At 41.4% G+C, this 1,116,583-nt stretch overlaps 8 protein-coding genes, 1 long non-coding RNA gene, 1 other non-coding gene and 3 pseudogenes across 20 annotated transcripts; 7 read left to right on the plus strand and 6 right to left on the minus strand.

Annotated features, from left to right (window-relative positions):
• Positions 1-10,010: 10,010 nt before the first annotated feature.
• Positions 10,011-60,330, minus strand: MN1 (MN1 proto-oncogene, transcriptional regulator). Its single transcript, XM_012464918.3, has 2 exons — positions 55,329-60,330; positions 10,011-12,876 (listed from the first exon to the last, which is right to left on the minus strand). The coding sequence occupies exons 1-2, from the start codon at positions 59,119-59,121 to the stop codon at positions 12,695-12,697; spliced, it is 3,975 nt and encodes a 1,324-aa protein (XP_012320341.2). The 5' UTR covers positions 59,122-60,330; the 3' UTR covers positions 10,011-12,694.
• A 42,708-nt stretch (positions 60,331-103,038) lies between these two features.
• PITPNB (phosphatidylinositol transfer protein beta) lies at positions 103,039-171,340 on the minus strand. Of its 2 annotated transcripts, XM_012464920.2 has the most exons (12): positions 171,267-171,340; positions 165,888-165,918; positions 162,607-162,752; positions 149,184-149,275; positions 148,512-148,519; positions 147,937-148,011; positions 145,900-145,983; positions 125,334-125,411; positions 111,476-111,586; positions 109,752-109,874; positions 106,242-106,327; positions 103,039-105,038 (listed from the first exon to the last, which is right to left on the minus strand). In XM_012464920.2, exons 1-11 carry the CDS (start codon positions 171,284-171,286, stop codon positions 106,280-106,282), a joined length of 816 nt encoding a protein of 271 aa, XP_012320343.1. In that variant the 5' UTR covers positions 171,287-171,340; the 3' UTR covers positions 103,039-105,038; positions 106,242-106,279. The 2 variants fall into 2 exon arrangements, with proteins under 2 accessions (XP_012320343.1, XP_012320342.1); XM_012464919.2 differs by lacking the exon at positions 106,242-106,327.
• LOC105725744 (ribosome biogenesis protein NSA2 homolog) lies at positions 154,514-155,370 on the plus strand (annotated as a pseudogene).
• A 181-nt stretch (positions 171,341-171,521) lies between the features above and the next one.
• LOC105725783 (uncharacterized) lies at positions 171,522-260,411 on the plus strand. Its single transcript, XR_001109366.2, has 3 exons — positions 171,522-171,641; positions 190,008-190,145; positions 259,768-260,411. It is a non-coding gene; the product is annotated as an uncharacterized LOC105725783 (long non-coding RNA).
• On the minus strand, positions 242,274-898,019 carry TTC28 (tetratricopeptide repeat domain 28). Of its 3 annotated transcripts, none has more exons than XM_021666146.2 (22): positions 897,857-898,019; positions 561,226-561,373; positions 552,822-553,094; positions 551,350-551,480; positions 416,410-416,917; positions 350,744-352,085; positions 348,972-349,495; positions 344,929-345,038; positions 342,678-342,807; positions 339,901-340,119; positions 337,780-337,945; positions 290,701-290,841; positions 274,367-274,511; positions 261,661-261,840; positions 258,882-259,602; positions 256,456-256,580; positions 253,744-253,975; positions 253,083-253,159; positions 251,313-251,336; positions 250,390-250,519; positions 246,086-246,193; positions 242,274-244,733 (listed from the first exon to the last, which is right to left on the minus strand). In XM_021666146.2, exons 1-22 carry the CDS (start codon positions 897,929-897,931, stop codon positions 243,109-243,111), a joined length of 7,134 nt encoding a protein of 2,377 aa, XP_021521821.2. In that variant the 5' UTR covers positions 897,932-898,019; the 3' UTR covers positions 242,274-243,108. The 3 variants fall into 3 exon arrangements, with proteins under 3 accessions (XP_021521821.2, XP_012320344.2, XP_021521822.2); XM_012464921.2 differs by lacking the exon at positions 897,857-898,019 and adding an exon at positions 705,605-706,307; XM_021666147.2 differs by lacking the exon at positions 251,313-251,336.
• Positions 525,553-526,507, minus strand: LOC135271301 (transcription factor BTF3-like). Its single transcript, XM_064368324.1, has one exon. It carries the CDS (start codon positions 526,391-526,393, stop codon positions 525,920-525,922), a length of 474 nt encoding a protein of 157 aa, XP_064224394.1. The 5' UTR covers positions 526,394-526,507; the 3' UTR covers positions 525,553-525,919.
• On the plus strand, positions 767,620-768,539 carry LOC105725781 (ribosomal protein uL30-like; annotated as a pseudogene).
• On the plus strand, positions 821,924-822,333 carry LOC105725746 (histone H3.3A-like; annotated as a pseudogene).
• A 57,777-nt stretch (positions 898,020-955,796) lies between the features above and the next one.
• CHEK2 (checkpoint kinase 2) lies at positions 955,797-1,006,247 on the minus strand. Of its 3 annotated transcripts, none has more exons than XM_012464925.2 (16): positions 1,006,159-1,006,247; positions 1,004,082-1,004,307; positions 999,791-1,000,115; positions 990,982-991,106; positions 990,716-990,863; positions 989,538-989,628; positions 980,996-981,104; positions 979,064-979,117; positions 972,954-973,015; positions 969,685-969,784; positions 966,375-966,461; positions 965,098-965,261; positions 964,515-964,630; positions 963,419-963,504; positions 957,174-957,254; positions 955,797-956,037 (listed from the first exon to the last, which is right to left on the minus strand). In XM_012464925.2, exons 3-16 carry the CDS (start codon positions 1,000,107-1,000,109, stop codon positions 955,948-955,950), a joined length of 1,632 nt encoding a protein of 543 aa, XP_012320348.1. In that variant the 5' UTR covers positions 1,000,110-1,000,115; positions 1,004,082-1,004,307; positions 1,006,159-1,006,247; the 3' UTR covers positions 955,797-955,947. The 3 variants fall into 3 exon arrangements, with proteins under 3 accessions (XP_012320348.1, XP_012320350.1, XP_012320347.1); XM_012464927.3 differs by having other exon boundaries at positions 1,006,172-1,006,200; XM_012464924.2 differs by lacking the exon at positions 1,004,082-1,004,307 and having other exon boundaries at positions 1,006,159-1,006,228.
• Positions 1,006,248-1,006,421: 174 nt separating this feature from the next.
• HSCB (HscB mitochondrial iron-sulfur cluster cochaperone) lies at positions 1,006,422-1,020,036 on the plus strand. 6 transcript variants are annotated; one of them, XM_012464929.3, is made up of 6 exons: positions 1,006,444-1,006,721; positions 1,008,569-1,008,665; positions 1,009,275-1,009,364; positions 1,010,866-1,011,010; positions 1,017,916-1,017,963; positions 1,019,901-1,020,036. In XM_012464929.3, the coding sequence occupies exons 1-6, from the start codon at positions 1,006,486-1,006,488 to the stop codon at positions 1,019,990-1,019,992; spliced, it is 708 nt and encodes a 235-aa protein (XP_012320352.2). In that variant the 5' UTR covers positions 1,006,444-1,006,485; the 3' UTR covers positions 1,019,993-1,020,036. The 6 variants fall into 6 exon arrangements, with proteins under 6 accessions (XP_021521862.2, XP_012320352.2, XP_021521861.2 ...); XM_021666186.2 differs by lacking the exon at positions 1,010,866-1,011,010 and having other exon boundaries at positions 1,009,275-1,009,369; XM_012464930.3 differs by lacking the exon at positions 1,017,916-1,017,963.
• Positions 1,020,037-1,027,292: 7,256 nt separating this feature from the next.
• LOC135271344 (U4 spliceosomal RNA) lies at positions 1,027,293-1,027,433 on the plus strand. The gene has a single exon (XR_010339447.1). It is a non-coding gene; the product is annotated as a U4 spliceosomal RNA (small nuclear RNA).
• Positions 1,027,434-1,033,877: 6,444 nt separating this feature from the next.
• Positions 1,033,878-1,048,113, plus strand: CCDC117 (coiled-coil domain containing 117). The gene is made up of 4 exons (XM_064367876.1): positions 1,033,878-1,034,237; positions 1,039,616-1,039,840; positions 1,042,286-1,042,423; positions 1,044,921-1,048,113. The coding sequence occupies exons 2-4, from the start codon at positions 1,039,773-1,039,775 to the stop codon at positions 1,045,156-1,045,158; spliced, it is 444 nt and encodes a 147-aa protein (XP_064223946.1). The 5' UTR covers positions 1,033,878-1,034,237; positions 1,039,616-1,039,772; the 3' UTR covers positions 1,045,159-1,048,113.
• Positions 1,048,114-1,052,869: 4,756 nt separating this feature from the next.
• Positions 1,052,870-1,059,614, minus strand: XBP1 (X-box binding protein 1). Its single transcript, XM_012464932.3, is given in 6 exon segments — positions 1,052,870-1,054,065; positions 1,054,377-1,054,460; positions 1,054,463-1,054,522; positions 1,055,388-1,055,516; positions 1,058,216-1,058,312; positions 1,059,388-1,059,614. Coding segments are annotated over 6 exon segments (1,152 nt in total). The 3' UTR covers positions 1,052,870-1,053,510.
• Positions 1,059,615-1,116,583: the final 56,969 nt, after the last annotated feature.

Raw genomic sequence — 1,116,583 nt, forward strand, 5'->3', positions numbered from 1 at the left:
TTATCATCAAGGCCACTTCAGTGGTCCTCCAATTTGCCAAAGACACTCCCACCACGGGAACTTTGAACTTTGGTGCTCCTGCAATTTTGATATCTGCTTAGCTCACTCTCCAGCTTCCTCAGTCTCTTCCCCTGGCCGTCTTCAGGGAAGTATCTCTGAGAAATCCCCTATCTCCCTCTATTGCCTTCCCCAGCTGTATTAGTCTTCGCAGCAAGGTTCACTCTGGACCTGTTGTGCGGTTTTGTGAGCACAGCCATGAATGGCCCCAGGAGTATGCACAAGCAGAGTCAGCCTAAACCATCAGCTCTGGTCCCCCAGCCCCAAGCCTCAGGTCTCCATTCATTAACCTCATCAACAGCCAAAGGTGGGGAGGGCAGCGGGCATCCAGGAAGCAAGGGGAAACCACCCAGTGGCCCCTTTCATTCCACCCATATCTAGTGAGGATCTAGTGGGTGTCAGGCCCTATGCCACCTGCTGTGGACCCTGACGTGAACAAAGCAAAGTTCTGCCACATGGAGTGACTCTCCTCTCCACTTGCCCTGGAGCCAAGTCACAGGATAAGGAACAGTGCAAAGGAGGAGGCAAGGAGGCAAGGTATTGCATTCTGGCCATTGCTTGGTTGCTGATGTTGAGCAAGACACGTGATTCTCTGAGCTTCTGTTTCTTTGCATGTGAAATGAAGAAATTCAGCGACGTTTCTCGGGAGTCTGGAGCGTGCGTGGTGCCCAAATGCAGTCTTAAGCAATTCCCAGCCTCCCAGCGATTAAGTCACTCCTTTTCCAAGTCTTTCCAAGACTCCCTCTTGCTATGTGAGAAAGGTCTCAGTGCTGCTAGGTCTTCACTCTCTCGAATGTGTTGATCATGTAGAGAGTAGATCTCAGGCCAGAGACCTTCAGCAGGCAATGGCGACGTTGCCGCGTTTCCAAGGTGGTCATTTGGGGATCGTAGTAGGACACATTGGTGTCTTTTTTCTAGATTCCCTCTCTCACCCATTCTCCAGAGGGAACACACTCAAATTCCAGTGTAACCCCAGCTTAAAATCTGTTCTGCGGCAAAAGGATGGGACAAGCAGATGAGTAGAACAGAGAGGCCAAAACAGACGCCCACGTGCACGTTCACATGATTTTCCGCAAGGACAACAAAGCTCTCCAACTGGAGAACGGAAAATCTCCTCAACAAGTGGTGCTGGGACAACTGGATATCACGGAAATATTTTAAAAATCACCTTTGCCTCACGCCCTATGAAAACCTAAGTCAAAATGTGTCATAGAGTTAAACACAGAAGCTAAACTTAAAAGCATAAAGTTAAAGAAAGGCACGAAAGAAACTTGATAAGACAAACACTGGGAAATTTTGAAACTTTTTCTTTTCAAAAGACACCATGAAGAAAAGACACAGACTGGGAGAAACTAATCGTAACACAGAGAAAGTGCTTGTATCCAGAATAGACAAACTTTTACAACTCAATCATAAAAAGGCAAACAATGTAATAAAAAAATTGGGCCAAAGATTTGAACAGAAAGTTTCACCAAAGAAAATATATGGATAGCAGATAAGCACATGAAAAGATACTCAATATCATTAGAGAAATACAAATTATAACCTCAATGAGACAGCACTTCACACACACCAGAATGGCTAAAGTTTAAAAAGCAGACAAAACCGAATGTTGGCAAAGATGTGAGAAGTAACTAGAACTCTCATACGTTGCTGCAAACGGCAAAACCACTTTGAAAAACAGTTTGGCATTGTCTTAAGAAGTGAAATGTACACCTCTTATATAACTCAGCCATTTCAGAAAGATGTTTAACTCTACAACAAATTTTGATATCGATTTTCATATGCTGTAAGTCCACAAGGGTTTTTTCCACACAAAGACTTCTACACAAGTGTTCATAGTAGTTTTGTTCCTAGTAACCAAAAACTGAAAGCAGCTCAAATGTGCATCAACAGACAAATGGATAAACAGACAGTGGTATGTCCATACAGTGAAATACTACTCAGCAATAAAAAGGAACAAACTATGATTGATACACACAAACTCTAAAGCATTATACGGAGTGAAAGAAACCAGACCCAAAAGAGTACACATCCATTTATATGACGTTCAAGACCCAAGAACAGGCAAAATGATCAATAGTGACAGAAATCAGATCACTGGTTGGTTTGGGAGTTGAGGGGTTGAGTGGGAAGGAGCAATGGAGAAGTTTCCAAGGAGCTTGTCATGTTATATCATCTCAATAGTGGTTTAGGTTACACAGGTGTATACATTCGTGAAAACATATCAAATTATACATAAGATCTGCACATTTCATTGTATATAAATGAAACCTTCATTTATAAAATGTGAAAAAAGGGGAGCAGTTCTGGGTTAAATCAACAGAGGAAAAATTCCTTGCAACGTGTAAAATGGCGCAGCGCTGTAGAAAAGAGTGTGGCAGTTCCTCAAAAACTTAAACATCGATTTATAATGCAACCTAGTAATTGTACTCCAAGAGAATTGAAAACACATGTTCACACAAAAACTTCTATACCTTCATAAAAGCATTATTTGTAATAGCCAAAAGGTAGAAACAATCTTAATGTCCATTCACTAATGAACAAATAAACAAAGGTGGTCTATCTATGTAGTGGAATAGTATTCAGCCATGAAAAGGGAGGAAGTAATGATACACACTACAACTTAAATGAGCCTTGAAAACATTATGCTAAGTGAAAGAAGTCAAACATTAAATATCACACATATATGATTCCTTTTCTATGAAATGTCCAGAATAAGCAAAATCATAAAGACAGAAAGTAGAAGGCCAGATGCAGTGGCTCATGTCTGTCATTCCAGCACTTTGAGAGGCCAAGCTGGGTGGATCGCCTGAGGTCAGGAGTTCGAGACCAGCCTGGCCAACATAGAGAAACCCCATCTCTACTAAAAAAAACAACCAGATGTCATGGCACATGCCTGTAATTTCAGCTACTCAGGAGGCTGAGGCAGGAGAATCGCTTGAACCTGGGAGGTGGAGGTTGCAGTGAGCTGAGATTGTGCCATTGCACTCCAGCCTGGGGAGCAGAGCAAGACTGTGTCATAAAAGAAAAAAATGCAGATTTCTGGTTGCCATGGGGCTGGGAGAAGGGCAGGAGAATGGGGAGTGACTACTAATTGATACGGGGTTTCTTTTTGGGGTGATGAGAATGTTCTGGAATTGGATGGTAATGATGGCTGCACAACATTGTGACTATGCTAAAAAGCCACCACCTTGTATTTGAAATTATTAAAGTGATGAATTTTATGTTATATACATTTTTATGTACGTGTCATATACATTTTTTTCTCCATACATTTTTGGAAGAAAAAAAGATTCTTCCAAGGTTCCTGGAGCACCTCATCAGGCTGTTTTCATTGCAGAATTAGGATCTTATCCAATTAAGCTGTGTAATAATTGAAGAATTTAATACTTATCCCCAATAACCTCCAGGTCAGGAGAGGTCAGAATGGAGGCAAAGGCTTCGCATCTCCACACCTTCTGTCTCTATAGCTCAATTGTAGCAGCCCCAGCGTGGAGTTCTCTCAGCCAGAACTCTTGTCAGTTAAGAAAATCAGTGATTCACTCTGATCTTGCGATCCTTTTCTAATCTTTGTGAAAATAAACTGGGATAAGCATCCTTCCTTGAACCTCTTCCAACTCACTAAGGACAGAGCATCCACCTGATTCCTCTCCTGTCCCCTCCCATGAGGCACTGGGGTACGCTGGGGATATCACCTGGTTAGGTGACCTCTTTGCATTTTCCCACTCCCTTTTGTGGGTGAGCATTCTCTAGCAGCTTGTGGCCACAGCCCCGCTGGACTCCCTACCCACCTTCACCCTGCCCAAAGCACCCGAATGCATCTAATGGCAGTGATTTCAGGACATGGTTTGACTTCTTCATTTCACAGACGAGGAAACTGAAACCCTGAGATATGAAGTCCTTCAGCCTCACAGCAACAAGCAGCAGAGCCAGGTTTCAGAATGGGGATTTATTGAGCACCTACTATGTGCTAGGCATTAGGCTAAGAAAAACTTTACAAACATTACCTCTTTGGATCTTTCAAGGGGTAGGTGCCATCATCCCTTATAGCTTATCTTATAGCTGAGGTTCAGAGAGGTACAGTAACTTGCCCAAGGATGTCCAGTAGTTATCCAAAGCCCACTCTACTTTTTTAATTTTTTACAGATATGGGGTCTTGCTCTGTAGCCCAGAATGAGGTGCAGTGGCACAGTCCTAGTTCCCTGCAGCCTCCAACTCGTGGTCTTAAGTGATCTTTCTGCCTCAGCCTCCCAAGCACCTGAAACTACAGGTGCATACCACCATACTCAGCTGGGTTTTTTTTTGGTGGATATTTTGGAGACGGTATCTCACTATGTTGCCCAGGCTGGTCTTGAACTCCTGGCCTGAAGAAATCTTTCTGCCTCAGACTCCCAAGTAGCTGGGATTACAGATGTGAGCCTAGCAGTTTACTCTCTTATCCACTCTGCTCTCCCTCCCCAGTCAAAGGCTGAGTAACCCTCAAGACACAATCTAGTAGAGCCTCTGGACTAGCACTGTCCAATAAAAATAAAATAAAAGTCACAAGCATAATACTCCAATTCGAATTTTTGAGTAGTCTCATGTGTAGGTGTACGTACCCTAAGATGACCCCCTGTGAGTCATGTCCTAGTATAATCCTCTCACCTTAAGTGTGGGTGGAACCAGTGACTTGTTTCTCACTGACAGAATATGGCAAAGGTGATGGGATGTCACTCCTCTGATTAGGTTGCCTTATATGTCAAAAGGTGATGGGATGTCACTCCCATGATAACATTATGTTATATAAGACTCTGTCTTAGCAGGCTAGAGTGAGAGACTCTCCAGCTTCCCTTGAAGAAGCAAGCAGCCATGCTGTGAACAGCCGATAGCCCACATAATAGGGAACTTTGAGGATGTCTTAAAGCTGAAAGTGACCCCAGACATCAACCAGTAAGAAACCAAGGCCCCCAGTTACATGGCCCCCCAAGTAATCCTGCCAACAATTTGGATGAACCTGAAAATGGACTTTTCCCCAGTTGAGTCTCCAGATGAGAACACAGCCCACCAACATCCTTGTTGCCATCTTGTAAGTCCCAGAGCAGGGACATGAATATGTCAGGCCTGGATTCCTGATGCACAGAAACAAGGAGATAATAAATGGAGGTTGCTCAAGTCGCTAGGTTTGCAGGAATTTGTGATGTAGTAATAGAAAACTGTGCTGAGCACAGTGACTCCCACCTATAATCTCAGCACTTTGGGAGGCCAAGGTAGGCAGATCACTTGAGGTCAGGGGTTCGAGACCAGCTTGGCCAACATGGTGAAACCCTGTCTCTACTGAAAATACAAAAATTAACCAGGCACAGTGGAGTACACTTGTAGTCCCAGCTACTCAGAAGGCTGAGACAGGAGAATCACTTGAACCTGGGAAACAGAGGTTGCAGTGAGCCAAGATCATGCCACTGCAATCCAGCATAGGTGACAGAGCTAGACTACATCTCAAAAAAAAAAAAAAAAAAAAAAAACTAATACAGCACATTTTTAAAGTAAGGAAAAGAAGTGAGATTATTTTATCAGCATTTTAAAAGTTTATTCAAAGTATTATTTCAACATTCAATCAATAGGCAAAATTTTCACTTCAATTAATGAGATACTTTACATTCTTTTGTGTGTTTCATACTAAATTTTTGAAAGATGGCATGTGTTTTACACTTACAAAACATCTCAGTTTGGGCCAACCACATTTCACGTGCTCAGGAGCAACATGTGGCTAGTGGTGACCACGTAGGGCAGTGCAGGTCTAGAAGTTTACTGGGATGTTACCATATGCCCGCATCACCTCCTCTTCAGTACCCAGCATATGGTGGGTGCTCAGAGGAATCCCTGATTCCTAAAGCCACAAAGGGTTGATAGTCACTGAGCACTAACGGTGAGCAAGACCTGTGCAAAACCCTCATTTGAGACTCACAATCTCCCTATGAAGTGGTCATTCCTGTGAACATTCTCCCCACTCTACAGATGAGTAAGCTGAGGTGTAAAGAGGCAAGGCTCTGGGGTCCAGACCCTGGGCTATGACCTGCTCATTCATCCACCCTGGGAATCTGAGGCCCACCCGACCAGATCCCACCACAGCTAAAAGGCCTCTCTTCTCTTCACACACACAACCCAGGTGACCCCAACCCAGAGTGACTTTAAAAAGCCCTACACAAACTCTCATGAAAATGTCTCTTAGGCCTCGAAAGGCGGTGATGTCATTGCTTCCCTGCCTGCCCTTTTCTCCTTTCCCTCCTAAGTGCTGACCCATCTCTAACCAGGGTCCCCTCTTCTTCTACATCCCTTAAAAACAAGATGATCTCAGAATGAAGCTTCTGATAACTTGCAATTGAGGGCATAGGGCCACAGGTGTCCAAATTTAATGGAGCCTTGGGCCGCCAGATCCCTCTCACCTCAGGGACCATCATGGTGCAACCCTACTGCAGAGAAAGAAAAATAGAGGCCCAAAGAGTCTCTCTCCAAGATACGCTTTAAATTTCCTGTGGTATTTCGTTCAGAGTCTTCCTTCAGATAACGTGGCCCCTTCTGAGGCTTCAAAAATGGAATTCACTTAACTTCCATCCGCCAGAGATGGACAGCGCACCTCCCACATACTCTGCACTATGCATGGGGCCTGTCCAGGTAGGGTTTTGAAGGATGAATAGGAGAGCCACCACCCTCGTAATTCAAGCTGGGCCAGCATCGTCGTCTGCCTTCTGCCCCTTCTGCCTTCGTCCTCCAAGTCTGTCAACTCAGGACAAAGAAGGCAGTCTTTCTGAGGTGTGTGATGGGTGTTTCTGTCAGTATGGAAAGGCCCCACTGGCAAGGTGGCCAGCCTGCTGCTAGACCTTTAGCTACCCCGCCGGGCCAACACAGACCCCAATGTCATTATGTGTGACTCCACAATGTGCCAGTCCGTGCCGTGGTCCTTTGGTTCTTCGGCTCTCTGAGCGTTCATCCATTCACTCATTTGTTCTTTTCTCACCAACCTGCAGTCTCCCAAATGCCCACACCCAATACTCATCATTCTTTCCCATTTCTTCCTCCTTTCATGAGTTCTGATCATGATCATACACCACTGTCACTCTGAGCAGGAGACCTTTAAAGGTTAAAGAGATTTTTTAAACTTCTCCAAATTTAGGTGGCTATAGAGGCTTCATCTGTAAAACCTTATATTCTGATAAATACGTCATTATCTATATGAAGAAAACTTTAAAAGTTGAAAGAAAAAATTACAACAAAACTTCTGCAAAATTAGCCTCAATTTATGTTCTGGGATGAACAGGATGAACTCCTATTCATCCTTTAAAACCCTCTCTGGACATGCCCTGCTGGAGAAAGCCTTTTCCAAGCCTCCCACATGGGGTTCATGAATCTCTTAGTGGTATCCATGTCTTGTACCACCATGGATTATTGGGCTTATTCCTCTCACTTTTAACTATCAACGTACTTGTCCATCCACTCCTATCCCCCCATTCTAGACTGTATTTTAAGAGCAGGATGGGCTGAGTGTGTTAGCTCATGCCTGTAATCGCAGCACTTTGGGAGGCCAAGGCCGGCGGATCACGAGGTCAGGGAATCGAGAGCAGCCTGGGCAACATGGTGAAACCCTGTGTCTACTAAAAATACAAAAATTAGCCAGTCGTAGTGGCGTGCACCTGTAGTCCCAAGTACTCAGGAGGCTGAGGCAGGAGAATCACTTGAACCCAGGAGGCAGAGGCTTCAGTGAGCTAAGATCACGCCACTGCACTCCAGCCTGGGCGACAGAGCGAGATTCCATCTCAAAAAAAAGCAAAAAAAAGCAGGATCATTCATGATATCCATCACAACTGAACTCAAAGCTGCTTTCTGACTGCACATCCGTGTACACCTCATCTCCCCGAGCCCACTGCCTCCTCTGTGACGTGGGATGAATCTGCCCTGGCATGAGGTTGTGGTGAGAATTAAATGAGATAATATTAGTCTATGAAGTGCCTAGTACTGAGTATGGCTCTCGATTCATGGCAGTTTTATTACCTGGATCCTCCATTCGTGCTGCATAGTAGGAGCTGAATAAATGTGTTGAGTTGGAATGAAATGGTTTTAATTGTCTGCACCTGTATGTGTCCTTCAGTTATCGGTGAGGGGTGGGAACCCAGGTCTCTGAGTCAGTCCTGGGAAAGTGAATTTCCTCCATGGTCACTCTTCCCTGTAGGTGGATCACCGGAAGTAGAAGCACCATGTCTAACTCTGAATGGTCTGGAAGGCTCGCCCTACCAGATGCCAATGGAATGGTGTCACCATGTGTCAGAAGGGGGCTGGCACTGCCTGTTCCCCTCTGTGCCTGGCACTGTGCTCAGGGGGCTTCCCATAGACAGCTCTGTGGGGTCATGACACTCTTTTCTGTCCACTCTACAGCCAAGGAAGCTGAGGCTCAGAGAGAGTACACTGCCTACCTCCCGGAGACCCAGTGACTGCGAAGGTGTTCCCACTCAGGATTCCAGCCCCGGCGACAAAGCAACCATGGCGATAGTCTTCCTAAATGTGTTCTTTGCTCCTGAGACGGGGAGTTTCCTGGATGTAATTAAAGTTTTTGCCAGCTTCATGCCAGTCTGGGGAGCTTCTGCTAACACACTGCCTGAGTGTGATGTTTTCCAGGGTAGAGTGATCAGAGACACGTGTAAGCTGTCTGCCTCCACGCTGAATGGCCGCACTGCAGCTCTCAATCTGCCGCTATCATTTCTGACTCATCTTCCCGCTCCAACGTGGCATCGGGCCCACCTACATTAGCCCTCTGATCCACTGCAGGCTACGAAAGAAGGTAACTGCACCTGTTATAATTATGTGCAAAGTAAGAGTTCAGAGGTTCTGATTCAGTCGTCTAGCGCAAGGCCAGAAATGTGGCGTTACCAAGAGCCCCACAGTGTCTCTGCAGCCAGGGTTCTGCGGACCACGCTTTGAGAAACACTGAGAGGTAAAGGCGCAAAAGGGAAGGACAGGGTGGGTTCTGCAGCAGCCTCGGGTCTGAGGCTGCAGATGCCGGAGTGAAGCTGGGTGGCCCACGGGCAAACCAATCCTTCCACAGGACTGATGCTCACAGTGACCCTCCAGCTAGAGGTTGCTCCTTCTACTTTAAAAACCAAAAAACGGGGGCTGTAGTTAAACTGCTTGCCCAAGGTCCATGGCTCTAAGCAGAGGAAGCAGCATGCACCCCAGGCCAGTGTGACTCCAGACTGCCATCAGCTCCCCTGTGCTCAGTTGGTGGCGCTGATGCTGATGCTTCATGCCTATAAAGCCCTTCCTACGTGTTGTGTCCAGTATATTGTCTCCTATCACAACCCCATGAGCTAGACCCCCTTCAAAGATGAGGAAAAGGTGGAGCTGAGAAGCTGCGTAACTTGCAGGAGGTCCCAGGCTCACTGGGATCTGAAACTGACACCAGAACCCGGAAGCATAAGCATCACCCTACACAGCCACCTGGGGGGCGCTTCCCTTGCCCCCTCCTACATGAGTCAGATGCAGGGTTCTTGGCCCCCGATGGATCTTTACCCCAAGGAGACACTGGGCAATGTTCAGAGAGATTTAATATTTTTTTTTTTGGTTGCCACAAGGGTAGGAGGTGCTCCTGGAATCTAGTGGGTGGAGACTAGTTGCCACCCTTACACCCCAGCAAAGAATTATCAGGCCAAAAATATCAACAGTGCCAAGGTTGAGAAATACTGAAATGACCCAACTTAGAACAGCATCCGCATACACAGACACACTCACACACACACACACTCGCATACTCATACACACTGATGTGCACACACACACTATGCACGTGCACACACACACACTCACACACACATCCCACTACAGCATCCAAGCCTACACCCCCATATCCCATAGAGACCGATGGAAAAAGAGGATGGAGTTGAGGAGAAGCAAAGAAAGCCAGCCCCACCCACAAATACACCACGTTCACCATTAACGTCATATTTATTGTTATTTAACTGCTCAGGAAAACATATACAGGTATATACAATATGCAGGAATACAGAAGACTGCACTTTACATATTTTTTTAAAAAAGAAAGAAAAAAATAACACTCAATTTCATGAGCTATTGTCACAGTCTTCCAACCAAGCATTTCAGAAATGAATTTCTTTTAAGAGTCAAAAAAGATTACAGGATTGCCTAACACACAGCAGAGTTAAGTTTTCATATTTTACATGTGCAATAACGTTTTCGTTTTCTTTCCCAAAGAGTTTGCTATGCAGTACTGATTACCAGTGTTCGGAGTCTCGTGTGTTGGGTGTGTTTTTCATTTACTTTTAATTCTTTCCATTAAACCCAATTTAATGAAATAACATCCTTTTGCTTAAGGCTATTTTTAAAGCTGTTTCATTCTGGGGTCGTGGGGAGCGAGAGAGTTTTTAAAACTTCGGGGGTTTCTGAGGTTGCCAGAACCATGAGCTAATTGGAAGAGTGTTGATGAATCAACGCTGGGAAAGTCAAAGACAAAAAGTTAAGACACTTTGCTCCCCGGCCTTAAGCAATTAAGGAGAAATCATTCCTGTTTCAAAAGTAAAATGACGAAGCTCTCAAACGGCTGTACACTGCAGAATCAGAGGGGACGTGGAGTTTTGCCCAGAATACGGTCAATTCTCCCACAGCCCGTGGTGGGGGAAAATTCCCTTCCCTTTCCATTCCTTTTGTGGCAGAATGCAGGAACGCAGGAACTGCCTCGGCTCACACCTTTCTCGCTGATCAATTCACGCCACCTGCTTTATCTGCCCTCTGCAGCCGGGGTTTGCCCCTGGTCAAGACTGCCCAGGCGGAGAACCACAGCCTCAGACCCCAGCCCAAAGGGCTGGCAGAAGGAAAGAGGGGAGAAGGGAGGGGAAAGAGTGAGGTTTTTCTGAAAGCTCCTCTCCCTCTGCTGAAAAGTTCTTTGAAATAAACAATGTGGGTGTTGTATGGGGAGCCCAGAGCCTTCCGGTCACTTGCTAAAAAAAGCTCGGATCTGCAAACTCTGAGGACCTGGAGGGGCGGGGGATGCTCCAAGTGGGGCGTTTTTAGTAACACATGCTCATTAACAAAAGCTGAAATTAAAAGTAAGTGTCACCGATTTGGGTGAAGTGATATCAGTCGTTTCTTGTCCGACCCACCCGGGAATCTATGCGTCCCCCCACCACAAGCCATAAATGGCTCTTGCGGGCATGGACGGGCACCCAGAGGTGCCCGTCCCTGCCAGTCACCACTCATCTCTGCTCACAGCAGTTCTTCCTTTGTGAGATGCTTGAGACATGGCTTTCATTTTGCAACAGGGTTGAGATTGCATCAAAAGTTGGGGAGGGGGCAGAGGAATTCCAGGGTTCCAAACTAAAAGGCCCAGGAATCAAAGTCATTTTGTTATATTCTCTTTCCCTGCTGTCCTCTAGCCCTCAGGAGTCTGCAGATCCCTGCAAAGAAAGGCACCCAGGCTCAGAGAAGGCTGGGCAGGCTGAGCAAGAGGGTGCCTCATCCCTCCCGGTGGGGGGTGGGGTGGGGGGGTGGCTGCCCAGGTTGGACTGGGGATGGGATGAGAGAGGTGGCAGAGATACGCACAGTCCCCTCCTTCTTCCCTGGGACGCCTGGCCAGGAACAGCTTTCGGAAAAGGGAACGGGCTAAGAACTCAGCCTCCTCCAACTCCAACGCCCCAGGCACAGCAAAAGCAGGAGCCTTGCCCCAAAGAAAGCAGGCTGGGAGCGTCCCATCCCCCATGCAGACCGAAGGCTGCTTAGCACAGCGTGAAAATGCAGGACTTGGATGTTTGTGAGGAGGCCCAGAAAAGGAGAGAAAACACCACTCTCAAACATTCTGACTCCTTCCCACAGAGCAGAGCCGGACACGTCCGCACGTCCATCGCATAGACAGACGGCTTCCCGCAGGAGAAAACAGAACCCGCGTGGAAGGGAACTGAAGGCTGAGCCCTGTGTTTGCAGGAACGAAAATATATCTATTTTCTTAGGGAACAGACAAAACAAAATCCCAGGCGGAATACCTAAGGGGGGCATTGTTTGGCTCCTGCCTGACTGATGACACTGGGTGTCAATATATAATACTGTGATGACAATCTGACTTTCACCCGGCAATATTCCAGAACTACTATTCTCCAGGATTTCCATTTTCATAAGCAGTGAACAAAGCAAAAAGAAAATAAAAGGGGAGGAGGGGAAAGAAAAGGAAAAAGAATTAAAAAAAGGAAAGCAACTCTTGTCTTATGAAATAACAATACTTGGACATACAGCAGCATGAAAATAAAACAAGGAAAGAGGTCATCTAAAAAATGTATGCCAAGATTACCGAAACATGGGGCGTAGCTAGAGGAAAGGCTTAAGCAAAAGTTTGCTGACTGTAGAAGGGTTAACACTGGTAACATACTGTGGCAGACAAGTTTCTTTTTTTAAAAAACTTTTGAGGTTTTCCTCCCCCCTTTAAATTAACCCTTTCCGGTCCATATGCCACTAAGCAGGTACCAACCTAGAGAAAAAAAAAAAATTCATTCACTCAGCAATAGTGGCCCTTTCAAATTAACAGAGGGGTGGGGTCAGGTTGAGGGGGAGGAGATAGAGACGGGGAGGGGAAGGGCCTTGCAGGGGAGGGGGTCTTTCTTGTCATTCAAGTTAGGGCGGCCACGAATGTCCCAAATCTGTTGGAGATGTCAGAATGCAGGGACCGCCAGGTGGGCACAGAGGCCCGAGCCTTGGCGTCACCCACGTCGTCTGTGCAGTGGACAGACAGGCACTGCAAGTGGCTGCCGGGCTGGGTAGCTGAGGCCTTGTTTGCAGGGAGGTCGTGGGCTGTGGAGAGAGAAGGGAGAAGGATATTAGTGGAACGTTCATCTATGACGGGCGCCATAATGGGGGCCACAGTGGCAGAGGCATAAAGAGAGGCATCGTCCACGCCCTCTTTCCACAGCCAAAGCTGGTCCCGGAGGATCTAAAAATGTTGTTTCAAATCCTCTTGCTGTTACGTCTGATTCATCTGTGAGATCTCAGCCAAGGGAAGACCCCCCGACACTCCCCATTGGGCCTCAGTTTTCCCATTGGGAAACATGAAAATGAGGCAGGATAAACCCAAGAGTTTGCCCATCTCTGATGCACCAGAGTTCCCAAAAGATTAACTGGACATGAGGTAAGTCAGGAATGCTTCCTGGAGGAGGAGCATCTAAACTGGGCGTCGAAGGATGTGTAGGAGTTAGCCGTATGCAGTGAAAGGGTGGAGGGGAGAACTGCCTGAGTCCAGAACACAGCCTATTTGTGTGTCATCCTCTGGACAGACATTTGCTCAGGGCCTACCATGAGCTGGGAGCTTTCTTAAAACATGCCAGACTGCCTACCAACCCCAGGGGATAAGGATGATCACCTCTACTTTATAGCTAAAACAACTGAGACCCAGAGAGGGACAATGACTTGCCCTGGGTCACACAGGAGAAAGTGTGGAGTCCCAGCACCTTCCCAGAGGAGCAGGAAGGATGGAGAAGGTGCCTGTGAATACCCAGCCCGCCACAGCTGAGCCACAGAGATTAGAGGCCCACAGCATCCCACGTCCCAAGCACCCCCCATGTGCTTTCCAAAAGCTCCCCTTTCAGCCCCCCTCCCACCTCTGAAGGTTCTGCCCCTCATTGGTGTGCAGGGCTGAGGCTCCATGGAAGCGGCTTTGAGAGTGGGGGCGTCGTGGGGCAGGAGCAGCCCTCCCTCCGGGGCACCTGCCTATGTCTTTCATTCCCTCCTACCCTCTGGCCTGAGCCTTCTCGTACTCCATGTGACACATGAGAAGTCTGAGCCCCAGAAAGGCACGGAAACTTTCCTGGGGTCAAACAGCTCCAACCTAACAGCTGAGAGACCCCAGGTCTAGCTCCACGAAGGGACCCGAGTCCAGTCCCCTCCCCTGAAACTGGCAGTGTCCACCCGGCTCATGCACCTCCATATGATGGCTAGTCAACCAGGCTGCTGATCTGTACAAGGTGTCTGTATAAACTGTAAAGTGCTGTCCTCACAAGGACAGAGGGTGAAGTGTTCAGAGCAGTAAAGACAGAGGATCTGGGCTCCCCAACCAGACCAGCACAAAAGCACCATTCTCAGCTGCTACATGAATGGACTCTGGGTGCCTGGGGTAGGGGAGTCTATTCCTCTCCTGTACCCTTAATGAAAATCCCATGAATCCCCTTCTCATTGAGTCACATGATGCCAGAAAACACCACAGATCACAGGGGTGCCTGTGTTAGGCATGTTTGAGGAGAAAGGAGTCTGCCAACCACTCACACCTTAGTATAAATTAGACCAGCGCAGGCAATTTGCAGGACTTCTCATTTACAGCTGTCATGTGACATTGGCTCTGTCCTGAGACTTGCCATATGTCAGTGAAGAGTCTCATTATTCCCATTTCCTAGAATCTGACTTTAGTGTGCCCAAGGTCCCACAGCTAGGAAGGGGAAGAAAGCTGGGTTTGAATACAGCCTGATGTCGGATTTCTGCCTCTGTAGAAGTGAGAAAAGCTGAAATTGGGGGTGGGGGGCTCTGCTCCATCTGAGGGAGCACACCCAGATACTGAACTCCACAACCAGCCTGACCTCAATCCTCTGTGCAAGCCCAGCCAAGGGCCCTGTGCCAGGCAGGAGTCACCCGCCCGCCCTGCCCTCTGGGATTAAGCAGGAAGCCTCCCCCAGGAACTGAGCTACAGCCTGCAGAGAAAATCCTCCCAGAGGGATGGGCCCAGGCAGCTGAGGACAGGCCATGACTAACTGGGCTTGGGGCCCCCACCCTGGAGCCCCAGAGACACCCAGCTTTGGAACCTGCACGCTGGGAGGAACCGGAGCTGGGGAGGAAGGAGCCTTCCTTGGCCCCTACCCTCATTCATGCAATTAACATGCAATTAACAGCTCCTCCTGGAGCTGACAGTGAGGCCAGGAAACAGTGTCTCTTTGTGACCAAAGCATGGTCACTTTGGAGTCACAGTCCCACTACCGTGTGGCCAAGGCTCTACCATGTTCCCTCTCTGGACCTCAGTTTCCCCACTGGTAACATGGGGATGATGTCGTCTCCCTTGATGACACAGAGAGACCCCCAAACAGTGCTGCCAGGACTAGAATTCATATCTGGGAGGGTCGGGAGGGTAGGAGGGCTTTGCAGCCACTTAGAAGCCCCTAAAGCCCCACTATTTCCAGGGGCCCAGCAAGGAGGGAATGATCCTGCCCATGAAACAGGAGCCTCTACCCCATTTCACAGAAGGAGAAACTGAGGCTGTGAATCCCAGGTTTCAAAGCTGGTTAGCAGTGGTGAAACCTGGGTGCTGTTAATACCCCACCCAGGACTTTCTGGGGAGCAGGTACCCCAGAAAGCTGAAGGCATCAGATGCAGGGTCTCTAGGAAGATAGCAGGCCCCGGATTCTGGCAGTACTGAGGCACAGTGCCCCAGCGTTTGCTCTTGAACCCATGCTGGCCTTGTTCCCAGTGATCCCCGCCCCCATCCTACCCCACTTAGTATCTCCAAAAGGAATTTTATTCCAAGCACTGCAAGATCCGGATTGGGATGGGGTGGAGGAAGTAGTATCTGCCACAGAGAGAGAGAGAACATCTGAAAGGGGGTCACTTCCCCCACTTTGCACACATTATCTCAAGGAATGAGCATAGCAATGCCTGTGCCCACTTTACAGATGAGGAAACAGACTCCGAGGGATGAAGCTCCTTGCCAAAGGAGAGACGAAATCTTTGCTCCGGGGCTGCAAGCACTCAGAAGGTGAAAGGAAGCCTCACCTGGAAGGTGAAAGAAAATTCCTGAGCAACACGCAGGGACAGAGGAAGTGGAGTCTGCCAGGTGATGGGTAGGACAGACCCAAATGGCCAGATTTTCTAAAGATGTTTTCATCCCCAAGTTACAGACACAAGCCTGCAGTGCACTAACGCCAGAAACCATTGCTATTCTTATTAGGAGTGGATTTAATGAGGCCGTGCCAGGCACACTACCGAATGCTTCCATGTATTATCTAATTCCACCCCCCAGCAAGCCCATCAGTGGCGGTGCCCCTTCTCCCCACCCTGGCAGGGCCACCCTGGGCTCAGAGAGGGTGAGGGGCTTGCCAGAGGTCACAGAGCAAGGGTGCCAGACTCCCCAGCCTCCGCCCAGGACGAGCAAGAGAGCCAACCAGTCTGGTATCCACAGGGAGCATTTTTAAGAGAGAATATTATTCTTCAGTTCTTGACAACCCAAGCATGACCAAACTCATCCTCCCGCCGGATTCATTCGAGCTAGGGGGACCTAACACACCCTCAGACCACGGCTCCCAGGGCGGCCGAGTCGCTGCCGATAAATCAGTCCCACGGAAGCCGCCTCAAGTCACGGCCTGCCCCAGCTCGAGAGAGGCCCTCCACCTCCGCTCCCTGGGGCAGCAAGCATGTCAGCCCCCACGCCAGGACCCAGATATAAAACCACCCCCTCGCTGAGCTCCCAGGGTTGGGGGAGAGACCCTGGAGTCACTCAGCACCCGGCACTGGCAGGCACCACAGAACCTGGTGAGTGCTGCTCTGTTTTTCATTTGATCGTCAGCCTCCCCCATCAGACTGTGGCCACGTGGAGTGGGGCAGGTTTGGCCCGTTCACCTCCGGACCCTGCACACACCAGGCCCTCAGCTGGGTCCAGTGCACTGATTGTGAAGCGCCCTTCATTCCCATTTGACAGATGAGAAGACTGAGGCTCCAAGGGGCAGGAGCTGGCCAGGGGTCACCCGGGGCCAGGCCACCAGCTCTAGGAGTAGCACTCCCTTCTCAGTCCGGGATTCCCAGCTGGTCAGGCCAGGGTCAAATCCCAAATGCCCCGTACCTGGGCAGCTCCTGTCTGCAAAGCCACAGTTCTTCTCATCTGCAACTCGGGGGTGGTGATTCCTGCTGAGCGCGGCTAAGAACAGCGTGGGGGGACCTCACCAGAGAGACCGGCGACACCATGGGCATGCTGGGGGGTCAGTCCCAGAGGCGGGGCATTGTCCTCTCAAAACAGATAACCCTGTGTGTGCCTCACCCAATTCAGGCAGCACAGGGGGGCCTGGGGGAGGCGTCTCAGGTTCTTGGGGACCGATGGACATGCCTACCCAGCAAGGAGAGACTGCAGGACACTTTGTAAGGACAGCTATGGCCAGAAAGAACCACCTCATGCCCCACGCCCAGGGTCAAGGCAAAGCCCCCTCTCAGCTTTTCTCCACAGCACAAGTCATCGCCGATCCTCCAGCCTCTTCCCACTACCCGTCACCCGGCCCTGAACACCGCGGCACTTCATTTGGTCATCATGCCACAGAGGTTTGGGCTGCCCCTAGCTCACCCCGCTGCGATCACGAGACCCAAGTCAGATTCTGTCTTCCAAACTTCTCCATCCACAATGGAGACAGTCAGTTCCATTAAGGGAAGGAGAGAACCAGGAGCAGGTGCCAAAAAGGCAATCGTGTGAATAACTCAAGTCACTCCGTTTCTCTCACAGGGTTCAACCAGGATAGCAGCCACTGTCCGTGGAGCAGGGAACCTTTGCGCATATCACTTCAGTTCTCAGAACCTTGATTCTAGGAAATGCGGGAAATAATAGGACCCGCTGTCATGGAGGTAGTTGGAGAATGAAGTGAAATGATCCATGCAAAATGCTTAGCACGTGGGGCGCTCCTGCCAGTGCTGGCTATGAGTAAGTACGGCCTGTCACCGTTGTTGGCCAGCCTGCAGGTGACAGTGGGGACCCACAGGGCCGGGCCTGGAGAGGGCTGAGGGACCCTTCTGCAGGCTGTGTCTGGGGTGAAGGGAGAACGGAAAAGAGGGGACGTTTACCTGGGGATGTTTTTAAATTTTGCTTCTGGAGATGCCGCCCACCCATAGAGGGGGCCGAGTTTTCTTTTCTTCTTTAAAGTCAGCAAAACAGGCCTCGTCATGCTCTGTACTAAAATCCCCAGACTGGGTTCCGATGTGGGTGAGCCAAGTGCTCCGGCGTCGTGAGCCGGGCGGAGGTGGCTGCCACCTCCCACCGCAGGCAAAGGGCTACCTCGGGGGTTTTCCCAGCCACGGTGCCACCACTGAGCCCCAGGGAAAAGGAGACTTCTGACCCTGCCACCTCCCGCCCTGCTGCCTACCCAAGGGAAGACCAGGAGTATTCAGGGGGAAGGACAGAGCCCAACGACCGCCCATATCAAGGGCTCTCTGGGATGCTAACCTCAGCTGTAATATGGGAACAGTAAGAGAACCTACTTCGCAGGCTGCTGGGAGGATTACGTGAGATGACAGCTGGAAAGCCTTCAGCATACAGTGAGCCCTCAAGAGAGGGTAGCTGCTTGGACACTTACGATTCTTTTCTCATTGTTGTTTTTCTTTTAGAGACAGTCTCCCTCTGTCACCCAGGGTGGAGGGCAGTGGCATAGCTCACTACAACCTCAGCCTCCTGGGCTCAAGTGATCCTCTCACCTCATCCTCCCAAGTAGCTGGGACTATATGTGTGCACTACCAAACCCAGCTAATTTTTTTAAAATTTATTTTGTAGAGATGGGGATCTCACTATGTTGCCGAGGCTAGGCTTGCATTCCTGGGTTCAAGCAATCCTCCCATCTCAGTCTCCCAACGTGGCTGGCAACATTTTTCCTTCTAATCCTCTAACCTGGTCCTACTGTTGCTCTTTACAGATGAACTGAAAGACGGTCCAGAGAGTCAGAGCCTGATCAAGGTCACATGGACTCAGAGGCAGAGGCAGGCCTACCATCCAGCCCCAGATTTTTGTTCTGTTTTTTGTAGAGAGGGGGTCTCACTGTGTTGCCCAGGCTGGTCTCAAACTCTTGGGCTCAAGTGATCCACCCACCTCGGCCTCCCAAAGTGCTGGGATTATAGGCGTGGGCCACCGCGCCCAGCCCACTCTTACTGTTCTAGGCACAGGAGGCAGCCAGAGCTAGAAGTGCTGTGTGCTAGCTTCGTGCCATGGGGCAGTTTCTTCCTCCCTGTCGGTGCTGGGAGCCGCCAAAGCTGGGGTCAGGGTGCAATCCCAGGCAGAGCCGGAGAATGAGAATTCCAGGCGTATTTTTAACTCGGAGCTTATGTAAGAAGCAGTGTGGGCCCCAGCACACAATAGCGGATGACTCTCGCCCAACTCACCCTCGCCGGATTCCGACAAAGGGAAATGTATTTTTGTTTTTCCTTTATTTGGACCTGGTGCGGGGAGACACTGGCTTCTGTGACAGCTGCCACTCAACTGGGGGCCTGGGCCACTGGGCCTGGAAGCTGAGGCAGGTCTGGTGGCCACAGGGCTGAGCCACCCCCTCTTGGGGCCTTTGTGCTACAGCCAGGGAGTCCCTTAAGCCCCCCACACTTATCTGTGACCCCCAGACCTTGGGAGCTTTTCTGTTTCCCATCTCCTTAGAAGGGCAGGTCCACTGCCTCCAAGACAGCCCCAGGCACTCCAGGCCACTCTTCTGCCTTCCCTGCCCCCACAGTCAGCCCAGGCACCAGGGAGGGAAGAGGATCTTCCAAATCTGCCCACTTCGCTCCTGCCCACATACCCACCCTGGCCCACACGCCCACCGTCTCCTGCCTGCAGCTGCCACCTTTCCTGGCTCTCTGCTTCCACACTGCCCTCCAAACCTGTGAGCTGGGGGAGTTTCCTGAAGCATCAACCAGAGCAGACCTGTCTCCTGCTTGAACCTTCCATGGCTCTCCAGTGCCCACCCCCCCAGCTTTGCATGCCCCTAGCCTGATTCCCTCTCGGGCCTCCGACCTCATCTCTCAGCGCTCCCTGCTCCACTGCAAGCCCCAGTTAGACATTCCCTCAACAGAGCCCCAATTCTTTCACCTCCACACCTGGCTGCTGAGGTTTCTTCTGCCTAGAGCACCGCCCCTCCTCACCCCTGCTGACTCCTACCATCTTACCTGGCTATCAACTCCCTGGCGATGCCTCTCTAACGCCCCTACTCTGAGATGTGTACCCTTCTCTCCCTGCTGGCAGATGGCGCTCCTGGCCCCGGCCACCATGACGGTAATGACACCACTAGCTGCGGCCTGGCTTGGATGCCGGGATGTCCTCACACATCTCGCTGTGGCAGAGGGGTGTTCTGAGGTCAGAGACCCTCACCAACAGGCCACTGAACACAGAAAACACCATGGGGGACCTTGGAGTCAGATGACCAAGGTCTGTAACCAGGTCCCTGGCATTTTTCCCAGCAGCTGAACCTTGGGTAAGTCACCTTCCCTCTCTAAGCTTTCACCTTTCTTCTCTGTGAATGGGAAGAGGATGGAAATTGTTACCAGTTCTCAGGGCAGACAGAAGTCACAGGAGTAGAGTCTTGCTCCGTAGAAAGTACAGTCACAAGCTATTTTTTTTTTAGACAAGGTCTAGCTCTATTGCCCAGGCTAGAGTGCAGTGGCGTGATCACAGCTTACTACAGTCTCCAACTCCTGGGCCCAGGCAACCCTCCCACCTTAGCCTCCCAAGTAGCTGGGACTACAGGCGTGCACCACCACACCCAGCTAACTCTTGTATTTTTTTGCAGAGATGGGATTTCACCATGTTGCCCAAGCTGGTCTGGAACTCGTGAACTCAGTCTTCCCCAAAGTGTCTCGGCCTCCCAAAGTGCTGGGATTACAGGCGTGCACCACCACACCTGGCTAATTCTTGTATTTTTTTTGTAGAGATGGGATTTCACCATGTTTCCCAAGCTGGTCTCGAACTCATGGGCTCAAGCAAGCCATCTGCCTCCTAAAACGTTGTATTACAGGCATGATCCACCATGCTCGGCAGTCACGGGATTTTTACTGAAGTGCTAAGACCTGTCTCCAAGAACCCACCACTGAGAAATGTGGGAGACTTGATCCCTGTGGAGATGACCCCCACGGCCCAACTAGAACCCATCTGCGTGGACCCACAACCCCAAGAATGACCCCGCCTTGGCTGTCTGTCCACACTTGATCCCTGGGCCACGTCCCCTTCTCCAGAAAGATAGATGAGGCCTGGGAAACTCAAGGAAACAATGCACTCAGGGGCAGGAACTGCAAATCTCAGCCAACATCAAGGATCAGAAAGAGGGTCTACATGGCCACCAACCGAGCAGGGAAACAGCAAACCTGAAACTTCACAGCTGGTTCCCATCCCAGCCCTCCCCGACACCTGGCAGCTTAGAGGCTGTCCCAACTCTGAGCTTGAAGGCCTGAGTTCAAAACCCACCACGGTCTCAATCTCAACTCTGCCCCTCACCAGTTCTGTGATCTTGGGCAGGTCAACTTGCTGAGCCTCAGTTTCCCTATCTGTAGAAGGGGATAACAATCCCTCCATGGAAGATGGCCTGGAGATTCTGAGGGCAAACATGCCCATGTGCTCCCCCTTCTTGACACACAGTAGGCACCTACTAAGTATTTGCTAAATGTTTTAATGAATGACTCACATTTTCATGTCAGCTTTGTCACCTCGCTTGCTGTGTGGCCTTGGGCAAGTCACTCCCCCTCTCTGGGCCTATCTGGGCCTCTCTAAAATGACTGATGGTTTGGATAAATGTACAACCCTCCCCCCAAATCCCTTCTATCCCTCTGGAGCAATCAGATTTCACATTTGGGCTGGGCCAGGTAGCTCACATGTGTAATCCCAGTGATTTAGGAGGTGGAGGTGGGTGGATTCCTTAAGGCCAGGAGTTCAAGACCAGCCTGACCCCATCTCTACAAAACAATTTTTAAAAGTTAACCAGACAACAGCCGGCCATGGTGGCTCACACCTGTAATCCCAGCACTTTGGGAGACCAAGGTGGGCTGATCACTTGAGGTGAAGAGTTCATGACCAGCCTGACCAACATGGTGAAACCCCATCTCTACTAAAAATACAAAAACTAGCCAGGAGTGGTGGCACATGCCTGTAATCTCAACTACTTGGGAGGCTGAGGCAGCGGAATCACTTGAACCCAGAAGGTGGAAGTTGCAGAGAGCTGAGATTGCACCACTGCACTCCAGCCTAGGCGACAGAGCAAGTCTCTGACTCAAAAAAAAAAAAAAAAAAATTAACCAGACATGATGGTGCATGCTGGTAGTCCCAGCTGATTGGGATGCTGGGGCAGGACGATCTCTTGAGCCTAAGAGATTGGGGCTGCAGTAAGCTGGGATCATGCCACTGAACTCCAGCCTGAGTGACAGAGCAAGACCTTATCTCTAAAAATAAATAAATAAATCAATAAGTTTACACCGACACACTAGCCCATTTCACAGCAGAGGACACTGGGTCTCAGGGAGGGGATGCCACAGGCCCAGGGTCACTCAGCCGGCCAGCCACAGAGCCAGGGTCACGCCCAGGGATGTCTGATGTCAAAGCGTGTGGTTTTTATCAAAGTCGCGTGAAAAGCGAAACACCTTTGGCCAAAGTGACTGGCGTGACCTCTCCCACCCTACCCCAACCTCCAATTTCTCTCTTGCAAGCATTCTCCTCCTTTCTCAATCTGTCTCGTTCTTTCTCTCTCTCTCTGTCTTTCTCCCTCAAGTCTTGCTCTTGTCACTCTCTCTCTGTCCATCATCCATCATCCTCCCTCTCCCTCTCTCTTTCGCTTTCTCCTCCTCCATCCATCTCTCTCTCCCTCCCTGTCTCCTTCTTCCCTCTCCCTCTCATTCTCTATTTCTTATTTCCATCTTTCTGTCACACACACACTTTTTGGGGGAAAAAAAAACCAGAGGGTCACAGACGGGATGAGAACTTCCCAGGGTGACACAGAAGCTAAGGACAAACCTGACACCCCCCGCCCCTTCAACGCTTCTTCCCTCACCACTGATGGTACCCAAGTTTCAGCTACAACCCTCCCCTATCTGACAGGAGGCAGCACGTGGTGGGGAAGGGGTCTCCCGGGGGCAGGGAGGGCCTGCATTCCCCTTCTGCCCTGGGCACAGGGCCAGGTACAAAGACAGCCCCCCAACTAATGATGGGGTGGAGGGCCCTGCAAGGCCCCCCCTTTTCAGGCCCCACGAGGGTGGAGCAGGGGCCTCGAGCTGGCCGCTGCAGCAGTGCAGTCTGGTGAGAGGCTGGGTCAGGCCCCTGGAAGCCTTCGGAAATTAATTTGAGTTGACTTGGCTGAGGGCAGCTGTCATTTAGATTGAGAACTGGCCGAAGGCTCCACGGAGGAGAGGCTGCAAGGGCATCATCGGAACCAGGCTGCCAGGAGCTGGGGGCAGGACCGGGGAATGCGGGGGCTGCTGAGTCCTGGGGACTGTCCCTGGCCCTGAAGGAGGGGATGGGGTGGCGCGCGACAGCCGCGGACAGCAGAGTGGACAGAGCTGGCTCCTCAAACTGGGCCCGGGCATCTCTGATCGGGCTCCTTGTCCTGCCTGGCACCTCCGGACATGCAGCCAGTGACCTGTGACAGATGCAGCCCTGCACACCCCCAGGCCACTCCTGACCTGCATGCTGCGAGATATGACAGGCCCGGGGGCCGGAGAGCCAGTCGCTCAGCCTGCACCTTCCGACTGACCGTGGCATCGCCAGGGATCTTAGGCAAGAACACAGCCTGTCGGTTCTGGGGAAATTCACTCCTCTGAGCCTCAGATTCCTCATCTGTGAAATGGGGATGGAGACAGTTTCATTCTTACAGGAGGGAGGAAAGTGCTCAGCACAGTGCCAGGGACCAACTACAGCCCATAAATAGTAGCTGCCACTCTGGAGAGACTCTCAGATAGTATCCTAGCACTTGCTGGTAGCACTGGAAATGCTGGTAACAGTATTACCAGGAAGTACTATGATTCTATCTGAGATTCTCTCCACCCCTGTCCCAGCACAGCCTCTCTGTTTTCTTGCTTTCTTGCCCAAGATTCACCCACATAGTGTCAGACCGCATGCTGGGTGGCCCTGGGCGGTACGCTGCCCCTCTCTGAGCCCCAGCATGTTCACGTAGAAACTGGAGCAACTTAACACTCGCTGAGCCCCTAGCATTCTGCCTGGCAAGTGGAAAGCCATTCAACAAATAATGATTTTTATTTATATAAAGAAACACGCCAGGCGGGGTGGCTCACGCCTGTAATCCCAGCACTTTGGGAGGCCGAGGCGGGCAGGTCACGAGGTTGGGAGTTGGAGAGCAGTCTAGCCAACATAGTGAAACCCTGTCTCTACTAAAAATATAAAAATTAGCTGGGTGTGGTGGTGGGTGCCTGTAATCCCAGCCACTCGGGACGCTGAGGCAGGAGAATCACGTGAACCCAGGAGGTGGAGGTTGCACTGAGTCGAGATTGCGCCAGTGCAGTCCAGCCCAGGCGACAGTGAGAGACACCATCTCAACAACAACAACAACAAAGAATGAGTAGCAAGCTTTTCAGGAAGAGAAGGCGAAAGGAGCACTCCAAACCCAGGCGTGACTCCTTCCAAAGAACAAGAGACTGGCCCAGGGACCCTGATTTGGGGATGGGTGTGAAACAAGAGAAGAGGAGGCTGCAAAATTCAAGTGAGGTCAGTCACGGAGACCCTGGAAGAAGTTAAGCCTTGTTCCTGCCAACCATGGGGAGCCTAGGAAGGCTTCTGAGCAGAGGAGGAGCATCTAGATTCCATCAAAATTAATAAAGAGGCTTGCACCTCATCCATCTAGCCTTGCCACAGAACACCTGACTTAGAAACACACTCCCTTACTGAGAACCGAGTCCCTGTGTTCTCCAACTCTGAGCAAGGTGAGGGAAAAGAGTCCTACTCCCACCGGAACTGTACCTTCAGCTGTTGACCCATGCTCTCACTGGACTGGCCAGGTGCCCAAGGCGCTTCCAAGTCAGATCCTCTCACTTGAGGCCCCAAGAAATTCAGCTTAGTTCCTAATTCCAGCCCTGCCACACCCCAAGTGGTGATCTCTATGAGAGACTCCACCTGCCTGTGCTCCTGCTTCCCCTCTGCCCAATGGATGTGATCATCATGCTCCGTGCATGGCATCACCAAGTCCTCTCTGAGGCTACAGGTAGGGAGTCAGAAGCCTGAGAGGAATGGGGACCCGTGCCAGGTCACCCAACAGCGAGCAGAAGGGCTAAGGGCAAGTCACTTAATCTCTCTGTGCCTTGGTTTCCCCATCTGTGAAACGAGATCTTAGACTTACCGGGTAGGGCTGCTGAGACAATGACATATGATAATGTTAACAATAACATAACTACAGTACCTATCACATGATCATTCTTTCAAACTCACTAATTCCTCACTGTCACCCTGGAGGAAGCACCTATTCTCCTAGCCCCATTTATCAGATAAAGACCCTGCCAGAGTCGGCCCACTACAGCCCCCAAGTCAAAACTGGCCCATTCCTTGTTTTTGTAAATAAAGTTTTATTGGAACACAGCCCTGCTCATTTGTTTACATTTTGTTTATGGCTGTTTTCCTGGAGGTGCATCAGATTGTACGCATTGGGCAGAGTTCTCCAGAGAAATGGTGAACCAAGTATCTGGGCATGTCATGACCCAGTCAAGGTAATGCATAAAATTAACCATCACAGTGTATAAGCCACAAACCTAAAATATTTGCTATAGATAGGTCGCTTTGCAGACAAAGTGTGCTGACCCTTGAACCTGAGGCTCAGAGAGGTGATGTCACTTGTCCAAGTTCATGTAAGAGGAGGCTGCAAGCCAGGCACCCAGTAGGTGCTCAGTCCATGTGTCTGATCTATGAAGATTCGTGCTGTCACTTTTAGGGAGTCAGAAATGTCCTTGTCATTTGCTATGTCCCTCATCTTCCTTTGTGAGCTACAGCAGAAACCTCTCTGTCTTTCTACTTAAAAATCAATAGTACGTTATTAGGAGCAGAGGGTTGCTGTTAAAAAAAAAAAATCATTCCAGAACACATCCACAAAAAAGGAGAAAGGTGGGTTTTCTGAGGCCGAGTGAGTCACTCACGCCAGGCAGGAGGGGGACTCGGGCGGGGCTCCCAGCACTTACCCCTGCAAGGCCTCTGAGGACCCCTGTGCAGGCTACATGGCCTGCCCAGCAAACAGCAGCTCGGCCTCAACTCTGACAGCGTGATGGGCAAAGTGGACAATGACCAGCTAGGCAAGTGCGAACTGAGTGGACAGTGCTGGGCAGAGCAGTAACCCGGGGCTGGCCCGGATTCTCTCGACGACAGCCCTATGAGAACCAAGGCCACCCAGCAATAATGGCTGAGCCTGGATTCGAACCGTGGTCTATGTGAGTTCAGAGACTGTGTCTTCTTGCCCACCCCTTGGTGGGTGCCTGGTGCAGGAGGTAGAGACAGGGGGAGCCGCAGCAGGTGGTCTGGGCTTAGAAGGAGCTGGCTAATTACTTCCATTAAAACAACAGGGAACAAAGTCCCTGGGGTACCTGTGCCTGGCACAGCCATCCTCAGAGGCAGCCACCCTAGGGTTCATGCAGATCCAGCCTTTGGCTTTCCAGGAAGAAGCGCGCCTGCCACAAACAACCCCCAGCTTGCTTTCCCTCTGGAATGGGCTCCTCTCCCCAGCTCAGGAAGGTGAAGCCAGGCTCTGCCAGAAGCTGGGCTCTGCTGGAAGCTGGCTATGTGGTTTCAGGAGCATCACTTGCCTTCTCTGAACTGACATCCCCTTTGAAAGTGGCAGGAGTGTCAGCTGCCATGACTGTGACTCCGTGACCTAAAGATGCCACCCAAATGGGTGTTCCCCACCCCAAATTATCCTGTGGACTGCTGGAAGATATTTGCCGGTCTCCAGCTTGGGGGTGGGAGAGAGAACTGGGCGATGCTGACTGGCTTGGCTTTCCATGCTCCGGCTGGGCCTGCAACACCCAGCGTCCTGTGAAGGTGGGGTGTGGTCTCTAAGGGGAAGGAGGGGCCGCCACACTCCTTGCAGCAGGAAGTGTGGGAAGAGGCGGGTGCAGGGCAGCGAGGTAAGTGACTAAGTCAACCCTGGCCTCACCTTCTGTCAAATTTTCTCCAGACAAGACAAATTTTGCAACACCTATACCCCACCTCTCAGAAGGATTTTCTGGATTTGGCCTGTCTCTGGTATAGAGAAGCAGGATTAAGACCCAGTACCTCTTCTTCCAAGGGCAGAAGTGACAGCCCCTTGTCCCTGTGGTCTTCTGAGGATGGCAGACCCAGACCTAGGAAGACTGGGCTGGCAGGTACCATTTATTAGGGAAACCAAAGCCACAGAGGGATAGGTCAAGGGCAGAAATGTGACTGGATCAGAGGATTACAGCCCTACTGCCGAAGCCAGCACTAGACCCGCGCCCGCCGCCCCGTCCCAAAGGCTTGACCATGGAGTTTGTAGTACGCTGTCACCAAGGAGTGGCTGCACTATACCTGTCATTTCTCCCCTCTTCCTGGACCACCACTTTCCCTTCCCTCTTCACCTGGCTAACTCTTCTCCATCTTCCTTCACCAAGGAGGTCTCTTTGAGTCCCTTAGTGGGCTGCAGTGCCCCCCATCCTGTGACATCTCACACCAATCGTAATTGTGCTAAACTTTTCCTGTTTGTCCTGCTCTCTGCCGTGGCCCCAAGAGTATGAGTTCCATGAAACCGGGAACCTTGTCTCATCTATTTACTTCCTACTCCGACACTGGCACCTGGCATAGGGTAGGCCCTCATGTACTGACTACATCAATTCCTGGGAGCAGAAACAAGCCCTAAAGAGTCCCTAATATGAGAAAGACTCAAACCACATCACCTGGGCCTCCAGACAGACCCAAAAAGGAGCTTTTCAAGGCTTCCTGGGTGCCCATAATACAAGACTTCGTTGGAATGCTTGTCAAATCTACTGAGAGGGGCCACACCCTCTCACAAACCACCTAGAGATTGAGGAGTTACAGCCACTTGCTTCCCAGCCAACAGACTTCCTTCAAAGTTTGAAGGTCGGGCTTCTTGTTTATTTTAGACCCTGCCAGTGTGCGCAACCCCAAAATGGAGGTGCCTGTAATAAAGACAAAAACACGGGAGTCCCCTAGCATGAGCTGACCAGTGCCAGCAATTTCCTCCTGTCGGGGTGATCACCCGGAAAGGCCACTCTCCCAACCAACACGCCACCCAGCCTGGAGACTGGACCTGCAGGGATAATCTCTGAGATGAGTTTTAGGTCAATTTCAAGCATGGAAATCGGTGAAATTACCCTCCACTGCTCCGACATCATCTCTGGGCAGGAAGGGTGGGGTGGGTGGAGGTTCTGTTGGTTGAGGGTTTTGTGGGGGGTTGGCAAGAAGGAAAAGAAAAAAGAGAAGGAGAGAGATGGTATCAGCACATTGGAGGGTAACGTAACTGATTTTTCCCAGGGAAGAGAACCAACCGCATGCCAGGCACTATTCTAAGCATTTCATATATATTACTTCATCGGGTCCTCCCTTCAAAGGCAGAGGCTGTTGTTCCTTTTTAAAGGATGCAGAAACAGGTTCAGAGACGTGGGGCGACTTGCCCAACACCACACAGCGAGGGAGCGGCCGACTCAGGATGAAGCCGTATCAGTTCCCAAAGCCTCTTCTACTTTTGCCCCACGCCAGAAAGAGAGAGACAAGGAGAGGAGGAAGGAAGAAGGGAGAGGAGGGAAGGAAAAAATAAAACATGTCTCCCACTCTCCCAAATGCCCATCATCATGCCTTCCCCCTTGGCCCACTGACTCTGCATCTGGAAACACCTTCCTGTTTCTTGGATTGCCACAGGCGGTAAGAGATGGGCACATTCATCCAGGAGTTAGGGAGGGGGGTCTGATCCAAGCCACCCCTCACCCACTCACAGGGTCTCAGCCTGGAGAACCAGCCCCAGGAAGGGATGCAATGCAAACGAGAAAAGCATTTACCCTCCTAGGCAGAGCTCACCCACCTGAGCAAAACTCCTGCAGACGTGGTTTCCAGCTGCCTGTGGGTGGAGCTACAGAGAGTGTTGCCTGGTGTCGGTTGCCAAGCAACAGGCCTTCACCCAAGGACCCACCCAGAGTTCATACACTGGGGTATGACAAGCAGAAGGCTTGGGAGCTCCTACAAGCTCTATGAGTCTAGAGAGTTGGGCTGTTCACCATAGTAGCCACTAGCCACATAGGACTTTCACATTTTTTAATAAAATTTGAAAACTGGCCGGGCATGGTGGTGCACGCCTATAATCCCAGCACTTTGGGAGGCCAAAGCAGGAGGATCACTTGAGCCCAGGAGTTTGAGGCTGTAGTGAGCTATGATCATGCCACAGCACTGCAGCCTGGCCCACCTGGTACGATCCTGTCTCTAAAAAAAATTTAATTAATTAATTAATTAAAAATAAATTTCTCACTCATGACTAGCAATATTTCAGGTGTTTGACAGCTGTGTGTGGCCAGTGGATACTGCATAGGACAGGGCCTGTGGAGGACATTCCCATCATCGCAAAAAGTTCTATGGGACAGTAGTGATCTAGAAAAATAATCTACAAAGTCTCTCCCAATGTGCAGGACAACTGGTTCTCTTATAAAAGCCAAGCCCCATCAGTTTCAAATAGGCAGGTTCCATAGATGGATGTAAATTCGGGGCTGAAAGGAACTGGTCATCTTTTCTAGGATTATCAACCACCAAAACATATTTCACCTTGAGTCCACAGCAGACATTGCTAATCAACTACAGCACTCCCTCCTAAGGAACCTGGTCACAGCTTTAGAGTCTTTCTCGCTGCAATGCTCCAGGTAGCCAAAACTAATCGATCAAGATTAGCACTTGATATTAAATCTGTAATCTGACCTATTGCAATCACAAAGAGAGAGAAACTGAGGCCCAGTGAAATAAGTGAATTGCCTGAGGTCAGATGATGAGTCAAGGTAGGACAGGATTAAAACTCACACCCCCAGCCTCCTATTCTCCCCATCATGCCTCCCTCATTAAAGCACTGGATGGCGGAAATCCACAATCCTCAGAAATGAGGCTTGGAAATGCAGTGACTGGGGATGAAGTAGAATGATGATAATAACAGCAGCAATAATATGAAGGATGCCCATTTTTTAAATCAGCTGCTATGTGGCCAGCCTCAAGTCTCAGTTTTCACCGGCACCTTCCTTTATTCTCATGCCAGTCTAAATGTATGCATTAGACTATCCCCCAGATGATGAGGAAAAGGAGAGTCGAGGGTCCAGAGAGACTCGCCCAAGGCCACACAGTCACTAATTGGCAATCATAATCCAATACTGACAACGAGCATCCAGGTTGTTCAGCACTGACCACACACAATTTCACAGTCCTCATCCTAACCTAGAGAACGCAGTCTAAGCTTCATCTTACAACCTTCCCTCCCAAATCCTTTCTGGCCAGCACAGCAGATAGTTCCCATAATCCTTAGCCATGAGGCAGTGCAAATGCTGGCTGGGTGTAACCCGGATTTTAGAACCACTGAAAGGATGATGGAGAGAGAGAGATTCTCATTACTCCAGATTCACAGTCCATAAACAGACGGGGGTTTGAAAGGCAGCTATTTCCAGGTCAAAGAACTGAGGCTCAGGGAAGAGAGGACTGAGGTGGCTCCCAGTCCAGTGCATTTTTCAACACATAAATTTCTGGAGACGACTCTGGGGCCCTCCCAGGCAGAGAATCACATGAGTTCAGGATCCATCTCTGCCTCGTCCCAGCTGTGTGACTTTGGACAAAGCACTTTCCCTCTCTGGGCCTCAGTCTCCCTGCAATGGAAGTAACAGTCCTGCCTCGATCAAAGAACACACAAAAAATTTAAAGATACAAGCAGAAACTGAAAAAGGAATGATTATCACCTGAAATTCACACTACAAACCTGTATTTTATTTTATTTTATTTTATTTTATTTTATTTTATTTTTAGAGACAGGGTCTCACCTTGTCACCCTGACCAGAGGGCAGTGATACGATCACAACTTACTGCAGTCTCAACCTCCCAGACCCAAGCACGCCCCCACCTCAGCCTTCCCAGCAGCTGAGACTACAGGCATGAGCCACCATGCCTGGCTATTTTTTTGGGGGGGGTCTGGCTATGTTACCTACGCTGGTCTTGAACTTCTGGCCTCAAGCAATTCTTCCCACCTCAGCCTCCCAAAGTGCTGAGATTACAGGCATGAGCCACTGCGCCCAGCCAATTAGAGACAGGGTCTCACTCTGTCATCCAGGCTGGAAGGCGGTGGCATGATCATAGCTCACTGCAACCTCTGTCCCCAGGGATCAAGCAATCCTCCCACCTCAGTCTTCCAACTAGCTGGGACTACAGGCACATGCCACCATGCTTGGCAATTTTTTTAATTTTTTATAAAGGTTGGTAGGGGGTCTCACTACGTTGCCTAGGCTGGTCTCAAACTCCTGTCCTCAGGCAATCCTCCTACCTCAGCCTCCCAAAGTGCAAGGATTATAAGCACGAGCCACCACACCTGGCCTTTTTTCATTTTTTAATGGTTGAAAAAAATCAAAAGAAGATACTTCATAGCAAATGAAAATTATATGAAATCCAAATTTCAGTGTCCATAAAGTGTGATCAGAACATAGCCACGCCCATCCATTGGGACACTGTGACTGCCTTTGCATGACAAGGACAGGACTAGGTAGTTAAGTAGAGACTTTATGGCAGGTAGAGTCCAAAATATTTACTATCTGACCCTTTACAGAAAGTGTGCCAACTCCTGTGTTAACTCATTCAATGCTCAAAGTTACCCCCTTTTTAAAGATGGGGAAAACTGAGGCTCAGAGAAGGGAGGTAATTTGCCCAAGGTCCCACAGCTGGGGGAAAGTGTTATTGCTGGGGCTTGAACTCCTGGGGAGGAAATCCTACATGCTGGATTTCATTGCCCGATATTGATTATTGGAATCTTCCAGAGATTGGAAGAGACAGGTGTCAGGCCACTCACCTACTGGAAAAATCAATCCCAGTATTATTTGCCAAGGTTTCTCAGATACAAAATAAGGACAGAGGAAAGGGGCTGTGGTGTGTGTCCTCCTGCCTGGCCCTCCCTAGTGCTCTCTGCCTTGGGAAGAAATCTCTGCTGTGGATTTAAGTCCTGGCGACAGGGCTTTCTCAGGCAGAGCACACACAACTGCCAACAGACTCAGCACCCAGCCCAGCAGAGGCTGGGCCGACTCAGCCCCTTTTCACCCCACTGCCTTGCTGTGTCTCCACATTGAAATCACCCAAGACTAATTGCAAGTAATATTTATCAGGGATGATTACATGAAATTAATCCGGCTTCTACCTGGAAGCACTTAGTTACCATTTGCCTTTCGAGGGATTTGGGGTGGAGATGGAGCAGCTAGGGTGTGGGGAGAAGGGAGACGGTCATGAAATTTGGACTGAACAGGCAACAGGTGTGACAGAGTACAGTCAAGTCATGACAGAGGCTAGCATATAAGTACTGCCGACTGTATGCCTGTGGGCAGTGCTCCACGGCTTGGCATCACGTTACCAACCCCACAACAACCCTGCAGTGCAGACGTCTGTGGGGCACCAGGACAGTGGTGTGGTGGCGAGAGCCCGGGTGAAGCCCTACTTGGCTACTTCCTAGCTCCACGATCTCTCACGCAGCTGCTCCCCTTTGGGCCTCAGTTTCCTCACCTGTCAAATGGGAATAAGGATAGTAAACCGCTCCCAGTGGTTTCCAGCAGCCAATAAGCTAGCAAGACAACACTCACACAGGGTCTGGTACTTAGCAATTGCTCCATGCATGCTGCTGTCACTACCACCATCGCCATTGCCATCATCATCATCGCTCAGTGAGGCTGGCAGGCGGCGGCTTCCTGCCTCCACCAGGCCTAGTTTGAGGCTGGGGTTGGGGAGGATTAGGGGAAGAGTTTGAGGAAGGCCTAGCTTTCTCAGCCTCCCCAAGGAGGCCCCACACACAGAACCTCTGAGCCAAGAAGCACAAACAAGGCCCCAAACAGGCCGGGAAGCCCAGGCAGCCCCTCCCCGACTCCTGTCCCCTACCCAACCCCCAAGGAGCCCCATTTGCAGGTCAGAGGCTCCCCCAAGACACCAAGAAGAAAAGGGGGCCCCTCTCCCACAGCTGCTGCCGTTGCCAGCCTCCCCGAGGCCCAAGGGGGGTCTGGAGCCACTCTGAAAGGCCACCGGGCGCCAGGGGGTTCATTCAGCTGTTTTCGGGTGGCTCCAATGAGTTCATTTTACCACGGCAGAATATTAAACAGCTCCTGGGGAAACAGATGCTGAGCTTTGGTTTCCAAGCGAGGGAGAGAGGGAGGCCGCAGGCCAGCGAGGGGAGAATTCAAGCTCTGCTTCAGGCGACTCCAAACCTTTCAAGGCTCAGCTGGGCCTGAGTTGTGGGGGTGCAACATTCAGGGCCCAGGCGGGGGCCTCGCTGTACTCTGTCCTCACTGCCTCACTACACCCATTTCATAGCCGAGGAAACTGACACATAGCTTAGCACTGACTCGCTCAAGGACATACAACAAGAGAGGATGCTAGGATCCAAAACCTTGCCTCCAGACATCATCTTGGTCCTTTTCCTTATTTATCTATTTGAGGTATAGGCTCGTTCTGTCACCCAGGCTGGAGTGCAGTGGCATGATATGTGCTCACTGCAACCTCCACCTCCCGGTTTCACGTCATTCTCCTGCTTCAGCCTCCCGAGTAGCTGGGATTACAGGCACGTGCCACCATGCCAACCTAATTTTTGTATTTTTACTAGAGACAGGGTTTCATCATGTTGGCCAGGCTGGTCTCGAACTCCTGACCTCAGGTGTTCCACCTGCCTTGCCTCCCAAAGTGCTGGGATTACACGCATGAGCCACCGCGCCCGGCCTTGATCCTTTGATTTACATGAGTATGTCTCGCCACCCCCACAGTGCCCTCTCAGTGGTAGGGGCTCAGGGGCAGACACAGAGCAAACGAACCCCTGGTCAGACCTGCAGCTGCCAAATTCTTCACCTCCCATGTGCCCAGATTCCCCCCAACTCTGCAGAGAAATGATCCCACTTTCTATTATTCTAAATATAATCCCTGACGCCTGAAGCACTCTCTCGGAGGCTGCAAAACACGTCTGGGTGGATTGCTTCCTCTACGCTTCACCACCGTGAATGGGGACATTCCAGACAGGGCAACAGAGGCCTGGCCAGCAAGATGGGTTCTGAGGTCACTGCCCAGTAAAGGGCAGAGCCATGAAGCAGATCACCCTCCCCTCGCCCTGAAGACTTGAGGTCCAGGCTCATCCCACCACCAACCGAGGAAGCTGGCATTTTCTCCCACCAGTGGGGGCACAGAGAGTTGAAGCAACTCGCCCAGGGCCACACAGTCCCAGGTCGGAGGCCCACCCCACGCTCCAACTTATTAGCAGCTGGGGGACTGAACACATCACCACCCCCCTGGGCCTCGTTGTCCCCATCTGTAAATGGGGCTATCTCCTGGGATGCTGGTGGGCACAGCAGTGCCTGTGGCTGTGGCCCAGCCCGCCCCGTGCAACCACGTCCATGCGGGCGGCATCTTACCCCGGTCCCGAACACACCACAGGTGTCCAGGACATGCTGATGGAACGAAAACTCCCACTTGGCGCTCTCCTAGGTGATACCGCTATGACTTCCCTATCCCACCCCAGAGGTGATTTTTAGCTTAAAATCCTAAAAAAGGAGTCCAGGTGCCAGAGCCCCCTCCAACTCTAGTGAAGAGAGGGGAGGGAAGTGCCCAGTATCCTTGAACCCACAGGCAGGGCCTGGGCCCCAAAGGGTTAAGCTCAGCTCCGCTCTCTCCCGGAGTGGCACGGACAGCAGCTGAGGCTGCCCTGCTGCTCCCTGCCGCCTGAAGCCTGACCCCTGACATTTCTACTCCCAGCCGCACTTTTGCATTTAAAAAAGGGAAGGAAAAAAATTTAACCATCCACACAGACAAACAAGTTGGGCAGAAGAGAGGGGAGCCACGAGGAAGGAGTGGGGGCTGCAGATTTCCTTTAGCAGAGTTCAGTTCACCAAAAAAAAATTTGTTTTTAAGACCTAGAAGGGAGGCAGAAGGGGAGACGGAGAATTCAAAGGTGGCAGACAAGTTCTCCGGAATCACCGGGCACCACTAAATTTTCTGATTAATTAACCCTGAAAGGGGCCTCTCTCCCTGCCCTTCCTGGGGGAGCCTCCGGCTGGAAGAGTCTGCAGTGGGGCGGCCTCTCTAGGGGGATTCACTTAGAGGTCCCAGGGGAGCTCAATCCCGTCTCGCGGACGCGCTGTAGTTAAAGCCAAGGCTGATAAGGAATTTATCAAATGAGATTTACACAGGGAAACCCTAATTAAGAGGTTAGTCTCCGGTTTAATTGCCTTCAAACCTAGGCAGGCAGGCCCAGGCAGATGGATTTTCAGTCTGACCTCATTAAAAAATAATAATAATCAAATAGAATACAGAGTACAATCCAAAGTCTCCCACGGGCTAAGAAGGGTGGAGGTTTGGGGGGGTGGCTCTGAAAGTTGGGGGGCCTGGCCTGACCTACAATCTGCTGGTCACCTCGGCTTGGCCGTCTTCCCCCATCCTCTCCCTCTTTTTCCTCTCTTGAAATTCAGTGGTTCTGGCCTCCCCACTTTTTGAGGTTTTTTCTTTTCTCCCCCAGCCCCATCTCGCCTTGAAGCTGGCATGCTGGAATATAAATTGGAAGCATGCATGCCCCCCCCACCCGCCCCAACTCGGGCGGACGCCACATACCAGACAAAACGACTGCAGGCCTGGTCATCTGGGGTTAAGAATGGTTTTTGTTTTTGGCAAAGAATGTGGAAGAGCCCAAAGGAACTGGCCAGGACGATTGTTCCAGGAATGAAAGGAAGAGAAGAAAAAGAGAGGAGGGGGAGCCGGTGGGGGAGAGGGAGACAGAGCAAACACCTGGGGAACCACAGCCTGGGAGGTTTTTCTGTCCCCCAGAAACTGGCGTGCAAAAAGTTTTTGCCCTGGTCTTTAAATCGCAAGGGAGGGCCTGGGTATTCCCCACTCTCTTCAAATAGGATTTTGCTCCCTACAATCCCTTCACCACCCCACCTTTGTTTGATTAAACTGTAAATGAACGCTTGAGGCAGACAATCACAAGAGATTTCTTCCAAAAGCAAAATGGAGAAGAAATCTCCGGTCAAATGGGCTTGCTCGCCGTAGCGTGGATTTGGAGAGAAACACAAGCAAGGAGAAAAGTTCTGGCCGGGCGCAGCGGCTCACGCCTGTAATCCCAGCACTTTGGGAGGCTGAGGCGGGAGGATCCTTTGAGCCCAGGAGGTCAAGAGCAGCCTGGGCAACATGGCGAGACCCCGTCTCTATGAAAACATAAAACATTAGCCAGGCGTGGCGGCGCACACCTGTAGTCCCAGATACTCCGGAGGCTGAGGTGGGAGGATCGCTTGAGCCCATGAGTTGGCGGCTGCAGTGAGCTATGATGGCACCACCGTACTCCAGCCTGACTGACAGAGCTAGACCTTGTCTCAAAAAAAAAAGAGAGAGAGAGAGCGAGATAGAGAAAGAAAATAAGTCCGTCCTGGTGCTGTGGCTCATGCCTGTAATCCCAGCAATTTGGGAAGCCAAGGCGGGTGGATCACTTGAGGTTAGAAGTTCGAGACCAGCCAGGCCAACATGGTGAAACCCCATCTCTACTAAAAATACAAAAAAAATAAAATAAAATTAGCCAGGCATGGTGGCTCGTGCCTGTAATCCCAGCTACCAGGGAGGCTGAGGCAGGAGAACTGCTTGAACCCAGGAGGCAGAGGATACAATGAGCCGAGATCACACCATTGCACTCCAGCCTGCGCGAAACAAGCAAGAATCCATCTTCAAAAAAAAAAAAGAAAAGTCCTACAGGGTACATCTTTTTTATCCTGAGTCGGTGACCCAGGCTGATGACAAAGCAGCGGGAACAGCTACCCAGGATTCCTACCCGCCAGGCGCAGCTTTTAAGGGCTGCACACGGTTTGTCTGGTAACTGCCCATGGAGAACCCATCACCATATATATGCAGAGTAGAAGGTGTGATTAATGTGCTCTTAAATATTACTATCATTGTTGCCATGATTTTGAGGAGTTTCCCAACACTAAAGAGGGACTGAGTTTTCAAGTTCTACACAAACGGGGAATCTGAGACGTGGGTATATGGGGCCGGGGTATTTAAAACTCTAAGGAGTTCCGGAAAATGCACAATTTTTGTCTCAGATTCATTTTATCACAGGTTGGCGGTATAACACATCTAGCCGTTGGGGAGTTTCTGCCAGCTGCCGCGGCCACTTTCTCTTCCCTGAACAGCACCCAAGACCACCCTCCTAAACTCTGCAGGCAAATCTCTCACTGCCCACTGGAGAACGAGCCATCCCACAGGGGGACACTCACTCCTCTCCACTTCATGCAATGTCACCCCTCCCCTCGCAGGTTCCCGACGCCGCCTGTGCAGGAGGAGAAGCATCTGTATTTATGCCAAGGCTTAGTGACGTCTGTGATGTGCCAGACGCTGGGCGGAGTCCTTCTCATGATCTGTCTTAATCCTCACCATGACCCCATTTGACCCAAAAGACAGATGAGGAAACTGAGGCCCAGGGCAGTGAGGAGATGATCAGTCCAGTGGAAGGCTGCAGGCCTGGCTTCTGCACTGTCCTCCTCCTCGAGCTCTGGGACGTGAGGTCTGACTCCAATGCCTAGCCATCCAGTGACTGATGGAGGACATGTGTGCATCCTCATGGGGCCCATCACAGTCAGGTGGGTCCTGGCATCTGTCACAAGCCTCCCTCAGGTGGGACGGTGGCTGTGGCCCAGACCACAGTGGCCCAGGCAAATGCAACCCACAAAAGGAGAAGCTGGCTGGGACCAGTGTTCTCCAGTGGGGGCGATGAAGAAAGGAGGTGGGCGGGGCTGGGACAGGAATTCCCATACAGAGGTCCCTTCCTTCCCTCCCCACCCATGCAGAGGTGGGGGTGAAGATCCCTGACCCTGAACCAGCCCCATCCTGGTCCCTCTGCAGGAAATCCCCGTCACCCCTCCTACACCTCAGGGGCCGAATGCAGCAAGGTGCCGGGGTGACCCTGATTAATGCTGTCTCTGGATGGGGCCCTCACCCCCCAGGCCTGGAACCAGGACAGGATGCGCTCCCGCAACAAAGCCTGTGCTCCCTGGCACTCAGCAGGTACCAGCTACACCAACAGGTGTTTCCTCCTCACTCAGGTTCCAGGAGAGGCCAGAATTGACCCACTGGATAGACCAGAAGACGGAGGGTCAGCGAGGCGGCACAGCCTTGCCCCCATCGTGTCACCGTCACCTCCAGGCTCCCAGGCTAGCGGTTCTAACCACTGTCCCTTCACCTGTGGGGAACAAACGGGGAAGACCTGAACAGCCAATGACATGACCTGGAGGTGGCCGTGAAAAAGCAAGAGCCAGAGCTGGTTTTTAGCTCCAGCATCTGTCGGTAGGAAATACAGCTCCTCATCTCCGTGCCCGGATGCGGTTCTGAGTGTGGGCTCGGAAAGGCCTGGATATGAATCCACACTGCAGCCCTGGGTGGGTCACTTGGCCTCTCTGGGCCTCAGTCTTCTCATCTGTAAAATGGGGTTTGGCATGATGGGTGTTTAATAACTGTAGCCTGCTAAGATTCCTTTGCCACTCAGGGAGCGAATGCAAAAAAAAAGCTTCCAGAAAGTGAACGCTTGGCCTGGGTCACCCAGGGTCCCAGGCCTCCATGCCTCCTCGGGCTGGCCCCAGCTGGGCCTGTGCCTTCCTGTCGGGGTGACCTCTGCAAGGCCTGGAGAACAATGACTGAGGGAAGGAGGCAACAGGGTCTCCCTGGACCAAGACATAAATCGTGGCCTGCGTAGCCAGGGAGGCACTGACAACCCCTGTGGCCTCCCACATGTGGCAGGCTCAACCCTTGCCTTAGGACCCCAGCACCCTGTCCTAGGGGACAGCCTAACTTGCCTAACCTATGGCCCCAGGGGCTCCAAACCACAAGAAAAGTCACTGCTGTTTCAGAAAGGGCCAGGACGTAGGGAAGGGAAACAGACATTTTCTCAGACACCCTGGGCTCAGATGAAGCACCGTCAGTTGCACATCTACTGCGTGCCGTCTGATCCCAGCCGGTCTGTGCTCCCGGCCACACTTTAGAATGGAACCCAAACTGCTGATCTGAGCATGCCTACAAGCCCTGGGCAGCCCGGTCCCTGCCTGCCTGAACTATCTCTCCCCTCTCACCAGCAATGTCTGGTTCCTAAAATAGGCCCGCTCTGTCCTGCCTTGGGACCTGCCCTTGCTGTCCCCTTGCCCAACCCACTTCCTGCAGAGCTTGACACAGCTGGCTCCAGGGTGCCGGAGTCCATTGTTAAATGTTCAGGAATTTTGCAATCCAGCTGACGGCTGACATCACTTTGGTGGTTTGAAATTGAGAGTATTTACACCACGGGAATCAGCAGATGCTGCACATCAGAGCTTTTAGTTTTCTCTCCCCCCACCCCAGAGAGCCAGGTGTTTAAAAGTGAAGTCACCAGAACACTACCGGCTGGCTCCTCGTCATCACTCAGGCAGCTCTGCTTCACTGTCACCATCTCACAGAGACCTTCCTGGTGGCCCAGACGAGGAACTCACATGTCCCCTCTTCTAATTAATTCTCTGCGTTCTTCTGTTGTTGTCTGTCATTCTGGCCCCTCTCCTAGAATGTAAACTCCATGAGGGCAGGGCAGTTGTCTATGCTTTCTCCCCACTGCATCCCAGCACCTGGAACAGCACCGCCATGTGGTTAAGTGCTTGGGAGTGTTTGTTGAATGAATAAATATGCCAGCACTCCTGAATACAGACTATACTGCCTAGTAAGTTTTGAGTATTATTTTTTTTTCTTTGAGACAAAGTCTTACTTTGTCACCCAGGCAGGAATGCAGTGACACAATCACGGCTCACTGCAGCCTCAATCTCCTGGGCTCAGATGATCCTCCCACCTCAGCCTCCCAGGTAGCTGAGACTACAGGTGTGCGCCACCACACCCAGCTAATTTTTTGCATTTTTTGTAGAGATGGGGTTCTCACTCTGTTGCCCAGGCTGGTCTCGAACTCCTGGGCTGAAGTGATCCACCAGCCTTGGCCTCCCAAAATGCTGGGATTACAAGCATGAGCCACCATGCCCAGCCCTGAGTATTATTTTGAACCTAACCTCAATCACTCACTGTAGTTCAGGGCTTCTGAGTCTTGGCGATATTGACATTTGGGGCTGGAAAGGAGAGGGGTGAGGCCCATCCAGTGCACTGTAGGATATTGAGCAGCATCCCTGGCCTCACCCATCAGGGACCATAGCATCCTCCTCCCTGCAACCAGGGCAACCAGAGATATCTCTACACATTGCCACCCAGGCAATGCTGCTCCTGGGTAAAAAGCATTGCCATTGCCCTGTGGGAAGGGTGTTACTCTTCCCAGTTTGTAGCCGGGGACACTGAGGCCCAGAGAGGAACCAGACGTGGCCAAGAGTCCCACGTGAGAACAGACAATAGCTACCTTACGGCTGACTCCAGAGCCTATGCTCTCACCAACCTGTCCACATGCTCAGGCCCCACAGCCAGCCTCTGAGAGGCTCCCAAGAATTATATCTGAGTTACAGGTGAGGAAACCGAGGCTCAGAGGGGTGAATCACCTGCCCAGAGTCACACAGTACACAAGTGGCAGAGCCAGGATTTGAACCTAGGCTCGTCTGCCTCCTAAACCCTCCCACTGTCTCCTGGGGCAGGGACGCTCGCTCACTCTCAAGCTCTCTTTCTCTCTCTCTTGCTCTTGCTGTCTCTGTTCAGCCCGAGCCTGCCAGGTTCCTGAGGCCCACCCCCCACCTGAGGTGCCAGATGCAGGGGTTTAATTTTTCTATTGCTGGCTCCCAGACCATTTATGGTTGACTCGGGCTCCTGGTAAAATGATCAGGGGCCGGGGACCAGCTCAGCTCATGAATTCCTACCTCAAGAAGGCTGACCATTACTTATGCATATTAGGGAGCTGTTCCTTAGGGGCACTGGGAGAGCTGTCGGGTGACAAAAAAATACCTTGGCGTTACCATCCCACTGCTAGGAACCCGTGTCTGATGGTGGCAGGCTGCGACCAGACCACAGGGTCTGACTGCCCCGAACAAGGTGAAAGTCTCACATAATCCTCCCTTCTCTTCCCCGGCCACACACCACCCCAGTGGTGAGGACTGAAATTGCTGATGCCGGGGTGGCAGGTTCCAGCCGGGCCCGCCCTATGGCACTGTGACATTTACTGAGCAAGTCCCCAGTGCCCGGCCCGGGGCTAAGAGGCTGAAGTACAGCCTGGCATTGTTCCCCCCAGGCTGCACCACCTGCTAGCCAATCTGTGCCTTTCACTTCCTTATCCCTAACACGGGACAAACAATAGCACTGATGCCACCATCCACTGCCTAGGTTCACTGACGCCCTACATACGAACCACCTGGCTTAGAGTCGGTGCTCAGTTAAAACTGGGGCTGCCATAGTACTTTATCTGTGTTAAGCAGGCTTCTGAGTAGCAACTCACATATAACTCGCTGAATCCTTCTAGCTCCATAACACAGGAACTATTACTATTCTCTTTCATCGATGAGGAAATGAAGGAACAGAAAGACTAAGTAACCTGGCCAAGGACACACAGCTAGGAAGTGGAATTGCTGGGGTTTGAACCCAAGTAGTCTGGCTCTGAAGCCACATCATTATAATGCCAGCTAAAACATCCCACTTGGTCCTCGCAATATTTCTGTGAGGTACACACTATTTTTTTTTTTCCTTTTTTCAATTTTATCTATGAGGAAAGAAAGCTTGGAGCAGTGGCTTGTCTGAGGTTACCCAGCTCAGAAGAATCAAAATGCCAGGCCTGAAACCCACAGCAACCATCCGACAGGTTCCGGTGCTACTGCGGCTAACCCCGAGGTCAAGAATTCTCTCCTGCACGATGTCCACCTCCACAGGATGAAGGGGACAGGTGCTGCCGTCTCCAACACAGGATGTGCATTGCAGGTCTTTGCTTTTTTTTTGAGACAGAGTCTTGCTCTGTCACCCGGGCTGGAGTGCAGCGGTGCGATCTTGGCTCATTGCAACCTCCACCTTTTGGGTTCAAGCAATCCTCCTGCCTCAGCCTCCCAAGTAGCTGAGATTACAGATGCCCACTACACCCCGCTCATTTTTGTATTTTTAGGAGAGATGGGGTTTCACCATGTTGGCCAGGCTGGTCTCGAACTCCTGACCTCGGGTAATCTGCTTGCCTCAGCCTCCCAAAGTGCTAGGATTACAGGCGTGAGCCGCCATGTCTGGTCCTGTCGTGGTGCTTTTCAAAAAGGTTTGGAAAACTCTGGTTTAAGAAGACCCAGCTCTGGTCTGCACAAGGCTTAGCCAGATAAAATCAAATCCTAGCTCTCAGGTGAAGGGGTTGAGGGGCAGGAAGGGAAAGCCAAGGCCAAGCGTCAACTATAGTCCTGTCCTTGCTCTGCGCCTATGCTGTGTGACCTTGGCCAAGTTGCCTGCCCTCTCTGGGCCTTTGTTATCTCAACTGGAAAATGTTGTAGGGGAGGGCCACAAAAACAGGAGAAGGTCTTTCCCATTCTAGAATTGTACCTAAACTTTCACGTTAGTACCATATTGATACTGAAAAAACACAAGTATGTGTTTTAGACGTTCATCTACTACAATGTCACAGGGTCCACCACCGTCAAGTCTGGATGCCTCAGCTGCCAAGGCAAGTCGGAATATCTCCATGTACACACACCCAGGCAGAGAAAACTGGGTCAGCAGACACTGGCCCATGGCAGCCGGTACAACCAGCTCTCAAAGACTTTCCACAATGATGCTGCCGCAGGCTTCTGCTGGTCTGCATGAAGTCAGCCTTCTAAGAAGTTCTGAATTTCCATTCCTCCCAAAATGGCCACAGAGGCCCTGGCAGAGAGCCGGCCCCTGAGAATGGCCCCTCAGAGGGTACTCAGGAGCTGGAAGCTGCCCCTTTCCCAGATGTCACAAAAGAGGGAGCAGGACTGGGGCACCTGGGCCTCCCCTGCAGTCATACAGAAGCCAGGAGCAGGGGATATATATACCCAGGGGATCACAGGCATTCCTGGGGAGCAGGGAGTTGAGCCTCCTCCAAGCCAGGCCAGGGCTGAGCGCACACAGCTCAGATTTCAGGACCAGTTTCTCTGTTTGTTGAAAGCACCAAACACCCCCAAATTCACCCAAAATGTGGGCAAACCCAGTCTTTCTATCTCGGCCTTAATGTGAATGGACTGTCAAAAAACAGAACTACCATTACCGTCCGCTGCACGATCTAATGTCAAAAATCTTGGATGCAGAGAAGGGAAGCTAGGGGCCTGCTGAGCACGGGGACACCAGTTTTTGCAGGCTTAAAAACAGATCAATTTTACTGTAAAGTTTCAAATGAAACATGCTCCTGTTTGGAAAAAGAATTTCATTAGGGGGAAAATATGATATGAAAATACCCATTTAGAAAGAATGTGCTATTAATTCTTAGCACTCTATGCAGAGGGGAAAATTGCATTTTTATCTAAATGGTGTTTCTGCATAAGCCATTTACAATATTCTTTGCCTCTCTGTAATAGGCCCTGCTACCATTAGCACTGGGACAACGAGGCTGAGGGCTGAAATCACCCTCAAACACATTTAATACATAACCTCTGAAAATCTATTCCAACAGGGACCTTAGCAAACAGGCCGGCATTCCTTTTTTAAGGAAGAAATAAATATTGCTGAGTTGGGGGTAGGGGGAAATTTGGGGAGTGGTGTGCTGATGCGGGAGGAAGGGACAAGATGGTTTCAGTTAAAAACAAATGGTCTGAGTCTCTTTAGCCAGATGTAAAATTGCAATCGGTTTTGGGTTGGACAATTGCAACCATTTGACCGCCTACATGTATATAGATGTGTGTGCTGGCATCCGTCACACACACACACACACACACACACACACACACACACGGGTTTCCATCAAACAAGCAAACAAGGAAAGGATGAAATTCGGGATATGAAAACAAACTATTTTTAAACGCTAAAGCAAACACACCAAGATAGTAATACTGCTATTTTCCCATTAAACCAAGTTTCTCTCAATTTGAAAAGCGAGAATAATCTAAACAATACTTCCAAACAAACTGCTCGGAGTCTGGGTGTTGCGGCCTCTGCCGTTCCTACCAACGGAAAAACCCCTCTGTCGAGAAGCAAAAACACAGGCGGGGATGGGGCCGGCCGCTTCGCCACGTCCGGCCACGTCGCACCGAAAGAGGAGTCCTCCCCCACCTCTTACGCCTGGACGCCAAGACGTCTCAAACTTCAAAATGCAATACTTTTTCTTTCTTCCAAAAAGTTTTCTTTTAAGTCGTCCAGCTCTTTCTCTCTTGGATTCCCAAAATAACTACTTACTTAATACCAAATGTTGGGGAACTAAATTAGTTCATTAAGGAAATGCAGGGGCCGTGATGGGCACCGAGCGTGGGGGCTCTTGCAATTTCACTGCCATGAGCCAGAAGGCCTCTGGCGGCTCTATTCCGGCGCTACCTAGCCCATAAATTCTTCCTTGAAACCAGGAGTATAGAAATGTCAGAATTATAGCGGATACAGGTAACAGGTGTGCCCCCCCCCCCCACGGCCCCTCCCAGCCCCACCACGGCCATCCACACAAGCTTCAGGAAGATTTAGTGGTCTTGCCTAGGGTGCCGTAATTACCAGAAACGACTCTGGTTTTAAGGGTTAGATAAAGACCCTCTCCAAATTTAAGGCCAGACACCAATGTCCATTAGACTTTAACGGGCCCACATAAAAAAACAAATTGTATCCTCATCTCTCCAAGTGCCTGTTTCCTCAGCGCCTTTGGTTCACTGCAGGCTGGCTCAGTGCCGAGGAGACTCCGTCCAGCCCTCACTCTGCAAAGGCAAGGCCTTGGTGGGAACCGACGAGATGAGCGAGGAATTTAAGCAAATGGTGGATGTGCCGAGGACACCGTTTCTCAGACCCTGTTATGATCAGACCCTGGTGTTTGGATGGTTGTTTACTGAGTGGAATTTCAGCCCATCATCTAGAAGCAGAGAGACAGGAAGGCTGTGGGGAGCCCAGAGAGGAAGAGGGGGCCCCCCAAAGAAGCTGGGCTGAAGTGCTCGCACCATCAAAATGACGCATGCTCCCCTTTAGAGACTCGGTGTTAGGAAAGGCCAAAGCTGCGGGCTGTTTTGCTTTGTTTTTCCTTTTCTCTGCTTTCAAGACTTATGCATACTTTTTCTTCCTTCTTTGGAAGTCAAATGATGCATTTCTTAAAAGTTAAACACACACACACACATCCTCCTACCACTACCACCATTTATCAAGGAAGCAGCATAAAAGGTGCTGCAAAGAGGTGGAAGATTCCCAACTGTCCACCCATGTGCACAGACCTCTGGCCCACACGAGCGCTCAACTCCCAGTCAATTAAGAATTAATGCTCGGAAACTCTCAAGGTCCGAGGACCAAGGCACCAGAAGGAAGCCCGTGTTCTCCAGCCATCTTCCAGGCTCTGGGAGGCTGGGTTTGCTCAATGACTTGGCTTTTTCTCCCTCCTCCTCCTCCTCCTGGACGAGTGAAGGTGAAAGGCGCCACTCGCCTTCTCTTCCTGTCCTAGGGAGGTGGTGGGAACCCAGACTACTGGTGGCCATTATTCTATGCCAGGCAATCGGGGCCCTATTAATGCATGCCTGTACACACGCACACAGACACACACGCACACACACACACACACACATTCTAATCCCAGCAAAATGCTTCACAGGCACTGAGCACAAAATAAATGCTTATTAACTAAACTGACCTAAAATAGTGAAATGTACAAGTAAATTAATCATGCCTTTCCCGGAGGCCTAACAGGATTACAAATTCGGCAAAAATTGACTGCACGGAGATCAATATGCGTCTACTCCAAACTGAACGATGCCAAAACTTTGTATGAGATTCTTCTTGGGGGAAAAAATGATTTTTTCATCTCTTATTAAGACTTCTCAGGCCTGTGTGGTATGTGTGCACATGCACGTGTGTGTGCACAAGCAAGCAAAACCCGGCAAAAGGCATTCCAAGCTTTCTGCCCAGAGCATTTAGAAACAGTCATGGCGTTAAGGATCGGGAAATTGCTCCTGTTCTGAAAAGCCACATTTTGATCTGCAGCCTCCCTTCCCTCAAATACTAAAAAAATCGCCAAAAGTTACATTGCAGGGGATGAAAATGGCCAATTTGGTTTTAGTCAGTTAGGTCTCGTTGCAAAAGCATTAAGGGCTTTTGAAGGCTGGACCTGGGGTCTCCTGGAAGGGAGGAAAGAGGAGACTCTTAATTTCTCCAGCTCCTTTCGACACTTGGCTTATCTCAATTCGGGGAAATCTTCCTCTTGCTAGATTTGTCACTTACTTTGGTTCCCTTTTTGTCTACCATTCAGAAAAAGGAAAAAATAAATATATTGTGTGGGAGGGTGTCTCGGGGCATGCTTGTATTTCAGGCATTGGGACCTACCTACAAGGTCTGTGAAAGCCAAGAGCATCCCTGAAGAGTCTTGCGAGGAGGGAAGCCTTAGTGGCCACCTTACAGGATCACCAGGGGAAAGGTCACTCCCTTTTCCCACTCCCATCATCCCTCTTTTATGGAAAGAGCTGGGCCTCAAGGGACCAGCTCCTCTGCAGGGATTGGCCAGAGGCACAGCTGGAGCTCAACCTACCCGGGGCTTGTCTGGGTCTTCATGCTCCCTGAGCTTGCTTGGGCCACTAACTCAACAGAAACAGGTCCTGACTGCTAACAGACCCACAGTGGGGTCATCCAGTCTCCGGCTGTGGCCTCCAGACCTATCTCCCCCATACACGTGCAGTGATGTGGGAGCTCCGGGCCCCAAAGGGAAAGCTTGGGCAAGAACTCTGTGACGGCCAACACCAGACACCAAGTAATTCAACACCCTCGGCCTAGCCCAGGTGATGTTGTTATAAATGACATCCACATGTATAAATTACTTTCCACTCGCAAACCCCTAGAGTCAGTAAATGACACTTCAACTCATGTCGACCCATTTCTTTCGGCCCAGTCCTTTCCTTTGCGATGCCCCGACCCTGAGAAAATACACTGCACCCCAATTTCCATCTAGTCTTCCTAACTGGGGGTGCTTCTCTCTCTGCCTTCTGGTTCATTCGGAACTGAGGACCCAGAGTGTCCACATCAGGATCGGGGCCCTAAAATTTGCAAGGACTCTTTCAAACAGCCCACAAGGACCAGGAAGGACCCACTAACTTCTCAGCAAATTCTCAACCAACCCTTGCTTTCTCTGCAAGACAGAGCTTTGGGGATTTCAAAGCAGGCTAGGTTTTCTGCCGACTTCCCTACCCATTCTCTGATCATAAGATGGTCTCTCAGAAGTATTTTACTCCTGGTGGTCGCTGCCAATCACTCAACAATGCTTGTGTTCCAAGATCCAAGGCCGTCTGAAAACACTGCTTCACAGTCACTGAAAAGGGTCATACCTTTTTTTTTTGACACCTCACTCTGCCCTGAATGATTGGATGAGCAAGAAGCTGTGTGTGTGTGTGTGTGTGTGTGTGTGTGTATGCACGTGCATATGCGTGGAGGGGTTCACTTATTAACTGTCATCTCACATTCCAGGAGTTCCCAAATACAACCAAGAAAACCAGACCAGGCACACTGGGGCCCCCAGTTTTGATGCAGAGAGATTTCTCCCAGTCATACCACGTAAAGCCAGTGGCATCAGAAAGACTCCCCCAGACGGTGTCACTCCAGGGAAATTCTTGTCCCAAGTATTGAGATCAAACAGAACCATCATGCTCAAAACTCTTTGAATTCTTCTCAGCACTGAGAAGAAAAAACTACTTTTAAATCCTCACAATTGAACGCGTCGGCAGGCCACGTAGTCATGAGGCAGGCTGCTCGAGGAGAGGGCAGGACAAACAAAGCTGAAAGAGTGCCTCAGCACCAAAGTTAGTCCACATTTCCTCCAAAGACATGACCCAGACCATATACTTCTGAGTAACTACGGAGATCATTTTCCAGGCATGCGGCATAAAAACAAGAGCCAGTTCTCTTGTGGGTGTCTTTGAAGTCTCCAACTTTCCAAAGATCTTCCATAGCAATGGGTCCCAAATATGCCTTCAGCAAGGGGCTTCCCTGTTTCCCTACACTATTTCCCAGCACACCTTGTGTCTCCCAAACCAAAAACACAGCACAGGTAAGTCAGACTGTAACACAGGAAACCAGAGACAGACAGAAGGAGCAGAATCCTAGGACAAATATTTTGGGGGTAGCCCAAGATTTTCCACAGATCAATCAAAGACGGGAATAAGATGGAAGCTTCTGGTCACATAGTTGATCCTACAAACTCCAGGGGAAGTAGGGCAAGGTGAGTTCGCTGGGCTCAGAGCTTTCAAGATGAGAACACGGAAATGTGATTTCCCTCAACGATGTGAGTTTATATGGGAATGTTTATCGAAGAATTTTTTCTCCCTTTTTGGACAAGTCCATTCCATGGAAGATGTTCCTTCTGGGACATTCACAGAAGGCCAGCGTGTTATTACAAATGCTCAAAGACCTCCAAACTGCTAGATTCAATTACCTTATGTTTAAAGGGCATTTGGGTCCTCATGATGATGCATAAATCGTGAAAAGATACGCACGCGGTCGCTGTAAATTTCTCTCTGCTCCAGCTTCACAAGGAAGCGATGATTATGAAATCTCACCAGCTTTCCCAGCTGAGAGAGAAAGACAACGTGGGGTGCTATGTCTGTGACAAGTCCTGACTCAGGAGGTACCCACGGTGCCAATACAGTGCGGTCTTGTCAGGCCCAAGCTGGAAGCTATGGGGAGCCCCGCTTCAGTCCCTTGGATTTCAAGTCTGGGAGAAACCTGTGCCCTTTTGGGCAACACCATGTTGGGAGCAGAAACTCCACTGGCTGTTCAAACCTCGGAGGCTGCTGATTAAAATGCAGGCCAGCACACAAAGCGGGTCTCAGCATCCTATAATAATTACATCCCGAGAAAATGATGCCTTTCAAGAGTCCTCCCTATGCGAGTAAATGAAACTTAACTCTGCTTCTCTATCTTGGTCACAAAGTAAGTTTGGGGGTTTTGCCCCCTGTAGCACACACTCACAGGGTATCATCTCGCCCACGCTCTGCAAAGCAGCTGATCACCCAGGTGAGGCTGCATGCTGTTCTGTCATCAGAAGATGGCAGGAAATGACCAGGGCCAGCTTCATGCAGGGTGACCCATTGAGCGCAATGTGCCAGGATCCTAGAACTATATTTCCCTTGGGGTCCTGTTCACAGTTTCTCGGGGCCCTGGGTGGCTCTGAGCTGGGGACTCCGGCTGAGCTGTTCTGCATCAGGACACAGAGGGTCCCTGCAGGCAGGACCGTGACTAATTCGAAAGCCCAGCGTCGTCTCCGCCACATCGTTGGTACAAAAAGATTACAATAAAGGCGAGGAATTTCCATAAATGAGAAGCAGCGTCCGCTTCCCACAACTGGTAGGGGTAGGTGGTGTAGGGGGAGTAAAGAAGGGGAGGGGGCACTGATTCAAAGATTCCTCTCCTGGCAGGAAACTGGTGTTAGCTGAATTCAGCCGGAGAGACACCTCCACGCACACTCACGCACGAAACCCAGCGAGGGGCGACGTGCGTCTGCTACTGAAATACTCCAGATCAAAGTCACCCACAGCCCAGGAGGCCTGGGAGGCTGAGATTTCGTAATTAGGATCTTCAAAATCCTCCCTCTATTTTTAGGACTCACGCTCATTCAGTCCTTTACAGAATCAGAACCTGTCAGCTAAGGCCATTGAGACTGAAGGGTGAGCTCCTTTCCCTGCTCGCCTTTAGAAAGCAGATTAAGGGTAAACTGGAGGAGTGACTCCAGATTGGATGGAAATACACTCGGCCATGCATATGTATATATGCGGATGCTGGGATGGGGTGAGGGGGAGAGGGGGGGCTCCTTCACACACTGAGCTGCAAGGGGCCCTGCTTTGCACCCCTGAGATACAGACCCAGAGCTTCCACCCACCTCGGCCGTGCTCTCTCGAGCTGGCCCCAAGACCACTTCATTTGGCTTCAGTGTGTGTGAGAAGGCGAGAAGCCTTGAAAATTTTCCTCCAAATGTCCCTCTTCTCAATCACGCACTCATGTATACATCAACATCTCCACCAAGAGCGATCAAATCCCACACTCAAATCTGTCCACCCAAGATGCGCCTAAATATAGACACTGTCCTAAAACAAACGCATCCTCGGCAAGTCAGAATCCTGACTTGAGTCAAAATGAGGAGGTTGGGCGATCCTGGCCCCTCCAGACCAAAGGCCTGGGTGGAACAAGCCGTGGGTGGTGAGAAAAGGATAGAAGGTGAACCCACTGGTTGCAGCTCCCCCACACCTCCTCCAACAAACAGAGAACCCCTCTGGCATCAGAGGATTTGGTGTTTTTATGTTGCGGTGCTCTTGGGAGGCCTGCTTGCTCCCACACACTCCCCAGACATTTGATCCTATTATATAAAGCTACAGCCTTTTAATCTCTAAAAATAACCAAACAGAGGTAAATACGGTATTCCTTACCAAGAGTATTTATCTCCTAAATGCTTTCGGCAAAGCTGATCACTCCCTGGGCAAAGAACACAATCCGACGTCATTGTCATTCAAGTGGAGAGAAACGGGTCACAAGTGATTCTGCTTCATTTTCCAGCATAGAGTGAGTCTAGGAGATCCTGTGAAATCCCAGGGACTCACTCAACTTGGCCTTTCCACAGCGGGAAGAATTTTCCTCCTCTAATTTCAGCTGGTCCTGCTGGACTGTTTATTAAAAATGTATATTTTATATCAGCACAGGGTATCAAGTAACTTCTTGGCAAGAGTGGCCGCATTTTCAAAACCTATTAAGATTCTTTGTGGAAATTTAAATACCTCTGTCAGGCAAACAAAATCACATCAGGAATCATAGAATTTCATTGCTAGAAAGAGAAATTAGATTAACCAACTTTCACGCCTTTCCTAGAAACCTCAATAAACTAGAGGTACATTTCAACAGTTCCTTATTTCCGGTCAGAAGGGGCCTCACAAGAAATCTAAATGAATTTATATCAAAGAAAGCTATACTTGAGGAAAGCCCTTCAATATACAAAAATTGCATATATATATATGAATATATAAATATAGTTTGCATATTAGAAAGCAATGGCTATTTAAAATCAAAACAGCCAGGAAAACCCAGTGGTAGAAAACCATGACAAGTTCAACACTGCCAGGCTTCAGCCCCCTTAAAACATCCTTGTCCTTTATTAATATTTAGTGGAAATGTATGATTGCAGATGTGTGTTAGGTTGGGGTTTTATATTGGGAGGCGGGCAAAGTAGACAGGTTTATTACAGCCATGAAATATTAAACAAGCACCAAGGAACAGTAGTTTGATGTCCTGGGATATCCAGGGAGCAGCCAGACCCGAACGTCAGCTGCACAAAGGGGACCCTATCTGTTTACATTATCCCTTATTAACACCTGCGAAGTTTTGGGTTACATCTTCCGGAGGCGCCAAAGTCACATGAAGGCATGCAACTTGTGCTGGGTAATTTCACAGGGAAACAGGATTGCAAAGCTCTCTGCCTTCCCCCAGACAAGTTCAAAGGAGCCTGAAAAATTCTCTCAGGAAAACAGTGCTTTGCTCTGAGGCTAGGACCTACCTGCCCCCAACCTGCCCCAAGACCGCCCCAGGTCTACAGAAATCTTGCCTGCCTAGGATTGCACAGTTCTGACTACAACATTGAGAGAAGCATGAAATTCCAAAAATTTCTCTGGCATCACTGTAAAAAGATCATACTTCCAAAAAGGGCAGGATTGCATGCAGGGCGTGTACCGAGACCACTCCCATTGCAATGCATGTGAAAGAGTACTTCAAGGCTGCCCTGGGTTTCAAGATAGAGCTACCAGGGGAAAGGAGTTCTGGCAAGGCTAAATGTATTACAGAATACAGTTAATTCAACTTTTGAAAACTGTAAAGGGCAGAAGGGGAGAAAACGTCCTTTTTCCAACCGAATATGCATTATCTATCATCTCTCATTATCACTCCTTCTCTGTGTTGAAATTCTTCCATGGCCACACACCTATTTCAAAGATAGGTGGATGATTTTGCAAACTCTTTTCAAATTCATGTAATTCTCACCGATTTTATTGACGTTTGAATAGGCCCAAACTCAGGCTGGGTTTGGTTTTGTATTGTTTTGTTTTTTCCTTTCCATGACCTCACCCTTCCCCCACCGCAACTTTGTACACATAGAGCCTCAAGATCAGAGGTTAAGTTGCATTATATAAAAGTTGTTGGGTGGGTTGATTAAGAAGTCAAGAGAAGCATGATTTGGAGAGACTAGCTAGATTTCCTGGTTAAAAAGTCACCCTCCCATGTGAGGCTGGCCTAGACTTTAGGAGAAAGACAACTTCCCAGTCAAGTTCCCTCCCCTCCAAAGGACACCTCAAGCCCATAAGACAATCTAGGCACGTCCCAGTAGCTGCACGCCTCATGCTGTTCTGAAGACTTATTCGTTCCCTCCAATCCGAGCACGGATCATTTTGTTAAATACCGACTAGTATTTTGTCATTGGAGCGAAGAATTTCAGAAACGGTGTTAATATTTAATCACATTAGTACTGGCATGTTTTACGGCGTGACAAAATAAAATATCATTACAAAAATGGGCTTTGCCTGCAAGGGGGGTGTAGGAAAAAAAATGCTTGCTGGGGCTAGTACCTAGAGAAGGTCTATCCAAAGCCATTGGACACCACTGCTCAAGGCTAATGGGACCAGGAGCATGTTTTTTAAGGAAATGCAGAATGTTTTGCTTTAATTTTTTTTTCTGACTCTATTTCGAAGTGGCACACTTCACTCTGATTTTCAGCCAGGGGACTCAGGGGCCTGTAGAAAGCTCTGTGTACCTATTTATACAACGTGTGCAGATGGAACTGCAGGGTGTTATCATAATGAAAAGTTTAATCATCCTTATTTACTACCAGTGAGGGAGCAGGATTCAGATGCGGATACCTTATAAAGCCTTAACTAGCAACCCCAAGGCTATAGAAGCTTCGAGTGACCTCAATTCGCTGCTTTATCGAGGAAACTGTCCTTCCCACACCACACAGTAGAAAACAAAGGAGGTCAAGTGGGTGTCCCTGCTGGTGATTATAAGACAGCCAGCCCTGCTGGTCCCTGATGGAAGTCCCTATCGTCCCGAGTGCAGGGGAGGGCTTCCGCTTACAGGGGAAATCAACCCAAAAGTGATGAGCATCTGTTTCCAAAAAATATTTTCATTCATCTGACTGTGATGATGACACAAACAAAACATTTCTTTGGTGACAGTTCTTCATTCACAGCCTGCATCTTCATCTCTAAAGGAAGGACTGGAAAGTGGATGGAGAGAGACATCTAAAAATCTCAGTAAAACAGCTCTGTCCACCTAGTCTACTAAGGCCCTTTAAAAGACTTGAAGGTGAAGTGCTACTGTTTTTCTCTCAATGAATTCTTTATATTAGAGTGTTTTTTAAAAAAACTTTTCTCACCTCATTTTGGCCAATATGTTCTTAATTACTTGGGGAGGGGGGAGGATCAGGAGGGGAAGGGGGAGGGGCGGCCAGGCCAGGCCAGGCCAGGCCAGGCCAGGTAGAAGTGACAGGGGCTGAGATTTGTGCTAACCAGCTATCGATCCAGCCAGATCGAGATGTTGCCTACAAGAAAATAAAGGGGTGGGGGGAGCCAGCAGGCTGCTGTGTCCAACTCGATTTTAAAAAGGGAGCGGGGAGGGGAGAAGAAGCTGAGGGTCCCAAACTAACCAATTTATGGCCTTGCCTGGGAGAAGCCTGGAGAATGCTGATGCTGGCCGCAGTGTCTGCTGTGCATGCTAAACACCCGGCTTCAAATGAGAGAGTGCGTCCCGGGCGTCCCAGGCTGGGCAGTAACCGTGGAACAAAGAGAAAAAGCAGAGAGGCCGCATTCATGAATTAGAAAACCTAAGCGGGAAAGCTACCCGGGATGGGCGCCTAGAAAGCCCCAAGTTCTGAACCACCCAACTCCCAGCCTACTCCCCTTTCCTCTCCTCTTGCCTCTCCCAGCCCCCACGCCATTCTCCTAAAACCTACCCTCACCTTTAATCCGGAGTCAAGACAGGGCAGGAAGTGGGGAGGATGAGGGAAACGAAGGCGGAGGAGGAAGGGACTGTAAAAGAGGGCAGGAATCACACTGAGGGGGACACATTTTTAAAGACAAGGTTAAATTGCCAGCCACTGGTTCCATGGTGCTTGTCTAGGGAAACCAAGGGAATTCAACTACAGTTACCTGATTTTAAGAAGTCATTAGAGACATATAGATACATATATATACACACATGTCTATATATACACCTATATATATACACACACACACACTTTATATATATATATGTACATTTTAAAGCTCCATTCAAATAAAATAAATATCTATGGCAGCCCAGTCATCCTTAGGTTAGGAAGAACTGTTATTACTTTAACTGGAAAGGCAGCCCATTTACTAACCCCACCCCTCCCACCTTAAAGGCCTCCAGGCCTGTTAGGGAGGGGGTGTTTAGAATGCAAACGAAAGCTGGGACCAGACATCTGTCACCAAAGCCAAGCGAGATATTGACAAACGCGGATCCTTTGTGTCTTAAGAATATATATCCATATCCCCATACACAAATGATGTCCTGACTGAGTGGTCTGGTCTCTGCCAAGCCAACCCCACCCCAGCACACCCCCTCCCCAGCCCCGCCAAATGTCAAGGAGATGCGCCCTGAAAAGGTTCCCTGCCTCCTGCCACCCCCACAGGTCTCCGGTTTTTCAATGAAACTCTAATAGTTAAGAAGAGACAAAATAACTATTCATTAGGAACAAATGTCAAATTAGGCGATGCCTCTGAGTGATGCCGCCGACACCAGGGCTGGTAACTTTTTTTTCTAAAGATGCTGGCACCTAAAAGAACTAGAGCTAGAGGCTGGCTAACTAGGAAAAGGTGGGAGGCATTCACACAACTTCCCAGGTGTCCTGCCAGGGAGGCCTGCACATAGCTGCTAAAAGTGGAAGCAGCCTGAATGTTGGAGGTGGGAGGGGTCTTGGTGTGAAAGGGAAAGGGCAACTCAGCTAAAACTGGGGGTGTTGGGGAGGCTGGGCGGGGTACTCTACAAGATTCCCAAAGGGCTGCCATCTACGTTTTTACCACCCTGTGGCACTAGAATCTACCTGGCAGCATGTCGGGAGCTTGAGGGCAGTGGGGAGGGGGGGGTCGGTCCTCATAGCCCTTGGTGTAAGCAAAGGTGTGATAACCAGCTGTGATTGGGGATTAGGAGGGCCCGAGCCCTCCAAACCTCAAGGGACCCCAAGGCGCGGAGGCTAAGGCCTGTACTGGGGATGGGGCGGGTCACCCGGGAAGTGAGAGGAAAACGGGTGCGCATATACCTTCTTTGCTGTTGGGGTTCTGGGGTTTGGCCTTCTCCCAGGGCGCCAACGCCTTGTCGTCGTCTGCGCTGTCCACCAGGGCCTTGTCAGCGGGCATGTACCAGGCAGCACTGTGCTCTGCCATCAGCGAGTCCAGGTCGATGGTGCTCATGGCGCTCTTGACCGCCTCGGAGCAGCAGTTGCCCAGCTCGCTGTCGCCATTCTGCGCCCCTGAGGCCCCGACGGCGCACTCACCCTTCTTGCCACCCTTCAGCCCCAAAGGCTGGTCCTCGGAGATGCTGAACTGCTGCCTCTGTAGCTGGATCTGCGCCTGAAGGATCTCCAGGGGGTGGATCTCGTCGGGTGGCGGGGCGCCGCTGCTGCTCGTCGGGGTGCGGACCTGCTCGAGGCTCGGCGTGCCCGGATGGCCCGGGCCCCCACCGCCGCCGTAGCTGTCAGGGGTCGAGGTAGAGTTAGACATGATGCCCAGGCCGAGCGCGGGCGGGGGCGCCTTCGGTCCGTGCTCCCCGGCGCCTACCCCGCGGGGAGGGAGTTTGGGCGAGCCCGTCACCAAGGGACTCCTGCTCGCCTTAACGAGTGCCTGGGGGTTGTCAGAGCTGGACGACACCTCGTCCTCATTGGCGTAGCTGGTGCTCACCTCGTCCGAGGCGAACTCACCCACGTGCGGCGAACTACCGTCCGACTTGGCCCCGCCGTCCAGGGACGCCATGAGGTCCGGTTGATCCCCCAGGAGCAACTCAGCCCCTTTCCCCCACGACGGCGACGTGAGCGCCTTTTCGTGGGGCGTCGGTGCCCCGCGCGTCTCGCCCGCGGAACTGCCCCCGACGGCTGCCCCTGACGCTTGCTGCTGCCCTGGGCTCACCCCAGGTGCGCCCCCGCTGTCCGGAGCCGCCGAGTACTTGTCAAAAAAGGTGCCGGGGCTCACGTGACCACTGTCCCTTTTTCTGCGACCCCGTCCCCGGCCGCCGCCCCCGGGGACCGACTTGCCGTCATTCCCCGACGTGGATTCCAGGGTGTAGTTGGGGGAGAGGCTGGTGCCGTCCCCCTGGGCGGGCGGGTTGGGCGGCCCCGAGGCTTTGGAACCGCTGCTACCCGTCCCGGACGGGCCTCCGGGTCCTGGGGCCCCAGGAGCAGTCCCTCCTGGGAAGTAATCCGAGCCCGGGTTGCCGGCCACTGCCGCGCCGTCGGTCTCGTTCTGGCTCAGTTTCCTCTTGCCCTCGGGCGGGTTCTTCTTGTTGAAGGTCACGTTGAGGTTGGGGGCCCCGAGGCTGGCGATCATGTTCTGGCAAGCGGTGGAGAGCGCAGCCAGGCAGCTCTGGCCAAACAGGTTGTCCTTGGAGCTGGGCTTGTTGAAGGAGCCCAGCGAGAGCGCACCCAGTTTACTGGCCGAGGTGCGCTGGCTGGGCTGGAAATCAGGCTGCGGCGGGTAGGCACCCCCGCCACTGCCGCCACCGGAGCTGCCACCGCCCCCTCCCGCGCTGGGGGGCGAGTTCACGCCTGGACCGCTGTGCGGCGTGGCCTGCCGGCTCGCTGCTCCAAACGGAAAGCCCGGCTGGCCCCCGAGCGCAGACGTAGCGAAGTCCGGCGGTGGGGGCCGGCGCTCGGAAGCAGCGCTGGGGAGCCCCACGCCGGCCCCGGGGGACTGCAGCTGACCAAGGCCGCCCAGGCTCCCCCCGAACTGCAGGCCCGGTGAGGGCAGCGCGGGCACGTGGCCCTCTCCGGGCATCCTCATCGGCTCCTGCAGAGGGCCCCGGAATAGCACCCCTGAGCCAGGCGGAGGAGGGGGCGCCAGGCTGGGGTCGTGAGGGCCACAGTCAGCGGGCAGGCCCGAGCCGCCCATCCTACGGGGCAGCAGGTCTCCGGGCGGCGGGTGCGGACCTGAGAACCACGCGCTCTCTTGTGCCAAGTGCGGCGCCTGCTGCTCAAAGGTGCCCAGACGCCCGGCGCCCGTGCTGCCGCCTTCGCGCTCGAAGTTCGGCTGAGCCAAGCCGCCCACCGGGCCGCCGTGCACCAGGCCGCCCTGGCCCACGTCCCCGGGGTGGCCTAGCTGAGCCAGGTTGGGCTGGCGCAGCCGCTGCTGCTGGTTCCGCGACGCCATCTGCTTAATCATGAGGGCCGCGTTTTGGCGCTGCTGCTGCTGTTGCTGCTGCTGTTGCTGCTGCTGCTGTTGCTGTTGCTGCTGCTGCTGCTGCTGCTGCTGCTGCTGCTGCAGGGACTGGTGGTCCGGGGCCGGATGCTGCAGGGGCGGCCCCGAAGGGAAGCTGTCGGGCACAGGCGGTGTGAACTCGCCGGGTAGGCCTGGGTAGGCGGAGGGGGAGAGGTGGTTGTCCAGAGCGCCGTTGTGCATGCTGCCGTTCCACGAAGCGCAGCGGTCCACTCCCGCGCTGCCCGGGAAGTCGAAGCGCGGCCTCTTGGCCACGTTCATGTAGGGGGGCGCGTCGAAATGCTGCAGCCGCTGGTTGGGTGCCTGCTGCGGAGGAGGATGCTGCATGTTGAAAACGGGCTCGGAATAATGGTGCATGCTCCGGTTCTCCAGCCGGTGGATGGGGTATTCGAACTGCGCGTGCTGGCTGGGCAGCATGGGGCCTCCGTCCTGCAGGCCGCCGCTGGGCGTGCCCGCCTCGCCCTGCTGGGGCCGCGGGAGCGCAGGCGGGCAAGAATTTTGTCGGACTAGAAGCCCGGGTGGCGGCGGCGGCTGCTGCTGTGGCGGCTGCTGCGGGGGCTGCTGCTGAGGGGGTGGCGGGGCCTGCTGGGGAGGCTGCATTAACGCGTGCCTGGAGCCCACTGAGGGCTCCAGACCCACAGGCATCTTTCTGGCCCCACCGAACCTCTCAAAGAACACACCATGCTGCTGTTGCTGCTGCTGCTGCTGCTGGGGCGGCTGCTGCTGCGGCTGCGGCTGCGGCGGCTGCTGTGGTGGCTGGGCGTGCATTTTGGACAAGCCCACCATGCCCGCAGCTCTGGGCATGGCCGAGGCGCCCGGGAAAGCGCCCCCGGGAACCTGGCGACCCGCTGCATAATGAGGCAGCTGCCCTTCGGAGTCAGAGGGCGAAAACATGTCAAAATGTCCCGAGGGCGCCTCGCCCGGGTAATTGTATTCCAGCGAGTCGACGGCTCCTTGGTTCGCCACCCTCCGGGGCTCCAGACTGTGGGAATCGGAGCCGCTGGAGGAGGGCAGGCCGTGGAAGGAGGCGGCTCGGTTAGGGCTCTGGTCCAGCGGCAGGCATGGGGCCGGCACGGCGTGGCCAGAGGCACCCGAACTGTGGAAGTCCGGGAGGTTCCCCGGTCGCTGGGGGCCGAAGCTCTCAGGCCCCTGGCTCTCGGCCATGTGCTCATAACCCTCAGCGAAGGGCGGCTGGCTGCCCAGGCCGCCGGCTGCGCCGCCGTAGCCCAGCAGGCGACCTCCGTGCAGACACGAGGCCCCCGGGTCTGGGCCGCCGAAGTTGCCCCCAAAGTGGGGGTGATGCTGGTGGGGATGGTGACTTCCCGGGTGGCCGTGGTGAGGCTGCTGGCCGCCAAAGAAGCCGTGCACAGGCTGCGCCTGCAGCCCCCCTGCGTGCAACTCCGAGTGGCCGCGCGCGTGGAAGCCGTAGGGCTCCATGTTCATGCCCAAGATCGGGGGCTCGCCCAGCGCGCTCAAGGCAGGATCCACAGGGCCAGGGGGCCCCCCCGTGTGGAAGGCCGGGGCCTTAAAGTGGGTGTTCATGGTCAGTCCGGTCTCGTTAAAGTTCCTCTCGCCCTGGCCAGCGTTCCTGCTGTTGATTTGGGGCTCGAATTGGTCCAGCCCAAACATACTTGGCGGGGGGCAGAGGGGATCAATAGGGCATGACAGCCTGCTCTCCGCGGCGCGCCTCCGGCCAGCTACTCGTTCCAGCCCAGGATTGGGCGCTCCGGGACGCTCAGCACCGCAGGGGCTCAACGTGCACCTCCACCCCGCCTGATGTGAGGGACTTGGGGGTTGGGGAGTGGATCAGCTCCTCTCCCGAAGCTCGGGATCTGCCCGGGGAGGGCCTCTCACATCTTGCGAGGCCGCGCGGCCTCTAGGAGCCGTGTTGGGGGTCCCATGCCCCGGGCGGTTGTCACAGCCGCGGGTGGGTCTGCGGGGAGGGGACGAAGCCGCGGATGAACGGAGACAAAAAGTTAAGTGGGGGAAAAGAGGAGGGAAGGGGGATGGGAGAGCAGAGCGATCACCTTCTCAAGTCCGACTGGGTCTGTTGGGGAGCCCCAGGACGCTGCCCGCAGCCTCCCGGAGTCCGTGGCAGAGCTGCTAAGGGCAGGGGAGGGAGACCCTTCAAAGCCGCGGCTAGCGCCGGGCACCGACAGAGCGGTCCCTCCCCCCGCCCCCCGGAGTCCCCGCGCCCCGCAGCCGGAGCCTCCACCGAGCACGATCCGCTCGCACAGTCCCCGTAGGCTCCGGGCGAGCGGCTGCTGCTTCTTCAGCGGGTCGGAGGACTGGAGGCTCCGCTCGGCATCGCTGGTGCTGGCCCCCGAGCCGAGGTCGCAGAGGGGCTGGGAGGCGGCGGGCGACGGGGGTCGGAGCAGAGGGTCGGGGGAAGGCGCGGCTCCTCTGCTCGACAGCGGGTGCGTTGCGCCCGGCGCGCAGCTTCGCGGCCACGTCCGCCGCCTGCCGCTTCTGTCCTCCGCCGTTGGGTGTCTGAGTTCGCTGGAGTCTCCGCGCACCGTCGCAGGTGCGGGAGGGCAGCGAGGCGAAGGGTCGGGTCGCTCCGAGGCTCCGGTTCCCTGCCTCCGCGCCGAGGTGCTTCGCGAGTCCCTCTCGGACCCGAGGGAGGGGCGGATGCGGGTCGGGGGGCCACGCCGGGCGAGCGAGCCGAGGCGTTCCGGCTGCGCTCTCCGAGTCTGGAATCGGGGGGGCGGGGACAGCTCTGGGGGGGTCTGCGCACCCCTCTCCCGACTAGCGGGGGTGCTCTGCGTGGGGCGTTCCGAGGGTCTCGGCTCCCCTCTCTGTGTCTGCCTCTCGCCCAGCGCCGGGAGAAGCAGCAACAAGTTTTGCATTTCAGCAATCAATTTCAGCCATTACATTTGCGCCAATCAGCGCCGCCCAAGCTCCGGGCCCGGGGCGGGGCTCGCTCTTAAGGTGGTCCGGGGTCCTGGCTGCAGAGGCCCCAGCCACGAACCCGCACTACCCCGGCTCTGGGGTCCCCCGCGCCCGCCTCGCCTCGGGGTCCGGCGTCAGTGCGCTGGGGGCGCGCCCTGGCCTCCGGGCGCAGCGGACTGGAGAGGGTGCAGGCGGAGGAGAATGGCGGGAGCTTGGCTTTGTTCACCCCCTTCCCATTCACACTGTTCCCAACTCCCCACCCCCAACTGGAGCGAGACCCGCCGGGTGGGCAGGGGGCGGGGAGGTGGGCGGTGAGCGGTACGGGGCGCTCAGACAATGAGGTCGCCAGGCAAAGCCGCTGGACTCGCCACGGAAAGTCGCTAAGTGTCTGCTGCGCTCCGGCTCCGGGGTGAACGCTCCTCGGTTCTCCACTAGCGGCGCCCAAGTTAGCCGGCCCTGGGATTTTCTTGGAGGGTAAAGCAGACGGGGAACCCTGAAGTTAGGGTTCTCCTCGACAGACCCGGGCGCCTGCTCACTCCTCCGTCACTAGGGCGCTCACGAGTGTTCCCCATCCCCACTGCCTGGGGTTCCCGGTTCTCACCCGCCGGCGTAGGGGCTCCAAGGAGCCCTGGTCACTCAGACACTTTATGGGGCAGCACATCGGTTGAGCTCAGTAAGCGGAGCGACTAGCGAGGCGGCTGGGAACCCCCGAGAAGACACGCGGGAAGAGGGCGCACCCGCCGGCCCGCACACCTTGCCCCCTGGGCCACCTGGTCCAAGGCCCAGACCCTCTGCGGGTGCGAGGTCGGCCTCCTTAAGAGATCAATTAAACTGGAGAGGCCGAGGAACGGAATTGGGCTGTGATACTAAAATCAATAGGAGTAATTTAATATCTGCCCTGCTCTTTATGAAATATTTATCCCAATAATCTTAGTTAAAATGTTTAGATCTTCCTGATCCCCACCGAGGCTGAAATCTATCTTGTAATTAGAAGTTGGAAGTTAGAGGTGATGGAGGATAGAGGAGGTGTTTATTCTGTGCGCCTGTGTGCGTGTGCGCGCGCGTGCGTGTGTGTGTGTCAGTGTGTGTGTTCCTCCCTAAAGAGAGTGTAGGGAACGAGGGGGGAGAAGGCCTTTAATTTTCCTTGCCATAAAATAGCACGAGGCGATTTTGCTAGCAGATTCGCCTTCTTAGGAGAAGGGCGAAAAAAGAACTTTCTTTGAAGTGCCCCTGATATCGCTATTAAATCTAAATAAAATTAAGCATGGTGTATAAAAATGCCTTTTCCCCCCACAAAAGAAAGTGTTTATCGCCCGAGTCCGTCTAGCGTTTGCTAAATTGCGCATGAAATCTGAAATGAAATAAACGTTATAATAAAACCAACCCCTGAGCCCTTTTTATTTAAAACCTTAGATTAAGCACTCCACCGTTGCGGGCAGGAGTTAAAAAGTTACCATGCCGTACGCTCAGATTCACTGCTCCCCGGAGTTGTGGCTAGGAAGGCAGCGCTAAGTATGCCAGAACCGACAAAGGGGGTGGATGGGCTCAACTTTGGGCTAGCGGCGGAATTCCTAAGAAATTGCCCCCCACCAAAAAAATTTTTTTAATTAAAAATAAACAAACGATAAAAACCAACAACTTTAAAACTCAGCCAGAGCAAGCTCAGACCCAAGACCCTTCCCGGGGCCTTCTTGTTGTGGAAGTCTAACAGAAATATATATATATATATATATTTTTTGAAATTAAAAATGAAAATTACCCCACCAAAAATGGGGTCCATAAATAAGCATGGGGAAGAAGTATTTGTACAGGGCGGTGGAGTTTTTAAAGGATTTTTCTGCAGGATCAGGTTGTTGGTCTGTGATTAAATATTGATTTTGTGTAATTAGTTTTCATGTGAACTATCCTCTTGCTGATAGCTTAGAGGTTTCAGAACTAGAAAAGAAATGGAATTGGACATGGAAATTATTACTTAGCAAAGTGACAGGGAAGTGAGAGCCAGAGAAAAGACTGAGACTTTGCTGATTTAGGCACAAAGAAATAAAGGCTTGGGCAGGCCTCCAGTGACACCCTCCACCCAGCGGCCTGGGACCCTGGGGGCTCAGGCTCCCGGGACAGAGCAGGGGGGATCTTGAACCTCCTGGACAAAACGGGGGAGGCAATAGGGAAAAAATGGTTGTAAGGAAGAGGGCCCCACACGGCCAAAGGCCTGGGCATCGTCCACAACACTGGGTCCCACACTCAGTCTGCTCTCCACTATTGGTGTCTCCCGAGGCACCTATGAGCGTCTGTGTCTCTGCATCTGGAGGAAATAGGGAAAAGTGGGGACCTGTCTGGAGCTTGGGGTGGGCCGGGGGGTGGTAAGAATGGCTCACAGGCCTGAAGTCTGGGGAGACCTGGACCGGGTGTGTGCAGAGCCGAGGCATGACTTCACACAGGGCTGGGGTGGGGGGGTCTCCAGCACACCTGGGCAGGTTTCCTGTGGAATAATTCCGTGTGCTCCAGGGAGGGGGTGTGTGTGGGAGTATTTTTCTGGGGCTGTTTCCAAGAGTTAGCTCTACAAGGTGTGTGAGTGGCTGAAAGAAGGGAGTGTTCGGACCTGGTGGAGTTTCTGTTCAGGATGTATGTCTGGGTCACCTTTCTTAACACTGCAAATGCTGTGCGGGTGTGTGGCACACGTCTGCATTTTGTGCTTTTGCTTGTGTGCGGGTGGCGGGGCATCAGCCTGTGCTTCTGCCCATGCCTGTGTGGGTGTGCGTGCGTGGATCTTTGGGTGTCTTGGTGCATGTGCGCTGCCTGTCCCCCAACCCCGCGTTTCTGTGTGTGTGAGCCACTGCGTTTGTGCCTGTGTGTGCAGCTGCCTCACCCCTTCTAAGCCTGTATCTCTGCCCGAGTGTATCTGTTTTTCCTGCGAGTGTGAGGGCGTGTGCCTCACAGCCCGTGCCCATCTGTGCCCGGGTATGCGCCGGCGTGTGCGCCTCCACAGTGTGGGCGCCCCTCCGTGTGCCTGTGTGTGCTTTCTCCCTCAAGGTCCCGCCGTGTTGCTTTGGAACAGACACATTGCCCCCTAGCGCTCAGACGAATTCAAAGTCCCCGCAGGCGCAGAGCCGGGAGCAGCAGGAGCCTCAGGGCCCTCTGCCCACCAGGCCTTTCGCCAGCCTCCTCCCTTCCCAGGTGCCCCCTCCAGGGGCGCTGAGTGTGCGGGAAAAGGCCAAAGGAGGCCCCCTGGGCAAGGGAAAGAGGAGACACACCTGCATGGGGCACCAGAGCTGGACAGGGAGGTTTTAAGCTGGTGACAAGTGGGGAACTGCCTGGGATGGCTCCCAGAGAGCTGCCCAGAACACTCGCCACTGATGTGGAGAGCCTGGCACAGCTCATCTAGCCCAGGAGCCCCAGCCCAGCCTGCAGCCCCGCCAACGAACTTCCCACTCTACAGAAACACAAAGCAACCCGCACCCAGTATCCTTCACCCAGGAGACTCACTGACACAGGGACTGAAGACAATGCTTGCAGAGTGGCACAGAGTACTGCTCAGGACAGACATCTGCCCAGTAGGTCCCCAACACCAGCACAGACACACGTACACACTCACCTCCATAGTGTGTGGCTGTGTCAGGAAACACACGCACTCACACACACAGAGTCAGCATGTACTCACACACATGCCTCCATGGTGTGTGGATGTCAGCACACACACACATACACACACACACATACACCTCCATAGTTTGTGAATGTCAGCACACACACACATACACACACACATACACCTCCATAGATGTGTGGATGTCAGCACACACACACACACAGAGCAGTATCAGCACAGATGTACACACACACACATACACCTCCATAGTTTGTGAATGTCAGCACACACACACATACACACACACATACACCTCCATAGATGTGTGGATGTCAGCACACACACACACACATACACCTCCGTAGATGTGTGGATGTCAGCACACACACACACAGAGCGGTATCAGCACACATGTACACACACACACCTCCATAGGTGTGTGGATGTCAGCACACACACAAACACACATATACACCTCCATAGTGTGTCGCTGTGTCAGCAAACACACACATACACACAGCTATATCAGCATACATGTACTCACACACACACCTCCATGGTGTGTGGATGTCAACACAGTCACACATATACACTTCCATGGTGTGTGGATGTCAGCACGCACACACACACATTACACCTCCATAGTGTGTGGCTATGTCAGCATACATGTGCTCACACACACATACACCTCCATAGTTTGTGAATGTCAGCACACACACATACACACACACGCATACACCGCCATAGTTTGTGAACGTCAGCACACACACACACACACACACATCCCTCTCCACAGTGGACGAGTCTGCCCACTGACTTCAGGACGCTGAAGGCTCCTTCCGTGTCAGACTTGTACAGCAACCCCATGAGGTGGGGACTCCGAACCCACTCTACAGATGAGGAGACAGAGGCTCACACCAGTCGAGGGACTTTCCCAAAGTCCAACAATGGCAGAGCTGAGATTTTAATCTCCCTGACACTGAGGCCTGGCTCTTCACCTCTGCCTGCTCTATCTGAATATGATCATTCAGATAAAACACTTAGCACAGTGCAGGGGACGTGGTAAGTGCCAAGAAGTGTTAGCATCCTTTATTATCACTGCCATTATTACCAAATATTATCATAATTATGATTCCTATTATTCTGTGTCTGCTTCATCCACACAAACACGAGAAACTAGTAGAAACACACATACACAGAGCAATATCCTTAGCCTTCTTCCTCTAACCCCCATTTCCTTTGGCGCTTGGAAACTCACCGCGATCACAGCAGTTCCAGTCTTTCAAGCGGTGTTCCTAGAAGGACGGGAGGTGGGGCTACTTCTCCTGATGCCTACAATCACTGGAACAAACCCTCCAGTGGGCCGATGGCAGAAAGGGCAAGGACTTGGGCATTACAGATCCAGGTTCCAATCTTGTCTTCACCACTTATGAGCTGCGTGACCTTAAGCAAAATACTTTTTACTTGGAACCTCAGTTTCCCCTGTTGGAAAGAGACATCATGACCATTTGATATAGAGCACAGGGACTGGAGACAATGCTTGCAGAGTAGCACAGAGTATGGCTCAGGACAGACATTCATTAAATGGCAGCCCCTCCATAACCATTATTATTTCTTCTGTGTTTGGATGGGGGGAGGTGCAGAACAGAGCCACGATCGCAGGAAGCCCCAGCTGCGGCCAGGACAGAGAAGAGGGCAGGTGACTGGAGTCAGAAGACGTGAGGCCTTCCTAGAGCTATAGTCTGCTGTTGGCTAACCAATGGCACCTCGTCCGTCTCGCTATGCACAATGCCTATCTTTTGGGGTCTCTCCTCGATCTGTTCATTACGTACATACCAAATGCTTATGGTATGCCAGGGCCTGGCCAAGGAGCTCAAAAAGAAAATATAGAAGACACAGTCCCAGCCTTCAAGCCAGATCGAAGGAAACCTTGTATTTGATATGAAAGGACTACATTATACACATGTAAGGGATAAAATAACTGTGACAGGAAAGAGGGAAAATAGAGAAGGATTCCCAATGTTGGGTATTGAAGGTAAAATAGGAGTTTGACAACCAAATAGGATCACAGGACCTTCCAAGAGGAGTAATCATGCTAGATGGGATGCAGGAAGGTCCAAGCAGAAGTGAGTTTAGAGTGGGATGAGGAAAGGTCAGGACCAGGAGGACCTCAAGGCCAGGTAGGAAAGTTTGGACATGGTTCTGGGGAGCTATGGGAAGGTTTAAAGCAAGACCAAGAGATATATTCCAGGGGGAGTTTTAAAAGATCCCTGGAGAGCTGAGGGTCTCCCTTTTCTTTGCCTTTAATGTGGCCCCAGGAGCCATCTTTACCTGGTTTCCCTGGAAACGGGGTTTGGGAGAGGAGAAGTCTCAGATTTGCACCCCAGCAGCCAGCACAGAGCAGGACCATGCCTGCTGGCGCTCCCATCTCAGTCGCGTGCACAGACAAGAGTCCCCTCTTGGCTCAGTGACTGTAGACGCTTTTCTCTGCAGAATGGGACCTCCTGCCCATTTCTCAGTTGGGGTAGATTTAGGGGCATTTCTATGTGAGAGCCCAGTCTCCTAGGTTCAAAGCCCAGTACTATCACCCCCTGACCTGTCTCCAAGCAGGTGAGGGAGGCAAAAATGTGAGAAAGCACCCAGTCCCCACGTGTGTGTGTGTGTGTATGTGTGTGTGTGTACATGATTCATGTAAATTATATATGTACGACATTATATTTTATAGTATTAGTATATTACATAGCTACCCTATGAGGTAGGTTCTGTTCTTTTTCCCATTTTATAAAAGTGAAAACTGAGGCACAGAGAGGTGAAGGAGCTCTCCCTAGGTCACACAGTAGGTAAGAGTCAGAGCCCGGACTCAAACCAGGCCTGGCACAACTTCATCATTAGCCCACATGCCCGTGACAAAGCCTCGTCCTCTCTCAAACCCAGTGCTACCATCTGGAAAGAGGAAGCCTTATCCGCCATTCTGCTGCTTGGCCCTGGGTCATTCTCAGCCCTTAGAGATTCCCAGCCCTAAAGAGGGGTCCCTGCCTTCTCTATTGTTTTCTTTACTTCATCGCTTCTCTGGGATCTCTGAGGTCTGATCACAGGATTTCAGTATAGGGAGCCACTGAATTTCCCTTTAAAAGATGCCTGGAACGCTAGGCGCGGTGGCTCGTGCCTGCAATCCCAGCACTTTGGTAGGCCAAGGCAGGCAGATTACGAGGTCAGGAGTTCAAGACCATCCTGGCCAACACAGTGAAACCCCATCTCAACTAAAAATACAAAAAATTAGCCAAAAAATTAGGGAGGCTGAGGCAGGAGAATCACTTGAACCCGGGAGGCAGAGGTTGCAGTGAGCTGAGATTGTGCCACTGCACTCAAGCCTGGGCGACAGAATGAGCCTCCATCTCAAAAAAAAAAAAAAAAAAACACGTCTGGAACAAGAAGTGTTCCTCGAACTTGGCCTGGCAGGGCCACTTGCAGAGGAGAAAAGCTGTGACCGCCATAGGGCATTTCAACTCCCCAGGTACCAGACCCGTGGGGCTGAGGCTCCACAGCTCGCCTCTAGCCTCCCGATCTCCTGGACAACCCAGGCTTCCCGGGGGAACGCTCCTTTTTCATGAGTTTAGCTCAGAGCCAGAGCCAGTATCTCAACTGCACAGCAACATGCTTAGCTGTGACGTGGAGGATCAGAAATGAGACCCTCGCTTGGAAGCACAAATTGCCACGGTGCTATGAACCTCCCCTTTTCTGTGCACAGAAACTCTCTTAGACCTGGCTGAATCCGGAAAGCAACCCTAGGAAGTAAGCATCTCCATGATCCTCTGGAATGGAGACTGATTAGTACAACCAGTGACTCCTTCAAAGCCATACCACGCTGCAGGGCAGGGCCTGCTTTCACGCTCGGATCGTAGGGTCCTAAAGCCATCCTGCCCATGTCTCCATCTACATGGGTTTCTCTCCTGCAGCCGGCATCCAGCTATGAGCTTCTATTTTCCATTCTCTAAGCGAAGCATGCTGAACCCAGGGCCTGCTCCCAAAATAACTCAAACCAGCCCCACAGGCTGGAACAGAGGCCCCAGCGAACCCAGGGCCCAGTTACCCTTCCCTTGAAAAAGTCCGTATTCAGCAAAAAAAGGGAGGCGGGGTAAAAAAACCAGGCATCACACATAAAGCATCACATACCACACAATTAGTCAGAAAATGCAGAAGTTTAGCAGGGTTTATAATTATTCAACAAACCTATTTAGCATGCTCACAAGCCCCTCCCTCCCCACCTCTTCGTTTTCCCTCTCTGCAGCCATCAGCAATGCCGGCTCCTTACCACTGAGAACTCACTGGAAAGCCAGCCTCATAAACAGAACCAGGCAAGTATCTGTGATTGGGAAACTTTGGATGAACCAGTCCTTAGCCGACGCCTTTCAAATCACACTGTCAGTTGTCACCCTCATCCCTCGTCCCCTACCCTCTCCGACACCCACGTCTGCAAGCGCTGTCTCCACCGAGGTTAGGAGCAAGTGCTGGAAGGAACCACCCCCAAGGCCAAGACCCGGGCTGAGCTTATCTTCCAGGAAGGAGCTCTGGGTGCAGCTGGAGTCTGAAACCAAGTTCCTCCCAGTGTCAGCAGCGACAGCAGCCGGCATGTGGCAGGTACGTCCCTGTTTGCTCCACAGTCCCCCATTCCTCTTCTCTTTCCTTACAGAGGGGTGTGCTGGGGTGGCTTCAAGCATCACATAGATCTGAGATCTGTGACCTTGATCGGGTCATTCCCTTCTCTGTGCCTCAGTTTCCTCATCTGTAAAATCAGTTTCCAGCAGTACCTACAGCACAGGACATGTGTGAGGACGGAATGGAATGGTGTAGGTTAAGCTCTGCAGCCACATGCCATCACTGGGAGGTGAGAAGAGGAGACTCCTCTCTAGGGCTCCTAGAGACATGGGGGGTGCCTTGCGAGCATCCTCCAGATATCAGGATAGGAGGAGAGCAGCCTCCCGTCTCTGAGCACTCACCATGACATGGGCTCCTCTCCATAGAGTATTTCTAATTCTCGAGCCAGTTGTACTGCAGGGATAGATGTGCACCCATTTTATGGAAGGGAACCTAGAGGCGGCACACTGCTTTGAGAAGGGGCTTGGGGAGAGTTCCTCCAAAAGAAGAGCCCGCACTTATTACCCAAAGGGAGGAAACAAAGGGAACCCCCAGGGAACCCTGGGGCACCCCACCACCCACCCCCACCATCAGTCACGCTGTCTAAGGGATTATAAAGTGATGATGACGGGGCTGACGGGCTTTGAAGGGCCCTTCCCACCCAATGAGGAAGCGGAGCCCAGAGGGAGTGAGTAATGTGCTTATTCGATCAGATCCTTGGAAAAGTTCACAAATCATCGCCGCTTGCCCTGTGACAGTGTTACCAGCTCTTCCTCTAATTGTTGTTTTGTGCATAGCAGGAAGGCAATGTGGTCCAGAGGTGAACAGGGTCAGTCTCAGGCTCGGCTGCACATAGTGAGCCTCCTTGAGCCTCAGTTTCCTCAGTTGTCAAGTGAGGAGGATACTCTTCTCTGGAGTTGTCAGGGGGGTGAACAAGCGCAGAGCACTTAGCACGTAGTTAACACTCAATAAACAGCAGCTACTACATGGAGCCAGGCCCCTGCCGGGCGGGTGGCTCCCTGCGGGGCAGCCCTGAATTGATGAGGTGCCTGCTCTCTTTCCTCCTCTCCCCTTAGACCCTGACTGCGAGGTCCTGAGACTCATGGCTCCGGTCCGGAGGCCCTGCCATGCCAAGGCACTGACAGCAAAGAGGAGGAGTGCTGAGTGGAGGACTCACCCCTGGGTTCTCTGGGCCTGGCCCCAGCTGTGCAGGGCCCACCCTCTCTTGGCCACCTCCACCCCAGCTGAGGCTCAGCTGCCAGCCTCTGACATTTGCCACCAGGCCACCTGGTGAGCTCTGGGCAGGCTGCAGGCGCCAGCTGCCCCAACCTCTGGCTCCGATGAGCTCATCTGCGTTTCCAAACTTCCAAAGCGGCCAGGAATGTTTGCTCAAATGTTCCGAGCCCAGAGAGCATTAAGAGCAAACGGGTGCCCTCCACCCCCCTTCCCCGCGCAGAAAGCAATCTGCTATAACTCAGACAGGCCGGCCTCACCAAGCCCAGGAGATGGATGCTGCATTTTGGAATCTATATCACGCAAAAGGAAAATGCCTCTTAAATCACAGAGAGCCGGGAGAGGGCAGGAGCAGGAGGCACAGGGACCCAATGACACTCCAAAGGGCAGGCCTGGAGGAGGGGGGTGCCACCAGGCACGGGGTCACCCTGGCCCTCTTTGGGATCACTGCACCTTCTTGGCTCAGGTGGAGAGAGGGAGGCCTGGGGGCATTCCCCTGACTTGAATGCTCACTGGGTGTGCACACACACGCATACACACGCATACGTGTCCACATGCACACACACGTGCACAGTGCCCACATTGATTCAGCCCACTCCCAGCTCCTGTTGAAATCTCTCCCCCAGCTGGGTGTGGTGGCTCATGCCTGTAATCCCAGCACTTTGGGAGGCCGAGGTGGGTGGATTGCCTGAGCTCAGGAGTTCAAAACCAGCCTGGGCAACACGGTAAAAACCCATCTCTACTAAAAATACAAAACATTGGCCAGGCATGGTGGCGGGCACCTATGGTCCCAGCTACTCAGGAGGCTGAGGCAAGAGAATCGCTTGAACCCGGGAGGCGGAGGTTGCAGTGAGCTGAGATCACGCCACTGCACTCCAGCCTGGTGACAGAGCAGGATTCTGCCTCAAAAAAAAAAAAAAGCAAACAAGAAAGAAATCTCTCCCCATGTTATCCCTCCTTCCCTGGCCCTGGCCCCCACTCTTCCGACCTGGGCAGCAGCCGGGCTCTAAATCTAATAAAATCAGGTCACAGACAGCCCCTCACCCATATCCTTAGAATATTCAGTGGATCTGTCCTTTGAGAATAAAGATCAAAGGCCCTGCGTGCCCCGCCCTGGTGACCTTGCCATGCCTGCCCCAGTCCCTGCAGCAGGGCTGCTCTGTCCCCTCCTGCGCCCTTCTCTCCTTCTCCCATCACAGGCCATGGCAGGGTTGTGCCCAGGGCTGGAGGGCTTCTTGCTCAGTGAAGGCACACGCATACCTCAGCTCAGCCGCCACAGCCTCAGGGAAATGCCCCGCCCCCCGCCCCCAGCCACTCCCACCAGATCACCCCGCACTGGAATGCTCTTCCACCCCCCAGGTCTGGAGAGCAAAACATCCAGCAGTGTTATCTCATGGGATCCTTAATGAATGTCCATCCACCCCACTCTATCAGGAGCATCCTGCCAGGAGGGGTACTTCCTGGTTTGGGCCACTTCTGTTTGCATTTCATTCATTTGCTGAATGAAGGAGTGAAGGGCCCTTGCAGTCCAGTCTTACAAACTCCTATTCATCCTGCAAGGCCCTACTTGGTGCTTTTCAAACGGCAGATGGTGACCAGTTTATAGATTAAAAAGCCATTTAGGGAGTGTGGTATATACACACAATGGAATATTCATCAGCCATAAAAAGAAATGAAATTCTGGACAGGCACGGTTGGCTTATGCCTGTAATCCCAGCACTTTGGTAGGCTGAGGCAAGAGGATGGCTTAAGCCCAGAGGTTCGAGGCCAGCCTGGGCAACATAGGGAGACCCTGTCTCTACAAAAATTGAAAAAAAAAAAAAAATATATATATATATATATATAGAGAGAGAGAGAGAGAGAGAGCCAGACATGGTAGCACACACCTGTGGTCCCAGCTACTCAAGAGGCTGAGGTGGGAGGATGTCTCAAGCCCAGGGAGTCCAGGCTGCAGTAGCTATGATCATATCACTGAACTCCAGCCTTGGTAACAGAGCGATACCCTGTCTCAGAAAGAAAAAGAAAAAAGAAAGAAATGAAATTCTGACACACACTACAACATGGATGAGCATCGAAGACATTGTGCCAAATGAAATAATGCAGACACAAAAAGACAAACAACGTATGATTCCACTTACGTGAGGTAACTAGAATAAGCAGACTCATGGAAAGTGGAGTTAAAGGTGACCAGGGGCCGGGGTAGTGGGGCATGGGGAGTTGGTGTTTCGTGGGCGCAGAGTTTCTGTTTGGGAATAGTGGTCATGGCTACACAACATCGCGGGTGTACTTAATGCTACGAGGCCTTAAAGACGGGGAAAGTGATACCTTTTATGTTATGTATATTTTATCACAATAAAAACAAAACTTAAGCTATTCAAGTCAGTACACCTTATATTACAGGTAAGAATTATCTAGTGAAACTTTTGTTTCATCGTGTGTGACTTATTGCATTTGTGAAAAGTATATTTCCAACTTTGAATCAAGGCCCACTATTTTTTTTTTTTTTTTTTTTTTTTTTTTTTTTTTTTTGAGATGGAGTCTCACTCTTGTTGCTCAGGCTGGAGTGCCCTGGTGTGATCTTGGCTCACCGAAACCTCTGCCACCTGTGCTCAAGTGATTCTCCTGCCTCAGCCTCCCGAGTAGCTGGGATTATAGGGGTCCACCATGCCCGGCTAATTTTTGTATTTTTAGTAGAGATGGGGTTTCGCCATGTTGGCCAGGCTGGTCTTGAATGGAACTGACAAGGCCCCACCCCTCCGGAGATGGTCCTCTCAAGAGCGGATTTCGATATTTCATACATCATGTTTTCCTCTCTCCTCCTTTCGTTCTTTCTCTTTCTCTCTTTCTTTCTCCTTTCCTTCCTTCCTCCTTCCTTCCTTTCTTCCTTTTTCTCTTTTCCTTCCCTTCTCCCCCTTCCTTCTTTCCCTCCCTCCTCCCTCTTTCCATCCTTTTTCTTTCCTTTCCTTCTTCCTTCCTCCCTCCCTCCTTCCCTACCTTCCTCCCTCCTTTTTTCCCTTCTTTCTTTCTTCCTTTTCTCTTTTTCCCTCTTTTCTTCCCTTCCTTCCCTCCCTTCCTTTCCTCTCTTTCTTCATTCTTCCTTTCTGCTCCTCCTTCTCTTCCTCCCTGCCTCCCTCCTTCCTTCTTTCTTTCCCCTAAGCTATCCTCTCTCCATCAGTCTTGACGCTATGTCACATAGAAAAAAATCATCTTTGAGCAGTTGAACCAGGATGAGTAGTGACCCCTCCTAGGGCTGCCCCAGGAACGAACAAAGTACCACCTGCTTGCTGGCTGAAAACAACAAAAAAGTATTTTCTCACAGTCCTGGAGGCCAGACTTCCGCAATGGAGGTGGGAGCAGAGCCTGGTTCTCCGCGGGGCTCTAGGGCAGAGATTTTCCTCACCTCTTCCAGCTTCTGGAGGCTCCCAGCAACCTCGGACTTTCCTGGGCTTGCAGAGGCATCCTTCCAATCCTTGCCTTTGTTTTCATGTGGCTTCCTCTTGTGTGTCCTTGAATCCAAATCTTCTATCTAGTTCCAAACATTTTAATCACTCCAAAGGAAACCCCACACCTATTAAGCAGTCACTCCCCATTCGCCCCTCCCCCAGCCCCTGGCAACCACCAATCCACCTTCTGTCGCTGTGGAGTTGCCTATTCTAGACACTTCTTATAAAAGGAATCACATAACTATGTGGCCTTTTGTGGCTGGCTGCTTTCACTTAGCAGAATGTTTCCCAGGTCCATCCATGTTCAGCATGTCTCAGTACTTCATTCCTTTTTATAGCTGAATAATATTCCATTATATGGATATACCACATCCTGTTTTTCCACATCAGTGGACATTTGGGTAGTTTCTACCTTTTGCCTATTGTGAAGAATGCTGTTGTGGACCTGCATTTAATTTTTTTTTTCTTTTGAGACAGAGTCTCACTCTGTCACCCAGGCTGGAGTGCAGTGGCGCTATCTAGGTTCGCTGCAAACTCCACCTCCAAGATTCAAGTAGTTCTCTGCCTCAGCCTCCTGAATAGCTGGGATTACAGGTGCCTGCCACTACAGCTGGCTAATTTTTGTATTTTTAGTAGAGACGGGGTTTCACCATCTTGGACAGGCTGGTCTTGAACTCCTGACTTCATGATCCACCAATTCAACCTCCCAAAGAGCTGGGATTACGGGCGTGAGCCACCACGTCCAGCGTATCTTTTTTTTTTTTCTTTTTTGAGCACCTGCTATGTGCTAGTCATGGCCCTGGGCATTGAGAAAACAACAGGGAAAAAGCTAGAAACCTGGTCATCCTTCTGAGCCCTGGGTCTGTGTGACAAGGCATGAGTGAGCCAGGTGGATTGCACAGTGTGCGACCTGCTGAACAGCCCTTCTATCAGTTCTCATCAAACTCGCCTCAACCAGTATTGGATGAATGAATGAGTGAATGAATGAATGAACCAATGTCTTCACTTTACTCATTACTGGATCCCCAGTGCCTGCAGAGGGGTGACACCTGATAGATACTTAGCATACGTCTGTAGAACAATTGGACCTAAAACCCAGTGCCTGGTCCCACAGAGGAGTTCAGGGCCTACATTTAGATCCAAGTGCAAATCCCAGCGGTGCCACTCATGTGACTCAGTCCGTCCCCTGCTCCCTGCTCCGCGTGGGGAAATTGAGGACGGTGCTAGTGCCTCCTCCACAGCCTACTGTGATGAGATCACCAACGCTGGGAAATATCAGGGAAGGGGGGTTGCCGGCCTCAGGGCCTGCAGAGTTAAGCCTCCCCTACCACCTCACCACCACCCCATGTCACGTGGCTGGTGGCCCTTCCCGCCAGGACAAAGGGCCCGATTTAATCCAGCCCGCCATCACCACCGTTGCCACTGGGACACAATGCGGCAGGTTTGTGGCCAACGTCTGCCGATCAGGTTTCAGGTAACATCCCTGCCAGGCTGCCCCGGCCCGGCAGACAAAGACCTCTTTGTTGCAAATATGTTTTTTAAATCCCTGAAGATATTAGCAGTTCAGGGGAACTCACACTGTGAAACAGTTCAGAAATTGTTGAAGGAACATGTTTCAAACTGGGGGGTGATCATTTAAATGGAATCTGCCCTCCTGCTTTCTTATCGAGAGCAAGATTCCTCAGGGCCAGCTTGGGCCCCCGGAACCTGGGAGGGGGAGTTTCCAAGGCCACATAATCCTAACACTTGTCATAACAATGCCAGCAGCCATTCGTGGAGTTCTCAGGTCGGGCACCGACCTGCTTGTGCATTTGTGCATGTGACCGCCAAACCTCGGCACTTAGAGAGATTCAGATGGGCAGTCCCATTCTGCAGATGGAAAATCTGAGGTTTAGGGAGGTGTTGGCGCACGTCGCAGCTGGCCTTGAAGCAGATTTGTTGGATCCTCCACGCTGCCCCCGTGTGCCCTCTTCATGCTGGTGAGGGCCATAGGCATGGAACACATGCTCACCTCTGAACTCCATCCCATCAGGCACCCAGGAAGGCATCCGACGGCCACCTGGTCCCATCACACCCTGTTCCTTCAAGATCGCACAAGAGCACCTCCTCCAACACATCTCTCCACCTACTTCTCTGTCACCTGGGCTGAGCACAGGGGCCACAATTATGGCTCACTGCAGCCTCAACTTTCCCAGGCTCAAATGATCCTCCCACCTCAGCCTCTCGAGTAGCTGGGACTACAGGCACACACCAACACACCCAGCTAATTTCTGTATTTTTTGTAGCGTTTCACCATCTTCAACACGGTTTCACCATGTTACCCAGGCTCGTCCACTGACTATTCTCACCTCCTCTGAGCAACTCCGTTATTTCCAGACTGTGCTGTAAACTTGAGGTTTTAATACAGTGTCATTTAATAAATGACGTCTCTTCAGTGTGTGGGGGCCTAGCCTAGGCAGGTATTTCTGTCCCCCTGAGAACCAGGAAACCACCATGTCAATGAACTCAGGTGCAAGTCAGAAATGCCAGCTCTATCTTAATTTTCACAAACTGTGATTGAGGGCAAGTTAAAAGTTAATTCGGGTTTATCAATAAATTAAACTTAAAATTACCCATAGGCCCCAGCAATTCCATTCCTAGATATAAACCCAAGAGAATTAAAAACAGGTCTTCAAACAAAATTTGAGCACACGTGTTTATAGCAGCATTATTCATAATACCCAAAAGGTGGACATGATCTAAATGTCCATCAGCTGATGAATGAATGAATGAAATATGATTCGTGTATCTATGCAACAGAATATTATTCAGCCATAAAAAGGAATGAAGTCCTGGGCTGGGCACGGTGGCTCACACCTGTAATCCCAGCACTTCGGGAGGTTGAGGCAGGTAGATCGCGAGGTCAGAAGTATGAGACCAACCTCGCCAACATAGTGAAACCCCATCTCTACTAAAAATACCAAAAATTAGCCAGGCATGGTGGCGGGCACCTGTAATCCCAGCTACCTGGGAGGCTGAGGCAGGAGGATTGCTTGAACCCAAGAGGCAGAAGTTGCAGTGAGCTGAGATCACGCCACTGCACTCCAGCCTGGTGACAGAGTGAGACTTTGTCTCAAAAACAAACAAACAAAAATAAATAAAAAACAAAAAAACAAAAATCAGCCGGCCGTGGTGGCACACATGCCTGTAGTCCCAGCTACTCTGGAGGCTGAGGCAGGAGGATGGCTTGAACCTGGGAGACGGAGGTTACAGTGAGCTGAGATCGTGCTACTGCACACCAGCCTAGGTGACAAAACAAGACTGTCTAAAATAAAATAAAATAAAATGGTTAAAATGATAATTTTATGTTATGTACAATTTTTAAAAACTGCATGTCACTCCCCTTTCAGGCAAGAGGTGGTGTGGGATAGGAAAGGCCATCAGAAGACACAGGTCCCCTAGCTGAGCTCTGCCTACTGTGCTGGGCACCCTCGGGCAGGTCAGCGCACCTCTCTGAACACTATCGTCCTCTGTGCCCTGGGACTATGGCCCTTGGCCCTGCAGACCTCACAGGCTCAGGGGAGGCTCATGCAGGGGAGGCCACAGGGCACACCATAGAATGCTACAAAGCTAGAATCATATAAAGGAATAGCACCATGATAATGAGAGTATACAGGAATACAGCATGATGTCATTTTGGGTATTTGTCCCCACTCGAATCTCATGTTGAACTGTAATCCTCAGTGTCGGAGGTGGGGCCTGGTGGGAGGTGTTGGTTCATAGGGGAGGATCCCTCATGGCTTGGTGCTGTTCTCGCGATACCGAGTGAGTTCTCTTGAGATCTGGCCGTTGTAAAGCTCAGCACCTCCCCCAACCCCACTCTCTTGCTCCTGTTCTCATCCAGCGATGGAGGGGCAAGCTCCCACTTGGACTTCTGCCATGATTGGAAGCTTCCAGAGACTCCCCCGAAGCAGATGCTGGAGCTATCTGTGTTTCCTATGTAACCTGTATAACTGTGAGCCAATTAAACTATTTTCTTGTAAATTACTTGGTCTCAGGTATTTCCTTTTTTCTTTTCTTTTTTTCTTTTTTTTTTTTTAGATGAGGTCTCAATCTTTCAACCAGGCTGGAATTCAGTGGCACCATCTCAGCTCACTGCAACCTCCTTCTCCCAGGCTCAGGTGATCCTCCCACCTCAGCCTCCCGAGCAGCTGGGACTACAGGTGTGCACCACCACACCAGCTAACTTTTGTTTGTTTTCGTACGGACAGGATTTCGCCATGTTTCCCAGGCTGGTCTCAAACTCCTGACCTCAAGCAATCTGCCCACCTTGGCCTCTCAAAGTGCTGGGATTACAGGTGTGAGCCACCACACCCAGCCAGGTATTTCTTTCTAGCAATGCAAGAATGGTTTAACTCAGAACCCCTGGGCTCCATCCTGACAGCTAAACATCCCTTACATTGGCCAAGGGTTCCTCCCTTTTCCAGAGGGCGCTATCCCACGTTGTCTCATAAAGTCCCTGAAAAGAATGCAGGCCAGAGACGAGCAGGGGTTCTCCTCCCAGGGTGACCTGCCAATGTGTCTTCCCTCGCTGGCTTTCCAGAGGACGCCCCCTGGGTGTGCACATGGAGGGGCACAGGGAGATTTCAGATGTCTACGGGTGCTGGGGAACCTGGACCCATCTCATTGCCAGTGTGTCTTGGTAAGAGAGGTCAGGAAGCCGCAGTAGGCACACCAGCCTTGGCGCCCCCTGCTGGCAGTCTGCTGCACAGGCCATGTTCTTACCTCCAGGCCTTTGCACATGCTGTTCCCTCTCCCTGGAACTGTCTTCCACTGTATTAGTTTCCTATTACTGCTGTAACAAATTTCCACAAACTTATAAGGCTTAAAACAACACCAATTTATTTACTTATTTGCTTTTATTTATTTATTTATTTATTTATTTATTTATTTATTTGTGTTGAAACAGAGTCTCCCTCTGCCACCCAGGCTGGAGTACAGCGGCGTGATCTCGACTCACTGCAGCCTCCGCCTCCCGGGTTCAAGCAATTCTCCTGCCTCAGTCTCCTGAGTAACTGGGACTACAGGCACCTGCCACCATTCCCGGCTATTTTTAGCAGAGACAGGGTTTCACCGTGTCAGTCAAGATGCTCTTGATCTCCTGACCTCATGCTCTGCCCAAACAACACCAATTTAAACTTGACGGTTCTGGAGGTCAGAAGTCAGTCATAGGTCTTACTGGGCTAAAATCGAGGTGCCGGGGCTGCACTGCTTTCCGGAGACTCTGGAGGGGCATCTGTCCTCCGGCCTCTGCCAGATCCTGGAGGTTACTGCATTCCTTGGCTCCTGGCCTTCTCCTTCCATCTTCAAAGCCACAGCGTCGCCTCTCTCCAGTCATTTTCCAGTCACACCTCCCTCTGAAAACGGTCAGGAAGAGCTCACTGCTTTTACGGTGGTTCGATTGGACCCACCCAGATAATCTAGGATAGTCTCCCCATCTCAAGACTCCTTACCCCTAATCTCATCTGCAAAGTCCCTTTTGCCCTGTAAGGTAACATCGTCACAGGTCCTGGGGACAAGGAGGTGACTATCTGTGGGGGCTATTATTCTGTCTACCACAACCACTTCCTCTTACCTTGACTAACTGCCTACTTGTTCAGTGATTCAATGCATACGTTTTGGGTGCCTACAACATCTCAATGCTGTGCAGCCACGGCGACCGGGATAAATGCAGCCTCTGCCATCGTGAACCTCATAGGCTGGTAGCTCTTGGTGTAGATCATCGCCACCTCCAAGAAGCCTTCCCTGACTGCTCCCTCAGACCCCCTAGCTGCTCCATTGCAGCACTGTCATTTTGCGAGTTCTCTGGCCTATCTCCCCAGCCAGACAGCTCAAGGACCGGGAGTGCGTCTCGTTCACCTCCACGTTGCCAGAGGCCTCACCTAGCAGAGTGAGTACTTGGGACACATCGACTGAATGGGCGAATGTGGGTTCCATCTCCGCTCCACCGAGCTGTGCGACCTCGGGCAATCCCATTCCCTCTCAGAGCCATTTCACCGGCTCTACGGTGGGTATGCATGCTAGCACCTAGCTTCAGAGGTTATTGTAAGAATTAAATCCAACAAGGTCCATCATGCACATAGTAGGTGTTCAGCCAAATGGCAGCTCCTTTCTCTCTTTGAACTGCTTCATGGACTCAGGCTCGGAGTTAAGTGTTTGCAATTCTTGACCTGGGCCCAACACTGAAATTATGCCAGGTCTCAGATTTCTCCATCAGAGAACCAGGTTACAGGAGCGTTCATCACAGGCGCATCTCTACACAGTGTGGCTGCAGGTGCCAGCCTCTTGAACAGAACTCTCCCCGCCCCCAAAACACCAAACGCCACCTTTTGGAGGACTGGCTAGAAGTATGGAAGCTGGGCCAGGCGTGGTGGCGCACGCCTGTAATCCCAGCACTTTGGGAGGCCGAGGCAGGCAGATCACAAGGTCAAGAGATCGAGATCAGCCTAGCCAATATGGTGAAACCCCGTCTCTACTAAAAATACAAAAATTAGCTGGGCGTGGTGGTGGCTGCCTTTAGTGCCAGCTACTCGGGAGGCTGAGGCAGGAGAATTGCTTGAACCCGGGAGGTGGAGGTTGCAGTGAGCCGAGATTGTGCTACTGCACTCCAGCCTGGGCGACAGAGCAAGAATCCGTCTGGAAAAAAAAAAAAAAAAAAAAAGGCAACTTATGGAAGCTGGCCAAGTGCCGTGGTTCGTGCCTGTAATCCCACTTTGGAAGGTGGACAGATGGCTTGAGCCCAGGAGTTCAAGACCAGCCTTAACAACATGGTGAAAGTCCATCTCTACCAAAAAAAATATTAGCCAGGCATGGTGGCACGTGCCTGTAGTCCCAATTACGAGGAAGCTGAGGTGGGGAGATTGCTTGAACCCAGGAGGTGGAGACTACACTAAGCCATGATTTCACCACTGCATTCCAGCCTAGGTGACTGAGAGAGACTGAATCTCAAAAAATAAAAAATATAAAAGAAGTATGGAAGCTGAGTCTTGGCTAGATATTCAGCAAGAAAGCCCCATGAAAGCTGAACACGCGTCTATCTGCACACAGTACGTGCTTCCATCTGGCATCATTCAGTGTTGAAAGTCTGGATTCTGGAGTCTGGCTGACCTGGATTCAAATCACTACTCTCCTGTAATCGGTGCACTGACCTTGAACAAGGGTCTTCCATTTCTGTGAACTTGATTTTCCTCTTCTGCAAAATGGGGATAATAAGAGGACCCATTTGTGAGGAAGTGTCTCACCTGGCACCTGGCACGTAGTAAGGTCAAGATCACAGTGAGCTGTGATGATCAGAGGAAAAAGCCCACCACCACTCAGGAAGCGGCAGGAAGACGGGGCCCCTGGAAGTTACCCCAGATCAGCCTCCAATTCCCGTAACTCAGCGACTCCTACACGCCTGGTAACTTTGGAAAATATTATCTTAGTGTTTGCAATTCTTGATCTGGGCCCAACACTGAAATTACTGCAGACTTTCTTCTTCTTCTTCTTCTCCTTTTTGACAGCTTGAGCAAAAGGAGTTGTTTTTGAACTTCAGGAGGGGAAAAACACACGCGCACTCGCACACGCCCCAAACAGCATCATTTTGCAGGACAAAATGTCCCCTGTGCTCCAGAGCAGGCGGCCCCGGCCCCGCTCCGGCAGGCCTCACAAACACTTAGTGTCACTGCGGGTTATGTAAGCGTGGTTTGGGCCTGTGAGGCTGGACGTGGCCTTGGGTTTTGAAAGGAGGCAGAGGAGTTTGGGTGAGGAGCTGTTTGGCTCAAAATAAATCCAGGAACTCAGTGCAGAAAAAAAAACCTCCTAGACTCTACTGAAAGGAATATTTAGATGTATAGTCTGGAATGTCCAGAACTCAGAAAACACAAGCCAGATTGTGGCCAACATGGTTTTCGTGGCCCCATCACGCAAACGGGTGGGGTGAGAGGTTGTGGAGTGTCACCACGTGACCCCTGCCGTGGGACAAAGGTCAGCACACAGACCATGTCCCTCCTGGAAGGAAAACGCCAGTTCTTAGTGTTTTCCAAAATGGTTTGTCCTTTTGTTCCTGGAGTTCCCTGCCCTTCTGCCGTGGCGCCAGATTTCGTGATTCCTGCTGGACAGTGGGGTCAGGGCAGGCAAGCAAGATATTTGCTCCAGCGAAAAGAAGGCAGGAGATACAGGGTAACTAACTCATCCTGATTTGCCTGAGGCCTTTCCCAGTTTCAAAACTGAAAGTCTCACTTTCAAGGAAACCCCTCTGTCCTGGGCAGATGGGGACAATGAGTCGTTCTGAAGGACAGCATAATCCTGACGACCACCATCATCTTTCTGGAGCCCCAAGTAAGTGACCCTAGACAGGCTTATTTATATACACTGTTGCATGTCATTCCCCCAGCTGCCTTTCCAGGTAGGTTTCCCATACCCATTTTACAGACAAACGAGGCTCGGAGGAGGAAAATACATGAGAATACATGGGGGAGTGAGGGAGACAGGAAGATGCTCAGGTATTAAAATCAGAGATTTGGCCTGGTGTGGTGGCTCACGCCTGTAATTCCAGCACTTTGAGAGGCCAAGGCAGGAGGATAACCTGAGGTCAGGAGTTCAAGACCAGCCTGGCCAACATGGTGAAATCCTGTCTCTGATAAAACTACAAAACTTAGCCGGATGTGGTGATGGGCACCTGTAATCCCAGCTACCCAAGAGGCTGAGGTGGGAGAATCACTTGAACCCAGGAGGTGGAGGTTGCAGTGAGCCAAGATCACACCACTGTACTCCAGCCTGGGAAACAGAGTGAGACTCTGTCAAAAAAAAAAAAAAAAAAATTCAGAGATTCCTGGGCCCCAACCCAGAGAATCCAACCCAGTAGTTGTGGGAACTACATTTATAACACACTCTCCTGGTAGTTCTATGAGCAAATAATTTCAGTGTGCAATACCCAGCTCAGCTCCACTGGGAATTAGCTTGGAACTGAGCATGGAAGGTGAAGTTCAGTGGGGACAGGCATTTGAGCTGAGGGAACAGCATGAGGAAGGGCACGAAGGTGTAGTGACAGGAGAGTGTGTAGCTGAATATAATGTCCTTCATGGACAGAGTGGGAAAGGAGGCTGCTGTGGACAGATCTAGGGCTTGAACACCAGGCTAAGGAGTTTAGACTTTATCCTGAGGGCACTGGGGAGCCACGGACGGCTTTAAACAGTGGCGACAAGGTCAAATTTGTGTTTTGGAAAGATGACTCCAGGTCTTATGCAGCAGTTATGTTGCAAAGGAGTACGAGTGGAGGCAATGGAACAGTTAGGAGGAAAGTGACAGAAACCCAGCGCAAACTGGCTGACACCAAAATGGAAATTCATTGACTCATGTAACTGACTCCAACTTCAGGTATGGCTGGATCCAGGTTCTCAATTTAGAAACCAGCCTCTCTCATGTCTTGGCTCTATTCTGGCTTCTTTCCAGACAGGCCCTCCCTCTATGATGACAAGATAGTCTCCAGAAGCTCAATACTTGCCTCATATGGCTTAGCAACCCCACCAGAGAGAAAAATCCCTCTTGCATAGAACTTTCAGCCAAATTCCCAGAGCTGGCACTTGCTGGCTCTGATGGGCTCATCCCACAGCCAATAACAGTGGTCCTGTTGGCCAGGTCTGCAACAAGACCCACCCCTAGATTTAGGGAGTGGGATCAGCCCCATCCCAAATCCACAGTCTGGGATGGGAGAGGGGGCGTTGATCCCCAAAGGAAAATCTGGATTCTGTCTCCAGGAACCTTGATCATGGACCACGTAGGGGAGAGAGCCCCAGCTTGGGCTGGAACCCAAGGATTACAGATTACCATCCCCACCTGCCTGAAGTGGAAAGAGAGAGATGAAGAGAGTGGCAGAAGGCCACACAGCGACCCGAGGGTATCAGGTCTCGAACTTCCTTCAGACAAACACTAAGGCCAGCAGTTCGTGATGGGTGCCCTGCAAGGTGGGATTTCTGCACACTCCCTGGAAACAGACCACAGAAGCTGCTCCTTGATTCTCAGGAACTTAAGAAGTCACTTCCATAGCTGCTATCTCACAGTGCCATTGCAATCTTTAATAACTGCCAAGTAATTTTTTTTTTTTTTTGAGACAAAGTCTTGCTCTGTCACCCAGGCTGGAGTGCAGTGGTGCAATCTTGGCTTATTGCAACCTCTGCCTCCCAGATTCAAGCGATTCTCCTGCCTAGCCTCCCAAGTAGCTGAGACTACAGGTGCGCACCACCACACCAGGCTACTTTTTGTATTTTTAGTAGAGATGGGGTTTCACCATGTTAGCCAGGCTGGTTTCAAACTCCTGACCTCATGATCCCCCCACCTCAGCCTCCCAAAGTGCTGGGATTACAGGCGTGAGCCATCTCGTCCAACAAGTAAATATTTTTAAATGAATTAATTTATTTTGATGGACTGATTGATTGAATGATTGAGATAGGGTCTCACTCTGTCACCCAGGCTGGAGCACACTGGTGCAATCACGGCTCACGGCAGCCTCAAGCTCCCCAGCTCAAGCGATCTTCCCACCTCAGCCTCCAGAGTAGCTGGCACCACAGGTGCCACCATACCCAGCTAATTTTTTATTTTTTGCTATGTTGCCCAGGCTGGTCTTGAACTCCTGGGCTTAAGTGATCCTCCAACCTCAGCCTCCTGAAGTGATGGGATAGCAGGTGTGAGCCACCACTCCAGGCCTTTATTTTTAATTGACAAAAATTATAGGCATGTGTATACCCACACAAGGGAATAGTACTCAGCATTATAAAAGACAGAGACCCTATCCTTTGCGACAACGTGGATGAACCTGGAGGACATTATGCTAAGTGATAAGCCAGACACAGAAAGCTAAGTGCGGCGCGATCTCACTTCTGTGTGGAATCTAAAAAAGTCAAACTCATAGAAGCAGAGAGTAGGAGACTGGTTACCAGGGGCTGGGGGCGGGGCCTGGGGGAACGAGGAAATGTTGGTCAAAGAGTCCACAGCAATTAGGCAGGAGGAATAAATTCTACAGGTAAATGTTAAAAGGGGAGAACCCTCAAGTAATCTCTGGTCTAAAGTCAGGATTAAAGGGAATAATCACATCTCACACACTGGCCTCTCTGAATTGCAAGGTCATCAGGGCAGACAGAGCCACAGGCTGATGGAGCTGAGGTTCCCTGAAGCACAGGAGACCACAGTGAGTCTCTGCCCAGGCACAATTCATCCGGACGTGCAGAGCCGTGGCTGCCTGGAGTGCGGTCCTCACAGCAGGCGCCGGGGAGCCACCAGCCCTGAGCTTCCCCAGCCCCTAACTCTGCCCAGTGCATTATGAGACCCAACAAATAGTTGTCAGATCAATGGATGGCTGCCCCAATTGTCTTGCATACCTCCGGGCATGGGAGGCTCACTGCCACCCAAGGCATCCTGTCCCTTTGTTCAGCAGCCCTGCCGGAAATGTGGCTCTTGACCCCAAATGGCAAAATTATGGAGCAACATCCAGGGAACGGCAGCTTTGGAATGTATCCTCAGGAGAGAATTCAAAAGCAGCGAAAGTAAGTAATCAATAGGAAGGTGTTCATTCTAGTGTTGTCTACCAGGGTGGAAATCTAGCAGTGATCTGAACGCCTCACAGATGGCAAAGATTCTGTGTGTGTGTGCGCTCACGTGCGCGTGAGTGAGTGTAAAACAGAGAGAAACAGTGTCACTTCTGAGACACCACCACAATCGACAACCTGGCAACCATTAAAAACGTGAACTATGAGAAGCATGTAGAAACATGAGGAATTGCAATCTAACAGAAGGTTAGGGAAAGCAGAATGCACATTGTGCCTGCAGCCACGTAAGCTAAATATGCACAGACAGGAGCGGGTGGAAATAAGCAGAGAAGGAAATAGCTGTGTGGTCGGAGTGGCTGCACCTTAGGCTGCCTTTTTTTCTTTTTTTGACAGCGTCTCGCTCTGTGGCCAGACTGGCGTCTGGAGTGCAGTGGTGCGATCTCGGCTCACTGCAACCTCTGGCTCCCAGTTCAAGGGACTCTCCTGCCTCAGCCTCCTGAGTAGCTGGGATTACAAGCGCGCACCACATACCCAGCTAATTTTTGCATTTTTAGTAGAGATGGGGTTTCACCATGTTGGCCAGGATGGTCTCGATCTCTTGACCTCATGATCCTCCCACCTTGGCCTCCCAAAGTGCTGGGATTACAGGAGTGGGCCACTGCTCCCCGCCTAGGCTGTTTTAAAAAGCTTCCTTACAATTGCATCTCCCCATCCTCTAAGTACCATTATTCCCATTTTAGAGATGAGGAAATCGACGCCCAGGGAACTAGCCATTTGCACATAGTGGCTGCTGGGACAAACCGGGCGGCTGACTCTGAGCCCCTTTCTGATCCTGTGTGTCACCCCCAGCTGGGCCCACAAGCTCTGCAGCCCTTCTGAGAGCTGAAGGCAGAATCCTTGCCCCGAGCGCCTGGTCTTCTTCTCGGTGGCCGTTCCTGTGCCCTCATTGTCCCCCCTAAGACTTGGTGTCAATTGTCCCCATCATAGACCAAGAAGGAGCCATGGCCAGAGATGGCGCCCTGATCGACGAGCATTGCCTGGAAACATTCCTGCTGCCACAGCCTGACCTTTGCGTGAATCTCAGGAACAGAGACCCCTTGTGCCCACTGGGGCGGCCCTGCCAGGTGAGCCGAAGGAGGGATGTGTGGAACCGACCAGCCTGGCCATCTGCTCTTCAGTGTGCTATTAAATCTGACCCGGCAATTATAACTTTCTAGTAGACGACGGCCTCATAACCACAGTGCATCCCTGGGCTTCAGGCTCTGGGCTCTGTGGAAAATTCTAGAGCATCACAGGCCAGCTTAAGAGTCCCTTCTTTGAAGAAAAGTAGAAGACATAAGCTATCTGCAGATAGAGCTGGCTTTGCTGAGTCATTTATTACTGTCAGTGGCAAAAACCGCGATTACTTTTGCACCAATCTAATACTTACCTCCTCTTCCCGACAACTCGCTAAGGTGCATGTTATTCTCCCCGTTTTACAGATGAGGAGCCTGAGGCTCCACAGGTGGGCAGCATCACTGAACTTGCAAAAGAGCCACAGCTGGGCTCTGAACACAGCCTCATCAGGCACCGCAAACACGCCCCTTTCCTCCAGCCAGGAATAAGCGACTGAAGCAAATGCAATTCTCTTCCCTCACCCACCCCAGTCCTGAATTCTTTGCATTTGAGTCATATATTCAGGAGTTTCCCAGAGACACAAGCCCCCTATTCAGACATTCACTCAACAAACATTCATTGGGCACTGATTGTATGCTAGAATCTGCATGCAGAGAGGTAGGGAAGCTTTCACGGACCAGAAAGCCGTGGCCCCTGGCCTCTTGGGGCTCAGGCTAAAGGGAGCGGCAGCCTCCAACCATCACATGAAGCTGTACAGTTGGAACAATGGCAAGGAACGTATGAGATGCCACTAGAACGTCAGGGCCGTGGAGGGCTTCCAGGCAGCAGAAATAGCACATGCAAAGGCCCTGTGGTGGGAACAAAATAGGCCAGTTGTGGCAGGAGGAGAGCAAGTGTCGGGGATAAAATGCATTTTGATTAACACCTCCTACCAGTGGTTCCAACATTTGCCATGTGGCCACTGCATGCTGCCTCTGAGCTTCTCGGACATAATTCAGATGGCAGTGCAAGATAGTCCCTCCCCTAAAGGGACTTAAAATTCAGTACTCCCCCTCCCCCAGGCCTTGCAACAAGGTAAGGCAGGGTCAGCAATAAAGGAACAGGGATCTCCAAAGGGAAGGTCTATTCAGAGAAGAACTTTCTTTCTTTTCTTTTTTCTCTTTCTTCTTTTTCTCTTTCTTTCCCTCCCTCCCTCCTTCCCTCCCTCCCCACCCCTTTCTTTCTCTCTCTCTTTCTTGCTTTTTTTTGAGATAGGGTCTCACTCCATCATTCAGAATGAGTGCAGTGGTGCAGTCACAGCTCACTGTAGCCTCAACCTCATGGGCTCAAGCAATCCTCCTGAGACATCGAAAGTTCCCGGACCTGGCAAGTGACCCTGATCCCGCACACCCAGCCTCCATGGTAAAGGTTTGCCATGTGCCCGGCTCTGTGTGAAGCGCTTTACACATCTTACTGCAACGAGTCCTTTCCGCAACCTGAGATGCAGTGACTTGCACAGACAAGAAAAGCGAGGCTCAGGAGATGCGACCCACAGAGCCCGGAAGCTGCAGGGCTGGAATCTGAACCCAGAGGGCCTTGACTCCAAGCAAGTCCAGGGTTGTTTCCCCAGCACCACAGTTGCAGCAACCTCGGGGAGAAGCCAGCCCCACTCCGTGTGCAGATGTGAGTGATGAATTCACCCTCAGTTCCTCGTCTAGCCACTGACCTGCAGCCTCGGCAGACCCCCGGGCTTACCAACCTCCAGCCACAGAACTGAGAACTCTCCCGGTGACTGGGGGCATCTTTCTGTGAGCCATCTGAGGGCCTGGCCTCCTCTTCATCCTGTTGGTCCCCTTTATCATCAGCCGATCCTTTCACACCTGCCACTACGTTGGCTGGCGCCGTCAGGTCGAGGCCCACTTCACCACTGCCTCAGTCTGGATTCCCCCTAAAGAAGGCCCTCGGGTGAGGATCTCAGGGCGAGCCCTTTGTCTGTCAGGTGATTCCAGGAGTAGGATCGGACGTGGGGAAGCGACAGAGGAGGAAACCAATGAAGGATGTATTAGGGAGTGGCTGACCACTGTAGGAATCGGCAGAGTCCTGCTGGGGACCTCCGCGGCGCTCACTACACTGCGGCTGCCCCCACAGAGGGACGAGGGAGCTAGGGTATTTACCCACCAGTGCCCATCCCTCTCTGGCTGAGGGCTGCTCCTGGGGTGGGTCCAGGGGTGTTAGCACTTCTAACCAGCCTGCCCAGCCACCCGGCCGAGAGCACAGGGGCTATCTCTCTGCAGATGACCTGCAGGGAGCCAAGACATGTGAGCGGGGCATCATTTAGGGGAAGTTCATCCATCCTTCCAGTCTGTCGGGCAGCAAACATTTCTAGAGCCTCCGTCCCTGTGCCTGGCAGTGCTATGGTCTGAAAAGAGGCAGCCTGGAAGGGCACGACCATCGAACGCCTACTATGCGTGAGGCACCACACCGAATACTTAAATATGCAAACTTTTCAAACTACACGTACCTGTATAAGTGTCAACACCACGTCACGAGGCCATGTGTGGTGGCTCATGCCTGGAATGTCAACACTTTGGGAGGCTGAGGTGGGAGGATCACTTGAGCCCAGGAATTTGAGACCAGCCTTGGCAGCACAGTGAGACCCCATCTCTACAAACAATAAAAAAAACTAGTCAAGCATGGTGGTTCGTGCCTGTGGTCCCAGCTACTCGGGAGGCTGAGGTGGGAGGCCCACATGACCCCAGGAGGCTGAGGCTACGGTGAGCTGTGATCACACCACTACACTCCAGCCTGGGTGATGGAGCGAGACCGTGTCTCAAAAAATCGAAAACAAACACTTCAGCATATTTTGCATTCCCTACATACTGACTGTGACCAGTATGGGCATGTGAATCACCCTTGGAAGCTTGGCTTTTCCATCCATAAAATGAAACCCCGTCTCCTAAGGTTGATGAGAGGATTACATTGTAAAGTTCCCAGACACAGGGCCTGACACAGAGTAAGCACTCCATAAATGGTAGCGATTCTGCTATTTTTCTCTTCTTATCATCATAGTTCACCAAATCCAAGACACCGTCAGTTGTAAACCACATCACAATCTTAGAGATATTATAATGAGGGAAGAAAAGTACTTCTTAGAATTGATGGGATATGGCCTTGTTCCCATTTTCCAGATTAAGGTTGTGTGAGGCTTGGGATAGGAACAGAATTGGCCTGTTTTCCCCCTACGATCCCTGCTTCCCACCCCTAAGACAGGACCCTCACTCGATCACCCTGGTGTCAGGTTCAGGGAGATTTTGCTGTTGATGCTATGCTACAGCAGGAGAATCAACACTTTTCAAGCCTTGGATTAATTTATTTCAGTGCTGTGTCAAAGAGAACCAGAAGTCTTCAGTAATTATGTGGATGGGGCCCACACCCACCCAACACTCTCCCCCGGGCTCCACCAAGATGACTCAGCCCAAATTATCCCCCTAATTGTCTCAACCTGTGTGGACTCCAGCCGGGGCCCTCCTTCTTCCCCCAAACCCGCATGACTGGATCCTTGAGGGCTGCAGACAGCAGCACGCTCCCCTCTCTCTGAAATGGAATGTGGCTTTCCAGGCCCTTCCACTGTTGCTCATCAGCTCCGTTTCCACTTCCCTCCCCGTGGTTGTTGACGGTCTTTATGAAAACTTCTGGGCCAGCGTGGTGGCTCATTCCTATAATCCCAGCACTTTGGTAGGCCAAGGCGAGAGACTGCTTGAGTCTAGGAGTTTGAGACCAGCCTGGGCAACATAGTGAGGCCTCCGTCTCTTTAAAAAATAAAAATTGGGCCGGGCGCGGTGGCTCACGCCTGTAATCCCAGCACTTTGGGAGGCCGAGGCGGGTGGATCACGAGGTCAAGAGATCGAGACCATCCTGGTCAACATGGTGAAACCCCGTCTCTACTAAAAATACAAAAAATTAGCTGGGCATAGTGGCGTGTGCCTGTAATCCCAGCTACTCAGGAGGCTGAGGCAGGAGAATTGCCTGAACCCAGGAGGGGGAGGTTGCGGTGAGCTGAGATCACGCCATTGCACTCCAGCCTGGGTAACAAGAGCGAAACTCCATCTCAAAAAAATAAATAAATAAATAAATAAATAAAAATTAAAAATTAATTTTAAATTTTAAATTATTTTTTTTTAAACTTAAAAAAAATTAGCTGGACGTGGTTGCATATGCCTGTGGTCCCAGGCACTTGGGAGGCTGAAGTAGGAGGATTGCTTGAGCCCATGAGGTTGAGGCTACAGTGAGCTGTGACTGCACCACTGCACTCATTCTGAATGATGGAGTGAGGCCCTGTCTCAAAAAAAACAAGAAAGAGAGCGAGAAAGAAAGGGGTGGGAGGGAGGGAAGGAGGAAGGGAGGGAAAGAAAGAGAAAAAGAAGAAAGAGAAAAAAGAAAAGAAAGAAAGTTCTTCTCTGAATAGACCTTCCCTTTGGAGATCCCTGTTCCTTTATTGCTGACCCTGCCTTACCTTGTTGCAAGGCCTGGGGGAGGGGGAGTACTGAATTTTAAGTGCTTTTAGGGGAGGGACTATCTTGTACTGCCATCTGAATCCCACCAGGAGAAGTCATGGCACAGAGAAGATGTTGGAGCTAAGTGGGGTTGGATGGAGAAAAGAAAAAAAAAAAAAGAACCAAAGAAGTTTGATCATGGAAGAACAAAGGAGGCCTCTGAGGAAGGAGGGGGTATGCCAAAGCTGAATCAGACTCCCTTAGTGAGAACAAGAAGACATAACAGCAAAAACAAGCAGACACAGTGATGTTCCCCATAAACCAAAGAACACTCAGGATCTCCAGGCAGACGGGATGATGCACTCGGGGGTAGACTTTTATATTCAGGATTCAGAAGAGAATTTTTTGTTGGCTAAGAAAGCTCTCCTAGTATATTGATTTTATGAATGCAGAAGTTCCAAGAATTGAACAGGTATTTTTTGAAGACCCATGGGGGAGGCAGATTGGGAGTCATAGGCCCCTGACCCAGGCTGTGGTCACTGCAGGCTGGGAGACCCTGGGAAACGTACTCACTTATTTTGATTGGCAGGCACACATGAATGAAGTGATTCCCTCAAGGACACTTGTCCTTGAGAGACTCAATATCATCACTGGTCTAGAGAGCCCCTCAAACCCAGTCAGTTCCCCGCTCCACAGCCACAGACACAGGCAGTATTTAACAGAGTTGCATTCTTCCAGGCTATCTGCCACTCTTATGTACACACACATATATATCCAAGAACAACAGAGCGCTGCCTTGAGTAAATGGTTTTTTAAATGGATATAAATGATGTTACCAACTGTGGCTCCTTTGCAACTTTCTTTTCTTCAATATTAATTTTCAAGACTCATCCTTGCTGGTAAGTATGGTGATAACTCCTTTTCATTGCTGTATAATAATCCATTTACAAATATCCCTTTACAAAAAATTTAAGAGACAGGTTTTTGTTTTGTTGCCCAGGCTGGAGTGTAGTGGCATGATCATAGCTCACTATAACCTCGAACTCCTGGGCTCAAGTGATCCTCCCACTTCAGCCTCCCAAGTAGATAGGACTATAGATCCACAGTTACACCCGGCAAATTTTGCTTTTTAGTTTTTATACAGACGGGGGTCTCACTCTGTTGAGACTGTTCTCAAACTCCTGGTCTCAAGTGATCCTCCTGCCTTGGCCTCCCAAAGTGCCGGGATTATAGACGTGAGCCACAGTGCCCACCCAGTTTCCCTTATTCTATCTATCCATTTCCCCACAGACGAACATCTAAGTTGTTTCCAAGCCTGACCCACGAGACACTTCACTTCCTCCTTCAATGATCTCATCTATAAAAATGAGATGCCACAAATGACTTCCAAGTTGCCACAGGCTGCCTGCTCCAAATGCAGACTTCAACCCCAGGAAGTTCACCATTCCGTCAGGGAGCCGTGATTTGTACGTAAGTGAACGAAATCTCACTCCATGACTGAATTGGGTGGTAACTGGTGTCTTCATCCTCATCTCTGACCTCTAAACCTTGACACCCTGAGAATGCTTTGCACAGTGCCTGGCACTCCTGGGAGAGTGAGTGAGGCCAATGAGTGGCATGGGATGGGTGGGAGAGGGAGGAGTGGGGTGCAGTTCTGCGATTACATCGATTGCATCGGCGGGAGAGTGGGGTGCCTGCCTGGTGCATCCGTAGCAGCCCAGCCTGGGCAGCTTCCTGCCCCAGCCCGGCAGGACACACTTCACATCACACAGCGGGAATCCTCTTGCTGTTACTTACATTGCCTGCAAAATCCAGGAAGCCATCCCTGAATATGTGGCCCCATGTCTTGAGATTAAATCCTTTCAGCAGGATTGTCTTTCCCCAGTATTCTCCTGTGATCCAGACCACAGAGACTGCCTGACGTGGATCCGGATTTGCTGTTCCTAGGAACGAGAAAGAAAGCGTGTTTCGAAAGCTCAGAATCAGATCTCCGGCCCAGTGGAAACACTGCCATATGCTTAATTGTGCTCCAATTACACAGGATGCTCCAGAATCGCTGCTCTGGGGTGGAGAGACGCTAATGGCCATCATTACATTTGGACAGCCCTGTTCGGCTTTCTGTGATATTTGCAACTACTGTGTAGTTGGTTCACTGAGAGTTGCTGGCCTGTTTTAACACGGGAGAGATGGTGGAGTTCCTCATTTGCAAACGCTGACTGAGAACCTAGGACGGACCAAGCCTGGTTTCAGGCACTGAGGACAGTGCAAAGTAGGTTCTCACGGAACTTCTAGTCCAGTGGGGAGACAAGCAACACACACACACACACACACACACACACACACACACAATGCCCATAGAGATAAGTGCCATGAACAATTAAGAGCTATGAGAAATGGGCCAGGTGTGGTGGCTCATGTCTGTAATCTCAGCACTTTGGGAGGCTGAGGTGGGTGGATCATGAGGTCCAGAGTTCAAGACCAGCCTGGCCAAGATGGTGAAACGCCATCTCTACTAAAAATATAAAAATTAGCCGGGCATGGTGGCACATGCCTGTAGTCCCAGCTACTCAGGAGGCTGAGGCAGGAGAATCGCTTGGATATGGCCAGGAGGCGGAGGTTGCAGTGAGCCGAGATCACACAACTGCACTCTAGTCTGGATGATAGAGCAAGACTCCGTCTCAAAAAAAAAAAAATAGCTATGAGAAATGGGAGTAGGGCCTAAACAGTGGTCCAGGAAGGCTCCCTGCAGAGAAGACATTTGGGCACCTAGGTGAGGTAGGGAGCTGTGAGGAGGAGGTCTGCTGGAAGAGTGTTCCAGGCAGCAGGAGCAGCCAGTGCAATGGCCAAGGGGCCCTGCTTGGCGTGTTGAACAGCCTCTGTGGCTGGAGTGCAGAGACGGACTAGAAGATGGGGGAGAGGATGACACTGTAAGGGTCACCATAAGGAATCTGCACTTCACTGTGGGTGGCATGGGACTGCTTTGAGCAGAGGAAGGATGTGACCTGTTTGATACCTAGAAGAATCTCCTTCACTTTTATCTGAGACATGATCTTGCTCTGTTGCCCAGGCTGGAGTGCATTGGTGTAATCATAGTTCACTGCAGCCTCAGAGGGGGCAGCTAAAGCTCCCTGGAGTGAAAGTGCTGGTGAGGTCTGAGACCCCAGATCTTCTCAGCTAGATCTGCTTCAGAGCACTCTCAGCACAGCAGGCCAGTGCAAGGGAGAAGTAACAGTTTAAAAGGATTTGATTAGCCCAACGCGGGGGAGAGGTCCGAGCTTGCCCGTATTGCCGACCCAAATTTCCCTGCAGCCCCCAGCTGGGCACAGCTGAGCTATGGCTTCCGTGAGCTGCAGGATATTTGGAATAAAGGAGGCTCAACCTTGGAAAAGTATTAATGAAAATGTCACAGGCACTAAAGTCAAAGCAGATGTGAAGCCAGCTACGCGGGCAGACATAACTGATAAGAAACAGCCCAGGAGAGAAGAAAACCTCTTGAGATTAGGTCAAGGGCAAACCAAAAAAAAAAAAAAAAATGACATCCGGGGGTCCCCCATGGCAACTCGGAGGAACACTGTCGCTCCTGTGGAACAAGCTGACATTTTTGTGCTGTGTTATATATTGACATCCCGACAGGGCCGCGTGCGGAGGCCTCCACATCAGCAAATAAATATTACGTCTCCATCTTCAGCTAAGCAGAGCTGTGGTGCATTCCTATTACTTCATGTGGATTAACCATCTGGAAGTTGAATCAAGCCACAGAGTAAAGAATGAGATCCAATTTTGCATTCACCAAAATAAGGCGTACTAGTCTCAATTTATGGCAGATGGTTATGCAGTCTCAGCGGGCCAAAAAATCTCTCTGCAAAAGAATAAAGTTTATGCCAATTACTGTAATAGGAACCAGCACAACAACTGTGTGGGGTTGACTAAGATCGCAGATATTGCTGTACAGCTCATAAACTGCAGGGGGCCGGGGCAACGATGGGGACCCAGTTAATTCATTAAGATAACGCAAGAGAAATGAGGAGCAGAGTTCATCATAAAACAGAAATACTTCCCCGAAAAGGATGAGGGGGGAGTCGAGGTGGAGTGGCTCCTGTCGGGATGGGACCTGGGTCGTGCTGCAGGCAGGTCCAGGGAAATGGCTAATGGTCACGGGGAGGCTGCCTGGTGCTCAGTGGGAAGGGCACAGGAGGAGAGCCGTTAAATTCTGGGCTTTTCTCCACTCCATTCATTCAAAACAGATCTGCTGAGCATGAGCTGGTCTGTGGCAGGCAGTGGGCAGGCCTCGAGCCTACTGTGCCCAGTGCCCTGCACTCCTGGGATCTGCCCTTATGGAGCTCCCAGCCTGGCGGTGCCCAGGAGGGGTGCTGGTCGAGTCGGGAGGTGCAGAGAGGCTTCTTGGATATGGCCCTGGGGCTGAGGTTGAAGGATGCAGAGGAGGGAAGAGCGCTCCGGGCCTACAGTACACACTGTGGGCTTTGGTCCTGGAGAACCTGGAAGCAGGCTACTGTGGCTGCAGCCTGGTGGTGAGAGGCAATAGCTAGGCAAAGATGGGGAGGGTGGCTGGGCCTCTTGGGCCCAGAGAGTTTTGTCTGTGTCCTGAAATCAAAGATGGAATGATATGCTGTCTTCCTTTTGGATAGGGGTCTTTGGCTACAGGAAGCTCTGACTCTTCAGCCGAGAGCAGCTTCTTTTTTTTTTTTTATTTTTGAGACGGTCTCACCGTCACCCAGGCTGCAGTATAGGGGTACAATCTTGGCTCATTGCAGCCTCAACCTCCCAGGCTTAAGCTATCTTCCCACCTCAGCCTCCTGGGTAGCTGGACTACAGGTGTGCACCACCACACCCGGCTAATGTTTTATTCATTTATTTATTTATTTTGTAGAGACAGGGTCTTGCTATGTTGCCCAGGCTAGTCTCAAACTCCTGGGTTCAAGTGATCCTCCCATCTCAGTCTCTCATATAGTTGTAATATCAACTATACTGTTGATATTACAGGCATGAGCCACTGTGCCTGCCCTGAGAGCAGCTTCTTGACCCGTGTGCTCAAGGAGATGGAGGGCAGTAACTCCTCACTCCCCAGGATGCTGTCGTGATGGAATGACGCGCTATAGCATAGAGGAGGGGTTCGCCCTTTCTCCATCATCCTGCCCGAGGAAAGCACTGCCAGGGACCTCCTGGCCAGTACCTCCTCAGACAGCAGCTTCCATATAACATGCTCCCCACCCCTGCCCTGGGAACTTTGTGCCCTGCTAGGACTGAAGTGGCAGGGATTAGGCAGTTGGTCTGGGACGATCAGGTTTCAAAACAAGGTTGCCTGTTTCCTATACATGTTGGTTCAGCTCTTGTAAATTTGTTTTTAAGTGAATGTTGACATTTGGGGCTCACAATAGGGTGACCAACTGTCCCAGTTGCCCCAGGAATGTACCGGTTTTAGCACCAACAGTTCAGCCTTCCAGGAAACCCTCTATCCTGGGCAAACCAGAATGGTTGGTCACCCTCGCCAAATAACAGACCAGCGAAGAAGCAAACCCAGTGTTGCAGAGATTTCCATGCAGCCCCGTGGCCATTCCTTGTCTCACGGCCACATCCTGTGTTGGTGTAATGACCTCGAGTTCCACCAGCAGGACACTGAGGCTCGGCGGGGCTGAGACCACTTGGGGGCCCATTGCTCGGTAAGTAGAGGCAGGGGGCTTGGAATGCAGGCGTTGGATGCTAAAGGCTCAGTGGCATTAGTTAAAGCTCAGGGTACCAGTCACGACCACCGAGCTGCACATTCTTGAGATAGGTTGACGAGTAATGGAACAAAGCAATCCCACTGTTCCTTGCTTGGCCAGACGTCTCTTCCCTGCTCCCATGAAGGCCGGGGCAGACAGAGGCCATCTCCTCTTGGTGGCCCAGAGCCAGGCTGGGCCAGACTGCCTAGTCACCCAGAGTCCCCATCCTTGCCCACCACCCCCTGCCCGAGGATACCGTGTGCCCTGCGGCACATAAACAACCTGCAGGGAGAGAGGACCAAGGTGGAAAGTGAATCTCAGGGCAAGCGGGAGAAGCCCACCAGCTGGAATGCAGGCGCTGACCTCAATCGCACAATGGAGAATCTGAGCCTGCTGGGTTGGAAGGGGCCGGGAGGAATCCTGAAATACACTCCCCACCCCCACATGGGCTTCCTGGCATGCACCAGGCCGAGGAAGGGGAGTGAGCTCATGGGCCACGAGATGCCAAACTGAAAAAATCTGATCCCCAGTGACAGAAGGCACCGCTGGGCAGTCACATATGGAAAGGGTTCTTGAGGCCTTGGGCCTTACAAAAAGTTTTAGTAAGATTCTCTTGTCAAGTAAAACACCGAAGACAGTTCTGGGGGTGAGGGGGGCCGCTACCCACAATCCCCCCCACGCTAACAAAACCACCACAGAGGCTCCCCTCTGGATGCTGGCAGACTGAAAGACTTCCTGCCCCGACGTGGCAGGAGAGGGATGGCAGGTATTCTGATTTCTATCCCGATGCAGCACAGTTCATGTCTCCGCATTTCAGTATCATTAAACCTTTCCCTCTAAGTACTCCTAGGCGGCCTACAATAGGAGGCATGGATACAGGAGAACCTGAGACCCTCAAGCCTCCCAGCACCATCGAGAAAACCAGGGCTGAGGGGTGGGAAGGGGGAACGAGGAGTTTTGGCAGGAAGCCCTGCCTGAGGGGCGTGCCTCACTTGGATGTAAAATGCAGCATGGGAGTTTCTGACATCAGCGTGTTCAACGCGATGTGGGACAATGTTCAACAGTGTCTAGGAAGAAACGTTTTCTTGGCTCTGGGAAGAATCTGTCATGGAAGTTTACTCCTAAGGGGTGTTTAGGAACCTAGGGTGTCCTCAGTAGAATTTTTGTCATTATGGTCGCCCCTTGTACCAACGCTTACTAAACGCCACAAGCATGGAGTTTGCAATTCTCAAAGACCCCTAGGGCAGCAGGATGCGCCCCTCGGGAGTGGCCTCTGGATTACAACCCTGGCTCCACCACTTTTAGTGATAAAACCTGGGGCAAATTATATTAACCTGGGCCTCAGCCTCCTCAAGCATAAAATGATAGTAGTGGCCGGGCGCGGTGGCTCACACCTGAATCCCAGCACTTTGGGAGGCCGAGGCAGGTGGATCATGAGGTCAAGAGATTGAAACTATCCTGTCCAACGTGGTGAAACCCCATCTCTACTAAAAATACAAAAAATTAGCTGGGCATGGTGGCGCGTGCCTGTAATCCCAGCTACTCAGGAGGCTGAGGCAGGAAAATTGCTTGAACCTGGGAGGCGGAGGTTGCAGTGAGCCAAGATGGCACCACTGCACTCCAGCCCGGCCACAGAGCAAGACTCCGTCTCAGTAAAAAAAAAAAAGGATAGTGGTAACAGCACCCACTTCGTAGGGTGGTTGTGAAGATTAGAAGCCAATTCTGTGCTGTACCTGACTTACAGCAGGTGCCATTAAGTGCTGGTTGGTACCGTTATTGTTTGCAATCTGGTATGTTAAGAGGAAAAACCATGAAAAGAATCTTAAAGCAGGGGTTTGGCGAACTGTGGCCCTTGGGCCAAATCTGACCTGCTGCCTGTTCGTGGGAAGTTCCGTTGAAACGGCCATGCCCATTTATGTAATGTCTATGGTTATTTTCCGACTATAAAGGCAGTGTTGAGTTGTTAGTTGCAATAGAGACTGTATGGCCTATGAAGCCAAAAGTATTTACCATATAGCCCTTTACAAAAAGTTTGCCGACCCGATGTAAGGGAATGAATGGATTGTGTGATGTCTATGCATGGTTATTCTGGGCCTGATTCCGAGCCTCCCTCCAGCCTCACTTGGGAGAAGTCTCTCGTCCTACACAGCACCACCTTGGAATGACACTGTGGGAGATGGCTATAGGGCACGTCGGGTGGGGAGCACTCGCAGCACCTCTTGGTGGGCGGAAAAGCTGTTTCAGGGACTCCCTGGGCCATGGGAAAGTGGAGGCGGCGCTGCGAAAGCGGCATCAGTATTCCGGGCTGCAGAGAGCCAGCATGCAATGGGATGCCCAGAGGCAAAGCTTTTGTTTAGTACATACATTAATAAACACAGGAGGCCCCTCCTTCGTTCCACTTCATGAACCTCCCTCAGTCTGGAGTGCAAGGCAATGCCGCTGTCGACTGATTAGCAGGTGGTGTCAGAATATATAAGGGATCAACAAGGCGGAAGCATGTCATGGCGCTTTACTGCTTCTCAGAAATCCAAGAAGTAAACAGATTCAACCCAAGGTGGAGTGTCACTGACTCACGGAAACTCTGGGCTGGTTTTCTAGGCAGAGACCTGGCCTTAGCATATCCCATGAGAAGACAAGACCCCAGGCCCAGGTTAAGGCGTTAGTAATGGCACCTAGGGAGTCCTATTTCAATCGTGGAAAAGCTATAGGATATCTATGAGCCTTTTTACGAGTGTAGGATTTAGTTTAACAGCCACAGATAGTATTTTTTCTGGACAATAGAGAGAGAGAAATTAACTGTGCCAGTTCAGAAGAGTTTAAGCAGAATTCTTTTTTTTTTTTTTGAGGCGGAGTCTCGCTCTGTCGCCCAGGTTGGAGAGCAATGGTGTGATCTTTGAAACCTCCATCTCCCGGGTTCAAGCAATTCTCCTGCCTCAGCCTCCTGAGTAGCTGGCATTACAGGTGTGTGCCACCATGCCTGGCTAATTTTTGTATTTTTAGTAGAGACGGGGTTTCACCATGTTGGTCAGGCTGGTCTAGAAACTCCTGACCTCGTGATCCACCCACCTGGGCCTCCCAAAATGCTGGGATTACAGGCGTGAGCCACCGTGCCCAGCCTATCTTCATTCTATTCATCAACTGCTTTTGTCAACCCATCATAGCTCTGCCCCTCAGCTCTCTGTGTATATTGGTGGGGGATCAGGTGCTTAGAGCTATTTCTGTGGTCAATGTGCATGTTTAGGGCAGCAGAGAAATCAGCTTGATTCCCTCCATGACTGACCCTGTACCGGCAGTGACACTGATGAGCCTCATTGGCTTCACTTTAAGAATAGCAGGACACTGGCTTTGGCTGCACTGGTCTTTTGGCCCTCGGAAGTCTGATTCTCCACACAATGCCCTACACCAGGGCTTGGCAAACGAGGCATGGCCTGTCCAGTCAAATCCAGCCTGCCATTTCTTTCTGTAAATAAAGTTTTATTATAACAGGCACAGTGTTTATTTATGTGTCATCTACGGACGTTCTTGCATTATGAGGGCAGAGCTGAATAACTTGTAATAGACCATATGGCCCACAAAGCCTAAAATCTTTCACAGCAAGTTTGCAGACCCCACCCTAGATGAGCGGACGGCCCATCAGAGCATGGTTTGCACTGGACCAGGAGAGACAAAAAGGCAGGATTTCAGTCATTTCGGAGTAGTTTTGAGACTTAGGGGCCAATTAGGATTTCTGGCTTGGGCAGCACAGCCAGTGATCCAGTTAACTGATAGTAAGTGAAGACAGTACGTTTTAGGGAAGAAGGACTAAAAAGAGTTTTGTTTTAGATTGGTTTAGTTTACAGTCTCTGAAACCTCTGGTTTAGGTGCCTGGAAAGCAAGGAAGGAAATGCGGACTTGGAGCTCCCTCCTCTGTTCTCATCATATTTTGTACAATCAGCTCCCAAAACTACTGCTTCCCACTGCAAGGTGGTAGGCTTCAATTGGGAGGGCGGAAGTTACAAATCTTACTGGCTTTTTGGTTATTCTTCCCTCTGCTAGAAGCCCAGGACTCAAAAGAAGCCTTGGCACAGGCAGGTATCTACAGGTAAAAAAGGAGCAATTTTCAGAGACAGTTTCCATCAGGTTGTTACCTAGGGGCACGACTGTGGCGCCTACCTCCAAGGAGCTCCCAAACTCCTTGGGACACAGAACATACAGAGCTCTAAAGATGACATCTATTAACCGAGGCATAGAGTCGATAAGAGCCAAATGAGGGGTGCTGCAGAGGGAGTCATTCCATGTTAAGGCCTCGCAGAGGAAATGCCGCTTGACGCCTGAGCCTTGAAGAATAGGGGCAGAGAAGGCAGTCATCTCAGTGGTCTTCCAGGAGAGAGAATGGGAATTTGCTTAGCAATTGACCCCAGCCCTTCAACAGAGAGCACACCAAACCCAAGTCACAGAAAGCCAACTGGTGGATAAGTGATATTTTCAAAGGCTCCCCACATGGGTTCCCCACAGGGTGGAGGGCACTGGTTTACATGAGCTGAAGTTTTTCAAACCAGTCTCTCTAGCATAACAGAACTAACAAGAGATGAGAGTCCTGAAGACACAGTCTGGGTACAATGAGAAGAGCTCAGAATGGAGGAAACATTCTTTTTTCATCCAGGGACAAATTTTAGTTCATGATTTAACTCAGTGCAAGAGAAAAATGTAAATGCATGAGGAAGTCATGAAGCCGTAATTCCTCAAAAGAGATTGTAACCCCCACTGGGGAGTGTAAGTGATCTTGAGGGAGTGGAGGAAGTAAAAATCAGTTCTAAATTACTTTTGAAACAATAAAGATGCCTTCCAGTGGGGGCCTTTTGGATGGAAGAAAGGGATGGCTATCAAAGCATCAGGTGTCCCAGCTGCTGAGTACTGCATTCAATATTTAGCTTGGCCTTGGAGCTTCTGTGAGAGGCAGTTTTAGAAGAGCTGCAATCTCTACTTTCCCAGGGCAATCCGGCTGAAGAACCAGTTTCTGGAGAGATCTGCGGCTGCTTAACATTTTCAAATCAGAAAACGGAACCCCAAGTGACACTGGCAGGGTTCCTGGGGAGCACTCCGGGTTGGCAGATGCTCCAAGCTCAGCGGGACAACTTTTAACCTGTTCTCCAGCACTCCCTCTCCCTCCCAATCATGCAAAGTCCTAAATCCTAACATTGGCAGTAAGTCTAACTTGAAATAAATCCCTTCTGAATCCACGGAACGCCATCTCGCAACATTCTGTGGCTCTCGTGTGAGATCTGAGGGTCTAAAAGAACATTCTCCTTCCAAATGAGCAAGAACAGGAAATCCCACACTGTGCCCTTGTCAGCTAAGCTGCTGAGAGGAGACATACAAAACAAATGTTAACAAATGTCTCTTATTTCCTGAGACAAGATTTGTGGAGGTTGGGCTGCAAAACTTGTCAATTTAGCAAGCTGAAGAGGGGACAGAAAGGTAAACTTTAAAAGCCAGGTGGTAGGTCCATAAGGACAAGTGATTTTAGATCAGTTAGGAGGCCGTTTGGTAAATGAATGAAACAGGAAGAAATCACCCCCACTGTGCTAGAGGATACAGTGTCGCAAGTGACCCTGACCACCTTACAGCTGGGCATCATGACCTCCACTGAGAGACAAGGAGTCCCAAGACTCAGTCAGACCAGGAGGGCCTTGGGTGTGCCTGACCCCGCATTGCCCAAGAGCTGGCACTCTAGGCTTCTTGGGTCTCAGCTGCCAGGCTGCCATGGCGACTTATGCTTTCTCATCTATAAATGAGGATGGTGTCTAAGATCTCTCTCAACCAACTTTCTACTCTTAAACACACTGCCTTGTAATTTACCTGTCCACGTCTGTCTCCCACACTGGAATGTATACCGCTTTCATTCATCTTGGCAGAGAGACCAGAGTGCCCACCGTATTCACGCTCAGATGGCCGAACGCATGAATGACAGCGTCACCATAAACACAAACCACGATGTCTGAAACACAACGCTGAGAAACTTACCTTAGAAAACAAACCAGAAGATATCCCAACATATAACATTATATATTAAACCCAACCATCCAGCTGGCTACTTACCTCTCCTTACGTTCAGCAGTTCTACAATGTGAGCCAGAACCACAAGAATATGGTTGTTACACACACACACAAAGAACAGACTAGAGGCCGGGCGCAGTGGCTCACGCCTGTAATCCCAGCACTTTGGGAGGCCAAGGCGGGTGGATCACGATGTCAGTAGTTCAAGACCAGCCTGTCCATAGTGAAACCCTGCCTCTACTGAAATTACAAAACTTAGCCAGGAGCAGTGGCAGGCACCTGTAATCCCAGCTACTCGGGAGGTTGAGGCAGGAGAACTGCTTGAACCTGGGCGGCAGAAGTTGCAGTGAGCCGAGATCATGCACTGCACTCCAGCCTGGGCGACAGAGCAAGACTCTTTTAAAAAAAAAAACAAAAACAAAAACAGTAGACTAGAAAGGACTAAGTCCTAAGAGGAAAGGTAAAAGGTGGCCCCATGCCAAAAAGCCCCAATCTTCAAACAACCAGAATCAAATGGCAAAATCCTTCCTAAATGCTTTAAAAATACGATGGGTTTTACCGATTTTCCTCTTTAAAAATAATTTCTAAAAACTACCAAGACTGACAATATATAATCTTCCTTTAGTTTACTGCTTAGCTTTTAAAGACAGAAAATTACTTGAGAAACCAAACATAACCCCTTAGTGTGGCAGAGGTACATTTCAAGAATTAAAAAAAAAAAAACACTTAAAAAAAATTTCCCAAAGTAGTAGTGCTGCAAATTACAGAATTCTTGAAAAACGAACAGAGCAGTGGTCCGAGGTGTTCTGAACCAGACATGGCATCAGGGAAACAACCACTCAAGCACACAAGTGGCATTTTGTGATCAAATTTATTTTTTGTTTAAATTTCATTTACTTTGTTTTACTGTAATTTACACAAGAGACTGCCAAGTAAACTAGGTATTTTACATTCACCACACATTCCCTCAAATCTCCACAGTTGTTAGAAAAACATTAAAATCCATGCACCGGGCTCTCATTTCCATGTGCGCCTAAGCTCCCAATGATACTACAGATGCCAGCGAGAGTTAAGTTCATTAAAAGGAGAGGGCTAGACTCTTTATTTCACAAAATTAGCAATAATCTTCCTTGCACCAAACTCTTTGCAGACAGTGATTATGCTCTGACAAAACCTATCTTACAACAGTGCCCAGAGAGTAAACATCAGTCTTTATCCTGAGTACACAAAGGCTGTATGAAACATGGTTTGTTGCTGAGGATAACAGGGAATTGCAATGCAGTAGTGATCCTAAACATCCTTCCTCGTCTCATTCACTCAACTCACTCCGGTGGGGGAGGGAAGCGGTACACGTGGGAAAACGAGAAGCAGGGAGGACAGGACTGTCAGCAAATCAGATTACTAATGTGATTTGACTGCAGGGGTTAGCCTGTTTTAGGAGGGATGGGAGGTTAAAAAAGACAGTTTGTGACCTGAAGGCTTCAACAATATAATTCTATTCAAGCTTCCAGGACTGACAGGGGAAAAACTGGATTCAGAGAGAGAAAGCTGATAAAAATCTTACCTAGCTATTGTTCCTTCCTTTAAAACAACAACAACAAAAAACAAAAACAAAAAAGTGGCAGCAGCTTCTGACCAGCATTCTCATGATGCCTGTTCAGGATCTGTTCTGATGATGCCCTACTTGAGAGCACATCCCACAGTCGGAGGTCCACCAGCCTCTTGGCAGGGCCTCCTGACCGCGCACAGGCCACACTCGCACTGCATCCTAAACTGTTCCTATCTCAAAGTCACCTTCTCCCGCTTGAAGTGTGTTTCCACAGTAAGAGCAAAATGTTATCACTATCTATATTCTATCATGTGAGCGCTGAGGAATCTAGACCATTTGCATAGTTTTAAGCTGTAGTTACAGAAAACTGTCATCTTCTAAACAAGACTCCACGAAGTGCTATACTTCCGGCTTTTCTACACAGCCTACAATACCATTAAGACTAATTTCTTCATCAATGTGTTTGCCTAACAGGAGCCTGAAAATTGCCTAGTGTTTATTATAAATCACAAACCGTCATCTCCATTTTTGCTAGGTTTGATGTAGAAAAATATCTGAAATTTAAAATACAAAAATCCAATAAAAACCAGCAATCTTTTAAAAAGGATTTTTCCCTCAGGACAAACAAGTAAAAACTGGCCTGTAACTTTGCTCCTTACTTTATAGATATTGTCAAATTTGGCTACAAGATAATGACCATCCAGAAATAAATAGTTATAAATACATTCAGAGTTTACATTCCAAATTCATTGGAATACCAAAAAATTTTGAAGAAATTTTCTGTGGGAGTCTACTGCTTATGAGACTAAAATAAAAATTTGTAAGAAACTGACTTAAAAGAAGAGAAAAACAACACAAAAGGCTATATATGTTGGTCCAGAACTTGACATTTATGAAACATACCAGCTAGTATTACATTGCAGTCAATTTGTCCATTAATGGTATTACTCTGATAATTATTAAAATCTGTTCCAGGTATATATATTGAAAATATTTTCTTTTGCATTCTTGCTGAAGATAGGTACAGTACTCTGGAGAAATTGTACTAATCCCTTCAGTATGTCTGTATGTACATATATACACAGGTGTGTGTATCTGGATCTGTAGCTCTACATGCGGTTTATATACAGCTACAGACATATGCACACATACATATATACACACGTGGTTGAGAACCTGTGTGTGCGTGTGTAACATCACAAGCACACATCTGGGAAACGTCAACACTGCAAGATACTGGTCAGATTCTTCTTCACTCATCACTGGCTGCGCTTGTTCCCCTCACTTGACCTTGATTACGTAACTGTAAGAAAAGTGAAAGACAGTGCAAAATGGGTTAAAATACAGGGACACAGAAAATGTTAGACAGCAGCCTGTCACACACACTCTCCAAAAAAAAAATTTCTCAATGTAGCAAAACTTTTGGCAGAAAATGTACCCCAACTACTGCATCTTACAATTTTCGTCTGTTTAAAAAGATTTTGGTCTTACTACTAATGGCACAATATACTGTCCCATCAGAGGGGAAAATAAAGTCAAAGCAGAAATAAATCACAAAAACTTAGGAGAGCTTAACAAAAGTAACAGTAACTTAAAAACAATTTTTTAATGAACATGGAATTTAAACAAAGTGTTTTGGGGAAATCTTGGAAAAGTTATTTCACTCTTATTTGGCACTAGTTTTTCTCACAAGTGAACACTTCACTCATCCCAATGTTCAAAAATTAAAGAGCAGGTAGTTCATGTGGGGCAGAAAAGAACCACAGTGGAGGAGGGGGAGTGTTACATCTTGTTCTTCTTCTCAATAAACATCATAGTTCAAAATAAACAAATGCTGACAGCACACTGTCGACTTTTGTTTACTCACACTGGTTTCAATTTGTGAGGTAGATTTTGATGCTGTTTTTTTTGGGGGGGCCTCTGGGAAAATCTGTTTATATGGGCATATAATGTGTTAGAGATATAAGAGCACAGAAATGTTTTATAGCATAAATTAAAACTCAGGTGCGTTTACGCAGAGTACAGCTAACTGTAATGACTGAAGATGAAATATCAAGGAAGACTTTCTGGTGCACAGAAAATACTTCAGCTAAAATGAATTCTTGAGGTTGGCTTGTATTATGGGACAGAGGACCTTTGTTTGATCTTAAGTGCTTTTACATATTTCCTTACTAACCACAAATGGTTCTACAAAGAACCAGGTCAACTGACTGAGTACTGAAAACTCAGCTAGCTTCTAGGACAATGATCCATGATGAGTGAGTGCACCTGGCAGCTGGGTGCTAACCCACTGAGAACTAACCCGGGATTACTAAATTCAACCTGGTCCACAGGTGAAATTTTTAAAGACTGCAATAGTGTTCACTATGATTTTCTAAAGTATTTATCTTTTAAATTCTAAAATAAAACCACATTTAACACTCAGAGCTTCTGCTCAGCAAGTTAACTGCCCATCACCAAAAAGGTATAGGTTTGTAAACATCTTTTTACCCAGGTCTTCACTTACACAGTTTGATATTGTCTCTGACCCTACAGGGGACTCATCTAGACATCAGCAGCCGACGTGCCTCGAACGGAACCCCTCTTACGCATCTAAACGTAAAATAAAATTGTGAGCTGCTGAAATCAGACTCTAAATAGGGGTTAGTAAGCAAAGGGGGAAAAAAGATCCAGAAGAGATTATGAAGTGATGGCTGACTGTTTATAACCATATCCACAACAGAAGTTCTGAGGCCCCTCAAATAACCTTGGTTTAAAGACATTCTTGCAAAAGGCTTTTCTTAGCACACAAAAAAAGTGTATTTATCCTAAAATGTAAAAAACAAAAGCCTGCAGACTGATATGAAATTATCAAAAACAGCCAGTGGGTAAAGAAATTGTTTTCCAATATAATGTGAGAAAATGCCCCAAGGGTCTGGACCATATCTTTAGAGTCCCTAGGCCAGGCAGGAAGCCATGAGGGTGTGGGCCACACTTCTGCTGCTTCTGAGAACAGGGCTTCTCAGTGGAGTCCTTTAAAGGAAGTTTACTGAAAGGAGGGAGAATGAAAGGGATAAAAAGCGAGCACAATGTATGGCACAAAAACAAGTTATGGCAAACCATGAAGGGCACACAGATGTATTAGAAAGGACAGGCATTCACAACAATAGCCTCCAGACAAGGGAAACAACTCAATGAGAAAACAAAAAACCAAATGAACAGAAAATGAACAAATGCAATAAATACATTAAAACTCAACACATCCTCACCCTCCCCCACCCCAAGAAGTGCCAGCTGAGAACAGGTAAAATGTTAACCAAAAGCCCTCCTTCAGCTGCTGAGCCTCAACCCCGGGCAGTCCGTGGATCACAGGCAGAGGCATTCCTCGTGTGCCTAACCTCTTAAGATGCTAGTTCTCTCCAGGGCCAAAACCCCTTTGAAATAAATCCAATTCTTAAATATTTGCAAATTAAGAGCATTACAACGTTATCAAATTCTATCATCAAGTGTCAGGGGATCAGGACCTCAAGAAAAACATTCCTGCGTGGTGAAGAGGACTCTAAAATGGGACGCCTCTTCAGAAGGCAGGTGCTTTCTGGGTAGGTGTTCTTGGCCTGCAGGCTTGATGCTGCCCAGATTCTGAGAATGCCTTCACAAAGCCACCGTTAGGACTCAAAGAAGCAGCATCTTGATTCTGTGATGTGGAATCAAGCTCTCCCCAACGACCTACAGCGAAATAACTTAAATGGGATTGAATGTTAAGATGCAGCACTTAATGCTGACATTTGTCTTAAAATGTTTTTGAGATATCTGACAAAGCAACTGCTACGTACCTTCACTCTGAACCAATGATAGATTTTCTACCAGCTTTATGAGGGAATTAATCAGTTTCAGCAATGTGGGTACAAGAATGGTGACAACTGTCTAAGGAATTGGGCTCTCACCTATCTATCTTACACCTTCTTCTCGAGTGCAATTCCCAACTCACCAATAACTGATCTGCATGGAGCAGCAGCTGCAACTGCAGAGCCACTGCCATTGGTGAGAGAAAGAGTCACCAGCTCCACAGCAGAAGGCCACATTGTATTGACACTGGGACTATTCTGTGTTCAGGTATCATGCGGCTGAGAACTTGCCAGAGAAGCAAGGGCACTTCCGTGGGGGCAAAAATCTCAGTCAAGTTCTGTCCCAGGGGTCCAGAGACAGACAGGGTTCAGAGCCCAAACCAGGTAGGGCTATATTTATCACCTGGTCAATGGTAACTGCTCTTCCTCATATGACACACAGTTCTTCAGCATAACAATTAAAAACTGACAGAAGGGCTCTCTCCCAAGAGTTTGAGCTGTTGGTAAATCCTTGTTGGAAATGCCAGTGCTGCATCATGAGCTTAGCATGGATGGGTATCTTGCTGTTTCTATTTCATGTTCAGTGGACACCCACCAGCTGCTCAGAAAGGCTGAAGAAAGAGCTGGCAGGTATCCCTGGAGCCTGGAGCACTTGGAGGGAGTAAAACCAGGCAAGGCAAATGGGACTAAAACAGAATAGGGTATCAAGGGTGAGGGGTGCCTTGTTAGAGTCAGGGAAAGGCACCTGACTCTTGAAAAAGGGAACACAGGAAAGGGAGAGAGGCCTGGAAAGAAAGGTAGGAAGTGCCCCTGACCTGCTCTTGCCTATTTAAATATTTTGCCTGTGGCTAGACTAAAAATAAGGGAGTGTGGAGGGGGTTTCTTCCACTCTTGCCATTTCATCACCCTACTCCCTGTATCCAGAACTCAGAGCCCTAACATTAGTACGAGAAACTGGGGTCAAAGAGGCTTCTGCTGGCTAGTCTAGAAACCAAACTCTAATTTATAACGTTGTCTGTATGGGAAAATACGTTCCAAATTTCAAACAATCAACTAAAATTTTTTGGAACAAAATGCATTCAAGAGTTGGAGTCTGCCTATAGTTTACTTTATGTGTAAGATAAGGTTAAAATATTTTATTGCCTTATAAAGAAAATATGTCCTAGTCCTCTCCGAAGGTTTACATAAAGCTAATTAGAAGCAGATCTGCTGTAATCACCAAAAGTAAGCAATTTTAAACAGATTCTTTACGATGCTATGTGCCAGAAAAATAGATTTCCTTTTGTGCCAAAGAATCTGATTTGCTGCCATTCTCCTGTGATTAAATGGAGTTTCTGCCTCTTGCGCAGGCGTTTGTCAAACGCTCACACCTGCAGGGCTTCCAAAACTGGGCCTGCTGGCAGGACTCGAGATGACCGCATGGAAACCACTAGCAGGCCCTGGACATTCCTTGGGTTCGTTTCACCAAGGGGCCTATTGCCAACCGAAGACAAGCATGGCCCAGGGCAAAAAAAAAACCAGACACACGCAAGGAGAAGCCAGAGAAGAATCCATCCCGAGGAGAGAGAGAAGACGCCCACTGGCTGCAGGCCCTGCCCACTAGTGGTGGGGAGCAGCTAGGATGGGCTGTAGCACTCAACTGCAGCATCCTGATCACTTGCCCAAGGATCACCTGAATCTGCCTAAAGCTTAGGAAGAAATAAGGATTCACTGCTAGTTGGGGGAAGCAGAGGAGGCATTCCAGTAACACCACCATTAGCCTTACCTTTTCTACAAAAAAAAAAGCCAGCTAGGACTGAATTGCTAACATTTGTAAACTTGCTGTGATACAAACTGAGCCAGAAGCAACTTAGTCTGACAAAAGTGTCTAAAAGGACTGTGAACCAGGAACCAGCGTAGTGAACCACAGCCAGTGTGTAATAAAGAATACAGAACCATTAGATATTTAACAGGTAACAAATTCTACACTGACAAAACTCTAGTCTACCTTCATTCAAGATGCTCAACAACAGAGAAATCAGAATACGTGAAGGAACAGCAGTGTCTAAGAAACTCAATTTTGATGAGAGTAAGTAGAACAGGGAATGGCTTTTAATAACACTCTTCCTAATTCTAGCTCTATATTTACCAAGCATGTATACGGTTTTAGAAAAGGGAAAATTAGAGAATTGCCACAGAGCAGCCAGTCTTACTGTTTCTAGTTCTTTCTGAGTCTCGTCTTCCATTCTCCTAATGTCTTCCATTGTGAGATCAATCCACTTGTCAATCCAACAAAAAAGCTGGCGATGAAAGTTTGTAAATATCCGTTTTTCTTGCTTTTAAAACAAAGAAGAAAAGTAGAATAAGATGGCAAAAACCTAAGATTAATGACACATTAACTTGACATGTTCCAACTAACCCATGAAATTTACATATTATTTTGTTCAAAAAGACTACTTTCTAGATTTGTGGAAATCAAAATTCCATTGTATTATCAATGTGTACAGCAAAATTAAAAAAGAAAACTTTCCCTGTGAAATGGAAAATAATCTCCCTTACAAAGGTGTCATGATCTAGTAGAAACTAAAAAAATGTGGTGTGTATGACCTAATCCAACATATTCCTACTGGGCCCGATTTATTTTTACCTTTTTCTAAATGTCAATGAGCAAAGGTCAACTAGACTTCTTCTGCTATAAAACTATATATTGTCATTCTTAACATCCCTCCAATTCAATGGAACACTGTGAGGTGGAATACAATAATGCACTGAAAGAAGAGTCCTGGGTTTTTTATTAATCATTACAAACTCTCCCTTAATTTTTCTACATAATATGTTGCTGCCACTATTATATTAAAAAAAACTCATGTATATAATTAGTGGTTGGTTTCAATTGCTGGATTATATAAGTTTTATTCAACTTTCCCAAGAAGAGAGAAAAGTGCATGGAACAGTAATTACTTCTGGGCAATCTTCAACTTAAAAATTTTTTTCCATGAATAGAAAGGACTTCATCAATTACATGTGTGACTTCTATTTATCAGAACTAGACTGTTAATGTATGATGATGATCCAAGAGGAAGGAAGAACGCCAATATTTACAGAATGCCTACTGTAGGCCAACTGTAAGCAGGCCCATGAATAATCAAAGTTTCCAGTACGTTGAGATCCTTCTCTTATAAATATTACAGCAGCTACAGCTTAAAAATAGAAAAGTTATGATGAAACAGACACAACTAATTGTGGAGATGTGAGATATAATGAGGTCTTCTTTATAATAATAACAGATGAACATTCACCCTACAGGAAAAGTAAATACCAAGGAAACGTTTCAACATTCCTAGGTAGTAACAACCGTATGCATTTATAAAATTCCAATTCTCCCTCCTAGATCTAACTGCCCATGTTACTTTCACTTTAATACAGACATAAAAAAAGAAACAAGTGCACCTTAGTTCAGAGTGAGACTTAGTTCACTAAGGGCCTCTAAAGATATCCCCTGTGAGAGCACAAGGCACACATATATATTTGGAGTGATATGGAGGGCTGGGGGAGGGGTCCAGCTGAGCTGGGGCAGAGGAGCCCTTCAGCAGGCTGGGCCTGCTCTCTCCCTCCAGCCAGGATCAGAACACCAGGTCCTCTTGGGGATGTGCTGTACGGGGAAGGGGCTCTCTATAGAAGTGCTGGACAAACCATAAGGTAAGCACTTTGAACCAAAAGCTGCTGTGTTCATCCCCAAATAAAGTCCCTTAAAACCTCTGCTGCCATCTGTCTTTGCTACTTCGAAGGATACAAAGAAGGGCAGAAATGAATTATGTAGGGACAATAATTTTCATAATTATAGAGGAAAAAAAGTAATCTCAGAGAAGATATCCCATTAATAGCTAGCTCCGATCTTACCCTAAATCGAAGTCCCCAGGGTTTGAACAGATTTTACCTTCTGAATGAAGTTTTCTACTTTGCTTTGCAGTCCCCACCACTTGAATTTGATGGTCACCAACTTATAGGCACACATCTGAGGACAGTCAGGGCTGTTTGCCAGTTCCTTCTAGATGAGAAAAATTGAAAAGAAGTCATGACTTAAATATTTATGTTTTCATTAAAATTGTTGTGTAATGACATCACAGATATATATGAAGAAAATTACAATCTCATGTGTTTAATTCAGAGATTTGAAAATTTGAAATCATTTTAGCAAAAGCTGCAGTATTCCCCTGCTGTAAACCCTCCTTCCACAGACCAAGTTACTTCCTAGCTCTAAAGTTTAATAGGTGTGTTGCTCTGCCTCAAATTGCCCTATTCAGATTTCCTATTAAACACCAAATTCCATTCACATCAAATCAGTAGTGAGCCTTTAATATATAAGGGTTCTCACAATGCCATTACCACACTCCCACCGCGGATGCAGTGAAGCACAATAAAAAATGACAAAAAAGTTCAGCCTTCTTTTGTGTCTTCAGATATTGGCAAGTAGAATTGCACTGTTTATTAACTGAGGTACTTTCAATAGAACGGGGATAGGAAAAGTGATACAACAGCAAAAATGATCAGTAATTACCAAACATTTGGAGGTAAATCCTATACATACAGACTTCAATTTCCAAAAATGACTACACCTCACAGTTTAAATGGTGTAGTCAGGAATCAAATCAAGACTTGTTCTGGTAAACAAGGGAAAAGAAACTTTTTTTTTTTTTAAAGAGCCGAGAGAGGCTGGGCATAGTGGCTCATGCCTGTCATCCTAGAGCTTTGGGAGGCTGAGCTGGGAGGATCACCTGAGGCCAGGAGTTGAAAAACAGCCTGGGTAAGATAGCAAGACCCTATTTCTAAAAAAAATACATAAATAGGCCAGGTACAGTGGCTCACGCCTATAATCCCAGCACTTTGGGAAGTCAAGGCAGGCAGATCACTTGAGGTCAGGAGTTTGAGACTAGCCTGGCCAACATGGTGAAATCCCGTCTCTACAAAAAATATAAAAATTTGCCAGGAGTGCTGGTGGGAGCCTGTAATCCCAGCTACTAGGGAGGCTGAGACAGGAGGATCACTTGAACCCGGGAGTCACAGGTTGCAGTGAGCTGAGATCATATCATTGCCCTCTATCCTGGGCTACAGAGCAAGACTCCATCTCAAAAAATAATAATAAAAATAAATTAACTGGGGTGAAAGGTAGGGCACTGCAACCTATGTTATTACTGATGATTTCTATGAGTCTTAGTGAGGCTTTGCCTTATTTAGTGAGTTTGATATACTAGCATGTTTATTTTCAGGAAGGAGTCAGTAGGGGTGAACCAGGAGCTTGCAGCATACTTCAGTAACTTAAATATATAGGTCCGCTTCCAAGGTGATGTGTACAGGAGACCAAAATACTCCTGAGCTGACCCAGAAAAGCCTAGAACAGGTTCACAGCAGTGAGCAAACACAGGCATGGCCCTGCCCTCAGGGGCTCAGTCTACTGCAGAAGGCACATATCAAAGTACCATGGATAGCAGAGGCAGACCACAAGCACCGTCTGGGGAAAAGAGCCATTCTGTAAACTTGAAGCCCTAATGTTGGTGTGATTACAAGATTATGGTATTTTTGTTTTTAAAGCTACATCTTAGAACTGTTGTGAGGTTGTGAGGACTGAGTAAAACAGCGTATGTTCCAGGCTTAGTAGGTGAGACTCAAGGGCTTAATACATTGGTTCTCTCTCTTTAGCTTGCTCTTTAATAAGTGTTGTATTGACCACCTTTGAATCTGCAAGACAGTTTTAAACAAATTGCCTCATAAGAGTAGAAAGTCAGTGCAACACTATGGAGACCTCTTTTATAAAAACTAAATCACTGAGTCAAAGTCCAAAGCAGCCTCTCCCAAGGACTCTTCCCTTGTCACTGCTGTCCTCGGCTTCACATGGTGGTACCCGGACATGACTGGATCAGTCCCACTGGGTGCCGCCACCATTACTTGTCAGTTTCAACTTACCAGCTTCAACGCATCCCATTTTCAAAAGCTTTGTGTGAGCAAAGACTCTTTCTCCAATCAGCCACATAAATTCAAAATTTTTTGATTAATTTCTAGGTCTTATTCTAAACCTCAAGAAATTATTTTTCTCTTATGTTATTAAAAAGCACCAGACCACATTATTTCCCCCCAAATTATCTATGATGGCTCCGTTTTAAGTTAATTCTAAGGATATACTATATGAAAAAATTCTATCTTGGATTTATGAATGGGACTAAACATTCTGTAGTCTTACATGATTGATCAGCTTTTCTCAAGACATCTGTTCTGCAATAACATTTCATCTTCTGAAGAATAACCTGATCCATGGGCTAAATCAATGAGGTAACACCAGTAAGCCGTTAAATAAAAATATTACAGTGAAGTGTCCTCTTGCAGTGAACTCTGTTAACAAAATAACTTGGGTAGCTTAGCTCTATTTTTCCAAGACTTGCCCCCCATAAAACAGAGTAGCAATGTAAAAATCAGGATATATGTGTATGTGTACACACACACACACCCCATACTTTAGTAATATAATTTCGCAAGTATTAACTGGGCACCATTTACCCTTTACTCTGTGCTAGATGCTGTCAGGGGACATAAATGTAGCTGGTAGAGAGGAGGATAATTAAGTAAATAATGCTGCCCGTGGTGTCAATATTCTCTTCCAGGAAACACCCTCCTGTTAGGGATGCTGGCCCTGTGCTAAAATCAAATAATTACACACTACTCCCCTTGCTCTGCAGGCCCTTGGCACTTAAGCTGGGCTCCTGGGTGCAGAAGCAGTCAACAATCCTTCCATAAGACATAACTAGCTTCTAAGTGCCCAGCTTTATTGAAATGACAAAGAAGTTGGTCTTTCACAGATCATTTGATCAATAAACAACGAGCCAATGCTGAAGTACTTTCTAATCCAATGAATGTGACTGAAAATCCTCATATGCAATACAATTTAGGTATACATAGAATATGGCACTTAATTTTGAGATACACCTGCCAAACAGTAGCATTAGACTAGGAGTAAGGGGACTTGGGTTGCAGTTCCTATTATGCAAGGTAACCCTATTTATCATAGGGTAGGATCCTTAACTTCTCTCTGGGCCTCGTTTCTCCATCTAACAGGAAAAACTAGACTCTATCAGAACTCTTCATTCTCCACTGAGAGAAAACTAAAAGCAGGGGTGAGTGAACTAAGGTTCTTGAGGGCCAGGATTGGTCTAGGGGTGTAGGTGGTAAATATCACACATTCTTGACATCCAATGGCTTGTGGTAAAACTTCCTATAATATGCCTGGGCTTCAGAAAATATTCCCCTGCCTGCCACCCATCCACAGTGAATTTCCTCTATGGCTGAGTACTCCACACCAAAGCGCTGATGAACTCTAAGATACTTTCCAGATTGAACATTAGAAGGTCCTATTAATTATGAGCTGCTGAAAGCTTTCTTATGCAACTTCAAATCACTGGACACCTTGTACCAAATGAAAATCTTGGATGTACCTAGTAGAACACTGAAGCTTCAGAATTCTCCAGCAATTGTATAAAAACAATGGGATGAAGCATGGTTCTAATTAAAGGAGTAAGCTAAATGTAATACAAAAATGCCTATACTAAACTTGAGCTCCCAGAACAGAGTATACATATGTGACTTCAACAATTAACCAAGTTTACTTCTCACATTCTTTGTAGTGACTCTGGCAAGCTGCTCAAATCAATTAATACTGGTAATTTGTAAAGTTAACATTGGTCTATAAAATTCATTTTAGAAACTATAAGCCATGGGACAAAAAGGAATCAGTTCCCTAAGCTATCTTTTCAGATTGAAAATGTATATTCAGTCCCAATCTGTTTTTTGTTTTCCATCCAATTTACAAGTAATTATTTTTTTAAAGAACCCTTCAGAGAAGAACGTGTACTCAACTTAAAATCAAACAACAGCCTGCTGCCTAAAAACATAAATATTACCAGAAGAAAGCTGAGAACACAAAAGCTATATACTTTTTTCAATTATTATTAACGTATACATTGTATTTAAAAGTTCTCGGCTGGGCGCGGTGGCTCACGCCTGTAATCCCAGCACTTTGGGAGGCCGAGGCAGGTGGATCACAAGGTCAAGAGATCGAGACCATCCTGGTCAACATGGTGAAACCCCGTCTCTACTAAAAATACAAAAAATTAGCTGGGCATGGTGGCGCGTGCCTGTAATCCCAGCTACTCAGGAGGCTGAGGCAGGAGAATTGCCTGAACCCAGGAGGCGGAGGTTGCGGTGAGCCGAGATCGCGCCATTGCACTCCAGCCTGGGTAACAAGAGCGAAACTCCGTCTCAAAAAAAAAAAAAAAAAAAAGTTCTCACACAATTCCCAAAATGATTTGTGAGAGTCATCTCTTAAATGTGAGCTACAGTTTTTTAAAGTATTGGTTAAATTAAGAATATGGCTTTGAAAGCCTCCATACTTATGATGACACAGAAAACAGTGAAAATGTCCAAATGTTGTACATTAAACCTAAAAGAATCCTTTTGGTATCATCTCTCTAGAGTGAAATGTGACACTAGGTAATAAAAAGTCGTAAAAGCTGTTCATACCCTACCCCGTACCATTTAGGCTGGTGATTCCACTTTCAGAAACATATCCTATTAATCAAGTAAAGAAATAATACCACAGATTTATTTATTAACAGCAAAACTCTGGACTTATTATTAACTTCAATACCCACTATAGGAGAGGGGTGAAATACTTCAGAGGCCTTCCAAAAAATGGGCTACTATGCATACAGCCATTAAAAAACACTTTTTTCAGCAGTAATCCTTATAATCCCAGCATTTCCAGAGTCCGAGGCAGGTGGATCACCTGAGGTCAGGAATTTGAAATCAGCCTGGCCAACATGGTTAAACCCCGTCTCTACAAAAAATACAAAAATTAGCTGGGCATGGTGGCAGGTGCCTGTAATCCCAGCTACTCAGGAGGCTGAGACTGGAGAATCGTTTGCACCCGGGAGGCAGAGGTTGCAGTGACCAGAGTTCATGCCATTGCACTCCAGCCTGGGTGACAAGAGCAAAACCTCTACCTCAAAATAAAAAAAAATTAAAAAAAACAGTCAACAATGTGGGAGGAAAACAAGGATAATTAATATAAATAGGTATCTATATATGGTATAAACATTCCTAACAAAATAAACTACAGGAATAAAAAAAATACCAAATAATAGTAATTGAGACTACAATTTTTATTTTCTTTTGTGTCAAATTATTTTCAAAATTATCATTTTACAATTTAAAAAAAACTAATATGGTTAAAAACAAATTGACTCTACAAAAGCTTTTTTGCCCTCAGCAAGAGTATTTTAGGACAAAGACTGACTTTACCCTAAATTATCTGGCTACTATTTCAAGTCTTCATTCTTCTTTGACTGTAAACAATCTGTTTATTTTCTTTTTTCTGTTGTTTAATAAACTAAACAAAATCAAGTTAAAAGCTGAATTAAGATCTTTAATACATAACTTTAGTCCAGCCCATATTTAATTTTTCTTTAAAGCAATCACAAGGTATACATGCAAAATAAAATGATTAACTCTTCAAGGGTATCAGAAACATTCTAGTGAAGAAATGTGTAACCTTCAAAATGTGAAAAATCTCAATGGGGCAAATATTTGGAACACCACACTCAGAGCAATGTTCCAGAATGCACAGGACCCAAAGAAGTTCCAGTGTCTCTGCCTAGCTCTTAAGAGGTTCACCGCCTGGGGCAAGGCAAAGCTTCCTCTTTGGCCTTAAAAAATACAAATGTTAGTGGGAGGGTGAAAGCAGGGAGAGGAACAGAAAAGATAACTATTGGGTGGTGGGGAGGGGGTGATGAAATACCATGTACAGCAAATCCCCATGACATGTGTTTACCTACGTAACAAACCTACACATGTACCCCCAAACCTAAAATAAGTTTAAAACAAAATGTTTTGATTCTTTCTTCTTCATTGGCTAAAAAATAACCCCAAAGCAAATAAAACCAAAATCTGAGTTAAGATCTTTAACACCTAACTCCAATCCAGTCCAAACCCAACATTTCCTCATCTAAGGCAAAACAGTTAACTCTTTCCTAATCTGAGAGTAAAGAAAATGATTTTGCTGATAAATTGAATTTCATATACATTAAAGAATGAAAATTTAAAAGGACAACTTAAAAAGGTAAAGAATGGTTGATTACAAAGAGAACAATCAAAAGTTGTATAAGATGAAAGTCACGGGCTAACAGAAGAACCTCAAATTGGTCACGTAGTGACTCATCGCTGCGTAATTTAAATTTCATCTGTAATATAGTAAGCACTAGTTGTGAAATGTTTCCAAAATTGTATTTACATAGTTTGTATATTCACTGAATTCCTTACATTTCATGTTTCTAACTGTAAATGAAACTCCCAAGCCCAAATCATGTTTTTAATTTAACAACACATATTAGGTTACTCTAAGGTATGCGGATGAGGTCTTAGGGGGAGTAATGTATACTGGAGCTACACAACGTAACTAAACAAAACACAGTGTGTTTAACTGGAAGAGTGAGCAATCAGTTCATGTTATCCACAATAACTAGCTTCTCGAATCTGTGACAAACACATATAAACAAATGTAGAAGAGATTTAAAATTTTTTTGAAAGAATCCAAAGGCATTCTGGAAATGTATTTTCTAAAAATATAGTCCCCTCAATCTCATGAGACTTGTCAACTTTACATATACTTTTTCCTATTTAAAACTGTGTTCAGATAAAGATGGAATAGGTATATGCTACACTGAACCAGAGTCAACACTTTGCAAAGACGCAGCAGTTTCTATAAGGCTCATAACTGTCTTCAAATTTTCATTTTTCAGTTTTAGGCAATGTGAATGCTTAATTTCAGCTGCTGATTTTGTGATGTAAGCTTCCAACCCAGATTTCACCAAGAAAGTTAAAAATAAATGCATTGCTGGGAGTGCTGCCAGTGTCTGTGCATCAGTAAATATCAACACAAGATCACGAAATATGTGTGACGTGTGTGTACCGGTATTTCAAGCAGAACCCCATTCCCCAACTCAGCTAATCCCTCTCTTTATTTAAGTAACTTAAACTTTATTTAGGTAACCATTTATTTTAGTAGCCATTTAGACAGACCTACCTTGGACATTATATTTCTGTAAATACATGGGAAGTCCAACTTTTTTTTTTTTTTGGTTTAAGATAGTTAACTTGAATCTAGCAAATACTTACCAAGCTCCTAGTATGAGCAAACCTCCCTGCTTGGCACTGAACCATATCATGGTTAAGTCAGACACAAAGCCTATGGTTTAAAATTCAGTGCGAGCAACAGGAGATAGAGGAGGTAGGGGGAAGGCAGACAGGGGGACACATAAACCACCACCCTGACCCAAGACACACCCGGAGCTATGAAAAGGTCATTGCCAAGACTCTAGTGGCATTCAAAGGTGGGGGATTCCCATCTGGTGGGGCAAATGGAAAATGTTAAATGAAAGAAATAAATGTGAGATTAAATGTGAGTTTAAAAGACTGAACTAACTGTAGGTTACTCTAATTTCACAAAAATAGGCAAAATAAGAACCAGACAGGAAAGCTTACTGCCTGTGAGAAGATAATCAGTCACATTTTCCATGTTCCTCCAAACTTAATTTTTTGTGTGGCTCACACCCATTTTACTAAACAGGACTATGATATATGCTGCATGCTTGTGTCTGATTACTCCAGGAGTGACGCGATTTACAAGCAAAATCCCAAGTTCACCTTCAAATGAAACTCATGAAGAAAACTTTGTTAGTGGAAGTGTCTGGAAGAATCTCTGCAAGAAGTTTACACCGCCAAATCACTTCTTGAACCTGAATAAGACATTCATTCCTGTGCCTGAATCCTTCAGCTCTGTGAGAACAGAGGCATTTCATAGCCAAGATAAGGTTAGAATTAATCAGGTTTCATTCAGGGGGCACTTTGCTTCTTAAAGACATGGAACAGCTTTTTTTTTTTTGGTATCCTCTGTAGGAGTTAATATAATTAGTACATACTATGTGCTATATATTTATTTTAAAACTCAAATTAAAAACTTAGTCATCAAACTAGATATTAAAAAAAAAAATCAGCCATGCTTGAAGGTCTGCTTTATTATACATAATCCAAAATGTGATCTGACCAGAAATTAATTACTAAGCCTCTTTATGCCACCCACTATGGGGTTGCAAATGTGAGATTACAGGGAGGGAACATATTTTTAAATGCTTTGTATCCTCCCTGGACCCCACAGACATTCCAGGCTAAGAAACAAGAGAGAACCGGGCAAACCCAGTGGCTCACACCTGTAATCCCAGCACTTCGGGAAGCCAAGGCAGGTGGATCACTAGGTCAGGAGTTCGAGACCAGCCTGGCCAATATAGTGAAACCCCATTTCTACTAAAAATACAAAAAAATTAGCTGGGCATGGTGTCGCGCACCTGTAGTCCCAGCTACTCGGGAGGCTGAGGCAGGAGAATCGCTTGAACCCAGGAAGTGGAGGTTGTGGTCAGCCGAGATCATGCCCACTGCACTCCAGCCTGTGCAACAGAGTAAGACTCTGTCTCCAAAAAAAAAAAAAAGAACACTTTCCAGTCTTTCCACTAGGGTGGCTACCAAGTAAAGGACACTGCTCATAAGCCACTTGAGTCTCACCACTTGAGTCTCTGGGTGACTTTCCTGCCACTCTCTATCTCAAAAGAGATTTCCACATCAGAATTTCAACTTCTTCCTCATCAATCACTTCTACTCTCCTATCTCTGGCCAAAAGAGTTTTGCAGTTTCCTTATCTTAAGTCACTGACACCAAGGGTACCGCCATCTTTCCACAGACATGGGCTAGAAAGACAAAGAAATCTTGGTAGCATAGTGGTAAACAAATTAGCATCTCTATAATGCACAAAAATGGTTTCCCTCTACTGGCATGAAGGATCCAGAATGGTCTCTATGGCTGTTGTAGAATAACTCTAAAGCTGACTGAGCAGCTAAACAGTTTATACAACTGAAAGGCCAAGCTCTGATTACTGGAGCATTTGCTCATGATAGAGTTAACACAAAAGACAAATGAGGCATGCCTTTATGATGAGAAACAATATATACATAAAGATAATTTACAAACCACCATAATTTCTGGATCAACTTATTTATTTGACCTGATCCGCTTATATACTCCAAAGTTCAGAACTCTGGCTGAGGTTTCCGAGATGCATCAAGCCCTATAAGGGAGAGATGCTTTGACAAAGCCTCCTACAAAGACCTTTAGAGGCCTAATTATTAACTATCATGTATTTGTAGATACAGAAGCTTAAATCTTCAAGAGATGTCTGGCTTAAATGAAGAAATGAGGTCTTGCCATGAGATAAAAATGAAACCATAATCTTCAAAGGTAGTGTTTTCAATCTGTTAAAATGACAATTCCTCACCCAAATCAGAGGAGAAGGCAAACTGAAAAGCTAAAAACCAATGGAAACATGTACATACACACACACACGCACGCGCACACACACACGCACACGTGCACACAGTGCTATAGAGAAGCAAGACATTTACATCCATCAGAAACGCACAATTCTGCCTTGAAGCAAAAATCTTAATCAGGTTATAAATCGCTTTCCTATTACTATGCACGTAGTCACTTCATCAAGTGCTGAACCCTAAGTAACAAATATATTTCATGCACTCAGATTTTAAAAATTCTTTCTTCAGAGGGAAAATAAATATACAACTGAGGCCTGCATCTCTGGGTCTGTAGTTTTTTAAAAAATAAAAGATATGTATCACATCATAGGCTTAAAAAAATAGTCGGTACTCTTAACAAATGTGGAAAATATGAAAATATATTCCTTAGCAACCTCATCATCCCCTGCTAGTGAATCTTCTTAAACCGTGTGGCTCTCTGCTTTACGGCTGACCAAATAAAAGCACTAATTAAGCACATAGAACCATGTGAGGTAAAGACAGGTGAGCCTAGATGTGTTTAACAAACCCTAGACACTAAAATGAGAGGAACTCTCTGGATACTAGACAGGTAAGAATTACACATCATAAGTACAGGGGCACATTTATAGATCTCAGCAACCCCAAGAGATGAAAGACAAAAGCATGATGACAATGATAATGGTTAACACTGACTGTGCACTTCTGTGCTGGGAATTTAACATTATTTCACTCAGTCTTTACGGTTACTTTCTGAGGTAGTTACTAAAATCATTCCCATTTTGGAGATGTAGAAATCAAGGCTCAGAGTAAGGGTTACTTAAGTTACAACTTGTGTAGATTCCCAAAGGCTTTTTAATGGATCTCCCTTAGTGCCTCAGTCACTTACAGATTCCCTGACCACTGAAAACATACCACTAGTGTAACAGAAATTACCAAATTCTGGCAAATATCATGAATAGAGAGTCACACAATTGCCAATGGTGCAACAGGACATAAAAGTTAGAGAACAGTATCTGGGAGTCACTGGATTAAGAGTTAAAATCCGCCGCATCTCCACACCTTACACACTGCTGTAACTAGCACTGAATCAGGTGTTCCAGAAATGGCAGGCATTGTGCTGTTTCTTCTACAACTATGACTTGTGTTTCTCTGGCCAAGTTACTCAACTATATAAAATAAAGCAGCTGAATTTACACCACAGGAGGGTTGTAAAGATTCAATGTAACCTTGTATACTACCTGGTACCAAGGAAAAGTTTCACTTCCCCTAGTCAGTCTGGTACAGATAGGAAGGAAATACTGCAATAATGCAGAGGGAAAATACCACCATCAGATGAGGAAGGAAAAGTTTCAAAGAGATCATGGGATTTGCATTTAGCTTTGAACAAACTTTGGAATCTGTACGGTAAGGCAGGTTTCTGCTGAAGGGTATGTGTGGGATGGCTCACGGAAGGCCTTTTGAGAGACTGTGGAACGACCAGGCAGCTCCTCTACAAGAACATTCTTTCACACAACCCTGGGTAAGTGGGTCCACAGTAAGATTTCTTCTTCCTTTAAGTCATAATGATCATAAGTTTGTCCCCTATTAGTTCCTCGCATTTCAGAAGTATAAAAATTTCCAACTATCATCCTTCCCTAGTGCTACTTAAGTGCCTCCATCAGGACACTAGTTAACAGAGGGCCTGCTGAACATGTTTACAGAAGATACTGGTAATTTCAAGTCCACAGGTCCCTATTTTCCTGTATGCTGTATTATCAGCTACCTTCTTACTCTTTATTTCCCTCCACAGAAGCAAGTGGAGTGCTTAATTATTATTAGTTATTCTTGACCGCACTAGTTATTTCTGAGATCATGATAAATCACAGAAATTCAGTCAGGCAGTAACTTAATGTAAGAGTAGCGACATTCACCATCATCTGGATAAAACAACCAACCAAGAGGCAAATGGTAGAAACGACCAGCACACTACCAGCCTAATAAGTTACTGTTTAAGACAGGGAAAATGGAAAGAACTGCAGTTCTGCAACCTGCAGAAATGTAAAATTCACATTATTTCTAAGAACTAAACCTATTCTAGAATTTTAATCATTCGTCAATAATAAAAGGCAAATCAGTATCAGTTAAAAATCAGGCCAGACACGGTATATATTCCAAGTTTCTAAAAAGTTAGAAATTAGTACAAGACATAGCATCAAACTACTTTTGCTGCCTGTTACAAAATCAGTTAGAAGTTCCTACAGGAAGGATTTGAGCCCAAACATAAAGCCTACCATGTAATGTAGGTAGCACTGCTTTTTAATGTTTATACTTGAAAAGCTGATAATCTCAAGAAAATACAATATTTAATTCACCTCTGGATCTCAACTTCATGCCCCTTTCTTTACTCCCTGTAAAAGTATTGCCAGCTAGAGCTACCACTCCTTGGAACAAGATGTCCTTTTTCAGAAGTTATGGCATCGGTGGAGGGAGCCACCTTCTGCACTGCTCTCTGGCATGGTGTCCTTGTTTGGAAGACCAGTGTGAAATCTCAGAGGGCTTCTCTTCCAACTAAGACTGAGTTTAAAGTCTCAAGCTAGACATCTGGAAAAGGATGGGGACATTTTCTAAATCCATTAAAGCAAATTTAGATGGAAGCAAACTGAATCTGTTAATTTATAAGTGGTATATATCACTTTCTGGGTGATACAGACTGGAAATTTGTCCTGCTCAAATATTAGGCTGAAATATAATCCCCAATGTTGAAATGCAGTCCCTAATTTGTTAGAGGTAAAGCCTGCTGGGAGTTGTTTATATCATGGGTGCAGATCCTTCATGAATGGCTTGGGCCATCTCCTTGGTGATAAGTGAGCTCTTGCTCTGAGTTCACACAAGATCTGGTTGTATAAGTGTGTGGCACACTTCCCTGCCCCACTTCTGCCTGTGAGATGCCTGCCCCCTTCACCTACCATGACTGTAAGCTTTCTAAAGCTTCCTCAAAAGCAGATACCAGCACTATGCTTCCTGTACAGTCTGCAGAACCATGAGCCAATTAAACCCTTTTCTTTTTTTTTTTTTTTTTTTTTTTTGAGACGGAGTTTCGCTCTCGTTACCCAGGCTGGAGTGCAATGGCGTGATCTCGGCTCACCGCAACCTCCGCCTCCTGGGTTCAGGCAATTCTCCTGCCTCAGCCTCCTGAGTAGCTGGGATTACAGGCACGCGCCACCATGCCCAGCTAATTTTTTTTTTTTGTATTAGTAGAGACGGGGTTTCACAATGTTGACCAGGATGGTCCCGATCTCTTGACCTCGTGATCCACCCGCCTCGGCCTCCCAAAGTGCTGGGATTACAGGCGTGAGCCACCGCGCCCGGCCTAAACCCTTTTCTTTATAAATTACCCAGTCTCAAGTTCTTTATGGTAATGCAAGATCAGCTTCACATGCTAGGTATTAAAAGTGGGAGAATTTTCAACTAAACTTTACCCAGAAAACAAATGTGAAAATAAGGTAGTACAAGTATTTCTTATAAAACAGTTGAACTCATTTTTCCTTTTAGTGGATGCAAAAGACAGTCCACAAAAGAGTCTAACACCCATGGAGAACCATTCGATGAGTTCTCTGTGAGGCTGTAACAGTAACCCTCTATCTGCATGCAACAACTAGCACCTAGACACCATTTATCGATGACCTGCGACTGGCTTCATACAGACTGGTTACCAAACCCTGTGAGTGGAAAATCTGCTCTGGGCAAGTTTAAGTTTTTATGCTCTTCTGCTGTCAAATGAGCTGTTAATAACTTGCCAACAACACACTCAAACTTCTTTAAGGATCTGTCATTTAGTTTAGTAGATGTCTTTAAAATGCATTACATTTCTATAGCAATTTAAATTATTACCTTGACATTATCTTTCTTAATTCCATAAATAAAGGTGTGCTCTTTATTTAAAAACAACTACTTGCCACAAAAATTGCTCTCTCGTGTCCTGCTTTCCAAAAATATAACTATTAAAAGGTCAGGAACATGAGCTTGGGTGAAGGGAACTTGTTCAGTTTTTACTAAGACTAAACTTAAACTATAAACCTTCATTTAACACGGATTTTTATATGGCTTCAGGTCTCAAAAAAGAGAACATTACAATCCCCAAAGACTAAATAATTTGTCTCTCTTAAGAGTTACTGGAGCAACATTATGCTAAAAGTGACAGTCTGGCTCACAGATTTGCTGGCCAACTGCAACTGGCTCTAAGTCCTTATCGCAAATAAAACTATTTTTGTGCCATTTCTATTTTTCACTTAAACGTCACCAGCTCTTCAGGACTCAGGACCTGTCAAGTGTTCTGTTGCCAAGACTCTGCCTGTCAGAAAGGTCAGCATCCAGTACCTTCCAGTTGGGTCCCAAAGGGCCTCTCTTGGTCTTGACTGACTGGAATAATGCTGGGTCTTCATCAGCTTTGTAGTCCTGCAAAGCAAAACAAAGTCAGAGGCAGAGAAGAAAACCAGAGAATATTCTTTAACCTTGCCAGAACAGCTCTTTGCAGCTACCAAAACACATGACAGAAACCAATTAGACTCACTGTGCTTTTGCGTAAAAGTAGAAAAACGCTTCTTTCAAACATTGTTTTCAGTTTGGTTTCCTTTGCCTTAAACTTTTATCTTAGGCAAAATAACTACATAATAAGAAATAATAAAAGTCTTGGACTAGCAATCCACTCTGACTGGTTACTGGAGAGCTGTCTCCAAGAACAAATCTTCCAACAGTTTCTAATAATTTAAGCATTTTGATACATGGATAATCACATTCAAGGAATAAAACATACCCATCCCAGTTTTGACACTACAGTGATGATGTCATTGGACTGTTAATGCTGATCAGAGCATCTACTGTGGCTGGGAACAAAACCACAACTACCGATTCTACGGCATCCCCCAAACTCTTCCTACAGTTGGGTATGTGGTGGACATCTCAATTTCTTGACTGGCCTCTCCAAACCCTTGTTCAGAGAGCCCTGGGGTACACATGGCTTGGCTTCCTCACAGAAGGAGTGCACTCACATCAGCCCCTCACTGTTAAAGGAGGCGAGGGAGGGGTGTCATGGGACTGCCTCGGTTATATCATACCATAGGAGAACGGCTCTCAAATGTAGGTTTTATTTAGGGTTCTAGTGTGTGTACATTCTGTTTCCCTTAGTATATCCTTTTCCTGACAGAATGGAGGAAATGAAAAAAGAAAATCTTTTAAAATCTATCTGCTAAAAGTTCTCTTGTCATTACATACAAACACACTCTCTTTCTCTCTCTCTCCAGAAAAAAAAGATTAAAATTATTTTTGAAGAGCTAGATCCCAGATTAAAAATAATAATTATAAGAGAGTTTGCAAGAGTAACTGGACCGTGGTCGGTTGGTCAGTTTAAAATACTGCAAAGAAGGGGCAGGAGAGGGAAGTCCCTTCCTTCTTGAGCAGACTTGTGAAGAGACCCCTTACTTAGTGAAAACTACTCAGACAAGTCAAGATATGGAACCTTAACTAAAAATCACTGTTCTAGAGATAAGGGCAGTGCAAGCAAAGGCAAGAACTGAACATGCACTACAGTATAATATGAACTTTCCACAAATCAAAAAACATACACTGAGAAGCAGCCACTCAAAACAACAGTTACTCAGTAAGTGCATATGCCATGTTAATAATTCCTACAAACAAAGTATGTGACACAAAGAAAAATGTTGAGTTCAGAGAGAAAACAAAACTTTAAAGAAAGATAATTGTGTAAATACTCAACCCAGAACTTAAAGCCTCTCTAAAGACTGTCTACAAAAAGGACCAACAATAAGCTAAAATTATTAAACAAGCAAATTGAGCTGGCTATACTGGGTCTTAATGCTTTAAAACATGCAATGTGGCATAGCCACAGGCATCAGCATCACCAGGAACGACAAACTGGGATGGACAGTCTGCCAGGAGCTGGACAAGTGGACTTACTTCCCATGTCTGGGCACAGCAGCAGAAAGGTCAGTTACTATCAGGAAGTATGAATTCTTAAACTTCAATTTTGAACTGCATCCTAAAAATGAACAACTCCACTTCTGATTGACAAAAGAATCTACTGTGTGTACACGTGGTTTTAAGACCTGGATTCACAATGAGAAATAAGCTACTCTATTAACATAAATAAACCGGTAACACCATAAAACATTTTCTTCTAGGTCAGAGGCTTGGAATTAAAACCTAAAAGCAAGTTCATTTTTTTCAAAAATTGAAAGTATTTAACATCATATCAAATAATCACTTTCAGTATCATTTCCCTCAATCAAAATCTAGTTATTGAACAGCCACCATATAGAAGATAGCCACAAAATGTTATTAATAAGAGGTAATTCAAGGAAACAGATGAAGTAAAGGAGAAACAACACAGTTCTGGCTCCTAAAGAGTCAGTCTAGTTGGGATAAAGAAAGAGAGGCAAACAAAGAACAGGTAACGCAAACCCCAGGAAGCACCTGTTAACTGCTACCAGAGAATGGACACAATTACCATCAGAATCAAAACCAAACAAAACCAGTGAAGGAAATGCACTTTTAAAATGTATTTTAAAATCATGTTTAATGGTAGGAAAATCTGAACTATGGATTCACAGAATCATAGAGGTGAAGTGAACCTGAAAGATCACCCAAGCTCCTTCACATGACAGATGCTAAAACCACAGTCTGATGAGGAAGTCGCAGGGCTCACCTACTCCACACTTCAACTCAAGCCTCCTTAGCCTCGGTCCTGGGCATATTCTGGTACACCACATAGGACGATGGCAAAAGGTGTCAACAAATGCCAGATAATCAAACCACATTTCAAAATACCAAGAAGCTGCAGCCCCAGAGAAGCAAAGTGAATTTTTCTATGAAGCACAACTATGTGTATATAAAATATCATACACATATACATAGATGTATATATGAAATAAGAGTCTTCCCCCTCTGCTTTTTCTCTTCTTGAATACAAAGTAGAAAATAGTAAAGATATTACACTGAAAACGTAACAAAACCCAATTATTAACAATAGCACTTAAACCTTGACAGATGAGAATAATGAATCTTGTCAAAACCCAGGAATTTTTGTTTTACGTTAGTCTGAATATGAAGAATACGTAAATGTTTAATCAGCTGAATTAAGTGGCAAGATATTAAAAAGCAGGAAGTAGCTTTTTAACAACCTCAGTTTTCTATTTCCACAACAAACATCTAATTTTTTGAACAGTATATTCTTTGCTACATTTTCACTGTTCGGTATCTAGTTTGGTCTTGCTGTATTTGAAAACTGGCCGATTTATATCCGTATCACAATGAACAAATATATTCCTTCATGTATGACAGTTTCAGCATACAGAATGCAACCTCAGCTACCAATTATAGCTGCAAATGAGCAATAGCGTGGAATGAGACAGCCTGCTGGCTTTGTTAGTATTCTGTCTCCTTTGGGATCCCATGGGGAAAGGGGAGGCTCTGATGAAGAGAAGCCCTTGGCTCATGGTTTATTGTGCTTGCCACCAGCTGCAGACTTCTCATCTCATTAGTTCTTTTAGAATACTGTGGGTGAAGACAGCTGTAGCCTACTTGAGTCTTCAGCTCCTGGGTATTCTGAAGGCTGAATTTGCTATGCACTTTCTGTAATCCTTGGGAAAAAAAAGAAAGCAAATTCACCAGGCCAAGGAAATGCATTTTAAAATGGGTTTGAAAATCATGTTTAAAAGTAGAAAAATCTTATTGCTAAGGTGCATTGTGTTTAAAATTTTTTATGATTCAATTTTAATTATCTATATAATGCCCAGAGGCCTGGCCAGGATGAGGGCTTAGTAAAACCATCATTATCAAGTTAGGTGTAATATCCCTAGACACTACTTGCTCCACCAATAATAGTGCCTGAACAACAGAAACAGACAATGGTATCAGCATAAGGTATATCTGGATTAGTGTTAATACAACTCTATTTAATTGAAAACTCTAAAAGTAAAAAAGGCAGGATACCCATTGGAGAACAAAATAAAATATGGTAAATAAATGGATTACGACTTGAGTCTCCATACTGGAGCTGCAGAATACATTCATTAAATTCTTATAAATAACTGTTTTCTGTCACTGGAATACAAAAGTTGCGCTACCTCTTGGGTGTACATCTGTTACTCACTACAGATCTTAACAGAGAAACTCTCAATAGAAACCAGATTCATTTCAAATACAAAGAATATTAGTTTCATGAATCTTAGAGCATAGTGGCTGCCCCCCAAAATGCAAGTACAAAATCTGTCTGTGCTGAGCCAAACTAAATGTCCTTGAGCCCAGATTTAACTCCTAATTATGAATGGGGAAGTGAGTAGGAGGTAGGGGGCAGGCTGGGAGAAGTTTCTTGACAGCTTGTGGAAAAATTGAGATGAGCTCCAGACACCAGAAACTGCTTAAATAACCATGCATGGGTTACCAGAGGTGAGGCTAAGTGTAAACTAAGAAAAAGAGTACCCAAACCACAAGCATTAGCAACTCCTTGGCACCTGCTTAGAAAAGATCAACCCTATTTTCTACCCTGCAGAGAGGGGGTGTTTTACTGGGTAAACATAAAAACTTGAGAGAGATATTAGGATCCTGCGGCCTGCTATATAAAATGCTTTCCTTTAGCATACAATGATGAATTAGGTGTCTATTAAAATAGCTCAAAGATAATCATTAAGTTTAGGTACTGCAGTTCAACTTAGCAAGGCTTATTTCCTCTAAGCACATCCTAAAAATAAAGCCAAGGAGAGGGGATAAAGCTGAATCAAATATGAAGATAAATAACAGATATCATTTATTAGCAATGCCCTGAATTTTCCAGTATTGTGGCACCTAAATGAGTTCCTGGATCCTATCACTGCTGACCCTAATGCCAAACAAATAACCGGAGCTTAATTCAAGCAAGACTCCAAAGAGTAAGTAAGCCCATTAAAAAAAAATGTTTGCATTAAATTTTGCAATAGCAAATAACAGAGGTGTAAAGAGAAATAACATTTACTAACCTGTTTAAGAAACTGATTTCAACAGTTATTTTCAAATAAGCAGCTTTCTTTTCTATTTTTAATTACATCTCCCCAGTGACTCCTCAACCTTTCAGGTTCCCACAGAGTACCATTAATATAGTATAAGTAAATCTCATTAATTCAGGTCCTACTACCTTGGAATACATAATCATTCGGACAGGGGCTGGGCTGAAGTTTATCTTTGCATGATCTATGAAAAAAAAGATTTGCTACACAAATTAATAGAGTAACAAGATCTCGGGAGAGCTGTTTAAACAGTTCAGAAGTGTTTTAGAGCAATTCAGAAGCATTCATTTGCATATAATTATTATGCTAATTACAAATCATTCTTATCTATTCATTAAAGCAGATTCCCAAAGGACCACTAATTGTCAATAACTTGTTGGCCTAGTTTCTGTTACCGAATGTACCTCAGAGGGACAAACTGCATTAAAAAATATTCTATAATTCAGCCCTCTCATTAATCCTTACTGGCTTTTCACCAATGAATCCTAAAAGCTGAATTGTTAAACAACTGTATTGAGAACTGAGAAATGCAGTTTTGGGTAATCTTTCTGATCTCACAGAAACCCTCCATAGAGTCCTGAGATGGTGGGGGTGAGCCTGGCATGTGGGTGGTGGGGAGGGTAGCAGAGCCGTCAACAGCTCTATGCTAAGTGTTGCCACTGTGATCCATGTGAGGTGGCTCTGTCTAGAGCACTGCTAGGCTAGAGCACAACCTAACTAATCGCTCATTCCATTCTTTCTGATCTTATCCTTTTCACCAACGCTGTCATGTTTATGAAGGCAGACCCCCAAAGCCTCTGGAAGGATACAAATTAAGACAGAAAGAAATCCGAATTTCAGCCCCGAAAAAGGGTTACAACCAGATGGCTGATGTGACACACTCCGTATCCTACAACACAGCAAGGAAACCAAATAGTTGTTTGTGCTCCAGGATTAGATGGGGAAAGGAGGTCCAAAGGAGCAAGCACTTGAGATTCCTGTATAGCCCAGAGCTACTGCAGCTAGTGAGCTGCCTTAAGCAGCTGCCCATGGGCTACATCCTAGCCCTCTCCCGCAGGGTAGGTGAGGTTACTGGTTTGGGCAGTTCATGCACAAATATACAATGTATTTATTATAATAATATTGTATTTATTATTAGCATATGTCTATATATCATAACACTTAAGTATGAAGATATTAGCCAGGCGCAGTAGCTCACGCCTGTAATTCCAGTACTTTGGGATGCCAAGGCGGGCAGATCACGAGGTCAGGAGATCGAGACCATCCCAGCTAACAGGGTGAAAACCCGTCTCTACTAAAAATACAAAAAATTAGCCAGGCATGGTGGCACATGCTGTAATCCCAGCTACTTGGGAGGCTGAGGCAGGAGAATCACTTGAACCTGAGAGATGTAGGTTGCAGTGAGCCGAGATCATGCCACTGCACTCCAGCCTGGGCAACAGAGCAAGACCCTGTCTCAAAAAAAAAAAAAAAATTTCAAAGTCTATTCACCAATGAAATGAGTTTTAACAAACAAGTCGATTCCATAAAGGTGTTTGTTAAACATTGCATATTTTAAGATTATACTGCACACACCTGAAATGTAAGTGATATGTTTAGAAAAGTTTTATTTACGGGAGGCCGAGGCAGGTGGATCACAAAGTCAAGAGATCGAGACCATCCTGGTCAACATGGTGAAACCTCGTCTCTACTAAAAATACAAAAAATTAGCTGGGCACGGTGGTGCGTGCCTGTAATCCCAGCTACTCAGGAGGCTGAGGCAGGAGAATTGCCTGAACCCAGGAGGCGGAGGTTGCAGTGAGCCGAGATCGCGCCATTGCACTCCAGCCTGGATAACAAGAGCGAAACTCCGTCTCAAAAAAAAAAAAAAGAAAAGTTTTATTTACAAAGATGCATGTTTCCTTAAATGATAGTAAATCATTGAACATATTATATCAATTTCCTTAAACTGAAATGGGGGAAAGCAGCCTATTAGAAGTTCAGACTGAGCCCTCTCTCACTCTGAATGTTAGTTCACGATTTGGCCTTTAGCTTCTAAGTCTCAAGATCCCATTTACTCCATTAGCACTAAGTTAACAAATATTAAATATAAAAAAGTTAAAATATGAAAAAAATTAAACGTTTTTTTAAAGCGAGAACAAAATCCAATAAGCAACATCATTCCTGCCACCATTTTGGGGCACACGCTTATGTGTCAGGCCCCACATCCTCCTAGTTAATGCTCACAAACTTGAAATAAAGGTAACTATCACAACCACTAGAGGCAGGGAAGTGAAATTCTTTGCCAGAGTCCACCATCCTTGAGCAGAGGAGCTGGGACTCAGCTGCTGCCCTGTCTGACACCAAAGCCAACTATATCCTTTATGGCAAAAATGTGATTTACACTCCACCATTTAAGTACTTGAAGGGATGCTTGCTCCCTCTCAGCCTAGAGAGCCTTCCCCAAAGGAGAGTTTATACTGCTGAAAGGGGACTTTTGTAAAAAATGCACTTTAAAAACTTGACTTGGAGCTGTTTATACTTATTTCTTTAAAAATATCTGCCATGAGCTGCTCAAAAACATTTTCTGGCTCTGAGAGAATTTTATCCCCTACCCAAGGAACTGGAGCAAATCCTATTCACAACCCCAACACCTCCATTACCAATCCTGCCTTTTTACTTTTAAAACATGGAAAAAATTAGGAATAAACCTTAAAAATGGATTCTAGTGAAAAAGTGTTTTGTACAAAACATGCTTGTGCATGCCTATTTTTAATACAAATTTTAAAATCTTTGATAACATTTAAGCAAGCATGAAATAAGCAATATGTTGTTTTCCCACAAGAGGGCACTGCTGCCCAACCATGCCTTCAAATGTAGTGGACACTCTCTACATCTACTGCTGGCAGTGATCCGAAAGTACATGACCATGTAAGGCAGTGGAATAATGTAAAACATTTTCACATTTCTTTTTAATAGGAACCATGCCTATATTTATTTATATCTTCTTTGAGGGTGGGGGAAAAAAAATCTCTAACTTACTACAAAAGACCCTAACAACAGTCTGCTTCACAGTTTAGTAAAGGCGAGATGAGACAAGCATTTGACAAATTTCTTAAGCATAAGGAAGATCACTGCTACCTCAAAACATGTATTTGAGATGCTTTCCACCTAAGTTCAGGAAAGCTACTATCACATGCATTCATCTTGAGTTAGGAGCTGGGTCACAATTCTCATGTCTTTAGTATGCACACGCTTTAATAATGAGTTTCTGGAACTCTCTCACATGTCCTAGTGATAAGTTACACATTTGTAAGACAGAAGTGAACGTGTACGTTCATTTTAACAGCAAAAGGACATGGTACTCCACTGAGATCAAGTGTCTCTGCTCATGCCGAAGAAAAGAACCAAAGTAGCATTTGGCAACCATAGGCCTGGCTAGGACTGGCTGGATCTCAGCCACAGACTTCTAATAAACAAAAGCTCTTTTCAGGTCTAAAGAGCCGGGTAGCCACTGCACAGCTCCAAGAAGCAGAAAGCCCTTCTTAGGAAATGAGCAGCAGCAGCTGGAACAAATGTAACATCTAAAACACAGGAGGTTCTTGAAAGCTGCGAGAGAGAACCAAAAGGACTGCTGACCATTTAGGGTGTCATCTACCAAAAATTAACTTGGAGGATATATTAGGTTGATCCATAAAGAAAATGTCATTTTTGTAGCTCAAAAGCTTACAAATATTAACAACTTCACATGGCTTCAACCAATATTTAACTTTTTCTGGTTGTGTTCCATCATTGTTTTTAATTTTGAAGAGAAAAAGGTTGCAATATTATAAAGATTATTTAGAGAGTGCAATTACGAAGTTTTTTCTAAAGGCAGTGCAGTAAAGCATGTGTTACCAAGACTATATGTACTCAAATATGTAACATCTGGGCACTCAGAGAAGGTATGATCAAAAGATAGGCCAAATCCTTCTGAGAGCACAAGAAACAAACACTGCTTAAGGTGTGACTAAAACCTATATGTCCGTAAGATTCAATCTCAATAAATTAAACCAAATTTCATCAGTCTGCCAACATTTAGAAAACAGTATGTTTAAAAAGAACAAAATACCTTTTTTTAAACAATATACACCTGTGGTTTAAAATAATAAGTGTCAGATCGCTCACTAAAAAACTCAAACAATGGAATGGTATGCTCAAAGTGAAAACAACTAAAGGTATGGAAAAGCAAATCATTTGTATTCATTCACAAAGGCAACTGAAATTTCGAAAAAACCAGGTACTGGCTTAGTATATTCCTACCCTCAACTAAAACAGGACACGGTTCTTCCTAGCAAGACATACTCACCAAATAAAGAACAAGCAAAAAAGTACAAACTTTAAAAACCAATTCATTTTCTTTGACATCACAATCCTTAAAAAGATTAACCTGAGACTTCTACCAGCTGCTCAGAAAGTTTAGATGAGACCAACAATCCCATTACAGTCATTTGACAAGCAATTAAAAGGGCTGTTCACTTAGTAAACTCTGATTAGTCTTTGAACTTTGACTATGGCTGCAGCCTGACGCCCAGCACTGTTCTGTACCAGCTGTGAGGAAAATAACGCTCTGGCAAAGGAGCACTCACATACTACACAATCAACAGTCAGAAGCTTGAAGTTACTCAGAGACACTTTAGCATGTTCCCTGATTAAGAATCTCACACTCTCTTTAGACAGATGCAATTATTCCTCTAACTGGAAAAAGATTTACCATAGCAACACAGAACAAATAGTAAATTCCAATAACTGTGTATTAAATGAACAAATGAGAAAATGTAGGAGTGGTGTTCCCTGTAAGTATCCACACCAAAACACATCTTTGGGTCTCTAATCCTTTTATTCTATTGCATATATGCAAACTTCAAAATACATCAGAGTTCAGCAGTTGTGGAAGGAGGTGACCAAGACTACTAATAAAAACTAGGGTTTCAGGGGACTAGAGAAGAGAGATGGAAGAACAGGTGCTGCCTGTTTCCTTCAAATAAATTAAGAATGCTCGTAATCAACATATTGCAAAGGAAGAAACATCATATAGCAAAAAGATGTTCTAGAATGACAAAAATAAATTAAGCAGCTCTGCATTCAAGTCCTGGCTCCCCTTCCACTGCTTACATGGCTGGGGAGTTACAGCAGTTCCCTGGGCAACAAATTCCTTAACAGTAAAAATAAAGCTTAAGGTGAATATTGTCAGACCATGGCCTCCTTCTGCTTCCAAAATCCTACAAGGGGGCCTACACTACATTCTTCACCATTAATAATGTACACTAGAACGCAGTTTCTCAAAGATGAGCACGCACAGGAACTGCCTACAGGAAGAGCCCTGAGCCCTACTCCAAAGATTCTGAAAGGGGAGAGGGCAACCAATTTGCATTTCTAATAAGCTGCCTGTGGGTAGACCATACTTGAGTGCAAAGGGACTCAGGGTTTTGGCTTGAGTCCTAACTAAAGGCTTTGACAGGCAAGCTCTGAAGTTAGCCAAAAATGCTCCCCAGTGACCTTCAAGGGCTCTAAAAAGAACGACCTCTTAACTTCCATGCAATGTTCAGAGAACTGGTCTGGTGGGCAGATCTAGCCCACAAGTGGGACTCAGGCACATACAGACCTTTCTAAGGACCGTGGTCTCCAAAGGAGACCAAACTGGGGACAGGACGGGGGGATGTGAGTGAGCTGGACTCAGCAGAGGTGATGCAGGTCTTGCAGAGGAGGCTGAGCTTCATCAGCAGCCCATCCACTCACTTGGGAGTGCCTGTGTCCTCTGGGTATTAAGGAAAAAACTGTGACTAGTGAGCGGACCCACAGCTTTGCCACAGGAGCTGGTGCACGAAGTGTTTCTGCTGGAAAGAGATGTTGCAAACTGGTCCAGAGTCTCAACAGCAGCAACGACCCAAGGCCCAGAAGGCTGGCTGCCTGGGGCAGGCAGGAAGGCTCTAGAAGGGACTGTAGCACTCGGGGCCCAGAATTGTGTCCCCATTACCCCCTAGGGGGGACATCTGCAAATGAAGAAAGGTACCAGAAAAAAGGATGGAGATTTTGGGTAAATATGACAATGGAAATTATACTCAAGGGCAGGTAAGGAAGAGGCACATGGGAGTAACAACTAGGGTGAAGTTAAAAAGGACCAAAGATGGAAGTGGTATGAATAAAATCTGAGCTTTATGTTAGGCGCCCAACAAACTTACTGGGTAGCACACAAAACAGGGGTTCCTCCTAGCTCTGCAGGGAAGTCCCCTATCAATCAGAGCATGCCCTGCACATTCTGTGACCCAGAAATATATGGCACACGAGTTTCTAGCTTGTGTCTCTTCCTTTCAGAAGCATCATCCTCAGTGATGCTGAAATGCTATGGTCATGGCACTGTGGACACACAATGCTAACACTTGGTCTTGAACCGTCTCATTTAGAAAAAATTCCACTATGAATTGAAGTATTACACTCAAACATGCTGAAAGATAAGGGAAAAAATTTCATTCTCTCTTTAAATTTGCTTCATTTTAATATTAAATAGATACAGATTTTTAAACTACATATCTCAAACAATTTAATGCTTTTATATCATTAATATTTCCTTACTATTAACATGTAAAAAAACAGACGTTAAGGTGCATCACTTTTAGGTATGTAAGCCTTAATATTTTGAATTACATTATTTCTACTTAAAAAGTACCTTGGAAATTATTTTAAAAAGTCACATACTATGTACTATAGAGGAAGGCTGATACAATCCTTTCTTGTTACACATAAATATCTAAAAATGTGGTTCCAATTTCTTTTTTTCCTAAACCATGCTCATTTTCTTTCAAATTGCTTCCAAAAACGAAGGTCTTTCTGATGTTAATCGTGTGTATACTTCGGCTTACACTTTAAAGAGTCTTCCTCTCCTGGGAAGTGACTTTTGTATACAAATCATGGAAAACTACTTAGACAAAGTGCTGGAGATGATTAAAAAGAGCCAGATTCAAATTTATACCTTAAAAAAAAGCAGAAGCAGATGTCAACTGACTCATTTGTGTATATTTTGGAAATGAGCTGAAGATATGCATGTGCATTTCATCAGGACATTTAAGGGATCCTAAACTTTTTACTGTGGTTGTGTATCAGTGACAACTTTAGAAATTAAAAAACTTTAAAACCTACACTGTGGCATTTTATGCTGGATACTCCTGGCTCTTACTACAATTTGATCTAACCAAACACTTTTTAATCTAACCAAAAAGGTATTTGCTCATTTAGAAACAACACTCAGAATTTTTATTTTCTTGAGACAGTCTCTGTCACCTAGGCTGGAGTACAGTGGCATGATCACAGCTCACTGCAGCCTCGAATTCCTGGACTCAAGCAATCCTTCCTCCTCGGCCTCCCAAAATGCTGGGATTGCAGGCTGAGCCTCCATGACCGGCCAAAACTTTTAGAATTGAAGGCACATAATATGTAACTTATTATCTAGAATTAGTAAAGAAGGAATTAAAGTAGCATTTTATTTGTTCATTTACTATTTGAACAATAAAAACTTTAACTCCTCCAAAAATATACTAGAGAGAAAAAACATTCGCAAATTCTCTCTGATTTACCAAACCTTTATGGAAGCGCTTACTCCACACCATGCATCCAGCATCTTACTAGGTCCTAGAAACAGAAATGATGAGTGCAGTACAGTCCTGACTGCCAACAGGCACCTAGCTTACTGAGGAAGACTTTTGAGGAGTGATGCCTGGGTTCAAAACAAGGGTCTGAGGCTGGAGAGGGTGTGAGGGTAAACAAATGTGTCCTGCTGGAGCATGGTGTACTACTCTGTGACTGCTGGGATGCCAGGCAGAAGGACCCTTCCCTCTTAAAGGATATAACACCTTAGCAACACTTTGCTACAATGCCACTTTCTCTTGAAACAGGAAATCCGTTTCATATGGTAGATACATTCTAAAGGGACAAAATAAATTAAGTGGGACATTTATGCAGAAATCCCAGACTACTTGGCTTGTTTCATCAGGAAGTGATGCAGCTTCTAGAATATTAGCGTGAACAGTGGCTAAAGCAATAGTTATTACAGACTTTCCACAAGTTATCAACAAAAAGCCCTAATGACCCATATATTTCAATACATATGATTTCTGTAGCAAATTACTATGTGACCCTGGGTCACACTGACAGATTTTTAAAACAAATCCTTGTTCCTAGAGTTACTGTGACAATGTCACCCTCCAATTACGCAAACATGTCAAAGCATCCACCCAAAGCATCAGTTATGCCATGAGTCAAATTGCATCTCTTCTCTGTGTGATGAAGTACAGTTCATAAGCTCTACCAAAAACCGCAAATCTACAAGAGTGGTATACAAGCCATCTGACAACCTAGGTGAGAGAGTTAAATCTTAAGAGTAATCAACAATCTCTCTGAATTAAAATGTTTTAGGGCTGTGTTCGCATTAAATCCACTTGCAGTGACAGAAAGCCCCCACCAGGTGGAGTTTCGAATTCTTGGTTTCTTGTACTCCCAACTATGTTTGTCCTGACTGATTATGAGGACTTGCCTATAAAATCACGCAAATTTAACAATGCAGCTGTTTTCTTTCTTTTCAAAAGCATGTAATATGAAGAAAAGAAATACAACCATTTAACTTGTTTTTTTTTTTAAATTAGTTCACTTAAGAAAAACCAGAGAAGGTCATGAAAAATCACTGATTAAGTAAGACTGAGACAAAAACCTCCAGGAGCCCAGATGCCACAGTGTGAACGCTGAGGATCACTATACCTTCAGAAGGTCTTCCTAATTTTCTTTTTCCAAATCACCATCAACACATTCATTTGAGGGAGAAAGGGTCAAATCATGAACTTTTAAACTGGGTAAGACTATACAGCGTGAACTACCTGCCTTCAGATATTCACAACTGCATAGGTAACCACATTCTGCAGGTGAGGTGTGCTACCTTAGAGGAACATGCATTCCGAGTAATCATATGATCTCCCATTCAGAAGGTGCTTCTCTTGGGTCATAAAAATAGGGTTGAGAAAAGTGCAGGTTCTAGCTACAGCCTCCTAGCACAGGCCCAGACATGATGGTGATCTCATGAAAGGGGATCATTCCCTGTTTACAAAGCAAGAGTGAAGCTCCCAGCTGAGCTGCAGGATAAGAGCTGGGGCTGCCTGAAGGGGTAGAATCTGGATCTGGCCATTAGCCATTCCCTACCCAACATCAGCCTCCACAAGTTGTCCTCTGGTCCCTGGCACAAGGCAGACTCAGCAAATCTAGGAAGGGAATTCTGCCCCAATATTCACACCCACCCCACCTCCCCAGGTCTAACACGTGACCCAATCCATGGGGTGCAGACCTGCCCCCACCCAATCGTACACCACTTGCTGGCCTATTCATAGTTAGTAGCTCTCAATTCTAGTGTCACTCCAATCCTTCAAGAGTAAGTTTTAGGCACTAAACATTGACTGCTGGTATGGCAGATGCATTCTGAAGTGAACCCCTCCCCGCCATGATTCATGCTCATATAATTCCCTCCCATTAAGTGCAAGTAGAACCTCTAACTTGCTTCTAAGCCACAGACTGTGGCAAAGGTAATGGGAGGCTATTCCCTTAACTAATCAAACTAATCAGATCACATTTCCAGGCCACTAAATACATAGTGATCTGTTATGCAGCAACAGAAAACATACAGCTGGTGAAAGGAGTTTATTCCCTGATCCACTGCACACACCTCTGTCAGACCTCAACTCTTCCATCCCATTCCTGCCTGAGGAAAATCACAATTAACAGCATCTTATGCATTCTTTTTGATAATCCACACATAACTAAGCAAACATATTCACATATAAAGATATATTTTTTGGCCAGGCGCGGTGGCTCATGCTGTAAAATCTCAGCACTTTGGGAGGCTGAGGTGGGTGGATTGCGAGGTCTAGAGATTGAGAACACCTTAGCCAACATAGTGAAACCCCGTCTCTACTAAAAATACAAAAATTAGCTGGGCGTGGTAGTGCAAGTCTGTAGTCCCAGCTACTCAGGAGGCTGAGGCAGGAGAATCGCTTGAACCCAGGATGTGAAGGTTGCAGTGAGTGGAGATCACACCACTGAACTCTGGCCTGGTGACAGAGTGAGACTCCCTCCCTCTCTCTCTCTCTATATATATATATTTGTATTTGTATATATATTTTTTACTCCCTTTTATGATAACAGATGGAAGCATATTACACATACTTCTTTTCCTCCCTCCAGATTATCTTGACAAGGATTCACCATCAGTACAAACAGGCTCACTCCCTTTTAATGACTGCACTGAACTTCATCCTATGAGTGCGCTGTAATGTTTTTACTCAGTTCCCGATTGATAAAGAAACACTTAGACTTCTAATCTTAGGTTTATACACCTGCCACTTCACAGTGGGTAGAGTCAATTGCTAGAAGCAGACTTTTGCTGGGTCAGCAGGCTATGTACACTTGTAACTCTGTAATGTACACAGTTCTACCAACTGATACTCCCACAGGCAACATATGGGAGTGCCTGTTTCCTCATCCCTTGCCAACCCAGGTGTTATCAAAAGGACATCAAATTGATTTTGTATTCCAGTACAAACTCTTGGCTCACAGTGTCTAGTTTCATCATTATCCTCAAGCTCATCAGGTTCATCTGACCAATATTTATGAAGGGCCCACTCTGTGAAAAGGGAACAGGTTGCTAAACAAAGAGAACAAAACACACCAATGAAATGAGCAAAAGCTTCTGAAATTCAGCAGAGAAGAAGACTGCTTCCAACCTGAGCGAAATCTCCCTGGAGGAGGTGAGCTCTGACCTATCTAGATCCTGAAGGACATGTCGACTTTGGACAGAGAGAAAGGAGTCCCATGAGAACAAGCAGCGCATCGGGATGGGAAAGCACAGGACACGGTCCACGGCAGAGCAGTGCGGGGAGACAAAGAGAATGCTCAGGTGACAGCTCGAAGAGTGACTTCCCCGGCAAGGCCTGAGCTAGAATAATCAGTCAGCAAATAGAACGCTGATCTGAGAGTTGGGATTTCCACTTTTGACATGAGCTAGATCATGAGAAATACTAGCTTACCTGGGCTTCAGAAGGTTAGCCCTGAAACCAAACTTTCTGTAGCTGCAGAACTGTGTGTTCAAAGTAAATCTTACAGACAAGAGTAATGACAGGCAAGCACAACTGCACTGGTAGAGGGGAACAGGAGGAACTCAGTCCCTTATTCTAGTCACTCCATTCTGACAACCTGAGGGAGGAGGGGGGCAAGAAGCTCTCAGGGTTATGTGAAGCACAGTCTGAATGCAAGGAGGCCTAGGTAGCTAAGGTTCCCTTCAGCTCAAAAAACTACTCCAATTCAATGTCAGATGGTGCACCTGTACCTTCATTTCTATTCTGCTTGCCTATGATTCATTTATTAACAGGAATTCACTGAGTACCTACTATATTTCAGACAGTGTTATCGGATCTGGGGAGACAGGGGCTAAGGGTACAAAGACTCCTCCCTCTGAGGTTTAATTTCTACTTGGAAGGGAGAGAGAAAAATGAAGAAATAAACGTATAACGTATCGGAGCAACAAGTGTAAGCAATGAGGAAAAAGTGTAATGATTGTTCCGCTCATCAAAACTCTACACATCCTCATGTCAGGAGGCTTTCCCCCTTTAGCCTTTCAGCTTTGCATTCTGACAGATCATCTGTTCTCTTCTCTGAAATCCTACAGCATTTTGAGTCACGCTCTAAGCCTTTGCCACCTGTTAACTACTTCACTGTACTGGGCTTGTCTTGCTAAGACTGTAAGTCTCTTGTGGGTGCTATACACATCCTCAGCAGCTACCACAGTGCTGCATGCACAGCACTGCTACACACTGCACAGGCACTCAGTACTATTGATTGCTATGACAAATTACCATTCTAGAACGTAAATGTGTTCTTCCCTTTCTCAACACTGTAGACTAGAATATTCAAGTGACAAAATTACCTAAAGGGCAGAATGAAATGAACAAACGAACTTAACAGAAAACCAAATTGGATCTGGTAAGAAGCAGTGACCACCAGGTGGTCCAGGTGTTTGGGATGGAAGCTAATCCTAAAACAACAGTCAGGCCAAAACAATGGGGTGGAACTTAAAGGGATAAAGTGTAGGGGCAGCTGTGAATGCCCAGAAAGTAGACAGACAAGGATGTGCAGAAGAAAAGAGCAGACCCAGGGTCCCTGAGCCACCAGATCTCATAATCACCTCCTCTCTGAAATGGGAGTCTGGTCCTCCCCGCACCAATCTTAGCAGCTCAATGCTCTGCTCTAGGCTTAAAAAATGTCAAGGGCACCTTTGCCACCAAAAAGCTCCTTTCCCTTTCTTTTTCTAACAGAGAAATGTGCATAATGGAATTATTCTTTTTCATGTCAAAGCGTCTGATAATCCTTACATATCAGTTCTTTATCCCCAACTGAGAGAGCACATTAGACAAAAAGCTACTGACACAAAGGTTCACAGCAGCACTAGTCACAATAGCCAAGAGGTAGAAAAAAACCGAATGTCCATCAACAGATGAATGCATGAACAAAATGCGGTCTATCCATACACTGGAATACTATTCAGCCACGGATAGGAATGAAGTACTGACACACACTATGAAGGTGAATCTTGTAATCAAATGCAAAGCATAAGAAAGAAGCCAGCCACAGGAGACCATGCATTGCATGATTCTATTTCTATGAAATATGCAGAACAGGCAAATCTCAAAAGAGAGAAAAGAGGTTAGCAGTTGCCAAAGGTTAAAGGGAAGGAGAATCAGGGAATGACTGTTCTTGAGTACCGGGTGTCCTTTTGGGGTGATGGAAATGTTTTGTAGCTAGACAGTGGTGATGGTTGCAGGACACTGTTTATGTACTAAATGCCACTGAATTGTACATTTAAAAATGGCTAAAAGAGTACACTTTAGGTTATATGTATTTTATCCCAGTAAAAAATAGTTCCTGCAAATCCAATAAACTTCAAAAGAAAAGTCTATCTTACTAATTTCTAAAACGTAACTTGGGAAATGGGAGCTAAGAACATCAAAAAAACCACACGTACACAGGTTGTGGTCAGTTCCCAAACAATGTGTGGTGTAAACAGACTCTCAGGACTCTTGTACAACTGGAGCTGATAATAATGACAATTACTGCTAGCATTTACTGAACTACGCACTGGCTCTATGATATGATTTGGCTCTGTGTTACTACCCAAATCTCATCTCAAACTGTAATCCCCACATGTTGAGGGAGGGAGGTGATTGGATCATGGGGACAGTTTCCCCCATGCTGTCCTTGTGACAGTGAGTGAGTTCTCCCAAGATCTGTTTAAAAGTTCCTCCTCCCTCCTCCTCTCTCTCCTGCCGCCATGTAGACGTGCCTGCTTCCCCTTCCACCATGATTGTAAGTGTCCCCAGGCCTCCCCAGCCATGCAGAACTGTGAGTGAATTAAACCTCTTTCCATTATAAATTACCCAGTCTTGGGTAGTATCTTTACAGCAGTGTGAAAACAGACTAATACACTCTAAGTACTCACATTTAATCCTGTAAGATAATTACTCTCATTTTACACAAGATAGTACAGGCAAAGAGAAGCTAACCGACCTGTCCAGGATTAAATAGCCAGCAGGTGGCAGAGCCTCAGCATGGAAATCTGAAGCCTACCTAGTTTCAGAATTATGTTCTTAGTCACAGATCCATGCCTCACAACACAGACCCTCCTGACCTGGGCCCAATCCAGTCTTTCACTAGCTATCCACCCCACACATCACCACTCCACACAGAGAACTATCTCCTCAGCCTTTGCATGTGCAGTGCCTTCTACCTGGAGCACCTATCTCAAGTGCTGCTGCCATGCATCCATTGCCTCCTCTCCTCTCTGAAGTCTGTGCTGAGGTGGAGGGGATGGGAACCAGGGCCTCCAGGGTTCTTGTGCAATCTGCCCTTACACTGTTCTTTCCACCAGCATTCATGCCTGTAAACACTGCCCATTTTCGCCTGAGGACAGGAACAAAGAATTTTTATGCCTCCAGCAAAACCAAAGGTGTCTTGTACTCTGCTGGTGAACAACGTAGAATGCAAACCTATGAACCATAAGACTGAGTCAGTCGAGCCATTTTGTTTGGTCATCACCGCATTTTCAAACACCAACAACATAATGGGAACACCTTCCCCAGGGCACCCAGTCCTGGTGTGACATACTGCTGCTTGGTATTTTTGTGACGGGCAGCTCCAGGCTTGTAAGCTGTCCTGATCTAGCCATTAACTGACTCACTCATTACTCCCAATTACTTCTCTTTCCATCATTCTTTCACATATGGTAAATCTCAGTTATAAATGTTAACAAGAGAAATAAAAGAGCATAACATATATAATTTCATTTCGATAGATTAAAAAAAAACTCCCTATATAATGTCAAAGGTGGAAATATCCCTAAAATTGAAACAACTTCAAATCATGGCAAAACTAAAATTTAAGACCTTCTAGAACAAAAGTCCCTTATCAGTGCTCACACCTCTAAGCAGGAAGGGGGCCCTAGCAGAGTTGGCCCAGCCTGGTACAGGGTCACTGCTGGCACTCTCAACCCCAGCAACTTCTGAGAAAAGGTCAGGGACTTTTGTTTAGGCAAGTTTACCTTTAAATTTCAACACCAAAACCAGACATTTTGTGTTTGACTTATTTCTGTTCAGCTTACAACACTGCCCAAGTTCAGGGAATAAGCACCAAAAATAGAAAGAGAAGGGGATGCCTACTGAACACACTGTGCTTGACCATGACAAAACAAAGGGTGCCACTCTTAATCCAAAGCTTCAGCTCTCTAGATTAGAGGAAGAGGACCAGTGGCTGTATTTCCATGTGCCCTGTAAAACCAAAGCAGCACTTACCACACTTAAAGTAAGAACCACATTAATATTCACAAATTTAGGCAAGATAAGACGGGGGTCTTGTTTTTGTTTTTTTTGAGATAGGGTCTTGCTCTGTCACCCTGGATGGTGTGCAGTGCTGTGATCGTGGCTCACTGCAGCCTCAAACTCCTGGACTCAAGCAATCCTCCCATCTCAGCCTCCCCACGTAGAAATTACAGACATGTGCCACCACACCCAACTAATTTGTTGTTTTTTTTTTTTTTAAGAGACAAAGTCTCACTATGTTGCCCAGGTTGGTCTCAAGCAATCCTCCCTCCTCGGCCTTCCTAAGTGTTGGGATTACAAGTGAAAGCCACTGCACCCAGCCTAAGACAAAAGTATTAATTTGGCATGAGGAATAAGTGTCTTTACTTATGGAAGAAAATTTTTTTTATTAAGTCAAAAGCCAGGATTAGAAATATTTACATCGAATAGCATTCAAAATAGAAAGCTAAACGACTATAAAATTAAAATACCCTACACCTACTTCTGGAATCTAAAAGAAAATTTTTAAAAAGATACTCTACACCAACTATTTTCCACAAATAACAACTGTAACTGAGTTACTAAATACTTGTATGCAAATTAAATTTTTGCTTTCTTAATCACACTTGAAAAGTAAAAGGAATCTGTATCATTTAAAGAAGCTCAAGGGAGAATTCTTTTGTAAACCATGTGTTTTGTTTTGTTTTTCAATGGAAACAACCTACATTTCCCAGGTATGTTGTGACTTCTTAAAGGGATCACTTGTACAAAGGCAAAATCCACACAGAAAACAAACTGCCTTCTCTCTTACTCTGGTCTCTTTGCTGCACACACCTACTAGACTACACTCCAGACTCATTTTGGCATAGAAATATAGGCCGTACAATAAAGAAAGGAAATAATTTCTTTAACTTAATCCCAAATGTGATAGTAGAAAATAATTTTTAACTGTAAAAGAAAACAGGTTAAATGTCACTGAGTAATACTTACTGCTGGTTCAACTTGACTTCTATCTGCAATATCTATATGGACAATTTCAACAGTTTTCCATGTGTTTGGATCTAAACCATGTACCTACCAATGACAAGGAGAAAAAGAAATAAAACAAACTGTAGATTATTCCATTACGCTTAGATATATAGTCTTTATCTTGAGTCTCTCAGGGTACATTATAAGGAATTAAAAGACCCAAATTATTATTTCATTATATTAGCTGTCTCATATTTTGCAGGATCTAGAAATCTTTTGTTATCACTGTAACAATAATAAGGGAGAAGAGAATGAGGATGATGGCAAATAAATAGAAACCTGTCAATATTATCTTCTGAGAGTCCTCACAAATGATTTATGAAACAAAATATACCAGCCCTATGTTCAAACCAAATGATACACAACAAAGTCCTTGTAACCAACCAAGTCCTATACAAATAGAAGGTGACATTACAAGTTAAATTCAAATGATGTACTATATGGTCTAAAATCTCTCCAAAACTTGATTATCCTAAAGCTACTCAGTTTCAGTATGATGCCAACTCCTCTATAAGGCATACTGATCAATCATTTATTTCTGAAATACCATCTATGAACCAATTAGGAATTGTTTGAAAAAACTGCCAATGAACTGCATTTTTCAAAAGCTGAAAATACCAGATTAAGTCATATATATTAAAGCACACCAAATAATCTTATCTAGATTCTAAATTTTAGAGGGTTACTATGAAAAACAACATAAAGGCTGGGTGCAGTGGCTCACACCTGTAATCCCAGCACTTTGGGAGGCTGAGGCAGGCAGATCACCTGAGGTCAGGAGTTCAAGACCAGCCTGGCCGACATGGTGAAACTCTGTCTTTAATGAAAATACAAAAGTTAGCCAGGCATGGTGGTGCACGCCTGCAGTCCCAGCTACTTGGAGGCTGAGGCAGGAGAATCACTTGAACTCAGGAGGCAGAGGCTGCAGTGAGCAGAGAGTGCGCGACTGCAACCCAGCCTGGGCAATAAAGTGAGATTCTATCTGAAAATAAAACAAGAAGAAAAGGAAAACAACATAAAATTTGACACTTTCAAGTGTCAAATGGTCACTTGAAAGAACAGTCAAATACTACAGATCAAAATTCAAAGTTCTATTAATTGGTATCAATAACATAAGAGCGCAGTGATAGAACAGTAAAAACAGAATTTGCCACAATTATTAACTTAGTCTCCTATAATAACGTATCATCAGGTTGGAACAGATCTCTACTGGAATGAATGCACACCAGAAAACAGAAACTGCTGAGTCCCATTCCTAGAGATTCTGGTCTGGTAGTTCTTAGGTGAGTCAGGTTATCTGCATTTCAAGCCAGTCCCCAGACACTGTGCTGCTGCTGGCCATCCAAAGACCACACTTTTGAGAACTGCTGGACCAAGGGCATCAACCTATACAAGAGGCCTTCCCAAGTTCCATGACAAACCTTACCAAAAGTTAATGATTACGTTTCTTTGAGTCCTGACTCAAAGATGTTCTTGAATCTTAGAGATAAATGTGCACCAACTGACGTAAGTCAAGAGCTTTTCAACATTTGTTTAATTATTCACATTACTTTATCCCTCCTGCCTTTCGGTCATTTCTCTGACATCAGCCCATACTCCAGCAAAGCAGACAGGAGGTAAAAATTAAAGCAATCAATCCTGCTATGCACAACAGCTCTGGCAAACACTCAGAGATGAAAGCAATCTAATTAGCAAAACTAATGGCTAAAACTGGGCTGAGGTTTATCTGTGAATTTTACCCATGCTCTCTTTGTCTCAGATAAAGAGAGCTGCTGATCAAAACAGCAACTTCACCAAAGTGTTGAGGCAAGGGGACTGATAGGGAAAGCTCATTTGGTTTCTGGCTGCTTGTCTGCCTCACCTCAATTTGACACAGCTTGGTGTGGTCAGATACTAGTCTAACACAGGAGACATTACTTTGGTGATGACAAAGTGAACAACATATAGGATTCTCTTTTCCAGGGACTTCTGTACTAAAAGTGCAGAGTTGAAACTTACATTTTCTAATGTTCCCAAGTCTGGTTTGTGCCATGTTTCGATTTTAATGAAGAAATCATCTTTCATATATTCATTCTGCAGAAAAACACAACAGGAAATTGATAGTGATTGTCAACCTGTTCCTTGGTGCCACATCTGAGGAAGCTTTTCCCACTATGGGCATCCAGGCTTTGACTCTACAAGGAGACTGATCCTCAAGTGACAAAGAATCATTAGCTACCGATTTTTGTAGACTTGTCAGGCAAACCAAATGCTGCATGCTTTTAAATAATTCAAACAATCCTACTTGCCACGCAGCATACTGGGCTAATAAAGAAGCTGTGAGGTCCGGTAAGCAAACATGGCATTTGAAAGGAGTAAGAAAAGCAAAATAACATCAATAGGGAGATTTTGAGACAAGGGGAGAAAGAGCCCATGAACACTGGGAACACGTGTTAGAGTGTGGGGGCTGGTGGAGGGGACACAGGAGGGAACCATGCAGGGATGGGCAGTTAGCAAAGAATGGTTGAAAATAATTACTGTGTAAAACAAAGTTTAAAGATGAAAGTAAGAGACACAAAAATAGTTCTACTCACCGTTACAACTGAGGCACAATGGAGAGGCAGGTAATAAAAGGAGAAAATTTTCAGAATATTAATTGGAGTCAAACAATCTGTTCCAATACTTAATGTCAAAAAGACTAAACTATCTGAAAACACAATATTTATTTAGTAGCTATGTTTGCAAAACATAGTTTCTACACAAGTGATGCTATATGGTACATTAATTTAGATTATGGAGTACAAATAAAATATGAATAATCTAATTTTAAAAATAATGCTAAAAACAATGTCATACAAACAAAACATTATTTATAAGATCAATTTAGCAAATTATAGGATGCTGTTTCAGAAGTCTGTCCTATTCCTCCTCTTTTATGTAGCAATGTAAGTAAAAATACTGTTGAAATGCACAAAAAGACACTTCTGAGTATGAATGACCTTTCTTTTGGCTTACCCCTGGAGCCAGCATAGTCAGCAAGGACCCCAATGTGGCTGCCATGTGGGAATGAACTTATGCCTGCCACAAAGTTCTGCGGGGAGGAACCCAATGCAGTCCTTCGTCTGCCATCATTTTGGCAGTGACTGTCCAAAAACCCAAGGAAGACCTTGCTCAGTGTAACCCTTCTCAAAGACACTGGTACTGAGAGTCCCTTCTCCTCATCCTCAGGGTGGAGGGGTGAAATGGCTGCTGGGGGCCAGGCTTACTTGTTCTACAGTAGGGGTATGCATTCCAGGCTTTCTCATGAAACACCAAGGAGCCCTCAGGAGCAATCATCCTCACGAATGCAGGAACTTTGCTGGGAGAAGAGAGATACAGGATATATTTAACAGCACCATCAATTCTTTCTTGGTATCTATCAAACTGCTTGAAAGAGTACAGCAATCAAAGGTGACCACGTTCTAAGTTTGATAAACTAGTTTATTTCAATCCCAAAGTAATCCAGTAGAAATGAATATATAATCTTTTATATTTTAAATAAAAATGATTAAGAATATTTAGCTGGGTATGGTGGCTTATGCCTGTAATCCTAGCATTTTGAGAGGCTGAGGCAGGAGGATAGCTTGAGCCCAGGAGTTTGAGACTAGCCTGGGCAACATGGTGAAACCCTGTCTTTACAAAAAATACAAAATTAGCCAGGCGTGATGGCACATGCCTACATCCCCAGCTACTCAGGAGGCTGAGGTGGGGAGGATTGCTCAAGCCTGAGAAAGGGAGGTTGCAGTGAGCTGAGATCACACCACTGCACTCCAGCTTGGGTGACAGAGCAAGACCTTGTCTCAAAAGGGGAAAAAAAGTAACCATATAGAAGGTTTTTATTTTATTTTTTTATAGAAGCAATTCTTTCTTAAGGACTTCTGATCTACTACCCCAATGTGAAACCTAAGAGTTAACAATTACTCATCCTGCACATTAATACAACATAGTTCTCTTATAGTTAGATGACATTATACTGTTTCTTAAAGCAAAAAGCCCCAGAATAAGGAGATACCTCTGAATAAGTCTCTTAATACATTTTACAGAACAGAACTGAACAAAAATGACAATGTGAAGGACCCATGTAGAACGTGAGAAATTAAAGCATATCCAAGTACAAAATTTTGTAGGTATGAGGAAGAGAAAGGTTAAATACATGATTAATACATGAGAAACTTGTGCAAGCATATGATAATCAGAAACAATCCCAACATATAAAGGGGCAAAAGTCTTCCCCAGGCCCATTACAAATAGAAAATGTTACTCATTAACAAACAAATGGAAAAATCAGTCTTACCAGTCTTCAAATAAATGCAAATGAAGTGACTAACTTACTGACTGGAGCCCACTGTAAAGAATAGTTTTGCTTGCACAGACTTTTCACAGATCAGATTCAAATCCCAACACCACCACTTAGAAGCTGTGTGACCTCAGACACATGACTTGGCTTCTCTGAAATTCCTCATGTGTTGAATGGAATTCATATTACCTGCTCTGCAGGTTCTTTAGAGAATTAAATCAAATATTGTAATGTATTTAGCACATTGCATAGTACAATGAGCTCAAAAAATGGTAGTTACTGCTTTTTAATTATAAGCTGACACAGAGCGGGGTACAACTTTCTTCACTTAAATCTTCCAGTGATACTATGAGGTAAGCATTATTTCATCATTTCATGTAACCAGCATTTTAGTGTCTAAATAACCGTATGTCAAAACCATGTCCTCAAATTTCAAGCCCTATATATAATATTTCTCAAATCACAGATGTTTTTGAGAACTTCAAGCACAGCTTAATTTGCTCAACTACGAGAAAGAATAAACTAAGGAAATGTGGGCTCCAGAGAGGACTTCTGACATTGTAATATGATTGCGCATTTGGCCAGAGCTATTCTTATGAATTTCGCAGCCTAAGCAAGATAGATAGTAAGGAACCCATGCCACGCAGAGCTAAGCAGCAAGAGAAGAGGTAGTGTGGACAACGCTGTCACTCATCCTCTCAGTCATCAGGCCAACAGTGCTTAAGAATGGGTACACAGCTTGGAGGTTCCACTTTTCTGGCAAATTAAATCACTGGAAAAGAAAAGTAGATATATGGTAGTACTAGTGAGACTCCAAGAACATAGAGTGATTTACAAGTGCCTTCACATCCTTAAAAACGAAAGGGGCTAATTCTCTGATCACTTATTTCCTTTCAAATGGTGGAATGATTCATTCAAACTTCAGAAACATGAAGCCAGGATAACTGAAAATATCATCTTAAAAGTCAAAGAGTATCTAATGGTCCAAAACATTTATCACATTGCTAAAGAACTAGAACCAAAATCCCTTTAAGTGTGGGTGAGGTCTAATCAGGGTACAATGGAACACATGAGGATAATTTTTTAAGCCAAGCTATAAGATTACCTATTCATCTGAAAGTATGGCAAACAGATCCATCAATGGTTCAGTTGGTCAACTTACAAAAAGCAGGAGAGGCGAGGTGTGGGGGCTCACGCCTGTAGTCCCACCACTTTGGGAGGCTGAGGTGGGTGGATCACCTGAGGTCAGGAGTTTGAGATCAGCCTAGCCAACATGGTGAAACCCCATCTCTACTAAAAATACAAAAAATTAGCCAGGCGTGGTGGTGTGTGTCTGTAACCCCAGCTACTTGGGATGCTGAAGCAGGAGAATTGCTTGAACCTGGGAGATGGAAGTTGCAGTGAGCTGAGATTGTGCCACTGCACTATAGCCTGGGCAACAAAGCAAGACTCTGTCTCAAAAAAAAAGAAAAGGCAAGACAAACAGTTCTATACTAACTCAGACACATACTTTAACTATCCTATTTATTCCTATAGTGCCAGATATGTGAAGAACTTTAATATTCATAAATGTCCTAAAATTTGCTGACTCAAAATAGAAGGAAATTAGAATATCATTAAAGGCCAACATGAGCCAAATCCACATGAAAATTTTAATATTTCTTTATCTCACTCTGAATGCCTACCTTATTTCTAAGATACTTTTCCCACCATGTGAATTCCAACAATTCATTTTATGTTTTGACTGAGTTAAGTTCAAACTTATAAGCTAGCTTTATTTCAAATTTATTGATTTTTTGTTTGAGAACATTATCAAATATATTTCTCCTCAATGAATCTAAGTAAATGTATATATGGAGTAAATAAAATTAAATTTCAATTCCACTTCAAAGGTAAGAAATTTTCATTAATGGCAAAATTAATATATTCCTAACATGGTCGTTTAGGTGTGCCATTTATATAGAATTGAAAGCATATACATCATTTTCCCACCACATTACCACTTAGTTAAGACCCTTTAGTAAAATGCAGTGGATTCCTGTTCTGGAAGCTTAGAAAACTTGAGGAAAGGAACAATTATTAACTGAATTAACAAAACGGAGCTAGGCCTTCAAAAACAAACATGCAAAAAGAACAATCTACCTCTTGTCCTCCCAAACTATTCACAAATGGTACTCCCTCATGATAAACCAATATTCCTAACAGTGCTTACTTACCTTCAGGTAAACATGGCTAGATTTCAGCTGCTTAAGAGTGAAGAGTTAAGAGTTACCCATAGCACAACGCCCAGGACCATGAAGACTCTTTAAGAATACATATCCTTTCTCCCACTCGGAACAGTACTTTAAGAATATTTAACTTCCGGGTAAAATATGACCATAATGTACACTGAACACCTGATCGAGGTGCATTCCTTTTTTAATCCTGTTCCTGAGACGGCAAATCATTTCTAACTGTACTTTTCCCTGCAAATTCTTATGTCTATCTGTAAGCCACACAAGCAAGATAACTTTCCCCCCTTCTCCTTCCCACTGCAGACGAACATAAAGCACAGAAAAATACAGGGAAGAATTTGAAGATCTAATTAATTTACCACAAATAAACCAATTAATCTTTCATTTTATGATCAACTGAAATATCCCTTAAATACACTGAGAGGCCTTCTCTTCACCCATCAGGAAAAGCTCAGTTGAGAAGACAAAAAAAGAAAGGGCCAGGTGCAGTGGCTCATGCCTGTAATCCCAGCACTTTGGATGGCCAAGGTGGCCAGATCACCTGAAGCTGGGCATTCAAGACCAGCCTGGCCAACATGGTGAAACCCTGTCTCTAATGAAAATACAAAAATTAGCTGGGCATGGTGGCAGGTGCCTGTAATCTCAAGCTACTTGGGAGGCTGAGGCAGGAGAATCACTTGACCCAGGGAGGCAGATGTTGCATTGAGATTGAGCCGAGATCACGCCACTGAACTTCAGTCTGAGAACAATGAGACTGTCTCAAAAAGAAAAAAATATACAGACACAGACACAGACACACACACACACACACACGTTACCTCATTCATTCATTCATCCACTCAAACATTTACTGTGTCCACTGTGCCAAGTCAGGGACTGTGTAAATAATGGTGAGCACGCAGGGACAATTCCTACTGAGTTTATTTTTAGGAATAGAGGCAGAAAATAGATGAGTAAATAACAAACACAAAGAGAATTATTTATCAAGCAGTGCAGTGAAATTAAAGAACAGGACACTGGGCAATGAACAAGTGCAGCAAGGGTAGTCAGGAAGGCCTCTCTGAGAAAATAAATTACAACAGTGATCCAAGGGTACGGAGGCAGGGAACAGAAGAGCAAACAGAGGGAACAGCATGACTACAGGTCCTAAGACAGCAAAAGACTTAACCTGCTTGAGCCACTCTTAGGCCTCCAGGATGGGTAGACTGCAGTGACCAAACATGGAGAGAGGGCAGAAAAACCACATAGGCCCCACCTTATAGGTCACAGAGTTTAGATTTTATTCTTGGTGTGACGGGAAGCCAACAAAAGCTTTAAAAAAGTAATGGTACAACCTGATGAGTTGTATGATCATTCTGGCTTTGTGTGAAAAATTAATTGAAGTGGGCAAGACTGGATGGTTGTAAAAATTAACTCAAAATGGATAAAGACCTAAATAAAAACTGAAACTATAAAATTCTTATAAGAAAATAAATATGTAAATCTTTATGAGCTTGGATTGGGCAATGATTTCTTTGATGACAACAAAAGTAAAAACTACAAAAAGAAAAAATAAATTGGACTTCATCAAAATAATAAACTTTTTTTTTTTTTTTTAAGAGACAGGGTCTTGCTCTGTCACTAGGCTGGAGAACAGTGGTGTCATAATAAATCACTGCCACCTCCAACTTCTGGGCTCAAGCAAACCTCCCACCTCAGTCTCCTGAGTAGTTACAACAGACAGGCAGTATCGTGACGGGCTAATTTTTAATTTTTGGAGACGGGGTCTCAGTATGCTTTGCTCTATTGCCCAGGCTGGTCTTGAAATCCTGGCTTTAAGCAATCCTTCCACCTCAGCCTCTTAGGTAGCTGGGACTACAGGCATACACCAAAATTAAAAATTTTTTAAGCTTCGAAAGACACTATCAAGAAAGTGAAAAGAAAACTCACAGAATGGGGAGAAAATCTGCAAATCACCTATATTACAAGGAACTAGTACCCAGAATATATAAATAACACAACTTAACAAAGAAAACTCAATTTAAGAATGGGGTTCGGTGACAGCACATGGGTCTCTGAGACCCAAAAATTGAGAGTGTTTTCACACCCCAGGCGCTCCTCCTGGAGCTCTGCAGCCATCACCAAGTCACAGAACTAATATATTGAATTACACTGTAAATGCTATGGATACCGTTTGGATTACCATGAGAAAAAGAGAAAGAAGGAAAGTCAAGAAGCTCGAGAACATTCAAAGAAGGCAAAGAAAATGATTGGTCTGAAGGCTAAGCTTTCCCATAAACAGGCCATGCTAAGAAATACAAATGAAAAAGACTATCAAGATGCATGAAAAGAGAAACACCAAACAAAAGAATGATGAAAAGACTCCACAGGGAGCACTACCTGTCTATCTGGCAGACAGAGAGGGACAATCTCAGGCTAAAGTACTTCTCAATATGATTAGACAGAAACAGAAAGAGAAGGTGGGAAAATCGGAAGTCTCTCTGCCTAAAGTACATGCCCAGAAAGAAACAGAAGTCTTAAAAGTTACTCCAACAGGAAAGAGAAAGAAGAAGGCATGGAAGAGGATGGTTACTAAAGTCTGCTTTGTTAGAGATGGCTTGACAAGAAAACCACCTAAATATGAAACATTCATCATGCTAAGGGGCTTGCATTTCAAGAAAGCCCATGTAACACATCCTGCACTGAAAGCCACCTTTTGCATACCAATACTTCGTGTAAAGAAGAATCCCTCAATCCTGCTGTATACAACTTTGGGTGTTACTACCAAAGGTACTATCATTGAGGTAAATGTGAGCAAATTGGGCCTTGTGACTCAAGGAGGCAAAGTTATTTGCAGAAAATATGCTCCGGTTACCAACAATGCTGAAAATGATGGATGCATAAATGCAGTCTTACTGGTTTGACAGCAATTTCATATATAATTATTGAGGACTACACACCAATTGAAAAAAACTGCCATTATTATAACATTTCTGAATACTACCAAACAGTCATATATGTTTGCAATCATCAAGAGATTTATTAAATTGTAAACATTAAAATGGAAAGAAAAAAAAAGAATGGGCAGCCAGGGCCAAGGACAGTGGGTCACACCTATAATCCCAGCACTATGGGAGGCTGAGACAGGAGGAGAGCTTAAGCACCAGGAGTTGGAGACCGGCCTGGGCAACACAGGGAGACCCCCATCTCTACCAAAAAAAAAAAAAAAAATTAAGAGTACACAATGAGTGCACACCTGTGGTCCCAGGTACTCAAGACGCTGAGGTGGGGGGACTGCTTGAGCCCAGGAGTTCAAGGCTACAATGAGATAAGCAACTACAGTTCAGCCTAGATGACAAAGTGAGACCCTGTCTCCAAAAAAAAAATATTTTTAAAAAGTGAGGGTATGAGATTTGAACAGATATTTCTTCACAGAAGATATACAAATAACCAAAAAGCACTTGAAAAAATGTTAACATCATTAATCACCAGGAAAATGCAAATCTAAACCACAATGAGATACCATTTCACACACACTAGAATGGTTATAATAAAAAAGGTAATAACGATGTGGAGGAACTGGAACCTTCATACACTGCTGGTAACATTGTAAAGTGTGCAGTTGTTTTGGGAAGCAGACTCACCGTTCCTCAAAGGTTAAATATAGAGTGGTCATATGATCCAGTCAATTTCACTCAGGGCAATATATATCTCCAAGAGAACTGAAAAGACATTCATACGTTCTACTGCTACACACAAAACATTATACACAAATGTTCACAGCAGCATTACTCGTAACAGCCAAAAGTGAAAACAACCTAAATGTTCAACAACTGATGAATGGATAAACAAAATGTGGCAGGTCCATACAATGGAACAGTACTCAGCAATCAAAATAGTACTGATACATGCTTTAAGACAGACAAGCCTTGAAAACACGCTAAGTGAAAAGTCAATCACGAAAGGCCACCTATTACATGATTCCGCAAAATGTCCACAGTACATCTACAGAGATAGAAAGTAGATCAGTGGTTGCCAGGCACTGGGAAGAGGGGGTAATAGTGATCACTAATGAACACGAGATTTCTTTTTGGATTGTTGCAAATGTTCTGAAATTAAGTAATAATGGCAGTTGCCCAACTCTGTAAATATATTAAAAACTACTAAAGTGTATATTTTAAAGGAATGAATTTTATGGCATATAAATTATATCTCAATTAATTTTAAAGCCAGAAAACAAATGGATGGCAAAATATCAGCCTGGAGGCAAGTCTGAAAGAGAGAATGGTAACTTCGATTAACAGAAAAGAAAGAAAGGAAAAGAAAGATATAAAAGGGGGGAAATTACAGAAATGATTTAAAACCCCAGTTTGTTGTGGGGAGAGAATAAAATAACCAGACACAAACTGGCTAACTTCTGGGAGACAGGAGACTCTAAAGTCCTGGAGAATTATAAAAAACAAAGAGAGAAGTATTTTTCACCCAATAAAAGGGGAATAATAAATGAAAAATAAGATACACCATCAAGAGGAAACAATATATTTCAGAAAATACTTCTGAATATTTTTCTGAAATAGGATTACTCTTGATTTGGAAAACTTTGAATTGTGCAAAACTGACCAAACTATATACAATGAAAAATAACATGTTGTATCTATGATGGCTAATTTTTGACTCAAGAATAAATAATATTTGGCTGATACTATTTTTCTTTTTTTTTTTGTTTGAGACCGAGTCTCACTCTTGTCACCCAGGCTGGAGTGTAATGGCGCGATCTCGGCTCACTGCAACCTCCACCTCCTGGGTTCAAGTGATTCTAACTCAGTCTCCCAAGCAGCTGGGATTATAGGCGCCTGCCACCACGCCCAGCTAAATTTTTTGTATTTTCAGTAGAGACGGGGTTTCACCATGTTGGCCAAGCTGATTTCGAACTCCTGACCTGAAGTGATCCACCCACCTCAGCCTCCCAAAATGAGAGAAGTATATACAATCAATCCTTTCATTTTTCAGGTGATTTAAATTTCTCACTTTTAAACATAATCTAAGTTCCTGGCAAATGACTCCTTTTGCTTATGAAAATGAACTCTTACCATGGAACCACATGAAATTTTAAAATAATGATTTTTCAGTAAAAACCTCTGCTGTTTCAACCTTTGGGAAACAAGGCAGTTCTGGAGTTGGCAAAGCTTTAGAAATTCCCCATCAATCAGGACTTTCTGAAGATGGCGAAAGTGCAACACACAAAATAAGAAAGAATAAAGCTGACTTCCCCCAAGAAGGGAGAGCAAATAAACTAGCAAAAAAGACTGGTCAGTGTGTTCATACAGTGAGGTCTCAGGAGAGCTACAAGTTTTTCTCCGAAATACCATTTGAGAGTTACAACACATTTCTTTGTTTTGCTCCAAAATTCTCTGCCCAGTAAATTCCCTCTTCTTTCACTACAATCTACTACTAAGTGAATATTAAAGAAACAAACTTGAGTGGAAAATGGGATACAATGAGACAAACATGCACCTATGGAAATATATGACTAGGTGTCAAAATGAGTAGAACTGACAAAAAATGATGGGTTTAGGGAAAAGGGATCAAAATGAATAAAATTGGCCATGGAATGCCTCTGCACAGGATAGTTCTGTAGTGTACTCAGAAAATCAAGCAGGTTATAAGAGGTCCAACATAAGGGGCTGAAAAAAAGGCTCAGGGTGGGCTGAATAGTTTATGTTAGGACGACAACAAAGAGACTGGCTTTCTTAGAGCCAAGGGTTTTTGTTCTGAACGGACTTAGACTTTTGGAATCTTAAATACCTTCTTAAGTTTAGCTCTGTTTTGGAAGAAGACTTTAGATGTTAAAGACTTCAGAGAAAATAAGATATGGTGACATCTGTGGTTTTGGAAGTATTTTTCTGTAAACTCCCATGGAGTTAACTTCAGGAAATTGAAAATACTCTGACCCTCCCACAGGACTCAGACATAGAACAAAGTGGTTAAGAGAGGAGGTTCTGGAGTTGGTCTGTGTTCAAGTTCTATCTCTGCTACCAAATAGCAGTGAGACATGGGGCAAGTTACTTAAACCTTTCTGGACCTCAGTTTCCTCACTATAAAAAGTTGCTGTAATCAGAAGAAAAAAAAGTTGCTGTGAAGAATGAATAAACTCCTACTTAGAGCACTTCCAGTGACCCAGTGACCAGCACACAGTAAGAATACATAAGTACTAGATCTTCCATTCAGAATTACCATGGACAACGACTCACTCTAAGTTATTAAACATAATATGGACAAAATCTCATTACCCCATGAGATGATTTATTACTGGAAATTCAAGGAAACCAGACATTTCAAGTGTCCCGTGCAATGAGTCACCAACTTTTGGATTTTGTCAATATTCTCAGACTGTTTTTCACCCTTCTGGTTGAAATTAAGTGTAGACACGTTACCAAGAAATGTTTTGCTGAAATGTGAAATCATACAGGTCAGGAAATCCAGAGACTTGAGTTATCCTGGGTAAAGTGGACGTCAGAATTTCAAGTATCTCAAACGTAAAATAAAGCCTTCATGGCCTTAGTCAGGTTTGTAGTTCTACTGATGTTACATAGTGACAGTGCACAGCTTAGGATAATTTATGGAGCAAATGCTGAAAAAGGAAACATATTACTAGACACAAATTTTACTTCCTCAGGGGGAACTTTAAAACTAGCTACGGACTGTGGGTATATGTCTTCAGCATGCTGAGCTGATGCCCTAAAGAAAACGTAAGTCTGATGGGCTTGCACCTTTAGGCTTACCCTGGGATGGAGGTCTTTCCTGAAGCACAGTGAAGGCCTCAGCACTTACTATTAAATGATTCTTTGCCCTTTCATAATATAGTTATCCTGTGGGTAACATGCTTTCAATGTTGACACGGACACATTTGTCAGTGTGGCCATCTGACCGCCCTTGCCCCATAGCCATTCCCTCCTCCAGAGGAGAGCAACTGGGCCCTGTTTTGCTCAGTTTATTTATTATTGGATAGGTTTTTGTTTCTCACTACTGTCAGAACAACCATTAATTGCCATGCTGTCTAAGACCCATTATTGCCACCCTCTTTCCTTTTTCCTTTTCCTGTCTCATTCCTCTCTGTGCTTCTCCCCACAGCTGCCATCTTTGTGTGATAAGGCCGACCTTCTATGGGCATCAAATAAACCCCGTCATCCCATCAGATCCCCTCTCTCCCTTCTCATGGGAGTGCCTCGTACTGATCAGGCACCTGGAACAAAAGGGTGTGGGATTTGAAATCAGAATCTAGGTCTCTGTCACCATTCTGCCACTTATTAGCTGTGACCTTGGGTAAAAATGTGCCTTAGTGTCTTAGGGACAGTATGTATATTGTCTATTTCTCAGGACCGCAACGAGAAGTAAATGAGTGCATGAAAGGGTAAAACCACAGGGTACCCTAGAATGATTTCCACTCCTCCTAGGAATGGAGAAGCTGTTCTAGAAGCCCAAGTATGCTGGAAGATTGGCCGCCAGAGAGTCAAAATTTTCTTGTATTTAATCCATTAAAAGCCTGAGAGAAATTCTGAAACTCATGCCCAAATAACCTCTCCGGAACAAGGATATCTCTTGCACTAACCATATTTATATAGCCCTCTTCAACTTATGAGATTCCTTATTCATGGCTGGAATGTTATCTAAATCAACTGTTTAAAAAATAATATTTAACATTCCTTTTCCTTCTCATAAAAATGAAAATCCAGAAGAGAAAATTTTTTTTTTAATCACCCATATCCCGCTACCAGGTGATAAATATTTTTAACATCTCGATGTACCTCGTTAAGGCTTTTTTTTCCTGATTCTTTTCATAAAACATGTAACATATTATATATTACATATAATTTCACAACTGTTCTTTTCCATGCAAGAATGTATCAAATACGTCCTCAACACTCCAACTCTTAGATTTCAACCAGAGGACATTTTGAATCTATTTCAAATTTATTTACTTATAGGATAGTGATCTAAAGAGGACGTCAGAGGCCAACACAAAATTTTATACATCAAACTTTTTGGCTTATTTTAGAACCCCCAGGAAGAGTCCAGTATTTATAAGAGGAACTTTTATATGTGGTGGTATAATTCAATTAACAGGCAAATGCAAAAATGTTAAAAACGAAAGCTGAATACTTACAAGCAAATTCAAAACTTTAAATATTATACAGACTATATCATTTGGAATGCCAAAATCTTCTCTCAATTGAGACATATTTTCAGATATACTTAGAGTTCTAGCAAATTAATAGAAACCGTGAAATGAAAAAGACCTTTTCTATGGATAATTGATCAGTTATTGCTTATTTCTCAAGTCAAACCTGCAACAGAAGCAAAGAAATGTTGTATTCTAAGAGAAAATAATAATAAAATATAAGGTACTATAAAGTGATAAGGTTATTCGTCACTATAAACCAAGGATGAGTACGTTATGTGTCACTATAAACCAAGCAGCAGAGTTAAACTGAGGAAATATAAAAGAATACCGATCATGACAGCTACAACTTTAAAGAGTTCCACAAAACTTGAGTATGATTCATTTCAATATGAAGAGAACAGACACAAGAGAAAAGATCCCCTACCTTTAATTAACTAGGGAGACTAATGACAAAATGGACTCTTAAAAGCCATTACTGGTCTTTTGCTCTTAGATAAATACTAGTAGCCCCCATTTTTTTTTCTTTGCTTGGTTTTTCTTTTTGTAAAGATGGGGTCTCACTACATTGCCCAGACTGGTCTCAAACTCCTGAGCTCAAACAATCCTCCCACCTTGGCCTCCCAAAGTTCTGGGATTACAGGGATTACAGGCAAGAGCCACTGCATTCAGTCAGCATTTTTTGTTTTAAAATATTTATGCCAAAGATGCAGATTAGACTGCCAAACTTAGGGGAATGTGCAAAAAAACTTCAACAAACCAAAGAGAAAAAAAAAAGAAAGGATATGAAGAGTCAAAAGTCATGTAAGAAATTCAAAGGATCAATTAACATAAAGACATTCAACCTCACTGATAAATACAAATTTTAACAAAGAGACTATTTTTTGTCTACAAAATCGTAAAAATTAAAAAGAAAAATATGGAAAAATGAATACTATCAAACTCTTGAAGAGCAATTTTGGCAGTAATATCAAAATTTAAAATGTGTATGTCCTCCAGCAATCCTTTTATGAATTTCTCCTTTCATAATTTCTCTTAGGAACAAGTAACCTAAGGCATACAGAGACACAAGTATAACCGTGTTCACAGAAAGTTTATTTATTTTTTGAGACAGTCTTGTTCTTTTGTGCAGGCTGAAGTGCAATGATGTGATCATAGCTCATTGCAGCCTCTAACTCCTGAGTTCAAGCGATCCTTCCACCTCAGCCTCCAAAGTAGCTGGGATCATGGGTGCACATCATCATGCCTGGCTAATTTTTTTTCTTTTTTCTTTTTTGTAGAGATGGGGTCTCCCTGTGTTGCCCAGGCTGGTCTCGAACTCTAAAGCTTAAGTGATCTTCCTGCCTCAGCCTCACAAAGTGTTGAGATTAATGTGAGCCACCACATTTGGCCAGAAACATTTATAACAGACAAAAACTAGAAAATATCTAAACTACTAAATGGACTTACAACGTAGGTTAAGTAAACTATACTATGTCCATAAGAAATTTTACTCAGTTTCAAAATAAATCACAGATATTAAATAATAATAATATGGAAGATATTCATGAGAAATAAAGCAAACTGCAAAACCATACATATGGTCCATTTGCTGTAGAAAACTAAAGTTGATACAAGTAATACGTGGCTATTTATGTTTGTTTTAAAAATTCCTTTGAATATATAAAGAAAATAATCTAGAAGGATAAACTCTAAACTGCTAGTGTTTCTCACTGTGTTACAAATATTTGATAACAAGGAGCGGGGACTAAGTTGTCATTTGAATTTTTGTTATAAGCAGATATAATACTTTTCTAATTTACAAATAACAAATAAAGGAGGAGGTTCTCTCAAAAAATTAAAGTGCAACATATCACACTGAAATTAAAAATGTACTTCACATCTACTAGTTAAGTTAGCTATTTACATGCTTCATAAGTAAGCCAGGTAGTTAAAATCCATCAAACGTGAACACCACCTACCTCTTTAGGTGATAAATTTTGTGTGTATACTGTCCCTTTTCTCCATCCTTCTCATAAGGTTCATTCTTTAAGACTTCTATTCCTTCTCCACCACCAGTCTCATTCTTACTGGCTTCTGCAACAGAGTAAAGCTGCCCAACTTGATACTGAAATTTCAAAGAACATAGAAACTCAGTAAGACAGTAGTAACTGCAGAATTTTGTATGCTAAAATCTTAATATAGAAGATACAGAAAAGCATATCCAAACCATTCAGCACAACTGTGTTCAACATGAAAACACAACTCAAATTACAAATTTATATGTTTAGGAAGACAAACAGCATATTATCATATAGTTTTAAAAAACTGTATTTTATAGAACTTTCATTATTCAAAAAAATTTCCAGTTATAAATACTTTGGTGCCTTTACACTATCCATGTATCATGAAAATGTCTCGACACTTGGTTCAACTTTTGAACAATATATATTTGTACTTTTCAAAGCATTTTCACCTCTATTATATCTCATTTAACTTCACAAAATTCTAAGAAAGGTATGGCAGAAATACAACTGGCACTTTGTCAGCTAAAGCTGAGTAACCAGCATATTGTTCTTAATGATAAAGGGGAGGGATATAAACTGTAATAACAAAAGCTTGGAGATCCAAAGAAACATAACACACAGTCCAAATCTTAGTAGACTTCTGGGGTCATTTTTTCCTTATGACTTATTTGTGATACACCCAATTTGGTCCTTCTTCAGCTAACCAGAAACAGTATTGGGGGCCCAGGATCAAAAATGTTCATTGTGAGTCCTCAAGTAAACAGAATAAACGGAAACTGTTTTTAAAGTAATATAAATATACACATATTACTCTAAAAGGCAGGAAATTGCTGAGAGTAGTTTCTATTTCATTTAAAGTGAATCAGAAACCTCAGAGGCCTGCATCAATACCTCTAAGTCAGCTGTATTTTCTACACCAACCTGGAGTCATTAGTTCCAACAAATGTTGGAAAAAGTTCTTGTGTTCTGATTTGTTCTGGTGACCCAACCAAGGCACTATCTCCCATCTCTTCAAATTTGGCTAAAATTGTTTCTTCTAATGAAAACAGCTTGAAGAAGTGTATTTCTTCTGGATAAGCATATTTCTGGAGAAAAGCTACAAAAATCTACCTCTAAGAACTTGTAATTTCAAAACTAACATTTTAGGTGAGGGACCAAAACAGCAGGTAGTTGTAAGCTTAGTAAACATTCATATCTATAAATCACATGGAGATATGATGCTATTTTGCCCATTAATTAAATTTAAAAACACACCCACACGCATACTCTTACTCAATTTAGAAGTGTTTGGGAAGTTGAAACCAAACATATGTCTTAAATGCTCCAATTTCTGTAGGGCCTGCAGAGAGGACTGTATTTCTCCTTTCAGCCTTCCATGACACAACACTAGGGTTAGTCTAACAATGCCACAATCCTTAAATACCTAAAATATGTACTTTTAAACACTATCATATTCTAAAACAGGACTAAAATGAGTCTAAGTTAAAAGATAAATTTCATTTTGGTCAGGAACACACAGTAACAAAAATTGAAAAGAACTCTATCCAAAAAAATGTTAATGAACTGACGTTTTGTGGCATGCTACTTAGGCTTTCTTTCATTCTCGTATTTTAAGAATAAGAAACAAAAAGAGTAAGAAATAGACACAGAAGGCATGTTTTAAAAATGTGAGCACAGGCCTGGCACAGTGGCTCATGTGTGTAATCCCAGGGCTTTGGGAGGCCGAGGCGGGCGGATCACTTGAGGTCAGGAGTTCAAGACCAGCCTGACCAATATGGTGAAACCCCATCTCTACTAAATACACAAAAATCAACCAGGTATGGTGGTGGGTGCCTGTAACCCAGCTACTCAGGAAGCTGAGGTAGGAAGAACTGCTTGAACCCAGGAGGCAGAGGTTGCAGCAAGCTGAGATCGCGCCACTGCACTCCAGCCTGGGCAACAAAGCAAGACTCCATCTAAAAAAAAAAAAAGAAAGAAAAAAAGTGAGTATAACAGAAAGCCAAGAAGAGTATTTTCAGTGACAATACCAAGACTCAAAAAGATTCTGACAAGCTAATTCAACCAGCTGAAACCAAAAGAAAAAAATCTAACAGAAACAAATGTCAATTTCCACATTCAAGTTCAAACAATCAATTGTACAAATAGAGAACAGGGGTGCCTGGCTTCTCTGGAGTGTTTTAATACAGTGAATCCTTCTGAGATATATACAGCTATGTTCAAGTCTACATTAACCAGTGCCAGATAGCTACTCTCTTTCACTTCCTGCATTTCTTTCTGTCTTCTGTCAGCTGTCACTTCTTAGGTTATCAGTTTGTTTTGTCCCACTTCCAAGTCACTGCTTCTAATCTACTGTCAGCTCTAGGAAAACCAGAAAACTGAGCAAATGGGAACTGTGTGCAAGTTACAAAAGAGCCTAGAGGGTTTTATGGGTTTTGCTATACATATCTTGATTTCTCAGAAGCTATTTCTGCTCTTATCCTCATTCTTGGCTATACTACACATGGCTATAACTCCAGGACATGCACATTCTGTATCATGTGTAGACTGAGGAAGACAATAAGCTCTTACAGTTATGTGCTGGTCATACCATGTCTGGAATACTGTTTGCAGTTCAGATCAACAATTACAACACATATAGTTATGGGACCAGCTGGTGAGGAAGTCTACAGATCATGCTGTATTAGGCCAAATGAACGTGCCAGGAATGTTTAACCTTGGGACTGTCTTAAGATGAAATAAAAGGGCTTGTGAGGGAGGTGGTTGGCTGGAGGGGAGAGTTGCCATCAGAAAACCTGAAGGATTACCACTGCAAGACAGAACAGGTTTATTTCCCATTGCTCAAATGGGATGAACTGTCAACAAGAGCCAAGCACTATAGGAAAAGCAGATTTTGGGTCAAAGACAAATGTCTAAAATGTCCAACAGTAAAGTAGGCTGCTTCTCTAAGTAGCAAGTTACTTAACCTTAAACTACATAAGCTGAGGCTGGAGCCTCATTTCTCTGGGATGTTGTAGAAGGATTCCTGCACTAGACAGGAGGTTAAACTACATTCTTTAGACTCTTCCAGAACAAGGCAGTGTAACAAGAAATTTATTTGCAATTCATTATCATAATTCATTTTGTCACATCAGGTGGAATGAAAAGGTAAATCAATACTATGAAAATATGAACTTAAAATAAATATCAAAGTACAGTACATATATCAATAAAATGATGCAGAAGCAAGAAAAACTTACCTCCTGAACAGAACATGGCAAAACCACACGGCTAAAAAGACAAAAGAAAAAATATATACATTACGTATGAAATAGCTTTAAACACAGATCTGTAAAGAGGTTTTACCTTAAATCCAATGATAACAGAAACAAGTCTCTTAAATTAAAAAATCAAAGGGTGTCATGGAAGAGGGTCTCTGAATGCCTACACCCTAACTGGGGAACTAAAACTATCATTTCTGGATCCCAATGTTCATTTGCATTTAGTGTTCTCAGGACCCCAAAGAGCAGCCGCAGAGATTCTTGAGAGTAAAGAAAAAAGAGAAAACTCAACACTGAAAACTGCAGGGTACAGAATGTAATATTTGTAGACTGTCAGGTCAGGTTGCCCTGACAAAATTTTTCGCATGGTTTCACTCTCCACCTATATACTGTGCATTTTGTTTTTATGATGGTTCTCACAGAATACTTCTTCAATCTCATGAATAAATGCTTCCAGAAACTGTTCTCTCACTATTAAATTACTCCTCAAGTTTACTAAGATAAAAATAAGGAGCCATGTAGAAATAACAAGAAAAAAATTTTACTATGGAAACTACCTTGAACCTTATAATAATTCCTTCTAGCATACAGATGATATGGGTTTGATCCTGTTTAAAAGTTTGTCATTGTATATACCAAAAAGATGTCATTATAGCTCAATTGCAAGCAGTCTTAAAGGCCAAAAACAATATCGTGGTATATTATTTTATCAAAAGGTTGCATTTTATCTCTAGATTTGATAAGGAGATTCCTTAGTTTATTTCCACCATAAATTCTGAAAACCAAGACCATCCCTGTATATCAACTGTCTCACAATTATAGTTGGTTCCAAGATAGCAACTTCTTTTTTGGAGTGGGGTGTATGATCCTTCTCATATTTTCCTAATCTTACCTGTCATTTTATAGAAAATTTTCAATAGTTTTCCTCATTCTAATTTCTTTTCAGCTGTAGTTTCTTTTTATTTTTTCTTACAGTAAGAGTCATTTAGCTTATTGTATTAGTGACAATCTTTTTGGTCTAGACATTCTTTGTTAATAGTCTTTCTTACACCTAAGCATGAAGAGAGTAATGCAACCCAGATTACATCCAGTTTGCATTCCAGCTACACTTTCCACCTACTCCTTTCTCCCTACTCTCCTCACACATCTCTGCCTGAACGTTCACATCACCTCAATCTCCAACGTGTACAAAACGTGTCTGTTACTCCTTCCCTTTGACTACCAAATTACCACCACTCTTGGTCTTTCTGATAATGGTGATCCAAAAACAATGAACTTTCTCAAAGCCACAGTGGTCACTAATTTCTACTCTCCATCAAGAATAAACTTCTTGCTGGCAGGGTGGCTCACGCTTATAATCCCAGCACTTTGGGAGGCTGAGGCGGGCAGATCACGAGGTCAGGGGTGGGATCAAGACCAGCCTGGCCAACACAGTGAATCCCTATCTCTACTAAAAATACAAAAATTAGCTGGGCGTGGTGGCACACACCTGTAATCCCAGCTACTCTGGAGGCTGAGGCAGGAGAATGCTTGAGGCTGGGAGGTGGAGCACCACTGGGCTCCAGCCTGGGCGATAGAGTAAGACTCTGTCTCAAAAAAAAAAAAAAGAATAAACTTCTTGTAAGTCCTTCCATACCTAAAAATTCCAAATCATTTTAGTTCTCTTCTCAGTACACACTAACTTGCTCACTGTCCCAGGGCATAAAATGGGGGAGAGGAGACTAGAATGATATAGGTTGGGAGCATATATTATCAGGACCAGGACCTATAATACTATAGTAAGAAATCCATTAAATTCATTAGGCAATAAGGAATCTCAGGATATTGTTCTAAGAGGTAAGTGACAACTACAGCTGACTTGAAGAAGTCATCTGCAGGTGGTTAAAAACACTGACAAGCAGGAGAAGCTATCTTTTGGGAGGCTAGGCAAGAAAGATGATGGAATGCAGAGGGAATGGAAGGAAGGGATAGAAAGGAAAGAGTTAGTCTTCCCTGAAGTTTCACAAAACCAAAGAATCACTGCTGAGTAATTTTATGCTAACAGGAAGATCCCTATTTTTATTTAATAACACTTTCAAGGAAATTTCTTTCACAAAATGAAAGTGACTGATTAAGACATTCTGAACAATGAGTCAAGTAACTTCAAGATTTGCTTAACAAGTAAAAGTAAAAAGGAACATACAGGCTTTGATTTTCTGTTGTTATTCTAAAAGCAGTATTCAATTTACAGTGCCAATCGAAAATGTTCAAATGTCTAAAAATTCTCATAAAAATAATCTTTCAAATGGAATCGGTAACAAATTCTTTAAAACCAGAACTCTACATTAGTGGTAACTCTGTCTACTGCTTAAATAATAACTTGAAGGAAAACAGCCCACCTCGAAAGTCATTTCTAACATTTTAATTCTTATTTTAAAAAATGGAGGGCCAGGCGTGGTGGCTCATGCCTGTAATCCTAGCACTTTGGGAGGCTGAGGCAGGTGGATCACCTGAGGTAAGCAGTTCGAGACCAGCCTGACCAACATGGTGAAACCCTGTCTCTACTAAAAGTACAAAACATTTAGCAAGGCATGGTGGCATGTGCCTGTAGTCCCAGCTACTCGGGAGGCTGAGGCAGGAGAATCGCTTGAACCCGGGAGGTGGAGGTTGCAGTGAGCCGAGATGGTGCCACTGCACTCCAGCCAGGGCAACAGAGCAAGACTGTCTCAAAAACAAATAAAAAATAAATAATAAATAAATAGAATTTTGTAAGACAACAAACATTCACCAAAATATTTCAGTTACCAATACCTTCACATAGGAATGAGCTATCGCTTCTAATAAACAAGAGTTTAAGAAAGTTGACTTAAGAGTAAGAAGTATCAATTTTTCATTGAACTGTAACACTGAATACAGCATGCTAGGATTTGATTCTGTGCTAGATACCGACATTACTTATGAAACAGCGCCTATGTTCAAAAAGTCTAAGAGGGAAAAAAAAAACCTAGGGGAGATACACATAAAGAGTGAACATCAAGAAATTTAAGGCTAGGCATGGTGGCTCACACCTGTAACCCCAGCACTGTGGGAGGCCAAGGCAGGTGGATCACCTGAGGTCAAGAGTTCAAGACCAGCCTGAGCAACATGATGAAACTCTGTCTGTACAAAAAATAAAAAAATAAAAAATTAGTGGGGCGTGGTGGCATATGCCTGTAATCCCAGCTACTTGGGAGGCTGAGGCAGGAGAATCGATTGAACCCAGGAGGTGGTAGTTGCAGTGAGCCGAGATGGTGCCACTACACTCCAGCCTGGGCAACAGAGCAAGACTCAGTCTCAAAAAAATAAATAAATTTAATTTATGACTCTTTGGGAAACATAATTAGACTTTGGCCACATGTTGTCAACATTCATTATCTGGGCACATTTAAATTTTTATAATGAAAGCAAATGTTTGCAAAAAGCATAGTGTGCAAATTCCCAATGGGAACTGCTTTCCAAGAGTTAGCTTCATACTACTCACATAACTGTCAAACTACTGAACACTTTTTTTATGTGTCTGTAACATTTTTGGAGAGAGGAAATACTCCAATGAAAGAAAAATGACTAGATCTGTTTAAAATCAGTTCTGCAACTCACTTGCTCTGTAACGTGGGCCAAGTCAAGTTCCTTCTTTCTTATTTTCTCCATTTGTTTTAGTGTCTGCCACCCATCTACCTACATCATATAGAAGTCAGAGTAATTAACACTTGTTTGATACACTGTATAAACGACTTGAAAGAAAAATTTTATATAAACCCAATTCGAATTTTCACTCTACCAACAAAAGGCAAAATATGTCTCTTCTCAACATCTCTGTCACTGACCAAAGTTATCATTTTTCATCAATTCGTTAACAAATATTTACTGAGCGCCTATTACATGCGAAGGACTATTCTAAAAACTGGGAATATGAGAGTGAGCAAAACGAATTCATGGCCCTTACATGTAGAAAGAGAATACAATTAGTAAGAGAAAAACAAATTAATAAAAAATTGCGTGGCACGTTGGATGGTGATATGGAGACCGATAAAGCAGGGAAGGCAAATACCAAATAGTGGGAACGGCAATTAGGTCTTCAGAAACGAATTCCCTGAGAAGGCGACATCTGAGCAAAGACCTGGAAGGAGGTGAGTTAGAGCGCTTCGAGCAAAGGGAACAAAAGCAGGTGGAAAGGCCTTGAACTGAACTTATTGTAGAGTAGTGGAGGAACAGCAAGGAAGCTTGTGAAGCTGGAATGGGCAGGGGAAAGGTGGTAAATGAAATCAGGGCGGGAAAAAGTGAAAAGCCTTGTAGGCTGTTGCAGAGGTATTGACTTTTTATTGCGGGTGAGAGAGTAAGTCTTTGGGAGGTATTGAGCAGAGAAATGACATCAGTGACTTTTTAAAAGTTTAAGAACACTAAAAATAATGTGTCTGAAGAAAGCTAAAGTAAGGCAAAAGTACTTCTAAGAATCTAAAATGAAAAATGTGAAAAACAACGAATGGGCCGTATTCGACATCCCTAGTTGCTCAAAGGATGCTGACGACACGAACCAGCTGTGACAGATGAACACATTCAAAGCCAAGCAAATTTCCGTAATGTTCACAGTCCTTGCCAGTGGGAAAAGCAGTGACTTTTCAACAAAATCACTCTGATGGTCGGATGCACCTCGAAATCCCTCCATTTGACAGACCACGTGTTAACTTCTAAGAAAGTAGGTGGGGCCCGGGGTGTCACCTCATCTTAAAACATGCCGAAACCAAGAAAAGTACAGGCTCTCCCGTCAAGTCCACGGAGCTGCCCAGCTGAGCGCAGGCTTTCCAGATTCCCGGCTCCAGCATGAACTTCAGGGCGCCAACGTCCCACCCCGAGTCCTGACACCAGGGCTACCTTCAATCGGCAAGCCCATCTCCCGCTGGTTACCAGCGGACTCCACCCCAGACGACAAATCACAGTCAAACTCAACGTGTCTCCCCACCCTTAGACTGCGGCTCCTTCCCACCGGCGGACCTGGGGGTGGGCCCAGACCCAGGCTGGGGGTGGGGGGTTGGGGAGAAGGCGGGTCCCAGCGGAAACTCCCGGCCGCGCCTTCCCGAGCCACGCGCTCGGGCCGGGACCCAGCCGCCTTCGCCGCGGGGAAGTGGGAGGCCGCGTTACCACGGCAATGCCTGGAGGGCCGAGGGGCGCGATCAGGGAGGGGCTTCAAAGGGGCCAGGGGCGCGTGTCGGAGGGAGGGGGCGCCAGCAGGGAGGAGCTGACACAGGGCTGACTCCGATTTAGGGAGAGCCTGCCACTTCTCCATCAACAAATCTCCCGTCACTGCAGTCCCACGGCCTAGCTCGCGCCCACGGACCCACTCACAATTCCTTGATCAGCACCATCTTCCCGGAACCCCCTCGCAGCTGCCGCCGCCACCGCCGCCGCCGCCGCTGCCGCTACCGCCTCTCACAGCGCCTGCGCGGCCCCGCCTCTCTGCCACCGTACCACCTCTGCGCCTGCGCACCTACACGCTTCCGCCGCGACCAGTCGCGTCAGCGCGCGAGGGGGCCTAGCTCCGCCCAGTTCCGTGCCCCACCTCGGGCACACGAGGCCTCCACTGCGGTTGCGCGGCCGGTTTAAGAGCGTGCGGCTTCTACTGCGGTTGCGCAAACTCGCCGCGCGCACTCCTGTCTGCTTACGAGGGCATCTCCCTCCAGCTTTGGTCCCTTGGGGCGTCTGGGCAGCCTACGCTTTCCGGTGAGTTTTCCAGTTGGTGACTAGTTTTCAGCTCTCTCTCACTGCTCTGTGGGAGGGCCCACTTCCTTGACCGACACCTAAAAGACTCTTGACAGGTTCTGGAGGCCGCCGACGCCGGCTTCTGTTCCCCTCCCCAGCCCTTGACAGCTTAGGTTCCGCAGGAGGATGTTCACCTGCTTTGCGGTCTCGTGGAGGTCCACCGCGGCGGAGAACCCTGAACCTCACCTGTGACTCGGCAGGATGAGCGGCCAACACTCCCGACGAAGGCCCTCTGGGGGAAATGAGGCGCTTGGCCTCCAGACCCAGGAAAGGAAGCTGATGCTGAGAGTACGTTCTCACGGTTGCAGCGAATCCGCCTTGGGCCTCAAAGCCGCAGCCCAGCGGTGGTCTCTGGCTTGCTCTTGTGCCTGACACGGTTCTAGGCAGTGGGGATGCATCTAGAAGCAAATACGGTCCCTGTTTTCAAGAAATTCACAGTCTAGAGATAACTCAGTTGGAAAGAAGGCGGGGAGAATTTGGGCTGGTGGGGAAGTTCTATGCTATGAATACAGTGGAGTACTGGGGGAGGCAGAGGACTCAGGGCCAGGGCTGCCTTAAGAGGCTTTGTTTGAGCCTGGCCTGTTAGGATGTGAGAGGACCCGAGGATGGGATAAACTTAGGGTATTGAAGGATCAGTCAGACGCCAGATGTGGCCAGAACATTCTAAGTGAGGGGGGGAAATCAGCTGGGACCAACTAGATCACTAGGCCATTGTAAGGAATTTGTATTCTAAGAACCATGAGTATCTGTTGAAAGGTTATTAAGAAGATCAAAATATCATCAAAACATTTCTGTGTAAACATCAAGTGTATCTGATAATGGAATACATCTGTGGAGTTAGGGCTGCCTCAAAAAAAGTAATGGAAATGAAGTGACTCATGACTCAGTGACTCCCGGGAACTGCCTTAGGAGAAAGTTTCTGGAATCTCAAAACTCCCAGAAACTTTCTTCTAAGCCAGTCCCTGGAAGTCACCGAGTTTTTGTTATGTGTCAATCGTGCTAGGTTTTGTGAGGGCAGGGATTTAAGGAAATGCATGCTCTTTCTTGCAACAGTTGAGAAGCTGAGGATCTGCTTTGTTGATTGGACATTGGATTTTATGCCAAGTACTGTGCTAAGTAATGGAGATACTTTATCTGATTTCACCCTTAGAACAACATTATGAGATGTATTTTAGCATGCTTTACAAGGGGCAATAAAATGAGATTCAGGGAGCCATGTTAAGTGACTTGTACTAGCTTGTTGGCAGAACCAGGTTTTCAAATCCAGATTTTAAAATCCATTCATTACACTAATATCCTAGAAGAAAGTTAAGTTGGGGCGTGCAGACCATCTTTGTGACAAATAATTGTTCTCAATTATGGAAAGAAGACTAAATCTGGAAGATATTTAGAGAAATTAAGGAGTTGAATACTGTAAATCTGTGTGCTTAGAGTTAGATGGTGTTCTTTAACGTCTGAGGAGACAGTATTAATTGCCAATTTTGGCCAGGCGAGGTGGCTCACACCTGTAATCCCAGCACTTTGGGAGGCTGAGGCAAGCGGATCACCTGAGGTCAGGAGTTCTAGACCAACCTGACCAACATGGTGAAACCTCGTCTCTACTAAAAATACAAAAATTAGCTGGGCGTAGTGGCACGTGCCTGTAATCCCAGCTACTCGGGAGGCTGAGGCAGGAGAATCGCTTGAACTTGGGAGGCGGAGGTTGCAGTAAGCCAAGATCATGCCACTGCACTTCAGTCTAGGCAACAAGAGCGATACTCCATCTCAAAAAAAAAAAAAAGCCAAATTTATATGGTAAGGAGTTATTTTATGTTCTAATCTCTCCCCACATGTTATGCTTGTTGAAAATACAACTTTTTAAACATTCTACATAAATTTATGGTTGACATGCTTTATCACTAAGAAAAATGAGGACATTTTACATCATTTCTCTAATTTTTGAAGCCTCCTGCAAGTGTTCACTAGTTCTTTTGTCTGCATAACACAATTCCTGCTCATAAATAGTAGCCAGATGTTTGTGAAATAAATGAGGCAGTATGCTGGATGGAGCATGCCTCCAAACCAAGTATACAGTATAGACAGTGCCTCCCTTTTATTGTTAAAAAAAAATTATGATACTCTTCAAGTTTAGTAAGTCAGACTTTATTCAGGATCTTCGAGATAAGTATAGGGACCACGGTAATGGGATTTTGTAGTTGGGGAAAGAGATTGAGCTCAACTCTGAACACAGCATGGGCAAGTGAGAATTTATAGCGAAAGAGCTATAAGGGGGTAGGGCAATCAGTGGGTGGAAAATTATTAAGAGGATACATCAGGGATGGAGGGAGATTCTGGCTAAAGCAACTTAACATAATTCTTGCTGAAGACGTGATCAAACTGGTGGAGGATGAAGAACAAGGATTGGGGAGGTTCTTGTTAAAACTAGATTTTACAACTGTTGCACAGATAAGCCTAGGCTTGAGTAAAGTTTGCTCAGGCAGTGTATCTGTCACAATCAGAAGATTCATATTAAAAGACTCAATTGAGAAACAAGGATAGATTGAGAAAGTAACCAGTTTAGATGTATTTGTTGACGGAAAGTTTAGCTAGGTCACTGGAAAACATGAAATCTGTATATCAAAATAATCCTACATTACATCTACTTAAAGGATAAAAATGGCAGAATGAAAGAATTATGAGTGGGACTAGAGAATAGGAAAAACATGAACCAACACCTCAAATGAGAAAGAAGGATATATAAAGAAAAAGACAAATACACGTGAAAGAAAGACAAATACACATTAATCTATTGGATTAGCGTCTCTGTTGTGTGACATTATCTGTGACAGCTGAAGATGTTGAACCCTGTGATGCATTTTTGGAAATGTGTATAAAGTAGAATATAACTTTAGCCAATAATTGTCTATATATACAAAAAGGAGCCAACCTTTTTTTTTTTGTAGTGTGATGTTCCTTGTTGTAACTCTCAAAGGGAACCTTTACACAGATGTTCAGTTAAACTAATTCTACCAGTGTCATATGTCTACCAATCTCATTACTTCCCTTCTAGAGCAAAGAGCTCATTACAGTAAGAATGACGGTAAATTCTACCAAGGCAAACAAAGATTTCTGAACATGGGCAGTGTGTATGAAATGCTTATGCACTAGTTGATAGCTCAACTCTGGTCAAAGAAATTTGAATGGTCACTTAAATATTAAAATTTAATTTAGCCCCTAAAGTAGCCGTTCTCAACCTGTAATCTGAAGAAAAGCTTGTAGATGAGACTCCCAGGGAATTTGTGAACTACCAAAATTACATACATAATTTCATGTCTGTGTACAGTTATCTTTTTTTTTTTTTTTTTTTTTTTTTTTTTGAGACGGAGTTTCTCTCTTATTGCCCAGCAGGAGTACAGTGGTGCCATCTCGGCTCACCGCAACCTCCGCCTCCCGGGTTCAATTGATTCTCCTGCTTCAGCCTCCTGAGTAGCTGAGATTATAGGCACCCACCACCACACCCAGTTAATATTATTTTGTATAGTAGAGACAGGATTTTACCATGTTGGTCAAGCTGGTCTCCAATGCCTGGCCTCAGGTGATACACCCACCTCAGCCTCCCAAAGTGTTGGGATTACAGACATGAGCCACCTAGCCCAGCCAATGTGTACGTTTATCTAGGGGAGAGGTTTGTAGCTTTCATTTGCCTTGCTTTCTCTGCATTTGCCATTCCATTTCTTTTTATCTTCTGCCCATTCCAGAATGATCTTGATTGAGGATATTTGTATGAAAACTAGAAATATTCCCAAGAATGCTTTAATTTTGTTAAATATCAGGGCATAGGTCATAATATTGTATCACTCTGGGATAGACGGGGTTAGGCATTGGAGTAGAAAGACCTTCTTAGCCTGAATCCTGGCTCTGCCACTTACTGTTCTGAACCTTGAGAAAATGACTTAATCTCAGAGATTCAGTTTACACTGAAACTCAATTTTACACATCTGAAAAAAGAGAACTATTAATATCTGCAACAGATTTAAGAACTAAAAAATATGAAGTATATGAAGCACCTATGTTGTGTACTTTACTGGATACATAAGTGTTCAGTGAATGGGAGCCATTTAACAGCTTCCAAAAAGCAGTAACAGTAATTTAAGGTATCCCTGGAGTAACCACTATGTTTAATCATTATTTGTTATTCTGATATATGCATAAGAATGTATATGTGCATTCATGCACGTATACATATTGGCCATAATTACCTTTTCTCTGTTGTATATAATACGGATTCTTGTTCTTCTGTGCCATCACCAACATTTAATATTGTCAGAATTTTTATTTTTTGTCAGTTTATTGGTTTTAAAACTCTGTCTTGTGTTCACTTTGCATTCCTTGCAGGATAAGGATGTTTTTATGTTTTTTTGGTCATAGTCTTATTCTGCCTTCTTTTTCCTATTAGTCATGTTTTTTTCTTTTTGATTTGTAGGATATATTAGGTTGGTGCAAAAGTAATTGCGGTTTTTGCATCATTGAAATTTTTCATTTGATACTGGAATACCTTCTTAAATAAATATGTTTATGTTATACATCATTTTAATGTGCATTTCTCACTTTTGTTTTTTTTTTGCTAATGACTTATTACTTGCTGTTTATATTTATTTTAGACTATGGAAATGATATTAGACAAAAAACAACTTCAAGCGATTTTCTTATTTGTGTTCAAAATGGATCATAAAGCAGCAGACGCAACTTGAAACAGCAGCGCATTTGACCCAGGAACTGCTAATGAACATACAGGGCAGTGGTGATTCAAGAAGTTTTGCAAAGGAGACGAGAGCCTTGCATATGACGAACACAGTGGTGAGCCTTTGGAAGTTGACAATGACTAATTGAAAGCAGTCCTCGACACTGATCCTCTTAGAACTACACAGGTCGTTGCCTAAGAAATCAAAGTCGACCATTCTATGCTTGGCATTTGAAGAAAATTGGAAAGGTGAGAAACAGCAACAAACCATTTCTCAATCAGATTGTGACGTACAACGAAAAGTGGATTTTATATGACAGCCAGTGATGACCAGCTCAGTGATTGGACTGAGAAGCTCCAAAGCACTTCCCAAAGCCAAACTTGCACCCCAAAGAAAGGTTATGATCACTCATTGGTGGTATGCTGCTGGTCTGATCCACTACAGCTTTCTGAATCCCAGTTAAACCATTACATAAGAGAAGTGCACTCAGCAAATCCGTGAGGTTTGCCGAAAACTGCAACACCTGCAGCTGGCAATTGGTCCACAAAAAGGGCCTAATTCTTTGAGAGACGTCACCCAGGCTGGAGTGCAGTGACTCAGTTTCAGCTCACTGCAACCTCCACCTCCCAGGTTCAAGCAATTCTCCTACCTCACCCTCCCGAGTAGATCGGATTGTAAGCACCTGCCACCACCCCAGGCTAATTTTTGTATTTTTAGTAAAGACAGGGTTTGACCATATTGGCCAGGCTGGTCTCAAACTCCTGACCTCAAGTGATCCACCCACCTGGGCCTCCCAAATTCCTGGGATTACAGGCATGAGCCACTGCACCTGGCAGGTTCCAATTCTCCATGACAATGCCCAACTGCAGGTTGCACAACCAGTGCTTCAGGAGTTGAAGGAATTGGTCTATGAGGTTTTGCCTCCTCTACCAGATTCACCTGACTTCTTGCCAACCAACTGCCTTCAAGCATCTTGATGGTTTTTTGTGGGTGAAACGCTTCCGCACCAGCAGGGTGCAGAAAATGCTTTCCAAGAGTTTACTGAATCCTGAAGCACGGATTTTTATGCTACAGGAATAAACAAATTTATTTCTCGGCAAAAATGTGTTGATTGTAATGGTTCCTATTTTGATTAATAAAGATGTGTTTGCGCCTAGTTATAATGATTTTAAATTAACGGTCTTTGAACGCAATTACTTTTGCACCACCACCAGCAGACACACCCCCACACATTCTGGATTTGAATTCCGTGTCGTGTTGATTACGTGCACTTGGAATATTTCCTTTACATCTGTGGATTGTTCTGTCGCTTTTATTTTTTTTTAATAAATGGGTTTCTGAACCTCTGCTGTATTGACATTTTGGGTCATATTATTCTTTGTGTAGAGGCTGTTCTGTGCCTTGTAGAATGTTTAGCATCATCTCTGGCCTCTGACTAGGTACAGTAGTACCCGTCCAATCATGACAATTAGGAATGTTTTCAGACATTGCCCAGTTTCCCCTGGTTTGGGGGATGGTGCACAATTGCCCCTAGTTGAGAACCACTCATTATAGTGACTTTATTGTGCAGTTATCCTATATGTATTTGTTTTATTGTATACCAGGCAAGCCTTAAGTGTTTCATATGAACTAATCCTAACTCATTTACTCATCACATGATGTAGATATTACTGTCCCTATTTTAAAGAGGAGAAATCTTATGTATTCTAATATGCAGAAGATGTTAACTTTACCAGGCTATAACTGATGTATAAAATGCACCTATTTTAAGTGTCCAGTTGTAGAGTTTTCTCAAAGGTATACTCGGACTTCTCTAGAGTTTCATATTATTTATCACTTAGTACTTTTTACCTTCTTTTAGCATAATGGTTCTGAGATTGATGAAGGCGTATCATTCAGTCCTTTTCATTGCTCAGTGGCATTCCTTTATGTGGACATAACCAGAAATTGTTTATCCATTTACCTATTGATGAATTTTTCTTCTATATAGTTTTTGATCATGATAAATTTGCTATGACTAGATGTACATAAGTCTTTGTGGATATGTTTTCGTTTCTCTTGGATTATAATTAAATGTATGTTTAACTCTGGGAGAAATGGCCAAACAATATACGTGGTACCATTTTACGTTCCCAGCAGCAATATAAGAGAATCCAGTTACTCCACATCCTCATCAACATATTTTAGCCACTCTATTTAGTAGAAATATGGTATTGCATTGTAGTAAACTTGCAGTTCTCTGAAAACTGATGATGTTGAGCACTTTTTCATGTGTTTATTGGTCATTTGTACATCTTTTGTCAAGTGACTATTCAACTCTTGCGCATTTTCAAATTGTTCTTTTTCTGTTTTTGAGTTGGAAGAGTTACTAGAATATCCTACATATAAGTCCTTTTCTCAGATGTTTGTGTTAGGAGTACTTTCTCCCAGTCAGCTGCTTGCCTTTTCATTTTAGTGGTATATTTCAAATAGCAGAAATTTTAAGTTCTGATGAAGTCTAGTTTTTCATTTATGGTTCATGTTTTTTGTGTTCTCCCTGAGAAATCTTTGCCTAACCCAGAGGCACAAAGATTTTTATTTTACTATGTTTTCTTCCAGAAGGTTTAAAGTTTTGGCTCTCATATTTACGTCTGTGAGTCACTGCAGATAAGTTTTGGTGTATATGTGAGACAAAAATTCGATTTTTTTTTTTTTTTTTTTTTGCCTATGTATATCCAGTTGTATCCCTGGTTCTTAAAAAGACATTTCCTTTACTCATTTGAAAATCAGTTGACTGTATGTATGCGGGTCTGTTTCATTCATCAATATGTTATGTAATACTACACTGCTTTGATTACCATAGCTATATAGTAAGTCTTGAAATCAAGTGGTTTATTTCCTCTAGTTTCTACATTTTCTTTTTTTTGGTTTCCTAGTTTATAAAAATGTTATGGTTTTCTTTTTTTTTTTAATCGCATTTTAGGTTTTTTACATTTTCAAAATTGTTTTGGCTCTCCTAAGATTTCATTAATTTGTTTAAAAAAGAAGCCTGGTAAAATTTCTATGGGACTTTCAGTCAATCTATAGAACAATTAGGAAGAACTGACATCTTAACAATATTGAATCTTTATAAATGATGTATCTCTTCATTTATTTAGATCTTCAGTGTTTCTTGGCTCTCGGCAGCATTTTGTAGCTTACAGATTTTGCAAATATTTTGCTTTATTCTTAAGTATTTTGTGTGTGTGTGTTTTAAAACAATTGTATTTTTAATTTTTCAAGTATTGGTAATAAGATAGACTTGATTCTTGTTTATTCTCCTTGCTGGACTCATTAGTTATAGGAGTGTTTTTGTGTATTTTATGAGATTTTCTATGTAACAGTCTCTGAATAAAGACAGTTTCATGTTTTTTTCCAATCTTTATAATTTAAATTTTTTTTCTTTGACAATGGTTAAGAACTCTAATACGGTTGATATAAGTGGTGAAATCAGTTTATTGATCTCTTTTTTCCCTCCAGCCCATGTGTAGAAAGTTTATCAATTGTATAGCTCTTTTTACAACATTCTTTGATTTTTCTGTTTTCTATTTAATTTTTACCTTTTATTACTTACCTTTGCCTAGTTTTAATTTTTTCTATTCTTAGCTTTAAGATGGAAGCCCATATCATTGCTTTTAGACTTTCTTTTCAAATATAAGCATTTTTTTTTTTTTTTTGTATTTTTTTTTATTATTTATTTATTTATTTATTTATTTTTTTTTTATTGCATTTTAGGTTTTGGGGTACATGTGAATAGCATGCAAGGTTGTTGCACAGGTTCTCACCTGGCAGTATGATTTGCTGCCTCCCTCCCCTTCACCTATATCTGGCATTTCTCCCCATGCTATCCCTCCCCAACTCCCCACCTCCCCACTATCCTCCCTCCCCCCCAACAGAACCCCGTGTATAGTGCTCCCCTCCCTGTGTCCATGTGTTCTCCTTGTTCAACACCCGCCTATGAGTGAGAACATGTGGTGTTTGATTTTGTGTTCTTGTGTCAGTTTGCTGAGAATGATGTTTTCCAGGTTCATCCATGTCCCTACGAAGGATGTGAACTCCTCCTTTTTAATGGCTGCATAATATTCCATGGTGTATATGTGCCACATTTTTCCTGTCCAGTCTATCATCGATGGGCATTTGGGCTGGTTCCAGGTCTTTGCTATTGTAAACTGTGCTGCAATGAACATTCGTGTGCATGTGTCCTTATAGTAGAACGATTTATAATCCTTTGGATATATGCCCAGTAATGGGATTGCTGGGTCAAATGGAATTTCTATTTCTAGGTCCTTGAGGAATCGCCACACTGTTTTCCACAGTGGTTGAACTAATTTACACTCCCACCAACAGTGTAAAAGTGTTCCTATTTCTCCACATCCTCTCCAGCATCTGTTGTCTCCAGATTTTTTAATGATCGCCATTCTAACTGGCGTGAGATGGTATCTCAATGTAGTTTTGATTTGCATTTCTCTAATGACCAGTGATGATGAGCATTTTTTCATATGTTTGTTGGCCTCATGTATGTCTTCTTTTGTAAAGTATCTGTTCATATCCTTCGCCCATTTTTGAATGGGCTTGTTTGTTTTTTTCTTGTAAATCTTTTTTAGTTCATTGTAAATTCTGGATATCAGCCCTTTGTCAGACGGGTAGGCTGCAAAAATTTTTTCCCATTCTGTTGGTTGCCGATTCACTCTATTGACTGTTTCTTTTGCCGTGCAAAAGCTGTGGAGTTTGATTAGGTCCCATTTGTCTATTTTGGCTTTTGTTGCCAATGCTTTTGGTGTTTTGGTCATAAAGTCCTTGCCTACGCCTATGTCCTGAATGGTTTTGCCTAGGTTTCCTTCTAGTGTTTTTATGGTGTTACGTCTTATGTTTAAGTCTTTAATCCATCTGGAGTCAATTTTAGTGTAAGGTGTCAGGAAGGGGTCCAGTTTCTGCTTTCTGCATATGGCTAGCCAGTTTTCCCAACACCACTTATTGAACATGGAATCCTTTCCCCATTGATTGTTTTTTTCAGGTTTGTCAAAGATCAGGTGGTTGTAGATATGTTGTGTCGCCTCCGACGTCTCTGTTCTGTTCCATTGGTCTATATCTCTGTTTTGGTACCAGTACCATGCTGTTTTGATTACTGTAGCCTTGTAGTATAGTTTGAAGTCCGGTAGTGTGATGCCTCCTGCTTTGTTCTTTTTGCTTAGAATTGACTTGGCTATGCGGGCTCTCTTTTGGTTCCATATGAAGTTTAAGGTGGTTTTTTCCAGTTCTGTGAAGAAGGTCATTGGTAGCTTGATGGGGATAGCGTTGAATCTGTAAATTACTTTGGGCAGTATGGCCATTTTCGCGATATTAATTCTTCCTAACCATGAACATGGAATGTTTCTCCATCTGTTTGTGTCCTCTCTTATTTCGTTGAGCAGTGATTTGTAGTTCTCCTTGAAGAGGTCCTTTACGTTCCTTGTTAGTTGTATTCCTAGGTATTTTATTCTCTTTGTAGCAATTGTGAATGGCAGTTCGTTCTTGATTTGGCTCTCTTTAAGTCTATTATTGGTGTATAGGAATGCTTGTGATTTTTGCACATTGATTTTGTATCCTGAGACTTTGCTGAAGTTGCTTATCAGTTTCAGGAGATTTTGGGCTGAGGTGATAGGGTCTTCTAGATATACAATCATGTCGTCTGCAAATAGAGACAATTTGACTTCCTCCTTTCCTAATTGAATACCCTTTATTTCTTTTTCTTGCCTGATTGCTCTGGCTAGAACTTCCAGTACTATATTGAATAGGAGTGGTGAGAGAGGGCATCCTTGTCTAGTGCCAGATTTCAAAGGGAATGCTTCCAGTTTTTGCCCATTCAGTATGATATTGGCTGTCGGTTTGTCATAAATAGCTTTTATTATTTTGAGATACGTTCCATCGATACCTAGTTTATTGAGGGTTTTTAGCATAAAGGGCTGTTGAATTTTGTCAAAGGCCTTCTCTGCATCAATTGAGATAATCATGTGGTTTTTGTCTTTGGTTCTGTTTATGTGGTGAATTACATTTATAGACTTGCGTATATTGAACCAGCCTTGCATCCCCGGGATGAATCCTACTTGATCATGGTGGATAAGCTTTTTGATGTGCTGTTGTAATCGGCTTGCCAGTATTTTATTGAAGATTTTTGCATCTATGTTCATCATGGATATTGGCCTGTAGTTTTCTTTTCTTGTTGAGTCTCTGCCGGGTTTTGGTATTAGGATGATGTTGGTCTCATAAAATGATTTGGGAAGGATTCCCTCTTTTTGGATTATTTGGAATAGTTTCAGTAGGAATGGTACCAGTTCCTCTTTGTATGTCTGGTAGAATTCGGCTGTGAGACCATCTGGGCCTGGGCTTTTTTTGGGTGGTAGGCTCTTAATTGCTGCCTCGACTTCAGACCTTGTTATTGGTCTATTCAGGGTTTCGACTTCTTCCTGGTTTAGGCATGGGAGGAGACTACTGTCCAGGAATTTATCCATTTCTTCCAGGTTTTCTAATTTATGCGCATAGAGTTGTTTGTAATAATCTCTGATGATGGTTTGAATTTCTGTGGAATCTGTGGTGATATCCCCTTTATCAGTTTTTATTGCATCTATTTGGTTATTCTCTCTTTTCTTTTTTATTAGTTTGGCTAGTGGTCTGTCTATTTTGTTGATCTTTTCAAAAAACCAGCTCCTGGATTTATTGATTTTTTGTAGGGTTTTTCGTGTCTCTATCTCCTTCATTTCTGCTTTGATCTTAGTTATTTCTTGTCTTCTGCTAGGTTTTGAGTTTTTTTGATCTTGCTCCTCTAGCTCTTTCAATTTTGATGATAGGGTGTCAATTTTAGTTCTCTCCTTTCTTCTCATGTGGGCACTTATTGCTATATATTTTCCTCTAGAGACTGCTTTAAATGTGTCCCAGAGATTCTGGTATGTGGTGTCTTCATTCTCGTTGGTTTCGAAGAACATCTTTATTTCTGCCTTCATTTCAGTGTTTATCCAGTCAACATTCAGGAGAAAGTTGTTCAATTTCCATGAGGATGTGCGGTTCTGGGTTGGCTTCTGAATTCTGAGTTCTAACTTGATTGCACTGTGGTCTGAGAGACTGTTTGTTATGGTTTCTGTTCTTTTGCATTTGCTGAGGAGTGATTTACTTCCAATTATGTGGTCAATTTTAGAGTAGGTGTGATGTGGTGCTGAGAAGAATGTATATTCTGTGGATTTGGGCTGGAGAGTTCTGTAAATATCTATTAGGTTTGCTTGTTCCAGGTCTGAGTTCAAGTCCTGGATATCCTTATTAATTTTCTGTCTCGTTGATCTGTCTAATATTGACAACGGTGTGTTGAAGTCTCCCAGTATTAATGTGTGGGAGTCTATGTCTCTTTGTAAGTCTTTAAGAACTTGCCTTATGTATCTGGGTGCTCCTGTATTAGGTGCATATATATTTAGGATCGTTAGCTCTTCTTGTTGTATTGATCCTTTTACCATTATGTAATGTCCTTCTTTGTCTCTTTTGATCTTTGTTGCTTTAAAGTCTATTTTATCAGAGATGAGAATTGCAACTCCTGCTTTTTTTTGCTCTCCATTTGCTTGGTAAATCTTCCTCCATCCCTTTATTTTGAGCCTTTGTGTATCCTTGCATGTGAGGTGGGTTTCCTGGATACAGCACACTGATGGGTTTTGGCTTTTTATCCAATTTGCCAGTCTGTGTCTTTTGATTGGGGCATTTAGTCCATTTACATTTAGGGTTAATATTGTTATGTGTGAGTTTGGTCCTGTCATTTTGATGCTAGCTGGCTGTTTTGCCCATTGGTTGATGGAGATTCTTCATTGTGTTGCTGCTCTTTACCATTTAGTGCGTTTTTGGAGTGGCTGGTGCTGGTTGTTTTTTTCTATGTGTAGTGTCTCCTTCAGGAGCTCTTGTAAAGCTGGTCTGGTGGTGATGAAATCTGTGAGTACTTGCTTGTTCACAAAGGATTTTATTTTTCCTTCACTTATGAAGCTTAGTTTTGCTGGATATGAAATTCTGGGTTGAAAGTTCTTTTCTTTAAGGATGTTGAATATCGGCCCCCACTCTCTTCTGGCCTGTAGGGTTTCTGCTGAGAGATCTGCTGTGAGTCTGATGGGTTTCCCTTTGTGGGTAACCCGACCTTTCTCTCTGGCTGCCCTTAGTATTTTCTCCTTCATTTCAACCCTGGTGAATCTGATGATTATGTGCCTTGGGGTTGCTCTTCTAGAGGAATATCTTTGTGGTGTTCTCTGTATTTCCTGGACTTGAATATTGGCCTGCCTTGCTAGGTTGGGGAAGTTTTCCTGGATAATATCCTGAAGAGTATTTTCCAGCTTGGATGCATTCTCTTCGTCACATTCAGGTATACCTATCAAACGTAGATTAGGTCTTTTCACGTAGTCCCATATTTCTTGTTGACTCTGTTCATTCCTTTTTACCTTGTTTTCTCTAATCTTCCCTTCTCGTTTTATTTCATTGAGTTGATCTTCAACTTCTGATATCCTTTCTTCTGCTTGGTCAATTCTGCTGTTGAAACTTGTACATGCTTCGCGAAGTTCTCGTGTTGTGTTTTTCAGCTCCATCAGTTCATTCATATTCCTCTCTAAGTTGTCCATTCTCGTTAGCATTTCATCAAGTCTTTTTTCAAGGTTCTTAGTTTCTTTGCATTGGGTTAGAACATGTTCTTTTAGCTCACAGAAGTTTCTTATTATCCATTTTCTGAAAGCTGATTCTGTCATTTCATCACACTCATTCTCCGTCCAGTCTTGTTCCCGTGCTGGTGAGGAGTTATGCTGCCTTGTAGGGGGAGAGGTGTTCTGGTTTTGGGTGTTTTCATCCTTTTTGCGCTGGTTTCTTCCCATCTTTGTGGATTTATCCGCCTATTGACTTTGTAGTTGCTGTCTTTCTGATTTTGGTAATTTTAAGTCTGCAGCAGCTGAACTCATAAACCCCCTTTTCTTCTCCCCAGGTGTTCTGGCCCAGGGGCTTAGCACTTTATGTTTTTCAGCTGTGTTGCTACCGTTTTCCCTGCCCACAAGGTGGCAGTCTAGTCACACTCAGCCTGCAGAGGCTTCGCTGAGCTGCTGTGGGCTCCGCCCAGCTTCCGTGTGAGCTTCCCTGCAGTCCTGTGGGTGTATTTAGAACTGCTTCCGCTATGCTGGCCCGCCCCTGTAGTGACGGAGTCTCTGTAGTGGCGGGTTGTCTTGGTTACGGAAAATTGCCCCGGGAACTGCAGGGTGTTTCCCAATGGAGGACGCCCCTCCCCCACAGAGCTGGACTGTCCCGGGTTCAGCCGTGTTTCCAGAGGGGCCCTCTTTGTCCTGTAATCTCTTGGCTTGCCTCCTTGCCACAGTTCCCCTTGCTGGCCCAGAGGGGACACAGTCTCGTTCACTTTGTTCAAGGAGCCGCTGCTCCCCGTCCCCCGTGCAGGCCGAGCGGCTGCTCCGGTCCAACCAGCGGCACTGGGAATGCGGGGAGCTTCTCCGCGCAATTAAAATCCGCTGCCCTGTGTGCCGCTGCGTCAGCCGAAGCAGCGGCTCTGAGATTCGTGGCACTCCCTTGCCCGGGGGTCTCCTGGCTTGGCTCCCTGCTTCAGTTCCCCTTTCTGGCTCAGAGGGAACTCTGTCTCTCTCGCTCTGCGCAAGAAGCCACTGCCCCCCGCTCCAGGGCGTAGGCTGAGCGGCCACTCCGCTCAAACCAGCGGCGCTGGAGACCCGTGGGGCTTTTCCCCCTGTGAATCTCCTGGTCTATGGGCAGTAAAAGTCTGTCTGGAAATGCGGCGTCCACTCACCCTCTGCGCCTACTCTCGGAGCTGCAATTCCGACTTCCTCTTAAGTGGCCATCTTGGATTGATCTCTCAAATATAAGCATTTAAAGCTGTATCTCTAAGTTCTGGTTTAGCTGCATTCGTATTTTAATGTTTTCATTGTCATTCAAAGTATTTTCTAATTTTCTTATTTCTTTTTAACTTTGGACTATTTAGAAGTATATTACCAAGTATTTAAATACTCTCCACATTTTTGTTTTAATTTTCAGTTTAATTTGGTTACAGTCCAAGAATATACCCTATATGAGTTTAATCATTTCAAATTTATTGAAACTTATAGCCTAGATTTTTGTTTTTACTTTGCGTATTTTGAGGTTTTGTTAGTAGATGCCTACACCTTTAGGACTTTTATGTCTTCTTGATGACTTATCCTCATTATAATTGTGACATGCCTCCCTTTATCCTTGATAATATTCCTTGTTCTGAAGCCTATTTAGCCTGATAGTAATGTAGGCTTTCATCTTTCTTACGATTTGTGTTTACATAGTCGGTATCTTGTTACTCCTTTTAACCTTTTTGTCATTGTAGTAATTTGTACACAGCATACAGTTGGGTCTTGCTTTTTTTTTTTTTTTAATACGGAGTCTCACGCTGTTCCCCCGGCTGGAGTGCAATGGTGGGATCTCTGCTCACTGCAACCTCTGCTTCCCCGGTTCAAGCGATTTTCCTGCCTCAGCCTCCCAAGTAACTGGGATTACAGGAGCCCACCCCAACACCCGGCTAATTTTTTGTATTTTTAGTAGAGACGGAGGTTTCACTATTTTGTCCAGGCTGTTCTTGAACTCCTGACCTTCTGGTCCACCTGCCTCGGCCTCCCAGAGTGCTGGGATTACAGGCGTGAGCCACCGCACCTGGCCTGTGTCTTGCTTTTTAATCCAGTCTGATACTCTCTACCTTTTAAGTGGAATGTTAGGTCATTTATATTTAATACAGTTATAAAATGGTTGAGTTAAACACCAGTTTTGTTTTTTTTTTTTACTGTAGAATTTATAAGCTGTATCTGTAACATATCACAGTCTGCCATTAACCCTTTTTTTAAGGGAAAAGAAAAGGTATGGCCAGGTGTGGTGGCTCATGCCTGTAATCCAGCACTTTGGGGGACAGAGGCAGGCAGACCACAAGGTCAGCAGTTTGAGACTAGCCTGGCCAATATGGTGAAACCCCCATCTCTACTAAAAATACAAAAATTAGCCAGGCGTGATGGTGGGCGCCTGTAGTCCCAGCTACTCGGGAGGCTGAGGCAGGAGAATTGCTTGAACCCAGGAGGCAGGAGGTTCCAGTGAGTCCATATCATACCACTGCACTCCAGGCTGGGCAACAGAGCAAAACTCCATCTTGGTAGGGGGGGAAAAAAAAAGTGCAGCTCTCTGCCAGGACTCATTTAATTTTACATAAACATGCTCTTTGAGGCTGAAGTAAATCTGACTGATTTCCAATGTGAAAATAAAATATAAAAACTGTTATTGGAGTTATTTCTAAATAGAACTAACATCAGAATTGTCTGAAGTATCAGAATCATCTATTTCAGAAAAATTGGATTCATCAAATTTTCAGCCAATTTTCAATTGTTCAAGAACAATGTTAACATCATTCATAAGACTGCTAAGTATTCTAGGATTTGACATTTTCAGTGATTGAGAATTAGTATATTTTGTAAATGGAAATACCACTGTTAAAAACAGAATGCTATAAATAGAATGATGTCTTTGGTTTCCAGAATCAATACACTAGAGCAATGCAACACTAACTATAAAGGTGAGATATTTCGTGGCAAAGGTATCTCAGGGTAAACTCTGTAGCTGCAAGTGCTGCCAGCAAGTATTCTTGGGGCAAATGGAAAAAGGGTTAAATGGAATTAAATGGTTTCACATAAAACGTAAGAAACAAGAGTATACTTTCATCTCTCCTCTTATCTTTACAATCACAATACAGCATTATTTTGCTTTAAAAAGTCAATTGTCTTCCGGGTGCGGTGGCTCACGCCTGTAATCCCAGCACTTTGGGAGGCTGAGGTGGGTGGATCACTTGAGGTCAGGAGTTCGAGACCACCCTGGCCAACAAGGTGAAACCCCGTCTCTACTAAAAATACAAAAATTAGCGAGACTCCATCTCAAAAAAAAAAACAAAAAACAGCCATTTATCAACCAGGCACGATTTCTCATGCCTATAATCCCAGCAATTTGTGAGGCTGAGGTGGGAGGATCACTTGAGCTCAGGAGTTTGAGACTAGCCTGGGCAATATAGCAAGACCCTGTCTCTCAAAAAAAAAAATTTTTTTTAATGAGTTAAAACTGAGAAAATATTTTCTATTATCTTGCTAACATTTGTTCCGTATTTACTTTCTGCTGGGTATTCTAAGTGCTTTGCATGATTTAATACATTTAGTTTTGTAAGCAAACACATGTTGTGGGTACTACTATATAGTTTAAGCAGTGAGAGACAAGTAATTAACCTACGTTTAGTAAACTAACCAGAATATGAACCCAGCCAGTCTGGTACCAAAGCCTGAGGTTTTAACCACTTTGTTATACTGCCTTCCTAAATTGGCTGTGGCCTCTAGTATAATTTCAAGTAGAAGGTATAAAAGTATGCTGTTTTTTTTTTTTTTTTTAAGAGACAGTCTCCCCATTTCACCTAGGCTAGAAGGCAGTGGCATGATGGTAGCTCACTGCAGCCTCAAATTTTGGGGCTCAAGGGATCCTCCCATTTCATCCTGCTGAGTAGCAGGAACTACAGGCATATACCACCACACCTGGCTAATTTTAAAACATATGTACATATATATATATATATATGTATGTATGTATGTATGTATGTATGTATGTATGTAGTCTTACTGTGTTACCCAGGTTGGTCTCAAACTCCTGACCTCAAATGATCCTCCCTCCTTGGCCTCCCAGAGGGATTATAGGTGTAAGCTCCTATGCTGGACTGAACTGGCATACTTGACCTTGATTTTAAGATGCTTTCAAAATATAAGTGTGTTTGCTACAGGTTTTTGCTAGCTGCCCTTGATTAAGACTGTTTTCTTCCTAGTTTGAGTTTTGTCATTGTTTAGTATTGAATTTTGTGAAGTCCTTTTACTGTGTTGAAGTAATCATAGTCCCCTTTGTTGTGTTAGTGTGATCTGTTCCATGACTAGATTTTCTGATGTTGAGCCATCCTTGCATTTTCAGAATAAACCTTAGCCAGTTGTCATTTATATTATTTTTTATTTTCCATTTGTCAGCTGTGATGTTAAGATAGGTTCACCCAGTAGTTCAGGAAATTAAAATTATGAAGATGAGAGAGATTTATGAATAGTACTGATTTTAATTTCAAATAATAAATGAATGGCTTATTAGCTGGCTTAAAATGAAGATGGCCTATGTGAGATACATCATTATTTTTACTTGAGAGGTCTTAAAGCACCTAATTATTTTTAAATAGATAACACAATCATATTTCATGATTCAATTGTACAAAAGAGTGTATACAGTGATACCCCTCTTCCATTCCTGTCTTGACACCTCCAGAAACCAATGTTATCAGTTTTTTTGTTCTGGAGATTTTGCATATTAAGCAAATATATTTATTTTCTTCGCCCCTCTTTTAGGAAAAAAAAACAAACGTAAATTGCAGTATGCATGCCATTCTGCATCCTGCAATTTTTCTTAATCTTGAAGAATGTTTGAGACAAGGTTCAGTCAGAGAAGTGGAGCCAGTACGTGTGTTGTGACATAAATGGCATTCATCAATGAATTGGCCTTTACTCAATTGTAGGAGTTGCTGAAGAAATGAAGGTTCAGAAGGGAGCGATGGAGATTGAGAGGAGTCACTAACCAGGCTTTCTGAAAGATTGGCGTGGTGGACAAGAGCTTGTGACGGAAACCTGGAAAACAGGCACATCCAGCTGCTGAGGTGAGATTGCAGAAAGGATTCTAAAGTGGGATCGTGCAGCACTTTTCTTTTTGTGACTCGAGTATTTCACTTGTCCTCAAGGGTCATCCATTTTGTAGTGTTTTGCAGAATATCTTTCTAAGGTTGAGTACGATTCCGTTGTATGAATATACCACATTTTGCTTATCCACTCACGTGTGGATGGACACTTAGCCTGCTTCCACATATTACCTATTAATAACGCTACTATAGACATGGGTGGTCAATTATCTCTCTCAGACCCTGATTTCAATTTTGGGGTCTATATCTGGAAGGAGAATTGCTGAATCATAAGGTAATTCTGTTTTTTAAATTTAAGGAATTGCCATACTGTTTTCCCCAGTGGCTGTTACAATTTTACATTCCCATCAGCATGGTGGTGGGGGTATGGATTACTCCGCATCCTTGCCAACACTTATTTCTGTTTTTTTGATAGTAGCCATCCTAATGGTTGTGAGGTAGCATCTCCCATAGTTTTAATTTGCATTTCTGAAATGATTAGTGATGTTGAGCATCTTTTCATGTCCTTTTTGACTATTTGCATATCTTTGGAGAAATGTGCATTTAAGATCTTTGCCCATTTTTAGTCAAGTTTTTTTTTTGTAATTGTTGAGTTCTTTATTTTGGATATTCTCTTATCAGATATGTTATTTGTAAATATTTTCTTCCATTCTATTGCATTTTTACTCTATTGTGATTTTTAAAGTTTATGAAATCCAGCGTGTTTCTTTTTGTTTTGTTGCTGGTGCCTTTGGTGTCATAGCCAAGAAATTATTGCCAAGTCCAGTGTCATCATACATGTAGGCATTTATCCATTTCAGGTTTTGTTTTGTGACATTTCCAATCATTTCTTAATTTATTGGCTGGAATATTTCCACAAAGAGAAGCTGGTCGTTTACTTGTGCAATTTATGTAAGAAAGGCAGAATAAACTCTTGATTTTTGTCTCATTGTTTATCAGTTTTCAAAATGAAAATGTCTCCTGTTATACTCAAAAGATGATCAGTTACGATTTCTTAATGTGGACTTAAACAAATTTGAAGTACTGATGTCTATTTCACTTCTTGCTCAGAATGTTCCATCTTTGGCCAGTTGAATCCCTTCATTGTCTCTTGAATCCTGTTGATGTGTTCCCAGTAAGTGGTCTTTGACAGCTTCATTGACATAACAAGATTTAGCACAAAAGCTTATCTCATATATTTTCTGCTGTTCCAGACTGGAATCAGCCATTTTACCAAGAAACTTGGGTTTCTTTTACTGGCAAATAATACTTCAAGAGTACAGTCTTATGTAAGGGATGTCATGACCTCTGGGTTTGTTACAGTTCTCATCCACAAAATTCTAGGAATGTCCAGCTTCATTATTTTCCATAATTTAAAGGAGCAGAACTTCTGTTGCTAAATTATTTATTTGTTGCTTTGAGATACACTAACTTAAAATCATAGAATTTTTAAAGCTGTAAAGGGTATAGGAAATATCCGCCTCAGGTTTCCCTAACTTGGAAGAGCAGTGCCACTTAGAATAGCCTGAGGAATCTTAGCAAGCTAGAGTGAAGGCAGGGAGATCAGTTATGTTTTACATGTATGCATTTATGATTTCATTCTTTCATTCAGGCAACATTTTTTAGGCTATTTTAGTAGCTAGGGTGAAAAAAATTTGTACACTTAAATATATAGATATGGAGCACTTAATGTATTATTATGTGAATACAGTTGACCCTTGAGCAACATGGATTTGAACTGTGCAGATCCACTTATACATGGATTTTTTTCAAGAAATATATTGGGAAAATTTTTGGAGATTCACAATGATTTTTAAAAATTTGCAGACAAACTGCATAAACTAGAAATATTGAAAAAATTAAGAAAAAGTTTAATATGTTATAAATGCATAAAATGTGGATGTTAGTCCATTGTATCATTACTGCTATAAGATATACACAAATCAATCATGAAAAGCTAATGTTTATTAAAACTTATATACACAAACACAGATCATACATGATGCCATTTGCAGTTGAGAGAAATGTAAACAAAGAGGCAGTATTAAATCATAACTGCCTAAAATTAGCTTGTAGCACACACTGTGCTACTGTAACAATTTTGTAGCTACCTCTTATCACTATTGGGGTGAGCTCAAGTGTGAGTATCTGTTTAAAAATGTAATGCTTGGCCGGGCGCGGTGGCTCAAGCCTGTAATCCCAGCACTTTGGGAGGCCGAGGCGGGTGGATCACGAGGTCAAGAGATCAAGACCATCCTGGTCAACATGGTGAAACCCCGTCTCTACTAATACAAAAAATTAGCTGGGCATGGTGGCGCGTGCCTGTAATCCCAGCTACTCAGGAGGCTGAGGCAGGAGAATTGCCTGAACCCAGGAGGCGGAGGTTACAGTGAGCCGAGATCGCGCCATTGCACTCCAGCCTGGGTAACAAGAGCGAAACTCCGTCTCAAAAAAAAAATAAATAAAAATAAAAAATAAGAAAATAAAAATGTAATGCTTATCATCTCTCTGTGAACAGTTTGTCTTCCAGTAAATTGCATATCAGTAAAAAGTTATCTCTCGTGATTCTCAAGTATATTTTTTTAATCGTGTTTACTGTGATACTATAAACAAGGAGTAACACAATGGAACCCATGCAGAGTACCACTAGTGGTCTGGAAGGGCTCCCAAGAAGCAGGAAAAAGTCATGACATTATGAGAAGGTGAATTGCTTGATGTGTACCCTAGATTGAGATCTGCAACTGTAGTTGCCCACCGTTTCAGACATGCACTTCATTTTGTGAACAGGTGACATAGACATATGGGATCAAGAAATACATTATTAATATTTTCTGTACCTAACTTTATTGTAAAAATACAGTACGTAATACATGTGTAAAATATATGTAAATTATTATCAGTAAGGGTTCTAGTCAACAGTAGGCTGTTAAGTTTGCAGAGAGTCAAAAGTAATATTAACAAATGGATTTTCAACTGCATAGGGGCTGGCACTCCTATTCCCAGAGTTGTCTAAGAGTCAACTACAAAATTTATATATCATCTAAATATGTGACAACATATTTTGTTATAAATAGGCATTATGTATAAATAGGCTAAGCATACAAATTATAAAGTATATAAAATAGCCTTTTTAAAGATAAAGTACGTTATGACTTTATACTGATTTCTAACTCAAATCTAACACCACATAATGTTTACTCAACCTCTTTTATATCTTCACCTTCTTTTCCCCAGCATGGAGAGTACTAGTCCCTTCTAAAGAACCACAATCTTGGATTTCTCCATTCCCCATCCTCCTTATAGTTCTCTTCCACAAAATTCTATTAATGTTCAGCTTCATTATTTTCCATAATTTAAAGGACCAGAATTTTTGTTGCTAAATTATTTCTTTGTGTGCTATGAGACATTCTGACTTAAAATCATAGAATTGTTAAAGCTGTAAAGGGTGTAGGAAATATCCACTTCGGATTTTCCCAACTTGGAAGAGCAGTGCCACTTAGAATAGCCTGAGGAATCTTAGCAAGCTAGAGTGAAGGCAGGGAGATCAGCTGTAGTGCTTTACATCCATGCATTTATGTTTTCATTTTTTCATTCAGGGAACATTTATTGAGGCCCTCGTGTATTCTAGGCGTCGATGACACTTCCATCCACAAAGGATGCAGATCACTCAATATGTGTTGAAGGAAATTTTTAATTATTTTTGAAATGGAAGTTGAATTTTTTACATTACATGTTTCGTGGTAGAATGTGGCTTAAGAAGACAACCAGAAGTATTCTGAGATTCAGGTAGCACTTTACAAAGAGGGACAAGTGATGATTTGAGAACAGAAGCTTGAGATGGTTTTTTAGTTTTATTTTTCCTGGAGGACTATGCTGGGTGGGATGAATAACCTCCATAATCCTGTATCTGTATGGTTGATGCTGGTTCTGTGGCTAGATCTAGGTGAGGCTCAACTGGACTGGACTCAAAGACCATGTCATTTTTGTTGTATGTACACATCTTTTAAAGACTGGTGATCATCCCCATCTATGCATCTGTACCAGCTCCCCCTCTGGACTCTGTCTGTTAATACCCACATGTTACACAGTACTGGGGAGAATATTGGCTTCGGAGCCAGGAAAGCTGGCTGCACCATTTATAGTATTTAAGACCTATCTTTGATATAGTAATATATACTTTAAAGTGTTATATGAGATTAAATTATTTAAAGCACATTCCCAGCACTTTGGGAGGCCAAGGCGGGCAGATCACTTGAGACCAGGAGTTTGAGACCAGCCTAGTTAACTTGGTGAAACCCCATCTCTACCAAAAAAATGCAAAAAAAATTAGCCAGGCGTGATACACGCCTGTAGTCCCAGCTACTCAGGAGCCAGAGGCATGAGAAATTGCTTGAACCTGGGAGGCAGAGGTTGCAATGAGCTGAGTTCGCACCACTGCACTCCAGCCTGTGTGACAGTGTGAGACTTTGCCTCTAAAAAAAAAAAAAGCATGTAACATATATAAGCACTATACAAAAGCTAGTTTTCTTCTTAATGTCTCATGTGTTCCATATCTTTTTTTTTTCTTTTTGAGTCAGGGTCACTGCAACCTCCCAGGTTCAAGTGATTCTCCTACCTCAGCCTCCCAAGTAGATGAGACTATAGGCATGCACCACTACACATGGCTAATTTTTGTATTTTTAGTAGAGATGGGGTTTCACCATGTTGGCCAGGCCAGTCTTGAACTCCTGGCCTCAGGTGATCGGCCCACCTCGGCCTCCCAAAGTGCTGGGATTACAGGTGTGAGCCACTGTGCCCAGTTTATGTTCCGTATCTGAAGAGGTGTTCTTGATTACTCCCACTTCCTCTTCCCTCTAACTAGGATTTTCTTTGTCAAGTTTGTCATGTGCCTTTCTTTTCTGTTTGCATGGGTACCATCTAATCCATTTCACCCTAATCCTTAATCTCATGAACTGTTGTCATAGTATATAATGCAGTAGTAAAGATGAGTGTTGTTCTCTTTTTTTTTCCCACATTTAAGAATTCTGGCCCGACACAGTGGCTCATGCCTGTAATTCTAACACTTTGGGAGGCCAAGATGGAAGAGTCGCTTGAGGCCAGGATTTCAAGGCCAGCCTGGCCAACATAGTGAGACCCTGTCTCTACAATAAATAAAAAGAAAAGAATTAGCTGGGCATGATGGCACACATCTGTAATCTAGCTACTTGGGAGGCTGAGGCAAGAGGACTGAATTTGCCCAGTAGGAGACTGCAGTGAGCAATGATCCAATGATCGCACCACTGCACTCCAGGCCGAGTGATAGATCAAGACCCTGTTCCTGGGGGCTGGGCAGGTTTGGGGAGGTAGGGAAGGGGGAAGTACTTCTGACATAAGAGGTAAAAGACTAATATAATGAACATCTGTGTGCATAATAGCTAAGAAATAAAACTTTTCCAGTAAAAGTGAAGCCCCCATGCATAGCTACATGATTGCATATCTCTCTCTCTCTCTCTCTCTCTCCCCACCCCCCGCATTTTCTTCCCCTTCCTGCAAGGTTCACAATTCTGAATTACTTTAGATTAAGCTATCATTTCAAAATTAATACATGTCTCTGGCTGAACATGGTGACTCACACCTGAAATCCCAGCACTTTGGGAGGCCAAGGCAGGCAGATTGCTTGAGGTCAGGAGTTCGAGACCAGCCTGGCCAACATGGTGAAACCTCGTCTCTACTAAAAATATAGAAACTAGCCAGCTATCAGGGTGTGTGCATGTAATCCCATCTACTCAGGAGGCTGAGGCACAAGAATCACTTGAACCTGGGAGGCAGAGGGTACAGTGAGCTGAGATCGCACCACTGCACTCTATCCTGGGTAACAGAGCAAGACTCTGTCTCAAACACACAAAAAAAGTGATACATGTCTCTGTGTTGAGATTATAGAGATATTCCATATTCTAAAAGTTTTAAGTTTCACATTTTATTTTCGGTCTTTATCTGGATTTACCTTTTTGTGTTTTTCCCCGACATGTATAACATAGTCTTAGCACTACTTACTGAACAGTCTGTTCTCCGACACAGTATACTAACTTGACATATATCAATTTTTTCCACATTCTCTGTGATTTTTAATAAATATTCCTATTTTTGAAAACTGTTTTCTCTCATTTTTGAATGCTGTGACTGTTATGACTTTTGTATTCGAGTCCTCTACCTTCTTAGTGATTGTGTGTGTGTGTGTGTGTGTACTTGTTACAACAATAACTGAAAGAGATTTGTTAAAATTTCTCAGTACAGTGATTGATGTGGTTTTTATTCTTGTTCTATTTTTTTGCCATATATTTCCGACACTGCTATTAGTGTGTAAAAAGTAGAACTTTCATATGTTTCAGGTTAATTGATCCTCTTAGATGTCATGCCTCTTGAGATATGTTTTTATCTTATGTCTGATATTCAGGGAGCTGTATCAAGTTATTTTGGGTCAGAATTCTCTTGGAATATCTTTTTCTTTGCATTTTTAAACTTGTTTATTATAAAAACAATGTTGCCATATGCAAAATTAGAAGAATGTAATTAATTCCCATGTGCCCATCACTTATCTTTAACACGTGTAAATTTGGCATTCTCATTTATTCTCCCTCCCGATTTGTCTTCTGGGGGATATTTTAAAGCAAATTCAAAACATGATGATATTTCTTCTATAGGTATTATTAACTTTCAACTTTACCTCATGTTGTAAGTGTGGCTCCTGTTAACATGATAGGCAGATTGTATGGCTAACATTGACTTTCTAGGCTTTTATTTATACGTTCTGATATTCTTTCAATTGATGTTTGTCGATTTTATTTCTTGTGGGTTTATTTCTATAAGCTTATATTCATCCCACGTATTTTCCCCTTTGTTATCTTTTTGGTTTAAGAGTTCTTCCCTCACCCCACTTAATCAGTTTTGCTTATCTATTTTGTTAGAATTCATATGCTTTTGTCTATTCTTTCAATTATACTAGCTTTACCTACCTACCTTCCTTCCTTCCTCCCTCCCTCCATCCCTCCATCCCTCCCTCTTTTCTTTCCTCTCCTCTCCTCTTCTTTTCCCTCTTTCTTTTTCTCTTTCCTTTCTCTTTTTCTTTTCTTTTTTTGAGACAGGGTCTCAGTCCTGTCACCCAGGCTAGTGTGCAATGGCACAATCACGGCTCACTGCAGCCTCGACCTCCTGGACTTAGGTGATCCTCCCACTGCAGCTTTCCTCATAGCTGGGACTACAGTTGGGCACCACCATGCCAAGCTAATTTTTCATATTTTTTTTCTATGAAGACAGGGTTTGCCATGTTTCCCAGGCTGGTCTCAAACTCCTGGGCTTAAGCAATTTGTCTGCCTCAGCCTCCCAAAGTGCTGGGACTACATGCATGAGCCCCCACACCCGTTCTAAAAATTTTTGTTTATACGGGGTCTCACCGTGTTACCTAGGCTGATCTCAAACTCCTGACCTCAAGCAATACTTCCATTTTCGCCTCCCAAAACACTGGGATTACAGACTAAAGCCACAACACATGGCCTTCTTTTTTTTAATTTTTAGGAACAGAGTATTTCTCTGTTACCCAGGTTGAAGTGCAGTGGCACCATCGTAGCTCACTGCAGACTCAAACTGCTAGGCTCAAGCCATCCTCCTGCCTCAGTCTCCTGAGTAGCTGGGACTATAGGCAAGCACCACCATGCCTGGCTTATTTTTTTTTTTTTTTTTTTTTTTAAGAGATGGAGTCTCACTGGGCACGGTGGCGTGTGCCTGTAGTCCCAGTGGCGCGTGCCTGTAGTCCCAGCCACTCAGGAGGCTAAGGCTGGAGGATCGCTTAAGTTCAGGAATTCTGGGCTGTAGTATGCTATGCCAATTGGGTGTCCGCACTAAGTTCGGCATCAATATGGTGACCTCCAGGGAGCCAGGTTGCCTAAGGAGGGGTGAACTGGCCCAGGTCGGAAACAGAGTAGGTCAAAACTCCTGTGCTGATCAGTAGTGGCACCTGTGAATAGCCACTGCACTCCAGCCTGGGCAACATAGTGAGACCCCATCTCTAAAAAATAAATAATTAATCAATTGATTAAATTAAAAAGAGATGGGGATCTCTCTGTGTTTCCCAGTATGGTCTTGAACTCCTGGCTTCAAGCAGTCCTCCCTCCTTGGCTTCCCAAAGCAGTAGGATTACAGGTGTGAGCCACCATACCTGACCACATGCATGCTTAGTCTAAATAACATTATTTTTGCCTTCCTCATGAACAATGCAAAGACCTTAGAATGCTCTAACCTTGAACAACAGTTTGAACAATGTACTGGATTATATATTGGCCCATCCTGTTTTTCTCTTAGAAATCAGACATCTCTGTGTCAGAGATGTTGCATCATACAACAAATCAGACATTTATTGTATGTTTTATACAATAAATACTTAGATTTGCTCACCATTTCCTTTTGCATCTCAGCCCTTACCTCTTGGGTACTTTGTTTGAAATTCGTATTCAAAAGTTTAATGGGTTTAAACTTTTGGGTTTGCACAAAGGGCTTCTAGTGGTAAGTTATGGGATCTTTTTGTCTGAAAGTGTCTCTATTTTGTCCTCATTCTTAAAAAAGTGGTTTCATACAGAATTTTAGATTGAGATTTATTTTCTCCTGGCCTGTTTAAGACACCATTGTCTTCTGGCTCTCATTGAAATCATCTCATACCTGGTCCTTTATAGGCAATTCAATCTTTTCTCTCTCATTTTTAAAGAAAAGATTTTACTGAAACATAACAAACATACAGAAAAGTACAAAAATTATATGGTTGGTACATTTCCAATAGTGAAAGCATTCATGTAGTTATACCTAGATAAGTAAATAAAGCATTATCAGAACCCCAGATCTCCTCCTCGTAGGCCCTCCCAGTATTTACCACATGAAGTTAATCAGTATTTTATCTTAGGCCATGGTAGATTAGTTTTTCCTTATTTTACACTCTTACATAAATGGAGTGATAAGATAAACATTTAATGACTGGCTTTTTTCTGCTCAGCACTACATGAGATTCATCTGCAACAGTTTATTCTCATTGCTATCGAGTATCCCATTATTGGAATATACTATTATTCCCTGTGGTCCTATCACCATGAGGCATGGTGGCCCAACCTCAAATGACTTTTTTTTTTTTTGAGATGGAGTCTCGCTCTGTTTCCAGGCTGGAGTGCAGTGGCTCAATCTTGGCTCACCACAACCTCCACCTCCCGGGTTCAAGCAATTCTCCTGCCTCAGCCTCCCGAGTAGCTGGGACTACAGGTGCCAGCCACCATGCCCAGATAGTTTTTTGTGTTTTTAGTAGAGATGGGGTTTCACTATGTTGGCCAGGCTGGTCTCGAACTCCTGACCTCAGGTGATCCACCTGCCTCAGCCTCCCAAAGTGCTGAGATTACAATCATGAGCCACCATGCCCTGCCTCAGATGACTTTGAACAGTAAAGCGTATTCCATCACTTTCAGAGGCTGAGGCCAGCACATTGCTTGAGCCCACGAGTTTGAGACCAGCTTGAGCAACATGGTGAGACCTCATCTCTATAAAAGATTTAAAAATTAGCCAGGTAGCCGGACGCAGTGGCTCACGCCTATAATCCCAGCACTTTGGGAGGCCGAGGTGGGTGGATCACAAGGTCAAGAGATCGAGACCATGCTGGTCAACAGGGTGAAACCCCGTCTCTACTAAAAATACAAAAATTAGCTGGGCATAGTGGCGCACGCCTGTAGTCCCAGCTGCTTGGGAGGCTGAGGCAGGAGAATTGCTTGAACCCAGGAGGTGGAGGTTGCGGTGAGCCGAGATCGTGCCATTGCACTCCAGCCTGGGTAACGAGTGAAACTCTGTCTCAAAAATAAATAAATAAAAATAAAAATAAAAATTAGCCAGGTGTGGTGGCATGTGTCTGTAATCCCAGCTGCTCAGGAGGCTGAGGCAGGAAGATTGCTTGAGCCTAGGAGGTCAAGTCTGCAGTGAGCTGTGTTTGTACCACTACACTTCAGCCTGGGCAACAGAGCAAGACCCTGTCTCAAAAAAATAAAAATAAAAACTCATTTGAGGTGTTTCCAGTTTTTGACTATTACAAATAGTGCTATTTGTCTTTTAGTGGCATTTGTGCTCATTTGTCTTGTATATACCTAGATATGAAATTGCTGGTAATAAGAAACTGTCAAATACTTTTCAAAAGTAGTCGTATCATTTTATGCTTCTACTAGAAATAAGTTCTGGTCACTCCATAAACTCATCAGCTATGCTGTTCTTAATCTTGTCAGTTTTAACCATTCTGCTTAATGGATAATGGTATCTCATTGTGGTTTTAATTTAAATTTCTCTGATGACTAATGTGCTTGTTGGCCATTCATATATCTTCATTTGTGTAAATCTCTCATTTTTAAAAATTGGGTTGTCTTCTTGAATTGAGGGATATGAGTTGTTAGATATATGTTTAATTTACTTAATGGTGTTTTTTAAAGAAAAAAATTTTAATTTTGATTAATTCCAATTTATCAATTTTTTAGATCTTATTATGTCTAGCTATAGTTCATGTCTTTTATCTTTTTTTTTCTTTTATCTTCTAAGAAATCTTTTCCTACCTGAGAGTTGCAAAGGTTTTTCTCATGTTTTCTTCTAGAAGTTTTGTAGTTTACTTGTTTTATTTAGATCTTCAGTCCCTTGCCAGTTAATTTTTATCTGTGGTCTGAGACAAAGGATGTAGTCATTTTGTTTTGTATAGGCATATTCAGTTGTTTCAGTCTAATATGTGTATCTATTTTTAAACCAAGAAGACGGCTTTGCTTACTGTAAGTTTATGGTAAGTCTTGGCCAGGTGCATTCACTCATGCCTATAATCTCAGTACTTTGGGAGCCCGCGGTGGGATGATTGCTTGAGCCTAGGAGTTCAAGACCAGCCTGGGCAACATAGGGAGACCCTATATCTGTAAAAAATAAAATGATTAGCTGGGTGTGGTAGCTCACGCCTGTGATCCCAGGTACTCTGGAGTCTGAAATGGGAGGATCGCTTGAGTCTGGGAGGTCAAGGCTGCAGTGAACCATGACCCCGTCACTGCCTCCAGCCTGAGTGACAGAGCGAGACCCTTTGGATTTGGTGGGAGGTGGCAGGGGCAAGTTTAAGGTAAGTCTTGGAATCAGTCCTCTCTCTCGGTTATTTTTCAAAATTATTTGGCTATTTTTATATAAATTTTAGAGCTTTAATTTCTACAAAACAATCCTGCTGGACTTTTGAGAGGGATTACATTGAATCTATTAATCAGTTTGGGGAGAATTGACCTCTTCACAATATCGAGATTTCCAATGCACTAACATAGTATATCTCCAAGTCGTCTTTGATATCTCTTGGTGATGTTTTATACTTTTTATTATAAAGATCTGAAACATATTATATTTGTTCCTAGCATTTTATGGTTCAGGATGCTATCATAGTGATATTTTATTTCAATTTCCAGTTGTTATTACATACATACACATTTATGATTTCTACATCTTCCTGATGCATTGAACCTGTTATTATGAAATAGTTTTATCTCTGGTTTTTTTGTCTTGAGATCTTCATTATCTGATATTAATATAGCTACTTCACTCATCTTATTTGTACTTTTGTTGTTTTGAATAGTAACTTTTGTTCATTTACATCCTGTTCTTATTTAAAGAGCATCTCTCACAGACATCATCTTGATGAATAGGGCCTTTTTTTTTTTTTTTTGAGTTGGAGTTTCCCTGTGTCATCCAGGTTGGAATGCAGTGGCACAGTGATATAGCTCACTATAAGCCTCCCACTCCTGGTCTCAAGCAATCTTCCACCTCAGCCTCTTAAACAGCTGGGACTACAGGCATAAGCCACCACATGTGGCTAATATTTTTACTTTTTGTTTTTATAAATGGGTTCTCACTGTGTTGCCCAGGCTGGTCTCAAACTTCTCGCCTCAAGCAGTCCTCCCACCTAGGTCTCCCAAAGTGTTGGGATTAGGGGTGTGAGCCACCATGCCCAGCCTTTTTTAAAATAAAATTTGATTCTGACAATATCTGCCTTTTGGAGTGTTTAGAGACTAACAGTTTATGGAATTATTGGTATAGTTTTATTTAGCCGTTTTTTTTGGTCATCATTGTTTATCTCCTTTGTTTTTTGTTCTTCTGCTTTTCTGTTTCTGCTTTGTTATTCTGTGTTTTTTAAAGTGGTTGCTCTAGGAATTAAGATGTATAAACTTATTCATAATCTACTTAGACTTAAGATTTATGTACCACAACACATGAAATATAAGAAACTTTTAGCCATACAGGATCGTTTAATTCCATTCCCCTGTCCTTCATGGGATAATACATCTAGAAATGTGGTCAACCCCCATTATACAATGTTGTAATTTTTGCTTTTATAGTCATATGTATGCTAACTAAATTAGTAGGAAGTAATAATGTTTTATATTTATTCTTGCAGTTACCATTTATTGTCCTCTTCATTTCTTTGTAAAGTTCTGTTTCTGTCTAGTATCCTTTGCTTTCTGCTTAAAGATCTTCCTTTAGCACTTCTTGTAATGCAAGTCTACTGACAATAAATTTTCTTAGTTTTTTTATTTGAAAATATCTTTATTTTACCTTAACTCTTGGAGGATATTTTTGCTGGATGTAAAATTCTGGATTAATATTTTAATTCCTGTAGAACTTTAAAGATGTTCTATTGTCTTCCGGCTTTTATTGTTTCTGATAAAAAATCAGATGACATTTTGAATCATTCATTCTTCCCTGTATGTTAGAGAGAGCGTGTGTGTGTGTGTGTGTGTGTGTGTGTGTGTGTGTGTGTTTCCTCCAGCTGCTTTAAGGATTGTTCTCTTTAATTGGCTCAGGCATATGATGTGCCCAGACAAGGTCTTTATATTTATCTTTCTTGGGGTTCGCTGAGCTCACAAGTTTATGTTGTTCACTGTTCCGAATCATTTCTTGGCCATTATTCATACTACCCTTTCTCTTATCTTTCTGAAACTCCAGATTTGTGATACCTTTGTTTTTGTTTTGTTTTATTTTATTTATAGTTGCATCAGATCCCTGAGGCTCTGTTCATCTTTTGATTTTTTTTTTCTAAAGTTGGCTGATTTCTATTGCTCTCTCTTCTTGTTCACATACTGTGTATCTTCAAACTGCACTAAACCAACCCAGTGGTTTTCTATTCAGATACAATTTTCTAATCTGAAAATTAGTCATTTTATATAGTGCATGTTTCTCTGCTGAGATTTTTAAATCTTTTCCTTCCTTATAAGTATGTTCTCCTTTATGTTCTTGAACATAGTTGAATTAGCTGCTTAAATTCCTTGTATGTGGGGTCCTCTCAGGGTAAGTATCCACTGAAAGTCTCTTGAGCATGGCTCACACTTCCCTGTTTCTATTTGTGTGGCATACTTTTGGATTGTATCCTAGATACTCTGAATGATGCAATGTAAAGACTTTGGATTGTATCTTCTTTCTAAGAGTACTGATACTTTTCCTTTTTTAAAAAGTGAAGACGACTGGGCATGGTGGCTCATGCCTGTAATTCCAGCACTTTGGGAGGCCAAGGTGGGTGGATCACCTGAGATTGGGAGTTTGAGACCAGCCTGGCCAACATAGAGAAGCCCCGTCTCTATTAAAAATACAAAATTAGCCAGGAGTGGTGATGCATGCCTATAATCCCAGCTACTCTGGAGGCTGAGGCAGGAGAATTGCTTAAATCCAGGAGGTAGAAGTTGCAGTGAGCCAACATTGCGCCATTGTACTCCAGCCTGGGCAACAAGAGTGAACTCCATCTAAAAAAAAATAATAATAATAAGTCATTAGGTTGGAGGAACTAGAACCTCTTATTCCCTCTATGGTGGGCAGCAGCTGAAATTTTAGTTCAGTTCTTTTAGCCTTACCTAGGCTACTTGGAGACAGCCCTTCATATGTGTGCTTCAGAGGTTAGCCAGAGGTTTGGGCAGTGTTTATAAATACAATTTAGGAATACTCCACTCTGGCTCTCACCTTAATAGCATTTTCCTCCTCACTAGCTACTGTATTTGCCCTGAAATCTGTCCTCTGGAACAAGAAAGTCAAACTACGGATTTTGTAGTCTGAATTTTAACATCTGTGCATGGCATGGATTGGAGTCTGCCCAAAGAAGAAAACGGAATTAATTCCAGTGCTCAACTCCACCCCATGCCCTGCAAAATCTTCCTCCTTTGGTTGCTCTCCAGTGCCTTTAGGTGGTTTTTGTTTTTTTTGTTTTGTTTTGTTTTTCATTTTCCTATTTTGTTCAGGGTCTATAGCTGTTATTTGTGGAATTAATATTCTGATAGTGGCTACTCAGCCATGATTAGAAGCAAAGTCACTTGGTTCTTTTTAATGCATGCAGTTTTATAGATACTCATATGAGGACAGTGTTCCTCATGAGACCCTATTTTAACACGTGAATTACATGACAGGCAGCGGTAACATTAGCCATGACAACCCCAGGCTTTGGCTATTAGATTTTGGCTAAACAGTAACTGGACCAGGAACCTTTTATTAGAGTTAGTTAGATCAAGTCAAGGTATTCCTCTAGACTTTGTGATGTGAAGACCGCAAGCATATAGTGCCTGTATGTTTCAACAAGTCTTAGGTTTCATATCTGTGTAGAGCTGAATGACAGAAAAGCCTGTTTCATGTGGTCAGTAAATGTTAAATCATTATGATAAACAACTTTAGTCCTTGTAAATGATTTTAAAATAATATATAATTTAGAGTAGTGATGGATTTGGGTGTGCCCAAGGAAAAGAAAATTGCCTACAATATTAGGAAGTTCAAAATACATAACCATCTGTGACTTGATGGAGGGGGGTGTAACATAAAGATGTATGATGCCATTTGTAAAACTAATTTCTCTTTCCATTTAATCTCTTGTTGCCTAAGAAAATGCAGCTAGTAATTAAGATACCATTTTGGTCTTGCTTGTAAATGCTGTTGCCTTCATTAAATTTCACACTTGTGAAAAGGAGCTATTAAGAAACAGCCTAAGGTAACACTTTTGAATAGCTAACTTTGTTAAAAATACGTTTTCCAAATTTCTTGCAATAAAATGTAATTGCATTTTCTGTTTTAAGTTGTGTAGAATCTTCTCACATATTATCTATTAGAGATAAGACTTGGTGCTAGAGGGAATATTTTGGTAAACTGGAGTAGTACAGTGACTTAAATTCTTTCCTTGCCGTTCATGATAAATAAAGTTTTCTGGTTTTGCTGCTAGTTTTTCTTAACATTCACTTCTCATAAGGTTAAGGAGTAGCACTGAGAGGTTCCAGAATATATGCTATTTTGAAACAGTGTCAAAAATGTCAAAGCTTTGTCATTAAATTATACAAAGTGGTTAGGAGGCAGTCAGTAAATAATCATTAAGCCTGTATTGTATTGCAACACCAGAGTACCTTGATAACACAGCTGTGAGCTAAACAAAAAACTAGGTGGAAGAGGAAAAAAAACTATGTAATATTTTGTCATTGGTAACACAAAATCATAGCCAATGAAAATACATTCTATTTTTTAAAACTTGATACATAGTAAAGGTGTTGCTCTTGAACACATGAACAGTGAACTAGGTATTCTTTATTGTTTCATGTGTTTTAATATTTTCCATTGGATTTCCAAGTCTTTATTTCTGTGACTGGTATATAGCAAGACTAATATTAATAGAGGAAAATGTTTTGAGGTTAATTGTATAAACTTTAAGCTTCCTCTATCAGTTTACCTGAAGACAGATCTTAATTCACATATTCTTATTAGTAGCTTGGTCATTTATAGGAAACATTGAGCACTCCTTTCCACTAATTTTAAGTCCCTTTCATGTTTTTTAAAAGTGACAATATTAACATGCTCGCTTCTAAAGTTCTTTTTCCAGATACTGATGTAAGCATTCTCCTATCCTGCATTAATTGTAACCTCAAAAGATAACCTTGAAGAAAAAATGTCTGGTTTTATCATTTAGGTTTATTTTGGCCTTTGTCTCTTCCTAAGATTGTTAATAGAATGTGAGTTAGTGTGAATAAATTTTGTGATATGAATACTTTCTACAGAGAATGAGACTAAATCTCTAAATTTGCCTTGAACTGAAATGTAAAATGCTTTTGAATCCAACAAATTTTAAAGTAGTTTGATATCAAACTGCTATAGATTGTGCAATTGAAAGTGTGTTTTCTTCAAATGAACACACAAAAATGTATAACCCACATGTATATACAGTCAGTGAGTACCTAGAAGATACAATTTCAGTTAGAATAAACTCAAGATATCTATTGTACAACATGGTGGCTGTAGTTAAAAACAATGTTATACTTGAACATTGCTAAAAGAATTGATTTTAGTCACCAAAAATAACTGGTAAGTATATAAGATAATAAATACTAAATAAATAATTTTCAGTAGTCATAGAAGGAAATACCTAGGAATGGAGTTAATGCACATGCTTTAACCTTGTACCATTCCTGAAAAATACACAAATACAGACTTGAACAAATGGAAAGATAGTGAATGTTCTTGAAAAGGATGTTTCAGTACCACAAAAAATGTAATTTTCTACCCATGTTAAAAAATAAACATAGTCCCAGTAAAAATACCAAGTTTCTTTTTTTCCAGGAGATAGAAAGCTTAATTATAAAGGCATGTATAAATAAGCAAGAATAACCAGTAAATCCCTGAAAAACAACAATAACGGGTCAAGTGTGGCTAGCCCTGCCAGACGTTTAAAATATACTGTAAAAGCCTCCACAACTAGAAGAGAGTGATGTGGTCACATTATAGACAAATCAACAAAACAGAATAGAAATTCCAAAAATGAACCCACATGCTAATGGAAATTTGGCATATAGATATGACCATCTCAAATCACTGGAGGAAAATTGACCTTTAATAAGTAGTATCGAGATGACTGGATAGCAATTCGAAAAAAATTGAATGTAAACCTCATATTGTATGCCAGAATAAATTCAAGCAGGTCAGAGAGATAATATAAAAAATGAAACCATGTAAGAACTAGAAGGAAAAAATGGGAGAATTCCTTTATAACCAGGGAGTGTCAAAAACATTTTTAAAAACCTCACATATGTATCATTTATTTGTGGTGAGAACACTTAAAATCTCTTTTAGCAATATCCAAGTATACGTTGGTTATTAACTAGTCACCATGTTGTACAATAGATCTCTTGAATTTATTCTTTCTAACTGAAGTTTTGTATCTCTTGACCAGCATCTCCCCAGTCCATATCCCCAGCCCCTGATAATCTTTCTCTCTGCTTTTATGAGTTTAACTTTTTAGATTCCACATATTAGTGATATCATGCAGTATTTGTCTTTTTCTGCCTGGTTTATTCCACTGACGTTGTCACATAGGTGGCCGAATGGTATTTTAGGCTGAATAGTATTTCATTGTGTATATATACCACATTTTCTCTATCCATTTGTCTATTGATAGACACTTAGGTTGATTCCATAGCTTGGCTATTGTGAATAGTGATTCAGTGAGCATGGAAGTGCAGACTCCTTTTTGACATACTGATTTCATTTCCTTGGTTTGTATACCCAGTAATAGGATTGCTGGATCATATGGTAGATCCGATTTAAATTTTTTGTGGATCCTCCATACTGTTTTCCATAATGACTGTACTCCTTTACATTCCCGCCAGCAGTGTGCAATGGTTCCTGTTTCTCCACGTCCTCTCCAGCACTTGTTTTTGATCATTTAAACGATAGCCATTCTAACAGGTGTGAGGTAATGGCTCATTGTAGTTTTATTTTGTATTTCCTTGATGATTAATAATGCTGAGCATTTTTTAATATACCTATTGGCCATTTGTATGTCTTCTTTTGAGAAATGTTTTTTATTCAGGTCCTTTGCCCATTGTTTTTGTTTTGTTTTGTTTTTGAGACAGAGTCTTGCTCTGTCGCCCAGGCTTAGAGTGCAGTGATATGATCTTGGCTCTCTGCAACCTCAGCCTCCCAGGTTCAAGCGATTCTTCTACTTCAGCCTCCTGAGTAGCTGGGACTACAGGTGTATGTCACCATGCCCGGCTCATTTCTGTATTTTTAGTAAAGACAGGCTTTCACCATATTGGCCAGGGTGGTCTCAAACTCCTGACCACGTGATCCACTCACCTCGGCCTCCCAAAGTGCTGGGGTTACAGGCGTGAGCCACTCGTGCCTGACCTCTTTGCCTATTTTTTTAAGAGATAGGATCTTTCTCTGTCACCTAGGCTGGGATGCAGTGATGTGATCACAGCTGACTGCAACTTCGACACCCCAGGCTCAGGGCTCAAGTAATCCTCCTGCCTCAGCCTCCCAAGTAGCTGGGACCACAGGTATGCATTAGGCCTGGCTTTAAAAAAATTTTTTTGTAGACTTGCTATGTTGCCCAGGCTGATGTTGAACTCCTGGGTTCAAACAGTCCTCTCATCCCAGCCTCCCAAAGTGCTGGGATTAGAGGCATGAGCATGAGTCACGGTGCCTGGCAGAATCATCGTATGTATTACGTTGTTTTCCTGCTATTGAGTTGTTTGAGTTGTTTATATACTTTTTGATATTAACTCCTTGTCAGATGTATGGTTTGCACACGTTTTCTCCTATAGCTTGTCTCTTCACTCTGCTGATTGTTTCCTTTGCTGTGCAGAAGTTATTTAGTTTGATGTGACCCCTCTTACCTGTTCTTGCTTTTGTTGCCTGTGCTTTTGGGATCCTATCCAAAAACCCATTGCCCAGATCAAAAGCCTTTCTGCCTCTGACTCAATCTAATACATTAAAGAAAAGATTAATAAATGTGACTACATGAATATTAAAGAACATTTGTATCCAAATACTTTAAGGAGTAAAGTTACAGCATCTGCCATTGGTCTTTCTGTGCCTGACTTATTTATGTCACAAGGGGATAATCTCAGTAACATACATTAACATACAAGGAGCTCTTCAAAATGTGAGAAGGAAGATCAAAACCTCACAAACTTGAGCATTCAGTTGACAGAACAAATGGCATTCGAGCATATGAAAAAATGCTCAATCTCACTCATAAGGGAAATTCAAATTAAAGCTACACTATGATATCATACGGTGAAATACTCCTCAGCAATTGTTGATGCCAATATAATGTCATGTGAAAGATGCTTGATACGACATTCTGAAAAAGGCAATAGGCCAGAAATCAGTGGTTACCGGGGACCAGAAATAATGGGACAAGACATGAGGAAACTGGGATGAGGAACATGTTCTGTGTCTTGGTTGTGGTGTTGGTTACATGAATGTGTTTATGGAAACTCATTGGACTATACACCCCAAAAAGGTGAATGTTTTTTATGTAGATTATACCTCAGTAAACCCGAGTTTTTTCTTTCAATCACTGTTTCATTGGAAATAAGCCTAAATTTTAAAACAGTCAAATAAGAGCCACACTATGATTGTTTCATACATACAACTTAACAAAAATGGAAAAGTTCACAGCACTGTTGGAGATAGAGGGGAGAAACGGGCTCTGTCACGTGTCACTGGTGGAGATATATCTGTTAGGGAGATCTGTCTTTTCTGATAGGGGTGGCAAATATTTTTCCCACTTTGTCAGTTGTGTTTTGAGTTTGCCTATGTGCAAAATGTCACTATCATTATCTAGAGGAATTTGACAATATTAAAAAATTACATATGCGTTTATTCATTGGCCTATCTGTTCTATTTCTAGTCTATTCTACTTTTATTGCTGCCTAGGTACCTCATCTCACAAAATGAGAGACTGCTGTTGTTGTTGAGTATGCTATGAAGATTGTGTTTATTGCATATACATACAAGTAGAAGTGAACATTCTTCCACTTCCTTCCCCCTTTTACGCAGATGCCTGCTCTACACGCCATCCCATGATTTGTTTCCTTCACTTAAGATAACTCAGAGCTTTTTACTTATTAGTACATGAAAATCAGCCTCTCTGTGAGTTTTCTTTCAGGGAAGTAGAGAGTTAAGATTTTCTTTTAATTAACAGTCTAGAGTATATTCCACTGAGTGTGTAATTTTTTATGTAACTAGCCTTATAGTGGACATAAGATTGTTTACTCTTTCTCTATTTCAAAAGATGCTGCAAGGCAGAATCATTATGTATATTATCTTGTGCATGTATACTACATCTGTAGCTTCGTTCTTAGCATTGCCTAGTAAAATGAAAGGTACATGTGTAATTTTGAAGGGTATTGACGGATTGCCATCAGTAGGGTTTCTGGCCATTAACACTCTTACCAGTGATGTCTGAGAATGCCTATTTCCCCTCAGCGTTGCCAACATGTTATCAAGATTTTAGATTTTGACCAAAATGATCTTGTTTTAGTTTTAACCTTTGGTCAGTTTTATATATTAGGAAGATTTGTCCTTTGCTATACGAGTTGCAAATATTTTTTCCCAGTTTGTTAATTATGTTTTGAATTTGCTTATGGTTGGGTGTTTTATTTTTCTGTATTTTTTCTTTTATTTTTTGAGTTAGGGTCTCACTCTGTTGTGTAGGCTGGAGTGCAGTAAGGCGATCATAGCTCATTGGGCCCAAGCCATCCTGGGCTTAAGCCATCCTCCCACCTCAGCCTCCCAAGTAGCTGTGACTACAGGTATACGCCACCAGACCCAGCTAGTTTTTAAATTTTTCTGTAGAGATGAGGTCTCACTATATTGCCCAGGCTGTTCGCAAACTCCTGGGCTCAAGAGATCCTCTTGCATCAGCCTCCCAAAGTACTGAGATTACAGGCATGTACCACTGCACCTAGCCTATTTTTATTTTTCTTATGTTAAATATCTTTTCTTGTATGGTGTGTGGATTTTGAGAGCAGTTAAAAAGGCCATTCCTAGCCTAAATTAAAGCCTGAGTAAAGAGCTTTGCTCCATTTCCTTCCAGCGTCTTTATGATTTTATTTTTACATTGAACTCTTGGTTCATATGGAATAGATTCTGAGGTATAGTGTAAGATGTAGATCCAGCTTTATTACTGTTTTGAAGTAATGAGTTGTCCAAATCCTGGAATAGTGATTTGATATACCATCTTTACCCTGTATTAACTTTCTGTTTATTAGAATCTGTTTCTATTCTTTCATTTCATTGGTCTGCCTATTACATGCTAGTATCAGCTTTCCTAATTGAGGCTTTTACTGTTGGGTATAACAAATCCCCTTGTTATAGTTATTTTTCCCCTTGAGAGTTTTTCTAGTCATTTCTACCTTTTGTGTTTCCAAATGAACTTTAGAGTCACCCTATCTAGTTCAGCAACAATAAAACCCTCCAGAACAAAACTCAATACTAACCAGAAGCTTATTTATTGATTTATTTTTTTGACAGAGTCCCGATCTGTCACCAAGGCTGGAGTGCAGTGGCGCAATCTTGACTCACTGCAACCTCTGCCTCCAGGGTTCAAGGGATTCTCCTGTCTCAGCTGCCCGAGTAGGTGGGATTACAGGGGCACACCACTGTGCCTGGCTAATTTTTTTGTATTTTTAGTAGAGATGGGGTTTCACCATATTGGCCAGGCTGGTCTCGAACTCCTGACCTCAGGTATTCACCCACCTCAGCCTCCCAAAGTGCTGGGATTATAGGCATGAGCCACTTTGCCCTACCCAGAAGCTTATTTTTTAAATTGAAATTACCTCAGATTTAGGTAAATTAGCATCAAGAGAATTTATATTTTCTTCCCAAACAAGGACACAACATACTATAAACTTTCAATGCTAGAATTTTGGCTTTGCATTTGAAAATTAAAGTACTCAAAACAACATTAAATAATGCAGCATTAGTTTATAGTGGCACAGTATCTATAAAAGCATTCGTAATTATATTCACTAAATTGCTTTCAGCAATATGCTCCTCTTTGACCACAGTTACTTCTCTGAGTCTCTCATGCATTCTCATGAAGCAAAGCTTCTTTTCATAAACACTCTTAAGTGTTGGCCTGATATTAGGATACAGCTTTTAACGTCCTACTCGGCATATTGTCTCCGTCTGTGCTTTATCTCACCACTTGCTTAGGTCATATTGCAACAGATTGAACACAAATATTTTATGACTATTTTGAAAATCCAAAAGGTTGCAAAAAGCAGGAATGTGGCCAAATATAAACAAGTATTTTAATTAGTTTTTCTGTATACTAGAAATAACAGTTTAGAAAATACAATGGGGAAAATGTCCCTTTTAAATCACAACAAAACTAAAATACCTAGGAATACATTTAATAAGAAATATACAAGGATCTATTTGAAGAACATTATAAAATTTTAATAAGGGAAATGAGAACCATTTGAATAAATGGAGAGACATACTTGAATAAGAAGAGAATATCATCAAAGTTTTCTTAAATAACATTCATACTTAATGCAATTCCAACAGAAATAAAAACAGTACTATTTGGAAGTTTAAGAGTTTATTTCAGCTGGGTGTGGTGGCTCATGCCTGTAATCCCAGCACTTTGGGAGGCTGAGGCAGGTGGATCACCAGAGGTCAGGAGTTCGAGACCAGCCTGACCAGCATGGACAAACCCCGCCTCTATTAAAAATACAAAATTAACAGGGACACTGTGGCACATGCCTGTAATCCTGGCTACTCAGAAAGCTGACACAGGAGAATCGCTTGCACCCGGGAGGCAGAGATTGCAATTAGCCGAGATAACGCCATTACACTGACAGTCTGGGCAACAAGAGCGAAACTCTGTCTCAAAAAAAAAAAAAAAGAGTTTATTTTGAGGCCAGAGTGGGATGACTGCTGAAACCCAGGAATTTGAGACCAGCCTGGGAAACATAGTGAGACCCTATCTCTACATAACAAATAAAAAAATTAGTTGGATGTGGTAGTGCACACCTGTAGTCACAGCTGCACAGGAGGCTGAGGTGGGAAGATTGCTTGTACCTGTTGGGGTTGAGGCTGCAGTGAGCCACGATTGCACTACTGCACTTCAGCTTGGGTGACAGAACGAGACTGTGTCTCAAAAAAAAGAAAAAAAGAATTGAATTTTTTTTTGATTAAATAGAATTTTTAACTTAACACATTTATTTTGAAGTTCATCAAGAGGGGAAGAACCTTCAAAATCTTGAAGCAATAGCATGAGGACTATCTAATGTCCTGTAAGATATTAGAATGTACTATAAACCTGCAATACTTAAAACAGTGTGGCTGTGTGGCAGGAACAGATTTAATTTTTAAAAAGCAGAAGAAACCACTGAACTACCAGAAGGAAATGTGTTTTGCTCCACTATTATGAAAATTTGCAGAAATACAAAACATAGAAATGAAACCTAAATGAATGGAAAGACATTCTACATTCATGGATCAGAAAATTTAATATTCTGATGACAGTACTCTGTAAATTGATCTAAGATTCCATATCAGAATTTCAGCTGGCCTCTTTTTACAAATTGACAAGCCATTCTCAAAATTCATGTAGAAATTCAAAGGACCCAGAATAGCCAAAACAATTTTGAAAAAGAACCTTGGGGGTCTCACACATCCTGATTTCAAAACTTACTACAAAGCTATAGTAAGGAAGACAGGGTGGTACTGGCATAAATATAGACATACAGACCAATGGAATTCAATTGAGAATCCAGAAATAAGCCCATACATCAATAGTCACTTGATTTTCAAGATGGGTGCCAAAACACAGATGCCGAAGAATGAATTTGGCACCCTACCTTACACCATATTCAAAAATTAACTCAAAATGGATTTACAAACCATGTTGGCCAAAACTATAAAACTCTTTAAAACATGGGCATAAATCACTGTGACCTTGGGGTCACAATGGTGGTTTCTGAGATACGATACCAGAAGCACAAAAAAGAAAAATCAGATTGGATTTTACCTAATTAAAAACTCCTGTGCTTCAAAATCATCAAGAAAATGAAAAGAATCTACAGAGTGGGAGGGAAGATTGAGAAATCATATATTTGATCAGGGATTTGTATTTTTAATAATAACCCAACCCAAATAAAATGTGGGCAAAGGATCAGATACGGTTTGGCTGTGTCCCCACTCAAATCTCACCTGGAATTGTAATAATCCTGGCCGGGCGCAGTGGCTCACACCTGTAATTCTAGCACTTGGGAGGCTGAGCTGGGTGGATCACTTGAGGCCAGGAGTTCAAGACCAGCTTGGCCAACATGGTGAAACCCCATCTCTACTAGAAATACAAAAAATTAGCTTGGCGTGGTGGTGCATGCCTGTAATCCCAGATACGAGGCTAAGGCAGGAGAGTCGCTTAAACCCATAAGGCAGAGGTTGTAGTGAGCCAAGATCGTGCCACTGTACTCCAGCCTGGGTGACAGAGAGAAAGAGACTCGGTCACCAGAAAAAAAAAAAAAAAAAAAACTACATACATACATATATATAATTTCAATAGAGCTATTATTAACAAATCAACTTGTGTGAGTTGCTGTATTAATAAAATCATTTGACAAAATCTCTTTTTTTCTTTTTGAGACAGAGTCTCTCTCTGTTGCCTAGGCTGAAGTGCAGTGGTGCAGTCTCAGCTCACTGTAACCTCCACCTCCTGGGTTCAAGTGATTCTTCTGCCTCAGCCTCCCGAGTGGCTGTGATTACGGGCGCCCGTTACCACACCTGGCTGATTTTTTGTATTTTTAGTAGAGACAGGGTTTCACCATGTTAGCCAGGCTGGTCCCGAACCCCTGACCTTGTGATCCGCCCGCCTTGGCCTCCCAAAGTGCTGGGATTACAGGCATGAGCCACCGTGCCAGCCTCATTTGACAAAATCTAGCTTTCATGTTTGATGATAGAAATTTTCAACAAACTAGAAATAGAAGGGAATTGCCTTAACATAATAGAGGTATCTTCAAAAACCCTGAAGCCAACATGATACTTAATAGTGAGAGACTGAACGCTTTGCCCCTAAGATTGGGAACAAGGCAGGGTGATTCTCTCCTAATCACAGGTCATAATTTCATGTTTCTTTGCTTGTCTGATAGCTTTTTGTTGGGTGTTAAAAATAGTGAATTTTACCTTTGTGGGTGCTGGGTGTTTTTGTATTCCTAACATACTCTTGAGCTTGTTCTGGGACACAGGTAAAATACTTGGAAACAGTTTCATCTTTCTGGATCTTGTTTTTGAGACCTATTAGGCAGGACTGAGCTGTTGTCAGCCTTGGGCTAAATATTGCCCGCTGTTGAGGCAAGAATCTGTTGTATGCTTCACCCAGTGCCTGATGGAACACGAGTCTGGCTGCTGGGGCACTTTTCTTGCCCCTGTGTGAGTGCTGTGGTATCTAATCCTTTCGGATGGTTCTTCCTCAGGCCTCAGGTAGCTGCCTCATGGACATATACAGATCACAAGGACTCTGCCATCCTCCCAAGGTCTCTCTCTGGGCCGCTCTCTCCTCTCTGGCATTCTGCCCTCCGTACGATTCACTTAGTTTCCCCCACACTCTCAGCTCTGTCTCCTCAGCTCCGTGAATCCTTGGACTCCACCAGGTTTCCCTCCTGTGCTGTGTGTTGGAAACTATCCAGGCAGTAGGACAGGGCAGTTGGAGAGCTCACTTCATTTGTTTCCCATCTCTCAGGGTTAAGGATCCTTGTTGCCTCATACCTCATGTCTTGAAAACTGTCACAGTTCCATGTATTTTGTCTGTTCCCTGATTTCAGGCAAGACAGTAAACACAGTCACTGTTACTCCATGTTGGCCGGCAGCACGTGATTTTTCTCTTTACAAAGCTGACAAGGTAATTCAGAGGGGAAAAGTTAGTCTTTCCGACAGATGGTGGTAGAACAATTTGATATCCATATGCAAAGGAAGGAAAGAAGGAAGGAAAAGGAAAGAAAAGAGAACTTAGACCCTTACTTGGCACTATGCACTAAAATGAATTGCAAAAGTATTATTCATAGGCCTAAATGTAAGAGCTAAAACTATGCAACTTCTAGAAGAAAACATAGGAGAAAGTTTTTCAACTTTTAGTAAGGCGGTGATTCCTGAGAGAGGAACCCCAAAACACAATTAATAAAAGAAAAGTAGTAGCAAATTAAACTTTACTATCTAGCAGTTCTACTCTTTGGTATATACCCAAATGGGAATAAATATTTCTTATATACCCAAAATGACCGAAAGAAGAAACTCACATACTTTTTTTCTTTTTTTTTTTTTGAGACAGAGTCTCACTCTGTCGCCCAGGCTGGAGTACAGTGGCATGATCTCCGCTCACTGCAATCTCTGCCTCCCAGGTTCAAGCAATTCTTCTGCCTCAGCCTCCCGAGTAGCTGGGATTACAGGTAGGCACCACCATGCCCGGTGAATTTTTGTATTTTTAGTAGAGACAGGGTTTCAGGCCAGGCTGGTCTCGAACTCCTGACCTCGTGATCCATCTGCCTTGGCTTCCCAAAGTGCTGGAATTATAGGTGTGAGCCACCATGCCCAGGTGAGACTCAGATACTTTTACACAAATGTTCATGGTGGCGTTATTCATAATAGCCAAAGGTGGAGTAGCCCAGATATCCCTAACAAATGAATGGGTAAATAAAATGTGATCTATACATTATACAGTAGAATATTAAAATTTCTCATTCATAAAAAGAAATAAAATTGTGATAAATGCTGCAACTCGAATGAACCTTGAGAACATTATCCTAGTGGAATAAGCCCCAGTGGAGAAATGCTGTGTAATTATGCTTCTTTGAGGACCTGGAATAGGCAAATTCATAGAGACAGAAAGGAGACTACAAGTTATCAGAGGCCATTGAGGGAGTAACTGTTTCATGGTGTATTCATTTCTTGGGCCTGCTGTAATAAAGCACCACAAACAGGTGATTTAAAAGTTAGAGATTTATGTCTCACAGTTCTGGAGAGTAGAGATCCAAAATCAAGGTGACAAAAGGGCCATGGTCCTCTGAAACCTGTAGGAGAATTCTCCTTGCCTCTTCCTCACTTCTGGTATCTGGCGGGAAATCTTGGGTGCAAATGCCAAAAATCTGACTTGCAGATGCATCATTGCAGTCCTCCGTCTTCCTGCAGCGTTCTCCCCGTCTCCCCTCTGTGTACATCTGCGTCCACATTTCCCTTTTACAACGACAGGAATCAGATCTGATTAGGGCCTACCTGCTGATCTCCATGTGACTACATCTGCAAAGACACTGTTTTCAAATACCGAGGTACTGGGGTTAGGACTTCAACATACCTTTTTGTGTGTGGGAGGCACTTTAACCCCTAACAAATAGGCACAGAGATTCTCTTTGGGACGATAAAAAAAATTCTTGAAATTTGTGGCGGTCATGGTTGCATTACACTATGTGTGCTTAATGCCACCAAATTGTACACTTAACAATTATTTAAAAATTGACCACAGTAAAAAGCAATGCCTGGAAGGATATCAGCAAATGTTAAAAGTAGTTTTCTCTGGGTGGGGTGGGATTGGGAGTGATTTTCTTTCTTCTCTGTAAGTTTATGTACTGGGTATAAATAGAAATTTTTTAAATAGAGTTAATCCTAAAGAAGAACATATATAGGAACCTGTTTCTCTCTATTCAAAGTTCACCCTTTAATGGAAAATTAAACTCAGTTACATGACCTCTAGTTTGATAAGATAGCGGCTCAGTGAGAGTTTTCCTACCCTAAAATGTTTGTTTCTGTTTCTCTATTTCAAGGAGTCCGGATATTTGTAATTCAAAACCTTGGTATGTTTAGAAACAATCTTTTTCAAAATGAGAAAGTATTTTCTGTGAGGTGTTAGTAGGGGTTGCCAATTCAATGGCCAGTGCATCATGTTAGAAAACAAACATAGAGATTGTTGTAAGATTCAGTTCTCAATCTTTACCTTTAGGAAAACCTGAGGGATACGCCACGTTTCTCTCATTCAGTTATGATAAATCCAACCTCTACGTATTTAGATATGCTAAATCCTACCACTGCTTTGTGCTTGATTATTCTAGAGAAGTCTTATTTAAAAATTGTCAGTTTTCATTTTCCACTGTCTATTTTCAGGCAGAATTCCTGTATTAGAATTAGAGAGTTGATCAAAATAAGACTTAAGGTAATGTCGTTTTGATTTGGTTAGTTTTGTTTGTCTACATAAGTGTTTACGAATATAATTTGATTCACAAAAGGAGTAGATTATTGTTTTGAAGGACAATGGTATCTCCTTTTCAGGATCAATTGAGGAAAATTTATCAAGTCAGGTATAAAATGTCTCCTTTATGTGAACAGTGGAAACTATGCCAGCAAATCTCAAGTTAGTGAACTGAGAATAGCCTGGATGTTTCTGTAAGTCATGCTGAATGTTCTTGACTGCAAACTATTCTGTGATAGTCTCTGAAAGGGATTCTAAGCTTATCTGGAAAACAGAAATAGGGAAATATTTATCTGATAACCATATTCAAATTCTGATGAATTAAAAAATTTACCTTTCTATCTCACTAGATATAACTTTATAGTTCAGCTTAATTTTCAGAAAATGGAAAGTGCAGATACAATTTGTTGGCATTTTGCCCTTTAAAAAAACTTTTTAATACAAGATTAGCAAGATATTAGAGCCGTGGTAATTGGATGTCTTTCAGGGTAATAAACCATTAAAGTTTATGAGTCATGTTAACAGAAAGCCTTCTCAGTTCCACCATTCCCTTGATCAGTTCATTCTACAATAAACATAAAATCCTCCTCCTGGAGTTCAGAGCACAGCAAGGGAGAAGAGAAAAAGCTAAAACAGAAAATCCAGAAAGCAGTAAGTGGGAAATGTTCAGTAAATGTTCAGTAACCTCCCTATCCTCGGGCTCGTGACAAGTGTCAGGACTCAGGGCACCGCTGGCACCAGCAGGATTTGGGTGTGGGAAGTCTTCTTCTCAAGAACCTAGTCCCTAGTCTGTGGTGTCAAGATCTGCAGGGACAACCCAGATGTGTTTTCTTGAAGTCATCCTAAAGCCACCTTAGGAGTTAAAGAAATAGTAATGATTAAAATAATAGTAACAGAGCAACATTAAGGGCTCTGGTCCTTTGTGTGGGAGGAGTCACTTGACAGTTCCTTGATGTCTGGGACAGCAGCTGAAAGCCTCTAGAGTCTAGACAGAGCAGGGTGTGGACCCCAGGCCAAGTCTCTGAGCGCAGAGAATGGATGCTACTTGGGGCTGGTGTGGACTCAGAGCTTGCCAGCAAGAGTGCCGCGCTCTGCCACTGACACCATCCCTACTCAGGGGTGCCTTGGATGCACGCTGAGGGAGAGGCTGTGTGGTTGATCACAGATCCCAATCTGATTAAAAAAAAAAAAAAAACCCTAATGTAATCACTCAGTTATTGTCTTCCCTTGCCCTTTCAATACTTGGCTCATTTTATTTTTGTTTTTATGGGTTTCATGCTATGCTTTTATTTTGATCTCCTTAAAACCTTTATGGAAGTTAAAGAACATATATGTATATCTATTTCTGCATGTATTGTAACAAGAATATCTGAATTTACAAATAAAAATAGGTTTTTCATGAACTTATGAAAAGCATTATGTAAGTCCTATTGCATGTGAATTTTTTTTAAAGTAATTCTTTGAAGCTGGGCGCAGTGGCTCACACCTGTAATCTCAGCACTTTGGGAGGCCGAGGTGGGCAGATCACCTGAGGTCGAGAATTTGAGACCAGCCTGGCCAACATGGTAAAACCCTGTCTCTACTAAAAATAAAAACATTAGCCAGGTGTGGCGGCCGGTGCCTGTAATCTGAGCTACCAGGGAGGCTGAGGCGGTCTCCTGCTGAGAATGCGATGAGGCATTCTCATCGCCTGAGCCTGGGAGGCAGAGGTTGCAGTGACCTGAGATCACGCCACTGCACTCCAACCTAGGCAACAGAGCGAGACTACATCTCAAAAAGAAATTATTATTATTATTTGATTACAAGCTTTCAAAGAAAATAAAGCCATTGTTTGCATTTACTCTTCAAAAATATGCCAAATGCCAGAGGTTCTTTTGTGGTCAGGAAGATGGATCAAAAACAGATCCTTCTCTAGGAACTGCAGCATTCTTCTGTGAATTCTAAAAGTTTGAAAAGTCACATTTGCACCTGTGTAAGTGTTGGGATTCAGAGGGCTGGGCATGGGCATGAGCTCAGGAAAGCCTGTGTCTACTTGATCAGTCAAGGCATTTTAGAGCCCTGTGCACTGACTACTTTTACTGAGTTTTTAAGATTAAAGTCAAAGTAACTGTTCTTTAGCCTCAGTAGTCAGCCTAAAGGAAGTTTTCACTTCTCAAGGTTAAAAATACAATAAAATTGGTGAGCTAATTTTCTTTGATGCAGTTGGCTGTGTATAGCTGTCTACAGCTCCATGGCAAATGGCCTGTGTACTTATTACCAGACAAGGCTGGTTGATAAGGTTATACCACCCAGTCTTTCAGGATGATGAAAGCATCATCAGGCCAGGTGTAGTAGCTCATGCCTGTAATTCAAGTACTTTGGGAGGCCAAGGCCAGGAGTTCAAGACCAGCCTGGCCAAAATGGCAAAACCTCATCTCTACTAAAAATAAATTAGCCAGGCATGGCGGCACACACCTGTAATCTCAGCTACCTGTGAGGCTAAGGCATGAGAATCACTGGGAGGCAGAGGTTGCAGTGAGCTGAGATTGCACCACTGCACTCCAGAGCAAGACTCTATCTCAAGGGGAAAAAAAAAAAAAAGCTTCATCAGTTACTCAAACTGGACTAATCAACAGCTTGGTCAGGTTCCAGACAAATTTTTATTTTCTTGAGACAAGGTATCTCACTCTGTTGCCCAGGCTGGAATGCAGTGATAGGATTATGGCTCACTGCAGCCTCAGCGACCTCCCAGGTTCAATTGTCCTCCCACCTCAGCCTCCTGGGTAGCTAATCCTATAGGTACACACCACCATGCCTTGCAAATTCTTGGAATATTTGTAGAGATGGGGTTTCACCATGTCTCCAAGTCTGGTCTCCAACTCCTGGGCTCAAGCCACCCACCTGCCTCGGCCTCCCAAAGTGCTGGGATTACTAAGTCACTGAGCCTGGCTGTAGACAAATTGATAGCCTTGTTACACTGTCAGAACTAGCCAAATGTTGTGGAAATATGCAATGAAAGTTTACCTAACATTACCTTCATAGGATTTCCTTATGGGTACCGTCCTCAGAAAACCAATGATGTGCTAAAGCAAAACGATTTTAGCAAATTTTTTGTTTTAACCATTTTGGATGGAAAATTTTCAGCACAGACCGAGTAGCATTTTTCAATCCAAGTATTTCAGACATAAAGGTACAGAGAATAACAATGAAAACCCATGTGTCTACCATCTACTCTAGGAAATAAAACATTAAAAATGCAATAGAAACTGTTGGTATAGTCCTCCCAGATCGCATTCTGTCCCCCAGACCCACCCTGTATGTAAATGTGCTGTTGCACTTCTCATGCATATCTGTAATAGAGTCTTTTTACTGGTCATTGTTGAGCAGATTTATCCATGTTGGGATGTGTGGCTCTAGTTCATGTGTTTTCACCACTGTACATTTCGTCATTCTCTTCTAGGTATTTAACTTGATTTTAACATTTTGCCAGAGTAAACAATGCCATCATGGACTTTCCAATAGGTCTCTCATGCACATGCATGCTTTTCTCTAGACTGTGTACCTAGGAGTTGAACTGATGAGTCATAGGGTATAAACATCTTCCACAGTTATCCAAAGTGTCTCCCCAGTTCACAGGTAAGTCATGTTTCAGGATGTCATTCAATTTGAGTTTGTCTTCAGGTTGTTCATCTTTAGCAGAAATACCACAGCAGTAAAGCTGCAATCTTCCCAGTGCATCCAGGAAGGACCTTTATTATAAAATTGGCACATGATTCCAGTTTGTCCCATTTCTGATGATGTTTATGTTAGTCACTTCATTAAAATGCCATCTGCCAGGCTCCTATGTAAAGGTCCTCTTTTTCTCTGTGTAATTGGTAAGTATTTTGTGGACAGACACGCTGAAATAATGTAAAATCCCATTTTTCACATCCACTTCCAGCCACAAGGGAATTACTGGGACCAGACTTACCGTACTGTTTTAAATAGTAACAAAAAAATCTCCTGAGGTATAGGACACAGCAGTTTCCAGACACTGGAGGCTGGGTACCACCAGCTGTGGTGCCCTGAGCAGGGGAAGCAAATGAAGTGAGGGAGCCCCAGGAGGGCTCCAGCTTACACCCCTGGAGCGTTCAGGCCTCAGCACTGGGAGGGAGACTGAGGCTGAGATTGTGGTTGAGCTGAGGTAGGATTTGGGGAGGTCAAGGTGGCAAGAATTAACAGGACAAAGACAGAGAGGAGAAGGCCATGCAGAGGACTCTCCTGGGGCTTCAGCAGGCTTGTAAGGAGACCACCTGAGGCACCGGGCAAAGAGCTGCCGTAAAGGTGCAGGCAGGATAATCTGTGGAACATGCAGGGATGGGAATAGTTCATGTTCCCAACAGCCAGAGTTGAGAAATCTCACAATACGTGACTTTAGACAGAGTTACCAGAACGGGCTCATACCTGCACCCTACAGTTTAAAAGTCACCATGCCCAGCATCTAGTCAATAATTGCTAGAGATGCAAAGAAGTAGGAACGCATGAGCCTTAAGGAGGAGAAAAATGCATTTGCAGCTGATGGAATTGGCACAGGTGATGGAGACCTTGGCATTAGAAAGGCAGTTATAAATACACGTCATGTATTCCAGGAGGCGGAGGAGCAGGACAGGAACCATGGAAATAGGGTTCAAAGACCCAAATATAATTTCCGCAGATGGACACTGGCCTGTTCCTCACCCAACCTTCAATTCACTCGTCAGTATGGACCCCGTTTCCTATTTTATTTAATGGGTTATAATTTGTTACTAACATTATTTATTTTGATACTCAAATTGTACCTGATTTGGCCAGCGGGAACCCCTTCAAATTGTCACCTGTGCCCTTTTGACATGGCCCAGTCATTCTTTGAGCACTTCTTTACTTTCTGATATGCAGGATGTTCCAGCCCTGCCTGAACCAGTCATTTTCCAAGGAGCCCTGGTTCCCTTTGGTGGAAAACAGTTTTTAGAAGCCACGTTCTGGGTGTTGGGTTCTTTCCTTTCTATCGGGGTGTTGCTGCTGCCAGGCCCTCCCTGTCAGAGCTAGGAAACAAATGCATATGTCTAGATTGGTTGATTGTTATAAACCACAAGCTTAAATCAATATCTCCAATTCCAGTCCAACACCAAGTAAGGTTCATTCTTGTTCTCTGCATTTGTAATGCCTCCAGTAGGGAGAAGCCTCACTCCGATAATGCTTCATAAGCTTGTGTACTCGAGCAGCACCCCCACCACCCCGTGTGTAACGCATCCCCATTGCCACCACCACTGCCGTGCATGGACCCTCCCTCACCCCGCTCAGGCTCCACACTGCACATGGTGTGGGCCACTGTCACTCCTCCACATGGGCGTTCTTCTCACCCTGCCTGTGCTCTGACATCCTGCACTGCCTTCCCCACCCGCAAAGGATGCCCTCCACACCCTGGCTGGCCTCCATCATCCCTCCCAGGCCACCACGGCTCCCGCAACTCAGCTGCCTGCCTTGCTCACAGCCACCTAAGGGCTTTGTTCTGAATGTTTTGGGAAGGAGTAGAGGAAGTGCCGTTTTTTTTTTTTTTTTTTTTTTTTTTAACGGAGTCTGGCTCTGTCACCCAGGCTGGAGTGCAGTGGTGCAGTCTTGCTCACTGCAGCCTCTACCTCCCGAGTTCAAGTGATTCTCCTGCCTCAGCCACCTGAATAGCTGGGATTACAGGCGCCCACCACCATGCCCGACTAATTTTGATATTTTTAGTAGAGACGGAGTTTCACCATGTTGGCCAGGCTGGTCTCAAACTCCTGACCTCAAGCGATCCACCCGCCTCGGCCTCCCAAAGTGCTGGGATTACAGGCATGAGCCACCGTGCCAAGCCAGGAAGTGCCTTTTGATGAACAGAAGTTCATCTTTATGGTTTTGAGTATGTATATAAGAAATCTTACTTTGAAATTATAAGGATATTCTATAAAGCTCATAAAAGTTTTATTTTTCATATTTAAGGCTTTATTTCAACTTTTTATATATGGTAAAAAGTAGAGATCAGGTTTTCTTCTTTTGAAATGGATATTTCTTATTAAGTGGGTTTCTACATTATTAATTGAATAGTCATATTTTTCCCATGATCTGCAAATACCAACTTTACATGTACGTGTGGGTCTAATTCTGAGCTATTACCCTGATTTCCTGTTCCTGGGCTAATCATTACCACATTATCTTATTTACCGTAACTTTGGAATCAGCCAGGGACTAGTCAGGAAAGCAAACCTAAGTATGTTGGGCAAGACTGGACTCGGTGTGGCGACACCGTGGGCAGGAAGGAAGACACAGGAAGGTCACGGCTACTTCTCAGGTTTGCCTTTGACTTTCTGAGAGTTGGGAAGATGAAGACACCACAGAAGAATTTCCAAAAAACGTAGCTGTCCCTAATACCTAGGCCAGCGATTGACAAGAGAACACCTGAAGGATGGGGTAAAATCCCACATCTGCTGAATAAAGTCCATCATGCACCTGCCTGTCCTTGACAAAGGAGCAAAAATACACTTCTGCTTGTCTTCTGCCCTCAACATGTTAGGACTCTTTAAGAATCCACCCAGAGAGGCCAGGTATGGTGGCTCATGCTTGTAACCCCAGTACTTTGGGAGGCCGAGGAGGGTGGATCACCAGGTCAGGAGATCGAGACCAACCTGGCTAACAAGGTGAAACCTCGTTTCTACTAAAAATACAAAAAAATTAGCTGGGCGTCGTGACATGCACCTGTAATCCCAGCTACTTGGGAAGCTGAGGCAGGAGAATTGATTGAACTTGGAAGGCAGAGGTTGCAGTGAGCTGGAAAAAAAAAAAAAATCCACCCCGAAACCTGCTGGCAGGGAGCTGCGTAAAGGTAGTCTCTGGATGTCCAGCCCTGTGAGCTGGAGGAACAGAGAGAAGGGGATGGTGTGACTGGCCCCAGGCATCCCGTGTGGGTTTGCATTCACTGGACACCTTATACAGGGCACCGTCTCGCCAACCTCCACTGCAAACACTTTACTCATCATCATTGTGGCAGTTGTGAGTCCTTCGCATTGCCATGTGAACTTGAAGATGACCTTGTTAAATTTTATGAAACACTCTGGGTTTTCACTGGATTTACACCTAATTTTTAGAGTGATCTGGGGATAATGGACACCTTTATGATATTTAGGCTTCCGATTCATGAATGTGATTCATTTTTTAAATGTCTTTCAATAAGGCCTGATGACTTTACAAGCAGGCCCTGTGCCCCTTTCATTATGTGTGGTAATTGAACAACGCTCATTGAAAAAAAAAAAAAATGTATGCTAGGCAGTCTTCTAGGTGTTGAGGATATAGTTGTGAATAAAACAAAAAATATCTACCTTAATGGACCTTGTAGATCACATACTACTTATTATTTAGCATATTTCCACGTGATCATTAGTGCTATGAAGAAAAGTAAAGCTAGGACACAGAGGATAAAACATGGTTCAAGGGTGCTTAGAAAATACAGTTGTCTAGCTGGGCACAGTGGGACACTCCTATGATCCCAGCAGTTTGGCAGGCCAAGGTGAGAAGATCACTTGAGCCCAGGAGTTTGAAACCAACCTGGGCAACATGTTGAGACCTTGTCTTTATAAAAAGTTAGCCTGGCATGGTGGCACACACCTATGGTCCCAGCTACTCAAGAGGCTGAGGTGAGAAAATCACTTGAGCTCAGGAGGTAGAGCTGCAGTGAACTGTGATTGCATCACTGCACTCCAGCCTGGGTAACAGAGCCAGATCCTGTCTCAAAAATAAATAAATAATAACATTGTCAGAGAAGGCCTCTGAGAGGTACAGGGGAGCAGAAGGCACACGCAGAGGCTGGGGCCCGAAGCATGCCTGGCACATCCCAGAAGTGGCAAAGAGGTCCCTGTGGCTGCCGTAGAGAGAGCAGAGGGGCCCACACGGGTGAGGTGATCTGGGGTATGTTTTAAAACAGCTACTGCAGGTGCCTCATGGAGAACAATCTGAAGGGCAGGGGCATGGGAGCAAGGTGACCACCGAGGACGCCTTCACAGTCAGCCAGGCCTTCGGGTAGCAGCAGAGGTGATGGAGCCCGCAGGCCCGCACGTGGGCCACATGCAGGCCTGAGAGAAAGGAAGTCACAGGTTGCTCTGGTTTTTTCCCGAACAGCTAAAAGGATAGAATTGGAGTTCCCATTTACTGAAATGTAGAAAACTTCAGAGGAAAAAAGACTGGGAAGAAAAGCCAGTGTTGGCTTTTTAAAAGTAAATTTTACACATATTGATGTGTGACAATGGCATACGGAGAGGTCCACAAATCATTACTGTACAACGTGATGAATCTTTACCAGTGAACCTCTCCAGGCGCACAAGTACTGGGTCTCCCTACAAGCGTAAGCATCTTTGCTTTTCACACCATACACTTCTTTTGCTAGTTTTTGAACTTTATATAGATAGAATCCTGTGGTAAGTGTTCCATCTGGCTTCCTCGGCTCAACATTTTGTTGCTGTTGTTGTTTGAGGTAGGGTCCCACTCAGGCTGGAGCGCAGTGGCACAATTATAGCTCACTTCAGCCCTGACTTCCCCGGCTCAAGCAGTCTTCCTGCCTCAGCCTCCTGAGTAGCTGGGACTGCAGGCACGCACCACCACACCAGGCTAATTTTTGCATTTTTTGTAGAGATGGGGTCTTGCCATGTTGCCCAGGCTGGTCTTGAACTCCTGGTCCCAAGCAAACCACCCTGAAATGTAGAAGACTTCAGAGGAAGAAAGACTGGGGAGAAAAATAAGTGTTGACTATCTTTTTAAATTTATTATACTTTAAGTTCTGTGGTACATGTGCAGATTATGCAGGTTTGTTACATAGGTATACATGTGCCATGGTGGTGGCTTGCTGCATCCATCACCCCATCATCTGCATTAGGTACTTCTCCTAATGCTATCCCTCCCCAATCTCCCTACCGCCTGCTATTCTTCCCCTTGCCCCCCGCCCCTTAGGCCCCAATGTGTGATATTCCCCTCCCTGTGTCCACGTGTTCTCACTGTTCAACACCCACTTATAAGTGAGAACATGCGGTGTTTGATTTTCTGTTCTTGTGTCAGTTTGCTGAGGATGATGGTTTCCAGTTTCATCCATGTCCCTGCAAAGGACATGAATGTTTATTGCGGCACTGTTCACAATGGCAAAGACTTGGAACCAACCCAAATGCCCATCAATGATAGACTGGATAAAGAAAATGTGACGCATATACACCACGGAATACTATGCAGCCATAAAAAAAAGTGTTGGCCTTTTAAAAGTAAACTACACATATTGATGTAAGACAATGGTATACAGAGAGGTACACAAATCATTACTGTACAACGTGGTGAATTTTTACCAGCCTCCCAAAGTGTTAGGATTACAGGCATGAGCCACCACACCCAGCTAACATTTTATTTGCGGTATTCACCCAGGTTGTTACACATTGCTGTAAAGTATTCCGTTGTCATTAACTTACACAATAGTTGATAGTCCAGTTTCTCAAGTATTTTCTTTATAGTGACTACTTTTTATGTCCATTTAAGAAATGTTTGCTGCCTTAAGGTTATGATGGTAATCTCTTGTGTTTTTTTCTAAACAGTTTTCCTAGATTTTTCTGCCCTACCTTTTACATTTAGATATACAATACACCAAGAATTGACTTTTTTTATGTATGGTATGATACGGAGGTCAATATGAATTTTAAAAAATACATATATTTAGTTAACCAAGCTTCATTTATTGCAAAGGGTATTCTTTCCCCACTGGCAGCAGTGTTATCTTTGTCATTGGTCAGGTGACCCCGTATGTGTGGGTCTGCTTCTGAACTTCCTGTTCTGTGTCATTCATCTGTGTTTCTATCCTTGCACCAGTTCCACTCTCTTAATTATCATAGCTTTATACTAGAGCTTAGTTTCTGGCAATGTAACTTCTCCAGCTTTGTTGTTCCTCTAGACTGACTGCCTTGGGTATACCTGGTCCTTCTGTATTTCCATATACATTTAGAATCAGCTTGTTAATTTCCACCAAAACCAAAACACTGCTGGGGCTTTTAATATCATTAATGCATAATAAAATGCAAAAATATTAAGGGTACAATTTAATGAGTTTTAACAAATGTCTGCATCCATGTAATCAATACCCCAGTTAAGATCTAGAACAGAGTCATCACCCTAGAATGTCCCCTCTTGCTCTTTTTCCGTCAATCCCCATTTTCCACCAGAGGCAACTACTCTTTTGAAAGATTTCTGTATGGTCCTAAGTAGGTTTTGACCATTCTAGGACTCTGTTTAAATAGAAACGTATGAACTCTTGTTTTTTACTTACTTTGCTCAACATACGGTGTTTTATATTCACCCATGTTGGTGTGCATATCAGTTCATCCTTTTTGCTGTTGAGTATTCCATTGTACGACTATACCAAAATTTGTTTATCCATTTGTCTGCCAATAGGCGTTTTGCTTTTTCCCAGCTTGGGGCTGCTATTGATAAGGCAACTGTGAACATTCTTGGATGAGTCTCCTGTGGACATCTTTTTTTCATTTCTCTTGAGTGAATACTTAGGTATAGAATTGGGTTGGGTGATAGAGTGGGTGTATGTTCAATTTTATAAGAAAATATCCATCAGTTTTCCAAAGTGGTTGCATTATTTAACACTCCCACTAACAATGTATGTGAATTCTGGCAGCTCTGTGTAATCATCAACATTCGATATGGTCAGTCTTTTTAATTTGGCCATTCGCAAGGTGTGAACTGTTTTGTTCATTGTGGCTTAATTTGCATTCCCTGATAACTAATGAGTCTGAGCACGTTTTCAGTGCTGGTGGGTCATTTGTATATCTTCCTTTGTGAAGTGTCTGTTCATATCTTTTACCTTTATTTTATTGTTTGATGTTTTAATGTTGCAGAAGTTTTTTTTTTGTTTTTTTTTTTGAGACAGAGTTTCACTCTTGTTACCCAGGCTGGAGTGCAATGGCACGATCTCGGCTTGCTGCAACCTCCGCCTCCTGGGTTCAAGCAATTCTCCTGCCTCAGCCTCCCAAGCAGCTGGGATTACAGGCACGCGCCACCATGCCCAGCTAATTTTTTGTATTTTTAGTAGAGACGAGGTTTCACCATGTTGACCAGGATGGTCTCGATCTCTTGACCTCGTGATCCACCCGCCTCGGCCTCCCAAAGTGCTGGGATTATAGGTGTGAGCCACCGCGCCCGGCCTCAGAAGTTTTATATATATTCCAGATACAGGTCTTTTGTCAGGTAAAGTTATCACAAAAAGGTAGCACAAATTTTGTCTTCTAAGCTGTGCTTGCCTTTTCATTTTCTTAATGATATCTTTTGAAGAGAAGACAGTTTTAATTTTGATAAATTCCCATTTATTAACTTCTTTTATGGTTAGTGCTTTTCATGTCTTGAGAAATCTTTGCCTGATTCAGGATCAAAGACATATTTCCCTATGTCTGAAGCTTTATAGTTTCAGCTTTATTTAATTTAATTTTATTTTATTTTATTTTATTTTATTTTTGAGATAAAGTCTCGCTCTTGTCCCCCAGGGTAGAATGCAGTGGCGCGATCTCGGCTCACTGCAGCCTCCGCCTCCTGAGTTCAAGCCATTCTCCTCCCTCAGCCTTCCGAGGAACTGGGATTACAGGCGCCTGCCACCATGCCTGGCTAATTGTTGCATTTTTAGTAGAGACAGGGTTTTACCATGTTGGCCAGGCTGGTCTCGAACTGCTGACCTCAGGTGATCTGCCCGCCTTGGCCTCCCAAAGTGCTGGGATCACAGGCGTGAGCTACTGTACTTGGCCTATAATTTCAGCTTTTACATCTAGGTTTATGATCCACCTTGAATAAATTTTTGAGTATTATTTGAAGTAATTGTTAAGGTTTGTCTTTTTCTAAATGATATGTTGTTATTTTAGTGCTGTTTGTTGTAAATATTCCTTCCCCCAGTGAATTGCCTTGGAACCCTATATTGAAAATCATTTGACTGTATGTTTTGACTCTGTTCTCTTCATATATTCTGGACTCTATTCTGTCCTTTAAAATATTTGATTATATTCCAGAACCACATAGCTTTTATATACCATAGTTTTAGGTAAGTCTTGGAGTCATCCTCTTTTGCAAGGCTTTTCTAGATTCTTTGCATTTCTGAATAAATTTTAGATTTAACTTGTCAGTTAAGATTTTTCCTGCTGATATTTTGATTGCAATCGTGTTGAATCTGTAGATCAGTTTGGGAAGAACTAACAACTTAACAATATTAAGTGTTCTATCCATGAACATAGTACATATCTCTATTTAGGTATGCCTTTAATTTTTCTCAGCATCATTTTATAGTTTTCAAAGTAGAAATCTTGCATGTCTTTTATTAAATTTATATTATATATGTTTTTATTAACTTTGAGGTATAATTTACATATTTACAAATGCACCCATTTTAAGTATACAGTTTGTGTTCTGAATCTATTATTTTATGTTTATTGATGCAATGGTAAACAGAATTGGTTTGCATTTTATTTTCCAGTGTTTATTGTTAGTATATAAAAAAAATTGCATTTAGTATTGGATGTGATGTCTCTTCATATTTTTACTCTTGAACAGTAAATATCCTCTATGACATTGATGTGTTGAAGCAGTCAGGTCAGTGGTATTATTGTGTTGTTCATTACAGTGGCCATTAGGCACATATGGCCATATCCATATAAATAAAATTTAAAATTGTCCTTGATCACACTAACCTCATTTTAGGTGCTCAGCAGTCACATGTACCTAGTGGCTACTGTATTGCACAATGCAAATTTTCATTATTGCAGATAGCTCTGTTGAAAAGCACTGTGTGGAGCGGTGGGGTGGTCCTACCTTCTGGATTTGCCTCACTGTTCTCTTTTTTTTAATTTTTTTTTGAGACAAGGTCTCACTCTGTCACCCAGGCTGGAGTGCAGTGGCATGATCTCAGCTCACTGCAACCTCCGCTTTCCGGGTTAAAGTGATTCTCCTGCCTCAGCCTCTTGAGTAGCTGGGACAACAGTGTGTGCCACCACACCCAGCTAATTTTTGTATTTTTTAGTAGAAACAGGGTTTCGCCATATTGGACAGGCTGGTCTCAAACTCCTGACCTCATGATCTGCCCACCTCAGCCTCCCAAAGTGCTGAGATTACAGGTGTGAGCCACCATACCCAGCCCACCTCACTATTCTCTTATGGTGTTGTGTAACTCATTCAAATAATCTCCGTATTTATAGAGAATTGAAAGTTATGCTAGGCATGGTGGCTCATGCCTGTAATCCAAGCACTTTGGGAAGCCGAGGCAGGCAAATCACGTGGTCAGGAGTTCGAGACCATCCTGGCCAACATGGTGAAACTCCGTCTCTACTAAAAATACAAAAATTAGCCAGGCGTGGTAGCATTCACCTGTAGTCCCAGCTACTCAGGAGGCTGAGACAGGAGAATCGCTTGAACCCAGGAGGCGGAGGAGTTGCAGTGAGCTGAGATGGTGCCACTGCATTCCCGCCTGGGCAATACAGCAAGACTCTGTCACAAAAAAAAGAAAATTGAAAGTTATATGCCTGTATCTATAAGCTTAATTAGATACAGTTTAAACTTTTATTTCACAGCTACCTTATAGGTGATGCTGCACCCTTTGTGTTACATTACAAAGAACCAAGAATTAACCACTCGATGTTGCACCATGGATGTAGCTATTGATCTTATGTGGGGCCAGAAACCTGATTTGAGGGAGTAGTTCAAGAAAGAAGGGGAAGATATTCTCTCTGAACAGGAAGTAAAAAAAAATAAATAAATAAGTGGGGGAAGAGTGGCATTGGAGAGCTCAAATATAGACCCATTGGGGGCTTTGTGTTGAAAGGAGAACAGAGAACTGGAGTGCTGCTAACTGGATGGGATCTAGTACTGAGTTGGGGAGCTATAGCGTATTTATGTGCTGGTAAGAATGATTCATCTGAGAGGGAAAGCCTGACATGCAGTGGGGGGCGGTTATTAAGGCACTGTTCTTCAGTAGGCAAGGGAAAGTGCATAGGTCTGGGCCAGTGGACGTGTTGGCTGTGGAGAGGGGCCCAGAGGATCTGCCCACAATAATAGGAGGGGAGGCAGAGCATAAGCTGGTAAGAAGGGACATGGGACTTCTCTGTTTATTTCACATCATCCTGTCCAAGACTGTACAGCACTGTCGTTGCCTTCACTATACGGCCCCAGGCCTTCATGTTTTGTGTGTGCTTTTACGACCTATGTATAGCTCTTCTTCCTTTGCTGTCATTTCTGCCTCAGTTTGCCTGACTTCACAGCCTTCCTCCCTGCCCCATTTCTAACTTGTTTCTATTTATGCCATGGATTCAAACATCCATGACTAAGGCCATTAAATTACAAAAGAAAGAAAGACTGCCATTTAAGTTACCCCAACTTGGAAGTAGCGAATCCTGAAACTAGCATGGCCTGCAACTTGGCTCCTTTGGGGACTTTCTTGGTCTCCCTCCTACTGTCTTTGCATCTGTTCTGTCTTCTTCACTTCTCCTCTCTCTGCTCATGCGTGGCTTTTGCGCCTTTGTCACTCGGGGCTGCACGTGGTCATGATGGCTCCCTGACCTCAGTTGACATCACCAGCTTTTGGGTCTTGCTTCAGCTGCAAAGACCAGATCTTATCAAGATGTTCTGGATTGAATACATGAGAAGAGGAATCTGGTTGGCCAGTTCACAGGGCCCTTTTCTGACCTGTCACAGGGTTGGCTGGGCCGTGCAGCCTGTTTTCTGCTCGTGCCTAGTCAGCTACAGCTGGGAGAGTAGAGTCCTTCAGCCAGAAACACAACTGCCTGGGTTCACAGCTCCCTAAGCTGGGCCGAGGCAGTTCTGGGGAGGCATGGTGAATAGGTGGTTAGGGGCACAGTGGCTGTGTTTTCATCCATTAAGCTGCTTAAATTTTATCCTGAAGACAATGGCATGTAAGTGAAGTCTGTAAGTTGTATTTTGTGGACTTTCTTTTTTCTTTTTTTTCTTGCTCCTTTGCCAGGCTGGAGTGCAGTGGCACGATCTCGGCTCACTGCAACCTCTGTCGCCCAGGTTCAAATGATTCTCCTGCCTCAGCCTCCTGAATAGCTGGGACTACAGGTGCCCACCACTACACCCAGCTAATTTTTGTATTTTTAGTAGAGACGGGGTTTCACCATGTTGGCCAGGATGGTCTTGATCTCTTGACCCCATGATCCGCCCGCCTCGGCCTCCCAAAGTGCTGGGATTATAGACCTAAGTCACCATGCCCGACCTGGACTTACTTTTCTTTTCTTTTTTTTTTTTGAAACAGGGTCTCGCTCTGTCACCCGGGCTGGAGTGTGGTGGCATGATCATGGCTCACAGCAGCGTTAACCTCCCAGGCTCTAGTGATCCTCTCACCTCGGCCTCCCGAGTAGCTGAGACTATAGGAGCAGGCTACCATGCCTGGATAATTTTTGTATGTTTTGTAGATACAAGCTTTCACCATGTTGCCCAGGCTGGTTTTGAACTCCTGAGCTCAAGCAATTTGCCTGTTTTGGCCTCCCAAAGTGCTGGGATTAAGGTGTGAGCCACTGTGCTGGGCCTGTTTTATGGACTTTCTAACACCTGTTTTAACTTTCTGCATTCTACTTATAAATGCTCAGCAAATATTTGTGGAATGGATGACTTTTGAAATGATAGATAAGAACTGCCTTTTTCATTTTACCACGTATTTTATTTTACTTCTGCATTTTTTGGTTTAGAATGAAAATGACTATACTTCAAGAAGATCTGTGTAGGAAGAAAACAGTTAGACTGTTGGCAAAAGCTGCCAGGCAGATCCCTTTACCTGTCTTAATTAACTTAAAGCATAGACCTTGAGTTCTGCTCCTGGGATTTAAAGTTTAAAAACTTTTTATTTTAAGTAAATATGTTGACACTATATACTTAAGAATATTATCATTCCCTGAAGCCCAAATCCATAATTGCTACAAATTTAATAAATATCTTGAGACTGGATGAAATTCATTTGAAAAGCAAGATGTTTCCTTAATGCCAACGTGTCCCTTTAATGTGTTTGGCTCCAGATGTTTGGCCTCATTTGCTGGAGTGGATGCAGCATTAGCCTGTCAGTTCCCTGCTGTTTGCCATTATTTAGGAGTATTAGAGGCTGTAAGCATGCATGCTCATTGGGAAAGTTAAAGAAAGGCTTTAAATCGAGGAAGGTACCAAGCTGTGGCCCCTGTCCACAACATCTGAGGTTAAAAGCAACACAACAAAGTGACTATAAATCAAGCATTCGAATCCTAAAAGTAGCTGTAATAGCTAAGAGCAGTCCCACTTGTAACCATCTTTTGTATTAGCTGTTAACTGAGATTCCAAAGCACATAGTCAAACCTTCATTAAGGGCCATTCTCTCCTTCAAAGGAAGCGTCCAACAAAATGTGTATTCTCCAACAGAATATGCAAATTCCTTAGCAGTAACAGGGAACATAAATTGGATTTCCCAAGGTATGGGGGCCCACACTATTGTGCTCATAAATCCTTGCATTATGCTTCATTAACCTTTCATACTTAGATGTAGTCTGTAGATTATTGTACTATACTAAAGTAGAAGTCAACTTTAACAGCAATAGCAGGGTATAGTTCTTATGCCAGTTTTATAGTTTCCTAACAAATGGTAGAACCACTGGGAATTCCCTTTACATTAACATTCATATTTTATTTTCTTATAATGGGAAGATAATAGATTTTGCTCCTTGTATAATTACAGTGTAAACCATAGAACTCATCCACCCCAGTTCTCAGAGTCATAATGTTCTCCATAATTTAATGCTTATTGGTCTTCCACATATGAATGTGTTTATAGGTATCCCTTTAGGGCCAGAGCTCTGGTCCCTTAGGAATACCAGTTGTGTGTACATTAGCAAAGACTAACACTCCCAAGTAACTAACACATAGATAGATCTACTTTTCGGCCTGTGTTTTCTTTGCTTTATTTTTTATTTTTTGAGACAGAGTCTCACTCTGTAGCCCAGCCTGGAGCGCAGTGGCGTGATCTCAGCTCACTGCAACCTCCGCCTCCCAGGTCCCAGTTCAAACAATTCTCCTGCCTCAGCCTCCTGAGTAGCTGGGATTACAGGCTCATGCCACCGTGCCCAGCTATTTTTTTGTATTTTTAGTAGAGACGGGTTTCCCCATGTTGGCCAGGCTGGTCTTGAACTCCTGACCTTGTGATCCGCCCACCTCTGCCTCCCAAAGTTCTGAGATTACAGGTGTGAGCCACCGCGCCCGGTCCAGTTTGTTGTTTTCTTAGTTTTCAAAATACAGAGATTTGCTGGGGTGGTGGTGCACACCTGTAGTCTCAACTGATCTAGGAGGCTGAGGCAAGAGGATTGCTTGAGCCCAGGAGTTTGAGGTCAGCCTCAGCAACATAGTGAGACCCCCATCTCAATTAAGTAGATAAATAATAAAATAAGATGCAGAGATTTAATGGCCAATATTTTCTTTAGGATCTTTATGTCTGGGTTCATACCTGGAATGGTCCTATTGTTTTCCTATACTCTTTATTGGTTTCAGAATTAAGGATAGCATCATGAACTGATTTGGACATCATTTTATACTTTCTAAACAGTTTATTTTGAAGAGAGAGATTAGCTGAAAAAAAAAAAAAAGTTTGGTGAAATACATGTAAACCACCTGGCCTGTTACTTTTTGGAGAGTTGGGTAAGGGCAGAGAGTTGTGATTACCATTTCAGTGTCAGTTTCTTTTCCTTCTTAGATCCATTTTGGCACTTTATCTTTTTTCAAAACTTTTAATGTCTTTGTCTAAAAGTTTGTGTAATCTAATTTATTACTGTATAATTGCTAATGATACTTTTCACTGGTTCTTAAATTTATGATGAAGTAGTTCAGATGTATAAACAGGTAGAGTTGTGTGTCACAGTGCATTGCCGTTGAAGCCGCCCACATACCTACCGCTCCTGACACTAATTCCACAGCCTTCCCTGCCGCACGATGGTACTGCTCCCTGGCCTTTGAGAGCCCTCATTCCCAGCATTCCTAGATCCCCCCACTGCGTGTATGTGCCTGGACCATGGAAGGTGTTGTTTGTACTTTCACATATATTGGCATAAAACTGTTCTTAGTGTTTTCTTATTCTTTGATCTCTGCTGCATCTTTAGTTATAGCCCATTTTCCTTCTCTTTCCCTCTGTCTCTCTCTCTGGACTCACACACACACATGCACACACACGATTACCATTCCCAGAAATCAGTGTATCTGTCTTTTTGGCAAACTTTGCCCTTCTTAACCTTCAGTATTGTCTTCTTTTATTTCTGACCTTTCTTATTCCCTCTTTTCTTTTCTCTCTGGGTATTTTATTCTTTTTCTAACTTCTTGAGTTGGTCACCTAGCTCAGTAAGTAGTCGTGCTCTTTCCTAACACACCTCAGCACTCCAGTGTCACTGCGCTGGCTGCCTGGCACCAGTGTCCTCCTTCCTCCCTGGGGGTTCTTGCAGTTACGTCATTTAAATATCACCCTGGAATAAAACTTCTAAGGCTAAACATTTTTCTTTAATATGTTGTATTCCACTAGTTTTATGGAATTATAAGTTCATTGTATTCTTTATACATATAATGTATACATTTCCTGAAAATAGCATGTAAGCAGAAATAAAACTAATTGTAATTTTATTTTACTGGGTGAAAGTGATCATGTTTTTAGTGCACTGTGCAAATTCTAGGCTTGTATAGAAAAAATAAGAAACACCACTGTCCTTAAGAAAACCTCAGAAACTCCCAAGGTAGGTCTGGAGGCATCCACTGTTTTGATAGGTGTATTTTCTCATTCTGAGTTATTCCATGGTTCATATGCTATGTGGTCCATTTAAAAACCTCTAAGTGATTGGCTGCTTTTTAGTTATCTTCTTGTTATTGATGCCTGACTTTTAATTGTACTGTGCTCTGTCTGATTATGTGGTAGGAATTCTTTGTATTTGCCGAGACTGGCTATGTGGACTTTGCAAGTTCTGTTTTCATGAAATATTCCATGTGTGCAAGTGAAGACCGTGGTTTCACTATCAGAGACCAGGGTCTCCTTAATGGCATTTTAGAAGCCTGTTCACAGAATTGTATAAACCTACCATATGCTTTCTAACTGTTCATCTGCTTGGTCTATCAATTACTGAGAGTAGTGGCTTAAAACCTCCCATTATGATAATGTTTTTTCAAACTTGTAGTTCTACCAATTTTCTTCATGAATTTTGAGACTATATAGTTAGCTGCATACAAATTTAGAATTTTGCTTTCTGCTAAGTTTATCATTAGGAAGTGGATCTTTGTTTTTACTAGTGCCTCTTATTTTAATAGCTAGTTTGCCAATCCTTTTACTATCAGCTATTTGGGGCCCTTATGCTTTGGTAGTTTTCTTTTCAAAGAGCATATATAGCTTCTTTTTTTTTTTTTTTTTTTTTGAGTTGGAGTCTCGCTCTGTCACACAGGCTGGAGTTCAGTGGCGCAATCTGGGCTCACTGCAACCTCCGCCTCCCAAGTTGAAGCAATTCTCCTACCTCAGCCTCCCGAGTAGCTGGGACTACAGGTGCCTGCCACCACGCCCAGCTAATTTTTGTATTTTTAGTAGAGACAGGGTTTCACCATATTGGCCAGGCTGGTCTCGAACTCCTGACCTCATGACCCACCTGCCTTGGCCCTCCCAAAGTGCTGGGATTACAGGCTGAGCCACTGCGCCCAGCTGCATATAGGTTTTTAAAGAGCATGTGGCTTATTGCCATCATCTGTCAGTCTGCTGCTTAATTGTTTAGTTCACTAACATTTATAATGATTACTGATATTTTTCTTTTGTCTTATTTTTTAATTTTTGTAGGAACATAGATGTATATATTTATGGGGTATGTGAGATGTTTTGATACAGGCATGCAATGCATAATAATGACATCATTATTAGAATGGGGTATCATCCCCTCGTGCATTTATCCTTTGTGTTACAAACAATCCAATTATACTTTTAGTTATTTGAAAATGTACAATTAAATTATTTCATCATATATTTGTCCTTTTAGATGGTTTTTGTTGTTCCTTCCTTTTTCTATTCCATCAACCAGGGTTTTCCAGAGTTAATCTGTTTCTCGTCTACTAACTAGTTTGGAAATATAACGCTCTACTTCCATTTCTGTGTGTGTGACTGCACATATGTAACTTACTCTAAAAATAATCTCCAATTTTTTCACAAACTTATAGCACTTTAACTCCTTTGTTTTACATTTGGCTAGTATTTTTTACTGTTATGCAAATGAGACATTACTGTTTTTACAAAGGCAAGATTTGTGTTGATGTATTCGCATTTACCCAGTTCTTCACTATTCCTTCATGCTTCTCACACTTTTGCCATTTTTGCATATAGAAGTGTCTTCCTTCTTTCTGAACTACTTCCTTGGAAGTTTCTTTAGATGATGTAGGGAGCTGGTGGTGATCAACTCTGTTTTTGTCTGTCTAAATATGTATTCAACTGCAGAACTTTCTGGCCCTCCAGTCATGAGTAGCGTCTAAATCACCCCCCACCAACAGTGCCCCCAGACCAGACACATGTGGGACAGCTCTGCCGTGCCCAGTTGTGTTCTCTGCCTGGTGGATGTGAGGCTACGGAGTAGAGATGGGGATAAACTACAGAGATACGTGCTCAGTAATGACACACGGCCACTCCGTGTACTGCAAAGAAACCCAGACAGCGTGGAAAGTATATAAAAAGTGATCCAGATACAGCAGTTAAAACCGAGGGAACTCATGCTTTAATAGACACTGAAATCACAAAGGAGGAAGGCCAAGTGCCTTAGCAATCTCAATAAAAATATGAAGTTCTTTTTACATGGTAAATTTCATAATATAAAAAGTTTAATGTCGTCTGGAAACTGTAAATTACAAAAAAAGTCCACGTAGGCCAAAGATGGCTAACACTGCATATAAGGAACGTGAATGCCAGTGGGGAAGGTGTCTGAGGAGGGGAGGGGCCATGGGTGTCCTGATAGGGAACAACTTTGAAGGATCTGGCACAAACAAGGACCCAGTTCACAAACCACAGGTACACTCATTTTAGATAGAACAGCAGAACAGGTGAGGACAATTAGACAGTTTCCACTTGTTGCCTGCTTGCTGAAAGCAAACCAGATTATTGCATGGCGTTTTTCCAGCCTGAACTGAAACGATCAAGGCTACAGTTCTTCTTGTGGGTCTGCAAGTGTGTGTGGCTGGGAGGTGGCGGGATCAACAGGGGCCAGGGACTTGCTGCAATGACTACGTACTGGAGAGTCACTGGGATGGAGACGGCAGGATCAGGACAGTGTGGGTGGCACGTTCATCTCCAGCTAAAACCCAGCAAGTCTCAGTGTGGACCGTGAATTTTTAAACAATGGGATGGAGGTGAAAACTATTTTTCATTTTGTGCTGCACATCAGTGTGGATCAAAATGTGAGTTTTAGTAGCAAATTTTCTCTTGGTATTTTGACTTAATTAAGAAATCATCAGATTAGCTGAGTCATTTACTGGAGAGAATTAAGAAAGCTTTGACTCCCTTGCTCTGTGGTCCTGCTGAGTTTTCTAAGAGAGGGGAGTTGTACTGCTTATTGTCGTATTTACATCTGATGGAGTAGCAGAGGGTGGGACATGCCAGTTTCCTGAGCTAAAAGGAAATATATGCAATGTTTTCTACAAATGGCAAGCAAAACATTGTTATAAATATTACCCACATCCATGGACTCCTCCCAAATGGGACAAAGAGCCAAGGGCTATGCAGGAGGCATTAGCTTCCATCCACGTGGCCCTCACATACCCCGGGCTCCCCGGATGCCAGTCAGTCTATCCACTACCTGACTTGCTCCTCCTAGACCGGAGAAAAAAAAATGCTAATCCATTTTCTGTCATCTATACCAGGAGTCAGCAGACTTCTTAAAAGGTCAGGTATTGGCTGGGTGCAATGGCTCATGCCTGTAATCTCAGCACTTTGGGAGGCTGAGACGGGCAGATCATCTGAGGTCAGGAGATCGAGACCAGTCTGGCCAATATGGTGAAACCCCATCTCTACTAAAAATACAAAAATTAGCTGGGCATGTTAGTGGGTGCCTGTAATCACAGCTACTGGGGAAGCTGAGGCAGGAGAATCGCTTGAACCCAGGAGGCAGAGGTTGCAGTGAGCCAAGATCACACCATTGCACTCCAGCCTGGGTGACAGAGTGAGACTCCATCTCAGAAAAAAAAAGGCCAGGTATTAAATGTTTTATGCTGTGTGGGCCAAAGGCAAAATCAAGAATATTATCTAAGTACTTATTAACCCTTTAAAAAGGTAACTTAGCTCATGGCTATGAAAAACCAGACCACTGACTTGAGTTAGCCTGTGGGTCATAGTTGCTGATCTATATGAAGAAATCTTGGTGAATTATACAGTTTCCCTTCATTCTAAGTGCATACTTTTTTCAGTGTAGCCTGAAACATTCACTTTGAGTTTATGATTTTTACATCCATTTTACTCATAAAGGAACACCAAGACTGACAGTGACATAAAGTGATGGTGACTCTAGTCATCTCTAGACTGGTCTATCATTTTATCACGTTTGTTTTCTCCTCCTTGAAACTTACATCTAAGACAGAATGAAATCACATAAACCATTTGGCTCTTCGATATGAAACCTAAAATAACAATGTACATGGGACTAAAACCAGGTTAGGGTCCATGAGTCCTCCTAGCTGGCTCGATAACCACAGGCAGCGGTAGGGTGGTGGGGGTGTTTGCTAGAGGGGGGCAAATAGGGCTGTACCCTTCCCCTCACGGAAGGAGAGCACAGACCCCAGAGCTTTACTCCAGGGATCCTTGGCACTTGGGAAAGAAAGAGGCTGTGAGAGATTTGCTAAGAGAGGGACAGCCTAACCATCTGCATATGGATTTAGAAACTTGAGGTTTACTTTTCATTGTTAGGAACCTGATTTTGCTACCTAATGCACAGTGCTATAAATTTGGTCTTCACTTGCTACACTGGTACTTTTATTACCATTCTTTCCCCTACTAATGTAAAGAAACCTGCATAATCGCTGGCTTCTTTATAAAGTACTTTGCTTTCAGCATTGGAATCAGGGCTAGAATGTGACATGATTTTTGTTGGCTTTTGTCAACATGGCTGTTGGTTAAATTAAAAACCCCTTGGATGGAGCTCAGGAGAAGAACACAGATTAGATAAATATTATCCTTTCTTCTTTTCAGAGAAGTACACCGAGGAACAGGTGAAATTGTCAGTGTAGCTCAGAAGCTGAGATCCCACCCAAGGGTAAAACCCCCACCTGGGGATCCTGAGGTCAGCACCCCTGCCAGGCCCGGTGGCCGACAACCTTAGAGATGAACCCCACAGTGAGGCGGGTAGGATTTGAGTTTTAGAATTACCTCAAAGATCCTTATCTCAGTTCTCGAGCTAAACTCAGTACTAATAGGACTTTCAGCATCTCCTTTATTAAAATAAATTAATGGTTACCCCTAACTAGATGATTCCCTTGTCTTGCCTCAAGCTGACAACAATCTAAGTTACTGTCAGAGCTGTAGGAAAAGTCCACCTTCACTTTCTAAGGTACATCTCTCTCTCAGTTGGCTGTAATCCAGGCATACATCCCAGCAAAAGGCCCTGCTACTTAGGATATGGACCAGCAGCTTCAGCTGTGGGGGAGGGGCCGGTCCCTCAGACAGCAAGAGCGCAGGAGGCTGGCCAGGGCCAAGGTGAGGGGCTGGGGGCAGCTCACAGAGGCGGGTGCTGGGGTTGTGGGGACCTGGCAATGGATTTAGACAGAAGACATCTGAGGGACCTGGAGTTGGGAAAGAGAGTAAAATTCAGCAGCTAATAAAAGGGAACAGGAGCTGGAAGGCAGGATTCTGGTTAAATCTTAGTTAACTATGGATTTTTTTTTTATTATTTTGCTTATAAGGAAACTGAGTCATTTCAACCTTTCCTTCCAAACTTGATAATTACTTATTGATGACTATTCAAAATTTGACATTTTAAAAAACTTTTGAGCTTTGAAAAATAATAGCTATAAATGCAAAGTACTATTGATAATAAAACCAAGTTGTTTATCCATGTACAAAAAAGGTCAATAATGTTTTAAAAGCACAAAGTTGCATTTTAAATCACAATTGCATAGTTCTAAAATGCCTGGATAAGAGTTACATAAATTTTTTTAAGAAAATTCACGTTTGGTTGACAGCGGGACCCAACGGACATTTATAGAGCAGAGTTCAGAATGGAAGCGCTGTTTCAATGTGAATTATTGCATTGTTGCTGAGATATTACACTATCATGAGACCAAAATTGCTACAATTTAATTACAAATCATTGGCATTTTAAAAACCATTATTCTGTTTTTGGCTAATATAACACTTTCCTGTAGAATTCAACTTAGAGAAATTTAAAACTTCCCACCCCCAACCAGCACCTGAAAGCCTTAGAAAAAGCTCTTATTTCTGTGTATAAAAGGTACTGCATATATACCTCTTAGCAAAATATGTGCTCCCTTTCCTCTCCCCACCCAAGAACCATGACCATTTTTGTACAAAATCCTGGTGAAGAATCATATCACAGATGAGAAGCAGGGAGTTCGAAGGTAAACAAACATTTGGTGAAGTGTGTAGGAAATTCCACCAGCCTCCTGGACCAGCCCCACAGAAGTCCTGGCTTTTGGTGAATGTGGTCCAGAGGCCCAGAAAAGTCACCAGTGCATGTCGCAGCCTTTGGACGTGGTAGTGCCCCTTGCCCAGAGAGCACAACTTCGTGAAGGTGCTGGTGGCTGGCGGCGGGGGGCGCTGCACTCAGACAGGGAACGGCTGCAGCAAACGCCAGGCCCCCGTCTGCGGGCTGCTCAGAGTCAGTGGGTATAAAAGATGCTTTAGCATTTGGAAGAAGGGAAAAATCTTCCTGGGGACAGGAACTTGTAGCCATTTCCAGAAGGAAGTCTCAAAGGGCGCGTGGGGGCCATGGCGGGAGGGCCGGCAGGCAATGGCAGCTCGCCCAGTGCGGTGGTCTCAGTGCGCCAGTGTCCATTGGGAGGGACTTTCAGTGGAGCTCCATCACGCTGCTGCAGGGACAGCTCCTTCAGTTCAAGTTTATCCACTCCCTCCTCCTTGTTGTGCCGTGGTGACAAATTCAACAGACTGAGGACATCTCTTTTGGAAGTCATGGTGCCAGGGGCCCCCCGGAGGGTCTTCACTGGCCCTGTGGAGTGCTGGGGTGTGCTCTGCCAGAACATCTTCAGGTTATGGACAGCCTGCACCTTTTCATCAATGGCTGCCATTTTTAGCTTGTCTATGTCGGGAGCGTCTGCTGGACTGGAGCGAGCGGATCCAGCTGAGGAGTAGGAGAGAGCTGGGGAGGGTGCACTGCCGGCAGGAGACTGGTGGCCGGAGCTTGGCGACATGTTCCTTGGCGATTTGGAAATATGAGCGCTGTAAGGAGAGCTGGGGTACTTCAGTTTAAAGAGAGGCTGGTCCAGCTGGGACGTCTGAGAGTCGGAGCCCGGCGATGGCCGGCCACTGTGCTGGCTCGGGCTGTCTTTGATGGACGTCTCCGAGGTGGTGGGACTGCTATATCCGGAACTCACCTTGGGCAGGGAGGAGCTCCTGGCTGGGGGCTTTGGTTTAACCATGACAGGTGATGGCTGACTCTTCTGATGGGAGAGGACGGGCCTGCTGAACGCGCTGGTTTCTGACGCTCTGAAGACAGCGGCGCTGCTGGGCGCCTGAACTCCGTCTTCCGGGTTATTACTCTTGCTCACCTGGCCGCCGCTCCTCTGAAGACGCTCCACTGCAATGAGATGACTCTGTGTCTCCTCTAGAATTTTCTGGGCTAACTCTTGTGGATCAAGTTTTGGGTTGCTTTCTTCTTGGGATTTCACGGTACTGTCCGTTTCTGTGCTAGACTGGTCTGATTCTCCTGTATCTGAACTTGCTAGTTTTCCCACCTTTTGGAAGGGTGAGTTGGGGCTGGGAATCAGAGTCATTTTCACTGGAGAATTTGGAGTGCTGATACTCCCTTTGGAGCTCATGGAGACTCTCACACCTCCGGCTGCCCCAGCTCGGGGTTGTTTGTGGTCTGGTGAAAAGCGTGTCTTTTGGTTTTCTTGGTAGGTTGCCAAGGGCTCATTACTGATGATGGAAAATCCTTCATATTCTTCATCATCTTTGTTGCCTGCAGGGTGGGTCTGGGGAGGCAGCTGGCTCCGAGGCAGGGTGGATCTCTGCAGGTAAGCGTTCTTGGACCGGTCATGGTCCTGCCTTCCCAGGCCTCCACCCTCTGATCCACCCTCGGGTTTGGAGACAAAGCTCATTGAGGAGGCAATGGAGCTCAGACTGTACACAGAGATGGCGTCTGAGGCAATGTTGTCTGCACCAGTGGGAGAGAACGGGGGCTGCTGGTAGCCCAAGGGTAGGGCATTGGAAACAGACTGAGCAGAAGCCAGAGACTCCAGGGAGGAGGAGCTGTCGAGGCTGAGGCGCTTGGGTAGCTCAGTGGAATCTAAGCACAAAACACAAGGGCCCAAAGGGCAGTTAGAATTCTGTATCATTTTGATTTTTCTCTCAAAATTACAACATCCTTATAGGCATAGAAGCTAGCAAAGAATTATACAAGAACAACTCATATACACTACTTGAATTAATCTTACAATCCTCAAAAATATGGTCCTGTTAGAAAAAGTAAATCTAACATAGGTACAAAAATCACTCTAGGAGAGCTCCCAGCCACACCCACCCTGGACCGCCACCACCACGGCCCATGTCATGTCCACTCTGCTCCCTGTCGCATGCAGGGTCAGGGTGAGCAGTGGGACCCTGTATCCGCCTTCCTCTGAGCAGGGCTCCTTCCTCCGTGCTCCTGGGACCTGTGAGCAGTCTGTGGCATCTCCTGCCCTCCTTTCCAGCTCCCTCCCACGAGTCCCTTTGGCATCATCTACACTCGCTCTCCACACTACCTCTCCCCTACCCTCTCAACCTACTCCACTCAGGTTTTTGTCCCTATCATTCTTAGAAAGGTCACCAATGAGATCCACACTGCCAAATCCAGAGTCCACTGCTCAGTTCTGCAGTAGGACACACCCTGCCCTCACCGCCCCCTCCTCCACAGCGCCCTTCTCATCACTCTGAAGCCTGGAATGCCCGAAGGACACCATCCTCTCCCCTCCACCCCGCATACACCCCGGGTGATGCCGTGCACGTTTCTGTCTTCATGCTGACCTCTCCCTGAACTCCAGACTCACATAGCAGCAGCCTGCATGGGTGTCTAATGGATACCCCAAACCGAAGGTCTCCCTGATGGAACTCAAGCCCATTCCTCCTGCCATTGCCCTGACCTCAGCAGAGCGTGACCATTTTGGCAGTTCTTCCAAAAAACAGGATACCACTCTGACCCGTTCTTTCATGACCTTCAGCAGCCCCTGTCGGTTCTGCCTGCAAACCATAACCGCCTTCCAAGCCAGCATTTCGCTCTTCCCACTGTAGCCAGCTCAGCCCTTAAGAACATCAGTCGGGCCGGGTGTGTCCTCAGGGCCTGAAAATCTCCTCCCAGGCCCACATGACCTGGGTGTCTGCTCCCATCAGGCCTTGCGGCCCCAGAGGACAGGCACACCTGTGAGCGCGTTCCCATCTGCTCCGCCACCACCCTCTCACTTTCCAGTCCCGTGCTCTGCTTGAGCATTTGCCAGCACCATGTACACTCTAGGTTCCATGAGAGCAGGGAGTTTTGTTTACCGCTCCTGAACAGTCCCTAACTGTTCCCTAACATACACACAAAAATGCTGATTCACTTTTCTTCCGCTTCCCAAAATGTATGTGCTGGTGTCGGCCCCCAGGGAGAACATGGCGGGCTCTTACCAAACAGAGACAGCAGGGACTGTAGCGCAAAGTGCACGGTCCGTCGATTGGCTTGCTTTCCGGTTTTCAGGATTACTTCCTCCTGACCAACTTCACAGAGATCAAAACCTAGAGGAACAAAGCATATAAGCATCTACTTCCTTCGGGAAGAAGATTCCAGATCTTGAACATGAGTGCTATAGGGCTCCTTGTACAACTTCACGGAATGCCTGCAAGGCCCTCAGGAAGCATCTGGGCCTGGGGCTTCCCCTGTCTGCATAGAGGTCAGTTCTGTGGTAGACAGACAGTGGGGGTCGGGCTGCCCCACCCAGAACATCCACTCCACGCAGCCCCCGATTGGCATGGGTATGGCTGTCACTGCCTGGCTCTCTTCTGTCCCTTCACTGAGCACTATGGACCAAACTGAGTGAGGGTCACTCACATGATTTTTCCATGTTTTCACAGAAGTACAGTCTATGTAAAGGCTGTCCAGGACAAAAACTGGCCACTCCATTCAGCATTGAGAGCAATATTTAAAGCTGGTACATGGTAACATGAAGTTTCTCAAGGGCAAAGACAATGCCTTCATGCATGTTCAGTGTCTGCCCCCGTGGGCTTTGAAATGAGCACTCTCTGACAATGGAGAATCTGCAGGGACTTCTCTGCCTCTGCTGAAGCCCAGAGGTGCTGCTCCCTGATTGTAAGTAGAAAACTCTAGTGAGACTCAGAGCAGTACAACACAGGGTCTGGAGCTTCTTGAGCAAGAGGCTGGCTAACAAGCTGTAGGCATAGCACTTTAACACATTAGGAGACACAGGGACACCAGCAAGTACGTCACTCTAGGGAGAAGCCAAGTGCAGATGCTATGGCCGCAGATGGGGTATGGCTGGGCTCTGTGTCCCCACCCAAATCTTCTCTCAAACTGTAATCCCTGGGTATGAGGGAGGGACCTGGTGGGAGGTGACTGGATCGTTCTCGTGATAGTGAGGGTGTTCTCATGAGACCTGGTTGTTTGATAAGTGTCTGGCATTTTCCCTGTGCTCGCTCTCCTGCCACCTTGTGAAGAAGATGCCTGCTTCTCCTTCGCCTTCTGCCATGATTGTAAGTTTCCTGAGGCCTCCCAGCAATGTAGAACTGTGAATCAATTGAATTTTATTTCTTTATAAATTACCCAGTCTCGTGTGGTATCTTTATAGCACTGTGAGAACAGACTAATACTGACGGGGACCATAAAGCAAGAATTTAGGGCCTGGAGAGTCTTCAGCATGGAAAATCTTCACTCAGCATCCCTCATCCCTGAGCTCCCTTTGAAACACTGCAAAGTGCTGGGTGCCTACGATAGCATACCCTTTCCTCTGACCTCACAGTGTTAAAGTAACCCGGCCATAGTACACAATGCTGTTGTCAGCATGCTGTGCATGTCATGACTCAGCAACAGTGCACCAAAGGAGAAACCCTTCCCCACTTGTATTTGGGGATTCGGAGACTATCATTCCCTTAGGAATTTAGGTTCAGTAGAGGAACATTCTGGTTGTTATGGGACATTTTCCTCTCTGAATTTGAAAGTAAATAGTCTCTGAAAGCAACAGGAAGACTTGCTCAGGCTCAGAGAACTCCACATTAAAAACAAATAATTAATAGTATCAATGTAAAGTTTCCGTTAGAAACCTCTACTTTTACCACAATGACTGAAATCTCTAGCAGCCCATGCTGGGTTGTGAAGGTGTATGCTTACTGCTGAGGACTGGAAAGGGGCAACTCTTGGAGCCTTAGAGCCCTAGGAGTGAGCCAGCCACCTCTCTCCACATGACAGGCCTGCCAGACACCGTTCTCCTCTCCCAGCTTTACGCATGCACACCAACTCACCCCTTGAGTATCAACAGCACTTGGAAAATACAGAGAATAACTGAAACATCAACTACAGTCCCCCATAATCCTAACACCAAAGACAGCCCGTGTTAAGAAAGATTTTTTGGTTTTCCTTCTGTACTATCGTTGATATATCTGGCAAAGGACCTCAAAAGCAGGGAGTGTGCAGAGGAGGAAGGCTGGCTCCACCACCCTCACACCCAAGGGAGGCTCAGGCCCCATGAAGAAGAGAGCTTTTCCTTTATAAAATAAGGTCTTGGCTAGTCACAGTGGCTCACACTTGTAATCCCAGCACTTTGGCAGGCCTAGGCAAGCAGATTACTTGAGCTCAGGAGATGGAGACTAGCCTGGGTAACATGGCAAACCCCTGTGTCTACAAAAAGAACAAATATTAGTTGGGCGTGGGTGGTGTATGTCTGAAGTCCCAGCTATTTGGGAGGCTGAGGTGGGAGGATCACTTGAGTCCAGGAAGCAGAGATTGCAGTGAGCTGAGATTGCGCCATGCCACTGTACTCCAGCACCCCAGCCTGGATAATAGAGCAAGACTCTGTCTCCAAAAAAAAAAAAAAAAAAGGCAAGGTTGTAGCTGCGTCTTGCTGACTCACTGTGGCAATGCCCCCAAGACTTGCCCTTCAGCTTCTCACAGAAGTGATAAGAGAAGCATCCCGGGTGGGAAGCTGGCCCTTCTCAGTCTAGCCTCCATCTGCTGCTGACTACATAGAAATTTACTATGTTTACATCAGGAAAATTATGCTTTAAACCCACAGAAGAAAAGCATGTAGGCCAGGAGTGGTGGCTCACGCCTGAATCCCAGCACTTTGGGAGGATGCATGAGAGGGTTGCTTGGAGTTCAAGATCAGCCTGGGCAACATGGTGAAACCCCATCTCTACAAAAAAGGTTAGAAAAAAATAAAAAATAAAGTAATGCAACCTGTAAAGGATGCCAAGCTTCTAATCCAGAGGGATTCAGAACCCAGTGAGGCCCTGTAGCTCCCTGCTTTACCTTCACAATAAATGATGTGTTTGAAAACATGGAGCTGACCTTGAGTTGAGGTGTACAAAACAGGTCAGACAGACAGTGGGGCCCTGAGCGGGAAGAAGCATTTTTAAGGATTCTCTGTCCGGCCATGTCTTGACAGTTTGTCCATGTAACAGTAAGGTCAGACAGTGTCATCTTCTCAAGGCTGTCCACTTCTCTCAGTTTAAAATCCAAAGGCCTTCCCTGGCCTCCGAGCCCACAGATCTGCCTTGCCCTCTGCCCCCGACCCCCGGCCCCCTTCGTGACTGTTCGCTCCGCCTGGCACTTTATCCCGCAAACACCCCAGTCTCTGTGGGCCTGCCCTGGCCCCTGCCCCCACCCATTGGCTTCTGCCTGCCAAGGTTCTCACTCGCTTCCTAAGGCATCCCTTAGACACTGTATTGGTTTGATTGTGTTCTCCCACTAAGTGCAAACTCTAGGACGGTAGGAATTTAGTCTTTTGCTCGCTGCTGCATCTCCAGTGCCTGGAACATCGCCTGGCACATAACAGGTATTCCAAAGAAAGCTGTGGAGTGAATGGTTCCCGAGCCAGTCACTGGGCCCCTGAATGGGGCAGGAGAGGAGCAGCTCACAGCCTCTTGTGTTCTATCATCAACAGATGCACTATTAGAGGTACATAACAGTATGTCAGGAGCCACGTCTGCATGTTATAAATGGTAAAGGAAAGGGAAATCAAGTGTCCTGCACTGACTGAGGCCCCTGCTGTGTGCAGTCCTAGGTGCCCACGGTCAATCAGAGGTGGTTTTAATAGTACTGTTTTCCTGCCAGTTTTGAGCACCCACTGACAGAGGACAATACTGAACCTATTATCATCTTACGACTCTACTTTGGTTTTCTTTAGCTCCTAATCACACTTGACCTCCCATAATATTAGAGTCTAGCAGATTCATATTAAGGTAATAGGCACAAATGAGAGAAATGAAATCACAGTGCAGGGGAAATGGCACAAAGCCATTTGTCCCATTTGGGAATCCTGCTAACCCACTAGAATCTGAGTTAACTTTTTTTTTTTAGAAGGAAAAAAAAGTCTCATTCTGTCACCTAGGCTAGACAGTGGAGCTCACTGCAGTTTCAAACTCCCAGGCTCAAGAGATCCTCCTGCCTGAGTCCTCCTGAGGAGCTGGGACTACAGGCATGTACCACCATGCCCAGCTAATTTTTTTTAATTGTTGTAGAGATGGGGTCTCCCTATGTTGCCCAGGCTGGACTCAAATTCCTGGCTTCAAGTGATCCTCCCCACTCAGCCTCCCAAAGCGCTAGGATTACAGGCCTGAGCCACTGTACCCAGCCTGCGTTAACTATTTTAAAATAATATTTCAGAAGACACTGAGATACTTTGCCTGGAAGAAATCAGCAGGAAAAACAGATTTAAAAAGCTGAAATAAAGAACGCATGAAGTCAAGGATGCTCGGCCTACCTAGAGCTGCCAGGAACTCGTGGCATCCCGGGAGCCGCCACAGCTGGACGCTGATGGAGACCTGAATGGCAGCTGATGCCAAGTCCTGCTCCTTCTCGCCAGCCTGGAGCTGAACCAGCACCTGGTGGAGCTGAGGAAGGGAGGACAACGTGAGCACCCTGTGTCTCCTTCCCCGCCACCCCGCCTCAGGACTCGACCCATTATTCTCATGTCACCTGTCACTGGCATTGCTAATGACCCTCTCACATGTGTGTAGCATTTGAAATTCCTTTTTAGGTGCCGTCATACCTACTGTCCTCTCTGTGGGAAGCTCATGGGGCAGTGGAGCAAGAGGCTGTGTGGCCTGCTGGGGCCGGGGCCCAGGCCTGGTTCTACCTCCAGCCTCATGTCTTCCCCCAGGTGTGGGAGAGCCTCAGAGAAGAGGCCGTGGAGATTCGAAGGGATGAGTTAGGGGACCAGCCACCTCCCTCTTAAGTCATCTTTAGAACCTTGAGGTGGATGGCGAAGAGGAACCTGGATACATCTTAGAGCCTCGGAGCTCAAGGACTAACCCACGTGGCCCACTCAAGTGTCCATTTCCTTTCAGATCTCGGGGTCTGTGACTTCTCCTCAGGGGTCTGTGTCTGGGTTCACAGAGTGTCACTCACTTAGAGCTGGTTGGTTCTGCCCCTGCTGTTCTGGTGGACCTTAAGGGGTCAAATCAAAGACACAAGAAGGGTGGAGCAGGAAGAGGGGAGCCAGAGCAAAGGAGGGAACAGGCCGCCGGAGCCAGTGGCAGTGGGCGCCAGCCTGGAGCGCCACAGCCTGCGTGGCTCCGTTAGACAGCACGTGCACCCCGAGCTCAGAGACTGCCCAGGGAGACTCGGGGGTGGGCGGGTGGAGGGGCTCACCTGACGACAGTTGCTACTTAAAGTAGTACTCACCATTCCAACCATATTTTTAACAGCCTTCGGCCAGCAGATTATAAGAAAAAGAAAGAAAAAGAGAGAGAAAGAAGAGAGTTTAGACTCAAGCACAGGCTGTTATGCAACACGAGCTGATCACTGTTTAGGAAGCGCCACACCAGGCCTGCGGCTCTGACTGGGAAGGGGAGAGGAGCAAGAGTCAGCAGGGGACACACAGGAGAACGGACAGCCACACCCAGGCCAGCCGCGTGCGGGTCCAGGGGCTCAGGGGCAGCGTCAGCCAGGCCTCCCTCCCCAGCCAGTAGAGGCTCAGGAGGGAAAGAGCGCAGCGGGCATTTGTAGCCGGCTCAAGAAACCAAAGTCCCTGGTTCCCGAGTGACCCAGGAAAGGTCCACCAGCCGCCACCACTGGGGCCAGCTGCGGGACACGTCCCTAGGGCCCGACAGCATATCAGGCAGAAAGCCCCTGTGCTCCCATCAAAAGCAAGAAATTAAGCAACTGGCTCTTTTGGCCTCTCAGCATAGCCCTGCAAATGGAATACAATTCTGGCTTTCAGATTCTGTAGAACACAGGCCTCTAGAGCGCCTGGGTTCAGGATGCTTTAATATGCAATGTTCTGGAAGTATCTTCCTGATGCTGTTCAACAAGCAGGCATAACATACTTAATACAAAATGAGCAGGGACTCAGCCAAAGGGACAGGTCACTGTTTGTTGGTTCTAAGTTCCAAATCCAGGTGGAAACAGCCCCAGGGGAAAGGAAGCTCCAGGCAGCACTCAGAGTTTCAGAGGCTAATACTGGATGGAGTGGCTTTATTTCTTTATAGAAATATTTCTGCTTAAGTGAAATTTGCTGGCAAATATCTCTAATAACAATGTATATTACTTTTTCAAATTGTGACACTCCAATATGGCCAGAAAAGCAGCTCTGTGCTCTTCAAGGGCTGCTCCAACCTCCAGAAGTGCTCCCACAGTTGTCCCCCTGGAGCTTGGCCCAGACTCTCACTGGCCAGAGTGGAGTGGTACAGCATAGGTACTGAGAAGCTCTGAGGCCAAGCTGCAGAGTACCCACATGATGCTAAGAATCGGAACCCCCCAAACTCCTGAACTAGATCTCTATTTTCCTGAAAGGAAGCACATCTGCTAAGCAGTATCTTGCATTAGAGTTCCCTGCTTCGCCTCGGTGACTGTCTTGTTTCAGGCATGGTAAGACCTTTGATTAAAGTATGGGAGCACCTGCACCCGTCTTGGCGGGCTGGCCCACACCTGGTAGCTGGGGGAGAGTGGCTGTAACACTTGTCAATCTGCCGAAAAGGTGGTGAGGAGGACAAGGTTCAGGAGACCACTGAATGGAGATTTCAGGAAATGCCCTGAGACCACAGGTGACAGGGGCCCCAGAAGCATCCTCTGAAGGCTCTTGATGCTCTGGGCTCAGCACCCAGTGAGAACACTATGCAAGCCTGCCCCTCTGTGTCAGGCACCCAGCTTACCATGGGGTTGGCTGCCCAACTTCATCAGGGCCACAGATGCCCATGACAATGCCAATAGCGGCCAGTGTCTGCCAGCACAACCTGCCGTCATCCCAGTAAGGGGCAGTGCTGCTGGCATGGATGCTTTGCCATCATAGATGAAAACAGCAGGTAAACAGCACTTGTCAGGGAGGGCTGTTCTCTTTCGAATCACAAAGGCAGACTACATTAACTTACAAGTTCCTATTTAAGCCAAGTTGCTCTGCCTTTCCAAACCAGCATGGGGCTCAGGCCCTGCCTCAGCCCTCCAGGCTTGACTTACCCGGCTGATGAGCTGCTCGCCCGTCTCTGAGGCAGTGATGAGTTTGCAAAGGGCCTGGAGGGCAGGATTGGGCAGACCTAAACCAAGAAAAAAGGGAAGAAGTTAGAAGGGCCTCTGCACCCACAGACTGCCACCTTCCCAGGGGAAAGAACCCTAAATCTTCTGCATTGGTGGCATTTTTCAGAAGCTCAGCACAGCTGGACATGTGTGTCTGTGTATGACTTGGACAGCGTGGTCTCCCAGGAAGGTGGGTGGAAGTGGGGTGAGTCCTAGGCATGGCCACACTCCCAGGACCCAGGCAGCACCACACCAAGTCAAGCACCTAGCTTCACCCGGGGGTTGGCCACACAGCTTCATCACCACAGCTGCAGATGACAATGGCAAAAGTGGCTAGTGTCTGCCAGCACGACCTCCCATCATCCCGGGAAGAGGCAGCACCAGCTGGGCACAAATGCCTGCCATCACAGATGGAAACAGCAGGTAAATGGCCCTTGTTTCCTCCAGGTGTGGAGAAGCTTGTGTCTGGGGCACCCTGCCATTTCTCAGGACACCCTCCTGCTCCTAGCTGAGATCCAGCATCCTCATGAATGCAGGGCCCAGGGTCACCAACTGTTCCACCTGCTGTTAGGCCTGCCGCCCCAGCCCTGCGCCCGTAGCTCACCCAGCAGGGACTGGATGGTGCTGCTGCACTGCTGGAGCCGGTCGCCTGGGTCAGAGGTTGGGAAGAAGACAGCCGCTGGCAGGCCGCTGGCCGGGGGGTCCAGCCGGAAACCCACAGCAGTGAGGAGGGCCTGCCAGCCAGGGATGCCGCCCACTTTGTTCTCCACGCTCTGCTGGGACGTGTACATGGCGTTGCGCTGCCCATTCTGGATGCGCTGCAGGGACTTCTCCACCTAGCGGGTAGTTGGGGGTGAGTCAGAGACCTGGGCCAGTCCTGGTTTCTGCCCATGTGGCTTTGAGGGTACACAGAGCCCCAGGAGTGAAGCAAGGCTGACTGCTGCAACCCCACTTAGCCCACGTGGCCAGGCCTGAGGATATGACACTGGGGCACTGGCCAGGTATCTTGCAAGGGAGGGCACGGAAGGGAAGGACTTTACAATCAGAGCCCTCGAGGGCTGGTACAACAGAAGGATTCTGTCCCTCCCCTAAACCACCCCTTCCACACACACTCCACAGACAGTAAAGCAGTGTCTCAACACACAGGCCAGGGGCCTGCCTCAAACCATGTAATGGCTCCTGCCCACTAGGATAAACCCTCAGGCCCTTCAGAACCCTCCCTCACTGCCACAGCCCAGCCCCATCATGGGGTCTTGGCTGGCAATGCTCTTCTTCCCTGTTCCTCCCACTCAGCCTTGGTCCCGCCACACTGGCCTCTGGAGCCTGTACCTCCCTCCACTGGGAAGTGCCCTCCTGTCATCCAGGGCCTGAACAGGTGCCTAGCACTTCTACGCTGAAGTCACCCAAGTCACTGCTGCATGAATTACATGAGTGTTTCAACAGCAGTGCAGGGCCTCAAGGTTACGTGGGGGCAGCTGAGAGGTGCAGAGGCTCATGCCTGTAATCCCGGCACTTTGGGAACCCAAGACTGGCAGATCACTTGAGCCCAGGAGTTCAAGACCAGCCTGAGCAACATAGCGAGACCCCAACTCTGCCCCCCAAAAGAACCACACCAAAATACAGTGCAAACAGCTTTCGTCAGGCCTCCCTGGGCAGGCCTCTCTCTGGTGGAAACCCCTGTCCACTCTAGGATGTTGAATGCCCTGTGAGGCACATGTGCTCTCACTGGAGGGGCATGAGTGGTCCAAGACGTCACTTGAGACTTTTTTTTTTAAGTGGGTAAACTGGGATGCTGGGGCTCAGCGTCCCAGCCAGGAAAAACGAGCCTGCCTGGGAGGACAGACAATCCACCCTGGCTGTCCCTCGAGCAGGGGGGCCTCCAAGACACACTGCACAGTGGGTCAGGAGTATCCAGGAGGAGTTAGAAGGTAGGGACTGGGGAACTTGAGACAGTGCCAAGGAAGCGAAAACCCTTCAATGTGCCTGAGGTGCCTCAAGGCCATGTGGGGGCAACTGAGAGGCCTGGCCTGGGAGGTGGCTGCCTAATGGGTAGAGAGGGCAGTTCCATTACCCCAAAAAAGCAGTGTGCAGTGGTGGCAAGAATGCAGGGACTTTGGAGGTGACAGGGACCTGAGAACTGAAAGGCTTCATGCAGTTTCCAGATACAGGAAACAGTGGAGAGGGCTTCCCAACACGCTGGGTGTGGGCCGCCTTGAACCTGGCCTGAGCGCTGGGGCTTGCTGGGCACAGTGTTCACATATTGATGGCTTTCAGGCCTGAGGAGACCCAAACTTAAGAAATGTGTTTGACGCTATCCTCAGGAGTGCATGCAGAGCTACCATGCCCAGGCCCAGGTGCCAGGGGTCTAAGGGCCCTCCTGTTCAGGCCCAACCCATGGGCAAGAAGTCTGCACAGCCCAGAAGACATGCTCGCTCCCAGGCCTGCATGGATGCTGCCCCGGGTCCTCCATCTTAACCATGGACAGAGCCAGGCTGTGCAGTAACCAGGCTGCAAGGAGGCCCTGGGGTCTGTGGCATAGTTGTCCACCCACGCTGTGTGGGCCCAAGGCTGGCACTGGGCCAGGAAGAGATGGGGTGGGCCAAGGCTGGTCTTTCTGGCACAGCACTCTAAATGATTTGAAATGACTGTCCAGGATGTTACTGAGGTAGGAGGATGAAACAAGTTTTACGTCACTGTTTGACTCACCTGATGACTTTTACACATGTAGACGGGGGCCCTCCATTTGTGCCCTTGCCTGGGCTCCACAGATGTTGGGGCAGGCTGGTCAAGGGCATGATCAGACTTGGGACTCATTAGGGGCAGACTAGCGTCATCTGATGGTAAAATAGTATCTCTCCACTTCAGACTCTACTGTGCACCAAGTGCTCACATTTTCTTAAATCCTCACAATAACCTTGAAATGTTAAATTTTTATCCTTCTTCCAGATGAGAACACTGAGGCTCAGAGAGACAAAGTGACTTGCCCAAAGCCACATGGCCTAGAAGCAACTTAGGGTGTGGGTCACTGTCGTTGGCTGTCCTTCCCCCAGGGTCCCGGCGAGTACTGCTAAGCCAACCCGTATGGCACTACACACTGTGCCCACTACTCAGGCCAGTGGGCTCATCCAGGGGACGTCCACAGAAGCACCCTGGGGATGCTGCCCACTTTATGCTTTGCTGGGACGAGGGTCTCCCAAGCAGGCTCAACCCAGGGACATCCTGGACATGGCCCCAGTCACGATGTCCTCTCCATCTGCTCACATCCCAATGTAAGGAAACCCTGCCTTCCCCTTCTTGTGCAGCCCGGCCCTCTTACCAGGTGCAGCAGCACTCGTAGGGCATCCCGCGCATGCTCCGGGTGCTGCAGGATCTCTGTGAGGGCCTGGCCAATGAGTGATGAGGGGCTGTTCAGCTTAACGTCACTCCCGATGAGCATGAACCCTGTGGAGAGCACGGGAGGGCACTTCAGCAGGGTGGCTGGAGACCCCCAGCCCCACCCCGGCTTCAAGGGCTCACTTATGCCTCACGGTTAACCCAGCAGAAAGAGCAGGGCCTGGCAGGCAGGGAAGCGGCTCACAGGCTGGGCTACAGCATCTGACTCCTGGGCGGTGATGTGGCACCCTTTTGTCCACTTCCTTTTTTTTGAGACAGTCTTACCCTGTCACCAGCCTGGAGTGCAGTGGCATGATCTTGGCTCACTGCAACCTCCGCCTCCTGCATTCAAGTAATTCTCCTGCCTCAGCCTACTAAGTAGCTGGGACTACAGGCGCGCACCACCACACCCAGATAATTTTTGTATTTTAGTCGAGATGGGGTTTCACCATGTTGGCCAGGATGGTCTCGATCTCTTGACCTCGTGATCAGCCCGCCTCGGCCTCCCGAAGTGCTGGGATTACAGGTGTGAGCCACCACACCCAGCCTGTCCCCTTCCTTTTAAGAATCAATATTGTTTAGCTGTTCAGGTAAGTGGGGCCTGCTGTTTTGCAGAAAGGAGTCGAATGGGAAGTGCAGTGGGGAAACCTGCCTTATTTTCTCTGAAATTCATCTATGTCTATCTCTGGGCCTTTAGGAGGGAACATGCCTCTCCTTTAGGAGGAGAGGGTGCGTTCCTCTCCTCCCTGGGGCCATGGGGAGGCAGAAGAGACTACTCCAGTTCTAAACCAGCAAACTCAGTTCGGCTGGGAAAGACCAGCTGGGCCAAGGAGCACTGCATCCCATCTGTTCCTTTCCACACACTCCTCCAAAAGAGCTTGGGGGAGCAGGTTCCTCAAGCTCATGGGCAACTTCAGGACCAACCTGAACTAAATCATGTAGGAAAAGCGTTTTCTAAGAGAATGAGCTGATTTGTTGTTTTTTGTTTTTGAGACGAGAGTTTCGCTCTTGTTGCCCAGGTGGGAGTGCAGTGGCGTTATCTGGGCTCTCACTGCAACCTCCGCCTCCGGGGTTCAAGCGATTCTCAGCCTCCCGAGTAGCTGGGATTACAGACGCCCGCCACCACACCCAGCTAATTTTTGTATTTTTAGTAGAGATGGGGTTTTACCATGTTGGTCAGGCTGGTCTCAAACACCTGACCTCAGGCTATCCACCCACCTCAACCTCCCAAAGTGCTGGGAGTACAGGCGTGAGCCACCACACCCAGCCTGAGAATGACCTATTTTTAAAGGTAACAGGAGAGCATCACTAAAAATGGTTTCATCCAGAACAAAGTTGTGACTTATATTACCTATCAACAAAACTAAACAAAGACCTTTTTCAAAATTCCATGCCTGTAAGCACACTGGGAAGACCTGCACAGACAGGAAAGGGGCCGGGTTCCCACAAGCCCTGTGGTAGGTTCTGTGGGGCCCAAAGCCCCTTCTGACTGCCAGAAGCATGTAGCACAGGACTTGTATGGCGAGGGCACTAATGGAAACCACAGGGCTCACCTCTACTTTCTGTGTAAGGGAATAGGCCCAGAGTGTGGTTTCCACTCTACAAGTCTTGGCCTGGCAGGGTCTCCTGCACAGCAGAGCCCTCTGAGTGACTGCTGTGGGCAGCTTCCCACAGGGACCCCAGGGGAAGCAGGTTGTTACCTGGAGCTGAGAGGCAGCTCTGTACAACGGGGGGGTGCCTCCCTTCCCATGCCCCTGTGACCAGAAGTCACAGGAACATTCTCTCTTCACTCTCTAGACCCTAGACCCTCCGGCACCCTCTGTAGGCAGGCTCACTAAGAGCATGTATTCCAGAACACGCAGGGCCTGAAGCTTCACAAGATACTCAGTACCCTTCTTACAGATCCTCCCAAATGTGCACAGGCTGGTGTCATCAGCACCACCATCATCCCCTTGTTACCCTGAGGACACAGCTGCAGAGAGAGTAAATAACCTATCTCAGGCCACACTGCCAGGACGGGGAGCTACATTCATCTTGAGTCTCTTTACCGCACACTCCTTTCTACAGTCATAGTTTAAATGAGGTGCTATGGAAAGGGTCATCCAGTGTACCCTGACATCTGGAGGGGTTTTATATTCATACTTTCATGGCAAATGGTTTTGTTGTTTCCTGGTCCAAAGATGATCTTAATAGTAGGAAAAACTCATTTGGCAGAAGCAAGACTCGGCACACAGGCTGTCTCCCTCACTCTTCCACAGCTGTCCCTGCCCTGTCCTGCCCTCCCCAACCCCACTTTCAGAATAAAATCAGAGGACTATGGGGACTGAGCCCCAGGCCTTGACAGGCCCCCGCAGCCGGCTGAGCTCCCACCTGCCCAGTTGGAGGGGTGCGAGAAGGCCTTGCTGCTCTGCACCACCTTCATGGCCTCCCCGAGGGCAGCGCTGGCTTTTAGGCCGTTCAGCAGGGATGAGTAGAAGGCATGGATGAACATCTTGGAAGCAGCCACTGGCACAGGCCACAGAGACACAAGGACACACTGAGCGCCAGCAGCCAAGAAGGCTCTTGTCAGCGCAATGACCCCATCAGCTGTGACTTTGCTGTTCGACTCCTGGGAGGAGCCAAGCACCACCAGCTTCACAGGCAGCTGCAGGTCCAGGACGTCGGCGGCCGTGAGCAGCAGCTCCTGCAAGGGCGGGCAGTCCGAGATGCTCTCCCCATCACTGGCATCGTCCTGCACCCGCAGGGACTCGGGGATCGTGTAGGGGTGGCCAAAGGAGCTCTTGCTGCTGGCAGGGTTGCCATCCATGCTGGGCGTGAGGACCAAGGCCGATAGCTTCCAGGAGATGTGGGTGGCAAAGTGGACACACTCAGCCTGGGTCAGGGCGCTCATGACTCTCTCCTTGGTGGCCACACTGCCCACTAGGGGCTGGCAGCCCAGTAGCTCGGACACCATGTAGGCCTCTTCCTCGGCTGATGGCATGGGCCCCCACAGCCACCTGTCCATCACGGCCGATGGGAGCTTGGGGTTGCCGATGACAGCCGCCATGGATGTGGAGCTGGAGTATGTGGGCGGGTTCTTCCGTAAGTGAGACTAGGAGGGGAAGGGACAAAGCAGACCACACATCAGAATGGCCAGGCTGCCCAGCAGTGGTCAGCCAAGTACAGGGGTGACCAGCTCTTTGCTGGTCAAGCTTGGATCCACCTGTTTCTCCAGTCACCTCATTCATTCTTATTTTTCAACTTCTTTTTGACACAGGTGCCTAACTTACTGAGAATCACGCCTGCCATGATGAGCTCTTGAAAATCATCAGGACTGGATGGTAGGGGTCCTGAGAGGACTGCAGGAGGAGGCCCCGACATGACAGAGTGGACAGAGGCCGTGGAACCTGGGACAGCCAGCCTGCTCCACAGTCCTCATTCCCACAGACCTCTCTGTGTGGCTCCTAAGAGGAAGCCCAGTCCTGGTGAGTCAGGGACCTTCAGAAGTGATTCTGTTTAAATGGTGCAAACAAGCCAGTCACTCCTGGGGAGAGAGGGCTAAACGAAGTCCTCTAAGAAGCTCTATATACTGACAAAATTCTAGTTCCCTTCCGCCTTATATGCTGCAAAGTAAAAAGTATCACTGAATGAGAAAATCAGCATGAAGAAGCCCAGTCATGTCTGTCTGAATTTCCGCTATGATGACTTTTGATACTTTTTGGGAAACATTAAGTATGAAGTATGAACATTAAGTATGAAGTATTTCAGAATAACTTTTTAGTGCCTCTGCTTGGTGATTCCTTTAACTCTGGGTAAGAGAAACACCAGGTGCCTGGAGGAGATGGCCTCTTCCAGGTCTCTGGTTAAGCTACAAACAGCTAGCTGGCTGTTGTCATCAAAATAAAAGCTTTCTGAAGGTGGCATCTGATACCCAGAGTGCTATCAGCTGGCGCCGTGGGCTGCTGGGTGGTGGCAGCGTCGAGAATCCGAGAAGGAAGCTCACTTCCTATCCAGGATTCACAGAGTCAGCCATGGAAACTTGAGAAATCTAGAGAAAATAATTTCTTTCACTTTGAACTGATTGTCTGCTTCACGAGAAAAGTGTTATCCAGCTACAAAAATTGTCAAAATTTAGATCTACAAATACCTTGAGGCAGAAACTGACGCCACTTAGGCCATGCCAATTAGCGAGTCATCAAAGCCGCCAAGACAGGCCCTGTGGGGACCACCCATGCACAGCGCCCAGCCTCGGTTCCTAACCCCGCCTGCACTTTCCACCACTGTGAAGAGGCCCATCTGACTACACCCACCTGGCCTGCCATGGGGTACTGCTCTAAGAGCAACTGGCAGCTTGAGGGTATCTGGAAGTTGGAGGACGGAGCAATGCAGACTCTTGTGGTAAGGACAGTCCTGCAGCCGGGCAGGCAGGGATGCTGCAAGTGGAGTGCCGGGCAGGTGCAGGGCCCTGTGGGACTGGAGGGCTCAGAGGGAAGCCAGGATTTTGGGGTCTGAGAGTTTGGAGAAGGGGAAGACGATTAAAGGTTGGCCCAAAAGTTTCTAATCAGGTGGGCAGGGCCAAGGGTGGCTGTGGGGTGAGACCCATAACTCAGGGTGGCCCACTGTTACTCTCTTGATTTTGGGGTGTTTCTGTGTCCCTACCCGTCCCCTGAAAGCCACCTGACTTGTTTTCAGTTCCATCGGCCTGTCGGGCTATTTTCCACTCAACTCCACTCTTGCTTGTCTGCCCTCCCTGCCTGGGTCCCAGCCAGCAGTCAGCTCGAGGGCCAGGTGAACTGGGTGGCTCTGCTGTGCCCACTGGGCACTGTGTGGATGGGAGGTGACCAGTCCCGTCAGGTGCTCAGTCAGGCCTCAAGCCTGGCTGTGTGCCTTAGAGCAGCTCAGGACCCTGATGTCACAGCAAAGAAACTTAGAAATGACACAAATTGTGGCTTCTCGAGGTAGCAAAGAATGGCCAGGGGTCATGAGGGCCATGCCCCACATTTGGACAGACCTACTGTAAAGTCACGCTACCTGCGTGCAAATCATAACATCAACACTTTTGAGGAGATCACAGCTATGCCTTAGTAACACAGCCCAGTCCAACCGGATAGACAGTGCCTCGTGACCCAAGAGCAAGCCCCCCACCCCCAACTATGTGCATGAGCCTTACCTTGGACTGCATGCTAAGGGAGCGGATGGAAGGGACGGCGAGGAGGCCGAAGCGCTCGTAGAGGTACTCGTTGGAGGAGCTTCCCTTCAGGAGGGCAAAAGGAATGAGGTAGAGCTCCCCCTCCAGAACCAGGATGAGCTGCCGGTGCCGACCCACGGGGCCGCTGGAGTGCATCAGGCCCTGCGGAGCAAGCATGGAGAGGCTGACATGGGCGGTCCAGCAGGCACCAAGACAACCTGAGCCACAGCCTGGATGATGCAAGATCGAGCAGGCGAGGCCTGTGGGCGTGTGGGGGGCCATGGGACAGGGGCCGGGTCACAGCCCTGCAGGAGCGTCACCAAGAGGCATGCTTGCTCATGGACTGGTGAGGGCTGACCTGGCAGTGTCCATCAGCCTCACAGTCCTGAGACAGAGGACAGTTTCTGGAAGTTCACAGGAACCTGGAGTGGGTGGGAGACCAAGGTCACAGGCCGTGAGGGGGATAGCCTACAAAGACAAAGGCAGACCCAGGTAGATCCAGATGTTCCTACAGGAGGCAGGAAATGAATGCAGAGGGCATTGTCCCACAAGGGCTCTGGGAGTCGCAGTGCACCCCAAAGGGCCAGTGCAGGGGCCTGTACTGCACACCTGAGAATGGGTGGGAATAGCTCCTCTCAAAACAGGATGTTTTCCATTTCAGTGGACAAGAGGCTAGAAAGTCAGAGTGAGTACGGGAGGTCTGGGGGCTGGCATGACAGCCCCTGGAGAAGGGGAGGGTCTGGGCTCTAGGACCTTTTGTGACCTCCTCTGAGGAAAGAGTGGCCCCTTGGCTCTGGGCTTGGGAGGTGCTGTCCGTACTCGTTCCCTCTGGGGATGTGAGGGGACCCAATGCACAGATGACTCCCATCCCTTTGAAAGGCTGGCATGAAGACCCAAGGCAGGGTGCACACAGGACCACAGCAGACACGGGCTCATTCCTGTTCACTGTAGAGCAAGGCTAGGGCTGTGGGCATCTTAGTGAGAGCAGCAGGCAATGATCCTGGAGCTGGGTCCGCACAGGCTGAGGTGAACAGAGGTGGCGTGGAAGCTGCTGCTGCAGCCCAGAGCCTGCCGAGGTCCCAGGTTTCGCAGAGCCTGTGCAGCACTGGGTGCCATGGGTGGGGCTGGCCTGCCCCCAACCCCATCTGCTGAGGAGTGGCCGACAAGTGGACACCCACCAGGGTGCCGCTGTGCCCAGGGAAGCAAATGTGCTCGCTTGACCTGTCTGATGTGCAGCCGTGGGCAGCTGGCTGAGGGTGGCAGGGCACTCGGCTAACCCAAAGTGACACATGCCTGGCGGGATGTTCAGTCTTTGTTTTGTTTTGTTTTTTCTTTCCTCCTTTAAAAAAAAAAACAAAACACTATGGTTTTTTTTTTCTTTCCTTCTTTAAAAATAAAATTCTAGCTCCATCTAGCAAAAGCAGAAATAAAAATTATTAGGCCAATTTGTTGTTTGTTTGTTTGCTGTAAGAGCTACAGTATGGGCCGAGCACAGTGGCTCACACCTGTAATCCTAGCACTTTGGGAGCCCAAGGTGGGCACGTCCCCTGAGGTCAGGTGGTCAACATGGTGAAACCCCATCTCTACTAAAAATACAAAATTAGCCAGGTGTGGTGGCAAACACCTGTAGTCCCAGCTACTCAGAAGGCTGAAGCAGGAGAATTGCTTGAACCCAGGGGGTGAAGGTTGTAGTGAGCCAAGATTGCACCACTGCACTCCAGCCTTGGTGACAGAGCGAGATTCAAAAAAGAGCTACAGTATTTCCCAAGAGGAGGTAAACGAATCACTGTGCAATTGTGCAACCCAGGCAGGAAGAAGTGGGGGTATGTCACAGTAACCACTCCATAGGTGGAGGTGGCTCTGGGGAGCTGCTCTGGAGGGCAGTGCCACCATGCTATCGAAGTGTGCCAGTGAACCTTGAATGAGCTGCAGTGGCACAGCGGATGGTGCCCTGACCCTGGTGATCCCCTGCTGCTCAGTGAGAGCCGTGCTGCCTGAGAATCGGCAGTGTGAGGCTTGAGCCACCTGCCATGCGCAAAGCTGGACCCACCCTCCACTGTTCCAGAGTCACAGGGCTTTGTTGTGACAAGATGCCAGCCCCAACCCTGTAGGTCCTCGCTGGGCTCCTGCCACCCAGGCCCAAACCACAGTAAGTTTCTGTCAGATGTCATCCCACAGGCTACTGCCTTCACCAGGAGACATGCCACTCTGACAAGTCCCTGGTCGTGACATCACCTAACTGCGTGAACCAGAGGGAAGCTGGGTAAGCTGAACAAAGGGGGAGAGAGGCTGGAATCCACACAGAGCAAACATTCACTGGCAGCATGTCTTTGCAGAACTCTGCCAACTCTACCCACAAAACCTCACCTGCAGCACAAGCCTAATAATTCAGTGAATGCATGTCCTTGGAGGCAGCTTGTCTGTCTTCTCTAACACTCCACCAGGGGTGGGGGCACCTCCTGTGGCCCTATTGTCGGAAGTCTCCCAAGCTGGCCCTCGGCTTTCCCATCAGTCACTGAGTGGTGTCCCTCATGTGCCTACTGGGGACTGTAGGGAAGTCATTTAAATTTAGCACATGGTCCCTGCTTGGAAACTTATGATGATGTGCTTAGAAAAATACAATGCATACAAGAGGCCATTGCTGAGTGAGACTCAGTATCATCTAATGTAACAGCCTCACAGCAGCATAAGATGTCACCCCAGAATGGGAAGCGCCTACCTAGGCTGATGCTGGGCCCACCCAGGAGGCTGCTCTGGTCTGTGAGGACTGGGGAAGGCCCAGCCTGGGCAGATGCTGTTGCCAGGTGAGCTGGGCACAAGGCTAGAGAGGGGCATGGGAGCCAGACTGGGGGCGCTGAAGATCAGGCAAGAAAGCGTGGTTCTTGTTGGCTGTCAGGACCCGCCACGCCTTCTCAAGCCGAGCCCTGCAAAGCATTGAGAGGCAGCCTGCCTGCGGGAGAGGGGGCTTACGCCCTGGAGCAATTCAGACCAGGGCAATGCCCACTGAGAGAGGAGACAAGGAGACTTGGGGGGACTTGGTGAGAGTGATCTTAGCGGGTGAGAAGTCTGAAGTCCAGGCTGTGAGATGGACCTCATATCCCAGTTTAGAGGTCTGAGTCCTCCCTGCATAGTGCCTGGGAGCTGGTAATGAGTTTGGCACATGCATACAAACCTGGGTGAAGGCCCCCATATGGGACCCCTGTCCAAACTGTGTGAAAGGAGGCAGGTGACAGCCGCAGCTGTTCTCTGAAATGTGTGGGCTTGTGGGGAGATGGGTAGAATGGCAGGCTGACAGCTCCTGTTAAAAGGCACAGGGAAACGGATTGAACATGCTAGAGACAATGCCCAGGAAACTTCTGAGTTCTGCCTCTGGTATATGCGTGCTGTCCTTGCACTGAAAGATTAGCTATAATCCAATGTGAACTTGAAAAGGGGAAAGAAAGCAATATCTCTATTCAGCTTACATATCATCAATTATACTGCAAAAGAGAGACGTTCAAGGAAACACTACTGGGCACCTGGGCCTGTCAGCCTCAGAAAGGGCATCTGCTGGTTTCTTAAGGTTTAGGGTTGAACAGTAAAGTGGCTCACACAGCAGCAACTACCAGCGTCTCCAACAGATTCCATCAAAGACTCAGATGTTCTGACCTTTGCAGTTTCTAGTCATGGGACTTCTGAAAGCAGAAGATGATGGGGCAGGTGCACTAGAATCTGTCCCTTCCCAGGTGGTGCTCTTCGCTCTCACCAAGGGGCTGTGGCCCTGACTGTGGCAATGTGAGTCCAGGCAGCAAATGCTGCTTGAGAACTTTCTGTGTGCCAGGCCTGGTGAGAGAAAAGGGGAAAGACACAGTGCCAGGCAGGCAGGCCAGCATGCGCAGCACTGTGGGGCTGCCCTGGGGCGCAGTGATGGCAGGTACCGTAAAGGTGCAGTCTCTGTACAAGGAGAGGGTTGTTCCTCTGACAGGGCGGGCGGCGAGTGCACTGGAGGTGGCTTTGCGCAGCTGTTGTCACTGCCGCTCAGGTCCTGAAGCCCCTGTCACTACCCACTCTGAGACAGGCTGCGTCCTTCAGCTGTTTCTCCCATGACATGCAGGGTGCTGAGCTGTGTCAGTGGAGTGTGCTGAGGGTCGCTGAGGAGGTAGCAGCTCTCCTGCCAGTCTGGGTCACTGGTGCGGGAGGACATCCGGAGGGGCCTGCCCAGCCATGGGCCCAGAACTCTGTCCCGCTGCCACCTTGCAGTCTCGGCCTGGTGATAATCTTCCCACATCCCCTCTCTACATGGAAACCAGAGTCCCCACACTCCCAAGGCCTCCTGCCTCTGCAGGTGCCTGGACCCCCTGGCATCCATCACTGCTGGAAGCTGATGGCTGCTCTCCTGCCCACACTTGGGGCTACTGCGTGCCAGCAACTCCAGACAGGCTCCAGCCCAGCCAAACGGTGGACATATCTCTGTGTCCCGTTGACTGAACCATACTTCCTCCCATGTTCATTCTTTACTGGGCACATTCCCTCAGCCCTAGAGAAAAACAACACAGCTTCCCTTTGTCTTAGAGTTACTCACTTCTCATAGGTAATAGTTCTCTATATGAAAGTCCCTGGTTAGCTTATGGCGTGGTTTCTGTCTCCAGATGGACCCAGAGGATGAAAAGCCGTGTCCACTGGCCTGGGAAGGGAAGCTGCATGCTGGGGAAAGAACAAGGGGCCTGAGGGGAGGCCCTACCACGGAGTCTGGGTCAGCCTGCCAAATCAGGGTGCTCCAGCCCTGGAATTGCTAGATGGAGAGGTAAGGGGTGAGAAGCCAGTAGGGGTGGAAGTAGGGGCTCTGAGCACTCCAACAAGACGTTAAGCTCTCTGCATCTTGGTTTCCAAACCCACAGGACAGTGCTAGCATCCATTCCTCACAGGCCTATGAGGCCAAGGTAGCTGCACAGCGGGCTGCTGAAGCATCTAGCCCCAGGCCTGGCACTGGCACACACTCCAGATGTATTGGGTAAATGTGAATGTACAACTGTCTACAGTGCAGGGTACAAGGTGACACCACCCCTATTATTTATACTACTATTTTCTCCTGGGCCACAATCATTTTTCCAGTATTACTCACTCCCTTTCCCTCTGGTGTTTATACACATTCATGTGGTTAAAATACACAAATGGCTTCTCTGGAGCATCCAGCTCCGAATTTTAACCCAGAGACTAAGAGAGAGAGATGCCGCCACATCCCCTACCTCATCTTCACGTCACCATCACTATCATCCGTACCTACTTACTGAGCCACCACCAACCAGTTACCCCGAAGTCCAGTTCCCAAGCCTACAGTTCTCCCAGGCAACCCCCACGGATCCCAAATGTGTGTTTGGGTGAATTCTGATTTGATTGCCATTTTGGTCAGTGGGGACCTTCCGTATACGCCCTGGTGAGCATAGGGCTTGAGCTCTTCAGAAAGCACTCATGTCAAATGGTACACTGATTGTGTCCTAATTTGGGGTTTAAGAAAGTCGTGATCTCAGGACGGGGTATAGCTCAAAGGTAGAGCACTGAACTGCAGACCAACAAGAAAGATGTGATCTCTCTGACCGCCAAGGTCAGAGGATCAGCAGGCGACCTCCATGCTGCACCAGGGAGTTTCCTTTTCACTGGCGGACACAGCAGACCTCTCAGGGGTTCACAGTATCTATCACAAGCGAGAGGAATGAAAGTCTCTGATCACTGTGGGAGAGGGAAAGAAAATGCCTGAGCCCATGAGCTTTCAGAATGATTAGGCTCGGGATGAACCAGACGGTACTGTCTGCCATAAGGGTTCCAGAGACAAGGGCTGCAGGGTATCCGGGTACCCCAGAACTCTGTATAGGGCTTCACATTTTTTCCTGACTCATTTTTGATGGAATAAATTTATCAAACAGAACCGTTTAAGGTAGAGGAACCCTTTCTATGATGCTTCTGGGAAATTCTGTCATCATGGGTGGATACATACAGTTTGGGCAAAGATCACATATCTGGAAATCACCCTCAACCATGACTGAAGCCTACCAAGACTGCAGATACTGTATTCCAGCCAGAAATGGAAAAGTGAACACTCAACCCATTCAACTGCATCCTTTGGCCAAACAACAGCCCCTTGGTTTGCCTGAAGAACAGAAGAAAGTATTGGAGAAACATGACCTATGGCCAGCAAGAGCCAGAGGGGCCTGCCTGAAACCCAGGGTCCAAGTTCAGCCAAATCAGCTTGAAGGGACTGTTCAAATCCTCTGTGCAGTGGGGGTGGGTGGGGTGGTGGGGCTCTCTCTCTCTATCTTGGCTGACCTGATCCCTCCACCCTCCGTGGCAGAAGACCTTGGCCTGCCTGGAACCTGCCAGGGTAAGGCTAAGATGGCTGCTTGTTGAACACCAGCTAGAATAGAGCCAGCACCTAGATGACACTCACCATTTACCACGTGAGAACTTGCCGGTTATCCTGGGTGCTGTCACCATTGGTTTTAGTCAGACAGACAGCTTGCCAGTAATTACCTCCATTTTTCCTCCTCCTAATCAGTTGTGAAAATGCTTGTTGTCCTTGGGTGACGTCTGTCCTCATTTGAATATCACTACAGATGTCTCAATCAGAAATCAATTAGACAGCCTGGTGGTGGGGCTGCCAGTCTCAAGGGCCTCATCCTCTACCCCAAACTGGAATCTAGGTCTGACTGTTTCTAAGGACAAAATTTCCCTGGCTATACCCAAGTCCCCCAATCTATTTAGAAAACAGGCAGCCACATTCCGTGGCATCTGTTCTAGGATAAGCCGACTTACTCTGCTACCTGATTTTACAAAACACAAGGGAGTCCTTTCCCCCAGGGCAGTGATTACAGTCATGACCCAATCCAGGCCAAGCCATCCTCCTGGCGGAGCCCTCGGCAGAGCTAGACTCCTGCTTTCACTCCTAGATGAGACTTCTCAGTGAATTCCCTGAGCTCCAGTGCTTGGAAAGCAGTTCACCAGCCTAACAGACATAAACAAGTTTTGAATAAGTTTCCAGGGTCTCAAACGGGTAACTCCACAGCTTCATGAATCACAAGCCGAGGTGAATAAGATGTACTTTTCTTTCTGACCAAAGTCGCTCGCTCTTGCTACCTGTCCCTAGAACCTTGGGTTTTGAATTTAAATATAGGAAACAGGAAATTTAAATAAAGGGAAATAAAAATAAGGATGATAGAGAAATATCCCCAAATCTGGGCCTCTGAAGAATAACTTGACCAGATGTAAGGTAGTCCTTAAACCTGGTTCCTTGATTATAGCAGCTGCTGGCTCTGGAAAATGGGCTCATCTGAAAACTGAGGGGTGATTTGGGATCTGAGCAGAAGAGTGGCTTTGCCTATAGCAGCCCTGCAGGGCCTTGCCACGAGTCTGCTGCTGAGCAGGGGACACTGGAGAGAACCCTGAGGCAGCCTTGTGCATTCGGGTGGTGGGGACGGGACTGGTCCAGGACCAGTCCAGGGCAAGAAGCAGCGAAGTCCAGGTCAGACACATGGGTTACCGTCCTTCACTCTAATTTGATTAAAAACTAACGCCACAGACACAAACACGTCCCGGTAGTCCCTTTCATGCTACACACTTGCAACTTTTCTTTAACGACATTTCCTCCTTTGGGGACCACGCAGGATCTGACTTAATGTTTGATGATGGCTCATGTGCTCATGCAGCCAGGCCCTCCTCAGAGATAAGTGGACATGCTCGCCCCATCCTGACAGCAAAGGACAGCATGGTTCCAGGAAAGAGCCACGGCAGTGTTTCCCTTAAGCCAAATTAAATCACATACTGGTGTAAGGCCTATGGTAACATATTATTCTGTTCCACTTTTCATTCTGTCTGACCTAGTCCCTGAGCAATAGGACTGCGGCTAAACAAAGGCAGTTGTTCAAATAATTATAGGCCCTATGTGAAGAGGCTAATCCTTTTAGTCTTGAAGTGTCAGTGACTCACCATCTTGGACTTTTGGCTTTGATGTGTATTCTCGCTGAAAATGTGGAGAAGGGTCTGGCTCTGCCTGGCAGCTGACAGCGGCAGCTCCAGAGCCGGCTGGTGGTGTCATGTCGCCCTCTCGTGGTCTCCAGAGCAGCGCGGCATGCTTGCAGCCAGAGCGGGAGAACAATCCAGGCCTCCTCTCCCTCCACCTGGGCAGCCCTGGTGAGGAGTGCTGGACCCTCCCGAGATGACAGGGTCACTGAGGCTGACCTGCCACAATTCGGCATGGCCCACCAGCCTTGAGTGCTGGCCTCCATCCCCACCCTTAGTCTGTGAGTGACCAGACATGAGAACACAGGACCCTGGCCCAGATTTTCAGCTGTCTCCCCCAGGTTCAGGACAGTGTGTGCCTGGCACAAGTCAGTAAATATCTGTTGAATGAATGGATAAAACTGGGGATGGAGAGGACTCCTAATTAGACTCCAACTTCTCAGTTAAGTGTTTTAACTGATACACAATGGATCATTTTAGTTAACCAAGGAACAGTGCTTGCTTTGATGACTTACTTTAATACCTTTAAAAAGGTTCTACTCTGTCTCATTTAAAGCAGCCAAACTCCTTCCCTGTGTTCATATACCTGACTCAAAAGAGACTGTCTTTGTAGATATCAGGAACTAAGGATGTGCTTTCCAACTGCATGTGTCACCTCAAGATAAGACTGCAGCCCCACGGGTGGGTTCAGGGGCGCCATCATATTGTCCACACAACCAGCTCTGAAGGGCAGCAGAAGCAGAGGGTGCTGCTGGCAGTGTTTCACTTTTTGAAATGCTGGTGACAGGGCTTTTTCCTTTTCCTAGAGTATAAAGGCATCATTCTGATCATTGTTCTAACTTGTTTGAGGCTTAAGTCCATTCTCTTCTCCCTTGCTAGCACCCTACAGGAAAATTATGTTGTTCCGAACCCAGCTACCACTAATCCCGACAGCATCTTTTTATTCTTTAAGTCACGGGGAAAGTCCATAGGGAGAAAAACTATAAAACACATGGCACAGCTTTTATACACTCAGAGGACCCCCTCCAGGATGACCTGTGGCGCTGGGGAAGCACTGGGATGGACCAAGGCAGGGCCGCCTCCCGCCCTCCATCTCTTCGTGGCCTTCACCGAGCAGATTTCCACCTCAAATATGAAGCCCCGACAACAGTCACCACCTTCACCTGGCTCAGCGTGGACACCTTGGCCAGTGAAACCATGCTCAGGGGAGGGGCCTGCAGGCATGTCGACTGGCCCACACTCCCACCCTGAAATCACTGGGCCAGCTGGCAGAGGCAGGGTGCTCACTAGATTCAAAGCTCCTTGAGAACAGGCCCAGCCCCTTCCTTCTGCTTCATCCTCTTGGGAAAGCCCCCTGGTTCAACTCAAGAGAGGCCATGAAAAGCCTATTGGCTGATTTCTAAGTTGGTTCTTCTGCTTTCTATGCCAAACTTGACTCAAAACGCAATGCCACTTTGGACCCCATACCATTCCAGAAACTTTACTGACCACCAACGTGTACCAGGCCGGTGACAACTGCTGGGACAGAGAGGAGGGGCAGTCCTTGCTTTCAGGGACTGCAGGGTGGGCAGCAAGCACAGAGCTAAGCCCTGAGTCCAACCAGGCATAGTCACCTCTCAGTATCCCTGGGGGATTATTCCAGGACACCCCTCAGATACCAAAGTCCTCAGATGCTTAAGTCCTTGGTATAAGATGGCATGATGTTTGCATTAACCTTCACACATCCTCCTGTACACTTTAAACCATCTGTAGATTATTTATAATCTAGATTACTAACAGAATGCCTACATATCACTTCATTCACATGGACTCAGTGTAGTGGTCGGCATGTAGCAAATTCAAGTTTTGCTTTTTGTAACTTTGGAGAATTAAAAAATATGTATTTTCTCTGGGCATGGTGGCTCATGCCTGTAATCCCAACACCTTGGGAGGCCAAGACAGATGCATCGCTTGAGCCCAGGAGTTTGAGACCAGCCCTGGCAACATGGTGAAACCCTGTTCCTATACAAAATACAAAAATTAGCTGGGCATGGTGGTGCACACCCAGGTACTCAGGAGGCTGAGATAGGGGTACTGCTTGAGCCTGGGAGGTCGAGGCTGCAATGAGCTATGATCTCTGCCACTGCATTCAAGTCTAGGGAACAGAGCAAGACTGTCTCAAAAATATATATGTATTTTTCAATCCACGGTTGAATCCATAGATGAGGAACCCATGGATGTGGACGCCTGATTATCTCCGGTGCCATGAAAACATCCAGGTATGCAAGGAGCCCAGTGGTGGGGAAGGGGATGAAGGGCTCCAGGAAGGCAATGAGAAGAGGCAAGGAACGTTTCAAAGAAGAGGTGGGACTGGAGAGATGAGAGGGGCCTGCCAGCCCCAGATGACCTGAGCCTCACGGGGGCAAAGGTGGCAGTCACAGCCAGTCTCCATCTTCACCCTCTGCTCCCCTCCTGGTCCCCAAGCACCAATGCAACATTAATGGAACAAGTAATCTGGGGACCTGAATGCAAAAGGAGAAACACAAAGAGAGACAGGCAAAGGCCTCAGAAGGTCAAGTGGGTAAAGAATGGAGAGTCCAAATACCCTTCAGAGGAGCGGGGATCCTGGGAAACGCAGACCTCAGGGCGAGCAGGAGGGAAGGCTAGTAGTAAGTCACTGAAATGGTTTGCATGACAGTCAATAGCAGTAAAGAAAACTTGAAAAAGCAAGAGTGCTAGGTTTATATTTCTTCCTCTGAGCTATGGCACATAAATCAGGGTAAGTGATTATGGTACCGGAGAAGCTTTAAGCTGGAGAATTCTCTGCAGTTTTGGTCATCTCATTAAAAGGAAGGTGCAGGAGAGGGTCATAATCCTAAGAAGGGAAGGACAACTGAGCACATGCAAGGACTGCAAGAATGTGCATGCAAGGACGTGATCGGATCCGGGAGGCCCACGAGTGCAGGGAAGGCTTGTAGGGACAGTGGCAGTGGCCTGGCACTCGGAAGAGGTATCTGGGCACAGAAGCTCCTGCTCGCCAGGCACACATTCACTGCTGCTGCAGCCTCAGGTGCTTTATGCCTTTTGTTTTTTGTTTTGAGACACAGTCCATTCTGTCACCAGGCTAGAGTGCAGTGGTACGATCATAGCTCATTGCAACCTCAATCTCTCAGGCTCAAGCGATCCTCCTGCCTCAGCCTCCCAAGTATCTGGAACTACAGTTGTGCACCACCATGCCTAGCTAATTTTGTATTTTTTGTAGAGACGAGGTCTCACTATGTTGCCCAGGCTACTCTTGGGCTAAAGTGCTGGAATTACAGGCAAGAGCCACTGTGCTTGTCAGGTACTTCACACACTTGTCTAACCTGCTCTAACCTGTTGCATTAGGTGTTATCATCCTCATTTTCTAATGAGTAAACAGATACTCCACAAGGAGAAGCAGCTTTGCCAACATCACCCAGACAGAAAAGGCAGTGCCAGACGTAAATCCAGCCCTGCTGGCTCGCAAAGGCTCTGTGCTTTCTGCCACACCCTGCCTCCCCAAGGCAGAGAACATCCAGAGGGCGGCAGTGCAGCCTCCTGACAAATATTAGGCAAGACACATTCTTGGAAGGCCAGGTAGGGAAAGGTATAGGCATTTTCCGGAGATAAAGAAATCATTGTGCAGATGTGGTTTCCTGGGGATACACTTTACCTCCATCATTTGGCTGGAGCAGAAGAGAGAGCTGCTGAGGGCCACTCCAACAGCTGTGGGACAGATCTCCCACCTGGCTGCAGATCGCTGGGACAAAGGGGCCATGCAGCCTGGCTAACAGCAGCCTGCTCACCCGCTGCAGCCTCCCTGGGCTTCCCTGACAGTCTACACGAAGGCATCTGATGGGCTCACCATTGGGATTGCAAAGATCCTGAGCCCTCCGGCACTCTCCGCTCAGTCAGAGGGCTGTGTCTGAATTAAAAGTAATGTGCAAAGACCCAGGCAGGCAAACACACACCACAGAAAACCTGTCTGTGGCAGCTTATGCAAGGGTGTCTTTAACATTGGACTCTATGGTAGAATCAGTGATTCTCAACAATATCCGAGGCTGAGGGAAGGAGGGAGGTGGGAATTGATTCTCTGAAACTCCACCTCACCAGAAAGCACAGCCCTGGCTTGAAGTTCCTCAGACAAGATTCTAGAATGACAGGTAGGGAGGTGGGGAAGCATCATTCCCAGTAGGGTGTGGGCACAAGGTGAAAAAAGCCCTCTGGGAAGGGCACAGCCAGGGCCACATCCCTGAGGCATCTGCTAAGCGAGAAAGGGCAGCCTCTGCCTCACATTGATGCACGGGCCCTACTGACAAGTGCTTAGATGTGCACAGCCCTGCACCTCCCTAAGCCACACGTCACTCTGTTAGGCTGGGAAGGGAGCATCATTTCGTTTTGTATGTGAGGTCACTGAGGCTGAATGCACCAGCTTGTAGGGAGCAGAACTAGGGCTTGAACCCAGATATGCAACTTGAAGCTCAAGGCCTCATCCACTACCAATCAACCAACCCAGACCATGCTCCACCTTAGCTTTCAAACGCTCACTGAAAAGCTGGACAGAGAGGACTTGTGTTCTGGAAGGCCTCTGGTTGTCTCGGGAGCCCATTTTGGTGTCTAAGAGGGATACATGTGGGTGCTGACTGATAACTGATGTGTTCTGACGCAGAGGAGCCTCGTGCCCCCAGGAAGTGCTTACCCCTTCCATGGGCGCGATGAGCAGGTCATACAGGGCACGGAGCGGGGGCTTGGTGAATGAGCTCTGCCTCCTGGGAAGAGAGGAGGTCCCGTCCTGGGTCGGTGACACAGTGTTACTGAACAGGCTCGTCATGCTCTGGCAGCTCCTGGGGAAGGAAGGGCCGAGGGATCAATCAGGGCCACGCAGGCAGGTGAGGATCGCCCCAGCCTTCCCAGCCATGCCCCTGTATGGAAGGCGGGCCGAGGCTTCACAGCAGCACCCCCACCAGCCTCTCTCCCAGCTCCGTCCCCTTCTCTTCCCTTTCAGGTAATTTTCACACTACAGTGAGCACTGTCAGAAACCGCAGGGTAAACCAGCTGCACACAACAGCTTACATTTCTATGGAGTTTTTTCTACATAGTCAAATGTCCCTAAGTGCTGTTCAAAGGATTTAATTACATCCTGTGTGGAGCAATTGTGTGCAGGCAAACGTGAGGACCATTAGAAATCAGGGACAGCCACCAAGCTGATGAGGACAGTGCCCTAATGCCAATTAATTTACCACGTGGGGGCTGTAGACAGGACAAAGAGCACATCAGCCCCCACCCTGGGCTCAGAGCAGCTGCTGGGCACCCACCTGAGCACCAGCACGGGCTCTGTGGCAAGGCAGTAGAAACCCCTGGTCCCACGGCCTCACTGGGAAGATGCTAGGAGCGGCTGACCAGGCAGCAGCTGCAGAGTGGGTCGGTTTGAGTATGGCTGTGTAGTTTTGTTTCACTTTTTAATTTCTGTTCCAATGTTTCCAGGCATAGATTAATACAGAAGCATTTTCAACCCCAAGGACGCCAAGTTTCATACTACCAACATGGGATGAGAGCATTCACTGATTCATTCATTCATTCATTCATTTGGAAAATTTTTGCCAAGTGCTGGCTGTCTGCCAGGCACTGGCATAGTCTCTGGGAACCTACAGAGGACAAAATGCACAAGTGAGCAGAAGAGGAACAGGGAGGGGAAACAAATCCATTTCCAATGCAGCAGCAAGGCTGCCCACGCTCATCCTCTCAGAACCTGCCCTGTGGCCTGGCCAGGGTGGCCACACCACAGCCATCAGTGACATTCTCTGCCTATTGGACAATGATTAATTTTTTTTTTTTTTTTTGAGACAGACAAGGTGTCATCCTCCCTGTAGAAGATAGCTTAAAAAGAGAAAGAGAGAGAGAGAGAGAGAGAGAGAGAGAAGGAGGGAGGGAGGGAGGGAGGGAGAGAGAGAAGGTGGTGTTCCATGGCCCAGGCTGGAGTGCAGTGGGGCAAACACAGCTCACTGCAGCCTCAACCTTCTGGGCACAAGTGCTCCTCCCACCTCAGCCTCCTGAGTAGGTGGGTCCACAGGTGTATACCATGACACCCAGCTAATTTGTACATTTTTCTTAGAAGAGATGGGGTCTCACTGTGTTACCCAGGCTTGTCTTCAACTGCTGGGCTCAAGCAATCCTCTCAAAGTGTTGGGATACAGGCGTGAGACACCACACCCTATCACTAGTGATCTCTTCACTTTGATTTAGACACTGTGCGTAGTGTTGGAGTTTCTGCTACATATTCTAGGATCCTTATGGGGAAACACCCTGCCTTAAACCAGATACAGTTGCTGTCTAGTTGACAGCAACTAGATTGTTGCCTAAGAAAAATACAGAAGGCTGTTCCTCTCTGCTGGTCCAGGCCAGGAACTGGGACATCAAAATAAATTATTTGAAAGATTCAGTGATGTGTTTTCCAGGTAAGGCTTCCACCCCCACTCTCTCCCACTCTTCCTGGCAATGCACCACTTGACCTAAATTCTAGGGTTGTGCCAAGCCAAGCTCTCAGCATCCTCAGCCTCCAGCCTGGTGCCTGCGAGAGGAGGACAGAGCAGCAGGACTTAGAGGGCTGGAGAGCCCACCCTTGTCTGCTCCCTGGCCTCACTCACTCTGGAAATGTGTAATTACAAGTGACGAGGGCCGAAGCATGTCTTTGCCATCAGAGCCAGTGAAGCACAGATAACCCTGGAGTGACACTCGGAGGCTCACTTAATTCCACAGAATACACTGCAAAGAGCAATTCTCCCCTCAAGGAGAGATTTCCAAATTGCTCTCCTGAGGAGGCGCTTTGGCGTGACACGCGGTGTCTGTCACGGCATTGTCTGTTACCATACATACGCATTCTCAGCAGACAGGGAGCATGGCCCGGAAGAGCCCAGGCCGCCATCCAGACAGCAGATGGGTGGCAGCAGGAGCACTAGGTGCCCTCTTCCTGTGTACCTCATGTTTCACAATCTAGATGATGGCCTGGACTGTGGGCGCATGTACCCCCAGCTTGAGGCGCCTGAGTCTGATCAGTCCAGCTGGGGGTGACCAGGAGGAATGCTGTGCCCCCAGACAATGCTGTGACCTGAGGTTCTCAAGATGACTGATGGGGACACTCAACAAACCTTCAAGGCCCTTCATCTTTGAACTGAAAAGGCTCCTACTAGAGAAAGAGACGTCAGCTCTAGGGAGTTCTCAGGACAGCCCCAGCTGTCCAGGGAGACCCAGGAGTTCCTTCAGCTGCTCCAAAGCGTGGCTACTTACTCCAACATATCAGAACCAAACACCGGGCCCAGCTGACCCTCCCTGAGAAGCACAAGGTGTCAGGTTGGGCAGTCCCTGGAGGTCTGGGCAGGGCACCCCTACTGCCAATGCTGAACTGCACAAGGAGTGCCAGGGAAGGGTTGGAGTCTGATGCCAGCCAGCAATTCGAAAGAGGAAAATGTCTGGAGGGAAGTGGTGGACAGACCTGCTGAGCTCGAATCAGTCTTGGGCAAGTTATTTACCCCTGGGCACTGCTTCATGCCCTGCAATCAGGGGCAGCGTCACCAAGGGGCAAGGAGTGTGGGCCTGGAGAGGATGGCTACGGCGCAAGCAGAGCCAGGCAAGGCTTGGGCGTGTGAGCTAGAGACAGGCCTGGGGCAGGAAAGTAGAGATCAGGCTGCGGATTCCAGGGCCTAAGTGCTGATGGCGGTGGCATCTTCTTAATGAAAATGCCATGACTGCCAGAGGCATTTAAGGGGCCCGGTGGTGCCAATCCATCCCACATATGTCACTGCCTATGATGTGCCAGACACTGTGGATGCCACCCAGGCCACAGGTCTTTGCCCTGGGTTTCAACGGTGGTGGGGCAATGCCGGGGACAAGTCCCTGACTCTCACTTCCAGTCAGGCTGAGCTGAGGGAAGCCTCTTTGGGACAGCACCATTTGATCTGGGCTACGAGAGTCGTTTGGAGGTAGCCTGCCTGGACAAAGAGGAGGTCATTCTGAACAGAGGAACAACATAGGGAAACAGAGACTGGGGTGGTTGGGGCAGTGAGTGTGAGGAGTCACGCGGTCAGATGGCTGGGGACACAGGCTGAAGAAGAAAGTGGGCCAGATTGGCCTGGGCAGAGGCTCGGGAGTTATCTACAGGGAGGAGCAGTACCTCTTACCTCTTTAAACAACCAGGATTGCCTGATCAGGAAGTTCCTCTCCCTAGGCTACCAATTCTTTCCTAGGGGATGAGCGTAAGAAGGCCAGCTGTGTCTATACCCCTCCCCTGAGAACAATCCCCCCTGCCCCCAGGGCTGGGTTTTGCAGAGTAGCCATGATCAGACCATATGCCACCCTCACCCTAGGCTAACTTCAGTTGGGAAGCCAGTCAGATGCTTTGACCAGGGCTAGGAAACACGTAGCCATTTAAGGCACCTGTCTGACCTGGGGATATTTCCTGGAAGACCCTCTCTGGGCATCTGGGTACGTTTCGAGGCAGTGCAGATTCTTTAAGAACCAGATCCTATGCAACAAGATCATCTTGATGCCAAGAGCTGAAAAAAAAGAGAAGAACCAGATCCTAATGGGGTGGGCAGGGCACCTGAACTACAGCAAAGGCTCTGCCTCTGAGCCTCAGCTGAGCACTCCCTGTCAGGAACTTGACCTGATCTTGCTCTCTCCAGGCCACCAAGCTCACCTGTGCCCCAACAACACTTGCTGACCTCTGCCCCCTGGATGCCACATCAAGTGCTAGCTCTCAGCCTCCCACCTTGGCCCTTTCTGCAACCTGGCAGCTCACAGACCAACTATCTCTGGAGCAACAGTTCCTGGGCACTGACCCTGGCCAGCCCAGTCTGGGTGGGCTCAGCAGGATATGGCCAAGGGGCCCCTTGCACTCAGGCAGGCAGTCCTCTGAGAATACCCCTCTGATCTGTGGTGCTACTCAGTGGGGGGCACCTATCCCTAGAGATATCCTTTTCAAAATAAAAACAAAAGCCTAGAAATAGTCAGCTGGTAATTATAAAACAAACAAACAAAAAAACCAACCAGCCTGAAACCATGGTTTGAGGTTGAAGTAAATCCATGAAGACTTTCTGCCTGAGCAGGAGGCATCTGTGGCTAGCTGTCTGGCCCCGTGGCAGCAGCCTTTGCAGGCCGGCATCTGCTGGGCCCAGTGCTGCCTTCCTGCCCATGCCTATTCCTTAGCAGCTCTTAAGGCAGCAGCGACCTCTGGTTTCTCCAGGCTAGTGGCCCTGGTCTACCTTGACATCAGCCTCATGTAGCTGGTCCCCACTGGGGAACGGCCCTGGGAGTGATAGTCTCAGGGGCAGAGAAGGGGAGTGTTGGGGGAGGGAGCGGCAGGAAACCAAGGCCAAGAGCCACTGATGGTCCCTTGAACCCTGGGAGCCCTCTGCCGGAGGTGCGCATGCGGGGAGGGTGTCAGGTTGGGACTCCGAGGACAGGATGTGGCAGGACACAGCCCCTCTCAGGTTGCATGGGCAGACCTGAGGTTTCCTTGCCTCCACCATCATTAGTGCTGCTGCTGCCTTGTGCAGACTGTTGGGAGCTGGTAAGGGTGAGCTCCTTTCACATGCAGCTTCTGTTCTCACTGCAACGGTTCAAGCAACCCACTGCAGCTATCTTACTGGGGTATCTCTGCCTAGAAATCTGCATAAAGATATATTCCCAACAGCACGAAAAAGCAAAGCAGCCAGCTCCTCAGCCCTGAGCCTTACTGTTCATAGATGGGAGTGGACCACCAGTTTGCCTAGACAGGTCACCAAAGAGCTGTGACTCTAGCAAGGCATGTCACTTTGTACTTCCCTCTTTTCCTTGCTGGTAAAATAAAGGGTTGAGCTAAAGTTCTTATAGGCCTCTTCTAGGTTGTGTGTGTGTGTGTGTGTGTGTGTGTGTGTGTGTGTGTGTGTTTTTAACTGATGATCAATCTAACTGGGACTTCTAGTTTTAGAAAATGAAAAATCTCCTCTATCTAGGCAAGCCCTCAACCCCTCTACTGAGCCTCAGCCCTTCCTGTGTCCCCTGTGTGGGAACCAGGCATGGACAGTTAGGATGCAGGCACAGCTTTCTGATGTTGCAATCTGCCCAGGAGAGTTGGCACTGCTGATACATGTCTTTGTGGTGAAGTGTGGTTTTGGGCCTCAGAGTCACGGTGGCTGGCAGTGGGTGCCCTGGGCTATGAGCCCCAGGCGGCAGAAGGCTCACAGTGGCTGACAGGTGTGGACTGGAGTGTGAGGGACGACCTGCTCTCTGCCACCGTCCTTCCTGCAGTGTCATGACAACCTAGCGCTTCACGGCTTCATAGAACAGCCACCGAGGGCACGAGGGCTCCTCAAGGCAGCGCCCTAGAGCACATATAGTATCACTCCGACCTCTACAGGCCTTTCACCATAGCTGACTTCTGCCTCAGCTCTCTGGACTCCGGAGGACAGTGTTTTTTGCTTGCTAGAATGGGAGCACGGAAAGGGGTGGAAACATGCTTCCCACGTGGCAGGAGTGTGAGCTGCAGCAGGGGCTGTGCTGCCCATGTAGAAATGAAGGCAGCCCAGAGAGGGAGGGCACATATGTACCCCTCTGCCGGCACAGCCAGGCCTGCCACGGCAGCCTCATCCACTCAGAGCCTGTGAGGTTACTCCTCCTTTTCAGATGAGGAACCAAGGACCAGAGAGAGAAAGAGACCTGCACAAAGCCACCAGGCTGGCGGGGGTCAGGACTCTCACCTGGCAGGGTAGGGGCTTTTGCTGTGCCATCTCAGCCGCTGAGTCCCTAAAGGTGGTATAACAATGGACGGCCCCTCCTGGGGGCTGCGGCTCCGGGTTTCACAGCTGCACCACCCCAGGGCTCCAGCAGGTGGCAATGGCTCACTTTTCTCACCGCCCGGCCTGTGGCTGCCGGGACCCAGTTTGGCTAATTGACAGCCTAGCTCTCAGCAGAGAATCTTCTCACCCCACACTGTCTTTATTAGTTCATTCTTTAGATGATGTTTATTAACCTACTTCGGGAACATTTTCATTTTCTCCACAGCACACAGTCTGAGTGGTGGCAGGAAAAAGACAGGGCCCAGCATGCATGCAGAGAGAGGTGAGGCCACAGAGGGACTGTGAAGAGCAGTCGAGGGGCAGAGGCATTAGAGGTGTGGCTCTTGCCTCTGGAATGGTGACACATGCCAGCTGGGCTGGGCTGCCCTCGCTGCTCATGAATCTCTCCTTCAGGGAGGATGAAGGGATCTATTCCTGAGGCAGGAGGAAGCCAATGCACTGCTCGCACTCCTTTGGGCACTTCGAGCGAGTGTGAGCCTGCCCAGGTCTGCAGCTGCTCCCTGGCTTCCCACCCATGCTCGGCTTAAAGAGGGGAGTTAATTCATGGTGCAGAGAGCAGCCTGGGCAAACACACACACACACACACACACACACACACACACACACACACTCTCTCCCCCCTCCCCCAATACACACTCCCCTCCCCCAACACACACACACTCCCCTCCCCCAACACACATACACACACACTCCCTTCCGCCAACATGCACTGCCCTCCTCCAACATACACTCCCCAACCCCAACACACGCACACATGCACACAGCTTTCTCTGCTTGGGCCAAACAAGTTCTTTCAGGCAGCTGGGACCCGGCGGACCTCCCTGTGGAGTCTGCCCGTCCTGCCTTCTGTGGGGTAGGCTGCCACCTCAACCTGCTCTGCTTGGTCGCCTGGCTTCCAAAGCAGTGTTTCTGCAGCAGTCTGGACTTGAGAAATCAGGTCTCCCACGTGCAGAACAGCACTGCCTCCTCGGGAGGAAAGCATCTACAGGGGGTCAGCAGATGAAGAAACAGGGGCTTGACTCTCCCTCAGCCGAGCCTAAGAAAACAACCAGGATGGTAGGGCCCACCTAGCCCTGACATTCCGGCCCTCCTGTCTCTGTAGTAGGGCTAACCAGGTGGCCAGGAGGAAGGAACAAGCATGCTAGAGCTTGGTGCAATCTTGAAGAACCTCACTGGCTGGCTGGGGCTGTCTGCTCCGCACACATCGACCCAGAGGCAGACACTACCGTGGGGGCAGCGCTGTTAGACTGCCTGGCAGGGAGGGGCAGCTAGGAAGGGTGCCACCTGAGGAACGCATGAAGAGGTGACCTGAGGGAAGGCTCTGCTCCTCACAGCACCAAAGAGAAAGGTGGTGCCCATTCACCCATCAACACGGGCTAGGCACCCTCTTGGTGGCCTGGGAAAGCTGCAGGGGGACTTCAGTGAATGGGGAGATTCGGTCCTTGCCCTCCCTCTAAGGCAGCAACATCAGGGCAGGGCCCTGCTATCCCACACAGGCAGGCAGCAGAAAGCCTGTGGCCTGAGGGGCCTCTGCTCTCCGGGGAGCCCAAGGCCTAGTGCTGTGGCATCAGCCCTGAACCCTCATCTGGTTTGTGCCCTCTATCCCAGAAAGAAAGACACTGCACAGAGCACCAGTCCAGGGGCCATCTGAGCAGGACTCTCCCCAGGTCAAAGGTCTGCAGGAGTCAGGGAGGGGCCTTGGTGGTGGTGGCTTGTTCAAGGTGTGGCTGCCATTTCTCAGCCCTGTCATTTCTCCTCTGATCAGACACACGGTCCTCACCTTCTCAGGATGTCTTTATTATGCATGTTCCCCTGCCATGCCCTCTGTGCTGCTCCATGGTCAGGCTGCCCTGGGAGGATCCTGACTGTGCCCCTCACTCGCTCACCTGCTCACACTCACTCAGGTGAGCCCCTCAACCCCTCTGGGCTGGAGCTTCCTGCCTTACCGGCAAGGACTGCACCTGGCAGACTGTGAGTGCAGCTCTTGCTCTGCTGGGATTGAGCTACCTGGAAAATCCTTTGGCTCCTTCCTCCCTCAACTGAGCCCTAACCAGGATGCTCCCAAGTCCCCTCTGGGGCTCTCAACTGAGCTGCATCTTCTGAGGAAGCTGGCCTGAGATTTGAACCTGAATTTTAAGACATTAATGGAAAAATGAACTGGCAAATCCATTATATTCAAGTAACCAGAGATGTCACAATTCAATTAAAAACCAGGATTCTGAAAGCATTCAGTGACTTCCCTCCATGAACATTCTCACGCGAAAGGTTCTCTCCTCTGGGAGATGAACCTGGCGAACACTGCATTTTAAGTACTTATGTAATAAGCTGCGGGCACTTCTGCCCGTTCCCCTCCTTAATTGCCATTTGCCTGGCTGCTCCTCCAGAGAAGAGCCACAAAGATGGGCAGGTGTACCCAGGGACCCTGGCTCTTCTGGCAGTGCCTGGCTCCTCTCAAGCCCAGGAATGAGTCTGGAGCTATGTGTGGCTTCTTTCCCCTTGCTCTTGGACTCTCCTGGGCATGATGGGTCTGTGGTAGGTTCCCTGCCTGCACTAAGGGTTGTGGTACACGCCTCCACCAAGAGGGCCCGCACCCACCCTCCTGCAGGAGCCACGCAGCAGTTGGTGGTGGCTGGCCTCTGCCCACTCTGGGCACTGTGCTGTGGCCATCTGCTCTTTGCTGTAATGGGTATGAGGCTCTGGGGCCAGGCCTGGAGATGCTTACCTTAAAAGAACTTGATGCCCAGGCCAGCCTTGCATAGGCTTTTCCTGCTGACCCCATTCAGAGGTCAGAACAAAGGCCTGAGCCAGGCAGTCGTTGGGGCAGGCTTCTAAAGTGCTCAGGGATGGAGAGAAGAAAAGACAACTCTGTGTGGCAGCTTGCCCAGCTGATGCACATCCAGCAATACAGCAAAACCCCCTTCCAAAGGGCTTTGCACTTTCAAGCAATTTGTGGGTCCAAGCCTGTCCCTCAAAACAAACCTGTAGGGTCTAATTCACTCGTTTACAGAGAACCTCCAGAGCTGGATTAGTCAGAGTTGTCTGAAGACAGAATTCACTGCCTCAGAAGGTAATAAGCTCCCTGTCACGAGAGGAATTTAGGCAAAAGATGGGTGATCACTTGGCAAGGGAGTTAGATGGATCGGGGCCTGTGGGGCTGCAGCACTGTCTCTGGAGTCTGGCAGACCCAGATCCTAATGCTGGCTCTGTGATTTTCCAGCTGTGAGACCCTGGGCAACTAATTTACCTTGTGTAAACCTTGCTGTCATCATAGTACCCCTCATGGTTGCTGCAGGGATTGACTAAGATAACACATGTAAAGCACTTAGCACAGTGCTCAGTGCTGGGAAGTCATCAACAGACGCTCACTGCTGTCATTATCATTTTTGTCCCTCCCTCCGTTCCTCCTTTCCTCCCTTCCTTCCTTTCTTTCTCCTTTCCTTCCTTCCTCCCTCTCTCCCTTCCTCCCTTCCTTGAGCAACTGCCTGTACCTACTTAACACAAGGCACCCTGCTAGGCTCCTTGTGGGATACAGAGATAAATCAGAAGTTACTGAGCCTGGGGTGAGTGCACAGCCTGGGAGGGGAGAGGGCACGGACACAGGTAACAAATGCAAGGTGCAAGGTGTTGGCTCCCTACCCACAGATAAAGCAGAGGAAGTTTTAGAGAAGGGAGAAGTGATTTCCAGTTGGGGCAATCCAAGGTGGATTTGTGAAAGATGCTATGTTTGAGACAGTGCCTCAAAGGAAAGCCCTCTTTAGCCATGTCCCCATGCCCAAGTGAAGACCCTGAGATGTGAATGGGCAGGTCTGGGGTTGCTCTGGGTTAGGACAGAGGGTGGGGGAAAGTGGAACAGGAAATGGGAAGCATGTCAGGGTGAGACTGTGGAGTACTCAGATGTCAAGCTCCACACTTCCACCCAACTCCACTAGAGCTCCTGTGACTCCTGGCGAGAGAGGGACACAATCAAAACTGTGCCCCAGCCAGAGGGAGGACAGTGAAGACCGTCAGCCTGCCCCAGGTGGGTGGCAATGGGATCAATGTGAGGGAGAAAGTCCCATCCAGTGAGGGGCAGATCTCATCTTTACCACTGACAAGAGGGTAGACTTGGGGCAAGTCACCCTGCTGAGCACCAGCAACCATTTGAGGCTGTTGATAGGTATCAGAATAGGCAGGGAAGATCCTTGCCCAGAACAGTCACAGGGAGGCAAATATGGATGGAGGCCAGCCACGGCATGCTCTGCATGCCCACATTTAATGTGGCACAGGTGACCTGGAGGTCAGGGGTGGAGAGAACACTTAGCTCCTTACTGGGGCCAGAAGCCTCAGAGTCACCAACAAGGAGCAGGGGATAGGGATCAGGACCCCAGCCAGAAAGGTGGGTATACAACCTTGGGGGTTCAAAGCCAGGGCTATACCTATAGCTGGTGGCAGACTGGGTCCCCACTCTGCATTTATTCAAAGTGTTTCCGGTGGCACTGAGAGAAGCTGTACCAGGAAGAAGCATCAATCTATCAGGTTTCTTGGTGGAGATTTGATCTTTTAGATCTTTTGAGTGGTTGGTTCACCCCTCGAAAAAGAGCCTTTGGTGCCATAGAAACCTCAGACTCACGGTAGGGAGAGAAAGAAACTACTAGCTACACAGCAGGATACATCTGGTCATCGTCACACTTACTGCGTCCTAGGAACAACTCTGTCAGTAGGCATGGTCACCTTCATTTTCCAGATAAAAAAGTAAAAAGCTGAAGGCACCTTAAAGAGCAGAGCCAGGTTTCAAATCAAGGTCTGGCTGGCCCCAGCGCCCGAGATTTCTCTTCTGCACCATGTGCTTCACCACAGACAAAGCCTAGTCCTGGGAAGACAGTGACGAGCAGATCGCTGGCCGACACTGGGCTTTTGCAGCATTGCTGTGGTGCGCCTCTGTAAGGCCCTAAAGCAGGATGGCCCACATGTATGTTCACAAAGAACCACAGCCTGGCCAGGCACAGAGGCTCACATCTGTGATCTCAACACTTTGGAAGGCCAAGACATGAGGATCATTTGAACCAGCCTGGGCCACATAGCAAGACCTTGTCTCTACAAAAAATAATTTCAAAAAATTAGCTGGGTGAAGTGGTGCGCACCTGTGGTCCCTGCTACTCAGGAGGCGAGGCAGGAGGATTGCTTGAGCCCAGGAGTTTGAGTCTGCAGTTAGCTATGATGGCACCACTTATAATCCAGCCTGAGTGACAGAGTGAGACTCTGTCTCTGGGGGAAAAAAAAAAAAGAAGAATTACAATTACACATCCATGTAGATGCACATACAGCAGGACACATGTGTGCCAGGTCCCAGCTTACTGGCCAGGCTGGCCTTGCGGAGATGGCTCTTCTCTCCACTGTCCTGCTGACGCTTTCTTCCCCAAGTTTTCAGGAAATCCTCCTGTGTATTACAGTCACTGCATTCTCTCCCACCTGCACTGCAGGCCAGGCTTTCATGCACGGATTTGGAGGGCAGGGCAGACTCTGGGAGCACTAATGCTCTCCACTTTCAGGGCCTGACCCTCAGGTGTTGAGGGCAGCAGGGAAAGGGGCAGGGAAAAGCTCTGCAGGGCCTTCCTCTGCACCCCTCAACACGGCAGCCAGCTGCAGCTCCCCTAGAACCCCTCCACCCTGCCACTGGCTGCACACTTCATAACATGTGGCTGAGGTCCCTGTCTAGCAGACAACCTCCTGGGCGGGAAACCAGTAAGGTGTGGGTCCATGTGATCCACCCACCGGGACACACACACACCTGTGCCATGTTAAGTGTGGGCACGCTGAGCACTGTGGCTGGCCCACTCCCACCTGGAACCTTCCTTTCTTTCTTTTCTCCCTACCCTGTAGTCATGGAGGCTGGGCCCATGGGATGAAGATGCCTCTTTCCCCATCTAGCAGGACCCCAGTTTTTGCTGGGGATTCTCTGGAAGGACCTCCAACCAAGCTGAGGTTCTCTCTTGTGATTCCTTATCTGGTCTCCTGTGAGAGACCCGGAGTGTGTCACAGGGCACTGGAGGGAAGTTGTAGAGACCTGAGGGTGGGCTCTGGCCCTGCTGCACACTTCTCTTTAGAATAAGAAGACTCCTTTGTCCTCTGTTTTGGCTCTAGTCACTGCTCTCTGGACAACAACAAAGTCCCTCTCCACATTGTGTTCCACACAGATACAACATGGAAAATTAAAGATCCAGGATGCTTGTTGCACCAGTGGTGGCTACAGAAGTCAGGAAAATACTGGTTCTAAATGACTCTGGATGGGTGTACCTTAATATCAAGGCACTCCCTGTAGACCAGGATCCAAGATGCAGTCAAAAGCCTATCCTGTTCTTCCTTCTCTTTTCTACAGCAAATGAGATCTGCTGACTGCCCCAGGTCCAGTCACATACACACATACCACATATACATACTACACACAAACACACACACACACACAAGCCTGCACATACAAATATATACATCCATTCCCATAGTACCCCTCCACACACACACACACACACACACACACACACACTCTTACATGCATGTGCTGGCCTACTAGTCCTCAGCATCACTCTCAAAGGTTAGGGCTGCTGCTCTGCCCCTGGGGCTCACACCAAGGTCAGGGTGCTAGCCAAGAGAAGAGCCTTTGTTTTTCATTCAATAGCCTTACCTACCCTGAGTTCAAAATGCAAATGTGTTTTCTGCCAATAGGCAAGAAGAAAAATAATGATTGCAGAGACCTCAAAAATGACAGCAGAACAAAGACCAACTCCTGGAGTGGCAAGGGAGGAAAACCTAAAGCCAAGTCTCACTTGACTTGCATTAGCTATGGTGGCCTCATTGCCAAATCAGTCCAGCAAACCACCCAGGAACAAAGGGGCCAAGGAATCCATAAAATCACTGAGCTAGAGAGCCCCTGGAGAGGAGAGCCCCTACTGCTCCAGCACACAGGCCCTACACACATGGCTGCTTCCACATCACCTCTGTTGGCTCTAGGGTACGAGCACTCCACAAATGTTAACCACTATCAGCAATCTGCAGAAAAGCCGCTTCTAGCCGTTCTGTTCAGTCACAAGTCAGTGCACCTCTTAGCCCAGATCCCTGGCCATACATGGGGCAGAGAGGGAGGCCTGGGACCCCACAGCAGGGCCGGGACAGGCTGGCAGGGAAGCTGCGAGGCGTGTTTTGGCACCTGCTCGTGGGCAGGTCTCGCTCCTCTCTGGCCTATGTGTGCTCAGCTATAAGATGTGAGGCTGCACTGAAAGTCTGCAAGGGAAGTTTGCACTGTTCTAACAAGGATACCTTTGCCTCTGTGGTTCCCTCTGTGGTAGCTCCACTCTCTTGTGGGATGAAGGCCAGAGCCCCCCTTCCTGGGCTTTCGAGAGAGGCACCAGAGAACATGCAGTGTTGCAAACTTTCCTGGGCCTTAAGGGCTCACTGCATTGAAGTGGGAAGAATGCTGGGTATTTCCCTCATCCAATCTGCCCTTGGTGTCCTCTAAAGGGTCAGAACTGGAAGAGTCTGCTGAGACTCTTTAAACTGCTTTGCTTTTTGGAAGGTGGGACTGGGTTGGGTCAGACCTTGCCAAGGGAGCTGGGTGCAGGCTCCGGGGCTGTGGGCCTTGCTGCCCCCCACTCAGTCACCAGGGCTGGGCACAGTACTCAGCCTGGCTGGGGGCACAGATTGTGTTATGTAAGTGAATCAACAAATTCATCTACAGTACTTTGCTCACTGAAGCTACTGCAGGGCTGCTCAGAAGAACAAAAACCATCTTTCCAGGCCAGGCGTGGTAGCTCACGCCCGTAATCCCAGCACTTTGGGAGGCCGAGGCAGATGGATCACAAGGTCAAGAGATAGAGACCATCCTGGCCAAGATGGTGAAACCCTGTTTCTACTAAAAATACATAAAATTAGCTGGGCATGGTGGTGCGTGCCTATAGTCCCAGCTACTCGGGAGGCTGAGGCAGGATAATTGCTTCAAACTGGAAAATGGAAGTTGCAGTGAGCTGAGATCATACCACTGCACTCCAGCATGATGACAGAGTGAGACTCCGTCTCAAAAACAAAAACAAAAGCAAAAAAACCCTCTCTTTTCAAAATGAGCACTCCACCACTCAAAATGCACACCACCCCAGGCCCAGGGTTGACAAGCTAGGGCCCCAGGTATACCTGGCTTGACTCTTTTCTTCCATAGTGCTGAGGTCCTGGGGGACTGGTTCTGACTGCTAGAGTGCCTGCAAACAGGTCACCATGGATGCCTGATGGTCTTTTGGCAGCTCTCTCATGTGAAGGACTTGAGGTAGGAAGGGAAGAAGTATGGAAGAGGCTACAACCCAAGGTGGCCGACAGCTGCTGCACAGGCACACAGACGTCTCATTCCTTCCAAAGTTTCTCCCCAACATTATCTTTTTTTTTTGAGATGGAGTCTCACTCTGCCACCAGTCTGAAGTACAGTGGCGCAATCAGCTCACTGCCACCTCCGCCTCCCAGGTTCAAGCAATTCTCCTGCCTTAGCCTCCCAAGTAGCTGGGACTACAGGTGTGTGCCACCACGCCCAGCTAATTTTTTGTATTTTAGTAGAGATGGGGTTTCACTGTATTGGCCAGGATGGTTTCAATCTTCTGACCTCCTGATCCGCCCACCTTGGCCTCCCAAAGTGCTGGGATTACAGGCGTGAGCCAACGCACCTCCCCACCACGTTATCTTAAGAATTTAAGTTCAGCACTATTCTTCCAACTTTACTCAAAACAGCAGAAACCCACCAAATGTACAGTGCCTTCCATGCATTAAGTCGGTCAGTGTGTGATTTATACGTTGGCTCCTTTATTCCCACATTACAGGAAGCCTGCAGGGTAAGAAGCCATCGCCATTTCACAGATGATGAGACTGAGGCTGACAGAGGTGAAACTGCCTCCCCAGTGTCCTACAGCTCGTGAGTGGCAAGGCCAGAGGCTGAGGCTGTGCTCTGAGCTCCTCACACTCTAGTTTATCTCCTCAGCTGGCATCACACGGCGGAGTAAGTGTCGCCTGCCTCACTGGCTGAGAAATTGGCAGGGCAAGATGATGAGTCCAGGACAAGTCCCAGGCCTCCTCACACCTGGTTGTGTCCCTGCATGAAACCAAAAGCAGTGAGAGACAACTGCGAAGGTGGCTGGGGAGAAGGGACTAGGGGCGAACTAGCTGGAAGTTCTGGCCTCCTTACAACCAGGCTGCCAGCTCCTACATCCCCTGCCCTTGGCTCCCTTCCCACTCAACTCAGCCCTGGGAAAGTCAACACACATTTGTCACCCTGACAGCACAATAATGAGAGGAAACTAGGGCCTGGAGTAGGAACGGACAGGGCACACAATGCCTCGCACAGCAGGGCTGCCAAGCGGAGGCTGCCTCCCACCCAGCACACAGTCACTTCCCGCCTGTGTTCCAGGGTTAACCAGCTGCCCTTTAAAGGCAGGCCCTCAGGTTATGGCAGGGACCTAGGGAGTCTGTGATGTCTTTCCAAAGAGGTCTATCAAAATGTACTCCCAGGTTGTTGCCTGGCAACCAAATGACAGTGGGACAGGTGTCCCTAAACCCCAACCGCCTGCCCTGTTTATCTGGACCCAGCTTGGGTATCACTCCTGAGAAAAAAAAGGGGCATGCTGGCTTGGAAATTTTAAACCCGATTCATCTTAAAGCCATTAAGGCCTCTTTGGTCAGGTAACAGGGAAGTGAGGGCTTGGCACAGACGGGTGAGCCTCGGTTTGGATGAGTGCATTCCTAGGCCCAGTTTCTCCCTCCAACAGCGCTGGCATTCTCACTCTCCCTGACTCCCTGAATGTCAGGCCAGAAGTCAATGCAGATACCTGGCCCGTGAGTTACTTGCAGAAGTTAGCAAAGAAGTATGTGAAGTTACTCTGGCTTCTGCCTGATGTTGGGGAAGTCAGCTCTGAGGCTATGTGAAGAAGCAGCCAATTGTCTCCTGGGACTCCCATCCCAGTCAAATGAGAATTGTCACGTCAAGCCTGTCACTGTTTTCTCGCTTGAGCAGGAGATGCTGCTGTGAAGCAGAGGCCCTGATGGGCATGGGGCTGTGGAGGCATCACGCTTGCTGCTGCAAATGCATGACACGAGCCAGGAGCCTAACCAGCCAGAAGGAGCATCCACTGAAAGCACATTATCTGTGCTCAGCGCACCCTGCCCTGTGCTGGGCTTGCAGAAAGAGTCCCACACGCACCTGTTAAAGAGGTTATTTCGGCGAACCATCCGCAGGAAGCCAGTGGGGTCGGTGACCGAGTTGAGTTTGTTGTTCATCTCTTCAAATTGCTGGTCCATGATGTCTCCTGCTTCACTCTCCGTCTCACTGCTGGCACAGGCCCTGCAGGAAAAATCGCAGAAAAAGCCAATCAGAGAAAGGAAGCGCTGAGCTACAGAAGTCGGCTCTGAGGTCCTGTGCCATTCTGTCACCAAATAAACCTCCAGTGCCGATGGCTCCAGATGCCAGCACCCCCCTACTCCCTCCTCAGTGTCCCTGAGGCCCTCTTCCGGAGCTGCTTTTGTCCACTGCTTCTCAAGACAAACTCTGGTTCGTTGTTTATGGCCTGTCACCCCCAACTCTGCCATGAACTCTCTACAGGCAGGAGCTGTGTCTGAATAAGAATTGCATTCCCAGTGTCCAGGACATGCATGACAGACTAGGTGAGGTGCCAGCTGTGATGGGCTGGCCAGGCACTCTTCCCAGCGTAGAGCTGAGGCAAGTGCAGCTGTGAGGCAATCCTCCCTCCACAAGCTGCAGTCCAGTTCATTCCAGAAACAGTAACTAAGCACCTACATTGTGCTGGTTACTGTCTAGGCAAGGGGGATGTGCAGCCTAAAATAGCATTTTCCAGATGAGGAGACAAACATGCTGGCAAGTATCTGCGATGCTAGCAGGGCAGGCACTGCTGGAGACGCAAACCTGAGAACTGCCACCGATTTGGCCCATTTTCCAAGCTCAGCATGAGGAGGTGACCATTTTTGAATTAATAGATTCATATTTCCCCTATGACAGACTTTAATAGAATATCTCACAACGAGTTTTAAGTAAACAGAAATGCCCAGGAGTACCTTGATTCATAAGCATGATTAAAATAGCAAAGGGCTTATTAAATGTGAAAGCCATGCACCGTCCTCTGATGAGACACAGACAGCCAGACTGGAGCAAATGTGTCTGTGGGAGCGCCGCCCGCCTGCAGCCATCCTCCCCCATACCACACCACACCACACCTCCCAACCAACTGAGGCTCACAAAGGCACAGCTCTATGTTGAGCCCTCACCTATCCTAGACATCAGGGCCACATTCAGACTTTGCTGAGATGCTTACTGATATCTCACCCACAGATAATTCTAAGCCCACAGGAAAACTACTTTCAGACCTTCCTGCTAACCAAGGACTGGCGTGAAGAAGTGGAGGGCACCAGGGCACTGCAGGCAGCAGACAGACTCAAAAGCCTCTCACGTGCTAGGCAGGTGGGTCTCTGGAAAGGGGCAGGCCTTCCGTCACCGAGAGGAATAAGGCTTGGTGCATAGAGATTTGGGTTTAAGGCAAACATCACCCACTTCAAATGGCCACCCTGGTGATACCTGTGACAGAGAAGGGAACTAAGTTCCTCACTGGCTCATTCTGGAGGCCAAATGAGACACAGCATGTAAAGCTGCTATGCAAACTTGAATGCTCTATGTGAACACCAACCCTGGTGTGATGGTTAAATTTATGTCAATGTGACTGGGCTGCAGGGTGCCCAGATATTTGGTTAAACATTACTTGGGATGTGTTTGTGAGGTTATTTCTAAATGAGATTACTATTTGAGCTGGTAGGCTGAGTAAAGTAGACTGCCCTCCCCAGTGTGAGTGGGCCTCATCTGCTGATCCACTGAAGGCCTGGATACAGCAAAAAAGTGGAGAAAGAAAATTTGCTCTCTCTGCCCTGTCTCCAAGCGGGGGCATCAATCTTTGCCTTCAGGCTTGGACTTGAACTGAAACTTACACCACTGGCTTTCCTGGGTCTCCAGCTTGCTGTGGCAGATCCTGGGGCTTCTCAGGCTCTGTAACCACATCAACCAATTCCTTATAATAAGTTTATTTTATCTCTTTAGAAAAACAGATAAAAATACAAGTACATCCTATTTATCTCTAATTAGTGTGTGTGTATACACACACACACACTATATATATATAGTGTATGTGCGTTTGTATATATATATAGCGTATGTGTGTGTATGTATATATATAGAGAGAGAGAGTGTATGTGTGTATATATATATATAGTATATGTGTGTGTATATATATAGCATATGTGTGTGTGTATATATATAGCGTGTGTGTATATATATAGCGTATGTGTGTATATATATAGTGTATGTGTGTGTATATATATAGTGTATGTGTGTATATATAGTGTGTGTGTATATATATATAGTGTATGTGTGTGTGTATATAGTGTATGTGTGTGTGTGTATATGTGTGTGTGTGTGTGTGTATATATATATATAGTGTATGTGTGTATCTTTTTTTGGTTCTGTTTCTCTGGAGAACCCAGCTAAAAACATCTAGTAATTATCTCAGAACCGCACTGATGGCGGGTAAAGTCTTGGTTGTTAGCCTGCTTTTCTTCCCAGCCTTCATAGTCTGGAACTGGCTCTTTAAACACAGCACAGTACCTGGCATGCAACAGGTATGCAGTGGGGAACTGCTGAATGAATGGATGACCTATGCTGGAGAGAATTTTACAACGTGCAAAGTATTTTTACACAGATTTAATTTTATCTCTATGATAACTCTGTGAGGTAGTTCTTATTATCTCTATCTTACATCTAAGGTGACAGAGGTTGCGAGAAGCCAAGGAACCTGGCTAAAGAGTATTAGGTGGTAGTATTATCCATTGAAGGCCTGGACAGAGCAAAAGAGTGGAGAAAGAGAAAATGTGCTCTATAAGATACAAGCTCAGATCTGTGGCACTCACTGACCTCCCTCCCACGCCTGCTAAAAGGCTCTAAGCTTCTCACAGACGCCATGTTTCTCTCTCCTGGGGTTTGACTTTGACAGGGAGGGGCTGAATATAAGAATTAGGAGAAACCAGGAAACCTCTAGCAACAAAACAAATCACCAGGCTTCCATCACGCTGGAGAGCTTTCATCCCTCTCACTGCCTCATGGACTTCAGCTGAACAGGCAAGCAGGTGAGGGCTTGAAAGTCTCCTTTGGGAGCTGAGGGCTCTTCACAGAGACCCTGTTAAATATTACTCAACAAGCTCCTCTATCCAGGGACACATTTATCATCCGAATGCAACTGCCTGCTTGGAGCTGAGAAATAGGCTTGTCATTCAGCGCTTTGCAAAGGGGAGAAGAATTGCCTGGGACCGGTATCAGCCTCCATTATCTTGTGGTTCTGTTCTTACTGTCAGCCACAGACTGAGCCCTCAGAATCTCCTGCTTAATGGGGTTGTTTCCTATTTCCTGACCCTTCAAAGTATTAACACTGAAGGGAAAAACAAACAGGCGACGTCACAGATAAGGGGATCTCCCACTTACAAAACAAGCCTCATATCTCTATAGAAGGAGTCACTAGTGCCCTGCCACCAGTCCTCACAGTACACTCACTCTCCTGCACCCATTTTTCTACAATGACTTTCTAGAGATGGCACATCTGGTCACCATAGGCCCTGATTCAATTCACACTGCTTCAACAATGATTACTGGGTGGGGCCCATGTGTAAGAACATAGGGGCTAAACAGATAAGAGTCACCTTAGAGCTGCCTTCAAGGCGCTTACTATCTAGTATGACTAGTATTCTTTAGAGTTCTTCCTTCTTATTAGCCAATCCCTTTTACTCCAATCTCTATTAGAGTTAACAATTCTTTAACTATTTCTGCTCAAATTACTGTGCAGTTTCTTATTCTTGCTTTGATACTGACTGATACATACTGCATGTTAATTTAAAAATAAGGTTGGGCACGGTGGCCCACGACTGTAATCCCAGCACTTTGGGAGGCTGAGGTGGGCGGATCACGAGGTCAGGAGTTTGATACCAGTCTGGGCAACATGGTGAAGCCTTGTCTCTACTAAAATACAGAAAATTAGCTGGGACGTGGTGGCAGATGCCTGTAATCCCCAGCTACTCGGGAGGCTGAGGTGGAAGAATTGCTTGAACCCAGGAGGCAGAGGTTGCAGTGAGCTGAGATTGTGCCACTGCACTGCAGCCTGGGTGACAGAGCAAGACTCCATCTCCAATAAATAAATAAATAAATAAGTAAATAAAATAAATCCTGCTATGACCAAATCCTGGGAGGAAGTCAGAAAACTAAGATAAGCTTTGGTGCCACACACTCACTCATCTGGTCATCAGGCTGACCAACCCTCAAAAACTCATTGTGTAACTAGTACATGCTGGACACTCAGTTGGGGCTAGGATTACTTCAAATAAAGAATGCTTGTGCCCTTGAGAAGCCCAGAGGAGCTGCCAGATAGGCAGGCTAATATCTGCAGCACGAAAAATAAATTATTACATAGTAGTACATGTATGTATAGAGAGAGACTGAATGAACAATCAGTACAGGATGAGTCGAGGAGAGGGTAAGAAAAGAGAGGAGGAGAGAATAAATATGAGAATGTGAATAAATAAACAGTGGCTGTACAGAAAGAGCCCCTGAAGCATTTAATCTCACGGCCCCGATATTAGCCCCTATTCTGATGGCCATGATCTGAAACACAGAAGAAACAATAGAGACACATTAGCTTTGCAGACAAAACTGGCGGGCATAGCTCAGCAGAGGATAACTTGAGGGAGAGAGGGCTGTGAGCTGGCTGGCAAGGCAGGAGGAGTAGAAAAGGAGGGCACTCCTGACCCACCAGCTGCCCAGCCCTGGCAAGCTAGGGAGGCACCAAAAGCTAAGGCTCTGCCTGTCTTTTCTTCCCAGTCTGCTTACATTCCACTCCTGTGTACCCAGCTCTGGACCCTTGGCCCTGCCTACCTGTCTTACCCTCCAGACTTGGCCACACAATCTATTTCTCCTTCCCTCATGGGTCTCTAGGCCTAAGGATTCTGGCTCAGATGTCCTTCATGGGCCCTTTCTACCCCTGGACTCTGGAGGGTAAAAGAGAACTCTGTTCCTGTTCTAAGGCCCTGACTTGGCCCTTGTCCATCAGCCAGAGTCCTGGCTGGACTTCGCCCTAGTCCTTTGCCTGGAGTTGGGTAGAAGGTTGAGGTCTGGAGGTTATGGAGAACAGCAAAGGCAAAAGGTCAAAGTCAGTACAAGCTGGTCTAGGTGCAGGGCAACAAGGTATACCTCCTGGTGAGGGCTGAGAGGGGAGCAAGAGGGAGGGAGCAGTCCAGGGGCAGGCAATAGCTGCTTATGGTACCCACCTGCCCTGCCAGCATCTGTTCCAGAGACCCTGCGGGAAGCCCAGATCCTGCCTGCTCTGGGGAATATAAATCATGCCGTCACCAGAGGCAGGCTCCAAAATGCTGTTCACATGCAGCTTTCCCCAGAGAGATGGAAATGGCCCATGAATCAAGCACCTCAGAGCTGTGCCAGAGCTCATCCTGTTCTTGGGGACAGGGCTTGGCAAGAGGCTCCAGATAGGATTTTCATTTGCAAGCATGGCCACCTGATCTCTCCAAGAACATGCTCTCTGTCATTCCCCTGACAGTTGCAACTGAAGCTCCACAAGGCACACTTTTATTTATGTCTCAACATCTTTTTACTAACTCATTCTGTCTCCATTCCCCACCCGCCTCCAAGCTTCTTGTGCACTGATAACCAGTTATTTGCCAAAGACCAACCACTTGCAACCCTGAAGCTGGAAATGATGGGCGAGACACTCCATTTTGAGTTTCCTGTGCACAGGGCAGTGAGGCAGCTCCTACACCGCTGGCCCCACGCCCTACGGGAGCAGATCAAAGACAGCAAAATGCTCCTTCTTTCAAAGTGAGGATCTCGTTGCAATTGGTGAAACTTCAGAAAGCAAGAGTTAGTACATTTGCTGGCATTGCCTATAATCATTTTTTGCCTTCTGATTCTGAAAGGCCAGGTCTAACTGTGCCAGCACCCTATGTTGGGGATTCTACAATCAGGAAGCAGAGGATATCCTGGAGATCTGCAAAGGTGCACAGATGACAATATCATGGGCACTTTACTAGGTTCTGCATGGGCTAGTCTGCCAACAGCTGAAAAGGCCCACCCATTTTTCCCAGTAGTCACTTAGCAAGAGTGCCAGAAAATAAAGACATTAAGACTTTGGGAACTCAAGATTTCTGAAACCTCTGAGGTTTTCCCATGTGACTACTTACCAGTCCGTGTCTGTTTTTTCTTACTGACAATTAGTAAACTTTTAAGATGAAAAGAGTCTGGGCTTACTTTTAGGGATAGCAAAGAAAGGCTGGGAGACATCCTACGCTATGGGCTGTCTCACATAGAGGAAGAACCCAAGAAACAGAGAAGCGGATGTCAGTCTTTAAAGCAGGAATACAAGCTACACGTTGGGGATGAGGAGAAGGGGGCAGTGTAGTAGACAGCTTTGGAGCAACTGCTCTGATCATAAAGATTCTACCTCTAGAAATTGCCTCCCTGATTCAGAGGGTCACATATGGTGACCATCCTCCCCCCAACTGGTGACTGTACCAGAGGTGGATTCCTGCCCTAAGCTTGGCCTATCAGATTCCTTTCCCCAAAATCTGTGCACTGGAATTCAGGGAAGCTGAATGTAACTTCCTGGGGCTAGTTCTATAGGCTGTGGGTGAGCACAGGACCAACCAAGGTGGCTATTTTCCCACTATGGGATTAGGAGCAGAGAGCAGTTTGCACTTCCAGCTGCAAACTGGAGGCCTGCAGCGGGACATGCCAAATGAAGCAGCTGAGCAGTGATGAGAACCAGACTGCCTCCCACAGCCCAGGGGTTCCCACAGCTTTCCTCTTCTGTTCCAAGTTTGCCCTTGGATTTCATGGGACTCCTCATCCATATAACCTTATTAGAAATCCCCCTCTTTGGATTAAGCAAGGTTTGTGGAGGATTGTTGTGGGGGGAGAGGAAGGGCAGGGCAGAGAAGTGTCCTCAGGGACCTAAGTGTCTTTACTGCCCAAAGTCACAGCTGTCTAGTTGCTCTGGCATCATTTAAACTTATGGGCCATGTTGGAGAGTCAGCGGGTAGAAAGAGTATGAGCTGCACACCAGAGCAAGATATGCTAGAACCATCCAAGAGGGCAGGGACAAGTGAAGGCCATTCTCCTCAGAAAATTCCTCCCAGTGGGCCCAATATCACATTCCAGACTTCACGTCCAGAGAAAATGTACAGCCAGCGCAGTCTCCGAAGTCAAATCCACTGGTTCAAACCCACTGCAGGGGCCAGTAGTGGGGGCCCTTCTAGCATTTGCTGTTGACACTGCCTGGGGGTATGAACAGTTTCTCATCAGAAGGTCAGTCACTATCACACATTCACTGGTCTCTCTGGAAATGCTTATATTTGGATGAAGCTAGATTTAATTCCTTTCTCTTCCTGTACATCACTCTAGAAATTGCTTTTCTCTGTACCCTCTCAAGGCTGTAATTTATACTATTATTTAACAGTTGTTACTTATAGAACAAACCTTCTGTTGGTCGGAAGGCAAACGATTACATTAACCTGCTGAGAATCTATACACACATGAACACAAAACACATCTATGAACAATCAATGAATTCTATGTGCTTTGGTTGTTAAACTGATAAAACAATAAAAGTCCTTTTCCAAAATGCTTTCTTAAGAGCATTTGAATTAAACAAACAAACAAAGTCTTCTGGCCTCTGGGATCCAGAACAATTGTGCATTTTTAACTCAGAAGCATTTTTGTACACATCCTTCTTATCTCATGGCCTGGAATTATCTAGTCTATACTTAAGTGTTAAAGAAGAAATACAGGTTTTCCCCTAGCTTTTTTTTTTTTTCAGTAAACACAGTGATCAAATAAATAAGAAGGTTTCACTTCCATTAGCTCAACAGCTTGCGTGCATGAATACAGAAAGACTGTAATAGATTGGAAGGCCCCATTACTTGGTGTCTTATTTTTGAAATCTTTGCCAAGAAAGTGTTGGCAATGGAGTTTTCCCCTGACAATGTGGCTCTCAAACCCTCTCTTTCACAAATTAGGTTTAATCACATCAATAAGGCTCCAGTCAACCAATATGAATGCTGTCTAGTACAGGTTGAGTATCCTTATCTGAAATGCTTGGGACCTGAAGAATTTTGAATTTTGGATCTTTTTGGATTTTGGAATATTTACCAGCTGACCACCACAAATCCAAAAACCTGACATCTGACATGCTCCAGTAAGCGTTTCCTCTGAGCATCATGTTGATGCTCAGAAAGTTTTGAATTCTGGAGCATTTTGGATTTTTGAATTTGGGATGTTCAACCTGCAGTAGAAAGACTGGACTCCTGGTCTCTGAGAAGTGAAGGTGAGGAACCTGAAGTGTCCAGAATGGAATGTACTCATTCACCCACATATCCTAGAGACCCTGTAAAGAGCAAGATGCTATGAAAGATTCTACCAAGTGTCAGAGTCTGTGACCCCAGAAGTTCTCAGCCCTGGAAGGAAGCTGAATGTGGACAGATACGCCTCTACCACAAGCCAGGAGGTAGCAAGTGTCCAATGCAGAGAAACAAGAGCTTTAGGGCGGGAGAGGTGCCACCTAGTTAAGGGAGGCCCTTTATGTCCTCTCAGAGGCATCAGCAATTGAGACGAATTGAAGAATGAGCCAGGACTGGAGCAAGTTAGGACAGCAGTGTAGGATATCTGGGGGGCAGGGGTTGGGCAGGGCTAAGAGACAGCTAAAGCAAAATCACAGACATGGCATTAAGATAAAAGACATAAATCCTTTCAAATTAATCTTCCAAGAACCAGCACCTGGATTAGGCCTTAGCTGCCTGAGTCCACATATGCTGTCCACCACCTAGATAGTGCAGAACCTGGTGTCAAGACTGCTGTCATCTAGCAGCAGTCTAGCTTTCAAATCCTACCTCCCATCACTGCCTGAGACAAGCCTGCTCCATCCAAACCAAGCACTCTCCATTCCACAAACACATCTTGCAGTGGGCCACCTCCCTGCCTTGCTTAGGCCATTCCCTCAACCTAGACTCTCCCTCTCCATCAACCCTGACCTGCCATGCCTGTGAAAACTAAGCCTCTCCCTCCAAGACAAGCTCAAATGCCTTCCCTTCTAGAACACTTCCCGTGAACACCTCTGGCCAAAAGGGAGCTCTCCATTCTCTGTGTACCTCCAGAAGCACCTACTAGGTGAATAACTCCTTAAGATCCAGACCATAAGGAGCATTCAGTCTGCCTATCTTTGCCCCTGATTGCATGGACAGGTGTGGAGGCATGGACCCTGTCTTATATGTCTCTGATGCTCATAAGGCCTAGCATCAGGCCTTGGCTACAGCAGAGCTCAGCACAGGCTATATAAGGTGGCTATATAAGGACTCCCAAAGGCCTCCTTGACCTTGTCACCTGCACCTGGGAGACGTGCCACATGAGCAGCACACCACCTTCAGAACAGCTGCAAAATGGTTTTAAATCCCACCACACAGGTTAGCTTCTGTCCCCTCTCGAGGACAACCAAGTCAGTCAATGGAAAAACAAAACCGGCACCCTTAAGTAAACAGTGGCTTTGCAGCAACTGTAAAATGCTTTTCTTCCATTTCCTGTCTAGAATCTTAAAGTTCTTCCTGTGAGACGATCAGAGAGAAGAGGAACTGTTACAGAAAGGAATTTAAAATTTTTAAAATTTTATTTTAGCAGGGGTGGTTTGGGGCCAGGTTTCTGGAGCAGCAGAGGACTAGTGCTCTTGGAGGCTGGTCTCAAATCCATGGCACCTGGCTATTCCTTCCCCTCCCCCAGCCAGTTGAGGACTGTATAAGGGGTCACAATGGCCCCATTTAATCATGGGGTTTGTGAGCATATACTCATAATGTGAGGTGGTAAGCATATGCAGCTGTGAAGGTGGGGTGTCTACAGTGTGTGGTAGTAAGGGCACAAGGTAAGTGTGTGTGAGGGGTGTGTGCAAGCACACTGGTGTGTGACGGGGGTGCAGTGGGCTTGGCACATGAGAGCTGTGTATGAGTGCATGTTCTGTGAAGTGTGTGTGTGGAAGTGAGGGCCTGTGGGGAAAAGCATTCTATCAGGTGAGTAGCTCTGGGCCCTTCCACTGGGCCTCTGAAATAAAGTACCCATTCTCATCTGTAGGGCTCCCCAGTTCCAAACCTAAAGGGCAACAGAGTTGAGACACGTTATTAATGACAGCTGAAGTCAATTACTGAGTGTCAGGTTCCTACTTGCATATTACCATGATATAGCACAGTTGGGAGGTAGATCTTCTTATCTTCGTTAAAGACGCCTAACGGGGCCGGGCGCGGTGGCTCATGCCTGTAATCCCAGCACTTTGGGAGGCCGAGGCGGGTAGATCACGAGGTCAAGAGATCGAGACCACCCTGGTCAACATGGTGAAACCCCGTCTCTACTAAAAATACAAAAAATTAGCTGGGCACGGTGGTGCGTGCTTGTAGTCTCAGCTACTCAGGAGGCTGAGGCAGAATTGCCTGAACCCAGGAGGCAGAGGTTGCGGTGAGCAGAGATCGCGCCATTGCACTCCAGCCTGGGTAACAAGAGTGAAACTCCGTCTCCAAAAAAAAAAAAAAAGTCGCCTAAAGGGAGACTCAGAGGAGCTCGGGCCTTGTCCAGGGTCCCACAGGTAATAACAGCAAAAGTAGGCCATGGAGCCAGGTGAGCTTGAATCCAGCCTGTTCGTTCCCATGTCACCATCCCAGCCTCTAAGGGCTCAGAAGCCACCTAATCCAGGAACACATTTTCTAAAGGCAATTGGGGCTGAGAAGCTCAAAGTTCACAAAGGCATTTCCATTAGCACAGCCCTCCTTAGCGGCATCAGTTCCCATACACTATGAATGCTTTTAAATTTCATTTGATTCCGTGTTCTTGTAGAAAACACAGGCTACTATAACTGAAAATGGTCTTCAAAGATCACCATGAGGTCCATTTCCCTTGTTCACTAAAGAGTCAAGGAAGTCCCTGGGAAGAACATTTGCATACATTATGTTCATGCTACATATTACTTAGGAACATTTATACATCAAACAGTTTGAGACGCATGATGGTAGAGTGTGGGGAGTATGGGCATGCATTTTACCAGCTGTTAAAAGAGACCTGCCTGAGTCAGTGTTTAAAGATTTTTGTTTCCTACGCATGCATGAATACATGTTATATTAAAAAGCCAAATGACCCCTTTAACAAATGAAAAAGAGATGAGGGTTTAGGATAATGAGAATATTATAGCAAAACTCAAACTGTGCCTGCTTCTAATGGGAGTCCTACAGCAAGACCTCCACGTAATGCTGTAAGAATGCCCCCCTCAGAGTTGTTATAAATACAATAAACCCTAATATGTCATAATGAAAATGCATATTCTAATACAACATGATCTCCTTAATGAGGCAAACTGGAGGGGGTGTGTGGTAGCTTTATTTATAATCCTCTAAATTTAGGTAAATTGCAAGCATTTTAAGTTTCTATACAAATAGTGTCACCAAGAGCTGTCAAACCAAGTCTATTTGGTCTGGATAAGAGACCACTTAACAGAGAAGGTCAGGGTGTAACCAAATGCCAGGGAACAACCAGGGGGAGGAGAGTTATTTTTTATATGGGACATGGTCCTTAAAAGCTAGAATTGACTTTTAAAATTACGCTATATTCCCTAGATCTTTTGTAAAACCACCTAAAACTGAACAACAAGTCAGAGGGAGAGTGCAACTCCCATGCTCCTGGGAGGAATCATGGAAAGCCTTTGCAATTCCCCCATCTCTGATGTTTTTTGAACAGTCATATTTGTTATTATCTAAATTGAATTTGGGTGAAAACAGTTTCCTGTTTGCCTGCAGTATTTGTGTTCTGAGAGGATATCCAGAGACATCGGTTTTCTGAAACAAGTCAAAGTAACATAGGATTTCCTTTGTTAATATTGAAGTCTTTTTACCTCTGGGAGAGAACCTGTTTTCTTTTTCTCTCTCTCTCAGTAAAGCATATTTCCTTCCCTCTCTAATTGGATTTCTACAAGGATCTGTTTCCCCTTCTCTCTTCCAGATGCTCGAGATACAGCACTGTACAAAAAGCTGCTGGCTGATGTCGTTTCTGTCTTTTTCTGCCACATTAACCCGGTAGGGGGTTTAACAGCCTGAGATTGTGAAAAGCTGTTGTCAAGTCATGAAAGCTCCCAAACACAACTTAAATGGTTATTAGCTAGTGGGAAACGTCCCCTGCATTCTAATCCTTCCATTTAAATAACAATAATAAAGAAAATAATAACAATAAGAGTAAACTCCATGCCTTCGAAGCCATGATTATACCCTACCACCCATCGTCCACACAGTCTACAGCGAATTTATATGGGGCCTAAGGGTGAGGTGTATGGCTTTTGGCTTGGTGGGCGCTTCTGATTTTGCAGCCAGCCAGCAGGGGTCGCCCAAGTCATCTAGCAGTTAAATCGGAGCTTCCATGACATCCTCGATAATTCCTTTAAAAAAAATCCAAGGCACAGACAAAGAGCCAAGGGGGTTCCTTGCTGTATTAAAAGCCCTGAAACACATGTATTTGCCAAATAGAAAGGTGCAGAACTAATTGGAAAAGAGATGGAATTTGTATTTCCAACTCCCTTGGGGGTTTTATAATTAATAAATATTTGTTAAGTCTTTAATAAGTATAAAGTACTATATATGTGCAGAACAAAATAAGCTTTTGCTGGCATCAGAATGTACTTATAATGCATTCTGTACTTGAACAAAAGACATAAAAGTTAAGAATAAGCAATGATAGCAATGCCATACAGTGGCCCTTTAGCAAGTGCCAGGCATTTCCTAAATTATTGCTTTCCTCACAATGACCCATCAAGGTAGATACTATTATTATGCCCATTTCGTAGATTTTTGTTAAAAGCCACCCCCACCCCAACAAAGCTCTGTAAGATTCAGTCACTTGCCCCAGGAACCCCAGTCAGTGAATGGAAGAGACCAGATTTAAAGTAGGCTTTATATCTAATCTATCTTCTCAACTCCCAAACTGGTGTTCTTTCTACCGCCCTATTGTATAGCATAACAAAATTTATGTATTCCTTATGCCAAGTATACTAAAGGAAATGCTACCACAGAAAAAAAGACCAGCTATTTGAATAATAATTAATGAAGTATAAATTGTATAGGTAATACAAAAAAATTGTGTTGGCTATGGGGCTTCTGAAATAATATCTCGAGTGTTTTTATTTCCTTATGTATATTCAATACTTTATAAAATGTCTACAGATATGAAAATTATAGTAAATATGTTCTGCAGTTTTAATTGCTAAATGATTACAAAGTAACTAAACAAGAGGTGGCAGGTTGCCCTGTGGCTTTATTCATCTCTTTCTGGAGAGCAGCAAAATCATAAAGTCTTCTCCTACACAACAGGTTTCTATGGTTACACGAGACGTAAATATATTATATGTCCTGTGCGACGTGAAAGGACCAGCCAGGCGATGTGTGTGCAGCAGACCCCCAGAGGGATAGCACTCATGTGGATGGCACTCCACAGCTAGCTAAATATTTGTTTCTAGGTTTACAACAGGGTAGAAGCAGGAATAAAAGCTGTTGGTGCTAGAGAAATTGTCTACATTGCTCAGCAAATGTATCGGCATGTTGGCCGTAAAGAAATGCAAAGAACGAAATGGCTTCTGCTTTGTCAGCCTTGAAAACCAGTCCTTAGTGAGCTGTGTGAGGCAGAGGCTTTGTCCATCATCCCTTCTGGATGCAGGACGGCCTGTCATCTCCCACTGGGCATCTGCACAGAATCTACAAGTATCCAAATTATTCTGCTGGTGGTTTATATGGTTTTTTTTTTTAACCTTAAAGAAGCATAATCAGATAGTGGCTACTGAGAAGTCAAATAAGAAAAGTAGTTTCCATTCAAGACAGGATAGGGTCAGAGACCTCTGTCTGAATCCAGGATTTACTATATGCATCATAAGAAGTGACAAATTGCAATAATCTGCATCATTAAGACTCAGGATGGACTACTGGAAAATCAAAATTCAAAGAGCGAGTGTAATAACAGCTTAGATTCTTCCAGAGTTATTTTCATTGCATAAATTGTGAAGCAATGTTAAATGAAGAAAAGCTGTTGTTCATTAAATAGAATCTCTAAAACCATGAACTGTTCCCTCTCCTTAATTCTGAAGTCTTTCACAGATCACCTGCCTTTGACTGCATAAATTCCAGGAGCCCTGGAATCCAGAAAAGTAGTTACTGAGACAGCTACATTCCTCTTTTCTTTTTCTTTTTTTTTTTTGAGACGGAGTTTCGCTCTTGTTACCCAGGCTGGAGTGCAATGGCGCGATCTCGGCTCACCGCAACCTCCGCCTCCTGGGTTCAGGCAATTCTCCTGCCTTAGCCTCCTGAGTAGCTGGGATTACAGGCACATGCCACCATGCCCAGCTAATTTTCGTATTTTTAGTAGAGACGGGGTTTCACCATGTTGACCAGGGTGGTCTCAATCTCTTGACCTCGTGATCTACCCGCCTCGGCCTCCCAAAGTGCTGGGATTACAGGCGTGAGCCACCGCCTCTTTTCTTTTTTAATAATTACAGAAAGGAAAAAAAAAAAGGCTAAAAATCCCTAGGAAAGAAAGAAGCAATCTCTTCTGGAAAGACAGCGTTTACCTGGAGAAATTGCTCACTGGTATCCTTTAGAGCAAAAAATAATGACTGCTCCTGGCCAGTTTTGCTTTTAAAATTTTTAAGAACACATTACACATTCTTCTTTTAAATATAAATGCATCCTGATGCTTGTTAGCCAAAGGAAAACTTAAGTAAATCCCTGATACACTTAGTGAGTCAGAGCGGGTGATCTGGGTTAGGAAAATAGAATAACAACCCCATACGGGGAAGAAAGGGCACAAATGCTGGGTGTATCTGGCCCTCCTAGAGAGAAAGTGAGGAGCCTGTTTCCTGCAGCTATCCTTCATGATCCAGAAATGTGGTGAAGGCAAGGATGGAGAGGGAATGATGAGATGGACCAAAGGAAGACTGTGCTGATCCCAGGATCGTCCCGCATGCAGCAGATTGCTTGATGAAATTGAGGCTGCCTAATGAGTAGCTTGGAGTGATTTGAAGACATGGAAATATCAGGCTGAGGCTGTGCCAGTGGTCCCTCCCGGGGTTTGGGCCATGTCAGCTGGCTGCTATGTGTGCCAAACACAATGCAAAACCAACATTTCCAGGCTGAAATGTAGGGTTCCAAATGTGTCATTTGGGCTTCATTTTAAAATCAGGGGTTGAGCCATGTCTTTGGCCCAGATAAAAGGATAAGGAGGTCAGGACAACATCAAGGATAAGAGAGGAGTGCTGCAAAGGACAGAGCAGAGAGGGAGTGGTGATGGCTTCCAACTCATCCACCCGCCATCTTGTCCCCTTTATGTAATGTGATAATCCTGATATACAGCCAACACCCTCCCTGTGGGCTCTCCTCCACACATATCTGCTGCCATCTCCAATCCCCAGCTCATGTCACTCTACACCCTTGGAATGTTCCATCCTCTCTTTAGACAACCCACATCTTTCCCCATCAATAAACTCTGCTTAATATTACCTCCTCCATGAGGGCGATCTCTCTGACTAATCCCAACTGGCTTTGAACATACAAATCCTTTTCATCTAACTTTTAGCATTCAAAGGTTTGGTTACACAAAATCTAAGATCATTTCCAGCTCTGAAGTGTTATCCATAGTTTCACATAATAGCTGAAAGAGCACCTACAGTAAAGGGAAGTTCCCTAACTTTGAGTCCAGTGTGTTTCTGGAGCCACATCCTGCAGCAGATCAGGGTTGGACTCACACAATTCCATCTGTTGGGATAAGTTCAGCAAGTCTGGCATTATATGAAGGATGGGTAAAAGCAATGATAAATCAATTTGTTTATTAGACATTACTGAATTAAAAAGCAGTGAAAACAGGTAATGTCTATTCTTTCATTCACCCATCAAATATTGCATGGAACATGCGGAGCAAAGATAGGGAGTAACAGACTCAGTGCCCGCTCACCCGGAGCTACCAGTCAAGAAAACACCGAGTAACAACTGAGCACAGAGACACTCAAAGCTACACTCTGAGTCCTCCATAACCTGTAGAATGGTTAGTGGAAGACCAAGATTGGTATATACAAATCAATACTTCTAAAGGAACTCTATCTACATATGAGACAAAATGGGATAGTATGGAACGACTAAAAGTGCTAAAAGTCTTTGAAACAGAGGAAAAAGATATGTTGTTCTGGAGTTAAAGAAGGCAAGCCCCTTGAAGGACATCAAAGATTTAGATGAATAGAAGAAAAGAAGAAAAATAGATCTTTGCTTAATGTCCACCAAAGATTAAGGGCTGTGCTAGGGATCTCCCAGACACTATTTAGTTTTAAGGCTCACAACAACTCTATGAGGCAACAATCATAACTCCCATTTTACAGAAGAGAAAAGTAAGTCTAGAGAATGTTAAACAACTTGTCCCAAATGACATAAGTAAAGTGTAAGGCCAAGATTTGCCTCTAAGTTTAATGCTTTTCCATGCACTCACCTACCCTCTCCCTTCTCCTCATGACCATCATTAATCTATGCAAGGCCATCTATATCAACACCCATCTGTCACTCATCCTGTCACCCTGAGGACCTATTCACATTTCCTTCCCCCACTGACCACCATTCTAATGTGTTTATTGTATATCATTTTGCCTGAATTTCTCTTCCCAAATCTGTATACAGGTATTTTAATCATGTGTATGATATCACCTTACATAGCTCATTCTTTTTTTCCACTATATCCTATATTTTTAAGATCAATATATACATGCTGCTTTATATATTTTCCCAAAATTTCCCTGTGAAAAGTTAAGCATACAAAAAAATTCAAATAATTTTATAGTGAATACTTATATTTTATGGCCTTGATTCTATCTTTAGCTTCTTTTCAAACATGGGGTCTTGCTATGTTGCCATGGCCGGAGTGCAGTGGTTATTCACTATTCACAGGCACGATCCTACTGCTGATCCGTACCAGAGTTCTGACCTGCTCCATTTCTGACCTGGGTCAGTTCACCCCATCTCAGGCATCCCGTTGGCCCTCCATTCTTGGGAGGTCACCATATTGATGCTGAACTTAGGACAGACACCTGATCAGCATGGTACCCTACAGCCCAGAACTCCTGGGCTCAAGTGATCCTCCCACCTCAGTCTCCTGAGTGGCTGAGACTACAGGCCCATTATCATTAACATTTCAATAAAATTGCTTTATCACATACCTATCCAACTAGTTTTCCCTCTTTCCATTCATCAATTCCTTTTGTGTTTGGATGTAATTCAGTGTAAATTACAGACTTCAATTAAGGTTCCCTTAAATACTTCAGAAGGCATTTATTAGCCAGAATGCAGTATCTGTTTATGGTTTTTAATGTAAAATTTCTATATATATAATAAAAAATAAAAACTACATAAAATGAACTGCACAAATCTTAATGTATGTTAATTAAGTTTTAACAAAGACATGCACTTGTGTTCATAAACTCTATCAGGATTTCGAGCATTATATTAATCCCAGAAAGTTCCTTCATGATCCTTCCCAGTCAATTTTTGCCCCAGCCCTGGAGGGAACTCTTCTGATTTTCTTCCACCTGAGATTAATTAAGCTTGTTCTAGAACTTCCCATAAATGGAATCATACAGTATATGCTCTCATGGATAATGTTCCTTTCAGTTAGCAAAGTATTTTTCAGATTCATCCATGTTGCTGTTTGCATTTATGGCTTGTTACTTTTTGCTTGTGGGTACCGTGCCATTGTATGACCATAGCACAGATGAATCATTCTCCTGCTGATAGACATCTGTGCTCTTTTCTAATTTGGAGGTATTACGAATAAAGCTGCTAATAACATTCATGTAGAATTCTTTTGTGAACGTATATTTTCATTTATCTTGGGTAAATACCTCAGAGTGAAACTGATGACCCATAGGGTAGGCATGTACTTTGTTTCATAAAACTGAACTTTTTACAGAATTATATATTCATAGTCACTCCAATAATACACAAGCATTTTAGTAACTCTACATCCTCACTAACATTTGTGTTTTCAGCTTTAAAAATTTCATCCTTTCTAGTGGGAATGTAGTGGTATCTTCTTGTGGCTTAAACTGGACTTCCTGATGACTAAATCATGCTAGATATTTTTTGATATGCACACTACCATTCACAAAACTTTTTAAATGAAGTGTATGTTTAAATCTTTCCAGGTTTTAAACTGGATTATTATTATATTATTAAATTTTAGAAGTTCTTTATAAAATGCTGTGTACCAGTCCTTTGTCAGATATATGATTTATGGCCCACCTATCCATTTTCTTCATGATATATTTTGCTGAGCATAAGTTTTAAATTGTGGTATCTAATTTATATTTTTTATCTTTTCTGGCTATTGTTTTTTATGATCTGCCTACCTCTAAGTCAGAAATACTCTCTTCCATGTTTTTGTTTAACAGTTTTATAGTTTTATTTATTATGTATACATCTATAATCCATCTTGAATTGATTTTTGGGCTTGGTATGAAGTAAGGTTCTTTTTTTTTTTTGAGATGGAGTCTCGCTCTGTTGCCCAGGCTGGAATGCAGTGGCACAATCTCGGCTCACTGCAACCTCCGCCTCCTAGGTTCAAGCGATTCTCCTGCCTCAGCCTCCCAAGAAGCTGGGACTACAGGTGCATGCCACCACACCTGGCCAGTTTTTTCTTTTTTTTGTATTTTTAGTAAAGACAGGGTTTCATTGTGTTCACCAGGACAGTCTCGATCTCCTGACCTAGTGGTCCGCCCACCTTGGCCTCCCAAAGTTCTGGGATTACAAGCATGAGCCACCACATCCAGCATCTTTTTTTTTTTTTTTTTTTTTTCTCTAAAGGGAGAGCTAATGAATATTGTAGGCTTATGGTAATATGGTGCCTGTCCTAACAACTCAATAGTGCTGTTGTGGAATGAAAGTAACCATAAACAATATGTAAACAAATGTCACTGGCTGTGTTCCAATAAAAGTTTATTTATGAAACAGTAGCTGGTCTGTAGGCCACAATCTCTGAAACTCTCTAGGTCTTTGGCATTTCCATGCATACTTTAAAGTCACCTTATCGATTTGGAGATTATGACTGATATAGTGTTGAGCCCAGAAGTCAATTTGGGGAGAGTTGACATCTTAACAATGTTGAGTCTTCCAATATATTAATATGGCAAAGTATATTGACTGATTATTTTCCAGCCTTATATTTCTGGGACAAACCTACATGGTCATGCTATATTTGATTTGCTAATGTTTTGCTAAATATTTTTACACCTACGTGCATAAGGAATTTGGTCTGAAATTTTCTTTTTATCTAATATCATTGTTAGATTTTGGTATTAGGGTTATTTAAAGCTTATAATACAAGTTTAATACAAGTAGAAGTGGTTTCTCCTCTATTTTCAGCAGTTTGTGTAAAATTGTAGGGTTTTTCTTAAATATTGGATAGAATTCATTAGTGAAATCATCTAAACTTTGAGTTTGTGGTTAAAAGGCTTCTGATAATGAATTTAATAGACATAGGGCTATTTATATTTTGCTTAATCTAGTATCAGTTTTGGTAACATGAATTTTTCAAGGAATTTTTTCATTTAATCTTAGTTGTCAAATTTATTGGTAGAAAGTTGTTCATAATATTCTCTTATCCTTGTAATGTCCATAAGATCTGAAGCAATAAGGTTTCTTTCAGCTCTTATAGTTATAATTCATGTTCCATCTCTTTTTTCAGCCAGTATCACTGAGGGTTTGGTTTATCAATTTTTTGCTCTTTCGAAAGATGCAGTTTTAACATTTTTAATTTTTCAATATTGTTTCTCTGTTTTCTTTTTCATGGATTTCTGTTCTTACCTTTATCATTTTCTTCTTTCTACTTAATTTTGGGTATACATGCTCTTTGCTTTCTAGCTTCTTTAGGTATAACCTTATGTTACTGACTTTCCAGTTTTTTTCTACTATAAACATTTGAAACTATAAATTTCCTTCTATGCTTTAACTTTGTAATTTTTATATGTCAATTTTCATTATTATTTATTAGAAATATTTTTAAATTTCCCTTTTGTTTTCTTCTTTGACATGGATATTTTAGTAGTGTGTTTAATTTCCAAATATCTGTGGTCAGAACATGTACTCTATAGTATTTTAATCATTTTAACTTTTATCAAAATTTGTTTCATAGTCTATTTGTTGACTGTACCATGAACACTTGAAGAGAATATGTATTCTTCAGTTTGGGGATGTAATGTTCTATAAATATAATTAGGTCAAGGTGATTGGTGTTTTTGTATCATCTATGTTTTACTGTCTTGTATTTTTTCTAATTATTCTATAAATTCCTAATTGTAGTTACTAATTATTTATCAATAAAGAGTGGTGTTAAAATCGCCAAATACAACTGCAGTATTTATTTCTCTTTTTAATTGTATCAAATTTTGCTTCCTGTAATTTGCAGCTTGGTCACTAGGTAAATATACATCTATCTTTTAATGTCTTCTTGGTAAATTGATTCTTTTATCATTAATAAAGTCTCTCTTTATCTCTGGTAATACTCTTGGTGCTGAGCTCTATTTATTCTGACCGAAGGCATACTAGTCACCTCTATAATTACTGTTTACATGGTATATCTTTTTCTACCCATTTATTTTTAATCTATAGGCAAATATCAGATATTGTCATTCTGGTTTTTAAAAAATTCATTTGACAATGTCTGTCCTTTAATTGTACTATTTAGTTCCTTAATATTTAATGAAAGTACTCAACTATAAGTCTACTATCTTTTTTTGTTTGTTTTTTTGAGATGGAGTCTCGCTCTATCACCCAAGCTGGAGTACAAGGTGCCATCTCAGCTCACTGCAACCTTTGCCTCCTGGGTTCAAGCAATTCTCCTGCCGTAGCCTCCTGAGTAACTGAGATTACAGGTGTGTGCCACCATGCCTGGCTAATTTTTTTGTATTTTTAGTAGAGACAGGGGTTTCACCATGTTGGTCAGGTTGGTCTTGAACTCCTGACATCAAATGATCTGCCCTCCTCGGCCTCCCAAAGTGCTGGGATTACAGGCATGAGCCACCACATCTGGTCTACTATCTTATTATTTTCTGTTGTGCCCTGTGGATTTTTAAAAAAATTCTTCCTATTTATTTATTTATTTATTTTTGTTGTTGTTGTTGTTTGTTTGTTTGTTCTCGATTTAAAAAAATATTTTCTAGAATTCTATTTTATTTTTGCTTTTTATTTTATTTATTTTTAGTTTTTAGAGACAGGGTCTCTCTCTGTCACCTAGGCCAGAGTGCAGTAATGTCATCATAGCTCACTGTAGCCTTGAACTCCTGGGCTCTAGCCTCCTAAGTAGCTGAGAATACAGACACAAGCCACTGTACTTGGCCCAGGATTAGATACTTTCTATTGATCTACAAGTTCATTCTTTTCTTTGTCATTTCCTTTATGTTGTTAAGCCTATTCAGTAAATTTTTAATTTTAGATATTGTAATTCTCAGTTTTAGAATTTCCATTGTGTTCTTTTTTACAGTTTCTAGTTCTACTCTGACAAAATGCCTTATATTTTTATTCATTGTGAGCACAGTTCATTGATCATATTTATAATTGCTTTAATATCTTTGTCTGCTAACTTCAACATGAGTCATTCATAAATGGTATCAGTCTTTTCTCTTAAAAATGAATCACATTTTCCTGGTTCTTTATACACGAAATAAATTTGCAGTGTAACCTGGATATTGCAAAGTTATGATGTAGATTTGTTATACTCTTCTAAAAAGTATTGTTTGTTTTTTTTTTTTCCGAACAAGTAATTAACTTGATGGGATTCAAATGGAAAAGTCTCAAATCTCAGTTTAATTCTTATGTCTTTAGCTATAATCTGTCCCATGCATTTGTGGTTCAGGGGTCAGCCAGAGATATGGGCAAGAGTTTATACACAATATTTGAGGTTTCCACTCGGTAGGTCTTTCGTTCCAAGGTATATATGTCCCCATTTTCCAGAGGCTGTGGTTGTCCTGAATGCTGTCACCTGGTTCTTAAGAACAGAAAGGCTGTAGTTTTCTATTGGAGATTTAAATGCCAAATGTGGCCATTGGCCATGTTCAGACCTTAGGTTAAAAGCTATAAAAATGGGAAATACACTCTGCCATTCCTTTCTTCCATGTTTTCACACCCCTCCAGAATCTGTGTGCTTTAGGACCTTATGTTCATGATCTAGGACCTTCAGGTGGTTGGTATTCCCCACCCCCATCCTCTCTCTTCCCTGCAGAGAGTTTTTGTTATTTATAGGAGGGTTATGCTGGAAGGAGCTTATTTCATTATACTGAAAGTAAAACCATTGTAGTATGTATTGCTGCATAATATGCCATGGCATGTATCCACCACATTTTACCTGTCCATTCTATCAGTGATGGATGCACAGCTCAGCTTGACTCCAACTTCCCATCCACACACACAACACAGTCCAGGGCCTTTTCTACCACATGTCTCTGTAGTGGGAAGGCATCTGGATGAAGCTACCATCCCAAGCAAAAGCCAAGAGGTAGGCATGTGAACCTAGTATGTGAGGGAATGGAAAGAAGAGTAGCACAGCTGAAGGGAGGCCAAGCAACAGCTGAAGTGAGGACCCATGAAGAAATTAGTCAACAAAGATTTAATCGGGGGGAGTAACAGGAGAGCTGTGTTTTAGGAAGGTTCTTGTGTCTACAGAGCAGTTGTTGAAATGAACTGTAAAGAGACTGGGGTCCAGGAATCTAGTTTAGTGTCCTTTTTTTAAGACCATATTTGGTGGAATATGAAATAGGATAAACACAGCAGACAGGGTAGAGGATGGATGTGGAAGAAGTGACACGTGCTTATTAACTTTCCTATGGATGAGGGAAAGTGAAATATTGATGGTCACATTAAATTAAGTTTGCAAGGCTGCTCCTCAGGAAACTGGATATGAAGGAATAGAAAGAATGTACTAGAACTCCATGTCTGTGGGTTTGTTGTCTTGAGGCTGGTGGTATCACTGACACACAAATCAGAGGGGAAAGGATGACTTCAGGTTTGGATGAAGTCTCTAAATAGACTCCTGGGCCTCCCTACTTCAAACCTCTCTGATTCTGTGTTTCCGGGTGTGGCTTTATGATTCTCTTCTAGAGAGTGGAAAACTCAAATTTTGTGTATAAATTCTGTCCATATCTCTGGCTGACCCCTGAACCACTAGACAGAAAAGAGTGGAAAACTCAAATGGGGATAATCATACCTGCTTTTATTTTCTACATTATAATAAAGGTAAAATAAAATATGGAATAAAACATATTTTACTACCACAAAATATCATGTATAATATATTATTGTTAGATAGACCAAATTATACCCCTCCCCCAAATAACATCATACTTTCAGCATCAGCTCTACATTCAGAACTAAGATAGCAAACCAGTTTTACCATATTTACCATATTTTACCATATGTATTGCCAAACACTCTTGCTGCCCTCAAGAAGCAAGGAGACAGACATATTAGGAGTAAATGGGTGAGACTATCTCAGAAAAGGTATCCAGGAAACTAACACTGGCAACTCCAGGGAGAAAAATTAGGTGGTGAGAAAAAGAGACGGGAGGGAGACTGTTCAGCATTTTTTTTCTTTTAAACCTTTGAATTTTGTGCCATGTGCAACTATCACTTAATCAAAAACTAAAAAATGTAAATAGTTAATGCACATTAGAGAGCTATGCATCATTTTGATACATTACACATAGGAATGCGTGGCTTTCCCTATTGCATCCAGAAACCAACAATGCCTCTGATATTCCAGCCAGGCCATGCCCCTTGCATAGCGGCTTGGCAGCAACTGCAAAACCTCATTGGGTCAGCCAGGACAGCCTCTTACCATGCTAGGGTATTTCCTTTCATGATTATGGACACACGTTCTCTTCCCACAGTGGTATATGCAAGGATAATTATACTTCCCACCAACATGAGATTTTTCCAAAGAAGGAAGTGAAAATCCATGGATGCTAAAGAAAGTACGGGTTACTCTGCCACAGTTCACAGTCTACATACTTAGCCCTCAATTCTTCTTTCTCCACTAGCGTATGCTTCGAGGTCACTGATAATCTTTAACCTAAGTGTGCTGACATTCTTTCCAGACTGCTCTGCCATAATAACATTATTATTCTTCATAAAATGGTCAGGTCAACAAAAATTAGGCATGCTAACTGTGATCATTTTTCATTTAAGAAAACACCCTATAAGGCCAAAATAATTTAAGAAAACATGTTTTCTATGGTTAAACTGAGGGCCAGCAAGCTCCTTTGATAGTTCTGCTGCTGTAGTACTTAAGACAGCTAAAGTGTCACAGCCTCGTGTGCCCCTCAGAATAAAGAGATAATTTCTTTATTTTCTTTTTTACTTATTTTGAATGACAGCATGACAAAATTATTCAACTTTAATTCTTTTTTTTTTTCTTTTGAGATGGAGTCTTGTTGCACTGTTGCCCAGGCTAGAGTGCAATGGCACGATCTCTGCTCACTGCAACCTCGGCCTTCTGAGTTCAAGCAATTCTTCTGCCTCAGCCCCTCAAGTAGCCGGGATTACAGGTGTCCACCACCATGTCTGGCTAAATTTTTGTGTTTTTAGTAGAGACAGGGTTTCACCATGTTGGCCAGGCTGGTGTCGAAATCCTAACCTTATGATCCACCTGCCTTGGCCTCCCAAAGTGCTGGGATTACAGGCATGAGTCACCATGCTTGGCCCTCAACTTTAATGCTAATAGAAAATGGAGTGAAAAAAGAAAGTTCTATACCATTTCAGACTGTAGGCTTCCAATAAGTTAGGCCCTGTCCATGTCAGGAAGGTTTAAAGAAGGGATTTTGGTGTGCACTGTGCACAGCTAAAACCTTGTCTCCCTGAGCATTTATCCAGTTAGGTAATTTTCTGCCAACACATTCAAAGACTTTACAAGGAAATGTACATACTTCACACTTGATTTATTCTTATAGCACTTGCTGGACCAAACCAAAATATTAATTTTCTAGTTTTTCCTACAATGAGAAAGTAAGTCTTCACCATTGTATGCACAATACCTTTTGCTTAAAGGCAGATACTCAACATGACTTTTAACTGCTGGCCAGGGTTTTGTTTTGTTTTTAAACAGAGATGCCTCTATTTTTTCAGCCTTACTGAGGCAAAATTAACAAATAAAAATGGTATATATTCAAAGTGTATGTAATATTTTGATATATGTATATACGGCAAAATGATTATGATTACCACACTGAAGTTAATTAACACATTCATTACCTTACCTCGTTACCATTTAGTCTGTGTGTGTGTGTGTGTGTGTGTGTGTGTGTGTGTGTGTGTGTTGAGGACACTTAAGATCTACTGCACTGGCAAATTTAAAGTATATGATACAGTGTTAACTATAGTCACTTTGCTGTATATTATATCTCTAGACTCACTCAACCTACATAACTGAAAATCTGTATCCTTTGACTACTACTCATTTCCCCCACCCTCAAACCTCTGGTAACCACCATTCTACTCTATTCTTCCATGAGTTAGATTTTTATAGTCCACATATGAGCTCATACCATATTAGTCTGTCCAGCAGGTTTTAAAAATGGTTCTTTATTTTCCTCTTAAAATAACAGACCATGTGGATATTTAACCAAAAAGACCCAGAAGAACAGGTAAAATGATCTTGAGGTATCTCACTGGACAACTTGGGACCATGGGGTCTTTCTCAAATGCAAACGTGCCTATTCCATACTTCTGGCCATGGCTGCAGGGTGGTCCCCTTACCCTCTTTGTGGCCTCTGGGGGTCTGTCCCCAGGCACCTCTCCAGCCTGCTTCCAGTGGTGTGCTTGATATTGCTCCCTGCTTCTCTCTAAGTGTGGCATTGTGCACCCCCTGCCTTGCTTGTACTGCTCCTCCACCTGTGTTTGGTAGGGCAAAAACCCACTGCACTTCCTGAGTAGATCAAGCAGCCGTTTCTCCAGGAAGCCTCTCCTGACTGAGCCCTCCCCAAAGCACCAGTAGCCCCTTCCACCTCTGTGTGCCTGTGGGAACTCAAACCTTCCATACACTTTTCTCATAATAACCAACAGTGGCAGCAGCTACATTAGACTTCTTAAATGCCCACCTCTATCCTCCTGCTTTTCAGGTACTATGTGTATTGTTACAAAAGTTCCGTGAGATTAAATTGCTTGCTAAAGGTCATGCAGCTGGTAAGTGGCGGAGTCAGGATTGGGGATATTTGTTTATTTTTTTCTCTTTTATTTTATTCCCTGTCTGTCGTGGGAAATCAAAAGTGAGAGCTTATAGCAGAAAACAAATTGGCTGTAGCCCCAATACTTGCAGAGGCCCAGTCATGTAGTATGCATTTGACAAATGTTTTCTGAATGAATGAATGAATATTTCAATAATTAGGTTTCTTGCAAGTTAGACTGATTGCAGTATCTCTTATAAAATACCAAAAATTCCAATTACAAGAAAACAAAGGATTTGGAAAATTGGGGGGGCAAGCAAACTTGGTGTCCATCATAAGATGAATGCTAGATGTTCGTGAAGCTTATGCTTGTGTTTCTGAGTGTCTCTACTCATGACACCTACAAACCTACGAGTTCCTCAAGGAAAGGAACTGTGTTTTTGCTCTGAATCCTTAGGGCTCATCACAGCCACAGGCACAACAGAGGCATTCAGCAAATAGTTGCTAAGTGACTAAATGGGTTAAAAATGAATCAATACTAGATTTCAAATTCTATTTGGGTACAGGGCTAACTTACTTGGAAAAATGCTTTTAAAATTGTCCATTCTATTTTTATTATAAACACTTCATGGCTGTTCCTTTAAGCAGAGTTATATCACACTAAGTGACATTTTATTTAACTCCTCTTTGCTATCTGCTTCTTATCCCATTTTGATTTAAACAGCTTTATCCTGGTCTGTATGCCTAAGCTATGTAAAAGTTGAGTAGACCAATTTATTCATATACTATTGACTTAAACTTAGGTCATCTCTAATTTAGTGTAACAGCAGCAAATAATTCAGAACTTCATTGTTGCAGGTCAAATTCCATTTCTATAAATACTGTTATAAACTCCAGGTAACACCCACATGTCTCAAACACAGGAAAAACTCCGTTACAATTAAAGACTTTGCATGAGCCTTGACAGAGCTTTCTAACCAGAGCTTATCCACAGTAAATGCTTGCCCCTTAAGAGAGACAAATGGCTTGGTGGAAAAAGCGGTAGACTGGAGCCTGGAGACCTGGGTTCAAGTTCTGACTGTGTCATCTTTAGCTGCATGACTTAGGATAAGTCAGTCAGTCCTTTGAGACTCAATTTTCTTGTTTCGAAAAGAGGGGTCATAGTTGTCCTGTGTATCTCAAAGGACCACTGTAAGGATTAAATGAGGAATTATGTGCAAAAACCCCTGGTAGGTGGTATTTAAATCACCACATGCGTAACAGGTGATATTATTATTGTTAGAGTTGATACTCCATTCCATTCTGAGCTCCCACGACTTAATCTCTTTTTTTCCTGTTTTTTTAGTCTCAGTGGGCAAGGAGTTTATATTCCAAGGTCTCCGTTTCTTTAAAATTGCATTTCTCTTTCAAACGAAGTCAAATATGCAAAAGATCCAAGTCTTTTTCAAGGTTGAGCTAAAATCACCAAAGCAATTACTTAGGGGGAGTTCAGGGAATTGTATGTAAGATTAAACGATCACTTCAATGTTTGAATAGAAAAATAGGTAAATTCTCAAGGACTGCTTAATTATTTCTTTCATGATGTGGCTTGATATGAACTATTTTTATTTCAAGAACTGTCTAGGGTAATGAAGGATTTATTTTTTGAAAATATTCTCCAAGCCAAAGGACTTTTATTTCTCAATGAGAAATCATTTTCCTTGCTGTCAAATTCACTACAGTAAGATTGTTTAAACGATATGTCAGATTATGCTGTGACAAAAGATTTCTCTATTTTTTCATCTTATGTATATTTCTACATTTTCCTCTTCTCTATTGTACCGCTGATGTCAGTGGGACTGGGGAATAACCAGTAGAGACCAACAGGAAGTTTGCAGAAGAGAGTGAAAAAGTCTACCAAAATCTCCAAAAAGACAGCCAAAGTCTGGAAAGGCAGTGAGTGAGTCATTTTCTCTTGACCTTTTTCTCTTCCTCAAACAAAATCATTTGAAAGCAATTTCAGAGCTGCAGGAGGCATGCTGGCACTCTGTTTTTGAGAAGTCTTTTTTAAGGCCCACATTTATATTCCAGTTCCATCATTTAATTAAATGTGAATCCTTGGACAATTCACTGAAGAGTTCTGAGTTTTGACTTTGTGATACGTAAAACAGAGACCACAATCGGCACCTCAGAGGGTGCTGCCAACATCTTGTGAATTCACACACCTGTGTCTGACACATGTAAAGTGCCCCAAGAGGTCATTTCTCTCTTCCTTGTCCAAAAAGAAGCAATCTGAGAGGTTCTAATAGGAAGTAAGAGCTAAAATATGAGCACTAACTTGGCATAACCAAGCGCTCAGCAAAGCATCTTATATATCTTGGCTTCTTAATAGTATTTATCAGCATAAGATGAAATAAAAATTGTATCTATCTACTGAGAAATTCTGTCTGCCACAGGAAACCAAAATGACAAGTATTATATAGAATCTGGGTTCTCCTGCCTGTGTGACTCATTTTCAAAGGCAAGTTAAACAAGGCTTTTTTTTTCCTTGAAACTTGCATCCAACTATAATTCTCTATCCCTTTTCAACCTAGCCACTTCTAACATTCAAAAACATCACATTCCAGAGTCCTCACTATAAGCTCTACTGAGTTTCTATCTCTAGGACTTAAAGCACAACACTGAACCAAAGTACAAAGAAGCAGACAAGAAGAAACATACAATGAAACATTAGCAAACACTAAATTGAAAGAATGGTTGTACGCACACACACACACACCCCTTTTGTTCTTTCCCATTTCACTCTGGTATTAACCCAGGTTGCTCATTCTGTATTCTCCTTCAGAAATAAGTTTTTGCTTGTATATTAGTCAGACCCATTCTAACAATGATCAGAAACCTTCCAAGCTTCAACTTTTAACATAATTATAAATAAACAGTGATTATATGGGGAAAAAAGGTAGAACTATTTCATGTAGTCATTCAGTGAATATCCCCTGAGGCCTAGCTACATTCCAGGTACTGTACTGATGTCAGTTGAATAGATCAGTCTCTGCCCTCAAGGGGCCTCCAGTCCAATGGGAGAGCTAGAAATAACAAAGTCAACCTCCACATAATAAATAACTACTGTGATTAGGAACAGCCAAAAAAGGAAAGACACAAGGTGCTGAGATAGACAAAAATAGTAGAAACCCACAAGAGTAAGACTACCGAAGCCCAACAAATAGCTTTTTTGAAAACAACCCCAAAGAAATTTCTGCAGAGAACAGGGATGTGGTATCTAAAACATCATTAAAAGGCAAGTCTAGGTTGGGTGCAGTGGCCCACTCCTGTAATCCCAGCACTTTGGGAGGCCAAGGTGGGTGGACTACCTGAGCTCAGGAGGTTGAGACCAGCCTGGACAACATAGTGAAACCCCATCTCTACAAGAAATACAAAAATTAGTTGGGCATGGTGCTAAAAAGAGGCAAGACTAAAAGAAAGAAGAGATAGTTTAAAGTGGACAGTACCTAAAGGAAAGAAAATCAATGTTGTGTATCCTTCAGTCTTTCCATTTCATTTAATCTTCATCAAGAAAAGCTGTGTCCAACCTTGAGGTGTGATAATCAATATATGTGACACAGTTTCAACCTATTAAGTCTAAAGTCATAAATATACATATTAACTTACACTGTAATTTTCAAGCTATCGCATATGTCAACCCAACTTTGGGCTCTAGGTGCAAGCATCCACTGCTACTTAATCCAACTGTGAGACAGGAGGTGAGGGCGCAGCAAAAGAACTAAAGCCTACAGGAGTAACATGCCTGAGGCGGCCCTGGTGTCAGGGCATGGGAGGAGAATGAGTGTTGGACAGCTGGGGGCCAACTCCAAAGGTGGGAAAGGTAGCCAGTCCTTTCTAAAAGCAGGAATCTCTTATTAAGTCCGCCAGAAAATGATGTGTTATCTCCTGACATCTCTAGTTGGCAAGAGGCACACACAAAAATTAAGAAAAAGACAAGTTTATGATGACAACTTTGTCTCCACCAGCCAGCGTATTTTTGGAAGTGACAGATCCTTAAATCAATTCTGTCTCTCCCTGCTTATTAGCAGCAACTCCTCACTATATTAGCATAAGTCTATCAAAAGCTAGGCAAGAACATCTCATAATTTTTGAAGTCTTAATGAGTCTTAATGTGTTACTGGGAATCAGAAGAGTTTCATAATCTGGTCTTGGGGTTAAGTTTTGAGATGTAGATGGTAACTCAAGGTCTGTCATTAACCACCTGATCTGGATAAGTCCACCTCTTTGATTGTCCAGGATAATATTACATGTTCATGGTACTTCACAGCAGTGGAAGTAGGTAGGAAAAAGGCTAGAGGAAGTAACTATGAAATGCATGTTATCACTGAGTCATGCTTTGTCATGTAGATGGTGACAGGCTAACCACACATTGGTGATGCTGAGTTGACTGTGTGTGCAAGAGAAGGTGTGGTTTATTCTCCCAGCCCCCAGTAGTTTGTTCTCTCACATCCGTACTCATCCACTCATTCAGTAAAAATTCATGGAGCCCTCTTTGTGTACTAGGCACGGTCAGGAGCTTGAAATGCAGACATTAGGCATGATGGCTGCTAAGTAGTCATCTGGCCTGCAGGGACATTCATCAATGGGACTGAGTTCATTTGTCCATCTGTATTATTGAGCTATTTAACCAATAAGTATCCATTAGGGTGCTATGTATTATGTACCCAGACTCTTCTAAATCCTGGTTGGGAGGTGCAGAAAGTGGGCAACATGTGGGTGGGTCAGAAAATAGGCAAAACATGGATGGGTCAGCTCCACAGCAGGTATCCTCCTCTTCAACCGGTTTGGTCCCCATTTTTGGCTCTTACTCATCTGTGTCAGCAATTCCTGCCTTCAATGCATATTGAAGACATCAAGGAAAAACAATGCCCCAGGGAACAGAACTCCAGGGGATCCCATGCTATCTAAAGAAGAAACTAATTGCAAGCTTACTATAATGTGCATGATGCAGAGGTGGCTGGGGGAAGCCAGCTCCTGTTGGAACAGAGGGTTAACACCAGGAGATAGAATGGAATACACAATGGGGGGGGCCTCATAGCCAACTTCATCTCCAGGTACTCCTCTGCCACTATCCTTCTTTGGGGCTGATGTGTGCAGGAGTGCTTGGATGCCAGTGAGCTCTTAGAAAATACCTCAGCGGGGCATGATGGGTCACGCCTGTAATCCCAGCACTTTGGGAGGCCGAGACAGGCAGATCACGAGGTCTGAAGATCGAGGTCATCCTGGCTAACATGGTGAAACCTTGTCTCTACTAAAAATACAAAAAAACAAACAAACAAGTTAGCCGGGCATGGTGGTGTGTGCCTGTAGTCCCAGCTACTTGGGAGGCTGAGGCAGGAGAATTGCTTGAACCAAGGAGGCAAGGGTTGCAGTGAGCTGAGATCATGCCACTGCACTCCAGCCTAGCCAATAGAGTAAGACTCTGTCTCAAAAAAAAAAAAAAGAAAGAAAAAAAGAAAATGTCTCAAGTAGCAGAGAGCCAGAAGCATTGATGGAGGAGAAGACAGGAGGCAGACAGTCAGGCTAGTCCTGTGGGCATGCTACCGTAAGAGCCCAGCCTGGTGTGGGAGAAAAGAAGGGGTAATTCTAGAAGCAAATGAGTAAGATCAAACAGAGGTTAGTGACTGATTAGCAATAAATGAAAGAAAGATTTAAGAACAAATAATTCAAAAGCCTCAAAACTAAGGAAATCGAGAGGGAAGGATGGAGGCTTTCAAATGAATGGGAATAAATATGCACCTGATTGAGGACCTGCATGAAAAAAGGTCTGATTTTGAATAGGCTGAGTTTGAGGTGAATTCCAGGGGAAAGTCAAGCTTAGAAAGCAAGGGAGACACTGAGCCAGGCACATATATCTGTGTCCTTGGGATAGATCAAGTTTCTAAAGGAATGCCCATTAATTAAGAGTGCCCATAGTTTTGGAGCAAAAGGAAGATGAGTAGCCATGGCAGAAGATGGAGGACTGCCTGCAGATGCTGACCCACACAGAGGTGTGTGTTGTGTTAAGGAAATAAAGATATAAGCAAAAAAAATGGTCAGCCATCACACGCTGTAGGGAACAAGGAGCGTGAAGCCTGAGAGAAGATCATCCTTGTCTTTCTCCAGGTCTCTGCAGACACGGGGTGTGAGTGGGAAACTGGATTACTGTTCAGCATACATCCACCGCTGTGGGAAGAATATATTCTCTGCCCTACTGATGTTGGGCTGGATGTGTGATTTGCTTTAGCCAGTGAAATGTGAATGGACAAGAGGTAAGTAGAGGCTTGAAATGTCTCTCTTTATTTTGCTTTGTCTCTTGGAATCTAAACTTTTACCATCTTGACTTGTGGATACAGAAGGAGCTGACTTAAACTCAACAGGCAGTATAAAAAATAGAACCACTCTAGTTTACCCACAGACCCTGAATAAGAAATACATGCTTGTGGTTAAATGTCTCTGAAACTCTGGGTTGCTAAATGGCATTACTGGAGGAAAACCTGACCAGTACTGTGTGAGTTGTGGGTCTGACACAATTAAATATGCTCCTTCAGGGATGGCACCCTCTGGGTCTCCTTATTACTGAGCTCAAATCATAAAAGGACAAGCAAGATGAAAAACAAAGCCTGTTTCAACCAGTTCAAAGAAGAACTTGGTGACTATATACTGGGGTTATTTTCTTAAAGCCAGAGAAGTCAAAAGTTACACATTAAATATCTTAAATATTGATTGTTACATAAAGTTTTATAAAATCAACCAGAAAAAAAAAGACTGGGGAATTTTTTTATCTTGCCCTGGGGTAAAGTGCAAGATGTACAAAGTCAGGGATATTGAGATTTGGTAAGTTCACATAATTTTTACAGAATTGGTTGTGGCAACAGCCAGCTGGCAGTTGACATGGAACCAAGAGGGAAAGACTGAATGTCTTTATTAATCAACAGATTCAGAGTCCCACACTGCCCCTTATCCCTGCAGCTCCTGTTCTAACAGGAATGCCATCCCAAGCTTTGGGACCATGAATAAAGGATTTGGGACAAGAGATAAAGGAAGAAATGTCTGGTGCTCAACAGTGCCTCTGCCAGGTCTTCAGGGCATCTAACAGATTGGTCCCTGCCCTATGGCACAGGTGCAGAAGTGTCAGGCCCTGGTGCAAGAAAGACTAGGTCATTCTGAATTCCAAGCTCTCATGCTTGTCAGTGACAGGCTCATGACACTTTTCCCTGCATCAGTGTGTTCTGTTTTTTGTCTTTGGGCTGACACTACCATTTACCAGATTATCCCTCCCAGGTACAATGGGGATAACTCACACTTAGCAATTTCAAGAGTTCTGCTTTTAAAAAAGCTCATGAGGCCGGGTGCAGTGGCTCACACCTGTAATCCCAGCACTTTGGGAGGCCAAGGCAGGCAGATTACCTGAGGTTGGGAGTTCAAGACCAGCCTGGTCAACATGGGGGAAACCCCCTCTCTACTAAAAATATAAAAATTAGCTGAGTATGGTGGTGCATATTTATAATCCCAGTTACTTGGGAGGCTGAGGCATGAGAATTGCTTGAACCCAGGAGGTGGAGGTTTCAGTGAGCCAAGATCACGCCACTGCATTCCAGCCTTGGTGACAGAGAGAGATTCCTTCTCAAATAAATAACATAAAAATTAAAAGGGTCATTTGAAACATAAAAGATGATTTCATTTAGGCTATTTCAGAGGCCATTCAAGACGACCAACTATAATTAACCTTTTTTTTTTTTTTTTTTGAGATGGAGTTTCGCTCTTGTTATCCAGGCTAGAGTGCAATGGCGTGATCTCAGCTCACCATAACCTCCGCCTCCTGGGTTCAGGCAATTCTCCTGAGTAACCTCAGCCTCCTGAGTAGCTGGGATTACAGGCACGCACCACCGTGCCCACCTAATTTTTTGTATTTTTAGTAGAGATGGGGTTTCACCATGTTGACCAGGATGGTCTCGATCTCTTGACCTCGTGATCCACCCGCCTCGGCCTCCCAAAGTGCTGGAATTACAGGCGTGAGCCACCGCGCCCGGCTATAATTAACCTCTTGCTAAGCTGCTGACTTACACGAAGAAGCTTACAAAAGCCTTCTGAACTCATTTTGTTCTTAGCCTTTCAGAAGGAGTAGAAATTCAAGAGTCAGGAGCATAAGACGAGTCCACAGTGTGTCCCACTCATTCCTGCAATTGCCTCTATGCTCTAGTCCTTAATGTGGTATCAACTTTTTTTCCCTCAAGCAGATATAGCTGAGCCTAAGTGAGTCACTTCACAGATAAGGCTGCCTTTTGGAAGCCAGCCATGGTCAGAGAGAAGGTCACAGCAAGACCTTCTCTCTCAGCCAGGAAACCCACCCTATTTGAGAAGGAGCCCAACTTTGGATCTTAAAAGAAAGGAGTGAGCATCAGGAAGCAGAAGCTGGGGAACCGTGATGTTGCAAGCTATAATCCCTGCAGCAAAGGACAGACTATCTTCCTCCTGCAAACAACATTCAACATCTGGAAGGTCTGGGCCCTTTCCTTCCTCCGTGCCCTTGCCTGATGAGAAACTCCTCTGCCTGGAATGGCTTTTCTCCCCTCACCCTTTAGGACCCAGCTAAAATGTCACCTCCTTGGAAGCCTCTTGTTTCACTGCCTCACCACCCAAGTAGGCAGAGTGAGGCACAGCCCTCTTTGTTCAGACCTTTATCAGAGCACTTCTCGTGGTAGATTAATAATTTACATGTTTGTTGCATGCTCCACACTGTGAGCTACTGTAAGGCCAAGAATTCCAGCTATTACTCATGCATATATCCCCAGGCTCAGCATCAGCCCTGGCACAGACTACATGCTCATAAAATATTTTCAAAATGGCAGTACCCGAGTTTAGAATGAAATTGGAAACTCTTTGTTTTAAGGAACAAAATAAATGCCAAAATATATTCTATCTATTTTTTCTTCACAGAGTTCTGGGAACGACTGAGGGTAAGAAAAAAACATTTGTCTTGTGAAGTAAAACCTTACCAGTTTGGATTGGGAGTCAGTCTCAATTAGCAAAAAATCATAATTAGAAATACCTATAATGATAATTTTAAATGTTCAAAGACCGACTCTACATTGAACAAGGCTAATGATGTAGCAATGGCATAGTCACCAGTGCATGGGACTGCTTTAAAGAACAGATAGGAATAATTTGACTCAGTCTATCAACTGTTCATTTACATCAATATGTTAAAGAAGTCCTTGTTGCGATCCTGCTTTTGTAATTCATTTGCTTAAAAACCCCTACTTTTTGCCCTCTTTTGGGGGAGCTGAGGTAGGAGGGTAAAAGGGACTATCTCTGGAATTGTATTAATCATATATAATCTTTGGATTGTGACACTCTTCCATCATGCACAGCCTATATTCATGTATTCATGTATTCATTCATTCAGAGATGGGGTCTCATTCTGTTGCCCAGGCTGGAGTGCAGTGGTGCAACCATAGCTCACTGCAGCCTCAAGCTCTTGGGCTCAAGTGACCCTCCTGCCTCAGCCTTGAGAGTAGCTGGGATTACAGGTGTGTGCCACCATGTAGCTGCTTTCATTTATTTATTTTGTAATTTTAAATAATGTACTTAACACGCACAAAACCACTACCCAAAACAAAAGCCAAGATCTTGAGAATAACATACCTCTAATCATTTGCTACCTCCCAGTGAGTCCATCCACAGCCTGAGTTAGGTCCCAACCCTAATCTCTCAGCAATCACTCCCTGGCTCTCCTTTCTATACAGGTTTTATTGCATCTGTCTGTATTCTGAAAAGTATATTTTTATTTTTATCTTTAACTCTATTAAAAAGATGTCATCCTGTCGGTAATGTTTTAGGATTTACTTTTTTTTTTAGTCATTTTTCTTTAGGATTTACTTTTTCACTTATTATTATAGTTCTATAAGTTAGCCATATCTTAGGGTTCACTGTGGCTCATTTGTTGTTGAAACCTAATAGTCCATTTTAGGACTGCACCCTCATTTACTCATCTAATCCCTCACTAATGTCAAGTGGGTTGTTTCCAGAATTTTGCTATTGTTTACAGTGCAGCTTTGAAGATTCTTGTTCATGCACAAGACTCTCTCTTGGATAATACACCTCAAGTATAACAGGTATGTACATATGCGACATTCTTCATTTATGCATTCATTCGTTCATTTACTGAGACAGGGTCTCATTCTGTCACCCAGGTTGAAATGCAGTGGTGTGATCAAAGCTCACTGCAGCCTCAAAATCCCAGGCTCAAGTAATCCTCCCACCTCAACCTCCTAAAGTGCTGGGATTATAGGTATGAGCCACTTCACCTAGCTAATATTCAACTTCAGATGGTAATGACAAACTTCTTCTGATATGGTTATGCCGATTTACTCTCCCACAAGTCATTTAAAAGATAGCTTGTGGGCTGGGCGTGGTGGCTCATGCCTGTAATCCCAGCACTTTGGGAGGCCGAGGCAGGGGGATCACAAGGTCATGAAATTGAGACCATCCTGGCCAACATGGTGAAACCCCATCTCTACTAAAAATAGAAAAAATTAGCTAGGTGTGGTGGCACATGCCAGTAGTCCCAGCTACTCGGGAGGCTAAGGCAGGAGAATTGCTTGAACCCAGGAGGTGGAGATTGCAGTGAGCTGAGATCGTGCCACTGCACTACAGCCTGGGCGACAGTACGAGACTCCATCTCAAAAATGAACTGACATCTCCTCCAACAGTTGATATTGTCAGACTTGTTAATATTTGCCGCTTGTTATCAGTGTAGAATCAATGGAGCTATCAGCATTATAAACAAGTGTAATCTAAATTAATCAGTATTTTGAAATAAGAAAATGTATTTGATTATAAAAGTAACTTTCACTGTAGAAAATTTGTAAATATAAAAAAACACCAAAATGGAAAAAAACATAAGAGCTATAGTTTATCAAGGTTTAATATTCCTTTACAATGAAGGAACATTACCCCATTAAGAGGGCAGTCTACAATTGCAATTTATTTAAAACCCCCTATGAGTGCTCCTTCCAGACCTGACCTACTACTGAACAAAGCCCTACCCAGTCTTAGATTCCCTAAAGTGCCACTGCACTGTTCTGGGAGCCCAGGGAACAATCTACATACTGCAAGATGCTGGCTAAATATCAGAGTTAAAAACTGAAGATGTGTTTTGAAATTCATAACATCTCCCTTATGGGAGGTTCATGTTCTATACAGTGGTTTCAATCTACGCCTCTTTTGATCTGGGAGGAAGGGATTGGAAGTTCTTATTAAACACTTAATAAAAGCACTTCTTTATTTTTAAATACATTTTCAGAAACTCCTTTGTAGCATTTTACTTCCTTTCAGCAGCAAGATGCATTAAGGAGAGCAAAAACAGTCTGCAGAATAACAAGGACACTATGGCTACGCTGTGGGTAATTGAATAAAGGTGTCCCCCAAGGCATAGAGACTCAGTTTCTAGGGGCATAGTGCATTTTACAAACACTAGCCCAGCATAAACAGAGTTTGCTTACAACACATTTTCTGGAGACTAAATTTCAAACTTACTGATATCTAACCATGAGTCAGGCACTGTGTTAGTACAAATTCAGAAAGAAGGACACAGCACCTACCCTCTAGGACATCACCATCTGCTTAGAAAAACATACAAACTACACAATTACAAAACCGGAAAGAATAAAACAAGTGCTATTATTAGGTACAGAGAGGGTAGCAAAGACATGATTTGGACCAACAAGGATGGGGATAATTCTGATGAAAGTAGCGTGAAATATAAACAGAGTTCCAAAGGGTGACTGGACTATCTACAGGAAAAGATAGTCTACACAACACGTTCAGGCAGAAGGGAGAAGCACTTCATTTCGAGAACCAGTCAGTTGCTCATGCAAACATTTCTTAAGCATCTACTATGTTCCAGGGCTGCCCTAGAGACTGGGAATACAAAGAGGTGAATGAAATTAACAATGGAGCTTCTGAAAGGCTTTTCTGAGAAGGTAGGAATTTGAAGGATGAAAAGAACCAGCGACCCCAAGAGCAGTGGGCAGAACTTCACTGAGAGAAGGAAGAGCATGTGGAGAACTCTAAGGTGGGAAAGCCCTTGGTGTAAACTAGGAGGTGAAAGGAGGCCAGGGGGCCACATGGAGATGCCAAGATGAAGAAGGATTATAGGTGTTGTTGAAGGGTGGGCAGAGGCCAGATCACACAGGCATACAGGTCAGCAAAAGGAAAGTGAGCTGGAGTCTAAAGACCATCAGAAACACTGAAGGAATTTCAGTGTGTTTGGGGAGCTTTGTGATGGGTAGGAGGGCAAAGAAACAGAATCCCAAATATATCTTTGAAAGAGCACTCTGGCTAATGGGTTTGGAAAGCCATGAAGCGGGGAGGGAGAAGAGAGATCAGATAGGAAGTGGTAGCAGTGGTTTAGGTTAGAGAGGATGGTGACCTGCACTGTGCATGTAGCCCTGGAAACAGAAGTGGATTGATTAAATACGTACTTTTAAAATACTTTTTAAAATTTTGGTAAAAAACATAACAAAGTTTACTCTCATAACCATTTCGAGTATATGGTAGTGTTAACTATATCTCCTTGTGAAACAGAACTCGAGAAATTTTTCATCTTGTAAAACTGAAACTCTATATCCATTAAACAACCAGCCTTTACTCCTCCTATCCATCCCTGATGACCACCATTCTACTTCCTGTTTCTAAGAGCTTGGCTACTTTAGACACCTCATTGTGAAATAAGCCAATCAGATACAAAAACAAATATTACTAAATGAAATCATGTAGTATTTGTCTTTTTTGTGTGTTTATTTCACTTAGCATAATGACCTCAAAGTTCATCCACGTCGTAGCATGTGACAGGATTTCTTCCTCCTTTTCTTCCCCCAGTACAGAGTCTTGCTCTGTCACCTAGGCTGGAGTACAGTGGCATAAGCACAGCTCACTACAGCCTCGACCTCCCAAACTCATGTGATTCCCCCACCTCAGCCTCCTGAGTAGCTGAGACTATAGGTGCACAATTGCATCCGGCTAGTTTTAAAAAGTTTTTTGTGGAGACAGAGTCTCACTGTGTTGCCCAGGAAAGTCAGGAATTCATGAGCCTGATCCTCCTGCCTCGGCCTCTCAAAGTTCTGAGATTACAGGAGTGAGCCACCATGCCCGGTCGATTTTCTTCTTTTTTAAGGCTGAGTAATAGTCCATCATATATATCCCACTGTATACACCACATTTTAAAAATCTGTTTATTCACAGATGGATTTTTAGGTTGTTCCTACCCCCTGGTATTATGAGTAGTACTGCAATGAATACAGGTGTGCCAACACCTCTGAGATCATGTTTTCAATTCTTTCATATATACCCAGAAATGAGATTTCTGCATTGTTTACTAATTCTATTTTTAATTTTTTGAGGAATGACCACACTGTTTTCTGTAGCAGCTGCACTATTTTACATTCCCACCAACAATGCACAAGGATTCCAATTTCTCTACATCCTGGCCAACACTGGTAATTTTCTATTTTTTTGAAAGTGACCACCCTGATGGGGAAAAAGTTTCTCATTATGGTTTTGATTTGCATTTCGCTGATGATTAGTGATGTTGAACATCTTTACAGATGCTTGTCGGTCATTTGCATACCTCTGAAGAAATGTCTATTTAGGTCCTTTGCCCATTTTTAAATTGAACTTTCTGTTGTTAATTGTAGGAGTTCTTTATATATTCTGGATATTATCAGATATATGGTTTGCAGATAATTTCTCCCATTCATAGGCTGCCTTTTCGCAATGTTAATTATTTCCTTTGCTGCACTGAAGTTTTTAAGAAGTCTGAAGTAGTCCTCTTTATCTATTTTTCTTTTGCTGCCTATGCTTTTTTGTATCATAACCAAGAAATTATTGCCAAATCCGATGTCAAGCAGCTTTTCCTCTATATTTTCTTCTAGGAGATTTATACTTTCAGGTCTTATGTTCAGGTCTTTAATCCATTTTGAGTTAATTTTTGTATGTTGTATAAGTAAGGGTCCAACGTTTTTCCTTTTGCATGTGGATATCCAGTTTTCCTAACACCATTTATTGAAGAAATTATTCTCTCCCCATTGTGTTGCCTTTGTACCCTTATCAAAGATCATTTGACATACACATAAGGGTTTATTTCTGGGCTATTTATTCTATTCCATTGGTTTATATGTCTGTCTTTATGTCAGTAACATATTGTTTTGATAACTGTAGTTTTGTAATTATGTATTACACATATGTTATATGTAATATATAATTACAACATGTACATATACTTATAATTATATATAATATAGACATACATAAACACATACATATAATATATATGTGTATATATATGTACTTTTTTTTTTTTTGAGATGGAGACTCGCTCTGTCGCCAGGCTGGAGTGCAGTGGCACCATCTTGGCTCACTGCAACCTCTGCCTCCTGGGTTCAAGCGATTTTCATGCCTCAGCCACCCAAGTAGCTGGGACTACAGGTGCACACCACCACACCCAGCTAATTGTAACAATATTTTGAAATCAGAAAGTATGGTGCCTTTAGGTTTATTTTTTTCCTTAAGATTGCCTTAGCTATATGGGGTCCTCTGAGATTCCAAATGAATTTTAGAATTTTCTTCTATTTCCATAAAATATGTCACTAGGATTTTTTTTTTTTTGAGATGGAGTCACCTAAGTAGGAATGCAGTGATGCGATCTTGGCTCACTGCAACCTTTGCCTCGTGGGCTCAAGCGATTCTCCCACCTCAGCCTCCTGAGTAGCTGGGATTACAGGCATGTGCCACTACACCCAGCTAATTTTGTATATTTAGTGAAGACAAGCACGTTGGCCAGGCTGGTCTCAAACTCCTGACTACAGATGACCCATCCAGCTCGGTCTTCCAAAGTGCTGGGATTACAGGTGTGAGCCACTGAGCCTGTCCGTCACTAGGATTTTGATAGGGATTACACTGAATCTGCAAATCACTTTGGATAGTATGGATGTTTTTGACAATATTAACTCTTGTAGTCCATGAGCACAGGATGTCTTCCATTTATTTGTGTCTTCTTTAATTTCTTTCAGAATTTTTTGTAGTTTTCAGTATATGGGTCTTTCCCTTCCTTGGTTAAGTTTATTCCTGAGTATTTTGTTATTTTTGATGCTTTGGTAAACGGGATTGTTTTCTGAATTTTTTTGTTCGTTGTTAGTGTAAAGAAACACATTTAATTTTTGTTCATTGCTTTCGTATCCTGGAGATTTACTGAATTTGTTTATTAGCTCTAATAGTTTTCAGGTAGAATCTTTTGAGTTTTCTATGTATAAGATCATGTCATCTGTGAATAGAGACAATTTTACTCTTTCCTTTTCAATTTGGATATTTATTTCTTTTCCTTATCTAATTGCTCTGGCTAGCACTTCCAGTACTATATCAAACAGATATAACAAAAGAAGGCATCCTTGCCTTGTTCCTGGTCTTACTTAAAATATTTTCAAATTTTTGCCCATTAGTATGCTGTTAGCTGTGGATTTTTCATATATGGCCTTCATTATGTTGAGGTAATTTCCTTCTATTACTAGCTTGCAGTGTAGTTTTTATCACGAAAGGGTGTTAAATTTTGTTAAATGCTTTTCTGCATCAACTCAAATAATCATACGGTTTTTATCCTTCATTCTGTTAATGTGGTGAATTATACTGATTGATATTCATAGGTGAACCATCCTTACATTCCAACAATAAATCCCACATCGTCATGGTGTGGAATCCTTTTAATGTAATATTGAATTCAGTTTGCTAGTATCTTTTGAAGATTTTTCCATCAATTTTTTATGATAAATATTGGTCTTTAGTTGTTTTATTTGTGGTATCTTTGTCTGATTTTGGCATCAGGGTAACTATGGCCTCATAAAATGAGTTTGTAACGTTCCTTACTGTTTAATGTTTAAAAAGATTGAAGAGGATAGGTGTTAATTCTTCCTTAAATATTTGGTAGAATTCCCCAAGTGAAGACATCTGGTCCCAAACTTTTCTTTATTGGGAGGTTTTTGGTTACTGATTTAATCTCCTCACTAGTTATAGATCTGTTTAGATATTTTATTTCTTCATGATTCAGTCTTAATAGGTTGTTCAAAATTTATTTTAAAGAAATATATTTCTATAAATCTGCAAGATTAACTAATGGATTAGAATGAGGGAAAGAGAAAATAATGGGTGATGATTCACTTCTTTGTCTTAAACAACTAGTTATATGATGGCACAGGAATCAGAAAAAAGATTAAAGTAGAAATGGGGACATTAAAGAGTTAGGCTTGGCTGGGCATGGTGGCTCACGCCTGTAATCCTAGCACTCTGGGAGGCTGAGGTGGGTAGATTGCCTGAGCTCAGGAGTTCGAGACCAGCCTGGGCAACATGGTGAAACCCAGTCTCTACTAAAATACAAAAATTTAGCCAGATGTGGTAGCGTGCACCCGTAGTCTCAGCTACTCAGGAGGCTGAGGCAGGAGAATTGCTAGAACCCAGGAGGGGTAGGTTGCAGTGAGCCGAGATTGTGCCACCGCACTCCAGCCTGGGCAGCAGAGAGAGACTCCATCTCTTTAAAAAAAATTAAAAAAAAAAAAAAGAGTTAGGATTTAGGTGTTTTAGACTAGAGATGCCTCGAAGATATCCAGGAACAGATGTTTACTGACAGCTACACATACAGATCCAGAGCTTAGAGACCCCTGAGCTAGAGTAGAGAGAGAGAAATTACAGGGTACATTTAGAGAGCAGAGAAGAAGGCATAGTGGTTGGTTGAAATACAGTATTCACCAAGAGACAAGAACGGAAAATAAATCCAGAATACCCTCCTAGAACTAGATCATGGTGACAGGCTCTGATACTGGGGTTTTATTCTCTGCAAAGTAAAATTACAAAAAGGCTTTTTCCCCCTTTTGAATGACAGAATTGTTTATTCATGGCTATTTATTCCTCATTTAAAAGTAATATATGCCTAATTATAAAAAAATTTAAAAATAAGGAAAAGTAAAAAGAATAAAATAACAAGCAACCATAATTCCACCATCCATTTATAATCACCACTAAAATATGACCAATAATATTCTCCTTCCAAGAATTTTTCTTTTCATATCCATTTTTGTATATATTATAAAATTTAAATTATGCTATATATAGTAATTCTATATCCTATTTTTTTCAATTAATATTTCATCTATGTGACTAAATATTTGGCTATTAGATTAAATATTCTTTGTAAACATAATTTTAATTGCAACATAATATACTGAATAGATATAAAATAATTTATAATTCAATTATTATTTTATATTTACATTGTTTTCAATATCTTCTATGATATATAAACCTAGGATAGGTACTAGTAAGTACAGATCTTTGCTCCATTTCTGAAATAAAAAATTTTGAGATCAAAGGTTACAAACATCTAAAAAGAATTTTGATACTATTGGCAAATTGTTTTTAGAATTGCTATATCAAGGTATATCCCTAGGACATGAGCCTGCTCATTCACTGCATCTTTATTCTCACTGAGCATTATGGCTTTAAAAAATATTTACTAACTTTATAGATAAAAAATAATACATCAATGGAAATTTCTTACTGTTTTCATGAAACTATGAGACAGGAACCACTCTCACAAACACTCCATTCCAGTAAATTCAAACCATGCCAATAAAGTGTTTAATTTTAATATTATCATCAATTATGAGTTTAGGCTCACAAAATACAAACAAATCTCTAATAAGACTACTCCAAAGCAACAGGAAAAACCTTATTTCTAGCAGTCTAAGGGGAAGATCTAGGCTACTGAAGGGAGCTCAACAAAGTGATGCTGAGTGTCAAGCCACATAACCTGCTAGAGAGCCTAAGGACTCATTAGAACTTGTTAGCTTTCTGTATAGAGCAGAGGGGAAATGGTTAACATGGGAAACACAAGCAAGTTGCAGTCTCTCTTCTCTCTCTATCGTTGCTGAAGAGATGAACAAAAGACATTTTTCAATTCAAAAGGCACCTGGAAACAGAAGTACTCAAACTCCAGTATCACAGAAAAGAACTGCTTAGACATAAGTGTTTAAAGTTCAACCATGGCATTCAATGAGGAGTAGGCGATAGAAGAGTGAGACCAAGGGTAATCCTCTTTCTTCTGGTGAATTTTAATCTAGGTGTTTGGAAATTTGTATTAAGAGAAATCTACATTTTCATGCAGGCTGAGCCTTATGAAAGTTTGGTTTAGACTGAAATGACTTGGATGTGGCCCCCATATTGCCATAAGGGAGAGGCCACCTTCATGTATGCAGAGGTTTCAAGTGGCAGGTGTCGTACACCCAAGTACCTTTATAATTTTGGTGGCCAACAACAGAAACACACACATACACACAAAAGCTAGAAGGGCAGACTCTGGCAGTACCCATTTCTAACACTATCAAAAGGAGGGAGAATCTTGGCTTTGGGACACAAAGCCCCATCGGCATGGTGATCCCACGGTGGACATGCAGTCACTGTGCTCACTTAGATCCCTGCCATCCCTCCTCCCACAAGTATTTGAGTGCTCACTCTATAAAGTACTATGCTAGAGATTAGAGTTCCTGATGAATAAGGCAGACATAGCCCCTGCTCTCACAGAACTTAAAAAGAGTAAACAGAGTATATAAAATATTTTAATTAAAATTTCATTAAGTGCTTAAATGAAAATGTCAGGTATAATGAGAATGTATAAATGGGCATAAGAGGTAAGGAAACCTATGTTGGGAGTTGTAGAGGCTTCCTTAAGGAGGGGATATTTGAACTGACCCCAGAGGATGAGGGGAATTAAGCTGCCAAAGGCTACCCCAGGCAGTATGCACAAAGTCCTTCAGCAGCCCTTGGTGGAGAATATCTCTCAGATGGTCTTCCTGTCCTCCCTTGTTCAGTTCTCATGCTTCTTGTCAGCCTTTCTAATCATCATTTGGTTTCTCATGTAAATATACTTGCAGATAGAGAATGTATATAATACCTGGCATTCTAGTTTGTACAACTTTCTTAGAGCTTGGTTAATGGAAGTTTGCTCCCAAGCGGCAAACCTTCTTTGGGCACGTTAGCAACATTAATCAGGTTTTTAAACTTTAGAAGGCCACACTTCAGAGCTTGCCCTCAGTTCTGGGACAGCAGGGGTTATGTCGGCCTTGTTCATCAGGATCTCTAATCTCTAGCATAGTACCTTATACAGAGTGAGCACTCAAATACTTGTGGAAAGAGGGACAGTGGGGGGACTAAGAGAGCATGGCAACTGCATGTCCACCATGGGGTCAGCCTTTTCTATGGGACTTTGTGTCCCTAAACCAAGATTCTCTCTCCCTCTGATAGTGTTAGAGATGGACACTGCCAAAGTCTGCCCTGCTTGCTCTCCTATTTTTGGGTTTCTAGTGCTGGCCAACCATGCCCCTCTAACTTTCACTTTGGATATGCAATACCTTTGGTCAGGTTATAGTCTAATCACACTGGCCTAAGTTTCTGTCTGCTGAAATAGCTTTGTATACCTCTGGTCTAATGTCTAACCTAGTTTATTAGAGTCATTTATAATTTCAATCTCAGAGGGCAGCCTTATTTCCAAGTTCTTGGGAGTTACCACATTGTCAACCCCTGTAATTGCCAAACTATTGCCTGGGTCATTAAGGACGGAGATACTCCAGGATGCATAGCAGTCACAGGAGAAATAAGATAAGCGTGTGTGCATGTGGCTGAAGCCTGTTCCTTCTTCCTAAGAACAGAAGCTAGAAATGAAATTCTTATATTTGGCTATTTTCTCAAAATATGATATTAATTTTGAAAATTAAAAACAGAACAAGCTCTGGCCTGAAAGTCTGGGTGAGATCTAGACTGTTTTGATCCTGGCTCTGACACTAACTTGGCTGTCAGCAGGTCCTATTTCAATGTTAACTTCTGTTAAATAAAGGGGCTGGACTAGATGACTACTATAGCCCTTTCTGATACTGATATTACATTATTCAATAATTATTTTTCACCTAAGAACTCTTTCTTCCCCAACTTCATAAGCACCCCAAAGATCAGTCCAGCTGCTGGCAGCAACTACCACATACTTGGGAATCTGGGTGAATCATCTCTAAATAAATCACAGAATTACCTAAGGATTTTTCATGATTACAAATGAAAATCATTCAGGAGACAAGCAGAGATTCTTGGGACCTGATACAAGCAAACATAGCAGATTCTCTGACACACAGATTTTCTGGACCCTTGGTAATCACTGGATGGAGAATGGAGATGCCTGGGAAATCTAGTTACAACCCAGCTCTAAGGTACTCTCTTCCTTTGATTTTCCCTAGAAACAGGGTGCTTATGGAAATTGTTTTTCATAGGTAAAATAGTCAATCATTATAAAATGTTTTCATAAGCTTATACCTTTTACAACCTTTGCAAAAAGCAGTTCCCTTATCTATTCTTCATATTTGAGAGTTCAACACCTCTCACCTCACCCCTCTGCGCACAGATCTGTGCACATATCCTGTCACTGGTGCTAATTACTATCTCAAATAGGTGTTCAGCTATGGTAAAAACAAACTCATTATAATCTGCTTAAAACCAAAAATAATCTGTTTTAATTGGCTGGTATGCTAACTTCAAAGCCACGTTTATGTTGAAACAGTTTACAAATCCTGTTTAGAGAATGGGCATGTCTGATGAGGCCCTTCCCCACCTGATGCAAAATCACCAAAAAGAATAAAGACAGACCATTAAGGGGCTTACACTCTAGAGACACACATTTGTTTCTGCTGCAGCAGCTGTGAACAGACTGAGCAAAGCCATGTGAATTCCAAACGATGTATTCTATTAGCTCAAATAGGATGTTTACAAAAAATAATGCCCTGAGATTTATCTGAAAATGGGCTTGGGAATGTTTTACTACCTACCTTGAGTAGTGAGACTCCACCCCCAGGGCCTCCCGGACGCTGGCAATGTGCTGCTCCAGGGCTGAGCCGGTTGCTGTTGGAAGGGTTGTGCTGCTGCTGGCCTGGAAGTCACTTGAGTTTTCCACTGTGTTCTCACCCAGGTAGTGTTCATGAAATTTCAGAATTCCTGAAGCAAAAGAGGCACAGCTGACATTATACACAATAGGGCCAGTGAAAGGAGAAGCTGAGGGCAGGGGACAGGAATGCCAATGGTATGTGACTTCATCCTGCAAACCCTGTGAAAAAAATCCTGGAATCGAAGGTCTCAAGAGGGCTTTCTCTATTTTGGTCAGTACCCTTTTTACAGCTTTTACCATTAGGTATGGTGCTTGAAACCAAGGAATTCAAGATACGGCTTTTGCTTTTGATGATATTTTCAGAAGCTCCTGGAATTATGACTACTTCATATGTGTTTCAAAACAGATGCTTCCTAGAAGCACCAGCTAGGGAAAGTCTCCTTTCAGAGATAGTGCATGAGTATGCCAAGACATACCCTTTATAGAAACTAAAATCCCGAAGAAAAATATAATTGGCCAAGTGGAAATTGTGTTCCAACAGAGCTTTCATTTCACAAAAGCAAATTATAATAAACATACAATATAAAAGCCAGATAAAAACATTTTAAACCATTTTTAAATAAGACTAACTGGTCAATGGTCATTAATGAATTAAAGGAGCAAAAAATGATGGCTGCATAAAATTGAGGCAGTCCACAGTGGTTTTCTGGCAATAAATAGGATATATTCTCAAATGGTAATGAAGTATGTCAGCTCTGGAAAATGCCGATCCTCTCTGATTGGATTAGAGCCCCCCAGCGAAAGCTTCAGAGCCTCATTAAGAGCAAAAAGGAATGGAAAAGAAACAATAGGAGCCTCATTATACATGGCTCATTATTACAGGGATTCGGATATACCACCTGTCAAATCATGTCCCCAAGATGTAACAACCACAGAGAGAAGGAGCTTGATACCGCCCAGTCATCAACTGTGTCCTCACGACTATCAGTGCCACTCTGGGAGCTGGGATCCACAAAGATTCCACTGTGACCAACATTTACTAACCAAGTCACTGTAAAAATCCCAATTTAAAACCTTCAGCATTAAAAAGGTCAGCTGTAAGAACAGTCTTTGTGGAAAGCCCATAAAGGACATGGAACTAAAGGGAAAAGACTATTAAAAACAATGCTGAGGCATAGAATGTATAGGCACAAATGCTCATTGCCTAAAGGCATCTGGGAGCTGTCATCCAGACATCTTTTTTTTTTTTTTTTTTTTTTTAATCAAAGGGATAGAAACATAATCAAGAAAATCTTGTCAATTCTCACTGGCAGTTAAAGTTTTTGAAACTGGCTTATAGATATTCAAGAAGCCCATTCTTTAAGATTCCCAATTATAAGATCCACTTCCCCAGTCAATAAACTCTAATTGGATCTGGTGTGCCTCCAACATGGTAAAGCCATCAGCATTTTATTATGCAAAAAATATGGCCCTAACAGCTAATTAGTGTTTCTGTCTTTAGTGAAACTGTTACAGCCTGAACATTTAATGCTGATTTAATCAAAGGAGATTTTTACTTCTGAAATAGATTTACAGCAGAACTGGTTAAAAATGGGTTCTGTTAAACTCAGAAATTTCAAGCATAAGACTTATTTATAACCTGTGATAGAGTTGCCATCATCATTTTAGTCTCTTTAACTTTGCCATGACAAAGGGTCACAATTATTAAACCATGTCTAGAAAGAATTTGTTAGGACTTGCAGTCATCACTTTATTCGCTAATGAACAACAGCTGCCTACACATAGGGCTGCTAGTGAAATTAATTCTTCTGCTCTTAGTCTTCCTTGATAAATGCTTCCACATTCAACAGCGAGGAGCAGCGATTTCTTGGGGGAATGGGAAAGCTGAGCTGTCTTATTAATTGAATGCCCCACCATGGCATATCCACCACGGCTGAGGTTTTGCTAAAATCTGACATCAGTTCCTTAGTAAGATCTATGATAATTCACCTCTTCCACCTCTATTCATTAGATTTTCACAGGTCTAGTCTTCTAATTGCCCTGTTCCCACAGAAAGAGATCTTACCTGCCCCAGGAGCAAGCAGCCAGCTATACAGATAGCCTGCAGCCAGGGAATAGTAAAGCACTAGTCCCCTCTGGCCATTAACCATCTCTAAGATCTGATCAATAGTGACTGGGGAGTAGGGGTCGGAGTCCTGTTGTCCTGTTTGTCGTTCCACCAGAAGATCAGCAAATGCCCTTGTCCGTCCCCTTTCTGCCACGGCCAGGGCTTCATCATGATGGCCTAGGAGACAAAGAGATATGCTGAGGAGTCCATAGCGAGTGTGCTTACTTAACAGAGGCCTATCAGGGACGGCCATCAAATCCTGGGAAGAAACCTCACTGCCTCTGCTCTCCAATATGTGATAGAATCTCAATCACACTGCTTCAAATTCAATTCCCTGCCTCAGATGGTGGGTGCAGTGTCCTACATGACTGATTCCACACTACCCTAAACCATCGAGTCTTCACCTGTCTTGCAGTCAGTGCCACAAAAGAGCTAATCTAATTCAGTCCACTTGTCTTTAGTCCTGCCCTTCTCTGTTCTACCTCCTGAGTTGTTCCCTAACCTAGCTTTTTTTTTTTCACTTCCTGCCTGGCTTCTGACACCAGGTTTATTGGTGTCACTTGGCTCTTTACATTTTTTTTTTTTTTTTGAGACAGGGTCTCACGCTGTCGCCCAGGTTAGAGTATAGTGGCACAATCTCAGCTCACTGCAACCTCCACCCCTGCCCCGGGTTCAAGCAATTCTCCTGCCTCAGCCTCCCAAGTAGCTGGGACTACAGGCATGTGCCACAATGCCTGGCTAATTTTTGTATTTTTAGTAGAGACGGGGTTTTGCCATGTTGGCCAGGCTGGTCTCAAACTCTTGACCTCAGGTGATCTGCTCACCTCAGCATCCCAAAATGTCTATGCATCCTCTGACTCTCTCTCTCTCTCCTCCCTCCATGCAGCCCCTCTATGTGTAACATTGTCCAGCCTTATCCATTTCTTCCCAAATTATATCTCCGTCCCTTTACGCATGCCAGCTCCTCTCCTGGGTATGCCCTTCTCCATTTCACTGGTCTTGTCTCAACAAGAGGGATGCTAATAGTTGTCCTGCCTAACTCAAAGGGCTATTTTAAAGATTAAATGAAGCACTACATGTAAAGATGGCTGGTAGACCTACTTAAAGCACTACATGTGTAACAGGTAGTAGTAGTGTTGTTGGGGCTGATATCTCATTCCTTTCTGGGATCCAACACACTTTTTCCTTTATCCCCATGGGCAAAGAGTTTAAACCTCTTTGCCGTTTAAAGAAAGGTGTCCGTTTCTTTAAAATTGCTTCTCTATTTCAAGCTTTTCCTGTCTTTTACTTGAATTTCAAATCCCACTTTCCTTAAGAAACTGGCCTATAATCTAGTTTAAAAGCTAATGTGCCAATATGAAAGCACAAAAAATATAAAGGAATTGTTTATAAGTGCTGAAGGAACAAATGCAGAGGATTTACTTTTGTCATACATGTAAATATGGAAGAGTTACTATAACTAGAGTCCAGAGAAAGCAGACAGAAGCAGACCAGATGCTGCAGCTGTGACAGCACTTCAAGGATGCCTTGCTTCCTGCAGTTTGGGTATCGGATGCAAGTGGAGATTTATATGTGTGTGTGTAAATGTCTCCTTTTCCTCTATTAAGTTATTAACTGGAACAGCAGGGACAATTTCTGTGCACATTGGAAAACTGGCCCCAAAGTGCCAGACAGACTTAACACTGTGATTATAATAGATAATAAACTGTAATCCCAGGCAATGAACACATATAATAGATACATTTTTCAAAAGGAAATATGAGATTTCTTATACATACAGCAAAGGACAGGTTATCAAAAAAGCCTAAACATCCAAATTCAAAGCCTTTGATAGTTCCAATAAATATCTCCTGGGAAGAGGCAGATGACAGACAGGGGAGCTGGAAGGGACTGGCTGACTAGTTAAGGCCCAGGTGAAAAAAGATGCATGCTGCCCCAGTGTGATAGGGCACACAGGCTTGGGAGAATCATCACTGACTGTGCCACAGCCTAGGAGGCAGACACAGGCGGTAAAAAACATTTATTAAACAGCAACCTTGAAAGATGTGTGGCTGAGGAAATAGAGAAAAGGCAGGTGTCTTCTCAGGTACTTCCCCTTAGTCAGATTCTTGAACCATGTGCTAGTGGTGAGAGGGAACCTGGGGAAGACACACCTGGTTCAAGCATCCCTGTCTCAAGGACACTTTCTCTGCCTCCTGGACCCAGAGATAAGAAACTTTGTTGAATTAGACAAGCGACTTTGTTTCAGGCTGAGTGTGATGGTTCATACCTGTAATGCCAGCAAGTTGTGGAGGCCAAAGCGGGAGAATTGACTGAGCCCAGGAGTTTGAGATCAGCCTGGGCAACATAGTGAGACCTCATCACTATTTAATTTTTTTTTTTTTTTAAAGAGACTTTGTTTCCACAGCATCAGAGTTTATCTTAATGCCAATCAGCACTGTACTGGACTCACTGACTTATGTCTCTCCACAGGCTAAGAGCTTCTTATGGTCAGGAACCAGGCCTTCTTGACTATAATCCCCAGGGCAGGCACTCAGCACATGGTCAGAGCTCTACTAATCTTCGTTGAATAAATGAATGAATGTTCAATGACTGGTTGTAGTTGTGGCTCCACAGTCTGTTGTCACAAAAAAATCACATTTCATCACAGCTGTCACTAAACAACTTGGACACACACCTGTGCGCACCAGTGCACACGTAAGCAAGGAGTAAGCTGGGGTTCCAGCTGTTCTCACCTAGGCTGACGAGCACCCGCTGCAAGGCCTGGTAGGATGATGTCTGTAGGTCAAAGAGGGAGAGTTTGTAGTCTGTGCTCAGCTGTGCCTCATGTCGGATCGTTTCAAACAAGGCTGATGCCCTATAAAGCTTCAAGGAGGGAGGAAGAACATCACTCATTCCCCAGAAACCAATGTCCAGCTGTTTACAGACTAGAGACAACTGTTGCTCATATCTCTGTGCACAACCTAAGTATTTTTTTAAAGATTTGAAAGGAAGAATCTTATGTCCATGTGTAAGGAAAATGGATGTGCTGTGGTCAAGAATAGGCCGAGGCAGACATCCAGTCCAGCGTGACTCTGCGAGTTTGGAGCACAGGTGCACAACTTCACTCATTATGTAACTATGCCACGTGAGGCTCACCCATGTGAGCTCCTGCTTAGCTCTGAACCACTATTGTCTGTAAAAGGTATAATTACCCTGCTAACGTTGTATATATGGCTTGCACCCAAAGCTCGCACCTGGGCTCACTCACGCCCAGAGAGATAGTAGAGCCATGTTGAAACTGTCTATGACTCCTCAAGTGTTTTTCCAGCTACCTGCCACTTGCCCACTGACTTTCCTCATCAGAACCTGACACCAGGTAGGTCTTTGTGGACCTGAAAAGGCATCAGATCATACCCAGTAAATTACAGTTTATAAAATTCATTTTTGATACATAATGGGATCTAAAAGACATTATAGACTATGGTCTTAAAGATATTAAAACAGCTATTAATCCAACCAAGTGCTGATTTTTATTAAAACAAAAAGCCTCTTCTCTTGTCATCAAGCAACCACAATTCACCACTGTCATGCCTCATGGTGAGGAAGGATGGGAGTGGGAACAGGTGTGATGGAGGCATGCTGGAAATGGATGAGGCTGAGAGGAAGAGAGCGCCACATTCTCTGGAGGGCAATAGCTCTTTGCAGTTGGTTCAGTGCCTCAGGGTCAGATCATCACTGGGTAAGCTCCTCAAGGAGTCATGCCCACTCACATGGACACTCTGAGGACCAGTTGCCATTCCTGATGGAGACACTGTCCTGCTGCTCTAACAGGCTTCTCCATCAGTGAGGCCACAGACTTTTCCGACTCTGATATTTTCTTTTATTTTTCCCCCTTATGCCACACTGTCTAAAATGACTCTGATATTTGTATGCTGGAAACTCAGTATCAAATTTTAAATTTATCCAAACTTAAAAATCATCAGAATTCTAAGACTACTTCTTTCTTGGCCTTTTGGCTAAGATCAAGTACAGAATTTTAAGACTAAGAACACAGACCCAGAGAGTGCTAAGAGAATGTGTTCCTAACTCTGCCACTAACTGGCTGTGTGACCTTTGGCAAGACTCAGAGACTCAATTTCTTCCTCTCTATAAAGAGGGAAGTTTCTACCTCACAGGGTTATTTTAAGGATCAAATTCATTGAGGTATAATAAATACTTTCAAAATTTCAAATCAGAATATCAATATAGGTTTTACTTTTTATAATCAGGAAATTAGAGAATCAATCTTTTACATTGCCTTTAATCATTTTACAAGTACAGTAAAACACCCTAACATTCTAGAATGCTATGGTGCAAATTCAGTCACATGTCTTCAACTCTTGTGAGCACCTATGGATAGAAGACTAGATGTCCTTATCCTTGGTCCCCCTCTGCCTAGCACAATGTCCTCTGCAGTCACCACTCACATGCTCGCTATTTGGATGAGTGTGTGATTTTAGATGCAGCCATCTCACTACTCCTCCAACCTAACAAAGGAGCCCATAACTCTAGGGATCTTTCTACTCTCCAGGGCCAGCATGACAAGGGATTTTCCTTCAACTACTTGCACATATGCAGAAACATGGCCTTCTTTTAGAAGAGGGAGAGAGAGAGAAGTTATATCTATTAACATATCTAGGGACATTAAATCTAATAATTATGAATTCTTTTACTTCTGTCATGAAATGAATATAATTTTATTATTATATTAATGTTTAATGGGGAGCAATAGCACTTAATACAAGAATTCCTAAGAAATTATTGATAAATCTATCACATTAGTGAGCAAAAATCTTTACTGATTGTTCAATACTTCTGGGCTGGTACAGGCTGGAAATCATACACATTAGCCCAAGGGTAGAAGTCAGTGCCTCTGGTAAATACCATCACTACTAGGAAAGTAATCCTAAGGTCTTCCATGCTTCCAGAAACAAAAAATCCACTTCAGTCAGGGGTTCTGCTTACCTGGTGTTGGGCCTCCTCCAAGTTTCCACTAGCCCAAAGGGAGAGGCCAAGGCCATGGCGAATTTTTGCCTCATCTTCTCTTCGGCCCAGTTGCTCAGCTAACCTTAAACCTGAAACCAGACAGAGAAAACAGATAATTTCACTATCTTAAGGAGTCCTGGAGGGTCATTTTACTTTTCTGTTTTTGTTTGTTTTGAGACAGGGTCTTACTCTGTTGCCCAGGCTGGAGTGCAGTGGCAACTCATTGCAGCTTTGACCTCCCCAAGCTCAGATGATCCACCTCAGTCAGCCTCCAGAGTAGCTGGGACTATGGGCACAGGTCACCACACCTGGCTGGCTTTTGTATTTTTTGGTAGAAACAGGGTTTCACTATGTTGCCCACGCTGGTCTCCAGCTCCTGGGCTGCAGTGATCCACCCACTCTGGCCTCCTAAAGTGCTGGGATTACAGGACTGAACCACTGTTCCCACCCAATTTTGCTTCAAGTGTCAATAAAAAAATGTTAACCAGAGTTACTCAGGAAGCTGAGGCAGGAGGACTGTTTAAGCCCAGGAGTAAGAATCTAGCCTGGGCAACTTAGTGAGACCTATCTCTTTAAAAAAAAAAAAATACTAACAACACAGCTAGATAAAATGAGGACACAGCCAAGATAGAATAAGCATTCTCTTCAAATTCTGTGCTGGTAGCAACATTTCCAGGATGTTCCAGGATGCCTCAGCAAGAGCTCAGGTGATGGCTATCAGCAGGAGACAGGTTTGCAGGGCAGACAGAAACACTAAAACAAGTGAAACCTAACCTTGTCACCCTCCTAGATTTGAAATCCATAGCTTTGCAAATGAAAACTCCTGGTTGATAAATTTATCTAACCTGATTCTTCGGCTGGCAAAGCGCTTCCTGACAGTTAAGTACAGAAGGAAAGAGAATACTTTTACTTTCTCATGTGCACAGCATCCAATGAGTGTTAAGAAACACACGATGTTCTCCTGAAAGCAGGATATGAACACAGCCTGACCCTGCCTTCTGCTACTGATGCTACTGACACATTTCATGTTTAATCTGTTTTCCCTTTCAGTCTAAGACTTTGATGTGCCTCAGCAGGGTTGCAAAACAAGTGCTATTATGAGGCAAAAGCCTTAAATGAGACCATCCTCATTTTAATAGCCTTCAGATAGGCACCTGCAGTTTGGGTCACTTATCCACAGCAAGCTTCTGGGTTTCAGGACACCAGCAACCTCCAGGGCTTTGTGAGAGTCAAATCTGAAGGCAACCATTTATTGTATTGGTCACTAGGCAGTTCTCAGCATCGCTTTGCCCTCATTATCCTGCTCTCTGTACCTAGAAGCTAGCTTGTGCAGAGACAGCATGAAGGCTCCCACCGTACAACTGCACATACAAAGGAAAGACTTCCTTCTTCTAATCTAATTCAGGGTAGATGGAAGCCTGCCTCTAATCATGCTGGGCCTGTGCAATTTCAGACTTTTGAAAAGGAATTGAGGTTGTTGAGAGGGTAAGAAAAGTAGTACTCAGGTTCAAGGTCATAAATATACATTTCAAAATGCTCACAAATCAGAAAACTCAGAAACAACATTTTAAGTTTAAATCATGTTTTGGATAACAAAAATATTTGTAAATAATTCACATTTTTAAACATCTCACAGAATAGAAAAACATATTAAAGAAGATGGTTCTTGGGGAAAAAACCAGAAGGATACTGATTGCTTAAAACTTCAATAAGCTAACCACATTAATTCTTCAATACAGATGTCCCTGCTAGGTCGAGATCTGAGCCAAAAGTAAAATTCATTGAGACAACTCCTGCTTAGAAGGCATGTTCTCTGAGAACAGGGACTTTGCTTTGTTCCTGCTGTATCCCCAGCATGTAGGACTCTGAGGTTCAACAATGAAGAGTTAAAAGCCCACTGGATAGACAAGATATCTGTCCTGCCGCCGCTTCTATCTGCTTCTGGCTCTCAGGAACCTGACTCACCATCCAGCTCTCCTAGAACCTATAGTTTGTCAGGGACTGGTCCCAGGTAAGTCACCAAGTTGATTCATGCTCCCTTTCTTCATTTGCAAGAAGAGGAAAGGCTGGGTGAGACCACTGGTTTTAACCAGAGGTGTTCCCCTCTGCAGCACCTGGAGAACTTGTTCAAAAGACTCAGACCAGGCTCCATCTGTGAGAGTCTTATTGCACTGAAGCAGGGTGATGGTGATCCACAGGCCCCACAGCCTCCTCCCCTCAGATAGCCAGGAGAGAGGGAGCAGTAGGGTGGTTTCCAGATAAGCTAGTCCTTCATTGCCAGAGGCTGCAGACCTAACTCAGAGCATTCGAAAAGCACTGTCCAGGTGTCCTGCACTCATGAAAAGAGGCATCTGGTTTGGCCCATGAGGCAAACCATCAGCTACAGGCTCCCTAGTGGACACATTCACAAAATAGACACTGTAGAGGTGCTACAAATTAAGAGTTTTTAGATGTCTGCAAGACTTAAAAATTACAAGAAACAATAAAAATGAACTTGAGAATTTTCCATAAATATAGAATTGTGTTGCAATGTCTCAGGCAAACCAGCTGTTTCATGGAAGTGGTATTTCAGTAAGTACAAAAGAACACAGCTGAAAAGTTGTCATATGACTGAATTTAATAGTTTTCACAAATTCAACTGAAAATTGCTCCTCATCTTCTGGAATTTTAGTTTCAGGAAATTAGAAGCCAACATTCTCATTTAATGCATTGAGGCAGAGCCCCATGTGGGCAGAATGGGAGCCAGATAAGGTCTGGCAAGTAGCTTCAGACTCTCTGTAACCTCTCAGACTGCAAGCCAGCACAGTCCCTGGTCCGTTGCAAAGGAGACCAGCGAATCAGCCCTTCACCCATTCTCCTCTTTGTTTCCTGCTTCTCTCTCTCCTGGCTTCCCAGTGGGAGCTCAGGAGTAAAAGATGATAGGGTGTCCGACCCTGCTCTGCAATTGTAAAGTTAGAAACAACTTCAGAGAGGGTCTTGTGTGGTTCCTGGTTCAGAAAACCCAGGCTGGGTCCTATTCCTTGACTAACTGACCACATGATCAGGATAAAATCACTGTACTCCTCTGAACCTCAGGTGATTAAACTGCAAAAACGGGAATCAAAAGATATACCTCATAAGACTATTGTGAGAACAGAATCAGATTAAATATACTTTATGTGCAAAGCCCCTTGGAAGTGAGAGTTTTTGCTTGAAATCAGTAACCATTCCTTTTACCAGTGAGCTACCTGCCCCTTTTCCCTTCTCGAGTGAGAGGATCCAATGTGCCTGTGTGAGGGGAAGGACTTTCAAGAGCAGAAAGACCCACCTCAACGTACAGAGGTGGAGGGCAAAGGCATTGCTGTGGGACTTCAGCTTTCGGAGGAATGAAGCATCCAAGGTCCAACTGTGCAGCCTTCAGTTTCTAGGCCTGCCTGGAACAAGACCCTACCGTGGCACCAGCCCAAGCACTGTCAGTGACAAATGCTGGGAAGGAAGCCTGGTTTACTGCTCAAGTGACCCTCAGACTGAGGCTTCTAGATTAGACTTCAATTGCAATGTCAGAACTGACTCAAGTTTTCATAGAGTTAGTTTAGATACTCGTTAGAGGGATGACAGAGCTTGGAGCAGATGGGCATTTTCTTCTGATTCAAACCCTTATAATTTTTTAGGATTACATCTTACTTGATTCGTCTGCGTGAGAACAAGTTGCTCATTCCACAGAGGGTTCTGAAAACCAAGGAGGGTATCAGCACCTTGGGCATCTGGCAAGCAGTAGATGCTGTCACTAAAAGAGTAAGACAATCTGGGTCCAGAGAGAGCAGGGCAAGGTGCTACAGACAATGAAACACCTTAGTACTGTCAAGGGACACCTGGTGGGGACACTGTGATTCTGGAGTTGAGCTGACAATGTGGCCTCTGAGACCCTTACTCCACACAGAAGTGGCCACTCAAACTATGCATACTTTCCTCTGAGTCTTGAGTTCTGACTCTGAACTTGATTTCAAGCAGGGCAAGACAACAAAATGGGCCTTTTCACCTACCTTCCTGTAAGTACATGACGGCTTGGGAATAGTTCTGCAAGGCATGATGGGTCCTTCCAAGGCTACTATATGACACCGTCTTGGCCACCAAGTCATTCATCTGTGCAGCAATGCTCAAGTGCTGTTCTTGATAGACCACAGCCCTCTCAAAGGTGCCCAGGGATTCATAAGTCAGGCCCAGGTTCCCATAGGCTCGGCCCTGGCATGTGGGGTTGTTGGTTTCCTCTGCTATCTGTAGATCAAGTTGGTGGTACTGCAGGGCTGTGTCATACTCCCCCATCTGCTGGTAAACGCCCCCCAGGCCACAGGCTGCATCACTCTCCAGGGCTCGGTCTTTCATATCTCTAGCAATGTGCAGCTGGCGTTCAAGGCAGGAAATGGCTTGTTCGTAATTCCCTAATTGGCTGTGCAGACTTCCCAGCTCTCCATAGGCCTGGGCTTTATTGAAGGCCTCCCCGAGCTCATGGGCAACCACGAGCCTCTTTTCAAAGCACACAAGGGCTTGCTGTAAGTTTCCCATTGCCCTGTGGGGATGTAGACAGAAAAGCAATGATATTATTTTGTGCAGGTGCAGACAGGCTAAAGCCCCTGAGAAAATGAAAAGCATTTGTCACTGTCACTTACTATAGAAGCTCTTAACTCCTCTTCTAGCTAAAATCTATCATGTGCCCTTAGAGTGAGATGCAGAGGAATTTCATAATCTGAAAAGCAATTCAAAAGTCATCCCTTAGTGACCTTCCCAAGAGCTTGAGATTCAATGGAATATACACCCCAGAGGAAACATAAAATATATTAATAGGCACAATGATAGCAAGTGAACTGTCTGGTTCTTCAGGCCTCCCTATTTCCACTACTGCTTAGACTATGTTTTTGAAATCACTTTACAGTGGCTATAAATCTTTCACCCTGAGCTTCTCAGAGCATTCTGTGGGTGAAGATTTAGTTTGACCCTTGCCCTTCCTCCACTCCAGGAGCCCTAATCCCCTCTCTGGTGGGGCCATATATTCTGCAGACACAGACACCTTCTTGGGTTCCCCACATTTAGGAGAAAGTATCACCTTGACCAACACTGTGTCCTTTTGTGCTGCTAAGAGAAGACATAAGAGTGGGAAGAGCATGACCAAACCAGTTGTGTGGGGCACATGAATTCATTCCCCTGAGCCTCCAATTCTGGTGATAATAAATCCCACATCCCACAGCAGATGATAATAGATGTAGAGTAATATGGAAATGCTATAACTACTAAGATATCTGTGCAAGGGACCTAGCATGATGCATGCTACATAGTACATTTATTCATTCCCCTATTATCAGGTGGCTTTTCTGAAGAGCAACACAATGGGATATAAGTAATTGTTAGGTGCAGATGTTGTATTAATAAACACATTCATATAATGTGGGAGGTATTCAGAAAAGATCAGTGAAAGTGACTCATTCACCTTCTCCATCCCTATTATCCTTCTCATTATAACGTAGTCAAGAGGTACTGCATTTGGAATCACAGAGCCCTGGATTTAACTCTCAGCTGTCCCTTTTAAGCTGAATAATCTTAGGCATTAACTCAATTTCTCTGGACTTTATTTTCTTTGTCCATACCATAAGGGTAACAACATCAACTATTTAATTCAAACAACTGTTGGAGAAATCAGATGAGATATGTATGAAAATGTTTTATAGTTAACAAACTGCTATGCAGACATGAAGTTGCCATTACTGTCTCAAATGCTCTTTGTGCAGAACTATAAATCACATTTATCCTTGGTCATTTTTACCTGTGTCCATTTCCCAGGCCGCGATAAGCCTTGGCTTGGTCTTGCATGCGATTCAGACTCTGGGCAACAGATAAATATTGTTCATAGTATTTGATAGCTTCCTCATAGTCACCCAGGGCTTCATAGCAATCCCCCAGGTTGCCATAGGCCCGGCCCCTGTCGAGCACAGACTCATTTCCACTTAGCTGCTGCAGCATGGCCAATTGCTGCTCAAAGTAGCCAATGGCTTCTTCCATCACATTCATGTTCATCTTTGTGATGCCCATGTTGCCATAGACCTGGGCTTCCAGACTCGGATCCTTCAGCTTTTGCCCTAGATCCAGTTGCTCTTCATAACACTTGAATGCCATTGTGTATTTCCCAAGGGCCATGTAGACGGCAGCCAGGTGCCCATGAGCTCTGCACTCCCCTGGCAAGTCACTCAGCTCCTGATATACCTCCAGTTCCTGTGTGTGATAACCCAGGGCCTTGTCATACTTCTGGATCATTCGGTATGCAGTGCCCAGGGCTGCATATGCACTGGCCTCTAGTCTTCTATCCTTCACCTGGTGAGCTAAGCCCAGCTGCTGCTCATAGAATTTTATTGCACCATTTGTATCTTTTTTACAGATGAATATATCACCCAGGTTCCCTAGGGCTCGAAATTTAGCCTGGGAATTATTCAGAGACTGGGCTAGGGACAGTAGGTACTTCTGACACTCTTCAGCTTTACTGAAATTCAGCAGAGCCTTGAATGCTAGGCCCAAGTTGCAGTAGGCTTTTGCTTGGCTCAACTTGTCATGAAGGTCTTTGGCCAGTGCCAGATCCTGCTCGTAGTACTTCACTGCCTCCTGGTAATTTCCAAGGCAGTAATGGGCATAGCCAAGATTGTGGCAGACCTTCCCTTCTCCTTCCATGTCTTGAAGGTCAGGAGCAAGCCGGAGATACTGTTCATAATAGGGGGCAGCCTGGACATACTCTCCCCGAGAGCAGTGGAAATTGCCCAGGTTGCTGAGGGCCCGGGCCTCGCTTTGGATGTCTCGTAGCTCCCGGGCGATGTTCAAGTGGTTCTGATAGTGTTGCAGGGCTCGGTCATGGGCACCCAGCGCCTGGTAGGCCACGGCAAGGTTCCCATGCGTGGAGGCCTGCGAGGCGCGGTCATTCACTTCCATGGAGATCTGCAGCTCCTGCCGATGGTATTTGACCGCCTGGTCATACATGCCAAGAGCGTTGTAGGCATTGCCCATATTCCCATAGGCACGGCCCTGGGCAGCATAATCACTTAGCTCCTGAGCGATGCACAGGTGGGCCTTGTGGAGTTTCAGTGCAGTGTCATAATCACCTTTCATCTGGTGTATGATTCCTGAGAAAGAGAAAAAAAGAACAGGCTAAGACTGAAATAACTAATTTGCAATGTAGAAAGAAATGTAATTTGCATCTCAATTTATAGTAAAATGCGATCTAGATGAATTAAAGAATTTAAAATAACAGAAGGTAGAATTAAATATTTATCAGCTCTCCAGAGGGAGGATAGCTTAAGTTCCAAAGCAACAGAAAGAAACATTTACAGATTTTATTACAAAAATAAGAATGTTTGGACTACAAATACATATCTAAAATTAGAAGGCAAAACAATACTGGAAAATATATTAAATATAAATGAAAAAGTTCAACAGCAATTGTGTGTAAAGAGTTTACTCAGTTTGATTTATTAAAAATGAAGATCCAATTTACTAAAATAGGCAATGATCTGTAAATGTCAGCAGACAACTCATATCCAAAGAAATACAAAGAGTAGCCACAGGGGAAAATGCTAATTTCCTTTAATAATCAATGAAATGCAAAATAAAGCAACCCTGAAATACCATTTTACTTCAGCTAAATTAGCAAACAAAAAAATTAACCACAACTCCTACACTGATGAAACTGTCCTGAAATTGGTAAACATACCAACTGCTGGGGACATAAACTGGAACAACTTTTTTGCACAAGCAGCATGGCAAGAACCACAAATGCTCCTACTCTCACCTAGCAATCTTACTCAAGGGAAAGTATCCCAAGAAAATCATCTGACAAACACAAAAGCTTGCATAACAATACACATAACAACCTTCAATGTGGCACTATAGACTACTGGAAAATCAGAAACATCTTAAATGTGAAACACTGGGAGATTGTATAAGTACATTTTGGTATATCAACACAACAGAGGATTATGCAGTCATTAAAAAGATAATTATGAAGTCTATACTGAAAAATGGGGAAACAATGTTCTTGTAATCATATTACCTGGAAAAATCAGGAAAAAATGCTGCATACTTCCTGTGACAACAACTAGGAAAATAAGTATGTCCACACACATGAACAAGCTCTTGATGAGGTTATGCAAAAACAAGAATAGTTGCCTTGTTAGGTGGTGGAATTTCAATAATTTTTGTTCTAAAATCTCTTGTAATTCTGCTATACTGCTTTTACAATCAATGATAACAGTGTTTCAAACAAATATCATAAACCATATTATAGCTGCTAAGCTATTATTTTAATAAGAAGTTAAAATGAGATATATCATAAATGTCCTAACTATAAATTGGTTTCAAATGAGGGATAGCATAACGGTAACTTGGGAGCTGGCTTTAAGGAGAGCTTGGTCCATCCCAGTTGGGGCGAGAGTGAGGGCCACCATTGGAAAGGGTGGAGAGAAGCCAGTATGCAAACAGTTTTCTCCTTGCCTTTGGTTTTGAACATGCTTTTCCATGCATCGGTGTGTGAGCTTTCCAATGGTGACTAAAATTTACAGAAGCCCCAAAAGTTGAAAATGCCAAGATGTGTTACTGTTAAAACGTCTGAATTAAAAACAGAGGCACTGAGAAAGAAATCTGTGAAAACCTAGCCTCCACAAGTTGTGCATCTCTCTGACACTCTTTATTCATTCATTCACTTATCCAGCAGACGTTAGCTTGGTATTTATTGTATATCAGAACTTGTGGTGGGCAGCAGGGATAGAGAGAAGAGTGAGGACAGAAATCTCTGCCCTCAGAGAGCACACTGGGTCAAAAGGCAGACAGTATGCATGATCAAGGCTGAAGTCAGGGCAGGGCAGGAGCTGGGGGTGCAGTGCAGGGTGAGTCTCAGGGGACCACTCTGCTGGTCCTGACTCCTCCCTTGCATGCTGTGGAGATCTGCCCTGCCACAAGAGTCATGTGCAGTCCTAGGATCCAGCCATCTCTTTGACTTAACTGGACTTAAGGTATTGATTGAGTAAATCATTTAGTCTTTTTGAGTTTTAACTAGTTCATCTATAAAATGAGAAAAATAATAAACATAACACCAACCTTAGGAGGTGATGGTATCAAATGAAATAATGTACGTGCAAGAGCACTGTAAACTACAGAGTGAAATTGCAATATTAGTTATTGAAATTATTTCCTTCCAGGAAAGGAAATTCTTAAGGTGGTGGAAATTAAATAAACCATGATAATTCTTCTGTGTATTTTTTTATGAGTAAGATATTTCATAATTTAAAAATAACTAAATAAATCATGGTACATTTATACAATGGAATAAACATGGTGATGTTAAAAATGGTGAAGGGCTGGGTGTGGTGGCTCACACCTATAACCAAGCACATTGGAAGCCTGAGGCAAGAGGATTGCTTGAGCTTAGGAGTTCAAGACAAGCCTGGGCAACATAGCGGGACCTAGTCTCTACAAAAAATTTAAAAATTAGCTGGGCATGGTGGTGTAAGCCCGTAGTTCCAGCTGCTTGGGAGAATGAGGTAGGAGGATTACTTGGGCTTAGGAGTTCAAGGCTGCAGTAGGCCATGACTGCATCACTGCACTCCAGCCTGGGTGACAGAATCAGACCCTGTCTTAAAAAAAAAAGGTAAAATCAGGATCCAAGATGGCCGAATAGGAACAGCTCTGGAGAACAACGCAGAGGGTGAGTGAACACCACATTTCCAAATGAGCTTCTACTGCTCACAGACCAGTAGACTCCCAGGCTGAAAAGCACCACAAGTTTCCAACATGGCTGTTTCAGCTGGCACAGCAGATCTCCGCACAAAAACACACAAATCAGGGCAGCTGTTTCAACTGGCGCCTGGAACACCTGGGAGACACAGCCACCCATTGAACTGAAAAAAAGGGGGCTGAAACAGGCAGCCAGGTGATTTGGCTCAGCAGGTCCCACCCCACAAAAAACCAGCAATCTAAAACGCTCTGGATTGAAGTTTTGCAGCAAGCACAAATGGACCCGGGACGGTCCAGCTCTGTGGGAGGAAGGGCGTCCACCATTATTGAGGCAGTCCACCTCTACCGAGGCAGTTGGCCACTACTGAGGCGGTCCACCATTACCGAGGCAGTCCACCATTACCAAGGCAGTCCACCATTATGGAGACAGTCCACCATTACGGAGGTAGACTGCCATTTCCGAGGCAGTTCTAACTATACCTCTGTAAACAAAACCACAAGGAAGTTCACACAGCAGCTGGGCAGAGCCCACAGCAGCTCAGCAATGCCTCTGCTGGCAGATTGTGACTAGGCTACCTCCTCACTGGGCAGGGCATCTCTAAAAAAAGGCACCAGCACATCAGGAACTTATAAATAAAGCCCCACCTTCCCAGGAAAGAGCACCTGGGAAAAAAAGGCAGTTATGAGTTCTGCTGCAGCAGACTTAAACATACCTGCTCAGCAGCTCTAAGGGAACAATGGAGCTCACAGTTCAGCACTTGAGCTCCTATAAGGGACAGACTGTCTCCTCAAGCAGCTCCCTGACCCCCGTGTACCAAAGAGACACCTCGTAAAGGAGAGCTCAGGCTCACATCTGGCAGGTATGCTTCTGGGAAAAAGATAACAGAAGAAGAAACTGGCAGGAACCCTTATTGCTCTGCAGCTGCTGCAGGTCCCCAGGCAAGCAGGGTCTGGAGTGGACCTCCAGCAGTCCTACAGCAGAGGGACCTGACTGTTAGAAGGAAAACAAAAAAACAGAAAGAAATAACTTCATCATCAACAAAAAGGATGTCCACTCAGAAACCCCATCCAAAAGTCACCAACTACAAAGATCACCTGTAGATAAATACACAAAGATGGGAAGAAACCAGCACAAAAAGGATGAAAACACCCACAACCAGAATGCCTCTCCTCCTCCAAGGGATCACAACTCCTCACCAGCAAGGGAACAAGGCTGGATGGAGAATGAGTCTGATCAATTGACAGAAACAGGCTTCAGAAAGTGAGTAATAACAAACTTCTCTGTGCTAAAAGAACATGTTCTAACCCAATGCAAAGAAACTAAGAACCTTGAAAAAAGGTTTGACAAAATGCTAATGAGAATAAACAGCTTAGAGAAGAATACAAATGAATTAATGGAGCCAAAAAACACAACACAAGAACTTCAAGAAGCGTACACAAGTTTCAATAGCCGAATTGACCAAGCAGAAGAAAGGATATCAGAAATTGAAGATCAACTCAATGAAATAAAAGAACAAGGCAAGATTAGAGAAAAAAGAGTAAAAAGAAATGAACAAAGCCTCCAAGAAATATGGGATTATGTGAAAAGACCTAATCTACGTTTGATAGGCGTACCTGAATGTGATGGAGAGAATGAATCCAACCTGGACAACCCTCTTCAGGATATTATCCAGGAGAACTTCCCCAGCGTAGCAAGGCAGACCAACATTCAGGTCCAGGAAATACAGAGAACACAACGATACTCCTCTAGAAGAGCAACCCCAAGGCACATAATCGTCAGATTCAACAGGGCTGAAATGAAGGAAAAAATGCTAAAGGCAGCCAGACAGAAAGGTCGGGTTACCCACAAAGGGAAGCCCATCTGACTCACAGCGGATTTCTCCACAGAAACCCTACAGCCAGAAGAGAGTGGGGGCCAATATTAAACATCCTTAAAGAAAATAACTTTCAACCTAGAATTTCATATCCAGCCAAGATAAGCATCATAAGCAAAGGAGAAATAAAATCCTTTACGAACAAGCAATTGCTCAGAGATTTCATCACCACCAGGCCTGCCTTACAAGAGCTCCTGAAAGAAGCACTAAACATAGAAAGGAACAACCAATACAAGCCACTCCAAAAACATACCAAATGATAAAAAGCATTGACACAATGAAGAAATTAATGGGCAAAACAACCAGCCAGCATCAAAATGGCAGGATCGAATTCATGCACAATATTAACCTTAAATATAAATGGGCTAAATCCCCCAATCAAAAGACACAGACTAACAAATTGGATAAGAAGTCAAAATCCATCAGTGTGCCGTATCCAGGAAACCCATCTCACGTGCAAGGATACATATAGGCTCAAAATAAAGGGATGGAGGCAGATTTACCAAGCAAATAGAGAGCAAAAGAAAGCAGGAGGTGCAATCCTAGTCTCAGATAAAATAGACTTTAAACCAACAAAGACCAAAAAGACAAAGAAGGGCATTACATAATGGTAAAAGGATCAATGCAACAAGAAGAGCTAACGATCCTAAATATATACACACCCAACACAGGAGCACCCAGATACATAAAGCAAGTTCTTAATGACCTACAAAGAGACTTAGACTCCCACACAATAATAGTGGGAGACTTTAACACTCCACTGTCAATATTAGAGAGATCAACGTGACAGAAAATTAACAAGGATATCCAGGACTTGAACTCAGACCTGGACCAAGCAAACCTAATAGATGTTTACAAAACTCTCCACCCCAAATCCACAGAATATACATTCTTCTCAGCACCACATCACACTTACTCTAAAATTGACCACATAATTGGAAGTAAATCACTCCTCAGCAAAAGCAAAAGAACGGAAATCATAACAAACAGTATCTCAGACCACAGTGCAATCAAATTAGAACTCAGGATTAAAAAACTAACTCAGAACCACACAACTTAATGGAAACTGAACAACTGGCTCTTGAATGCTGACTATAAACAATGAAATGAAGGCAGAAATAAAGATGTTCTTCAAAAACAACGAGAATAAATACACAATGTACCAGAATCTCTAGGACACATTTAAAGCAATGTCTAGAGGAAAATTTATAGCAATAAATGCCCACATGAGAAGCAAGGCAAGATCTAAAATCGACACTTCATCATCAAAATTGAAAGAGCTAGAGAAGTAAGATCAAAAAATCTCAAAACCTAGCAGAAGACAAGAAATAACTAAGATCAGAGCAGAACTGAAGGAGACAGAGACACACAAAAAAACCTTCAAAAAAATAAAGAAATCCAGGAGCTGGTTTTTTCAAAAGATCAACAAAATAGACAGACTACTAGCCAGATTAATAAAAAAGAAAAGAGAGAAGAATCAAATAGATGCAATAAAAAATAATAAAGGACATCACCACCGATTCCACAGAAATAGAAACTGCCATCAGAGATTACTACAAACAATTCTATGCACATAAACTAGTAAACCTGGAAGAAACTGATAAATTCCTGGACACTTGCACCCTCCCAAGCCTAAACCAGGAAGAAGCTGCAACCCTGAATAGACCTATAACAAGGGCTGAAGTTGAGGCAGCAATTAATAGCCTACCAACCAAAAAAAGCCCAGGTCCAGATGGGTTCACAGCTGAATTCTACCAGACATACAAAGAGGAGCTGGTACCATTCCTTCTGAAACTATTCCAAACAATCCAAAAAGAGGGAATCTTTCCCAAATCATTTTATGAGACCAACATCATCCTGATACCAAAACCTGGCAGAGATTCAGCAAAAAAAGAAAACTTCAGGCCAATATCCATGATGAACATAGATGCAAAAATCTTCAATAAAATACTGGCAAACTGATTACAACAGCACATCAAAAAGCTTATCTATCATGATCAAGTAGGCTTCATCCCGGGGATGCAAGGCTGGTTCAACATAATGCAAATCGGTAAACGTAATCCACCACATAAACAGAACCAAAGACAAAAACCACATGATTATCTCAATTGATGCAGAGAAGGCCTTTGACAAAATTCAACAGCCCTTTATGCTAAAATCTCTCTATAAACTAGGTATCAACGGAACGTATCTCAAAATAATAAAAGCTATTTATGACAAACCCACAACCAATATCATACTGAATGGGCAAAAACTGGAAGCATTCCCTTTGAAATCAGGCACTAGACAAGGATGCCCTCTCTCACCACTCCTATTCAATACAGTATTGGAAGTTCTAGCCAGAGCAATCAGGCAAGAAAAAGAAATAAGGGATCTTCAATTAGGAAAGGAGGAAGTCAAATTGTCTCTATTTGCAGATGACATGATTGTATATTTAGAAGACCCCATCATCTCAGCCCAAAGTCTCCTGAAACTGATAAGCAGCTTCAGCAAAGTCTCAGGATACAAAATCAACATGCAGAAATTACAAGCATTCCTATGCACCAATAACAGACTTAAAGCCAAATGAAGAACGAACTGCCATTCACAATTGCTACAAAGAGAATAAAACACCTAGGAATACAACTAACAAAGGATGTAAAGGACTTCTTCAAGGAGAACTACAAACCACTGGTTGAGGAAATAAGAGAGGACACAAACTGATGGAAAAATATTCCATGCTCATGGATAGGAAGAATCAATATTGTGAAAATGGCCATACTGCCCGAAGTAGTTTATAGATTCAATGCTATCCCCAACAAGCTACCTGTGACCCTCTTCACAGAACTGGAAAAAATCACCTTAAACTTCATATGGAACCAAAAGAGAGCCCGCATAGACAAGACAATTCTAAACAAAAAGAACAAAGCTGGAAGCATCATGCTACCTGACTTCAAACTATCCTACAAGGCCACAGTAATCAAAACAGCATGGTACTGGTACCAAAACAGAGATGTAGACCAATGGAACAGAACAGAGGCCTCGGAGGCAATGCCACATATCTACAACCATCTGATCTTTGACAAACCTGACAAAAACAAGCAATAGGAAAAGGATTCCCTGTTTAATAAACGGTGTTGGGAAAACCGGCTAGCCATGTGCAGAAAGCAGAAACTGGACCCCTTCCTGACACCTTACACTAAAATTAACTCCAGATGGATTAAAGATTTAAACATAAGACCTAACACCATAAAAACCCTAGAAGAAAATCTAGGCAAAACCATCCAGGACATAGTCAAGGACTTCATGGCTAAAACACCAAAAGCATTGGCAACAAAAGCCAAAATAGACAAATGGGATCTAATTAAACTCCACAGCTTCTGTACAGCAAAAGAAACAATGAGAGTGAACCAGCAACCAATAGAATGGGAAAAAATTTTTGCAATCTACCCATCTTACTAAGGGTTAATATCCAGAATCTACAAATAACTAAAACAGATTTACAAGAAAAAAACAAACAAACCCATTCAAAAGTGGGCAAAGGACATGAATAGACACTTTTCAAAAGAAGACATTTATGAGGCCAACAAACATATGAAAAAATGCTCATCATCACTGGTCATTAGAGTAATGCAAATCAAAACCACATTGAGATACCATCTCACACCAGTTAGAATGACAATCATTAAAAAATCTGGAGACAGCAGATGCTGGAGAGGATGTGGAGAAATAGGAACATCTTTACACTGTTAGTGGGAGTGTAAATTAGTTCAACCATTGTGGAAGACAGTGTGGTGATTCCTCAAGGACCTAGAAATAGGAATTCCATTTGACCCAGCAATCCCATTACTGGGTATATATCCAAAGAATTATAAATCGTTCTATTATAAAGACACATGCATATGTATGTTCATTGCGGCACTGTTTACAATAGCAAAGACTTGGAATCAACCCAAATGCCCAATGATGTTAGACTGGACAAGGAAAATGTGGCACATATACACCATGGAATACTATGTAGCCATAAAATACGATGAGTTCGTGTCCTATGTAGGGACATGGATGAATCTGGAAAGCATCATTCTCAGCAAAGTGACACAAGAACAGAAAATCACAGATCGCATGCTCTCTCTCATAGGTGGGTGTTGAACAATGAGAACACATGGACACAGGGAGGGGAGCATCACACACTGGGGTTGGTTGGGGAGCACTAGGGAGGGTAGTAGGAGTGCCCGAATCTCCCCTGGAGCACTTTCTTCCATAATGATGCCTTTGCAGTGATTTTTTTCCCCCCTCACAGCTTTTGGATTTTATTGCAATGATTTTCTTAAGCCAATATAATCACTTGTTGGTTGCTAAGATGATGGTAAGAGGAAGCAAGTGGCGAGAGACCTAGCAGGCAATTGGAGGAAGCTTGGTTTTCACGTATGGCCCATCACCACCAAAGACAGGTCTCTTTGGAAGCCCCCAGGTGGGACTTCCCTTGTCCTACAGGAAACTGGGTAAGCATCAGAAAGGCACAATATAAGAGAAAAGACACAGGACTCTAAGCGGGAAGTCCTGTTTTACAAGTTGGGCTCCTAATTCATTCAGCTGAGTGTCTTTGAGACAGTTAATAACGCTGAGCCTTTGTTAACATTTTTTTAATTGAAAATATTTTGGCATTTTTTTGTTTCCTTACTAATAAGATCAGATTATAATCATTTCAAAGACATAGCATGAGAAACATAATAGTATGTATCAATTATTAGTTTACATGGTATCTAAACAAAGTATGACCAGTATTTAGAGAGTGAGGGAAAAGGAAAGGAATTCTATTTCTCTGATTCTCATGACCTTAAGAATCTGGGCTACTTAATAGGGAGCAGTTGGGATAATGGCTACCCAGAGTTCAATGATTTGTGAAAGAAACTACCTGCTGGTTATGGCAAAATGATCTGATCTCCAGCCAGCTTCCCTATGCACTCTCCTGATCTCCTCCTGTCCTCCTTATCTTTCATTTCCAAGGGCCTATAATGAATCCTAAGAAGACTCTTAAAAGACTTTCTCACACAGACAAGAGTAAGAAGAGATGGATGGGGCAGAGCTGGGAATTTTTCATCCTCCCTGTGTCTCTACTGGCCCAGCCACTGCCAGCCTGGGGAATTCTGAATGGAACATGACACACTCTTGGCAGCCTTTCTCTTTGTTGAGGCAACATAAAAGCGGCCTGAGAGCTGCCAGCAGAGTGACTGCACATGCTGAGGAGATAATCTGCAGATCCTCCTTCCCTTTTGAGACCACAGCTTGATTTTCCAGGGCCATCATTCAGATGAAGACTTACAGAGGGCCTGTCAGCAGGGGCGTGCTAGGTGACAACATGCTGCAGGGAGGGGAATTAAATGAAGATTAGTGGGGCAGAAGATCCTCACAAAGCCGAGTTCTCAGGAGGGTGTGTGGAGAAAGGACACATCGTTATGAATTTATACATCATCACAGCAGGCCTCCACCTATAGGTCAAGAATGGTCACTGCCATGGGAATAATAATACCTACTTCAAAGGGCTGTTGTGAGGGCCAATGTGATCACACTCAGCAGAGGCTGGCCTAAGTGCCTCAGACATAGTAAGTGCTCAATACGTTTTGCTTTTATTATTAGCCATTACCAGCAAAGACCAAGGGAGGTGTGAACTGCACAAGCCAAGCAGAAAAACTACTAAACATAGAATGCAGTTCTGGCTGCCTTTTCTCTTGTGAATGTTGTAGAGGTAGGGGCCTCGGTGTACCGCCACAAACTATGGAAGTGGTCTTCTCATGTATGAAAGTATTACAGTCATGATTGTTAATAGTGCAGAACCCGAATGGGGCTTTAAAAGCTGAGCTCTTGTTTTCCTCTACTTTCAAACAAATCGTTTTTTGTTTCATCCTACCCACATCACCATCTATTCTCAGAGGAAACATAAGATTTAGGAACTAGAAAAGGCCCTCCCATGGGTTCACTTTCTCAATGATGTGACCAGGGCCTAGTGACAGGAAGTGTTAGTGGCAGAACTGAGGCAAAGACTCTCAGACCCACTGCCCTCAGCAGTACCAGCCCATCTGCTTTCACGACAAGCTGGAGACATGAAGTAACGTTTATTAGTCTTGCTAGGTGTGACATAGGAAAGTGGCTATGCCTTACAAAGTTCTTTTCCATTAGAAATATTTACAGAAGCATTTACAGATGAAACAACATGGTGTCTACGATTTGCTTTAAAAATTGTGTGTGTTCATGAAAATAGATGAAACCAGATTAGCAAAATGTTGATAACTGGGTTATGAGTATGTGGGAGTTCATTGTACCATTTTCTCTACCTGTGTGTTCATGAAAATTTCAATAACGGAAAATTAAATAATAAAGATATACAGAAAAGTTTGCACTGCATATATTCTCTTCTATAACCTTTTTGGATCAGGAAACTGTTTCTTGCAGCTAAGTCCTGACATGGATGTTTAAGTCCATTTTTCTGTCTCTGGGACCACAGTAGAAAGAAATTGGGTTGGTCACCAGCCTCTATAGCTGTATCAGCCTCCACGTCATTTTCCAGGCTGGCAGAAGAACATGTAGAGACTAAAAACTACACAGCACTTTGTCCTATTGCCTAGATTTCATTTCAAGTGCTCTTAAAGGATAGGTTGATATTTTGTCTATCAGAGGGCCAAATGGCTGAGAAATGGCTAAAATGACTGAGAAAACCTGCTTCACAGAATAAGTGCTGTGTACTCTCAACTGTTCCTCCTGATCCTCTTCCTCACTGGGAGAAGCGGTCCCAGGTTTTCCACAGGATCCATAATTCTAACCCTAGATATCTTTAGGTTCCCTGAGCCCTCTCTCTCTCAAGTTTTCACATATATGTTCTTCTACATTGTACTTAAAATATTGCAAAGCTGAGGGTGGGAAGGATGCAAGAGACCATGTTAGTAAACAGATGGCTGCAATCAAAGGCATGAGAACAAAGTGCTCTGTGTTAGAAGTGCAACCAATTGGATGTCTTATCTAACACACTTGCAGGTAACTATTTATTAATAAGTACCTAGAGACAAAGCTCCACTACTTTTGCCAGTGATGGGCAACAAGGGTAGATTTTTTTTTTTTTTTTTGAGACAAGGTCTCGCTCTGTCACCTAGGCTGGAGTGCAGTGGCATGATCATGGCTTACTGCAGCCACAACCGCCCAGGCTCAAGAGATCTTCATGCCTCAGCATCCCGTGTAGCTGGGACTACAGGTGTGTGCCACTGTGACTGGGTAATTTTTAATTATTTATTTTTGTAGATGTGGGATCTCACTATGTTGCCCAGGCTAGTCTCAAACTCTTGGGCTCAAGTTATCCTTCTTCCTTGGCCTTCTAAAGTACTGGAGTTGCAGGGGTGAGCAAATGTGCCTGGACAATACAGGTATTTTTAAATGCAGGTAATTCCAAAAATATGTATCATTTGACTTCAGCTACAAGCAACTTCCTGATAGGTAACTTTTCTTGAGAGCCTCTCTGTACCTGGCTCTCTACTCCATGATCTCATTCATGGCTCAAAACAAGGTTGATACTGTGGTCTCAGAGCCCCAAAAGGTTCAAGAGCTTACTCAGGCCCACACAGCTCTAAGTGGCAGGATTGGTATTAAAACCCAGGTTTTTCTGACTCAGGAGTCCATGCTTTTTTTTTTTTTTTTTTTTAAGAGACAGAGTCTTACACTCCAGCCTGTGGCCCAGGCTGAAGTACAGTGGCACAATCACAGCTCACTATAGCCTTGACCTCCAGGCTCAGGGGATCCTCCCACCTCAGCCTCCCAAGTGGCTGGGACTACATGTGCACACCACCATACCCAGCTTAGTACACACTTTTTTACCTTCTCCCCTCATCTGGAAATGTCTTTCAGCAAAGATAGGCATGATTCTGTGCCCACTTCTCTTCCCTCACCACACACACAAATCTTTGCATCATGTGCCCATTTCTTCTTTATTAACATTAGTATAGTGCTGTGGCAAACCTAGGTTTTGGCAGCTGCATATGAACAGATGGATGGCCTGGCTAAATCTGCACCTAGAGAGCAGAGAAGTATACATTAGAGACCAGAAAATCCTAAGAGACTCAGAAATGTAGTAGGAGGAAGCAGATGTAATCTGTGTGGGCGTCACCTCTGGAGAACTCTTGGGCCATCACACATCTATTCTGCCATCCTTTAACTTAATTACATCTGTCTCCTTTTTCTACTAAACCCACCAGGCTCTGCCTGTTCCTTGAAGGATAAGTGAAGTTACAAGCCTGTTATCTTCTTTTGCTTCAACAGCAGTTTGGGATGTCTTCAGTGACATTGAGAGTTCAGTGGCACTTCTGTCCCAGATCCCAATTGCTCTTTCCTTCTGTTTCAGCTCTGAGAAGCCTGCTATAATAAGGTTGAGGAAATCTCTGTGTCACCCCTCCCTCCTATGAGCACACTCCTCTGGAAGCTATCTATCTTTTAAACCAACTTTGGAGGAAATAAAATGTAGTAGTTTTGTAGAGACTGTATTTTAGAGTCTAAACATATTTATTTGCAATACATTTATTTCTCTGAATGTAGAGAAATAGGTTCTATTGCTCATTCCCACCCCTGAAGTCTCCCCTTGATGCTGACTGGGAGCAGAGTCAGTTCCTCTGCAGTCCCCTCCCACCACCATCCCAAAGGCTTGGGCTGAATGAGCAGTGACAAGAAGCCAGCTGGAGCCCACTGGAACCCACAAATATTCCACGGCCTTCATGCATAGCCCTCCTTCCCAATTCCCTCGGATAGTTAAAGACCAAGACTGCAGGTGAATAGCTCAGAAATTCCCCTGGCCTGTGCAGCTGTAAATCCTGAGGCAGTGGGGAAGATTAATTGTGCCATGAAGAAAGGGAAGTAATAATTAAACCTATTAAAAAGGAGGTGGTTGGAGAGGGGTGCTGGTGATAGATGATGAGGTAGGAAGTGCTAGGCACAATCATCTCTAATGACTATGGCCGGGCCACTGGGAGAGACTTGGTGGGAAGCCTGGAGCAGAGTGAAAAATATGCTGGGCCTGCCTGGCCAAGCCCCACCATTACTCACTGTTTGGAAAAGGCAGAGTGTGCCTGGTTTTCATTCTGGATCACAATAAGAGGTGGGAGGCAGCCTCATAAGTTAGCAATGCAGGGAATGTTACAAGGAGTTAGTTTCAATATGAAAAAAACATTTGAACGTTTGTTTAGAGGCATGTGGTAGAATCACTGCAATGCTGAGAGGGCTGCTTCTGTTCCTCCCTTGAGCTGAGCCTGAAAGCTGAACCAGTCCCAAATCTCCTGCAGCACCTCCTGAGGGTCCCTCTAGCCTAAAAAGTGTAGTCAAGTGGCATTTATGGGCTTTCCTGATCTAGTCCCATCCCAGTCATCCTATGCCAGCCACAGAGCAGCCCCATACACCCTTTCTGGTCAATCCCACCCTGCCTCTTCTGCCTGTGAGTATCCCATTCACTTGGCTTGGATTACCTTTCTTGCCCAGCTGTGGCAGACTTTACCAATGCTCCCTGCTATCTGGTTCTTTTCCACATTCAGGTATGTATTTCCCTACTCATGAGAACTTAGGCATGCCAAGTGACTTGCTTTATCCAGTGAAATGTAAGGAGCAAGTGAGGTGTTACTTCCAGGCAGAAGTGTTAAAGAGCTGAAGTGCAACACTCCATGCTCTCTTCCTCCCTCTCATCAACTGCAGAAGCTAGGTATTATTGTATTCCAGATGGCACAGCTATAGGAAGATAGAGCCATGGCAGACCTGGATTAGTGTGTGGCCTCCTCAGGGTTGCATGGACCTGTGGTAGGCTTTGTATGCATATAATACTTTATTGTATTAAGCCACTAAAATTTACGGGCTGTTACTGTACTAGCACCTAGCACATCCTGATAGACAGCCCTTGTCACAGCCTATAATTACAAACCATATTCTAATAAAGTCTGTATGAGACAGACATCTATTAACAGAAGTTTCCTGAGGAGATTTTGAGCCATTCGTGCCTCTGGATGCTCTAAATTCTAGCCCTGGTCTAGTGAGACCACAAAAACCTGTAAACTTGAACCAAATTACCTTGGACCCACACAGAATAGGCTTCAGTGAATTGAGGGTTATCATTGTGCCCTCAGGTTAGTTAAAATCTGCTTTTGATTAAAGATTGCTGTTAGAAAAAGCACACTAAAGTCTATTACAATCTTTACTATAAAATTTTATTGATACCATACATTTTATCACCAGAATCCTCTATTTAAATACCCTCCTGAGAAATTGCTTTTAGAATTCAGTTACCCTTTTTCTGAGGAATGCTAGGCTCCCATCTTTTGAATAGTAAGAATTATGGAAAAAATAGAAAGAATGAATAAAATCTAGTAGTTGATAGTACAACAGGGTGACTATAGCCAATAATAATTTAATATTTTATTTTATTTCTTTGAGATGGAGTCTTACGGTCTGTCGCCAGGCTGGAGTACAGTGGTATAATCTCAGCTCACTGCAACCTTCACTTTCTGGGTTCAAGCAATTCTCCTGCCTCAGCCTCTCAAGCAGCTGGAACTACAGGCATGCACCACCATGCCTAGCTAATTTTTTCTTTTCTTTTTTTTTTTTTTTGTATTTTAGTAGAGATGGGGTTTCATCATGTTGGCCAGGATGGTCTGGAGCTCCTGACCTCATGATCCGCCTGCCTCAGCCTCCCAAAGTGCTGGGATTACAGGTGTCAGCCACCATGCCTGGCCTAATCATACATTTTAAAATAACTAAAAGTATAATTGGATTATTTGTAACATAAAGGATAAATACTTGAGGGGACAGGTACCCCATTTATTCTGATGTGATTGTTATGCATTGTATGCCTGTATCAAAATATATCCTGTACCCTATAATTACATACACCTACTATGTATCCATAAAAATATAAAACGAAAAAAGTTAAATTAAAAAAAAATTATGGGCTGGGAGTGGTGGCTCACACCTGTAATCCCAGCACTTTGGGAGGCCAAGGTGGGCAGATCACCTAAGATCAGGAGTTTGAGACCAGCCTGGCCAACATGGCGAAACCCTGTCTCTATTAAAAATATAAAAATCAGCCAGGTGTGGTGGCACACACCTGTAATCTCAGCTACTCAGGAGGCTGAGGCAGGAGTATCACCTGAATCTAGGAGGCAGAGGCTGCAATAAGCCAAGATTGCGCCACTGCACTCCAGCCTGGGTGAAAGAGCAAGACTTTGTCTCAAACAAACAAACAAAAAATAATTATGTATAGTCAATGACAGATAGTCAATGACAGACTACAGATACAACAGTGGTCCCATAAGATTATAATGCAATATTTTTAGTGTACCTTCTCCATGTTCAGATACACAAATATTTATCATTGTGTTAAACAGTTGCTGGTAGTATTCAGTACAGTACCCTGCTATACAAGTTTGTAGCCTAGGAACAGTCAGCTACATACCATGTAGCCTAGGTGTGTAGTAAGCTATCCCATCCAGATTTGTGTAAGTGTACTCTGATGTTCACACAATGAAGAAATTGTCTAATGATGCATCTCAGAATGTATCCTCATTGTTAAATGACACATGACTATATTTCTTTCTTTGCTTCTGCCACCAAGAAGCTCTGACTTAAATATGAAACTTTACTATAAAAACTATATTAGCCCTTACATGCTGCATATTTGGGCTCTTTGATCTTCATTTTCTATTTCTATTATATCATCATTTGATATTATAAGTTAAATAAATCCTTTATGGAATGAAACAAGTTATAAACAAGCAAGCCATCAAAAAAATTTATATCTGTTTCATGCTGTGCTGACTTTGCCTTGGTAAACTGGTGTATCCCCCCGAGCCTGCTATTTCTCAACTTTGCTGTCTAAGCTCTGCAATTTGTTTCATGGGTCTTTTTCTACCAGATTTAATAATCCAGTTATGTGGCACAGTGCTTTATGGTAGAAAGGCACTGTGAGCAGAATCAGAAGATCCCTATTCCCGGCTCTACTACTTCATGTCATATGCTCTTAAGAAAGTTACTATTAATACTTTTCCTGGCCTCAGGTTTTCATCTATCTCAGAAGGCTATTATGAAGATCAAATGAAACAGTTTATAGGGTATTGGTATTATTCCAGACAGCTTCAATTACCATAGTCCTCAATATTACAAATAACAAAATAAAAAATCTGCCACTCCATCATTATTTTGCTAGAGTACAATTTACTGTAAGTCTTAGATGCCATCATATTTCCTAAGTATCAAAGGGAACTTGACACCAGATCATCTCACCTAAGGACAGTGGAAAATTATGGGCTCTGAAAATATTATAGCGAAGCTCTGCTTCTGTGGGGATGGAACCCATTGCCTTGTGTACCAGGGTGTGCAGGTAGGGGAGGAAGTGTCCTTAACAAGGCCTCTGCAAATGTGGTGGGGCATTTTTGGTTGTCAAAATATCTGGGAGACCACACTGACAAGTTGTGGGTGGAGCCAGGGATACTAAGCAACCTTCAACATGTGGGAAAATCCTACACAATGGAAGGACATCACATCCAAAATGACAATAGCACCACGTTGAGCAACACTGGATGCTTTGAGTTAATTTTATACTCTGCCACTACTAATTAATAATCTAAAGAAACAACTTCATTTCTGTACTGTCACCCAGCTGAAGCTGTTAAAATAAATCATCAAAGCTAATTAACTGGGAAGTCTTTTGGCTGGTATCCAATAATTTAAGAAAAAGACTGAGAAACTGGAAACATTACTTTTAAAATCTGGTTTACTGACTGATCCTCCTCACCAGTTTATCTGTGAAATGTAATACATTAAGAAGACAGATTAAAAGACACCCATGTATGGGCTTCCTCCTATTTCATAATGATTATTAATAAGGGAAAGGGGAACCCTTTCTAAAAATAAAAAACAGTAGTAGAAATAATAATAATCATGATGATGATAATAATATGCAAAATTCTCTATTGGTGATCTCATAACATGACACCAAGTACCAAGTATGTGACTCCTAAATAGGCAATTCTACCTCTGAGTTCTCACCTGAGCATTAGTCTCATAAATCTAACCGCCTTCTGAATATGTCTACCTGAATATACCTCAGATACCCTAAAATTCAAAAATGTTTGTTGTATTGTTGAGCTTAATTAAATTTAACATTTTAGGGCTCTCATCTGTTTTCAAAGCCCTTGGACTTCATTATCTGATAGGAGTCTAGGACAAAGGCAGGGAAGCTGGGTCTGCCTTTGAAGACAGTCACAGAGGGCATGTGGTCACTAAGATTCAGACCTAGGACCTGAACTCAGGCCCACTACCTCTTAGCACAGCACATTTTTTCCCTGGGTTACTTTGCCTCTCTGAGAGTCTGAGACGGTAACTGCTAGGACATTCGGCTGTGCAACCCAGGGTGAAGACAAAGCTCATCCCCCAGAGCAGCATCATGCCTGCAGCCCAGGGAGGATAAGAGGACAGCATGATCTGCCCAGACAAACAGAAAGCCCTGAAAATGAACAGGAAAAGGGAGAAACAGCAGAAGAGCTGGTCAAAAGAACAGCTCTTTTAAATGATTTTACCTTGTAAATTCAATTGCAAAGACAGATGGATTTTTTAGCAAGGCTGGAGAGCAAATTATAAAATCCGTGTTCCCAAGGCAATCGGGTCTGAAACGCTTCCTTTTAAAAATTCACACTGGATTGAAAATTCAAACTCTATGATTGTGTGAAGTGTTCTAGCTAGATTAAGCAAAATGCTATCAAAACAAGTGATTCACATGTTCTGCTCATTTTTCTATTAGTACATGGGCTTTTGGTTAGGGCAATTTCAAAAACACTGAAAAGAGCAAAATGGGATTAAATTTGTGAATCTATTTACTGCTTTCAGTTTTTCTTCGTTTCTGTTTAATTGAGAGGAACTTACATAGGAAATTGGAGGCTCCTGAGGCTGGCTCACTTATGCACATCACAGAGATGCTATTTAAACACGTTTTCCTAGAAAGCTCTTGTAATCCACTTTAAATCTGAAACCCCATTTACCTCCTTATTCGAGTTACAGATTCACAGGATTACAGAAACCTGTGAAAATCACTTGAACTTGGAGTTCCCAAAACATTTGTTGGTTCACAGCAAACCTCAACCCTGCTACATACATCAGGAAGGGTGAGTTCCTTTGCCTGACTATTCTGCCAGACCTGCCTGTCTACGTGCTTATCTCCAGTCAACCACTTCTTCCATGTATATATAAATAAAGGAATCACCCAGTTTTTCTCCCTTTAATCACTTACAGCAACCAGTGGGGACACTAAGGCAGAATATCACTAGTCTCAAGATCTAGAGCAGACAACTTTACTACTTCTGTGGCTTTCTTTTAGTTCTTTTTTGTTGTGCGTGTTTTTGCATTATTGAGATTGTATAGCAAATTCAAAATTGAATTAAAATTGAAATTTAAAAATTTCTATTATGAAAATACTAAATTAAAATACAATGCTTGTAGCAGACAGCGAAAGCTGGTGCACCCAACATTCATTTTCAATTTCCTCCTCCTCTCCTGCATGCCTCTGCCTATGGGGCTAGAAAGCTAAGTATTTACCTTCCCAGCCTTTCTTGCAGCCAGGGTTAGTCAAGTGACACTACTTGATCAATTAGACAAAATCGGAACTTTTCTAGGATTTTAGGGAAAGCTTTTGTTTTTGTTTGTTTTTTGAGACACAGTCTTGCTCTGTCGCCCAGGCTGGAGTGCAGTGGCATGGTCTTGGCTCACTATAGTCTCCACCTCCTGGGTTCACGCGGTTCTCCTGCCTCAGCTTCCTGAGTAGCTGGGATTACAGGAGCATGCCACCATGCCCAGCTAATTTTTGTATTTTTAGTAGAGACAAGGTTTCACCATGTTGGCCAGGCTGGTCTTGAACTCCTCAAGTGATCCGCCCTCCTTGGCCTCCCAAAGTGCCGGAATTGCAGGTGTGAACCACTGCATCCAGCCCGCTTTTTTGATAAAGGGATACAGAAGCAGCTCCCTTTTACTTATTTGAATGAGTCATGAGGTCTGGAGCTTCAGTAGCAATGTAGTGACCATGAGGCATAAGAGGTGAAAATGTAAGGAAGGCCAAGAGGACTGCAGAGAAATTGGCCTTATTATGCTTAAACCTCTGAACCAATGTCAGGTGCCTCACAATTATTGTTTCGTAAGAAAAATAAGACCTTATTTATTTGAACCATTGTAAGTCAGATTTTGTTTCTTATAGTTAAAAGATTCCTATTGCCATATTCAATGTAGAAAATATTAAAAAGTACAGAAAAAAGCCCTATCTATCTATCTTACCTAGTGACTGAAGATAAACATTGTTAATATTTTAGAGTAGTTCCTGACAATCTTTTTGTTGTTGTTTTTGGCTTCATTTTGTTTTGGTATGGGTTGTTTTGTTTACATTATTGAGATTGTATTATATGTACTGATTTCAAAACATAATTACAATAAGACCAGGTTCTTAAAGGAAGATAATAATAAAAAAGGCTTTGATGACAACTATTTGCCATTAGGTCTTTGCTCAGACTTAAGTCATTCGTTATAGATTTAAGGGATGTATACAATCATTTCTCAAAGTTTCTAGGTAAGAAAAAAGATCACTATATTGTTGTCTACAGCTCTTCTTAGTAGAATAAAAATTGTTTTAGTTTAGTAACTCTTCTGATAATACTCTCACCATGTAAAAATTCTTAAGCCATTCCTAGGAAGTGCTGGGACAGAAGCACAACAGTTATGGCTTTTGGTTAACACTAGACAAGCGATGTTTTTGAAGTGGAGTATGAAGGATGTGGACAAAGAAACATATTTTCTGGTACTGACAAAGGAGCCAAAGAAGGGCAGCCAACGGGGAGGGCAGGCCCAAACTTCTCTTGGCAGCAAAAGCCACCTTACCACACATCACCTCATTGAAATATGGGAGCAAGATGAGAAAAGGAAGACCTTCAAGTCCTATATCAATGTTTCCCATTCTTTCCTTCTCGTTGTTCTTTTCTTCTGTATTCTAATGGAACTTCCACTTTACTGATTTTCAGTTTCCCACTGTATCAGTTCTATTTTTTTTTTTTTTTTTGAGACAGAATCTCGCTTCGGCACCCAGGTGGGAGTGCAATGGCATGGTCTTGGCTCACTGCAACCTCTGCCTCCCAGGTTCAAGTGATTCTCCTGCCTCAGCCTCCCGAGTAGCTGGGACTACAGGCACCCGCCACCACGCCCAGCCAATTTTTTTATTTTTAAGTAGAGACGGGTTTCGCCATGTTGGCCAAACTGGTCTCAAACTCCTGAGCTCAGGTGATCTGCCTACCTTGGCCTCCCAAAGTGTTGGGATTATAGGCATAAGCCACCAGGCCCAGCCTCCCACCGTATCAAGTTATTCTCAATTCTACCTTTATTGCAGATTTTACATTTTAGTTTCCTTACAATCTTCCATCATTCATCTTTTTTAACCAATCTCTTTTCCCATATCAACCTGCTTTCTCCTCAAGATTTTCTACTTCTGGCCAGGCACGGTGGCTCACACCTGTAATCCTAGCACTTTCGGAGGCCAAGGCAGGCAAATTATCTGAGCTCAGGAGTTTGAGACCAGCCTGGGCAACATGGTGAAACCCCGTCTCTACTAAAATAAAAAAATTAGCCAGGCATGGCAGCGTGTGCCTGTGATCCCAGCTACTCAGGAGGCTGAGGCAGGAGAATTGCTTAAAACTGGGAGGTGGAGGTTGCAGTAAGCTGAGATCACGCCACTGCACTCTAGCCTGGGGGACAAAGCGAGACTCTGTCTCCAAAAAAAAAGATTTTCTACTTCGTGTCTTTTTGTATCCTACTAAAAATGCCAAATTTTTATAATTTTTTCTCTTCATTCTTACAGTAAATAATTTTTAAAGGTCTGCTTATCTTGTGAGAATCACTGTTGCCTCTCCCTTATTCTGTAGCAATTTTTCCTTTATCTCTGTTTTTTTTTTTCCTGTTTGACTTCAAAGAAAGCAAGCCGTATCTAGGCCCAATATTTACCCAAAATAAGGTATGTGGCTTGTGCTCCAGTGGGGTTTAGCCCCATTCTCCAAGTGCCTGGGTGTTAGCCAAATCCCTGTCTCAGCTCTATAGTTAGATAATAGAATGATAATACATATAGTGCCCAGCTCAATTCCAGTATATAATACTATGCATTCTAATAACTAAAATTATTGAAGCCTATGTTCCAGGCACTATTCTAGGCATTTTACATGTGTTAATTTAATCTCACAAGTGGGTACGAGTTAAATGCTATAATTATCCTAATATTACAGATGAGTCAGAGACGCTATAGAACTGGCCCTAGGTCACACACATCTAGAAAGGGTAAGCCCAGGAAGTCTAATTCTAGAGTTCAAGCTCTTAACCAGTACACTCACATAGCATTTAATGACATCTGGGCAATAAACCAAGGCTTCCATGAGCAAGATACAGGTAGAGAAGGTGGGATTTAGGGAGACACTATCTATGTTCAGTGACTTACAAATCATCTCTAGATAGCTCACCTGAGACCTAGTCATGGGACTTCAGTTCTCAGGCTGTCACTTCATGCTCTTAGAACTTGGAGGTAATGTTGTAGGATAAAGCCCTATAGCTTCCCCAATTGAGAAAACGTGGATTCTAAAATGGGCTAACTACCTAACCAGTCTCATTTTCCATGTCTCACCAACATGAACACTCTACTCCAGCTAGCTTTCTTCTGTGTTCTTCAATGAATAAACTGAACGCATTGCATATCCTAGAAAAACACTAGTGGTGAAAACGATGACTGAGTGTTACAGAGATCTTTCCTCCAAAGAGCTCATCATGCTCTCATGCCTCCCCTTTATCATTACAGTATTACTTGGAGGGATGTAAAGTTGTTAATCATTCATTTTCCAAGATGAAGAATTGAAGTACAAAGAAGAGGCACAATCTACCCAACATTAGACAGCTGGCTACTCTTGGTATGAACCTGTTTCTTAGCTCAGCTCCTTAGGATCAGGTTCTAAAAGCCCTCCAGAGTGAAAAATATTTCGATATATTAATCTCTGTTGCCTTGGACTTAATTTTCTAAAAATGCTTTTATCGTTCTTTCAACAAACATTTACTGTAGTACCACAAGAGGCATCAGGGATAAAAGATGATGAACAGGTTGGGTGTGGAGGCTGAGGTGGGCAGATCACAATGTCAGGAGTTTGAGATCAGCCTGGTCAACATGGTGAAACCCCATCTCTACTAAAAATACAAAAAATTAGCCAGGCGAGGTGGTGCGTGCCTGTAATACCAGCTACTCAGGAGGCTGAGGCAGGAGAATCGCTTGAACCCAGGAGGCGGAGGTTGCAGTGAGCCAAGATCATGCTACTGCACTCTAGCCTGGGCGACAGAGTGAGACCCCATCTCAAAAAAAAAAAAAAAAAGATGATAAACACAGGTTCCTGCTCACAACCTCAAGGCAGGCCCAATCATAACTCAGAGTAACAAGTGTAGAAATGGAGGTCCAAACACAATATGCAACACCCCTAGCCATTAGCTCACTCAAATTACCACCAATGCTGCCAAAGCCTCTTGTAAGTGGGGGAAAAAAAAGAACAAAGAATGCTCTTACACCTTGAACTTTGGAAACACAAAACAGTACAGATCAACACTGTGTAGGCTAACAGCAAAAGCATTCTTATTTCCTTTATGACGTGCTTCTTATATGCAGTAGTTTGTAAAGATCTGTTTGAAAAAAAGAATTATCACCAATCATTAATAAGACAAGCCAACTGGCTCAACAGTGGTTTTTAAAAATCATTAATAAAATTTATTCAGCATAGAAATATGTTCAAAAGTAATTCAGTAACACTTCATGTGTTAAATAAAAAAATGTTACATAGCTTATTATAAAAAACTGGATAAGAGACAAAAGAATGAGTTTTCTCCTATGAGGCATCTGCATAAAGTAGGTGAAAAAAATACCACACTGGGGGCTTAGAAACTGCACATACCCATCTACAATTCTTAGAGGATCTGGAAAAATGGAAATTAGAAAGTAGCAAAATCACTATATTCTCTATTACTGAAAGACATTGTATACCCTTGAGGCAAAAAACAACATATGAAATAAGAGAGGATGTTTTGGTCCTAGAGAGGATTGAAGAGGAGTGAAGAGAGACAATGCATCTGGCTCTGTGCTCCAAGTAGGTATGAAATGATTTACTGCAGCATTCAGCATTGCATGGTTTCTCCATTGATAAGAGTCCCTCTCCTTAATATAATGAAATAACCTAATTACGGGATTGTTTAATTACCAGGCTGGACCCTGGATATGTCATTCAGATTGATCAAAATCATCACAAACGTAACTATGGCTGGGCTTGGTCACAGACAGCCATGAGTTTCCAGTGTTTTATAATCCAGTATTGGGCAGCAATTTAACCACCTCACGATATTTGAGGCTAATCCATGCTCTTCATTCCTCCAATCCTGCTCTCTACAGTGGTTCACTTAAATACAGAGTGACTCTAGTCTACGTAGTTGTAAAGACTGTACTTCCATAGAAATGTCAATTCTCAAGGTCTGTTGGACTGAATAGCCACTCTCTAATCCCCACTATGTTAATTTAGATGGATGATAAAAGGAGTCCTATGCCTTATTCTTCTAGTGGGAAAGGCAGTCATTATATAAATACAGGGTCAGCAAAGTAACAGAAATTATCTCCTAGTTCTGTGTTTTCCAATCCTTTCTCCACAGAGCAGCTGTGTCTCATAAGATGTTAATACTGCAGATGTCTTGAGAAGTATGTGTCTTCCGTGGTCAAGTAAGTATGAAACACTGGATTAAACAAAGAAGGGACTTCTCAGAGCCCTTCATAACCTAATATGCAGAATGAACTTCCTGGAGGGGATTCTAGCATTCCAAATCATTTGATTGCAGGGATATGAGAGCCTTATCCACATGTTCTGGAAGAAGAGTTCTATAGAACACAATTTATGATCTAGCTTGCTCATGTTGGCCTCAAACTCCCCGAATCAAGCAATCCTCCTACCTCAGCCTCCTGAGTTGCTGGGACTCCAGGCGTGTGTCACTGTGCTAGACTCCAATTTTTTTAAATATCTTTTTTTTTTTTTTTTTTTTTTTTTGAGACGGAGTTTCGCTCTTGATACCCAGGCTGGAGCGCAATGGCGCGATCTCGGCTCACCGCAATCTCCGCCTCCTGGGTTCAGGCAATTCTCCTGCCTCAGCCTCCTGAGTAGCTGGGATTACAGGCACGCGCCACCGTGCCCAGCTAGTTTTTTGTATTAGTAGAGACGGGGTTTCACCATGTTGACCAGGATGGTCTCGATCTCTTGACCTCGTGATCCACCCGCCTCGGCCTCCCAAAGTGCTGGGATTACAGGCTTGAGCCACCGCGCCCGGCCTTTTTTAAATATCTTAATAAATTAAAGCAAAACACTTATTGTTTAGATTCTTAAAAGGTTTGATATGAGTATAACCATTACAAAGTCAGGTTCTATTAAAAATATCTGGTACAGACAGGAAGAATCAGGCCCTATTAAAAATACCTGGTACAGACAATACTGGGCCTTGGATATTCAAGTAGCTTTTCTGTATGCTGGGCTAGAAAAAGCCTGTCATGAATTGGAATCTTAGTCATTTTGCTAACTTTGATATACAAGAACATTTATAACTAAGGAAGGGTCTCTAAGAAGTGTAAGGCATAATTTCACTGGGTGCAGGGATAAAGCCTGGGGAACACAGTATTACACTTACTCCAATGTAGGATTTTTAGGTAACTTTTAAAGGAGAAAATGGTAGCAACAACCAACCAACCTCCCCTATTCCTTAAACCCCTCAACAATAAGGAAGTTGTTCTTTCCTCAGTGCTTCTCTAGATAGTACTGTCCAAAATGGCAGCTGAGCACTTAAAATGTGACTAGTCCAAACTGAGATGTGCAGTAATGTAAAACAGACACAGGATTTCCAAGACTTACTATGAGAAAAGGAATGTAACATGTCATTAATTTTTATACTGATTACATGTTGAAATAATATTTCTTATATACTGGGTTAATAAAATATATTATTAAAATTAATTTCACCCTTTTTAACTTTTAAAATGCAGCCACTAGAAAAATGTAAATCGTATATGTGACTCTTTACATGTTTGCTTTGTATAGGCTGTCACCTAGGCTGGAGTGCAGTGGGGTGATCATGGCTCACTGAAGCCTCAATCTCCAAGACTCAAGTGATCCTCCTGCCTCAGCCCCTCCCCAAGTAGCTGGAACTACAGATTCACACCACCATGCCTGGCAGATTTTTTTTTTTTTTTTTTTTTTTTTTTTTAGGGACAGACTTTCATTGTGTTGCCCAAGCTGAAACTTCTGGGCTGAAGTGATCCTCCTGCCTCAGCCTTCCAAAGTGTTGGAATTAGAGGTGTGAGCCACTGCACCTGGCCACCTTCTTCATTTCTAGATCCATGGAATTTAGCTCAGATTGTGGCTCACATCGGAGTCTCTGTATGTCTGTATTAAACTAACTTGAATTTCCAGGGTTGGCTGTTTAGTGTTAGGCCCTCTTTCCTGTTAGAAAGTACAGTAAAGAGAAAAGAATATGGGCTGTTTTGAATTATTCTGAGTTGAGCCACAGTTCTAGCAAATTGCTTAATTTCTGTGAACCTCAGTTTTCTTACCTGAGAAACAGAGTAAGGTAAGGATTAAATGAGTAAGTAAGGCATACAGTCAACTCCTGTCACCAAATTATGGAGCAGGAGGATGGCACTTTGTGGTGGTGGTGTTGTTTTGTTTGTTTTTGAGACACGGTATCATTCTACCACACAGGCAGGGTGACAAGTACATTGGCTCATTCTCAACTCACTGCAACCTCCACCTCCTGGGCTCACGTGATCCTCCTACCTCAGACTCCCCAGTAGCTGGGTTCACAGTCACATACCACCAAGCGTGACTAATTTGTGGTTTTTTTTTTTTTTGAGACGGAGTTTCTCTCTTGTTACCCAGGCTGGAGTGCAATGGCGCGATCTTGGCTCACCGCAACCTCTGCCTCCTGGGTTCAGGCAATTCTCCTGCCTCAGCCTCCTGAGTAGCTGGGATTACAGGCACGCGCCACCATGCCCAGCTAATTTTTTTTGTATTAGTAGAGACGGGGTTTCACCGTGTTGACCAGGATGGTCTCGATCTCTTGACCTCGTGATCCACCCGCCTCGGCCTCCCAAAGTGCTGGGATTACAGGCTTGAGCCATCGCGCCTGGCTAATTTGTGTATTTTTTGGTAAGATGGGGTTTCACCATGTTGCCCAGGCTGGTCTCAAATTCCTGGGCTCAAGTGATCTGCCCACCTCAGCCTCCCAAAGTGCTAAGATTACAGGTGTGAGCCATCACACCTGGCCTGGAATTTATTTTCAACGATTTATCTAACATTGAGACCCACTTACACACCTTAACACAAGATTTTAAGTAAGTTGTGCCTGACAATGAGAGCCAGACTGTGAAAGAAGACAACTGAGGAAATCATCATGTTCAGAGAACTGTGCTCATAAAGATTGCAAAGGATGCCTAACTGCCTCGAGACATTTAGCCAGATCTGCGCAGCCATATTCAGTCTCTCTCTCCCTGAACACAATGTTATTGTTCCATGTAACAATGCACCAAATGCTTTAGGTACTTATGCTACTACTCCCAATGACAGCAATCTCAAAGTTTACCAGTACAATAAGTGAACTGAGGCAGATGAACTGCTCCCAATGGAAATCCTATTAACAGGGGCAAACTAAAGTTCAGCCAGTCCATAAACCAGAAGTTCTCAACCTTGGGGGTAGACATTGCAATTGCTGAGAAAGATTTTTAAAATCCCAATGTCAGATCTAGATCCCAGATCAATTAAATGAGAATCTCTGAGAGTGGGCATCAGTGTTTTGTAATGCTCCCCAGGTAATTCCAAAATGCAGCCACAGCTGAAATCTACCTCTATAATCCCTTTCTCATTCTAAGATGTTCTCAAACACTTGCAAAGAGCAGGAGCTTGGAGGTCAGGGATCTAACCTGGCTCTGGCATTTCCTGGCTATGTGATCTTAAGCAAGTTACTTACCCTCTTTAGCTCCATTCTGCTCAACTGTAAAGTGGAGATAGTATTACGTTCCTCGTGAGGCACTGTGGTAAGGATGAGGTGAATACTTAAGTAGAGAGCCTGGCACACAGAGTGGACTTAAAGAGCAGAGTTGCTACCATTATCATTATTCTCTTCACCTCAGGGGAAATGATTCCTGCATGTGGTAAGGTTGATGTCACTCTCTCCTATGTTCACACTACACTGGTGGGGGAGATGATGCACGTCAAAGTATTTTGTAGAGAGAGGCTCCTCTGAACTTAATGTTAGTAAGAGTCACAGGGGACCTTGTTAACATACAGTGGCTGATTTCTTAGGTCTAAGGTGGGGCCAAGGGAGATTCTGAATTTCTAACCAACACCCAGGAGATGAGACGCTGCTGATCCATGGGCCACACTTTGAGTACCAAGCCTGTAGGTGGTCAAGCTCTTTACAGAAGCAAAGCACTACTAGTGTTTCCTTAACACGCTTTTGGGAAATACCATCATTTACCTATTTTGTTTAATCTTCTGTTTATGAAATTTTATCGCAAGCCTACAAAAAAAAAAATACCCCAGTCTAAATCAGATATCCTATATGGAAAATTCAAAGTTTAAGCTGATTCCTTTTACATAATAGTCTTTCATTTTCCTTTCTTTTTTTTTTTTTTTTTGCCATTAGTCAACATTTGACTCAATTTAATGAATACATACCTAAATCACAAGTGTCGAGAACATACTTGCCTTCCCCCACTTCCCAAATTAGAGAAATTTCTCCCTTTGCTCCCCAGGAAAAGCAGAAGATTCATTATAGCCTCTCAGGAGCTTGGGGGCTTCTTCCACCACTTTAGGAAAATAACAATAAACTGCCTCTTTCATGCTTCAGAAACTTCTTAGTTCTATCTTCATAATGATGATGGAGTCTTCAATAATGTAAGTAATTTTGTTTTACCATAATAATCCTGTGAGCACCCTATCAGAATGATAGTGACATTTTGTTTTATACACATGTAGCTAGCTTGACATATAAATATGTCTTCAAGAAATTGGGCATAAAATACTTCTGGGTGACTGCAGATGCAGAAACAATGTGGATGCAGAAAGATAGCTGGCTATTTAAGGTTTTCTATGAAAGATAATTTTGAAAACCAGCCTTGAAAGTCTTTTGGAAAATCTGGTTATTCCTTTTGCTACATGAGTGGACTGGATCACCTCGATTGTTGATCACCTCTTATATAAGGTTCCTTTCAGTCCTATAGGTTCTGTTTCCTGGGTTGTTTTTTACTTTTACTTTACTTTTTACTCTGGTGACAACTTTATCTGTGACCAGAGAAGAGCAGACAGGATAAAAATTAGTTTAGATACTTTTTTCTCAAACTACAATATATAATTCTAAAACATATATAGCTTCTGCCTGAGGAGCCAAATGTCATTTCTGTCAATTACTCAGAATAAGCTCAATTATCCCTATTATCAAGCCCCTTTGTCATGCGGTGATTTTGACTAACAATGGTAATAGCCAGGGTAGCCAGCAAATACTGGTGATGCTTCCTACGGAAGTATATATCTCAGTGCTAGGTGCTGGAGATGTTAAGGCAAGGACGGTGAATTTAGAAACCCAATAAGGCCTTTTCTATTTCAAAGTTTTATCTATTAATTTGGTATTATGTTGAAAGGCTTGATTCTGTTTTTAAATTAAAGACACATTCTTTTTTTCTCTAAGGTACATATTCCTGGATGAAGATCAGTTCCCTAATTAATTTTGTGAGATATAAAGATGCTGCTTCACTTGAGATGGGATGTCCCGATGAATCCATCATAAATTGAAAACATTTTAAGTCAAAATGGTCATTTTGTAACAGTGATGGGCTATGAAAAACAAAATACAATATCCAAAAATCACTGGCCACACAGTTCTGTACACTGTAGCTTATCAGTTGTTTACCATCATGATCTCACAGCTGACTGGGGGCTGTGGCTCACTTCTGCTACCCAGCATCTCAAGAGCATATCATACCACTTGTCACTAGCCTGGGAAAAGATTAAAATTTGAAGAATGGTTTCTACTGAATGTGTATCACTTTTGTACCACTGTAAAGTTGAAAAAATCTAAGTTAAGTCATCCTAAGTCGGGGATTGTCTGTATAGGTACTAACTCTGTGACCTTAGGTATATTATTTACCCTGTCATAGTGTCAGTTTCTTCATCTGTAAAATGGTGCTAATACCTATTAAAAATGGTTGTTTTATGAATTAACTGATATGCAGATTCAGGGTTTAGCACAGCTCCTGGAATGGAATCAGGCTCAACAAATGGCTGCCGTTATAATTTTTATTATTAATATATAGCCCGAATATTAATTTTTTAAAATTATTATTTTCTTCTGCCCTTGAACTAATCCCTAAAACAGCACTGGAGAAGACATCATTCATTACTCAAAAAACTCAAAAAATTAAGTTTCAGAAATTTAAGGCCATTATGCCAAGTAAGCCACAGGCAGACCATTATTAGTATTGTGATACCTTGTTGACCACAATCTCCAGTAGTTATACTCTAGGAAAAAAGAAAAATCCTAGCTATCTGCAGTAAAAAGAGACACAAGGAAGGAATGAGAATATATATGACAATCAACTGCAAAAGTTGAGATCTTGGAGTCCAATGCGTGAATTGCTACACTTACATATCCTTGAAGATGGCCTGTTGGAGGCCACCATGCATTATCAGATCTGTAGCTTCATAAAGTTACACATTTTAATGAGACAAATCCTTTGATATGGAAAGACAGAACAGAGAGACATATTTATTACTAGTCATCCAATAGTCTCAATATACTTCAATTAGCACAACTCTCAGCCTGGTGACTTCAACAGGACCTTGATTATTGTACAACAATATACTAACAGCCAGGAGAAATGTGTGCTCTCCTTGGCTTAGCCATAAATCTGTTGTGTGATCTCATGTTAGTCAAAAAGTCTCCCAAAACATAACTTTTTTCCTCAGTAAGGGTTAGACTGAGTATTTTTCAAAAAAGCCATTCCAGTTCCAACATTCCATGGTTCTAAGATTATTTTAGCTCTAGCATATACTAATGTTCTGGTTTTCTAACACGACTCTGGCAATATCGGGAAGTATCCCACTGAGAGCTTTATTCAGATCACTGGCTAACTGTACTAAACGGCAGAAGCCACCTTAAACCTTTCAGCAAATACAGCTGTACCATAATAAGCAGTGAAACCACTTACACAGCAGGTGCTAAAATCACATCACTTCCTTCAAGGCCATTTTGTTGATGACAAAAAAAAAAACGGTTGCTCCATACATTGTTTCTCTAAAACTCACAGTTTCCAAGAACCCTATAGACAATGTTAAATAAAGACTTGCTATATATATGATAATATAAATATATGAGATCTATATAATGGCCAGGCGTGGTGGCTCATGCCTGCAATCCCAACACTTTGGAAGGCCAAGGTGGGCAGATCACTTGAGGTCAGGAGTTTGAGAACAGACTGGCCAATATAATGAAACCCCGTCTCTACAAAAAATACCAAAATTAGCCAGGTGTGGTGGTACATGCCTGTAATTCAAGCTACTCAGGAGACTGAGGCAGGAGAATCATGCCACTGCACTTCAGCCTGGGTGACAGAATGAATGTGACTCCGTCTCAATATATATATACATGAGACATTTGTAATGTCTCTGCCTGACTTTGGTATCAGGGTGCTACTTGCTTCACATAATGGGTTGGAAAGTATCCCCTCCTCTTCAATTTCCTAGAAGAGATTGCAGAACTGGTGTTAATTCCTCTTTAAATGTTTGACAGAATTCTCCAGTGAAACTGTCTAGGCCTGAAGATTTAGTTTTTGGAGGATTTTAATTATGAATTCCATTTTCTATCTTTTATTTTTTTATTGCATTTTAGGTTTTGGGGTACATGTGAAGAACATGCAAGATTGTTGCATAGGTGCACATGTGGCAGTGTGATTTGCTGCCTTCCTCCCCTTCACCTATATGTGGCATTTCTCCCCATGCTATATCTCCCCAACCTCCCACCCCCCACTGTCCCTCCCCTATTTCCCCCCAACAGACCCCAGTGTGTAGTGCTCTTCTCCCTGTGTCCATGTGTTCCCATTGTTCAACACCCGCCTATGAGTGAGAACATGCGGTGTTTGATTTTGTGTTCCTGTGTCAGTTTGCTGAGAATGATTGCTTCCAGGTTCATCCATGTCCCTACAAAGGATGCAAACTTATCGTTCTTGACGGCTGCATAATATTCTATGGTGTATATGTGCCACATTTTCCCTGTCCAGTCTATCACTGATGGGCATTTGGGTTGGTTCCAGGTCTTTGCTATTGTAAACTGTGCTGATACGAACATTCGTGTGCATGTGTCCTTATAGTAGAATGATTTATACTCCTTTGCATATATACCCAGTAATGGGATTGCTGGGTCAAATGAAATTTCTATTTCTAGGTCCTTGAGGAATCGCCACACTGTCTTCCACAATGGTTGAACTAATTTATACTCCCACCAACAGTGTAAGAGTGTTCCTATTTCTCCACATCCTCTCCAGCATCTGTTGTCTCCAGATTTTTTAATGATCGCCATTCTAACTGGCATGAGATGGTATCTCAATGTAGTTTTGATTTGCATTTCTCTAATGACCAGTGATGATGAGCATTTTTTTCATACGTTTGTTGGCCTCATGTATGTCTTCTTTTGTAAAGCGTCTGTTCATATCCTTCGCCCACTTTTGAATGGGCTTGTTTTTTTCTTCTAAATCTGTTTTAGTTCTTTGTAAATTCTGGATATCAGCCCTTTGTCAGATGGGTACACTGCAAAAATGTTTTCCCATTCTGTTGGTTGCCGATTCACTCTAATGACTGTTTCTTTTGCTGTGCAGAAGCTGTGGAGTTTGATTAGGTCCCATTTGTCTATTTTGGCTTTTGTTGCCAATGCTTTTGGTGTTTTGGTCATGAAGTCCTTGCCTACACCTATGTCCTGAATGGTTTTGCCTAGATTTTCTTCTAGGGTTTTTATGGTGTTAGGTCTTATGTTTAAGTCTTTAATCCATCTGGAGTTAATTTTAGTGTAAGGTGTCAGGAAGGGATCCAGTTTCTGCTTTCTGCATATGGCTAGCCAGTTTTCCCAACACCACTTTTTAAACAGGGAATCATTTCCCCAGTGCTTGTTTTTGTCAGGTTTGTCAAAGATCGCATGATTGTAGATATGTTGTGTTGCCTCCAAGGCCTCTGTTCTGTTCCATTGGTCTATATCTCTGTTTTGGTACCAGTACCATACTGTTTTGATTACTGTAGCCTTGTAGTATAATTTGAAGTTCAGTAGTGTGATGCCTCCCACTTTGTTCTTTTTGCTTAGAATTGACTTGGCTATGCGGGCTCTCTTTTGGTTCCATATGAAGTTTAAGGTGGTTTTTTCCAGTTCTGTGAAGAAGGTCATTCGTAGCTTGATGGGGATAGCATTGAATCTGTAAATTACTTTGGGCAGTATGGCCATTTTCACAATATTGATTCTTCCTAACCGTGAACGTGCATGTTTCTCCATCTGTTTGTGTCCTCTCTTATTTCGTTGAGCAGTGGTTTGTAGTTCTCCTTGAAGAGGTCCTTTACATTCCTTGTTAGTTGTATTCCTAGGTATTTTATTTTCTTTGTAGCAATTGTGAATGGCAGTTCATTCTTGATTTGGCTCTCTTTAAGTCTGATATTGGTGTATAGGAATGCTTGTGATTTTCGCACATTGATTTTGCATCCTGAGACTTTGCTGAAGTTGTTTATCAGTTTCAGGAGATTTTGGGCTAGATATACAATCATGTCATCTGCAAATAGAGACAATTTGACTTCCTCCTTTCCTATTTGAATACCCTTTATTTCTTTTGTTTGCCTGATTGCTCTGGCTAGAACTTCCAGTACTATATTGAATATGAGTGGTAAGAGAGGGCATCCTTGTCTAGTGCCAGATTTCAAAGGGAATGCTTCCAGTTTTTGCCCATTCAGTATGATATTGGCTGTTGGTTTGTCGTAAATAGCTTTTATTGTTTTGAGATACGTTCTGTCAATACCTAGTTTATTGAAGGTTTTTAGCATAAAGGACTGTTGAATTTTGTCGAAGGCCTTCTCTGCATCAATTGAGATAATTGTGTGGTTGTTGTCTTTGGTTCTGTTTATGTGGTGAATTACGTTTACAGACTTGCGTATATTGAACCAGCCTTGCATCCCCGGGATGAATCCTACTTGATCATGGTGGATAAGCTTTTTGATGTGCTATTGCCATCGGCTTGCCAGTATTTTATTGAAGATTTTTGCATCTATGTTCATCATGGATATTGGCCTGTAGTTTTCATTTCTTGTTGAGTCTCTGCCGGGTTTTGGTATCAGGATGATGTTGGTCTCATAAAATGATTTGGGAAGGATTCCCTCTTTTTGGATTATTTGGAATAGTTTCAGAAGAAATGGTACCAGCTCCTCTTTGTATGTCTGGTAGAATTTGGCTGTGAACCCATTTGGACCTGGACTTTTTTTGGGTGGTACGCTCTTTATTGCTGCCTCAACTTCAGACCTTGTTATTGGTCTAGTCAGGGTTTTGACTTCTTCCTGGTTTAGGCTTGGGAGGAGGCAAGTTTCCAGGAATTTATCCATTTCTTCCAGGTTTTCTAGTTTATGTGCATAGAGTTGTTTGTAATAATCTCTGATGGTGGTTTGAATTTCTGTGGAATCTGTGGTGATATCCCCTTTCTCGTTTTTTATTGCATCTATTTGGTTATTCTCTCTTTTCTTTTTTATGAAACTGGCTAGTGATCTATTTTGTTGATCTTTTCAAAAAACCAGTTGCTGGATTTATTGATTTTTTGAAGGGTTTTTTGTGTCTCTATCTCCTTCAGTTCTGCTCTGATCTTAGTTATTTCTTGTCTTCTGCTAGGTTTTGAGTTTTTTTGATCTTGCTCCTCTAGCTCTTTCAATTTTGACGGTAAGGTGTTAATTTTAGATCTCTCCTTGCTCTCATGTGGGCACTTATTGCTATATATTTTCCTCTAGAGACTGCTTTAAATGTGTCCCAGAGATTCTGGTATGTAGTGTCTTCGTTCTCGTTTGTTTCAAAGAACATCTTTATTTCTGCCTTCATTTCATTGTTTATCCAGTCAACATTCAAGAGAAAGTTTTTCAGTTTCCATGAAGCTGTGTGGTTCTGGGTTAGTATCTGAAATCTGAGTTCTAACTTGATTGCACTGTGGTCTGAGAGACTGTTGGTTATGATGTCTGTTCTTTTGCATTTGCTGAGGAGTGATTTACTTCCAATTATGTGGTCAATTTTAGAGCAGGTGTGATGTGGTGCTGAGAAGAATGTATATTCTGTGGATTTGGGGTGGAGAGTTCTGTAAATGTCTATTAGGTTTGCTTGGTCCAGGTCTGAGTTCAAGTCCTGGATATTCTTGTTAATTTTCTGTCTCGTTGATCTGTCTAATATTGACAATGGGGTGATAAAGTCTCCCGCTATTATTGTGTGGGAGTCTAAGTGTCTTTGTAAGTCATTAAGAACTTGCCTTATGTCTCTGGGTGCTCCTATATTAGGTGCATATATATTTAGGATCGTTAGCTCTTCTTGTTGCATTGATCCTTTTACCATTATGTAATGTCCTTCTTTGTCTCTTTTGATCTTTGTTGCTTTAAAGTCTATTTTATCAGAGATGAGAATTGCAACTCCTGCTTTTTTTTGCTCTCCATTTGCTTGGTAAATCTTCCTCCATCCCTTTATTTTGAGCCTTTGTGTATCCTTGCATGTGAGATGGGTTTCCTGGATACAGCACACTGATGGGTTTTGGCTTTTTATCCAATTTGCCAGTCTGTGTCTTTTGATTGGGGCATTTAGTCCATTTACGTTTAGGGTTAATATTGTTAGTGTGAATTTGATACTGCCATTTTGATGCTAGCCGGCTGTTTTGCCCGTTAGTTGATGCATATTCTTCATTGTGTTGATGCTCTTTACCATTTGGTATATTTTTGGAGTGGCTGGCACTGGTTGTTCCTTTCTATGTGTAGTGCCTCTTTCAGGAGCTCTTGTAAAGCAGGCCTGGTGGTGATGAAATCTCTGAGTACTTGCTTGTTCACAAAGGATTTTATTTTTCCTTCACTTATGAAGCTTAGTTTGGCTGGATATGAAATTCTGGGTTGAAAGTTCTTTTCTTTAAGGATGTTGAATATCGGCCCCCACTCTCTTCTGGCTTGTAGGGTTTCTGCTGAGAGATCTGCTGTGAGTCTGATGGGCTTCCCTTTGTGGGTAACCCGACCTTTCTCTCTGGCTGCCCTTAGCATTTTCTCCTTCATTTCAACCCTGGTGAATCTGATGATTATGTGCCTTGGGGTTGCTCTTCTAGAGGAATATCTTTGTGGTGTTCTCTGTATTTCCTTGACTTGAATATTGGCCTGCCTTGCTAGGTTGGGGAAGTTTTCCTGGATAATATCCTGAAGAGTATTTTCCAGCTTGGATGCAGTCTCTTCATCACATTTGGGTACACCTATCAAATGTAGATTAGGTCTTTTCACATAGTCTCATATTTCTTGTTGACTTTGTTCATTCCTTTTTACCCTGTTTTCTCTAATCTTGCCTTCTCGTTTTATTTCATTGAGTTGATCTTCGACCTCTGATATCCTTTCTTCTGCTTGGTCAATTCGGCTGTTGAAACTTGTGCATGCTTCGCGAAGTTCTCGTGTTGTTTTTTTCAGCTCCATCAATTCACTCATATTCCTCTCTAAGTTGTTCATTCTTGTTAGCATTTCGTAAAGTCTTTTTTCAAGGTTCTTAGTTTCTTTTGCATTGGGTTAGAACATGTTCTTTTAGCTCTCGGAAGTTTCTTATTACCCACCTTCTGAAGCTTGATTCTGTCATTTCATCACACTCATTCTCCATCCAGTCTTGTTCCCTTGCTGGTGAGGAGTTGTGCTCCCTTGGAGGAGGAGAGATGTTCTGGTTTCGGGTGTTTTCATCCTTTTTGCGCTGGTTTCTTCCCATCTTTGTGGATTTATCCACCTGTCGTCTTTGTAGTTGCTGACTTTCTGATTGGGTCTCTGAGTGGACGTCGTGTTTGTTGATGATGAAGTTATTTCTGTTTCTTAGTTTTCCTTCTAACAGTCTGGCCCCTCTGCTGTAGGACTGCTGAGGTCCACTCCAGGCCCTGCTTGCCTGGGGATCACCTGCTGGAGCCTTTGTGCTTTCACTGGGAGCTGCAATCCTGAGCTGCTCCTAACCAGCCATCTTGGATCTCCCTCCATGAATTCCATTTTCTTAGTAGTTATAGCACTATTCAAATCAGTACTCTGTTTTTTTTTTTTTTTTTGAGATGTCGCCCAGGCTATAGTGCAGTGGTGCAATCTTGGCTCACTGCAGTATCCACCTCTTGGGTTCAAGCAACTCTCCTTTCTCAGCCTCCCGAGTAGCTGGGATACAGGTATGTGCCACCACACCCAGCTAATTTTTCTGTATTTTTAGTTGAGATGGAGTTTCCCCATGTTGGCCAGGATGGTCTCCATCTCCTGACCTCATGATCCGCCCGCCTCGGCCTCCCAAAGTGCTGGGATTACAGGCATGAGCCACCGTGCCCGGCTCAAATCATTACTCTTAAAGGAATTAGTCAGTGTTATTTCACTTGTCAAATTTATATCTGTAGAGCTGTTTACACTATTTCCTTATTTCCTTTTAAATATTTGCAGGTTCTTCCATGATAATTTCTGTTTTATTCCCAATATTAGTAATTTGTGTTTTTCTCTATTTTTCTGTTGGTTTTGCCATGAGTCTGTTAATGTTATCAATCTTTTCCAAAAATCAGCTCTTAGTTTTATTGATTTTTCTCTATTGTTTTACTGTTTTCAGTTTCATTGATTTCTGCTCTTTTATTATGTGCTGTCTTCTGGTTGCTCTGTATTATTTTGCTCTTGTATTTGTAGTTTCTTCAGGTGGAAGCTTAGATCACTGATTTCTGATTTTCCCTGCCTTCTAATGTAAGAATTTAGTGCTACAAATTTGCCTTTCAGCACTGCTTTAGTCGAGTCCCACAAATTTTGATATGTTGTATATTTTTTTATTTCCCTTGAGAATCTCTTTTACTCATGGATTATTTAAAAGTGTGTTGTTTAATTTCGAAGCACCTGGAGATTTTCCAGCCACTTTCTGTTAATTCATTTCTAGTTTGGTTGCAATACAGTCAGAGAACATCCTTATTATGACTTCAATTTTTAAAATTTGTTGAGGTTGTTTTACGGCCCAGGATACATTCTATCTTGATAAATGTTCTGTGAGTGCCATGCAAAGACATACATAGGCTCAAAATAAAGGGATGGAGGAAGATTTACCAAGCAAATGGAAAGAAAAAAAAAAAAGCAGGGGTTGCAATTCTGGTCTCTGATAAAATAGACTTTAAACCAACAAAGATCAAGAGAGACAAAAAAGGACATTACATAATGGTACAGGGATCAATGCAACAAGAAGAGTAAACTATCCTAAATATATATGCACCCAATACAGGAGGGCTCAGATACATAAAGCCAGTTCTTAAAGACCTGCAAAGAGGGCTGGGCGTGGTGGCTCATGCCTGTAATCCCAGCACTTTGGGAGGCCGAGGCAGGTGGATCACGAGGTCAAGAGATTGAGACCATCCTGGTCAACATGGTGAAACCCCGTCTCTACTAAAAATACAAAAAATTAGCTGGGCATGGTGGTGCGTGCCTGTAATCCCAGCTACTCAGGAGGCTGAGGCAGGAGAATTGCCTGAACCCAGGAGGCGGATGTTGCGGTGAGCCGAGATCACGCTATTGCACTCCAGTCTGGGTAACAAGAGCGAAATTCCGTCTCAAAAAAAAAAAAAAAAAACCTACAAAGAAACTTAGACTCCCACACAATAATAGCGGGAGACTTTAATACCCCAGTGTCAACATTAGACAGATCAACAAGACATAAAATTAACAAGGATATCTAGGATTTGAACTCAGATCTGGACCAAGTGGACCTAATAGACATATAATTCTCCACCCCAAATCCACAGAATATACATTCTTCTCAGCACTACATCGCACTTATTCTAAAATTGACCATATAACTGGAAGTAAAACACTCCTCAGCAAATGCAAAAGAATGGAAGGGATAGCATTAGGAGAAATACCTAATGTAGATGATGGGGTAATGGATGTAGCAAACCACCAAGACACATGTATACCTATGTAACAACCCTGCACATTCTGCACATGTACCCCAGAACTTAAAGTATAATAAAAATAAAAATAAAAATAAAATAAAATGTTCTGTGAGTGCTTGAAAGGAATGTGTACTCTGCTATTGTTGAACGGACTGTTCAATAAATGTCAATTAAATCCTTTTAATTGTGTAGTTGAGCTCTTTTACATATTAGAGTTAGGAAAGTCTACTGTATTTACCCATATTTTGCTCTTACCATGTTCTTCCTCCCTTCTTGATGCTCCAAAATTCCTTCTATCATTTCCTTTCTGTTAAGAGCATTTCTCTTAGCTATTGTTTTAGAGCAGGTATTCTGTTGACATATTATTTAATTTTTCCTTAACTCAGAATGTCTTGATTTCAATTTTTGCTGAATATTGAATTCTGGGTTGACACAGTTCTCTTTTCTGACACCTGAAAAACATTCTGCCACTTCCTCTGGACTCTGTGATTTCTGATAAGAATTTTTCTGCCATTCAAACTGTTTTTCCTCTATGGGTTTGTCTCTGGTTATCTGCCATCAGTTTTCTGAATTTTGACTCCAATGTATCTTAGTGTCGACTTCTTTGGGCTTATCCTATTGGAGTTCATACAGCTTCTTGAATCTCTACGTTTCTTTTTGCCATTTTGGAAAATTTGAAGCTACTATTTCTCCAAATACCTTTTTAGTCTCATCTCCTTTCTCCTCTTTCTGGGACTCAAATAACATAAATGTTGGATCGTTTATAATTCCACATGTCTTCAAGGCTCTGTTCATTTTTTTTTAGTCTGTTTTCATTCTGCTCCTCAGATTGTATTATAATATCTATTGTTCTGTCTTCAAGTTCACTGATTCATTCCTTTGTCCTCCTTATTCTGCTATTGATTGATGCCATCTGTTAATCATTTTATTTCAGTTATTGTATTTTTTTAGTTCTAAACTTTCAATCTGGTTCTTCTTTATACCTTCTACATCTTTGTTGAGACTATATTTCTGTGTTGAAGTTGTCTATTGTTTCTATTTGTTTCAAGCTTATTCATAATTGCTCCCTGAAGCATTTTTATAATGTTTATTTTAAAGTCTTTATTTTGAGCATCAATGTCATCTCAGTGTCAGTATCCATTGGTTGTCTTTTCTCATTAAATCTAAGATCTTCCTGATACTTGGTATGATGAGTGATTTTCTATTGAAACCTAGGTATTTTTCATATTATGCTATAGATTTTGGATCTTATTCGAATGTTGTGTCTTATCAGGTCTCCTCTGACACTACTCTGGTGGGTGAATTCAGGTGGGGGTGGGGGATTGTCATCTTGTTACCACCTTGAGGTAGAAGTCAGGTTCTCTACTTGGCCTCTGTTGAGGGAACTCACCACCAGCGAGATCACCACTATGTAATTCTTTCGGTTCTCTTTTATGGGTAAGAAAATGCTTATTTATAATAGGATTCTTTATAAAATATGCACAGTAACTTATTAAATCCATTAATGAATTAAATTTCAAAAATTTTACCCTCTAAATGACTTACACACAGCTTTTTAAAATTATTATTATTATACTTTAAGTTCTGGGATACATATGCAGAATGTGCAGGTTTATAGGCAGAGTTGTTGAGGAGTAAAACCCCAGGGCTAAGAGGAGTTTTAGAAGGCAAGGAGAAATCCCAAGAAGGGTGTGTGGCAGACAGTAGAGGGAGTTCAAATAAGGAAAGTAAGAGGAGAGGTCAATTGATTTGACATTTAGATCACCGGTGACTTCAGCAAAATAAATTTAAGAGTAGTGGTTGGGGGAAAGCCAGATTTCAGGTGGTTGAGAAGTAAATAGAAGTTGAGGAAGTAGAACTTTGTAAAAGAGTTCGTAAGAGAAGCAGGATGAAGATGTGATGCCAAGTTGGAAAGTGAAGGGGAGAAAATACAGGGAATTTGCATCTGATGTTTTCTCTTACCACTGTTATTATATTAGGATCATTTCAAAAAATGATCAAGAAACCTTAGAAACAGAATAGATATAATACAAAAACAAAAAATTCCAAAATTAATTACTCTTATAACTATATCTTCCTAAGACTAATTTGAATGTATATATTATAAAGCAGTGCTTCTCAAACTACATCATTGAAGGGTCAGTTCTGGGTGTTTTGCTTTCCACAATCTATTGCAGAATAATACTATTGTAAAATACAATAAAATATCACAGCAATGACCAGTTGCTATAAAAGTTTCAAAATGCTTACTTTCTGTTTTTTGATAAAATAAAATTTCAAAGCAATGACTAGTTCCTATTAAAGTTTCAAAATGCTTACTTTTTGTTTTTTGATATGGGGCTCCCTCTGTTACCCAGGCTATAATTCAGGGGTATGATCATAGCTCACTGTAGCCTGGAACTCCCAGACTCAAGTGATCCTCTCACCTCAGCCTCTTGAGTAGTTGAAACTACTGGTATGCACCACCTCACCTAGCTAATTAAAAAATTTTTTTTTGTAGAGATGAGGTCTCACTATGTTGCCTAGGCTGGTCTCAAACTCTTGGCCTCAAGAGATCCTCCTGCCTCAGCCTCTCAAAGTGCTAGGATTATAGGTGTGAGACATAGCACCCAGCCCAAAATGCTTATTTTAGATTCTGCACTTACCCCCTCATGGACAGGTAATAGATAGTTCATGAATTGGCAGTGGCCTACACTTTGAGCAGTACTTTTCTCTAAAGCTAAACTCAGGCTGCTCAGACCTTAAATTCAAAACTTGACTTCTTAACTGAGCTCTAGATGTCCAGGGAAATGTCTAACATGACAGCATTCCACTTCTGTGTCCCTGCTTGAATTATTCAGGTTAGGAGAGGTTATGCTGTCACAAAGAATGCTCCAGTCTCAAAGGTTTACACATGTTTAATTCTTGTTCACTTTGCATGCCCAAGGTGATTCAATACAAGGCTCTGTTCTATATACCCATTACTTTAGTGGCCATGGCAGGTACACAGAGACTGGAGAACTGCACATATGCTTTCCATGGCCTCGTGTTTTATTGGCCAGAAGTAGTAATATGTCCTTGCCGAGGAAGCTAGAAAACTTGGGCATACTTCTTAAATGATAAGCAACACAGAGGATGGACTACTGAGGTTCTACTGGAAAACAAGTATAGAACTACTTTTCTCCTTACTCCTCCAGGTTGTTGAATTAAGGGGCATGGAAAGATACAAGTGACTCTTACTTAACCAGTATTCTCTTAGCTGTTGCTGGCTTTTAGCCTCAAACTGGCCACTAACATCCAAATGCTAGCTGCATTTGCTGGAGTCTTGTATAAGTTCTTTGGGGCCCCTATGGAGAGACCTACCTATGGCACAATTCCCTGATGTGATAACTCTCAGATCCCATCTGCAGAGTTACATTCCACAGTCTCATGCTACTGAGGCTTCCTCGTCCTGAGGCAGCTCTCTTGAGAAGTGTTCTAGGGAGTTGTCTCAAGCTAACTTCTATGCTGATTCACAGGAAATTCATGCATCCATGACCGGCGAAATAAAAGAGTGTCAGTTCTCTTTACTGACCTCCCTCTCTCTACCTTTCCTCTCTCCCTTCTCAGAAGGGTACAGGTAGCAGACCAGCAAGTTCATATATAATCACATCTCTCTGTAGAATATGACTACCATTCCTGCAAGAACCTTAAACACTATGAGTAGTTCTCTTAGAGGACCCTCTTGGTTTGGAGGGAGAAGACCCCATTCTGTTCTCCACAGGGAGCCTGAGCATCCTCACAACATGGTGGATGAATTGTGCCTGCATGAATAATCCAAGAGGAAGCATGCCAAGCAGAGGCTGTGTTCTTGTTATGATCTTGCCTCAGAAGTCATATAGTATCACTTCTGTCATATTCTGTTAGAAGATAGTCACTATGGGCTAGGCACGGTGGCTCACACCTGTAATCCCAGCACTTTGGGAGGCCGAGACAGACAGATCACCTGAGCTCAGGAGTTTGAGATCAGCCTGTCCAAAATGAAGAAACCCTGTCTCTACTAAAAATATAAAAATCAGCCGGGCGTGGTGGTGGATACCTGTAATCCCAGCTACTCGGGAGGCTGAGGCAGAAGAACTGGTTGAACCCAGGAGGCAGAGGTTGCTGTGAGCAGGCATCACACCACTGCAATTCAGTCTAGGTGACAAGAGCAAAAGTCCATCTCAAAAAAAAAAAAGACAGTCACTATGTCTGGCCCACATTTAAAAGAGGGAGAAGTAGGCCCTACTTTTTGAAAAGAGAAGTGTCAAGGAATTTGTGGACATATTTTTAAACCACCATGCTCCTTAAACAGTTTCTAACAAGTTTAATTCATTCTGTGGAATGAACTACAGTACCAATAAGCCAGAGTCTGAAGCAAACAAATATCTGACACAGAAATCATTATAATTTTGAGATATTGTCAAAAGCTGTTAGAACTCTTTGTTTTCATGAATGCTTAATAATGGGTAAAGGGATGTACTGCTAGACTCTTGGGAAATGAGATCCAAAAATTTTCAAATACTCCAATAAATCTCTTTCTGTCACATATTTTAAAAAACACTGAGCAAATGTTTACAAGTATTTGCACAAGGGAAGCTTTAATGACTAATAAAATAAGAGTTAAAAGTGTAATATTCCATATCTTTTCTTCTACCCACTATCACCATCAAGGTGCCTGTTCTGGCTGAAGCCATTCTTCCATCGGCAGGAATATGCTGCCGTTTAAAATTCTAAGTATACTGCTTTGGTCAGTACAGCCCTGGCTTTAATAGTTTGGAAAAATCCTGAGGCTTATCAAGGCCAAACAACTTGTCCATAGAAAACCCCACAGGCAGTACGTGAGAGCCCCTGTGCCCCTCTGGCTCCATAGCCTGAGTTCTTTATCAATAGGCAGCGTTCCCTCTCCAAAACACCAAACATTAACTCAATATGTAGGAAAGATCTGAGGTAGCTTCTATTCCCTTAAAAGGAAATCAATATTGTTGAACTGAACTCAGATAGCAACAAAGAATAGAGGACAGTTCAAGTGAACAGAGAATAACAATGACCACAAGTGCTCAAAATACAGGTACTTACAAAGACAAATATAAGAATGAATCATGAGGCTCCAAAGTTTCCTGTCTGTTAACTATTAGGATTGTGTCTTAATTTCTGAGGTGGGGGGATTTTTATCCTCATTTTTGGGGTTGTGGGGAGACGGGGTTGAGTTGAAGGGATTGAAGGAGATGGAGTATAAACATGCTACCAAAACAAATACATTTACTGAACGCCTTCTGTGGATCATACACTGTGCTGGAGGACAGTCCACAGTCTTGAAAGGCCTGGTGCCAGGAAACTCACAGCCTAGATGGGAGGAGAGGCATGGAAGGAAATAAAAACAATGCACTGTAATAGATGAAACAACAGAAAACAAAACACAGTTTGTAAGAAAGTAACAACTGCCTCCAGGACCCGGTGAGCTCCATTTCAGTGGTACATCCACGAATTAAGATGACAATGCTAAGGAGGATAAACCCACAGTAACAAGGATAGAACGGCCTCAATCACTGTTCTTATTTTGATTAAGGGCATTTTAATTAGGACTGCTTTTAGAAATGATGAGCACTAGGATGAACTATTTAAAAATATGAAATTGTCAAAATGTAAAGGGCTTTCCATTGCCATAAGGAAAATAAGGAGAGTAAACCTGATACAAGGAAGGAAAGTACTGCAAGGAAGGAAACACTTTTGCCCTAGCGTTAGAAACGTCAGGTTTCTATAGTACTTGGTCACAAACCAGCTGTGATTTAAATTCTTTAGTTTCTTTGAGCTTAAGTTTCATTTTGTTTCGTGGTTTTTTTTTTTCCTAAACATTAGGAGGATTGGATTATACAATCCCCACAGTCCCTCTCTAGCTCTAAAATGCGTAATCCTAATGATGTTCCAAGCAAAATCTCTTTCCCCTCTGAAGTGTCATCTCTCTCTGCACAGCTCCCTTTGGCTTCAGGCCCTGAATTCATACACATGACTGGGTTCACGACGACAACTATAGTCACCCACATAATTTCTGTAGAAAGATCTGCCATGTGTCAGCAGCTCCCATGATAAGGAGGGTAGTCTTTCCCATCAAGGTGGCCAAGGTGAAACACTTGCTTATGGACTCACGTCTGGGTGTAGTCCTGGCTGCCTGGGTGATCTTGGATGTATAATTTCCTTGCCCATAAGGTTGAGAAGGTCTGCTCTGACTCTCTGCAGGGTTGCTACGAGGACAAACTGAAGTGATTCATAAAGCACTGTACAAATTCAGAGTATCACAGTGATGACTGAATACTCTGGATTCAAGAAATCCTTCAGCCAGAAGTCTTGCTAGGACAGACATACATGCTGTATTGCTCCCTGAGAAGAAACCTGATGTAAAACAGACTCAGCCTCAAGGTTGATGTGCCTCTGAATCTCCCCGCAAAAGCAGCTAACAGCTCTAGAACTAATAAGGTCCCAGTGGACTTTTTCTTTAAAGAAGCTTTTAATGTTACCAGGAACTGCCAGTAATGCTGTCCACATCAATCCCACTGAGATCACAGCCTCTGGAACACAACACCTTAGAAACTCTGACTGCAGAACTTTTCTGTCACTTTCCACTTAGGTCAACATTCATGCCACCCACTGTCCCATGTCCAGTTCTAAGAAGTTAAGATCTGTACCTGTTAAAATTGACTTCCAGACTTCCAAAAAGAGTGTCATGGGATTGTGAGCATTTAACATAGTTAAGCTATCCATGGGTATGGACTTTCCAGAAATGGTCAACTTCATGTAATCTTCTTATCCATAAAGGCAAAAATTAAATGTATAACTAATTATAATTAATTTTTATAACTCTCTTATATATTTATTTAAATAAACCTATAACTCGGAAATGAGGGTTTTTTCCCCCGATCAGATTCCTGAGACTTGATTTTTTTTTACTTGGAAAATATGGTTACCGTAAATATTATAAACTCTGGTTACCCAGCATGCTCAGAGAATATAAAGCTGTAGTAAACTTTTAAATGCAAAAGAAGAGGAAGAGTGATAACAATAAATATCAAATACATTCATGCAAGCAGGTTTTAACTGTACTTTTAACAGATGATGAAACAGATCCAGAGAGACCCAACAGGAAGTAAGTAACGATGCCAGAATTAGAAGCCAAATTTGGCTCACTATGAAGCTCAATCTCTGCTTCATTCAGATCTCTACTCAAATATTACCTCCTTACAGAGGTCTTCCCTGACCATATGACTTAAAATGTCCCAGCTGTCAGCCTGGCTAACCTCCTTCCCTGCCATCAACTTGCTGTCCTTTTCAGTCCCCTTACTTGACTTTAGTTTTCTTCATAGTACTTAGCTGTATGTTTGTTTAAAAACATGTCTCCTGTACTAGAATGCAAGATAGGCAGGGATTTTAAATTATTCACTATTTATCTCTAATGCCTAGAATAGTGCCTGAAACATAATTGGTACTAAATAAACAAATGAATAAAAGACCAAATGAATAAAAGAACAAATGAATATTCACTGAAAGGGAATAGTAAGAAAGCAGATACATTTATATATTGCATTATGCCATCATCCTTTTGTGATCTTCATGGTATGATCATAGAGTAAAAGTTCAAATTGATCATGGAGGTCACTCATTAATATTTTTACTAAGGGAAAAGAGTAACTATCTCCTAGAAACTGAAGAAAACCTTTACAACTGTAGCAGTGTGTTCTTTTTCATACTAACAATCTCTCCTTCCAATCAACTCTGTTATAAGAATACACAGGACTCTTCAAGATGAGTCCAAGAATTTAGTTAGATTATTTTTGCCATATAAAGGACAATTTAATACCAAAACAAACCTCCCAGATCAAACAGTTAATACCACAATCACGAAACCTCTCTGACTCATCAAGAAAAGCCACATCAACACAAGGGTAAGGGACTCATTTATTACACCAAAAGAGTTTCTTTCGTACTTCTGAAGTAACTATAATTTTTGGTCATTTAAATAATTTTGCATTTAATGTTGGCTCTACTTCCAGATTTTTCTGAAATCGTTGGAAGACATACCTAATACAAACTGCATTTTAAGAAAAAGGAATTAAACAGATTATGAGCATCTTGTTTCATCTGGGTTTGTGTGAGACAACATTCACTATTCTCACCATTCTCCTTGGGTAGGTAAAACTTTTTTAAAAAGTAATGACTCCAAGGTATATGGTGACGGCAGACATCTGCTTTATTTAGGTAAAATAAATTGGCTTACCAGATTATGTGTATCTTTCACATAGCAAATATTCTGAGTTCTATGTAATAAATCTAATACTCAACAATTCCGCCTAGAATAGAGGAGTAAACCATGTCTGTGGGAGGGGAAGGGTAGGGAAGAGATCTGTTCCTCTTCCTGAAACCCATGAGCAGAATATTGTCACACAGACCTATTATGTGCTTTTATAATTACCCAAATTCTCTTCTTTTGTCAGAATTCGTTCTCAGTAACAGCTTGAGCAATGTAGCAATCGTGCTCTGAAATGACTTATAAACCACAGACACAAATATTTGGGCCAAGAATGTAGAATCCATTGCTGTCACATTCCATTATTTCTGGTGGAGCAATTCACTAACATTTTGGAATCTAGATCATAAATTATGCAGAGCCTCAGCAAAAGAGCTGAGGACACAAACTGCTATAATAAAACTCCTGTTACTGCAGCCATAAAAACAGAACAAAGAAAAGGCAAAGAAGGAAAATCATGGTTGGACTTTTCTGACATGCCTCGTCCACCACTGTTCATGGTTTCAAAAAATGATAATGTAACATTCGGAAAACCATCAGGCAAGCCAAAAATGATACAATAGGCATACTGTCATTCATAAACATCATCACCACCACGAGAGTCCCCAGAATAAAATTAGCTTTTTGAAGAAAGCCTGAATGTTGACATAAATTGAAGTGCCTAAATGTATATACAACCAAGCCATCTGTATATTTTTCATGACTCTCAAGGGGTGTGAAATGTCCTTCAACATCAGCACTTGGATAGTGGTCGCATTTTCTGTTGGGATGTATCATAAATGTCAGAGGGAGGAAGAGATCTGTGTCACATGTGAACTGAAGCAAGTCACTTTCCCTCTCTGTAGAAACTGACTTAATGGCAGAGCTGGGATAAAACCCACATCTCTTGACTCCCAAGATAAAACTGAGTTTTATCTTGCAGTATAATGCCTCCAGCATGGTAGGGGTTCGAAAATTACTTTGTGAACAGATGAATGGCAGAATGAATGGACAGGTGAGTAAGTGAACAAATGGACAAATAAAGAAAGAAATAATAACCATTCCCTGTGCTTTGACGATCATAGTCAGAAAAGGTCAAAAAGGGACATATCATTGAAATACTTTAGAAATAAAACAGAGAACTGAAAAGCCAGATGGTCCATGCTTAGCAACCATTCCAAAAAGCCACTGCTAACTCCAACTCTTTCTTTTCAATTATAACATTGTGTTGGAGAGCACTGGTATATCTATCTCAAGAGAAATAATGAGTCTGAGAACAAAAATGGGTGAACATGTTTCTTAAATAAGACTGCTATAATTTGACACCCATTTAGTATTGCTCCCTTTTTCAAGATTTACTGTAAATGAGGGAGAACAGAGAAGATGAGGGAGGGGCTGAGGACAAAGATGGACTGAAAGTCAGGCATGTATTTTATGAGCACATCACTGCTTCTGCAATTATTACAAACATATTTAGAAGAAAACAAAATGCTTTTCAAGATCACACAGAAGGTCTAAAATGTTGAAACAGGGAAAAAGGGCTCAGCAAAAGTAAAAACCATATAAGGGAAGAAAGTTATTTTTTCACCAGCAAAGGAAGAAAATTTTCTTCTAGAGAATCTTACAGCACAAAAGACACTGGCCTCAATCATCTGTTTAAGTCAGGAATCTTCTACTTTTTTATGAAGAGAACTAGTTAAAATTTTCCCAGAGCCTTGACATTACCCAGAGAAGGAAGGAAAGAGCGTAGAGAAAAATAAGGAAAAGAGCCTACTGGTGCCAGTGGTGCCCCCAAGGCAGGAGAAATTTTCCGTCCAATACCAGCCACTATTTCCTGAGCCTACTGCGTCAGGTACCACGCAAAATGCTTCACAGACATCAACTCATTTAATCCTCACAAGAGCCACACCCTTCATTGCTATCCTGGAGATTCTATTCTTAACCCTATTTTACATCTTACATAACTTTCCCCAGGCCACACAGCTCATAAATGGCAGAGCTACAATTCAAACCAGGGCCAGTCTAATACCAACGCTCAGTTTTTTCTGTTTTCTGGCTGCCACAGACTCCTTCTGAGAGAATCTCAAGAAGCCAACCGTGGCTTTACCAGGCTTAATAGTGAAAGATGGTTTGGAAATCTATCAGGTATACCTTCAAGTTCTTTCAAAACATAATCGGAGATCCAAGTTTCAGAAATCTGGGTTTACTGTTACAAAACAACTGGCAGTTTTCTTTCTTTGGTAAAAATGTTCCAGAAAGCCAAAACTGCTGTGCTATGGTCATTCCTTACCCAAGTCTGTCTTTTTTTTTTTTTTTGAGACTGGAGTCTCGCCCTGTCGCTCAGGCTGGAATGCAATGGTGCGATCTTGGCTCACTGCAACCTCTGCCTCCTGGGTTCAAACGATTCTTCTGCCTCAGCCCCCCAAGTAGCTGGGATTACAAGTGCCCACCACCATGCCCAGCTAATTTTTGTATTTTTAGTAGAGATGGGGTCTCACCATGTTGGCCATGCTGGTCTCAAGCTCCTGACCTTGTGATCCACCCACCTAGACTTCCCAAAGTGCTGGGATTACAGGCATGAGCCACTGCACCTGGCCCCAAGTCTGCATCTTAACATGCAACTAATTGAGATGAGTGGAGACATCTGTAAGCTTATTTTTAAAAAGACAAATCTCTCTATGTGTAATAACAGCAGTACCATTTTCTGAGTGCTTGCTATGTGCTAAGCACTACTCATCAATTTATGTGGCATCAAAGATTAACAAGCTGAGAGCTAAGCACTAGAAATACAAATAGAACAAATGGAGACCCCGTAGCATAGCCTCTCTGGAGGCTTACAAACTTAATGGGGTGACAGACAAGCAAGCTGACCGCGGCAGGGGAATATAGGAAGGGTGTGCCTCAGCATCTGGGCACAGAGCACTGCAAGGTGCAGAAAAGCACTGATTTGAATTTAAAAAGCTTCTTAGAGGAAGGGGTGCTTCCTCACAACAATCCTATGAAGTTGGGATGGAACCTGATGGCCAGAAAGGTTAAGTAATGCAAAAGTGCACAGCTATGAAGTAAGTTGGGCCCAAGGTCACCTCACTTTGAAGCTACACTTTCCATCACTTCCTGTAGCATCACAGAAAAATAATCTCCTTGGCCAGGCGCGGTGGCTCATGCCTATAATCCCAGCACTTTGGGAGGCCGAGGCGGGTGGCTCACGAGGTCAAGAGATCGAGACCATCCTGGTCAACAAGATGAAACGCCGTCTCTACTAAAAATACAAAAACTAGCTGGGCATGGTGGCGCACGCCTGTAGTCCCAGCTACTCGGGAGGCTGAGGCAGCAGAATTGCTTGAACTCAGGAGGCGGAGGTTGCGGTGAGCCGAGATTGCGCCATTGCACTCCAGCCAGCGTAACAAGAGCGAAACTCCATCTCAAAAAAAAAAAAAAAAAAAAAAATCTCCTTAAAGCTCTTGCCACATAATTACCTTTACCTTACAGGGGAAAAAACAAAACAAAAAAATACACTATCTTCTAGGTACTCTAGCAGAGTCATATTAACGTGGCTCTAGTCATCAAAGTATTTTCACATTCACACTTTCATTTGAGTCTAATAATCTTGTGAGAGGCAAATGTATTAGCATGGTCCCCCTTTTTTACCTATCACAAAACTGAGGCCCAAGAAAGTAATATAACTTGTTCAAGGTCATGCAAAAGTTAAGAGCTGCTCACTTTAGACCCCTTGAATGTCTAATTCCTACTTCAGCCATCTTGGCAACACTAAACATTAGATATACCACCTACTTGAGTCTCTCCTTGTTGGTACCTACAACTGATTGCCTTACTCCGAGATCAATGAACAGTAGGAGCAGAATTAGATATGGGGTGGGTTTCTCCTGGTCGTTGTTTTGATCTGGATTTTTTAAATGGATGTCTTTCATTTGAAATGTTTCGTCAGAAAAAATGTCAGCCAGACATAATGGAGAGTTTGTCAGCAAGAGATGAAGAGATCAAATAACAACATGTACTGCTAGCCCCTGATAACCACCTGTAACTTTCAAGGGATCAGACTATTGTGAAGGATGAGAAATGTTACATATTTCAGCAGCATTTTCACCTTTCTTTTTGGACTTGATTTTGTGTTAACAAATGATATTCTCTTTCCACATATGATACAAACTATGATGATGATGATAATGATTATAACAGTTACGGGTGTTTATTACATGCAGACATTGTTCTAAGGGCTTTATACATATTAACTCATTCAATCCTCACAGCCACCTCATGAGATGGGTGCTATAATTGTCCCTATTTTGAGGGGATGAAGAAACTGAGGGAGAGATCAGCTAAGCATCTTCTCCAGGATCAGGAAGCCAGTAAGCGGCATAGTTGGGATCTAAAGCCAGGCCATCTCACTCAGAGCTCAGGTTCTTCACAGAATGCTACATGAAGGGGGATTCTATATCCCAGTGATGTGTGGGACTGGCCCAGTGATAAATGAAATGGTCAACCTAGACATAACAACACTGTAGAAGGCTCCCAACATTGGCTTGAAAGCAAAACATTTGTATACAGGACTTCTTAGTAATCAAAATGGAGAGAAATCAGCACTGAACGCCAGTAGTTTCTCTGCTACAAGAAGGAAAAAGAGCAGTCCAATAGGTTGCTTATGCAGAATACCATAGCCACAAGGGAGAACGATCATGAAATCATTTAGTAAAGGACTTAGCACGTAGGTGCTTTCTATTCCCTCTGTCACATGAACAGTTGTGTGAGTTCTTCACTGATGACAAAGACGATGTCCTTCTCCATCAGGCATTTAAGAAGTACCAGGAGTTGTCAAGGCAGGCATGCCAGCTCGCCTGATGGTGCCATGAATTGGAGAATGCCATCTGTTTTGTCAAGGCTGACAGCCTGAAATTTCTGGTTAAACTCCAGTTCTCCTTGTTGTGAAGGGCTTGATAACTTTTAGTCCATTACCTTCTGTTTACTGAGTCACAGAGCATATTATATCTCCCTCTAGAGCTCTCCAACAGCTGGGCCATGTTATAAGCTGTCTTTGTCTTATTCGGGATTAGATAATGGATTGGTGGAACCTTCCATTTGAATCAGGGAAACACAATTACAGAATAACTGTTGTTTCAAATAAGTGGCCAACTCTGACAATGTGGCTCAAGAACACAAATCTATTACTTTTTTTTTTTTTGCCACTGGGGCTGTTCTGATGAGGGCTTGCTTTACAAGCATGTTGGGCACATAACAACAAAGCATTTACTTCACTTTTTAATTGCTCTTGGAAACATTTTAAATGGCACCAATGCAATTTTTACTATAAAATGAAAGCATTCACTTCCCAGAGTAACCTAACTCTTCAGTAGGAAGGCATAAAGGACCACGTTCGAAAATCTGTTGAATTCTGAAAGCCTATATTCGGGCGCTAACAAAGCTATTTGAAAGTCAAATTGAGAACAGGCTTAGTCAGCAATATGAACCAAAAGTTGCATTGCAGCTTTCATCCAATTCAACAAATGTATTTTCTGCTGTGTCAGAGACAGTCTTAAGAAGAATTTCTGAAACAACATGCAGAAACTGGTTATCAGTACAAAAGCTACTTTTTGAAGTTACCATGAAATTACTAATTATGCTGAAGAGTCTTAAACACATGAGTCTCTTGCGGATTTCATGCTGGAAAAGAGGGGAGTCTTCAAGTGGCAGTGTATGAGCAGTCACGTGTCTACTCTGCATTAGGTTTGTAGCATGCTTATGCACAGCCATTATAAAATAGGGATGAGTGAATGACGATGAAAAGAAGTTGTGGGTAAAGAGAAATGCTCAATTTCACAGAATCACATCCAGTTACAATGTCACATTGTCCTACTCACTTAGAAATGCTAGAGCTTTATCTCTTTCATAAATAATTTCAGCTGTTTTCTTTAGAGAGGTGGTGTAACTAACATAAAGAGCACTGACTTTTGATTTAGACAGCTCTGAGCTCACACCCCAGCTCTGCCACACACTTGCTATGAGATCTTTGACAAGTTAACCTTTCTGTTCTTTGGGTTTTTGATTTCTAAATAGGAATAATAAGCCCTATCTTTCTGAATTTTTAAATTAAATAATCAATCACTGCATAAGAAGCTACACCAAGTATGGTGTTCGCACACTGGAGGCATTCAGTAAGTATTATTCCTTTATTATTATTGTGACTTTTTTTTTTTTGATACGGACTTTCACTCTTATTGCGCAGGCTGGAGTGCAATGGCATGATCTCAGCTCACTGCAATCTTCACCTCCCAGGTTCAAGCGATTCTCCTGCCTCAGCCTCCCGAATAGCTGGAATTATAGGCATGCACCACATCAGCTGGCTAATTTTGTATTTTTAGTAGAGACACGGTGTCTCCATGTTGATCAGGCTGGTCTTGAAATTCCAACCTTAGGTGATCCACCTGCCTTTGGCCTCCCAAAGTGCTGGGATTACAGGCATGAGTCACTGCGCCAGGCCTTTTTTTGTTTGTTTTTTTTGAGACAGAGTCTGGCTCTGTCACCCAGGCTAGAGTGCAGTGGCACGATCTCAGCTTACTGCAACCTCTGCCTCCTGGGTCCAGGTGATTCTCCTGCCTCAACCTCCTGAGTAGCTGGGGCTACAGGCATGTGCCAGCATGTCCAGCTAATTTTTTGTATTTGTAGTAGCGATGGGGTTTCACTGTGTTAGCCAGGATAGTCTCAATCTCCTGACCTCATGATCTACCCATCTCGGCCTCCCAAAGTGCTGGGATTACACGTGTGAGCCACTGTGCCTGGCTTGTTATTGTGACTTTTAAGCCACTTCATAGGTGTGTTGGAGAGATCACAAAGGTCTTTTCATAGATTCTCAATGGAACCTGTTATTTGAATCTCTAGAAAAGTGGAACTGCATCAGTTTCCTAAGACTAGATAGATGTTAAATACAGAGGAGAAGAGACTATTAAGTTCATGTACTTAAAGGAAGAAACAATGTGATATCCTAGTGATTTTCTTGTCCAAAAGTCAAAAATATTAGGGTTCTTCAAACCTGCACAAAGGACCTCATTTTAGTCATCCTTTGTAAACTTCTTGGATGAAGATCCAAAAAGGTTAATATATTATTTAGTTAGCCTGCTAATCAGACTGTCTCATTTAGCTATAGGGCAAAGGACCATGTAAAAAGGGAGGGAGAAAAATCTGCTCAATTCAGTATTCCTACTAACTGTAAGGAGTAAAATTAAAATGGTATCATAAAACATAATCACTGCCTGCTAGTTTAACTATTTCTCAAGTTCATTATATTTCTGGTTCAATTAAAAAGGCTTTAAGAATCAAGTTCTAGCTTCTATATACATTCTCTTTCCATGGAAAAATCATAGAATTTTGGCTTTTTAGAGTATTACAGAATTTTAGATATTGTTTACACCAATGAGAATGACAGGGTACAATATAAAATGTACAGAAATTGCCATTGCTTCCCAGAACTAGTCTCCCTGGTCTCTGGGACCAGAAGCAGCAGAAATGATATCTAGACTTAATGACAGTGGTAAGGCACAAATAGATGAACACAGTAAATATGAAAGACGTGGGTAATTATTTCAACTTTAGAGTCCAGCTATTAAGTCCTAGCATTTCCCATAGTTCTTGGCTCTCATCATCCTTCATCCATTCAAGACATACACAGTAATTAATGAGTCACTTAATAATGAGGGATATATCCTGAGATACGTGTTGCTAGGTAATTTTGTCATTGTATGAACATCATCGAGTGTACTGACACAAACCTAGATGATATCTATTACACACTGAGGCTATATGGTGTAGCCTACTGTTCCTAGGCTACAAACCTGATGTTGCTGTATGGAATACTGTAGGAAACTATAACACAATAGTAGGTATCTGTGTATCTAAACATAGAAAAGGTACAGTAAAAATATGGCATAAAAGATTAAAATGGTATACCTCTATAGGCCATTTACCATGAATGGAGCTTGCAGGACTGGAAGTTGCCCTGGGTGATTCAGTGAGAGAGTGGTGAGTGAATGTGAAGGTCTAGGACATTACTGTACACTACTATAGACTTTTAAAAATACTGCACACGTTGGCTACACTAGATGTATTAAAAAATATGTTTAATTCTTCAATGATAAATTAACCTTAGCTTACTGTAACATTTTTATTTTACATACTATTTAATTTTTAAACTTTCGACTCTTTTGTAATAACAGCTTTAAAAACAAATTGTAGAGTTATACAAAAATAATTTCTTTCTTTATATCCTTATCTTATAAGCTTTTTGCTATTAATTTCTTCTTCTTTTTTTACTTTCTAAGCTTTTTGTTAAAAACTAAGACATGAACACACACATTAGCCTAGGCCAACACAGGGTCAGAATCATCAATATCATTGGCTTCCACCTCCACATTTTGTCCCACCAGATGGTCTTCAGGGGCAATAACATACATGGACCTGTCATCTCCTATGATAACAATGCCTTCTTCTGTTATATCTCCTGAAGGATCTGCCTGAGCTTGTTTTACCATTAACCACTTTTTTTAACAAGTAGGAGTACACTCTAAAATAATAAAAGTATAGCACGGTAAATACATAAACCAGTAATATAGTCATTTATTATCATTAGCAAGTATTATGTACTATACATAATACAACTGTATTTACTATACTTTTTTTTTTGAGACAGAGTCTCACTCTGTTACCCAGGCTAGAGTGCAGTGGCACAATCTCAGCTCATCGCAACCTCCAGCTCTCGGGTTCAAGCAATTCTCGTGCCTGAACCTCCCAAGTAGCTGGGATTGCAGACATGTGCCACTATGCCCAGCTAATTTTTGTATTTTTAGTAGAGATGGGGTTTCCATGTTGGTCAGGCTGGTCTTGAACTCCTGGTCTTAAGCAGTTCACCTGCCTCGGCCTCCCAAAGTGCTGGGATTATAAGCATGAGCCACCATGCCCAGCCTGTATGTGCTATACTGTTATATTACTGGCAGCACAGGTTTGTTTACACTAGCATCACCATAAACACGTGAGTAACACATTAAGCTATGACATTAGGACAGCTATGATGTTACTAGGCAATAGGAATTTTATGGGACCACCATCGTATATGTGGTCTACCACTGACCCAAAATGTCATTTCATGATGCATGAATGCATATGGCATACTCACTGTGGACCAAGCTTTAGCCACTAGGTAATAAGCACACAAAAAAGCTAAGATGCACATCTTGTCTATTCTTGGAATTTGTAATCCAGTTGGTAATAACTATAATACTTAACAAGTGGATGTACAAACATTAAGGAAACAGATGAGCACTAAATCTTTTGGAGGAGTCTGAAAGCCTTCAGGGTAATATGAATCTAATCAAAGTATAAAACAATCAGTAAACCTTACAGATTGACAGAAGGAGGAAAATATTTAGGTCAAAAGAAATGGCATGAAGAAAGCCACGGAAGGGTAAAACAGCCCAGACATTTGGGGGAACAGTAAGTATGAGAGGTAGGAGTGACAGAAAGTGACATTAGTAAGATAAATTGAGGCCAGTGTCTCAGATTAGAGTTCTCTGACACCCATCCCCTCTTTAAGTGATATCCCACGTAATACTTTCTTAAATCACTAAGTACTTTTCCTTGAAGCACTTAAAATGCCTGTCTTGTCCATCACACAGCCACTGGCATAGTTCCTGGCACACAGCAGATGTTCAATAAATACTTTTTGGATGTTGAATATTGTTGAGAACATATATACCAGGCCAAGGACTTTGAACTTTATCCTGAAGGCAGTGGGGAACCACTCAGGATTTTACACACAGAAATTGTATGATGATACTGAGCAGTGGGAATTTCGAGAGGTTTACCATGGACATAATGTGGAAAATGAACTGAAGGAGAAGCTGAGAAGACGATAGTAGAAGCTGTTGCAGTGACCCAGGCAAGAGATGACAGGGGCTGAGAAAACAGCCCTGTAGATTCATGAGAACTTGCTTTGGGAAGCAAAATTCTCAGGTCTTTTGACTCACTAAATCTGGGCTGTGAGGGAAGAAGGTAGGGATTCCAGGACAACTTTGAGATTTCTAGCTTGTACACTGAGGAGACTGTTACCATTCTCAGAAATGGGGAAAACACAATATGAATTTGCAAACTTGGAAATAGGCTTATTTGGGGGCAGATGGAGGTATCTAGGAAGCAGGAGTAGATAGATGTTTTAGCTGAAAGTCAGATCTGGTTTGGAAAGTTGGTGCATCATGGTGAAAATCACAGGCATAAATGGGGTCAGTATGTGGAAGAGATATCTGTACTCCCATGTTCACTGAAGCAATAACCAAGATACAGAATCAACCTAAGTTTCCATAATGGATGAGTGGATGAAGAAAATGTGGTATATATATATACAATGAAATACTAAACAGCCTTCAAAACAGCAAAGTCTGTCATTTAAGACAACATGGATAAAACTAGGGAATGCTATGCTAAGTGAAATTAGCCAGGCACAGAAAGACAAATACTGTGTGATTTATGTGAAATCTAAAAGCTTGTTAAACTTGTTAAAAACTAAGACACAAACACACACATTAGCTTAGGCCAACACAGGGTCAGAATCATCAATACCATTGGCTTCTACCCCCATATTTTGTTCCACCAGATGGTCTTCAGGGGCAGTAACATACATGGAGCTATCATCTCCTATGATAACAACAGAAGCAGACAATAAAATAGTGATTACTGGAGGCTGGTGGTGGGAGTCAGGGGATGCAAAGAAGGGAGATGATGTTCATCAAAGGTGAAAATTTCCAGTGAGACAAGAGAAATAAATTTTAGTGATCTGTTGTACAGCATGGTGACCACAGTTAATAATGTATATTTCAAAATTGCTAAAAGGGTAGATTTTAAACGTTCTCACCAGTTAAAAAAAAAAAAAGGTAAATAGGTGAGCTGATGGATATATTAGCTTGATTTAATCTTTCTACAATGTATACATATATCAAATATCACACTGTATCCCGTAAGTATATATATTTTGTCAATTAAAAGTTAAAAAGGAAAAATAAAAAAATAAAGGCATACGATTACAATCCTACTCTGCCCCAGAGTGCAATGTGTTTTTAAAAATAAGCCTTTAAATAGAATATAAAATATCATCAGGACAGTGTAAAATCATAAGCATAGAGCTTAACAAATTTTCACAAAGTTGAGGAGAGCTGTGTAACCCTACCACTCAGATCAAGAAGCAGATCATTACCAGAGCCTCTGAAACATAATTTTTATCATCAAAGACATTTGCTGCCACAATCATGTTAGTGGCTTAGACACTTGGAATATTCACCTCTAAATATTATCTTCACATAGAATTCTCCATGAAGGAGAACCACAGAGGTGATCTGAATAATTATTTGCTAAATCACCTCCAAATGCCTACCTAAAAGATCTGATTCTGATACTCTACATATTCTGCTATTTTGAAGTTTCTCAAAAAAAAATTCAGAAGCAAATTCCTCTAAAGTCACCCCAAAACAGATGGATTCCTTAAGGAATGAACATAAGACTAAAGGCCTAGCCAAATGATTCCAGAAGAAAGACCCTAAAGCTCAGTGCAGTCGCATGGCATAGGCCCAGTATGCAGTGTCCAGCACAGATGGCAGAACCCAGGGTCACATCTGTACTCACCATTGCTGGCAAAGCAAAGGGCTACACAGGAGCTGTTGCAGATGGAAAGACTTAAGGACAGGCAGGTGCGGGAGGTGCTGGTGCCAGTGCCAGGTGTGAGTGCAGGAGCCAATGACTAACACCATTGCAAGGCTCCCAGGTTCACTGAATGGTGCCAGGCAGCACCGCTCACAGAACATGGCCAAAGAACAGCTGAAGGTAAAGTGAGCACCAAAGTGGCAGCACCCCCAGCAAGTAGTGCCCACCTAAGCCTAGGAAAACAAAATCGTGTTCAGAAAAATACTTTCCAAAGTGATCACTCAAATATTACTTTCTGAAGTCCTAACAGAAGTGTTATCAATGCTCAGAACTGGGCTGCCTAATGGGAAAAGTCCCCATGGGGGTTTTTGACTCATAAACCTATTCAGCGTCATATGTTCATAATCATTTGTGTAAAGAAGAAAAAACCTCCAAGCACTAATTAGAAAGATAGAGCTGTTGTGTTTTCCTCCTGATCACCTTATCTTCTTTATTCAGTTCTTGAAGACTCAGCTATTAAAAGAAATTAAGTAATTCATCAAGCCCATTTCAATTACCTGCTGCTGATAACATCAGATTACAATTAGCATCTACAAATGAACCAAGTGCCAACTGCCAAGCTGAAACATAAGCTAATTTACTGCTAGACTCTGCCTGCTGGAGACACAACTCTGGGACCTGGCAGCAAGCATCCACTTCATTATTCCAGCAACAGTTTTGCAGCCTCTCTTGCCACAGTCCAAAGTGCAGCTCTGACCAAGATTTACTGCCCCGTCTGCCTCTGCTCACATGTTTACAGATGCACTGTATCTGTAAGCAAATCACAACTCCTTTTAAATAGCAATGTCTAGACAAGCTGGGTGACAAATCTTGACCTAAAAGAAAGAATAAATATTATTAATATGTATTAGGCACTGATAGGTGTGGGGCACAGCACAGGATGTGCATGTCATAACCTTAATGAGGGTGTGAATCATTTTCTGCTAGGCCTCTCGTGCTTGATCAGAAAAATCTCCTGCTTTGGTTGATGCTCTCCGTTTCTCATTTCTCCTTTTACATGGGGAAAGGACATTCATGTTCCTTTGTTTCGGATGTCTAGAAAAATTTGTTTCAGGGCCTGGGACATCTTAATTTTTTACATTTGTATTTCCCCTTTTAATGACCTTTAATAGGAACTGCTTTAGATGAAAAGCTGAGGTGTGTGGTCTGACTTCCTAACACCTGGTTAGTGTATTGACTACCTATGTTAGAATCATTTTACCTATAAATCTAGGCATTTTTCCATAGAAAGATTTCATAAAATATTGTCAGGTTTCCGTAGATTTCCATAGAAAGAAAACCCAATGTATAACAATTGAAATGTAAAAAACATTAAATTGCTATATTGCTATCTATCTGACCAAGGTCCTATGAAAACTCTGGATACTAAAGCTTGAATAACCTTCTCTGGTTGGCAATACTCTGTGCACACTGCCACACATTGTTGCTTAGAAAAGCTAGAGCTGTTCACAACTCCACTGGGAGAAGACAAGTGGAAGCTTTGTACTTGGAACTTTTCTGGGCTCTGCCCTATGTGCCTCTTCCCATGGCTGATTTTAATCATATCCTTTTATTGTAGTAAATTTTCACCATGAGTATAACAGCTTTCAATGAGTACTATGAGTCCTCTGAGTGAATTATCAAACCTGAGGTCTGGGGGACCCCTGAACATGCAATGATGTCAGAAGTGAGCGTGATCTTGGAAAAATCCCAAATTCTGCATCACTGGATGGGTTTAACAGCAGATTGGAGATGACAGAAAAGTAATAAAAATAGATTAACAGAAAATTTCAAACTGAAGAATACAGAGAAAAAAATATTTAAAAAATTAAGAGAACATCAGTATCATACAGGACAATAGCAAATGATAAAAATGCATGTGGAGACTCACAGAGGACAGAGAAATTTGGACCAGAAAAAAATATTTAAAAAAAATAAGTAAAAATTCCCTACGTTTAGTAAAAGATATATATATAGATAGATAGATTCAAAAGCTGAAAGAATCAGCAGAAGAAGAAAATACAAAGAAAGCCACATTGAGGCATACTATAGTCAAACTACTGAAAAATCAAAGTTAGAGAAAAACCTTGAAAGCAATCAAGAAAAACTGGTGCCTAACATACAGAATATTAATACCCATTGAGTCTATCAGAATGGAGGCCAAAAAACACAGGAATGACACCTTTAAAGTGCTGAAAGAAAGAAAAGCCCTACCAACCTAGAATTCTACATCCAGCAAACATATCTTTCAAGAATAAAGGTGAAACAAAGACATCTTAAGCAAAACTTTAAAGAATCAATCACTGGCAGATGAGCACCACAAGGAATGCTACATGAAGCTCCTTAGGTTAAAGAGAAATGATACCAGCTGGAAACTCAGATCTTTAGGAATGAAATGGATAGATATAAAACATTATTTTTCCTCTCAATTCTCTAAAATGAGTATCTAAAACAAAACATAAATGTATGGTGGAGTTTAAAGGAATGTAGGTGTAGTAAAATACATGATGTAGCATAAAGTACAGAGTATGGGGAGTAAATGGACTTACAAGGTCTATGGGAAGTACTATGATTACCTTAGCCTACAAAAAATTAAGAATATATGATTATTTTCACTATCTAATTAGAGAAAAGGGGGTTAAAAATGGTACAAAGAGGTAGAGTTAAAAAGTAAATAGAGAAAATAAAATCTAAAAGATTAATTATAGAATGCAGGAAAGGAAGGGCAAAAGAACAAATATAAATGAAACACACAGAAAACCAACAGTAAAGTGATGGACCTGGCCAGGCACAGGGGCTCACACCTGTAATCCCAGCACATTGGGAAGCCGAGGCAGGCAAATCATGAGGCCAGGAGTTCAAGACCAGCCTGGCCAACACGGTGAAACCCTGTCTCTACTAAAAATACAAAAAATTAGCTGGGCATAGTGGCAGGTGCCTATAATCCCAGGGAGGCTGAGGCAGGAAAATTGTTTGAACCTTGAAGACAGAAGTAGCAGTGAGCCGAGATTGCACCACTATACTCCAGCCCTGGCAACAGAGTAAGACTCTGTCTCAAAAAAAAAAAAAAAAAAAGATGGATCTAATCCAGAAATAATTACATTAAATATTAAATGGGAGAAATTATCCAATTAAAAGGCTATAATTATGAAAATCAATAAAAAGTAAGGCCTCACTATATGTTATCTGCAGTTGGATAAAAAGAACTTTAAATAAAAATATAGAGAATAAAAAGTAAACAAATAGAAAAAGATAACCACAGAAAAAGAAAGCATAAAAAGGTGGAAATGGGTATAACTGTATGAGATAAGGTAGACTTCAAGACAAAAGGATATTACTAAAGATAAAGAGATAAATTTCATAATGATAAAAGGGCCAATTTGTCAGAAAGACAAAATAATCACAAATGAATATGCATCCAATGAGAAAGCTTTAAAATACATGAAGCAAAATTTCACAGAATTAAAGGGGAAGTAGACAAATCCACAATAAAATGTAGAGTTAAGCAATCCCTTTTTTAGCAACTGATGGAACACATAGACCAAAACAAAACAAAAAAATCAATAAAGACAAAGATGATCTGAACAACACCATCAACTATCTTGACCTCGCTGACATCTATAGAGAACCATATCTACTGAAATTCCACAGAGTATATTCTCTGATCGCAATAAAATTTAATCGCTATCAAGTATCTTTAAAAAACTCCAAATATTTTTATATTAAACACTTCATGGGACAAAGAGAAATCACAAATGAACTCAGAAGATTTTAAAAACTCAACAAAAGTGAACATAATACTTAAAAAATTATGGAATGCAGGTCAAGCAGTGTTTAGAGAAAATTTTATATCTGTAAATGCTTGTATTATAAAAAACAAAGAATCACTGAGTGCAGTGGCTCATGCCTGTCATCCCAACACTTTGGGAGGCCAAGGTGGAAGGATCGTTTGAGGCCAGGAACTCGAGACTAGCCTGAGGAACATAGCAAGGCCTCACTGGAACAAGAAAAACAACACATGAAAATCAGCTGGGCATGGTGGCTGATGCCCACCATGCGCAGGTCATTTGAGCCCAAAAGTTTCAGACCAGCTTGGGCAGCATAGTGAGACCCTGTCTCTACAAACAAAGAAGGAAATTAGCTGGTCAAGGTGGCATGCGCTATGGCTATGGTTATAGCTACTTGGGAGGCTCAGGTGGGAGGATCACTTTTGCCCAGGAGTTTGAGGCTGCAGTGAGCCATGCTTGTGCCACTGCGCTCCAGCCAAGGTAGTAGATGGATACCCTGTCTCAAGAAGAAAGAAAAGAAAGAGAAAGGGAGAGAGGGGAAGGAAATAGGAAGGAAGGGAGGGAGGGAGGGAGGGAGGGAGGGAGGCAGGGAGAGAGACAGGGAGGGAGGGAGGCAGGCTAAGTTTTACATTCTGCTGCTGCTCATATATGATAAGCATAGCAATAAGGTCACCTTCTCCTTGTCCTCCTCCCATCCTGAATCCCTATGGGCAAAGAACCAACCATGTGGCTCCAGGCACAGGGGTAAGTTTAGTCCATACTTCCAAACACATCTGTACCTTCCATTCATTATGTACCCACATCTGTTTGAATACAGGGATAAAATAATATCTTCTAAAACATTGGCAGTTACCAATTACTTGTTGTCTCTTACCACTACATATAAATTACCTCAAATTATAAATGTTTCAATTGTAACCAAGTACTATCAAAAGTGACTGTAAATCTATCATCTTGAGATCTTTCACAAAAATAATCATGCATTATATTAAAGCTATCAATATTATTTTTTGAATACACACAATTTTGAGGAAAAATGCATTTCCTATGGGGTTAATTCACCAAGTAAAGAAATCCCTGTAAGCAAAAATCCTTTCACATTCTCATCCACTGATGACTGCTTAGCAGCTTCTCTTTCATTTAAACCAAACATGGCCTACATCATCATTTCATGCCTTTTCTCTCTAATTAGATAAATCTGATTGTTCTTCTTTCTCTACAGATTAAAAGGTTGGGATGTTTTGTTTTTCCAGAATTTCAGAATTCTAATCCTCAGAGCACTATGATGACAGGAAGAACTGTGTGATTTAGAGAAAGCAGACTCCAAGGAAATATAGCTAAAGAAAGAGGCCAGGCACCACGGTGGCTCATGCCTGTAACTGTAGCACTTTGGAAGGCCAAGGTGGGAGGATCATTTGAGCCCAGGAGATTGAGACCAGCCTGGGCAACATAAGAAGACCCCTGTCTCTACAAGAAATCAAAAAAATAGCCAGGTGTAGTGGCATGTGCCTGTCATCCCAGATACTTGGGAGGCTGAGGTGGGAAGATCACTGCAGTAAGCTGTGGTTGTGCCACACCATCCTCAGTGTGTGTAATCCATCCTTAGTGACAGATGAAGACCCTGTCTCAAGAAGACAAGACAAGAACACACACAATAAGGATATTCTTTTAAATATAAACACATAGATTCCTATAAAATATAGTGGTCTACTCCAGTTATTTCCAGCTCATGACATTGACCTGGGCTCTTTTAAGCAACCCTGTTCTTACCTAGATTGGAGGATGCTCGCCCTTCTGCAGCCCGGTCCTTGAGATCCTCAGCAATGCCCAGCTGCTGCTCATGGTACTGTTTAGCCCTCTCCAAATCCTGCATGCACCTGGCAGCATGACCTAGTCCAGCATAGGCTCGCATCTCAATGGCCTTCTCCATCAACTCCTGTGCCAGCTCCAGGACATAGTTGTGGTAAGACATGGCCTTGTCAAAGTTCCTCCGGTAGTGATAGGCACTGCCCAGGTTGCTGTAAGCCCGGGCCTCTTCTCGCTTGTTCCCCAGGTCCTTGGCTATCTTCAGATGCTGCTCATGGCACTGCACAGCATTCTCAAAATCACCCATGGCAATATACACAGCTCCCATGTTGCCAAGTTCTCGAGCTTCAGAAAGTTCATCTTTGGATTGCTTGGCAAGAAGAACACACTGTTTGTGACTGGCCAGTGCATTGGGGTAGTCTCCAATGGCTGTGTACACATGGCCCAGACTGCTCAAAGCTGATGAAGCTGCCTGGAAAGAAAAGGATAATGTGGAGAAATGAAAACACATCAGAATGGTTTTGGTATGTTTTGGCAAATAAAATTTTACAGGTTGCTTGTAACTATCCGATCCAATTCCTAATGGTATTTCTGTCAGTTTTCCACACCTATGCAGAATTGATAAAGAACACATCCAAACAGCAAGTTCTTAATAAAAGACAATGGTACTTTAATCAGTAACTTTCTATACCTAATCTCATAGAAACAAGTTGTATTACATATAATCTTCATTTTAAACACTTGACATTTATAACATTAATTATGATATTACATCTCTGTTAATACTTATTAACCTCTGTGGTATGAGAAAATGTTTAAGAAAATAGAAATTAATTACCACATATAACAGACTATAGGAAATTCATAGGAGAAATCCATGCTTGGCTTTTTACACTCCTGAGTACTTCTCTATTCTTGTCTTCTTCCACAGTAAACGGATATATTAATGGTAAGAGAGATGTTTACCATGATGGCTAATGATTGTGTGACCCAAAGTTCACTGGAGAATGTCCTGCTCTCTTTTCTTTGTCCTTCAAGGTAACTTCATCACTGTTGGTTACTGTGGAGGGCTTACATTTGGATGAGTCTCAGAGGAAATAAAACAGGTGAGTTACAACATACTGTACCTCTGAGTGGGGTGGTCTCCATTAAGCCTCACCACCCCTTCTCAGGCTCACACTGGCTCTTCAAGCATTTCTTTTCTTGCCTAGAAGTGCTTCTAACTCCAGCCTCTGTGCAGAGAGATGCCGTCTTCCCAGTTCTCCTCTCACATTGCTTGCCACTCATTCATTTTCAGGTTTTTTTTTTTTTTTTTTTTGGTCCAAGAAAAAGTACACAAACCCTTTCTGTCTTAAAGGTTTTAATGAAACTAACTCTATGCTGGTATAGTGAACCACAAAGGGACAACAAAAGCACAGGAGATGTTATATGGTTTCTAAAATCTTAAAAAATACTTGCAGTCTTAGATTCTAGTCTTCAGTTTCTAATTTCTTTGTAGATATAAAAGGGAAGTTATGCTGGGATTTTTCTGTCCTTCTTTTTATCCTAAAAGTTGGAAGCTTGCCTATCCTTTCTTTCCTTCATCACCTGCCTATGGCTAGAGCCATGTGGCTGCCTTTCTTCATGATGCTCCCTCTTAGTAACGTGAGCACGTGATCCTGCCAGAACAAAGGGTGTACTCTGTTACACATAGGCAAGTAATTTTCCTAAGGGTCTCCCAGCTAGGGAATGATAATGAGGGGACGCTGCCCCTCCTGGAGAAAGGGCATTTCTTTATGAGACGTGTTCTATGTCTGTGCACTTCAGAACACTTTTATTAATATTTTATAGATATGAGTGATTTTCTACCCTATTTTCTTTGTCTGTAAAATAGCAGTTCTTGATCAAAATGACTAAGGAAACTTTTTTTATGGTGCTTGCAAATAGCATATTTGCAAAAAAAAAAAAAAGTCCCATATTGTTTTAAGTTGCTTTTATCATTTCACAGATGTTTTAACAAAAAGATTTAGAAAATAGAGAGGAAATAAATAATTAGAAATTTGCTTTTCTGTTTTTTTTTCTGAGTGATGGAGAGCAGAAACAATTCCATGCAAGTCACAATGCTGCAGCAATGTGCTTCTGGCAGAAGCAGCAATGAAGTCACCAAAAGCATGTCACTTGGACGTGTAAAGGCCTCAGATTCCTACTTTGTGAGCCTCTTTGGGACTGAGGTTAGGACTTCATGTCAACACATTGTACATGGGACTTTCTACTGCTCCCACCTCCACCCACCTCCCATCCCCCAAAGCTCCTTTTCTCCTTTGCTGCGAGCCCAGAGACTCGGCCTCTTTCCTCCACTTGAGTAGTTGGCCCTCCCCACCTTATTCTTTGTGGGTTCTTCTCCACCCAGGCCTGGCTAAGGAGGACACAACCCACTCCCATCCAGAACTCTTTGTTACCCTCAAAGCAAAACATACAGGTTCTTTGACTATGGAGCCAGTGTAGTTTAGAATCAGATACACCTTGTTCAGAATTGCACTGCCCTTTACTAGCTCTGAGAGCTTTAGCAACTTAACTTCTCTGATTCTTGCTTTTCCAAACATTTTTAGGCCCAAGCAGCAAGCCAGAAACAGAGTATTTTCAAACCTAGCCACGAGCCCCTGTCAAATATGTAAACCATAAATAATTCACTAGATAATTCCAAATAGTAGATCTGGTTGAGGCAATGAGCCTTTGAACACTGCATGGGATGGATTTATAAGTCTCGGGGCAGGCACAACACCCCAGGCGTCGCTGTTCTCAGGAACTTCTGGTTTATGGCAACTCCAAATGATAGCCCTGGGATCTTCTGCTTCTGGTTCTTCATTTCTCTAAATGCCAGGGAGACATAGGAGCTGCTTACTAAAGCTCTCTGAACATAAGGAAGGGAATATTTAGGGATTTCCCCTCTGGGGTGTGGGAGGAAAAAGGGAAAGAATATTACATTGGCTCTTTCCTGGCAGCCTCCAGTTACCAGGCAGTGCTGTGAGACTAGGACTCTTCATGATGGGTGTCCTGGAAGTCAGTATCTCTAGAAAGAATGTAATGTATGAAGCACATATTATAGCCTCTGAAATTAGAGAGCCAGCTTGGTATAATATAAGAATGGAATAGGATTTAGCATCAGAGGCTCTGGCTATGTAACACTAATAGGTCATTCACTTCTTCACTCCTGTTTTCTTTATATGTAAAATGTTGCTAAGACAATACTGTACATACTTCACAGGGCTGGGATGGCATCAGATGAAGCAGTGCATGTGAGTGCCTTCAATAAACTATAAAGTGCTCTGTGAATGCATCACTAAGGTGTGGATGGATGTTTTATGACTGCAAGCTGCCTGGGCTGAGTTCTGTTACCAAGCAAAAGCTAGTAATGGCAACTGAAAATATCAATCATTATGACCAAACATCTATATTCCTATCAGTTGCTACAGGAAATAAAGTCCAGTGTTTTACAGCCACTAGGCAAATAACATGTGATGATATTTATCAGCTAAGTGAATTACAAATTAATCACTTGTCTTTGTTCCCGTTCCTGTAGAATAAGCTTAGATCTGAAACATGGTTTCTGGCTGTTAATGAGAATCTGAAGACCCACTATCTATGGGGAATCATAGGCCCCACCTCAAGCAGATGCTGCATTTGCCACTAAGGTTCATGCTGCCTTTGTATATTAATCTCTTTGAGATTTCTGTGCTAGAGTAGCAGCAGCTGCTTCCCACAGTGGAAACATTCTGGAACATCTGTATTTGAATACTAAAATGCATACAAACAGTTATGCTAACAAACTATCTGGTTGGAATAAGACAACACTTTTCTCATTCTACAAAATATAAATTACTCATGTTCTTGCCAAAGTATAATTTCCAGCTACAGATTTAGGCACAAAGGAGTCAGTCACCTCTTGCTCTGTGACCTGAATATTTGGAGAAGAATTGCATCTGACAAGTTAGTTACATGGGACATAAAGCTAGAGTAAGAAATTTGTTCCCATTTCTTCAGACCACCTTTAAAGTTTTTCAGTTTGAGAAATAAAGTTCAAACTACCCAAACTATAACCACATCGATGACACTACCATTAAATATTATGCTGAAGATTTAAACATGTTTTCCTTCCATCTAGCAAGTTTTTCCCTTACCATATGTATTTTTCATAAAGGTTATATCTTGTGGGAGGATTACATGCCCATAGTGTTATACAGAGAATATTCAATATAATTGCTGATTGATTCACTGCAAGTCACTGGAAAAATGGGAAACGTACCTGCAGCTAGTACCAGAAATATTATATTTCTTTTTTACTGCCCAAGTCCAAGCACTCCATGTACTATCTGCCAGTTCAGTGCCCATAAACCCAAAGTCCTAGATTAACTACTTACAACCCAATAGGCAGAGATACATAGAAGAATAAGGATAGACTCTGGAATTAGGCATGCACAAATTCTGATAACACACATTTGTAACATACTTGAGACTTAGCTTACTCATCTGTAAATTGGAAATATTGATATCTCACAGAGCCTTCACAAGTACTAAATAATACAGTATTTATAATGACCTTAATTCAGAACTCAGCAATAAGATGCTAAAAAATTTTAATTTTAGTTTCTCCTCCTATCCCAACCAAGATAATACTCACTTAGCTTTTATTCATTTCAAAGACGTGATAGAAGATGACCAGAAAATAAACCGTAAAGTTTTGTCCCCACAACTAAAAAGACAACACAAGAAGCTTGCCCCATTGATGGTCAAAAATGTCATCAATTTCATATACTGAAGACCAGCATATTATTCATACTGCTCTTCTACAAATATGTGCATAAGAAAATTCACCCTTGTAGCACAGTACTACTGGTGGGGACCTGTAATCCCAGTTACTTAGGTGGCTGAGGCAGGAAAACTGTTTGGGCCAGGAGATTGAGGCTACAGGGAGCTATGATCATGCCACTGTACTCCCAGTCTGGATGACAGAGCAAAACCCCATCTCTTGAGGGAAAAAAAAGAAAGAAATCCACTCTTTACTTAGGGACATTTTAGAATCCAACACATATCCAATACATAATTCAACACATACACAATTAGGTGTATATCCAACACATAATCTTGGTAAATGCACTATACTTCCAGCAGTGAAAGTTTAGGCAGGCATTGGAGTGTTTGGGGTCTGTTGGTTGGTTCTTTGTTCATTCATTCTTGCATTCAAGAAAATTATCTAGGCCTAGAAATAAATTGATGTACCTATAGCCAACTGATTTTTGACAAAGTTGCCAAGAACATACATTGGAGAAAAAGGTAGTCTCTTTAAAAAAAAAGTGCTGGGAAGATTGAATATTTACATGCGGAAAGATGAGACTAGACTCCTTCTCTCACCATATACAAAAATAAAATAGATTTAATACATTCAAAAATAGATTAAAGGAGTTGCTGGCAAGATGGTTGAATAGGAACAGCTCCGGGTCTGCAGCTCCTAGTGAGATCAATGCAGAAGGCGAGTGATTTCTGCATTTCCAACTGAGGTACCCAGCTCATCTCATTGGGAGTGATTAGACAGTGGGTGCAGCCCATGGAGGGTGACCAGAAGCAGGGTGGGGCATTGCCTCACCCAGGAAGTGCAAGGGGTCAGGGAACTGCCTCCCCTAGCCAAGGGAAGTCATGAGGGACTATGCTATGAGGAACGGTGCACTCTGGCCCAGACACTACACTTTTCCCATGGTCTTTGCAACCCACAGACTAGGAGATTCCCCTGAGTGCCTACATCACCAGGGTCCTGAGTTTCAAGCACAAAACTAAGTGGTTGTTTGGGCAGACACTGAGCTAGCTGCAGGAGTATTTTTTTAATACCCCAATGGCACCTGGAGAACCAATGAGACAGAACTGTTCACTCCCCGGAAAGGGGGCTAAAGCCAGGAAGCCAAGTGGTCTAGTTCAGCAGATTCCACACCCACAGAGCCCAGCAAGCTAAGATCCACTGGCTTGAAATTGTCGCTGCCAGCACAGCAGTCTGAAGTCAACCTGGGACAGTTGAGCTTGGTAGGGGGAGGGGCATCCATATCCACCATTACTGAGGCTTGAGTAGGCTAGGCGGTTTTCCCCTCACAGTGTAAACAAAGCTGCTGGGGAGTTTGAACTGTGAGGAGCCCACCACAGTTCCACAAAGTCGCTGTAGCCAGACTCCCTGTCTACATTCCTCCTCTCTGGGCAGGGCATCTCTGAAAGAAAGGCAGCAGCCCCAGTAAGGAGCTTATAGATCAAACTCCCATTCCCTGAAACAGAGCACCTGGGGGAAGGAGCAGCTGTGGGTGCAGCTTCAGCAGACTTAAATATTTCTGCCTGCCAGCTCTGAAGAGAGCAGCGGATCTCTCAAGTGGGTTTCTGACACCAGTGCCTCCTGACTGGGACTCACCTCCCAGTGGGAGTTGACAGATACCTCATACAGGAGAGCTCTGGCTGGCATGTGGCAGGTGCCCCTCTGGGACAAAGATTCCAGAGGAAGAAACAGGCAGCAATCTTTGCTGTTCTGCAGCCTCTGCTGGTGATACAGGCAAACAAGGTCTGGACTGGATCTTCAGCAAACTCCAGCAGACCTGAAGCAGAGGGGCCTGACTGTTAGAAGAAAAACAAACAAACAGAAAGGAAAAATATCAACATCAACAAAAAGGACGTCCACACAGAAACTTCATCCAAAGTTCACCAATATCAAAGACCAAAGGTAGATAAATCCACAAAGATGAGGAAAAACCAGCACAAAAAGGCTGAAATTCCAAAACCCAGAATCCCTCTTCTCCTCCAAAGGAACACAACTCCTCGCCAGCAAGGGAACAAAACTGGACAAAGAATGAGTCTAATGAACTGGCAGAAGTAGTCTTCAGAAGGTGGGTAATAACAAACTCCTCTGAGCTAAAGGAGCATGTTCTAACCCAATGCAAGGAAGCTAAAAACCTTGAAAAAAGGTTACAGGAATTATTAACTAGAATAACCGGTTTAGAGAAGAACATAAATGACCTGATGGAGCTGAAAAACACAGCACGAGAACTTCATGAAGCATACACAAGTATCAATAGCTGGACTGACCAAGCAGAAGAAAAAATAGCAGAGACTGAAGATCAACTTAATGAAATAAAGCATGAAGACAAGATTGAAGAAGAAGAAGAAGAAAAAAGAAACGAACAAAACCTCCAAGAAATACTGGACTGTATGAAAAGACCAAACCTACATTTGACTGGTATACCTGAAAGTGACAAAGAAAATGGAACCAAGTTGGAAAACACACTTCAGGATATTATCCAGGAGAGTTTCTCCAATCTGGCAAGACAGGCCAACATTCTAATTCAGGAAATACAAGAGAACACCACTAAGATACACCTCAAGAAGAGCAACCCCAAGACACATAATTGTCAGATTCACCAAGTTGAAATGAAAGAAAAAATGTAAAGGATAGCCAGAGAGAAAGATCGGATTATCTACAAAGGGAAGCCCATCGGACTAACAACAGATCTCTCTGCAGAAATCCTACAAGCCAGAAGAGAGTGGGGCCCAACATTCAACATTCTTAAAGAATTTTCAACCCTGAATTTTACATCCAGCCAAACTAAGCTTCATGAGCAAAGGAAAAACAAAATCCTTTACAGTCAAGCAAATGCTGAGAGATTCTGTCACAACCAGGCTTGCCTGACAAGAACTCCTGAAGGAAGCACTAAACATAGAAAGGAAAAACCAGTACCAGCCACTGCAAAAACATACCAAATTGTAAAGACCATCAATACTATGAAGAAACTGCATCAACTAATGGGCAAAATAACCAGCTGGCATCATGATGACAGGATCAAATTCACACATAACAATATTAACCTTAAATGTAAATGGGCTAAATGTCCCAATTAAAAGACACAGACTGGCAAATTGGATAAAGGGTCAAGACCCATTGAGATGGAAGGGCTGTGTGAAAGCCTTATTGAGGAAAATTTCCTGAATACCTAATTTCCTGAGTGCCTAAATTAACTGCCTCAACTGCCTTATTTGTTCTTTTGTGCTTCTGCTCACCTGCTTCCTGTTTACTAGCCAAAAAGCCCCCTGTAAAACTGCCATGTTGTCTAAAACCTTGAGTTAACTTCCTTTGCCCCTAACCTATAAAAGCTGTGTACTGACTCAGGCCAGGGTCCAGACTTTTGGGTAGGAACCCATCTGGGCCTGCCGGTGTAATAAACTGCAACCCTCTGAGTGCTGTTTGGGTTTCTTGTCAGGTGAAATTCCCCATAACATATGGTTCCCTGACCAGGAAACCCAACCGCGCTGGCCCTTTGAGCCACTGGTTTGGGGTCGGAAAGGATAGACAGCGCATATGTTGGCAGGGGACCCCCCCTGTGCACTTCAACAGGGCCACCTTCCCTGGGAGGGGAACTGCTGCTGCTCTGGTGTTGTCACTCACCAGACTCGCAGAGGGGGACGGACTGAACAAGGGAAGACCTCAGACAAGGTAAGGTCCCAGGACCTGACCCTAGGCAGGCCTGTCTATGAATGGAAGGAGAGCTTGATCCCCTCCCTTGGTACCTGTTTGGAGACCACAGGTAGATTTCCTGGGTTAGGGCGGGAATGTTGTAACCTCTGTGTGTGTGAGTGAGTGAATGCAGAGCTCAAGGGCTTGCCCTTGAAACTCCAGTCTGTGGCTCCACAGTGCAAACTACAGGGTCCAAGCGGGCCTAACCAGTGGTTCCATGATGACCTCAAAAGGCTTAGGGCAGTATTGGGCTGAGCTCGATCCCAGTCAGGAGATTGTACCCACCTGCTAATGCTGAGGCGCCTTAAAGTTCCTGCGAGGGACATGGCCAGGTGGGCACCTGAGTGGTCCTTAACAGGGTACCCCCTCCCTTTGTCTGTCTCATGCCATCAGCCAGAAGGGGGCACACATCATGGGAAGGAGTCAGTGCAAACCCATGGGCCTAGACTGTATGGTCAAGAACTTTAGGAAGGGCTTCTCCGGAGATTATGGGGTCAAAATTACCCTGGTAACACTAAAAACTCTCTGTGAGGTGGAGTGGCCAACATTTAGTGCTGGCTGGCCATCTCAAGGAATCTTAGATATCCCCACCATTCAGGCTGTTTGGCAAGCCATGACTGGCAGTCCTGGACATCCTAGTCTCTGACAAAACAGAGTTTAAACCAACAAAGACACAAAATAAAAGGGGGGGGAGGGGGAGGGGCATTAAATAATGGTAAAGTGATCAATGCAACAAGAAGAGTTAACTATCTTAAATATATATGCGCCCAAAACAGGAGCATCCAGATTCTTAAAGCCAGTTCTTAGAGACCTAAAAGGAGACTTAGACTCCCACACAGTAATCATGGGTGACTTTAACACCGCACTGTCAATGTTAGATCAACAAGATAGAAAATCAACAAGAATATTCAGCTGAGAATGGAATCAAGTTGGAACTCAGATCTGGACCAAGCAGACCTAACAGACATCTACAGAGCTCTCTACCCCAAATCAACAGAATATACATTCTTCTCAGTACCACGTCACACTTATTCTAAAATCGACCAGATAATTGAAAGTAAAACACTCCTCAGCAAATGCAAAAGAATGGAAATCATAGCCAACAGTCTCTCAGACTACAATGCAACCAAATTAGAACTCAGGATTAAGAAACTCACTCAAAACTGTACAACTACATGAAAACTGAACAATCTGCTCCTGAATAACAAAATTAAGGCAGAAATAAATAAGTTCTTTGAAACCAATGAGAACAAAGACACAAGGTATCAGAATCTCTGAGACACAGCCAAAGCAGTGTTTAGACGAAAATTTTATAGCATTAAATGCCCACAGGAGAAAGCAGGAAAGATCTAAAATCACCACCCTAACATCACAATTAAAAGAACTAGAGAAGCAAGACCAAGTAAATTCAAAAGCTAGCAGAAGACAAGAAATAACTAAGATCATAGCAGAACTGAAGGAGACAGAGACACGAAAGACCCTTCAAAAAAATCCATGAATCCAGGAGCTGGTTTTTTGAAAAGATCAACAAAATAGACCATTAGCCAGACTAATTAAGAAGAAAAGAAAGAAGAAACAAATAGACACAATAAAAAATGATAAAGGGTATATTACAACAGATCCTGAGAAATACAAACTACCATCAGAGAATACTATAAACATCTCTACACAAATAGACTAAAAAATCTAGAAGAAATGAATAAATTCCTAGATACATATACCCTCCCAAGACTAAATCAGGAAGAAGTCAAATCCCTGAATAGACCAATAAAAAGTTCTGAAATTGAGGCAATAATTAATAGCCTACCAATCAAAAAAACCCCAGGACCAGATGGATTTACAGCCAAATTCTACCAGAGGTACAAAGAGGAGCTTGTACCATTCCTTTGGAAACTATTCCAAACAATAAAAAGAGAGGGAACCTTCCCTAACTCATTTTACGAGGCCAGCATCATCCTGATACCAAAGCCTGGCAGAGACACAACAAAAAAAGAAAATTTCAGGCCAATATCCCTGATAAACGTAATGTGAAAATCCTCAATAAAATACTGGCAAACCAAATTCAGCAGCACATCAAAAAGCTTATCCACCACAATCAAGTTGGCTTCATCTCTGAGATTCAAGGCTGGTTCAACATATGCAAATCAATAAACATAATCTATCACATAAACAGAACCAATGACAAAAACCACATGATTATCTCAATAAATTCAGAAAAGGCCTTCAATAAGTTTGTAGCACGCCTTCATGCTACAAACTCTAAACAAACTAGGTATTGATGGAACGTATCTCAAAATACTAAGAGCTATTTATGACAAACCTACAGCCAATATCATACTGAATGGGCAAAAACTGGAAGGATTCCCTTTGAAAACTGGCAGAAGATAAGGATGCCCTCTCTCACCATGCCTATTCAACACAGTATTGGAAGTTCTGGCCAGGGCCACCGGAGAACAGAAAGAAATAAAGCATATTCAAATAGCAAGAGAGGAAGTCAAATTGTCTCTGTTTGCAGATGACATGATTGTATATTTAGAAAACCCCATCGTCTCAGCGCCAAATCTCCTTAAGCTGATAAGCAACTTCAGCAAAGTCTCAGGATAAAAATCAATGTGCAAAAATCACAAGCATTCCCATACACCAATAATAGACAAACAGAGAGTCAAATCATGAGTGAACTCCCATTCACAATTGCTACAAAGAGAATAAAATACCTAGAAGGAGAACTTAAAAGGGATGTGAAGGACCTCTTCAAGGAGAACTACAAACCACTGCTCAAGAAAATAAGAGAACACATTTCAATCTGAGGAAGCTGGGAAAAAAAAAAAAAAAAAGAGAGGACACAAACAAATGGAAAAATATTCCATGCTCATGGATAGGAAGAATCAATATCATGAAAATGGCCATACTGCCCAAAGTAAATTATAGATTCAATGCTATCTCCATCAAGCTACCTTTGACTTTCTTGACAGAATTAGAAAAAACTACTTTAAATGTCATATAGAACAAAAAAAGAGCCCACATAGCCAAGACAATCCTAAGCAAGAAAAACAAAGCTGGAAGCATCATGCTACCTGACTTCAAACTATACTACAAAGCTGCAGTAACCAAAACAGCATGGTACCAGTACCAAAACAGATATATAGACCAATGGAACAAAACGGAGGTCTCAGAAATAATATCACACATCTACAACCATCTGATCTTTCACAAACCTGACAAAACAAGCAATGGGAAAAAGATTCCCATTCCTTATTCAATAAATGGTGTTGGGACAACTGGCTAGCCATATTCAGAAAACTGAAACTGGACCCCTTCCTTACACCTTACACAAAAATTAACTCAAGATGGATTAAAGACTTAAATGTACAACCTAAAACCATAAAAAACCTAGAAGAAAACCTAGGCAATACCATTCAGGACAAAGGCATGGGCAAAGACTTCATGACTAAAACACCAAAAGCAATGACAACAAAAGCCAAAATTGACAAATGGGACCTAATTAAACGAAAGAGTTCTGCACAGCAAAAGAAACTATCATCAGTGTGAACAGGCAACCTATAGAATGGGAGACAATTTTTGCAATCTATCCATCTAACAAAGGGCTAATATCTAGAATCTACAAAGAACTTAAAGAAATTCACAAGAAAAAAAAATCATCAAAAAGTGGGTGAAGGATATGAACAGATGCTTCTCAAAAGAGCACATTAATGCAGCCAACAAACATATGAAAAAAAGCTCATCATCACTGGTCATTAGAGAAATGCAAATCAAAACCACAATGAGATACCATCTCATGCCAGTTAGAATGGCGATCATTAAAAAGTCAGGAAACAACAGATGCTGAAGAGGAGGTACAGAAATAGGAAGGCTTTTACACTGTTGGTGAAAATGTAAATTAGTTCAAGCATTGTGGAAGACAGTGTGGCAATTCCTTAAGGATCTAGAACCAGAAATACCATTTGATCCAGTATCTCATTACTGGGTATATACCCAAAGAATTATAAATCATTCTGCTATAAAGACACATGCACATGTATGTTTACCGTGGCACTGTTCACAATAGCAAAGACTTGGAACCAACCCAAATGCTCATCAATGATAGACTGGGTAAGGAAAATGTGGCACATATACACCATGGGATACTACGCAGCTGCAAAAAAAGGATAAGTTCATGTCCTTTGCAGAAACATGGATGAAGCTGGAAACTATCATTCTCAGCAAACTAACACAGGAACAGAAAACCAAACACTGCATGTTCTCACTCATAAGTGGGAGTTGAACAATGAGAACACATGGACACAGGGAGGGGAACATCACACACCAGGGCCCTTCAGGGGGTTGGGGTATAGGGGAGGGATAGCATTAGGAGAAATACCTAATGTAGATGATAGGTTGATAGGTGCAGCAAACCACCATGGCACATATATACCTATTAACAAACCTGTATGTTCTGTACATATAATCTCAGAATGTATAATAATAATAAATAATTTAAAAATTAGATTAAAAAGTTAGCCATAAAACCTGAAACTATGAACCTGCTAGAAGAAAACATAGTGAAAAAGCTTCACAATATTGGACTGGGAAAGGATTTTTAAAACATGAGCTCAGGCTGGGCATGGTAGCTCATGCCTGTAATCCCAGCACTTTGGGAGGCGAAGGCAGGCGGATCACAAGGTCAGGAGATTGATACCATCTTGGCTAACATGGTGTAACCCCATCTCTATTCAAAATACAAAAAATCAGCCAGGTGTGGTGGCTCGTGCCTGTAATCCCAGCTTCTCGGGAGACTGAGGCAGAAGAATTGCTTGAACCTGGGAGGCGGAGGTTGCAGTGAGCCAAGATCACACCACTGCACTCCAGCCTAAGTGAGATAACAAGACTCTGTCTCAAAAAACAAAAACAAAAACAAAAAACAAAAAACATGATCTCAAAAGCATAGCAGCAAAAGCAAAAGTAGACAAATGAGATTATATCAAACTAGAAACTCTTCGCAGCAATAGAAACTATTGAGAGAAAAGAGACAACCTATACAATGTGAAAAAATATTTGCAAACTATACACCTGATGAGGGGTTAATATCCAGAATATATAAGGAACTTAAACAACTCAATAGGACAAAAACCAAATAACCCAATTAAAAAATGGGCAAAAGACCTTAATAGACATTTCTGAAAAGAAAACATATGAATGCCAACAGGTATAAGAAAAAAAAGTTCAACATCACTAATCATCAGAGAAATGCAAATCAAAACCACAATGAGATACCAGTTACAATGGCTATTATTAAAAAGATAAATGAAAACAAATGTTGGTGAGGTTTTGGAGAAAAGGGAATGCTTATACATACTGGTAGAATTGTAAAGCAGTCCAACCATTATAAAAATCAACGTGGAAGTTCCTTAAGAAACTAAAAATAGAACTACCATATAATTCAGCAATCCCACCACTGGGTATATATCCAAAGGAAATGAAATTAGTATATCAAGGAGTTTATCTGCATTCCTATGTTCACTGTAGCACTATTTACAATGGCCAAGATAGAGAATCAACCTGTGTCCAACAAGGAATGAATAGATTTTAAAAAGTTGAATACATATACAATGTAACATGTTTGAGTCATAAGAAGATTAAAATCCTGTCATTTATGACAACATGGACGACCCTGGAGAACACTGTGTTAAGTGAAATAAGCCAGACAAAGAATGACAAATTATTCATGATCTCATTCATATGTGGAATCTGAAAAAAAAAAAAAAAAGAAGTTGATATTATGGAAGCAGGGAGTAGAACATTCCTTACCAGAGACTGGAGCAGAAGGAAAAAAGGGAGAATTCTGAGGGGTTGATTAACAGATACAAACTAACAATTAGATGGCAGAAATAAATTCTGGTGTTCTACTGCACAGTAAAGTGACTATGGCTAACAATAAAATACTGTATATTACAAAACAGCTAGAAGAGAGGCTTTTGAATGTTCTCACCACAAACAAATGATAAACACATGAGGTAATGGATACACTACCATGATTGGATTATTATACAACATAGATATGTATCAAAACACAAAATTGTACACCATAAATATGTACAATTACAATGCATCCATTAAAAAGAGAAATAAAATTTTTTTAAATGAAAATTCTCCAGACTCACATAAATAAAAAAACTGATCTTTGACCAAGGTACAAAGGTAGTTGCATGGAGAAAGGATAGTAATGACGTTTTCAACAAACGGTTCTAGAACAACTGGATATCACATGAAAAAAAAAAATGAATGTAGACACAGACCTTATACATATAACAAAAATTAACTTGAAATGGATCAGACCTAAATGTAAACTGCAAAGCTATAAAACTCCAAGACAACATCAGAGAAAATCTACATGACCTTTAGATATAAGACCAAAAATATGTTCAATGAAAGAAAAAATTGTTAAGTTGAACTTCATTAATATTTAAAACTGTGCTACGCAAAAGATACTGTTAAGAGAATGAAAAGTCAAACCACAGACAGAGAGAAAATATTTGCAAAACACATATATGATAAAAGACTTGTATCTAAAATATAAAAGCTCAACAAGAAAGCAAACAACTCAATTAAAAAATAAACAAAATATCTGAAGAGATATCTCATTAAAGAAGATACGCAGATGGCAAGGAAGCATACGGAAAGATGTTCAACATCACGTCATTAAGGAATTGCAAACTAAAACAATAATGAGATACCACTACATACATATTAGAATAGCTAAAATCCAAAAGAACTGATAATACCAAATGCTGACAAGAACATAGAGCAATAGAAACTCTCATTCATGGTAGAAGGAATGAAAAATGATACAGCTACTTTGGAAGACAGCTGGGCAATTTCTTAGAAAATGAAACATAGTCTTACCATGTGTTCCAGCAACTGTGCTCCCAGATATTAACCCAAATGAGTTGAACACATGTCCACACAAAAAAATGTGCATGACTGTTTATAACAGCTTTATTCATAATTGCTACAACACTGAAAGCAAATAAGATGTCTTGCAAAAGGTGAATGGATAAATAAACTGTGTTATAGCCATACTACTATTCAGGGCTAAAAACAATGGTCTATCACGTTGTGAAAAGACACGAAAGAAATTTAAAATTTATACTGCTTAGTCAAAGCAGCTGGTCTAAAAAGCCTACATATTGTATGATTCCAACTATTACATTCTGAAAAAGTCATATTTATAGGGAGAATAAAAAGATCAGCAGTTGCAGGGGAGTTGGTGGAATAAAGCACAGATGGAGCACAGGAGATTTTTAGGGCAATAAAACTGTTCTGCATAATACTGGACACATGACATTATAAATTTGTCAAAACTCACAGAACTATACAATACAAAGAGTAAACCCTAATGTAAAAGATAAACTTTAGTTAATAATTATGTATCAATTTTGGTTCATCAGCTATAATAACATACCATTCTAATGCAGGATAACAATAACAGGAGAAAATGATTGGAGGAGAAAGGGTATATGGAAACTGTATAGTATCTGCTTAACTTTCTGTAAACCTAAAACTGTTCTAAGAAATAAAGTATAAGGCTGGGCACGGTGGCTCACACCTGTAATCCCAGCACTTTGGGGGACCGAGGTGGGTAGATTATGAGGTCAGGAGATCGCCAACATGGTGAAACCCCATCTCTACTAAAAATACAAAAATTAGCTGGGTGTGGTGGTGTGCACCTGTAATCCCAGCTACTTGGGAGCCTGAGGCAGGAGAATCGCTTGAACACAGGAGGTCGGCATTGCAGTGAGCTGAGATCACGCCACTGCACTCCAGCCTGGCAACAGAGCAAGACTCCATCTCAAAAAAAAAAAAAAAAAGTATATTGGGCCAGGCTGTAATCCCAGCACTTTGGGAGGTCAAGGCAGGTAGATCACCTGAGGTCAGGAGTTCAAGACAAGCCTAACATGGTGAAACCCTGTTTCTACTAAATACAAAAAAAGAATAAATTAGCCAAGCATGGTGGTGCATGCCTATAATCCCAGCTACTCAGGAGACTGAGGCAGAAGAATCACTTGAATCCAGGAGACAGAGGTTGCAGTGAGCTGAGACGGCACCATTGCACTCCAGCCTGGGTAACAAGAGTGAAACTCTGTCTCAAAAAAAAAAAAAAAAGAAAAAGAAAGAAAGAAAAAGAAATAAAGTATATTAATCTAAAAATACATAAATTGGCCGGGCGCGGTGGCTCACGCCTGTAATCTCAACACTTTGGGAGGCCAAGGCGGGCAGATCACGAAGTCATGAGATCGAGACCATCCTGGCCAACATGGTGAAACCCTGTCTCCACGAAAAATACAAAAAATTTAGCCAGGCATGGTGGTGCATACCTGTAGTCCCAGCTACTCACTCAGGAGGCTGAGGCAGGAGAATCGCTTGAAACTGGAAAACGGAAGTTGTAGTTAGCCGGGATAGCGCCACTGTACTCCAGCCTGGTGATAGAGCGAGACTCTGTCTCAAAAAAATTAAATTAAAAATAAAAATATATAAATTGGAGCTTTCCTCCTTGAGGGAATGGGTAATTCTAGGAAATGGAAACAGCATGAGCAAAGGCACAGAGTATGCTATGATTGGAGAACAAAAAGCCATTTACACCTGGGAGCATGGGTAGTGGTTGGAGAAGAATTTGTAAAGGTAAGTGTGGATTAACTCTGTCTGTCCAGTTTGTCAAATCTCAAGCATTTTTCATACATATGTTGTTTCATTGATCATTATAACAAACCTCTTAAGTGTACATTATTATTTAGTAAGAAAAGGCTAGACTCAGAGGCAAAGACTTAAAGAGATAAAGTGGCATGCCTAAAAGTACACAATAACAATAGCAGGGTTCAGATCCACATATGTCAGACTCTAGCCCTTGTGCTGATTGGACTACATAGTTTAGCCTCTATTGATGAATTTGGAATCCCCACAGATGGGGAATGAGAGCTACAAAAGGTTTAAGTGGGGAAGTGACATGACCATTTGTACTTTCATGTATTTCCATGGAGTAGACGAAAACTAGGAAGATCTGTAATAACAAAATACTGTATAAAATAATGACTAATTAGAACACAATTGGGTCTATTTTAAGAACTAATGATACTTAGAGTAGTTTACAGAGTCTTGCTCTGTGGCCCAGGTCTGGAGTGCAGTAGCGCAATCTCAGCTCACTGCAACCTCTGCTGCCCAGGTTCACACGACTCTTCTGCCTCAGCCTCCCAAGTAGCTGGGATTACAGGTGTGTGCCACTACGTCCACCTAATTTTTTTCTTTTTTTATTTTAAATAGAGACAGGGTTTCACCATGTTGGCCAGGCTGGTCTTGAACTCCTGACCTCAGGTAATCCACTGTCCTCAGCCTCCAAAAGTGTTGAGATTACTGGCATGAGGCACTGCGCTTGGCCTAGGGTAGTTTTTGAGACCATTCACAAATGCTGACTTCTTTCTGTCCAGGCAGGTAAGATTACACATTGCTGCCTGCATGAGGTCAGGTGTTGGTGGCTATATGACCTGATATGGCTAATAAACAGGATCATTTCCAGGTAAAGCTTTAGAAATCAATGTAAGTATCACCACATGCTCTTTACTATAGACTTTTGCAACAGAGTTGATCTTCAAGGGAGAATCATGGCAATGTGGAATAGATCTCTGGATGATCTGTAATGAATATACAGTGGGCACAAGAAATAAACCTCTGTTGTTTTAAGCCACTGAAATGTTGAGATTATTATTGTATATCCTGCCCAATATAATACTGAGCATAAATTAATAATTTCATGTTCCAGTTATCATAGTTATAGTTAACATTATCTAGTGATTCAATCATATGCCAATTAACAGGTTTCTGGATAAAATTTTAGGCATTTTTATAGAAAAAAAACTTAAGAAGAATTGGGTTCTAAAATCAGAGATTTAGCTAATCTTTGAAAACCTGCAGTAATTTAGATACAAAGTTCTGCCTGGTAGTAATTTATCCAGATTTCAGGCCTTTCAGGGGAAATCAATAGCTACCCAAAAATAAACCTGTAGAAACAGAAAACTGAATCATGTTCTTAGAGTTTAGTCTTAAATGACATATACTCTCTATTTAATGAGTGTATTACTGCCTGAAAAATCTATCCTTAATCAGCAACTGAGCTGATGAAATAATTGTATATAAAAGGTTAAATGTTGTTCACAAACTTTGAGTCGCTTACTCAACAGTCACACAAAATCAACTGCACAAGAATAATCAAAGAAATTTTATAATCTATATTGTTGAAGACATTGGCCATGACATCACCCAATACCATCCTTACAAGGATAGAAAAAAAATTTTTCATATCTCAGAGCTTTCACTGAGCAGCTACTATGGTTTTATCTTAAGAAAAATGTGAATCTTTGAAGTGATCACACTTACTTCTTTGGCGGGGCCTCTAGTAAGCTTGTGATCAGATGCAGAGCCTCCCTTTAACAACGAGATAGAATCCCAAAACATGTACAAAGTCTGCCCTAGTTTCAGCCTATCATTTGACCCTAATCCCTTCATTATTCTGATCTCTTCCATTTTAGGATTTTCTCCCACAGATGCTTCTTGGAATAAAGTGGACAAATCAATGAAATACACACAAAAAGCACACACAAAAAATTAACAATCTTGGTAGGGAAAAAATTTCCTGGATGGGATCTCTAAGAATTGTGAACTCACATCCATTGCCTATAGACAAAGTAGAGGCTTAAATACCACATAAACAGGGAAATTTTTAATTACATAGTCTTTAATGGTCTCAAATTATTTCCATACTGTATGTGCTCAATAGCTGGTGTCAGGTTTACTACTGAAAAGAAAATCATGATTTGTACATATCTGAATTCTTTTCTACTGTAATAGTTGGAATAGTTGGCTTCATTCTATTACTCTGAGCTTAGAGAGCTGTTAGTGATAGTTACAACTTCTCCATGGCAACCTGTCAGCCTTTTCTAGTGCTGTGGGACCAGAGGAGCTTTCATAATAATTATTTTTATCAAAATTATATTAGGGTTGGAAGAATAATATGTCAGCAAGATCTATTACCTAGACCTAAGAGTTACTATCACAGGTGATAAATTATTTACAATGCCCAGCATTAATACAGCAATGTTTTCAAATCAAGAATTTGTAAATGTCCTTTGCAGATGCAAATTAACAGATTAATAAGAAAACAAGCTTTCTGGTATGAGAAGCTGGGATGACAGATTAGCTATTAAGAGCAATTTATAGGTCATAAGATATGAAAGTTGGCAAGAAACACTACCTCTGCTGGCTCTATAAATAGTAAAACTGCATTTAGTTTCCCAGAGGTATCCTGTCAGACATTTTAATTATACCATAAAAACTGCCAGAATTTATAATGATTTCATTTTTTTTTTAAACTTGATGCTCAATGTAAACTTGATGCAATACAACAGGCATCTGTGCTATGTGCTGTAAATGCCAAGTTGCAGGCAATGAAGAATGCATGCTACTTCCTCCTGAAGGACTATAAATGGTGAGGCTGATGATAAACATCAGAGGAAAGAAATGTTACTCCTTAACACCTCCTCCAGGATACTTAAGCATTCTCCTCTCTCACATGCTAACACCTTCCATTGTGGCCATGCTCTCTATCTAGGAAGACTTTTACAAAAAGACTCCCTTCTAGCTGGGCATTGGAAAGCCAAGACTGGAGGGATTGCTTGAGCCCAAGGAGACCCTGTTTCTCAAAAAAAAAAAAAAAATACAGAAAACAAAAAATGAACTCCATTCTGTGTAGCTCTTTGGCCACAAAATGATGACCAAGTAAACCTTCTAGAGTCTTGTAAGTTCTATTAGGGAGTCAAGTTTGTTTGGGGTTAAATTCTCTCACTTGAAATAATTAGTTAAGATTATTTTCTGAAATTTATTTTCAGTCTCACCTATATCTTCAGTTTTACTTGGGGAAGTGGAAGGTGGGTAACCTAGCTTCATAAGCATTTTCAGTGACACTCTCATTCTCACCTACATCTTCAGTTTTACTTGGGGAAGTGGAAGGTGGGTAATCTAGCTTCATAAGCATTTTCAATGACACAATTCACTAAAGTTTCTTATGTAATAATTTGACCTGGATTAGGAAACATATTCTATCACAATGCTGTCTAGTCAAAACTGTTCCAGTTCACACTTGCCAGCCAACTTGAATTTCAGTGGACTGTAAAACATTATTCTGTAGGGGGCTGGAACGTAGTCAGCCACCCTTCAAAGACAGTATTTACACCAAATCATAAAATTTGGCTTTGGCAGAGCAGGGTATAATGGAGAAACTCACAGAGAGAGATGAAAAACACATATGTGTACAAGTGCACATATGGGGGCAGAGAAAACGTTTATGGAAGGAAGAAAGCTCAAAAACAAGCACAGCTTATCTACAGAGGCCAGCAGGTAACAATTTAAACAAGAAACCTTTAAATTGGTGGAAAGGGATCCTCAAGGATCCTGGAGAGATTTTAGAGAATTAAGCAACAACTGAGAACTTCTGGCTTCCTTCCATGAAAGAATATCATTACAGTTCTCCTGCTAAAAAGGGCAGTTCCTAATACAGGCTGAGACCTCCTGAAATGCATGGCTTCTGAATGTTCAGGAACAAATGACCCCCAGTCTCAGCTCTCTGTACTTTCACTAATTCTAGCAGATTTAATCTCTATCCCCTGTTGAATGATTCCAAACCCAGATTTCACAACAAACAAGAGACAGAATTTTACAGCTGGAAGAGGCCTTACAGATCACATAATCCTCATACTTTCAAACTTTGTTTAAACCAAATGACAAATACATGTGATTTGTATGATTAAAAGTATAGCTATTTAGGTTAACTTGGACTAGGATCTACTTTTCTCCCCAAGCAGCCCTTAAAGGAATCTGTGGCACTCTGTAGGACTCTTCAGAGCAGAGTTTGAAAACCACTTACCAACAAACCCCGTCGATGTCTTTTTCTTTTTTTCTTAAATGTTGTAGAGACTGGGTCTTGCTCTGTCACCCAGGCTGGAGTACAGGGGTATAATCATAACTCACTGCAGTCTCCAACTCCTGGGTTCAAGTGATCTCCCCACCTCAGTCTTCTGAGTAGCTGGGACTATAGGCACATCCCACTATGCCCAGCTAATATTTTTGTTTTTGTTACAGATGGGGTCTTACTACATTCCCCAAGCTGGTCTTGAACCTGGTCTCAAGCAGTCCTCCCACCTTAGCCTCCTGAGTAGCTGGGATTTCAAGTGTGAGGTATCATGCCTGGCCCCTCAATGTCTTTAGAGGTAGAAACTAAGGCTAAGAAAGTTCAACTATCTTGGCTCAAGGTCAGCCCACTAATGACCATTGAAGGCAGGACAAAAGTTAGGTCTTCAGGACCCCAGCTGGTACCCTCCTTATTCTGCTTTGCTGACATTCTATCAGGTCATTTTCCTGTCACCTCAAATCAAGTCCTCATTGTCTTGGCCAAATCTCTTCTACTTTTGTAGCTTCCAAAATTAATATAAGAAGCAAGTGCTATCACTATTTCCTCCAGTCAAAAGTTCAGCATTATCATTGCCTTTTCCTATTCTTTGACCCTTTCATTCAGCAGCCATCCAAGACCAGCTTTATGACTCCTGAAGTTATAATGATACTAGTTTTTATTTAATTATATTTATTTTAATGCCAATGATCTATATGCTAAATCTATTTAGAATTTCTGAGTTTTATTTTAAATGATAAATATAATTATTTTAAAAATTAATTTAACAATATTAATAGATGACATTTTAATGCATTTTAAAACATAGTGTTAATACTCTCTAAAATCCCAGCCAGCTATTGGTGGCAAATTCAATGGCAAACTTAGATAACTTGAATTAAACTTTAGTAACTTTTCTAACAACTACTGATTCTGTTCCCTGAATAATAATGAACTTAGCAATCATAAGGTAATACAGTGATTAGAACTGCGTAGGTTTGAATCCTGTGTCTGCTGCCTACTTTCCCCTAATTAAGGAAGTTTACTCTCTCTTTGTTTCCTTATCTATAAAATGGGGTAATGATATCTACCTTATGGACTTGTTACCACCACACAATTAAAGAGCTTAGAATTGTGCCTGACACATAGCAAGTATTTCATTTGTAGCTATTATTACAGAAGTTAAATACCAATAAAACTAAGTACATTAAGCCATTTTAAAGTTAATCTGTTTTGTATATTTATTTAAAATTTAAATGTATCAAATTACTGCCCTCCTTCTTCCTCATTATATTAATTTTAAAAACCTAGAAATTTCATTTCCCTTGTGTGGGATTTGTCAGTGTTCCTTTGGCACAGAAATTATTTGGGCATGCAAGTGCATAAATATTCCTTTTAGAAAGCCCCAAAGAAAGAAGCCATTATGCCAACCTCTTAAAACAGAACATAATATGTTCACTGAAGAAAAATTAAATTTTTAACTAAGACCCTAAGTTACATTTAAAAAAATTTTTTTTACCAATTTCCTCAGGTAATTCTGATACTAAATTATTTTTTGATTAACTTAAAATATACATGCTAAAATATACCATAAAAATATACATGCTAACCTTAAATATAGGTTATACTGACAGATACAATTTATAATTATAAATATAAAATTATTCATATCAATTTTAAATTTTTCAGTGGTATGCTTGTTTAAAATGAATACTAAAAATATGTGCTAAGTTTCAAAGGAAATATATTCTATAACAAAAAGAAATGATTCATGTATATTCTATTTAACAAAATAAGAAAAGATATGGGTGCAGGTGAAGAGAAGAGAGGCATAGCATGAGACAGATGAGATGGGAGCTTCTTGATGCCAAGCGTTGTCTTATTCATCTCTGTAACCTCAGGGTCTAGCATAATGCCTGGCACCTAGCAGGTGCTCAGTAAACACTTGAGGAATCAAATTGATAGCCATGGGACTTTAGGTCTGTATAAGGATATAAAAAAAGAAAACTCCATCCCTCCAAGGTAAGAATGTCAGAATGAATATGTCGTACCAATATCTTTCAATTCCTAGTCCTCCTTCAGAAAAATTCAGCTACACAAAAATTCACTCATTTATTTTTTCCTATGGCTGCAAGAATATGAAACCCATAAATACTGGCTGTTTCTGAGTTGCCATCTTGTCTGTCCACACAGAACTCACGGACCCTCATAACTGCTCTTGTTCACTTCTACCTGCTGCTCCCCACACTCTTGATAAATCTTAAGAAATCTATTCCTTTTTACTTTGTACTGTGCACATGAGGCAGGAAATGATTAAACAGCAGCTGCTATTATGTTTGTTATAATACTCTTTTTCCTGATAATTGTAATGGTATCCAAAATCATAGTCTAAGAAAATTAATAGAACACAAATTCTTACTGGTTATAAATAAAATCTTTCTTAGAAAAAAATATCTAATAGTAAGTATGACTACTACTCAGTGAGCACCAGGCATACTCTATTTAATAAAATCAAAGTTGCCATCAACTATAAGAACTTTACAATGTGTACCACAAATAAAGGAAAAAATTGTTGTAATTTAACAATTACAGTATGTTTACTTATGGATTATAAGACCATCCTGATATTAGAGATATTAAAATGTAAAAAAAAAAGTATATCTTAGAGTCGATGAATTATGATATATCAGATGTTTTATTTACATTATCTTAAATACCCATAGGATCCTTGGAGGTAAGAATTTTACCCTCATTTTGCAGATGAGGAAACAAACATTTAGTGACTGGTCCAAAGTCAAATAACTAATAAACAGCAAGTTTGGGATTTAAATCCAGGCCTACCTGACTGCAAATCTGTACATTCCATCATATTGCACTCCCTCCTCCAGAAATCCCACCAAAAAAAAAAAAAAAGAGAGAGAGAGAAAGAAGGCAAGGGCATTTTCTCTAAAAAGGACTCTCTTATTTCTGTTTACAATTAAGTGCTTAGAATAGCTTAGCCCGCAAATGTTTCTAATTTGTAATTTTTTTAAAAAATTGGTATTGTCAAATCCTATCATAAAATGGGTATAGACTTAGAATTTTATTAAAACTAAGGCAGAAAAAATGTGCAACAATTCTATTACACTGATGTTTTTAAGCGACTTACAATTTTTTACTCCCTTCCCTCATACATAAAAATCACGTGTGGAAGTCTTCAAGTTTGCCAACCTGCCCATAAATGTAGAAAGAGATGCATGATATTTGATTAATATTATCCTCAGGATTATATATAAATGCAGAGATACGGAATGAAAAGTTTTGAGAATGTTCCTAGCCTAGGTCTGGTTAATGTGTCTGGCTTGCCTAAAAAAATCCCTCAAAGCTACACCCAAATGCCTGTAACTACAGACAATAAGAAGATAGGCTATGCTTCAGGTATAAGTTTATTCCATTCAGGGATACAGATGGTTTTCAACAGTGACACTGGGCTGTGAGTTCAGAGAGGGCCATTTAAAATGTGCCTTAGTAATGCATGTGTGATGGGAGCTCCACAGGAAGAAAGAATTAGATCAACTCCTAGAATGGCAGGGCGTATTTCCAGAAGTTTCCATTCAAAGTATTATGGTATTAAACAGAGATTGCTGGAAATCATGTCATTTTATGGAAACCTCAGAAGCCTCTTTCTGAAAAACTCTGGCATTAGGAATGATTTACTTTGCTCCTAGTATATGGTGAAAGGAGAGGTGATGGCTGGGTCAGTATTAAAGAGAGAAAGCAACAGAAGGCAGAGGTGAAGTGCTGAGTGATGGTACTTCTGATGGTGCCCCACTCCAGATGGAAGTAGGATACAGCCCTTTCCTGTTCTGGCTTCTTCCCAAGAAAGTAGCAGCACATTTTCCCACAAAGCACACATTGTATCATTTCTGATTTCACCTAATCAGTTTATTAGCTTATTTTACCTAATTTTATAATTCAAAAGAGTAGGAAAGGGGGAATAAACAAAGAACAGGAGGGTAAATAAATCAGTTTTGTTTCCCAAGTTCTAAGATTACTCTACTGGTAGTGACTTCATTCTGTATTTGTTTATGTGGCTGTAATGTAAGAAAAATAGGTAGAAACGCTGAACAGAGGAACTATCATTGAGCAAGAGTGAGAGGAACTATCATTGAGAGAGGGTAAGAGGCTAAGGTTAACTTCTCTATGGAGGGATGGCAAAATAAAGGCTGGGAAGAAGTGAGAAACATCAGTCCTAAAACACTCAACCTGTCAAAATAATTTGTCATAAATGTTGAAGTATGATAATTTGAATTTCATTTTTAAAACACAGAATCTTTACTTGCGTTTGATGAGCTATCAGAAAGACAGAACTTTGTTTTTAACATAATTTTTAGTGTAACAAAATTAAACTTCTTGAACCAATGGTAAAAGGCAGAGGCCACTACACCCAACCTGCACTGTAGGCTTCCCTCAGAATTTGTCACTGTTTCTCAGCACATCCAGATGTGTCCAGGTGGGTTACATTTCCCCCAGGATGCTTCTTCCAATATCATCTCTCTAACAAGATAAATAGTAGTCCTCATACTTCTCATGGGTGCCATCAAAGGCAAACCAGAGTACAGCATTAAACGCGTGCTAGGTACTTGAGAGCAATATGGTGATTAAGTCAGCTGGGGGCATCAAGGATGTGCTTCAGGGGTTTGGTAATAAGATTCCGGGAGATATATTCATCATTGGATACTTAATAAAATCCTCTGCATAACAGTGCCCACTGGGAACACTAAGTAACTTGCACATACTGTGAAGACCAGCTGCGTTCAAAGGCGATCAGCCAGCCTTGCCACAATGGCAGAATCTAGACTTATATTGTAAGCACTCTTTTTTAAGAAACATCAAGAAAACAAATGTTTGCAAAACAAAGTTTATTCAATTTATTTATTCATCACTCAACAAGATTTGAGTGTCTACCATGTGCTAGGTCCTGGAAATACAAAAATAAATGAGACAAGATATCTGCTCCAAACTTGCTCACAGGTTAGGCAGAGGCAGACTGGAAAAAAGTTAAGTCCAATAGACTTCCGGGTAAATAGGGCAAATGGAACCCCCTAGTTCGCAACTTCTGCTAGAAACCCCAGTAAAACAATAGTGAAAAATATGTTTTAAGGCTATAAGCCCATAAAAACAAAAAGAATGAAAAAGATGACAGTAGATGAAAGATATCCACAAAATTTTGAAAGATGGAAAACAGATGGATGAATGGTAGCTAATTTAGTAGGACAGGGAAAACGGAAACCAAACTGCCTGCAAGGAAAGGTGCCAATAAAAAGCAAGCCAAGCCCAGCTGCAGGACCCTGGAAAAGGCACTAAGGGCTTCTGAAGTTCAGGGGAAGGAGTACAGGTCTGAAAACAGAGGATAGGATATGAACTTATATAAAAAGCTATTGGACCCTAGATCTGCTCCCCTAATCTGGCAAAAGATGGGGGCCTACTGTCTTAGAGATGAAGACGGAAATGAAATTCTACACTAAAAACAGGAAGTGGGGTCAGTGAAAGTCTGCACTCTGAATGGTGAGATTCTTCTCACCCAGTATCCTTCTTCTCACATTTACAAGTCCCTTTGTTCTGCTCTGTTTCCAGAATGCTGGCAGCCATGCTGGAAGCCCCTGCAGAAATTGGCCCAAAGAAAAGATACGCACAGACTAACATGAGGGGATTCCCCAAATAAGAAAAAGCTCACTATCTTTTCAACCTACATTGAAACCCATCTGTGAACAAGACCCACCCAATCACACATAGGCGTTAATCCGTTTTTAGTGCCTCACTCCTCATATGAGCAAAGATTACTAGACATTTGAGGAAAACTCTAATTTGAAAGACTGATCAAAATGAACGAACAAAAAAAAAGGAACTTGGGGGAAAATGAAAGAGCTGGGGAAAAAAAAAAGACCTTCAAAAAAATAAATAAAGTCTTGCCGGGTACAGTAAGCACATGCCTGTAATCCCAGCACTTTGGGAGACTGAGGTGGGAGGACCACTTGAGGCCAGAAGTTCAAGACCAGTCTGGGCAACACAGCAAGGTCTCATCTTAAAAATATATATATATGTAAAGTCTTCAGAGATATAACACTGTAGCCATGCACCTTCTGAGTGCCATACAAAAGAAACATTCAGAAAACAAGAGAGAAATCTTCAGAATTTTAAATGACAGCATAAAATAATACATAAAGTAGAACAAATCCACGAAGAATATTACTTAATGGGAAATAGGTTTTTTTTTTTTAAATCTAAGGAAATAGTAAGGAAGAGGCAAGAAAGATAAAATTAGAGGATCGACCCAAGAAGCCTTACATCTGACTAATATGAGTTCCAAATATGGAAAACAAAGAAAATGATGAGGAAGAAATTATCAAAAGCTTAAGAAATTTTTTTCCCAAAAATTAAACACATGAGATTCTACGCAATGAAAAAAACAAAAAAACAAACAAAACAAAACAAAGACGCTCTGTGAAATTTCAGGTCACCAGAAACAAAGGAAAGATCTCCAAATATTCCAATAGAATTTGGCTTCTCAACAGTAACTGAAAAGTAAAAGGCAACGGATAAAATTCTGGGAAAATGGCATTCCAATCTAGAATTCTATTCCTAGCCAAACTACCAATCAAGCGAGAATTAAAGAATTTTAATACATTTAAAGTCCCAAAAACTTTACCTATCTTTTGCTAAGGCAAAAGGAGAATAATTAAAGCAAAAAAAAGAGTGCCATCATAATCAATTAACTGGTGTAGCACTCAGCTTTGCTTTTCTTATTAGGAAGCTTAAGTAGTTTCAAAAAGATTCAACAAATCTAGTTATTACTAGAACAGTGTGCAGGACACTTTATAAGCAACAGAATTAAGAAGGTATTGTTGTTCCCCATTTTACAGATTAGGCATAAAGAGGTGAAGTAACGTGCCCATGGTCACACAGCTGAAAGCTGTCAGAGATTCAAAGCTAAGATGGCTGTGCCCACAACCTGTTCCCTTACCTGCAGTATGCATTCTAGTAACTTCTTAAAATAACAGTTACCATCTGCTGAGGAAGTATTTTGTGTTAAGCACTGGCCTAAATATTGTACATGTATTAATGCATTAAATTTTCACCATAATTCTACAAGACAGATACTATTTTCATCCCCACTTTTTAGCAGAGAGGTTAAGTGACTTGCCCAAGGCCATCCAATTAGTAAGATGCAGTGCTAGGATTTGAGCCCAGTCATTCCAGCTCAAGATCTTGTGCTCTGTCACCACTAGGCCATTTCACCTTCTCTGAAGTTATTTGGATTCCTCTAAATCTCTTTGTTTCCCTATATCTAATGATGAGTATGTACTTCTGAATCTACCTCTGAGGTATGTTAGTGTAGCAAATGGTGGCCAACAAACATGTTTTATTTGGTTCACATAGTATGTTGTTTAATTGGGAAACTCACATGAATATCCAGTTTTCCAACTTCCATGAAAACAATAAGATAACAACAGATCTGACAACACTGACCTATATTCCCACATAGGAAAAGCCACCTAACTGAATAGTGGCTGTCTCTATCAGAGAGTATGTATGCATTTTCAAGTTCCCCACAGACCCTACCACTCCTCATATCTAAATACATTTCACTCATCTGCAGTACTGCCTGGTTCTTTTGGGAGCTCATGTTTTGAAGTCCCATTCTTATTTTGGATCTGTCCCACTCTGGGCCTCTTTTTCTCTCACCTGCATTGCCTTTACAGCCTCTACCCTCTCCATTCTTCTATTCTACTAATTTTCCAAGCTATAGCTCTGATTGTGCCATCTCCTTGCTCCAGAACCTTTGACGACTTCCCAGTGCATATGAATCTAACCCCTAGGCCTGGCAAGTAACGACTTTCACAATGTGATTCCAACCTCCTCTTTAGTATATCTCCCTCCTTACAACTTAGACCTCTTGGAATATTTGTTGTTTCTCTGAACATCCACCTCATTTTCTGCTTCTAGGTCATGGTTCACATTTACTTTAAAACTGTAATTATAAGAAACATGTTTGAACACATGTTTACTTGTTTCAAATTATGCTAAAGGTGCCTTCAAAACTCCTGGTTATAAAATACATACGGAAATAAAGAATTACCAACTAAATAGAGATGAAACAATTAGTTTAGAAATTACACAGTTCTTCAAAATAAATACCAGATGAACAAAAAAGTAAAAACTAGAAGCAAATATAAGTGATTACTTAATCTCTAAATGGGGAAGGACTTTCAAAGCTAAAAATGATAAAAATCACAAAGAATAAAATAAAATTATATGAGCAATAAAACTTTTAAATTTATGTCAAAAACATGAAAATACTGTTAAAAAATTAAATAGAAAAAAGTTTCCTAAGAAAAGTATCTTCCACAAATAAGGACTGGGAGCAAGAACATAAAATTAACTAACAGAGTGGGTGTGGCGGCTCATGCCTGTAATCCTAGCACTTTGGGAGATTGAGGTGGGAGGATCTGTTGAGGAAAGGAGTTTGAGACCAGTTTGTGCAACACAGCAAGACCCCATTTTATTTTTAAAAATTCACTAACAGAATATTTTTAAAAACCATCAAACATAAGGAAAAATTCATCTTCATTAGTGATTAAGAGAACATAAAAGAAAGTAAGATTTCACTTCACCTTTCAAATAGCAAAATGTGAAAAAAAAACAATTAAAAAATACCTCACCATGCTGCTGAAAATGGAGTGATGGAGATAGTCTTATGTACTGCTGGTAGAAATATAAACTGATGAAGCTTTTCTGACAAACAACTTGTCAGAGAAAATCAAAAGTCTGAAAATTGTCCTTTGATGAAGTAATTTTCTAAATTCAAAACCAGAAATTTTCAACTTTTAGCATTGCTGAAAGTTAGGGCTAGATAATTGTGGGTTGTAGGAGGCTGTTCTATGCCTTCTAGGTTGTTTAGCAGCATCCCTGCCTGACCTCTAACCAATAGATGCCAGTAACACACCCCTCTAAGTTGTGACAATCAAAATGTCTCCAGACATTGCCAAATGTGCCCTTGGGGGAAAAACATTTCCCAACTGAAAGCAATTGCTTTATATAAACAAAACAATGAGAAAGATGGATGAGAATTTTTACAGAAAAGTCACATTACAGAAAAAAATTATAAAAATGTTAAATGCACATTAATAGTAGAATGATTAAATAAATTATGACACAACCATATTATGAGATATGAAACATTTATTTAAAATAATGTTTTTATAACACTTAATGACATTTTTAAAATGCTCATCAGTTAAGGTAGTGCTAGCTGCTATAACAAGCACCAAAATTTCACTTGACTTAACACACAAAGAAAGTTTGGCTCTCGTTCATGAAACAGTGCAAGGTGGTGCCAGATTTAACAGGGAAGAAGAGGCTGGAGATAGGGCCCTGTTCCACACAGGTATTGAGAGACTCAAGCTGCTAGGAGCTCTGCCATGTTTACTTCGTAACTTGCAAAGTTACCCTTAGAATTGGTATCCACCTAGCAGTTGGAAAGAGCATGAATGATTACAACAGGGAGGTTTCTTATGTGCCAGGTCTAGATGTAGCAAAAATCACTTCTACTCATATTCTATTGTATAGAACTGAGTGACAGGCCATAGTTACCTGCAAAGTGGGCTGGGAAACAGTCTATATTACTCCAGAAAAAAGAGAGAACAGGTTTGGTAAACCAATAGTTCAGCCCCCATCAGTGTCACAACATAATGTTTAACAAAAAGAGTAGTTTAATACAACTATATGCACAATGTAATCCAAATCTTTCTTTAAAAGCATATTTATAGAAGTAGTATCTTACCACCTAGTATTTCTATTTCTAAATACACTCTCTAGAGAAATACAGAGGAACATATACAAAGATATTTAAAAATCTAAGAAATGGCCTAAATGACCATAGAGGGAACTGACTAAAATAATGAAAATTCATATTCTGGAATACTATGCACAGAAGAAATAAGACAGAACTACATAAACTGAGTTGGAAATATCCCTAGGGCATATGGGTAAGAGGGAAAAGCAAGAAGCAAAACAATACTTAAAGTATAATGCCAATTACAGTAAAAAATTATATATATGTAACAATTCCAGGAGTTCAAGGTTTCAGTGACCATGATTGTGCCACTGTACTCCAGCCTGTACAACATAGCAAGATCCTTTTTAAAAAAAGAAATAGGCAGAAGATCCAAGATGGCTGATTAGGAGCAGCTCAGGACTGCAGCTCCCAGTGAAAGTGCAGAGGCTACTGCAGGTGATCCCCAGGCAAGCAGGGCCTGGAGTGGACCTCAGCAGTCCTACAGCAGAGAGGCCAGACTGTTAGAAGGAAAACTAAGAAACAGAAATAACTTCATCATGAACAAACCAGACGTCCACTCAGAGACCCAATCTGAAAGTCAGCAACTACAAAGACGACAGGTGGACAAATCCACAAAGATGGGAAGAAACCAGCGCAAAAAGGATGAAAACACCCGAAACCAGAACGCCTCTTCTCCTACAAGGGATGACAACTTCTCACCAGCAAGGAAACAAGGCTGGATGGAGAATGAATGTGATGAAATGACAGAATGAGGCTTCAGAAGGTGGGTAATAAAAAACTTCCATGAGCTAAAAGACCATGTTCCAACCCAATGCAAAGAAACTAAGAACCTTGAAAAAAGATCTGATGAAATGCTAACGAGAATGGACAACTTAGAGAGGAATATAAGTGAAATGATGGAGCTGAAAAACACAATACGAGAACTTCGCGAAGCATGCACAAGTTTCAACAGCCGAATTGACCAAGCAGAAGAAAGGATATCAGAGGTTGAAGATAAACTCAATGAAATAAAACAAGAAGGCAAGATTAGAGAAAAAAGGGTAAAAAGGAATGAAGAACGTCTCCAAGAAATATGGGATTATGTGAAAAGATCTAATCTACATTTGATAGGTGTACCTGAATGTGACGAAGAGAACGAATCCAAGCTGGAAAATACTCTTCAGGATATTATCCAGGAAAACTTCCCCAGCCTAGCAAGGCAGGCCAATATTCAAGTCCAGGAAATACAGAGACCACCACAAAGATATTCCCCAAGAAGAGCAACCCCAAGGCACATAATCATCAGATTCACCAGAGTCAAAATGAAGGAGAAAATGCTAAGGGCAGCTAGAGAGAAAGGTCAGGTTACCCACAAAGAGAAGCCCATCAGACTCACAGCAGATCTCTCAGGAGAAACTCTACAAGACAGAAGAGAGTGAGGGCCAATAGTCAACATCCTTAAAGAAAAGAACCTTCAACCCAGAATTTCATATCCAGCCAAACTAAGCTTCATAAGTAAAGGAAAAATAAAATCCTTTGCGAACAAGCAAGTACTCAGAGGCCTGCTTTACAAGACCTCCTGAAAGAGGCACTACACATAGAAAAGAACAACCAGTACCAGCCACTCCAAAAACATACAAAAGGGTAAAGAGCATCAACACAATGAAGAATATGCATCAACTAATGGGCAAAACAGTCAGCTAGCATCAAAATGGCTGTATCAAATTCACACATAACAATATTAACCCTAAATGTAAATGGACTAAATGCCCCAATCAAAAGACACAGACTGGCAAATTGGATAAAAAGCCAAAACCCATCAGTGTGCTGTATCCAGGAAACCCATCTCACATGCAAGGATACACAAAGGCTCAAAATAAAGGGATGGAGGAAGATTTACCAAGCAAATGGAGAGCAAAAAAAAGCAGGAGTTGCAATTCTCATCTCTGATAAAATAGACTTTAAAGCAACAAAGATCAAAAGAGACAAAGAAGGACATTACATAATGGTAAAAGGATCAATGCAACAAGAAGAGCTAACGATCCTAAATATATATGCACCTAATATAGGAGCACCCAGAGACATAAGGCAAGTTCTTAATGACTTACAAAGACACTTAGACTCCCACACAATAATAGCGGGAGACTTTATCACCCCATTGTCAATATTAGACAGATCAACGAGACAGAAAATTAACAAGAATATCCAGGACTTGAACTCAGACCTGGACCAAGCAAACCTAATAGACATGTACAGAACTCTCCACCCTAAATCCACAGAATATACATTCTTCTCAGCACCACATCACACCTACTCTAAAATTGACCACAAATGGAAGTAAATCACTCCTCAGCAAATGCAAAAGAATGGAAATCATAACAAACAATCTCTCAGACCACAGTGCAATCAAGTTAGAACTCAGAATTCAGAAACTAACTCAGAACCGCACAGCTTCCTGGAAACTGAACAACTGGCTCTTGAATGTTGACTGGATAAACAATGAACTGAAGGCAGAAATAAAGATGTTCTTTGAAACCAACAAGAACGAAGACACAACATACCAGAATCTCTGGGACACATTTAAAGCAGTTTCTAGAGGAAAATTTATAGCAATAAGTGCCCACATGAGAAGAAAGGAGAGATATAAAATTGACAACCTATCATCAAATTGAAAGAGCTAGAGGAGCAAGATCAAAAAAACTCAAAACCTAGCAGAAGACAAGAAATAACTAAGATCAGAGCAGAACTGAAGGAGAGAGAGACACAAAAAATCCTTCAAAAAATCAATAAATTCAGGAGCTGGTTTTTCGAAAAGATCAATAAAATAGACAGACCACTAGCCAGATTAATAAAAAAGAAAAGAGAGAATAACCAAATAGATGCAATAAAAAACGATAAAGGGGATATTACCACAGATTCCACAGAAATTCAAACCATCATCAGAGGTTTTTACAAACAACTCTATGCACATAAACTAGGAAACGTGGAAGAAATGGATAAATTCCTGGATACTTGCCTCCTCCCAAGGCTAAACCAGGAAGATGCCTCCTCCCAAGCCCAAACCAGGAAGAAGTCAAAACCCTGAATAGACCAATAACAAGGTCTGAAGTCGAGGCAGCAATTAAGAGCCTACCACCCAAAAAAAGCCCATGTCCAGATGGGTTCACAGTTGAATTCTACCAGACATACAAAGAGGAGCTGGTATCATTCCTTCTGAAACTATTCCAAATAATCCAAAAAGAGGGAATCCTTCCCAAATCATTTTATGAGACCAACATCATCCTGATATTAAAACCCGGCAGAGACTCAATAAGAAAACTTCAGGCCAATCTCCATGATGAACATAGATGCAAACATCTTCAATAAAATACTGGCAAGCCAATTGCAACAGCACATCAAAAAGCTTATCCATCATGATCAAGTAGGATTCATCCCGGGGATGCAAGGCTGGTTGAACATACGCAAGTCTGTAAACGTAATCCACCACGTAAACAGAACCAAAGACAAAAACCACATGATTATCTCAATTGATGCAGAGAAGGCCTTCGACAAAATTCAACAGCCTTTATGCTAAAAACCCTCAATAAACTAGGTATTGATGGAACGTATCTCAATATAATAAAATCTATTTACGACAAACCAACAGCCAATATCATACTGAATGGGCAAAAACTAGAAGCATTCCCTTTGAAATCTGGCACTAGACAAGGATGCCCTCTCTCACCACTCCTATTCAATATAGTTTGGAAGTTCTAGCCAGAGCAATCAGGCAAGAAAAAGAAATAAGGGGTCTTCAATTAGGAAAGGAGGAAGTCAAATTGTCTCTGTTTGCAGACAACATGATTGTATATTTAGAAGACCCCATCATCTCAGTCCAAAGTCTCCTGAAACTGATAAGCAACTTCAGCAAAGTCTCAGGATACAAAATCAATGTGCAAAAATCACAAGCATTCCTATACACCACTAACAGACTTAAAGAGAGCCAAATCAAGAACGAACTGCCATTCACAATTGCTGCAAAGAGAATAAAATACCTAGGAATACAACTAACAAGGAATGTAAAGGACCTCTTCAAGGAGAACTACAAACCACTGCTCAACGAAATAAGAGAGGACACAAACAGATGGAGAAACATTCCATGTTCACGGTTAGGAAGTATCAATATTGTGAAAATGGCCATACTGCCCAAAGTAATTTACAGATTCAACGCTATCCCCATCAAGCTACCAATGACCTTCTTCACAGAACTGGAAAAAAACACCTTAAACTTCACATGGAACCAAAAGAGAGCCCACATAGCCAAGTCAATTCTAAGAAAAAAGAACAAAGTGGGAGGCATCACACTACCTGACTTCAAACTATCCTACAAGGCTACAGTAATCAAAACAGCATGGTATTGGTACCAAAACAGAGATTTAGACCAATGGAACAGAGCAGAGGCCTTGGAGACAACACAACATATCTACAACCATTTGATCTTTGACAAACCTGAGAAAAACAAGCAATGGGGAAAGGATTCCCTGTTTAATAAATGGTGTTGGGAAAACTGGCTAGCCATGTGCAGAAAGCAGAAACTGGACCTCTTCCTGACACCTTACACTAAAATTAACTCCAGATGGATTAAAGATGTAAACATAAGACCTAACACCATAAAAACCCTAGAAGAAAATCTAGGCAAAACCATTCAGGACATAGGTGTAGGCAAGGACTTCATGACCAAAACACCAAAAGCATTGGCAACAAAAGCCAAAATAGACAAATGGGACCTAATCAAACTCCACAGCTTCTGCACAGCAAAAGAAACAGTCATTAGAGTGAATCGGCAACCAACAGAATGGGAAAACATTTTTGCAGTGTACCCATCTGACAAAGGGCTGATATCCAGAATTTACAAAGAACTAAAACAGATTTAGAAGAAAAAAACAAGCCCATTCAAAAGTGGGCGAAGGATATGAACAGACACTTTACAAAAGAAGACATACATGAGGCCAACAAACATATGAAAAAATGCTCATCATCACTGGTCATTAAAGAAATGCAAATCAAAACTACATTGAGATACCATCTCACGCCAGTTAGAATGGCGATCATTAAAAACTCTGGAGACAACAGATGCTGGAGAGGATGTGGAGAAATAGGAACACTTTTACACTGTTGGTTGGGAGTGTAAATTAGTTCAACCATTGTGGAAGACAGTGTGGCAATTCCTCAAGGACCTAGAAACAGAAATTCCATTTGACCTAGCAATCCCATTACTGGGTATATATCCAAAGGATTATAAATCATTCTACTATAAGGACATATGTACACGAATGTTCATTGCAGCAGTTTACAATAGCAAAGACCTGGAACCAACTCAAATGCCCATCAATGATAGACTGGACAGGGAAAATGTGGCACATATACACCATGGAATATTATGCAGCCATCAAAAACGATGAGTTTGTGTCCTTTGTAGGGACAGGGATGAACCTGGAAACCATCATTCTTAGCAAACTGACACAAGAACAGAAAATCAAACACCGCATGTTCTCACTCATAGGCGGGTGTTGAACAGTGAGAACACACGGACACAGGGAGGGGAGCACTACACACTGGGGTCTGTTGGGGGGAAATAGGGGAGGGACAGCGGCAGGTGGGGAGGTAGGGAGAGATAGCATGGAGAGAAATGCCAGATATAGGTGAAGGGGAGGAAGGCAGCAAATCACACTGCCATGTGCGTACCTATGCAACAACTTTGCATGTTCTCCACATGTACCCCAAAACCTAAAATACAATAAATAAATAATAAAATAAAAAATAAAAAAATATATATATATAAACACTAAATTATTTGTGTGCATGTGTATGTGCATGCATTATGTATGTGTATGTTCATAAAACAAGCTTTGGAGGAGGGTTTGTGAACAGTGACACTGTTAACATTTTGGTCTAGACAGTTATTTATAGCAGGGGGTGTGTGGAGAGTTCTATGCCTTATAGAATGTTTAGCAGCATCCCTGGCCTCTACCCACTAAATGTCACTAACAAGTCTTACTCTCTTCGGAAGGATATATACTAAATGAACAAAAGTGTTACTCTGGAGGAAAAATGAGAGAGAAGCAAAGGGTACATTCATTTTACCTGCAAAGTTCAAAAAATTTACCAGAAGAATCTATCCTTGTATTTGCTATGTAACTGGATAAAGAAAATATGGCACATACACACCATGGAATATTATGCGACCATAAAAAATGATGAGTTCATGTCCTTTGCAGGGACATGGATTGATCTGAAAACTCTCATTCTCAGCAAACTGACACAAGAACAGAAAACCAAACACCACGTGTTCTCACTCATAAGTGGGTGTTGAGAACACACGGACACAGAGAGGGGAATATCACACACCAGGGCCTGGGGGGTTGGAGGCTAAGGGAGGAATAGCAGGGGGTCGGGCAGGTAGAGTGGGATAGACAGCATTAGGAAAAATACCTAATGTAGATGACGGGGCGATGGATGCAGCAAACCATCACAATGGCACGTGTATACCTATGTAACAAACCTGCACAATCTGCACATGTACCCTAGAACTTAAAGTATAATAAATACATTTTTGAGCCATGACACTATGGGTGACATTTGTTGTTCTCTAAATATTTTCCATAAATATGTTTTGTTTCAGAAAATTAAAAAGAAAACAAACTTTATTTTTATAAAGTAAAAGAGAGGTGGAGTCTCGCTATATTGCCCAGGCTGGAATACAGTGGCTATTCACAGGCGTGATCAGAGCATACTACAGACTTTAACTCCTGGGCTTAAGCAATCCTCCTTGCCTCAGCCTCCTAAGTAGCTGGGGCTATAGGTTCATGCCACTATGCCTGGCAGTAAACTTTTATCTTTGAAGAAAGGACAAAGATTGAAAAAAATACAAATTGTCAACAGTGCTTACAAATGGGAAATAAAATGACATGTCATTTTTTATTGCCTTTGGATCTTTGCTTTCCAAATTTCCTATAACAGCATGTACTAATTACAATTCAAAAAGTTTTATTTGCTTTAAAAAATTCTAGTCTTATTACCTCTGAATTAAAAAGAATGTCCCCAAAAGAATAAATTAGGACTAAATGGAGTCAGAGATGTGTTGGTACCTGGCTCCCCTCCAAAAGACATGTGGAAATCCTAGCTACAGAGAGCAACCACCATAGTTGGGAAAGAAGAGTTTAGAACTGGGTTTTAAAATTGGAGGGCTAGGAAGATAGCTCCTCTGAGAACATAAAAGCCACAGGAGAATGTTCATTACATGGGTAACAAACAGGTGTAACACAGTCTTGAACACCTTCTCCAACTAGCAATTAAGGAGCAGTATAGACAAGCTGTCAAGCTGGGAGACTAGAAATGGCCTAGGAACACTGCTAAGGTAGGAGCAGGATTATAAACCTCTTCTGAGATAAGCCCCTGATAATAGGTTCTCAAAGACTTGCTATACTTGGATTTATAAGCAGAAAGCTATGTTGTGTGTTATTATCTAATTTTTTTTTTCTTGAGACAGAGTCTAGCTCTGTCACCCAGGCTGGAGTGTAGTGGCACCATCTCGGCTCGCTGCAATCTTCGCCTCCTGGGCTTGATTCTCCTGCCTCAGCCTCCAAAGTAGCTGGGAATACAGGCGCATGCCCACCACGCCTGGTTAATTTTTTGTATGTGTTTTCAGTAGAGATGGGATTTCACCGTATTAGCCAGGATGGTCTCGATCTCCTGGCTTCGTGATCCGCTGGCCTTGGCCTCCCAAAGTGGTGGGATTACAGGCGTGAGCCACTGAGCCTGGCCATATTTTTATTTTTATATTTAAAAAGCACATTTGTATTTCTTGAAAAATCTCTGTTGTTCTCGTTTTCCCATTTATGAAGGAAACATAGTATTCATTCAGCCTCCACTATGTGCCAGGCAGTTTATGTCCACTGGCTCACTTGTAACTCACAACCCATTAGAGTTGGATAGTGTTATCTCACTTCAGAGGTTGGAAAACTGAGGGTCAATCAGGTCAATAACCAAGAACATACATTGAGAAAAGTATAGGAGCAGGACTTAATCAATCTCAAAATTCATTCATTCATTCATTCATTCACTTAAACAACCAAACCAACATGTATTGAGCATCTATTACCTGCCAGTTAGGCTGCCGATGTAAGTGACCACGATGCACTCTGCTTACATTAAATGTGCAGGGCTAGAGTAGAGCACAGACTTCAAACATAAAATTATAATATAATGTTTGATGAAGACTGGAGAAGGGCAGGTGAGGTGAAAACACAGCAAGAAGACTTAACCTTATTAGGGTGTCAAGGAAGGCTTATCAGAGAAACTGAGATTTAAAATGAAGCCTGGAGAATCAGTAAGAATTAGAAAGATTACTTACAGCAAGGTGAAAGAGAAGGAGGACAAGAAGCAAAAGATAACAGAGGATATGGAACTTTCAAGTTACTAAGGAAACTCAGTATAGGTGAGGCATGAAATGCAACCTCTGTTACACTGACAGTGGAAATAAAATGAGAGAGGATGGCAGCAACAGCCAGGGTAGTTCTCAAAAGGGAACATTACAGCCCAGACTAAGCAAGGAAAAAAGAGTGTGGTCTAATTTGGGTTTCTGAAAATAATTGGGATCCAACTACAGGAAAAAAAAAAAAAAAGGAGAGCCAGTGTGAACACAAGGAGAGATCAGTTAAGAGGCCATTTAATAGGACTAGGTGAAAGAAGAATACAGCCTGAAGAGGGGTGATGGCCCTGGGAATAGAGAGCTGTGAATACACATGAGGAATATTTAGGACACAGAATTGAATGAAATTAATATTTGTACGGAGCTTCAGAAGCCAAATGAAATAACCTGCTGTGAGTACCTATCATATGCCTCACTCTTTACAGGTCATCTTTAACTGCCATAACAATTCTAGGAAGTAGTCGTATCTTCATTTCGTAGAAACAGCAGAGGCTCAGAGATTTAGTAACTTGTCCTCAGTCTCAGGGTATCAACTGGCAGGGCTGAGATTCAAATCTCAGTTGGTCTAACTTCAGAGCCCAGGTTCTTTTCAAAATATCATACTGCGTCTGAATAGATTCACAATGTCAAAATCATGCTTTTATTCAAAAGCTTAAAGACAAGAGAAACAAGCCCGGGTGCAGTGACTCATGCCTGTAATCCCAGCACTTTGGGAGGCCGAGGCGGGCGGATCACTTGAGGTCAGGAGTTTGAGACCAGCCTGGGCAACATGGCGAAACCCCGTCTCAACTAAAAATACAAAAATTAACAAGGCATGGTGGCAGGCGCCTGTAACCCCAGCTACTCAGGAGGCTGAGGCAGGAGAATAGCCTGAACCCGGGAGGTGGAGGGTCAGTGAGCCAAGATCACACCACTGAACTCTAGCCTAGGCAAAAGAGTGAGACTCTCTTAAAAAAAAAAAAGAGAGAGAAAGAAAAACAATAGGTAGAAGAATTTTCTTTGAATCGTCATTCTGTATCTGAGATTTATAAAGCTATAAAAATGTCAAACTAGCAGGGACCTTGATCATCAGAAAACCGCAGAATTTTACAGCTGGCCTAGAGGGACCTTAGAGGTGCACGCACTGTCTAGCTCTTCTCGCCTTCCAATGCAAGTGCCACCAAAGCTTTCTATCTGGTAATTTAGGCCTGATTTTGTTTTTCATCTTTTGAATGTTTCAAACAGAGAAAGTATGAAAAATAACATATAATACCCATAACCCAGCTTTAACAAATTTGAACATTTTCCCATATTCATCTCGAATTTTCTCTTCCCCTTTTTTTTTTTAAGAAAATAAACACTACAGATACAATTTATTCCTTCCTTCCCTTTACAGAGTGACTATAATGCCAACTTGGATGTTTACCATTCTTATGCACATTTGACATAATTATTGTATAATGTGAATACACAAAAATGGATAGTTGTTTGTTTTCCAATTTTATATAAATGATAACATACTGCATACATCCTTCTGCAGATTTGGTTTTCTACACTTATTTGCATATATATATATTTTTAGTAGAAAAAAACACGGTAAAGTGAGGCAAACATGGACTTTAGAGTCAGTCACAAATTGTGGCTTTTTCATGTAGGCCTCAAGCAAGTTACTGAATCTTCTGGAGTTTGTTTCTTGATTTGTAAAATGGGAGTAAAGCCCTACCTTGCAAGGCTATTGGGAAGTAAAAGATAGTACCTATCTTTAGGCCTAGCACAAATATTCAATAAATGTTAACTATTATTTGCACATGAAATAGTACACACTCAATAAATGGTAGCTATTTTTATTGTAACCTGTAAATGTTCTTCATATTTCTTCAGGAAAACTAAGTCTTAGAATAGCCCGAAGGTCCCCAGTACCTGACTGTGCTCATATAAAAGGAAGTGTGATAATTTCCAGGTCAAGTCTTTGTGAATTTTTACGAACTCCTCTACCCAGTTGGGCTTCGCTTATTAATTTCAATAGTGCAATTAAACTACCAATTCTTTGATTTCTACTGAATGCCATTCTATATCCCTGTGATCAGGAGTCTAATGTGCAGATGATTTTTTAAAGCTTAACTGTATCCTCCAGCCCCAACCACCCCCACCCACCTGCCTCTGTGGATTAACACCATCTCAGTACAATTCTGTTATCCGTAAATTTATGAAGTGTTTATCTTCATTTTCAATAAAGATGCTAAACTTGGGCTCAGGACTGACACCAGCAGAAGCACCATTGTTTATGTTATTTCTGCCTCACATGTTGTGCCTTCCAAAGCTCTTTTGATTATGTTATTGTTATGTTAAAAACAGAAAAAACAAAAAAGCAAAAGAAAACATGTTTATTCATTGCCTTATTTATAATACCTTGATCCCACTCTTCATACCTACCTCTGCCTCTCAAAACTTGACCCATTCTTCATGATTCCTCTCAAGTGTAAACTTTTTCATAAACTCCATCCTGACCTCCCCCTGCCACAGGAGCACTCTCTCTCTCTCTTCTGAACACCAAAGCATGTGCCTGTTGCACAGACTCAGCAAATACTTTACCCCTATGTATCCTAGATTAAACCACAAGCTTCTCCAGAGAAAGACATCCTACTCCCTTCTCTCATAGGCATTTAGAATGAATTGAACTCAACAACTATTAGGAATTAGTACACTGTGAGAGGATAGCAGCCAATATGCAAACCATTACTGCCACAGAGAGTAGTGCAACCTGCTTATTTTAGTGGTTACATGGATTCAATATCTCTGTCAAAAGAGTAATAGTAATAGCTACCTTTATCAGGAGACTGTCCCGTCTGGTCCTTTACATGCAGTAGCTAGTCTCATATTAATCCTGCAAGGAAAGTGAAATTGTCCTCATTTTCCATATTGTAGTAGAACCATAATTCAAATCCAGCTCCATCTAACTCTGAGGCCTACCTATGCTATTTCCACACTATGTGTCTAACATAATAAACACTAGCCTGACTCTTACCACTCTGTGAAAGACTACCCTGCCACACCAGGAACATAATGAATAAGTAAATCAGAATGCCCTCACACACGCCAAACAGTAATTCATTCAAAAAAAAAAAACTAATCTTTGCCACAGATTCCTAAGCTTTCAATTCTACCATCCCCCAGAGAAAATCCCAATCCATTTGGGATATTAATTATGATAAAAATTTATTAAATACTCATAAATGTTAGACACTACAGGGAACACTAGAAAAACATAGCCATGTACCTATGCTTTCATTCAAAGAAAATTAAGTGTCTAAATGATGAGGACTCCTGGCAGCAGTAAATACTACTTTATTACTTGCATTTTCCCTATTCTTCTTTTAAAGCTGCTTATTATTTATTTAGTCCCTTGGTTTTTGGACCAAATGCCAAAATCTAATATATGTTTCAGATAAAATACAATCTTAGCAGAGGAACATACAACCAACTCACTATCAGCCTTATCTCCATCATAATAGTCCTCATGAAATACTACCTATAGTGCTTTCATGTCTCTTTACTCCCTCTTAGACTGAAACAGGGAATAAAAATAGCCTAAACCTTTTAGATGAATACAGCGAAGATAAAGAGATGCTCTTTTGTTTCAATGCAAAACACATACACACACACAGAGAGGAAGAGAGAAAAAGAGAGAGAGAAATGACTCCATTCAACCTCATTTACTTCTCCATAGTAAAGTTAGACATTTTTCCCTTATAAATATCCTCAAATTTCTACAACCTATTTTCTCAGAGGCTCTGTTAAAGGTAATACAGCACAGTTATTAATACACAAGACCAAACCAAAAAAGATCATGGGCACCTGAAGCCCAGACTACAATTTACACCTGATGATAATTCTGCCAACTGCCCATACTCCAGGGTCAAGTTGATATTAAATTTTAATAAAATGACACTTTCATTTAGTGGTTTCCAAAGGACTGAGTGAAATGAGATTATCATAGAAAAATGTCAGACTGGTGAATTATTGACCTATTTGGCTAGTATGAATTAAATGAGAATTTTCAATGATAAAGATGTCAAATGAACAACAGAATTAAACATTTGATGGGATAAATATATACAAATTAAACTTCTGAGAGCAGGGCCAACTCTGAAATGAAGGTATGATTTCTCAGATAGGGGAAGAAGCTCACATAAACTCAAACCTTTTTCCTTTCCCCGTCCATGAATTCCTTTTACTGGCCACAAAATCATTTATTTCACCATTAGAGATCAGACTTAAATAGAAATAATACCCTGGAAGAAGTAGCACATTGATTTTCATGAAATAACATTGATTTCCACCACCCCTCCACAACTGATTCACACTAGGATTTAAGTATCTGATGAAGAGAAGAGGGTTATTGCAGACCCAGGCTGCACAAACCCCTAAGTAGCCATAGGTGTCAAAAAAAAGGGGGGACATTATTGAAAATTGGAAAAGGCAGAAGGTAGAGTCCCAGCATCTAAAGCAAAGCATTAAAATTCTGCCTAAGTCCCCGGGAAGCCAGCTTACAAAGTCTACTCCCGTGATTATTCTAATTATGCATTGGGTCAGCTGTGAAATACTCTGCAGTAATTGCTAATTAAAATACAACAGCCAATGATCACAGACTGGTAAGTGATGATAAATGTATGTGCATTTAAAGAAAGAAGGGAGAAACTTAAGAAGGTTGTGGTTAACAAATGCTCTAGCCCCCTCAAATTTCTTGATATAAAATATGCATTCACTATGGGCTCTGACACAAGTTATAGTCCCACACACCTCCAGATCTTCTGTTTAATTCTGTGGAGAAGTGACAACATATGCCCACTTTCTAATCATCTTTCAAGTATAATAACATTAGATGATAATTACAGTATTTGTGCTAGCCCAAGCAGCAGTTAAGCATCCAGAGCCAGTGCAAGAGAACCTAGTTTATCACATTGCTCAGACATTAGGCTATAAAGAAAAGTTTAGCCTACTCTGTTGATATACAAATCTGATTAATATGTCCCTTGTAGTAGATGAGCTCTGATTAGTATTTTCTCTGTTAAATCATTTAAGACTTAGGAGCTACACTTTGCCCTGAATAGGACTAGGGTTTCATAAACAAGAAATGAGTCCTCTCATTAGGGGTTTGAAAAGTCATGGAAATTTGCCTGTGGGAGCCAGGAAAAGAAAACTGATGCATTTCTACTCTGCGAGCCACACTACATTCTAGTAGCCATCCTTGTTAGTTCCTTATTCAGCACTATGGAAAGAAAGCTACTGAAAAGTAATTTCAGTGCAACTGACTCACGTTGCTACAGATAATGGGGAGAAGTCTGTACCTACTCTGGACGGAAGGGGAGGTGGTAGAAGGTGGCAAAGGCAATAAAACTTGAAGGACAAAGAGAAAGACTAGTCAGGACAAGTAATTCCTTCCAACATTTCAACACTGGAGAATATAAAGTGTTATTAGGAAGGTAAATTTGGGATAATCCCTCAAATGTAAATGACATTCAGATTGTCCCAGTTGAGGATTAGCTATCACCAAGGTTATCTACAAATTGAATATAGTACCTTTAAGGGGAAAATTCTGAGTGCAAATACTAACAAAAAAGAATGCCACTTGATTTCAAGGGGGCTAAGTAGCTGGAAAAAAAAAGCACAAAAAAAATAGGCCTTCAATAAATAGTTCTTTACAGCTGTGACATCACTATGGGTTAATTTATCCAAAAAATCACTGCAAGCATTCCACTAGAGAAACATAAAAACATTTGAAAAACACTGACCCCAAAACACGATGCTTCGCTACATGGCAGAATAAAAAGGGCAAGGGCCACCTTTGGAATCAGAAAGATGTAGAAATGAATCATGGCTCTGCTACTTAATATGAAAGACCTCAGACTATCCTTCCAGCCCTCAGTTTATTTGGACTATGAAATGAGGCCAAAAATATCTGACTCTTATAGTTTCTTAACTATGTAAACCCATACTGGAGTGCCCAGAACATAGTAAGTATACAGAAGAAAAAGATTTTTCTAAACTCAGTATTAGAACCATCAAAATTAGCATCAAATGATGGGCTTTAGAGACACTGGAGAGCTAAGGCAGAGACATGATTCAGGGATATGTGGGAATGTTCTCCATTTCCTCTCCCTCAGGGAGGAGTTGGCCTTGTTCACACTGATCCTGGTGGAGCACCCAGGAGAGCCCCGTATTTGTAAATATGTACTTAAATGAATCACACAGACTGTAAATGTAAGCTCTTCAGAAACGGTGATAAAAATCCCTAAAAATAAAAGGATGTGGAGTATGAGGTACTCAACATGGCAGAACTTGACACGCATAAGGGTTGTCTCAAGAAGCTATGTACCCTATAAGCAAGGGGCAAGAAAAACTATATGTTGCATCTATGACTACTCTGTACAGCTACTTTGCTTCTACAAGTCCTATACCCATGGTCACTAAACCCAGAACCTATAGTAGGTATGTGCTTTTAAGTGTGTGTGTAATCTCTTCCCACCATTCTATAACCTACCTAAAATACTGCAAGGTGCTTAAATACTTGCTAAATGAATAAAGGACACATGGGTTTCCCAAGAAGTACACACTAAATACACAAATCCTAATTTTGTAATGACTAAAGCAAAGTAGCTTCGTATTAGTTAGGCCTAATGGTGCCATGCTGTAGTTCAGTTCTCATTATCATACTTCACCAGCCATGGTAGCTAAAGTCCTATAGTATGCGACTAAAAAAATAGAAATGGCAGAGACTCCTAGAATAGCTAGAAACTTATAGGGTGGGTTGGTGAAAACAGCACCACTCCAGAGAAACCAAGAGATCCAGGTTCAAGCCCTAGCTCTAAGTCTCAACAGTTTCTATCCTTTTTGTGACATGAGCCACAAAACAAGGAAGTTCAAAGATCTGGGAATCTAGTAATAAAAATAGCCTCACATTCGCATACCACCTTATCTACCCTATGGCTTACCAGTCATAGCTATTCACTCATACAATGATAACTTGCCTTTTGCTCTATATAAATTACTAAGCTATGAATTAAAGCTATCACAATCCATGGCCTCCCAAAATATAGTATTTTAACTGTATATGTATTTCCCCCCAAACCTTCAAAGATGAAGAAAAGCTGTGTCCAACACCTGGAACTGACTCTGAGACCTGATAGATCTAAAACCAATTTCAGCCTCTAGGAATAAGTCTGTCAGAAAATTGTATACTCAGATTTTAGGCTGAAGGTGCTTATTCTCTACATATTAGAGGGTCAATCTCCAATCATTCAGAAGAGCAATTGCTCATTGGAATCATCTAGGATCTGCCAGAGAAAATTACTTGAAAGCCACTGACTAAAAACAGGTCAGCTGAATTAAAAGGTTCTCAAATTCAAACATATAGCCCTGCAAACAGACTTAGCATACACCAAAAGGTCGTTGTCTTCTAGTTCCAAATGTTCATGCTCTAGAGATCACCCACCACTAAACTAGCTGAGAGACTTTAGATAAGTTGCTTGACTTCTCTGCACTTCAGTCTCCTTAGCTATACAAGAGAAGACTGGATCAGATGGTCTGCATGGTGCCTACCAAAACTGAGGTTCCATGCTCATTCACAACTGCAACCTCTGTGCTACCATCCCACACACTATGAAAGGAAGGTATAGGTTCCAATGATGGGTCATATTAATTGGGTTTTGTTGCGAAAAATAATGCCTCCTCTGCCCTCTCTGTTCCTTGCCTCCTTATTTGGTGATCAATTTTCTTCCATATAAAAATGACTTCATATGGAATTTATCTCTATGAAAATAAAAGAAAGCTTATTGTGTGTGTGGCGGGGGAGGATATGTGTGTGTGGGGGGGGATGTTGTGAATGTAGGTATGTCAATGTTGAATCAGAAGACTAGGATCTGAGAGATGTTCCATCACTCATATGCAATGAGGACAAAACCATCTTCCTTACTTATCTTATGGTTACTGTAATAAATGAAATAAGTATGGGAAAAGAGCTTTAAATCAATAGGAATGGGCTGGGCACAGTGGCTCACACCCGTAATCCCAGCACTTTGGAAGGCCAAGGCGGGTACATCATGAGGTCAGAAGTTCAAGACCAGCCTGGCCAAGATGGTAAAACCCCGTCTCTACTTTAAAAAATACAAAAAATTACCGGGCACAGTGGTAGGCACCTGTAATCCCAGCTACTCAGGAGGCTGAGGCAAGAGAATTGCTTGAACCTGGGCGGCAGAGGTTGCAGTGAGCTGAGATTGCGTCACTGCACTCCGGCCTGGGAGATAGAGTGAGACTCCATCTCAAAAAAAAAAAAAAAATCATTAGGAATGGTGCAAATATAAGGCATATTTTTATTAACTTTTCTTAGTCTTAGATACAATGGTTTTCTTGAAATCAGAGAGAAAAAGCCATATTTGCACAAAGTACAGGCTCATTCCATTTTGACTTGCTTAAAAATTAAATACTAAAAAGTACTGTGAATGAAAATCATCCTACCATTTAATGGTCATTTGTTGTTGTTGTCGTTAAGCCCTTACTATACAGCAGACCATATAGGGTTAGGCATTAGAGACACATAAGCTTAAATTCTGAGAGGAGATGCACTTTGGATCACTAACTGCTCCATCCTCAGCACCCAGCACAGCAATGAGACAGAGAGGCACTCAACATTTGCAGAATGAATGAATGAGACACGGTCTCTGTCTTCAAAAGGCTTAGAGTACACTATGAAGACCTGGCATACAACAAGTATAGTAGCTATCATAGCTGATTTGAAAGAAGTCCACATCATCAGGGCATGAAGGAAGGAGTGGTCCATTTAATTTGGGCTGGGTTCAATGAGTGGGGGTGCAAAGAAAGTAAGAAGAGACTTCAAAGAGGAGGGGAGCTTGGACTGAACCTTTGGTGCACAAATTCATTAACAAGTCTAACTCTCCTTTAGTCATAAGGTATTTGGAGTGAGAGATATGTTAACACATGACTTACGTATTGTAAAGTAGGGAGTAGTAAGGAATAGATTGTGTCTGTCATCTTCCTACATGTAATTCTACTGAGCTTAATTTACATGACAGCCTCATTTACATACAAAGGAAAGGTTATAAAAAAACAAAGCAAGAGGCAGTCAATAAGGAAGAAAGGATATTGACAACATTTACAAAGGTGCAGCAATATCATAGTCATTATTGATCTTGAGGTCCTCTAATGATGTTGATGACAATAAATTTTTGAAAAAAATTTGTTTAGAGACACAGTCTTACTCTGTCACCCAGACTGGAGTACAGTGGCACAATCACATCATACGGCAGCCTATCTCCCAGGCACAAGTTATCTTCCCACCTCAGCCTTCCAAGTACCTGGGATCACAGGCACATCCCACCATGCTTGGCAATTTTTTATTTTTTGTAGAGACAGGGTCTTCCTGTGTTGCCCAGGATAGTTTTCTCCTCAGCTCAAGTAATCCTCCTGCTTCAGCTTCCTAAAGTGCTGGGATTACGGGCATGAGCTACTGTACCCAACCTTATTTTCAATAATAAACATTTCATGTGATGAAAACATTTAACTTCAGTGTGGAGAAAATATCAAATACCCTCAGATATAGGCAAGAGATTTGCTGTAGCAAGTTACAGCATATTCATTAGGTGGTATTAAATGGTCCAAGTCAGAGAACCCATCACTCCTAACAGCTGAGTGTTAATGACTACACAAGATACACATTGCATACCTGTATCAAAACATCTCATGTACCCCATAAATATATACACCTACTATATACATACAAAAAATAAAAATTTTTAAAAATTGAGTGCCAGAAACATCTAAATTGCCAGAAAAAAACTACAAATGACCTAACAATAAATCCAGACATGAATATCCAGTGAGTTTTGCCATATGCCTATTATATCAGTTCAGCCAAGTCACATCTAACGTGTGGACTCCATTTAGTAAAAGGGAATTGTGGTGACAGAGGACAGTGATAACTGTATATAATCTCCTAATATCATCAGGAAATTTATTTTCCAAGAGCAAAATAAAGGCTAATCGGATAAAGGCAAAGCAGGTTTATTGTCATTAGTGAAATGATATGCATCTTTAAAGTACCTTATCAAGTTAGTTTGCTTATATCATTTTATTTTAGTTACAGCATAGGCATGTAAGAACAAGAAGCAACACAGTATAATTCATCAGTTGTAAAAAACACTTTTTGCTCTTGGGACCTCTTTATATACTTAATAAGTACAATTCAAATGAACTTTTGTTTATGTGGGTTATGCAATATATAAGAATATTTAATGTATAAGAAATTAGAATTTTTGAATATTTGTTAACCCATTAGAATAATAAATCCTTTACATGCTAATATAAATAACACATCTTTATGAAAAGTAACTATATACTCTAAAACAACACCAAAATAATGAAAGAAATGGTATCACTTTACATTTTTAAAAATCCTTAATGATTTTGCTTAATAGAAGACAACTGGATTTTCTTTTCTGTTTCTATATTTAATCTGCTGAAACATGTTGTTTTGGTTGAAATACATATCTTTAAAACACAGCCTCATATAGATATGTAATTGGAAAACAGATGATATGAATATCATTCTTTACCATTATACCAAAACTTGGCACGCTTTTTTATTAAGGTTAGCTGCAATGTGGAATTAAGTCTATGCCAATGAACTCTGTGTACTTTGTTACCTTAAAATGCATTTGTTTATCTTGCACTTTCAATAGCTCTTTTCCCCATTCATAATTTTATAATATCATACATTGGCTATTGGAAAATATTGTTCACTAAAGCTACAGATCTTCCATATGTTAAAAATTTCATTATACAGTATCAAAAACACACCACCACTTCATCAAGAAAGTAAGTGTTAGGAAGTTGTCAAGCTCTCACAGTCACAGTGGTAAACACAAGTTTCCCCAAATTCAATCTTTCCCTTAAAAGCATGAATTGGCAGCAAATACTGTTTTCCTTGAAGTGACAGGCCCACTCATTTTTTTTCATTCATTCGGTTTTGATAAAATTTCCCCAAATATTAAGTCTGGAAAACCACAGTTTTCTTCAGTCATTTTTTTCACATAAAAAAATATGTTCTACAAAAAATACCCACTCAGCTCACAACTCAAACAAGTGCTCGAGTGCCTTTCTTTTAGACAATCACAGGTATATGCAACAAAGGTGCTTTACGTGTACCACCCATTTAGTCACTACAAACATTACGAAGATTTACTCAAGGGTTGACATTTATTAAAACTAATGTTTTTAATAGCTTCATTGAGGACATTCTTAAGTGAAACTGGCTCTCCCACCCTACCCCACTCCAGCCCTTTTAACTTCAACTTTATGGCAGTCAAAAACACAATGACTTCCAGTACAGCTTGGTGCCACTGTCCAGATTCATATTAAGGCTCCAGCAGTTTTTCCCACCACTGCTTTGATACCATTGGTGCAAACACCAACATGGTAAAAAAAAAAAAAAAAAAAGACAAGTAATATCTTAGTAGTATTATGAAAATAGTTGTGACCTCATGGATTCCCTGAAAGGATCTCAGGAACCCCAAGGAACCCATGAACCATACTTTGAGAACTACTGATGTCAAGGAAAGACATTTTTTTAAAAAAAAATCATAGATCTATGGTGGAGAAGCTCACAAGAGATGCAAACAAGTAGCAAAGTACTCAGTAGGTGTTCACAAAATGTCATTTTAAATTCTCCCCTACATAAAATAAGAGATTATCCCATTTTGACACCTAACCAAAGACCAAGAGAAGTTAAATGACTGATGATCAAAAGAAAATGGGAAAATTAATATGAGAATGATACAAAAATAACAGATCGACCTAATACTGTTATGAAACTGAGAGATTTTAAAATGCTTTAGAAAATGTTTATACTTTCTGCCAGCAAACATTTATAAACTGTCTCATTTCAAAAGAGATGATAAACACTCATCCTGAACCATTTATCACTATACTTCAGTCACCACTGACACCTTTCGAATACTCTCAAGAAAATCTTTAAGAATTCTTTTATTTTTTTCTTTGTTCTCTACTACACACAAAGTTACACTCAACAGAGTCTCTGTGATTTCTGAGTATTCCTACTCCAGTTGCTGGATCCCACCTGGTGTCCTTTATCTAGGACACCTGTTTCAGGAATGAGACAATTAAGGTGATGAACCAATTCCTTGTAGAAAATAGAAATTTCCCATTTCCTTAGGAATGTAAGTAGGAGACAGAAAAAAATGTTTGATAAAGCATAATTACACATCTAATTACTAGATGCTAAGCAGTTAGCCAGAACAGATATTCTACTTGCTATATGTTGTTTTGCTCCACTGAGACATTGTATTAGTTGTCCATAGCTGAGTAACAATATTTCCACAATTTCAGTCATTTAAAATAATACTTATTTATTATCTCACAGTTCTGTGAGCAAGGAGTCCAGGCATAGCTTCACTGGGTCCTCTGCAAGGCTTCAATCATGGTGTCAGCTATGCGTGGTTCTCATTTGGAGGCTCAACTTGGGGAGGATCTGCTTCCCTGATTGTGTGGCTTTTGACAGCACTCAGTTCCTTGCAACTGTAGAACTGAGAGCTTCAGTTTTTTGCTGGCTGTCAGGGTAGACTGCCCTCAGCTCCTCAAAGCCACCTGAAGTTCTCTGCCAAATGGGTTCCTCAATACAGCTACTTGCTACCTCATAGCCAGCAAGGGAGAGAGAGACTCCAGCAAGATGAGGGCTACAATCTTATATAACAGAATCATATACACATAATAATGTGTATCTTGTCACTTTTGCCATGTTCTGTTGGTTAGAAGCAAGTCACAGGTCCTGTCCATACTCAAAGGGAAGGGATCATACAAGAGCATTAAGGAAGGCAGAAATCACGGGGCCCACCTTAAGAGTGTGTTTACCATAGACATGCTGGAGCATGCAGCGTGACTAGCAGGGAATAGGAAAAAACTGAAACAAGCCAAGATTAGGGTAAGGAGAATGTGAATAAGCTAGACAGTATGGAGAGAAGAATATGGGCCTAGTATCATCTAAATCTATATCCACAGGATGGCAACAAATCTGGATACAGCTGAGATAGTACAGATACATAAAGAAATCTGATTTGGTAAGTTGGATACAACTGTAAGAGTTAATAGGGACTCACAATGAGCAGGTGACAATGGTGTGGCTCCAGGAAAGCTGCTGGTTGGAGCAGGATCCCAGCATGCAGCTGGAATATGGAAAGAAGAATACAGGCCCAAGGAGGAGTAAGAGGACTGATAAGAGATAAGACTCAGTGTCTGGACTCTAGCTCTAGTACTGGGAATTGGAAGGGTAATCAGAAAAGCAAGCAAAAGCCCAGTCACATAAACCAGGTGAACAAGGATAGAGTGAGGGTCCAGTTACTGAGCTCAGGGAGCTTATGAGTGTCTGGACATAGCACAGTTTAGGGCAGCAAGACTAATTCTAAATTTCAATATCCAATAATCCAGGGCTACCTTTGCTCCAGAGGCTGACCTGGTCAGGGACTCACTAGGTGAGGCTGAAATTTAAGGTACTGGTTTTGGGAGCTAAGCAAGAGAAGAAAGGAACCGGCTTTGATAGTTACTCATTGCTTAGGACACTGGGTAGAGTCTAAATCCACAGTATGGTATGAACCCGATGATAACACAGCCTCAATCTGCCCATCTAGTCTTGGCCCCCTGCATGTCTGACACTCCTTAGATTGAAACCACTGGAACACCCTGCTGTGTCCTAAACATGGCATGGACTTGCATGCCTCTGAGACTTAACCTCTGTTTACTTTTCCTAAAGTGCCCTATCACCTCTGCCTCTAACTAGAGAATTCCTAGTTAATTTCTCAGGACCTTGTCCAAATGTTACTTTCTCTGTGAAATGTGTCCACTGTCCAGACCTTTATAGTGGCACTTATCATCAAGTTATGATTGTTTATTCTGTGTATCTTCAACCTAACAGACTGTGAATATGAGAGGGAAAGGACCATACCTATCTGTTCAACTTTGTATCCTCTGCACCTGGAATAGTGGCTGGCATTTAGTGGTTACTCGATAAAAAATTATTGAAACAAATGCAGGAAGCAGTTAAATAATGCTTTTTTGATCTTGCCTTAGGAGCCTAATTTTGTCCCCCAACTCTCACCTCCATTTCTGCCTGCTATACACCCATTTCTTGCAATATTGATGGGGGCTCTGTGTATCTGCCTGGGTTCACATAGCTGCTGCTCTTTAATGAGCACTGATGCAGTTGAAGCCTGACATAGAGGACTGAAAAAACAGCACTAAATCTTTTATGGACAAACTGCAAATCTGCATGTACAGTCAGACGTTTCCCCTGCTGACCCAGAGCTCTGATCACCAGATGTGAGAGGTAAAGCAGAACACAACACCCACATGTTTTCAAAAGAGGGGAAATCCCAAGTTTAGTTCATGGCTGCCACTGTGGTAACCCAGAAAACCTACATGACCCAAAGGTGATTTTAAGTCCCTCTCCTTTTGCTGACAAGAAAAACATGTCTTGGCACTTGGTATCTTTAGTGTCTAAAGCTACGGTAAAAGTTGTTCCTCTTCAAAATTCATTCTGCAGTGAGAATGGCTTCCTTCTGCTCTTGCATGTGACACTTTAATGACTAAACCTAATGAACACACAAAGTTGGATCACAGACCCAGCAATTACTACTTCTGAGGCTGGCTATTGAGTTATGCATTAAGAAATGTTCAGAAGCTATTCACCTTCTATTGGGCAAGACAGAAAAGGGCTATTCATCATCCTCAGACATGCACAATAGTATCAGTCAATTCTCTTCTATGGAGAAAGATTTTAAGGTGAAATGAATCTTTCAAATCTGATTGTTCATACTCAAGGTGACCCCAACAGGGAGTGGCTAGAAACAAGGCCTCAGCTAATCTGTACAAGCCCTTTTCAGCCTTTGAATATGGATATTAAACCCTAGAAATGGGAACAAATTATGCATACATCTTTTCATTTTAGTTTAAAAATATGCACAGATCCATGTTTTCAAATGGCCCTTTGGCCTAACACAATGAAGGAATTCCATTCATGCTGGCTATTGTGCAGCATCCTGGCTTGTCTGCTTGCTCTTTGGTCCTTCCTTCTTTACGTCCCACAAATACTCATTGAGAACAATATCAATGTGCTTACTGCAATAGGCTCCTTCCTTTCAGAAAGGAATTTACGCAGTAGCATTAGTAAGAAGTGAAGGATGTGAAAAAGAAACTTTTAATCCACATTAGGGGAAGCCAGCAACATCCCTCTGGAAAGGATACTTTGGTTTCTTCTCCAAAAGAATAATTTAAAATGGAGAAAATATTTACTTTTACTATTCATTGTTAAAAGTTTACAGGAAGCTACTATCATGATTCCAGCTTTTATAATCTATTTTGATGAACTTCAAACATCTGTGCATTAGAACTTAATTATCTGAACTGGATTTGATCTGTTTTTACATCCCCACAGTTGGCCACAGCATTGGAACTTCCTGCATGATTACAGCCTGAACTTCCCAAAGAGATTTCTCTGAAAAGGTCTCACGTTCAATAACAAAAGGTATTTTATAGAAAAAAAGTACAATTATACAAGTGACTAGGTTCAAGATTTAATGTGTACATGATATCTATGTGAATAAACATTTTCCCACTATATCTCAAAGATGGAAAATGAAAAGAAATGGCTTTCTAAATTAATAAAGTAAAGTTAACAAGAAAGTGATAAAACCTAACATTATAAAGAAATAAAAAACAAAAGCCTGATATTAAACCTACCCTTGTACATGCGCTTTGGATTTTAGAGGGCAAATCTCATGTGACTGACTATTTGTATAGATTAACAGTTTATAAAATACATTGTATGTTATTTCTTTTAATCCTCTATAGCAATGATTCTCAACTGGGGCAATTTCCTCCCTCCAGGGATATCTGGCAATGTCTGGAGACATGTTTAGTTGTCACAGTGTACCTGTCTTATGCAGCCACTCTGTTCTCAAACCCCTAGTGAGTGGGTTATATGCTCACCCTTCCCTTCGTGGCTCTTAATACCTTGATGGACCTCAGAACCCAAGTAAGCCAGTCAAATGACCTCCCAAGAATTTGTTATCAGGTCTCAGGAACTCTAGAAACTTTCTGCTGAAAACTAGAAGCTGGCAATCAATTCTGGGAACTAGAAACTGATATAGGACCAGGTCCAGAATGGATATGTATTTGGTCCATATGCACAGAGAAACAGAAGTTTCTGAGCTGAATGGGCTGGTGGTGGGAATGATGGGGGCAGGGAAATGACTGATGAGAAGCAAATATAAGTAAGTAGGCAGGGCACGGTGGCTCAAGCCTGTAATCCCAGAACTTTGGGAGGCCGAGGCGGGCGGATCACGAGGTCAAGAGATCGAGACCATCCTGGCCAATGTAATGAAACCCCGTCTCTACTAAAAAATACAAAAAAAAAAAAAAATTAGCTGGGCATGGTGGCGTGCGCCTGTAGTCCCAGCTACCCGAGAGACTGAGGCAGGAGAACTGCTTGAACCTAGGAGGCAGAGGTTGCAGTGAGCCAAGATTGCGCCACTGCACTCCAGCCTGGCGCCTGGCGACAGAGCAAGACTCTGTCTCAAGAAAAAAAAAAAAAAAAAAAAGAAAAGAAAAGAAAGTGATCTTACCTTCATTCTACAGTTTCTCCTAAGGCCCCAGCTCAACTTTCTATCCCAGGATACATTAGATACCTCCATGCAGTGTGATTACATTCCTTTTTTACTTAAACTAGCTTAAGAAGATTTATTCACTTAAAACAACTGATTCTTGACCAAAATATGTTCACAATGATTGTCCTCAACCCTGAGATACATAATCATTACTGAAAAATTAAGCAACTTTCCCAATGTTAGTAAGAACCAGTAAATGGCAAAGCACAATTTTTTATGCCTCCAGATCCCATGCTCTTTAAACAGGCTGTCCATTAATAATCAAATAATAAACCTTACAGACAACGGCCACATCTGATAGAAAAACAATAGCGCTGTCTGGGTGTGGTGGCTCACATCTGTAATCTCAGAAGTTTGGGAGGCCAAGGAAGGAGAATCACCTAAGGTCGGGAGTTTGAGACCAGCCTGGCCAACATGGTGAAACCCCACCTCTACTAAAAATACAAAAATTGGCCAGGCGTAATGGTGCAACCCTGAAATCTCAGCTACTCGGGAAGCTGAGGCACAAGAAATGCTTGAACCCAGAAGGCGGAGGTTGAAGTGAGCCGAGATTGCACCACAGCACTCTAGCCTGGGTGACAGAGTCAGAGACTCTGTCTCAGACAAGAAGAAAAAAAGAAAAAAAAATATGGTGCTTCACATTTTCATTTTATTACCCATTCTTGCTTCCACCTAAGAAAATGTCTCCAACTCTTTAAATTGAGATCAACTTTTCTGCCATGAACAAACAATAACACAATTATGAAAAAACATAATAATGACCTAAAGAAGGGTAGAATTGTACAGATAATTCTGAAATTGAGGCAGTAATTAATAGCCTACCAACCAAAAAAAGTACAGGACCAGGCAGATTCACAGCCGAATGCCACCAGAGGTATAAAGAGGAACTGGTACAGTTCATTCTGAAACTATTTTAAACAATAGAAGAAAAGGGACTCCTCCCTAACTCATTTTATGAGGCCAGCATCATCCTGATACCAAAACCTGGCAGAGACACACACAAAAAAAGAAAATTTCAGGCCAATATTCCTGATAAACATCAATGCGAAAATCCTCAATAAAATACTGGCAAACTGAATCCAGCAGCACATCAAAAAGCTTATCCAACACGATCAAGCTGACTTCATCCCTAGGATGAAAGGCTGGTTCAACATACGCAAATCAATAAACGTAATCTATCACATAAACAGAAGCAATGACAAAAACCACATGATTATCTCAACAGACACAGAAAGGGCCTTTGATAAAATTCAACACCCCTTCATGCTACAAATTCTCAATAAACTAGGTATTGATGGAACGTATCTCAAAATAACAAGAGCTATTTATGACAAACCCACAGCCAATATGATACTGAATGGGCAAAAGCTGGAAGGATTCCCTTTGAAAACCAGAACAGGACAAGGATGCCCTCTCTCACCACTCCTATTCAACATAATATTGGAAGTTCTGGCCAGGGCAATTAGAGAACAGAAAGAAATAAGGGATATTCAAATACGAAGAGAGGAAGTCAAATTGTCTCTGTTTGCAGGTGATGTGATTGTATATTTAGAAAACCCCATCGTCTCGGCCCCAAATCTCCTTAAGCCGATAAGCAACTTCAGCAAAGTCTCAGGATACAAAATCAATGTGCAAAAATCACAAGCATTCCTATACACCAATAACAGACAAACAGAGAGTCAAATCATGAGTGAACTCCCATTCACAATTGCTACAAAGAGAATAAAATACTTACAAATAGAACTTACAAGGGATGTGAAAGACCTCTTCAAGAACTACAAATCACTGTTCAAGGAAATAAGAGAAGACAAAAATGAAAAAACATTCTATGCTCATAGATAGGAAGAATGAATATTGTGAAAATGGCCATACTGCCCAAAGTAAATTATAGATTCAATGCTATCCCCATCAAGCTACCATTGATTTGCTTCACAGAATTAGAAAAAACCACTCTAAATTTCATAGGGAACCAAAAAAGAGCCCATATAGCCAAGACAACACTAAGCAAAAAGAACAAAGCTGGAGGCATCACGTTACCTGACTTCAAACTACACTACAAGGCTATAGTAACCAAAGCAGCATGGTACTATATACCAAAACAGATACATAGACCAATGACATAGAACAGAGGCCTCAGAAATAACACTACACATCTACAACCATCTGATCTTTGACAAACCAGACAAAACAAGCAATGGGAAAAGGATTCCCATTCCTTATTCAATAAATGGTGTTGGGACAACTGGCTAGCCATATTCAGAAAACTGAAAGTGGACTCCTTCCTTACACCTTATACAAAAATTAACTCAAGATGGATTAAAGACTTAAATGTAAGACTAAAACCCCTATAAAAAAACCTGGGCAATACCATTCAGGACATAGGCATGGGCAAAGACTTCATGACTAAAACACCAAAAGCAATGGCAACAAAAGCCAAGATAGACAAATGGGATCTAATTAAACTAAAGAATTTCTGCACAGCAAAAGCAACTATCATCAGAGTGAACAGACAACCTACAGAATGGGAGAAAATTTTTGCAATCTATCCATCTGACAAACGGTTAATATCCAGAATCTACAAAGAACTTAAACAAATTTACAAGGAAAAAAAAAAAAACAACCTCATCAAAAAGTGGGCAAAGGATATGAACAGACACTTCTCAAAAGAAGACATTTATGCAGCCAACAAAAAAAAAGCTCATCATCACTGGTCATTAGAGAAATGCAAATCAAAACCACAATGAGATACCACCTCACGTCAGTTAGTATGGTGATCATTAAAAAATCAGGAAACAACAGATGCTGGAGAGGATGTGGAGAAATAGGAATGCTTTTACACTGTTGGTGAAAGCGTAAATTAGTTCAAGCATTGTGGAAGACAGTGTGGTGATTCCTCAAGGATTCAGAAGCAGAAATAGCATTTGACCCAGCAATCTCATTACTGGGTATATACCCAAAAGATTATAAATCATTCTACTAAAAAGACACATGCACACGTATGTTTATTGCAGCACTGTTCACAACAGCACAGACTTGGAACCAATCCAAATGTCCATCAATGAAAGGCTGGATAAAGTAAATGTGGCACATATACACCATGGAATACTATGCAGCCACAAAAAAGGATGAGTTCATGGCCTTTGCAGGGACACAGATGAAGCTGGAAACCATCATTCTCAGCAAACTAACACAGGAACAGAAAACCAAACACCAGATGTTCTCACTCCTAAGTAGGAGGTGAACAATGAGAACACATGGACACAAGGAGGGGAACATCACACACCGGGGCCTGTTGAGGGGTGAGGGGTTAGGGGAGGGATAGCATTAAGAGAAACACCTAATGTAGATGATGGGTTGATGGGTGCAGCAAGCCACCATGGCATGTGCATACCTATGTAACAAACCTGTATGTTCTGCATATGTATTCCAGAACTTAAAGTATTTAAAAAAAAAAAAAAAAGCTTGGGAGGCTGAGGCAGGAGGCTTACGAGGTCAAGAGATCGAGACCATCCTGGCCAACATGGTGAAACCTTCTCTCTACATGAATAAACTTTGAAGACATTGTAAGTGAAATAAGGCAGACACAAAAGAACACATACTGTATGATTCCACTTATACGAGATACCTAGAGTAAACAAATTCACACAGACAGAAAGGAGAATGATGGTCGCTAGAGACTAAGGAGGAGAGGGGAATGAGGAGTTGAGTATTTAACAGGCAGAAAATTTAAGTTGGGAAAATGAAATCATTCTGGAGATGGATGGTGGTAGTAGTTGCAAAACAATGTTAATACATTAATGTCATTGAACTGTATTAAAATGGTGTTATGTATGTTTTACCACAATAAAAATAAATTTTTAAAATACACATGTTTAGACTTCACTCAAGATCTGAGGAAGGTCATTCTAAGACAGTGAAGACCCCTTTCTCAGTAGGAACTTTAAAAATTTTTTCTTTAAATCAATAAATATTTTCTAGATTGTTTAAAAACCTATACCCCCTTCAATAAGAAAATGAAGTCAATTTCAAGGGAAAAGGTAAGATAATTTTGTAGTTCTGGGTAGAGTATCTACTGCTTTTAAAAATTACACACAGAACAAATAAGTTCTCCATTTGGCTTTAACAACACAAACCAGGCCGGGCGCGGTGGCTCAAGCCTGTAATCCCAGCACTTTGGGAGGCCGAGGCGGGTGGATCACGAGGTCAAGAGATCGAGACCATCCTGGTCAACATGGTGAAACCCCGTCTCTACTAATACAAAAAAAAAAATTAGCTGGGCACGGTGGTGCGTGCCTGTAATCCCAGCTACTCAGGAGGCTGAGGCAGGAGAATTGCCTGAACCCAGGAGGCGGAGGTTGCGGTGAGCCGAGATCGCGCCATTGCACTCCAGCCTGGGTATCAAGAGCGAAACTCCGTCTCCAAAAAAAAAAAAAAACAAAACACAAACCAAAAAATTAAGTGAAGCCAGCTAAAATAAAGGGGGACCAAGTGGATCAAGAAGATCCTTAACTTTTAACAGCTATCATAATGAACTGCTATCAACTGTTGCCAGCAAAGGATAACTCCAAAACCTTTCAATTCAACCTTTTAGACCTATTCCAATGTAGATAAATACAATATGGGAAGGAATGAGCTTGTTGAAGTACTCCAGATTCAACTAATTTCACTATTTTGTTATCCTTATATTTTAACAATATATTTGAGGCTATATAATATCAAGGGAGGTCCTCAAAACAATGCTATAGATAGTAATATGAAGGCGAAAAACAGCTTCCTAAGAGCTGCTGGTCTTAAAAGCTTATTCCCCACCACCTCTTTCAATTCTACAAGCATATGAATCAGGAGTTAACAACAGTCATCTGGCATTCAGAGTAATAACTCTGAAGCCTCATTCTGAGTTCTCTGGGTTAGACACAGCATAACTGCTCAGAAATGTCCACTGCTACCAGACAGAAATAATGATGTGTTCCCTTTTCTACAAAAGGATTTTGAGAATTAGTTCTTTAAAACATCTTGAGATGCTTACATTTAAAACAAAAATCTAAAAAGGGCAAAATCCAATTTCTAATGACCACTTCATGATGAGCTAATAAATAGGATGCATATATGCAATGTGTCTGGACTACAAACAGAATATTAGAATAGTGGGAACCTGCTATCCAGCTTGGTCCCCAGCTGACAGATACCAGTTGGAAATGAAAGAATGGAAAAAGCCATTGTGGCAGTAGTCTGCATCCTGCAATAGCAGATTCTGACTGGCGTCACTTCCATAGTGAAAAGTAACAGAACCTGACAAAGAAAAATTCAGGCTCCTTTTCTACTTGTAATGGTCATATCAGCCCTAGTGGAAGTATGTTACACAAGACAGACAGAAAAGAATGCAAGCAAATATCACTGGCCACAGAAAGGCCCCTCCCAGTCAAACCAAGGCAGCATTTCTCAAGGATGAGCAGTATTCCACAGAAAGATCTGTTGGCTATAAAAAGCTTATTGATCCTGCTGAAGCTCTCTGCAGATTATTAAAATTCAAGAGATCCAGACGAGACTTATTACAATCTATTCATAGGTGACTACAACATAAGACTGAGTCTTCACACAGAGGGGAAAGGTCTTTGATTTCTCATTGCCCAGAAAAGAAAACAACCCTTATTATTCTCCTGGACATCACAGGAGATTCTTCAAAACAGGTTCCTCCACATTTCCTTTACATGCCATGTCAGATTCATCCAGGTGCTTTCCCTGAATTGCACTGATGTTCTGGAATACAGAGAGACTGGGAGAGGTTCGACAGAAATAGGCTATTTTCCCTTAGACATATACACTATAGTAGCAGCTGGGAAGGAAGGGTCTAAACATTAAGTCAAGTGTGAGTTGAACCCAGATTTTTCTGTATGGGCAGAACATTTTTCTATAATTGTAAACTATTGAGTTCTCATTCATTCCAGTTCCAGGATTTCAATACTCCTCAGCCAAGAGAAATGACTTAATAGGAAGTCTAACCTCATTACTCAATTCTGTATGTCAGATTTTGGCAAAATGTTTAAGTAAGAGAGATATGTGTGCACCTATGTGGGAAGCCTGTACTGATGAAAAATGTACCAAGTATTTTATGGGTGTGAATTATAATAAATATTAGTGTATAACTTGGGTGATCTCCAACTTATCCCCAAGTACTTATTTAGGTATGTTCTAAAGTTAGTTAGCATCTTTCAACAATCTATTCATGCCACAAATACTGACTATGTATCTAGCACGTATAGGTACTGTGCTAGAAAGAGAAGCTGGAAGATGAGAACACATAGATAAATTAAACACAGTCTCTGCACTTGAAGAGACAACAGTCTACAGCAGGATACAGGTATGTAAACAAATGCTGTAATGCATGGGATAAATGCTTTAATACATGGAAACTCAAAGACAAAATCAGAACATCTGAGACCAAGGTTTTTTGTTTTTTTCTGAAACACAAGGCAGGGGATTGAGCCTAGAGTACTACTTTTAAATCTAAGTCCAAATCCCTGAAGAGGGCAAAATATACAGCTTGTATCTATAACTCTTCTAACTCCTCCTAGAGTCACAAGATAAACCTAATACAAGAGTGGTTGGTGTCTGTAGATCACAGCAGAGAACTGCTCTTGGTTCTGTTTGGTTTACAAGTCCTATGGGGGTTGTGGAATGTTAGCAGTTTACACACGGTTCAGGAGGAGAAGCTATGCAAGAGTCGTCAGGAACTCAGCTGTAACAGACCAGGCATGGCCATTAGGAAAGCCCATGAAAATAAATGTCTGGAAGGAAGACAGTGGTTGTTCCAAAGAATCAAAGTCAAACATGAGATCATTTGCCCATCTAAACATACATTTATCCAGCTTTCATAATAGCAAGGAAAAAATTGAAAATGGTTTGATTTATCAATATGAAACAAATAATCAATGGTTTGCAAATTTAAGGGACATTTTCTTTCTTATTTGATACAGGCCTTAAATACCCACTCTAGACTTACACACCTAGGGGCCACAGTAGTTCACAATGTTTGAGAAAGTATTCAGCAGAGAATTGGGAATTATGGATAATTTTTAGAGGGATTAGCCTAACACCATGTAAGTCATGTATTAGCTTTCTTTTATCAGACATGCAGTGATGGGGAAATGCTGAAATGCTGGCCCACAGTCCTTTTTAAGGAAAACTGCTTCTTCATCCCACCCCTGCTGAGAGCCATAGCTGCCCATAAAGTACCACAGGATTTCAACCACTCCGGCACAGCTGTTTGAGTCAGGTGTGGGAATCTGACTGAAAGCCAATCAATGGAATGATCAATAACCTATTTTGTGACCTGGAATGAAGAAAAGAGCTCCAACTAATCAGATTAATCTACTTTCAGGAATTTGAACTTATAAATATTAAAAGAATGCAGCTGTTAAGAACGAATACAAAGCCTAAAGAATGCATAAAAAGAGAAGCCTCACGGGGCATCCTTTGAGGCATAGGAGCTCATGTCAAGGCCTAGTGGTAAGGGAACCATCCTCAGCAAGCAGCAGCTATTTTGACAGAGAGACCCCAGGTGGTCAATCACATAGAGAAAGCTGCTGGTCCTTGCTGGAGTTTCCATTCCAGGGTAGATGTATCCTCATAATCTGCTCCCTTTTTCTTAACATTTGTTTTGCAAATGTCTGTTTGAAACCAACAGAACCCAAGTATAATGTAATGTATATAATGTATATCTTACAAATGGAAAAAAAAAAACACAACCCAATGTAATTAAATAATCAGTTGACTGGTACAGCTAGCTACAATCCTGTATGTGGCTCAAGATAAAACAGATCGGTGAACAAATAAAATAACTTAACTAGTGTCTCTTGCAGGTTTATGAAAAAATGGTTTTTCTTTCTCTTACTTAGGTTTCCTTTGATGATATCACATTGTCTCAGTAATTTCCATTTTTTTTCCATTTTAATTTTCAATTGCTTTTCCCTTGTTGCTTTATAAATTATTCATTCTTCAATATTATTTGACATTAAAACTGAATTTTTTCAATGATAATTTTAAAGAAACTCAAGTACACTGGTAGAAAGAGTACTCTACAGTTCTCCCAATTAAGTTATATTAGAATTTTGAATAATTTTTCTCACAATTTACTGTTTTAAATTGAACCCTATACTTCACATAATTTTGCTCATATTTTAATTATTTCATTACCCTTCATTATAGGGAGATATCTCTATACCTCACAAAATGTACACTTTTTTTTGTTTTCCTCAACACTTTATTATGTAATTTATATATATATAAATATATATATAGAGAGAGAGAGGGAGAGAGAGAGAGAGAGAGATAGTTGCATTTTAGGTTCTGGGGTACATGTAAAAGAACATGCAGGATTGTTGCACATGGCAATGTGGTTTGCTGTGTCCATCCCCATCACCTGTATCTGGAATTTCTCTCCATGTTATCCGTTCCCAACTCCCTACCCCGCACTGTCCCTCCCCTAGTCCCCCGCAGTGTGTGATGCTCCCCTCCCTGTGCCCATGTGTTCTCACTGTTCAACACCTGCCTATGAGTGAGAACATGTGGTGTTTGATTTTTTGAGAACCTGTGTCAGTTTGCTGAGAATGATGATTTCCAGGTTCATCCATGTCCCTACAAAAGACACGAATTCATTTTTTTTTATGGCTGCATAGCATTCTATGGTGTATATGTGCCACATTTTCCCTGTCCAGTCTATCATCGATGGGCATTTGGGTTGGTTCCAAGTCTTTGCTATTGTAAACAGTGCTGCAATGAACACAGTGTGCACGTGTCCTTATAATAGAACGACTTAAAAATCCTTTGGATATATACCCAGTAATGGGATTGCTGGGTCAAATGGAATTCCTATTTCTAGGTCCTTAAGGAATCGCCACACTGTCTTCCACAACGCTTGAACTAATTTACACTCCTACCAACAGTATAAAAGTGTTCCTATTTCTCCATATCCTCCCAGCATCTGATGTCTCCAGATTTTTTAATGATCGCCATTCTAACTGGCATGAGATGGTATCTCAATGTGGTTTTGATTTGCATTTCTCTAATAATCAGTGATGACGAGCATTTTTTCATATGTTTGTTAGCCTCATATATGTCTTCTTTTGAAAAGTGTCTGTTCATATCCTTTGCCCACTTTTGAATGGGTTTGTTTGTTTTTTTCTTGTAAATCTGTTTTACTTCTTTGTAGATTTTGGATATCAGCCCTTTGTCAGATAGGTAGATTGCAAAAATTTTTTCCCATTCTGTTGGTTGCCGGTTCACTCTAATGATTGTTTCTTTTGCTGTGCAGAAGCTCTGGAGTTTAATTAGATCCCATTTGTCTATTTTGGCTTTTGTTCCTAATGCTTTTGGTGTTTTAATCATGAAGTCTTTGCCTATGCCTGTGTCCTGAATAGTTTTGCCTAGGTTTTCTTCTAAGGTTTTTAGAGTGATAGGTCTTATCTTTAAGTCCTTAATCCATCTGGAATTAATTTTAGTGTAAGGTGTCAGGAAGGGGTCCAGTTTCTTCTTTCTGCACATGGCTAGCCAGTTTTCCCAACATCATTTATTAAACAGGCAATTCTTTCCCCAGTGCTTGTTTTTGTCAGGTTTATCAAAGGTCAGATGGTTGTAGATGTGAGGTGTTGCTTCTGAGGCCTCTGTTCTGTTCAACTGGTCTATATCTCTGTTTTGGTACAAGTACCATGCTGTTTTGATTACTGTAGCCTTGTAGTATAGTTTGATGTCCGGTAGTGTGATGCCTCCCGCTTTGATCTTTTTCCTTAGAATTGACTTGGCTATGCGGGCTCTCTTTTGGTTCCACATGAAGTTTAAGGTGGTTTTTTCCAGTTCTGTGAAAAAGGTCATTGGTAGCTTGATGGGGATGGTGCTGAATCTATAAATTACTTTGGGTAGTATGGCCATTTTCACGATACTGATTCTTCCTAACCATGAGCATGGAATGTTTCTCCATCTGTTTGTGTCCTCTCTTACTTCGTTGAGCAGTGGTTTGTAGTTCTCCTTGAAGAGGTCCTTTACATCCTTTATTAGTTGTATTCGTAGGTATTTATTCTCTTTGTAGCAATTGTGATTGGCAGTTCATTCTTGATTTGGCCCACTTTAAGTATATTATTGGTGTATAGAAATGCTTGTGATTTCTGCACATTGATTTTGTATCCTGAGACTTTGCTGAAGTTGCTTATTAGTTCGAGGAGATTTTGGGCTGACAAAATAGGTTCTTCTAAATATACAATCATGTCGTCTGCAAACAGAGACAATGTGACTTCCACCTTTCCTAACGGAAGACCCTTCATTTCTTTTTCTTGTCTGACTGCTCTGGCTAGAACTTCCAATACTATATTGAATATGAGTGGTGAGAGAGGGCATCCTTGTCTAGTGCCACATTTCAAAGGGAATGCTTCCAGTTTTTGCCCATTCAGTATGATATTGGCTGTGGGTTTGCTGTAAATAGCTTTTATTGTTTTGAGTTACGTTCCATTGATACCTAGTTTATTGAGAGTTTTTAGCACAAAGGGCTGTTGAATTTTGTCGAAGGCCTTCTCTGCATCAATTGAGATAATCATGTGGTTTTTGTCTTTGGTTCTGTTTGCATGGTGAATTACATTTAAAGACTTGCGTATGTTGAACCAGCCTTGCATCCCCGGATGAAGCCTATTTGATTGTAATGGATCAACTTTTAAATGTGCTGTTGCAATTGGTTTGCCAGTATTTTATTGAAGATTTTTGCATCTATGTTCATCATGGAGATTGGCCTGAAGTTTTCTTTTTTTGTTCAGTCTCTGCTGGGTTTTGGTATCAGGATGATGTTGGTCTCATAAAATGATTTGGGAAGGATTCCCTCTTTTGGGATTGTTTGAAATAGTTTGAGAAGGAGTGGTACCCACTCCTCTTTGTATATCTGGTAGAATTAGGCTATGAACCCATCTGGACCTGTGCTTTTTTTGGTTGGTAAGCTATTACTTGCTGTCTCAACTTCAGCCCTTGTTATTGGTCTATTCAGGGTTTCGACTTCTTCCTGGTTTAGGTTTGGGAGGGTGTAAGTGTCCAGGAATGTATCCATTCTTCCAGGTTTACTGGTTTATATGCACAGAGTTGTTTGTAAAAATCTCTGATGTTGGTTTGTATTTCTGTGGAATCTGTGGTGATATCCCCTTTATCGTTTTTTATTGCATCTATTTGATTATTCTTTCTTTTCTTTTTTATTAATCTGGCTAGTAGTCTGTCTATTTTGTTGATCTTTTCAAAAAACCAGCTCCCAGATTTACTGATTTATTGAAGGGTTTTTTGTGTCTCTATCTCCTTCAGTTCTGCTCTGATCTTAGTTATTTCTTGTCTTCTGCTAGGTTTTGAGTTTTTTTGATCTTGCTCCTCTAGCTCTTCCAATTTTGATGATAGGGTGTTGATTTTGGCTTTCTTTGCTTCTCATGCCGGCATTTATTGCTATAAATTTTCCTCTAGACACGGCTTTAAATGTGTCCCAGAGATTCTGGTACATTGTGTCTTCATTCTCGTTGGTTTCAAAGAACATCTTTATTTCTGCCTTCATTTCATTGTTTATCCAGTCAACATTCAAGAGCCAGTTGTTCAGTTTCCATGAAGTTGTGTGGTTCTGAGTTAGTTTCTGAATTTTGAGTTCTAATTTGATTGCACTGTGGTCTGAGAGACTGTTTGTTATGATTTCTGTTCTTTTGCATTTGCTAAGGAGTGTTTTACTTCCAATTATGTGGTCAATTTTAGAGTAGATGTGATGTGGTGCTGAGAAGAATGTATATTCTGTGGATTTAGGGTAAAGAGTTCTGTACATGTTTATTAGGTTTACTTGTTCCAGGTCTGAATTCAAGTCCTGGATATCCTTGTTAATTTTGTGTCTCATTATCTGTCTAATATTGACAGTGGAGTGTTAAAGTCTCCCAGTATTATTGTGTGGGAGCCTAAGTCTCTTTGTAGGTCATTAAGAACTTGCTTTATGTATCTGGGTGCTCCTGCATTGGGTGTGTATATATATTTAGGATCGTTAGCTCTTCTTGTTGCATTGATCCTTTTACCATTATGTAATGCCCTTCTTTGTCTCTTTTGATCTTTGTCGGTTTAAAGTCTATTTTATCAGAGACTAGGATTGCAACTCTTGCTTTATTTTTTGCTCTCCATTTGCTTGGTAGATCTTCCTCCATCCCTTTATTTTGAGCCTATGTGTGTATCCTTGCATGTGAGATGGGTTTCCTGAATACAGCACACCGATGGATTTTGACTTTTTATCCAATTTGCCAGTCTGTGTCTTTTGATTGGAGCATTTAGCCTATTTACATTTAGGGTTAATATTGTTAGGTCTGAATTTGATCCTGCCACTTTGATGCCTGCTGGTTGTTTTTCCCCTTAGTTGATGCAGTTTATTCATTGTGTAGATGCTCTTTACCATTTGGTATGTTTTTGGAATGCCTGGTACTGGTTGTTCCTTTCTATGTTTAGTGCTTCTTTCAGGAACTCTTGTAAGGCAGGCCTGGTGGTGATGAAATCTCTAAGTAATTGCTTGTTCATAAAGGATTTTATTTCTCCTTTGCTTATGAAGCTTAGTTTGGCTGGATATGGAATTCTAGGTTGAAAGTTCTTTTCTTTAAGGATGTTGAATATTGGCCCCCACTCTCTTCTGTCTTGTAGGGTTTCTCCTGAGAGATCTGCTGTGAGTCTGATGGGCTTCCCTTTGTGGGTAACCCGACCTTTCTCTCTGGCTGTCCTTAGCATTTTTTCCTTCATTTCAACCCTGGTGAATCTGAAAATTATGTGCCTTGGGGTTGCTCTTCTTGAAGAATATCTTTGTGGTGTTCTCTGTATTTCCTGGACTTGATGTTGGTCTGCCTTGCTAGGTTGGGGAAGTTCACCTGGATATCCTGAAGAGTGTTTTCCAGCTTGGATTCATTTTCTCCATCACATTCAGGTACACCTATCAAATGTAGATTAGGTCTTTTCATACAATCTCATATTTCTTGGAGGCTTTGTTCATTTTTTTTTACTCTTTTTTCTCTAATCTTGCCTTCTCATTTTACTTCATTGAGCTGATCTTCAATCTCTGATATCCTTTCTTCTGCTTGGTCGATTCGGCTATTGAAGGTCGTGTATGCTTCGTGAAATTCTCATGTTTTTCAGCTCCATCAGTTCATTTATATTCATCTCTAAGCTGTTTATTCTTGTTAGCATTATGTCAAACCTTTTTTCAAGGTTTTTAGTTTCTTTGCATTGGGTTAGGACATGATCTTTCAGCTCAGAGAAGTTTATTACTCACCTTCGGAAGCCTGTTTCTGTCAACTCATCAGACTCATTCTCCATCCAGCCTTGTTCCCTGCTGTGAGGAGTTGTGATCCCTTAGAGGAGCAGTGTTCTGGTTTTGGGTATTTTCATCCTTTTTGCACTTGTTTCTTCTCATCTTTGTGGATTTATCTACCTGTGGTCTTTGTGGTTGGTGACTTTCAGATGAGGTCTCTGAGTGGACACCCTTTTTGTTGCTGATGAAGTTATTTCTTTCTATTTCTTAGTTTTCCTTCTAACAGTCAGACCCCACTGCTGTAGGCCTGCTGGAGGTCCACTCCAGACTCTGCTTGCCTGGGGATCACCTGCAGTGGCTGCAGTACAGTAAGGGTTGCTGCCAGCTTCTTCTTCTGTTACCTTTGTCCCAGAAGGATACCTGCCAGATGTCAGCCTAAGCTCTCCTTTATGAGGTGTCTCCTAGGTTATACAGGGGTCAGGGAGCTGCTCGAGGAGACAGTCTGTCCCTTATAGGAGCTCAAGTGCTGAGCTGTGAGCTCCGTTGTTCTGTTCAGAGCTGCTGGGCAGGTACGTTTACATCTGCTGCAGCAGAACTCATAACTGCCTTTTTTTCCCCAGGTGCTCTGTCCTGGGAAGGTTGGGCTTTATTTATAAGTTCCTGTCATTCTGCTGCCTTTTTTCAGAGATGCCCTGCCCAGCGAGGAGGTAGCCTAATCACAGTCTGCCAGCAGAGGAGTTGCTGAGCTGCCATGGGCTCTGCCCAGCTGCTGTGTGAACTTCCTTGCAGTTTTGTTTATAGAGGTATAGTTAGAACTGCCTCAGTAATGGTGGTCTCCCTCAGTAATGGCGGACTGCCTCAGTAATTTTGGAATGCCTTGATAACGGTGGACTGCCTCAGTAATGGCAGACTGCCTGGGTAGTGGTGGACTGCCTTGGTAATGGCGGATGTCCCACAGTCCCAGGTCCCACTGTGCTTGCTGTGAAACTCTCAATTCAGGGCGTTTCAGATTGCTGGCCTTTGTAGGAGTGGGACCAGCCGAGCCAGATCACCTGGCTCCCTGTTTCAGCCCCCTTTTTTTCAGTTGAATGGGTGACTCTGTCTCCCAGGCGTTCCAGTCGCCAGCTGAAAAGGCACCCAGATTTGTGTGAGTTTTTGTGCGGAGACCCGCTGCACCAGCTGAAACAGCTGTGCTGGAGACTCGTGGTGATTTTCCACCTGGAAATCTCCTGGTCTGTGGGCAGTAAAAATTCATTTGGAAGTGCAGTGATCACTCACCCTCTGCGTTTTCACTGGGAACTGCAATCCAGAGCTGTTCCTATTCAGCCATCTTGGATCCTCCTCAAAATGTACACATTTTAATTAATGCATTATTTATATACTCTTCTAGAAAGCTGCCATATTGTTTAATATGTGAATATCTGTCCATTATACAACTAGTGGACAAAAGAAAATAAAATGATAAAAAATAACCCAGAAATTGATTTCCCAGTTAGACATAGGTATTCCAAGTATTGTTCAGGTATTACAAATTCACCACCAATACATCACACCACACAAAGACACGTGTTGTATGTGTTACAAGGGCACAAGGAGCCATAACTAATGTGACTACTACAGTCTAATAGATTACTAGTTAAATAACAATGGAAGAATTTACTAAAATTATAAGAGAAAAGGGATTTTTTTTTTTTGGAGACTGCCCAGGTGGAGTGCAGTGGCATCATCTCGACTCACTGCAACTTCCACCTCCTGGGATCATGTGATTCTCCTGCCTCAGCCTCCCAAGTAGCTGGGACTACAGGCGCCCACTACCACACCCAGCTAATTTTTTATATTCTAGTAGAGACAGGGTTTTACCATGTTTCCCAGGCTAGTCTTGAACTCCTGAGCCAAGGCAATCCACCTGCCTCAGCTGCCCAAAGTTCTAGGATTACAGGCATGAGCCATCAATTACCAGGACCTAAAATTCTACTTTCCATTACACTAGCCTCATCTTCTAATTTGTTGTTGTTGTTGTTGTTGTTTTTCTTTGAGACAGGGTCTCCCTCTGTCACCCAGGCATGATCTCAGCTTACTGCAACCTCCACCTCCTGGGTTCATGTGGTTCTACTGCCTCAGCCTCTGAGTAGCTGGGATTACAGGTGTGCGCCACCACACTCAGCTAATTTATGTATTTTTGTTAGACACAGGCTTTCACCATGTTGGCCAGGCTGGTCTTGAACTTCTAACATTAAGTGATGCACCTGCCCCCCAGCTCTCAAAGTGCTGGGATTACAGGCATGAGCTACCACACCCAGCCTCATCTTCTAATTTAAATGCTATACAGAATTAGGGAGATGCTGAGATCCCTTGTGTTTATCTATACACAGTGAAATAAGGGGGTAAAATTACTGAACCCTCAGAGGCATACTAGGTAAGCGGCCCCCATTATGCCCCATAAATGAAATTTACTTCTAAACTAGAATTGTGAAGCTGAATTGTTCCAGTGGGAATATGAATTTATACACAATAAGCTCCTAAAATATACTCACTGATAGACAACCAGCCAATGATTACCTCCAACTTGAGTTGTGATCTTTTATGTTATTGCCAAGGAAGGGGACTTTCTGATACACAGAATTATGAGGTTTAGTCATATAGTATTAGAAAAGGAAAGACTAAGATGTTTAATCTAGCCCTCTCATATAGCAGGTGGGAAGTTAAAGCCCAAAGAGATAAAACAGCTCTCCCAGAGTCACAAAAAATGTCAGGGGCCAAACTGCTACCAGTTCTCACATAACTTTCTTTTTAGTAATTTGATACAATCCTTAAATACTTACTGCTCTGCATTATTCTCATAATGTCCTTATTGTTTTATTTTTTTATTCTAAAATAGGCAAGACCAAGAGACCAGAGAAGGAAGTATTATTTATACTAGCATTTGATGCCTGGTCTGTTGCCTTCACTCAACTCCAGCTAGGAAAGAATAATTACCTTCACCTTTACTAAAACTCCATAGTAATCCATGGGAAATTTAATTGGCCTCTAAATCTCAGATTTATCCTTTCCATTAATAATTCCTAATATACAAGGTAAAACACTGCTGTAAGTGAGGTTCTAGCTAAATTGAGACAAGAGTGGGGTTTAAATATAGGCTTTCAAACTATAAAGGAAGACTAACCCTATCAGATGAGAAAACATGTTATAAAGTTTCTATAATAAAACAACATGGTAGTCATATCTAAATAGATACAAAGATCACTGGAATAGAACATGAAGTCCAGAATAGACACAAATACGTAAGGAAATTTAGAACATGGTAATGGTAGCATCTCAAAGCACTGAGGCAGATTTTAATAAATGTTGATGAGGAAAACTGGATAGCCTTTGGAAAAAGATAAAATTAGATCTATACCTCCTACTATACAAAGGATAAACTCCAAATGGATCAAGATTAAAAGGTAAAAACTGAAATCATGTAACTGTTCTCCTGTTAACTTCATTAAGGTGGAACTAAAATTCCCAGAATCCTCTTCTTTGTATGGGTTCAGGTTAGAATAGGCCAAAAGAGGAACTTGAGAGAAACTTGGGAGGTGTTAGTGAAATCACAGCTATTGCTTTCTAAGCATCTTTGTTCACCAATATGATGGTGCCTGGTTAGTTCCAGTTTGTCATCTTTCTCCAGGTGACTGCTGGTCTTGCTGATCAACAGCAGTCCCAGGTCCATCACCAAATGCCTGGTAATGATTACATGGAGGCAACATCTTCCCCACAAATCCCCTCCACACACTCCACCTTCGCAATCCTAGTTCCACAGCTAGACATGCTTGGCTTCTCAATTTTTCTGCCAGCTCCAGTTTGTCCACCTGAACCAGTGCTGCAGGAAGAGAGACTGGTGACTTCTGCATTGATCCTCCAACTCTCTCTTTTGGACTTTCATTTCTTTAGCTATTCCCACATTTGCATAAAGTCTATCCTGTATTAAAGTCCTTATCCCGTAACATGCATAGTGAATTTGCTTGCATGAACGATGTAATTATTGGTCTTAGGAGTAGAGTTCCAAGGTGAAGAATGAAAAGGATGGGAATCTGGAATTGGTTCTTTGATCTGCTTAGATTTAAGTCTTTAAAGGTAAAGGCATTAGTGACCCTATTGATAGTGAGTAATAGGAAACTGGTAATAGGTGGCATACAATGGCAAACAGATAATACAAGTACTATCTGTAGATGTCTGAAGTCAAGTGCCAATAAACTGCAAAGCTTCGGGTGACCAAGAAACTACCGCCATTGTGCAACAGTACATGTTAGTGGAAACAGAGTTTAAGGACTATGGGATTGGTCGATTGCTTCCTAAGCATGCCAAAGAACTTGAGGAAAATAAAATTACAAGCTCAGCACTTTAAATTCCAGCTTATGTTCAGAGAAAGGAACCAGAAAGCTTCTCTCCAATTATCCTGAAAGATGCCCTTATTTTCTGAAGCCACAGGTTCAAGATTTCAGAAAACTAGGAAATGGAAGGAATGGAACTCTGAAAAATAGGATGAAGACATACAAGCAAATTCTAATGAAGCTGAGGACCTCAAACCCCTAAAGGTTAATCTTTCCTTGCCTGAGAATCTACAATGCCCTCTCGCAGAGTAATTACCTGATTAAAATAATGGCTGACTGATACCTGAAACTCCATTTCTCCTTTGTTCCTTTTCTCCTCTTTATCCTGCCTTCTTCTGGACCAAATGAGCATTTTTTACGATCTATTTTTATCTCCTCTATTGACTTAGTGTTCATGTGCTCTTGCTCACTCGTGCATTCGCGCGCGCGCTCTCTCTCTCTCCCCACCCCCACCCTTTTCTCTCCCTTTCTCTCGCTCAATGGTTGGTCTCACAGCCCTGTTCAACTAAGATTCTATGATAGAATTGAACACTAATGTCCTAAGGTGTCCACTGTATGTAATGATCTAACCCCTCTCCTATGCATCCTAGAATAGTACTAGTTACATTCCATTCTTAGGAGAACTGAGACAGCAGTCAATTAAATCATTTTCTGTGTTTCATGGTTGAAATGAGAAAGGCTGCTAGGGTTTACAGTACACATCTTTAACTTAATACAGTCTATCTTTAAATAATATTATACTGCTTCATGTATAATGTAAGAACCTTAAAACGGTATGTACTTTCACTTCCCCCTCTTATTCTTTGAGCTGTTATTGTAATATATTTTATTTCAACATGTTATAGGCCCCACAATACATCATTTCTGTGTTACCTAGTCAGTCATCTTTTAAATAAAATCTTCTAAATACAGGAAAAAATGAGGGCTATCATTTATATTTATCTACATATTTACATTTTGGCCTCTCTTTCCTTTGTATAGATCCAGGTTTCTCTCTGGTATCATTTTCCTTCCACCTGATACACTTCCTTTAATAGTTCTTTAGTGCAAATCTGCTGGCAGCAATTTTTCTCAGTCTTTGTTGTCTGAAAATGTTGATTTCACCTTTATTTCTGAAGTATATTTTTGCTACATATTGAATTCTAGGAGGAGAGTTTTTCTTTTAACATTACCAAGATGTCATCCCATTGTTCTCTCGCTTGTATTGCTTCTAATGAGAAGTCAGTAATCATTCTTATCTTTGTTCCTCTGTATGTAATATAGTTTCTCTGGCTGCTCTTCAGATACTCTCTTTTATCATTTGTTTTCAGTAGTTTGATTATGGTACGTCTAGCTGTGACTTACTTTATGCTTTTACTGCACATATAGGGTTTATAGCTCTTTGTGTATGTAATTTTCATAATATTAGGAAATTCCTTCATCATTATTTCTTCAAATATTTATATGCTCCCTCTCTGGGAATTCAATTACATATATGTTAGTATACTTAATAGTATCAAATGGATCACTGAGGTTTTATTAATATTCCTCAGTCTTTTTTCCTTTGCTTCAGTTTGGATGTTGTCTGTTGATGCATCTTTAGGTTATTTGATCTTTTCTTCAGTTGTGTCTAATCTCTTATTAAGCCCATCCAGTCATTTTTCATTTCTCAAGTTGTATTTTTCCAATCCAGAAGTTTCATCTGGTTCTTTCATAGAGCTTCCAGTTCTTTTATATTGTATCAAATGTTTTCTTCTAAATCTTTGAAAATATTTATAATAGCTGTTTTAAAGTACTTGTCTGTTAATTCCATCATCTGTGTCATTTACTTGCAAATCAGCCTTTTGAAGACTTGTTTTAAAGTTTTTTTAGGATGAATCCAGTACAGCCTCTACCAGGGCTGTTTAGTTCTACTCCTGAGATATGGCCTTTATAGGGGCTCTACTAAATGTCTTGGGTGTTCAACAAGGTCTTTTCCATCTGGCCATGTGGGAGTTCTGGTAGTTGTTCAACTCCCAGGTAGTTGTTCTTTCCCTCAATAATTATTCTTTGCCTGGCTTCATGGATACTAACCTTACACAAGTATAGCACAGTATTTACCCAAACACCAAAGGGGACTCATATATAGATTTCTGGAGGTCTTTCTCTTTGTTGCCCCTTCCTGTCTCTGTTCCGCAAATTCCAGATGGTTCAGACTCCCCAAACTATTATCTATTTTTCCTCAACTCAGTGAAACCATTGTGCTCTATGAGGTTCCTCTCCTTACAACATGACCTGCAAAGTACTCTGGATAGAAGAGAGTAACTGTAAGGTTCAATGCTCTATTTCCTTTCTGTCAGGGATCACAGTTCTGCATGACTTGTTCAGGTCTGAAAATAGTATTTTCATATATACTGGCCAATGTTGTAGTTGTTTACAATGGAAGGACTAGTTATTCCAACAAGATCAAAGCACAATTTCAATGTTATTCTTTTTCTTTCCTTTTGCTCCAATTTCCCTTCTCTCTAACAGTTCTGTTCAACTGAACTTTCTACAATAATGGACATATTCTATAATCTTCTCTGTCCAATATGGTAGACAATAGCCACAGGCTATTAAGAACTTAAAATATAACCAGTGACTTTTTATTTCAGCTTGGAAATGTAAAACTGGAAAGAGCACCACTCTACCGCCCAAGAAGAAAAAAAGCTGGACAAAGTAAAAATCAAAGACTTTTCTTAAGTCAATCAGACAAGTGAAGTCACAGGGTAGACAATTAACCTAAAATATATAGAGAGGCAAGCAACTACAGAGAGAATAAGCATTTGCTTACTTGAGATAGATGCTGCTAAATATCATATAAACCAGTAGGAAGATTAAAGTAAACATTTTTACCAAATGCTAAAGGCTTAATATAGTCTAGCATGAGAGCATGAAGCCTATGGAGAACACAGACACAGAGAGGTTATCGCTCTCATGTAGGTTATCTCCCCACCCCCACTCCCCAGGAACTCTACCAGGGTCTCACAGGAAAGGTTGATTAGAAAGGAATGGGGTTTGAAAAAAGAAATGAAGATATATGGGCATATTCTGATGAAGATGAGGACCTTGACCCCTCAAGGGTTGATCTCTACTTGCCTAAGAATCTGTAACAGCCTTTCCTGAAGTAACCGCTCTGAAGGAGATCTAATCTTCCTTACACTTACCTCTCATTCCCTCATCATCTCTCACTACTTCTAGACCAGGGTTTCGAAACATTGGCACTACTGAAATTTGGGAATAAATAATTGTTTGTTGTGGAAGCCGTCCTGTGCATTGTAGGATGTTTAGCAGCATCCCTGACCTCTATACACTAGATGACAGAAATGAATGAATCTGATTCTGTTTCAAATCAGTAATATAACATATTAAAGAATTGAAACTAACCCAAGAAACTTTTCAACCCAGTATTTTGACTCTGTGCCCTCAGACAAAGACAAAAACAATCCTTGGGAAATACTGAATTTGTTAGGGAGTTTGTTTTACAGTGGTATGAATTAGTACTTCTGAAACCATATTCTGCATATTAGAGGACTGAGATAATATACAGAGAGTAACAGAAAGTTATGTTTCTCACTGTTGGAGAAGGGAATGACATATATGGAAAGAGGAAGACTAGAAATAATTCTGCTGTGGTATTAAATTGGAATTGGAGGTATCTATAGGGATGCATAATCTTTAATACTTTTTAAAAATATAATTAAATACAGAAATAACTACAGATGTATGTATATACAGCATACATATACATGTATATAAAAACATGTATCTGTATGTATATAGATGTATATATCTGTATACATCTATATACACACAGATACGTGTATACATGTATAAATATGTATTTCTCCCTAGCTTAGTCTCCAGAGAGGACCCCAGAACACTGATACCTCATTAGCAATAAGCACACCCAGCACAGAGATCTTGATTTCTAAACCATTCTCCCCTAAAGGGAACCAGGGCTAACTAAAGAAATCGTTGCTTGTGGGACCTGGGCAGGGAAGGCAGACCATAAGAAGCTGGAACATCTTGTTGTACCAGAAAGTAAATAAATGCTCAAAGAATAATGAAGACAAGTCAAAAGAATGTAGTAATCAGCTTAAAAAGACTCCCAGTCTGGGATAATTTGAGTAGCAAATCAAATTACATAACAATAGAAATAGTCCTTTAACCCATTTAGTGAAATAAGAAAATGAAATAATTCGTGAGATCACATTGATATAAACAAATAAATGGTGGGAAAGGGAAAGCTATTCTTTCTGGTAAAACATCAATTAACATAGAAGGAATGAACAGAAAATGTACAAAGTCTAGTCTCAAAATGTCTCTCCACAAATAACTTAGAAACTACAAAAGAAAAAAACAGTAACTTCACAGTAGAGAAACCTGGTAGACCCCACCTGAACCACATGATCAAAGTTCATTTCCCTAGGTATAAGGCATCCTGATACCATGTGTCTCTTGATAAGATGTACTGAGAAGAATCAGTGTCACTTCTGTAGTATTCTTGCCCTCAAAATGTACAACAAGGATTTAATCATGAAGAAACTTAAGACAATTAAATTGAGGAACATTCTATAAAATAAATGGCCTGTCATTCTTCAAAAGTGTCAAGGTCAAGAAAGACAAAGGCTGAGGTTCTAAGCAGACACGAAAACTAAATGCAAAGTCTAATCCTGGATTGGAACCTGGACAAGGAAAAATAGCCAGATCAAACATTATTAGGATAATTTATTTAATAGTAACATAAAATTTGAGTATCAGCTATGGATTTGATAATTGAACTATGATTATGTAAGAGAATGCCCTTATTCTCAACAAATACAAATTTAAGTATTTAGGGGCAAAATGCAACTGTATGTAATTTACCCTGAAATGGCTCAAGATTAAAAACAGGTAGAGAGAGAAAATATGGTAAAACAAATGGGGCAAAATAATGATTGAACCTGAGTAAAGGGTACACAAGAGTTATTTATAACAATCTTACAACTTTTTTGTAAGTTTCAAATTATATAAAAATAAAAAATTACAAAAATAGGCTTCTTACTCCCTCATACTTCAGGTATGGGACTTAAAGTAGTTTGGTTATGGCAATGTAACAAAGTGATCATGAAACCAGAGGAAGTATAGAGAAAGGGAAATAAAATAAAGAATTAGGGTGTGTTTTGTGGTTATACACTAAAAAAAAAATCAGGCTTTTTTTGTAAATAAAAATGCTAAGTGAGGATATAAATGAAGTATTTCTAATCATAAAGAGGATGGCTAAAAAAAGACTCATTCAACAGAATTCTAGGAGGAGTACTATGAGAAGCTTATAAGTGATACTTTGAAGATAAGAAAAGAAGCATTTGGTAAGTAAAATAATATAGTAGAAACTATTTTGGGGATCTTCACAACAACTCACAAATTAGCCTCTGCTTTTTGTTCCCTCAGTGGAGTACACTGTCTGGCGCCACAGTACACCAATCACCTGTGACTACTGCCTACTCTCCAGCATCCCCCGACCCTTTACTCCTTCTAATGGAATGAGTGATACACTTTACCAAGAGTCTGTTATGACTGCTCCCAAATAAGTTTATATCACATTTACTTGTTACAGTATTACACCATGTGACAGAAACTGATGAACTACAAGAGCAGGAAAAAAAATTCTTGTTTCTCTAAAAACTACAGTGAATACTTTCAAAAGACAATGAATCTGAGGCAAATTTGGTATAGGTAAAATAATTATAAAATATTACAAAAAGCTATAAAAATCTAGAGAGGTTCTGCACTTAGATTTCTTTGTAAGTGATGCACTTAATTTTTACAACTCTTTGAAGAAAATGAAATTGTAAAGGGATGTGGTTTATGCAAGAACTATTCTACAGAACTCTAAGTCTTGAATTAAAGAAAAGGCATTTGTTTTATATCTTAAGGTTGTTGGTTCAGTGTTTTTTATGTTTAATTGAAATAATATGTTTGAATATGTATATATCCTTGTTATAATTTCTATTTTAAATGATTTTTTTCCATTAGCCAACTAATTACTGGTGCTGACTGGATTAGATAAGCTTCAATTTTACTTAATGTCTGTGACCAACAATATGTAAGAGGCTGGAAGTAATAATAAGCATATTCATTTTAGAAGACATGTTAAAATCAAACTGACCTCAAATTGGGCAGGCATGACCTGATACACTGCCTCTCAAACTATGTAGAATGGTTCTGATCTGCAAACTGTTACTGGTCTGTGACAAGATAGGTAGAGAAAATGAGAGTAAGTATTTTAAAACCTTAAAAAATCAATTTGACAGAGTCATTTTAATCTATTTGACCTAATAATTTTTTAAAAACTGAGCCAGGCGCAGTGGCTTATACCTCGAATCCCAACACTTTGGGAGGTCAAAGCAAGTAAACTGCTTGAGCCTAAGAGTTTGAGACCAGCCTGGGCAACCTGGCAAAACCTCGTCTCTACAAAAAAAATATAAAAACTAGCCAGGCACAGTCACACACGTGTAGTCTCAGCTACTTGGGAGGTGGGAGGATTGCTTGAGCCCAGGAGGCAGAAGTTGCCGTGAGTCGTGACTGTGCCACTGCACTCCTGCTTGGGCGACAGAGGGAGACCCTGTCCCAAAACAAAACAAAAACCTGGAGTTTTCATGTTTGGCTTTGTTTTTTTCCATTTTATTTCATTTTTCTGTGTGTTTTTCTTTTGTATTTTACAATAATGCTAATCTGTGATGGATTAGAAATTTAAGACTGATATTTAACTACAGGAGTTTGAAAGTACTCCCCTTATACTATGTGAGTTTTGATGCTCCTATCATGTACTACAGACTACAGAGCCAGATAAAGTAAGATCTGATCCAGCAAGGAAATTCTTAAGAGTTTAAGAGAACTTGGATCACAGAGCTAATGTAAGCCCCACCTCACTGCTTTAGTGGCACCACAAGCTATATAGGGTGGCATGTGGTCCAGGTATAATGGAGTATGCTCTGACACAGAAAAAAACAAGCAGGCAAAATGTAAAAGGACTGGAAGGTGGGGAGAGGACATAAAGATAGAGGGGTAAATGTACAGTATCTTTCCCCCAACTCACTTGAACATAGACAGTTCATTAGATTCATTCAACAAATATGTATTGAGCACCTACTATGTGGCAAGCATTGTTATAGGCACTAGAGATACATAATGTACAATATGAAGAGAAATCTTTGTCCTTATGGAGCTTAGATTTTAAAGGTGAGAAAAAGGCAATAAGGAAAATAAATTATACATATCTATTTTGCGGGATCTAAGATGTCACTGATCATTAGATACATCGATTTCAGAAATGCTAAAATGTAAAAAATATGTATGTCAAAAATCAATAAACATGGCAGTAAGTTAGACCAGTGGTAAGATCTGAGCAGGAGATAAAGTAGTGAGGAAGGAGGACAGGCAGAGTTGGGTGGGTTTGAGTAAAAGCCTGAGTGGAGTGAGAGAACGAATTAAGTAGATATCTAGGAGAACACAGGGAAAAGGCAAAGACTAGATGGAGAGCAGCCACTGCTTTAAAACACAGAATGCTTTCACAAGGACAACATGGATTCCACTCAGAGAAACCCCCTTCAGCCACTACATTTATAGCTACCCTTCGCCTCCTTTCAAATATGAGGAAAATAATTTACTGAGAAATAATTTATCTTGATTTTCTAATCAGAAGGTAGGCCAAGGATGATTCAACTATAGAGAAGGAAAAAAACTCAAGAAAACACACTGCTATACCTAAATCAGTGAACCGATAGATAAGTGCTCCTGAATGGTTTAGCTGACGTCAGAAATTGTTCTCTTGCTAGCAGGGTATAAAGAAAGCACATGAAAATTAGGAAAAACTTCAAAAGAAAAACCTAAAGCTCTATATTTTCTCTTAGCTGAGTACTAAAAATGCCTGAATTCTCAGCACCTCAGCACCAAATGCTTCCAGGGGCTTTTGATCCATTATTCAATGTTTTTAATTCATGACAAATTACATCTAAATTTTCTTGCTCATATTCATTTATGGGACATTTTTATCTTGTCATCTTTTTTCATGTACCATGCAAGCAAGAAGAAAATATCTAGCACAACATACCCTTCAGTAACAAGCTAATGGCACGATTTGGTGTCAATTTCACAGCTCAGTGAAGTGAAAGTGATCTAGCTGGCCATCCACATACACCTAGAAGGAGGTCTACTGCAAGTGCCCAGCCTTGATGTTGCTTGTGTCATGCCTACAAGCAAGATAAGTTCAAGTAGAAACATTATGTATTCAGAAAGAAAGCAGTTATCATTCAAATGCCCTTAGAGCTAGCTAGAACAGAACGTGGAGAGAGAAAGCAGAGCCAGACTTTATTTTTATATTGTAGAGTTGTTTTTCAGAAGTCATGCTTATATTCACAAATGGCAGGGAACAGTAGCTTCCCTTTGGGGTTTTGATAATGTTTAGAAGCAGAAATTTTATTTAACAGATGCCTGAAAATTGAATATCTTAACAGTTTCTCATGCTTTATATGAAAGCAAAATCATAGACTTCCAACTAATATAAAACCAAAATGCTGCAGGAAGAGTATGCAGCTCCTATTATTAACAATTACAGTAATACCAATACCATTATTTACTAGCACACGGTAATGACTCTAGTTCATCCTTAGGCCAATTCTGTAAAGTAAGGAGGTACATATTAATGATTCTCCCAGTTTTACAGTTGAGGAGGCTGAATCTGAGGTCATACTGTTAATAAATGGTATAGCCAGAACTTAAATCTTATTTTTTAGGGGGGGACTCTAAAACATCACAAAAGAAATGAACACCTCACAATACTGCAAACTTACAAGCTATAATTAGAATGTTCTCAGCCGAAGTACCCCTTGTGTGCTAAATGCTTTCACATAATTCACTAAAATAAAGCCAATTCACAAATAAATGTTAATTAAACACAGTAGTCCTTCTCACTGGCACTTTTGTCTTTGGTATTAGATCAAGCTAATAAGACTGCTTTCAGTGACTTACCACACTATAGACAAATTAACATTTACCACTGCCTCTAGAACAAAGGTCAAGCTCTTCAACCTGGCCAGTAAGAACTTTCACAGTCAGGCTCCTTTCAAATCTTAGCTCCCTATACAAACTTTCCACTGCAATCAAAGGATGACAGTAAATATTCATGAATATGTCTTGAATTTTCCTGTTTCCTAACTTATGCTATTACTTCATCTAAAATGCTTCCTACATTCTTCTATCAAACTCTCACCCATCCTTCAAAGAGCAGCTTAAGTACACATCTGCCATGAAGCTAAAAGTAAATAGTGAGTTCTGTTCTTATTATTCACTGTTAGCTTTAATGGTAGAACTTCATCTCTAAGAGCCCAACATTGCGCCTTACACAAACTACACATTCATATATTTGCTAAATAGAAGGAATATGATATATTAATAATAGAAAGAACACAGCATTTATACACAAGAGACCTGAGTTTAAATCCTCCTTTGCCATTAACTGAGCAGATCCTTTGGCCTCATCTCTAAAATAGGGAATAAAAATATCTACATGAGTGCTATTTTGAGGACTGAATGAGTTATGATAACTGAATGAGTTATCACTCCAAGGTCTGGCATAAAATACGTATTCAACAAATGTTGGCTGAATCTGTAAAATAAAAAGGCTATAGTAGATGTTCTCTAAAGCTTTTTTCTGGTCTATAACATTCTATGATTCTTTGAGAAGCTAATCTTAATACTTTTCATGTAATATCTTATATTGCTACTTATTTCATGTGTCAGTATTTTATGCAACTATGCTAGGGTCTATGTGGTAATGATCACAGTGACCAAGTGTTTGGCACCTTACATATATACATTATCTCACTGAATATTCATACCAACCTAATGACATAGGAACTATCTTCATCTTCGAATGAGAAAACTGAGGATCAATGGGATTAAGTAACAGACTGAAGACCACAATCTAGTAAGTGGTATGATTCAGCTTTCACCCCAGGTCTCAGACTTCAAAGCTCCTATTATTCTTAGTGTGCTATGGGGCCTCTTGAAGAACTGTCAAGGAGAAGGAAGACCCAGTATCATAAATTAGTAAAAATAAGACAGAATAAGAGATGGGGATGTGCTATACTTCAATGAAAATGGCTGTTTAAAGGAAGAAGATCTATACACCCCTGCACCTGGTTAGGAAAAAAAAATGCATTTCTTGAAAGTAAACAGCATGCAAGCACACACCGAAGCAACGGGAAACTTTTACTAGAGCCCTAGCTGAGGGCAAGATCTGTCTGACCCTGGGCAGTTATGCCAAATAAAAAAGAAAAATAATGAAGATTAAGATACTTGGCATTCTTTCTAAGACACTACTTTTTTCATAAGTATAAGCAATAGATGATGTGGCTGCTGGATGCATGCTAGGACTGCCAGGGACAACACTCAATAGTGTCTCTAGTGACAACACTCAGGAAGGAAAACAGAGTGTACAGTTTGTATATCTGGGCTCTTCAATCATATAAAATTGAGGGAGTCACATTGCCAGCCAGCTCTTCAGTATGAACTTTCTCATGGTGTGAGTGTGTTAAGTCACCAGGATAAGGAATATAATGAGAATCATATGTGACTGCCTGAGTGAAGCTGAGAGTTGCTTACAAAACAGTTCAACTCAGCTCAAGAATCACTATTGGCTGCCCCTACGCTGCTTGAGACACTGGGCTGGGCACCCGAGAGTGGGTGAGAAAAGAGATGCAGTCCAGTCTTCAGGCTGCTAAACCATGAGACAAAGGTGGAAACAGATTGCTTCACTACAGTGGGATCAGAGCCACCTATAACAGATGACATCTCACTGTTCTCTGAGCACACAGAGGATACCAAGCCCAAACCAGGGGGAGGAAAAACAGGAAAGCTTTGCTGGGGGAAAGGGAGGTGATGTCTGACCTAAGTCATACAGAATGAGAATACTTTGACAAAGAAGGCAGAGAAAGGCCTTGTCAACAAAACAAACAGAGGTCAAGAAAAGGCTAAAATGTGTATGATATATGTGGAACACTAAAAGCAGTTCAGTGTTCTAGAGATAATAGAAGGGGATGAGACTGCAGAGAAGGGAGAATCCCATCTTGAGTGATTCTGACTACCTACCATGAGTCACTGAAGGGTTTAAGTAAGGTAGGCACATGGTCAATTTGCATTTTAAATACAAATAAATGCCATGTAGAAGCAGATAGTAAACCCCTTCTTTGCAAATGAACCGTGAATTGTTAAGAAACAATATCATTGTATGATAAACATTCTAAAAGAACTAAGTCACAGTGTTTGCTGCTTACTTGTAGCAGGGCCTGAAGCCCAGTCGGTATTAGTAAGTGGTCTATGATAAATGACCCATTCAACTCTGCAGTAAGGCTGGGGACAGAGAGGGGTCTGAAGTGTCCCTAATGGAAACAGCATGTGTTCTTGTATTTGTATTCACTGAACACACCACATGTGGTGCCCACACATGGTTGAAAACTCCAGGAAACCTTAGAGCCCCCATCTATCTCCTTGACAGTTCTCAACTGTAGCTAGCCTGGAAACCAGAGGCCAGGCTGGGGGCTGAATTTACTTTATTCTCCACTACTTTTTCAGGCTCTTCTTCATCATGGAAAAATAAGAGTTAATTCCAAAGATGCTCTTAAATTAAGGAGGACATTAGAATTTAAAATGGAATACAATTCTTAACACTGACAACTAAAAAAAAATCGTGAAGATAACCAACATACACCCAAATAAGTGGTTAATTTTTCTTCAGTTCAATAGTTAGGAAAGAAGAGGAAAAACTTGGAATATGATCCCACTTTACTGATTGCAGCTCTGTCCTTCATAATACACACCTACTGAAGCCACAATGGAGTTGCTTACTTAAGGAGATAGAAAGGATCCTGCCCAAAATATCTTGTAAAACTATAGGGCTAATAAAGTATCCTGTAAAACTATAGGGCCAAGAATAAAGGTCCACACTCTTATTTCAAGTCATCATTCTTTTGCAAGTTTGTTTCCTATCTCTTTCCATGAGGGCTTGGTAATTCACTGGTCTAGTTTCTTCCCTTTTCCATACAATAAGAACAAACTAAAACTTAAAGCAGTATTGGGGCATTTAGCTTGGGGGCGGCGGGGCGGGCAGGTGTAGAATGCAGAGCCATACAAACTTCTTCCTTGTATAGCAGCTTTATTATGTGAGCAAATACTTAGTGCACATGTTAATTAATAATATGTAGGACTCAGAGGAATAGCATTAATTCCTTAATCCTCCAAATCCCTCGATTTCTACTGTATTATATAATTCTTAATATACCCTAATAATGTATCCCCTGAAGAGAACCACAATAAGAAGACAAAGCAAGTACCATAACTGGGAGAGGCAGAATAACCCAGAGTTCTAGAGCACAGCTTTTAGAGGAAGACAAACCAGCGTTTCAAATCCCCAGTCTGTCACTTGGGAGCTCTGACCCTGACTTTTCTTATGGGTAAAATGAGGACAAGAACAGTATCTGCCCCACGGGATAGCTCTGAGGATTAAATAAGTGAATGCACAGAAAGTCTTTATTTCAGTTACCTGGCACATAGGAAAAAAAATGCTCAACATATGTAAGCTCTAATTATCTTTATCATCACTTCTCACAGGGTAGCAAGGCAACTCACTATCCCTACAGATCTTAGGAATAGGTAGAACAAAATCTCCCACAGGTAATTTTTAAAAATCTTTAAAATTAATTTTTAATTATACTAGTAGTACATGAGGACATTCTCCTTTGCCAGAGATAATTTAAGTGAATTCCTACTTGGAGTCAGAGGGCTGAATGAGATAATGTCTTGCAATCTCTAATAGCTCTAGGAACTGATGAATTTCCCAAGGACAAGGGCAAAAGGTCAGCACCTCCACCAGGACCTGTAATGCAACTGGGATTCAGCCAAGCTTCACTTCCCCCTGAGACAGGGTTGCATGCCCTCCATATTGCCTTGAGCTCTCCCTGAGACGGGCAGGCGCTTAATGGTAAACACATTGTCCAGCAAAATGAGAGGATGGATGTGTTTCCAGCTTAGGAAACTTAATAAAAATTCTTTATCTATTTTATTGAAAACTCAGTTCTGAGACATTACCTCACAGGTCAGGCCTGAAGACCAGCCATTCACTGTTTCATGTTGAGACCAAGCCACTGTTCCTCAGAGCAGCTTCTTTGAGGATTTTACTCCTCTTGTTGTGATTTAAATGAGGACTCTCAGCTACTTACATACAAAATTTCAATTAACACCCAACTAAGAAATTAATTCTACACATTAGAGAGGTGTCTAATATAAGCAAGTGGCAAATCTCAGTCCTAGGACAGTCATGGAGATTCATAAACGATTTTCAATATTTCAAAAGGAAATAAGTTTCTCTAGGAAAAATTATGCAGTCTGACAAAAAGTCACATTTCTTTGCTGTTCCTAGAATTTTATCAGCATAGTACAGCCATTCTGATTACACACACTGATCATGTCAGTGTGAGGTTTTTCTTTTTAACATCCTGGAGGACATAAATTGAAAAGACTATTTAGGCATCCTTTTGTTTATCTATCCATTGGTTATATTTGAAAATTCAAAACTCTGTATCTCTCCTAAGATTTTTAGTCTTACTACTCTTAAAAGAGATTATTATAATTTAAATACTTTAATCTACATTCACAAATATAATATATTCCATTTTCTTTTTATGTACAGTCATCCTTCGGTATCCATGAGAGGTTGTTTCCAGGACTTCCCAGCAGATAACAAATTCAAGGATGCTCACGTCCCTTGTATAAAATGGCACAGTATTTCCATATAACCTATGCATATCCTCCCTCCCTTTTACTTTAAATCATCTCTAGATTACTTATAATACCTAATTTAATGTAAACTCCATATAAATAGTTTTTATGCTGTATTGTCTAGAAAATATTGGCACAGGAAAAAGGTCTGTACATATTTAGTACAGATATAACCATTTATTTTTCCCCCAAACATTTTTAAACAGCAGTTGGTTGAATCCACAGATGTAGAACCCATGAATAAAGTGGGCCAATTGTATTCTAGTTATCTGACTAACCCTTAAGTAACTGGAAACAGTAGCTGAGATACAAGTCTAGAGACACAGACATCAGGGAATTCATCTCACAAACTGATGGCAAGGAGGGCCCCTTGTAACACTTTAACACACTACATGTAACACACTACAGAAGCTAAAGAAAGAAGTGGTCAAGTAGTCCAGGGTCCAGGATCCAGGGCTTGAGTTATATCATTATCTAATTTTCAAGTCATCAGCTAGGTGGCTATGCCCTTGATAAGAAATTGGACTCTGGGTATCACAAAGCAACATCTGACTCAATGATCACATCTTTTAAAAAAGATGGCTCTGACTGGTTTTTGTTATCATTTATTTATGCCACTAATTAATTAAGCATGGGAGTATGCCCTCATTATCACTGAATATTGAGTTTGTCTCAAAGTCCAATTTTCAAAACATGGGAGACTGAAAGAAGTCACAGATGAGAATGATAAAAGGCCTTTTGTAAGAAGTTTGGAAGCTAGTTAAAGTAGGAGTCAGCCAAATCACACTCACCCCCTATTTTTGTAAATAAAGTTTTGTTGAAATACAGCTATATCTATTTATTTCTTATCTATGGCTGCTTTCATACTACAATGGCAGAGTTGACCAGTTGTGTCCACCGGGCCTGAAAAACCTAAAGTATTTATCATCTGGCCCTTTACAGAAACAGTTTGCCAACACAGTTCAGAGGAACAGCTACAAAACTGGAAATGTGAGAACTGAACTCTGTACCTGGCTCTATCACTATTGGGAGAAACAAAAATAGGTTATATATGAATTACTAATAACTAAAGTGTACAGTGATTCACAAATATAGGGCAGGATATGATTAGTAATTAATTTGTGATCTTGAGCAATTTATTTAACCTTTTTGAGCCATTTATCACAATCTAATGTATGGAATGTTAATATTTAACCTAAGCAATCATATGAAAACATGAGAAAATGTATGTTTTGAAACATTAAGAGGGCTATGAGATAGAGAAGTTTCATTTCACTCTCCATTAAAAAGGATCCTGAATCAGAAACTATATTTCTCTCTTTCAGTATTCCATATTCCATGTAATTTAAAAACAAAATATACAGGACCACAAACATTTATCCTAGATCCCTAAATCAACTGGTTATTAGCCATGTCCACTAGCTACAAGATATTCTCCATTCAGCTAATAATTATTTAGAAGAGGAAATTAAGTTGTATTATATATAGTGGGGACATAACTCAGGAATAGCCACAAAATTATTTGGTATCATAATTTGTGCACGTGAGATGGCTACGTGGTAACATGCTGTAACTGCCTTTCCAGAACAGCCCTGGGCCAATATGGAGTAATCTCACTTCTATCTTATGCTCCAGCTCATTTGATAGGGCAATTCCAACAAATTTTCAGCAGCTCCTTTCCCATTATCCAGGAGTAGCTACAGCCAGTGGGAAATATCAGCTATAACTCCCTAACAAAAACAGAGCTTTAACATTTCACTGTGAGAAAAAAAGATGAAGTCTCCAATCATCATTTTAACCTGACACACCTGTTATTCTCTAGTCCAACTACTGAAATGTGCTCAGCTGAGAATGGCTGCGAGACCAAGCAAGAAGGGGAAGAGGTGGGTGATGGTATATATTTCTAAAAAACTGAAGCCAGACAGTGAGGCAGTAACTGCCATGATTAAACCCATAAATGCAAATGGTGTTGTCTAATCTTCCAAGAAGCATTTATCTAAATGAAACAACTGAACGCAGAGTGAAGCTGTTTACTTGCAATAAGTTAGATGCTGGAATCCTTTTGTCTTCTCATTTCAGACTGCCAAGTTCATCTCCATTAGCACTACCAGAGTCTTTTAAAGATGTGGACATTAGGGGAAAGACTCGGGTTTGTGTTCTAAGGTCACCAAAGACCTGACACCATCCTCTGGCAGAACTTGACTACGGGAACAGGTGTGATGGTGGTTAGCTCACCCAGCAAGCCCAGATCAATGTTCTGCCGCTCCCCCAATGAGAGTTATTAATTACATGGTTCAGCTACTGGTTTCAGAAACATGTTGATGATTCATTACTAAATGTAGCAAGCCAAAAAAGAACAGCATAAAATGGGTATAAAGATACCCAAATATACATCCTTCCTGTTAAATACTGAGATGGGATTTGAGTACTCCAGTATTCACTCGATTCAGTAGCTATAGTTTGTTTTTTTCCTGAAAAACTCAAATCATTTTAAAGACACCTACAGAAAGGTTACACAGATATTTCAGAGAATGGACTGAAAACAAAATAGTATATGAAATGAAAATTATAAATACTCTTGAGGAGGAATATATATTGGCTATATAGTTCCACTTCAGGGACATTCTCTAAACATAGCTTAAATAAAAAGCAATCATATAAAACATATCTATGCAATCAAATTCTTAAAGGAATACATTTCAACAATGTAATGGAAACAATTATTCAGCCTTCCAAATCAACTGAAGTAAGTTTATTTTTTTCATATATATAACTCAGATAAATAGTTATAGTTCTGGCATTTAACTTTAATTATAGATGGAATCTTCAAGAGAGACTTTATTCACATTCCAATAAAGAAAGACTGCAAATTGCCTAAATCATCACTAGGTAACAATGACATGTTACTGCAATGCACTGGCTTACTTTCTAACATCATATTATACATTACATATTTATTTGTTTGCTCTCTTCTACATGCAAATTAAAGCTCCATGGGGTCAGGACATGGAGCTGTCTTAGTCACTCACAACTGTAACCTCAACACCTACTATATGGTACCTGGCACACAGTATCCAATGTATACTTTTTGAATGAATAATGATGACTTAACTATGTATTGTGGTAGGAAGAGAAAGAAGATTATTCCTCACAGGGAGGAGCGAGGTGAGATATTTAAAACATCAAGGAGGTAAGCACCAAGTCCTGGTATCTGAGTACATGAGGGAGTACAGAAGAGGAGTCTAGGATGAAAGGGCAGATTTCCTATCTGAGTGACCAGGTAAATGATAGTAATCATTAAGCAATATAAAAAATGTATGGGGCAGGGTACAGTGGCTCACGCCTGTAATCCCAGCACTTTGGGAGGCTAAGGTGGGTAGATCACTTGAGGTCAGGAGTTTGAGACCAGTCTGGCCAACATGGTGAAACCATGTCTCTATTAAAAATACAGAAATCATCCAGGCATGGTGGTGCATGCTTGTAATCCCAGCTACCTGGGAAGCTGAGGCAGAAGGATTGCTTGAACTCAGGAGGTGGAGGTTGCAGATCACACCACTGCACTCCAGCCTGGGCGACAGAGCAAGACTCTGTTTCAAAAAAAAAAAAAAAAGAAAAGAAAAGAAAAAGAATTTGAGTTTTGATAAGAAAGTAATGAGTTCATAATTAGATAAGCTTAGTTTGGGGTACCTAAATGCATGTATCTAGCAGGCCACTGACTATATGAAGAAAGGAAAGGGTGAGGCTGGAAATATATTTTTGGTAGTAATTATCATCATGAAAATATATGGGATCATACAAACAGAGAATTCCACCACAATGGAAAAGAACATAAACTTGAAGAACATCAGCATTTGGAGAGTGGATATATTTGGGAAAGCCCAGGAATTAAAGTGAAGAAGCATTTACAAGGTAATAAAAGAATCAGAAAAGTCAGGGAAGAAGAACACTTCAAAAGGAGGGTTTATTCAGGAATACTTAATGGTGAAAAAAAAGGTCTGGTTAGATAAGAGGCTGAAAAGTGTTCCTGGGATTTGATAAAATGAAAGTCAATTAAAAACCATCGGAAAAAATGGTTCACTATGGTAGGGGAATAAATGATTCGAATGACTAAAGCCTGAATGTGGACTCTCTCCCACTAAAACACATATTAATGTCAGATATAATAGCATGTTAATATCCCTAGGTACTAGAAACAAAGAGGGAACTCAATACCAAAGGATCAGGTATGAGACCCAATAGAGTAGTGGCTGAGGAACCACATATGAATTGGGGAGGAGGAAACCTGGTTCACAGAAGGCAGAAAACCAGAACTGATACTCCCATATAAGGCAAGGACCCTGGAAAGGCCTTCCTCCTCCATGAAATGAGGACCAGGAAAACTATCCCTGGAAGACACAGGAAACCTTGCCATAAACTCCCAGGCCTATGTGATGCACAGATGTGGAGTCTGAATTTATACCTCCTAAATTATACAGGATCTCAAACCACAAAACAAACATTAAGAACAAGTCTTCATTGGTGAAACCCCCTGAGTTTCTTCAGCAGAAGCAAATGCAAAGCCATTCTGTAGGAACGCTTCCACAATCACACCCAATAAAAATAATCTTGCAATTTTTTTTTAAAAAAGCAAAAACCACACAAGAAAGTCATTCGTCAAGAGGGAGTAGCACCTAAGATTACATCTCTTGGCCCACTTGAGGGAGGAGCTAGGTGAGCAACATGTCCATGACTTGTATTAAAAAGACAGGCAGGCTGGGTGAGGTGGCTCACATCTGTAATCCCAGCACTTTGGGAGGCAAGGTGGGTGGATCACCTGAGGTCAGGAGTTCGAGACCAGCCTGACCAACATGGTGAAACCTCATCTCTACCAAAAATACAAAACTAGCCAGGCATGGTGGTGCATGCCTATAATCCCAGCTACTGGGAGGCTGAGGCAGGAGAATCGTTTGAACTTAGGAGGCAGAGGTTGAAGTGAGCCGAGATCATGCCATTGCACTCCTGCCTGGGCAACAAGAGCGAAACTCTGTCTCCAAAAAAAAAAAAAAAAAAAAAAACAACCAGACAGGCAATAACAGATGCAGATTCCAATATGAGATGCTCTTTTTCCCTCTGGTATGGCAACCGGTCATGCTCAAGATCGTGGCTGACTTTGCAGTCTGGTTCCCTGAGTGACTATAGCGAGCAGAGGCTTTGATGACCTACAAAAAGCATGTATTAATAGCATACATAAACTATGCACCTTTGCTCTTCTAAATGACTGAAATTTTGGATTGTTATAGTAGGACAAGCTAGCCTGTCCTGTCTGATATTAGAATATTTAGGACCACTTATAAAATGTTATATATGTTTAACATGACTAAATATATTTTTTTAAAAAGGAAAAGTGACTAGTGAGGAAGTGTCATTTATAAGTGTAGGCTATGTTTTCAAAAAATGTGGCTCACATTGGTGGTAGAGAAATAATACAGTGGCTAAAAGGGGACACAAGGTTGAGGCCTTTAAAAAAAAATAGGAGAGACTGGGCACGGTGGCTCATGCCTGTAATCCCAGCACTTTGGGAGGCCAAGGCAGGCAGATCACCTGAGGTCAGGAGTTCAAGACTAGCATGGACAACATAGTGAAATACTGGCTCTACTAAAAATACAAAAATCATCCAGGCGTGGTGGCAGATTCCTGTAAGCCCAGCTACTCAGGAGGTTGAGACAGGAGAATTGCTCGAACCCGGGAGGTGGAGGTTGCAGTGAGCAGAAACCATGCCATTGCACTCCAGCCTGGGCAACAAGAACAAAACACCATCTCAAAGAAAAATAGGAAAGACTTGAACATATTCACAGGCTGATGGTAAAGAGAAAGAGGTTAATGTAAGAGTTAAAGAAAGTAAAGATTCAATGCAATCTCTATCAAAATACCAATGACATTATTCACAGAAATAGAAAAAAAAAAATCCTAAAATTTAGATGGAACCAGAAAAGAACCTGAATAGCCAAAGCAATTCAGGGTAAAAAGAACAAACCTGGAAATATCACATTACCTGACTTTAAAATTTAGTATAAAGCTATAGTAATCAAAACAGCATGGTACTGGTAAAAAATAATGACAAAAGCAACAAAAAACATAAACACAGACACTTAAGACTGATCATGATGGCTCATGCTGTAATCTCAGCACTTTGGGAAGCTGAGGTAGGAGGACTGCTTGAGGCCAGGAGTTCAAAAGCAGACTGGACAACATAGCAAGATGCCATCTCTACCAAAGGAACAAACAAAAAATTAGCCATGCATAGTGGCGCACACCTACAGTCCCAGCTACCCAGGAGGCTAAGGCGGAAGAACTGTCTGAGCTCAGGAGTTTGAGGTTACAGTGAACTATGATCACACCACTGCACTCTAGCCTGGGTGATGGAGTGAGAGACCCTGTCTTTAAAAATAATATAAGACATAAAGTACAACAAAATGACTTGCATTAAAAAGACAGGCAATAATGGATGCTGGTGAGAATGTAGAGAAAGAAGAACCTTTGTGCACTGTTGGTGGGAATGTAAATACAGCAACTTTGGGGAACAGTATGGAAGCTCTTCAAAAAACTAAAAATAGAAATACCAGTGATCCAGTAATCTCACTATTCATTATATATACAAAAGAAAGGAAATGGATACATCAAAGAGATATCTGTAATCCCATGTTTACTGCAGCACTATTCACAACAGCCAAAATATGGAATCAGCCTAAGCATCCATCAATGAATGATGAATGGGAAAGAAAATGTGACATATATCCACAATGGAATATTATTCAGCCATAAAAAGAATGGAAATCTGTCATTTGCAGCAACATGGATAGAACTAGAAGACATTAAGTGAATTTAGCAGAGAGATAGATACTGCATGTTCTCATTCATATGTGGGAGCTATTAATAAAAAAGTAAATCCCATGAAAGTAAAGAATAGGTTAGTGGTTATCTGATGCTGGGAAAGAAACAGTGAAAAGGAGAAGAGGAGGATAAAGGCAAAAAAAGAATATAAATATATTTATTACAACTGAATTAATCGTATACTTAACAATGGTAAAGATGATAAATTATATATATATATATGTTCTACTTCAAGAAAAAATTAAAAAAGAAAAAAAAACAGCTTTGTCACATAAAAAAGACAGAAAAAAAAAAAAAACTATATACAGTTTATTAACCTTACCTAAGTCCTTCAAGCAAATCTTATAAAAAGCATCAGTTGATTTTTAACACCACTGTCCTCACAGAAATCATACTCCCCTTCTGTATACTAATGAAAAACCTATGGAGTAAAAGGCCCTTACAAATCCCCTAAAGAATAAAATATTTTCCCTCCATATTTTTTCAGTCCTCCTGTCTTCTACCTTCATTAGCAGAAAGCAACTGTAATTTTATAAATAGCAATGTCCAAGTATTGGTCCTTCAAAGAGCTGTGCCTGACTTTTGATGCATAATTTGTTCTTGAAAATGTGAACAGGTTGAACATGCACAGGTCAAACAATGGAATTTCATGTTATATAAGGAATCCTGTTAGACAGGATCTTAACGAGATACATTTTCAGAATTTATATGTTCTTCAGTCTTGTTATTTTCCTTCATTTACCAGCAGGAGTCAAAGAAACGTTAAAACTGACAGTAATGATGTAGTATTTGGGGCACACCAATAATTTTCTATCCTTATCTCAACTGTATTAGATTATGAGACCTATACATCTTTTTGCTACTATTGGTACTTTTATATTTAAATTTCCCAGTTATTTTTATAAATAAGGGCAAAATGCAATAAAATACACACATAGTTGCACAAACACACAACAAAGATGGCAATAAGAAAGACATATGACCGGAGCATATCAGAAATGCCTGCAAATAAACAGGACAGCAACCCCAACTACAGAAGAGGGAACTCAAAGGCTAAGAAGCATATGAATAGATGTTCAAATTCACTAGTAATGAAATAAATGCAATTTAGAACAACAATGAAGACGTATATTATACTTCTTAGACCAACAAAAATTAGAATTCTGAAGAATGCCAAGAACTGATGAAGAAGAGGCACATAAAAACAATTTGTTGAGGTGCCGACTGATATATCCACTCTAAAGGAATCTGGCACTGTTTGGGGTGTGTGTGTCCTACAACCTCACACTTCCAACCCTGCGTATATATTCCAAAGAAAGTCTCACACAGGTATTTCAGGGACAAAGGTCATCTTTGAAGCACTGCTGTGGTAGTGGGAAGCTACAGGCAATCTGGTGAGTCATTGGTAAAATGTTGTACATGAGCATGTATTACGAATATGCATGCAATAGTTCTTTCAAAGCAACTTGTTATTGTTGTAGTTCTAATTTCTCCATTCTCTCATCCACCTTTTTCTCTGGACTATGAGCTCTTCAAGGACAGAGACTGAACCTTGTTGATCTTTGTTTCCAAGTCACCACAGACTGTTCCTAGCCATAGTAGGTATTTATTAAATATTTAATAAATGAATAAAAAGGGACTTAATAAAACTTTTAAGATGAAAAATCAAATAGTGTACACAAAATCTGAGAACACAATGTTCATTTCTATGTAAAACAACAATTTGACAATAACCACAATAATGGTGGCAGTTTAACATTTTTCTTCAGTTTGGACTCAACGCACTAGAGATAACAGAGTAACTGACATTAGTTCAGAAATACTCAGGTATGTTACAAAACTCTGAGAAATGGCTTTATCTCTAAAATATAATATAAATGCTAGAAAAATCTAGTATAGACTATTGTAGATAACCTCAGATCAATATACATTTCTATGAAAAAAAATGTGTTGCATGTTAAATGGATGAGGCATCAAATATGAAAAGACAGCTCAATGGTTTGCATTATTTTTTTAAAAGAATTGGCTAGTCACATTTATGTATGATGTTTAGAATCCACTAAGAGCAGCTATAATGGAAATGTCAGTTGAAACTACTTCACTATTTGCCTTTAAAAGTGTTGTGCTGCATTTTAAAGACACTTAGATATTTGGCATTAAAATCTATGGTGACATGGTCACATGATTTCTCTCAGAGGAAATTGCAAGGAGAGGGGAAAAGGACAAAAGGAGAAACTGGCATTAGAGGCAGAAAGTCAGTTTTCAGCTCCAAACCTCTGCTCCTGAGGTTTTCCTCTAATCACAAGTCAACTGTCTATGCATTTATCAGGAAAATGTCTTCCCACAATTCTGGTATTTTCAGTTGATGCTGTGCTCTCCTGGATGAACACTTTAGAGAAAAGACAGGAACAGATGTGAAAGATGTAATAATTTATTAGGAACTAGTGGAGCTTGTGCTTTGTTCAGGGCAATCACATGTCCTAAAGCATAATATCACAGGACATAAACATGCCTCTAAAAAATTCACTTTTTATGAAGCAGAAGTGGAAGAAGTAGAAAACCACTAGTAGTTGTAATTTTGTACTACAACATTTTGCATTAAAGGGGACACATTTTGAACTAACTCCAAGATACTACTATATCCATTCTATTTAGCTAATGGAACAGGAGTCTATTTTAACCATCTGAAGGAGAATGAAATTAAAAGTCTTCTATTACATATTTTTATAAATGCATGACAGCAGAGAGGAACCTTAACAGGCCAGACATCTAGGGGGAAAAGAATTCTATTTTTTTGTGGTGAGAACTACAATTATCATTATAGTATGAAGTCTTCAAGCTAGCCTTCTGTTGTTCTTTTGAAAGACAGAAATAGAACTCTTTCTAACATAATAGATTTGGAAAATAAAAGGTGAAATGATCAAAACCTCTAGCCAATTGCACAAGCTTTGCAAAACAAAACAAACCACAGCAACAAAACCTTTTACAAGAAAAAGAGCATCACCAAAATTAATCGGTTCCTGTGTAACTTGTTTGGCATCATTTGGCATCAAGTAAATCTATACCTAAAGAATGATAGGACAGTCATTGGACTCAGTACCAATTCAGCTCTAGACTAATGGGTCACTGCCAGGCCAAGCCAGAGGGCTGCCCTTGTCCTTTCATGTAACACTGGTTGTAATTCCAGAATAATGTAGCGCAGTAAGATATGCACCATCACCTACTCCGACTTCCTCTTCTCACCCTCAATCCTTAAAAGGGGACTGTCACTACATTTATTATACAAAATCATAATAAGACTCCAATTTTTTCATATTTCCTCTAGGAAGTCCTCCTACTCTGCTTGTGCCTCTGTCCCACTGCCTGGCCCACTCAGGATGAAGGAGGTAAAAACCTGTACCTTTCTTCCTAGCCGTAGATATGTTACCCTAATTTAGGCTTTCTTGATTTCTCCCAAGGGCAGTTAGCTCATTCAACAGTTACTGAGTACCTACTATGTATAAAACAGTATTCTAGGTGCTGGGTATACAACAGAGAATGAAAGACACAAAAAATTCCATCATGATAGAACAACATTCTAGTAGAAGAAAAGACAATGAAAAAACTGAATAAGATAATGATATAGGCCGGGCGCGGTGGCTCAAGCCTGTAATCCCAGCACTTTGGGAGGCCGAGGCGGGTGGATCACGAGGTCAAGAGATCGAGACCATCCTGGTCAACATGGTGAAACCCCGTCTCTACTAACACAAAAAATTAGCTGGGCATGGTGGCGCATGCCTGTAATCCCAGCTACTCAGGAGGCTGAGGCAGGAGAATTGCCTGAACCCAGGAGGCGGAGGTTGCGGTGAGCCGAGATCGCGCCATTGCACTCCAGCCTGGGTAACAAGAGCGAAACTCCGTCTCAAAAAAAAAAAAAAAAAAAAAAAAAAAAGATAATGATATAGTTAGTACAGTAGAAGGTTGAAACCTGCACAGGAAATGGGGAGAATTTTAGCAACAGGATGATCCCTGCAGGCCTCAATGAGAAGGCCCAGGCATGGTGGAAGTCGCAGGAAAGGAGGTTAGAAACAGAAAAGGAGCTCAAGCTCTGAAAGGTCCTGTAAGGCCACTCAAAAGATCTTGGCTTTTATTCTATGTGAGATGAGAAGCTATTCTGACAGTTTGGAGCAGGAAAAAGGCATACACTGTCTGACTTACTATTTTAACTGATCCTTCTGATAGAGGTTAATAGGTGTTCCACACAAAAGAATTCAAATACATTTGAGTAACCTTCTCTACCGAATGCCTCCCTTTATGATTAACTAAGTCCCTTAGCACATTTAAACCTCTCAGAGCTCCTGCAGAAAGAAGCCAACGCTTATTTATTTATTTTTGTGACTGGGTCTCGCTATATTGTTGAGGTTGGTCTTGAACTCCTGGGCTCAAGCAATCTTCCCACATCAGCCTCTCAAGTAGCTAGGATATCATACATCTACTAGTCCCATAGAATCATCTCACTATGAGAACACCTTTTAACATCTCACAGAATACAGTTCAGATGTGAAACCAGGAAACACTGGGCTAGATGGTTTGAGATCTAATATTCTAAGACTCTGTATCAGAAACATTTTAATAGTAGACTCCTAACTAAACTGACATTATACAGGGCCAAGAAAGCTTGTTATGAAAAATAGATAAATTCAGGCTTTAGATGTCTATCTCTTCTCCTTCTCACTCTCCCTCTCTCTGTCTCTCCAGTGAAATAATAACAAAGAGAAGGGAATCAGGAATACCTGGAAGCAAAGTCAGGCTAAAATAGCCCTCAACAGACTATGATACTAGGCAAAATCAAAGTTAAGGTGATTAGTTCAAGCAGAGACCCCTTAGTGTCTCTTGCTTGTCACGTAAGAGTAGTTCAACAGCTTGAACTGTTACAACTAACACAACTCTGCAGCCATTTATATCTGACACAATGTTTATTCATCTCAGCTACTGACTCTGTAAATCAGACTTTATGCAAGCAATAGTTTGGAGCTGCTAATCTAGAAAAATAGTTTTCCCCACAGCAGTATGGCTTGATTAAAGTTACATCTTTTAAAGCAATATATTCATCAGTCAATTTGTTTCTTTGATCTTTTCTTATTTACCTCAAAGTATCTCAAACAAGTTTCCTATGTCCATAATATTTCTTAGTCACTGAAGCTTAATATAAATTAACAGCCAATTTCTATAGCTTCACCTGTGATACAATCAACTATGAGATTTCCTTCTTAAAATGAAAAAATATGAATAAAGTAAAATCAGTGCTAATGAAGAGACCTAGACTGACAGATCTATGAGTAGGATTGCTATTTGTTGAGTTTCCCAAGGAGCAGTGACTGACTCGCTCACGTATTGTATACATAAAGAGGGCAAATGTGTCATCCCACAAGGCCCAAGTAGAAATGGAGAACCAGGGCTTTCCTTATGGGGAGGGGATGGTTCCTACGATAAGAACGACTACCAGAAGTCAGACCTTTATGAGACTACCAGAGGTCCAATGTGGTTAACAGAGAAGCACACCGAGAATAGAGTAGAAGCCAACCTAGAGAGCCCAGAAAAAGCGTGACAGGCATGGGTGGGTCATGAATTAAAACTAGCAAAGACCAACAAGAGGAGACCAAGCAAGCCGAGAAGGCAGTCTGGAAGAATTCTAGAATCAGAGTTGAAAAGTCCAAAGTGGTTTTTAAGGAGGCCCTAAAATAGATTTCATGGTGAAGCTTTATGTTAGATTGAGATGAATAAGAGACAAATGACAGGTTTTGCCATCAAAAATCAATAATAATAATGACTAGCATCTATTACATCCTTACTATGTACTATGCATGATGTTAATGTGTTACATTCATCTAATCTCTTTAATAGCCCTCTGAAATATGTTTGAATCCTCATTTTACAGAGGAGTAAACAAAGATTCAGAGAGATTGAGCAACTCAACTTTTTAAATACAATAAAACTCTATTGCATTTGTGACAGTAGCCCAAAATAAACATCTCATGCCAGTGACACAAAAATGAATGGCAGGCAAAAAAAAATTCAGCAATAAGTACATTACTGATTAATCACAAACATTCAATTCTGAATAAGACAATTTACTACATACTAATGCAGTTTTCATTTCACATAATCATCCTATTCTCCTATGCCTACACTATTCAGTAGGTTCCTGTGTTAATTCTTATACATGTGTGGAGTAAAATAATAATAATAATAACATAGTACTTTGTATTTTTAATGTTGTAATGTTGATAGCTCAGTCCTTAAGAGTCTGTATGTCAAGGGATCATGTTGATGCAGCATTTAGGGAAGGCTGACCAGAGAGGATAAACTTGATCTAAGTTTTGATCTCAGAGCAAAAGGAGTAGGGGGTTAGTCAGGATAGAGGATAGGATCTACAAACAGAAGTAAATGATAGTGGAAAGGCAATTAGGAGCTGGATCACAAAGGGCCACGGCTAATAAGTTTAGACTGATTTGTGGGTTATGGTGACTTGGTAGATTTGATACAGGAGAATGCTGTGTTTAGATCTTGACACTGAAATTCTGCTCTAAGATCTTGGGAGAATGGGTTAAAAGGAGGGAGTGGGAAGGCAAAATGACCAATTCAGGGGTTATTGTTATGGCCATGTGATAATGGTTTGGCTGTGTCCCCACCCAAATCTCATCTTGAATTATGGCTCCCATAATCCCCACATGTCATGGGAGAAAACTGGTAGGAGGTAACTGAATCATGAGGGCAGGTTTTTACCATGCTGCTCTGATGATAGGGAATACATCTCATGAGATCTGATTGTTTTACAAACAGGAGTTCCCCTGCACATGCTCTCTTGCCTGCTGCCATGTTAAGACACACCTTTGCTCCTCCTTCACCTTCCACCATGATTGTGAGGCCTCCCCAGCCATGACGAACTGTGAATCCATTAAACCTCTTTTTCTCTATAAATTACCCAGTCTCAGGTATCCCTTCATAGCAGTATGAAAATAGACTAATACACAATGCCCCTTCCCCTTTCATCATTTGGGAAGCAACACAGAACATAAATTAAAATGTTTAAATGAGTTCAGGAAAAGATGTTTAGGGTATCCACTACAGGCTCTGGGAAGGAGAATAAAGGATATTTGGAAGAGATAGACAGATACGTATATATTTCATATAAATGATATATATAAATAAATATATGCATGGGTGCGTGTGGGTACATGCACACACGCATGCAAGTGCAGGCATGTGTGCTTAAATGAGGCCTGAAGACTGCCTTGGCTGTGGAGAATGGTAAAAATTGCCAAGTTTCTGCATGAGGCATCAAGGGAGCCAGAGGAGTCAGAATGACCACATGGGAGAGAAAAGAGATGAAAAACATGGGTTTAGACCTGCTGAATTCAAAGTACCTGTGATATACACTGAAGAAAGACTGCAATATGAGTGTAAAGTTTAAAAGCAAGATCCAGGGTGAAGATATATTTCTAGAGACTTCTGAATGATTCCTTATTTTCCCTCAGAGATAACAGTATTGAATATTAGGTTGAACTATATGGAACTACCAATATTCTATTTTTTGACCTCTAAAAATGACAATTTCAACATGAGAACCTACTTTATCCATGAGTTCCTTGAAAATAAGACAATATGTCAATATACAAGTATTTCTAAAACAGAATCCACAACAGATACTTCAGAAATATCCTGGAATAATAAAGAATAAATAACATACATTTATGAATCATGTGCTCATTGTTTTTATGTGGTTTTGCAAAATTTTTACTAAAATTTGCATAATTTACACACTAGCACTATAAGACTGATACACTATTCAATTGTAATTTCAAGCAAATATGTTTTGTGGGGTCATGCAAACCATGTATCCATCCCACAATTTTCTGCCTATGTGAGGAACTAGTAACTATAGTTTTTCCAAATGGTTTATCAGTGCTCATTAATTGACTTACTCCCAAACAGTCTTTGTAGAGGGAGAAATGAGAACAGGTGGGTACCACATCACCAAATTAAATGTTTCCTGTAAGGCACCTCAGTTTCCACATCTGCAAAGTAGAGGCAATATGAACTTATATCTGTGGCTGACTATAAGGATTAGAGGAGATACTGCACATAACACATGGGACACAAGAAAAGCTTAGTAAATGGTTGCTTTTGTTATTATGTCAGTGTTGCCAAATGACCAGCAGCAACTATTCAAAAATCATCTCCTATGTCAGGTTGCTGATGATTGACTATATCAGCTTATTTATATGCTTCAAATTCTTGTGACAAGAATAACATAGTAAATGAGACATATATTCAGAAGAACTATGTAGTAATCATTGAATCATAAAGATCTTAGAATAAAAAATGGCCTTTAGAAATTATCAATATTCCTTCAACAACACCTAGATAGTAGTTGAGGAAGCCTAAATATTTCAGGGATGGCAATAAATATTACAATTATTTTAAAAGTTCCTGTTTTTTGCCAGGTGCGGTAGCTCATCCCTGTAATCCCAGTACTTTGGGAGACCGAGGTAGGCAGATCACTTGAGGCCAGAAGTTCAAGACCTGCCTGGACAACATGGCAAAAACCCATCTCTACTAAAAATACAAAAATTAGCCAAGCATGGTGGCATGCGCTGTTAGTCACTGTTAGTCCCGTTTTCCCTTCTGACAACATGCCCAGCAAGTTTATTACTTCCTCAAAGGGAATCATATGAATATAATTCAGGTTAAGGTATATCTGCAATCTGAGTGTACCATTTTCAGTCATGCTCATTTATCAGATAATTAAGCCTTATTGCTGGATTCCTATTTCTATTTCTGGCAAGGTTTTTCCAGTAGGTTTCTCAAGAGTCTAATCTTGGCATATCAATGTGGATATGACATTTTCATACATATTTTTAAATTTAAGCCCCACAAAAACATAACTTTTTTTTTTTTTTTGAGACAGAGTCTTGCTCTATCACCCAGGCTACAGTGTAGTGGCGTGATCTTGGCTCACTGCAACCTCTGCTTTCCAGGTTCAAGCGATTCTCCTGCCTCAGCCTCCTGAGTAGCTGGGACTACTGGTATGTGCCACCATGCCTAGCTAATTTTTTGTATTTTTAGTAGAGACAGCGTTTCACCATATCAGCCAGGAGTATGCTTTTATGCTACCCATGTTTTGTGGCAATTTCATCACAGAGCATTACTGTAGCAATATAAAACTGATATAATGACCGTTAAGCATCCAAAAATTGTCTACTTACAAACCCTATAAAAACCTAGATTGCACCAGAATGGCTACATGATGGCATCTCAATGATGATGTGAATTATAAGTACAAAAACTACTGTTCTCCAGTTGTTTATAAACAGTTTGATTTTAATACAGGGTTGTATCAAATATGGAACCTTTCCTATTATACTACTTTTAAACTCAAAATTAGAAGGCATCAAAAACATTGAATTGCTAGGATTATATCCATTTGAGAATACTGAGTAACAGTTGGTCTCTAGGTACTTGTGAGGGACTAGTGGTATACTATACTACACACTGGGCTAAGTGACCTACAATATGTTTCCTATGACCAATTTCTGTGATTTCTTATTTTATATCTTGAAAGAAGCTAGTTACCTAACTACAGAGAAACACTGGTTTCTAGTGAGAAGAAAGAACAGTTGGATTTCTATTCCTATTTCCTGGCAAGGTTTTACCAGTAGGTTTCTCAAGAGTCTAATCTTGGCATATCAATGTGGAAGAAAGTTTATAAGCTGGGAAATCTATTCCTTTTAATAGTCACTCGGGACACTAAATCAGCCAGGTGCCAGGGCAAATCACTCTGTAGAAAATGGGAACAAGACAAGCCTAATATCTGTTTCTGGAATTTGGTAGGAGGAGGACCGAAGTCATTGCCTCTTTTGGTCCTTTACTTATATCAATTCCTTTGTAAACAAGAGAAATAAAATGAAACAAAAAGTAAATATGGATGTCTGAGAGTCATAATACTGAATATGCTAATATGCATAAAACATTTTGAGTTCTTCAGAGATAGATCATCATGTAAATTAAACCTAGTACTATTAATCCTACTATTCAATCAAAACACATGAATTAAACCTGCAGTACCTAATCAGAAGTAGGTACTCCCTAGACATATTACAGCCAATAATATCAAGTAAAACATTTCCAAATCCAAATGTCTTTGCTCAAGGTTTCAGTAATTATTTTTGTAGTCTTTCTGAAATGATTTATGTCTCACATTCCAATGTAATAGGACAGGACAGAGATCAATTCCTTTGGGACTAGGACCAGTCAGCTGCAGTGAAATCCTTTTACTAACATTTTCAAGGTTTAATATCAGGTATTTTACCTTATTTAAACCTAAAGGGTATTTCAACGCCTAGCGTGCCATCAAGAACAGGCTCTTTATTGTCCTATTAGGGCGGAGATGTATACTCTGTAAACTCAAGAGATTAAAAGCAAATGGAGGATATGAATCAGATTAATGGTCTGGTCCCTGAGCCTTACTAGAGAGTTTACTTAAAGTGAAAGCTCTGGATACTGATCCAACTTCTTCAATTTAACCAAGATTCTCACTTGAATGGCTCTCGTAACAGCATTAGTACTGAAATCCTCTACTTCATTCTTTCCAAGGCTCCTAGAAATAAGAAAATTGCAGAGAAATGTGATCCAAAGTACTGCCTGCAGTGGGCGCAGGATTCAAGGAATGCTACGAGTTCAATAGAAGAGAGAGTGTGAGATGTGTGCCAACAAAAGTCCTTTTCAAAGACTGATTCATGAGGTTAGGTAAAAATCTTTTCATCTAGGTCACTGAAAAACATCCTTGAAGGCAGACTGACTTCGAGACTCATCTATGTTAATGATATATGTAGGAACAAAAGCCAATTGCCATGGTAATGCATACTTAGTAGCAAGAACCACTGAACCAGAGCGGGCTCTATGACATACTAGTTTGAAAATATCTGATTCTAAAAGAGAATCAGTTTTCCTTTCAAGTGGTAATGAGAATTCCAGATCGTCTATAAGTATGCATTTAATGGGAAATGCAATGATCCTTGCCATACCTTCACGTCTAATTCCTACTTTTTTCCCCTTTGCAGATTACCAGAGAATTAGTTTTTCTGTTGTCATTCCTCATCTAGTTTCTTAGATGTTAGCTTGTAGACACCTTTCACCTCATCATGGTCTTTTTGAGAAAGCAGAAATATTTCCTCTTCAGTCCAAGTTATTTAATTTCTACTTCTATTTTGGTGAGAAAGAGTAACATATTTATTTATTATGACAATCTATATTTTCTGATACATTTTCTATTACTTAAAAAACCTTTCTTGTACTCACGATCATAAAGAAAGTATGCTGTATCTTTAATAATATGCCTAATACAGGTCTCAATGTGCTGGCCAGTGAATGTTTGAATACTGCCAACACCCAGCGGCCTTCTGGCAGCACTGGGCCTTCTAAAAGCTGTTCTCTGGCAATAGCCTTTCATGCAAGTACTAATTTTATTATAGCTAGTTTATGATTTTCCCTCATTTCCCTGCTATTTTTAAATGTGGGGCTGTAATAGGAGGTGTCTAGAGGCCCAGGAGATGAAGGAACCATTACACACTATTGGGTCTCTGTGGTATCAGTGGCCTTTGGAAGCTAAGGATTCAAATGCAATGTCAAAGAGTATTTGAATACAAGGTCCCTCGGGAACTGTGCCCAATGAGAAACACACTGCTTTGCTCTCTTTATTTTACTTTTAATTTCTGCTTTTAAGTCGTGGTCTCTCAACACTCTTCCCAGTTTTGTTCTTGAGAGTTATTTTTGTACACTGCCCACTCTAGCCAGACCTATTTAGCAACATTTCACAACATTGTCTTGGGAGATGAGTTTTTGACATCCAGCATAATGTACCAGAACTGATTTCTATAACACAATGTTAAAACAGCTCATAATGTAAACAAACACCCTGCATGAAAAAATGTCAATTTTATTTGATGTTATTCCACATGTAACTCTGGGCTGCAAGTTTTCAGAAAGACTGGCTAATCAGAAAAAACATTTCGGAAAATTAGAGTGGTTTTCAAGAATAGTTTATTGGGATGAAGAAAGACATTATGAAATAGGAAAGGAGGGAAGCCATGTGCTTTTCTTAAATTAGGCTTATTTATGATAACTGGGATAAACAAGTCTCACAGAAGAAGGTGACAACTAGTATCCTGGATCTAAATCCAAACTGTACCATCCCAATCAACCTCTACAGTCAGAAGAGTGAAGGGAAGAAAGAAGCACAAGATAGAATACGAGCTGCATACTGATAAAGATGAAAACACCCTCACTTTAAGTTGCAAGAAAACACATGCAAAACAGTGGGGACCACTGGTAAGAACTATTGAAGAAAAACCCAAGCTCTGTAAAATATTTAAAGAGACTTACCCTGAGTCAAATGTGAGGACCATGACCCATAACACAGCCCCAGGAGGTCCTGACAACATGTGCCCAAGGTGGCTGGTTACAGCTTGGTTTTATATGTTTTAAGGAGACATAAAACATCAATCAGTGCATGTAAGGTATGTATTGGTTCAATCCGGAAAAGCAAGACAATTCAAAGCGGGGAAAAACAAAAGGACAAATACAAAAAGAAACACATTGGAAAAGCATTTGAATCCTAAAATTGTATTTTTAAAAAGAGCAAATATTGCAAATGTGACTATTCAGGGTTATGTTCATGCTAAAAACAAAATAGAGACAGGAAAAGTCACACTCACATAAAATGATGGCTCTGGAAATACTATTAAATAGTAGCAATCCCTGGATCAGATCACCTAACAAATGTGCTTTATCTGAAGAGGACTGTGAACCCAAAGCAACCCTAGACTTCTTTTTCAGATTGTCATAAACGCAGATTACACTCTGACATTTAAAAAAAAAAAAACACAAGCTTTAAAGTAGCTTTAATATGTACAGAGGTCACTCAGCAATATTTATTCCCCATTAATATTCTTTTCTATTTATCTATTTCTATATGTGTTTCACTTTTCCTAACATAAAAACTAAAGGGCAAATAGATATGCAACCCAGTTATATATCCTTGTACAATATGAGACACCAGGTAATCAAGCTGTGTTACCATAAAAGCCACTGTCAGCTAGATCCAGTGGCACATGCCTATAGTCCCAGCTACTCAGGAGGCTAAGGCTGGAGGAATGCTTGGGCCCAGGAGTTTGAGACCAGCCTGGGCAACACAGCGAGACATGTCTCTCAAAAAAAAAAAAAAAAAAAGGCCACTGTCAAGTGGCTCCTCTATGGGATCCATAAACCAGATCAAACTCTTTAGCCAGAGTCAGCTCCATTCATTCAACAGTGTATCCTCTGAATTTACAAGTACGTTTATATATATTTATTTTTAATAAAAAGAAGCTATCACTTTGACTGATAAAAGAAATAAGATTACAATTATCCAAGCATTCTTAAAGTAAACTGCAAAAATCCAAGACAATATTCTTTGTGGGTTTTCTCAGTCTTTTTCTTTTTTTTTCTTTTTAATAAAAGACGGGGTCTCACAATATTGCCCAAGCTGGTCTCAAGCAACTCTCAACACCTCAGACTCCCAAGTAGCTGGACTATAGGCAAGCACCACTGCACCCAGCAAGACAATAATCTCTGGTTTAGGCTGTATACTCTTCAACTGTGTTATTCCACAATTTTAGATACGGTACCTTATTCTTCTCTGGCATGATCATTACATTGAACTACTGTAGTTAATAAATACTTCATTAGAGCACTATAGATGAACATAATCTGGTAGTATTCTTTACGAAGTATCCTCTCTAGAGTGGGAAAAAAAAAACACTTCACATGTAGTGATACGGTTTGGCTGTGTCCACACCCAAATCTTAACTTGAATTACAGTTCCCATAATTCCCATGTGCTGTGGGAGGGACCCAGTGGGAGATAACTGAATCATGGGCACAGTTCCTCCAAACTGTTCTTGTGACAGTAAATAAGCCTCGTGAGATCTGTTTTTTGTTTTTGTTTTTTTGAGACAGAGTCTCACCCTGTTGCCCAGGCTGGAGTGCAATGGCACAATGTCAGCTCACTGCAACCTCTGCCTCCCGGGTTCAAACAATTCTCCTGCCTCAGCCTCCTGAGTAGCTGGCATTACAGGCACCATGCCCAGCTAATTTTTGTATTTTTGTTGGAGATGGGGTTTCACCATGTTGGCCAGGCTGGTTTCAAACTCCTGACCTCATGATCCCCCTATCTCGGCCTCACAAAGCGCTGGGATTGCAGGCATGAGCCACTGCACGTCAATCTGGTGTTTTTTACAAGGGTTTCCCCTTTTGTTTGGTTTTCATCCTTTCTTCTTCTTCTTTTTTTTTTTTTTACTAGGCAAAGAACTTTATTAACCTGCTTTCAAACTTGATTCCCAGGCTTCTTCGGCTTAATTAGCTGCAAAGAATGAATTGTGTATAAGCAAAAAACTAAAAAGAGCTGCAGTGTCCAAGGGGCTTGGGCTTAAAAATATTAAAGAGATCTAGATTTTATCAGATCCATAAACAAAAATTTCTTAAAAAGCAGTCATAATATAAAATAGCAGCTCCCAGTAACTTCTTCAAGTTTTATCTTCAGAAGTTGACTCAATTCAGTTTGCCTCATTCTTGGAAGCCTCATCAAAATTCTCCACAAGCTCTGGAACGTCATCATCCTCCTCCTCTCCAGTAGCAAGTGGTGCTTTTCCATCCACAGATTGTTTGGGCAGAGCTTCAGCTAGTCTCCTTAAACTAGTCAGACTGTCTGCCCCAAGCTGGTTTAAGATGCTGGGTAGCATTTCTGTCAGCTGCTTTGTCTCAGCATGGCCTGTAATGGTGAAAGTGTTCGCTGCCAGAGATGCCTGAACTTTAGGGTTGTTAAAGTGGATCACTGTTCCTTGGTTTGTAAACATATTCACCTCTTCAATACCAGAGATATTGTTTACCCCTAACTTCTTTAAGGAGAACTGAAGTTTTTTATCATCTGCTGTGGCTGTTCTATGAACCACCTTCTTCTTTCTGCAAGCAGTTCCTTTCCCACCAATGCGCACTTGTGCCTGCAGTTTGGCGAGTTTTTCCTGGTTCATGATTGTTTCTTTTATCTTGTCGGAGCGGATAAGGGGTCACGCGGGGGACTAGGGTTGGTGCTCAGGGGGTCTCGGGTGGACCAGCTGAGATTAGGCGCACACACGCGGGGATGCAAGATGGCAGCTAAAGGGCAGTTTTCATCCTTTCTTGACTGCTGCTATGTAAGACATGTCTTTCACCTTCCACCACGATTGTGAGGCCTCCCCAGCCACACGGAACTGTGGGTCCATTAAACCTCTTTTTCTTTATAAATTACCCAGTCTCGGGTATGTCTTCATCAGCAGCATGAAAAAGGACTAATACATATAGAGTCTAACAAAAGGGATTAAAAAACAAACCTTAGAGTCTTGAACATACATGTATTGTCTAGCAGATAGGGCTTCACAGATGTTCCCAAAATTTGACAATGTTAGCACAAGTTCAAAATTTAAGCACTTTTCTCATAAGATGAAGTCCATCAGAGCACTATTATCACTCAACCAGATCAAGGTTGAATTGATTTTACAGAATGCTGGTTAGACATGGTTTATGACCTCAGTAAGTGAGTAGAAGACACAAATACAACATTATCAGTGATGCAGTGTAAAAGCCAATGGACTACAAGTTAGAAGCCCCTGATATGAGAATAGCCATTAACTGGCTGTAAGTCCTCAGATAGGTATCTCTATCAGAGCCCTAGCTGTTTCAGCTATAAAATGAGGGCAAGTTGCTCTCTAAGATCCTTATCTGATCTGAAAGTTGTAATTCTAAGCAAATAAATATCAGGAATCAAAATATTAATAAAAATCACATAATAAGCTACTTCCAGTTATGACAGACTAGTCTGTAGCAAAAGAATTCATCTGCCAAAAACAACTTATAAAATAGTATCATTTTAAAAATCCATTTAAAGGCATTGGAGTGGTATTGAGATATTTGAGATGGAAGGGACCAAATCCTGGACAAAAGAACTCACAGAAACTTAGCAGAGCTTTCAGCAATCCCCAGGATTAGGGAGATAAAACCTTAAGTTCAGAGCTACCAAGGAAGCCAGGGTTTGACGTGCCATTACAGAACGTGAACCCAAGTGTCTCAGCCACCACTATCCTCAAGACACTTGCTATTTTATAAGTAGCATACACCTAGAGGAGGAGAAGACAAATAGAAAGCACCTGCAATAAATCAAGTTATTGGCATTTTCATGGTACTAGAAAGATAAAAGCTAAAGTTCAGAGTCCACCAAGGTGGTGGGGCCTGGTAAGTACCTCAGATTTAAAGTTGGCACTATTCAAAAACTAAAGCCTAAGAGTAAAGTTGAACCAGAAATCAGTTTAACTGAAACCCAACTTTGAAATATCTCATTCCTGACTGCATTAAGACGATCTACTCAATGGAGTAGATCGTCTTAATGAGATACTATCTGGCAGTAATATCTACATGCCTGCCAGATATTAAAGGAAATGTTGTCTAAAGGAAGGTAATACCATTGAGATTCTCTTAACATATTTTATATACAATGGCCAACGTTCAATAAAAACTGAACCATGCACAACAATAGGTCCAAGAGAAGAAACAGAAAATATAAATGAACCCACAAATTATTAGACATAGAACTTAAAATAACTTATTAATATATTCAAGGAAAAATAAGCTAGATAATGTCATCAGAGAACTGGATTCTATAAAAAAAAAGAAATTGAAATTCTGAAAATATAACTAAAATTGACAATGTGATATATAGGCTTCATAGTAAGTTGAACATAGCTAAAGAGAGATCTGTGATCTAGAAGACAGAATATTTAAAAAAAGCTAAGCTGAAAGACAGATAAAAAGGATAAAAAATACAGTACAAAGCATAATGGACATATGGAACATGGTACAAAGGTATAATATATGCAGTAGAAGACCTAGAATAGATGGACAGGAAGAAATGAAGCAGAAGCGGTATTTAAAGAGATAATAGCCAAGAATGTTCCAATACTAACGAAAAGCATCAAGCCATGAATTCAAGAAGCTCGGTGAATCCCACACAGAATATAGAGTAAACCACACCTACACAATTTTACAGTAGAAGTGCTGAAAACCAGGCAAAAGAAAAAGCAAGAAGAAGGGGGAAAAAGATACTATCTTCAATAACAACAACAACATTGAGACAGTTTTCAATAGAAAAAAGTGGAAACAACCCAAATGAATACATAAATAGTATATATATTCATATAACAGAATGCTATGTAGAAATGAGCATACATGAATTACTGGTATAGGCATCAACAAAAATAAGTCTAACAAACATAACAATGAGCAAAAGAAACCAGGTACAGAAGATACATGAATCCATTTGTATAAAGTTCAAAAATAGGAAATACTAGCCCAAGTCAGAATAATGGTTATTCTGTGGTTGTGATTAACATTGGAAGCAAACAAGAAACTCTAATGAGCTACTGGTAACTCCAGTTTCTGAAATGCATAGAGGGTAAAAGGATATATTTACTTTGTGAAAATTCATCTAAAAATTATTTGTTTACTTTTCCATATATAACAGTTCAATAAAAGTTTATTTAGATACATATATACATCAATGTATAACAGCAGTCTTTAAATTGCAAATTCATTTTACAAATGATTCATATACACAACTTCTTTCCTTCTTTCTATTCACTGCTTAATGTACCTTCCAACTACTCCTTATTTGGGTTCAAAAGACACTAAGGATTGAGATGGTCTTAGAAATAGGAGCAAAATTTATAGTACATTTATAGATTATTAAGTGAATAAGATACTAAGGACCAGGCTGGGAACTTGGTCTCATTTAAGACATTTCTGTGGCGAACCAATTTAAAGACAAGCAAAACAAAAAGAATCTAAGACAAGAGGGAAAGACTGTTTCTTAAGAGTGACCAAAAAAGAAGTATGGATTGCTGGATTGCAGAAACGATGCTATTAAGAATGCATTAGGCTGGGCCTGGTGGCTCATGCCTGTAATCCCAGCACTTTGGGAGGCCAAGGCAGGCAGATCACCTGAGGTCAGGAGTTTGTGACCAGCCTGGCCAACATGGTGAAACCTCATCTCTACTGAAAATAACAAAATTAGCCAGGTGTGGTAGTGCATGCCTGTAATACCAGCTACTCGAGAGGCTGAGGCATGAGAATCATTTGAACCCAGGAGGCAGAGGTTGAAGTGAGCTGAGACAGCACCACTGCACTCCAGCTTGGGCAATAGAGTAAGACTACCTTTAAAAACAAAAAAAGAGAGAATGCATTAGGAATTTGATAGAGTAGATCAAGAAAATAAATGTAAATATAATATCTTGAACCCCACAGTAAGGAGCCTGTTTGTGATAGATTAAACATTTAGCAATCACTGGAAGATCCAGAAGAACTTTAAAATAGGATAGATTATTCAGTCCGCATTATGTAAGTTCTAGAAGAAATTCTATACTTCTAAAGCAACTTAAGAAAATCCATCAGTCTGATAAAAGCTTTGGCAAAGATTTTTCCAACTTTATGCATGTTTCACCTGAAATAAGGAGAGAAGGACCTTAAATTAAATTCCCATCACTACCATGAGTTTGCCTCAAACAGTAAGACCATTACATAGTTTGTGATACAGCCTGTTAGTAAAATGATGTTAATAATTTGGTAGTTGTTCTTCTTACAGGATCTCATATGCAGTGAAGGTGGCTTTAAAACAAATTGGACAATGTTAGAAACCAGGAAGGTAGTCCAGGTTTTACAGTGTTGTGCATTTTTTTCCATTCCAATAATTCTGCAGACTCTGCTGCACCTTGGGAAAGACAGTTGTTGATACAAATATGCATGTTTGAACTTATAATTGTTTTACAAGAAAGTGCCTTCTTCCTTACCTCTTTCATGAAAGAAGACACTCCAGCTGCTTTTTTGGAGAGAGTAAAGGTATTCTGCAATACAGTAAAGCAATCTTTGTTTTTTAACTCAGAGTGGGAGGGAAGAAAGGGGAGAAAGCTTAAAAAAACAAACAAACAGTTTTTCTAACTATGCTGCCTACCCCTCCACTCCATTCTGATGCTGAAATGGTGAGAAGATTGTCAATCAATGGGAGTATGGGGTGGGAGCTGGTAAGTTTGATTTACAAAGGGTGGCTAGGTGATCCTGACCTCCCAGTTGAAACAACACTGTACTAAAACTGATCTACAGAAAGTACTGTCACTAGTAATTTTTTTTTTAAGACAGGACCTTACTTTGGCGCCCAGGCTGGGGTACAGTAGCTTGATCTTGGCTCTATAGCCTCAGACTCCAGGGCTCAAGCAATCCTCCCACCTCAGCCTAACGAGTAGCTGGGATCACAGGCATGCACCACACGACGCTTGGCTAATTTTGTGCATTTTTTGTAGACACAGGGCCATGTTGCCCAGGCTGGTCTCGAACCCCTGAGCTGAAGTGATCTGCCTGCCTCAGCCTCTCAAAGTGCTGGGATTACAGGTGGAAGCCACAGTGCCTAGCCCACTATTTTTATTATAGGAACCCTTCTAATGTATCAACACCCAAATCTTGGTTAGCATAATCCACTGGGATCATGAGCTCAGGGCTAAAGTAATAGGATACAATTGTATATCAAAGGAAAAATAAGTACCTGGCTGATTTGGATTCAGGAGAAAGATGGATCTGAATTAGAAATAAGATTTGATTAGACAGACAGGTAGAGTTATGCTACTGCCAAGTATATACAGTAATTATTAATAGAACTTCTCTAATGGTTTTCTTGGCTAGCGGAGAGATTAGGGATGATAATCATGGCAGCAACTGCTGTGGCAGCTAAAACTTACTGTCTACATGCTTTATGCTAACCATTGTGCTAAGTCATTTATTGCATATTATCCCTATTTAATGGATTAGGAGACTCAGGCTTAAAGAAGTTTAATAACTTACCTAAGATCACAAAAATAGTTAAGTGTCAGACTGAGGACTTAACCAAAGTCTATTTGATCTTAACCATGATCTTAACCACATTCTGCTTATAAATCTGATCGACATAGTTAATTCCTTATATGTCTAATATTTCTAGATAATTTATGAATACTTGTTAAAATACTTAAATTATGTAAGTATTTTATTCATCCTGTAATCATTTTTAGCTTCTTGATTTGACTAGGCAAACCTCCTAAGAAATACTTAAAAGATAAAACTTAGACTCAGTCAATTACCACAAATTCTAAATAAAATCAGTAAAATTAATTAGTGAAGTGTTAGCAGAGCCTAAAATAATAATTTTTAAAAATATTAGAAAGTTCTTGCCACTCTCTATCTTCCAGGAAAGGCTGAAAGATATGTTCTAACACACCTTCAAAAAGCAATGGACACCTGGCTAGCAAATCTGCAGAAGAATATGAATTACAAAATAAACCCAACAAGGAATTCAATGGTGATTTCTTTGCAATGTGATTTCTCTGTGGAAAAGGACAATTTTGGGATTCATATATGTTGTATGGTAATTAGAGAAAAGTACCTTTATTCAGGGAGAATAAAAGATTCTGATTACTGCTTCAAAAACAGATTGTTTTTAGTGAGCTAAAACTGAAATAAGAAAGGATTCCTAATTTGGATCACTTGCATCAGTGAATGGGAAGGGCATTGTTCTACAATCTATGTTAATCAGATTTTAATTATTCTAAGCCACAATGACAAAAATTAAACAAACCTCAGTGATGCTTTCACAAAATTAAAAAGGACTGTAGGAAATTATAATTTCTATTGTTTTTGTTTTAGAAATTATCTTTTTAAAAATCGGACACAAGGTAGATTTTGTTTCAGCAAAGATAACTGCTTTGTATCAATTATATTCCAAGTAGCCAGCAACACAAATTTCATGTTATTTTAGAAAACTATAACCCTTATTATTAGCTATGTAGCATTATGAAAAATCATCCATCCCCCTTAAACTTTAGTTTTCTCATCTACAAAACAGAAAAATTACTATTTAATTTGCTTCAGTTTCTCCAATCTGGCCCCCAGGATCCCAAAGTTAAAAATCAAGTAAGTGCAAGCTTACCCGGCAGCTATTCTGTTGGGGCAGCCTGACACCCATTATACCAGAATGACAGCATCTTAGCCGCAAAAATCACATTCTTAGCCTTAGAGATTGTCATTAGTATCTTTAGGAACAATATCTCTCAGTCCCTGAATGATGCTGCAGTCTCTGATATGTCAGGTTATATCTGTTTCTGAGTCTTTTAATTTTGATTCTTTATGCTTAACTCTCTTATTTATTGGTTCAATCTGCAGTCCCTAATATGGGTGTAGCACATGCATTATCAAGCAGAAGGTTTTTGGTATATCTCAGGAAGCCTGTCTCTCTGGGAAACCACTGAATCATATCAAACTACATAAAAACCCATTTCTGAAATCCAAATACCTGCTCTGGGTTTTCGTAGGAATAACATGAAATAATGTATAAAAAATAAGAAATCTATTTGTAAATATTAATCACATGCAAATAACAATCCATTATCAATGGTAATCATTATTTTAAATGACTACGATCCAGTTAACATTCGATAAATTGTATCATTATGGGTAAAATAATTAATTTAGAATCTTAGAAGTCCTATAATTATAACGAAAGAAAACTAGTTTTAGATATAACAAATTGAAGCAAGTCACTTGATGATCAAATCATATCATTCCCATAAGGCTTCCTATTTCTCAGGATAAAATGAGAGGGTTAGCCCTGGTGATTTCTATTAAATTGCATAAAGTACTTTCTCCATGGGACCTATATCTCATTCTCTGCCTCAGCTTGGCACTTTCTTTATAGAGAGGTGGCTCCCCACAGCAGATGCTATAAAACAAAAGGCCCTGGCCATGCAAATCAAAAAGCATTCCCACCACTGCTAAAGCAAAGACAAGTCTGCCACTCCCTCCATCTATTCATACCACCCAAACTGCACCTTTAGGATAATGTGCACTTCATCGATTTTGGACATCTAGTTGAACCTGGTTTCAGCCATATATGAACATTTTGCTGTGATATCATTCTAGGATATGCAGGGTATGTATAGCCAGGAAAGAGATAGGAATTGTGAAGTGGTTTTGCATTCTTGGCATAGGGAGGTAGAGTCAGGGCTACCCAGTGAAATTTGTTCCACATGGGTCAGCTCTCACCGGGAATTCGAATCATTAGAATTACTTGCTCATCCTTCTTTCACTATCAAGACTTCTATTTTTTATTTTTTCTAAAATTTTACTGTGAAAATTTACAAAGACACAGTCAAAAGAACTGTACAGTAAATACCATAAAGTATAGTAAGATTCTACATTCCTAACATTTTGCTAAATGTGCTTTATCGCATATCTATCCATCTTCTCATCAATCTGTTTTTTTGATACAATTTAAAACAAGTTTCAGAGATTAGTATACTTTACCCCTCAATACTTCAGCATGTATAACACTAACTAATGTACTTATATTTTCAGGTAAAATTTATATATAGTAAAATGCACAAATTTTAAATATACCATTTGAGTTTTGACACACACACGCACACCTAGGTAACCCAAACACATTATTAAGAGATGAAACATTCCCACTGCCATATAAAGTACCTTTACAGCCGTTCCTAATCAATCCTGTCCTCACCTCTGCTCCCAAAGACAACCACTGATATGATTGTTGCCAATACAGATTAGTTTTGCCTATTCTAGAACTTCTTATTAATGGAATTATAAAATATGTTATCTCTTGGTGTCTGATTTCTTTCACACAGTCTAATGTTTCTGAGATTAATTCCTGTTGCTACATATATTTTATAAATATACAGTTTTTATATCCATTCTTCCATTGAGAAACACGAGCTATTTTCAGATTTTGCTATTATGAGTAAAACTGCCATAAACATTCTTATACAAGTCATTTTATGGACCTATGTTTTCAATTCTCTGGAGTAAATATCTAGCAGCAGACTTGCTGGCCACAGGGTTAGTGTATGTTTAGATTTTAAAGAAACTGCAAAACTTTTTCCAATGTGATGGTACCATTTCATGCTCCCAATAACACATGAGAATTAAATATAATACATCAATGTATGCTGTAAATCCTATAATTGAATGGTATATTTTTTGCTTTAGTCATATGCATTTTAAAGAAATTAAAAAGAAAAAGGTAAAATAAATTGTTTTTCTTTTCTTTTTTTTTTTGAGACAGAGTTTTGCTCTTGTCACCCAGGCCGGAATGCAATGGTGTGATCTTGGCTCACTGCAACCTCCCAATCTCAGGTTCAAGCGATTCTCATGCTTCAGCCTCCCAAGTATCTGGGGTTACAGGTGTGTACCCCCATGCCCAGCTAACTTTGTATTTTTAATAGAGATGGTGTTTCACCATGTTAGTCAGGCTGGTCTCGAACTCCTAACCTCACATGATCCACCTGCTTCGTTCTCCCAGAGTGCTAGGATTACAGGTGTGAGCCACTGCACCTAGCCAAGAAATCTTCTATATTTACCAACATATTTATTATTATCTCTGGAGTTTTTCCCTTTTTTTGGCTACAGATCTGGGTTTCCATTTGATGCCATTTTCCTTCAGAATAAAAAAATCTTCCTTTAGAATGTCTTATATTACATGTCTGTTGATAATTTCCTTGGTTTTCCCTTACTTTTAAATATTTTTATTTTGCCTTCACTCTTGAAAATTATTTCTGCAGATTACTGAATTCTGGGGTTGATAGATTTTTTTTTTTAGCAATTTTCCACTGATCTATCTTCAAGTTCGTGTCTCTTTCTTACAAAAACAAACAAACAAACAAAAAATAGAGATTTTTTTTCTTTCAACAATTTGAAGATTTTCTCCCACTGTCTCCTGGTCTCCATTATTTCTAATAAGAAATCAGCGATCATTTGTATTGTTGCTCCCCCTCTATCTAATGCATAATTTTTCTCTGGTTGCTTTCAAGATTTTCTCTTTATAATTGGTTTGTAGTAGAATATAAAGCATATAGATGCTGTTCTCTGTATTTATGCTGCTTGAGATTAGCTGAGCTGTTAGAATCTATAAGTTTATTTATTTTTTACTAAAATTGGGGAAAATTTTAGCCACTATTTCTACTAATATTCTCTTTGCATCATTTTCTCTGTCTTGTCTTTTTGTAACACATATATAATTATACATATGTAAGACCATGTGATATTGTTCCACAAGGCACTGAGGCTCTGTTTATTCTTTTTAATCTATTTTCTCTCTGATTTTCAGATTGAATATTTTCCATTGATCTATCTTCAAGTTCATGTCTTTTCCTCTGTCATCTCTAATGCTTTTTAAACCCATCAGTGACTATTTTAGATATTATATTTTTCCATTTTGTTTTCTTATAGTTTCTATTTCTCCATTGATACTCCCTGTCCACTCACTATGAGCATATTTTACTTTACATATTTAGACATAGCTACAGTAACTTTTAAAACTCTTTTCTATTAATTTCACCATCTGGGTTATCTTGGGGTTGGTCTCATGGAATGCCTTTTTTCTTTAGTATGAGGTATATTTTCCTGTTTCTTCATATGTCTGATAACTTTGGACTATATCCTAGACATTGTGAATGATATATTGTACACACCTGAAATTTTGTTATATTATTCTATACAATATAAACTTTTTCATTTTAGCAGTTAACGCTGATGAATTCAAACAACAAACTTTCTCCTGAGGTGGGCAGCAGGTGAAATCTCTATTCAGTTCCTCCAGGCTTAGTTGAGTTGGTTGGAATCTGTCCTCTCATGCTTAGGGGCTACCTAGAGATCTGATCAGAATTTATACATAGAATTTGGGGCTCCCCTACATGGCTCTCCCCTTTACAGGATTTCCCACCTCACTTTCTGGTTGTTTTTGTGGCCCATACTATGCCCTCTAATTCCTCAATCAAAAAGGCTACAAGTTTCTATATAATTTTAGTAGCACTGTGAGGATTGTGGCTACACTCTTACAAAAACAAAAAATATAAAACCAGGGAATTCACCCAGTGTTATGCTCTTTTTCCAAGTGTTAATTCCCTCCCAGTTTCTGCCTGTTTGGTTATTCCTAGTACCCTCATATAGTTGTTTGTTTTATATTTTGCCCACAGTTATGTGGCTGTGCTGATATGAGTGACTTTTCCAGAAGCAGAATCTTCTCTCTTTCCTTTGTGTAGCTACAGGGGATAAAAATGATCCCAATATAAACAGCATATACTATGTAAAAATGAAAGAAGTCTATAACTCACACTGCTGCACTTTTTGTCTCCTGATTAAAGAGTCAACGTACAAGACACTCTAGTAGCACTATCCAACAGAAGGTTCTAAGATGATAAACCATTTTTTCTGTGCTGTCCAATATGGCAGCTAAGCTACTAGCCACATTAGTCTATTTTTGCACTTAAAATTGTGGTTATTGTGATTGGAAAATGAAATTTTTTACATTATTTAATTAATTTAATATAACCACATGTGGCTAATAGCTACTACGCTGGGCAATCCAGCTCTAAAAATTGTGTCATCTGGTCTTCCTTTTTTTACAGATAATGAACTGCAGCCCAAAGAACTTCCGCAAGAGCTGGCCATAATATAAGGCCTCTAGTGGCAAAACCAGGATTTGAATTTAGATCACCTAATTCCTCATCTCAAGTTGCTTCTACTCTACATATGAAGGGACTACAAAATGTTATGACGGAAAGAGGAGAATGAAAAATATAAGAGATGAAGTGGTGATAAAGTAGAACTTCAAAAATTATAGTTGGAAAAGATGAAACAGCGGAGGGGAGAATGATTTGCAAACACATCATACATTACGCATATATACACATATATTCCCTGGGTGTACAATTTCTTTTGAGGTGGTAATTATTTTCTCAGCAGAAGGAAAAGAGCTTTTTCTAACTCATTACAGGCCCAAAAAGTCAGACTCAGCTGATTTATAACACAAAGTACGAAGAACACAATCAAGAAATTGATGTCCTGTCTCTATTCTTCGCAAGCATCTACTTTCCAAGTCCTACAGTCTTCAGTGATTTGAGAGTTACTGTTTAGCAATTGTATTTGTTTCTCAAAAGCCTGTAAGATACACATCCCAGAAAAGGTTGCCAAGCCTTCCCCTCATGAACTTAATACTCCCTATGAGGATATGTTTCTCTGCTAAAATGGAATGCTTTTTACCTTTTAACCCACTCTCCTGTACTATTAGAAGTAAAATAATTACCTCAACTACATTCTTTCTCTCTTACACACACACACACACACACACACACACACACACACACCCCACAACACTTTGTATGGATTTCATATTAGCATTATTGCAAATTATATAATAAAGAACATAGCGTAGAAAATGTCTGTAAAAAGGTCCAAAAAAAATAGCATTGTTTTCAGGGAAAGTGCTGTGGTCAGGATGATGTCATCAAACATCATCTAATTAATTTCCTGTCGCTACATCCTAAAGGAAATCCAGAAGGCTCAATTTTCTCACAAAGTCAAGTAGTCTTTTCTTTGGGTCAGTAACCGTTCATGCAAACCCAGAGGTGTCAAATTGATAATGCTTATGATTTACTTTTATTTTTCACAATCACAAAAAAAGAAATTTCATTTTAAAAGATGTTTCATGTGAAAGGCATCATAGGAATATAAAATGTATCCTTTATTTTAGAGATAAGGTCTCACCATGTTGCTGAGATGGCCTTGAACTCCTGGGCTCAAGCAATCCTCTCACCTTAGCTTCCCAGGTAGTTGAGACTATAGGTGCATGCCACTACATCTTGTTAGAAGTATCCTTATTCAAAGTGAATTTTAGATTTCAGTTACTGAGAGCAAGGTAACTGCAGAAATGACAAGATGATTAAACTGAGTTGGTATTTACTACTTGGCTTTATATGACAACTTCTCCAGCTCTGAGTAAAACAAAGATTACCACTCATAAGAACCAAGGAGAGGAGAGCACTTTTTACCTACTACCACCCTCAATGTTATTCCTCCAGGCCAATAGGCATTTATCATGACTGGCCTGGAATACCATAAGAGGTTTGCCAGGAGATGTGAGCTCCTCAAGGGCAAGAATGATGGCATATTCATCTTTACATCCAAAGGCATTACAGCACCTGGTACATAGCAAGCACAAACATGTTGAATGGACAAATGGATGAGATTATTAAAACAAATAAACTGTGCCCCTTTCCCACCAGAAGCTCCCAATTCTACAGTGGGGAGCAGAACACCATTACAAGCATGGGAAGTGCTATACTAAGGGATGATGACAAACAAACAAATTGTCAACCAATTTGAAAAAAACAAACTAACAGATTGATATCAAATGCTAAGGTGTTTAAAGCAGCCTTTCTGGTAAGCAGTTTGGGTAAATTTTTTTTTTTTTTTTTTTTTTTTTTTGGTGGGGGAGATGGAGTTTCACTCTTGTTGCCCAGGTTGGAGTGTAATAGCATGATCTCAGCTCACTGCAACCTTCACCTCCTGGTTTCAAGCAATTCTCCTGCCTCAGCCTCCCAGGTAGCTGGGTTATAGGCATCCACCACCACACCCAGCTAATTTTTTACATTTTAAGTAGATACAGGGTTTCACCAGGGTAAATCTTTTAATATAAAATATGTATTGGATATGACACCAAAAACATAGATAACGAAAAAAAAAATAAGCAAATGGGACAACGTCAAATGAAAAGCTTCTGCACAGCAAAAGAAAACAATCAACAAAATGAAAAGGCAACCTATGGAATGGCAGAAAATTCATAAAACATATATTACATAAGGGAATTCATACAACTCAATTGCAAAAAAAAATAATAAAAATAACCCAATTAAAAAACAAACGAAGAACCTGAATAACATTTTTACAAAGAAGACATATTAATGACCAACAGGATTATGAAAAGGTGTTAAACATCACCAGTCAATGAAATGCAAAACAAAACCACAATAAGATATCACTTCACAGCTGTTATGATGCTATTGCCAAAAAGAAAAGAGATAACAATTGTTTGCAAGAGTGTGCAGAAAAGAAAATCCTTGAGCACTGTTGGTGGGAATATAAATTGATATAGCCATTAAGAAAAATAGTATAGACATTCCTAAAAAACTTAAAACAGAGCTACATTATGACCCAGCAATCCCACTTCTGAGTATATATCCAAAGTAAATGAAATCAATTGTCGAAGATGTGTGCACTCTGTTCACTGCAGCATTATTCACTATAGCCAAGATATAAACAACCTAAGTGTCTGTAAGGTGGATGGATTCAGAAAATGTTGTGTGTGTGTGTGTAGACACACATAATACAACAAATATATATATGTGTAATGAAATATTACTCAGCCATAAAAAAAAGAAAACCCTGACATTTGTGAGACAGCAGAGATGACTCTGAAGAACATTATGCTAAGTGACATAAGCCAGAAACAGAAAGACAAATACTGTATGATTTTACTTACATGGAATTCCACTTATATGTGAAACTTTAAAAAAGTCAAACTCATAGAAGCAGAGTAGAACTGTGGTTGTCAGGGGTTGGGGTGAAGGAAATGGGGAGATGTTGGTCACATGGTACAAACCTTCAGTTATAAGATGAATAAGTTCTAGGGACTCTAACACACAGTATGGTGACTACAGTTAATATTACTCTATTGTTTACTTAAAATTTATTAAAGAATAGATCTTAAGTGTCCTCACCACTCCTAACACATACAAACAACAACATACGATATTTAATTGTTAATCAATTTGATTGTGGTAATTTCACAATGTATACCTATATCAAACAATCATATTGTACGCCTTAAATACACACAATTTCTATTCAGCAATTACACTTCAATAAGGCTGGATAAAATTTTTTAAATAATATAATGTATAAGGTACCTGTTGAACCAGCAATCCCACTTCTCAGATGCTATTCTAGTTCTAAACGTATACAAAGAGACTTGTATATGGTCTTTTTTACTGCAACCATGTTTGTAATGGCAAGAAAATAACAACAACAAAACCCAAACAACTCCCTGAATTTCAACAGTGGACAAATGGTACACCCATAATACATACTAGTACCCAGAAGTTCAAAACAATGTAGTTGATCCATGTGTGCTGACATTAAAAGAGTTTCAAGAATTTCAGTAAAAAATCATTTGAAGAACAATATCACATTCCCATTTATGAAAAATAAAACAATACATTTTTATATGTGTATATTTAAATGTATAGCAAATGGGCTAGAAACCCACTAATAGAAAAATGACATAAGCCACAAATACAAACTTTCTAGTAATCACATAAAAATATAAAAAGAAAAATAAAATTTTAATAACATTTTATTTAATCCAATGTATTCAAAATAGTATCATTATATTATAAACAATATAAAAACTTAGTAATGAGATACTTTACATTCTTTTTGTTCATTCTAAGCCTTGAAGTCCAGAGTGCATTTTACATTTACAGCACATTTCAATTCAAACTACCCACATTTTAAATGCTCATGCGGAAGTAGCTACCACAATGAGCAGTATAAATCTAGGAGAATACACTTCAAACTGGTAATAATGGTTACTTCTGGAGAAGACAGTTTTTAAATCTTTTACATCAATAACTCATACATTACCTATGTAATGATAAAACTATAACAACAAAAAAAAAACAAATAGTATGGGAATGCAGATGGCTGAGCAAATAACCCTGTTCCCAGGGTTGCTGAATATCTGGATCAAGGAGAGGAACCAGGGAAAAATAAAATTTTAAAATACCATTTACAACAGTGGGCATGCGCGCACGCGCGCACACACACACACACATACACACACACACACACACAACACCTAAGGATAAAATTAAGAAATGATATGCAATACTTCTATACTGAAAAGAATAAAGCATTGCTGGAAGAAAATTTACAAGGCCTAACTAAATGGAAAAATATACCATGTTTATGGAATATAAGATTAAAATATATTTATAGATTCAATCCTATCCCAGTCAAAATTCCAGCATGATGTTTAAGCAGAGGAAAGGAGAACTAACAAGCTAATTCTAAGACATACATATATGTAAAGAACCTGGAATACCTACAGCAATCTGTAGTAGAACAAAGCTACAAGAATTACATTATCAAGTATCCAGACGCATTAAAAAGTTACAATAACTAGGCAATTTACTGTTGTCATAAAGACAGACAAAATTATTAACATAACAGAGTCCTTATATGTACACCTTAAATCTTACTTATAACAAAAGTAACAGGCAGTACAGTCTCATGAATATAGAGTACTGGGTCAATTGGATATCCATGTGGGGAAAAAACACGAACTTTGATTTCTACCTCAATGCAAACAAGTTAATTCCAAGTGGCAGTAGATCTAAATGCAAATGGTAAAACAATAAACCCCACAGGAGAATATTTCCATGACCTTGTGATATACAAACATTTTCTTAAACAAAAGACAAAAGACTCTAACTAATAAATGAAAGTATTGATAAATTGGACTTCACTAACATTTGGTATGATATTAGGTAGAGAAGATGGGAATCGAGAAAAAGAGCTTCAATGTGGCAGAAATGACAACTAAACCTGAAAAAGGAAAATGTTGCTAAGGAGTCAAAGGTGAAGCCTTCTATACAAAGAGACCAGAAAGAGTAAAGGTACAGAAGGGTAAAAGCAGAAGGCCAGCAGACTTGCATAAACAGATTACAAAGTGTACAATATACAGAGTAGTTGAAGGTAAGTTATAAGAAAAGGTTATGAAGGGATTTGGACTTTATCCCGAAGGGAAAAAGGCTGTCAGTGGCTTTAAGCGGGCTTTTTCTGATGATGTAATTCATGATCAGAACTAAATTTTAGAAGAATAACTCAAAGAGCTTATAGAAGATGAACTACATCAAAAAGAAACTAGAATCAGGACAGAGTTAAAACAGGGCTTCACAAATTACAATATTTACATACCCCGGTGTGACAAGAGGTATGCAAAGCTACCTAATAAAATCAACAGTACTTTTTCCAGGAGTATCCTGTTTATTTGAGTATTTAGGAAAAAACAACTTCACACTAAAACAAACACTGATATAACGTAGTCATATGCAAAACTCATGAGTTATTTACATGACAATAGCATCAATAATAATAATAGCATCCCTTTTGTATCCTTATTATGTCTAAGGCACTATGCTCATCAAGTACTTTATATGAATTCATTTATTTCTCACAACAACAAGCAAAATAGATACTATTAGAATTACTTCCTCCATTAAACTACACATACGGAGTTATTTGCTCAGATGTGTGTTTCCATATACCTTTTCCTTTTTACTTTTTAAATTCTATAATTAAGGTTGAACAATTCTTTACAATGCTGATGATATAACTTGGTATAACCACTTTGGAAAACTGGCAAAAACTTCCTAAATGTAATCATATGTATGGCCAAATACCTAATAGAAGTAAGTGCTGATGCTCATCAAAATATACTCATAAAAATATTTATAGCAGCATTTTTCTAAAAGCTCCAAACTGGAAACAACTCATTAGTCCATCAGTACACTTAAAAGAGTTATATAATTTTTAGGTCACATGGTAATAAGTGGCAGAGCCAAACTTCAAGGCCAAATTTGTTGAATATCTAATTTCACATTCTCAACCACCATCCTATATTGGAAAGACATTACCTACTAATGACAGCAGCTTCAGACTTTGCTCATAGATCCAAGTAGTATACATCCTTTCTCCTCCACTTGTATAAGAATATCTATTAAAAAGTATGAAAAGTTCTGAAAGGAGGCTACTGCAACAGTCTAGGTAAAAGAGATGGGAGGAAACAGGAAAGAGATTTCTAATACAGAAAGAAGAGAATCGAGTAACCAACTAAATATGAGAATGAGAGGAGTAACCAACTAAATATGAGAGTGAGGGGAGGAGGTGGTTTGGGCAACAGAACAGTGGTGAATACAGAAGTAGGCAGAGACTGAGGGCTCAGTCAACATGAGTTGAAGGTACCTATCCAGGAGGCAGTTGGAATGAGAGTATAAAGCTCAAGAGACAAATGAGACTGATAAAAAACACTTTGCAGACCGGGCTTGGTGGGTCACACCTGTAATCCCAGCACTTTGGGAGGCCGAGGCGGGTGGATCACGAAGTCAGGAGTTCAAGACCAGCCTGGCCAACATGATGAAACCCGTCAGTACTAAAAATACAAAAATCAGCTGAGCATGGTGGTGTATTCCTATAATCCCAGCTACTCAGGAGGCTGAGACAGGAGAACTGCTTGAACTGGGACCTGGGAGGCAGAGGTTGCAGTGAGTCAAGATCATGTCATTGCACTCCAGCCTGGGCTACAGAGCAACACTCTGTCTTTAAAAAAAAAAAAAAAAAAAAATGGAGTTATCAGCATATTTGTGTATCAGATATCCTGAAGAAAGAACACTGTCTCTAATACTATGTAATTTATGTACTCTTCTAACAATTAATATTAACTCACAGGAAGGCCTCTGTGAGCAATTAAAATTAATTTTGAAACCATTAAAGTAGACAGAAGGTTAGTCAGAATTTAAAAATCCTGTGGAGAATATACCCTCTCCCCTATTAAGCATCTGAGAGCAACAGTAGAAAAGAAAACCGGTTAAGCTATCATTGGCATGTCTGTAGTCCCAGCCACTCAGGAGGCTGAGGCAGGAGGACTGCTTCAGGCCAGAAGTTCAAGGTCACAGTGCACTATGACCATGCTTGTGAATAGCCACTGCACTACAGCCCGGACAATGTAGCAAGAGCTCTGTCTTTAAAAAACAATAAAAATTTTTAAACATATATTTTTTGACCAGGCATGGTGGCTCACGCCTGTAATACCAGCACTTTGGGAGGTCGAGGTGGGTGGATCACCTGAGGTCAAGAGTTCAAGACCAGCCTGGCCAACATGGTGAAACCCCATCTCTACTAAAAATAAAAATTAGCTGGGTGTGGTGGCACGAGCCTGTAATTCCAGCTACTTGGGAGGCTGAGGCAGGAGAATCACTTGAACCTGGGAGATGGAGTTTCCAGTGAGCCAAGATCGCACCATTGCACTCCAGCCTGGGTGACAGAGCAGGATGCTATGTCAAAAAAAAAAAATGTTTTTTTAAAGAAAACCTATTGCTTTTTAAAGGTAAGTAGACAAACTATGCTGGTATCTAGCTACTTCAGAAAATCCTAAAAGTTATTATAGCCAAAGATGCAAGAGGCAGAAAGATGCATCTTTGTATCCTTTCCTCTCACAGCATTTACAGTATTAATTTTTGCTTGCAGTTTACTGTATTTTATTTCAATATCAAAATAATGCAAAAGTGCAAACAAAATATAATTTAAGGTCATACAAAGAATAGGATGATCATAAAATCTGTACTACCTGAACTTTTTATATTAAAGATGATAAGACTGCTGTTTGGGAGTGTTCTCAAAGTTCTAATCAGTGCAATAATTAGGAAAAAAGTAGGAATGTAACATAAGAACAGAAACGTACAAAATTATCATTATCTTCAAATAATTTACACTGTAAGAAAATCCAAGAGATTCAAAAAAAATTATGCACTAATATAATTTCATATGGCCAGTGACAAAACATGCAAGATAAATACCTTTCCTACATACCATCAGTAACTAGCTTTTTAAAAAAAATCATAATGAGGGTCCAGCATGGTCGATCATGCCTATAATACCAGCACTTTGAGAGGCCAAGGTGAGAGGACTGCTTGAGCCAGGAGTTCAAGACCAACCTAGGCAACATAGTGAGACATTGTCTCTACCAAAAAATGTTTCAAATTAGCCAGGCATGGTGGCATGCACCTGTAGTCCCAGCTACTTGAGCCCAGGAAGTCAAGGCTGCAGTGAGCCATGATTGCACCACTGCACTCCAGCCTGAGTGACAGAGTGAGACCTTGTCTCAAACACACACACACACACACACACACACACACACACACACAGAAAAAATATCTCATTTCCAATGAGATACATGAAGTGTATAGCTAAAGAAAAACTCCCTAAAAGTGTTGATCAGTAAGGGGACATGTAAGAGCAAACAGAGACACAGACCAGGCAACTAAAAGAAAAACTATTAAAAATACATCAATTTATTCATAAATAATATGTAAATTCAATACAATTCCAATAGACACCCCAACAAATAATTATCTAGAATCTAACAAAATGATTTTAAAGTTCATTTATGGGGGAAGATTATAAGAATATCCTACACATTAAAAAAAGGATAATAATATAGGACTTCTGTAGGAAATATCATGTATTATAGGACAATGATAATTAAAACTGTGTCATTAGAACACAAAGTGCCCAACAGCTCAGTGGGATGATACAGCAATGCCCAGAATCAGACCAATACCACTATAGAAGAAAATAGATTGAGTATTAAAGTTCTTTATTTTAATTTAATTTTTTTTTTTTTTTTTTTCCGAAACAGAGTCTTGCTCTGTCACCAGGCGCCAGGCTGGAGTACCGTGATGCGATCTCATCTCACTGCAACCTCCGCCTCCCGGGTTCAAGCAATTCTCCTGCCTCAGCCACCCAAGTAGCTGGGACTACAGGCACGCGCCACTACGACCAGCTAATTTTTGTATTTTTTTAGTAGAGATGGGGTTTCAGCATGTTGGCCAGGATGGTCTCAATCTCTTGACCTCGTGATCCACCCGCCTCGGCCTCCCAAAGTGCTAGGATTATAGGCGTGAGCCACCTCACCCAGCAGTTCTTTATTTTAAAAACAAAGCATAAATTTCTTTAAAAAAGAAATTTAAACAAACAGTCAACCCAAGTAGTGATCAAAGAAATATAAATTAAAACAATAAGATATTACTTTTCTCTTAACCTATTCAATTGATTTTTGGTTTTAATATTAATGCCCAGTGTTGGCCAGTGCAGGGAAATGAAACCTCTGATACATTGCTGGTAGGCCTAAAACAGATGCACCGTTCCTGGGAGCAATTAGTAATAAGTATAAGAAGCCTTACTATGTTTATTCCAAACCAACCCACTTCTAATAATTTAAGTAAAGGAAATGATAAGAGATGTGTTTAAAGATTTACCTACAAAGATATTTTTCCAGATTTTATAATACCAAAATTTTGAAACAACCTAAATATATAACAGTAGGGAAATAGATGAAATAAATGATGAGAAAGCCATAAGAATTTCAGTGGAACACTCAATAAAATGAAGACGTGTTATATAAGTGGAAAAAATTATAAAACAGCAATACAAGAGGATTTCCATTATGGTTTGAAAATATAAACAATTATAATTACATGTATGACTAAAAGAGTATACCAAAAATATTAACAGTATGGTAGGCTTATAATTAGTTATTTTCATGTAATTGTTATGTAATTGGATAAAACTAATAAATATTAACTTTTTTTTTTTTTTTTTGGAGACAGGGCTGCTCTCTGTTGCCCAGACTAGAGTACAGTGGTGTGAACTTAGCCCACTGCAACCTTGGCTTGCCGAGTTCAAGCAATCCTCTCATCTCAACCTCCTGAGTAGCTGGGACTACAGGCATGTACCACCACACCCAGCTAATTTTTTTTCTTTTTGCAAAGATGAGGTTTCACTATACTGCCCAGGCTAGTCTCAAATTCCTAGGCTCAAGTAATCTGCCCACCTTGGACTCCAACTCCTGGGCTTAAGTAATCTGCCCACCTTGGCCTCCCAAAGTGCTGAGATTACAGGCATGAGCCACTGTACCAAACCCTATATTAACTTTTATAAAAAACAAGATTCTGTGACTATACTGAATAGAATTGTGGTGAATATTTGATCGTTCCTAAAGCCATGAACTCTCTTATCACTTAGCAAAACATGACTGATATGCTAACCAGAGTTTAGGATCACATTCCAAGTTTCACCTGTTCACAAAGCTTCCTCAAGTTTATACCAGTCTCTGCCCCTCTAGAATTCCAGAATTTCAGCAGTGATTAAGAGAACATTCATCATTTATTGCTGAAACAATGTCCTAACATTTTCATGTATTAAAGCTTGCCTCAAAGAGAAGGTAAGTCTCTTAAAGCGAGTAACCCTATACCATACTACCCAGACCTTGAACTTTAAGTGCAGTATTAGGTGCTTTATGAGAAGACTTCACACTTAACTGAATTAAATCTAGAATGGCCAACTAAAACTCTGAACCTGGATAAAATACATATTACTGAAATAGTTCCCTTTAGATATTTTGTACATTCCTTTAAGTTCTAAACCAATATTCACTACAGTCTTAACAATTGGTGGCTGGTTTCAGGGATACAGGAAGAAAGATTTCCAGTAAAACATAGGAAAGTAATTAGCAGCACTCAAAAACAACCTTAAAAATTAGAGAAATGCCCTTGTTCACCAAAGCATTATTCACAATAACCAAGATATGGTAACAACCTAAGTAGCTATCAATAAATCAAAGTGTAAAGAAATTATGGCTCACACACACAGACACATACAATGGAATGTTATTTAGCCTTAAAAAAGAAGGAAATCCTGTCATTTGCAATAAGATAGATGAACTTGGAGAATATCATGTTAAGTGAAATGGGCCAGACACAGAAAGAAAACTACTACATGATCTCACTTACATATGGAGTCTAAAAAGGCCGAATTCATAGAAGCAGAGCATAGACAGAATGGTGGTTACCGGTGGGGGCTGAGGGAGAGCAATGGGGAGATGTTGGTTAAAGGGTATACAGTTTTACCTATGCAGGATAAATAAGATCTAGAGATCTAATGTATACCAGGAAGCTATAGTTAACAATATGATATTATATACTTAAAATTTGCTGAAAGACTAAATCTGAAATGTTCTCCCCCTCCAACGCAAAGTTAAAAAGAAGAATTACTGAATGCTTACTATGTATCGATACAGGAAATAAATTTATGAACAAAAAACTAAGAAAAATCCATTAATTTCTCATGAAGATGAATGGTGCTCTGTAATTCCAGAGGCAAACACAACAGAAGAAACACAGTGAGAAAAAAAGGGAAATTCCTTAGGTCAGTCAAAGAATCAGATAAATATGCTTGAGCAACATCAACCAGGAGCATGGGCTAAACAGGAGGAACAACTCAGGAGACCTCTGCAATAGTTGAGCTATGGCTGACAACCCAAGTGGGCTACTGTGAAAAGGGAATGGCCAGAAGAGGGTGTTAAGATTATCAATAATCGGAAACTTTGAAGAGAATATTATTAAGCTTAGAAAAGGAATGTGGGAGCTGGACATTCTATCCTCACATAAGGGAAAAAATAAATTTCCCTCAGTGGGAATTTTAAATGAGCCCTGGAGTCTCTTACTTACACATAAGGATAATATCCCAGTAGGCAGTCTTGTGAACTACTGCAGTAGCGGCTATGTGAAGATCAATTTTGGAAGGGCTGAGAAGTAACTGTGATAGGTGGCAAATCTAAGATAGGTAGGTTTGGGGAAAGAATTGGTGCCATATTACCTCAGGGTCCCTTCCATCCTCATAATTTAATGATTTTTTTTTTTTTTTTTAGATGGAGTCTCGCTCTGTAGCCCAGGCTGGAGTGCAGTGGCAAGATCCCGGCTCATTGCAACCTCCACCTCCCGGGTCCCAGTTCAAGCAATTCTCCTACCTCAGCCTCCCAAGTAGCTGGGATTACAGGCACAAGCCACCATGCTCAGATAATTTTTGTACTTTTTTCGTGGAGAAGGGGTTTTACCATGTTGGCCAGTCTGGTCTTGAACTCCTGACCTCATGATCTGCCCGCCTCGGCCTCCCAAAGTGCTGGGATTACAGGCGTGAGCCAGCGCGCCTGGCCATAGTTCAATGATTTCTTAACAACAAATTGTACAGCAGAGGTTATAAAACAAAGAGAATGCAGATGATATAAATTATACTATTGAGAAGAGGGGAGGCAGAAAAAATTCATTCCTTCTCTTTAACATCTATGATATTACCCATTTAAAAGTCTTTCCACCCTATCTAGTAATTGGACTAACACATACAGCTTGAAGGTTAGGAAAAAAGAGTATAAATGTAGTTCTTGACTTATTTGTTTTCCGAGACGGAGTCTTGCTCTGTTGCCCAGGCTGGAATGCAGTGGTACGATCTCGGCTCACTGCAACTTCCGCTTCCCCAGGTGAAGCAATTCTCCTGCCTCAGCCTCCCTAGTAGCTGAGATTACAGGCGACCACCACCACACCTGGCGAAGTTTTGTATTTTAAGTAGAGACAGGGTTTCACCATGCTGGCCAGGCTGGTCTTGAACTCCTGATCTTGTGATCTACCTGCCTCGGCCTCCCAAAGTGCTGGGATTACAGGCATGAGCCACCACACCCAGTCAACTCTTGACATATTTATAGCAATTTGTCCCTTCACTAAATGGGCCTATCTGGATAACTATGCTGTTTTATTTCTTAAACCTGGTTCTCATTTCGTAATGCCATTAGTATATATCTGTCTCTAGAAGTCTGATCTCCCATTTCACTCCCTGAACATCAAAGAATCAGATCATCTGGCTTATAAGAATTGTTTGTAATGTTGGAGTTAACTGGGCAATAAGAAAAGTGTTCAGTTAACTCTCTAGAGAATAAAATTGCCAAAAGTCCTCGGCCCTTCAATAGTCTGTTTTGGTGGCTTTCAAAGGCTTTTCTTTTCTTCTTCAGTTCCCTCCTAGTGCCTGGCCATGTTCCTGAAACATGAAGTTGCTGGATCATTTAAACAACATAATTAATCTTTATAATGTCCCATAGAATTCTTAAATGTAAACATGACTAAACATATTTCTCAACACATAGAATGATTTATAAACTTATTGTTGCCTCTGCTATTAACCTTCTCTTCCCTATTAATATTATAATAAAAGCTATCATGGCCGGGCGCGGTGGCTCACGCCTGTAATCCCAGCACTTTGGGAGGCCGAGGCGGGCGGATCACGAGGTCAAGAGATCGAGACCATCCTGGTCAACATGGTGAAACCTCGTCTCTACTAAAAATACGAAAAATTAGCTGGGCACGGTGGCGCGTGCCTGTAATCCCAGCTACTCAGGAAGCTGAGGCAGAAGAATTGCCTGAACCCAGGAGGCGGAGGTTGCGGTGAGCCGAGATCGCGCCATTGCACTCCAGCCTGGGTAAAAAGAGCGAAACTCCGTCTCAAAAAATAAAGAAATAAATAAAAAATAAAAGCTATCATTTATGGAATTCCTTTGTGGAATGCCATTATGGAAATCCTGGCACCATGCTGGGCACTTTACATATATTATTTATAATCCCACCACAACTGTGTTTGGAATAAATAGAATAATAATCATTTCCTGAATAAGAAAAAAGAGGAGAAAAAGAAAAGTTAACTTATAACTACTCCCAACATTCCACAACCATAAAGTACTACAGCTGGGATTTAAATCTTGGTGTATCTGATGCCAAACCTCACCTTCTTTTCACTTTACAGACACTCTCTAATCATGTTACATCTACTGAATATTAACTCTTTGAGCATATTATAGTTCATCTCTTTAATAAAGACTAAGATGATACTTCTTTACCATTATAATTCAGCTATCAAACTTAGTATGCTTCTGAGTTAAAAATCCACCAAAGCATCAATGTAAACAGGTTGCGGTAATAATATTTGATCTTAAAAAAAACCCACAATGTTTGCTTTTTACAATTAATGAGAATGCTATAATAATATAGCTTTTTTCTCCTTTTACATAAACTTATGCACATTTGAAGATAATAAGAACGATGCATCTGACAAAGCTGTTAGATCCTGAGGTCGAGAACAAGGTCTGATCTATTTCTATATATCCAAGGACTATGCTTGGTTGATACCCAACACTCAATTGCTGATGAAAGACAGAATCAATAATTCTCAAGTAATATTTTCTTCTCAAAGTAATGTTTTAAGATACCTGAAAGAGGAGTTTTAAAAAAAAAAAAAAACAGAAAATAGAGCTCCATGTTTCCAAAAAAAAAGAGAAAAAACATTTTTGGTCTGCAGATGAACTTCCTACCTCTCGATCTTTGAGTTTCATGGCGAGTACCAACTGATGCCTGTGGTTAGTGAGAGCCTCCCGATAATTTCCTTTGGAGAAGAATGCAGAGCCCAGATTCCCATGAGCTCGGCATTCCCCTGTCTGGTCACCTGGATTGAATTGAGAAAAAAAAAAAAAGATAAAAATTTTCTAAGTTACAATGTTATTTATAATATATAATGGTCATCTTAATTTAAGAGCCACAGATTTATTAGCTAAGATTTCACTTATCTTCTTTTAGAAAAGTATTTGTTTCTTCCAAGAACAAGACACTATGTAGGGAGTTATTGTCCTAGAATTTAAATCTCTGGATAAAAACTGCTATTATTGTCATAATATACAACTGCAGACAGGGACTTAGGTATCTTGAAACAAAAGACCTTAACACAAACTAGCTGCTATTTTAGTCTCCTGATTGCTCTGCTAATGACCTTTGATTCTAAACCACCATCAGCTTGTTGGTTCAGTCATTTGACTCCAAACCTACAAGGAAATATCTTTACAAGTATGCTGGTGGTAGATTCACCATATCCTTTCCTTTACTGCAATCCTATAAGTCCTTGAATAATCACCATAATGACCATAATCATAAGCCATACTTATTTTACAAATGAGAAAACTGGGTCACAGAGAGATTAAGAAACTTGCCCCAAGTCACAAAGCTAGTAAGCAGCAGAGCAAGGCTTCTAAACCCAGTATTCAGACTCCATAGCACACACTCTATATTATACTATCTCCTTCAACAAAATGATGATGCATCCTAATGGAGGAAAAAATTAAAATTAAGATGAAAAACTCACCCACCAATGCTATCATTTGACATATTTTGTAAGCTCAAATCTCTGAAGAGGGCAATGAGTATATTAATCCACATCTCTTGGTCTTTTAGGAGTCTTGGCACCTTGTTATATGAGAAAGCTGTAAAGACCTGAATACTCTAAAATAGAGAATGTTCTAGAGGCATTCACTTTTTTTTTTTATTTTTTAGTTTTAAGAGACAGGGTGCCTTGCTTTGTTGCCCAGACTGGAGTGCAGTAGTGTGATCATAGCTAAGTGTAACCTTGCATGAGTGGGCTCAAGCAATCTTCCCACCTCAGCTTCCAGAGTAGCTAAGACACAGGTACATGCAACCACACCCAGCTTTTTTTTTTTTTTAAATAAACATGGTCTCACTATGTTGCCCAGGCTGGTCTCAAATTTAAGACACAGGTACATGCCACCACACCCAGCTTTTTTTTTTTTTTTAAATAAACATGGTCTCACTATGTTGCCCAGGCTGGTCTCAAATTCCTGGCCTTAGGCAATCCTACCAAAGCACCAGGATTACAGGTGTGAGCAACCATGCCTGGCCATCACTTTTTATTGCATATGTTATTTTCATTCATGTCAGGTTACTCAGCTTTCTTTCTTCCCTTTTTGCACTCAAATAGAAAAAAGAAGCATCACTCTACCTAAGGTCTTGGCTACATCCAAGTCCTGCTGCATATATCCAGTGCTCTTCTCTGTATTTCCAAGAGACCAGTAAGCACTGCTCAGGGCAGAGAAAACAGAACCTCTCAGTTTGAGGCTGCAGGTGCCAATCTTCAGTGCGGCTTCTAAGACAACCACAGAGGCCCCATGATGGCCAGCTGTCAGGAGTTCCTGCCCAACCACAGACACGACCACAAAGGGACTCTTGTCCAGTTTCATTTTCTGAAGCTGCTGATAAGTGGGCTCGAGGGAGTCTGAAAATAAACAATAACAACAGCAACATAACAGGAGAATGTAGGATCATACAAAAACAATCTTTTCTAATGTGCTCCAGAAACAAATGTTTATCATACCTTTTGTGGCTTATTTCAAGTATAAACTCTTCAACCTTTATTCTAGCACCAGCCTAACTGTCCACTTAACTCATATGACTAGTATCACAAACCCCAGTCTAGCATTTTCCTTCTCCTCACTCTTGCATTATATGTCTTATCCTTTCTTTTGGGCTTTGTGATCATGATGCGCCACCTTCCCTGAATGGTTCCCCCCTCAAAATATTACAGGCACATCCCTCAAGTCCCACTTGTACCAGGAATATCCCCAGGTCCTCTGGCATGCATTAATCTGTGTATCCAAACTTCTGCTTCATTTTAATAGTACTGCACAGTTTGGTCATTAACTATTTTAAAATTGTTCTCCATGTATTAATTTTTAAAATATTTTTCCAGCTAAATCTAAAGACTGCTATAGGACTGTCTATTGTTACTCCATAGCAAGTGGCACAATGTGGGTACTCAGAAAACTCATCATGGACACAAGGGAAAGTCCCTAACATGTCTGGCATTTGATAGAGGTTTTGTTTGTGACAGGTCTTGCTCTGTCACCCAGGCTGGAGTACAGTGGCATAATCTTGGCTCACTGCAGGCTCAACCTTCTAGACTCAAGTAAATCCTTCCACCTCCACTTCCCAAGTAGCTGAGACCACAGGCACACACCATCGTGCATGGCTAATTTTCAAAAATTTTTTGTAGAGATGAGGTCTCATTATGTTGCTCAGGCTGGTGTCAAATTCCTCGGCTCAAGCGATCCTCCCGCCTAGGGCTCCCAAAGTGCTAAGATTACAGGTGTGAATTACCATGTCCAGCCTGGTAAATTTGAATCTGAATTACAGATTAATAAACCCGGTTCATATTTTTTCCTAGAAGATGCAATAAAAGAAGCTCTCCCAACAAAACCCTTGTCATTCTCACTGGTAACCCAGTACCCACTGCTGCTTCTGAGACCTGTAGCCCCCAACTAAAAAAAATAGTATCGATTTTTGTTGTGATCATAAAGGAAACCATAAAGAAATCATCTGAATTTATTAAGGTAAGATGGAAGATAAAATTAATGTTGGTTTCATTTTATTTTCATATGGTATTAAAAGGACATAGATAGGTGTCAGTAAGCCATAGGAGATTTTTTTCCCATTTGAAGCTAAGTTTGAACGTAGATAACCTCCAAGCTCCTTCTCCCAATTCTCCTTTTTTCCTTTAAAGACAACTGCAGAGGTATTAACTATAGCCCTACAATGAGATGGCACTTATAAAGCATTTATTATTAGCTTTCCTGAAAAACTATTACACATTAGTTTTTCCACTGTGCACATGTAAAAAAAAAAAAAAAAAAACTATAAAAGGGTTGATCTCTTTAAATCTTTAATCTCCTAGCCAACAGTACTGCATTAAAATGTAATTCTTACAATTTATGACTTTGAATCTAAACTCTCCACTAAAAAGCTCTCATCTGAATCAACATTGCCACAGAAATCTTGAAACCTGGAAACCTGCTGGTGCCTAAAGCATTTTTTTCCTTCAATCAGATCACTAACAGAGAACAAAGAACATTTTTACACCTGTCAAGATTCAAGCCCTACAGAGTACTGGTAAACACTAGCTAATCAATGGGGTTAAGCACAGGCACAAGAACCCCGGAAATGCTAGAATACAAAAGAACAATACCATAATGAAATACTGTGAGCAGAATTTTGGTGGTGTCCGCTGATGAGTTTGGCAGTTGATGTTGATCACATCAGCATCCCAGTGGCCAATTAGTAGAAACAAAAATAATAGAATTTTAGAGTTGAAAAGACTTTAAAAATATGCTCTCTTAAAAATGAAGAATCTGAGTATTTAGGTGATTTACCCAAAGTCAGAAAGCTTGGGACAGAGTCAAGATTAGAACACACTGTAGGGCTCTAAGCCCAGGTTCTATGATATTGCACCAGGCAAGATTATTAGTTTCTAGTGACAGAAACCAATCTTGGCTGCTTGTAAGCAGAAAAGAAACACACTGAGTGACAACTGGGAAAGGTGGAAAACCAGGTCTCCAAACCCACAGTCAAAATCATACCACAAAAGCTGCCTGTTGAAGGCAACTTAACCACTGCAACCAAACACAGGACACCACAGCTTACAATGTTCTTCCCCACCCCACCCCACTGAATGCCACCCTTAGAAAATGGGTATCACCATTGCCACCTCCACCACCAGAACAAATTCTGTACTATCCTTTCTTCTTTGAACCTTTAGCCCCTGATTCAAGGATGGAGTCCCAGCTGCTAGGGAGAATGGGAAAATTAGGATATGATGTTTTCAGCTTTTATTATAGACAGCAGAAGCAGAAGTGTATGATGGAGAATTCTAAACACAGGGAAGAGTGTTCAGAAACTGTCAGCCCAAATTGACTGATGGCTAGCAAAGACACTATGCTTTACTTGGTGATGTTTCTTCCCATAGCACCCCCAGCTAAGTTAGAGAAATAGTTATCCAATTGAGCCTCTGAAATTATACAGCAGTGGTAGAAAGAGGAGTGAACATTGCCACAGTAAGAAACATCTAGAGGATTCCCTAAAGAGAAAGAAATCTTTAATTTTACAAATTTTCACTAGATGAAAATGAAAGTGATGAAAGAGAAGAAGATGAAATTTCCTTTTTCAGTATATAGGAAATACACTTCAAAAGATAAATTATAATGCAAAGATCAGTATAAGGCTAATATACAAAACACACTATAAGAGTTTGGAAAAGGGAGGGATTATCAAGAGCAACTGGAAAGCTTCATGGAAGCAGAACTTGATCTCTTGAAGAAAAAGTAGGGCTTAGCCAAGTCTTTGTTATTTTCTGAGAGTAGAAGGCATTTTATGCAGAAGATCTGTCCTAACAAAAGTGTCAAGAGAAGATAGATGCATGAAATGACAAGGCCTGCTGAACAGGCCAGCTTGAACTGATCAAAGAATATTTGTCAGGAAGGAAATTGATGTGAAATAATGAGGAAAACACTGAGCAAAATACATACAGACACCTGTATTTCAAAGTCATATAGCCTCAGTCTCTCACTTGGTCAATGTATAGGTTGTAACTGTGGTGACTGTTAGACAAATCTATTCATGTATATATATGTACGTCTACCTGTACAGATATATACACACAAAAGTCCATTTCACTGTATATAAATTTAAAAAAAAAAATTTTTTTTTTTTTTTGAGACAGAGTCTCGCTCTGCCACCCAGGCTGGAGTGCAGTGGCACAATTTCAGCTCACTGCAACCTCCACCTCCCAGGTTCAAGTGATTCTCCCGCCTCAGCCTCCCAAGTAGCTGGGACTACAGGTACATGCCACCTCACCCAGCTAATTTTTTTGCATTTTTAGTAGAGACGGGGTTTCACCATATTGGCCAGGCTGTCCTTGAACTCCTGACCTTGTGATCTGCCCACCTTGGCCTCCCAAAGTGCTAGGATTACAGGCATGAGCCACCGTGCCCAGCCAAATTTTTAAATTTTTTAATATCAAATTTCTCGGCTTGGGCTCTAATTATGTCTCATTGGTCCACACCCACAATCAAAAGCTCGAGATGGCAGCTGTATATGCTTTTGATGAATACAAGTGGTAAGGTAAGTTTTCTAAACGTATAGGTGATCACTACAATTATTTCCAACTCTATTATTCTAATTCCTATTTTAGAGTAAACTTGGGCTATTGGCAAAGGGACTAATTTTGAGATTGTATCAGGCTAGGTGAAACAGAGTTTTGGCAGTCTATAGCTATTAAGATGTTTTTATTTCTAGAGTTTATGGATAATACATGAAATAGGCAATGTCAAACCAATTCCATAAGAGTATAAAGCCCTTTGCAACATTAGTTCAACAACCATCAAGTGTTTTTGAAATGCAAAGGCTTTAAAATTTTAAGATGAACAAAACAGTATTTCCTAACACTTGATGAGCTTATAGGAATGTAGCAGAGGCTAATAATAAACAAACTCACACTCAACTAAGAGATATTCAGTGCTATGCAATGGTGTGTCACTTTTATAGCGAAATAGGCCTAAAAGAGCTCTTTCAGTATATACATAAAATAAAAAGTCACATACTAAGAGAGAATTGTGTCATAATAGTCGGTAGTTTTTTTCTTTCTTAGTAATATATAAAAAAATGAGGCCAGGCATGGTGCTCATACCTGTAATCCCAGCACTTTGGAAGTCAAGGCCAATGGCCCAGGAGCTCAAGGCCAGCCTGGGCAACATGGTGAAACCCTATCTCTATAATAAAATACAAAAATTAGCCAGGTGTAGTGGCGCAGATGTACAGTCCCAGCTAGCTACTCAGGAGGCTAAGGTGGAAGGATCACCTCAGCCTGGGAAGGTTGAGGCTGCAGTGAGCCATGACAATGCCACTGCACTCCGGTCTAGGTGGCAGAGTGAGGGCCTGTCTCAATAATAATAATAATAATAATAATAATAATACAACTTTAAATCCAGAGTTCTTAGAAGTGGTAAAATGTGCCATGGGACCCCAAAAGAGAAAGGTGTTATTAACTCTATTAGGGTAGGTCTGGGAAGGCTTCCCAGAGGAAATGGCACCTGAATAGAAATTGGGAGATATGAGAAACCACAGTGTTTTCTAGGAACTGCAGGACGTTTAAGTTGAGAATATCTGGAGATAAGAAGGAAAGAGAGGCAAGGTCTTCTATACTAAGGCCTGAGAGAAACTTTTCCAGTGAGTGCTCATAAAAAGGAACTTATATACTATGTAGTGTTCATTCCACATCCACACCACTACGCTTGCCCTAAACATAAGAGCAATTAGTACTGCTGTTGCTTTCACTCCTCAGTGAGAAGAATGGCATCACACTGCAGAGGCCTGCCATTAGATGCCAGTTCCTGACTTTCAAAACAACATTAGGAGATGGATATTATAATTTCCCTCTACAGAAACAGACTGAAGTATAGAGAAAAGAAGCAACCTTGCTCAGCCAATGGACTAGCAAATGGCAGTGCTGGAATTAGATTCCAATCTTTTGAGGGGAAAAGCCTGTGTTTTTAACATAACACTTCAGAAGGAAGCCTCCTATGAAAAGAGACTCCCACCTAAAAAAGAATCAGAGGGAATGAGTCCACTAAGGTAGACAATTAGACAAATAAAAGGTGAGCCCCAACTTGACCCTGCAAGAAAGGCTTATACATTTAACAGGCATTTTCCATCAGCACTTCAAAAAATCAGCTTCCCTGGGTCCCCAGGAGGTGGCAGAAACACCAGAACAGGTGATAGCCCACAAATGTAATGGTCTTTAGATTGCAGAATTAACAGGAAGAGAGACAATATACACAAAAGGTCCTCAGCAAGAAGCACCCCTAGCATCTTTAGAGGAACAAATAAAGGTAAACTCAATCTCATTTAGTAATTACATTATTAAATCCATTGTTGGCAGTAATAGCTTGCTACAACATCCAAATTTGCTTAAATGTTTTTAAGACACAATAAACTGAAACTGCTGAAAGATTATCAAAAAAAGAAATAGAATATGGTAAAATGATTGCTTGAGAAGTCATGTAAAAGAAAGTATCAATTTATATTTATTTTATATTTTCATTAATGATTTAAGAGAAATACGGCATATAAAATAATATAAGTAATATCCACAGGAGAAAAGGTTTAGCTGATATCTGATTTGTGTGCATGAGTGAAACTAAAACAGATTCAATTCAGTTAGAAATGTTGGCAACAATAATAAAAAATCAAATGAGTTTCAATGTGGAAAAACAGAAAGTATTTATATGGGCGAAAGGGTATATTAATATAGGTTGGCCCTGCCTTAAAAAAAAAAAAAAAAAAAAAAAAATCTTAAAACTTCCACAAAGACCAAACCACAGGAACACTGTGCAGGTCATGAGAGGTTTGTCTGCTTATAGAAGCATCTGGACCGGAGAGCTTTCTCTTGCATTTAAGGATTACAAAACAAGCTTGTCTGAGTGCAATAGCAGTTACAACTAACTGATCAAAACCAGTTACAGACTTATCCTTCTCCACTCGCACTGCTTCACTTGACTAGCCTTTAAAATACAAAAAAAAAAAAAAAAAATTAAGAAACAAAAATTAACATCAGACGTATATGTAAAGTGACTCAAACTGCACAGCTATGCAACAATGGCAAAATTTAGGAAGTTGCAGGTGGCTAAAATAAACAATGGCTAAAAAAGTAGGCAGGAAATGATGAGAAATTTTGTCAATTACAACCATATGACAAAAAGAGAGGTCATTAAGATGTGGGATGATGCACAGAACAACACTGTGCAAAGCCACAGACTCCATAAATTGTTGATAAGAAAAGTCCACCTGGAATAGATACAGTGGTAAAGGCAATGCTAAAAATAGATGAGATAAATTAAATTGCCTTAAGGGAAGAGAAGAAGATATTGAAGCACTCCAGGCACCAGTAAGAAGCTGCTTTCTCCAGGTTCAGCCTTAGGTCACTCACATAAGATGGGAAAGAACCTGGTACAGGAAACCCTAAGAGTGACAGCAGCTCTGAGCTATTTCTAGCAGTGCAGGGAAGATCTCCTTACATTTATCTAAATAGATTGTTTCAAAGGCGAAATGGTAAGTATGATTCCGCTGATCTTAACACATTCACTCTAATATTCTAAGGCAGCAGCAGAAGCACCTCAGAATAAAGAGGTAATATCTTCATTAACTAAATAAAAATGTTCCATATAAATTCCTTGTGGAGGGGTATAGGGAGGGAACAAGAAAAAACTAGAAAATGGAGAAATAAGATGATTTTTTTTCTTGTTGTCCATTCTGCCCGTACTGCCTGAGCCCAGGCACTCCAAAATGCATTTGCTCTAAGTCATAGTTTATTAACAGCAGGTCCCTGAGGGTGTTCAGCCTGTAGCAAAACCTCAGCTTTGTACAGTCTATAAAATCACATGAAGAGAGGTTTTCTTAACACTTTTTTCCTAAAACATGAAATCTCTAAATTTCAGGAAAATATTTTTTATACATATGAATTACCCAGAGACCAAATGAGTACCATTTGGTTCATCAAACTTTTATGTGGCACATATTGAGCCAAATATAAGACTAGCCAGTATATTTAAAATATCTAATGATGCAAACATTTTCAAAACTAGATAAAATATTGAATGATGCTGCCATAAAAAATTTTAGGTTCATTTTTCCACATGAAAAATTAAAAAACATACCATTTCAGACTAAAAAACAGAGTTCTGCCTGGCATACCCTGTTTAAAATGAATCATTATTAGCTGTCTACTGTTTACCATAAATCTGCCTCATGATGTCCATCACTCCCCAAAGAGAGCAACTGCTATATACATTTAGTCAAATCTTCCCAAGAACTCATTCCCAAAAAATCAATGTTCCTCAAAATGATGCCAATCTGTTTTGGGCCTCAGAACTCCTCCAACCTCCACAGTAGCATTTTCAATCCATTCTTTTGTTTTCCAGAATACCAATCAGTGTAAAGTAGAAGTAAGAACAGGGAGAAAATATGTAAACTGATGTCGGTCTTGTTTCTTTCTTCTTTTAATTCAACACAATCTGTTAATGCTCCTCTGAAAAATCTGAGACACAGCCTACAATTAGATATACATTTCCTTTATGAAATATAAGAATGTTAAATGTCTTCTCTTATTTGAGTATTTCTAGAAGGCATATTGGTCCAACTGAAGAATCAGTTTCCTACTAGAAGTGTTGTGGTTAAGAATTACAGAATTTCAGACCTACAGAAAAACTATAAGGGCTTTTAAATAATCCTAAAATCCAGAGAAGTTGATCCATTTACTCATGGTCATACAGTTAGTTAATAAAAAATTTAAGAATATAATATAGGTCCACAAAATTCTAGGTGAGTGGCCCTTCTACCATACTATTCTGCCTCATTAACATCAGTTGTTGGCAGTGATTCTTGATCTTTCTTGGTCTAAAATATCAAATCTTAGCAAATTTGATAGCCTATCAATTCTCTGTGCCTGAGCCTAAAGGCTTGGAAGGCTAGAATGTTCTACTTCAAATTAATGTTATACCAAGTACTTTTATCATATTTACCTCTCATGGGAGATTTCATGGCGGCTTCCACCATCCCCACCAGAAGCTGGAGACTCTTGGGGTCTTGAGCCAGTCCAGATGCAAAGGCTGCCAGGGCATCGGCATGACGTCCAAGGTACTGGAGGGCAACACCCTGTCGGAAGTATGCCTAGAAATAAAGCATATATGATGCATGTTTTGCCAGTTCTCCAACAAGGCTGATGGTGATTCTTTACTAAAACAACAGGTCGGCAGAACTAAGATTGAGATGTATGTACTTGATTTAAAAACATAGTGAAAGTTCATGATAAAATGAACTAACTTATAATATCATAAGCATACTTTTATCAGGCAACTTCTATTTAAAATTTTCATCTTTTCCCTTCTAAGACATCAATTTTATCATATTCTTTGGTATTTATTCACACATTGCTTTTATTGTTTTTGAACTATTTTAAAAATATTTCTTATCCCACCTTTAATGCCATAAGCTCTTCTGAATAGGGAATCGAAGATTTCTTTATATTTCACCTAAGTATCTGGTATAGTGCAAAAATAAATGAGATAAATTCCACTTATTTTCTGTTTCCCCCCTTAAATAAAAAGGAACAAATCAGTGTGTGATTACTATCAAGATAATTTTAATAATGAGTAACACAACATGGCTACGTACTTTTAATGTATTGTTTCAAACATAATATTTAAAAGCAATTACCTATATATGTGTGCTTTGCTTAGAAACCAAAAAAGATTATTATCCTTTATATTCTTTAATTGGATTATTTTAAAAACTAGTATTATCTGTGATTCCTCTTTCCAACTAACTGCAGAAACAGCCAGAGAATTAATAATATATTTTAAAATTTAAATTTTAGAATAGTTTTAAGAAACTGACATTTGTTTTCTTCTCCTTTTTTCTTTCTTTAATAGACAGAGGGTCTCATTCTTTAACCCAGGCTTGAATGTAGTGGAGCAATCCTAGCTCAATGCAGCCTTGAACTCCAGGGTTCAAGCAATCCTCCCACTTCAGCCTCCCAAAGTGCTGAAATTACAGGTGTGAGCCACTGCACCCAGCCTGCAGTTTGTTTTCAAGTATACAGAATAAACCAAGCAGGTGGAGAAAAGTGTTATACTTGTATGCAACCAGAAAAATTAGGTGTATACCTAATTAAATATACATAAAAGTAACATAATTAACATATTCATTGTTTATATGACAACATCTGCTTCTAAAATACTTGGCCTCCTATTCAACTGAAATACTTTTACAATACTGTTTCTAATACGAACTTAATTTTTTATCAGTCCAATATACTTAGAAATTGTCACAAATTATATTCATGGGATCTAAATGAAATTTAAAACTCTTAAAACTACCACTCAATAAAACATACATAATTTAAAACTTTTATATTACACATGACTATATATAGTGAGAAAGCACCTTTCATGTTTATAAAATAATTTTATTTATTTTTATAATGACTCTTTGAGGTAATTTAAGATAGGCCACACCATTCAGTGTTTCTATTAAAAAACAATCCATAAACAGAATGAATACTCAAATTATTATGGACTATGCAGGCTTCTATTAGTTTAAAGTATCAGCAGCTGTTAAAACTCAGACCCCAGTAAGATAATAAGCTTGTAAATGCACTTTCATTACTAATTCATAGGATCACTTCCTTTCACTGGACTCAGCCACTGTTTAAATCTTTAATGTGTTTACAAACATTTTCATTACCTTTTTCATTTCACATTTTAGGTGGTTTCTATATTCCAAGAGGCAACAGTATATTCCAACTAAAAATAACTATAGTTTACATAAGTATAGAAATGCTATGTTAAAACTAAGCTAAAAATATACATATTTATTTATGTTTTTATATATAAATACGCCAAATAACTGTAAACTTATTAAGAGACACAAAAAATGTCTTAGTTACTGATTTCACATGTTATAAGAAACAAAAATCTTAAGTTAGTATCATCAAATTTTGATAGCTTCTTACATATTTAAAGCAAACATTTATCATTCATTACTTAAGAAGGCAACTGATTTTCCTGTGTGCCAAGTAAAACCACTGAAATATAGGATTTACCTCCCACTAGGGAGGTAGGTAAAGTTCAGTGTTAAATGCAAACTTTGGTCTCATATTCACACAGGAGCTCAAGGAGAATGTGCATGTTTTGTTTTCTTAGAACACTTACAAATTAGATAAGAAAAATTAAGACTGGACCATGCCTCCCACAATCTTGGTTTCTTTTCTTCAGGAAAAGATTTTAAAAAGAGAGATCAAAGGTCATCTTGGTCTTCCCTTATGCCCTTCTAGAGTCCCTAATCCAACTTTGTAAGATTTTACCTGTTAGAAGCTTAGGGTTGTATCCCTGTAAAGGTAGCATAATGAGTATAGCTCTGAAAACCCCCTGCTCAAACTCACAGAGTAGGGCTTTCCCAACATTTATCCAAGCAATATTCACTGCATGTACAAATGGCTGTTGAAGATGCTGGAGAGGATGTGGAGAAATAGAAACGCTTTTACACTGTTGGTGGGAGTATAAATTAGTTCAGTCATTGCGGAAGACAGTGTGGCGATTCCTCAAGGATCTAGAACCAGAAATACCATTTGACCCAGCAATCCCATTACTGGGTATATACCCAAAGAATTATAAATCATTCTACTATAAAGAAACATGCACGCGTATGTTTATTGTGACACTGTTCACAACAGCAAAGACTTGGGACCAACCCAAATGGTAGACTGGATAAAGAAAATGTGGCACATATACACCATGGAATACTATGCAGCCATAAAAAAGGATGAGTTCAGGACCTTTGCAGGGACATGGATGAAGCTGGAAACCATCATTCTCAGCAAACTGACACAGGAACGAATACCAAATACTGCACGTTCTCACTCATAAGTAGGAGTTGAACAATGAGAACACATGGACACAGGGAGGGGAACATCACACACTGGGGCCTGTTAGGGGGTTTGGGACTAGGGGAGGGATAGCATTAGGAGAAATACTTAATGTAGATGACAGGTTGATGGGTGCAGGAAACCACCATGACACATGTATGCCTATGTAACAAACCCGCACGTTCTGCACACGTATCCCAAAACTTAAAGTATAATAAAAAACAAAAAACACAAATGGCTGTTGAATAAAAATGAGTTGTTTATCCTTTTGTGAAAGATATGTCACTATGGAGTTCAAGTTGATGATAAAACCTAGATTGTGAGTTATTGTAATAGAATAAAGAGAATCCAGTACAGTACTTGGCAGAGAGTTAAGTACTCAATAAAATTAGCTATGTTCATTATTAGTTAATGGGGAAACAATCTTAATAAGAACACATAATTACAGACTAACAGAATACAAGGGAGTCCAATAAATATTTTATCATTCAATATGATATTACTCAATTTCTATCACTGTCTCATTCATTCTTTCCCTTGTTCCAGAAAAGACTATGAGCAATCAATAAACTATATAATTGAGAATTCTCATTGCTGTAAGGCTCCCAGACAAAATCTAAGCCACCTGACTAAAAGAAATTGGTATTGCCAAGTTCTGAGACAGATAACAGCTACCCACAGGATCCTCTGCCAGCCTCGCCAAAGCAAAGGTCAGGATGTGTCGAGATTCACAGCTGTTTATCACAGCTTCAAGAAAACTGATGTGACCTGCCATAGCCTATCTGCTTCTCCTTTTATGGGTTCCAGCTACTAACATTTATTGCCACAGGTTTCACAGAAAGCCACTTCATCTGGGAAAGGTACAAATTTTATCACTTAGGACTGAGTAGAGGCAGTACATGTGCAGCATACCAAAGTTGGGATCTCTAGGGCAACGTTGAATACTTGGTGCCCAATCAACATCAGATCATATACACATTTACTTCATGAACCCACCACACATACACCACATGCCGGTCATTGGTCTGGCAGCAGATGGAGAAGAAAAGGCAACATGGACTAACCCTTGAGAACACTATACCCTGAGTACAATGGTTTTAAGCTGAAGCTTTAGCCAAGAGAAACATATAGGAAGCTAGTTAATACACTGGACTAAAGTGGGATGCCTAGATTTTCAAATGTTCCATTCATTTACTTTCTTGCTGTTCACCACAAATACACCACAGTAATTATTCCATGCATACTACTAGGTGATTTCACAAATCGTATAAAGATAACTGGATTACAAGAGTGAATTTCCATTACTTCTTTCCCTCAATTGACATTCCCTGAAAATCGACAGTGCCAGGCATTGTGACACAGAATACAATTAAAAACAAAACAAGAGCATCCTCAAGGTGCTCACAGTTGAGAGGGAAAGAATATAAAAGCTTTAAGTGTCTTAACTGCTAGCTGCAGTAAGTGCTAACTAAAAGTAACTAATGCTGCAATATTTCAAAGGTAACAAAATTGTAATTAATGATCAAAGTATTTATGCCCTATTGTTAAAATTTAGTATTACTAGCATTTGATTTTTGTTAAGTGGCATTTCTCTCACCCCAAAGGGTTAAAGTAAAAACACTGAAAGGCTAAATAAGTGAAACAGTAAACAATTCACTCTGGAAGCAAGGAAGATCCTTTAAGTCTTTACTTTCAACACATCATTCCTGGTTCAGAATTCCAAAATGTCACTGAACCCAACAATAACCTAATACCTTATTCTCCATTGGCCTAAATGAGTAACAAAGTAAACTACTATGCTCACAGGTACATGTGTATAATTATAACAATATATATAACAAATACATGTAACACGTAATGATATATACAATAGTGTATACTCATATGTACAATGCATAACCTAGTACTTATTTCAAGCATTTGCAGATAATTTGCCTTTGATTTTACCGGTATTTTGAAATATTATACTTTCAAATTCTTTTTTTTTTTTTTGAGACAGAGTCTTGCTCTGTCATGCAGGCTGGAGTGCAGTGGCATGATCTCAACTCACTGCAACCTCCACCTCCTGGGTTCAAGTGATTCTCCTGCCTCAGCCTCCTGAGTAGCTTTACCACTCCCAGCTATTTTTATATTTTTAGTGGAAATAGGGTTTCACCATGTTGGCCAAGCTGGTCTCATACTCCTGACCTCAAATTATCCACTCACCTCAGCCTCCCAAAGTGCTGGATTACAGGTGGGAGCTACTACGCCTGGCCTACTTTAATACTCTTAGTCTGTATTTCACATTTGGAATTTGAACTTTTAAAATCCGAAGAATAATTATTTCTAACTATAACATAGTGTTATATCTTCTAGTAAATATATGTTTTCCACATAATCACCATCTTTGTTCAACTATACTTGTAAATCATATGATTTTCTACTAAAATTTCCCTTATTTTAAAGATGAGTAGAAAGGGGAAAATAGAAATGCTGATGCTAGTTTTTAAAAAGCAGCACCACTGATTTATAATTTAACACAACTGGGTTAAAAGCAAAACTGATATCAAAACTAATGTATACAAAACAACTTTGTTCAACTGTGATGGAAAAAGATAAAGTTAGAGAATATGTAAAACTTGGTTTTGAAAGAAAAGATGATTTTTGAAAACTTTATATTTTTAATTTTTGTGGGTACACAATAGATGTATATATTTATGGGATACATACATTTAATACAGGCAAACAATGCACAATAATCACATCAGAGTAAATGGGGTGTCCATCACCTCAAGCATTTATCCTTTCTCTGTGTTGCAAACAAACCAATTATACTTTTATTTTTAAATGTACAACAAATTATTGTAGACTATAGTTATCCTTCTGTGCTATCAATGCTAGATCTTATTCATTCTATGTAACTATATTTTTGTACTCATTAACCATCCCACCTTATTTGCCCCCTGCACATACTACCCTTTCCCAGGCTCTGGTAACCATCATTCTACTCTATCTCCAAAAGTACAATTGTTTTAATATTTTTAGCTCCCACAAGAGAAGATGCAAAGTTTATCTTTCTATGCCTATCTTATTTCACTTAACATAATAACCTCCAGTTCCATCCATGTCATTGCAAATAACAGAATCTCATTCTTTTTATTATTGAAAAGGTGTATATGTACCACCTTTTCTTTATCCATTCCTCTGTTCATGGAAACAGGTTGCTTCCAAATCTTGGCTATTGTGAATAGTGCCGCAATAAACATGGGAGTGTAGATATCTCTTTGACATACTGATTTTCCTTATATACCTAGCAGAAGAATTGCTGGAACATACAGGAACTCTATTTTTAGTTTTTTGAGGAACCCACAAACTGTATTCCATAATGGTTATACTAATTTCATTTCCACCAACAGTGTATAAGGATTCCCTTTTCTCCACATCCTCACCAGCATTTGTTACTGCTTGTCTTTTGGATAAAAGCCATTTTAACTGTGGTGAGATGATATCTCATTGGAATTTTGAGTTGCATTTCTCTGATGATCAATGATGCTGAGCACCTTTTCATATACTTGTTTCTCATGTGTATGTCTTTTTTTTTTTTTGAAATGGAGTCTCACACTGTCACCCAGGCTGGAGTACAGTGGCTCAATCTTGGGTCACCACAACTTCCATCTCCCAGGTTCAAGCGATTCTCCTGCCTCAGCCTTCCAAGTAGCTTGAGAAATGCCTATTCATATCATTTGCCCATTTAAAAAATCAGATTATCAATTTTCTTTCCCATAGAGTTGTTTGAGCTCCTTACATATTCTGGTTATTAATCCCTTGTCAGAAACAGAGTTTGCAAATATCTTCTTTCATTCTGTGAGTTGTTTCTTCACTTTGTGAATTGTTCCTTTGCTGTGCAGAAGCATTATAATTTCATGTGATATCATTTGTCTATTTTTGCTTTGGTTGCCTGTGCTTGCAGGCACAAGAAATTTTGTCCAGGCAAATGTTCTGAAGAGCTTCCCCAATGTTTTATTTTAATAGTATGAGGTCTTATATTTAAGTCTTTAATCAATTTTGATTTGATTTTTTATATGGCGAAAGGAAACTAGTTTCATTCTTCTGTATATCCAGTTTTCCCAGCACCATTTATTGAATAAACTGTCATTTCCCCAATGTATGTTCTTCGCACTTTTGTTGAAAATGAGTTCACTAGAGACAAAGAATTTGTTTTTCTGAGTTCTCTACTCTGTTCTATTGGTCTATGTGTCTGTTTTTATGCCAGTTTCATGCTGTTGTCGTTAGAATAACTCTGTAGTGTAATTAAAAGTCAGGTAATGTGATTCCTCCAGTTTTGTTCTTTTTGTTCAGGATAGCTGTGGCTATTCTGGGTCTTTTGTGAAGAATGTCACTGGAATTTTGATGTGGACTGCACTGAATTTCTAGATTGCTTCAGGTGGTATGGACATTTTAATAACATTTTTCTAATCCGTGCACATGGACTATCTTTCCATTTTTTGTATCCTCTTCAGTTTCTTGCATCAATGCTTTATAGTTTTCATTGTAGAGATTTTTCACTTATTTGCTTAATTCCTAGGTATTTTATTTATAGCTATTATAAATGAGATTACATTTTTTATTTTTTTTTCAAATTGCTGTTGGCAAATAGAAAAGTTACTGATTTTAGTATGTTGGCTTTGTATCCTTCTACTTTACTGAATTTGTTTATAAGTTCTAATAGTTTTTGGAAGAGTCTTTAGGTTTTTCCAAACATCAGATCGTATCTGCAAACAAGGCCAATTTGCTTTCTTCCTTTCCAGTTTGGATGCCCTTTCTCTCTCTTCTCCTATTGTTCTAGTGAGGGCTTTGAGTACTACCATGAATAACAGTGGTGCAGTGGGCATCTTGTCATGTTCCAGGTGTCATAGAAAAGGCTTTCAGTTTTCCCCAATTCAGTATGATACTTGATGTGGGTCTGTTGTATACTTTTATTGTGTTGAGGTATATTCCTTCTATATCCAATTTTTGAGGGTTTTTTATCATGAAGCGATGGTGAACTTTATCAAATGCTTTTTCAGCATCAACTAAAAATGTTCATATGGTTTTTCACCTTCACTCTGTTGATTCAATGTATCACATTGATTAATTTGTCTGTTAAACCATCCTTGCATCTCTGAGATAAATTCCACTCAGTCATAATGAATGATCTTTTTAACCTGTTGTTGAATTCAGTTTGTTAGTATTCTGTCGAGGATTTTTGCATCAATGTTTATCAGGGATACTGTCCTGTACTTTTCTTTTTTTGATATGTCTTTTTATAACTTTTAAGTTCTGGGGTACATATACAGATTTGCTACATAGGTAAATGTGTGTCATGGGGTTTGTTGTGCAGATTATTTCATCACCCAGGTATTAAGCCTAGTACCCATTAGTTATTTTTCCTGATCATCTCCCTCCTCCCACTCTCCACCCTCCAATAGGTCCCAGTGTGTGTTGTTCCCCTCTATGTGTCCCTGTGTTCTCATCATTTAGCTCCCACTTATAAGTGAGAACATGCAGCATTTGGTTTCCTGTTCCTGTGTTAGTGTGCTAACAATAATGGCCTCCAGTTCCATTCATGTGCCTGCAAGGACATTATCTCTTCCTTTTTATGGCTGCATAGTGTTCCACAATATAAATACACTACATTTTCTTTATCCAATCGATCACTGATGGACATTTAGGCTGATTCCATGTGTTTGCTATTGTGAATAGTGCTGCAGTGAACATATGGGTGCATGTGTCTTTATAACACAATGATTTATATTCCTTCAGGTATATACCCAGTAGTGGGATTGCTGGGTCAAATGGTATTTATGTCTTTAGGTCTTTGAGGAATCACCACTCTTTCTTCCACAATGATTAAACTAATTTAACTCCCAATAGTGTATAAGCACTCCTTTTTCTCCACAACCTTGCAAGCATCTGTTATTTTTTTATTTTTAATAATAGCCATTCTGACTGGTGTGAAATGGTATTTCACTGTGGTTTTGATTTGCATTTCTCTAATGATTTGCCTTTGTCTGGTTTTGGTATTAGTGTAATACTAGCCTTATAGAATGAGTCTGGAAGTATTTCCTCATCCTCTATTTTTCGTAACAGTTTGAGTAGGATTGGTATTCATTGTTTGTTTGGTCAAGTTCGGCAGTGAAGCCACCAGGTCCCAGGTTTCTTTTCTGGGAGAATTTTTAATTAGGGCTTGAATTGTGTTGTTACTTGTGCTGTTCAGGTTTTGAAGTTCTTCACAATTCAATCATGGTAGGCTGTATGTGTCTAGGAATTTATCCATTTCTTCTAGGTTTTCCAATTAACTGACATATAGTTGCTCATATATTCTCTAATAATCCTTTGAGTTTCTGTGGTACTGGTTGTAATGTCTCCATTTTCATCTCTGATTTTGTTTATTTGGGTCTTCTCTATTTTTTTAAGTCTGGCTAAAGGTTTTTTTATCTTTTTTTTAAAAAGTCAACTTTTCATTTCATTGATCTTTTGTATTGCTTTCTCCACTTAAATTTCATTTATTTCTGCTCCAAGCTTTATTATTTATCTTCTTCTACTAATTTTAGATTTGTTTTGCTATTGCTTGTTTAAGTTAAGATGCATTGTTAGATCTTTTTTTGGTGTAGTTGCTTATGGCTATAAACTTTCCTTTTAGTATGGGTTTAATGTATCCCATAGGTTCTGATATGTTGTGTATCCATTATCATTTGTTTCAAAAAATTTTTCAATTTTATTCTCAATTACTTTATTAACCCACCAGTCAGTCATAAACACATTGTTTAATCTCCAAGTGTTTGTATAGTTTCCAAAATTCCTCTCGCTTTTGATTTCTAGTTTTATTCAAGTGTGGTCAGGGAAGATATCTGATATTATTTCAGTTTTTTTTTGAATTTTTAAAGACGTTTTTGTGGCCTAATATGTGGTCTATCCCTGAGAATGATTTATGTGCTGAGGGGAAGAATGTGTATTCTGTAGCCTTTGGATAAAATGTTCTGTAAATATCTATTAGGTCCACCTCTATAGTGCAGATTAGGTCTGACGTTCCTTTGTTGATTTTCCAACTGGATGATCTGTCCAATGCTGAAAGTCGGATACTGAAGTCTCTAGCTACCACTGTACTGGAGTTTATCTCTCTGTTTAGTTCTAATAATATTTGCTTCATATATTTGGGTGCTCAAGTGTTAGGTGCACATATATTTACAAGTGTTATAGCCTCTTGCTGAATTGACCCCTTTATCATTAGATAATGACCTTTGTCTCTTCTTACAGTTTTTTTCTTGAAATCTATTTTGTCTGATATAAGTGTAGCTACTTCTGCTCTTTTTTGGCTTTCATTTGCATGGATTATATTCTTCCATCTCATTATTTTCAGTCATGTCTACCTTTACAGGTGGAGTGTGTTTCTTGTAGGTAACAGACCATTGGGCTTTGTGTGACCATTCAGCCATTCTGTGTCTTTTGATTGGAGACTTCTGTCCATTTATATTCAATATTGTTATTGATAAGTAAAGACTTACTCCTGCCATTTTATTATTTGTTTTCTGGTTACTTTTGGTATTCTCTCCCTTCTTTCCTATCTTCCTTTCAGTGAAGGTAATTTTCTCTGACAATATGTGTTAATTTCTTGCTTTTTACTTTTTGTTTCTATATTTTTTGATTTGAGGTTAACCATGAGGCTTCCAAATACTATGCTATAAGCCATTATTTTAAACAGCTGACAACATTGATTGCAAAAATACACAAAGAAACAAGCAATGAGAAAACTAATAAAAACTTTACACTTCACCTTCATCCGCCCGCTTTTTAACATTTACTTGTGTCTGTTTATATTTTATTTTACTGTCTCTGTCTTGAAAAGTTGTTATAGTTACTATATTAGATCAGCTTATCTTTTTTTTAATTATTATTTATTTATTTATTTGACACTCAGGGTCAACCAGGCTGGAGTGCAGTGGTGTGATCTCAGCACACTGCAGTCTCAATCTTCCAGGCTCTCACAATCCTCCCACTTCAACTTCCTGAATACCTGGGATTACAGGCACGTGCCACAACTCCTAGCTAATTTTTGTAGAGAGAGTGTTTCACCATGTTGCCTAGGCTGATATTGAACTCCTGGGCTTAAGTGATCTGCCTGCCTCGGCCTCTCAAAGGGCTGGGACTACAGGCTTGAGCCACCCCACTCAGCCCAGATGATTTTTTATTGCTCATTAATGTCCTTTTCTTTCAGAGTGAAAAACTCCCTTAGCATTTCTTTAGAATAGGACTGGTGTTGATGAAATCTCTCAGCTTTTATTTGTCTGCGAAGGTCATTATATCTCCTTCATGTTTGAAGGATATTTTTGTCAGATATACTATTCTAGCATACAAGTTTTCTTCCTTCAGCTCTTTAAATATGTCATGCCACTTTCTCCTGGCCTGTAAGGTTTTCACTGAAGTCTGCTGCCAGCTGTATTGGAGCTCCATTGCATGTTATTTATTTTCTCTTGCTGCTTTTAGAATTCTTTCTTATCCTTAATCTTCAGAACTTTGATTATTAAATGCCTTGAGGTAGTCCTCTTTGGGTTAAATCTGCTTGGTATTCTATAACCCGATCATTCTTGAATATTGATATTTTTCTCTAGGTTTGCAAAGTTGTTATTTTCCCTTTGAATAAATTTTCCACCCTGCTCTCACTCTCTACGTCCTCTTTAAAGTCAGTAACTCTTAGATTTTCCCTTTTGGGACTATTTCCTAGATCTTGTAAGCCCACTTCATCATTTTCTGTTCTTTGTTCTTTTGTCTCTCTGTGTATGTTTGAATAGCCTGTCTTCAAGCTTAATAATTCCTTCTTCTGCTTGATCAATTCTTCTGTTAGGAGACTGTATTGCCTTCTTTCATCTATCAACTGTATTTTTCAACTCCAGAATTTCTGTTTGATTCTAATTATTTCTATCACTTTATTAAATTTATCTGATAGAATTCTGAATTTTCTGTATTATCTTGAATTTGAGTTTCTTCAAAACAGCTATTAATATTTTGAATTCTCTTTCTGAAAGGTCACATATCTCTGTCTCTCCAGGATTGGTCTCTTAGTGCCTTGTTTAGTTCATTTGGTGAGGTCATACTTTTCTGGATGGTCTTGATGCTTGTGGATCTTCATAAGTGTCTGGGCACTGAAGAGTTAAGTATTTATTGGAGGCTTGCAAAAGTTAAGTGACTAGCCTGAGGCTGCCCAGCGTAGTAGGCTCAATAATGACACCCACAAAATGCCCATGCCCTAATCCCTGAAACCTGTAAGAAATGTTCCCTTACATGTTAAAGGACTTTGTCAATGTGACTAGGAATCTCAAGTTGGGGGACTATATGAGTGGGCCCAATGTAATCAGATAGGTCCTTATAAGACAGGGCAGTAGGAAATGTTGAAGACTGAAGCATGAGTTTGAATTGATGGGAAGAAAGTGGTCATGAGCCAAGGAATGCAGCCAGCTTCTAAAGCTGTAACAAGCAAGGAACAGATAAGGATTCAGAAGGAAACAGCCCTATGGATACCTTGATGTTAGAGCACTGGTAAGACTCATTTTGGGCATTTGAACAGCTCCAGAACTGTCAGAGAATAAATATGTGTTGTTTTAAGCTACTAAATTTGTGACCTGTTGAGAAACATTAAGTTTAACCTGCTCCCATGGTTTCCTTGTGGAAGATACTTTTAGTTTGTAATTAGGGTTATGCGAGTAACAGCTGCCTACCTGGTATATTCCTGAGTTATGTGTATATGTAGAATATTTATGTATTAATAAGAATCACCTGTCAAAGAGCAAATAAATGTGTGCATGAATCTCTGCTGGAGACCTTCAGTCCTGGAGAGCTGTCAGCCCCGCAGGCTCTCAGGCTGTTGGTCCCCAGATAGATCCACTCTGTTGTGCTATCTGGGTGTCTGCCTCTCAATACCTTCAGCCCACCTGGGTGGGAGTCTCCCGATCGAGCATGTTCTCAGTAGTGATCATTTGTTATATTAGCAAAAGGATAACTAATGTGCCTAGGAAATGCCCCGTTCAGTATTTTCAGTGCTAGAATAGGGTTGATGGGCTAGGAACTTTTTAATATTGAACAGAAGTGATTCACTGTTACGCTCTATTTGGCATTGCTATTTATTCAGGTGGCTCATCTGCTTCACCAGCTCACATATTATAAGTCACCTTTTGTAAAGTGGGTAAAGGGGTGACAAAAATTAGGCAAAAAATAAACATTAATGATCATAATGATCACTCTGAGTCATTAAGGAAGTAGTTAATTTATATTTGTTATCTTCTGTTTCAAAAGCCTACATAATAGATAATACATGTCAGGGAAACTTCAATCAAAAAAATTTTTTAATGTTTACACTTTGGCAGTTGACTGGGCAGGCTGCAGTTATCCAGTAAGTTAATTGTTTGGAAAAGACATTAAATGCAGGTTAAATAAGGTCCTTAGGCTTGAGTGGAAAAGAAAAAACAGGTGTTAGAAAACAAAAGACCAAAAATCTGTCTAAAGGCACATATAACTCCTTCCTTTCAGAGACTTATCCTGATTCATTGATTATTAGAATTATTTCAGGGTTTTCCAAGGCCCAAGCCCAATACCCATTTTAGAATGAAAGAGTCCTGTATTGTCATATCAGTCCTGCCACTATAAATTATCCTAAGTTTTGCTACATATATGTAGGTTATTTTATTTTTCAAAACTTTTTCTAAGTTGTCATTTATGAAACAGCTACTCTGTACTAGACACTGAGCTTTCCACAGTTTATCACTAACCCTCACAATACCCTGCAAGAAGTTCTTATGATGACTGTTGCACAAAAGAGGTGGTTACAAAACTTATCCCAAATCATACAGCTACAAAGTAAGATAAACCTACTGTCATAGTCTCTCTCCACTTTCCACACGGCCTCCTTGATACAAGAATTAATGGTGTGCAATTAACTTCTAAATCAGCTTTTTGTCTGGAAATTCTTAAACTTGTAAAATTCAATGTATGGAAGCAGAAATGAAGGAAAATCAGAAATGACACAGAAAATGTATGAACATGAATATTTAATATCTATTCCATAGCAACCGTTGATTGTAGAACAATTTTTAATGAATTGGATGGAGGGAAAATTCATTTCATTAACCTTTCATATAAATGTATTATTATTGAACCAAACAGGCCACTATACTTGCAACTTAGTCCAATGTTAATTAGATTACAGGCATGAGCCTTTAAATCAAAGAGAAACAAAAGGAGCCATCAGCAAGCTTCTCAGCCAATGCCTGTTTCGTAGCTAAAATGGATTTTTTTTTTTACCAGAAGTATAATTTGTTATATTTCTTTTATTTTCTGATATATTCAAGTGAATTTTATCTTGCTATTTGTTGACACTTTATATTAAAAATAAAATAAAACCTTGAGAATCAGCAAAGAACACGTTCTTCATGTCACAATGTGTTTTACATGATCAGCTGGGAGTAAACATTCCTACCTCTCCAGAAAACTACACTTCTGTTTTTCACTAGTCTGTCATATTGTATGCTGAAAGCCCATGCAAAAGGATTGAGAGCTATTTTAGAAAACACCATTATTTAGTTTGGAACCCAGAATGAGAGGCCCAAATGCCCTAAACATAAATGTTCTAACCAAATCTGCAGCTGTGAATTGTTTCTCTTTCTAACACTGACTTTTGGTACATTTAGAATAAATTTCTAGAGGAAATCTGCTCTCAATTCTGATTGTTTCATGTATCAGCTACTTCTTTTCCCAAAATTAATGTTAAACAAATTGTATCAAAAGTGTTATTAAGGTGACAGGTTTATGAGAAAATCATATTTTAAAAAAGAATTACAAATTTGAAAAGAAGTCAAAGAAAAGACAAAATGCCAACCAGGAATTAAATAACTAAGTAGGTGTTATTTTCTAGCAATGGAGGGGCCCCGAAGTACAGTTTATGACAGATTATAAAATGTGTATACCATCACTGGAGTTTCTCTCTTCTAAACTTTAAAAATAAACAATGAAAGAAGTATGCAGTCCCCTAGAGCAATGGTTCTGAACTTTCCATATCTTGTGCCTTCATTCTATGGGTGCAGCGTAGGAAATGCGTAAAGTCATGCCTCCCCCCTCACCCAAAAAAAAATCCCTAGAGATTTATCTGAACATTCTCCAAGAAATCATCTGGCTTCAGCATAACTTGTATGTCCCTGCCCTACCAATCTTCTCCCAACCCTAAAACACAGAGAACGTGTGCTTTTATACACATAGCCTGGTCCTGGTCCTGGTCCTGAGGAATACGGTAAGACCAGAAGCAAAATGGAAAAAAATAATAGTAGCAGAGAGAATGGTGAATTAGGAAAAGCAGTGAAGCCAAAAACATGGGAATTAAACAGCCTAAATTCTCACCAACTGTTGAAAAAAACACATGGCATCTTGGCTACCGTAATGTAACCATGCCCAAACCATGTCAGATTAATGAGAATCCGCTCCCTCCAGAAAGTAGTCTATGAAAAATTATTACTATAAGTAGGTATACACTGAGATATGGGCACTCTGCATAAGGCTTCTTCAGGCAGATGAAATTCTACCGTTAAAAACTTATTCTTTTGATCTTTCTAGCCATCAACTCTTTATTTTCCCTTCAAATTATTCAAATGGAATTCTCTAGCATTATACCAGAAAGAAGACTACAGCAATACACTAACATGACACATCTCCTGAAATGTCAAAGTTACTTGAAGTTTTGTGAAGAGAATTTTTTAAAATTAATACACTTTATTTTTAGAGCAGTTTTAGGTACACAGTAAAACTGAGCAGACAATACAGAGAGTTCCCATATACTCATCCCACACATGTATAACCTCCCCCATTATTGACATCCCACGCTGCAGTGTTATATTATTTGTTATAATCTACAGAGGATTATTTTAATATAGAAATTATTGAATAAAATGAAGAATTCACACAATTTTTTAAAAGAGGAAACACAAAGAAATGCCCATCTCTACTCCTTCTATAGCCCCAATTCTTGGAATAGTCCCTCTCTTCTTTCCCACTTTAGATGTTTAGGAAAGCAAAGTTCAAGAAATATTGCTAGGCTTACTGACAATTAATACCTCTGTCAATTGCCAGTGAGTAGTAAGAGTCCCCAGAAAAGAACATGCATCTGAGGGAAAGACCTGAACAGGGTGACATAAGGAAGTGATAAGAACAGGGCAGAAAGACAAATATATATGCCTAAAAAACACTTGCATAAATATTTCACACATTTTTCTACAGAATAAACTTACAAGCCATGAGTGGTGGCTCACATCTGTAATTGTGAGCTTGAGTCCAGGAGTTCAAAACCAGCCTGGAAAACATAGCAAGATCCTGTCTCTACAAAATAAAATTTTTTTAATTAAAAAAAAGCCAAGCATGGTGGCACGCACTTGTAGTCCTAACCACTTGGGAGGCTAAGGCAGGAAGATCACTTTAGCCCAGGAGGCCAAGGCTTCAGTAAGCCATGATCACACCACTGCACTCCAGCCTGGGTAAGGGAGCAACACTCTGTCAAAGAAAAAAAAAAAAAAAAAAAGAATAAACTTCCCAGCCTCTGTTTTTCTCTTTCCCATTTTATATGAACTTTCTACATTGACATATGTGTGTAGGGTACCATGTATCAAAACGAAAAAACAAGAAAAGAAAAACTACTGCCTCTCAATACTTACTAATATAAAATACAATATGATATCTTGTATCTTGACAAAAAGAGGTTCCAGTTCTAAGCAAGATGGAGCAAGTACACTCCATCTAATCTTTTCTACTGAATACAACTATACCCTGAAAAGACTTCACAGAATAGCTATCTGAAGACTCTGAAGAGTAAATGGTAGCAGGAGACTCAATGGAGGAGACCAGAATTCAAAGCAGTATCAAGCTAGCAATGGGTTTCCTGATTTGTTTTGGTTTTCCTTTCCCGTCTGGTGTTAGCAGCTTGGATTCAAAGGCAGCTCCAAATCAGGATGCACTTATTGGATGCAAACAGAAAGTGTGCCAAGAAAAGCCTTCTCTTTGGTCAGAGAAGCAAAAAAGGGAACTCTTAATGTCGGAAAGAATGGAGAAAATCTGTTTTTCTTAACATTCTCTCCCAGTCCACATTCCAGGCAAGCCAACAGTAACAGGGAGATCAAAGCAGTGGAGTGGACCAGGGGCAGTGGCTCATGCCTATAATCCCAGTACTGTGGGAGGCCAAGGCAGGAGGATCCCTTGAGTCCAGTAGTTTGAGACCAGCCTAGACAACATAGTAAGATTCTCATCTCTTAAAAGCTATATATTTCTTTTAATTAGCTGGGTGTGGTGGCACACACCTGTATCCCCAGATAATTGGGAGGTTGAGGTGGGAGGATCACTTGAGCCTAGGAGGTCGAGGCTGCAGTGAGCCATGATCACACCACTGTACTCCCGCCTGGGTGATGGAGCAAGACCCCATTTCTAAAAAAATCAAATTGACAAGCAAAAGCAGTATATAATGGGCAGGCATCTAAATTCTGAAGGAGACCGTTCTCTCTGACTATAGGAGCTGTGGTCTTGAGGGTACAGATTGAGCTACAATACTTTTTTTCTCTCTGCATTATCATTGCTTGATACTTTATATAAACATAATTACAAGATATGTATGGCAACACAGGGAAACTTAAGTCCTACCTTTTGGCTGGAGACAGAGAGACAGCCAGAGAGGGGAAAGTGTCAAAGATATCAGATATAGGCGTAAGCTCATGAGAGCAGAGATTACAGGCATGAGCCACTGTCCCTGGCCCACTCCACTGTACCCATTATGTGGTGTATGATTTTTACCCTAAATAGCATACCAAAGGCTGTGAAAAGTATAGGATAGGCCACTATCCAGTTTGCAGAACACTCAGTGGTGCATATGAAACACAGGTTCTAGTGGAACAACAAAAGCTGTGAAAAACTGACTGACATTGGGAATAAAGACTATAAAATGTATATTGAAACTTATAGCCTGAATCTAACCAGGTAAACTGTTTGTTAAAACAAACAAAACAATAACTACATTCTTCTTAAAATATAAACAGGATATAAAGATTCGTAAGATAATAATAAAATATCCAGAATATAAACCAAAATTACTTCACCTATGAAAGACCAGGGAATTCTCAACTCATAAGGAAATAAATCAGTCAATAGACAACAACTATAAGTTGACATAAAAGTTAAAATTATCACACAAAGATTTTATAGTAGTTATTACAATCATTCTCTAATAAATAAAGGCAACCCTTCTCATAACAAATGGAAAGACAGAAAAACTCAGAAAAGAAATAAAAGATATTGTACTTTTAAAACATAAAAGTACAATAACAAGCAGGGCACAGTGGCTCATGCCTATAATCCCAGCACTTTAGGAGGCCACAGCAGGAGGATCACTTGAGCCCAGGAGTTCAAGACCAGGCTGGACAACATAAGGAGATCCTCTCTCAAAAAAAAAGTTTTTTTAAGTTAGCCAGGCATGGTAGTGCATACCTGTAGCCCCAGCTAAGCTGGAGGCTGAAGTGGGAGGATCACTTGTGCTCAGGAATTAGAGGCTGCAGTGAGCCATGATCATATCACTGCACTCCAGCCTGAGTAAGAGAGTGAAAATTTGTCTCAAAAAATTAATAATAATAATAATAATAGCACATAAAATTCAATCATATTTCATACTGGCAAGGAACAACTGACAACTGAACTTCTAAAAACAATAGCTCAAAAAAATGAATTACTTAGATATAAATCTAACAAAATATGTCTAGGATATACACAATGAAAACTAGAAAATGCTCAGGAAATAAATCAAAATGAGACATACATAAATGAGGAAACATGGCCTGTTTATGAACTAAAAGAGTAAATATAGTTATGATGCCAGTTCTCCCAAAATTGAACCAATAAAAATAGACTTAATGCCAATGAAAATCAAGCAAGATTTTTTGTACATATAGAAATCTGAGTCTAAAAAGATTTATATGGAAAAGCAAAAAACCTAAAATAGCCAAAACCATTTTGAAAAGAAAAAGTTGGATGCATCATAGAACTCAATTTTAAATCTTCCTAAAAAAATTACAGTAATCAACACAGTGTAATGAGAGAGGAGAAAAGAAGAAACAGGTCAGGCAGTTAGGGTAAGTCCTCCACTGAATTCTTTCAAACAAAGGAACATCCTGCAGGCACAGATAGGAGAACTTGCACAGTGGGGGTTGCCTAAGACATGCCCACAGCCACACAGGTAAGAAAGGCGGCACAGGTGACTTTCCCAAACACACCTGCAATGGAAAATTCCATCCCCTGACACATATGCAATAAGTGGAATAAAGCAATATGGAATAACTCAAGCTTAGAGCCCACATGCACATTTTAAGGATGGGGCGGAAGTACCAGAAGTTTGAGCCTTATGCAAATGAGACACCAGCCCTCATCAGTTTCTTATAAAGTCCTTGTGTGGCCAAGCGCAGTGGCTCACATCTGTAATCCTAGCACTTTGGGAGGCCGAGGCAGGTGGATCACGAGATCAGGAGATCAAGACCATCCTGGCTAACACAGTGAAACCCCGTCTCTACTAAAAATAGAAAAAATTAGCCGGGCATGGTGGCAAGTGCCTGTAGTCCCAGCTACTTGGGAGGCTGAGGCAAGAGAATTGCTTGAACCCGGGAGGCAGAGGTTGCAGTGAGCCTAGATCGCAACATTGCACTCCAGCCTGGGTGGCAAGAGCAAGACTCCATCTCAAAAAACGCAAAACAAAACAAGTCTTTGCATTCAACTGTAAAAACAGCAACCTTCTTCTGGATCCCCTCACTACAGCCGAGAGCTTTCTTCTTTCTCTTATTAAAATTTCACTCCAACCTCCCCTTGTGTGTCCATGCTCCTTAATTCTCTTGGTCAGGAGATAAAGAACTCTGGGTAATACCTCACAAGAAACTGCTACATTGTAGTGCACTGGCGAGACTGTAACAGTAATGTTATGAAGGGGTAGACACATATTAATAGAACAGAATAGAGAGCCCAGGAATAGACCCACACACCTATGAGCAACTGATTTTTTTACAAAGATAGAAAAGGAACTAAAAAAGAAAGTAAATTACTCTTTTCAATAAATGGCATTGTAACAATTGGACATTCATATAAATAAAAATGAACCTAAAACTCTGTTTTGCACCTTACATAAGAATTAACTCAAACTGGACTACAAATCTAAATGTGAAAAAGTAAAACTATAAGAATTTTAGAAGAAAATGTTTGTAACCAAGGGTTAGACAAAAAGTTCTGAAACATTACAGCAAGGAAGAATTCAAGCAAAAATGGAGAAGTAGGTATTATAGCTCCAAGGGCCTGTCCCTCCAAAGCAAAATCAAAAACTCAAGAAAAATTGTCAATACCAACTTTGTCAGAACTCTGGAACACAGTCACAGGTTTATACCAGTTAAAAAAAAAAAAAAGTCCAAATCCAGAAGAAAGCAACTTCAAAATAGCATAAAAGACTTTGACATTTTAACTTCACTTTGGCCCATCATCCTCCCTGGCTTGTTGACAGTTTTAAACTTGACAATCCACATTCCCATAGTGAGTAGGTATCTGGTTCTGCAGGGAGCAGAGCAGATCTTATCTTCAAATAATTGTGTTTGTCTAATCTAACCTGTCTGGGGACTACCTATATTACTAATGCAAGGTATTTGCCTTTGTTTCACCTAACTCACAACTCCTACAGGGAAGAAAAGCAGCAAACTTTCCTGGAAAACACTGTAATGCAAACAAACAATCCCCAGCGACCTATGCAAAAGACTACAGATAGTCCCCAGTACACAGCCAATCTGTACAAACTTGGGAGAATTTTTTTTTTTCTTTTTTTTTTTTTTTTTGAGACGGAGTTTCGCTCTTGATACCCAGGCTGGAGCGCAATGGCGCGATCTCGGCTCACCGCAATCTCCGCCTCCTGGGTTCAGGCAATTCTCCTGCCTCAGCCTCCTGAGTAGCTGGGATTACAGGCACGCGCCACCGTGCCCAGCTAATTTTTTGTATTAGTAGAGACGGGGTTTCACCATGTTGACCAGGATGGTCTCGATCTCTTGACCTCGTGATCCACCCGCCTCGGCCTCCCAAGGGAGAATTTTTTTTTAAGAGACAAGGTCTCACTCTGTTACCCAGGCTGGAATGCAGTAGAGCCATCATAACTCACTGCAGCTTTGAACCCTTGGGTTCAAGCAATTCTCCCACCTTAGCCTCCCAAGTAGCTAGGGCTACAGACACATACCACTACATCTGGCTAATATTTTAAATTTTGGGAGAGATGCAGACTTGCTACGTTGCCCAGGCTGGTCTTGAAACTCCTGGCCTCAAGCAGTCCTCCTGTCTCAGCCTCCTGAGTTGCTGAGATTATAGTCAGGGCCCACTGCACCCAGCTCTGGCTCTGAGTCTTCTTTTTTTCCCCTCTCTCATTCTCTCTCTCTCTCTCTCTCTGTCTTATTTTTTCCTGCTATTCAAGAAAATTTTTATCAAACCAACAAACAGCTAAAGCCCACAGCAAGTAAAAGAAAAAACAAAAAAACAAAGCAAGCAAACAAACAAAAATCCCTGAAGGGGAAGAATCTCATTTTCAGAGTTTCCACATAATATTTTAAATGTTTAGTTTATAACAAAAGTATTACAAAGCATGCAAGAAGCAAGAAAGTATGGCCCATTCACACACAAAAAAATTAATAGAAACTCTCCTATAGAAAGTACATATACTGAATTTACTAGAAAAGACTTTAATTTAGTTATGATAAATATGCTCAAAGAACTAAAATAAATCATGAACAAAGAGCTAAAGAGAACCAAGAGAACAATGTATAAAGAAATAGGAAATATCACTTTGGAGACAGAAATTGTAAAAAGGAACCAAAGAGAAATTGTGGAGCTAGAAAGTATAACTGAAATTAAAAACTCACTAGAGGGTTTCTATGGCAAATTCGAGCAGGTATAACAAAGCATAAGTGAAATTAAAGACAGGTCAGTTGAAATACAGTTTGAATAGAAGAAACAAAGAATGAAGAAAACTGAACAGTGCTTACGAGACCTAGGGGACACCATCATAAATACCAACATATGCATAATAAGAATTCAAGAAAGCAGAGAAAGAAACTGATCAAAAGAATATTTGAAGAAATATGGCCAAAAACCTCCCAAATTTGATAAAAGATCTGAATCTATACATTCAAGAAGCTCAGAAAACTCCAAGAAGAATAACTAAAAAGTGATCCACACTGAGACACACTGTACTCAAATTGTCAAAAGTCACATAAAAAGAGAACCTTGAAAGCAGCAAAACAGAAGCAACTTGTCATGTATAACGTATCCACAATAAGAGTAAGGGCAGATTTCTCATCAGAAAAAATGGAGGCCAGAAAAGAGTGGGATGATATTTTTAAATTGCACAAGGGTAAATCTTTATGACCTTGGATTTGGCCATGGGTTCATAGATAAAACACCAAAAGAATGGGCAACAAAAGAAAACATACATAAATCAGACTTCATCAAAGTTCAAAACTTTTATATATCAAAGGACACTATTAAGAATGTATAAAGTGAATCTACCGAATGGGAGAGAATATTTACAAATCATATATCTGATAAGAGTCTAGTATCCAGAATATATAAAGAACTCTCACAACTCAGTAAGAAAAAGACAACTCAATTAAAATATGGGTAAAGGATAATTGATCTGAATAGATATTTCTCCAAAGAAGACACAAACGGCCAAGAAACACATGAGAAGATAGTAAACATCATTAGTCATAAAGGAAATACAAACCAAAACCACAATGGGATACCACTTCATACCCACTAGAATGGCTGTAAGAAAAATGCTAAATAATTAATTTTTTTAAATAACAGATAAAAATGTTGGCAAAGGTGTAGTGAAATTGGAACTCTTGTGCATTGCTTGTAGAAACACAAAATGGCTTGGCCACTGTACAAAAGAGTGTGGCATTTCCTTGAAAAGTTAAATATAGAATCACCATATGATCCAGCAATTCCACTCCCACATATATCTCCAAAAGAACTGAAAAGAAAAACTCAAATACTTTTACATGCATGTTTATAGCAGCACTATTTACAACAGTCAAATGGTGGAAAAAATCCAAATGTCCACTAGTGAATGAAAAGATAAACAAAATGTGATATATACATACAATTAAATACAGTCATGTGCTACATAATGATGTTTCAGTCAACAATAATCTGGATATATGAGAGTGGTCCCATGAGACCATTGCACTGTATTTTTACTATACCTTTTGTATATTTAGAAATGTTTACATACACAGATACTTAACACTGTGTTACAAGTGCATATAGTATTCAGTACACTAACACACTGTACAGGTTTGTAGCCCAGGAGCAATATTTTATGCCATATAGCCTAGGTATGTAGTAGGCTATACAACACCTAGATTGATTTGTATAAATATACTCTAGGATGTTCACACAATAATGAAATCAACTACAATGCATTTCTCAGAACATATCCCTATCATTAAGTCATGTATGTCTGTATTATTGAGCCATAAAAAAAGAATGAAGTACCAATATATACCACAATATAGATGAATCTCAAAAAACACATTATGCTAAGTGAAAGAAGCCAGACACAAAAGGTCAAATATTATATTACTTTGATTATATGAAATATCAAGAATATGTACACCCAGAGACACACGAAGCAGATTGGTGGTTGCCAGGGAGTAGATGAATATGGAAAATTGGCAGTAACTGTTCAATGGGTGTGGCATTTTCTTTTGAGGTGATGAAAATGTTTTGAACTACATAGAGGTAATGGTTGCACAACATTGAGGATGTATGAAATGCCACTGAATTGTTCACTTTAAAATAATTCATTTTATATTACATGAATTTCATCACACTAAATGAAAACTTTTTTTTTTTTTTGAGACAGAGTCTTGCTCTGTAACCAGGCACCAGGCTGGAGTGTGGTGGCACAATCTCCGCTCACTGCAACCTCCGCCTCCCGGGTTCAAGCAATTCTCCTGACTCAGCCTCCCGAGTAGCTGGGACTACAGGCCGCACCACCATGTCCAGCTAATTTTTGTATTTTTTTTCGGTAGAGATGGGGTTTCACCATGTTGGCCAGGATAATCTCAATCTCTTGACCTTGTGATCCGCCCGCCTTGGCCTCCCAAACTGCTGGGATTACAGGCGTGAGCCACCGCGCCCGGCCACTAAATGAAAACTTTTAAAAACTAACACTAAAAACACAATCCATAAAGTAAGTCTGATAAGTGGGGCTTCCTCAAAATTACAAGCTTCTGCTCTGTGAAAGGCATTGTTAAGAGAAAAGCCAAGCTACTTTTCTAGAAGAAAATACTTGCAAAATACAAACTCAAAAGAGGATGTATATCCTTTACATACAAAGAATTGTGAAAACTTACTGGCTAGAAAACACAGAACCTAATTTTTTTTTTGAGACAGAGTCTCACTTTGTCGCCAGGCTCGAGTGCAGTGGCACAATCTCAGCTCACTGCAACCTCTGCCTCGCAGGTTCAAGCAATCCTCCTGCTTCAGCCTCCTAAGTAGCTGGGAGTACAGGTGCATGGCACCAACCCCGGCTAATTTTTGTACTTTTAGTAGAGATGGGGTTTCACTGTGTTAGCCAGGATGGTCTCAATCTATTAACCTCGTGACCTGCCTGCCTTAGCCTCCCAAAGTGCTGGGATTACAGGTGTGAGCCACCACTCCTGGTCAGAACCCAAAATGAGCAAATAGATTGGAATATACACTTCAACACAGAGGATATTGAGGAGCAAATAAGCATATGAAAAGATTTTCAAATCATTAGCCATTAAGAAAATGCAAATTAAACCACAATAGAACACCACTATATACCTATTAGAATAGCAAATACAGCTACTCAAGAGGCTGAGGCAGGAGAATTGCCTGAACCCAGGAGGCGGAGGTTGCGGTGAGCCGAGATTGCACCATTGCACTCCAGCCTGGGTAACAAGAGCGAAACTCTGTCTCAAAAAAAAAAAGAATAGAAAACAAACAAAAAAGAAAAAATAACAATACCAAGTGCTAGTGAGGATACAGAGAAACTGAAACTCTTATATATTATTGGTAGAATACAAATTCTAGAAAACGGTTTGGAAGTTTCTTGTAAAGTGAAATTTAGACTTATCATATGACCCAGCAATCCCACTCCTAGGTACTTATCCTAGAAATAACAACCTATGTTCAGAAAACCAGTACATGAATGTTTATAACAGCTCTATTCATAATTTCCCCAAACTGGAAACAATCCAAATGTCCTTCAATGGGTAAATGAATAGACACGCTGTGATAATCCATACAAGGAAAGAGAACTAAGCAATAACAACAACAACAAAAACCCAAAACTATTGATGCATGTAATACAGGTGAAACTCAAAGGGATTATGCTGAGTAAAAGAAGTCAATCTCAAAAGGCTACATACCATATAATTCCATTTACATGACATTTGAAAAAGACAAAAGTATAGCAATTAGTTGTTGCTGGGGCTTTAAAAGTAGAAAATTTAGTGGTGATAGAACTGTTCTGTATCTTAATTCTAGTGGTAGTTAAATGAATGCATACATGTGTTAAAATTCATAGAACTACACACACATACAAGTCAATATGACTGGAAAAGTTTGAGTAAATAGAGGTAACAATTATACGGCTCTGTGAATATAATTCATGCCACCAAATTGTACACATAATACAATTAAAATGGTAAATAGATAAAATAAATATGTATTTTATCACAGAACTGGCATGTGAACTTGTTTTCACTAAATGAGTCAGTTAAGATGAGAATGCTTGTTTTATAATTAAAGAGTGATACAAAAGACAGATACCTTTTACTTGCACATATTATCAGAAGAAAGCATTGACAGTTTTATGACAGCAAGGTCAAGGTATCTGCTAAAAACTTTAAAAACCGATTTCTTAACAGAGTCTGCTTTCACTTTTTGTTTTCCAAGTCTGATTTTTATTACTAATATTTAGCCCATTTGCCAATTTCTCCAAACTGAGTCAAACTATAACCCAAATAAAATCAAGCAATAAGTATATAAAGATCAATCCAGAGTTGTGAGACCTGTGGAAGATTTTTTAAAATATATTATACTGAAATTTAAAAGTAAAATGGTACTTTGGACATCTCAATGAAAAGTACACACAAACACACACACGTGCACACAAGCACACACACACAGAGCAAGTCCTATTGTGAAATAAAAATAATTCATAAAAACAAAATGTGCTTTGTATTTTAAAAATGCCAAAAACCACTGTGGAAGAAGAGTTACTCATATGCATATTATATTTATGTAAATGTGTATTATTTAAAGCACCAAAATGAAATTAATGAGATTATTAGACATAACTAATGAATAGAAATATGTGCAGCTGATCTTATTATTCACAGATTCTGTGTCTGTAAATTCACCTAATTATTAAAATGCATTTGTAACCCCAATTCTCATATGGTAAAGTATCCTTTTTGTTGATTGCATTGTTTAAAATGACCCCCAAGTATACCATATATATATAAAGTGTTGTCTAGTGTTTCTAACTCAAAAAAGGTGTGATGTGCTTTACAGAGAAAATACTTGTTTGGTAAGCTTTATTCAGGCGTGAGTTATAGTGCTGTTAGTCAAGAATTCGATGTTAATAAATCAACAATATATATTTGTCAGATATCTTTAAACAGAAGCACATATAAAAGAAGGTGATATACTGATCAGCTGACAAAAATGTTGTGACCAGAGGCTCACAGGAACCTAACCCTGAATTTCCCTGAAACAGTTCAGTATTTGCTAACTCAGTATTTGCAGCAACTTCATAGAAAATAACTATCATAAATAATAAGAATTAATTGTATGTTTTGATTAGAGGAAGAAGAAACCACGTTCCCCTTGCCTTTGATTCCCAGTGAAGTGGCAAATGTATAGGTGCGTACTTTTCACTGCTCTCTCCTACAGCTCTAAGGCAGGAAACAAAGAGTGGATAACTGCATCTCTAAGTAGAGATATAATATCTAACAGTAACCGTAACAGCTACTAGACATTAAATGTCTCCAAATTTACCAACACTCTTCCAGGTGTTTTATATTTGTTCACTCATTCTTTAAACAACTATGTGCATGACAGCTCAGTAGTCGGCATTGTTCCAGTGAAAATTAAAGAGAGAAAAGATAAACATGGTCCCTGTCCACCTTAAAGCTCATTATCTAGTGCAACAGACAGGGAGTAAACATACAGTTAATACAACAAAATAAATTGTAAACGTGCAATAAAGAAACAAAACATGTAATAAAGAATAAGGAGAAATACCTTACTTAAAAACACGCTCTGGGCCAGGTGAGGTGGCTCATGTCTATAATCCCAGCATTAGGGGAAGCCAAGACAGGAGGATGGCTTGAATCCAGGAGTTCAAGACCAGCCCGGGCAACAAAGCAAGACCCCATCTCTAAAAAAATATAATAATTTAAAAAAATAGCTGGTCATGGTGGTGTGCACCTGTAGTACTGTCTACTCTGGAGGATGAGACAGGAGAATCACTGAGACCAGAAGTTCGAGATTATAGTGAGCTATGATCACACCACCACTTCAGCCTGAGCAACAAAGAAAGACCCTGTTTCTTTAAAAAAAAAATTAAAATAATAAATAAATAAATATATGCTCTGAAGAGGTACCTTTTAAGCTGAGAACTAAGAATGATAAGCTAACAGTGAAAAGAGCACTACAAAAAGGAGTACAAAGGCCTGAGATCGGGAAAGGTATGACTAGGTTCATGGAATTCAAAGAAGGCCACTACATTAAGAAAGGATGGCATGAGATGAGTCATTTAGTTCCCATTTTCAAAAAGACAAACCTGAATTCAGAGAGGTAAAGAAACTTACCCAAGTTGCACAGATAGTGGGCAAGAATTCAAACTCAGGGTAAATTGGTTCGAAACTCCATGTTCTTTTACCTACATTATGCTGTCTCCTACTTTCTTCCTGCTGTCCTGTAACTTATCCCCAATAACTCTCCTGCAATTGTATATACGTACATATACAAGGTATGTATGTGTACATATGTGTGTATATAGTAGTATAGACACATGCAGACATAAAGCGAAAAATAAGCACAGAAACCTAATAAATAGGACCTGTTGATGTCAACAAGCACAGTTGATATATGCTGTTTCTCTGTCAGTATACATCCCAGGATCTTACGTACTTCTAAATAGTCACATCATACTGCTGACAAATGTTCAGTAATTACATCATCATCTTTTTTTTTTTTTGAGGCGGAGTTTCGCTCTTGTTACCCAGGCTGGAGTGCAATGGCGCGATCTCGGCTCACTGCAACCTCCGCCTCCTGGGTTCAGGCAATTCTCCTGCCTCAGCCTCCTGAGTAGCTGGGATTACAGGCACGCGCCACCATGCCCAGCTAATTTTTTGTATTAGTAGAGACGGGGTTTCACCATGTTGACCAGAATGGTCTCGATCTCTTGACCTTGTGATCCACCCGCCTCGGCCTCCCAAAGTGCTGGGATTACAGGCTTGAGCCACTGTGCCCGGCCACATCATCATCTTTATTACATCTCTATAACCACTTGATGCCAGGGCTTTCTCTAAATCACAAGCTAATATAGCTTTCCCCTATGAGATATGAAAAGGAAATGGCTTTTATTTTATAAAAATAAGGTAAAGAAAGGTTAAATTTTACAATGTCTTCCTCTTAGCACTTTACAGTTATCCTAACAGGCAGTCTTGTTTTGCACTTTACAGACACTTTAATGCTGAAATGTTCTGTGCCAGGGACTCAGGTTTCTCATTTTCTTTCTTTGTTTTTGTTTTTTTAGGTAGTTATTTATGTTACTGTCCTCCTAACTAAATGGACCAATCTGGGCATAAACCATTTTCTCATTTTCTCTGCTTATAGAAAGGAATGGTTTATTTCAGCAGTGCAGATAACATCTTGAGGTCTCAGGAGGATGACAAATTGAAACAGTCTCTTTCTTGCCTAACATTTCTTACCCAAGAGTCAAGTGATGATGGTGGGGAACAAATCTCTCTTCTCCTGACAATTTGCACTTATTTTCTTAATAGCTCTGCTAAAATTCAGTGAATTTCATTTTGCTTAGAGCCTACTTAGTGCCTGCCAACAGGCGCAGGAAGCTTTCATTCATCAGCACAATAGTCCTACTGGTGATGCATTCCTATGAAATTATAACAGCAATTCCAAAAACGAAACAGCAGAGATGGAGCAAACAAATTCTTTTTCAAAAAGAGCCATCAGAATAGCATAGTAGTTTCTATATAACTAGAAACTTAATAAATTACTTTGATTGAGAATTGTTTAGGAATTTTATTCAGGTATAGAATCAATGTAGTTAAAAATTACCTATTCCCTAGTATTATCAGTATTTAAAAAAATCATTTGAAAATAAGCACAACCACAAAATACAACTGCATAACTCTATTCATAAATTTGGGTCTTGATAACACGACACAAAGACAGTAACATTCACAGACAACTGGTGCCTCGATTGGCTGAACAGCTCCAGATTTATGCTCTTCTTTAACCTGTTATGGTCCCTTGTACCACACAATTATGGTGTGCTATCTGACAGACACCTTTTGTGCGTCAATGATGTGATTCCGCACCTTTTTCAAAGACTGCAAATTACTAACATTGTTCCCTCTGTCATTTAAGTTCTCCTTCTATAAAACATAAATTGAAACTATTTTCTAGTATTATTTGTTGATAAGTTTTAAATGGCAGAATCAAAACCATTTCCTATTTCTAATAAAAGGTATCTTTGGCATTTTATCTGTAACAACTTCACCTTACATCAAGATTGTATTTTCTACCTACTATGAACAAAGATTTTCAGTGCAAAGTGGGTATAAAAGAAAGTTAATATCAGCCAAAAAGCATATAATCAACTTGGGGAAATACATAAACGCTGCACATTAAATAATTAAAGAGTTGTTTCAAAGCAACATAAGAACAAGTGCATGTAAAAATTTAATATAGGTCTTCCCCAACTTACAAAGAAATTGTGTTCCAAAACTCTATTTTTAGGTCAGTTATCTGGAATTTTTTTTTTTTTTTTTTGAGATGGAATCTCGTTCTTGTTACCCAGGCTGGAGTGCAATGGCATGATCTCGGCTCACCGCAACCTCCGCCTCCTGGGTTCAGGCAATTCTCCTGCCTCAGCCTCCTGAGTAGCTGGGATTACAGGCACACGCCACCATGCCCAGCTAATATTTTGTATTTTTAGTAGAGACGGGGTTTCACCATGTTGACCAGGATGGTCTCGATCTCTTGACCTCGTGATCCACCTGCCTCAGCCTCTGGAATGTTTTAAGCATTTTTTCCATTAAAAAATTATGCTGTAAAGAGTAGTTATATTCACTAGCCAATTCTAATGGCCTAGTTCATGCAAAATGTCACTGAATTATAGGACTACCAATATTACAGAAAGGAGAAAAAGTGGAAGTGAAATTCATTAGTATATTACAACCACTTTAACATGAGTAATCTTATTTAGTTTTAATAATTCTGCAAAGTAAATTATTATGTCTCCCTTCAAAGGTAAGGATACTGAAGCTGATAAAGATTAAGGATTTGTCTAAGCTAAGAGCTTATAAGTGACAGAACAGAGATTCAAACTCAGAACTGTCTGCCTCTGAAGCCAGGACTCCACTCCTAGAATATGCAGTTTCCTTTTAAAAAGGCATATATAAGGAAAACTTTTTTCCATATTCCAAGTGAAAATGTTAGGAATATGCTTTACAACCCCAAAGATTCTGGAGTACAGAAACAATGCCTTTTCATCTTTCTATCTCCAGTACAGGGTTTGACACAGAATAAGCAGACAATGATTACTGAATAAATGAAAATATTAACAGAAAATGAGTTCCTCAAAAGTTAGGATCATCTTTTATCCATATGTGTATATATATATATATAGCCTAATACAGGTACATAATCTATCCATCAATAACTATTTATTAACTAAAGAATTCCATCTTACTTGTACATCTCTCATTCTGCTTCTTTTAAATAAACACTCCTGACCACTTCCAATATATTACTTAATGTCTTTCAAATTCTCAGTTCTTTCCTCCCTCCTTGCCTTCAATACTGAAATCCAGAGAGAATAAATTCATATTTACATCGTTCATGTGGCTAAACATGCTCCCCAGCTAGGACAGATATGAATTTAACCTAGGAAGCTTTACCCATAATACTCTTGGATCTCTGAGCTTGAAAAAGATGCACTGCCCCTTGGGGAGAAATTATTCAAACTAATATCAATGAAGTGGATTTATCCTGTCCAGAGGAAATGCAAATGAAACTTGGTTGCATCAACTTTCTGAAACTACACTTCTAAAGCAAATTAAGAAACCCATTTTAAGCTGTTTGAAAGGAATGTTGGCTGACACTTGCAAATGAGTCTTCTACAGAGAAGTAGCTCTGATTCTGCAATGGCTTTAGAAATGAATATTCAGATTTCACATCAATTTTAAATGTAATAGAATCCCAAATGCTTAAAAACTAGGTTCTACTTCATAATCTGACACCCTTTCTACCTTCTTTCAGGATACATTAATTTTTTAACAAGCTCTTTTAACTTAGCTCCTAAGATACATTTTTAACTACTACAAGTACAAAAACAATGCACAAAGTCCCTAATTTAATTAATATCTTATGTAAAAAATCCTTGTTAATTATAAAATTGTGACCATAATGAAACTAAAATATAGACTAGAAATACAAGTTCTGAATTTCTCTCATTAAAAGTCCATGAAAAAAAATTCAAATCATTTTCTTAAGCTCACAGATATTTAATATCCTATACCAACCATGTTGATTATTTTCAAAATTATTCTGAATATTAATGCCAAATGTTAAACTACCAAATATTCTGCAGTATTGGTAAGTACTCTTCTGAAGACATGGCTCAGTAATTTCAGTGTGAACACATGGTGAAACAAGAGAACCAGTAGTACTGTACTTTCAAGAAAGAACAACAAAATCTTCATTCACTTCAGTACAATGAAATAGAAATATAATTTTAAAGCATATTTTTTATCCCTATTTAAATGCCTAATTAATCCTAATAATTAAATGCAGCCACTAACCACTTCCTTTGCAAGATCTCTTTTTTATTTCCATAAACTTCAAATCTAATGGAAATCATTGTGTCATTATGGCTAGGGCAATAAATGCCTATTGGTCAATAAGCTCTGAACCTTAACAGGCAGTTAACTAATTCAGCTGGAAATAAGACCAATAGTTCTAATGGCTTCTAATTTCACTGGAAGAGTATACCCTTATGAACTATAGATGGTTTTCATGAGCTCTTCCTACAGCAGAGAACAGCAATTTAAATGTAAAAAACATGCATTTGAAATTCAAGTGCTTACACTGATTTCATTTGCCAGGGAGACCATAGATCAAAAGAGGTCCTTCTTGAAGAAATGTTTAAGTGAAATAGGCAAGACCAATGCAAACAAAAATAAAACAATTTTAAATTACAAGAGCCAATTTAGTCTATTTCAAAATCATTCAGATTTTCTTTTGCTTATTTCAAACAATCTGAATCAATTTTTTAAAAACTGGACAAATGTAATAACTGTAAATACACCTTGTAATAAAAACAAAAAGGGAGGTTTAGAAACTTGATCTCTTCCTGTTGTTTCACTCCTCCTCCCGAGAAGTCCTCTTGATTTCAACATAAATAGATATAACTTAGTATACAGATATCAGTACACTTAAAATCAAAATAGTCTGGAGACATCAGTATCCACTCAAAACCTGATCCTTTCAGCTATATATCTCACACTGCAACAGCAGAGAAGGCATTTTCAAGCAATGAGGTTTGCTCTATGATGCCAGGGAGTGACTTCTATATGAAAATGAACTAGGTTATATTTACTGTTCTGCCAATATTCAATTCTGACCTGATCATTTGGTGTCTCTAACAATACTTCTATAGCAGCTACACCTGTTTCCAGAAATGTCTTATACATTTCAGCTCCTCATTCCAAATGATATTTAATTTAAAAACCATTTTGCATACCAAATTTTAAAACCCTTACACTTATTAATCATTTACTTTGTTAATTATGATGAAAACAGTTAAATCAAAGTTCTGTGGCATAATTTTGTACCAGACTTTTGGCACACCTAAGGAAAATCACTGTATTTTCTAACCTCCAGTTCAATCATAATCACACTTCCTGCAAAACATTTAGATTGTTTTCCCTGATAACATTAGACAGGGAATAAGGAACAAACCCTGGGCTGGTCCTATCCTTATTATTGATCAGTTACGTGAACCTCAATTACTTTCCTTCTATGAGGCTTGGTTCCCCATCATTTCTAAAGTGAGGGGTTGGGGTAAGTGACCTCTTAAGGTTCTTTACAACTGTAAAATTCTAAAGTTCTATTCTATGAAATGTGATCTTCTTTGCCTTTAATTATTTAGAGTGGCTAATTACTAAGGCATCCTAAACTTCTCCTTAATGCCTCCAAATTCACTATAATTTGGGACCTTGTAATTACCACACTTAGTTTTATTTCAATGTCAACTTCTTTCCTTTCCAAACATTTTTCCTTAAAAAAAAAAAAAAGAAAAGAAAAAGAACACCTAATATAAAAATCTTGGATAAGTAATCTGTCGCCACCATCCTCCCAAATGCAGGGCAACCTTCTCCTTTTAACAAAAACACATGTGATTGGCAGGAAGGGTTTGAGCCAAGCTATTTCTTTCCATGTGTTAATGAACTACCTATTGCCAAATGGAACTCTCTCCTTAACTCCAGATCTGCAAACACCATTTTCTGATGATGTAAAATGATAAAGTACTAATTAGAAGGAATCTACTCTGTCACAATCCTTTTTAATTGGAAGTTACTGCAGTAATTATTAACAAGTCACATTATCATTAGACCTAAAAAAAGTCAAAATTGATTTACACATACAGGAACCTCTAATAAACAGGGTCGACAATGAAGGTCCTTTATAAAATGACCAAAGCAGAGAAAATAACATTTTATATTTTAATATATGCTCCAAAAATCTCACACTGGTTATTGCTCAGGTGCCTTTTTCCATTAAAGATACGCTGAAATACTAAATTAAACTAGATGACTAGGAAGAAAAAAAATTTTTAAGTCTGTAAAGGGTACATGTAGCATCTTTTGAGAAGCCTAAAACAATGCCAAGATGACTAATGCTCTAAGGATCCTAAGATGCATCTATCTCTAAGGTCAAAGGGTCCTGCCTTTGTTCCAAGTTCAACTTGCTAATTAAGATGAATTGAAGACAAATGCAAATAGGAATTGTGGGCAATTGGAGACCAATATATCAAAACAGAGGAAGAAAAAAAATGCTCCATTAATTGCAAGGCCATAATAAAACATGCGTAAATTTCTTGTTTCTTTCGGAATTTATTCAACTTCCTGATTTTTTCTTACAAGCTTTTACAATTTTGAATGAGCTCAGCTTATATCATCATACTGACATTTCTGGCTGTGAGTAGTGGCTCATGCCTGTAATACCAACACCTTGGAAGGTGGAGGTGGGTGAATCGCTTGAGGTCAAGAATTTGAGACCAGCCTGGGCAACACAGTGAGATCCCATCTTTACAAAAAATAGAAATAAAACTTAGGCTGGCTGGGGTGGTGCATGGCTGTAATCCCAGCACTTCGGGAGGCTGAGGCAGGTGGATCACTTGAGGTCAGAAGTTCGAACCAGCCTGGCCAACATGGTGAAACCCCATCTCCACTAAAAATACAAAAATTAGCTGGGTATGGTGGCACATGCCTACAATCCCGACTACTCAGGAGGCTGAGGCAGGAGAACTACTTGAACCCAGGAGGCAGAGGTTGCTGTGAGCCGAGATCATGCCACTGCACTCCAGCATGGGCAACAGAGAAAAACTCCATCTCAAAATATAAAATTAAAATAAAAATTAGCCAGACATGGTGGTGTGCATCTGTAGTCCCAGCTACTTGAAAGGCTGAGGTGGGAAGATGGCTCAGGCCCAGGAGTTCAAGGTTACAGTGAGCTATGATCATGCCACGGCACTCCAGCCTGGGCAAAAAAGCAAGATCCTGTGTCCAAAAATAAATAAAATTTAAAAATAGAGATATTTTAATGTTAGTAAATTTTGTTATATATTTGTACTCTCAATACGTTTTAAACTCTGTAATAAAAAGTGATCTATCTTTGGGCTTCTAAGAGCTAAAATTGTTTTTTGAGTTAAATTTCCTAATTGCTACATGTGGTCTGGGTTAGAAAACTATGTTCTCAGTGCATGACTAACATGTTACTGTAATGGTAAAATAAAAAGCTAATATTACTTGAAATTATATTACAGTTAAGTTTGAGATTCATACTCAAATACTTTATGCTAATATATTTGTCACCTTCATTAATCAAAAACATATCTTTCAACCAAAAGAGAGTAAGTTAGATTTCAACTGCATTTATTTTATTTTAAAGATTCTTATTTTTCTTATTAAAGAATATATGTTCATTCTAGAAAATTCAGGAAAAATATAAAAGCACAACCATTGTTCAGAGACCAACACTTTCATTTTCACTTATATGTTGCCAATATTTTCTATTCTGACATATGTTATTTTATAAGACTTGGAATTTGTCTAAACTTTTATTTTGGGCTTAAATTGCTTTAAAATAGTTATTTAATTACATAATTCTCATAGATAAAAATGAACAAAGAAGTTAATTTACAAGTCACTTATGATTTTGTATATATGTACATATGCATAATACACAAAAAAGGATGTATAAAATGCATACATATGCACATATGAAAAATCATGTGTTAAGAGCTCATCTTTCATACAGATCCAATCAAATTTACATTTTAGAACTGAAATATCATAATTCTACCAAATAAGTATATCTACACAGTATGTCTAAGTCGTAAGCTGTTGATCATGTTATAACCACACAATGGAGACTAAGCAGAAAAGAGAAACTATAATAGCCTGAAGTACAAAACATTTTCCAATTAAGGGTGGGAAATTAACATAAGCATGCACAGACCTAGACTAAAATTGTTATTAGATCCACAAGAGGAAATTACAGACCTTTCAATTCATATCAGTCTTTGCTACTAGAGAACCAACTACTCTTACAAAATAAAGTGAAAAGAAATATTTTCACTATGAAAACATCTAGTTGGTGGCAGAAGAGAACATACACCCATAATGAAAAAGTACAACACCTTATGAACAATGCATACAAAATGTATTGATTTACCCAATAGTAAGAAGTATCTCCAAAATGTATAATCCACAAAATTGTTTAAAAATAGAACAAAATAAAATACAATGGCGATTCAACAGAAAAAACTGGATGGGAAAATCAGATGTAACTTTAAAAGCTTCTGATACCAAGGGGTAACAATGACTTCCGCCTAATTCAAAAATTTCAAAGGATTACTTTTATGGAGCACGGGTAAGTCCTTTAAGTGAGATTTATAGAATGTGATTCTGGAGTGAATATACTTTAATTTATAACATGTGAAAACATCTGTAAACATCTACTGGAGCCTGTTCTGTCTGCATCAACATTTTCATTGAGTATGTATTCTGCCTACCAGATACAGCTGCTCTACGACTTTTAAGGGCTAGTATAAAACTTTTACCTGTTTTTAAAAATTACGTGAATAGCAAAAACTTGGATTAACTCAGTATCCTGGTATTTTCAATTTCCTTGGGAGCTTAGAGAAAGGACAAAGAAAAGGATACTTTATTTCAACATAAAATATATGCTATTGTTTACATAGGAAGATAACCACATATATGTATAAATTCACTGTTACTTTTTAGCAATACTATAAAATTCAACAAAAAAACCAACATTTACTATTTTTTAAAAGTCTCATTCTTATAGTTTTTTGACATCTGGCCTATGCCCATGAAACAATGTGTTAGCCACACATATACCAATCCTAAAATCACTGGTCCGGCAACCTAGTATGGTATCTGGAAACACAACTCAGAAATTAAGCTATATGCAGAACAAGTACTGTCAAGTTGTGTCTTGAAGCAGTACTACTGACCAAAGAAGAAGAATGGAACATATATTCCCTGAAGCAACATTACCACAAAAATCACAGCAAATTCAACCAGACTTCCGTTAAAATATTCTCAACTCAATAAGCTTTCTTCAAGTTTCTTTCCTGATGCAAAGGATCCGATATAAAGATCGTTTTGAAATATGCTTAAGAACTAAGACGTGACAAATACCTCATTGTTAGTATTGAACCATGACACTACTAGCCAAGACATGTACTGGCCATGATATGAAAGCATTAAAGAAACTGTAGGAGGGCCGGGCGCGGTGGCTCACGCCTGTAATCCCAGCACTTTGGGAGGCCGAGGCGGGCGGATCACGAGGTCAAGAGATCGAGACCATCCTGGTCAACATGGTGAAACCCCGTCTGTACTAAAAATACAAAAAATTAGCTGGGCACGGTGGTGCGTGACTGTAATCCCAGCTACTCAGGAGGCTGAGGCAGGAGAATTGCCTGAACCCGGGAGGCGGAGGTTGCGGTGAGCCAAGATTGCGCCACTGCACTCCAGCCTGGGTAACAAGAGTGAAACTCCGTCTCAAAAAAAAATACAAAAAGAAACTGTAGGAATGGATCTCTAACATGCTGAAAGAGCTAGAAATGTAATTGAAAATAATAGATCTATTATTTTGATTATCATTAAAGAATTATAACAGGCACTCCATTTATGCTCCAACCCAAAAATTATTTTATATCCATCCTAATTCTATAATCTGTATGTGATAAGACAGAGTCTACTATCAGGATAGTAAAATTTCCTGAAGGTATCAGAAAACAAGTCTCCCTAACCTTAATGAGGAAAAAGAAGGAAGAGTTTTTCTCTCCTTTCATCTCCAAAGGAGCTCCTAAGGCTCTGTCGCCATGTGAAACCAGAGGTTAAATCATTCTTTGAATGAGAGAAAGAGGAAGGAGAAGAAAGGAGGGGACTAATATGAGCAGACCTTTACATATCAGACATTTTACATAAATTAATGTTCTCAGTCATCCCAAAATATAAGAATTACAATTTATTTTTTCAGTGAAGGAGATGAGCTTCAGATAGGGTAAGCAGCTTGCCTCATGTCACATCATACACATTTCTTAAGCAACTGAGTTAGGATTCAAACTCAGATCTGACTTCAAAGCCCCCACTCTTTCCACCGTAGTATGCCGCCTCTCTGACTGAAGTTTTATGCAGCACGGTTTAGTCATAATACCATACTGTATCAAAATAAATAACTTTAACCAGCTGGTCTTAATATCATAGGAACTGAAATTAGAAAGAAAATCCCACAATAGCCACAAATATTTGGAACCACAAAGGAATATATCATACTACAGCCAATAAATTTCTAGTTAATAGAACATCCAAAGCTAGACCCCCTAAATAAAAAGTCACAGGAAGGAGAAAAAAATAACTGCTGCCAAAATGCTAATAATCACTTCCTAAAAATCCTTATACAGTGCATGGGACTATTGAATCCTCAAGTCCAGAACCATCTCCTTTCCAAGCCCTCCTTTTTTCCCATTCCCTTGGCCCTGCTTTTGCAAGAGAACTAAGAAGGCTGGGTAGCTGAGGTGCCTGCAATGACCTTTTATGGATCTGCCTGAGCTTGTTCACAGAGCCCAAGGCAAAGCAACTTTGAGGGTTTGGCAAAGAAACTCAGTTTTAGTTGTTTTTATTTTTAAAAGAAAACATCATCATCACAAAAACACTGATGCTCTGGTTACAAAAACAAGAAATATTTCTAATGAGGCTCAGTCTCTTTTTCAAAGACTTTTATTGAACAGAAATCAGAATTTTAAACCCAGGGAGGCATATTATATTGGTTTTACAAAAACAACAAAGAATCATGAAATTACAGAGCTTGAGGAGATCTTGATCAGTTACGTAGTACAATCTCTTCATTTCAAACAAACTGATATTAAAGTATTTAAATTAAATGGGAATACATTCAATATTAAAACATCTCAGAAAAATGTCACAGGTAAGAAATTATTTTTCATAACTAACCTGAATCACTCAGTCTGCCTTACAAATCTGTAAGTTTTATTCAATCTTCAGAGTAGACGTTGGTGGAGATGGTGGTTTGTGTGAAAGAAAGGAAAACAAATATTATGAAACGCCAAAGCACTATCCTGGATGCTTTTTTAGATATGATATCACTTAATCTTTATAACAACCTGTGAAACAAGTACTACTAGCCCATTTTATTAAGCAGAAATTGAGGTTCAAGCGGGTAAATAAATTGCCCAAAGCCATAAGGTAGTTAAGATTTGGGACATGAACTCAGGTCTGTTAAACTTGCCACTTATCAGTTCATAGTTTATCATTCTTTATACCAGTTATCATCAAACTTGTCAAAATGAGGTACCGAAGTGTTGCATTACTTTCATTCTAATGTATCAGATGGGATTAGGGATCACAGCTTGCATATCTGGGGACAAAGATATGTACTGGCCAACAGCTCTTCTTTGAAGCACTGGGGCTACTATATGTTCACCGGAAACTTCTAAAAATTAAGATGGATAACACCAGCTCCAAACTCTCACCAAAATTTGGCAGCAGGAGATCCAAGCTGGCTGACAATGAGACACAGAATACCAGGGAAATATCCAAAAGCTGTCACCACCTGTTAGGGCAAGTGACTGACAATAGCTCTTGCAAGTGACAAGGAGTGGGACTTGTGAACATAACTTTCTTGTATATCCATGAAAACTGCCTAACAGCTAAGTTTGCTGTACATTTAAATAGATCTCCAATCTCTGTAATGCAAGACTCTTTAGACAGGCAGACAATGTGGATGATTTAGAGGAAGGGGAGCAAGGAAAGAACAGGATGAAATAAAGATGCCTGAACCACTGTTCTGAGAGATAGGGTAGGAAGTAGAAGAGGGCTGTGGTTAAGCACAATGCATAGCACAGTAACAAAGGAAGCAACTTAAATCAAAGGGGAAAAAAATTGTCAAGGAACAAACAAGCTAGAAACAAAAAAACAAAAAATATTCAGTGAGGGGATCAGGGTAGAAACAAACTAAAGCTTTTAAAGGAAAGGCTATGGCTGGGTACAATGGCTCATGCCTGTAATCTCAACTCTTTGGGAGGCCAAGGAGGGCAGATCACTTGAGGTCAGGAGTTTGAGACCAGCCTAGCCAAAATGGTGAAATCCTATCTCTACTAAAAAATACAAAAATTAGCCAGGTGTGGTGGCGTGCACCTGTAGTCCTAGCTACTTGGAAGGCTGAGGCGAGAGAACTGCTTGAACCCAGGAGGTGGAGGGTGCAGTGAGTCAACATCACACCACTGCACTCCAGCCTGAGCAACAAAGTGAGACCTTGTCTCAAAAAATAAAGGGGAAAAAAAAAAAGGAAGGGCTCTTGGAAGTCATTGCCCTTTTCTCCTCAGTATATGCTCCTTCAGTTACTTCTACTCCTCTCCATTTACAGTGTACTTCATTCAATTTCATATTTCATCCCTAGAGTTTTGTTGATAAATTTTCATCACAGTTTGAGAATGATCTATATATTACTCAGTCACAATATAGTCATGTAGGTACATAAAGCACCTAAAGCCCTGAGATTATCACGTTTACTCCGAACCCATTAGGGGCAGGTAAGCTGCACTGAAAAGGGTGGTAGAAAGCATAGCACTTGGGTGGGCATGGTGGCTCATGCCTGTAATCCCAGCACTTTGGGAGGCCGAGGTGGGTGGATCACTTGAGATCAGGAGTTCGAGATCAGCCTGGCCAACAAGGTGAAACCCCATCTCTACCAAAAATACAAAAATGAGCCAGGTATGGTAGCACACCACCTGTAATCCCAGCTACAAGGGAGGTTGAGGCAGGAGAACTGTTGGAACCCAGGAGGCAGAGGTTGCAGTGACAGTGAGCCAAGATCGTGCCACTGCACTCCAGCCTGGGTGAGAGAGTGAGTGTCTCAAAAAATAAAAAAAAGAAAAAGAAAGAATAGCACCTATGCACCTATACTGCCTTACATATTTTGAGGAAGGAACTTAAAGTATTGGGGTTTTGGCATCTCCCTTCAGACCTACCAGACTGATATCAACCACTCAAAACCAAAAGCAGACTGGCTACTCAAGTAAGAAACAAGCAGGAAAGAGCCTAGCACATGCCCTTCCTTTTACGGTTACAAGTCAGTCTAGAATCTGCACCTTGGTTTCAGATAGTCTACCCAGTGCTTAGGACTGTTATAGAAGAGGATTCTCCCTAGGGTAAAATGAGTAGAAGAAAATTCCATTACTGTCTTAGACACTAGGAGCAATGGCAGAACTCACAGATGTGGTCTAAAAGTAGAAGATACAGCTCCAGGCATTGCCCCCATGCATGGAGGCCCTCAAGTCTTTTCATATGCCTCTCATTCTTAAAAGGTAGAATGAAGCTGAGAGACTAAGCAGAAGAGCTGCTATTCAGGACTCCCTGGGGCTCTCAGAGGGTACTATGTGCAAAATTACCTAGGAAGCCTCTAAAGGCTAATTCTAAGGATCCCGGAAAGATCCTGGGGTGTTCCAAGATAAGCCCAATGTGCTGAGGAACTGAGCTTAAAATAGAGCATACATATTTTCTAACATCCTTGGAATTAGCATTCACCTTAGAGGAAGTGACGCTTCTCTGCAGTCCATTTAGCCAGACCTACCTCTCCATCCCTAAACCAGAACAGGATAGACCCACAAAGGCTACAGAAATACCCAGCTGTTTGAGGGCTGACTTCCAAACAGGCAGACCTTTCATTCATGACCAAATGCTACTTAAGAGTTACAGACTACTGCTAACCAATCGATGGCTTCTGATCCCATACTCCCTGCTCAAGTGAACACAGAGAAATGAAATGTCAGGCTCTTTAAACATGCCAACTGGAAATCAAAGTGAAATGCTCAAGGAGAAGTGACAAGTCAGTGTTTCTCTCTAGTATAAATTCCCTGATGCTCGCTCTTAAAAGAATCATCCCAATCCTTTCCTGTTTGACATTTCCTTCCTAGCTCAAGCTAAAGTGGGTTCTGTGCATAATTACTGATGAACTAAATGCCCACAAGACCACCTCAAATGACATACACAGTGCCCTGACAAAAAACGAAATCAATAACCTGCTGCTCTATGTCACATGGAAATCCTGACTGCTGTCAGCAGACAGGAGGAAGAGGCTTGGGGGTTGCAGTAGAGACAATTAGAATCTTTGGAAAAGCAGAGAAGAAAGTAATGAAACCTCCCCAAGTTCATCAGTTACACACACATGCACGTGCACGCACACACACACACAGACATGTACATACTTATGAAATGAAAAGGCCATGTAGCCAGAGGTCATATTTTTCCAGCCTGCTAAATTGAAATGATTCAAAACCTCTGTAATTACATAGAAACAGATGAAATTGTTATCTTAACTAAATTGTAAACGCACTTTAAATGTCATAAGTTTTGATGCAATTTAATATTTTAAACGGACATTGCTCAGTATAGTCACTGATTTTCTACCAAACAGATGGGAACATAATCCATGTCCATTACCAAGAATGAACAAACGCCCATCCATCTGCCTGAACAGTACTGAAGAATACTGCAAAGAAAGCAAAGAGCAAACCCTGTCAGACTGAAGTGACAGAAAAGAGCCCTGGAAAGGAGCCAAGAGGCTTGAGTTCCCATCTTAGTTTCTAAACCTTACTGTGACTTTAGGCAAGACAAAACCTCTCTGGACCTCAGTCTCCTCTTACACAAAACAGAAATAATCCCTGCCATATATGTGAAATACATATGTGAAAATAAAATTAGATTGAATAAGTTAAAATGTATTAGAAACATTACATACGAATGTAAGCAAGTATCATAATTTTGTGATTACGTGTTTGGGACAAAATATAAAACTCATCATTTCTAAAAAACATTTGAATTAACTTTATACTAACAAGTTGGCAAAAAAGCAAATGAATGACATGATCCCAGTGCATTACTTGTAACCCCCCGAGTGTCCAACACTTCTAAAAGAAATTAACTCAACATTACGTTACAGTGAAGATGAGATAATGTTATCCTCATGTACAAAACTGGCACAACTGTCCAGTGTGTATCTAGAAGGCTGAAAGAGTAAATGTACCTCTTTTCATATCTAACTCATTAGTAGAGAACACTATAAGCACTGGAGAGAAACAGGTCCATTATCTCTCACCTTTCTTTGTCCCTTCCTATATGTATTTGATATAAAATAGCAACCAAGGAAGGCTATAAGAGCAGTACTGAAGTGGGAAATTTAAATGTTAACCACATTCCAGATAAAGCATATTTTTCTCATAGCTATATTGACTTATTTTCCTGTGCATCTAGCAGATTTACCAGCAATTTTAGGAAGAGAATGTATTATATATACGAAATAATGTTGTAAGAAAATTTGGATCTTTATTTTTACTATTTAGATTTTTTTCAAGGACTAACGATCATGGTTTAATGTGTTTTGTTTAAACCCTAATAATCTGGTTTGGGGTCAATCACAGGAATGAAAAGCTGTAGCTTTGATGGAATATTTTTTGAGGTCTAGATTAGTTTACACTAGAAGACATTCCATACTTTGAGCTGTATGGAACTCCCATGGACGGAACTGTATTTCTGTAATCAGTTTCTCTTGTAACCATAGGCTGTAACAAACTGCTAAAGGGATCCACGGTATGCACACACACACACACACATGCACACACACACACACACACACACACACACACACACACACACAAGCTTGAGGAGGGTGGATCACGAGGTCAGGAGATAAAGACTATCCTGGCCAACATGGTGAAACCCCATCTCTACTGAAATATAAAAAAATTCACCGGGCGTGGCAGTGCGCGCCTGTAGTATCAGCTACTTAGGAGGCTGAGTGAGGCTAGAGAATCGCTTGAACCCGGGAGGCGAAGGCTGCAGTGAGCTGAGATCGCGCCACTGCACTCTAGCCTGGGCGACAGTGGGAGACTCAATCTCAAAAATAAAAAATAAAAAAAATCCAGCCGGGCGCAGTGGCTCACGCCTGTAATCCCAGCACTTTGGAAGGCCGAAGCGAGCGGATCACGAGGTCAGGAGATGGAGACCATCCTGGCTAACATAGTGAAAACTCGCCTCTACTAAAAATACAAAACATTACCCGGGCACGGTGGCGGGCGCCTGTAATACCAGCTACTCAAAAGGCTGAGGCAGGAGAATCGCTTGAACCAGGGAGGCAGAGGTTGCAGCGAGCTGAGATGGCACCACTGCACTCCAGCCTAGGCGACAGAGAGAAACTCTGTCGCAAAAATAAATAAATAAATAAATAAATAAAATCCCTGAATTAGTGGAAAGCCATCACGACGATGCAATCAGAAACAAAGAGGGCAGGAGTTAAAACATAAAAGTAGAAAAACAGAAAATGACTGAAGAGGTATTTAGGAGACTCCCCCCTCTTGTCGACTTTAGATCTTAAAGTGCCAATCTATGCACACATAGAAAACCCAATTAATCTTTTACAGTAAATAAAGTGTGAGAATCACTGTTACGATCCTTAAGAAATACTTCTCCGGAGCTATCAGGAACGGACTGGCAACAGTGCACACAGAGAGCATCGCCTGACAACATGCATTCTACAAACAAAAGAGCTCACTCTCATAACAAACAGATCTCAGTTTTATATGTGTAAAGAAATGGTATTTTAGTCCACTCAAAAAGAAAAATACTACCAAAACAAAAAGAAGATCATATCTTAATATAGTCTTCTATTGTTTCAGCCATGGGCTCACTTGATCTCAAGAATCTCATATATGCTTTGAGAGGTGAAAAGCCTTTGTTAATAATTGAAGACAAAATAATGAAACCCTAGAATGTCAGAGACATATTAGAGTTTTGTAGAATTCATCACGGAGCCTTTAAATTCCCAAATACTACATGCTGAATAATTTATTCCTGTGTCAATGTGGGGCCAGCAGATGTTCATTCAGAGCCAATGTTAACCCTTCTGAAGCTGAGAAGCAGGAAAATGGCCTCTCTCTGAGATAGAAGAATACACCTAGTCTAAGTGAGATTGCCTGGGTGTTTATGAGAAAATTAAAGAAGCTTTGAAAGTAAAGAAAAAGCATACTACTTAGTCAGCAATCTTATATCAAAGTCTGCTTTAAAGATAAGGAGGAGAATTTCATGAAGAGACACAAATGGTTGATACATAGAGAGCTGATAACACTGCTCTCTCCTTTCAGAAGAGTCCCTGGGGATTTTTCACTGATTCTGTCTAAGAATATCTTTTAGTGGCTTATTGATATTTACCTCCCTCTTTGGATCACTAATTCATGGTACAATTTTGAATACTATGCTGTGTGTTCTAGATATTCTCCCCTCTACAACCCACCCTATAATTCAGTTCACTTTAATTAACAGGCTATATAGAATTCATTTAAGAAGAAAAGTAAGGCAGAAGAAAATTACGAAATTAAGCAATAATAAAGTTTAAAGTTTCAACAATGATCTATAAATTTTCAGAACTGGAGACCAATGCCTTAGATCTCATTCACTTATCCCTCATTTAATAGCTAGTTATTGAGTACCAACTATGTACAAAGTAATATCCTAGGGCTGAAAAAAAGGACCTGATTAATCAAATATTCTAAAAACTTATTAGACAGAGATATATACATATATATGTCCCAGTAAGTGCAGAGGCTTGCAGTCAATACGGCAAAAATGGTATATTGGGCTATTGTGGAAAGGTACAGCTCCAGATCTAAAAACAAAGAATGGGTAGAATATATTAAAATAATCTTAGGCTACATGTTGGAGCTCGTATCCAAGAAAGGGAAATCCCCAAGTGCCAGAAACAATGAGGAAATAAAAGTCAGAGAGTTACACAGGAGCTGGAGCCAATAAAGCTCCCAGGAAGCGGGAGGACTAGTCAGTTATAAGCCTCAACCACTTGGGGGTAGCCCACTGATACTCCCTTAGCAAAAGGTACCCAGGCTGCAGGCTTCATGCAAGCTGCTTGGTAGAAATGAGCTACCTGAATAAAACCAAGAGTTGCCAAGGTCTGCCCACGAAATATGAACTGGAAAAATTCTACCTACCAACCAAGGTACTGACGTAGATGGGGCCAATTTGCACCACAAAAGTTAGATATAATTTAACAGACTAAAAAACAGTTTAAAGCGACTATGTTTAAAACGATGAAGGAGATAAAGAAGGAAAGAGAGGTAATAAGGAGAAAAAAGGACAGCATGAAAAATAACCAGGCAGATTTGAAAAAGAATCAAATGGAAACTCTAGAAATAAAAAAGAGGGGACTTCATTGGAATGGAGAACCTCAATAGTCAGTCCGAACAATACATAGCTGATAACTAGTGGCTGGGAAGATTAACCTAAGAAAATCATAATGGAAATCCCAAAACACAGGACAGACAATGAGATAAATATATAAAAAATACGTTGAGACAAGAAAGTTAGAATAAGATGGTTTAGAAAGCATCAAACAAGAGTTCCAGAAGAAGTCAATAGAGAGAGAAACGTATTGCCTTATATGCTGGCAGCCCATGAGGCCTTAAGGATTGTATTTTTTGGACTACTCACAAATTTTTTCAAGCTGTTATTTTTAAAATTTAAATGAATGTATGTATTAAAAGCAGACAGAACAAAAAGCCATCCTAAAACTCATATGGAATCTCAAGGGACCCTGAATAGCCAAAACAATCTTGAAAAAGAAGCACAACGTTGGAGTACTCATACTTTCTGCTTTCAAAACTTACTATAAAGCAATGCTATCAAAACAGTTGTTATGATGGCATAAAGGCAGACATTGACCAATGGACTAGAACAGAGAGCCCAGAAATAAAGCCACACATACAGTGAATTGATTGGTAAATTTTCAAAAAGGATGCAAAAGATCATTCAATGAAGAAAGGATAGTCTTTTCAACAAATGGTGCTAAAAAACTGGCTATCCACATGCTAAAGAATGAAGTTGAACCCTTACCTTATACTATATATAAAAACTCCTTTTTGTGCATCAAAGGACACTATATAGAGTAAAAAGACAACACACAAAATGGGACAAAATATTTGCAAATCATACACCTGATAAGAGATCAATATCCAGAATATATAAAGAACTCCTGGGCTGGGCGCGGTGGCTCACGCCTGTAATCCCAGCACTTTGGGAGGCCGAGGCGGGTGGATCACAAGGTCAAGAGATCAAGACCATCCTGGTCAACATGGTGAAACCCCGTCTCTACTAAAAATACATAAAATTAGCTGGGCACGGTGGTGTGTGCCTGTAATTCCAGCTACTCAGGAGGCTGAGGCAGGAGAATTGCCTGAACCCAGGAAGCGGAGGTTGCGGTGAGCCGAGATCGCGCCACTGGGTTCAGGCAATTCTCCTGCCTCAGCCTCCTGAGTAGCTGGGATTACAGGCACGTGCCACCGTGCCCAGCTGATTTTTTGTATTTGTAGTAGAGACGGGGTTTCACCATGTTGACCAGGATGGTCTCGATCTCTTGATCTCGTGATCCACCCGCCTCGGCCTCCAAAGTGCTGGGATTACAGGCGTGAGCCACCGCGCCAGGCCGAAACCCAATTGTTTAAATAGCCAAAGGACTTGAATAGACATTTCTCCAAGGAAGATACACAAATGACCAACAAGCAAATGAAAAGATGCTCAACACCATTAGTTATTAGAAAAATGCAAATCAAAACCATAATAAAATATAGTCACTTCACACCCATTAGGATGGTTAATATTTTTGAAATGGGGGGAAAAAAGAGCTGCTAATAATGTAGAGAAACTGAAACTGTGGTGCACTGCAGGTAGGAATGTAAAATGGTGCAGCTGTTATGGAAAACAGTTTGGTGTTCCTCAAAAAGTTAAACATAGAAATACAATATAATCCAGCAATTCCATTTCTAGGTATATAACCCCCAAAATTGAAACAGGGACTCACATAGTTGTGCAACAGTGTTCATAGTAGCATTATTCACAATAGCCAGCAGGTAGAAACAACCCAAGTATCTATCATCAGATAAATGGATAAATACAATGTGTTATGCACATACAATGAAATATTATTCAGCTAAACGAAATGAAATTCTGATACCTGCTACGTCATGGCTGAACCTTGAAAATACTATGCTAAGTAAAATAAACCAGACACAAAAGGACAAATATTTTATGGTTTCACTTATATGGGGTACCTGGAATAGACAAATTTATATCAACAGAAAGTAAAAAGGAGGTTATCAGGGCTGAGAGAGGAGGAATGGGGAGTCAATATTTAACAACTACAGAGTTTCTGTCTGGGGTGATGTAACACTTCCAGAACTGCAGAGTGGAGGGTATTTATAGTTATAAATGTACCTACTACTACTAAATTATACACATAAATGATTAAAATGGTAAATTTTATGTTATGTACATTTTACCACAATAAATAAACAAACAAGAAAGCAAGCAGACAACACTGGCATGTGACTCAGTGTTCTCTTCCTAATGTTGATATATAGTAACTTATCTTAACCATCTTCAAAAATAAAGAATACTCTACTACCACAAATATGTGTATAAGTATTTAAAAACACAGGATCTCTAAATAATCTCAAAATAATATACAGTTGAAGAAAATAATTACTGCTAATATTTATTGAGCACTTAACTGTGCTAGCTACCATTCTCACATAAACTTCATAAAAACACTATGGTATGTATTATTATCCCAACTTTACAGATAAGAAAAGGATGATCCAAAGAGGTTAAAATCTACTTGCCCTTATTTAAATGAACACCATGGAGGAAAATATTTCTTAAAAAATGAGGATATTTTCTTTGCAAATGTATTTTTCCCCCTTTGGAAAAGGAATTATCATGGAAAGCTTTCTTTTGGTGTCACTCCCACCTAGCATATTTTAAAAGTTTAAACTGATTTGTGACCATCTCTGATGCATCAAGGAAGGTATATATATACACAATACTCACCTTTTTAAAAAAAGGAATCAAGATGGAAACTAATGTGTCAAACATCTAATCATCTGCCAGACATTGCACTCAGCATTTTACATTTCTTATCTAATTTAATCCTCTAAACAAACTTGTGAGGTAGAGATTATTATTCATTTCACTGATAAATAAAAACACAGTAATTCTAAATACTTCCATTCACTACTTTCAAGTTCTAATAAATATTCTATTAAAGTGGGAGCCACTTAATTCCAATTCCTCAAGGAGTCAAAGAATAGTAGTCATGGCCAAAAGCTGTCCCAGATCCCAGAAGGAGCCAATATGACAGCTGCCCCCAGCATGTTGCATGGCTGAGTATTCAAAAGCCCAACAGATCTCACACTCAAATAGCACTCAAGGGCAGAAGATCACCCTGCTTTAATATAGAGTCAGAAACAATGAATTGTGTCTTTCTGCTCCAGCACCAGCCCACTACAGGGGGGAAAGGACAGCCAAATATGGCTGGCCTTGAGCCACATTAAAGGGGCTGACACTGCCCTCCCCCATTTGAGTATAAAGAATAGAATCTAAGGCACCTTCTGTTGCTTTAGAAAATGAAAACTTTTGAACCTCATTTCAAGAGTGAATAACAAAAATGATATAAATTTTCAGTAAATATTCTGGAAGTGACTACATTTAACTTTTCCTTCTCAACTAACTTCATCATATTAATATTCAAACATGCTCAGTTCTTTCTAAAAAAGGAAAGGCAAACAATGAACCTCTCTTTCTATCTTCCACTCCAGCTATTACTCTCTTCCCTTCTCTTCAAGGTCAATCTTTTTAACAAGGTTTGTGTCCCTTGCTATCTACACTTTCTACTTCCTCACTTTTCACTCACTCCTCCATCCAATGGATTCTCCTCTATCCCTAGCAAAGCTCTAGTCAAGGTCATTATTGCATAGTCCATGGGGGCCCTGAGAAATCCCTAGGGCTCTTAAGAGCAGAACCAGTTACTTATTTCATAGGGCAGTCACATAATTTGGCTAGTGCAAAATAAAAATGAGGGGCTTCTTGTTTAAAAAACAGGAAAAAGCTTTTCCTTTTTTTCCCCCATGGTCACTCTCTCACAAGTTATGTGTTTTTTGTTTTTTGTTTTTTTAATTTGATACTTAATTGTGCTCCCTCAAGCATGAGGACACTTGAAGTGCACTGAAGACTTTCACAGGCACCCAGGATACCACCCATGATTTTGTGTGCAAGGTATACACCCAATCCTACTTATTTTGTGTCCAAACCCAAGCTCTGTCAGGGGTGGAGGGTGGCAGTAGTCACTGAGGTACGCACAGGGGAGTGGGCAGCTGAGAACCTGTTGCAAGTGAGTAGGGAGTGACAGACAAAAGGCATGCTCATAGTGGGCTCATGTCCCAGCACATGCTCCATTATCTTATCTGACTTCACTTAAAAAATATAAATTCAAAAAAATAATCATTCAGAATGTCAAGACAGTAACCATATTAATTTCCCAGCACAGAACCTCCTTCTGAGCATGAGACCCCATGCAACTACAGTGGTGGCATGCCCAGGAATCTCGCCCTGGTCATGCTATGCAATAATAATAATGTCTGCATAAAACATCATAGTCCACAGAATAACTCCAATTTCATTTTAGTCTCAAAATAAATCTATAAATACACATAAACAGGTATCCTCATTTTACAGATTAAAAAACTGACTCAGAAAAATGAAATGCATTGCTAAAGGCATGAAAGAGCAGGTGCTAAATTCACGCCTTCTGGCTCCAAGTCCAAGATTCTCCACTACACTGTACCTCCCCCCAAGTAAAAGGTAGATATGAGAGGACCAGTAGAGTGACCATTTCTCTATATCATCCACCAATTTAATCATTAGGTGGAAATTACTTTTAGCAAATTTCTTATTTTTGTTTGTTTTTTTGAGACAGAGCCTTGCTCTGTCATCAAAGATGGAATACAATGGTGCAATCACAGCTCACTGCAGCTGTAACCTCCCAGGATCAAACAATCCTTCTGCCTCAGCCACCCTAAGTAGCCAGGACTATAGGTATGCTCCATCATGCCTGGCTAATTTTTTAACTTTTCGTAGAGACAAGGTCTCACTATGTTGCCCAAGCTGGTCTTGAACTCCTGAGCTGAAGCGATCCTCCCACCTTGGCCTCCCAAAGTGCTAGGATTATAGGCATAAGCTACCAAGCCCAGCCACTTTTTATCAAATTTCCGTCAATTCCAGTCAGACTGTGCTAAGTCAATTGAGTTCTTTACATTCTAAAATTCAAAAGCTTTATATAAACATACAGTCTAAGAGAACAGAAAGAAAGAGTAACAGGTGAAAAGTTAGTTTTTTTCCCCAATGTTCCCCAACCAATATACACCTTGACCCACCAATATGGACCCCTAATCACCAGCGGTGAGTCACAAAGGACTCCAGACCAGCAGGCAACACTACACTACACGGGATACAACATAAGAGCTGATTCGTTGATTTGGTTGAGGAAAGTTCATCAAAATGCCAGGTAGATAGTAAAAACAGGTAAGGTGGCAAAGTACTTAGCTAGGACATACCAAAATCAAAGAGGAAGCTATTTTCTTCAAGCTCTTTTTTACCCTCATTCCACATACTTTATATAATTCAGTCTTTCCAGATAGTGTAATTGTTGCTAAACTGCTTCGTGTTAACATAAAGTACCTAATTTTGGGAATTAAACTCTCAATTTATTCCAGTTTCCTAACTTGGTAATTAAACAATCTCCCGGAACCTAAGAATAGAGCATTTTTTTTGTTGAACAAATATGCATTTGTCACAACCATCCACAGCATCGACCCTTCACACTGGCTGATCACCCAGAAAATATCCAAGGAAAAGGAAGTGCAAAAATGAATGTTAGATCCAAATAGCACAATCTCTCAGCTCACTAGAGCAGAATCTCTCTCTAATACACTGGTCACAGGCTCTATTACTAGCTCTTTTTATCCATCTCGAGGTAGAAAAGCTGTAATTTAAACTGACAGCATTACTTGTCATGAAGTCTGTGGGTTTACAATTTCTAAATGTCAGTTTGAACTTCTGACTGGTTCCTTAGAGCACTACTGTTTGTTTCTAAATGAGGCAACATGTCAGCTCTGCATACATAAAAGCAGTTAATCAGCAATTTGCAGTGCAACACAAGAGGAATCAGCTGGTAAGCTAATAGTTCCGCAAAGCACCTCCAATTAGGAAACAAAGCCTTGTCCTAAGCCAATAATACCCTCATATATCACAAAATTCATTCTTCTACCTAGTAGATGAAACATTTCATGCCAAGGAACTTCTTATTTTGAAGCAATTGTCTGCATTTAGCCTGCGCTACCCATGTGTCCATTGGCCTATAATGGAAGAGCTACAAGCAGTGGGTGAATGAAGACCATTATGATTCCTGATCCTCCTCAATAGCAGCTTTCACTCAGTTTCCAGTGGGTTCTTATTCTTTGCTCTGTCCTTCTTTACTATCCTACTCCTCCCTTTTCTATATTGCCTTCACATCTTCTGTCTTCAGCTAAGTAAAATAGGGATGGGCTCATACCTGTGAAGTACTTTGGTTCCTTTACTCTCTAAAAAATTACTGAACTATATAACAAAATTCCTAAGATACCACTATGACTCTAAAAATGAGATTATGTCATTAATAAGAACACTCCACTATAAGAGTAAAAACAGTTTGGCATAATTTTTAACTACCAATATGCTTAAGTTTATGAACTGAATTCTAGAATATGGATTGGAATAACTAAAATTAAATAACAAATAAAGAAAACAAATACAAAAAACGTTTTAATAAAACCGCTTTCATTACCCCTAGTGGCTATCTATCTTGGGTGTCATATAAGAATCCTATCAGAAGAAAAAATGGTTTGTTTTACTGTAGTCTTGTACCTCTCCCATTTACACAACTTTTGTCTGTGATAGTCTCTCAAATAAAATTTTAAATTGATCAAGCAAATTAGTTTAGTGATTGGGTCAAGGAAAAGAGCTACCCAACTTAATCTAATAATCCACTTAGCCCAAATCCAATAATGTATTTTCTTCATATGAGACATATTTTATTGAAGTTAGAAAATAAATGCTTCTGTATATTGCTTCAGAGTTTTTCTTAGTCCCTAAGATATTTGGGGGAAAAGAAAAATCCTTTCTGGATTCAGTGGCACTCACCTGTCAAGTAACAAGTGGTAAGTATATGGACACATATCAAGAAACAGAACCTGCCTCATGGTAAGTCCAAGCACCATCTGCCAACTGCCAGACAGATGCATGATGGCAACCAGAGAAACTGTGTTTATAGATCACAATAGGCTACCCTACTGGGCATTGATCAATACATGGAAATTCTGAGACATAGGAAAGACTTCTTATCAACTTCAGGATTAGTTATCTCTTCACAATACCATTTGGCCTGGGAGTGTGAGAGTGGCAGGGTCAGGGCACAGAGCTCAGAGAGCCCCATTCCAAGCAATATACATGACATTATAGAAATACGCTACACCTTGAGATAATCTCTATACCTTCCCTATTCTGCCCCACCTCCGCAAGACCTCCAATTAAAAGAAGAGAAAATCAAGGTCCAGAAGTCATTTTTTTTTATTGCATTTCAGGTTTTGGGGTACATGTGAAGAACATGCAAGATTGCTGCATAACTGCACACGTGGCAGTGTGATTTGCTGCCTTCCTCCCCTTCACCTCTATGTAGCATTTCTCCCCATGCTACATCTCCCCAACCTCCAACCCCTCGCTGTCCCTCCCGTATTCCCCCTCAACAGACCCCAGTGTGTAGTGCTCCCGTCTCTGTGTCCATGTGTTCCCATTGTTCAACACCTGCCTATGAGTGAGAACATGTGGTGTTTGATTTTGTGTTCCTGTGTCAGTTTGCTGAGAATGATGGCTTCCAGGTTCATCCATGTCCCTACAAAGGACGCGAACTAATCGTTCTTGATGGCTGCATAATATTCTATGGTGTATATGTGCCACATTTTCCCTGTCCAGTCTATCATTGATGGGCATTTGCTGTTGTAAACTGTGCTGCTATGAACATTTGTGTGCATGTGTCTTTATAGTAGAACGATTTATAATCCTTTGGATATATACCTAGTAATCGGATTGCTGGGTCAAATGGAATTTCTATTTCTAGGTCCTTGAGGAAAGGCCACACGGTCTTCCACAATGGTTGAACTAATTTACACTCCCATCAACAGTGTAACAGTGTTCCTATTTCTCCGCATCCTCTCCAGCATCTGTTGTCTCTAGAGTTTTTAATGATCGCCACTCTAATTGGCGTGAGATGGTATCTCAATGTAGTTTTGATTTACATTTCTCTAATGACCAGTGATGATGAGCGTTTTTTCATATGCTTGGTGGCCTCATGTGTGTCTTCTGTTGTAAAGTATCTGTTCATATCCTTTGCCCATTTTTGAATGGGCTTGTTTGTTTTTTTCTTGTAAATCTGTTTTAGTTCATTGAAAATTCTGGATATCAGCCCTCAGTCAGATGCGTAAGCTGCAAAAATTTTTTCCCATTCTGTTGGTTGCCGATTCACTCTAATGACTGTTTCTTCTGCTGTGCAGAAGCTGTGGAGTTACATTAGGTTCCATTAGTCTATTTTGGCTTTTGTTGCCAATGCTTTTGGTGTTTTGGTCACGAAGTCCTTGCCTACGCCTATGTCCTGAATGGTTTTGCCTAGGTTTTCTTCTATGGTTTTTATGGTGTTAGTTCTTATGTTTAAGTCCTTAAACGATCTGGAGTTAATTTTAGTGTAAGGTGTCAGGAAGGGGTCCAGTTTCTGCTTTCTGCATATGGCTAGCCAGTTTTCCCAACACCACTTATTAAACAGGGAATCCTTTCCCCATTGCTTCTTTTTGTCAGGTTTGTCAAAGATCAGATGGTTGTAGATATGTTGTGTTGCCTCCGACGCCTCTGTTCTGTTCCATTGGTTTATATATCTGTTTTGGTATCAGTACCATGCTGTTTTGATTACTGTAGCCTTGTAGTATAGTTTGAAGTCAGATAGTGTGATGCCTCCCACTTTGTTCTTTTTGCTTAGAATTGACTTGGCTTTGCGGGCTCTCTTTTGGTTCCATATGAAGTTTAAGGTGTTTTTTTCCAGTTCTGTGAAGAAGGTCATTGGTAGCTTGATGGGGATAGCGTTGAATCTGTAAATTAGTTTGGGCATATGGCAATTTTCACGATATTGATTCTTCCTAACTGTGAACATGGAATGTTTCTCCATCTGTTTGTGTCCTCTCTTATTTCGTTGAGCAGTGGTTTGTAGTTCTCCTTGAAGAGGTCCTTTACGTTCCTTGTTAGTTGTATTCTTAGGTATTTTATTCTCTTTGTAGCAATTGTGAATGGCAGTTCTTTCTTGATTTGGCTCTCTTTAAGTCTGTTATTGGTGTGTAGGAATGCTTGTGATTTTTGCACATTGATTTTGTATCCTGAGACTTTGCTGAAGAAGTTGCTTATCGGTTTCAGGAGATTTTGGGCTGAGACGATGGGGTCTTCTAGATATACAATCATGTCATCTGCAAATAGAGACAATTTGACTTCCTCCTTTCCTAATTGAATACCCTTTATTTCTTTTTCTTGCCTGATTGCTCTGGCTAGAACTTCCAGTACTATATTGAACAGGAGTGGTGAGAGAGGGCATCCTTGTCTAGTGCCAGATTTCAAAGAGAATGCTTCCAGTTTTTGCCCATTCAGTATGATATTGGCTGTTGGTTTGTTGTAAACAGCTTTTAATGTTTTGAGATATGTTCCGTCAATACCTAGTTTATTGAGAGTTTTTAGCATAAAGGACTGTTGAATTTTGTCGAAGGCCTTCTCTGCATTAATAGAGATAATCATGTGGTTTTTGTCTTTGGTTCTGTTTATGTGGAGAATTACATTTACAGACTTGCGTATATTGAACCAGCCTTGCATCCCCAGGATGAATCCTACTTGATCATGGTCGATAAGCTTTTTGATGTGCTGTTGCAATCGGCTTGCCAGTATTTTATAGAATATTTTTGCATCTATGTTCATCATGGATATTGGCCTGTAGTTTTCTTTTCTTGTTGAGTCTCTGCCGGATTTTGGTATCAGGATGATGTTGGTCTCATAAAATGATCTGGGAAGGATTCCCTCTTTTTGGATTATTTGGAATAGTTTCAGAAGGAAACTATTTGTATGTCTGGTAGAATTCGGCTGTGAACCCATCTGGACCTGGGCTTTTTTTGGGTGGTACGCTCTTTATTGCTGCCTCAACTTCAGACCTTGTTATTGGTCTATTCAGCGTTTTGACTTATTCCTAGTTTAGGCTTGGGAGGAGGCAAGTTTCCTGGAATTTATCCATTTTTTCCATGTTTTCTAGTTTATGTGCATAAAGTTGTTTGTAATAATCTCTGATGGTGGTTTGAATTTCTGTGGAATCTGTGGTGATATCCCTTTTCTCGTTTTTTATTGCATCTATTTGGTTATTCTCTCTCTTCTTTTTTATTAATCTGGCTAGTGGTCTATTTTGTTGATCTTTTCAAAAAACCAGCTGCTGGATTTATTGATTTTTTGAAGGGTTTTTTTGTGTCTCTATCTCCTTCAGTTCTGCTCTAATCTTAGTTATTTCTTGTCTTCTGCTAGGTTTTGAGATTTTTTGATCTTGATCCTCTAGCTCTTTCAATTTTGACGATAGGGTGTCAATTTTATATCTCTCCTTGCTTCTCATGTGGGCACTTATTGCTATATATTTTCCTCTAGAGACTGCTTTAAATGTGTCCCAGAGATTCTGGTATGTGGTGTCTTCGTTCTCGTTGGTTTCGAAGAACATCTTTATTTCTGCCTTCAGTTCATTGTTTATCCAGTCAACATTCAAGAGAAAGTTGTTCAGTTTCCATGAAGCTGTGTGGTTCTGGGTTGGTTTCTGAATTCTGAGTTCTTCTAACTTGATTGCACTGTGATCTGAGAGACTGTTGGTTATGATTTACATTCTTTTGCATTTGCTGAGGAGTGATTTACTTCCAATTATGTGGTCAATTTTAGAGTAGGTGTGATGTGGTGCTGAGAAGAATGTATATTCTATGGATTTGGGGTGGAGAGTTCTGTAAATGTCTATTAGGTTTCCTTGGTCCAGGTCTGAGTTCAAGTCCTGGATATCCTTGTTAATTTTCTGACTCGTTAATCTTGTCTAATATTGACAATGGTGTGTTGAAGTCTCACACTATTATTGTGTTGGAGTCTAAGTCTCTTTTTAAGTCATTAAGAACTTGCCTTATGTATCTGGGTGCTCCTGTATTAGGTGCATATATATTTAGGATCGTTAGCTCTTCTTGTTGCATTGATCCTTTTACCATTATGTAATGTCCTTCTTTGTCTCTTTTGATCATTGTTGCTTTAAAGTCTATTTTATCAGAGATGAGAATTGCAACTCCTGCTTTTTTTTGCTCTCCATTTGCTTGGTAAATCTTCTTCTATTCCTTTATTTTGAGCCTTTGGGTATCCTTGCATGTGAGATGGATTTCCTGGATACAGCACACTGATGGGTTTTGGCTTTTTATCCAATTTGCCAGTCTGTGTCTTTTGATTGGGGCATTTAGTCCATTTATGTTTAGGGTTAATATTGTTATGTGTGAATTTGATACTGCCATGATGATGCCAGCTGGCCGTTTTGCCCGTTAGTTGATGCAGATTCTTCACTGTGTTGATGCTCTTTACCATTTGGTATGTTTTTGGAGTGGCTGGTATTGGTTGTTCTTTTCTATGTGTAGTGTCTCTTTCAGGAGCTCTTGTAAAGCAGGCCTCTGAGTACTTGCTTGTTCGCAAAGGATTTTATTTTTCCTTCACTTATGAAGCTTAGTTTGGCTGGATATGAAATTCTGGGTTGAAAGTTCTTTTCTTTAAGGATGTTGAATATTGGCCCCCACTCTCTTCTGGCTTGTAGGGTTTCTGCTGAGAGATCTGCTGTGAGTCTGATGGGCTTCCCTTTGTGGGTAACCCAACCTTTCTCTCTGGCTGCCCTTAGCATTTTCTCCTTCATTTCAACTCTGGTGAATCTGATGATTATGTGCCTTGGGGTTGCTCTTCTAGAGGAATATCTTTGTGGTGTTCTCTTTATTTCCTGGACTTGAATATTGGCCTGCCTTGCTAGGTTGGGGAAGTTTTCCTGGATAATATCCTGAAGAGTATTTTCCAGCTTGGATGCATTCTCTTCGTCACATCCGGGTACACCTATCAAACGTAGATTAGGTCTTTTCACATAGTCCTATATTTCTTGTTGACTTTGCTCATTCCTTTTTACCCTGTTTTCTCTAATCTTGCCTTCTCGTTTTATTTCATTGAGTTGATCTTCGACCTCTGATATCCTTTCTTCTGCTTGGTCAATTCGGCTGTTGAAACTTGTGCATGCTTCGCGAAGTTCTTGTGTTGTGTTTTTCAGCTCCATCAATTCACTCATATTCCTCTCTAAGTTGTCCATTCTTGTTAGCATTTCGTCAAGTCTTTTTTCAAGGTTTAGTTTCTTTGCATTGGGTTAGTACATGTTCTTTTAGCTCTCGGAAGTTTCTTAATACCCACCTTCTGAGGCCGGATTCTGTCATTTCATCACACTCATTCTCTATCCAGTCTTGTTCCCTTGCTGGTGAGGAGTTGTGATCCCTTGTAGGAGGAGAGGGGTTCTGGTTTCGGGTGTTTTCATCCTTTTTGTGCTGGTTTCTTCCCATCTTTGTGGATTTATCCACCTGTCGTCTTTGTAGTTGCTGACTTTCTGACTGGGTCTCTGAGTGGACGTCCTGTTTGTTGATTATGAAGTTATTTCTGTTTCTTAGTTTTCCTTCTAACAGTCTGGCCCCTCTGTTGTAGGACTGCTGAGGTCCACTCCAGGCCCTGCTTGCCTGGGGATCACCTGTAGCAGCTGCAGAACAGTAAAGGTTGCCACCAGTTTCTTCTTCTACTTTGTCCCAGAAGGATACCTGCCAAATGTCAGTCTGAGCTCTACTTTATGAGGTGACTGTTTGGATATACAGGGGTCAGGGAGCTGCTTGAGGAGACAGTCTGTCCTTTATAGTTGCTCAAGTGCTGAGCTGTGAGCTCTGTTGTTCATTCAGAGCTGCTGGGCAGGTACGTTTAAGTCTGCTGCAGCAGAACTCATAAACCCCTTTTTTTCCCCAAGTGTTCTGTCCTGGGGAGTTAGGGCTTTATTTATGAGTTTCCGCTGTGCTGCTGCCTTTTTTTTTTTTTTTTTTCTTTTCAGGGCTGCCCTGCCCAGCAAGGAGGCAGCCTAGTCACTGTCTGCCTGCAGGGGCTTCGCTGAGCCTCTGTGGGCTCCGCCCAGCTGCTGTATGAACTTCCCTGCAGTCCTGTTTATATGGGTGTAGTTAGGACTGCCTCGGCAATGGTGGCCCGCCTCTGTAATGATGGACTCTCTCTGTAGTGGCGGGCTGCCTCAGCAATGGCGGGTTGCCTTGGCAACGGCAGACTGCCTCCGTAGTGGTGGATTGCCTCGGTAATGGTGGACACCCCTCCCCCACAGAGCTGGACCATCCCGGGTTCAGCTGTGCTTGCTGTGAAACCCTCAACCCAGAGCATTTCCAATTGCTGTTTTTTTGTTTTTGTTTTTGTGGGGCTGGGACCAGCCGGGCCTGATCACCTGGCTCCCTGTCTCAGAGCCTTTTGTTTTTTAGTTGAACAGTCGGCTCTCTCCCAGGTGTTCTGGTCACCTGTTGGAAAGGCTCCAGGATCTGTGTGACTTCCCATGCGGAGATCTGAGCCGGCTTAAACAGGGGCTCTGAGATTTGTGGCGCTTTTTTGTCCGGGAATCTCCTGGACTGGCTCCCTGTTTCAGTCCCCCATTTTTTTTTTTTAATCAGGGGAATGAGCAACTCTGCCTTCCTGGAGGTTCCCGGAGCTCCCCTTGCTGGCTAAGAAGGGACCCAGTTCCGTTCACTCTGCACTGGGAACCGCCGCGCCGGAACGCCGGCAAAACAGCTGCTCCGGCCAAAACAGCCACACTGGAGACCCATGGGGCTCCTCTGCCTGGGAATCTCCTGGTCTGTGGGCAATAAAAATCTGTCTGGAAATGCGGCGTCCACTCACCCTATGCGCTTTCACTGACAGCTGTAATCCTGAGCTACTCCTAACAGGCCATCTTGGATCTCCCTCGTCCAGAAGTCATTTATTCAAGATGACATGGAGCTTCCAGAGTCAGGACTCATTCTAAAATATCTGAGTACCAAGCCAAAACATTTCCCTCTGTTCTTTCCCTCTCTCCCCTCTTCTTCTGTTTCTCTCTCGTTCTCCCTCCTTTTGTCTTTATCAACATCTTGAAGCAGCCAACATCTTCCTTCAAACAAAATCTCAACCAGAATTCCAATATTAAAAACAGATAGGCTGGGTGCAGTGGCTCACACCTGTAATCCCAGCACTTTGGGAGGCCAAGGCGGGCAGATCACAAGGTCAGAAGTTCAAGACCAGCCTGACCAACATGGTGAAACTGTATCTCTACTAAAAATACAAAAATTAGCCGGGTGTGGTGGAGCCTGTAATACCAGCTACTCGGGAGGCTGAGGCAGGAGAATCGCTTGAACCTGGGAGGCGGAGGTTGCAGTCAGCCAAGATCGCACTATTGCACTCCAGCCTGGGCAAGAAGAGTGAAACTCCGTATCAAGAAAAAAAAAAAACAGATATAAAAGGGCCTCCTTAGATGCAAACAGAGAAGAGAAGCAGGGCACAGTGCTAAAATCCTGCTCACTTAACTGAGCCTGCAGCTTCCTCTGGAATCCTGGGAAGAACACTGTGAACAAGGCACTTCAAATCAGGAGACCTACTTCCTTGATAGCTTGCAATAAAGCTATCCTAAAACAGTAATTAGAATATTATTTTATATAAACATTATTTTATAAAACTTTAATAAAAGATATGGTAGAATGGCAGTTGCTTTTTTTTTTAAAGCTATTTTCTTCAGTTGATTTAAAACAAAGTACATTCTCAAAGCTGAATACAAGGGTATCCTTTTCACTAAGACAACAATAGTAAATCTGAAACACAGAAAAATTAATTTTCTTTTACCATCAGTACACATGAACAACTCTGGAGTGACAGATTTATTTAGCTGATATTCAAAATTAGAAAAAAGGCCATGAAATGACTGATTGTACAGGCATACTTTGTTTTATTGCACTTCACTTCATTTTGCTTTGCAGATACTACATTTTTTACACATTGAGCTTTTGTGACAACCATGCATTGAACAAGTCTATTGGCACCATTTTTCCAACAGTGCTCACCTAGTGTCTCTGTGTCACATTTTGGTAATTCTCAAAATTTCAAACTTTTTCATATTATTACATCTGTTATGGTGAGCTACAATCAGTGATCTTTCATGTTATTATTGTAATTGTTTTGGGACACCACAATACCTACAGAAGATGGTAAACTTAATCAACACATATTTTCTGTTTGACTACTCCTCCAATCGGCAATTCCCGTCTCTCTCCTTCTTCTCAGGCCTCCCTACTGCCTGAGATATATAATATTTAAATTAAGGCAAGTAATAACCCTACAATAGTCACTAAGTGTTCAAGTGAAAGAAAGAGTTACACATCTCTCACTTTAAATCAAAAGCTAGAAGTAATTATGCTTAGTGAGGAAAGCATGTTAAAAGCCAAAATAGGCCAAAAGCCAAGACAGGCTAAAATCTAGGCCTCTTGCACTAAACAGTCATGTTATGAATGCAAAGGAAAAGTTCTTGAAGGAAATCAAAAGTGCTACTCTGGTGAACACAGGAATGATAAGAAAGCAAAACAGCCTTATTGCTGATATGCAGAGTTTTAGTGATCTGGATAGAGATCAAACTCAGCCACAACACTCCCTTAAGCCGAGGTCTTATTTAGAGCAAAGACCTAACTCTCTTCAGTTCTATGAAGTCTGAGAGAGGTGAAGAAGCTGCAGAATAAAAGTTAAAAGAAAGCAGAGGTTGGTTTATCAGGTTTAAGCAAAAAACTTATCTCTAAAACAAAAGGGTGAGAAGAAGCATTAAGTGCTGATGTAGAAGCTGCAGCAAATTATCCAGAAGATCTAGGTAAGATCATTGATGAAGGTGGCTACACCAAGCAATAGATTTTCAATGTAAGTGCAAGAGCCTTCTATTGGAAAAGAAGTCTTCTAGGACTTTCATAGCTACAGAGGAGAAGTCAATGCCTGGGTTCAAGGCTTCAAAGAACGGGCTCTCTTGTTACAGGCTAATGCTGCTGGTAACTTTAAGTTGAAGCCAATGTTCACTTACCATTCTGAAAATCCTAGGGCCTTTAAGAATTATGCTGAATCAATCTACTAATCTATGCCCTATAAATGAAACAACAATACCTGAATGATGGCACATCTGTTTACAGCACAGTTTACTGAATATTTTAAGCACACTATTGAAACCTACTACTCAAAAGAAGACTGATTTCTTTCAAAATATTACTGCTCACCAACAATGCATCTGGCTACATAACAGCTCTGATGGAGATGTAAAAGGAGACTGATTAATGTTGTTTTAAGGCCTGATAACACAATATACATTCTGAAGCGCACAGATCATGGAGTGATTTTGGTGCTTCAATATGGTGTGGCTATGTCCCCACTGAAATCTCATCTTGAATTTCCACATGTTGTGGGAGGGACCCAGTGGGAGGTAACTGAATCATGGGGGCAAGTCCTGTGCTCTTCTCGCAATAGTGAATGAGTCTCATGAGATCTGAAGGTTTTATAAAGAGGAGTTCCCCTGCACCAGTTCTTTCTCGTTGCCTGCTGCCATCCATGTAGGATGCAACTTGCTCCTCCTTGCTTTCCACCATGATTGTGAAGCCTCCCCAGCCATGTGGAACTGTAAGTCCATTAAATCTCTTTCTTTTGTAAACTGCCCAGTCTCAGGTATGTCTTTATCAGCAGCATGAAAACAAACTACTACAGTAAATTGGTAACAGTAGAGAGGGGTGCTGCCGAAAAGATAACCGAAAATGTGGCAGCGACTTTGGAACTGGGTAACAGGCAGAGGTTGGAACAGTCTGGAGGGCTCTGGAAAATGTGGGAAGGTTTGGAACTCCCTAGAGACTTGCTGAATGACTTTGACCAAAATGTTGATAATGATATGGACAATGAAATCCAGGCTGAGGTGGTATCAGATGGAGATGAGGAACTTCATAGGAACTGGAGCAAAGGTGACTGTTGTTATGTTTTGGCAAAAATACTAGAAGCATTTTGCCCCTGCCCTAGAGATTTGTAGAACTCTGAACTTGATAGAGATGATTTAGGGTATCTGGTGGAAGAAATTTCTAAACAGCAAAGCATTCAAGAGGTGACTTGGGTGCTAAAAAAGGCATTCAGCTTTATAAGGGAAGCAGAACATAAAAGTTTGAAAAATTTCCAGCCTGACAATACGATGGCCCAGGGTCCTTCTGCTGTGTGTAGTCTAGTGTCTGGGTGCCCTGTGTCCCATTCATTCCAGCTGTGACTGAAAGGGGTCAGGGTACAGCTCAGGCTATTGTTTCAGAGGGTGGAAGCCCCAAGCCTTGGCAGCTTCCACATGATGTTGAGCCTGTAGGTGCACAGAAGTCAAGAACTGAGGTTTGGGAACCTCTGCCTAGATTTTAGAGGATATATGGAAACACGTGGATGCCCAGGCAGAAGTTTGCTGCAGGGGCAGGGCCCTCATGGAGAACCTCTGCTAGGGAAGTAGGGAAGGAAGAGAAATGTGGGGTCAAAGCCCCCATATAGAGTCCCTACTGGAGCACCACCTAGTGGAGCTATGACAACAGGGCCACAGTCCTCAAGACTCCAGAATGGTAGATCCACTGACAGTTTGCACCATGCATCTGGAAAAGCCGCAGACACTCAACACCAGCCTGTGAAAGCAGCCAGGAGGAAGGCTATATCCTGCAAAGCCACAGGTGCAGAGCTTCCCAAGATTATGGGAACTCTTACATCAGTGTGACCTGGATGTGACATAGAGTCAAAGGAGATCATTTTGGAGCTTTAATATTTGACTATCCCGCTGGATTTTGTACTTGTATGGCCTATAGCGCCTCCATTTTGGCCAATTTCTTACATTTGGAACAGCTGAATTTACCCAATTCCTGTACCCCCACTGTAGCTAGGAAGTAACCAACTTGCTTTTGAATTTACAGGCTCATCAGTGGAAGGGATTTGCCTTGTCTTGAATGAGACTTTGGACTGTGGACTTTTGAGTTAATGTTAAAATGAGTAAGACTTTGGTGGACTATTGAAAAGTCATGACTGTGTTTTGAATGTAAGGACATGAGATCTAAGAGGAACCAGGGGCAGAATTATATGGTTTGGCTGCATCTCCACCGAAATCTCATCTTGAATTCCCATGTTTTGTGGGAGGGACCCGGTGGGAGGTAATTGAATCATGGGGGCAAGTCTTTCCTGTGCTGTTCTCATGATAGGGAATAAGTCTCATGAGATCTGACGGTTTTATAAAGAGGAGTTCCCCTGCACAAATTCTCTCTCTTTGTCTGCTGCCATCCATGTAAGATGTGATTTGCTCTTCCTTGCCTTCCGCCATGATTGTGAGGCCTCCCTAGCCATGTGGAACTGTAAGTCCATTGAACCTGTCTTTTGTAAATTGCCCAGTCTCAGGTAGGTCTTTATCAGCAGTGTGAAAATGGATTAATACAATATTAAAGTCTTGTTATTTAAAAAATACATTTTGTAAGGCTATAGTTGCCATAGACAGTCTGATGGCTACGGACAAAGTCAATTTAAAACCTTTTGGAAAGGATTAATCATTCTAGATGTTATTAAAAACATTCATTAGTCCTAGGAGGAGGTCAAAATATCAGCATTAACAGAATTTTGGAAGAAGTTGATTCCAACCCTCCTGGATGACTTTGAGGGGCTCAAGACTTCAACAGAGGAAATATTAACTGCAGGTGTGGTAGAAATAGCAAGAGAACTGCAATTAGAAGTGAAGCACAGTGAAGATATGACTGAACTGCTGCAATCTCATGATAAAACTTGAACAAATGAGGAGTTACTTCTTATGGATGAGAAAAGTAAATGGTTCTTGAGACAGAAACTACTCCAGGTAAAGATGCTGTGAACACTGTTGGAATTACAATAAAGGATTTAGAATATTGTACCAACTTAGTTGATAATGAAGCAGCAGGGTTTGAGAACACTGACTCCAATTTTCAAAGAATTTCTACTGTGGTTCGTGAAGCGTTCCATATTTTTCAAATGTTGTTTTGCAAAAAAAAAAAAAAAAAAAAGCAGTGCATGCTATGGAGAAATCTTTTGTGAAAGAAACAGTCAAGCAGCAAATTTCATTGTTGTCTTATTTTAATAAATTTCCATAGCCACCCCAACCTTCAGCAACCACTGCCCTAATTAGTTAGCAGCCATCAACACTGAGGTAAGACCCCCCCAACAGCAAAGGGATGAAGGCTTGAAGATCATTAGAATTTTTTAGTAATATTTTAAAATTAAGGTATGTACTTTTTTTAGACATAATATTTTTTGCATACTTAATAGACTACATTATAGTGTAAACATAACTTTTATATGTACTGGGAAACACAAAAATTCATGACTTGCTTTATGGCAATATTTGCTTTATTGCAACACTCTGGAACTGAACCCACAATATCTGTAAGGTATGCTGTAATGAAACATAAGCATCATTACTAACAGCTTAGCTACCAGGAAAAAAGGAACATGAACCTGAAAACACAGACGCAAGCTTTGGGAAATTATTTATAGTAAAAAACATACATGAGATTACCACATGCAAACATAAGCTATCCATCTTACTCCCTTGGGTGACTCTTTTCATTAGTGCTAATGGGCTCAGGGCCTCAGTTTAGAGGCTGTTTCTGCAAATGCTGGAAGAACACAAATCTTGTTCTCTTTGGTAAAGCCCATTCTTGGAAATAACAAAAGAATGAAATCTGTATGCTGATATTAACACATGGACACATGTATATTTGTCTGTGTATTATTTCTAATCACTTCTCCTTTTAATTTGAATTTATTAGCCTATTAGAAATATTGCCAAACATTACTAGTAAATGATACAATGTAGAAATAGTACCAAAACTGGATCCCATGCACATTTCTAATGAAATCCTTCTCACTGAGATTAAGAATAAAAATAAAAATAAAAAATGATGTGCAAAAAGGCAGTAGCATTAAATGACACTCACCACAAGTTGCTTAAAAGCAGTAACACAAAATATGGTACATATCAAATATTTATTACATACATATTTACACATGGCTACATGCTATATACTATGTAAAACTGAACACAAAAGGAAAGAATGTGTAACAATTTGGCAGCAGTTAGATCAACAACTTCTTTCTTCTTCCTTTACATGTATGCATGTTGAAAATACCATTCTATTTTTCTCTTTCATTTATTAACTACATTTAACTGTGTAAAGAAATAAGGCAAAATTTCAAATAAGAATCCTGTAAAGTTGATAAACCCATGAACAAACATGCAATCCTATCTAAGATTTCCTATAGCCCATATGACATTCTGCCCACAAAGGCAAACCAAATCTAATACAATATATTTTCTTTTCAACAAGTTTTTCTCTTAAAATATTCATTCTGTAGAAGATCTGACAAGATGGCGGGATAGGAACAGCTCCAGTCTGCAGCTCCCAGCATCAATGCAGAAGGCAGTGATTTCTATATTTCCAACTGAGGTACCCAGTTCATCACATTGGAACTGGTTAGAGAGTGGGTACAGCCCACGGAGGGCGAGCAGAAGCAGGGTGGGGCATTGCCTCACTTGGGAAGTGCAAGGGGTGGAGAACTGCCTTCCCTAGCCAAGGGAAGCAAAAAGGGACTGTGCCATGAGGAATGGTGTACCTGGCCCAGATACTATGCTTTACCCATGGTCTTCGCAACCCGAAGATCACAAGATTCCCTCAGGTGGCTATGCAACCAGAAACCTGGGTTTCAAGCAAAAAACTGGGCGGTGCTTTGGGCAGACACTGAGCTTGCTGCATTAGTTTCTTTTTTCATACTCCAGTGGTGCATGGAATGCCAGTGAGACAGAACTGTTCACTCCCCTAGAAAGGGGGCTTAAGCCAGGAAGCCCAGTGGTCTAGCTCAGCGGATCCCACTTCCATGGAGCCCAGCAAGCTAAGATCCACAGGCTTGAAATTGTCGCTGCCAGCACAGCAGTCTGAAATCAACCTGGGACCCTGGGACTCTCGAGCTTTGGTGAGGGGAGGGACATCCACCATTACTGAGGCTTGAGTAAGTGGTTTTCACCTCACAGTGTAAACAAAGCCGCGGAGAAGTGCCAAGTGAGCAGAGCCCTCCACAGCTCAGCAAAGCTGCTGTAGCCAGCTCAGCAAAGCCACTGTAGCCAAACTGCCTTTCCAGATTCCTCCTCTCTGGGCACGGCATCTCCTAAAAAAAGGCAGCAGCCCCAGTCAGGGGTTTATACATAAAACTCCCATTTCCCTGGAACAGAGCACCTGGGGGAAGCGGTGGCTGTGGGGCAGTTTAGCAAACTTAAACATCCCTGGTGGCTCTGTGCAGCAGATCTCCCAACACAGTGTTGGAGTTCTGCTAAGGGTCAGACTGCCTCCTCAAGTGGGTCCCTGACCCCCACGTCTCCTGACTGGGAGACACCTTCCAGCAGGGGTCAACAGAAACCTCATACGGGAGAGCTCTGGCTGGCATCTAGTGGGTGCCCCTCTGAGACAAAGCTTCCAGAGGAAGGAAGAGGCAAAAATTTTTGCTGTTCTGCAGCCTCCACTGGTAATATCCAGGAAAACAGCATCTGGAGTGAATCTCCAGCAAACTCCAGCAGACATGCAGCAGAGGAGCCTGACTCTGAGAAGGAAAACTAACAAACAGAAAGGGACAGCATCAATATCAACAAAAAGAAGTCCACTCGGAAATCCCATCCAAAAGTCACGAACATGAAAGACCAACGGTAGATAAATCCACGAAATAGGAAGAAACTAGCACAAAAAGGCTGAACATTCCATAAATCAGAACGCCTCTTCTCCTCCAAAGTATCACAACACCTCACCAGCAAGAAAATAAAACCGGACAGAGAATGAGTTTGATTACTTCACAGAAGTAGGCTTCAGAAGATGGGTAATAACAAACTCGTCCAAGGTAAAGAACATGCTCTAACCCAGTGGAGGGAAGCTAGGAACCTTAAAAAAAGGTTTGAGGAATTACTAACTAGAGTAACCAGTTTAGAGAAGAACATAAATGACCTGATAGTGCTGAAAAACACAGCATGAGAACTTCGTGAAGCATACACAAATATCAACAGCTGAACTGACCAAGCAAAAAAAGGGATATCAAAGATGAAAGACCAATGAAATGAAATAAAGTGTGAAGAAAAGATTAAAGAAAAAAAGAATGAAAGGGAACGAATAAAGCTTCCAAGAAATATGGGACTATGTGAAAAGACCAAACCTACGTTTGATTGGTGTACCTAAAAGTGATGGGTAGAATGGAACCAAGATGGAAAACACTCTTCAGGATATTATCCAGGAGAACTTTCCCAACCTAGAAAGACAAGCCAACATTCAAATTCAGGAAATACAGACAACATCATAAAGATACTCCCCAAGAAGAGCAACCCCAAAGCACATAATCGTCAGATTCACTAAGATTGAAATAAAAGAAAAAATGTTAAGGGCAGCCAGAGAGAAAGGTTGGGATACTTACAAAGGGAAGCCCATCAGACTAACAGCAAATTTCTCTGCATAAACCCTACATGCCAGAAGGGAGTGGGGGACAATATTCAACATTCTTTAAAGAAAGAATTTTCAACCCAGAATTTCATATCCAGCCAAACTAAGCTTCATAGGTGAAGGAGAAATAAAATCATTTACAGACAAGCAAATGCTGAGAGATTTTGCCACCACCAGGCCTGCCTTACAAGAACTCCTAAAGAAAGCACTAAAAATGGAAAGGAAAAACCAATACCAGCCACCTCAAAAACATTCCAAACTGTAAAGACCATTGAAACTATGAAGAAACTGCATCCACTAACAGACAAAATAACCAGCTAGCATCATAATGTCATGATCAAATTCACACATAACAATATTAATCTGAAATGTAAATGGGCCAAATGCCCCAATTAAAAGACACAGACTGACAAATTGGACAAAGTCAAGACTCAGCAGAAAACAATAAATAACTAAGATTATAGCAGAACTGAAGGAGATAGAGACACAAAAGACCTTTCAAAAAAATCAATTAATCCAGGAGCCGGTTTTCTCTAAAGATCAACAAAATAGCTAGACTGCTAGCCAGACTAATAAAGAAGAGAGAAGAATCAAATAGATGCAATAAAGAATGATAAAGGGGATATCACCACCAATCCCACAGAAATACAAACTACCGTCAAAGAATACTATAAATACCTCCATGCAAATAAACTAGAAAATACAGAAGACATGAATAAATTCCTGGACACATACTCCCTCCCAAGTCTAAACCAGGAAGAAGTCAAATCCCTGGATAAACCAATAACAAGTACTGAAATTGAGGCAGTAATTAATAGCCTACCAACCAAAAACAGTCCAGAATCAGATGGATTCACAGCCAAATTCTACCAGAGGTATAAAGAAGGGCTAGTATCATTCCTTCTGAAACTATTCCAAACAATAGAAAAAGAGGGACAACTCCCTAACTCATTTTATGAAGACAGCATCATCCTGATAGCAAAACCTGGCAGAGATAGAACAAAAAAATGAGGCCAATATCCCTGATGAACATCGATGCGATGCAAAAATCCTCAATAAAAGACTGGCAAACCGAATCCAGCAGCACATCAAAAACCTTATCCACAACGTTCAATTTGGCTCCACCCCTGGGATGCAAGGCTGGTTCAACATAGACAAATCAATAAATGTAATCCATCAGACAAACAAAACCTAGGACAAAAACCATATGACTATCTCAATAGATGCAGAGAGGCCTTTGATAAAATTCAATACCCCTTCATGCTAAAAACTCTCAATAAACTAGATATTGATGGAATATATCCCAAAATAATAAGAGCTATTTATGACAAACCCATAGCCAATATCTTTCTGAATGGGCAAAGGCTGGAAGCACTCCCTTTGAATACCAGCACAAGACAAGGATGCCCTCTCTCAGCACTCCTATTCAACATAGTACTGGAAGTTCTGGCAGGGAAATCAGGCAACAGAAAGAAATAAAGAGTACTCAAATAGGAAGAGAGGGAGTCAAATTGTCTCTGTTTGCACATGACATGACAGTATATTTAGAAAACCCATCATCTCAGTCCAGAATCTCCTTAAGCTGATAAGCAACTTCAGCAAAGTCTCAGGATACAAAATCAATGTGCAAAATTCACTACCATTCTTAAACACCAATAACAGGCAAACAAAGAGTCAAATTATGAGTGAACTCCCATTCACAATTGCTACAAAGTGAATAAAATACCTAGGAATACGACTTACAAGGGATATGAAGGACCTCTGCAAGGAGAACTACAAACCACTGCACAAAGAAATAAGAGAGGACACAAACAAATGAAAAAACATTCCATGCACATGGATAGGAAGAATCAATATCGTGAAAATGGCCAAAATACCCAAAGTAATTGATAGATTCAATGCTATCTCTATCAAGCTAACACTGACTTTCTTCACAGAATTAGAAAAAACTACTTTAAACTTCATATGGAACCAAAAAAGAGCCCTCGTAGCCAAGACAATCCTAAGCAAAAAGAACAAAGCTGGAGGCATCATGCTACCTGAATTCAAACTATACTACAAGTTTACAGAAATCAAAACAGCATGGTACTGGTACCAAAACAGAGATACAGACCAATGGAACGGAACAGAGACCTCAGAAATAACACCACACATCTACGACCATCTGATCTTTGACAAATCTGACAAAAACAAACAATGGGGAAAGGATTCCCTATTTAATAAATGGTGTTGGGAAAACTGTCTAGCCATATGCAGAAAACGGAAACTGGACCCCTTCCTTATACCTTATACGAAAATTAACTCAAGTAAAGACTTAAATGTAACAACTAAAACCATAAAAACCCTAGGAAAAAACCTAGGCAATACCATTCAGGACACAGGCATGGGTAAAGACTTCATGGCTAAAACACCAAAAGCAATGGTAATGAAAGCCACAATTGACAAACAGGATATAATTAAACGAAGAGCTTCTGACAGCAAAACAAACTATCATCAGAGTAAACAGGCAACCTATAGGATGGGAGACAATTTTTGCAATCTATCCACCTGACAAAGGGCTAATATCCAGAATCTACAAATAAACAAATTTACAACAAAAAAACCAAACAACCCCATCAAAAAGTGGGCAAAGGATATGAACAGACATTTCTCAAAAGAAGACATTTATGCAGCCTACAAAAATATGAAAAAAGCTCATGATCACTGGTCATTTGAAAAATGCAAATCAAAACCACAATGAGATACCATCTCACACCAGTTAGAATGGCAATCATTAAAATGTCAGGAAACAACACATGCTGGACAGGAAGTGGAGAAATAGGAATGCTTTTACACTGTTGGCAGGAGTGCAAATTAGTGCAACCATTGTGGAAAACAGTGCGGTGATTCCTCAAGGATCTAGAACCAGAAATACCATTTGACCCAGCAATCTCATTACTGAGTATATACCCAAAGGATTATAAATCTTTCTATTATAAAGACACATGCACACTATATTTATTGTGGCACTGTTCACAATAGCAAAGACTTGGAACCAACCTAACTGATAGACTGGATAAAGAAAATGTGGCACATATACACCATGGAATACTATGTAGTCATAAAAAAGGATGAGTTCATGTCCTTTGAAGGGACCTGGTTAAAGCTGGAAACCATCATTCTTAACAATCTAACACAACAAGAAAATAAACAAACATCACTTGTTCTCGCTCATAAGTGGGAGTTGAACAATGAGAACACATGCACACAGGGAAGGAAACATCACACACTGGGGCCTGTCGGGGGATGGGGGGTTGGAGAGGGATAGCATTAGGAGAAATACCTAATGTAGATGACAGGTTGATGGGTGCAGCAAACCACCATGGCACGTATATGCCTATGTAACAAACCTGCATGTTCTGCACATGTACCCCAGAACTTAAAGTATAATAAACAAAATGAAATAAAATGTAATAAAAATATTCACTTCTTCTGATTTCCTCTTTCTTCTCTCAATCACCCATTCTTTTCACATTTTCTTACTTAGTGAGTTCTAGTTACTAGGATACAAAGATGAATTAGTCATAATCCTTGTCCCTTCTTTCTTAGATCATAGCTATTAGGAAGAACAGATATGCAGATAATCACGAGAAAAAGTAAGAAGTACTTAATAGAGGTCTGTCTATAGTGCTACAGTAGTGACCCAGAAAACAAATGATAAAATAGCAGGAGTAAATCCCTACTTATCAATAGTAACACTGAATGTAAATGAACTAAATTCTCGAAACAAAAGACATAGAGAAGCTGAACACATAAAAAAAAAAAAAAAAAAAAGACACGATCTGTTGCCTACAAGAAACACAGTTCACCTACAAAAATACACAAACTGAAAATAAAGAGATGGAAAAAGACATTCCATGCCAACATAAAATAGAGCAAGGTTAGCTATGCTTATATCAGACAAAGTAGGTTTCAATAGAAAAACTGTAAGAAGAGATAAAGAAGGTCATTATCTAATGACAAAGGGGTCATTTCAGCAAGAAGATATAGCACATGTAAGTATATATGCACCCAATACAAGAGCACCGAGACACAAAAAGCAAATACTATTAGAGCTAACGAGGAGAAACAGACCCTAATACAATAACAGCTGGAGACTTCAACACCCCACTTTCAGCAGTGGACAGATCTCCTAGACAAAAAATCAACAAGGAAACATTGGACTTTATCTGCATTATAGAACAAATGAACACAATATTTACACACATGTCCTTCAACAGCTGCAAAGTACCAATTCTTCTCCTCAGTCCATAGATCATTCTCAGGGATGGACCATATGTCAGGTCACAAAAGAAGTCTTAAAAAAAATTCAACAAATTGAAATAATATCAAATATCTTCCCTGGCCACAGTGAAATAAAACTGGAAATCAACAACAAGAGGAATTTTGGAAACTATACAAACACATGAAAATTAAACAATATGCTCCTGGATGACCAATGGGTTAATGAAGAAATTAAGAAATAAAATGAAAATTTTCTCGAAGCAAATGATAATGCAAACACATGTCAAAACTTACGAGATACAGAAAATGCAGTACTAAAGGAAATTTATGACTATTAAAAAAAATACAATCAATGAAACAAAAAGTTGGTTTTTTGAAAAGATAAACAAAACTGACAAACCGTTAACCAGACTAAGAAAAAAGAGAGAAGATTCAACTAAATAAAATCGGAAACGAAAAAGGAGATTCTACAAACAAAACCACATAAATTCAAAGGATCATTAGAGGGTACTATGAACAACTATATGCCAATCAATAGGAAAATCTAGAAGAAATGGAAATTCCTAGACCCGTATAGTCTACCAAAATTGAACCACTGAAGCAAATCAAAACCTGAATAGACCAATAACAAGTAATAACATTAATGCTGTAATAAAAAGTATCCCATTTAAGAAAGGCCTGGGACACAATGGCTTCACTGCTTAATTCTAACATATATCTAAAATGGAACTAATGCCAAACTTACTCAAACTGTTCCTAAACATAGAGGAGGAAAGAATATGTCCAAACTCATTTTATGAGACCAGTATTACCCTGATTCCGAAACCAAAGACAAATCAAAAAAAGAAAACTACAGGCCAATATCTCTGATGAATATTGATGCAAAAATACTCAACAAAATACTAGCATATTAGATGCAACAATACATTACATACTGGATTCAACAACACATTAAAAAGATCACCATGCCCAAGTGGGATTTATCCCAGAAGTCAAGCAATGTGATAGATATGTCATATCAACAGAATGAAGACAAAAACACATACAATCATTTCAACTAATGCTGAAAAAGCATCTGATAAAGTTCAACATCCTTTCATGATAAAAAGCCTCAAAAAACCTGGGTATAAAAGAAACATACCTCAACATAATAAAAGTCATATATGACAGATCTACAACTAGTATCATACTGAATGGAGAAAAACTGAAAGCTTTTCCTCTAAGGTGTAGAACAAGACAACATTGCCCACTTTTACCACTGTTATTCAACATAGTACTAGAAGTACCAGCCAGAGTGGTCAAACAACAAAAAGAAATAAAGGGCATCCGAACTAAAATAGAAGAAGGCAAATTAGCCTTGTTCACAGATGATATGATCTTATATTTGGAAAAACCTAAAGACTCCACCACAAAACTATTAGAACTGATAAACAGATTCAGTAAAGTACAGGATACAAAGTAAACATACAAAAATCAGTAGATTTCTTTATGGCAACAGCAAGCAATCTGAAAAAGAAATCAAACACGTAATCTTATTTATAATAGCCACAAATAAAATTAAATACCTAGGAATTACCCAAAGAAGTGAAAGTTCTCTACAACAGAAACTATAAAACACTGATGAAAGAAATTGAAGAGGACACGAAAACATGAAACAATATTCCATGTTCATTGATTATAACAATCAATATTGTTAAAATTTCCGTACTGCCCAAAGGAATCTACAGATTCAGTGTAATCTCTATCAAAATATCAATGGCATTCTTCACAGAAGTAAAAAAAAAAAAATCCAAAATTTATATGAAATCAGAAAAAAAAACAGAATAGCTGAAGCTATCCGAAGCAAAAAGAACAAAACTGAAGGAATCACATTATCAGACTTCAAATTATACTACAGAGGTATAGTAACCAAAACAGCATGGTATTAGCATACAGACACATAGACCAATGGAATAGAATAGACAACCCAGAAACAAATCCATGCATCTACAGTGAACTCATTTTTAACAAAGGTGTGAAGAACATACATTGGGGGAAAGGAAAGACTCATCAATAAATGATGTTGATAAATTTTTAAATTATTAACTATGGTCTCCCTGTTGTATCATTAAAGTGTGTCAACTACAGAAATCTTTGAAAAAGATTATACACTTGAAAGATTATAACCTTGAAAAAGGTTATACACTGCATGAGCAGTCATAACAACTATTATAATTAGATTAATAACAGATCATTCAAAAAAAAAGGCTGGTGCTAAAATAGAAAGAATCCTTTCTTCATGCATTCCAAGTACTTCAGAGCATTGGTCATGTTTTAAAAATGAACTGGCAGGTTCTTCAAAGATTCATGCTTTGTTTAAAATATCTTTCATCAGCTTAAAAAGAAATGTCAACACAACTAACTACTTCATCTTCTTTCCTTAAATATAATAAAGGTTTACAGAAGTCAACAAAATCTAGAGAACAAGCTGAATTTGATGTTAGCATTTATATAGAACTCCCTCTTTTTAAGGGATTCAAATAGCATGGTGAAAATTACTATCTATAAAAGCTTACAGAATGAATGTGTAAAATATATACATAAGAATAATAGGAATCTATAGTAGACATGAGATGAAATCATAGATATGCTTCATTTTACATTAAGGATGAATCTATCTGTAAATCAAAATGTATCCCTTCTTTTCTGAATATGCTGTTTGCATAAACTCCACACTCTATATCCAAACCTTGCCTTACCACCTCCCTTTGTGCACCAGGAGGCCAACCTCTACAGACAACTACACTCTTTCGCTCTGTGGCTTTGGGTTGGGCTCAGCCAGTGGGAGGCACCGGCAAGAGTTAAGAATGCAAGAGGATAAAGAACTATCAAAGTATTTATTCCTCATCCCTTTCCCAGGACCCCTTCCTCCCTCCCTGTCTTACTGCAATTCTTTCAATGGCTTCATGCCTCTGAAGCTATGGCTTCTATCACACAGCCCTACTTCAACGAGCTCTCATTTGGCTTCAATAAAACCATTTCCTCCTTTCTCATTCTGACTTAGAGAAGGTGGTAACAGCTTCCTGCTGGGTGAGCTAGTACGAGATATCTTACCATCCTACTACTAACCTGCTCAAACCTCTGTAAAGAGCACTTTCATTATATTCCTCTCAGTTAAACCCCGAATTCCTACATACTGAATTACTTTAAAGAGAGATATACCCATTTTGAGAGGCAAATGAACATTTTACATAAAGATTATTCCATATCATGTCCAATTTCATATTCTCCATCTATCTGAACTCTCAGATATGCTAGACTGCTTTGCTTATACAGTAACACTTACCATCCTAGAGGCTATTAGCAGAATTCATCTATTGGAGAAGAAAGAGTGAAGAAGATCAGAATCTACAGATTGCAACCACATCTTCAAAACTACCACTGTTGAACACCTCCACTCATTAGATATTTTAATTACGAGCAAGTACCATTGAAGGTAGATTTATCATCTAGGGTGATAGGTTTTGTAAACAAATTTGTTTAATAGGTAATTATGAAGAATATAATCATTAGCTAAGAAAGTACATAAGAATACTACAAGAGAGAGATGCAAGACAGCTGGTTAGGAGGAGCTCGGGATGGCAGGTCCGACTGAAAGCGCAGAGGGTGAGTGGACGCCGCATTTCCAGATGGATTTTTACTGCCCACAGACCAGGAGATTCACAGGTGGAGGAGCCCCACGGGTCACCAGCACAGCTGTTTTGGCCGGCGCAGCTGTTTGGCCTGCACCCTGGTGCAGCGGTTCCCAGTGCAGAGTGAGCGAGACTGTGTCCCCTCTTAGCCAGCAAGAGGAGCTGAAACTGGGAGCCAGGCCAGGAGATTCCAGGGCAAAAAACCGCCACAAATCTCAGAGCCGCGGTTTCAGCCGGCGCAGTGATTCCCAGTGCAGAGGAAACGAGACAGTGTCCCCTCTTAGCCAACAAGGGGAGCTGAAACAGGGGGCCAGGCCAGGAGATTCCCGGGCAAAAAAGGGCAATGAATCTCAGAGCCACAGTTTCAGACAGCGCAGCGACTCCCGGGGCAGAGTAAACAAGACTGTGTCCCCTCTTAGCCAGCAAGGGGAGCTGAAGCAGGGAGACAGGCCAGGAGATTCCCAGGCAAAAAAGCACCACGAATCTCAGAGCCGCGGTTTCAGCCGGCACAGTGGGTCGCCGCACGGGAGATCACACAGATCCCAGCGCCTATTGAACAGGCGACCAGGTCACCTGGTAGAGAGCTGAACGTTCCACTAAAAAACAAAAGGCTCTGAGGCAGGGAGCCAGGTGAACAGGCCCGGCTGGTCCCATCCCCACAAAAACAAAAACAAAAACAAAAAAACAGCAATTGGAAATGCTCTGGGTTGAGACATTTAACGGCAAGCACAACTGAACCCCGGATGGTCCACCTCTGTGGAGGAGGGGCGTCCGCCATCACGGAGGCATCCTGCAGTTCCCGAGGCAATCTGCTGTCGCCAAGGCAACGTGCCATTACAAAGAGAGTCCGTCACTACAGAAGGGGACCAACATAGCGGAAGCAGTTCTAACTACACCCATATAAACAGGACTGCAGGGAAGTTCACACGGAAGCTGGGCGGAGCCCACAGCAGCTGAGCCAGGCCTCTGCAGGCTGAGTGTGACTAGGCTGCCACCTTGTGGGCAGGGAAAACGGCAGCGGCACAGCAGAAACTCATAAAGCCCTAACTCCCTGGGACACAACACCTGGGGAAAAAAGGGAGGTTTATGAGTTCTGCTGCTGCAGATTTAAATTTATCAAAATCAGAAAGTCAGCAACTACAAAGTCGACGGGTGGATAAATCCACAAAGATGGGAAGAAACCAGTGCAAAAAGGATGAAACCACCCGAAACCAGAACACCTCTCCTCCTACAAGGGATCGCAACTCCTCACCAGCAAGGGAACAAGACTGGATGGAGAATGAGTGTGATGAAATGACAGAATCAGCATTCAGAAAGTGGATAATAAGAAACTTCCATGAGCTAAAACAACATGTTCTAACCGAATGCAAAGAAACTAAGAACCTTGAAAAAAGACTTGAGAAAATGCTAACGAGAATGGACAACTTAGAGAGGAATATGAGTGAATTGATGGAGCTGAAAAACACAACACGAGAACTTCGCGAAGCATGCACAAGTTTCAACAGCCGAATTGACCAAGCAGAAGAAAGGATATCAGAGGTCGAAGATCAACTCAATGAAATAAAACGAGAAGGCAAGATTAGAGAAAACAGGGTAAAAAGGAATGAACAAAGTCAACAAGAATTATGGGACTATGTGAAAAGACCTAATCTACGTTTGATAGGTGTACCCGAATGTGACGAAGAGAATGCATCCAAGCTGGAAAATACTCTTCAGGATCTTATCCAGGAAAACTTCCCCAACCTAGCAAGGCAGGCCAATATTCAAGTCCAGGAAATATAGAGAACACCACAAAGATATTCCTCTAGAAGAGCAACCCCAAGGCACATAATCGTCAGATTAATCAGGGTTGAAATGAAGGAGAAAATACTAAGGGCAGCCAGAGAGAAAGGTCGGGTTACCAACAAAGGGAAGCCCATCAGACTCACAGCAGATCTCTCAGCAGAAACCCTACAAACCAGAAGAGAGTGGAGGCCGATATTCAACATCCTTAAAGAAAAGAACTTTCAACCCAGAATTTCATATCCAGCCAAACTAAGCTTCATAAGTGAAGGAAAAATAAAATCCTTTGTGAACAAGCAAGTACTCAGAGATTTCATCACCACCAGACCGGCTTTACAAGAGCTCCGGAAGGAGGCAATACACATAGAAAAGAACAACCAGTACCAGTCACTCCAGAAACACACGAAATGGTAAAGAGCATCAACACAATGAAGAATCTGCATCAACCAACAGGCAAAACAGCCGGCTAGCATCAAAATGGCAGTATCAAATTCACACATAACAATATTAACCCTAAACGTAAATGGACTAAATGCCCCAATCAAAAGACACAGACTGGCAAATTGGATAAAAAGCCAAAACCCATCAGTGTGCTGTATCCAGGAAATCCATCTCACATGCAAGGATACCCAAAGGCTCAAAAATAAAGGAATAGAAGAAGATTTACCAAGCAAATGGGGAGAAAAAAAAAGCAGGAGTTGCAATTCTCATCTCTGATAAAATAGACTTTAAAGCAACAAAGATCAAAAGAGACAAAGAAGGACATTACATAATAGTAAAAGGATCAATGCAACAAGAAGAGCTAACGATCCTAAATATATATGGACCTAATACAGGAGCACCCAGATACATAAGGCAAGTTCTTAAAGACTTACAAAGACACTTAGACTCCCACACAATAATAGTGGGAGACTTCAACACACCATTGTCAATATTAGACAGATCAATGAGACAGAAAATTAACAAGGATATCCAGGACTTGACCTCAACCTGGACCAAGCAAACCTAATAGACATTTACAGAACTCTCCACCCCAAATCCATAGAATATACATTCTTCTCAGCACCACATCGCACCTACTCTAAAATTGACCACATAATTGGAAGAAAATCACTCCTCAGCAAATGCAAAAGAACGGCAACCATAACAAACAGTCTCTCAGACCACAGGGCAATGAAGTTAGAACTAAGAAATCAGAAACCAACCCAGAACTGCACAGCTTCATGGAAAATGAACAACTTTCTCCTGCATGCTGACTGGATAAACAATGAACTGAAGGCAGAAATAAAGATGTTCTTTGAAACCAACGAGAATGAAGACACCACATACCAGAATCTCTGGGACACATTTAAAGCAGTCTCTAGAGGAAAATATATAGCAATAAGTGCCCACATGAGAAGAAACGAGAGATCTAAAATTGACACCCTATCATCAAAATTGAAAGAGCTAGAGGAGCAAGATCAAAAAAATTCAAAACCTAGCAGAAGACAAGAAATAACTAAGATCAAAGCAGAATTGAAGGAGATAGAGACACGAAAAACCCTACAAAAAATCAATAAATCCAGGAGCTGGTTTTTTGAAAAGATCAACAAAATAGACCACTACCAAGATTAATAAAAAAGAAAAGAGAGAATAACCAAATAGATGCAATAAAAAATGATAAAGGGGATATCACCACAGATTCCACAGAAGTTCAAACCATCATCAGAGATTATTACAAACAACTCTATGCACATAAACTAGAAAACTGGAAGAAATGCATAAATTCATGGACAGTTGCCTCCTCCGAAGCCTAAATCAGGAAGAAGTCGAAACCCTGAATAGACCAATAACAGGGTCTGATGTCGAGGCAGCAATTAAGAGCCTACCACCCAAAAAAAGCCCAGGTCCAGATGGGTTCACAGCCGAATTCTACCAGACATACAAAGAGGAACTGGTACCATTCCTTCTGAAACTATTCCAAATAATCCAAAAAGAGGGAATCCTTCCCAGATCATTTTATGAGACCAACATCATCGTGATACCAAAACCCGGCAGAGACTCAACAAAAAAAGAAAACTACAGGCCAATATCCATGATGAACATAGATGCAAAAATCTTCAATAAAATACTGGCAAGCCAATTACAACACCACATCAAAAAGCTTATCCACCATGATCAAGTAGGATTCATCCCGGGGATGCAAGGCTGGTTCAATATACGCAAGTCTATAAATGTAATTCACCACATAAACAGAACCAAAGACAAAAACCACATGATTATCTCAACTGATGGAGAGAAGGCCTTCGACAAAATTCAACAGCCCTTTATGCTAAAAACTCTCAATAAACTAGGTATCGATGAAACGTATCTCAAAATAATAAAAGCTATTTATGACAAACCAACAGCCAATATCATACTGAATGGGCAAAAACTGGAAGCATTCTCTTTGAAATCTGGCACTAGACAAGGATGCCCTCTCTCACCACTCCTATTCAATATAGTACTGGAAGTTCTAGCCAGAGCAATCAGGCAAGAAAAAGAAATAAAGGGTATTCAATTAGGAAAGGAGGAAGTCAAATTGTCTCTATGTGCAGACGACATGATTGTATATCCAGAAGACCCCATCATCTCAGCCCAAAATCTCCTGAAACTGATAAGCAACTTCAGCAAAGTCTCAGGATACAAAATCAATGTGCAAAAATCACAAGCATTCCTATACACCAATAACAGACTTAAAGAGAGCCAAATCAAGAAAGAACTGCCATTCACAATTGCTACAAAGAGAATAAAATACCTAGGAATACAACTAACAACGAACGTAAAGGACCTCTTCAAGGAGAACTACAAACCACTGCTCAACGAAATAAGAGAGGACACAAACAGATGGAGAAACATTCCATGTTCACAGTTAGGAAGAATCAATATAGTGAAAATTGCCATATGCCCAAACTAATTTACAGATTCAATGCTATCCCCATCAAGCTACCAATGACCTTCTTCACAGAACTGGAAAAAAACACCTTAAACTTCATACGGAACCAAAAGTGAGCCTGCATAGCCACGTCAATTCTAAGCAAAAAGAACAAAGCGGGAGGCATCACACTACCGGACATCAAACTATACTACAAGGCTACAGTAATCAAAACAGCATGGTACTGGTACCAAAATAGAGATATAGACCACTGGAACAGAACAGAGGCGTCGGAGGCAACACAACATATCTACAACCATCTGATCTTTGACAAACGTGAAAAAAACAAGCAATGGGGAAAGGATTCCCTGTTTAATAAGTGGTGTTGGGAAAACTGGCTAGCCATATGCAGAAAGCAGAAACTGGACCCCTTCCTGACACCTTACACTAAAATTAACTCCAGATGGATTAAAGACTTAAACATAAGGCCTAACACCATAAAAACACTAGAAGAAAACCTAGGCAAAACCATTCAGGACATAGGCGTAGCCAAGGACTTTATGACCAAAACACCAAAAGCATTGGCAACAAAAGCCAAAATAGACAAATGGGACCTAATCAAACTCCACAGCTTCTGCACGGTGAAAGAAACAGTCAATAGAGTGAATCGGCAACCAACAGAATGGGAAAAAAGTTTTGCAGCCTACCCATCTGACAAAGGGCTGATATCCAGAATTTACAACGAACTAAAAGAGATTTACAAGAAAAAAACAAACAAGCCCATTCAAAAATGGGCGAAGGATATGAACAGACACTTTACAAAAGAAGACATACATGAGGCCAACAAGCATATGAAAAAATGCTTATCATCACTGGTCATTAGAGAAATGTAAATCAAAACTACATTGAGATACCATCTTACGGCAGTTAGAATGGCGATCATTAAAAAATCTGAAGACAACAGATACTGGAGAGGATGTGGAGAAATAGGAACACTTTTACACTGTTGATGGGAGTGTAAATTAGTTCAACCATTGTGGAAGACAGTGTGGCGATTCCTCAAGGACCTAGAAATAGAAATTCCATTTGACCCAGCAATCCTATTACTGGGTATATATCCAAAGGATTATAATTCGTTCTACTATAAGGACACATGCACACGAATGTTCATTGCAGCACAGTTTACAATAGCAAAGACCTGGAACCAACCCAAATGCCCATCGATGATAGACTGGACAGGAAAAATGTGGCACATATACACCATGGAATATTATGCAGCCATCAAAAACGATGAGTTCGCGTCCTTTGTAGGGACATGGATGAACCTGGAAACCATCATTCTCAGCAAACTGACAGAAGAACACAAATCAAACATCACATGTTCTCACTCATAGACGGGTGTTGAACAATGGGAACACATGGACACAGGGAGGGGAGCACTATACACTGGGGTCTGTCGGGGGGCAGTGGGGGTAGACAGCGGGGGGTGGGAAGTTGGGGAGAGATAGCATGGGGAGAAATTCCAGATATAGGTGAAGGGGAGGAACGCAGCAAATCACACTGCCACGTATGCACCTATGCAACAATCTTGCATGTTTTTCACATGTACCCCAAAACCTAAAATGCTATAAAAATAAATAAATAAATAATACTACAAAATAACTATACTAAGTTTACAGACTAATTCGACCAAAACTAGCTTCTGAAAATACAGCAATCCTCTGTCAGTAATCACTGCCCAAAGAAAATTCTCTTCCTGTAAGGATACTATAATATCAGCAGAAACTATAAAATAGCAGTTAAGGTATTTTGTTTTGTTTCTGAAAGCAAATATGGAAGAACAAATCCATTTTCAAAATAAGGACTATTTTTCCAAAAAAATGGAAAATGTCTGTCATTTGAAACATCCTGCCTCCCTTCTTTGCTTTCAATTCCATATAAGTTATTTTGAGCTTATTGCTTTGATCAGATTTAGTTGTAAGTAATTATATTTAGTCATAGACATCTGATCTATAAATGGAATCTACTAAAGGAATTACTATAACTTCCTTGAAATTGGCAAGTAGCAGTTCCATTTGATGTGATTCTAGCAAAGCTTTATACCAAAAAGAAAATACAATAAATTCACTTACAGAGAAGACATTTAGTTTCAAAATTACAATCTCTCAAGAGTATATTTACACATCTCTGTTTTGAAGAATTTCCATTTAACAGTATCTTAAACAAACATGTATTAATTACTCAATAATCACTCTCAATTTGGGGAAGTAAACAGTAACAGAAAAATGTTTTTCCTTTCATAGATTTCATGTAAATAATATCTATACATTGAATGCTGGCCAGTAAGTGAAATACAAAGATAAGGTTCCTCATTATCCTTGCCTTGAAAAAATATAAAGTCCACTGCTGGTGAACAGTATGTAAATGTAGACACAAATAAAATATTTCACCAGGAAGCAATATGGGTAAAGAACACTTAAACAGGAGTTCCCCAATCACTGATCTAGTTGTGGCTCTGTCACTTACTAGGTATATAGCCTTAAGTTCATTGCTTCTCTTCTCTGACTCTGTTTCCTCACTGGAAAATACAAAGATTCAGACATCAAATTCTATAAAGTAACATACAAATATTATTAAGTAAGTTGCATACTAAAAAGAAAAGATGCCAGGAATGACGGCTCATGCCTGTAATCTCAGCAACTCAACAGTCTGAGGAGGCAAGATCGATTGAGCCCAGGACTTTGAGGCCATAGTCAGCTATGATCCTGGCACAGCACTCCAGCCTGGATGACAGAGCAAGACTCAAGACTCCAACTCCTTAAATAAAAAATAATGAGGAGGAGGATGAGGAGGAGGAGGAGGAAAGGGCCACAGAAAAGAAAGGAAAGCATAGCCTAGTAAGTTGGAGTTAGGGTCATTTCAGTTGTACATCTCTGAAATGAACTGTATAATATGTTAATAATTACTACCATTTATTATCCCCAAACTATGTGACAGGCACTGTGCTAAAGGGTTTCATATGCACTAACTTATTTAATTCTCTCAACAACTCTATAAAGTATGTGGTGGCATCTCATATAAAACTGAGGATTAGGAAGACGGAATAACTTTACTGCAGATTAATAGAAGGGAAAGCAAGAACTTCAATCCAGACTGTGCTCCTAATTACCATATTATTCTGACTTACAACAACAACTAAACAGTTTTAGAGAAAATTACTGCCTCATTTACAGTATTAAGATTCATGTTTTAGCCCTGGTAACAGTAAATTAGGAGAGGAGAGGAAACAGTTAAAAACATTTCCATTAATAGCTCTTGTTTTTTAATACTGCTGTGTTGGCTAATTTTAGATGTTAATTTGATTAAGGAGTACCTAGAAAACTGTAAAGCATTACTTCTGGGTGTGTCTCTGAGGGTGTTTCCAGAGATTATTGGCATGTAAGTCAGTGGACTGATTGGGGAAGATCTGTCCTCAATGTGGGTGAACCATCCAATTGGCTGCAGGCCTGGATAAAACAAAAAAGAGAAAGAAAAGGATTGCCTGGGACATCCCCTTCCTCCTGTCCTAGGACATCAGAACTCCAGGTTCTACTTACAGCCTTGGGACTCCAGGACTTACATCAGTACCCCTTAGGTTCTCAGGTCTTTAGCCTTGGACTGAGTATTATTACACCATTGGCAGCCCTGGTTCTAACGCTGGTTCAGACTTAAACTTAACTACACTACCAGAATCCCAGGGTCTCCAGCTTGCAGACAGCCTGTCGTGAGACTTCTCTGCCCCATAGTAAATCCCTTCTCATCTATCTACTATCTATCTATCTATCTACCTACCTACCTACCTACCTACATGTCTACCTGTCTACCTGTCTACCTGTCTATCTTTCTATCTACTCTTGGTTCTGTCTCCCTGGAGAAGCCTAATATAAATCAAAGAAAGTGAGTCAGAATGAAATAAATTGGCTCCTGATCCTAAGTTGCTCAGACTGGTGAAAGCTATGCTCTCCTCTTTTTTTGCCAGTAAGACTAATATTAACTGAGCATTTAGTATGTACCAGGAATTATACTAAGTGCTTTGTGTGTATTATCTTATTCAGTCTTCACAAACTCAGAATATTATCTTTATTTTGTAGATGAGTAAACTTGAACATAAGGAGGTTAAATAACTTGTTTAAATTCTGCTTCTGGCCAAGATGGAGTAACAGGAACAAGATTAACCTACCTGATAACTTAAACAACTATAAAATTCAGGAAAAATATATATTAAAAAATAAGTCTTTAGACAATGGACAAGGGGCAACAAAGGACAATAATCCCTGACAGAGTGGGGAAAAAAGGGTAGGTTCTACCTCTAAGTACACTGCCTAGAGAGTTTTTAGGGTCCAGCTCTGGGAAGGGAAAGCAAAGAAGAGCCCACTGGTCTCTCTCAGTTGGGAAGACAGAGTTGAGAGCTCAGTGAAGCCAAAATGCCTAGAGTTCACAAGGCAAAATACTAGAATGGAGAGAGCTGCACTGAGAGAAAACTGTAGAGATCCTGGGAGAGTCCCCCCATCCGATGTCTTCAACTGAAAACCAGTTAGCACACCCAGGTGAGAAAACACCCCAAGGCTGAGGAAAGAAGCACCAGAAAGAAGCAGGCAGAACACTCTCTAGAGTTTACAGAAACAGGAATGGTCTTCCCATAAGCCAGAGTGAAAAAAAAACCTTGTCATACATAGGACATAATAAATTCTAAAGTACAAACAAAAACCCATGTAATATATAGGACGTAACAGATTCTAAAGTTAAAAACAAAACATGTAATACCTAAGACATAATAGATTCTAAAGTAAAAAAAAAAAAAAAAAACCCATGTAATACATAGGACTAGGATATAATATATTCTAAAGTAAAACAAACAAACAAACAAACAAAACCTTGTAATACAAAGGACATAATATATCCTAAATATATTTTAAAGTTAAAAAGAAAATCCTCGTAATACATAGGACATAATACCTAGGAATTCCAGGATTTAAGAGATCCTCCTGCCTCAGCCTCCCCAGTTGTTGAGATTATAGGCATGAGCCACCACTTCTAGTGACTTTTTTTTTTTAATACTAAACTTACTTTATAATATTTGTATATTACATTATAGAATTTGGTATCTGAATCTTTGTCTCTACTTTCCAATGAGGAAACAGAGTCAGAGAATAGAAGCAATGGACTGAATGCTAAACAGCTAGTAAATGACAGAGCCACAACTAGATCATGATTAGGGAACTCCTGTTTAAGTGTTCTTTATACTACTCATATTGCTTCCCAGTGAAAATCCTTCCTGGTATTCCCTCAATAGTGGAGCAAAATTAGTAGAGACTAAAGGCTACTCTGGTCCTATCTAACAAACATTAAAAGCAAGTCTCAAAAGGATCAAACTATTTCCAAGTAACTTAACAGCAACAAAGCTCCACAACAAAACTCAAAAATATTTCATATATATAAGAATATCCAGCATCCAACAAGGTAAAATTCACAATGTCTGGCAGGCATGCAAATAAGGAAAATAAAACTCATGATAAGGAGAATAATAAACCAACAAAAATGAAACTAGAAATGACATAGGTTAGTAGACAAGGATATTGTCTCCTAAAAGAGTTATTGTAATGATATTCTATATATTCAAGAAGCTAGAAAAAAAAACATGAGAATACTAAGGAAAGATTGGAAGAATTTTTCAAAAAGATACAAAGGTCTAGAGATACAAATGCAACGTCTCACATTTAAAAATGCAGAGGGGCCAGGCAAGGTGGCTCATGCCTATAATCCCAGCACCTTAGGAAGGCAAAGGCGAGCAGATTACTCAAGGCCAGGAGTTCAATACCAGCCTAGACAACATGGCAAAATCCTGCCTGTACTAAAAAATACAAGAAAATTAGACAGGCACAGTGGTACACGCCTGTAATCTCAGCAACTTGGGAAGCTGAGGTATAAGAATAGCTTGAACCTGGGAGGTGGAGGTTGCAATGAGCCAAGATCACGCCACTGCACTCCAACCTAGGTGACAGAATGAGACTCTGTCTCAAAAAAATAAAAAGCTAAAGAGCAGAGGGGCTGGGCACAGTGGTTCATGCCTATAATCTCACCACTATGGGAGGCCAAGGTGGGAGGATCTTTGAGCCCAGGAGTTCGAGACCAGCCTGAGCAACATGGGGAGACCCCATCTCTACAAAAATAAAGACAATTAGCCAGGCATGGTGGTGTGAGCCTCCCAGCTACTATGGAGGCTGAAGTATGGGGATCACTGAGTCCAGAAGGTTGAGACTGCAATGAGCTATGACTGTGCCACAGCACTCCAGCATGGGCAATAAAGCAAGACTGTGGGGGCAGGGGGAGTGGGGGAAGCAGAGAGGATAGAATTAATAGCAAATTAGAAACCAAAATAGTTTAGTAGATTTGAAGATATACCAATTGAAACAATTTAAAATAAAACAGGACAGTGTTTCAATAGAGAAGCAGTGAGCTGTAAGCAAGTAATTGAAGTCTCCAAAGGAGAAGACAGGCAGGAGAGGACAAAAAATATATTTGAGAAAATAAGACCTGAAAATTTTCTAGGTTTATTAAAAACTGTTACTGTTTAAATAAAAATGAATAAAAACTACACCAAGACACACCATAATCAATTTTCTTAAATACATTAATGAAGAAAAAAATCTTAAAAACAACCAGAAAAAAATACAGATTTTAACAAAGAAAAACAAAGCTAAAAGTGACAGCTAATCTCTCACTAGAAACAATACAAGAGAGGTAGTGGAGCAACATCTCTAAATTTCTGAACGAAATCTCTAGACTTAGTGAAAGTATCTTTCAAACATCTGAGCAATATATATATATATGATTTCAGACATATAAAAGCTGATTTGGAAACAGTGTCATGGTTCCTTGAAAATTAAAAATAGTGTTATCATATGACCCAGCAATTCTACTTACGGGTATATACCCAAATAACTGAAAGCAGAGACTCAGACATATATTTGAACACCCATGTTCAAAGCAGCCTTATACACAATAACCAAAAAGTAGAAGCAACCCAAGTTTCTACTGAAGAATGAATGCATAAACAAAATGTGATATATGCATATAATGGAATATTATTCAGTTTTCAAAAGAAAGCAAAATATGCCACACACTACAACATACATAAACCTTGAGGATATTATGCTAAATGAAATGAACCAGTCATAAAAAAAGACAAATATTGTATAATTTCACTTATATGAGGTAGCTAGAATAGTCAAATTCATAAAAACAGAAAGTAGAATCGAGGGGAGAGGGAAATGGAGAGTTGTTTAATGAGTATCAAGTTTCAGTTTTGCAAGATGAAGAGATGTGGAAATTAGTTGCACAACAATGTGAATACACTTAACACTACTAAACTACAAACTTAAAAATGATTACAATGGTAAGTTTTATGTTATGTGTATTTTATCACAATTGGAAACAAGTAAAATAAAAAGGTTTTTTAATGTAAAAGACTTCAGCAACAGCAGACCATCACTATAAGAAACGTTACAGAAAAGACTGACAAAGTCATGTAACAGAAGTGACTAAAGGAGATACGACAATTAATGCAATGTGGGGTCCTGGATTGCATCTTAGAACAGAACAAGGACATCCGTGGGCAAACTAGAGAAATCTGTATGGGCTACGATTTAGTTAATAATATTGTATCTGTGTTAATTACACTATGCTTCTTCAAAATGTTAACATTAAAGAAAGTTAGGTGAAGTGTATAAAGGAAATCTCTGTTCTAGTTTTGCAACATTTCTGTAAATCTAATATTATTTCAAAATAAAAAGTTCAAAAAAGAAGAAAACCTGAATAACATAGTACTTCCAACAAGAGCTGAAAGCCCCACTGTTAATATAGGTGAATAAATTCCAAGATGAGCACATTGTAGGTCTAACTCATAGGAGAGAGAAGCAACTGTGTTTTGTCTATTTGTTTTAATTAAACAAGAATATGCAGGATAATAAGGACAACAGACTGCTGGAAATGATTAAAACTCACAACATACATACAACAAAATCAAAAATATCTCTTTCTCAAAGCTGTGACACATGTGACAGTGAAAAAAATCCCAAAATAATCCAACAGATGTAGGAATTTAAGTATATAAAACATGTCAAAGGAATTCAGAATAAGGAGCATGCTAATAAAGGATTGGTTTGTATAATTCTTATGTTGGTTACAAAATCCAGTCTCTTATAATCAATCCTTTATGCTGATGAATAATAATTTTCTGGATCAATTTTCATAAGAATAAAAGCATGGTTTTTCTTGTACTGTTCCTGTCCATGATATGCAAGTATTTCAATCTGAAGAGGCAGCTTTATGGAACAGAAAAAGCATGAAACTGAAACTAATATTTACTGATCAGCTACTCTGTTCGTTCCAGGTACTATTCTAAATGCTTTTTACACGGATTATATGATAATCTATTTAATCCTCACAACAAACTTAAGAAGGATGTGCTATTATCAGTATTTTTACAGATGAGTGCTTGTCTTGCATCTTCCACTATATCACTGGAAAAGTTTACATAAATCATAACCTCTCTAGGACTTAGGAAGTTAACACCTACAACATTTTTCTTCTAGCATTTATTTTATGCCTGCTTTTTTGCCTAACCTACTATGAATTCCTACAGGATGGGGCAGTATTTATCTTGGTATTGGACACATACATGTACTAGAGATTTACAGTTGTTAAAAGAGAAAATGTGGGTGGAGAGGCTGAACTAGAAAAACAAGCCACTGAGGTTTCTTATATTTCTATCACATTCTCAAATAATAATAAAAAAAAAAGTGTCAGGAGACTCAGTAGAAGGAATAGACAGGAAATGAGGAATCTGAGGTCTGCCCCCAACTCCACTGATTTGCAATTTGGCCTTAGGCAACTCACAGATTTCTCTCTAAGATTCCCAATTAGTCCAAGAAATTATAATATCTGCCCTTGATTCAGCAGATTATTGAGAGGGATGAATGAGTCTACCTTAGAGGCTTCTTGCAAACCTAAAAGAGATAAAATATGTGAAGTTCCTGGTATAAGATTAATGCCCAATGATAGCAGTTCCCTCCCTTCCAACAAGTTTTCAAGGATGAAGCTGCCCTATTAGTACATGGTGCCTTCCTGTCTGCTGCATTTTAGTAACCTGGCATTTTTACTCTGATGATATTTTTTGTGGTATCCTACAAATGTTAGTATAGAGAATGATTCATCATGTAAACTAAAATCACTGCTTGCAAGTAAATGCAAACTGCAAATTACAGGGAGAACAGAGGTTTAAAAATGTACTTAAAAATAATAAAAACTCAAGTGAAGTCACTTAATCCAGTATTTTATTGGAAACTGGACCAAATCCAGTTCTCTTAAGGGTACCACAGTTTGGTAACCAGATGTTAATACTGCTCTTCTGCCAAAGAAATCTGTAAGATTTAAAGGCTATTTTTTCCTTTAAAAATTATGTGCTATTTTTATTTCCAAAACATGTATTTCTCTGATAATCCAATAAATTAGAGTAAAACCTAATTAAAGTATCTCTTCAATCTCCACGCTACTCTAAGATATATTTGAGGTGCACCAGATGCTGGAAGAGAAAGTGCCAGTTCCTCGTGAATTGCCTAAAGGGTAAAATAGACAACAGTAGATAGCTAGCCCAACATTTAGATTTACAACTAAAAGACAAGCACTGTGGAAGCAGCCCAAACCCAATAGTAGAACTTAATTATTCCATTGTAACTAGCAACATGAGCCTCATTAAGGGATGGGAACAGTAGTCATGAAGAAACATATGATCCAAGCTGTCAAAAGAAATAAACCCTCATCCAAACCAACCAAATTTCAAAGTAAATTCTCTGCATTTTTTCCCTCAACATACAAATTTAAGTATAGTAATCTATAGTATCACAGTAGAAATTATGACAACTATACTAAGAGCATTTTACTATTCTCTATTAGACTTGGCAAGAGCTCTGAGCTGCTTTCTCCACATCATCACTTGAGTATTCCCTAGGCCTCAAAGCTGTTTCTGATATAAATGAGGAGCAGCAAATATGATCTTCACCTTGTATCATATTCACAGTGTAGATAACAGAGATCTGATTCTTTGGAAGAATTATCCATGGACTTGACCTTTGGTAACTGGTCAAGAGTTAATCAGCTATCCAATACAAGTAAATGATCAAATGAACAGAAAAGCTAGAATGCAACATTAGATCAAATCCACATCTTCTGTGCAAACACCTTCAACATACTATCTTAATTATCAAAAGAAATAAGAGCTAGAAAGCACAACACTAGACCAAACTGACATCCAAGTGGCTATAGCAAGTAGCTACAGCAGTATAAAAAAAAAGTAGACCACAACAAACAGTAGAATCAGAGATAAAGAGGGACGTTTATAATTACAAAGGGGCAAATTCATGAGAAAGACATATCATCATAAATATGTATGTATGCACCAAATAACAGAACTTCAAAATGTATGAAACTATTTGCACCATCACTATTTGGACTCCCATTTTCATGAACCACCTTCACCTAAATTCCTCTAAAGAAGATCACAAATGGCCTCTAGTATTGTTAAAAACAATGATCAATTCTCAATCTCATCTTATTCGACCTATCACTTACTCACCTTCAAAAGATTTTCCTCTTTTGGCCTCAATGGCTTCATTCTTTCTCCATTCTTCCAAAGTCTATCATCTTTCAGATAAGAAGTGCTGTCCACAAGAAATTGGATGCAGACAGAACAATTCTATTCATTTATTCATTCACTGGCCGTTATTTCTCAGTTTCTTTTCCTAATTCTTAACCCAATCTTTCTTTCTCAATATTGGAGTGCCCAAGATGTGGTTTTCAGTCCTCTCCTGTACTTATTACATCTATTGCTTTATCTATATACTTTCTTTGATCAAAATGGCATTGTTGAGTTTGAGACGCTTTCCTTTGTCCACAGCAGTGATATGTTGATCCCAGACTGCCCCCTCACCTCTCCTTGAGTGTCTGTGAGTGGCCACAGACATCCCAGCCCACTCGTTTACTGTATTCTGTGTTTAAGTGAATTCATTCATCCATTGTTAAGTCAGGGTCTGCAAGACAGACCTCCCTCGCTACAAGTAGTAACTCCAACACTCATCCATTTCTAATTATTTGTGATTTCAGGGTAACTAGCTATAGTTACAATACACATCTCACAAATTTACAACTCAATTGAATTACAAATGTATACACAAATCTCCACTTGGATATCTAATAAACATCAAAAACTGAACTCTTACTTCCAACTCCCTTCCCCAAAACCTTTTTCCACATTATTTTTCTATTCAATAAATGGCAACTCCAATCTACCACTTGCTCAGGTTACATAACTCTGCTGTGTTCTCTCATATCCCACATCCAATACTTTAGAAAATCCAATTAATCCTACTTTCAAAAAGATATCTAGAACCCACCTTTTCACCACTCTTCTGCTACCACCTTTGTCCAAATCATCATTTCTCTTGCTTAGATTACAACAAGGGCCTCCCAAATGGCCTCACGTATCTGATGTACTCACAGCCTATTCTTCACGTAGCAGCCAGGATGATCCTTTTGAGCATTAGTCTGATCATGTCACTACTTTGCTCAAAACCTCTGATGTCCTCCATTAGAGTAAAATCTGAAGTCCTTACCATGGCCTTCAAACCCTATATGATCTGCCTTCCCCTCAACAACTTCTTTGATTTCATCTTCTACCACCATGACTTTCATTCACCCCAGTCGAAACAAACTGTTCTCTTTGTTATTCTGTGAGCACAGTAAGCACATCCCCTCCGGTGGGCTTTTACTCTTGATAGTCCTTCTGCCCAGACTACTCTCCCCAGAAGCCACATGGATTTTTCCCTTATTTCCTTCAGGTCTCTACTTATACATCATTTCTTAAGAAACACCTTTCTGTTCTATTCAAGATAAAATTGCACCCCATCCTCCTCATCACTCTTTTTTTTTTTTTTCTTTTTTTTTTGTAGAGACAAGGTCTCACTATGTTGCCCAGGCTGATCTCAAACTCCTGGCCTTGAGTGATCCTCTTGCCTTGGCCTCTCAAAAGACTGGGATTAAAGCATGAGCCATGGCACCTAACCCCTTCATCACTTTTTACCTCTCCTCTTTATTTTTCTTCTGAGCATTTATCATCATCTTCCATACAATATGCTTACCATCACTCTGTCCCATACTAGAATATAAACTCCACGAAAGCAGAAACTTTATTTTATTCAGCACTAAGCCCCTATTGCCTAAATCGGTATCCGTTACATAGTAAGTATGCATTAAATATGTAGTAATCAATCCCAGTTAAGCGGGTATCTTCAATCCTTCCTCTGCCTTGTGACCCACATCCCATTAGTCCTAAAGTTCTTTCAAGTCTGTAACTAAAACACTTCTTTACATCTCTGCATTTCCACTACCACTATTAGGTCAGCCCTTCTGCAACAAACTTATCACTGCACTTTTTGCATCCAATATTTGTATACTGAATTTCCTAAGTAGAAAAATGACAGGCTTTAAAAATTAGACAGGTAGCCAGGCACGATGGCTCACACCTATAATCCCAGAACTTTGGGAGGCTGAGGCAGGTGGATCATATGAGGTCAGGAATTCGAGACTGACCAGACCAACATGGTGAAACCGCATCTTACTAAAAATAAAAAATTAGTCAGGCATGGTGGCACACGCCTGTAATCCCAGCTACTCGGGATGCTGAGGCAGGAGAATTGCTTGAACCCAGGAGGCAGGGTTACAGTGAGCCAAGATCTCGCCATTGCACTCCAGCCTAGGCAACAAAAGTGAAACTCCGTTTCAAAAAAACATACAAAAAATTAGACAGATACAGACTTTACGTGAGCTGTCATTTGCCAGCTATGTGACCCTGAACAAATTATTTGAAATTTTCCTTTTTTTTTTTTTCTTTGAGACAGAGTCTCGCTCTGTCATCCAGGCTGGAGTGCAATGGGGCAATCTTGGCTCACTGCAACCTCTGCCTCCTGGGTTCAGGAAATTCTCCTGCCTCAGCCTCCCAAGTAGTGGGGTTTACAAGGCTTCAGTTTGCTAACTTGCAAATGTAGATAATAATATCTATTTTTAATAAATGTTAATTTTTTTAATTACCAGACTTTTTTACAGTTTTAGGTTCACAGCAAGATTGAGTAGAAGGTACAGAGAGTTCCTACACACTCTCTCCACACATATAATATCTACTTTTCAGGATTATCATGAGGAGTAAATAAAATAAAATATATAATTTTATTAATAGAAGTGTACATATTAGGCACTCATTTATTGTGAGTTTTTTGCTTTCCTAACTCCTCTGATCAGGTTATTGCATGCCTCAATATTTTAACTGGCTTATCTCTATATAGGGAATGATTCAAATTCTTTAGTCTGATATTTAAAATACTCCTACAATTTGGCTCCATCCTAGCTTTCCAACTTTATCTTTCACTAAATATCCCCATCCACTAGCCCATATGCAATCTTTACCCACAACTCTACTCACTGTGTCTCATCACATTCAGCATTTTCCTACTTCTGTTCTTTGCTCCACCTCTGCCAAAAACACTTTTTCCCTCCAGTAAGTCTGTCAAAATCTTCCAAACTTTCTAAGCCCAACTTGAGTCCCATTTTCTTTAAGAACTTCACTAGTTTTAGCCGTTGGCATTCATCTCTTCTCCTATACTTTCATATTACTTTGCTTATGCCTTTTTTTCCTGTTCTCTCCTGATGGGCAGGGACCACATCTTATTCAGCAATTAGTACAGTGTGGTACAATCCTTGGCATTCAGAAAGTCTGTTGAATTAAATTCAGTTTGCTGACTATACAATCACAAGTTACTCAACAACATATGAGAAAGCTAAAGATTCATCCCTAAAATATTTATCTTTTAATGAGTATAGAGTCGAACATAGGTATTCTTTCTATACTATTTAAGTATTACTCTAAGAGCTTTAAAAAATGCCTTGGGGTAAAAGGGAGGAAGTATGAGGGAGAGAAGACACTAAATATTTAATAGCTATAGAATCTTGATAATCATATACTACTACATTTTGTCACTTCTTACAGTATTTCCTTGAGACATTTTTTAAACCTTTCATCATTTAACTTTATTTCTTATATTTTCTTTTTCTTTTTTTTTTTTGAGACAGGGTCTTTCTCTGTCACCCAGGCTAGAGTATAGTGGCATCATAAATGGTTCACTGCAACCTTGACCTCCTAGGCTTAAGCAATCCTCCCCACTCAGCCTTCTGAGTAGCTGGGACCATAGGTATAAACCACTATATCCAGTTAATTGTTTTATATTTATTTTTTGTAGAGATGAGGTCTCATTACGCTGTTCAGCTGGTCTGAAACTCCTGGGCTTAAGCAATCCTCCCACCTTGGCCTCCCAAAATGCTGGGAATACAGCTGTGAACCACCATGCCTGTCCTTTATTTCTCATATTTTCAAACTACATGACCCCAGTTCTGTGTAAGCAGAGTTCACATCGAGCCATATCTAGCACTTTTACAGTCTATTCTTTTACAACATGTTTTCTATAGTAGCTCATGTCAATAGTACATAGATGTTATATTGGTTCATGTGTGTGGTTTTTTTCCCCCTAGGCAAGAGGAGCTGGAATAGAACAGAATTCAGAAAGAAAAGCAAAACAGGACTATATGCAGTAGCTCATACCTGTAATCCCAGCACTTTGAAAGGCTAAAGCAGGAGGACTGCTTGAGCCCAGGAGTTCAAGACCAACCCCAGTAATATAGTGAGACCTCGTCTCCAAAAAAAAAATAAAAATCTAGCGAAGTGTAGTGGTGCATACCTGTAGCCCCAGCTGCTAAGGAGGCTAAGACAGGAGGATCGCTGGAGCCCAGGAGGTCAAAGCTGCAATGGGCCGAAATCACACCACTATACTCCAGCCTGGGCGACAGAGGAAGATCCTGTCTTAAAAAAACAAAATTAGAAAAAGCAAAACAGTTTCAGCTTTGCTGTTGCGCATACAGGCCCTTCTCTCTATTTAAGAAAAATTCAAAGTGAACGTTTGTATACAAGTCTAAAAGAGGTGTTACTTCTTGGTTCTCATCTTGGAGCAAACCTTATTTCCCTCTGCGCCCACCTTAATGGCAACTCCACTGGCTCAGAGCTCCACTTATCTCTGTTTATGTTTTTGAGATGAGGTCTTACTATGTTGCTCAGACTGGTCTCAAACTCCTTGGTTCAAGCGATCCTCTTGCCTTAGCCTCCCAAGTAGCTGGGACTACAGGTCCCACCAAGCCAGCCAGCTCAGGGCTTCACTTCCAGATGGCTCCACATTTATACAAGCCAGCATTTTTTACTCTTTTTTGTGTTTTAATTTAATATAATCTATGGCAACCTCCACCTATGCTGAGCTGACTGCCTGGGCTGTCGAAGCCCTTGTTTTCTGGGTTCCATTGGTCAATGTTGCATAGATTTTGAGTAGTCTGCACCCAACCCTGTATTTTAATAACCCATTATTTTTTAGTATACAATTTTGTAGAATGGACAAGTATCCTGTTTTATTAAATATTTATCTAAAGTCACTAGCATAGTACCTTGAATATAACACTTAAAAGTTTACTGAAATCAATTTGAAAACAACCAAAATCATTTTATTTTGCCACTGTTCCCCTGATCTTAAATCTAAAATCAATTTGACATCTCCAAACTCTGGATCCCTAAAAACCCTCAGCCCCACATAAGGAGTACCTCCCTGCTAAGGTTTCCATTCATCATACTAAAATCACTACTTAAACAGCTTCTGTTAATACAAGATTCAATTTACTGTTACAAAAAGATCTAATCTGCAACAACATCCGTATGACTCTCAAACCCCAATAAGCAATGTGACCTCTCTGCATGGTGATTTAAACTTGGGCCAAAATGAATTGAAAAGCTGAGACAAACAGGGACAGTTTTCTATTCAGTTTCACAGCTGCTTGGGCTACTGCCCAGTCTCCATAATGAGGGTGGTCTCTTGCTTTGTTTTCACGAAACCTATAGCATGTAGAACACACAGCATTTCAATAATGTATGAATTTCAGCCTTCAGGATATCATATTGTCCCCAGTTGCTTGATGTTTTGTCTCTTTCCTCCTCAGAATAGTCAGAAACACATTGGAGCAGTAATACTATGACTCCTATTTGAACCAGCTTAAGTGATCTGCTTATTGTCTACACAATGAATAACCAATATACCATTTTAAGTGAAAGCCTCCACACTTTTATCTTTAATTTCAAATCCCCAGGCAGAAATATGAGTTTCAATTTAAAAACACGGAGATCAGAAGTACATTGTACCGTATGTCTAACCAGGCCTGAACAATGCCCCTTTAACACAGTTTAGAGATATGCATTCATATGTATGTATTTTCATGGATACAGCAACAGGATTTGTTTTCAGCACATATAAATATCTGCCATATAATTTTTACAAAGAGAGAGCAAATTAATCTTCCTCCTTTCCTTTCTTCTTTCTTTTTCTTCCCTGCCTCCCTACTTCCTTCCCTCCTTCCTTCTATTCCTTCCAGGGAGGCAAGTGTGGTACTAGAAAACATTTTCCTTATAAAACACAACAACTCCAATATTCATTATTACTGTATATTTATATAAACTTTGTGTAAACAGCCCACATATCCTCGTAGGATTGTTTTATCCCGACATATGCTGCTCAATCCAATTATTGACATTACAAAATACAAATAACAGCAATAATATTTTTAAATACCACACATCCAAGGCCTAATAACAATCTGGATATGAACTATGGCTTATCTTTCATCAAAGCAAGCAAAATCAGGAAAGGCATTTATAAACTTCATATCGAAGCCTAAGAATGTGAAAAATATTCACAACTATGACTAATGCAGACAAATAATAAACTCAGAGAGGTTAGGTGGTTTGTCCAAGATCACATAGCCATTTGGTAGCAAAGCTTATTTATCAGTTACGATCCAGTGTACTTCCTATTATTCCACATTGTTCCCCTCTGCTAATAGGTTAGGAAATATACTATTTAAAGTAGCAATGCTAGGCATCAGATAAACAGTCTAAAAGAAAAACCTAACTTTGGTGAAATCGAATTTCTAAAGAGTGACACATCAAAGAATAAAGTATGTGTGTAATTTGGTGATTACATGTTCCACAAACTGGCAGAAGAGATTTCACTAGTTCAAAGAAAGCCAAAGCCAAACGTTACATTCTCCTTTAGAAAATAAGAGATATTTCACTAGTATTGAAAGGCCCAATCTGACAACTGGCAGTAAATGTGTTCTGTCCACTGGCTGTCTGCTCATACTGGGCCACAAAGCTCAACTTGTAAAGGTTGTAATTCAGAGTTATCAGTTTGTGGATGTAAGCCTTAAGCAAAGCCCACAGCAGCAGCCCAGATAGTTTCCTCTGTCCCCCCACCCTTTTTTAATGAAGCCACGAATTCAGTGGAGTCTGGAGATTTAAATTCTAATCACTTTCCCTTTGCCCTTTAACATTGGTGCTCCCAAGGGAACCTTTACTTCCAAGCATTACTATTCTAGGACCCTGAATCAATAACCCGCAGCTCTAAAAGGCAAGAATGCCAAGTAAATGCTGTTTTCTCCCTCCCTCCCCATTCCAATGAAAGAAAATGAAATTTATAAGGCTGTGGAAGAGTCTCCAACAGAGGCACTATAATAATAAAAAACCACTCAGAATATCTCAAACTAGACTAAACAAAATGCTGCATTCAACTTGCACATAGCAACCATGTGATAATCCACTTGACTACATTTAGGAAGAATGCTTCCCAAAAGAGGGCACTTACAACTAAGATTGTCTTTCTGTCCTTGCTCCCCATCCAAAACTACCAGGCACCAATACTCATCTTATTCCTCTGTACACAATGAAATCTACCAGACCACAGCATGACTGCTTTCTACAGAAAAGGCTGGCTGTATGGCAAACCATTCCAATATTAAGAATAAAAATAACAATTTTAATTTTCAATTTAATGAATATGTATTGAACATCTTTTATATAGCGAACAGTGAGCTACATGCTGGGGACAAAGTTAAAAGGAAATCCAGTCTCTGAGCTCAATAACCTCATGAACTAGTAGGATAAAGAGACAAGAGAACAAACAAAAATCCCTTACACTTCTATAGCTCTTCATAACTTTCATAAAACCTTTATATCCTTTAGAGCTCATTGATCCTCACAAGAGTCCTGATGTAGGTAAGGTAATTCTTACTGTCCTCACTTAACAGGTGAAAAAAAATTCACTGTATGGAATTGTCATGAATAAGAGGCAAGAGGAGTAACACACCACAAAGCTAGTGCTCACAAAAAACGAGACTATATTTAATGAAACCACAAATACTGTGCATCCTAGTTACATGGGACAGCACAGGCAGAGAGTGAACAGCTCTTACAGCAGAACAGTGCTGAAAGGATGACCAAGTAAATAGCATACAAACCAAGGATGCTTTTGATAGACATCAAGACTCTGTGATACTCTGTAACTCAACTGCACCATTACTGATTTGTTAGTGCTATTTTGAGTCTTTTATTTCCTTCAATAGTGTCACCAAAATTCTATTATTAGAAAATGTGCTGCAAACATGAAAAGCTAAGAAACATTGACTTAAGAACATAGAGCTAATAAGTGGTAGTATAAAATCAAGTTTTTGATCCCTCAATCTATGTTCTGTCTCCTATAAAACATAGCCCCAGACTGTACAAAGGAAATCCAGGTCATATGAATTTCACTTTGGAAAGGAATCCTTCAACACTCAAGAGGGCTTTGAATCCAGGATCCCTGAGTATATCCTAAGTCTCAAGTAGCCTCATAATAAACCCTAGAATCCCACATATGCTCAGAATTAATTAGGTCTGAACATTTTAAAGGCACCTAGACCAGATTGGATGCCCCAAGAGCCCAGTTCAGATCTAATCTTCAAGGTGACATATGTTGCCCCCAGGCTAACTGGCTCCAGAAACATGGGTACTGTAAGTTGCAGTATAAACCTAGTCACACTAGAACACTGGTCCCTGCCCCATTCCAAATCAAAGAGGATCTGGTTAAGTGCCTGAAACTGTCATCCTGAGAACTATGGAGCCCAAGAGGTCATAGTAGCCCCACTTCTGTGGTCAGGAGAGATGGAGAGGGGGCAAGGGCTTGTGCTCAGGAGAGACAAAGAGGGGGCCAGAGAGGGCCACTGTGGATTAAATACAGTAGCCCCACTTCTGTGTCCAGGAAAGATGGAGAGGCAGCCAGGGCCCGTGCTCAGAAGAGACAAAGATGGGGTCAGAGGGAGCCACTGTGGATTAAATACAGTGGCCCCACTTCTGTGCTCAGGAGAGATGGAGAGGGAGCCAGAAGAGTGGAAAGAGAAAGAGACAAAATAAATACCAACGGGAGGAGGGGCAAGAAAACATGGGAACAAAAATTTGAAGCATGGGCATAAAGAAGGGATGGAAGATGTGAATCTGCTCTTCCTTCAGTCAGCCTCCATTTCTGTGAGCCCCTCACAGTGTGAACACTTTGACCTGCTGAGGGTGATTTCAGCATGTAAGGCGTTGTTCCTCTGTAAACATCATGGCCCCTAAATGCAAGCCAAGTATATCAAGGGCTCAACCAAAGAAATGGTGCTTTGGTATAATGCTGCAGGAAAAACCTGCTATGTTAAATTTACTGACCTCTAATATGGAATTTCTAAATGGATTTTTCAAGGTAATTTTGACTATTCTATTTTTCAGTGTATATGCTGACTTTGGAACGTACCCCCCAAATAAGGTACAGCTTCATAATATTTTTCTCAAGGTAAACATGACCTCTCTATCACATGAGTATTGCCAATCTTTTATCATTAATCCTCTTTTTAACTTCCAGTTTATCACTTTTATATCCTTCTTCTTACTTCAATTTAAAATAACAGGACTACAATAACTGATTCTGATAGATATGATTTTTTTTTTTTTTTTTTTTTTGAGACAGAGTTTCGCTCTTGTTACCCAGGCAGGAGTGCAATGGCGCGATCTCGGCTCACCGCAACCTCCGCCTCCTGGGTTCAGGCAATTCTCCTGCCTCAGCCTCCTGAGTAGCTGGGATTACAGGCACGCACCACTGTGCCCAGCTAATTTTTTGTATTAGTAGAGACGGGGTTTCACCATGTTGACCAGGATGGTCTCGGTCTCTTGACCTCGTGATCCACCCGCCTCGGCCTCCCAAAGTGCTGGGATTACAGGCTTGAGCCACCGCGCCCGGCCGATAGATATGATTTTTAAACTTAAATATGGACTACAGAAATCAAAACAGTTGTTTGTGGGTTTTTTTTGCTTTTTTTTTTTTAACATTTCTAACTGTAGTGATTTGGCAATGAACATTCATTGCACTGGTGATGATCCTAATATATGATGTACTTCAACTCTACCAGACTTTTTCATTCTTCAGCCAACTGTTTCCTGTCAGCCTCTGGTTGCAATTTCTGAACTCCTGGGGATTGTTGCCAAACTCTTAATACCATGAACCCTGCATTATCTCTGTAAAGTTTAAATCCCAGCCTGTCTACTCCAGCTACCCAGCTCATTTCTGAGCTCTTTCCAGTACAATCTTTGTATAAGCTGAGACTAGAAACTTTTTATTTTTTTGAGACAGGGACTTTCTTGCTCTGTCACATAGGCTAGAGTGCAGTGGCACAGTCATAGCTCATTTCAGTCTTGACCTCCGGGGTTCAAGTAATCCTCCTATCTCAGCTTCCCAAGTAGGTGGGACTACAAGCATGCACCATCATACCTGGCTAATTTTTTTTTTAAGTAGAAACTAGGTTTCACTATGTTGCCTGGGCTGTTCTCAAACACCTGGGCTCAAGTAGTACTTCGCCTTGGCCTCTCAAAGTGCTGGGATTACAGGTGTGAGCCACTGTGCCCAGCCTAGAAACTTGTACTATCAGCCTAAAACATAATTAGAGAAGTAAATTTCTTGTTTTTTTTTTTTTTTTTTTGAGACAGAGTTTTGCTCTTGTTACCCAGACTGGAGTGCAATGGCGCGATCTCGGCTCACCGCAACCTCTGCCTGCTGGGTTCAAGCAATTCTCCTGCCTCAGCCTCCCGAGTAGCTGGGACTACAAGTGTGCACCACCATGCCCAGATAATTTTTGTATTTTTAGTAGAGACAGAATCACACAGGTTGATAAATTTATCTTAAATACTATCAGTTCAAAGATAAGAAGTTTTTAATTCTTGTTGTTTTTGTATTAGCAAAATCACTGTATTATTGATGGATATATTATCCTTCAAAGCACTCCATTCCTTGCCTTGCCTCACCTAGCCCCACAACAATCTGATAAGCCATCCTCATCTACAACCAAGAGGAGAATTCACAAGATATTCAGCAGCCAATTTTTAAAACAGTCTTCCATATTAATACAAATATGGACCTTGTAGAAAATTAGAGAATACAGATGAGCAAAAAAATCTTAAAACAAACACTTCATATTCCCATCATCCACAAAGATCACCACTGTGTGTATATTCTAGTAGTCTTTTCTCCTGCCCCATATACACATCTTTATATATGCATTTTCACCAAAATATTTCACTCTGCATACTTCTGCAATCTGATTTCCAAAGCCAACAATCTTCACCTTTCCATTTCAGTAAGTTCTCACCTTGTCTAACTCCTAGACCAAATTTGGTTATTCAAGATGGACTCTAGCTGGTGTGTTCAAATTTGTACTAAACCTATAACCATCATCAACCAATTTTCACTTAAAGCTCTATCTGCTGTGCCAGGTATGACCTGTCTTCTTCCTTTTGCCAGTGTGCACAGTTCTAGTCCTGCTCAGCATCTCAAAGAGTGCCAGGACTCCTCCTTTTTAAAAAGATACAAATACATATTCATCAAGCATTGAAAAAGCACACATTCTATTATTTTAAATTAATGCTTTAGCTTATTTAATTCCTGTTTATATTTGAATTGAGAAAGAAGATGGGGTACTCTGTGCAGGAAAGACCCAGTACACATACAGTTCTATATAGCAGTGGTATTGTAGCAGCAGTTGCAACAGTAGCAGCAATAAGACCATCACCCTGCACTTGGAAATGTCTCCTTATCACACACACACACACACACACACACACACACACACACAAAACTTAGAGCAAAACAAAATCCTTTAAGTTTGTAAGCAGCCTTCCCCAATCTGGAAAAAAACAGAACCTTCAAGTTAGAGGCCATATTGTTGAAACTGATTGAGATATAAATGAATTTTGTGACTTAATATGTAAATATTGGCTAAAATATTTAGGATAGCCCAGATGGTAACAGCAATAGTGCCAATTCTCCAGGCCACTTTTTAATGCATTTCTAGTATTATTATTTTAGTCTTTTATATTCTAAACAAGTATACATAAGAAATCCAAGGAGTCCAATCTAATTTCTTCAACTCTTAGATTCAAACATTTTTTAAAACATACAAATACATATTCATTGAACACTAAAAAGGCGCAAATTCTATTCTTATTTTAAATTGATGTTTTAGCTTCTGTAATTCTCATTCATATTTGAGTTGAGAAAGAAGATACGAGTAGTAAGGGCCAGAAAAATGGAAATCAGGGAAGTATGAGGAGAAAGATGGCACAGAGTTGTATATAGTCTACAAAGGGAGCAGAAAGTTAGGCAAGAAAACAAAGGGAAATTCAAAGGCATATTATAGCCAGTCAAGGAACTAACAAGAGAGAAGCAAATATATGATGGCTGAATTGCCACTTCTACTAAAGGTACCTCCTTAGATTAGCATCAACAAGGTCACTGCTCACTAAGTGATCATTCAAGTCACACGGCCAAAATAATAAAAACCAAAATGTTTAGGTGTGCTTAAAAGAAATTCAGAAAAAGAAACTCATACATGTATTTGTCTTTCATTCATTCACCAAGTATTTGCTGAAACACACAATATGCAAAGCACTATGTTGAGCAATAACTATGCATATGTCTCATATCCTTAATATCAAGATGTTATCCAATTAATGTTGGACAATAAGGCTTTTAAATAATAAAATGTCCTTACAAGAAGAAGCAGCGCAACTAACTTCTTCCAGCTCAACTATTTTCAATAGGCTAAAGTCTCCTAATAAATACCAGAATTATTCATTAAAAAGCTAAACCAGGGCCAGGCACGGTGGCTCACGCCTGTAATCCCGGCACTTTCAGAGATCGAGATGGGTGGATCACCTGAGGTCAGGAGTTTGAGACCAGCCTGGCCAACATGGTGAAACCCTGTGTCTACTAAAAATACAAAAATTAGCCAGGACTGGTGGTGCGTGCCTGTAATCCTGGCTACTCAGGAGGCTGAAGCAGGAGAATCACCTGAACCCAGGAGGTGGAGGTTGCAGTGAGCCGAGATTGCACCACGCATTCCAGCCTGGGCAACAGAGCAAGACTCTGTCTCAAAAAATAAAATAAAGTAAATAAAAATTAAAAACTAAACCAAGTCAGGCACAGTGGCTTACATCTGTAATCCAAGTACTTTGGGAGACTGAGGCGAGATGATTGCTTCAAACCAGGGGATTGCTTCAAGCCAGACCAACCTATGCAACAAAAGTGAGACTCCATCTCTACAAAAAAAATTTTTTTAATTAAAAAAAACTTTGGAATGGTAGGCCTAGGAGAACACATTTCCAGTAGCAGTGGCAAATGGATGACACAGAAAAACAAGTTCCCGGTGCCCACACTGAATAATGCCTAATGTGGTAACAGGGGACATAGGGCTTACAAACACTGTTATTTATAAAGCATAGAATGCCAGTTCACTAAAAGTCCTGTGGTGGCACATGCATAAATAAGCCCTATTAACACTTTTCTTTACCTAAAATCACTCCAGAGTTAGTTAAGTAACTCCTTAATTCATGTTAATCATCACATGCCATTGGTTTGTGATCTTTGATAACAAGTGTTGAAAGCTTTGCTTTCTGGACTTCTATACCTTAAAAATTTAGGCATTACTTCTTTTTAGGTCTCTGTAATTCTTTCCCATTTTACAGTATACAAGTATAGAACTGAGCAGCACACCTATTTCAGACAGATCCAGGTTCAAACCTCAGATCACTATGTAGTAATTCTGTGATTGTTGGCAAGTTACTGACCCATTCTTAGACTCAGTTTCTTCCCCTGTAAAACAGTCATTCTAAAACTCTCTCATAGTACTGTTAAAATGTAAAGCAGCATAGGCTTTGCACACAGGACACACTCAGTAAATGGTAACTATTACTATCATTAGTGTTGACAACTTTTCTCCAGTTTGTCTATGCCTCTGTTTAATTCCATCTGTAAAACTAGAAAAGAATTTCAAAAGTTTCATTTCCAGTCATGCTCTTACCAGCAAGATTTAAGATTTTTTTTTATTATAGGTCTAATTACTCTTGAGTCAGAAATCAGTGAGAGGCCTATCTAACTGCTATACAATCTCCCTGTCCCCAGAAGGTAACTTAACCAACAGAAGTAGCCGATCTCAAAAGCTAAAGATGTTGTGCTTTTATATCTCCTTACTGTACTTAATCTGTTCATTAAGCAAACCAGGAGAAGTAAACAAAATTTTACCTCAACCAACTCTTGCCAAACTTATAGAGGGAATGTGGAACATGACTGCCAGTCTTTGCTACTGGCTAATATAGTCTATTGTAACTAGCACTAGAGACCCAACACAACAATCTACAAGGCTGACATATGTAATAACTGTTGGTCCAAAACATTTTGTCTTAATCACAGATGATTCTGTTACGAATAATGCTGTTTCCTCCTTAGAATATTAATAATACTAATGTCCAGAAGAAGATGTGACTTAGAGAATGGGAAGGTGAATTCTATAGTGACAGTTGAATTCATAAAATGAACAATTGCCCTGCACCCTTGTTTAAACATGACACCAGAATCTAAAATCAAAACCTTGCTAACATTTATTCATGTTGCCTGTTTTAGGTCCTCTGTACAGATACCACCCTGAGCCTGGTGTCTCCATGAAGGCTCATTTTGCCCTTCCTCCAGCTCCCTTACCCAAGTGCTTCAGGAGAAACATTAAATCGATCTCTTCAACTTCCAACATACCTGGCGGCTTATCAAAGCTGCCTCTTTAACTGTAAACGGTATTCTGTCTCACAAATGCCCATTTTATCTGCTTCACATGTAACAAGAGTGTGAGAGGCTACAGGTGAGTACTAGACGGGTTTTACTCAGTTTCTCGCCATCAGAGGTAATCAGTTTTGTATTGTTCAAAGCATTCATGGGTCTCATTTGCTCATAAAAACAATCTCTACAGCTATTTATACCATAGGGATAAGGAGGTCAGTCAATGCTGGAAATGCAATAGGGAAGACAGACTTTTTTCAAGTAAAGAAACATCTGCCCAAAAAGCTTAAGTAACAAGCCTCCATCATCATGTGACTGTGGCTTAACTATTGATCTCTTTTCTCAGATGACAGGCTCCAGAGGCAAATGACACATAGCCACTAACAAAAAGACATACTAAATATTAATTTAAAAAATTGTGACTAGAATATATGCATTGTTTTTAAAGATATGCATACAAAAAGAAAATGGTGTTGTTGGTAGGTATGGACCATGTTATACACACACTTATTTTCCTCTCCAAGCGTCAGGCCATCCGATTCCCTCCTCTCCTGCTTCTCACTCATGGCCTGCATCCCAGGACTTAACCTCCAGTTTCCTCCCTCTCTCTCTATCACTCTTTCTATCACCTCTTTTCTACTCACCCCTGATTTTCTCACTATCTTCTCAGGTATACCTGTATGACAACTTCTTACTAGAAGCATTAACAATGGCTTCACTATTAGGTGTCAAAGTCCCAAGTGTTCGTTTTATATATCTAAGAAGGGCAGAGTTTTAAGGGAGATGAAGTTTGGAGAAGTGAGGATGATAATGGTCACCACCAAAGGTCAGAAAAGGTAGGAGACAGCAGCAGCAGCAATTTGTTTTGAGTCATATGGGGCTGGGAATGACCAATAACTGATGGAAGCAGGGCTTGATTATTTTACTTTCTAATACTTCCTGAAATGCATGGTGTTTTTCTTGTTTGCCCATTGGTTCACTATTTAATAGCATGTGTTGCTGAGACAAGAGATTTTATTGACAGCTCTGAGCAATTAATAAAGAACCCTATCTTCATACAGGGTTTTCTTGAAGAAGGCTCAATTCACTTGGTATTCAGTCTGTAAGATCATGTTGATTCTGCTAAAAGGATCATGTATCAGTTTTTACTCACACACAATTCATGCAGAGCATTTTTTTAAATGATTTTTGACAATGTTTTTGAGATTTAAAAATTAAAACATCCTATACACCTAAAAACAATTCCTAAGTTTCTTCTTAAGACTTTGATTATGATTGCATTAAAAAATTTAAAATCTATGGCAATATGTTATTTCTTTCTATTTGTCATTTCACTCAACAAATATTCCTGAGCAAACCACAATATGCAAATGATTGCACTAGGCTCCACTGGAGACAAAAAAGTGGTCAGTCATAGAATCTTCCTTCAAGGAGAAGCATTTATAAATGTGTGTATACAAATAGCTACAGCAGAAGGTAGAAAACATGAAGTACCACAAGAAGGATACAGTAAAGCACTCTTGAAGTACAGAGGAAGAAGAGATCAATTTCAACTGAGGGACTCATGAAAAGATAGTGATGGTGGGTAGTTCAGACAAGAGACTATTTTGCTGTGTAGGAGAATTTCAATTTTTGTGAATTTCTCTGGGAAGCTAAATTTCCAGTGGAATTTACAGGTACTATGTCTCTCTGAGGTAAGGGGCAGGATTCAACTCTAGACCAAACTGAAGACTGGCTGAAACAGGAAGAGGCATTGAAAGCACCTCTCCATTAGATAAGCCCACCAGCACTATGACAATTTACCATTTCCATGGTAATACCCAGAAGTTTCCACCCGCTTTCTAGAAATTTCTAAATACACCACTCAAATTTACATGTAATTAAAAGTAGGTATAAATATGACTACAGAAGTGTTCCTCAGCTACTGCTCTAGGCACACTGCGTATGGCCTAGCCCTGTTCCACAAAGAACAGTATCTCTGCTGCTGCTATACACTCTCACTTCAATACAAGTTGCTGTCTAACACCACCGATTTCTCCTTGAATTCTTTTCTGGGTGAAGCCAAGAACCCCCTTGGACTAAGCCCCAATTTTGGTGCTCACCTGCCCTGCATTTTGTTCTTAGTATTCCTATTTATTACACCTCTCCAGTCACTTCTTCCATTCGCTGAAATGAAAACATAAGGAAAAAACACAAGAATTTAACTCTTAAATTACAATGAAATTAGTGAAGGGAATAAAATACAAACATAATTCACTCAGCTAAGCCTTATGCCCTTTGTATTTGATAGCAATAATCCCATAGCAACTGGAACACACACTTATCTTATTAACAAGACTAGAATTATTTTAATTAGGTATCTCCACATGCACCAACTGTTAGAAATCAGACTGTTTTGAAACAGTTGTTAATGACTTAACACGGCAAATGTTTTCCTGAATTTCGGGCTGAAATCTATGTTTGAGACAGATGGGGAAGAGCCTGGCCCTGCTGTGTAGCAGAGGAACAGCCTGATGGGCCTAGAGATGCATTTTCTACCAAGATCCAACAAAACAATCCCAGAGACACCAAAAAAGATAATCATAAACTTTGATAACATCTGTTACCTTAAAGTTTGAAACCTGGCACTAGTAAACACCTAAAAATTGGAGAAAACGCTTTATTTCAGAAACAAGTCTCTAAATTCCAAAATTTCAAAACACCTAGTGAGAACATCAGAAGTCCAAGGTCTAACCCTAGTCTTCTGGTTAACCTGGGTGAGTCTGTGCTCTCCTTTTAATAAGTCCTTCTCTTAGACAAGAATCAAGACTGATAAGGAGTTCTACTCTATGCTTTACTTCCTCTGGGAAATGATTTTGTTTTCAGTTTATTGTTGAGTCATGGAAACGCTTTAAACCTTTGGAAAGGCTATTAACAAAATATACAAAAAAAATTTTACTGGACCAACCTTGGCCCTCTGAGGCAACACAAGTCCTAGAAATTCTAACCTGTGTTAAAAAAGTATGTGGCCTGCCTGAAGCAAGATCAAGACGTGTTGAAAAGCAGTAATTATAAAAGGAATAAATTTTATGTTTTGACAACTGGATAAACGCTATTCTCTTGGTACTTCTTAGAAGGTAAGTATCCACCTGTCTATGGCGAGCAAACACATTTTTAAAAAGGGGGTACAATAAATACTGGGCATTCATTTATTCTGACTTATTTTAACCTAATTAGGGAGAAAAGAAATAGAGTTCCCTTCCAACCTGTCTAGTCTTTTCCTAGACCTGAAACAAAGATAATTCTAGAGAAAGCAGGAGGAAGAAAAGCAAACACAAGCAAAGCAATACTAACTTGCAAGGCTTATGGTATTTCGTGTCTGACATTTCTCCAAGGCTCTGCTGAACAAAGGCCTTTCCCCAACATGCTTGTCCAGTATGCCCAGGACCCCAGGTTTGGGAATATGGAAGAACTGTTACACACACACACACACACACACACACACACACACACACAAAAACACAAACACACACACACAGAGACACACACACAAGTAATGCCTTATAAAAGGTTTTAGTGTTTGGATAACACAGATTGTCTTGATTTTCCATAAGGCTGAGAGTCAAGGTAGGTGTGGTTTAGTAATCCACTTAATTGCTTCACTGCCTGATTAAATTTGTCAGAGCACTAATCTTATTTTACAAGAAAGAAAAAAATCACAGTTGTTACAAGTGACAATAACATTTAGTTCAGATATTTTTGCAATATTATGTGCTTTGTGACTTGCACATTTAATGAATACAAGGATGAAATCACCCTGCTGACAAATTCTTATCTCCTCTATTTTTCTAGTTCTTATATGAACAACCACTTCTTTTGGAATATAATGATCAAAGGGCTATTCTATTGGATCTGGCATTATGCCAAGTATACAACCCAAGGAATCAAATTGAATGTCACAGTCAACCTCCTTTCTAAGGCCACAGAGCATCAATTAACTCTTAGAAAATCAAGCAGAGGTATATTTGGTTCTGTTCAATAACAGAATTCTGGAAAAAATTGTTTATAACTTCTTCCTAATGTCCTTTATATTTTATTTTAGTAATTTCTCTTATATTTGTGTTACAGTATGGGACTAACAACTGTACACTCAACTTTCTGTTTTCCCCTTTTTTGTAAACACACTTTTATAGAGTAGACTCAATAAGATGCTAGGAAGCAGACTTCCTGAAAGTTGCAGAGGATTAAAAAATAATAATAAATAATGTTTCCAAAACATCACTCTTTTATGTGACAAATACACAACTGTCCAATCCCATTCCTCAATGAGTCGTTTTAGTTCCTCAGGAAGAACAGAAGGTTGAACGATGTGTCTTCTAAAGTCTGTTCCACCCGGAATATTTCATATAATCTCAAAGTAATGTTTCACTTCATAATAAACACAATTAGCAAGCACTTTGATGAAAAAGTCCCAACTTTCATTTTAAAACTCAATCTTAAGCCAGTGCTTAAAACTCAATCTTAAGCCAGATGCCCTACAATGACTACAGGCCACCAACATGTTTTGGAAAGTAACCTGCAATTAAAATGAGCTACTCAAATGAGTCTTGAACTACCACATCTGAAAAAGAAGGTGAACAAAGTGAGCTACTCTTCACGTAGGACAGATGATATAGTTACTCAAAGTCACTTAAGAACTAGGCAACAGTATATCTTGCATAGAATTTCTTCAGATCATGTTTCCTTACTCATTAAACTTAGGGTTGAATCTTTCTGAGCTACTGCAGCATAGAGGAATCAGTTCCAAGCTTCCAGCTGCAATTTATGACTCTTATCCTTGCTTCCTTGTCCTCCTTGCAATGTTATACAATATCCACCTTCAAAATGTGGGAGTTTTACTCTGTCCTTCTGCTGTGAAAAATTGATGATAATCATGAGAAGAAAAATAACAACTGTTAAATACTACAGTTCTAAACTTAAAACTAAAAAAGAGATCACTCTTATAAAAATGTCTATTGTTTACTGATTCATATTATTAAAGAGGTGAGAGAAGCACATCTTTCAGTGACAAAGAAATTTAACTTAGCAGTCATCTAATTCAATCTCTTATCTGATGCCAAAATCCCATCAACAGCAGCCCTACAATTCAGAGCTGACCACCTCTATTAACAGAAAATCACTACTTCCATCAACAAAGCATCATATCTTGAGACCAACAAAGCATCATATCTTGAGACCATTCTATTTATTTGAAAGTTCTTCCTTAAATAAAACAAATAAGCCAAAACATGTTCCTGTCATTTCCACCACCTGCTCCTTGTACCACTTTAAAAACATACACACGTATATGTTAAAATGTATTATATATGTGTGTATATAATATATATGTGTATATGTAACACATATGCCATAAAATTAACCTTTGTGCTTTTTGTTTGTTTTCTTTATTTGAAACAGAGTCTTGCTCTATTGCCCAGGCTGGAGTGCAGTGGCACGATCTCGGCTCACTGCAATCTCCACCTCCTGGGTTCAAGTGATTCTCCTGCCTCAGCCTCCCAAGTAGCTGGGACTACAGGCATTTACCACCATGCTCAGCAAATTTTTGTATTTTTTGTAGAGATGAAGTTTCACCATGTTGGCCAGGCGGTCTCAAACTCCTGACCTCAAGTGATCTGCCTGCTTCAGGTTCCCAAAGTGCTGGGATTACAGGCATGAGCCACCAGGTCCAGCCTGTGCTATCTTTTAAGACAATGCAGAACAAAGCTAATTCCTCTTCCATATGATAATCTTTCAAATACTTGAGGAAGTTATTATATGTCTCTTCCTCCTACTGAACATAGGCATTTCTCTCTGTCATTCCTCATTTGAAATAATTTAAAATCACCTCTCTCATCCACTCTGTTGGCCTTCTTGACTATTGTGAACATATTCTAGTTTACCTATATTCATCTTAAAATTACTTAGGCTTTATCACAAGCATGCTAAATAATGAATAAAAATAATTTATGGAACTCTAGTATATTTCACTGTAAAAAGGAGCACAGATTCTATTAGTGTGAGAGAGAAGAGGAAACAGTGAATCCTAAGCACAGACTTTAGTAATCAACAGAAGATGTGTGGGATTCAGAAAGAATTAGGTCATTCAAAAAGGGGGAGTAGAGAAGTAGGTTGGAAGGACCCCAAGAGAGACTAAAGCAATATGAGGCAACAAAACTGGTATACAGCAAGATTACAATGAGAAAGACATTTAAATGATGAATTTAGAATACATTTGTGAGGATGAAAAGATAAAATGCCTATAAATAGAAAAAAAATAGTAATTTAGTAAACTAGCAAATAACATGAATTTATAAGGTAGAACTCTTTATTTTTCAACTTTTTCAAAAGAAAAGAATTCCATCTTTAATGATGTAAAGTTCAATATACAATTTTTTCATTAATAATTCTTACCTTGGATAAAATTAAAACAAACACAAAGATAAACTAAACAACTATTTCTAAAATGGTAATTTGAGTATGCTATAAATAAGACTTCATTTTTATTCAATTCCCTTATTTTCAAGTTTGTTTAAGAAATAGATAGACTAAGTTCTCTTGCTAAACAGGTTTTTTATATTCTAATGAAAACCTGTTCAGTAGGTATTATTTCTTTAAAAAAAATTGATACCCCAGAACAAATTCTTCTAACAGATTTTAGATTAAAGCAGTGCATCTTTGTAATGTTCTGTCGCCTTCAAAATTGCTCTCAAATCCAGCTTTCAGAGGCAATAACAGAAACACTTGGAGATCCTAGCTATCTGGTGCGAGGAAAAGCAACTGCAGAGTTGTTCAACTCTTACGAACAGGCATTCCTACTCACAGAATAGCCACGTTTATCACATCTAATGATCTAAAAGAAAGCTTATTCCAAGAGTCCACTCACAATATGTAGTCTTGGGGAAGAATTGTGATTCAGAAGAACATTCTTATCTACCCTCAGAATCTCAGAAAGAGGTTCTGCAAACAAGACCTGAAAAAACTGATTAGAAAGCAATGCTTATAGGCCAGGCATGGTGGCTCACGCTTGTAATCCCAGCACTTTATAAGGCTGAGGTGGGTGGATCACAAAGTCAGGAGTTCAAGACCAGCCTGGTCAACATGGTGAAACCCCATCTCTACTAAAAATACAAAAAATTAGTCAGGTGTGGTAGCAGGTGCCTGTAAGCCTAGCTACTCGGGAGGCTGAGGCAGGAGAATCACTTGAACCCAGGAGGCGGAAGGTGTGGTAAGCCAAGACTGCACCACTGCACTCTAGCCTGGGCAACAAAGCAAGACTCCCTCTCAAAAAAATAAAGAAAGAAAGAAAAAGAAAGCAATGCTTATAAGATAGCACCATGTTCCCTGACAACTAAATGAGAACTACATCCTTTCCAAAAAGGCATAGGATTAAATAATGCCTGCAAGAAAGTACTGGTTTCACAACAACAGTTATAATGTCAGTTTAATAGCTTTTACTATTGATGATCTCTATGGTTGCAAAGGCAGTGAAAATATTGCCTTAAAAAGAATAGCTCCGATCACTATATACCTAGCAGTATATAAGCTGAAACAAATTTACTACCTGAATTATTTAAGTTTTCCTCACAAGAGATATGAGAAACAACCACCAAAATTCCTTGTTGTCACTCTGAGATCTGGCCAACAGAATCATAACATAAAGGTTTGAGGATCCTGCTCTCTAGAAGTTCTGCACCCTGCTGGTTCCCTAAAATAAAAACCCTACATCAGTGTTATTTCAAAAATCAAATATTTTAAAGTATTATAATTTCAAAGTAATCAAAATACTATGGTCACTAGAAGTAATGAACAAAGAATAGTAAGGCAAGTTCTATAAGTGGGTTGACAAGTCACTGATGCTTATCCCCTGTTCTAGTTGGTGAAGGAAGCTGGGATTACACAAGTTCCCCAAATACATGCCTTGCTAAAGGACACAAAACTGCCTTCAGATATCTGAAGATCTGTTCTATAGAAGATGAATGGAGGCTGTGCCAGATGGCCACAGCCTTTGTCACTTCTTGGTTACAACTATTACAAACTTGGTCAGGTTGCTTAGCAGACCCTCCAGCTACCCTTCTCCACAACAGATCCTTTCCAGTTCATCCTCCACCATGGGGAGGGGGCAGAGGGCAGAACAGGGAGGAGGGAAGAGTTCATGGTTCTCTGCCAAGTTTGGAAAACAGCTATTAAATGTTTGCTAGCTCCTAAAAACCAAAAACCCTTAGTTTGGCATACCAGTCCTTCACAATATGACCCTATCTAGCTTTAAACCCTTACCTCCTTATAACTTCCAATGAAATGCATGAAGATCCCACTACAGTGCTCTTCTCTCCCTAACAGATATGCCAGGTGTTTTCACAATTCTGTGCTGGATATAGGCTTTCTATACCCTTCCTCTATTTGACAAAATTTTACTCCTCCTTTAGTGCCAGCTCTGCTCTCAAAGTTAAAGTAGTTTACTGCTCTTCTGTTCATTTCACAGTTTTAGCATGGACTGTGTTTTTATGTAATTTGTTCTTTGTGTATTTAAGCATGGTGATGCTTAGTGATGGGAGGAAATAGGGCAGGTGGGCTGCAGAGACAGGAATTTAAAACTGAGTGGTAGGCAAATTTTCTCCATTTAAAATATTTTATCTAAACCCTTGGCTATCAGCTTTGTGAAAAACCATCACACTCGCTGTGTTATTTATATATCTAATGCCTAGGAGCACATTCAGGTGGGTTTCTATGAAGAATCCAGGCATCGAAATGCTTAATCACTCCTTTAAGATTAGAAGTTTCTAGTCATCTCATGTACTCTCAAAAAACAATGTAAACTGGATTTCTTTGTCATGAAATACTAAGCAATAAAATTGGATTTTATTGCTTAAATGTTGCAATGAACTCTGGTACTTAATATCAGAGGCAGCTTGGAAGGCAGCCACAGGGGTTAAGGAGAATTAATTTTGCTATAGGAAAATGTAACTTATTTTAAATTTATAATGCAGGAGAAATGCCTTACACTTAAAAACACTCTGTCAAAAATTATTTAGAATGCTAAAGAAACAAATCTATGTTTTCAGTAAATTTTAATTAAGGCTAAGAGTTAAAAAAAAAAAAAAAAAAAGGCGGGGGGTAACTTTCCACCACCAATGACATGGGCTGTGGCCTATAACATTGATGATAAAACAGCAAAATAAATGAAGGAGGAATTTACTTGCTTTTGGCTGTGAAGAAGCAAAGTATAATGACAGCCAAATGACATTAAACCCAAAAGAGAGGTGGAAAGCTATGTTATCTTCAAGGTTTGTGGAGAATATTATAAACATAAAGAGAAGAATGAACTACCAATTCAAACTCAGACAGAAATCTCTATTTAATCCACTATGAAACCTAGACACATGTCAAAGTTTAGATGAGCTTAAATATTATTCTTATTTTCACCTATTACTGTCTGTCAATCATTAATATGTCACATCATCATCTAATTTTGTGTGCTGTGCAGCACATCTGAAGTAAGTCTTCATTTCTCTTCCAAGTAAAATGAGTAAGTACATAACAGAAAGAAGGCTGTACTCTGGCTTGATCTCCTTTGGTTGGAATTCACACCAGGAAATGACCTTTCAGAAACTAACACCCTGCACAGATGCAGCACAGTTCTCTTGAGAGTAACAATAAATCCGAAGTTGATCAGACTACAACTAGGGAGTGCCTGCAGGAAGGAATATTTGAAACATTTGGGATGCTAACTGCAACCCCCTAAAATAATGTAAGGTGATGGAGAATATAAGGAGAGCCCAATGTGTAATGTTCTAGGGAGATGGTTCTTGTCAGACTGAGATGCCTCAGGATTCTATCAACTGAGAAGTCAGTTCTGAGTTGAAAATTGCAGCAGAGTTTGCCAATAGTGGGAAAAGCATTCTGACTGGAGACAAGCAACCCAGAGACAAGTGCTTCAGGAATGAAGTGGCAATGTAGATAATCAGAAAAAAAGCAGCAGGAACAAGGATCTCAAAACCATAATTTTCTATCCAAGCATTTATGTTAGTGAGTGGGTATAGGGAAGGACAGGACAGGGATGTAAGACAGTCCCTGAGAGAGGAAAAGTGAATATGCAATGATCTAAGAACCAAAAACGGAACAATATTCTGCTCATTGTCTAATAAATTCACAGTCTGTATAATTCATTTCCAATTTTGCATGGAAACTTCAAGAACTATCTTCCTTTAAAATAAATAGAGTAATAAGCAATAATTAGTACAGTATTTACAACTCTTAAAAAATTTGTCATGAGGTTAGGCAGACTTGATCGATCTATTTTTAACATTTTAATTGCATAATTTTTTGAAATATGGCAAAAATCAATGATTTAAAACTGTATTCTAGTAAAATATCTGAGACAGGTTCTTACCATCTAGCTCACAAGTTTAATTAAAATTGGCCCAACATAAGCACTGCCAGATGGATTGGAAAGTGGCTCTGAGATCACATAGGAAAATGATCAAGGAAAATATGTCAAATGAGAGGAGGGACTGCTGCATGTGCCAAGATTGGTATTGGGTCAGAGTTTAAAAAAATCCTTAAATGACAAAAAAACAAGGAGATATTATCAGATAAATGGAATTCCCTTGAGATAAATAAAAGAAATTTTAAATGAAAAAAACAGTTATAGAAAAGTGGAGACTATCCCTTAGAGGCATGCAGGTAAGCAATTACAATTTTTAATTGACAAAAAAAAATATGAGTACAGATTTAAAAGAAAACTCATGTTATTAAATCAGAATGAAACATATTTTTAATGTGACTAGAATTATGGTAAGATCATATTTGGAAATTAATAAAAAGAAATTTAAATACAGATTCACTTAAAATAGACCATAGTAATCAAAAGGTAAATATGATTTGAAACTTCCTTTTACAGAAAGAATAATGTACTGCTTTACAGTTTCCCAAATGCTTTCACATATATTATCCCTTGAGATGCACACAACAGTCCTTTAAGACAGGCAAAGTTCTATCTAATTTTACAGATAAGAAGCCAGAGGCTCTGAATGGGTACATAACGGATAAACAGCAAGAACACAGAAAGACAGCCAACAAACCTAAATTTGCTAACTTCTATTCCAATGAGAAGAAAGGGATTACATCACTGGATAAAAAGCTTATGCTACTACAGTTGTACATCTTCCTTCAGTGCTTTATCAGGCATTTCAATCTCTCAAACTGGGCAAAATCCAAATAATGATACAACTTTTTAAAAAGGCCAAACTAGGCCAGGCGTAGTGGCTCATGCCTGTAATCCCAGCACTTTGGGAGGCCAAGGCAGGTAGATCACAAGGTCAATAGTTCAAGACCAGCTTGGCCAACATGGTGAAACCCCATCTCTACTAAAAGTACAAAACTTAGCTGCGCATGGTGGTGCATGCCTGTAATCCCAGCTACTCTGGAGACTGAGGCAGAAGAATTGCTTGAACCGGGACCCAGGAGGCGGAGGTTGCAGTGAGCTGATATCATGCCACTGCACTCGAGCCTGGGCTACAGAGGAAGACTCTGTCCAAAAAAAAAAAAAGCCAAACTAATTTCATAAAATTTTAAAAATACTAAATTCATATATTTTCCCCATTTTGCAACCTTCAATAAAAAGTTTCAGAATGTGTTTATCTACAAAAGGCACTGAATTTTCAGAAAAGCCCTAGAGTAAGGAGGGCTTAAAACCTTTCTTTTAAAAAGGCTCCAACATTTCAATATTAAAATTTGAACTTTCCTAAAACATTCCCTATCTATTCTCTAAAAATTGCTGATTTTTCTTTACACTGAACTCTAAAAAACACATTGGAGAAGCCAATCTCACGGTTACAAGTAGTACATTCAAGAGTCTTATTCTCCCACCTCTGGTTCCAGTAACTTCCATGTACTCTATCACAATATTCTATGGATTGATTTGGAGTTTTTTTCCTTTGCCCTTTGAAAGATTTCCTCTCACCAAAACTATGTATTAATTAAGAGGATATTGGAAGAAAATATCATGCCCACTACACAATTCTGTACAGTCTCAGAAGATACTGCTTTTCCATGTGTCAATCTGAAGGGATGGAAATTACTTGAATATCATGTGGTTACTACATACTGAATACAATCTCCCCACCTCCATCCCTAAAGAACTTTTTACTTTGTTAGAGACAAATCAGAGGAAGATGTACCAGGTTATAAAATGAAACTTGTTATTGTTGTTATACGTCTAGAAATACTCTTTTCTTACGTCTATCAATCTTACTTCTTCAATAAAACATGACCCATTAGGATGAGCTCCACCAACATGACTTGGCTCAGTTTTCATCACTCCAAGAGTTTAGATTACCCTTACCAATCTTCACGAGCCAATTGGGAAAGCATAGCACAACAATGAAACAAAAGGCTCAATGACATAGTAACATACTCTGCAAAGAGCACTGGGAACATTTAAACAAAACAGCAAGACAAGTGAAAACAAAGACTCCGAACTCCTATAATAAAACTTTATTACATTCATTTAATCAACAAATATTCACTGAGTACTTCCTCCCTATATAAAGAACATATTCATAGAAAATGAATCCATAGTGTATCCATAATATCAATAACTTTCCATAAAGCAATTTTTCAAAGGAGTTTCTTTTAGCACATTTTTTCCCAATTTAGAGTTCAGAAACAGAGGTTTGCTTCAACAACTCAAATGAGAAGTATCTCATTCTGATATAGACCTTAGGAAAAATAATAAAATCACTGGAGGCTAAGATTGGAGGATAGCTTGAGCCTAGGGATTTGAGACCGGCCTAGGCAACAAAGTGAGACCCCCATCTTTACAAAAATAAAAAACTAGCTCAGTATAGTGGCTCACACCTGTATTCCCAGCACTTTGGGAGGCCAAACTGGGAGGAACACTTCAGCCCAGGAGTTGTAGCCAGCCTGGGAAACATAGCAGGACCCTGTCTCTACCCAAAAAAAAAAAAAAAAAAGCAACCCAGGTGTGGTGGCGCACACTTGGAGTCCCAGCTATTTGGGAGGCTGAAGTGGGAGGATTCCTTCAGCCCAGGAGTTCAAGACTGCAGTGAGCTATGAACATACTACTGCACTCCAGCCTGGGCAACACAGTGAGACCCCATCTCAAAACAAGAAAAAAATAAAGAAATCTGAAATCACCATATTCTATGTTGGACAGACATTTTAAAAAGGTAGATAACATATGGCTGACTTAGACCACTCAGGAATTTACAAGATTTAGATCCTATCTACCTACCAAACTCTGTGGTAGACATGTTCACATAGTTTTATTACCAAGGCATATGCACATGCATTTTCATTACATTAGTAAGTTACAATACCCCAAGTCAAGCAGTCAAGCTTCCTGACAGAAAAATGGCACATCTGATTACTAATCTACATATCAGGCAACGCTTAGGAAACCCTAACAGCTCTCAGCCTAAATCTTCAAGTCCTCTCGGTACATAGATGAGGGCCACTGTATGAGTCTTTACCCAGAAATCAAAAGCCAGCAATTACTGTGGCTTTGAAAATATTAGCCATCTCTTGCTCTGAACAGTACACTACTCTTTGGTTTCTCAAAAATACAGTCAACTTCTTATAGTACTCCCAATGCACTAAAATACAGATCTTTTGCCTTTTTGTCTGACTGTAACTAAGAAAATCCAGTTTTAAATAGCATACAAGTATAACCTACAATGGAGGCAATCTCTCAAGATTTGAGCAAAGAAGAATTAAGAGGGAAAACCTTGAAAAGACAGTAATTGGGCCATTGGAGTTTCTTCTCACTAATTATCCCAGAGTGGCCATTAGCTATGTAACCAAGGAGGAAAGTGTGTCAGACTTCAGCAAAGCTATGTCTTCAGCATCTTATGGAATGCACCCTAAAGCCACTGTGTAATTAACTGCCAGGAAAATGCTGAGCAAGCAGAATAAAGAAGCTATAACAAATCAAATATACTGCACAGTTCAACCCCCAATGACGGCAGTTGAACTGCTTAGAACTTCAAAATACTCAATCAGCATGCATCCCCTTTTCAGATTCTCTAGAAAATAGATTTTTTGAAGAAGCAAAAATATATGCTACAAAAAAATGCTTAAACTTACAGAAATTCTCAGCAATATGACTTGTTTTATCTAACTGTCCTTCAAAATGGTATAGGAACTTAGCAATCAGTGATGTTCAAAGTGTGGTCACAAAGAACCTGCAGCGTTTTTCTAAAAGAGCTTTATATACTGGAGTCAAACGTAGAATAGACAAAAAAAAGAGGCACACAGAGACAAAGAGTCTCTTAAAGGAATTTACTGAGTGGTACTCTCTAATATAAACTGGAGTTCTTTTTGTATCATTTTATTTATTTAACAAATATTTATTAAATATTGAGCCCCTGTGTGCTTATCAATAGCTAAAAATAAATCTCAATTCCACCTGAACATTTGAAATTTCATGGATCAAATAACTAAACAGAGACTGAAACACATCCACTTGCTTTGAATTTGGAAGCTGGAGAATCAGAAGAGGAAAGATATTTTTGTGTAAGTAATGAAAGCTTATGCAGAAGGTTATCTTCCAAACCTGGCTGGACAAAATCAGAGAGAGCTTAAAATCAGAATCTGGAGCCCTACTCAAGATTTACTGAGACAGACTGTAGGAGCAGAGTCCAAAAATATGTATTTTTTAAAGATCCCTAGGCCGAGATGATTATAACCAGACAGGTTTAAGAATTAACATTTTGTTCAATCTACTGTCACTCTTAAGAATCTAAGAGCCAAAGAACCCCTATTACATGAGGAATCATAAATAAGAATCCTGTATAACTATATGAAACTGCAATTTCTCACTCTGTCAATATTTCCCCCATATCTACTTGTTAAAGTTCTATCCATTTTTCATGACAAATTAAAATACTATTTGTTCTAAGAAGTCTTCTCTGATTCCTCAAGCAGGGATTGTTCCCTCCTGTGTTCTATAGTACATTATAATATAATATGCTTCTCATATTCTGCCCTATATTACACTAAGTTGTTTATATTGATCACCTGATAAGAAGTTAACCTCTTTAATAAAGAAAACTTCTTGTATTTAAATATCTGTATCAATTCCAGCACCTAATTCCTTGCTCAAAGTAGATGGTTCACACATACTTGTTTAATTGAACTAAATTTACATACCAAAAGAGAACTTTAGGATTTTCTTACTGAAGGAATTATTAAGAAACTACTGATTTAGAGCTCTTGCTGAAAGCATATGATGCCAAACAGCCTATCAACAATCTAAATAAGAAAAAAACACCTTTGAGGCGCAGTATGCCATTCTAGTTAAACTAGAGTGCTCAATTATGAGCAAACTGGTCATGACAAAAGAGACTATTTCACTTTAAATAAAATCTCAGAATGATATTCTAAGTACAAGACTATACAGTTTGTTTTACTTCTTTCAAGTAATATAAATAGCTAGATACCTGAGAATGCTATTTTCCCAACAGTGGCTCTAAAATGAGACTAAGACTCACTGCTTCTCAAGAAAAAGGGCCTCAGATGATTGTAAATAAAAGGAAAATGTCTTGAAATCCATATTACAGGATATTAATTCATAGATTTACTGAAAGTTAAACAACTGAGATACTAATCTTATGAAAGGCTGATTTTTTTCCTATGCAGCAAGTTTAATTTTGAAAAGTTACATTTTTGATTCTTTGGCAGCTGCTACCAATGTTTGTACAGCCCTTGTCATCACCCAGATGACTGCTGATTGACAGAACTAATAGACTTTGTTTTAATTATAAAAGAAGACAGATGAAAGCTTTTGGCTGGTTGACTAAATGTTCATCTTGAGTAATAAACACGCCTATTTCTCTACCTCTGTATAAAAAATCTACTTTTAATTCACTATTAACTAATAATTAGGGCTGCAGTAAAAAAGGATTAGAATAATACAGAAATTCAAGCATATCTCTTTGAAAAATAGTTTCATTTTTCTGACTTCAATATCAATAAAAAATTACTAAACACAAATGCCTCATGACTCTTCAGTACTTTTCTGGTAGTTTCTCTTCTCTGTAACTGCAATAATTCTCAAAATCATACTTAAAGAGAGAGAGCATGTGAGCCTTAACTCTTTGACCTTTTGGCAGTTTTTCTCCTCAAGCAGTTCAAAGAAAGCAGTACTAATTCTGCCTTCATAGCCATAAAACTAAGAAATGCAAAAAAAAAAATGTGGGTTTTTTTTTTTTTTTGAGACAGAGTCTTGTTCTGCCATCCAGGCTGGACTTCCAGTTCAAGTGACTCTTGTGCCTCTGCCTCACAAGTAGCTGAGATTACAGGTATGCACCACCATGCTCAGCTAATTTTTGTATTTTTTAGTAGAGATGGGGTTTCGCCATGTTGGCCTGGCTAGTCTCGAACTTCTGACATCAGGTGATCCTCCTGCCTTGGCCTCCCAAAGTGCTGGGATTATAGCCGTGAGTCACTGTACCTAGCCAGAAATGCAAAATTTTAAACACTATTTTAGCTGAGACATATTTGGAAAATAGATGTCTTCTGTCTTTTTGCAATATTTTATATTAACCAGTCATATTCATCCAAAAAGTATCATAATTACGAGTGGTCTAATAAATGATCTTTCTCTCAAAATGACAGAAGCAGAGGACCTCATACTGCTATAGAGTTGCAACCTGCAGAGACTGATACTAACATGTACCCAAATTGTGCTTCCATGTTTAAGTAGTTGTTTCTACCTCTTTCTTTTTGCTGTGTTTCAGCTAACTACAGAAAAGGAAGCTAATGTACAGTACCCAATTCTGTTCCATCCATATATGTGTACATCCAGAGGCATGCTTAACGGGTACCTTGTCTTTCAATATTAAAAAAATAAAACCACAACCCTGAAAAATCGCTTTGTCTCAATCTTGGAAAAATCAGTAACAAACTGAAACCTTTACAAAAAATTGTTCTGATTCCATTTACATGGTAATTAATTGACTTTTGGAAAAAATTACAAATGATTGTATCATCCAAAGAAACCAGAGTCCCCAAAAAGGTATATCCCATATCTCTGATGACTAATGAGGGTGGAATGTTGTCTTTCCATATAAGTACTAGCAATAATTATCAATTAATGGATAGTTATCTATTTAAAGACGAAGTTACCATTTATAGAAGAATTGATGAAATTTTATGACAGACATTTAAGAAAATGTCAACAGTTGCTACTTCAGATCAAGAAGAGTTATGATAACTACTTAGTCAAGGAAATAACTTAAGCTTTGAACAGAGTTGATGGAGATGTTATGGTCTTCGGTTTTATTTCTCTTTCCAAAAATTCCAATGATAATTTTTAAAAAGAAAGGAGAGGAGTAAATGAACATAGGTATCTCTGCTAAATCAACAGAGCACAAATGTTATACTCACAATAAAAGCAACAGCGTAATGTACAAAAACATGGAAAGAAGGCTGTCTTCCTCCCATTTCATACCTGAATGGTTTCCTGCTAAATTGCCTTGACGAGCAGTAAGGGATTCTATACATAAATGAGATTATGTATAAATGGCTTTTTTGAACCTACATAACTCAATACCACAAACATTCCGATCTTCACATCGTGTCATTTGTGATTTATAACTTCAAGTACCTCTAAATTCTACACAATCTTCACATTTTGCTATTTAACAACATTAAATGAGTTAATGTTTATTCATACCTATACAAGAAGTTTAAAAGCATTTTAAAAATCAGATTCCTTATTTTATAAACACCAAAAGCCTAATTATTATTTTAAAAATCAATGATATATTTTAAAATATGTATTGTTCACATTATTAATGATTCTTAACAATCGATGGATGGCATAAATTGCCATTTTCTTATTTCTAGTCACCTACTTCTTAACTCACAATAGTGAAAGCAGAGTTTGGTTTTTCAGTGAAGAAATACAGATATTACATACCATGTATCTGTCATGTAAAAATTTTTAGATTAACAGTCAAAAATACTGTTTTAAAAATTGGTAAAAACTACTGTAGATTTTTGACATTCCTAAAGATCTCTGACAATTCTAAATCCCCAGGCACAGTGACTCATGCCTGTAATCCCATCACTTTGGGAGGCCGACGCAGGTGAATCACAAGGTCAGGAGTTTGAGACCAGCCTGACCAACATGGTGAAACTCCATCTCTACTGAAAACACAAAAATTACAGGTGGCGCACACCTGTAATCCCAGCTACTCAGGAGGCTGAGGCAGGAGAGTCACCTGAACTTGAGAGGCGGAGGTTGCAGTGAACCCAGACAGTGCCACTGCACTACAGCCTGGGCAACAGAGCAAGCCTCTGTCTCAAAAAAAAAAAAGGAAAAATAAAATCCCCAAATTTGCAAATGATACTACAGCACGTACCTTTGCCCACAAAATTCAGTAAAGTATGATAAAATTTTAGGTAATCAGTTTCAGCCCTCTATAGTTCTATAAATACTACTGGACTAAAGCAATTTATAATGCCACTAAAATAAATCTGGCCATGCAAATAAACTCTAAAGTCCATTAAGTTGCATCATTATAGTGATTACATTAACCTTGCCTACCTGTGCAAAATCAGAGCAATGCTTCCAAGTGCTGATGACAGTCACTGTATAGCACTTAGGCCATTATGATAATGAAGAGGATGGTGGGTAGTGCACAGCAGGCAGAAGTTGGATTACCCTAGCAGTAATCCAAATATGGGTATATTTATAAAATGGTTTGATATGAGATTGTTGGGGAGCCAGCTATGTTCACTGATTAAACAACTTACACTGTATGCTTCAGCAAAATCACAAATTTTGGGACCACTAGAACAATTTAAATCTTGAATGGCACATCTGGAAAAGCCAAGATTTTTTAAACCACTCAACTCTATAAATTAACCTGATGAAATAACTTGGAAAAATATCTGCATATAAAAAGGTACTATAAAGACCCAGGAAATACATTTTCCTGATTTATCATTTTTGGTACTATTTACTCAAGGAACACAGGAAATTAGGCTCTATGTTTTCTAACCAATTTCAGTATAATAGGCAAATAGAAATTGCATATATTTAGGGTATACAACTTGATGTTTTGATATACCAATTAGGCTCTTAATAATTACTTGCCCATAACACTTTACACTCCTGGAATAAACAAACAAATAAGTAAATAAATAAATGTGTTCTACTGATTCATAAATAAATGTGTTCTACTGATTCAGACCTTCATGCCTTTGTCTATGGTAACGCCTTGCCTGAAACAAAATCCTCTACTCCTCTCCATGGGGCAAACTCCCACTCCTCTCTCAAGCATGGGAAACCTTCTCTACTTCCTTCATGTTCCTTTCTCAGTGTTCTCATGATTTTTACTACATACTTCTATTAGAATACTTGGAACATTGTATTATAATTAAATATTAATATGTTTCCCAACTATATTCTGACAGAGGTCATGCCTTTTTAGGTCCTTTTGAAGTATTATCTCTTTATTCAAGTCATGGTATAAGTACAGTAATAGCTTTCTTTTAATACAGTACCAGGTAAAAGCATCTCATACCTAATTCTGTGTTAGCGTCATAGTTGTTTCCAGTAAAGTTCTTACTCTTTGGTTTCTATATGAGGTCATTTCTCACCTCTGGGCTTTATCATACCAAACTATAACCACATTTAGTCAAACATTTAGATCTTTGCTAATTTCCAGTTATCCCCTATCCATATGTTCCCGTTTCACAAACCTCCTGGATTAGATCAGTCAGGAATGGCTGCTGCCAGCTGTTTGCCATTCAATTTTGCTACCACTAAAGCATGTGAATATTTCATTGTTTAGGCATTGTAGAGACTCTCAGCAAACATTTACTCTGGGTTTTTGGATTAGAAGAACATTTGTGGTAGGCAAAAGGTAAATAATACCACAATCCTACTCAACCAGTGACCTAAAAGCCTTTTGACATTTGACTCTATTGCTTACTAAATCGCTGTACATATAAACAAAGATCCAGTCCTTTTTTTCTACTAGAAATTTACATTTCTAAGACACAGTTCTTCAGTTATTTGATTTATTTAATATAAGCTAAAGTAAGGCATAAGAGTTCAGTGGCTTGCAAACTAACATAAAAAGTATCAGAATATGAATTAATCTGTTGCTGACATACTAAATACAGCTAGATGTGTCATTTGATATAACCTGTCAGAACTCTGTTTTCTTCCAATACAAGACTATTATACAAATGTCAAATAATGGACCAATATCCAAGAAGCTTCAGTTCCATGTGTGTCAGAAACAAAAACAAATATATTCAAAGATACTGGCTGAATGCCTTTTACAAGTCAGGCACTATGCTAGGCATGTGAGAGATGAACAGTGCCCATTACTGTGTCCTTTAGGGGTTTAAGATCAAGTAGGAGAAACCAATATAAACAACCAAAAGGAATGCACGAATAGCTCCTTGAAGACAGGGATAGAGTCTTACTCATTAGTACCCTCTCTAATATAGTGAATGGCTGATACATGGTGTGTAATGAAAACATGCTGAATCAATAAACCAATCAATTCATTGATCAACTGATCAAACTGCAATAATTGCTCTAATGAAGAGTGCAGTTAAAGAAGGGATTAATTCCAACTTCGTGAATCTGGGAGAGCCTCACAGTGAGAAGGCTTAGGCAAGGCCTTGCAGAATGAGTTCAGCTTGGGCAAGCTGTGATAGAATGAGGGACTTCAGGAACAGAGCAAGGGCAACTCTTTCGCACTACAATAGGTTCCAACTATATCTCTTCAGTCTTACTCTCCCCTGAGGTCCATTTACTTTGATAGTGGCTGTTATCATCTCACTAGCAGCTAACTTCCCTCATCAAAATTCTGGCTGAGCACAGTGGCTCATGCCTGTAACCCCAGCACTCTGGGAGGCTGAGGTGGATGGATCACTTGAGGTCAGGAATTCAAGACCAGCCTGGCCAACATGGTGAAACCTCATCTCTAGTGAAAATATAAAACTCAGCCAGGCATGGTGGCATGTGCCTGTAGTCCCAGCTACTCGGGAGGCTGAGGCAGGGGAATCACTTGAATCCAAGAGGCAGAAGTTGCAGTGAGCTGAGATCACACCACTGTACTCCACCCTGGGTAACACAGTGAGACTCTGTGTAGGGGGCAAAAAAAAAAAGAAAAAGAAAATTAAACAGGTACTTGGTAAATATTTGTTAAATGAATGACTCAACCTAGTGGGAGTAGAAAACAACAACAAAACCTTCCTTTACTTATCTTCAGTACAGTTGGTAACATTTTCAAAAAGACTTAAAATGCCAAGGTTAACAAAACTAAGCAGGGAATATTTAAAGACACACAAAGTCAGGTGCACACAGCCCATTTTCTGAATCTATATAGTTTAGCTGGTTTGCTCCAGGAGTTGGATCAGAACATTCTAAATTGCTAAAATAGCTACATTCTAACTCTTACTTCCTAGGTCCTAAAGCTGCACTGACTTAACAGAACCCCTCGGTGATCCACCACCTAAGAGCTAACTAGACAGTTTTGACAAGACTTAGATCATGCTCATGCTCTTTCCCCTCCATATTCTTTTTTTTTTTGAGACGGAGTTTCGCTCTTGTTACCCAGGCTGGAATGCAATGGCGCGATCTCGGCTCACCGCAACCTCCGCCTCCTGGGTTCAGGCAATTCTCCTGCCTCAGCCTCCTGAGTAGCTGGGATTACAGGCACGCGCCACCATGCCCAGCTAATTTTTTGTATTTTTAGTAGAGACGGGGTTTCACCATGTTGACCAGGATGGTCTCGATCTCTTGACCTCGTGATCCACCCGCCTCAGCCTCCCAAAGTGCTGGGATTACAGGCTTGAGCCACCGTGCCCGGCCCCCATATTCTTCTTATCTTCAGCTCCTTGGCAAGACAAGGGCTAAGAGACTCAATGACCTTCCTTGACCTCCCCTCTAATCAAGTTCAGAAATGGCCTTTTTTTCCCATTATAAGTCCAAAAGAATAGTAATACTCCATTTAAAAATGTAACCAAACAAAAATCCATACTTTCATTCAATACCTAGAGTTGTTCTACTACAGTTCACACTATCACAGGCAGCATCTCACTTAGAGAGTCTTTTCACACCACCTCAAACTTATCTGCCCTTCAACAGTCAGGAAGGGAAAATGCTTTCCCAGTTGTGAAATTCACCAAGAGAACTATGCCCTCTTATCTGACTTGACATTGTTAAAAACTTTAGTCCTTTAATAATAAAGTGAAACCTACAGATAATATTTTTCAGGAAAAACAGTAATGTTCTAAGCACTGTAAAAAATTAAATGTGAGAAAAATACTTTGGCACTTAACAATATTTTCATGTCTCTGGGGAAATATTACATTCAGAAACCTGGTAAGTAGGTTTTACTATGTCACATTTTGATAACATTTTATAATTTTACAGGATACATTTTCTTTTTACCTTTCTGCTGCTATCAATATTTTTCTCTTACATCTTTCTATTCCTGTAGTCTTCTCATTTTATTTCCTTCTCTTGCCTCCTTTCTTTCTTTCCAACTAATTTTAACTATAAGAGGAAAAGAATATTTCCATATTGATTATGTGTATAAATTCTTATATCTAATCCAAGAGCAAAGATATGTTAAGAAAGCAATTCCCTAAATACAAATTTTTGTGTTATCAAAAAAAAGAAGTCATATTAGAAAAATATTTAGTCAAATAAAGGTAAAGATATCTCTCTTCTCCTCTACTCTTACCTTACTTTTTTAATTGTAGGACTTCTCAGAACCCTCACAATATGCCAAATGAATCTCCAAGAGGGAGATAATATTTACATCTTTTCTAAACTTTTTTAACCATGGAATTTTTTCTTCCTCAGTAAATCGGCCTCAGTAAATCGTGTGGATTATACTTTAAGAACTGCCTTCCTCAATTTAAAAAATCAAGAAAAAACAAATTAATATAAGTGTCATACTCAAAAGGTTTAAATACTAAAAGTATTGCAAGACAAAGAACAACATCATACTGTAAGATAAAAAAAAATTAGAAGTAGCACTCATTTTATTAACAATCCAACCGTGAAAACTGATCGGAGGTGAATATGTAGGAAATGCCCATTTATCTTGCAGAAGTATTTCAGAGAAAATCAAGCTATGGAAAACAATATGACACTATGAAAATATCAATTTGGAATGGCAAATACCTTTACTTTTGAAATCACTCTAATAAAAATGAAGGGACAAATAAATCTATACTATGAAAATACAAAGTGGTCATTAACCTAGACAACTTCTACACATAGTTCAATGCTTAGCTCTTATCACTTCCTCTTCCTTTCTCCTGCTTTTCGGTGTTCCCATAGCACCCTGTCTGTGGTACCAATGTTATTGTACTGTATTGCACAATAATTCATTTTCTATTCTGACTTCCTGTCTAGTCTGTAAGCTCATTAAGACTAGGGATCATATTATATCTGAATCTGCATCCCCCAAGTTCTAACACCTCATGAATTATTAAAGAGCTTTTAGTTACTAAATTAAATTCAGTAAACATTCATAAGGGTAAACTGAGGTATCTCAAATTCAGAAATAGTAGTCATTATTAGTGTTACTCAATTTGCCTCCTCATTATGAAATAAATAGCCAGCACCTGGCATATAGTAAGCCCCCAGTAAACACATATAGAAATAATTATCCAATCAATTAATCTAAGTTTGACTACGAGTTTAGATCTTAGTAGAAGGGGGATGAACACTTCTAAATCAAACAACAGTTCTTGAGTCGCTAGTAGCTTTTGAATCTCACTACCTCTGCCTGATCCTACCTAAAAGCTGCTGTACTCAAGCATAACTTCTGATCACTAAAAAATGGTGGCCAAAGCTAGCTTTCTCCCTCCTGGAACTCAAACACAGAAGGGTCTTCACAAAGCAGAGCACTGCACCTGGCATCGAGGGACACAGAAATTCTAGCACTAAGGCATTTGCCTCAATTCACTGTAGCCAAAAGAAATTCTTACAAAATGTGAAGAAATAGGTGCTACTAAAAAAACCTCAGAAATTTTAAAACTCCAGCAGCTGTGAAAATCTGAAATCATTTATTTCTGCAGATAATCACAGCCTAAGTTAACTCCCTATACTTAGAACCTTTGTCTCCCATTTAGACATATGCCTGCCATTTCAATATTCTTTCCAATTAATTATATTATACTGTAAACCCATTCTTCCCACTTCAATTTCTCTGTATCTTAAAGCTATAGATGAGTTACCTTTCCATCATGGTATCATTAAATACTTAAAAATTTAAGAGTAAACAGAATTCTGTCTTCACAAAAATGCCCAGAGACAAAGCATTCCTTTTAAGCCATACCAATTACCAATCAGCCTAAAGGCCATCTAAATTTTAAAGTCTTCAAGGAATAGCATGACAGGAGAATGCTCCAAGTATGAGTTAAAGACTCTTTTCACCATCCAGACTATGACTTCTTTGTGGGTTTATTCTCCCACAAGCGAATGTGGGATATATTATTCTTTTACAATTTGCTTAGGATGGATGTGTAAGTTCTCTCCAACAAGGGCTCTGGAATATGATTTTTTTAAGTGAAGACTGCATTTAACAGAAATTCAAACAGAAGCATGAATTAAGGGGTAATTTCAGATGTAGTGAAAAGTGGTAATGTCCATTCAAAGTAATGAAGGCACACGGCATTAATCTCCTAAAAAGATTCAAATGCTATGAGTAGAGCAATTCTATTTCTTAGTGGGAACAAATTAAGATGATTTCCCTTACAGAAATTGCCATAATTACAAGTAATTATCTTGTACTCTCTAAATTTACTACTATAGCACATTCTGCAAATATCATTCTCTTCAAAGACTTTATTTGGAAATACAGGAGAGATTGTTGCTCTGTGAATTGTGCTACACATCTCAAACTGATTGTTTAACAGTAGTACATAATACATGGCATTCTGAAGTTGGAAGAGCTTGGAATTCCAAATACATGAGAGTCCCTTCATCAGGTAACTAATATTGCCCAAAGGAGTGCAAACAAAATGAGAATGGCAAACATTCAAAGATAAACTTGAGTCAAATGTAGGCTTATGCATGAAACAATGAGCAGAATCATTCTGATATGCATGGGGCAATCATGAAAAACATGTAAACAGCTGCTGTAGTATTTATAAAAATCCTTGCAGAGCCAGATAAAATCCCATCATTTGCAGCCTACTCAGTTTTTCATTTTCCTTTAATAAGAAAATAGGAGAAAAACCAGTTACTCGTTGGGCATTAAGAGGAGAATAAGCATGTAAAAACCTAATTTCACCATCTTTTTTTTTTTTTTTTTTTTTTTTTTTGAGACGGAGTTTCGCTCTTGTTACCCAGGCTGGAGTGCAATGGCGCAATCTCGGCTCACCACAACCTCCGCCTCCTGGGTTCAGGCAATTCTCCTGCCTCAGCCTCCTGAGTAGCTGGGATTACAGGCACGCACCACCGTGCCCAGCTAATTTTTTGTATTTTTAGTAGAGACGGGGTTTCACCACGTTGACCAGGATGGTCTCGATCTCTTGACCTCATGATCCACCCGCCTCGGCCTCCCAAAGTGCTGGGATAATTTCACCATCTTTGGGGCCAATTATCGTCTGGATTTCAGCTGGCATTTGAAGTCTATTCTCCAGCCAAACTGAGATTCCTTACCATTGTAAAAGAAAAGAAAAGGAAAAAAAACCATGCCCAGAGCTTGCCTTTCCTCTTCTTGTTACCTAAAATGGCCTCCTTGTCTCTACCTGGTAAAAATCAGTCTACCCTTCAAGTCAAGTTAAAATACTATTCCATCATGAAGACTCTATTGGTCTCCGCATTCCTACCCCCAACTCCAAACGCTTCTTCATCTCCTATCCAATCTAGCTGTGACCTCTCCTTTAATTCACTCTCCAGAGAACTCTTTGTGCCTCTCTGGTGATACTTAACATATGCCACCTCCTATTTCAGGTATTTAGGCACTTACCTTATCCCTCTTCTACATTGTAGCCTGAGAAATGCACTTTATTCATGTTTGCATCTCCTGCAGCTATAGTAAATGTTTAATAATATCACTTAAGATAAATTTAATTTTTAAAATTATTCTCATTTAGAAGCATGTCATTGAAACAGTCTCGAAAACAGCTACACAGTCTGTTAAGGAATGATACATATTTTAAGCTCTAAACAAATATCTGGTTTTATTTAACAAAAACTGTACAATTTCATATTAATGTTTAAAACTCATCCATGGTAAGATTATACCTCTGTGCCTATTAATCTTATCTAGTTTATCTGGTCAGTATAAATAGTAACTCTACTTGTATATGTAATTACACATAGTCAATAATCTGTTAACTTAAGATCCTTCCTTTAACTGGTATCTCTTTTTTTTTTTTTTTTTTTCCATACGGAGTCTTGCTCTATCGCCAGGCTGGAATGCAATGGTGCAATCTCGGCTCACCGCAACCTCTGACTCCTGGATTCAAGCGATTCTTCCGCCTCAGCCTCCCGAGTAGCTGGGACCACAGGCACATGCCACTATGCCCGGCTATATTTTTTTTGGATTTTTAGTAGAGACGGGGTTTCACCATGTTGGCCAGGATGGTCTCGATCTCTTGACTTCGTGATCCACCCGCCTCGGTCTCCCAAAGTGCTGGGATTACAGGGGTGAGCCACCACGCCCAGCCTAACTGATATCTCTTACGGTTAGAATTTTTATGCTTACATTTTAAACAAAAAGATAAAGAAATGTACTAAGTTTCTCCATATTTTCATCTTGTTTCAATCAAGGTTTAAATATCAGTAATACAGGCTGGGCGCAGTGGCTTACGCCTATAATCTCAGCACTTTGGGAGGCCAGGGTAGGCAGATTACTTGAGTCAGGAGTTCGAGACCTGCCTGGCCAACATAGTGAAACCCTGTCTCTACTAAAAATACAAAAATTAGCTGGGTATGGTGGCATACACCTGTAAGCCCAGCTACTCAGGAGGCTGAGGCAGGAGAATCACTTGAACCCAGGAGGCAGAGATTGTAGTAAGCCAAGATAATGCCACTGCACTCTAACCTGGGCAACAGAGTGAGACTCTATCTCAAAATAAAATAAAAAGAGGTTTTCAATACCCATTTCTAGACTGCATTCTGGCCTGGGCAATAAAGCAATACTCCCATTCTCTCTCCCTCTTTCTCTTCCTTTTTCTTCCTCTCCTTCATTCTTTTTTTCTTTTCTTTCTCTCTTTCTTAAAAAAAAAAGGTTTTTGCTTATATAAATACTGTTCATGTGTTTCAGTTAGCCTTACTAACACTAGTTATATTCATCTTTAACTTTTTTTTTTTACCTATTTGCTAAGTGAAAAATGGCTCATTGTCAAAATAAAATAAAATAAAATAAATATCAGAAGCAAAATGTATTGATTTGTTAATACTTTAAAAATTAGCTTTAGGAATTTTACATTCTCACTCATTCTTAATTCAATATGAGACAATGCAAAGATATATTACAGATTCACCTTAAAAAATAAAGTCACCGAGTTCTGCTCAAATTAGCATAGATAATATGCCCACCTTAACAGTTATTTACTAGAAATATTGGTTCTATAATAGCCTAGTTCTTCTAAATTGCTTGTTTCATGAATACTATGAATGGGATAGAATTTATATAGTTCATTAAAATTTCTTGAGAACCATAGCTAGCATCAGAAACAATTAGAATAACAAGCATATGCAGTTATGATTTACTTATCAACAAGATCTATTTTGTATTTGTGTAAACTGACAAACTGTTTACTTTTCACCTAAGTTATTCTATCTTTATTGATAGTAATCATTCACTTTTCTTCCCTTCTCTTGGTCCTTTGCATCATCTACAGTAACCTAGAGCTAGTCCTCTCTAGAAATTATAAAGTATGTGAAGTTTGTGGTCAACATCCTCTATCTCCATTCTCAACTATCTTCTTCTCCTGTCCCCCAAAAATACAGACCCCTTAATGTTGTTTCTTGACTATCCAGGGTCCCCACCAAAGTGGGCCTGTCAAAACAGGTCACTCAGTCACTATGGTCCTGATGTTTCACGAATCCTCCCTACCAGCTACATCAAGTGGTTATATGGATCCCATTTCTCAACATCTTGCTGGATGATGGGTCAGCAAAGACAACAAAGATACAGAAATGCTACTATCAAATTTGCAATTTACGATGAATTTCTAAACCCCCAGCACAAAGGAATTTTAGAAAAATAAGTTACAGAAAATGTATCTGAGAGCAAATTTTACATTTTAAACAAAAAGAAATGTACTACGTTTCTTCATATTTTCACCTTGTTTCAATCAATGTTTAAATATCATTAGTAAAAAAAAAATAAATATGATTGACATTTTCAAAAGGCTGTCAGTTAAAGAATTAAATTTGAGTTACAAGTTCATAATTAAAACCCAAACACATTTTAGTCTTATTCTCAATATATATGCCCACCATTCCTACTCTCGTCCCAAATATTAGTTGAATCACAGTAAATTTCTATTTTTGTAGGTCAAAGATTGTTGGGCATAAGCAATTCACGTGGTCCAACCCAATATATTTATGAAAAAGATAAACAATAAAATTAAGTGGTTTACATTTTTTCTTTCTCCATTCCACCCTGAATAAAACTAATTATTAAGCAGTAAAGGCTCAAACTCTACCAAAATGATCATGTATCCACCATCATTCACTGTGACATTCTCTTTTCAAAAAAAAAAACAACAATCTTACTTAACCTGAAAATCTCAACTCCACCAACACAGCTCCCAAAATATCTAATACATCTGGATTTCTTCCTTCCTTACTCCGCTCTACTATCTTTATAGGTTCAAGCCTATATACATGGAGTGTTTGGAAGAGTATGTGTCCAAACAATCAGTTCCCACAAAGACCTCCTGGCTCCCAACTCCACCAGACCCCATTCCAATTGTCAACTGCTCCCTAACTCAGACTTGCCACAACATCTGTGCTTCTCCAAGTCTCAGCCCCTCAATATGATGTAAATCGAAAATATTATCTCTCACAAAGTAGATGATGCTGGAAATGCAGGTGCATTCATGAATGACCACTGGCTTACTAATCAGATATAAGATCGATAAATTTCATTCTTTAATAGTTGAAACTGAGAGATATCTACCACCAAAAAAAAGCTTATATGCAGCTTTGACAACTGCCATCAAGCTTATTTCACATACTTTCTCTAAAAATGCTGTGTATTACACAGAAGGTGGAAGTCAAAGAACATAATTTTATGTCTTTTCTTTAAATGCATGCAAAAAGGACAGAATACTCAAAATAACAGTGACAGAACACCCTAACAGAATACTCTAAATGGCAAAGCGTGCTGGAAAGGGAATACAGTTAAAGGATTCAGTCACGTAAGAATGTGAGAACTCCTCTTAGCTAGAAAAACCTAAAAATGGTGGACTAACAAGAAAGTTCAGGACAAAGGTTTCCTATAAATCTGGAAATGTCAGTTAAATGATATAATTCATATAGCTTTCAATAAAATGACATGGTTTTAGCACATCAATAAAAGCAAAGTCTTAAAGCTGAGACATACATTTTTATTAATGATATAATGAATTTACTGTAGAAGCTAAAGCTGATAGGGCCGGTCGGGATTTCAGGTTTTCCACAGCATATCATCACTGTGACTGACTAGCAAAATGAAGGTGGCTGTTGGCGCCCTTTCTTGAAGTTGGGCCAATTAAACTCTGTAGCCTCTCACACTGACAATGTTTACTGGGTAGCTCTTGAACAGTAAGGTGCCAACTCAGATTTCTTCATCACTGACTTCCTTCACTTCTTGTCAAGTCTATCAACTATTCCCAACTTCTCAAATGTTCCTGGAAGTCGTTTTCTATGTGACCATTCCCTACCAATTTTACCGAATAAAAAATATTTAGGACTAAAGGGAATAAAGATTTATATAATCATGGCACTCCTGCATTAATATCATGTGATCAATTGTGAGCTGTGTCACAAATAACTGTAACTTTCCCATCCCCTCCCCATTTTTAATTGAGGGGAAGGTCACATAACACAGAATTAACCGCTTAAAGTATTCAATTCAGTGGCATTTAGTGCATGCACAATGTTATACAACCACCACCTCATAACTGTGACTTTAATTTTAATAGGTACATAGCTAAGATTATCCCTTTAATAAGTCACCCTCATTACTAATGAATAAGTCACCCTCACTTATATTCAGTATGGCATTTCTGAGAGAGTGATAAATGGATAGAGATAATTTTGCAAGCTTAGCATTTCTAATAACTGGCAAGTCAGAGGATCACTGTGCATCTCATCCCATAAATACATTCATTCATTCAGCTCCTCCTCTGTGCCTATGCCCTCAAAACTTCAAACTGATAGAGACAGACAAACTGACAGCTTCAGTATGACTGTGGCCTCTACAAATGTAGTCAAAGGAGGGTATGGCCATCTATGCCTGGCAATAGAAGAACTGCTTATAGAAGATTGACTAAGGAGGAGAAGGCTAAGTTAGTTCTTAAAGTATAACCAGTAACAAAAGGAAGGCAAGTTAAGAAAAACATGAGGAGAAGGCATTCTAGAAACGGGAAGGAAATGCCAGGTGTGGTGGCTCACGCCTGCAATCTCAGCACTTTGGGAGGCCAAGTCAGGAGGATCACAAGGTCAGGGGTTCAAGACCAACCTGACCAATATGGTGAACCCCTGTCTCTACTAAAAATACAAAAATTAGCTGGGTGTGGTGGTGTGTGCCTGTAATCCCAGCTACTCAAGAGGCTGAGACAGGAGAATCGCTTGAACCCAGCAGGCGGAGGTTGTGGTGAGCCGGGATTGCGCCACTGCACTCCAGCCTAGGTAACAGAACAAGACCCCATCTCAATAAAAGAGAAGAAAAGAAAAACAGGAAAGAAATTTAGAGCACCATGTCCAGCTAGACTATAGAGTATTATCATACTATGAGGAAAAATATATTAAGCACTTTTTTTTTATGCAAGGAACTCTTGTAAGCATTTTATATTATAAACGCAGAGTCACACTAAGAGCTATGTGCCATTCACATTAAATAGCTGAGATCTCTGAAGTACAGAGAGGTTAAGTAACTTGTCTACACAGCTACTGAGAGGTTGACCTGGAATTCAAGCCCAGGCAGTCTAGCTTCAGAGTCCATCCTCTCCATCATGCTACAACCTATACTACAGTCTTCTTTTTCATCTTCTTTTGAATAAAATCGTTTAAGGTAGATATTTTATGATGTAAACTACAATATGCCACAACACACTGAAAGTTAACAAATGACTTCAACAATGAGTGGACACCACTAAGAATCCCTTTGAGCTTTTAGCAAATGAAAGCTCAAGTGGCAAACTGTATCACAAGATTGGCAAAGCTTATTTTATTTCATATTATTTTTATTTTTATTTTTTTTGAGACAGAGTGTCACTCTGTCACCCAGGATGGAGCAGAGTGGTATGGTCTCAGCTCACTGCAACCTCTGCCTCCTGGGTTCAAGCAATTCTCATGCCTCAGTCAGCTGAGAAGCTGGGATAACAAGCGTGCATCACTATTCCTGGCTATTTTTGGATTTTTAGTAGAGACAGGGTTTCAACATGTTGGCCAGGCTGGTCTTGAACTCCTAGCCTCAAGTGATCCGCCCACCTTGGCCTCCCAAAGTGCTGAGATTATAAGCATGAGCCACCACACCCAGCTCTTACTCTTTTAGATTAGAAAAATACATAAAAACATAAGTTCTCAGATGTTCCCATACCATTTTCCTGCAACCATCCCCTGTCACCACAGCCCAGTGTGTGCTTATCCGACTTTACAGAACATTTACTAGACAAGGAAGAAACATAAGCCTTTAAGAAGGTGCTCAGGAGGCTGAGGCAGGAGAATTGCTTGAACCCAGGAGGTGGAGGTTGCGGTGAGCCGAGATTGTGCCATTGCACTCCAGCCTGGGTAACAAGAGCGAAACTACGTCTCCAAAAAAAAAAAAAAAAAAAAGAAGGTGAGTAATATGAACAGATGTGCATTTTTTTTTGTTTGGAGTTTTTTTTGTTTTGTTTTTCTGAGACAGGGTGTTGCTCTGTCACCCAGGTTGGAGTGTAATAGCACTATCACAACTCACTGCAGCCTCAACCTACTGGGTTCAATCATTTCTACCACCTCAGCCTCCCATGTAGTTGGGACTATAGATGTATGCCAGTGTGCCTGGCTAATTTTTGTATTTTTGGTAGAGATGCAGTTTTGCCATTTTAGCCTGTTGCCCAGGCTAGATGTGTGTGTTTTTAAACAATTACTTGGAAGGATAAAAAGGGAAAACAAGGGGAAAAAGAGATCAGAAAAAGAAAATTCATTAGGATGACATTTGTAATAAATCCAGCAAGTGATAATGAGGCACTAACTACAACAGTGAGGAGTCAAATGTGAAAGATTAAGTGACTCCCCAAGGCCAAGAGTCAAGAGATCTGCCAGAACCAAAACCTGGGTCTCTTGGTGCACTGATCTGGGAATGGTGTATAGAATGGATTTCCAGAAAGACTACCATCATGAAATTTCTAAGACCTCTCTATATAACTACTTTTGTCCACAATACTTATTTTTAAAGTCTGATTTTATACTATTAAATAAACTGTGGCCCAAAATGAATAATATAATAATACCAACTAGCACAGCATTCTGGTAAGTAACTAAGTAATTCAGTATAGGCATATTAAAATTTAAGACTTAGCACTATAATACAGAAACAAACTACTCCATCATAGAGAAAGTATAGGGACTTGAAATACTTTCTTTTGTAAAAGTAATAGGCTATTCTAAGACACAAATCTACAGGACATAATTCTCACAAATGAGCTTCCAAACAAGGCTTTTAAATGACACTCCACCAGAGAAATCATTTGGGAAGCCAGATTCACATTTTATTAATGTGACAAGTATAACAAGAAAAGTATATCATATGACTCTCAAATGACATAATTAATGTAGCTTATGTGACATATTCCCATTAATGATCTTTTATTATGTGTGAATAGTAAAATAACATTAGATAAGCAATGAAAAAATCCAATCAGCAGCAGCTTTCCTGAAGGTTTTGACTGCAGTCTTATGTACACAGTGTTATCTGATTCTAATCCTTGGATTTTAAAGAGCAGAAATAGCTTCAAAATTATAAACAAACATGTTTTTATGAGATGAGCATTTTCATTACTATTATTTCTGCAAAACAAAATAAAAATAATGTGATGGACGACACAGTCTTTTGACTAAATGTGAAAACAGGGGAAAGTATATTTTCCCAGGCCAATAAGGTTATATGAATAAAAGAATCATGACACTGGATGGGGTACCTGGTTTACAGAGCCTGATAGTATGTCTTAACCATGACTTCCACTGAGATTTTGCCAAGAGTGTGATTTCCCCCTCCCTAATAATATCTGCAAAAGATTAGAAATGAGTGACAAAATATTCTGGTTTTAACAGTCCACTACAATCTGCATCTATGAATCAACTGAAAGTGTAATGAGGAGGCAAAATATATACACAAATAGAGATACGTACACAAAGAGACAAAAAAATTACTACCAATAAAAGACAATCCATTTACAAAGGCACAGACTAAATGATCCATGAATTCAGAGGTAGGTAACACGTTTTCTTCAAAAGAAAAGGGGAGTGGGAAGAAGAGCACCTTGGTGGTAGTATCTAGAAGTGAAGGAGCAAAGCTGTGGCTACCTTTCATTTATTGAGATCATCTCAGCTTTACCTTTCTTTTATTTTTGAGACAGAGTCTCGCTCTGTCGCCCAGGCTGGAGTGCAGTGGTACGATCTCGCCTCACTGTAACCCCTGCCTCCCCAGTTCAAGCAACTCTCCTGCCTCAGCCACCCAAGTAGCTGGGACTACAGGCATGTACCAACATGCCCAGCTAATTTGTGTATTTTTAGTAGACAGGGTTTCACCATGTTGGTCAGGCTGGTCTCGAACTCCTGACCTTGTGATCCGCACGCCTTGGCCTCCCAAAGTGTTGAGATTACAGGCGTGAGTCACCGCGCCTGGCCTCAGCTTTATCTTTCTTTGATAAAAATCTCTGGTCAGAAAAGTTCCCAAATACATTGGTAAGTAACACATGTTATAAAGTAAATAAGGTCTGGTCCAATCCTAGCTGTGACCCTACCATGCTATGTGACTCTAAGTAAGTCACTTGGCCCCTCTAAATCTAGTTTGCTGATCCATAAAATGCAAAATGTAACACCTACCACTTCAGTGGATAAGAATTAAATGAGGGCCGGGTGTGGTGGCTCACGCCTGTAATCCCAGCACTTTGGGAGGCCGAGGCGGGTGGATCACGAAGTCAAGAGATCGAGACCATCCTGGTCAACATGGTGAAACCCCGTCTCTACTAAAAATACAAAAACTTAGCTGGGCACGCTGGTGAGTGCCTGTAATCCCAGCTACTCAGGAGGCTGAGGCAGGAGAATTGCCTGAACCCAGGAGGTGGAGGTTGCAGTGAGCCAAGATCGCGCCATTGCACTCCCGCCTGAGTAACAAGAGCGAAACTCCGTCTCAAAAAAAAAAAAATTAAATGAATGCATATGGACCAATTAAAGATGACTTAGCATAGAACAAGTGCTTTTAAAATTACAGCTGTTTATTTGTAAGATATTAAATGCCATCCTTACCAAGATTGGGACAACTGCTCAGAATCTTGCTTTTTTATTTTAAATCACTTTATTGAGGTATGATAGGCATAGAAAAAGCTGTAGACATTTATTTTTTAATATTTATTATTATTATTTTTTGAGACAGAGTTTTGCTCTTGTTGCCCAGGCTGGAGTGCAATGGCACAACCTCAGCTCACTGCAAGCTCTACCTCCTCAATTCAAGTGATTCTCCTGTCTCAGCCTCCTGAGTAGCTGGGATTACAGGCACCCGCCACTATGCCCAGCTAATTTTTGGTACTTTTAGTAGAGATGGGGTTTCACCATATTGGCCTGGCTGGTCTGGAACTCCTGACCTCAAGTGATCCGCCTGCCTGGGCCTCTGAAAGTGCTGGGATTACAGGCGTGAGCTACCATGCCCAACCAGCTATACACATTTAATTTATACAATTGAATGAATTTGGATATATAAGCATATACTTGTGAATCTTGCTTTTTAGGACAATTACATGGCTCTTGGTGGGAGACATACTGTGCTCTAGAAAACCAGAGGTCCTCACTAGTCCTGGGGAGCAGAAGATGATTAATTTTGTTCTAACGATTTCTTTGTGAAAAGGTTGCAAACCCTAACTGAATATTACAGGCTCACAACTTTAAAAACCTTGTTTTAGTATTTAGATTAATCCAGCAAGTAAGCAGAGAAAACAGAGGAGAGAGCTCCCCTTCAATCATACACCCCAGCTGCATGCTCGGTTAGAAACAAAGAAATCTAGAACCTATAATCACTCTCTTACAGTGAGCCTAGAATTTAGAAAAGCCAAAACTAGTAGTGACTGACAGGACACCATGATAGTGAGCTACCACAAATGCTGCTTGGGGCAGCACTCTTTAGATGATCTTCCTAGCTTTGTTAAAATCACATCAATGCAGTATCACTTTTCATCTGTAGTGTAAATGGTTTTTATGAAACGGTTTGGTAAAACGCATGGCACGTGACTGTACCACTACAAATGTGTTAGCAGACCCAGTCAGAAACCATGGCAATGATCTGATCATGTGAGTATTCTAGCAAGAGTAAGAAAATAAACCTAATCTTTATAAAGACTTACTGGTGCCCTACCAGAGTTGGATATCTAATCTCTTCCAAGGGAGCTCCCATTTCCAACGTAGAAGAAGCAAAAATTGCTCTCAAGCTACCACCAAATAATCATATGGTATTTGACGGCTCGGCTTATTTTTTAATCTTCTATGAACTCTGCAGAATTGTATCTGGATCTTTACAACATGATGATATGAGATTATGAATACAGTGAATAAATACAACCTTCTGGTATAACAATTTAAGCATCACAGAGTGAGTAAATACTGCAGAGTGAATCCTAACACTTGAAACAGAATCTTCCAGAGTCCAGAAATCCACCTGACTGCCAAGAATAATACTTCCGTGGTTCAAGCAATACCAGTACCCAGAGGGGTTTCCACAGACATAACCACATGAGTTACTGCATACTGGGTAAAATAGAAAAAGCAGACATTTATGAATGTACAGTTTGCAGACATCTTAAAACTACTCATAAACATGCAATTTACAAATATAGAAGAAATGGGGGACTTTAGGAATATGCAGCATCTGTTTAAATTGCTTAATTATATGGTTTCTTCTATGAGTTTTCCTCATTCTAACGGTCTGTATTGGGGGTGGGGGTGGGGGTGGGGAATACATGGGTCTCCCAACCAAAGTGAATGAAACCAGTCTCACTGAAAGAAGCTCTGTGATGAGAACTATTATAATACATGAGAGATTCTTGACTTCAGGATGAGGAAGAAAAGACACAGGGTCAGAGGACAAAATCCCACCAATTAGATATCAAAGAAAACCTTTCAATTCACCAGGCTATGCTGAGGCAGGGTTTGTTAGATTCTCTAGCAATAAAAAAATGCACAGTATCTTCTCATGCACCTCACACAAGATTTCTATTTCAGTTCTGATAAAAAACACAGTATCACACATCGTGTCACAAAGAAAAGAGTCAGTTTAGCTAGTTCAAGTAAAAACCAGGCAGCTGCTAACAGAGACAGGTTAAAGCTGGGGAGGGTCACAGCACATTCAATTTGCTATGTTTTTCCTTCAGAAGAATGTCAATAAAAACCACGGCCAAATGAGGTATCTGAAGTTAAAAAGAAAAAAAAAAAAAAAAGTCCTGTTATGCAGTGAACCGCTGGGTTCACCTAACAGTTAGGGGCAGTCAGACAAGTTAGCAAAAGAGAGCCCTGGCCAAACGTACAGCGGCCAACAACTTGAAGAAAGCTGTCTTTCTCCCTCGACGTCCTAGGGTAGGGACCAGTCCCACATTTAGAAACATTATTTCTGGGACCAATAGCAATTTATTTTGATAGAACCACTGGATTTTTTTTTCTTGAGTTCTCAACAAAGGAGCCATATTAGGAAATAATCTCGCAAAAAGCAAAGTGCCCCCTCCCCCTTTTCCCCATGATCGATTCACACACGCTGGTGCACGCTGACACGCACAGACACACGCCCGTGCACAATGGCCAGTACAGGAACTCGCACAGGCCCACGAGGCCTCAGGAGCCCGGCAGGCTGAAGGCTCGGGTATGGCCAGCCCCAGGCGCTCAGGCAGGAGGCCCCTCGGCCCGCCGCCCCGGAACCAGCTGCTGGGCTGGTGTGCTGGGGCTGCTCGCCCCCCAGCGGGGCCCTGGGGAAACGGCTGCCAGCGGCTCAGAGTCTTTTAACCCCTTGGGGAAATAGGTGTTATAACACCCACCTGCGGGGCCTGGTCAGGGGTGCAGCCTCGAATGCTCCCCCTTCCCCGCCACGGGGCAACACTTAACAGCTCTTGGCTGGCTCCCGCAAAGCTAATCGTGTCGCTGTCTCCACAGGACTTCTAAAGCAAATGGGTGTTTCTGAGCTGTCACCCCTGGGGGTCCAAGCATACCAAGAAGGAAAAACTTAGAGGGCAGTAGATGCAGACTGGACTTGGTAACTCGTCCCTAAGGGACTGAGGCAAGTCCCAAAGGGACCAGGGCTGCTTGGACCAGCTGGCCCAGCGAATTACGGAAGGGGTGGAGGGACCTGAGGGCAAACGCCCCATGTCCCCTTCCCCAGGTCGGGGACTGGGGCCCGTCCCCTTTCCAGGACACTTACCTTCTTCCGGGGCTGCCATTTCATCATATTTGTACAGCCGATACGTGGAACATCAAGATGTTGGCTGGGGGCTGGGGGCAGATGCAGGGCAGCGACGACTGCAAGTCATGCTGCCTCCCTCCCACCCCCTAATTCTTTCCCATATTCACTGCGAAGGGAAAAGCCCCAGGAGAGTCCAGTCTTTTCGCCTTCAGTTCAATGAAAAGTATCCCCAAACCACGAACACACTTCCCACCAGGCTAGGAAGTCCCAGCAGCCACCGGCGTACTCCTGCCAGAGCGGGGCATTTTCCCGGCCAGCGCCTGCAAAAGAAGCCTGCGGCAGGGGGTCTCCAAGCTGGCTGCAGAGACCCTCCCTCAGAGAAGAGACTGAGAACGCGAGCTGCTACAGAATCCCAACCGGGCTTCTGCCATCCAAACCCCTTTTGGCGATTTCTCCTCTTCTCAAAAAAGATCAGACAAGCAATCAAACCCTCACGCGCAGCCTGGAGCAATTCCCACAATTCTGGGTGTATTTCTCGTTTGTAAAATTTAGCAAAGAAAATTCCAAAGATCTGTAATCAGAGCTTCTTTACGCTGTTTTCGCTTCCTTCTTGGATAACTTGGGAAAAGGATCTGCCCTTCTCGAAATGCCTACCTTCCCTGAACACTGTAAATAGGAAAACTTGGTTTGTGTGTTTAGATTTTTTTTTTAAATTCCCAAGAACCTTGGGAATTTAAATTTAAATTAGTGGGGAAAGGCTGGAAGGAAATCCTGCAAGAACCCAACTCCACAGCTCAGTCTGCACTAATGACTTCCTTCCCTTCAGTGTGAGCACAGCCAGCCCAGCTCCAGCCACACAGAGCAAACGGTTTCTGGGTCTTAGTGCCACGACTTCTGCTCCAACATAGAAAGTAAAGCATGCAGTTTTAGAGGCACCCAAGAGCTCCTAAGGAATCAAAGCCAAAAACACCTACGTGGTCAGGAAATCATTTTAAGACATACTTAGACTTGTAAGGCAGTTATATCTAGAAAAAAAAAGGAAAAGGAAGTACTCTAGGCTACAATCTAAATTTCTGATTTGAAGAAAAAAGATTTTAAGTATCTTACAGAATAAAATATTTTAATCAAGAATTTTACCCCCAATGAACGTTAATAGATTCCATTTCCTTCTCTAAATTTAGAACTTATTTCATTACTATAAAAACTATTTCTATGGGGATTGAGTTTCATTCATTTTCTGTGAAATTATTTCATCCTATTTAAGGAGATACATCTATAAATATAAAAATATTATGTAATTCTACTATTATTTATCATCCAACATGTCTATCAACTCCTAATCCACCATAAAGCTGTTTTGATAGCTGGAATATAACAGGTAAACTACTAGAATACCAACTGATATGCATAATAATAATAACTGATGTACCAATGTTCCAACCATGTTTAACTTATTACCCTCCGACTTCTGTACGAATTCCCAGGATTGACTAATGCGGGAGATTATATGCAAATTGATCATTAACTATATCAGTATAAATAAGTCATTAAAACAGTATAAATAAGAAAACAGTTAATTCAAAGGGACTGCTTTTGAGTTGTTTTCCAAGCCCGAGAATCTGAAATTCAATAGAGTGCATTATCTTTATAATAATCATATTAACAATTTTAGCTGAATGAACAAGTATTATTTATTGAGCCACTAGTCTATGCTAGAACCTATGCCTACATTCATTATCTCACAGCCCTGCAAGGAAGGTCTTATTGTTCCATTTCCCAGATGAGAACACTTGAGATTCATAGTGCTCATTTACTCAACCAAAACCACACATGTAGAGCATAATGGGGCTAGAATTCAGACCCACAATGACCCTACCAGAGCTTACGCCTTTTCTAAGACATGCATCATAGCTACATACCAACTTCTCATCTCAGTAAACTTACTAAGTATCAATGACTTAAGCACCCATTATTTCACTGCCAGTCCCTGTTCTAAGTACTGGAAATATGAGTAATATGTTGTCCCTGCCCTTGAGAAGATTACATAACTGTAGGCAGCAGTCACAAATAACTCCAATACTCTGTATATATCTGACATATTAAAATCATTCTGGGCAACTTTATTTGGATATGCTACTGGCATAGAAAGGTCAATAAATTCCAAACCAAATTCATCAATTTACTCTAAAATCAGCTTCTCTTCCCAACTTTCCTTTCTCTGTCTACAACACCATTTATTCTTCCAGGATCACAAACTAAAACCGAAACATCATTCCTTATGTGTAATCTATCACCAAGTCCTCTCTCTTCTTAGACATTGCAAATTCCTACTGCTGACATCTGAAGCCAGAACCTCACAAAACAAAGATACATCAAGTACCAACTAGGTGCAAAACATCATATAGGATAGAAAGGTTTAAAACTAAGTCCTTATGCTAGAGAAAGTTACCAAGAAGTTAGGATGGAACCAAAAACCTATAAGAAGACAACCAGGCACATACTGCTTAGTCAGTTAAGCAATATATGAGTTATGTGGTCAATAACTTCAGGTTCTCCAGGAGTTACCAAGGATAAATCAACAAAAACAGGGATGGTCAAGGAAGACTTCACAAAGGAACTTGAAGTAAAAATTCAGAGGAGGTACAACTTACTCTGGAGCCAAAAGCCAAGGTGCTTACCACAGCCTATGATGCCCTTCAGGGTCTGGACCCCTCCACTGTTCTGAACTCACCTTTTACCCTTTTCTTGTTCCCTTACTCAGCACCTGCCATACTGCCCTCTCACTGTCCCCTGAACATGCCAGTCATATACTTGTGCTCTCTGCCTGGATCACTCTTCCTCCAAAGGCCCTCTTGGCTGCCTCCCTAAGTCCTTCCAGGACTCTGTTCAGATATCATACAGAAAAGCTGTCTCTCACAATCTCACCTAATACACACTATGACCCTCACGCTGTTCCTTTCTACCCTACTTACCCTGTTACATTTTCCTTCTTAGCCCTTATGACATATACATCTACACATACACACACACACACACACACACACACACAAACACACACACACGTATTTCTAAAATGTTCATTCACCTCACAAGAACATAAATTCCAAGGGAGCAGGGACTTGACTCTTATAATACCAACACCCAGTGAACAGTGTCTGACACACAGCAGGCAGGCAATCAATCAATACTTATTGAATAAAACAATAAAATAAATAGAAAAAAGATAATGAAGAGAACAGTGTAAGCAAAGGAGGCAGACATGTAAGATGTATTCAAAATACAAAATACTGACTCACTATCTAAAATATAAGTATGGGAATGTTAGAGGCAGGGATTTTGTCTTGTTCAGCTTTGTAATCCCTAGTGTCTAGAACAGTACCTGGAACAGAAGAGGTACTCAATATTTATATGGCAAAAGAATGAATGGGGTAGGAGGTGGGAGGATGGAGAATCAATACTGAATACATTCCATTCCATATAAAGTAAAGATACTTTGGCAAGAACCAAAGATACTTTGTTGGAACCAAATGGCTGGGAACACTGACTATAAGGCAATATAGTTTGAACGTTTATCCCCTCCAAATCTCATGTTGAAATATAATCCCCAATGTTGTAGGTGGGGCCTGGTGGGAGGTTTGGGTCATGGGGCTGGATCCCTCATGAATGGCTTGGTGCTGTCCTCACTCAAGAGTTCACTTGAGATCTGGTTGTTTAAAACAGTGTAGCACGTAGCTGTTCCAGCTCTTGTCACGTGATGAACCAGCTCCCTCTTTGCCTTGGGCCATGATTATAAACTTCCTGAGGCCCTCACCAGAAGCAGATGCTGGTGCCATGCTACCTATATAGCCTGCAGAACCAAAAACCAATTAAACCTCTTTTCTTTGTAAATTACCCAGTCTCAGGTAATTTATAGCAATGCAAAAACAGAATAACAGAGAAGGCAAAGAAATTTGGACTTTACCCTGTAGGATGCAGAGCATTGACGATATGAACAGTAGGAAAAGGGCACAGTTGAAACTGCATTGTTAAGCAATCTAATATATAACAAAATATTAACTATGATTTTATGGAGCTGTTTTTCTGAAAGCTCTGTGCATGATTTAAATGCTTATTATGACCATTTGACAGAAAACAACACTGAAATTCAGTGGACCTAAGTAACCCATGCAGTGCCACAGAGCCAGTCAATGGCAACAAAAGAGCTATAATCCAGGGCTCCTGCTTATAAACCACTGCCTGAGTGATGGGGCTAGGAACCTACAATTGCTTTAGGACTTAAAGAGAGACGTTTTTACATTTTGTATAGCTTCTGACTTGCCATATAGCAAAAATTTTCAGAAAGGGAAGGCAAGTAACATAAATAAGTGAAACAGAGACAGACTTAAAACAAAAGGGAATTGTGAAGATTGTAAACCTAAAGAGATATGAATCATGTTAAAAGGGGCAACTGCTAAGCAACTCAATTGATGTGATTTAGAAATATCAGTTCAGCAGTATCAGATCCTCTAAATTTTCATGAGAAGCTAAAAATTTCCTGATTTTTAACTGTTTGCTCAAAAACTCTAAAGCATCCTAACAGGCCAAACAAAACATGCCTATAGGGCTAAATTCCATCTGCAAGTCCTAATTTGTGACTCCTGATTTAAACCACTCAAGGCTTCAGCTTCTCATAGGCAAATTAAGAGACCCAGTAGTACCTAATATGTTGGAGTGGTTTTTCTGAAGGCATCTGTGAATCCATATGCATACCACACATGGTCTGTAAACTGAAGAGCAATCTCAGGCTCAGATGTTCTTGGACTTTAAATATAAAGTTATTTAAACTGGGGGTGGGAATAGGGAATCTGAGAACAGTAAACTGTATCAAGAAAGGAGAAAACATATTTATGTTTCTGTAGAAAGAATCAATCTAAAACTTCAAAGTGATGCAAAGCTTTAAACTGGTTTTCAATTTTTTAGGTATATTTCCTTTGGGTCACTTATTTGTAACCTATACAGCACTTCTTTCCCTGCTGTCTGGTGAGTGTTTTGGCTTTCGTTTAATGGGTACCACTTGACAGAGGACTATTACCTAAAAGACTTTAAACACCCACACCATCTTAAACCATGTTATTTTTTCTTATTTCTTTTGCTTAATCCAAATTGAATCTGTATTTACTCCTAAAATATTTACAGAATTACTATTGTATCAATATATTTTTTCTATTTGGAATATTTATATAGAGCTACTAAGCCAGCATAGTTCAGAATGTTAAAATTTAACATTATTGTTTCAAAGATCCAACATCAAACAGTAATCACACATTTTGCCACGTCTGTAGGTATTTTTACATCTCCTTCATTTTTTAACATAGCACTTTACAGGTCACTTCTCTAAATGCAAATACTGTAAAACAGTCTATTAAAATAGTATTTTACTCAATAACTACTTGCCTATTCAAATCTGAACAAAAGCAAGAAAGAAAAAATGAAGAAAATGCATCTTTTTCCATTGTAAATTTCTTCAAGATTTCCTAAGGAGTGATGTATCTGACACTGATCAAAGGGTAAATGCCTGAAAAGGCTAGACTCATACTTATTTATATTTATTGTGTTTTAGGAGAATATTTAACTCCATGTGAAAAGTATTTGAAAAATACATTACTTTTCCTACAGACCTCTAAATTATGTTCAAGTATCTAAGGAGGTATTAAGAAAATAAAGAGACAATGGGTAGAAGTGTAGTTAACACCAAAAAAATGTTGCCTCATTAGTGATATTTCACACAGTTGGGTAATCTGAGACTATCAAGGCCTCACTTTGCTAGAAAAGAAATTAAAATAACTTGTTGCAGGAAGAATTCTACCACACAGCTCAGGTGATACAGGACCATGCTCCCATTCCCCTAGCAGAAAACTGCTACAGATCACTCCACAACATTCAAAGCAGATCACCACAGACCTTTCCCATCTCACTTCCTTCCACTATCAGGCGACTCCAGACAGGCTGAAGTTCCATCCTATAAATTCAACACATTTACTGAGTACTCATTATGTACAAAGGACTGTTGTAGACACTGTGAGAAAAAACAAAAATGAATCAGATGATTTTGCCCTTGAGGAGGCAGTAGTCACATAGAGGTCAAAAGAGAAGACAGGTACACAACTAATAAAAATAATAACAACAATAGCAGCTAACACTGACTGATCTCGCCATTTGTCTGACTCTTAAGAGACCAACTGTTAGCCAAGCTAAGTGCTAGAAGAACGGGAATAACTAGTGGCATAGTCTCTCATTAAGACTAAGTAAGCTCAAAAGAGTAATTAGGTCTAACTGTGGTAACTGAGAAAGGTTTCACAGGAGAGGTGGCACAGTACTCTTTCAACAAGCAGGGAACACAACATGAACCAAAACATGGAGGTATGAAAGTATGAACTACATTAGCAAGCATCTAATAGATCTGTAATCTATAATGCAAAGCAAGCTATAATGACCTTTGGAAGGCTGTGAACTCTATTCTCTTAACAATACAATAACAGCTTTCATTTATTGAGTATGTACATGCCGAGCATTGAAATATTTTAACATTTTTTTATTTCATTAAAATAACATCTTCTTAACACTTTTATGAAGAGGAACTATTATTATGCCTATTTTATAGAAGAGGAAGCTAAGGCTAAAGAATTAAGTAAATTCCCAACGTATCATGGCTAGAAAGTAGAAGAAAGGAAATTGAAGTCAGTCAGATCCAAAGCCTTGCTTTTAACTTCTGACTTAGAATACAATGATGAGCCACTACAAAATTTTAATTAAGGTATTGGCAAATCTGAGTTTTATGCTGATAATTCTGCAAGTACTGTGAAGGATAGAAAGAACAGGAAAACAATAAAGACAAGAAGGCCAAATAAGTTTCTGTTGCAACAGAGCAGTAAGGAACGAGGAGGTCCTGAATTAGGGCAGCAGAAACAGAAAAAGGACTTTTTGAGAGACATTTCGCAAGTAAAACAGGTTCTAAGAGCCTGTTTCATGAAAGGAACCAAGAAGGATTTAAAGGTGATCCCCAAATGTTTCACTGTTAGTTAGAAAAAGAGAAACTCCACTAACTGAAGTGTAGGTCACAGAAAAAAAGTTGGATATTGAATTCTGTTTAAGACTTGTAGGATCTAAGGTACTGAGAGGCACAGAGATGTGAAGTAAGTAGGCAGAGGTATGACCTACAGTTAAGGATATATATTGATGTAGATATAGATACAGAGTATCGGTAAATAGGTAGAGCTATAAGGAGATGGGGGTCATTCACATGATAATGATGATGTATATAAAGTCCTAGGTTTAAAAAAATTCTTCCAGTGATGAAGTTTGGAGCAAGAAGAATTTGAAAAGGAGAAAAAAAGAGAGATCATATAATTGAGTTTTGAGCAATATCATACTTCTAAATACAACCTACTTCACTGCTCAGATGGAATGCGAGACCTACCCAGTTTCCTTAGGCAGCAATTTTCATTTGGCTAACACTACCTGGTTCAAACCCTAGATCCACCATTTACTAGCTGTGTGCTCTTGTGTTACTTCATTTTTCTGTACCTCAATTTATAACTCTGTATATGGAGATAATAATAGCACCTACCTATGATTTTTTAGATTAAATTATGTATGTAATTATCCACACCTAAGAACACACATAATATATCCTATACATATGATAATCCTATATATTTAGTATTGTTACTCTACTTGTTATTTTACTATGCTAACACTGAATTTTTTTTCCTATTTCATCATTCCATAGACTTTTTACAAATTATAAGGGCTGCAAAGTACCAGAACTAATGCTCATGCATTTCAGTGGTATAATCATTTTTCTAATGGGACTTCAGTTTCTGTCCATGACAGAGCAACTGGGACTAGGCTTACTCTCCTAACATAACTAAAAAACTGGATAAAATAAAGGAAAAATACTGTTTTCCAAGTGTTTCAGACAACAGGCAGCACAGTACTATGAACCTTGAGGCGAGCAAAATGAATGTCATGAGCCCTATGATCACTCTTGGCTTTCTGCCTGGAGGTACTTTCCAGACTTCAGGGCAGGAAAGGGATCCCAAACAGAGCAAAAGGATCTTGCTGAGTTGAGAAAACAGAGATCAGAGTTTAAGGAGGACAAAGTAGCTGGAACATTCAGAGTACAGAACTGAAGGGGATACACAGACCCGGCGCTCCAGAAATCAGCACAGGAATCCTCTTAGGTTTTGGCTGAACTCTAAATTGGCCAACATATGGTAAAACTCCACAAGGCAAAGTGGAAGCCATAAGCTGACCAACTGCCAGAGCTCATCAGAATTGCAAGACTTCCAAGTTCAACCAGCCAGAGTGACGGGATATATTAAATGTCTAGGACATTCAGTAGAGACCTCAGAAAGGTTATGTCTGCACAGAAGGAGTAAACTAGCCCAGACTAAAGTGTACTCTTAACTCACTCTAACAAAGCTTACAAACCAACCTTGAAAAGTTCAACACTCTTTGAGGGAAGACAACAAAATTCAGCACTCAATGAAAATGTCCAGCAATCATTTTCCAATGATGCTTATGAAAGAACATAGGTGTTAGCCTGAAAATACAGTAAGTCTTCACTTAATGTTATCAATAGGTTCTTGGAACTGCAACTTTAAAGAGAACAACATACAGCAGGTCCTCAAATAATGTCTTTTATTCAACATTATTTTTATAATGTTAATGAGAAAAAAAATTGGTTTTATTATACATTAGTTCACTTAAAGTCAGTTTCCAAGAACCTATCAACAATGTTAAGTGAGGATTTACCGTACATACTTGTTATCTCTTCGGCAAGCAGTTAGTCTTCACCATAACCATACTATGACTATATCATAAATTTTCTTATATAAATTAGATTAATGAATTGTAATGCCTTTGGCTACAATCTTTTCTCTATCAGGTAGTCATATACTATGACTATATCATAAATTTTCTTATATAAATTAGATTAATGGATTGTAATACCTTTGGCTACAATCTTTTCTCTATCAGGTAGCCACAGCTACAGTGCAAGTGCAATTTTGCTATTATATAATTATTCTGGGGAAATTTCAGTATGTCATACTTAATTAAAACTTATCTGGAATGGATTCAGTAGTCACATATTTGGGCCAGAATATACAGCTTTAGATTTATTAACTTTCCCAAAGAAACCCTGAGTATGCAGTGGTAGTGACTGTGTGTATGTGTGTGTGCGTGTTTTTTTTTTAGCATGTAGGTTTAATTAAAGAAAGACGCTTGAACTGGAGGATTATTGACTTGTGTGTTTTTAACCAAAAGAGGCTGTATTTCTCTGGCTATGGTGAAAGAGACATATGGAAAATGGGTCTCTTCTCAATCTTAGAGGAAGAAACAGATCATGGGAAAAGAAAGTAGGAATAAAATATTATTTTTTGTTTTTTTGAGATGGAGGCTCACTCTGTCACTCAGGTTGGAGTACAGTGACACAATCTCGATCACTGCAACCTCTGCCTCCCTGGTTCAAGCAATTCTCCTGCCTCAGCCTCCCGAGTAGCTAAGATTACAGGCACCTGCCACCACACCCGGCTAATTTTTGTATTTTTAGTGGAGAAGGGGTTCCACCATGTTGGCCAGGCTGGTCTCAAACTCCTGACCTCAGGTGATCCACCCTCCTCGGCCTCCCAAAGTGCTGAGATTACAGGCATGAGGCACTGCACCCAGTGGGATAAAATACTCTTGAAGTGCATCTGGAGGCCCTCTAATGAATTGTTGCTTAACTCTACAATTATGAATTCATAAGCAATCAAGTGCATTATATTCACAAAAGTGAAACAAGGACATGGCATTACAGAATAACCATAGTTCTTTTGTGGGGGAATCAGGTGGGGGGTTAGGGAGGTACATTTTTACAGTTGTTAAAATGCCTAGCATCAGAATTGCCATCCTCTGTTTTGGGGAACTTCCCCATTATCTGAATCTTGGTGGAATATAAAGAATATCTCATGAAAGCAACAAAAAAGTTCAGATAATTACTTTTCCCTACCATCTGAGTCAGGATGAAGACACAACACCTAGGCTCAGCTCTTTACCAGAACACTGAATGTAAAGCAAGTGACACACGGAATAGTGGCAGAGAGAAACTGCTCTGGAAGTAGCCACAGCAACGTCCAGTTTCTAGGGTCATCAGTGCCAGAGGATCTCATAGGGTATCCTGTATCCAGCTCCAACAGTGATGGCTCACGTTCTGGTAGCCAGGATACAACAGTTGCTGTATACAGTTATGGATGAGATCCAGGTACCTGTTTTCCCTTGGATTCTGCCCATTATCTAACCTGATTTGCCAGTCACCTTAATGATTCTATGAGCCACCCAATATCTTTTCAATAAAGTCTTCTTTTGGCAAAAACAGTCAGAGTTGCTTTCTGTTACTTGTACCTCAGAACTCTGACTGACTAGCAAGAGACATTTGATTTTGCTTATATTAAAACACAAATTTTTCTTGCATGAACATAGTCACAGGTCTTCCATCCTCTTTTCTGTCTATAATTACTCCTCAAAGATTCAGCCAGTCTCAAGCCTCTAACTACCATCTCTTAATTCATGACTCCCATATTTATGCCTCAAAAACCCACATCTCTACTAAGCTCCAGACTTGTAACTGCCTACCCAACATTTCCGCAAAGATGTCTAACACACATCTCAGACTTACACAGCCAATGAATCTTGTCCTTCTTCAGTTTTATTTTATCTCAAGTAATAGCATTTCTATTCATCCTGCAATTCAGGCCAAAACTTTATAGTCCCCTTTGATTCTTCTCCTTTCCTGGCCTCAACATCCAGTACACTAACAAGTCCTCAGCTCTCTCCCTACAAAACCTAATCCAAATCCTGCCACTTTATCATCACCTCTACCCCTTTCTCTTTAGCAACAGATGCCATCAACATCATCTGGACTACTACAATATCTTCCACTCTGCCTCTTGTGATGCAGGCTCTTGGTGGAGCCAGGATGATCTTTCTGTAAATTAAGTTGTACATTTGCCCCTGTTTAAGACACGCTTAAGGTTTCCCTTTGCACAAAAAATAAAATCCAAAGGCTTTAACATAGCTTACAAGGTTATACATGATCTAACCTCTACTTTTCACCCTCTTTTTTTTTTTTTTTTTTTTTTTACCATACCTTCCCTTAATTGTGCTGCAGGTGTACCTGCCTTCTTATGCTTCCTTTATGACCTTGTTAATTGCAGTTATGTCTGCCTGGAATACTCTTTCTGCAGGATAGGTATTTCCTTTTCCACATTCAAGTTTCTTTTCAAATAGCAAGTTCCCAGAGAGGGTATCCCTGACCAAAATTAACCTACCCCCCAACTAAATAATTACATACCCTATTAGTTTAGTTTGTCTTCTTCAAACCACTTATTACAATTTGAAATTACATTATTTACTCATTTAACCTCTGTGCACCCAGCAGCTTATAAGCTCTATGTAGTGCTATCTGTATTGTTTTCCGCTGTAAATTCAATCTCAAGCCTATAATCCCAGCATTTTGGGAGGCTGAGGCAAGCAGATCACCTGAGGTCGGGAGTTCAAGACCAGCCTGGCCAACATGGTAAAACCCCATCTCTACTAAAAATGCAAAAAAATTATCTGGGTATAGTGGCAGGTGCCTGTAATCCCAGCTACTGGGAGGCTGACGCAGGAGAATTGCTTGAACCTGGGTAGCGGAGTTTGCAGTGAGCCAAGATTGCACCATTGCACTCCAACATGGGCAACAAGTACAAAACTACGTCTCAAAAAAAAAAAAAAAAAATTCCGAGTATATTAGGTACTCATTAAATATTTATTGAAGAATTGAATACATATAATGTTGGTTATATAAGAAGAAATACTTAGAATTTCCTTTTGCAATAAAATGTTCAGCATGGCGTTTATTCACTTATCAAGGGATGCCTGTAAATATCTTCATTCTTGAAAGATATACTCTCTCAAGTAATACAAAAAGAGGGGTCACTCCGCTTTAGACAGCATTGCACACAGGAGTAAGTCAAAAGATACTGAAATGAAAGAAATATAAGCTGATGAAAAGTAAACATTAATTATTCTGAAAATAATTATTGTCCAATAATGTCTTTTACTGCAAGAAGTCCAATAGTATCACTTTCTATCTTCATTTACATTGATGAGAATCTTGTATTATCCAAAGATGGGTAGATAAAATGATCTTTAGATAATTTAACAAATAAATTTAAAACACTTTGAAATTCTTAGATGAAGTATAAATCACTTGTCAAAAGTACAATCTTATTTGTCAAAACATGAAAATGAGAAAAGAGAAGACACAGAAATAACAAGCTCAGAGCTGCCAAACTGACAGGCAGTCTTAAGTGAGACAGTCAAAACATACATATGCTAATTTTTAAAGTGCTGTCTATCTGGCTGCTCATATGAAAACAAGAGAGGGCTTTTTCTTCATATTTCAAAAGTATATAAATGGGTCAAAAAGTGAACACTCTGATTACCAAATTAAGCAAGAGAAACTAAGAGCATAAAGAATTTTCCATTTAAGTTCTGAGTGCACATATAAGAAAACTACGAACTACATTCCATGAATTTCATGGAAGGTAATTAAGAAGATCCAACCCCTACAAAAATATTCCTACCACCTATAACATCTAACATAATCACCGGGAGTGTTCTGGGTATAGAACACAGCGAAAGAGATAACTTAACATGTTAGCAGGTGAGTTTAGGTTTATATTATAAATGGCAAAAATCACACTTCTAAAACAATACTGAAATTGGGTTAAAGATTTAAATAAAATTCACAGATATGATTTCTAATTATTTTTCTTCTTCATTTAATATAATAAAGGGTTTTCTTATTAACATTTCTCCTAAGCAGTCTTTCCTCTTGCAGCACTACTGATTTTAAACAAAAGAGCATCGTGGCCGGGCATGGTGACTCACACCTGTAATCCCAGCACTTTGGGAGCCTGAGGCAGGTGGATCATCTGAGGTCAGGAGTTGAAGACCAGCCTGGCCAACACACTGAAACCTCATCTCCCTAAAAATACAAAAATTGGCCAGGCATGGCCTGTGCATGCCTGTAAGCCCAGCTACTTGGGAGGCTGAGGCAGAAGAATCGCTTGAACCTGGGAGGTGGAGGTTGCAGTAAGCCGAGATCACACCACTGCACTCCACCCTGGGCAAAAGAGCAAGACTTCATCTCAAAAACAAAAAAGAATGCTGGTATTTCTAGACTTGGATTCAGACATTCTGCCACTAAAAAAGAATGTGGCCATATATAAGTTGATACCATTTATGTGACATGTCGAGAATAGGCAAATCCATAGACACAGAAAGTAGATTAGTGGTTACTGGGGGTTGAGGGGAATGAGGAGTGACTGTTAATGGATAAAGGGCCTCTTTTCAGGGGAGGTGAAGATGTTCTAGAATTAGATGATGATGATGGTTGCATAATTTTGTAAATATACAAAAAGAAACAGTGAATTGTAACTAAAATAAACAAAGTTTACTCTTTATTATCCTTCTTCATTCAAAACGGTGAGTTTTACGGTATGTGATTTAGATCTCAATTAAGCTGTTATTAAAAAGTATGTGGTCAGCTTTCCTCAATTCCCCCACCTCAAAAGAAAAGGTTAATATATAATTATCTCTACTTAAAACTTTTTCTCGGCTGGGCGCAGTGGCTCATGCCTGTAATCCCAGCACTTTGGGAGGCCAAGGCGGGTGGATCACGAGGTCAAGAGATTGGGACCATCCTGGTCAACATGGTGAAACCCCGTCTCTACTAAAAATACAAAAAATTAGCTGGGCATGGTGGCGCGTGTCTGTAATCCCAGCTACTCAGGAGGCTGAGGCAGGAGAATTGCCTGAACCCAGGAGGCGGAGGTTGCGGTGAGCCGAGATCGCGCCATTGCACTCCAGCCTGGGTATCAAGAGCGAAACTCCGCCTCAAAAAAAAAAAAAAAAAAAAAAAAAAAAACTTTTTCTCTCACAAATTTTTAAAATCTGAGCTATGAGCTACCACTTGTCCTCCATATCAGATAACAAAAATAAACAACCAGCAAACTAATGTCAGCATAAAAGGTTGAGAAAACATTCTTAGTTGAATGGTTTATTTTATTTATGAGCATGTACTGATGCTATGAATTTATTATAAGTATGACCAGAGAATACATTTCTATAATTATGATTTTAGCTCATTTGTAAGACAAAATGAACTATGTCAGTATTTCACAGCACTCCACTCAGAACACCATGGCTCTCACAGTGTCTTCTTTAAGATACATTTGAGCTAATGAAACCGAACAAAGCTAATTAGGCCAAGTAAGATAAAACTAATCTTTTTCTTAACAGTATATATTACACTAACCTAATATATCTCAGCTATGACCATGACTGGTTAAAAAACATCAACAACCTGTGCACAACCTTTTTCTCAACACCCCCAACCCAGGCCAAAAAAGTAGGTGCGAAGGTTGATTTATATAATCCTCAACAATTTCAGCAACACCACTTGAAACATAAAATTTTTAAAGTCTAATCCTAAAATATGATGACTATCCTGTGTTAAAACCAGGTCCAACTTATAAGAAAAACCTAAAAAGAAAACTTCTGCTTTCTGAAGCACAGTCATATCTCATAGAAAAGTAACAGTGCAATTTTAATACTGTATCTGAAAATCCCAAACTCATGTTTTTTATAGCAATTTCTAGCTTCTATCATAGTTATTTTTATGTATATGAGATTTAAGTCTCCCATAATGATCAAATCAAAAACTATCATATTGTTTTAATTATTGCTCTTTTAAAATTGTGCTTTATTCTGTGGTAGGATTAATTCCCTCTATCATTAGTTTTATTTCTTCAAAATAATCTTTTGTAATTTTTTTTTATTGCATTTTAGGTTTTGGGGTACATGTGAAAAACATGAAAGACTGTTGCATAGGTGCATACGTGGCATTGTGATTTTCAGCCTTCCTCCCCTTCACCTATATCTGACATTTCTCCCCATGCTATCTCTCCCCAACTCCCCACCCCCCACTGTCCCCCCCGCTGTCCCCCACAGACCACAGTGTATAGTGCTCCCCTCCCTGTGCCCATGCGTTCCCATTGTTCAACACCTGTCTATGAGTGAGAACATGCGATGTTTCATTTTGTGTTCTTATGTCAGTTTGCTGAGAATGATGGTTTCCAGGTTCATCCATGTCTCTACAAAGGACATGAACTCATCATTTTTGATGGCTGCATAATATTCCATGGTGTATATGTGCCACATTTTTCCTGTCCAGTCTATCATCGATGGGCATTTGGGTTGGTTCCAGGTCTTCGCCATTGTAAACTGTCCTGCAATGAACATTCGTGTGCATGTGTCCTTATAGTAGAACGATTTATAATCCTTTGGATATATACCTAGTAATGGGATTGCTGGGTCAAATGGAATTTCTATTTCTAGGTCCTTGAGGAATCGCCACACTGTCTTCCACAATGGTTGAACTAATTTACACTCCCACCAACAGTGTAAAAGTGTTCCTATTTCTCCACATCCTCTCCAGTATCTGTTGTCTCCAGATTTTTTAATGATCGCCATTCTAACTGGCGTGAGATGGTATCTCAATGTAGTTTTGATTTGCATTTCTCTAATGACCAGTGATGATGAGCATTTCTTCATATGCTTGTTGGCCTCATGTATGTCTTCTTTTGTAAAGTATCTGTTCATATCCTTCGCCCATTTTTGAATGGGCTTGTTTGTTTTTCTCTTGTAAATCTGTTTTAGTTCGTTGTAAATTCTGGATATCAGCCCTTTGTCAGATAGGTACGCTGCAAAACTTTTTTCCCATTCTGTTGGTTGCCGATTCACTCTATTGACTGTTTCTTTCGCTGTGCAGAAGCTGTGGAGTTTGATTAGGTCCCATTTGTCTATTTTGGCTTTTGTTGCCAATGCTTTTGGTGTTTTGGTCATAAAGTCCTTGGCTACGCCTATGTCCTGAATGGTTTTGCCTAGGTTTTCTTCTAGGGTTTTTATGGTGTTAGGTCTTATGTTTAAGTCTTTAATCCATCTGGAGTTAATTTTAGTGTAAGGTGTCAGGAAGGGGTCCACTTTCTGCATTCTGCATATGGCTAGCCAGTTTTCTCAACACCACTTATTAAACAGGGAATCCTTTCCCCATTGCTTGTTTTTATCAGGTTTGTCAAAGATCGGATGGTTGTAGATATGTTGTGTTGCCTCCGACACCTCTGATCTGTTCCATTGGTCTATATCTCTGTTTTGGTACCAGTACCATGCTGTTTTGATTACTGTGGCCTTGTAGGATAGTTTGATGTCTGGTAGTGTGATGCCTCTCGCTTTGTTCTTTTTGCTTAGAATTGACTTGGCTATGCAGGCTCTCTTTTGGTTCCATATGAAGTTTAAGGTGGTTTTTTCCAGTTCTGTGAAGAAGGTCATTGGTAGCTTGATGGGGACAGCGTTGAATCTGTAAATTACTTTTGGCAGTATGGCCATTTTCACGATATTGATTCTTCCTAACCATGAACATGGAATGTTTCTCCATCTGTTTGTGTCCTCTCTTATTTCATTGAGCAGTGGTTTGTAGTTCTCCTTGAAGAGGTCCTTTACGTTCCTTGTTAGTTGTATTCCTAGGTATTTTATTCTCTTTGAAGCAATTGTGAATAGCAGTTCGTTCTTGATTTGGCTCTCTTTAAGTCTGTTATTGGTGTATAGGAATGCTTGTGATTTTTGCACATTGATTTTGTATCCTGAGACTTTGCTGAAGTTGCTTATCAGTTTCAGGAGATTTTGGGCTGAGATGATGGGGTCTTCTAGATATACAATCATGTCATCTGCAAATAGAGACAATTTGACTTCCACCTTTCCTAATTGAATACCCTTTATTTCTTTTTCTTGCCTGATTGCTCTGGCTAGAACTTCCAGTACTATATTGAATAGGAGTGGTGAGAGAGGGCATCCTTGTCTAGTGCCAGATTTCAAAGGGAATGCTTCCAGTTTTTGCCCATTCAGTATGATATTGGCTGTTGGTTTGTCGTAAATAGCTTTTATTATTTTGAGATACGTTCCGTCAATACCTAGTTTATTGAGAGTTTTTAGCATAAAGGGCTGTTGAATTTTGTCGAAGGCCTTCTCTGCATCAATTGAGATAATCATGTGGTTTTTGTCTTTGGTTCTGTTTATGTGGTGAATTACATTTATAGACTTGCGTATATTGAACCAGCCTTGCATCCCCAGGATGAATCCTACTTGATCATGGTGGATAAGCTTTTTGATGTGCTGTTGTAATTGGCTTGCCAGTATTTTATTGAAGATTTTTGCATCTATGTTCATCATGGATATTGGCCTGTAGTTTTCTTTTCTTGTTGAGTCTCTGCCGGATTTTGGTATCACGATGATGTTGGTCTCATAAAATGATTTGGGAAGGATTCCCTCTTTTTGGATTATTTGGAATAGTTTCAGAAGGAATGGTACCAGCTCCTCTTTCTATGTCTGGTAGAATTTGTCTGTGAACCCATCTGGACCTGGGCTTTTTTCGGGTGGTAGGCTCTTAATTGCTGCCTCGACTTCAGAACCTGTTATTGGTCTATTCAGGGTTTCGACTTCTTCCTGGTTTAGGCTTGGGAGGAGGCAAGTTTCCAGGAATTTATCCATTTCTTCCAGGTTTTCTAGTTTATGTGCATAGAGTTGTTTGTAATAATCTCTGATGGTGGTTTGAATTTCTGTGGAATCTGTGGTGATATCCCCATTTGTCTTCTTGCATCTATTGCGTTATTCTCTCTTTTCTTTTTTATTAATCTTGGTAGTGGTCTGTCTATTTTGTTGATCTTTTCAAAAAACCAGCTCCTGGATTTATTGTTTTTTTGTAGGGTTTTTCGTGTCTCTATCTCCTTCAATTCTGCTTTGATCTTAGTTATTTCTTGTCTTCTGCTAGGTTTTGAGTTTTTCTGTTCTTGCTCCTCTAGCTCTTTCGATTTTGACGATAGGGTGTCAATTTTAGATCTCTCCTTTCTTCTCATGTGGGAACTTATTGCTATATATTTTCCTCTAGAGACTGCTTTAAATGTGTCCCAGAGATTCTGGTATGTGGTGTCTTCGTTCTCGTTGGATTCGAAGACCAAACATCTTTATTTCTGCCTTCATTTCATTGTTTATCCAGTCAACATTCAAGAGAAAGTTGTTCAGTTTCCATGAAGCTGTGCGGTTCTCGGTTGGTTTCTGAATTCTGAGTTCTAACTTGATTGCACTGTGGTCTGAGAGACTTTGTTATGGGTTCCGTTCTTTTGCATTTGCTGAGGAGTGATTTACTTCCAATTATGTGGTCAATTTTAGAGTAGGTGTGATGTGGTGCTGAGAAGAATGTATATTCTGTGGATTTGGGCTGGAGAGTTCTGTAAATGTCTATTAGGTTTGCTTGGTCCAGGTCTGAGTTCAAGTCCTGGATATCCTTGTTAATTTTCTGTCTCGTTGATCTGTCTAATATTGACAATGGGGTGTTGAAGTCTCCCACTATTATTGTGTGGGAGTCTAAGTCTCTTTGTAAGTCATTATGAACTTGCCTCATGTATCTGGGTGCTCCTGTATTAGGTGCATATATATTTAGGATCGTTAGCTCTTCTTGTTGCATTGATCCTTTTACCATTATGTAATGTCCTTCTTTGTCTCTTTTGATCTTTGTTGCTTTAAAGTCTATTTTATCAGAGATGAGAATTGCAACTCCTGCTTTTTTTTGCTCCCCATTTGCTTGGTAAATCTTCCTCCATCCCTTTATTTTGAGCCTTTGTGTATCCTTGCATGTGAGATGGGTTTCCTGGATACAGCACACTGATGGGTTTTGGCTTTTTATCCAATTTGCCAGTCTGTGTCTTTTGATTGGGGCATTTAGTCCATTTACGTTTAGGGTTAATATTGTTATATGTGAATTTGATCCTGCCATTTTGATGCTAGACGGCTGTTTTTCCCATTGGTTGATGCAGATTCTTCATTGTGTTGATGCTCTTTACCATTTCGTGTGTTTCTGGAGTGGCTGGTACTGGTTGTTCTTTTCTATGTGTAGTGCCTCCTTCAGGAGCTCTTGTAAAGCCGGTCTGGTGGTGATGAAATCTCTGAGTACTTGCTTGTTCACAAAGGATTTTATTTTTCCTTCACTTATGAAGCTTAGTTTGGCTGGATATGAAATTCTGGGTTGAAAGTTCTTTTCTTTAAGGATGTTGAATATCGGCCCCCACTCTCTTCTGGCTTGTAGGGTTTCTGCTGAGAGATCTGCTGTGAGTCTGATGGGCATCCCTTTGTGGGTAACCCAACCTTTCTCTCTGGCTGCCCTTAGCATTTTCTCCTTCATTTCAACTCTGGTGAATCTGATGATTATGTGCCTTGGGGTTGCTCTTCTAGAGGAATATCTTTGTGGTGTTCTCTGTATTTCCTTGACTTGAATATTAGCCTGCCTTGCTAGGTTGGGGAAGTTTTCCTGGATAATATCCTGAAGAGTATTTTCCAGCTTGGATGCATTCTCTTCGTCACATTCAGGTACACCTATCAAACGTAGGTTACATCTTTTCACACAGTCCCATATTTCTTGTTGACTTTGTTCATTCCTTTTTACCCTGTTTTCTCTAATCTTGCCTTCTCGTTTTGTTTCATTGAGTTGATCTTCGACCTCTGATATCCTTTCTTCTGCCTGGACAATTCGGCTGTTGAAACTTGTGCATGCTTCGCGAAGTTCTCGTGTTGTGTTTTTCAGCTCCATCAATTCACTTATATTCCTCTCTAAGTTGTCCATTCTCGTTAGCATTTCATCAAATCTTTTTTCAAGGTTCCTGGTTTCTTTGCATTGGGTTAGAACATGTTCTTTTAGCTCACGGAAGTATCTTATTACCCACTTTCTGAAGGCTGATACTGTCATTTCATCACACTCATTCTCCATCCAGTCTTGTTCCCTTGCTGGTGAGGAGTTGTGATCCCTTGTAGGAGGAGAGGTGTTCTGGTTTCGGGTGTTTTCATCCTTTTTGCGCTGGTTTCTTCCCATCTTTGTGGATTTATCCACCTGTCAGCTTTGTAGTTGTTGATTTTCTGATTGGGTCTCTGAATGGATGTTCTGTTTGTTGTTGATGAAGTTATTTGTTTCTTAGTTTTCCTTTTAACTGTCTGGCCTCTCTGTTGTAGGACTGCTGAGGTCCACTCCAGGCTCTGCTTGCCTGGAGATCACTTGCAACAGCTGCCGAACAGTAAAGGTTGCTACCAGCTTCTTCTTCTGCTTTGTCCCAGAAGGATACCTGCCAAATACCAGTCTGAGCTCTCCTTTATGAGATGACTCTTTGGATATATGGGGGTCAGGAGCTGCTTGAGGAAACAGTCCTTTATATTAGCTCAGGTGCTGAGCTGTGAGCCCTGTTGTTCATTCAGAGCTGCTGGGCTGGTAAATTTAACTCTGCAGCAGCAGAACTCATAAACCCCCTCTTTTTTTTTCCAGGTGTTCTGTCCCAGGGAGTTAGGGCTTATGAGTTTCTGCTGTACTGCTGCCTTTTTTTTCTTCAGGGCTGCCCTGCCCAAAAGGAGGCAGCCTAGTCACTCTCAGCCTGCAGAGGCTTCGCTGATCTGCTGTGGGCTCCGCCCAGCTGCCATGTGAACTTCCCTGCAGTCTTGTTTATATGGGTGTAGTTAGAGCTGCTTCCGCAATGTTGGCCTGCCTCTGTAATCACGGACTTTCTCTGTAATGGCATGTTGCCGCAGCAACGGCAGGCTGCCTCAGTAATGGCGGACACCCCTCCCCCACAGGGCTGGACCGTCCCGGGTTCAGCTGTGCTTGCTGTGGAACTCTCAACCTAAAGTGTTTCCAATTGTTGTTTTTTTGTTTTTGTTTTTGTTTTTGTGGGGGTGGGACCAGCCGGGCCTGATCTCCTGGCTCCCTGCCTCAGAGCCATTTATTTTTTTGTTGAACGGTCGGCTCTCTACCAGGTGACCTGGTCGCCTGTTGAATAGGCGCCGGGATCTGTGTGATTTCCCGTGCGGCAACCCACTGTGCCGCTGAAACCGTGGCTCTGAGATTTGTGGTGCTTTTGTTGTCCGGGAATCTCCTGACCTGGCTCCCTGTTTCAGCTCCCCTTGCTGGCTAAGTGGGAACACAGTCCCATTTACTCTGCACCGGGAGCGGCTGCGCCAGGGCGTAGGCAAAACAGCCGCACCGCCCAAAACAGCTGCACTGGTGACCTGTGGGGCTCCTCCGCCTGCGAATCTCCTGGTCTGTGGGCAATAAAAATCCATCTGGAAATGCGGCGTCCACTCACCCTCTGCACTTTCACTTGGAGCTTCAATCCTGAGCTGGATCTAACTGGCCACCTTGCTGTATTTTTATCTATTCATTCTGACACATAAATTTCAAATTAATCATGTCAAATTCCAAAACAAAGTGTGATCTGATATTCTTATTAACATGGTATTATCCAAAAATACTTTTGGGTAGAATATATGTCCATATATTCAAGTCCCTTTTATAACTCTAAATGAAGTTTCACGGTTTTGATTATCTAAAATTATACATCGTTGTTATTTATGTTACTTTTAAGTAATTTTTGCATATTATAAATGTGTATCTTTTTTCCATTATATTTTCTTTTTTTTTTTTTTTTGAGACAGAGTCTCACTGTGTCGCCCAGGATGGAGTGCAATGGCAAGATCTCAGCTCATTGCAACCTCCACCTGCTGGGTTCAAGCAATTTTCTTGCCTCAGCCTCCTGAGGAGCTGGGATTACAGGTGTCCACCACCACACCCAGCTAATTTTTGTAATTTTTTAGTAAAGACAGGGTTTCACCATGCTGGCCAGGCTGGTCTCAAACTCTTGACCTTGTGATCTGCCTGCCTTGGCCTCCCAAAGTCCTGGGATTACAGGCATGAGCCACCGCATCTGGCCCCATTATATTTTCTAACTTAGGTAGAATGCTAAATTAGAATGCTAAGTAAAAAATGCAGCTTATTTTATTGAAGTTTTATTTTTTCTAAAACCTTAGTCAACTTATTTGGATTTACTATGTATAAAATATGTTTGCTGTGTTTTTGCCTTAATTTTATCTGAAAATCTGTTTAAAAGTTTGACTTCAAAAAGCTTAGCATACAATCGAAAATAAAAACAGAATACATTTAAAAGAATATGAGTGCAACATCTGAGGATTTCTAGAGATAATAAAAACAAAAAACAAAAACAGTAATAAATTCATCCTAACAGAAGTTCAAAACCTAAGAAAGTAGATTTTAGTTTGAAGGTAGTGTGTACTTCATATCAAATTTATATCTACAAAGCACTCTGAAATGGGTCAATTCGAAAAATCCCAAATGCATCTAACCCTGTTTTTCAATAACTTCCTAGATAATAGCTCCTGAAATAGAAGTTCTTACACAAATCAAGATGTGGTAAAGACAAAAACATCTATGATATGTTCCTGAATATGATGCCTAATCTTTTTTAAAATCAGTTTCTGAAAAGTAATATAAAAATATTCACTAAAATAATAATACCAATGCCAATGTGCTGTATGCTTTATCAGATCATAATGCATCATGTATCCCAATAAAAGATTATTGAAAACAACAGTCAAAGCCGATGTGTGTGCACGCGCACGTGTGTATATATGTATGTATGCTGACAGAGGGGTAGTGGTAGTATTAAGTGTTTGGGTTTGGGAGTTTTTCATTCCTATTCCAAATATCCTAACCACTTTATTTTCTAAAAGAAAGCCTGGGCCAAGCACAGTGGCTCATGCCTGTAATCCCAGTACTTTGGGAGGCCGAGGCAGGTGGATCGCTTGAGCTGAGGACTTCAAGACCAGCCTGAGAAACATAGCGTAACCCAGTCTCTACCCAAGAAAATACAAAAATTACCCAGGCATGGTGGTGCGCACCTGTGGTTCCAGATACTCAGGCAGCTGAGTTGGGAGGATCACTTGAGCCTGGGAGGCGGAGGTGACTGTGAGCCAAGATGGCACTACTGCACTCCAGCCTGGGTGACAGAGTGAGGCCTTGTCAGAAAAGCAGAGCAGAGCAGAACAGAGAAGAAGAGAGAAAAAGAAGGTCTGAGGATGAATTAAACCAGGCAGAAACTGCTTTTCTCTTCAACCTTTCAAAACAGGATCAAAGAGCCATGTACCTCCCTCCTCCAGGTCAGGACCTTTCACACCACAAGAACAGTTCTTAATTTTTGAAGAAAGCAAATATTAGCAGTCTGCTTTCTTTCTTGTTACTACCATTGCTCCACATTAACAATGCAGTTATCTTCCCTTTGTCTCAGTCTTCTGGGCTGAGTCCTTACCCAAGTTTTTTATTCCCTGTCTCTGACTATCCAGAAATCAGAGTCGATGCCTGCTCTTGCCTTCAAGAACACCTTGACAGCTGACCTAATGTCTGGTTCTGATCTTTGGTGAGTGTCTTGTCTCCTATTCTGGACTGTCCTCTGGTCTCAAACACTGCAGGGTTGGCTATAACTATCATTTTCAAGGTTGTGCTTTTAGAAAATGTTGGTTGTCCTGAGGAGAGAGAATGGGGAGGTGGGGAAACATATTCACTCAGAAAATGTTAAATAAAAACAAATACATATACACTTAAAAACGGTTAAGAGGATAAATTTTATTTTATGCGTATTTTATCATAATAAAAAAATTTTTGAAAAAAAAATAATAGAAGTGAAACTCAGAGTAGACAGAATAGCTTTCTGATGAAACTCTAAAAGGGGATACAGCTAAGATTATCAGAAGAAGGGTTGCGGTTTCGGTTTCTATTCGATCAAGTCCGTGGAGGCCGGGCTCTTGGGGTACCTGTAGGGAGGGTTCTGGATCCCGCCGGCAAGGACTGTTAAAATGAGTCTTCGGAAGCAAACCCTTAGTGACTTCTTAAAGCAAATCACTGGACGACCAGTTGTGGTAAAATTAAATTCTGGAGTGGATTATAGAGGGGTCCTGGCTTGCCTGGATGGCTACACGAATATAGCCCTGGAGCAGACAGAGGAATATGTAAATGGACAATTGAAGAATAAGTATGGGGACGCATTTATCCAAGGAAACAACGACCATACAGCCTAAGAGTTCAGTGTTGTACATCAGTACACCGAAGAGAAGGATGTGAAGACACCAAGAGAGCAACACTTTTCATAGTTGGATATATTTTTTTATGAATTCTTTTCTAATTTGTGCTTCTTTTGAGATGTAATTTGTCCTGTTTTTATAATAATTGGTGATATTTCACTGACATGTAAGATAAATGTTTACAATTGTGGATTTAATTGTGCAGTGTTCTTTCACATTTAAGTTTCAGTCATTTTCTTTTACCTCTTGTCAGTGTACAGAATGCTAAAAGAATTAAAAAACAAATTATAAAAAAAAAAAAGATTATCAGAACAAAAGCTGAATAAACAAAAGAAGCCAGGTCAGAGTCAAAACATATTAACATGAAGATTTTAATATCAGGATGTTTGAGTCCAGAGATACAGTCATGGGTAAAGGTTGATTGTAGGGGATTTAACTAGTTTTGTAATTACAAAGTTAAAATATATTGTGGTAAAAATGCAAAGAGATAAAAAGATATAAAAATTAAAAGTTGTTCTTCCCATCACCACCAGTCCTACTCCTCATCGACACACACTCCCTAAACTTTTCTATGCATATACATTTTTTTCCAACTCATATGAGATAATATTTTATGTACAGAACTGCAACTTACTTTTCTACTAAAAAGAATATCTAGGACATCTCAGGAGCTATATCATATGTATGAATGTTATGTATGTACATACATATAATATATAGATAGATGATTGATGATAGACAGATAGACAGATTGAGACGGGATCTCACTTTGTCGCCCAGGCTAGAGTGCAGTAGTGCAAACAGGCCTCATTACACCCTTGACCACCCGGGCTGAAGCAATCCTCCTGCTTCAGCCTAATGAGTGGCTGGGACCACAGGTGTACACCATCACACCTGACTAATTTTTAAGTTTTTTTGTAGAGACAGGTCTTGCCATGTTGCCCAGACTGGTCTCAAACTCCTGGGCTCATACTATTCTCCCACCTTGGCCTCCCAACGTACTGGGATTACAGGTATAAGCCACCACACCTGGCCTATGATTTTAAATAGCTTTATCATCTACAAAATACAATAACTTAATTGATCCATTAGTAGGATCTGTTTACCTATGGTTTGCATCTGAAAAAATATCTGGCATATGCCTATGTTTGTTCCTCATTGTGGCTTTCCTGCTTATGATCATTATTTCATTTTCTAAACAGTTATCTTCCATTTGCCTAAAACTTTGTTAAAGGCAGGATCTCTGTCATTTCAACTTTATATTCTCAGTATGTGCAATGATGCCTAGTACACAGTAATGCTAAATACTTGTTGAATGAATGACTATTGACTTAACCAAAGATAAATAGCTAATCAGTGACAGAAATGCCACTATACTTCTTAACTTAGCTCTCTCTTTCCATTAGACTGTATGGTCTTGTAGGCTCTATCCTTAAAAACTGATCAACATACCTATCACATACAATATCAAATCCACAATTTTTCATCAGGTTTTTGTTTTTTTTTTTTTGGGACAAAGTCTCACTCTGCCGCCCCGGCTGGTGTGCAGTGGCATGATCTTGGCTCAAGCATCTGCCTCCTGGGTTTATGCGATTTTCCTGCCTCAGCCTCCTGAGTAGCTGGAACTACGGACACCTACCATAATGCCTGGCTAATTTATGTGTTTTTAGTAGAGGCGGAGTTTCACCATGTTGGCAAGACTGGTCTTGAACTCCTGACCTCAAGTGATCCACCCACCTTGGCCTCCCACAGTGTTGGGATTACAGGCATGAGCCACTGTGCCAGGCCTTCCTAAGTCTTTTTGTTCCTCCATGATCTGGACCTATCCTCTCTCACCAATCCTGTCCTCCTTGAATTCAAAATAAGGCCACCTAACTCCATACATTGTGCTCTTTTCTCTGTCCTTCCCACCAGTTATGCTAACCCCCAGCCAGGTCATGACTTAATCTGTTGCTCCATTCTGGAATTCCTTCCCTTCTCAGGTCCTGCCACCCCAATTGTAGCCATCATTCACCATGCAGCTTGTCTCAGAATCTTCTCTTGTCTATGACCCATGTCATAATTTTAGTATATATAGTCTGGCACTAGTTATTCTCTGATTGTTTCATATTTGCAAGAATTTCCTCTCCTGTTATCTTTTTAAGGTAGGAACTATATTTTAACAATAGCTACAATTCATCATGTAACTGTGATCACTCATATTATTTGTTCAAAATATTCACTTCTCCTCTATATCTAGTCCATTTGAATAGAATCCCTCCCTTTGAGATGAATATACTTCCTGCTCCAGTGATGTCAGGCTTCATGTGACTAGCTTTAGCCAATAGAATGTGAGTACAAGTGTTATATGCCACAGCTGAACAGAATTTTAAGAGCCATGATGTGATTCCATCATGCTTCTTTCCTCTCTGCCATGAGGCTGGCATCTTGCAGATAAGGGTGAGCAGCCCACTCTAGGTTCTAAAAAAAAGAAGTTATGGAATGAGCCTACAATTGACCTACAGTCAATGTGAATAAGTAATGTGAGTGAGAACTAAATCTTTGTCCATTGATATTTGGGGATTGTTACCCCATAATAATATAGCATAAGCAAATAACCCAAATAACTTTCATCCTGTTGCTGCTTTCCCCATCCCCACCTTTCAAATCTATACAATAATAATAACAACAACCAACACCTAAGTAATTTCAAGAAGTTACTTAGGAAGGTCTATGGTTTTCCTTACCTCAAGTCAAAGTGGGACTAGGGGCTTCCAAGAAAATTAGTAATATAAATTGAGAATACCTGTAGTAAGAGAAGACAGGCATCTCATCCCCTGTTTGGATATCAGACCAGCTGTACTCAAATTTTAGCAGGCAACAGAATCACCTAGATGGTGTATTAAAACATGGATCATTAGGCCCCAATGGGCCCAAAAATTTTACATGTCTAACAAATTTCCAGGTGATACTAATGCTCCAGTCTAGGGACCAAGTCTTGAGAACTACTGGGTTAGGCAATGAATATTTGATCTGCCATGATAAACTGAGAAAACTGGCAGAAAGGGGGACAACCGTACAATAGCTTAAATGCCCATAATTTGACACAACAAAGATGCACAAATTTCCAAAATTTAGACACCATAGAAGATGGCTTGGAACATCTCCTGGTATCCTACCCAAAAAGGCTGCCAGAAAGCAAGGGGATTTCAGAGAAGGAGGCTTTACGCCACAACACTGGAAGTGGATGCTGAAAACAGTTGAAAGAAACAGAACTGGAACTTACTACCTCACATTAAGAAACTGCAGTGGGAAGCCACCTTAAAGGGTCCTCCAAAAAATTAATATGCATGATCTCATGAGAGAACTATCATTTGGATACCTGCCAATGTCAACCCCAAAAAACTGCAACAACCAACAGTGAGTAAACTACAACAGCACCAGGAAGGTGAGAGACTTTTAACCCTTTCCATCATCTTCCTTCACATGATTAACACATTGGAAGAGTTAGAGACCCAGGAGAGAAAGGGAAAAGACGTTTAAAAAAAAGATTCCTCCTAATGAAGCCTGGGCCACTGTCTCTGGAGAAAAGGGAAAGAAGGACTTTGAAGTGGACGTAATGTTGGAATTTTAAATTTAACCAGAATTGATTTTTTAATACCAAAAGCATGCAGAAAGTTATGGAATCTGGAATCTTCCCAGAAAGAGGGACTTGGCAAAGCATGGTTGAAGGAAGTGTTTGTAGGAAAATCAAGTCATGTATTTATATCCCCATAAGACTGATGAGGAAACATATGCATATTTCCCATATCAGTAGCTTCATTTTCCTGATTACATGCGTATCTTTTATGATCTCTTGATTTCTACTTTTCAATTTTCTTTAGGAAAGCTTTGCTCTATCTATGAAAAAGACTAAGTGGTGATAAAATTCTATCTGTCTTCATTTCCTCACTTTGGAAGGAAAAAAATCTTAAGAGTTGAATCTTCTTTAGAACAGAACTTAAAATGAAATATCCTCTTTCAGTATCAGGACTTGTATTTTATCTTTACTTTTTCTACTATCTCAAGTTTTCCCTCTGTTATCACTTCATTTTCAATACTGGAAAAGATGATACTTACCCCAGTGTTAATGCTCCCACAATTTTTACATCTATCTAACTGAACTACAGCATTCTTCACTGCTTTAATATCCTCTTTCAGAACAGAAGGAAGCAATACCACTTGGAAGCCATTTATATTCAGCCAGATTTCAACTCACAAAAGAACTTGAAATGACCTGATATTGCAGTCTTTTACAGACTTTACAGCAGATGCTTTCCATTTTATAGACTCCTCCAAAACTTCACTTTCTTACTGTACCTCTGTACCTCTGTGTGTCCAATGATCATATATAATAAGCAGAACTATAAAACATCACAGATTTACATTTTCTGGTTACTAACTTAGGTTTATAAACTGGTTTGTCTCATTTGATAGAAAAATATTTTCTTCAGCTATCTTTCTAATATAAAAGCAGGATAAATTCTGTATATAGGAAAATAGCCAGAGTACAGTAAGTTAGACCTAGACCAGGAGTTCAATTTTAATTTTAAAAAAATCTGAATTCCAGAAATGGACAATTCCCCAACTTTATAGGAGGCACAAAATTATGCCTTATCCTGATTATGTTAATCAGGGTTAGATTTAGATCCTAAATAAATCAAAGTAGTAGTGGCTTAACATAGGGAGAAGTTTAATTTTCTCTGATATTAACAAAGATGAGACATCAGGAATCCAAGGTTGATATACTATCTCAACTATCATCAGAGACCTGCTCCCCTATTATCCTGCCCCATCCTTGACATATAACTTTTAATTACAGTTCAAGATAGGTGCTTAAGTACGAGCCATCATATCCATATTCCAACCAGGAAGAAAGAGAAAGGAAGAAAGGAACATTCTTCCCTATAAAGATATGACTAAGAAATTGTACTTGACACTTCTGCTTATATCCCACTGGCCAGAATTTTATTTTATGCCTCTACACTAGCTGTAATGTTGGAAAATGCAGCCTTTATTCTGTGTGACTAAAGGTCCAATTAATAATTGCAGAGTTTATTGCTAAGGAAGAAATGGAAGTGAATACTGGGGGAACAACTAGCAATTTCTGCCACGGTGATTATCACATTTTACTATTTCTGAGCCCCAGAACTTAACTTGTTACCTCAGGCAAGTCAATTTACATTTTTCTCACAAGTCTCCCAATACTTAGCATGAAGAGCATCCACTAGAAAAATGCCAGGAAATATAGGATAGGATTATCCTGGGAATGCCAAAAAATGCTCAACATGGAGGTGGCAGTAAATTTACTAAGGATTTTAGGTAGCAGTTGAGCAATAAGTGAAAATAAAACAATACTGAGTTGATGCTGTTTCCTCTTTCCCCTTGAGATCGTTCCTCTATATTGCAGGTACAGACAGAAAAAAATTCTATTACCTAGCATTAATACTATATAAGATATGGTATGCCAAACAAAAGTAATAAATCTAAAGAAATCACACAGAGTACCAAGAATGTGAAATGTGATTTGACGCTAAGACTAACAAAGAACAGCACAGTGTGTGATTAATCCTGAATGGCCGCATTTACATCTCTAATACACTCATATAAATGCATTAAGCCAGATAGTTTTGGACACTAGTACTCACACATACTCATGGGTCAGCACCCACATCTTACGTACTTTATGGGTGCCCAGGCTTGGGCAATACCCACCCTTCACCCTTCACTACTTTCCTAGCATAAGCCCCCTTATTTTTCCCCACTTCCCATAATCAGTATTTTCACATTACATATATATATATACACACACACACACACACACACACACACCCCTATGCCAATATCTGTTGTAACCTTGCTAAGTAGGATATGAAGAGGTAACTATTACTTTAATTTAGAACACATTAGGAAGATAATTTTTAAATGGGCATTTTATTCTATTTGTGAAGAATTAGCCCATCCAAAAAAGGGAGTCGTATACTTTGCTAGTATAAATCCTGTTCCAACTACTAAAGAATAATCCAGACTCATAACTGGAATTCTTAAAAATGCAATAAAATTTTAAATAAATGCTTTTATTTGTTAAATTTTAAAACTTGCCAGGCATGGTGACTCACATCTCTAATCCTAACACTTTGGGAGACCTAGGCAGGAGTATCACTTGAGCCCAGGAATTTGAGACCAGCCTGGGCAACATAGTGAGACCCTGTCTCTACAAAAAAAAAATTAAGAATTAGGAGAGATCCAAGATGGCTGACCACTAGCAGCTCGGGACTGTAGCTCCCAGAGAAAGCGCACAGAATGAGACGACGCCACACTTTCAGATGGATTTTTGTTACCCACGGACTGGAAGATTCCCAGCAGAAGAGCCCCAAGGGTCTCCAGGGCGACTCTTGTGGCTGGCATCACGGTTTTGCTGGCGCCCCAGCGCAGTGGTTCTTGGTGCAGTGTAAACGGGACTGGGTCCCCTTTTTGTCAACGTTTGGAGCTCTGGGAAGGCAGAGTCGCCCATTTACCTGATTGAAGAAGGGACTCAAGAGGGAAGCCAGATCAGAGATTCCCGGGCAGAAAAGCACCACGAATCTTAATACCACTGTTTTGGCCAGAGCAGTGGGTTGCTCAGATTTTGGCGCTGGGAATCAACAAGTTGGACGTCCACTCAGAGACCTAATTTCAAAGTAGGCAATTACAAAGATGACAGGTGGATGAACTTACAATGATGAAAAGAAACCAGCGTAAAAAGGCTGAGAATACCCAAGATCAGAATGCCTCTCCTACAGGTGATCACAGTTCCTCATCAACAAGAGAACAAGGCCTGATGGAGAATGAGTGAGTTCCAATAACAGATTTAGGCTTCAGAAAGTGGATAATAAGGAACTTTAGTGAGCTAAAAGAACATGTTCTAGCTCAATTAAAAGAAATTAAGAACTTTGAAAAAAGGTTTGAAGAAATCCCAACAAGAATTGACAACTTAGAGAAGAATATAAGTGAATTAATGGAACTGAAGAACACAATACGAGAACTTCGAGAAGTATGCACAGGTTTTAACTGTCAAATTGATCAAGCAGAAGAAAGGATATCAGAGGTCGAAGACCAACTTAATGAAATGAAACGAGAAGACAAGATTAGAGAAGAAAGAGTAAAAAGGAATGAGCAAAGTCTTCAAGAAATATGGGACTATGTGAAAAGACCTAATTTACGATTGATAGGTATACCTGAATGTCATGAAGAGAATGAATCCAAGTTGGAAAATATTCTTCAGGATTATTCAGGAAAACTTACCTAATCTAGTAAGGCAGGACAATACTCAACTCCAGCTAATCCAGAGAATACCACAAAGATATTCCTCAAGTAGAGCAACTCCAAGACACATAATCACTAGATTCACTAGGGTTGAAATAAAGGAGAAAATTCTAAGGGCAGCTAGAGAGAAAGGTCATGTTACCCATGAAAGGAAGCCTATCAGACTCACAGGAGACCTCTCACCAGAAACTCTACAAACTAGAAGAGAGTGGGGGTCAATATTCAATATCCTCAAAGAAAAGAATTTTCAAGCCAGAATCTCATATCCTGCCAAACTAAGCTTCATAAGCGAAGGAAAAAGAAAATTTTTTGCGAACAAGCAAGCACTCAGAGATTTCATCACCACCAGGCCTGCTTTACAAGAGCTTCTGAAAGAAGCACTACAAACAGAAAGGAACAACCAGTATCAGTCATCCCAAAAATTTACCAAAATGTAAAGAATATCTCTATAATGAAGAATCTACATCAACTAATGGGCAAAATAGCCAGCTAGCATTAAATGACAATATTGAACTCACAAACATTAATTCTAATTTAAATGGATTAAATGCCCCAATCGAAGACACAGACAGGTAAATTTGAATAAAAAGTAAAAACCCATCGGTATGCTGTATCCAAATCTATTTCACAATCAACGACATACAAAGGACTCAAAACAAAGGGATGGAGGAAGATTCACCAATTAAATGGAGAGCAAAAAACAAAAAACAAAAAAAAAAAAACAGGAGTTGTAACTTCCGTTCTCTCACAAAATGGACTTTAATAGTAACAAAGACTAAAAGAAACAAAGAAGGACATTACATAATGGTAAAAGGATCAATGCAACAACAGGAGTTAATGATTATAAATATATATGCACCCAATACAGGAGCACCCAGATACATAAGACAAGTTCTTAATGACTTATAAAGAGACCTGGACTCCCGCACAATAACAGTGGGAGATTTTGATACCACGTTGTTAATATTCAACAGATCAATGACATAGAAAATTAATAGGGACATCTATGATTTGAACTTAGACCTGGAATAAGTAAACTTAGTGAATATTTATAGAATTCTCCACCCCAGGTCCACAGAACATACATTTTTCTCAGTATCATATTACACCTATTTTGAAAGTGACTACATAATTGGAAGTAAATCACTCCAGCATTTACATAGCATTTCACAGACTTAAATGAAATATTGGTTGGCTGTTTGTTATTTTCTTCCCTTATTCCTTCCTGTCTCTGTTGTTGAGCACAATTATCAGCATAAAAGAGGTTTTTAACACCTATTTTTAGATTGCATTCCATCCCAGGCAATAGAGCAAGAATCCTGTTCTCTCTCCCCCTTTTTCTTTCTCTTTCTTTCTCTCATTAAAAAAAATAATAATAATAATTAGCCAGGGTTGGTGGTGTACATGTGTGGTCCCAGCTATTCAGGAGGCTGAGATGGGAGGATCACTTGGGCCCAGGAGGTCAGGGTTGCAGTAAGCTGTGATTGCACTGCTGCACTCCAGCCTGGGTGACAGAATGATACCCAGTCTCAAAAAAAAAAAAAAACTGAGTTGAAATTGAAATTATTACAATTCTGCATTGATTTGTTAGCATCTACCTCCAACCAGACACATCATGTAAGCCTGTTCAGTGAGGCAGCTGTAGTAGTAATTTGTTTCTAGACTAACAATATGTTGTTAAATATGGTTATTTTCTTCTATCTCAAGTGTCATCAATTAATAGATCCCCAATTAGTCTTCACCAAGGAATTGAATATTAGGAATTGTACATGACAACCAAATATAAAATTAAGACATGCCTCAAGCATTAGCAAACTTAGAATTTTTGTTATATCAGAAATGTAAAACAAATCTGCAACATCTGAGATTTTTTTTTCCCTTGAAATAGGGTCTCACTCTGTTGCCCAAGCTGGAGTGCAGTGGCACAAACATGGCTCACTGCAGCCTTGACCCCTGCCCCCCGGGCTCAAAAGATCCTCCCACCTCAGCCTCCTGAGTAGTTGGGACCACAGGCACATGCCACCATGCCCAGATAATTTTATTTATTTATTTTTTCTTTGCAAAACAGGTTCTCACTTTGTTGCCCGGGCTGGTCTCAAACTCCTGGGCTCAAGTGATCCGCCCACCTCAGTCTCCCAAAGTACAAGGATATTACAGGCGTGAGCCACTGTGCCTGGCCCATAAGAGATTTTTTACTTCAGAGAAATAGAATGCTAGGAAAATATGATCACAAGTTCAAACAGAAAACATCCTCAAAGAATGTGAGAATGGTTTGGGGGCAATGAACAACATCCTCTCAGAGAAAAAGTTGAATAGATCCCTGAAGCACATCTGCAGCTAGTCTACAAATGGTGGGAGCAGTTATAGGAGGGGATCTTCAGGTTCACAATGCAACTAGAAGAGGCCCAGGTTTGCAACCCCAAGACTCACAGAATCTACTTACTTGAGTGATGACAAAAGCTATTTAAATCAACAATCTGAGGAGAAACAAACAATAAAGATACACAAAAATCTTACTTTCTATGTGTCCTCTCCCCCATCTAAACTCAGATTATTTATTTTGTCCTCCATTTCATTCAGACTTATAAGAGTTCATCTCTCATAATGTTATCTTGAGGGTTACAATTACAAGACTGGCTCTCATTTGGTTTTAAGACCAAAGGGATGATAATCCAATATTTCTTGTTAGATTCACCCTGCCTGGTGCAACCAAAACACTCCAATTATTATTTTCAAGAACATGCATTTATTCTGCCTCAGTTACAGCTAAATTAACAACTTTACTCATCCTTTCTTCTCTAGGAACTGCACCTCCTCAACAAGACTGTGAAGTGTGAAGTCATGTTTGCTCTGCATGAGCTTTCCCCCTTGCCTAGGAAACTGAACTAGCGTTGGAAACCTGACCAAGTAAGACCTTAAACTACCTCTTGTGGGAATCTGGAATTGATACTAAATCCTCCTGTTAGTCTGAAGTATTCTGTTGTGAACCCACGACCCAAAACCATCATTGTAGGTTATGTATGCTTGTCACCTGTATGCCAAAACAGAGAAAGTTAGTCTTCAGAAAAAGAGAGAACCATGAACTGCAGAAAGAAAAGTAGCAATAAAAGACTATGTTAAACTAAACAATGGTCCCCAAAGATATCCAAGTCCTAATCTCTGGAATTGTAAAGTTGCTTTATATGGCAAGAGGTACTCTGCACATGTTATCAAGTTAAGGGTCAAAAACTGGGAAGATTATTATGGATTAGCCAGGTGAGCCCTAAATATAATCTTAAGTGCCCTTATAAGAGGGAGGCAGAAGGAGACTTGACTACAGAAGAAGAAGGGAATGTGATAACTGAAACAAGATGTCATACTGCTTTGAAGATGAAGGAAAAGAGTATGAATCAAGGAAGGCAAGAAATATAGCTCTAGATAATGGAAAAGGCAAGGAAACACATTCTCTCCTAGAGCCTCCAGAGGGAACACAGCCCTGGCAAGACACCTTGACTTGAGCCCAGTGAAATTAATTTCGGACTTCTGAGCTTCCAGAACTTTTAATTTATTATTTATTTTATTTTATTCAGAGATAGGATCTCACTCTGCTACCTAGGCTGGAGTGCAATGGTATGATCACAGTTCACTATACACCTTGAACTCCTGAGCTCAAATGATCCTCTTGCCTCAACTTCCACAGTAGCTGAGACTACATGCATGCACCACCACATCCAGTTAACTTCTTTTTTATTTTCCTCTTTTTCTTACAGATGGGGGTCTTTCTGTGTTGCCCAAGCTTGTCTCAAACTCCTGGCCTCAAGTGAACCTCCTGCCTCGGCCTCTCAAAGCACTGGGATTACAGGCATAAGCCACCACAATCTGCATATAATTTTAGAAGAATAAATCTAAGTTGTTTAAGCCATTAACTATGTAGTAGTTTATTACAGTGGCAACAGGAAACTAATATAGAGACAATGTGGCCTTAAACGCAGAGACTAAGAGGTGGCTGTCTGGGTTCCTAACTGCTTTCTATTTCATTCTTTCATACAGCTTAGTTTGTACATCTTGCCATTGGGCTCCATGAGATACTAGTGTTTCATGACAATAAATTCAATTTTTGCTTAAGCCAACCAGAGTCTTAGCTAAGACATAAGCCCAAGAAGAAGCTATGCAATGTAATTTGAAAAGAATCGTAACTCAGAGTCTCCAAAAGAAAAATATATCTACCCCCAGGGTCTAAAACAGTGCCCCAAATTTCTATCTCAGAAGCCACCCTTATAGCTTTAGGTACTGTATGTAGAATGCCCTGTCTTAAAGTGTAACTTTATTTTTACCCAATAATAGAATTATCTAATACAATTGCATAAATTGAATCAGCATGCATTTTTTAGCAAAATAATATAAGAAAAACTTATATTTTACCCTAAAGAAATAGAGCCCTCAAAAAAGTGTATTTGTAAGAAGGAAGTTAAAAGAGACTGGAATGTACAACAGCCATCACAGAAAGCAAAAATCAGTAAAGCGATCTTGTAAAAAGAGGAGGTTTTAGCAGGTGAAGAACAACACAAGAGAAGTGGGTACTAAGAGAAGGTCAGACTCAAAATGTGGAGATGACAGGCACAGATTTTCCCCACATTTCGGTCTAAGGCCTACAGATTTAGAGGATCAACGGAGAAGCCAAAATATGCTTCACAAATCAAACCTATCTTAGAAGCTCAGTACAAAAACTATACTCTACCAACATGAATCCCAGATCTCAACATGAATCCCAGATATCAACAGAATGAGAAAAGTAGTCTTCCACTTTCAACAATGAGAAATGAGCAGGTTCACCAATACTTTCATCTTTCAAACCTTGGAAAACTGTACTTTTGTGAATAATTATTAAAAGTCGATCAGTCACTCATTTTTTAACAGTATACAGAACAACTCTTTTCCAAAAAGCATTATCCTTCCATGTAGTACCTTTATGGGATAGGTCATTATGTGCTGGAACGCTTTGTACCTCAATCTTCAATTCACATCAAAAGGCAAAATATCATTAAAAACTTTGATTAGTGATGCAGAAAAGCAAAATCCCAGTATAACAAAAACTTAATCCAGGTTGAAATGTTACAGCTAAAATCATCAGAAATAGACATATAATTTCTTAGGACAGTCTCTGTGACAAAAGACCTAGGAGGGAAAATTGCATATTTAACATAAACTAGGATGAGCTTGTATCATTTGGTGAAGAAAATGCAGAGTAACAGTAAATAACTAAAGTATCATTTATCACTTGGAAACAACAGGGAGCATGGAAGGGCAAAACAAGGGAGCCATCACCCAAACAGGATTACTCATGAACTCCAAATGCTAGTCACTAATTACAAATTATCCCATAATACTCTGAAATGATCAAATAGGTTAATATAGGATTTGAATTAATCTTTCTAGGTTTACGATTTTCCTCTAATCCATTGAACCTTAGAATCAGTGGAGTGTGGTTTTTAGAATATGAGAAAGAACACTAGGAACATTAACATAATATTCCAATCTTTTGCCAGGCCAGACTCAGATACAGCTCTTTTGCAAGGGTAAAAACTTAATGCTTCATGTTCTGACCTTTATTAGGATATATCTCCTAACAAAAGGTCTATTCGAAGCCGGAGAAAATCTTTGAGTCTCTGGAGGGCACTAACTGTGCTCAAAGCCTCTTTGAATCTTCAGCATTTAATAAATGATGTACGACTGATTGATAAATGAATGATAATATATCACAAACCTTTCTTCAAATATTCTGGCTTTCCTGAATAGCTAATAAAAGCCCCTCAACATAATTCCATACACTAATCAAACTAAGAAACATAAAAGAACATCTATTTGTATCTATCATTCTATTACTTTACATCAAACATTATGTCTCTCTATCACGTTCCAATTCTCCACCCTGTATGAGTTGCTTCTTGATTTCCCTCTCACTCTTCTTTTTAAAAATACATTGACATTTCTTTAGTTAAATGGTTGCTGTTATCTTTATAAAGCATAATGGTAAAGACTGACTTGTTTAACCACTCTTTAACAGTGGGAGTTATGAACCTTAAGCAGTGAATAAATCATTCTTGGGGAGATAGGAGGCAGAAAGGAGAGGATAGGAAAACTTGATGACTTGTCCTTGGTGGTGGTAATGGTTTCATAGACATTTGCTTACTAATAGATCACTGAATTACACATTTTGTTTTGTATGCCTTCATGTTTCTAGATTACTTTTTGACAAAATGAAAATACGTGTGTGCATGTATCCTCAAATATATAAAGAATGAAACTGAACTGTAAAATAAGAACAGGTTACTTTAAAAAAAATTTTTTTTAAACTTCGGACTCAAAAAGAGCTCTTGAAAGTTTAAAATATAATAAAAATGAGGATCCATTAGAAAGACAGTAAGATAAAACTAAAGAACCCTCTCAGAAAGCAGAGTGAAAAGGAGAAGAATTTGAAACAAAGAACAGATAGGGAAAAAAATTCGAAGACCAGTGCAGAAAAGTTATATCTGCAAAACAAACATTCCTTAAAAAGAGAACAAAGAAAGCAGGGGGGAAACGATAAAAGAAATAATTCAAAAAATTCCCAAAGGACATTGATTTCCAGATAGAAAAGGCCCACCAAGTGCCCCATACCATGAATGAACACACACTCATATCAAGCTATAGTAACAAGAAGTTTCAGAACACTGAAAATCTTACAAGCTTCCAACAAAATATATTAAAGGATTTGATATCAGAAAGGAGAAAGGATGTGGAATTAGAATGGTTTTAGATTTCTCAATAGGAACATTCTATTTAAGCTAGTTTAGGCTTCTTATTGCTTCCTAAGGCAAGCAAAAGAGCCTTAGCTAAAACATTAATAATCTCATTGTATTTGGAAAATACATAATCCAAAAAAATTAAAAAAGAAGCTAAGTCCCACTCTGGGGGCTCACCTGCCCTGCATCAATATGGATGGGCCCTAATCTAATATAACTGTTGTCTCTACAAGAAGAAGAGATTAGGGCATAGACATACCTGGCGGAAAGACAATGTGAAAGAAGCAGGCCATCTAAAAGCCAAAGAGAGAAGCCTCAAAAGAAATCAACCCTGCTGACACCATAATCTTGGTCTCCTATCTTCCAAAAGTATGCTAAAATAAAATTTTTTGTTGTTTAAGCTAACCAGCCTCTGGTACTTTCTTACAGGAGTTCTAGCAAACTAATAAAATTCTATTAATATCCTGCTAAAATAATTACTGCTGGTTAAACATGATGGATTAAACATGTATTTAGATCTTCTCTCTTCCAATACTAAAATGACATTTAAAATTTTTATAAATGGTATAAACTCATGAGGAAAAAAAATCAGGAGAAGAGGCAAAGACAGCAAAGTTTTATAAGCTGGAAAGCAGATGAACAAGTGGTAACTGACTTAGCAGAACCAAATAACTGACTTGGCAGAAGCAAAACAAGCCAGTGAGGAAAGCTGAGAAGCAAACCAATATATTTATATGTAAATCAGAATCCCTATAAGGATCCAAAAGTAGAAGTATCATGTACCTCTGGAACGTGAGATGAAGACAAGGCTAAAAACTGGAAGAGAGGCTCAAAGTCTGTTTATGAAGCAGTTACACTCCCAGAAGACTGCTTCTCCCTCTTATTGCAAAGCCTGAAGAGAGGAAAACAAAGTCCCATAATGAAAACATGTGGATGAATTAAAGGCTTACCTGTTTAGTTCTCAAAACAATGACATCAAGCCAAACATTTACCATCAGACAGAAAAGTGGAAGAGCTGGTGCTGGAGACTGACTATATTCAAGGTGGGACAAAAGATCCAAAGGGGTTCTATCAGCCATTCTCTAAGGATAGTACAGCCAGATCACGATGTGATAAACAGTATAGTCAATCAGCCCTGCCTTTGCTCAAAGAGCTTGCATCAAGTTTTATTTTACCTCACTCTTAAATAGAAGCAGAAAAGTAAGAATGACAGACATTTTCTGGAAAATATGTAATATGAAAGGTAGGCACCAAAGCAAACAGAAAAAAGTAATCTGGGGAAAACAGAATATGCACATATATAAGAATTTTAAAAAGCTAATCACTAATATCCTCAAGGAAAAGAGAATAAAGTTTGAATGAAAAAGGAAAACGCTTTACTAAAAAAGAACATTCAGAAAACAAAAGGAGATACATACCACAACGTGGATTAATCTTAAAAACATTATGGTAAGTGAAAGAAGCCAGAAATAAAAGGATTATATGATTCCAGGAATATGAAATGTCCAGAATTGGCAAATTCATAGAGGCAGAAATTAGGTCAGCAGTTGTCAGAAGGTCAAGGGTAAGGGGAATAAAGAATGACTGATGAGTAGGAATTTCTTTTGGGGAAGATGAATTTTTTCTGGAACTTGATAGTGGTGATGGTTGCACAATTTAGTGACTATACTAAAAAAGCACTAAGTTGTACAGTTTAAAAAATAGTGAATTTTGGCAGGGCACAGTGGCTGATGCCTGTAATCCCAGTACTTTCCGAAGCCGAGGCAGGCGGATCACGAGGGCAGGAGTTTGAGATGGGCCTGATCAACATAGTGGAACCCTATCTCTACTAAAAATACAAAAATGAGCTGGGAATGGTGGCATGTACTGATAATCCCAGCTACTCAGGAGGCTGAGGCAGGAGAATGGCTTGAACTCAGGAGGCAGAGGTTTTAGTGAGCCAAGATCGTGCCATTGCACTCCAGCCTGGGCAACGGAGAGAGACTGCCAAGATCGTGCCATTGCACTCCAACCTGGGCAACGGAGAGAGACTGCGTCGCAAAAAAAAAAAAAAAAAAGTGAATTTTATGGTGTGTAAAATATATCTGAATATATAAAATATTGAAATTAAAAATATAATAGAAGAAATTTAAAACTCAATAGAAGATTTGAAAAATAATGTTGAGGCAATGCTCCAGAAAGTACAGTAAAACAATAAAAAGATAAAATTAGGAGAAAAAATATAAGAAAATTAAAGGACGAGTCCAGGAGATCCAAAATCCCAGTAACAGCGATTCAAGAAAGACAGACTAGGGAAAAGTTTTTTTGTTTTTTTTTTTGAGACTGAGTCTCACTCTGTCACCCAGGCTGGAGTGCAATGGTGTGATCTCGGCTCACTGCAATCTCTGCCTCCTGGGTTCATGCAATTTTCCTGCCTCAGCCTCCTGAGTAGCTGGGATTACAGGTGCATGTCACCGCGCCCCGCTAATTTTTGTATTTTTCGTAGAGACAGAGTTTTGCCATCCTGCCCAGGCTGGTCTCGAACTCCTGACCTCGTGATCCACTCACCTCAGCCTCCCAAAGTGCTGTGATTACAGGCGTGAGCCACCACATCTGGCTAGGAAAACTATTAATAGAAAGAGGTAAACTGTCAAAGTTCACCTGTAAATGCTATAAAAAATATACCTGAATACAAGAGAATCAAAACAGATCCTATTAAGGCATATTGTTGTGAAACTGAAAAATGCTGGGGATAAAGAAAAGATTTTATATGCTTCTAAAGAAAAAAGGGTTTAAAAAAACAACTTTCATACAAAGGATCAGAAATCAAAATAGCACTGGTCTTCTCAATTGCAACAGTGAAAACTAGGAAACAACAAATGAAAGAATGAAATATGCAAATGAATTGAACAATTCATTCAGTGACTCCATCTATGTCTTAAAATTCTTAGGGAAAATAACTTCTAAACCAGAATGTAAATTAATTGTGAAGATAAAATATACCACTTATGTTCCCTATCTTAGATACTGGAGAGTGTGCTCTACCAAAATGAGAGAGTACACCAAAACAAATGAAGACATGGGATTCACAAAAAGAAGATATAAAAAGGTGAGAAGCAAACTGATCCCAGATGATGATAAAGGGAAATCCTGGGACAACAACTATGCAGCAGAGGTAAAACTAGTAAAAGGGAGGGAAAAAGCCTTAAATTACAAAATGAAATACAATAAATCCTCACTTAACATCATCAATAGGTTCTTGGAAACTGTGGTTGCAAACAAATTGACTTATAAGCATAGGTTAACTGATATAAACGAGTCAAGTTTCTATAGCATATTTCTGGTCACAAAAACATCACCAAACTTCTAAATAAAGACCAAAACATTTCTAATGCTAAACATTAAGATAAATGTGAGCTATACTTACATTTAAGAAAGATTAATAAAAACAAGTAAGATAACTATTTACTGTAAGGCTGCTTGCATCGCCGAGAGCTTGGACACACCCCCTCCGATCGTGGGGACCTTGGACACACACCCCTCCTTCGTGGGGACCTCAGACACGCCCCCCTCCCTCGCGGAGACCTTGGACACGCCCCCTCCCTCACGGGGACCTTGGACACGCCCCCTACCCTCCCCAGGAGCTCGGACACGCCTCCTTCCCTTGCCTGGAGCTCAGACACCTCCCCACCCCCACCCCCAGGAGCCCAGGAAAAAAAGCCCCGTCAGGACCTACCTGATAGCATTTTGTCCTATCCAGGCCCCACTCCGTGCCTGCCATTTTGTCTTCCTGCTTACCATTTTGTCCCATCCAGGCCCCACTCCCTACCTACCATTTTGTCCTATCTGGGCCCCACTCCCTGCCATTTTGTTCCATCCGGGCCCCATTCCCCACCATTTTGTCTCACTCACCGTGGGCACAGCCAATCAAATGCCTCCACTCCCTATAAAACCCCGTGCCTTAGGGGAATCCGCACGACTTCTCTGGCCCCTCCTGTTGGACCGCAGAACCTCTCCCAGGAGCCTGAATAAATTCCCTTGCATTGGATTATTTTCGTGCTGGCCTCAGTTTCTTCATCTTACACTCGGCGAGAACAGACCTTACACTTACCTGTTTATTCCAGCTTAGGGCTGGCCAGAGGTTATTGTAGCAGCTAAGGTTACAAGGCAGGAAACCACCCCGGAGAGGATGCCCTCCCATGGCAGGGCACACTCACACCCACACTCAAGTCTGGGACCATTTGGACACACCAATTAAACTAATGTGCACATCTTTGGAAGTGGGAGGAAATCTGGGTACCTGGAGAAAACCCACACCAATATGAGGAAAACATGCAAACTCCACGCAGTAGCCCCTGCCAGGAATCCATTTTTTTCCCTCATCAGCTTTGTAACCAAATGACATTGGAGGAAATGATGTTACTCAAGGACGTACTTTGCTGCTCTTCCTGGTTGACTCTTGCTTATGTGAAGGGTCAGGCTTAGTTAATCAATCCATCAGTAAAGATTTATTCTTATTTATATTCCAAGTAATAACATAAATCCTGTAATTAAGGCAATGCCAATCAGATAATGAATGAATGAATAAATGACAAATTAAATGCTATAAATGTACTTTAAGTAAATTATTTCCAAGTTTATAAATGCCACAGTAGTCATTAATGGGAATTTGGACCTACACACTTAAGTATGAATGGGAAATCACTAACCCAAAAACCATAGTGTACAAGATGGGTTGCCAAGCCCATTGAGTCTTATAAAAATACAGCATTCCTTTCTAAGGAAAAGGCTTACACTAGTTTTTTTCCTACAATTATTACAATAAATTTCTGCTTTAAATGAAATCAGTCCCTCTTTTGCCTCATTTTTGTCTCCACCAGAGTAGTTTAAATTGTATAATCTTTTAAAATATAATACTTGACATAACAAGAGACATATTGAAAGTTATATTAAGTTATAAAGCAAGCCAAGACCAGGACATTACCAATAACTTGTATCTACCTCCATGCCATCCACCTGCCTCCTGCCTGAGGAAATATTATTCTTAATGTTGTGTGTATCATATCCTTGCCTTTTTTGACATAGTTTTATTACATTATACCTGAATAAAATATTATTTAGCTTTGCTTGTTTATTAACTTTATCAATGATGCATGTAATTATAGTTCATTCATTTCCCCTTATGTATAACATTGTATCATATATAATATGAACTGTTTATCTTGTCAGTATAAAGTATTGTTCTCAAAATTCTAAAAACATAGCTCTAGTGCACTTGTATAAGAATTTGCCTACCTGGGAGTCAAACTGCTGGGTTATAAAGTTAAAAGTTCAACTTTTAAAATATTGCCAAACAATTTTTAAAATCAGTTATGCCAATGTATATTGCCACTAGCAAGATTTAACGGTTCCTAGTCATCCTCCACAAAATTGTGTTAAATGGCATTGCTATAAATCTACTAGGTGGATATAGTATCTCACTGTGGTCTTAATTTGCATTTCCTTGACTAGTAATGAAGTAGTACAATTTTGAAACAGAGTTTGACAGTTTCTTATAAAATTGAAATACACTAAGCCATTTGACCCTGCAATTACACTCTTAAGTATTAGCTCAAGAAAAATGAATATATGTTTAAAAACAGACTTGTATATGAATGTTCATAATAACTTTATTCATAATAGTAAAAAAATGGAAACAACCCAACTGACCATCAACAGGTGAATAGTAGGAAAGCCAAACAATTACATACAATGGAGCAATAAAAAAAAAAAAATGAATTGCTAGTGCCTGAAATAAGATGGTGAATTGTAACAAACATTATGGTGAATAAAAGGAACCAGAAACAAAAGAATATTTTCATAAAATTCTAAAGTTCTGGAACAGGCATAACTAATTTATAGTTGTAGCTATACAACAACCCTCAAAATCACATCAGTGGGGAGGAGTGGCTGACTACAAAGGGACATGAAGGCACTTTATAAGGTGATGAAATGTTCAGCATCTTGACTGGAGTAGTGGTTACATAAGTATACACATTTCTCAAAACTCATCTGTGCATTTTACTACATGTAAACTTACTTCAGATTTACCAAAAAAAAAAAAAAAAACCACAAATCAGACCATACATTCCCCAGCTCCAAACCCAGCATGACTTCCCAACTGCTCTTAGAATAAAACCTAAACTCCTTCCCATGATCCACAAGACACTGAATGAATTAGCCTATACCTTGCAAATTTCACCTGTCACTCTATCCTTCATTACCACATTCCAGCCACATTGGTCTTCTCAATGTTTATTAGAAATGTCAAATTATCTTTAAAAAAATTATATACAAAGAAAAAAGACACGAGGGTGGAATCTAGAAAAAGCAAATAATCACAATGTGTAGAGTTTATTTGGATTCTGATTCAAAACAAAATGCAAAGGAAAATCATTTACATCATTTGTGGTAGATCGACTGCATTAATAGATCCAATGAGTGGCCTTTCTGAATTCACCCAGCTTTCCAGCGTCTTTGTAGTCACCTCCCACTCTGACTTACTTTGACCAATGGGATATCAGCAAAGGTGAGGCAAGCAGAGGCTTGAAAATCACTCATTCTTTCCCACCTGCCCTCTCGTACAATTGGACTTTGTTCTCTCTTCTGCCTTCACCATGAAAACATGCCCAACACTGTCTGCTTAAAGAAAAGACATGTGGGACAAAATCAAGTCAGTCCAGTTGAAGCCTGAGATGTAGGAGAGAGACTAACCAAGATCATAAAATCATCTACTCCAGCTGCAGGTAACCAGATACATGAGTGAGTCACTGCAAGCTCTGCTTACAAAAACTGGATCACCCAGCTGACCCCCAGACTTCATGATTATTCTTGTATGCCTCTGAAGTTTTGTGGATGTTTGCTATACTGTGTAATTGCAACAACAGATAACATAAAACACTTAAGAAACAAGTGGAAGTTTAAACACAGACTAGACATTTGGTGATATTAAAGAACCATTGTTAATTTTTTATAGTTGTAGCAATGCTATTTGTATTTTCTTTAAAGTCCTGGTTCGGTGCAGTGATTCAAGCCTGTAATTCTAGCACTTTGGGAGGCTGAGGCAGGAGGATCACCTGAGGTCAGGAGTTCAAGACTAGCCAGGCCAACATGGTGAAATCCCATCTGTACAAAAAAATACAAAAATTAGCCAGGTGTGGTGGCATGTGCCTGTAATCCCAGCTACTTGGGAGGCTGAGACACGAGAATCACTTGAAACTGGGAGGCGGAAGTTGCAGTGAGCTGAGACTGTGCCACTGCACTCCAGCCTGGGCAACAGAGTGAGACTCTGTCTCAAATAAAATAAAATAATTAAAAATTAAAGTCCTTATCTTTTAGGCATGCATGTTGAAATATTTTTAGATAAAATTCTATGTCTAGAAAATAACATGATGTTAAAATAATATGTGGGTGGGATAGGGTGGGAAGGTTCGTCAATAAAACAAAATAGGCTACAAGTTGCTAATTGTTAAAACTGGTGATGAGTGTATATATTTGAAAATTTTCATAATACAAAGTTTCCCAAAAATCCAATCCATCCAACTTCAGAGCCTTTGCACTTGCTACTACTCCCTCTGTCTTAGCTCACTGAGGTCTCAAAGTGTAACTTTAGAACTTTAACCACCTTATCTAAAACAGACTCTCTTCCCAAGTCACTCTTGTATTACATCACCCTCATTTATTGTTTTCTCCGGACCTAACACCATTTGAAATCACCTTGTTCATTTGTTTATGTTCTGTCTCACCACCACTATAATGCCAAATTATAAATTCCATTTGAGCAGGGTCCTTGCTCACTTCTGACTTCCCAGTATGTAGCACACATCTGGCTTGCTGTACGTGTTCAAAGAATTAAAAAAAAAAAAAAAATCAAGCTATAGCTGACTGGACCAAGTTTCAAGTGCACAAGTAAAAGCAATGTAGGTGGGTTAAATATAAGAGGAAAAAATCACCTCTGAGATGTTTTCACAGAATTAGCATTAAAAGAGGTACTCGGCCAGGCGCAGTGGCTCACAGCTGTAATCCCAGCACTTTGGGAGGCCTAGGTGGGTGGATCACGAGGTCAAGAGATCGAGACCATCCTGGTCAACATGGTGAAACCCCATCTCTTAAAAATACAAAAAGTTAGCTGGGCATGGTGGCGCGTGCCTGTAATCCCAGTTACTCAGGAGGCTGAGGCAGGAGAATTGCCTGAACCCAGGAGGCGGAGGTTGCGGTGAGCCAAGATCATGCCATTGCATTCCAGCCTGGGTAACAAGAGCGAAACTCCGTCTCAAAAAAAAAAAAAAAAAAAAAAGAGGTACTCAATGCAGAGTAGCAAGCTGACCCAATAAAATTGTCTTTCTTGAAAATATACACACAGTAGGTGGAATAAGGAGAGCCATGTAGGACTGCTAACTTTAAGGAAGTTGGTGTATCTATAACAACAACCATCTTTCCAATGTTTGCCTCAGAAATGACTACAAACCTGTTATGGTGACTTCCAGTACTCTGTACATATATCCTCATAACAAACTCTCAAACCAAAAATAGTAAATATTTCTTTTCCTTGGGATTATAAAAATCCATCTAATCACAGAGGATGACAAATCTGAACCTTAATACAATTTTACACTAGTGACTGCTGTTGCATGTAACAGAATTTCCATTCTTGTAGATGCTCTGATTTCTCTATTTGGAATGAAACCTCTAGTTATTAGAACTGATTAATCATAATTAATTAATAAACATTTTCACAGGGCAGTAGATAACAGGTGACAATCACAATTTCAAAGCTTAAATGAGCAGAAGTATGTACTCACTGATACTAACCTCAAAATAATCTTCCTTGTTCTCTCTTCCCATTTTCCCCTACCCTTAACTTCATACCCCAGTCTCTTCATCTTTGCCATTCTACCATGAATTCTCAATTTATCTCTCCTTTCCCTTGCTCTCTTTTCCTCCACACTTATTCCAGTCCTTGTCATATCTGCTCACTCTTCCCTTCTCCTGCAAGCCTCCATTAAAATGAAACTCATTCATATTTTTAAAACATTTATTGAATAATATAAGAAATGAAAAATAAAACTATAAAGAGATATCATTTTTACTCATCAGACTGAGCATCTCCTTGCTGAGGGAGAGAAAAAGGCAAGCAGCAAGCTTCTATCACAGAAGATGAGGCAAAGCCAAATGGGGGTTATCAACATGCAGATTTTACAAGTCTCCAGATGTGAACTGTCAGTCACAATGATCACTACAGCAATCCCACAACGGCTATATAAGAGAAACAAGAGTGCTGCTACAAGCATTCATTCTAAAAGCATTTGTTTAATGAGAGTTGGGGAAATTTTTGCAAACATATCCAACATTTCTCTTTCTCTTGTTTTTCAGACACTTGTTTCTCATGTAACTAAGCTATACATAGATCCTAAAGTTTCATGCCAACTATCTTACCATAACACTAAAATTTTACACTTGTGACCTCATCATCAACTTCTTGGCACTAATCTCAGGTCACAAACTCTACGGAAAGACTCAGGAATATAAACTCAGTAGGAATCTTGAAATGTTCAGAAAATTAATTAGTATTTGGCATGCTGTTTTTTTCTTTTTCTTTTTTTTTAAAAAAAGCCTTTCGTTCTAGTTCTGTCAAAAGCAGTCTGGCACATTTCTCTAGCACACTAACAATCTGATGATTGAAATCAATGTTTTATTTACATCCCTTCTACAGCTTTTCAGTGTTTCATTTGCATACATATGTAAGAACCAAGTCAAAAGCTGAGGTTCCAGAAGCTCAAGGAGGAAAGGGCATTTCATTAGCAGGCTAATTCTTTCTAAGACTGTTTCCTATCAAATGAAACAACAGTGAGAATAGCTAGAGAGAAAAGCAAACCAAGAAGGAAAAAAATACAGCCAAGTGTTCACAGCTGAAAAAATATAAGGTAATTTGCATATTTTCTATTCTCAAACTTCAAAGAATAGTCACCTCTGACTATATTAGAGGCCCTATTTTTAAAGGTGTTTATCATACCAGATAGGTTGATCATCCTCATTTTATAAATGAATACATTGAGGATTATCAAGGTTAAATGACTCCTTGAAGGTCACACAGCCAGCAAATAACAGAGATGGGACGCAAGTTCAAGTCTGATTCCATAACCCTGTGCCTTAACCACTATGCCATTCTGTTATTCTATTCTTTGTGATATATTGCATTACATATATAAATTTGACTCAACATAAAATCAAGCTATTTCAAGACAGATACTTTTAAAAGAATGAAATGTTTCTTTCTGAACTTTTATTTCTGTCATTTATATGACAGATGACGTATCACAGAAATTTTGGTTGTTCATTATTAATTTACACAAAAAAGCAGTTAACCATCTACATTTCAGAGTAACACTGGGCTTACTGTTAGATATTTCCCCATTTTCAGAAATGCCTATAATACAGAAACCATTGCTAATAGTTAACCATATGGGGATATAAACTGAAAAGAGAGTATGAGTGAAACACAAAAGTTGTTTTTTTAAAAACAATGACTGTGGACTTTGTAGAACATACATAAAAGGATATAATTTAGTATGGAAAACACCGAGTCTGGATAGTTGGTTATAATTTACAATAGTCCAAATTTTTCTAGTATCTGATTAACAAAATGTAGAAAGTCTTCATATGACAATCATTGTGGAGCCCAACAAACCTGCAGAATGAGATTAGGTGAATAGATGAGAATTGGAAATCTGTTCTATTTTGAAGAAGTGCAAGCTTTTCTGGTTGATGGGGTAAATGAATAAACTCAAATGTTGAGATAGAATTTGGATTAATTTCTTGGTATTGTTCTCCTCCTTCATTCCTCTAGAAAGATCATGGCACTAAACAGTGATACTTCCAGCCAATTTTGTGCTACAATGCTTCCACACCACCCCCAAGCTGGAAGGATTTCAGCTGTGATGTAGGATTCACAATAAGGGTAAAGTAAGGAAGAGTAGGTAAAATGAGCTCTGTCATACACACAGTAAGCCCCCTGGGAAAGAAACAGCCAAAGAATTAGAATTTCCAAACTTGACAAGTGAACGGCACATGCACACAGACTCCACATGCATCAGCTGTCTTATTTTGCTCTGTCCTTCATATTACATCAGGTTTAAGGAACTGTTTCTAAGTATGTTCCATGTCAATCAAATATTTTTCTTTTCCCATATGAATCAAATAGTGCATCAGATATTCTAGTCTAATCATTGTTGTTCGCACTCCTCCATTTTGCTTAGCTAGCAGAGATAGCAATTGGCAGTCTTATGTACAGCGACCTACACACAGCAGGGATTCAAAACAAACTGATTACATTCCTTAATTCATCAAGCATTTAAAAAAATAATTTGAGGTAAAATTCATGTAACATAACATCAACCATTTTAAAGTGAACAATTAAATGGCAGTTAGTACATTATGCAATGCTGTGCAACTACCATCTCTATCTAGTTTCAAAACATTTCCAACCACTCATTAAGTAGTTTCTTCCTATTCTCCCCTCTCCCTCTATTCCTGGAAACCACCAATTCACATTATATCTCTATGGATTTATCTATTCGGAACATTTCGTATCAATGAAAGCATACAATATATGACCTTTTGAGCCTGGCTTCTTTCACTTAGCAAGATGTTTTTGAGCCTCATTCATGTTGTAGCATGTATCAGAACTTCATTCCTTTTTACAGCTGAACAATATTTCATTGTAGGTATATACCACAATTTGTTTATCTATTCATCCACTGATGGATATTTGGGCTGCTTCTACCTATTGCCTGTTGTGAATAGTGTTACTATGCTATATATTTGTTTGAATGCTGTTTCCAATTCTTCTGTATATCTAAGAGTGAAACTGTAAGGTCAAATGGTAATTCTATGTTTAACTTTTTCAGGAATGTCCAAGCTGTTTTCCACAGTCAAACAAGCATTTCTGAGCACCAGACATGTACCAGAGAAAGTCTCTGCTCTCATGGAGTTTACATTCTAATGAGAAAAAATAAACAAGTAAATCATTAATTGCATTACATATTTAAGCATACAGACATGTAAGTGTCATGTCAGATGGCAGTAAGTGCTATGGGAATAAAAAAGCAGAGTAGGATACAGGGAGCAATGAGAAGATACTATTTTATATGGCGTGGTCAGGAAAGGCCTCTCTGAAACTTAAGCAGTATGAAATGAGATAAATATTGACTCAACAGTCAGTGAAACTTTTTTTTAATGAAACATTATTTCTTTCATGACATTTCCAAAGCACTCTCATCTTTCTGGTTTGAATAATGTTCCCTTTGTGATTTTTTTCTGAATGTTAATTCAGACCAGTAACTTTACATAAAGATGCTTGCTATTTATTTTGTACAACATAAAATAAAACCCACCTGGTGAATTTTCTTGATCACCACTATACTCTGTGGCAATGGACCTACATTTCTAATATGATTACAGTTAGAGGTAATAATCAAATAAATTCTTGTGGAATGTCAGGACTCTATAATCTCAAACCATCAATTATCCAAAAGAATGTAACCAGCAAATCATAAATGGCTCAGATAAAGTATTAAACCCCACATGTGTAGCAAATACACTTGGCTAAGGGTTAAGAATATCAGTTCTAATTCCTGCTTTATCACCTTGGGCAAGTCAGTTATCTCTTCTGAATCTAAATTTTTAATGTTTGGCTTTGGATACAAAAGTAATCTGAGTATATACTACTTTAAAACAGAACTGATAAGTAGATAAGAAGGTTGTATTTTTCATAATTTATAATTCAGCTTCATAAAGATGGAAAAACAGCCGTTCATCTTACTCTCTGAAAGCTCTGCTATAGTCATCTCCCATCACCTCCAAAGTTTTGTTTTGACTTTTTCATTTTGGGGGTTTGTTTCTTTTGTTCTATTTTAGGAAGGGCCTGGTTCTGTCACCTAGGCTGAATACAGTGGTGCAGCCGTGATCCCCCAGGCTCAAGTGATCTTCTCACATCAGCCTCCCCAATAGCTGGGACTACAGGCACATGCTGCCATGCCAGGTTAATTTTTAAGAATTGTTTTTTGTAGAGATGGGGTCTCACCATGTTTGCCCAGGCTGGTCTCAAACTCCCGTACTCAAAGCATCCTCCCACCCTGGCCTCCCAAAGTGCTGGGATTATAGACATGAGCTACCACACCCAGGCCCCAAAGTTGTATTAAAAGCTTTATAACTCTATCACTTCAGAATGCCATATTTATTTGTATAAATGGGCAAACCCCATAGTTTGTCATTTTTAATATTTAGAGCTCCTCTAATCCCTCCCTGGAAGCCTCCAGGGTAGAAGACAACCTCAACAAAACATCCTCTATACTCATGCCCTAAGTACAGCTCTATAATTAGTCTCTTCCCCTGCTCCTCAGATCCTCTACCAAAGATCTCTCGCATGGACACTAAACTCAAACCAGGGCCAACAAGGAAAACACTGCGTAATGCCAACCCTAAAAGAACCTAGAATGACAAAACTACAGAGACTTACAATGAAATAATTCAAAGTGTAAAATAAGAGGAATAAGTAAGCAGAATTTGAAAAGAATAGCTAATCAATCTTGTAACTATTCTCTGAAGTGTGAAGACTCTTCTGGATTATCTCTAGAATCCTCAAACATGATTGATATGCCTCATCTGTCTCCTCAGCTTGACATGAACTATACCAAATAGCATAGCATCTGTAAATCTCCCTATTAAAAGTATCTGTAAACTGCTCCCCCTAGAATGGTCCTCAAAGTCCAGTATATTTTTACTATCTTTTCAATTTTCTGCCATGATATTATGACAGGGTTATTTGATTTTAAAGATTACTACCCCTTCAACTGCCAGATAGCAGCTATCACAGGGACAAATAATGAAATAATATTTCTGTAATCTACACAGAGTCAATACTTTTTTTTTTGAGATGGAGTCTTGCTCTTTTGCCAGACTGGAGTGCAGTGGCACAATCTAGGCTCACTGCAACCTCCATCTCCCAGATTCAAGCGATTACCCTGCCTCAGCCTCCTGAGTAGCTGGGACTACAGGCGCGTGCCACCACACCTGGCTAATTTTTTTGTATTTTAGTAGAGATGGGGTTTCACCATGGCCAAGATGGTTTCGATCTCCTGACCTCATGATACACCCGCCTTGGCCTCTCAAAGTGCTGGGATTACAGGCATGAGCCACAGCCCCGGCCGAGTCAATACTTTTTTTTTTTTTTTTTTTTTTTTGAGACGGAGTTTCACTCATTACCCAGGCGGGAGTGCAATGGCGCGATCTCGGCTCACCGCAACCTCCGCCTCCTGGGTTCAGGCAATTCTCCTGCCTCAGCCTCCTGAGTAGCTGGGATTACAGGCACGCACCACCATGCCCAGCTAATTTTTTGTATTTTTAGTAGAGACGGGGTTTCACCATGTTGACCAGGATGGTCTCGATCTCTTGACCTCGTGATCCACCCGCCTCGGCCTCCCAAAGTGCTGGGATTACAGGTGTGAGCCACCGAGTCAATACTTTTTTAAAGGTTGTAACCAGAGTAATCTATGGCAGTGATTTTATGTTGCCTTTCTTTAATCTTAATATAAATATATAAATTGCTATCTTAACATAGGTATTTGCCTAATTCCTACTTCACTTCTATCCTTTATTTTTCATATCATTTGTCATTCAGTTGGCTTTAAATATATTCATGTCAATTCTCCATGTTCTCACCAGCATGATTTTAAAAAATTTATGCAGAACTGGTATGGGAGATAATTGATAACAATCTTATTCTTTTTAAAGTCATTCCTTGCTGGGTCTGTGGGGTAGGGAAAAAATGTTAAAAGTGATTTAAAAGCCAGATTTTCTAAAATCCTACTTTTTCAGATGAATACCAAAAGGAAAGAAAATGAGTATGTAGTCATTCTACCTTTAAAATGAGAAGTCCACACTGTGAAAATGGAGAAAAACATATTCACAAAGATTAAGTAACAAACTGCTCAAGCCACTTCCTGAAAAGAAATTGCATTTCTGGTTGTAATTGTTAAAATTATAGAAAAGAATTCCCTGTTCTTCAAAAATCACTCAAATATGGCTCCAAAATCATAGGTATTATTATTTTTAAAAATATAAAGGTATTAAGAGCAACATTATGGTGTTGATAAATTTAAGTAAGGAGCTATTATGCTACAAGAAAATCTTGGTAAGAAATAAACAGTACTAACCCATATTGCCAAAAAGAAGACAAAGAGTAATAAAGACAATTATAAGGGAAAATTGATTATATCATTTTAAAAAGGGCACTGGTGCCTGTGAAATTCCTAGGAATTTTCTTCCTGTGGGATATTGTGCAAGTGACTTTGTCTTGTCTAAAGTATACTAAAATTATAAATATATTCTCACACTGAAGAAAATTGCTTTTACTTATCAGGTTGAAAGAAATAAGGAAGGCTTGAAAAACAGGTATTTCCAGAGAAGAAGAGTAAAGCAGAAAAGTGAAGGTATAATAAAAGGACTATAATCAGAGATATGGAAGGAAGACAAACTGCATTAATTAATTTTCTTTAAGAAATGAGACTAGCTGCACACTGAGATGAATTGTCTCATTTTCCAAATGTCTCAAGTGGCAAAGTCAAACAAATAACTCTGTAATTCTTCATTAGTATTTCATCAAATTTAACCATTTTCAGACTGCCAAAAGTGTGTTTGGGGCGGGGGGGAGGACGGTGTCCTTAAAATCTTAAGAGAATTATAACTAATCAACTTTCATGTGTATTTTTCAATACCTTTCTTTGTTGAAATAATCAAGTACCAAATAAAAATGGTATAAATACAGAGAAAAGTCAAATAAAATGAACAGCAGGACGGGTCTACTCTTCATGGCAGGCCACATTGTAACATGGACAGAGCAAAGCCTTTCAAATTATTCAGAGCTAGGTTTAAATTATGACTTTTCTACTTCCTTTTTAAATATCTCTGCCCCATTTACTTAATCTCTTGCAACTCCATTTTCACATATGTACAAAATAAGATATACCAGGGTCATTGTGAGATTAAAGATCATTATGACACTAAATACCAGGCATATAAAGTACCTGGCTCTCTCCTTAATAAATACTAATCTCTCTAATAAAGTACATAACTCAAGCAAATATTTAAATGTTTGAGATTTACTGTTAAATGATCAAAAAATCTGAGTATAGTATGAGACCTTCTGATGCCAAATGATCCTCACTCAACAATTAGTTAAACAACTGAGTGGATGCAGTCCTCAATTTTTATGTACTTCCACCACACAGGTAAGATGTATAAAAAGATGGATGGTGAACTTTTTTTTCCTTTGGACATAAGCATTTTTCCCCTTCAGCCCTATAAAAAGATAAATTTTTAAATCAAAATCTAGTTTTTATAGCACATGGGACTTTTTTTCCAAAATGAAAATAGCTTTATCATTTTTTAATAATCATAAGATTAATAAATTATCTTTGTTTATAAAACTGGATATTATGAAAATATCATAATACATTTTTTTAAATCCCTTGAAATCTTATCACCCAGAGATAATTGTGGTTGAGAGTTCAATATATATATACATAAACATATATATCTTAGACTTCTTTCTCTGTATAAATATATTAACAGATTTAATAAAAACTATAAAATTAATAAATTTTTAATAAAAATAGGTATTAATGCTCATTTAATAGATTTTGTGTATATTTCATTAACTGTACAAAATCATAAGAATAACACTAGGATAAAATGAGTAAGACTTCCACAATCCCTAACTCTAAACTATTTTTATTTTTGCCATGTCCATTTCTAATGCTTAACATACAGATATACGACATAATTATAAAAGATATAATTTTATATTCTTTTTTCATCCACTGTAAGCATATTCTATGTTTCTGCATGAAAATATTTAAGTCAAACACAACAAATGAGATACTAATAAGTACTAATATCAAAATATCCTCCAATTATGACTTATAAAGCCAAGTCCTCATTTTTGGAAATGACAAATTTAATGGCAAACATACTACCTTTTGAAAAAGGTTGTATATTTTATCGCTATGGAGATTAGGTGAGATAATGTAACCAAAACTTACATTCAAAATGCATTTGGAAACGTATTTTTTCCTTTCTTGCTTTTAACCTTGAAACATACTTTAAAACTTTGTTTTCCCTCCTTTCCCACCAGACACTCCTGTGCACAGTGCTCGCTTATATAATTATGTGCTTGCTTAGAAATTCCAGGGGCTAATTTTGAAACAAGCCAGGCATAGAGAACCAGCTGCAAATCCTCCAGCTTAGGGGGAGTTATGAACAATTAGTCCACCACTACCAAGAAGTAGTCAAGATGATACCAACTGAACCTCCAGACAGGAGGTTACTCAAGATAGTCTACGTGTCTCTGAACAATAAATGTAGACCTGCCCCCTTCAGCACCACTCCTGCATACTTCCCACACTAAGTTTTCCTTATTAAAACCTGTCACTCAGCCCAAAAAGCTGAAATGGACTTTTAAGGGAATGTGCCTTGCCATTCCCCAGCTGCTAGTATTTGAATAAAGTTGCTTTCCTTTCACCACACCTCACTTCTCATATTCTGGCCTTTAAGCACTGAGTAGCCAAGCTTGAGGCAGTTACAATAAGACATGCTAAAACATTGGTAAACCTGCGTTCTATGAATACTGCAAGTATATACGATGTTTCTTAATATTCTCAGAAATTTGTTTTCTAGAACTTTTGCTTACAGCAGAAAAAACAAAGACTTTTGCTCTATTATACAACTAGATCCAGGATATGCTATTAAAAAGCATTTTAATTTTAATATATTTCTGGGCTTGTAGGTAACAGAAAATTCTAAGGGTGTAAAAAAAAACAGTGAGCTGTAAGAGTGGGGGGCACAGAGAAAATAAACCTGGGAGATCAGAATGATAAACAACGGAACTCCACACATATTAAGGCAAGACTTTTAAATGGTAGTAAAGTGGACTCAGCTGTATAGATCCCGGGCTTCTGACAGAAATCAGTGCAAATTCTCCATGAAATAAATAATCTTCAATTTAGGCCATTAGGATTCTCACAAATTAAGTTCAGCTAAATACATATTTGGTATTTTTTTAAATCACTAAACCATGTAAGGAAACAAGCCACTATGAACAAGAAACAGAACAAAAAAACAAACCACAACAGATTTAAACTTCCAGGTGTACTGCTTTTCCCATGACAGCAATATATTATCTCTCAATATTAAAAAATCATTACTTGGCCAGGCATGGTAGCTCATGCCTCTAACCCCAGCACTTTGAGAGGCTGTGGGGAGAGGACTGCTTGAAGCCAGAAGCTTAAGACTAGCCTGGGCAGTAAAGCAAGACCCTGTCTTTTTTTTTTTTTTTTGAGACGGAGTTTCGCTCTTGTTACCCAGGCTGGAGTGCAATGGCGCGATCTCGGCTCATCACAACCTCCACCTCGTGGGTTCAGGAAATTCTCCTGCCTCAGCCTCCTGAGTAGCTGGGATTACAGGCACGCGCCACCATGCCTAGCTAATTTTTTGTATTTTTAGTAGAGATGGGGTTTCACCATGTTGACCAGGATGGTCTCGATCTCTTGACCTCGTGATCCACCCGCCTCGGCCTCCCAAAGTGCTGGGATTACAGGCGTGAGCCACCACGCCTGGCCCAGCAAGACCTTGTCTTTACAAAATATTTAAAAGTTAGCTGGGCACAGTAGGATATCCTGTAGTCCTAGCTACTCAGGAGGCTGAGGAAGGAGGTTGGCTTGAGCCCAGGAATTCGAGGCTGCTGTTAGCTATAATCATGCCATTGCACTCCAGTCTGGGTGACAAAGCAAGTTCCTATCTCTAAAAAACAAATTAAAAATTAAAAAAAAATTACTCTTCCTCCATAAGTCAGAATTCAAAAGCTTTATTTCTGTCTCCTATGATAAGATCATAATTATCAAAGACGTGAAGACATATTTCTCAAAAATCTCACCCTGAAAGCATTTTAGAATTGCATCTTTTATAAATCAAAGCTTGACTTTTAAAATAGCCATAAAGATTTTTTTAAAAATTAATCATCCATGTCTTTTTGTTCTTAACTACCTAGGTGCTAACATAGGAATCAAAGAAAACAATAGGATATTTTTCTGAGAAACTAAGTAGTAAGACTTACATTCACTGAGTATTAGTCAAGGCAGGCTAAGTTAGTTAGGTATGGTGGTGCATGCCTGTAGTTCCAGCTACTTGGGAGGCTGAGAGGGAAGGACTGCTTGAGCCCAGGAGTTTAAAAGCAGCCTGGGCAATACAGTGAGATCTCATCTCCTAAAAGGCGAAATAACTAAATAAGACATATACATTAATTTAAAAAAAAATAAAAAGACAGGCTGGGTGTATTATGGTTCTCTGGAGGAAAAGAACTAATAGCCTAGACATATAAAGGGGAGTTTATTAAGTATTAGTCCCACAATAGGCCATCTGCAAGCTGAGGAGCAAGGAGAGCCAGTCCAAGTCCCAAAACTGAAGGACTTGGAGTGTGATGTTCAAGGACAGGAAGCATCCAGCACGCGAGAAAGATGTAGGCTGGAAGGCTAGGCCAGTATAGTCTTTTCACGTTTTTCTGCCTGCTTTATATTCTAGCTGCTCTGGCAGCTAATTAGATGGTGCCCACCCAGATTAAGGGTGTGTCTGCCTTTCCCAGCCCACTGACTCAAATGTTAATCTCCTTCGGCAACACCCTCACAGATACAACCAGGATCAATACTTTGCATCCTTCAATCCAATCAAGTTGACACTCAGCATTAACCATCACACTAGGTTACACCAAAGTGACACAATCCCAAAATCTCATAGCTTTAAGTAACAACATTTTTTTTTCTTGATCTCACTGCACCCCCATTGCTCTGCTCTACATAGTCATCATTCAGGGATGCAAGTTTCAAGAGTTTGTATCACCTGGAACAACTAAGGCAATAGAATAGAACATGGTAAATTGTGTACTGGTTCTTTCACATTCCTTTGATCAGAACAAGTCATATGACCACTCCTAACTTCAAGAGAGTAGAGAAGTACAAGCCTACGATGTGCCCAGAATGAGAAGAACCAGAAATACTGAGGGATAGAACTAAAGGCCACCACACACAGTTATTTGGACTATTCAAATAGTAAGATAAACAATGCTGAACTGAATACAGTTGAAAGTTTATATAACAATTCCACTGCTAGGCTTTAACAGAGAACCACAGGATGGTCTCAAAGTTAAGTGTAGGCTTGATGACAGCCTCAGGCATTCACTGTTTCTAGATCCCAGGCTCCCTTATTAATTGAGTAAATGGTGCAGTTGTCTTCTAAGCAATTTACCCCACTAACTTAATATTTCTCTTGTCAGAGAAAAAATGGCTGATATACCACAATAGATAGAAGTCAAATAAAAATCACCATTATATACTACGCACTTAAAAAATTCTTCTAACTCTAGAAATGCTCTTTGTCTAAAGCCTAAGTCAATCATATAGTATTTTAAGCTGTTTATTAAAGAAGTGTTGGGATAGTCAAGAAGTTGGTCTATTTGAGAAGTTTTTTTTGGGGAAAATAAAACTATCAAATCTTTAAGCTTAGGAATGATCAATGAAATCTTCAATTTTGTCATTCCTTATTGCCCATTTGCTTCTCTCCATCCCATCTCTTTCCCTCTCCTCCTATTCTTACCAAAGTTAGATGACAAAAGATATTTTTGGAGAGTTTTTCTTAAAGAGAGCACTGCTTTGGTTTAAGAAAAAATAGTTTAATAGATTCTCTGAAGAAAGCGAAATCAAGATAGCCTAACTGCTGCTCATAAGAAGTTAATGAATAGATGGCTTCTAGTTAAATATAACAATGAAAGCTAACAAGTTAAACATAAGTATTTAGCACAAACTCTAAAACTAAAATGAGACATTTTATTTAATGTCATACACCCACAAGGACCAAAAAACAGGAATGGAAAAAGGGGCAATTTTGGAAGCTGTAAAGTCAATGAACGAGTGATAATATACTAAGCAGATTCAAGAAAGTTAAATCAACAAAGGAGAAAGCTAAGAAAAAACCAATCCACATTTAAGAATCTCCTAAAATTTCGGGAAGTGACAATACCAAGTACCTCTAAAAAAAGATGAGGAGATAGGGCTAAAAATAGGGTTGGTTTAAAGTCTATTTAAGAATCAATTACCCCTTAGCATATAGACTGAGGTCTCTAAGTTTCCTTTCTCCAAAAATGAACAAAATTCCTCTAAGGAACAGTTGATTCCAGGTCTGAAGCAGAAAATATATGAAATGTTCCCAAAACATCTTGTCATTCCAAAAAGTAAGACAGTTCGAAAGACTTAAATGACTCAGAAGTCAACTTAAAGAGGCTTAATGGCCCAGAGATTGAACACTGAAAAGGACAATAGATTGACACACCAAATCCATTTAAGTCCAAGGGTTCATGACACTAAAAAAATAAGTTTTAGCTGGGTGCAGTGGCCCACGCCTGTAACCTCAGTACTCTGGAGGCCAAGGCAGGTAGATCATTTGAGGTCAGGAGTTCAAAACCAGCTTGGCCAACATGGTGAGATCCTGTCTCTACAAAAAATTCAAAAATTAGCCAGGCATGGTGGTGGGCACCTATAATCCCAGCTACTCAGGAGGCTGAGGTAGGAGAATCACTTGAACTTGGGAGACGGAGGTTGCAGTGAGCCAAGATTGCACCACTGAACTCGAGCCTGAGTGACAGAGCGAGACTGCATCTCAAAAATTAATAATTTAATTTTAAAAAGCACTGCTCCCCTTTGAAGGATGTAAAGAAACGAATTCATTTCCATAAAAACAGGAAAATAAGGGAAAAAAACAACCTGTCTTTCTATAGGAATCACATCACAAGTAACCAAACAGTTGGTGACACTGTTTTGTAGATGTTTTCCATCTAATAAATGTGGATGGGATGAAGTAATAAGAATATCTTCATTTTGCAAACTCAAATTAATTTTAGGATCTAGGCAATGGTCATCAATGGCAACTAACATCACAAAAAGTAAAAACAAGATATTAGTGCCTCATGATAGAAGTACAATACTTCTGAGACAGTGTTGCTCTCCCTCTGCCCCCCCACCCAAAATACTGCAATCATAATTCTGACAAATCATCTAATCTCACTATCAGTTTTTAGGAAATAGAAGAGACACATTAAACATATTAAATGGCACCATAAGGATGCAGTCAGCAAAGTCCAAACAGTGAAAAATCTCATAATTGATCCTGTTTCTTCAACAAGTAATTTTCGAAGGGAAAGAGAAAGAGAGAGAAAGATATAAAATTTAAGAGACAAAGCAACCAAAACAAGGATCTTAATTTAGATTCTGCATCAAACAAACACACTGTGGGGTGAGAATGAAGAAGCATTAATGAGACAATCAGGGAAATCTGAACACTGATTAAACTATCTGATAATACTAAGAAATTACTATTAATTATATTTAGGTGTGACAATGATGCAGTCGTATGGCCTTTGTTCTATAAAAATGCCTTTTTCCTTTAGAGATACATATTTATGAATTAAATAGTGATGTCTGGTATTGCTTCAAAATAATAGATAAAACAAAACTGGCCTTGAGTCAGTAATTGTACATGGGAACTGTTGTCTCTATACCTGTCTCTCTGTACTTCAAAACATGCTTGAGATTTTCATGACGAAAAGTTTAAAAAGTAGCTAGTATTTTCAAACTATATAGTATCTGCTCTCCCTATTGCAGCAGAAGATGCCAAAGATTTATCCTATGGAGAAGTTAAAAGAGAGGGTCTCTGATATAAAGAACCCAAGAGCAGTTAAGTGTAAGATAATCATGAAAATGGGAATTAATTGAAAGTTTACTTAATAAATGTTGAAAGTCTTTTACAACTTCCTTTTCCAACTCGACTTCACGAGCATTAGTAGTGAGAAGACTACCCTTTGGGCCAGAAATTGAAATAATCCTCGCTGAATAATCTGATGAACACAAGAGGAAAGATCTAAAGAGACTGACACCAGGAGTTCCTACTAACAGCCCAGCCATTCACTCTATGGTGAAGACACCAAGAAACAGTACCAGCATGTACTCCACTCTTAAATATTAGACAAAAATCAAGAATCATCTGACATTTGAGCTGTTACAATAATTAATTGGGAGGCCATCAATCTAAGATGGTTCCAGCATCCTGGGTTCCTATTTACACAAGCCAAAACTCAACTCAGTGTAAACTGTCATAGTCTAGGCCAATTAGAAACTGTCAACTAGTCCCTAACTAGGAACTTTTCCCTACTAAAGCTTAATCAATCTGAAACTGCCAACTACCCCTCACTAGGGACTTTCCACCACTTAAGCTTAACCAATCAGAAACTGCCAACTAATCCTTCACTTGAGACTTCCCACGAATCAATTATTTGCCTTGCTTCCTTGTTCACCCTAAAAAAGCCTTCCTCTCATGATCTTTTTGTGAAGGCCTTAACTGATTGCATTCTGGTTCTGCACAATTCACAAATCGTCAAACTCATGCTCAAACTCTAAAATTCTAATAAATCTCAGCTTATCTTTTAACAAAGCAATGCATCTGTTTATAAAAAACACAGGCTTAAAGGGAGGAAAGAAAAGGAGGAGGAAAGGGAAGGGAGAAGAGGAAAGGAAAAGAAACAAAAACAAACTGACTCAAGAAGAATAAAATTTCAAAACAATTACAATACCCTCAGAAAGATGAGAAAATATTGCATTGATGAAACAAGAACAGGATACTAGCAAAAAAAAGGAATAATCAGACAGCAAAAATTTTAGAAATAAAAAGATAGGAATAAAAAAACTAACCAGGAGCTGTTACACCGGAAAGATGGCGGAGCAAGAGCAAAGAAAAATCCCTTTGGTTCCAGAAAATCTCCTGAAAAAGAGGAAGGCTTATCAAGCCCTCAAAGCCACTCAGGCAAAGCAGGCACTTTTAGCAAAGAAGGAGCAGAGGAAAGGAAAAGGGCCCAGGTTTAAGCGATTGGAATCATTCCTACATGATTCCTGGCAGCAGACGCATGACAAGGTGCGTGTCAGACGACTAGAAGTGAAGCCTCGTGCCCTGGAATTGCCAGATAAACATTCTTTGGCCTTTGTCGTATGCAGAGAAAGGATTGATGGTGTGAGTTTACTGGTGTAGAGAACCATTGCAAGACTTCGCCTGAAGAAAATTTTTAGTGGTGTCTTTGTAAAAGTCACTCCCCAGAACCTAAAAATGCTGCGCATAGTGGAACCTTATGTGACCTGGGGATTTCCAAATCTGAAGTCTGTCCGGGAACTCATTTTGAAACATGGACAAGCCAGGGTCAAGAATAAGACCATCCCTCTGACAGACAACACTGTGCTGGAGGAGCACCTGGGGAAGTCTGGTGTCATTTGTTTGGAAGACCTCATTCATGAAATTGCCTTCCTGGGGAAGCATTTCCAGGAGATCTCATGGTTCTTGAGCCCTTTCCACCTCTCAGTGGCCCGTCATGCTACCAAAAATAGAGTGGGCTTCCTCAAGGAGATGGGCATACCTGGCTATCGGGGTGAACGCATCAATCAGCTCATCCGCCAGCTGAACTAGAACCAGGTGCCAAACTGCAATAAATTTTTATCAACAAAGTGGAAGCATGTGTTTTTGGGTTTGGAGAATTTGTATCAAGTATCTTCAGAGAAGATTATTTCCTGCTTTATCTTTCAAAACTGGAAAGGAGGGGTCAAAGAAAAGACAGTAGCTGGCCAGACGTGGTGGCTCATGCCTGTAATCCCAGTACTTTGGGAGGCTGAAGAGGGCGGATCACCTAAGGTCGGGAGTTTGAGACCAGCCTGACCAACATGGTGAAACCCTGACTCTACTGAAAATACAAAAATTAGCGGGGCATGGTGGCCCATACTTGTAATCCCAGCTACTCGGGAGGCTGAGGCAGAAGAATCGCTTGAACCTGGGAGGCAGAGGTTGCGGTGAGCCGAGATCACGCCATTGCACTCTAGCCTAGACAATGAGCAAAATTGTCTCAAAAGAAAAAAGAAAAGAAAAAAACAGTAGCTTATGTTCATGGCAAGCACCTCTCATCACAATCCAGTTCCAAGGAAAAATTCCAGCGTTTTCTACATTGGCTGCTGCCTCGTCTGAAATCAGCACATTCCGTGGAGGAAGGAGTCCTGCTTTGCTGCATCTCTTATCCTAGGGTTTAATGTTGGTAATTGAGTAACTCTAGCATTTGTACAAGGCTCCCTAAGACTCCTGCAGCAGTGGACAAGCCGAGGGACATAATTGAATCTGGTGATTCCTGGGGCCTTGTGAGAAAGACTTGAAATACACATAGGAGGAAAGGTATAAAAATAAATGTTTACTTGTCTCTGAAAAAAAAAAAAAAAAAAAAAACTAACCAGAAGATTTCTGGTTGGATATTAAAATTGAAGAAATGTTGCAGAAAACAGATTAAGTAACAAGAGAGGTGGAAAATGAGGGAAATACAGGAAAATTAGCTCCTGAGATTCAATATCTGAATAAAAATAGTTCAAAGAAATCAGAAAACAGATAAAACTGTGAAAATGAAATCATTAAAGAACTCATTCAAAGAAATTTTCCTAAATAAAACAACATGAGTTTTTAGATTGGAAATTGTCCATTAAGTAACCTGCACAAATGATGATAACAGAGCCTCCCTAGAGCATACTGTTACATTTCAGAATATTGGAGACAAAGAAGATTCTATAAGCTTACAGAACTAAGAAGGTTTTCATATAAAGGATCAAGATTTTAAATTGCATCAGAAACCTCAACAGCAAAAAGAGAACAGGACAATGGCTAAATAAGTTCCTCCAAAATTGAGAGGGGAAAATTATTCCCAACCTCGAGTACTACAACCATTCAAACTATTCATCTCTTGTTAGAGTAAAATAAAGACATTCTCAGACATACAAGGTTTTAAAGTTTTTCTTCTCATGCTCCCTTTCTCACAAAACTGCTGAAGAATATGTAACTCAAAAACAATAAAGAAAATATGGGATACAAAAAATACTGAATTAAATATAAGGGCATAAAAGGTATTCCTTGCCTGATGGAAAATGAAGATCTCAGGACAATAGTTGTGGAAATAATTCATTCAAATTGGAGCATATCAGAAGGCTCCAGCCCAGAGAGATTTCTTCAAGACAAAATTGTTCAAATGCCTCTTGTGTTTGAACATATTAATATAAGTTTAACACAACTGGGGAGATTTGGAAAATTTGATTCATAATATACTCCTCATCTCCAATTTTCTCTTCCTGTCATCTTTTAAATGCATACCAAACAGACTTTCACCCCACCACTCCACCAAATCTGATCCCGTCAAGGCCATTCATAAACTCCATACTGCTAAATCCAATAGTCGATCCTCAGTTCTCAAATTAACTTAATCCATTAGCAGCATCTTATAGGCTGATCATTCCCTCCTCAAAACATAGTTTCACTTGACTTCCAGGACACCAAGCTTTCCTGGTTTTCCTCCTACATCACTGATTGGTCTTTCTCAGTTTCTTCTGCTGAATCCTCATTTCCCCAGTCTCTTTCCATGTGAGTATTTCAGGTTTCAGTCCTTGGGCCCCTTTACCATTTATACTCCATTCATTTGCATCTATTCACTTTATATGACTCTATAAATGCCTATCTCTAGCCTTGTTATCTCCCTGAACTCCAGATTGCTATATCCAACCTCTTCCCTTAGGTGTCTAATAAATATCTTAAGCTTAACATGTCCAAAATGAAGCTCCAGATCTCTCTATCCTACAAAAAACATCTGCTCCCCTGGCAGTCTTTGCCATTTTAGTTAGCTAAAAGTCCATTCCTCCAATTGTTCATGCCAAAAACCTTGGAGTTGCCACTGACCCCTCTTTTGCTCTCACACACCATATCCAATCCATCAGAAAATCCTGTTGGTTCTACATTTAAAAATTTTTCCAATTAGTTAATATGGTAGCTAAAAATAAATTTGCCAGAACGTGACCACTTTTCGCCACTGCCACTGCTTATTACCACCCTTGTCCAAGTCATCATCATATCTTGTATAAGTTCTGTCTTAGCCTACCAACAGGCTCCTTATTCTGCCAGTGCCTTTTCCCATCTATTCTCCAAGCAGAAGCCAGAGAAATCCTTTTAAACCCTAAGTCAGATAAAGTCACTCCTCTGCTTAGAAGACTATAAAGACTTCTCATCTAGCTGCAAATGAAAGCCAACATAGTGACAATAGCCTTCTAAGGTCTTACCCATTCTAACCCTTGGTCCTCCTCCTCACTTGCTCCAGACACACTGCCTCTGTCTACTCAAGAACACAAGGCAGGATCCCACCTCAAGCCATTGCACTTATGAATCCCACTGATGAGAACACCCTTATCCCCAGATTATCTGCATGAATCTTTCACAGGCTTCAAGCCTTTACTTAAATATCATCTTCTTGATGAAGTCCTCCCTAATGACCCTATTTGAAATTATAACCTCATCCTACTTCCAATATTCCTTTTTCTTATTTCTTGCTTTATTACTCTCCACAGAACTTAACGACACCTAATATGTACTTTATTTATTTAGTTTACTGTACATCTCTCCCCCTTAGACTTTAGGAGAACAAGGAGAATTTTAATCTGCTTGTTCACAGCTATATCCCTAACACTGAAGTTCAACATACTTTTAATGAATGTATAAAAAGGTACATAGAAAACTAAATAAAAAATAAATTATTTCTTAACACCAGGGGGAAAATATGAGCAAGAAAGGAAAAGTAATGACTTACTACATAGCTGAGCTATGGAAAGCATTTACACAGTCATAATAAATACTGATTTATTTATTATTTGCTCAGTGGTTCTCAAACAGGGCTGCACATTAGAAGCAAATGAAAACTTTTTTAAAAAACATAGATACCCAGGGTCCTCCCCAAAACACACAAAGCAGAATCTGTGAGGTTGAGTCTTAGGTACCTAGATTTGTTCGCTCAAGTTTCCTAGTGATTCTAACGTACAGCCAGAACTGAGAAGCACTCATCTAACCAAAATTACAATAAAACTACAGTGCGAGGCTAGGGGATCAGAACTACGTAGGTAGGTGTTATAGACAAGAGGTATTACTTAAATTTTAAACTTCAGTAACTAAAAATCAATAGATAATTGCTAAAACTGAAAAATCAGTAACATTATAATTCAAATAGAACAAGCTACAAGAGTTGAAAAATGTTTGCTCCTGGGAGGAAGTAAGGATTAGGGCTGAGGATGGTAGCTTTTTAAAAGTCAAGTTGAATATTTTACTTTAGACTCCAAATTCATATAATTTTCAATTAATAAACTATAATTTTGATGGTAATGTTGAAGTTGGAACAATTAGCAAAAGAAGAGAAGAAAGAGTGGGTGCTGAGTAACATGTGGGAGGGCTACAGTCTACAAAGACACAAATTTCCAATAACAGAGTAGCCAAGATTTTCACAGAAGAATGATTAATGTTCCATCTTAAACTGGCTGTTGTCAACAAAATAGTATACAGACCTGAGCCTTTGGTTTAAAAAAAAAAAGAAAGGCAAAATAGGTGGGAAGTGGTGGTGGTAGCAAGAAATTTGTGGTAATTCTCCCCACACCAGGAGCCTATCTCCCTTTAATAAAACAAAGAACAAATCAACCACAATAAGGTTCAACCCTATGGAGGTAACAGTCTTAGAATCCTAGCTAGGAACCTTTTAGCAGCCATGAATATAACAAATGCAGTTCACTTTGTTTTCTTTGTCCTTACACAAGTGACAAAGTAGAAAAATTTAAATTATGAAATCTCAAATACAGCCTAAAATGTGTTCAAATATAAGTTGAGATAAACTATTTTAGAGTACTCCCTAAACAAGACATAAATAGGAACAAGGAGAGAATCTTCAAGGAAAAACCCATATGTTAATCCTTTGTTTCTACCATATTTTGATATAACCTAAATCCAGGTTTCACTTGAAATGATACTTAATGTTTACCCAAAGAGGCTTCCTTGGTTTCACAGTAAAATGATTAGATTATAAAAGTCCTATTTGTTCACAACTATTTTTTTATCTGAGAGAACATGAGCATATTAGAGCATCTAATCATGATTCTGGGGCCCAAAGAGCCCCCTGGGAAAGTCCCTACAATATTCCCGAGTAAGCATACACTTTGTAGGAGTTCACTCTTATTTATTTACCATACGGGCAGTTCCAGTTGTGAACTTCTATAAGAAATGTAGTTACTTTCTTTACTGGGCCAATATATTGACAATTTATTCATAACTAAATTTATTTACTGAGTACAGTAGCATTTCCAGAGGCTGAAGTGAGAGGATTGGTTGAGCCCAGGAATTTGAGACCAGTCTGGGCAAAACAGTAAGACCCCATTGCTACAAAAATCTTTTTAAAAAATTATCCAAGTGTAGTGCCACATGCCTGTGGTCCCAGCTACTAGGGAGGCTGAGGCTGGGGGATTGTTTGAGCCTGGGAAGTTGAAGCTGCAGTAAGCCGTGACTGCACCACTACACTCAGCCTGGGTAACAGAGATTGATCCCATCTCTAGAAAAATAAAATAAAATAATAAATGTATTCAATAAATGTTTTCTCTCTCACTTGCAAGATTACTGGTCAGGAATATGTGACTGTGAAAATAAACAAGAAATTTCAGAATGTTTCAATGGTTTCAAATATCTAAAAGAAAAAGCAAACTTTGGTACTTTAAGCATGAAAAAGTAAGAAGTATCAGAAAACTATGTAATTTTCACATCCTTCATTTAACAAGTCTATTGACTAAAGTTTGCTACCTTTCTCAGGGCATGTAGACAAGCTGACAGCCTGTTAGTCCCACCATACAATTACTATTTCTATTACAACAAGAAAATACCTTTTTCCCCCTAGGGAAAAAAATCCAGATTTTCACAATACAGTGAACTAATAGTCATTGTCATTAAATGAACATTTACTGAAGTATATCATATAGAGAGATTACTAGGGCCTAAAAATAAAATGAAACACAAATTTACTGCTTCTGTCTTGAAAAAATAGGGTGTGAATTAAAACAATGTGTGAAGATAGCATATATGAATTAAGACAGCATAGACTGCAGGTCTAAATTAGCTTATTGGGTAAACTATAAGCTAATACAACACTATAATTTTTTACCTTTTAGTATTTATTTGTAGAGTTGTTAAGACTGATACATAAAAAACTGTTCATATTTGTGGGGTACGCAGTGATGTTGCAATACATATAATGTAGTAATCAAACTGGGGTAATCAGCATACTCATCATCTCAAACATCTTTCATTTCTTTGTGAACAGTCACTATACTACTTCCAGCTATTTGAAATTATATAGATGACTATGTTAACTATAGTCATCTTACAGTGCTATAGAACACTAGAATTTGAATAACTTCATTGAAATATAATTCACACACCATAAATTCACCCTTTTATACAATTCAGAGATTTTAGTATATTCACAGAATTGTACATCTATCACCACAATCAATATTAGAATTTATCACCCCCAAAAGAAGCTCCACATCCATCAGCAGTCATTCACCATTTCCTCCTACCCCAAGCTCCTGAAAGCCACTAATCTATGTTCCATCTCTATAAATTTTCCAGTTGTGAACATCTCATATAAACTGAATTACACAATATGTGGTCTTTTGTGTCTAGCTTCTTTCACCTAGAATGCTGTGTTCAAGGTTCACCTATCTTATAGCAGGTATTAATCAAATACATTAATGTATTAAGATCATTTGTTTTAACCCTTATGCCCAGATGGCTTTATCCACTTTACTAACAAAACAGGAAGTGAAAAATTCAAAGATGATGTTGAGTATATAATATTTCAAAAATATTTTTCTTATACAAGGATCCATAATTACAATGAGAAAATTATTACAAAATAGAAACAGTAAAACCAGTCTAATCTAGGTGTACTTTATCCTTAATATTCAGATTAGTTTAATCCTTTGAATAATATTCAATCTTGCTAGGACATAGCTAATTACATTAAAGGTCACAATATGCAGAAACTTTAACATTTATAATAGACAATCCACTATCACAGCAATCCCATAATTTTCATTAGCAGTAATGATTTCTATTTATTAGCAGTAACAATCTTCTGCATGATTCCTGATAATCTGAGTTTCATAAAGCTGTACAAAAAATAAAGATTTGGTCAGTAATTTCACAAAATGAGGCAAGAGGAAGTGAAACCAGAAATGTATTAATCACTTGAGACACTGCATTCTTCAGTTATAATAAAAAAGATACTGACTTCTCTATTATATTCACCCTTAATTTGCTTGCAAACTTGCAAAACATTGTGTGAAGATCATTGAAACAGGACATCTAATTTGATAAAACATCAGAGTCCAGAAGGATATTTCTTAATAGCATGAAGCTTGAACATCCTGAACAATATTCTTCAGTTTTTCTTTCTAGAGCTTGAGCAAAAACTGATATAGAGCACCTACTATATGCCAAGCACTGCATTATGTGCTAGGTGTACAAAAAAAAGCAACAAAATGATTACTGTTCTCAAAGAATTCACAATCTAGTGGATGCAGTAAATATAGTCATCAGGAAAACTAACATTTACTGAGCACCTATCATGAGACTGGCACTATATTAAAAGCTTTAGATTAATTCAACCCAGGCTCTCTGATTCTGGAGTCTGTTATTAATCATATAAAGATGTGATGTGTAAGGTGTTACAGGCAAAGGAAAGCAAATGAGTGTAAAAGTAGAAAATGGTATGGTGTGAAGGGAACTGTGATGAGTTTGGTATAGTGAAAAAAGAATTTAGAGGTAAAAAGAAGCAAGAACTGGGACTAAAAGTTTAGCAGAGGTCAAATCATAAAGGTTCTGGAATGTCATTCCAATGAAAAATTAAAGAAGATCTAACTAAAGAGAACTTGAAATGTTCCCAACACATAGAAATGATAAATACTCAAGGTGATACATATCCCAAATACCCTGACTTATTCATTACACATTCTAGGTATGTAACAAAAAATCATATGTACCCAATAAGTATGTAAAATATTATCTATCAATAAAATTTTTTAAAAAATAAACACCTGAGTAGTTCTTTTTCAAGTAAAATTAAAACGTTCATATTTTCATGATAATGCAAGTCAACAGGACAAGAGTCTTTTTTCATTATGCCATTGTTTGCTTTTTTAACATCATTATCCAATGTTTGAAAATATATTTTTAAAAACTCATGACTGCCTATTCATTTTTTATACCTAATTCTCTTTTGATGCAAAGAATTTTTTTAAATACCATTAAGTTTGAGGCTTTAAAGTGTGTTCAGCTGTTTTAAGCTGAAAAGTTGATACTAAAAGTGTTCTCTCCTTTCCATAAAAGCATATGTTTTTTCCATCCTATCTTTATAAGACTTACATGGTTAATACATGACTTTCATACATATTGCCCAAATGAAACAGAATAAAATTACTATTTTTGGTGATGGTCTATAAAGCCTTGGAAATCCTTCTGATATCTGTTAAGAGATAACAGCTATTTCTACAATAAAGCACCAATATCTGCTTCGTATATCTTAATCCCCATTATACCTGCACCTGAGAGGCTTGAAGCTTGGAAAATGTTCATCAACTGATTTAAATATCACTAGATATCACTGGCTGGGTAGCAACACAGTAGGAATCATGCAGGATCCTTTATGAAGAAATTATAAAAGAAAATGTAGAAGCAGCATCCTAAAGTCCTTCTAAAGAGCTTTCCACAAGATTCTGACAATAAGGCTGTCACCGCAGAAATCCTGGGTAGAGATTCCCCAATTTTCACAAAAGTGAGAGGAAAGGCCTTAAATCCTTAAACCAAAGATTAAAAAGAAGCATATCCTAGTTTAGGCTACGTATCTTATTAATAAAAATTCATCTTCAAATGCCATACTACCCACAAGAGTCCACAACAAGCTTTGGCCTTTTTTGGACACTACCTGACAGATTTTTTCTAATTTAGGTTGAAGGTTTATATTCTTTCATACTGCATCACATAATAATGCCTCACAGATAGTAGCCACTAAACAATTTATTGATTTTTTCCTACTAAAAAGAATGAAATTTGGCCCCTGACTACCTCACCAGATATCCTTATTACTCATTCTTTGTGTTCCAAACACACCTGCCTAATTTCAGTTTCTAAACCTAACAATGGTCCTTTCTCCTCAAGCTGCATACACTACTCCCTCCACCTGGAACACTTCCCGCGCCTCCTCTACTTTCTTCAGAACTTAGATGAAATATTTCCTCAGAGAACCTCCACACTAGGGCATGTCCTCCTGTCACATGCTCTCATATCCAATTGTACTCCTTTGCACCACTTACCATACTGTAATTAAATAATTATGTGATTGATTAGTTTAATATCTGGCTCTCTCTCAGGATGTACATACCACGAGTTTTCATATCCTTATCCCCAGTGCCTTTCACAAACAGACTAAAGATGAATATTTGTTGAATAAATGAACAAGTTTGAAAACTAGCTTTACAACTTACTAGGTAAATTTGAAAAAGTCACTTAATATCATTAGGCTTCAGTTCCTGTAGCTATGAAAAGAGAATAATAAAAATGCTACCTCACAGCGTTGTTGGGATTTATGGTGAATGCTAAACTTTAAAATACTACATAAAAATATTGATATATTATTATTCTCAGCAAGGATATTTCACATTTAATATTGTCTTTAGCCAATCTTAATAGTATTAGCTAAGAACTTTAAAGCTTATTACAGATTATCAAGATGCTGATAAATAATGGAAGTATCTGACAAAAATTAATAAGTAGTCATTAGTTCCAGTCAGTAGCAGCCTATCACAGATTCCAAGCACTGATCTAGGAATTGTCAGTTTAATAATAATTGTCCATCTCACAAGAAAGCCTGTCAGGTCTACTGCAATTCATGCTTCAGAAAGAAGTATGTCCTATGGAGTTGGCCTCATGAACAAATACACCAGTTAAAGAATGGATCGATAGTGAAAGATGACCTTCTCCAATTCACTCACAATTATGCATGAGTCAATAGACTAATGTAAATCAATAATTTGTTATATTTGCTACATTTACAGACTTTGATCTTTAATATAAACCTGGAAATAAAACAACACACATATCTTTTCCTTTGTTCTACAGTAATCTGATCATAAATATGGTAAAGAAAAAAAACCATTTTCTCTCTCATCTGTGTAATAAACATAAATCAAATTGTTCAGTAACCTCTTTCAGGTATATCTTTCTAGTAACTGTCTTCATAAGGATATTTAAAAACAAGTAAAAGCAAGATATATAACAGGTAATTATTAATGACAAGTAATTTTATTCCCTGAGTTATAGTTTTCCTAGGTATTCCTATACCAGCCTATATATATGTATGTACATGTGTGTAGGCATATATACACATATATACACATTCATCTCATATACACACATATACACATACATGTGTATCCATACACACATATACACATACATGTGTATCCATACACACACACCTAGATATATATAAAATTCCACACTTCCTCTATTGTATAATTATGTAGTGTTTACCTGTAAACTCTCCTAGAAAGACAGCTCTTCGGAGCACAGTCAATGTGTTCTAAATCTGTAACCTTAGCACCTAGTCCAGCATTTCAACATAATGGCATTTAGTGAGTGCTTGCTAAATAAACTGCACAGTCCTTTGCCAATGTAACGTTTTTCTGATGCCCAACTCATACTACACAACAGTCAACTTTTGAGATTGTCCAGTCCCAGCTCTGAAGAAGATATGGTCTCAATAAAAAACACTTTCTTGATATAATGTCAGTTATTTGCTTCAAAAAAAATCCAGTGGGAGTGGGTACAGAGATTTAGAGGTGAAATAAGACTATGAGCTATAATTTAAACCATTTTTGATATAGGTTCATTATACAATTCTCTCTACTTTTATATGTTTGAAAGTTTTTATAAGTATTTTTTAACTGGGAAAAAGTTTTAAAAGTTTAAAACTTTAGAAAGTTCTCTTGCAAGATGGCCGATTAGAAGCAGCTGCAGTCTGCAGGCATGACAAAAGGTATGAAAGCAGCAAGTGAATTCAGCACCTTCACTGTGAATTCAGTTTTCACTGTGGGCTTGTCTAGGCAACAACTCGACCCAAAGAGAATGACAAAAAGCAGAGTAGGGTGACAGCCCACCCAGAAGTGGCACAGAGCCAAAGGAACCCCCACCCCCAGCCAAAGGAAGCAGTGAGGCAATCACACTTCTCCCATGGATCTTTGCAACCCGCAGATCAGGAGATCCCCTCATGAGCCCAGGACACCAGGGCCTTGGGTCTGATACACAGAGCTATGTGAAGTATCAGCAGAACAGCTGCTCAGGCACACATGGAGACCCAAGAGTTTTACATACTCCAGCCCCAGAATCCCTGGCAAGGCAGAAGATCCATCCTTACATACCCCTAGGAATGGGGCTAAATCTAGGGAGCCAAGCAGTGTCACCCTATAGGCCCCACTTCCACAGTACCTCACAAGTTAAGACTCACTGGCTTGGAATTCCAGTCACCCAATGGCAACAGGTTGGAGTCGGCCTGAGTTGGAACTGAGTTCCCGGGGAAAAGAGGTGGCCACCATCTCTGTGGTTCAGTAGATTCAGCTGTTCCAGCCGGCTGGCTTTGGAGAATACAAACAGTCCAGACAAGGAAGGGTCTCCCACAGTGCAGCACAGCTGCCTTGCCAGATTGTGGCCACACTGCTTCCTTAAGCAGGACCTCAATCCATTCTTCCTCACTGGGTGGGACCTCCCTGAGAGGGCTTCAGCCATTCCAGCCACGGTTCTAAAGACAGAGCTCTCTAATCACTCCCCGGGACAGAACTCCTGTGGGGAGACCATCTCTGCAGTTCAGTAGACTCAGCTGTTCGAGCCTGCCAGCTTTGGAGAACACAAATGGTCTGGATGAGTAAGAGTCCCCCACAATGCAGCACAGCTGCCTTGTCAGTTCATTGCCAGACTGCTTCCTTAATTGGGACCCTGATCCATTCCTCCTCAGGAGCAGGACCTCCCTGCAGGGGTTTTAGTCAGTCCAGCAAGGGTTCTACAGACAGTGCAGTGATCTCTCCCTGGAAGAGAGATGTCAGGGGGAGGGGTGGCTGCCATTCAGTGGTTCAGTAGACTCAGCTGTTCCAGCCTGCCAGCTTTGGAGAACACAAACGTCTGGATGAGTAAGAGTCCCCCACAATGCAGCACAGCTGCCTTGTCAGTTCGTTGCCAGACTGTTTCTTTAATTGGGACCCTGATCGATTCCTCCTCAGGAGCAGGACCTCCCTGGAGGGGTTTTAGTCACTCCAGCAAGGGTTCTACAGACAGTGCAGTGATCTCTCCCTGGGAGAAAGATGCCAGGGGAAGGGGTGGCTGCCATCTCAGTGGTTCAGTAGACTCAGCTGTTCCAGCCTACTAGCTTTGGAGAACACAGTCTGGACAAGAAAAGGTTCCCCCCAATGCTGCATACCTGCTCTACCCACCCCCCCCAAAAAAAAAGTAGCCAAACTACTTCTTTAAGCAGTTCCCTGATCCCATTCCTCCTGGCTAGGTGAGACCTCTCAACAGGGATCTCCAGCCACCTACTATAGGCATGTTCAGGCCAGCAACAGATCAGTAATCCCCTGGGACAGAGCATCCAGAAGGAGGAGCAGACTGCTATCTTTGCTGTTTTGCGGCCTTCACTGGTGATACCACCAGTCATGGGAAAAGCCCAGGCAACTAGGGTCTAGAGCAGACCCCCAGCAAACTGCAGCAGCCCTACAGAAGAGTGATCTGTTAAAAGAAAACAACAACAACATCAACAAAACAGACCCCACAAAAAACCCATTCAAAGGTCAGTAACCTCAAAGATTGAAAGTAGATAAACCCACAAAGACGAGAAAGAATCAACACAAAAATACTGAAAACTCAAAAAGCCAGAGTGCCTCTTCTCCTCAAATGACCCCAACACCTCTCCAGCAAGGGCACAGAACTGGGGTGAGGCTCAGATGGCTGAACTGACAGAAGTAGGCTTCAGAAGGTGGGTAATAACAAACTTTGCTGAGCTAAGGAGCACATTGTAACCCAATGCAAAGAAGCTAAGAATCATCATAAAATACATGAGCTGATAGCCAGAATAGCCAGTTTAGAGAGGAACATAACTGACCTGATGGAACAGAAAAACATAACATGAGAACTTCACAATGCCATCACAAGTAACAACAGTAGAATAGACCAAGCCAAGGAAAGAATCTCAGAGCTTGAAGACTATCTTTCTGAAATAAGACAGGCAGAAAACACTAGAAAAAAAAGAATGAAAAGGAATGAACAAAACCTTCAAGAAATATGGTATTATGTAAAGAGATCGAACCTATGACTGACTGGGGTACCCAAAAGAGACAGGGAGAATGGAATAAAGTTGGAAAACATACTTCAAAATATCATCCAGGAGAATTTCCCTAACCTAACAAGACAGGCCAACATTCAAATTCAGGAAATGCAAGAACCCAGTAAGATACTCCACAAGAAGACCAACCCGATGACAAATAATCAACAGATTCTCCCTGGTCAAAATGAAAGAAAAAATATTAAGGGCAGCCAAAGAGAAAAGCCAGGTCATCTACAAAGGGCAGCCTATCAGACTAATAGCGAACCTCTTAGCATAAACCCTACAAGCCAGTAGAGAGTGGGGGCCAATATTCAACATTCTTAAAGAAAAGAATTTCCAACTCAAAATGTCATACCTGGCCAAACTAAGTTTCACAAGTGAAGGAGAAATAAGATCCTTTACAGACAAGCAAATGCTGAGGGAATTCATCATCACCAGGGACTTGCAAGAGCTCCTAAAGGAAGCACTAAATATGGAAAGGAAAAACCATTACCAGCCACTACAAAAACAAACTGAAGTACACAGACCAGTGACACTATGAAGCAACCACATAAACAAGTCTGCAAAATAACCAGCTAGCATCATGATGCCAGGATCAAACTCACAAATAACAATACTAAACTTAAATATAAATGGCCTAAATGCACCAATTAAAAGACACAGATAGCAAGCTAGACAAAGAGCCAACACCCATCAGTACGTTGTCTTCAAGAGACACATCTCACATGCAAAGACACACATAAGCTCAAAATAAAGGGATGGAGGAAAATTTACCAAGCAAAAGGAAAACAGAAAAAAGCAGGGGTCTCAATCCTAGCTTCTGACAAAACACACTTATGTATTTTCTTTCTTTCTTTTTTTCTTTCTTTTCTTTTCATTTCATTTCATTTTATTTTATTGAGATGGAATTTCTTGTTGCCCATGATGGAGTGCAATGGCGCATTTCAGCTCACTGCAACTTCTGCCTCCCGGGTTCAAGAAATCCCCCTGCCTCAGCCTCCCTAGTAGCTAGGTTTACAGGCACCTGGCACCATGCCTGGCTGATTTTTTATATTTTTAGTAGAGATGAGGTTTCACCATGTTGACCAGGATGGTCTTGAACACCTGACCTCAGGTGATCCACCCATCTCAGCCTCCGAAAGTGCTAGGATTACAGGCATGAGCATCGCACTTAACCCACAAAACACACTTTAAACCAACAAAGATCAAAAAAGACAAAGAAGGGCATTACATAATGGTCAAGGGTTCAATTCAACAAGAAGAGCTAACTATCCTAAATATATGCATACACTAATACAGGAGTAGCCAGATTCATAAAGCAAGTTCTTAGAGACTTACAAAGACACTTAGACTTTAGACTCCCACACAAAAATAGTGGGAGACTTTAACACCCCACTGACAACATTAGACAGATCATCAAGACAGAAAATTAACAAAAATATTCAGGACCTGAACTCAGTTCTGGATCAAGTGGACCTGAGAGACAGCTATAGAACTCTCTACCTAGGCAAGGTGCAGTGACTCATGCCTATAATCCCAGCACTTTGGGAGGCCAGGTTTGTGGATCACTTAAAGCCAGGAGTTCAAGACCCACCTGGTCAACATGGCGAAACCCTATCACTACTAAAAATACAAAAATTAGCTGAACACAGTGGCATGTGCCTATAATCCCAGCTACTAGGGAAGCTGAAGCAGAAGAATCACTTGAACCCAGGAGACAGAGGTTGCAGTGAGCTGAGATTGCATCACTGCACTCTAGCCTGGGTAATGGATGAGATTCTGTCTCAAAAAATTAAAAAATAAAAACCTCTCTACCCCAAAACAACAATTTACATTCTTCTCATTGCCACATGGCACTTACTCTAAAATTAATCACATAATTAGATTTAAAACACTCTTCAGCAAATGCAAAAGCAGAGAAATCATAACAGTATCTCAGACCACAGTGCAATCAAATCAGAACTCAAGACTAAGAAATTCACTCAAAACCATACAATTACACAGAAATTGAACAATCTGCTCCTGAATGACTCTTGGATAATTAACGAAATCAAGGAAGAAATCAAGAAGTTCTTTCAAACTACTGAGAACAAAGAGACAATATACTAGAATCTCTGGGATGCAGCTAAAGCAGTGCTAAGAGGGAAATGTATAGCATTGAATGACCAAATCAAAAAGCTGAAAGATCTCAAGTTAACAACTTAATATCTCAACTAAAACAACTAGAGAACCAAGAGGAAACAAACCTCAAAGCTAGCAGAGGACAAGAAATAACTAAGATCAGAGTGGAATTGAAGGAGACAGAGACACGAAAAGTCCTTCAAAAAACAATGAATTCAGAAGCTGGTTTTTTTAAATAATAGAATAGATGACTGAAAGCAGATTAATAAGAAAAGAGAGAATAATCAAACACATTCAAAAATGATAACAGGGATATCACCACTGACCCCTCAGAAATACAAACAACCATCACAGAATGCCATAAACATTTCTATCCACATAAACTAGAAAATCTATTGGAAGAAATGGATAAATTCATGGACACATACACTCTCTCAAGACTGAACCAGTAAGAAATTGGATCCCTGAATAGACAAATAACAAGTTCTGAAATTGAGGCAGTAATAAATAGCCTACCAACCAAAAAAAAAAAAAAAAAAAAGCCCATGACCAGATGGATCCACAGCTGAATTCTACCAGAGGTAAAAGAAGACCTGGTGCCATTTCCACTGAAACTATTCAAAAAAATTAAAAAGGAGGGACTCTTCCCTAACTCATTCTATGAGGCCAGCATCATCCTGATACCAAAACCTGGCAGAGATACAACAAAAAAAGAAAACTTCAAGCCAATATCCTTAATGAACATCAAGGATATTGATCCTCAATAAAATATTGGCAAACCGAATCCAGTAGCACATCAAAAAGCTTATCCACCACTATTGAGTTGGCTTCATCCCTGGGATGCAAGGTTGGTTCAAATATGCAAATCAGTAAATGTGATTCATCACAAAAACACAACTGAAGACAAAACCCATGTGATTATCTCAATAGATGTAGAAAAAGCCTTTGATAAAATTCAACATTCCTTCATGTTAAAAACTCTCACCCTTCATGTTAAAAACTCTCAATAAACTAGGTACTGAAGGAACATACCTGAAAATAATAACAGCCATCTATGACAAATTTATACCCACAGCCAATATTATACTGAATGGGCAAAGGCTGGAAGCATTCCCCTAGAAAACCAGCACAAGACAAGAATGCCCTCTCTCACCATTCCTATTCAACATAGTATTGGAAGTTCTGGCCAGGGCAATCAGACAAGAGAAAGAAATAAAGCATATTCAAATAAGAAGAGAAGAGGTTAAGTTATCTTTGTTTGCAGATGACATGATCCTAAATCTAAAAAACCCCATCACCTCAGCCCAAAAGCTTCTTACACTGATAAGCAACTTCAGCAAAGTCTCATGGTACAAAATCAATGTGCAAAAATCGCTAGCGTTCCTATACACCAACAACAGGCAAGCAGAGAGCCAAATCATGAATTAACTACCATTCAAAATTGCTAAAAAAAAAAAAAAAAAAAAAATATATATATATATATATATATATGAATACAGCTAAGAAGAGAGGCAAAGGACCTCTTCAGAAAGAACTACAAACCACTGCTCAAAGAAATCATAGAGGACACAAACAAATGGAAAAATATTTCATGCTCATGCACAGGAAGACTCAATACTCATGAAAATGGCCATGCTACCCAAAGTAATTTATAGATTCAATGTTACTTCTATCAAACTACCACTGACATTCTTCACAGAATTAGGAAAAACTATTTTAAAATTCATATGGAACCAAAGAAAGAGCCCAAAGAGCCCAAAGAGCCAAAACGATCCTAAAAAAAAAGCAAAGCTGCAGGTATCATGCTACCCAACTTCAAATACACTATAAGGCTACAGTAACCAAAACAGCATGGTACTGGTACAAAAACGGACACATAGACCGATGGAACAAAATACAAAACTCATAAATAAGCCTGCACATCAAAAACCATCTGATCTTCGACAAACCTGACAAAAACAAGCAATGAGGAAAGGACTCCCTATTTAATAAATGGTGCTGGGAGAACTGGCTAGCCATATGCAGAAAATTAAAACTGGACCCCTTCCTTACGCATATACAAAAATCATCTCAACACAGATTAAAGACTTAAATGTAAAACACAAAACTATATTTGCCAGGCGCAGTCGCTCACGCCTGTAATTCCAGCACTTTGGGAGGCTGAAGTGAGTGGATCACTTAAAGTGAGGAGTTCAAGACCAGCCTGGCCAACATGGTGAAACCCCATCTCTACTAAAAATACAAAAATTAGCTGGGTGTGGGTGGTGCACACCTGTAACCCTAGCTACTTGGGAGACTGAGGCATGAGAATTGCTTGAACCCGGGAGACAGAAGCTGCAGCGAACTGAGATCACACCACTGCACTCCAGCCTGGGTGACAGAGCAAGACTCTGTCTCTGGAAAAAAAGAAAAAACAATCCAAAACTACAAAAACCCTAGAAGAAAATCTAGGCAATACCATAATTCAATACATAGGTACCGGCAAAGATTTTATGACAAAAACACCAAAAGCAATTGCAAGTTTAATTAATTAGCTAAGTAATTAAACTAAAGAGCTTCTGCACAGCAAAAGGAACTATCATCAGAGTGAACAGAAAACCTACAGAATGGAAGAAAATTTTTGCAATCTATCCACCTGACAAAGTTTCCAGAGTCTACAAGGAACTTAAATTGTAAGAAAAAAACAACCCCATTAAAAAGTGGCAAAGGACATGAACAGGCACTTCTGAAAAGAAGACAGAAATGAAGCCGACAAACATATGAAAAAAAAGTTGAACAGCACTGATCATTAGAGACATGCAAAGCATAACCACAATGAGATACCATCTCACACCAGTCAGAATAGCTAGTATTAAAAAGTCAAAAAACAGCAGAGAAAACAGAACACTTTTACACTGTTGGTAGAGTGTAAATTAGTCCAACCATTGTGGAAGACAGTGTGGCAATTCCTCAAAGGCCTAGAGGTAGAAATACCATTTGACTCATCAATTTCATTACTGGGTATATACCCAAAGGAATATAAATCATTCTATTATAAAGATACATACATGCATATGTTCACTGCAGCACTATTCACAATAGCAAAGAAAAGGAATCAACCTATATGCCCATCAATGATAGACTGGATAAAGAAAATGTGGTACATGTACACCATGGAATACTATGCAGCCAGAAAAAGGAACAAAATCATGTCCTTTGCAGGACACAGATGGAGTTGGAAACCATTATCCTCAGCAAACTAACACAGGGACAGAAAACCAAATACTGCATGTCTTACTTGTAAGTGGAAGCTGAACTATGAGAATATATAGACATATCGTGGGGAACAACACACACTGGGGCCTGTCAAGGTTCGGGGAGAGCATCAGGAAGAAAAGCTAATGAATGCTGGACTTAATCACCTAGGCTTAATACCTAGGTGATGGGGTGATCTGTGCAGCAAACCACCATGGTACATGTACACCTATGTAACAAACCTGCACATCGTGCATATGTACCCCTGAACTTAAAAGTTGAAGGAAGAAAAAAAAGTTCTCTTTTGAATATTTTAACCTTTTTTTTTTTTTTTTTTTTTTTGAGACAATCTTGCTCTGTTGCTCAAGCTGGAGTACACTGGTGCAGCCATAGCTCACTGTAAACTCAAAAATTCCTAGATCACGTGATCCTCTCACCTCAGGCTTCCAATGCGCTTGGATTACAGAAGCATGAGCCACCACACCCAGTCTGGACATTTTTTCTTTAATACTCGTGCTGTAAGAAGTGCTTATTAACCAGCTCATACTTTGAATTTTAAAGCACAGTCCGGAAGTTATTGGTTCTTGCTTTATACCTATAGGAGTCATGCCCAAATACAGAATGAAAACAGCCAATGATAAAGTTAATGTGTCATAGTGATAGCTTCAGCTACCTCACTATTTAGTTCTAACCCACTGCATCCTTGGTTAAAATTTTAGGAGCTGAAATGTAAGGTGTATATTGACTTTTTCTAATCTAAAAAGCAGCATTTCCTTTATATTCCTTAGGGCCAGGCTCAATGGCTCACGCCAGCAGTAATACCAGCACTTGGGAGGCTGAGGCAGAAGAATCACTTGAGCCCAGGAATTCGAGGCTCCATAAGCTATGATGGCACCACTGTACTCCAGCCTGGGGAACAGAATGAGACCCTGTCTCTAAATTTTAAAAAATTTAGTTTAAAACTTCATTCCCCATTAAAAAGGAGATTTCTAAAAACATTTTTTTTATATATTATATTTAGAGTGGGGCCTCTAAAAACATTTTAATAACAGGAATTCCTAAGTAAAACCAGTTGAGAAAGTGTTACAGAGTGTTTCCAAATTTTGTAAAAATAAAAATATACATATATCTATACAGACATATATATTTCTTATATGTATATATGTGTATATGGATATTAGAAATCTAAAATGAAAGATGTCAAAATATTAACAGAATTGCTATAACAATGTATTTTATTATTTATATTTATATTGTCCCATTATAAAGGGCAAATACTGCTTTTATTTTTTTAAATATTACTTTAAAATCATACTGTTAGGCAGTCTTTGTACAAAATACAAGATTAAGATTTAAGATAGCATATATTCAAGCTTAAGAAAATGACATTTGACTTTTACTAAGGACACTGATTTACTAATAAAAATTTAAGGGTAAAATAACTGGCTACTTCACATTTTTATATCTCCATGTATTCTTCTACTCTATCTTATAGGTCATAAATTTCTAATAGGAATCAACTGCTTTATTTATTTGACATATCCATTAGTGTAGCATTAGAGCATAATGTCTTTAATAGTAATGAGAATAATTAAAACACAACAATTATACTCTTTCTGATATATTAGTAAAAGTTACAATGATTAGCAGTACGAATCTCTGATAAAACCCAACTCTACTGGGAAAAAGAACAATTTGGCAAGTTAGCTAAATCAATTAATCATTTCCATCTGCTGCAAACCATGCACACTAAAATATTCTCCCAGCTTTACTTTAATGGAGAAAATGGAACTTTCATTTGGTGTTCATATCATATCAAGAAAGAATATGCTGAATAAGGCCTTCTGAATAGAGTACTTTTGAGAGCCAACAAAAGGCCGGAAGCTGGAGAATTGAGAAGAGAAAACCTTACACGGAGTGTTCATTCTTGGCAGCTACTGGTGATCTGATCAGGCTCAGGACAGAATATTCTTGTTTTACTTCTCTCTATTTTCATAAAAATGATTTTTCCATTCCAACACTTACATATGCCTGTGCACAGCAGTGAGAACAGCATTCATTGACTCTCAATACATATGGTACGCATTCAATGACATCACTTACCACTACATTTGCCAAGCTGAACCTCTCCTATAGACCACCAAAATACTGTTTCACAGTCTCTGTGGGGCTAAGAGAGTAGTTCCAAAGTAATAGGTCAGTCTTGAAGAACAGAGAGGCAATTAATGTTTCATCCCATATATACCATACCCTCCCTATCCCCTAATAAATAAAAATCTTTGCAATCCTGTAATGTATTCGGCTTTTATTAACCCTTTCACTGTTGTTTTGAATAGTGAATTGAATACACACTTGATGGCTCTTGTTGCTACAGTACTCTGGCAGGTGCTGTTTACTTCTTTTTATAGAAGAGATTACAGAGTGAATTTTTATTATGAAGATGTATGAAAATTACTATGCAAGTTGTAAATAATAATTCATGTAACTAATATTTTAAATTAATGATTATGAAATTAAAAAGCAATTTTTCTCTTAAGGAAAAGCTTTCAGTCATGTTCTGTTTTTTCTAATTTAAGGTTAAACATTCAATTTAAAATATTTGAAGATTACTATATAGTGGATTCTATGATCTTTCCAAATAGATAAAAACCTTCATAATTATTTTCAAAGAGGTTTAAAAGCTCTCCTTAGTTATTTATTAAACCAGTGAAAAATCGGAAGAAAAAGCAAGATTACTCACATCAAATTATTTTTTTTCCATTGGTCTATAATACAAAACCACATGTGGGCATATAGGAAAACCAAAATTAAAAGATATTGCAGAATGGGCTCTGGTGGGGTCTTGCTTCACAGCATGCTGTTTACTAAAGTAGTTTAGCAAATAGCAGAGCTCTCAAGCACAAACTATTCAGAGTTTTAAGGTAAATGTCAAGAAATCTAATCTTTGGGCAATGCAACAGAGTAGAGCACTCACTTTGAAGAGCCTCAGCATCACTTCATTTAGCCTTTCTTACATGAGGGTGTGATATCAGCTAGCCACTATACATGGTATATGCAGTGGGGTCTGAAATTTTTTAATTACAAAATAAGTCAGGTATCACATAACAAACTTAATACATCTTTTTATAAAAATGGATAGTAACAATTGCCATTTACAAAACATTATGTTAAGTACCATAAATATATAAAATTTTCAAAAAATTTCAGTGAATTTGGCCAGGTGTGGTAGCTCACGCCTGTAATACCAGTACTTTGGGAGGCTGAGGTAGGCAGATCACCTGAGGTCAGGAGTTTGAGACCAGCCTGGGCAACATGGTGAAACCTTGTCTTACTAAAAAATACAAAAATTAGCCGGGTGTCGTGGTGTGTGCCTGTAATCCCAACTACTCAGGAGGCTGAGGCAGGAAAATCACTTGAACCTAGGAGGTGGAAGTTGCAGTGAACCGAGATCACGCCATTGCACTCCAGCCTGGGTGACAAGAGTAAAACTCGTCTCAAAAAAAAAAAAAAATTCAGTGAATTCATGTGATTTGGAAAAGGAATGATTTTGTTATCCATGTTTTAACATAAATAGTAAAATAATATAATGCCATGAATTTTCTGAGGCATGAGATTATCTACTAGACGTTATGATGCTTCTTAAGAATAATTTAAGTATTTCAAAAACAAAATCGATCTAAAAATGTAAAATGCAAGAATAATTCTGAAAAATCAATTCGATTGTAAAATAGGTGCCATGCTCCAGGATAATATAATGGTTTTCAGGTGTTATTAATAATACTCATCACCACAAGAAATAAGAAGCATGTGAAGTAACAGATAGGTTAATCAGGTTGATTTAGCTACTTGACAATGTATTAATATACATATGTCAAAACATTATGTTGTATACCATAAATACATAATATTTTCATTTGCCAGTTAAAAGTAATAAATAAATAAATGATACCACAACTTACTATTCTGTAGTGAGTAAATAATACTTACTATAACTCCTGTTACACTAGAGGAACTTAGACTCAGAGTCAATAATCTCTTATCCACGGGGCTAGGTTTTCAAACCAAGTGTTTCTGACTCTAAAACCCCACCAGCTTTCCTCTATATCAAACTGATCAAATTGAAAAAGACTCACAATAAAGGTATAAAGCTCAAGTTAGAGCTAAAGTTAGAGCTATAGATAAAACTGTTAGAGCTAGAGATAAAACTGTCTTTTCAAAGGTAAAAATTAACAATTTTTAATTTTCAGCGAATTAAAAATTTTATCCTAAATACTAAAATAATCAAGTTGCTGAAGAGTATCTTCCGATCAGCTTTTGCCCAACTATAGGCTACATAGAGCATCATTAAAGACTTGGCATACCCAGCTAAATTAGGAATCTAAAGAGAAAAAGAAAAATCTTTGCAAAAGATAATCAAGTACTCCCCTTCGCCCCGCCAAAAAAGGAATGCAGACAGAAAACTCTAGGCAGATCCTAGGAAGACAGAATTATGGCCAATGAACTTTTGATTAGTTCAGTACACAAGCCAATGACAAGCCCCTTTTCGTGGTAAGAAAACTTTTAAGCTACAGAATGTCTCAGCCATCAGACTTCAAGAATTTCTGTTCCCAATAGAGTTCTATAATTCGGCTCGGCACAGTGGCTCATGTCCGTAATCCCAGCACTTTGGGAGGCTGAGGAGGGTGGATCACGAGGTCAAGAGATCGAGACCATCCTGGTCAACATGGTGAAACGCTGTCTCTACTAAAAATACAAAATTTAGCCAGGCGTGGTGGCACACGCCTGTAGTCCCAGCTACTCGGGAGGCTGAGGCAGGAGAACTGTTTAACCCCGGAGGCAGAGGTTGCAGTGAGCTGAGATTGTGCCACTGTACTAGAGTGAGACTCCGTTTCAAAAAAAAAAAAAAAGTCCTACAATTCATCCCATCTGAAAAAATTTCATAAAGTCATTTAATTTCTTCAATATATTTACTAAATACTTATTATGGCAACATTCTGACTATTCTAATTAAGGCTGTAGGGTGAAAATACTTTCAACTCTTTCCTTCAGTGCTTCATAATATATTAAATGCAAATATATTCAAAGTGATTGTTAAGTGATTATTAAGCAATTTTTCTCTTTTCTGAAGTCTTCATTTTTAAACATTTAAAAATTTTTTATTTTATTTATTGTATTTTTTTTTTTTTTAAGATTCAAGGTCCCACTATTTGCCCAAGCTAGACTCAAACGATTCTCCTACCTTAACCCAAGTAGCTAGGATTACAGGTATGCATCTTTTTTCTGCAGTTTTTAGAGAGGGATTTTCAAATGTTTATTTAGCACTAATGGCATATCTACTATAAATACTCAATATGTTATGCTTAGCAATTCTTAGCAGAAATCTTAAAATGTTCCTATCATTGGCTTTCCCTGCATGGAAATTTCAGATTCATGAAGACTGCTTTAGTGTTTAGCTGCATGGGGTTTGGTGAACTGTGATGTTATCTGGTTTGTTTATATTAACAAATATCCATTCTCAAATTACAGATGATGGACTTAAATTTTTGAAAATGAGTATACAAAGGCCAAGCATGGTGGCTCACATCTATAATCCCACAGTTCTGGGAGGCTCAGACACGAGGACTGCTTGAGGACAGAAGTTCAAGACCAGCCTGGGCAACAAGGCAGGGCCCTATCTCTATAAAAAATAGAAAAATTAGCCAGGCATGGTGTCATGCACCTGTAGTCCCAGGTACTGAGGAAGCTGAGGCAGGAGAATCGCTCAAGCAGCGAGGTTACAATGAACTATGATTCACCACTACACTACAGCCTATGTGACAGATTAAGATCCTGTCTCTATTTTTTTAAAAAAGAATTTGTATATAAGGCTAAATAAGTATAAACACACACACAAAAAAAGTATATAAGATTAAATAAGTGTAAACACACAAACAAACTTATGTGGAAGTAACATGTTTGGCAGAATTCATCTGTCAATCAGGAAAGTAGCAAAAAGATGATAGAATTCATCTATCAATTAGGAAGATAGTAAAAAGGTCTTCATGACTAACATGCTTTACTCATTAGAGTCTCCTAGGCTGTCATTCAGGGACTAACACTTTTAAATGATGAAAAAAATTAAAGACTATAGTACAGAAGAGAAGATTCCGTTTTTCTTGTCATCTGCGTTGACAGACTGTATGTGCATTGGGCAAGTCACTTAATTTCTCTGGACCTCAACTTCTAGCTACTTTCTAAAATCCTAAGATGGATCCTTATTTTTAAGGCAATTTTGACAACCTTAGTTATCTAGTTTTCTAAGCAATAGCAGATCAGAAATAGTCAACGAGAGAGAGCAGAGAGAAGTGCAGCAGGAAGCAAGCGATTGATAATGGACTAAGTGGAAGGTAACAAAGATGACTGAAAATCTTTAACGATCGGATCCAGGAACCCTGACAGTAACCTGGGTCCATTAGCAATAGAAGATCATACCCATTCTATCTATGGATAATTCAAAGGTCTTATTTCTCTTCTGGCATTTCAATTTTGCTTTGGTAATTTTACTGAACTAGAGGATGAAGAAAAACAAACAAGACATGAAACTATGCCCCCAAAGAGTTAAGGACACTAATGACTAACAAATTCTTAGGTTTGTAGGATGGCAGATAAAAAAAGAAACAACTTGCTGAAATGTTGAAACTCTTTCTACTTATAAGATAAAACTGGCTGAAATCAGTTGAAACGAATATAGCCAACTGGAGTTTGCACAGAAAGAGCTTGGTGACATCACAGCATTCATTTCTACCAGATGTTTCATACTAACTCTCCCCCAATTTGCACATGGGACCGATGAGGAGGCATGAAGAGATAACTATGCATGCCTGAGGACTTTACCAGACTTCTCTTTTCCTTTCACCAATCACCCGCTAATCTCAGCATCTACCTCTCAACCCTTTCTTATAAAATTACTGCCTTAAAGTCAGCATAAGGAAACACATTTGAGCTGGACTCCTATCTCCTTGTTAGTCAACTTGCAATATAAAGCTTTTCTTTTCTCAAAAATTGCTGTCATAGCATTGGTTTCTAGTGCATTGGGCAGCAAGCCCCCTTCTCTTTTGCTGAATAATAGAAGTAAAATTTAACACATTCAAGTGTTGACGGTTAAAGCAAAACACAAAATAATTTGTGAGCTTTACATTCTACCTAGAACAAAGACAGAAAGAGAGTCCTCTGAGTATATCTGTAAATAATACACTATTTTACAGTTCTAGTACTTCATAGTGCTCTGTTATGCAGTAAGACAAATTGACTTATACAAGAACCAGTTTCTATAGTCCCAAATGGATGCAGATGGGAAAAAATACTAGATTTGGTCTCATACATTCTAGGTTTGAGTCCTGACTTTACCCAAAAGCAGCAAATAAAAGACAGAAGGCAATAGTCTTTCCAAACTCAACTCTTAATTGAAGATAATAATGCTTACCCTTACAAAATTGAAAGGACCAAATGAATTAACATCTGTGAAAGCGTTTTGTAATTCTATAAAAGCCTTTCATAAGCTAGTATCTCATATACACATCTTATTAATCTCCAAAACTGTCCCCTTTTACAGTGAATAACTGGAGATCAACTGCACATGTATGAATAAGCTATAAAATCTAGTGAGTTCCTCTGACCAACACTCAACTCGCTCAAAGGCAAAAGCAGCAAGATCATCAGTTAGGTCAAACTACTGATTTCAGGTAGAACAGAATCATTTGTGGCAGACCAACTCTCCTATCAAAACTGTCCTCCACAGCCTGGGTACCACTGTGAGACCTTGTCTCTACAAAAAATAAATGAGCAAATAAAGAAAAAATTAGCCGGGCGTAGTGACATGTGCCTGTGGTCCCTGCTACTCAGGAAGCTAAAGTGAGAGGACTGCTTAAGCCCAGGAGTTCAAGATTGAAGTGAGATATGATTGCACCACTGCACTCCAGCTTGGGCAATATAACAAGACCTTATCTGAAAAACAAAACAGGGCCTGGCATGGGAGCACATGCTTATAATTCCAGAACTTTGGGAGGTCAAGGTAGCAAATCACTTGAGGAGGGGAGCTGGAGACCACCCTGGCCAACATGTTGAAACCCCATCTCTACTAAAAATACAAAAATTAGCCAGGTGTGGTGGCACACACCTGTAGTCCCAACTACTTGGGAGGTTGGGGCAGGAAAATCACATGGACCTGGGAGGCGGAGGTTGCAGTGAGCCGAGACATGCCACTGCACTCCATCCTGCGTGACACAGCAGGACCCTATCTCAAACAAAACAAATTCCTCCAAAAATCCATATAATATAAATTTTAAAACTCTGTTGAAAGCCAGGAGCAGTAGCTCATGTCTATAATCCAGGGATTTGGGAGGCCGAGGCGAGAGGATGCTTTGAGGCCAGGAGTTCAGGACCAACCTGTACAACATAGCAATATCCTATTTCTACCAAAAATATGTAAGTATTTTTTTAATTAGCTGGACATTGTAGCATGCACCTGTAGTCCCAGCTACTAGGAGGCCAGAGCGAGACAATCACTTAAGCCCAGGAGTTTGTGGTTATGGTGAGCTGTGACCAAGCCTCTGCACTTCAGTCTGGGTGACAGAGGGAGACCCTATCTCTCTCTCTATGTAAAGGTGTTAGAGAGCTGATTAAGAAGCTAGGATTAGCAAGGGAAAGATTCCAGAGAGGAGAAAACAAAAGAGCTGAGCAGATATTCTGCTGCCCGTCTTTCTCTTGGGGCATTGCTAATTCTGGGAAAAGGTCAAGAGGCTGAGAATCCATCTAGACTTTCCCTCAGTCATAAGATTGCTTCTGGAAAACATAAAACAAGCAGAGCTTTAGTTGTCTCTTGGGGATAATAAGACAAAATCAGAAACTTGAGGGGCCAAGATCCTAGAGAGGAGAGAGAGGTAAAGAACAAAACCTGGAGATCGATCCAAGATGGCTGATTAGGAGGAAGTTGGGATTGCAGCTCTGAGAGAAGGCGCAGAGGGTGAGTGGACGCCGCATTTCCAGACGTATTTTTACTGCCCACAGACCAGGAGATTCACAGGAGGAGGAGCCCCACGGGTTGCCAGCGCCGCTGGTCTGACCGGCGTGGCCGCTCGGCCTACGCCCTGGAGCGGGAAGCAGCGGCTCGTTGAGCAGAGTGAGAAAGACTGAGTCCCCTCTGAGCCAGCAAGGGGAGCTGAAGGAGGAAGTCAAGCCAGGAGATTCCTGGGCAAGGGCGCACCACGAATCTCAGAACCGCTGCTTCGGCTGATGCAGTGGCTCACAGGGCAGCAGATTTTTACTACCCACGGACCAGGAGATTCACAGACGGAGGAGCTCCACGGGTTGCCAGCGCCGCTGGTTGGAACGGAGCGGCCGCTCGGCCAACACCTGGGGCAGGGGACAGCGGCTCCTTGTGCAGAGTGAACAAGACTGGGTCCCCTCTGGGCCAGCAAGGGGAGCTGAGACAGGGAGTCAAGCCAAGAGATTCCCGGGCAAAGAGGGCGCCACAGGAAGCACGGCTGAACCCGGGACGGTCCAGTTCAGTGGGGGAGGGGCATCCCCCACCGGGAAACACCCTGCAGTTCCCAGGGCAATTTGCCATTAAACCAAGGTAACCCGCCACTACAGAGACTCTGTCACTACAGGGGCGGGCCAACATAGAAGAAGCAGTACTAACTACACCCATATAAACAGGACTGCAGGGAAGTTCACATGGAAGCTGGGCAGATCCCACAGCAGCTCAGCGAAGCCTCTGCAGGCTGAGTGTGACTAGGCTGCCACCTAGTGGGCAGGGAAAACAATAGCAAGACAGCAGGAAATCATAAAGCCCTAACTCCCTGGGACAGAACACCTGGGGGGAAGAAAAGGGGGTTTATGAGTTCAGCTGCTGCAGACTTAAAATTACGAAAACCAGAAAGACAGCAACTACAAAGTCGATAGGTGGATAAATCCACAAAGATGGGAAGAAACCAGCGCAAAAAGGATGAAAACACCCAAAACCAGAACACCTCTCCTCCTACAAGGGAGCGCAACTCCTCACCAGCAAGGGAACAAGACTGGATGGAGAATGAGTGTGATGAAATGACAGAATCTGCTTTCAGAAAATGGATAACAAGAAACTTCCGTGAGCTAAAAGAACATGTTCTAACCCAATGCAAAGAAACCAAGAACCTTGAAAAAAGACTTCACGAAATGCTAACGACAATGGACAACTTAGAGAGGAATATGAGTGAATTGATGGAGCTGAAAAACATAACACAAGAACTTCGCAAAGCATGCACAAGTTTCAACAGCCGAATTGACCAAGCAGAAGAAAGGATATCAGAGGTCGAAGATCAACTCAATGAAACAAAACGAGAAGGCAAGATTAGAGAAAACAGGGTAAAAAGGAATGAACAAAGTCAACAAGAATTATGGGACTATGTGAAAAGACCTAATCTACGTTTGATAGGTGTACCCGGATGTGACGAAGAGAATGCATCCAAGCTGGAAAATACTCTTCAGGATATTATCCAGGAAAACTTCCCCAACCTAGCAAGGCAGGCCAATATTCAAGTCAAGGAAATACAGAGAACACCACAAAGATATTCCTCTAGAAGAGCAACCCCAAGGCACATAATCATCAGATTCACCAGGGTCGAAATGAAGGAGAAAATGCTAAGGGCAGCCAGAGAGAAAGGTCGGGTTACCCACAAAGGGAAGCCCATCAGACACAGCAGATCTCTCAGCAGAAACCCTACAGGCCAGAAGAGAGTGGGGGCCAATATTCAACATCCTTAAAGAAAAGAACTTTCAACCCAGAATTTCATATCCAGCCAAACTAAGCTACATAAGTGAAGGAAAAATAAAATCCTTTGTGAACAATCAAGTACTCAGAGATTTCATCACCACCAGACCGGCTTTACAAGAGCTCCTGAAGGAGGCACTACACATAGAAAAGAACAACCAGTACCAGCCACTCCAAAAACACACGAATTGGTAAAGAGCATCAACACAATGAAGAATCTGCAGCAACCAATGGGCAAAACAGCGAGCTAGCATCAAAATGACAGGATCAAATTCACACTTAACAATATTAACCCTAAATGTAAATGGAATAAATGCCCCAATCAAAAGCAAAAACCCATCAGTGTGCTGTATCCAGGAAACCCACCTCACATGCAAGGATACACAAAGGCTCAAAATAAAGGAATGGAGGAAGATTTACCAAGCAAATGGAGAGCAAAAAAAAGCAGGAGTGGCAATTCTCATCTCTGATAAAACAGACTTTAAAGCAACAAAGATCAAAAGAGACAAAGAAGGACATTACATAATGGTAAAAGGATCAATGCAACAAGAAGAGCTAACGATCCTAAATATATATGCACCTAATACAGGAGCACCCAGATACATAAGGCAAGTTCTTAAAGACTTACAAAGAGACCTAGACTCCCATACAATAATAGTGGGAGACTTCAACACACCATTGTCAATATTAGACAGATCAACGAGACAGAAAATTTACAAGGATATCCAGGATTTGAACTCAGACCTGGAACAAGAAAGCCTAATAGACATATACAGAACTCTCCAGCCCAAATCCACAGAATATACATTCTTCTCAGCACCACATCACACCTACTCTAAAATTGACCACATAACTGGAAGAAAATCACTCCTCAGCAAATGCAAAAGAACGGAAACCATAACAAACAGTCTCTCAGACCACAGTGCAATCAAGTTAGAACTCAGAATTCAGAAGCCAACCCAGAACCGCACAGCCTCATGGAAAACGAACAACTTTCTCTTGAATGTTGACTGGATAAACAATGAAATGAAGGCAGAAATAAAGATGTTCTTCGAAACCAACGAGGACGAAGACACCACATACCAGAATCTCTGGGACACATTTAAAGCAGTCTCTAGAGGAAAATATATAGCAATAAATGCATACATGAGAAGAAAGGAGAGATCTAAAATTGACACCCCATCGTCAAAATTGAAAGAGCTAGAGGAGCAAGATCAAAAAAACTCAAAACCTAGCAGAAGACAAGAAATAACTAAGATCAAAGCAGAATTGAAGGAGAGAGAGACACAAAAAACCCTACAAAAAAATCAATAAATCCAGGAGCTGGTTTTTTGAAAAGATCAACAAAATAGACAGACCACTAGCCAGATTAATAAAAAAGAAAAGAGAGAATAACCAAATAGATGCAATAAAAAATGATAAAGGGGATATCACCACAGATTCCACAGAAGTTCAAACCATCATCAGAGATTATTACAAACAACTCTATGCACATAAACTAGAAAACCTGGAAGAAATGGATAAATTCCTGGAAACTTGCCTCCTCCCAAGCCTAAACCAGGAAGAAGTCGAAACCCTGAATAGACCAATAACAGGTTCTGAAGTCGAGGCAGCAATTAAGAGCCTACCACCCGAAAAAAGCCCAGGTCCAGATGGGTTCACAGACAAATTCTACCAGACATACAAAGAGGAGCTGGTACCATTCCTTCTGAAACTATTCCAAATAATCCAAAAAGAGGGAATCCTTCCCAAATCATTTTATGAGACCAACATCATCGTGATACCAAAATCCGGCAGAGACTCAACAAGAAAAGAAAACTACAGGCCAATATCCATGATGAACATAGATGCAAAAATCTTCAATAAAATACTGGCAAGCCAATTACAACAGCACATCAAAAAGCTTATCCACCATGATCAAGTAGGATTCATCCCGGGGATGCAAGGCTAGTTCAATATACGCAAGTCTATAAATGTAATTCACCACATAAACAGAACCAAAGACAAAAACCACATGATTATCTCAACTGATGGAGAGAAGGCCTTCGACAAAATTCAACAGCCCTTTATGCTAAAAACTCTCTATAAATTAGGTATTGACGAAACGTATCTCAAAATAATAAAAGCTATTTACGACAAACCAACAGCCAATATCATACTGAATGGGCAAAAACTGGAAGCATTCTCTTTGAAATCTGGCACTAGACAAGGATGCCCTCTCTCACCACTCCTATTCAATATAGTACTGGAAGTTCTAGCCAGAGCAATCAGGCAAGAAAAAGAAATAAAGGGTATTCAACTGGGAAAGGAGGAAGTCAAATTGTCTCTATTTGCAGATGACATGATTGTATATCTAGAAGACCCCATCATCTAAGCCCAAAATCTCTTGAAACTAATAAGCAACTTCAGCAAAGTCTCAGGATACAAAATCAATGTGCAAAAATCACAAGCATTCCTATACACCAATAACAGACTTAAAGAGAGCCAAATCAAGAACGAACTGCCATTCACAATTGCTACAAAGAGAATAAAATACCTAGGAATACAACTAACAAGGAACGTAAAGGACCTCTTCAAGGAGAACTACAAATCACTGCTCAACAAAATAAGAGAGGACACAAACAGATGGAGAAACATTCCATGTTCATGGTTAGGAAGAATCAATATCGTGAAAATGGCCATACTGCCCAAAGTAATTTACAGATTCAACGCTATCCTCATCAAGCTACCAATGACCTTCTTCACAGAACTGGAAAAAAACACCTTAAACTTCATATGGAACCAAAAGAGAGCCCGCATAGCCAAGACAACCCTAAGCAAAAAGAACAAAGCGGGAGGCATCACACTACCGGACATCAAACTATACTACAAGGCTACAGTAATCAAAACAGCATGGTACTGGTACCAAAACAGAGATATAGACCAGTGGAACAGAACAGAGGCGTCGGAGGCAACACAACATATCTACAACCATCTGATCTTTGACAAACCTGACAAAAAGAAGCAATGGGGAAATGATTCCCTGTTTAATAAGTGGTGTTGGGAAAACTGGCTAGCCATGTGCAGAAAGCAGAAACTCGACCCCTTCCTGACACCTTACACTAAAATTAACTCCAGATGGATTAAAGACTTAAACATAAGACCTAACACCATAAAAACCATAGAAGGAAACCTAGGCAAAACCATTCAGGACATAGGCGTAGCCAAGGACTTTATGACCAAAACACCAAAAGCATTGGCAACAAAAGCCAAAATAGACAAATGGGACCTAATCAAACTCCACAGCTTCTGCACAGCGAAAGAAACAGTCAATAGAGTGAATCGGCAACCAACAGAATGGGAAAAAAGTTTTGCAGCCTACCCATCTGACAAAGGGCTGATATCCAGAATTTACAACGAGCTAAAAAAGATTTACAAGAAAAAAACAAACAAGCCCATTCAAAAATGGGCAAAGGATATGAACAGATACTTTACAAAAGAAGACATACATGAGGCCAACAAGCATATGAAGAAATGCTCATCATCACCGGTCATTAGAGAAATGCAAATCAAAACTACATTGAGATACCATCTCACGCCAGTTAGAATGGAGATCATTAAAAAATCTCGAGACAACAGACGCTGGAGAGGATGTGGAGAAACAGGAACACTTTTACACTGTTGGTGGGAGTGTAAATTAGTTCAACCATTGTGGAAGACAGTGTGGCGATTCCTCAAGGACCTAGAAATAGAAATTCCATTTGACCCAGCAATCCCATTACTGGGTATATATCCAAAGGATTATAAATCGTTCTACTATAAGGACACATGCACACGAATGTTCATTGCAGCACAGTTTACAATAGCAAAGACCTGGAACCAACCCAAATGCCCATCGATGATAGACTGGACAGGAAAAATGTGGCACATATACACCATGGAATATTATGCAGCCATCAAAAACGATGAGTTTGTGTCCTTTGTAGGGACATGGATGAACCTGGAAACCATCATTCTCAGCAAACTGACACAAGAACACAAAATCAAACATCACATGTTCTCACTCATAGACGGGTATTGAACAATGGGAACACATGGACACAGGGAGGGGAGCACTATACGCTGGGGTCTGTTGGGGGGGGAGTGGGGGGGACAGCGGGGGGTGGGGAGTTGGGGAGAGATAGCATGGGGAGAAATTCCAGATATAGGTGAAGGGGAGGAAGGCAGCAAATCACACTGCCACGTATGCACCTATGCAACAACCTTGCATGTTTTTCACATGTACCCCAAAACCTAAAATTCAATAAAAAAAAAGAAAAAATAAATAAAGAAAGAATTTAATATCCAAATATTCAGTGTGCTTCTCCCTGCAGAAAGTTGTTTCTAAATGAGGTCCTATGTAAACTCACAGATATCATAACAGCATTTTACCATCTATTTGCATAAAACAGAGTGCATAATATTTATGAATAAATGCCCTTTGTATTGTAAAATCTAATACTGTTTTTATCCTTGATTTATTATTTAAGCAGATCAAATTAGGAGCAAATTATACCAGAGCCAGGGCCCATTTTCCATTTTAAACAATGCTTAACTAGCTTCAGAGCTTAGCATTCAACCTTTAGTATCATTTATAGGTATAATACAGAATCACAGTATTTTCACCTGAGTAAGACTTCGTATCTTAGGTCAGTCTAATATGCTTCCTTCATTTTACAGAGGAAAAAATATCTGAATAGTTTGATTATGTCTAAAACCACATATAAGTCAACGGACAGGTGAAACTGAATCTTTCCAGATCTAGTCTTCACCCTATATATCATATGGAATCATCCCACTCCTGGTTCTACTACCATTAAACAAGAGAGACTAGTTAAAAGTCAACAAGAAAACATCAAGCTATCTTACAGACTTTTACTCAAAACAAATCTGTATTAAAAATTATACTTGATATACTTGTTATTTACCACACCCTCAAACTACATGAAAAATGAAAACAGTGGTGGCTTCCACTTTTGGCCATGATGGAGCAACAGATACCACATTTATGCTCTGCCACAACAACTAGAATAATGAATAAAATATATAAAACAACTGTTTTTAGAAACTGAAAAATAGGCAGCACAGAAGTGTGATGCCTAAGAGAAGGGATACAAATGAATTTAGCCCCATGATTGCCCTGGCTTCTGCTTTTTAGAACCTACTGCCCTCTAGAAATATTCTGGGCCATAATGCACAAAGGGAAATCCAAAACCAAGCACAGAGCTCTTGCTGGGTTGGAGGGCCAGAGGTGAGAGTTAGGAAGACTGAAGTAGTTCAATATATCAGGGCAGACCCCCCAAAAGAGGAGCTCCACAAGTATGCAAATAATTGGCTGCCAGAACAAAGCCAAACACTTTCTAAATGAAAACAATATAAAACAAATGCACAACAGGAACACATCAACAATGTCCATAATTTTTCATTCCTGAAATGTGAAAAGGTAGAAGAATGTAAAACACAACCAGAAGAAAAATTAACCAATAAAGATTGTTAAAATGACTGAGATGATAAATTAGCAGACAAGAAAATTAAAAGTTATTGTAACTATGTTCCAGTGTTTTTAAATATATATATTTAAAATATATTTCTTCTATATATATGTAGAAGAAAGAAGACATAAGAAAGAGTCAAAAGGAACTTCTAGAGATGAAAATTACAATATCTGAAATATGAAATTTACTAGATGGGCCAGGCACATTGGCTCACACCTGTAATCCAAACACTTTGGGAGGTCAAGGCAAGATGATCACTTCAGTTTGAGACTAGCCTGGGCAACATAGTAAGATCCCCATCTCTAAAAGAAAAAAAAAAAAAGGTATTTCAAAAATTAGCTGGGCACAGTGATGCACACCTGTGGTCCTAACTACTTGAGAGGCTAAAGCAAGAGGATCACTTGAGCCCAAGAGTTACAGGCTGCAGTGAGCTATGATCCTGCCATTGCACTCCAGCCTGGGTAACAGAACAAGATCCCATCTCTAAAAAATAAAAATCCCAAAGTATTGGGATTACAGGCATAAACCACTATACCCAGTCATAAAAATATTTTTAAAAATAAAAATAAAATTGAATAAATGAATTAACCACAGAATAGATATGCAGAAGATCAACAAATCTGAAGATACAGCAGTACAATCTATAGAAACTGAAGCACAAAAACGGAATAAAAACAAACAGAGCATCATTGGCTGATGGGACAATATCAAGCAGTCTACATACATATAATTGGAGCCACAGATGGTAAGGAAGGAGGGAGGAACAAAAAAAAATCTGAATAAGTAATGGAAGAAAATTTCTAAATTTGATACACCTGTGAGTCCATATATCCAAAAAGCTCTATGAACCTAAACCAGGATAATCACGAATAAACTTACAAAAAGGAATGTCATAATCAAATTACTTCAAACCAGCAAAAACAGAAAACAAAAAATCTTAAAAGCAGCCCAAAGGAAAAAAAAGAAATTTTATGGAGAAAAAGAGATAAGAAGGTCAGTAAACTCCTCCTCAGAAACTCTGCAAGCCAGAAAACAATGGAATAAAATCTTTAACCTACTTATGCCTAGCATTCCATTATTGGAACGCTAAGCATGTGGGAGTTATTTATATCCGACAGCTCAAGGTCATCACCAAGGTCTGATTTTTCACTCATGCAAAAATTCAAAAAATTACAACCTCAGCATAAATGGGTTAAAGTGCTGGGGGAAAAAATTTCTCAATCTAGTACTTTAAATCCAGCAAAAAGATAAAGATATTAGACAAACAATATCTGAGATAATTTATCACCAGTAAATCTGTACTATACAATAAATTTTAAAGAAAAAAGTTCTTTAGGCATACGGATAATGTCAACCATATAAAAACTTGGATATACAAAAAAAAATGAATAGTGCTAAATATGTGAAACATCAATAAATATAAGACATTTTTCTTATTTTTAAATTTCTTTATAGATGATTTGTCTAAATAAAAATAACAATGTAGTTTACAGTTTATAATACACGTAGATGTAAACTTAGTGACAACAGAATCAAATTTGGGAGCTGGAACAAAATAATTAAATTGGGAAATATGCAGTTGTAAAGTTACAATATACATGAGCTGGAATTTCTGAAATAACCTAAGAGGTAAACTGTAAACCCTAAAGCAAATCCTAAAAACAATAAAACAAAGAAATATAGTTACTTAGCCAACAGTAGAGATACAAAGAAATCATTAAAAACTCTCAATTCAAAAGAAGAAAAAAAACAGAATGGCACAAACAGAAATTAACATCAAGGTGATAGATTAAAACCAACTATATTGAAATTTACATTAAATGAGAATAGTCTAATGTTCCATACAATAAAACAGCAGAGATAATCAGACTAAAGAAAAAAGCAACTAGTAACTACATGCTATCTATAAGACCACCTTAAACGTGGCACACGAAACAAAATTAAAACAAAAAAAAATAAAAAAATAAAAATGACACAGTTAAGTTAGAAGTAAAAAGTTTTTTTAAAAAAAGTGTGTTATACAAAAGCTAATTATAATAAATCTGGAGACAGTACATAATATATTAATTAGATCATTAAAAATAAAAATTATCAATTATATAATAATTAATGTCATACAAAGTAGACTTAAAAACAAGTAATATCACCGAGCATGGTGGCTTACTCCTGTAATCCCAGCACTTTGGGAGGCTAAGGTGGGTGTATCACACGGTCAGGAGACAGAGACCAGCCCGACCAACATAGTGAAACCCCATGTCTACCAAAAACACAAAAATTAGCTGGGCGTGGTGGCACGAGCCTATAATCCCACTACTCAGGGGGCTGAGGCAGGAGAATCACTTGAACCCGGGAGCCAGAAGTTTTGGTGAGCTGAGATCACGCCTCTGCACTCTAGCCTGGGCAACAGAGTGAGACTCCATCTAAAAAAAAACAAGTAATATCATCTGAGAAAAATTATAAATATATATAGTAAAGGGCACAATTCACAAGCAAGACTTAACAATCCTAAATTAGTATACCCACCTAAAAACAGAGCTTCAAAATTTATAAGGGAAAAACGGGCAAGTGAAAGAAAAATAATGAATAAATCTACAATGTTAGTATTTGAATCCTTATCTCATAGTAAATTACAAAACAAGTACCCAGAAAATCAGCAAGATATAGAAGACTTGACCATCACTATCAACCAATTTGATCTAATTGACATTTACAGAATACTCAAATCCATAACAACAGAAGACATACTCTGGAATGAGGAGTTACTATTAATTAGGTATAGACTTCCAGTTTTCCAAGAAGAAAAATGTTCTGGAGATGAATGGGGGTGGTTGTTGTCTAACAATGTGAATGGACTTAACACTACTGAACTGTAAACTTTAAAATGGTTAAAATGTTCAATCTATGTTACGTATATTTTAACATAATTTAAAATAAATAATTTGGCCAGGCACAGTGGCTCACACCTGTAATCCCAGCACTTTGGGAGGCCCAGGTAGGTGATCATGAGGTCAGGAGTTTAAGACCAGCCTGGCAAGATAGTGAAACCCCATCTCTACTAAAAATACAAAACTTAATCGGGCATGGTGGCAGGCACCTATAATCCCAGCTACTTGGGAGGCTGAAGCAGAGAATTGCTTTACCCTGGGAGGCAGAGGTTGCAGTGAGCCAAGATCATACCACTGCACTCCAGCCTGGGTGACAGGGCAAGACTCCATCTCAAAAAATAAATAAATAATAAAAATAAATAAATGATTTAGTAGAATTTACATCTGAGGCCAGGTGCAGTGGCTCACACCTGTAATCCCAACACTTTGGGAGGCCAAGGCAGGCGGATCACCTGAGGTCAGGAATGCTAGTCCAGCCTGGCCAACATGATGAAACTCCATCCCTGCTGAAAATAAAAATAAAAAAATTAGCTGGGCATGGTGGCATACGCCTGTAGTCCCAGCTACTCAGGAGGCTGAGGCAGGAGAATTGCTTGAACCTGGGAGATGGAGGTTGCAGTGAGACAAGATCATGCCACTAAACTCCAGCCTGGCAACAGAGCAAGACTCCATCTCAAAAAAAAAAAAAAAATTATATTAGACATCAATAATAAAGAGCGTTCAGGTTAATCCTGAAGTATCTGAATTAAAACACCCATGAGTAATCTATGAGTCAAAGAATAAACATACGAGAGAACAGAAAATATTTTGAAGTAGCTGAAAATGAAAACACAATATATCAAAATTTGTAGAATGCAGTTAAAACCAGTGCTTGGAGGGAATCACATAGTTTCAGATGCTTACAGGAAAAAAAGTCAGGTCCAAATTCAATGATAGAAGATAAAAACAAAGTAAGCAGAAGGAAAACATAATAAAAATAAGAACAAATATCAATCAAAAGTAAATGAAATCAAAATGAATTCGACAATATTCATTCATGCTAGTAATTAAGAAATGCAAATTAAAGCAATGTTAAGAAATGTTGTGCACATTACCCTAGCCAAAATGTTTAATAAAAAAAAAAACGAATTAAAGGACAAATAGAGGCCAGGTGCAGTGGCTCATTCCTGTAATCCCAGCACTTTGGGAGGCCAAGTTGTGAGGACTGGTTGAGGCCACGTTTTTGAGGCCAGCCTGGGCAACATAGCATGATCCCATCTCTACAAAATAAAAAATAAAAAAAATAGCCAGGCATGATGGTCTGCACCTTATAGTTGCAAATACTTGGAAGACTGACACAGGATTACTTGAGTACAGGAGGTCAAGGCTGCAGTGAGCCATGATTACGCCACTGTACTCCAGGCTGGACAACAGAGCAAGACTCTGTCTCAAAAAAGAAAGAAGGAGAAGAAGAAAGGAGAAGAGAAAGAACAGGAAGAAGAAAAGAAGAGGAAAGGAAGAGGGAGGAGGAGGAGAACAATAACAACAACAAGAGGGGGAGGAGGGGAAGAGGGGAGGAGAGGGAGGAGGAGTAAGAGGAAGATAAAGAAAGAGAGAGGGAGGGGAGGGGAGGGGAGGGGAGGGGAGGGGAGGGGAGGGGAGGGGAGGGGAGAGGAGAGGAGAGGAGAGGAGGAGAGAAAGAGAAAATCTGAAGAACCTTGTATCTATTAAAACAACTGAATTCATAATCAATTTTCCCATGAAGAAAACTCCAGGCCCAGACAGCGTCACTGGGTAATTCTATCAAATATTTAAGGAAGAAATAGCAATCCTACACAGAAATTTTTTAAAAAGATACTAGGAGGAGATATTTTCAAACTTCTTTGATAATGTAGTATTATACTGACAATGAAAGTAGACAGACATAAGAAAACTACAAACCAGTATCTTTAATGACACAGATGAAAAAATTCTGAATAAAACTGCAGGAAATCAAATCCAACAATATCTAAAAAACAATACACCATGACCAAGTGGGATTGATTTTCAAATGTTCAACAAACCTTGCATTCCCAGAATATTTCTTCCCACAGAGTTGGCTTAACATTTGAAAATGAATCAATGAAAAACAATCAATCAGAATAACAAATAAAACCATGTAATCAATTAAACAGATATAAAAGAAAGCATTTGACAGTATTCAACATCCATTCATAATATACTTTTTAACAACCCTCATCAAACTAAGACTAGAATGAAACTTTCTCAACATGATTACTTAAATGTAAAAGTAAAAAGTATACCTCTGGAAGAAAACAGGAGAAAATCTTCACGAGTCTGGGATAAACAAATTTTTTTTAGATAGTACTCAAGAAAACATTTAGATCCATACTACATCCATTAAAATGGCTAAAATTATACTATCAGCTGGGTGCAGTGGCTCATGTCTGTAATCCCAGTACTTTGGAAGGCCGAGGCGGGCAGATCACCTGAGGTCAGGAGTTTGATACCAGCCTGGCCAACATGGTGAAACCCCATCTTTACTAAAAATACAAAAAATTAACCAGGCATGGTGGCACGTACCTGTAGTCCCAGCTACTTGTGAGGTTAAGCCAGGAGAATCGCTTGAACCTGAGAGGCAGGAGTTGCAGTGAGCTGAGACAGCACCACTGTACTCCAGCCTGGGCGACAGAGCAAAATTCCAGACAGACAAAATTGAAGACTGTCAACACCATGTGTTGGAGAAGATATCAACAACTGAAACTCTCTATTGTTGGTGAGCGTGTAAAGTGGTACAAACACTATGGCAAACAATATTGTAATTTCCTTGAAGTTATACACTTACCATGTGACCCAGTAATTCTACATCTAGGTCTTTACCCAAGAGAAGTAAAAACTTATATACACAGAGACTCGCACTTGAATGTTTATAGCAGCGTTATTCATAATACTAAAAATAAAACTAACCCAAAGGTTCATCAACAACTGCATAGATAAACTAAAATATATCTAGAATACCACAACAACAAAATACCAGTCAACATTAAAAAGGAGTAAATTACTGATGTAAGAGCAATATGAATGAATCTCAAAAACGTTACAATGAACAAAAGAAGTCAAACACAAAACATTCCATGCTGTGTGACTCCAAATGTATGAGACTTTAGAAAAGATGAATCTGACCTATAGTGACAGAAAGCAGGTCAATGGTTGCCTCAGGTAGGGGCACAGGGATGGACTGACTGGAAAACGGTGCAAGGAACTTTCTGGGGTCATGGAAGTGTTCTATATCTTGACTGCAGAGTCAAAATATAATTATATAAATCTGACTGCATGGATTCGTTTGTTAGGTTCATTGAGCATTGAACTATATATTTTAAATGGATGTTTTATCATATTTGCATGTAAATTATACTTCAATAAAGTGATTTTTAAGGGGGGGGGGTGTGTGTGTCTCCTACACACATACACATGGAAGATAGGCAGTAATGCTACAGTGTTCCATGGCTGTGCAGTCCAGTGATTAGGACTGCCAGTTTTCCCCTGCACAACTGCAGGAAAAGATTCATTTAAGCACCAATCATCCTCCTATACTTCAGCTGAAAGCATGAATCTAAAGTGGTACAAGACTCTACACTTAATTCATTTCAACAAAGTGGTTCTATCATTAATAAATAATGTAAAACTACACAAAAGATTTTAGTCTCTCCCTTGTAAAGTATGCAAAACATTTTCTGCCTCTCATACAAAGTGTCCTAAAGTGTCCTCTTTCTACCCACAGTCAATGAATCTAGTATTCTGAGTCACAATTTTATACTGCAATCAAATCCAAGAAGCTGATATTTTTTATTTAACATCCATGGGCTGTAATCATGAAAAATTTCCTCACTGTAAAATGGTTGCATTCCTTCCCTAGTCAGACTCTTAATGATATAATGCAATATTCTTAAGAACATTTTAATGCTGAGGCATGTTAAAGAAAAATAGCATAAAATAACTCTATAGACATGTATCATTTAACTCTCCCTTGTTAAAAAAATAAATTAAACAATGCAAAACCATAGCCAACAGTTAAATACCGGCTGAAGATTACATAATTTTAAGTAAAGACATATTTAATCAGAGTTTCTTAGCACTACAATCACTCCATTTAGAATACTAGATACAAAAATTGTGGGTCATTAATCTGTATTTCTAACCACCTAATACTGCTGCTCTCTTTTGGAACTCTTTTACGCCATATAATTCAAATGCACTAGTTTTTTATTATTGTCTAAATATTGTCTAATAAAAAAAAAAAGTTCTGTCAAGTGACATTTAATTTTCTTGCCGTTTCTAAGCACTCCATGTTTTTGACAGTGACTTACAAAGTGAGGGGAGTACAATTTGTATTCACCCTGAGGGATACAGCCTAGCCCCATATCATCTTAGAACAAGGCCCCAAAGCAAATATGGGGCTTGAATTCTGCTCTGGGGCAGGGCAGAGACTAACTCCAGCATACGGAATTAATAATTTGGCCACATACCCTCACTCTCAAGTCTCCAACCAAAATATCTTCCTAGGGCTCCCATCAAAGACATCTAAAGCTAGATGGAGCATCTTAGACCTATTCTACCACGTACCAACATGCTTGATGCTCCACCAAATCAAGAGGAGAACTCAATTCTTCCCATTACCAATCCACAGTGTACAATTCTAGCCAATCGCTAAATTCAATCCTGACAAATACACTACAAGCACCCACAATAACATTAGCCAATCTGTAATTATCTCCAGTCAAAGCTCTGAGCAAAACTGTAATATAAATAAAATGTGTCACTGGTTCTTCAAAGTCTCTTTTCTTCCCTTTGTTCTTTATCCTGTGATGTTCCTTTACTGATTTTCCTATTTCACCAGGCATTCACTGAGCTTGTGCTCTTTGTAACCACCTCTCTATTAAACCCTAGTCTTAAAGAAAGATTGAGAAATGCATTTATAGCTAGCTGAGCATGAACCCTTCTCTAAAAATATATGTTTTAACCATGAGCAAAGAAATCATTGATTCATTCTGGTATCTTAGGGTGTTGAGGCAGTATGGGGTAGGGTCAGCAGAGAGAACTTCCAGCCCAGTATCAAACTACCATGGCAATCTCTGAACAATAAGGCAAGCCCAGTCTATCCCACACCATTTAAAGCTACATTTTTTTAATTTAACATCACCACAAATCATCAGTTGTAAAGCTCAAAGTCACATTGGTTTGCTAGCTTTCACAAAGGGCAGCTTTAGTGACATTAACAGCACCATTTCTTACCACCTATGCATCTGTCGAACCATCTGAGCAAAGAGCTGAGAGGCAGTGTGCCAGGCAGGCTCCTGGCAGATGGATATGGCTGGAAGCATTCATCAGATCAGTTTGATGGTGAATGGTAAAACTGCCATTTGGAAATTTAAATTATCTGCCTAAACACCAATCACTCCAGCATTATCCTAGTTTAAAGTTTTCCAAGAAGGCCATTTTTCTCATTGGCTCATAAATATGTTTCCTTACCCCATGTCAGTCACGACATTCTCCTAACTTACAATGCCTCTTATATTCACATACAAATCCTAACAATCCTTTAGGGCTTATTCAAGTCCCACATTCTTTAAGAGAACTTCACCTGACTTTACAACCATAATTTTGTAATGGTACTCCAAACACCATGTTTGAAACCTATTTTAATGTTTCCTCCAAATTCTAACACCTCTTTTCTTCTTTTGTTGAGACAGAGTCTTGCTCTGTCACCCAGGCTGGAGTGCAGTGGCGCGATCTCAGCTCACTGCAGCCTCTGCCTCTCAGGTTCAAGCAATTCTCCTGCCCCAGTCTCTCAAGTACCTGGAATTACAGGTGCCCGCCACCAAGCCCGACTACTTTTTTGTATTTTTAGTAGAGATAGGGTTTTGCCTTCTTGGCCAGGCTGGTCTCAAACTTCTGACTTCAGGGGATCTACCCACCTTGGCCTCACAAAGTGCTGGGATTATACGCATGAGCCACCACACCTGGTCTCCAAATTCTAATCATTGAGCACATTATTATTGTCTATTGATCAGTCTGGTTCTCTGCATATTCATCTTACTATATTTAAGAGCTCTAAGTTTCTTGAGGGCAATCAGGTCCTTATTAATCATTTATTCATTCAGCTAACCTTTAGTAAATGTCTACTGCTGCCAGGCCCTGTGTTAGACATCAGGAATGTAAAAAATAAAAACAAACAGTCCTATTCTCAAAGAATTTAGATTCTCTCCTTTTTAAGTCTATATTTATTCTTTTGTACTGATTACAATGCCTAGTATAAAGTTAATACATTATAATTAATCAACTGTTTGCAATTAATTGAACATAAACGTCTATAAATTTTAAAATATGTAACAACTATATTCTGTAGTTTAGATCCCTTTTCAAAAGAAGAGCTACGTGGTTATACATTTTTTACAGTTAAGACATTTGCAAAACTCCCATTCGCAATTGCTACAAAGAAAATAAAATACCTAGAAATACAACTTATAAGAAATGTGAAGGACCTCTTTAAGGAAAACCACAAACCACTGCTTAAGGAAATAACAGAGGACACAAACAAATGAAAAAACAGGGGGAGGATCCAAGATGACCGAATAGGAACAGCTCCAGAGTGCAGTTCCCAGAAAGAACATGCAGAAGGTGAGTGCCCACCTCATTTCCAAACAAATGTTCACTGCCCACAGACCAGGAGATTCCTGGGCCGAAAAGTGCCATGAGTTTTCAGCACGGCAGCTTCAGCCGGTGCTGGGTTGGAGCACAGAAATTCACACAAATCTGGGTGGCCATTTAAACTGTCTCCTGGAACGCCTGGGAGACAGAGCCTCTCATTCAACCAAAAGGGAGGGGGCAGAGAGAGAGAGCCAGGCGATCTGGCTCAGCGTGTCCCACCCCCACAAAACAAGCAATCTGAAATGCTGTTTTGCAGCAAGCGCAGCTGGACCCAGGACAGTCCAGCTCAGTGGGAGGGAAGGGCGACCACCACTACCGAGGCAGTCCGCCACTACCGAGGCAGTTCACACAGCAGCTGGACAGAGCCTGCAGCAGCTCAGCAACAACTCTACTGGCAGACTGTGACTAGACTTCTCCATGCGGGGAACGGCATCTATGAAAAAAGGCAGCGGCACAACCGGAACTTATCAATAAAGCAAACCTTCCTGGGACAAAGCACCTGGAAAAAGAGACAGTTATGAGTTCTGCTGCAGCAGACATAAAAGTACCTGCCCAGCAGCTCTGCACAGAACAACGGAGCTCCCAGCACAGCACTTGAGCTCCTATAACGGACAGACCGTCTCCTCAAGCAGCTCCGAGACCCCCATATTCCCAGAGACACTTCATAAAGAAGAGCTCAGGCTGACATCTGGCAGGTACCCTTTTGGGACGAAGATAACAGAAGAAGAAACCAGCAGCAACCCTTACTGTTCTGCAGCCCCCACGGGTGATCCCCAGGCAAGCAGGGTCTGAAGTAGACCTCCAGCAGTCCTGCAGCAGAGGGGCCTGACTGTTAGAAGGAAAATGAAGAAACAGAAAGAAATAACTTTATCATCAACAAAAAGGAGGTCCACTCAGAAACCCCATCTGAAAGTCACCAACTACAAAGACCACAGGTAGATAAAGCTACTAAGATGGGAAAAAACCAATGCAAAAAGGATGAAAACACCAAAAACCAGAACGCCTCTCCTCCTCCAAGGGATCACAACTCCTCACCAGCTACGGAACTAGGCTGGATGGAGAACGAGTCTGATGAACTGACAGAAACAGGCTTTAGAAGGTGGGTAATAACAAACTTCTCTGAGCTAAAAGAACTGTTCTGACCCAATACAAAGAAACTAAAAACCTTGAAAAAATGTTTGACGAAATGCTCATGACAATAAATAGCTTAGAGAAGAATATAAATCACTTGATGGAGCTGAAAAACACAACATGAGAACTTCGCAAAGCATACACAAGTTTCAATAGCCGAATCAACCAAGCAGAAAAAAGGATATCAGAGATTGAAGATCAACTCAATGAAATAAAACAGTAGGCAAGATTAGAGAAAAAAAATGAAAAGAAATGAACAAAGCCTCCAAGAAATATGGGATTATGTGAAAAGACCTAATCTACATTTGATAGGTATACCTGAATGTGACAGAGAGAATGAATCCAAGCTGGAAAACACTCTTCAGGATATTATCCAGAATAACTTCCCCAACCTAGCAAGCTGGGACACCATTCAAGTCCAGGAAATACACAGAACACCACAAAGATGTTCCTCAAGAAGAGCAACCCTAAGGCACATAATCTTCAGATTCACTAGGGTTGAAATGAAGGAAAAAATGCTAAGGGCAGCCAGAGAAAAAGGTCGGGTTACCCACAAAGGGAAGTCCATCAGACTCATAGTGGATCTCTCCGTAGAAACACTAGAAGCCAGAAGAGAGTAGGGGTGAATATTCAACATCCTTAAAGAAAAGAACTTTCAACCTAGAATTTCATATCCAGCCAAAGTAAACTTCGTAAGTGAAGGAGAAAGAAAATCCGTTCTGGACAAACAATTGCTAAGAGATTTCATCATTACCAGCCCTGCCTTACAAGAGCTCATGAAAGAAGCACTAAACAAGGAAAGGAATAACCAGTACCAGCCACTCCAAAAATGTAACAAATGGCAAAGACTATCAACACAATGAAAACAACGCATCAACTAACAGGCAAAACATCCAGCTATCATCAAAATGGCAGGATCAAATTCACACGTAACAATATTAACCTTAAATGTAAATGGGCTAAAGGACCCAATCAAAAGACAGACTGGCAAACTGGATAAAAAGTCAAGACCCATCAGTGTGCTGTATTCAGGAAACCCATCTCACATGCAAGGACATACATAGGCTCAAAATAAAGGGATGGAGGAAGATTTATCAAGCAAATGGAGAGCAACAAAAAGCAGGAGTTGCAATCCTAGTCTCTGATAAAATGGACTTTAAACCAACAAACATCAAAAGAGACAAAAAAGGGCATTACATAATGGTAAAAGGATCAATGCATCAAGAAGAGCTAATGATCCCAAATATATATACACCCAATACAGGAGCACTCAGGTACATAAAGCAAGTTCTTAACAACCTACAAAGAGACTTAGACTCCGATACACTAATAGTGGGAGACGTTAACACTCCACTGTCAATATCAGACAGATCAACGAGACAGAAAATTAACAAGGATATCCAGGACTTGAACTCAGATCTGGAACAAGTGGACCTAATAGAAATCTACAGAAATTTCCACCCCAAATCCACAGAATATACATTCTTCTCAGTACCACACTGCACCTACTCTAAAATTGACTACAAATTGGAAATAAATCACTCCTCAGCAAATGCAAAAGAACGGAAATCATAACAGTCTCTCAGACCACAGGGCAATCAAATTAGAACTCAGAAATAAGAAAATAACTCAGAACCACACAGCTTCATGGAAACTGAACAACTGGCTCCTGAATGTCGACTGGATAAACAATGAAATGAAGGCAGAAAAAAAAGATGTTATTTGAAACCAACGAGAACGAATACACAATGTACCAGAATCTTTGGGACATATTTAAAGCAGTGTCTAGAGGGAAATTTATAGCAATAAATGCACACATGAGAAGCAAGGAAAGATCTAAAATTGACACTCTATCATGAAAATTGAAAGAGCTAGAGAAGCAAGATCAAAATAACTAAGATCAGAAGACAAGAAATAACTAAGATCAGAGCAGAACTGAAGGAGATAGAGACACAAAAACCTTTAAAAAAAAAATCAATCCAGGAGCTGGTTTTTTGAAAAGATCAACAAAATAGACCACTAGCTAGATTAATAAAAAAGAAAAGGGAGAAGAATCAAATTGATGCAATAGAAAACAATAAAGGGGATATCACCACCGATTCCACAGAAATACAAACTACAATCAGAAATTACTACAAACAACTCTATGCACATAAACCAGTAAACTTGAAAGAAATTGATAAATTCCTGGAAACTTGCACCCTCCCAAGCCTAAACCAGGAAGAAGTTGAAACCTTGAATAGACCAATAACAAGGGCTGAAGTTGAGGCAGCAATTAATAGCCTACCAACCAAAAAAAGTCCAGGTCCAGATGGGTTCACAGACAAATTCTATCAGACAAGCTGCTACCATTCCTTCTGAAACTATTCCAAACAATCCAAAAAGAGGGAATCCTTCCCAATCATTTTATGAGACCAACATCATCCTGATACTAAAACCCAGCAGAGACACAACAAGAAAAGAAAACTTCAGGCCAATTTCCATGATGAACATAGATGCAAAAATCTTCAATAAAATACTGGCAAACCGATTGCAACAGCATATCAAAAAGCTTATCCATCATGATCAAGTAGGCTTCATTCCGGGGATGAAAGGTTGGTTCAACATATGCAAGTCTATAAACCTAATCCACCACATAAACAAAACCAAAGACAAAAACCACATGATTATCTCAATAGATGCAGAGAAGGTCTTCAACAAAATTCAACAGCACTTTATGCTAAAAACTCAACTAGGTATCTAAGGAACATATCTCAAAACAATAAAAGCTATTTACCACAAACCGACAGCCAATATCATACTGAATGGGCAAAAACTGGAAGCATTCCCTTTGAAATCTGGCACTAGACAAGGATGCCCTCTCTCACCACTCCTATTCAATATAGTATTGGAAGTTCTAGCCAGAGCAATTAGCAAGAAAAAAACATAAAGGGTATTCAATTAGGAAAAGAGGAAGTCAAATTGTCTCTATTTACAGATGACATGATGGTATATTTAGAAGACCCTATCCTCTCAGCCCAAAATCTCCTGAAACTGATAAGCAACTTCAGCAAAGTCTCAGAATAAAAAAATCAATGTGCAGAAATCACTAGCATTTCTATACACCAATAACAGACTAACAGAGAGCCAAATCATGAGCAAACTCCCATTCACAATTGCTACAAAGAGAATAAAATATCTAGGAACACAACTAACAAACGATGTAAAGAACTTCTTCAAGGAGAACTACAAACCACTGATCAAGGAAATAAAAGAGGACACAAACAGATGGAGAAACATTCCATGCTCATGGTTAGGAAGAATCAATATCACGAAAATGGCCACACTGCCCAAAGTAATTTGTAGATTCGATGCCATCCCCATCAGGCTACCAATGACCTTCTTCACAGAACTGGAAAAAACCTTAAATTTCATATGGAACCAAAAGAGAGCCTACAAAGCCAAGACAATCCTAAGCAAAAAAACAAAGCTGGAAGTATCATGTTACCTGATTTCTAACTATACTACAAGGCTATAGTAATCAAAACAGCATGGTACTGGTACCAAAACAGAGATATAGACCAGTGGAACAGAACAGAAGCCCTGGAGGCAATGCCACACATCTACGACTATCTGATCTTTGACAAACCTGACAAAAACAAGCAATGGGGAAAGGATTTCCTGTTTAATAAATGGTGTTGGGAAAACTGGCTAGTCATGTGCAGAAAGCAGAAACTGGACCCCTTCCTGACACCTTATACTAAAATTAACTCCAGATAGATTAAAGACTTAAACATAAGACCTAACACCATAAAAACCCTACAAGAAAACCTAAGCAAAACCATTCAGGACATAGGCATAGGCAAGCACTTCATGACTAAAACACCAAAAGCATTAGCAACAAAAGCCAAAATAGACAAATGGGGTATAATTAAACTCCAGAGCTTCTGTACAGCAAATGAAACAATTATTAGAGTGAATCGGCAGCCAATAGAATGGGAAAAATTTTTTGCAATCTACCATCTGACAAAGGGCTAATATCCAGAATCTACAAAGAACTAAAATAGATTTACAAGAAAAAAACAAACAAACCCATACAAAAGTGGGCGAAGGATATGAACAGACACTTTTCAAAAGAAGATATATATGAGGCCAACAAACATATGAAAAAATGCTCATCATCACTGATTATTACATAAATGCCAATCAAAACCATGTTGAGATACCACCTCATACCAGTTAGAATGACAATCATTAAAAAATCTGGAGACAGGCCAGGCATGGTGGCTCACATCTGTAATCCCAGCACTTTGGGAGGCCGAGGTGGGTGGATCACGAGGTCAAGAGATCAAGAATATCCTGGCCAACATGGTGAAACTCCATCTCCACTAAAAATACAAAAATTAGCCGGGCATGGTGGCACACACCTGTGGTCCCAGCTACTCGGGAGGATGAGGCGGAAGAATCGCTTGAAACTAGGAGGCAGAGGTTGCAGTGAGCCGGGATTGCGCCACTGCACTCCAGCCTGGCGACAGAGCAAGACTCCCGTTTCAAAAAAAAAAAAAAAGAAAAAAAAAATCAGGAGACAACAGATGCTGGAGAGGATGCGGAGAAATAGGAACACTTTTACACTGTTGGTGGGAGTGTAAACTAGTTCAACCATTGTGGAAGCCAGCGTGGCGATTCTTCAAAAGATCTAGAACCAGAAATACCCTTTTACCCAGCAATCTCATTACTGGGTATATACCCAAAGGATTATAAACCATTCTACTATAAAGATACATGCACACATATGTTTATTGTGGCACTGTTCACAATAGCAAAGACTTGGAACCAATCCAAATGCCCATCAATAACAGACTGGTTAAAGAAAATGTGGCACATATATACCATGGAATACCATGCAGCCATAAAAAGAATGAGTTCATGTCCTTTGAAGGGACATGGATAAAGCTGGAAACCATCATTCTCAGCAAATTAACACAGGAACAGACAACCAAACACCGCATGTTCTCACTCATCAGTGGGAGTTCAACAATGAGAACACATGGATACAGGGAGGGGAACATCACACACGAGGGCCTGTTGGGGGATGAGGGACTAGGGAAGGGATAGCATTAGGAGAAATATCTAATGTAGATAACAGGTTGACGGGTACAGCAAACCACCATGGCATGTGTATACCTATGTAACAAACCTGCACGTTCTGCACATGTACCCCAGAACTTAAAGTATAATTAAAAAAAAAATTTTGCAAAACAAAAAATGTGCTTGATTTGCTAACTGGAAGAGATAAATCACTGTAAAATTCATAGTCTTCAATGTTTTTCTTCAATCTAAAGATTGGAGATCACTGATTTCACAAAATAGAGTTGTAATTATATCATAACTTAACCTCCACACTTTTTTTTTTTTTTTTTTGAGACAGAGTGTCGCCCTGTGGCCCAGCCTGGAGTGAAGTGGCACAATCTCGGCTCACTGCAACCTCCGCCTCCCAAATTCAATCAATTCTCCTGCCTCAGCCTCCCAAGCAGTTGGGATTACAGGTGCATGGGCACCATGCCTGGCTAGTTTTTGTATTTTTTTAGTACAGACGGGTTTTCACCATGTTGGCCAGGCTGGATCGACCCACCTCAGCCTCTCAACGTGCTGGGATTACAGGTGTGAACCACCACACCTGGCTCGAAGCTCCATACTTCTATATTGAAAAGTCAAAGCTTTTAAGTTTCTTCTGCTCACAATTAAATAAGATCTGTACTTTAGCCGGGCACGGTGGCTCACGCCTGTAATCCCAGCACTTTGGGAGGCAAAGGCGGGTGGATCACGAGGTCAAGAGATCGAGACCATCCTGGTCAACATGGTGAAACCCCGTCTCTACTAAAAATACAAAAAATTAGCTGGGCATGGTGGTGCGTGCCTGTAATCCCAGCTACTCAGGAGGCTGAGGCAGGAGAATTGCCTGAACCCAGGAGGCGGAGGTTGCGGTGAGCCGAGATTGCGCCATTGCACTCCAGCCTGGGTAACAAGAGCAAAACTCCGTCTCCAAAAAAATAGATAAATAAAATAAAAAGATATGTACTTTAATTTCCAAAATTTTTAGTCCAGTGAGAGTTCTGATCAATCCATCTTAAAATCAATGATAACCAATTTCTCTGTGGCTGTTCAGTGAAAAAATATCTTCTAGTGATGAAATGCAAAAGTCTGACAGATAATATTTGCCATTTTCAAAGAGTAACTACTCACTACCTCCCTGAAAAAAAGAGATAAATTATATTATTGACATTTTGCAAAAGTAAATAGTAAATTATTTAAAAGAATTTCTCAGGGACAGAGACCCATAATTTCAGAATTGTGACTGCAATTCATTATGAAATTTTAGCCAAAGCAATTTAAGATCCCATTTCCCTTTGAAAGCATAAAATGTTAGTGAGGTTCATCTACATTACTACGATTTCATTATTCTCATTCAAGCTACAAATCTTTCAAGACAAGACTATTCTAGTTTATTTCATCAATCACAAGAATCCTACATACCTATTTAAATAACTCAGCATTCACGGATTAACTGTAACTGCAATATACTATCCCTATAACCATCACTGTTAAAGACTAATCAAGTGTTCATGCCCTACTTCTATCAGGAGTGTGCTTCTATCATTTGCATCAGTAGCAAAGCTAATATGAAAAATGATCTCGAATGTTATTTTGCTCTACAGAAAACTATAAAAAGAGAAAAATGAAACATTAAAAAGTACCATAAATTCTATTTTATGGTATAAAGACATAAATGCAAAGGTTTAATAGACTAGCACTGCAGCAAAACATTTTATAAATCCTGACAGAATTCTATCTACTGCTCCAGCATTAAAAAGTAAAAATTAAAAACTAGAAAAAAATTAGAATGGAGTTATTTTAAGTGATTTCCAAGGACTCACATAAAATTAAGGCAAAGGGATAGAAAAAAATATTCCATGCAAATGGACACCAAAAGCAAGCAGGAGTAGCTACTCTTGTATCAGACAAAACAAACTTTAAAGCAATACCAGTTTTAAAAGACAAAGAGGGACATTATATAATGATAAAAGGACTGGTCCAACAGGAAAATATCACAATTCTAAATATATATGCACCTAACATTGGAGCTCCCAAATTTATAAAACAATTACTACTAGGCCTAAGAATTGAGATAGACAGCAACACAATAATAGTGAGGAACTTTACTAATCCAGGAGATGAATAAATTCCTGAAAATATACAACCCTCCCAGATTAAACCAGGAAAATACAGAATCTCTGAACAGACCAACAAGCAGCAGCAAGATTGAAATGGTAATTTTAAAACTTTCAACAGAAAAATGTCCAGGACCAGGCAGATTCACAGCTGAATTCTATCAGACACTCAATGAAGAATTGGTACCAATCCTATTGACAGTATTCCAAAAGATGGAGAAAGATGGAATCCTTCCTAAATCATTTTATGAAGCCAGTATCACCTAATACCAAAACTGGGGAAGGACATAGCAAAAAAAAAAACTAGAAAACTACAGACCAATATCCCTGATGAAAACGGATGCAAAAATCCTCAATAAAATACTAACAAACTGAATCCAACAGTATATCAAAAAGATAATCCACCATGACCAAGTGGGTTTCATACCAAGGATGAGGATGCTTAACATATGTAAGTCAGTAAATGTGATACACCACATAAACAGAATTAAAAGCAAACACATGATAATCTCAATAGATGCAGAAAAAGCATCTGACAAAATCCAGCATCTCTTTACGATTAAAAACCTCAGCAAAATCAGCATAGAAGTGACACACCTTAACGTAATAAAAGCCATCTTCAACAAACCCAGAGCCAACATTATACTTAACAGGGAAAAGTTGAAAGCATTCCCCTTGTGAACTGGAATAAGACAAGGATACCCACTTTAACCAAATCTATTCAGCATAGTACTGGAAGTCCTAGTGACAGCAATCAGACAAGAGAAAAAAATAAATCACATCCAAATCAGTAAGGAGGAAGTCAAACTGTCACTGTTTGTTGATGATATGATTGTATACCTAGAGAACCCTAAAGATTCATCATCCAAAAAGCTCCTAGAAGTGGTAAATGAATTCAGCAAAGTTTTAGGATACAAAATTAATGTGCATAGATCAGTAGTTCTGCTATAAACCAACAGTGACTAAGCTGAGAATCAAATCAAGAACTCAACCCCCTTCACAATAGCTACAGAAAAAAATAAAAATACTGGTGTTCACAGCCACTACCACACCGCCGTCGCTCTCCAACACCAGCGCCGCCTCTCGCTCGCCGAGCTCTAGCCGAAGAGGCGGGTAAGTAAGGCGGTCTCTATACCATGGCTGGTACAAAGCAGACTGCCCGCAAATCTACCAGTGGTAAAGCACCCATGAAGCAACTGGCTACAAAAGTCGCTCACAAGAGTGCGCCTCTACTGGAGGGGTGAAGAAACCTCATCATTACAGGCCTGGTACTGCAGCACTCGGTGAAATTAGATGTTATCAGAAGTCCACTGAACTTCTGATTCGCAAACTTCCCTTCCAGCGTCTGGTGCAAGAAATTGCTCAGGACTTTAAAACAGATCTGCGCTTCCAGAGCGCAGCTATCGGTGCTTTGCAGGAGGCAAGTGAGGCCTATCTGGTTGGACTTTTTGAAGACGCCAACCTTTCAGCTATCCAAGCCAAATGTGTAACAATTATGCCAAAAGACATCCAGCTAGCATGCCGCACACGTGGAAAATGTGCTTAAGAATCCACTATGATGGGAAACATTTCATCTGTCATTCTGAACGTTAATTTTTTTTCCATGGGGTCAAAAGGTACCTAAGTATATGATTGCGAGTGGTAAAATAGGGGACAGAAATCAGGTATTGGCACTTTTTCCATTTTCATTTGGTGTGAATTTTTAATATAAATGAGGAGACATAAAGCATTAATGCAAATTAAAATGTTTTTCCGTGAATAAGTTTCAGTGGTTCAACTTTATAATAATTATAAACAAATCTGTTAAATTTTTCTGGAAAAAATAAAATACTTAGGAATATACCTAACCAAGTAGGTGAAAAACCTCTGCAAGGAAAACTACAAAACACTGCTGAAAGAAATCACAGATGACATAAACAAATGGAGACACATCCCATATTCATGGATGGATAGAATCAATATTGTGAAATGACTATATTGCCTACAAATTCAATGTAATTCCCATCAAAATATCACCATAATTCTTCACAGAACTAGGAAAAAAAATCCTAAAATTCGTATGACACCAAAAAAGAGCCCACACAGCCACAGTAAGACTAAGGAGAAAGAACAAATCTGGAGGTGTCATATTACTGACTTCAAACTATACTCTAATGTCATAGTTACAAAACAGCATGGGTATTGGTATAAAAATAGGCACATAGACTGACAGAACAAAATGGAGAACCCAAAAATAAACCCAAATACTTACAGCTAACTGTTCTTTGGCAAAGCAAACAAAAACAAAGTGGGGAAAGGACAATCTATTCAACAAATGGTGCTGGGATCATTGCCAAGCCACATATAGAATGAAACTGGATTCTCATCTCTCATCTTATATAAAAATCAACTTAAGATGGATCAAAGACTTAAATCTAAGATCTGAAACCATAAAGATTCTAGAAGATAACATCAGAAAAACCCTTCTAGATATTGGCTTAGGCAAAGACTTCATGACCAAGAACCCAAACACAAATGCAACAACAAAATAAGATACACACATGGGACTTAATTAAACTTAAAAGCTTCTGCACAGCAAGAGAAATAATCAGCAGAGGTCAGGCACAGTGGCTTGCACCTGAAATCCCAGCACTGTGGGAGGCTGAGACAAGTGGATCACCTGAGGTCAGGAGTTCAAAACCAGCCTGGCCAACATGGTGAAACCCCGTCTCTACTAAAAATACAAAAATTAGCTGGGGGTGGTGGCACACACTTGTAATCCCAGCTACTAGGGAGGCTGAGGCAGGAGAACCTCTTGAACCTGGGAGGCAGAAGTTACTGTGAGCCGAGATTGCACCACTGCACTTCAGCCTGAGTGACAGAATGAGACTCTTGTCTTTTAAAAGAAAAAGAAAATAAATAATCAGCAAAGTTAACAGCCAATCCACAGAGTGGGAAAAAATCTTCACAATCTATACATCTGACAAAAGACTAATATTCAGAATCTACAAAGAGCACAAACAAATCAGCAAGAAAAAGGCAAACAATCCCATCAAAAAATGGGCTAAAGACATGAATAGGCAATTCTCAAAAGAAAATATACAAATGGCAAACAAGCATATGGAAAAATGCTCAACATCACTAATTATCGGGGAAATGCAAATCAAAACCACAATGCAATACCACCTCACTCCTGCAAGAATGGCCATGATAAAAAAATAATAGATGTTGGCAAAATAATAGTGAAAAGGGAACATTTTCACACTGTTGGTGGGAATGTAAACCAGTACAACCACTGGGAAAACAGTGTGGAGATTCCTTAAAGAACTAAAAGTAGATCTACCATTAGATCACTACAATATACTTAGGTGTGGGTTTAATTACTCTGCTTTGTAAATGTTGAGCTTTCCTATAAGTTTAAGTCTTTCAATAATTTTAGAAAATTCTCAACCATTATCTCTTCCAATATTGTCTCGCCTGCATTTTCTTGACTTGCTTTCTGGGATTCTGACTAAAGACCTATATTAAACCTTCATATTCCATTTATCTTAACCTCTCTGTCATATATTCCATTTCTCTGCCTCTGTGCTACATTCTATGTGATTTCTCCAAACCATCTTCTAGTTCATTAATTCTCTCTGAAGCTAGTTTTAATCTGCTATTTAACCAATCTGTTGAGGTTTTTATTCCAACAACTACATTTTTCATGTACAGACATTCTATTTGGTTCATTTTCAAATCTTCTTGGTCATATCTGATATTTGCTTGCTGCTTGCTCATTTTTGTGAGTTCACCTCTTATTTCTTTAAATATTTTATACATAGTCATTTAATATTCTATACCTGATCCCTTCAATATCTTAACTTCTTGGGATCTGTTGTATTTTTCAGCCAACTCTTAATAATGATTTTTTTCCTTCTATATTTGATGATCTTGTATTGTGACTTCAAATCTAGTTGATCTTAAATAGGTAATCCTAGGTGGTAAATTAGGAATGTTTTCCTTCAGAGAGAGAATTTATATTTGCTTCTTCCAGGAACTATGGGCTCTATCAACTTTCTCTGGCTCCCTTCAACTGTCCCTGGCTTAAGGCTGGAATTTCATATTCAGCTTTCTTATCTTGTTACCTACCTAAGGCTTAGACTCCCAACTGCCATGCTGATACATGTACCTCCATGGCTACCTTTCATGTGTGATCATCTTTTACTATTCCAGTCTTAGTTCATAATGTTTAGTTGTAATTTTGTCATTGTTGTTATTTTGATTTTCTTTACTTTTGATAAATGTTGTATGAGTTCAGTTAATTTCTGCAAGTCCAGCAATGCATTCATCAGTAGTTTATTGTGAAAGGTTCCTATAACTTAACTTTTCTGTTATTCTTCTAAAGGTGAAATATCCAAATCCTTTCCTTATCCATGCTCATCTTTAGTTGATAAATAATTCCAGAGGAACTGTCATGGACTAATTTTAACATTTATCATAGGTAATTTGTTATTCAGAGTTCATTTACATGGTAAGATGTAAACTGTCACCAAGAAACCAAAAATGTTGGGTATTTTTGTCAAGTAGTACCTCATTAATGTGGATAAGGTGAGGATTCAGCATGTCAGAAATACTGGCTGGGTGCAGTGGCTCACGCCTGTAATCCCAGCACTTTGGGAGGCCAAGGCAGTGGATCACCTGAGGTCAGAAGTTCAAGGCAAGCCTGGCCAACATAGCAAAACCCCGTCTCTAGTAAAAATTAGCCAGGTGTGGTGGTGGGTGCCTGTAATCCCAGCTACTCAGGAGACTGAGACAAGACAACAGCTTGAACCCGGGAAGCAGAGGTTGCAGTGAACCAAGATTGCACCACTGCACTCCAGTCTAGGCAACGAGAACGAGACTCTATCTCAAAAAAAAAAAAAAAAAGAAAGAAAGAAAGAAAGAAAAGAAAAGAAGGAATTTCAGTTTATTTCCAAGTGAATGCTGACCCAAAAAGAGTTGATATGTAGGGGGCCTGCTCAAAATGACTGCTTGAAAATGGTTCACATACACGTGGACTCAGGGAGAGGAGCATCACACACTGGGGGCAGTTGGGGGTGGGGGGTAGGGGAGAGATAGTATGGGGTGGGGAGGGAAGCAGGGGTGGGGAGGAATAACATGGGGAGAAATGCCAGATATATAAAGTTAAATAAATAAATAATAAAAAAAAAGAAAATGGCTCACATAAATTCATTAATCATGCATGCCCCTAGGTATCTTTATCTTATCTATATGTTTAGAAACAGTTTTTCTACAAAGATCAACTGATAGGCCCTAATCTAAAATGTTGGTTAAAATATCATTAAATAGTTTTACTTAGCCAAACTTGTATAACCAGGATCAGTTCAAATAATACTAAAAACCTCAGTCTCCAAAGAATCTAAAAGTATTCCAGCCACAGTAATTTGTTTTTTGTTTGCTTGTTCAAATACTATAGTCTTTAAAGTTCAATATTTTAAAAAGTTAAACTTAAGACCCATAACATTCAGCCAAAACTAAATTACCAAGTCTACTAATTCTGCCTGCTAAATTTATCTACCACATTGTATTCCAACTGCCACCACCCCAGCGTAAGACAATATTTATCATTTCTTCCCTGAGTAGAGCAACACCATCTATTTCCCCACCTATAGTCTTGCCCCTCTGTAGTCCATGAACCATACTATAACCAAAGTGGTCTTTCTTCAGGACATAATCTTAGTATTTGACTCAATGGGTCATTCCCTCCTTCACTTAGCTTCTAGTATATTATGTTCTCCAGTTTTTTCTCTTACCACATTGGCTGCTCCTCCTCAGGCTCCTTTGCTGATCTTCCCACCTTTTCCTAAATTCTGAATGTTGAAGTGCCACAAGACTCAGTCCTCAGCCTTCTCTCTTCTATTCAGACACTTTCTAAGTATCTCAACAAGTTTTATTTTGGCTTTAACTACCACCTATGTGCTGGCAAATCTCACATTTATACCTTGAGCTCTGATCTTTCCCATGGGCCCAAATACCTACTTGTCATCTCCAATTGGATGTCTAAGAGGAATCTCAAATTTAATATCTGAAACAGAACTCTTGGTTTTGTATTACTACCTAACAAAAAAAGAATTTCTCCTTCAGTCCTTCCTGTCTCAGAACTGGCATCAGCATTCACCCAGTAGCACAGGTTAAGGACCCCTGAGTCATCCTTGATTCCTCTCTTTCTCTCACAACCCAAATTCCAATACCTCCAAATCCTACTTGATGCTATCTAGAAAACATATCCTAAATCCAACTGTTTTTACCACCTCAACAGTTATCACCCTAGTCTAAGTTATCATTTCTTTCCTGGATTGCAGCAACAGCGCTGTAATTGATCTTCCTGCTTCTAGCCTTACCGGTTTTTACTTTATTCTCTGCTAGCCACCAGAATGACCTCTCCAAAACATGTCACATTGGTTTCCTGCTCAGAATTTCCCAATGGCTTCCAATCATATTTAAAATAAAACCCAACTTCTTATCATGGCTTACAAGGTCCTGTAACTTATGACTTCGGCCCTCTGACCTCATGTCTTATCTATCTTCTCCCTCACAGACTTTCTGCAGTTCTTCCAATACATGATCGTTCCCACCCAGGGAACCGTCTGTTTTCTCTTCCTGGGACATGCTTTCCCCAGATCTTCATATGACTCATTTCCTTACTTCATTCAGGTCTCTGCTCAAATGTTACCTGATCAAAGAGACCTTCTCAAATGACCTCCTCAGGGTGAACCTCCCTGACATTTCTACCTAAAACTGCTACCTTTTCTTCATTTTCTTTTTTTTCTTTCTTTCTTTTTTTTTTTTTTTTTTTTTGAGACAGATTCTCGCTCTGTTGCCCAGACTGGAGTACAGTGACATGTCTTGGCTCACTGAAACCTCCTCCTCCTGGGTTCAAGTGATTCTCCTGCCTCAGCCTCTGAAGTAGCTGGGACAACAGGCACCCACCACCACATCCAACTAATTTTGTATTTTTAGTAGAGATGGGGTTTCACCATGTTGGCCAGGCTGGTCTCAAACTCCTGACCTCAAGTAATATTCTCGCCTCGGCCTCCCAAAGTGCTGGGATTACAGGCATGAGCCACTGCGCCCAGCCCCTCTCCTTCATTTTCTATGTCCTTACCTTACTTTGTTTCTTCTATAGCACTTAAGAGTACTGAAAATATACTGTATATTTGTTTGTTTCCTGCGACAGAATGAAAACTACAGAAGGCAGGGACTCTCATGATCACTTCTAGATCCCCAGTGTCTAAAACAGCACTTGACATGCAGTAGGTATTTAACAGATATGTCATCCCCCTGTGAAAAACCACTCAATGGTTCCCCATTACCTCTTAGGTAAATTCCAATCTACTTAACATGAGTTATAAAACTTGTTGTGATGTGGTTCCTTCCTCAACTGGAACCACTGGCTTCACACTCTCAATGCTAGGCCTGAAATGTTCTTCCATATCCTTTCCTTCTCATACCTAGCTAACTCTTACTTTCAGCTCTCACCTTAAATATTACTTCAGAGAGGCTTTTTTTAAATCACTCAACTAGGTTTACTACGATTAATCTCCTTGCTCTATTTTCTCATAGTAGTTTGTCTTTTCTCTAACATGAAGTATTACTTTTGTAATTACTCAGTATGTTGGCCCTGACAAAATACATATTCCTTGAAAGCAATGACTATGTCTGATTTGTATACCATTATATCTCTAGTATCTAACACAATATTTGACACATATGGCATACTAAAATACTTATGGAATTCCCAAATGAATCATGAAAATTTGCACTCACACAAAAAGGTGAATTAGACAATTAGATCACCTTTAAAATACTAAAGCATTGTGATTAAGTACTTTGAATATAAATAATGAGGAAAAAAACTGCATGGAAAACAAAATTATATAGTACATTGAAAAGAGAATAGGAAATATAACCACCTTCTTTCAGGCTAATGAAAAATGGCTTCCTAGAGGACTATCCATGACCACAATTACACTGTACCAATGCTTTTAACTTCTCCATCATAGATGCATTGTAAAAGTATAGGTGTTTGAGCAAAACAAAAGTTATTTTTCTGTTTCTGATGTGTAAAGGTGAGTTTGAGAGACACTGTCATATTACTTGGTGCTGGTATTTCTGAGAGGGCAAGATAAAATCACAATAAGGACAGTGAAAATACAGTCCCAAACCAATTGCCACAGCCAGGGTGAAGTACCACTGCTGAGGTGAAACTGACACACAGAAAATAAACAAGAATGAGCATGCACTTGTCCTACTTCTTGACTTCCATTCTCTAAGCACTTTGTACTGGTAGAAGGGAGTAGCTGAAAAAAAGAAATGTAGTTTGTCCAGTCCCACACCAGTAGCACAAAAAGAATAGAAGAGTAGGTTTGGAGCTAACAAACAATAGCTAAACAGCCAGCTCACAAACCTTACTGTTAAAAATTGCCAAAAGCACAAAAGCGGTCTTGCCTTCTGACATGAAAGTCAATTACTTCATCAGAGGAAGGCTTTTCAAATGTTTTAAGACAGACAGAAACGGGCCAGCACAGTGGCTCACTCATGCCTGTACTTTGGGAGGCTGAGGCGGATGGATTGCTTAAGTTCAGGCATTTGAGATCAGCCTGGGCAACATGGTAAAACCCTGTCTCCACAAAAAACACAAAAATTTGGCAGGTGTGGTGGTGTGTACCTGTAGGCCCAGCTGCTTACAAGGCTGAGGCAGGAGGATCACTTGAGCCCAGGAGGCAGAGGTTGCAGTGACCTGAGACACAGCCACTGTACTCCAGCCTGGGTGACAGAGCCAGACTCTGGCTCAAAATAAGAAGAAGAATAAGATAGACAAAAATCTGCACAAATAGAACCTACAGAAATATTTTAAAATAAAATATTTTTTGAAAGTTTTTTGCTCAAAGACCTTACATTGAAAATATATATTTGTCATCCCTTTCTTACTATCACGGACAATGTCAATGATGCTATGAACTTGCCACAGATAACCTGATTGACTTAAGAGAAATTAATATAACATAAATTTAAATCAAAACTCTTCTAAATTTCTGGGGTTCCTTGATACAAGGTAAGTAATTCTTGGCAAAGCAAATAAGAAATCCAGTGATTTGCTTTGCAACCATAAACCAATTGTGTGAATCAACTGTAAGAACTGCTTAATAATTGTTATCATCATAACCAAAGATTAAAACAAAGAAGATATACAAATAGCAACAAGCACATAAAATGATGTTCAACATTATTAGTTGATTTGCATCAACTAATGCAAATCAAAATCACAGTAAATATACCTTACACCTACTACACTGTCTATAATTTTTAAAATGGAAAATAAAAAGTGTTGGTGAGGTTATGGAGAAAATGGAACTTTGTAGATTGCTGCTGGGAATGTGAAATGATGCCAACTGCTGTAGAAAAAAATCTGACAGTTCCTAAAAGAGTCAAACAGAGAACTGCTATGTAAGTCAGTGATTCCACGCCTAGATATATACCCAAAAGAAGTAAAACTCAAACAAATACAGGTACATACATGTTCATGACAGCATTATTCACAAGAGCCAAAAGGTGAAAACAGCCCAAATGTCCATCAATGAATGAATGAATAAATGAATTGTAGCATACACACACAAAGAAATATTACTCAGCAACAAAAATTAATGTAGTACACTATAATGTAAATAAACCTCCAAAACAGTATGCTAAGCACAAGATACCAGATTAAATCATCACATATTGCATGTCTCTGTTTATATTAAATAGCCAGAATAAGTAAATCTACAGAATGCAGACTGGTGGTTGCCAGGGGTGATGGAAGAGGAAATAGGGAGCAAATGTTTAATGCATATGGGATTTCCTTTTGGGGCAATGAAAATGTTTTGGAATTATAGGTGGCTGTTGTATAGTATTATGAATACATTAAATCCCATGAATTGTTCACTTTAAAGTGGTTAATTTTGAGTAATGTCAATTTTACCTCAACTTTTAAGTGCTAAACTTTTTTTATTAAATAATATTTTTCACTTAAGGTTGAAATCGGATAAATGTCGAAGATCTTACAAGATACCACATCAAGTTTCAGAAAATACTCTTTAATTTTAGTGACTTTTCGGTCACTAAATTCAGACTTTTGTTTTATTTGTCCAATTTGATTTCATTTCAATTTTTAAAGAAAGTAACCATTAATTTATTAATTTTTATATTATAATGACATTAACATATTGCCTTATAGATAGTTGTTATATTTTTGCCTGTGGTAGTCGTATTCCATGGTTTTCCACCCCAAACACTCTGAACATCTGAACAATACTACACAGTGCATTGAGAATAGTGGCTCACTCCAACAATAATTATCAAAAAGCTAGGTATATCTATCTAACGAGATATATTAGAATACCTCAAGGAATCCCAGATAATTCTGATCCCTCTCCTCTCCCTACGTAACACACCCTCCATCATCTCACCTGGCCCTACATCTGCTATCAATCTTGAGAACCAATGGTCTATAAATCATATATTCCAATGCAAAAAACTAAAGTAAAAACAAATGTGTTTATGTACTATTTGGGGGCAGGGGAGGGAGGCACAAGAAGGGAAGTGATCAATAGCCATCATCAGATTCTCAAAGAGGAATAGGACTCCCTGCCAAAAGTGAAGATTCCTACTATACTCGATGAGGCTCATTCACATACAGTACAGTTCTCTAGGTTCACAACTTAATAATCTACAGCAGAAACCAACTATTACTCTCATAAGCTGAAAAGACAATAGAAACAATTTACCTAGGTAAGACATGGATATGCTCCCTATGTCCCAAGAAAAAAAAAAGAAAAATTTTAATCTACCAAAGTTTCCGTATGAAATTAAATTGCACCAAAATGTACTAAAGAGGATACTTTATGATAACTGAAAGGGATATTAAAGAAATAGTAACATATTGTGCTTGGAGTATTTAGTCCTAAAGTGCTAGAATACTATCAAAAGGGATTCCTTGATTATACATTTCCATATACTCTTTACACACACATATTCACATAATCCATCTTTCAAAGAACTAGATCAAATCTAAGAGTTCCCAAATGAAAAACAGCTAAAATGAAATCTGCACTTCCTAGCCAAGCTCTGGAAATGTCATAAGACTATAAAATGAGCTCTTTACTGCTTACTAATTTCAAATTTTGAGATTACATTTGACAAATCATAACTGAGAATGGCTGATTCAAGTTTGGAAAAGTATATTTACTATTAAAAATGGGAAAAATCAGAAGTGCTGAAATCATTTTTAAAAGAGATGATAAAATTCTCCTGCTATATAATGAAATGATTAATTAATATAACAAGAACAATATTTTTACATTTTCCATTAATGAAAAATCTCTTTCCTTATACTGCATCTGCCATTATGTCTCCAGTTAAGGGGCTAGGACAAACGCTAATTTGGAAAAGAAAGGGCTATGAAATAAAGGATCTTCCAAACATAGGGGGAAACGGTAAAGCTTACTCCATTTACCCCTAGTAGGTAAACAAGGGAAAAATCAAAAGTTGGGGAGACTTTTGCCTAGCTCTACATGTGAAACACTAAGTCTAGACCATTATGTAGGCTGGTCCTGGGACAGTACAGTTTGCGGGGAAGAATAACAGCCTTAGAAGAGGAAGCAAATGGGCTTTGGTCAATACTTCTGGCTCTGTATGGTCTCCATACATAGAGAGAATCCATCAGTTCTACAAGCTCCTAAGGGACAGAGAAACTAGTTCCATTTAGGCAGTAAAAACAGTTCAGGACAAGACTAGGGAATCTTCGTAGAGCACATACCCCTTAATGACTGGTACATGATTCCAAGACACACTCTATCGTCATCACAAAATCACATAGCACTTAAACAGCATCCTGAGGCACAGCAAAAGGAAAAGGAAAGAGAGGATATCTGAAAGACTAAGCATATACCTGAAAAAGGCTGAATTCCCTAATGTGACAAATGTTAACTGGAAAATTCAAGTTGTCTAATACCCTGAGCTTCTCCTTGCCTACCACTACTCTACTGAGTAAGATGCTTGTGAAAGATTAGAGCCACTACAAAAATAAGGAAGCTATATTTTATTTGAAATTTGAATTCTGGAAGAGAAATTTTCACCTGTGCTACATGAACATTAAGTTCATTGATTTCTCTTTCATTCCTTTTAAACACCAATCAAGATTTTAAAATACTATCATTAATATCCTCAGATAAGACTCTGCATCAGTAAAATAAAAGAGTAATTTTTAAAATAAAAAAGAACAAAGAGAAAAAATGTTCTTGAAAATAAGAAGTAAGATAGGAAAAATAAGAAACTCAAAAAAAGGAATGGAAGATAAAACAGAAAATATCAGCCAGGCGCGGTGGCTCATGCCTGTAATCCCAGCACTTTCGGAGGCCGAGGTGGGCAGATCACAAGGTCAGGAGTTCAAGACTAGCCTGGACAACATGGCAAAACCCCATCTCTATTAAAAACACAAAACTTAGCCGGGCATAGTGGCGGGCGCCTGTAATCCCAGCTACTTAGGAGGCTGGGGCAGGAAAATTGCTTGAACCCAGGAGGCAGAGGTTGCAGTGAGCCAAGATTGTGCCATTACATTCCAGCCTGGGCAATAAGAGCAAGACTCTGTCTCAAGAAACAAACAAAAAAAGGCCGGGCACGGTGGCTCACACCTATAATCCCAGCCCTTTTGGAGGCTGAGGCAGGGAGATCACGAGGTCAGGAGATCGAGACTATCCTGGCCAACATGGGGAAACCTTGCTGTACTGAAAATACAAAAATTAGCTGGGTGTGGTGATGTGTGCCTGTAATCCCAGCTACTCGGGAGGCTGAGGCAGGAGAATCGCTTGAACACAGGAGGCAGAAATTGCAGTGAGCCGAGGTCGCACCACTGCACTCCATCCTGGCAACAGAGTGAGACTAACAAAAAAGGTAAAAAAAATTAGTCAGGCATGGCAACACATGCCTATAGTCCCAGCTAGTCAGCCAGCTGAGGTGGGAGGATCAATTGAGCCCAGGAGGTCAAGGCTGCAGTGAGTCATGATTGTGCCACTGCATTCTAGCCTGAGTGACAGAGCAAGACCCTGTCTCAAAACTATAAACACACACACACACACACACACACACACACACACACACACACGTATAATTTTACCTATTAGTGATTAGGATTCAGGAAGTCTTACAATTGAGGAAAAAGGGCAACCAAGGCAGAAACCAAGCAAAATTTTGAAGGAAAATTATTTCTAACCTCGCATTCCATAACAAGTCAAACCATCAAGAATTAGGCAGAAGAAAAAGGTATTTTTCAGAGTGTGGTGTTCCCATTCACCCTTTCTCAGGAAGCTGCTTGAGAAAGTATGCCTCCGAAATAAGGGAATGAGTGAAGAATGAAGAAGATATGGAATCAGAAACCAGAGCTCAATGCAAAACATAGGCAAAGGGAATTTTCAGACTGAGGAAGAAGAGATATTTTAAGATGAAAAACTGTGCATAAGGGAAATGAGCACTCAATCCTAATTAAACCCAATCAGAAAAGATGTCCTCAAGAAGATGACATTTACAAAATACTCAACATGTTTCAAATGTAATGAGAGGGAAATTTAGAGAATTGGGGAACAGTTTAAGAATGAATTTGTGATAAATACATAGAAAACCAAAAAAGGGGTGAGAATGATAATTAACTCAAAGGAAAACAAAGTTTTACAAGAAAGGAAAAGTTATCATGGTATACCAAATGATTAAGCTGTTAATTGCATTTTCAGAGTAATACTAATATAAACAATTCTAATAAGAATTATGATATGATTATATTGGGAGAATGGGGGTACAGAAAGTATACGTATGTCCCAGAAAAGAGGAAAAGAGTTAAATCCTCATCTTTCATTGCAGGAAGACATTGGATAATACTTTAAGAAGTAACAGCAAAGGTGGTGATTGTTGCACAATAATGTTAACATCGTTAATGCCCCATAAACTTAAAAATAGTTAAAAGGAAGTCCTAGCCAGAGCAATCAGACAAGAGAAAGAAATAAAAGGCATACAAATAGGAAGAGAAGTCAAACTATCTCTCCTCATAGATGATATGATGCTATACCCACAAAACCCTATCGTCTCTATCTAAAGGCTCTTAGATCTGATAAATAACTTCCGCAAAATTTCAGGATACAAAGGCAATGTTCAAAAATCAGTAGCATTTTTTTTTTGAGACGTAGTCTCACTCTGTCACCCAGGCTGGAGTGCAATAGCGCAGTCTCAGCTCAATGCAACCTCTGCCTCCCAGATTCAAGCAATTCTCCTGCCTTAGCCTACCAAGTAGCTGGGATTACAGGCACCCGCCACCACACCCACCTAATTTTTGTACTTTTAGTAGAGATGGGGTTTCACCATGTTGGCCAGGCTGGGCTCGAACTCCTGACCTTGTGATCCGCCCACCTAGGACTCCCAAAGTGCTGGGATTACAGGCATGAGCCACCACAGCATTTCTATACACTAATAATGTCCAAGCTAAGAGCTAAATCAAGAATGCAGTCCCATTCACAATATGGGATAAAATACAAAGGAATACAGCTAACCAGGGAGACAAAAGAACTCTACAATGAGAATTACAAAACATTACTGAACGAAATTAGAGATGATACAAATAAATTGGAAAACATTCCATGCTCATGAATAAGAAGAATCAATACTGTTAAAATGGCCATACTGCCCAAAGCAATTTAAACATTTAATGCTATTCCTATCAAACTACCAATACATTTTTCACAGAACTAGAAAAAACCTATGCTAAAATTCACATGGGCCGGGAACAGTGGCTCATGCCTGTAATCCAACACTCTGGGAGGCCGCGGTGAGATCACCTGAGGTCAAGAGTTCAAGACCAGCCTAGCCAACAGGTTTCAATGGTGAAACCCTGTCTCTATTAAAAATACAAAAATTAGCTGGGCCTGGCGGTGTGCACCAGTAATCCCAGCTACTCGGGAGGCTAAGGGAGGAGAATCCCTTGAACCCAGGAGGTGGAACTTGCAGTGAGCCAAAATCGCACCATTGCACTCCAGTCTGGGAGACAGAGCAAGACTCTATCTCAAAAAAGTAAATAAATAAATTCACATGGAACCAAAAAAGAGCCCAAATAACCAAAGCAATCCTAAATAAAAAGAACAAAGCCAGGGGAATCATATTAACCAACTTCAAACTAAACTACAAGGCTACAGTAACCAAAACAACATGATGCTAAGCAACATGATACTGGTACAAAAACAGACACACAGACCAACGGAGCAGGTTAGAGAACCCAGAAATAAAGCCGCACACCTACAACCATCTGATCTTTGACAAAGATGACAATAATAAGTACTGGAAAAAGGACTCCCGATTCAATAAATGGTGCTACAGTAACTGGCTAGCCATATACAGAAGATTGAAAGTAGACCCCTTGCTTATATCAAATACAGAAATCAACTCAAGATGGGTTAAAGACATAAATGTAAAACGTAAAACTTTAAAAACCCTATAAGAAAACCTAGGAAATACCATTCTGGACATAGGCCCTAGCAAATATTTCATGATGACTCCAAAAGCAATTGCAACAAAAGCAAAAATTGGCAAGTGGGACCTAATTAAACGAAGGAGCTTCTGCACAGCAAAAGAAACTATCAAGAGAGTAAACAGACATCCTATAGAATGGAAGAAAATTTTTGCAAACTATGCATCTGACAAAGGTTTAATATCTAAGATCTACAAGGAACTTAAATCAACAAGCAAAAAACAACCTCATTTAAAAATGGGCAGAGGAGATGAACAGACACTTCTCAAAATAAAACATATACGCAACCAACAAACAGATTAAAAAATACTCAACATCACTGATTATTAGAGAAATGCAAATCAAAACCAGAGTGAGATATCATCTCACACCAGTCAGAATGGCTATTACTAAAAGTCAAAAAATAACAGTTGTTGATGAGGTTGCAGAGAAAAGGGAACAATTACATGGTTGGTGGGAATGTAAATTATTAATAGTTCAGGCACTAGGCAAAGCAGTTTGAATATTTCTCAAAGAACTTAAAACAGAACTACCATTCAACACAGCAATACCATGACTGGGTATATGCCCAAAGGAATATAAAGTTCTAACATAAAGACACATGCACATCTATGTTCACTGCAGCACTATTCACAAAAGCAAAGATACAGAATCAACCTAGATGCCCATCAATGGTGGACAAGATAAATACAAATTACATACACCATGGAATACCATGAAGCCATAGAAAAGAATGAAATCATGTCCTTGAAATCAGCAGCAACGTGGATGGAGCTGGAGGCCATCGTTCTAAGCAAACTAATGCAGGAACAGAAAAACAAATACCACATGTTCTCATGTATAAGTGGAAGCTAAACACTGAATACATACGAACACAAAGAAGGAAACAATAGACACTGGGGCCTACCTGAGGTTTGAGGGTGGGAGAAGGGTGAGGATCAGAAAACTACCCAATTGGGTACCATGTTCACTATCTGAGTGATGAAATAATCTGTACACCAAACCAATGTGACACGTCATTTACCCATGTAGCATGCACCCCGAATCCTAAAATAAAAGTTGGAAAGAAAAAAAAACTTTTAATGGTTAAAATGATATATTTTATGTTATATATATTTTACCACAATAAAATTTGAAAGTAACAGCAAAAGCATATGAAAGATAAGTTCCAAAACAAAATGCTAAAAGAGTTAAGCCTTGTTGCCTCTAAAGATCAAGAAAGCTAGATGGTTAGGGGAGGTCAAGGAGATACAAGGCACTAGAGAGGAGTGTGGGAATTCCTTGAGCCTTTCTACATGCTTCACTTTGACAAAAACAAAAACTAAATATAAACATCAAATAAGGAAATTTTAAAGTTAGCATTTTTTTTCCTGACTGTATAGTAGGATTTTAATGATAGTATGTTTAACATACGTGGAAAGCATGTGTCCTGAATAGGTCGATGCTCATAAAAATACATTTATGCCTATTCCTCAATGCCAAGTATATGAGGCTACGTAGAATTTTGAACAGTTGCCAAATTAAGCAAAGGAAATCTTTGCTGAGTAAATCTTTGGCACCACTTCTACCTGACTAAAAGTTCTACATGATAACTGAAGCTGTGTATATCTATTCCCATGGAGAGAAACAATCTAAATAATTACACATGAAATTACACAAACTATTGTATCTCCATTAGCAATTTAGATGCCATCAATTCAGAATTTATAATAATTCAGAAAAGACAAATTATTAATTTTAAGAATATGTTTAAAAATTAAGGATTAATTTACTTTGCTCTCAAATCAAGACTCCACCCTAAATATTAGAGGTTTAAGTAGTTAAAAGTACACTGCAACTCATCTGATTGGCAAATAATTTAAATTGTGATAACCAAGTGCTGACAAGAATGTACAGCAGTAAGAACTCTCTAATTATCCTGAAGGGTAGCAAGATAACCTGAAACAAATCTTTGAAACATAATTTCATATTATGTAGTAAGGTTAAGATAATGTATACTCAGGCTGGGCGCAGTGGCTCATGCCTGTAATCCCAGCACTTTGGGAGGCCGAGGCAGGTCAATCACCTGAGGTCAGGAGTTCTATACAAGCCTGGCCAACATGGTGAAACCCCATCTCCACTAAAAATCAAAATTAGCCAGGCATGGTGGTGCATGCCTGTAGTCCTAGCTACTTGGGAGGCTGAGGCAGGAGAATTGCTTGAACCCGGGAGGCAGAGAGTTGCAGTGAACTGAGATCACACCTTGCACTCCAGCCTGGGCAACAAGAGTGAAACTCTGCCTTAAAAAAAAAAAAAAAAAAGATAATATATACTCTGCCATCCTGCAACTTAACTTCAAGAGAAACTCTTTGTTTAAAGAATTGTTCGGTCCAGACTGGTGGCTCATGCCTGTAATCTCAGCACTTTGGGAGGCCGAGGCAGGCAAATCACTTGAGGTCAGGAGTTGGAGACCAGCCTGGCCAACATGATAAAACCTCATCTCTACTGAAAATACAAAAAAAAAAAAAAAATTAGCCAGGCATGGTGGTGTGCAACTAAAGTCCTAGTTACTGGGGAGGCTGAGGCACGAGAATCCCTTGAACCTAGGAGGCAGAAATTGCAGTGAGCTGAGATCGCACAAACAGAGTAACACTGTCTAAAAAAGAAAACATAATTGCTCATAGCAACATTGAGAATATTCATGGCATCATTGTTCATAATAGCAAAAACTACGTAAATAATATAAATGTTACAATTACATAAATTACAGTATATCTATGTCAGTGGAATTCTATAAAGGACTGAAAATGAACAAATTATGACTACATCATCAAACTAGATGAATATTAAATATGGCACTAACCTAAAGATGGAAGTCTCAGAAGAATAGAGGATCATTCCATTTATTAAAACATTTTGAAAACAAGCAAAAATAGGTAGTATTAATACATTGTTTAGGGAATCTACATATAGTTAGGTGGGAAAACTATAAAGAAAATGATTTATTATGAACATAAGAACTATCTTATTAGGGGAGTGAGATGTGTTGGGAAGAATGGAGCATCTAAGAAATTGGTAATTCTCTATTTTGTTTTGAGGGTGGTTAAAACTGTCCACTTTGGCCGGGCACAGTGGCTGACGCCTGTAATCCCAGCACTTTGGGAGACTCAGGCGGGTGGAGCACAAGGTCAGGAGTTCGAGACCAGCCTGACCAACATGGTCCCTGTCTCTACTAAAAATGCAAAAAACAATTAGCTGGGCATGGTGGCACATGCGTGTAATCCCAGCTACTCAGGAGGCAGAGGCAGGAGAATCACTTGAATCCGGGAGGCGGAGGTTGCAGTGAGCTGAGATCGCACCACTACACTCAAACCTAGGAGACAGAGCGAGACTCTATCGCAAAAAAAAAAAAAAAAATTGCCCACTTTGTGATTAACCATTAAAGAAGTTAAAGGTTATATTAACCTATAACTTTAATGTACAGTTATGTAATACTTTACAAAAAATAAGGGAGGACAGGCGCAGTGGCTTACACCTGTAATCCCAATACTTTAGGAGGCCAAGGTGGGAGGATTGCTTGAGGCCATGAGTCTGAGACCAGCCTGGGCAACATAGGGAGACCCTATGTCTACAAAAAGTTAAAAAAATTAGCCCAGCCACTTGGGGGACTGAGGTGGAAGGATTGCTTGAGCCTTGGAGGTCAAGGTTGCAGTGAGTAGCGATCACATCACTGCACTCCAGCCTGGGTGACAGAGTGAGACAATGTCTGGGAAAAAAAAAATACGGGGAAACTAATCTTATAAAAAAGAGAAGCAATAAAAAAATACAACAATGCATTGAAATTAATGTCAAACTTGCGAAGAGTAATTTTTGTCCATTTTTATGGGTATATAGTAGGTGTATATATTTACGGGTACATGAGATATTTTGATACAAGCATATATATAATGCATAACAATCATACCAGGGTAAGTGGGGTATCTATATCACCTCAAGCATTTACCCTTTCTTTCTGTTACAAACAATCCAATTATACTCTTTTAGTTACTTTTAAATGTACAGTAAATTATTGTTGACTGTAGTTGCCCTGTCATGCTATCAAATACTAAATCTTATTCATTTTATTTAATTATATTTTTGTACCCTTTAACCATTCCCACTAACCCCACCCCTACTACCTTTCCCAACCTCTGGTAACCATCATTCTACTCTATCTCTGTGAGTTCAACTGCTTTAATGTTTTTAGCTTCCATAAAGATGCAAAATGTGTCTATGTCTGGCTTATTTCACTTAACATAACCTCCAGTCCTATTCACGTTGTTGAAAATGACAAAATCTCATTCTTTCTTTTCTTCTTTTAACAGAGTCCCACTCTGTCACCCAGGCTGGAGTGCCGTGGCACAATCATAGCTCACTGCAGCCTCAACCTCCCCAGGTTCAGGTGATCCTCCCATCTCAGCCTCCCAAATAGCTGAGACCACAGACATGTACCACCACACCTAGCTAACTTCTGCATTTTTTGTGAGACAAGGTTTCACTATGTTGCTCATGCTGATCTCAATCTCCTGGGCTCAAGTGATCCACCTACCTCAGCGTCCCAAAGTGCTGGGATTAAAAGGATGAGCCACCATGCCCAGTCAGGATCTCATTCTTTTTTTGTGGCTGAATAGTACTCCACTGTGTATGTGTGTGTGTGTGTGTGTGTGTGTGTTTATGTATGTATGTATGTATGTATGTGTGTGTGTGTGTGTATTTCACATTTTCTTTATCCATTCGTCTGTTGATGAACATTTAGGTTGCTTCCAAATCTTGGCTAATGTAAATAGTGCTGCAATAAACATGGGAGTGCAGCTATCTTTTTTGATATACTGATTTCCTCTCTTTTGAGTGTACACCTAGCAATGGCATTGCTAGATCATATGGCAATTCTATTTTTAGCTTTTTGAGGATGTTCCAAACTATTCTCCAAAGCAGTTTTACTAGTTTACATTCCCACAAATAGTGTATGAGAATTCCCTTTTCTCCATATATTCACCAGCGTTTGTTACTGTCTTTTGGATAAAAGCCATCTTTACTGGGGCAAAATGTCTCATTGTAATTTTTATTTGCATTTCTCTGATGATCAATGATGTTGAACACCTTTTTGTATGCCTGTTTGCCGTCTGTATGCCTTCTTTTGAGAAATGTCTATTCAGATTGTTTGCCTATTTTTAATTCAGATTACTAGACTTTTTTTTTCCCATAGAGTTCTCTGAGCTCCTTATATATTCTGGTTATTAATTCTTTGTCAGATGGATAGTTTGCAAATCTCTTCTCTCACTAGGTGGGCTGTCTCTTCCCTTCGTAGATTGCTTCATTTGCTGTGCAGAAGCTTTTAACTTGATGTGATCCCATTTGTCTATTTTTACTTTGGGCTTGTGGAGTATTACTGAAGAAATATTTGCCCACTCCAATGTCCTGGAGAGTTTCCCCAATGTTTTCTTTTAGTAGTTTCATAGTTTGAGGTCTTATCTAAGTTTACAATCCATTTTGATTTGGTTTTTGTGGCAAGAAATAATGGTCTAGTTTCATCCTTCTCCATATGGATATCCAATTAACTGAGAACTATTTATTGAAGAGTATCTTTTCCCCAATGTACGTTCTTGGCACCTTGTCAAAAATGAGTTCAACGTAGATGTATGGATTTGTTTCTACGTTCCTTATTCTGTTCCATTGATCTATGTGTTTGTTTTTATGCCAGTACCATGCTGTTTTGGTTACTATGTCTCTATAGTATAATTTGAGGTCCTCCAGTTTTGTTCTTTTTGCTTAGGACAGTTTTGGCTATTCTGGGTCTTTTGTGTTTTCATATAAATTTTAGGATTATTTTTTCTATTTCTTTGAAGAATGTGATTGTTATTTCTATGGAGATTGTGCTGAATATGTAGATTGCTTTATGTACTATGGATGTTTTAACAATATTGATTATTCCAATTCATGTACATGGAATATCACTCCAATTTTTTGTGCCCTCTTCAATTTATTTCACCAGTGTTTTACAGTTTTGTTGTACAGATCTTTCACTTCTTTGGGTAAGTTTATTTCTAGGTATCTTATTTTATTTTAGCTATTGTAAATGGGATTACTTTCTTGATTGCTTTTTCAGATTGTTTGCTGTTGGCATATAGAAATGTTACTGATTTTTGTATGTTGATTTGTATTCTGCAACTTTACTGAATTTGTTTACCAGTTCTAATAGTTTTTGATGGCATCTTTAGGTTTCTCCAAATATAAAATCATATTATCTGTAAAAAGGGATAATTTGACTTATTTTTAATTTGGATGCTCTTTACTCCTTTCTCTTGTCTGATAGCTAGGACTTCCAGTACTATGATGAATAACAGTGGTCAAAGTGGGCATCCTTATCTTGTTCTAGATCTAAGAGGAAAGTCTTTTAATTTCTCCCCATTCAGTATGATACTAGCTGTGGGTCTGTTGTGCACCACTTTTATTGTGTTATATTCCTTCTATACCATTTTTTAGTATTTTTATCATGAAAGGATGTTGAATTTCATCAAATGCTTTTTTAGCAACAATTAAATAATCACAAGTTTTGGCCTTCATTCTGTTCATATACCACATTCACTGATTTACTTATGTTAAACCATTCTTGCAACACTTGGATAAATTCCAATTGGTCATAATGAATGATCTTTTTAATGTGTTGTAAATTCGGTTTGCTAGTATTTTGGTAAGGATTTTTGCATCAATGTTCATCAGGGATGTGACTCTGTAGGCTTTTTTTGTTTTTATATACATTTATCTGGTTTTCATATTGGTAATACTGGTCTCGTAGAATGAGTTTGGAAGTACTCCTTCCTCCTCTATTTTTCAAAATAGTTTGATTGGGATTGGTATTAGTTCTTTTTTAAATGCTTGCTAAAATTCAGCAGTTAAGCCATCAGATCCTGGGGTTTCCTTTGCAGGGAGACTTTTTATTACAGCTTCAATTTTATTACTTGTTAATGGTCTGTTCAGGTTTTTTATTTCTCCATAGCTCAATCTTGGTAGGTTATATGTGTCTAGGAATTTATCCATTTCTTCTAGGTTTTCCAATGTATTGGCATATAGTTGCTCATAGTAGCCTCTAATTCTTTGTTCTGCAGTATCAGAGGTAATGTCTCCTTTTTCATCTATGATTTTATTATTTCGGTCTTCTCTCTTTTTTTCCTAGTTTGGCTAAAGGTTTATCGATTTTATCTTTAAAAAAAAAAAATAACTTCAGCTACTCAGGAGGCTGAGGCAGGAGAATTGCCTGAACTCAGGAAGCGGAGGTTGCGGTGAGCCGAGATCGCGCCATTGCACTCCAGCCTGGGTAACAAGAGCGAAACTCCGTCTCAAAAAAAAAAAAAAAAATTTTTTTTCATTTCATTTCATTTATTTATTTATTTATTTAGAGACAGAGTCTTGCTCTATCACCAGGCTAAAGTGCAGTGGTGAGATCTCAGCTCATTGCAACCTCCACCTCCTGGTTCAAGTGATTCCCCTGCCTCAGCCTCCCAAGTAGCTGGGACTACAGGTGCACGCCACCAAGCCCAGCTAATTACATAGTGAAACCCTGTCTCTACTAAAAATACAAAAAGTTAGCCCTAACTTTTTGTATTTTTAGTAGAGACAGGGTTTCACTATGTTGGCCAGGATGGTCTCAATCTCCTGATCTCATGATCCACCCACCTCGGCCTCCCAAAGTGCTGGGATTACAGGCGTGAGCCACCACGCCTGGCCCACTATTGATCTTTTGTATTATTTCTTTCACTTCCTTTTTTTCTTTTTAGCTGGAGTCTGGCTCTGTCGCCCAGGCTGACAATGGCCCAATCCCGGCTCACTGCAACCTCCACCTCCCGGGTTCAAGCAATTCTCCTGCCTCAGTCTCCCGAGTACCTGGGACTACAGGCACACGTCACTGGCTAATTTTTTTTTATTTTTAGTAGAGATAGAGTTTCACCGTGTTGCCCAGGCTGGTGTGGAACTCCTGAGCTCAGGCGATCCGCCCACCTTGGCCTCCCAAAGGGCTGGGATTACAGGTGTGAGCCACCACGCCCAGCTCACTTCACTTTCATTTATTTCTGCTCTGATCTTTATTATTTCTTTTCTTCTACTAATTTTGGGTTTGGTTTGCTCTTGCTTTTCTAGTTCTTTAAGATGCACTATTAGATTGTTTATTTGAAGTTTTTTTTTTGTTTTTTGTTTTTTTTTGAGACTGAGTTTCGCTCTTGTTACCCAGGCTGGAGTGCAATGGCGCAATCTCGGCTCACCGCAACCTCCGCCTCCTGGGTTCAGGCAATTCTCCTGCCTCAGCCTCCTGAGTAGCTGGGATTACAGGCACACACCACCGTGCCCAGCTAATTTTTTGTATTTTTAGTAGAGATGGGGTTTCACCATGTTGACCAGGATGGTCTCGATCTCTTGACCTCGTGATCCACCCGCCTTGGCCTCCCAAAGTGCTGGGATTATAGGCGTGAGCCACCGCGCCCGGCCCTATTTGAAGTTTTTCTACATTTTTGATGTAGACATTTATTGCTATAAACTTTTCTCTTAGTACTGCTTTTGCTGTATTCCAGAGACAGTGGTATGCTGTGTTTCCATTTTCATTTGTTTTGAGAATTTTTTTAATTTCCTTCCTAATTTTTTATTGACCCATTGATCATCCAGGAACACAGTCTTTAATTTACATGTATTTGTATAGTTTCCAAAATTCCTTATTATTGATTTCTAGTTTTATTCCATTGTGGTCAGAGAAGATACTTGGTATAATTTCAATTTTTTTGAATATTGTAAGACTTGTTTTATAGCCTAACATATAGTCTATCCATGAGAATGATCCATGTGCTGCGAAAAATGTGTATTCTGTAGACACTGGGTGAAATGTTCTGTAAATACCTATTAGGTCCATTTGGTCTAGAGTGCAGATTAAGTCCAATGTTTATTTCTGGATTTTCTGTCTGGATGATCTGTCCAATGCTGAAAGTGGGGTGGTAAAGTCTCTAGTCATGAATGTATTGCAATCTCTCTCTCTCTTTAGTTATAGATAGTATTTTCTTTATATATCTGTGTGCTCCAGTGTTGGGTGTATATATATTCATAACTGCTATATCCTCTTGCTGAGTTGACCCTTTTGTCATTAAATAATGACCTCCTTTGTCTCTTTTTATAGTTTTTGTCTTGAAATCTATTTTGTCTGATATAAATACAGGTATTCCTGCTCTTTTTTGGTTTCCATTTGCATAGAATATCTTTTTCCATCCCTTTATTTTCAGTGTATATGTGTCTTTATAGGTGAAGTGTGTTTCTTATAAGTAACAGATGATTGGGTCTTTTTTTTTAATCCATTCATCCACTCTATGTCTTTTGATTAGAATGCTTAGTCAATTGATGTTCAATGTTACTGATAACTAAGGACTTACTCCTGCTATTTTATGAGTTTTCTGGTTGTTTTGTGGTATTCTCTTCCTTCTTTCCTTCCTTCCTGTTTTCCTTTAAGTGAAGGTGATTTCCTTAGGTAGTACTTTTTATTTCTTGTGATCTACTGGATGTTTTTTGATTTGAGGTTACCATAAGGCTTGCAAATAATATCTTATAACCCATTATTTCAAACTCATGACACACTGATTGCAACAACATACAAATAAATAAGCAAAGAGAACACTCTATACTTCAGCCCCTCAATTTTTAACTTTTGTTGTTTATCTTTACATCTTCTTATACTATGTCTTGAAAAGTTGTTGTAGTTATTTTTGATAGGTTCATCGTTTAGTCTTTCTACTCAAGATATGAGTAGTTTACACTACTGGCACACAATATGTTCTCAGTAGTTGTTGAACAAACAAATTATTTAACTAAAATTAAAAAGAAACAAGAACTAAAGGAGGGAGCAAGATGGCTGAATAGAAACCTCCAGTGATTCACCCCCGCAACACCCACCACTACAGGAACACCAGACTGAACAACTATTCAAACAAAAGAGCACTTTTATAAGAACCAAAAATCAGATGAGCAGTCACAGTATCTTGTTTTAACTTCATATTAAAGAAAGGGGTATTGAAGAGGATAGGAAAGACAGTCTTGAATTGCCTACACCACCCCTCCCTTATCCCCAGGCAGTGGCCATAAGGCATGGAGAGGAAATGCTTTTTGAGGGGAGGGAGAATGCAGTGATTGTGAAACTTTGCATTGCAACTCAGTGCTGCCCTATTACATTGAAAAGTAACATGGAGCAGAACTCAGCCAGTGCCCATGGAAGGAACATTTAGACCAGCCCTAGCCAGAGGCAAATTGTCCATTACAGTTGTTGGAGCCAGAGTTCCAGCAAATCTCACCACCATGGGCTAAAGGGCTCTGGAATCCTAAATAAACATGAAAGGCAGTCTAGGCCACAAGGGCTGCAATTCCTGGGTAAGCATATATATATACTATATAGCTATATATGTAGTTATATGTACAGTTATATATGTATATTATTATATATGTGTAGTTATATGTATACTTATGTATATTATATATGTATACATTATAGTTATATATATTATAGTTAGTATAATGTATATATACATATATATGTATATAACTATAATGTATATATAATGTATATAAGTATACATATAACTATATACATAACTATGTATACATATAACTATATATAGCTATATATATAACTATAGTTATATTCATAGTTATACATAACTATACATTCATTTATATATATAACAATATAGTCATATATACAAATGTGTGTGTGTATATACACACACACAAAAAAAAAAAACTAAGGGCAGAGCATGGTGGCTCACGCCTATAATCCCAGCACCTTGGGAGGCCAAGGTGGTGTGCAGATAACTTCAGGTCAGGAGTTTAAGACCAGCCTGGCCAACATGGTGAAACTCTCTCTACCAAAAATACAAAAATTAGCCAGGCATGGTGGCACGCACCTGTAGTCTCAGCTACTCAGGAGGCTGAGGTGGGAAAATCACTTTAACCCAGGAGGGAGAGGTTGCCATGAGCCAAGATTGCACCACTGCACTCCAGCCTGGGTGACAAAATGAGATCTTATCTCAAAAAAAAAATAAATAAATATACACACACACACACACACACACATATATATATATATATATAACTAGGTAAATGGATAATTTCAATGTACTGTATTGATAAAAGTCAGCAATAAGGACACATACAGGGAAATAAGCAAACATAGAGAAGGGGCACTCTATCCAACAGGGAGGTCATTTTTGACTTATCATTCCTTCTCTGCCAAATAACAGGTGACTATACAGGCTGAACAGATAACTGTATCTCCTGAATTTTCTCATTATAGGGTTGTGTCTTATAATGTGATTCTTTGAATCTTATTAAGGTACCATGCCATCTTTTACTACCTCTTTATCTCTCTACAAAGATGCCCTTTATGCTATTTCAATTTACTTTTTCATGAGTCCCATGAATATATCTATCTGCTTAGAACTAATTTTTAGGGTTTTTTTTAACTTTAATTAAAATAGAGGCAGGGTCTCACTATGTTGCTCATGCTGGTCTTGAACTCCTGGGCTCAAGCTATCCACCTGCCTCAGTCTCCCAAAGTGCAGAGATTACAGGAGTGAGCCACACCTGGCCAACTAATTTTTAGTTTTTTTACACAAATTTCAAACATAGCTATATTTAAAGTAAGCATTTACTAGAGAAATTATAAAAATATTTACCAAATACCAGAAAGATACCGAACACTATGCAAAATCTAGAATTAAATATTCTTCCTACTGCATGTAGAATTATAATTATTTTTATCTGAATCTATTTGCTTTTGTTTGACAAATCTGGTATTAATTCCTAAAGCAATTCATAAAATCTGATATATTGGGAGAAAAACCACGGACTTCAGGTTTCAGCAGTACTCATTTTGAAAGTAATACAAAGGCTGTCTCAGAAAGTTAAAATCCCAGAGGCTTCAAACTATATCCTTTGAGACTAATTGAAAATCAATATTTATTTATATCAAATACTCTCATTCTATTATTATTTGACTTTGCAAAGACTCTCTTCCTTAAATAGTTAAGAAAAATATATTTATAAAAAATAAAGTTAAATTAATTTTATTTTAATAATTTTACACATCTGATATGGTTTGGATTTGTATCTCCACCCAAATCTCATGTTGAATTGTAATCCCTAAATGTTAGAAGAAGGTCCTGGTGGGAGGTAACTGGATCACAGGGGCTGATTTCCCTTTTTCTGTTCTTGTGATAGTGACTGAGTTCTCAAGAGATCTGGTTTAAAAATGTATAGCACTTCCCCCTTCACTCTCTCTTCCTCCTGTTCCAGCCATGTAAGATGTGTCTGCTTCCCCTTCACCTTGCTCCATGATTGTAAGTTTCCTGAGGCCTCCCTAGTCATGCTACCTGTAAAGCCTGAAGAACTGCGAGCTAATGAAACCTCTTTTCTTTATAAATTACCCAGTCTTGGGTATTTTATAGCAGTGAGAAAATTGACTAACACGACGTCCTCTGAGATAACTAACACACCCTAGGATGTCACAAAATAGGGAGGTGGTAGTGAACTAATATTGGGAAATTCCAAAGGATAAATAATACATTGTAACACAGTGAAGAAAACTCTAAAGTAATGGAAGTATTTAAGGAAACTAATTGTCATGAGTAAATATCAAACACATACATACAGCTTGAAATTTCATCAGATTAGGAGCATGATACCACTAACAAATAGAATTCAATGATTTTTATCTATAGATAATATTGCAAGAATATTTCTTCCCTCTTTGGGCAGTCAAGGTGGGAGGATTGCTTGAGCCCAGGAGTTCAAGACCAGCCTAGGCTGGTGACACCCCATCTCTACAAACAAACAAAAGAACATTTCTTCCTTTAGTAATATGGCTTTTCATATGTATCTATGTTACTTGGCATAATGTTACAAATAAATCATATATCTGTAAGCTTGTAAACAATAAATGGATATATGTGGTATCTCAAATATCTAATACAAGGCCCTAAATAGAGTTAAGGACATTATAGACTTTTGAAAGAGTGGATTATTTGAAACAAGTTGGCAAGCGTAATGTTTTATCTCAAAATATTATTAAGTGGTTTCCTTTTTTGAGGAAAAACAACATGGCTGTAATAAATTTGTGGCATATAGAACAAAAATTTCATACCTATAATTATCACCCATTCTTCTCAGATAATAACAGATGAATACTATACATGTTTTCAAGTTTATCTTATCTGAATATATTGGGATGATTAACCAACCAAGCTCTGTCTAGTGTTGGAACTTAGAATGCCTTAAATATTGCTACAGCATTAAGGGGTGTTAGAACAAGATCCCAAAAAAACAGAAAAAAAAAGTAGTTATTTGTTAGTCCCACCAAGAAGACACAGTGAGCTTAAAAATAGAGCTTAAACAGAACAGCTTTAAAATTACACATAGATTATGTCTCACAGAGGATAAGCAAAATGAACTAAATAATCCAAGATGTTGAAAATTCTTTCATATTTCTTTCAAGGAAGACATAGCTGGTAACAACCCTGTATAAAAACAGTCTAACAGCTGCACTGTGTATTACTTAAGGAGGACTAAAAACATCATCTAATTATTTTTTAATATCAAAATAGTAAATACAAACATGAAAATGAGAAAAGGAGATTGAAATTCATGAAATGATATATGCTAAATTTCAGGGCAACCTAACATGACTAGAAAACTAACGAATCCCAAAAAATCCATTAAACAGTTTTATGTCTGAAAAATTGGAATGCATCTTTTTTGTAAATTAAAGACAGATTGTAAAGAAGGGTTAGAGTTGGAAAGTTCCCTGCTCATCAAATTAAAAACAAGAACTCTATTCATAAAAAACAAAAGTACTTATGTGGTCAAGTCACATTCTTTGTTTTCAAGTTTTTATATGCAACTTGGGGTAAACATTTTACTTGTGATTCATAAAGAGTAATGATCAGTATAACGGGGGTTCCTAGAGCACATGAGTACATTCCAGGTGACATGTAAGTAGCCATTTAAGATACTGTAGGAAAGGAAGAAACATACCCTTAATACCCAGAGGAAAGAGTGTGTTCACATGATCAACAGCTGGACTTGATTAAAAAGAAATATCAGGTTAGGTTAGATGGTGGTTCTTTCACAGTTACATGACGACACAAATGAGAAATGCTACATTTCTCACAGCCTGTTGCCTAGGGATCTCAATGCGTGCCCCGCTACCCACTCCCGCAATGCAACCACTTCTTCTCCCTTTCTTCCTTTAAGGCATTTCAGTATTTTTCTCATTTTATAAAATCATTTTTTTAAAAGGACATCATTAAAAAAGATCAGTTTCACTTATAATTTGTGATTCATTTTCATTGTCATAAGCAAGATAAATAGAAACTGAAATTTTTTCTTCAACAATTAAGTAAAAGTTACAAATGTGTAGAATATTGCTTTGAATAGAGTAAATTGCACTGGGACAGTGGAATTCCTGCTTTCCAAGGATTGGAAGTTAAAATGCAGGATAAAAAGCAGATGACTAACAATTCATTCTTCCTTAAAATGAGCTGTGCAATACAATGAAGGTTAAGACAGAATATAGTACTATGGAAACAACACAGTTTTATGGAACTGTGAACTAAAGAGTTACATTCAATACCCATAATTCCTTGTGAAACTCTCTTTGTTTTCCTGCTTGTCAGCATCTGCATTTTACAGCTGCCTCTTTCAATATGGACCATCTTGCAGAAGTTCAAGAACTTAAAACATTAACATTCAGGAGCTTTAAAAAAATCACAGCATTAACAACTTACACAGATAGGAGTATAACAGTTACAACATTCTTGACTATAAGCTGAGCAGAAAACAAATCTAAAGACTGGAGATGACTATTTACAGAATACAAGAATAAAAATATCTCTCCCAACTTGGCAAAAGCATTTATACATGCAAAATTCTTTTAAACCCAAAAAAGCAGATGGGTCAACACCAGGTATGAGGTATTATTTACCACAAGGTTAAAATCCCAAAAACTAGTTATTCTTATAAATATATCTTCTGTGTGTGTGTGTGTGTGTGTGTGTGTGTGTGTGTGTGTGTGTGTGTGTTTGGTTTGTTTTGTTTTGAGACAGATTTGTTCTGTTACCCAGCCTGGAGTGCAGTGGCACGATCATAGATAGCTGACTGCAGCCTCAAACTCCTGGGCTCAAGCAATTCTCCTACCTCAGCCTCCCAAGTAGCTGGAACTACAGGCACATGCTTTTCTCAAATGTTTTTTTCTTCTGAAATAGACTGATGCAAAAAGCAAAATTCCAGCAGTATTCCATTTTTTTATTTCAACATGATTCCTTTTCTTCCTCATAATTATTCCAAGATAAGGACAAAAGTAGCTCTCACCTCTCCTTATACCACCATTGCTCCTACTGCTCATTCAAAATATTCCTCATTTCAAGGCAGGGTTCTCCCCAGGAACCCTGGACTCTACAGGTTAACAATACAATTTCTGTAGCATCACCACCTTTACTTCCTTTGTCTAACCTAGCTAAATCTGGTGCAATTCTAACCTGTGTCTCTCATTTTTTAATATCTTGGATCCAGATCAGCAATGTCCAATAGAACTTTATGTGATAATGGGAAGATTCTATGTCTAAGTTGACTAACATAGTAGCTAGCCATTAGTCACATGTGGCTATTGAATATTTGAAATGTAGCTAGTTTAACTAAGAGACTGTTTTTTAATATTGTATTTAGTTATAATTAACTAGTTTAAATTTAAATAGCCACATATACCTAACACCTACCATACCAGACAACACAGATTTAGATTAAGAGTCCTTTTATTCCTACCAGAAATGATTTATTTTATTTTGCAGGTGATGGAGACTTATTAAAAAGTTGGATTTATATTTTAGAAAGCTGTTTACATTTAGAAAGCTTTCTCTGTCTGCTATGCAAGAGAATTATTTTAAGGGTTGGAAAGAAAAATAAATGATGAAGTTCTGAAAAGTGCTCATCAGATCTGACAATTAGGAGATCAATGGTAAACTTGGACTAAGAAGTTATAGAATAGTGGATGTGGCAACCTAGACTTCAAGTAGTGACTACAAATATAGACTATTAAGAAGTCTGGCTCCGAAGAGAGAAAGAGAGAGAGAGAAGGAAGGGAGGAAGGGAGGAAGGGAGGAAGGGAGGAAAGGAGGAAAGGAGGAAAGGAGGAAAGGAGGAAAGGAGGAAAGGAGGGAGGAAAGGAGGGAGGAAGGGAGGAAGGAAGGGAGGGAGGGAGGGAGGGAGGAAGGGAGGAAGGAAGGAAGGGAGGGAGGGAGGGAGGGAGGGAGGAAGGAAGATCATGAAGAAACTATCATATAAGAGAATTTGAAATAAGGGCCAGGACCTTTACATTAATTACTCTATTTAAGTTTTTATTAGTAGTCCCCAACCTTTTCAGCCCCAAAGACTAATTCTGTGAAAGACAATTTTTCAATGGACCAGTGGGATGGGGAGATGGTTTCAGGATGATTCAAGCATATTAACATTTATTGTGCACTTTACTTCTATTATTATTATATTGTAATATATAATAAAATAATCCTACAATTCGCCATAATGTAGAATCAGTGGGAGCCCTTGTTTTCCTGCAACTAGACAGTCTAATCTGGGGGTAATGGGAGATAATGACAGATCATCAGGCACTAAATTCGCATAACCTAGATCCTGTGCATGCGCAGTTCATGATAGGGTTCAGGGTCCTGTGCAAATCTAATGCCGATGCTAATCTAACAGGAGGTGGAGCTCAGGCAGTAATGCAAGTGATGGAGAGTGACTGTAAATATAGATGAAAGCTTCACCCACTGCTCACCTCCTGCTGTGTGGCCTAGTTCCTAACAGGCCATGAACCAGTACCAGTCCATGGCCCAGGGGTTGGGGACTCCTGGTTTACATGATCCCCAAAACAAACCTTTAGTAAGCCTTGTAAGGCCGGTTGCCTCGCCGGGAGCATGGACGCACACCCCCCACCTTTTTATCAAAAGCTCGGACAAGCCCGGACGAGCTCAGGCAAGCTCAGACATGCTCAGGCTTTTTCCCTTCTCCCATGCTCACACAGCCTGACCTTCCCTTAAAGAGCCCAGTATGCAAACAAGGTGCGGTAACCCTAGCCTCTTGCTAACCAATAGCAGCCAAGTCTTAACAACCAATAGCAGCCAAGTAATTCCAACCAATAACAAGCCAAGTCCTAGGTAAAGGCTTGTAACTTACCCAATAGCAGTCCTGCTCTCCCACAACCAATCCAGCTCCCTCACTCCATATAAAACCCCACGTCTGAGGGGAGTCCGTGCTACTTCTCCGGCCCCTCCTGTTGGACCGTAGAACCTCACCCGGGAACGTGAATAAATTCCTTCACATTGGATTATTTTCGTGCTGGCCTCAGTTTCTTCGTATTATCCTCGGCGAGAACAGACCTTACAAGCCTTATCTCCATTTTATAGAAATTAAGCCTCAGAGAGACCAACTGATTTGTCCAGGGACACCCTGGTGGAGCTGGGATTATAAAATTGGGTCTTTTTCATGCCAAAATTCATTGTCTTAAAGGTCAATAAAGAACTGAAGAGAGAAATACAGTATTGAAACAGTAAAGAATCTCTAGAAAGATAGGTAAGCGGAGAGATAGCATTAGGACAAATACCTAATGTAGATGATGGGTTGATGGGTGCAGCAAACCACCATGGCACATGTATACTTACATAACAAACCTGCATGTTCTGCACGTGTATCCCAGAATTTCAACTATTATACTTTTAAAAAAGAAAGTAATAAGATCAATTTTAACTGTGTTTTAGTTATATCTGTATTAGACACAGTTTTACAAAAAGAAGTAATAGAAATCAATAATATATAAATTTTAAAAAGAATCTGTAGAAAGATTAAAGATATAAGAGAGTGAGAGAACAATTGATGGGGAAAGACTCCATAGATTTCTATATCTGGAAAGGTAGACATCAAGTGAATACAAATGTACACATATTTATAATATAAGGGGATTACAGGAAATAGATGAAATTAAAACCTGATGATCTTTATTTTCCCTGTAAAGCAGAAAGCAAGACCCTGTGTAAGGAGATAAAAAGGAAAAGGAAAGTGTAAAGATGGATGTTTTGACACAGTCACTATGGAAAACAAGAGAGGAATGAACCTCATACCTGAAAAATAATTGCCTGTTTATCACTAGACCTTGGGTCTTGATGTTTAGCTAATAATGATGGGTACCTGAAACATTTAAAGCATATATAGAAAGTGCTTCAACCAATGTTTTTATATGAGATAAAAATCTTTTGATATATATACAATTTTCAGCTATTTTGTGGTAAATAATACAAAGGTATGAAGTGTCACCTTTCATTTGACTTATTACAAATCAGAGAAAGCTAAATGTGATTAATAATTTTATAACTGGCAGGGCGGAGTTCACACCTGTAATCTCAACACTTTGGGAGGTCAAGGTGAGCAGATCACTTGAGGCCAGGAATTTGAGACCAGCCTGGCCAACATGGTGAAACCCTGTCCCTACTAAAAATACAAAAATTAGCTGGGTGTGGCGACAGGTGCCTATAAGCCCAGCATTTTGGGAGTCCGAGGCGGGCAGATCATCTGAATCCAGGAGTTCGAGACCAGCCTGGGCAACATGGTGAAACCCCATCTCTACTAAAAATTAAAGAAATAGCTAGGCGCAGTGACACGGATCTTTAATCTCACTCACTCCACTCAGGAGGCTGAGGAAAGAGAAAACTGTTTGAACATCACTTAAACCCAGGAGATGGAGGTTGCAGTGAGCTGAAATCATGCCACTACACTCCAGCCTGGATGAGAAAGTGAGAGTCTGTCTCAAAAAATAATAATCATCATCATTTTATAATTAAAAATGCTAAGACCATGCATTTGTACCACAATTTATATTTTTTATACAGGCCTTTCAGATCAATTATCTTGAATTCTGAACTCTAAATGAATCCTTCTAATTTTTATTTATTTATTTATTTATTGAGACAGAGTCTTGTTCTGTCACTCAGGCTGGAGTGCACAATCTCAGCTCACTACAAGCTGGGTACTATAGTCTACACTCCCATGCCTGGCCAATTTTTCTATTTTTAGTAAAGATGAGGTTTTGCCATGTTGGCCATGCTGGTCTCAAACTCCTGGCCTCAAGTGATCCCCCCACCTCAGCCTCCCAAAGTGCTGGGATTACAGGCAACAACTACCACACCTGGCCTGAATCCTCCTAATTAAAATATTCAAAGTCAAATAGTTTTTTAACCTCTAAAGTGTCGGTAATTTTTCTGAAACTTAAAAAAAATACACTTATAGAAACATGCTGTTATTAAGAGTAAAATGTAGTATTATATGTATAAAGCTGTAAACTTCAGTAGTGAAACATACTTTCTGTCATCAGTAACTATAATTTACCTTTAAATGTCATTTAAGTTTGGCTTTGATAAGAACAAAGTTTAGTATTTTAAAACACCACAACACTCTGGATATGGAATACTGGAAGTAGGGTTACTCCCACCCTTACAACAAGAAAAATGTAAATAATCTAAACAAATGTAATCTTCTAGAAACATTAGAGAGCTGAGGCTGCAGGACAATCAATTACTCTGGAATTTAAAAAAAGGCAGGTGTCTTCAAGGAGAAATGGGAGGCAAGCACTTGATTACTGGAAGCAGACACCACTTTCTATGCATCTCACAGAAAAAATTCAGCTAAATTTATACCAAATCACTACATCCAAGTGTGGGCTAGTATGAAAACAGCAACTTCTTTCTTTAAAAGGATTTCCGGTTCAGTGACATACAATACCAATTCATAGCCAACTTCTGGTTTTGGAAGGGATTTTCCTTTGCTCTGGAAATGAGTTTGTCTAGCCTCCATGTCCACAGACAGTCAAATTCAGTCAAACCAAACCATCAGAACCTCGAGTACTACTTTGCTGGTTATCCACAGGACACTTGACCCTGATAGCGAATTTTATTATAATATTTCAGTCTAAGCCTCAACAGGAAACACCCATTCTGCCATATCATATCATCTCATCTAATACTGTTTTTGTTGTTAGGGTTTTCTGCTTTTTGTTTTTTTTGAGACGCAGTCTGACTCTGTCGCCCAGGCAGAGGCGCAATCTCAGCTCACTGCAACCTCCACCACCCAGGTTCAAGCAATTCTCTGCCTCAGCCTTCCAAGTAGCTGGGATTACAGGCACTTGCCACCACACCCAGCTAATTTTTTGTATTTTTAGTAGAGACAGGGTTTCACCATCTTGGCCAGGCTGGTATTGAACTCCTGACCTCATGATCCACCCGCCTTGGCCTCCCAAAGTGCTGGAATTACAGGCATGAGCCACCGCGCCTGCCCTAGTTTTTAACATATAGAAACTCCAGGCCACCAAGATCAGATCCTAGAGGAAAAATTACCATTTTTTATTGAGTATCATACTTCATTTCTGCATATTCTATGCTTAAGCCTTCTTAGCCCTCATTTCTCTTTCTGATCTCACTCAAGGAAAAGAAAGTAGCATTGAAATACTCTGAAATGAGACCCTCCAATTCTCACCTCAAGCATTCCTAAATTCTAAAGATGGAACAGTCCCTTATCTTCCAACCTTTAGTTTATCCAAATAATCTTGTTGTACAATCTTAGTGACTATTCTCCATGTTAAATAAAAGTTAGAGGAGGCCCTTGATTTGAGTTGAGCTCCTATACTAGACCCTAATGGACAAAACAGAAATGGAGTCACTCATGTTTAAGTTCCACATCACCAAAGTGAACTACACTAAGCTGTTTATCTGGCTTTTCACAAAATCAGGAGAGAAATAATGGCCAAATTCCCAAACAAGCCAGCATTAGCCAGCATGGTAAGGAAGTCCACTCTGCTTCAACCCTTACAAGGAAAGTAACTGTAAAAGGACCAATCTGCTCTTTGTTCCTTATTTCTGCTGTCTTCAGCCTTTTCCTGTCTATATTCACTGCCCACATTGCAGATGGGAGCTCTCTCAATCTGTTCTGGTTTTGAGGGTTGCCTGGTTTGTGAATCGTTCTTTGCACAAACTCTGTTGAATTTATTTTGTCTGAAGTTTTTCTTTTATCACCCAAGATTGTTATATGTAGATCCACGGTTATGGAGTCTAATGAGATTTTTGGTAACCCTGCAGTTACTTCTAGTTGAATTATAAAAATAACAGAAAACCTGAAACTATAACTTCCTATTTGATCTCATGGACTTCTTCCAATTTCTAAATCTTACAGGAGGCTTCAGTAGTGTTCTCCAGCTGGGTGCAGTAGCTCATGCTTGTAATGCCATCACTTTGGGAAACCAAGACAGGAGGACTGCTTGAGGCCAGGAGTACGAGACCAGCCTGGGCAACATAGCAAGACACTCATCTCTACAAAAAAAAAAAAAAAAAGTAATATTCTCCATGAAAAAATTTAGAACAAACCTGCAAGAAGTCCTAATCTTTACAGCAGTGATCCAAGATAGTCACTTATATCACAAATTAGCATGATCGATGAACTTCCGTAAAACAATTACAGATGGTGGCTCAAGCCTGTAATCCTAGCACTTTGGGAGGCTTAGGCAGGCAGATCACTTGAGGACAGCAGTTCAAGACCAGCCTGGCCAATGTTGTGAAACCCTGTCTCTACCAAAAATATAAAAATTAAGCAGACATGGTAGTGGGCGCCTATAGTCCCAGCTACTCGGGAAGCTGAGGGAGCAGACTTGCTTGAACCCAGGAGGCAGAGGTTTCAGTAAGCAGAAATTGCACCACTGCAGCCTGGGCGAAAAGAGCAAAACTGTCTCAAAAAATATATAAAACAAAGATAGAATTGTGACTTTTGTGGGGGGGAATTTTTTATATGGAGACAGGGTCTCACTCTGTCACCTAGGCTAGAGTACAGTAGAGTGATCACGGTTCACTGCATCCTTAACCTACCAGGATCAAGTGATCTTGCCATCTCAGCCTCCCAAGTAGCTGGGACCACAGACATGTGCCAACACGCTCAGCTAATTTATTTTTATTTTTAGTTTTAGTTGAGATGGGGTTTCACCATGTTACTCAGGCTGGTCTCAAACTCCTGAGCTCAAGCGATCCTCTTGCCTTAGCCTCCCAAAGTGCTGGGATTACAGGTATGAGCCACCACACTTGATCCAGAATTTGTGATTTTTAAAATCTTTTATAGGCCAATATGGTAACCAAAGCTAATAGAAGTTAAATAACTTTCCTAAATGACTCAACTGGTAAAGAGAGATTCCTAGACTCAATTCCAGGTCCATGTGCTTTTTAAAAATTTTTTGAAATAATTATAGATTCACAAGAAGTTACAAAAATAGTACAAAGGACCCATGTACTCTTCACCCAATTCCCTCCAATGGTTTCATCTTACATAGGTGCAGCAAAACCTCAAAACCATGAATTCACATTGGTCTATGCACCTTTTCTTATAGAGTTTGGGAATGAAAATTGACTACAAACAATACGACTCAAAGATTTGTTTAAATTCAGGTGAAGATAATTTACATATATGAGCTAGGAAGTAATTTCTAAGGATACAATATTTTGCTCTAAGAATTATGGGAGTATTACATTCCACTTGGATATTTATATTTAATAATGTAAACAACACAGCTGAAAAGTATTTGGAAATATGAGTAAAAGATGGTAGAGGGTGGGGCTGGGGGGAAGGTGGGCCTGAATGAAAGAGATTGTCATGTGGCCGACCAAGGGGACACCAAGTAGAAAGGCAGGGTGGGTAGACTACCTGATGGAAAAGAGGCAAGACCAAGTTGGGCCTGGAAGCGCAAGGCCTGCATGAAGTTGGATGTGGTAGGACATGAACTAGATAATGAAGAGAAGCTCTGAGTAGGGAACCTGGAGGGGCAGGGTTTACGGGGCCTGCCATCCAATGAGTGGGATTTGCTAGGTGTGGTGGTATGCACCTGTGGTCCCATCTACTGGGGAGGCTGAGGAGGGAGGATTGCTTGAGCCCAGAAGTATGAGGCTACAGTGAACTATGATTTCACCACAGCACTCCAGCCTGGGTGACAGAATAAGACTTTGTTTCTAAAAAATTGAAAATTAAGCCAGGCATAGTGGCTCATGCCTGTAATCCTAGCACATTGGGAGGCCAAGATGGGAGGATTGCTTGAGGCCAATAGTTTGAGACAGCCTGGTCAACATAGGTTTAAATTAAATCTGTAATTTAAAAAAACAAAATTACCTTACCAAAAAGAAGGAAAAAAAAGGTAAAGTGGGCCAAAGTTGATTTGATAAACTTCTCTTCATTTATGTCACAAGGTATCTCTGCTCTGGCTAGTTCATAAAAACTACTCTTAAATCTCATGAATGATGATCTTTCAGTTCCAAACCCAGATTTTTTTTTTTCCTTCTCCCTTCTGGATTAATGACAGTATTGTTACAATTGACTGCTTCATTCTTGTGGAAACTTTTTCCTTCACTGGCTTTTAGAACACTGACTCTCTTGATTCTCCTTTATTCTGTCTTTTTTGTTTTTATTATCTATTACCTTTTATCAAAAACCTACCCTTTTCAAGGCAGATCCAAGATGGCCAAATAGGAACAGCTCTGGAGTGCAGTTCCCAGTGAGAACAACACAGAGGGTGAGTGATCACCACATTCCCAAACAAGTTTTTACTGCCCACAGACCAGGAGATTCCCAGGCTGAAAAGCACCACAAGTTTCCAGCACGACTGTTTCAGATGGTGCAGCAGGTCTGCACACAAAAACTCACACAAATCTGGGAGGCCATTTCAACTGGCACCTGGAACACCTGGGAGACAGAGCCACCCATTTAACTGAAAAAAAAAGGGGCTGAAACAGGGAGCCAGGTGATCTGGCTCGGCGGGTCCCACTCCCACAAAGACCAGCAATCTGAAACGCTCTGGATTGAGAGTTTTGCAGCAAGCGCAGTTGGACCCGGGACAGTCCAGCTCTGTGGGGGGGAGGGCATCTGCAATTACCAAGGCAGTCCTCCATTACCAAGGCAGTCCGCCATTACCAAGGCAGTCTGCCATTACTGAGGCAATCCATCATTACTGAGGCAGACCGCCATTATCATACCTCTGAAAACAAAACCGCAAGGAAGTACACACAGCAACTGGGCAGAGCCCATGGCAGCCCAGCAACACCTCTGCTAGCAGACTGTGATTAGGCTACCTCCTTGCTAGGCAGGGCAGCTCTTAAAAAAGGCAGCAGTATGTCAGGAACTTATAAATAAAGCCCTACCTTCCCAGGACAGAGCACGTGGGAAAAAGGCAGTTAACAGTTCCGCTGCAGCAGACTTAAACATTCCTGCCCAGCAGATCTGAATGGAACAATGGAGCTCCTAGCACAGCACTTGAGCTCCTATAAGGGACAGACTATCTCCTCAAGCAGCTCCCTGACCCCCATATATCAAAAGAGACACCTCATAAAGGAGAGTTCAGGCTGACATCTGGTGGGTTTCCTTCTGGCACGAAGATAACAAAAGAAGAGACTGGCAGCAACCCTTATTGTTCTGCAGCTGCCACAGGTGATCCCCAGGCAAGCAGGGCCTCGAGTGGACCTCCAGCAGTCCTACAGCAGAAGGGCCTAAGTGTTAGAAGGAAAACTAAAAAACAGAAAGAAGTAACTTCAACATCAACAAAAAGGACATCCACTAAGAGACCCCATTCGTAAGTCACCAACTACAAAGACCACAGGTAGATAAATCCACAAAGATGGGAAGAAACCAGCAAAAAAAGGATAAAAACACCCAAAACCAGAACACCCCTCCTCCTCCAAGGGATTACAACTCCTCATCAGCAAGGGAACAAAGCTGGATGGAGAAAGAGTCTGATGAACTGACAGAAACTGGCTTCAGAAGGTGAGTAATAACAAACTTCTCTAAGATAAAAGAACATGTTCTAACCCAATACAAACAAACTAAAAACGCTGAAAAAAGGTTTGACGAAATGCTAACGAGAATAAACAGCTTAGAGAAGAATATAAATCACTGAATGGAGCTGAAAAACGCAACACGAGAACTTCACAAAGCACACACAAGTTTCAATAGCCAAATCAATCATGCAGAAGAAAGGATATCAGAGGTTGATGATCAACTCAATGAAATAAAACGAGAAGGCAAGATTAGAGAAAAAAGAGTGAAAAGAAATGAACAAAGCATCCAAGAAATATGAGATTATGTGAAATGACCTGATCTACATTTGATAGGTGTACCTGAATGTGACAAAGAGAATGAATCCAAGCTGGAAACCCTCTTCAGGATATTATCCAGGAGAACTTCCCCAACATAACAAGGCAGGCCAACCTTCAAGTCCAGGAAATACAGAGAACACCACAAAGATATTCCTCAGGAAGAGCAACCCCAAGGCACATAATCATCAGATTCACCAGGGTTGAAATGAAGAAAAAAATTCTAAATGCAGCCAGAGAGAAAGGTCGGGTTACTCACAAATGGAAGCCCATCAGACTCACAGTGGATCTCTCCACAGGAACCCTACAAGCCAGAAGAGAGTGGGGGCCAATATTCAACATCCTTAAAGAAAAGAACTTTCAACCTAGAATTTCATATCCAGCCAAACTAAGCTTCATAAGCAAAGGAGAAATAAAATCATTTACGAACAAGCAACTGCTGAGAGATTTCATCACCACCAGTCCTGCCTTACAAGAGCTCCTGAAAGACGCACTAAACATAGAAAGGAACAACCAGTACCAGCCACTCCAAAAACACACCGAATGGTAAAGAACATCGACACAATGAAGAAACTGTGTCAACTAATGGGCAAAACAACCAGCTAGCATCAAAATGGCAGGTTCAAATCCACATATAACGATATTAACCTCAAATGTAAATGAACTAAATGCTCCAATCAAAAGACACAGACTGGCAAATTGGATAAAAAGTCAAAACCCATTGGTGTGCTGTATTCAGGAAACCCATCTCATGTGCAAAGACACACATAACCTAAAAATAAAGGAATTAAGGAAGATTTACCAAACAAATAGAGAGCAAAAAAAAGCAAGAGTTGCAATCCTAGTCTCTGATAAAGTAGACTTCAAAGCAATAAAGATCAAAAGAGACAAGGGAATTACATAATGATAAAAGGATCAATGCAACAAGAAGAGCTAATGATCCTAAATATATACGCACCCAATACAGGAGCACCCAGATACATAACACAAGTTCTTAACTACCTACAAAGAGACTCAGACTCCCACACAATAATAGTGGGAGACTTTAACACTCCACTGTCAATATTAGACAGATCAACAAGACAGAAAATTAACAAAGATATCCAGGACTTGAACTCAGATCTGGACCAAGCAAACCTAATAGACATCTACAGAACTTTCCACCCCAAATCCATAGAATATACATTCTTCTCAGCACCACATGGTACCTACTCTAAATTGACCACATAATTGGAAGTAAATCACTCCTCAGCAAATGCAAAAGAATGGAAATCATAATAAACAGTCTCTCAGACCACAGGGCAATCAAATTAGAACTCAGGATTCAGAAACTAACTCAGAACTGAGTTAGTTTCATGGAAACTGAACAACTGGCTCTTGAATGTTGACTGGATAAACAATGAAATGAAGGCAGAAAAAAGATGTTCTTCAAAACCAATGAGAATAAATACACAATGTACCAGAATCTCTGGGACACATTTAAAGCAGTGTCTAGAGGGAAATTTATAGCAATAAATGCACACATGAGAAGTGAGGAAAGATCTAAAATCGATACTCTATCATCAAAATTGAAAGAGCTAGAGGAGAAAAATCAAAAAATCTCAAAAGCTAGCAGAAGACAAGAAATAACTAAGATCAGAGCAGAACTAAAGGAGACAGAGACACAAAAAAAGCTTCAAAAAAAATCAATAAATCCAGGACCTGCTTTTTTGAAAAGATCAACAAAATAGACCACTAGCCAGATTAATAAGAAAAGGGAAAAGAATCAAATAGATGCAATAAAAAACAAAAAAGGAGATATCACCACTGATTCCACAGAAATACAAACTACCATAGGAGATTACTACAAACAACTCTATGCACATAAACCGGTAAATCTGGAAGAAATTGATAAATTCCTGGACACTTGTACCCTCCCAGGCCTAAACCAGGAAGAAGCTGCAGACCAATAACAAGGGCTGAAGTTGAGGCAGCAATTAATAGCCTACCAACCAAAAAAAGTCCAGGTCTAGATGGGTTCACAGCCGAATTCTACCAGACATACAAAGAGGAGCTGGTACCACTCCTTCTAAAACTATTCCAAACAACTCAAAAAGAGGGAATCCTTCCCAAATCATTTTATGAGACCAACATTATCCTGATACCAAAACCTGGCAGAGATTCAACAAAAAAAGAAAAATTCAAGCCAATCTCCATGATGAACATAGATGCAAAAATCTTCAATAAAATACTGGCAAACCGATTGCAACGGCACATCCAAAAGCTTATCCATCACGATCAAGTAGGCTTCATCCCAGGATGCAAAGCTGGTTCAACATATGCAAATCTATAAATCTAATCCACCACATAAACAAAACCAAAGACAAAAACAACATGATTATCTCAATAGATTTGACAAAATTCAATAGCTCTTTATGCTAAAAACTCTCAATTAACTAGGTATCGATGGAACGTATCTCAAAATAATAAAAGCTATTTACCACAAACTCACAGCCAGTATCATACTGAATGGGCAAAAACTGGAAGCATTCCCTTTGAAATCTGGCACTAGACAAGGATGCCCTCTCTCACCACTCCTATTCAATACGGTATTGGAAGTTCTAGCCAGAGCAATCAGGCAAGAAAAAGAAATAAAGGGTATTCAATTAGGAAAGCAGGAAGTCACATTGTCTGTTTGCAGACAACATGATTGTATATTTAGAAGATCCCATTGTCTCAGCCCAAAATCTCCTTAAACTAATAAGCAACTTCAGCAAAGTCTCAGGATACAAAATCAACGTGCAGAAATCACAAGGATTCCAATACACCAATAACGGACTTAAAGAGAGCCAAATCAAGAAAGAACTGCCATTCACAATTGCTACAAAGAGAATAAAATACCTAGGAATACAACTAACAAAGGATGTAAAGGACCTCTTCGAGGAGAACTACAAACCACTGATCAAGGAAATAAGAGAGGACACAAACAGATGGGAAAATATTCCATGCTAATGGTTAGGAATAATCAATATTGTGAAAATGGCCATACTGCCCAAAATAATTTATAGACTCAATGCTATCCCCATCAAGCTACCTATGACCCTCTTCACAGAACTGGAAAAAACCACCTTAAACTTCATAATGGAACCAAAAGGGAGCCCGCATAGCCAAGACAACCCTAAGTAAAAAGAACAAAGCTGGAGGCATCACACTACCTGACTTCAAACTATACTACAAGGCTACAGTAATCAAAACAGCATGGTACTGGTACCAAAACAGAGATATAGACCAATGGAACAGAACAGAGGCCTCAGAGGCAACGTCACACATCTACAACTATCTGATCTTTGACAAACCTCACAAAATTTGTTTTGTGAGGGGACTGGATTCCCTGTTTAATAAATAGTGTTGGGAAAACTGGCTAGCCATGTGCAGAAAGCAGAAACTGGACCCCTTCCTGACACCTTACACTAAAATTAACTCCAGATGGATTAAAGACTTAAATATGAGACCTAACACCATAAAAACCCTAGAAGAAAGCCTAGGCAAAACCATTCAGGACATAGGCATAGGCAAGGACTTCATGACTAAAACACCAAAAGCATTGGCAACAAAAGCCAAAATAGAAAAATGGGGTCTAATTAAACTCCAGAGCTTCTGTACAGCAAAAGAAACAATCATTAGAGTGAACCAGCAACCAACAGAATGGGAAAAAAATTTGCAGTCTCCCCATCTGACAAAGGGCTGATACCCAGAATCTACAAAGAACTAAAACAGATTTACAAGAAAAAAACAAACGAACCCATTCAAAAGTGGGCAAAGGACATGACCAGACACTTTTCAAAGAAGACACATATGAGGCCAACAAACATATGAAAAAATGCTCATCATCACAGGTCACTAGAGAAATGCAAATCAAAACCACATTGAGGTACCATCTCATGCCAGTTAGAATGGCAATCATTAAAAATCTAGAGACAGATGCTGGAGAGGATGTGGAGAAACAAGAACACTTTTACACTGTTGGTGGGAGTGTAAATTAGTTCAACCATTGTGGAAGACAGTGTGGTGATTCCTCAAGGACCTAGACACAGAAATTTCATCTGACCCAGCAATCCCATTACTGGGTATATATCCAAAGGATTATAAATCATTCTATTATAAGGACAGACACACATGTATGTTCATTGCAGCACTGTTTACAATAGCAAAGATCTGGAACCAACCCAAATGCTCGTCAATGATAGACTAGACAAGGAAAATGTGGCACATACACACCATGGAATACTAAGCAGCCATAAAAAACGATAAGTTTGTGTCCTTTGTAGGGACAAGGATGAATCTGGAAACAATCATTCTCAGCAAACTGACACAAGAACAGAAAATCAAACACTGCATGTTCTCCCTCATAGGCAGGTTGAATAATGAGAACTTACGGACACAGGGAGGGGAGCATCATACACCGGGGTTTGTTGGTAAGGGGAATAAGGGAGGGGTAGCAGGGGGTAGGAAGGTTGGGGAGGGATAACATGGGGAGAAATGCCAGATATAGGTTATGGGGGGATGGAGGCAGCAAACCACATTGCCATGTGTGGACCTAAGCAACAATCCTGCATGTTCTGCACATGTACCCCAGAACCTAAAGTACAATAAAATATATATAAAATAAAATAAATTATTCTTCAGAAAAAAAAAAAACTACCCTTTTCTTAGAGCACAAGTAAGAATCATAGTTACATTTAGGATACAGCAAGTTTTTCCAGGTCAAAAATATTGTTGGCCATCATTTGGGCAACTTAGCACAACCATCCACTCATCTAAGGTCTCCTCTATATTTCCCAGAATCCCTTGAATCCCTCTCATTGTATAGGTTTGGGTTAGATTTTGCTAATGAAAGAAACTCATATAAGATTTGGAAAGAGCAGAAGCCATTATTCTCTGAAGGTGGCTGGTACAGAGAAGCAGATGTTAAATTCATAGTAGCTTTTGGGTAAGTGCTTGAGAATCACCTGTTTATTGCTATAGCCCTAAACATATGGCAGAAGCTTTCCCAGAGATGCTTCCTAATAGCAGCAGTTTTCCAGTAAGCTTTTGAGAACACTGAAAGTCTTCAGTGTTCGTGTTCAGTGGTCTCCAATGTACCTTTCAGTTGTAGCTTCTCTAATTTTCCAAAATGACTTCTATGACATTCACTCCCCTACTCTTCCAATATTCATGTAAGCCTTAATTCCCAGACTAAAACTCTTATTCCCAAAATATTTTAAATGCCTTTTTGTTGTCAGTCTCAGACTCTTAGCAATCAGATAAATAAACAGATAGATAGATAGATAGATAGATAGATAGATAGATAGATCAATAGATAGATAGATAGATTAGATTGATAAGATGTTCATCAAATACTAGATAGACAGATAGACAGATAGTTGATTGATTGATTGGTTTATATATTCATCAAATACCCCAGAAAGGATATAAAATAATCTAGTAATGACAATTGCCTTTGGAGAAGAAAACTGAATGGCTAGAAGACAAGAACAGAAGGAAAAGTTTTTACTGTACACTCTTTCTGTACCTTCTTGAATTTTATTGTATAAGTATGTATCAACTACTCAAAAAGGAAGTATTTAAAAGTATATGCTCATATAATTTTTGTTTTATTCCTTTAAGGGCCACACAGACCCAGAGTTTTTCTATCCACGGTCATTTACTAATTTTACTACATCTTAATCCCTTTGCTATAGGTAGTGGTGGAGTAAGAAGGGAAAGAATGACTTTTTTAAATGAGGTATTTTGCACTCTTATGAAAAAGATCATTTATAGAGCTACTGTCAAACTTCTTGAGTTTGGAAGAAGACATTATTTTATCAATTCACTGGTATATTAAACAATTACTCATGAAAAATACAAAGACAAAAATATAAAAATCCCAGCACTATAATTAAGGTACAGATAAAGTACTAGAAGATGTGATGAGAGACACTGATGTTGGACTTAGAACTTTGGACACAAAGTGAATTTTAGAGATTTAGCCTCCGGCATTATTTTTAAACTAATAATAAACTAATCTTGTCTCTCATTCCCTAAGAGAACTACAATAAATAATTAATAATTGTTTATTAATGTAATTATATTATATATTAATATAAGAATTATACTCTTTATATTTATTAATAATAAATAATATTATTTTTATGGCCACTAACTCTAATTCTGTAAAGATGCCTAACCCTAATTATCCGAAGTAGTACTCTTTAATTAGATAATGTAACATGAAGCCTTCTGAGGTCTGGGGGAAAACTGACATAAATTGAGAATCACTGAAGCAGCAAGCTCCTGTTAGGATTTTAAGTTTACTTTATCCTTTGGTACCTTAGGGCAGAAAAAAAGTTGAGACTCATTGCCATAACACATTTTAAAGTAATATTCGATTTATAAAAATTTTAACCTCTCCATAGTTTTTAGGAAAAATCTAGAGCACAGTATAATATAATATAGAGTGAAGTGTTCCTATGTGTTTAACAATTCCAAGATATCACTGCCTTCCAAGTACTTAAATAGATAGGATCCTATCTTTGAGGAAGGAAAACTCTTAAACACAAGATAATACAATTCTGTAAGAAAAGGAAAGTCAAAATAATTCTTGAAATCTTCACCAAGTGATCAATAAGAAGGAAAGTCTCTGCATGTTAAATTGTCACTAATCACTAACAGACTTGCAGTGCTGTTTAGCATGCCTAAGCACACAATCTTCTTGGTATACTACTGCCTCCTGGGGGTTATAATACATTACTACTCCTCTGAGAACATAATATCAGAGTAAATAGATAGTATAGACATTCTTTTCTACTAACAATACAATGCAAAAGGTCCATGTAGGCCTTTTAATAACAAGTAGGCCTTTCCTAAATAATCTCTTTTAAAAAACAGCATCATATTTATTTCTATCTGAATAATCGGGAACTAAGTACACAATAAAACTTAATTATAGAAAGTGGTTGTTAATATGATTGAGGACATCAGGACTTATACAGCATTTTGCGTTTTCAAAGCACTTGCCAACATTAAATGATTAATCTTTACAACATTCTTGAGGGCAATATTACCATCATCTTTTTGTAGAAAAGTAAATAGCAAGGTTAAGTAAAGTAATAGAAAGTCAAGAATTGGTCAGTAACTAATCAGCAAAGTGCCTCAGGAGAATGGTTTAATGTAAAATACGAAGCACTAATATATTAACTCATCTCTAATACTCCTTGACCTACTTCTAGGAAAAATTAATTCTTTCTTACTTGTGACCCCATAGCATTTCTATATTCCTTTATTATAAAGCCTAACATTTTTGTATTATAGTTATTGGATTGTCAGTCTCCCTGACTAAACAGTGCCTCCACAAGACTTTGCACAGTGTCCAGCACACAGAAAGACACAACAATGAATCAATCATTTGTTCAACAAATGATTACACATCTATAATAAGTAATAACATGTGGCCGGGCACAGTGGCTCACACCTGTAATCCCAACACTTTGGGAGGCCAAGGTGGGCGGCTCATGAGATCAGGAGATCAAGACCATCCTAGCCAATATGGTGAAACCCTGTCTCTACTAAAAACACAAAAAAATTAGCTGGGCATGGTAGCGCATGCCTGTAGTCCCAGCTACTCGGGAGGCTGAGGCAGGAGAATTGCTTGAACTCAGGAGGCGGAGATTGCGGTGAGCCGAGATCACACCACTCCACTATAGCCTGGGTAACAGTGCAAGACTCCGTCTCAAAAACAAAAAATAAATAAAAATAAAATAAAAATTAGCCGGACAAGGTGGTGTGCACCTATAGTCCCAGCTACTGGAGAGGCTGGGACAGGAGAACTGCTTGAATTCAGGAGCCAGAGGCTGCAGTGAGCCAAGATGGTGCTACTGCACTCCAGCCTGAGCGACAGAGTAAGACTGTCTCTATTAAAAAATAATAATAAAAACAACATGTAAGTCACTTTCTACACACGGGGGATATGGTGGTGAATAAGAAAACCAAGCTCCCTACTCCCATGGAGTCTACATTCTACAAAGGAAAGGCAGATGACCAAAAAACAAAAACAATCAGATAGTAAAAAGAGCTTGCAGGCACAGTGGCTCACGCCTTTAATCCCAGCACTTTGGGAGGCTGAGGTGGACAGATCACAAGACCAAGAGATCAAGACCATCCTGGCCAACATGGTGAAACACTGGCTCTACTAAAAATACAAAAATTAGCTGGGTGTGGTGGGGTGTGCCTGTAGTCCTAGCTACTCAGGGGGCTGAGGCAAGAGAATCACTTGAACCCGGGAGGCAGAGGTTGCAGTGAGCCAAGATGGTAACACTGCACTCCAGCCTGGCTGTAGAGTGACACTCAGTCTCAAAAAAAAAAAAAGAGCTTAAGAAGAAATTCAAATATAATGATGTTACTAACACACTAAGCAGTTATATTCGATTAGGCAGTTATATTCAAGCTGATATCAGAATGTAAGAAACAACCAGTCATAATCAGATGGAGAAAAGACAATTCCATGTTGCAAGGACAAAAGAACCAAAGTGGGGAAGAAATAAAGGAACGGGGGGGAGAAAAGGCTGCTTAGAGTATAGTGGGCAAAGGAGTGAGTGGTAAAAGACAGTATCAGAGAGGTGGGCAGAGACCAGATCAGGGTTTTCTTGGGCCATGATAATAATTTTATTCTAAGTGAGAAGGGAAATTATTTAAGGCTCTATAATACTTATAGCTGGTTTGAATTGCTGTATTTGCCTCGTAGGTGGCACTAAAAGGAAAATTAATACTTAGAAAGGAAAATTACTATGCTATTGGTTAGGGAGCTTTTCTGTTTAATAAATTACTTTTTAGTGAAAAGTTATTTTATAATTAAATGTTCAGACTAAAAGATAAAGCAGTAGTGTCTACTAACATTTTAATAGAAGTCAGAATAATGAGATTTTGACAGTCATTATTGGAAGAAATTGAAGAGCTCCTGCATAAACTACTGTACATTATAGATGACTGTACCAGGATCTCATGCTAATCATTTATTAATTTTGCAAAGCCTAAGATATCTCCAAATAGCTCATGATGAGTGCCAGACAGACATCTGGAGAGGAGGCCCCTAAGTGAAAGTATAGAAGTGTCATTAAACATAATAAATCTCTTCCTCTTACCAAAGAAACCAGAATAAAAAAGTAACATATATTTAGAAGCGAGAACACTTCTCACCATATTAACTGAACAAAATACAGCAACAGCCTAGAAATTAAGGTCAGGTTTATATTTCACCTGGGATGATATAGGTACTAAAGAAGGCTCGAGGGTAATACCAAGCCATAACATCAAGATTCAGTTAAGTTTAAGCTCACAAATAATTGCTGCAGAGAAAATATTATCATTTGCTCATTCTAGGTGGCAGGTTCTTAAACATTTGTTGTACTAAAGTTTGTGTATTTTTTACCTTTTTAATGTGTTTTGTAGTCGTTATAAAAAACACATAATACAAAATTTACTATCTTAGTCATTTTTAAAGGTTCAGTGGTATCATGTATATTCACATTGTTTTGCAACAGATTTCCAGAACATTTCATCCTGCAAAACTGCAACTCTACACTCAGTGAACAACTATCCATTTCCCCCTTCTCCCAGCCTCTGGCAACCACCATTCTGCTTTCTGTATAACTCTATGTTTTTTAAATCATAATATTACATTGTAACAATACCCAGGCCCCTACAAAAGACACTATGCACATAAGCATCTGAGTTGGTGTTTTAGTTTGTTTTTGATTAAACACAGTTTCCCAAACCAAAACGTGTATATTGGAAAGGGCTAAGAATTGCCTCTAATATAGACAGGAATACAGAAGTGACTTAGAAATACACTGCAGGGACAGGCGCAGTGGCTCAGGCCTGTCAGCACTTTGGGAGGCCAAGGTGGGCAGATCACCTGAGGTTGGGAGTTCAAGACCAGCCTGACCAACATGGAGAAACCCCATCTCTACTAAAAATACAAAATTAGCTGGGCGTGGTGGCTCATGCCTGTAATCCCAGCTACTCGGGAGGCTGAGGCAGGAGAATAGCTTGAACCCAGGAGGCGGAGGTTGCAGCAAGCCAAGATTGCGCCACTGCGCTCCAGCCTGGGCAACAAGAGCAAAACTCCATCTCAAAACAAAAAAAAAAAAGAAATACACTGTAATATGCACTGCACTATTTCCAGTTCATCAAGAATATAACCATTATAGAGAAGCAGGGTTCCTGGCAACTAGCAGCACAGCAACTAGCCAATATGATATGATCTATTTATGTGGAAAAAAAGTACATAGGGAGAATGAATATTGGAAGTTTTTAAAAACCTAAATTTGAGAATAGCATAATAGAGAATAGTAAAATTCTCTTACATTTTTAGCCTTTTCTGGAAGGAGGAGGACAGGGTTTTGCTGTGTTACCCAGGCTGTAGTGCAATGGTGCGATCACGGCTCACTATGGTGTTGACTCCCAAGCTCAAGCAATCCTCCTACCTCAGCCTCCCCAGTAGCTGAGATGATAGGCACATGCCACCACACCTCCTGAGCTCAAGCAATCCCCCTGCCTCAGCCTCCCAAAGTGCTGGAATTACAGACATGAACCACTGTGGCTGGCCCATTTTTAGCCTTTATGTTTTACAAGTAACTTCCACATACACCAATTCATTTAGTCAAGTCACAATCCCTCCAGGTCTCAATTTTCTTAAATAGTTTTCTATAAAACAGGGATAAAATTATTTGCCATGCTGACCTCATAGGATTAAACCATGGAAAAACTGAAATAATAAATATAATGCAATTTAAAAGTGATAAACATGGCCAGGTGCAGTGGCTCACACCTGTAATCCCAGCACTTTGAGAGGCCAAGGCAGGTAGATCACAAAGTCCAGTGTTCAAGATCAGCCTGACCAACATGGTGAAATCCCATCTCTATTAAAAATACAAAAATTAGCCAGGCATCATGGTGCGCACCTGTAAGCCCACCTACTGAGGATGCTGAGGCAGGAGAATCGCTTGAATCCAGGAGGCGGAGGTTGCAGTGACCAAAGATCTCACCACTGCACTCCAGCCTGGGCAACAGAGCAAGACTCCATATCAAAAAAAAAAAAAAAAAAAAAAAAGATAAACACTACTATATGGATGTAAATTACCTGAAGATAAATTTTTAAAATGCATTACTTCTAACCAAGGAATAGTTACACATTTAGTAAATAGCAACTACATACATGGCAACAATTTATGCCAAATGATTTATATATTATCCTGGATATAAGGAGGCAGTAAAATGTCCTCTATCCATTTGGGGTATAGAAAACAAACTCTCTTAAATCTGCTAATGGTGAAGTCAAAGTTAAAAGAAGTCAAAATATAAATCTACATACTACATATAACAAGAATGAAAGGAGAGTACATTTTATTCCCATCACATTAAGGAGTCAAGACTATAAGTATAGTTATTCATGATATAGAGCAGCAAATCTTTAGAGAATTAGTGATGTGGTATATTACGAAACTGTGAGTGAAATGCTTGTTCAATGAAATTTACAATAGCACAAGCACAGGCAAGATTCTTACAAGACAAACACACACCAGAATCAAGAACAAAACTACTTCTCTGAGCACTATATAGCTATAAAATTATGTGGATTTACATGAAGAATACTACATCTCACCCCTTAGAGGTAGGTTTTATTAAATTTGAGAATATAATCAAAAGGCCATATGAAATCCTTTCAACTAGTAAGGATTAAAGAAAAAGAATAGCCATAAATGGCAAGTTCTTTATCCCTACTTCTAAATTATATAATTTAGCCTATATTTTGCCTACACAAATCAAATGCAGGAAGGAGGGTTTTGTTATTATCTAGTGAGCAGCTAAGGCATTATCAAATTCTGAACCTTTGGTAACTTATTTTTTAGAATCACCTTTTTAATCCCTCCCCCATGTGAAAGAAATGCTCTGCCACGACACCATTTGCTGAATGTCTATAATCAGCTTGGTACAATGGCTCATGAACCTTCAGCAAAGCTGATCTGATTATGATGGAGTCCACAAAATCAGAACAATTTAGTCCATAAGCAAGCTGGGCATGGCGCCTCATGCCTGTAATCCCAGCACTTTGGAAGGCCAAGGCAGGAAGATCTCTTGAGGCCAGGAGCTCACGACCAGCCTGGGCAAAACAGCGAGACCCCCATCTCTAGGAAAAATAATTTTTCCAACAAAAGTAACTTAGCCCATGAAGAGTCCAAATAAGGGTAGCCCTAGTACCCTGTCAATTAGAAGAAGGCTGTAGATTGAAACTTTAAAGTAGTTATAAGTACAATGAGGTACAAAGGTCCTATTTCAATAATATACTGACCCAAAGGTTAAAAGTCATTCGTTCCCCAGATTCTTTGCAACCAGAGTAACCAACTCTGGCTGTTACTGGGTAACAAATTTCTCCCTCAGAATCCAGAAATTTGACAACCATCCAACTAATTTAATTTCTTTCAGTCAACAAAAAAATAGGAGTCATCAGCCATAATCCTTCCATTCTTCCTTTCAACAAATATTTATTGAAGATTTACAACATGCTAGGCACTTACCAGTTTGATCAGCCAACATAGCTTACAACTGCCATAGAACCTTCAAATAAAATAATTGCATAATTAAACCATGTTGCTTAGTCTTTTAAAAAATAATTTATGGGAGAAGCGTGGTGGTTCACATCTGTAATCCCAGCCATTTTGGGAGGCTGAGGCAGGAGGGTTGCTTGAATCCAGGAGTTCAAGACCAGCCTGGGGAACAGAGTGAAACCCTGTATCTACAAAAAATTTAAAAACAAAAAACCAGCTGGGCATGGTGACACATGCTTGTAGTCCCAGCTACCTGGGAGGCTAAGGTCAGGGGGCTGCTTGAGCCCAGGAGGTTGACGCTGCAGTGAGCCGTAATCATGTCACTGCACTCCAGCCTGGGCAACAAAGCAAGACCTTGCTTCAAAAAATAAAACTAAAAATAGTAATAATTTATGTTCAAGGACATATATCTCAATGAATGCATGCATTAAATACGATAAAAATTTATACGGAGCATGCAAAAGTAAACGTAAAAACAGAACCAGCTGAACACTTAACGTTCTTTCCAATTGTGCAGTTCTACAAAGAAGCTGTAAGATTGTTAAAATAAAGAGATTGGATAATATGTATTGAATATTTATCATTATACTGAAAAAATTATAATATCTTCAGAGACTACACATATAACAACCAACCCATCAACCTACACAAGACTCCCAAAAGCCACATAATCGAGAAAAGTCTTAACTATAAATTAAACACAAGAGGGCGCACAAGTCTGGAAAATTCTTCATGAAACCAAAGGAAAATTGCACTTTACCATATAATTTGCAGCTCTTAAAACATGGTCACAAGGATTTATAAAAGATTCTTCCTGCATGTACGTAAGGCCGATTGTACTAAAAATATTTCCCTTTTTCAATATGCTTTCTAGAAATCAAATCACTGCTTCTCTAATATCTAAATTCCATGTCTAAATTGACTTGAAACCTAAATTAGTATTTTATCATTGAGAAAAATTATAAGGCCGGGCGCGGTGGCTCACGCCTGTAATCCCAGCACTTTGGGAGGCCAAGGCGGGTGGATCATGAGGTCAAAAGATCGAGACCATCCTGGTCAACATGGTGAAAACCCGTCTCTACTAATACAAAAAATTAGCTGGGCATGGTGGCGCGTGCCTGTAATCCCAGCTACTCAGGAGGTTGAGGCAGGAGAATTGCCTGAACCCAGGAGGCGGAGGTTGCGGTGAGCCGAGATTGCGCCATTGCACTCCAGCCTGGGTAACGAGCGAAACTCCATCTCAAAAAAAAAAAAAAAAGAAAAGAAAAAGAAAAATTATAATCCAGGAACATTGGCTCAGGTCTGTAATCCCAGCACTTTGGGAGGCCGAGGCGGGTGGATCATGAGGCCAAGAGATCAAGACTATCCTGGTCAACATGGTGAAACCCTGTCTCTACTAAAAATACAAAAATTAGCTGGGTGTGGTAACACATGCCTGTAGTTCCAACTACTAAGGAAGCTGAAGCAGGAGAGCAGCTTGAACCCAGGAGGCAGAGGCTGCAGTGAGCCGAGATCAAGCCACTGCGCCACTGCACTCCAGCCTGGCGACAGAGTGAGACTTTGTCTCAAAAAAAAAAAAGAAAAAGAAAAAGAAAAAATAGATTCTTACTCAGTTTATACCACTTTTAGGTTAACTTCTCCTTGGAAGATCTTCTATTTGGAAAGAAGACCAACTCTTAAAATATTTATTTTCAAAAATCACTATAGCTTACCCATTGAATAATTATAATAAACTTGTTTATTATAATCCTGATGATCATAATAAACTTACAGGAAATAGATCTACAATGTTTAGAAATTTATGCAAATCTATATCATACTATAGCAGCTGTTTAATTCTTGAGCAGTGAATATTCTATCAATAATGTTCTATTCCAAGAGTTGCCAACTGATTACAAATGGTAGGCCATGATTTCATTAGTTCATTCCCTCATGAAATAACAAGCGATCACCTGAGAAGAGTATCAACAGTAGCCCTCCATATCCATGGGTTCTGCATCTGTGGATTTAACCAGCCGTGGACTAAAAACATTTTTTTTTAATTGTGATTGTACTGAACATATAGACCTCTTTTCTTGTCATTATTCCCTACATGATACAGTATAACAACTATTTACACAGCATTTACATTGTATTAAATATTATAAGTAATCTAAAGATGATTCAAAGTTTGTAGGACAGATGTAGTTTGTAGGACAGATGTAGTTTATATGCAAATACGACCTCATTTTCCATAGGGAACTTGAGCATCCACAGATTTTGGTATCCATAGGAGGTCCTGGAACCAATCTCCTAAGATACTGAGGGATGACTATAGTAAGATTATAGAGCCTATAGCAACAGGCATAATCCAAAATAATTTAGAAGCACATTCTGCCTAACCCAAGATTCACAGCAGAATATACCCTAGACACAGACACACACACACACACACACACACACACAGAGGAGAGGGAGAAAGAGGGAGAGAGAGTGAGAGAGAGAGAGAGAGAGAGAGTGTGTGTGTGTGTGTGTGTGTGTGTGTGTGTGTAAGTGAGTCCCGGGTATGTAGCTCTCTTTAGTTTTATATAGCACTAATGCTGACTGTTACGTGTGAAATTACTCTGAATGCCAACTCTTATTCTGATATATTCTGCCTTTTTCCTGTAAAAAGAGATATCTGGCACGAGGATCTCTGGTAGACACAAGCACAAAAATATTAGTTATCCCTTACATATTAACAACCTAAGGAAACAAAAGCAAGAGATGGACTGGATGCTAGGATCAAGAGAGTCAGGCAAGCAGTCCAGACTAGCAGCAATGAACTACAGGTTAGGTACTATGGGAAAAGGCTGACAATCCAAAAGAAAGGACATGGAATATATCATTACAGTGATCAAAGGTCAAGGCACCAATCAAGAAAATAATAATCAGGAACCCAAGAGTGGTCAAAATCCAGTCACCCAAATAAGTTGCCTGTAATGTGGTCACCTGGTACAGGTCTGATACTACAGCTTAACTATCTGAACTAAAGACTCCTAATATACTTCTTGCCAGATAAAAATTGATCCTGGACCAGAAAGGAAAGGGTGTCTATAAAGGACATTACTGGAGCAATCATTCAAATTTCAAAGGGGTCTGTGGTTTGGAAAGCAGTATTGTATCAATGATAATGTCCTAACTTTAATGGTGGCACTGTGGTTTTTATATCAGTGTTCCCAATACATACTGAAGGATTTAGGAGTGATCGAACATCATGTCTGCAACTTACTCTCAAATAATTCAGAAAATAACAGTAATAATAATAATAGAGAAAAAAATTATAGGCCAAACATGAAAAAATGTTAACAACTGGGGAATCTAGATAAAAGATACACAGAAGTCCTTTGTACTAATCTTGCAACTTTTCTCTAAATTTTACATTTCAAAAGTGAAAATTAAAAAATATACAAATAAGATGTTAAATGCTTTGACAATAAAGTATATATATATATATATATATATATATATATATTTTTTTTTTTTTTTTTTTTGAGACGGAGTTTCGCTCTTGTTACCCAGGCTGGAGTGCAATGGCGCCATCTTGGCTCACCGCAACCTCCGCCTCCTGGGTTCAGGCATTTCTCCTGCCTCAGCCTCCTGAGTAGCTGGGATTACAGGCACGCGCCACCATGCCCAGCTAATTTTTTTTATTTTTAGTAGAGACAGGGTTTCACCATGTTGACCAGGATGGTCTCAATCTCTTGACCTCGTGATCCACCCACCTCGGCCTCCCAAAGTGCTGGGATTACAGGCATGAGCCACTACGCCCGGCCCGACAATAAAGTATATTTTAAAAGAAGCATCTAAACTGATCAACACAAGAAATTATTTCAAAATAAGAAGAAAAAAAATGACGTGCTTTAGCAATAGAATACATCTCAAAACTTAACTAAACAAATAAATACACAGAGCGATTCTAACTTTAGTTCTTAAAAGCCTCACTGGACTTCTAAAAGCAACAAATAATATTTCATCATTTGGAAAGAAATGTGAGAAAAAAGAAAAAAATGATATTTCCACTAAATTAAATTAAAAGGCACTCTTTCCAGAGAATTCAAATGAAGGTAATAACATAAACATTCTAGAAAGTTATATACAGGTAATTTTTTTTTTTTTTTTTGAGACAGGGTCTCACTCTGTAGCCCATGCCAGAGTGCAGTGACACAATCATGCACTGCATTTGAGCCTCCTGCCTCAGCCTCCCAAGTAGCTGGGACTACAGGTATACACCACCATATCAGCTCATTTCTTTTTTTAGTCATTTATTGTAGAGATGGAGGTCTGGCTTTGTTGCCTAGACTTGTCTTGAACTCCTGGCCTCAAGCAATTCTCCACCTCAGCTTCCCAAAACACTAAGATTACAAGTGTGAGCACCATGCCTAGCCCACAGGTAGCTTTTTAAATACGATAATGTAAAAACAATCCTTATTTATTGTATATAGTCTTATTATATATAGTCCTCTTGAAAACTGAAAACAGTATAATGCTTCTGAAATATTGGCAAATCCCTGTAAGAAAAAAATCACTAAATGTAACCAATGACCACATTTATTCAATGACTTCAAGTGTTCCTATAACAAAATATAAGAAGAATGTTTCCATTTTAGTATTAGTAATAGTTCAATTTCCAAAAGAGACTAATTTTACTTAAGTATATTGGTCATCTATCTTATCACTTTAAAAACGTTTTTGAAAAAACTATTTATTGGCCAGATGCGGCAGCTCACACCTGTAATCCCAGCACTTTGGGAGACCAAGGCAGGCGGATCACTTGAGGTCAGGAGTTTGAGACCAGTCTGGCCAACATGGCAAAACCCCAACTCTACTAAAAATATAAAAATTAGCTGGGTGTGGTGGTGTGCACCTAAAATCCCAGCTACTCAGGAGGCTGAGGCAGGAGAATTGCTTGAACCCAGGAGGCGGGGGTTGCAGTGAGCCAAGATCAGGCCACTGCACTTCAGCCTGGGTGACAGAGCAAGACTCCATCTCAAAAAAAAAAAAAGAAAAAAAAACTATTTCCTTTTTTTTCCCCCATCCCAAAAAAGCCTATTTCTTTACCAGTATTTCTGGAGTAGCTTTCATAACTTTTTATCTGAAATATTTTTCTGAGAATAATTAAAAATGTTTCTATAAAAAGACTTTGGAAACTCCTGGGATAGTTTCTCTTTTCATTAAGATAGAAAATGCTGGCAGGATGAGGTGGCTTATGCCTGTAATCCCAGCAGTTTGGGGGTGCCGGGGCAGGCAGATCACCTGAGGTCAGGAGTTTGACACCAGTCTGGCCAACATGATAAAACCTTTTCTCTACTAAAAATACAAAAATTAGCCAGGTGTGGTGGCAGGTACCTGTAATCCCAGCTACTTGAGAGGCTGAGGCAAGAGACTCACTTGAACCTGGGAGGCCGAGGTTGCAATGAGCTGAGATTGTGCCAGCCTGGGTGACAGAGTAAGACTCCGGCTCAAAAACAAACAAACAAAAAAAACGCTACCAGATTTTTATTACAGGAGACAAGACTAATAGACTCCTTTAAAAATTGTGCCCTAATACATTTTATGTATCACACACAAAGCATGTATCTACATTTAATCAATGTCACTGTCAAGTATACATGACAACGAACTCTCACTTCACTTTAAAAAAATGCATCTACACTCCTTAGTGATACACATACTATCTGAGAGTTGGAAATAAAATTTATTGCTTAACATATGTTTATAACTTAGTAATTGGAATGAAACATTCTTAAAACAAATTATGACAAACCTGAGAACATAAATAATTGAGCTCCTTTCTGAATTTCCTTCATAGCATGACTTCTCTTCTTGCCAGACTTCCTGAATCACTTCCTAAGGACACAGCATCCATTTTAAAGTAGTTGTTTCTATACCATGAAAGCCTGGTTTCCAAGGAGACGCTGTGGATTCTAACATCACTTTAGGCTAACATTTATGAGAAAAATTCCTTTTGGCAAAAACTGTAATTCTCCTCTTAGATCAACAATAGTAAAATAAAAACTAAATGTATAAATAAATAAATAAACAATGACCAGTGGCCTTAAGAGAGTCATTTCAATACCAAATAGAAAAGTTACCAATCAAATGGTGGCAGCTAGAAAATATACTTCTGTTTGTAGTTTTTCTTGAAGAACAAAGAAACAAACACTTCTTTGTGTCTTCTAACATGTACCCAAGAAGAGACTGAAACTTTTCAATCACTTTTTTACCTCATCTCTTATAACAGCACACTCAGTAAAAGAGGATGATTTTCCCCCACAGAGGAAGACAGTCCTTTGATGAAAGGTATAGGAGTAGCTGCACTCCCCCACTAGAACCGCCAAACGAGGGCTAATCTCATGTTACAGATTTTTATTTTCTTTTTAAGTAAAAACTAAAAAACATTAAATTGGTATATTCCTAATATGAAATATTATGAAGCTGTTAAAACTAAATTATGTGTAAACTGCCAGAGAAAAATAAGCACATTGTAAATCTAACATTTAAAAAGTATCTCAGGGGAAATAGGGTAGGGATAGCGTGGGGTGGGGAGTTAGGAAGGGATAGCATGGGGAGAAATGCCAGATATGGCTGAGGGGGAGGAAGGCAGCAAATCACACTGCCATGTGTGCACCTATGCAACAATCTTGCATGTTCTTCACATGTACCCCAAAACCTAAAATGCAATAAAAAATAAAAATAAAAATAAATAAAAAATAAAAAGTATTTCATTTTAGGAAGATGTTGATAAGGATATAAAGTTTCAGTTAGATTGGAGGAATAAATGTTAGTGGTCTATTAAACTGCATGGTGGTCACAGTTAATAAAAATGCATAACTCAAAACTGCTAAAATAGATTTTTAATGTTATCACCACAAAAATAAATAAATAAATTTGGTAAGGCAATGTATGTGTTAATTAGCTTGACTGAATCCTTCTATAATGTATACACAGATCAAAACATCACATTGTACTCCATAAATATAGATAATTGTCAATTTTTAAATTGTTCTAAGTATCCTTTTTCTTTAAGAAGTATGTAGGGGTATGTCCGTGAGTACATGTGTTTATGTGTATAAAGTTACAGATATATTGTAAAATGTCTCAAAAAATATTTAAACTGAATAAAAATAGTTAACTCTAGGGACTGGAATGGGGAATACAGTGAGCAATAAGACAAGAGGGGAATATAATTTTTATTGTTTGAAATTTTTCCAAAAGTAATTTTGAGTTACTTTTGTAATTTAAAAAATTTATATGTGTATATATATACATGCAATGTACAGACTGACCAAAAAGACCTGAACATAGATTCAAATGCAAATTATAAGCCTGTCATAAAATCATGTCTTTAAGGCATATAAAATAATAAACTATGTAATAACAATGAACCATTTATTGCCAAAGATAATAGGTAATAACAATTGTTCTGGGAATGAACGTAACATGAAAAGAAATGCCAATTGCCTTTGATAGATTTAGCATATGGTAGTGACAGATAGCTACTCCAAAATGTGGTGCCTAGGTGTATAAAATATTTTAAGCTGAAGTAATTTGAGAAATGGTAAGTGCTGGAAGAACTCTCTGACCTTCCTCTGAAGCAGGTACTAACACTGTCCTTAAACCTGATGGAAAAGAATATCCTTCTCTCTGAAAACAGAGGGATACTGAGAAGAATCCAAACGGGCCTTAATAAGTTTCTCCCCAGTTTATTACCTCTAGCTTATACCCACATTGTCTCGTCACATTTTTTCACGATTTTCCACTCCTTATCAAACCTAGCATAAAAATGCTCAGGCTTAACTATTTATTTGGGTCTTCCTTTCCTTATAAAGTCTCTCATGTCATGTAAAACTTATATTAAATTCACTTAAATGCTTTTATCTTGCTAATCTCATTTGTTACAGGGGCCTCACCTGAGAACTTAGAAGGGTAGAAGTAAATATATTTTTTTATCTCCCATTGTTAGAATATAAAGTTTTGCTTAAATTTAAAGAAAGCATCACTTTCCTACATATGAAAAAAATCCCCTTTCCTGATTATCATTCCAACTGTCTACACAAAGCTGAAAAACTAAATTTTCATCTCCTTAAAAACAAGACTAAAATTATGCAAAATAATTATATAAAAAAGATAATTTTATTGAAAATATTTATTCTGAATACAGTGTTTGACTCATAACTGATTTTAATGTCATGAGACAGAATGTAAAGATGTTAAGACAATTTGGAGTTAGATTAAATAGAGGTTCTAATTCTAATTTTTTTCTTACTCTGTAACTGTGGGCAAACTACTTAAATTTCCCTGAATCTTACTTTACCTTTAAAATACAGATAGCACCACCTATAACAGATGATTGTTATGAGGATCTGCCTTTCACTCATCAAGTTCACTGAGCGCTTTACCAAGCATATCCCAAATCCCTCAGCTTCTCTTCATTTCCACCACCAGTACTCTAGTCCAAGTTAACTTCATCATTAGCCTCCCTGCTTTTGCTTTCACTCTCCTACTTTCCATTTCCTTCACAGTGGTTGTTTGTACTTTCCCATAAATTCAACTGTGGAAAAGCACTTCCAAAATGGCAGAGTAAAGTCTTCCAAAAATCTGTTCTTCCACAAAAGCAATGAGAACACTAGCAGAACTTGTCAAAATCAACTTTTTCAGGATTTTGGAAATTAACCAACAAATTGTACCAACAGCTGAGTGTCAGTTAAAGTAGCAAGCTTTGTGGGGTTTTTAACTTGTACTATTTCTATCCCTTTTTCCCCACCTATGTGATCAACTTAAAAACCCACAGCCTTCTCACCACAATAGATATGGAAATAAGAAGCTTAGAAGCAAAGAGGGGTCAGAATTGTTTGGATCTCTTCAAAAATACCCTACCCCCAGAAAATTACCATTACTTGACCTGTCTGGCAGCTCCCTAGAGAAGTTCCATTCACAAAACTATATTTGACGTAACTCAGAGGTAGCTCAGTGTGAGCAACCCTCTTCACAAGGCATCTCTCAAATAAAATCAGTGGCAACTGCTTAACATCAAACTGCCTGATGCAGCAATATATACTGGGTAAATAAAAATTTAACGAAAAACCTTAAAAGAAAATTCTAGAGAATGAGATGTCTATAGGGGGCTTTTAAAACTCCAAAATATCCCTGAGAATCTAAAAATGTGCAGTACTGTGTGCATACCCAAGAAGGACCCAACAAGCTCCTAATCTCTCATCTGGCTGTCCTTGAGGTTCTTTTTTTTTTTTTTGTCCTTGAGGTTCTATACAAATGGGAAGTGAAGGCTAAGAGTTGTAAACTACCAGAGTGCTGAAGGTGTGCCCAAACATACACAGGGAACTCTTCAGCAAAGGCTGGGAAATGTAGTAGTTCAAGGCATTTAAGGAATCCCTGTCGAATCTTTAGCTGAGGACTATGCTAACTGAGCAGACTTCCGTAGCTACACATGACAAAGAATGGAGATTTTAAAGAGTTTAGGAAAGTCACTAACACAAAAAAGGCAATAACAACAACAAACTCTAGGAGAGAGGGAGATCTGATTTCTAAAGTTGCCACATTATATTACCTAAAATGTCCAGTTTTCAACAAAAAATGATGAGACACAAATAAAAACAGGAAAGTACTGTCCATACACTGGGGGAAAAAAGCAGTAACAGAAACTGACCATGAGGAAATCAAGATATTGGACTTACTAGACAAAGATACTAAATCAGCCATTAAAAACATGTTAAGGCCAGGTGCGGTGGTTCACGCCTATAATCCCAGCACTTTGGGAAGCCAAGGCAGGCAGATCACCTGAGGTCAGGAGTTGGAGACCAGCCTGACCAATATGATCAAACCCTGTCTCTACTAAAAATACAAAAATTAGTCAGGCATGGTGGCATGTGCCTATAATCCCAGCTACTCAGAAGGCTGAGACGTGAGAATCACTTGAAGCGGGGATGCAGGGGTTGCAGTGAGCCGAGATCACGCCATTGCACTGGAGCCTAGGCAACAAGAGCAAAACTCCATCTCAAAAAAAAAAAAAAAAAAAGTGTTCAATGGAAACTATGGAATTAAGGGAAAACATGAGCAATGTCTTACCAAATGGAGCATATCAATTAAAAAAATAATAATAATTCCAGAATGTAAAAATACTTAATAAGAAAATCACTAGAGGGGCTCAAAACCAGACTGGAATAGACAGAGAAAAAAGTCAGTAAATTGCAATCTCACATTCTGGCTTATATAATAGGAAACTAAAATTGAATAGTCTCTGCAACATCATTTGGACTTATTGGTGTTAGAACTTGAAAGAGAATTCTGGATTCTTGAGTCCTTAAATCATGGACTCCTTTGTCCAGGGAAGTAGTGTAATACCATAGTTAAGGACAAGGTCTTTAGAATCACATCAACCTGGGTTTAAGTCCAAATCTTCAGTTACTAACTAGATGTCCTAGACAAGTATATAATCTCCCACTAAGTATAAATGTTCTATTTTATAAAGTAGTGATAAAAATAGTATCTACCTCATAAGATTATTGTTAAGTATAAAATTGACATCACAAATAAAAGGATTTGAACAAGCCTGACATAATAAGCATTCGATAAGAGGTATTGTATTTTATTGCTATTATAATACTAGGTAAGCCAAAGGAAAACATGAGGTCAAGATATGTTAAAATGTTTTTTCTTAGTGTGAGTCTGTCATCAGGTATAATACGTGACAGATAAGGTATAGTACTCTGTATTCAGGTATTATACCTGATGATAGAATTCTGTCATCACAGACAGACACAGTGGTTCACGCCTGTAATCCTAGCACTTTGGGAGGCCAAGGTCAGCGGATTGCTTAAGTTCAAGAGTATGAGACCAGCTTGGGCAACACAGTGAAACCCCATCTCTACAAAAATTACAAAAATTAGCCACGGTGACACATGCCTGTAGTCCCAGCTACTTGAGAGACTGAGGCAGAAGGATTGCTTAAGCCTGGGATGTAGAGGCTGCAGTGAGCTGTGATCATGCCACTGCACTCCAGCATGGGTGACAGAGAAAGACCCTGTCTTAAGAAAATTAAAAAAAAAAAAAAAAATGAGAATTCTGTCATCAGGTGTAATCAATGAACAAGAATACGGGAAGAGCTTTAAATCCATGCAGAAAGAGAATGTGCTTTAAAATTAACAGGAGAGTCCCACTTTGATCATGTGCTTTAAAATTAACAGGAGAATCCCACTTTGAAATCTTCCTCTATGTAGTGTTATACCATATGAAAATCCATCATTCCTTTGGGGTCTTTTCCAATGATATTCTTGAAGATATCCTTGAAGAACATAACCATTTCTGTAACTCATTATTCACACTAAAATAATAACTACTTCACAACTGACTTATCTGAAAAGATGTGATTCAAGGAAATTCCAAAGTAAATTAAAGTAGATATAAATAAAAAGGGATATGAGACAGGGCTTGGTGGCTCACACCTGTTAATCCCAGCACTTTGAGGGGGCAAGGCAGGAAGATTACAGGATTACTTGGGCCCCAGAGTTCAAGACCAGCCTAGGTAACTAACACAGGGAGACCGTTTTTATAAAAAAAAAAAAAAAAAATTAACAGTTAGCCAGGTGTGGCCCTGTGTGCTAACAATTAGTACACACTGTAGTGCCAGTTACTCTGGAGACTAAGGTGGGAAAATGCTTTGGGTCTGGGAGTTTCAGGCTGCAGTGAGCCATGATTACGCCACTGCACTCCAGTCTGGCTGACAAAGTGCGACCCTATCTCAAGAAAAGAAATAAAGGAGGGGATATGATATGTTCTACAAATGAAGGTACATGAATAGGTACCATAATATGCATATAATATGACAAAGAACAATGAGGTGAATTATAACAATAGTCACAAATTCTTCCTCTTCTGCTTTGGGCTTGGCCATATGAATTACTTTGCCCAATGGGAGAATAACAAAAGTAGTTCAAACAGACTTTAATAGTGCTATGCAATTGTGTTTGCATTCTCTTACAGTTCTTGGAATTCAACAACTGCCATGCAAAGAAGCCCAGCAAAATCTGCTGGATGATGAGAGACACATAGCCCAATGGTCACTGTTTTCCTGGCCAAAAGCACACCAACTGCCAGAAATGTGAGACTGTCCTAGATATTCCAATCACCAGCCAAACTTCTAGTTTACCTCAAACATGTGAGAAAGACCAACAGAGATCAGTTGAGTCAGCCAAGTCCAGAAGAGCCACTTCAGCTAACCTACAAAAACTTGAGCTTAATAAATGGTTGTTGTTTTAAGCCACTAAGTTTTGGAGTGATCTGTTATAGAGCAAAAGTTAGTGGACACAAGTGCAAACCAAAAATACATCTAAAAAAAAATTAGGCCGGCACGACAGCTCACGCCTGTAATACCAACACTTTGGGAGGCTGAGGCAGGTGTATCACCTGAGGTCAGAAGTTTCAGACCAGCCTGGCCAACATGGTGAAACGCTGTCGTTACTAAAAACACAAAAATTAGCCAGGTGTGGTAGCGCATGCCTGTAATCCCACCTACTCAGGAGGCTGTGGCAGGAGAATCGTTTGAACCTGGAAGCAAAGGTTGCAGTGAGCCAAGATCGTGCCACTGCATTCCAGCCTGGGTGACAGAGCAAGACTGTCTCAAAAATATATATGTATATCATAGCAAAGAGGTAGGATATCGAAACAATGAAAAAAGGTCAAAATGCCAAATTAACAAGAAGAAAAAAAAATCAGCTGAATATCATTAACAGAGAAGACAGTAACAAAATTGTTCTTGCTTATAGTAAGTGCCTAATCTATGTTTTTTGAAGAGAAATAAAGAAAATATATCACACATATTAAAAAGCGAGCTATATTTATAGGATCCTATATTAATAGGATCTGATAAGCCATTCACAAGCATATATAGTCTAGATATGTGGTGAAAAATAATTCTTCCTTTTCCTGCTGCAACAGAAATATCTCAACAGAACATTTTATCCATTTTGGAATCGACACATTTAAAAACTTGAAAAGCTAATCAATAGGAATTTTGAGGATTCAGAAGATTACTGAGATTATAAGGGAAAGAAAAATGCTCAAAAGAGAACTGAGTAGTTTTACTAAAAAACATGTATATATAAATATAGGGTGATTATTAACATCATCATGATGACCATCACATTAATAACTATGATGTATTAAATAACTTATATATAAAAAACTCTTGCTAAGTGCCTAACATTTTATTTAATCCTGACTACTATACTTCAAGGTATGTTATGTTATCCCAGATACAAATGGAAAAACTGCAGCTTAGGGAGGTATAGTAACCTGTCAAAGACTTCATCTAATAAGGAGGAAAAAACCTAGATCGAACTCCAAAGTACTAGCAGACCTCACTTCACATGTATATTATGCCAATATACATGAATTTCAGTTATCACAGTTAAATAACACCAGTGCCCTAACAACACAATTTAAATTTCAGTTACCACTGTACATCAACTGACAAGAACAAGGAGGAAGAAAAAAAAAAAAGGAAAAGAAGAGCATGTTTGTCAGCAGAATAGTAAGAAATACAAAGGGTCTTCAAAAAGCTCATGGAAAGTGTGTATTCTGAAAAAACTATGCATGGATTTCAAAAAATTTCTGCATCAAAATAAACTCAAACTAACTTGTTATTAACATGTCTGAACAGGATCTAGTTTGAGGCACTTTGAAGGATAAAACATTAGTTTGGAAACAGTCCCTATCAGAGCAATATAAATTCTGCTAAACTCAAAGCAAAGCAAATCAAAGCAAAATAAACATCAAATTTATGGTAAAGCGAGGGGTGGAAAAATGGTAAAATAATAGATGCTTTACAAAAAATTTATGGAGACCATGCCCAAAGAAATCAACAGTTTAAAACAGATAACTTATTTTAAGAAGGATCAAGACCACCTTGAAGATAAGGTCCACAGCAGCAGATCATCTGCATCAATTTACAATGAAAAAAAAAATCTTATTCCTGCTCTAATTGAAGAGGATCAACAACTAGCAGGAGAAACAATAGCCAACATCACAGACAGTTCAATTGGTTCAGCTTACATAATTCTAACCGAAAAATTAAAGTTGAGCAAACTTTGCACTCAGCAAGTTCCAAAACTGTTGCACCAGATCAGCTACAGGCAAAAGCAGAGATTTCAACAGAAATTTTAAACAAGTAGGATAGAGATCCTAAAGCAGTTCTTTGAAGAAGTATAACCAGAGATGAAACATGGCTTTACCAGTGTGATCCTGAAGACAGCACGATCAAAGCAATGGCTACCAAAAAGTAGAAGTGGTCCAGTCAAAGCAAAAGCAGAGCAGTGAAGAGCAAAGGTCATGACAACAGTTCTTAAGGATGCTCAGGACGTTGTGCCTGCTGACTTTCTACAGGGCCAAAGATCAATAACATTTGCTTATTATGAGTGTTTTGAGAAAGTTAGCCAAAGCTTTAGCAGAAAAATGCCTGAAAAAGCTTCACAGAGTCCTCCACCATGACAATGCTCCTGCTCATTCCTCTCATCAAAACAGAGAAATTTCTCAAGAGTTACAGTTGGAAATTATTAGGCATTTACCTTAAAGTACTGATTTGACTCCTTCTGACTTCTTTCTGTTTCTTAACCTTAAAAAAATATTTAAAGGGGGCCGGGCGTGGTGGCTCATGCCTGTAATCCAAGCACTTTGGAGGCCAAGGCGGGCGGATCACCTGAGGTTGGGAGTTCAAGACCAGCCTGATCAACATGGTGCAACCCCGTCTTTTAAAAAATAAATAATAATAATAATAATAAATATTTAAAAGGAACCCATTTTTCTTTAGTTGACAACGCAGAAAAGACTGCTTTGACATAGTTACATTCCAGGATGCTTAGTTCTTTAAGGATAGACTAAATGTCTGGTATCACTGCTTACAAAAGTGTCTTCAACATTATTAAACTTATGGTGAGAAATAAAGTTTGTATTTTTTGTTTATTTTTTAATTCCCATTTTCCACAAACTTCTTGAAGTCCCCCATAAAAGAAGAAATGTGACCACTTGAGCAGAATCTTGACTATCAATCCAACTGACAATATTGAGCAACAAAAGATTTTGAACAAGAACAATGTTACAATAAAAGGTTATCACAACAAAGTAAGAATGAAACTATAAAAACCTGAACTATAATATTGGCTCTATTATCAGGTTGGTGCTAACAGAAATAAACTGTATAAGATACATATGAAATACATTTAAGAAAAAGGCTGGGCCCCTTGGGGAGACCAAGGCAGGAGGATCATTTGACCCCAGGAGTTTGAGATTAGACTGGGCAACATAGCAAGACCCTATCTCTATTAAAAAAAAAAAAAAAAAAGTTTTTTAAAAAATAGCTAGGTATGGTGGCACACACCTGTAGTCCCAGCTACTCAGGAGGCTAAGGTGGGAGGATCACCTGAACCCAGGAGTTCAAGGCTGCTGTGAGCTATGATGGCACCACTGCACTCCAGCCTGGGTAACAGAGCGAGATTTTCTCTTAAAAAACAGAAAGAAAAGAAAAAGAAAGAGTATGAAGGAATTATTTACCAATTTGATGCAAAGAATGAAAATGAAGTAAGATAAATATTGAAATGTATGAGACTAGCTAACTGGAAGCAATGACCCTAGTGAGATAACTCAAAACATCAGGAGAATCATTAAATCACTGAAAATGTATCACTTTTACTTCCAGTAGTGACTGGGCAAGATTCTGCTGGACTCACCCCAACCCAGAAAACAACTGTAACGTCTAGATATAATATCTTTAAAAGCTACCTGAAAGTACTAAAGAGTGAAGAGAAGCAGGCAGATTTTGGAGGGAGAGAGCTGTAAAGTGAGTTCCCATTTTCAAGGTGTAAGGGTCAGGTACTGTAAGAATGCTAAGCAATAGTACAGAAATATTGGTAGAAAAATAGTCTTCTAGATTGGGGAAACTAGAACACTGAAGGTCAGAAAACCACAGCCTCTGGACAAGGGGGGAAGAAGGTTCCAGAAAGAAAAGAATCAGAAAAAAAAAATACTCATATTCTGTCTACCCACATCTTTGGCTAACCCCCGAGTCGCACGTATGGAACAAATTTCAAAGTAATTCAACAAAAGACAAAATATCTGAACTGAGACCACAACTGCCACTTAAAAAGTGGAGTTTGCAGTTCTAGTCTAACCAAGATAATTACCTGTCTAACATCAAGAATCGAAAACTGTCTCAAGAGAAAAAAAATCAACTTTAGAAAGTATTCAAATAAACCAATAAACAGCATGAAAAGAGTAACAGAGGGACAAAAACAGAAAGGACAATTTAAAAAGAAATAATAAAATGGTAGATGTAAAGTTAACAGCATTAATAATTGCATTAAAAATAAATGAACAAAAAATCCAATTTTGGCAGAAATTGACAAACTTAATTTAAAAAGCAAGACACAACTATATGTCATACAAAAAAGATGAATTTTAAATGTAAAGGCACAGAAAGGATAAAAATATATAAACAGAAGATATATAATGCAAAGAGTAAGTAGAAAAGGCTGGACAACCTATATTAATATCAGACAAAATACATTTTTTTTTGAGACGAAGTTTTGCTCTTGCTGCCCAGGCTGGAGTGCAATGGTGCCAATTGGCTCACCGCAACCCCCCACTCCCGAGTTCAAGCAATTCTCCTGCCTCAGCCTCCCGAGAAGCTAGGATTACAGGCGCCCTCCACCACGCCCAGCTAATTTTTGTATTTTTAGTAGAGACAAGGTTTCACCATGTTGGCCAGGCTAACCTCGAACACGTAACTTCATGATGCACCCGCCTCGATCTCCCAAAGTGCGGGGATTACAGGCATGAGCTACCATGCCCAGCCCAAAATAGATATTTTTTTAAAAGACATAATCTCACTATGTTATCCAGGCTACACTCCTCAGCTCAAAGAATCCTCCTGCCTCAGCCTTCCAAGGAGCTGTGACTACAGGCATGCACCACCTCACCCAGCTCAGACAAAATAGTTTATAACACAAAATTTACTACCACAGATAAAGAGATACGTTGCAGAACGATAAAAGGATCAGTTTATAAAGAAGATATAATATGTGTATATAATAATAGAGTTTTGGCCAGATGCAGTGGCTCACACCTGTAATCCCAGCACTTTGGGAGGCTGAGGTGGGCAGATCACCTGAGGTCAGGAGTTTGAGACCAGCCTGGCCAACATGGTGAAACCCCATCTCTACTAAAAATACAAAAATTAGCCAGGTATGGTGGCACACGCCTGTGTACCAGCTACTTGGGAGGCTAAGGCAGGAGAATTGCTTGAACCAGGGAGGCGGAGATTGCGGTGAGCCGAGATCATGCCATTGCACTCCAGCCCGGACAACGAGAGCAAAACTCTATCTCAAAAAAAAAGAGTTTTAATATATATGAAGCAAAACTTGACGATATTAAAGGGATAGTCAATTCTAAAATCTCAATTCAAGATTTTAATTTCTTCATTCCAGCAACTCACAGAATAACAAGACAAAAAAGTCAGCAAAGACAGAGAAGATATAAGCAACAAGATTAAGCATCTGGACTTCACTGATATCTACAGAACTACACCTCAAAACTAGAGAATACATGTTCTTTCCAAGTGTTCATTGTATATTCCCCAGGATAAACCACATGCTAAAACAAACCTCAGAAAATTTAAAAGCATTAATATCATAAAGATTATGTTTTTGACTATAATCAAATTAAATTAGAAATCAACAATAATTAGGTAACTAAAAAAACACAAATATTTGGATATTAAACAACAAACTTCTAAATAATCCATGGATCAACTATGTACTGACAAGGAAAACTGGAAAATACGGAACTGAATAATAATGGAAATACATGTTAGAATTTATAAGATGCAGCAAAAACAGTACTTGAAGAGAAATATTCAGCTTTAAATGCTTATATTTTAAAAAGAAAAAGATCTAAAGTCAATGGCCTATGTTCTCTTCTTACAAAATGAAAAGAAAGAGCAAAATAAATGCAAAATAAGTAGAAAGAAGGAAATAATAAACAGCAGAAATCAGTGAAAAATAAAATGTACTACAATATAGAAAATCAATGACACTAATAACTCATTATTTAGAAGGATGAATGGAATTGGTAAATCTCTAGGTAGAATAACCAGAAAATAGCAGATTAACAATATTAAGAATTGAAAAAAAGAACATCACTATGGATTCTTCAGATATTAAAAAGGATAAGGGAATATTAACAACTTTATGCCAATAAAGTTGACAATCTAGATTAAATAAAAAATTATTTGAAAGAAACAATTACCAAAACTGATCCAAAATGAATTAGAAAATTTGAATAGCCCTACATCAATCAAAGAAATTGAATTCATAATTAAAACATTCCAACAAAGAAAAGTACAGATAAAGATGGCTGGACTGGTGAATTCAATCCAATACTTAAGGAAGAAATAATGCCAATCCTACACAAATTTTTTCAGAAAATACAGAGAGAACACTTTACAACTCATTACTTAAGAATAGAATCACTCTGATACCAAAACCAAAGACATCATGAGAAAAACAAAAGGCTACAGATCACTATCTCTCATAAACTTGGATGTAAAAATTCTTAACAAAATTCTAGCAAAGCATTTCCAACAATATATAAAAAGAATAATACATAATGATGACCTGGTATTTACCCCCATTAATCCCAAAGTTGATTTAGTTGATTTAATATCCCAAAATAAATCAATTTACTTTACCTTATTAACAGACTAGCTGAGGAAAAAAATCATAATTTCAATAGATGAAGAAAAAACAGACAAAATTTGACACCTACTCATAACAGAAATTAAAGGGAATATCCTCCACCTGATTAAGGGCATCATGCTCAACAATGTGAAGCTCAATGCTTTCCCACAAAGATCAGGAATGAGTAAAGGAAGTTCACTCCCATGACTTCTACTCAACATTGTACTGGATATGCTAACCAGTGCAATAGAGCAAAAAATGAAGAAAAAGAAAGAAAAGGCATACACAAAAGAAAGGAAAAAGCAGAACTGTGATTACCTGCAGACATCATCAATCTGCAAAAATCCTACTAGAAATTAAAAGCAAATTTAACAGAGTCACATGACACAAAGTACAAAAAATTGTGTTTTATAGATTCTCAATGGAAAGTTAGAAAATAAAGTTAATCCATTTATAATAGTATCAAAAACCAAAATACTTAGGAACAAATTTGGCAAAAAACATGCAAGATATGAACACTGAAAACTACAAAAAGTTGCAAAGGGAATAAAAGAAGGCCTAAGTAAATGGAGGAATATACCATGTTCATGGGTTGAAAGACTCAATAACACTGAGAAGGCAATTCTCTCCAAATTGTTCTAATTCAGTACAAACCCATTAATTTCCAGAAGGTTTTTTTTTTTTTTTTTTGAAGAAATTGATAAGCTGATTCTACAACTTACAGAGAAATGCAAAAGCATAGAATAGCCAAAACAACTTAGAAAAAAAAAGTCAGCCTTTCTATACATCTATAGTAATTAAGGCATTATGGTTAAGGCATTGAGATATATATACAGATCAGGGCAATAAAATAAAGAATCTACCTGATCATAGTTTTGCTGTAAAAAAATAAAAATAAAATAGATAATCTAGCAATAACTCCATACTTAATGATCAAATGGTTTGTGACAGAGGTGCCAAGATAATTCAATGCGGAAAGGATAATCTTTAAAACAGATATTGGTGAATTATGGTCATCATTATATGGGAAAAAATTAACTTTGACTCTTGTCTCACACAATACCAAAAATTAACTCAAAATAAATCATAGACCTAAAGGCAAAAAATATAAAAATTCTAGAAGAAAATCTTTGTAACCTTGGGTAAGACAAAGATTTCTTAAATAGGACATAAAAAGAAGAAACATAAAGATATTACCAACCAAAGAGAAAACATCTAGCACACTGCTGGAGATAAGGTATCACAGACTGAACTCACTGCTTGTATGGGTTCCCATAGTACTCTGTTCACACCTCTTTTACAGAACATATCACATCAAAATCATTTTTTCATTCAGATAAAACAGAAATGTATAAAAGATTCTCTATCTAGTCTCTAGAGCCTTTAGATCTTTACATAAAAAATTAATACGGAAAAAGATAGAAATTGGAAGGTAGCTTTTCACACATCAGACTAGACAAAAATAATATTTCAGAGAAAGCCTTTAGAAAAGCAAAGTATTATTAAAAAGTCAGAGTAGAAAAGCAAAAATTAAAAAGGAATTAACAAAATTTCACCAGAGATATATTTATGACAAGAAAGTGTAAGTGAAGGCCATACAGTGGCTCACGCCAGTACTTTGGGAGGCTGAGACGGGCGGATCACAAGGTCAGGAGTTCAAGACCAGCCTGACCAATATGGTGAAACCCCGTCTCTACTAAAAATGCAAAAATTATCCAGGTGTGATGGCACATGCCTGTAATCAAAGCTACTCAGGAGGCTGAGGCAGGAGAATCATGCCACTACACTCTAGCCTGGGCAACAGAGTGAGACTCTATCTCAAAAAAAAAAAAGAAAAGAAAAAAAAGAAAGTGTAAGTGAATCTTCTTTTACCTAAAAAGTATATATTCCTAGAAAAATAAATATAGAATCTAGTTTTTATAAAAGGAAACATTCTTGTGCAGTAGTAAACATTTCTTTATGAATTAATTTCATTATCATACTACATCAAAATAACCTTTTGTCATTTCAATTATGATTCTATATTTTATATAATTCTAAATGTTCCTAAATTAGGTTTGCTTAAAGCCAAATATAGAACTAAAATATTAATGCAAATTGAACTATACAATAACTTCACTTACTGTGAGGAAAAAAAAATCAGAAACCAATAATATAAATTATCCTAAAAGGCTGATTTTTTTGTCTAAAATCATAAAAGTACACTTTTAAAAAGCCATTTTTTGGGTCACAAGCAGTGCCAGGAAGAAGTAGAAATGATACAGAAAAACGAAAAAGATAAAAGTTTAAAGGTGTTCACAAATATAGGAAAAACACAAGATAAGTGAATCCAAAAAGGACAAGAATTGATACTTAATTTGAAAATTAAGCTGTCTATATTTATAAGGATCACTGCATCAATCATAGGTTTAAAGAGACAGAGAGACAGAGGCAGATATATATGCAAAACCTTGCAAGAATGACCTAATTCAAATCTTCAGTAAAAATGTCACAATCATAACTATTACTTACCAAACATCTTCTATGTACAAGTAAATTATCTCTAATCTTTAAGCAACAATCTTCCAAGACAGGTATTATTATTCCCATTTATCTTAACTTCAGAGAGGTTAAGAGAATGCTCAAAAGCATATTGTCATTAGTGGAGGAACAGGAATGTGAACCTACGTTTATTCTTTGAAAACAGCATTCTAGTTCACAAATGGTATCATATAAAATTTTTCTATTTCTTTTATTTATTTATTTATTTATTTTTTTTTTTTGAGACTCTTCACTCTTGTTGCCCAGGCTGAAGTTAAGTGGCACGATCTCAGCTAACTGCAACCTTCACCTCCTGGGTTCAAGCAATTTTCTAGCCTCAACCTCCCAAGTAGCTGAGATTACAGGCGACCGCCACCACACCCAGCTAATTTTTGTATTTTTAGTAGAAATGGGGTTTCACCATGTTGACCAGGCTGGTCTCAAACTCCTGACCTCAGATGATCTGCCTGCCTCAGCTTCCCAAAGTGCTGGGATTACAGGCATGAGCCACCTCGCCTGGCCCATATACAGTTTTTCTCAACAATTTTTGTCTCATTTAGAGTGATTATGGCTACAAAAGTAATCCTTTATCTGGCTGCATGTCTTCTTTTTTTTTTTTTAAGTAATCCTTTAGGGAAGTACAGAATAGTAAACCATTCACAAGGCAGCAGCAATAATAGAAATTCCATTAAATGAGGCCAAAAAGACCTACCAGAGTCAAAGGATAAAGTACTATGACTTTTATTATTATTATTTGAGACAAGGTCTCATTCTGTTGCCCAGACCAGAGTGTGGTGATGCAATCATAGTTCACTACAGCCTCTACCTCCCAGGCTCAAGTGATCTTCTCACCTTAGCCTCCCACGTAGCTGGAGATACAGGTACAATGCCACCATACCTGGCTAATTTTTGTATTTTCTGTAGAGACGAGGTCTCACTGTGTTGTCTAGTCTGGCCTCAAATTTGTGGGCTCAAGGGATCCTCACACCTCAGCCTCTCAAAGTGCTGGGATTATAGGCATGATCCACTATGCCCAGCCCTACAGTATATTATTAATAAGACATTAGGAAACTATTTTAAATCTCTAGGAAATATCCATTAACCTTTGTTAACCCAACAGAAAGTCAAGAATGGGATCAAATGGTTTTGCAGTTCTATGGAAAATATCACAAATACTTCAGTTACATCTTTTTTCATTGTATATATTTAAGGTATACAACGTGATGTTTTTGTTTACTTATACACAGTGAAATAATTATTACAGTCAATCAAATTAATATATTGATCATCTCACATAGTATCCCTTTTGTGTGTGTGTTTGTGTTATAAGAGAACCTAAAATCTACTATCTTAGCAATTATCCCTAATACAATACAGTATCATTAACTATAGTGCTCATGTGGTACATTTGATCTCTCTAGAATTATTCATCCTGTATATCTGCAACTTTATATCCTTGAATCTACACTCCCCCATTTCATCCCTCTCCTATACCCCACCCTCTATGCTTCAGGTGCCTCTTAAGAAATTGTTTCTGCGGGGCAAGGTGACACATCTGTAATCCCACCACTTTGGGAGGCCAAGGTGGTAGAGCCGCTTGAGCGGAGGAGTTCGAGAACAGCCTGGGCAATATGGTGAAATCCCACTTCTACAAAAAATACAAAAATTAGCTAGGCATGGTGGCATATATCTGTAGTCCCAGCTACTCAGGAGACAGAGATTGCAGTGAGTCAAGATTGTACCACTATACTCCAGCCTGGGTGACAGAGTAAGACACTGTCTAAAAAAAAAAACAAAAAGAAAAGAAATTGTTTCTAAAAGAAACTAGGGGTTAGGCTAGGAGTAGGCACACTGAAAATAAATAATATATAATAAAAAACAAAGATAATATCTTAAGCCTTGCACCATTCAAGAGACTACAGATAATTACAGTGCTTTATTAGAAAAAACAGAAATTTCCCTGATTAAATACCATTCCGAAAATAAACAGTCATTGACAGAGAATACAATTATTTTAAATTGAAGGGAAGAAACATCATCATATTTCATCTAAAATATTCATTCAAAAAGAGATGTTCCAAAGTCTATATAAAGAACTAAAATGTAACTTACTTATCAAGAAGCACAGAGAAAAAAAATTTAAATCTCACACATGCAGGAAAAGAATTAAATTTGCAGATGGAAAGCACACTACCAAAAAAAAAAAAAGGAAGCCTTATCAGCTCAAGGAAGTAATTTTATATTTTGCTGAAGTACAGATTATTAAAATATTAATAAGTGCACTAAATCAATAAAATGTTATATTAAAGTAATAAGTCATCACAAAATATTCTGTGAAAATAAATAAAATCTCTACCTTTGGCCATTTGGGATTGAGAAGTCGAGCTTTGATTGCATCATCCAGTGCCTTGTCATACTGCTGGATTTTCATGTAGGCTGCAGATCTATTGCTGTATAAGATGCAGTTCTGAGGGTCAGCAGCCAGGGCTTCATTATACAGAACAATAGCTGTGTGGAAATCTCCATCATGACAGGCCTGATTACTCTGACGAACTTTCTCAACAAATTCAGCTTTGCTCAGTACCGGTCCATCAGGACTTCTCTGACCAATAGTGTTAGCATCAAAGAGAGGAATCTACAAACAAAGAAACTTTATCAGACAAAGTTCAGATAGTCCAGAAGGGTTCCCCATCTGCTAAGATTTGGATGTCTGTCCCCTCCAAATTGCATATTAAAATCTGATCCCCAACATTGGAGGTGGAGCCTAATGGGAGGTATTTAGGTCATAGGAGTAAATCACTCATGAACAGATTAATGCCCTCCCTTGAGGGTGAGTGAATTCTTACTCTATTAGTTCTCAAGAAAGCCAGTTCTTAAGAGGCCTGCCATTGGTCTCTCTCTCTCTTACTTCCTCTCACTATGTGATCTCTGCAAGCACAAGCCAGCTCCCCTTTGCCTTTTGCCATGAGTAAAAGCAGCTTAATGCCCTTACCAGATACAGATGCCTAACCTTGAACTTTCCATTCATCAAAATCATGAGCCAAATAATCATTTTTCTTTATAGATGACTCAGCTTCAGGTATTTCTTTACTTTTTACTCTTATTTTTTTCAGATGAGGTCTCACTCTGTTGCCCAGGCTAAAGTGTGGTGGCACAAGCCTGGTTCACTGCAGCCTCAACCTCTGGGCACAAGCAATCTTCTTGCCTCAGCCATTTGAGTAGCTGGAAGTACAGGTATATGCCATGGCATGCAGCTAACTTTTTTATTTTTTTTTTGTAGAGGATGGATTTCACTGTATTGCCCAGTCTGGTTTTGAACTCCTAGCCTCAAGCGATCCTTCAACTTCAGCCTCCCAAAATGCTGGCATTACAAGCATGAGTCACTGTGCCTGGCCAAGTATTCCCTTATAGCCACACAAAACAGACTCTAAGACATCACGTGAACCTAAATAAAACAAATATTTTTCATGATCTCCTGAACATTATAGTTAACTTTTGTGAACTGGAAAACAGTAATATTCTCTTAAAGCAGCCAACAAAGTGCCTTGCATGCATATGTATATGTGTATGTTTGATAGTTACATATATGTATATTCGTTTTTGTTGAATGAATAAATGCAAAATGATAGTTACATATATGTATATTTGTATTTGTTGAATGAATGAATAAATGCCATTTTCCTTGGCAATTTAAAGTTAAATACTATGGAAAAAATAAAATACAAACATATATGGACACTATAATCTCAACTATGTTAAGATGACTGCACTTAAAATAATGATGAAAAGCCAGGCACAGTGGCATGCACCTGTCGTCCCAGCTACCAAAGATGGTGAAGCAGGAGGATCACTTTAGCCCAGAAATTTAATACTATAGTGTGCTATAACTGCACCTGTCAATAGCCATTGCACTCCAGTCTGGACAACATAGTGAGACCCATCTCTAAAAATAAATCAAAATACTAATCATACTAAATTATATCTGGAAATAAGGTTGTGAAGTGTTTTAATTTTCTTAAACATATACAAGTTTTAAAATTAAAAAATAAGCTTAAAAAATGTTTTTCAGCCTGGCCAATATGGTGATACCCCATCTTCACCAAAAATATAAAAATTAGCCAGGCGTGGTAGCACACACCTATAGTCCCAGCTACTCAGGAGGCTAAGGCAGAAGAATTGCTTGAACCCAGGAGGCAGAGGTTACAGTGAGCCAACATCGCACCACTGCACTCCAGCCTGGGCAACAGAGCAAGACTCGTTCTCAAAAAAAAAAAAAAAAAAAAAAGTTTTCATGTACCATTGAATCTTTTTGGACTGGCAAATTCAGTGACTATAATTTGGCTACTACCATGAAATTTCAAAGACAAACAACAGTTTTTAAAGACCAGCAAAAAAAAAAAAAAAAATTCAGCTGCAAACTATGTTCTGGCAATTTAAAATCTGTTTTTGATGTTGATTTTTCAAAATCACTAAGTTTTCTGTAACTTTATATGACAGCAGTGACCTTAAAACCAAAGGGAGCAAACGTGTCAAGTGTTTTTGTTTGGTTGGCTGGTTTGGTTTTTTTTGTGCTTTTTTTGAGACAGGGTCTTGCTCTGTCACCCAGGTTGGAGTACAGTGGTATGATCATGGCTCACTGCAGCCTCAACCTCCTAGGCTCAAGCTATCTTCCCACCTCAGCCTCCCAAGTTGCTGGAACCTCAGACATCCACCACCCCACCTGGCTAACTTTATTATTTTGTAGAAACAAGGTCTCCTCACGTTGCTGAGGCTGATCTCAAACTCCTGGGCTCAAGCAATCCTCCTACCTTTACCTCCTAAGCTGCTGGAACTACAGGTGTGAACCACAGCATCCAGCTTGTTATTCATTTTTAAAACATAAAAATTATGAACTGTATTCGAGTACAGAGGGGAGAAATTTAACATCCTGATAACAGTAGTTATCAGGAGAGACATTTTATACTTTTAAGCAAGCTTGCCCTAAGTGAAATTAAAACAAAAAGTATTTTTTCCCTATGTCTTCCTTTAAGATCAAGTCCAGTACCTCCATTCATAAGAGGATGCATCTGATTTGATGCAATAGGCCAACATATACAAAGAAATAGACTCCTTAAAGAAGTATTTGCATGAAAAAAAGAAAAAATTCCCCAAAGAAGGGAAGAAAGGCAGATCTAACTGCACACATGAGCAACCACTATTCTTCCTCTGCTCACAAGGATATTATATCCTGACTTCCAGGACAATTCAAAACATTCAAGGATTCTGTAAGTTTCAAATATCAGTGTCCAAGTTATATTCAACTTTCTTTCTTTTTTTCTTTTTTTTTCAGGAGTTTCACTCTTGTTGCCCAGGCTGGAGTACAATAGCACAATCTAAACTCACTGCAACCTCAGCCTCCCAGGTTCAAGCAATTCTCCTGCCTCAAACTCCCGAGTAGCTGGGATTACAGGCATGCACCAATATTCAACTTTCTCATACTGTAAGTGGCCAACCAATAATGTACTTAAAGGTTTTCTTTTTAATTATGATCATGAAACATATTGCTTGAAAGTAAATGGACTATATAACATTTGCCAAACAACCAGAATTTTCAGTCTTTATTCTTTTTATCCCATCATCAAATCAATGTATAAAACACTGACAATATGTAAGACTGATTTCATTTTGGAAAATAAGATCATAATGGCTCTGCTTAAGGTCAATACTCATAAGGTATAGAAACAAATTCTGTATCTGAAAATTCAGGGGCATGACATAAAAAAAGCAACTAAAGACTTTTACAGTAAAATAAATTATTAGGTTCATAAGTAGCCTCTAAGTTATAAAAAAAAAAAAAAGAAGAAAGAAAGAAAGAATAATCCTACTATTATAGTATTCCCTACTTCTCATAAAGAATTGCAGAATAGGCTGAACTCAGTGGTTCACACCTGTAATCCCAGCACACTGGAAGACTAAGGAGGGAAGACTGCTTGAGCCCAGAAGTTTGAGACCAGCCTGGCAACACAGCAAGACCCTATCTCTATTTTAAAAAGAAAAAAAATTATTTAAAAAATTTGCAAGTGGGGCATAGTGGCTCACACCTGTAATCCCAGCACTTTGGAGGCCAAAGCAGATGGATCACCTGAGGTGAGGAGTTCAAGACCATCCTGGTCAACATGGTGAAACCCCATCTCTACTAAAAATACAAAAATTAGCCAGGCATGGTGACAGGCGTCTATAATCACAGCTACTTGGGAGGCTGAGGCAGGAGAATCGCTTGAACCCAGGAGGCAGAGGTTGCAGTGAGCCAAGATCATACCATTGCAACCCAGCCTGGGTGACAAGAGTGGGACTCCATCTCAAAAAAAAAAAAAATGTTTAAAAAGAATTGCAGATTAGGCCAGGTGCAGTAGCTCATGCCTGTAATCCCATACTTTGGGAGGCTAAGATGGGAGGATTGCTTGATACCAGGAGTTCAAGACCAGTCTGGGCAACAAAGCAAGACCCTGTCTCTACAAAAAAGACAAAAAATAGCTGGGTGTGGTGACACGCACCTGTAGTCCCAGCTACTAGGGAGGCTGAAGTGGGAGGACCGCTTGAGCCTAGGGGGTCAGGGCTGAAGTGAGCTATGATCATGCCACCTGCACTTCAGCCCGAGCAACAAGCAAGACCCTGTCTCAAAAAAAAAAGAATGGAAGGGTAGTAATTTTGGTTCAATGCCAACACAGATAAGAATCAAATTAAGAAGAAAAGTGATCTTCATTCTATTACCTCCATGTACAGTAATATAAAGTAACATTTCCCAAAATATATTCTAAGGAAACCGTAGGTCCTCAGGAGACTAGGATAAACAACATTAAATAAATCTCTTCTTTAGTGAAATCTCTCTCAGAGATCTTATTTTGCACACTGTGGATCTGAGAGGGGGGAATACCATACATCATAAGATCAAATGACCTTTATAGTGAAGCAGCTAGTAAGTCCAGAAATTGCTTGAAACACTGATGTAAACCATTACTAAGGCCTCTAAGAGCAAAGAAAATACCATGAATCAGTTAGTACTAGCATAAAGATTCTAAATACTAGAGGAGAACTCCACCACCATCAAATGTTCACAAATTTAAAAGAAAAATGCACTGTAGTAAGCGCTCCACAGAAGCTTCTAACTTGTCAAAATATATCTGCGTTTACTCAGCTGGAGACTGTGTGGTTGTTAGAAGGCCAAGAAACAGAAACTTCTGGCCAGGCGCAGTGGCTCACGCTTGTAATCCCAGCACTTTGGGAGGCCGACTAAAAATACAAAAATTAGCTGGACATGGTGGCACGCGCCTGTAGTCCCAGCTACTCAGGAGGCTGAGGCAGGAGAATCACTTGAACCCAGGAGGCAGAGATTACAGTGAGCTGAGATGGTACCATTGCATTCCAGCCTGGTAACAGAGCAAGACTCGGTCTCAAAAAAAAAAAAAAGAAACAGAAATTTCTGTGTATGGCTAAGAAGAATAAACATAACTTCCCAAGTCCTTTTCTTTCTTTCTTTTTTTTTTTTTTGGAGATGGAGTCTCTCTCTGTTGCCCAGGCTGGAGGGCAGTGGCATGATCTGGGCTCACTGCAACCTCCACCTCCAGATTCTATCAATTCTCCTGCCTCAGCCTCCCAAGTAGCTGGGATTACAGGTGTGTACCATCACACCTGGCTAATTTTTGCATTTTTAGTAGAAACGGGATTTCGCCATGTTGGCCAGGCTGGTCTCAAACTCCTGACCTCAAGTGATCCCCCTGCCTTGGCCTCCCAAAGTGCTGGGATTATAGGCGTGAGCCACCACGCCCAGCTCCAAGTCCTTTTCTATCTTATCTGTAATTGATAAACTTGACATAGAAAAAAGACCTTTGCATGTATTTCTCAGATTATATATATATGTTACACGTAAAATAACCAGCCATATTAAATTCAGGAACTAATTTAACAAGTTTACTTAGATTAACTATTATGATATTATTTCTTCCTTCATGAGTTCCAAAATAGAGAAAAATATTGTGACTGTATTTCATATACATATAGCATATGGATGTCAACATATATTAACATCGCTGATATTTTCATCTGATCCTCTGACAAATTCATCTTAAAAGGGTAGGAGTGTCAGTAACATGTGAGCCAAATGGGCTCAGTATATGCAGCCACATATAATTACTACATACATGGTATAATTTCAGTCCTGTTATGAATTTTTCCAGCTTCATTGAGGTATAAATTGACAAATAAAAACATGTATGTAGAAGGTGTGTAATGTGATGCTTTGATATGTGTATGTATCGTGAAATGATTACCACAATCAAGCTAATTAACATATCCATCACCTCAAAGAGCTATCTTTTGTGTATACGGTAAAAATACTTAAGACCTACTCTCTCAGCAAATTTCAAGTGTATAATACATTAACTACAGTCACCATGCTGCACACTAGGTCTCCAGAACTTATTTACCTTATAGCTGAAGGTATGTACCCCTTGACCAACGTCTCCCCATTTCTCCCACCCTTGTCCCCTGATAACCACTCTTCTACTCTGTTTTTATGAATTCAACATTTTTAGATCCTACATATAAGTTAGATTATACAGTATTTGTCTTTCTGTGTATGGCTCATTTCACTTAGCATAACATCCTCTAGGTTCATCCATATTGTTGCAAATGTCAGGGTTTCCTTCTTAAGGTTGAATAATATTGGAATTTTGTGTATGCACATTTTTTTAATTCATTCATCCATCAATGGACACAGGTAGTTTCTATAACTTGGTCATTGTGAATAACACTGCAACATACATCAAAGTGCAGATATCTCTTCAAGATAGTAATTTTATTTCCTTCAGAGACACATCCAGAAGTGGGACTGCTGGCTCCTATGGTAGTTATGTTGAGCAGCTTTTCATATCCCTGTTAGAAGTTTGTAGGTCTTCTTTCTACAAATTATATTCAGGTATTTTGCTCATTTTAAAAATGAGGTTACTTATTTGCTAACGAGTAGTATGAGTTCCTTATTTATTGTGTATATTAACTCTCATCAGGCATATGATTTACAAATATTTTATCCCACCCCATAGGTTACTTTTTCATTTTGTTGACTTTTTTTTTTTGTAGAGATTTTTAGTTTGATGTAGTCCCATTAGCTTCTTTTGCCTAGGTTTTTGGTGTCGCATCCAAAAAAATCATTGCCAAAAGCAGTATTATGGAACTTTTCCTTCTGTGTTTTCTTCTAGGAGTTTTAGAGTTTCAGGTCCTATGTTTAAGTATTTAATCTAGTTTGAGTTGATTTTTGTGTGTGGTGTAAGTTAAGGATCCAATTTCACTTTATGGCATGTGATAGCCAGTTTTCCCAGGACCATATATGTTGGAAACTATCTTTCCCCATTGTGTATCTGCTTAAAATAGACTGCTATAACTATGTTTTATGTAAGCATCAAGGTAACCACAAAGCAAAAACCTATAATAGATACACAAAAGATAAAAGAACCAAAGCATACTATAGAAAATCATCAAATCAGCAAGGAAGACAAGAAAAAAACAAAGGAATAAAAGATTTATAAAACAGCCTGAAAACAATTGACAAAATGGCAATAGTAGGTACTTACCTATCAATAAGTACTTTAAGTGTAAATGTAGTAAGTTCTCCAATCAAAGAACAGAAAGATTGAACGGATAAAAATTCAGGACTCAATAAAATTTTTAAATTAAAAAAAAACAGGACAGAGATACTGCTTACAAAAACTATATGCTGCTTACAAAAGACTCATTTCAGCTTTAAGAATACATACAGACTGAAAGTGAAGGGACAGGAAAGACATTCCATGCAAATAGAAACCAAAAGAGAGCAGGGATAACTATACTTATATCAGACAAAATAGACTTTAAGTCAAAAACTATTAATAAGAGACAAATAAAATAACTGTATAATTATAAAAAGGTGAATTCATTAAGATGGTATAATTATAAATACATACGCATCTAACATCACAGTACCTAAATATATAAAGCAAATATTAACAAATCTGAAGGGAGAAATAGTAATACAGAAATAGTGGAAACTTCAATATGCAACAGACAGAAATCAATACGGAATATACTGGACTTGAACCATACTTCAGACCAAATGGACCCAACAGACATGTACAGAACATGCCATCCAACAGTAGCGGAATATAAATTCTGTTATAAATTTTGATTATTCAAATGATATATTAAAAAAACTTATTGCCTCTATATTAAGAATTACAGGTAATTCAAAGAATTAAATATATGAAATAAAATTATAAACTATTGAAAGGAAAGAATCTTTTTTTAATTTTTTTGAGACAGAGTCTTGCTCAGTCACCAGGCGCCAGGCTGGAGTACAGTGGAATGATCTCGGCTCACTGCAACCTCTGCCTCCCGGGTTCAAGCAATTCTCCTGCCTCAGCCTCCCAAGTAGCTGGGACTACAGGCACGCGCCACCACACCCAGCTAATTTTTTTTGTATTTTAGTAGAGATGGGGTTTCACCATGTTGGCCAGGATGGTCTCAATCTCTTGACCTCGTGATCCGCCCACCTTGGCCTCCCAAAGTGCTGGGATTACAGGCGTGAGCCACCGCAACCAGCCAAGAATCTTTTATTATGTAGAACTGAGTCCTTTCTAAGTATAACACATAAACCACAAAACATAATATAAAAGACTGATTAATATGACAGCATAAAAAATTTTAATATCTGCATGGAAAAAATGGATTAGACCAAAAAAGATGAATAACAAATTGGTTTTAAAAAATGCAACACATGATAAATGGCTAGTGTTCTTAGTATAGATAGAGCTCCTACAAATCAGTAAGAAAATGGACAAACAATTAAGTGGAAAAAGTGGACAAAAGACACATACAGACAGATCACAAAAAAAGGAACTCCATATGGTGTTTAAATACACTTTTTTTAAAATGTGTAACCTCAGTTATTTTAAAAGAAAATTAAAACTAAAAACACTATTTTTTTTAACCTCTCCTACTAACAGAATCCCTACTAACAGAAATAAAAATTAGCAGTACACTTTGTTGGTTAAGGGGGTAGGAAAAAGTTACACACATACACTCATACATTGTTGGTAGAAGAGGGGTCTCACTATATTGCCCAGGCAGGTCTCAATCTCCTGGGCTCAAGCTATCTTCCCACCTCTGGTTCCCTAAGAGCTGGGATTACAGGCATGAGCCACCATGCCTGGCCTGATACAATGAACAATTTAGGAATATCTATAAAAATGTCACAGTTGCATAACCTTTCAATTCTAGAAATGTTCTCTCTACTTTGGGTAATTCATCCTATAAATTACGCACTTACATGTGTTGACAAAATCACATATATTAATACGAGGATATTCATTATAGCATCATTTGTATTACCATGACATTAGAAATAATTTAAATGTTAGGCAACAGGAAAATGGATAAGCACAGGGTTTTGCAAGGCATAAGTAAGTTTTAATAGATCCATGTAATTATTATAAATCCAGCCAAAAGAATGAGAAATATTTTATACACTGATATAGAAAGAAAGAAAAAAATCACAATGCAGAAGAAATTGTATCAGTTTACACTTCTACCAACAACGTATGAGTATAACTTTTTCCTTACCCTCTCTCCATTCACCAAGCTACTCTTATGCCTAGAGAGTAGGATCTTTTTCAAATTCACACAAAGATGCCACATGGATGAGCAAAGGCATATGTTAGTTGTGTAATTATATGGTTTGGCTTTGTCCCCACCCAAGTCTCATCTTGAATTTACATGTGTTACGCGAGGGATCCAATGGGAGGTAATTAAATCATGGGGCAAGTCTTTCCCATGCTGTTCTTGTGAGTAAGTCTCACGATTTCTGATGGTTTTAAAAATGGGAGTTTTCCTGCACAAGCTCTCTCTTTGCCTGCCGTCATCCATGTAAGATGTGACTTGCTCCTCCTTGCTTTCCACCATGATTGTGAGGCCTCCTCAGTCACATAGAACTGTGAGTTCAATTAAACCTCTTTCTTTTGTAAATTGCCCAGTTTTGGGTATGTCTTCATGAGCTGCAAGAAAAAGGACTAATATATGTATTTTCAAAACAAACAAAATAGATAAGAGAAAATTTCACCAGAGAATTGACCATGTAACAAAGAATTGAATGCATATTACAAGACTAAAATATATAATACCCTAAATTAAGAACTGTGTGGATGAGTTTAGAAAGATTTGATGTAGCTAACAACAAGATTAATAAACTGGAAGATAAGTAATAGAAAATCTTCAAAATGGTAGCCAGGCACAGTGGCTCATGTCTGTAATCCCAGCAGTTTTGGAGGCTGAGGTGGGCAGATTTCTTGAGCCCAGGAGTTCAAGACCAGTCTGGGGAACACAGCAAAACCCTATCTCTACCAAAAATACAAAAACTGAGGTGGGAGGATCACCTAAGCCTGAGGAGGTTTAGGCTGTGGTGAACCATGATCACATCACTGCACTCCAGCCTGGGTGACAGACTTGAGACCCCATCTCAAAAAAAAAGAAAAAAAAAAATCCCCAAAATGAACTATAGAGGGGAAAAAAGTAAAAGTGGGGGGGAGAAGATGGGCACATAAGAGACTTAAGTAATATATCCAAAAAAAAAAAAAAAAGCAATATATCCAAGAGATCCAAGAGATCTGACACACGTATAATATAGAATTTAAGGAGAAGAGAGAGAAGGGAGTTAGAAACAATATTTGAATACAATGACCAAGAATTTTCTAAAACTGATAAGAAACATGGACTCACAGAATACTGAACCCATAGCTTTCAGACTTTCATTCAACGTCAAGATACCACAAAGAAAATCACACCTAAACGTATCATAGTCAAACTGTTTTTTAAAAAAACAAACAAAAAAAAAAACCAGAGAAAATGTTAAAGCAGACAGAGGGAAATAAGACACATTACCTTGCAAGGAGCTACAAGCTGCATACTCAACAGAAATGATGGAAGCTGAAATAGCACCTAACATACTCAGAGAAAACATTCTTCAAAACTGAGAGTGAAATAGGAATATGCATACATTACTCATGGGAATATAAAATGGTACAACCACTGTGGAAATAGTATGGCAGGTCCCTGAAAAAAGAAAAATATAATTACTATATGACCCAGGAATTCTACTCTTAGGTATCTACCCAAATGAACTGAAAACCTGTCCATGGAAAAACTAGTACACAAATTTTCATAGCAGATTTATAATAGCCAAAAAGTGGAAACAACGGAAATATCTATTTATTAATTAATTAATAAAGTATGGGATAACCATACAATGAAATATTACTCAACCATAAAAACGTAATGAATAGACCTGGAGCAGTGGCTCACTCCTGTAATCCCAGCACTTTGGGAGCCCAAGGTAGACGGATCACTAGGTCAGGAGATGGAGAGCATCCTGACCAACATACTGAAACCCCATCTCTACAAAAATGCAAAAAATAAATTAGGTGTGCGTGTTGGTGCATGCCTGTAGTCCCAGCTACTCTGGAGGCTGAGGCAGGGGAATTGCTTGAACCCGATAGGCAGAATGATGTTGCAGTGAGTGGAGATCGCACCACTGCACTCTAGCCTGGTGACAGAGCAAGACTCTGTCTCAAAGGAAAGAAACGGAATAAAACACATTACAACATGGATACACCTGGAAAATACTATTAAGTGAAAGAAGCCAGACACAAAAGGCCATATACTGTATGATTCAATTTATTGAATCTCCATAGTAGACAAATCCTTCGAGATGGAAAGCAGACCGGTGGAGAAAATAAGGAGTGACTCTTTTTTTTTTTTTTTTAATTGCATTTTAGGTTTTGGGGTACATGTGAAAAACATGCAAAGTTGTTGCATAGGTGCATTCATGGCAGTGTGATTTGCTGCCTCCCTCCCCCTCACCCATATCTGGCATTTCTCCCCATGCTATCCCTCCCCAACTCCCCCCCCGCTGTCCCCCCCACTCCCCCGCAACAGACCCCCGTGTATAGTGCTCCCCTCCCTGTGTCCATGTGTTCTCCTTGTTCAACACCCTTCTATGAGTGAGAACATGTGGTGTTTGGTTTTGTGTTCTTGTGTCAGTTTGCTGAGAATGATGGTTTCCAGGTTCATCCATGTCCCTACAAAGGACGCGAACTCCTCATTTTTAATGGCTGCATAATATTCCATGGTGTATATGTGCCACATTTTTCCTGTCCAGTCTATCATCGATGGGCATTTGGGTTGGTTCCAGGTCTTTGCTATTGTAAACTGTGCTGCAACGAACATTCGTGTGCATGTGTCCTTATAGTAGAACGATTTATAATCCTTTGGATATATGCCCAGTAATGGGATTGCTGGGTCAAATGGAATTTCTATTTCTAGGTCCTTGAGGAATCGCCACACTGTTTTCCACAGTGGTTGAACTAATTTACACTCCCATCAACAGTGTAAAAGTGTTCCTATTTCTCCACATCCTGTCCAGCATCTATTTTCTCCAGATTTTTTAATGATCGCCATTCTAACTGGCGTGAGATGGTATCTCAATGTAGTTTTGATTTGCATTTCTCTAATGACCAGTGATGATGAGCATTTTTTCATATGTTTGTTGGCCTCTTGTATGTCTTCTTTTGTAAAGTATCTGTTCATATCCTTCGCACATTTTTGAATGGACTTGTTTGTTTTTTTCTTGTAAATCTTTTTTAGCTCGTTGTAAATTCTGGATATCAGCCCTTTGTCAGATGGGTAGGCTGCAAAAATTTTTTCCCATTCTGTTGGTTGCCGATTCACTCTATTGACTGTTTCTTTTGCCGTGCAGAAGCTGTGGAGTTTGATTAGGTCCCATTTGTCTATTTTGGCTTTTGTTGCCAATGCTTTTGGTGTTTTGGTCATAAAGTCCTTGCCTACGCCTATGTCCTGAATGGTTTTGCCTAGATTTCCTTCTAGTGTTTTTATGGTGTTAGGCCTTATGTTTAAGTCTTTAATCCATCTGGAGTTAATTTTAGTGTAAGGTGTCAGGAAGGGGTCCAGTTTCTGCTTTCTGCATATGGTTAGCCAGTTTTCCCAACACCACTTATTGAACAGGGAATCCTTTCCCCATTGCTTGTTTTTATCAGGTTTGTCAAAGATCGGGTGGTTGTAGATATGTTGTGTCGCCTCCGACGCCTCTGTTCTGTTCCATTGGTCTATATCTCTGTTTTGGTACCAGTACCATGCTGTTTTGATTACCGTGGCCTTGTAGTAGAGTTTGAAGTCCGGTAGTGTGATGCCTCCTGCTTTGTTCTTTTTGCTTAGAATTGACTTGGCTATGCGGGCTCTCTTTTGGTTCCATATGAAGTTTAAGGTGGTTTTTTCCAGTTCTGTGAAGAAGGTCATTGGTAGCTTGATGGGGATAGCGTTGAATCTGTAAATTACTTTGGGCAGTATGGCCATTTTCACGATATTAATTCTTCCTAACCATGAACATGGAATGTTTCTCCATCTGTTTGTGTCCTCTCTTATTTCATTGAGCAGTGGTTTGTAGTTCTCCTTGAAGAGGTCCTTTACGTTCCTTGTTAGTTGTATTCCTAGGTATTTTATTCTCTTTGTAGCAATTGTGAATGGCAGTTCGTTCTTGATTTGGCTCTCTTTAAGTCTATTATTGGTGTATAGGAATGCTTGTGATTTTTGCACATTGATTTTGTATCCTGAGACTTTGCTGAAGTTGCTTATCAGTTTCAGGAGATTTTGGGCTGAGATGATAGGGTCTTCTAGATATACAATCATGTCGTCTGCAAATAGAGACAATTTGACTTCCTCCTTTCCTAATTGAATACCCTTTATTTCTTTTTCTTGTCTGATTGCTCTGGCTAGAACTTCCAGTACTATATTGAACAGGAGTGGTGAGAGAGGGCATCCTTGTCTAGTGCCAGATTTCAAAGGGAATGCTTCCAGTTTTTGCCCATTCAGTATGATATTGGCTGTTGGTTTGTCATAAATAGCTTTTATTATTTTGAGGTACGTTCCGTCGATACCTAGTTTATTGAGAGTTTTTAGCATAAAGGACTGTTGAATTTTGTCGAAGGCCTTCTCTGCATCAATTGAGATAATCATGTGGTTTTTGTCTTTGGTTCTGTTTATGTGGTGAATTACATTTATAGACTTGCGTATATTGAACCAGCCTTGCATCCCCGGGATGAATCCTACTTGATCATGGTGGATAAGCTTTTTGATGTGCTGTTGCAATCGGCTTGCCAGTATTTTATTGAAGATTTTTGCATCTATGTTCATCATGGATATTGGCCTGTAATTTTCTTTTCTTGTTGAGTCTCTGCCGGGTTTCGGTATTAGGATGATGTTGGTCTCATAAAATGATTTGGGAAGGATTCCTTCTTTTTGGATTATTTGAAATAGTTTCAGTAGGAATGGTACCAGTTCCTCTTTGTATGTCTGGTAGAATTCGGCTGTGAACCCATCTGGACCTGGGCTTTTTTTGGGTGGTAGGCTCTTAATTGCTGCCTCGACTTCAGACCTTGTTATTGGTCTATTCAGGGTTTCGACTTCTTCCTGGTTTAGGCTTGGGAGGAGGCAACTGTCCAGGAATTTATCCATTTCTTCCAGGTTTTCTAGTTTATGTGCATAGAGTTGTTTGTAATAATTTCTGATGATGGTTTGAATTTCTCTGGCATCTGTGATGATATCCCCTTTATCATTTTTTACTGCATCTATTTGGTTATTCTCTCTTTTCTTTTTTATTAGTCTGGCTAGTGGTCTGTCTATTTTGTTGATCTTTTCAAAAAACCAGCTCCTGGATTTATTGATTTTTTGAAGGGTTTTTCGTGTCTCTATCTCCTTCAATTCTGCTTTGATCTTAGTTATTTCTTGTCTTCTGCTAGGTTTTGAGTTTTTTTGATCTTGCTCCTCTAGCTCTTTCAATTTTGACGATAGAGTGTCAATTTTAGATCTCTCCTTTCTTCTCATGTGGGCACCTATTGCTATATATTTTCCTCTAGAGACTGCTTTAAATGTGTCCCAGAGATTCTGGTATGTGGTGTCTTCGTTCTCATTGGTTTCGAAGAACATCTTTATTTCTGCCTTCATTTCAGTGTTTATCCAGTCAACATTCAGGAGAAAGTTGTTCAATTTCCATGAGGCTGTGCGGTTCTGGGTTGGCTTCTGAATTCTGAGTTCTAACTTGATTGCACTGTGGTCTGAGAGACTGTTTGTTATGGTTTCCGTTCTTTTGCATTTGCTGAGGAGTGATTTACTTCCAATTATGTGGTCAATTTTAGAGTAGGTGTGATGTGGTGCTGAGAAGAATGTATATTCTGTGGATTTGGGCTGGAGAGTTCTGCAAATGTCTATTAGGTTTGCTTGGTCCAGGTCTGAGTTCAAGTCCTGGATATCCTTGTTAATTTTCTGTCTCGTTGATCTGTCTAATATTGACAATGGGGTGTTGAAGTCTCCCACTATTATTGTGTGGGAGTCTAGGTCTCTTTGTAAGTCTTTAAGAACTTGCCTTATGTATCTAGGTGCTCCTGTATTTGGTGCATATATATTTAGGATCGTTAGCTCTTCTTGTTGCATTGATCCTTTTACCATTATGTAATGTCCTTCTTTGTCTCTTTTGATCTTTGTTGCTTTAAAGTCTATTTTATCAGAGATGAGAATTGCAACTCCTGCTTTTTTTTGTTCTCCATTTGCTTGGTAAATCTTCCTCCATCCCTTTATTTTGAGCCTTTGTGTATCCTTGCTTGTGAGGTGGGTTTCCTGGATACAGCACACTGATGGGTTTTGGCTTTTTATCCAATTTGCCAATCTGTGTCTTTTGATTGGGGCATTTAGTCCATTTACATTTAGGGTTAATATTGTTATGTGTGAATTTGATCCTGTCATTTTGATGCTAGCTGGCTGTTTTTCCCATTGGTTGATGCAGATTCTTCATTGTGTTGATGCTCTTTACCATTTCGTGCATTTTTGGAGTGGCTGGTACTGGTTGTTTTTTTCTATGTGTAGTGCCTCCTTCGGGAGCTCTTGTAAAGCTGGTCTGGTGGTGATGAAATCTCTGAGTGCTTGCTTGTTCTCAAAGGATTTTATTTTTCCTTCACTTATGAAGCTTAGTTTGGCTGGATATGAAATTCTGGGTTGAAAGTTCTTTTCTTTAAGGATGTTGAATATCAGCCCCCACTCCCTTCTGGCCTGTAGGGTTTCTGCTGAGAGATCTGCTGTAAGTCTGATGGGCTTCCCTTTGTGGGTAACCCGACCTTTCTCTCTGGCTGCCCTTAGTATTTTCTCCTTCATTTCAACCCTGGCGAATCTGATGATTATGTGCCTTGGGGTTGCTCTTCTAGAGGAATATCTTTGTGGTGTTCTCTGTATTTCCTGGACTTGAATATTGGCCTGCCTTGCTAGGTTGGGGAAGTTTTCCTGGATAATATCCTGAAGAGTATTTTCCAGCTTGGATGCATTCTCTTCGTCACATTCAGGTACACCTATCAAACGTAGATTAGGTCTTTTCACATAGTCCCATATTTCTTGTTGACTCTGTTCATTCCTTTTTATCCTGTTTTCTCTAATCTTGCCTTCTCGTTTTATTTCATTGAGTTGATCTTCGACCTCTGATATCCTTTCTTCTGCCTGGTCAATTCGGCTGTTGAAACTTGTGCATGCTTCGCGAAGTTCTCGTGTTGTGTTTTTCAGCTCCATCAATTCGCTCATATTCCTAAGTTGTCCATTCTCGTTAACATTTCGTCAAGTCTTTTTTCAAGGTTCTTAGTTTCTTTGCATTGGGTTAGAACATGTTGTTTTAGCTCACGGAAGTTTCTTATTATCCACTTTCTGAAAGCTGATTCTGTCATTTCATCACGCTCATTCTCCATCCAGTCTTGTTCCCTTGCTGGTGAGGAGTTGTGCTCCCTTGTAGGAGGAGAGGTGTTCTGGTTTTGGGTGTTTTCATCCTTTTTGCGCTGGTTTCTTCCCATCTTTGTGGATTTATCCACCTATCGACTTTGTAGTTGCTGTCTTTCTGATTTTGGTAATTTTAAGTCTGTAGTAGCTGAACTCATAAAACCCCCTTTTCTTCCCCCTAGGTGGTCTGTCCCAGGGAATTAGGGCGTTATGATTTTCCGCTGTTGCAATGGTTTTCCCTGCCCACAAGGTGGCAGCCTAGTCACACTCAGCCTGCAGAGGCTTCGTTGAGCTGCTGTGGGCAAATTGTCCTGGGAACTGCAGGGTGTTTCCTGGTGGGTGACGCCCCTCCTCCACAGAGTTGGACCGTCCCGTGTTCAGCCGTGTTTCCGGAGGCATCCTCTTTGCCCAGGAAACTCTTGGGTTGAGTCCCTGCCTCAGCTCCCCTTGCTGGCCCAGAGGGGATCCGGTCTCGCTCACTCTGCACAAGGGGCCGCTGCTCCCTGCCTCGGGTGCAGGCAGAGCAGCCGCGCCAGTCCAACCAGCGGCGCTGGCAACCCGTAGAGCTTCTCCACCTGTGAATCTCCTGGTCTGTGGGCAGTAAAAATCCGCTGCCCTGTGAGCCGCTGCATCAGCCAAAGCAGCGGCTCTGAGATTTGTGGCGTGCCCTTGCCCGGGAGTGTCCTGGCTTGAAGCCCTGCTTCAGCTCCCCTTGCTGGCTCAGAGGTGATTCAGTCTCTCTCGCTCTGTACGTGGATCTGCCGCCCCCCACCTCAGGGTGTAGGCCGAGCGGCGCGCCGCTCCGCTCAAACCAGCGGCGCTGGTGACCCGTGTGGCTCCTCCTCCTGTTAATCCCCTGGTCTGTGGTCAGTAAAAATCTGTCTGGAAATGCGGCGTCCACTCACCCTCTGCGCCTTCTTTCGGAGCTGCGATCCCGACTTCCTCCTAATCGGCCATCTTGAAAACCTCTCCCAATGGGTGGATCTTAAAGGCAGTGGTCTACTTCCTAGTTGTAACCCAGTTCTTTACTCTTTCCCAGTAGTACTCCAAAATAAATGCCAAATAAAATCCTCAATATGGAATTCCAGTTAGAATACTTACAAATTAAGCAGTGTTTTATTTAAAATAGTCACTTTTTCCATTTTCAGTTGTTCCAAATGTTGTGTCTTCTAATTTTCATTAGGTCTCGTGTGTCTACCAGATGTGTCTCTTGCTGCTGCTTATTAGAATATGCAAATTACCTCAGTATATACTGGATTCTGTAGATCTCAAGGCTCCAATTTAAAAGTTGACATTTAGAATCTGGCAAAATAGTCCTACAGCCTTCTGTATATGACACTGAGTAAAATCTGATAAAATGTTCCAATCTTTAGTATTTCCTATGTTACTTTTTGGTTAGTGATCTTGTTTTACAGTAGCTTGAAGAGCAATCCAGGTGCCAACAATTCGCCATACTCCCATCCGCGGGAACGCTCCCTCCTCCAGTCGAAGAAGCAGGAGTGACTCTTAATGCACCAGATTTCTTTTTTTTTTTTTTTTTGAGACAGAGTGTCGCTCTGTCACCCAGGCTGGAGTGCAGTGTCGTGATCTTGGCTCGCTGAAACCTCAACCTCCCGGGTTCAAGAGATTCTCCTGCCTCAGCCTCCCAAACAGCCAGGACTACAGGTGCCCGCCACCACGCCCAGCTAACTTTTGTATTTTTAGTAGAAACGGGGTTTCACCATATTGGCCAGGCTGGTCTGGAACTCCTGACCTTGTGATCCACCCACCTGAGCCTCCCAAAGTGCTGGGATTACAGACATGAGCCACCATGCCTGGCTGGCACCAGATTTATTTTGAGAGTGAGGAAAATGTTCTAGAATTAGATAATGGTATGGTTGCACAACCTTGTGAATATACTAAAAACCAGTGAATTGTCTACTTTAAAATGAATTTTATGGTGTGAATTGTATCTCAATTAAACAAATGAAAACTGAGAGAATTAATCAATAGCAGGCCTGCACTAAAAGAAATATTAAAGAAAATATTGAAAGAAAACTATACCAGACAGAAGCAGAGGAATGCAGGATGTAATAAATAATACTGGAAAGAGTAAATATATAAGTAAATATAAATGAACATCGGCTATACAAAATAATAATTGTAACTTTAAAAAATAATTATAACTTTAAAAAATTTATAACACAGGCCAGCCGGTGTGGCTCATGCCTGTAATCCCAGCACTTTGGGAGGCTGAGGAGGACAGACCACCCGAGGTCAGGAGTTCAAGACCAGCCTGACCAACATGGAGAAACCCCGTCTCTACTAAAAATACAAAATTAGCCAGGCCAAGTGGTTCATGCCTGTAATCCCACCTACTTGGGAGGCTGAGGTAGGAAAATTGCCTGAACCCGGGAGGCAATGGCTTAGATCATGCCATTGCACTTCAGCCTGGGCAACAAGAGTGAAACTCCATCACAAAAAAAAAAAAAGAAAGAAAAATTATAACACAAAATGCAGGAGGTAATAAATGGAGCTAAAGTTTTCTAAGAAAGCATTTCCAAAACCTTAATGTACATACAAATTACCCATTCTGATATAATAGGTTTAGGATAGGGCTTGAGATTCTGCATTTTAACAAGCTCCTGATGGCTTAGATGCTGCTCATCTATGTATCACATACTGTAAAGGTTCTAAGGTTCCAGTAGAATCTGTTAAGTAGTAAAACTACTACTTTTATTAGACAATATTAAGACAAGGATGCATGTTGTAATCACTAAGGAAATAACAGGAGTAAAAAAACTATATAGCTAACAAGTTAATTTAGAAAAATAAAATAATTTTTAAATTTGATTAATCCAAAAGAAAACCATTAAGTAGGGAGAGGAAATGGAACAGTAAAACAAGTGAGTAATGTAAAAGCAAAAACTCCCAAAAGAAAACAGGAGAAGTTTTGTGAACTTAGGTTAGGCAAAGATTTCTTAGCCAGAATACAATAAGATTATCTGTATGCCAGGTACTCTCCTAGGCACTAGAGATAAAACCTGTACATAGATAATAACAGTATAAGCTGTTTGACATTTAAAAAAAAAAAAAAAAAAGCACTGCCTCCACTTGTGAAAGGCCCAGGCAGTTTTTTTATATCTTGCAAAGCCCTGTGCTTGGGAGGTCAATCCTCCTCACCAGGCTGCAACTATTCAAACCAACGATCCCAACTGGGATCCTCCAGATCAAAGAAAGATGGTTAATCAAAAGAAAGTAAAGAAGTTGGCCATGCAGATAGATATGGAATTAGGTCTCTAGAGAAAACAAAATTAAGGCAATAAGGACCAGGCGTGTTTCAGAAACAGCAAAGAGGTCAGTGTGAAAGAGGTGACACTACAAAGCAAAAGGTCAGAGAGGTAACTGGGGCCTAGTGTGTTTAGATCTGCACTACCCAATACAGACACCATCAGCAGTATGTGGTCACTTAATTCTTTATTTTACTTAAATAAAATTAAAGATGCATTTCCTCAGATGTATCAGCCACACTGCAAGTGTTCAATAGCCACATGGTAGTTATTGGCTACCAGATTGGAGAGTGCAAATATAGAAACTTTTTTTTTTTTTTTTAATTTTTTTTCCCACAGAGACAGGGTCTTAGCCCAGGCTGGAGTGCGGTGGCTCTCCAGAGTGTGAACTATTCTCTGTTCACAGGCACAATCTCACTATTGATCAGCAGAGGAGTTTTGACCTGTTCTGGTTTTGAACTGGGCTGGTTCACCCTCCTTAGGCAACCTAGTGGTCCCTGCTCCCAGGAGGACACCATATTGATGCTGAACTTAATGTGGACACCATCATAGCAGCCTGCAACTCCTGGGTTCAAGCAACCCTCCTGCCTCAGCCTCTCAAGCAGCTGGGACTACAGACACATGCCACCGTACCCAGCATAGATACAGAACATTTCTATTGTCACAGAAAGTACTATTGGACAGAGCTGGTTTAGAGCTTTTGTAAAGATACTTAGAGAAGCTAATATAAGAGTGTAAGAGAGAACTAGACACACAACAAGAGGTTAGCAACTCTCAGAGTGGCCAAACCCTAAAGCAGAATTGTCATTTATCCTTAAATAAATTCCCAGCCCTTAGGGCAACTAAGTGAATACTTCTCAAACTTTTCCTTAAAATTATCTTAGTAGGCATCTTTGAAAATGTATTCCATGTTCAAACAATTTGGGGAAAATTAATGTAAATTATTTGGGAAAAATTCCTCACCCACATCTTTGAAAAATTTATTTCTTCAAGCATTCCTATACACCAATAACAGACTTAAAGAGAGCCAAATCAAGAACGAACTGCCATTCACAATTGCTACAAAGAGAATAAAATACCTAGGAATACAACTAACAAGGAACGTAAAGGACCTCTTCAAGGAAAACTACAAGCCATTGATCAACGAAATAAGAGAGGACACAAACAGATGGAGAAACATTCCATGTTCATGGTTAGGAAGAATCAATATCGTGAAAATGGCCATACTGCCCAAAGTAATTTACAGATTCAACGCTATCCCCATCAAGCTACCAATGACCTTCTTCACAGAACTGGAAAAAAACACCTTAAACTCCCACACAATAATAGTGGGAGTTTAATGCATATTAAAAACATCCATTCCTTCATATGGAACCAAAAGAGAGCCCGCAAAGCCAAGTCAATTCTAAGCAAAAAGAACAAAGCGGGAGGCATCACACTACCGGACTTCAAACTCTACTACAAGGCTACAGTAATCAAAACAGCATGGTACTGGTACCAAAACAGAGATATAGACCAATGGAACAGAACAGAGGCGTCGGAGGCAACACAACATATCTACAACCATCCGATCTTTAACAAACCTGAAAAAAAAAGCAATGGGGAAAGGATTCCCTGTTTAATAAATGGTGTTGGGAAAACTGGCTAGCCATGTGCAGAAAGCAGAAACTGGACCCCTTCCTGACACCTTACACTAAAATTAACTCTATATGGATTAAAGACTTAAACATAAGACCTAACACCATAAAAACACTAGAAGAAAATCTAGGCAAAACCATTCAGGACATAGGCGTAGCCAAGGACTTCATGACCAAAACACCAAAAGCATTGGCAACAAAAGCCAAAATAGACGAATGGGACCTAATCAAACTCCACAGCTTCTGCACGGCAAAAGAAACAGTCATTAGAGTGAATCGGCAACCAACAGAATGGGAAAACATTTTTGCAGTGTACCCATCTGACAAAGGGCTGATATCCAGAATTTACAACGAACTAAAACAGATTTACAAGAAAAAAACAAACAAGCCCATTCAAAAGTGGACGAAGGATATGAACAGACACTTTACAAAAGAAGACATACATGAGGCCAACAAACATATGAAAAAATGCTCATCACTGGTCATTAGAGAAATGCAAATCAAAACTACATTGAGATACCATCTCACGCCAGTTAGAATGGCGATCATTAAAAAATCTGGAGACAACAGATGCTGGAGAGGATGTGGAGAAATAGGAACACTTTTACACTGATGGTGAGAGTGTAAATTAGTTCAACCATTGTGGAAGACAGTGTGGCGATTCCTCAAGGACCTAGAAATAGAAATTCCATTTGACCCAGCAGTCCCATTACTGGGTATATATCCAAAGGATTATAAATCGTTCTACTTTAAGGACACCTGCACACGAATGTTCACTGCAGCACTGTTCACAATAGCAAAGACCTGGAACCAACCCAAATGCCCATCGATGATAGACTGGACGGGGAAAATGTGGCACATATACACCATGGAATATTATGCAGCCATCAAAAACGATGAGTTTGTGTCCTTTGTAGGGACATGGATGAACCTGGAAACCATCATTCTCAGCAAACTGACACAAGAACAGAAAATCAAACACCGCATGTTCTCACTCATAGGTGGGTGTTGAACAATGAGAACACAGGGACACAGGGAGGGGAGCATCACACACTGGGGTCTGTTGGGGAGAAATAGGGGAGGGACAGCGGGGGGTGGGGAGTTGGGGAGAGAGAGCATGGGGAGAAATGCCAGATATAGGTGAAGGGGAGGAAGGCAGCAAATCACGCTGCCATGTGTGTACCTATGCAACAATCTTGCATGTTCTTCACATGTACCCCAAAACCTAAAATGCAATAAAAAAAAAGAAAAGAAAAGAAAATTTATTTCTTAAGATCTGAAACTTCTTTTAGCTGATTCTAGGTCAACAGTTGCCAGTACTTTCAAATACTTAGTAAGAAAACAGATTTTGTTACTGTAGGTCTTCTTTAAAGGTTTTAATATGCTAATGTATATTGTGAGTCTCCAAGAATATACAGTGCATCCAAATAAGAATAAGAACTATTATTATTGAGTGTGCACAGTTCTAAGTACTTTACATATGTTAGCTCATTTACCCTATAAGACAGATACTATTATCATTCCTAGTAGAGGAAGAAACAAGGCACAAAAAAAATAACTTGACTATCAAAAGAGGAGGGTGTGAAAGTGTGACAGGCTAGTAAGCAGCGGAGATGATTCAAACCCTTGCGCAGGCTGGCTCTGAAGCCCATGCTTTTAACCATTTTATACTTCGTCTCAGAATTATCTGAATATCTATTATGATCATATAGAACTGTGTTCCTACAGTTTAGGAAATGCTAAATGATTATGTGGGCCTGTCTTTCTTGCAATCTGAATGAGCCATGCTAAAACCATATCCAATGTTACTTTTGCCTATTTAAAAATGTTCCAGGCTGGGTGCAGTGGCTCACATCTATAATCCCCAGTACTTTAGGAGGCCAAGACAGGCAGATCACTTGAGCTCAGGAGTTCAAGACCAGCCTGGGCAACATGGTGAAACCCCATCTCTACTAAAATTACAAAAAATTAGCCAGGCTTGGCGACACAAGCTTGTAGTCCCAGCTACTTGCAAGGCTGAGGTGGGAGGATCACCTAAGCCCAGGAGGTCAAGGCTGCAGTGAGCCAAGCCTGGGCAACACAGTGAGACCCTGTCTCAAAAATTAAATTAAATTAAATTATTTTTAAAATGCTCCAATTCAAGGGCATAACCAAAAAAGAAAACTACAAACCAATATCCCTGATGAATATAGATGCAAAAATCCTCAACGAAATACTAACAAACCGAATCCAACAGTACATTAGAAAGATAATTCACCATGATCAAGTGGGTTTCATCCCAGGGATGCTGGGATAGTTCAACATATGTAAGTCAATAAATGTGACTCACCACACAAAGAAAATTAAAAACAAAAACCATATCATCATTTCAATAGACACAGAAAGAACAGGCAATAAAATGCAGCATCCCTTGGGATGTGATCTCGGCTCACTGCAATCTCCGCCTCCTGGTTCAAGTGATTCTTGTGCCTCAGCCTCCCAAGTAGCTGGGATTGCAGGCACGAAGAAACATACCTCAAAATAATAAAAGCCATGTATGATAAACCTACAAACAACATACTGAATGGGGAAAAGTTGAAGGTATTCCCCCTGGGAACTGGAACAAGATAATGATGTCCATTTTTACCACTTCTATTCAATACAGTACTGAGGATTCTAGACATAACAGTCAGGCCAGAGAAAGAAGTGAAGGGCATCCAAGTTGGAGGGGTGGAGGTCAAGCTGTCTCTGCCGATGGTATGACAGTATACCTGAAGACCCTGAAAACTCTTCCAAGGGATGCATAGATTTGTTAGGGTCTCAGGTTGCAAAATCAATGTACATAGATCAGTGACACTGCTATGCACTGGCAACAATCAAGCTGAGAATCAAATCAGGAACTCAGTCTTTTTTACAGTGACTGCAGAGAAGATAAAATACATGGGAATATACTTGACCTGGGAGGTGAAAGATCTGTATAAGGAGAAGTACAAAACACTGCTGAAAGAAATCACAGATGACACAAACAAATAGAAATATATCCTATGCTCACAGATTAGAAGCATCAATATTGTGAAAATGACCATACTGCCCAGGGCAATCTGCAGATTCAATGCAATTCCTATCAGGATACCAATGTCATTTTTCACAGAATTAGAGACAGCAATCCTAATATTCATATGAAATCAAAAGAGGGCCAGGTGCAGTGGCTCACGCCTGTAATCCCAACACTCTGGGAGGCTAAGACTGGGGGATCACTTGAGGTCAGGTGTTCAAGACCAGCCTGACCAGCATGGCAAAACTCCATCTCTACTAAAAATACAAAAAGTAGCCCAGCATGGTGGCACACGCCTGTAATCCCAGCTACTTCAGAGGCTGAAGCATGCGAATCACTTGAACCAGAAGATGGAGATTGCAGTAAGCCGAGATCACACCACTGTAGTCCAGCCTGGGTGACAAAATGAAACTCTGTCTCAAAATTTAAAAAAAAAAAAAAAAAAGAGAGAGAAAGAAGGAAGGAAGCAATGGAGAGAGGGAGAGAGGGAAGGAGGAGAAGAAAATCAAAAGAGAACCCAAATAGCCAAAGCAATCGTAAGCAAAAAGGACATATCTGGAGGCATTACATCATCTAACTTCAAGTTATACTACAGGGCTGTACTAACTGAAATGGCATGGTACTGGTATAAAAGTAGATACACAGAACAGTGGAACACAATAGAGAACCTAGAAATAAAGCCAAATATTTACAACCAACTGATCTTTGATAAAGCATACAAAAACAAAAATTGGGGAAGGGGATACCCTGTTTGGTATATGATGCTGGAAGGACTGAATAGCCACATGTAGAGGAGTGAAGCTGGATCCCCTGTCTTTCATCATATACAGAAATCAACTTGGGATGGATTAAATACTTAAACCTAGGTCCTGAAATCATAGAAATTCTAGAAGAAAACCTAGGAAAAACTCTTCTGGACATTGGCCTAGGCAAAGAATTTGTTACTAAGACCCCAGAAGCAAAGCCACAAAGACAAAAATAAATAAATGGGACCTAATTAAACTAGAGAGCTTCTGCAGAGCAAAAGAATTATTAGAGTGACCAGACAGCCCACAAACAGGGAGAAGGTATTTGCAACATATGCATCCAACAAAGTACTAATGTCAAGAATCCACAAAGAACTCAAAGAAATCAGCAAGAAAAAGACAAATAATCCTATCAAAAAGTGGGTAAATGACACAAATAGACATTTCTCAAAAGAAGATATACAAATGGCCAACAAATACATGAAGAAATCCTCAACATAAGTAATCATCAGGGAAATGCACATTAAAACCACAATGAGATACCATTGTACCCCAGCTAGAATGGCCATTATTAAAAAAACAAAAAACAATAGATGTTGACATGGATATAGTGAAAGGGAACGCTTATACATTGCTAGTGGGAATGTAAATTAGCACAACCTCTGTGTAAAACAGTATGGCAATTTCTCAAAGAACTAAAAGCATATCTACCATTCAATCCAATAATCCCACTACTGGGTATCCATCCAAAGGTAAAGAACTTATTATATCAAAGAGACACATGCATGCTTATGTTTATTGACACACAATTCACAATAGCAAAGACATAAAATGAACCTAAGTGACCATCAACTGATGAGGGAAAAAAGAAAATGTGGGCCAGGCACAGTGGCCCACACCTGTAAAGTCAGCACTTTGGGAGGCTGAGGCAAGTGGGTCACGTGAGCTCCAGAATTCAAGACCAGCCTGAGCAACAGGGTGAAACCCCGTCTCTACTAAAAATACAAAAATTAGTCAGGCGAGGTGGCCTGTGCCTGTAGTCCTGGCTACTTAGGAGGCTGAGACAGGAGAATTGCTTGAGCCTGTGAGGAGGAGGTTGCAGTGAGCCAATATAACGCCACTGCACTCCAGCCTGGGTGACAGAGCAAAACCTTGTCTCAAAAAAAAAAAAAAAACAAGAAAGAAAAAGGAAATGTGGTACGAATACACCATGGAATACTACTCAGCCATAAAAGAATGAAATAATGTCTGCTGCAGCAACTTGGAGGAAGCTGCAGACCATTATTCTAAGTGAAGTAATTCAGAAATGGAAAACCTAATCCCATATGTTCTCACTTATAAATGGGAGCTAAGCTACAGGTATGCAAAGACATATAGAGTGGTATAATAGACACTGGAGATGACTGCACTAAAATCTCAAACTTCATCACTACACAATTCATCCATGTAACCAAAAATGACTTGTACCCCAAAAGTTACTGAAATAGAAAAAATATATGTAAAATGTTTTAATAAATTAAAAATGTAAAATGTTTCAGTTGCCAGTTTATAGTTTTTATAACTTGCTGAGGTTTTGTTTGTTTTAAGAAAGGCTGGATCATATCACCTGCAAACTGCATTGACTTGTTAATTCCCATAGTTTCATGCCCATGAATAATAGAATCTTAACTACAAACTATTCAATATAAAGTCTAATATGGAGATTTACCAAAACACAATTCTGATATTCTAAACTTTGTATCTCTACAGTGTTCTCTTGAGATGGTTACAAAAAAGTCACTACCATTTTACTTGGTAAATAGCCAACTTCTTTTAAGACTAACAGAGAAAATCATTTGGCTTGTTTAGTTATAATGACAAATATTCAAATATACAAGGTCAATATTAATTATTAAAATTTCAAATTCAACCAAGTTACAAATGCATGCAATTTGAACACTTAACAAATAAGCATGAATAATTTATATTATATGCCATTAAATTTTAAAAGCATTGTTTTTCAGCTCTTAAGATAAATAATAAAAATCCCTGAGGCTATTACTGATCTTTGAACTTACTGGTACTTTCACACTTTTTTTCATACGCTTTATGAGAGGGGAACCAGTGAAATAAAAACCAGTAAAGGACCCTGTTTCTATTAAAACATTAATTTTTGTAAAGGTAATCATGACTATCACACAAACATAAAATGAACACACATCAAAGACTTTAACTCATTAATTAATTAACGAGTGACCCAGTAAGATATTACAACTAATTCAGAGAATTCCAAGTACCACACATGTAAAGGCAATCAGAAATGCTGAAATGAATTTCTAAATACTAAATGCACAACTGGCCTTTGCAGGGGAGAAGGAAAGGAAAATTGATCACCCTTCCATTTGGAAAGAATAATTTGCATGCCTATGGATGAGAATCACTTACACTGATCAGTTATCTGCAATGTACACAGATAGAAAATAGCTCAAAGACAATGAAAGGTGCAAACCTCTTAGAACTGGATGAAACAGAAGGGTAAACTGCATTCCAGACAACCTAGTTTTCCACTGAAGATACTCAGTAATCTTTACAAGTCTTTCACAATTTTTTCTGACAGCCTCAAAGTACAGTATACTAGAATCAGGGAAATAAGCTATCTTTTATGAAATACATATGATCAAAAGAAGCCTGACATGAGATAATTAGAAGGAAGTGGTGCTAGAAATGAACACAAACACAAAACACAGCAGGAACCTAGGAATGCATAATTAATGCAAATACAATTGTTTTCAGCATCATCCAAGGGAGACAGAAACCTAGGTCTAAGTATACAAGTATAGGATTCTAAACTTCACAGACACCAGTGCTCTTACAAGACTTACATTTTAACACCAATGTAAGAGTCAATGTTGGCAGAAATGATCTATGATCTCCTGCCAGTGTTCTATGAGGTATAAAACAAGGTAGTAGTCTAACCCCACCTCTCATTCCATTTTTAAAAACTTAAGTCTTAGAATTTGAAACAACTTTTAGAAGATCAAAACAGGGGTCAGCAAATGTTAGATTTGAGTCAAATCTAGCCTGCTGCCTATTTTTGGAAATACAGTTTTATTGGAACGCAGCCATATTCATTCAGTTACCTATTATCTATGGCTGTTTTGTGCTACAGTGGTGGGACTGAATAGCTGCAATATAAACCAGATAGCCCACAAAGCCTAAAGTATTTATCATCTAGCTCTTTATAGAAAGTATGCCAACCTCTGATCTAGCTCAACAGTTGCCAGTATGTACTTTCAAGTCTCTTGATCTCTTTTGTTTGTTTTTAATTAGAAACAAGGTGTCACTATGTTGCTCAGGTGGGTGTCGAACTCCTGTCCTCAAGTGAGCCTCCCACCTCAGCCTCCCAAAGTGCTGGGATTACAGGCATAAGCCACTGCACCCAGTCACCCAGTCACTCTTGTTTGTTGTTGTTGAAACAGGGTCTTGCTCTGTTGCCCAAGTTGCAGTGTAGTGGCATGATCTCAGCTCATTGTGACCTCAACCTCCCAGGATCAGGTGATCTTCCCACCTCAGCCTCCCAGGTAGCTAGGACCACAGGTGCTCTGTTGCCTAGGCTGGAGTGCACATAGCTGACTGCAGTCTCAACCTCCCAAGTTCAGGCAATCCTCCTGCCTCAGCCTCCCATATAGCTGGGACCACAGGTATATGCCACCATGCCCAGCTAATTATTTCATTTTTTTTTTGTAGATACAGTCACTTTGTTGTCCAGGCTGGTCTCAAACTCCTGGGCTCAAGCAGTCCTCCCACCTCAGCCTCCCAAAGTGCTGAGATTACAGGCGTGAGCCACTGTGCTTGGCCCTCGCCACCCTCCTGACTTCTCAAACACAAAAAACCTCTTCTGATCCCTTAATTATACATTTTAAGACAGCTAACTGAGAAAATACAAATAAATAGCAAAGGCTATCCTGAATTTAGTTTTTGTTTGTTTTTTGGTTTTTGGGGTTTTTTTGAGACAGAGTTTCACTCTTGTTGTCCAGGCTGGAGTACAATGGTGTGGTCTTGGCTTACTGCAACCTCCGCCTCCCAAGTTCAGGAGATTCTCCTGCCTCAGCCACCCAAGTAGCTGGGATTACAGGAGTCCACCACCACTCCCAGCTAATTTTTGTATTTTTAGTAGAGACAGGGTTTCACCATGTTGGTCAGGCTGGTCTCAAACTCCTGACCTCAGGTGATCCACTCACCTCGCCCTCCCAAAGTGCTGGGATTACAGGCATGAGCCACCGCGCCCAGCCTGAATTTAGTATTGCCTTTAAATACATTATATTCCATGCACCAAAACTGTACCTATACATATTTTTTAAAAAAAGACACATATATGTGAACAAGTTATTTTATTTACCCAGTCCACAGATAATGCTTGTTATACATGTGAACTGAACCATGGGCTCTGTTTGGAGTCCACAAAACCTAGGAAGCAGTGATTTGATTCAAGTTTCCTTGCTACAGAAAATAAAAGCTTATGCTGGTTAATCAATTCTGCTACCTAATTCTAATTGCTATCAGATATAATGGCTTGACAGTAACTATTCTATTGTTTTTGCCAGACATCTTAAAAAATTTCAATAATCTTACTCTACTTAGTTATTTAAAGGAACATTCAATGATAATCTGATCTGACAAATTCAAAGAGAAGTTATATTGCTCAGAACTAAATGTCTATGGAAACATTTTGAGATTTTGTTCCACAGTTAATATAGATGTCTGGTAACATCTGTCAAGAAATTTTTCAGACCAAAATCTTCTTAGCTGTGTGTGTATTGCAGAACTTTTTGTTCCAGGCTGAAACAGACAAATATTTCTTCAAAAAATTCTAATTTCGCCTGCAGGTACTCCCTGAACCTATTCTGTTAGCCAGAAGGATGGTCCTTCAATCAGATGAGACACCAGGTTAAGCATCTCAATATTACAAAAGGAAACTGACAGCATCTTTATCATTTGCCCACTTGAACCCCACTATATAAATATGCACTCAGTATACACCACAGAATACCTACACTCCAAGCCCTTACCAGAAAATACAACTTTATATTATTTACTGTTCTGATAGGTTTTCCTTTCATTAACCTAAATCTGCCTCCCTAAAACTCCCATTGATCTGAGTTTTGTGCCTGTGTGTGGACCATTAGGAACCCCAAAGTTGGTAGGACAATTATTTTAAGCTGAAGGCATCTGAAATTCAACAGATAGAAGAAGATTTCTCAGAGCTTTCTTTTTTTTTTTTTTTGAGACAGAGTCTCACTCCATCACCAGGCGCCAGGCTGGAGTGCAGTGGCACGACCTCGGCTCACTGCAAACTCCGCCTCCTGGGTTCAAACAATTCTCCTGCCTCAGCCTCCCAAGTAGCTGGGACTACAGGCATGCGCCACCACGCCCAGCTAATTTTTTTGTATTTTTAGTAGAGACAGGGTTTCACCATGTCTCAGAGCTTTCTTGACTAAAAGCAGTGACTTCTGGGAAATGAGGCTGCCATAAATTCCCTCTTTGGAGCAGGTCTACTCCCAAGAGGAAGAATAATAAACTTACCACAGGCTGGGCACAGTGGCTCCCAGCACTCTGGGAGGCCAAGGCAGGTGGATTGCTTGAGCCCAGGAGTTCTAGATCAGGTTGGGTAACATGGCGAAACCCCATCTCTACTAATAATACAAAAAATTAGCCAGGCATGGTGGCATGAGTCCTTAGTCCCAGCTACTCAGGAAGCTGAGGTGGGAGAATCACCTGAGCCTGGGAAGTCAAGACTGCAGTGAGCCGAGATGGTGCCACTGCACTCCAGCCTGGGTGATGGGGGTGAGACCTTGTCTCAAAAAAAAAAAAAGTCCATAAATCCCCTCTTCCAGGAGTTACATGGCCCTAGAGAAGATGAAAAGACCGCTGATACCTGCACAGACTAACATTATCACAAACTTTATCTCTCGTTTGTTCTAGAAACCCATTTATTTTTCAGACAGAAACCTATTCGCTCTTCCCATAGAAGCTGTTTCTCCCCATGTCCCTTCCCATACTAGGTATATAAGCCTTTAACTCTACCCATCTAATAAGCCAGCTACTACTTTTGTCTGTTGCCATACACATACCACAAACCTTTCTCTCCAGTTAATGTTGTGTCAGTTTAATTTGCAGGGCCCCAGACCGTAAACATAATAGAAGAATTTTTTCCTCCCTTACATGCCCAAAAATGATATAGGAAAACATTTAAGTCTTCTGCCTTCAGATATTGTGCACAACTCTCACATGTCTTGTATGCTTCTGTAGCATCTGTGGTTTAGGACTGCTGTGTACTCAACTTCTGTTCATGCAACCTTTCTTTTTCACTTGGGAGAAAAAATTAGAGAGAAGAGAGAAGAACGAATGAGAACATTATAAAGGGATTGGATAAACTAGTCAGAGTACCTGTTCATTTGTATTTGATAAGCTGTAGCTCTCCCACCATTTCTCCATTTAAAAGTCTAAGTGCCCTCAGTAACTTGTGAAGGCTAAAAAGCAGCAATCTATTAAGTCTTTAATTAAGGACTATGTATACCCAACCCAGCTTAAGCCTTCTCAGAACTGAGATTCTTCTAAATGCCTGGTCAGGAACTGCTCAGGGGTGATACAAGGGCTTAAAATAAATTAATAAATGCTCACTCCTTTCTTTCCCTTCCCTTACTGTGAATTGTCATCTTACATCCTTTAGGATGTTACCACAAATTTGTCACTTCAGCCATGTGGACCAGCAAATCCTTAGGTAGGAAGTGGGAAATGTTTCCTTTCTAAGCTAAATGCCCTAACTTCCCTCAAATGTTTATCATATGACCTAGTCACTTTTTAGGATGCTCTCTAGTTAAGTAACATGTTCCTCTAAAAATATGATTTTTTTTTTTTTTTTTTTTGAGACGGAGTTTCGCTCTCGTTACCCAGGCTGGAGTGCAATGGCGCAATCTCGGCTCACTGCAACCTCCGCCTCCTGGGTTCAGGCAATTCTCCTGCCTCAGCCTCCCGAGTAGCTGGGACTACAGGCACGCGCCACCATGCCCAGCTAATTTTTTGTATTTTTAGTAGAGATGGGGTTTCACCATGTTGACCAGGATGGTCTCAATCTCTTGACCTTGTGATCCGCCCGCCTCAGCCTCTCACAGTGCTGGGATTACAGGCGTGAGCCACCGCGCGTGGTCAACATGGTGAAACCCCGTCTCTACTAAAAATACAAAAAATTAGCTGGGCATAGTGGCGCGTGCCTGTAGTCCCAGCTACTCGGGAGGCTGAGGCAGAAGAATTGCCTGAACCCAGGAGGCGGAGGTTGCGGTGAGCCGAGATTGCGCCATTGCACTATAGCCCGGCACCTGGCGACGGAGTGAGACTCTGTCTCAAAAAAAAAAAAAAAAAAAACTGGACTGAAACTCAAAATAGAGCAGAACCAATAGCTTTTTAGACCATAACTCTGTATTCATTAATGAATACTAGGACTATATTCCTTAGCTCTTTAGAGAGTAAATATGGTTAGTTCATAGTATGGTTACCTAATAAACTCAATCTTTTTTCCTATAAATTACTGATAAATAAGGTTTATTCACATGTATTTGAACCTAAATGCAGAACCTCACTTATAACTGATGAATGTTGCCTTGATTTATCAATGTCTTCAACTGTCGAGCACATGTACTCTGTGCCAGGCATTTACTAAAAATTGAATATAAAAAAAGAAAATAAACATGGTCCCTAACCTACTGATTAAAGACTACCTTGGTGATTTCATCATATCATCTAGTATTATCAATATATCTTAGAATCCTAAATTTTTCCATGTATTATCTATCTATTTCATATTTGTGAAAACCTAAGTCCAATAAACATGACTTTTATGCCTTCATATAGGAAACTGTACTATTAAATAACACAAGGTTTTTAAAAATAGTCCTGTGCCTTGGTACAGACTTCTGCAAGTTTCTATGAACTTTATGGTAGTCTAATTCAAAAACTTTATTAACATTAAATCTATAAAATTCATGTTATCCCTAAGATGATAATACTTTATCAAATTATTTTTTTAAAAAATCAAAATATACTATTTCATCTTAGAACTCCCCCAAACCCTCAAAATAGGTAATGACAAGTTCTTAAGTGAACCCAAGTTGATACCTATTCCTTATCACCTCTTATCAGTCAGGATTCAGTTAGAAGACAGAAACTACATCAGTTATTTGAACAGATAAAATGTAATACAAGAATTTGTTAACTGAGTTTAAAGTTTTTAAGTAAAAACCTGAGGAAGCAAAGAGAGCACAGAGAGAGCGCAACTGCAGGAAGCAGCTACCACCCCTAAGGCTGAGTTAAGAAACACGCAGAGGAGGGGCCCAGGGAACGTAAACTCAGACTTTGGAGAAGGCACTTCTCAGCTGTGCTGGTTTTTCTAATTTCCCAGGAGAGGCCCAATAAGCCTGGGATTCTAGTGGTTTCTAAAGGAAGCTTGATAAAACTGGTCCTCAAATGTTGGGAAAACTGCTAACTGGATCCAGAAACTGATGCAGGAAGGTACTGCTGCTGCAGAGATGAAGAAATGTCGTTAAGGCAGCACCCACAGGAACAGCAGAGAGGTAGGCCATGAAGGGGATGCTAGCAAATCCCTCTGCCTCTTCTAGATCTTTATCACCCACTACTTGCAACAGGGAGCAGCCGGCAAAGCAGAAACGTTGCTTGCACAATCTCAGCCCCAGGATCACAAAGCAGAATACATAACATATCTTTTCAGCTAAGAATAAACAAGACGGATTTGGAACAATAATTTAACGGCAAAATATCTTCTGTTCCAAGGACACACAAACTATCTGTTCAATAATCTACAATTTTGTGCAAGGGATCAAAATCAGTGACTCCAATCTGTATCCAACACTTAATCATCTCATACTACTCTGAAGGGTAATAATAACAAAGACAATATCTAACATGTATTTAACACTTCATGCCTGGAACTGTTTAAATAGTATACATGTATTGCCTGATACTCAATTATGCTACACACACAAACAAAAGAAAAAATACAGATATTTAATGCTCACAACAAATCTGTGAAGTAGACAAGGTAGTATTCCCACTTTATACATGGGACAATAAGGTGCAGAAAAGTTAAATACATTGCCCAAAGTCACACAGTTGTGGAGAGGCTTAGTTAAACCCAAGGAGTCAGACTCCAAAGTCCATGATTTTGACCACTACATACACCTCAATGCCACAATACACAACCTTCTGTAAATCTAATGTAGCCTTTGAAATGTAATTCTTGTTGAACACAACTTGTTTACATGGTTTTTAAAGTTTATATATGGATTTGTAGCTTTACAGAAAATCAAATTCTCACAGATGCATTTTTTTTTTTTAATTCTCTACTGAAAACATCCAACCTGAAAACACACTTCTGGTGCCCCAACCAATACAGAATAAAGTGGGCAGAATAAAGGCAATAATCTTCCACATTGCAAAATAAAGCTACTACCTTCACTACTGTCCCACTCAGAAATCAGAAGTAAATTAATTCATAGTAGATGTGTACAATTTATCTTCTAAATTATTATTTCTGGGCCAAGCTTGGTGGCTCATGACTAATCCCAACACTTTGGGAAGCCAAGGCAGGAGGATCACTTGAGGTCAGGATTTCAAGACGAACCTGGCCAACATGGTGAAACCCTGTCTCTACTAAAAATACAAAAATAAGCCAGGCAAGGTGGCACACACCTGTAGTCCCAGCTACTTGGGAGGCTGAGACATAAGAATTGCTTGAACCCAGGAGGCAGAAGTTGCAGTGAGCTGAAATTGTGCCACTGCACTCCAGCCTGGGCGGGCAACAGAGCAAGACTCTGTCTAAAAAAACAAAATTATTTCTATTGATTGAAGTTCAAAAATATGCTAGGGTTGAAAATATAAAATTAAAAATGGTCCATGATCCTCAATATTAGATACTTGCCTTACATTAAAACTTTGTATAAATGGAAATTTAATAGAAGTATTTTTTAGTTTCTTGCAATCTTTTTTCTTTTTTTTTTTTTTTTTTTTTTTAGCCAGAGTCTTGCTCTGTCACCCAGGCTAGGGTGCAATGGTGCAATCTCAGCTCACTGCAACCTCCGCCTCCCAGGTTTAAGTAATTCTCCTGCCTCAGCCTCCCAAGTAGCTGGGATTACAGGCACCCACCACTGCACCCAGCTTATTTTTTATTTTTAGTAGAGACAGGGTTTCACCATGTTGGTCAAGCTGGTTTCGAACTCCTGACCTCAGGTGATCCACCCACCTCAGCCTCCCAAAGTGCTAGGATTACAGGCGTGAGCCACCAAGCCCAGCCTCTTACAATATTGTTAAACATAATGATACGCGTTTCTAGTGTCATGATTAAGGATTCAGGATTACAAAAGGCCAATGTTAAAATGTTGATGAATCTGAAGTTACTGTTACAAAAAGGAATAAAATATTACAAAAGAAAAAATTTTCAAAAAAAGTTTTGAGCCAAATTGATATGAGTTCTCTTTCACAACTCCCTCTAAAATTAATCAAAATGTTAGTTATGACAATTGTGGAAAACCAAGTACATCTGCAATAATTCTAACTCTTCCAACTTCGATTAGAAATATGTACTCTAAAATAGAAGAGTAATCATATTTCATCTTAGCTGCTAACATGTTTGCAACCCATCTTTCAAGGATTAAAAAATCTTAATTAAAATTTTTTCTCTAAATTGCTTTGGGTTCACAAACAGACATGATTTGAAACAAGGCATAGTAGTCAAAATCATAGAGATGGAAAATAGGATGGTGGCTGCCAGAGGTGGGAGAGAGGGGAGAAGGGAATTTATTGTTTAGTGGATAAGAGTTTCACTTTTACAAGATGAAAAGAGTTATAGAGATGGATAGCGGTAATAGTTTCACAACAACATGAATGTATTTAATTCCACTTACCTGTATACATGAAAATGATTAAGATGGTAATTTGACATACATTTTACAATTAAAAAATTAAGTGCTGGGCATGGTGGCTCATGCCTGTAATCCCAGCACTTTGGGAGGCCGAGGCGGGTGGATTACCTGAGGTCAGGAGTTCAAGATCAACCAGGCCAACATGGTAAAACCCCATCTCTACTAAAAATACAAAAATTAGCCAGACGTGGTGGTGCATATCTGTAACCCCAGCTTCTCATGAGGCTGAGGGAGGAGAATCGCTTGGGCCTCGGAAGTGGAGGTTAAAGTGAGCCAAGATCATGCCCCAGCACTCCAGCCTGGGTAACAGAGTGAGACTCTGCCTCAAAAAAAAAAAATTTTTTTTTTAAGGAAAAAAAGAGATGATCTTCCTGTCATGTGAGAAAACAGCAAGAAGGTGTTCATCCGCAAGGCAGCAGGAAGTGGGCCCTCACCAGAAACAAATTGACTAGCACCTTGACGAACTTCCTAGCCTCCAGAACCATGAGAAATAAATGTTCATTGCTAAAAACAGGAACAGACAAAAAATAACTCCATCACGGTATAAATGTATCTCTAAACATTCGACTGTTTCAACTCTTTCTTTCAAGGGTAAGAAATGGGCTCAAAATTAATTTTTTTTTTTGAGACAGAGTCTTGCTGTGTCACCCAGGCTGTGGTGCAGAGGCACGATCTCGGCTCACTGCAACCTTTGCCTCCTGGGTTCAAGTGATTCTCATGCCTCTGCCTCCCATGTAGCTGGGACTACAGGCGCATGCCACCACGTCCAGCTTATTTTTGTATTTTTTGTGGAGATGGGGTTTCACCAGTTGCCAAGGCTGATCTCAAACTCCTGACCTCAGATGATCCCCCTGCCTCGGTCTCCCAAAGTGCCGGATTACAGGTCAAAATTAATATTTATTAATAACTATATTTCTAGCTTCACCAGAAGTTCCTACTCAAATAAAGAATATGCCTGGTGTAGTAGCTCTTGCCTGCAATGTCAACTACTGAGGAGGCTGAGGCAAGAGAATCCCTTGAGCCCAGGAGTCCGAGGCTTTGGTGAGCTATAATAGCACCAATGAACTCCAGCCTGGATGACAAGGCCAGACCCCATCTCTAAATTTTTTTTTAATTTTAATTTAAAAAGAAAAAAAAATTGTTTTTTTTTTTTGAGACAAGGTTGGAGTCACCCAGGCTGGAGTGCAGTGGCATGATCATGGCTCACTGCAACTTCAACCTCCTGGGCTCAAGTGATCCTCCCACCTCAGCCTCCCAAGTATCTGGGACTATGGGCATGCACTACTATGCCCCACTAATTTTTGTATTTTGGAGACGGAGTTTCATCATGGTGCCCAGGCTGATCCTGAACTCCTGGGCTTAAGCGATCCTCTCATCTTGGCCTCCCAAAGTGCTAGGATTATATGTGTGTACGACCAAACCCAGCCTGAAATTGATTTTTTTAACAGCAAAAAAAGTATTTTCAGGAAACTATAATTATACCTTTATTTCACAAACCTGGTCTAAAACTAAAATTTTGAACCAAAACAGCTTATAGTATTAATACACTTTTTCTTTAAAAACATTTATTTGCACTGTAACAACTGATTCTTCCTCATCAATAATGAAGGTAGATACAAGCAGAAATTTTATCATTTCCTTCATCAGCACAGTAAGAAAGATAATTTTTTTTTTTTTTTTGAGATGGAGTCTCAGTCTGTTACCCAGGCTGGAGTGCAGTGGCACGATCTCAGCTAACTACAACCTTTGCCTCCCGGGTTCAAGCGATTCTTCTGCCTCAGCCTCCCGAGTAGCTGGGACTACAGGTGCATGCCACGATGACCAGCTAATTTTTTTTTTTTTTTTTTTTTCCTGAGACGGAGTCTCACTCTGTCGCCCAGGCTGGAGTGCAGTGGTGTGATCCCAGCTCACTGCAACCTTCCCCTCCCAGGTTCAAGCAATTCTTCTCCCTCAGCCTCTTGAGTAGCTGGTACTACAGGCAAGTGCCACTACACCCAGCTAATTTTTGTATTTTTAGTAGAGACAGAATTTTGTCATGTTGTCCAGGCTGGTCTCAAACTCCTGACTTCAGGTGATCTACCCGCCTCAGCCTCCAAAAGTACTGGGATTACAGGTGTGAGTCATCATGCCAGGCCAATTTTTGTATTTTTAGTAGAGATGGAGTTTCACCAAATTGGCCATGCTAGTGTGGAACTCGGCCTGGTGATCTGAGAAAGGGAAAAATTTTTTTTAAATATATGATTCCCTTTATTTTAGAGTTGCATAGGAAATTATGATCATTTGTTTGCTATCTTAAAGACTATTGTTTTTGTATGGCCTCATTTCACTTAATCCTTTCTTCATTATCTAATTTCCATCATTCATTTAAGAAACATTTATATCAAGTACTGCATTAAGTATTAGTTTAATAACAGTTTTGTAACATATATTTATTCATTTATTTTTAGAGACCAGGTCTCATTCTGTGGCCCAGGCTACAATACAGTGATGCCAACATAGCTAACTGTAGCTTGGAACTACTGGGTTCAAGGGGTCTTCCTGCCCCAGCCTCATGAGTAGCTGGGACTACAGGTACATGCCACCATACCCGGCTTTTATTTATATATATATATACACACACAGATTGATTTTTGTTTTTTGTGTTTGTGTTTTTGTTTTTGTTTTTTTTTTTTTGAGACAGTCTCACTGTCACCCAGGCTGGACTACAGCAGCATGATAACAGCTCAATGAAACCTCTGCCTCCCAGGTTCAAGCAGTTTTCCTAACTCAGCCTCAGCTGGGATTACAGGTGTGCATCAACACACCCAGCTAATTTTTGTATTTTTAGTAGAGATGGGGTCTCACCATGTTGGCCAAGCTGGTCTCGAACTCCTGACTTCAAATGATCCACCCTCTCTGCTTCCCAAAGTGCTGGGATTACATGCATGAGCCACCACACCTGGCCTAAAAAATATATTTTAGAGACTGGGTCTCACACTATGTTACCCAGGCTGGTCTTAAACTCCTGACCTCAAGCAATCTTCCCACTTTAGCCTCCCAAATGGCTGAAATACAGAAACGAACAACCGTGCCTTGCTCAGATTTGTAACTTTCAATACATAAAGAAATTATACTGCTTACGTTGTAATTAATTTCATCTTTTGATTAAAGTAATAGATAATAAAATTCAATAATAAACTTAGTGTCCAATACTCATCCCTTTGCTTGATCGATATTGTAGAGACAAATTCCAGAATAGTGTGCCAACATAACCTTAAACCTCACAACAAAATACAGGCTTTAACAATATCTGCAGGGAAATTATGTTATTTTCCAGCGACAAGTCTAGAGTTTAGTAGCAAGAGGTAGTTGTAATTGATTACTATTTGCTTAGTGATCATACAAATCAAAGACAGTCTAATGCAAATGGTTAAGAACACAGACTCCAGAGCCAGGCTTCTAAATTAGAATCCAGGGCAACTCAGCTTCCTAGCTGGATGATCTTGATCAAGTTACTCAACCTTTCTGTACTGCGTTTTTCTCCCATATAAGATGGGGATAATAGTACCTGCTTCATAAAGTTGTGAGAATTAAGTTAGTTAATATATGTTTACGTATTTAAACAGTACCAAAATTGAGTAAGCACAATATAAATGCTAGTCTAGCTATAATAATCTGAAACACCTATACTTACGGAAGAGTGCTTTCACACAAATACTCTATAATTTTTATGATTCTTCCAAATATGTCTAATGAAAATTTTATTTTTATAAAATATATTTGAAATTTGTGGCCAATTTCTTCAACAATTATAAATGGTTTTCATAAATCTTTGTGAATATTAGGAAGCAATGAATTTAACAAGAGCATTATTTTACAGTAGAACAATATTCAAAAATGCTGTTGCTACATAAGCTAAAACTGACATGGATCTGAGACGACTCAAAACAAAAATATTATACACAGAACAGAAGTGTATACGCACAGAACAGAAGTGCCTGCGCATATCAGGAAACTGCAGCCTGCTGCAATGTACTTCTAGTGATAAGAAACCTCACATGAGGCCAAATGTCTAATATAGGTGCATGAATCTCAAAATTATATTGGTAACATGGAAATTCCTGAGAGAGGAAGAATATACCCAGACGTGTGACCGGTTAGGGCCAAAATAAAAGGTACAATTTACCCAATTATTCTACCTAAGTACTTGGCCTTATTAAAAATATGTTCTTCAATATCAAATTGTACTAACAAAAAACCAGGAAATTAAGCTCCTAGTAGAGAACTGATCAAGGGGAAGATCTGAGGAGTTGGCAGTTTCCCCTTTCCTACAATTTGGCAAAATAATCTCATAAGCACAAGAAGAATAATAAGCTTGCATTAAAAATAGTTACTTATAATCCAATTTAAAAGTAAGTTTAGATACCTTAACATGTTCACATGACTTTTTTTTAATTCACAAAAACCTTCTTATCTATATTTAAGGTGTTTTCTACATACATGCTTAGTAGTTTTCTACATACATGCTTTATTTTCTTTTAAGAGCTATAAGAGTCTATAAATCTTTATTCTACTATTTCCCAAAATATACTCAATTACTGGCAAAAATGTTAATAATTATTAAATTGAACTGATAAGAAAACATAAAGGTTTATTAAATAAATTTTTTCATATGCTTGAATTTTTTATACACACAGTATACACTCTATGTGCACACAGAAAACAACTCTATCAGTATTGAATTTAGTTTGTCACTCCATAAAATAGCCATAGATGACCAGAAAGTAATCCTAATCATTTTACCCTGCATTAGTGAAAATAAAAATTAGAGGGGGGAGGCAAAAAAAAAAGACTTAAAGAGAATATCTTTAATGATGTTTTTAAGGGTTAAACTTTATTTTCTGACATTTTTCTATACCTCTACTGAAATATATTTCACGTATCATAAAACTTACCCATTTAAAGAATACAGTTCAGTGGTTTCTAGTGGTTTATTCAGAGGTGTGCAACCATTACCACAATCTAATTTTAGCATAGTCCCATCACCCCATACCCATTAGCAGTCATTCCCTACTCTTCCCCACCCCAACATTCCTGACAAACACTAATCTACTTTCTCTCTATATGCATTTCTCTATGCTGAATTATTCCACATAAATAGAATCACTTATGTGATCTCTTGTGACTGGTTTCTTCAACTTAGAATGTTTTCAAGTTTCATCCATGCTGTATCACACATCAGTACCTCTTCCTTTTATGGAAGAATATTCTATTAGAAAAAATACATTTTGTTTATCCAGTCAACAGTTAGTTTTACTTGTGAGTTGTTTTTACTTTTTGGCTCTTATAAATAATAACAATCAACATTCATGTACAAGTTTTTGTGTGAACAAATGTTTTGATGTCTTTAGGGTATATATATACCTGGGAGTAGAATTACTGGGCCATATGGCAAGTCTATGTTTAACACTTTGAGGAGCTGCCAAAGTGTTTTTTCTTTTTTTGAGACGGAGTCTTGCTCTGTCACCCAGGCTGGCGTGCAGTGGCGCGATCTTGGCTCACTGCAACCTCTGCCTTCCAGGTTCAAGCAATTTTCTATCTCAGCCGCCCAAGTAGATGGGATTACAGGCATGTGCCACCATGTCCGGCTAATTTTTGCATTTTTTAGTAGAGATGGGGTTTCATCATCTTGGCCAGGCTGGTCTTGAACTTCTGACCTCGTGATCCACCCGCCTCAGCCTCCCAAAGTGTGCATTTTAGGTTTTTTTTTGTTTTGTTTTTTTTTGAGACGGAGTTTCGCTCTTGTTACCCAGGCTGGAGTGCAATGGCGCGATCTCGGCTCACCGCAACCTCCGCCTCCTGGGTTCAGGCAATTCTCCTGCCTCAGCCTCCTGAGTAGCTGGGATTACAGGCACGCGCCACCATGCCCAGCTAATTTTTTGTATCTTTAGTAGAGAAGGGGTTTCACCATGTTGACCAGGACGGTCTTGATCTCTTGACCTTGTGATCCATCCGCCTCGGCCTCCCAAAGTGCTGGGATTACAGGCGTGAGCCACCGCGTCCGGCCAAAGTGAGCATTTTCTAAGAGAGCTGTACCACTTTACATTCCGGCAATGTTTGAGAGCTCCACTATCTCCACAACCTCACCAGTACTTATTATTGTCTATCTTTTTTTACTTTAGCCACTCCAGTTTATGTAAAGTGGACCTCACTGTTTTGATTGTATGACTGATGATGTTGGATACCTTTTTTTCTTTCTTTCTTTTTTTTTTTTTTTTTTGAGACAGAGTCTCCTCTGTCACCAGGCTGGAGTGCAGTAGTGTGATCTCAGCTCACTTAAAACTCAGACTCCCTGATTCAAGCGATTCTCCTGCCTCAGCCTCCCGAGTAGCTAGCTGGGATTATAGGCACGCACCACCATGCCCAGAATTTTGTTGTTGTTGTTGTTGTTGTTGTTGTTGTATTTTTAGTAGAGACGGGATTTCTCCGTGTTGGCCAGGATGGTTTCTCTCTCCTGACCTCGCGATGCGCCGGCATCTGCCTTCCAAAGTGCTGGAATTACAGGTGCAAAACCACGCCCTGGATATGGATACCTTTTCCTGTTCTTATTGGCCATTTGTGTATCTTTAGGAAATGTCTACTTTTTTTTTTTTGAGACAAGGTTTCATTCTGTCGCCCAGGCTGGAGTGCAGCAGCGTAATCACTGCTAACTGCAGCTGCGACTTCCCAGGCTCAAATTATCGCAGGCTAATTTTTTTTCTATTTTTTGTAGAGAAAGGGTCTATGTTGCCCAGGCTGATCTGGAACTCCTGGGATCAAGTGATCCTCCCACCTTGGCTTCCCAAAGTGCTAGGATTACGGGCATGAGCCACCTCAACCGGCCTGTTTATTTTTAAATTGGGTTGTCCTTTTACAATTGCATAGTAAGAGTTATTTATATATCCTGAATAACAAGTTCTTTAACAAATATTTATTTGCAAATATTTTCTTCCATATGTGGGTTTTGTTTTCACTTTTTTTGAGATAGTCTTGCTCTGTTGCCCATGCTGGAGTGCAGTGGCCCAATCTCAGCTCACTGTAAACTCTACCTCCCGGGTTCAAGCGATTCTCCTGCCTCAGCCACACGAGTAACTGGGATTACAGGTGCCCACCACCATGCCCGGCTAATTTTTATATTTTTAGTAGAGACAGGGTTTCACCATGTTGCCCTGGCTGGTCTCGAACTCCCAACCTCAAGTAATCCACCTGCCTTGGCCTCCCAAAGTGCCAGGATTACAGGTGTGAGCCACAGCACCTGGCCAAAATAAGGCTTTTATCAGAAAATGAAAATAGAAATAAACCCTTTAAAACTAAAATGCTTGTTATTACTAAAAATCAACAATATTTTCTTGCTATTGAGAAAGAGAAAACAACAGTAATGTCCTTCTACCCTTAGACTAAATACCAGGAATTAGTTATTTTGCTAGACTCCAAAAGTAGTATTTGGAGAAGTGAAGAGGTAGTAATAGTAACTGGAGAGTAGAACAGAAAAAGAAGGCAAGTAGGTGTTATACTATGGCTGTAATTGGCCTCACTGTGACCACTACAGAAAAAAAACCCATTTTGATCATAGCTATACTGCCCCAGGTGAGGATGTGAAGAACATACCTTATTTTACATGATTAATGGTGTAAAACTAACATATAGTACTCTAGAATGTGATTTTTTGAGATCCCACTTGATAAATAACTGATTATAATGAGGATGTGGTTTTATTTTGTGGATAAAGAGTAGAATTGCTAAGAAATAGCAAGTGGTCTAAGTACAACAAACCTGACTTTGTGTTGTGGTTTTGCAGGAGTTAAAAAAAGAAGTTAACTGTGAATGTTAAATAAGGGAAGGTATTATTATTGTATGTGGTTTCCCCCTTCCCTGGTATGTACTTGGCATTGCCATGCCATAGTGGAAGTCAAAAATTGCCATGATATTGTTTCAACATATGATGGACTTAGTTCAGAAAACATTAGGACAAATTTGATATCAACATTTTTTGCACTCACAGAATTGCATTAAGAGCATCACTTTGGTAAAGATGAAAATTACTAAGATTATTGTCCTCTAATGTCAATCATCATAAAATGAAAATCAAGTTAGCACTGATACTTATATTTTGCCAAAACATGCCTACAGAAAACTGGTGTTTGCTTTTAGAAGACTATAGATAATATAGTGTGAATATACAAGGAACATGATACTTTCCAAGCATCATATTTGTATCATGCTATGTCTCTAGTTTATCTTCTTACAAAATAACAATCCACCCAGCTGCTGAAGAGAAACCAAAATAAAAATTCTACCAAGTTTCAGTTCAAACATCAGGCTTCCCTCTAACAGTTTTTAAAAATAGAAATAATTCAAAGGAAGAAAGGTCGTAATGATGAAATTTAATGAAAAAAATATTGCTTCTGCTTTCAGGAAAAAAAGTAGTGAAAAAACAGCACACAAAACAAGAATCATAGAGTAAAAATAAAGAGCTTTCAATTATACTTTTATTATTTTTAATAATACTTAAAATTCATTGTCAAATATTCTGTATAGCAGCCTTGATCTCACATACATTTACAATACAATTATGTGGTATGAGAGACTTTGTCTTCTTTCATGGTTCCTCAGCACTCACAGGGATTTCTTGGGTCATAGATAGGTGATGGAGACAGGAAGAGGCTTGGGGTTTCTGTTTGCGGTTTTTTGCTTTGTGGCTTTTTTCTTTTTTTTTTTTTTTGGTCTGTGGTTTTGGAGTTTTTGTTTTTCTTGGTTTTGTATTAGGGTTGTCTGCTTTTTGTTTTGTGGTTTACTGGAATTAACTAGCAGAAGAAGATAAACAACAAATATCAAATCCCACCGCAAGCAAGGCATTGTTCTAAGTATATACCTACATCCTCTTTTATTTAACATTTCTTTGGAATGGATATTACTGTCCAATTATACATATGAGAATCATAGATGCATAAGACCTGTTGGCTGGGCGCAGTGGCTCATGCCTGTAATCCCAGCACTTTGGGAGGCAGAGGCAGGTGGATCACTTGAGGTCAGGAGTTCGAAACCAGCCTGGCCAACATGGTAAAATACTATCTCTACTAAAAATACAAAATTAGCCAGGTGTGGTGGTACATGCTTGCAATCCCAGCTACTTGGGAGAGTGAGGCAGAAGATCACTTGAACCCAGGAGGCAGAGGCAAAACACAGACATGTGAACCTAGATCTGCATCGAAGTCTATACTTATTCTTTGAAAGACCATTCTTCCTCATTAATTTTGGGGGTAAGATTTAAAACACAATTGAAATAGACAACCACTCAATGACAAAGTTAAAATACACATCAAAAAATCACTTGTATTTATAGCAATGAATAGGAAATGAAATTTTTAAAATAGTCCTATGTACAATAATATATAATAGAATAAAATACTTAGAAAACAAATGTTAGAAGAACTGCAAGACTTGTACACTGAAAACTACAAAACATCACTGAAAGAATAGATAAGGCAGGGCACAGTGGCTCTCGCCTGTAATCCCAACACTTTGGTAGGCCAAGACAGGTGGATCACATGAGACCAGGAGTTCGAGATCAGCCTGGCCAACATGGTGAAATACAAAAATTAGCCGGGCATGGTGGTACATATCTGTAATCCCAACTACTCCGGAGGCTGAGGTACGAGAATCACTTGAACTGGGGAGGCAGAGGTTGCAGTGAGCCAAAATTGTGCCACTGCATTCCAGCCTGGGTGACGGAGCATGACTCTGTCTCAAAAAAAAAAAAAAAGAATAGATAAAACATGCCATTTGGAAATATAAGGGACGCAGAATAGCCAGTCTTGAAAAGAACAAAGTTAAGGGGCTTACACTTAATTTCGAAGCCTATTACCAAGCTACAGTAATGAAAGTATAGTATTGGCACAAAGACAGAAAGAAATACAGATCAACAGAACAGAACTGAGAGTCCAGAAACAAAACCTTATAGATGTTCAACTGATTCTCAAAATAAATGTGAAGACCATCAATAAGGGAAAGGACAGTCTTTTCAATATATAGTGCTGGGAGAACTTTTTGTATCCATAAAAAAAAGAATGAATTTGGACCAGTACCTCACACTATACACAAAAATTAAATCAAAATGGATCAACAACCTAAATATAAGGGCTAAAAGCATACAACTCTTAGAAGAAAACATAGGGGTAAATCTCCATTACCTTAGATTTGGCAATGGCTTCTTAGACATGAAACCAAAATCATGAGCAACCAAAGAAAAAAATAGATAAGCTAGACTTCCTCAAAATTAAAAACTTTTTTGGTATCAAAGAACATTATCAAAAGAGTAGACCAGGTGTGGTGGCTCACACCTATAATCCTAGCACTTTGGGAGGCTGAAGCTGGTGGATTACTTGGACCCAGGAGTTCCAGACCAGCCTGGGCAACATAGGGAAACCCCTTATCTACAAAAATACAAAAATTAGCTGTGCCTGTAGTCCTATCTGCTCAGGAGGCTGAGGTGGGAGGATCAACTGAGCCCAGAGAGGTCCAGGCTGCAGTGAGCTGTGATCCCCTCACTGCACTCCAGCCTGGGTGACAGAGTGAAACCCTGTCTCAAGAAAAAAAAAAAAAAGTAAAAAGAGGCTCACACCTCTTTTACAGGTGCAGTGGCTCACATCTATAACCCCAACATTTTCTGGGAGGCTGAGGTGAGAGGATCTCTTGAGACCAGGCGTTCAAGACCAGCCTGGGCAACATAGCAAGACCCCGTACCTACAAAAAATTTTTAAATATTAGCCAGGTGTGGTGGCACGTACCTGTAGTCTTAAACAATTATTGTATGATCCAGATAGTCTTTAGGGATATAACCAAGGGAAATGAAAACATACATCCACACTAAAATTTGGACACAAATGTTCATAGCAGCATTATTCATAATAGCCAAAAATTGGGAAAAACTCACATGCCTATCAACAGAGGAACTGATAAACAAAATATAGTATATCCATTCAAAAAATTACTCAGCATTAAAAAAGAATGAAGTGCTGATCTATGCTAAAGCATGGATAAACCTTGAAAACACTGTGCCAAGTGAAATAAGTTAATCATAAAAGACCACATGTAGTTAAGATTTCACTCTGTGAAACATCCAAAAGAGCTCCACACAGAGACAGAAAGTAGGCTAGTTATTGCCAGGGACTAGGGGAAAAGGGACTAAGGCATGACTGTTAATGAGTATGGGATTTCTTGTGGACTGATGAAAATGGTCTGAAAGCAGATACCTGTGATGTTTGTGCGATTCTGTGAACATATTATGAACCACAAAATTCTGCACTCAAGGGGTTGATTTCATGGTAGGTGAATTTATCTCATTTATCTTTATCTCAATAAAGCTTTTTAAAGACATTTTAAAAAGACATATCTGTATAACCTACAAAAATAGCACACTGAGAGACTAAACTGCCTAATTTTTCCATTTTTCTTCTTCAGCGCAATCTCAAGTCCAAAAGTCTTGCCTTCCTATATATGCATATTTTGTCCAGTGAAACAACGAACTCTATTAATTTTTTTATTAGAAAAAAATAATAAAAGCCAGATGTGGTGGCTCACAGTTGTGCTTCCAGCTACTCAGAAGGCTGAGGTAGAAGGATCTCTTGAGGCCAAGACTGGGAGTTCAAGACCAGCTGGAGCAATACAGCAAGATCCTGCCTTTAAAAATATTTTTGGTCAGGTGTGGTGGCTCCCAGAACTTTGGGAGGCCGAGGTGGGCAGATCATTTGAGGTCAGGAGTTCAAAACCAGCCTGGCCAACATGGTGAAACCCCATCTCTACTAAAAATACAAAAATTAGCCAGGCATGGTGATGGGGACTTGTAATCCCAGCTACTTGGGAGGCTGAGGCAGGAAAATTGCTTGAGCCCAGGAGGCAGAGGTTGCAGTGAACCGAAACTGCGCCATTGCACTCTGGCCTGGATGACAGAGCAAGACTCCGTCTCAGAAAAAAAAAAAATTATATATATATATATATCTTTATTTATTTATTTAAAATAGTTAAAACCTACTGAAATGAAACCAACAAAATAAAATTCGATTTAATGTAAAAAATAGCCCCTGAAATATTAATTTCAAACAATTCTATTTTAGCATCGACTCTGAACAAAATATAAACCTCAATTTCCAAATATCACAAAAATTGGCTAGGCACAGTAGCTCACACCTGTAATTCTAGCACTTTGGGAAGACGAGGCAGGTGGATCACTCGAGGCCAGGAGTTCCAGAGCAGCCTGGCCAACACAGGGAAACCCTGTCTCTACTTAAAAAATACAAAAAATTAGCTGGGTGTAGTAGTAGCACACGCCTGTAATCCCAGCTATTCAGGAGGCTGAGGCCTGAGAATCGCTGGAACCTGGGAAGCGAAGGTTGCAGTGAGCCGAGATCACACCACTGCCCTCCAACCTGGGCAACAGAGTGAGACTCTGTCTCAAACAAATTAAAAAAAAAATAAGGCTGGGTACAGTAATTCACACCTGTAATCCCAGCACTTTGGGAGGTCGAGGTGGGCAGATCATTTGAGGTCCAGGAGTTTGGGACCAGCCTGGGCAACATAGCGAAAGCTCCTCTCTACTAAAAATACTTAAATTAGCTGGGTGTGGTGGCACACACTTGTAATGCCAGCTACACTGAAGGCTGAGGCAGGAGAATCTCTTGAATTCAGGAGGTGGAGGTTGCAGTAAGCAGAGATTGTGCTACTTGCACTCCAGCCTGGACAACAGAATCCATCTCAAAAAAAAATTAAAATTAAAAATTAAAAACACAAAATATCACAAAGACTACAAATACTCAGGTTTAAGTAAATTGCCAAGTTTCTTGAATAAACAGTAATTCATATTTGCTTTGTCAAATATGTAGATATTTACCTGTCCCAACAGAATGAAATCCTAAAAGCCTGGTGTTACCAAATGATGAAGAGAAAGAAACATGCATATTTTAATTCAGAATTTTGTTTCAGAATTAATTTTAACCTAGAGGGAGTATACACAGTTAATCATTTATTTATTTATTTATTTAAGAGACTGGTTCTCGCTCTGTTGTCCAGGCTGGAATGCAGTGGCACAACCTTGGCTCACTGCAACCTGGACTTCAAGCGATCCTCCCACCTCAGCCTCCAGAGCAGCTAGGACTGCAAGTGCAAGCTACCACACCCAGCTAATTTTTGTATTTTGTGTGGGGACGTGTCTCACTACGTTTCCCACACTGGTCTCTAACTCCTTGGCTCACTACAGCCTCAAGCCCGTGGGCTCAAGCAATCCTATTTCCAAAGTGCTGGGATTACAGGAGTGAGCCACTGCACCCAGCCTAGTGGATCGTGTATATAAGCAACATATACCCTGCTTTTGCTTAGAACATACTGAAAACATGGCATTAAAAACAGTAACAAAAGTTAAGTTAGGAGCTGAGAAAAACCATATACTGTAACATAAATCTGACAGAGATATTAATCTCACGAAGCTCCTGAAAATGTCTCAAGAACTCCTATTTTGCACTCTCCCTAGTAATTTACTCTACAGATATTTTCTGATCATCTACCGTGTGCCAGGCACCATGCCGGGTACCAGGATGCCACGGTGAGGTATACACAGAACAGGCTCCTGCTCGCAGGAAGCCTACTCTCTAAAACAGTGCTTGCCAAACTCGCCTGATCACAACTTCGGAGCTTAAGTTCAAAATCTGCTTCCACGCTTTGGTGAGCCACAGTCCGTGGGCCTGGCGTTCGGTGTGAAGCCTGCATTTTTATCAGGTGCTCCCCATGATTCCTACGCTCTAACGGGTTTGGGAGGCAGGGGTGAGAGGAAGCTCGAGAGCCTAGAGCCATCCCATCCCATCCTTTAGACAAGGACTCCCCACCTCTAAAGTCCTTGTCGCTCAGCATCCTTCCCCCTAACTGGTGGCCCAAACACCAAACACGGTAATGAGCCACGGACAGACTTGCTCGCCTCCGGGGACGGAGAGCTCACTCCTAACAAACCCCACGCGGGAAAGAGCCATCCGGGCTGCGTCGACACCTGTCTCCCCGCGGGTGCCGCCTACCGCTCCGATGGACTCCGGTCCCCAGGTTCCGCCCCAGGGGTCTGGGGTGAGGGAGAGGCGACGTGCGCATTAGGCACCGACTGTATACCGCCCCCTCACCCCCGGAGCGCGCAGGCCAACACCCTCATACACCTACACACACCCTCACACACCCACACACACCCTCACACACCCCGGCGGAAACTGAGGCAGGCAGTCGCAGGACCAGGTCCCGCCGCCAGACGGCTCGCGGCTGGGATCGAACCCGGACCGCGAGACGCCTTCCGCCTTGCAGGCGGTCCTAAGTCGCTAAGGCCCGGCCCGTCTCCCACCGCCGGAGTTTCACAAAGAAAGTCTCCCGGCCCGAGCCCCTCACGCACTCACCGGCGCCGACGCCGGCGGCGACTCCGGCTCCCGCCTCCTTCGGCTCCTTGCGGGGGTCGGCCCTGGGGTCGACTCGGGCGCCGGCGACTGTTCCATCCCCACCGGGCCCGGGCCGCGTCCGCCTCGAGCTAACGGTCCCGCCAGCTAGGCGCGCGCGCCGATTCCGCGCGCCATGTTCCCGCCGTGCTGCGCGCCGCCGCGGCGACCTCATTGCCGCCCCCACCGCCCCCCCCACCTCGCGCGCACCCCCGCTGGCCCACAGACGCAACGCGCACGCGCGCGTTCGCCGCGTCCCCCCTCCCCGCGCGCCCTCTGGAGCGGGCCGCTGTTCCCACTGTCGCGCCCACCCCCGCCGGGCCAGTCCTACTCGGCGGGTGAGCGTGCAGTTCCCAGCTGCGCGCCGCCGCCTGCTTCTCTGCAGACCACCTCCGCCCCCGCCCCTCCGCCCTTTCCCCATACTACCCCTTTCGCTTCGCCCGCGACGCAGGGCCTGGGACCAGGGTCCAGGCCAGGAGGGACTTCCCTGCAAGAAGTGCAGAGCAAAAGACTCCACTGAGGGGGCGGGATCGCCATCGTGGAGGTGTGCCCGGCCGGGAGATAGCCAAACTCGACGGAGAAGCTGATTTCAAGTCCCACATCTCCACTAACCCTTGCGTGTTAGGGTCAGGACTTCCGGACCTGTTTCTCGTAAATCTAAAGACTCAGTGTAGTAATCCAGAGAAAGCCTCAAGCACCGGGCCTAGCACTTAGTAGGCAGTGATCAAGAGGCAAGACCTCTTAAGTAGTTTTACTGGTTAAGGACCACAGTTCTCCAGAAAGAGACCTCTCAATTCAAGTCCCGCCTCCATCTCTTGAAAACAGAAACCTTGAACAAGTCACTCAGCGGAGCCAAAGATCCTTGATTTCTGCACGTGCAAAAGGGGAGTGTGGCAGTTAGCACTGCACAGGGTTGACTGAGCTTTCAGGAAGATGATGCCTGTACGGTCATGCCTCCCTTAAGCACGGCATGGTTCTGAGAAGTGCCTCTAGGTGATTGTCTCATTATGTGAACAGCAAAGTGCACTTACACAAACCTTGTATAGCCTACTACACACCTAGATTGTATGGCGTAGCCTATTGCTCCTAGGCTACACACCTGTACAGCCTGATACTTTACTGAATGCTATAGGCAGTTGTAACACAATGGTAAGTACTTGTGTACCTGAACATAGAGAAGGTACGGTAAGAATCGAGCATAAGAGAGTTTAAAATGCCCTATACTGTATAGGGCACTTACCATGAAAGGAGCTTGCAGGACTGGAAGATGCTGTGAATGAGTCATTGAGTGTGAAGGTATAGGACCTCACTGTATACTACTGTAGGCTTTATAAACACTATATGCTTAAGCTACACCAAATTTTTTTAAAGCTTTTCTTCAATAATAAATTAACTTTAGCTTGCTGTAATTATTTAGAAAAAATTTGCTGGGCGTGGTGGTTCACACCTGTAAGGGAGGCCGAGGTGGACAGATCACCTGAGGTCAGGAGTTCGAGACCAGCCTGGCCAACGTGGTGAAACCCTGTCTCTACTAAAATAAAAAAATTAACTTGGTGTGGTGGTGTGCGCCTATAATCCCAGCTACTCAAGAGGCTGAGGCAGGAGAATTGCTTGAACCCAGGAGGCTGAGGTTGCAATTAGCTCAGATTGTTCCCATTCTGTTGGTTGCTTGTTCACTCTATTGTTTATTTTGCTGTGCAGAAACTCTTAAGTTTAATTAGATCCCATTTGTCTATTTTGGCTTTTGTTGCCATTGCTTTTGGTGTTTTAGTCATGAAGTCCTTGCCCATGCCTATGTCCTGAATGGTATTGCCTAGGCTTTCTTCTAGGGTTTTTATGGTTGTTAGGCCTCATGTTTAAATCTTTAATCCATCTAGAGCTAATTTTTTATAAGGTATATGGAAGGGATCCAGTTTCAGCTTTCTGCATATGGCTACCCAGTTTTCCCAACACCATTTATTAAATAGGGAATCCTTTCTCCATTGCTTTTGTTAGTTTGTCAAAGATCAGATGGTTGTAGTTGTGTGGCATTCTATCTGAGGCCTCTGTTCTGTTCCATTTGTCTTTATCTCTGTTTTGGTACCAGCATCACGCTGTTTTGATTACAGTAGCCTTGTAATATAGTTTGAAATGAGGTAGCATGATGCCTCCAGCTTTGCTTTTTTTGCTTAGGATTGTCTTGGCTATGCGGGCTCTTTTTTGGTTCCAAATGAAGTTTAAGGTAGTTTTTTCCAATTTTGTGAAGAAAGTCATTGGTAGCTTGATGGGGATAGCACTGAATCTATAAATTAGTTTGGGCAGTATGGCCATTTTCACAATATTGATTCTTCCTAACCATGGGCATGGAATGTTTTTCCATCTGTTTGTGTCTTCTCTTATTTCCTTGAGCAGTGGTTTGTAGTTCTCCTTGAAGAAGTCCTTCACATCCCTTGTTAGTTGTATTCCTTGGTATTTTATTCTTTTGTAGCAGTTGTGAATGGGAGTTCACTCATGATTTGGCTCTCTGTTAGTCTGTTGTTGGTGTATAGGAATGCTTGTGAATTCTGCACATTGATTTTGTATCCTGAGACTTTGCTGAAGTTGCCTATCAGCTTAAGGAGATTTTGGGCTGAGACAATGGGATCTTCTAAATATACAATCATGTCATCTGCAAACAGGGACACTTTGACGTCCTCTCTTCCTATTCAAACACCCTCTATTTCTTTCTCTTGCCTGATGACTCTAGCCAGTACTTCCAATACTATGTTGAATAGGAGTGGTGAGAGAGGCCATCCTTGTCTCTGGCTCAAGAACTTTCTATGATTCCCTATGGCTACTTATGTGGTTCTCCCACCTTTAATAATAGAAGCCAACATTGATGAATCCTTTACCACATGCCAGGTACATTATGGACCTGCCTCCTCCAAACAGCATACAAGAGGTTGGTACTCTTACTGCACCCATGTTATAAATATGGAAACAAAGACTCAGCAATTTGAGGTAACTTACCCAGAGCCAAAATTAGGAAGTAGAGTTTAGATTAGCACATATTGCTCTCACCATTGCCATTCCAGCTCCATTTGTTCATGTTTCAAAGTCCTATACCCACCTCTGGCTGGGTGGCCAGTGGGAACAGCTCCATAGCAGAAGCAGCCTCTAGGAATCCCTTCAGCTTCTGCAGTGTGGGGGAGGAGGTGCAAAATATACTTAGCTTTACCATCCTCTCCCATAACTTTTTTTTTTTTTTTTGAGGCTGAGTCTTGCTCTGTCACCTCAGCTGGAATGCAATGGCATGCTCTCAGCTCACTGCAGCCTCCACCTCCTAGGTTCAAGTGATTCTCCTGCCTCAGCCTCCTGAGTAGCTGGGATCACAAGCACATGTCACCAAGCCCAGCTAATTTTTATATTTTTAGTAGAGACGGGGTTTCACCATGTTGGTCAGGCTGGTCTCTAGCTCCTGACCTTGTGATCTGCCTGCCTTGGCCTCCCAGAGTGCTGGGATTACAGGCGAGAGCCACCGTGCCTGGCCTTTTTTTTTTTTTCTTTTTTTTGAGATAGAGTGTCAGTCTGTCGCCCAGGCTGGAGTGCAGTGGTGCAATCTCAGCTCACTGCAACCTCTGACTCCTGGGTTCAAACAATTCTTGTGCTGCAGCCTCCGGAGTAGCTGAGATTACAGGTGCCCACCACCACGCCTGGCTAATTTTTGTATTTTTAGTAGAGACAAGGTTTCACTATGTTTGTCAAGTTAGTCTCAAAACTCCTGACTTTAAGTGATCTGTCTGCCTTAGCCTCCCAAAGTGCTGGGATTGCTGAGCCACCATGCCTGGCCCCATCTCCCATAATTTAATAGAAGAGGGAAAAGAATTCCTCCAAGAGAAAATTAGAGTGAGGTTAGAAGAGGAAGTAGATGCTAGGTAGCCTTAAATCAACAGCTGATTTCTCCCATTGGTGACTCAATTGTTTTTCTATGGCTGCTGTAACAAATTACCACAAACTGATTGGCTTACAACACCACAAACTTAATCTCATATAGTTCTATAGGTCACAAGCCTCAAATCAGTTTTACTTGGCTGAAGTCAAGATGTAAAGAACTGATTCCTTCAGAAGGTTCGAAAGGGAAAATCTATTTTCTTGCTTTTTTCTGCTTTTAGTGGTTACCTATATACCTTGGATTGTGGCCCCTCCCTCCATTTTTAAAGCACACCACTCCAGTCTCTGCACAGTGCTATAGTTTGAATGTGTCCCCCAAAGTTCATGTGTTGGAAATTTAATCTCCAATGCAACAGTGTTGAGAGGTGGGACCTTTTCTTTTTCTCTTTTTTTTTTTTTTTTTTTTGAGATGGAGTTTCGCTCTTGTTACCCAGGCTGGAGTGCAATGGCACGATCTCGGCTCACCGCAACCTCCGCCTCCTGGGTTCAGGCAATTCTCTTGCCTCAGCCTCCTGAGTAGCTGGGATTACAGGCACACACCACCATGCCCAGCTAATTTTTTGTATTTTTAGTAGAGACGGGGTTTCACCATGTTGACCGGGATGGTCTCGATCTCTTGACCTCGTGATCCACCCGCCTTGGCCTCCCAAAGTGCTGGGATTACAGGCTTGAGCCACCGCGCCCGGCCGAGAGGTGGGACCTTTAAGAGGTGATTAGGTCATGAAGGATCTGCCCTCATTAATAGAGTAAGGGTGTTATCTCAGCAGAGGGTTAATTCTCATGGGAGCGGATTCCTACTAAAAGGATGAGTTCAGCCCCTTTTCTCTCTTCATGTGATGCCTTCTACCATGGGATGACACAGCAAGAAGACCCTCACTAGAAGCAGGCCCCTCAACCTTTCCAGCCTCCAGAATTGTGAGAAATAAATCTGTTCTTTATAAATTACTCAGTGTCAGATTTTGCATAGCAATATAAAAAAAGACTAAGACACTCAGTCATCATTAAATTACCATCTCCCCTGACTGCTGAATCCCTCTTAAAAGAGCACTGTGGTGGGACACTGGGCCCACTGGTAACATAGGATAAGCTCCCATCTCAAGATGCTTAATCACATCTGCAAAGTCCCTTTTGTCATGGAAAGAAACATATTCACAGATTCTGGGTATTAAGAGTAGGACACTTTGGAGGGGCCATTATTCAGTCTACCATAGAAGATATCATGAGAAGGAGTTAATACAAAATGCTCTAGAAACAGAGAAGGGCCAGCTAACTCTGCCCAAGTGGGAAAAATGTCCCAGGAAACCACAGCCTCCACATTAAATATTCAAATGAGCTAAAACCCATCTACTTGGCAATCTCAGCCTCATTCTTTAAACATGCCAACCACTTAAATTCCCATCAAACTCCCTACACCAGGCCAGCCAAGTCTCAGAATGCTTATACAACCTTCCAATGGAAATTGCCAACCACCACCCCCATTTCCTAAGGATACAGCTGTGTGCCCTTGACCCTGCCCTGACTGAATCGCCAGTGGCATTTGAACCATGGCACTCAATTCATGGCATGGCCAACAAGCTATGGAGTGCCCTAGGATCAACCAGGCAAAGTTATAAAAGCAGATTCAGTGGAACGTTAGTTTTAGAGTCAAAAAGACCTGGGTTGGGTCCCAGCTCTGCTGTTTTTCAGTTGTGCGACATCAGAAGTTACTTTCCTCCTCTAACTTTGGGTCCCTCACCTGTGACATGACAGTGGCTGGAGGATCTCACTCACAGAATCACTGTGAGGACAAGAGCAGCCAAGGGGGTAAGTCTTTGCACAGGGCCTCCCTGGTCGTTATTGGGTCAACATAACATAACTGACCACATGCCTCATGTCCACTTCCAAAACCCAAACAAACAGCTCTCAAAACCAAGCCATTGTAGCTCATTTGGAAGAAAAGGCTGATATGAACCAATATGCAACTACCTATAATCTTTCTCTATCCCTCTTACTGTGAATATTTGCAGTGGAAATATTAACATTTGGTTACGGGACTCCACTGGGGTGCTACACATATACATCATAGTAGATGTGACTTATCATCTTCCTAAAATTGGATAATTAAATTTCACAACTTATCTAGCCCAACGGTTTCAGAGACTGTAGACCTGTATCTTTATGAGGGTGAGGATGAGAATGTAAACTGCCCTGTTACTATGCACCAAGGTACCTGCTGTTCTCATGAAGATGTTGGTAGACAGCCAGCCAGTCTCTAAAAACTCCACCCCCAACCTCACTATGCTCCTTTCCCTGGAACTTTCCACAGGGCCCTTAAAATTTGTATTCAACTCTCACAGGCTGAGACCAGGATGAAATCCTGGGAAACCTGCCTAGTGATAGCCAAGGTGTAGCTCCAGATGAAAGACACATGACAACTTTAAATATAAAAAAGCCATTCAGGGCTGGGCATGGTGGCTGACGCCTGTAATCCCAGCACTTCGGGAGGCCGAGGCGGGCAGATCACAAGGTTAGGAGTTTGAGACCAGCCTGGCCGACATGGTGAAACCCCGTCTCCACTAAACGGACAAAAAATTAGCCAAGCGTAGTGGCAGTCACCTGTAATCCCAGCTACTCAGGAGGCTGAGGCAGGAGAACAGCTTGAACCCGGGAGGCGGCAGTTGCAGTAAGCCAAGATTGCGCCCTGGCACTCCAGCCTGAGCAACAGAGTGAAACTCCATCTAAAAAAAAAAAAAAAAAAAGCCATTCAGGGCCAGACGCATTGGTTCACACCTGTAATCCCAACACTTTGGGAGGCTGAGGCAGGTGGATCACGTAAGGTCAGGAGTTCAAGACCAGCCTGACCAACATAGCAAAACTCTGTCTCTACTAAAAATACAAAAATTAGCACTTTGGGAGGCCGAGGCGGGTGAATCACGAACTCAGGAGATTGAGACCATCCTGGCCAACATGGTGAAACCTGGTCTCTACTAAAAAAATAGAAAAAATTAGCTGGGCGTGGTGACGCATGCCTGTAGTCCCAGCTACTTGGGAGGCTGAGGCAGGGGAATTGCTTGAACCTAAGCGGTGAAGGTTGCAGTAAGCTGAGATCATGCCACTGCACTCTAGCCAGGGTGAAAGAGTGAGACTCTGTCTCAAAAAACAAAAAAAAACACACAAAAACAAAAATTAGCCAGGCATGGTGGTGCATACCTGTAATCCCAGCTATTCGGAAGGCTGAGGCACAATAATCGCTTGAACCTGGAAGGCAGAGGTTGCAGTGAGCCGAGTTTGTGCCACTGCACTTCAGGCTGGGTGACAGATTGAGACTCTGTCTCAAATAAATAAATAATAAAGCCATTCAACTAAAGAACTGATTATCAAGCAGAAGCACAAAGCCCAGGTTCCATCAGGTTTTTAATTGTAAATCAGTGACAGCGGAAAAAGCAATTATCCCATAATTAAAATACAAACTATGAAAAACAGACTTAAAGAAAAGAAAGATGACAGTGAAAGAAGGTCCATGTCTTTCATGTTCAAACCACGGGGTTCACAACACAGGAGCACACACAGCCGGGCGCTTTGTGGTCTCAGCACCCTCGGCTTCCCCTTCATGGGGCCGCTTTCGACTAGTAGAAGGCTGAAAATAAAGGAGAATGGAGAAATGTTCAATAGAAAATCACTGGCTTTTTTAAGATTATCTAAGTTCCCCAATATGCTTCCAATACAGTGGGGGCATTTGATGTGAAACTCTAGTACCAAAAATTACTGGTTGTCATCATTGACAGCTGAGTCCCCACCACAGCCCCCAACTCAGACATACTTATCTAACAGATATTTCTCTCCCTTATGGCTTCTGACCTCTTGATGATGTATACTGAAAGCAAGCAGCATAACCAACTTCCTCTCAATCATCTTCTTCTAAATATCAAGTTTAAAAGGTATATAACACTTCTCAGTTGAAGCCCCAAGTCTTGCTCTTTTGTGGAAAGACAATCTTTGTGCCTTAGTTGTTTTCCCATATATAAAATTGGGAGGAAGGCTGGGTGCAGTGGCTCACGCCTGTAATCCCAGCACTATGGGAGGCCAAAGTGGGCAGATCACTCGAGGTCAAAAGTTCAAGACCAGCCTGAACAACATGGCAAAACCCCATCTCACCTAAAAATACAAAAATTAGCTGGGCATGGTGGCAGGCACCTGTAGTCCCAGGAACTCGGGAAACTGAGGCAGGAGCATTGCTTTACCCCGGGAGGCAGAGGTTGCAGTGAACCGAGACCGTGCCATTGCACTCTGGCCTGGGTGACAGAGCAAGACTCTGTCTCAAAAAAAAAAAAGGAGGGGAGGAAACAGTGGGAAAAAGGAGAGCTACCATTCACACGCACACACACAAAACACCAGGACTGGAATTAACTTATGCTTACAAAGAACATTAAAGAATAAAATTATAATCAAGGAATCAACCACTGACCCAAATTTTAATTTTTCCAACAAATTTATATTTGAGACTCTAATAGAGTCTTTCAAAATTGCCTTGCAGGTGACCTGCTGGATGACAATCCATAGCTGTGATTATCTGTCTATGATGTGTTAGATATTAAACATATCCTGCATTTTTAAATCTGAGGGTGCTGGAGTGGATCCAGTTAAAACAGTATCTACTACATTATAACTAAATGTTAAGCAATTGCTACTCAGGAAAATCTTCGAACTCATCATCTTTGCTTATCAGCTCTTTAAGCCCAGACTACATTTCGTGATCAACAGGAATACGAATACCTGGGCTAGAACCTGGGGTAGAGCTGCAGATTCATTTTCCTCAGACAGTAGATGTTGAAATTTTCTCTTCATGTCTTCATCCTGTGAGGGAATTAGAAATGTAAGTGGCTGTATCTGAAGGATAGAAAGCTCCTAGAATGACAGGGCTAGCATGCCCCCGGAAAGAGGGAGGAAAAGATATCCACTCCGTCTAAGAATCACCCTCTTGATGAAGCTCCCACAGTGAAGGCATCATGTGTTGCCCCCCTCTACCTTCCCAGAGGAGTCTAATTGCAGTCAATGCTCCATCCATCCTGGCTGACTCAAATCCACATGCCTAAAAGCTCTCAGTGGGTCAATCACAGCCTCCAGCAGTCAAGGGTTTCTGAATCAGTGTCCCAGATCCTGAGAAAGATTGCAATCAGGAGGCCAGAGACTGGGCTCGACTCTGTGCAGCTCCTCAAATCCTTCCGGGACCACTCTCCACCCCCTGCCCCTGCCATGAATGAAGTCAGTCACCGAGGCTGTCCTAACAACCAGCCCAGCACGCTAGGAAAATTCGCCCAGCAGATGCCAAACAAATTGTCAGAAATACTTCAAGCCCACAATATCCCAGAGCTCAGGTCTAGTGAGAAAGGGAGACAATAAATAGAACAAAGCATTACAGGTGTTTCATGCTGCAGGAGAGGGAGATGAGGAGGGCACAGAGAGTGTGTACATGAGTAGCTCCCATCTCTCTGGATGCTCACTTCTGCAGGGTTCAAGGATTTGCATTAGGAAACCCTGAGAGGTGGCTTGGTGCAATTCTCCCATCTTCAGCAAGGTGAAAGGAACATCTATAACTAGGAATGTGGGCTTTGAGTGCTGGCCAGAAGCCGAGCTCAGCTACTCACAGGTGGCATGTGCAGAATACAGACCCAGAGTTATCTGATTCCAATGCCTCATGTACTTTCCCACCAAATTCCAGCCCCTCCTCCCACTGAGCCAAGCGTACCATAGTGAGCAATGGAGAGGACACATTAAAGTCCTCCACCATTTGACAATTTGATGGATATAGAAATTTTACAACACTAGGTTGGGCATGGTGGCTCATGCCTATAATCCCAGAACTTTGGCAGGCCATGGTGGGAGAATTGCTTGAGGCCAGTAGTTTGAGACCAGCCTGGGCAACATAGTGGGACTTTGTCACTACAAAGAATTTAAAAATTAGGCCGGGTGTGGTGGCTCACACCTGTAATCCCAGCCCTTTGGGAGGCTGAGGCAGGTGGATCACCTCAGGTTGGGAGTTCGAGACCAGCCTGAGCAACATGGTGAAACCCCATCGCTACTAGAAATACAAAATTAGCTGGGCTGGTGGCATGTGCCTATAATCCCAGCTACTTGGGAGGCTGAGGCAGAAAAATCGCTTGAACCTGGGGGGTGAAGGTTGCAGTGAGCTGAGATAGTGCCACTGCACTCCAGCCTGGGCAATAGAGACTCTGTCTCAAAAAAAAAATAATTTAGTCAGACATAGTGGCATGCACCTGTAGACTCAGCTACTTGGGAGGCTAAGGCAGGATAGCTTGAGCCTGACAGTCATGGTGGAGTGATCATGCCACTGCACTTCAGCCTAGGTGAGAGAGCAAGACCCTGAGGAAGGAAGAAAAAAAAGAAGGAAGGAAAAGAGGGAGAGAGGAGAGGGAAGAGGAAGGGAGGGAGGGGAGGGGTAATTTTTTTTTTATTGCATTTTAGGTGGGAGGGGTAATTTATTTATTTATTTTTATTTATTTATTTTTTTTTTTGACACGGAGTTTCGCTTTTGTTACCCAGGCTGGAGTGCAATGGCGCGATCTCGGCTCACCGCAACCTCCACCTCCTGGGTTCAGGCAATTCTCCTGCCTCAGCCTCCCGAGTAGCTGGGATTACAGGCAAGCGCCACCATGCCCAGCTAATTTTTTGTATTTTTAGTAGAGACGGGGTTTCACCGTGTTGGCCAGGATGGTCTCGATCTCTTGACCTCATGATCCACCCGCCTTGGCCTCCCAAAGTGCTGGGATTACAGGCGTGAGCCACCGCGCCCGGCCCGTTAGGGAGGGGTAATTTATAAAGAAAAGAAGTTTAATTGACTCACAATTAAACTGAAGGGACTCACAATTAATTGAAGGGGAGGGGGAAGGGGAGGGAGAAGAAAGGAGGGGAGGGGAGGGGGAAGGCAAGAGGAAGGGGGGAGGAGGGGAGGGGGAGGGGGAGAGGGAAGGAAGGAAGGAAGGACCAGGCATAGTGGCTCACAACTGTAATCCCAGCATTTTGGGAGGCCGAGGCAGGGCAGATCACTTGAGGTTAAGTGTTCGAGACCAGCCTGGCCAACACGGTGAAACCCCATTTCTACTAAAAATACAAAAATTAGACAGGAGTGGTGGCACAGGCCTGTAATCCTAGCTACTCGGGAGGCTGAGGCAGGAGAATCGCTTGAACCCAGGAGGCAGAGGTTGCAGTGAGCTGAGATTGTGCCACTGCACTCCAGCCTGGGCGACAGAGTGAGACTCTGACTGAAAAAAAAAAAAAAAAAAAAAAAGAGGTAAGAAAGAGAAAAGGAAAAGAGAGGAGAGGAGGGGAGGGGAGGGGAGGAGAGAGTTTTACAGTACTAGAGGACTAATAACAGGTTTGACCATCCTCTATTTGGTAGCTAGAGTCACCACCTGCTTCCATCACTGTTTTGAGTTTCCCAGTGTAGCTCCCCATTGCCATTTGATAGCAGCAAGTTCATCTGGATTCCACTCTGTACCCTCTGGCAGCCTTACTTAGGATCTCAATTATCTAGCAGCGTCACTCTCAAAATCCATCTCTTATTTTCCCCTATACCTGCTTGTGCCACAGCCTCAACTGGAAATGCCCGCCTTGTTTTCCCGCCCATTCACCTGACCCACCTTCCTTATTCAGTGAACAAATATTTCCTAAGCACCCTTAGGTGCCAGGCACTCTAACAGGCACAGGGCCTCCATATCAGAGAGATTCAGTAAGTGTTTGAAAATGCTGACCTGCTTATCCCCCCATTACTGCCAGGCCATTTAGCCCTAACACTCTTCACACTGTGTGAAGGTATGAGTACCCCAAGTCCTGTGGGCAGTGGCCCTGCCTCTTCTACGTTTAGAAGCATACTCTGCATCTACCCCTATTACCGCATGTATCGCACCCCTCTGTAATGACCATGGTCAGGCTGGCCCCAACCCAAACTTTTCAGCTCCAAGGCAAGGACATAGTTTATTCCTTTTGTATGCACAGCACCTAACAGTGCTTAACACACAAGTTCATTAACTGTGCTCTGAAGAAATGAATGAATGAACATACAAAACCACAACGGAATGCCCTTCACCTGGCAGCCCTTAAGTGAGGCCAGAGTGGCCACAAGCCTAATCAAGCCTATATTTAAAACAAGTAATCAGGCCAGGTGCAGTGGCTCACGCCTGTAATCCCAGCACTTTAGGAGGCCAAGGTAGGTGGACCACCTGAGGTCAGTCAGGGGTTTGAGACCAATCTGGCCAACATCGTGAAACCCCGTCTCTACTAAAAATACAAAAATTGGCTGGGCATGGTGGCAGGTGCCTGTAATCGCAGCCACTTGGGAGGCTGATGCAGGAGAATCACTTGAACCTGGAGGCAGAGGTTGCAGTGAGTCGAGATTTCGCCATTGCACTCCAGGCTGGGAGACAAAAGCGAGACTTCATCTCAAAAAACAAAATAAATAAATAAAAACAAACAAACATTGATGTCCTTCATGATGTCTACAATTATTCCAAAATATTCAATTAGCTAAACAGTGGCTCATGCCTAATATCCAAGCACTTTGTGAGGCTGAGGCAGGAGATCTCTTAAGGCCAAGAGGTCGAGGCTGCAGTGAGCTATAATTGCACTACTGCACTCCAGTTTAGGCAACAGAGGAAGACCTTGTCACCAACAATAAATAAAATAAAAAGTCAAGTATAATATCCCTTGAAAGCAAACAGAAGAAATCCTCTATTTCAGGTAGTAAACATGAGGCAGACAGTAGATATAAGGGACACTCCCAAAACTGGGCACTCTGTTAATGACAAAACAGAGACCAGAATCCACATTTCCAATATTCTGTCCAGCACCAGACCCACAAAACCATTTGGTTTCTTCAAAAACACTGAATTTTCCCAAAATAAAACCTCAACTATCACTAACAGATGTTTTAGATGGTCAGTCTTCATCCCTGTCTTCAATGTTCCTTCCTCCTTTTGCTATAAAAACAAAAGGTGGAGAAAAGAGTATTCCAGGGAGACCCTGCAACAGAGTTGAACTTCACCTTCTCCTTGGTTGCTAAGTTTTCTTTGAGACAAAGAAGTCCAAAAAAAAAATAGGCTATGCTTGCTCATAAATTTCAGGCAGATGCAAACCTTGTTCCCAGGCTCAACTGGCCAATTCTATTTTGTTTTGTTTTGTTTTGTTAGAGATGAACACAGCTCCTGTACCTCTACATTTAGACCCAAGAGTTCCCCTATTAGGACACATGAAAAGAGCCAAAAGGCATGTTTCTCTTTTTCCTCAAAATTAAATCCCCACATGCAAAGGCACCCTTTGTTTCCAAACTCCTTTCCTCCAGGGTCCTGCTGCTTCAAATCTGTGTGATCTATTAAATGGTAAATCATCTCACAGATTTCTTCTGGGGAGACTGCAGTTTCCAGGGCGACATCCAAAACACATATATCTGTCTTTTTTTTTTTTTTTTTTAAGGATTTGTTGTTCTCAACCTGAGCTGGCCTGAGCAAAACTGTCAGGTGTAGAGGATTGGAACAGAGAATGGGGAGTCTTCCCAGAGTCCCAGAAGTACGGGGCTGAGGCTGGATTGCCCAAGGAGTTCCTGAACCAGTAATCCCTAGAGAAACAGCATGTAGCTCAAGCAACAGCCTCTAGTTCGAGCTACCTGGTTCGGTCCCCCAACTGCACAGAAAACAGACTGATATCTTTGTGTCCCCACCCAAATCTCATCTCAAATTATAATAATCCCCAGGTGTTGAGAGAGGGACCTGGTGGGAAGTGACTGGTTCATGGGGGCGGTTTCCCCCAGGCTGTTCTCCTGATAGTGAGTTCTCACGAGATCTGACTGTTTTATAAGAGGCTCTTTTCCCCCTTTGCTTCCTTCACATGTTCTCTCACCTGCTGCCATTAAGAAATGCCTTCTTCCCCTTCCACCATGATTGTAAGTTTCCTGAGCCCTCCCCAGCCATGTGAAACTGTGAGTCAATTAAACCTCTTTTCTTTATAAATTACCCAGTCTCTGGCAGTTCTTTATAGCAGTGAGAGAACAGACCAATACACAGACTAAAAGAAAATTAATAGAAAGAGGCATGGCAAAGAAAGAGTAAAAAAAAAAAAAACAAGAGGCATGGCTGTGTTGAATGGAACTGCTTGTAACAGAAGACCAGACATCTATCAGAAAAACCTGCCCAATGCTGTAGCTAATTCCAAAACTAAAGATTAACCCAGCAAAGCCACAAAGTACTTCCAACTCTGGCAGCCCCAACCCCTAGCAGGAACACAGCGATAATACAGACAAAAGGTGCAAGTGACAGCCTTCACTAAGGGCATGTTTACTCACCTTAATGAACAAGCAGTGGGACCCTTTATACCCAGTCACTTGGGCTTGAGAAATAGCTGGATTCTCCCCAGGGAGGCTGCCCTCCACCTCCCCCAGCTTCCCTGATTTAAGGTTGAAGATGGCTGGAATGCATCCCACCTATGGGGAGTGGTGGACATGGCTGGGGGTGGAGCCAGAACAAGCCCTCAAAGGAACAGAGGCCAAACTGGGAACTCGGGGCAGCCAAGTGGAACCAGAACAGAACATAAAGTGAGCTATACATCTAACAGCCATGAGTAACATCAAAAAGGTTGCAGCCTGGCCAACATGGTAAACCCTCACCTCTAAAAAAAATACAAAAATTAGCTGGATGTGGTGGCGCAAACCTGTAATTCCAACTACTGGGGAGGCTGAGGCATGAGAATCGCTTGAACTGGGGAGGTGGAGGTTGCAGTGAGCTGAGATCACCCCACTGCATTCCAGCCTGAGTGACAAAACAAGACCCTGTCTCAAAAAAACAACAAAAAAAACAGGTTGTAACCCATCATGTAAGATACCCCCCATACATCTAAAATATTTAAATTAAACAGACCCAACAAAGCAAACAAGTTTCTGTCCTCTGCCTCATGTCTTTCAGGCAGAAGGGTTCCCATGTATTTTATGCTAGCAGGCACTGTCCCACACCCACCTGAAGCCACGGGTGTCTTAAGGCTTCTTCTGTCGTAAAACGTGCCTTTGGATCCACCACCAACAATTTCTTGACAAGGTCCAGAGCTAAAACAACAATTGGGCAAATCACAGCAAAAAGGATAAATATATTAAGTCAGCAATATCATAGTATGCCAGAATTAACAGGCCACCATCCAGAAAGAGCAGAGAGGGTCTGAGATCATCACAGAGTCAGTAGACAGGGCCCCCTAATCTTCCTGACTCTCTGTATTCAGAGTACTGTGAGAAGACCAGGAATGATAATGACACTGCCCATCTCCTGCTGCTGGGATGTCAGTGAGGAGCTCTTAGCTGCCCGTTCCCTCTCTTGCTGCTACACTCAAGGTCAAACGAATTAAAGCTGAACTTCCACGCAATTCTAAGATACTTGGGATGCACAGCAAACTCTCCCTGACACTCACAGATTGATGGGTGAGAGTTACTCAGCCAGGGGGAGGTTCCTTGGAACTGCAGACTTGTCAGAAATAAAACTTGACACTCCAGTAAGCAACAAATGCACTCTGGCTTGTATATTGCAACCCTATTGTTCCTTAAATATTCTGACATTTAACACAAATATCTGTATTATTTGACATTTAATTTTCTACTTTCTCTTCAAGGAACTAAAGTTGCCAGGATAAATTATAAAATAGAAGGTAACTAATGACATCTAGTTTTTATATGCTTACTTACTCAAAGGAAACCTTGTAACTAAAAAGTTACAAGTGCACTTACTTTGCTCACTAAAACAGGTACCAGGCACTTGTGTACATTATAGTTAGCCCTCACGAAAACCTTTTAAGGTAAGGGTTATTAAGGGTCCCTTTACACCGAAAGAAAACAGAGACTGGAGTTAAATAACTTGCCTAAGGCCACACAGCTAAGTAGTAGCAGACCCAGGACCTGAGTGCATGCTCTTAATAATTTCCAGTGCTTCTCAAATGGTGTGAAATTAACAATATAAAATAAGAACAGAATTGACAGGAAAAAACACCAAGGAATTTGGAAAGAAACTCCCACCACAGCACATACACATTTTAGCTTACCACAAATTCTTAACCCTTTCATATTCATACCCTCCTCTGAGACCTCTGTCCAGACTTCAGGAATGAAGTTGTATTTTCCACTGGTGATTTGATCCTTCAGTGACACTTGAGTCCTATGCTCAGAGAAAGGCGGATATCCGCTAAGGCTTAATATTGGTAGAGAGAGAAAGGAAAAGAAATCAAGTGGCATTCTCAGTGGCATTCAGATATATAGGTTTCTTTTTCAGCATAATGAAAAGTCAGATTTTTCTTTAAATCAATGATCAAAAAGTGAGCTAGGCTGGGCACAATGGCTCATGCTTGTAATCCCAGCACTTTGGGAGGCTGAGACAGGAGGATCACCTGAGCCCAGGAGTTCAAGATCAGCCTGGGCAACATGGCAAAACCCCATCACTACAAAAAATAGAAAAGTAAGCCGGGCATGGTAGTGTGCGCCTGTAGTCCCAGCTACTCGAGAGGCTGAGGTGGGAGGATCACTTGACCCAGGAGGTAGAGGCTACAGTTAGCCAAGATCAAGCCACTGCAAGACAGCCTGGGCAATGCAGCAAGACACATTTGTGACTTCATCTAATCACCACCTACCAGTCTGCGAAGCACTGAAAATGTTTCTTACCAGATAAAAAGAATAACTCCTAAACTCCAGCAGTCCACAGCACGGTTATACCCAGCAGTCCCGAAAGAAACAAGAACTTCAGGAGCCAAGTACGTGGGGGTTCCACATAAAGTTCTCATGAGAGAGGTCTCCCCCAAAATCTTGGAGTGCCCAAAATCAGTAATCTAAAATTCAGTACAAAAGGGAATAATGTTGAACTGTGTCATAAAATAAAAAGATTAATATAGTTTGCCAGTCCAAGAAGACACGTAGGCTAGATTAGTTTCTATTGTAAAACTCACACCTGCCATTAATCTGGAATCTACAGATTCATGTCTTTGCAAATTAGTTTATATTGTAAAACTCACACCTGCCATTAATCTGGAATCTACAGATTCATGTCTTTGCAAGTTAAGACACTTAATTTTGTTTAAATTAAAATTCCTGAGCCTAGGAATCTCAACACTGAGGCTTTCCAACTTAACCTAACCTATGTCCTCTGTAATCTTACAAAAAGCTTATAACCATTATCACAGACACTTCAGGATTCTAATTAGTTCTATGTGGTTCTCAGACCCCATTGTCTCAAACTTGGCTCCACTATGGAATACCTGGGGAGCTTGGACACACATTCTTATACCTGAATGCCACTCTCAGCTTCTGAGGTGAAGCTTGGTGTCATAAATCCTAACAAGAGATTCTAAAGTGATGCCATGCTTGAGAAACAGGGAAAGGCAGGGTATGTGATTACTCATTCATTCGTTCACTTATTTTGAGACGACGTCTTGCTCTTTTGTGCAGGCTGGAGTGCAGTGGTGCAATCTCTGCTCACTGCAACCTCTGCCTCCCAGGTTCAAGTGATTCTTATGTCTCAGCCTCCCAAGTAGCTGGAATTACAGGCACCCACCACCATGCTCAGCTAAATTTTTGTATGTAAGTAGAAATGAGGTTTTGCCGTGTTGGCCAGGCTGGTCTCAAACTCCTGACCTCAAGAGATCTGCCTGACTCAGCCTCCCAAAGTGCCGGGATAACAGGCATGAGCCACTGCACTCAGCCCACTTGTCCATTTAGACCCTTCCTCTCTCTCTGAGCACAAAGGTCACTTGAACACAACAGAGGTTAATAAATGCTAATTCAAATCTGGATAAGAGCAATATCACCTGATCTCTAAAATAATTGATAAGAGTGAAAAGGTCAGATTCTCAACCTTTTTATGCTCCCACTTTTTATTTGAGGAATTAAAAGTTTCTAAACAAGAATCTCCAGGAATAGCCACATACAGAATGCCAATTTCTTACCTTTATAAGACAGTCCTCTTCTTGAGATGATAGTAAAACATTCTCTGGCTTTAAGTCACGATGTATAATACCGTTTTCATGAAGGTACTACACAGAAAGGCAGTCATGACCCTCAGATTCATGCAGTAGATACTTAAGTAGAATCAGAGTTACCAACACACACATCTCACAGCTGACTGAAACCATAAGCCGTGATACACACAACCATATTCTTCAAAATCATAGAAAACTGTTGGAGTAAAGTTTACAAATTTGTTTGAGAAGATCTTTAAAAAGCAGGGAAATGAAAAAAGGAACTTAGGACAATCAACCTTTCATTTCACTTTAAGATATAAATAACCCAGCTGGATGCAGTGGCTCATGCCTGTAATCCCAACACTTTGAGAGGCCAAGGCAGGCAGATCACGAGGTCAGGAGATAGAGACCATCCTGGCCAACATGTTGAAGCCCTGTCTCTACTAAAAATACAAAAAAATCAGCTGGGCATGATGGTGCATGCCTGTAGTCCCAGCTAATCAGGAGGCTGAGGCAGGAGAATTGCTTGAACCCAGGAGGCAGAGATTGCGGTAAGCCGAGATCGAACCACTACATTACAGCTTGGGTAGCAGTGTAAGACTCCGTCTCAAAAATAAATAAATAACTCTTCACAAGGCAGAAGTGTCAGGTGTCCAGGTGTCAATTTCAATAAAAATTCAAATGGGTAATAGAAATTGTTTTGAGAACATACCAAATAAACATAAAAATTCCACCAAAGTAATATATGTGGTTGGTGCAGTCCTGAGAAATTTTTTTTTTTGAGACAGAGTCTCACTCTATCCTCAGGCGCCAGGCTGGAGTGCAGTGGCATGATCTCAGCTCACTGCAACCTCCGCCTTCCAGGTTCAAGCAATTCTCCTACCTCAGCTTCCCAAGTAGCTCGGACTACAGGTGCATGCCACCATGCCCAGCTAATTTTTATATTTTTTAGGAGAGACGGGGTTTGACTATGTTGGCCAGGATGGTCTCAATCTCTTGACCTTGTGATCTGCCTGCCTCAGCCTCCCAAAGTGCTGGGATTACAGGTGTGAGCCACTGTACCTGGGCAAGAATATTTTTAAAGGGAATCTGTACAAATATGTATTTGTAAATTGTCTGTTTCTTTTCTTTTTTTTTTTTTTTGAGGCGGAGTTTCGCTCTTGTTACCCAGACTGGAGTGCAATGGCGCGATCTCGGCTCACCGCAACCTCCGCCTCTTGGGTTCAAGCAATTCTCCTGCCTCAGCCTCCCGAGTAACTGGGATTACAGGCGTGTACCACCATGCCCAGCTCATTTTTGTATTTTTAGTAGAGACGGGGTTTCACCTTGTTGACCAGGATGGTCTCAATCTCTTGACCTCGTGATCCACCCGCCTCGGCCTCCCAAAGTGCTGGGATTATAGGCATGAGCCACTGCGCCCGGCTGTAAATTGTCTGTTTCTATATATGAGTTAACCTATTCCTCAATGCAAAGACTTTGTCTTTGAAAACTCTATTGTCTGAATAGCATATAAAAATGAACAAACACAAACATATTATGCCGTATTTCTTTTCTTTTCTTTTTTTCCTTGAAACAAGGTCTCACTCTGTCCCCCAGGCTGAAGTGCAGTGGCACGATCTTAGCTCACTACAGCCTCAACCTCCTGGGCTCAAGTGATCCTCCTACCTCAGCCTCATGAGTGGCTAGGACCATAGGCACAGCACATGCCACTCTGACCAGCTAATTTCTTTTTCTTTCTTTTTTTTGGTAGAGACAGGTCTCACAATGTTGCCCAGGCTGGTCTGGAACTCTCGGTCTCAAGTGATCCTCCCACCTCAGCCTCCCAAAGTACTGGGATTACAGGCATCAGCCACCATGCCTGGCCATATATTTTAGGAAACAAAATTTTCACATATCCACAAACTCAATTCATGTTATTATTGGTTACTCAATGTATATAAACAGAATAAATCAATAAGGGAGCAATACACTGAGTAGGTGACAGCCATCATTAAAAAGGGCTTCCGTTGTACCCCCATAAACATATACACCTTTATATACCCACAAAAATTAAAATAAAAAATAAAAAGGCTTGTGGGCAGACATGGTGGCTCACGCCTGTAATCCCACAACTTTGGGAGCCCAAGGTGGGCGGATCATTTGAGGTCAGGAGACCAGTCTGGGCAACATGGTGAAACTCCATCTCTATTAAAAATACAAAAATAGGCCGGGCGCGGTGGCTCAAGCCTGTAATCCCAGCACTTTGGGAGGCCGAGGCGGGTGGATCACGAGGTCAAGAGATCGAGACCATCCTGGTCAACATTGTGAAACCCCGTCTCTACTAATACAAAAAAATTAGCTGGGCACGGTGGCGCGTGCCTGTAATCCCAGCTACTCAGGAGGCTGAGGCAGGAGAATTGCCTGAACCCAGGAGGCGGAGGTTGCGGTGAGCCGAGATCGCGCCATTGCACTCCAGCCTGGGTAACAAGAGCGAGACTCCGTCTCAAAAAAAAAAAAAAAAAAAAAAAAAAATACAAAAATAAAATTAGCCCAGTGTGGTGGTGAGCACCTGTAATCCCAGTTACTGGGTAGGCTGGGGCAGGAGAATCACTTGAATCCAGGAGGAGGTTGTAGTGAGCCGAAATCGCACCACCGCACTCCAGTCTGGGTGACAGAGTAAGACTCCGTCTCAAAAAAAAAAAAAAAAAAGACAGTCTCACTCTGTCACCTAGGCTGGAGTGCAGTGGCATAGCTGTGGTTCAGTGCAGGCTCAACCTCCCAGGTTCAAGCCATTCTCCTACCTCAGCCTCAGCCTCCAGAGTGAGTAAGTGTCTAAGACCACAGGTGCATGCCACCATGCCTGGCTATTTTTATTTTTTGTAGAGATGGAGGTCCCACTATATGACCCAGGCTGGATCGCAGTGGCCCGATCTTGGCTCACTGAAACCTCCGCCTCCCAGGTTCAAGCGATTCTCCTGCCTCAGTCTCCTGAGTAGCTGGGATTACAAGCACGCATCACCTTGCCCAGCTAATTGCTGTATTTTTAATAGAGACGGTGTTTCACCATCTTAGTCTCTTGATGTTGTAATCCACCCGCCTCGCCTCCAAAGTGCCGAAATTACACACGTGAGCCACCACGCCTGGCCAGTGAGAGCTTTTTCATCTCAGTGAAAGGAGTAGGATGTTTTTGCCACGAGAACAGTAAACACACAGATTCTCTTCTGAGTTTTAATCCATGGTCCCTAGATTTCTGCCTAATTCTGGAAGTAATTCACCTAAAAGAAATTCAGCTGTCAAAATTGAAGGCTTCTCTTACCTGTACCGCTAAGAGCATCTGGTAAAAATAGAGCTTGCAGGTAGCTTCTTTTAGGCGTTTATTCCCTACCACTTTGTCGAACAGCTCACCCCCTTCCATCCTGAAACACAGGCAAAGCAAGGGGTTCATTCCTGGGGGGAAACACACTTGGACAGAAGATAATAAAACAAACAAAACCGTCTTAAAAAAAAAAAAAAAAAAAGAAGGTAATCTTTTAGCCGGGCGCGGTGGCTCACGCCTGTAATCCCAGCACTTTGGGAGGCTGAGGCGGGTGGATCACGAGGTCAAGAGATCGAGACCATCCTGGTCAACATGGTGAAACCCCGTCTCTACCAAAAATACAAAAAATTAGCTGGGCACGGTGGTGCATGCCTGTAATCCCAGCTACTCAGGAGGCTGAGGCAGGAGAATTGCCTGAACCCAGGAGGCGGAGGTTGCGGTGAGCCGAGATCGCGCCATTGCACTCCAGCCTGGGTAACGAGCAAAACTCCGTCTCAAAAAAAAAAAAAAGAAATTTACAACCAGGATCTGAACCCCAACTCTACCACTTCCCAGCTTTTGGACTTTGGGCAAGCTATTTAACTTGTTTAATAGCTGAGCTTGTTTCCACCACTAAAAAATGGGGATGATACTATCTACCTTGATGGTTGTTATAAAAGTTAAGCAATAATTGATGTAGGAAAAGCTCCTGGCACAGGTGTGTGGCAAGGTTATTCTGTGATGCATTTTCTCTTTCTTTTAAAGTGGGGCTAAGCATAGTAACCCACCTATAACCTGTAAGTAATCTGCAGAACTGTTGTGAAGAATGAGTCAACCTATGCGAAGTACTTACAGCATTACTTAGATTACAATCAGTGCTTAATAAATATCAGCTACTATCTCAGCTCACCACAACCTCCACCTCCTGGGTTCAAGTAATTTTCCTACCTCAGCCTCCCAAGTAGCTGGGATTACAGGCATGCACCATCATGCCCAGCTAATTTTGTATTTTTAGTAGAGACGGGATTTCTCCATGTTGGTCAGGCTCGTCTCGAACCAGGCTCTCCTAGTGCTGTGATCAGGGCTGCTGTTTACCATAAAGTCTATTTTCTTTTTTCTTATATTTTTTGAGACAGTCTTGCTCTGTCCATCGCAGCTTACTGCAACCTCTACCTCCCAGGTTCAACTGATTCTCGTGCCTCAGCCACCCAAGGAGCTGGAACTAAAGGCATATCCCCCCACACCTGGCCAAGTTTTATATTTTTAGTAGAGATGGGGTTTTGCCATGTTAGCCAGGCATGTCTTGAACGCTTAGCCTCAAGGGAGCCACCCACCTCAGCCTCCCAAAGTGCTCGGATCACAGGTGTGAGCCACCACACCCAGCCTGTTTTCTACAGTCTTAATGATCACCATGCATAGATACCATTTGCCAGCCAGAAGCAAAACATTCTGTGCCTCCCACAACAGCTGCTCCCAGAAACACTTAATATTTATGCAGGAGCAGATATCAAGACAGGCATCTTCCAGAAATGAGACAGGAAGTTATTCTGATTATACCAAATAACACAAGACATTATCACCATTGAAATAAACTACCAAGACACAGAAAGATACTCAGATGCTACCATGCAACCTGGTCCTAGGTTAAAAGGACCTGGGTAGAAAGGCCTACCCAGGTAGGTATTTCAGAGTAGTCATCCCTCAGTATCCATGGGAGATTGATTCCAGGAGCCCCCTCAGATACCAAAATCCATGATCCTCAAGCCCCTTATATTTGCATATAATCTATTTTTATAATCTCATATACTTTTCTTTTTGGAACAGAGTCTCACTCCCGTTGCCCAGGGTGGAGTGCAGTGGCACGATCTTGGCTCATTACAGCCTCGACTTTCCAAGCACAGGTGATCCTCCCACTTCAGCCTCCTGAATAACTGAGGTTACAGATGTGTGCCACCAAGTCCAGCTCATTTTTTATGTGTGTGGTGTTTTTTTTTTTTTTATAGAGATGGGGTTTCAACATTATTACCCAGGCTGTCTCTTATATACTTTATTTTTTTTTATTTTTTGAGATGGAGTCTCGCTCTGTGGCCCAGGCTGGAGTACAGTGGCACAATCTTAGCTCACTGCAACCTCTGCCTCCCAGGTTTAAGTGATTCTGCTTCAGCCTCCCAAGTAGCTGGGATCACAGATGTGCACCACCACACCTGGATAGTTTTTGTATTTTTGGTAGAGATGGGGTTTTACCATGTTGGCAGGCTGGTCTCAAACTCCTGACCTCAGGTGATTGCCCACCTTAGCTTCCCAAAGTGCTGGGATTACAGGCGTGAGCCACTGCACCCAGTCCTGCATACTTTACGTAATCTCTAAACTACTTACAAAACCTAATACATTGTAAATGTTATGTAAATAGTGGTTCTAATGTACTGTTTATAAAATAATAAGAAAAATGTCTGTACAGACATAACCATCCATTTTATTTTTTTAAGTATTTTCTATCTGAGGTTGGTTGAATACAGGGATGTGGAAACCCACAGTTAATGGTGAGCCACTTATAACAATATCGCCCTATGGTGAGTACATACATGTGCCAGGTGCTGCTCTGCTGGGGGATTTCCATCCCTCATAGCATTTAATTCTTTTTTTTTTTTTTTTTTTTTGAGACAGAGTCTTACTCTGTAGCCCAGGCTGGAGTGCAGTGGCACGATCTTGGCTCACTGCAACCTCTGCCTCCCAGTTCAAGCAACTCTCCTGCCTCAGCGTCTGGAGTAGCTGGGATTACAGGCACGCACCACCATGCCCAGCTAATTCTTGTATTTTTAGTAGAGGCGGGGTTTCTCCATGTTGGTCAGGCTGGTCTTGAACTCCTAACCACATGATCTGCCCACCTCGGCCTCTATTACAGGCGTGAGCCACTGCACCCAGCCAGCATTTAATTCTTACAAGGACTCTGCATGTGGGGGTACATTATAATCCCCAGTTAACACTAGGAAGATGAGACTCAGAGAGATGAAATAAACTCACCCATGGGTGGTCAGCTTGTCACCGGCAGGGTGGAATTCGAGCCCAGGTCACAGATCCAGGGCCTGGAATCCCATACCACCTACCTTTGGAAACACTGGAGAGTTTTTAGGGTTAATATTACCCCCTTATACACAGACTTTGTGGGCCCCACTACTATATACATATGTGGAGGTCCCCCAGGATGAGAAAGACAAGCCTACATTAGATTCTTTGGTGGCTTTATAAGCATTTGAAAGGGAACAGAAATTTTTAAAAAGTTTGCTACTTACAATTCCAAAACAAGATAATAATCTTCTGCATCAAAAAAGTTTTTAATCTTGATGATGCAAGGCTAAGAAGAGGGGGAGAAAAAAGGGAAAGTAGTGAGAAACTCCCAAGAGGAAAACGACAAGAGCTTAGAACATCTGCCCAGAAGGGCAGGGAGGCCAAGACCAGGCATTTGGCCCCCTGCCTCCAGAGGCTTGAAAGTTCAATCAGGGGAGAAGGCAAACAGAATCTAGCCAACTCCTCAGTGAGAGCATGCAAGAAATTTTCCACCCTGCCATGATGGTGAGAAACTAGTTCATATTTCATACGCAAGGATTTTACCTAGGAATGAAGGCTGGGTCTCTTCCCAGTCTGCTTCCTCACTGCCCCAGAGCAAAGGTACTCACAAAGGTACTCAAGGACAACCTAAGGAACCCTGGGGGGGACTGACAAGTAGCATGAATAAAAGCGGTCAAGCAGGAGCCCAACCAAGCTCCCGAACTAGGATTTTTTTTTTTTTTTGAGATGGAGTTTCGCTCCTGTTACCCCCGGCTGGAGTGCAATGGCGCGATCTTGGCTCACCTGGGTTCAAGTGAGGCGGTTCAACCTCCGCCTCCTGGGTTCAGGCAATTCTCCTGCCTCAGCCTCCTGAGTAGCTGGGATTACAGGCACGCACCACTATGCCCAGCTAATTTTTTGTATTTTTAGTAGAGACGAGGTTTCACCATGTAGACCGGGATGGTCTCGATCTCTTGACCTCATGATCCACCTGCCTCGGCCTCCCAAAGTGCTGGGATTACAGGCTTGAGCCACCGTGCCTGGCCCGAACTAGGATTATTTAAACTCTAGGCAAGAAACTCCAGGCAACTAGACCTCATGGGGCAAGATCCTATCGTTTTTCAAAGGAAGAGAAGAATTCTAATTTTATAAGAACTCTAAAACACACTTGGGGAGGGGGTCTGAGAGAGACAGAGAGACAGACAGACAGAGACACACACACACACACACACACACACACACACCCCTATGGCTGACAGTTCATGTTCTCTGATCAATGCAGGGTGCATGGAAAAACACTGAGGGTAAGAGAGAAAGTACTGACTGCACATTTTAAAATGCCTATACAGTATCATGATTTTATACTCAGCACACCTATTGTGGTTTTTTTAAATTTTTCTTTTCTTTTGAGACAGTCTCATTTTATTTTTTTGAGACAGAGTCTCACTTTGTCACTCAGGCTGAAGTGCAATGGCACGATCTCAGCTCACTGCAACCTCCGCCTCCTGGGTTCAAGCGATTCTCCTGCCTCAGCCTCTTGAGTAGCTGGGACTATAGGCATGCGCCACCACACCCAGCTAATTTCTGTATTTTTAGTAGAGAGAGGGTTTCACCATGTTGGCCAGGTTCATCTCAAACTCCTGGCCTCAAGTGATCCACCCACCTCCCCTCCCATAGTGTTGGGATTACAGGTATAAACTACCACACCTATTGTTTTTATAATACAAAGGATAGTAGATAGTTACGCATGGTGGGTAAATAAAAGATTTGGTGTGTATTCATCAGGGACACACACCCCAGCAGAGGAGGATTGTAGTTGTATCAGAATTAAAGAGAAAAGAACCATCAGATTTTTTTGTTTTAGACTCAAGAGTGATAAAACTTCCCAGACTAATCTTCCTATAATGTATATTTCATCATATTAATCACTCTTCACTCTATTAAGATCCTCCAGTGGAACCTTCCCACAATGAATTGTTATACAGCAATGAATGAATGCCCAGTTTTCCCACCATAGATGGGTCTTGGAAGCATAATGTTGAATGAAAAAGGCAAGTCACAAAAGACTTCAAAGAGTATGATACAGGTTGAGCAACCCACATACAAAAATGCAAAATTTTTTTTGAGACAGTCTCACTGTGTTGCCCAGGTTGGAGTGTGGTGGCATGATCTTGACTCACTGCAACCTTTGCCCCCACCCCCCCAACCCCCAGGTTCAAGTGATTCTCCTGCCTCAGTCTCCCAAGTTGCTGAGATTACAGGTGCCTGCCATTGCGCCCAGCTAATTTTTGTATTTTTAGTAGAGAGACGGTTTTACCATCTTGGCCAGGCTGGTTTTGAACTCCTGACCTTATGATCCACGCACCTTGGCCTCCCAAAGTTCTGGGATTACAGGCATGAGCCACCATGCCAGGCTCCAAATCTTTTTGAAAGGTGACACAACACTCACAGGAAATGCTCATTGGAGCATTTTGGATTTGAGATTTTTGGATTTGGAATGCTCAACCAGGGAGTACAATGCAAATATTCCGAAATCCAAAAAGATCCAAAATCCAAAAACCTCTGGTCCCAGGCTTTCAGGATAAGGGGCACTCAATCTGTACCATTTTTATAAGGCTCAGAAACAAGCAGCAAAAACTATATTATTTAAGGATACATATATTTGTGGCTTTAAAAAAGCAAGGGACAGTACACATAGCATTCAAGATAGGCAGAATTACTTGAACCCCGGAGGCTGAGGCTGCAGTGAGCCAAGATCATGCCACTGCACTCTAGCCTGGGCAACAGAACGAGACTCTGTCCCAAAAAGAGTAAATACACACATAGATAAGAAGAAGAAAAGGCACACATAGAAAAGGAACAGGCAGAAGGAAAAATGGGAACTGCTTGGTTCTGGTTGGCTTCATAATGGGCAATGTCAGTACCTATCTGAAAATGGGTGGGGTCTGGAGCTAACAGAGCATGAAGAGGTGCCTGACAGTCAGAACCAGTGTGAACTATCTCCTCTCGTGTCCACTATCTCCAGGGTCACTGGCTAGGGCTGTCACAGCTAAAAGTGTCTCTACCAGGAATCAGAAGCTACTAACCCACACCTTCCACTCAGGTCATACTGGGAAAGCAGTTCAGGGAATTAACGATCCCCTGTCACTTCCCAAGTGTGCTGTCTGTGCTGAAAGCTTTACGAGCAAGTCTCTAACTTCTCACACTGACCTTGTGACGTAAGTAGTCTTATTGTCTTCACTGTACAGATGAGGAAACAGTGGCTCCAATAAGTAAAATGAACTTCTCATAAATCACTTCTCAGCTTCTTTAGTAGTACTGAGATGGGAACCCAGGTCTGTCTCCACACTAGACTAAAGTCACATGAGGGAAGGGAAGGACAGCTCTCTCTGTGCTTACCACTTCCCTGGGTCCACAAGACAGTCTGGCACTACCTAAATGTTCAAAAACTGACCACATCAATCTCTGACTCCAAAGGCCAGGCTCTCTTGGCCACTAGACTCTACTCATTGTCCCCAAGCATCAAAATGCACTCATGGGCCCATGTTTATTTCCCAAGAGTTCCATGGGCCCTGGTAAACTGCAAATAGATATGTTTGGAAATCTTTTTTAGGGTTTTGAATTCTTCTCTATTGCACTGGACACCAGATTTGTGTAAATGTTGTTTGAAGATCATCTGACATCAGAGAAAATTCCCTGAGCATTTGTGTTTATCTTAAGGGTAGGTTTGATGCAACCCTACCCCAGAAAATTAGACAGCTCCTCTCTCCCAGCAGGGTATGGTGGTACATTCCTGTAGTCCCAGCTACTCAGGAGGCTGAGGCAGGAGGATTGCTTGGGCTTAGGACTTTGAGGCTGCAGTGAACTATGATTCTGCCACTGCACTGAAGCCTGGGTGACAGAGAGAGACTCTGTCTCTAAAAGAGAGAGAGAGACAGTGAGAGTAAGAGTGAGAGAGACAGAAAGAGTGTGTGTGTGTTAAAGAGAGACTACCAATCTCTTGGAAAAAGGACCTGGCAAATTCAGGGAGGAAGAAGAATTTGCAAAAGAAACAGAAGAAAGCCAAGCAGGAAGGTCAGCCACTCTGATTCTCCTGGGTTTTCAGGTCCACCCACTGAGTTCTAAAGGAACCTGTTGAAGTATCAACAACAGTAATTGCTCCTCAGTTTCTACTGACTTTCTTGAGGGATTTTGAGAAGCAGAACAGAGAAGAAATCTTTTTGCTGTCTGGAGATTAAAAGCCAGAAAAAGATCATCATTAGCTGGACAGGAGAGAAGTCTTGCCTTGAGTTTAATGCCAGTGCCTAATGAGCTTATGCTTTCATAGGTACTAATGAATTAATGAAGAAACTGAAAGAACCCAAAAAAAATAAAAAATAAAAAAAATAAGATTAGGCCCACCCTCTAATTTCTCTTCTCACTTTTTTCTTTTTGAGATGGAGTCTCGTACTGTCGCCCAGGCTGTAGTGCAGTGGCACGATCTCGCCAGACTGCAATCTCTGCCTCCTGGGTTCAAGCAATTCTCCTGCCTCAGCCTCCTGAGTAGCTGGGACTACAGGCATGCGCAACCACATCCAGCTAATTTTTTTGTATTTTTAGTAGAGATGGGGTTTCATCATGTTGGCCAGGATGGTCTTAATCTCCTGACCTCGTGATCTGCCCACCTCAGTTTCCCAAAGTGCTTGGATTACAGGCGTGAGCCACCAAATCCAGCCTTTCTTCTCACTTTTTAAAAGTGAGACACATTTTTCATTGAGACAGAATCATCACTGCACAAAAAGGTAACAAATACTTACACTCAGCCAGGCGTGAGCTCACACCTGTAATCCCAGCTACTCGGGAAGCTGAGGCAGGAGAATCGCTTGAACCCGAGAGGCAGAAGTGGCAGTGAGTGGAGATCATGCCACTGCACTCTGGCTTGGGCAACAGAACAAGACTCCATCCCAAAAAAGAAAAGAAGGAAAAGGCTGGGAGCGGTGGCTCACACCTGTAATCCCAGCACTTTGGGAGGCCAAGGCGGGCAGATCACCTGAGGTCAGGAGATCGAGACCATCGTGAGTGACTAACACGGTGAAATCCCATCTCTACTAAAAATACAAAAAAAATAGCTGGGCACGGTGGCGCCTGCCTGTAGTCCCAGCTACTCGGGAGGCTGAGGTAGGAGAATTGCTTGAACCCAGGAGGCGGAGATTGCAGTGAGCTGAGAACACGCCACTGCACTACAGCCTGGGTGACAGTGAGAGACTCTGTCTCAAAAAAAAAAAAAAGAACTACTTACACCCAACAAGGACACAGATACCATTTAATCAGATATAAGAACAGGATGTTGTCATACTTAATGGGTATCCTTGGATTTATTTGGATTACTCCAAATAAAAGGTATTCAAAGGTATTAAAACTTCAGGTATAACTAAGCCAAATTCACTAAAATTAGCACTGTCTTCTCCAACATAATCAGTTGATCAAATGTCTATGAGATAGAATAATTTTTTTTTTTTTTGAGACGGAGTTTCGCTGTTGTTACCCAGGCTGGAGTGCAATGGCGCGATCTCAGCTCACCACAACCTCCGCCTCCTGGGTTCAGGAAATTCTCCTGCCTCAGCCTCCTGAGTAGCTGGGATTACAGGCACGCGCCACCATGCCCAGCTAATTTTTTGTATTTTTAGTAGAGACGGGGTTTCACCATGTTGACCAGGATGGTCTCGATCTCTTGACCTCGTGATCCACCCGCCTCGGCCTCCCAAAGTGCTGGGATTACAGGCATGAGCCACCGCGCCCGGCCCAAGATAGAATAATTACTACATCTTTTGGTCAAGAACTAACTCAGCAGAAATATCATGTAATTATTTAATCATGAAATCTTTATATAGTATTGTTCTCTCAACATTTTGGGGTAAAATTCTTCATAGCTAAATGACAGCTAGGCATATGTGTGCATGTACACACAAGTTAAAGAACCCAGTTTAATATTTTATTTTTTGAGACAGAGTCTTGCTTGGCCGCCCAGGCTAGAGTGCAGTGGTATGATCTCGGCTCACTGCAACCTCCGCCTCCCGGGTTCAAGTGTTTCTCCTGCCTCAGCCTCCTGAGTAGCTGGGATTACAGGCATGTGCCACCATGCCCAGCTAATTTTTGTATTTTTAGTAGAGATGGGGTTTCACCATGTTGGCCAGACTGATCTCAAACTCCTGACCTCAGGTGATCCACCCACCTCAGCCTCCCAAAGTGCTAGGATTACAGGTGTGAGCCACCAAACGCAGCCAGTATTAGCTTTATTATACTGAAAGGCTTTATACTCCTCTCATATTTTGAGATAAATAAATCTAGGTACGGGTCATATCTTATTAATACTTACATGATTTAGCTTTTTCAAAATTTCTATTTCTGTTTCAACATTGAGAGCTGGGTCCTTTGATAAATAGAAAAACAGAGTTTATTAATAATAACAATTGCCAATATTTAAAAAAATTTACAGTTAAACTTAGTTTACTAAGTAAAGGCTGCCTGAGTTCCAAATCCAGCTCTATTCCTACAAAGAAATCAAAGCCCAGAGGTCAATGACTTAAATAACTCACCTGAAATAACTTTGCAAAATGCTTGGCAAACAGTAAGCATTCAATAAATGCCAGGCCCTGTGCCAAGCTCTTTATTTACAGAGATCATGTCTCATGAGCCTCAGAATCCCCAGCTGAAGAGGTTTCTACCATTATCCCCATCTTACAGATGGGGCAAACAAGTTTCAGAAGACAGAATGCACTTGCCCCAGTCTCCACAGTCAGAAACAAGTGTGTTTCCACTGTGTTCATGTTTAATTCGTCAACGCTACTTATTAGCTATGGAACTATTTACATTCATTAAAATGATAAACAGAAAACATGGACAAGAAGGTGTTCAATTAAACTGCATAAAGAAAATGTTAAGTCAAATTTCTACTAATAGAGCAGATACAGGTTCCAACTTCAACAGCAGGCTCACATATTTTCTGAAACTCTGACAAGAGGAGGCTTCAGGGTACTAAAGTTGTTCTGTTACAATTCCAAAAGGATGAATCAAGTAACTCAACTTCCTGGGCTACACCCTCCACAAGCAAAGAGGAGATAGAATTACATATTTATATAAAATGAACTTCAGCTAAGAAACCCAGATGTTTAATTTTAAGAGCCTGCCTCTTCCTGTAAGCCGCTAAACTCATTACCAAGTCAGGGCATATTCTGATAATAAAATGGTCACAAAGAGTCCAATCTGATTCAAAGAATGAAATCAAAAAGTAAAATTTTACTCCCAGTTTTTAACAATCTAGTTGGTATTTTCTTCTCCTCAAAATGGGAAACAAATCTTAGAATCACAGGGGAAAAGATCTATAACAAAGTGAACACAAAAAGGAAATTCCTCTTGCCATATGAGAATGGCATTGTTTGGGGGGAAAAATTGATCTTTAAAGAATGTGAAAGTATAATAGCCAGAAACAGCTGCCCACAAAGGAAAATGTGATTAGGGGCTGTGTTTTACATTACGTTGTTGAGTTACATGTGGAAAGACCAATGCATTTGGCCATCTCTCCCATACAGCAAATGTGGATTACAAAAAAGTAGTAAAGTAAATGGCTACTATAAAGAAAGACTATGTCAATGATTTAATTAAAATTTAAAAAATCTATGGCTAATCCATGAACCAAGGATACTCACTGCCATATTACCCAGAACAGCAAAGAATAAGAAGTTACCTAAATGATCAGGCAGAGAAATTGTTAAATAAATTACAATAAAGTAAATGATATGAAAACTCAGTCATCAAAAAGGATATATTAGGGAAAAGTTTTTGCCATAATGCATTTGTGGAAAAGCAAAATACAAAACTGTATATACAAGATGATTTCAACCATCTAAAAACACGATTTCATCTGAACAAAAAATAGAAGGAAAAGGAAAACTAAAAACAGCTGTGGGGTTACAGTGGGGATTATGGCTAAATTTTTTTCTCTAATTTCCTGTCATTTATTGTAAAAACAATCTTGTAACAACTTTGAACTTGGAAGGAGAAAAAAAAAACTTCCCGCTATGCTCATTATTATGTACAATTAAATACTTGTGGAACCAAATTGTCTATAAATAAAAGTTTCTAGGTTAATCAAAGATGCCCTCAAATTTTCCATGTTCTTTGATACTCACAAATTCAGCCATCTAAGCAGGGAGGTGTTCCTGAGATTGAAGATCATCAATTTAAGATTATTTGGGGAAGTTATGAAGAAGTGTCAACAAAAGGTGAGCAGCCTTTTATTGGTACTTACTGCCTCGCTTTCTGAACCAATGGCAAACTTCCTTTTGCTGATGATCTTTATGGCTACTTTCTTACATGTTTTCCTCTCGAAAGCCAGCTTTACCTCTCCACAGGCACCACTAGAGCAAAAAACAAAGACAGTGATTGTCTGAATGTTTTTAATTATGAGACCCACTAGTCCTGAGTCCGCTGCTTCAAGTATTACAATTTACAGACATTCCATATAACAACCCTTCCATTGTCCCTATTTGCAGAGGACACAGTGGAACTTCACCAATATAAAATGTCAAGGGCTTAACAGCCAACAACACTAAGTCAGCTCCAAATTCCACTTTTGGGCTAAGTGATACAAACATGAGTCTTACTGCAGCCCTGAATTGTGAAATTCCCAGAAAGATACTAAGAGAAAAGTGAGAGAGAAATTACTTATCTCAGAGGTCAGAAAAACATTAACTAGAAACAGTCCTCCCTGGTCAAAAATGAGTACCCTAAACAAATAACAGTAAACAGACTCTGCAAATGAATAATTTTAACGGATACATTTCTTTCCTTCTTATTTTCTGTCTTCAAAGGAAGGGCATAAGCAGTTGACAGCATGAATTGTACTTTAAATCAAATCAGATTACCTAAGAAACCAAAAGTATTACACAATTAGCCTACTATCAGCAACTTCTCACAGAGATTTGCAGCTGGGATACTGTTCATAGAGGAGGAATGCTATCCAAGCTATCACCCAGAACACACTTAATCCTGAGTAGGATCTGTCCTCCAAAGCTTGGGTCAGCCCAAGATAATGGCTACTAGAGCATCAATTACCCATTATGAAGTGGACTATTCTAACTATTGTGGGTTTTGAAGGAGTGAGTTGACAGGTTTACCAAGACATCTTTTTTATTGTGTTAAATATACTAATACAAAATTTACCACTGTAATCATTTTAAAGTGTACAATTCAGTGGCATTAAGTACACTGCCCATGTTTACAACCACCGGCATCTAATTCCAGAACTTTCTCATTAGCTCAAATGGAAACCCTGTACCTTTTGAGCAATCAAGCAGTCACTCCTCACTTTACCCTGTCCCCAGCCCTCAGCCCCCAGCCACTGGAAACCACTAATCTGCTTTCTCTCTCTATTGATTTGACTATTCTGAATATTTCATATCGATGAAATCATACAATATGTAGTTTTTCATGTCTGGATTCTTTCATTTAGGGTAATGCCATAACATCTGTGGTACTTCATTCCTTTTTACAGCTGAATAATATTCCATTATACGGAAATACCATATTTTGCTTATCTATTCACCTTCTGATGGACATTTATTTGGGTTGTTTCTACCTTTTGTAAATGGCTTCTTCATATGACAACAAAAGCATAAGCAACAACAACAAAGAAAAATAGATAAATTCGACTTCTTCATTGTGACCAGAGATGCTCTGAACATTCATGTAAAAGTTTAAAAACAAAAAAGTTTTTGTCTGAGCACTTGGTTTCTTGTTTTCTTCATGTTTTTTTGAGACGTAGGCTGGATCTGTTGCCCAGGCTGGAGTGCAGTGGCACGATCTCGGCTCACTGCTTAAAGCAATTCTCATGCCTAAGCCTCCCAAGTAGCCAGGATTACAGGTGTATGCCACCCCGCCCAGCTAATTTTTTTGATAGAGACTAATTAAAAGATTTTTTTTTTTTTAATAGACGGGGTTTCACTATGTTGGTCAGGCTGGTCTTGAACTCCCAACCTCAGGTGATCCGCCCGCCTTGGCCTCCAAAGTGCTTGGATTACAGGCATGAGCCACCACGCCCAGCCTAAAATTTTTAATAGAGACAGAATTTCACCATGTTGGCCAGGCTGGTCTAAAACTCCTGACTTCAAGTGATCCACCCACCTCAGCCTCCCAAAGTGCTGGGATTATAGGTGTGAGCCCATGCCTGGCCTGAATACTTGTTTTTAAAATTGGGAAATTTATACACATAGGAGGAGAATTTCTGGGTCACATGATAATTTGGTTTACCTTTCTTGTTGTTGTTTGTTGTTTTTATTTTTATTTTTTTATTTGAGATGAAGTTTTGCTCTTGTTGCCCAGGCTGGAGTGCAATGGCACAATCTCAGCTCACCGCAACCTCCACCTCCCAGGTTCAAGCAATTCTCCTATTTCACCCTCCCAAGTAGCTGGGATTACAGGCATGCACCACCGTGCCTGGCTAATTTTGTATTTTTAGTACAGATGGGGTTTCTCCATGTTGGCTAGGCTGCTCTCGAACTCCTGACCTCAGATGATCCGCCCTCCTTGGCCTCCCAAAGTGCGGGAATTACAGGTGTGAGCCACCATGCCAAGCCGCCCAGCCGCAAGCCATATATCTGATAAAAACTTATATCCAGACTAGATAAAGAAAACTTAGAACTCTACAATAAAAAAACAAACAACCTGCAATTTAAAAACGGGCAAGGTCTCATTCTGTTGCCCAGGCTGGAGTGCAGTGGCTCCATCTCAGCTCACCACAACCTCCGCCTCCCAGGTTCAAGTGATTCTCCTGCCTCAGCCTCCTGAGTAGCTGGGACTACAGGCACGTGCCACCATGCCCGGCTCATTTTTGGCATTTTTCGTAGAGACAAGTTTTCACTGTATTAGCCAGAATGGTCTCGATCTCCTGACCTCATGATCTGCCCGCCTTGGCCTCCCAAAATGCTGAGATTACAGGCGTGAGCCACTGTGCCCAGCCTCTCTGCTATAGTTTCTAGACAAAGAAAATATCAGTCTGCAGCCCTTGGTAGCCATTTTTCCTGCCAAATAGAACAATTCTATAGTAAGGCAACAAACAGCTGATTCAATAGACGGAGCTAGAGCCCTGGTGACACTGTGGGAGCTCTTAGATGCAGTCAAACAGATGATCAAAACTCAAAGACCAGAGAGTAAAGCCTAATGACCTCCTAGATCCTGCCATGACTGATGTAAGATTTGCCTGTTTTTTGTTTGTTTGTTTTGAGATGGAGTCTCGCTTTGTCACCCAGGCTGGAGTGCAATGGCACCATCTCTGCCCACTGCAACCTCCACCTCCCAGGATCAAGCAATTCTCCTGCCTCAGCCTCCCAAGTAGCTGGGACTACAGGTGTGTGCTGTCACATCCAGTTAATTTGTATATTTTTAGTAGAGAAGGGGCTTCACTATGTCAGCCAAGCTGGTCTCAAACTCCTGACCTCAAGTAATCCACTCACCTTAGCCTCCCACAGTACCAGGATTACCGGAGTGAGCCACCATTCCCCACTTGCCTCTCTATTTCCCAGTTACAAAAGCCAGTAAATTTTTTCTCTTACCTGACTCATTTGAGTGGAGTTTCTGTCATCTGCCACAAGTTAGAGAATTTTTATTAAATCCTCCCTCAGAAAAACATTGAATTCCATACATTTCTTCTTTTTTTTCCTTCTGAGACATGCTCTCACTCTACCACCCACTTCCTGGCCTCAGGTAATCCTCCCACCTCCACCATCCAAGTAGCTGAGACTACAGGTACAACCCAACATGCTCAGCTAACTTTTTCTATTTTTTCTAGAAACAGGATTTCACCGTGTTGCCCAGGCTGGTCTCAAACTCCTGGACTCAAGCAATACACAGACCTCAGTTTCCCAAAGTGCTGGGGTTACAGGCACGAGCCATCATACCCAGCCTCATACTTTTTTTTTTTTTTTTGAGACAGAGTCTAACTTTTGCCCAGGGTGGAGTGGAGTGGCATGACCTTGACTCACTGCAACCTCCGCCTCCCAGGTTCAAGCTATTCTCCTGCCTCAGCCTCCGGAGTAGCTAAGATTACAGGCATACACCACCACACCGGCTAATTTTTATATTTTTAGTAGAGACAGGGTTTCACCATGTTGGCCAAGCTGGTCTCAAACCCCTGACCTCAGGTAATCTGCCCACCTCAGCCTCCCAAAGTGCTAGGATTACAGGCGTGAGCCACCACACCCAGCCCATACATTTCTTAAGAAAAGGTTTGACAGCCAGGCACATGGCTCATGCCTGTAATCCCAGCACTTTGGGAGGCTGAGGTGGGTGGATCATGAGGTCAAGAGATCGAGACCATCCCGGCCAACATGGTGAAACCCCATCTCTACTAAAAAATACAAAAATTAGCTGGGAGTGGTGGCGCACGCCTGTAGTCCCAGCTACTTGGGAGGCTAAAGCAGGAGAATTGCTTGAACCCGGGCGGTGGAGGTTGCAGTGAGCTGAGATTGCATCACTGCACTCCAGTCTGGCAACAGAGCGAGACTCCATCTCAAAAAAAAAAAAAAAAAAAAAAAGGGTTTGACAGTGAGATTCCAAGCAACCAGTGCAAATATGAAAACACAATCAGTTATGGAATTCAGTATCAATAAACGAAAATTTCTCCCATATGATAAAGAGGGACACTGGGCTTAACTCTATGTTGCAGGAATATGGATGATTATTTCCTTTTATGTACTTTTTTTTTTTGAGAGAGAGTCTCGCACTGTCGCCCAGGCTGGAGTGCAGTGGCGTGATCTTGGCTCACTGCAACCTCTGCCTCACAGGTTCAAGCGATTCTCCTGCCTTAGCCTCCCAAGTAGCTACGATTACAAGCGCCCGCCACCATGCCCATCTAACTTTTTGTATTTTTAGTAGAGATGCGGTTTCACCATGTTAGTCAGGCTAGTTTCGAACTCCTGACCTCAGGTGATCAACCCAACTTGGCCTCTCTAAATGCTGGGATTACATGCGTGAGCCAACTCGCCCAGCCACACTACTTACGTACTTTATACTTTCATGTTTCCAAAAATAACAGTAGAAAGATCTTTGTGAGAAGGGAAGGGGGATGAAGAGCATTTTGTAATGTAGCAACAATACCCTGATACTTTTCCTAAAGAAATGGTTCTCAAAGTATGATTGGATAACCCCAAGGACCCCAAGACCTCGCAGGGCATCCATAAAGCCAAACTATGCTCAGAATAATACTAACACATTATTTGTGGTTTCCATTCGCATTAGCTCATAAGTATGGAGTTTTCCAGAGGCTACATGGCATGTGACATCATAATAGACTGAATGAAGAAGCAAATATCAGAATCTAGCCATATTCTAACTAGCCAGATGTTAAAAAAATTTGCAAAAATGTCAAACAGTGCCTCTCTTCTCACTAATCTTTTTAGTAATTATTTCTCATAAAAAATGTTACTCATCTTAACATGTAACAAGTTTACTTAATTAATTAATATAAAAATGTCTTGGGCAAGTGCAGTGGTTCATACCTAAAATCCCAACACTTTGAGAGGCTAAGGCAGGAGGATGACTTGAGCCCAGGAGTTAGAGACAAGCCTAGACAACATAGCAAGACCTCATCTCTGCAAAAAAAAAAAAAAATAGGGCCGGGTGCAGTGGCTCACACCTGTAATCCCAGCACTCTGGGAGGCCAAGGCAGGTGGATCACCTGAGGTCAGGAGTTCCAGACCAGCCTGACTAACATGGTGAAACCCCCGTCTTTACTAAAAATACAAAAAAAAGTAGCCAGGTGTAGTGGCGGGTGCTTGTAATCTCAGCTACTTTGGAGGCTGACACAGGAGAATCACTTGAACCCAGGAAGTGGAGGTTGCAGTGAGCTGAGACCATGCCACTGCACTCCATCCTGGGCAACAAGAACAAAAGTCTGTCTCAAAAATAATAATAATAAAATAAAATAAAAATTAGCTGGGTGTGGTGCCACATGCCTGTAGTCCCATCTACTCGGAGGCTGAGGTGGGAAGATTGCTTGAAACAGAGATCAAGGGTGCCAAAAAAAAAAAGGCTGCCCTGAGCTGTGGTCAAACTACTGCAGAGCAAGAGCAAGACCTTCACTTAAAGAAAACAGGCCGGGCGTAGTGGCTCACGCCTGTAATCCAAGCACTTTGGAGGCCAAGGCGGGCGGATTACCTGAGGTCAGGAGTTCAAGACCAGCCTGACCAACATGGTAAAACCCCGTCTTTAAAAAAAAAAAATCAATTTTAATGTCTAATACAGTAAATATCAATAGATTTAAGCTACATAAACAAAAGCTCTTTGGAGTCCTCAATAATTTTTAAGAATGTGAGGTGTCCTGAGTCCAAAATTTTTGAGAACTTTAACCCAAGTTACGTTCAATTGTAGGTTTCACTTCACATCCCAATATGACAAAAATTCTAAACAGCACAGAAATACAGTAACCATATTTTTTGGGAGGTGATAAAAAAATTCCAAAATTGATTGTGATGATGGCTTCACAACTCTGTTAATACACTAAAAATCACTAAATTGGACTTTAAATGGGTACATTATATGGTATATAAATTATATCTCAGTGACGTCACCTTTAAAAAGTTATCACCAATAAAATTCATGAGGCAAAAGAGTTAATTTAAATTAATCATTATCAAACACCTATCATGATGTATGAACAGAGAAATGCAAATTAAAACCACAATGACATATCACCTCAAGCCTGTTAGAATGGCTATTATCAAAAAGATGAATATTAACAAGTGTTGAAAAGGATGTGAAGAAAAGAGAACCCTGGTAAATTGTTGGTGGGGGCCGGGCGCGGTGGCTCAAGCCTGTAATCCCAGCACTTTTGGAGGCCGAGGAGGGTGGATCACGAGGTCAAGAGATCAAGACCATCCTGGTCAACATGGTGAAACCCCGTCTCTACTAAAAATACAAAAAATTAGCTGGGCATGGTGGCGCGTGCCTGTAATCCCAGCTACTCAGGAGGCTGAGGCAGGAGAATTGCCTGAACCCAGGAGGCGGAGGTTGCGGTGAGCCGAGATCGCGCCATTGCACTCCAGCCTGGGTAACAAGAGCGAAACTCCGTCTCAAAAAAAAAAAAAAAAAAAAAAAAAAAATTGTTGGTGGGAATATAAATTGGTACAGCCATTTTGGAAAATGGTATGAAAGTTCCTCAAAAAACTAAAATTATAATTACCATATGATCCAGCAATCCCACTTCTAGAAATATATACAAAAAAAATTTTTAAATCAGTATGCTGAAGAGATATCTGCACTCCCATGTTCATTTCAGCATTATTCACAATAGCCAAGATAGGGAAGCAACCTAAGCATCCATCAACAAATGAACAAAGTAAATGTGGTGTATATATACATAACAAAATACTATACACCCAGTGAAGCGCAGTGGCTCACACCTGTAATCCTAGCACACTGGGAGGCCAAGGCAGGTGTATTGCTTGATGTCAGGGGTTCAAGACCAACCTGGGCAACATGGCAAGACTCTATCTCTACACAAAATACAAAAATTAGCCAGGTGTGGTGGTACAAGCCTATAGTCCCAGCTACTTGGGAGGCTGAGGTGGAAGAATCACTGGAGCCCAGGAGATGGAGGCTGCAGCGAGACAAGATTGTGGCACTGCACTCCAGCCTGGGCAACAGAGCAAGACTGTCTCTCTCTCTCTCTCTCTCTCACACACACACACACACACACAAAGGAAATAAAAAAAGAAATACTTGGCTGGGTGTGGTGGCTCACACAGGTAATCCCATCACTTTGGGAGGCTGAGGCAGGAGGATAGCTTGAGCCCAGGAGTTCAAGACCAGTCCTGGCAACACAGCACGACCTCATCTCTAAAAAACAAAAACACACATTGACTGTGCACGGTGCTGAATGCCTGATCTCCCTTGACCTGGGAAATCAAGGACACAGTGAGTTCTGATCATGCCACTACACTCCAGCCTGGGTAACAGAGCAATACCCTGTCTCACAAAGAAATAAATAGGCCGGGTACTGTGGCTCATGCCTGTAATCCCAGCACTTTGGGAGGCCGAGGCGGGTGGATCACCTGCTGTCGGGAGTTCAAGACCAGCCTGGCCAACAAGATGTAACCCCGTCTCTAAAAAAATAAAAATAAAAAATGAAGAAATAAGATAAAAATACATTAAAATGATTGTATGCAATAACTCACAAAAATAAAAAAAAATCTCAGCGCTTTGAGAGGCCAAGGTGGGCGAGTCACCTGAGGTCGGGAGTTCAAGACCAGCCTGACCAACATGGAGAAACCCCGCCTTTACTAAAAATATAAAATTAGCTGGGCGTAGTGGCGTGTGCCTGTAATCCCAGCTACTCAGGAGGCTGAGGCAGGAGAATCGCTCGAACCCAGGAGGCAGAGGTTGCAGTGAGACAAGAGCACGCCACTGCACTCCCGCCTGGGCAACAAGAGCAAAACTCAGTGAAAGAAAAGAAAAGAAAGAAAAGAAAAGAAGAAGAGAAGAGAAACAAAGAGAAAAGAAGAGAAGGAAGGAGGGAAGGAAGGAGAGAGAGAAAGAGAAAGAAAGAGAGAGAAAGAAAGAAAGAAGGAAAGAAAGAGAAAGAGAGAAAGAAAGGAAGGAAAGAAAGAAAGGTAGGAAGGAAGGAAAGAAGGAAGGAGAGAGCGAGAGTGAGAAAGAAGGAAGGAGAGAGAGAGCGAGAGTGAGAAAGAATGAAGGAAGGAAGGAAAGAAGGAAGGAAGGAAATCAGAAATGAGAAACTACCAATCACAAATGTATAGGGAAAAAATGAAGTGCAGTCATATAAGAAAATAATTTACCTTCCAAGAGTTTTTGACATGATGTATTCATCTCTTAATGCCTTAGGATAAACCGACTGATCATCTACAGTCAGATCAAAAAAGACAAAAACTAAGGAAAAAAAGAGTAAAAATGGATTTCATTAATTTATTCACAAGAGAAGATCACTGATTCTAAAATTTACTAGTCATATGGAATATAAGACAATTCTTTACTACATTTATCATGTAAACTTAAGGAAATCAGTTCAGTAGGCTAATACATATAAAACACTTGAGAGAAATAAATGATAGTCAAATTTCATGCTTCAATGGAACTATAAGCATCACTCTAATGATAGTGCAGGAAATCCATAACACAACATTATTTATATTCCTTGACCTCAGAAGATTAATCAATTACACCAGTATAAAATGCCCATGCAGATTTCCACAGGCCCAGAATCAGAAAGCAATCAGTCTGAGCCTAGAAAAATGGTCTAGGCAAGTAAACGTCCCAATGAAAATCAGGCCATCAGTATCACCACACTGACATTACCATCTTTCGGCCATTTATACCTTTACATATCTGGTATTAAGTATTTTGTAGTGCAAAGTACATTCAACATATTTGTAAAGTTAGGTAAATAGCATTTTTCTAAACAAAATACCTTTTTTCTCCATTATTTGGGCTGTATCTAAAAAAAAGTTTAAAAAAATTTTTTTGTTGTTGTTTTTGGAGAGAGTCTTATTCTGTTGCCCAGGCTGAAGTGCAGTGACATGATCTCAGCTCACTACAACCTCTACCTCAAGGTCAGGAGTTCAAGACCAGCCTAGCCAACATGGGGAAACGCTGTCTCTACTAAAAACACAAAAAATAGCTGGGCGTGGTGGCGGGCACCTGTAATCCCAGCTACTCGGGAGGCTAAGGCAGGAGAATCACTTGAACCCGGGAGGTGAAGGTTGCAGTGAGCTGAAATTGCGCCATTGCACTCCAGCCTGGGCAATAGGGCAAAACTCCGTCTCAAAACCAAAACAAAACAAATCTGTCTGGATGGAACTTTTTCATAATTTAATAATGCAACTATGACACAGAAGTTGAATCTTGAATGCTAACTTACTCATCGTTACTCACTTAAACCATACTCTGTAAGGATATGACAAATTTTCCTCCTATGTGGGAGTGAAAAAAAAATTCAGTAACCATAAGATGGTATTACCTTTATTTCTGCTTAGTGAAAGTGCAATTTCAGAATTGTTATTCAAAGGACGGCGTTTTCCTTTCCCTACAAGCTCTGTATTTACAAAGGTTCCATTGCCACTATGATCTTCGATGTATGCAATGTAAGAGTTTTTAGGACCCACTTCCTAAAATAGAGAACATTTTATTTCAAACTTTTAAAAGCAAAGATTTATAGTGGGAAAATACCTAAAAGCAATGAATAGATTACCAGCTCTCCTAAATACATGGGTATTTGTCACCTACCCTGAAAATCCGGAAGTGTTTCTTGCTATATGTCCGGTATTTATCTGTTCTTTTTAGCAGTGGTTCATCAAAACAATATTCACAGCTTTTGTCCCTCCCAAACCAGTAGTTGTCATTCACACATTCTGTAATATGAAAGCATGCATCAGAAGGCTGTTGAATTTCATGTAACAGACATGTTTAAAAACTGCTCATAAATGCTACTTGTAGGAAAATAGCCTAAGAAGGCAATCAGAATGATGAATCTGCTTATAAAGATTTTATAACATTAAAAATTAGGAGACAAAAAACAACATGTACCAACAAGTTTAACCAATGGCAGTTTATCTATAATCACATGGCCGGGGGCAGTGGCTCACACCTGTAATCTCAGCACTTTGAGAGGCTGAAGCAGGAGGATTGCTTGACCCCAGGAGTTCATGACCGGCGTGGGCACATAGGGGGCACCCATCTCTACCAAAAATTTAAAAATTAGCCGGGGCAACACGGTGAAACCCCATTTCTACAAAAAATAAAAAATTAGCAGGGTGTGGTGGTGATTAGCAGGGTATGGTGGTGGGTCCCTGTGGTCTCAGATACTCAGGAGGCTGAGACGGGAGGATTGCTTAAGCCTGGGAGGTTGAGGCTGCAGTGAGCTGAGATAGCACCACTGCACACTAGCCTAGGGGTGACAGAATGAAACTGTTTCTTTTTTTTTTTTTTTTTTGAGACAGAGTCTTGCTCTGTCACCAGGCTGGAGTGCACCGGCGAAATCTCAGCTCACTGAAACTTCTGCCTCCTGGGTTCAAGCAATTCCCCTGCCTCAGGCCCCTCAAGTAGCTGGGACTACAGGCATGCATCACCATGCCTGGCTAATTTTTTGTATTTTAGTAGAGATGGGGTTTCACCATGTTGGCCAGGATGATCTTGATCTCCTGACCTTGTGATCCACCCACCTCGACCTCCGAAAGTGCTGGGATTACAGGCGTGAGCCACCACACCTGGCCTGACACTGTTTCAAAAAATTAACCAGACGTGGTGGTGCATGCCTATAGTTGCAGCTACTCAAGAGGCTGAAGCAGGAGGATCACTTGAGCCTGAGGAGTTGATGCTACAGTGGGCTGTGATCCTGCCACTGCACTCTAGCCTGGGCAACAGAGCAAGACTTTTCTCAAAAAATAAACAAATATATATATTAAATATTTATTTATGTTTATTACATATGTAATTTGCATTATACATATATATTTATTATATAAGCTGCCTTAAATACAATTACATATTTATATATAAAATAACCTATTATATACTTATATTATTTTTATATAATATATAATATACAGTATATATGTAATATACATGCAAATATATGCAAAATATATTTTATAAATACACATTGCATATATTATAAAATAATCTAATAATGTTATATGTACATATATATACACATACATACATATATATACACATACATATATACATAACCATGAAATAACAAATAGTCATTAAAAGTTCTTGAGTAATTTTTAACGACTGAGACAATACAGTAACTTCCTGCTTATTACCTTCCTGAGGCTTTCCACAACACTTAGCATAAAATCCGCACACTTCATCATGGCCTATCAGATGTTCAGGGGCTGGCCATGCCACCATGCCAGCCCCACCTCATATCCCTCTCGCCTTGCTCATGACACCCAGCACCACCGGCATCCTTTCACTACCCACAAGAGTGCTGGGTTCAACCTACTTTGTGGTCTTAGCACTTCTTCCCCAACTACCGGAATGGCTCATTCCAACTTGCCTTTTATATAGATACTATCTACACAATACAATCTGCCTTTTGGACTCTACTATCATCTCCCACTCAGCTTTCTATATAAACATTACTCACATGCTATCATGTTATCCTGTTGTATTTCTTTTTGAGTATGGGCCACAACTGGAAATTACCTTGCTTATTTGTCTATTTTCTCCCCACCTCCCCGCATTAGAACATAATCTCCAGGAGGACAGCTGGAGACCTCTTGTTTAACAGCGCAACTCCAGCACGTGAAACACTGCACACGGCAGGCAATTAAATGTTCATTGCAAGACAGACTAGAGAAAATATTAGCAACTCCTATCAGGAAAAGTACTAATTTCCCTAATAAATGTTAAGTTCCTATAAATCAACAAAAAAGATACACAGTCCAGTAGAACAATGGGTAAAGGACATGAAAAGATAATTTACAAGAAACAGAAATGCAACTGGCTCAGACATATGAAAGGTGGCCATACTAACTCAATATAAGAAAATTTGGAAATCAAAAACATATTAACACTTCATGTTTTACCTATTAGATTAGCAAAAATCCAAAAATTTCATATCAACCTGTGCTGGCAAGAGGTATGAAAAAGCAGGTACTCTCATGCATTACCGGTGAGAATATAATTTATAAACACATTGTATATAATTGTCTAGGGAGGTCAATTTAGCAAGATCTATCAAAACTACATATGGGCTGCGTGCAATGGCTAATGCCTGTAATCCCAGTACTTTGGGAGGCCAAGGAAGGAGGATCACTTGAGTCTAGGAAGTCGAGGCTACAGTGAGCTGTGATTGCACCACTCACTTCAGGGCGACAGTGAGACCCTGTCTCTAAAAAGAAAGAAAAAGAAAATTAACAAATTCAAATTAGTTACTTAAAAAGATCAACAGGTTGGCAAATCTTAAGACAGATTAAACAAGAAAAAAAGAGACAAGACTCAAATTACTAAAATCAGAATGAGAGAGGTAATTACTACTGATCTGACAGAAATAAAAATGATTCAAAAAGAATAATATGAACAATTGTGTGACAATATTAGATGACATAGGTAAAATGGACAAACTCCTGGAAAGATACAAACTACCAAAATTAACACAAGAAAAAAGAGAAAATCTGAATATACCCCTAACAAGGGAAAAGACTAAATAATAACACTAGCACTTTGGGAGACAAAGACAGGTGGACTGCCTAAGTTCAGGAAATCGAGATCAGCCTGGGCAACATGGCAAAACCCCATCTCTACTAAAAATACCAAAAAAAAAAAGGGCCAGGCAAGGTGGCTCACGCCTGTAATCCCAGCACTTTGGGAGGCTGGGGCAGGTGGATCGCGAGATCAGGAGTTCAAGACCAGCCTGGCCAACGGGGTGAAACCTCGTCTCTACTAAAAATGCAAAAATTAGCCGGGCATGGTGGCACGCATCTGTAGTCTCAGCTACTCTGGAGGCTGAGGCACAAGAATCGTTTGAACCTGGGAGGCAGAGGCTGCAGTGAGCCAAGATTTTGCCACTACACTCCAGCCTGGGTGACAGTGAGAGACTCTGTCTCAAAAAAAAAAAAAAGACTGAATAGATAATCAAAATATCTCCTACAAAGAAAAGTACAGTCCCAGATAGCCTCACATTAGCTTGAGCAACATAGGGAGACCCCATCTCTATCAAAATAAAAAAATTAGCCATGTGTGGTGGCACATGCCTGTCCCAGCTACTCAGGAGGCTGAGGTAGGAGTTGGGCCTGGGAGGTCAAGGCTGCAGTGAAATGTGATTGTGCCACTGCACTCCAGCCTAGGAAACAGAGTGAGACCCTGTCTCAAAAAAAAAAAGAAAAAAGAAACAGATGGCTGGCTTCATTTTAAAGTCTATCAAATATGTAAAGATTAATACCGATTATTTTCAAACTTTTCCAAGAAATACAGGAGGGAACACTGTCAACTCATCTATGAGGCCAGTAATACCCTGATACCAAAACCAGACAGAGACATCACAATAAAACCACAAACCAATATCCCTTATAAATATAGATATAAAAATCCTCAACAAAACAGTAGCAAACTAAATCCAGCAACACATAAAAAAGATTACACATGATCAAATAAGAATTAACCCAGGGCCGGGCACAGTGGCTCACGCCTGTAATCCCAGCACTTTGGGAAGCTGAGGCAGGTGGATCACGAGGTCAAGAGATTGAGACCATCCTGGTCAACACGGTGAAACCCCGTCTCTACTAAAAATACAAAAAACTAGCTGGGCACGGTGGCACATGGCTGTAATCCCAGCTACTCAGGAGGCTGAGGCAGGAGAATTGCCTGAACCCAGGAGGTGGAGGTTGCAGTGAGCCGAGATCATGCCATTGCACTTCAGCCTGAGTAACAAGAGCAAAACTCCGTCTCAAAAAAAAAAAAAAAAAAAAAAGAATTAACTCAGGAAAGCTTGGTTGGTTTAACATCTGAAAACCAACTAATATAATACACAGTAACAGAGGCCGGGTGTGGTGGCTCACGCCTGTAATCCCAGCACTTTGGGAGGCTGAGGTGGGTGGATCACGAGGTCAAGAGATCGAGACCATCCTGGTCAACATGGTGAAACCCCGCCCCTACTAAAAATACAAAAAATTAGCTGGGCACGGTGGCGCGTGCCTGTAATCCCAGCTACTCAGGAGGCTGAGGCAGGAGAATTGCCTGAACCCAGGAGGCGGAGGTTACAGTGAGCCAAGAAAGCGCCATTGCAATCCAGCTTGGGTAACAAGAGCAAAACTGTCTCCAAAAAAAAAAAAAAAAAAAATACACAGTAACAACAGAATGGAGGATAATAGAGAAACAATTTTTGGCAAAACTCAGCACCCTTTTATAATAAAAAATACTCAGAGAACTAGGAATAGGAGGAAATCCCTTCAACCTAAGAAAGAGCTTTTATTTATTTATTTATTTATTTTTAACTTAGAGACAGTCTTGCTCTATGGCCTGCAATCAAAGCTCACTGTAGTCTCCAACTCCTAGCCTCAAGCAATTTTCTTGCCATAGGTTCCCAAAGCACTGAGATTACATAGAGTTTACGCGTCAGAGCATCCAGCCAGAAAGAACTTTCATGAAACATCCACAGCTTGGTCTTCAGATCTCTACTACACACACACACACAAAAAGAAAAGACCCACAGCTAACATCATACTTAGTGATAAAAGACTGAAAGCTGGCTGGGTGTGGTGGCTCACACCTCTTATCCCAGCACTTTGGGAGGCTGAGGCAGGAGGATCAGTTGACAGCAGGAGTTCAAGATCATATAGGGTAACATGGCGAGACTCCGTCTTTACAAAAAATAAAGATAAAATAATTAGGCCGTTCCCTCTCCAGTCTGTGCCTCCAAGATGACAAAGAAAAGAAGAAACAATGGTCGTGCCAAAAAGGGCCATGGCCACATGCAGCCTATTCGCTGCACAAACTGTGCCCGATGCGTGCCCAAGGACAAGGCCATTAAGAAATTCGTCATTTGAGGCCTGGCGCGGTGGCTCACGCCTATAATCCCAGCACTTTGGGAGGCCGAGACGGGTGGATCACGAGGTCAAGAGATTGAGACCATCCTGGTCAACATGGTGAAACCCTGTCTCTACTAAAAATACAAAAATTAGCTGGGCATGGTGGTGCACCCCTGTAGTCCCAGCTACTCGGGAGGCTGAGGCAGGAGAATTGCTTGAACCTAGGAGACGGAGGTTGCGGTGAGCCGGGATCGCGCCACTGCACTCCAGCCTGGGTAACAAGAGAGAAACTCCGTCTCAAAAAAAAAAAAAGAAAGAAAGAAATTCGTCATTTGAAGTACAGTGGAGGCTGCAGCAGTCAGGGAGATTTCTGAAGCAAGCTTCTTTGATGCCTATGTGCTTCCCAAGCTGTATGTGAAGCTACAGTACTGTGTGAGTTGTGCAATTCACAGCAAAGTCAGGAATGGATCTCGTGAAGCCCGCAAGAACAAACACCCCTGCCACCCCGATTTAGAACTGCGGGTGCTGCCCCACGACCCCCACCGAAACCCATGTAAGTAAGGAACTGAAGACTGAAGACAGACTATTCTCTGGAGAAAAATAAAATGGAAATCGTACTTAAAAAAAAAAAAATTAGTCCAGGCACAGTGGGCTCACGTCTGTAATTCCAGCACTTTGGGAAGCTGAGGCAGGCGGATCACCTGAGGTCAGGAGTTTGAGACCAGCCTGGCTAACATAGTGAAACCCCATCTCTACTAAAAATATAAAAATTAGCTGGGCATGTCGGAGGGCACCTGTAATCCCAGCTACTTAGGAGGCTGAGGCAGAAGAATCACTTGAACCTGGGAGGCAGACGTTGCAGTGAGCCGAGATCGCGTCACTGCACTCCAGCCTGGGCGACAGAGTGAGTAAGACTCTGTCTCAATAAAAAACAAATAAATAAAACTCAACTCAAAATGAATAAAGGACTTTAATTAAACTTAAGCGCTAAAACTAGGCCAGGCACTGTGGCTCATGCCTGTAATCCCAGCACTTTGGGAGGCTAAGGAGGGTGATCACCTGAGGTCAAGAGTTTGAAACCAGTCTGGCCAACATGGTGAAATCCCGTCCCTACTAAAAAAATACAAAAATTAGACAGGCATGGTGGTGGGTACCCAAAATCCCAGCTACTCAGGAGGCTGAGGCAGGAGAATCACTTGAACCCAGAAGGCAGAGCCTGCAGTGAGCCAAGATTGCAGCACTAAACTCCAACCTCGGTGACAGAGCAAGACTTGTCTCAAAAATAATAATAAACAGTCTCTATTCAACATATGCTTTATGCTGGTCATCCTATCAGGCTCTTTATTTACTTGTCTTTTCTCTCCCTCACTTTTTGTGGAGAATGAGGTCTTGCCATATTGCCCAGCAGCTCTGGAACTCCTGGGCTCAAGCTATCCTCCCACCTCTGCCTCCCTAAGAGCTGGGATTACAATTTTAAGCCACCACGCCCCAGCCTCATATACATTTTATTTTATTTATTTATTTATTTTGGAGACAGAATCTCACTCTGTCACCCAGGCTGGAGTGCAGTGGCGTGATCTCAGCTCACTGCAACCTCCGCCTCCCAAGTTCAAGCAATTCTCCTGCCTCAGCGTCCTGAGTAGCTGGGATTACAGGTACCTGCCAACATGCCCAGCTAATTTCTGTAGTTTTAATAGAGATGGGGTTTCCCCATGTTGGCCAAGCTGGTCTCAAACTCCAAACCTCAGGTGACCCACCCGCCTTGGCCTCTCAAAGTGCTGGGATTACAGGCGTGAGCCACCATGCTCAGCCTGAAAAATATTTTTTAAATGGGTAAAAAATAGCTTCAAGTATCTACTTCTAAATTTAAAGTTGTATATGTGAAATGCAGGTATACTGTTTCTCCATTTTGTACAGTTTTTTCAAGACATCGAAATTGGACATAAAATAAAACAAGGATGGTGGGTGACAAAACACAAAATGATACATCAGTCCTTCATTTCTTTATATTAATATATTCTATCCCATTAAAGCCAGGTTCAAATTTGTTTAGTGAAGAGGTCATCTTAATATAAAAGAAAGGAAAAAAACACTATTTTTTGACTGAAATGCAGTGGCACAATCTTGGCTCATTGCAACCTCTGCCTCCCAGGTTCAAGTGAGTCTCATGTCTCATCCTCCTGAGTAGCTGGGATTACAGCCACCTGTCACCATGCCTGGCTAATTTTTATATTTTCAGTAGAGACAAGATTTCACCATGTTGCCCAGGCTGGTCTTGATCTCCTTGCCTCAAGTGATCCTCCCGCCTTGGCCTCCCAAAGTGCTGGGATTACAGGCGTAAGCCACCATGCCTGGCAATTTTAAAATACGCATAGGGAAGACTTACCATTGAAACCAGGAGGTGTCAGAAAGGGTCAACATATTTAAATCACAAGGTTGGCCATTTTGAGATAAGAACAAATAACAAGTGTGAACAAATAGCCATCTCTATTCTGAACAGCTCTGATTCTCTGAAGCCATGGCAAACCACAGCATAGGTTAACTGGTAAAGCTTTTGTGATTAGGTGATGTTTGCAAGTTTGTGTGAATCTGCATTTTTCTAGGGAAAGGGTCCAAAGCTACTTCAGATCCTTGGATGGACAGCACATTGTAAATGTCCAATTAATATTTGTTGAAAGAATAAATGAAGGGAATCCACAGCAGGTAACGGCCAGTGCAACATCCAACACTGCCTCTTCGGTTTTACCTTTTGTCACCTTCAAACTCCAGAATCATTCCAAGAGTGGATCAAGCATTCTGCTGCAATTAACTAAGGCACGAAAATAGGGTTTGTGTGAATTTGCCAATTTACGCAAACTTCCTGAACAGCCAAACTCAGTGGCTCATGCCTGTAATCCCAGCACTTTGGGAGGCCGAGGTGGGCTGATCACTAGAGGTCAGGAGTGAGACCAGCCTGGCCAACATGGTGAAACCCCATCTCTACTAAACATAAAAATTAGCCAGGTGTGGTGGTGCGCACCTATAATCCCAGTTACTCAGGAGGCGGAGACAGATCACTTGAACCCAGGAGTCCAAAGTTGCAGTGAGTCAAGCTGCTCTAGTCTGGGTGACAGAGCAAGACGCTGTCTCAAAAAAAAAAAAAATTTCCTGGAACTAAATAAAAAGAACTTGCATTCTAGCCTATGATTGGTCCATTCTAGGATCTTCATTTGCATAAGGCATCAATCCACACCAGCCTTGGATTGGCCTCTAATTGGCTGTGAGCCAGCCCTTCATTTACATAGGATATAACCAATGGGAGACCTCTAGAGGGTGTTTGAAGCCCAGAAGACTTTGCTACCAGGGATCCGCAGCCACTTCCTCAGGCCTGCTCCCATTCTGTGATGTGTACTCTAGCTTCAGTTGCCTTCCACTTCAATAAATTTATGCTTTCATTGCTTGTTCATGCATGATGTTCAATTATTTCTTCAACATGCCAAACACCCACCCAGTAACACAACGACTTTCTGTAACTGTTTTTCTGAACAAAACTTCATACTTATAACAAAGGGTCTTACCAAGATTGGCAAATCCATCCTGAAGGGCCCATAATCGAGCCCAGGGGGCAGGGGCAGGCTCCTCAGGTTCTTGGTCCTCAGGTTCTTGGTCCTCAGGAATAGAATAGAGTTCCTGAGTGGACACTGTCTCTAAGGAGCTCAGTGTCCCAGAGCTGGAGTGAGAGGACTGGCTTGAGTTTGGCACAGTGCTGGTAGAGGAGCTGGATGTGCCCTGGGACTGTGAGGAGAAGCCTTGGGACTGGGTAGCACTGCCCTGGGGCTGTGAACAGGCACTGCTGCCATGGGATTGCTGAGCCTCCATATCCGTCTCTCGAGACATCACAACCTCAAAAAGGAAGTGTCCAACAAGAAAGGTGAGTTTCAAGGCACAAGACTTAAAAAGAAAATGATGGGCATACTACAACAGCAAAAGAAAAGAAAAAAGAAAAAAAACCCAGGGCAAACATGCTCTCCAAAAATTAAAAGTCTTGACAGTCCAGACCTATAGTTCTTCTGGGCTGAGCTTTTCACCAGATCATGGTCACCAGATCAGTTTTTTGTCTGACAGCCATAAAAAACAAGGGAAAAACAAATTATTTGAAGTTTACAAATAAGTAAAAAGCAATAAAATTGAGCTAGAGGGGTTCATAAAAGCTTACATTTGCCCAAATTTTTAAAATTAAAACTAAATAAAAAATGTATTGATATACTCAACACTAAATTTAAATTTCATATATATAGTTGTCAATTTAATGATGCTTCTATTTAACAAATTTTATAGACTTTCTGTGAAAGCAATTCAAAAGAAATCTACTTCCTCCAAGTCCTTATACAATCATTCTGGTTTTCACTTTCAGTACAGTATTCAACTGTACAGAATCACATGAGATATTTAATGCCTTATTATGAAATAGGCCAGGTGATGGGGCGCAGTGGCTCACCTGTAATCCCAGAACTTTGAGAGGCCGAGGCAGGCAGATCACCTGAGGTCAGGAGTTCAAGACCAGCCAGGTCAACATAGCAAAACCCTGTCTCCACTAAAAATACAAAAATTAGTGGGGTGTGGTGGCGTACACCTGTAGTCCCAGCTACTCGGGAGGCTGAGACAGGAGAATCGCTTGAGCCCAGGAGATGGAGGTTGCAGTGAGCTGAGATGGCGCCACTGCACTCCAGCCTGGATAATAGGAGTGAAACCCTGTCTCAAAATAAATAAAAAAAATAGCCTGGGTGTGGTGGTTCACGCCTGTAATCCCAGCACTTTGGGGGGCCCAGGTGGGCAGATCACCTGAGGTTGGGAGTTCAAGACCAGCTTGACCAACATGGAGAAAACCCATCTCTACTAAAAATACAAAATTAGCTAGGCATGGTGGCACATGCCTGTAATCCCAGCTACTCAGGAGGGTGAGGCAGGAGAATCACTTGAACCCAGGAGGCGGAGGTTGCAATGAGCCAAAATCGCACCATTGCACTCCAGCATGGGCAACAAGAGCAAGACTTCGTCTTAAAAATAAATAACTAAAACAAAATAAAATAAAAAAATAAAATAGGCTAGGTGCAGCAACTCACACCTGTAATCCCAAAACTTTGGGAGGCTGAGGTAGAAGGATTGCTTGAGGGCAGGTGTTTGAGACCCCACCTCTACAAAAAATAATAATAATAATAATAATAATTTTTGTGTTAGATAATTTTGGCCAACTGTAGCCAAATGTAAGTGTTCTTGAGGAAGGAGACCCTTAATCCTCTTAAGCTTCTAAGAGCCCTTCCCCCTAGACTTCTACATTGCATTTCAGTAGGAGAAGTAAAGGCTGGCAGACCCAGGCCCCACCCTTTATCACACTCCAATAGGTCGCAGCCTTGGTATGGAGGAATCTTTCCGGAAGGCATTGTTTGTTTGTTTTTTTTGAGACAGAGTTTCGCTTTTGTTACCCAGGCTGGAGTGCAATGGCACGATCTCGGCTCACCGCAACCTCTGCCTCCTGGGTTCAGGCAATTCTCCTGCCTCAGCCTCCTGAGTAGCTGGGATTACAGGCATGCGCCACCATGCCCAGTTAATTTTTTTGGATTAGTAGAGACGGGGTTTCACCATGTTGACCAGGATGGTCTCGATCTCTTGACCTCGTGATCCACCCGCCTCGGCCTCCCAAAGTGCTGGGATTACAGGCTTGAGCCACCACGCCCGGCCCGGAAGGCACTGTTTTTACTTACACCCCATCAAACCCCCAACTAAGTCATATACCCTATACCTACTTCATGGATCAAGACCCTTTAACATGTAATTTCTAGAGTTGTAAGCCTTTAAAAGGGCAAGGATTTTCTCTGATGGGGAGTTCCGCTGTTAGGCAACTATGCTATTAGGCATCCATGTAGCAGCTGCTCCAGGCTGAATAAATCACCCCTTCCTTTCCAGTTCGGTGTTTGAGAAGTTTGTTTTGCGGCCTTTCCTGCTACATTCTGAGCACATTTAAAGTAGGCTAGGATAAACTATGTTTGGTATGTTAGGTGTATTAAATGTATTTTCAATTTAACAATATTTTCAACCTAGAATGGGCTTATTTAGACGTAATGTCATTAAAGTTGAGGAGCATCTGTGATTTTTGGAAAGAGAAAGAAGACAAATAATCAGTTGACTTGGAGTAGAAGCAAGTCAAAAAGAAATTGTAAAATAACCTGCTGCATTACTCCAAAGGGTCCATTTACATAAAATGTCACTGGTACCCTTTTCCCCCCACGCTTGCTCCTAAAGGGAAACACACCTGTTCGTTCAATCTAGATTCCCTGACACCTAAGGAATCAACTACTTAATGAGGCACAACACAAAGGAAGACAGTTCTAAACAACTCCACCTATCCCTTTGTGATGCTAAGTAACTATAGGGCTCATCTTTTCAGCCTCCTAAATGCCCTTCCTGCCTTGATGGAATCTTGCAGGAACCATTCTTTTATAAACTGGAGACCATAACAGAGTCTCCCCACCTTGTCTTAGAATTAATCTGATGGGGCCGGGCGCAGTGGCTCACCCTGTAATCCCAGCACTTTGGGAGACTGAGGTGGGTGGATCATGAGGTCAGGAGTTCAAGACCAGCCTGGCCAAGATGGTGAAACCTCGCCTCTCTAAAACAACAAAAATTAGTGAGGTGCAGTAGCAGGCACCTGTAATCCCAGCTACTCAGGAGGCTGAGGCAGGAGAATTGCTTGAATCCAGGCGGCAGAGATTGTAGTGAGCCGAGATCACGCCACTGTACTCCAGCCTGGGTGACAGAGTAAGACTCTATCTCAAAAATAAAAAAGAAAAAGAAAAAAAGAATTAACCTGATGGGCAGGTAGGCTCTCATAACAGGCTGGGTGCAGTGGCTCACACCTATAATCCCAGCACTTTGGGGGCCAAGGCAAGGACCTCGTGATCCGCCCGTCTCGGCCTCCCAAAGTGCTGGGATTACAGGCGTGAGCCACCGCGCCAGGCCGGGGCCATTAATAAATATAAGGATGACTTGAAAAAAGCATTGCAAAACCACATAATTTAAGACTTACTGATTTTTTTTTTTGAGACAGTCTCACTCAGTCACCCAAGCTGGAGTGCAGTGGTGCAATCTTGGCTCACTGCAACCTCCACCTCCTGGGTTCAGGCAATTCTCCTACCTCAGCCTTCCAAGTAGCTGAAATTACAGGCACACACCACAATGCCTGGCTAATTTGTATACTTTTTTTTAGTACAGACAGGGTTTCACTGTTTTGGCCGGGCTGGTCTCGAACTCCTGACCTCAGGTGATCCACCCACCTCAGCCTCCCAAAGTGCTGGGATTATAGGCATGAGCCATCAAGCCTGGCCCTGAATTGATTATTTCTTATGAAAACTTCTGAATTTTCCACTTAATATTTCAGATCCCAGCTGACCATTGGTAACTGAAACTACTATTGCTGATAAGGAGGGACTACCCCCCCGACTGTATTTACAAAGCTTTCAAGATACAAAGGTTCTGCCAGGTGTGGTGGCTGATGCCTGTAATCACAGCACTTTAGGAGGCCAAGGCAGGTGGAATGGCTCGAGCCCAGGAATTCGGGACCAGCCTGGGCACCATGGTAACACCCAGTGTCTACAGAAAACACAAAAAATTAGCTGGGCATGGTGGTATACACCTGTAATCCCAGCTACTTGGGAGGCTGAGGTAGGAGGATCACTTGAGGCTAGGAGGTTGAGGCTGCAGTGAAGCGTGATTGAGCCTGCACTCAAGCCTGGGCAACAGAGCGAGACCCTGTCTCAAGGGGAAAAAAAAAAAAAGATACAAAGGTTCTGATGAGTTTTCTTTAAAACATACCAGGAAGGCAATACCACAACTGAGTAAGCTGCTCCAGGGCCTGCTGGTCTAATACTACCTCAGCCAGGCTGAGTCTTCCCCACAGCTTTTTGAGCAAGACAGGACAAACTGGAGAAAATGTGTCAACAAGTTGCTATGAGAGATTAGAGACAAGCGGATCAGACACTTGAATCAAACTGTGCATGACTTCAGGTAGATCACAACTTCTCTAAGCCTGTTTTCTCATCTGAAAAACAGTAGACAGATGGTGAGGATTAAGTGAAGTGATGCATGTAATACTCCCCACACCCATCCACACTTGCTATCTGGGAGATATTATTATTGGAAAGCCATGTAGAGTAGTGAGTAAAAAACCAAAGCGAGGGCAGCAAAACTCCAGGACTATAAACAGAAGCCGAGTCCCAAAACCTATAAAACTACAAGAAGAAAACACTGGAGAGGCCAGGCACGGTGGCTCACGCCTGTAATCCTAGCACTTTGGGAGGCCAAGGTGGGTGGATCACCTGAGGTCAGGAGTTCAAGAACAGCCTGGCCATCATGGTGAAACCCCATCTTTAAAAAAAAAAAAAAAAAAAACACCGGAGAAGTGCTTCAGGACATTGTCTGAGCTCAGGTTTTTTGCATAAGACCTCAAAAGCACAGGCAACTAAAGCAAAACAGACAACTGGGGTTTCATCAAGTTAAAAAGCTTCTGCACAGCAAAAGAAACAAGCAACAAAGTGAAGAGACAACCCACAGAATGGGAAAAAACATTGGGAAACTAGCTATCTGACAAGGAATGAATAACCAGAATATATAAGGAGATGAAATAACTCAACTGCAAAAAGACAAATAATCCAATCTAAGAAAAGGGCAGGCCGGGCACAGTGGCTCACTTCCGTAATCCCAGCACTTTGGAAGGCCGAGGCAGGTGGACGTATCTGTAATTCCAGCACTTTTGGGAGGCTGAGGCAGGTGGATCACATGAGGTCAAGAGTTCAAGACTAGCCTGGCCAATATGGCAAAACTGCATCTCTATTAAAAATACAAAAAATTAGCTGGGCATGGTGGCTCATGCCTGTAGTCCCAGTTACTTGGGAGGCTGAGACATGAGAACTGCTTGAACCCAGGAGACGGAGGTTGCAGTAAGTTAAGATCGCACCACTGCACTTCAGCTTAGGTGGAGCAATCTCAACACTTTGGGAGACCTAGGCAGGAGGGTCATCTGAGGTCGGGAGTTTAAGATCAGCCTGACCAACATGGAGAAACCCCGTCTCTACTAAAAATACAAAATAAGCCGGGCGTGGTGGCGAATGCTTGTAATCCCAGCTACTAGGGAGGCTGGGGCAGGAGAATCGCTTGAACCCAGGAGACAGAGGTTGCGGTGAGCCGAGATTGCGCCATTGCACTCCAGCCTGGGCAACAAGAGCAAAACTCTGTCTAAAAAAAAAAAAAAAGAAAGAAAAAGAAAAGAATATGTGTTTATCATCACTGAACTGTATACTTTAAAATGGTACAAATGGCAAATCATATATGTATATTTTATATCACAAATAAGTAATTAAAAAAAAAAAAATCCAGAGGACTTACAAGTGAAACACCATCTTTTTTTCAACTAGAAAACCTGAGTTCGAAGGAGGACTGATGTCCTCCTACCCACTCCTGGCCACCCCATCCCATACACTTAGGGACACCTGCAGAACATCCTCCTACACAGCTCAGTGCGTTTCCAGTTCCTGCAGCGCCCAGTAGCTAAGACTGGTCTCTCTGTAAGTATTTTAGATACTGAACCTAAAGAATGGCAATGATTACAAACATCTGTAGAACTTTTTACAAAGTAGCTTCGTTCTAATATTGAAGAACACAACTCTGTTCCTTCTTATCCTGTACGTTGAGGCCTGTTTCAGCTTGTAAGTAACACGGGAAGTGAACTTCACCTCGAGGATGATCTACTAAAAAGGAAGAGAGTCGCCCACACACTCCCCCTTCAGCTCAAAAATACAAACAAAGCAAAGCTCAGGAGACTCCCCTCGCACAAAACGCTGAGGATGGGATTCGAACCACCTAACACCCAACCGAAGTTCCCCATATGACTCACCGCGTGAGCCCACCTGGAACCCCACACTCTCCGCAGCCTCAGCCAGCTGAGTGGCGCTAAACCTGCAGATACAAACTCCACCCTCAGCCAATCAAAACGCCCTCCCCTGCCGCCGGACCAATCAGAAGCAGCAGATGTGGCCGTCCGGCGTCGCCTCAATGCCTCCTGGGAGTTGTAGTTTAAAAGGCAGAGCGGAACTCAGAACCCAGGTTCCCCTCGGTTGATCCCGCCCCCTCGACTCCCCAGCCAATCAGCAGCATTAGTCTGGTTGGCCGCTCTCTCTGCTTTTCCCCACGAGTGACCGCGGCTAGATAGGCAGTCGGCCAGATGTGGCGGCGGAGAGTTGGGGCTTTGCTCCGGGTGTGGGGGTTTTGGCCGACAGGGGTTCCCGAAAGGAGACCGCTAAGCTGCGATGCTGCGTCGCAGGCGGGAAGCAATTCGCCCCGCTGTTGGAACTGCGGCAGCCCGGGGGGCCCCGGGCGGGAGAACGGGTTCTTCTGCCCACAGTGCCGAGCGCTCCAGGCACCTGACCCCACTCGAGACTACTTCAGCCTCATGGACTGGTACGAGCAACGTTTTCCGAAAACCTGCCTGAGCAAGAGAGACGTCGGGGGCTGGCCTGCGAGAGGGGAGGGCGGATCTGGCTTGCGGAAGAGAAGGCGGAACTAATAGGGGGCCGGAGGTCTGGAGAGCAGGCGTTAGAGAAGTGTCTTGATTTCTCAGGAGGAAATTGAGAGGCGGGGACTGAGGGATGCAGCGTTGAGGTGTGGAGAAGGGAGAGGAACGGGACTGGAGGGGCGGGCACTGAAGTTAGAGGAAATAGGGGGGCCGAGGCTACTGGGGAGGGAGATTCGAGGGGCGGTACCGACGAGAAAGGTTAGGAGAAGTCGAGGGGCGGAGTTTGAGGAAAGGGTACTTGAGGGCCAGGGCCTGGGAGACTGGAAGACTTGGTAGTGTCTGGAAGGTTTAAAGTTGGGTTGATGTTTTTAAGAAAGGACTGCAGAAGGCTCGCGCCTGTAATCCCAGCACTTTGGGAGGCCGAGACGGGTGGATCACCTGAGATCAGGAGTTCAAGACCATCTTGGTCAACATGGTGAAACCCCATCTCTAATAAAAATACAAAAAATTAGCTGGGTGTGGTGGTGCGCGCCTGTAATCCCAGCTACTCAGGAGGCTGAGGCGGGAGAATGGTTTGAACCCGGGAGGCAAAGATTGGAGTGAGCTGAGATGGTGCTACTGCACTCCACCCTGGCAACAGAGTGAGACTCCATCTCAAAAAAAGAAAAAAAGGACTGCAGAAGTGTGGTCCAAGATTGGGGAGTAAAGCATGAAAAGCTTAATATTGTGGGCGAGGCCTAAGGGAAAAGTGAGAATTGGAGGGAGAGGGTCCAATACATGGTTTTTTTCCCCTGAGGCTGAGGATCTTGGAGAGATGGGGCAGTGTGGACACAGCTGAACTGGTAAGGAAATAGGACAGATTTTGGGAGTAGAAAGTGAAAGGGGTTGGATTAAAATAAACTGGGAGACAGGGATAAGGGGACCTGAACTGTGGAAAGACAGGGTGGTATTTAAAAAAAAAATTATTCAGTAACATTAGTTCAAGCACCGAAGGAAGACTTTCTTCAAGACCATCTTGTAAAGGGACCACTGCAATAGGGTCTTGCAGTGGGGGAGAGAGATTGGTCTCAACTCCAAAAACAGCATGCCCAGGAGGGAATTTGTAGAATTTGTAGCCAAGGAGCAGAGTAAGCGGGATTCTGACTAAACCGACTTAACAGGATTCTTGCTAAAGACAGGCCAGGGTGCTCAGATACTTCCTGGAGGATGGTAGAGGATGAAGAATCTAATCAGAGATCTAGGATGATAAAATATGAGGATTGAAAATTGTAGCTAAACTGACTTAGCAAGGTTCTTTGCCAAAACTGGATTATACAAGAAAGCACACAGCTGGGCCTAGGAGAAGGTCCGGAAATCTGACTAAAGTTTGGCCAAGCAAAGAATCTTTGTCTGTGTAATTTAGGAATGTCCCTTTCCCTTAACTATGGGATCTGCCCCCACCAGTCACTGAACATGTATGAGGAGCTGCAATAACACTGATCTTTAAGTTCCTCAGCATCCCCGTCTTGCTCTCACCTCAAGGTCCTTGCTCTTGGAATTCTACCTGGATGACTCGGTTCTGATCTTTGATTACTCATCATCATTCCGGTTTCAGCTTAATGCCATCTCTTTGTCCATTACATCTGCTACCCTCTCTGACTCTGCTCTGTGTCCCTTCATAGCACCTACTACTTTTTGAAATTATCTGTTTATATGTTTAGTGCATCTTCCCCCTAAGAGCAAGAACCAGGCTCGTGGTAGACAAATCTTTAAATATTTGTCGCATAAATTTCATTTCCCCATTTCCTTCCAGTGACTGTTCCTTCAGAGTTGATACTGTGAAGCTCCAGCGCAGGTACCAGCAACTGCAGCGTCTTGTCCACCCAGATTTCTTCAGCCAGAGGTCTCAGGTAGCTTATTGGCCAACCCCAATAATCCCCAAATATGTGTGCATACCAGGTGGCAGTGGTCTTGTGGCTACGTGATTATCAGGGACGGAGCTGGAAAATCAGCTCTATCTGCCCATGGCAGTCTGAGCCCAGCCTGCCAGACCCAGAGCTCTCATTCACTCACAGCTTTTGTCTGACTTCCCAGATAACTTAAAACCTATCGTCTGAATATAAAGACACCTCATCCCACACCAGCTCTACTTAACCACTTCCTTAGGTGCCTGCCCATCAGCATATTATAACGTTTTGTGGGCTGGGCGCAGTGGCTTATGCCTGTAATCCCAGCACTTTGGGATGCCAAGGTAGGCAGATCACTTGAAGTCAGGAGTTCAAGACTAGCCTGGCCAACATGGTGAAACCCTGTCTCTACTAAAAATACAAAAATTAGCCAAGCACAGTGGCACACACCTGTAGTCCCAGCTACTCAGGAGGCTGAAGCAGGAGGATCACTTGAACATGGGAGGCGGAAGTTGCAGTGAGCTGAGATTGTGCCACTGCACACTCCAGCCTGAATGAAAAAAGACTTTGTGATTTGGATGGTAATAGTACTATCTTCATCTCCACTAACAGACTGAAAAAGACTTCTCGGAGAAGCATTCAACCCTGGTGAACGATGCCTATAAGACCCTGCTGGCCCCCCTGAGCAGAGGACTATACCTTGTAAGGTGATTTCCCAACCCTTCTCTGCATGACATCCTGATGCCCATTATAGCATAGGACAGCTGTGTCCCCTTGATTCAGCAGAAGAGTGCTTGAGGTCGGGCATGGTGGCTCATACCGGTAATCCTAGCACTTTAGGAGACTGAGGTGGTCAAATCACTTGAGCCCAGGAGTTCAAGAACATTCAGGGCAACACAAGAAGACCTCATCTCTACATAAAAATACAAAAATTAGCTGGGCATGGTGGCACACACCTGTAGTCCCAGCTCCTCTGGAAGCTGAGGCAGGAGGATCACTTGAGGCTTGGAGGTCGAGGCTACAGTCAGCTGTGATTGTACCACTGCACCCTCTTGAAAAAAAAAAGAAGTCCAGGGACCCAATGGTATTTAGCCTCAAAGCATAAATATAATTTTCTTTGAATATTCTCTGTGAATATTACTTGCCTCAACTGCATTTTTTAAACTGTGATTTTCTATCTATTTTTTTATGAATTTCAAGGATTTGATGATGGTAACTTTTAGTTAAGAGTGATTTTCAGGCCAGGCGCAGTGGCTCACACCTGTAATCCCAGCACTTTGGGAGGCCGAGGCGGGTGGATCACAAGGTCAAGAGATCGAGACCATCCTGGTCAACATGGTGAAACCCTGTCTCTACTAAAAATACAAAAAATTAGCTGGGCATGGTGGCGCGTGCCTGTAATCCCAGCTACTCAGGAGGCTGAGGCAGGAGAATTGCCTGAACCCAGGAGACGGAGGTTGCGGTGAGCCGAGATCGCGCCATTGCACTCCAGCCTGGGTATCAAATGCAGAACTCTGTCTCAAAAAAAAAAAAAAAAAAAAGCGATTTTCTGGGCCAGGCGCAGTGGCTCACGCCTATAATCCCAGCACTTTGGGAGGCCGAGGCAGGTGGATCACAAGGTCAAGAGATCGAGACCATCCTGGTCAACATGGTGAAACCCTGTCTCTACTAAAAATACAAAAAAAATTAGCTTGGCATGGTGGTGTGCGCCTCCAGTCCCAGCTACTCGGGAGGCTGAGGCAGGAGAATTTTCCTGAACCCAGGAGGCGGAGGTTGCAGTGAGCCAAGATCGCGCCATTGCACTCCATCCTGGGTAACGAGCGAAACTCCGACTCAAAAAAAAAAAAAAAAAAAAAAAAAAGAGTGATTTTCTTGTATGCTTTTTTTTTCTTCTCAAGAGTATCTTAGACTCTAGAAAATCTTAGAATTGAATAGAATCTTTACAAACATCTAGTTCAACCTCTGAGTGGAGGGATGACTACCCCAAGGTCACACCAAGGTTACACAGTTTCAGATAGCATAAGTGGGAATTCCATCCCAGCATTTCTGTTTCAGTCCAAGCTTTGGACAAGTCTAAGCTCTTTCATTATTGGGACAGTTCCAGTTTTATCTGAGTGGTATTATTTCCTAAGGGATGAGTAGGATTTACATCATTCTGCCCATAGTTTCTTCAACTTATTTTTCTTACTTTCTGCCCCAATAGCTAAAGCTCCATGGAATAGAGATTCCTGAAAGGACAGATTATGAAATGGACAGGCAATTCCTTATGGAAATAATGGAAATCAATGAAAAACTCGCAGAAGCTGAAAGTGAAGCTGCCATGAAAGAGATTGAATCCATTGTCAGAGGTGAAAGATAAACAGCACTGAATAGATTTCATTGCTATTATGAACACTTGTCCAAGGATAAGTGAAAAATGAATGTAAAGAGTACGTAATGGGCCAGGTGCAGTGGCTCACGCCTATAATTCCAGCACTTTGGGAGGCTAAGGCAAGTGATCACCGGAGGTCGGGAGTTTGAGACCAGCCTGGCCAACATGGTAAAACCCTGTCTCTACTAAAAATACAAAAATTAGCCAAGCATGGTGGCACATGCCTGTTGTCCCAGCTACTCAGGAGGCTGAGGCAGGAGAATCGCTTGAACCCACGAGGCAGAGGTTGTAGTGAGCCAAGATCACACCATTGCACTCCAGCCTGGGCAACAGTGCAAGACTCCATCTCAAAAAAAAAAAAAATACAAAAACTAGCCAGGCATGGTGGCACATGTCTGTAATTCCAGCTACTTGGGAGGCTAAGGCAGGAGAATCACTTAAACCTGAGAGGTGGAGGTTGCAGTGAGCCAAGATTGGGCCACTGTACTCCAGCCTGGGTGACAGAGGAAGACTCTCTCAAAAAAAAAAAAAAAAAACCAATACATAATGGTCATCTTAGTGATTTAGTACGGATTTTGGTTTTAGTTTGGTTTTGCTCACAGTGAAACCAATTTTGTCTGGAGGTTAAACTTGAAACATCTCTAACACTATGGAAGATAGCCTTAAACCAAGAATGTAATCACATTTTGCAGATTGCAGTGATCTTTTGTACATGTGATAACACTTAAAGATTATTATTATCTCGAACAAGGAAAATGGGCTTCAGAAGTTAACAGAAATGCCCAAGGTTACACAGCAACTGTACAGCTGGCAAAGATTGAAACCCTAGTAGTATGATCCCATATTGCTTTGTAGTCCACTGGATTCCATAGTTTATCAATCACAGTTCTCAACAGAACCAATAGGATGGATGGATGGATGGACGGATGGATGGACGGACGGACGAACGAACGAACGACAGATGGACAGATAGATAGATGTTTGTTTATTTTAAGGAATTGGCTCACATAATTGTGGGGGCTGGCACATCTAAAATCTATAGGGTAGGGCTGGGCATGGTGGCTCATGCCTGTAATCCCAGCACTTTGGGAGGCCGAGGAGGGCAGATCACTTGAATCTAGAAGTTCAAGACCAGCCTGGGAAACATGGTGAAACCCCATCTCTAAAAAAAATATTAAAGCTTCAGCCAAGGGCTGGGCACGGTGGCTCACACCTGTAATCCCATCACTTTGGGAGGCTGAGGCAGGTGGATCACAAGGTCAAGAGATCAAGACCATCCTGGCCATGCTGAAACCCAGTCTCTAGTAAAAATGCAAAAATTAGCTGGGCGTGGTGGCACATGCCTGTGGTCCCAGCTACTCAGGAGGCTGAGGCGGAAGAATTGCTTGAACCCAGGAGGCGGAGGCTGCAGTGAGCCAAGATTTTGCCACTGTACTCCAGCCTGGTCACAGAGCAAGACTCCATCTCAAAAAAAAAAAAAAAAAAAAAGAACTTCAGCCAAGCATGATGGTGCACACCTGTGGTCCCAGCTATTCAGGAAGCTGAGGTGGGAGAATAACCTGTGCCTGGGAGGCAGAGGTTGCAGTGAGCTGAGATCACGCCATGCACTGCAGCCTGAGTGACCCTGTCAAACACAAAAAAATTATAGGGTAGACCAGCAGGCTGAAAGTCTAGGCAGGATTTCTGTGTTAGAGTCTTGTTAGAGAATTCCTTTCTAGAAAACCTGTTTTTGCATTTAATGCCTCTGCTTGATTGGATGAGGCCTCTCCCCACATTGTGCAGAGTAACATCCATTACCTAAAGTCAACTGATTGTAAATGTTAATCACATCTACAAATACCTTTACAAGATCATCTAAACTAGTTGGTTTTTGTTTTCTTGAGATATGGTCTCACTCTGTCACCCAGGCTAGAGTGCAGTGGTATAGTCACCGCTCACAGCAGCCTCAAGCCATGAGCTCAGGTGATCCTCCCACCTCAGCCTCTTGGGTAGCTAGGACTATAGGCATGCACCACCATGCCTGGGTAATTTTTTGTGTCTTTTATAGAGATGGGGTTTTGCCATGTTGCCGAGGCTGGCTTCGTACTCCTAGGTTCAAAGTGATCCACCTGCCTCAGTTTCCCAAAGTGCTGGGATTACAGGCATGACTCAGTGCACCTGGCATAGATCCATGTTTGATCAAACAATTGGACACCATAGCCTAGCCAAGTTGACACATAAAATTGACCATTCCACCTAGAAGAGACTCCAAGGTTCTCTGTTAGACTATATTCAATTATGTACTTTCACAAATATTTGTAGTGTGCCTACTACAAATAGTCAATCACTGGTGCATGACACTAAGGAGACAGCAGGGAACAAGAAAGACTGTGCCTTCGAGTTTATATATGTCAACAGTGCCCAAAATGGAACTCCTGAGTGTCTCCCCTCCCCACTTTTCCCCTAAAAATTCGGTTCCTCTTAGGCACAGTGGCTCACGCCTATAATTCCAGCACTTTGGGAGGCCAAGATGGGTGGATCATGATGTCAGGAGATCAAGACCATCCTGGCTAATACACTGAAACACCCCCTCTGTGCTAAAAACAGAAAAAGCCAGGCATGGTGGCACGCGCCTGTAGTCCTAGCTACTCCGGAGGCTGAGGCAGGAGAATTGCTGAACCTGGGAGGCAGAGGTTGCAGTGAGCAGAGATCACGCCACCGCACTCCATCCTGGGCGACAGTGAGATTTCATCTAAAAAAGAAAAAAATCAGGCCGGGCTCAGTGGCTCATGCCTATAATCCCAGCACTTTGGAAGGCTGAGGTGGGCGAATCACCTGAGGGTCAGGAGTTTGAGACCAGCCTGGCCAAAATGGTGAGACCCCATCTCCAAAAAAGAAAAATCTGTTCGTCTTCCAGTGTTCCCTAAGTGAATGACACCAGTTGCACAAGTATAAATTTTGAGGAGTCCTTAACAACGTTATTCTTCCTTACACCAATAGTGAATCTATTAGGTCTGAAAGAGCTGACTTAAAATTGTCTCAAACTGATACACCCATCTCTATTTTCACTGCCACCAGCCTTTTCCAAGCTACCATTCACTGTCCCCTGGACAATTGGAGTAGCTTTGCAATGGTCTGTCTGTACTTCAGGCCCCATCTAACAAATCCCTGCACTGTCACTGGAATCTTTTTGAAACCCAAATCTTTTTTTTTTTATTGAGACAGAGTCTCACTCTTGTTGCCCAAGCTAGAGAAAAGTGGAGAGATCTCAGCTGACTGCAACCTTCGCCTCCCAGTTTCAAGCTATTCTCCTGCCTCAGCCTCCCAAGTAGCTGAGACTACAGGTGTGTTCCACCATGCTCGGCTAATTTTTGTATTTTTTTGGTAGAGACAGGGTTTCACCGTTTCCCAGGCTGGTCTCAAACTCCTGACCTCAGGTGATCCATCCATCTCAGCCTCCCAAAGTGCTGGGATTACAGGTATGAGCCACCAAGCCAGGCCAAAACCCAAATGTAATCACTACTCTTGTCCTTATTATTTGTTTTTTGTTTTCTTTTGAGGCGGAGTCTCATTCTGTCACCCAGGCTGGAGTGCAGTGGCGTGATCTCAGCTCAGAACAACCTCCACCTCCCAGGTTAAAGCACTTCTGCCTCAGCCTCCCAAACAGCTGGGACTATAGGCATAGACCGCAACGCCTGGCTATTTTTCGTATTTTAGTGGAGATGGGGTTTCACTGTGTTGCCCAGGCTGGTCTCCAACACCTAAGCTCAGGCAATCTGCCCACCTTGGCCTCCCAAAGTACTAAGATTACAGACATGAGCCACCACGCCCAGCCTACTCTTGTCCTTGTTTAAATTGGCCAGGTATGGTGGTTTACACCTGTAATCCCAGCACTTTGGCAGGCTGAAGTGGGAGGATCACCTGAGCCCAGGAGTTCAAGACTAGCCGAGTCCACATAGCAAGACCGCATCTCGATAAAAAATTTAAAAATTAGCCAGATGTGGTGGCACATCCCTGTAGTCCCAGCTACTTGGGAGGCTGAAGCAAGAGGATCATTTGAGCCCAGGAGGTGGAGACTGCAGTGAACCGTGTTTGCCCTGCTGCACTCCAGCTTCAGCAACAGAGCAAAACTCCATCTCAAAAAAAAAAAAAGAAAGAAAGAAAAAACTTTAAGTGGCTTCTCACTACTCTAAAACTCTTTAGCATGCCTTACAGGGCCCTACATGGCCTGACCTCTGCTTCTCTCCATTTTGCCCCCTCCACTCCAGCCACACTGATCACTTCCCATTCCTCATCTGTACTAGGTAGCCTCCTACCCTATGGCTTGTTGCTTCTGCCTGAAACCCTCCTCTCCTCTATCCCATTTAAGTTAACCCCTCCTTCTTCAGATCTGCAGGCAATCATCACTTCCTCAGAGAAGGCTTTTTTTTTTTTTTTTTTTTTTTTTGAGACGGAGTTTCACTGTTGTTACCCAGGCTGGAGTGCAATGGCGTGATCTCGGCTCACCGCAACCTCCGCCTCCTGGGTTCAGGCAGTTCTCCTGCCTCAGCCTCCTGAGTAGCTGGGATTACAGGCACGCGCCACCATGCCCAGCTAATTTTTTGTATTTTTAGTAGAGACGAGGTTTCACCATGTTGACCAGGATGGTCTCCATCTCTTGACCTCGTGATCCACCCGCCTCAGCCTCCCAAAGTGCTGCTGGGATTACAGGCGTGAGCCACTGCACCCAGCCTAGAGAAGCCTGTTTTAACCATTAGTAGTGGCTATCTCTTTTTTTTTTTTTTTTTTTTTTTGAGACAGAGTCTTGTTCTGTCGCCAGGCGCCAGGCTGGAGTGCAGTGGTGTGATCTCAACTCACTGCAACCTCCCCCTCCCAGGTTCAAGCAATTTTCCTGCCTTAGCCTCCCGAGTAGCTGGAACTACAGGTGCGCGCCACCATGCCCAGCTAATTTTTGTATTTTTAGTAGAGACGGGGTTTCAACATGTTGGCCAAGATGGTCTTGATCTCTTGACCTCGTGATCCGCCAGCCTCTGCTTCCCAAAGTGCTGGGATTACAGGTGTGAGCCACCATGCCCAACTGGCTATCTCTTTTGTAGGACTAATCAGTTATAACTTTACTGTTCTATGTGACATTAATTGATCAATATCAGCCTCCCTCATTAGACTGGAAGTTCTGCAGAAGGAGAAATCATGTCCACTTTTTGCTTCCCTCACATCCTCAGCTCACAGAAAAGTACTTAGAGTTTAAAAGGGACTTGGTAAGTATTTACTAAATGAGCAAATAATCATGAGAAAAGACCTTTAAGCAGTAAAATAGAATTTGTGGTGAGGGGACTGTCAGCTGGTGATATGTTGACTGCCTTAGAGCTGGGTGGTAGGGAGAAGAGAAACTCAGAAATTGCAGTCAGAGGGCTCAGTTACACAATTTTAGACGGCAGGGGAGCATGAAGGTCTGGAGTGAGAACAACATGCTACTGATTTTGTGTGATCTTGAGCAAATGACTTTATTCCTCTGAGCCTCAATTTCCTCATCTGTAAAGGGAGATAATACTAGTACTGACTGTTGCAGGGATTAAGTTAAATAAGATAAAGCGTGTAAAACACTTACTCTGGGCCAGATTCCGTGTCTCATGCCTGTAATCCCAGCACTTTGGGAGGCCTCGATGGGTGGATCACCTGAGGTCAGGAGTTCAAAACCAGCCTGACCAACATGGCGAAACCCCATCTCTACTAAAAATACAAAATTAGCCGAGCATGCCTGTAATCCCAGCAACTCTAGAGGATGAGGCAGGAGAACTGTTTGAACCCGGGAGGCGGAGGTTGCAGTGAGCTGAGATCGTGCCATTGCACTCCAGCCTTGGCAACGAGAGTGAAATTCCATCTCAAAAAATATATATATATAAATAAAAAAAATACAAAAAACCTCCCACTGCTTCACTTGACTAGCCTTAAAAAAAAAAAAATACAAAAAACACTTATTCTAGCCCTATAGTAAACATTTGACTGAGCAATTCACTAACCTTAATTTAGATTAATTCCTAAATTTTTTTCTGTAAGGTACCTGCTACAGCCCAGGTAAAACGAATGTTCAAGGGCATAGAGCTAGTTAATTTTAGGGTCAGGGCTTAAGAACCTCAAGGTTCCTAGTCTGTTATTGTTTTGTGTACACCACATTGCTACCTGAGAGGTGAGTTTCAAACATTGGACCAGGAGTCAAGTGACTTGGATTCCGTTCCCAGCTCTTCCATTAATTTCCCCAATACCTGTCATTGCCTACCTTGGGGATATAGTGTATGTGACAGTGCTTCGAAAGAAGACACCATATAAATGACTCATACTATTTATGTCTGAAAAATGCAATTATTGGAAAATTCCTCATTTTCTAACAAGGAAATGAGAAGAAATATGAGATAGCTGCTTCTTTATTTTGTTTGGCATCTTCTCTCTTATGACACAACATAACGTAAATATTTTCATTTTTCTGAAAGGCTATACAGTTTGCAAGTGGTTGCCGGAATCACTTTGCTGTGCTTTACTCATAGGTGTTCCCAGCATGTTAATTTTCCCCTTGCTGAAATCTTGAAGACTCAGACTGTTTCGTGGAGATAATCAAAGCATATCCTTGTCCTTTTTTTTTTTTTTACTGATTCTATAGCCATTTTATAAGCCTTGGTGATTGCTCCTCAGACCTTTTGTAGGTAGAAAAACATTGTTAGTAGGGTCAATCAAAGTTGTGCTAAACAGCAGCTGCTGTCATACATAGAGAGACAAAGGTTATGAAGCTTACTCTTGAATCCAAACTTCCTTCTTTGTTGTGTTCAAACCAGCAAGATTACAAAATATTGTCTTCATATTATGAGTCTATTTCAGTGGAAAAATTAAGAGATTGGTTTTCTCTTTCAGCAAAACAGAAAGAACTTACTGACAATGTGAACAGTGCTTTTGAACAAGGTACTTTCTTCTTTTCTTGACTTTCTTAAATAAGGAAAGAAATTTCAAGCATTGAGGCATAGCCATTCATTCGATAACTAGCTATTATATATCCTCCTATGATAGGTATATGGGGAGATATGAAATACTTATGAATCTACATTTCTGCCTTTAAGGAATGCCTTTAAGAATCTACATTTCTTTTAGTATTAACTTACAAAATTTTTTTAAAAAAAGATAAATAAATAAAAAGAATCTACATTTCTGCCTTGCTAGAGAAACAAACTATCAAAAAAGTGATCCGGGTGCAGTGACTCATGCCTGTAATCCCAGCACTTTGGGAGGCTGAGGTAGGCAGATGACTTGAGGTCAGGAGTTTGAGACCAGCCTAGCCAATATGGTGAAACCCCATCTCTACTAAAAATACAAAAATTAGCTGAGTGTGGTGGCATATGCCTATAGTCCCAGGTACTCAGGAGGCTGAGGCAGGAGAATCGCTTGAACCCATTAGGCAGAGGTTGCAGTGAGTTGAGATCACACCACTGCACTCCAGCCTGGGCAACAGAGTGAGGCTCCATCTCAAAAAAAAAAAAGAAGAGGGAGGCTGGATGTGGTGGCTCACACCTGTAATCCCAGCACTTTGGGAGGCCAAGGCGGATCATTTGAGGTAAAAAGATGGAAACCATCTGGCCAACATGGTAAAACCCCATCTCTACTAAAAACAAAAATTAGCTGGGTGTGGTGGCAGGCGCCTGTAGTCACAGCTACTCAGGAGGCTGAGGCAGGAGAATCGCTTGAACCTGGGAGGCAGAGGTTGCAGTGAGCTGAGATCGGGCCACTGCACTCCAGCCTGGCGACAGAGTAAGACTCTGTCTGAAAAAAAAAAGAAAAAATTGCTGGTCAGGTATGTTTCTTGGGAACTGTAAGCCCCCTGAAGGCAGCTCTGTTCCTCAGCACCTGGCATAGAGGAAGCATCCAGTGCATCCACATCCTCCTCAGTATACCATTACATGTGATAGGGAGAAACTTTTAAAACCCAACCTTCCCCTGCTTTTTTTTTTTTTTAAGAGACAGGGTCTCACTCTGTCACCCAGCCTGGAGTACAGTGGTGCGGTCATAGCTCACTGCAACCTCGGACTCCTGGGCTCAAGGGATCCTCTCACCTCAGCCTCCCTAGTAGCTGGGACTACAGGCACGTGCCACCATGCCCAGCTAATTTTTTTTTTTTTTTTTTTTTTTTTTTTGAGACAGAGTTTAGCTCTTGTTACCCAGGCTGGAGTGCAATGGCTTGATCTCGGCTCCCCGCAACCTGCGCCTCCTGGGTTCAAGCAATTCTCCTGCCTCAGTCTCCCGAGTAGCTGGAACTACAGGCATGCGCCACCATGTCCAGCTAATTTTTGTATTTTTAGTAGACACGGGGTTTCACCATGTTGACCAAGATGCTCTCGATCTCTTTACCTCGTGATCCACCCGCCTCGGCTTCCCAGAGTGCTGGGATTACAGGCGTGAGCCCAGCTAATTTTTTTATTATTATTATTTGGTAGAGACAGGGTCTTGCTTTGTTGCCCAGGCTGGTCTTCAGTTCCTGAACTCAAGCCATCCTCCTGCCTCAGCCTCCTAAAGTGCTGGGATGGCAGGTATGAATGAGCTCCGGCACCTAGCCCCACCACTCATTTATTATTCCTTGGGACTGTCCTGAAGAGAATCAACTTCTCTAATTTATGTGACTCCTGTACACATGCTATTACCCACCCCGCAGTCCATTTAGTTTATCTCTTTGTCTCCTTAACAATCCAGATGTTAAAAAAAATCCAGATGTTCTCCCGCTTCATTGCTCAGACTTACTGAGGAATTAATGGGCCCTCCAGACCATGGAGCTCCACTTACATACGGCTTCCCTAGTCATCGGGGTTGGTTTTATTCTGAAAGCCTGACTTCCATGTCTCTGTCTCTTTCAGATGACTTTGAAGAAGCCAAGGAAATTTTGACAAAGATGAGATACTTTTCAAATATAGAAGAAAAGATCAAGTTAAAGAAGATTCTGCTCTAATCGTTAATAGTTCAAAGTTTGAAAAATAAAGTTCTTGTATATTTCTTTCTGGCTTCTGCTAATTGGTAGTAGATAAGCTTTAACCATTTATATTGTCTTAATTAAGCCTGTGGTTCAGGCATTAATGGATGGCAAAGTTTGTCCTGTGGGAAGAAACACAGCCTAGTCAAGAGCTTGGGTGATCAGTTCTTCATCTGACACTTGATATATGACCCCAGTGTAGACTAATGGATGAAGAGGTGGAGATGGGGCCAATTTGAGGCCCTACAAAGAGGGGTCCAAAAACTTTTTTCTGCAAAGGCCTGGTAGTGAATATTTTCAGCTTTGTGGACTATATTAGGAGTCCCCAACCTGTTAGGAACTGGGCCACACAGCAGGAGTTGAGTGGCAGGTGAGCAAGCAAGCGAGCATTACCGCCTGAGCTCCGCCTCCTGTCAGATCCACTGTGCCCTTAGATTCTCATAGGAACATGAACCCTATTGTGAACTGTGCATGTGAGGGATCTAAGTTGCATGCTCCTTGTGAGAACTAATGCCTGATGATCTGAGCTGGAACAGCTTCATCCCAAAACCATCCTCCCCCACCGTTCCCATCCATGGAAAAACAGTCTTCCATGAAACCACTCCCTGATGCCAAAAAGGCTGGGGATGCTGGACTAATCTCTGTTGTGTCAAGTTTCCATATGCAAGCCTGGAGCCTGAAAGTCTGAAGTCCTGCCAGCTCCATCTACTATCTCCCACCCCCTGCCTGCATTCGCCATTGTCCCTGATTCCCCCGGGCGGGCAGAGCTTCCCCGGACAAGCCCCTCACCCAACCCTGCCATCTTAACCGTTCTTATGATAATGTAAATACCTCTCACCAACACTGCCATTGTAACTGTTCTTATGAGAATGTAAATACCTCTCACCCAACACTGCCATCGTAACTGTTATGATAATGTAAATACCTCTCACCTAACCCTGTCATTGTAACTGAACTTGTGGTCATGTATACTCCTTGCCCCTACCCCCCACCAGTGTAACTGAACTTACTCTGCAACACTCCCGCCCCCCAAAACTACCCAAACCTATAAAACCAACTCCTATCCCACTGCCCTTTGCTAATGCCCTTTTCTGCCTTAGCCCACCTGCACTCGGGTGAATAAACAGCCATGTTGCTCACACAAAGCCTATTTGGAAGGTCTCTTCATTCAAAACACGCGTTTTTCAACATGTTGTAACTGCTATTCTGCCACTGAGACACAAAATCAGCATAGACAATATGAAAACAAATGGACAGGGCTGTGTGCCAAAACAGGCAATGAGCCAGATTTGGCCGTGACTCTGCCAACCTCTGCCTAAGTTCCACAACTTTCTAATGGCATGAACTTCCTCCCTAAAATAGGTAGTCCCCTTTGTTACTGTGGCCTTGGGGCATTCTGTGTGGTAACAAGCAAGGCCACCTAAGAGTCTCTTTGTTCTAAATTTCAAACTGTAGCAAATATTATCAAGAATTAATCTGGGGCCGGGCACGGTGGCTCACGCCTGTAATCCCAGCACTTTGGGAGGCTGAGGCGGGTGGATCACTTGAGGTGAGGAGTTCAAAACCAGCCTGTCCAACATGGCGAAAACCCGTCTCCACTTAAAATACAAAATTAGTCGGGCATGGTGGTGCATGCCTGTAATCCCAGCTACTCGGGAGGCTGAGGCAGGAAAATGGCTTGAACCTGGGAGGCGGAGGTTGTAGTGAGCCAAGATCATGCCACTGCACTCCAGCCTGGGCAACGAGGGTAAAACTCCATCTCAAAAAATAAAAAAAATAAAGAATTAATCTGGTATTAGGCCAGGCGCAGTGACTCATGCCTGTAATCCCAGCACTTTGGGAGGCTGAGGCCAGTGGATCACCTGAGGTCAGCAATTTGACACCAGCCTGGCCAACATGATGAAACCCCATCTCTACTAAAAATACAAAAAAATTGGCCAGGTGTGGTGGCTCACACCTATAATCCCAGCACTTTGGAGGCCGAGGTGGGTGGTTGACCTGAGGTCAGGAGTTCGAGACCAGCCTGACCAGTGTGAAAAAACCCCATCTCTCCTGAAAATACAAAATTAGCCAGGCGTGGTAGAACATGCCTGTAATCCCAGCTGGTTGGGAGGCTGAAACAGCCTTTACCTCTGGAGATAATTGCCTGTTTATAATTACAAGAAAGTCAGGGGATCTGAACCAAGGTTTAAATACTACTCCAAGAATCGCTTGAAGCCGGGAGGCAGAGGTGTAGTGAGCTGAGACGGCACCATTGCCCTCCAACCCAGGCAACAAGCAAAACTCCGTCTCAGAAAAAAAAAAAAAAAAACAGCTGGCCATGGTGGCTCTCGCCTGTAATCCCAGCTACTCAGGAGGCTGAGGCAGAGGTGGCAGTGAGCCGAGATTCATGCCACTGCACTCCAGCCTGGGCAATAATAGCAAAAAACTCCGTCTCAAAAAAAAAATGTAATCTGGTATTAAACACTAACCACATTTTCTGCTCCATCTTAGTGGAGTGGAGCAGTTGGAATTGTTCTCTGGACAGTTGACATGCTTGTCACTGTTTCCATGCTCTTCTAATTCAGCCCATTGCAGCTCTACTTCCACTTCTGGATCTTTGGAAATTCACTGTAAGTTCTTGATCCCTTTCCAGAAAATAAATAATAAATAAACACTTAAAAAGTCTCTGGATCAGGAAAGATTAAAATAGCAAACAGGGTGGGGAGGGGGTACAAAAAAATTAAAAAATTAAAATAAAAAAAATAGCAAATAGAAAAGTCTGATTTAAAAAATCCGGGCCAGGCGCAGTGGCTCACACCTGTAATCCCAGCACTTTGGGAGGCCGAGGTAGATGAATCACAGGGTGAGGAGATGAGACCAGCCTGGGAAACCCTGTCTCTTCTAAAAATACAAAAACTAGCTGGGCGTGGTGGTGGACGCCTGTAAACCCAGCTACTTGGGAGGCTGAGGCAAGAAAATTGCTTCAACCCAGGAGGCAGAGGTTGTAGTGAGCTGAGATTGCCCACTGCACTCCAGCCTGGTGACAGAGTGAGACTCCGTCTCAAAAAAAAAAAAAAATTCAAGAAAAGCTGAGCATGGTGGCTCACATATTTTTGATGGCTCTAGGCTGGCCGATCATGAGGTCAGGAGTTCGAGACCAGCTTGACTAACATGGTGAAACCCGATCTCTACTACAAAATACAAAAATTAGTCGGGCGTGGTGGCACACACCTGTAATCCCAGCTACTCACAAGGCTGAGATCAGGAGAATCACTTGAACCAGGAGGCAGAGGTTGCAGCGAGCCAAGATGGTGCCACTGCACTCCAGCCTAGGTGACAGAGCGAGACTCCATCTCAAAAAAAAAAAAAATTCTAAGAAACAACATTTTAACTCTGGAGATAATTGCCTGTTTATAATTAGAAAAAAGTCAGGGGATCTGAACCAAGGTTTAAATACTATTCCAAGAGCTTAAAACCGCAGCTCCTTTGTAGTTTGCTTTTGTTTTGTTTTGTTTTTTGTTTTTTGGAGACAGAGTCTTGCTCTTGTTGCCCAGGCTTGAGTGCAATCTTGTGATCTTGGCTCACTGCAACCTCTGCCTCCAGAGTTCAAGTGATTCTCCTGCCTCAGCCTCCTGAGTAGCTGTGATTACAGGCACCTACCATCAGGCCCAGCCAATTTTTTGTATTTTTAGTAGAGACAGGGTTTCACCACGTTGGCCAGGATGGTCTTGAACTCGTGACCTTAGGTGATCCACCCACCTTGGCCTCCCAAAGTGCTGGGATTACAGGTGTAAGCCACCGTGCCCAGCCTGAAGTTTCTTATCTTCATCAAAAAATGTGTATCTTGCCGGGCGCGGTGGCTCACGCCTATAATCCCAGAACTTTGGGAGGCCGAGGCGGGTGGGTCATGAGGTCAAGAGATCGAGACCATTCTGGTCAACGTGGTGAAATCCCGTCTCTACTAAAAAATACAAAAATTAGCTGGTCATGGTGGCGCAGGCCTGTAGTCCCAGCTACTCGGGAGGCTGAGGCAGGAGAATTGCTTGAACCCAGGAGGCGGAGGTTGCGGTGAGCCAAGATGGCGCCATGGCACTCCAGCCTGGGTGACAAGAGCAAAACTCTGTCTCAAAAAAAAAAAGAAAAACGTGTATCTTGTGAATCCCGAACCAGTTATACTCAGTTAACGTTTTAGAATTCACTGATCTTTAGAAGGCAAATTAACCACATCAGTTGTGGTGCCTAATGATACTTGGGAACATCAGTACAGTCTCCACCCCTTCATGATATACAAAGAGAATGAATTACTTGTCTGAAAACACACCAGGAGTCCTTTAAATAAATAATTACAATGCAAGGAAATGTCCTCATTAAATTGGGTGCTTCTGCAAAAAAAAAGAGGAAATGAAAGAGGGTTTGAAATACTTGTGTAGACAGTCTTTATTCTTTCTTCAGATCAGTGATCAGGACCAAAACCATCTGACCACAAAAATAAATCACATCAACTTCGCCACATATTTGGAGGAACTTCAGAGAAACTTTCCCTTACCTGTTACCATCAGCTAGAAAAAAAAAACCTGCAGGGCCTCCCAACAAACCATGTCTGATTTGGGGAATATATAAAAAAGACGTTATTTCTGAGTCATGGCTTCTGAGGTGAGTGGGATTATTTTTTTTTCTTCCCTCTTCCAAATTCTTTCCTCTCTCATCTAAAGTTTAGCTGGACTTCTAATTCCAGGAACCCTTTCAAGTGTTCTCTAACAAAGCCCTGTGGGAGGTGTGCTGCTTCTGGACACTGAAAAGTTGGCAGCCCAATGTGGATTAAAGTTTCAGACCAAGAAGTGAAGGAAATTAAGCACCCCCTTCCCCCCCACACACCCCCCCCCACACACTTCCCAAAATAGTGTCAGAACAAAGCAGAAGTTTCAACTAATTTGTGACTATATCTTCCCAGAGTTTGGTGTCAGACCGTGCTGCTGTTGTGAACTGAATGATTTTGTCCTCCAAAGTTCATATGTTGCAGTTCTAAACCCCAGAGTGGCTGTATTTGGAGATGGGGCCTCTAAGGAAGTAATTAAGGTTCTACAAGCAAGGAAGAGAAACTGAAACTGACCATGCTGGCACCTTGAGCTTGGACTCCAGCTTCCATAACTGTGAGAAAATAAATTGCTGTTATTTAAACTACCTAACACCTGGGTTTAAGTTCCAGTGCCCCAATTGCTTTTTCATCTGTATGTTTTTCTTTTTCTTTTACTTTTTTTTCTCCATCCTCACCCCTTCTTTTTCTTTTTCTTTTTTGAGACAGTCTCTACCCTGGAGCGTAGGGTCCAGCCCTACAGGGCCCTTTGAGCCCCTCTCTGCTGGTATGGAGACGAGAAACTGTAGAAATAAAAGACACAAGACGCAGAGATAGGCCCAGGGGTCCACTGACAACCAAATCGCGGAGGCCAGCAGTTGCCCCGAGTGCCTGGACGCTCTGACTTTTATTGAGTACAAAGCTGGGGTCAGGGTAGGTAGGGTGTGGTGCAAAGCTGACGGCAGGGTAGGTAAGGCGTGGCATTGGTGGTCTGAGTTAGGGTCAAGTACGTGTCATAGGGATGGGGGCCCAGGACTTTCAGGTAGCTGAGATGAGGTAAGAAGCACAATTCGTCAGCACTTTTTCCATACTTGTCAAGAAAGAACAAAGACATTAGGATTTGTATTTCTTTTTTTTTTTTTTTTTTTGAGACGGAGTTTCGCTCGTTACCCAGGCTGGAGTGCAATGGCGCCATCTCGGCTCACCGCAACCTCCGCCTCCTGGGTTCAGGCAATTCTCCTGCCTCAACCTCCTGAGTAGCTGGGATTACAGGCACGCGCCACCATGCCCAGCTAATTTTTTGTATTTTTAGTAGAGACAGGGTTTCACCATGTTGACCAGGATGGTCTCGATCTCTTGACCTCGTGATCCACCCGCCTCGGCCTCCCAAAGTGCTGGGATTACAGGCATGAGCCACCGCGCCCGGCCCTGGATTTGTATTTCTTTTACTGATTATCTGTTCTAAGAAAAAAGGAACCAGGTGCAGAAGCAGAACATGAGAGTGGACACGGAACGTGACCACTGAAGCACAGGGTCACATAGAGACAATTAAGCCCCCGGATGTCTGCGGGTCTACCTGACAGCTGTCAGGCCTACCACAGGAGCTCAGAGGAGTGGAGTTTTCTCCTAACTCTCCCAAGGAAGAAGACATCTTGGCCATCTTGGACGTCTCCGCCATCTTGGACGTCTCCTTCCCTAACTGGCTAAACAGCGGGTGCTTTCCCAGCACTGGCGCTGCCGCACAGCCCAGGCACCCTCTAGCAGCCCTTGCACGGGCGTTACAGAGGGCTTAAAGTGTCTTGCCTTATGGTCAATTATTTCACAATGTCACCCCAGGTTCACATTTCTGACCTGAGAGGCATTAGTAAAAGAATTAGGATCACCTATGAATATCTAGGATCTCCTATGAATAATAACTACTACGATTACTTTCTAGTTACTTTCTTCTTCATTATTTACATGGAAATAGACACTTATGGGGCTCCCCCCTACACTGGAGTGCAATGGCTTGGTCTCAGCTCGCTGCAACCTCCGTCTCCCGGGTTCAAGTGATTCTCCTGCCTCAGCCTCACTCCCGAATAGCTGGGATTACAGGCACCTGCCACCACGCTGGGCTAATTTTTGCATTTTTACTAGAGATGGGATTTTACCATGTTGGCCAGGCTGGTCTTGAACTCCTGACCTCGTGATCCACCCAAGTTGGCATCCCAAAGTGCTGGGATTACAGGTGTGAGCCACCTCACGCGGCCCAAGAGAAAGCTTTTACGAGAGAGAGTGTGTGGAAGGGGATCCCAGAGGGGAAATCTCGTTTTTTTTTTTTTTTTTTTTTTTTGAGACAGAGCTTTACTCTGTCACCCAAGCTGAAGTACAGTGGCATGATCATGGATCCCTGCAACCTTCATCTACTCGGCTCAAGCAATCCCCCTGCCTCAGCCTCTGGAGTAGCTAGGACAACAGGCATGCACCATTATGCCTGGCTAAATTTTTAGGTTTCAGTTTTTGTAAAGACTGGGTCTTGCTATATTGCCCAGACTTGTCTTGCACTCCTAGCATCAAGCCACCTTAGTGTCCCAAAGTGCTGGGATTTCAGATGAGCCACCACGCAGCCTGGAAAAATATTTTTTACTTTTTTTCTTTTTTCTAAACCTCAGAGTCAACAAGACTCTTTGGTAAACAAGGCTGGTAAAAAGGATATATATATAAATATTTAAAAATTATACTTTAAGTTTTGCACAGTGGCAGTATCGTAGCCAATGAGGTTTATCCGAGGCGTGATTATTGCTAACTGAAAACTTTTCCCAATACCCCGCCATGACGACTTGAAATACAGTCGGCATTGGCAATTTTTGACAGTCTCTACAGAGACTGAAAATAAATAAATAAATACATAAATAAATAAATAAAATTATACTTTAGGTTCTGGTATATATATGCAGAACGTGCAGGTTTATTTCATAGGTATACAGTGCCATGGTGGTTTGCTGCACCCATCAACCTGTCATCTACGTTTGGTATTTCTTCTAATGCTGTCCCTTCTCTAGCCTTCCATCCCCCAATAGGCCCCAGGGTGTGATGTTCCCCTCCCTGTGTCCATGTGTTCTTATAGTTTTTTTTTTTTTTTTTTTTTTTTTTGAGACAGAGTTTCGCTCTTGATACCCAGGCTGGAGTGCAATGGCGCGATCTCGGCTCACCGCAACCTCCGCCTCCTGGGTTCAGGCAATTCTCCTGCCTCAGCCTCCTGAGTAGCTGGGATTACAGGCACGCGCCACCGTGCCCAGCTAATTTTTTGTATTAGTAGAGACGGGGTTTCACCATGTCGACCAGGATGGTCTCGATCTCTTGACCTCGTGATCCACCCGCCTCGGCCTCCCAAAGTGCTGGGATTACAGGCTTGAGCCACCGCGCCCGGCCCATGTGTTCTTATAGTTAAACTCCCACTTATGAGTGAGAACATGCAGTGTTTGGTTTTCTATTCCAGTGTTAGTTTGCTGAGAATGACAGTTTCCAGCTTCATCCATGTCCATCCCTGCAAAGGACATGAATTCATGAAAAAAGGATATTTTTTAAGGCGAGGAATGAGGTGGCCATTTGTAAAAATTGCCCAGGAGAGTATCTTTCGGTTTCTTTTGTTTGTTTGTTTGTTTTTGAGACTCCCTCGCCCAGGCTGGAGTGCAGTGGCAAGATTACCACTCACTGCAACCTCTGCCTCCCAGGTCCCAGCGATTCTCCTGCCTCAGCCTCCTGAGTTGCTGGGACTACAGGCGTGCGCCACCATGCCTGGCTAATTTTTGTATTTTTTAGTAGACACGGGGTTTTACCATATTGGCCAGGCTGGTCTCAAACTCCTGACCTTGTGATCCACCCGCCTCAGCCTCCCAAAGTGCTATGTACAGGTGTGAGTCACCACTCTTGGCAAGAGTATCTTATATCCAGTTGAATTAAGTGGGATATTACTTTAAGAAGGGAAAATTGGCTGGGCGTGGCAGCAGAGCAAGACTCCAACTCAAAAAAAAAAAAAAAAGAAGTCAAATTGAATTGTAAATGGCGTTAAAAAAACTGAAACCTAATCCATTATATTGGATTAGGCAAAGGGAATTCGTTAGTTTTTTCTTGGATCATCACAATGGCAATAAAGATGGAGAGGAATGGGGAGAATCTGGAAGCATTTTACAAGTAAAGCCCTTAGAACTTGCTTACTGACTAGGTATGGGTTTCAACAAAAGAGAGATATCAACCAAAGATGATTGATGCCTTGGGTTTTGGTCAGAAAGAGAGAAGTATCTTCTGACAGAGGAAACTGGCCTCATACTGTTAGGTGTCCTGTTAAACATAAATATTTCACAGAAGGGGCCGGGTGCGGTGGCTCTCGCCTGTAATCCTAGCACTTTGGGAGGCCAAGGTGGGTGGATCACCTGAGGTCAGGAGTTCAAGACCAGCCTGGCCATCATGGTGAAACCTCATCTTTTCTTTTCTTTTTTTTTTGAGATGGAGTTTCACTCTTGTTACTCAGGCTGGAGTGCAATGGCTCTATCTCGGCTCGCCGCAACCTCCGCCTCCTGGGTTCAAGCAATTCTCCTGCCTCAGCCTCTCGAGTAGCTGGGACTACAGGCCTGCACCACCATGCCCAGCTAATTTTTATATTTTTTAATAGAGACGGGGTTTCACCTTGTTGACCAGGATGGTCTCGATCTCTTGACCTCGTGATCCACCCAACTCGGCCTCCCAAAGTTCTGGGATTATAGGTGTGAGCCACCGCACCTGGCTTTTTTTTTTTTAAGATGAGGTTTCACCATATTGGTCAGGCTGGTCTTCTGACCTCAGGTGATCCGCCCGCCTCAGCCTCCCAAAGTGCTAGGATTACAGGCATGAGCCACCACGCCTGGCACAAAGCTGTTTTTTTAAACCTTCCCTCAAACCACCTAACACAACCCAAAATCCTATAAAAAATCTTTTGTAACACATCCTTAGGAAGACAGACACTTCATCACTGCAATGAGTGGATAAAGCCTTCTTTGTTTAATTATGTACAGGTGTGTGCTTTGGCTAAAGGGCATTGACATTGGCATAAGCAATTTAGATTGGATGGTGGTGCTGTTGCTAGATGGAAAAAATGGGGCATAATCAGTGGTTGGGATTGACCATCTGCCAAGCCCAGGCAGGATATGCTGCCTCTGAATGCCCCAGACAAAGAGGCTGAAAGGCTTTGCAGTACCTCTCACAAGTGCTCTGAGGCTTTTGTTTTTAAGTCCTGAGTTTACTTTTTTTTTTTTGAGACAAGGTCTTGCTCTGTCACTCACAGTAAGAGAAACCCTGTCTCAATAATAAAAAAAAAAAGATGCTGAATCACAAATTAGAGTGCAGTGGTGTGATTATAGCTCACTGTAACCTCAAATTCAAGGGTTCAAGTGATCCTCTTACCTCAGCCTCCCAAGTAGCTGGGACTACAGGCATGCACCACCATGCTGGACTAATTTTGATTTTGTTGTTGTTGAGATAGGATCTAGCTATGTTGCCTAGGATGGACTCTTGGCCTCAAGCAGTTCTCCCACCTCTAACCTCCCACCTCCCGTGGGTAACCCCCAACATGGGCACTAAGGAAGGAGAGCTGTGCAGACCCCAGGTACAATTAGTGCCTGAAGTATAACTTACTGCTTACTTATATCTAGCTTATATATACAATTATACTTAGTTCCGTATAATCTTTCTATATAATCATATAACGGATCATAGTCCGAGCTGTACAGACTTCTGGCACATTTAGTGCTAATTTATATGATCCTTCTATATAACCATGTAGTAAGAGGAATGCCTAGAGCAGTCACCGAGCAGAACCAAGTACATGGGAAAAACAGCCAGACCAGGACAAGAAACAATGACCCAGGCTGTAGTGCACTTGCCTGAAAGGGCATACACTATATGGCAGGTCAGGGAGTAGATGGCAGCACTCCGTACTGGCTGCATGGCCGGCTTGGAGCAAGAGTTATTCCTCCTAAGAAGGAGTTGTAGTACCTTGCATCCAGTTCTTGTGGAAAGTAGGCCTCAGGCCTGAGATCCCAAAAACAACCAAGGGAAAAGAACCCCTCTGGTGTAATCGCACCATGGTGGCTTTATACTCTGTCAGCTTTTCTCACTACTGTGCTGGCTCAAATCATCCTCCTGTAAAATATCTCAGAGAAGAGCACACTCTGTCAACTCTCACTGCATTGCTTTATAGCATCCTTCCATAGGAATCCTTTGAAGTCTCCAGCCCCCAGATAAGAGGTGTTGTGCAGGGCACTTGTTGCACACAGCTGACCTCCTTGCCTTGGTGACCTAATAGGGGTGGACTCCCTTTTTTGTACACGACCCTCTACTACCGCACACGGTCTGGCCCCCTACTGTGCACAGCCCACCTCTCTGACTAGGCGACCTAATGGGGTGGCCCCCTCTTGCTACTCATGTGATTATGTTTGCCCTATTATTATGCCTATAGACTAACTCGTGACACTTTCCCCTGTCTTTTTTTTTTTTTTTATTTTTTTTATTTTTTTAGAGACAGGGTTTCACCATGTTGGTCAGGCTGGTCTTGAACGCCTGACTTCAGGTGATCCGCCCGCCTCGGCCTCCCAAAGTGCTGGGATTACAGGCGTGAGCCACCGCGCCCGGCCACTTTCCCCTGTCTTATACCTAATACCGATGCTTCTGGACGTTCGGAGCCTCACCTGTCTCTGCTTGGAAGTGGTGTGGCCCCCCCAAGTCCAGCAGTCTTTTCCAGTCCTTCTGTGTCCTGTACCTTTACCTCTCTTATCCAACGCCTCAGCACAGCAATAAGGGACACCCTACGGCCCTGTAAGGCTGTGGCTGTACATCCTCCCATTTCCCAAAGTGCTGGGATTACCACCTTGCAGCGCAATTGTGCTTTTTTGTTTTGTTTTGTTTTTTGTTTTTTATTATTTTTTTATTTTTTATTTTTATTTTTTTGGAGACGGAGTTTCGCTCTTGTTACCCAGGCTGGAGTGCAATGGCGCGATCTCGGCTCACCGCAACCTCCGCCTCCTGGGTTCAGGCAATTCTCCTGCCTCAGCCTCCTGAGTAGCTGGGATTACAGGCACGCGCCACCGTGCCCAGCTAATTTTTTTGTATTTTTAGTAGAGACGGGGTTTCACCATGTTGACCAGGATAGTCTCGATCTCTTGACCTCGTGATCCACCCGCCTTGGCCTCCCAAAGTGCTGGGATTACAGGCGTGAGCCACCGCGCCCGGCCTTGTTTTGTTTTTTGATATGTAGTCTCACTCTGTCGCCCAGGCTGAAATGCAGTGGCACCATCTCTGCTCAGTGCAACCTCTGCCTCCTGTGTTGAAGTGATTCTCCTGCCTCTGCCTCTGGAGTAGCTGGGATTACAGGCGCACACTACCAAACCCAGCTAATTTTTTATATTTTGGTAGAAAATATAAAAAAATTTCTAAATTTGGTAGAAATTTTAAAAAATTAGTAGAAAACACAAAAAATATAAACCAATTTCCTATTGATGGATTTCTTTTCTTTTTTGAGACGGAGTCTTGCTCTGTCGCCAGGCTGGAGCGCAGTGGCGGGATCTTGGCTCATTGCAACCTCCGCCTCCGGGGTTCAAGCAGTTCTCCTGCCTTAGGGTTTCACCATGTTGGCCAGGCTGGTTTTGAATTCCTGACCTCAAGTAATTCTCCCACCTCGGCCTTTCCAAAGTGGAGATTACAGGCGTGAGCCACCGCGCCAAGCCACAACAGGTTTTTACTGATCTTCCATGCTGTTCTAAGTCACCACCAACCTTATTTGTATTAAAATTGCTATATTTGTATTAATAGATTAACTTATTTTAATAACTGATACTTAATGAGTGTGTATTGTATGCCAGGAACTGCTCTAAGGGCTCTAGATTTTTATTTTTATTTGTATTTTTATTTATTTATTTATTTTTGCGACAGTTTCTTCCTCTGTCTCCCGGGCTCAAGAGACCCTTCCGCCTCCACCTTCCAAATTGCTGGAATTACAGGAGCGAGCCAACGCCCCGCCCTGGCTCTAGATGTTTAAATTCAGGTATTTGGCTGGGTGCGGTGGCTCACGCCTGTAATCCTAGCACTTTGAGAGGCCGAGGCGCGCAGATCATGAGGTCGGGAAATCGAGATCATCCTGGCCAACATGGCAAAAGGTCGTCTCTACTAAAAATACAAAAATTAGTCAGGCATGGTGGCACGTGCCTGTAATCCCAGCTATTCGGGAGGCTGAGACAGGAGAATCGCTTGAACCCGGGAGGCGGAGGTTGCAGTGAGCCAGCCTGGGCAACAAGAATAAAACTCCGTTTCAAAAATTTTTTTAAAAAATTCATTACTCCACACAGCAACTCTATGATTATATGTACTATTATTATCTCATCTTACTACTGTGGAAACTGAGGTACAGAGAAGTTACGAAACTTGAGAGGTGAGGATTTGATCAGAAGTTATAGGCTCGGCCAGTCAGCCACACCCTCAAGCCCCAGAGAAGAGGTAGAGAAGCAGCCATTTTATTTGTAGTCTGGAAGGACTGCAAAGCCCGGCATCCCTCGCGGCAGCGGCCCTCTACACACAAAAAATCCCGGCATGCTCCTGAGTGGCCCGAGGTGGAGGCTTCTAGAAGGCGTGACGTGCGTTAGAGAGCGGGCTTGAAGGCGGAGGCCTTTCGGTAGTCGTTGTGGCTGCGGCTGCCAGGCCTGGGGACACGGGCGGCCGAGGCCGCGGTCATAGCCTCCTCGTCTCGGCGGCTGTGGCTGCGCTCGGCCGGCCCTTCAGCGGCCTCCCCCTGAGCAGCACCTCGGACATCCTGCAGCCGCCGCCGCCTGCCTTCCCCGGCCGGGCCTTCCCGCCGGGGGCGGACGGCGCCGAGCTGGCCCCGCGGCCGGGACCCCGCGTCGTCCCCAGCAGCCCCGGCGGGAGTGCGGCGCGCGGACGGTGAGGACCGGTCAGGCGCAGGGCGGGCGGGCAGGTTGGGCGCCCCTACGCGACGGGCGCGGGCTCCTCGCCGTGGCTTGCTCACAGACCCTCCCTCCCCACGACCCTCCGCGGGAGCTTCGCAGCCCAGTTTACAGTTAAAGAAACTGATCCACAGAGACGTTAACTGTAAGTCGCTTTGGGTCGCACAGCCCAGGAGTCCGGTGCTAACCTCGGCCCGACTGCGTCCCCGAGAAGTGAGTCTTTGCCAATTGGAACCTGGGCGACTCGGTCTGGGTGCCCCCTCCGCATGGCCGCTGTTAGTGACAACTTTCAGTGTCTCATCTGCAAAGTATGCCAAGCGTGGGACAGAAGTAGGTCCTCTTAGTGAGATTATGCAAATAAAGTGCTTAGCACAGCTCCTGCCCAGAGAACGTTTTCCCTAGTTTGGTCCTCCGTAATCTGTCTCCCATTACCTTGACAAAACGGCAAGTTGAGATTTCAATGTCCAGGTAAGTCGGGGCAATGCACAGTTAACCCGGCTGACCTGTGATCTGTACCCATCCCACTAGGCTCGGAAAGGGACGTTTGGTATGTGGGGATGAGCAAGATAATTGTAGCAAGAAAGAGGATACTGATACTGAAAGCAGTCTCAAGTACATTTCTCAACTGACTGATTTTTGTTTGTTTCAACAGTGTTTCTGTTCACTGTAAAAAGAAACACAAGCCAGAGGAGGAGGAGGATGAGTAAGTTTCAGTGGCTGTTTATTCACCATTAATTGAACATACGTTACAGACAAATTACTTGTTTGAAAAGGTGAAACATTAGATGAGTGTCTCTGGAAAGTGACATAGAAATTAGTAACAGTATTTGTCTTTTAGAGGAAGTAACAGTGGCAGGCAGACAGGTCAGAGGGAAACTTTGCTCCTTAAATTGTAATGTTTGGATTATGAATCATCTTAGTATCACATGCACAAAGTAGAATAATTTAAAGGATACATATTGAGAAGTCTTTTTTTGGCCAGGCATGGTGGCTCATGCCTGTAATCCCAGCACTTTGGGAGGCCGAGGCGGGTGGATCACGAGGTCAAGAGATCGAGACCATTCTGGTCAACATGGTGAAACCCCGTCTCTACTAAAAAAATACAAAAAAATTAGTTGGGCATAGTGGCGCGCCCCTGTAGTCCCAGCTACTCGGGAGGCTGAGGCAGGAGAATTGCCTGAACCCAGGAGGTGGAGGTTGCGGTGAGCTGAGATTGCGCCATTGCACTCCAGCCTGGGTGACGAGCGAAACTCCATCTCAAAAAAAAAAAAAAAAAAAAAAAAAAAAAGTCGTTTTTTTTTTTTCTTTGAATCAGGGTATCTGTCACCCAAGCTGGAGTGCAGTTGTGTGATCACAGCTCACTGCAGCCTCAAACTCCTTGGGTTCAAATGATCCCTCAGCTTCAGCCTCCTGAATAGCTGAGACTACAGAATGTGCCACCACGCTCAGCTAATTTCTAAAAAAAATTTTTGTAGAGATGGTGTCTCACTATGTTGCCCAGTCTGGTCAAGAACTTCTGCCCTCAAGCAATATTCCCCACTCTAGGATTGCAGTTGTGAACTGTGGCAACAGACCTTATTAAAAAGTCTTTTACTCTACACCCCTAGTTCTCCCTCTGACCAGACAACCCATTACCAGTTTTCCATGTCTCTTTTAGAAGATAATCTAAAAATTTACCAAGTTTACAAGTATTTTTCTTTTTTTTTTCCCCAGCATGGTAGCATCAAGTCTTTTTCTTTCTTTTTTTTTTTGAGACAGTCTCATTCTGTCACTCAGGCTGGAGTGCAGTGGCTGTTGGTTTTTTGTTTGTTTTTTGAGATGGAGTTTAGCTCTTGTTGCCTGGGCTGGAGTGCAATGGTGCAGTCTTGGCTCATGGCAACCTCTGCCTCCCAGGTTCAGGCAATTCTCCTGCCTCAGCCTCCTGAGTAGCTGGGATCACAGGCATGTGGCACCACGTCTGGCTAATTTTTGTTTTTGTTTTTTTTTTTTTTTTGAAATGGAGTTTCGCTCTTGTTACCCAGGCTGGAGTGCAATGGCGCGATCTCGGCTCACCGCAACCTCCGCCTCCTGGGTTCAGGCAATTCTCCTGCCTCAGCCTCCTGAGTAGCTGGGATTACAGGCACGCGCCACCACACCCAGCTAATTTTTTGTATTTTTAGTAGAGACGGGGTTTCACCATGTTGACCAGGATGGTCTCGATCTCTTGACCTCGTGATCCACCCGCTTCGGCCTCCCAAAGTGCTGGGATTACAGGTGTGAGCCACCGCGCCCGGCCGAATTTTTGTATTTTTAATAGAGATAGGGTTTCACCACATTGGCCAGGCTGGTCTCGAACTTCTGACCTGTTATCCACCTGCCTTGGCCTCCCTCCCACAGTGTTGGGATTACAGGAGTGAGCCACCACACCTGGCTGTGGCTGTTTTTTTTTTACCTTTGTAGGAAGATATTGTTCACACTGTGCAACACATTGATCTTTTCAGTTTCCTCTCCTGTAGCTTGTTCTGTGTCAACACATAGAAGTTTATGTAATTTCTCTTTCAATAGTGAGTGGAATTCTGTTGTAGGACTTGGTATAGATAATTAACCAATTTCATATTGATGGATTTCTTTGAGACCGAATCTCGCTCTCTTGCCAGGCTGGAGTGCAGGTGGCGCGATCTTGGTTCATTACAACTTCCGACTCCTGAGTTCAAGCAATTCTTCTGCCTCAGCCTCCAGAGTAGCTGGGATTACAGGCGTCCGCCACCACGCCCAGCTAATTTTTGTATTTTTAGAAGAGACAGGGTTTCACCATGCTGGCCAGGCTGGTCTTGATCTCCTGACCTTGTGATTCGCCCGCCTTGGCCTCCCAAAGTGTTGGGATTACAGGCATGAACCACCTCGCCTGGCCCTGTTGCTGGATTTCTAAGTTATTTCTAATCTTTTGCTATTACAAATCTACCCTGACCATTCTTTTTTTCTTTTTTAAATAAAAAATAGAGGCTGGGCGCGGTGGCTCACGCCTGTAATCCCAGCACTTTGGGAGGCCGAGGCGGGTGGATCACGAGGTCAAGAGATTGAGACCATCCTGGTCAACATGGTAAAACCCCGTCTCTACTAAAAATACAGAAAATTAGCTGGGCATGGTGGCGCGTGCCTGTAATCCCAGCTACTCAGGAGGCTGAGGCAGGAGAATTGCCTGAATCCAGGAGGCGGAGGTTGCGGTGAGCCGAGATGGCGTCATTGCACTCCAGCCTGGGTAACAACAGCGAAACTCCGTCTCAAAATAAAATAATATAAAATAAAATAAAAAGTATAGATAGGGTGTCACCATATTGGCCAGGCTGGTCTCGAACTCCTGACCTCAGGTGATCCACCCATGTCGGCCTCCCAAAGTGCTGGGATTACAGGCGTGAGCCACCATGCCTGGCCAGCCTGACCATTCTTTTGAAGTTCTTTGCGTGTGTTTGCAAGTATATGAATTGAATGGATTCCTTGATGTGGAATTGCTGGGTCTTAAAGTGTGTACATTTAATTTTTTTTTTTTTTTTTTTGAGACGGAGTTTCGCTCTTGTTACCCAGGCTGGAGTGCAATGGCACGATCTCGGCTCACCGCAACCTCCATCTCCTGGGTTCAAGCAATTCTCCTGCCTCAGCCTTCTGAGCAGCTGGGACTACAGGCATGCGCCACCATGCCCAGCTAATTTTTGTATTTTTAGTAGAGACAGGGTTTCACCATGTTGACCAGGATGGTCTCGATTTCTTGACCTGGTGATCCACCTGTCTCGGCCTCCCAAAGTGCTGGGATTATAGGCGTGAGCCACTGTGCCCAGCCAATTTTTTTTTTTTTTTTTTATGGAGTTTCACTCTTGTTGCCCAGGCTGGAGTGCAATGGCACGATCTCAGCTCACCGCAACCTCCATCTCCTGGGTTCAAGCAATTCTCCTGCCTCAGCCTCCCGAGTAGCTGGGATTACAGGCACGTGCCACCAAGTCCAGCTAATTTTTGTGTTTTTAGTAGAGATGGGGTGTCACCATATTGACCAGGATGGTCTTGATCTCTTGACCTCATGATCCACCCACCTCGGCCTCCCAAAGTACTGGGATTACAGGCGTGAGCCACCGCGCCCGGCCTAGCTAAACATTCTTAATGCTTTCTTAGGAGTTAAAACTAATTATAAACCAAACGTTTTGTTTAGTAGTTGATTGTATTAAAAAATCTAGGTTTGGCTGGGCACGATGGCTCACACCTGTAATACCAGCACTTTGGGAGGCTGAGGTGAGCAGATCACAAGCTCAAGAGATCAAGACCATCCTGACCAACATGGTGAAACCCCATCTCTACTAAAATACAAAAATGAGTTGGATGTGGTGGCACGCACCTATAGTCCCAGCTACTCAGGAGACTGAGGCAGAATTGCGTGAACCCAGGAGGCAGAGGTTGCAGTGAGTTGAGATCTCAATACCTCACACTCCAGCCTGGCACCTGGTGACAAACATATATATGTTTGAGAGATCTGTTAGTTGTCAGATTTTATATTGCCAGAGACTTTAGTTGGATTTCACAGACTTAACATGGAATAGAAATTTCTTTTTGTAAAATACATGCCTTTTCCTCTGACCCTCAGTTTAGAGAATCAGAGGCTATGGTAGCCATCGGTAATTTTTTTTTTTTTTTTTGGTTGTAGAGCTGTATTCTGGCCTTGAGACGGTACTTGCTGATGCCCAGGCAATAAAATACTTTTGGTCTACATACATAATAGAACAGGACTGATTGACTATTCAGCTTGTTTCAGACAGCTTTCAGCTAAACACTGGGTATATCATAGTGCTTGCAAATACTAGTTTGTGGTAAGCTCTTGAAGAGTTGAACCTCCTTAAGAAGGTTCAGGGAGTTAGTAAAAATGGGATGGAGGTGAGATTCAGGAGCTGTAGTGACACTTTGGAGAAGCCAGGTTAGTTTTTCTAGTTCCTAGTTTCCAAATTAAAAAAAATAATAATAAAGTAATGGATTTGATGAATTCTAAAGTTTCTATGAAGTACAAATTTGTTTGGGATGTGAAGACAGTATGTTGCAAAGTGGGAGAAAATTGGACCCCACAATTCGTTGGACACTGTTAGAGCCTCTGAAGTTTTGAAGGGGACCAAGAAATTAATACTGTCACCCACACCTGTGGTATTAATACTTTGAACAAACCTCATGAGATATACATTTTTGCCCTAAGGGAATATAGAATGGCTGCCAGACCATCTCCCCATATGTTTGATGGAGCAGTCACAGTATGATAAAATATGACGCTGAATGGCTGACTTTTGGTTTTTTGATTTCTTTTTTCTTTTTTTTTTTTTTTTTTTGGTTTGTGGTGGGTTCTCGCTGTGTTGCCCAAGGTGGTCTTTGAACTCTGGTCTCAAGTGATCCTCCCACCTCAGCCACTCCAAGTGCCCATATTTCAGATGTAAGCCACCATGCCCAGCTGACTTTTGGTTTCTTTACTTCCCACTTAACCTTTCCAGAGCTAAATAAGCAGGAATGACTTCTTTTTTTTTTTTTTTTTGAGACGGAGTTTCGCTCTTGATACCCAGGCTGGAGTGCAATGGCGCGATCTCGGCTCACCGCAATCTCCGCCTCCTGGGTTCAGGCAATTCTCCTGCCTCAGCCTCCTGAGTAGCTGGGATTACAGACACGCGCCACCGTGCCCAGCTAATTTTTTGTATTAGTAGAGACGGGGTTTCACCATGTTGACCAGGATGGTCTCGATCTCTTGACCTCGTGATCCACCCGCCTCGGCCTCCCAAAGTGCTGGGATTACAGGCTTGAGCCGCCGCGCCCGGCCAGGAATGACTTCTTTAAGCTCCCACATCGAAAACTATCTGAGCAGGCAAAATCTTGCGGGTGCATTTTTACCTGGCAGAGAGCAGTAGAAGAAAACATTTCAGTGTGGCTATGAGAATAACAGGGAAAAAGTGCAGTATTTTCCATCATATAATCACAAACTGTCAAAAAACTAGTTTTTTTAATATAAAAATTTGATTGGAGATAGGGATAATATACATTTCATTTTTGTTAGTTGGGATTTTCATTGAATTTTTTTCTTTTTTTCAGTTGTCCAGTAAGAAAGAAAAGGATAACTGAAGCAGAGCTCTGTGCTCGTCCTAATGACTGGATTCTTTGTGCACATCAGGATGTAGAGGGGCATGGAGTAAATCCCTGCACTAGTGGCCTTTCCGTACCTGGGATATTAGATGTTATTTGTGAAGAAATGGATCAGACAACTGGAGAACCACAGTGTGAAGCTGCCCAAAGGAAGCTTCAGGAGATTGAGGACAGGTAAATGGGCAGTGTATATAGCTGGTTTTTTGCTGTTCTCTTGTAATATCTCAACTCATTTAAGTTAGTTCTATTTATCATTTGGTGATAACATGATGGTTAGCCTCTCAGAAAAACTATGGAAGTCAGAGAATTCAAAGTGTGTGCCCTTTTTTTTGAGACCGAGTTTCACTTTTGTTACCTAGGATGGAGTGCAATGGCACGATCTCAGCTCACTCTAACCTCTGCCTCCCAGGTTCAAGCTATTCTCCTGCCTCAGCATCCAGAGTAGCTGGGATTACAGGCATGCACCACCATGCCTGGCTAATTTTGTATTTTTAGTACAGACAGGGTTTCACCGTGTTGGTCAGGCCAGTCTTGAATTCCTGACCTCAGATGATTTGCCCACCTTGGCCTCCCAAAGTGCTGGGATTATAGGCATGAAGCACCATGCCCAGCTGCTTTTTTTTTTTTTTTTTAAATTGAGACAGGGTCTTGCTTTGTCACCCACGTTGGAGCGCAGTGGTTCACTGCAGTCTTGACCTCCCAGGCTCAACCCATCCGCCCACCTCAGCCTCCCAAATAGCTGGGACTGTTCGCATACACTACCACACCTGGCTAATCTTTGTATCTTTTGCAGAGATAGGGTTTCGCCATGTTGCCCAGGCTGGTCATGAATTCCTGGGCTTAAGCAAGCTGCTTGCCTTGGCCTTCCAAAGTTTATGCGTTTATTTATTAATTAATTTACTTATTTTTGAGGTGGAGTTTTGCCTAGAGTACAATGGCATGATCTCAGCTCACTGCAACCTTTGCTTCCTGGGTTCAAGCGATTAACCTGCCTCAACCTCCCAAGTAGCTGGGATTATAGGTGGCTGCCACCAGACCTGGCTAATTTTTTTTGAATTTTTAGTAGAGACAGGGTTTCGCCATGTTGGCCAGGCTGATCTCAAAACTCCTGACCTCAGGTGATCCACCCATCTCAGCCTCCCAAACTGCTGGGATTACTGGCGTGAGCCATCGCGCCTGGCCCTGAAGTGTATGCTTTTTTTTTTGTTTGTTTGTTTTAAGACAGAGTCTTGCTCTGTTGCTCAGGCTGGAGTGCAGTGGCACAACTCTGCTCACTGCAACCTCTGCCTCTCGGGTTCAAGTGATTGTCCTGCCTCAGCCTCGTGAGTAGCTGGGATTACAGGTTTGCACCACCACACCCAGCTAAATTTTGTATTTGTATTAGAGACAGGGTTTCATCATGTTGGTCAGGCTGGTCTCGAACTCCTGATTTTGTGATCCACCCACCTCGGCCTCCCAAAGTGGTGGGATTATGGGTGTGAGCCACCACGCCCGGCCAAGTGTATGCTTTTTTTTTTTTTTTTTTTTTTTTTTTTTTTGAGACGGAGTTTCGCTCTTTTTACCCAGGCTGGAGTGCAATGGCGCGATCTCGGCTCACCGCAACCTCCGCCTCCTGGGTTCAGGCAATTCTCCTGCCTCAGCTTCCTGAGTAGCTGGGATTACAGGCACGCGCCACCATGCCCAGCTAATTTTTTGTATTTTTAGTAGAGACGGGGTTTCACCATGTTGACCAGGATGGTCTTGATCTCTTGACCTTGTGATCCACCTGCCTCGGCCTCCCTAGGTGCTGGGATTACAGGCGTGAGCCACCACGCCCAGCCAAGTGTATGCTTTTAAAGTGAATTCTTCTCATAGATCTAATTTTTTTTTTTTTTTTTTTTGAGACAGAGTTTCGCTCTTGTTACTCAGGCTGGAGTGCAATGGCGCGATCTCGGCTCACCGCAACCTCCGCCTCCTGGGTTCAGGCAATTCTCCTGCCTCAGCCTCCTGAGTAGCTGGGATTACAGGCACGCGCCACCGTGCCCAGCTAATTTTTTGTATTTTTAGTAGAGACGGGGTTTCACCATGTTGACCAGGATGGTCTCGATCTCTTGACCTCATGATCCACCCGCCTCGGCCTCCCAAAGTGCTGGGATTACAGGCGTGAGCCACCGTGCCCGGCCAGATCTAATTTTTTTTTTTAAGACGGAGTCTCACTCTTGCCCCGGGTGGAGTGTAGTCACTCACTGCAACCTCTGCCTCCTGGGTTCAAGTGATTCTCCTGGCTCAGCCTCCCGAGTAGCTGGGACTACAGGCACCCACCACCAAGCCCAGCTAAGTTTTGTGTTTTTAGTAGAGATAGAGTTTCACCATATTGGCCAGGCTGGTCTTGAACTCTTGACCTTCTTATCCGCCCGCCAGGGGCTTCCAATGTGCTGGGATTACAGGCGTAAGCCACCACGCCTGGCCTGAGTATACTTTTTATACTCAGTTATAGCTTTATTTTTTGCTTGGTCTATTGCTGTATTATTGCTTTTGTCCTTTTTTTATTTTTAAAATTTTGTCCAAATACTAGAATATATATAATAGCTTGACTAGATATTTTTTCTTTCTTTGCTTCTGCTGCCTTAATTGATTTAGGATAATTGATGAAGATGAAGAAGTTGAAGCTGACAGAAATGTTAACCATCTTCCCAGTCTTGTCCTTTCTGATACCATGAAAACAGGTTTGAAGAGGGAATTTGATGAAGTTTTTACAAAGAAAATAATTGAATCTTTGTAAGTTTTGGTACCTGATTTCTAATTAATTATGATACTGGAGGGAAAACCCAATGTTTAGATTCTGCCTATCCTATCCTAGTCAGCTCTTTTTATCTCCTGATCACCAGGCAATTGGAGATTGGCTTTCTTTTAGTCCATTAGGGGTGAGCAAAGTGCTTTGCAAGTAGGGATTTGAAGTATGGGGAAGTGGCTGCCTTGCCTACTTACTCTTTGGTTCCTTTGAAGACCTGAAATGCACTGCAGTCTATGATACTTGGAAATGGGATGATTGGCAAGAGAGCCCACTCTCTCAAGTTCTTGTGATAGGATATATAAACCACATTTCAAAGGCTCCTGTTACCTGGCTTTCTAAGTTATCCAGGAACAACATTGAAGCCTAGGAAACAAAAATTAAAGTGACCCAGCAGTCAAAGTAGTTACTGCAAAGACTGCAAAACAAAGCTCATATTCTTGGCTCATAGCATAGTCCTTCCAGGCCTTTGGTAGAGCTATTTTGCTCTTAATCTAAACAGTTTATGAGCTCAGTTATCTTGTTTCCTAGATCATCAGAGTAGAAGCAGAAATAGAAAATGAGAGTAGATCAAACTAGGGAACTGTGACTACAGTGAGGACAAGAAAGTAAACTGGAAAGCAAACACAATAACCTAAAAAGTAAAGTGGCCTTGGGCCGGTGAGTAATGATTAGCCCTGTAATCCTGTAGTCCCTGAAGCCTCCATGATCTCAAATTGTCATTATTCACTATGTAAAATAGTAGGGGAGTTAGTTATAAAGTGCCATTTAGATATTGCCTACAAAGACTTTAAATCTAGTTGGTACTCAATGAGGGTAAGTTTCAGGTATCTGGAAAAGCCTCTTAGGACGCCAGTCTCAGTGAGGCCAGATAGATGAGACATTACTGCCTTTGGTTACAGTGGAGATGATTTGTGCTCAGAGGTTCAGCAGCTATTTGGTTTTTGATCACAGAGGTTTTGCATTAGGGTCCTAGCTTGAGCTTATAATTAACTACCTAGCCCTAAGGGTGGATAAATAGTTTAGCCAGAATTAAGCTGGTCACATTGCCCTCCAGCCTAAAACATAGCACTTTCTGCTCTTGGTAGTTTTCCAGAAGCTAGCCTTGGAGGGTGTTTTCGTTGTTTTAAAGTTTTATTTTTGCTTTGTCAGACACCATCCCTGACACAGTGTGTGTGTGTAACATAGTCATTTTGCCTTAACCATGAAGTGTTTTTTTTTTTTTAATTTTTAATTTTTTTTATTTTTGAGGCAGGGTCTCACCCTGTCGCCCAGGCTGGGGTGCAGTGGCATGATCACAGCTCACCACAGCCTTGACTTCCCGGGCTCAGGTGATCTACCTCAGCCTCCGGAGTAGCTGGTACTGCAGGCATCTGCCACCACACCAAGCTAATTTTTGTATTTTTTGTAGAGCTGAGATTTGCCACATTGCCCAGACTGTTCGCTAACTCCTGGGCTCAAACCATCTGCCTGCCTTGGCCTCCCAGAGGGCTAGGATTATAGGCGTGAGCCACCACGACCAGCCCATGAATCATTATACTTTGTACCTGAACTAAGCAAAAAGCATCTGAAATACTTTTAAATATGTTTGTCCAGTGTTTCCTTTTCATTTATAATGATTTAGTGTAAGCTAGCTGCCCATATCAAATATTAACCACAATTTTAAAAAATTTCTAACAATCAAGGGCTCTATGTTATCACATTGGATGTTTAAATACTTATAATCACAGCATCATTACAACCACACGATTTGATTACACATGCATGTTGAAGTGTGCAATTTTATGTATTTGAGGGGCCTTCTAAAGGTCAGTTGGAGCCAGGCATGGCGGTGTGTGCCTGTAGTCCTAATTACTAGGAAGGCTGAAGTGGGTAGATTGCTTGAGCCCAGGAGTTAAAGGCTGCAGTGAGCTATGATTGTGTCACTGTACTCCACCCTGGACAACACAGCAAGACTTCATCTCTCTCTTTTTTTTTTCTTTTAATTTTTTTTTTTTTTTTAGAAACGGGGTCTTGCTATGTTGTCCAGGCTGGAGTGCAGTGGCTATTCACAGGCGCGATCCCACTACTGATCAGCACGGGAGTTTTGACCTGTTCTGTTTCCGACCTGGGCTGGTTCACCCCTCCTTAGGCAACCTGGTGGTCCCCCGCTCCCGGGAGGTCACCATATTGATGATGAACTTTGTGTGGACACCCAATCGGCATAGCGCACTACAGCCCAAAACTCCTGGGCTCAAGCGATCCTCCCACCTCAGCCTCCCGAGTAGCTGGGACTACAGGCACGCGCCACCATGCCCGGCAAGACCTCATCTCTTTAAAAAAAAAAAAAAAAAAAAAAGGAAAGAAAGTCAAGATCAGTTTGTATGTTCTGAATCTCCTGTTTTGATACCATTAGTCCTTAAGGTATTAGGTAATGTTTGCTTTTCAACATACAGTTTTTATGTCCTAAAATTTTTTTATAAAAATCTGTATTTTATGTCTTAGGAGCCGTCCTTCCATGGAGCTTGTTCTCTGGAAATCCCTCCCTGAACTCCTTTCTGATAAGCCAAAGCCATCCTCTAATGCTAAAAACTATACAGGAGAGAGCCAAGATAAACATGCAGGTGCTGGCACTGCCTTCCCTCAGAGAACTGAACTGGTTTTGGAACCTCGGCAAACAGGGATGTCTCTTTATAATAGTTTGGAGACGGCTACTAGCACAGAAGAAGAGATGGAACTCTAGAAGCCAATTTCTACACTAGAGTCAAATGTTAGGAGAATCCTATGTTCGGTTATGAGCCTCTTTGCATACTATAGGGACTTGAAAGTTTTATGAAACAGATGTAATAATATCTCCACCTGTGATTTGGGGGTGGGACTCTCATTTTGGGTAGCCATTTATTGAATTCAACTTTTTGCCAAGGAAGTTTGTCTCAAGGGAAAAGCAGTTTTCTGTAGGGCTTATTAGAGGAATGCTTGTTTACAGTCTCTTCAAAGGCAAGTATAGAAGCTGTATGTGTAAGAGTGACTTAAGTCATATGTCACATTGTCTAGACTATTCAGACACTTGGAGAATATGCTCCTTGAATTAAAAAAGATGATTAAGAAAGAAGGATGCTCCTACTACAACTGTATCCTGACAGTTAAGTCACAGCCTAGTTTGTAGATATGAGCTGTTTACAGTGGTGACTATATAATTGGGGAGAAGGAGGGAAGAGAGCAGTAGCTTAAATCTGTTGCTAAGAAATTTAATTTCTTAACGAACTGTAATTTAGTTATCAATTCAATACAGCTCTGTTGATTAAATAGCAATAGTATTGTGGCTCTCTTCTTTGACTCTGAAAATGCAATGAAAATACACAGAAAGTTTTTCCTTCAAGGCTTTTTTGCTTTGTGGCACTGTTGCTCCTTGGTTTCCCTTGCATAATAGATAAGCCCAGTTATTCAGTGATGTTTACAAATTAATTGACTTTGAGTGATAGTTAAAAGATTATGAGGTAACCCATCTGCAAATTACCTGTGGGGGAAGCATCCTTCAGTTCATCCTAAGAAAGCGCTTTGTCAGCTAAACCCAGCATTGATGACTTTAGTAATTAAAAACAAAAACATTTATCGTTTTATTATCCTTTTATTTTTTTTTTTTCCACCACAACTTCCACCTCCCAGGTTCAAACGATTCTCCTGCCTCAGCCTCCCAAGTAGCTGGGATTACAGGCACCTGCCACCATGCCCAACTAATTTTTGTATTTTTAGTAGAGACGGGCTTTTGCCATGTTGGCCAGACTGGTCTCGAACTCCTGACCTCAGGTGATCTGTCTACCCCAGCCTCCCAAAATGCTGGGATTGTAGACATGAGCCACCGTGCCCAGCCAGCAAGTTGTTTTTAAATATTAATTTAGGAAACAGTGAATGATTAGCTGAAAATACATGAGCAGGTGACATTGAGGTTTCTTGAAATAGCCAATTTGACTGGTGCTTAGACTATTGTGCAGTAAGCCTAAAAGGTCATGGAGAATCGCTTCCTGCTAGCAGGAAGCCTTCATCTTGAGTACCTAAACTAGGTTCCTAGTGTCCTTTGAGGATAGCCAGGTTTGCAATTTTTAGTTTCTCAGGAAGAGTTCTTCTGTGTGGCAGGGACTGATAGGGCAAAGTAAAATAACAATTTCTTTATTGCTACAGAGTATCCACTAAAAGTTATTAAATGAGTGTAATGGTATAATGCCCTTCCATCACACAACAGGACACCATCCCAGTTTTGTTTTCTAGGTTTCTTTTCCCTTTGTAGGAATCAGATACCTTTGTAGAAAAAAATGGCTTATGTCACATAAAGGTGAGTTTTTAGAAACCATCTTCCAGGTGTTTTTGAAACCCTTACTGAAATCCCTCCCCTTGTTACAGATGGCGTAGAAGTCACAAGTCTATTAATTGGACTGTTGCTTCTTTGCATGTTCCTGCTTTCTCTGTCTGGATAGTCAGGAAAAGATTTAATGTTTAATATTTAAACAAAATATTTAATGTCTATACAGTAAAATTATTCAAACTTCAAATCAGTATTGAAAGCAGTTGGAAACCAGCTAATAGTTTCTTAATCTCATATTTTGAGATGAATGTAAAGTGTATTATTTTGAAATGTGCAAGTGTTTGATTCATGTCGTTTGATAAACTTCTGCCTTGTAGTCATTGTTTAATGGGACCAACTTGTAAAGTTTGTAACCTTAAATAAATCTCCGTGCTAAAAAATGTGTTCTAGTGCAACACAAAAACGTGAAGTGACTGCCCAGAGGTGGAGTTAGTGTTAAGGTAGAAAGGGAGATGACAGCTTTCTGAAGAAGGACCTAAAGCACTAAGATTGTCTTCTGTAGTAATTGTTGGGCAGGCTTCTGACTAAAGGTCTTACGATGAAAAGGAAGAAAAGAGCCCCCCAACAAGGCTCTGTTACTACTGGCGAATGTAGGATAGAATTAAGATTCTGTTAATTAAAATCCAAACAGCGCTTATTTCAGGAGTCAAGTTACCTGACAAGATAATTACTTCCGCAGGATAATTGATGTTTTTTGTTCTTTTTTTGGACTTTATCTTCTTGCATAATGTTTGTACAAAAATTGTTTTCTTCATCCATGTGGTGCTTATTCATCTGAGCCGTCTCCACAGTCCCAATGCCTCTGCTTTTTGTTTTACTTTTGTAGCATAAGGTTTTTGCTTTTGCTTTTGCCTTAAGATTTCCCTAGGGAGTTACCAGGCTTTTCATTTTGTATAGCTTTTGCAGCATGGATCAAACATTGGCTTACTATGCTAATGTGTGAAGAGAAAAAATTATCTAAAGCAGGTGAGCTTTAATGAACAAATGTGTATTTTATCTGAGTTTGAGTAGGGTGCGTTTGGTTTTTGTTTTTTTGGGGTTTTTGTAATTAATATGAAGAATGTCCAGTTTCATAAATATTAATCACTTAAAAAATGCTATTTTTTGAAAAAGTACACATGTAAAATTTAGAAAAATAACTAAGGTGGGGGCTAGAACCATAAGAATATTTACCAGCAGATTCATTTATTATTTTGGATTTGGAACTTGGCTTTGTTTTTCAATAGTGACAAGAATGGTTCAGTTCTAGAATGTTCTGGAAGATGCTGTTAATTTTACTTTAAAATGAGAATCTGATGTTTCTGTATTTTATTTTCAATAAAACTTAAGTGTTTTGGACTTTTGAGATATTTGTATTTCTGCACTTAAATAATGAAATCAGATATCTCCTTTCCTCTGAATTATAGTTGAAGCAGCATTTATATCAGTGAGGGACTTAAATTTATCCTGAAAGGATGCTTATGTTGGGATAAAGCTAAGTTTCGTATTTGAATTAGCTATTCTCAGACTAGGCAGGCTATGTGTTGCCATTCTAAAACCCATAGACTGCTATCTACTCAGAGCAATTCGCTGCTATTGTTAGTATTTAGATGGCAGTGGTAACTGTGTATTCAAAAATGTTCAGATGGGCCAGGTATGTATGATGGTGCACTCCTGTAATCCCAGCATTTTGCGAGGCCGAGGCAGGAGGATCACTTAAGGCTAGGAGAGACCAGACTGGGCAATGTTAGCAAGACCTTGTCTCTACAAAAAAGAAAAAGGTGTGTATATATATTATATATATGTATATGTATGTCTCCAAATGTAGAGTTGGAAATGACATGGAGTTCACAGAGAGGGCGTTAGGTTGGGGATCTTTGAAAATGGGGACTGGAAAACCCAGTGATGTTCACTTACATGGTTGTTCCTTTCTTTTTTTTTTTTCTTTTTGAGACGGAGTTTACCTCTTGTTGCCCAGACTGGAGTGCAATGGCGCAATCTTGACTCACTGCAACCTCCACCTCCCGGGTTAAGCGATTCTCCTGCCTCAGCCTTTTTAGTAGCTGTGATTACAGGTGCCCGCTATCACACCGAGCCTAATTTTTGTATTACTAGTAGAGACAGGGTTTCTCCATGTTAGTCACACTGGTCTTGAACTCCTGACCTTAGGTTATCCGTCCACCTTGGCCTCCCAAACTGTTGGGATTACAGGCGTGAGCCACCGCCCCTGGCTGGTTGTTCCTTTCTTAAGACTTGGCAGGTCACTGGGTGGCAGTATTGCCTGCATATTTACATTCTTTGATAAATGCATTTCTGATTTGGTTGGCGGGGGAGTTAAGTTTGGGATACAATTACAAAAGCATGAAAATTAATGAATATTTGGAAGTCACAGCTAAAAATTAGCTAATTGCAGGTTTGGAAACTAAAGCCTAAGTACATCATGTCATCTAGTTCCTCAAGTCAGTGTTCTTTCCACTTGACCGGTTGGTTTTAGAGTCTTTGCAGCAATACCTAAGATGTCATTTAGATTTCATTGAAATAATAATATAGTTAACAGTCTAACATTAAACTCAGCAGTCTAACATTAAACTCCTTGAGGAAATACGGTTTAGTATGTATCACTTTGGCACAAATCTTCTAGCTATGTTAATTACCTAGTTCCTCAGATTACCAGTAGCATTTTAGAGATGAGGTAGTTGTAGTTAGAATAGTATTTGGATTATAGCTGCAGCAAGACAATGATGTTTGGTTGGGTGCTGTAGCTCATGCTTATAATCCCAGCACTTTGGGAGGAGGCCGAAGTTGGAAAATTGCTTAAAGCCCTCAAGTTTGAGATCGGCCTGGTGGGAGGATGGCTTGAGTCCAGGAGTTAGAGCCTGCAGTGAGCCATGATTTTGCCATTGCACTTCCGCCTGGATAACTGAGACCCTGTCTCAAAAAAAAAAAAAATGGGGGGAAGGGGCTGGGGAAAAGATTATAAAAAAAAGATCAGTGTTTTCTTTCAACAACTGTTTGCTAGGTAAACAAGCCAGTCTTCCTGTTTCTTTTTTATTTCTTCATGATTTATGTATTTATTTTTTAGAGATGGGGTCTCACTTTGTTGCCCAAGCTGGTCTCAAACTGGACTCAAGCCATCCTCCCACCTTGGCCTCCCAAAGTGCTGGGATTATAGATGTGAACCACCATGACTGGCCGTCTTCCTGTTTCTTAATGAAATTTATAAGTCACAAGAATAAAGATTGAATTCTTTTTTTTTTTGTTGAGACGGAGTTTCGCTCTTGTTACCCAGGCTGGAGTGCAATGGCGCGATCTTGGCTCACTGCAACCTCCGCCTCCTGGGTTCAAGCAATTCTGCCTCAGCCTCCTGAGTAGCTGGGATTACAGGCGTATGCCACCATGTCCAGCTAATTTTTGTATTTTTAGTAGAGATGGGGTTTCACCATGTTGACCAGGATGGTCTCGATCTCTTGACATTGTGATCCACCCACCTTGGCCAAGATTGAATTCTTAAGAGACTAGAATGTAACTGATAGTTTAAAGTGTGCCTGGAGTAAGTAGTATTACCTTCTGCCTATAGTTCTGTCCCTATTTTCTCTCTGCTCCAATAGCATATCTAGTAGAAAACAAGGGAGGGGGCCAGGTGCAGTGGCTCATGCCTGTAATCCCAGCATTTTGTGAGGCTGAGGCAAGTAGATCACTTGAGGTCAGGAGTTTGAGACCAACCTGGCTAACATAGTGAAACCCTGTTTCTACTAAAAATTAAGAATTTGTTGGGTGTGATGGCAGGTGCCTGTAATCCCAGTTACTCAGGAGGCTGAGACAGAAGAATTGCTTGAACCCAGGAGGTGGAGGTTGCCATGAGCTGAGATGGTGCCACTGCACTGCAGCCTGGACGAGAGTTAAATTCAGTCTTAAACAAAAAACAGCAAGGAGAGAAAGAGATTGGTGTGACAAGGCCTAGGCATCTTACCACTTGCCTCTTCAATCTCAGTTATGAGATAACCCTCTGTTCCCTGCAACATGCATGAAAAGAAAAATAGATTTAAAAAAAAAACCCTCTGCATTTAATGGAAATCTTACTTTGGTTTTGTAGGAGTATCTTGATTTTTGGTTCTAACCATTAAATTTGGTGTTTCAGTATGAAAATATCCGTGAATACCAGGTGTTTTCTCAAGGCTGAGCATTGTTTAGTAATTTCTACCCATCTATGCAGGAAATGAAAACCCTGATACTCTACACAGGTTATATATGTCCTGCCTGTCCTGTTAGTACAGCTGCCTCTTTCATGTGATGTCATTGAATATAAATAACTTAAGCCTCAACCTTCAGATGCTTGTGCTATAATGATAGAGGCTAAAGTACATCTGTAATTACATCTGCCTATACAATCCCTAAATAGATTCTTGGCACTAAGGTTTGCAGAGTTATAGAAATTCAGGTGAGATAAAGTTTTCAATCATGGGGTCAGCTGGAGGCTGTTTTTATAATACAGAAACTTTTTTTGTTTTAGGCGGTCTTGCTTTGTCACCCAGTCTGGAGTGCAGCGCTGCTTATCTTGGCTGACTGCAACCTCCACCACTTGGCCTCCTGAGTAGCTGGGATCACCGGTGCACACCACCATGCCTATTTTTTTTTTTACTTTTGGTGGAGACAGGGTTTTGCCATGTTGTCCAGGCTGGTCTTGAACTCAGCTCAAGCAATCTGCTGGCCTCAGCCTCCCAAAGTGCTGGGATTATAGGTATGAGCCACTGTGCCTGGCCTATAAATTTCTTAAGAAACTTAAGAGCCTAAGCAAGCTTGCATTGTGGTCTGGCTTCAGTGACCAGATCTTGAAGGCAGCTGACTTGCCTCCAGCTACTATACCAAAGGTATTCCTATTCCTTTTTTTTTTTTTGGAGATAGTTTTACTCTTGTTGGAGCGAAATGGAGTGCAATTGTACAATTTCGGCTCACTGCAACCTCTGCCTCCTGGGTTCAAGCAATTCTGTCTCAGCCTCCCAAGTAGCTGGGATTATAGGCATGTGCCATCATGCCTGGCTAATTTTGTATTTTTAGTAGGGTTGGGGTTTCTCCATGTTTGTCAGGCTGGTCTCGAACTCCCGACCTCAGCTGATCCACCCACCTCAGCCTCCCAAAGTGTTGGGATTACAGGCATGAGCCACTGCACCCGGTCTACACCAAAGGCATTCTATAGCTCACTTTGCCTTGCTGTTTGGGATTCTCTGAATCCTGCCTCCTTTTTTCTACTCATTCACTTTGATGTCCCCAGAGTTAGTCTTAGTAAGTAGGGAACATAGCATTTAAATGCTAAATTGGCATAGAATGACTTCATCTACTGGCATAGGTGAACTTTTTATAAATAAGGAAAGTCTTGTAAAACATTATAAGATTTCCAAGGAAAAGATGCTATGTAAGGATAAAGAGGTTATCAACTCTTTGAGAGTTATATTAATGTCTCTAGGATTTTTTTCTTGAAGAGGTTTATTCTTTGATTAAACAAGTTGAGTAAATATAATTCTGGAAGAGATTAAAACCCTTCCAATTAGGAGATAATAGCTAACTTTCCAATGTTTAGGATGGTGTCTGGCATATACTAAATGCTTATAATGCATCATCTCTTTGAATCTTCTCAACAACCTTTAGAGATACCATTATCCAACTTTACAGATGAGGAAATAAGTGATTATATATAACCCCTGGGTTACCCAGTTTACCAGTGGCAGAGTTGAAACTAGGAAATTTGAGTCTAGAAAATGCTCTTAATCCCCATGATAAGGGCAAGAGAATCTTGATTATGTGATGGTCTGTCTTGTTTAACATAAGATGGTATAGCAAATAGTGGTTAGGGTTCTAGCTCTGCCACTTGCTAGCTCTGATACTGGTCAATTAGGCTGAAGAATCTGTCTCAGAAAGACAGTAACTACTCAAATTATAGATTATATCACTTATGGCACTCCAGAATTAAAGCAGGCAGTAATTAAGGTGGAAAAGCCTTCAGTCACTAAAAGCGGCAGGCTCACTTCAGATGAATAAATTCCTACCACAGCAGATAGATAAACATCTAGAGAGAAAATAAGACTTATGGCCTTAGAAGAAATCAAAGAACAAGGATTGCTGCATTGTACCTTTTAATTGCATGGGTAGTTTTAAATAAATGGAGAAAGCACCTTTCAGAATCTATACTAGCAGGAACAAATTCCATTAAGCATTTACATGGTAAATTTGTATAATTTCACAAAAGATTTTTGATCTTACTTGAAGTATACATGAGGGAAAGAGCCCCCTCAGGCAGGTGGTTCTCTTTGCTTACAGAAGCAAACTAAAGGACCTAAAACTGGAGACAAGCCTGGATGCCAAAAAGGGGGAAAAGACATGGTAAAGAACCATTAATAAATTCCACGTCTACTTCAAGACATACATAATAAGTATTTTATACATAATATATATTTCAGGGCAAACTACCACCCTTAAGATAAAAGTACAATCTTTAAAAAAGCTGTAGTTCTCAATTACAGTAATATTTCTCAATTACAGTAATATTTCTCAATTACTGTTATGTATCTCAATACCTTGGACTGCTGGATGTCAAAAGACAACACCTGGGGGTCATCTATGAGGTTTGAACAAATACTTTAGAGGAATTCTCTAGGACTGTATACTCTATTTTGGCTTTCTGAATGAAGCATAACAGGCTTCTCTGCTATCCTCCAGGCAATGTAATAGTCAAGGAAAATGGCAACAGTATTGGATCATTCCTTAGACGCTAATCAACTGGGGAAACAGTTCATTGGCAAAAGCGTCCTCCCAAGAATGGTTTACAAGCGGAGAGGACATGTCACTGAAGGGAGAAAGGGAGCCCCCATATCCACAGTCACTGTAAGCATCCAGTAGGCAGGAAGATGGCTTCGGGCAGTGGCTGGATGAAAGCAGATTTGAGATACCCAGCTCTGGTATGAGGTCATCTTCTACAGGTTCTTCCTTCACTGAGACAATGAATTCAGGGTGATCTTTCTCTGAGGGGCTGAGAGGTGCTTCCTCAATTTTCACTACCACATTAGCTTGGCTGTCTGTCTCAGAGGGTATCTCTAAGACAAGAGGCTTGGTATATATGTGGTCAAAACGAATTAGTTCATTAATGGCTTCCAGCTTGGTTGATGACGTCCCCACTGACTGAGAAAGGGAGGCTGGTAAGGAATTGGGTCCTTCTGGGTAGACCTCTGGGAGCTCCTCCAGGCTGGCAGGCTCTGGGGAAGGGCATTTGAAGAACATGACTGGGTCCAAGTTGTCCAGAATGCCCAACAGGATATCAGACTGCAAGAGGCAAAAATTAAATGAAGTACAATTATCAGAATACAAGGGACATCTAATTGGAACACTTCATACTGGGTTCCATAATGTAAATTAGTCATTATGTTATAGTGATCTCAGGACCCACCAGACCCATTTATCTACACTTCCCTCCATGTCCTATGTTACCTGGAACTAGGAAGGTAGTTGATGTTCACCTCCAACCCCACCAAAACTGAACTTCTACCCTCATCTGTCTAGTTAGGGATGTCAAGCATCTAACAGATGGAATTAACTGGTTATATAGCTCTTTAATAAGTCAGAATGATCCCTACCTTTGAATCTGAAGAGTCAATACCGCCAGAATCCATGGGGAGATGTTCTGGAGGGGTGACAACTGGGCCTGCACCTGCTGCAGAGGTGCACGTAGTCTGAGTGCTGCGGACTCAGCAGACCCGGTCACTGGCCTCTCTCCATTCCCCTGGGAGGAAAGACCAAAGTGAATAAACAGCTTCAAGTTCCCAAGGAAATGCTTGCCCAGACAGCTGTGATTCTCACTTTCAAGAAAATTAGAAAACTGTCCTTTAGAGCTGAAATCTTTCCCTAACCATTGTTATTTCCAATTTAAGTCCTCAAGAGATAAGGGAGGTAAGACTTCCTTATACATTTCCTGCAAAATGAAACATTTTTTCTTCCTCCAGGCAAAGATTCAAGCAGAACTGACAAATAATATCTTATCTTGCTATCCTCAATAATAATGTTCTTAGATAATAAAGTTCTATAGCAATTTAAGCCTAGAATCTTTTTGAAAAGTAATTCTTTAAATTCTTCCTGAACATTACCTTCATAGAGTAAAACTGCCCTATTGTCAATCTCAGACCACTTTGTTTTCACTGAATTGTTGTCACTGAATTGGCCATAATCTATAGACTAAAACTCACATACCACCCTTCTCTTATCACAGAGGTATCACTATCACAGAAAATCCTTTCCCTACTCATTCATATTCATCAAAGGACTACTTTAATTTTAGCAGCACTCAAAGTCTGATATGAGTGGCTCTTACTTTGGTGCTCCTTAATGATTGCATGGTAATCTTGTTGGCTACTGCATTTGTTAGTACTTTTCTTACAGAGCCATGTAACTTGTTGATCACTACACACTTAAAAAATGAGTGTCAAGTGCCTTTAGGGGAAGAACACCCTGCCTGCACGAAAATGTCTTAAAACTGAAGGAAAATTTCAAGAACGCTCTTGATCAGAAGTTCAAACTGTAAACATAATCACTGGGTCATGTCACTTGGAACCAGTTCTCACATGAGGCACCAAATAAAGGAGATGATTTACCTTGGCTTCCGCCTCCTCTTCAGCAACCAGGGCATCCATCCCCAAACGCTGTCTTAACTCCTGATTCTCAACTACAAGGCCATGAGTTTTTTCTCGTAAAAGCTGATTTTCTAGCAAAAGTTTTTGGTTCTGGAAGAAAGTTCATAAGAGGCTATTGAAATATCTAATTATTTCAGTTAAGAATCTATCTGATTCTTGGTTTCCTTTCCTCTTGAATTTGGAAAACTCTATGCTTGTGTTGTTCATAGTAGGTTTTAGAAAGCTAGGCCATTAATTATGAGAAACCATCTACTTGGGTGAGGTGGCTCATGACTGTAATCCCAGCACTTTGGGAGGCTGAGGTGGGTGGACCATGGGGTCAGGAGACTGAGACCATCCTGGCCAATGTGGTAAGAACCCGTCTCTACTAAAAATGCAAAAAAATTAGCCGAGCATGGTGGTGCATGCCTGTGGTCTTGTCTGCTCGGGAGGCTGAAGTGGGAGAATCGACTGAACCTGGGAGGCGGAGGTTGCAGTGAACTGAGATCGAGCCACTGGTGACAGAGAGAGGGAGACTCAGTCTCAAAAAAAAAAGAAAGAAAAACAATCTACTTAATAAGTGCCACTTCCTGGGGTCAAGAATAACACACTGCTTCCAACTACTAATACTCAATTCAGCAAAGGGTGACTTGTGGTTTTAATGTAGATATAATTTTTTTTTTTTTTTTTTTTTGAGACGGAGTTTCGCTCTTGATACCCAGGCTGGAGTGCAATGGCGCGATCTCGGCTCACCGCAACCTCTGCCTCCTGGGTTCAGGCAATTCTCCTGCCTCAGCCTCCTGAGTAGCTGGGATTACAGGCACGCGCCACCATGCCCAGCTAATTTTTTGTATTAGTAGAGACGGGGTTTCACCATGTTGACCAGGATGGTCTCGATCTCTTGACCTCGTGATCCACCCGCCTCGGCCTCCCAAAGTGCTGGGATTACAGGCTTGAGCCACCGCGCCCGGCCTATAATTTTTTTTTTAAAACTATCTTAGCCAGGTGCAGTGGCTCATGCTTGTAATCCCAACACTTTGGGAGGCCAAGGTGGGTGGATCACTTGAGGTCAGGAGTTTAAGACCAGCCTGGCCAACATAGCAAAACCCTGTCTCTACTGAAAAATGCAAAAATTAGGCAGCCGGGCATGGTGGTGGGGCACCTGTAATCCCAGCTAATCAGGAGGCTGAAGCAGGGAGAATTGCTTGAACCTGAGAGGCAGAGGTTACAGTGATCCAAGACTGCACCACTGCACTCCAGCCTGGGCAATAGAGCAAGACTCTGTCTAAAAAATAATAATTAAAAAAATAGAGCCGGGCGCGGTGGCTCACGCCTGTAATCCCAGCACTTTGGGAGGCCGAGGCGGGTGGATCACGAGGTCAAGAGATCAAGACCATCCTGGTCAACATGGTGAAATCCCGTCTCTACTAAAAATACAAAAAATTAGCTGGGCATGGTGGCGCATGTCTGTAATCCCAGCTACTCGGGAGGCTGAGGCAGGAGAATTGCCTGAACCCAGGAGGTGGAGGTTGCGGTGAGCCGAGATTGTGCCATTGCACTCCAGCCTGGGTAACAAGAGTGAAACTCCGTCTCAAAAAAAAAAAAAAAAAAAAAAAATAGAAATAAAAAAATAACTCTCTTGAACTGGCAGGTATTAACAGTGATAGTGGTGACTGTGAATCCAAAATAAGTTAAAAAAAAAAAAACCTGTTCCTGAAAGACTCATGATTCTTAGAGAACCAACTAATGATTAAAACTTTAAAAAGAACAATATATGCAAATTGACCAAGGGGTTAAAAAAATGTAAATAATCTCTATGTATTCAAGATGTGTAATTGTGAATTTTTGGCCATGCCAGGAAGAATGTAAAGTTTAAGCAATTATTTCCTATTAGCCCTTGCTAATTTCTTACTACAAACTCACTAAACATTGTTGAATCCATCAACTCTGAGATACATCTAACACCAAAGGCCACAAAGTCAATCACTTCTGCCCTCAACAAGCTTCACCACTTCACCAACTACCTATCTATCCTAACTTAGATTAGCTTAACTTTTCTTTCTTTCTTTTTTTTTTTTTTTAGACAGGGTTTCACTCTGTTGCCCAGGCTGGAGTGCAGTGGCACAATCTCAGTTCACTGCAACCTCTGCCTCCTGGGTTCAAGTGATTCGCATGCCTCAGCCTCCTGAGCAGCTGGGATTACAAGTGCCTGCTATGACATCCGGCTAATTTTTGCATTTTTAGTACAGATGGGGTTTCACCATGTTGGTCAGGTCGGTCTTGAACTCTTGATCTCAAGTAATCTACCCACCTTGGCCTCCCAAAGTGCTGGGATTACAGGCATGAGCCACCACTGTGCCTGGCCAACTTTTTTTTTTCCTTGAGACAGAGTCTCACTCTGTTGCCCACGATGGAGTGCAGTGGTGCGATTTCAGCTCACTGCAACCTCCCTCTCCCAGGTTCAAACAATTCTCCCACCTCAACCTCCCTAGTAGCTGGGACTACAGGCATGCACCACCATGCCTGGCTAATTTTTTTTTTTGTTTGTATATTTTTGGGTAGAGACAGGGTTTTACCATGTTGGCCAGGCTGCTCTCAAACTGCTGGCCTCAAGTGATCTGCCCATCTTGGCCTCCCAAAGTGCTGGGATTACAGGCCTGAGCCACCACACCTGGTCTAGTTTAGCTTTTAATCAATATTCAATTGTATTCTGACAGGGGCTGAAACAACTTGGGATGAGAAGCAAATATCAGAACATTCACCAAGGAAGGGTATACAATGGATAAGAGTTTAACTTTAAGTAGTTTTACCTCTTCTTCTAAATCTACCACTTGCTGTTCCAGCTCACTCATTCGAGCTTTCTTTCGATCTCTGGCAGTCTGAGCTGCTACTCTGTTTTTCAGTTTCCTGAGAAGAGAAGGAACATACCACACTGAGTCATTTCAAACCTTATTTATGTCTTTATTTGAAAACTTGACCAGCTGGTGCTTTCATTTTTATTTACAGTATAAGATAAACTAATGATAAAATACAGTCTTCTGTCAATCTAGCTCGAAGACCTGCTTTATTCTCTCCCATATTGCATCATTCGCCCACCTCAGACTCCTCCCCGTCACAGCACTAGGGCTGGACACACACACTATTCATCTTGCATCATAAAGAACTTTCCTCTTTCCCCATCTATTCCCCCGCTGCTTCCTGTCTTCAACTCTCAACAGGATCCAACCTGACCTCAATAATCTAGTGAAGGCTGCAATCTTCCTATGACATCAACCCTCCGTCCCCAAGCCCAATTTAGAAAAGGGAGAGGCTGATGCCACTCCCTGATCTCTGGTTTTGGGATCCTAGGCAGTGCCCTGATGATGGGCCGGTGTCTGTTGGAGGAGACACTTCATAAATCACAAAAGGCACAATGATCACAGAAGAGTGAACATTTACGGACGACTTAATGCTAGGTACATTATATGCAAGTCTCAATCTCCCCAAAGACCTCATGAAATAGGTTCCATTGTAAGAATGCAGACACTGAGCTAGACCAGTGAGCCTCCCAGAGCTCCCAGCCCTTTCAACAGCTGTTATTTCAGCTCCGCGCCTCTTCACAAATAGCAGTAAACCAAAACAGATTATTCGACTTCATGTCACAGCCCGAGTTCAGAGAGGCCGAGCCACGGGTCTGCGACCACACAGCAAGAGCGCTTAGAAGACAGGTGTCCGCATCCCCAGCTGAAGTCATCTCTAACCAGAGAGTCAAAAAGTACAGAAAAGAGGCCTGGGCCTCCCTGGGTTCCGGGCGTGGCGGATCCGGTCACTCCGGGGTTCCTAACCCGCCCCGCGACACGCTGGCACCAACCCGCCAGGCCAAAGGTGCGGGAGCCCTGCGAGGCGGCCAGTGCTGGGTCCCCGCTCCCAGCCCCAGCCCGTCCCGACCCCTGCCGCTAGTCCCGGCCTCAGACCTGACCCCAGATCCCGGCCCCTCGCCCACCTCCTCAGTGCCTTCTCCTCGGGGCTCAGGTGCGTGAGGCGCTGTCGCTTGCGCGCCTGGGGCGGTCCCCCGCTCGCTGCCTCCGGGCTGGCCCCTCTCTGGGCCGGCACCATGAGCGGCAGGGCCTGGCCGGCTGGGGCTCCGGCGGCGGAGGTGGGCTGCCCCGACAGAAGCAGTACTTTAGGGGCCCGGTCGGCCGGGCTCGGCGCGGCTGCCACCACCACCATAGCTCGTAGCTACGCACCGCTCGCCGCCGCCGCCGCCCAGCGGCCAGCCCCGCAGCGCTCGGCCTTTCTACGGTCGTGGCCCTACGCCATTGGCCAGCGTCGCGTGACGCGCGGCAGAGCTCAGCGTCCATTGGTCTGACCTGCCCGGCGGGGTCGTGTCGGGGGCGTGACTAGGGAGTCCGGCGTGGCAGCTGCAATCCCGGGCTGAAGGTATTTGGGGTCCTTTTCCCCTGGGGTGACCGGCGGGAGCGTTGCGGAGAGTGTCTTCCACAAACGGATTTTCCCCGCCTAAGCGGATTTATTTCCATTTGGAGTGACAATTTAATTCCAAACCGAGAGATTTCCAGACTGACGAATTTTTACCGGGACTGACAGAATTACCTCAGCCGGACATCTTGTCTCGTGCGCCACTTCGAGCTCCTTGTGGAGCCGAAAGTCGAGATAGAGCGCAGTCCCGCCTTTGGGTTGGAAAAAAGCCTGGACGGAGGTTTCAGTGAGCTGAGATCGCGCCACTGCACTCCAGCCTGGGAGACAGAGCGAGACTCCGTCTCAAAAAAACAAAAAGAGGCCGGGCGTGGCTATCTGGGTTCTGATGTGCCTTCAGATGTGGGGAAACTCATTCCTGGCCTCTGAAATGTTTGGGAGAAGTCTTTGGAGGTGTCTTCTAGTTGAGACCTACAGCTTCATATTAAAAGACCTTGGAAAGCTGTAAGAGGCTCTTAAAAAAGTCAGGTCATATCATGCCATCTTTTACCTTTATTTTTTGATGCTTTTTTTTTTTTTTTTTTTTGAGACTGGGTTTCCCTACGTTGCCTAGGCTGGAACTCTTGGGCTCAAGCGATCCTCCTGCCTTGGCCTCCCAAAGTCCCGGGATTGCAGGTGTGAGCCACAGCGCCCAGCCTCTTTTATTTATTAAGTAAATATTTATTAACGCCAAGAGAATGTTTTGCACTGTGTAGAAAAGAAAGTGCTGGAGGACCCTTTTAGTCCGGCAGGGTGTAGTGAGTAACTGAGTAGAGAAAGCATAAGGTGTGGGATGAGGAAAAAAGGTTGATGGATTGCACTTTAGTCTTAGTTAATGGGATTTTGAAATTCACTTCCTCAGCTTGTTTTCAAGACTTTTATATTTTTGAGAAACACTTTAAGTCATACTAAAAACAATAATTTGACCCACTGCGGATTGCTGTCCATGAAGTCTTGAAAATGTGAGTCCAAACCCTTGGGCAGTTTCAAATCCTCTCAGTGAGATAAGCCTGATAATTCTTGCATCAGGTGCCATCACTGTTTTAAAACATTTACTAGACACCTGTGATGAGAGCTAGAAAATATATAAAATACAAAGTTCTCTGTCTTTGAGGCCAAAGTGCGGTGGCTCACGCCTGTAATCCCAGTACTTTGGGAGGCTGAGGTGGGCAGATCACCTAAAGTCAGGATTTATAGACCAGCCTGGCTAACATGGTGAAACCCCGTCTCTACTAAAAGTACAAAAATTAGCTGAGCATAGTGTTGCATGTCTGAAATCCCAGCTACTGGAGAGGCTGAGGCATGACAATTGCTTGAACCTGGGAGGCAGAGGTTGCAGTAAGCCAAGATTGAGCTGCTGCACTCTAGCCTGGGGGACAGAGCGAGATTCCATCTCAAAAAAAAAAAAAAAATAGCCAGCCTTGGTAGCATGCACTTGTAGGCTCAGCTACTAGAGAGGCTGAGGTGGGAGGATCATTTGAGCCCAGGAGATTGGGGCTGCAGTGAGCTGAGATGATGCCACTGCATTCAAGCCTGGTGACAGAGTGAGATCCTGTCTCAAAAGAAAAAATAAAATAAATGTATAAAACAAAGACTGAAATGATGAAAATGATTGATCCACAAATCACGATGGGAGACAAATACAACTCTCAGAATCAACAGAGGGAGCAGACAGAAAAGATTTGAACAGCACAACTTTCCTCCCAACCAAGGACCTATGTTTTTTCAACCAAGAAACATTCCCACTTTTTTTTTTTTTATTGAGACAATGTCTCGCTTTGTTGCCCAAGCTGGAGTGCAGTGGCACGATCTCAGCTCACTGCAACCTCTGACTTTCGGGATCAAGTGATTCTCCTGCCTCAGCCTCCCAAACAGCTGGGATTACAGGCGCACGCCACCACACCTGGTTAATTTTTGTATTTTTAGTATAGACAGGGTTTGACCATCTTGGCCAGCCTGGTCTGGAACTCCTGACCTCAGGTGATCCACCCAAGTTGGCCTCCCAAAGTGTTGGGATTATAGGCATGAGCCACCGGACCTGGCGAAATCTTGATATTTTCATTTCTCTTGGGTAAATACCTAGAAGTGGAATTGCAATATCATATGGTAAATACTATGTTTATTTTATTTTGTTTTATTTATTTATTTATTTTTTAATACTATGTTTAAAGTTTGCAGAAACTTAGCAGCTTTCCAAAGTGGCTATAGGTAATACCATTTTACATTCCCACCAGTGATGTACTGCTTTTTTATGTTGCTATTGTAGATTGTTATTTAACTCTTTCATGGTTGTCTAACTTTTCGTTGTTTATGTTGTATGTTTTCCCAACTGGATTTCAACAAGCTCATTCAGATGCAGAAGCTATGGTTAATCATGGTTACATTTTTTGTGTGTTCTGTGTTTATGACAGTGCTGAGTACATACTAGGCATTCAATAAATATTTCTGAATGACTATTGAATGGTTAGATTATCTGCAATTTTTTTTTTGTTTTGAGATGGAGTCTTGCTATGTTGTCAGGCTGGAGTGCAGTGGCATGATCATAGCTCACTGCAGCCATCAACTCCTGGGCTCAAGCTCAAGCAGTCATCCTGCCTCAGCCTCCCAGGGAGCTAGGACTACAGGCATAAGCCACCACACCTGGCTTCCTGAACAATTTTGAAATTTATTTAGTCAATAAACAGGGAGTTGCAGAAATGAGTCAAAGAGCCTTCAAGAAGCATACAGTATGATGCAGAGATAGAGACAGGTAATAGTGCTGCAGCTATTATGCTGGAAGTTTGTGGGGGACATGTGGGAACAAAGCAGGTATAGATTGATGTTTGACCTGACTTCAGAGCAGTGATCTCAATAGGGGAGATCTTGGCCCCCAGGGGACATTCTGCCGTGTCCAAAGACAATTTTGGTTGTCACAACTTGGAAGAGAGACTGGTAGGCAGTGGCACCTCTCTCCTCTTCCAAGTTGTGACAACCCCATCTCAAAATAAAATAAAAATGGCTTGGGAGAAGAATAGGAAAATAATTCAGGAATTCTGGGTCCCTCATGCCATGATTTCAACACTCATTGTTAAGGACTCAGGTGTCCTGTGCCTTTGCTTGACATTGTATTTTATAGATTCCAATGCTAGAGTCAAGAGGCAGATTCTGGCAAGGAAGTTATGTTGCTTATTGTTTTTAACATACCAATTAAAATGGAAAAGGAGGCCGGATGCGGGTGGCTCACACCTGTAATCCCAGCACTTTGGGAATCCAAGGTGAGTGGATTCCAGGAGTTCTGAACCAGCCTGGGCAACAAAGTGAGACGCTCTCTCTACAAAAAATACAAAAATTAGCCAGGAGTCGGTGTGTGCCTGTAGTCACAGCTACTTGGAAGGTTGAGGTGGGAGGATCACTTGAGCCCAGGAGGTCAAGGCTGCAGTGAGGCATGGTAGTGTAGTGCCACTGCACTCCAGCCTGGGTGACAGAGAGAGACCCTGTCTCAAAAAAAAAAGAAGAAAAGAAGAAAAAAAAGGAAAAGGAATGCAAAGAGTTTAGGAAAACCTTTTATATTCTCACAAGAAAAATGAAACACTCTTAAATGATTTGGGAGAGAATGAAGAGGAAATTTCTATAGAATATTTTTGTTTTCCTGATGGAATCAAAGTTGAATCAGTCTTACAGAAAATGCAGTGTACACTTGTATACTCTTCTCAGTTCTAATTTCCTCTAATGTTGTCATCTTAAATTATTGTGTTACATGTCATAACTAAGAAAACATCTTAAAAAAAAAAAAAGAAAACCACTTGAATGCATAGGACTTCATTATTCTCCAGAAATGGATGAAGTCATGTTGGTTTGCTAGGACTATTGATCCTGTATTTCCAATTCTATTAGTATGATTCTAAAGAAAGACATTTACAAACCATTCAAATAACGTTGAGTGCCGAGTGTGTGGGCAGGAAATCCTCTTGGTCATGTTGACGGGTATTTCCTTCGGTCCTGTGGCTGCCCACCCCTTTCTGGAAAAAAGTTGCAAAACTTCCTGAAGTTCACTTGTGTGTATTTGGGTTCTAAGAAATTCAGTACTTCTTTGGCACCTACAAAATGCTGCAGTTCATTTGCTCAGTCAATTAAAATGACACTAAAAGGGCATGACAACAAAAGGAAAAGATTTATTCAAAAAATGTGAAGATACCGCATGGCTCTTTTTTACTTGGCACAGACCTAGCTCTGCATTTGGTTTCCTTTTTTGTTTTTAAAGAAAGCACAAACTCTCCATTGTTGGTAACTATTCTTTATGCTGAGGTTCAAAGGTGGCAAGAGAAGCAAGTTTTATCTTGTTTGAAAGAAGCTTAGCCGGATTCTGTGGGTCACACCTGTAATCCCAGCACTTTGGGAAGCTGAAGTGGGGGGATCCCTTGAACCTAGGAACTCAAGACCAGCCTAGGCAACATGGTGAGACCCCATCTCTACAAAAAATAAAAAAAATTAGCCAGGCATGGTGGCATGCACCTTTAGTCCCAGCTCCTCAGGAAGCTGAGGTAGGAGAATCACCTGAGCCCAGGAAGTTGAGGCTGCAGTGAGCCGTGATCATGCCACTGCATTCCAACCTGGGTGGCAGAGTGAGACCCTGTCTCAAAAGAAAGAAGTTTAAGTGCCATAAGCCCCCTTCATTACTCCTATAAGAAAGAAAACCAGTTCATTAGTACTGAAATGTTTAAACTTTTTATTTTGGCATAATTGAAATGTACAGAAAAGTTTTTTTCTTTTCTTTTTTTTTTTGAGACAGAGTCTCACTTTATCACCCAGGCTGGAATGCAGTGGCGTGATCTCAGCTCACTGCAACTTCTGCCTCCCGGGTTCAAGGGATTCTCCTGCCTCAGCCTCCCAAACAGCTGGGACTACAGGTGCCCACCACCACACCTGGCTAATTTTTTGTATATTTAGTAGAGATGGGGTTTCACCATCTTGGCCAGGCTGGTCTCAAACTCCTGACCTCAGGCGATCCACCCGCCTAGGTCTCCCAAAAGTACTGAGATTACAGGTGTGAGCCACCGCGCCCAGCCAAATGTACAGAAAAGTTTCAAAGCTAGCACAGATAATTCTCATGCACCCCCTCACCCAGTTCCTGTTTCCCCTAACGTATCAGCTTTCACCACTATGGCACATTTGTCAAAACTAAGAAACACATTGCTAGGAACTAAACTCTGGTCTTTCTTTGGATTTCACCAGTTTTTCCTTTAATTACCTTTTCCTGTTCCAGGATCCTGCATTGGTGTTAATTACTTGGCTTCCGGATACACCTACTTTTGCAGATGTTTCATGATTAATTTCAGCAAACCATATTTATCTGAAGAGCTTAATTTACTCAAGTTCAGTCTTCCCACACACACACCCTAGGGCTTTGACTCCAAAATGGCAACAACTGATCCCTCCCTCCCGCTTTAGTGAGGTGGCTTAGCCTTTGGGTGACGCTGAGAATTTCTGCATGACCTGGCTTGTAGGAGACTGGATTTCCTGAGAATGGTCTAGGGACTCTCAGCATTTTAAAAAATATCAGTTTTTATTGTTTTGTTTTGTTTTGTTTTGAGACAGAGCCTCACTCTGTCGCCCAGGCTGGGATGCAGTAGTGCGATCTAGCTCACCACAACCCCCGCCTCCTGGGTGCAAGTGATTCTTCTGGCTCAGCCTCCTGAGAAGCTGGGGCTACAGGCACCTGCCACCACACCTGGCTAATTTTTTAATTTTTTTTTTTTTTTTGGTATTTTTAGTAGAGACAGAGTTTCGATATGTTGGCCAGGCTGATCTTGAACTCCTGACCTTAAGTGATCCGCCCACCTTGGCCTCCCTAGTGCTGGGATTACAGACATGAGCCACTGTGCCTGGCCAAAATATCCTCTTATTTGTAGTTGATTTTGCACACCTGATATTCATGTGGGATAAGATAGCAAGCTATACTTTTTCCATTCTTTCTCCCCGCCCCCCCCCCCGCCCCATGGAAACAGCCAGGATTTATGTGGTTCCAAGAGCCACCTGGGTAAAATAAAGACCCAACTCTGTTCTGGGGAATAAAGGTGATATGAGAAGAAAAAATCTTCAGAAACAGATGAGGAAGTATAATTATGTTGCTTCAGAGAACACTGGGAGAGAAACCATTCATCTTCCATTCATTCATCTTCCATTCCCAGACCTTGTAAGAAGAGTCACTGTAAAATGGGGGCTAGAAGCATTGGCTTATGAAATAGACAGACATAGGTAGGTTTCCATCTCCACAACATCCTAGCTATGTAACCTTGGACAAGTTGCTTATCCTCTTTGAGCCTCAGTTTCCTTGTCTCCAAAATGAGGATTGGGCTTTGAATAAGATAATGTATTTAACACAGCACATGACATAGAGAAAACACATAATATCTGTTAACTATTATTATTACCAAAGGCAGTTCATCCTAATTACCAAGAGGCATTCCCAAACTCTTAGTCTATCATTAATCTCATCCTTTCTTCCATCTATAGATATTTGGTAGCCAAGGGCTGGGTGCAGTGACTCATGCCTGTAATCCCAGCACTTTGGGAGGCCGAGGCTAGTGAATTACTTGAGATCAGGAGTTGGAGACCAGCCTGGCCAACATGGTGAAACCTCATCTCTACTGAAAATACAAAAATTAGCTGGGCATGGTGTCATGCACCTGTAGTCCCAGCTACTCGGGAGGCTGAGGTAGGAGAATCGCTTGAACCCAGGGGAGGTGGAGGTTGCAGCGAGCTGAGATTGTGCCACTGCGCTTCATCCTGGGCAACAGAGTGAGTGAGACTCTGTCTGAAAAAAAAAAAAAAAAAAAAAAAAAGGGTATTTAGTAGCCAAGAAGTTTGACAGTTCCCAGAGGTCTACGTGAAACAATGGGGTACCCATGTCTTCAAAATATGTCTAAGTATGTATAAAATTTGATCACTGGTCACAGCAGAAATGGGGTTCACAAAGCAGGAAAAATGTCACATTGATGGACCTTGAATAAGCTTTCTCCAGTTGCCCCCTCCCCCAAACTGGAAACAAAATGCCCATCTGATCAATGAGTGGGCTGGACCTGGTCACAGGCTGCCAATTATCTCCCCTGTTAGTGTGACCTGGAACAAAATTCCCAGCAGAGGACAGCAAACATTTGCTGAGCACACAGACCTGTAACCCTACTACGTGAGATTCTAGAGGTAGGGTTTGAATTACGCCATAACTATGGGTTGGTGGCTTCTGGGGAGGTGCTCTATGGTAAACAAGGTGTGTGAGGCAGTCAGGCCTGGGAAAGAAGAGGTTGGCATCTGCAGTTTGAAAATGTGAGTCTGCTGTTTTATTTTTATTTTCAGAGACAGCACCTTGCTCTGTCTCTGCCCAGACTGGAGTGCAATGGTGCAATCATCGTTGACTATGACCTCAAACTCCTGAGCTCAGGCAATCCTCCCGCCTCAGCCTTCCAAGCACGCTGCCATGCCCATCTAATTAAAAACAATCTTTTGTTGTTGTTGTTGTAGAGAAGGGAGTCTTGCTATGTTGCTCAGGTTGGTCATGATTTCCTGGTCCCTAGTGATCCTCCTGTCTCAGCCTCCCAAGCACACCACTACGCCTGGCTATTTTTTTAATTTTTTGTTTAGTTATTAATTAGCTCTCTTTATAACTGGCTTATTTTTATTTTTTGTAGAAAAGGAGTCTTGTTATGTTGCCCAGCCTGGTCTTAAAATGCAACTCTGTCGTTTTTAAAAAACACAATCATTTTCCATCTGAAAACAAGTTGTATTTTCCAGCATAAAATTCCAGAATTATAGACTACAGTATAGTCCTTAGGACCCATAATGTGTTTCCAAAAAAATACTTGCCAACGTCTGTACTTTCAGTGATCTGTAACCTCTTGGAGTAGTGGAGAGGTTAAGCAACTTGCCCAAGGTTACCTAGCTAGGATGTGGTGGAGCTGAAAACCTACCTATGTCCATCTATTTCATAAGCCAATGCTTCTAGCCTCCACGTTACAGTGACTCTTCTTACAAGATCTGGGAATGGAAGATAAATGAATGGAAGGTGAATGGTTTCTCTCCCAGTGTTCTCTGAAGCAACATAATTCTACTTCCTTCTTTGTTCTTGGAGGTTTTTCTCTTCTCATATCCCCTTCATTCACCAAAACAGGGTTGGGTCTATGTTTTACCCAACTGGCTCTTGGAACTGCATAAATCCTGGCTGTTTTCATTTTTTAAAAATTATGAGATTAACTACCAAACTTAAGCTGTAAGTTGTGAGTCAGCTCTTGACTCTGCTAGAAAACCTTGAATAAAGCATTAACTTCTTTGAGAGCTTCCTTTTCTTTTCCTTCACTGCTGTTGTTTGTTTCTACCGGAAAATGTGGAAATGTGCGTGAAAGCGACCTAGCAGAGTGCCTGGCACACAGGAAGGAGCTTGTTGAATTTATAGTTCCAGGCTCCAGAACAAAGATGGCCCATCTTAGCCTGAACCACTCTGACTTTGCTTTAGGAAATACTGCCTAGATATCTAAAGGAGAGTGATAGCAACTGGAATCAACTGTTTTTAAGGTCTGCCTGCCCACCAATGGCCCCCTGAGCACCTAGGAACAGTGTGTGGAGGTGCCTGGAACAGACACTGAATCAGGGGAGGTCTGTACAGAGACAGTGCAGATGAAGAAATGAGTGAAGATTCCACAACAATCCAGAGATATGTGCAAAATGGGGGATAAGGGTTCTTTTGAGTCATGTTCTAGGTGACCAGGTGCCTTTACAACTCTAAGTATCTGTGAATATGTTTCATTCTTACCTTATGGGATAAAGGAGTAAAGAAGACAGCTGCCCTGGATACAGCTTTGGGTGGGAATAAACATTTATCAAATTCAAGTGTTTCAGTAATGTCTTGAAAAATCAGCTGGGTGCGATGGCTCACCCCTACTCCTATAATCCCAGCACTTTGGGAGGCTAAGGCGGGTGGATCACGAGGTCAGGAGTTCGAGACCAGCCTGGCCAATTTGGTGAAACCCCATCTCTATTAAAAATACAAAAATTGGCCTGGCGTGGTGGCATGTGCCTGTAGTCCCAGGTACTCGGGAGGCTGAGGCAGGAGAATTGCTTGAACCTGGGAGCTGAGGTTGCAGTGAGCCGAGATCGTGCCACTGCACTCCAGCCTAGGCGACAGCAAGACTCTGTCTCAAAAAAAAAAAAAAAAGGCCGGGCGCAGTGGCTCACGCCTGTAATCCCAGCACATTGGGAGGCTGAGGCCGACGGATCACCTGAGGTCAGGAGTTCAAGACCAGCCTGGCCAACATGGTGAAACCCCGTCTCCATTAAAAAAAAAAAAAAAGAGAGAGAGAAAAAGCAGATTTGTTCAGGATTGCTGGAAAGTGCATTATTTGATTCTAAGTTTCACTTAAAAGTCTTAGGGAAGGCCAGGCACGGTGGCTCATGCCTGTAATCCCAGTATTTTGGGAGGCTAAGGCAGGTGGATCGCTTGAGCCCAGGCGTTCAAGACCAGCCTAGGCAATGTGGTGAAACCCCGTTTCTAAAAAAATACGAAAAACAGCTGGGCATGGTGACAGCTACCTGGGAGGTTGGGGTGGGAGGAGGGAGGATGACTTGAGCCCAGGAGGTTGAGGCTGAAGGGAGCCGAGATTGCACCACTGCATTCCAGCCTGGGCAACAGATTGAGACCCTGTCTTAAAAACAAAACAAAACGAAAAAAAGTGTTGGAGACCAGTGCAGCGGCTCCATGCCTGTAATCCCAATACTTTGGGAGGCCAAGGCGGGTGGATCATGAGGTCAAGAAATCAAGACCATCTTGGCCAACATGGTGAAACTCCATCTCTACTAAAAATACAAAAATTAGCTGGGTGTGGTAGCACGTGCCTGTCTGTAGTCCCAGTTACTTGGGAGGCTGAGACAGGAGAACTGCTTGAACCCAGAAGGCAGAGGTTGCAGTGAGCTGAGATCGTGCCACTGCACTCCAGCTGGGCAACATAGTCAAAAAAAAAAAAAAAAAAAAAAGGAAAGAAAACTGTTTTCAGTGATTTTCCCCAAGACTTTTTTTTGGTGGGGGAGGGGCTACTGCACCTGGCCGAAAACACAGCTTTCTTTCTTTTTTTTTTTTTTAACTTGTACATGTCAAGGAAGAAAACACAGCTTTCTACAGGGACTTTTCTGGCCTGGTGCAGTGGCTCACGCCTGTCATCCCAACACTTTGGGAGGCCGATGCAACTAGATCACCTGAGGCCAAGAGTTTGAAACCAGCCTCGCCAACATGGCAAAACCCCATCTCCACTAAAAATATAAAAAATTAGCTGGGCGTGGTGGCACATGCCTGTAATCCCAGCTACTCTGGAGGCTGAGGCAGTAGAATCACTTGAACCCGGGAGGCGGAGGTTGTGGTGAGCTGAGATCGTGCCATTGCACTCCAGCCTGGGAAATGGAGAAACTCTGTCTCAAAAAAACAAATAAAAAATAAAGGGACTCCTCTAATCTTGACCAAGGTAGAAGGGAGTGTCCCACATTCTCTCAGGTACCAGCATGAGAGGGAGGAGAACAATTTGCTTTTGTACAGACTTGAGGTTCTCTTGAAATTCACCACCCTTCACCTGTGTTCAATCATTTGCATTCAATGCTTTTTTATTTGGTGTCCAGAAGCTGAGTATGATTAGCCATTACAACTGCAATAAACTGATATTTCTTGCATTGTGATCATAACCACTGCCAGAAAAGCTTGGATTTGGAGTCATGGATTCATCCTGAACACTGTGCTGCCTTTATCTTGCTCTCAGGGGAGCAGAATCCAGAAGAGGAGAGAGACATGCAAATAGTTCCAATGCAGTGTAACTGTAACCATCCCTAAGTGGTGATACTGAGGAAAGAGAAAGATGCTTAACTCCCCAGGGCCATCAGGGAAGACTTTATAAAGGAGAGGATATTCAAATGGGCTTTGATGGGCTTTGAAGGATGAGTAGGAGTTTGCACAGAATTTAGCTTCTTTTCTTCTTGCCTCTTTTCCCTGCCAAAGAAGCCAGATGCCACCTGCACCTGAGACAGAATTTCAAGAAAGCAATAACAGTTCATCTGGTACTAAAAATGACTTGAAACTAAAGAAAAAAATATATTCAGCCTTAACACCTGCTACTGTCCCCAAGTCAGTATAAGAAAATCCTTCTAGATTTCTGTATATACTTATTTTAACTCTTATCCCTTGTCTCCTTCCTACATTCACTCCAGCCCCTTCAACACTTCCTTAATATAGATATATATAATTTTTTTTTTTTTTTTGAGATGGAGTCTTGCTCTGTCACCCAGGCTGGAGGGCAGTGGTGTGATCTCAGATCACTGCAACCTCCGCCTCCCAGGATCAAACAATTCTTGTGCCTCAGCCTCCCAAGTAGCTGGGATTACAGGTGCCCGCCACTATGCCCACCTAACTTTTGTACTTTTAGTAGAGATAGGGTTTCACCATGTTGGCTAGGCTGGTCTCGAAATCCTGACCTCAGGTGATCTACCTGCCTTGGCCTCCCAAAGTGTTGGGATCACAGGCGTGAGCCACTGCACCTGACCTTAATCAACAACTTTGTTTTTAAATGGGAGGCAGGATGTGTGTGTGTGTGTGTGTGTGTGTGTGTGTGTGTGAGAGAGAGAGAGAGAGAGAGAGAGAGAGAGAGAGGGAGAGAGAATATCCTTCCCCATCTCTGCATTCGGCCTTAAATTTTACACACTCACCACCCCCACTTCCCTGGGAAAGCGCTTCAGGTCTCTGGGCTTGGGCAGTGTTACTGATCTCCCTTGGAGGCCCAAGAGAGATATCTCTGGGATCAGGAGCTGGGATGGAACCCAGGGCTCCTGAGATGGGACAAGGCTATGCTCTGTGAACCTGTCCTGCCTCCTCACTTTGTATAATGAGGTAGATGACCTTTTGTATTTCCTCTTGTTTTCTTTCTGCACCCCACTTGGCTTGGCAGCCATAAATCCACACTGTTTCCTTCTTGGCATTTCTTAAATGTGTTCTGCCTGAATTAAAAACTGAAAAGGCGGAGGCCCAGTAGACCTTGAAATGTTCAGCTTGCCTTCTGTCCTTGGCCACTGGCTTGACAGGTCCCACAGCTCTCCTGGGAGAGTGAGCAGCTGACGAAATCCCAGAGGCCCTGAAACCTCCCTTCCAGTAAGTGCCCGTGTTTGCATATCCTGGTTCAAGAACAGGAACTGCTTGTTGGAAACTGATCAGGGAGCTAAAGTTACTGATTAAGTGGATTCGCTTCCAGCTGCAGGCAGTGGCCTCCCTGAGAAAGAGGGAATCTGTAGGGCTGTTTTTACAGATTAACATCTCTCTTGTTTGTCCACTTTCTACTTCTAAAAGTTCTTGGAACCCGTTTCCAGGAAAAAGCCAGGTAAAGTCAGAGTAGGGAAAAACAGTAAGACTTGTTTTTGTCCTCTATACTTTAAAGTTCACTTTATTTTCAGAGAGACATACATGAGGATGTCTGAAATAAGTCAACTTTAGGAAGGATAGCTAACGAGTGCTGGACACGTGCTAGGCACTGTGTGAGCACTTGGCATCTGATCTCTCTTTGGTTCCTGCAAGTTAGGAACTGGCTCCCTTTCTCAGAGGAGAATGAGGCCCCATGAATTAGGCCCATGACCATGAAATTAGTCAGTGGTGGAACTGGGGTCTTATTTTTTTGTGACAGGGTCTCACTCTGTCGCTCAGGCTAGAGTGCAGTGGTGCGATCACAGCTCACTGTAGCCTCTACTTCCCAGGTTCACATGATTGTCCCACCTCAGTCTCCCAGGTAGCTGGGACTATAGGTGCATGCTGCCATGCCTGGCTAATGGAACTGGGATTCAAATCTAGATTCCTTGCCCTGTGTCCTGGAGGTTGGCCAGGCATGGAAAAGATCCAGGCCTGATCCACTGCTTTTAGGACGTGACACTTGTCAGTAAACTTCTCAGTGACCCCCTCTTTCAGTAATTTTGCATTTTATTAGATAGAAACTGAAAACTCATGTCACGGTGTCTGAAACCAGCAAAAGAATGTTTTTTTTTTTTTTGGTCTTTGTTCCCATTCCTTGGTTGTGGTTGGGGGCTGGGTGACATTTGCTGTGCAGACAATAGCCCAGGAGCCAGGCAGAGTCCACACCTAGCTAAGTAAATAGCACTTGAAGGCCCTCGCAGGTCATGCAAGCTCCCCAAGGGTGCCTTGCTTTGAGAGACAACCATGAGAATGTGCTGCCCTTGGACTGGGAGCCTGGAATCCAGAGCTCTGGTCCTAGTTCTACTGTTATTAACACTTGCACCCCTGTGTTCCTCATCTCTGAAGTGAAGAAAACCAAGCTGATGATGTTTGAGGCCTGAGGCTGCAGGAGTCAGTTTGACTCGGGCAGTGCAGCCTGATGGTTAGGCACGTAGAGAATAGAATCCAGTTGCCTGGGGTCCAGTGTGAGTTCATGGGTGGACAAGGTGGCTCATACCTGTAATCCTAGCACTTTCGGAGGTAAAAGTGGGAGACCAGTGTGGACAACAGAGCAAAACCTAATTTCTACAAAAAATAAATAATTAGCTGGGCAGGGTGGTGTGCACTTGTAGTCCCAGCTACTTGGGAGGCTAAGGTGGAATGGGAGGATTGCTTGAGCCCAGGAATTCAAGACTGCTGTGAGCTATGATCACACCACTGCACTCCAGTCTGAGTGACAGAGCAAGACCTCGTTCCTTTTGAAAAATTTTTTCTGAGACAGAGTCTTGCTTTGTTGCCCAGGCTGGAGTGTGGTGATGCAATCTCAGCTCGCTGTAACCTCCGCCTCCCAGGTTCAAGTGATTCTCCTCTCTAAGCCTCCCGAGCAGCTGGGATTACAGGCATGCACCACCATGCCTGGCTTATTTTGTATTTTTACTAGAGACGGAGTTTCTCCATTGGTCAGGCTGGTCTTGAACTGCTGACCTCAGGTGATCCACCCACCTCAACCTCCCAAAGTGCTGAGATTACAGGCATGAGCCACAGCACCCGGCCCCTCAGTAACTATTATTGGCCAAATTTGTCCTCTTTGGCAGAGCACCTGGCAGGGACTCAGTACATCCCTAATCAGTTACTCATCTGAGACACAGAAAGGTTAAAAGTGATGCAGCCAGGACCTGGTGGCAAATTCCCCTGGCTCCAGCAATAGGTTTGTCTAACTCCTGAACCTCTGACCTACTGCTGCTCATCCATGTCTGTCCCCTGAGACCTTGAGACATGAATCCACCCTGGGTGACCTGTAAAGGCTTATTTGCCTAAAACCTGCCCAGGAGTCTTCATGCCCCCACCTCGTTTTAATAGATGAACACTTTGCCTCTAGAAACTTTCTGTTCCTTGGACACTGATGGTCATATTGCTTCTGGAATCATTGCAGTGTGCCTTCAGCCAAAAGCAGAACTGGAAACATCCTAAGTGGGCCGCTAACGAGGCTAGCTCTGTCGACTAGTTCAAGACCCCTGGCATCTTTGGCCCTGAGGTTTCTCAACTTCCAAGTGAAAGGCTTCGACTTGGCATTCTGGGACATGACCTCTGGAACCATCAGTTTCCTCATCTGTAAAACTGGCATCATGATAACTTTGAAGGTAATTGTGAGGATTAAAGAAAGTCATGCATATAAACCACCTTGCACAGTCCCTCGTGGGAGTTCTTTTTTTTTCTGGAGACAGTCTTGCTCTGTCGCCCAGGCCTGGAGTACAGTGGTGCAGTCTTGGCTCACTGCAGCCTTCACCTCCCTGGTTCAAGTGATTCTTGCACCTCAGCCTCTCGAGTTGCTGGGATCATAGGCACCTGCCACCATGCATGGCTAATTTTTGTATTTTTAGTAGAGATGGAGTCTTACCATGTTGGCCAGGCTGGTCTCAAACTTCTGGCCTCAAGTGATCCACCTACCTCGGCCTCACAAAGTGGTGGGATTACAGGTGTAAGCCACCTCACCTACCTGGAAGTTCATTTATTAGTTTGTTTTTCCTTCTCTTTAGTTCTCCTCTAAGTCTAAACTGCAGTGATTTTATGATTCAGTGCCCCACATGGTTTGCTCATTTATTCATTCATTAAAAAACCTTTTATTGTTCACCTACTATGTAGCAAGCATCACACTAGGTACTGGGTGCTAAGCATATGGTGGTGAGCAAGAACCTGTCCAGAAAACAGCAGAAATTGTCCAGCAATCCCCAGCAATCGTCCAGCAATCCCCAGCAATGCACAGAAAGACCTAGCAAAAAGATCCAGGATCAAATGCACCCAGAAGTCTGAAATTATAACTTTTATGATTGTTTCAAATGAATGCTGAGTAAATGCTACTTAGCAGGTGGCCACAGATCTCCTCATTGGCTGCTGTTGTATTTAAGACACCTGCTGCTGTTTCCAGGATGCTAACATTTACTTTGGTCTTTATGTCAATGTTATTTGCAGAGACAGCCAGCTGTGCGGCTTTTTCTCTTTCAACATTGCCACTGAATTGTGCTTTGTTGATAGGAAATTAAACACTGCTCACGTAGATAGCACCAGGGCAGCCTTCAAGACTGGTTTGAGCAGGAACCTTCTGCCCAAGATGAAGAGTAGACTCCATCTTGGGGTTAGGAATGTTTTCCTTCTTTGTGGCTTGATCATCTGGCCACATTTTACTTTACCTAGTGCTGCTTTTGTTCCCCTGCCTTTCCTTTCTTGGAGCCCTTTTAAAATAATCCCTCTGCTTGTGGGATTTTACCAGACAGTAAAGAACTGATGAACCATAAGAAGAAAAGTTTAGACAGACAGCAGATTGGTGGTTGCCAGGTACTGGGGGTGGGGAGAATGCTGAATGTTTACAGAAATGAGGACTCCTTTGGGGGTAATGAAAACGTTTTGGAACTAGACAGAGGTGGAGGTTACGCCGAACTGTGAGTGTACTAAATGCCACCAAATTGTTCACTTTCCCACGATTTATTTTATGTTACATGAATTTCCCCTCAGTTAAAAAAATTATATTAAATGAGAACAGCCAGATACGAAACAGTATGATCTATGAGCCTATGTATATGAAGTTCAAGAACAGGCAAGACTACACTATGGTGATAGAAAATTAGAACAGTGGGCCGGGCCAGGTGGCTCACATGTATAATCTCAGCACTTTGGGAGGCCAAGGCGGATGGATCACATGAGGTCAGGAGTTCAAGACCAGCCTGGCCAACATGGCGAAACCCCATCTCTACTAAAAATACAAAAATTAGCCAGGTGTGGTGGTGCACACCTGTAATCCCAGCTACTCTGGAGGCTGAGGCAGAAGAATTTCTTGAACCCAGGAGGCAGAGATCGCAATGAGCTGAGATCGTGCCACTGCAGTCCAGCCTGGGTGAAAGAGCTAGAGTCTGTCTCAAAAAAAAAAAACAAAAAAAAAAAAACAAAAGAAAAGAAAAAGAAATTAGAACAGTGGGCTGGGTGTGGTGGCTCACACCTATAATCCCAACACTTTGGGCGGCCAAGGCAGGTGGATCACTTGAGATCAAGAACTCGAAACCAGCCTGGCCAACACAGTGAAACCATGTTCTCTACTAAAAATACAAAAATTAGCCAGGCATGGTGGCACCTGCCTGTAGTCCCAGGTACTCAGGGGGCTGAGGTAGGAGAATCACTTGAACCCGGGAGGCGGAGGTTGCAGTGATCTGAGATTATGGTGAGCAAAACTCCATCTCTAAATAAATAAATAAATAAATGCAGGTTATTGGTCAAATATGAATTTCAAAGAAATTAACTTTTAGTATAAGTATGTCCCACATATTGCATTGTTTATGTGAAATTCAAATTTAACTGGGCATTTTGTATTTTTACTTATTAAATCTGGCAATCCTATATTTGAGACATTATAGAAAGTCCTATTGTCATTAAGGAATAAAATAAGATGATCTATCTGGTAAAAAGAGAACAGATCTCTGTCACTTGGTTCCCTAGAAACCTTACCTGTGGAGTCTGGAAAAATGGAACCTAAGAAGCTCCATATTTAGGTACCCCAGGCATGGCAGGGAATGGAGATGACTCAGAACTAAGAACTTTTATTGAAAGTCTGCATAATAAGGCCGGGCACGGAAGCTCATACCTGTAATCCCAGCACTTAGGGAGGCCAAGGTGGGAGGATCCCTTGAGTCCAGGAGTTCAAGATCAGCCTGGGCAACATGGTGAGCTGATGTCTCCACAAAAAATTTAAAAATTACCTGGGCGAGGTGGCACACCTGTAGTCCCAGGTACTTGGGAAGTTAAGGTGAAAGGATCACTTAAGCTTGGAGGCAGAGGTTGCAGTGAGTCAAGATCGCTCCACTGCACTCCAGCCTGGGTGAAAGAGCCAGACTCTATCTCAAAAAAAAAAAAAAAAGTTAAACTTCCAGTCCCCTTCATTTCTCCTACTCCCAGAAAGTTGTGCCCAGACAGTAGATTGGAGATTCTTCTCTAGAAAAACTGAGTTGTCTCAGGTAAATGACCCCCTCACACTCCCATTTTGTGAGTCATCAAAGGAAGAAGGCAAGTTTTCCCTTGATCGTTTTACAGGAAAAACCAAGCAATTAATAAGCCCCTCACATATAGAGAACTTCCAATCGGATTTCTATTTCCCTCATTCTCAACTTGGCCAAACCCTCTAATCAAGTGTCAGGATGGAATAAAGAATTTCTTCTGGGGGCCACTGTGATGGCTCCAGCCTGTAATCCTGGCACTTTGGTAGGCTGAGTTGGGAGGATCACTTGAGTCCAGGAGTTTGACACCAGGCTGAGCTAATCATAGTGAGATCTCATTTCTACAAAAAATAAAAAAATTAGCCGGGCGAGGTGGTGTGTGCCTGTAATACCAGCTACTTGAGAAGCTGAGCTGGGAGGATCGCTTGAGCCCAGGAGGTCAAGGCTGTGTGAGCCATGATCACTGCACTCCTGAACTCCAGCCTGGGTGACAGAGCGAGACTCCGTCTCAAAAAAAAAAAAAAAAAAAAAGAAAGAAAGAAAAGAAGAAGGGTGATAAAAGCATGAAGTAATAAGAAGTCATAGCAGAGGTTGCCTCTGAGACATAAGACTGGGAAGAGGAGAGGGGATGGACGAGGCATGCTGGTTTTGTTGTAAGCTTTTAAAATCTGCCTTGAGCAAACAAACTGTATGCACATGTTCCTTAAATAAAACAAAATATAGGGCCAGGTGCGGTGGCTCGCACTGCACCCCAGCCTGGGTGATATAATATATATATATGTTTGTATATATACGTATATATATATATATATATTTGTATATATACATATATATATATTTGTATATATACATATATATATTTGTATATATACATACATATATATATATATATATTTTTTTTTTTGAGATGGAATTTCACTCTTGTTGCCCAGACTGGAGTGCAATGGCATGATCTCAGCTTACTGCAATCTCTGCCTCCTGGGTTCAAGTGATTCTTCTGCCTCAGCCTCCCAAATAGCTGTGATTACAGGTGTGCGCTACCATGCCCAGCTAATTCTGTGTTTTCAGTAGAAACAGGTTTTTACCATGTTGTCCAGGATGGTCTCGAACTCCTGACCTTGTGATCTACCCACCTTGGCCTCCCAAAGTGCTGGGATTATAGGTGTGAGCCACCACACCCAGCCAACTTCACAGTATTTTTATCAACAGCATTTCATTTTACCATTTAAAAAAATAGCTTCTAATAATGTAAATATATATATGTATATATATATACATATATATATATATTTTTTTTTTGAGATGAAGTCTTGTTCTGTTGCCTGGGCTAGAGTGCAATGGCGCCATCACCGCTCACTGCAACCTCTACCTCCTGGGGTCAAGCAATTCTCAGCCTCAGCCTCCCGAGTAGCTAGGATTACAGGCACTACTCGGGAGGCTGAGGCCCAGCTAATTTTTGTATTTTTAGTAGAGACACGGTTTCACCATATTGGCCAGGCTAGTCTCAAACTCTTGACCTCAGGTGATCCGCCTGCCTCGACCTCCCAAAGTGCTGGGATTACAGGTGTAAGCCACGTCGCCCAGCCTTAATATATGTATTTAAATAAATACATAAGATATATGTTTAACTTTTGTAGGCACTTTAGCTTAAGAGCCATGCTTGGAGGCCTGGGGATCTTTAAGCCACTAAATTTTTTTTTTTTTTTTTGAGACAGAGTTTTGCTCCTGTTGCCCAGGTTGGAGTGAAACCTAAGTGATTCTCCTGTCTCAGCTTCCCGAGTGACTGAGATTACAGGCATCTGCCACCATGCCCAGCTAATTTTTGTATTTTTAGTAGAGACGGAGTTTTACCATCCTGGCCAGGCTGGTCTTGAACTCCCCATCTCAGGCGATCCACCCACTTCGACCTCCTTAAGTGCTGGGATTACAGGCGTGAGCCACCGCGCCCGGCCTTAGATCCTCTTTTTATGAGAAGCTGATAATTTTACCAGTCCCAGGCTTTTGCAATTCACAATGCCACTTTTAAAAGTGGGGAGGGGAAATGTGTCCTAAGCTAGGTCATTTTTTGCCAAGGAAGAATATTTGCCAAGAAGCAATCATCTATTAGCACTCAAAAGAGTAGGAAGGACGGCTGGGAAGTCAGGAGATCGAGACCATCCTGGCTAACACGGTGAAACCCTGTCTCTACTAAAATATTAAAAAAAAAAAAAGCCGGATGTGGTGGCACGTGTCTGTTGTCCCAGCTACTTGGGAGGTTGAAGCAGGAGAATTGCTTGAACCCGGGAGGTGGAGGTTGCAGTGAACCAAGATCCCACCACTGCACTCCAGCCCCAGCAACAGTGTGAGACCCCGCATCAGAAAAAAAAAAAAAAAAAATTAGCTGGCCGTGGAGGTGCACACCTGTAATCCCATCTATTTGGGAGGCTGAGGTAGGAAGAACATGATCTCAGAATATTGGATGGCCTTTTAAATTTAGTACATTGACCGGGCATGGTGGCTCACGCCTGTAATCCAAGCACTTTGGAGGCCAAGGCAGGCGGATCACCTGTTGGGAGTTCAAGACCAGCCTGACCAACACGGTGAAATCCAGTCTTTATTTAAAATAATAATAATAACAGTAATAAATTTAGTACATTACGTTTTTTGGAAAATGTCCTACATCGTGCTTATTTTTCTCATTTCTCTGCTTTCATGTGGTTTGGTCCCTGGAAACCAACAGGCCAATGTGGTTGGCAATGGCACCGCAAAGAGCTGCACGGCCATCTAGTGGCCAATTGTCTTCACTGCACATGCAACGATGGTTCTCTTCAGCAGTCCCCCAAAACAAAACCTGGTAACCCACACCCAGGGTTTCCCCAGTGAGGATCAACTTTTGCCACTTTCAGACATTTGCGAAATGTTTCACATTTGTTTTATAAACATTCTTACAGCTTTGCACTTAAAAAGATTGCCTCACTATAAATCTGAAGATTAAGTTTCCAGCCATTGAACGGTGATTTTGAGCACTGTTTGCCAAATCAGACAGGCCTGAGTTAGTGCTTGTTGTTGGGTGACTTTGGGCAAGTTACTTAATCTTCCTGACTTTCCATTTTCTCTTGTATAGCAAAGACAGGACTGTTCTGAAGATGAAGGCAAGTGTGCATGTCATGTATTTGCTACTGTTCCTGACAAATAAGTGTTTGGTATTGATTTAGTGTGTCTAAAAGGAAGTCCAGGCAAGGGATGGAAACCTAATCAAACATGCTGAAGTAAAGGCTTGCTGTAAGAAATCCGAGCAGGCCGAGTGCAGTGGCTTACGCCTGTAATCCCAACAATTTAGGAGGCCAACACAGAAGGATCACTTGAAGCCAGGAGTTCACAACCAGCCTGGTCAACATGAAGAGACCGCCCCCACCCCATCTCTACAAAAAATTTAAAAATTAGCCAGGTGCCCTGGCATGCATCTGTAGTCCCAGCTACTCAGGAGGCTGAGGCAGACGATCTCATGGACCCAAGAGTTTAAGGCTACAATAAGCTGTGATTGCAGCACTATCCTCCAGCCTGGGCAATAAACTGAGACCTTGCTTTAAAGAAAGAAAAAGGCTGGGTACAGTGGCTCATGCCTGTAATCCCAGCACTTTGGGAGGCCAAGGCAGGTGAATGGCTTGAGCCCAGGAGTTTGAGACCAGCTTGGGCAACATGGTGAAACCCCATCTCTACAAAAAATAAAAAAAAAATGCTGGGCGCGGTGGCTCACGCCTGTAATCCTAGCACTTTGGGAGGCCGAGGCGGGTGGATCACGAGGTCAAGAGATCGAGACCATCCTGGTCAACATGGTGAAACCCCATCTCTACTAAAAATACAAAAAATTAGCTGGGCACGGTGGCGCGTGCCTGTAATCCCAGCTACTCAGGAGGCTGAAGCAGGAGAATTGCCTGAACCCAGGAGGCGGAGATTGCGGTGAGCCGAGATCACGCCATTGCACTCCAGCCTGGGTAACAAGAGCAAAAATAAATAAATAAATAAATAAATAAAAATTAAAAAATAAAAATAAATAAAAAAAATTACAGGTGTGGTGGCCCAGGCCTGTGATCCCAGCTACTCGGCGGGGATGGGCTGGGAGGATCACTCCAGCCTGGGAGGGCAGAGGTTGCAGTCAGCTGAGATTGTGCAGTTGCACTCCAGCTTGGGTAACAGGAATGAATCCTGTCTCAAATAAAAAGACGAAGCACATTTTAATTAAACAGAGAAACATCACAGACATAAAATAGTAAAATGGATTATTCTCAGATTAAGCTTGGTGAAGACATATCCAAGTTCATATTTTTCTCTAATTCTTTCCCATCATCATATTGGTCCAACCCTATCCTCAGATTTTGCTTAGAATACTTCTTTATGGGCTAGGCATAGTGGCTCATGCCTGTACTTCTAGTACTTTGGGAGGTCAAGATTGGTTAAGGCCAGGAGTTTGAGAGCAGCCTGGGTAACATGGTGAGACCCCATCGCTACTAAAATTGGTGGCTCATGCCTCTAGTCCCAGCACTTTGGGAGGCTGAGGTGGGTGGATCACCTGAGATCAGGAGTTCAAGACCAGCCGGGCCAACGTGATGAAACCCCATCTCTACTAAAAATACAAAAAATTAGCTGGGTGTGGTGGCAGGTGCCTGTAATCCCAGCTACTTAGGAGGCCGAGGCAGGAAAATTGCTTGAACCCAGGAGGTGGAGGTTGCAGTGAGCTGAGATGGTGCCATTGCACTCCAGCCTGGGCAATAAGAGTGAAACTCTGTCTTGGAAAAAAAAAAAGAAAACAAAGAAAAAAAAAATCCAGGCATGATGGTATACTCCTGTAGTCCCAGCTACTCAGGCATTTGAGGTAGGAGGATCACTTGAGCCCAGGGCTTCAAGGCTACAATTAGGCCATTGTACTACAGCGAAACCTTGTCTCTCTCTCTTTTTTTTTTTTTTGAGACGGAGTTTCGCTCTTGTTACCCAGGCTGGAGTGCAATGGCGCGATCTCGGCTCACCGCAACCTCCGCCTCCTGGGTTCAGGCAATTCTCCTGCCTCAGCCTCCTGAGTAGCTAGGATTACAGGCACGTGCCACCATGCCCAGCTAATTTTTGTATTTTTAGTAGAAACGGGGTGTCACCATGTTGACCAGGATGGTCTCGATCTCTTGACCTCGTGATCCACCTGCCTCGGCCTCCCAAAGTGCTGGGATTACAGGCTTGAGCCACCGCGCCCGGCCTAACCTTGTCTCTCTTAAAAGAAAAAAAAAGTCTCTGTGGCATATGGCATAGAGAATTAGAGAATATTAGAGAATATTCTGTGGTGAGACTATTTCTCTGTGAATTAGAGAATATTTCTCTGTGGCAAGTGTTGTCTCTGTGGTGGGAGCTGTTGTCTCTGTGGCAAGTGTTGTCTCTGTGGTGGGAGCTGTTGTCTCTGAGGCGGGTGCTGTTGTCTCTGAGGCGGGTGCTGTTGTCTCTGAGGCGGGAGCTGTTGTCTCTGTGGCGGGAGCTGTTGTCTCTGAGGCGGGTGCTGTTGTCTCTGAGGCGGGTGCTGTTGTCTCTGAGGCGGGTGCTGTTGTCTCTGAGGTGGGAGCTGTTGTCTCTGAGGTGGGAGCTGTTGTCTCTGTGGTGGGAGCTGTTGTCTCTGTGGCAAGTGTTGTCTCTGTGGTGGGAGCTGTTGTCTCTGAGGCGGGTGCTGTTGTCTCTGAGGCGGGTGCTGTTGTCTCTGAGGCGGGAGCTGTTGTCTCTGTGGCGGGAGCTGTTGTCTCTGAGGCGGGTGCTGTTGTCTCTGAGGCGGGTGCTGTTGTCTCTGAGGCGGGTGCTGTTGTCTCTGAGGTGGGAGCTGTTGTCTCTGAGGTGGGAGCTGTTGTCTCTGTGGTGGGAGCTGTTGTCTCTGTGGCAAGTGTTGTCTCTGTGGTGGGAGCTGTTGTCTCTGAGGCGGATGCTGTTGTCTCTGAGGCGGGAGCTGTTGTCTCTGAGGCGGGTGCTGTTATCTCTGAGGCGGGAGCTGTTGTCTCTGAGGCGGGTGCTGTTGTCTCTGAGGCGGGAGCTGTTGTCTCTGAGGCGGGTGCTGTTATCTCTGAGGCGGGAGCTGTTGTCTCTGAGGCGGGTGCTGTTGTCTCTGTGGCGGGAGCTGTTGTCTCTGAGGCGGGCGCTGTTGTCTCTGAGGCGGGAGCTGTTATCTCTGAGGCGGGTGCTGTTGTCTCTGAGGTGGGAGCTGTTGTCTCTGAGGTGGGAGCTGTTGTCTCTGTGGTGGGAGCTGTTGTCTCTGTGGCAAGTGTTGTCTCTGTGGCGGGAGCTGTTGTCTCTGTGACGGGAGCTGTTGTCTCTGTGGCGGGAGCTGTTGTCTCTGAGGCAGGTGCTGTTGTCTCTGAGGCGGGTGCTGTTGTCTGAGGTGGGAGCTGTTGTCTCTGGCAGGAGCTGTTGTCTCTGAGGCGGGTGCTGTTGTCTCTGAGGCGGGAGCTGTTGTCTCTGAGGCAGGTGCTGTTGTCTCTGAGGTGGGAGCTGTTGTCTCTGGCAGGAGCTGTTGTCTCTGAGGCGGGTGCTGTTGTCTCTGAGGCGGGAGCTGTTGTCTCTGAGGCGGGTGCTGTTGTCTCTGAGGCGGGTGCTGTTGTCTCTGAGGTGGGAGTTGTTGTCTCTGAGGTGGGAGCTGTTGTCTCTGTGGTGGGAGCTGTTGTCTCTGAGGCGGGTGCTGTTGTCTCAGTGGTGGGAGTGGTCTCTGTGGTAGAAGTTGTTGTCTCTGAGGATGTGGGTGCTCTTGTCTCTGAGGCAGGTGCTGTTGTCTCTGTGGTGGGAGTTGTCTCTGTGGTGGGAGTTGTTGTCTTTGAGGAGGTGGGTGCCTACCTTGCCTCTGAGGTGGGTGCTGTTGTCTCTGTGGTGGGTACAGTTGTCTCTGGTGGGTGTCTGAGAGGTTACACACACAACTGGGGTGGCCCAAGGCCTATGACTCACTAATAGGTGGGGCATAAAAGTCCATCCCTGGGCTCAAGGCAGGACCAATGAGGAAAGCAGAACGGCGACGGGAAGGAGCTGAGCAAATACACGCTTTCAGGAGAGGTCTGATCACAGTCTGATTTCAAGGGCAGTGCTGGAATTCTGGCACTTTGGGAGGCTGAGGCGGGCAGATCACCTGAGGTCAGGAGTTCTAGACCAGCCAGGCCAACATGGTGAAACCCTATCTCTACTAAAAATACAAAATTAGTCGGTCATGGTGGTTGCACCTGTAATCCCAGCTACTTGGGAAGCCGAGGCAGGAGAATTGCTTTAACCCGGGAGGTGGAGGTTGTGGTGAGCCAAGATTGTGCCATTGCACTCCAGCCTGGGCAACAAGAGTGAAACTCCATCTCGAAAAAAAAAAGAAATATATTTGGAACATCAGGGTGTAGAAGAATCTCTTTAATAAAATGCAAAAAGTACCAATCATTAAGAGAAACATCATTTGCTCTGGATAAAATTTAAAAGCATCTGAAGGACAAAGTACATTATAAACAAAGGGAAAAGTGACAGCCTTGATTATTGGTAGTTGACAGTGACTGTTTCTGACCCACTCTGTGGTTCTCACTTATGAGTGTCTCATCCTTCAAGCCATTTCCTCCCCCACCCCCCCAATCTGTTTCTATGGCACCAATACCTGGATGAGACTCAGTGGTAGACCAGACCTCCATGGGATAGTGTAGGTTCAAGGACTGGTGATGCAGATGGACTCAGCTGGAATCATTTTCACATTGCTTTTTTTTTTCCACTTGATTTTTAGAGATAGGGTCTTGCTGTCTCCCAGGCTAGAGTGCAATGGCGCAATCATAGCTCACTGCAGCCTTGAACTCCTGGCCTCAAGGGATCCTCTTGCCTCAGCCTCCTAAGTTGCTGGGATCACAGATGTGAGCCACCATACCCAGTTTCACTTGGCTTTTCTACAGAACCTGACAAAGAACTGTGTGAAGGAGATACCTGAGGTCAAGCATACTTCCTGGCTCTGTATGCAAAGTCTTGGTCCTCAGATGCGCACTTGAAGTCTGGCCTCAGCTGCCCACATGGGATGAAGAATGTGTCCTGTCAGAAAGGTCTAGATCTCTGGGGGCTATTGCCATTTATCCCTTTTATTCTGGGAGAAGGACCATGTCAGCCACCATGAAGTAAGCCTAATGTCTGAGTCATAGGTTGAAAATTTCTTGGCCGGGCGTGGTGGCTCACGCCTGTAATCCCACTTTGGGAGGCCAAGGCTGGCGGATCACCTGAGGTCGGGAGTTGGAGACCAGCGTGATCAACATGGAGAAACCCTGTCTCTACTAAAAATACAAAATTAGCCAGGTGTGGTGGTGGGCACTTGTAATCCCAGCCACTTGGGAGGCTGAGGCAGGAGAATCGCTTGAACCTGGGAATCAGAGGTTGGGATGAGGCAAAATCTCGCCATTGCACTCCAGCCTGGGCAACAAGAGTGAAACTCTGTTAGGTATCCTGCTTCCTAGAAGCTGTCATCCTTGCCTTCCGCTCCTGCCTCCACCAGCGTGCCAGGTCCCTTTTGGGGTCTGACATTACAGTCTCAGGCTTTATCACACCAAGGGCTGTGACATCATGGGTGGACACAGAAACTATCGTGGTGAAAGCCCAACAGAACCCTACTTAAGCTATCTTTAAAAAAAAGTTAACGAGGCCAGGCACAGTGGCTCACGCCTGTAATCTCAGCACTTTGGGAGGCTGCAGTGGGAGGATCACTTGAGCCCAGGAATTTCAGACCAGCTTGGGCAGCACAGTGAGACCCCATCTCTACAAAAAAATAAGTTAGCCAGGCCTGGTGGCACACACCTATGGTCCTAGCTACTTGGGAGGCTGAGGTGGGAGCAGTGCTTAAGTCCAGGAGTTCAAGGCTGCAGTGACCTGTGATGGGGCTCCTGCACTCCAGCCTGGATGACAGAGCAAGACTGTCTTAACAAAAAACAAAACAAAACAAAACAAAACAAATAAGCTAATGAGTCATATAACTAAAAAGTCTAGAGATGGACTTCAGGCACAAATGGATCCAGGAACTTAAAAGATTGAATCACCAGGGGCCAGGCAGCAGTGGCTCATGCCTGTAATCCCAGTACTTTGGGAGGCTGAGGCAGGTGGATCACTTGAGGTCAGGAGTTCGAGACCATCCTGGCCAACATGGTGAAACCCCGTCTCTACTAAAAATACAAAAATTAGCTGGGTGTGGTGGCACACACCTGTAATCCCAGCTTCTCGGGAGGCTGAGACACGAGAATTGCTTGAGCCTGGGAGGCTGTGAGCCAAGATTGAGTTGCAGTGAGCCAAGATTGTGCCACTGTACTCCAGCCTGGGTGACAGAACAAGACTCCGTCTCAAAAGAAAAAAAAAGGGATTATCACCAGGTCTCCCACCTCCATCTTTATTTTCTTCCCTTTGCTATTACCTGTTGCAGATGGCTTCCTCCACCTAGCCTGGGAAAATGGCAAGCAGCTCCACCTTACACTGTCCTTACAGCGCATGATCTTAGAAGCGAAGCCCCTGTCTCCCAGTTTCCTTGTATCAGGTCTCAGAGAAGTCTTTGGTTCTACTGGGCTTACATACCCAGTCCTAAGACAATCCCTGTGGACATGGGGATGGTTGGTCTGATTGGCCAGCTTGAATCACAAGTCCAGCAGGATGGTGGTGGGGAGGGACAAAGCACTGTGACTGAGAACTTCATCTGGACCACAGGAGGTGGGGACGGGTGGGCAGGCAGGGGAAAGCATGGTAAATTTTATGTTTGTGTTACCTTAATAAAACATATTTTTATACACATATAAAAATATATATAGTAATGTATGATATATATTTGAACCAGGATAGTATCACCCAGGCTGGAGTGCAGTGGTACTATCTTGGTTCACTGCAGCCTGAAACTCCCTGGTGGCAAGTGATCCTCCTGCCTCAGACCCCAGAGTATCTGGGACTACAGACATGTGCCAACACACCTGGATAATTTTTGTATTTTATGTAGAGAAGTGGTTTTGCCATGTTGTCCAAGTTTAAACCAATTCAGTTTCCTCTCCCTTGCTGCCTCCCCAAAGTTCCTTCTGGGCTTGCCTGAGGCTATAGCTTTAATAGGGAGGAATACTGAATTCTGAATCCTGATGTGTCCTGACCTCCCACTGGCCAATAATTCTCACTGGAGTTTTATTTATTTATTTATTTTTGAGATGGAGTTTCACTCTTGTTGCCCAGGCTGGAGTGCAATGGCGTGATCTTGGCTCACCACAACCTCTGCCTCCCAGTTTCAAGCGATTCTCCTGTCTCAGCCTCCTGAGTAGCTGGAATTACAGGCATATGTCACCACACCTGGCTAATTTTGTATTTTTAGTAGAGATGGGGTTTCTCCATGTTAGTCAAGCTGGTCTCAAACTCCTGACCTCAGGTGATCCACCCGCCTCATACTCCAAAGTGCTGGGATTAGAGGCATGAGCCACCTTGTGCGGGCAAGGAGTTTTAAAAATCATTCTTAAATATAAAAGTTTATAATTGTATGTTTTTGTCTTCAGGTGGCTCCAAAGATACTACCCCAGCCTTGGAACAATGCTCAACTCAGCTCCTTCCTCAAATGGGAGAGGATCCTGTTCTTAAAAGACTTTTAGGAACGGGAAACCACACCAACTAATACTTCTCACGTTTCATCTGGCATCTCATTTTTATTATTTATTGATTGATTTACTTTTGAGACAGGGTCTCACTCTGTTGCCCAGGCTGAAGTGCAATGGTTTGATCACAGCTCACTGCAACCTTGAAGTCCTGGGCTCAGTGAACCTCCCACCTCAGCCTCCTAAGTAGCTGGGGCTGTAGGTGCATGCCACTACAGCTGGTTCATTTTTATTTATGTATTTATTTTTTGAGACAGAGTCTCGCTCTGTTGCTCAGACTGGAGTGCAGTGGTGCGATCTCAGCTCAAAGCAACCTCTGCCTCCCGGATTCAAGTGATTCTCCTGCCTCAGCCTCCCAAGTAGCTGGGATTACAGGCATGCACCACCCTTGGCTAATTTTATTTTTAGTAGAGTCAGCGTTTCACCATGTTGACCAGGCTTGTCTGGAACTCCTGACCTCAGGTGATCCACCCACCTCTGCTTCCCAAAGTGTTGGGATTACAGGCGTGAGCCACCACAACTGGCCTGGTTTTTTTTTTAGAAAGAGCTTGCTCTGTCACCCAGGCTGGAGTGCAGTGGTGTTATCTTGGCTCACTGCAGTCTCTGCCTCCCAGTTTCCAGTGATTCTCCTGCCTCAGCTTCCCAGATAGCTGGGATTACAGACACACACCACTATGCCTGGCTAATTTTTGTATGTTTAGTAGAGACAGGGTTTCACCACGTTGGCCAGGTTGGTCTCAAACTCCTGACCTCAGGTGATCCACCCACCTCATCCTCCCAAAGTGCTAGGTTTACAGGCGTGAGCCACCACACTCGGCCCTGTTTTGTTTTTTGAGATAGAGTGTTGCTCTATCACCTAGACTGGAGTGCAATGGTGTGATCTCCACTCACTGCAACCTCTGCCACCTGTGTTCAAGCGATCCTCGTAACTCAGCCTCCCAACTAGCTGGGATTACAGGCATGTGCCACCATACCCAGATAATTTTTTTTTCTCCAGACAGAGCCTTGCTCTGTTGCTCAGGCTGGAGTGCAATGGTGTAATCTTGACTCACTACAGCTTCTGCCTCCTGGGTTCAAGCAATTCTCCTGCCTCAGCCTCCCAAGTAGCTGGGACTACAGGCACCCCCAACTAATTTTTGTATTTTTTGGTACAGATGGGTTTTACTACATTGACCAAACTGGTCTCGAACTCCTGACCTCGTGATCCACCAGCCTTGGCCTCCCAAAGTGCTGGGATTACAGGTGTGAGCCACTGCATCCAGCCCAGATTTTTTTTTTTTTTTTTTTTTTTTTTTGTATTTTTAGTAGAGACAGGGTTTCACCATGTTGGCCAGGCTGGTCTTCAACTCCTAGCCTCCCTGCTCGCCTTGGCCTCCCAAAGTGCTGGGATTATAGGCCTGAACCACCACACTCAGACTATTTTAATTTTTTTTCTTAACTAGAGATGAGGTCTTGCTATATTGCTCAGGTTGATTTAGAACTCCTGGCCTCAAGGGATGCACCTGCTTGAGCTCCCAAAGTACTGGGATTATAGGTGTGAGCAGTTGTACCTGGGCAGTTCAATGTTTTTAAATTTCAAATTAGAGAAAGCATTTAAGACTGGGTGTGGTGTCTCATGCCTGTAATTTCAGCACTTTGGGAGGCAAAGGCAGGAGGATTACTTGAGATCAGAAGTTCAAAACCAGTCTGGCCAACATGGTGAAACCCTGTCTCTACTAAAAAAAAAAAAATTAGCCAGGCGTGGTGGCACACGTCTGTAATCCTAGCTACGGAAGAGACTGAGGCAGGAGAAGTGCTTGAACCTGGCAGGCAGAGGTTGCAGTGAGTTGAGATCACACCACTGCACTCCAGCCTGGGTGACAGAATGAGAAAGAGAGAGAGAAGAATGAGAAAGGGAGAGAGAGAGGAAAGAAAGAGAAGGAAGGAAGGAGAGAAGGAAGGAAGGAAGGAAGGAAGGGAGGGAGGGAGTGAGGGAAGGAGGGAGAGCATTTAAGCAATATACATATATAATAGTAACTTTGGAAAATAAAGAAGATAAAAAGGTTCCATTAAGGCAGGAACCATGTTTGTCTCATTCATTGTAACAACGCTTGTACCCAACAAAGTGCTTGGCACATAGGTGTTCAAGATATATATGTTGAGTGAATGAGTAAATCATAGATGCCTCACTGTAATAGCACAAGTTTAAGCATATTGGTGACTTTTTCTGTTTCTCCAAATATTAGGCTTATTTATTGTTTTTAGTACTTTTATTCTAGTTATAAAAATAATACATGTTGATTGTAGAGAATTTGGAAAATTAAAAAGCAAACCAAAAAGAAAATTAAAATCGCCTATATTTCTACCACTTAGAGGAAAATCTACCATTAATATTTTATGTTTTTCCTTCCAGGCTTTATTCTAGGCATATACGTGTTTGGAGGTGTGTGTATGTGTGGGGAGCCTTTGAATTTGGAAGTACCAAAATGAGAGATTTACGGAATTTAGAAGCTTTGGCAGGAACTAAGCACTATGATTTTTAGAATGAGCAGCTCTTTCTACTTGAAAGGCTGAGGCAGAGGATTGCTTGAGCCCAGGGGTCTGAAGCTGGCTGCAGTGGGCTATGATCAGCCTAGGTGACACAGCGAGACTCTGTAAAAAAATAATAATAGTGAAAAAAAAAGAACAAGCCGGGCACGGTGGCTCACACCTGTAATCCCAGCACTTTAGGAGGCCGAGGCAGATGGATCACTTGAGGTCAGGAGTTGGAGATCGGCCTAACCAAAGTGGTAAAACCTCGTCTCTACTAAAAATACAAATAAATTAACTGAGTGTGGTGGCTCATGTCTGTAGTAGGCTCATGCACTCCTACTTGGGAGGCTGAGGCAGGAGAATTGTTTGAACCTGGAAGGTGGAGGTTGCAGTGAGCCAAGATCGTGCCACTGTACTCCAGCCTGGGTGACAGAGCAAGACTCCATCTCAAAAAAAAAAAAAAAAAAAAAGGAAGAAAAGTAGCTTTAACATACTGTTACAGCCCACTTAATCCTGGGGTCATCTTTTGGGGCAATCTTAGCCCTGGGCCTGAAAGGAAGCCAGCATGACCTTGGAGCACAGTCGCTGAATGAATGTCCTTGGGTTGGGAAGCTGAAGCTCTGGGTCTGTTATCTGCGCTGCTGCTAACTTGCTGCATGATCTCACATGAGGCTCTTTCCACATGTACCTCTCATAGCTCTACAAGGAACGACCCAGGCCAGAAACCTGCCAAATCCTGTCAAGTACTAAGATCTGCAAAACGAATCTGCCTCAGGAAAGCCAGGGAAGGTGGGGCTGGATGGAGGGTGTGTTCCAGCTGGAACATCTGCTCTGGGCCAGGCACAGTGGGGAAAACCAAGATGGATTCATTATGGCCCTGCTCTCATGATTGGGGTGAGTCACGTTTTTATAATTAATAAACCACAGCACATTCAAGTCCCCACTAATTCAAATATTTACTAGGGGTCTATTCTGTGCCAGGCAAAGGCATATGGATAAATAAGACATAAGGAGTTCAGTGTGGACAGGGATTGATGAAACTGTGAAGTCAAGGATGGGGTTGACTATATCCAGAAGGGCATTTCTGGTAGCGGAAACATCTTGCATAAAGGCAGGCAGTCTGTGGCAGACACTGCTGCTAGAGACCTCTTTTTTTTTTTGTGATGGAGTCTCACTCTGTCACCCAGGCTGGAGTGCAATGGTGCAATCTGGGCTCACTGCAACCTCTGTCTCCCAGGTCCAAGCGATTCTTCTGCCTCGGCTCCCGAGTAGCTGGGATTACAGTGCCTGCCACCATGCCTGGCTAATTTTTGTATTTTTGGTAGACACGGGGTTTTGCCATGTTGGCCAGGCTGGTCTCAAACTCCTGACCTCAAGTGATTCCACCCACCTCGGCTTCCCAAAGTGCTGGGATTACAGGCGTGAGCCACTACGCCTGGCCTGCTTAGAGAAATCTTAATGTCTATTCTCTTCTTTCTTACTAAATTAGAATAACAGAATGCCAGTTTCCTTCACCAGGACAGCCATGTACCTAGCTAGGAAACAGGTATTTCCCATGGCTTTTTTGCAGCCATGATGGGCCAAGTGACTGAGATCTTGCCAATGAGAAGTCAACAGAAGGTGCTGTGCTAGGAGCTTTTGAATACATTCATTCATTCATTCATTTATTATTTTTAGAGATAGAGTCTTACTCTGTTGCCCAGGCTGGAGTGCAGTAGCACTATCATAGCGCACTGCAGCTTCAAACTCCTGGGTCCAGGTGATCCTCTGGCCTCAGCCTGCCATGCGTCACCACACTCAGCGAATTTTTATTTATTTTTTATAGAAACAGGAACTTGCTGTGTTGCCCAGGCTGGTCTCAAACTCCTGGCTTCAAGAGGATCCTCCTACCTCAGCCTCTAAAAGTGTTGGTATTACAGACATGCCACTGCACCCCACTGTGTTCGTTTCTTACTGCCCATGACAATTACAGTTAGTACTAGCTTATCTCCATGACCACCACAAACACATACTTGGCCATTAATTCTGCTCACCCAAATCTCTATTGCTCTGACTTCTGGGCACCCAGTAGTGGCCAATGAGTTGTGAGCTAGGCCCAAACAGAATTGCTGGTGTGGGATCTTTCAGAGTTGTCTCCCTCTGTCATGGCAACCAGCAATATTCAAAATAAGGGCTACTGGAAAGCACACTGGCTCATGCCTGTAATCTCAGCGACTCAGGAGGCCAAGGGTAGGAGGATGGCTTGAGGCCAGGAGTCTGAGACAAGCCTGGATAACATAGCAAGACTCATTATCAAAAAAAAAAAAAAAAGTCTACTTTGGTGTCATACTGGCTTTTGGAGGGAAGTGTGAAACTGCCAGCTAGCATGTAATGGATACATAGTGTGAGGTAGCAATACATTTTTTTTTTTTTTTGAGACAGAGTCCCAAAGAATATTTTGAGACAGAGTCTCTGTCACCCAGGCTGGGGTGTGGTGGTGTGATCTTGGCTCACTGCAAACTCTGCCTTCCAGGTTCAAATGAGTCTCCAGCCTCAGCCTCCAAAGTAGCTGGGACTATAGGTTCGCAGCACCACACCTGGCTAATTTTTCTATTTTTGGTAGAGATGGGGTTTTGCCATGTTGGCCAGGCTGGTCTCAAACTCTTGACCTCAAGTGATCCTCCCACCTCAGCCTCCCAACTGCTAGAATTACAGGCGTGAGTCACTGTGCCTGGCAGGAATACATATTTTATAAATTGATACATAATGTCACATATTGATGGGTACATGTATTTGTTACATGCACAGAATGTGTAATGATCAAGTCGGGGTATTCGGGATATCCATCACCTTGAGGATTTACAATTTCGTTCTTTTTTTTTTTTTTTTTTTTTTTTTTGAGACGGAGTTTCGCTCTTGATACCCAGGCTGGAGTGCAATGGCGCGATCTCGGCTCACCGCAACCTCCGCCTCCTGGGTTCAGGCAATTCTCCTGCCTCAGCCTCCTGAGTAGCTGGGATTACAGGCACGCGCCACCGTGCCCAGCTAAGTTTTTGTATTAGTAGAGACGGGGTTTCACCATGTTGACCAGGATGGTCTCGATCTCTTGACCTCGTGATCCACCCGCCTCGGCCTCCCAAAGTGCTGGGATTACAGGCTTGAGCCACCGCGCCCGGCCTTTTTTTTTTTTTTTTTTTTTAAGATGGAGTCTCACTCTGTCACCCAGGCCGAAGGGTTGGAGTGCAGTGGCGCAATGTTGGCTGACTGCAACCTCAGCCTCCAGGGTTCAAGCAGTTCCTCTGCCTCCGCCTCCCAAGTAGCTGAGATTATAGGTGCCTGCCGCTAGGCCCAGCTAATTTTTGTATTTTTAGTAGAGACGGGGTTTCACTATGTTGGCCAGACTGGTCTTGAACTTCTGACCTCAGGTGATCCGCCCACCATTCTCAAAGCAGGAGAATCGACTGAGTCCAGGAGATGGAGGTTGCAGTGAGCTGAGAAGGTGCCATTGCAATCCAGCCTGGGCAACAGAGTGAATGAGACTCCATCTCAAAAAATAAAATAAAATAATAAATAAATTTAATTAATAACAGGTCAAGTGTTGTGCTTCACACCTGTAATCCCAGGACTTTGGAAGGCTGAGGCAAGAGAATTGCTTAAGGCCAGGAGTTCAAGATCAGCCTGGGCAATATAGTGAGACCCCACCTATAAAAAAATATTACTTAAAAACTAGCCAGGCATGGGGGTGCATGGGAGTCCCAGTTAGTCCCAGCTACTCGGGAGGCTGAGGTGCAGGATTGCTTGTGCCCAGGAATTCAAGGCTTCAGTGAGCTATGATTGTGCCACTGCACTCCAGCCTGGGTGACAGAATGAGATCCTGTCTCAAAAATAAGTAAAGGAATGAGTGAATGAAGAAATCAATCAATAATAATTTAATTAATAACAACATAAAATTAAAAATTCAGTTCCAAAGCTCCATGAGCCACCTTTTAAGCACTGGACAGCCATAGCTGGCTATTGGCCATAGCATAGGGCAGTGCAACTACAGTCATGTAGCACGTAATGACTTTTCGGTTGATGATGGGCAGCGTACACGAAAGTGGTCCCATAACATTATAATACTGTATTTTTTTGTGTGTGTGTGAGACAGAGTCTCGCTCTGTCACCAGGATGGAGTGCAGTGGCACAATTTTGGCTCACTGCAACCTCCACCTCCCAAGTTCAAGTGATTCTCCTGCCTCAGCCTCCTGAGTAGCTGGGACTACAGGTGCACGCCACCATGCTCAGCTAATTTTTGTATTTTTGGTAGAGTCAGGGTTTCGCCATGTTGGCCAGGGTGGTCTTAATCTCTTGATCTCGTGATCCACCTGCCTCAGCCTCCCAAAGTGCTGGGATTACAGGTGTGAGCCACTGCACCTGGCCTATGATGCTGTATTTTTACTATATCTGTTCTATGTTTAGATGTGTTTAGATACACAAATACTTGCCATTGTGTTACAACTGCCTACAGTATTCAGTGCAGCAACATGCTTTACAGGTTTGTAGCCTAGAAGCAATAGTCTGCAGCATATACTCTACATGTGTAGTAGGCTACACCAGGTAGGTTTGCGCAAATGCACTCTATGATGCTCACGTGGTGAAATCGCCTCATGATGCATTCCTCAGCTGTGTTCCTCATCAAGTGATGCACAAGTGTGGAACATTTCCATCATTGTGGAAGTTCTATTGGATCACACTGGTCTATACTTTTCCCATTTCATTATACTGCTTCCTTTGCCCATTCCCAAGTGATCAGACATGGAGCCCTGTTCTCTAGAAGCTCACAGGCAACCAGGGAACCAAAGGTCTTTAATACAATGCAGAACTGTGCTGAGATACATTGGAAAGATGTGGAGAGCTAGCTGTGGGAGTTCAGCGGAGGAAACAAGTATTTCTGGGAGAAAGTAACTTTAGTGGAACCTCGCAGACGACAAGAAAGAGAAGAGGGGTGTCAGGGGAGACACATGAACCTGATGAAACAGGATCGTTCCGTGCTTTCCCAGAAGAGAGATCGTGGCTGGCCACTTGCTTCTCAGCTCAGTGAGTTCTCCCCAAATTGATTTATTGATTCAATGCTTCTCAGCTCTGTGAGTCCTCTCCAAATGGATTTATTGATTCAGTGTAATCCCAATCGGAACCCCAGCAGGGTGTGTGTGTGTATACACTGCCAACTGTTGGCCTTTTTTTTTTTTTTTAGATGGAGTCTCACTCTGTCGCCCAGGCTGGAGTGCAGTGGCACGATCTCGGCTCACTCTAACCTCTGCCTCCCAGGTTTAAGCAGTTCTCTGCCTCAGCCTCCCAAGTAGCTGGGATTACAGGTGTGTGCCACCATGCCTGACTAAGTTTTATATTTTTAGTAGAGACAGGGTTTAACCATATTGGCCAGGCTGATCTTGAACTCCTGACCTCGTGATCCACCCGTCTCAGCCTCCCAAAGTGCTAGGATTACAGGCGTGAGTCACTGTGCCTGGCCCTAGTTGGCCTCTTAAGTTTGTTTATTTATTTTTATTATTATTATTTTTTGAGATGGAATCTTGCTCTGCTGTCCAGACTGGAGTGCAGTGGTGCAATCTCAGCTCAGGGCAATCTCTGTCTCCTGGGTTCAAGCAATTCTCCTGTCTCAGTCTCCTGGGACAGGAGTAGCTGGGACTATAGGTGCCTACCTCTAGTAGCTGGGACTATAGGTGCCCACCACCATGACCAGCTACTTTTTGTATTTTTAGTAGAGCTGGGGTTTCGCCATGTTGGCCAAGGTGGTCTCAAACTCCTGACCTCAGGTGATCCACCTGCCTCAGCCTCCGGAAGTGTTGGGATTACAGGCGTGAGCCACCGTGCCTGGCTGATTTATTTATTTATTTGGTTTTAAAAACAGGGCTGCTCTGTCATCAGACTGGAGTATAGCAGTGCGATCACGGGTTACTGCAGCCTCGAATTCCTGTTCTCAAGTGACCGTCCCACCCCGGCCTACAGGGTAGCTGGGACTATACACACCACCACACGTGGCTAATTATTTTATTTTTTGTAGAGATGGCGATCTCACTATGTTGCCCAGGCTGGTCTTGAACTCCTGGGCTCAAGTGATCCTCCTGCCTCAGTCTCCCAAAGCATTGGGATTACAGCATGAGCCACTATGCCCAGCATGATTCCAGAATTTATATGGAAATGCAAAAGACCTAGACTAGCGATAGTATCAAAGAAAAACAACAAAGCTGGAGGACCTATACTACTAGAGTTGAAACTTACTAAAAAGCTACAGCAAATAAGACCAGGTGGTTCTTGTGCAAGGTGATGAATAGACCAACAGAATAGTACATAGGGGTTCAGAAACAGACCCTCATATATTAACAGACAGTCACCAGCTTTACAGCAGTGGTAACGCTACAGTGCAGTGGGAAGCAGATGGTCATTTTAATAAATGGTCTTAGAAACTTTAATTGCTGTATGAAAGAAAAGGAACCCATACCTCACACCAGAAAAATCAGCTGGAAATAGACCATAGACTTAAATTTGAGACAAATGAATCTTCTAGAAGGAAACATAGGAGAATATTTCATGACCTTGGGGTAGGTGAAGATTTCTTAAACAGAACACAAAAACCACTAACTAGGGCTGGACAACCTGCCTCATGCCTCATCCCAGCACTTTGAGAGGCTGAGACGGGGATCACTTGAGTCCAGGAGTTTGAGACCAACCTGGGCAACATGGCAAAACCCCATCTCTATAAAAAATTATCTTGGGAGGCTGAGGCGGGCAGATCACAAGGTCAGGGGTTCTAGACCAGCCTGGCCAACATAGTGAAACCCTGTCTCTACCCAAAATACAAAAATTAGCTGGGCATAGTGGCACATGCCTGTAATCTTAGCTACTCAGGAGGCTGAAGCAGGAGAATTGCTTGAACCTGGGAGGCAGAGGTTGCGGTGAGTTGAGATTGCGCCACTGCACTCCAGCCTAGGTGACAGAGGGAGACTCCATCTCAAAAAAAAAAATTATCTGGGCATGGTGGTGGACACCTGTAGTCCCAGCTACTCAGGGGGCAGAGTGGGGATGGCTTGAGCCTGGGATGTCGAGTCTGCAGTGAGCCAAGATTGTACCCCTGCACTTCAGCCTGGGCAACAGAGTGAGACTCTGTCTCAAAAAAGGAAGAAAAGGAAAGAAAGAACTTAGATCCCAAAGGTTCTAGGTGGGGAAATTCTGAAGTTGTCATCATCCATATGTACATATTCACATGGAGATTTAAAAAAAAAAACTCAAATAAAAGAATTGTGGGCTGACAGGACAACTATAGATTAAGAGTCAGTCCTTTTCATTTGTTTGTTTGTTTGTGTTTGTTTATGTGTTTATGAAGAGATGGTCTCAGTCACCCAGACTGGAGTGCAGTAACATGATATAGCTCACTGTAACCTTGACCTCCTCTACTCCAGCAATCCTCCCACCTCAGCCTTCTGAGTAGCTTGGGACTACAGGCTCACACCACCATTCTTAGTTAATTTTTTAAAATGTTTTGTAGAGACAGGGTCTTGCTATGTTGCCCAGGTTGGTCTCAAACTCTTGGGCTCAAGCAATCCACCCACCTTGCCTCCTAAAATGCTGAGACTATACTGGAATGAGTCACCACGCCCAGCCTAGACTCTTATATATGATTTGCAAATATCTCATCCCATTCTGTGGGTAGACTACCCAATAATTATAATGAACAAGAGTTGCACAGGCATTTTGCAAAAAGGAATATAAAAATGAACAATAAACATGAAAAGCTGCTCAAAAATTTTTTGCCATCAGAGAAATATAAATTAAAACCACAAAGAGGCAGGACACAGTGGCTCATGTTTGTAGTCCTAGAATTTTTGGAGGCCAAGGTGGGCAGGTTACTTGAGCCCAGGACTTGAAGACCATCCTGGGCAACATGGCAAAATCTTGTCTCTACTAAAAATACAAAAATTAGCTGAGCATGGTAGTATATGCCTGGAGTCCCAGCTACTTGGAGGCTGAGGTGGGAGAATCACCTGAGCCCAGGAGGTTGAGGCTGCACTGGGCAGTGATTGCACCACTGTACTCCAGCCTGGGCGATGAGAGTGAGACCCTGTCTAAAAAAATAAAATAGGCCGGGCATGGTGGCTCATGCCTGTAATCCCAGCACTTTGGGAGGCCGAGGCGGGTGGATCACAACGTCAAGAGATCAAGACCATCCTGGCCAACACGGTGAAACCCTGTATCTATGTTAAAAATGTTTAAAAAATTAAAAATAAGGGCTGGGCGCGGTGGCTCATGCCTGTAATCCTAGCACTTTGGGAGGCCGAGGTGGGTGGATCACCTGAGGTCAGGAGTTCAAGACCAGCCTGGCCATAATGGTGAAACCCCATGTTTAAAAAAAAAAAAAAAAAAAAATTAAAAATAAACCAAAAAGAGATACCATCACATACTTATCCAGAATGGCAACAGGGAAGGACTACCATGTGTTGGTCAGGAACAATTGGAACTCCTATTTTTTTGATGGGAACATATATCAATACAACCACTTTGAAAAAATACTTGGCAGTGGTTACTAAATCTAAACATATTGACTGGGAATAGTGGCTCATGCCTGTAATCCCAGCACTTGGGGAGGCTGAGGCAGGTGGATCACTTGAAGTCAGGAGTTCAAGATCAGCCTGGCCAACATGGTGAAACCCTGTATCTATGAAAAATACAAAAATTAGCTGGGCATGGTGGTGCATGTCTGTGATCTCAGCTACTCTGGAGGCTGAGGCAGGAGAATTCCTTGAATCCGAGAGGTGGAAGTTGCAGTGAGCTGAGATCATGCCACTGCACTCCAGCCTGTGTGACAGAGCGAGACTGTCTCAAAAAAAGCAAAAAACCAAATAAACATATACTCTATGAGCCAGCAGTTCCACTCCTGGGCATATACTTTTCTTTTTTTTTTTGAGACGGAGTTTCGCTCTTGTTACCCAGGCTGGAGTGCAATGGCGCGATCTCGGCTCACCGCAACCTCCGCCTCCTGGGTTCAGGCAATTCTCCTGCCTCAGCCTCCTGAGTAGCTGCGATTACAGGCACGCGCCACCATGCCCAGCTAATTTTTTGTATTAGTAGAGACGGGGTTTCACCATGTTGACCAGGATGGTCTCGATCTTTTGACCTCGTGATCCACCCGCCTCAGCCTCCCAAAGTGCTGGGATTACAGGCTTGAGCCACCGCGCCCGGCCGTGAGCCACCGCGCCCGGCCCACATATACTTAACAGAAGTGAGTGTTATGTCTACCAAAGGACACGTTCAAGAATACTCTTGGCCAGGAGCAGTGGCTTATGCCTGTAGTCCCAATACTTTGGGAGGCCCAGGTGGGCCAATCACCTAAGGTCAGAAGTTCGAGACCAGCCTGGCCAACATGGCAAAACACCGACTCTATTAAATATACAAAAATTAGCTGGGCATGGTGGTGGGCACCTGTAATCCCAGCTACTCAGGAAGCTGAGGCAGGAGAATCACTTGAACCCGGGGGCAGAGGTTGCAGTGAGCCAAGATTGCCCCATTGCACTCAAACCTGGGCGACAGAGCAAGACTCTGTCCCCGCCCCCCCGAAAAAAAGAATGTTATTTGCAGCCTTCTGCATAAGTGCCTCAAGCTGGAAACAACCTAAATATCCATCAACGTCTGTATGAAGTTCAGAAACAGACAAAATTAATCTATGCTGATGGAAGTCAGAATAATGGTTTCCCTTAGGTGGCCACTGACTGATAGGGTACACGAGGGAGCAAGCTGGGGTGCCAAAAATGTTTCATCTCTTGATTGGGGAGGGTGGATATTGTGTGACTGTGATATATGTGAAAAATTCCTCCAGCTATACAGCTGTCACCTTATCAGAGAGTCCTTCCCTCACCACTTTATTGGAAGTAGCATTTTGCGTCCTACCGTCTTGCTGCCCTGATCCTGCCTAATTTCTCTTCATAGTCATCATGACTACCTGTTAGTTGGCTCAGAGTGCCACAACACAATATTATAAACTAGGTGCCTTTTTAATTTTTTTTTTTTTTTCGAGACAAGGTCTAGCTCTATTGCTTAGGCTGGAATACAGTGGCTCACTGCAACTTCTGCCTCCCAAGCCATCCTCCCACCTGAGCCTCCCAAGTACCCCAGACTACAGGCGTGCACCACCATGCCCAACTCACTTGTGTACTTTTTGTAGAGACGGGGTTTTGCCATGTTTCTCAGGCTGTTCTGAAACTCAGAAGCTCAAGCGATCTGCCTCCCCACCCCCCAGGCCTCCCAAAGTGCTGGGATTACAGGCCTGAGCCACTGTGCGCAGCCAACTAGCGGGTTTAAACAACGTACACTTATTTTCTCACAGTTCTAGAGGCTGGGAAGTACAAGATCGAGTTCTGGCTGATTTGGTTTCTGGTGTGGTGTGGGCTCTTTTCTTGGCTTGCAGGGAGCCACCTTCTTGCTGAGTACTCACATGACTTCTTCTCCATATGCTTGTGGGAGAGACAGCACTCTGGTATTGCTTCTTTTTTTTTTTTTTTTTTTTTTTTTTTTTTGAGACGGAGTTTCACTCTTGATACCCAGGCTGGAGCGCAATGGCGCGATCTCGGCTCACCGCAATCTCCGCCTCCTGGGTTCAGGCAATTCTCCTGCCTCAGCCTCCTGAGTAGCTGGGATTACAGGCACGCGCCACCGTGCCCAGCTAATTTTTTTTGTATTAGTAGAGACGGGGTTTCACCATGTTGACCAGGATGGTCTCGATCTCTTGACCTCGTGATCCACCCGTCTCGGCCTCCCAAAGTGCTGGGATTACAGGCTTGAGCCACCGCGCCCGGCTGGTATTGCTTCTTATAAAGGTATTATACTTATAAGGGATCAAGATCCCACCCATAGACCTTATTTTACCTTTATTACTTCTCTATAGGCCCTGGATCCACATCTAGTGATGTTGGGGGTTGGGGCTTCAACATATGAATCTTGGGAGGTGGGAGGAACACAGATATTCACTTCCTATCACCAACATACCAAGTATTTGGTTATTAACATGTTTCTCATCCATCTCCCCCAACTAGAGTCTTGTCTCCCTAAGAGAAGGGACTCCATTTTGGCCACTATGACATCTCCAGTACCAATAATGGTTCCTGGCACCTAGGAGATGCTCCATGAGTATTTGTTGAATGAATGAAAAAAAAGAAGTGGGGTAGTGTTGTTGCAGCCAAGTGCTATTAAGCCAAACATCTGGAAAATGGGAATAGCACAATAAATGTTAAGACCTTGTCATTAATATTTATTAATGATAAGAGTATTTTGTATGCTAACTAGTTTCTGCCTTGAAATAGTTTACATTCTAACAGAGGAAACACTTATGTGCATTTTGCTGTTTTATAGCGTGTATTATGTTGGATCATTGCCTCCTTTTTTTTTTGTTTTTTTTTGAGATGGAGACTCACTCTGTCACCAGGCTGGAGTGCAGTGACACAATCTCTGCTCACTGCAAGCTCCAACTCCCTGGTTTAAGCGATTCTTTTGCCTCAGCCTCCCAAGTAGCTGGATTAAAGGAGAAGCCACCATGTCCAGCTAATTTTTGTATTTTTAGTAGAGACGAGGTTTCACCATGTTAGCCAGGATGGTCTTGATCTCCTGACCTCATGATCTGCCCGACTCGACCTCCTAAAGTGCTGGGATTACAAGTGTGAGTCACCGCGCCCAGTTGATTATTGCCTCTTTTAAAGAAATTGTTTCTTAGTTTATCATTCTCTGATAAGCATCTTGAATATAGGAGTCAAAGTTTAGAACTTGGTTCTATTTCTGACTTCACCACTAATTTGCTGTATGCCCTGGTTAATCCCTTTCCCTCTACCTATTGTGAAATAAAATGTTGCGATTTGAATTAATATCTCTGAGGTCAATTCTTTGCAGCTGGAAAATGTTAACGACTTGCCTAGTGTGTTGTTCCTGTTTCTAGCACTAGGGGGCAATACAAGCAGCACCTTGGAACACATTCTGCTGTTAGAATTCTTGCCATCAGTTTAGGGTTGATGCAGAAAGATGATTGCTCTCTGTTTTGGTTCTCCCGCCTCTTCTGAAACTTTAAGCTCACAAATTTGAACCTTCTACCAAACTAGAGACGGAAACTTTCATCAAAGAAGAGGACTGGCTGGCTCATGCAATCTTGGATCCATTGCTTTTGACTCTGTTGTAGACAATGTACATGGTTAGAGAGATGGCATGTGGCGAATACGTTATGAGTGACAAATGGACACCCCACAGGAGGAAAACTGATGTGTAGACTTAGATTTTGTTCAGAGAGAAAAACGATTTAGTAACACCATCTTGCTATGATGTTGGGCTGAGATCAGCATGTGGTTGGAAGGTCCATGGAGCCTGTGCATAAAGAGGAAGACCCGTGGCCTGAACCCTAGGAGACCTGCACTGAAGTCCCAGCTTGTCCAGTGAAGTGCTGTGTGATCCTGGGCAAGTTACTTCCCGTATGAGAATTAATTTTCTACCTACATAAGTAGGAGGGACCTACACATAGCCAACACATACCCCATATACATTCTTACATTGAAATAAGTTACGTTCTAAAAGAAGAAAGATTTATCTGCATTTTGTTGTGTGTTTTATAGCAGGTACTATGTTGGATCATTGCTTCTTTTAAGGAAATTGTTTCTTTATTTTCAATCATTTTTTTTTCACTCTCTCAACCCACCTTTTCCTGACTCCGGGAAGAACTGGGAAGAGAAGGCCAGGAAATTGTTTCTTAATTTATCACTTTGTGTTAAGTGTCTTGAATATAGGAGTCAAGACACCAGGACAGGTATCTCTTACCAAACATTGGAGCCTTTCCTACCAAGTCCAGACACAGACGCAGCCTCGGAATCCTTTTTAACACTACAGCTGGTGAGAGTTTGCCCATGAGGGGAAACCTTTTTGCCACCTCTGTTAACCTTGAATTATTTCTTCTTCTCTTCTTTTTCTTTCTTTTTTTTTTTTTAGAGATGGGATCTCACTATGTTACCCAGGCTGGTCTCAAACTTAAGTGATCCACCCACCTCAGACTCCCAAAGTGCTGGGATTACAAGCGTGAGCCACTGAGCCCAGACTGACCTTAGATTATTTCTGAAAGTCCTTTTGGCTGGGTGCAGTGGCTCACACCTGTAATCTCAGCACTTTGGGAGGCCGAGGTGGGTGGATAACGAGGTCAAGAGATGAAGATCACCCTGGCCAACATGGTGAAACCCTGTCTCTACTAAAAATACGAAAACTTAGCCAGGCATGGTGGTGCACGCCTGTAGTCCCAGCTATTTGGGAGGGTGAGGCAAGGGAATCGCTTGAACCCAGGAGGTGGAGGTTGTAGTGAGCCCAGACTGCACCACTGCACTTTAGCCTGGGTGACAGAGTGAGACTCTGTCTCAAAAAAAAAAGGTTCAAAATGAGTTCGAGTAAACATGTCCTGATTGATGTTACATGTTATTACTCAGCTAGAAGTCAGAAAACCTGGGTTCTAATCTGGTCTCACCCTTTACAAATAAAGGGACTAGCCGGGCGTGATGGTTCATGCCTGTAATCCCAGCACTTTGGGAGGCCCGGGTGGGCATATCATGAAGTCAGGAGTTCAAGACCAGCCTGGCCAACATTGTGAAACCCTTTCTCTACTAAAAATACAAAAATTAGCCAGGCGTGGTAGCAGGTGCCTGTAATTCCATGTACTCGGGAGGCTGATGCAGGAGAATCACTTTAACCAGGGAGGCAGAGGTAGCACTGAGCTGAGACCATACCGTTGCACTCCAGCCTGGGCAACAGAGGAAGACTCCATCTCAAAAAACAAAACAAAACAAACAAAAAGCAAGTGAAGTAACTAAACCTTTCAGAGCTTCAGTTTCCCTGTCTTTAAAGTGGAGAGAAGTACACCTGCCCTATCTATGTCAGGTTGTGAGGGTCAATGAAATTATATAATACACTATACAACTCCAAAGAAACATGATACATATTTTTTTAAGAGATGAGATCTCACTATATTGCCCAGGCTGGAATGTAGTGGCTATTCACCGTCATGATCATAGTGCACTGTAGCCTCTAACTCCTTTCTGCTGTTTTCTGAGATGAGCTTGAATCAGCATGGTCAATTGGAGAGGGGCCTTCAGGCTGGGGCTGTGGGTGAGTCACTGAGTGAAAATAAATCCTGATGGTGGCAAATATGGAATGTTGGTTTAATTGTCCAAAAAACAAAGTGCATGCTCCTGACCCAGAAACTTTATTTTAAAAGTTAATTTTTCATAAATGAAATATTTATTAGGCAATTATTTATGACAATTACTTTAGATTCAGCAGCATGCCACTCTGCCATAGTGTTTTTTTTGTTGTTATTGTTGATACAAGGTCTCACTATGTTGCCCAGGCTGGTCTCCAACTCCTGGACTCAAGTGATCCTTCTACCTCAACCTCCCAAAGTGCTGGGATTACAGATATGAGTCACTGTGCTTGGCCTGCCGTGGTGTTTTATTTGCTTTTTAATTCAATCACCCTGGCTTTTTTTATTAGAATTTACATGGTATATTTCTTTCCAGTCTTTGTGTGTGTGTGTGTGTGTGTGTGTGTGTGTGTGATTCTTTTTTTTTTTTTTTTTGAGACAGAGTATCCCTCTATTGCCCAGGCTGGAGTGCAGTGGCATGATTTCAGCTCATTGCAACCTCCGCCTCCTGTGTTTAATTATTCTTCTGCCTCAGCCTCTCTAATAGCTGAGATTACAGGCATGCACCACCATGCCCGGCTAATTTTGTATTTTTAGTTGAGACAGGGTTTCTCCATGTTGGTCAGGCTGGTCTTGAACTCCCAACCTCAGGTGATCCGCCTGCTTTGGCCTCCCAAAGTGCGGGGATTACAGGCGTGAGCGACCGAGCCTGGCTATTTTATTTTTTTGAGATGGAGTCTCGCTCTGTTACCCAGGCTGGAGGGCAATGGCACGATCTCGGCTCACTGCAACCTTTACCTTCTGGGTTCAAGTGATTCTCGTGTCTCAGCCTCCCAAGTACCTGGGATTACAGGCACTCACCGTCATGCCTGGCTAACTTTTGTATTTTTGTAGAGACGGGGTTTCACCATGCTGGCCAGGCTGGTCTTAAACTCCTGACCTCAGGTGATCCACCTGCTTTGGCCTCCCAAAGTGCTGAGATTACAGACATGAGCCACCGTACCTAGCCCATTTTAACCTTTATTTATTTATTTTTGAGACAGAGTCTTGCTCTGTCACCCAGACTAGAGTGAAGTGGCACGATCTCAGCTCACTGCAACCTCCGCCTCCTGGTTTCAAGTGATTCTCCTGCCTTAGCTTTCCGAGTAGCTGGGATTACAGGTGCCTGTACAATTCAGTGGCATTAAACACATTCACAATGTTGTGCAACCATCATCACTGCCAATCTCCAGAACTTTTTTATCTTCACAAACAGAAACTCTGTACCCATTCAACAATAAACCCTCATTTCTCCTTCATGCAGCCCCTAATAACCCCTATTCCACTTTCTGTCTCTGTGACTGTGCCTATTTTAGGTACCAGATACAAGTGGAATCACATAATGTTTGTCCTTCTGTGTCTGGATTATTTCACTTAGCATGATATTTTCCAGGTTCATGCATGTTGTAGCATGTATCAGAATTCAGCTCAAGGTTGAATTATATTCCCTTGAATGTCTACATCACATTGGTATCCATTCATCTGTTCATGAGCAGTTGGCTTGTTTCCACCTTTTGGCTATTTTAAATAATGTTGCTATGAACGTTGCATACAAGTCCCTGCTTTCTATTCTTTGGGGCATGTACCTAGAAGGTGAATTGATGGACTGTATGGTAATTTTATGATTAACTTTTTGAGGAACTGCCTAACTTTTCCATAACAGCTGTACCACTTTACATTCCTATCAGCAATAAACAAGGGTTTCGATTTCTCTGCATTCTCACCAACACTTTTTTTTGAGACACAGTTCACTCTGTCATCCAGGCTGGAGTGCAGCGGCATGATCTCAGCTCACTGCAATTTCTGCCTCCTGGGTTCAAGCATTTCTTATGCCTCAGCCTCCAGAGTAGCTGGGATTACAGGTGTGTACCAGCATGCTTGGCTAATTTTTGTATTTTTAGTAGAGGTGGGGTTTCACCATGTTGGCCAGGCTGTTCTCAAACTCCTGACCTCAAGTGATCTGCTCACCTCAGCCTCCCAGAATGCTGGAAGTACAGGTATGAGCCACTCTGCCCAGCCACTTTTTTTTTTTTTAAATCATGACCATCCTAGTGGGTGTGTAATAATATTTCATTGTGGTTTTGATTTGCATTTCCCTGATGGCTGATGATGCAAAGAATTGTTTAATGTACTTTTTGGCCATTGGTACACTATTTTTTGGTGTCATTTCTTTTTAAAATAAAAAATATTTGAAATACCAAAAGATATATAGGACAACACAACAAACATTTGTGTTCCCACCACGTGACTTAAGAAATAAAATATCGGCTGGGCACAGTGGCTGTAATTCCTGTAATCCAGCACTTTGGGAGGCCTAGGTTGGCAAATCAGTTGAGCTCACAAGTTCAAAACCAGCTAGGGCAACATGGTGAAACACCGTCTCTATAAAAAAATACAAAAATTACCTGGGCGTGGTGGCACATGCCTGTAATCCCAGCTACTACTCGGGAGGCTGAAGCAGGAGAATTGCTTGAACCAGGGAAGCGGAGGTTGCAATGACCTGAGATTTTGCCACTGCACTCCAGCCTGGCAACAGAGCGAGACTCCATTTCAAAAAAAAAGAAGAAAGAGAGAGAGAAAGAGAGAAAGAGAAAAGAAAGAAAAAAAGAAAGAACACAAAGTACTCCCCAAACTGTAGAAAACCCCTGTGTGCTCTTCTAATCACTTATTTGCCCCCTCCCCCAAGTAAACATTATGCTAAGCTTGATGTTTATTATTCTCATGTGATTCTTTATAACTTTATTACATCCATACATATGCGGAACAAGAAGTGGTATTGTTTTGCATATTTGTACAGCTTATTTATTTATTTATTTATTTGAGACAGAGTCTCACTCTGTCGCCCAGGCTGGAGGCACTGGTGGGATCTTGGCTCACTGCAAACTCCATCTCCTGGGTTCAAGTAATTCTCATGCCTCAGCCTCCCACGTAGCTGGGACCACAGGCGCCTGCCACCATGCCTGGCTAATTTTTGTATTTTTAGTAGAGACGGGGTTTCATCATGTTGTCCTGGCTAGTCTTGAACTCCTGGGCTCAAGCAATTCACCCACCTCGGCCTCCCAAAGTGTCTGGATTACAGGCATAAACAAGCACGCTTGGCTGACTTTAATCCTCTTGAAGTTGATCTTTGTATATATTGTGAGGCAGGAGTCTTCCCCTGACACACATACTTTTTTTTTTCTAAGTAGATAACTAGTTGTTCAATAGTCAATGGCAGAGCCAGGCATGGTGGCATGTGCCCATAGCTCCTACTACTTACTCAAGAGGCCAAGAGAATTCCTTGAGCTCAGGAGTTCAGGGCTGCAGTGAGCCATGGTCACACCACTGCACTCCAATCTGAGTGAAAGAGCGAGGCCCTGTCTCAAAAATAAATAAATAAAAGGAAAAAATAAAAACAGGAAAAAAAAAAGGCCATTGATTAATATCATTTCCCTATTTAAAACCATCCTGTGGCTGTCCCATCTTCTTACCTTGGTCTGTGAGAGTTGCATTAATTGCCCAGACCACCTCCCTCCTCCCGCCCCGCCAGCCCCCTGCCACCTGGCCTCTCGTTGCTCTTCTGTTCTCCACCAACAAGTACCTTGACCTTTCTTCACTTCTAAGGGGCTGGGCTCTCTAGCCTTCACTGATTTTGTTTTCACTACCTGGTATGCCCATATTCTTCTGGTTTCAGTTGATACTAGTTGCCATGGGTTGAAAGGTGACCATTCCAAAAGATGTGTCCACCTAGAATCTGTAAATGTGATCTCATTTGGGAAAAGTATGAAATTAGGATGGGCGCGGTGGCTCACACCTGTAATCCTGGTACTTTGGGAGGCTGAGGCAGGTGGATCACTTGAGGCCAGGAGTTTGTGACCAGCCTGGCCAACATGGTGAATCCATGTCTCTACTAAAAATACAAAAATTAGGCTGGGCTCATGTCTGTAATCCCAGCACTTTGGGAGGCTGAGGTGGGTGGATCACGAGGTCAGTAGTTCAAGACCAGCCTGGCCAATGTGGTGAAACCCCGTCTCTACAAAAGATACAAAAAACTAGCCAGACGTGGTGGCATGAGCTTGTAATCCCAGCTACCCAGGAGGCTGAGGCAGGAGAATTGCTTGAACCTGAGAGGCAGAGGTTGCAGTGAGCTAAGATCACGCCATTGTACTCTGCCTGGGCGGCAGGGTGAGACTCTGTCTCAAAACAAAAACAAAAACAAAAAATTAGCCAGGCGTGGTGCTGCACGCCTATAGTCCCAGTTACTCGGGAGGCTGAGGTGAGACAATCACTTGAAGGAAGGCAGAGGTTGCAGTGAGCAGGGATCGCGCCACTGCACTCCAGCCTAAGCAACAGCAAGACTGTGTCTCAAAAAAAACAGAAAAAGAAAAAATAAATGAAATGAAATGAAGTTAATGATTTCCAGATGAGATCCTCCTGGATGACCTGGGTGGACTCTAAATTCAATGACGAGTGTCCTCACAATAGAGGAGGAAAAGACACAGAGCAAAGGGGAAAGTCATGTGAGGATGGAGGCAGAGGCTGGAGTGATGGAGCCACAAGCCAAAGAACTCTGGGAGCCACCAGAACCTGAAAAAGGCAAGGGAGAGTCCTCCCCTAGGGTCTGTGGAGGGAGGCTGGCTGTGGTGACACCTTGATTTAGGACCTGTGGCCTCCAGAACTGTGAAATAAAGACAGGGTCTCCCTCCCTGTGTTGTGCTGGCTGATTGTGAAGTCCTGGGCTCAAGTGATCCTCTCGTCTCGGCCTCCCAAAGTGCTGGGATTACAGGTGTGAGCCCCTGTGCCTGGTCTCATTTCTGCTGTTTTAAGCCATCAAGTTTGTGGCAATTTGCTACAACAGCCCTGGGAAAATACTAATAGGCAGAAAGCTGGAGTGGGGAACAGCAAAGTCAGGGGACAGGGAGCCCAGACTAGAGGCTGGAGAAGACCAGCAGGTGGCGGGATGAGGTGTGCTCACCTCCCCCACACACCAGGAGCAGGGCAGTCCTTTTACTCATAGGCAACTCCATTCCCCAGGGCTGAGAGGATGGGGTGACCATGGAGGGAGTGGAAGTGACAGGGCCACACTGGAAAGACCCTTGGCTCCCAATGTCCTCAATGAAATGAACAAATCCCATTGGGACACCTTTAGATCTCTCCTCTGTGGAGGAGAGATGCAGGAGGGACCCTCAGGAGGCTGCAAGAACATAGGGTGGTGAATGAACAAATGCTTCAGGGACTCTGGTGGGCATAGGCCTTCACAGTGCAGTCCAGGCCACTGGACTCACATTGTTCTCCTGTTCTCCAGCCACAGGTACCTTGACTTTCCTTCACTTCTAAAGGGCTGGGCTCTCTAGCCTTCACTGATTTTTTTTTTTAGAAAGAAGAAAGAAAGAAGATAGTGATGGCAGTAAGGACAACAGGGCCCTGGGGGGCACATGGCTATGTTGTGGCCTAGAGAGAGGCAGACTCTTCTCAGAGAGAGACCAAGGGCCTCTAGCTCTGGCTAGAGCATGGCTACAAGCAAGGTGGCTAAGGTCAGGAGACCATGGTTTAGAGGCAGATGCCAGCAGGCTAAAGGACAATTCTGGAATGGGGCAGGCAGTGGGAGGGCTCCTGTGTCTTTGGGCTTCTTTGATCCCTGAGACACTTTGGACGGGACAGAGCCTTGGCCACCAACGGGGTCATGTCTGTTTAAACAAAATTTAACACGGGAGGTAAATCATTAACTCACTGAAGAAACAAACAGGAGTACAGGCCATATCTCTGACACCAGGACTTGAGAGCCATAGGGATGTTAAGAACTCCTGCATATCAGAAGTGGCTACCACTCACGGCTTCTGTAAGGGAGTGCAAGCATTTGGTGAGCACCTTCTATAAGTGAGTCTCCATGCCAGGTGCTGTGGGAACAGATGCTTGAAGATGCTCAGTCTGCCCTGAGCTCCGAGCTGGGGGAATCCGAGCTCACAGCCATTGTGAGCATGCCCATGCCTGTCTCCAGGCCCACTATGGCCCATCCATCATCTCACGTAATCCTCAGGCTGACCCTGTGAGGCAGGGCAAGGATTGCCTGCATTTTATAGACAAGGAAACCCAAGCTCAGAGAGGGAAAACAACTTGCCTTGGCCACACAGCTTATCAGTGGTGAGAAAAATAACCAGGAGCTGGCTTTTGCAAAAAGAAGAAGAAATCATTCTGATTTGAGGACGTGTTTAGGAACGTAAGGGCAGGAAGCACAGCTTCCTAAAAGACAGGAGCCAGGTCCAGCAAAGCCATCAGAAGGCAAGGCAACCACCGATCCTGTCTGGGACCGCAGACCTCCCAACTCAAGGGTTCTGGCATCAGATCTGGGTCCAGTCCTGACTTTACCATTTATTACCTCTGTGACCTCAGGCAAGCCTACTTCCCCATCTACAAAACAGGGATACCAGAGTCCCCAAGTAGGGATCACAGGAGAAGACACAGGCAAAGCCATTGGCACAGTGCCTCGCACATAATGAATGCTCAATAAAACCCAAGTTGCTGTTATCATTTCACTGGTAGGAAACAGCCTCCCCAGGCCTCCCAGCTCCAGGAACACCCACCAACTCACTAGCACCCTCCTTCTTACTTCTTCAACCAGAGGAAGCAACTATTGAAAGTTGGTAGAGCAACTATACTAACTAGAGCAAGTGAGAGAGGCAGGGTCATTTCATTCAAACGGTTTCAGGTATGTGTGGACTAGTTTAAAGAAAAGTGGTGGGCCGGGCGCGGTGGCTCACGCCTGTAATCCCAGCACTTTGGGAAGCCGAGGCGGGTGGATCACGAGGTCAAGAGATCGAGACCATCCTGGTCAACATGGTGAAACCTCGTCTCTACTAAAAATACAAAAAATTAGCTGGGCACGGTGGCACATGCCTGTAATCCCAGCTACTCAGGAGGCTGAGGCAGGAGAATTGCCTGAACCCAGGAGGCGGAGGTTGCGGTGAGCTGAGAGCACACCATTCACCATTGCACTCCAGCCTGGGCGACAGAGCGAAACTCTGTCTCAAAAAAAAAAAAAAAAAAAATTAGCCAGATACGATGACATGCTGAGATGGCAGTCCCAGGTACTTGGAAGGCTGAGGCAGGAAGATCGCCTGAGCCCAGGAGTTTGAGGCTGCAGTGAGCTATGATTGTGCCACTGCATTTCAGCCTGGATGACAGAGGAAGACCCTGTCATGAAGGAAAAAAGGAAAGAAGGAAGGAAGAAAGGAGAGAGAGAGAAAAGAAAAAAGAAAGCAAAAAGAGAGAGAGGAAGGAAGGAAAGAAGGGAAGAAAGGAAGAAAAGAAAGAGGCTTGAATGTCAGGAGTTTATTTTGGTGTAGATTCATTTAGCAAACATGTATCGTGTCAACCGTATGGGAGGCATTTTGCCAGGGATTAATTACCTGCCTAAGCAAAAGGCATAGTCCTTGTCCTCAAGGAGTTAAATGGTCTAGTAGGAGGAAACAGGCACAGAAATGGGTGAATATTTTGCAACATGATCTAAGTTCCAAGAGGGACCTGCTGAAGGTGGGAGAACAGGGGGAGGAGCATCTGTCCACCAGGGGTTGGGAGAGGGGTGGAGAAGACCTTAGAGGAGGCAACTACCCCATCTATTTTTGCTTTTATGTGTTTTGCCTGACTACCACCCATTCCTCCTTTACTAAGGGGACAGTCATCAGCCAAACTTGGTCAATATAGTTTCAAGGTACTGATTCAGGTCCCCTGCTCCAGAAAAGGGCAGATGAGCCAAGTCTAGCCAATCAACAGAGTCCATCTTCCTGGCCATAGCAATTGGTTCAGCGAGGTGTACATAAATCAGGTCTGGCCAATGAGAATCAACCCATGATTTGGGTTGGCACTGAGGGGAAGGGCGCTCTCTTTTCAACAGGAATGTTAACGACGTGGATGAGCTGAGCCCTAAAGAGAGGGGCCGCCATGTAAGAAACCGAGAAAAGTGGCTTCACAGAGGAAAGCAGAGCAGCAAACTGGAGAGCAATGGCACCTGACAGTATCTCTGAGCCCCTGGTCCCATCTGTGTATGAAACCGAAATTATCTCTGGACCTCAGCCAGGCAGGGTGGCTCACGCCTGTAATCCCAGCACTTTGGGATGCCAAGGCGGGCAGATCACTTGAGCCTAAGAGTTCGAGACCAGCCTGGGCAACATAGCAAAACCCCGTTTCTACTAAGTATTTTTTTTTTTTTTTGGACAGTTTCTCTGTCGCCCCAGGCTAGAGTGCAGTGGTGTGATCTTGGCTCACTGCAACCTCCACCTTCTGGGTCAAGCGATTCTCATGCCTCAGCCTCCCAAGTAACTGGGATTATAGGCGTGTACCACCACTGGCTCATTTTTGTATTTTTAGTAGAGATGGGGTTTCACCATGTTGGCCAGGCTGGTCTCCAACTCCTGACCTCAGGTGATCCGCCCACCTCCCAAAGTGCTAGAATTATAGGCATGAGCCGCTGCGCCCGGCCCCTCTATTAAGTTAAAAAAAAAATCATCCGGGCTTGGTGGTATATGCCTGTAGTCCCAGCTTTTCAGGAGGCTGAAGTGGGAAGATCGCTTGAACTCAGGAGTTAGGGCTGCAGTGAGCTGAGATTGTGCCACTGCACCCCACCTGGTGACAAAGTAAGACCCTGTCTAAAAAAAAAAATATATATATATATATATGTATATAGTTACTGTATTAATCTGTTCTCATGCTGCTAAAGACATACCTGAGACTGGGTAATTTCTAAGGTATTTATTTATTTATTTATTTTTTTGAGACAGAGTCTCACTGTCCCCTGGCTGGAGTGCAATGTTGCGATCTTAGCTCACTGCAACCTCCACCTCCCGGGTTCAAGGGATCCTCCTGCCTCAGCCTCCTGAGTAGCTGGGACTACAATTGTGCGCCACCATGCCCAGCTAATTTTTGTTATTTTTAGTAGAAACGGTTTCATCATGTTGGTCAGGATGGTCTCGAACTCCTGTCTCATGATCCACCCACTTTGGCCTCCTAAAGTGCTGGGATTACAGGCATGAGCCAGTTTATATATATATATATATATATATATACACACACACACACACACACATATATATAATTTCACTATATTTTCAAGAACGTTCATTGCAGTATTGTTTGTAGAAGCCAAAGAGTGGAAACAACCTGCATCTACCAACAGAGAGGGAGTTATGGACAAATAAAGATTTGCTTTAAAATAATGCAGATGGGGAGGGAGGGAGGGAGAGAGGGAGAGAGTAGTGGGAAAAAGCTGAAGCAAGACTGGCCAGATGTTAATAATTAGTGAAACTGGGCTCATCCAGTTCCATTCACTCTTTTGCATATGTTTGAAATTTTCCAAGATAATTTTTTTTTTTTTTTTTTTGAGATGGAGTCTCACTCTGTAGCCCAGGCTGGAGTGCAGTGGCGCAATCTCAGCTCACTGCAACCTCCCCCCAACCCCGGGTCCCAGTTCAAGCAATTCTCCTATCTCAGCCTTCCAAGTAGGTGGTATTACAGGCACAAACCACCATGCCCAGCTAATTTTTGTAGTTTTTAGTAGAGACGGGGTTTCACCATGTTGGCCAGTCCGGTCTTGAACTCCTGACCTCGTGATCCACCTGCCTCAGCCCCCCAAAGTGCTAGGATTACAGACGTGAGCCACCAGGCCCGACCAATACATTTTTTAAAAATTTAAATTATGTTATGTCCATTACCAGAATATTCTGCAAAATTAAAGGTGAAACAGACCTTGATGTGCTGATACAGCAAGCATTCCAAGACAAAATACAGGGCATATCACAGCACGTATAGTATTTTCCTGATTTATTTTTCTCTCTGGATCTTGGGTGTATATAATTAGATTGGTCATGACACGCTGGCATCATTGGTCCATGTATGGTCTGCTTTTATTTACTTGGTTAATGAGTTTTAATAATAAAGACCCATGATTCCACCATCCAGAATGAAAACCAGGACTTTGAAAATAACCTACAGGCTATTGTACAATATGACATGTTCATATGGGTTAGATCTGTCCCCACCAAATTTCATGTTGAATTGTAATCCTCAGTGTTGGACGTGGCCTGGTGGGAGGCAATTGGGTCATGTGGATGGAGTTCTCATGAATGAATAAGCACCATCCTCTCGGTGCTGCTCTCCTGATAATGAGTGAGTTATTGTGAGATCTGGTTGTTTAAAAGTGTGTAGCATTGGCTGGGCATGGTGGCTTATGCCTGTAATCCCCGCACTTTGGGAGGTTAAAGCGGGCGGATCACAAGGTCAGGAGATTGAGACCATCCTGGCCAACATGATGAAAACTCGTCTCTACTAAAATACAAAAAATTAGCCAGGTGAGGTGGTGCACTCCTGTAGTCCCAGCTACTCAGGAGGCTGAGACATGGGAATCGCTTGAACCCAGGAGGCAGAGATTGTGGTGAGCTGAGACAGTACCACTGTACTCTAGCCTGGCAATAGAGCAAGACTCTGTCTCAAAAAAAAAATTTTTTTAGCATCTTCCTTTTCTCTCCCTTCCTTCTGCTGTGGCCCTGTAAGATGTGCCAGCTTCCCTTTCACCTTCCACCATGGTTGTAAGGTTCCTGAGGCCTCCCCAGAATCATGTATGCTTCCTGTACAGCTTGCAGAACTGTGAGCCAATTAAACTTCTTTTCTTTATAAAATTCCTGGTCTCAGGTATTTCTTTCTTTTCTTTTTCTTTTTTCTTTTTTTTTTTTTTGAGACAGAGTCTCACTCTGTTGCCCAGGCTGGAGTGCAGTGGCATAATCTTGGCTCACTGCAACCTCTACCTCCTGGGTTCAAGTGATTCTCCTGCCTCAGCCTCCCAAGTAGCTGGGACTACAGGCATGTGCCACCACGCATGGCCAATTTTTGTATTTTTTAGTAGAAATGGGGTTTCGCCATATTGGACAGGCTGGTCTTGAACTCCTGACCTCATGATCTACCCGCCTCAGCCTCCCAAAGTGCTGGGATTACAAGCATGAGCCACTGTGCCTGGCCAGTCTCAGGTATTTCTTTATAGCAGTGTGAGAACAGGCTAGTAGTATTAATATGTGCTATATGTTAAGAGAAGTATTAGAGAAAAAACTTTTGCTATACAAGAGCAAAAACTTGGCAGTAGACTGAATGTCCATCAAGAGAAGAATGAAATGGATGAACTCTGATATTATCGATGCAATGACACATTATATAAGGGTCAAAACAGGTGAATTCCAATGACTTAATAATATGGACAAATATTTGCAATATACTATGAAGTGGAAAAAAGTAAAGAAAGGTTCTGAAAGATTGTATTCATTGTGATACTCTTTTATAAACATAAAAGCAACTAAAATGAATAAAAATAAAATTTTAGATTACATACAGATGCAAAGAAAGTATATAAAAGGAAAGTAAGGGATTCAAAATAATGGATAACTTAAGTGGGGGAAGACGGTATGAGATGGGAGAATCTTACAGTTAGATATTCTTGTTTTGTTTTTGTTTTTCTTTCTGGTTTTTTTTTTTTGAGACAAAATCTCGTTCTGTCACCCAGGCTGGAGTGCAGTGGCGTGATCTCAGCTCACTGCAGCCTCCACCTCCCTGGTTCAAGCAATTCTCCTGCATCAGCCTTCCGAGTAGCTGGGATTACTGGTGCACACCACCATGCCTGGCTAATTTTTTGCATTTTTAGTAGAGATGGGTTTTCACCATGTTGGACAGACTGGTCTCGAACTCCTGAACTCGTGATTCGCCCACCTTGGCCTCCCAAAGTGCTTGGATTACAGGCGTGAGCCACCACGCCTGGGCTCTTTTTTTGTAAAACAAACAAAAATATGTATATATGCATGTGTGCATATATGTATATGTGATACATATGTGATATATACATAAACATATTTACAGTATATATACAGATTTATAGTCTATAGACTATAAATCTTTATGGTATATATGTATATATTTACATATACATTATATATACTATTAACCTATAATATACACAGTATACTATA

Source organism: Aotus nancymaae, unplaced genomic scaffold (genome assembly GCF_030222135.1).
Source record: "Aotus nancymaae isolate 86718 unplaced genomic scaffold, 86718_ANA_hifiasm-v0.15.2.pri h1tg000076l, whole genome shotgun sequence".
Classification (NCBI taxonomy): domain Eukaryota; kingdom Metazoa; phylum Chordata; class Mammalia; order Primates; family Aotidae; genus Aotus; species Aotus nancymaae.

What these genes read in the sequence shown, in the direction of transcription:
- LOC135271301 (XM_064368324.1), bottom strand. Translation starts at nt 526,393, where the DNA reads ATGAACCAGGAAAAACTCGCCAAACTGCAGGCACAAGTGCGCATTGGT.
- HSCB (XM_012464929.3), top strand. Translation starts at nt 1,006,486, where the DNA reads ATGTGGCGGCGGAGAGTTGGGGCTTTGCTCCGGGTGTGGGGGTTTTGG. An exon ending in GATTGAATCCATTGTCAGAG is followed by an intron (nt 1,011,011 to 1,017,915) that starts GTGAAAGATAAA and finishes TTTCTCTTTCAG; the next exon opens with CAAAACAGAAAGAACTTACT. An exon ending in GAACAGTGCTTTTGAACAAG is followed by an intron (nt 1,017,964 to 1,019,900) that starts GTACTTTCTTCT and finishes TGTCTCTTTCAG; the next exon opens with ATGACTTTGAAGAAGCCAAG.
- CHEK2 (XM_012464925.2), bottom strand. Translation starts at nt 1,000,109, where the DNA reads ATGTCTCGAGAGACGGATATGGAGGCTCAGCAATCCCATGGCAGCAGT. An exon ending in AACACTTCCGGATTTTCAGG is followed by an intron (nt 990,864 to 990,981) that starts GTAGGTGACAAA and finishes TCTCTATTTTAG; the next exon opens with GAAGTGGGTCCTAAAAACTC. An exon ending in TTGGTTCAGAAAGCGAGGCA is followed by an intron (nt 979,118 to 980,995) that starts GTAAGTACCAAT and finishes TATTTATCAAAG; the next exon opens with GACCCAGCTCTCAATGTTGA.
- CCDC117 (XM_064367876.1), top strand. Translation starts at nt 1,039,773, where the DNA reads ATGGATCAGACAACTGGAGAACCACAGTGTGAAGCTGCCCAAAGGAAG. An exon ending in CTTCAGGAGATTGAGGACAG is followed by an intron (nt 1,039,841 to 1,042,285) that starts GTAAATGGGCAG and finishes TAATTGATTTAG; the next exon opens with GATAATTGATGAAGATGAAG. An exon ending in AAGAAAATAATTGAATCTTT is followed by an intron (nt 1,042,424 to 1,044,920) that starts GTAAGTTTTGGT and finishes TTTATGTCTTAG; the next exon opens with GAGCCGTCCTTCCATGGAGC.
- PITPNB (XM_012464919.2), bottom strand. Translation starts at nt 171,286, where the DNA reads ATGGTGCTGATCAAGGAATT. An exon ending in AAAATTTATCACCTAAAGAG is followed by an intron (nt 149,276 to 162,606) that starts GTAGGTGGTGTT and finishes CTCTTCTCCCAG; the next exon opens with CAAAGTTCCTGCATTCGTGA. An exon ending in TAGAAAACTTCATTCAGAAG is followed by an intron (nt 109,875 to 111,475) that starts GTAAAATCTGTT and finishes TTGTTTTAAAAG; the next exon opens with CAAGAAAAACGGATATTTAC.
- MN1 (XM_012464918.3), bottom strand. Translation starts at nt 59,121, where the DNA reads ATGTTTGGGCTGGACCAATTCGAGCCCCAAATCAACAGCAGGAACGCT. An exon ending in GAACCCCAACAGCAAAGAAG is followed by an intron (nt 12,877 to 55,328) that starts GTATATGCGCAC and finishes CTCTCTCCACAG; the next exon opens with CCCACGACCTCCCTGCAAAC.
- TTC28 (XM_021666146.2), bottom strand. Translation starts at nt 897,931, where the DNA reads ATGAAAATCCAGCAGTATGACAAGGCACTGGATGATGCAATCAAAGCT. An exon ending in TCAATCCCAAATGGCCAAAG is followed by an intron (nt 561,374 to 897,856) that starts GTAGAGATTTTA and finishes CTTTATTTCTAG; the next exon opens with GCATACTTCCGACAGGGTGT. An exon ending in CGTCATGTACTTACAGGAAG is followed by an intron (nt 345,039 to 348,971) that starts GTAGGTGAAAAG and finishes GTCTGGTTTCAG; the next exon opens with GTTTAAGGTTAGCTGAGCAA.